The 1,153,433-nt window shown below is 39.4% G+C and overlaps 8 protein-coding genes and 4 long non-coding RNA genes across 45 annotated transcripts; 6 read left to right on the forward strand and 6 right to left on the reverse strand.

Annotated features, from left to right (window-relative positions):
- The first annotated feature begins 48,700 nt into the window (after positions 1-48,700).
- Positions 48,701-110,084, forward strand: RXFP2 (relaxin family peptide receptor 2). The gene is made up of 19 exons (XM_045058184.1): positions 48,701-48,764; positions 49,633-49,812; positions 68,206-68,352; positions 70,796-70,873; positions 73,695-73,800; positions 74,637-74,708; positions 82,230-82,301; positions 82,881-82,952; positions 84,519-84,590; positions 85,632-85,703; positions 89,544-89,615; positions 91,059-91,130; positions 94,440-94,511; positions 94,623-94,694; positions 96,607-96,678; positions 99,230-99,459; positions 100,088-100,498; positions 103,504-103,722; positions 108,178-110,084. The coding sequence occupies exons 1-19, from the start codon at positions 48,701-48,703 to the stop codon at positions 108,435-108,437; spliced, it is 2,415 nt and encodes an 804-aa protein (XP_044914119.1). The 3' UTR covers positions 108,438-110,084.
- Positions 110,085-143,299: 33,215 nt separating this feature from the next.
- LOC123385579 (WAS/WASL-interacting protein family member 1-like) lies at positions 143,300-147,952 on the reverse strand. Its single transcript, XM_045058241.1, has 2 exons — positions 147,089-147,952; positions 143,300-143,740 (listed from the first exon to the last, which is right to left on the reverse strand). The coding sequence occupies exons 1-2, from the start codon at positions 147,950-147,952 to the stop codon at positions 143,669-143,671; spliced, it is 936 nt and encodes a 311-aa protein (XP_044914176.1). The 3' UTR covers positions 143,300-143,668.
- Positions 147,565-593,131, forward strand: FRY (FRY microtubule binding protein). Of its 10 annotated transcripts, XM_045051411.1 has the most exons (66): positions 147,565-147,702; positions 149,426-149,545; positions 248,945-249,117; positions 377,273-377,472; positions 400,572-400,625; positions 416,934-417,073; positions 421,268-421,358; positions 421,568-421,647; positions 421,758-421,838; positions 427,715-427,883; positions 430,937-431,029; positions 431,124-431,222; positions 432,990-433,091; positions 439,875-439,931; positions 450,088-450,191; positions 450,669-450,777; positions 452,701-452,787; positions 462,003-462,174; positions 463,538-463,670; positions 467,120-467,227; positions 475,491-475,749; positions 477,026-477,208; positions 479,755-479,841; positions 482,026-482,285; positions 482,715-482,904; positions 483,526-483,650; positions 485,619-485,676; positions 486,760-486,851; positions 487,149-487,321; positions 488,636-488,796; positions 490,121-490,231; positions 494,104-494,258; positions 502,056-502,155; positions 502,451-502,622; positions 508,055-508,311; positions 508,757-508,903; positions 510,493-510,661; positions 511,928-512,018; positions 517,605-517,687; positions 522,825-522,975; positions 523,524-523,627; positions 524,385-524,570; positions 526,763-526,961; positions 528,430-528,551; positions 532,559-532,746; positions 534,065-534,159; positions 535,402-536,009; positions 536,933-537,030; positions 537,418-537,588; positions 541,306-541,446; positions 543,234-543,413; positions 546,176-546,337; positions 549,001-549,075; positions 551,399-551,569; positions 554,909-554,917; positions 557,868-558,068; positions 558,621-558,782; positions 561,481-561,647; positions 563,141-563,330; positions 568,535-568,684; positions 569,819-569,917; positions 571,784-571,867; positions 580,366-580,383; positions 582,244-582,354; positions 590,952-591,154; positions 591,749-593,131. In XM_045051411.1, the coding sequence occupies exons 4-66, from the start codon at positions 377,353-377,355 to the stop codon at positions 592,005-592,007; spliced, it is 8,976 nt and encodes a 2,991-aa protein (XP_044907346.1). In that variant the 5' UTR covers positions 147,565-147,702; positions 149,426-149,545; positions 248,945-249,117; positions 377,273-377,352; the 3' UTR covers positions 592,008-593,131. The 10 variants fall into 10 exon arrangements, with proteins under 10 accessions (XP_044907346.1, XP_044907324.1, XP_044907081.1 ...); XM_045051389.1 differs by lacking the exon at positions 149,426-149,545 and having other exon boundaries at positions 147,575-147,702; XM_045051146.1 differs by lacking the exons at positions 147,565-147,702; positions 149,426-149,545 and having other exon boundaries at positions 248,811-249,117.
- LOC102901028 lies at positions 207,294-208,197 on the reverse strand. The gene is made up of 2 exons (XR_439415.4): positions 207,812-208,197; positions 207,294-207,583 (listed from the first exon to the last, which is right to left on the reverse strand). It is a non-coding gene; the product is annotated as an uncharacterized LOC102901028 (long non-coding RNA).
- On the reverse strand, positions 323,377-330,631 carry LOC109497331. Its single transcript, XR_002153450.3, has 2 exons — positions 330,507-330,631; positions 323,377-323,625 (listed from the first exon to the last, which is right to left on the reverse strand). It is a non-coding gene; the product is annotated as an uncharacterized LOC109497331 (long non-coding RNA).
- Positions 571,685-633,135, reverse strand: ZAR1L (zygote arrest 1 like). Of its 7 annotated transcripts, none has more exons than XM_045051709.1 (4): positions 630,812-633,135; positions 629,963-630,055; positions 628,363-628,437; positions 571,696-573,506 (listed from the first exon to the last, which is right to left on the reverse strand). In XM_045051709.1, exons 1-4 carry the CDS (start codon positions 631,475-631,477, stop codon positions 573,423-573,425), a joined length of 918 nt encoding a protein of 305 aa, XP_044907644.1. In that variant the 5' UTR covers positions 631,478-633,135; the 3' UTR covers positions 571,696-573,422. The 7 variants fall into 7 exon arrangements, with proteins under 7 accessions (XP_044907668.1, XP_044907644.1, XP_044907646.1 ...); XM_045051711.1 differs by lacking the exon at positions 571,696-573,506 and adding an exon at positions 590,455-593,409; XM_004001338.6 differs by lacking the exon at positions 571,696-573,506 and adding an exon at positions 623,961-624,280.
- Positions 633,136-633,233: 98 nt separating this feature from the next.
- On the forward strand, positions 633,234-694,384 carry BRCA2 (BRCA2 DNA repair associated). Of its 5 annotated transcripts, NM_001009858.1 has the most exon segments (31): positions 634,164-634,230; positions 636,529-636,753; positions 642,212-642,320; positions 642,940-642,986; positions 643,086-643,126; positions 643,319-643,430; positions 644,175-644,224; positions 645,115-645,226; positions 646,063-647,181; positions 648,625-651,198; positions 651,200-651,206; positions 651,208-651,218; positions 651,220-653,153; positions 653,155-653,164; positions 653,167-653,418; positions 655,382-655,477; positions 657,168-657,237; positions 663,627-664,060; positions 664,510-664,691; positions 665,991-666,178; positions 669,513-669,683; positions 670,191-670,545; positions 674,003-674,158; positions 674,262-674,406; positions 676,206-676,327; positions 678,688-678,886; positions 679,106-679,269; positions 679,357-679,495; positions 689,672-689,916; positions 691,668-691,814; positions 692,746-693,709. In NM_001009858.1, coding segments are annotated over 31 exon segments (10,122 nt in total). In that variant the 3' UTR covers positions 693,385-693,709.
- Positions 692,753-726,767, reverse strand: N4BP2L1 (NEDD4 binding protein 2 like 1). 4 transcript variants are annotated; one of them, XM_023250588.2, is made up of 5 exons: positions 726,349-726,767; positions 700,325-700,452; positions 697,854-697,922; positions 696,846-696,896; positions 692,753-692,891 (listed from the first exon to the last, which is right to left on the reverse strand). In XM_023250588.2, exons 1-4 carry the CDS (start codon positions 726,525-726,527, stop codon positions 696,853-696,855), a joined length of 420 nt encoding a protein of 139 aa, XP_023106356.2. In that variant the 5' UTR covers positions 726,528-726,767; the 3' UTR covers positions 692,753-692,891; positions 696,846-696,852. The 4 variants fall into 4 exon arrangements, with proteins under 4 accessions (XP_023106356.2, XP_023106353.2, XP_023106355.2 ...); XM_023250585.2 differs by lacking the exons at positions 692,753-692,891; positions 697,854-697,922 and adding exons at positions 697,972-698,048; positions 699,950-700,038 and having other exon boundaries at positions 695,457-696,896; positions 726,349-726,764; XM_023250587.2 differs by lacking the exon at positions 692,753-692,891 and adding an exon at positions 699,950-700,038 and having other exon boundaries at positions 696,702-696,896; positions 726,349-726,766.
- A 5,425-nt stretch (positions 726,768-732,192) lies between these two features.
- On the reverse strand, positions 732,193-806,311 carry LOC101080934 (NEDD4 binding protein 2 like 2). Of its 6 annotated transcripts, XM_006927220.5 has the most exons (10): positions 806,122-806,311; positions 803,568-804,826; positions 793,881-794,005; positions 788,940-789,028; positions 788,472-788,548; positions 785,450-785,596; positions 738,231-739,984; positions 735,539-735,624; positions 734,495-734,538; positions 732,193-732,374 (listed from the first exon to the last, which is right to left on the reverse strand). In XM_006927220.5, exons 2-9 carry the CDS (start codon positions 804,824-804,826, stop codon positions 734,515-734,517), a joined length of 3,561 nt encoding a protein of 1,186 aa, XP_006927282.2. In that variant the 5' UTR covers positions 806,122-806,311; the 3' UTR covers positions 732,193-732,374; positions 734,495-734,514. The 6 variants fall into 6 exon arrangements, with proteins under 6 accessions (XP_006927282.2, XP_019680709.2, XP_044907572.1 ...); XM_019825150.3 differs by lacking the exons at positions 732,193-732,374; positions 734,495-734,538; positions 735,539-735,624 and having other exon boundaries at positions 738,272-738,433; positions 738,678-739,984; positions 806,122-806,310; XM_045051637.1 differs by lacking the exons at positions 732,193-732,374; positions 734,495-734,538; positions 735,539-735,624 and adding an exon at positions 779,809-779,816 and having other exon boundaries at positions 739,828-739,984; positions 806,122-806,304.
- A 33,413-nt stretch (positions 806,312-839,724) lies between these two features.
- Positions 839,725-1,035,624, forward strand: PDS5B (PDS5 cohesin associated factor B). Of its 6 annotated transcripts, none has more exons than XM_023250592.2 (35): positions 839,725-839,831; positions 907,769-907,895; positions 911,293-911,496; positions 914,160-914,246; positions 914,349-914,446; positions 915,721-915,847; positions 922,307-922,387; positions 929,559-929,699; positions 931,500-931,615; positions 934,492-934,586; positions 945,917-946,062; positions 947,914-948,065; positions 949,496-949,609; positions 956,764-956,845; positions 960,087-960,135; positions 962,340-962,479; positions 963,784-963,899; positions 968,743-968,848; positions 971,640-971,800; positions 984,819-984,942; positions 987,592-987,750; positions 999,452-999,520; positions 1,001,088-1,001,224; positions 1,003,811-1,003,934; positions 1,010,108-1,010,312; positions 1,013,050-1,013,164; positions 1,014,938-1,015,070; positions 1,017,930-1,018,049; positions 1,019,303-1,019,365; positions 1,019,948-1,020,093; positions 1,022,570-1,022,675; positions 1,027,289-1,027,728; positions 1,027,819-1,027,929; positions 1,031,020-1,031,158; positions 1,032,589-1,035,624. In XM_023250592.2, exons 2-35 carry the CDS (start codon positions 907,788-907,790, stop codon positions 1,032,622-1,032,624), a joined length of 4,350 nt encoding a protein of 1,449 aa, XP_023106360.1. In that variant the 5' UTR covers positions 839,725-839,831; positions 907,769-907,787; the 3' UTR covers positions 1,032,625-1,035,624. The 6 variants fall into 6 exon arrangements, with proteins under 6 accessions (XP_023106360.1, XP_023106361.1, XP_023106365.1 ...); XM_023250593.2 differs by having other exon boundaries at positions 1,027,822-1,027,929; XM_023250597.2 differs by having other exon boundaries at positions 1,022,570-1,022,669.
- A 62,367-nt stretch (positions 1,035,625-1,097,991) lies between these two features.
- Positions 1,097,992-1,130,541, forward strand: LOC109497366. Of its 2 annotated transcripts, XR_002153514.1 has the most exons (4): positions 1,097,992-1,098,293; positions 1,121,624-1,121,776; positions 1,125,971-1,126,068; positions 1,128,796-1,130,541. It is a non-coding gene; the product is annotated as an uncharacterized LOC109497366 (long non-coding RNA). The 2 variants fall into 2 exon arrangements; XR_002740616.1 differs by lacking the exon at positions 1,121,624-1,121,776.
- Positions 1,130,542-1,135,203: 4,662 nt separating this feature from the next.
- LOC109497357 lies at positions 1,135,204-1,138,516 on the forward strand. Its single transcript, XR_002740617.2, has 2 exons — positions 1,135,204-1,137,216; positions 1,137,474-1,138,516. It is a non-coding gene; the product is annotated as an uncharacterized LOC109497357 (long non-coding RNA).
- Positions 1,138,517-1,153,433: the final 14,917 nt, after the last annotated feature.

The raw sequence follows: 1,153,433 nt of genomic DNA on the forward strand, positions 1-1,153,433 counted from the left end.
GAGCACGCACGCGCATAGTGGGGCTCAAACTCAGGAATCGTGAGATCGTGACCTGAGCAGAAGTTGGATGCTTAACCAACGGAGTCACCCAGGTGCCCCTCTCTGAATAATTTTTGCAGTAATTCTGTAAATCTAAAACTGTTTGAAAATATAAAATTAATCTAAAAATCTCTCATTGATATTTAAATGAGCTGCAAACGTAATGGATAACCAAAAATCACATTAGTAACAGATTTTTCTTATACAGATATCAAACTTTGTCTAAGCTTTTTTTAATGATTGATTTTTAGTGTGGATTTCACATGTGCTTTAACACATGGCTTAAACATGTGGGTTTTTAGGGCTGTGTCATTCGTAGGTGTCCCATACCTGTGTCAGCAGGAAACTTCTCTGTGACAGCCACCATTAGCATGCCTGTTCTCCCCTTACAGAGGGTTCTGGAGGCTTGAATATTGATCAATTACAATATTGATCAAGTAATATTGAATATTAATCACAATTACTTTGTGATTCTTTAACTCTTATTCCTTATGAAACTTCTAGATTCTCCTTACTGTATGATAAATGGCTTGGCTCTTGGATATTACATGTCTTTCTCTTGTTTTCCTTTTTAAAAATATTAAGTCAATAAAGAACTATCTTTCATTTCTTACCTGCTATTGGAAAAATGACAATTCAACCAACTTTTGGTTACAGTATCTTACTGCTATAAATTCCTTCATTTCTTCCCTCTGTCTCCCATTTTCAGATATTTGAGACAACGATGCCTGCTTAGAGAATGACAATAGATTGGAATCACCTGAAAAGCAACACACGTTAAACTCTATTAAATCACCATTTCAAATCCCCCCCCCCCGATGAAAATTAAAATATTTGGATAATCTTCAAAATATCTAATTTGAACAATGTCAGGCATCAAAAATGTTTAGGCACAATTTACCCAGCACCAGTGCAAAGTGATAAGGATTTCTGGGTTATGTAAATCAACACAGGGATAATAGTTACTAATTCTCAACATAGAGATAGCCACAGATGCGGTTTCATGTCACAGAACTTGCATCTTCTTGTCAAATGGTACCAACAAGTGGTCTATGTTGTTTGATCACTGAAAATTTCCAAGTCTCCATTTAGATTCCCCAGCGGTTCCTGCTGTTGCAATCTTTCTCATTAACTTCCCTGATCAAAACCATACACCCAATAGCCCTTCCAGAGATCATTTGACAAACTGATCTATTCTGTTTTGCCATGACTCACTGCAGAGACATTTTCATTTTAATGACAACTTTTGGAAATATTCCAGAGGAATGAGTCTAAGGGCAGGAAATCCAGGAAGATTGTCTGGGGAGATGTTCTGGAGCAGGGTGACCTTTTAGAACATTTCAACGCTTCTATCCTGCCCTGTCTTGACTTGGGGTTGACAGATTTGTGATATATATACATCTTATCTTCCTTTCTTATGGTGATTTCATTGTCTTTATATGTCTTTCATATGTCTTCATTGCCTTTAACTGAAGGAAGATGAAAATGTGAATTCTTGTGATTACAGAGCCAGGGACAAATGGTCTCGATCAACACTATCCAATCTAAATATAAGCTTTAAATGAAATTTAAAACTTTCTAGGAGTCACATTAAAAAATTTAAAACAAAAGAGGTGAAATTAATTTTAATAATATGCCTTACTCAACCCAATATATCCAAAATATTATTATTTCAACATGTAATAAATATTTAAAAATTATTGTTATTTTAGTTTTCCTATTGTCTTTGAAACCTATGTGTGTGTTATGCATACAGCACATCCTGATTTGGACTAGCCATATTTCAAATGCTAAATAACCATGTATGCCTGGTGACTACCACCTTGGACATTGCGATATAGATAAGTGGTAATTAAGAGGAGGGAGCTTAGGGGCACCTGGGAGGCTCAGTCGGTTGAGCGTCTGACTTCAGGTTATGACTTCAGGCTCAGGTTATGATCCCACAGTTCATGGGTTCGAGTCCCACGTCAGGCTCTGTGCTGACAGCTTGCTCAGAGCCTGGAGCCTGTTTTGTATTCTGTGTCTCCTTCTCTCTCTGACCCTCCCCTGCTCATGCTCTGTCTCTCAAAAATAAATAAATGTAAAAAAAAAAAAAAAAAAAAAGAGGCAGCTTGGCTTCGGATGGTTTGAGAGTTGGAGCCAGCATAATACAATGAGAAAAACTCCAGTATCCCTGATTAAGTAAGAATCCTTAGAAAAATTGCCTTAAATGTCTCTAAGTCTCTTTGCATGTTTGTCAAGTAGAGACAATATTATTCCGTGGGGTTAGAGATCAGATTTTTTTAATGTTTATTTTTGAGAGAGTGCAAGCAGGGGAAGGGCAGAGAAAGGGGGACAGATGATCCAAAGCGGGTTCTGTGCAAACAGTGGCCAGCCCCACGCAGGGCTCAAACTCACAAACTGAGATCACGACCTGAGCCAAAGTCAGACGCTGAACCAACTGAGCCACCCAGCTGCCCCCTGGGCATTACAGATAAGGTTAATTAAGATGAGGTGGGTAACTCTTTGGCCACACTGTAGGTATTCATCAGATCTCACCTTGAATCCTTTAGAGGGAATATATCCTGTGAATTTATTAATTCAACAATACATATTTATTAATTGGCTGCTGTTACACATCAGTGAATAAAACAATCACACCTAGAAAGTGGAGGAAAACTGACAATAAAGAAATAAAGCATGTTGTCGTATGTTGGAAATGCCAAGTGCTATAGGAAAAATAAAACCAAGCAAAGTAAGAGAGACCAGATATAAAGAGGATCTAGCATACTTTTAAATAAAGTGGTCAGACTAATTGAGGAGAACACATTTGGGCAAAGACTTAAATGGTGTGGCAGAGGTGACCATTAGATTTTTGAAGGACTAGCATGCAGGCAGGGTGTCAAGCTGGGACAAACACCCTGAGGTAGGTTATGTCTCGTGTGTTTGAGGAACAACAGAGAGAACAGTATGGCTGGAGAGCTGGGAGTGAGGGTAGAGTGGTGGGAGATAAAGTCAGAAAGGCCCCCGATGGGGTGGGTCCTTGTAAGCCATTGGTAGAATTCAGGTGTTCACTTGGACTTGAGATAGAAGTTGCTGCAAGATTTCAAGCAGGGACGGACATGTTCTTACTTCTGCTTTAAAAGCATCATGCTGACATCTGGGTTGAGAGTGAGGTTGAGGGCAAGAGACACTAGGAGTAAGAGAAAAAACAGAGAAAGGTCAGAGCTACTACGATAATGGTGGAGAGATGGTGCTAGCTTGGACCAGGAGGTAGAGTGAAAGTGTTGAGAAGTGATGAATCTCTAGATCTGTACCGAAGGCAGAAACAACACTGCTTCCCAATCAGTCAGATGAGTGTGGAAGAGGGAGAAGGATCAAGGACGAAACCAGCACTTGTACAATAAGAAGCTATGTGTCTATCATTAACTTAAATGAGAGGACTGAAGATGGAACAGATTGGGGGAACAGCAGGAGTTGCATTTTTGACATAGTGAGTCTGAGATGTGCCCCTATTCCCGTGTGGCTCCCAGAACAAAAGCCACAGGTGAGAATTTGTAAGGTATCGCTCTGGGGGAACCACTATGCCACTGAAAGGAAAGCACTCGGGGGTCCAGTAGGGCGAGTCTCCCATCAAAATGTCCACTCACTTCACTGAGAAGCTCCCCAATACAAAGGCATCTGTCAGTTTTGAAGCACTTTTTCTTTCCATTTTAACAACTTTGAAATTTAGATGCATCTTAGAAGAGTACGCATTGTACAATCACCATTGAGGTGGACGTCACTTCCCGTGCACGTGCAAAGCAAATTTTTTTGCCCCGATAACAGGACTAACTCCGTATCTGCAACACCTCATTGCATATTGATGTAACTAAAAATTATGACCTAATTATAATGTGAGACCTGAATCCTTGTGCTTTGTTAAAGTTGGAAGTCGGTAACAATATCCAATACCAAAAACCATCAAAAAGCAGTAGAAACTATTTTCATCATAAACCATGTGGAATCATATATTTTTCTATAGAGTGTCTATAAATAAAAATAGGTTATAAAAAAAATAGGATGTGATATCACACGGTAACATGCTAATGCTCTGAGTCTTTCCAGAGACCTGTTCTTCCAAAAACCATCTTCCACACCACCACTAGAAGAATTTCCTGAATTCCTTACATTTTGAGTATTTCCAGAGATCCGCTTTGAAAATTTTGTCGCGAAGTTTTCACATCTTTTGAGTAACGCAGCAAAGCCAGTATGCAAAGCACGGGGCTGTCATGGGAACTAGAGCCTCAAAGAAAAAGAGAAACTCCAAGAATCCAGGACACCCAACAGGAAGTGAACAAATATGCCGCTAGATTCCCTCTGGGAAGCAGGTGGGCCAGACAATACTATAATTATTCCTGACATGAAGAAAGATTCCATTAGGTGTACCAGCTGAGAGGTTCTTGCCAACTTCCGATGGCTGTTGGTAGCCCTGTGTGCACACAGCCCCTGTGGATTCCTCTGGGTCTAAGTAGAGTTGACCATCCCTCTGCAAGTAACCAAAACTCGTTGTTCGTTGTTCACAGCTCAGATGGAACTGTGTCCAGGGCAGGGATTCATATGTTTTTTGTTTTGTTTTGTTTTTTTTAAATAGCCAGAATAACACAAGGTGGGGAAGATAGGTTTCTAGTCCTATTGTTCTATAGATCGGAAAACTGTGCTAGTTCACAATGAGATATACTCTTTTCAAAAGGAGAAATTGGACGCTAACGTAGCCCAAGAAGTCGATCTGATGTTAAGTCAAGGGAAGGACGTGCATTTAAAGTAAAAGCGTAATCTAAGTTCAATGATGAAAATAAAAAGTTCAAGCTGCTGATGTCATTAAAGAGGAAAATGTGTACACAAAGAGGCAAATTAAAAAAAGAGAGACAAATGTGTTTTTGTTTCATCAATTATCCCAAAAGGCAAGATGATCTGGAAAGCAAACCTTAAAAGATGTCATCAGTTATGTGTCCCTCAGGAAAGAATGCACAGGGATGACTGTTTCCAACTCCGTAATATCTTTTCCATAAGAATAACAACGCAACCACAAATCTTTAGCATGTGCATAAATGAATAAATAAAGGAATGGGTAAATACAGAACTACTCAATAAAGCAGGAGAAGTTAGAAAAATGAGAAAATATGAGGAAAAACTCAAGGGCATACTGTGTTGATACAGTAGCGGGGAAAAAACAAAAACAAAAACAAAAACAAACTAAATCCCCTGGTCTCAGAAGACTGTATCTTACAGGATCAGGGGAAAAACAAACCCCAAAGCAGCAAACCAAAAGCCCAGAGCTTCTAGACCATGTTAATAGCAAAGATGATTTGACATTTTTGTTTTGTTTTGTTTGTTCTCTTTTTGACAGAAATGGGATGCATATTATTACTGCCGGTGTCCCTCCGGTGGAGGAAACTTCATAAACGAACATCCTTTCTCATAGAACCAATTAATTTGGAGGTAGCTGTAGTGTAAGAATTTACCGCCAAATGTCATCCTTTAAATATCAAACCATCCTGGAGTCTTTTTTTTTTTTTTAACCTAGCTATCCCCCCCAAGTGGGAAATAATTGAATTGGGGGAAATGGCTGAAGAACAAGAGGCTTCTCTACCACTTTGGAGGGGGTGAAAAATGTAAGGCTGAGTTCATTTTTCAGCCTGTGAAAAGAGCTGACTGCAATGACCACGTTCCAGAGTGTCACCTAGTGGCCTTGGGGGACGGGCTCCAGAACTGAGGCAAATACTGGAAAGATGTTCAGTTGGCTTCGGAAGCCTGCCATTCTGGAAAGCAGCCATCCCTTCCGGCTGGGGGAGGGGTGGAACAGGATTAATAGCTAACCTCAGAGCTCTGTGGGGAGGCCCAAACTCTCAAACTGCTCCTACACCATGTGTTTCCCAGGAGTGACCTCCCTTATTTTTGTAAGTCTAAAACCAAAGCTTTGCAATCGGGTTTCCACGTATCTGATGTGAAACCCCTCAGTCTGGTATCTTTGAGATTTCTGAGAACCAGACAGAGAAGATATCAGACAAATAAATATGTGGTTTTACGCAGGCATCATTTCCAAGTTGGACGGAAAAGACGTACACGAATAGCCTCATTCTCACGTCACACTCTCACTGTGTCTCCTATATTGGTCTGCCATTTGATTGCAAGGTCACGGGCCTCACGGACACAAAAATGCCATTTACTTCAGAAACACCGTCCTTTGTTTCCAGGATCATTGCAACTGACTTACCGGCCTGCAGCCTAGACCCCTCAGAATTTAACCCCTCACTGCCACTTGACCACCTCCTAAAGCATAAAAAAGTGATTGTGTTGTTCCCTTCCTCAAATTCTTTATGGAATTCTCTTTGCCCTCCACACAAAGTTCAAATTCCTTAAGCGACACGCAGGGGCCCTCAAGACTCAACCCTGCTCAGCTCCCAGGTAGAATCAACCATTCTTACTTGCCTTCCAAGTTCTGCCAGACAGATCCCTACCGGGCACGCCTGGGCCCCGACTCAGGTTTCTTCCGCTGCTGTAACACAATTCTCCACCCCCTCTTTACCTGTGTTGTTCCGGATCATCCTTTGTCCTTCCCCAACCTCAAGCTTAGGTTAGGGGCCTCTCCCCTCACTCCCCTGGAGTGTTCTGTATGATCCATGTTGTAATGGTTATACCCTGTTTGACCATTACTCCTCCAGTAAATTATTAAGCTGGAGTGCCTTATATCTCTATATCCCAGTGTCTGGAAAAGTGCCAGAGACATAGTTAATCTTGGGAAAATTTAAATGAAAGAAGCCATGAATAATTAAATCAATGGTCTGTTTTCTGTCTCCTAGCACATCCAGACAATCAACTTAGTTCTAAATATACATGTGACATAGTGCTTAGTGGGACTTACCTGTGGCTATTAAACCATAGAACCAGACAAAGATGAAGGTCACATTAAAGACAACCCATAGCAATAGAAGCCAGAAATTCCCACTGCAGGTCCTATGACAACTACCTACTCCCAGCACCACCCCTTAAGTCTCCTCTGAGGTCTCCTGGGAGAGGGGAGAGAAGAGGACATCATGAGCCTTATGGACACTGTGATGTTCATGTGGGATTTATTCCCCATTCCCTCCAAAATCAAGTGAAGGAGGAGAGTCCAAGAGACCTATGTGCATCTACGAAAAGTGGCAGCAATCAAGGAAGCTTGACTCTCGTTCAGCTGGGTACTGGCTGAGTGGGGTGAAGGGAGCCTTGGGAAAGCCTGGAGTGTCCTCTGGGGTAGGAATGTAAAAAACATGGAAACTTGTGCTTGCTACTCAGATGGCTATTCTTAAAACACAGGCTTGATGGTGAAGCCCATATTAGTAGGCAAAAAAGGGCTACAGCACAATGTGCCTGGAAAGAAAAGGACAGGAAAGGACACCCTCACTCCAGTTTCTCACGTCCTTTGGCCCCGTGAAAGAGCCTGGAATAGGGGACAAGCTGCAGGAAGCCTGGAGTGGCCAGGATGACCACCAGGCCAGGAGAAAAATGCCCTGCTGGGCAGGACAATTGAATATCTCTGTCTAAAGGGATCCTCAGTAACAGAGAGAGCAGAGAGATACTCACATTATGTGCTCTGTCTATAGAGACCACCGTATCAGCAGAGGATAAGCAAGAGTAGACAGAACCTGGGTCAGGCGAGCAACACTCCCCACCACATGTATACAACCAGTGACATGCGATGTTCCTTACCTTCTCCATGTTTCCCTCCTGCCTCCCTCCAAGTTAGAAGGAGCTAGGCCTGAGAGAAACCCTTTGCACAGATAGACCAAGCTTCCCCATTAGCTCTTTCAATTCTAAGCAGACAGGTTCATGGTTCAAGCCTGTCCTGGGATGTCGGAGCCAGAAGAGGCTCAGTTTCCCTCACTCTTTTGGAAAAGCCCCATGTCTCAAAGGCCTGACATGACAGGTTACTTCTCACTCATGCTATATTTGCAAAGCACAGCGGCAGAGGGCTGAGCTGAGGGATGCTTCACCTGGACATGGGCTTCCTCCGCCAGCATAGGAAGGAAGGGCATGCAGAAAATGATACACCTCTGCCAAGATGTGGTATATGTTATATTTGCTTGACTTTTGTTCGCCAAACACAAGTCATATGGCCACCATAACTTGAAAGGCTGTGGGGAGTGCTTGCCTGCCATTTTCTCATTTAAAGCACTAGAAGATTCTTAAACAGTCCTAATAATTTACCACATTGGGAATGGAGGAAAAGACCATCAAGATGAAACTCAAATTCAATTTAAGCACGAAATATTGAACTAGAGTAGGTTATAATGACTGAAAGTGATCAGAATGATCTAGAATCTGCCAGAGGTACAGTCAAGGGATCCCAACAGATGACTCAGAAGAGCATACCTGGAAGTCATGTTTAGAGAAGAAAAGTGTTTCACACTTAGACCCTCTCGGCAGAGGTGCTTCTTTAAATTGGCTACATATATATTCTCACCTTCTGTCCAGAAGAATGTTCTAGAACAAAACTCTACAGAAATGCTGAATAAATTCCACCTCAAATGCTTTGTTGGACAGTTTCTTCCTCTGCCTAATGTTTATCCTGCTTATACCTGACCAGGCCTGTTGAGGTTAAGGAATATGTGACAGCAGTATAGAAAAAAGTTGACAGGAGACATTTAGTTCCGAAATTTCTTCTGAAGAAAAGGATCTTCCGGTAAAAAGATTATATTGACATGTGGAATAATTATTTAAAAATCAGCCTTGAAGTCCTAAATCAGGACATCAAAATTCTCAAATATTTAAGGAAATTATCTCACTTTAGAAAATTCCTACTTGGAATTATTTTCACTACATTGAGAACACAAAATTCATTTCAATTCCTTTGAGTTTCAGTTGAAGAAAGTCATGTATTGTGATAAATTAATTCAAATATGGACTCCTTCCAAATAATGAAGAAATTCGTAGCTTAGATGTTACTTCACTTTTCCCAGTGAAAAACACCACCTGATTCTTGGAGAGGCTCCCAACGCCAACCTTGATAGATATTGGTGATTTCCATTTGCTGAAATTGTTTGCTTTTGCTTTATTTCCTATAAAATACTGGCAAGGAAAGAATTTTTAGTGTCATGGATGATTTAAGGAAATAATAATTTGATACATTTAGTGTTGAATTAATGAGTAATTTTTATTTTCACTTGTTCAGAGTAAAGAAGGGAGATTAAAAAAAAGTTGTCTAATAAAATGTGATATACAGTTTTATTTTAGATCTTACAGCAAATGTTTGGAGGCCGTAAATTTTTACCTTGCGTGTCTAGTATTTTTGTTGAACTACTAACAGCTCTATTAGCAGATGGAAACTTTCAGTTTGTCAAACCTGTGAATCTACAGAGAATTTTTCATATTTATATGAAACAGAAACACAGCGGGCTTTGTGACTATCTTGAGTGGACTCTATAAATATATTCATGGAAGATAAACTCTGGTTCATACTGGATGGTACGTCTGCCATTAATGTCTGAATTTTCCTACTTGTAGCCTTCTAAAGATATTTTATTGTGTCTGAAGAAAACCTCATAGTTCGTACAACTCCCAAGATAACTAACTTCGGGAAAGATCTAGAGGGTGGGGTGAAAATATGCTTTCCATTATATCTGTTGCAATATGGAGAATAAGTTACACACATGTATACCTCATTTTATTGTGTTTTGCTGTATCGTACCTTTAAAAAAAACAGAGCAGATATTCTTGCTGTTGTTGTTGTTTTCTTGCAAATTGAAGGTTTGTCGCAACCGTGCACTGAGCAAGTCTATCCGCGCCATTTTCTAACACATATGCTCACTTCTTGTCTGTGTGCTATGTTTTGTTGCTTGTCACAATATTTCAACCTTTTTCATTACTACTGGATTTGTGATGATCTGTGATCAGTGATCTTTGATGTTTCTATCATGATTGTTTTGGGTGCCACAAACCGTACCCGTGTAAGATGGTAAACTTGACTGATCAACGTTGTGTGTGTTCAGACTGCTATATCCGCCAGCCATTCCCTGTCCCTCTGCCTCTCCTCGGGCCTCCCTGTTCCCAAAGACACGATAATATTGAAATTAGGCCAATTAGTCAGTGGCCTACAGTGGCCTCTAAGTGTTAAAGCGAAAGGAAGAGTCGCATATGTTTCACTTTAAATGAAAAACTGGAAATGAGCAAGCCTAGCGAAGAAAGGGCGTCAAAAGTGAAGGCAGGCCGAAAGCTAGGCCTCTCGTGCCAAGGAGCCAAGTTGTGAAGGCGAAAGACAAGTTCTTCAGGGCAATTAAAAGCGCTACTCCGGGGAACACATCAATGATGAGAAAGGGAAACAGCCTTACTGGCGATTCACAGAAAGCTTGAGAGGCCTGGACAGAAGATCAAACCAGCCAGGACATTCCCTGAAGCCAAAGCCTAATCCAGAGCGAGGCCTTAACTCTCCCCAGTTCTGTGAAGGCTGGGAGAGGTAAGGAAGCTGCAGAAAAGTTTGAAGCTGGCACAGGTAGGTTCATGAGGTTTAAGGAAAGAAGCCGTCTCCAGAACATACAGGTACAAGGTGAAGCAGCAGGTGTTAAGCAGGAGATGCAGCAAGTTCTCTAGAAGGTCTCACTGACATAATTCATCAACAGATTTTCAGTGTAAATGAAATAGCCTTCTATTGGAAGAAGATGCCACTAAGGACTTCCATAGCTAGGGAGGAGTGAGTACAGGTAAAACACTTATAACGATGCCTGGCGAATAAGAACCGGTCGTTTTTATCGTTGTCACTGTTTTTCTCCCTTTTCTCTCACTAGTTTCCTCTTACTCTTTCCCTGCGCCTCCTGCTTGGTACAGTAGTTGATACACAGATGATAAATAATGTCTCGTTACATGAAAATGCGGTAGTATTTCAGAAGAGAAAAAGGCCGTGAGACTGGGGGAAGGTCCAGGAAGTTTTATGGAGGAGGTGGGGCTTGTTTTGGGTTTATAGGCAGATAAAACCTAAATATGTGATAGAAAACACATTAGTATTTTTATAGGTGAAAAAAGAGAGATTATGTATTATACGTATACTCCTGGGTTATACATTACAGATTTATTCTTAGATTTAACAAATCCTACATTACTATAATTTCTTCCTTTTCTAGACAATTAGTGGCAAAAATCTGTTCAAAATACATTACAAAATGTAGCTTTATCTCGCACTTGTATCTCTTATGTTTGCCGTAAATTCCAATTTACATAATCCAAAATCAAACTGAATTCGTGTTCATTACGAGACATGGAGAAAAATCAAACCGAATGGCCTTAGGGATACTGTTCAGCTGTGTTATAAGAAATGACCCACAATAATGTCACAGAGAACTTTTATTTACCTAAATTTTATTTTTGCTAAGTGAGTCCAATTACAACTGTTTCTCTTTGTAGCTTGGGACTTTCTTCTTTATGGGCTCCAGGCAAAACCTCTGTTTGATCTGCCAGGAGTGAAACTCCTTCCCCAGCTGTCAAAGATACACTTGACTTATTAGTATATTTTTCACTTATCTTCACTACCAGCCCTAGAGTATCTTGATTTCTTTGTTCTCCAAATGTCTGCCATTGCCAGTGGGGCTATTTTAAGCATATTGTAGCATAATTAACATTGAATGTTCTTCAGAAAGTAAAGGGAGTATTTGTTTCTTTTTTTAACTCTGCAGTTGTAGCCCTTCCCACAGTATGTTACAACATCCAAAGGAAAGTCAAAAAGTACAGGCGCTGGCTGAACATTTGATACCCTTATGATGCTGGTGTCCAGACCCTCCAGCCTTTCAACACATCACCTGAAATTCGCACCATCACACGTGACCCCTTGCTTTTCTTTGTTATTGTTCTCTGAGGAACCCACCCCACTCCCACTATTTCAGGAAGGGATGACTTCATCAACTAAGCTTTCTTTACTTCCCCACCACTACTCCTGTCCTCATTCTTGACAACTTCAGCATCCATGTAGACAACTGATTCAGCACCCTGATCCCTCAAATCCTTGGGCTCTCTGCTTCCAAAGATCTGTACTTCCTCCAACTCAGCAGCTATTCTGGAATCTTTAAAACACGCTCTCCCTGAGAACTACACCTCTTCCTTCCAGCTCACCTACCCCTAGTGCTACTCCAGAAATCCCGACCTACCGAAGCGTCCACCTGACCATTTCCTACTGCCACTCTTCCCGTTGTGCTTGTGTCCCTTCTTGCTCAGCATAAATTCCACAGCCCACGATTCTAAACCCTCTCATTCCTCCCTTTCTCATTTAATTGGCCTTGGAAAGCTGAAACTCTATGCCAGCCCTATTACCCACCCGCAAGCCCCACTAACCACCTGCTCCCTGCCTGCACTCAAGAAGCTCCACGATGCCACAGCAAATACACAATCAAGCCGACGCACTTCTCCTCAAGATCAAAGTGACAATCTCAAATGAGCACATTTTTAATGTGTGCTTGTCCACTCTCCAAAAAAGTAATTTGCTGTCTGCTTTCTGTTCAACTCTGCCCAACACACACACACACACACACACACACACACACACATACCAGTCTCTCTTCTGATCTCTCTTCTGAAAGCAAAGCAGTCTTTCACCAGTGATATGGTTTCATATGTTACTAAAAGAAACAGACACAATCAGATAGGTACAGAATTTGATTCACTTTACCTGGACTAACCTAGGTTAAGAACTTTGCTGTTGGGTATAACGACGGATCAAGACAGATATGTGTTGTTGTTGTTGTTTTTAAGTATAATTACATTTTTGTTCAGTTGAGTTTGTGGATTGAGAACATTATATCTTCAATAAAAGCAGGTCACTTCACTTGTTGTGATGAGCACTGGGTGTGAATCACTAAAACTTGTTGTGATGAGCACTGATGAATAACTAAATTCTACACCTGAAGCTAATATTACACCGTATGTTAACCAACTGGAATTTATTATGGTTTTTCTTCATAGATATTCGTCTTTACTTTTTTGTTATACCTTTTCAAAACAGAGCCATTCAACAGTAGTTAGAATGGCCATCTCCCAACATTTAAAAAAAAAAACCCCTGCACCTCCCAATGGGTGAACAAAGTAGAGTAGTAATCTCGAGTTGAGCTGAGTAAGCCTCTGCGGAGCCTTAAGTGGTGAGGTTTTCCAATTTCAGAGTGATGTGTCTTCAACTTGTATCATCATGTCAGTGGAAAAAACATAATTTAATTTTGGTGAAATGAGATTCATCTTCCGACAGGATTAACGACATTCACTGAATGCCATATTCTTCTTTGGGGAACCGTGAAGGAAATGAATGGTAGCTAGAAGATCAACGGTATTCCAACTCCAGCTGCAGATGGAATGAAGATATTCCAGGACAAAAACATCTACATTTTGATTTAAAAAGCTAACAGCAGTTTTAAGTCGGCAACTTAATCACAGACCAACTACACCACAAACTTTTCAAACGGCAAACATGCAAAAAACTTAAGTGTTAACAAACATATTTAACTGAAATTTAAATTAAAATTTGGAGGAAACAAAAGCAGGCCACTTAAGAGAATCTTTTACATCTTCATCAAAACATATTTTTGAGGGGCGTCTGGGTGACTCAGTCATTTAGGCATCCGACTCTTGATTTCGGTCGTCTCAGATCACGATCTCACGGTTCCTGAGTTTGAGCCCCACCCTGGCTCCATGCTGACCATGCAGAACCTGCTTGGGAGTCTCTCTCCCTCTCTCTGTCTCTCCCCTGCTTGTGCACTCACTCTCTCTCTCTTTCTCTCTCTCTCAAAATAAATAAACTTTAAAAAATGTATAAATAGGGGCGCCTGGGTGGCGCAGTCAGTTAAGCGTCCGACTTCAGCTAGGTCATGATCTCGCGGTCCGTGAGTTCGAGCCCCGCGTCGGGCTCTGGGCTGATGGCTTGGAGCCTGGAGCCTGTTTCCGATTCTGTGTCTCCCTCTCTCTCTGCCCCTCCCCTGTTCATGCTCTGTCTCTCTCTGTCCCAAAAATAAATAAAAACGTTGAAAAAAAAATTAAAAAAAATGTATAAATAAATTTTTAATAAGACATATGTTAATTACAGAAAACTGATAGTAAACAGGAAAACAGTAGCAAAGAGGAAAATAAAAGATGCCCCCCAAAAGTGCTGTTGACATTATGGACTGTTTACCTTATTACCATCTTTGTGCTGAAATCGATGACACACTTAAATCTTCAATATTTCTCCATAGTATTGAAGACTCTTGGTACCCGTCAATTTCAGCGGCTACACAATATTTCTTTCATGAATGTGCTATAATTTGTTTAACTCTGCCCGTGTTGTTGAATGTTTTGATTGCTTCTAGTCTTTGTTATTATGAATTATGTCATGCCGAGTACGAGCTAAAGCTTTTCCTGCATTTCTGCATTTTTCCACGCGAAATATTCTTAGAAATTGACTAAGAAAAGATAGGATTTTAAAGACTCCCAATACATAGTACCAAATTGTTTTCTGAAAATATTAGACCAATACTCCCATCTGCAGTTGATTAAAGTTCATTTTTCATAGCACCCTAACCAGAATTGCATATCTTTTATAATCCTTTCTGCTTATTTAATTAATTTTTCGGGTCTTGTTTTTGTATTTTAACTTCTTTATTAGTTCAGTTGAACATTTTTTAAATATGTTTACTGGCCATTTATAATTCTTCTCTTACGAGCTAAGTTAGCATCCACCAGCGTCATAGTGCAGAACTGAATGTTAGCAAAATAATAGGAAGATGCACACAGTTCACTCATTTATCAGTTTGAGCTGTTGCAATAACTCTTATATAAGATTATTTGTCAAATTCAGGTTTTAAAAAACAAAACCAAAACCGAAACATATAAGGAAGAGCTATACTTACTCAACATTAATTGATAAGCCTTTATGTGCCATTACTGGGCTATAAATTATATACAAAGATAAATTAAACCATATTTTGCCCTCAAGATGCTTATAAGTTCAATCACGAGTGGTATGAAACAGAGTGTTATCTGCTAGAGAGCTGGAAACTCAAAGTTTACTGTGCACTCATAGGAAAGGATCCGACTTCTTCCCGTGAAGCAGAGAAGTCTAAGAAGGGCAAGAGATTTTTGAGAGGCATCCTAAGGATGGGAAGGAGTCCAGCAGGCAGAAAAGGGACAGGAGTGCCAGATAAAGAGGTCTTGTTCAGCAAGATTCCAGTTATTAAGAGACCTGTCTTACTATGAAAAGGTGAGATTCTTGGTGGGGTTGGAGAGATAAGGCGTATTAGGAAATTGTGAGAGGGGCGCCTGGGTGGCTTAGGCGGTTAAGCGTCCAGCTTCAGCTCAGGTCATGATCTCACAGTTCCTGAGTTCGAGCCCTGCATCGGGCTCTCTGCTGTCAGTGCAGAGCCTGCTTTGGATCCTCTGACTCCCTCTCTCTCTCTGCCCCTCGCCCATTCGCATGTTCTTTCTTTCCCTCTCTCAAAAATAAATAAATGTTAAAAAAAAATTGTGAGAGCCAAGAGTGGTTAGTCTGAGGCCAAACTATGAAGAAATGTATATGTATTAAAGAAGAATTTGAACTCCTTCTATTTTTGGTGTGAAGTCAGCATTTTTTTAAAGCGGTACTACTAACCTCATTTTCAGATGCAGAATTGGAGGTGGAGAGATGTGTGGTGATTTGCCACATGATGCTGTTAGGAAGTGACAGATTTTTGAACCCATTTCGTGTGACTCCTGAAACAGGGCTTTTCCACACAAGGCTGTTCTGCTTCCCAAGACTCTGCTCATCCTCACCATATCCACACAGAGTATGCCCTGCGAACCGTGTTGAGTAATAAAGACTGCAGGGGAGGAGCCAGTTCTGCTCTGCCTGCCCCTATCACACACCCGTGCCTAATACACATACACCCCCGCCTCACCCCACCCCCATACACCCCTTTCATCCCATGCCCCCCAAGAGAAAAAAAGGTACCGGTCTACCTGGCAAAGGAGAGCGCTGTGGAGGGCGATGCAGTGGGCACTGGCATCTCAACATACTTTGTTTTAGGCTCAGAACCAAGGAGTATATCTAGTGCCAATAAAAATGTCAACCACGCCGCTCTTCACCTTCCCACAGGCTAGTGCGGCCTCAGAAAGCAAGGGTTACCAAAGTATTTTTTTTCTTCACACTCACCTTGGTAAAAGCACATTCCTGATCAGATAATTAGGCTCTGTAAAAGTGAATGCGAGAAAGAAAAATGCTTTTTTTCCTTGGTCTTCAGGGGAACCATTCTGTCCCTCATTAAAGATCCACTGTTAAAAAAAAAAAAAAAAAGACCCAGGATCTAGAAAGCCAAATCCTGTCTTCTGACACCATCCACGTAAACAAGTTTTCACTTCTGTCTTACTGATCTCTTCTTCCCTTTTAATGTCCCTGGTCTCCAAAATTAAAGAAAACCTAAAAATACCAGCGTGTTCTTAAGACCTATTGTTCTCCTCCCTGCACTTCAAAGTTACTGGAGACATTTTGCAGATTTGTTCAGTTTCTATGAATTGTTACCATATGAATCAGTAGAAGCAAAGAGCTGAAAAGCTTGATGTGGAAGAAGTTTGCTGTATTTTGGCAGATGCTCTGCTGGATAGCAGCTAATAAAGTGCAAAGCCAGCTGGTGAGCCCTCCGCCTAGATGCTTCCCGATGGGTGGGAGGTGACCTCTCCAGAATACACTGGAATTCGTTAACCACCATTTGGAGATGGTGTTAAGAATCCTCCCATGATCTGGTGCACATGAAACCTTCTTATTTTTCTGCAGCCCACTTATCCCTCCATGGATGCACATTTAACCCTTTGACAGAAATCCAACGCCGGTCGTAGAGATCAACGGCATAGAATTTCTTCACTTTCACCACGCTCTTGACCTGACAAACCCATTTATTTTGAATTGATTTATTTTATATTTATAAAATACATTTAAATATTTGTATTTATTTTATTTTTATTTGTTTTGACTCCCCGTTTACTCTTTATAACCTGTCTTTGTATGTCATTCTTGAGTCATGTTTTTCTACAGAGAGGATTTCCCCCTTTCCTCCAATAGTCGCTACTGCATGCATAAGGAGGAGACGTGAGAAATGCTGGCAGATGTCTGGATATTTATTATTAATTTGTATTAGCTACGTGGCTGCTCAGGTTTTTTTAAGGAAATACAAAGTATACAACTTGGAATGCATCTACTGAAAATCTACCCATTTTCATCTGAAATATATTAACCAGCAAGATAAAGTAACTTCCTCAAAGACACAGGTAAGGATTTGAGTTTGGTCGAATATGTTTCTAGAACCAGATGATTCTCAGATTACTCAGAATAAGAGTCAAAACTAATGAACGCCTGTCTAATATTTTAAGCAGATGTTTGTTTTATCTAGAATTCAGAAGTTGACTATCTATGGTATTTTTTATGGGTGAAGATGAGATATTGATTACCGAGATAAACCAGAGATAAATAAACACAGTTATGCAAAATTTCTTCTGATATAAATAAAATGAGATTTGAGTTTCTGCTTTGTAGCCCGAAGCCATATATGTAATAACCTTTTGAAAGATTTATTGATCCTTCTGGGAAAAAGTAATTTTCCCCAGAAACTAAGAAATAGTATCTTTTGTTTATTGTGGAGAGAGCATCTGTTAATTACGATTTTTCTCTTAATTCAGAAATCTTTAAATGAACAAAAAGAGGGCATTTACCAATAAGAGAAACATTAAGGCAGTAGATAAATGAGCAAAGAACCTGACCAGAAAACACGTAAAGGAGAAAATATGGCCAGAGAAATGGGAAGGAAAAAATAATGGTTGAAAGTTATTGACATAATTATTCAAGGAGAAAACTGCATTTTTTTTTAGCAAAACACTGATGGGCCACTTTGGGTTGTGAAAGACAGTTGTAGGCCAATGCCAAGTGGAATCGAGAGGGGGCTAGAGGCAACAAAGGAACACAGCACAGGGCTGGAAGGAGAGAAGGGGGTTTGATGAGGTGTGGTCTGGAAGAGGTTGCCTGGAAGACGCAGGAAGCTGGGATCTGGAAGGAAAGTCGGTGAGCTTCCAGAAACAGGAATAGCTGTGTCCTTTTACAAACAGAGATGTCCACTATTCAACTGTCAGGGTTTTGCCATGCTAAGAGGTTTTGTTTACTTGCAAACTCCACCCCTCTTTTGCTGTCCCCGGTATGAGGAGCCTTTGAGGGAAATGAAGAAGGGACGGTGTGATCATGGAAGGTTAAGAAATGGGGGGCGGGGGAGACTGACAATTCTGTCCATTCAGGAAATTGACACAAGAAGTGCCTGGAAGAAAAATAAGACCCTCAGATCTCCAGACTTGTCCCGGCAGACAGTGGGTTTCTACCACCCAAGGGAATTGAAACTATTTTATTTTAAAAATAATGAGAACAAGGTGAAACTAGCAAACAGGAGAACTTGCTAACACTCCTGCAAGCTAATGTGACCCCTTCTTTCTCAAAAGAATAAAAGACACACAAATTAAAATAAGCAGCAGGTACTGTTTTAGCTACCAAATTAGGGAGGAAGAACGGTAATGATGAGCTCGTCTTGCCATTTTGTACCTTCATTTATCATTGATAGCACTGTAAATTGGATCGACCCTTTGGAAAGGCAAGTTAGCAATTATACATCAAGAGACTTCAATATGTCGATATGCGTGGGCCAGTAATCACACTGCGGGACCAGATTTTAAGATTATCCAAATACAAAAATGGCATCACTGTTTTAAACAAGTTAATCATCGGAAATGATATATTTTAAGGTAACTGTTGGATCCACCTGACCTGCCTGCTTCTCTGCCAAGCCCCACTAAAATTGCCAAAGGGGCGTTTTATTTCCTGAAAGAGAAAACCCTGTGTCAGTTCTGAAAACTAGGAACATTATTATAAGGCGGGAAATAATGCTGAATAATTTCCAGACCGTAGAGTGGTAGCCAGAATGGACTGCTCGCATTTGGACATAAGCAAAGGAGGAAACCCACCTAGGAAATGAGTGGACAAGGGTCCCTCAGAGAACCTCAAAGGCCAAGGAAGCCCAGGCCATCAGTTACCCCGTGAAGTGCGGAGGTGACAGAAGGATACAGTGGAGACCAGCCCAACTGCACCAGTTTCCTGCCTCCGAGTCCTGGTACCACCTCTGCCCCGTTCTTCGCGGATAGTCAGCAGCATCCTCCTGATGGTGGCAGTCGCTTAATGAGAGGAAATGAGGGTCCTACCCAACTCACGTGGGGTCTGCTCTACCCCGTGGGGGCGTGGTGTCAACCCGCCCCCGTGCCCCGCAGGGACGTTCTGCCCCAGGGCAGCTTCGATACCCCCTCCCCTCTGCTCCTCCTCCCGCTCCACGCACACCTTCTGCAGGCCAGCAGGTCAAGTCAGACCCCATTCCTGGACCTGACAGCCCCCCAGGCCGGGAGCGGCCCCTTCACAGCTGTGCCTGCCAACGACCCATCCGTCCAGGACAACACTTCAGCCGGTCAATGGTTTCCTGTAGCTCATTTTACATTAAGGTGTAAAAAAGAGGGGAATGGCGAGGAGGAACCCAAAGTGCAGGTGTAATCAGGAGTGTGGGGTGAATCGGCCAGTAGACAAAAAATGGGCCCATTGCACAGAGGAGCAGGGGAGAGGGGAGCACGTGCACAGGGGAGCAGGACCCTCTAGGACTTAACTTCTATCTCTCCCGAGTTGTGAAATTGCCGAGCCAATCAAGTGCACAGGTCCCCGCAAAGTTCAACAACCTGTGAGTCTTCTAGACCGGGAATCTGAGAAGGTGTTTTGCAAAAATATTTCTGCAGATATTTTGAGGGTCAGAAGGTCTCTGTCTCAACAACTCAGCTCTTCCCAGGCGAGCGACGACCGGGGCAGCTCCCCCAGGGCTCCCTGCTCAGAAGGACCCTGTGCTTGGGATTTAATGCTCTGAGCTCCCAGTCTCGACAGTTTTCATGATTTTATCTTTGAGTTTGTGTTTCATAAATGAAGTCCCAGGGGACATTGGAGCACGTGCTGAGGACGTGGAACTTGCTCATGCGAAATATCGCCTCTTGCAGGCTCCCAGCCTCCTGTTCCTTTCAGGCCAAATAAGGAAAATGGCATATGATTCCAAGCTGGAAATTGACTCTAAGTGTTTCTAGCCATTTCCTCCCCCTCCACTCCATTTGCTTATACTTATTTTCCTTTCCTGGCAGCAGACTATAATTCTCATCTTAATCCCATCCGACCTATGTTCTATCTGCTGTAATTGTTTTCAAGTTTGGTTTTCAACTTTGATTTGTACGTGTGCTGCGTGTATATATATGAGCGTTTGTAACAACATGGACGTAAATTTTTAGAGGATTACTTTCATAGATGTTTTCCTTGTGTCTTATGTCATCACTTTTTACTAAGAAGATCATCCCAGGCTTTCTAGTCTGTTCTACATGCAATCCCCCTCTTCTCTCACCAGCAGCAAATGGGTTTCGAGCCCATGGGACACGGGTGAAGAGAGGCTCCAAGTAATCGGGCCAACCTGGCTTCACAGCGGATTAGCTGTCAGGTCTTCAACGAGTTAGTATTTAACCCCTTGAATTCTGTCACCTTTGTAAAATATGGATAATAATCGTGCCTATTTCATAGCATTATTGTGAAGATGAGATACACAACGTACAGAAAGTGTTTGGCATAATGCTGAACGCATCCTAAGTGCTCAACAAGGGTTAGAGCATCATCATCATCATTAGCCTTCTTTAAAATGGATTTCAAGGGGCGCCTGGGTGGCTCAGCCGGTTAAGCGTCCAGCTTTGGTTCAGGTCATGATCTCATGGTCCGTGAGTTTGAGCCCCGAGTCAGGCTCTGTGCTGACAGCTCAGAGCCTGGAGCCTGCTTCAGATTCTGTGTCTCCTTCTCTCTCTGCCCCTCCCCCATTCATGCTCTGTCTCTCTCTGTCTCAAAAATAAATAAACATTAAAAAAAAATTTTTAATGGATTTCCAAACTTGGTAGTTCGCTTCATAATTCATCTTTTGCAAGTAACTTTTGCTACTTAGTTTTTCAATAATTCACAATCCATTTGTAAAGTTCCAAACATTTATTGGGATTTTTTTTTATCATAAATGTGTTTACCCTCTGAGATAATAGGATCATCATCCTTAAATAAATCAGTATTTCTACCTGAGGACACTACAGGTCTCTCCATTTATTCAATTTCTTCCATCTATTGGGAAAATTTTGTCATTTTCTTTATATTGGGTCCTAGACTGTATGCAGGACGGACATTTATCAAGGAGAAGCCCATTGTCCATGTAAGGGGCAAGATTTAGCATCATGCCAGGTTCAGAGGAAAGACGTCACCATGAGGACCCATTTAGAGGGTCCGGGGTATGCAAGCTCTGAGAAAGGTTCATAACTACAGACTAAATGTGTGCCTCTGACATGTGACAATAAATACAAGGAGAAGATGGCCATCTGAAAACCAGGTGGCAGGCTCTCATCAGACACCTTGATCTTGAACTTCCCAGCTTCCTGAACTGTGAGGAATAAATGCTGTTGTTTAAGCCACCCAGTCTGTGGTGTTCTGTTATGGCAGCCCAAGCAGGCTAAGACACTTGTCTTGCTTCTTTTTGAAGTTTCCCTGTTCTCCCAGCCTTCTGTGCATTCCCGTCAGATGTTAGCTGGGTCCGCAATTGTGCCTGAGCCCGTGTGGGGGCAGCACAGCCCCGCCCAGCCTGGAGAAGCCTCCTGAGGAGGCTGTAGAAGACTGTTGCCAGGCAGGCCCAGACATAGGTCATCGATTGGGTGCCTATCAGGATGGATTTCTGGAAATGTAAATACAGAAGCCTTTACCCTCCTACCCTGCCTCTCAATTCAGTTGCGGATGTCATAGACAGGAGTAGAGACCCCTGACAGACACCAGAGACATTTTAAGTTAAAGGCAACACTTTTGGCCATGGGTTCTGTCCTTCTCTTTGCTTCTCTCCCTTTATGAATGGCCTGAGGCGTGGAAGGTGTCCCACTGGTTTCATTCGGGAGATCTGAGGGTTGGGTAGTACCCCACAAGAGAGAAAAATTGAAACTGGCTATTTGCTTGCTCTGAGCCCAAGGGGGAGCAGAAGGAATGAGGCAGAGAATCTGCTTCCATTCTGTATTATAGAGGGTATCTGGAGAGAAAAATGAGGATCCCCAGTGCAGGCACTCAATTGACTTTTTGACAAATTGAGATGAAGCAATCTTGTCATGGTTTAGAAATGGCTCACTCCTGCGTGCTTCAGGATGAGGAGAACACTGGTGCTGGGGCCTCCTCTCAGGCCAGGACCAAGGTTTAAGTTGGTGAAGCTTCTTCCCCTTCTCTGACTTCCTGACTACCCCTTTGAGATCTGGAGGTCTCAGATTTTATCCAATTCTCAACAGGACTCGTGGAGACACTTTTAAGGCTAAGCCAGGTCTACCCCACTCGTTCACCTCAGATTTACGGTCAAGTGTAGGTTGTGGTTCACATATTTGAGACAAGAGCTCTCCCCCTGGGGATGTTGCCACACACATCCCATTGTGAGTTTTGTACACATCCACTCACTGCTCTGCTCTCCTGCCCTCACAGTGGGAACTGCTGCCTTGGCAAGGAGAAGTCCCAGGTAGCTCCCTGTCCAAGGCCAGCTTGCCGTTCCCCACCATGTGTCTCCTCATGGGCAACCAATGTGCTGAAGGGCAGAATCTACAGCTCACTTGCTGCAGTGGGTACTAGGTCAGTGACCAAGGCTGCAAAGTGCCCTCCCCAGCCATCCAATAGGTCAGTAAGGGGGGATTCCCAATCTGATATCTGTTGTTTCTTTCCTCTATATCCTCCCAAGTGTGGGCCTGTGCATAAATTTAGGATCTGTAGCTGAACGTAGAAGCATCAAGGAATATCAAGCACCAAAGAGTGGAAGATGTAATCCAGGGTAGGGAGAAGGCATCCCCTTGTCTAACAAACTGAAGCCCGATTTCTAGGGCTTTCTTATCATGAAATGACTACATGAATATATCCTTCCAAAACAAATATCCACATTAATATAGAACCTGGGAAAAGGATCTTCTTCCACATTCTTTAGGGCCCCCGGTACTATTGCAGGCCTTATGGCCCTGTTCTGAATGGCTAACTTGACTTCACACTGCTAATTAATGTAGTCAATGCAGAGCCTGCCGCAATTCTTGGGGAATGTGAACTGCAAGGTCTGACATAGATTGTTGGCCAGGCCAATGCCCTAGAGTCTAGTCGATGTCCAAGGACGTGAAAAGGGCATGTCTCCCTTAACCACTCTTCTGGCCAAGGGAAACCCCTTTTGGGTGTTTGGGTGAACACCTTTTTGGGTGTCTCCCAGACAGCAGAGCTCCCCTTGGCAAAAGTGAAATCACTCTTGTGAAAGGGGACAGAGCAGAGTAAGTGCTCACTGAACCAGGCCCCACACATATACCACAAATGTTGATGCTGCAAAGGGAAAGGGTGGCTGTTTCAAAAAATGGTACCAAGTCAAATGAACATTATATAGGCAAATAAATGAATTTTAACCTCTGCCTCCTACCACACTCAAAAATCAATTCCAAATTTATTGCATATCTCAGTGTAAAAGATTTTAAGAAAACACGGGAGTATGTCTTCATGACCTTGGAGTAGGCATAGATTTCATAAATAGTATGCAGAAATTGCTAGCCATAAAAGAAAGAAAAATAAACTACACTGAAGTTAAGAACTCCAATGTGTCTAAGAGTATCATTGTGGGAGCAGGGAGGTCAGGCCACAGACTGCTAGAGGATGTATAAAGTGCTTAGTCTAGAAAGGAGACTATTCGGAGAATATTAAAAGTACCTACAGATAGCGAGAATTCTATCCGTTTCTTACTATCACTGTGACAAATTGCTATACTTAGCGGCTTAACACAAATGTATATATTATCTTATAATTCTGGAGGTTAGATGTCCTAAGTCAGTTTTGCTGGGTTAAACTCAAGGTGTTAGCAGGCCTGTGTTCCTTTGGAGGATCTAGAGGAGAATTCATTTCCTTACTTTTTCCAGCTTCCAGAGGCCACCTGCACTCCTTGGCTCGTGGGCCCATTCCTCCATCTGCAAAACCAGCAGGGTAGCCTCTAACCTGTGCTTCTACTGTTAGATCTTCTTTTTCTAACTTTGATCCTCCTGCCTCGCTCTTATCAGCACTCATGTGATTATATTGGGCCCAACTGGATAACCCAGGATAATCTTCCCATCTCAAGAACTTTAACTTAATCACATGTGCAAAGTCTCTTTCCCAATGAAAGGTAGCATACTCACAGCTTCAGGGGATTAAGGCATGGGCATCTCTAGGAGCCATTAGTCAGTTTACCATAAGAGAATATACACCCAGAGGAGAGGTCAACAGGAGAGCTGGGTGGGTTACAGGAGAGGATATCCAAATGGCTATTAAGCAAAGAAGTTATCAAGGAGGTACAGATTGAAGAGTTCACCAGGCACCAAGACTGCCCCACAACCAAAACAGCTAAAATCAAACAGAGAGACGACATTAGGTATTGATGAGAATGTAGAGCAGCTAGAGCAGTGGCACTGTTGGGAGTCAAAGGATTGGAACCATCAATAAGGAGAACCCTTTGTCACCATCTACTGGATTCAGACATGCACATAACCTGTGGCTCAGTAATTCCACTCCTAAGTATATACACAACTGTGTACATATGTTTGCTAAAAGACACATCCACAGGTATTCATGGAACCACTATTTGCAATGGCCACAGAGATGTCCATCTGTGATGGGTGATGGATGACTTTTGATAGTGTCTTATGGTGAAAAACAATGAAGAATAAAGTTTACTTGCATTCCTCAGCACGGATAAATTTTAGAGATGTGATGTTGAGTGAGGAAAGCTGTTCCCAAGGAAATATGTCCATCATTCCATGTGTATGGAAGAAAAGAAGAGGCAAAACTAATGTATGGTTTCGGAAGTCAGGATGGTGGTTGCCCTAAGTGGCGAACCATGACAGGAGGGAGACGCAGGACAGGGAGGTCTCTGGTGCAGTGTTCTGTTTCATAATCTGTGCACAGATCACATGAGTGTATCCACTATAAGAAAATATATTCAGCTGTGCGATTATAATTTGCATACTTTTTTACATGTTATACTTTAATAATAATATTTACAAAAATAAAATAAAATAAAACCAACTTTGGGAGAGTTTTTCTTTCCTGCTTCTCCACTGCAACATGCATAGTTACAAGCCCTTGCCCTCTGACTACAAAGGTCTGGAGGAGTTGAACAGCTGTCTTCTGTCTTCCCAACTTCCAATCAAAGATCCCCAAGCAATCAGGGCTTCCAAATTATTGTATCTGGCTTTTACTTAATCAATAAATTAGTGGGAGGGGAAGCCAAGGCTCTAAATGGTGCATTAGACCTGAGATAATGACTGGTCCAATCCAGGAAAATCTGCAGCTGCTTCTCTGTTTTCAGACTCCCCCATTTGTAAACAGATTCAATTCTGTCCCTAAGGAGTGATATTGTGACCTATCATATACCTCAGGCAATCCAAATTACATGCCTGGGTTTCATCATTAGCCTGGACTTCCATAGTTCCAAGTCATCCAGATGTTTTCCCATATTTTGGATTAAAAAATGTAATATTGTCTACATACATAATCATAATGGATTCCATTTCCAGCAAAAAATTATGGACCAGCCCCTGCAAGGTGGTTAGAGCTTTGCTTATCCAGAAAGGCAAATGCCTTAAAGTCATAAAATCCCTCTGGATCAACCAAATCATCTTGGCCCTGTTTTCTGGACTTACTTCTACTTTCCAGAATCCTTTCTTCAAATCTATACCTTTGATCACCTTACTGGACCCTGATGGTCCTTCCAGATAATAAGTTCTAAACATGGAGAAGCCGTATGGTTTATTAACAGCATATGTTCCCTGTTGTCGTCACTTACACATTGGCTGCTTTGAGCACCCAAGCCACTAGCAAAGTGCCCAAACTCTCCAACTAGAGATGTCATTCTCACATACCAGCATGCCAACTTTTTCTCTTAATATTCTACAGAGTTCTTCATTTGCTCATGACATCACTTAGTCCCTCCACAAGTAATTTCTTGAGAGTCTACTGCAGCCCAGCATGTTGTAGGCCCTGGGGACAGGTAATGAGGTAAATAGTCACAGACTTGGCCTTGTGACAGAGAGAGGGGACAGACAACGAAAAGATAAATACATGATATGATTGCAGGTGGAGGCAAGGCTAGGAAGAGGTAAAGCAGAGTGAGGGGAGGTGGCAGGGTGGAGTTTGATATTTTGGGCAACCTAGTCAGAAGGGCCTCTCTGAGCATGGACCTGAGTGAGGAGCTTCAGTATCCAGTATCTGGGGAAGGAGCATTCAGGTAGAGGAAGAGGTGGAAAGTCTGAGGAAGGAGGAAGTTTGACATACCCAGATTTGCCTCCCGGTATCTGGCCTATCGGTCACCAGTGGGTTCCAAGTTTTACCCTCTAAAATAACATATAGCCACATGCCCTTTATCCTCTTCTTGGCAATTTGCTCTCCAAAGTGGGTTTTTTATTTTAACCTGAAGTTACCATTTCCAGAACCAGGTCATCTGAGGAGTATGGCTGGAAATGCCAGCAAAGATCCCTTCATCGTTGCCTACCGAGCCCTCCTTTGATGGCAGGATTTAACCCTCAGCACAGGGGGTTGTATAAATCCATTCTTTGGAGAGCCACTAATAATAACAAGCTCTTTCTGGATTGCGGCTTTGGGCGCCTAATGCCCATGCCTCAAAAGCCAGGAACATGTAACAGGATGGAACAGAGACCCCAGCCTGAAATTGGATTCTGGTCTACCTATGTCAAACAACTTGACCTCTTTTTGCCTCCGTTTCTTTATTTAGAAAAAGGGAATAGTGATAGAAACCCCCTCTTAGGATTGCTGTAAGTAATGCAAATGCTTAAAATTATGCCTGGCACAAAAGAAGAGCTTCATAAGTGTTAGTTTTTGTTGTAACTATCACTCCCTGTCCTAACCATATTCTGCAGTGCTTCTAGACACATCTTTTCAAAATAAGCTGTATGATTATCAAGCTCATTATAAAAAGTGGGAAAATACAGAAACGTGTAATAGAAGAAAATTAAAATAGTCGATAATTTCATCACCCATTGGGATTATAATTTCAGTTCTTTCCAGTTTTTTTCTTCCTTGTACATATCCATGCTGTTATTTTATTTTAAAAAATTTAGATCATACTGCCTAAATGTATTTACCTTTCTTGTTCCACTTACCACGAACGATGAGTATCTTCCAGACCCTTAAGTATTCTTTTTTGACACAATTTTTAATAGTTGCGTAACATCCCTTCCTACATATTCATAATAGTATTTACTTCATGGGGTTGTTGTGAGGATTAATGATACATACAAACAAGAGTAGTAAAATGTGGTTAGAACAGCACCATTTTCATATAATAATAAATAAATAGTAGCTAAAATAAATAGTAGCTAAAAATAATAATGGTAATGATGCTGAAACCACATTTGGGGGTGAATTAACATATTTCTGGTTATAACCAGACATTTTCTGCTTGAGCAGGACAGACAACACCCCTCGTCACTTGGTGTCTATTTGTACACAGCATTTTGGTTGTGTGAGTGGACAGCAGGGAGACGCTTAGTTTGAGCAGGAATTTGAGGGGAGGAAGGCGTAAGGGGAGGAAGGGTGGCAAGGTGTCTATTGCTATAGAGCCTCATGAACTGAGTTTGAGCCTCTGCAATCAGAAGAAAGAGCTGCATAACCATTTCCATGAGAGATGGCATGAGGGTCCCAGCAGTGTGAAGCCACCAGCTGATTGTATGTTTTCCACTGAAAGAGGCTCTGAGGACAGACACAGTTACTTGGAAAATAGGTGTCCACGTGTGGCACATGGTTCTGGGGAGCTGTCTTCTCCTGACCTCCCTGTGGAGCCCAGCTCTGCTCAGAGTCCCTAATGTTCATGACATCTGGAGCCTCCTCAGAGGGCAGCCTCCCTAGCAAACCATTGGTGTCCTCACATTGGCTTCTTAGCTGCGGCTACCTTGAGAATTCCAAATGACTTCTCAGGTAATTGAAGTTAAAAGCAGGGGAGCCAGAGGAAAAGGAAGCAAGGATATATTACTTCTGGAACAAATGTAGGACACTCAGGAGAGGAAGACCATCTAGAACCATTTTAAATATTGCCTAAGAGGACAGCCAGGAAGAATGAGCCATCCAATTCTCAGCAGCCAGTGGAGAAACCCCAAGTGGTCAGTCAGAGGAGACTGCACAGTTATTATGACCAAGTGTTGCTGATGGGGACCTCTGAAAGTCACCAAAGAGTCACCTTTGCTCACTTGCCACCCACCACACCCAGAGAATCAGTTTTAAAATCGACCAAAGAGAGAGCCAAATCTTAATTGAATGAATACAAATCAAGTAAGAGCTTTCCTACTTCTCACCTTTCTTCCATGGGCTCCACTTAGACCCTGGATGGAGTAGAGAGAACACCAAGGACCAGGCAACTGTGCAAAGAGACAGAGACATTCTAGATAATGGAAAAGAGAAGAGGTTGATGATGTCCGTGATGTTGAATACAAAAGTGGCATGGCATTCTCTCTTTGCAACTGTTACGGGCTGAATTGTTTCTCCCGTTCCAAAAACATTCACACATTGAAGTCCTAGCCCCCTAGTGCCTCATAATGCGGCAGTTCTTGGAGACAGGGTCTACAAAGAGATAATTAAGATTAAATGAAATCATTAGAATGGGCCCTAATCCAATATGACCAGTGTTCTTATAAGACGAGGAAATTTGGACATAGATATGTACAGAGGGAAGATCATGTGAGGCCACAGGGAAAAGATGGCCATCTATAAGCCAAGAAAGAAGTCTTAGAAGAAACCAACCCTGTTGACACCTTGATCTCGGACTTCCACGTTCCAGAATTGTGAGAAAATAAATTTCTAGTTTTTAAGCCACCCAGTCTGTAGTGTTTTTATGGCAGCCTTAGCAAACTGGTTCAGCTGCCCGGGATCACTTAGATTTGGGAAAATGATTTATGCCTTTGAAGAACTACTTTGTAAACCTATATTAATATCCTACAATGTTCTGGAACTTAATTTGTAAATAAGTCTTCTAATGTTGGCTGCATTTCCCCCCCGAAGTCAATCGAAAAATCTTCAATCAAAGGGTTTTAACAAATGAAGTGCCAAAAATACCAGCTTTTGGAGATTCTAGTGAATTGCATTTATTGAAAACAAACTTTCTGGATTTTCCTTTATCAAAGCCAACGAAAAGTGAACATATTAAAGAAGAGCCTCGATCATGCACAAGATTTCATTTTGAAAGTTTATAACCCAGTTTTGGAACATCTTGACTTATGGGCAGAATCTTTTAATGGAGCTCTTTTATATTTTAATTGGATAATATTTATGTACTACATCAGGATTAAATGAAATTGAGGAGGAGTATAATTTTTCTGCCCTAAAAACAATTAGCAAAACAATAAGAATCCTAGAGACAATTTGCTTAATAAGCTTTGTCTTGTAAAAATATATGATAAAGAAATATAGCTCAATGGAGACCAAAGAATAATACCTATGAGAACATTTGGGCTGAACTGTACATTGCAACATTAAAAATAATAAGTCTGAATCGAATATACTCTTCATTTGGCAAAATTTTCTCTGAGCTTGCCGCTTAGCGTGTTTCCTTTGTCCTCCCTTCCCCTACTCCTACCCTTAGGTTGTTACCAACAAATTCACCAATTTTAAAGCCTGAAACCAAGTTTGGGATCCTGCTTTTAAATGAGCTATTTGGTTTCCCAGAAAGGTGTATAAGGGTAACCGTGAAAAACACACAGTGTTTTCCTTCACTCTCAAACTCACAATACTCCTGATACCAGATGTGTTTTTCTCCCCATATCTACCAATTCTCCCACACCAACTGGGTATCATACAATTCAATTTAAAAAAATCATTTCTGACTCTAACTGGAGTTAACCTAGATCCCACAAGTTAAGGGCTTAATCCCACCAGACTGATCCCTACCTCAGATGCCAATCACCAGTACTAGGTCCCTAGGTTACTCACAATTTCTGTTCAACTTGGCTACAGATGAGAGCATCCCATGACCCTCTCCTCAGGTTCAATAATTTGCTAAAGCAGCTCATAGAACGCAGGAAAACAGTTCACTTGTTATTGCCAACTTACTACAAAGGCTATTTTAGCAGATAAAATTGAACAGTAAGATGGAAGGGATATGTAGGGTGAGGTCTGGAACGGTTCCAAACACAGGAGCTTCTGTTCTGGTAGAATTGGAGTATGCCACGCTCCCAGCATGTGAATGTATTCACCAACAGGGAAGTCTCTCTGAACCCTACACTTTAGGGACTTTTACAAAACTGTCATCATGTAGAAATGATCAAGTATTAACTCAATTTCCAGCCCCTCTTCCTTCCCCAGAGAACAGAAGGACAGACCAAAAAGTCTAAGCTTCTAATCATAGCTTGGTCTGTTTAGTGACCAACCCCCCTCCAGGACCCACTGAAAACCACTTTATTAGAACAAAAGACACTCCAACCAACTGGGGAAATTACAAGTTTGGGGAGCTCTGTGTCAAGAACCAGAGGCAGAGACCAATATATATTTATTTCTTGTTATTTCACAAAAGGTTTGTCCCAATCTCATTTTCACTAGTGCCTGCCTGTTACAAGCTGCATATATCTCCAAAATTCATATGGTAAAGTCCTAACCCTCAGTACCTCAGGATATTATAGTATTTGAAGGTAGGGTCTTGAAAGAGGTAGTGAAGTTAAAATGAGGACATTCTAGTAGGCCTTAATACAATATGATTGGTGTCCTTAAAAAGAGACTATGAGAACATAGACACACAGAGGGAAGACCAGGTGAAGACACAGGGAGAAGACATCCATGTACAAGCTAAGGAGAGAAGCCTCAGAAGTAACCAATGCTGCCCACACCTTGATGTCATATTTCTAAACTCCAGAACTGTGAGAAAATAAATGTCTGTGGTTTAAGTCGCCCTGTCTGTGGCACTTTGTTATGGCCGCCCTGACGAACTAACACACTGCCACTGTGTCTCAAATAGTTTTGTTACCTACTGCTGGCTTTAAACCCAAAGTCTGTGACTCTACAGGCATTTAGTTGGTAGGATATTTTATTATATTGTGCTTGGGACCAAGTCGAGCGGGTACAAAGAACTTCCCTGAAAGCTACATGTGGTGTCCTTCCTCTAACAAGAGATGTCTGCCTTCTGCTCACACCCAGATCAGCTGATTGCTCTCGAGCCGATGTCCTTACTAAGAACATCGCACCAAGCTCCTAGGTGTTGTTGGTGTTTTTATATAGCTTGTTTTGTTACCTGGCAGATGAAACCAAAGACCCTCTCTCTTTCCTCACAAACACATAACACTTCCCTTGGAAGTGTCTTCATTGTTGCCTCTTTAAATTTTTCTTGCTCCCTGTATGTGTCCTGTGGGGGTAAAAATCCTGTTTGTTTGTTTGTTTGTTTGTTTGTTTTTATGGTGAGCTATGATTTAAAGAAGGATCCTCTACCTCTGCTTCCCCTGTCTGTCTGGTAACTCCTAAAGGTTTTCTTCTGGCCATTCTCCTAGCTGCCCTGTCCTCAAATGTCACACTGGGCCAGACTGGGCCCCATTCCTCCTTTCAGAACCAGCACACCCCCTTGGCCCTCACACTGGTTTGGGCCTGGTTCTGCCCCTTGTCCTGGGCTCTGGATTTCGCCTGTGTCCCACAGTGTTTCCTCTGTTCCCCACGCTGGAGCTGTTGCTTCTGCAAGGTTTCCTGAGAAGCCCATTGCTCTGTGTCCCACCAGTGAATCTCAGACAAGGGGATCACTGGCAAGTGAGGGAGAGAGTCTTCTCTTGACTTTGCTTCTCTAGTTATTAGGAGGTCTACTGGCATCCCCGGCTTGCTAATGCTTCTCTGCTCTTCATTTGGGCACTGCTGATCTCCACATGTTCACTGAGTATGAGAGCAGGTGGTTTTTTGCCTCTCTGCCCATCAGATGTTGAGAACAGGAAGGCTCCCTTACCTCCACACACCTCTGCCTCTTAAACCAGTCTCCAGGCCATTTTTTCCTTATCACAGACCCCAGGGATTTGTTCCAATTGCTTCCCTCTTTCCAGACATCCTGATTTTCACTCTTTACCCCTCCTCAGGACCAACCTATAAGGTAGAATTCATATTTCGTGATTCCTCCTTCTCACCTTGTTCCTTTATATACTTTTCCCATTCATCCTCCCATTTCAAAGAACTCTTGTTTCACACTTATTTTACAACTAATAACACAGGAAAATGAAGACTTTGGGGAAGAATGCAATTAATTACAAGAAATGCCACAATATACATAAGATTTCTTGCCCTTATGTGTCCCTCCCCAAGAACCCCATGTCGAGTGGTATTAGGGAAGATCTATATGGCCTCTGCCCCAGTGAGCCTATCAGCAATCTTCGGTACATTCCTGCTGTAGAATGAAGATAGGGGGTAATCACATCTGTTCCACGTGACACTGAGGGATGCTAGATGAATCAAAGGAGAATATGTATTTGAAATTGATTTGTAAACTATAACCATAAAAAGTTCTATTCGGATATTTTGGATATTTGGTTTCCAAAACAGGGCTTACCCACGGGGAGAAAAATGTGTTGACATTCCTTGTCCACATGATTTTGGCAGTCATTTTCCTCATTAAGAATGATGAAGTTGGCTTTCTGCCTCAACTTGAATTGCAGTGGGTTTGGGAAGCGTTCTGTTTCCCAGGGCATGTGTGGTCTAAGTCGTTTCAACCACAGAAGTGTTAGGTTTCATTTTGGCCAAGCTGGCAGACCAAACAGAAGTCAGTCCTTTCCCACTGCAACAGGGAAATAATTATAAAACATGTATCTTTAAAATGGGTCAAGTGCATTGGACAAGGAACTGAGAATGGGCAGTGGTGAAATGACCTTGAACAAGCCATCTGAACTCTATCAGCCCTAATTTCTCGCCCATAAAAAACTCAGTGAATCATACCAACCCTGCCTATTTCAGAGTTGTAATAAAGATTAAACGAAGGCTGCAAAAACACTTTGCAAACTATGAAGTGACCTGTGGAAGTGAAGTGTTATCAGTTATTAAATTTATGATGATAAAACTGAATTACTGATTAGGATATAATCAAATTCAAACCTAGTTGAAAAGGCAGGTTTAAAGGCACTCTCTCATTTACTACTCATAATAACAAGTTCCCAAGATCAGGGAAAGGTCTCCAACTTTTATTCTTCAAACTTGAAATCAGCTATGATCTTTAATATTACAATGAGCACATAATTACAGAGGAATAACTAGTCAAGTCACTAAATTCACTGTAAACATTGAAGTCTCTGCCATTGGTAGCTTAGAATTTAGGAGAAGAATGCGAACATATAGGCAAAGGAACAGATAACATCACAAAATTATATAGACAGCAATGAGTTATATATTACAGACAAAAATTACCATAAGAGGAGGGAGAAATCTATGTGAGCTGGGAAATCTGGAAAAGGTTCAAGGAGAAGGTAGCAGGATGTTTACTAGATCTTCCAGGACACATCACACGTATGTGGACAAACATAGATTCTTGGGCAACCACTGCAGGCAAGGAGAAGGGTATGTGAGCAACAGCCTATAGGTGAAAGATCGTGGGTGTATTTGAAATACATTAAGGTAGACTGGCAGGAGTGAAGGAAGCATGAAGTGGCCAGTGGTAAATAGGGTTGGAGAGAAAGATTTTAAAAGCCAGAATAAAGGTATCAGATTTAATTATGACGGCAATGGGGAGTGATGGAAAGTTTTGACCCAGTGTGTCAAATGTTATGTCAGGGTGGATAATGTAAGAGTGAGAGAGACTGCATTAGAGAGGAGTGATGCAGCTTAGTTAGGAACCCTTTCTAGTGTGTAGATGTGACAGTATATGAGCTTGAATGAAAGGAAGATATTGGAAAAGGAAACAAGTAAATGATGGCAAGATCATCAGTCAAAGACAAAGCTGGCACTCAAACTGAGTCAAGGCTGGAAATCCAGATTTGGAAGGGATGATGGCTGAATCTATGAAAATAAGTAACATTTACTAGACAAAAGCCTAGAGATGGGAAGACTGAGGGTAAAGGTAAACCTACAGGAGCTGGAAAAAGAACAGCAAATAAAGCCCCAAACCAGCAGAAGAAGGGAAATAATAAAGATTAGAGCAGAAATCAATGATATTTAAATTAAAAAAAAAAAAAACAGAACAGATCAACGAAGCCAAGAGCTGGTTCTTTGAAAGAATTAACAAATTGATAAACCCCTAGCCAGTTTGATCAAAAAGAAAAGGAAAGAACCCAAATAAATAATGTCACGAATGAAAGAGGAGAGATCACAACCAACACTGCAGGAAAAAAAAACAATAATAAGAATATTATGAGCAATTATATGTCAACAAATTGGCCAATCTGGAAGAAATGGACAAATTCCTAGAAACATATAAATTACAAAAACGGAAACAGGAAAAAATACAAAACTTGAAAAGACTCATAACCAATAAAGAAACTGAATCAGTAATCAAAAATCTCCCAACAAACAGGAGTTCAGGGCTGATGACTTCCCAGGGGAATTCTACCAAATATTTAAAGAAGAGTTAATACTGATTCTTTTGAAGCTGTTCCAAAAAAATAGAAATGGAAGGAGAATTCCCAAACCCATTCTATGAGGACAGCATTACCATCAATTCCTAGATGAATTGTTTCCAAAACCAGATAAAGACCTCACTAAAAAGGAGAACTATAGACCAATTTCCCTGACGAACATGGATGCAAAAATTCTCAACAAGTTACTAGCAAACCGAATCCAATAATGCATTAAAAGAATTATTGACCACGATGAAGTGGGATTTATTCCTGGGCTGTAGGGGTGGTTCAATATCTGCAAATCAATCAGTGTGATACATCACATTAATAAAAGAAAGGATAAGAACCACATGATCCTCTCAATAGATGCAGAAAAGGCATTTGACAAAATACAGCATCCTTTCTTGATAAAAACCCTCAAGAAAGTAGGGATAAAGGATCATACTTCAAGATCATAAAGGCCAAATACAAAAAACCCACAGCTAGTATCATCCTCAATGGGGAAAAACTGAGAGCTTTCCCCCTAAGGCCAGGAACAGAACAGGGATGCCCACTCTTACAACTGTTGTTCAACATAGTGTTGGAAGTCTTAGCCTCAGCAATCAGATAACACAAAGAAATAAAAGGCATCCAAATCAACAAGGAAGAAGTAAAATTTTCACTTGTTACAGATGACATGATACTCTATGTGGAAAACCCAAAAGACTCTACCACAAAACTGCTAGAACTGATACATGAATTCAGCAAAATTGCAGGATATAAAACCAACGTTCAGAAATTGGTGGCATTTCTGTACACCAGTAATGAAGCAGCGGAGAGAGAAACCAAGGAATCAATCCCATTTACAATTGCACTGAAAACCATAAAATACCTAGGAATAAACCTAACTACAGAGGTAAAAGATGTGTATACTGAAAACTATAGAAAGCTTATGAAAGAAATTGAAGAAGTCACAAAGAAATGCAAAAACATCCCATGCTCGTGAATTGAAGAACAGATCTTGTTCAAATGTCGATACTACCCAAAGTAATCTACACATTCAATGCAATTCCTATCAAAACAACACCAGCATTCTTCACAGAGCTAGAATAAACAATTCTAAAATTTGTACGGAACCAGAAAAAAAAAACCCTGAATAGACAAAGCCCTGTTGAAAAAGAAAACCAAAGTGGGAGGCATCATAATTCTGGACTTCAAGTTGTATTACAAAGCTGTAATCATCAAGACAGTATGGTACTGGCACAAAAACAGATGCATAGATCAATGGAACAGAATAGAGAACCCAGAAATGGACCCACAAATATATGGCCAATTAATCTTCAACCATGCAGGAAAGAATATCCAATGGTAAAAAGTCTCTAGCAAATGGTGTTGAGAAAACTGGACAGCAACATGCAGAAGAATGAATCTGGACTATGCTCTTACCCCATACACAGAAATAAACTCAAAATAAATGAAAGACTTAAATGTAAGACAGGAAACCATTAAAATACTAGAGAAGAAAATAGGCAACAACCTCTTTGACCTCGATCATGGCAACTTCTTATTAGACATGTCGCTGGAGGCAAGGGAAACAAAAGCAAAAATGAATTTCTGGGACCTCATCAAGATAAAAAGCTTATTCTCAGTAAAGGAAATAATCAACAAAACTGAAAGGCAACTGACTGAATGGGAGAAGGTATTTGTAAATGACATATTGGATAAAATGTTAATATCCAAAATTATAAAGAACTTACCAAACTCAATAAACAAAAAAACCCAAATAATTCAGTGAAGAAATGAGCAAAAGACATGAATAGACACTTTTCCAAAAAGACATCAAAATGACTAACAGACACAAAAAAATATGCTCAACATAACTCATCATCAGGGAAGTACAAATCAAAACCACAATGAGATCCTACCTCACACCCGTCAGAATGGCTGAAATTAACAGCTCGGGAAACAACAGATGTTGGTGAGGGGGCAGAGAAAAGGGAACACTTTTGCACTGTTTGTGGGAATGCAAACTGGTGCAGCCACTCTGGAAAACAGTATGGAGGTTCCTCAAAAAGTTAAAAATAGGGGCACCTGAGTGGCTCAGTGGGTTAAGCGTCCGACTTGGGCTCTGGTCATGATCTCGCAGTTCATGGGTTCGAGGCCCATGTCAGGCTCTGTGCTGACAGCTCAGAGCCTGAAGTCTGTTTTGGGTTCTGTGTCTCCCTCTCTTTCTGTTCCTCCCCTGCTTGCACTCTGTGTCTCAAAAATAAATAAAAGATTAAAAATTTTAAGGAAAAAACTTAAAAAGAGAGCCACCCTATGACCTAGCAATTACACTATAGGTATATATGCAAAGGATTCAAAAGTGCTGAATCAAAGGGGCATATACACCCCAATATTTATAGTAGCACTATCAACAATAGCTAAATTACAGAAAGAGCCCTAATGTCCATCAACTGATGATTGGATAAAGAAGATATGGTATATGGGGTGTCTGGGTGGCTCCGTCCGTTAAGCATCTGACTCTTGACTTTGGCTCAGGTCATGATCTCATGGTTGTGTGTTTGAGCCCCGCATTGGGTTCTATGCTGACAGCGTGGAATCTGCTTGGGGTTCTCTCTCTCTCCACCCCCCCGCCCCTCCCCCACTGGCTTGCTCGCTCTCTCTCTCCCTCTCTCTCAAAATGGATAAATAAATAAATAAATAATTTTAAAAGAATTGGTATATACATACAATGGAATATTACTCAGTGATCAAAAAGAATGAAATCTTGCCATTTGCAACAATGTGGATGGAACTAGAGAGTATTATCCTAAGTAAAATAAGTCAGTCAGAGAAAGTCAAATATCATATGATTTCACTCATATATGGAATTTAAGAAACAAAACAGATGGACATAGGGGAAGGGAAGGAAAAATTAGATAAAAACAGGGAGGGAGGCACACCATAAGAGACTCTTACATATAGAGAATAAAGTGAGGGTTCCTGGAGGGGAGGTGGGTGGGGGATGGGCTAAATGGGTGATGGGCATTAAGAAGGGCACTTGTTGGGATGAGCACTGAGTGTTACATGTAAGTGATGAATCACTAAATTCTCCTCCTGAAACCATTATTACACTAGATGTTAACTAACTTGGATTTAAATAAAATTTTTAAAAAGAGAAAACTGTTCATTAATTACGTAATATTAGGTGTTCAGCAGCGTACCGAGCAGTGTGGGGTACAAGATGGTCAGATATGAATGGTCCTTTAGGAGGTTTCCTGTCTGGATGCTGAAGCAATCTAATTCCCCACAACAAACCAAGGTTGTAACCACACAAAACAGTTTCTGAGTGAGGGCAAGGTTACCTGTGATGATCTTCATTGCCAGCAGAATTCGTGGATTAAGTCTGTCAACTTCAGCCACCTGAAATTCAGCTCCTAGTCTTTCCTCTGCTAGTGAAACACATCCCTTTAAGACAAAACTATATTCAGATCCTGTTGGTAAGCCTTTGCCGCAACTTCCACCATTCCCCACATCCTTCAGTGTAGTTGTGAACTTGTCGTCACAGATACTCAACCCTAACACCATCCTCCCCTGTTATATTAACATTATTCATAGGGACAAACGGAAGCTGTGTGCCTCTACACGTGATACCCCAAGAACACATCCCCTTTGCCGTAGTCCAGTCTATAAAGCATAACCCAAATCTAAACATAAGTAAACATTAGACAAACCCATAATGGGAACCGTTGTATTTTTTTAAAACTGAAGTGCAGGGAATGTATACTTCAAAAATATCAGTGTCATAAAAGATTACAAAAGGCTGTAGAAATATTCCAGATTGAAAGAGAATAAAGAAACACAACAACCAAATGCAATACCTAACCCTAACCTAGACCTTGCACTCGAGGGATAAAATGCCAAAAAGAACATCATCTGATCAATTAACATAATTGGAATATGGATGATAGGTTAAGGTGCTGCATCAATGTTAAATTTACTCATGTTGAAAGTATATTACGGTTACCTAAGGGAATATTCCTCTTCTTAGGAAATATACATTGAAGTATTTAAAGGGCCATCAAGTATGCAACTGGACTTCTAACGATCCAGAAAAAAATTCATATGAGATTAGATAGATAGATAGATAGATAGACAGAACAAGTGACAAAGGAAATAGGGTAAAACATTAACAAAAGTTGAATTTGGTTAGAGAGTATACAGATATTATTTGTGCTAATAGTATGTTTGCTACTTTTATATAGGTTTGAAATTACTACCAAAAGTTAAAGATTTTTTAACCTGAAAGCATTCTCTAAATAGGGCATTAGAAACACAACAAAAGAACTAATTGAAAATGACTTAGTTACACTATAGAATTCACTCTGCCACAGTGACTGAGTTATGGATAAGCAAACCACCAATGCATTGCCTATCCTTATGTTAACATCTAATCCTTCCTTGCTCAGAAATTGACTGAAGAAAATGCCTCTATTCTGTTCTCACCAGATTCTTTTCTTCTTCTATATCCTGGCTTTTACAACATTATTCTGTATTCTATTGAAGCTGAGCTAGAATGGCTATTTCTCCCTTTCCATGTCTGTAAAGAATCAGTGATCTGATTTTAAGTATATTTACCTTATTTGTCTGCCATATTTCTCTAGCCCTAGTGCTTTCTTTCTTTCTTTTTTTTTTTAAGTTTATTTATTTTGAGAGAAAGCAAGCCAGCAAGGAGAGGAAGAGAGAGAGAGGGAGAGAGAGAATCCCAAGCAGTCTCCGTGCTGTCAGCACAGGGCCTGATGTGGGGCTCAATCCCACAAACTGTGAGATCATGACCTGAGCTGAAATCAGAGTCAGACGCTTAATTGGCTGAGTTACCCAGGCACTCCCAGCTCAAGTGGTTTCTATTCCAAATTTGCTCCTGCACAACCCCACGTAACTATTGAAAAGCAACACTCTCCTCCAATTCAGGTTTTGCCCAGTGCAGGCTCCCATTTCTTCAGGAACATCTTTCCTGTGTTTATAGCCAATTTCTCCAAGAGGAAGTAGAATCCAGGATTGTTGCAGCTACTCTGACATTTGGTAAGAGAACAGCTTCCAAGGGCCTGGAAAGTTCTTCTCAGCTCTTCAGAAGTCCTGGGTTCTTGGATTCCTTGTGTGATCTGATTCAGACGTCACCACACAAGCTCTGGATGTTTCGCTTCCAGATGTTGATGTTTAACTATTTTATGGTCACGTCTTTGTGGGCCACACAGGGATTTGATGACTCAGAAATGGACTCTGCAGGCCTTTCCAGATCTGCTTTTTCCTCTATCAATAATTAGCTTCAGGGATCCCTCCATCCCCCACTTCGACCCTGGCTGAATCACCAGTCTTACCTCATTTGCAATGACACCCCAAGGGAACACCAATGCAGGCACCACTTCAAGTTAGGAAAGAACCTCAAAGGAGGAAAATTCTAAGAGAATACTTTCATTAGAGCGCTTTTCCTCATCACAATTAAGTATCCTTTAGTTAGGACATATCTGGTCTTGATCTATATAATATGGTTATGCTTAGAATCAGGATGCTATTTTTCTTAAAGTATTGTTCTCTTCGAAAGTTAAAAAACATGACTAACTACCCTGGGTATTTAAAATAAACCTCTAATGGGGTGCTTGGGTGACTCAGTTGGTCACTATCTCACAGTCATGGGTTCAATCTCCCAGTCGGGCTCTGCACTGACAGTGCAGGGCCTGCTTGGGATTCTCTCTCTTCCTCTCTCTCTGCCTCTCCCGGGCTTGTTCTCTTTCTCTCTCTAAGTAACTGAGTAAGTAAATAAATAAATAAATAAATAAACGTAAAACAAATTTTAAATTAAAACAAAACCTTAAGTCACGTAATATTGTGTAACACAACACTTAGCAAGAGTTTTGCCTACTTCAATGCTGGTACCTTAAAAATCATTTCATTATTTTTATAATAATGGTATGTGGTTCATCAAGTAATCATGAAGAATAAAACAAAAATTTTTCCATCAGGAACTTGTAATATTAAGCACAGAAATCAATCAAAGTTTAAAAACAATCTTCTCTTTTTTCTTCTCCATGAGCTATAACACAGTAAATTTACTAATTCCACTCATGGATTACATGAATCCTAAAATTCTTTTCAGTAGAGAAGTTTTAATTCTTTATTGAACTAAAATCATTTCTTTTCCTTTTTTTTTAATTTAAAAAAAAATTTACATCCAAATTAGTTAGCATATAGTGCAACAATGATTTCAGGAGTAGATTCCTTAATGTACCTTACTCATTTAGCCCATTCCCCCTCCCACAACCCCTCCAGTAACCCTCTGTTCGTTCTCCATATTTAAGAGTCTCTTAGGTGTTGTCCCCCCACCCTGTTTTTATATTATTTTTGCTTCCCTTCCCTTATGTTCATCTGTTCTGTGTCTTAAAGTCCTCATATGAGTGAAGTTATATGATATTTGTTTTTCTCTGACTGACCAATTTCACTTAGCATAATACTCTCTAGTTCCATCCACATAATTGCAAATGGCAAGATTTCATTCTTTTTGATTGCCGAGTAATATTCCATTGTATATATGTACCACATCTTATTTATCCATTCATCCATCGATGGAGATTTGGGCTCTTTCTATACTTTGGCTGTTGTTGATAGTGCTGCTATAAACATGGGGGTGCATGTGTCCCTTTGAAACAGCCTACGTATATCCCTTGGATAAATACCTAGTAGTGCAGTCACTGGGTCATAGGGTATGAACTAAAATCATTTTAATCAAAATATATTTGAGTTCCACATCGTGTTCATTAAAATGAGGGAAATGGCAAGAGAGAAAGAAAATGAAACAGAAAGGTAACAGGAGATTGAGAGAAACACAAAGCAATGAGAAAGATTGGTGAAGGAAACATCACCCTTGTACCCCATTTGCAGATATTTCCTGAGGGTCTCCTGTGTGCCTGGAATGGTGCTAAAAGGTGGAAGGGGAGGAAGAAGGGAGGAGTAAAAGCAAGGGAGAAGCCCTGTGGTTTCCAAATAAGAGGAAGTCCAGAGTTAACTGCTGTCCTCCCACACTGTGCCATTGGAGGGGTAGTCACCTGAGGCCCACCCTGCTTCCCATTGACATTTTGAAGTGCAGTTCATGTAGGGAATATTTGCCAAGATTCAGATGAGTTAGAGTCGGGGGCCAAATTTGGCCCGTGGGCAGGAGGTTTGCCAAATACAAAGAAATCCAATATGTTTTTGCAACAACTATTCTGCAGTAGGTGGTCCTGTCCTGTGTTCAGAGTTTCATGGAGTGAAAAATTGATTGTCATCAATGGTTGCTTTTTAATTGAATGCCAATCTATTTATACTCCTAAAAGAGACATTAAATGAGAAGCATTCAAGTGTAGATAAAATATGTCATTTGTATCTGTTATAAATTTCAAGAAAGACAGTTTTCAAACCATAAAACTAGTTCACCATATGCCAGCTAAAGACATACTAGGCCCTGTGTTTGGCCCCAGCTATTTGGGCTCATTGACTTGATCATGAAGTTATCCGTTAAATCATACCTCATGAAAAGAAAACTCCACAACATTTTCAGAGTTTAGTGGTTACTCCTATTCATTTGCCAGCCTTGTGAGCCTTCACTCTCCATTCCGAAATCCAATAGCATTATGTTGAATAGGATCTAGATAATTGTCTACATATGTGCTTGGATATGCACAGGTGCACATAATCACTTACGTAACCTCATCACCTATGCTATTATAATAATTTTTCTTTTCTTAGCTCTTTTCCTTTGGTTTACCAAAATGGAGCTCATATATGCTAGTCCTAGAATGAATGCTCAGTAGATACTAATCTGAAATTAGCTACATGTAGCGCCGGTTCCTTGAGTGCCTTGGAATTTTAATGACTTTTAAATAAAGCTTCTAATGACTATCTTCTTATATATAGCAACTGAATGAGTTAAAAGTTTTGATTCTAGCATTTTAATCCCTTTATTGTAAAGTATTTTCGGTAACTATTTTCACAAGTAAGACTCCTTGCTTCCCACACCATACCTCTTTCCTGAATCCTAACTTCTATTTCCACCTGTTTAACTAGGCATTGCTATCTAGACGTCCCTCGGTCCCCTCAAATTCAGCACGTGGAAATATTCATTCAGTGTTGTGTCTGACCAGACACTCCTCCTAGCTCTAATACCAAATGGCTTAGTCTGAAGATTAGAGAGTCACCCGAGGCTTCCCTCTATTCCTTTGTCTCATTGGTCATCATATCCCCTCAATTCTACTTCTTAAAGGTGTCTTGCATTTGTTCCCTCTTCTCCATTTCCTCCACCACAGCCTTGGCTCATGCCTCCCTGTGGGCTATTGTGGTAGAGCTGATGGGTCCTCCAGCCTTCAGGAACCATCCTCCCCGCTTCACCTTCCACAGTAGCCACACCAACTTCTCTCCCCTTCTGTTTGATTAAAGCTTCTCAACACTTTCCCCCTTCTAGCCACAAGAAGTCTACCTTTCTTCCCACAGTTTAAAAAACACTTCAGAGGCTCATTCCAATTCCACACAAGCGCTTGGCTTCCCCCCAGAGCCCCCTTCACTCTGGTCCTCCATACAGGACATACTCCCTCACTCTTCAGCTTAAACCACATTTAAATTCAGTAACTGTTTGCTGAATGAACATGTCAACAAATGAAATAAAAACACACGTCATGAGTTGTCACAGGGTTGCCCGAAGGCGAGCAGTTAACTCTGCTGTCCAAGATGATCCAATCTATTGGTTGTGTGGGGCCTTGCTTTTGCTCGTTCTCCCATCTGAAGCCAACAGATTGGGTGCCTTTCTGAATATTTCATCAAGCTGTCAAAATGTGAAGTAATATCTCTGAAGAAACACTGATCAGTGTTCATACTCAAGCAAAGGGCAAAGTGTGAGAAGATGAGAGTAATGGCCGTTGTGAGCATTCCAGCTGCTTTGAGGGCTTAAGCGGGCTCTGCCAGGCTTCTGGTTGTGTAATTCTATAAAATGAAGGGCTGACTAAATGACTTCAAAAAGAATCTAGATAAAAATGATTTGTTACTTTTCACTTTAAATCAAAGATAATTACCCAGCAGTACACATGATTGTACTTTATAAATAAAAGTACCTTCATTCAGGGTAAACTCAATACACAGACTTGAAAATGAAAGCAGTCATCAAATAGTGTTCTAATTTATTTTATGTTACCTCAAGCTTTAAAAGGTAGGCACTAGAAAATAGCATCTATTTCCTGAGTACATACTGAAGTTCAATCATATTACAGAGAATTTCAGAAAAATCAAAGACTATAGTTCATGTTTAGGAATCATTTTGCATATAATGCAGGAATGCCTTCTCTGGAAGTAATCCTTGCATAATTTACTCTGAGAAACTTAGGAATACTATATAATAAAGAGGGTATTCCAAAAGGAGAAAATTTCTGCAAAGAAAAATGGGATTCGTGCATAAACTTACTCATCCTACATAGCACATAACTCTAGGCCAATGCCTTCAGTTTTTGTCCTGAATAATGAACCGCAGGACTCATGACTTCCATATCTATCCGTTTAAGTTTTGCTGTGGAAATCAAAACAGCAACAATAAAGTCAAATTTTTAGTGGCTTGTAACCATAAACATCTATGCGTTGCTCATAGGTCTGCGGTCATCTATGGCTCTTCTGGGCTTAGCTCGGCTCAGGTTTAAGCATGTGGCGTGCCACTCTCATTCGGGCTGAGAAGTCACACCATACAAGGTCAAGCCACACCACAACGAGGACTTCTAAGCCTCTGCTGGAACCTGGCACGTGATACATCTGGCCACATTGAACTGGTCAAAACCAGTCTCATGGCCAAGGGAAAATAGACCAGAGCCACCTATAAGAAGTATTGTCAATCACATGGCAAAAAAAAAAACAAAAAAAAAGTGGGTGTGTATAGTCCTTTCACAGGGAGGGGAAGAATTAGGAGCAATGCTGTATCATAATACCTCTGATACACTCTGAATATCTTTCCTGTTGTTGTCCTGGCCATGTATGTGTGGGCAGGATTCTCTCAGTTTTACACAAATACAAGAATCTGCTTAGCGTTCTTCTCCCTTCAGCCTTACTTGAGCGCATCTTATTATCACTGTGAGAAGAGTTGATGTTACTTCCTAATATCACAATCCATTATTCAAGATGGGCAGGGTTCAAGTTTTACCTAATTGTCTCTGCAACTCAAGCAGAATATTCCCTTCCCTGAAATGCCATTGAACTTCTTATCCGCATTTTCATTTTGGTTCCTATTTAACTCTCTAGCATATCTTGTGCTTGACTTTATTTTATACTCCCTTTAAAAGATAGCTTTCCTCGGTGCACAATTTTTAGTTGCCAGCTCTTTTCTCTCAGAACTTTGAGTGCTGTGTTATTTATTCTGGCCTCCATCTCTGTTGTTAAGAAGTCTAGGAGCACCTGGGTGGCTCAGTCGGTTAAGAGTCCGACCTTGGCTCAGGTCACGATCTCACGGTTCGTGGGTTCCAGCCCCGCGTCCGGCTCTGTGCTGACAGCTCAGAGCCTGGAGCCTGCTTCAGATTCTGTGTCTCCCTCTCTCTCTGCCCCTCCCCTCTCATGCCCTCTCTCTCTCTCAAAAAATAAATAAACATTAAAAACTTTAAAAAAAAAGTCTAGCATTCAAGTATTCCCTTTGTTGGTGATCTGTCTTTCCCCTCTGGTTTCTTTTAAAGCCTTCTCTGTACATCTGATATTATGCAATTTCAATGCTGAAAGTCTAGAAGTGGATTTGTTACTTGTACTGCCTGATAGATATTGTTATTCCCATATTTGTAAATTTTATATGTTATCATTTCTAGAAAATTCTCAGTCATTATCTCCTCAGATATTATGTCTTCTTCATTCTCACCATTCTCTTGTTCTGGGACTCTAATTATCTGTATGTGGAAACTTTTCACGCTTTCCTTCCAATCTCTTAACTTCCTTAATTTTTTCCATTTCCTATACCACCTTCTGGATAATTTCTTCACCTCCTTATTCCAATGTACAACTTTTTTCTTCAACTTACGTCTTAACAACTATTTTACCCACCCATTGAGTTCTTAAGTTCTACAAGACTTATTCTTTTCTAAAAATTCTCTTCGTTTCTTTTGAATGGTTTCTTATTTCTTAGTCATGTTTGTGATTTCATATATCTTTCTTTAAACATTTTATATTCCGTAACTGATCATTTTAATATTTGAAAAGGCTAGGGTTTTAAATCTGCTTTTATTTCTGCCGACTCTCACCCAAGTGTGCTCGCTTGATCTTGGATAATGAGCCAATGTGTGGTTGATGTTAGTCTGGGTAAACCCTAAGAATCTAAACTGAGGATATTTCCTACAAGGTTCATATTTGTTTTGAATGGTGCTAAAAGGCACTGCCTTTAACAGTGCTCAGCCGAATCCTCTAAGGAGGCTAACATCAAGCCTCAGAACTTGCCACGACCCAAGGCTTGGTCTAAAAGTTGCAGTGCTGTGGGGCACCTGGGTGACTCAGTCAGCTAAGCTTCCGACTTCACCTCAGGTCCTGATCTTGCAGCTCATGAGTTTGAGCCCCTCTGTGGACCCCGCACTGACAGTGCGGAGTCTGTTTGAGATTCTCTCTCCCTCTCTCTCTGCCCCTGCCCCACTTGTGCACACACTCTCTCTCCCCCTCAAAATAAGTAAACTTAAATAAAAGGTGCAGCACTGATACCCACATTCGTTTGCGGGAGCATCTTGCCTTTTCTATTTGGTCACCGCTATTCATCGCCATTTCAGCATTTTGGTTTGGTTTGTCTTGTGTTTTCCTCTTACACTTAATTCCCCTCATTTCAGAGACTTCAGAAATGCAGTAAAACTTGTTTTATGCAGGGGCTATTATTTTCAAGCAAGAAGGCCTTTCGGAGCTTCTAATCTACCACACTGCCAGGAGTGGCTGCCTTGGTGATATTTTTTACTCTGGGTTTATAGCTCTGCTCCTAAAAGCAGAGCTTGCCAAGAGTTGAGATTCCCAGATAAATGGAGCATGGCTTAAATTATTTTAAACGTTGAACATCAGAGTTAGAAAGCTTAACTTAGACTTTCTTGCTCAAAATGGGCCCTATTTCAGGACTGGTTTGCTTAACTGACTGACAGCTTATGCTAATGACATCACATGATTCAGTGCCGTTTGCTCACTGCCAACAGGGTGCATATAAACCTGTTACCCCTACTGAAAAGGTTACTCAAAATATCACTCATTGAAGGATGAATTAGTGACATAATCTCGTGAAGAAAGGTTAACAATAACTATCATCACAAATACTTAGCTAACATAGCGGAATTACTAAGGTTTTACTATAACTTTATTTATGGTATAGTGACTACTCAAGCGAATGTTGCCATTGTTGGGTCGCCATCATGAGCTTGGAATTCTGATATTTTTTTATTGTATAACTTATCTTTTTGAGGAAAATATTATCTATTAACATAACTCATTCATTGAATATCACTATATCCTTTTCCCTCCAAACAGAAAATGATAGCAAACAGCTAATGGATCAGGTTTGGGGAATAAAAACCAAGATAATGTGTAGAAGGGAGCGGTGTTTACAAGCCTATATTGGCATTAAGTACAGTGAATGGTTAGTAAATTTCAATCCTGATTGAAAACATTAGTTTGGCAAGATAATGAATTATAGCCTACATAAAAAATGATCACATCATTCTAAATATGTGTCAAAATCAGGGTTTTCTGGCTATATTTAAATAAATTATGTTCTGGATTTCAGAGCTTTACGTGTAACAATCGTGTCTAAGACATGAGTAAGAGTTACAGTGGAAACTAAGAAAATGCCCCTACCCACCCCCACAGAACTAGGTAATCAGTACTTACAGTAAATAAACTCCTTCGAATTATCCAGAATTATGATGAATCATGCAATACAGTGAATGCTATATTTACATGAGCTTTTACTACTATTGCTGAGAGCATGGGTACTAACACAGGAGACTGGAATGGAGGAATAAGTTGATTTAGGTAAGGATCAATAAAGTACATTTGTGCAAATTTGACGTTAGCATCTGGGGATGAATTGGCTTGCATAGTGTCTTCTCAGCTCTGCATGAAGCGCTCTCTGGAACTTCCTCCCCAGCAGTGTCTCCAAGGAAAGAGGAAATTCATTCACCCTCATTTAAACACATACATCATACCTTGTGCACATATCAGCCATTTCAGTTTCTGTTCAAAATCAAAGTTAAAACATATTAACTGAAACACGTTTTAATACTTGCACTTTCTGCCTTTAGAAATCAATAATGAATCAAAGATATTCTTAACTATTATTTACAGTTACTGGGTTCTGAATTGTGTGTGTTGAACGCTAATATTTCAAAGATTAACTCTGAAAAGCCTAACACAAAGGGATGATGATTCAACTCTTATTTCTTTCATGAGTAAGTCTGGTAATTTCTTTGAAATCTTGACAATTCTTGCTCTAAAAATTGTATTTTCATGGACTATATATTTAAATTTCCAATAGATTTGTGACGGGCAATTCATGGCATTTACTTGCACTTAAAAATTCATGCCCAAAGTTTCAATACCAGAAACTATCAACCATCCTCTTGATGGCAGAACACAAAATAGAAGAAAGAGTGATCCCCCTGATTTTTTTAAGTGAAGTAAGGCAATTTTTATTTAAAAAGTCCTCGAGGTTAGTGAAGAAAAAAAGGTGCCTGAAACGTAAGGAAAGATTTTGAAATTTTTCTTCTCATCTAATACTTGATTCTCTTTGTTGCTTTCTTGGTTTGAAAAATAAGAGGAGAACAAACACATCTAAACGTATCTGGAGAATTTAGCTCACTTCTTAAAAGAGAAAGAACTAACACGTCATGTAATTGATAAAATATTTTCCCTTTCAAATCCCTTTTGAATCCTTATTCTATCAAAGCCTGGAAAGAAAGAAGAAAGAAAGAAAGAAAGAAAGAAAGAAAGAAAGAAAGAAAGAAAGAAAGAAAGAAAGAAAGAAAGAAAGAAAGAACAATGAAAACTCTGTCTCTTATGATGAGTGACCACAATGGCCAGCCATCACTGGACAGTTTTTCAAACAGCGTTGTTAATGACACGATTAATAACGACATGTAAGAGAATCCCTATCATTCACTTACAAAATCCTCCATCCAAATTAGGACTACAAGCTGTTTTATATATGTCTACATAGGCATTTCCTAGTCAGTGAAACTCTGACAACAAAATTCTACACTGAAGTTTTGTAGAAATCTTTCTGATTATGCGAGGATCAACCAAAAGTCCCTTCCTATACTTGAATTTGCACTAACTGTGCTGTCTTAGAAGCCACTTTCAGGATGTAAGAACTAAGCTGTAATTAATGTTTTCTGATAGGCATGCAACACCGCATTGAAAGCAAAATTATCCACTTTAAAATTATCCACTAAAATTATCCACTTTAAAAAAGGAATATGGTTACAGAGTAAGTAAATGCTTAAAACATTGTGTAAGTGTTTGACAATAACTATTAAACCCAAGGCCATATATTTTCATTATTACTATCTTTCTGTATGTTATTTGAAAACATTGAAAAGCATTTGAATAGGTGTTCTTCATGTATTTGTCAGTAAGTAGCTTTTTGTCACTTGCTTCTTGCATTAAAAATATGCTTGTAAAGAGTTTCATCACCTTTTCACTGTAAATCTATATCCCTTCATATGCAAGAACTGTGTATGTTTAGATTTTAAGTGAGAGCAAATTGCACTACATGCTTTGAGGGGAAACAAATTTTAAGTGATTTAAAACAATGTTTCTTATCTAATAATGCCCAAGTCTTATTTATGTCTCTCTGTCCATACTATAAGGAAATAACGACCAAGAATACAACCGCAGATTTAAAATAATATGAAACAAAAAAGAAAGAGCAAAAAAGATAGGCTGCAGAGTGACAAGACCTTCTCCCCTCAATGCCAGTAAGGTTCTAGCTCTGAGCATGCTCAGACACATGGGAGGCACCGAAGTTACTATGTCAGAACTCCTTCAGAGATATAAGGAGGATACATCTAATACTTCAATTGCTGAAAACCTATTGTTATTTTTCTGGTATTAAACATCTCTTCAGCCTCAGACTGATTGCAATGTTCCTTCTACTTCATTTCATCATCCTGATAGATGTCAAAGGTAAGTCTGCTACTTTCTCGCTTAAATGAGTGCAATTCCAAAAGAATAGAAAATAGACTATTTCTATTTAGTTCTAGCATATTTATAATAGACTCATTGCAGCGTTTGAGAAACAGACATCGAGTTTACGTTGTCATTGTCATCACCACTAATTGCTTGTAGTCCCATCCTAGCAATTTCTAGCAGCAACAAATTTTTCATGGGAACTTGCTTTTGTGTGTTAGTAAAATTGTAGGTAAAACATTTTTTAAAAACCAATGTGGAATATATCAATTATAATGGCGAAAATAGTTCTTAGTATTTGTAAAGAAAAAAAAAAACACAAGCATGACAAATTAAAAAATTAAAATTTTGCCTTATGAAATTTCAACCTGTTGAAATATCTTCATAAAATGTATGTAATTGTTAGTTGCTATGTTTCGTTGTTAACATAGCTGAACTGGGAACTGCCCAAAAAAAAAAAAAAAAAAAAAAAAACAAAGAAAAAAAGAAAGAAAGAAAGAAAGAAGGAAAAGAAAAAGCCACAAATCTAAAAATCAGAATCTCTCCCTTAGAGCAAACCTATGTAAAATAAAATCATTAAAAATGTACAAAAGGACTCTCCTTACTGGTTTTGATTTTAAACATTTTAATTTCATCCATATTTATAACTTGGCATTTTTCTTAGGAAAAAAATTAATATTCACCTGGTGTTAAAGAAAAATATACCCTTGTTTTATTGTGAGCTTGTACACTTGTATCTATTTATTATATCCAAAGCATGTTGGGTTTATTATTATTCAAAATGTGTCTAAGTTCCTAGTCTTTCTTAAAGAATTTTGATAAACTTCTGAGAATAAGAGTTAGAATTTGAAATTATTTTTGTTTTCTGAGAAATTGGTTTTAGGTTTCTAAAATACTCAGTTTTCATTAAATGAACTCAATTGAGTATTTTTAATCTTGAAATAAAATGCAGTTATTTATGAACAATTATTTACAAACTTCTAACAAATAGAAGATTTTTAAAGTATTTCAGTTTTAGTTTGAATTTGAAATACTAAAATTTTCTTCAGATTATTTTAAAGTATTAACCTAATACAGTTAGCATGATTTTTATTTTGCATTTTAATCTCCTTTACATAAAAATTTAAGTTATCATTTAAGTGTTGCCTTATGTGTTTCTTAAAGACAAGGAATATATGAACTCACTTGACATGAAATATGTTTGTGGAGAGCAGTCTATTTCTTTGATTTAGGGTCTTCCTTCAATTTATATCCTATGCACATCTGTAATATTAAATTTTATATGATTTTTAAGAATAAAAGTTAAAAAGAAGGTTCTTGGATCCAATACACTTTGTAGAGGTAATCTGTACCCTTAATTCCTTACTGTACAGGAATTGCAATATAGTTAACCAGTTTTAATAGAATATATGGTATAAAATATATATATGGTATAAAGGATATGTATAAAATATAAAGTATAGTATTGCTTGTGGTGATACATTTAATTGACTTTGTGAACAAAATTTTTATGAGATGAAAAACATCTATTACTGAAATAGTGTTTTAAGGTTTACCATAACGTAATGGTGTTCTTTAAACTAAAAAAGAAAGGAAAGAAATTTTAAAGAGATGATTTGGGTTTATTTCTAAGCAAATGCCATGTTTCAGATCCACAGTCCAACCTGATAAATATTTTCATTGTAATTCCTTGGAAATTTTTATTTTCCAATTGACCTTTCATTTCAATTGCTAGTTTAACCCTTTCTTTTTAACATTATTTTCAAAGCTAGACATGTTAATCCTTTGATATCTTATTCCTATTTATAAAGATAATTATCATTTGCTATATAATTAGTGGAAGGTTTCACAATAAAATTATAGACAGTTAAAGTAGTTCGGCTATAATAAAGAAAATCATCCGGAATTATATAAGAGCACAGATTGCTTCTTAAATTTACATAAATAGGTGTCATAATTTTTTAGGTCAGACCTAAACAAAAGGAAAAGGCAGACATTATGTTTTACCTTTTCTCTTCTGGCCATCATCACCCTTGAGTGTCTAAGGGACTAGTGATATTGGCTAACAAGCTACAGACATTAACTGATGAGTAAAGATAACATATCTTATTATAACTTTGTACATGTATTTTATCATCAATTTATTCACTGGGTATCCTTGTTAATCAGACTCAAGCCACCTCCTCCCCAACAAGTTTTTTGTGGATTAATTACGGATAATATTACAAACCGAAAACATGGGTTTATATGAGAAATTAAAAGCATAAAGTGCCCACAATGCTACTGGGTAACTCTAGGTTGCTAGCTACTCAAAAAATTTGCTAACCTTCAAAAAATGAAGTCATTGAAAACAGGGGCCTAACATTTTGAAGTGAGCAGTATTTGACTGCCCCCTAATGGACAAGTTCAAAGCTCGCGTTGGATGCTCCTTTTTCTAAGAAATGTCGCTTCTACTTGGTTGCTGTCACTTGAGAAAAGGTTCTCCAACTAAATTTTAATTTCACACAATTACATCATGCTGCCGGTAGCTGTGAAAATCTATTATATTGCAGGCCAGTCATACAGAGAGGCTACATGGGCACCACTAATGAAAAAGAAACTTACCTGAATGGAGCCCTCTGTGAGGAAGACAGAAAATACCAGAAAACCAGAAGCGAAAGCTATTTGAGATGTGTTCTCTCTAAAGGCACTAACCAAATACATCTTGCAACAGATGTTTATTCATTTGTTTATCTTATTGTAAATAAATATGACCAGGTATATCAAGAGTTTTAAGGACTCTTAATTGAACTAACAAAATTGGCTGTCGCCTGAATTTTAGAGACAAAATTGGTTTGCCTTCAAATCAGTTAGTTTTGAAAAATGCCACACTTTTGTCCTAGAAAACTGTAGCCTGAAAAAAATTCAACTAATTAGAATAGTTTTTGTGTCCATAATTATATAATGATAAACGCACAGCATTTTTAGGAACGTATGTATATCTTAAATGCATACGTTTAAGAACCTATTACTTGTTTGGTAAACATATAACTTAATGTTTATCAGAAAAAATTAATGTGCTTGTTTTACATGAGAAATAGTAGGGAATTACCTGAAAACAAAAAATACACCTGTCTTCTCTGCTTTACTCACACACATCAATTTCTCACCCCACACTTCCAATCATTGAGTACATCTGGATAAACACTAAGTTTTCTGGGTGCCTGGGTTGCTCAGTCACTTAAGCATCTGTCTTGGGCTTAGGTCATGATCTCATGGTTCGTGAGTTCAGGCCCCAAGCTGACAGCTGAACTAGCTTCGGATCCTCTGTTCCCCTCTCCCTCTGCCCCTCCCTGTCTTGTGCGCTCTCTCTCTCCCTCTCTCAAAAATAAATAAACATGAAAAAATCCTTTTAAAATTAAGCTTGCAGTAATTTCAACTGTGTTAAATACCTCGGAACGTGCTCCCAAATCAAAATGAAATGGTTGCTTTAATGCTCGCGTGGTTCGATAAACTTTTGAATGTTGTAAGATTAGAAAGGAATTGCAGTAGAAGAATTAACTTTATTACCAAGTAAAAAGCCTTGAGATTGATAAAATGGTAGACCACTTGTCTTAGGTTACTCTTCCTTTGCACTCTTCTGGCTTCCATCCTTACCTCTTTTCCTCTTTAGGCCTCTCTCTTCCCCCTGAGTCCCCCACCCACCCACCCCCACCGGTGCTCCTTTCTTAGATTCATCTCCTGACACACTTAACTCCTTCTCCTCCCCTTTGCACACATCTGTCTCAGACGCCCTCCTGGCCTCTCTGGCTGCTGTTTCTCCCTCTTCCCTCCTCACTGTGGTCTTTTCCAGGTTTCCTGGCCTCTGAGACCTCTTCTGTCTTGTCTTCCTGCCTCCACTTTCCAACTCTCTTACTCTTTGAGTGCTTACCTTCTCCAACTCAAGCTTCATGCTTTTCCCATTTCATGCTCCCTAATTCCCATATCTGCTCCACTTTGACTGTTAGCATCCGCCTTGTCATTTCCCCTTGGAATCCAACTGCCCCTCGGTTTCCTCCTTTCCCGGGTATTCCTCACCTTTGATGGCCTCTTGTCATTCTTGAGCTTCCTCTCCAGGTCTTCTTGTATCTGTCTTGTTCCTCTTGAGACCCTGGTCCCCTTTCTGTTATTTGTGTCTAGCCCCAGCGTCTCCCGGCCTGGCCAGCAGTCATCATTTCTGTTGCTCAGATTGCTAGAACATGTGTTCAAACACAAGCAAACATGTACTATATCTTGTTATAACTTCAACCCCACCTTGCACTCGTTTGGGAGGTCCATGGTGATTTCTCCACAATTCTGAAATGCAGAGAGCTCCAAAAACTGAGAGTTTGAACTCTTTTGCCAAAAAAAATGTGGTTAGAATTTACCAGAAACTATTTAAGGTCTTCACTTATAAATTTACTGCAAAATGTCATATGTTGTGATATATACATAGATATTAATGTGTTTGCTCATGTGATTTTGCCCTAGACCCAGCAGAGAATGTTATGTCATTTATAGCCTAAGTATCATTTAACTTTCTAAACCAAAACAAATGATAAATTCTGGAATACATTTCTCCAAACGGTTTCTGTTAAGGCGTTATAGATCTATACTAGCCATCACCCTATTCAGATTACCAGCTGTCTGTCCAACATTTTTCTCACCAGTGGTATATGACTATTTTCTTTGCTCAGGGAAGTTCTGTATTACCAAAATAAGTGTTCGATGAGAGACAAAGAGAGAGATTATTTTAACGAATTCTCCCTTTCTGTGGTTCTGGTTCATTTTTTATTCAATTCGTTCAGATATTTTTTAAATGTTGGTGACTACATTTTCCATTCCAATAATTCCGACTGTATTTAAATCTGTCCTGGTTTTATAAACTTCCCTTCTTACTTCACGAAATTATTCCTCCCATTATTTCTTTGGAAAATAAATACAGATTTAAACCGCTTTTTAAAGCACTATCATCTAATTCCCCAGGTATGAATTCTCCTTTTTTTTTTTGGAGCCCTGCACACTTTCATAAAGTCAGAGGGATTTTTTTCCCCTGCACACCTTTGCCTTTGAGGGATCTCAGCATTGCTGCAATGTAGCCCATGGAAGTGTTCAGGTCTGAGCCGGAGTTTATGTTCAGGTTTCAGCGATTTTTACCTCGTGGGTGACCCAGTTCCAAATCTCATGTCCGGTTTGCAAGGCACCACTGCCGCTTCCACTGCTGACATGGGCAGGGTGATACCCGGTCCTCAACCTTGGGGGGTCAGACGGAGCCATTTACACTCATCGTCTGGGGCTCAGTCCCAGCACACGCGTCTGCAGGTTCACACAGCTGCTGGCTGGGCTTTCACAGATGGGCTTGGTGCCCAATCCTCATGCTCAACCAGTCCCAGCTCCCTGCCCACCTTGGGCGGCTAGCTCCTCTCACTCCAGTGACTTTTTCTCTCTTCGCGTACTGTGGAGAGTTCTCTCTGCTAGGAGCTTGACGTTTTCATGAAGAAACATGATACCCACCTTTTTTGTGTCTATGGAAAAGAGTGTGTTGTGGGGAGCGTATTCGGAACTTGCTCACAACCTTGATGCAGAAGCTCAGAAAAGAAGGTAGTTTCATTCTTTAGATTTCGCTTTATCAGACGTCGGACCCGAGTGGCCACACACCGGAGATTTGGGGTCGCGAAGGGAAGTGCCATACAGGTGTAAGGGACTCGGGGAGGGGAGGCAGCAGAGTGTGGCAAGGATGCTAGGTTTAGGATCAGCGGAACTGTGTTCAAGTCGCTGCCTTATCCTCACTGGCCTTTGGCCCTCAACATACCAAATAACCCCTTAGCCTCAGCCATATTGGTGTGATTGTCAGTGTCTAAGACCCATTTGTGATGACGTTAAAGAACTAGATTCTAGGATGCCACCCCCCAGTAGATTCAACAGGTCTAGGCTGGGCCACAGGGCTCTGCGCAGTATAGAAGCAACCCAGGTGTTCTGATAAACCTGCCCTATGGATCGCATCTCTGGGAACACTGATATTACATTAGCACATCAAAATATAAGTAGGCTTTTCTCCTATAAGATATGCTCATTCCTTGCTAATTCTTTGTTCACATCAGGATGTTCATTGGGCTTACCTGCATTATTTTACATATTAATTCAACCTGAATTTTTTTTTTCATTTTGAGGATGATAAGAGCCAATTAAATATTTGGCAAGGGAATAGCTGAACATATGTTGTCTAATTATCAATACACAGCCTCTTAATGGATAATATGATTCGAGAAAGTATAATTAATATGCAAGTTTAGCTGTAAAGTAGTCAATGTTACCACTCCTTTTTTTTTTTTTTTTTTTGAAAGAAACCCTAAACCTATGATACAAGTGGCTAGGGAGACATCTCTTCTGATTTAGAGTAAGATCCTCTTTTTCATTCGTCACCTGGCTTTCATTATCCACATCCCCGTGGATATCCACGTCCACGTTTCATTATCCACGTCCAGCCAGTGGACACTGGGCCAGTCATTTGCCTGTAGGAGGACAAGAGTCCTATTTTAGGGACCTCTCCTCACTCCCTCCCTCCCCTCGTTTCACCCACCTCTCCGGGGTTTTTGTAAGTGTTTATTTATTTTTGAAAGAGAGAGAGAGCGCGCACAAGCAGGGGCGGGGCAGGGAAAGGGAGACAGAAGATCTGAAGCGGGTTCCACGCTGACAGCAGCGAGCCCGATGTGGGGCTCGAACTCCTGAACTGTAAGATCATGACCTGAGCTGAAGATGCACGCTCAAGTGACTGAGCCACCCAGGCACACTTCTGTCTTAGTCACACGTTTGCCTGAGAGTTTCTTTCTCAACCAGATAGGCTAAAAATAGTATATTTATTACTGTAGATATTTGTACTCTTAATTTTCTTTCATGTAAATTCATGAAATATAAGAAATTCAAAAGATATGGATTCACTTCCATGCTTCTTTTGAGGGCCACTGCAAAGATATTCCTTCAAAAGTCTTAACTTCTGTGTGGGAGTGAGATGAGAGAGTCTTTAGGTAAACTCACTTACAGTTAAGAAAAGGATAATCCAGGGGCGCCTGGGTGGCGCAGTCGGTTAAGCGTCCGACTTCAGCCAGGTCACGATCTCGCGGTCCGTGAGTTCGAGCCCCTCGTCGGGCTCTGGGCTGATGGCTCGGAGCCTGGAGCCTGTTTCCGATCCTGTGTCTCCCTCTCTCTCTCTGCCCCTCCCCCGTTCATGCTCTGTCTCTCTCTGTCCCAAAAATAAATAAACGTTGGAAAAAAAATTTTTTTTAAAAAGAAAAGGATAATCCATGCTGAGTGTTAGTGAAAAACTCTGTTTCCTCATTCAGAAACCATTCCTTTATGGCTGTTTCCCATTCCCCACTTACAAATGCCGCTCTTACTCTAATTAATGCTAAAATTATCTACTTGGAAAAGTAAGTTGCCCTCACTAAGAGCACAGGGTTTTGCAAATGCAGTGTGATTTTTGTCCATTGTCTGAGTGAATTGCAAGAGTTTTGTAAAGAACAAAGCATGAGGAAATTCCTCGTACTATAACCTGATTCCCAGACGTAGAGCATATACTGTAATAAGCCAATGTGGACCACCTTACCCCAACATACATAGAATCTACCTGGAAATTAGGAGACACCGGACCATGTCTCCTCTTCCATGGTAGGTAACTTTAAGCAAAAATGCCAACATGAAAAAACCCCTGAAGTACTGATATTAGATAAATGAGAAAAGAGAAATGAACATAAAGCTTCTACATGCGCCTAACCCACATGGATGGCATATGTACATGTACACTCAAGTTTGGCCTACACTTCTGACGTGAAGTAGCTATGTGCCCCCCACCCCACATACAGGAATTTAGGGATATGTAGTCCAGTTATGGAAACAACATGGCCGCCCCTGAAAATGATAATTCAGTTTGCATAGCGATTTTGAGGCATATAGTATGTGCTAAAAACTGAAAACTTTGTTAGGCAGTGAGAGAATCAAAACTGGTAAAGTAAGTTCCTCTCCATAAGAGGGGCACAATATACTACGGGATAAAGGAAGATATCTATAATAAAGTGTATATACATATATATATACACTTTATTAGAGGTATATAATATATATCTATATATAATATAGATATAAAAATATGTGTTATATTTTATAATCATAAAATGTCATAAATACTACAATAGGGATATGCGTAAGGTGCTTTGGGAAGGTTCATACTTCGGAACAACTTTGGAGGGGATCCTGAAAGTTCTCACAGAAATGACTTTCGTAACGGGTGTGAAGAGTGAGGAAGTGAACCAGGAGAGAAATGGCGTTTCAGAGGCAGAGAACAGCACAGGCTGAAGGAAGAGGCCTCCGTGTCTTATTACCTCAAGTGTCAGGGCCGCCAGGAGCGTGTTCCTGACAGAGTACGCAGCAATTCTAAAAAGTAAAGGAGAAGCATTCTCTGCCTGTGCTTGATCTGAAACCGCTTTGAATGATTTAGTTCGCTCATTTGCAGAACTCTATTGTATGCCGCCGATAAATACGCCATACTTTTTATCTATCTTATTTGTCAAGGATGGTTGGGTGGTTTCCAGTTTGGGGCTGTTACGAAGAATGCTTCCGTGAATATTCTTGTCTGAGTCTCTTGGTGCACATGTGCGTGCATTTCTGTGGGCACAAGCCTACAAGTAAAACTGCAGACTCGTCAGGTTTTTAAGGCTTCGACTTTACCAGACAATGCCAAATGGCTTCCCAAAGCAGTCGCTCGAAGGAGCACCCTACTAGTGTGTGAGAGTTTGCACAGCCTCACATCCCCACCAAATAGTTTATGATGGTATTGTGTTTTTTTTTAGGTTTATTTCTTTATTTGGGGGAGGGAGGGTCAGAGAGAGAGAGAGAGAGAGAGAGAGAGAGAAGGAGAGAATCCCAAGCAGGCTCCATGCGCAGTGCAGAGCCCCATACGGGGCTTGATCTCACAACCTCAAGATCATGAACTGAGCCAAAAACAAGAGTCCCATGTTTATCCAACTGAGCCACCCAGGTGCCCCAGTGGCTTTTTTTTTTAATTATAGCCATACTGGTAACCTGTAGTAATATTTCTTGTAGTTTTCATTTGCATTTCCCTGCTAACTAATTAGATTGAATATCTTTTCAAATGTGTTTTTGGCCATTGGTATATCTGCTTTTGTTATGTGTCTGTTCAGTCTCTTGTTCATTTTCTATTTATTGTTCCTATTGTCCTCATTATTTTGTAGGACCTCTCTCCCCCCGCTCCCCTCCACACACACACACACACACACACACACACACACACACATTCACGCACACATGCACGCACTCACACACATATTCTAATTATAAACTTTCTGAAACATCTACTCTGGAGCTTGCCTTTAAACTTTCTTTTTTCTTAATTAAAAAATGTCTTTTAAGGTTTATTTAAATCCAAGATAGTTAACATATAGTGCAGTAATTGTTTCAGGAGTGGAATTTAGTGATTAATCACTTATATATAACACTCAGTGCTCATCCCAACAAGTGTACTCCTTAATCTCCATCACCCATTTAGCCCATACCCACCCAACACCCTGCCAGCAACCCCTCAGTTTGTTCTCTACATTTAAAAGTCTCTTATGGTTCATCTGTCTCCCTGTTTTTATCTTATTTTTCCTTCCCTTTCCCTATGTCCATTTGTTTTGCTTCTTAAATTCCACATAGGAGTGAAATCATGTGAAATTTATCTTTCTCTGATGACTTACTTCGCTTAGAATAATACGTTGTTTCCAATGGCAAGATTTCATTCTATTTGATTGCTGAGTAATATTCCATTGTGTGTGTGTATATATACCACATCCTTCTTTATCCACGGACATTTGGGCTCTTTCCATAATTTGGCTATCGTTGGTGGTGCTGCTATAAACATTGGCGTGCATGTGCCTCTTTGAATCAGCATTTTTGTATCCTTTGGATAAATACCTAGTAGTGCAATTGCTGGGATGCAGGGTAGTTCTATTTTTAATTTGTTGACGAACAGCCATACCGTTCTCCAGAGTGGCTGCACCAGTTTGCATTCCCACCAGCAGTACAAAAGTGTTCCCCTGTCTCCATATCTTTGCCAACATCTGTTGTTTCTGAAACATCTTCTACTCTATAGCTTGCCTTTACACTTTCTTAATGGTTTCTTTTTTCTTTTCTTTTCAATAGAACTTATTAATTTAATATAACCTAATTTAGCTCTTTCCTATATGATTAATGTTTTTGTTCTCTATTTTTTGTATTCTCCTTAAAATCTCTACCCCAAAGTCATAAAGACTTTTTCCTATATTATCATCCAGAAACTCTATTGTTTTACCTTGGGTATTTAAATATAATTTACCTAGAAGTGCCCATCCCCAACCACTGCTCTGTAGTGCTACTTGTTTGTAAATTAATGTTCACATCTGTCTGTCTTTTTCTGAAGTTTCTATTCCATTCGGCTGGTCTATTGTTCACCCTTTGCCCCAATATTCACTCTTTGCCCGAATTATTGTACCATCATAATAGGTCTTAGTTTACAGATAAGTTCTCTTGCTTTGTTCTCCTGCTTCCAAACTGACCTGACTCTTCTTGTCCTTCTAGAAATATATTACTCATTTTAGAAAACTTATTCATTTCTACACAGTGTACATGCACATTCCTGGATTTCTATTGTAATTGCTTTGAAACTGTAGATCAATTGGGCGAAAGAATTAACATCTTTAAAATATTGTCTCCATTTATTTAAGTTTTTAATGTCACTCAGTAATTTTATATACTTTGCATAAATGTCTTGCAGATTGTTGTTAAATTTATTCCCAAATATATGACACTGTTGATGCTATAGTAAAAGGCATTTTTTTAATTTTATTGTCTAATCATTTGTTGCTGACATACAGAAATGACTTTGATTTTCAGAAAGCTTGCTAGATTTACTAGTCCTAACAATTAATTATCTTGGATTTTTATGTTCACATTCATATTATTCATAAATGATGACAGTTTTATTTCTTCTTCAATATTTAAACCATTGATTTACTTGCCTTGTCTCACTACATTTGTAAGTCTCCCAGTACAATGTTGAATAGATGTGGTATAGTGGACATTGCTATCCTGTTCCCAATCTCAAAGGGAAAGCCTTCAAAAATCCACCATCAAGCATATTCTATACTGTTGGCTTTTATAGATATCCTTTATTAAATCAAGCAAGTTACCTTCTATTTTTAGTTTGCATAGTTATTTTCAAGTCAGAACCTGATAGATCCATCTCTGGAGTCCCTGTCATAAGCAAAGTTAATGACGAATGGCAGACCAGGAGAAAATATTTGTGAGTTATAGACCAGAGGGTTAAGCTCTCTAAAGAATTCCGGTAACATTGCCAGATTTGATTTTCTCACACACAGTTCCAAACACTGTGTTCCGGGCCACTGCTGTCAGGAATGAAAGTTTCACCAGTCCAGGAGCATAAATAAGTATTTTTCATAAAGCTAAGTATATTCCTTTTAAAGGACTTTCTTTTTTCCTGTGATATGTTTTCTGTAGTTTTTAATGGTAAAATAGTATTTTTCTAATAAATCATTATTATAATACATAGTAATTTAGGGTTTTTAAGTTTTTTTCTTATTTGACAAACTAAAATATCAGTAACTTGTTGTAGGTTCGTCTATATTCTTTAATTGATTTGATGGTCTAAGGAATCTCTGACCAAATGTTTATCAGTAATCTTTAGGGTGTTGACAAAAAGCAAAAAGGAGCCAGTGCATTGGGAGGGGGGGGTGGGGGAGGACCTTTAGAGAATATGGAAGGGGAAGTAAACCAGGGCAGTGAGACATCACAAAGCCATGGGAAAAATGGTTTCAACTTGGTGGCTGTGGTTAAGCTGTGTCAAATGCTACAAAAAAATTAAGTAAGATGAAGACTATAAAATACCTACTGCATTTAGTAACAAAGAAGACATTAATGGTGCTGATGGGAGACTTTCGGCAGAGCAGCAAGGCCAAAACCAAATGCTGTGGATTGAAGGAAGGCTGGTGAGGAAGTGGAGACATTGCCTTATTTGATTTTTCTTGGGAATTTAATTTTGAAGAGAGAAGTGGATTTCAGTTCCACTGTGGATATAGTAGGATTTGGGTTGATGGGTTTGTTGGTTGCTTGCTTGCTTGATTGGTTTGTTTCTTTGTTTGTTTTGAACATGAGAGATGACTGAATAAAATTAACATCAATTTAAAAACCAGTGGAGGGGCACCTGGGTGACTCAGTTGATTAAGCATTGGACTCTTGATTTTGGCTCAGGTCATGAACCCCGGGTCGTGAGAGTGAGCCCCACATCAGGCTCTGTGCTGAGCATGGAACCTGCTTAAGATTTTCTCTCTCGCTCGCTCCTTCTGCCTTTCCCCCCTGCTTATACACACTCTCTCTCCAAAATAAAACAAATGGACAAATGGACATTAGAAATATTGTTAACAAAGTAAAATAAAAAACAGTGGAGAGACAGTATATTAAAATATAGGAGACAGAGATAATACTTAATGGGGAGAGATTCTGAGAAGATGAGATTAAATGGAATATAGAACACAGATGGACAGTTTCACTATGGGCAGGAAAAGAGACCTTTATCCTTCGTGCATCATGAAAAAGCACCCAGGGCCTCAGTCTAGGATGGTGTGGCTTTTATGTGGCTCAACACCAACAGTCTGCTGAATGGTGTCCCATGGTCGTGTGAAACACATCCCAGCTACGCACATGCAGCAGTCTTGTCTGTAGGTAAATCTATAAGTTGATGGAACTAGAATTTGGGAGAATTGCCACCAAGAGGAAGAACAGCCGGTGAAAGTCCCTTGACACAGAGTAGTCAGCAAATTGGGGATGAATTAGAAGAGAGAGGGGAGAAGGGAAAATGGAGCGTTTTCTCTCCTCTCTACGTTTCCTATGCCAAGTTCCCAACAGGTGTCACCTTCACAAGCACCTTTTCCATGTTCCTCTTCCCTTTACCCACCACAGTGGTCATTCTGTGAGTTCATTGTGCCTAGGCAGGTTTCTTTAAGAAGAAGATAGCCTCTCAAACTCATACAGAACAAGGTGGCTGTTTAAATAGTAAAAGACGATATTTTAACCTAAAGGAATTCCTCTCTAAAGGTGAAATTTAGGCAGTTTATTGGTGGGTAACACAGTTGTTTTTGGGGTAGAAGTGTTCCTTGTGCCCTTATATGCCTTATAACCCATCAAGGGCCACAGCATTCAGTTTTTGATCCACCTAAATGCACCCAGCAAAGGGAAACGTGGGGCTGAAATCCATGCCTGTTGATGATGATATTGACAATTTGAAGTTCTTGTTTTCTAATTTAAATCAACATGTATTGAGTCTATACTTGTTCCAGCTAGTTTGGCATTGTTTCCTCAAATCTGTTTGTTCAAACATTGGACAATCATCTGAAGAGGGAGATAGGGTGATAGTTTCTGCAGAAAATTTGTGAGAGGGATCCTGAGGGACATTCGTCTCAGGCCTGAGGGCCTTGGATGGTTGGTTTGTCCCAGAAGAACATGAGAGAGAACAGGGCCCTAGAGAAATTCAGCTGAGGCAGCAATCTTTGAAATGACAAGGAGGTGGGTAAATGTATGAATGAAATTGGATCTGAATCCTACACATACTGATTGATATGGCCACACAATCCTGTTGGGGCAGGGGGAGACCAAACAGAAGCACAACAGCATAAGATTTCTAAGTTTAAAAAACACCACACAAGAGGCCAATTCCTCTCCACTCACCTTAACATAAAAGTTTTTTTAGAAAGACTTTACTAGTTACTTGCAAACAACAAATCATCCATCCCACAAAGGTGAGCTGTTAGTGATGCTCATACTCTTCCCAGAAATAGGAGAGCTTCTAAAAGGTGGATTCAGTGAATGAGCTGGATTCACCTTTGCTCTGCCTTGTAAATGTAGCTGCTGCTCCTCTTAGACATCCTGGCACCCGAGCTCCAGGTAGCAGTGGGCATTGTCTAACCTGTTGCCCTAGCATATAGCAGGCAACCAGTTAACATTTTTTGCACATTAAATAAATGTTTCTTCTGGTGCCGCTCTTTACACTAAAGACTAGTTGGCTCTTTAGTCAATGGCAGAGGCTTCATCTGCATCTGAACTGAGATCCACTAGGAGTGGTGCATTCTGGGAAATGGTCTCATTGGCCAGGATCCTCTGTGTCCCCCCCCCCCACAACCCCCCCCGGGGATCGTAGAGCTGTCATCTCCGGCATTAGTGTGGAGAGAATCTCAGCCAGAACACTAGGCTGAGGGGATAAGGGCTTTCTTTAGCTTCATGCAGGACTACTATTGGCAAAAAAAAAAAAAAAAAAAAAAAAAACAGAAAAAGCAAAGAGGGGCTTGCACACCTCCATGGATTCTTAAACTGAGGACCTACAAAAGCATTTTCACCTGTTGTTTCCCAATAACACAATGATGGTGTTGGCAGGCAGCAAAAAAATGTCCTTGGACAGCAGTCCAGTTGGCTTCGAAAGGCTATCAAGGAGTCATTTAAAAAGCTCTTTGCACAGACATGTCCAGAATATTGACCAGAAGAGAAAAGAAGAAGCACTCTCTGAGCAATTTTCTCTCACGTGTTCGAACCTCCCCTCAGCTGTGTGTTTGGCAGGAGTCCCACAGAAATTGCTGCAGAAGCTATCAACATAGCTTTTATGTAGGCATCCTCCATTTTAGTAATCCCTAAGTTTCAATAAAAACGATCTCTTTCCACTTCCACAGATGGCAGGAAGACTAGACGGCAGAATACACTTTCTCCAGACGGCTATCGATTCTTTTTCAGTATGTGCCAAATATAGCGGGGATTCTTAATTATTTTTTAAATTATATATGACAGAAAAAATAATAGATGGAGTGCTTGGAAGATTGAACACATTTTTGTTATTAAAATAAAAACATAAACTTGAAATTTTGAGAAGTTTAAATCTTGAAAGGGGCTCTTCTTACAATTCTTTTTATTCCCAAGTGACCTATTAATTCATTTCTTCATTAAAAAAATTATTGAGCATGAAGTAAGTGCCAGGCACTTGGATAACAGGGATTTAGGATACCGAGGGCAAGGGGTAGGGAGTAGATTTCATTTATTTCTTTTCCTTCCACATAAAATTTATACCCCGAGGATATCTTCAGGAAGCTGCCATTCTTGAATGCAAACCGGGGAATTATGAGAAATGCAATTGATAAGTTCTCTTTACACATGGTCAGTCTTTCCATTCCCCTTCCCTCACTCTAACTTGCTAGATGTATTCCATTTTTCTTCCAGATGCAAGGAAATAATCTTGGTCTGTCTTGTCTGTGACAATTGATTACTTGTCTTGCTTTGAATCTGCTTCCCTGAGATGGGCATTTAGTTGGGTCCAGCCCTCAAGGAACTCAAGGTTATCTTCATGGTAAACTCCACAAAGGAACACAATGTATTGCCTTCAAAATATCTTATGCAGGCTCAGCTTTCTATTTCAAAATTGTCTTTAATGAAATGTTTAATCACCTCTTCTAAATCATTAATAAAATATTATTATTAGATGATGAGGACGTTTTCATTGCTTATTTATCATTTACAACATCCCCCCCTTAGCTTTCTTTTTTTTTTTTAATTTTTTTTTCAACGTTTATTTATTTTGGGGACAGAGAGACAGAGCATGAACGGGGGAGGGGCAGAGAGAGAGAGGGAGACACAGAATCGGAAACAGGCTCCAGGCTCTGAGCCATCAGCCCAGAGCCCGACGCGGGGCTCGAACTCACGGACGGCGAGATCATGACCTGGACGGCGAGATCATGACCTGGCTGAAGTCGGACGCTTAACCGACTGCGCCACCCAGGCGCCCCCCCCACCCTTAGCTTTCAAAGCGATTTGAGGCTGCTTAAAATAGAAACCCTAAATGTCATATGGTGTTTCAAATAGAAAAACATGAATAGGTAGGGGAATTTTTATTATAGTCTCTGTTATTCCTTTCTTAGAAGTCACGTAAAAAATTCTGCACTGCTAAGGCACAGCAAGCTTTCATTCTACATTTGAGTTTCCTTCTTAAAGTCCTATTTTCTTACCTTGTGTTGAAATTACCTGCACACCAACATTAACTGAGGGCTTAACGTGGGCCAGGAACTCTCCGGTATTTCATAACATTAGCTTGTGCAGCTCCTGAAACACATTCATATTACATGAACTTTATTTTAAATGTGAGAAAACTAAATTTGTAGATTAAGTAGCTTTCTTGAAATCTAGTGAGTGGCAGAAAGAATATCAACCCAGGCAGGTCTGATGGCATCCAGAGTACTTCATCACTAGTGAATACTTACGAATAATGAATGGGTCATATGCTGTTAGTGGATCGTGAGATCAATTTAGCGGATTGTGATCCCGTTCCGAGGGAGTAAGATAGAATAGCAATGATCAGAGTACATCCCACATAGTAAAAGGCAAGTTATAATTCAAGAAATTTTGTTTTCAGTGTGTGCCTGTTTGTATGCTGAATTGTGATACAAGATATATGTCTGTGAGTTACTATCATAAAAAATTTCAAGGCTGCTACACTAGGATATACTGACTCTCACTCATTCATATTCCAAACACAGGGGGACAACTAGTTTTTTATAAACCTGCCCTCTACAGAAATCTTTACAAGAAAGAAGAGATTTAAAAATCCATGACTCAGTATGCCTCTCCCTGTGTGAATAGGCTTAACAAGCCAACTCCCAGAGCCATGCAGCAGAGTTTTCCTAAAATCGCCAGCCTTCACTGGTCTTACGCCAAGTTGCTAATAGTAAATCATTCATCTACCACTGCAACAATAGCAAAGAAAAATATTTTTTGCTTTGCTAAGAGCAAACATCCAATGGATAGAAAAGCATCCAAAGGCCGCCCTCCCCATCTACAGAAGGTGTAGCAGACGCAACAGCAGCAGCTTCTGGGGTCGAGTGTGTGTTGCCATGTCCAGTCGTCTCCAAGACAGGGCCAGGCTCTTAACCATTTTTTTTTAGTAGTGTTGTATTTATTAAAGGGAAGGGAAAATTAGACAAAGTGAATATAGACAACACAAAATATAATGTGTTTTCTAAGGTGTTAAACTATTTTTCTATGAACTTCCTACCTATAAAAGATGTTTTATTGCTCATATCCTCCCTCCCCTATACACGTATTTGAATCATCCCCTGACCCCAGAGGACCACTGTTAACTACTGTGTTATGAAGATACCAGGTGAATCGGGAACCTGAATTTCAAGGAGGGGCATAAGTCCTCTGTGAGGACGGATGCAAAACATAAGAGAAGGAAACATAAGGGAAGACAACAGCTGAATAGTGGCTAGGTTGAATGAGAAAATGAAGAAAGGAATAGAATTAACTTTGACAAAATTACTCTGTGGGTAAAATGATCAAAAACATTCTAGAAATTTAGATGTAAGAGACATCTGTCAATTGTGAAAGAGTACTTTCCAGAAAACAAGAGATGTTCTTCATAAATACTCTAGCACAATTGTAGAAGTCATGTATTGTTTTAAAGGAGTGCCAGTCAAAACTTCACAGAAATTGACTGGGGGAGACTATACATTCAGGCATGACCACAGTTCATTATCACTAATTGAAGGGAGTGAGCGGTGTTGGAAAGGTGCTCCTAACCATGCCACTGATGTTTGGCATCATGGCCAGGACTTTCCTTGGGTTGGAGGTATGATGTATTTTAATATAGCAGAGGGATAGAGAACAAACCTTCTGTGACTTTCCGGATGGATGTCTGCATTTAACTTCCTTATCTCTGAAACATAAAGGAAAATATCACCCATACATAGATTGGTTGAATGAATACCTGAGATAAACCACTTGTGCAAATGGCCTGGGACACAGTAAGCTCAATGAGGGTTAGATATTATCACTTACTATTTATCCCTCCTAATTCAAATGTGGTTCCCAATTTCTAATTCACACTTAAAACTGTCCTTTTGCATATATATATTATGTCACTTCAAATCCTTCTCAGAAAGGATTAATAAGTAAATAAATCCATCTGTTTAATTCTGTTAGCTCGTGGCTTTACCTTTCTGTTTCCAAGAGTGGACAACTCTTTGCTTCCATACAAAAGTAGGATGATTGCTTTGGTTTTGCTTACTATTGCCTTCCTGAAATTAGTTCGAAAATGAACCTTGATTCTGGGTATAGCTGATGTTCGATATGACAATGATTGTTTAGAATGTTATAATTAAGAATATTATTCAAAGATATTGTACACTATGGATAGAATTAGACAAACTCAATTCAAAGGGTCCTTTTGAAAACTAAAGGGAATGCCATGAAAAGAATTTTGGCCATATTAACACTTTCATTCTATTACATGAGACTACTTTCCCCTCTTTCACATAGATTTTGCACTGACCAAGGGCAGTACAATCACTTCTCTGTGCCCAAAAGGATACTTTCCCTGTGGAAATCTTACCAAGTGCTTACCCCGTGCTTTTCACTGTGATGGTGTGGACGACTGCGGGAACCAGGCTGACGAGGATAGCTGTGGTGAGTCCTCCGCTCAGCTCCAGACATCCACCTCCCCTTGTGAATGCCCCCAAACTGCGCGTGGACCAAATAATAACTGTCACGAAAGGGAAGAGATGATTTGATATTCTATAGGAAATCCTACTGTAACACCAATAATTGCCCCCCGATTTGTTTGCGATGTTGACCAGAATTTTTCACAGGTAGAGGTTGCTTAAATCAGAAATACAAATGTGATAAAAACTGAAATCATATTTTGAAAGCTAGTTGATGCTCATATTCTAATTTTAAATGTCTTCCTATAGACTACCTCTTTGTTTGGCTTGGTAATTTGGTGCAGTTACACGAATACTCATAAAGCGTGAATGGTTCCTGCCTAGAGAATTAATTCACTGAGTTAAACCTACAGTGAGTACCCACTATGTGCCAGGTGCTGTCTCACTCACCCAGACACAGCAGGCTCAAGAGAGACAAGGTCTTGCCCTCATGGAGTTCACGTGGACCTTGTGAACAAGGAGGACAATAACCCTGTACGGAACGAAGTTAAATATTAAATGTATTCAAATATTAATATTTATTTAAACGTTAAATATTTTAGAGCATGATAAGTGCCATAAAATATTGAAAAAAAAAGATGATGGGGTAGAAAGTGACCTGAAGTGAAGCCTATTTTAAAAAGGCAACCAGAGAAAACCTCCCTGAGATTATAATGTTTGAACTGAAAACTAGACCATGAAAAATTGTGGACGAACCGAGTTGCAGGCAAAGGAAACAGCAACTGGAAAAGATCCTGAGGCTCAACAAAGTAAGACAATGTGTTTGTAAGGCCAAAAGGCCAGTGTGGTTTGAGCAGAGTGAACAAAGATACAGAGGGTGAGGAGGTAAGCAGATACCAGATCACCAAAAGTCTTACAGGCCGTTTGAGGTCTGTATGCAGGGACCGTGTATGTTGTCTAATATAACCTGTTTGTTTTTACTTGAATAAACGGATGCCAAATTGACATGTCTAGTTAGTGAGAGAGTAGACAACTAGAACCCAGATCTCTTGAATCTGAAAGAACCTTGTGTGTTTCCTATCGCACCTAACTAGCAATCCCAGTGAGACCACAAAGTCCAGGAATGCCAGGCGTCTGTCTCTAGAATCTGCTTTCCTGCCCTTGAGTATTCACGTATGCTCCCCTCTCACGGAACCTTACGCCCTCACCTCCGGTGGATCATTCATACTTACCATTTAGGATGAGTTCAGGGACCCTTCTCACCTCAGAAGCTTGGCTTCCCTGGCCTCACTCCCCACCCTGAAGCTCTGCCAGCAGTCTAGGATAAGTACCTTTTCTCCCTGTTGCCATAGCATCCTGGCTGTACCCATATGGTTGTACTAAGGGCTGCCTTAGTCTTTTCACTGCTCTTCTCATTATAGACATGAACTTCTTGAGAAGAGTTCTTATTTGTGTCTTATTTATTTTGTTGTCATCAGAGCCTATAATAGTAGGGTACCTAGTAGGTGCCCAATCACTTCTCAGTGATGGGGGCAGCTGTCTGGATGCCAATGGGCAAGTCAATCAAATCATCAGTGTTCCCTCTTCACTGCTTGGGAATCAGAGACCTGGCATATTTATCTACCTCGTGAGGATGTTCTGAACACAAGTTAAATAATTCATGTAAAGGCATCAAATAGAATCATTTAAAAAACCATTGTGGGTATAAATAAGAAATAGAAATCAGTTGTAGGTTGTAGGCATCAGAAGGGAACTATGGGCAACTATTTAAATTTACTTTTCTATTTGTATGAGCTTCAGTGTACTACGTTATAATACGTATCTTACCATTTTAATGGCATGTGCTAAAGTGATGATACTTTAAAATCAGGTTTCCTTTTTAAAAAGAAGATAATTTTCTTGCAGAAAAGGAGAAGGAAACTTGGCAAATAAGCAGAAACTTGGCAATTTCTGACAAATTGAGAAAATATTTTTCCACTCAATAGGACTAGGTGTCCTTGATGAAAAGGAACTTTGTTTTTGCTTTATTAAAAAGGTCAGGTGACACATATTTTATTATTAGTCATTACATCTATCAAGCATGTATCTACATATACATATGCAGCAGTATGCATATGCCAAAACAATTCAGATTGTATTTTCTTCCGAGGACCTTAAAATTAAGATCAAACATTTCAACTGTCAGCACTAGAAACAAGTAGTATTTTTCAAGATGGATATAGGTAGGTAAAATAATTCTCTATTTCCATTATATATTTTATAAAACATACATTTGAAATATTTGTAATTTTCCAAAAGGGAAAGGCTCCAGATGTTTGCCTAGCTTTTTGTCCCTTACCATTGATGTTACCATTCAACTACTGAAACAAATTTTTAATTGATTTCATTATCAAATTTTTATACTTTTGTTTTGTAATTTGATATTTGATTTATAGAATAACTGACACATATTCATCACCATTTCACAGGAGACACTAGTGGATGGGCGACCATATTTGGCACAGTCCATGGAAATGCTAATTATGTGGCATTAACACAGGAGTGCTGTAAGTGGTATTGATTCAAAGACTCAGTCTCAGCTTTGCGAGCAACATGATTTGTGGTGCATGGATTTATATGGGTAGTGTGGTCAATTCCCTTTAGAATTTCAGTTTCAGGTCAATGTCTTTCAGTGGTCAACTGCTCCGTTGTCTGCCATGGGATTGAAGACATGGAAGGAAACAACATATTCCATTCATGCTCATTTTATGTAGTAGCCTACGATTGTGAGAATATATAGATATTAAATAATTATGATAAATAATAAAGACATTTTTCCCTTTAACTACTTTCTTCAGTAGAGATATTGAACACCAACTACTTCTCAGCCCCTATGTTAAGGACTGAGAGTACAAGGATAAGTAAGATGTGGCCCCAAGTCACAAATACTTCACATTGTAGCAGGAAAGGCAAAACCTCATGGAGACAGAGATGATACAATATAGTGAAGTATATTGTATATACAATATACAATATATACAATAAACTAGAAGGATGATGTTTGCACAAAGGAATGTGGAAGCCCACTGGAAGAAATGGTGGTTGTGCCAAGGGTGGAAAAAGATCCACAGAGACAATGACACTGACATGGACCTAGAAGGATGACACCAGCCCATAGAGGATTCTGGGTGCACGCTTTGGACTTTGGCCTCTACCCTGTAGATAGAATCGTGTCTTTATATACACCTATATTACATACATGTGTATAATGTATACCTAGACATAATTATGCAGGTACATATATAATTATATACATATATTAGTATGTATATACAAATAGTAATATACATATATATTAAACACTATATTAACCTTATATTATGCACTTTATAATATCAGTTTATAATTACCACTTATTATATACTTTACTGTGCACAGGTACATCACATATAAAAATTAGAACTTAAAAAGATTAAAAATAAACACAACTGTAAGTTCTCGTATTTTCTTCCTGAGCCATAATGGGTCATCTTGTACACATCCCATTGTGGAGATCACTGCTGTGCATGGTCGGCAACTACTGACACTGTGGGCTTATTTTCTTTTAATGAGGAGGAAGAAGCACATGAAAAGAAGGGTTTGTAAGAATGATTCTTCCATCAGAATCATAGAGAATGGATCAGAACAGTGGTTCTCAACCCTGGACAACTTTTGTCCCCAGAGAACACTTGTCAATGTCAAAAGACATTTGGGTTGTCACAACTAGGGGTTGGCTCCCGGCATCTAGTATGCAGAGGACAAGGATGCTGTTTAGCATCCTACAATGCACAGGACAGCCCGTCCCCCCAAAACAGACAATGAGCCAACCCAAGTGTCAACCTTCCCAAGGTTGAGAACAAAGAACAGTGAGATACTGATCATTATGTTTCCTGCAATACTCCAGAGCAATACTAAGAATCTGATCCCAGAAAATGCCAGTGGGAAGAGTGAGAGAGACAGAGATGCAGAAGCATTTCTGAAGAAGAATCTAGAGCCTGTGGGTATGACTGATGTGCAGGTAAGGGAGCTATGCTCACGTCACTGGTTTAGGCAGTAGGCCCAGCTTGGACTACATGGAATTCTTTTATTGGTAAATATGAGTTTCCATCCCCAGGCTTTCAATCTAATAACGTAAACACCATTTTTGCTGTCAATAAACATTGAAGTGAACATTCTGAGCTTTAAGGAGTTGAGCTAATTAGCATAAACCTATAACATAGAATATTTTCAAAAACTCTGTAAAAAACTTTATAAACAACATAGAATATTTTCAAAAATTTTATACACTAGATACTTCCAAAACTTTATGCATCTTTTGAATTAAGCAGGTACTCAATAAAAGTTTGCTGAATTTACTAAAATTCCATAAAATTGATTTTAGAAAGTTTGGTGAAAGGAATTTAAAAGAAACAGAGAAATTAGAAAGGATGTGTAAAGATCTAACTAAATAATAATACAAAAATTGGAAAAGAATCCTCATTTTCTTAGCTCCATCAAAACAAATACCCACAGGATCAGAGGCAAAATCAAGTGCTCCATAAATATCACACCCCTTACTCTCATACACACACACACACACACACACACACACACACACACACACAGAGTGATTGTCTCATGGGACAAGTTGGCCTGTTTTCTCCACAGATTTCTCACCCCTCTGTATGCCATTATCTTAATAATTATGTAAGTTTCTTCACAGTAAATCCTGAATTTTTTTTCTTCTGAATGTTTCAGATAGATGGATCTTTGGTTTTCTCAGCTTTATAGCTTCTCTACTATTTTTATCTTCCACTATAACTTTATAGTAACGAAAAACAAAGAACCAAAATAAGACGGTATCCAACTTGGCTTATTTCAATAAGGCACAGTGGAGGCTACTGCATCTGTCTCTTCTCACAGCCCTAGGAGAAGTTTGAAGGGGGAAAAAATTGAATTGAATTTTAACCAACAAGGATTTACTGAGCAGCCTCTTTGTGCCATTCAATTAAATTAAATTGACTCAATTATACCCATTGCAGATTTACTCTGGTGTATTAATATTTTTCGTTGAGGAGAAGTTAATCCTGCTTCACTATACACTTTTGTGCTACTTAAATCTTTCTGTGGTTTCTTTCTAATCACTTATTAAGTGCCTCTGAAATGACCACTGGAAGCTAGAAATGCCACATTAGTCTATGATGGACTAGGAGACAATTCTTTGCTTTTAGTATGGACCCAAATTAGGCTACTAAAGATGTAAATGTTATACATTCAATGAAGAGAGAACACTGTCAGTTATTAGAGATGAGGTCATAATTAAAGAAAAGTATTTTTTTCCTAGTGAAATACTACTCTTTTGCCCCCTAGCTCTAAACCAGTATCCACAACCCTGTGACTGCAAAGGAACTGAATTGGAATGTGTAAATATGGGCTTAAAGTCTGTGCCAGTGATTTCCAGCAATGCGACATTACTGTGAGTAGAATTCATGTCTTGATATTTTCCCCGGAAACCATATGAAAACCATGTAGTCTAATCTAACCTCCCCTTGTTGTGTTTTGTGTTACTTATATATTAGCAAAATCATAGAAGTTCCCCTTAAAACTACCAGAAATCAGAGCATCCCACATGTTTCTTCTCCAGGGAAGGCAAGTTTTTAAATGCTGTGTGTTAGATTAGCCTGGTTATCGTGGAGCTCACAAACGTCTCTGGTCTGCAGTGCTGATTTTCAGTTACTTTCTGATTCATTGTTTTTACTAAAATACGAGTACCATACAACTAAAAATGAAAATAAAAAAGGAGAGCACTAGCTTATTCTACCTCACTGTAAATGGTGGCAATTGTCCAAGACTGCAAAGATACAACAAAGATATAAAAAATCCATGAAGCTGGCTATGTCGTCACTGTAAGTTTGCCTGTACTTTGTAAAAATGTTTTGAGAGCCTCCAGAATTTGCAGTCATATTATGATTTGAGCATGTGTGAGTTGGTTAGGAACTTTTGGGTTTCTTTTGTTTGTTTGTTGTATTTTATTAAATCACCCAGAGAGTAAAGATGTTAACTCTTCATAGACATTCTAATCTATGATACTAAATGGCCAAACTTGTCAAATACTTGCAAACTGCTTTAATTTTGCCTTATGCACTTCTCATTCTCACACGAGAAAGTTTTCAGTTACTAGGGTCATTTTCAAATGTGCGGGAAGTAGCAAGGAGTATCCATAAATATCCTGTTTTCAGTCATGCACTTTCTAGGGAAAAGTTTTCTTGGTCATAAAACCCATAATGAAGTCCGCTTTACCTGTTATTTTAGGTCTCTTAAGGAAAACAAAATTCACAGTCTTCCAGATAAAGTTTTCATCAAATACACAGCACTTAAACAGATGTAAGTAGCTATTAATGGTGTTTTTATGAAGAAATCCTTGTGATGTTTTAAGATGCCTTTTATCTTTAAGTAAAATGGAACATAAACTTAATAATCTTTATCATTAAATTTATTTTCCAAATGTAATTAAGATTAGGAAATAAAGCTTTGAAAACTAGTATATTATCTTTCCATTTCATAATTGAAAGTAGCTGAATTAATTTTATTTAAATTATTTTTAGAGAATTAAATTGAAGTTGAGATCAGACATCTCAATAAGAAAACACATAGCTCCATTCCATGCTGTTTTCTAAGATCATTTGGAAAATGACACGGTAGATTCAGAGGCACTAGATATACTTCTTAACTTTAAAGGGGAATGTTAGTATAGATAAGAAAGATCAGATCTTTTTTTTTTAATTTTTTCAATGTTTTTATTTACTTTTGAAGGAGAGAGAGACAGAGCATGAGCAGGGGAGGAGCAGAGAGAGAGGGAGACATAGAATTTGAAGCAGGCTCCAGGCTCTAAGCCATCAGCACAGAGCCTGATGTGGGGCTCGAACCCACGAACTGTGAGATCATGACCTGAGCCGAAGTCGGATGCTCAACCGACCGAGCCACCCAGGCGCCCCAAGAAAGATCAGATCATTTAAAACACATAATGGTAGGATACAGACTGTCTCCCGGGATAATAGAAACAAAAGCTGCAATCTTAGTGGATTCAGCGATATTAGCATATCTGAGGAAAGAAAATGTTAATAAATAGGGCACAGTCCGCAGTGAAGAAATGGTAGTCAGAGAGAAACAAAGTATCAAGATGCTTCCAGCACCTTCCAAGAAAGAAAACCAGGATCTGGGCGATGTAATCCCTAGACGAGTCTCATTACTTGCATGAACTATCTATCTTTTGATAGAAATTCCCTTTACTTTGATTCCCTGCTCACCAAACAACCTTATGATGACTGCATTAACTTCCCAAATTACTCATATCAAAGTATTTGGACAGTTACCTCGGATAGGGTATTAGAATGTTTCTTTTGGTGGAATTGGATACCTCCCATCTAAATAAAGACATTGAGAATATTCAACCTCTTGTCAGTTGTTACTCTATGGCAGCCCCTCCGAGCCCAGTCATTCTGGGATAACGAAGAGATCAAGTTTCCACAGTTGCCAAGACGGTCATTAGACCAGATTTAAAAATTAACAAGGTAATGTTGTAAGGCTCCTTAGCAGCACAATTATACCGTTTTATCCTTCACAGTCAGCATAGAAAGTTTCTAGAAATGCGAAGTATGTTAATATCTAGAAATGTAAAATATGTTAAAAAGAATAAAAATAATCTGATCCTCTGCTGATACCGGACAAACAGAATTGGCGTAAAATGCCATCAAAATTCAATGCTGTGCATGAACTTAGGTACAGATTTTCTCGCACAAGAAAAGAAGTCGCTGAAGGAAGTCCATTAGTGAGGTAGAATCTTATGTGAACAGAGATAATCATGCCTGGGTTCAATCACAGCCTCTGTCAATGCCATCCGCAGTCACGACCTTCTGCTCCATTGTGGGGCGTGTTGTCATGTTCACATTGCCGCAGGGGAGTAGCTATGCACTGACTCTGGGTTTCCAGATGAATCTAGAGAGGAAACCCTAACTATTCTGCTGTTATTCTTACTGGAAATTCTTGGAATCACCACATGTTCATCCTGTGAGTCAATACGGTTCTTGCACGGCCTGAATAATGCTCAAGGAAGGGGCGGAAATGGCAGTAACAGAAAGGAAGGAAAAGATTCATGTTGTAGAGTACCTGTTTCAGTTCCGTTATCTAGAGTCATAGAAGTTTTATGAATTTCTAATTAAGTGCTCTTATTGTTCACGAGGTAACTAAAGTCTGCAATGGTTAAATGATTTAACTAAGATCTACGACTACTAAGCAGAAGAGCCAGAGTGAAAGCCCATATATTCTGATGCTCAGTGCAGTGTTTATTTTACAATAGCCAGGAACCAGAGATGGATGTTGTTCTAGCATCAGACTGAATGTTCTATCAACACATACTGTCCTGCCCCACGCAGAACTCCCTTTTCTACATGTGCCCTCGAATTTGGGACAAACTGACTTCTGGGAAGGCAGAGCGATCACCAGAGGATCAAGCAAAGGAGGGGTACATTTCAACTTCTCCTACCAAGTCCTTTTGTAGACCACTGATTTATGTCAATACTTATCTCTGATAGTATCAGCTAGCCCACGTAGGGGAAGGATATGGAATCACTAATTTTGATAATCCAGGCCCCAATTTCTCCTAGTGAAATAAAATAGGGATTGACCTTAATTGCCCAGGTCAGCTGGAAAGTTCTCCAAGTAAATGTTTACTTCTACTTTGAGAAAACTTAGATGCCACATCATCACCCAGCTGAAGCTCTCCTGATGCAAGGTGCTATTTGATGCTATTTGAATCAACGAGGCAAGCTGATTCTCCCAGAGGCTCAGAGAAAAAAGATTAGGGGACCTTCATCAGGAAACACTCACTAAGTGTTTATCCTAGGCAGAGTACAGCACAGTTCCTTATATTTATATATCACCTTTTAAAGTTCACAAAGAATCCCAACATTTGGAATTCTCACTCGGACTTTGAGCCCCATAATCTGCGAAATGGGGGTGGGCATTACAAGGTTCTTTCAGGAATGAGGATACCTATTCTAGAGAAGAGGGATTATTTGTTCAAAGGCAGTCAGGTGACAAGTATTAGATCTTGGCCTCAAAGCCAAACCTCTGACTGTGATCTTTTGGAAGCTTAACTGTTTGGTCCAGTCTCAGAATATTGTTCCTGTTGATGAAAACGTCCATTAACCAAGCTTTGATTTGAACATAACACAAGGTCTTTACAACCATTACTTAAGTATCATAAAGCAGCTCATGAGCTCAGCCGTCCGTCCTTAAACCTCCTACCCCCACCCCCTTTTCTCCACTCCTCAGTCATCCCTGCCACTCCTTCTCCAACCCCCAGCCTCAGTCATGCCCTTCTCTCTCCTGTCCTTCCACTCTTACCTTCTCCTTCCCTATTCTGCATTATAACATCCCAAATAGCCGATGTGGCAAAACCAAAACCATCCCCAGGAAAAGGTGTCTGGGGAAGGAAGAAATGAACAACTCCCAGGATCCTTGGAAACATCCCTCAGGAGGGTAAAAGCTGACAAAACCACATATTCATTCATTCTTTCAACAAACATTTGTCGATACCTGCCAGGCTCCAAGTACTGAGGATACAGCAGTGAACAACACATGTGAAAAGCCCTCTCTTCATGGAGTTAAAGGTACAGTGGAGGAGGATAGGCAATAAAATAGAAAATACATAGTTTGTTTGATACTGATGAGAGCCATGGAGTAAAATAAGCCAGGAAGGTCATGAGGGTGCACTGAGCAGAAGAAACTTCAAAGAATACACCAATAAATTTTGTCCTGTCATTTAAATCTACTACTGCCAAGGGTGTCTTTAAAGCTCCCCATCTTTCTTAGACTTACGCCATGAAACTGTTCAAAACACACCCAATCAGTCCTCTACTTAACTGTAATAGTTAAAGCTGGCTCTTATCACCCTGCATATTCCACGAGTCTCTTCCAGCAGACTTCTGCCCCAAAGGATGTGGTTTCAAATCTGATCATCATCCTGGTCACATTAATCTGTATATGTTCACCTACACTTGCCTTCCACGTAGTATCTAGAATAAATGTAATACTGTCACTGTGACATGGGCGGGGACGGACAGACGCAAGCTAGCAAGACTTCTTTTCCAAACTCTACATGCTCTAAGCTTACATTTGATATCTTGGTGGCTATTTCATACCCGTAACTCTTAGCGGTCATGCTTCTAAAATTCCCCATCCTGTGCCATAGGTGTTTCTGCAAAGTGATGGCATCTCCATCCTGCATCTGTGCACTTGGCGTTTGAGAGCTAGTTGTAGGTCCATAAATGTAACCCTGTTCAGTTTCAACCTGTTAGGTTCAGCTTTTCTTATCAGACTGTAATGAACTTTTTGGAAAATTCAACATATTCACTATGACTATGCTGAATATTCATATAAATATGAATATGACTGCTGAGAGGTCCGCATTCTGTCACCTGAAAATTGGATGAACCATCTTTACCCAAATCGTGGAGTAAAATATTGAAGAGGACAGTGCCAAATACTCTTTCCAGAGCCCTTCATCACTGTCCTTCAAGCAATGTGTACTATTCTTTATTTTGGCCACAAACGCATCATAAAGCCACTTGATCAACGCATGCTAGACATAGAAGCAGTGTCAGCCACTGTTGGTGTTGGACTGATCAGTATTTTTCAAAAAAGAAAATCAAGTTAGTCTGACATGACTTGTTTCCCATGAAGTGCCCTGTTCATTTTCTTCTTGAGGTATTCACAGGCGGTTTCCTAAATAGCTTGTTTTGTGATTTTGCCCAGAACCCACATCAAGCACATCTTACTATACAAACTGGAATATATCCTGAGAGATCATTGACTCTAACGTTGAGTGAGTCTGTCGTCTAGAAGGTTCTAAATAGTCAGTGGGTTGAGGTCATTTAGGCAACCAGAAGGATAAGTTCATAAATCAAAATGAAATTTTAATTGCCAAATGAATAAATGTTGTTGAACTTACCTGAATGTTTTTACTATTGGTCAGATTATTCATCTTAATAATCTTTTAAAAATATCAAGCCTTTCTAATGTTGGGGGGGGAGGGAAGAGATTTAAGATGACCTTTCAAAGAAATAAAATAGACTTTAACAGTGACTATATTACTCTATCACCACTACCATGGAAACCAGCAGCAGCCTTCCTCCTCATTGTGACATAAACCTTACATAAATTAGGAATTTCTTCTTAAACATGGTTCTAGTTCAAAACAATCATTGGCAACAAAATATAATTCAAGGAGTCTGCCTGGCTCATGAATACAAAATGTTGCATTAAAAAATAGCCTATAAACATGCATGTCATTAAAGCATTTATTTGCTTTAGTTTCAGGTACATAAATTCCTGGCGTTTCTGCTTGAAAAGTCCTGACAGCTGAAACAGCAGGAATTCATGAACCAGTAAGTTATTCTTAGAAAAGCCATTCAGTGGAAAGTATATTAAATGGGCTCACATCTCGGCTCTGAATAAAAAGAGGACACCACTTGCCAAACTGTTACGGTTCCCAATTTCCCCTCGTAGTCACCAAGCTACTATTCTACAAAGAAGCAAGGGGACGCTACAGGATCAAGTAAAAATTCAGTAGCCTAAGTCTGAGACAGGGAACTTGGAGCTCCAGTTCTCTGGGAGGTGCCAGCAAGCTGAAGCCCAGCAGGTGACTAGAGGCTCTTCCTTATTTAAAGTGTTGGGGTCTTGGGGCACCCGCATGGCTCTGTCGGTTGAGCATCCGACTTCAGCTCAGGTCGTGATCTCGCGGTCCGTGAGTTCAAGCCCCGCGTTGGGCTCTGTGCTGATGGCTCAGAGCCTGGAGCCTGTTTCAGATTCTGTGTCTCCCTCTCTCTGCCCCTCCCCCGTTCACGCTCTGTCTCTCTCTGTCTCAAAAATAAATAAACGTTAAAAAAAATAAGTAAATAAAGTGTTGGGATCTCAATTCATGTCAGGGAAGGCAGATAGGCTGCACACGTCCAGTGAGTCATGCAGGTGGAAAGCACGGAGCCAAATGCACAATTTATGACCGTGCCCATCTCTTCAAGATTGACAACATGTAGGTAAAATGTGCATGGCAATTTTGAATTCATTATATTTTTTAAAGTTTATGTATTTATTTTGGGAGAGAGAGGGAGAGAGAGAGAGAAAGCACGTGCACAGGTACACACGAGTGGGGGAGGGGCAGAAAGCCAGGGAGAGAGAATCCCAAGCTGCCCCGCCCTGTCAGCCCAGAGCCCCACACAAGGCTCCATCTCCCGGACGGTGAGATCATGACCTGAGCTGAAGTCAAGAGTCAGACACTTAACCTACTGAGCCACCCAGTGCCCCTTGCATTCATTACCTGGAATAAAATATAACTAACACTAGTTAGGTAGTAAATTTTATGTTTAAGAGGAACTTCAACGTATGTATATTATAGCATTGTATTATTTTTCTATTTTCACTTACTATTGTAACATAATTCATTACGTTCATTTTCATTACATCACTCCAAGGGCTTTGAAATGCCAAAACAGATATTAATTCGTACGGATTCATTCTATTCATAGCAGAACTTTAAAACCAAATGACAATGTATGCTGTAATGTATGCTATGAGGAAGCATCTCCTCATAGACGTGGGGCGGGGCGGGGGGAGAGAAGGGGTGGAATGACACGAGGTCTCAATGGGTTTCAAGTTTACTTGGTGAGATTGAAATTGACGCTCTGTGTATCTTACGGATGTAATGCGTGTGCTGTAGTACCAACCTCTGCCACTTGGTGGAACACAGAGAAAATGACAATATCCGTTCAACACTTGGGTTTGAACTTGGGATGGATGGGTTTGCTGATAACTGGGAGCTGATATCGGCTTTACCTCGCTACCTTGAGGGCTGAGGGCTTCAATATCTTGGCACTCCTATAATGGCTTCATAATTCAAAGGCTGGGAAGCTTTGCTAGAGAATAGTTACAGTATAACAAAATTCAAAGTACAGCCAGCTGCCAAAGGAGCACGTGTTCTACTAATGGTTTTGCAGTGAAGTCTCCTAACAATTAAGGAAGTGTTGTGTGAGATTTTAGGAACTGAACCAGATCAAAATAAGAGCTAGGGAAGCCATTCAAAACACTATGTAGTCATTAGTCACTATTATTAGTGTGGATATTTCCTGCTCCTAAATACCTTGAGAAAATACGGATTCAAGGCTAAACTCCCATTGTATCATAAGCACAGGGAATGGAAATTATTTTACTTAGATACTCCCAACAGTGCTATTATTGAATCAATGCTATATTGGTAAATTGCTTCAGGGGGTAAGTAAATCGTGACCCTGTGAGCTGAAGTTGAGATACTAACCTCAGTTCCACTATGGATGCAGCTGTGACCTTGAGTACCTCACCAACTCCCTTTGTGCTTCCCGCTCAGCATCTCGCAATAGAAACAAATGAGACTTGCCCTCTCCTTTTTTCATGGGAACAGAATGAAGAGAAATGGGGAATTAAAGGTGGAACTCTGGGCTGAAAGAATGAAAAGCTCAGCAGTGAGACACGGGCCCGGGCCCATCTCACATGGGGAGCATCATCTGCAAGTCAGAATAAGAAAACCGCAACACAAGCCCACGTCCCTCTCAAACTCGTCACCCGGGAGCTCAGCGGGGCAGACCAGAGACGCCCAAATCTCACTGCATGGTTGCCAGTGGCAGACAAGCGTTGGTTAGTTTCACAGCCATCTCGTGGGTGACACCACCACCACCCGACATAAGAGTAGGACTTGGGACTTCATAAACCAGTTTCGCCAATTGTCTTTAGATGAATCAAGTGGAGACCACGTGCCACAACTCGATAAAGTACCTACACCCTAATCACATGGCTCTTCTGTCTCGTTCCCACCAGATTTCTTCAGCATAATTGTATTACGCACATATCACGGAGAGCATTTTTTGGATTACATAATCTGCAAATATTGTGAGTAACTTCTTTACAACTATGAGTACAATTTTAAGTAAAGATTAAAAGAGTAGAAATGGCACTTTTTAAAGGCTTGACTTGGCTATAGCAAAATGGGAGAAATAGGTTACCAGAAAGTACTTAGATGAGTTATTAACCTAACGGACTTATTAAAAGATTCCTAGTTTTACCAGAAGACAGAAACAAAGGCTCTCCTTAACCTTGTCTTCTGAAGTTTGGGTCATTTCCACAATATTTTAGCATTTTTTTCTAACCCTTGCTAACTTACCTATCTGTTTTCTTAAAATGCTAGTCTACTAAGGATGTGACCAAAAGTGACAGAAGCAAAAATCACCTACTCTTATACTCTTAACAGAATATAATATCCCAACACGTTATTTGTGGCCAGTTTGCTGGTCCTGTCCCCAGTGTCATACACACCAGGCTCGTGGTTATCTGTATCTTCTTGTCCAGCTGAGTGCTTTCAGAAACAGATGTCCCTACTCCATAATCATCATCAGCGGCTCATATTCTGATTATATGTGACTAAAATGAAGTATTGAGTTTGCCTAATTGACTCGCTCATGCTATTTATAGGTATCTCAGCCACAACTGTATTACAACTCTCAGACCCGGAGTATTCAAAGACTTACATCAGCTAACTTGGCTGTAAGTATCCTAGCTTTTCCTTCAGAAGATCGGATAGATCAGATAGACTATATATGCTTATAGTCTCCATCTATTTATGTATCTTGTTTATTACACTCATTTTTCTGATTGTCACATCATCTGGAGCACATTACCCAAGCAATTCAGATAATGGCATGCCAAATGGTAGTTGTGTGCAAAGGAACCTGTGCCGTGCTTTTTCCAGTGGCTTTTTGAGCCATGTGTCCATCCAGTGTTGATCTATTCCAGAATTTCTCAACCTCAGCTCTATTGGCATTTCATCTAGAGAATTCTTTGATGAAGGGGGTGTTCTCTCATATTTGGGGATGTTTAGCATTATCTGCGGTCTCTATCTCACTAGATGCCAGTGGTACTGGTTCCCAGAGGTGTGACAACCAAAGATGTCTCCAGACATTCATTTCAACGGACCTCTGTTGAAACCCACTGACCTAGAAAGTAAGCAAGTTAGGGACCTTTTAGAGTTCCAGAGCATTCATAGAAAATTCTGAAGATATGGTAGCTTGTGGTGTTTCATCACTTTCCTGGCTGAGCCACCAGCTCCCTTCTGAGGAGTCTCACATCAGATATTTGTATTTTCACCAGGAAAATGAACATTGGCCCGTTAGAAGGCTCGATGTTTCAGTCTGACATTTCTGTAGGTCAGATTGGTCTGGTGGAAAAAGCCAGAACTTCAACTTTATCCAGATCCTGTGTATGCTGTGGGCCTCTGTTAATGTTCCAGACAACTTTCTTAATCTTCCTGGGCTGCTTTATTTCTCATTTGTAAACTAGAAGCACAGCTCCTTTTTAAGAGTGATGGCATGAGGATTAAATCACAAGGCAGATATAAACTGCCACATGCAGAGCACTTGGCATATCGCAGGTGTCTAATGTCACTTCCTTCTCCAAATCCTACTCTCAGGAACCGCTGGGAGTAAGAGGAAATGGTACCTGGCTTCAAAGGCAACAGGAGAAAAGAAGGCATATTTCCCCCTTAGTCTATTTCTTTCTAGGAAAATACCGTATATGGTTAGAAATGGTTATTTGAATATATGAGTATTTTCATGCTCTCATCCTCAAAGCTCCTAACGAGCTGGTTGGTACAGACCTTATAAATGCATCATTTAAACACCATGAGACCAAAGAACCATTTGTGATTTCCTATGAATTTTTTTTCATCCACTCTTCATTCAATCAATAGGTCAAAGCATTTGTGGAGTCTGTATTCAGCCAATTAATAATTCAGCTTATGCTAGATTCAAGTATCCAGAGGTGAAGGGTCTGTCTCTGGTCTTTAAGTCCAATGGGAGGCAGATGCAGTCAGAGAAAACAATCAGGACGAACCCCTCATAAGGGCTGGGACAGGGGGTGGTGGAAATTTGGAGGAAAGAGCTAGGAAGGACTCTTAGGGAAGAGGACGGGGAGCCAAGTGTGGACGGGCAGGAAAGAGGAGAGCAGGTGTTGGGAGGCAGGATTGTCACGGGCTTTATATTGTTTCCTGGTTTCATTTCACGGATGTCTCTAATGGTGGAAATGTTTTTGATACGTTTTTTTTTTTTTTTTCAGAATTCTAGATGACAATCCAATAACCAGAATTTCCCAGCGGTTGTTTACTGGACTAAAGTCCTTGTTTTTCCTGTAAGTGTTCATCTACCCTTCAATACATCTGCCTATAAATTGCAGCGACATCTAACACTAGCTTGCAAAATGAGCTTTAAAAACCTCAAGCCCGTTAACATTTTTATTAGTCAAAACCTTTCCTGTACCTCCAGCCACAGTTACTGTTGTGACTTCCTAGCCTTGGCTCGTGGTATATTTTAAACCTACTGGTTGATTAATTTTTGATCTCCTTTACTTTCCTTTAATCTTAAGGCACGTTTTACTTGCAGTGGTTGACCAAAGATAGTATTCATTTTTATCTCCTAACTACATTTAAATCTATCAGAATCTCCTGGGAGTTCAGCTCCGACTACATTTTTAACAGAGGGAAATGTGCCTTTGCCCAGCAAGAGTCTCTAAACATTCCAAAACCTTTGTCCCACTGACAGAACTGTTCTCATAATTACATTCTCACTGTTTATTAATACACTGAAATGATTTATCAGCAGGGGATTATTATGTTCCTTTATAGTTCATCGCATGGCATCATTATTTTTCCATTTGTCAAAAGGGACCACAATATCATAAATTAATCGTGCAACTTAACATGCTGATGGGTTGTTTTCTTTCCCCCAGTGCCCCCTGCGATCGCTTCTTAGATTTAATGCAGTTTCCAGTGTCGCCCCTTAATACTGTAAATGATTTGTGTTTCCCTTAAGAAAAAACTTTGGATGTAGGATGTGGAAATGATTACAAGTTTGAAGTTTACAAGGAAAATTACCATGAACTTCAAAATTATTACTCAATACATACTTTTGTTTGATCTCGTAAAATTAAAGCGCATAATATTTATTCCCAGGTTATATATCATACTTTTGCGCTCAGCCTCTTTGACATGTGCTTTCTTATCTGTGCTATACATATATCTAGAGACCATTTTGAAGAAGTAGTTATGTTTTTATTTTTTATCCTGCTATACTGATTGTAGCATGCAAGTTTCCAAATTGTGGAAACAGTAAAAGTGCTGTTCTTAAAGGGGCATATCCTTTTGTTTCTAACTAACATCTTCTTTGTGCAAAGGTCTATGGTTAATAACTACTTAGAGGCCCTTCCCAAACAGATGTGTGCCCAAATGCCTCAACTCAACTGGATGTGAGTATGCATTTAGGAGCTAATTTGTTCTTAAGGAAACCAGCCCTGAAGTTAATTCATGATTACATAAAAAGCCCATAAAAAAGCCCATCTTTCCAAAACTGAAATCTGATTATGTTATTTCCTGGTTTTAAAAATCTTTTGAGGGGTGCCTGGATGGCTCAGGTGATTAAGCGTCCGACTTTGGCTCAGGTCATGATCTCACGGTTTGTGGGTTCGAGCCTCATGTCGGGCTCTGTGCCTGGCAGAGCCTGGAGCCTGCTCTGGATTCTGTGTCTCCCTCTCTCTCTGCCCTTCCCCCGTTCATGTTTGTTCTCTCTCGCTCTCGCTCTCGCTCTCAAGAATAAATAAATGTTAAAAAAAATAAATTAATTAAAAAGAAGAATCTTTTGAGAATTCCCATGGGTGTGCAAGTTAACTTCAGACTTGCCCCTTGAGCACCCGAGACCCCCCATTTGTATCCCTTCCTCCATCTAGACTACTACCCGGCTCCTCCTATGTGCCTTCCTTCCAGATGCACCAAACTGCTATAATCAGTTCCCTGAGCACATATTGTTCCTTCAATTAGAAAAGTCTTTCTCCTTTATTCTTTCGGTCAACTCCAAAATTTCGGTTAACTCCAAAAGTCAGCGTAAACATCCACTCTACGAAGCTCTCACACCAACCAATTACAGTGACTGCCTCTGTGACTCCTTTGCACCATGGACAGGCTTCCACCATGGCACCCATTCCCTACACACCTATCCCGGTTCTACTGTCACCATCTTGCCTGTCCCCCCCCCCCATTCTGTAAATTCTGTGAGGGCAGAGACCCACCTTGTGATGTATACCCCAGCGTTTGTACACCAACCAGCACATAATAACTGCTCAACAAACCTTTGTTAAGCCAAAGTGCTAAACCGTGTCCACTCCTTGTTAGCTTTCAACCAATACTTGTTTAAAACGTCTACTTAATTCATGGCTTCACCACCACTACTCACCCCTCCCTGTCACCTTCATCTTCAAGGTCTCCTGAGACAGGCAGTTTGGGCACCCACAGTGATTTCTTGCCCTGTAAAATGCTGGCTGTACTGTCCCGCAGAACTCTTCTCACTGTCAAACCAGGAAACTCGATACTCCTAGGATGATAAAATTATAGCACCTCAGCCTCTGGTCCTTTCTGAGCTAGCCTCACAATTACTTTCTACAACTCTTAGGGGTCCTTATGTTTATACGGACTTTTATTTATTTACATACCTGTTATCAAAGACTTCTAAGGCCATAGAGGTCTCATGTAAGTGTGCCACTCCTGAAGTGGAAATAATGATCTGAAAAACATGAGAATCATACTTGTTAAGAATAGGTGGGGGGGAAAAAAAACTTAGAAAAGACAAGAGCATAGCTGCACCATGGACGCAAACAGGAAAGAGTGAAGGTAGCAGAAAAAGATCAGGGCCTGAGCCTGCCTCTCCTCCAATGGGCATCAGCAACCAGGAGGAGAGCGGGAACCAGCATCAGAGCCCCGGGTTCTGGTATAGTCGTGGTCACTTGAGGCTCCCTCAAACACGAGGGGAAAAATAGACACCCAGTGAAAATATCATTAGTAAGATTGTCCCATCACACATGAGAAAGGGCCTTGAAACCAAGAGGACAGAACTGAGAGGTCAGACCCAGAAAAACCCTTACAGGAAGGAAAACCCATACCCTGGCCAGGCTCCCGCTCCCTCACTTGCCATCAGCAGGGCGATCGCTCGCCAAGTCCTTGCTGCTATACTTGTGAAGTGTGAAAACCACTTGTTCCCATCCCACCGAGCAATATTTGGGCTTTTAAGAGAGTACAGTGTTTACTCTTTTAGCCACAGTATTTTCGGAGGGAAAAAAACTATCAAGTTCCTACCAGACCATCTGGATGGGTATAAAACAGGATTTAAAAGGAAATGACACACGACTGGCGATTTTAGCGTTAACGTGAGAAATGTTCACAGGCGGCAAAACAGCTATTGTCATATATGGGGAAGATTGTAAGAAGCGGACTATAAAAAGGGGTTAGGAGACTTGGCAGGAAAGTCTCCTCTTCCTCCTTCCTCGGCACCGCTGGAAGCCGTAATGTCAGAGCGCTCCTGGGAGGGTCCCTGGTCACGTAGGATGCCGCTGTCACAAAGGATCGCCGGCAGAACGTCACAGCTCCCGCGCTCCTCAAACAACACGAGGCCTTGTTAGGACCTCTGTCCTTTTTTTTTTTTCTTCCTTTTTTTGCAACGACGTGGATGGAGCTAGAGGGTATGATGCTGAGTGAAATAAGTCAGTTAGAGAAAGACACATACGATACGATCTCACTCATATGTGGGATTTAAGACACAAAACAAATGAGCAAAGAAAAAAAAAAAAAACAAGAGAGAGCGACAAGAAACAGACTCTTACCTACAGGGACCAAACTGATGGTTACCAGAAAGGCGGGTGGGGGGAGGGGTTAAATAGGCCAAGAGGACCAAGTGGGGGGGACCTTTGTGATGAGGACCAGGTGTTGTATGGGAGCCCTGAAGCACCTGAAATGTTGCACACCTGAAACTAATATAACACTGTATGTTAACTATACTCAGATGAAAAGGCCTCAGCCCTAGAGTAGCAACGGGACGGAGTCCAAGAGTCTGCATTTCTCAGCAGTTCCCAGGTGACGCTGAGGGCTCTCCCAGCCACCTTGGAGCAGCGCTAACACTCAGCATCGGGGTCTCAGAGGCAGAGCAGAAAGAGCGGTTGCAGTCATCAGGCAGAGGGATACAGATGCCTGACTCTGGGATTTAGTATCTGGAAGATGATTGTGCCTGAGTGTCTCCTTAATCCAAAATAGAGACAAAAGTATCTACCTGCGGCCAGGGGAAAGTGAGAATGGAAGGATCTATGACGCATGGTTTAGTGTCCAGACTTTAGATAGACAGACGTCTGAGTGAGAAGGTCAATTCTACTGCTTACCAGCTGCGTGGCCAGAAATTAAGTGAATTCCCAAGGGCCTCACTTTCCTTATATGTTGGGGGGAGGGATAATACCAATTTAGCAAGAGCGCGATTATGCACTGAGAACAATATCTGACACCATAAAAGTCTAATAAATGTAGTTGCTGCTATTACGGTGGCAATATTATAATTAATAGCATGGTATCCGGCACAGAGAGAAACACTCACTAAATGTTGAGCTGCCCTTTCCCTCAATTTTATTAAGCTCTAACATTAATTGGAAGGGGAAAAGAAGCACAATATTAATTATGTTAACCTTGTAATAATTGGGAAGAAAGCATAAACACTGAAATGAAGTAAAGAATAAAGTTCAGGGACGCCTGGGTGGCTCAGTCGGTTAAGTGTCTGACATCAGCTCAGGTCACGATCTCGTAGTTCATGGGTTCGGGCCCCACGTCGGGCTCCATGCTGATAGCTCAGAGCCTGGAGCCTGCTTCGGATGCTGTGTCTTCCTCTCTCTCTCTGCCCCTCCTCCACTCATGCTCTGTCGCTCTCCGTCTCTCAAAACTGAATAACCGTTAAAAAAAATTTCTGTAGGGGCGCCTGGGTGGCATAGTCGGTTAAGCGTCCGACTTCAGCCAGGTCACGATCTCGCGGTCCGTGAGTTCGAGCCCCGCGTCAGGCTCTGGGCTGATGGCTCAGAGCCTGGAGCCTGTTTCTGATTCTGTGTGTCTCCCTCTCTCTCTGCCCCTCCCCCGTTCAGGCTCTGTCTCTCTCTGTCCCAAAAATAAACGTTGAAAAAAAAAAATTTCTGTAAATAAAGTTCAGAACTGTTATGGCCACGAAAAGCACCTCCAGACATGTGATTCGTGCAAAAACATTAAAAATATCTTTCCCCCGTGCATTTTAGGGATTTGGAAGGCAATGGAATAAAATGTCTTACGAATTCCACCTTTCTGTCATGCAATTCACTCACAGTGCTGTAAGTATACAATGGAAATTAGTGAACAAGGGGAAACTCGATAGATTTGGAAGTCAAAAGAAAACACTGACAAGGAATTTTAAAATAGTCTTTTATTTACAGCCTCGGTCTGGAACCACACTCCTAGAAAACGCACCCATGGGTTGATGGATTTTGACGGTGGGCCTAGCCTTCAGTTGAGCTGCCCAGCAGCTAGGTCTCCAGCTGTCCCCCTTCTTGCTGAGGGCAGTTGTTATTTCACTGCATCCTCTCAGCTGAGCCGAGCTGGTGTCTAACCCCGTGATAACCAAGGAAATGAGATCATGTGTGAGAAAATGCTTAGCTCTACACTAATGAGTGCTTACTGCCAGGGGCACTTATCCCTTGATGTCTGTCGCTCTCTCTAAAGAAAAAAAAAATGATAATTTGACTCTTTAGGGAAGAATATCTAGTGTATTCTGATCTGCCAAAGATTCTGATTGGTGATTTGGATTGCTGATTGTGTTTTTTTTATCGGGCGGGGGCGGTGCCCATGGGTTGGTTACGCCACATTTGCACTGGTGAAAAAACCACAAGAATTTTGCTTTCGTTTTAACCCATAGTTTTCCACGTGTAGTAAGCAGTTAGTAATGTCTGGTGGTTGCACAGGTGGTTGGAAAAGAAAAATTGGAGTATATTCATTTGTAGTAGTCTAACCACTGTTTTTTTTTTTCACGAAACTAAGAGACAAGGTTATTGCCAGACTACATATTTATCAGTCAGATTACAGACCAGCATATTGAATGAGAAAAGAGGGGCTATCCCACTCAGAAGATGCAAATAGTTGACTCTTTTTCTCGTGGGTAATGAGAGACAACACTGGTAAACTCAACCAATTACCTTGACACTTTCTATTTTACAGCCCCGTGTAGCTTTTGAATCACTGTCATACTCACGAGCTCTCCTCTGTAGGGCAGGTAGCTGCCAACCCCCTCTTTGTACCGTAGGTCTTGAAGGATTCCATTTCTAGACAAAGGAAGTGTAAAACCAGTGCCCTCACCACCACCACATTTAAAATCCACCTGTGGCCCCATGGGTTCAAACTCTGTTCTCTCTGGCCTTCTCCTAAGGAATATGCCTTACACAAGGCAAACCCCCCTCTAAGTATTAACGGGCTCGAAATCTGACATTACGTGTGTGTTGGGAAGTAAACGCTTTCTGAAGCCATCAGAATGGAAACCAAATGCAGCCTTAGAGACCACACTCAGCCCCTCACATTACCTATGGCTAGCGTTTCCTGGAGAGAACACGTAGATATCCTCGGCGAGAAACTCCTGCCTTGTGCTCCACACCAGATCACGCCTCACTTTGAGACTTCACAGGAGGCCTTGAGAAATCACACGTGGATCACAGGCATCTCCCAATGAGGACTGATTCTTACCGCAGACACAAACCAACAGTGCTGACTCTCACCATGTCTTACAGGTTTCTGCCTAGAAATCAAATTGATTTTGTTCCAGAGAAGACATTTTCTTCATTAAAAAATTTAGGAGAACTGTAAGTAGCATTGTCTACTAGGAAAATAGGATTGCTTCTTCCAAGATTATAAATTTAAATGACTAGTGAGGCTTCTTTTTCACTAGTGGCAATCAAATCCTGCAGACTCCTGGATATTCCAAATCAATTAAGAAAACCAACATTATCCTAAAGCCAAAAGCAAATTAAAATTAAACAGTGGGCTTAATACGGATTTAGCCTACGCTAATTTCTCTGCCTATTTTCTTTGGGTGATTTCGTGTGTGTGTGTGTGTGTGTGTGTGTGTGTGTGTGTTTTGGAGCAAATGGGCTTTCTGTAACTCTGTAAACTCAAGGATCATTATCTCTAATGGCGGTGTATAGTTAACTCTCAGTAAATGCTTGCTGAATGAATGACTGCAATAATATTAATCATGACTGAACAAAGGAACAAAGATGCTTATTATCCCTTGAGAAATTATGACTTCTAGAGCAGATGAAACAAATACTAATGTCTAGAATGATCAGGCTTATTGAAAAATGTGCAGAGAGATCATGGAGCTTTTTCTGTTCAAATACATGTTTTGTAGAGCTAAAACTTTTAAAAGCATCTGCCTTGCGATTAATTCACTGCTACCCACATAATTGTGTGTCATTGGAAGTTAAAACTCAGTCTGTTACATTATAATTAGTGGCGATTAGGATACAGAACTCCTCCTCCTGATCTGAAGCCTAAAAAATGGAAATGAATTTCTTAATTAATCTCTCCCCCCTTCTTTATACCTTGCTTTGAAATACAGAAAGGACTGGGGGAAATAACTCAGTAAGAGTCACTTGAAAACGAATTCATGAATGATTAAGATAATTCAATCTCATGTAGAAGTATCACAAACCAAATGCGCATATATTTACTAAGTGCCTAGTATGTGAAAGACACGGATTAGAACTACAAATATTGTCATTCTATGGCACAAAGTGAAAGGCAGCTCCCTTAGAATTGCTCATTCTTCCTCATGAGGCTTTAGGGGTTTGCTAGGGATTTGGGTTACAGGGTGGGGCAGGTGAACAGCCCGGGACGAACAGGAGTGATGTTTTCGGTACAAACTTGAGGAGATGGTGGTACGGAGTTCATATTTTGAAAACTATTCAAATCCTCCTTTTATCCTACACTTTGGCAGAGCTCCACACACCCCGGCCCCCCAAAAGAGCCATTAGCTTGCTTTGTGAAAGACCACCAATAATTCATTCCAATCCACTAGTCCCCCGTAAGTGGAAAGAAATTCAGAAGTTTACGGAATTAACTTGAACAAGGTATTTTTAATTCCTCAGTTTACAATAGCGTTAGATAATTTTCCTGAGCCATTGTGACCACAAACGCTGCCTGGAGAGGAATCAAACAGACTTAGGGGAGGCCACTAAAGCCCTTTCCCCTACGAGACTGTACTTTGTTTTTCAACGTGACCCTTAGCAGGATGTTTTCTAGCTGTACAAGACATCATCGTCTTGCTGTGTGGTCACGCTCTCGCTGACCCATGCGTGCCTGTGGCTGTCCTTCTGCGCTACAACCCTGGGGTTCTCTGCTCACTTACAGCTCCTCAGATCAGAAGTTTCCAGCTGGCGGGATGTCTACACTTGGGTATCATGACAGCTCCTCGAAAGCATCTGTTACAATTAATGTATAGATGACTCTTACCCCCCTGTCAGCTTCTTCCCCTGAACTTGCCATCTTAGTGGTATCAGCATCCTTCCTGGCAGCCAGGCTCAAAGCCTCTTCCTTTCTTTCCGACCCTCATGACGCTTCATGTCCCATCGGACTGTGAGCCCTGGCTGTGCCCCCTTAAGCCCTCGTCTTCTTTCACCTGGTCCAGGGTCAGAGCCTCCTGCCTGGTCTCCATCCTTTTACTCCTTGACTTCCCACGCTTCTGACAGAACTGTCTTCCCGTAATGCAGAGCATAGTTTGCCCCTGTCCTTCTCCGTGTTCTCACTCCTTGTTGCTAGCTCTCAATGTTAATGTTCAGAAGAATCACAAGGGATACTGGCTTTAAATGCATGTTACCAAGCTCCCCCCACTCAGAGATTATGAAGTGTTAGTCCTGCTGGAGTGGGCACCAAGATAGTTCTTTGAGTGGGCACCCAGGATTTATAAGCATCTTCCTTGGTTCTGATGCCTGGGCTATGCTCTGGGAAGTCCCGCCTTGGAATCTGTTCAGGGCCCTTTCATTTTGTTTCTGTGCTTATTTCCAGGCTCACTTCTTCTACATCTCCCCATACTTTCCATCCTTCACCCACGCTGGGCTATTTACCAACTAGAGAAGATGTCATCGAGTTCCAAGTTTCTGTTTCTCTGAGCCTGGTTAACCCTCACCTGAAAAGCTGTTCTTCTATTCCGCCTATGAAAATCATAAAGCTTTGTTTACACAGTTCCTAATTTCCAACTCGTTCCTCTGTTTTCTTTTGTCAGTAGGTCTGTAATAGCACCTGCTTCATTCCTTCCTTGTTTTATAATCTAGTTGCTTATTCTAATTGTAAGCTTCTTTAGAAAGATATCTAAGTCTTAGTTATTTGTAGCTCCCACCTATCCATCCATCAACAGCTCCAAAGCATCAAAAATAGATAAAACCTTTTGTTTGACTCTTAAGCAATTGAATGTCTGTTTCACTTCTCAATACCTTCCCTGGTTCAGAAGCATATTTTGGACTCTTAAAGATTCCTGATTCCTTCTGATCCTAGATAATCCTTTTCTACATTCTCTAGAAACACTTTGCCATGATTCTTCATGGATTGGACGGTACTGTGATACTTTGTTCTAAAATTTTAATTTCCTTAAAAAATAGTACTATAACAAAATAGATTTAAAATGCATGAACTTATCCATTCAAGACTATCTGGGGAGATAATGTGTGGCCAATACCGTCTTAGTTGGAATGCAAAGTAAGTAAAGGCAAAGGTCTTGGCCTCAGAAAGCTTCTGATAGAGTTGGATAAATAAGATATCGCATACTTGAACCCAGGAGGAATCACAAAAACGAATGATCGAAGTGTACAAAGAGTACCTGAAACAGAGGAAATTAATCAAAGTAGATATTGAAGCCAGGTTGGGAATGTGTTGGAGAGGGACTGAGAGGAAATTCCAGACAGGAACTGGATGAGCAAAATGTCACACGTCTGAAATGATGGAAAACATATCCATTTGGCTGACTCACACAGCCCTGTTTTGTAACAAGTTATCAGGATGGTTAAATTGGATCCTATTTTCTGTTACGTCAAATGGGATGGTGATAATTGTGAAGAGTAATACCCATGTCATTTATTTCCAATGTAATTGCTTTGGGTTTTCGCTGTCATCAACAGGGACCTGTCTAGCAATATGATAATGGAGCTGCCAGCCCACCTTTTTCAAGACCTGAAGCTTCTACAGAAACTGTAAGTTCTTCTTCCCACCCACCATCATCAGATTTAAATGGCAATATCTTGAGCTTCCAAAATAATAACATCCTGATGCTTCTTTCCTTCCTCTTTCTAATGGTACAAAAGGAATCTGTCGTCCAATCCTCTTTTGTATCTCCACAAGAACCAGTTTGAAAGTCTTAAACAACTTCAGTCTCTGTAAGTGAAATATAACGGTATATTGATTATCATTTGAGTGGATATATTTTACTTAGAACCACGTTTATTTTTAAATGGGTACTTTATGCAGAGAGCTCTTAATCTGAGCCCATGCCATCAGACAATTGTGAGTATCATTGTTACCATCACGTATGTGCTGAAATGACAACAAAGCCACCTCTTCTACCATTTAATCTGTTGCAAAGGCCATTTCTGTGTCTGAAGCTACATGTACCGGGTTCGTATGGAAAAATCTCATCCTACAATTTTCCCGAAGAATTACATTTTCAGTAGGTTGGTTACTGAACTGTTGGTAAAAAGCAAATTATATAAGACTTGCCTGCTTTTTCCTTTCCCATTTGCTACGACAGTCTACTTGACATTGGTCTACAGTGCATGCTTTTTCTATTTCTACCAGTAAAGAAAAAAATATCCTAGCAACATGAACATTCAGACACTTAATGTTGCTTCGTATTTTAAAATTTCAAACATATTTGTGTCAAGAACTCTGCCAGGTCTCCTTTGAACTTCCTCATCTCTTTTCTATGAACAGCCATTGTTGGTTCAAATTTGTTTTTACACAGACAACATATGCATTACCTGATCTCAGCCTAAAGCCTTCGCACATTTAATTCTAAAGTCTAATTCTTAATATCACTTTTTTCTTCTTGCTAAATAATTTTCTTTTGGCAATTAATGCCAGATTTACGTTCTCTTTCAACATGCTCTGTCTCATTAGTAAGCATCCACTGATGAAAAAAGACTTTCCTCATTTTGTTTGAAGATTCATTGACATATTGATTCCACAAACATTTGCCAGCCATCAACTTACCTGTAGCGCTGTCTTAGGCATCCAAGATATAATGACCTCTGCCCTTTTGGAAACTATCGGCTATGAACCAAATGATCAAATAATCCATGTAGAGCTAAAACTGCGGTAAGTCCAGGAGAAAGCCAGAGAGAAAAGAAAGAAGAGGGAAACAAACCCTCTAAAAAGGACTCGAGTTTCCTGCAGCACGGGCCCTGTGATGATTCTGGAGTATAATTGTTCCGCTAGGTTTCATTTCTGACTGCCAAAGAAAAGGCAGTGCTATGAAGGAGTCAACGGACAAGGAAACCTCAGAACCATGTCAAGAAATCCCTCCTCAGATCAAGCAAAAAGAAACTGAGTGAGAATCAGACAGCTTTCAAAAATAACCATGAAAAGTAAGAGGCTTCTGTCTTTTTAGATTTTCCTCTCTCCATCTGTTTCCTGAGAACATGGCAGGTTCCCTTAATTCATGCCACCCTAAAGAGTCTTCAAAGAATCCGTATTTGAAGAAGCTTCTGGATAAGTGAGGAGTATAGGAGTTCCCACCGCAGCCCTCTGAGGACATCTCATGGGGTCTGGGAAGGAAAGGCATTATACTTCCCACTACTATCTTAGGAACACTTGTTCAGAGTTGGAGCCCTGCTTACCGCTTCCCTGGTTTTCCACCCTAAAGACCCATAGGCCTGGAAGAAACAACTGCATTTGAATCCAGGCCCCCACAGAAGTCACTTCAGTGATGTTCTCAGATTGGGAACTACCAGCTCCTGTCAAACCCTCCACAACTCACATGTCGTGGTCCATAAAACCAAACTAGGCAGCCAATTTCATGATCACACTAATCACCACTGCCATTTTTAAATCAAAGAAACGCATGAAAATGTCTTATTAGAATTAATTCTGCACTTCAAGTGACAAAATCAGCTCCAACTTACAGAAGGCATAAATAGAAATAGCAATCTTCTAAGAGAGTTTACTCTAAAATTTCCATCCTGATTTGAACTGGTAACAAGACTTTGAAGCGTGGCGTTTAGGATAGGACAAAGTGCGATTATTAAAAAGTTAAGCCCTAAAAACATGAAACCTATTGTGCATGTTTTCCAGAGACCTGGAAAGGATAGAGATTCCAAATATAAATACGCGGATGTTTCAACCCATGACGAATCTTTCTCACATGTATGTATGTATGAAAGAGTGGAGAAGTAAGCATGGTGAAATCTTGCCAATGTTCTAGCGTAAACTGTCTAATGTATCACTGCAATGTGTTTGTATGCAAGAAAAGTCTTTTTATTGAGAACTTTTTAATTTTGTCACCTTTGGTCCCTGTCAAATAGAGTTCAATATTATGATGTGCCGACATGAATGACACTTCTCCCTGGAAACACGCTGTTTATCCAATTGAGGTCCAATAAGAGATCAGGGTACCAGAATGCCACACATTACACAAGATGAAGCCACTGGCTAAATGGTACTCAGGAGACCTGGAAACATTAATTCACCTCACATGAATGAGCAGTCGGCTGCTCTAAGATTTGAGCCCTTAGGAAGAAAGGTGCTATATAAATTCCAGGTGTTGTTACTGTTACTAAGTGCACTACAAAATGGAGGTAATTAATCTTTATAGTAGTTTTTGATAAGTCACTTTAATATATTTGGCTAAAGTGCACTGTGTAAGTTGTGTTAATATATGTGTGTATGACATGATCATTTCTTTACCAGCTGTGTAATCTCTGTGTTCGTGATTTCAAAAATTAACCCTTGTTATCCACAACAGTAGGGAGGATTCGATGTAAGATTGCAAGTTGGGTGCAGCAAATGGATGGAATGGTTGGTGTGAAAGTGCTCTTTTGGGAGAACAACATGTTTATGTCTCTGCAGTAGGTGTGACTACTAAAAGACAAATGTTTGACGCGTATCCACATGGCTTTCATAATTTCCCTTTCTGTGGCACCAGTAGATACACATTTAATGAGGCGATTATTTCCTTGTTGCAGGCAGAAGGTGAGGTCCTTTTAGAACAGAGAAATTCACCCTTAATAGAACATGATGGACAAGGTGCTGCTTAAGCTATGAACTTCGGGTTGAGGTCAAGAAGGGCCCGACAATGAACAGAAAATGTATTAAGTTAGTTGCTTCTCTACTGAGTGATCTATTCTTCTTTCACCTTCCTCGTCCGCCATTTATTGAAACACATCCACCTCATAGCCCCCAACACTTTCTGCCAGCCAGTGCCTTGGTCACAGCAGGAGGAGAGATTGAATGACCAAGACCCTAGCTGGCTCTATCTGAAGGCAGCGGACATGAGGGAATCTCCTTTAAGACTAAGAGGTCAAGTCAGGTGTGTGCCAGGGACTCCAGGCAGGGAGAAGATAAAAAGAGAATTCATACATCAAGCTCCTTGAATCGGATAGATGATGTCAGGAAGCTAGGCTCTGAGCTACTTGGGGGCAGTGATTGCCCCCTATTTCTCTACCTGACAAGCCCAGCACTGAATTATCCATCATTCACTTGCTCATCTAGGAAGTGGCTAGAGGAGGGCTTCCCACGTGTCAGGCCCTGTTCTAGATCTGAGAACACAGGGATGAACAGGAGAGAGAAGTGTCTGCCTCACGGAGCTTCCGTTTAGCTTTGGGACCCAGAAAGCGAACAAATAGTTAACACAAACTGTGAAGAGAAGCAGAGCAAGATGGAGGGTCAGAGGGAGGATGTAGACGGTTCACGTAGAAGTCAGAGAGCTGGGACATCTGAGCAGACCAGAATGAAGGGAGGGAGCAGGCCTGGCGATACCTGGGGGAAGAATCTTCCAGGCAGGGGGAACAGCAAAAGCACTGCAGTGATAAGGGGGTGAGCCTGGCTGGTTTGAGTTTAGGAAGAAAGACAGGGTGCCCGGGTGGAACTAGCAATGAAGGGAAGGAGGTGAGTGGATCCGGGCATCCAGTAGTCTCAAAACTGAATGGAGAGATGGTTAAAAAAAAAAAAAAAGGGCTTAGACAAAGAGAAATGAACTAAAAGAAGTTGTATGGGGGGGGGGGGGAGTCTAAATACACAGGTTTAGGGAGCAGCAGTAAGCCAAGTGACCTCCCAGTTCAATCACGTGAAGCTTCCACACACCTAGGTCACAAATACCTTGATCACAAACAAGCCTGTATTTTTCTCTAGAAACTGTGTAAGCCCTTTCAGGCTCTGGTGAGAAATCTGCTTCCTCTCCTAGCTCCCGTGAGTCTGAGGTTTCCGAGTCTCAGAGACTCTCCCTTCCTGCCAGTGTCAGGGGAAAGGAGGCTGGGTAAGTGAGTGTACTTAAACTGAGTACCAGGCAGGAATGCTTTCGGCGAGGTCCTTTACATCCCCGACCCAAGCCCCCAAATGTTTGCTACAGATCAATGTAACAATGACAATTCGCTTTTTACCATACCCTAGAGAATAATCCAGGAAATTAGGAAGAAATAGAGTCCTGGAGACTTCACATTCTCATATCCTCACCCGACACATCTCGGTCAAGCCACAGAATTTCTATGCCCTTTAGGCTCTTTGTCTTTCCAAGAAGAACACTGCCCAGAGTAACGTAATATGTAACGAGGAAACACTCTAATTGCATAATCATTACTAAACAAAGATAAACACACCTAGTGAAGTTGCCTCCCTGAGAGAGCAGCAGCTCTGCTAGGATGGCAACTGTAGTTTCTCTGTCATTGCTGTAAAGTGACTCTTTTTTTCCCTTTGAATTTAGTTATTTCAAAAACTTTCGATACTGCTCCTATGCTCCCCATGTCCGCATATGTATGCCCTTGACTGACGGCATTTCTTCATTTGAGGACCTCTTGGCTAACAATATCCTCAGAATATTTGTCTGGGTTATAGCTTTCATAACCTGCTTTGGAAATCTTTTTGTCATTGGCATGAGATCTTTCATTAAAGCTGAAAATACGACCCACGCTACGTCCATCAAAATCCTTTGTTGTAAGTATGTTTCCTACCTAAATGGATTTAGGATGTCTTCTGTGACCTGAGCACTAGATACATATTGGCCTTCAACAAAGGCACTTAGTACGGATTGGATGAGCTAGGCATTTTTTTCTCTAAGTATGAACTACTGTTCTCTTTGGCTTTCTGTTTTAGATTGCATGAGTTTGCAGTGATCCAGCACTCACCGCTGGGGGTTATATCTTGGAAATGGGGTAACAGGGAGCTAATGAATCAACAGAAAGATTATGGAGGGCAGGTTGTGGGTTACAAACTAAGCTCAGTTTGCCTTCAATTACAACAGCACCCATGCTCCTCGAGCCCAGAAAATTATTCTCTTTGTTAACTAGGCGAGTAATACTTATCTACTGTTTAAAAACTAGCTTCCCCCACAAAACTTACCCTCTCGCACACACCACCATTTTTAAAAATTATAAAACCAAGACCCAGTACAGTATTTTAGAATTGAACATTTGTTGTGAAGTCCATTGGCTTTTAGAGACTGCTGTAGTGTAGGTGTTTATATTAGTTCATTTAATACAGGATGAAGGAAGTAGACCCAGTTAGGAAACTGAAACTGAAACGTTGGGAACTATCAACATACAATGTATTGATTCCTTAACAGGTGCAGATTGCCTGATGGGTGTTTATTTGTTCTTCATTGGCTTTTTTGATATAAAATACCGTGGGCAGTATCAGAAGTATGCGTTACTGTGGATGGAGAGTTTACAGTGCCGCCTCATGGGGTTCCTGGCCATGCTGTCCACCGAAGTCTCCGTCCTGCTGCTGACGTACTTGACTTTGGAGAAGTTTCTGGTCATTGTCTTTCCCTTCAGTAATATTCGTCCTGGAAAATGGCAGACCTCGGTCATCCTCATTTGCATCTGGATTATGGGATTTTTAATAGCTGTGATTCCGTTTTGGAATGAGGATTATTTTGGAAACTTTTATGGAAAAAATGGCGTGTGTTTCCCACTTTATTATGACCAAACAGAAGATATCGGAAGCAAAGGTTATTCTCTTGGAATTTTCCTAGGTAAATTATATTTTTCACTTTCTGGGCCAACTATCTAATTTTGATAGAAATATCATATATTTCATCAACGGTGTTTTTGTCCTTTTCAGAAAGTAAATGAATATACTCAAGACTGTGTCCTTTTTTAAAGAAAAATTCTTACTGAGTATAGTTTTCATTAAACTTTTTATATAGAGATTTAGTATGGGAAACAAAAACATACTGTCAGGATCTCTGGATGATTTTTTATTATCTGTAAGACCCTTTGATTTTCACATTGTGACTATGAGCTGGAGGAAGTCTAGGTTAGTACCCTGACCTGTGACCCCATCAAGTTATCTGAACTCATTTTTTTTTTTACAATCTAGATATGAGTTAAGTAAATAATAATAATAAAATTCTGGAAACTCACTGACAGGAGATTATTGGAATGGAAATACCAAGAAGGTTTATTGCCTTTGGTAAATGCAGCTCTAAAATCAAAACTGGAAGAGTGCTTAATAAAACTGCTTTCAGTTTTTCTTAATTCCCTCTAATTTTTAAGAAAAGAAGATCCTACCTTCTCTGGAACAAAAGTGAATGAGAAGTGGAGCTCTTTAAGGTTAAAAAAAAAAAACACATTTGTTTTTGTCTAATAGGTATCCCTGCTGTTTAAAATTAAGACGATTTCCATATCATTTCTTTAGAGCAGTGTTCTCATCTTAATTCCCCCTTCTCATCTTTTCCCCTCTCTAAGTGGTCGATAAGCTCTATCATCCTTTCTTTCTCATCAAATGTTTTTTTCATCAAAATATACCACTGCCTTCTATTTCTTCCAGTCTCTACCTACCATCACCTTCATGTGCAACCTCACTACCTCAACCCTGAAGGGCTTATTACATTAGCCCTTACTAGTCTTTTGGCCTCAGGGGCTTTCTCTCTTCTATTAACCTGTTCACTCCCTGAGTATCAAAAAGGCCTCAGCTCTGAGACCTTCAATGACTCCCTGCTACTGCCAAGGTCAAGTGTACATTAGTCACTTAAGATACTTCACAAAATCGCTCTAACCACCGGTCCAGCTCTTCTTCATGGATTCCTTTTCTTCCTCTGAGAAATATACCTTCTTAGCACCATTTTAATAATACTCTTCACATACGACCCCGTTCTATAGCTATTTTTTCATGGACGTTGTAAGCTGTTCCTAGCATAGATGCACTTCATAGAGACCCCTCCTAACACACACACACATTCTGCTCCATTCCATTCACTGATTCATCAATGATTTATTAGGCATCTGCTATAGGCCAGGCACTCTTTTGGACACTGGAGACACGACAGATCAGCCCTCACAGACCTACCACCAGAAAGGAGGATGAAGACAAGTAAACACATTCTTATGTCACAAACTGACAAATGCCACGAAGGAGGAGAACTGGATGTTCTAGGAGGCCCCAAATCTGAGCACCGGGGAAAGCTTTCCAGTAGGAATGAATCCAAATCCTTAGGCCCAAAGGATAAGGAAGGATTAACCAAGTGAAGTCTGTTCCAGGAAAAAACAAAGTGGAGGTAGAAGTCCAAAGCCAAGGAACAGGCCCAGATGAAAGGCCAAGAAGTTAGGTGTGGCTGGATCTTATAGTTAAGGAGAGTGGGGTAAGATAGCACCTGTGATGTATTCCAGGTAGATCAAGAGACGCACACGCACACACACACGCACACACACACGCACACACACACTCATCATCATCATCATCACCTATATACACTTGGCTTACCTGTGAGAAGAGTCCTAGAGCCTTTTTTTCTCTTTAAAGAATATACAAATACACAGTTTTGAAATCAATTCTTTATTTTAGAATGGAATAAGATTTAGAGAGACGTTGCAAGGACAGTAGCTTCCATTTACCCCTCACCTAGTCTCCCCTATTGCTAACATCTCACATCCCTATGGTGCTTTCAGAACACACGATTTTAATCCTTCCTGTAAGTCTGTTTTCACAATTTGTATTAAAGGATCATTGTTAAAAGTCATTACCTGTTATTCTTAACTAAAGTTTCTGACAAGAGGCCTAAGATAAACCAATTTTATAAAATTCTATTGAATGGCTTTGTTATGAGATTCTATGGAATGTGAAATGTTTTGGATGAAAACAACAGAACACTGGGAATTTATACAATTCTCCCCTAGACTTCACCCATCTTACACATAGTCTAGATTCAGATGAACATTTTTTAAACAACTTCGAAATCGTATGCATTTTTTATGCTCACAGTGAGGAATGTGATAATTACTCTTAGTATTTTTATTCCAGCAAGAATATAACAAAGTGACTAAGAAGTCAGCATTATAAGATAGTGATGTTAAGTGAGAAGTTGACCCTATAGTGAGAATATATTTGACCCTAAAAAATCATTCGTACAGTTGATTTTTATTTATTTTTTCTTCTCTTTTTTCTTCTAAAACAAGTCTAAAGTGTTCTGAATTTTAGTTTAAATTACTGTAAGCTCTCTGAAAAAAAAAACCCAAAAATGCATTCTTGTTCTATGTAATATTTTTACTTAAGACCAAAAACCATGGGAGATAATGTTTTTGAGGCTATTATCTTCTTGATACTCCAAGTCATCTTGTTCCTATTTATAAGCTAAAGAAATGGGGTCATGTTTATTTTTTGAGATAATCAGATGATTACAGTAATCCCTTAAGATCTGAATGTGCGGGGACTGAAAAATGAAAACAGCTTTATTCTGGCTTTCAAAAAGCTAAAATTCACCTCATGCTACACCTAGATCTGAATTTCAGAGGCCTGAAACTCTTTATAAAGGGTTTGTGTGTTTCCAGTATCTTTTTGATCCGACCAACCCAATTCTTTTAGCTTGTTGCAGCTGAGAGCCTTGGATTCAGGGTTTTTAGCTGATCGCCACTGGACCTATACAAAAATATCCTTGGAAGTACAGCCTAAGGAAGCGCCATAATGAGCATCTATGTAACACAACACTTTTACTGTTGATTTATACACCTGAGATGTTAAGAGCTGTGCTTTTCCCAACAGGTGTGAACTTGCTGGCTTTTCTCATCATTGTGTTTTCCTATATTATTATGTTCTGTTCCATTAAAAAAACTGCCTTGCAGACTTCGGAAGTGAGGAATCACGTTGGAAGAGAGGTGGCTGTGGCAAATCGTTTCTTTTTTATAGTGTTCTCTGATGCCATCTGCTGGATTCCTGTATTTGTAATTAAAATTCTCTCCCTCTTCCGGGTGGAAATACCAGGTCAGTCCCTTCTATTATTCCCAAGTACATTGTGCTTTCTTTAGCCCCTTGGCAAGACCAGAATACAGTGCCTTACATATAGTAAATTCTCTGTAAACACCTACAAACAACTATTATTTTCCTTAATATTTTATAGTCTGTATTCTAAGACAGTAACTGGGTAGTGGTGCAATCCAGACAAGGATGATAAGGAAACGGGACTGAGAAAAAAAACGAACACTCAGCGTCTCGTTTCTATCTGAGCTAGACAGTGGCTCTTAACCAAGAGTACACATGCAAAATCAAAATATACACAAAAAGCCCAGGTTCCACTCTGGGCTTCTGGATTTCATCTACAGGGACAAAGAGCTACACGCAGGTATTTTGGAAAAGTTCTCCATGTGCCCACGTGATTCTGAGGCACACACCCCTCCTTAAGAACTACCAGTTTATTTCACGGTCCTTGCCGTACGGTTGTCACTCTAGGCTCCGCTCTAGGGTGTTAGATGTTTGGTGGAATGGGGTCTCCCACCCACACCCCTAGTTCAACCAGAGGGAAAAAAAACCTTTCATTACTTAGGTTTTTATGCGAACCCCTTTCCGGGACTTAGAAATCACAGTCATCGAGGGGCCACCTGAGCTTTGGCCTGACTCCCAGGGACACGGGGTTTCTACTTGGGGGGGGGGGTTCTCATCCGGGGCAGAATTGTATCTGTTCATCTTGGCACCCCAGGGTCAAGCATGGGGGGGATGCTTCGGAAGCGCTTATAAAAGAGTGATGAATGTCCAGGAAACAAGCAGCTATGATTTCTGTCCCTCTGGCGTGTGCATGGCAGTCACGGGAGGTCTTGTCGAGTGCCTCACTGCGAAACGGCACACAACACCCACAGCTTCCACTTAACCTGTCAGTTTAGACTGATCACAAGGCAGATGCTAGGTGTGAAAGTGCAGATCAAGAGAGACATCACGGCTGACTACTTGGGAACTTTCACTGAGTGGCGAGAGCAGATGCCTTAAGAATGCATGTGCCATTGCTTGGGGAGACTCAGCTGCATGTGAGTGAGGAGCAGAATTACTTAAATATTAATGGTCACCGCTGAGGAACTTGATGAACCATCCAGTATGCGACAGCGTCCTGGACAGTTCTATTTTTACATCCTTGCATTCCGAATTCAACAGGACTAAAATGTCCGTGGGCCTCCATTGCTCATGGAATAAAATCCAAGTGCTGGGATCGGCATTAAAGATCACCTCCTACCCCGCCCTCGTGTATTCTGTCATCCAGGCTCCACTCTAGAGTGTTAGATGTTTGTTGGAATGGGGTCTCCCACCCACACCCCTAGTTCAACCAGAGAAAAAACACTTTCATTAGGTAGGATTTTAATGTGAACTCCTTCCTGGGACTTAATAATCCATTCGAATTATTAGGATTTTTTTCCCTTCTGTACCTTTTTGATGTCTTGACATTGCTGACGATGTTTCCTCCACCTGGATTATATTCTCAACCTGTAGGACTCTAGCTTCCTAAATACCCCTGCTCATCCTTCAAGATTCAATCCAAATACTCCCTCTCCCATGGTACCATTCTAGGTCCCTCTCCAACCCACACCCATCTAACCCAACTGCTTAAATGTCTGTGACATTTTGTTTGCACTTCACGTATTAACCTCATCCGAGCTGCCTCCCAACGGTGTTATTTTTTTTTTTTAATGTGTTCATTGCTCCCTTCAGATTATAAGCTTCAGGACGATAGGGACCATATGTTGTTTATCTTTCCACAAGTGTTTTTTTTTTTTTTTTTTTGCATAATGTTATTTAATAAATGCTTCTTTAATTAAAGGTGCTGAGCCGGTCCGAGAGTGGTGGAACAGGGTGGGAGGGGACTGTCTCATCAACCTCCCAAACTTCTCTTTCCACGCCTTGTGATGCCCTCCCCCACCCCAGGCACTTGCTTGTTTTTGATGTGGGAGGAGGCAGCCTTGTGTGGTGATAGAAGGACCAAGTGAGGCAGGAGTCCTGGGTTTCTGTCCTGATCCCGCCGCTGACCAGTTCAGGAAATGGAGGCAGATCACCTCACCTCCGAGACTGTTTTCATATGGCCTCTCAAATTCCTTCCAGTTTTCATATTCTGTGAGCCTGTCAACTCCTTGAGGCTTTTCCTCTGTATTACTCTGCTTGGACTGCCATAACAGAGTAACACAAACTGGGTGGCTTAAGCAATAGAAATTTATTTTTTCACAGTTCTGGAGAGCTGGAAGTCCAGAATAAAGTGTCAGCAGATTTCTGCTGCAACCTCCCTCCTTGGCCCTCCTGCCTTCTCACCCTGTCCTCATGTGGTCTTTCCTCTGCACGTGCACCCATAGTATCTCTATGTGTATGAAAGTTTCCCTCTTCTAGGAACACCTGGTAGATTGGAATGAAGACCAATCTAAATTATTTTAACTTAATGGCAACTTAAGAAGGCCGTCTCCAAATGCAGTCACATTCTGAGGTCCAATACATGAATTTTGGAGCACACAATTCAGCCCATGACACTGTCTGATTTAGAGTCAGGGGAGGTCTGGTGATCAAGATGTTTTGGTATCTGAGAGCCACAGGAGTAGCCATCATCCTTGGAGAGCCTACAACATTCCAGATCATGATAGGAAACTAGAATGGGAAAAAAAAATGTTTTGTGACAAACTTATTTGGCCCACACATCAGTCTTTCTCTACATTTATAGCTCAATCCTTTGAAGTCTGTCTTGAACACCTGGGTGGACCTAACAGAGTAGTCTTGACCGCATTTGACTAAGCCCCTTCTTGCTTGTCTGACTCCCCAAGTGTTGTAGGAAATGCTGGACTCATTGACTTAAACCCATCCTGTCCTCTTCCTCCAAGAACTCTGGGGTGTGCCCCACCATGGCATGTCACTGACAGTACATGCGGTCAGCCCAAAAGATAAGCCAGCTTTAGCCCTCCTTTCTCAGAAGTCACCTGCTGACCTTACATTAGTGAGTCACCCTGAGACTGAATGGGAAGTCTCATTCCTGGTCACAATTTCCTCTGGGAACACAACAGACAAAAAGCCACTTGTTTTGTTTGGTTTTGTTTTGATTTCAATCATGCACTGTCCATACTATCTAATTTTTAAAAATTCAAGACACGTAATGTAGTATTATGAAACCTTAATAAATCTGAGTTATGCTAAATACAGCTATTTTTCTTCCATATTCTTTCCAGTTCAAAAAAATAAATAAGGACAAGAAAGAGAAGATGGGATAGGAAAAGAGGAAGGCAAATACAGAAAAAAAGAGAAGGGAGGGGATAACAGGAAAGCAGGAAAAAGAGGAGGGGAGGTCAGATAAGCAGTCAGAAGAAATGGGAAAGAAAGAGAAGAACAGAAAAGATGGAAGGAACAAAGCAGGGCAAAGAAGAACAAAGAACAATGTCTAAAGGATAAGAAAATTGTGAGATGGGGAGGGAAGAGAAGGAGACAAGGGAGAGTGACAGGGAATGTGTCCTTGGACTTACCCTCCGGCTCTTCAACTGAGCTGGGAGTTCTTCACACTTTTGAAGGTGTAAGAGGAGGCAGCCTAGTATAGTGGGGTCGCAGAATTGCAGGTGTTAGTGCTGAACAGGGACGTCAGCAGAGCTGCCGACCGTGGCCCACCCAGCCCCCCCGACTTCGATCAAGTAAGTTATCATCAGCCCCTTTCACAGGTAGGGTAGTTGAGGTCCAGGGAGCTTAGGTGATTTGCCCACGGTCCCGTAGCTCAATGACCCTAAGAGCAGGCTGCGTGCAAGGGGGAAAACACACTTCATCCTCACCAAGTGCGTGATGTATTCGGAAAGGGCACAATCATCACAAACGTCTACTCACAAGGAAGTTTTGTGGCGTCTTTCCCTCCGTATTCTAATGAGCGTCTGTAAGGCTTCACACAGAAGGATTGATTGAGTTGGAAGATGTATTCTCCTTTGCTCGTCACATCTTCAGCCTCCACTCTGAAAAGGATGGTTGGAATACGAGGGCGGGACAGTTAGGCCTTGAGGAGCGAAGTTAAGACCGAGGTCCCATCTGAGACCGGACCAGATATTTCCTGAACACTGATCTATTGATTAAGAAGTATTTTGTCATTTTCTTACATATCTATAAAGAAAAGCAATAACGACAAGAAAAATACATCATATATATATACATATACACACACACACATATACACTTACATCTATGAAGTTTTTTTTTAAAATATATTTCCTCAGTTGGCCTCCCAACAACCTACCAAGTAGTTACTGAAATTCAAAAATTTCTGAATGGTAGGACCTTGAATTCATAGGTCCTCTGCTCCTCCAACAGAGAGGGTCTCAATATGGTGAAAGAAAACGGTCATAGGAAGCCCTCCCCAAAGGAACATTGACTACAAACCGTTATGTGCTATTTGTGTCTGTTTAAAATTTCCGCTTCATGACATTTCCCACATTTCCTTTCCCTCTCCAGGCACAATCACCTCCTGGATAGTCATTTTCTTCCTTCCAGTAAACAGTGCCTTGAACCCCATCCTCTACACTCTCACAACCAGCTTTTTCAAAGACAAGCTGAAACAGCTGCTGCACAAACATCGGAGGAAATCCATTTTCAAAACGAAGAAAGAAAGTCTCTCGACATCCATTGTGTGGACGGATGACTCCTCCGCACTTAAACTGGGCGTTTTGAACAAGATAACCCTCGGGGATGGTATAGTGAAGCCAATTTCCTAGCAATGGTTTTGGACCCCCGGACTTCCAGGGGACCACCTGTAAGAAAAGGACAGCGCTCGGAACATGCTACCTGCAGTGCTTTTCATCTCTCCCAACAGCAAACCTTTCTGCACAGAGAGCACAGCAGAGTGACTTCTGGCACTGCGTTCCGATGGCAGCTGTTCTTATCAGCCGTGCGAAGAACTGTACCTGTGGGTTCTGCTCGCTCTCGGCATTTCGGAAATGCACTAGGGAAACCACACATAGTAGGCTGATGGGCCGCCGATCCGCAGCTGGTCGACACTACCCCCCTGCAAGGGAACGCCCCGCACACTGGCACTGCATGTCTGCTTCGGAGTCGAATTGCACCGTCCATAAAATAAAAACATTCATGACACCTCATTCCAGGGTGGCCATCGTCACGTAAACCTCACATCTCTCTCTTTGCTTTTTCCACGTCAAAGGAAATCATCGGCATCCTGCTGAACTGAGGGCAAAGGATTTCTGAGACGTTCGCCCGCCTCCAGCCTCGCCCTCTACGCCGGTGGCGTAGAAACTTTGAAAGCACATCTTTACACGAGGCTGTTGCAGCCAACAAAACGGCAGAGAGACAGAGACTAAGCCTAGTACCATTCACCCTCTTGGCTGCTATTTAGCGTCAGCAGAGTTGAGATCGCAAACAAGATTATTTTTCTCGAGATTGTCCAGGCCACGAAGAAAAATTGGACACCCCAGCGGCCAAAACTACATTTTAATCTCTTTCAAGGGTAATTTCTTTAAAGTAGCATCCCTACAGCTAGGAAGTTCTGTCTTCATAAAACACACGGATGAGACGTGTTAAAGGGGTTTAAGAATAGTGGTTTGATTGGGTCCGTTTGCTTACTCAGAGAGATTTCACTCAAAAAGACCAGTAAGTTTGGACTTGAGTTTTGAAAATGTAAAGTACTTACTTGTGAAGGCCTGGATGTGTCGTTACCATGAAAGCTCATATGTGAAAAACAATCAGGTAAATAAAGTTATATTTTGCATTTGTCCATATTTTATTTTATGTTTGAAAAAGACTACAGAGCCTGTTTATTGACTATTACCATGTTTCTCCTGAGAGAGAGTATAGCCAGGAAACACAGCACCTCAGTCAACAAGCACATCTTATGTTTTTCTCTTACCCCTTTTTCCAAAGCAGGAGGCAATAACTGAATGTCTTTACTGCTCTCTTCATTCTGAGTTCCTTTAATGAGCAGAATCTAAGCAGCTGACCAAGAACTCCAGATTACCTCCTATCATCTAATAGCATCCAGGAAAGAATCCCAGAGTTCATGTGTCACGGCAGTTCTGGTAATTTACTTGTTATTGCTTAATAGTGACTAAAACCATTGTTTCAACCAAGTGAAATATCTTTTGCATCAGTGAAATGTTTCTGAGGATTCTGCAGATAATGTTCCTCCCCATTAAGTAGGCTGCCCTTTTCCCTTATGGTTTCAAACTTTTCTCCATCTTGTCTCCTCACTATGATGAGTTACTTCCTGACATGTTTCCTGAATTTGCTGACATTTTATTAAACGCCCTCTGCCAGTCCTTGATCATCAGATGATTTATTTCCTAATACATTTCCCAATATCAGGAACATAAATAAAGACTAGACCCTGAGCCCAGGGTATTGCAATCTTAGCACAAATGTGTGTCTCCCTTTCTTGAAAAGCATGAGGGGTGGGCCATGAACCAAGCATCTGGGAACTGTGTTTGTGAATGTCTGCGCTCTTACTGTTAAGTAGTAGACATGAGAAACACAAGGTCAGGTGCATCAGGGAAGTTTTCACAGAAAAAAATTGAAGCTATATATTGGTTAGCAGCATGCTAATGGATAGTATAGAATTGAATTCTAATAGCTTAGTGATTTACAGCCTTATTCTGCACTGCAACATAAATAGAAACCTGTAAGAAATGTTTAATTTTAGCAAATAACAGTCTTTTATCTGGATTGAGTGAGGTCTTTGGCGTTGTTAGACTTGTTTTCTAAACCCGATGCTTCTGTGTGGATATGAAAATACTACTTCTGTTCTTTAACCACTTCCCATGACAACATAAACAGCAAATAAACATGACTTGAGAACATAAGAGGCCATAGACTGTGCCATCTTTGAGTAAGAGAGAATGAGGGCAAATTACCCAATCCGCATCTCCATCATGTGCCTGTGTATTACTGACATTTGGTATTGAAATTTAAAAAAAATATATTCTAAGAAATGAATATGGAACCTCAGATGAGCGTACCAAAAGGGGGTATGTGGTTTATCTGCGTTAGACATAGCTAAGCTTACTTACATCACTTTGTTTCATTCTTAAGGTTTATTTGTAATCAAAATCAAAATAGTTTATGCCCACTGCGGTTGCTGAAATAGACCCTGGTGACCAGGAGCTCTAAGTGGGGTTACACATAGCTGAGCTTTAGCTCACAGGTAGTAGTTTCACACGTCACCATGTGCCTCAAATCCTCAGCTCCATCCGGCCTGGTCTCTACAGCATCAGAGAGCCACAAAAGCAGAGCCATCACCCCAGTGTTTTTCTCTTAAGGGTGACCTCAGTGCCAGATCAAATGAGTATTTGGTAACTTGCTATGCAGATACTCATGCTATGTTTTCAAGAATTTATCTCACCCAATATGATTCTTCACTCTGCTTTACCATTCTCAAGTTGGGAAGCAATGCAAAGATCCAGAGAATGTACATGATAGAAATGAAAACTGGTGAAGTGTCACCAATCATACGCTCCCTATAATTTTACATATGCCCCCAAGGGAGGTCTGAAGTAAATGGATCTTCCAAAAGTAACAAGGGATACACGTAAGACATATTTCTTTTTAGTTTTTTCAATGTAGCGTAAGTGGGCGTATGGTTCTATTTAATAAATAGCCTTAGGTAACTTTACTCAAGAAACAAAGCATGGAAGATAAATATTTGTGTTTTCTTATTTCCTGAAAAAGAAAAAGAAAGAGTGATTGTAAAGATTTCTCCTTATATTAATCTGTTTATATGTCAGTTGTCTGATAGCCTGTCTATGAAAGACAGAAGATGCATTTCTAATAAAGATAATGTTTATTTCTGAACCAGAAACATAAAATGTAATCAGAATATTCTTTGTTGTTGTTGTTGCTATTGTTGTTGTTGTTGTTGTTGTTTTGAGTATTCTTTTAAGTGGTTTTTCAGTAGGAGACCTTAAAGTCCTTGAGGTACACTTCCTAAAGCCCTATAAGCTGATTGAAACCTATACGAAATGTATTTCATTTAGAATAGTCTTCAGGATACTCTCCACATGACACATATGGAAGAAATCAATTACAAATAAAGAAATAAAAAACAATAAGGCCACCTGACAAAATTGCGGATCCAGGGATGGGTATCTTATGCCATCTCAACGGTCTGGCCCCAGTCCATGGTAACACTTCTTATCGCTAGGACCTGAAAAAAGCATAACTATTTTGAGTCATAAGCTCACAACTAGTTTGGATACAAAAAGAAATTATTTCCGGACTGCCTGGGACCCCATAAAACTTTCACCTGTTTCCTGATTTTCTGAATTCATGATGTTAGAGTATTTGATTCAGTAATGATTTGCAATGGAAGCTATTACATACTTCCCTGCTACAGACAGTATATATTTAGGACAAAGAAATACAGAGTCAAAACCAGAAAGCTGGTGCCATAGTTCCAATTCAGTCATCAACTACTTGTAAGTTCTCAGACAAATGCCTTTAAATCTCTTCCATTCTCTATAACTGGGCTTCCTTAGGACCATCACACAAACTGATGGCCTATCCCATTTTGGGGAAGATCTATAATGTGGATTAAACCTCTTCCTGAAGGTCCATGTGGATTAAAAATCCAAAAGTTTACATAAAATTCAAGGATTATCCAATTCTCAGTTTCCCTGGGATATTACAAGGTCTCAGAAAGAATCAATGCATGGGTCAGTGCGATGTTCAGAAATCCTCTTCTGGCGAAAGCTTACAGGGCCCCCATTCTCTTATGGAAAGAACACTGAGGCAAAGCCTCAGACAGTGACTCTTTCCTAAGATGTGGAAGATTACAACAGTGTAGCAGTGAGTACAACTTAAAAATTAGGTGACCTAATGCTAGAAAAATCTAGGAATGCAGACAGTGATGTAATTAACAAGTAACCATTTTAATTGACTACAAGTCATAAACTGGTCTCTTCATGTAAGTGTATAAATAGGTCTACTATCACCTACATTATTCTGGAAAACACATAAATGCACAGGTATGTCAAGCACTTATGACTGGGATTATACCCCATATACTGGGGGTAAAGTGTTATTAGGGTAAAGACATAACAACATACCCAATTTCCCCACAGAACCAAAATACAACACGTGGTTCTTGACCCAGGATTGATCTCTGCCTCAAACCTTGCACCATCAGCCTTGAACTCCCTCCCTTTATCATCAACCTCTCTTCTCCACTGGCCCTTTCTGTTCAGCTCACAATGCTCCAATTTCTCGTATCTAAGACCGACACTAGCATCTGTCTGTTTTTGCCTTCTCTTTATGACTAAACATTTAGAAAGGATGGTAAACTCTTTGTCACCGGTGCTTTGACTTCTCAACAACAGAATGCCTCTACCCTCACCACACCATGGAGGCACTGCTCCTTGAGGTCTTAATGATAACAGCCCAATGGACAGTTTCCTTTCTTTAACTACTTCATCTCTCTGAAGAATTTGTCACTGACAACAACTTCCTCCTCCAAATTCCTTTCTTAGAAGGAAGGACATCATTCTTTCCCATTCTACACTACTCCACTGGCTCTCCCTTCTCACATCTTTATGAGTTTCCTCTTCCTCCACCTGCCCCCATAAACTTATAAATAAGTTTCTGGGGTTTTATTCTTGGCTTCCTGTTCTTTGTCCTCCTTAAATCCCTCCCAGGCTTCAATCTCTCCATGGTTGTCATAGATAAGTAAATTAATTTTTAAAGCTCACGTAAAAATAAACATAAAGAGGGGTGCCTGGGTGGTTCAGTCGGTTGAGCATCCAACTTTGGCTCAGGTCATGATCTCACGGTTCGTGAGTTTGAGCCCCGCATCGGGCTCTGTGCTGTCAGAGCCCACTTCAGATCCTCTGCTCCCACCCCCTATGCTTCCCCTGCTCGCGCTCTCTCTAAAAAATAAAATATAAAAACAAATCTAAATACATAAATAACTAAATATAGAAGGGGCTTATTTTGATAGTTCTTATCATATCTTGACACTTTTTAATCTTCTCCACCATACAACTTTTGTTGAAATTTCTAACCTCCCTAATGAGAATCAGCTATTCTCTCAGGCTCATCCAAAAGTGATGCATTTTTACATGTTTAGCAAATGTGTTTGAAACCCACCAAAATCATTTGTTTGGAAGATTTTTAAGAGAAAATCCCATAAACTTAAATTCCATAAGTGGCCCAGGCTGGAGAGGGGAGAGGACGATTCTAGTGGCTCCCTATATAAATTTCTGCTCAATTCCTCTATTTTCAGTCCAGGACCTATGCTTACATAAACTTTTTTCTTTTTATTTATTTTTATTGGACAGGATCAGAATGTGCAGACATGTCCACTGAAAGTATGGAATCAAGAAAGGGATCTTAAGGAAAAGTTTTATGCATATCACTGAAGAGGCATTGGATGGAGTAGGGTGGAAACCTCAGATCACACGATAACCATCATAGAGACTGAACCAGTGATATTAATTGATTTACCTTTCCTGTTTTTATGTAGCTGGCAGTAGCCTTAGAGATCAAGGGTTGTATCCTTTTGCTGCTTTGTAAACAGCAAATCCTTTTTGTCTTAGTTTTCCACTCTTCAGTGGCTTATATTTTCCCTTAAAAATGCTTGGTTCCAGGGGCACCTGGCTGGCTCAGTTGGTAGAGTGTGTAACTCTTGATCTTGGGGTTGTAGGTTTGAGCCCCACATTGGGTGTAGAGATTACTTAAAAATGAAATTTTAAAAAATGCTTCATTCCTCCCTTGATTTGAATTGTTCATTTCCACCTCTCTTATATTATTGTTTAAAATAAAGAAAAGCCTCAAACTTTTGTCCTGCAGAGGGACTAAGTCTAAACCCACCATGCACGGAGTTTGATTTAGATTCACAACCATGTCTCTCCAGCCATTAGCCCTGCCCTTTGCTCGTTCACTGTGGATCATGGCCATCTTTGGAGTCCTGCCATGCTCTTTGTCAGCTAATAAGAAAACAGTTGGACATAATGTATGCTTCTAAAATAATAGTTTTTTTAAGGAAGTGAATCACTTTAGGAAATACACATCTAAATTTCTATTGCCATTCATTTATTCAGTCAGCAAATAGGCCTTGTGCAGCTACCTGAAGCTGCCACAATGCTGTCTGACAAGGTCATCTTCAAGAACAGGTAATTCACATTCCAATAAAATATGCTTGGCCAGACAGGGGACTGCTTTAGAGTTGCCGTCAGAGATTAAGTCCCATGGATGCATCGGTCTTATCACTTTTATCCACAGGACACTCCTTTTTACCACAATATCTTTTTCTTTCTACTTCTCTTCCTTTTTTCCTCTGTCAAACTTTTTGCTGACATTCATTGTTCTTTTTCTCTTGCTCTCTCACTCACTACACCTACACACACATCCCTCCTTACCTCTCTCAAAATCTGCTTCTTTGCCTCCTCATTTCCATCCTTACTCTTAATATTCCTGGCTTTATGTCTGTCTGTCTTTCTCTCTCTCTCTCCTGGGGTGGGCAGTATTTGGAGAGGGGATATAAGGCCAGAGTGAGGCCCAAAGTGAGATGGGCTCTTCTGTTGAGCACATCAGGAAGCAGACTGACTAAGTTCACTTTTACGCTCTCAGCCGGCTGTAAGTACCCTAAGTCAATGGTAGGAGGTCTAATCATCTGGCCACGATCCTATAGCAACAAATCATACTAGAAACATAACTGAATAGTTCTTTGTAGACTGCCAAATGCTTTCAGATAGGCTTTGTTAGAGGTCAAGCATTATTTATTCACAAGTGCATGCTTTTGCAGACATGTACATACACATAAACACCTTGTTATGTTGGCATTAATTCATTTGACAACCTCACCTCCTTGGAACATAACTAAGTTAAAAGAATAAACCCATTAATTTTTAAAGGCCTTTAAGAAACTCAAGATAAAACAGTTGCTACAGATTCATAAATTAAAGCACAAAAGTAGAATAGGGCATAGGCAGAAGCACCCAGCATCTCATTTGAGTTGTTCATTCATTCACAAATATAAATTGGGTGCCATTATGCCAGGTAATTCTAGGTAACAGAAGTCAGCAGTGAACACATGGACCAGAAAGTTGTGCCTGTCTTAATGGAGCTTACATTCTTGGGGGTTGGCAGGAGAAACACTAATAGAGGAAAATGAGCAGAATCTATAGTGTACTAGAGGGTGAGAAATTCTGCAGGAAAAATGAATAAATAAGGGAAGTGGATAACTTATTGCTAGAGGAGAGGAAATGGCAATGAAAGTCCTCATAAAAGGTGACATTTGAGTAAAATAGCCTGCCACTATTTCTCCTCAGTTTACTTATCTTTAAAATAGGAAAAATAATGACTATCTCACAAAATTACTGAAAGCTTTAAATGAACAGATACATATTCTAGCACATAGCCTGAAACGTGTTAATTACTCAACAAGCAGTAGATTCATCTTACTCTCAAAATTTCACTCATCTCGGAGAGCTTTATATGTTCAGAATACATTTCCCTATAATTCACATATAATTTTAGCAGGATATATTTTCTTATTTCTAAACTCAGAGAAGATTGTATGTATGCATATACGTGTATGTATATATGGGTGTGTATGAGTGTGTGCATGTGCGTGTCTTGGATATTCATGTGGATTTCCATTACAAATTTAGACTTCCTAAGATCTATGAACCCCAAAGCCAATAAATTTAGCCAAAAATTAATTCTAAGAGGATAATAAATAACCCTGAGATAACAGGAAGTGCCAAAAATAAACTTCTCTAAAACATCTATCCTAACTCCGTCCTCACAAACATCTCCAAAATGGTAGATTCTCATGCAAGCCTTTATAGAAGTTCTACAGGTAACGTCTCACAAATGATGAGCTCATAATCCCAAATTAATAAACCACAAGGAAACAATACACCAGAAATGGGGAACCAACGAAGCCACAAAGCTAAACAACAACAAAATTTCAGGTAATAGAATTATATGACAAAATCTATAAAGCACATTTTTAAAAATTATTCAAGAAGTAAAGAAATTGACACTATAAAATGTATAAGACCCTATGAAAAGTATCTTTTTTAATTTTAAATTTTTTTAGAGAGAGAAAGAGTGCAAGCAGGGGAGATGGACAGAGGGAGAGAAAGAACAGGAGAGAGAGAGAGAGAGAGAGAGAGAGAGAGAGAGAGAGAACCTTAAGCAGGCTCCATGCTCAAGGTGGAGCCCGATGCAGGGCTTGATCCCACAACCCTTGGATCATGACCTGAGTAGAAATCAAGATCTGGACACTCAGTTGAATGAGTCACCCAGGCACCCCTGAAAAGTACCTTTAAAAACAGAACTTTTTGAATTAAAATGTATTCATTAAAATTAGAAACTCCATGGAGAGTTTATTTTTTTTCTTTTATCTATCTGCTTTTTTATTTATTTATTTATTTTTAAAATATGAAATTTATTGTCAAATTGGTTTCCATACAACACCCAGTGCTCATCCCAACAGGTGCCCTCCTCAATACCATCACCCATCCTCCCCTCCCTCCCACCACCCATCAACCCTCAGTTTGTTCTCAGTTTTTAAGAGTCTCTTGTGTTTTGGCTCCCTCCCTCTCTAACCTCTTTTTTTTTTCTTCCCCTCCCCCATGGTCTTCTGTTAAGTTTCTCAGGATCCACATAAGAGTGAAAACATATGGTATCTGTCTTTCTCTGTATGACTTATTTCACTTAGCATAACACTCTCCAGTTCCATCCACGTTGCCTCAAAAGGCCATATTTCATTCTTTCTCATTGCCACGTAGTATTCCATTGTGTATATAAACCACAATTTCTTTATCCATTCATCAGTTGATGGAAAACAGTGTGGAGGTTCCTCAAAAAACTAAAAATAGACCTACCCTATGACCCAGCAATAGCACTGCTAGGAATTTACCCAAGGGATACAGGAGTGCTGATGCATAAGGGCATGAGTACCCCAATGTTTACAGCAGCACTTTCAACAATAGCCAAATTATGGAAAGAGCCTAAATATCCATGGATAGTTTCAAGATCAGATTCTGTACAGCTGAAGAGAAAACTATTGAACTAGAAGTTAGAACTGAGCAAAGCACAGAAAATGGAGAGAGATTTTAAAAATGTGTAAATTACGATCAAGATTTAGGAGTTACAGAGGATAGTATAAGAAGGTCAAATGCACATTTAAAAGGAGTCCCAGAGGGGTGCCTGGGTGGCTCAGTTGGCTAAGCATCCAACTTTTTATTTCAGCTCAGGTCATGATCGCAGGGTGATGGGATCAAGCCTTGCATCAGGCTCCATGCTGAGCATAGGGTCTGCTTAAGATTGTCTCTCTCCCTCTGCCCCTCTCTCCAGTTCATGTGCTCTCATTCTCTCTCAAAAAAAAAATAAATAAATAAAAAGGAGTCCCAGATTCTGGGGATCTAATGTACAGCATGGTCATCCTACTTAATACTGTACTCTATAACACGAAATTTGTTAAGAAACTAGATCTTAAGTGTTTTCACCACCCAAATAACTGTAAAAAAGTAACTAAGCGAGGTGATGGATGTGTTAATTTGATTGCCGTGATCATTTTACAATGTAAGCAATATAAAATCACCACATCATATATTTTTTAAAACATACTATTTTATTTGTAAATTATACCTCAATAAACCTGGAGGAAAAATGTTTAAATAAAATAAAGGAGTCCCAGGTAGAAAGAACAGGAAGGATGGAAAAGAAGCACTGTTCCAACAAATGATGGCTCAGATAGCAAACAACATATGCAAAGATGCTCCGCATCATATATCATCAGGGAAATGAAATTAAAGCAACAATGAAATATCAATACACACCTGTTAGGATGGCCCAAATCTGGACTACTGACAGCATCAAATGCAGGCAACGATGTGAGCAACAGGACCCCCATTCATTACTGATGGGAATGCAGAATGGTACAGCCACTTTGGAAGATGGTTCAGTGATTTCTTACAAAACCAAACATACTCTTTCCACATGATCCAGCCATTGTGTTCCTTGGTATTTACCCGAAGAAACTGAAAACATACACCCACACATCCACATGGATGTCTACAGCAGATTTATTCATAATTGCCAGAGCTTGGGAGCAACTAAAATGTCCTTTTGTAGGTGAAAGGATAAATAAGCTGTAGTACATCCAGACAATGGAATATTGTTCAGCACTAAAGAGAAATGAGCTATAGAGCCGTGAAAAGACATGGAGGAAACTTAAATGCATATCACTAGGTGAAAGAAGCCAATGTGAAAAAGTTACAAACAGTAGGATTTCAACTATTTGACATTCTGGAAAAGACAAAACCATGAAGGTAGTGAAAAGATCAGGGGTACAGGGGCAGGGAGCAAGAGAGGTGAATAGGTGGAGTCCAGAGGATTTTTACAGCAGTAAAAATACTCTGTATAATATTGCATTGATAAATATATGTCATTATTCATTTGTCTAAACTCATAGAATATACAGCACCAAGAGTGAGCCATAATGTATTCTGTGAACATTGGGTGATCATGATATGTCACTGTAGGTTCATCAACTATAATAAATGTACTACTCTGGGGGGATGTTACTGGGGGGACCATTCATATGTGGGATCAGGAAGTATATGAGAAACCTGTGTAATTTCCATTCAACTTTCCTATGGACCTTAAACTGTTCTAAAAATAAATAAATAAAGACTTAATCTAAAAAGATAATAATTTTTTAATGTTTATTTATTTTTGACAGAGACAGAGACAGAGACAGAGAGAGAGAGAGAGAGAGAGAGAGAGAGAGAGCATGAGCGGGGGAGGGGCAGAGAGAGAAGGAGACACAGAATCAGAAGCAGGCTCCAGGCTCTGAGCTGTCAGCACAGAGCCCAACCCAGGGCTCCAACTCACAGACCACGAGATCATGACCTGACCTGAAGTCAGACGCTCAACCGACTGAGCCACCCAGGCACCCCTAAAAAGATAATAATAAAAAAATGAGTTTATAGACCTGGAGAACGTCTTTGTAAATCATGTAAATTATAAATATATATTATTTGGAAATTAATAGGAATAAGACAAACAGACCAAAAAATTTTTTAATGGACCAAGGATTTGAATCAACAATTCACAGAAGAAGAAAACCAAGTGGTCAATAAATATGAAAAACAAACAAACAAATATAAACTTACATTATTAATCAGCTAAATGCAATTTAACACAAAAGTGAAATGCTGGTTTACGCAGTGAAATTAATAAAAGTAAACTGAGTTTTCAAAGATGTAGTGAAAACAAAATCTTTTGCATTGCTGGCTGGGAGTGCAAATTATCACAATCATTTTTGAAAATGATTTGACATGACACTTTAGTACAGTTAAATGTGCGCATAATAGTAAAAGGCATACCCTGTTGGATATACATCTCATATGCCTCCCCAAATTCTCCTGCATCATCTGCGCCAACTCAGTTACCATCACTGCAACCAGCTCGAGAAAGGTCTATGAACCTCTCCTACCTGGCACTGGCCAGCCAGACATCAAAGTCCCTGGCTCTTCCCATCACTTACTACTCAGGAAGAAGCATTGGGCTACAGAGAGGTGAGAAGTGGGGAGGGGGAATTGGAATCCAACTTGTCTGGCAGCTATTAAAGACGCCATGTAATATAATCTGAAAGTGCAGTGTGCTTTACTTCCCTTGAAATGAACTTCGTTCAGAGGAGAGAGAAGGGAAATCGGAGCCAACAAATCAGTCTCCTCTTTTCCTCCTCCCGTGGGCTGTTCCTAGCAATAGTATTCCCTATAGCCTATCTAGAGCAGTCCATGTGGCCAAGTGGGCCCAGCTGCCCAGCCACCAGCTGTATCTTTTCTTGACTTGCATTTGCTTCTCGTCCTTCCCTGTCTTGCTTCCTGCTTCCCTCAGCCTCACTGCTCTAGGCCTGGCTTCCTAATAAGGCATTAGCACCTAAGCGCTGCCTCAGGCCCTGATTATTTAAGGATTCCAGGCCAAGATATCCTATAACCCAACAATTCAACCACTAGAAAGATGTTCACCCCAGAGAAACCCTTGCATATGTGCACAGAGAGATAAATACAAATATGTTCAATGCCTTACTGTTTGTAACAGGGCAAAGGGGAAACATCCTAAGTTTCATACAATAGAAGAATGGATAAATAAACTATGTTTTATTCAGTCAATTATCAAACAACAGTGAAAATGATCTCATGCATCGAAATAGAGAAATGTCAAAAACATAACGTTGGCTAAAAAAGACAAGTTTGAAAGGTTGTGTCTACTGTATCATTTATGCAAAATTTTGAAATGCACAAAATAATATATCCCATATATATCCTGAAGCAAATATAACTGATGTGATTATCAGTTTAATTTTGCCAGTATGTCCATGTATCTGTTATAAGAATTTATGAACATTTCTGTGGTGCAAATACCTTTTCGAATTAAAATGTACATGGCTCAAGCCCTCACTCTACCTATCATAGCACAGAGTGTGTAGAAATCTCTTCCAGGTTTCTTCAAATTTTCATGGAATTAATAATTGGCGAAGTCAGTTCCTGTTCTGTGAGTATTTTTCCCTTCTCCCCTGATCCCCAGCTCTGAGCCTCCTCTGACTTTGAACGCCTGGACCACAGACTTCATTCTCCCCTCAGTGTAGTTCTGCCACCAACATACCAGCACATTAGAGGGATGCTGTAGAAGGGCTGCATTATCCTACCACTTTCTCTATCATTTCCAACGCAATATAAACACACGACTACGGTGCATAGACTTGTACTGATAGTGAAGAATAAATGAATATGAATCACAGTTCAGCAAAATACTTGAAATATGTTCTAAAAGCTCTTTCAAACATTTTTACCTCTGCATTTTGGCATACTTTGTTTCCATCTTCTGGGCTCTTCTGTTACACACACACACACACACACACACACGTACGCGTACATTATCCCTACTGTATCAGTCTCCTACATCCAAAATCCTGTTAATACCTTCTGCATAATAGTTTTGTTCTTCATGTCTGCCCCCAAAATAAGGTTTTCAAGCCTACCTTTGCTTACCCAGAATATTAATCTACATTGTTAAAAAAAAGAACGCTCTATTCAGGGTCTTGGTCCATTAGCTGAACCAAACAAAGGAAAACCTTTGAAATGATAGGTTTTCCTTCAACATGACCAAGTTTTATGAAAGATAGCTTTACCTTCCAAGACTTTCTGAAAACAGAAGGAAAACAGTATGAAAATTCACTTTCCTTTTGTCCAGAATAAATCTGCAAGAGTGGTGAACCTCCCCCGGGCTCCCTATCCACAGTTTACCCTGCCTCCTTCACATACATACAAACACTAGAAGCCCTGAGATCTGAGGCCATTTAGTAAAGGGGCACATTATTCCATATGCCTTAGTTGATCCCAAAGAAATGTTTGTATTAGAATGAACTTCCGTAATAATGATGTTCCTTTACAAGGAACTTTTACACACACAAAAAAACAATTTGTTAACCAATACTTGAAATGACGCAAATTATTTTCAGCAGAGCTGAAACTAAAATCTCGTTCCCTTGACTCCTAACACGATGCCTTTTCACGCTATATCAAACCCAGATGCCAAGAAAGGATTAGGTTAATATCAGGGTCCTATAGAAAGGATAAAGGGCAAAGAGATATAAAAAGTTTCAGAAAGAGTTCGTTTTGAAGTGTGGCTTTGATGGATAAATGGTTGTCCAGAACAATGCCTGATACATAGTAAGTGCCTGATAATTGTAGAATAAATAAATGAAAAATGTCTATCCATAGCTTCCTGAAATTACACTCTAGTTGAACCACCCAAATGTTTTACATGGCCAAAATGGTGTTATGTAGGACAGAAGGAGACATGATACACATACACAAACACACACACACGTGTGTGTGTGTCTACAGGAATTCCCCACCTCCATCATTGTCTTCCTTGCCTTGTAATTGTACACGTAAAAAAATGAAGATTTTTTTTTGAGAGAAAGGTAGAGAGGGGCGAAAGAGAGAGAGAGAGAGAGAGAGAGAGAGAGAGAGAGAGAGAATCTCAAGCAGGGTCTACACTCAGCATGGAACCTGACACAGGGCTCAATCCCACAACCCTGGGATCATGACCTGAGCCAAAATCAAGAGTTGGACTCTCAACCCACTGAGCCACCCAGGTGCCCCAAGAAAGTGTAGATTATTAATAGATAAGAAAACATACCCATGAATATAAAAACCCTACCTAGAGGAAGATACTGAGATCCATATAAGGTCTTTTCACAACTTTATTATCTCCTCAATAGAGCATCTTACATATATATATTCTTAAGTGTAACCAGACCTTCTTAAAAGAGAGAGTATGTCTGACATCCTTCTTCCTGGTGCTGAGAGTGAATGAGGCAAGGCGAAACACACGGATAATAGGAGGTAAAGTAAAACCTTTGGCTTTGATTCATGAGATAGAGAGAATTTGCTCAGAGAACAGGACACATCAGAGAACAGACCTTGGTTCCAGGCTCAGGAGAGACTTCTCGGTGGCTGAGCAAACAGCAGAGTTTTGTTTGGCAGAACTTGCTTCAGAGAGTAAGAGGAGAGAGGGGATTCCAAGAGACAGAGTTGGGTGTATCAAGCTCTAAACTCCTAATACAACTGCTGTAGTTAGACGGAAGTCCACTGGATAATTTAGAACACTAACAAAAATATAAGGAATCCTTACATCAAGAAAGGCCAGAATTTTATTAAGTCACCTGCAAAGCACATGTAGGAGAGAAAAGGGACCTCTGAATAGGTTCTTGGTCTATTCTCATGAGAAGCTTATAGAATGCTGCCAGAGAGTGAATTCATATGATCTCAGTTTAAAACTTGCTAAAGGATTCAAACATCTTGTGATAAGATAACATGAATACGAAAAGAAACAAAACTCCATTAACTCAATGAGATTTCGAGTCAGTGGATTTTGAAGATCAATTTAAGAATTAACAATTTCAGAAGAGCCTCTAGCAGAGGAGATAACATCTTTATTGGGGATGGATGAAGGAAGTAACGTACAGCTTTCCTGGACTTCTAGAATGGCTAACTGCTTTCACCTGCCAGCCCTACTCTCCAGTTGTAGAAATCCCAATTCATTGCAGAGGGCAAAGAGGCTGGCTCTCTGGCCAACTGCGGTGCTAGGAAAGCCACAAACTAGTGGTTTGTTTTCTTTTATTTTTAACAATGTAGTTAGTATTACACAAATTAAATGATGGCAATATTGAAATAAAATTCAATATTAAATTAAATTTAAAAAATTAAAGTCACCCATAATCTCACCATTTTAATATAATGACTCTCTTCAGTTATGTATTTCTTTACTGTAACTTATTATATAAATAAATATGTTTCTGTTATTGTAAACCCAGCCCACAATACATACAATTGTATTATGCTCTTTCCTTTGTGCTGTATTGCAAAATTTTTTGTGACACAATTTTCATAATTGTTATTTTTCTATACAGAGAAGCATGATTTTTCACTGATGTATTAATCCTAATTGACTTAACTACTTCCCTGCTGTGCACATTTGGGCCTTTCCAACTCTGTTCATTCATTCATAAAGCATGAAGCACTTTTTATCTGCCAAGCATTATACTAATTTTAGGGACAAGGAAGAAAAAGAAAGAAAGAAAGAAAGAAAGAAAGAAAGAAAGAAAGAAAGAAAGAAAGAAAATTGTGAAGGAAGGAAGGAAGGAAGGAAGGAAGGAAGGAAGGAAGGAAGGAAGAAACAATCCCTGCCCTTGAGAAGGGCAGGGTGAAAGAGATATGCTCACTAAAAAGGGACCCAAACCCAATGCAATGAATGCAATAAAAAGGTCAGAAGACAAAAGAAGTTTGTAGGAGTCTTGATGAGTATTTCTGAAATGTTTAGGAAGGGACATAAGTGCATATTATGGAAAAAATGGGTTGAAAAGTCAAGTAGGCTTCAAGAGAGATAGAATGAAACAAAGCTAAACATAGGGTTTAAAAAGTGTGTGCCCCTAAAGAACCAGCAGACATCATGAACTTCCAGGAAGGGATGTGGCCTACTACAGCATTTCCCATGTATATCCATCTCAAGATCCTTTACAAAACAACCCTTAGATAGAGGATGTACGAGGTGGAAACTAGAAAAGCTGCTCTGGTACATACCATAAACAGGAGTCCAAACAGACTGAACTAATAAACACATCACCCCAGACTCGGAGTTTGCCAGTTTCGTCCACAGCAATATCCTTGACAATTTTACAAGATAAATAGGTGTCAGATATACCTCAGTACTGAATTGGTATGCTGCTAATGTTTCTTAAATGTTTTATTTACTTGCTGGATCCCTCCCAGCCACAAATACATATTGTGATGGTTAATTTTCTGTGTCACCTTGACTGGTCATGAGATAGATTAAATATTATTTCTGGATCTTTCTGTGAGGGTGCTTCCAGATGAGATTAACATTTGAATCGGTAGGCTCAGTAAAGTAGATTGCTCTCCTTATTGTGTGTGGGCATCATCCAATCCATTGAGGGTCTCAATAGAACAAAAAGTGGAGGAAAGAGGAATTCATCCCATTTTCCCTGCCTCTCTGCTTGAGATGAGACATCTCATTTTATCTTTCATCCCGAAACTGAGAATTACCCCGACTCTCTGCTTCTCTGATCTTTGGACTCAGACTGAATTACGCCAATGGCTCTCCTGAGTCTCCAGCTTTCAGTCAGCATCAGGAGACATCTCAGCCTCCATAATCTCATGAGCTGATATAGATATAGATATATAGATATAGATATAGATACATAGATATATAGATACATCCTATTGGTTCTGTTTCTTTGAAGAATCCTAATACAGATACTATTATGAGTTGAATTGTGTCCTTCCAAAAGATATGCTGAAGTCCTAACTCCCAGAACCTATGAATGTTTTATTTGAAAATAGTGTTTGCAGATGTAATCAAGTTAAATCTAGGTCATTAGGGTGAATCCTTAATCCAATGATTGATGTGCATATAAAGAGAGAAAAACTTGGACACAGACACAGAAGGATAACAACCATGAGAAGGAGAGGCTGAGATTGGAATAACCCTACCAAAGCTAAAGAATACCTGAGATAAAGAAATTGTGGTTTATATACACAATGGAGTACTACATGGCAATGAGAAAGAATGAAATATGGCCCTTTGTAGCAACGTGGATGGAACTGGAGAGTGTGATGCTAAGTGAAATAAGCCATACAGAGAAAGACAGATACCATATGTTTTCACTCTTATGTGGATCCTGAGAAACTTAACAGAAACCCATGGGGGAGGGGAAGGGGGGAAAAAAAAAAGAGGTTAGAGTGGGAGAGAGCCAAAGCATAAGAGACTCTTAAAAACTGAGAATAAACTGAGGGCTGATGGGGGGTGGGAGGGAGGGGAGGGTGGGTGATGGGTATTGAGGAGGGCACCTTTTGGGATGAGCACTGGGTGTTGTACGGAAACCAATTTGACAATAAATTTCATATATTGAAAAAAAAAAAACAAATAGAAAACATAAAAAAAAAAAAAAAGAATACCTGAGACTACCGGAAGTTAGAAGAGATAAGGATCCTGCCCAGGGGCTTTTAGAGGGAATGGCCCAGCAACATCCTGGTTTAAGACTTTCTGGTCTCTACAACAGAAAATAAATTTCTACTATTTTAAGCCCACCCAGTTTGTGGCAATTTGATAAAGCAGCCACGGGAAACTAATACAGTCACCACAACACCGATGCTGGGAAATACTGGACAAAAGGGAGGCTACCTTTGGTTCTGTTAACCTCTTTAGCCTTTTCGCATCATCCCTCGTAACGCTGCAACTGCCTCCTCTCAAAGCCCCACAGGAGCCCACTGTCTCTTCCGCTTCTGCCCTATGAAGGCCATCTGTCTGGAAACTATCTGGAATATATTCCTGCTGGATTATAAATTATGCCTCCCACAGCTGAAATCATCACTATGGCAAAGACCATTAGTACCCTAACCAGGTTCTACAGGTGACGTCAGTGTGTTAACCCTTAAAAAAAATAACAATGCCAGTTATTTTACCAGCCAAAAAAAAAAGTAGGGAGAGGGGCTTATTCAGGAGTAACAGAGAAATGTGATTTGACACAAACAAGCTACAGCAAACCACAGGCAAGTCTGGAGAACAAAGGAGAGGAACCCCCAACCTGAGAAAGTTGGGAGTTGGGAGGGGCTGTTGTAAATAAAAAACTGTTTGGAGTCAACTGGGAGGTTGAAGTCTAGTGGATTTTCACTGGCTGGGTTGTAACAGTTTCTCATGGGGTGGACTATTGCGGGGGAAGGAGCAAAGCCTTGTTTTCTCCAGCTGGGGTGGTAAAGGAGTGTCCACCTGTAAGGTCTCTCTTTTCCTCTTGGGTCTGCAATTGACAAGGAGTGGTAGCGCATGAGAGCCCACGTGCTGGCCTCCCAACTCCAATTCTAAATGAAGTCTCCTTTTATTAATGTTTACAGTTGCAGACTGAAAATTAGTAGGGCCTAGAACCAAACTGCCTGGATTGAAATCCTGGCTCCACCAAGTTTAGAGCTCTTTGAGCTCTGCCAATCCCTTGAACCTTATTGTGCCTGTTTCCTCTGCCCTTCAGGCTTAATGACTTGAAGTTAAAGGAATTGGTATATTTCCACACAAAGAATAGTAGCTGGAATATAGAAAGTGCTCAAAAATTAGTTGTTACTTTATTCACAAATAAAGGCTGCCTAGGGTTCATTTACTAGACGTAGTGTTTTGGTCTGGTTTCGTTTGGTTTAAGTGGTATGGCCACGATGAGAAAATGCCAATACAAGAAGAATGAACACCTGATTTTCTCTCTGACTCTGACACAAATATGCTATTAAAAGAATCAACTTTTCCATCTTCCAATGGGGATGGCAAATATCCGCCACAAGAATTCTGCAGGAATATGATAGAGGTATAACATTGCAAAAGGAAGGCTGTTTGTGAGCCAGGAGACCAAAGTTTTAGTTCTTGCTTTCCTTTTAAATAACGATGTGGGCATTGCACCTATTCTGAAAATCAGGATGTTGGATGGTATGATATTCCAGGTTCCCTACAGTACAGTTCTCCCTGTCTATGTTGTAAGATCGTTACGATAACAGAGGTGTATTGAACACTAGAAAAGAAAGATATTATGTTAACTTATTGACAAATACACATTTTGGAAAGGACCCAAATCTTTGGGTAGGGTAGAACTTATACCTTAAGAATATTAAAGAGTAACAACACAGAAGTCAGTGGTCAATTGTCTTTGGAGACAGTTATTCTCTCTGAAAGATTCACCTTATTATAAACCTAAAATAAAGAAAGCAAGCCTCCATAATTTTGAAAACGGTGCCTAAGTCACAGCAAATAAATGGCAGTACAGGTTCTTTGTCATAACCCCATTCAGTCTCACCACACATGAATCATTCCAAAAGGAAAAATCCCTGACAGATAGTAATTAGCAAACATGGCAGATGCTAATTGGTGCCATGCAATCAAATCATTCTCCATCAGCTTATATGAAATAGACTTTCCTTTGCCCTTGAGGACAGGCTTGAAATTTCCATGTGGGACTTTGCCATTTAGTGTGGTTAGAGGACCAACAGCATTAGCAGCAGCTGAGACTCTAATAAAAATGCAGGATCAAGACCCCACCTCAGACCTACTGAAGCACAGCCTTCATTTTCCAAGTTCCTTGGGGGGATGACAAGTGCCCTAGGTCTAAGAAGCGTTGGTCAGGGTACACTAACGATGGGATCAGAGCTTGTGCTCTTAACGATGGACTCATGTTGAGCATAAAGCCTTCTCTTCTGACTCTTCAGTAATACCTATGTAAGGCTTAGCCCTTTTCTTTTGGAGTGTAGACAAGCAAAGTTGAGACTACGATGATGAGATTTGCTGAATGTGGACTAGAGCTTTTTGTTAACATACAGCCATTAGTAGCAAACATTCTTCTAAGGTTTATATATTATTGACTTATTTATTTATTTCAGAGAGAGCACGAGTGGGAGAGAGGGGCAGAGGGAGAAAGAATGAGAGAGAGCTAGAGAAAGAGAATCTTAAGCAGGCTCCTCACTCAGCGCCAAGCCCAATGCTGGGCTCGATCCACGACCCTGGGATCATGACCTGAGCCAAAATCAAGAGCCAGATTCTCAATCGACTGAGCCACCCAGGTGCCCCTTTTTATTATTTATTATTTTTATTGGGTTTTTTTTAGAGCTTTGAAGCTTCTAATTGAAGTTAAGTTCACTACAGATTTTTTGTTTTTTGAAGCTAAGCCGAGTGAGTCAAAACCACACTTCCCATTTGTTGTCTGTGGTGGCTGCAGGCAGATGTTCCACTCGTCCACCCACATGGCCCTTTAAGGAAGGACTTACTGCAGATGAGGTATAGATATACAATGGAGTATTACTCGGCAATCAAAATGAATGAAATCTTGCCATTTGCAACTACGTGGATGGAACTAGACGGTATTATGCTAAGCAAAATTAGTCAGTCAGAGGAAGACAAATATCATATGGCTTCATTCATTTGAGGACTTTAAGACACAGAACAGATGAACATAAGGGAAGGGAAGCAAAAATACTATAAAAACAGGGAGGGGGGACAAAACAGACGAGACACTTAAATACGAAGAACAAACACAGGGTTGCTGGAGGGGTTGTGGGAGGGGGGATGGGCTAAATGGGTAAGGGGCATTAAGGAATCTACTCCTGAAATCATTGTTGCACTATATACTAACTTGGATGTAGATTTAAAAAATAAATACAATTTTTGTTTTAAAAAAAGGGAAGGACTTATTGCCCTAGCTGGTATGAGTGTAGTCAGCAGGCTTCAGCTGCCTTCAACGACCACATCATCTGCACAGCCACCAGCCCAAAGGCATGCTCTCCCACGGGTGGCAAGCATTCAATGACCAATTCAGGTTGGGGGCCTGGCCATTTCAGCCCAGTAGTTTCCATGCATGACAGCTCTGTGAGCCACCTCAGATCCAGGGCTCCCTATACATCAGCCAAAGCTGCTGGTCCTGCAACCAGCTCACTTCTCCCTCCGCCTAATCTGCCTCCTCGTTATCTCCTCTGTAGGTATCGATCTCAAGGGCACTCCCTAATAAAGAACCCTGAACACTAAACTGTTTCAGAGCGTACTTTTTGGAAATCCTAACCTGTGACATACCATGAAGGAAATGCAAGGTTGCCAGAATGTTGGATGGAAATATGACATAAATCTCACATGGGGGATCAAAACATCTCGCTCAATTTCTACATGGGCCACAGAGAATCAGTGTCATCTTGAGTAAGACTCTTACTGCCTTTGAACCTCAAATGTTTACGAGATAAGAATAATTCCTCCCCATCTATCTCACAGAGTTTTTTCATGAAAACTTAATGAGAAAATAATGTATGTCCAGGGAAAGCACTCTACAGAGTGCAAGACATTAAATAATTGATTATTATTCAATAGTTTCTGGAATTGTTTCTTTTTTTTTCTTTGCCTGTTCCGTAAGTCCATGCCTGTCAACATTAAACCATTCAGATAGCTCTAGAGTAATACTCTGCTGGACTATTTTTACATCTGGCTGGAACTAACTCTTTAAGGCTCATAAGATATGTCAAAAATAAAAAACCCTGAGTGAGTGTCAAAGTACTCCACAACACTTATAATAAACACTTCTAGCAACATAAATTAATCACTATACACGCAGGCCCCAGGCTACATGAACGCCCGTAATCTTGGGTATAAAGTAAGGATATAAGAAAGTTGAAGATAGACACTTTGGGTTGGATATAAAGGAAAAACGTGAGCCCCAAGTCCTGTTAATGTATAGGAAGTTATAGTAGAATGGTTTTTTGGGGTGGGGGATATATTGCTAATGTTTCAGCCTATCTTGGCCAGAGAACTTTGTAAGTAATCCTTGGTTCATTTTTTTTCTTCTTTTTGTGAAGTTCCTTCATGATAATTAAGAAGCTCACTTGAAAGATAGCAAATCGCTCAAATGGAAATCAAAAGAGTGATAGACATTTCAATTGGTGATGGAAGGAGAGACTGATAAGGCAGAGTCTGGACATAGTGGGGATGACAGCGCCTCAGTGAAAAGTGTCAGTGGGAGCCTGTCCCACTGAGAAGTTATACCTACTGCTTCCGGTATAACTTCCGATAGTTATACCACTATCTTTGGTTGGTATGACAAAGGCATCCAGTGAACAACATCCAACACTGCAGATTGTCTCACTGCAAACATTTCATTTCTCTCTCTACCTCTAACTCTCTCTTTTTTTGAGAAATATATAGCCTCAGATTAATGTAACAATTCACTTGCCGGTAAGTTGCTACGAAAGAAAAATTAGGGAATATAATGAAGGTCTTTGTCTCTCTACACATTCAGCAACCTTCAGAGATCTTTGAGTTCCTTATTTTGATTCACCGAAAAACACATTATTAATTAAAATTTAAAACAGTTTCCCTTGGCTAAGGCAGAGATCTTTCTTTTAGCCCTTTTCCAGCACGGGTAAGAGCAAAGTGTATCCTCTTCAAAACCCAACTGTTGGTAATGGAGCTGCTCCATCAAAGCCAGTGAACAAAACTCAGCAAATTATTTTGATTTTTCCCAGAAATGTTAATAAATGATTACTAGAGATGGTGAGGGTCAGTTTGATAATAAATAGAATAAGGCTTGGCTAAACTGAAAGCAAAGTGAAAAAAGCAAAGTTGGTCTGAGTATCCCTTCTCTTCTCTCTGTTTATTTCTGTTTTCTCCCTCCCTTAGGATCTACCAAGCTCTGGGAAGGTTTCCACCCCCTACAGTCCCTTAGCCTCCCAAACACCTCATCTGAACTTGGTCATCCTTGACTCACCATCTTTTTGTTGTCTCCATCCCCAACCCAAGACATGTACCCTTTCCCCACTCATAACTCCAACAGTTGGTGGGTTTTCATGGCCTCAGATTTTAAGGGCTAACTAGTGAATCCAGTGGCTACTTGAGTGTTACAGAAGGAGTACGTGTGGGGAGGGTGTGCTTCCAAGAACATGTGACATATGCATGTTAATAACCCCCAAGAGACAATTGGTCCGTGGGAACCATTTTGTTACCACGATTCTAATGGTGGATATCTCTCACTTGACAGCTAAGGAGAGACAGACTCCGGCTGGCTGGGGGAGCAGAGATAACTGACGTCAGAATGACCACCTTCACCCCAATCCCAGGAGCTCCTCCCAGCCCTAATCTTTTGATGTAGAGGCCCTCTACCTGCTAGCTCCTTCCTTTAAAGTTCTGGGAATGTCGATAATATCTTGCCAAAAGCCTTTTGGACTCCTTTCATTCCCATTAGTCTGGCAATATATTTGGCTTTAGAACAGAGAGGATTTCAGTGTCTGTCTGTGATGAGGTCCTCTGATCTGGCAGTTCTGAAGCATTAGACGTGCCAAAATGAGAAAATTAAAGGAGCAGTGCCCTACACATGAGAACAATTATGTGCTAAAGTACTGAGTACCACCCAGAAGATAAGTGGCAAGTGCCAGTACACAGATGCACTCACAATATTTTAACTCTTACATTTAAAAAAAAAATCATGAAGATTTTAAACACCCTCCCTTTATGCAGCAGAATCATTGTGCATTTCCTGAAGTAGAAGCCATGTGCAAAGAGTATGTTGCCAAGGGTATTTGGGAAGCTGCTCAGCAGTGACATTGAGCAGCAGTGTCCTGTGAGAAGCACAACGCATACTTGGAAGAGGTGGGAAAGAGCCAAAGCTGAGCAAAGGGAACTCAGGAGGTGACAGTCTGGCAAGTGAAGAGGGACATATGGGGAAACCATAACCATAAGCGGGAAAGCACCAATGAGGAGTTCAACAAGTACCACTACAAACAACACACACCCACCACTCCTTTTTCATGTCATGTAGCATATGCAAAGCGAGATCTCTGGATCTCAGGACACCGAAAGCAGAAAGGCCAGAGGGGGCAAGCCCTTCGTTTTCGTCTTATGAAATGGCAAATATAAGGCCCATATCACTGATGTTCCCAAAAAGTCCTAACTATCCACAAGGATTAAAAGGAACAGTCATCCATTCAGTGAAATGAGTGAAGTGGAAAATGGGAAGATAGGGATGGGGAAGACAGGTTTCACCAACTTCCACATATTCCAGAATGGTCTTTAGGTCTGCTGCCTACTTGGATGTAGCACATAAACACGGTTGAAAGAGAGATATTTTTCTCTTGCCAACACATACATGTAGCTGTGCTTCTTACTATTACTATGCAGGTATATGTTTTAAATCTGGCCAATTTTTGTTTGGGTTTTTTGTTGTTGGTGGTGGTGTTATTTTTCTTTAACTTTGTATTCTTCCTTCTTTTTCTTTTTTTTTTTAACGTTTATTCATTTTTGAGAGACAGAGACAGAGCTCAAGCAAGGGTAGGGCAGAGAAAGAGGGAGATCCAGAATCCAAAGCAGGCTCCAGGCTCTGAGCTGTCAGCACAGAGCCTGGCGTGGGGCTTGAACTCATGAACCATGAGATTATGACCTGAGCTGAAGTCAGATGCTTAACCGACTGAGCCAACCAGGCACCCCATTTAACTTTGTATTCTTTTATTGACTTCTCCCTGTTTTTCCCCACCTCTCATCCCCTGGCAACCACTTTTCTACTCTCTGTTTCTCTGAATTTGATGTCTCCTCCTCCTCCTTCTTCTTCAGCTTCTCTATATAAGTTATATTATACAACATTTGTCTTTCTCTGGCTTCTTTCACTTAGCATTATGCCTTCAAGTTCTATCCATGTTGTTGCAAATGCAGGATTTCCTTCTTCTTCATGACTGAATAATATTCCATTGTATACATACACTTATGTCTTGACTATTATGGATAATGCTGTAGTGAACATAAAAGTGAAGATACCTCTTTGATATGCTGCCTTCCTTTCCTTTGGATACATACCTAGAAGTGGAATTGTTGAATCATGTGGTAGTTCTATTTTTAATATTTGAGGAACCTACAAAGTGTTTTCCATAGAGACTGCACTAATCTACATTCCCACCAACAGCATCCAAGAGTTCTCTTTTCTCCAAATCCTTGCCAACGCTTACCGTCTCTTGTTTTCTTATGACAGTCATTCTAACAGATGTGAGAAGTAATATCTCCTTCTGGTTCTGATTTGCATTTCCCTGATAATTAGTGACGTTGAGCCCCTTTTCATGTATCTATTAGCCAATCATATGTTTTCTTTGGGAAAACGTCTTTTCAGTTCTTCTGCCCAATTTTTAATTGATTGTTTGTGGGGTGCCTGGGTGACTCAGTCAGTTAAGCATCTGACTTCAGCTCAGGTCATAATCTCACAGTCTGTGAGTTCGAGCCCACATCAGGCTCTGTGCTGACAGCTCAGAGCCTGGAGCCTGCTTTGGATTCTGTGTCTCCCTCTCTCTCTGCCCCTCCCCTGCTCATGCTCTGTCTCTCTCTGTCTCAAAAATAAATAAAAACATTTAAAAAAACCTATTTAATTGGATGGTTTGGGTTTTTTTTTTACTATTGAGTTGTATGAGTTCTTTATATATTGTAACTATTAGTCCCTTATCAGATATATGATTTTCAAATATTTTCTTCCTTTCCATATGTTGCTCTTTTATTTGCTGATGATTTCTTTTGCTGTATAGAGCTTCTTTGTTTGATGTAGTCCCACTTGTTTGTTTTAACTTGTTCCTTTTGGTTTTGGTATCAAATTAAAAAAGATTCATTGCCAAAACCAATATCAAGGAGCTTACTCCCCACATTTTCTTCTAGGTTAATTTTGCCAAATTTGGTCAATTTTATTATAGTGGACTTCATTGTTGAAGGACTTGTTCATTGAACTGTCACTCCATAAAGAAAACGACATTAAGAAATAAGTCAGAGAAAGACAAATACCATATGATCTCAAATTTAAAACAAAACAAACTAGAAAGGGAAAGAGAGAGAGAGAAAGAGAGGCAAACCAAAAACCAGACTCTTAAGAGAACAAATGGATGATTACCAGAGAGGAGGCTGGAGTGGGGGTGGGATGTGAGAAATAGGGGGTGGAGATTAAGGAGTGCACTTGTGATGAGCACCGGGTGTTTTATGGAACTGTTGAATCACTATATTGTACACCTGAAACTAATATAACACTGTATGTTAGCTAACTGGAATTAAAAAGAAAAAAAAAAGGAGAAAAACCAAAACAATATTAAAATACAAGACATAAAAATAAAAGCAGTAACAAATTTTTGCAAGATCAGAGTGCTCTTCACTTCTGCTTAATAGTAGATTCTAAAAATTTATAATTATTTTTTAATTTTTTTAATGTTTTTATTTATTTTTGAGACAGAGAGAGACAGAGCATGAGCAGGGGAGGGGCAGAGAGAGAGGGAGACACAGAATCTGAAACAGGCTCCAGGCTCTGAGCTGTCAGCACAGAGCCCGACGCAGGGCTCGAACTCATGGACTGTGAGATCATGACCTGAGCCGAAGTCAGATGCTTAACCAACTGAGCTACCCAGGTGCCCCTAAAAATTAATAATTATTGACTACAAGAAATAATTCAATTTTTCAGTCTTGACTGAAGATTCAATTTATATAAATGATATAATTTTTAATATTCTTTTCCCTTAGGATCTGAGTATTTATTTTCCAATCAAGAAACAGCATTTTCAAGAAACATTCAATTGTGTCAAGACACCCAATGGGTATTATAAAATAAAGCCAAATTACTGATTTTTTCTCTCTTTCCTAATAACTGACACAGAAAAGCAAAGTTTTATTTCTTAGATTATAAAGTAGGAATATTTCCACATATTTGTCTATTAATCAAATAATTTAAATCTAAGTGTACAATGTGATACATATCTGACATTAAATTGTTTTTAAAACGAAGTGCATTATTTCTCTGATCCACCAGTTATTACTGAATACTACAGATATCTCTGTTATCGTGTTTGTAAGCACAACTACAGTGTGTCTGAAATATAATTTAAAAATCAATACCTAAAAGTACTTCAAATGCATACTTGAGCATTAGTCATCCGAGAGGCATGAACATCTCATTTTCTAGAAAACTCAAAGACATGCTCTGTCAAAATAAAAACTATATTTTCAATTCTGTCTGTATGATTGGATTATGCAGGAATAATACTTAGATTTAATCATTTTAGAGGATTAACTAAATGCTGAAAGAATATTGACCGCGAGTAGTTTAGTCACAGATTTTCTACATTTACACCTCTGTCTTAGTAACGTGTAACTACCAGAAATATTGACTAACAAAGAAATGAATAAAGTAAAAATTCATGGTACGTTTCTTTTATCTTAATATTTCTTTAAAAAATAGAAAAATTGTTATATGATTCATGAGTTCAATATTTTTATTCCCTAATTATATAACACTTAGTTCATTTTCCTAACGTTTATTTGGAGAAACAAGATGAACAATCTTGGATGATTAAATCAATGAAGAATAATCACTAAATAATAAAGCAACAAAATGTGTAACAAATGTGATTTTTTGTTTGTTTTAAAGTTTTTAGGAATTTTCAGATATTGAAAGAGAAAACAGATATAAATATGTTTTGCCTTAGTGAGGTTTGCAATTTTGCTTTCCAAGCCTGTGTTTAGGGAAATTAAGGCCTTTTGGGGTGGGGGGTGCTCTATAATTATACATTACTCCAAGATTTAAAAATTCATGCTCTGATACATTAATATATTATAATAAAACAATTAATACATTAATCTAGTTCATATAAATCAGGCTCATTCATTACATTCATTACAAGTTCATTCTTAGTAAAATTTGAAATTTTTTTTTTCCTGAGCAAAGAGGTATTGAGAATTTCATTTTCATTTATAATAACTAATTAGTTAACATGTCCAAATTCATGAAAGCTATATTCTTCAGCACTTCAAAATCTATAATTTGTGTGTATTCACAACACATGCCTAAAAATTACACGTTTGTAATTTTAGTGGGTATTTAACTGCAACCTCAAATTGGAAACTTTAACTATGAAATAGTCAGACCCTTCTTACTACAGAACTTGGTAGGTATTGCTTTAAAATGACAATTAGAGAAATACACCTTCTAGAAATACATAGTCTAGAGAAAATAGTTAATGAAACACACACACACACACACACACACACACACACCACATACACATCTCACAAGAAATGCATACAGTTTCCTATCTTTTGTGTGCAAGAAGGAAGCTGAGAACAATGCTACCAGATGGTCCTAAAAACAACCCTGGACTCACATACCTATAGACTTTCAGCACCTAAATCCCAACCCACATGGGAACTCTCCCTCCCCTTGTTCATTCACATCCATCAAGCTGCACTTTACCCATCTGTCTTTAAGGTGACTGTTGCGTTGAGTTTAACCTGATTCACTTCAATGGATAGTGAAGGGAAAAGCATGCTGCTGTTAGATTTTTCACACTATGTACACATATAGAGACGACACTGCCCTGATTTTCCCCTCTCCAGGCCCTTGTTGGTTGGTCAATCTCACATGAGTGCCCTAGGCTGCCCAGTCAACAAGTATATATCTTATTTTATCAGCAGAGCTCCAGGGCTGGGTCTACCTATTTTTAACATTCCCGAGGATTAATTTCTGTCAGCTCTTGTAATTCAGTGAGTCCTAATTCTGAATCATGCTGAGGGCTGTGGGTGCAGAGCACAAGGCCTCAGGAGCCTACCTACAGCTGAAAACACTGCAATTGCTTTTTTACAGTATAACATCTGCATGGTTCTTCCAGCAGTCAGATGTCTTTTAACCTGATAAAAGCAGAACAGTGTTAGCTGGAAATGAGAACTGAATCTGTCAAACTAGTGAAGACGATTACAATCTGCCAGAAAATGCCTCACCCTGACTCCAAACCTGTCCTGGGACAACACGGCATTTATTGCATTTACCAGTGATGTTGGCATTCCTCTGGTTTTATTTTATCACTAGAAATGGCATCTTTTGAAATAAATTAAAAAACATTGTTATCATATTGAGTGTCCAAGATAACCTGGCAACAGTAGTTCTTTAAAGGCAAAAATATGGCAGGGATTGTAGTCTTTAGCTTGCCTACAAGATTTCCCAGTCCCTCATCCCCATCAGTTCCCATATTCTCTGTGGCTGACCCTGTATTTGCAAGCAAATACACTCACAGTTGTTCCGTAAACTTAGATTCCCATAAAAATAAAACAAATCAGTAATAGAGAAAGGAGGCCAAGTTTATGTGTTTCAAATCACCCTTCTTGTTCATGTATCTTATAAAAAGAAGAAACGTTTATTCATTCATATATTCACTTACTGAAAGAAGGAATACGATGTGCTCTTTTCAAAGATCTCATAATTTATGAAAATGGTTCTAAAGATTGGGGTCAGTGATCCCTTTAGACTTCAATGGGAACCTGGCTTCCTAGAAACATGAACACATCCATATAAAATTTTGAATATAAATTTTTATGATGTTGACAACCACCTATAACCCCTCTATAGAACACATGTGATGGGGTGAATGTTTGTTTCCCTCGTCCCCAGATTCATATATTCCATCTTTACCTCCCAAAGTGAGGGTATTTGGAGATGAGGAGTTTGGGAAGTAATTAGAGTTACATTAGATCATGAGGGTGGGGCCCTCATAATGGGATTTAGTGGCTTTATACGAAAAAGAAGAACAATCTCTCTTTCCCCCTCCACCCTCCACATGCACACATGTAGAAAGACTGTATGAGGACAGAGCAAGAAGGTTGTTATCGGCGAGCTAGGAAGAGAGCCCTTACCAGGAACCAAATTGGCCAGCACCTTGACCTTGGACTCCCCAACCTCCAAAATTGTGAGCAATAAGTTTCTGTAGTTCAAGCCATGCAATGTATTGCATTTTGTTATGGAAGCCCGAGTAAGCTGATCTAGCCCAGGTTAAGGATATCCACTAGGTTATTGCTTTTCCTTATCAATGCTATAGATTCAACCACAGAAGAACCTTAAGATTATAGGTAGATGATGGTCGCATCATCATCCTATATTTTGAAACTTCCTGAAATTTCTTATGAAAACAGGCAGAGTAAATGGTTAGCAAAACTGAAAACCCATGGACAATATTTATTACAAAGCATCTGTGCAGCAAGAGGCAGAAGGGAGTAATGGGATATCTGACAGAATCAAGAAAAGAAAATCCCAGTATTGTACTCATCAGAAAGTGTGGCGGACCAATCTGAGACGATACACTGAAACCGGGAGGGGTTCTGCCCACTCCAACAGCTAGTAAGTGTAAGGGGTATATGGTAAAGAAGAGTAAAGGGACTGAACAGGCTCAAAACTGACCACTGACAGGCCAGAGCTCCCAAGGAGACACAGCTGAGAGGAGAATCAGATAAGCAGAGCGACAATAGATATAAAAAGAGAGTCAGTCCAGAGAAGTGGGAGAGAGAAACAGTGCCAGAAAATATTATAAATAAAGTTGTTAATTTATGACACTTCAAGGAAAGAACGAAAGAGAGAATTTTATAAAGTTGGAAAGGCTTCCTGAACTCTATTTCCTTCTAACAATTCTAGAAAACTAGTTTCACATAAAAATGAGCATCACAGAAGTATTGGGGTCAAGTTCAATGCAAGTTTGTTGTAAGAAAACAAACAAAAAAGAATAAGAAGCAAATAACATCTGTACAGACAATGAAAGCATGCCAGAAAGACATGCCTCCAGAACAAACCCAAATTGTAACCTAATATTTCAAGACAAGCTGAAATAGTAGGATAATAATGCAAGAACAGTAAAAATAAAAATTATAAAAATTCAGAAATAGAATGACAGAACTGAAGAAGGAATTAGAAATTTTAAAAAGGCAATTTCAGAAATAAAAACTAAACTAAAAGAAATTCAAGAACAAATAAACATTAAAGGTAATGTCTAAAATTTAAGTAACTTGAGGGTCACCAGGATGGCTCAGTCAGATGAGCATCTGACTTCAGCTCGGGTCATGATCTCATGGTTTGTGGGTTCGAGCCTTGCATGGGGCTCACTGCTGTCAGCACAGAGCCCTCTTCAGATCCTCTGTTCCCCTCTTTCTCTGCCCCTACTCCACTTGCTTGCTTTCTCTCTCTCTCTCTCTAACAGAAACATTAAAAACAATAATAATAAAATAAAGTTTAAAGTAACTTGAACTCCAGAACAAAATGAAAGAGATATAAAGGAAAGTTGTGAGATCATGACAAACTTTGAAGCTAGGCAAAGAAGACACAACATAGATAATAGGAGTCTCTGGGCATAGATAGGATGGGAGGAAGTATAGTGACAGGGACAAGTGAACAGAACAAACTCTAAAGACTATAATATATGCAAACTTTCCAGAAATTAATTTTTAAAAACATTTGAAACCATATATTGAAAGAGCACACTTGGTACCTGAAAGTATAGACCAAGAATGGCCAACACTAAGAGTCTTCTAGTGAAATTACTAGACTGAAAAGAGACAGAAAAAAAATGTCTTTGGGCATCTAGACAAAAAAGAACAGATGACTTATAAGAGAATAAAAATTAGATTGCCATTAAATTTCTCCACCGCTCTGTTTTATGCCAGAAAAAAAAAATGGAGCAATGTATTTAAAATACTCAAGGAAAAAGATGTAGCCAAGAATTTTATATCCAGCAAAACTGATTTTCAGGTGGAAACAACATAGAAAAAAATGTTACCAACATGTAAGAGAGCAGAGAACATTGTTCTGTGGGCTCTTCCTAAAGAATCTGAGAAAAAATGAGGTTAAGATAACCAAAATGACTAGAGAGATATTGTCGTATGGTTGATTGTGAAAGTTAAATGTATAGTTTCTTATAGAACTAAGACTAAATGAGCACATGGGTGGTTCAGTTGGTTGAGCATTCAACTCTTGATCTTGGCTCAGGTCATAATCCCAGGGTTGTGGGATGGAGTCCACATCAGACTCCATGCTGAGTGTGCAGCCTGCTTAAGATTCTTTCTCTCTTTCTCTCTGCCCCTCTTCCTCACTCCCACATGTGTTTCGTCTCTAAAACAATGTATATATAGGAGTACCTGTAAACAATTTGGGGGAACACTGGGAAAAGCATATGGAAACACATTCTAACTGCTTTCATCCTGGGGTAATTCTACTGGTAGTACTATTCCTAGTATCAGTAGTTTATAAATAAAACAAATGAATAATTATCCTCTCGGTTGATCCTTGAGAACCAGAATTCTCGGTGTGTAAGAAAGATATATTTTTAATGTGGAAGAACTTGAGTAAAAGTCGTGTAGTACTTTTTTTTTCAATTGTAAATTTCAACATGATACTCATAAGAAATGGATCTTCTTGCGTATGTTATTTCATATATAGAGAGAGAGAATACACATCATTCTAACTCTGTCCACTGAAAATCCCTAGAAACAATAACTAACTCAGTAACAGTGAAAATACATAGCATACAGACTATGGTCTTCAAATATTTGTTCCCAAAGAAACTAGATGTGCCTGGAGCATGTTGTGATAAAAAAAAATAATTTAAAATAATTTAAAAATCAAGGAACCTATTCAAGATCAATAAATCTTCTCATAAGGACTCAGGAAGCAACTTAAGAAGCTCACTTTGGTCAAAGATGACACAGTTCAGGCTTAAATAACAAAACTTGCTGGGGTGCCTGGGTGGCTCAGTCAGTTGGGCGTCCGACTTCGGCTCAGGTCATGATCTTGCGGTCTGTGAGTTCAAGCCCCGCATCGGGCTCTGTGCTGACAGCGCAGAGCCTGGAGCCTGTTTCAGATTCTGTGTCTCCCTCTCTCTCTGACCCTCCCCCGTTCATGCTCTGTCTCTCTCTGTCTCAAAAATAAACGTTAAAAAATTTTTTTTAAAAAAACAACAAAACTTGCAATGGATTGAAATCTATTGTGTAATAAAAAGATTAACCTTACCCAAAAAGAGATCTGGTCTTTGTTCTCAGCTCCTTGAAGGTGATGTATAATTCTCTTGAAATGTCTTGCCTGATAATTGTGTCTTTATTTATCTAGATGCCTTGAGCCACACAAGAGACTCTAATGTGATTTATGGCTGGGGGGTTTGGGTCATGTAGTATCAGGTCTACTTCCGGAGGGTCTGGATGCTAAGGTCAGCTTTGCAGGTCTATGTGAACAAGCCCCAGGAATAAATCCAGAGACACCAAAGCTCTGTGGAGTCATGCTCAATGCATGTTATCACATACTGACTTGTTGGGAGAAGTTAGTGCTGTCCAGGACTCTAATGAGAGAGGACATACAGCAGATCTATTCATGGAACACTTCTGAACTCTGACTCATCTGCTTTCTCCCTTAGCTGATTTTGATCTGGATCTTTTCACAGTAATATCCCGTAACTGTGGGTATAACACAGTGAGTTCAATCTGAGTCAGGTTATTCTTCCAGCTACAAATTCAAGTATTTGTCTTATACACATTTCCTCTCTTTGTATAGAAGTACATCGTAAGAGACTAAGCAAATGTCTTATTGAAGCTCACATATTTTTTACTTAGGCTACAACCTAAGCTGCTGTAACATGGAGACTCCAAACTTCAATGGCTGAAACAAAATGAATTTATTTCTAATCTATAATATGCAGAAGGATAGGTGGCTTTTCTTTATGAAGTCATTGAGGGACTCAGAGACCCTCCATATTGTTGTTGCCCCATTCCCCGAGTGTTGTTCTTGCTACCTGGGTGAAATTTTCTCACCACTGCTTGTTTGCAGGAAAGGGAAGGAGGAAGTAAAGGCAGCCACTGGGACGTGGGACACATCAATCCTCCTCACATCCCACTGACCAGAAAAAAGCTAGTCACCTGGCCATGTCCAGCCACAGTGGAGTCCTAAGTTGCCATGCTTCCATCTGTAACTCAGGGGGTACTTCTAATGAAAAAAAGATGAGGGGAAATAGATATTAGGGGACAATTGCCATTAGTCTAATACATTTCTGACCTATCAGGGTAACCTGGGGAAATCCAGAGGGTTAATCTGACATGATTTGTTCTTCAATAATCTCTGCTGGATTCTGGTGGTCCTTACTTTCCATTAGGTGCTTATATCTAGACTTTTAATAACGTGATCTAGACCCTCACTAGAATCCTAATCAAGCTAATCAGTCTTACTTTGCAGAAACTACATACCTCCTTCTAGTGAGGAAAATTAAATTTAAATTTGATCTTTTCCCATCTTCCTGCCACACTTTCACTCCTTGCGATTCTTCAAAGATTAACATCTTGGTAATTTTCTTCTAAGTCATTCCCACTGTCATGAACTATGATTCTAAAAGCCAAAGACAGAAAAACAATAATACAGGAAAGAAATGGAACCATTTCAACTAGTCTAGTAACTAGGCAAAAATAGGCAAGAAATAAAAAGGGATTCTAAAAATTCATTTCTAAAGGAAGTTGAGCTACATTAAGAAAATGTATCAGGGCACCCGGGTGGCTCATTTTGGTTAAGCGGCTGACTTTGGCTCAGGTCATGATCTTACCTAAGTTGGAGCCCTGCATGAGCTCTCTGTCGTCAGCACAGAGCCAGCTTCAGATCCTGTCTCCTCTCCCTCTCTGCCCCTCCCTCTGCCTCTCTCCCTCTCTCTCAAAAATAAATAAGCATTTAATAAAAAGAAAATGTATCAAGTCATTTATTAAAAAGATAGAAATTATTGCAGTGTCAATCTCCTATATACATGCATCCATTGGTTTTGTTTGATTTGTTTGATTTTATTATCATTTGAAGGTAACTAGAATTACAAACATCAGCTTCTCTGAATTATCACATGAAGTCTTACAAAAGAAAAGCAAGGGCTATACTCCTAGTCTCAATTTTTGGATCTCTTCCCAGTTAAATGTCAAAACAGTAGCTTCCTTTGGGACAACGATTCTTCTTTATTCTACTGAAGAGCCTTTTGAGTGGTTTATTCTGAATAATTATCACGCTTGACTTTCCTTTCACATAATGTGAAATTTTTTATTTTCTTGTTCTCTATGGTAACAGCTAAGTTACTTCAAGCCAGTGTCTTTTTCTCTTAAATATGTATCTATTTTCCTGGAGGTGGAAGTAGAGAATCTGCAAATACACAAAGGCAGAGAAGCTGTGAGCAGTTTAGATAAACAGAAATTTGCACACTTCATCCACAGGTCACCTTCAAGGCTTCATCCACAGGTCACCTTTCGGTGACTTTTCTGAAGCCACATACCTATGCACACACTGGGACTTTCCAGGTGCTGCTCACTCCAAACTCCCCTCGTTCTGACTAGTGGTCCTCACACATCCTTCATTGTCAACTCAAAATCCACCTTCATCATAAGCTTTCCCTAATCAGACAGAGCTAGGGAATAGTTTCCCACCATTAATTGTTTGGAGTATGCAATTGTAGCATTATGTTTGACTTAAAAAAAAAAAAAGTTCCTAATTTTCACATTTACACTACCTACAAAATTGTTCTTTTTCATCAGGTTAAGTACCTTTGTAATCATTATCTGCTCGTATCCTTCCTTTCCTCAAATTTTGCCACAGACTGATTTTCCTAGAACGGCAAGGAGGCCCAGGGCTGATTGGAAACCCCAGGATCTGGCAGACAGCTAAGCAGGGAAGGATTCTGGCTCTTCCTCTTGTCCTATCTTTGGTTGGCTTTTCACCCATAAAACAGAGCCCATAAATATCCTAAGGGGCAGTAGATTGCCATGTGACCTGGAAAGGAAGAAGGCTGTTTAAGAAGGCAGCAAAGGCTCTGGGGCAGGGTTGACTGCGGATGGCCAGGGAGACTGAACCAACAACAGTTTCCACCTTCCCAAGGAGTGGCTCATGTGTAGCCGAGTTAGGTTGGCTATTTTGCTCAAATTGTTTCTTTTTCTGAATATATTTAGAAAACTGTCATGTTCATCTGCTTTTGCTTTTATTGGTAAAGAATACTTATTTAGGGATCTATCTGGCTGGTGCTGATGATGTTTGATAACATTCACAGTATTGCTTGTTTATTTTTATTATCTCATTTCTTCCAACCCATAATAACTCCTCCGGGAGGGACAACATCTGTTCCTGCAAAAGGAATAGTTAGTTACAGGCTTCTTGGTTTTCTCCAGGCCTTAGACTCCAGGGAGATCAGCACCCATTCTCCCCCTGACCCCATTTTTTAGGATTCCCTAGATTTTTAACACAGAAATTTATGGAAAATAGTATTGTAATGCTGAGGTGTTAATTAGATAACAGAATACTGTGAAAGATTAAAATGAGACTAAAAGGAGGAATTGAAAAAGGAAAAGAAAAAAAAGGTAGATTTAGAAAAGATTTTGAAGACCTTTGAAACTACTAGCAAATTATCTCCTCAGTGATAAAAAAAATTCTATAATAAATATTAAAATTATTCTGCTCTCAAGTACTTAGCTTATTTACTGTTAAAATATTAATATTGTGTTCTATTAGATTGAAACTAACTTAAATTCAGGCTTCAGATTTATAGTTCAATTCACAGCTTGTTAAAATGTGGAATGTATGAATTCTCTCAGGTTCTTGCAACCGTGTCCCAAAGCTGTAGAATGTACATGCTATATAGGCCAATTAATACCCCAAATTCATAATGTATATCAGCACTATAAACAATTAGTGTGGGGAAAAAACGATTCCCTTTTTGCCGGTAAAACAACATTGAATATTGAGCAAACATTCATTGAGGGGCTACTGGGTCCCAAGCTCTGAGGCTGGGAGGGCGGGGAAGAGGGGAGGGTAAAGAGGGAGGAGGTTGTTAAGTGTGGGGAGGGGAAGCAAGGAAATTAACAAAGCCCAGTCTCTGCTTTCAAAAGGTATTCACAAACCCGGGAGGGATGGAAGGAAAGGTGGAGAAGGAAAGTGCTGTTGATGCTGACAATCGTATGCTGACAATACAGATAGGTAGCCTCGGGTTTTCCAACTGCATGGCCACTCTTACAAATACAGAATCCGGGATTTTCCTGAGGAGCTAAGGGGATCAGCTGGCTATGTTGTTTGTTTGTTTTCTCCCCTTAGGGCCTATAATATCCCTACTTCCCAATCCAAAAGTAGATCAACTCCAAGTGTAAAAACAGGTTTCACTTGCTGCTGCTCAAACAGCTTTTTTAGCTCCAGAGTTTTTTGCGCTTCTAAGGAAGCTTCACAACTCGCAAGGCTGACAATGTCAAGAACGTGGGACTCAGCCTGGAAATGGAGTCATCCTAGATCCATCACTTAGAATAGAAGCCGTAAAGCCTTGAGTGCATCCCCTCAACTTCTCCAGCTTCAGAGGAAAGAAAGGTACTGTACTACTCTACTATAAAGGTAGAAACAAAGGTCAGTTGATGCAACTGTTGCTCTCTATGAGGTAACCAAACTGGGTTTATACCGAGACCATTCACCAAAATCACACACTGTGGCAGGAATAGGAAAGACAAAGAGGAATTCAGTTTTCACTTTTTCATCAGGGTGTCCGTCTTGAACTGAGCTCTAATACACGGTGAGACTTTGTCCTGTAGCAGTCTGGCTGCATTTTCTGCCACACCTCTCACACCCAGCACATCAGCCATCGGCAAACTCTGTCATGTACTCCAGCCCCTCCATGATGGTGCAAAGGTCCCTCCCTTGGTTTTAAGTACCCTAAATCTGGCACTTTGATTACCTCCCTGGAATAACCTTTACCACATTGTACTATATGACCGCCCCCTCAGTAGACTGGGAACTCCTTGAAGGCAGAAATCATGCATTTTTAATCTTTGTACCCCTGTCAGAGTACCTGGTAAAGATGGGCATGGATTATCGGATGAATGAATGAATGAATGAATGCATGCATGCATGCATATAAACCACAGTTTTTGCCCACTAAGAACAGAATTGTGACATACCCCAACCATGTGTTTGTGTGGGTTAACCCACAGCACTCTTACTCTTGACATATTTTGTAACAGCCTTATCCACACACAATTCACACACGTATCACAAAGTTGACTTGGTCAAATGGTACAAGTCAGTGGTATTTTAGTATACTCAGAGTTTGTGTCATCACTATCAAACTGCAGAACATTTATTTTCCCTACACTAAAGAGGATCCTACCCACTAACAGTCACTCCCCATCCCATCCCCCGCCCCCACCTCCTAGCAACCACCAGCCTATTTTCTGTCTCCACGGATTTTTCACTAATTTCTTGTGACACAATATCCACAGCATCAAATATTAGGACGCATCGCTTCACATGACTGAAAAGAAAGAAAACCCAGAGCAGCTTTGATTTAGTATACAGGTACAGAATCAATCTCCTTGCTCCGTGACCTTGGACAAGTTGTCGAACTGGATCTCGTTTCCTCGTCCCATGAAGTTTAGACGGTGTGAGAGAGCACCCTCAGGTTAAACACGAAACCAGCAAAACCAAAAAACAAATGAGCCCTCTGACTATAATCCAATACTCTACCCTAGGTAGCCTTTCCTGGGCTTCCTTCACCAACGTCTTTCCATCATTAAGATTTCCCACCAGACCCGCTGCAGCAGTGCGAAGGGCCCTACAGAAGACGTTTCCTCTTTTCCTTCTCGGCCGTGCAGTTTTTTTCCGGGCTGGGCGAGGACGGAGAAACTGCAGAGCCCGGAGCCCCGGAGCCGAGGCTCCGCGCGCGCCGTGCCCGCAGGAAGCCTCGCCCAGCCCGGGACCCCACCCTCCCGCGGCGCCCCTGGAGGGAGCCGGCCGCCGCGCGCGCCACCAGCGCGGGAGGGGCGAGGCGCGCGGGGGCGGAGCCAGCGACTTGCTCAGCCAATCCCGGCGGCGGCGCGTCCCGGGGGTCCGCGGCTCGCCGAGCGCGCAGGGGGCGGGGCTCCGCTTGACAGTGGCGGTCGCCGGGCAGCGGAGTCGGGAGCCGCGCGCGGAGCGCAGCGCGGGGAGCGCGAGCGGCTCGGGCGGCGGTGGCGGCGGTGGCCGGTCCCCGCCGGATCCGGCTGTGGGCGCCGCGAAGTAGCCCTCCGCAGCGGCGGCGGCGGCGTGCGGGCGATGCTGCTGGTCTCTCCGGGCGCCGGTGTCCTGGCCTCTTCCTAAAGGTACCCAGCCCCGCTCGCCCCCTCGCCCAGGGCACCGCAGCGCCCGGCAAGTGGCTTTGTGAAGCTCGAAGCTCCCCGGACCGAGGGGTGGGCTGGGAGCGGGGTGGGTGGGGCAGGGCGGGGCTGCGCGGTCCGGGCCGCTTTCCCCGTGAGGAAGAGGGTGGGGGCAGAGGGAAGCGGGGTTGGCGGGTGGGGTGGGGTGGGGTGGGGAGGAGGGCTGTCTCCCGGCAGCAGCTGGCTGCATCCCCATCGTCCATCCTCCTCCCGTCTCCATGTGCTTCGGAAAGAGGTTTTGTGCCAGGAGAAAGTTGGAGGCTGAGACTTGAGGAGCCAGACTCTGCGGCCCCTGAGGCCCGCACCCTTAAAGAGCGTGGGAGCACCCTGTTGGGAAGGTCTGGGTTCTGAACAGGGCCATGCAGGAACCCATGCCCCTTTCCGACCCTAGCAGCATTCCTGACGCAGGCCCTTGCTTGAGGAAATTCCTCTGTGGGAATCCCCCGTGGGGAGGGGCATTCGGGTACAGAGCATCCACAACTCACACGTTATTATCGCTTGAAAACAGTACTCTCTCCCCTAGAACGTTCTCTCCCCTAGAACGGGCGCCACCAGCATCTATGCTGTAAGAGCATCAAACATTGAAGTCGGACCTCGAATTAAAGACCCCTAAACACCCATGTGTCCAAGGTGCCAATGATTACCTCTGTCAAATCTTGACTAGTTTCTTACTGCCATATGCTTCCAATCAGCTTTCCCTGAGAGCTGGGCGGGTGCTGTGGAGCACAGGAAAGGGAGGAGAAGTTACAGCCCGGCTGTTAGGGTGGGAGGTGGCAGCAAAGAATACCGAACACGTGTACCCACTTGAAGATAGGAGAAAGTTTCAACCTTCGAAATAAAGTGGGTTAGGTGGGGATTATTTGCTTTACAAAACTTCCTCTCATGCAGAGAAACGATTAGAGTTAGAACTGAGTTTTACACAAGATTGTGGCAACAGGCCTATCATCAAGTGGCTCAGAGTCGATAGAGGGGGTAATCAGGCCGATACCACGTTGACTTGAAATTAGCAGATCTCAGCAAATATATGCAGATTCTGTTTAATTCTGATTAACCTTTCTGATCATATTGGTGGATTACCAGGCTTACTTTATTCATTTCTAACCAAGACATATTCACACCAAAAGACAACTTCATAATACCATTTTGTGCCCTAAAGACACCCTTAGCTAAGGATATGGACATCCTCTTCTGGTTCATATGATTTATCCCCTACACCGGTAACATAACTTCTCTAAGTACGTTTACATCATAAAGAGAAGGAAACTTCCTTAGTGGTGACACTACAGTATCCAAATAAATACTGAGCACACATACTAAGTGTTTTTGCCTATACAGTTACTTTAAATCTCACAGGCACCCTGATGAGATATTATTACCCTGTTTCAGAGACTAAGGAGATTATGTAAAGTTGCCCAAGATTATGTGGGAAGTAAGTGATAGAGGTGGGATTTGAACCCAGATCTGTTTGATTCCTTACCCGTGCTCTTTACCACTACCCTATGCTATCTCCCAGCCCCCTTGAAAGAGAATTGCCATTTTATAATATACTAGGAAATCAAAATATGGCAAATGCTATCTCCACTGGCTTCCTGGATCAAACCCCTTCATAGATTGTTTTGTCCCTCTGGGAACCCAACACTGCGTCCAACAAGTATTCCTTTCACCAAAGGGCAACATCAGGAACTCCCCGGACACCCTCTAAGCACCAGTCCCCAGCATGTAAATCAGATGGAAATCTCCAGACATCTAAACCCCTTGTCCCTTCAGAGAAGTTGCCTCTGGAAGACAGGTAATCAAGTGTTTCTCTCACTGCCACTTAAGGAGCAATCTCTACTCTCTCAGTCATCCAAGTCTGGTTTAGCTCTGCACATATAAGACCACACCACCAGTTGGCAGGAATACATCCCCTGTAGTGTTCACACTGGCACACTCATCTTCCTGTACCAACTGTCAGAGAATTCCCGACATAGGCCAGGCTACTTAAAAGGAAAAACTGAAACAGAGCCGTTGGGGATGGTGGTGTTAGTCTAGGGAATCCCTGAATTCTCTGAGGCTTACCAGAAAGGAAATTAACATAGGGCCGCAGGGGCAGGAAGCAGGCCTTCCCAGTAGTGTGAAATGCCTTGTATATAGTATAGCCCATTGTCAACACTACTGAAGATATCTGTTCACCATATAGAAACTCGTTTACCTGTTATCTTGGTGATGGGTGCAGCTACACATCTATTTCTGTTTCAGTTACTCGCTTGTACTAACACAGTTGTCACTAGGCTGAATGGTAGCAAACACTGATGTCGCAGGTGTGACAGAGTTTTGAAGCTGTGCTTAAAACTTGTGTCTGTTATGATAATCGACATTCTTTTATCATTTTATTTCTCCTCCTTAGGTGAATGTGTGTGTGTGTGTGTGTGTGTGTGTGTGTGTGTGTGTGTGTGTGTTCTCTCCCGTGGTATGGTTTTCAATTCTCTTCTCTCTGATTCCAAAATGATTTGAAGTTCCAAGCCTAAAGAGAAATAGATGCATTTTTGAGCTGAGGCCATATGCTGCCTGGAAACATATCCCTGTAGTTGGCATTTTACTCATGTTACTCTAGTGCTAAGAACCTCAAAGTCCCGAATGCATGCTTTGGGATTGCAAATGGACTCTCCTGTCTAATTATTTCACTCCATCCCCTGAAGCAGTTGGAAGGTTTGAGTTTAGAACACAGCCCCAGCACCTCCCCTCTAAATTCTCTAAACTGCCAAAAACTGGAGCAGCGCTAATTAAAGTTGGGAAACTAGAACATGAGGTTTGCTCATTGTCACGCTTTTGCACCAGAATGGGAAATATACCAAAAACTTTGTTGGGCATACGGAGTGACGTAGACTTGTTTAACATGACCAGTGATCTGCAAAACTATCTGACATCACGCAGTTTGCCTAAAGTTGGGTTCGTGCAAATACCTCATTAGGTTAAGACCGTCCAGTATCAACAAACTCTACTCTGCATTCTATCATGTGTATAAAACTTCTCATTCGCTGGCCATCCATTTTTATTTCCATATTTCATCAAATCTAAAATATCAACAGTTATATAGCATCCTTTTTATGTTGTACGAGAAGAAAAAGAAAATACTGCCGATTATATTATAACATGCAGGCCATCTTAATAGCCGTCTTCCATGACATCGTGTGGATTGGTTACGCCACCCTCTTACTGCTTTCGGGTCTCCATTTCTATCAAGGGTTTTGGTACATTTTTCTGCTCATGCCGTCATTAATTAGCACTGCTTCCCTAAGCAATGTGTGATAGACAGTGGGTTTGCATATATCTCAGTAACAGACCGTAACAGACTCCTCTTCTGTGTCTTTCTTTTTTTCAATCTGGTGAAGCATTTGGATCTTGCTTTGCAAGGTAGTACGGAAATGTCAAACAAAGACAAATGTTTCCCTGAGTGATATAACATTTAAGCCCCACTGCTCTGTTTCGTTGCCGTAGCGCATACATAGTAACATCTTTTTTCGGTGCCAAATCATAGTGGGATCTTTTCAGAAAAACCGTTTAAATGGCAATTAAACAGAACACCTGCAGTGCCAACAATGCCCATAATTTAGGAGAAGTGCTACCAAAATGAATAGCTGTGACCATGTTTATGCATGTGCAGAGCAGTGACAGCGGTGTGACAACTACTGCCAAGTTGTCACCGTCAATATTGAGACACATCCCGATTTTGGAGATGTTAAAATGTGAAAAAAAAAAAAATGAACCTTATCAATGAACTATGCTAATCTGTGCCTACTGAATTTCATGAACCCTGTTGATTCGTTCATTCACATGGTCCCTCGTTTTGTGAGACCAAGCTCCAGGAGGGCAAGGACTTTTTCTGTCTTATTCTCAACTCTATGTGCCAGACATGTAGGAGAGTCCGTGGCGCAGAGTTGATGTGGTCAGTAAATGTCCGTGGAATAACTGAGTGGCTACCCTCCCATGGAAGGCATGGAGACACACACATCAGGCGGCTCACTACTCTCCTGCTGGTTGGAAGACATAGCCTTAAAAGTATGACATTGACAGAAATGCTAGACAGAGGAAAAGGGTACAGGCCAGAATTAAGTCCTCGATTTTGTTTACAGACCCCTGTACAAAGCACTTCATGCCATTACAAAAACGACCCCAGGATAGAAGAAATTCCACTGTGGCTTCATTCATCTTTGACCAATGAAAGAATGTATGACGTCGTAACACCTTGATTCTCTCGCACGATCCCAAATCATAAGTTGCTTGAATTTTATGCCTGGTGCAATGTCATGCATTTGTCCTCTTGGACATTGGACAGAAACCGGAATTAATAGGTACATGCTTTTCCTTCAGTAAGCTCCTCTGAGACAGAAATCCGGTGCTGGTGACCTTGTCTGGATGTGCATCTCTGAGAGAAAAAATTATTTAAATTTATTTATATTTGTGTTTGTATATACACACACACTTTTAAGGCCTTTCCTTACAGTCCACTTTTTAATTACCACACCCCACCCCACCCCACCCCAAAAAAAAGGCCATCCTGACACTTTGACAAAGAAACAGACAAAAAGGAAAAAAGGAAACCTTGATAGGAATATAGACCTCTGTCTGTCATGCTCCTGCCTCCTCACTGCTCTCTAGGCAAGCAGAATGTACTTCTAGGCCAAACGGGAAGCTATGTGAGGATGCAACGAAGGAAAGGCTGGGAAGCTTAGCTTAGCAAGCTCCAAAGCGATCCTGAGGACCCAAAGTTGACAGCGTTGCCCAAATAACCCCATGGTCTGTGAGTCAAACAGCCGGTCCTGCGAAGATACGTCCCAGTTCTCGTTCAGTGAAACGTGAGACCTCCGAAACCCCTATGTAACCAGCTAAGGTCACTTGTAGGTTTCTAAGACACATTTAGTGTGCTTGCTTGGGGGAGAATGAATGGCGTGTGTTTCTCCCCACGTACGGGCAAAGCGGTGTGTGCCGTGACGGGACATGGCAGGTAGGCCAGAGCTGTCTCTTTCACCTATTAGAAAATAATTATTAATTAAATTACATCCTGTTGGCTTTCCACTAAAGGAACTTCTGTATAATTACGTCTATTAAGCGTTGTTAACATGAGCCAGACGAATGACAAAAATAACGTAAAACTTGCTTTTACTGAACACACAGGGTGGGATAAAAGAAAAACAGAATAATCTTAGATGCCAGTTCTATGATTGTGTGGGATGTTTCAATAAGGTGTGGTAAGACATGCAGACATGGAAATGACTGTCATGAAGGGAAGAGTGTGTTATGCTCACAGGTCCCTAAGAGCAGTAAGCACATGTGTCGTGCAGGGCTACGTGGAGGTGGAGGGAGTGACGATGAATGTGGGCAAGACGAGATACAGGAGGAGCAGGGCAAGCGGACTTAGGGCTGGATAATTTCAGAGAGCTTTGGGGCATAGAAGCTGTCCCTGGTTATCCGGTACCTGGCCCTGGGGTGATTAGGGCAGGTGGACAGCCACGCTTAGTGTGAGAAGGACGGGCTCTGGACTGCTGGTTTGCGTATGAAAGGCACATCGGAAGGCCAATTACTTATCCCTAGGAATTAGCTCACTCTGGGAGGGACAATCCCTGCAGGGTCATCAAGGCCCAAAGATGCCAAAGCATCAGGATACGGAGAAGAAAAGACATGCTTAATACATGGGGATTTTAAAAATAGTCCAGTAATGAATTAGGTCCGTGTACACATGGAGCATTCAGCCAAATGTGCAGAAATGCCCAGCTCAGGGTCTGACACATGGTACTCACCCAGCAAACATTAATTAAATCTGAGTTGTGGTGCCAGATGGTCCAGCCATGCTCACAGTCCGCCTCTGCTGCATATTGCAGTCAGGTGTGCAGTGCTCATCTTGAGAAAAAGAAAACAATGGGGACGCACGCTACACAGAAGGTCTCCAGATGAAAAATGAGCCACCCAGGATGAGGAGGAGGCAAGAAAGTTGTTAAAAACATAAATGAGCTCTTAGGCAAATACATCCTTAACTCTAAGATCTTAAAATCTGTAAGGTGATTGTATGTTTGGGGTAATTCCTTAATCACTGTGGATTTGGAATATCAATAAAAGTCAGGAAACATGAAGGTTGCCGGCAACCTGTAGAAAGGTTGCTTCTGAGTAAAACTGGAGTTGCAAAGTGAATTGTGTATTGTAAATGTTGTGCTCAGGAGCACACTTCTAAATGTGAGCTACTCAAAATAGCACCAGACATACTCCTGGTGTGGTGACAGGTCTAGGCATAGGATGTGTAACATGCACCTGTACTTCCAGGATGTTGATGGAGGGTGGCGATGAGTGGGATGGATGCCGGGTGAGACTCAAGACATTCCTTAAAAAAAATTATTGTAGTATAGCTGACACACAGTGTTACATTAGTCTTAGGTGTACAGCATAGTGATTGGACAAGTCTATACATTATGCTGTGCTTACTACGAGTGTAGCTACTATCTGTCACAATGCAACACTATTACAATACATTATATTTTCTATGCTGTACCTTTCATTCCGGTGACTTAGTCCCCAGCTGGAAGCCTGTACCTCCTGATCCCCTTCACCCATTTTGCCCATCTTCCTGCTCCCCTCTCCTCTGGCAACCATTAGTTTCTTCTCTGTATTTATGGGTCTGTTTCTGCTTTTTGTTTGTTTTTTGGATTTCACATGTGAGTGATATCACATGGTACTTGTCTTTCCCTGACTTATTTCACTAAGCATAATGCCCTCTAGGTCCATCCATGGTAGCACATGACAAGATCTTATTCCTTTTTATGACTGAATAATGTTTTGTGTGTGTGTGTGTGTGTGTGTGTGTGTGTGTGCGCGTATCATATCACATCTTCTGTATCCATTCATCTCGATGGACTCTTGAGTTGCTTCCATATTGAAGACATGGCTTGCTCTTTATGATGAATGTCAGGAGTACAGGAGGGTACAAGCATTAGGGCTTACAGCTAAGTAAATTGGATGAGTTGTTGCAGTGGTCAACCTCATGACTTCTCTCTAAGTGGTCGATTAATGATTACAATGTCTTTGAAGCCCAATGACTTTTCCCTCTAATCTTGATCAGGCATGTTAAGAAATAATAACGAAAACATACGCAGGACGTTCGTCTAATATTAGAAGGGTAGTTTCTTCAGTGAGAACTGAGATTGCCTTCTGCTTACAATTCTTTAAATTTGTGGCTGTGCACACATCTCCTTTGCATTGTGTAAGAGCTTATCTATGTTGATGGAAATTGTAGGGATGTTTTCACTGGAGTACAGCTGCTCCCCCATTGTGTTTCCAAACTGACATCATGACTCTTTAATTAAAGTTGCAATATTAGCCTAAACTGGACAGTGAAGGATTTTCTGCCTGGTTTATGTTGCTGACCTAGATTTGTTGTTGGTCAGGACAATCCTTGGGTTTATCTATATCAGTGAAGAAATGTCTCTTAACCTAATATACATTTTGAAATCCAGGCTTTTATATCCTTTTGAATTCTGATTTTGTACACAATTTAGGCCCATGTGAAAATGGAGTATTCAGTCAAATGAGATGATAATGTGCAGAAACATCTGAATTGTCAAAAAAAAGTGGGGGGGGGACAATTTCATCTACATAAGTGCTGCATCTTGCTTTCAACATCAGTGATACTAGTCCTTTGGTTCCTGGAGCCCTTTCTTTGTGTTGATAATTATAAGTGAGTCCCCATAATGGGAGGGTGAGATGGGAGGGGGTAGCCTTCCTGGAGCTGTTCTAGGTATTTTCATTCTATTTTAGCTTTAACCTTAATGAATTTGAATTGCACTCTTTTGGAGTGGAGTGGAAAGAGGCATATCCTTGCTTATCTTTTCAGCCCTAGAGCCTAGAAAAGTACCCATAAGTAGTAGAAGCTTAATAATATTTGGTGATTTAAAATATATTGTTTAGTTGACGCAGGAATTTCCACCCTTCTTTGGCTGAAAGATTCTTATTAATTATGAAATAAAAGTCTCACATAATACATTATAATTTGACAGTTAAATCATCTACGGTGAAGAACCAAACACATCAAAACTGAAATTTTAACAAATAGAAGTCATTAAGGTAAATTTGATATAACAAAATTGAAAAATCTATTATAAATGACCATTATTAAAATTCTCTGGTATTGGACTGAAAACTAGACAGATAAAAAACAATCATAGAAATTCCAGATTTTGATTTAGATTGCCTAGGGAACCTAATTTAAGACACACACATAAGCAACACAACTTTGAAGAAAAGGTCGATTACTTAGTGAAGTTTGCTAGAACAATAGAATGACAGTTTCAAGAAGAGAAAACAGTAAGGAAAAGAAAAACATATTCTGGTCATAACCAAATACAGGTTTCCCCTGCTATGGAGAGTGTTCCTACGTAACTTTTGTAAGGCAAGGTAGCGTGAAGTGAAAAAGCAATTACCATTTTGTAAGAGTGAAAATCGTCTTCAAATTTCTTTTGGTTAGTGAAAATAAGTACTAATGTAGATCTATTGTAAAAGCTAAGTGTTTTGGATAACAGAGGAAACCTGTATTAGAATAAATTTCAGCTAAGCCACAGTGCTGAATGTTGGAGAAAAAAAAACAGAAATACCGTAATGATGGATACTTGTCTGTCTGTGTGTATATATGTATATGTATGTATGTATATATATATATATTTGTCCAGACTCACAGAACATACAACACCAAGAGTGAACCATCATGTAAACAGTGGACTTTGGGTGATAACAGGGTATCCATGTCAGTTCATCAGTTATAACAAATATACCACTCTGGTGGGGAATATTGATACTGGGGGAGCCTCTGCATGTGTGGGGCAGGGTCATATGGTAGATCTCTGCACTGATTCCTCAATTTTGCTGTGAATCTAAAACTGCTCTAAAAAACGCAGTCTTAATATAAAAGAAAAACAAAAACAAAGGAAGGGAGGGAAGGAAGAAAAGGAGGGAGAGGGTAAGGAAGGGAGGGAGGGAAGACCAGCAAAGTAATGTATTTATCCCAGGTCTGAAGGCAGTGAAGACTTTTCTGGATGTTTATGCCATCTTACAAAAGACATGCGTTAGAATATAGAACACTGAAAAGGGTTTAAGAACGGAAATACAATAAAATAATTCTGTAAGGAAAGATGACAGAATGAGAAAGAACATGGGTAATGAAAACTTATCTAAAATATGTAAGGGGGCACCTGGCTGGCTCAGTCGGAAGATCATGTGACTCTTGATCTTGGAGTTGTGAGTTCCAGCTCCACTTTGGGTGTAGAGATTACTTAAATAAATAAATAAAAATAAACTTTATAAAATATATGTAAGGAGTTGATATGAACATAAGGATATATGGCATGAGCACTCAGATTCTAGTTCGTGGGGTTGAGGGAGATAAGCAGACATTTTGGATACTGAAACACAAATGTTCGATCATCACACGATATGTCCAGAGCATAAAACACATCCATTAATTGTCACCACTTAAAGGTGTAGTTTGTGCTTTGACAAAAATCAAAAGTGATTTGGAAAGTGGGAAATCTGCGTCGACTGACTTCTTTTTCATTTGTTGAATTAGTAAAACAAAAATAATAATAATAATCCTTGAACCACCACTGAAGAAGTTGGATCGTAGTGACTTTATTCAGAAACCACTTGAGACAGAATTATATATCAGGACTGTCTTCTTTACTTAGATGTTTTTCCAGACAATAAAACAAATCCAACAAAAGACTTCAGTGTGGACACTCAATAGACTCCAACAGCATGTTAGACAGTGTCTTCACTTTAGTTGTATCTCTTAAAAGCACGCTTACCGAAACAGCACTTAAGAGTTTGGAATTTGGTCTCACGTATCCAAAACTGCACTTGAAGTTTTGAAATTTGGTCTCAATCTTCACAAAATGTTCACGCTAGCATTGTTTTCTTGTTTCTGTAGAAACTACAGGGGGAAACTCTGTCTCTGTGAGTACTGTCTGGGAATGGAAAATAATTTTCTTGACTATGAAAATGATCAGAATGAAGGTTGGAGGTCTCTTGAGCAGTGGCTGCCTCATGTTGGGTATTATTTGGAAGGGGAAGAGCTTTGATTCAGACTGACCTGGACTTGCTCTCCCTTCAGCCACAGAATGAGAAGTGAATCAACACCTGTTGAAGGCTAACTGTGTGGCTAGTAGCAAGCTGATGGCATTACATTCTCTCCTCACCTCATTTAACCCCCGCAGCAGCCCCTGCATAATAGACCCTGTTATCATCTCTATTTCACAGATTAGGAAACCGAAGAACCAGGAGGTTAGATATTTCGCCCAGTGCCACCCTGATAGCAAGTGGAGAGGTTGAGAGAAGAACTCAGAGTGTCTGACCCCAGAATCACGAATTTAAGCACCTGTGAAATACTCCCAGGTTGTGTGCTTAATTAACATCCGGAAGCCTTCGCTTCCTTGTCTGTAAAATGGGGCCATTGATTTCTCCTGGGCAACTTTGTTGTGAGTTTGCAAGAGAATATATATAAAATATCTAGTGCCCTAATGGCCTGGTACAGAGTAGTTGCCTGTTGTTATTGCTGCTTTTGTTGCTTTTGTTAAGGACTGTAATGTGATAGTCTAGTGAAAGTCCTAGCTATTTTTGTCTCTCAAATTTAGCCCAGTCATATCCATTACTATGGCAACCATTCTATCAAGCCATTCACCATCACAGCTATAGGAACTTCCTTGCTGGCACCCGTAAGTCCAGTCTAGAAACTCTTTCTACTGCAGAACCTATCTTTTCTGCCTTACATGGAGTGCCTAGATGAGTAGGAAGCAGCAGAAGTGGAAACAGAAAGACTTCAAGGGGGGCGGGCACAGATCAGCATCATTCTTTGCAGGAATTATCTGCGCTCACTCAGCAAAAACAGTGGAACTAAATCTACCAAAAGTAGAATGGGAGGGAAGTTTCGACTCAACACTCTGATACCAAGAATTGGGGAACCTTCATTTGCTATTTTTTGAGTCCTGAATATGTTATCTTCTCAAGCAAGAAAAAAACCGTTGGCAACCCTAAGTTTACTCGTGAAGCAATGACTAAATAGAGTGCATTTAATTACAGATTCCATGAGTTCTGAAGTAGCAGATCTTAAACATTCTTGTAAATATATTGTAGCAAGTGAAAACTACACATTGTATTCCTCCTAGCTTTTCCGAAGGAGATCCTGGGGCATCCACGTAGGAGTTTTTAGAAATCAATTATGAATTGCTCTTTTATTCTCACAGGTTTAGCACCTTAGCTATGTGACATCTGATTAACACATTAAAAATATTTTAATGCATTTAAAATATGTTTTAGTATTAATGTTATTAAAATATTTTTATTATAAAACTGATGTGTTCAGTGTTGAAAAATTTAAGGGTTTAGTTAAGCAAATAGAAGAAAATAAAGCCATCCATAATCCCACCTCTTCAGTGTGATCACTGTTTGCATTTTTCATATTCCCTTCTGTATTTCTTTTTTTCACACATATTGTTTACAAAAAAATGGAATCATTTAATATACTGTTTTGTAAGTTACTTTTGTCAGCTAACACAGTTTACCCCAAATATCTTTCCGTGGTAGTAAATCATTACATAGATTTTCAGACAAACTGAAAGTTGTCAGACCTTGGTCCTGTGTTTTGAGACACTCTAAGCCTCCACTTAGCCCCAAGGCTGAGGACTGTGTCCGTATCTGCACAAGACATACCCCTATCTAGAGGAGTTTTAGAGTAGCCCGAGTGGGATTTCACCTGCAAAATGAGAGCTCTACATCCGGACTCCTACCTCTGCCTGGTCTTGGTGTTGGTGTTATCGTGAGCTTCCTATTATTTTCATCATCTAAGGAGGGGTCTCAAGTCATCCTGGTGATTCTGACATGGAAGTGCAAATGAGCTTTTTCTGCTTCGCATCCTCTGACAGATGAATGTCAGGAGACACACAACCCTGCCAACCGGCCTCTTAAAACCAAGCCCATCTGCCGATCAAAAGCTGCCATTCAGAGTGCTGACACCCTCCCTCCCGATCGTATGATTTTAATTTCCACAGCTGACTCTCAATTACCGCTTCTCCCGGGAGCGGAGATGCCAACGATAATTGAAACCCACAGATAATAACCAAACTTTATGATAGTTTAAATCTCCTCCCCATCCATCTTGCAGGCAGAGCTGCTCACAAATGGACTGATTAGAGTTTCTCCTCCTTTTATTTTTCCTGATTAGCCCCTGATTCACAGCCTAATGAGCAATGAGGTAGCCAAAATTTGGTTTCCAGAGAGACCAGCAGAACCAGCCTGTCTTTATGTTCCTACAGTTGAGTATATCAGTCTTTGAAACCTTCAGTGTCTTCACTGTGAAGAGCACTAAGCGAGGTGTTTGTACTATTAGAATCAGGCAGATACTGTCCCTTCTTGGTTCTTTATCCAAATATTTTGCCCAGGAGCATATAAATTGCTTTTTTTCTATCTTGGTTCTCCAAAAAACCATCAAAGCTTTTCAAACAAGTTCCAACTAATTGACATTCCTTCATTTAAAAAAAAAAAATACTAACTGGGACGCCTGGATGGCTCAGTCTGTTAAGCATCCAGCTTTGGCTTAGCTCGTGATCTTGCGGATCATGAGTTCAAGCCCCGTGTCAGGCTCCGCACTGACAGCTCGGGGCCTGAAGCCTGCTTCGGATTCTGTGTCTCCCTCTCTCTCTGCCCCTCCCCCCTTGCGCTCTGTCTCTCTCCCTCTCTCAAAAATAAACAAACATAAAAAAATTTTTAAAAATACTAGCTTAAGCTCCTCTTTCATCAGTCTGCCATCTTACCTCCATTTTCTTGCAAAATACATACATATATGTATGTACATGTGTGCATACACATATATGGAATACACACGAACACACGTTTTTAAAAATGAATCAGAGCCACTATTCTGCAACCTCCTATATTTTTTGTCTTTTACCTTCTCCACCAAGGGGCACTGAGCCTTTAAATCACCAGCAGCCAAGTGTGGCGCCATGAATGCCAGCACCCTCTCCTTCCTGACCAGCACAGGGCACCTACTTCACCTCTTTAGCCCTCTCCCCTCCAACTTCAAGTCCTCTGTCAGCATTTCCATTTCTCTTCTGCCCCTTCTTTCCTTCTGGACAATGTCTTTTTCTATTTCCCTGATTTTTTTGTCCTCAACAAGGACATGTGAGGTATCTCACTTTAAGACTATGGTATTCTGTGACCATCACGGCTGTTAAAGTCTCCTGAAACAGCATGCTACCTATTTACAAGACTCTCTTCCTCAAAGGTCATTGGACATTTGGCTGTCCAAGCATTCTCGAAGCTAGTTGGGTTGTATAACTGGAAGAAAGGGTTACATCATAGATGCTGAGAAGGGCCATTTTGATTTAGGCATTGCAGCACACTTACTTCTGAGCATATTTCCCCATCTTTGCTTCATAAGTAGTTTATTTCTTCACAGTAGTAGTGATTCAGGCCCTGTGGGACCACTCCAGCCTATTTGAATAAGCTATCAATAACATTAAAAGCCTTCCCAGACACTGATGTTGGCCAGCACTTACAGGCTAGTGCAAATTGGATGAGTGCCTTTTGGGTGTTTCCAGTTTCTCCTCGGTGTTTGTTAAACAGCTGGGCATTTATCAGAAATGGCCATTGGACACAGACACATTATAGTATATGCTTTTAATTGTATTTTGACTGAAACTTGATTCAGTAGAATCAAGTAGAACTTGATTTCTTGTTGGATCATGTCCTTAGCACCGGAAAGGAATCCTGGAAGCACTGAATAGAAATTGTACGTGAATTATCCCCGTTGACAGAGGACAGTCAGACTGGCACAGCCCCCAGACCGGGTGTGAGGACTGTTGATTAGGAGACAGAGAGGAGGAGCCCAGGGTCTGTGCCCTCCTGCTGTCATCTCCCGCCTGACACAGCACCCCAGGCCCACCGACCCAGCCAAGGGCCAACGCCAGCTGGACCCTGGATTACACAGAAAGGAACAATTCAAAGCGAACCAGGGGCCTGGAGGAAATGGTGGCAGCACTCTTGACTTCATTTGTATCTTGGATGAGATTCAGGACATCAGTGATTTCTCCCTTGAAATTTGTGTGAAAATTGCCTGGGCAACATGTATCTTTTCTTTCTTTTTCTTTACTTTTTTTTTTTTTTTCTTTTTTTGGAAGAGAGTCTATGGCTTTGACCAAGTTCTTACAGGAATCCATGACTAAAAAATAAGTGGTTGAGAACGTCAGTTCTGTTTTTTCTCCCTAGTCTATAATAGCCTCTTCTTTGCTAATGGTAAGTTTTATTTGAGTTGTCCTGAAGGGAAAGAAGTTTGAGATGTTCTAAATCTCCCAAGTTCATCATCCACAGCCAGGGGAAGGGGTGCTTTTAATCCCAAACCCTTACCTTCCTGAGCACCCAGTGAATCCAAGAAATTACAGAATTGGAGGGGGGCCACTCTAGTAAGGTTGAACAGTATGGAGGGTGATACCGTGCACTTGCCAATGTGGTCTGACAGCTGCAGGAAGATGCTCACTGGCATAGCTGAGCGGGCAAACTGGGCTGCCATCCCAGTGAACAGGTTCTGTGAATGGACCTTTAATATTTGGGCTCAGGTGGGCATAAATTCCCACAACTTTGCCTTTAGCCCTAGACAGCTGAAAGTCCAAACACACCTTCAGATCCTAAATTCTAACATACAACCTAACACAGTAGTTTAAAAACCCTATGAAGTTTTGAATCCTAAGTGCAATGAAAATTGATGATACTCATTTTGTTTTCCACTCAGAACGGAAGTTCCTCAAGAGTAATGATACTGGTCAGTGGAAAGAATGGGTGCCTGACATATATATAAACTAAACAGAATCCCCCTTTTGCAAAATGACTAATCTGAAATAATATAAAAGTGAAATCAAGTCATAACCAAGTCCTGGTTCAGATGCAGTTAGGTTTTTAAGAGCTTAAGGACTTTCTTTTATTGTGCCACACACTGTGATCAATTGACCAAACATGCATGCAGAAAAAAGAATAAATATGTGATTTTTTTTTATTTTTGGAAGTTCTCTATTAGTAACTTAATATCGGTATCATCATCATATCGCAGAGAATGCACAACCTTATTTTCAAGTGGGGATTCAGGGACACCTGGATGGCTCAGTTGGTTGAGTGTATGACTCTTGGTTTTGGCTCAGGTCATGATCCCAGAGTTGTGGGATCGAGCCCTGTGTCAGTTCCATGCTGAGTGTGGAACCTGCTTAAGATTCTCTCTCTTTCTCTCCTTGCCCCTTCCCCACTCATTCTCTCTCTCTCTCTCTCTCTCTCTCTCTCTCTTTCTCTCTCTCTTCCTCTTCCTCTCCCTCTCCCTCTCAAAAAAAAAATTCTCTTCTGCTGAACTCTCAGGTCTGCTCATGTGTTTTATCTGTGAATTTGAGTGAAGTTTCTGGATTTTTGTGGATGGATTTACTTATTTGCCAAAGTTTGCAAGGTGGTCTCTATTTAACTGGAACGTCCATTAGGTAAGAGGATGTGCTTTACTGAAAGGAGAAAGACCATCATTGAGGATTAACCAATCAAAGCAGAAGAAAGTGATGACAGACTGATGTTAATCTCATTATCATATAGTTGATTGTAAACCATTTCTGCTTAAGTGCCAAATAGATCCCTCTGTTTACAAATAGAGTGCTTCCTTTGGCATCAGCAGTAGCTTGGTGTGCCTTTTTTAAAGGGCTTATGTAGAGTCTGTCACTTACTACTTTACAGTTACAATAAATTTCATTTATTTACCATTACAGGGGAACATGTTCTAAATATGTTTTTCTAAATTGGTTTTTCAGACAATTTAAGCCCACTTTGTTGAGTGTTCCTAAAACCAAGATCCTCACACTGTCTCCTGATAGAGAGAGTACTGACGTTAACTTTCCCTTTTCTGGATGGCTTGGGCCATCTGTGTTAACAGGGGGAGGACCTTCTGGGGCTGTAAACCTGTGTATGTGGGACCATTTGTCCATTAAGCTAAATTACCCCAGATGTCTGTGCTTTCTGACTTTTTCACTCTGATTTTTATGGACCTTTTTCCTCCACAGATTGTCATGATTACTTTCCACAACTGTCAGAGTATTTAATATACAACCATTCCCTGCAGTTACCTGGACGACTCCACTCCTTTCTTATATAGCAAAGAGCACTTAAAAATGCTGTTCTTTTAGACATACTAAGAGAGTGAGGATTGATGACACTTAATTCAGGGCGATGATGTTTATTGGTTTTAATTATTCTCAAAATGGATTTTGGTTAAAGAATAGCTTCTAATTCACTATAATAATGGAGGTAAAATTCTAAAATGTATATTTCAATTTTTAAATTTTGAATTTGTAAGGGCAAAGTCTCTTATTCGCCTTCATCTGAAGTCAGTCTACTAATTGCACCTTGACCACAAATTTTGGCTCCATATATTTTGTATATGGTGTATTGTAAATAACACAAATGATAAAATAATGCAAATAAAAGAGCCAAAAAGGGAGATAAAATGGGAGAATTGACATCATTATGCATAGAAATGTAACTTTTCAATAAGTACAGAGAGATTCAAATATATTTAGAGTTGTATGTCTCCCAGTTTTAAGATACTGGCCACACACTAAATGGCTTGATGACTTGGTTTCTATATATATTCCTACAAAAATAATCTTTCCTAGTACATGCTTAATAATCAAAAACGTAATTTTTATTTATTTTCAATTCATTAATTCTTTTGTGGAATGGAGACAATGCCACCATTATTCATTACACCTCTCAACATTTATTTATTTCTCAGTGCGTTCTTCAGCATTATAAGTAGATACATTTTAGCCTGTAAACCAAATAAACGTCTACAGTTTGCTTGCTTAAAACTTCTATACAGTTAGGTGACAGTGGCTGTGAGTCGTATAATGAGATGCTATGTAATGAAATAAAAATATATTTCAGTCAAATAGAAGAGTCTGGTCACTATAGAGGCTTCTTCTTTTGTCCTGGAGCACCATTTAAGGTCGTTTTGTTTTGTTTTGTTTTGTTTTGTTTTCACTTCCACACTAGAGTTGTTTGCAGGCTTTGTTTTCCACCAGTTGCCAGTCCCCTGGAGATATGGCAGGTGATCAACAAAGCTGATTATTCTGCGTGTGTAAAACCAGGTAATGGAGGTCCCCAAACCATTCTTCACCAGAACTATTTAGTTGCTTTTCTCTACAAATGAAGCTCATAGCATAGTTATAAATTGCTCGTTATATCTTCAATGTGTTTGTGGAACACCATTTTTGTTTTCCTGTTTTATTTATTGTATTTTACTTATTATTTCTCAGCCTATTTTATTCCAACAGGAAGAGGTACCACTACTGCCTAAATTCACTTTCCCTGATGTTTACCAAAATAACACACCTACCCGCCTCCCTCACTTCTCAGTGAATCTGCTCTCGGGTTGACTGTGTGAAATCTCTGTCCAGTGGGGGAGAAGAGGCAGAGGCTCCAAACAGTGGTCACCAGCATGAGCGTTTGATTAGAGGGTTGACTCTGAAGGCAGTTGTGCAATATGGATAGATAGCACTGTAGACAAATCTAGATTTCGCTCTTGATTGTCTACCTTTCTCTAGAGTTTGACCTTCGGATTTAGGAGGTGTGGTGAACAGCAACGAAGAGGTAGGAGATCGTGCTACTAACCTTCTTCTGGGCAATATAGCCTTAGTCAGACAACAAGCCATTGCTCCTATGCGTGGTAACTAATCTCAACCCCAGCCCCTGGACCAGGACCCGGCACATAGTAGGTGCTTAGTTTTTTTCATCTGTAAAATGAGGATTCTAATGCCTACTTCACAGTTTGTTGGTGAGGGGAAAGCAGGAGAATATTTTAAATGCCCAGAGCTGTGCCCAACATGTATTAGGCTCCTGTTAATAAAAATAAAGTCAGAAGCCTATAACTAATTCAGCTCTGTTTTACCAGGCAGTTTGATCTCTCAGCCTGAGATGGCAATGGAAGATGGATAGGGAAGCCCTGACTCTAACATTTTTAAGTTGGCTCTGAACTATCATGAATGCTTTTATGTTCCCTGGGATCTGGGTACCAAGAAAACATTGAAAACAACAACATAGATTTCTACATTACAGATGGCCTGGAGGAAAAACTCCCATAGCCAGGAAAGTTCATTCAGACATCTGGTTGAAACCTCTAACATGTGAGAACCTGAATGACCTTGTGGACCCATTGTCAGGCAACAGCTTTTCCTGGGAGGGCAGCCTGTATTCTCTCTGGGGGTTCAGTGTGAAACCATGAGGCTTCAGGTTTGAAAATTAGAGCCTCATCCCAATGCTGTTTATCTAGTCCAGGTGGGAGCCTAGATGATCTAGCTAAGCCATTTAGATAAAGTGAAAACTCAAGAGGTCAGAGCAAGAACATGAGCTATATGACTCCTCCAGTGTGATTCATGTTGATCAGGGAAAGGCACTTAGGGGACCTTAAGTTCACTTTATCCGCCCTATTGGTGGAGGATGATAATTTCATCGCATATGACTTTTGATTATAATGTCTTACTGAGATGTGCATTGAGGGCAGATGAATCTCAGGGAATGACTTGGGTGCGTGTGTGTGTGTGTGTGTGTGTGTGTGTGTGTGCATGTGTGTGCGTGTGTGTGTGCGTGTGTGCGTTTAAGTGGTATCTTAATGATTCTGAAAATTACCTAAGGAAGATGTTGTAATCAGCCAGATCATGCTGGCTTGTCAACATTGGGCCATGTTTCTGCATTTCTAATTCAATTACCTGGAAACTTGTATCATTAAAATAAAAGGCATTCATGTTTTATGTCTTGATAGGAAAAAGAAAAAGGAAGATTAATGATACTTTAGAAAATAATCTGGCTCTACTCAGGAAATGATCTCTTCTCACTCATTTTGCATTTCAGCCTAAAACAGCCCTGTCCATAGCTCTATAATTAGAAATATAATAGTCAAAGCCAGGCACTAGGAAAAATGTCAGATTCATTTTCTCCACCCCCACATGTACTATATTTGTTTGGTTTATTTTCTTCTTGCTCAATGAGGAAATTTTCTTTAAATATATAAGTGTCAGAAAATATAAAACTAAATCACCACGTTTATCATTTGGGGTATAATCTATTTTTATACTAGTTAATTGTGTGTTTGGAGACATATGCACAGGAAAGGCTTCCCTGTATTATTTATATAGTAACTTTTCAGCCCATAGGAGTGTGTTGCATTTTGAACTCATATAACAAGTAAATACTTCTACCCTAAATGTCTGAAAGGACACCCAATGTGATCATCTGTACAAAAAAATGTGTCTCAAAAACTGACGTAAGCATTACACATTGGTTTTCTGTTTAGACCTACATCAAATCCTAAGATATTTAGAAGTTAACTGGTGTAAAATAACATACCATTTACTGAAAATAATTTAAAAAGCCCATAGCTTTATAATCTTTTTTCAAATAATTTTCATTAGGCACTTTCCCACAAGCATTCTGTGGCCTGGTACATGAACTTGACATTACAGTAATGCAGACATTTGCTTTCTAAGACTTTACAGTGGATCAAAGACAGCTTTTATGCTGATACGTCATTCTAGAAGTGTAAGGTTCCCCGGACCTCACAGCCCACACTCTCAGAACCTGCTCCCATCCAAGATTCTACTCACCTCTCCACTGACACACACCAGATAAGCCCAGAAATCAGCTGGTCAGACCACAGGTATCAGGTGGGTACCATTGCCTAAGAGAGGCAGGAAGTGATACAAGAAAAATACAAGACAGAGCTCTGGCATTTGAATGACACAGGCCATTGAAGAGAAGAAATAAACATATGAGAAACCATTAATGAACAAACTGTATAAAATTAAGTGCTCAATTGTGTGAGGTTCAGAGTTGTTTTCCTGTTATTACAGAACCAATCAAGAGGAAACAGACTTACATAAGGCTGACTTTGTTAGACATAAAGAAGGTCAAGCTTCCCTGTGGGTTAGATACATATTAATTTGATGGCAAGACTAGAAGAGCTTGGTGCCTGTTAGTACTAATTTGTGGGTTTAATAGCTGCAGTGCATGGCTGTAAGGTAGACATCCCTGAACTACCCTAAATTATGTACTTGATCTTTTGTTAGTTTAGAAAAGGCTGCTTGGCATCAGCTAAGAAGCTGCACTTTATATGACGTGAGGCCAAGTAACCTCTTTACAAAGAAACAATTATATGATAAGCTAAAAATTTGGCCTATAATCGTCCTACAAGGAGTGTGGGGAAGGGAGAGAAACTAGCCGATTTTCATGTCATCCTTCCTGGCAAAAAAATTGTGCTGATTGCAGCTTGCTTTAGTTATTTATTTGTGATGAGAGCACTTACACGAGATCTACCTTTATCACAAAAATCTAAGTGTACTTAATTTTAAGTGTATTGTTGACTGTAGGTACAATGTTGTATGGAAGATGGCTAGAACTTATTTATCTTCCTTAACTGAAACTTTATGGTGATCGCTTCCCATTTCTTCCTCTCCCAGCCACTGGCAAATACCACCCCAGGCTTTGATGCTATGGATTTGACTATTTTAGATACCTCATATAAGTGGAATCGTACGGTGTGTGTCCTTCTGTGATTGGCTGATTTCTTTTAACATAGTGTCCTCCAGGTTCATCCATGTTATCACATATTGCAGAGTGTCCTTTTTTTTTTATAAGGTGAATAGTATTCCATTGTATGTATACATCATGTTTTCTTTATTCATTTCTCTGTTGATGGACACTTAAATTGTTCCCATATTTGGCTACTGCACCGAACATGGGAGTGCTAATATCCCTTCAAGATCCTCATTTCGGTTATTTAGGAAAATACCCCAAGATAAGATTACTGGGTGATTTGGTAGTTTTACTTTTACTTTCTTAATAAAATTATATGCTGTTTTTTTATAGCAGTCACATCATTTTGCATTCCCACCAACAGGATGCAAGGATTCCAGTTTCTCCACATCCCTGCCAACACTTGTTGTCTCCTGTTTTGTTTTGGTTTGTTTTGGTTTGGTTTTGGTTTTTTTTGACAATAGGTATCCTGACAGGTTGTGGTTCTGATTTGTATTTCTGATTAGTGGCATTGAACATTTTTTCATATACCTGTTAACTCTGTATGTCTTCTTTGGAGAAGTGCCTATTCAAGTCCTTAGTCCATTTTTGAAGAATTGTAGGAGTTCCTTAGTATTTCGGAGATTAATCCATAATCAGAAGTGTGGTTTGCAAATATTTTCTCCCATTTTGTAGGTTGCCTTTGTATTCTAATTGTTTCCTTTGCTGTGAAAAAGCTTTTTATTTTTATATAGTTTCACTTGTTTTTGTTCTTGTTGCCCGTGCTTTTGGTGTCATATCCATAAAATTGTTGCCAAGATCAATGTCATGAAGTGTTTTCCAGTGTGTTCTTTTAGGAGTTTTATAGTTTCAGGTCTTTTTTTTTTTTTTCCAATGTTTATTTATTTTTGAGAGACAGAGAATGACAGAGTGTGAGTAGGGAAGGGGCATAGAGAGAGGGAGACACAGAATCCGAAGCAGGCTCCAGGTTCTGAGCTGTCAGCACAGAGCCTGACGCGGGGCTCGAACCCATGAACCGTGAGATCATGACCTGGGCCAAAGTCAGTTACCCAACCGACTGAGCCACCCAGGCGCCCCAGTTTCAGGTCTTATAGTTAAGTCTTTGATCAATTTTGAGTTGATATTTGTGTATAGTGTAAGATAAGGGCACAATTCCTTTCTTTTACATGTGGATAACCACTTTTCTCAACACTATTTATTGGTTGAAGTAACTATTTTTCCCCTTTGTGTATTCTTGACACCTTACTGAACATCAGTCAGCCATGTGCATGGATTTATTTCTGAGCTCTCTATTCTGTTCCTTTGGTCTATATATGTCTGTATGTCAGCGCCATTCTGTTTTGATTCCTATAGCTTTGTAATATATTTTGAAATCAAGAAGTATGATGCCCTCACTTTGTTCTTTCTCAAGATTGATTTGACTATTCTTATTCTTTTGCATCTTTATAGAATTGTAGAATCTTTGTTCTGTTTCTTCAAAAAATGCCACCGTGATTGCATTGAGTTTGTTGATCACTTTGGATATAGTATGGACATTTTAACACTATTTAACACTATTTCAACCCATGAACATGGATGTCTTTCTATTTGTTTTGTCTTCTTTAGTTTCTTTCATCAGTGTTTCATAGTTCTCAGGTTTATTATTAAGTATTTTATTCTTTTTGGTGCTATCTTAAATGGATTGTTGCCCTAATTTTCTTTTTAGATAGTTTATTGTAAGTATTCTGAAATGCAACTTATTTTTGTATCTTGCAGTTTTCTAAATTTGTTGATGTGTTCTAAAGGCTTTCTTGTGTAGTCCTTATGGTTTTCTCTATGTAAGATCATGTTGTCTGCAAACAGGAACAATTTTACGTCTTTTCCGATTTGGATTCCTTTTCTTTCTTTTTCTTGTCTAATTGCTTGGACTAGGATATCCAGTAGCTTATTGACTAGAAGTTGCAAGGATGGGTATCCATATCTTGTTTCTGATCTTAGAGCAGAAGCTTTTAATTTTCACCTTTATGATGTTAGCTGTGGGCCTTTTATATATGGTTTTTATATGCTTAAATATTTTCCTTTGACTCCTGGTTTGTTGAGAATGTGTATCATGAAGAAATACTGAATTTTGTCTTTTTCTTTTTTTTGCATTTATTGAAATGATAATGTGATCTTTATCTTTTATTCTGTTATTGTGGTGTATCACATTGATTTTCATATGTTGAACAATCCTTCCATCATAGAGATAAATCACTTGGTTGTGGTATGATCCTTCTAATACGCTTTTAGCAAACACTAGTTTGCTAATGTTTTATTGAGTTTTGTTTTGTTTTTTTGTTTCTTTGTTTGTATTTTGCATGTATATTTACCAGAGATATTGATGTAGTTTTCTTTTCTTGTGGGGTTTGGCTTTAGTATCAGGGTAATGTTGGCCTTATAACATGAGTTTGGAAGTATTCTCTCCTATTCCATTTTTGGAAGAGCTTGAGAAAGAATGGCATTAATTTGTTTTTAAATGTTTGGTTTTATTAACCAGTGAAGCCATCTAATCCCAGACTTTTATTTATTGGGAAATTTTGATTACTGATTCAGTCACTATACTAACTATAAGTCTGTTCAGACTTTTTAATTTCTTTATGATTTAGCCTTGGAAGGTCGTATATTTCTAGGAATTTACTCATTTCTTCTAGGTTATCTAGTTGTTGGTATGTAATTATTCACAGTGCTCTCTTATGATCTTCTTCACTTCTATGGCTCCAGTCGTAATGACTCCTTCTTCATTTCTGATTTTGAGTTTTTTTCAGTTAGTCTAACTAAGAGTTTATCAATTTTGTTTATCTTTTCAGAAAACAACTGGAAAACTCACAAATATGTAAAAACTAAACAGCACACTTTTGAGGAACCATTGACAAAGAAAAAAATCAAAAAGGATATTAGAAAATACCTTAAGACGAATGTAAAATACAGTAAAACAGAACTAAGGAGGAAGTTCATTGCCATAAATTCTTACCTTAAAAAAAAGAAGAAAAATCTCAAATAGAACAACCTAAATTTAAACCTCAAGGAGCTAGAAAAAGTAGAACAAACTAAGCCCAAAATTAGCAAAAGGAAGGAATAATTAAGATTAGGACAAAAATAAATTAAATAGAAAATAGAAAAACAATAGAAAAAAAATTAAAACTAAGAGTTGGTTTTTTGATTGTAGTTTTTATTAACTTCAAAATTAGGAAAATAAATGTGCGAGTGTGGTAGTCAATTAAATCGAAGCAGGTATCTATAACCACATGACTTGCAGCGGAAATATGTTTATGCAATGAGAAAATGTATATCAGTGTACTTGCAAGAATGCTTTATCCTAACTCTTAATTTAGGAATATAGAAAATGTTCATCCTGAAACCTCTCTAAGAGAAATTTCAAGTTACCAGTGACTGCCAGTGCATGTCAATGCCAGGAGAAAGCAGCACAGACTAATAACTATATTAAACTTTCTGGTCCATCTGCTACAGAATTACTTTGTCAGTTTCTTCAGTAGGCTGCTAGATATCCCCTGTAGTCATTTTGTGTTCACTAATTCTTTGCCAGAGTGTACCCAGAATGATGCTAGGAATCTGATTTCTTGCTTTGATTCACCTTTTTCCCTTGTCTGAAGTATTTTTTCAGTGGAGACAATAACCTAACACATTAAGTTCAGTGTAAACAGGAAATCTGGCAGCAATAAACTGGACCAAGGGCTAACTTTGTGAAGCCAAGTTTTAATGAGTAATTTGCAAAGTAATTAATCAGGAGGCCACTACCCTGAGAAAATGGGATAAGTGTATCCCACAATGACTTGGTGGCTTTCTTGGCTGCCCAGCGTGACAGTTTTCTGTGGGCCTCCTTATGGCCAGACTCCTCTCTAAGTAACCTGCCATTACCAGGATCTAACAGAGAAAGTTGTAAACTCCAGAGTCCACTTACTTAGTCTTGAAAAACTGCAGATCATGAATCATTAATGATGTATCAGGGGGTTTGGAAAATCAATTTAGTGATTCAGAGCCAGCTATTTTCAAATATGAAATGGGATAGACTAGTAATATCAAAGGGCATCTTGTATTCCAAGGTTAAATATTTTGCAAAAGAAAACTTTCATACACATGAAAGTATGTGTATACCAAGTTGGTACTAGATTGCAACATAATAATATTAATTTCTAACTATGGGTCTTGGTCAAAGAAGCTCAAGAGTCATGACTTTATATAATATTTTTTGAAATATGGAAATATTTTTTCAATTACATTTTAAATATAGTGATACATGAGAATTTATTTCTTTATGCTTAGGAAAAATAACTTCTCTAGGGAAATAAATGAATTTAAGGTGGCTGTATTCAGACACAAGAAATGGATATGCTTATATGATCCTCTAATCCATGATATTAGGTGTAAACTGCTTAATATTTTACACTATTAATTTAGGTATCTTGAAATATTTCAAAGCTATATTTATAACTATCTTTGTTGTAGATACCATTATGATATATGGATAGCAATGACGATAATGCAAATAATTTAAACATTTAAGCATTTTATTTTTTATTTATTTTTGGGACAGAGAGAGACAGAGCATGAACGGGGGAGGGGCAGAGAGAGAGGGAGACACAGAATCGGAAGCAGGCTCCAGGCTCTGAGCCATCAGCCCAGAGCCCGACGCGGGGCTCGAACTCATGGACCGCGAGATCGTGACCTGGCTGAAGTCGGACGCTTAACCGACTGCGCCACCCAGGCGCCCCATAAACATTTAAGCATTTTAGATAGCATTTCAAAATTTAGAGTCCTGATGCTAAAAAAATAAAATAAGATCTAATAAAAGCATGAACAGAACAAATCTACATGTTCTTCCAAGCAGTAGAGAAAACAATGAGAGTATTTCAAGGCTATCACCAAATTTCTTTTTCATATGTTGTCACAGAAATTCTATAAAGCCCTGTTACTTTTAGTTTTGAGTATTTTTCTTCACCATCCACAGTGGCACATTGATTATTTCTACTTAAAATAGAGCAGATGGGGCGCCTGGGTGGCTCAGTCGGTTGAGCGTCCAACTTTGGCTCAGGTCATGATCTCGTGGTTCGTGAGTTCGAGCCCCATGTCGGGCTCTGTGCTGACAGCACAGAGCCTGGAGCCTGCTTCGGATTCTGTGTCTCCCTCTCTCTCTGCTCCTCCCCCACTCATGCTCTGTCTCTTGCTCTCCTTCAAAAATAAATTAAAAAACATTAAAAAAAATTCTGTTTAAATCTACAGAACAGAGAAGCAACATAGGAACACACACTCTGGAACCAGACTCCATGGGTTATGTGACCTAGAGATGGTTCTTTAACCTGTTGATTATCACTTTTCTCATCCATAAAATGGAGGAGATAACAGAGTCTATGTTAAGGAAGAGTAGGGGTGCCTGGGTGGCTCAGCCGGTAAAGCATCCGACTTCGGCTGAGGTCATGATCTCACAGTTTGTTTGAGGCCAGCGTCCCCCTCTGTGCTGACAGCTCAGAGCCTGGAGCCTGCTTTGGATTCTGTCTCCTTCTCTCTCTGCCCCTCCCCACTTGTGCTCTGTCTCTGAAAGATAAATAAATGAAAAATTTTTTAAAATATATATTTTTTAAGGAAGGTAAACGAGTTGCTCTCTGTGAATCTGACAAGTTGGGAAGTATTCTCTAATACTCTAAGAGAATACTCTAAGTATTCTCTGTTGCTGTGCCGCATACTCAACTCGCATTCATGCAACAAGCATTCACCATGCACCTAGAAGATCAAACACTGAGCTACCTCCAGTTTCTGAAGAGTATGGTTGGGCAGATCAAATTCCTAGAAAAGTAAATAAAAGTCAGCGATGCAGAAAAGCTAAGTGCCAATTTGGTGATGGGGGAGGGTGAGTGGGTGAGCAGTGAGGGTGGCACTAACTTTTCTTAAATAAGTGCTATTTGGCTACAGTTGCCATGAAGTCCAGATGTTGACACTGACTTTGGATTTTCTCCTCCACCAAGCAGCCCAATTCCTGGCCTTTTCCGTATTTACTGCCTCACGGTCTCACTTCTCTCCGGGTGTTCAGCCTCAGCGAAGCTGGTTGAAGGGCTCTAGTCATCATGCAGATGTAACTGATCACACACGACTCTGGGTGGAGGGGTGGTTTTCTCACTGCTGAGCCATATATCTAAGGTTGATTGGCCTTCCTATCAGAGGTATAAAGGGGAATTACTGTTCTATTTCGTAGACTTCTTAACCACCCCTTCTCAAGCCAGCTACTACACTTGCAAAATGCTTCAGACATTCTCGAACCATACTGGATATGTGGCACAAATTGTCTAAAGTACATTTCACCCCCAAACATGTAAGCCCCAGACAGTTCTGATTTCCCTAATAACTTGTCACCCTGTGTATTTACTAGTAACATCAATATTACAAAACGGATATTGTGCCGTGAGGCCCAGAGTTGAGAGTAAAGGAGCCTTTCAAGGAAGTAGAAGTCTCATTTGTTAATCACTTGGTAAACCCCAGCAAGGAGGATCTAAATATAAATCAGACACTCGAGGAGCTCAGAGTCAGATAGTGAAACAGATACAGTTGCAAGTATTAGAACGCTAATACAATTGCATACAGTTCAGTGGTGGCTCAAAGAAGGGAGTTGTCAGTTATGCTGGGGTAGGGAGGTGCTATTAGAGACCCCCACATTATCATGTTAGCACAGTCAACTGCAAAACATATTAACCAAGGGCCTTCTGCATATGGGACGTAGCACCCAGCGGCTGGTTTACACATCAAGATGGCACAGTGGGAATGTAGACCAGGGAGCTGCCCACGTAGTCACATCTAACCCCGTCCTGTCCACACACACGGCCCCATCTGAGCTGAGGTCCTGTCTCAGCCATCAGCATACCCACACTGACACAATTTCTGTTCCTATAAGGGTGGCTCAGAAGTTCTGTCCCTGTCTGCTGAGATTGAGAATGTGTTCATCGTACATAAAATAGGCGACAGGTGCTGAAGCAAGCAATTGAAAGGTAAACTCCTACCTGATCCCAATATAACCCCACGTAACCCAATATAACCACAGAAAGTTAACAATGGAAGGGAATAGGGAGAGAAGCTTTGAGAATGAGTGTGACTTTGGGTCAAATAACAGATGACTCATAAGTGAAGAATAAATGAAAACCTTGAAACTGAAAATGAGAAAGTCAATTTGATGCAAAAGGGGGAACATTATGATAAAGGATTCCCGTGACTAAGTGAAATGGAAGCTGATGTATTAGAGATGAAGACCCAGCTGGCAGCTCAGCAGTCCCATGAGGGTTGAAGAAGGGGGAAGCTAGGTGACCGTTCTGTGCCCGGTAATAATAATAGCAAAGGGGAGGAGAAGGGAGTAACAAGAGATTAAACAATGACAACAACACCCCCTAGTCTGTGGAACCCTCAACACAAGCATGGTTTAAAAATAAACTAAAAGACAACAAATTGTTCTTCCAAGCTGCACCAGGTATCTGTATACACCCAGACACCTTTTTCATGGATCAGGAGAAGGTATCAAATCTAAAAACAAAACAAAACAAAACAAACAAACAAGAAACCTCCCCCCACCTGAAATCTAGGGATTCAAAGACAGATTCAAACCTAGAATGGAAAGAGAGAACAGAAGTGTCATACTTGAGATATAAAAAAGGAGATGGTGATCGGAATATGGACAGGTCTGGCCACAGAAGCCACATTGACTGGTGAGGCAGAAGCCCTGAATCCTGACCCCACTACTGCTCCTATGCAGCCCCTGTGGTCCTGGAGACAAGGTTGCCCAGTGTGTTTCTGTTTCCTTGCTGGTAAAACAAGAGGAATGGAATACATATGTTCTAAGATCCTTGCCACACTTAAAGGATGTAAAGAATAGACTATAAAGTGAATCCAGTTTTTATAACAAGTTCAAAGTGAATTCACCACTCAGGAAGAATCAGATTTCTATCAGTTTGTAATATACTTTTTTTTTTAGATTGTCAACCCACTCTTGATCTAGTTCATACACACACACACACACACACACACACACACACACACACAAACCTGTCCCATTCCTTCCTAAAATCTTTCATGGAATGTCATATTGTCTTCTTAAGACTTATCTTCCAATTTCAACCAGGATACCCATATTTTGAATCATTAAAGGCCATAATTTCCAAAGTTGGTATATATTCTGCCTCTTTTGCTTCTGCCTAGCTGCTGCTTGAGATGTGAGAGCCCTGGGTTTACCCAGCTCTGTGTGTGCTACCTTCTTTGGAATATATTAGCCAAGAGCTTTAAACAGTATCTGTTTAAAGTTGCATTGTGCCGGGTGGGGGAAATGGGCGAAGGTGGCCAAAAGGTACAGACTTCCAGTTATAAGATACATGAAGTCTTGGGGATGTAGAGTATAGCATAGCGGCTATAGTTAACAATACTATGTTGTTATGTGTTTGAAAGTTGCAAAGAGAGTCGATCTTAAAAGGACTCATCACAAGGGGAAAAATGTGTAACTGTGTGGGGTGATAGATGTTAACTAACTTATTGTAGTGATCATTTCCCAATATATACATATGTCAAATCATTATGTTGTATGCCTTAAACTTATACAATGTTATATGCCAATTATATCTCAGTAAAACTGGGGAAAAATCAAGTTGCATTGTGCAGTAGAATATGGCTTAATGAGCTTCAGTTATACTTATAAATATCAAATGAAAATTGTGAGGCGCAAATTGCCTTGATCCTACTGAGGGTCAAGTGCTCTCCCCTCCTGTTCAGTGCAATTAGACAGTAACACACATAATAAACCAAAGAATAGAAAAGTCATTTCAGCCTGCCAGTTGAACATGGCATTGCACTGACTCTGTACCGCTCGGGTGCTAACACAACCTTGAAGACTCAGAAGAGTAGGATCCCCTCTCTTTCGTCTAGCTTCAAAAAGAATGGCAAATTAATTAAGAATGTTGTTGAGTCTTCCATGAAAACACACCTTCAGTGAGACTGAACAGGAGGCTCTGTGGCCAGAGGGGCAAATCAATGAAAGTGAAGTTAGAAAAAGATGTTAGAAGATGAGAGTCAGATGACAAGACTGAGCGGCACCACAGCGAACGTCCTGCGAAGTTTTAGACAACAATCTTGGTCAAGTTACATTTGAATTGCTGATGAGCTGCCACTCAGAAGATGCCGCAGAGATAACAGACAGTTAAGATTCCACAGTATGGAGAGATGCGGTGGACAGTCGGATTCGGGACCTACGGATAGAGACTGGGTGACAGAATTTGAGTACGGGTTATCAATAAAAGGGGTGGGCAGGAGAGTAACGGTGGAAGCTGTTTTTTAGAAATTAGCACACAGGAAAAAAACCAGAGTCTTTAGGGCTATGTCTACACTAAATTTGCAAGGGAACTTGAAAGGTCTGTTAGCGTTCACTGCCGTCCTACAACCTGGAGTTCCCCAAGAAGTTTTTGAAGCGGATGCTCTGTCTGCATTCCAGGTAGGATATTTTGTGGTGGGTCCCGTTAATTCGTACTTTGGTTCTCTCATAGGATATCCACCAGGGTGGATTCTGGTACTCCATTTGAGCTCTAGAACATTGAATTACTTGGGGGACCTGAAATGTGAGCTTTCTAATGAGTTTGACCTTATATGTGACCTGTCATGAAACTGCAGTTGGAGAGATTATCAGGAAATCCTGGGAAGGGCAGTGTCATTAAGAAAATTCTTAATGGAGGAGACAGAGTCAAGGATGAGGGAAGTCTCAGAAAAATCTACCCTGAGTTGGACGAGGATAAAGGGAAAATAGAGGAAGTTAGCATTGTTCATAAGAAGCCAAATACTGACTTTAATTAAGACCAAAAAAAAAGATAAAGAAAAAAATTTTATTTAAAAATTAAGTAAAGCACCAGGGGAAAAAATTAATGATTATCACATAGTGTGCCAGAGGTTTCTGTTAAAGGGGAATTTTGAAAAGAGAACATTAAGCAGGAGTAACCGTTTGGGTCATTAAAGAGGCTTTTATGAAAATTACCTGGAGAAAGTGACATTCATAATTGATAACCTGAAAGATAGTAAAACATTTCCCCGCACTTTCTTGTGTTTCTGTTTAATTACTCTGTATCCTCTGAGATATGTCAGGGCAGCCGTGATTTTGCAACGTTCATCATCTGTCCAGGTTGAAACCGTCGCTGTAGGCGTATCTGTGTGTGCAGTAGACAACAGAGCAAGGATGGCAATCTGTACCTTCTAGTTCACTTTTGAGACTTTCAGCCTGGGTTACTTCTCATTAACAGAATTTAAAGTATATTAAATGACAGCCAACTGATCATGGTTTAATCCTTGGGATTCGAATGGGAATGTTTTCTTTTTTCCTTTTACTCCACAAATAAATTGTTGTGTCAGTTTAAAAAATGTCTACTTTAATGGCATACTTGAAAAATCCAGGATGTTGGCAGAATGAAAGCCCCGTTGAAATTTTAACTCTGCAATAGACTCATTTTTCCTTTGCCAGTATAGGGAATCTACAGGGACCTTTTGTTGCCAGACAAATGGAAAATTCCTATTTTGGGAATCAACCCTGACTATTTTTAAATAGTTTTCAGTCATTACTTCATCTAAGGCATAGCTTTTGATCCACTGCTCAAAGGATTAAACAAAACTCTGGATTTCAAGTGAAAGGTCAACCAACGCTACACATGCCTATGTCGACAAGGCCAAGTCATGCAGTTAATTAATGCTGGTGTATCTGAGACACATTTGTGTAAGACCAGCCATTTGTTTTAAGTTTCTTGATAAGTGTTTTCTTAAACTCATTTTAACAGTTTGATTTATTATGAGTATCCAAATTCTGTTTGATAATTTATTTGCACTGAGACCTCTGTGCTAAATAAAGCATGGATATGGATGGCTAAAGACACAGTTTTCAAAGTATAATGTGTCACATCATGACCATGATTGATGCTTGGACGTATTTCCAAATATACCCACACCCTTAGCTTAAGTGTAGTTTAGCTGACTGCAGATTGAATAACAAATGGAACTGAGATGTGGTGGAAACTTGAAGCTAAGTCAGATAAAGAACACTATCATTACCCTCGAAGGTGGATCAGAATGGAAGAGGAATCTGGGATCTTGATGTGATGATAGCTACCACTGAAACGTGATGCTCCCAGCCCATGAAGAGACCTATTCATGTGTATTCACAATATTTAAATGTATCTTTTTAGAAAAGATTGTGATATATATGTGCCTATATATATATACATATATATATATATATCATAGATCGTAAGTGTATACATACATATATATGTTAGCCCTTCCAAATATATGTATAGAGAGAGAGAGAGAGAGAGCAAGTGCATGTATGAGTGCAAATGTGTGTATGTATTCTGTAGATGGATATATATATATGGATATATATACATATATATATTTAAAGATACATCAACAATGGCAAAAAATCATCTCAAATCATCTCAAATAGTTTCCCTGCTTTTCAAGTACATTTCTGATCAACATGGAAGTTGTAAATGTCCCCAGGCTCATATAGCTACATTTGATGAGAATCGGTTCTGGGTAGATAATGCCTGAGCTTTACTGATTAAAATATATTTTTAATTTTTCTTTCACAACTTTTCTTTTAGAAAAGTAAAGGCAATGGGATGCTTTCCTGGTGATTTATTTATTTATTTATTTATTTTTTATTTTATTTTATTTTTTTTTTTGTATGTTAAACTAATTGTTTGCCTCAGGTCTATGAGCCTTAGGGGGTAGAAATTATCACAGAACCCCACCCAGGACCAAGCTGCTGCTATCCTGAAATTAAGTCTAACTTTGGGATGTAATTTCTATAGGAGCCCATGGCTCAAGTTTGAGGTGTTCTAAACTAAATCTGGAATTTTCAAATTATCATGGAATTGAAATTTATTTGATGAGAATCACCCCTATGCCTAGTGGGAACATATCCTCTGAAGCTCCATTATTCATGTGCATCAGAGTTTATCTTTGATATTGTAATAGCTCTTTCTGAATCTGTACCTGTTCACCAGGAAAGCCTAGAGATTAGCTTCCAAGTTACAAGTCTATATATGGTCTACTATCTAATTATAATATGGTAGGAGCGTAAAAGATACATAGTTTGGATGCAATGAGTTATTTCTAAATATCGTTTTATACATGACTAAATATTTTAGAAGGAAAAATATTAAGTGACTTAGATAATAAAATTAACCTTTGGGTTATTACTAATATTATTAATGCAGTCAAATCCCAATAACTCATGCACAGTTTGGAGTTGATTGTTTTAAGTGAAACCTTGGCATTAGTATTCAATTTCTGTATTTATAATAAAAGTAGAAATAAGTGATATGGACAAGATGGGCCTTGCAAAGAGCACCATCATAAGTGACTCTAAGTGCTAAGTGTCAGAAAAAAAACTAACTTAACCTCTGAGATAGATATCTACATTTTGAGGCTTAAGGTTTAATTGACTGACCAAAGTTGTATATCCAAGGCAGTGGACTGAGGATGTGAACTCAGGTCTTGTGCTTTTCTGAGTATGAAGCCTCTTTCTAAGTCCCTTCATTCATTCTTTCATTCAATAGGTATTTATTGAGCAATGATGCATTCTTAACAGTATGCTAAACATTATTCTTACAAGCAATATGCTTATTATCATGTTTACCAATCCTGCTTACCTGGGCCCTAGAGCAGTTCTCTAGGCCTTCAGGGTGCTAGCTCTCTCCTAGACTGGCAGAGACTCGGTGTATACGTTTGAAATATTCATTTCCTAGTAACTTTTACACTCTTTCGGACCCCGTGCATACTCCCAACTAGTCTAATTGGTGCTGTTTTGCTCTACCTAATTTTGTGTGTTCGTGAACTTACTACTTAAAGTCAGGATTCCCTATAGGACAGAATTAATAGAGGCCAGCCACTTCCTAATAGTATTGCCCTCAAAGGCTCCTACTGGCCTAAACTCTGAAAAGGTTCTCAGATGTTGAACTGATGCTGGCAAAAATGAAAAACCAGATGGAATTTTCAGGTAGAAATCCTCAGACTCTTTTCTGACTGTCAGGTGAGAGGAAGCAGCAATGAATATATCTTATTTTAAAAACCAAGAGCAAAGGTTTTCCTGTGTTGATGCTCTCAGCCTCCTGTTTCAGAAAAGAGTTGGTTCTTCATATCCAGAACTGTGATGCATCCTTCTCAGCTTCAAATTCAGTGGGCTTTGGGGTTCTTAGAGGTGTCTAAAGTATTTCTCTCTTTCCCATTTAGTGAGACATAAACATTATCCTCACTCAAGTGCACGGGAATGCTTAGCATAGTCCTGCCATGTGCAAGGCAGCCTTGCTGTTTTCATCATGACTGTTGTGTTAGTTGTGATCCCTTTAAAGCCTTCCTTTAACCTATGGGGGACACTGAAAACTGACTGCCTCTGCGAAATGTCATGAATGAAATAAACAGGCGATTAAGCAGAGACAGAAGCTACACTGACATGATTACTTACACTTTAGCATCAATGTTTTAGAAAAAAAAAATAACTCAAGAAGGGGAAAAGTTGAAGCATTTTCAGAAGTGTCTGGGGACTCATTAGTAATCTATGCCCTACCACACCATTTTTATTATGTATTTTTATCTTGGAAGAGTGGTGGAGTGTTAGGATTTCCAAGATTTCCCCAAGCCTGTGAAGAGCTAATGTGTTGTATTTTCTCTCTCACTTCTGGATGAGACTCCTGCTAACAGGCCTCATTGGCTCTGTCCCCTAACTTCATCTGTCCTCTTACCCATTTTCTAAAGCATGTCCTTTCGTGTCCCATGACCCAAATAGAAACAGCTCCAATGAGAGCTTCACATGCAGTGTGGAATGAGGTACTGGTGTGCATGCTGGGAATCGACTATTTTGTCATGTGCTTGCTCGAAACTCAGACCTGCATTGAGTGTAGAAATCCGCTCTGGAAAACAGTATGGAGGTTCCTCAAAAACTTAAAAATAGAACTACCCTATGACCCAGCAATAGCACTGCTAGGAATTTACCCAAGGGATACAGGAGTGCTGATGCATAGGGGCACTTGTACCCCCAATGTTTATAGCAGTGCTTTCAACACTAGCCAAATTGTGGAAAGAGCCTAAATGCCCATCAACTGACAAATGGATAAAGAAGATGTGGTTTATATATACAATGGAATACTACTTGGCAATGAGAAAGAAATCTGGCCATTTGCAGCAACGTGGACAGAACTGGAGGGTATTATGCTACGTGAAATAAGTCAGTCAGAGAAAGACAGATACCTTATGTTTTCACTCATATGTGGATCTTGAGAAACTTAACAAAGACCATGGGGGAGGGGAAGGGGGACAAAAGTTACAGAGAGGGAGGAGGGCAAACCATAAGAGACTCTTGGATACTGAGAGCAAACTGAGGGTTGATGGGGGGGTTGGGGGAGAGGGGAAAGTGGGTGATGAGCATGGAGAAGGGCACTTGTCGGGATGAACACTGGGTTTTGTATGGAAACCAATTTGACAATATATTATTTTTTTGACAATATGTTATTAAAAAAATCATTTATAGAAAGAAAAGAGAGAGAACAAAAAAGGAGACCAAAAAAAAAAAAGATAAATTCTATAGTGCTCCACAGAAGTTGGACAGGAGTTTCTCTACTAGTTACCTTGGTAAAGAAGAGTGGGAGACTGTACGATTACCAGATGAGTTACATCCATGTAAATATGCAGACTGGAAAGTGCAGTCCAAAATACAGCTTTGCTTTAGAGTTGTGTTTTCCTTGTTCAATTGTACCTAAATGGATCCAAAACTTCCTTGGTCCTTCTCTTTTCTTTGAGTGCTAAGTGAATGTCATCTGGAAACATATGTTTCAACTTAGTATCTGTGCATTCTACCTGTCTAAAATTAGAATCTCTTTTAATATTAATACATCTTATTTGCTAAGAAAAGAATAGTAATTTAAGTGGTTGTCTTTGTGGGGGAAAAAAAATTAATTCCCTTGGCCTTGGCTTAGAGTCCTTTGTTCCCCGCCTGCTGGAAATTAATTTAAGTCATTCATTTATTTAATTGAGCAAGTTAGAAGATTTTAAAAAAGTAATTTATCCAATAAAATCATAGGCTAATGGCCCCTATGAAATGCTAAGAATGCTAGCAGTGTTTAAGCTTTTTGCAAATAGTTGTGGAAAGGGTTTATGGGAGTAGATTAGATTTCATTTTAAAGTGCATTAAACGACGGGGCGCCTGGGTGGCTCAGTCGGTTAAGTGTTCAATTCTTGATTTCCGCTCAGGTCATGATCTCTCAGTTTGTATGACTGAGCCCCGTGTCGGGCTCTGTGCTGACAGTGCGGAGCCTACTTGGGATTCTCTCTCTCCTGCCCCTCCCCTGCTCTCTCTCTCTCTCTCTCTCAAAAGTAAATAAACATAAAAAAATAAAAATAAAGTGCATTAAGTGACAAACAAACATGAACAATTCACCTTGTAACTTTCTAAGTACCTTAGGTGAATGAAAATAGGAGTTATATATTGGAGTAGTAATAAAGTCTCAGAGCTATGGTTAAGTATGTTATTTTAGTGCATCTACTGGAGAGGAATAAAATGTGTTTTAAAATAATATAAGGTCCAAGATTTCAGATTTTTTATGTGAGCTACAGTTCATATAAATCATCAGTTATTTCCCCCTTGGGATTGTTTTCTTGCTTAATCAATGGAATACACAGTTATGCATTATAAGAAAAAGTTAATATGACACAATTCAAGTGGTAATTCCCTATAGTGAGAAAAGTTCCCGGGATGTTCTAAATTGGAACGGGTCCTATCGCAGCACCATCCAATAGAAATCTAACGTAAGCGATATATGTCAATCTAAGTTTCCAATTTTCTTTAACCCAGCACCTCCAAAATGTTATCATTTCAACATGTAATTAATATAAAAATCTCAATAGGGTATTTTCCCATTTTTTTCTAATGTTGTTGAGGTCTGGTGTGTGTGTCATTCTTGGCAACACATCTCGGTTCAGACTAGCTCCATTTCTTGGCCTCGGGAGCCCAAGCGGTGAGTGGCTACGATGTTGGACAGCACAGCTCTAGACCAAAGGCTTACTTGGGGCCAAACAGGTAAGAAAAGGGAGACAGAGGCCAAATGGGGCCTGTGGCAAGCCGCAACTCTTCTAAGATGTTCGGAACTGCTCTCAGCTCAGCTGGTCCCTACCGTAGCCCTAGTTTTTAAGGAAACTGCCAGGTTTTCTGAGGTTTTTAGGGAAGCCAGAAATCCAGAGCCCTGCAGGCAATTTCTTGATTTTTAAGTGTCGGCAACAAATTCAAAACTTTTAAAACAGTATATAGGCCAGGCCCTCAGGTTGCCAGTTTGTGGCCTCTGTTCCCAGCATTTCAAATTTTAAAGCCTGCGAGGTTCTCTGGCTCACGCAACATGCTGTGTTAGGTTTGGTTAAGGACAATAAAGGATTCCCCTTTTGCACAAATGCAGACGTGTTCGAACATGTTTCTAAATGCATGGACTGTGTCCCATGTAAGAGTCCACCCAGTGGTTGCTCTCCCCACCTGAGTTAGTGCATTCGAGAAAGAAAATCTCACGTGTTCAGAGAACCTAGAGTTGCAGAGGCTTCGTGATAAAGCATTTCATCGCTCTGGCTCCACTCCCTGGGTTTTTAAACATTCACCCCCCTTGTAACTATTTGCTCGGAGTCCCTCTCCCATGGCAGAGTGCAGGCTACTGGAGAACAGGCAGCATCTGGCTTGTCCCTTGCTGTCGCCCCAGCATCTGGTATATGGAGGACCTCATGGCAACTGTTTACGGAAAGGCTGCCTAAGTAAATAAGTCACTTCAAACCCAAGGAGGAAGTATTGCGGAGGATATAGAAAAGTTAGAACCCTCACGCACTGCTGGTGACCATGTTGTCGCCACTACGGAAAACAGTCTGACAGTTCCTCAAAAAATTAAAAATAGAATTATCATATGATCCTGCACTTCCACTTCTGGGTATACACCCCCCATAATTGAAAGTAGGGACATGAAGAGACATTTGCATACGCCTATTCATAGCAGCCTTAATCACAGTAGGCAAAAGGCGGAAGCCATCTAACTGTCCATTGATGAATAGCCGAACAAAATGTGATACAGACATACAATGGACTATGATTCAGACTTAAAAAGGAAGGAAATCCTGTCATATGCTACAAGGTGGATGAAACTTGAAGACATTATGCTAAGTGAAATAAGCCGGTCACAACAGGACAGATGCCGTATGATTCCACTCATATAAGGTGCCTGGAGCACTCAAGCTCATTGAGATCGACCGGTGGTTACCAGGGGCTGGGGAGTAGGAGGGGGCGGGGAGTCAGCGTTTAAGGGGTACAGAGGTTCAGTTTTGCAACAGAAAAAGAGTTCTGCGGATGGCTGGTGGTGATGGTTGCACAAAAATGTGAAGGTACTTAATGCCACTGAACTAACTACATGCTTAAAAATAGTTAAAATGGTAAATTTTGTTGTGTATATTTTAACACAATTAAAAATGCATAATTTTTAAAAATTCAGGAAGGCCAAGAGACTTATCCAAGGTCATGATATTCTGCCCTGGATCTGTTTAAACTCTCCCAGACAACTAGTAGTATTTTTTGAGGTCGTGTTTTTTGAAGATCTTAAAGCTGGGAGCCAGCAGACCTCGATGTTAATAAGTCATCGGATACCTTAGTACCTCACTTCCCACACATGTGTGGTCCTGTCTCCCTGAAAACAACTTACCAGTAGGTTAAGATGATGAGATGAAGTATGTGTGAGAAAGGCTAGGCACTAGATTAATGGCTGAATTCATTATGCTCCGGGGACTTAACGTATGTGATACATTAAGGAGTTAAGGACTTAACGTATTCTTGAGATAGAAACTTCCCAGTCATCTAGCAAATAGGTACGAACCTTGTTGAACTGATGCCCCAGCACGATCATTCTCCAGTTCAGTTAAAATGGTGGACTGAATATAAAAGTTTACCTCCGTCACTGAGCAGATTTTTTACCTCGTTGCCTTTGTGACAATGACGATGTTATTTCAGAGCAGCCTTCCTTGTGGGCTGAAATGCCCTTGGAGTCAGATTCTTCTTCTCTTCCTCTCACAGTAAAGTGAGGTGGGGAGACAAGCCCACGTGCAACAGGATGTCTAGTCTCAAGACGCAGCACCACACCCCAAAGCACAGCTTCTGCAAGTGACCTTTCGTGGCTCACTTCAAGTGACAAGTGAGCTACGTGAATGTCTGTTGCACAGAGTAGCCTGATTTCAGCTCTTAGAGAAGAAGGCGTAAGCATTTTAATATTTTCCCTCTTTAGAGATTTGCTTTATTAGGAAAGGAAGCTCTCAGTTTCTGTCACATGCTGTATCACATCTCATTGTCCAAGAGGACACTCTCCTGAAGCTGAGAAAACACACAAGATTTCATGCTAGTTCTAACTCACCAGATGGCCCGGTTTACCCACCGTTGTGTTTGAAAATGAACACAGTTAAATGCCTTGCCTGTTTTGCTACTCACAGATAGGTTCTTCCTATAGTCCCAAGAGCTTGCAGTCACATCTTGTACTAAAATACGTTCAAGACTGATGAAAGGAGGTATGCCTGGATGGCTCAAACAGTTAAGCGTCTGACTTTGGCTCAGGTCATGATATTATGGTTTGTGAGTTCGAGTCCCGTGTTGGCCTCTGTGTTGTCAGCTCAGAGCCTGGAACCTGCTTCAGATTCTCTCTCTCTCTCTCTCTCTCTCTCTCTCTCTCTCTCTCTCTTTGCCCCTCCCCTGTTCGCACTCTGTCTTTCTCTCTCTAAAAAATAAAGTAAAACATTTAAGAAAATTAAAAAGAAAAAGATTGATGAAAGGAGTTGAATGCAGAAACAAAACCATAAAAATAGAAAAGAAAACAGGTGAAAAGTAAATCTTAGTTTGGGGAAAAGTCTATCAAGATATTAAAGCAAAGAAAAATAATCGCAGGGGCGCCTAGGTGGCTCAGTCAGTTAAGTGTCGGACTTCTGCTCAGGTCATGATCTCACAGCTCGTGGGTTCGAGCCTCGCGTCGGGCACTGTGCTGACAGCTCAGAGCCTGGAGCCTGCTTCGGATTCTGTGTCTCCCTCTCTCTCTCTCTGCCCCAACCCCACTGGCACTCACTCTCTCTCTCTCTCTCAAAAATAAATAAAACATTAAAAAAAATAATTGCAAAAGAAAAGTTGGTACATTTAACTACAATTTCTGCATATCAAAAATATGATAAAATGGAAGCAACACATTAGGAAAATATATGTAACAAATGTGATAGGCAAAGGGTTAATCTGCAAATAAATGTCTCTAATCAACTTTTTAAAAACTTTACTATCCCAATACAATAATGGACAAGAGAAATTATTTTTCCCTACAAAAGAAGAAATATAAATGGCTAGTGTGAAAAAAGTTGTCCTCTTTAGTGATTAAAGAAACACATACTACACTGAGATGAAGACTGTTTCTACTTATTGGCAATCTTTTTTTTTTTTACAAGATAACCCTCAGTATTGGCATGCACATCCCGCTGAGAAGAATAGAAGCGGATGTGGTCTTTCTGGGAAGTTATTTAGCAGTGCCCCCTAAGAGCTTTAAATGTGATCATACACATTGACTCAGGACATAATTAGAAAAACCAAAAAAAAAAAAAAAGATACATAAGGATGTTAAGTGCAACATTGTTAGTAGTGGTGAAAAATTGAACATAAATGAACAACAGGGAATTATTTATATAAATTATGGTTCACCAATGATGGCAGTAATGCTGACATTAAAAACTGGGAGTCCAAAGAATATTGATTGAAATCTTCCGTGTGTATTGTGCACGATTATATAATGTGTAATTGTGTACATGTGTACAATTGATTACTGTTGCAGATACCAATATGCACCGTGGCAAATCTGTACGTATGCACTGAAAATCAGCAATATGTTAGTAACTGTTATCTCTGGATGTCCGGATCACAAATAATTTCAATTTCAATTTTCTTAAAACTCCTCTGCCTGTTGGAAGTTTTCTACAATAAAAAGATACCATTTCTTTAAACGGAAAGTAAATTTTTAAAATGAAATTGCTACCAAAACAGACTTACTATGAAGCAAATGCTTCATTTTTTCTCCATAGACTCTTGCGTTTGCAGTTAAAGACTCCAGCTTGTCTCCCGTGTCCATCGGCTCACCAAATCGTGTAGTCTTAATCTGCAGACTTCCTAGACCTGGCCCTTCCTTTCCACTCTCCCAGTCGGCCCTCTAGTTTGGTGTAGGTCTTCATTAATTATTGCCCTTTGACCCTCTGTTGCCCTGGGTTTTGAATACCAATCCCAGACCTGGCATCCACCATTTTCAGTGGTGTGCCTGTAACCTGGCTTTCTCACGTTCATCCTCAGACTCCCCTATGCATGTCAAACACTGTCCCCTCGTGCACCTGTGCTTTCACACCTCTATGATGTTCCTTCTACTAGCAACAGACTTTCCTCAAGCCTTCATTCAGTAGGCATTTGCTGAACAATTTTCATGTGCCAGGCAATTGGGGGCCCAAAAACGAATTAATCACAGACCTCTGCCTTAGAGAGGTTCGCAGTCAACCTGGAGAAACAGACAAATATACAACTAGTTATATTTTGTATAATAAGTACTAGTTATGGTTAAATATATTACCCGGTGGTGGAAGTGGGATTCGAATCCAGGTCGACCTGCCTCCAAAGCCATTTTGCTTTAAGGTAAGGAGAGATCAAAGCAATTGCAGTGATCTGATATGGCTGGCACCAGGGTATGTGTTGGAGAGGGACAGGATATGGAGCTACAGAATGTCTGTGGATGGCACGCTGAGGGCCTAAAACCTAACCCTATTTATAACGAGAGTAACAATAAGTAATAACTCATAACTTGGTTCCATGCTCTGTTCTAAGTGTTTTGCACATACTAGCTCAGTTAATCCTCACGGCGACTTTATGATGGAAAATAACTGTATCTTTTTATAGATAAACTGAGGCACAGAAAGATTAAGTGATTCACACAATGTCACATTGTGGGTTCAGAGTCTGAGATCTTTACTACTGTGCTTTAATAATTTATGTGCTCAGTCGTCTTGTCTCCGCAAGCAGATTACAAACCATAAAAGGTCAGAGACTGTCGTAGGCACTTTGTATCCCTAGCAGAACTCTATGCATGGACACCAGGAAATTGGAATGGAATTGAATTAAACAAAGAACCTCCAAAGTCTCCTGTGAAGTACTCATACTTGCTTTGAGAATTATGCAGACCTATGTTGTTGGGCGAAAGTTGGAGAAAAAGCAAGTGACTGTTTACTCCACCATCCGAACTCAACATCGTGTGTCCTTCAGAAGCAGGTAACGAATCTCTGTTGGCTGCAATCGTGCTGTGTGGTCTCCACCTCTCAAAGTCAGGATCTCCTCAATTTGGAAGCTGTCACCTTACTGAACCTCCCACTGGTTTCAAACTGTAACTTGACTGAAAGGCACTTAGAATATGATTCCAGAATGTGAGAGGCGCTAGCTTTTTAAATTCACTTGTTCTAAGCCTGTAGCTTTTTAGGGGGAGAGAGTGAGCCTTGCTGGTTCAGATTCCAGCATAATAGAGTCATATGTGTAAGCTTAAAGAGGATGCTATGCAAATGAACACTTGTTTCCTGTTTGAGCCAAAGACAGAGCACTATGCCTATAACGAGTCTTCTATTTTACGTTATGGGAATCGGTTGGCTCACCTGTGCAGCCGCGATAGGAATGTCACCGAAGACCGACATGCCTGTGCACACAAAGGGTGGAATATGTGAAGCCTCTTCTCTCCCCCCCCCACCCCCTCACCCTCACATGAGGGAGGAGCGAGCTGCCATGAGGTCATGTAAGGACACGCAGCACTTCTCATTCCAACCATAGCTTCGCGTTTGCTTTAAAGGAATGAAGCAGGAGGGTGGAGGGAAGAGATGGGAAGAGCGACATCACACGCTCACCCTCTCATACCTCAGCCTTTTCATGGCTTTCCCTGTCACAGCCCTACCCCACCCCACAAATCAAAATCAGCCTTGGCCTTTGAGGCCAGGTTCAACAAAGCCTTCTTGTATAACAGCAATGGCAGCTAATGTTAATTGAACACACTTGCCAGGTGCAAGATGCTGTTCTATCGGGAGATCAGCGCATGTAACGTTCCAAGCGGTGCATTCACTGTTCCTGTCTACGTTTACCGACTGCAGCCGCTGAGGTGCAGAGAAGTTTAGTGAGTCGCCTGGGATGGGAGAGCAGACTCAGATCCATGCCGTGTTACTCCAAAGCCCAGGCTTGTGGCCTTTGTGCTGCATTTCCTTGGCCATGAAACTTCTGATCTTCAAATTCTCCTTGCCTCCACTTCCAGCTAGAAATCATGTATCCTTCTAACAAATGCTCACGGTGCTGTATCTGTGTTTCTTTTATGGGACTTAGCAGTGTTAACACCCTGTGATCATTATTTATATGAAGTCTTCACTTTTCCTATTAAATTGGGAGCACGGAGGCCAAGTCTGTTTCTTATTTGGCATATTTTCCACCGCACCCGACGTAATGTGTGGCACCCACAGGCAAGAATGAGGAAGGTTGTTTCTGATCAGATTTGACCTTTCTGAGCACCTGCACCTTGACAGGACTTTGGGAATCTAGGAAACCACTTGCAGCAATACTTCAGCTGGTTTTCCTTAAGAAAAGTAAAGATTAACCTGAAGAAGCTTGAATCGTGGTTTTACTCACAAAAATGAGAATGGGCTTAAGAATCCACTTCGATGGAAAACATTTCATTCTTTAAAAAAAAATTCTGTTCTTCCTGTTATTGGTAGTTCTGAACCTTAGCTATTGTTTTTTTTTCCAATGGGTTAAAGAGTACATAAATTGTTGAGAAAAATAGGACACAGGACTTAGGTATTGGCAGTTTTTTCCATTTTCACTTCTGTGTGAATTTTTAATATAAATGTGGGGATGTAAAGCATTAATGCAAGTGAAAATGTTTCGGTGAACAAGTTTCAGCAATTCAGCTTTATAACAATTATAAATAAATCTGTTCAATTTTTTCTGGACAATGCCAGTATTTGGATTTGTTTTAACAAGTAAATTTCTCATTGATGCCAAAAAAAAAAAAAAAAAAAAAAAAACAGGCAAATCATACACCATCGTCTACCCTACAGTGCTTTTCCCTCAATAACCCTGGTTCCTTGCTGTCCTGGCATGGTTCAGAGGTCAGTAGCATCCCAGTACTCCTCAGAGCTTCTTCTCGTGTATGGTTCAGATGTGCTGATCCTTTCTGTGCCTCTCATTTGTTTAGTGACAGAGTGGAAGCTTCCTTGGATCCTCCGTGGCAGGCTGCAGAGACACCCCCAACTCACGATGCTTCAAATTTAGACATTAAAGGATCTAGTTGTCATTAACTGTACTTTGAAGTTCTTCTATTGTTTAAACGTAGTCACGTGGTTTCAAACATTCTGGGAAGTACCTGCTGCAGCTGTTTATTATGCCAGGAATGCATTCTCTCTCTCTCTCTCTCTCTCTCTCTCTCTCTCTCTCTCTCTCTCTCTCTGTCATCTTCTTCTTGGGCTGTGACAAATGAGAAGGGTCTTCGGTTCATACCCTCATCCAGTTCTGGGCAGAAGAGACCTGTTTTGAGGGTGACGCCGGCCCTGTCATTCCTCCCATGTTCCACTCTTAAACATCTTTCTGGATGCATTATTAAAGATTTTGGGGGTTTTCTCTTTAACCTTTCCAAAATCACCAGTTTCTAAGCTATACTGGCACAGCATTTTGTTCATAATTCCGCACAAGCACTGATCAATAAATGACCCAGTGGGGGATGGGGGGGTGCAGAGAAGAGGAAGAGAGGAACTAGTGGGCCCAGGCTCGCTAGTACGAGCAATGCCGCCCCCTCTCCTCAGAGCACGGGCTGAACAGGATGTACAGTCACAGCACCATCATCTTTGCTGATGTGAATAAATCACAAAGGTGCTCACGGCTGGCCCGAGGTGAGGTTTGATGTCTGTGCTGCCTGCCATGGAGGAAAATCCCCAGCTGGCCCAGATGTCGCTGCCACCGCCCCCGACCCCCTCCGTCAGCATAGCAGGAATTCTAGCAAATCCTTAATGTTGCGCCCGCACCTGTGACAGCCACATACTATTCCCTCAAAAGGAAACAGATACTGCTCCGTCTGTGTTCGAGTTGTTTCAAAAGCTGGAGACAAAGAAGTGACCAAAGCCAGACTGCTTGAGCCCCCGGAGTGACAAATTCTTGCTCTTGCTGCCATGGCCTGAGGGAACTGAATACCCTGCCCCTCCCTTGGAGATGAGGTTCTGGCAGAGCTCCTCAACCCCGCGGGTCCTGCTGCTCCATTCACTGCCTTGGCTGAAGACACAGGTATGGCCTTGCCGTTAGCTGAGGTCCGAAGACACGGAAAAGTGACAGTCTCCCTCCCGGTGTTGCCACAAGCCCGGGCCCTGCTGGTTCACCCAAGCTGTCGGGGCTCCTCGGGGGGTAAGAATAGATGTCCCTTCCCTCAGAGCTGCACTCTGTCCTGAAAGCTCCAGTGGCACAGCTATCTCGTTTCACTCGCACAACCTGAGAGCACCACCCTGATGGAGCCAACTGCCACCATCTGCTTTGGATCAGATTCTAGAATAAGTCACTTCGTGGACAAAGACCAATATCCCGTCAGTGTCCAGTGCTTGGTGCCGAGGCAGTTCTACTGGCTCTGTCGGCTCCTAGCTTCCAGAGGCTTCCTCTCCCAGACACCTCTGTTCTTTTTTCCATCTAGTCTCAATCAAGGCACTGTCACCAGACAAATGCCCTCTCCCTCTCCCTCTCTCTCTTTCTCTCTCTCATCTTGCTTCTTTGGCTGTGACAAACGAGAAGGGTCTTAAGAACTTTGAATCTGAAAGGGAAGTGGCTAGGGTTCAGCTTCCTTTATGCCAAGAAGGCCTTTCAGCTTCCAGGTAAACTAGTGGGTACCATGAGCTTACATGGAAGACAAGCCCCGCTGGAGTCCCACCTAGGGACATGAGGCTCCAGACGTTGGCAGGCAGAAGAGAGGTCGAGGTTCCTCCACCCACCTGCAGGGTCTGAGCCTAGGCCTTGGTTTTACCCAGCTGTACAGTCACGTACACAATTATCTTCTCGCCTGTAAATAGAGGAGGGAATCTTCTAGTAACTGGTGCCACGGGTTTCTTCCCAGCAGGTTAACTTTTATTTCTGTCCATCTCTTTTAATTTGGGAATGTATTATTGATGTACATTTCATGAGTAAATACTTACAAAAAATATTTTAAGTTGTTTTTATATATATAAAAGCTTTATAAACCTTTTCTGGAGCATGAACCATGTCATAATTGAATATAAATCTGTGTGTATGTGCATGTGTATACAGATCCCCCATTCACGTGCATCCTGTGTGTCCTGGGGCTCTGTGGGAAAGGCATGTCCCATCATGGGCTGCAGCCAAGCGAAGGTTGAAAGTTGGCACTCAGGAGATACACCCCCCCACTCCCACGGCCCCCTCTGAGCCACCACCTCCGTCGCATCACCTTGGCTCCTGTGCATCCTGCCACTTCCAAATGCTCTTTTCTTTTTGAGAGAGGGAGAGAGACAGAGAGTGCACGTGTGCGCCCTCAAGCCGGGGAGGGGCAGAGAGAGAAGGGGGACAGAGGATCTGAAGCAGGCTCTGTGCCGACAGCAGCGAGCCCAACGTGGGGCTCAAACTGACGAACCGTGAGATCAGAATCTGAGCTGAAGTCAGACACTTAACCGACCGGGCCACCCAAGTGCCCCTCCTGTTGCTGTTTTAAAGTGTTGTTCCTTTAATGCGGTATTTCTGCTACTCAAAATGCATGCGTATACCAGTGCATAATGCGTACCTGTGCTTTGGTGCATCAGCCTTGCCTGAGTAAAGTTGCGGGACCAAATCTTTTGCAGATAGCCATCTGCCTACGTACTAATTGAGGCAAGTCAACATGGGAGAGCCCTTTCAAACGCTTAGGATGTTGCAGAGTGGCCATTTTAGCTACCGAATTCCTCGTGTGGGGGTTCAGTGGACACAGGAGTTCCGTGGCACCAGTGAGCAAACCATGGAATGCTTGGAAAATGAGCAGACAGTTAAGCCCCCACTAAGCGCCAGGCGCTCAAGCATCTGACCCTGCTGCCAGCTGCTGCTGGCCGGCGTGCACGAATGAAAGGCTACCAGAGCCTCCCGTTAGACGCCAGCCCTCATTTCAGTGCCCAGAACATTTGGAAAACATCGCTATCAGATAGGGCAATTCATTTCCTTCAGACAGGACACGGAGTTGAAAGGAGGTTAAATGAAAAGAAGCACAACAGTGCGGGCTCCCAGGCCTTCCTTTTGTGCGTACATATTAATAGACACTTGCATAAAAGCTATATAGCTTTGTAATGTCTTGTGATAGGGGTAGGACTTCGGGCGGGGCGAGCGTTGTTCATTCTCCATTTGCTTGTGTTTGGTTGCTCAGCGTATTTCTGGTCCTGGGATGACAGTGCGAGAATCCGATGCGATTCAACAGGTAGGAGCAGGTGAAAATGTGTCTCCTTGCGATTTGGATTTCTTGTCAAGTCCCCTCCTGGGCTCTTGAAATATAAAAGGAAGACAGTACATTTTTACATAATTTTCTAAGTTTATTTATTTGAGAGAGATAGAGTCGGGGCAGGGGGGCAGAGAGAGAGGGAGGGAGAGAGAGAATCCCAAGCAGCCTCTGCACTGTCAGCACAGAGCTGATATGGGGCTGGAACTCACAAACTGGGAGATCACGACCTGAGCTGAAACCAAGAGTCAGATGCTTAACCGACGGAGCCACCCAGGTGCCCTGGAAGATAGTACATTTTTAAAGACACTTTCCATACTTTTGCTCAAGGAATAAAACAGAACTCGATTTAGCTGGGGGTTGAGGAGGTGCAGGCTTTACGTCTCTAATGCATCAAAAGCACTGCTTGTTTATCTAAGACTAAATGTTGAGAGTAAAAATTCCTGTAAGAGGGGCTTAGTTTATAGGAGAAGGTGAGGCAGGAGGATTGGTGCTGTGCTCAGTCGCTAAGCTCTGTGAGACACATTTTCTGCCCGTGTAACACGTCTTACTTACAAAGCAGCTGGAAGTATGCATGAGATACACACACGACAATGTTCTGATCCCAGCCCTCACCGCTTTTTAATTGCCTTTCTATTGTCTTTTTATTGCCTAATTAACAATCCCATACAACGCGTGTAAATTGGCATAAAGCCATTCTGCCCGTAACATGCTTCTCTATGATTAGTAGCAGGGAACCACACCGTAACATCGCCTGGTATGCTGTCCAGCTCATCACTGGCTCCCTGGAGACTCCCTAGTGCCTGTCACATAGGAACGGCCTGTAAATTAGCTTTTCTAATCTTAGGCACCTATCAATTATTCACCAGCCTGGCTCCTCTTGTACATTATCTTATAGACCTCACCCTGGCAACCTTGCACCTCATTTCTAAATCTTGCTCTGAAACCGATACCTTAATATTAGGTTTCTGCAGCTTTACGTTCTTCTATATGTCAGCTGATTCTGAAAGTGTCCTTTCTTCTTCTTCTTCTTCTTCTTCTTCTTCTTCTTCTTCTTCTTCTTCTTCCTTTACCTATAGAAAACTTTCTGTGAAGGTTAAGAAATCAAGGCTATCGCTTTCCACTTTTCAGTATCGATTATGAGATCATACTTCTGATAAATCAGTCATTGAGCTTTTGAGAGAAAACACACAGGCAAGAACTTTTGCTTTGTTTTTTATATACTACCTTGCTTGCAGTGTTAAATGAGAGAGTATAAATTGTGTTCACTGCTCTTTTCAAATAAGTGCAATTCAAAATTACCTGCATTACATTATTCCTTTTCATTGCAGAAGGAGAAAATTGCATATATCAGGTTCCTAATACTTGTATATGTAAAACATAATCTGTAATATTAAGTCCATGATTGCCAGAAAAGATAACATAGAGAAATTTGTTCTTTTTATAATTTTTATTTATTTATTTATTTTTTACTATGAGCACAAGCAAAAGAAACAACCATGTTGAGGCGGGAACTACATAATGTCATTAATCGGTCGTCCTAACGGGATAGCCAATTATCATCTTGAGTGCCTCACATACAAGAACTAACTGGTGGCTCCTGGAGAGAGTTTGCCAGCTCAGAAAAGAAACAGAGATTACAATTATAATATTAATAGTCTTAATAAGCATGTGTACACTATCTTTGGGGTGGACTGGTGCCCCTTGGTCCGTGCTGAGCCATCAGTATCGACTGAATGACTTTCACTTTGTAGTCGTGCAAATTAGACGGGAGATGATTTCTCATGAGGAAAATAGCATTCTCAGAGAGATGTCAGAACAACACAACCAGACACGCTCCATATTTATTAACGTGTCTAAAGATGGGCCCGTGAGTGCTGCCCATCAGTGGTATTGCCGCGAAGTCCCAAGTCAGACCCACAGGAACTGATACAGCCTGGGCCGGGGGACAGGAAATGAGCTACAGTAAGGAGACTTCACAGCCTGAATGACCAGGTATGGCAAATGGTGATATTTTAAAGAACAATTTAGGGTTTAAGTAAATCAAGGATCCAGTGAAGGAAATTAATGATACCCCAGTTCAATACCATGGAACATTTTGCCCATAGTCCTGACATTACAGCAAATACAGTACATTCTAAAGCTTCTTTGGTGCCATATTGTGATATTACAGGACACTTTTACGTCGCTCTTGGAGAGAGAAGATGATATTAAGCAAAATAGTTGGAAACATTTCCACTTCTGTTTGTATTGGGACTTTATTTTTTTAGAGCAGTTTTGGGTTCACAGCAAAATTGAGAAGGTACAGAGATTTCCCACCTACCCCCTGCCCTCATACGTGCTTAGCCGCCCCCATTATCAAAATCCCCATTTCTACTAATTTTCATGAGTGTCCAAATCTTTCTAATTTTTGTTGAGTTTTTCATGTTAAGAAATACCCATATATTTAGTAAGTGTGTTTCTTTTAACACACTTGGTTGTAAGCCAAGAACTGTACTAGGGCATGGGCTATTGATCCCAGTATAGTGCTCATTACATAGAAGACTTAACATTTAGTGAATAACTTGACAGAAGATGAATAATGCGTCCTTGAGAAACTTGACAAACTCACAATCTAATAGTTGGGTCAGGGTGGAGGAGAAAAGCATATGAATTTTAAAATCATAGTGAAGTAAGGTGTACAGTTATAACAGATGTCAGAAAGTACCAGGAAAGTGAGTGGCAAATGAAAACATCTCCAGAAAATATAAAAATCACGAAGAGATACCACTTTTTATTGGCATTTGCAACCACAAAACTTCACTTCCAGGGGCACTCAAAGTTATAGCAAGTTACATTTGTAGGAAAAAAAAATTAAAATGAAGCATGTTAAATGTGATCGTCCCAGAAACGACAATTAGAACAAAGGATTTTGCATTTTTAAGCAAGGTCTTAATACCCAATATTTTTCAAATAATGGGCACCATATCTCATCAACCAGTTACCCCTGTAATGTATGTACCTTCTTACTGTACAGATTAAGCTTCCTTATATATGAAACTATACTTACTATGATACTATTTTATGCTCAGTTCTCACCTTTATCATTATTGCTGTATTTATTACAGTTATTCAAAAGGTCAAATAATTCATGGGGTGGTAGAACTGAGTTTAAGTAATGATGTGCATCTTTAAGCAGGGTTTTGGAAGTATTTAGGATTTCTCGATGGCTAGTTTGAGAAACTCATTTAGGGAGTACTGTATTTTATTTTTCCCACTCATTCTCATCTTTAACTGTTATAGAGCAGGCATACAAATTAGGACCCCAGTATCAATCTCTCAGTATTTGGAGACAAATCCTCTCTATTGGTAGAGGTGGGGGGTGGGGGGGCATCTTATCTACAACAACTCTTTTAAATTGAACTCCAACAAAATGTGTAACCCAACAAATGCAACTTCTCATTCCAGTTTTATTATTTATGCTTTATTTGCAACAGCATCACTTCCTAGTGTTTTACTGGCTTAAAAAAAAGAAAACTTTCATGTTTTATTTATTCGAGAGAGAGAGAGAGAGAGAGGGAGGGAATGAGCGGGGGAGGAGCAGAGCAAGAGAGGGACACAGAATCCGAAGCGGGCTCCAGGCTCAGAGCGGTCAGCCCAGAGCCTGACGCGGGGCTCGAACTCACCAACCGTGAGATCATGACCTGAGCCGAAGTCGGACGCCCAACCGACTGAGCCACCCAGGCGCCCCTGTGTTTTGCTGGCTTTGTTACAAATATCTCATATCTTCATTGAAACAGACCTGGGTTTGAGTCGGATCCCAGCTTACTGACTGTAACGTTTCACAGTTTATATCTCAAAACCCCAGTGCCCCCTTCTGTAAAATGCAAATAATAAGATTTTGTGGGTAATAAAGGAATGAACTGATCCTCACGATGCACAGCGCAGTGTCTTGCACGCGGCATACAGTTTGTAAATGTTGGCAACGGGCCTTGCACAGACAAGTGCCTGAAGCCACATAGTGCATGGCCTCCATGGCTCTCTGTGGCCACACTGGTTCCTTGTTGTTGCTATAGTTACATCTGTGGGGAAGAGTTTTCTGAGTTCAAAATACTAGGCTCACCTATAGACTTAGACTGTGACCTTGTTTTAAGTTGGAACTTTAATAGAAAACTAGAAAGACAAATGTGAGGGACGTTGAGGAGTGGGAGAGCCCTCTCTGAAATATTCTCAAAGATTGGGTTCTTAAAAGACGGGCTAGAGGAAGGGGTGTTCAAGTCAGGGAGAGTGGTTCACGCTCACTCAAGTGAAGGTTTAAATGGGGTTTCGTGCCAAGCTTGAAGGAAAAGTGCCTTTGTGTAATTTTGACTGGAGGAACATCAGAAGATAACCAGCCTCGTAGAATGACAAGTGACAGGCTTGTTGTGAGGGGAGCCTGGGACCTTCCCTTCAGAACGTGTCTTCATTCAGAAGAAGGCACACATCTGAAATGACTGTCAACTGGACAAGCCCCCCAACCGCCACCCCACCCCAGGCTCCTGGTCCTTGACCACAGCCCCCTGCAGACCCTAGATGCCCCACTGTGGGACTCTGACTGTTGTGGTAAGAACAGTGCCCCAGGCACAGGCGGAAGCGGGGCTGTCTGGGTTTACTCAACAGCCCTGGGAGTAAGAACTTTTTTCCCATCCTCAAAACAGGACTCCACCCTCAGAATAAAGCAGACTTCATAGCTGCCTAACTAAGTAGCCCCATGGGGTTTCTGGGAGCTAAAAAACCACAGCAGGGCTTTTCTCCTGACTGGGCAAGTCTCTGAGACAAGAAAAAGCGATCAATTTAGACCACAAGCTTTGACCTTGTGAATAGAAGGAGAATGGTATAAATAAAGAAACATAAAGTGGAGGAAACTCATAACGAGCAGAAAAATTATAGGCTTTAACCCACTGACACCTATGACCAGAAATTATTTTTTTTTTTTAGTACCTTAAAAACAAATACTGGACAGTTTAAATCTTTACCCTGGCTATCATTACTTTTATTTGTTTTATGTGTAATGCAAATGATTAGGAACTGGTAAACAACGTATACTATTTTGACGTCTTGCCCATTTATGGCTTGCTTTGTACAGACAGTAGGGGAGGTCCTGCATCCCCTACTCGGAATGTATCGGTTTCCTAAGGCTGATGCAACAAATTGCCACAAATTTAGTGGCTTATGGCAACACAGCTCTATTGTCTTCCGTGTCTGGAGATCAGAAGTCTAAAATGGGTCGGCATGGCTGCATTCCTTCTGGAGAATCTAGAAGAAAATCCTTTCTTTGCCTTTTCCGGCTGCCAGAGGCTGCATTTCTTGGCTCACGGCCCTGCACACTGTGACCTCTGCTTCCATGGTCACATCTCCCTCTCAGACTCCAATCTCCCTGTCTCCTTCTTCTAGGGACTCTTGTGATTGTACTCAGGGCCCACCCAGAAAGTTCAGGATATTCTCTCCATCTCAAGACCTTTGCCTTAATCCCATCTGCAGAGTCCCTTTTGCTACGCAACGTAACATAATCACACGGGTTCCTGGGGTCAGGACGCGGGCATCTCTGAGGGGCCATTATTCAGCTCCCCACCGCGAGGCTTTGGAGCGTGTCGGACCAACAACCTACATGGAAATCCGTCAGTGGAGAGAATGGCAAAACGTTGCAGGTGGAAGTGGTCACGTGAGGCCAGTTTGTTCCTGTGCAGAATTTTATGGCTCAGTGCATTTCTATGTGAAAGATGACAGTGCAGTCAAGGAGTAGGTTCAGAAAGACGCAATTTCTCCCTTAACATTCTGTCTCTATTTTAGCATGTGGTCCAGACCCTCTTTCCCATCATTCGGCAGCGTGTGCTCGGTTAGTGAGGCTGAGTGAGGGCCCCCTGCCCAGGGGGACCTCCAGGCACTCCAGGCAGACCACTTCCCAGTCAGGTCATTTCCTCTCTGCTGCCGCGTGTCTTCACCTTGTACTTAGCATATAAATTGGTTGTCAGCCCTGTCCCAGCACGGTGACCTGAACGCACGCGTGGGTGAGAGCACATCCTTTTCAAGTACAGCGATGTTTCTCGGGCTTCCTGCTGTGGCTCGCTGTAGATGGTGGCGGGAGCCGCAGGGAGGAAGTTCACGGGAGACAGCTGCCCGCCCAGGAGTCGGGGGCCGAGCCAGCAGTGGCGCCCTCGCTGCGGAGAAGGTCGTCAGGGAGTTGATGGGTGACAGTCCTGCTTACTGACAGTGCCTGCTGGAGCCGCCTGCAGAGAAGAGGCTGGAATCTGACTGCTGGGGCAGATTTCCCGCATTGAGGCAGACGGCAGGACTCACCGTCGAAGCTTTGCCCGCTGGGGTGTGCGGCCCAGGACTTAACGAGTGGGGGGCCCCTGCCGTCCTTGGAAACTGGAAGGTTGGGAATTGCTTAATGATACTCAGCACGGATGCCACCCACGGCTCCTTAGCGGCTGCTGGGGGCTCGCGTGATGGAAGTGCGTGTTGTGGGGCCAGAACCCCAAGGCTGACAGCTTCCACCCCTGCACAAGCACCTGAGCAGTGGAGAGAACTGAGCCGCCCAAGGCCTCCTCTCTCCGTGGATGGAGAGAAAACAACTCGCGTGCCATGCCACATGCTCCGCGAAGGGGATTTGTTGATGGCCAGTTAAAGTGCATGCTTAGTGTTTACTAATGCGCCAGACGCTGCTACTGGCCCTCTACGCGACTTGCATCACGTAATCCTTGGAATTAGTTTTTGAAAGCGCTCCTCTTACTGTATAGACAATGAGTCCAAAGTGATGAAGCCACTTGCCCAAGGCCATACGGCTAATGAGTGGTGAAGTTTCTACCAAACCCAGGCTCTGTTCCCTGCTGCGCCCCACAGAGATGGAATGTGGAATGCTCTGGTGGGAAGCTCTTTTTGTTTTTTAATGTTTATTTGTTTATTTTCAGAGAGAGAGAGAGAGAGAGAGAGAGTGTGAGCATGTGAGCGGTGGAGGGGCAGGGGTGGGGGGGAGAGACAGAGAGAGACAGAGAGGGAGGGAGGGAGGGAGGGAGAGGAAATCCCAACCAGGCTCTGCGCCATCAGGGCACGGCCCGACGGGGGCTAGAACCCATGAACTGTAAGATCATGACCTGAGCTGAGAACCAGGAGTCTGGACACCTAACCAACCGAGCCACGGAGGCACCCCGTGAGATCCTTATGAAAACTTGAACGATAATGCAAACACTTACGAGGGTTCTCCGTACATGAATTCATTCAATCCTCCGAAAAGCCCTAAATGAGGTCCTCTTGTTGTCAGTGAAGGAAGGCAAGCCGGGGAGAGGCTCAGTATCTTGACCAAACGCCTGCACATAGAAAGTAGCACAACTGGGAACAGAAGTGAAGTAGCCTGCTTCTGTTACTCTAAAACAGAAACTGTGTTGCCACTGAAACACAAAGATGACACCCAGTTTATAGATGTTGGAACCAAATGATGGAACTTATTAACACTGTGGAAGGCACCGTAATTGGTACAACACGGAAACGAGTCTAAGAAAGATAAAGTCTCTTTCCTTTTCCCGGGGGCTTGCAGCCCGAGATAGATGGCTTGGATGCAGCCAGTTATAAACTCAGATGACTCTGGGAACTCAGAAGGCAGTGTGACGAGAGACAAAAAGGGGCTCTGGGTTCTGCCCTGCCTTTTTTTTTTTTTTAACGTTTATTTATTTTTGAGACAGAGAGGGAAAGAACATGAATAGGGGATGGGCAGAGAGAGAGAGGAGACACAGAATCCGAAACAGGCTCCAGGCTCTGAGCTGTCAGCACAGAGCCCGACGCGGGGCTCGAACTCACGGACCGCGAGATCATGACCTGAGCTGAAGTCGGACGCTTAACCGACTGAGCCACCCAGGCGCCCCAGCCCTGCCTTTTAAAGAGAGGATGATGCCACACAACACCTCACAGCCTCTCCTCTTCTCACTGCATTTGTTACCTGTGTCTGTAATAGTATCTCCGTGTTCAGAGATACTACTGGTTGGTTACACCACTTCCTGCAGGAAAGGAAAGTCTCAGGAAATGTTGACGGTCATGAGGGTGCAGGCTCAAACTGTAAATGAAGCAAATAATGAGGAATTGGGAAAATAACGCTAATCTTGGTTCCACTGGTGTTTTAAAATCTTAATATTCTGGTTTGGCAAATTAGTTGGCATCGGGAGGGAAGTGCCTTAGGCCCAGGGATCCATGAATAACAATGCAGAGAGGCAGACAGGACCTTGACAAGACTGATCAGAGGCACTGGACCAGAGGGCAGTGAAATGAAGGATGTGAAATAAATTTGGATGGACAATAGGAGTAAGTTCCTTAGAGGCCTTTAACAAAGAAAGTAAGAAATCATTATTAAGTAAGAAAGTTAATTTGGGGCGTCTGGTTGGCTCAGTCGGTTGAGTGTCTGACTTTGGCTCAGGTCATGATCTCGCGGTCCGTGAGTTCGAGCCCCGCGTCAGGCTCTGTGCTGACAGCTCAGAGCCTGGAGCCTGTTTCAGATTCTGTGTCTCCCTCTCTCTTTCTCTCTGCTCTGTCTCTCTTTCTCTCTCTCTCTCTCTCTCTCTCTCTCTCTCTCTCTCTCTCTGTGTGTGTCTCAGAAATAAATAAACATTAAAGAAAATTAATTTAATATGATAAAGATTCTCTGCAACCCTGACTCTGGGGTTTATGTTTTTGTTTAGGAGAGTCCCATACTTCGTGAAATCCCATAATGAACAGATTATGGTGAGGTTTGATTGTAGTCTTAACTTAAGATGACCAGACGCATGACTTGTCCTGAAAGGTATTCATCTCAGGGAAGAGAGATTTTTGTTTCCTGCTGATGCTACAGCAAAGAAACCCACCAACTTCGTGGCCCCAAACAACACAAATTTATTTTCGTACAGTTCTCTAGATCCAACGTGGATCTCACTGAGCTAGGATCGAGGATATCGTTCCTTTCTGGAAACTCTAGGGGAGAATCTGTTTCCCTGCCCCCTCCACCCCCTAGGTGCTGCTAGCTGTCCTTGGCTTATGGCTCCTTCCTCCCTCTTCAAAGCCAACCTAAGTCCTTCTTATGCTATCATCTCTTGTTCTCTCATTTGCAGTCACGTCTTCTCTTTCCTTTGTCTTTTGAGATCTGGATTCTGAGAGTCTTGAGATTATGCCATTCGCTTCCAAGTTCATGTTACCAGTGGTGTGGCTGCACTTGTGCCAGAGAGCTGTAAGTGAGGATTTAGTGATACAGATGAAGCGGCAGAGTTGCCAGCCAGTAGCCAGGCTATGGAAGCCTAGGCACATGTGAACAATGTAGAAAGAAGGAGAAAGTGGTTGGAGCACCAAAAGTATGCCCTGGTGAATCTGAATTTTCTATGTTAGCAAAAAACCGTGCTTGTCAAATAAATGAAGTGTAAATGCTTCAAGAAAACAGGCATTGTATCATCCAGAGGAAGAAATTCATAATGAAAATGACAAAGAGGTTGAATAGATATTTATTAACTAGATAGTTTTGGTACAATAGTATTGCAAAGACTTTTCAGAAACATAGGAATTCCATTTGACTTATAGAAGTTCTAATTCCCGAATTTATTTCCCATCTCTCTATTGCACGCCACAATTCTGTGAGAATATAAAAAACTGACCTGTGTCAAACAGAAACATGATTCTAGCAGCAAAACGGGTTTCCATAAAAATCAAGCAAAGTGCACCAAAAAAAAAAAAAGAGGTAGGCATATTTTATTACATTTATTTTTGTTCATTTCCTCATTTTGTCCTGACTTATTTTAAAACCCTGGTCACATGGGGCCAGGATTTATATTTATTGTTAAATAAACATATCCATTAGACTTGGATCCATATAAGGAAAGTAATGCTAATCTTGTTTCCAGTAGCATTTTAAAATGTTAATATTCTGGATTGGTTTAGTGGCCTCAGAGTGTTTTTTTTCAGGCTGCTGAAAATATATTGCCAGCTCTTCGCTTTTTTTCACTTTCTGTCTCCCATCAAGGTTGAAAGAGTGCCTTTCCTTGTAGGACATTATTCTTAACCCTCCTCTGTTGTTTAACTCCTTCCTTGCCTTTATGCCTCAACCAGATGTTAATCTCATACTTCCTCAAGTAAGAACTCCTTGAGGCTCAACGGATGGAGAAATGAAGCAGAATTTCACCCTTGCGGTAAATTATTGGCCTAATTTTTATACCACGTCTCTTTTAAAACTCCATGACTGCCTTTGATATCTCAGCAAGCAATCTCAAAGGCCCATAGATCTATGCTTTTCGATACAAAGTATTGCCGACGCCTGTAGTCTTGCACATTTCCTTTATTTCCACCTCCGTCATCAAGTGCTGTAATGTTAAAAATCTGCAGAAAGATGACTGCGGTGTGGTTGGTAGTTGAAGAATGCACGTGTGCTGTGAACCTCCAAGACCTGAAACCAACTGTTTGAGCTGTAATTATTACCAACAGGTTTGAACTCATGTGCCAGTCTGCCGTGATTAAAGTCCCATGCTAAGAAATCAGAGTCTGTGATCAATTAATAATGTCCAGATAGTACAGAATTTGGGAGTAAAAATATATATGCCACATATTGCCCATCCTTGCTGAATCTAGATAAAGTCAATATAGTGTTTCTCCCTTCCTTCCTTCCTTCCTTCCTTCCTTCCTTCCTTCCTTCCTTCCTTCCTTCCTCCCTCCCTTCCTTCCCTCCTTCCTTCCTTCCTTCCTTTGGCAGAATGTCCTAGCAGAGTAAACTTGGGCTTTGGAATCATATCTATCTGGATCCAAATCTCACTGTACCTTTATCTAGTTGTATGACCTTGGGAAAGATAGTTAACACTTCTGCAGTCTATGAAATAGGTATAAAAATGCCTGCATTACATGGTGGCTGGAATAATTTATCAGGATAATACGTGCGAGCACCTGAGTCCTAGTAGAGTCTTCATAAACGATAGTTCTCATGGCTATTTCATAGTTCCTGTTTTATCTTCATTTACCTACCTACTGTTCTTCCAGAACAAAGTTTTCATCAGGCCGTGTGCCTCTAGAGATGGAGGTTCCAAGCTAAGCCAGTGCCATTATATTCCTCCCAAGCCACAGTCATTGATTCAGGGATAAGTTCATGACTCAAATCAGCTGCAACCGAGTCCTTCCTTGGGGAATTTGTGAACTTAAGCGGGGTGGGGGGGAGACACCTCTCCTCTCTGTTGCCCTCTGCTCCCAGAGCTGCGGGGCCTTCTCCATGTGCCTGTCTGCACTAGAGAGAATAAAGCCGTCTTGCAGAATCTGAATGTCTGGTTCCTGTGACCAGGGTTACTGGAGCAGGCCTGGCTCCTCTCTGCCCAAAGCTTGGGTGTTTTTTCATTTTGTCCTGTGATTAACTCAGCTCTATCCCCCTCCCGCTCCATTCCTGACAGCTCTTTAACTTAAAACTAGGTCCAGACTCAAATCAGTTCTGACTAATATGTAATTATTATGCCTATTTTTAAGAAGTTTGATTTCTGTAGATCTATCACTTAATTGTATCACTGCTTCTCTCTTGACATGTTTCCTGTTTTCTCAGTACAAGGAAGCCTCAAAATCCAAATGAAGTGGTCTTCAAAGGCTTTGCTTTTAAGCATAAATATTTACTGATGATTACATATTGGCAAAATTTGTTCCTTGCAGGGACATAAGCAGGTAAAATTTATTTCCTAAAATAGGCATTACTGAGTGGCCTGTTAGAAGAAGTTGATACCATATGGTGCAAATAAAACCACAGTAATTATTCTAGAACCACCCCACAGGCTGTGCTGTGACCATGCACCGGTCACACGCAGAGGGGATCTGGGAGCCACGGGGGACCTCAGCCAAATGCATCCTCCTGGAGGAAACTGGACACAAAAGGCACATCATTCTGAGCCCACAGTATTTGATCTGTCACCTCACCCCTCCCACTTTTGAGTCTAAGCATGGCTGATCTTCCGGAAATGTTTGCTCAATTGGTCTGAACCACCAATAAAGAGAAGATAGCCCCTTCAGTGAATGCATCTTTCCCCTGAATCTCACCCAACAATCATCCCTCCCTATCTTCAGGCTTTTTCTGTCCCGAATCACCTTCCTTTCCACACTCAAAAATGTCCCTCTCAGCTCTTTTAAGAAATTTCACTTAACCCTGGTTTTCATTCCAAATTAAGGAAAATGATTTTTCCGTAAGTTATGTAGAAAAATGAGGTTCATTGCTTTCAACTTGTTACTCTTTCACACACACACACAAATGACCCTTGCCCTTAAGAAATTCCATTTATTATTTTAGAAACGCATGCCCATGAAATGGTTGGAAAGTCACACATGCACAGACTCTCATAATTAAGAGCACTGAAGAAGAGGTAGCCAAGAAGAGTCATTTTTATTTTTCACATTTCCTCCTCACAGCACGAAGCATGAATAGAACGAACATTTGCTCTCATTTGCACTTTAACTACATGCCTGTGTAATCCTTAAAGTCCGTTACTTAAAGTCCTTAAAGTCAGCTTTTTGCTGATTTTTAGTTGTGTCATCTTGGCTGTTTTTCACGTCTTCTTCTTTATCAACGCTTCAGGAACCAAATTTGCATTATGTGTTTCTAATTGTCTCTTGGCTCCTCGATGTACATTAAATACTTCGTTGATACTTGATCACTGAATAGGGAATAACAGAGAAAGTAACGTCTTTCAGACACTGATAGTCTAGTGGGAAACACAGGATAAACTCAAAGAGGTCTATAATTTTCCAAAGAGCATTCACATGAATAATTTAACAAGCCTCCACTTTAAAGCAGAACTAGACTACATTAGGCGGTGTGACTGGAATTGCTGTGCCCCAGAGCATGTGGAGGAAGAGAATTGTGGTACTGGCCCGGTACTCACGTAGATTGTTCTGGTCAGCCATATGCTGTGGTTAATACAGGATCTCAGAATGTTAGAGCTGTAAGCTTCTTTAATCCAAGCCCTGCATTTTGCAGATGAGAAAACTGAGGTACAGAGACCTTCCCAGGATCACATAGTTAACTACCAGAGAGCCGTGCCTCATGTTCTCCAACTCCTGATTGCTAGTTTTCCGAACAAGCAGGGTAAAATGAAATAAATCCATCAGGAATTTTTTTACAGAGTTCATCTTCGTTTTTGTTTTTTTTTTTTTTAATTAAATGTTAGTTGAGAAAGAGGGTGCAAGGAGGGGGGGCAGAGAGAGAGAGGGAGAGCGAGAATCCCAAGCAGGCTCCGTGCTGTTAGGGCAGAGCCCAAGCTCCGTCTCACAAAACGCAAGATCACGACCTGAGCTAAAATTAAGAGTTGGATGCCTAACCGACTGAGCCACCCAGGGGCCCCGGAAGTATTACTATTTTTGTCGTTGGGATCTTGTCTTCCTTCAAGGCCTCTGTTAGAAATATCAGTTATGTGGAATTTCTAGTGTTAGAGAATACCATTAGAGGAAACGCAGGATACACCCGATTTTATTCCATACTTCCTTACCCACTGATGTGACTTGAAAGCATCATAGAAAGTTAAAGGCTGCTTTTAGAGTAAGCTTTCCCAAGAAGTGTGATTAAAAAAAAAAAAAAAAATGGCTCCCTATCCACAGCCACGAAGAATAACTTCGGAAAATGTTCTAATTAATGTCTTCGCCAGGCGTCCCATTTTTAAAATTATTTCCTACAAGAAGAGCTCTATTAAGTAACTTTTACTTTTCCATCTCCAACTGAATTTTCATCTCTTTCTAATGTTCCTGCTCAAATTTGGTGGCTCTGTGTGAATATCAATTATGGTAAAAGGAGATTTTGGTCCCGTCTCTCACCGCTGAAAAAGGGGGTATAGATGTCATAGCTGCTGTTGGCAGAGGACTAGACTGGGCGCCTGGGAATATAGCTGCAGGGTGGAGATTTCAGTGGTCACACAAACAGTAACAGCTCGGGACCGGACTCTCTCTCAGAGCCAAGTACCTTGGGAAGCCTGCATGTCTTCTTGTCTTTCATTCCGTGCCTAAATACTTTTCAAGTTTCAAGTTGACGTGACAGTTTCAAGTGTACATGATTCCATGTATGTACATGTAGTGATATGATCACTGTGATAAATTTAGTTAACATCCATCATTGCATACAGTTACCACGATTTTTTTTCTTGTAATGAGAACCTTTCCGGTTTGCTCTCTTAGCACCTTCCAAACACACAATCCAATTTTGCTCCCCAGGACTAATTTTATCACTGGAAGTGTGTGCTTTTTGACCCCCTTCACCCATTTCATCCTGCATATCTCCTTGTGATCAGAGGACAGAAAGACAGCTACCGATAGCAACTCAATTTAGGGGCTCCACAAATGGAAATTTCCCGGGCTTCAAATGTGGAGATTGTCCAATACTTGAAGACAATCTCTAAGTAAAAATAGAAAAAGTAATAATTTGGGGCTGGGGGCGCCTGGGTGGCTCAGTCGGTTGAGTGTCCGACTTCAGCTCAGGTCATGATCTCGCAGTTTGTGGGTTCGGGCCCCCGCGTCGGGCTCTGGGCTGACAACAGCTCAGAGCCTGGAGCCTGCTTCCGATTCTGTGTCTCCCTCTCTCCCTACCCCTCCTCTGCTTGCACTCTCTCTATGTCTCTCAAAAACAAGTGAACATTAAAAAACTCATAAGAAAAGAATTTTGGGGTGGGACACACAGGACCCTTTTCCATCACTGCAGTTCGCTTACAAGTCTACAGAAAGCTGACACTGTTTTTCTATAGTAAAATGGGGACAATGTATCATTTGAATCATTGAAACCCAGAAATAATCACCAAAGTTTATTTTAGCCAATGATTTCAAAGTTCTTTTCAGAAAAATGTTTTCTACCAAGGGCAGATGTTAATTGATTTTAATTCTACCTCTTGTTCTGCATTGAATACCCTTGGTTTCGCATGAAGTATGATAAGGTAGGGAGGAACGAGAAAGGCAATGGATATTGCTGAAGCCAGTTTTCAATGTATTCAACGTGTGTTCATAAGGGTGGAAACATTTAGGGACCTGTTTAGGTCATTTAGTTACAGAAATAAGAAAAGATACGAGCTACAAATAGTGAAAAGATGCTTCATATAATTTGGAGAGATATTAAGTTTATAAAGTACTGTAGGATATTCACAGTGTTGGACTCAAACTTCAGTTGCTTTGTTTTGGTGCAGACACCCTTCTCCATTTGACCTAGTGATGTTGCCTAACACCCTGGTCACTATTCTCTCCACATCTTACTGAGACACCTGGTGGTAGCTAACTATGTTGACCTACTCCCTTTTTTTCGCTTGCTCTCTGGACACCATACTCTCCTGATTTTCTCATACTTCACTGGCTGCTGTTTTTCCATCTTCTTTCCTGGCTCTCCCTCCCTCGCTCAACCACTAATGTAGACTGCCCCAAGACGCTGGGTCTCGAGCACCCTGTTCCTTTCTATCTACGCTCTCTGAGGTCATCTCCAATCCCATGTACTGGTAATACCGAAACTATGTATGTCTCTGGTCTTCACATCTCCCCAAAAGATTTAACTCCTATTCTCAGTGCCTTCATTAGGTAGTCTGGGAGGCACTGCAGACTTAATATGGCTAAAATAAAAATTGATTTTCTATCATATACTTGTTCCTCCCCCTCTTTTCCCTTCTCAGTAGAAAACACCACCGTCCAACATCAAGACAAATATTCTAGGGCTTGTCTTTGATCATTTTCTTACCTTCACCTTCCACATTCAGTCTGTACTGTCGCCCTTGCCTCTAAAGCAGACCCAAACCATCCATTCCTTCTCATTTTCATCAACACCCTATCCAAACCACCAGTGTCTCTGACCCTCACCTCTTACGCCTATCTCCCAACTGTCTCCCCACTCCCACTCATGTCTCCCTTCAACAGCCACGGTGAACTTTTAAAATCATGAATAATAGGGGCGCCTGGGTGGCTCAGTCAGTTAAGTGTCTGACTTCGGCCCAGGTCATGGTCTCGCTGCTTGTGAGTTTGAGCCCCGTATCAGGCTCTATGCTGACAGCTCGGGGCCTGCAGCCTGCTTCAGATTCTGTCTCCATCTCTCTGCCCCTCTCCAGCTCGTGCTCTGTCTCTTTCTCTCTCGAATATAAATAAACATTAAAACAAATTTTTAATCATGAATAATATTTATGACACCTTCCTTCCCACAGTTGTAATCCCCAATGGCATCCCATCTGGCCTGCAATGAAACCCAGGCTGTGCCCTGGTTTACCAAGCCCCCACCCCATCTGGGCTGTGCCTGGTTCTCCAACATCATTTTATAGCTCTCTTCCTTCTTTTATATCCCAACTTTGCCGGCTTACTTTTTATTTCTCTAACACTGTAGATATGTGCCTACCATAGAGCCTTTGCAGATGCTGTTTCTGGGCAGAAAGCTCTTACCTCCGAGTGGCTGGATCCTTCTTAACATTCATATCTCAGCCTAATTCACCTCCCAGGATAGCCATCTAAAGTCACTGTCACATTCCTCTCCTTCAGTTCTCTCCTATGTATTCGTTACCCTTTCACATCTTCTTTATTAAATTTTACTCTTTAATTTGTGTGTGGGCACACACACAACTGTACCATAAGGTCTGAGAGCAGGAGCCTTGGTGGTCTTATTCACCACAGTAACTTCCGTGCTTGGAACAGTGCACATAATAGGTGCCCAAAAAACATATTCCAAACAAATGAATGAACGAATTTCACCTTTAGGACAATCTGCTATGTGGAGACTTGGTGACATTTTCTGTTTTATTTCATAGTGCGAAGTTGGCTGATCTAACTAAATTCCTAAGGACTAATCAAAAAAATAAAATAAAAACTTACCACCATTTGGCCAGTTCAGTTACCTGGAACCTCTTCCTTCTGCATTTGTGATTAAGGCTGCCACAAAAAAAGAAACATATTGGCACCGTAAATCTGATAGATTTCTAGTTAGATGCATGGAGGAAGGTGATGTGACTTGGAGATGAGATCTTTATGACCTATGACCTCTGGATTCTCATTCATTTGAGGAGATGCTAGCCATAAACTTCAGGCAGTTTGGCAGAAATGGAAAGCTCATAATACTGAGAATACTGAGAAGCATCTAGGGATGTTTCATTTATTCCCCCAGTTTTCCCTTCCTTTTTGCTGATACGAGATGAAATGAAAAGTACAGCAGGCATGATTCTGGAACAGTCTCCATCAGAATTTACCACATCACACGTTCTCACCTGCGTGGCTAGAGCTCCTGTCTGAACTTAAGTTTGTCTGACCCTCAGCTAAGCCACACCCTTTCTAAGGAGGTTTCTAAGGCAAAGCCCATTGACCCATTTAGAGATCCAAGGGTAAGGAACTTCATATTTATTTGTCATCTAGGCACTATTTATGGCATTCTAAGCACATGACCCCCTTAAGACTGTAATTACAGTCTTTGCATGAAAAGAATATGGAACACTTCTTGTTTGATTCATCCTTTTGGGACTTCGTATTCAAAGTATTGAAAATCCTTTTATTTCATATTGAAAATAGTTTTACACGGCCTACAGCCAGTTCCCCATTCTCCCTTTCTCGTTTCACAATTGCAGAGTGCTACTCGGGTAGTTTCCCTCTGTTTTGAGCCCCACCCTTCTGTTGCTAAGCAGCTGAACTAGATTGCATAAATTGTCAATTACTCAGCTATGACAATGAAAAAGACTGGGGGGCAGTAGCCAGAAATGAGGACAGCTACTTCTATCACTTGGGATTTAGGATTCGGCGAGGAAGAGAGTCGAAAGGCAGTAGGTGAAGTGAGCATAAGTAAAAGTTTGATCTATAGTTACCAACTGGGAGAATTGGGGAATAGGACAAAACACCCCTCCCTTGCCCTCATTTTCTTTGCATATATTTTCAGAAAGACTTGAGCAAGCACGTTCTCCTTGACGAACTTTTATTCATTGAAATGGGTTTTTCCCCCATTATAAAAGTAATTTCCTATGATGGCTGGAAGAAAAAAGGAAATTAGAGAAGGGAAAACTGACACGATTTCACTACTTTAATATAAGCCGTGTAACCCTTTGTATATATTTCCTTCAGAGATTTGTAGTCATTGTATTAGAGTAGATTGGTTTTGTTTGTGTATTTGTTTGCTTAGGCCTAGTTATAATTCACATACTCTTATGCTTAGCTTTAGAATATTTATTGAGTAGCAGTTATTAATTTATTTTAACACTTCTGGTTAGGTTGACTCCAAAATCTGAAATTAGTTCTAAATCTGTACGTCTTAAAAGAGCATATATGCCTTTCTGACCCACACACACACAAAAAGTCTCAAGTATCTTTGGTGGTAAATCTTCACCCATCTCATTTATGCAACTTCTTTTTAATAAAGCAGGTTTCATATGGCAGGTATCCACCAGACATTCAGCTCTCCCTCAGATCACCTCACGTCTGTGGCTTCCTGTGGAAATGTTCCACAAAACGACCATTGAATAGAATTGCAAAGATTTCCTTTTGGAGCCCTTGCAGACTCCACTTACCTGTGTGACTCTAATAAGTGCAATGACGCCTCTGGCTCCCCAAAGAGAAGTAAACCTTGTGTGTGGGCATAATTAGCACACAGTCAGGTTGTAAGATCCAGGTATTTGGTTTTCTTAGACGAGGCATTCCCCAGCAGACACATTAGTGGTTTCCCAAAGAGCTCCTTTGCAAATAGCTATCGAAACAGCAAATAATGAACTCAAAAAGGCGTGCAGTGAATAGGACACCAGAGGGTGCTAGAGGGATGTTACAATATGCCTGGGCTTTCCTTTGGCTCTGCCTTTCAAAAATGAAATAAAGCTTTTTACATAATGCACTCCCTTGTCTTGAACACGTATATTGGAAGCTATACAGCATAGCTCTGTGATGAGAGTCAAACATTTGTTGCTATGTATCCTTCTCATCAGTGTTTTTTCAAAAGCGGGTCTCTTCTTCCCATGCTGAATTTAAGAAAATAATTTTTAAGTCTCTGCTTAGCTGTGCTTTTTTAAGGAAGGCACATTCTTATTCTTCCAAGGTTGCATCTCTTTGACCTCTCCCAAGAGACAGTCCCGTGTGTTAAAATGGTGAGTAGTTCTCATCTGCTAGATATTAAAGAAATGAATTATTTCCAAACCTGCTTTTAGAATCACAGAGCGTGGTGATTCAATCAGCGTGTGCCTCCTGTTGAATTTAAAATGAAACATGTGCATACATGAGCATAAAGTAGCAGTGCCGAAGAAACGTAAGAACGGTAGTGAGAAAATCATACTGGCATTTATTCGTAAACAGACCATTTAACCAGGTTTTTATTTTGCAGTGTTAAGCTTTTGAAAATCTATTTTCAGGGGCGCCTGGGTGGCTCAGTTGGTTAAGCTTTGGACTCTTGGTTTCGTCTCAGGTCATGATCTCACAGTTTGTGAGTTCAAGCCCCGCATGGGTCTCTGTGCTGACAGTATGGAGCCTGCTTGGGATTCTCTCTCTCTGTCTCTCTCTCTCTCTCTCTCTCTCACCCCACCTCTTTCTCTGCCCTTCCCCTGCTCATTCCCTCTCTCTCTCAAAATAAACTTAAGAATTAAGAACAAATAAAAACCTATGTATTTTTGTTCAACATAATTTATCTTAAAAGTATGTTTCCAGCGCCTAACATTTGTGTGTCAGTGTGTCTAGAATTGTCCTTGAAGCCATCCCCACTCTCCATGACCTGGCAGTTACTTAAAGAAACAAGAGATTTTCTCTTCAAGAAGTTGTCATGTGAGAAAAATAATCCACAACCAATAATACGTACCAAACACACACCATTTTGCAAATGTGTGTCAGAGAAAATACCATGGGTTTAAAGGAGGTGATACCACAGGACTGGAGGGTTGGGGGAGCTGGCTGGGCTAGGAGGTTGCAGGATTGGGTGGCAGAGACCAGGGAGAGCAGAGTCACAGCCTGGCCAGAAGGGGGAGCAGGCAAGGACGCACGCCAGGCAACATGCAGACATCTCTTCATCCTTCCCCAGGGAGGTCCCAGTCCAAAATTACAAATGTCCCTTATTTTTATGTTATTTCTTTGTTTTTAATGTTGTGGGTTGAAGGTTGTATTGTTGTGGTTTTTAGTTCGGGTTTTGTTTTAGAGCCTGTTCTGTTTATGGTCGTGGTGTGGTTCTTTTCTCAGAAGGAAAAAGAAAAAAAGGCCTCGCTGTCGTTAAAATGGCGAATCACTCCATCCCCAATATTGCTGGTAGTTTTCCTGACCCTCCACGGCTGTCTTGCAGCCAGAACGGTGAGACGCTGTAGTGTCCTGCCCTGTAGCTGGGCTACCTCAGGAGGATCAGGGGTTCGGGTCCCCGTGTTCTCCCAGCCCCTCCTCCAGGTGGACTCCACGCTGTGCCCTAGGGCACCTGGGACGTGTGTCTTCTCTTGCTGGGGTTGAATTCCTTACGGTAGAACCGGGGCCTGATTTCGTCTTTGTGGTCCTCATGCTCAAGGCACATTAGGAACTCAAAAAAACATTTCTTTTATAATTAAAAAATATCCTTTTATTAGCATAAGAGCAGTATAAATGCATTGTGGAGAATTAGATAATGTATAGAGCAAAAGTATTTTTTGAAAAACACTATGCCGTCCCAGTTTGTTGTTACCACCTGAGTATCTATCCTTCCAAACTTTTTTCTGTACACATCTGTATTAGTCTATCTGTCCTCCTGTTTCTCTATCTACCAATCCGTGTAGCTAGGTATTTTTATGAGATTATACTATAAGACACATTATTTTGTAATGCACACTAGTACACAGCTTATGTTTTTCCATTTAATAATCTCCACATTTTCACCTAAGTGTTGATCTCCATGTGAGGGTTCAATAAACTCACTGCGTTAAAAGCTTCCTTGGGAATGCTTATTAAAATTCAGATTCCAAGGCCCTAGCTTGGATCTGCAGATTCAGAATCTCCAGCGTTATGGCTCTGGAATTTATATTTTAGCAAATGTCTAAATGCTCGTATACCAGTCATTGATCTACAGTATCATTATGAGGGGACAGAATAGCTTTCCGGTATAGATACACTGCAATTTATTTAACCAACCTCAAAGGTTCAATTTTTCGTTATCATGAGCCAGGTGATAAACATCATGAACATCAGTAAGTGATAAGCAGACAAGTTGAGATGGTAAACATTCTAAACCTCTGTAAACGTCAACACAAATTTAGCTATTAAGTGCTAGTATAAAAAATTTTAAATCCATGCCCAATATTGACAGAGGGGGATCTTTGGTATGAATACCAAAGCCCTAGGACATATCACCATGAAATGGACTGAACTGAAACTACAGTAGCAGCTTTTCTTTTCTTTTCTTTTCTTTTCTTTTCTTTTCTTTTCTTTTCTTTTCTTTTCTTTTCTTTTCTTTTTTCTTTTTTCTTTTCTTTTCCTTCTTCTCCTTTCTTTTTTCTTTTCTTTTTCTTTTCTCTTTTCTTTTCCCTTTCCTTTCCTTCCTCTTCTCTTTTCTTTTCCCTTTCCTTTCCCTTTCCTTCCCCCTCCCTTCCCTTCCTCTCCCTTCCCTTTCCCCCTCCCTTTCCGTTCCTTTCCTTCCCTCCCCTCCCCTTCCCTTCCCCTCCCTCCTTTTCTTCCTCCCTTCCTTCTCTTATTCATGGGTCACAGAGCCAAAAATCTGTGTGGGGGTAGGTAGCCAGATGACGCAGGTCCCCATATTTGGGGCTCTTGACTGTTATGTGGACGCATTGGCCAGCTTTGCCACTCTGAATCCTTTTGATGTCTGCTGACAGATTCTTTCTTGACACCACTTAACGCCGCTGATTAAGTTGTAATCAAACAACTCTGCCCAACCCTCATTATTTCATCCGAATATGTGTTGATATACAGTAGTTGGTCCAATTCTCCAAGTTCTTGGCTGCCTCGGGGGAAAAGTCTGCCCAGGATTTTTTTTTTTATAATTATTTTTCTTCCTTTCAATTTTTTTTTTTGTAGTTTCCTTGGTTTCATGATGTAAGGTCAGAGGAATTAAACTTGAGCATGAAGTAATTAATTACATGAAGCTTGAATTATAATTACTAATTGATCCCCACCTACCTTGATGACACCTGGTGGCAGTGAGTTTCACAGTGCTATGAAGGACAGATGGTAAGGCTCCATTTGGCCTGTCATGTAGGAGATCCAGGTAGTTAGGTTAAAAAATGCTTTTCATAGACCTCAGATGGGCCACATTTGTCCAAAAAGCCATGTATGGATCTCTAGACACCATTAGGTTGATATATTTTAATCTCTTCAGCACGATGTTATTGATTCTGTTTCATCACAATAGACAGGGCCTATAAATGTGTTCATTTGTTTATTAAATATTTATTGAGCCCTCACTAAATGCAGACACCAAGCTAGGCACTGAGATTCAAGAGTGAACGAACAAATACAGTTCCTACCTTCATGGAGTTTCCTACAAACACAGTAGGAGCAATTAACCTACACTTGGCATGTGGGGAAAGGCTTCTCCTATTATTGATGTCTGAGAAAATCTGAAACACAACTAAGAACTGAGGGTAGAGAGGGCAGAAGATATCTAAGGCAGAAGGAAGAGCATCTACAGAAGTCCATGAGACGTCATGCCATATTCAGGGAACTGAAAGAAGTCCACCATGGCTGGACATGGGGCTTGCTTAGGGCTGAAGCTGAACAGGTAAGGCAGGGCCAGCTTACCCAGGTCCTTGGCAGCCCTGGTAAGGAGTTTGGATGTATTAGAAGAACGAATGGGAAATCACTGAAGGTTTTTAAGAAGATATTTAACCTTTAAGCTTCGGAAAAGGAGACTTACAATATGAAATCTGGATGTAATGGGCACTTAAAAATGACTGATGCCCTTTTTTTCTGTGAGCTCCACCTCACCAGCCTCACCAGAAGAAAGGCACGGGCTCAGAAGTCAACAAGACGAGTCTGGTCTGAAGGTCAGTCAGGCAGATCTCAGAAGACACCCTGATTCTTGCATTTCCTTAAAAAGGCTGAAAATGAAAAAAAAAAAAAAAAAAAAAGAATGAACCTGCTGCCTGTGGCTAAGCCATAGGGAAGCCATGAACTCAGACTGCCGGACAAATGGCAACACCAAAGCTTTCTGGCAAAAATAAACATTGTTAATTAATTGGGGGGGGCGGGGGCGGCGAAGGTAGGAGGATCTCGTTCACAATAGTAAGAAAAGCTAAAATATACTTAGGAACAAATCTAAAAGACATCCAAGTCCTTATGGAGAAAATTACAAAACATTACCAAAGAATATTAAGACATAAATCAAAGGAGAAATACATCACATTCTTAGATGGTAAGATTCAATATCAAAGTCAGTTTTTACCAAATTGATTTTAAAACTTAGTAACGTTCCAGTCAAACCCTCAGTAGGTTTTTTGTGGGTGTGTGGGAGTCTGGAATTTTACAAGCTGATCCTAAAATTCATATGGAAAGCACACCAAAAAAATGCCGAGGATATATTTGAAGAAGAGCTATCCGATAGCAACACTTTTTTTTTTTTTTTTTAATTTTTGGGACAGAGAGAGACAGAGCATGAATGGGGGAGGGGCAGAGAGAGAGGGAGACACAGAATCGGAAACAGGCTCCAGGCTCCGAGCCATCAGCCCAGAGCCCGACGCGGGGCTCGAACTCACGGACCGCGAGATCGTGACCTGGCTGAAGTTGGACGCTTAACCGACTGTGCCACCCAGGCGCCCCTCAACACTTATTTTAAAGCTATGTTGATCTAAGTCAAAATAGTATTGGTGCAGGGATAGAAACCCAGACCAGAGTAGAGACCCCAGAAAGAAAGTCATGCATATATAGAAAACTTGACATATGGCACTAGATATTGGCATTGCAGACTGGGTAGGGGAAATTATCGATACTTACCTGAGAATGCATACAAAAATAAATTCCAGATGGATTAAAGATCTAAATCTGAATAACAAAAATACTTGCAAAATCTCACATCATGGAAGGATTTCTCAGACAGGATATAGAAAACAATCACAATTGACAAGTCTGACTACATTAAAATTAAGTCTGTCCAACAGAAACTACAACATGATAAGAGACATAATGGGGGAAGATATTTATGTTGGATATAAGTGATATAAACTAGTATCCAGAGTATGTTTTAAAATTATAAATCAATAAGATATAAAAACATAGCCTAATATAAAATTGGGTAAGGAAAATGAACACTATATACCTGGAAAAAATGTAATTGGGTAAGAAAGGAAGCTCAGCTCCCTAGTTATGAGGATGTAATGTATACGCCTTACGGATACCCATGTAAATTGCTCAAACACCTTGTGACATTGTGGTACATCAGACTCACAATCTTTAGGCGTTCACAGGGTAATACTGTGATCTCAAGCTGGATGCCAAACTGGTGCCTAACTTTTTCAACTTTGCCAAAGCTTAGAAGGTCAACAGCCAGGGTAATGTGGAATTTAGGTCTTAAGCCAAACCACGAAGGGCTTTGGAGAAAGCACAATTCAGATGAAGACTTGTGAGACAGGAAAGCCAGGTCTACAGGACTGAACAACCCAGGGAGTGTCACAGCTGGTAGACAGCAAGTCACAAGAAGCCAGATCATGAGCTGAAATTTATGCCAAGTCAATCCTAATGCCCATTAACTTTTGGGCAAGTGAAGGCCAGAGCTCAAGGCAAGCCGAGCCCCAGGGGAAGGGAGTGACTCAGAAAATGATCTAGTACAAACTTCTGGCCACCTGGCCACTTGACCACCTCCATCCTTGTTACAGACCTTTCTTAGCCTTAATGAGTCAGTGGTGTCTCTTGAGCAAAACTAATCACCCAGAGTCAGAATTGGCAACCTCATCCTCCTAGTGTAGGGGTTTGTGGGTAATGCTGGTTGCTCATTCAACACATAATGATTGACTGCCTCATATGTACCAGCCACTATTCTTGGTGCTTGGGATACATCAACGAACAAAGTAAACAAAGATCCCTGTCCTCCTAGAATTTACATTCTTTTATCGGGGGAGGGGGAGGGGAAGGGACATTATAAATAATCAAAATTTTTTAATGTTTTAAATGTTTATTTTTGAGAGAGAGAGAGACAGAGCCTAAGCAGGAGAGGAGCAGAGAGAGGGAGACACAGACTCTGAAGCAGGCTTCAGCCTCCTGGCTGTCAGCACAGAGCCCAATTCAGGGCTTGAACTCACGAACTGTGAAATCATGACCTGAGCCAAAGTCGGATGTTTAACAGACTGAGTCACCCAGGCACCCCATAAATAATCAAAATGAACTAGCAAATTACTTATCTCAGGCCCTACCCCAGACCAGCTGAAAAAAAGAGTCTGTATTTTAACCAGTTTCTCTAGCGACTTATATGCTAAAAATTTGACAAGCACATGAACCTAGGAATCATTGGCTTTTCCATTTGCGGTTCCACATTCCATTGATTACAGTTCAGTTGGCTTTCTGCCAAATCGACGCCTTGCTGTGTTCTTGGTAACAGACAGTTATGACATTTCTTGGTGGTAGTGATAGGAAGTAGTTCTTGCGAGCAGATATTATAGGCAACACTTAACCAAGTCATTCTCAGTTTGGGACTGCTTTCTTTGCTATAAATGTGCCTATTCCTTATACTGGGCGACTAGTGACTATAATTAAGGCAACTTTAATGGCAGCAAGTGGTTTTGTTGCTTTACACACCTTGCTATTCTAGACCAATTTATTTTAGTTCTGGTACGTTCAGTTACACCAAAAAATATTGACTCCTTTGCTAAATAAAGACAATCTCACGATTTTCTTCATTTTAACACAAAGAGGTAGACTATGCAGTGAGAGCAGAAGACAAGCAGTCAGAAGTACTTTCTGATTCCACACTTCAGCCTCCACCATTGCCTCTTCCAGAAGGTTCTCGTCACGTCTCCCTGTCAATGCAAAACACCCATGCTTTGATATCAGGTTCCAAGTTGGTCTTTCCCATTAATATTTTCCTGTTCATCCCAAAATAAAGTAATTGTCTTTTATTTTCAACTCACATAGCGTCCAATGTGATTGTCTCTGTGACTCATTTTGAAACTAATCATACACTGACTTACGACAGCTCTTCCACTCTTGCTTTGAATTGTCTTCCACATCTTATAAGCTGTCATTGAAGCCTTGGATTGTTTTTTACATTCTCATACTTTTACATCCTATTTTCCAGGATAGATTTTAGATTCCTTAAGGACGAGAACTGTGTTCTTGTATGTATGTATTTTAATGCATTTAATGCATTGCCTCATACAAAATAGTCATTCAGTACATTATTATTGGTTTTAGTGTATACTCTGCCCTCTGCATAAAGATTTTTCTTTTAGGTCAAGAATTAGTATGTAAATTATAAAATTTGGTGCTGACATCACACAGACATTTCCATTCGCTATTGGAATAGAACTTTAGGTAATATCTTAAGGGTTGGAGCTGAACCATATTTAGCTTGGAAGGACATTTCTCAGGCTGCTAAGTAGATGTCTTTGATGATATGCTGGTTTTTTCCCAGTGTATGAGAGGGCAGGAACTGGGTTACAGTTTGGAGAGCAAGATAAGTGGCCTCTACTGTCAGAAAAACAGCAGGAAAGAAATTTAGAATTTAAATTGAATGTCTTTAATTTTTAATATGGTGTTCCTTGTGTAATGTCATTACCAAACATTTGAAAGAAAGCTATAACCCAAGTCTAAACAGCATCTCCATAAAAGCAGAGAGAGAATATGAAAAGCATACAGAGAATTTTTTTTCCTATAGTAGAATGGAAAAGCAGTCCCTTACTGAATGTAACACAGTTCCCAAAGAAATGGTATGAATCGCTACACTACCATGCTGAATCAGTTTATTCCTAACTGTTCGGTTTACCCATGAAGAGGAGATTTAGTATGAACTCAGAAATTGAGACATGAGGCTAGAGCTAAGATAAAGGATTACTATCCTCACACGTTCTTTTTTTCTTCGAAAGATACACATTCTTACCACATCCTTTTTACTTTTCCAAAGATGTTCTCTTTATATTGATGAAGGAAAAAATGGAGTATCCATTCTTCAATTTATTTTTAACAGTTTAGCACATCAATCTGTGCTACATTGGGCCAATTGAAATCTTACTGGAAATTGAACAGCCAAATTTCTGAGGTGAGCCGAAGTTACCTATAGAACTGAATTTTGAAGATGGAAAAATTGAAACAAAAGCATTTCTAAGCACTAGAGAAAAGCTTATTTTGGGAAACACACAGGCTCATCCTATTCCGTGATTTTTTGGGATTGTTAATTAACTGTAAAGTTTCATATTGTAAAAGTATATCCCCTGTTCATCGAAACCAGAGTAAATAGCAACCAGTGTTCTTATGAATTTGAATGATAGAAAGGGAGCACCCATGCTCAAAATTTTAAGAAATCTGGCTGACTCTATTTCCCAAACTCAAGCCTACCTAAAGATAGAAAATAGGGGCGCCTGGGTGGCGCAGTTGGTTAAGCGTCCGACTTCAGCCAGGTCACGATCTCGCGGTCCGTGAGTTCGAGCCCCGCGTCAGGCTCTGGGCTGATGGCTCGGAGCCTGGAGCCTGTTTCCAATGCTGTGTCTCCCTCTCTCTCTGCCCCTCCCCCGTTCATACTCTGTTTCTCTCTGTCCCAAAAATAAATAAAAAACGTTGAAAAAAAAATTAAAAAAAAAAAAAGATAGAAAATAGATGCAGAGAAAATGGCAAACATCCAAGTAGGATCCTATCACACCTAAACCAATCTTTGTGATCATACATTTTCTTCTCAGAATGAATTTGTATTTTTCATTTATCTATTGGGTTCTTCAAGCTGTGGCTGTATTTATTCACATATGCATACCAGGTAATAGGTGAAATAGATGACTCTGGGTACCTTTTTGTATGATGCTTACTCTGACCTTTTCTATGAGTAGAAAAATTAAAGCTGGTTTAATACAGTTAGCATGAACTCTTTTTTTTATTTTAATGTTCATTTTTGAGAGAGAGAAAGAGAGAGAGAGAGAGAGAGAGAGAGAGAGAGAGAGAGAGAGAGCGCATGAGCAGGGGAGGAGCAGGCAGAGAGAGGGGACACAGAATCCGAAGCAGGCTCCAGGCTCTGAGCGGTCAGCAGAGAACCCTACGTGGGGCTCGAACCCATGAACTGTGAGAGCATGACCTGAGCTGAAGTCAGATGCTTAACCAAGGAGCCACCCAGGTGCCCCTAGCATGAACTCTTATATGGACCAAATTTTTAAAAAATCGAAATCATGGGCTATTTGACTTGGGTAAGCATCAGCTATCTCTGAAATATCAAATCATGGCTCCATATTATTTGAAGGAGTTTTGCAAAAATTTGAACTGCATTTAAAGAAGGTTGTTTATATACTACAAGATATTTAAGATGCTTGTTTATGGCAAAGGTTTAAAAAAAACTGACACAGGTTTTACAGTCTACTTAGAAGAGAGAAGAGGAGTCATTAGAGGCAGGAAAAATGAATTTTAAATACGTAAGGGTTACTGTCTTTCTACACTAAATGGTTTTTAAATATTTATATTGCCCTTTCCTCTCCTGGAATTTAAATAATCAAACAATTTGACTTCCTTAACCATGCCAGCGAAAGCGAACTTGGGTGCTATGAGTCACAGCCATTCGGGGGGAGGGACATCTTTCCTCTGAATGAACATAAAGAAAGTAAGAAGATAGGATTGAAGAACGCAATTACTATTAAAAAGACCACTTATTAGTAAGACCCTTTCAAACAGCAAGAATCAATCTTCTTCCCACCAGTATCTATTCTTGAATGCAGGGACCAAAGAAGGGAATTTTATCTCACCCAACGGGCATGCTTATATGCAGGTTCTGGTATTATTCCAAGCCAGTTCACATTATTGTCTTCATTCACTAAATACTAGGTACCTTTTTAGACCAAGAGCTGTGCTGGCCCACAGTGGGTAAGAGAGACACAATCCCTGCCCTCATGCCGCTTTGCTTAGTGGAATGTTCTTTTGGAGGCCCTCTTAGTTCAAAGGGTAGGATCACCCCGATGCCCAGTGATTCTACACAACATTTTACTTTTTTGACTCCTTGAAATTCCCCACTTTAAAAAGCTCTTCTCCCTTGATTTTCTAAGATATTTCTGTCTTTAGGGGTTCTCTCTATTTTAGTTGCTTTTTCACTTTCTTTTTCTTTTAAATGTTGCTACTACTGGATTCACTCTAGCCTTGCAGACTATTCCAAACGCTCTGTTTGGGGCAATCATCTATTTCCTTTGGATTGAGCTATCACTTGAGATGCCATAGACGGAAGACTCCTAACCATCCCCACCGCTGACCCTCCTGAGCTCCCAACTCCACATCAGTAATTGCTGAAAATTCCCCATCCTGTCTCTCAGGTACTTCAGACTCAACATAGCCTAAGCCAGCCTCAGCCTGTGTTTTCCCAAATTGTTGGTGCCTCCTGCCTTAGGTATCTTAATAGTGCTACCATCTCTGAAACCAGAAATCTTGGGGTCATCCCTGACTCCTGCCTTTTCCCATGTGGCTTCCCCTCAAGTCCGCCATTTAGTTTTCTATATCCTAATGGTAAAACCTCTGTCTGCTCAGTTGTCTACATCCATATTATCCTTGTCCCAATCTCAGCTGCGTCCGCTACACTATGCCTTGCAGCTGCTCTCCCTGCATCCAGCCTTCTTCTGAGGCCTCCCCCACTTCTCCGTGGCATGATGCAAAGGACCCAGATGTGGAAGTGGGGGAACTCTGAATTAGAATCCTACAACAGGACTGTTCTAAGAATTCCATACATGGCACAATGCCTAGCCCGTAAATCGTTTCTCCTCCTTCTACCACTTTTCTCCACGTGTTTATTAAAGTTCTCTTTCTAAATATGACATAATCATTTCATTCCATTTTTGGAAATTCTCCATTACCTTATGTCTTATATGTTAATATGTATTGCATGCATGTGCACACATGTTCACACATATCACTTATAATAAAGTAGGATCATATAAAATATAATATTTTATAAGCTGTGTTTTGTTATAACAGATATTTAATAGATATCTACTTTGAGCTAGGATCCCTGAAAGGTATCTGTAGCAACCCCTCTTTGTTCCCTGCCTCGAACCCTCAATGGCCAGCTTCTGTGGATAGTCTGTACATGCTATACCTTCATATCCTAAGCATGCACTAGAAAATATCTCCATGTGTCCTCCCTTGACTTTCTCTGATGCCTCAGAAGCTCACTTTGCTCACACATAAGCACATCCCAGAAGCAGTCCTTGTTCAGTGGTGATGTGAGCTGATGGACGACGTGGATAAATACCCCAGCCCCCTGTTTTTCATTAGGACAATTGGCAGGCACCCCTCCATGGCTCCTCATTAGGTTCACAGCAGGATTGAGCAGTTGCCCAGACTTAACAGCTCAACAATCATCCTTTATTGGTTTTTCGTCCTTGCGTGTCTCACTGTTCCCCACTCACTCCTGTATCCTTGGACCATCTCCCAAATAAACGTCCTGCACCCAAGTCTTTGTCTCATGCCTTGCTTTCAGAGGAACCCAAACTGGGACATCATCAAGCAGTTACAGATATAATTAAACTGTGATGAGTAAGAAGGGTGAATACAGGATAATGTAAAGGTATATGGCCAGCAAGGCTTGGGGGAAAGTATATTCATGTTGGGAACTGATGAATAAAGGAAGTATCTTTGTTAATTTCTTTATATTTATGTTGGGAACTAATAAATAACTGTGAGTTGGCCAAGGGAAAGGGGAAGTCTGTGAACATCTTTCCAGATCAATAAATGTATATCTTTATCATTATTAATGTCTGTGTAGCCTTCTGTTGTACGTGTGCCCATTTTTGGCACCCTTCCCAACAATGGAAGATATCATTCTTTTTATTTTTTGATAATTCAGTCAGTAAAAAATTTCATTGTTGTTTTATTTTTATTTCTGTGATCATTATTAAAGTCGAACACTTTCTCCATGTATTTGTTGGCTATTATTCGTTCATTTCTGATGATTTACCTGTTCATGATGTTAGTTTACTTTTCCATAGGAGTTTATGCATAACATTTAAAATATAGACATAGTCAAGTCTACTAACCTTTTTCTATAGTTTCTGTGCTCATACCATACTCTGAAAATGTTCCTGTACCCCAAGATTAACTTTCTTTACTAATCTGAGATTTCAGCTTTATCATATTCTGAATTTTTACTTATACTTGTATCTGCTTCTGGCTTTCTATTTTGTTTTATTATTCTTCCTGCTTACGCTACCACATTTTTTAATTACTGTGTTTTGGAAACATGTCTTCTTGTCCAGGAGTATAAGCCACTCCTTATGTATACAATTCATATTATACATAATATATATGTATTACACATATATAATATATATAGGTAGTTGTAACTTTTCATATTGATATAATTACAGACTTAGAGAAGAGTTGCCAGAATGTTACAAGCATTTCTCCTATACCCTTTGCCCAGAATTACCAATTATTTACCTTTTGTTCTGTTTGCTTTTTCATTCATATTATCATTATCTCTTCCTCGCTAATTTCCTGTATACATAATGCATGCACACGCATGTGCGCGCGCGCGCGCGCACACACACACACACACACACACACACACACACACACACCTTATTTTCAGGCTATTTGAGAATTAGCTGTAGATACAACTGCAGTGCAGATACCCTAGATATTTCAATGTGTATTTCCTAAAGTCAAGGGTATTTTTAAAATATTTCTACGGTACATTAATTAGAAAAAATTAGGAAATTTAACATTATCTCACCACAGTCCATACTCAAATTCTGTCAGTTACCCTGATACCGTCCCTGTTAGGTATTTATGCTACCACCTGCACCGTCGTCCTCCTTCTCCCACCTCGCCACCACTCCTCTGCCCCCAGAAGTCCAGGATTCAGTTCGGGTTACACATTGCATTGAGTTGTCTCCTTACTGTCTTACTTTGGAGCAAGATACCCTCATTGTTTCTCTTTCTTGACCTTGATGTTTTTTTAAAAACTACAAGCCGATTGTGGAACGCTCCCATTTGAGGTTTGTCTGATGGTTCTCTATCATTAAATTCAAGTTAGGCACTTTTTAATGTTTATTTTGAGAGAGAGAGAGAGAGAGAGGGAACAAGTGGGGCAGGGGCAAAGAGAGAGAGAGGCAGAATCTCAAGCAGGCTCCACGCTCAGCACAGAGCCTGGCACAGGGCTCGATCTCACTACTGGGAGATCGTGACCTGAGCCACTTAACCACCTAAGCCACCCAGGCGCCCCAAGGTAGGCATTTGTTTGACAGGGATATCACAGTAGCAATATTGTGCCCTTCTCATCATGTCATACCAAACATGACGTCAGTTTGTTGGGAGTACAGGGGATGTTGGCTCTGATCATTTGATGAAGCTAGTGTCATCCAGATTTAGCTGATTACTTTAGAATCATTTTGTTATGTTCCCAAAAAAATCTTTTTCTTATAGTAAATCCACCTGATGTATATAGATTAATTGGGGAAAAAAATCAATGTCTTCTTTATTTTTAGAGTCTGCTTTTCTGTCCCTCAGTAACATTTTGTAGTATTTTTTTCTTTTTATGGGTTCCACAAATTTCTTCTTCAGTCTTAGGTTCTTAATATTTCTGACTGTGGTTGGAAACCAAATTTCTTTGTTCTTTGTATTTTCTGGTTGTTTATTATTATTATTATTATTATTATTATTATTAATTTTGCCTAAGTAGGAAATCAATTCATCTTTGTATATTTTTGTAACTACTTTGCCTATCTCTGATAGCTTTTATAGTTTTTCACGGTTCTCTTATATTTTATAGGTAAATAATCCTATTATCCTGCAAACAATGATGTTTGTCTCCTGGGATTGAATTGAGAGTCTATCAGTTTTTAGCTTGAGTTGTCACATTACTTAGCCTCACTCTCTTCATCTATAAAATGGGGATGGAAGTACCTTGTATCACTACTAAGAAGAGTAAATGCAATAATGCATATAAACCTATTATTTAGCAAGAGATCAAGCTCTCAATATATGTAAGTTAGTTGTAGAAATTACAGTAAGCTAATCTTAGAAGTCATGGCACAGATCCTGTACGTGTCTTGTGAAGTTTTTGTTTTTGTTAATTTTTTTTATTATGAATTGAGTCTTTGTGGAAATTGTTTATTTCAACCCATTATTGCTAATACATAGGAAAGCAGTAGTTTTTAATATTATTATTGTAATTAGCTTTCTTCCTAAAATTATTAATTCTGATGATTTTTCAGTAATGGGTTTTACAGGTGTAAGTTCATATAATCTGCAAAAAATGCCACTAGTTCTCCATTTTCTTGTTTTATTACATCAGTCAGAATTCCTAGGTAAAATTGTTAGATACTATCAGTTTCAGATTTTATGGAGAATATCCATAAGGGCTTCACTGTTTTCTGTAAAGTGTTGGTTAATTTTAGATTATGTATCTATCATATTACTCTTCTAATCTTACTAAACTATAATTTCTATGATCACAGCGTGAATTTTATTAAATGATCGAAATGAGCACGTGTTTTCCATTTTTTTTTTGCGATCATGGATAGAAGTAATCAATTATTGATAAATTTTCTAATCTTGAGCTATTGTTGCATTTCTGAAATAAAGTCTATTTGGTTATGGCCTTCTTTACACTCACTTGATTTACTAGTATTTTATTAGGATTGCTACATCTATATATTCCCAAGTAATATCAAACTATTGACTGTTACTTCGCTTGTTTGTTTTGGGTACTATATGTTTCTGCTCTTTGTAGTAAGGATATGTGAGTTTTATTAAATAAATTGTAAATCTGAAAATCTTAACATCTCTTTCTGTCCTCCAGAATGACTTGAGTAATACAAAAGTATATGTTCCTTCACATTTGCTTATAAAATAATGTGGTACTAGCAGCTTTGGGGAAATTGAGTTTTATGTTTTATTCATCGCTATGCTTTCTTCCATAATGATCGGCACATTGGGATGTCCGGTCTTTTCTTAGGTCACTTTGGTAATGGCTTCCTATTGAGATTGTCTATTTCTTACAGATTTTAAAATTTGTTACCATAGAGTGTCTCCATCGTTCTTCATCGTGCAGTTCCCCTTTTATTCCTAAAGTAATGCATTTATACTTTCTCCCAAGTTTAAGCTTTATCTTTGGCAGAAGTTTGGATCTTTTATTGTTTCTTTAAAGAGCCAGTGCTTACATTCATCAGCTCTATGGTGTTTTAACTCATTGCTTTCTGGTTGTATAGGTCTTCTAAATCTTTCCATCCCACATTCTTTAGATTTATGTTATTTCTCTGTCATCTTAAGTCACACATTTAATTCATGGATTTTAATTTGCTCCAATTTAGTAATAGAGATCTTGGTTTAAAATGTTTACATTGTGGCCCAGAGAGTCACAGATGTTTTGTAGCTGGTGGGGATTGTCCAAACCGTATCATTCAAACTTTTTGTTTTCCATGTTGGGAAAGCAAACAGGTTAAAGGCTTGTTTCATAGCTGGCTAGTTGCTGAACCAAAGTAAGTCGGAAACAATTTTCCTGACCCTCTTTTTCCACTGCACCACTCCACCTGGCTTCTTAACCAAAAGGATATGAGATGAAGTAGCAAGGAGAGATCATTTCTAAGTGGGAATGTGAGCTGTCTGCTATTACAGCTTGGGAAACCCCTCTCAAATGTCCAGAACTTGAAGTAGCCAACTAAGTACTTTCAGAGTACTCTTTTTTTTTTTTTTTTTTATCTTTCTTTGGGACAGAGGTTAGTTTGTGTTGACACAAGCTCAATAAATAAACCTTCTGTTGATTGAGGAAGGGTGCAGGGCCTGTAGAGGGCGGCTTTGGATCTGGAGTTTCAGACATAACGAGCCAGAGTCGCACCTGCCGGAAAGGAGCAACACATTCCTTAGACTACCAGGCTTTAAACCAGAGCTCCCAGGTTAGAGAACTTCATTCTTCCCTCTCACAGTCCCAGCCTGGCCCTCGCCCCGTGCGCCCTATGTGCCATCGGTCCATCATGACCCCATTACATTTTTACCCCAAAGCCACTTAAGAGAAGGATTGCCATCTCCTTGAATTATATATAGTTCTCCCAGCAGAGACACTCAGCTTAGCAGTGGGATTGGGGAGAGGAAAAGGAGAAATGGAATAAAAGCAGCTCAGCGAATGAGCAAGGAAGCCTGCCTGTGACAGTGCCCTTTCTACCTTTCTCCTTTCTTGGCTCCCACTGTGTTAGTGAAAATTGGAATGAGAGGGGGCAGTGTAGACATGAATTCAAACCTGAGTTTTCCTTCCTTTTTACTTAGTTAATACTTGCATGTAACAGTATACTCTCTCTCTCAAAAACAAATAAATTTTTTTTTAATTAAAAAGAAAAAGAAAAATGGGGCACCCGGGTGGCTCAGTTGGTTGAGCGTCTGATTTCAGCTCAGGTCATGATCTCGCAGTCCACGAATTTGAGCCCCGAGTCAGGCTCTGTGCTGACAGCTTGGAGCCTGGAGCCTGCTTCGGATTCTCTGTCTCCCACTGTCTCTGCCCCTCCCCTGCTCACCCTCTGTGTCTTTCTCTCTCAAAAATAAATAAACATTAAAAAACAACAAAAAAAAACCACAACAGTGTATATTGATGATCTCTTGAGATATAAAAAGATGGACTTGTGTATATGTACATATCTGTGGACAGATGCCTGCCTGCACACGTATTTTCCACACACAGCAGAAGAGTCTGAAACCCGGGGGATCTCGTGGGGAAGGATCTTTATGTAAAGTGACAAATGTTTTCGTCATAGAAATAATATCCCCCTTCCCTGAGTGTCTGTTTTTCCTGGGATTTTTACATTTTGTATGAAATAAAGCTCAGGGTGTGTTCTTATTTCCATTTCTTGCACTGCATGAAGATAAGGGGAGTTTTACTGTCGTCACCTGGAGTTACCTGTAAAATTCAGTGCAGCCTGTTCCGAGTCAACCCATGTTTATTACAAGCCAAACAAGAATGATCTTGTTTACTCCTCCACAGCCACTTCCTGTGCAGCTCATGCTATCATTCTCGCTTTAAAGATGAAGACACAGAAACTCAGGGAGGTTAACTTACCCTAGGTCACAGAGCTAATAAATGCCAGAATCTAAAATCAGACCCAGGTTTTCTGATTTTCCAGTTTAAAATTCGTTCATCTTCCTGCCAGACCAAAGCAATTTCATACTATATGGTAAATTCCTTAAGGTCCAGGAAAATGCTTTGTTTACCTTGGTACAATTGGCTTTCAGCTGTTTCCCTGAAGATTATATGCTTTGTGGCTTATCATCTTCAATTGATTTGTGTTTTCAGCCACGCATTACATATGCATTCTTTGAGCAGTCAGATAACGCTATTAAGACTTTTAAAACCGAGCTGCCCCCTGACTCACCCCACATAATATAATGAGTTTTTTGTTCCAGAAATACTCCATGCAGTTTGAGAGTTTGAAAGTGGAGAGACTAAGAAGTTGCTTTTACTTATCAACTACTATGTCCCAAAAAGTGTGAGCTGCATTTTCCATAATAGGCTATCTTCTTTAATCCTCAGAACCACTCCTGGGACTCCAGCCTCTGTGATTTTTCCACCTCCCTGGGCTGCCTCCCAGTACTATGAGAAATGCATTTCTTATCAAGTGTCAAGAACATTGAGATGTTATCTATCCCTCGTGAAAGTTCAGCTGGTATTTAAAAGTTCATCCTTTTAGTCATAAATTGCTTGGTTACTAGTAAGCCAAAAATGGAACTAAAGCAGGGGAATCTGGGTGGCTCAGTTGGTTGAGTGTTCGACTTCAGCTCAGGTCATGATCTCACAGTTCATGGGTTCAAGCCCCACGTCAGGCTCTGTGCTGACAGCTCAGAGCCTGGAGACTGCGTCTCCCTCTCTCTCTGCCCCTTTCCTGCTTATGCTCTGTCTCTGTCTCTCTCAAACAAACAAACAAAAAAACAACACATTAAAAAAAATAAAAAACTAAAGCAATCTGCAGCAACGATTTTTTTTAACCAAAACTAGGTATTCATTGCCACTTTCTTACTACTTTATTTTAATTTTTGTAGTTTTTCAGAAGCTACACAAGTCAGACATAGTATGTAATTTTAAGTAAATGTTCTTAGTTTGGCTTCTAGAATATTGCATTTTACCCTGCCTGCAGAATGGTGCAGATATAATCCTGTGAACTCATGAACAGATAGCACGGTCTGCTGCATTTGTAAAATTTAGTGCAAACGCTGGATCGTTGACACAAATTATGTCTACTAGTATTTTTCTTATACTGAGTTTTCTATTTCACTTGTCCATTAAAGGTATATGATGAAAATTTTATCTTTCCTTCCCTTTCTCTGCTTTTTCTTATTCAGAGGTATACCCTGACTCTTCTTTATAGGAGCCAGATGACTAATCTCGTCAGGTAGCCTTATTCTCCTTGGTTCATTAAATTGTAAATTCCTTGAGCTCAGGAGCTCTGTCCAATTCTTTTAATCCCACCTCCCACCCCAGACTTAAATTTCTGATACACGAAGGAGCTTAATAAATGAGTGTTGCATTCACTGGGGTGGAAATGTAGCAGCTGTCTGCCCTTGGTGGGCATCCTGTTTGTGCCTCCACAAGTCCCTCCACAAGCGTTGAGTGCTTCCAGAAGGGGGCTTAGGTTTACAGGGAGGCACAGTCACTGTGACAGACAACAGAGCCAGAGCCCTGGGCTCCACGGTCCAATCTGCCTGCCCCTTCCTCTTGCTACATAAAGCGCTGCCTTTCTTTGCCCCGCCCCTTCCCTGGGAATCGGGTTGTTGTCATTGCCCAGATCTATTTGTATCACTTAGAATCTAGAAATGTGAAATGAACGGAATAGCACTGGAGTTCTCCCCCTTCTCCCCCTTTTATTGTATAACTAAAGAATAAAAAGTGACTATCCGAAGATTACTTTTTGCCCTCACCAGTTTTGCAACCTAACCAAAGCAATTGTTAAGAGTCATGTTGGAACCATTTGTGAATCAAGAAAATCCACCCTATAAGGTTAGAGTAGGTGTTCAGGCCTTATCCTTCTATAGCAGCCTTTTACCTAAATATTTCAATTTGTCTTGAACTCTTATTATTTTTTTTCTGACTTCCTTTCTTCTGCTAATGTCAACTAGTTAGGTATGTGTGTTTAAGTATATGAAAATATAACTCCTACGGCCCCAAACTGCTTTTAGAAGTTGCAGGAACTCAGAAGATAGAGTTCTCCTGGCATCCATGTGCTCTCTGCTCAGAGCCCCAGGAGCCTGGCTCTCTGTAGACATGAGCATGTCTGGGGCAAGGCATTGGTGGCCCCAGTGAGGCAGAAGGATGAGCCTCTAGCTCCACAGCCTAGAAAACTTTTACTGAGCACTTACTGTATGCCAGGCACTGTGCTGGGCACTGGGGATACAGAGATGAGTAAGAAATGCATTCTATTCCAGCAAAGGAGATTATACATAAGCAGATAATTATAAAACAGGGTGGGAAAGGCTGTGGTAGACAGTCGTACAGAATGAAGGAGGAGCACAAGAGGGGCCGCTAACTCAGCTGGCAAAAACCAAAAGTGGTTTCTTTTTCTTTTTCTTTTTTTTTTTCCGAGGGAGCTGGAGCTCTCCAGCAAGCACGCTCACATGCGGGGGAGGGGCAGAGAGCGAGGGGGGAGAGAGAGAATCCTAAGCAGGATCCATGCCCAGCACAGAGCCTGATGTGGGGCTCGATCTCACCGCGAGACGCTGACCTGAGCCGAAATCAAGAGTGGGACGCGTAACTGACTGAGCCACCCAGGTGCCCCCGGAAGTGGTTTCTTAAACGGAGCCTGGGAACTGGGATGGAGGATGGGGGTGGTGCAGGGCAGGGAATGAGGGAAGGGAATTAGGGGGGAGGAGAAGGTAAAGAAAAGGACTCTGGGAGGAGGTGGCACCCTGACCTCAGGCACCTAACTGAGAAATGGCTGGATGCAGGGAGCATTCAGGGCGCTAACTACCTGAGTTGAGTGCTGCTGAAGGGGCAAGCGCAAAGAAGGTAATTGGAGGACAGGAGTGTCCTCGAATTGGAGGACTCGAAAGAAGCAAGCTGGTTCGAGTTGGGGAGGACGCGCTTTACCTTGCGAAGGTATTGAAATGGATCTACCATTGCCTTTCTGCCTAGAGCTGTAAGGAGGCACTAGAAACAACGTAAGCAGAATGGCCTTGCCTTTTGCCTTCTAGATGGAGCCATTGGAACAACTTTTAGGATATGTTTGGACAGCAGAGCACCAAAGTCAGGGAGAAAGCTATTGCAGGATCCAGGCAAGGGTTAATGGGTACGTGCATCGGGGCAAGGGTGACAGGAATAGAAAAGGCAATGAATTCGAGGCGGTCAGAATTGGCAGCACTGGGTAAACAGTAAGCACGCGTAGTGGTGGTCAGAGGAGGGAATTTAGAACGATTCCCAAGTTAGAAACTTAAGTGGTCAAGAAAACGCAGGAGGGGTAGCAATTTAGAGATTATGCTGATTTCAGTTCCGGGCGTGTTGCGTTTTGAGCCATCCCCGGAGATCCAGACAGAAATACCCATCAGCAGTCAGGCACATACGCCCACATCTGAGGTGCGAGCAGAGATTTGAGAATACAACTATCGGAAGAGCACACAGCCAATATTTGAGAACGAGCACACAGGGTTGATTCAATTTTATCCCTCAGTTAATAACACCTGTCTAAAAATCCCAGCTCGCTTCAACATAAAGATGTAGATACATGCACACGTACGTGTGCATATGTGTGCTTATACGCTGTTCCCCCACACCACTACCGATTTAAAAAATAATAAATATCCGTGAAGCATTGCATCAGAAGAGGCGTTCTCGAGGAATGTAGACAAAACAACATAAGCCAAAAACCACACACCTACTCCAAAAAAAGAGCAGTGCGTGTAGAAAATTACAGCTTTGAATCCATGTCAAGGAAGAGTGTTTGACAGCTACAGGATATGAGAAGATTCAAATAACTAACTTGTTTGGTTTGAGGGAAAAGAATGTTCACAGGAAGTCACAAGAGAACCCCTTATATCCTCAGTGTCAGGTAAAGTCACCATTAGTTCATCCTCACCCCCATTCACCCTAATAATATGTGCTTAATGTGTTTACAGAGCCTTGCTTTTTCCCTCTAGGAAGGATGAAACTACAAAATACTGTACTGCTTGTTTTGAGATCTGAGCATTCACTACATTTTGATGTTTCAAAAAGAAAGTTAAGTTCTATGCATTTTCTAGAGAAAAGAACCTTTGTATCTGTGTAGTACCACCTATATGACCTTCCAGAATGACAAACGATACTGGGAACTCTCGTACTGAGTGATTTAAAGAATTCTATTTCTTATGGTTCCTCTCCTGGAAGGGCAGAAAAATAAACGTTTAACTGTTGATAAATATTGTATGTTCACATCTGAATCACACTGAGAAGCCCATGCTAGTTTTTCCAAAACTCTAAAATTTTCCGGAATGCTTAAATGTTTTATTATCGTAAGCTCCGTAAGAATTGTCTCTCGGTGTAGAAAAGGGAGATTAGAAAAAGTACGGTTATGATCTGTCCTTTCAGATCAATAGTGAGTTAAAATAAAGACCTGACCAAAAAAATAAATAAGTAAAGTCATATAAAAGCTCAGGCTGAGGTGGTGGTTTATCTTTTAGAATTTCAGAAGAATTATCGTGGGAAAATGAGAAACTGCAAAATAGCTTTCGTTCAATTACTAGTCAAACGTCTGCATCCGTGTGAAGTCCAAACTGAAACCACAAGCAATCCTAAATGGAAAAAAACTGACCTCCCTGATAGATAGCATTTCATAAAGGTGGTGTGATAGTTGATCCTTTGTGGAGAAACTTGTTCAACAACAAGAGAAATACAGGTTTGTGTATAACAGAGTAATTACCTATTTAGTGAAAACATTGTTGACTTTCAGTTATTTTCTGGCTACTTTGAGGACAATCTGTAGAAAAATATAAGTTGTATTTTGACTTTGCCCCTCCTCAATAGTTGATGTGTGTCAGAAGAGAAAAAAAAAGTCATTTCTTCAGTTGCTTGGATAAAATTATAATTATAAAAGTAATTTATTTGGCTTGTATTGGATTCCAGAGCCTAAGAAAAATGATTTGAATTTACTTCTCTCCAGTCCACCTTCTGTAGCCCAGGTAAAAGTAGCTGATTTTGCGTTGGTCACAGAGCACTGACGCCTGTCATACATTCAGGAGAGGAGGCGCCTGGAAAGCAATGTGGAGGAATTTAAGGCACGTCATCAAGTTTGTTCCGGTCATTTCCTACCGTGGCCTGCCACAGTGCCCCAAGTGGCCATTAACAAATGGCTTTGTGCTAAGGCAGCGGTTCCCAAACCTTGTTTTGTAGGACATCAGGGCTGAGGGATATCCTTCACATAGAAAAAAAAAATACAGGCATTCTGTATTCAGGTAAGTTTGGAAAATGCCAGTTAAACAAAATTAAGTAGAATGGGTTCTTTGCATGGTGCATCTCTAAGAGAGGGTGACTGCAGAATTTCTTAGATGTTTCTCATCTCAGCCCCCTGCATAAACTAGGATTTTCACAGATCTGCTTAAAATGATGGGTTAAGGCCAGGGCACCTGGGTGGCTCAGTCAGTTAAGTGTCCAACTTTGGCTCAGGTCATGATCTTATAGATCATGAGTTTGAGCCCTGTATCGGGCTCTGTGCTGATGGCTCAGCCTGGAGCCTGCTTCAGATTCGGTGTCTCCCTCTCTCTCTACCCCTCCCCCCCCTCAAAAATCAATAAAACATTAAAAAAAATAAAATGATGGTTTAAGGCATTGACTAGAGAAGTTCTGTGAAAATGGCTGTGTGGATCAGGGAAGGAGATTAAATCAAAAGCCTTAATTGGTACACAATTTTGTTTTCTTTGTCCTTTACAGTGTTTTTAAAAACCTGAAGCCAACATTTACAAATCAGGTAAATTTAAAATTCAGGGGTTCAAAGTTCTCTTGAAAAATCAGAGAATGAGACAAATCTGGGCCTCCGGACCTCCCCAAGCACAATGCGCTGGGTCTTCAGCGGCCGCTGCCCTTTAAGAGAGCGTGCGGGCACCCGGTTTCTAACACTGGGGCAGCCCCACTCATTTACCTCACTTGTGTAACTCCAGAAATACCCCACTGGCCCCTCCCAACCACATATAGCAAACACTGGATGGATTCCTTCGGCTCACTGAGAACAGGCTCCGAGGTTGAATCTTGGTAAGTGGTAGATGGCAGGACAAAGCCTGGAATATGGAACCAAATGTGCCAAAATGTTGACGGTGGTTATTTATCTACACAGCTGGGGTTATAAAATGTTTTCTTCTTACTTTTACTTTTTTTCTTTTTTTTTTTTTTGCACTTTCCACATATTCTGCCACAAACACGTATGTCCCTTCTAATGAGAAAGAAAATTAAAAAAAACAAAAAACAGCTAAAAAGAATAGGAAGTAGGGATTTTTCTTTCTTTTTTTGAGATTTGGCTACTATAGAAATATCTGCCTTCCTTTAAATCGTAATTAATAAAACCAGTAAGAAGTAGGAATTTGATGCAAGAAACCAAAAAAATAGATCTGTTTCAAGAGTTGTCGTAAGATCCTGTCTCTTAGCTTTTTACCATAAATTAATAATAAATTCATAGTTAACATTTTATGGGGGGGGCGGTAGAAAGATGTTGTTTTGACTTATATGAGTATGGTTTCTGGAACTTGGACACTTTTTAGCTTCTAGAATATGATATAAAATAAATCACCTTTTTATGTAGAATTGATAAAAATAAATAGAAGAATAGTAGATCTTTCTGAGACGATACAGGAGCTTGGGAGAATTGAAGTGGAAAATTAAGGCCCACCTTACTGGCGAAGGTAGTTTCAAGTTTTGATGAAGTTTCCTTGAAGTTGGCCAGAACTCAATAGTGAGTGAAAAAACGTGCCGCATCCCAAAATTTTGTATAACACATAGGCGTTTGGAATGCTGAGTTGGAATTTAATTCCTAGGCAGAGGAAAGAAAATGGTGCTTCCTTCCAACAACTGAGAGTGGACGTACTAGAAGGACACTTTTGAATTCCTCATTGGATTCGATTGCTTTTTCCTGGTCATAGAAAATAGTCCAGAAATGGGGGTGGGGCAGGACATGCTTTGTGGGTAAGGGTAAGGAACAGGGAGCAGGGAAGCCAAGAATCAAAAGGAAGAACTTGGAGGTAGCTGAGAAACAAAGAATTTAAAGGGAAATTTATATTTTATAGATTTGGGCAATAAAGGAAGGCAAGGCGTGGTTGTAATTAGTTACAGTTTCTTGGCCGCTCTTAATATGTTTTCTCCTCTATAAAATGGACATAATGGGAGTACCACACTTATAAGTGTAAATGAAATACTGCACGAGAAATGTGTAGCGCAGGACGTGATTAGGGCAATGCACAATGAATTACTATTATAAGCATTGGATTAAGAGCAAGTGTTTTTGCTATTTTTTATATCCATTTCCAGTTTTATTGGGTAATGATAAAAGAATGTCTCATATAGGATGAAAACATGAAAAAAAATTGGTATTCTGAGATTTGTTCCATGGCCTAGTACATGGTCCATTATTTTTTATATGCTCTGTATGAATTTGAGAAGGCATTGGGGGTACAGAGCTTTCTGCCCGTCAGATTAGGCTTCTTAACTGTGATAGTTAAAGCTGTATTCTTACAATTTTTTTGCTTAATATCAGTTTTGAGAAACTTTGTTTTTACTCATGCATATGACAAGCAGTAGGATATGAAGAAACTGCTAGTCATATAAAGCTAAGCTGGTATTTAAATGGCCATGAGTTATAAAGTTTTTCCATCGACTATACCTGAATTTGCATAGACTCAAGCTAGCTCAATGTATATAATGGCTCGGATGTTTCAAATGCTTTTCATTAAATGTGTGGTGTCACCTCAACAATCAGGGCAGTGTTAGATCTAGCTTCAAAACCATTGAAGGTATTCATGCTGCCATTTAATTCTGGAAGGTTCGGATAAGATAGTCTGAGGAACATTAGCAGCTTCCCAAGATGGGATCTTCAGACTAGCTAATTTTGTCCAGCCCTGTGGTGTTTAGGAAGGTTGTACCTAGGCCAGGTAAGATAACTGATGTTTATCCTGAACTTGACCTGTGCTTTGACCTAAAGGATTTCACAATTTTTCTTGGTAGCTTATGAGGAAACTTCCTCTTAAGAAATGCGTTCTCTTTTCATTTACTTATTTACCCATTCATTTATTCTGTAACACTTGTTGCACACCTTTTCTGGACGGCTCAGTATAATACTGAATGTGTCACCTGGGAATGTCAATGTGGACATTCTTCCAGGCATTCTACTTTTATAGGGTATACAGTTAAAAGCTAAAGACATAATTCAGGACAAGAAAATTCTTAAGTGAAAAAAGTGTGTCTTTTGGATGTATGTGTATCTCTTTGTTTTTTATTTAAAAAAATTTTTTTAATGTTTATTTATCTTTGAGAAACAGAGACGTGGCACGAGTGGGGGAGGGGCAGAGAGAGAGGGAGACACAGAACTCAAAGCAGGCTCCAGGCTCTGAGCTGTCAGCACAGAGCCCGATGCGGGGCTCGAACTCACGAGCTGTGAGGTCATGACCTGAGCCAAGTCGGGCACCCAGCCAGCCGACTGAGCCACCCAGGTGCCCCTGGATGTATGTGTATCTTTCATTCACTCTTGATGCTGATGATGGAATCAGAAGAATTGTTTTCACTTTTATTAACTTTATTACCTAAGTCCAGAACATTTCTGAATCTTTGTCAAAGGCACTGATGGAAGGTATAATATTGCCTTTTGTAAAAAAAAAAAAAAAAAAAAAAAAAAGTTGTATTGAGTTTCAATTAATGTATAATAAACTCATATTTAAAGTATACAATTTGATTAGTTTTGATGTATGCATATATCTATGAATCCACCCCCCCCCCCAACATTTTATTGTGCCCCTTGGTAATCCCTCCCACCATCCCTCCACACTTATCACCGGGCAACCACTGGTCTGCTCTCTATCACTGAGATTAGTTTACATTTTCCAGAATTTCATACAAATGGAATCAAACAGTAGGCACACTTTTTGATCTGGCTTCTTTCAATTGGCATGATTATTTTGAGATTCATCCGTGTTGCAACACACCCATACTTTTTTTTTATTGATGAACAGTATTCTATCGTATAGATACACCATGGTTTATCCATTCACTTGTTGATGGACTTTGTTTCCAGTATTAAGCTATGAATATCAGTGTACAAGTCCTTGTATGAACTTATGCTTTTATTTCTTGGGGGGAAGTACCTAGGAGTGGAATGGCTAGATCATATGAAATGTGTATGTTTAGATTTTTAGAAACTGCCAAATTTTTTCTAAAATGATTTTACCATTTTACATTCCCATCAAAAGTGTATGCAAATTCCAGTTTCTCCATAGTCTCCCCAATACTTAATATAGCCAGTCATTCAAAATCTTAGCCCTTCTTGGGGTGCCTGGATGGCTCAGTCAGTTAAGTATCCGACTTCAGCTCAGGTCATGATATCATGGTCCGTGAGTTCGAGCCCCATGTGGGGCTCTGTGCTGTCAGTTCAGAGCCTGGAGCCTGCTTTGGCTTCTGTGTCTCCCTCTCTCGCTCTCTCTCTGCCCCTCCCCCACTCACGCTCTGTCTCTCTCTGTCTCTCAAAAAATGAATAAACGTTAAAAGAAATTTTTTTTTAAATCTTAGCCATTCCAATAGGTAGGCAATGGAATGTCACTGTGATTTTAATTTGCATTTCTTTAATGATCAATGATACAGAACACATTTTCATTTGCTTATTTGCCATCTGTATTTTGGGAAGTATCTTTTGATATATTTTGCCCATTTTTAATTGAGCTATTTGTTCCCTTATTAATTTTCCTCACATATTCTAGATACAGGTTCTTTATCAGATAAATGTCTTCCCAATGTTTTCTCCTGGCCTGTGACTTACCTTTTCATTCTCTCAACAGTCTCTTTCAAAGAGCAGACGATTTTAATTTTGATAATGCCCAATTTATTAATTTGTTTTTTTATGGATCAGAGGTTTCCTCCGTTTTCTTTTAGAAAATTTGTGGTTTTAGAGTTTATATTTAGGTCTGTGATCTACTCTTAGTTTTGCATGTAGTGTGAGATAGAGATCAAAGTTTGTTTATTTTAGCATTTGGACATCCAATTGTTCTATCACTATTTGTTAAAAAAACCATCCTTTCTCCACTGAATTACCTTTGCATCTTTGTCAAAAACCAACTGTCCATTGCTATGTGGGCCCACATCTGGACTCCCTGTTCTGTTCCACTGATATTTCTATTTATCTTCATGCCAGTTCCATACTTTCTTGAGCATCATAGCTTTATGTTGTTTTGAAATTGGTAGTATTAATCCTGTTTTTCTTTTTCAAAGTTGTTTTGACTGGTTTTGATCCTTTGTATTCTCATAGGAATTTTACTATCAGTTTGTCAATTTCTACCAAAAAAAAAAAAAAAAACAAAAACCCTTCTAGGGTTTTGATTGTGATTGTGCTGAATCTATACATTAATTTGATATCTTAACAATATTGTCTTCTGACCCATGAACATGGTATGTCTCTCCACTTATATAGTTTTTTTGAAATTTCTCTTAGTATGTTTAGTTTTGATGTATATGTCTGTCACATCTTTTGCCAGATTTCCCCCTAAAAATTTAATATTTTTATGGCATTGTCTTTTTATATTTTATTTTCCAATTTTCACTGCTAATATAGAAATACAATTGATTTTTACACATTTATCTTGTATCCTGCAAGCTGCTGAACTTACTTAATTCTTGTAATTTGTAGAGTTTGATTGGTTTTCTACATAGATGCTCGTTTATCTGCAAATAGAGTTTTACATTTTCCTTTAGATGTCTTTTATTCGTTTTCTATAGCCAGTTTCACTAGATAGGACCTCCGGAACAATGTCAAGTAGAAGTGGTGAGAGTGGACATTGAGTCTTCCATCATTAAGTATGCGTTATCTGTAAATCTTTCATAGATTCCTCTATTAGATTCAGGGAGCTTTCTGTTCTTACTTCGCTGAGTGTCTTCATCAGGAATACCACCTTCTAATCAGATACATTTTTTAAAAGTGGTATTACAATGATAATGGTACCATTTCATTTGCCAGAATAGTAGTAATAGCATGTATGTGAATACATGTAATTTCTCAGCTTACTGTTATTCATTATCCATTCTGTATATAATATCTTTCACCTAAGGACATGAATCATTAGTTAGTTAATTCACACAAGGCAATGGTGAATTGAGCAAAAAATTACTTTCTTTTTTCATTCTCTTTTCTTTCCCTTTCTTTCTTTCTTTCTTTCTTTCTTTCTTTCTTTCTTTCTTTCTTTCTTTCTTTCTTCTTTCTTTCTTTCTTTCTTTCTTTCTTTCTTTCTTTCTTTCTTTCTTTCTTTCTTTCTTTCTTTCTTTCTTTCAAGACCAGAAAATCAAGACACCAGGACATTAGCTTAATCTTGGTAAACAATGATTTGTTTGTATGAAACCGAAATTTACTAATTTAAATTTTTAGGTCAAGGAATATTTTTTGAACAAAAAAAATTAAAAGGAATTTCTGAATACTACCCTTTCTGCTCCCCCCACCCAGTCTGAAACAGAACCCCAAGCATGTGGGAGAAAGCAAAATCTGGATCTAAGAACCAAAACCAGCAAAAAGAAATCTCATAGAGGGAACATAATAGACCTCTGATGCATTTCAGGAAGTCAGTTGCCCAGGTCCAGGATTCATAGCAAGACATGTGTTGAAATTTGGAGATTTGGTTTGGTCAGACCATCAGACAGTAAGGAAATAAGGCTGCTCTAAAAGCTGAAGTGATCTTGTGTTGCTTTACAAGATGCATGGTGTTTGTATTGAGGTTAGAATTAGTCTTATGATGCCCAAGACTGGTCAGCACATCAGAGGTTTCCTGTCCAATTCTTAACAGCATTTTAAGGAGGGAAATGGGCTAACCAGAGGTAATTTGCTAAGATAGGAAGAGTCAAGAGGCCATATCAAAGGTGGAATGCTTGAGGAACTATGACTAGAAGTGGCCAGGCCTGTTGAGACTCTGAAGCAATAGCTCAGGAAAGAGATAATGAATCCTACCACTGGGCAGTGACGGCAGAAGAGGACACAGATGAAAAGATGTTTAAGAGGTAAACATGACCTCATTTGGGCGGAGTAGTTCCAAGGTTTGTAGCTTGAGTCCCTGGGTAAACGGTGATGCCATTTTAGTGAGATCAGGAATTCAGGAGCTACAGGTTTGGAGAGGCCAGTTTTGTACATGCTGAGTTCCCACCAAGAAACGTTTGGTATGTGTTGAATATACAGATTAGGACACTATGGGGAAGTTGGGGTTGGGCGTGAATTTAGACATCATGGCGCAGAGATGGAAATTGCGATCATCGGTGAGAATGATGAGTGCCACTAATGCTCCTTCATCTCAGTTACAGTAGTCACTGGCCGACTTCATTCTAGCAACCACAGTTCTGAGACCACACTGCCTAGTATTTGGACCAAAATATTCAAAAGTTTTATTCTTTTACGAATGCAAATTTCAGGTTAATCCCTTAAAGAGAGGAGTAAGACTAAGGACCCTCAGTTCTTCCTCACACAGATCATGTGTGAGGATGTGTCAGAAAATAGTATAGAGAGGGAGATTTGTTCATGTTGTGCCGTCTCACCAAAGAGCTCCGCAACAAGCCCAGAAAAATGTGCCCTTAAGCCCTACCTTAACTTGGGAAAAGGCCAGGCAGTTACACTGGCATTTTGCTGAGACTTGCAAAACTGAACAAGGAGGAATGCACGTGTAAATGAAGCTGGATTTCAAGCCAGTGAGAACTGGTTCTAGAGCTTATTTAAAAAGGTACAATCTGCATGATATTAAAAACTTGAGTAAGAGTCTGCTTCAGCAAATCCCTCTATCACAGATTCTGGAATACATAAAGATGATTCAGGAGTATGGTTACTTAGTGGAGCCAGATTTTTTTCAAATGTCTTTTTACATTTTGTTACGAATTAGCGAATCATTTGAAAAGGTTGGAGCCAGCTTTTCAGTACAGATTTTTAGAAGCAGGTGTCTTCCATATGTCTAATTGGTGGTGGTGTTTTAAAAAATCTATAATAATGCTGACTTTTGGGTTTTCCTTATGTCTTCTGTTGTCTAGGATTGCCTGATCTTGTTTTTCTAATGTCTGTACTTTTGTATGATGTAATGCCCTAGTGTTGGGGAAGGGACTGCCGCAATTGGGGTTTTGTGGGCATTTGTTGTTATGTCACAGCTTAGTGCCTTTGCACAGGTTCCCCTCATCTGCTTCGTGAACTCATTTCTCCTCTGAAAACCCTTCCCTTCCCATCCCCCTCTCCATCAGGAAGGGTTGACTTAGTAGCTTTTTTGCATCACCTCTGCACATGGTGGTCACTCTGTGTTGAAATAACTAATTTGTTGGGGCGGCTGGGTGTCTCAGTTGGTTGAGTGTCTGACTCTTGGTTTCAGCTCAGGTCATGATCTCACAGTTTGAGTTCGAGCCCAGCTTCTGCACTATCAATGCAGAGCCTGCTTGCGATTCTTGGTCTCCCTCTAAACAAACAAACAAATATATACATACGTACATAAGCAAGCAAGCAAGCTTAAAAAAAAAAAGAACCAGTTTGTTATAGTTTGGCTTCCTTCCTAGATTAAGAGGTTCTTAAGAACAGACATTGGACTAAGCATAGTGACAGACACAAAAAATTTTAAGAAGGAAAGTCTGGTCATTAGAGTTCATTGTTATCGAGAGCCAATGAGATAAGTACTGAAAGTCTTCATTGTATTTTTTAGGAACTGAGAAAAGATTTCTTCAGGCATAATCACACCTTAGATAGTACTGCAGGTGTTGTTAACAACCAAGCAAAGATGTGTTGGCCAAAGAGGTGGCCAGTGACCTCTTGGAGAGATACATCCACAGAACTGCTTGATTCGGTGATGTGCATCATTCGGATGTTCTACACAATTGCTTTTTCCTGGTGGCAAGCCCACTGGCTGTTGGGTCCTCTCAGTTTAAAAACTGAATAAAGAGATCAAAAATAAGAAATATTTGCAGAATATTCAGTACAACAGAGTCAGACCGAGATTTGGAAGCTGATTTGGTGAATCCTAACAGGTCTAAAATCTTCCCGATGGATCAATTTTCTGGAAGATGATAAAAGAGAAAGATGGTTCCAATTGTCAGATCACACAGTTCTAAACCTGCAGCTTCCTCACAAAGAGCCAAATAGTTCAATAACGCTGTTTAAAACCTACCACTGTTCACAAGGAAATCATGGCTGCAAAGCGAGGAAATGCCTTTCAATGAAATATTTGAACATTCTGAAACTGAGAAGATAATGCCTTCCTGGAAAGGATAAAAGGTTCATGAGATAGTAGCATCATGCAATATAAAATACACAAGTTCTAGGAGCATAAGAAAAGAGAATAATTCAAAAGAGATTAATGTGAGAGTTTTTAGGAGAATGGAGACCTTTGAAACAATGGTTATTACAAAATATAGGACTAGAGAATGTCCATTATGTATTTTAAATTACTTAATTATGCTGTAAGTTTTGAGATTCCTCCGAGCCCAGAGCCCCAAATCATCATTCTTTTGGCTGCTGAAAAAAAAATTCCACTTTTGACTGTTACGATAGGCGGGAGGAGGTATGGACTTAACGTTACAATCTCTGAAAGTCCTCATTTAGACCAAACCCAGCTACATTTTCTGTGGTTGATTATCATTCATGGTGGCAGCTGATTTAAATATTTTGAAAGGCAGGTTTACTTTTTTCATGCTCACAGATTTAACACTACTTTTAAATAAATATTGTCCTTTGTTTTCATCGCCCTCAAATTTTAATAATAGCAGATTCAAGTTGTTCCCACTTTTCTCTTTAAGGAAATATATTAAAGGAGCTACACCCCTCTATCTGTTTATATTCCCTATGAGGGGAGAATGAGTTGGGCAGGAAAGGGATTAATTTGAACATATCAGGAAGCTTTGAGCCCCCTGTGACAACACTTAATTGTTAGGGATCAGGAGATGAGGGTTACCTCTCCAGTAAGGTAGGGGTTTTTGTCCTAATTATAACATAAATCTTAGGAAAATACAATATTTAATTAAGTGCATTTATGGGACACCCGGGTGGCTCTGTAGGTTAAGCATCCAACTTCAGTGCAGGGCCTGATCTCATGGTTCATGAGTTCAAGCCCTGCATCGGGCTCTCTGCTGTCAGCACAGAGCCTGCTTCAGATCCCCTCCCCCGCGCTCTCTCTCTCAAAAACTAAAAAAAAAAAAACAAACAAACAAACAATGAAGTGCATTTAAATATGTAAAGCCTGCACATGGTTACTTTATTATTAAAACAAAAATCTGATTTCTCCTGCTTTTTCTCACTTTCATCTCATAAACCTTACAGACTTACTGACAGCTCAGTTATGAGGGGTGGGTCTAGGTAGATCAGCAGGCCCACCCCTCAATCATACAGTCAAGGCAAAAGGAGTTGCTTGAAACCTAGAATTATTTTAGGAAAATAGAGAAAGACCTTTCAATTGCTTTTAGATCCCAGATCCATTTAATAAAGCAGCATGATATTGCAATGTAAAGCATGGGCTTGAACATGAGCTTTGGAGTTCTATGAAACCTATGCTCAAATCTTCCCTCCCCCAGTTTCTGGATGTTTGACTCAGTGCCTCAGTTTGCTCATCTGCAGAACAGGGTGCTTAGGAAGAATCCATGAGATAAGGCCTGTCAAAGGCTTAGCAAAGAACCTGGCTAGTATTAAGCACGCAATAAATGACAGCTATTATTATCATGCATTTCAGATGTGTATGTTCTTAACGCTGTGCTTACAGCCAGCCCCTTAAAGACAAAGGCAAAATTACAGGTGCACACCATGCATCTACCTGTTGCACACAGTGTGATAATAACACCCTTTCTCAGCGACTCCCTTCCATGTCACACACACTCTTAGTTAGGCTCACGGTGATGCCATGAATCAGGAAAGAAACAGTCACCGAATAGCTCGAACTTCTGCCTGTCTACTGCTGGATTTCTCCCTGTCGGCATACAAATATGTGTGTCCTACGACTCTACCCTGCTGTGTCTTTGAAAGGTGAACACTGGTCTTGAGATTTGGGAAGTTTTTTTTTTTTCTGTTATTACATCATTATCTCAACGTTTAAAAGCTACTTTTTATTTCTTTAGAAAAAAATGTATTTTCATTAAGCTGAGGGAGATTCAAGCAGTCTCATGGGCTTTTAAAAATAGTTTTGTACAAACCACTCATTGTTTTGAAGTTAATGATACATTTCAACCTGATAAAATAGTTCTAAGTCCTGTGAGGGAAGTGGTGTAGGTGTTTCTCAGAATTCGTAAAATAACCTGATAATCTAATATGTAAATATAACTGCTGGTTATAATTATACATATAATTGCTGGATTATAGTGGCGCCCCTGATCGAGACATCGTTGTTAAAAAAAAAAAACTAGTTTTCTCTTCAGAAAATCTGTAGTGGTTTGAAGACGCGTTGCCGAAAGGGCACAGCCTGGAGGTGTATCCTTAACTAGGTAAAGACACCCAACTTCTGCATTTAGTAAAACCTTCTGCAATAGTAAAACCTACTTGGCATCCAGGAAACCAAAGTAAATAGTGATTTCTAAAGGACCTCGGAATCTTTTGTAATGTTATGTATCCACAGGTTCCAAGCACTGGGAAGAGAAAAGGCAGATCTTATCTTCTTTATCTTCTGACACCCCCCCCCCACTGCAGCCAGACAGAAGAGGGTGTGCGGGCTCGTGTGTGTGCGTGTGTGTGTGTGTGTGTGTGTGTGTGTGTGTGTGAGGCGGGGGGTGGGGGGGAGCGCGGAGAGGGTGAGAGATGATGGGAGAAAGAGAGGGCATAGAAGACACAGCCCTGGGGCATGGTTGGAGAGGATAAATCAGAGACTTATGATTTCTGCCCAAAGAAAAGAGTGCAGAACATTTAAGGGGGAAGGGAACAAAGGACACCAAAACGCCAAATCCAGATGAGACAGAAAATATGTAAGGGGTCAAGCGGAACGGAGCAAACGCTGATTTTTCTCCCATCACCAAACCCCTGACCGCTTCGGTTAAAAGCAAGGCAGAGACGTGCAAGGATAACGTGTACTTTTCATCTGCCAAGTGGAGGCCATCGTCACTGCTACAGTCCCAGCTTGTTTGCTGGACCTCTGACTTTGCCGCCGGACAGCTGAACTTTTAGAGAAGCCATCTGCCAGGTAGAGGACAGGATGGAAGGGCGGGTCGGGGAGCTGTGCTGGGTTCCCGGCACTGCTGCTCCCTACACACCCACAGCGGGTTCCTTCCTGATCACCAGCCGTCTCTCATCTCCTCCTTGCCGCCAACTTCCAGTTGGCTGCCTGCCAAATAAGGAATTTCATAAAGACGGATGTTTGTTCTGCGTTCGCGGTTCAAAACAAAAGGGTACGAGGCACTGTAAAAAAAAGTTTCCCCCCAACTTTAAAAACCGTCCGAGTTTGAGAAGCGGGAAGAAAAATGAGGCTTGCAACTTGCATAGGTTATTTATTCTTAAGTAGCAGGTGGTGGTTCCTTTACGGCATCGCACCAACGGCAATTCCACAGGGCAACCTTCACACCAGTTTTTAGTACCCTCTGCGGGAGCCCGCGCCCGTGTGCCCACGTCTGCTCAAATCCCGCGCCCTCCTGCACCTAATGGTTTTTTGGATCTCTCCTCCCCTGTGCTATTAACTGTTGAGAGGAGGGGCTACTTAGTAATCCTACACCTGTTCAAGTCCACGCCTATCAACTTGCTAAGCTTCCCAAACAAGTGCCGGTAACGCATGAGAACATCCGAATCTGGGGCTGAGGCGGCCTCGGCTGCTGCCGGGTTGGGCTTTTCAGATTTTTGTGAAAGAGTCTCGAATGTATCTCGTACCATGGCAGTTGATGACAGCAATTTATATTCCAGAACGAAGAACAAACTGAATTCGTCTCAAAATGATTACAAATCATCAAGACGGAGTAGCCTGCCACCTGAACTACTGATAGGAAATGACATTCGAGGGAGACTTCAAAGAAACTTGAAAAATTTGGAGCCCGTTCACCTGAGGCGCCCAAAAAAGAGACCGTCCATATTTCCAGGTAGGAATCGTTTACGTTTATACCGGCCAGTTGGAGAGAAAAAAAAAAAAAAAAAAAAAAAAAAAAAAAAAGGACTGTATTTCATTTGTTACGATCAGATGTGTTACATTTAAAATGAACTTGGGACATGTGAGAGCTGACAGTGGACAAATAAATATTTCTAACTGTAAAAAATAAAATAATTCTTCGATGTGAAAGCACCCCCATCTTCTTCCTTTTACTTTCTTTGTTTCTTGTAACATCTTTAAGGATCTGTAAATAGGCAGCTATTGTATTACTTGTCACAAACAGCCAGATCATGGAACTGCTTTCCTTGCAATCTGGAAGAATTCCATGCTGCATTTCATTCTCTGGCGTATTCTCTTTATTTTGCAAGATTATTGGATTGTTGAGTGAAGCTGATGTTTGTGTGCACCAGAAATTAACACCATTAAATACTCGAAGGCATGCTTCAAATTCCTGTCTTGCATCAGAGCCTAAAACCATTTGTAGTAAAGGGCTCAATTAAACAATGTGGATGGTGAACTGGATTGTAGCACAGAAGACTCATGGGTTTCAATCTTGATAAAGGGACTCTGATGTCTGCCTCAGATTTCCATGCCTGGATATTACAGATGTGTAGATCATATAAAATGCCTGTGACAGTGAACCCCAACTGAGGCATCACTGGAGAGTGATTACTGGAGTGTATGAATTATGTAGTCAACTTGATTTCAGTGCTGTTTGCGTTGGAATTTCCTGGAGAAACTACCAGTAGCCTTTTTGTTGTGATTGATTGGTTGGAGTCTGTACGGGGGATTGATTAGACCCAACTGCCAAGGATTAACTCTGTGATGATAGAAAACACACAAAGAAACAAACAATTCAAGCAAGTTTTACCTGTAAAGATGGAATTGACTTCCCTAACCGCTGAGTCATTACCCTGCTTTCGGAAATAGCTAGGAGATGATTTAGAAAGTTGAGGACTCAAGGCCACAAGCTAAAATTACATTTCTTAAGGGAGCTGTGGTTTTCATTCATTTCTTCTTGGTTCAGTGATGTTGCTCTGATGTCAAACTCTGCTGCAGAAAAAAGCAGAGCCCAGGGGTGCCTGGGTGGCTCAGTCAGTTAAGTGTCCAACTTCAGCTCAAGTCATGATCTCACAGCTCGTGAGTTTGAGCCCTGCGTCGGGCTCTGTGCTGACAGGCTCTGTGCTCACATTAAAATTAAAAAAAAAAAAAGAAAGAAAGAAAGAAAGAAAAAAGCAGAGCCCAGACTAGACTGGGCCAGAGGTGTGAGTGGGTGAGTGTGCTGTGACGTGAAGGAAGGGGCAACATGAAAAATGCTACAAGGAAGATCACTGACGTGTCCGACGTGTCTAGAAAAACAGCCACTTTCTGCTCATCCTCTTTGGTCTGAAAGCACCAAGGAGCCGAGGCCGGTCTGGTTGTCCAGAAGCGGTGTGCCAGGGAGCACTTTGTGTTCTGTTGGTTTGCTAGGACTTCTTCACAGATGTCCTCCCAGACCTTTTCTTCACCTTCTGCTTTTTCCTCCCTTCCTTTATTCTTTGGTGTAACATTGCCCGGATCCATTTATGTTATGATGCCTCCTGCCTTCCTCTACCGGCACAGCCCCATACTTCATGAAGCCTTCTCCTTCTTTCCAAACAGCCAGACCCCAGGGCACTTCGCCTCCTTCCACTGTCGTTCCCATTTGTCTTCCCTTTCTATAAAGTCATCTCGCTCTGGGCTGTCAGCTACAGCCGCAAAACTGTGGGAAGACATCTTCGTTTGGACCTCACACAGGTTATCCTTTCTAAGATCTTGAATTGTCGCGATTAATACAACAGAGTAGGGTTGTGAAAAGGGCTCTGCACTTAGGGGAGCTAAGCTCTAGTCTAGACTGTGCCCCTCAATGGCTGTGTGTTTTCTGGTCCACTCCACTGACCCTGTGGCCTTCAAGTGCATTATTTGTTTCTGCTCCACTTCCCCTCCTTGGGGGCAGTGACAACAGATAGGCTCTTTTCACCCTTCCAATGTTTCACTCGGGTCTTCAGTTGACAGGCTAGAGAGTTACCTGGCCAAAGTTTGGGCAATACCGACTACTTGATTTCTAAATTCCTCTTTAATTAAACCGTGACTCCACTCTCAGGCAAGTTGGACTAACTTCTTTTTGCAGTGGATAACTGCAAATCCCACCAAAGCTCCTAAGCGTCACCTGAAAATGGAAATGTACATGGACTGTGATAACTGTTTCCGTTTTATACTGCTGTGTAGCTGCACACAATGAGCACATATGATGTATGTGGGACCTGAGAGTCAGAGAAACTAAGATGCATCTCGGAATTCATAACTGGCAAAACTAGGGCTCAGACCTGGGTATTTTGACTCCAGTGTTGAAGCTGTCTCCACTCTGTTACACTGCACTCCATTGTCAACTGTTGCTGTCTTTTTTCGGATGAGATTCAAGACTCGAAGAGATATCAGCGCTGCCCGGTGCATTCACTCTGACATATATACCATCAATGTCAGGTCTCGTGTTCAGTCCCATGCTGGACGGTTGACCGATTGGTTGATCAGCCAATCATTCATTCATTCATCCATTCATTCATTCATGAAATATTTGTTTCATCCTTGCACTGTGTTAGGAATAGACCTTCAAGATTCTAACTGCATATTACCCTTCTCTTCTGTTGCCCACGTCTCCTCTACGGGCCATCTCATGCTCCAGAGAGCCATCCAGCCAAGATGCAAGTCTGTTTGTTTCATTCCCTTGCTTAAAATTCTCCAGTGGTTACCACTGCTCTTAGGATAAAGTCCGAACTCCTTAATGTGAAGTGTAAGAGACCTAATAATCTGATCACGGCTTCCCTCCCCAGCCCCTCTCAGCATACCTTCCCCTGGCATTCCAACCAACTCAGCCAACTTCCCACCTCCGTGGCCCCTCATGTTTCCTATTCTAGGGAACCCTACCTGCATAGTCTCACCTAATTCCCACCCTGGCTTTAGGTGTCAGCTTGACATCCCTTCTTCTAGGAAGTTTTTCTGACCCCCACATCTGGGTTGGGTACATTCTCTGTCCTTCTCCTCCTCATAACACCTGGACTTTTCCCTATCACAGCACTTATCACACCGTATTGTAATTGTCTGTTTACTTGTCAGTATCTCCTACTAGCCAGTGAGCCATGGCTCATATCAGTCTCTTCACCATTGTATCCCCAGTACCTATCTCAATGCCTGGCACATAGTATGTGCTCAATAAATATTTATTCAGTTCATTCAAAATGCACTGAACTGAATTAACTCTTGGCGTACCTTGTTTCCTCTGTCTTCTTCCAGACTCTCTGCTTGTGATTCTCCCTTACCTCCCAACACCCGCGTGCGTGCGCACACACACACACACACACACACACACGCGCGCGCGCGCGCACTCCTGTGTCCCTGTTATGCCCTTTGTTTCATTCCCCACCTGGGCTTTAAGGCCCAGTTAAAATCTTCTGTCTTCTTCAGCCACCCGCTCTTCTTCCTCTGACCTCTTTGAGTTCTCCTTTATGCTTACCACTTCCTTGGCCTCAGTACTACGTAAAGCTGTAAGAAAAAGAGTGCTTCCTGGCATTGTGTTCCATTGTCTTAGTCGTAAATGGGCTCAGTGGTCACTTTGTTACTTTGTGGCAACTGTTAAGCTTTTGTTTATATAGAAATTCTTTGGAAATAGGGACTGACTGTATCTTATATGCCTTTGCATGGCCCAGTTGTCCAGGAGAGGGAATTGCGCATAGTAAGTGTTCAGCCAACATCTGGTGGTTCAGTAACTCATTTTCTGTGCTGCCGTGTCCATTCTGTGGAGTCTGAGTCTAGCTGCAGCAAAGAACTAGTTGGCCTATAGAGACTGTAACAGGGGAAGGTCTTTTTACTGCCTTTCATCATTTTAAGAACTCCTGAGAGGGGGAAAAACGCAGGTATCCCTTGTCTCAGTGTGTAATTCATTCATTGAAACCTGTGTTAGGATTCTGCTGTCTACCAAGAACTATCCTAGACTTTGGGGAGATCGCAGATAGTCTGTTTCTGGTCTAAGCGAATAGGAAAGAATTTTCCTAGCTGGGTGCCTTGCGTATTGTACAACTCAGTAAATGCCTCCCGAATAAAGGAACTGAGAGCACTGAATCTTTAAAAGGAAAACCAATGCATTTTAAGATCATATGTGCGGGGCGCCGGGGTGGCGCAGTCGGTTGAGCGTCCGACTTCAGCCAGGTCACGATCTCGCAGTCCGTGAGTTCGAGCCCCACGTCGGGCTCTGGGCTGATGGCTCAGAGCCTGGAGCCTGTTTCCGATTCTGTGTCTCCCTCTCTCTCTGCCCCTCCCCCGTTCATGCTCTGTCTCTCTCTGTCCCAGAAATAAATAAACATTGAAAAAAAAATTAAAAAAAAAAAAAGATCATATGTGCACATTAAATACTAACCAGTTTTCTTCCCTTAAAGAAGACTCAAGGGGCGCCTAGGTGGCTCGCTCGTCGGTTAAGCGTCCGACTCTCGATTGTGGCTCAGGTCATGATCTCACAGTTCGTGAGTTCGAGCCCTGCATCAGCAGTGCAGAGCCCACGTGGGCTTCTCTCTCCCCCTCTCCTGCTCCTGCGTGTGCACGTGCTCTTTCAAAATAAACACATAAACAAAACAAAACACAACAGAAAGAAGCCTCAACAACCGAAGCTCGAGCTGAAGTTCTGGCATCTCGCCGGGGCTCACGAGGCGCAGTGTCGCGCGTGTGTCTCTAGCAAGCACCAGCCTGGCCTCCCTGTCCTCCTGAAAGAGCTCGGCAGCTTGCTAGCGGTAGGCTCGGCTCAGTGAAAGAAAGGGAGGAGAGAGAAGTTGTCCCCACCGACACCGTCCCCGTAAGCGTGTCAGATTAAAATGAGCGGCCCGTCCTGCACCTGGAAGCCAGCGGGGCTCAGGTGCCCGGTTGAACGGGTTGTTCGCTTAGCGCTCGGAGGCAGACAGGGTGGTCTGTATAACCAGCCAGTTCTGAAAATGCCTTCGCCACGTCGACAGTCAGCTGTTGGGAAAAGCAAAGCCCTCCTCCTCTCGGAGGAAGCAGGCGGTTCCACAATGCTTCCTTGTCGCTTAGTCAGAGGGCAGCGCGACGGGGACTGCTCGGGGCCGGGAGGAGGAGGGAACGCGGAGCAGCCCCCAGAAGGCAGCTGGACCAGCATTTGGCCCGTCCGGATTCTCATTTCTGGCTCACCTCCTTTCCAAAGGCATGTTTGTTTTCAAGTCCACAGTCTAAAAAAATGTTATTTAAAATCATGTTATTTTTATAATCGAATGGACTTGGAACATTTCTAAAGTCAGACTGCTTTTTTTTTTTTCTTTTGCTTGCTGTATGGAGGTTTCTGCTGGAAACTCAAGGGAGTCATTTGCACGAGGGCACCTAGATGTGCTCCTGCTTCCCTTGAGGGTGGCCAGAAGGAGACTTTGAGGATGGGCAGTTTGCTTCAGGTGCCCTACTTATCACAGGCACAGCAAAAGACACTGTAATTAAGCATGCCTCCTCAAGCACTGTGTTCTCTGCTAGAGTTGTACCCTTCCAGAACCTGCTGACTAGCACATCTGGTGACATTTCAGCAGGCCTTCAAGAGAGGGAGAACTTCGGGCCTCCTTAAAGATGTGCTATTAAAAGATTGCGTCCTGGGGCGCCTGGGTGGCTCCGTTGGGTAAGCGTCCGACTTCAGCTCAGGTCGTGGTCTCAAGGTTGGTGAGTTCAAGCCCCACATCGGGCTCCATGCGGAGAGCATGAAGCCTCCTTGGGATTCTCTCTCTCTCTCTCTGCCCCTCCCCTACCTGTTGTGCCATCTCTCTCTCTCTCTCTCTCTCTCACTCAAAATAAGTGAATAAACTTAAAACAAAAGCCTGCGTCCTGGGATCATGTTCTGTTGTCACAGGTTGTGAGTAGGCTCAGTGGCTCTACTCAGTAATGACAGGAACCATACTTCACACACCCCGGTATTCCCCACAACACCCACTCGCAGGCTTTGCCTATGTGGGCAAGAGGTGGTGAAACAGTCCAGCAGGGCAGAAGATGTGCGAGAATACACGTGTCACGACCACTCTGTGGGCCGCACGCCTGCCCATCTGGTCCTGTGACTTCCTCCGGCTGCTTCCACGGCAGGCCATGTCCAGGGGCCAAAGCAGAGGGAGCCTCAAAGGCAACACTTTGAACTTCTGTTTTAGCCAAAGCATTTCGCAGAGTAAATACCTGCCTCACAGCTGAGTTCAAGTGCTGATCCTCCCTCTCACTAAATGATTAAAGTCACTTCGTCTCTCAGAACTTATTTCCTTCTCTGGAAACACCAGTCTCACGGGTTGTGGTAAGCTCGAACGGGGTAACGCATGGCTATAAGATGATACACAACTGTGATCGCCACAGTGCTCTTTGGTGCCAGTAAAGGTTTTGTTTTTCATGATTAGTGCTTTTCCTATTCATGGGTGGAGAGTGGGTATGATTGTAACACTTCACAAACTTCATGGTTGGGAAGTTCTCCAAAGTGTGTTTAGTGTTTTTTTGTTTTTTTATGTTTTTTAAAAAATATTTATTTGTTTTTGAGAGAGAGAGAGAGAGCAGGGGAGGGGCAGAGAGAGAGAGACAGAATCTGTAGCAGGCTCCCAGCTCTGAGCTGTCAGCACAGAGCCCGACGCGGGGCTCGAACTCACAAACTGCGAGATCATGACCCGAGCCGAAGTCAGACGCTTAAACCGACTGAGCCACCCAGGCGTCCCTCCAAAATGTTTAATCAAGACCTTTGCTCATGTAAATCCGATATAAGACGACACTAGTAAAAGATCCATTAATTTTAATTTTCTCATAAAAAGAGGAGGACATAGAAACTCTTCTTTGTTGATACATTACCCACGTATTTTCTTACCATGAATCGCTGAACTTGAGAGTATGGTCATGTAAAGCCTCTGAAAATTGTTTAATATTACAAACATCAATGTCTGTGTTTTATAAACTTGTAGCCTTGCCATGTTTAATATTTTTACCTAATTTTGCCCTATTTAAGGCCCTGCTTTTGGAAACTCAGTCCTTATGCTATTTTTTTTAAGCTAAAACTCAGAATAGGAAGATAATTGGTTTGCACTTGTGATGTTAAAAAATCACTTCCATGGAGGATTGTAAATGAATTCACCACTTGAAATGGATCTTTTTAAATATTGGTGTTTAGACTTCAAAATCTCTTGAAGGTCAGCACTTAACATGTTGACTTAGACTATTTAACAATCTTTATGGCATTTCTTATTAAACACTACTAGTGCGGCAGAAACAGGTAGCCCTTACTTAAATAATCAGATTTATTTATTGGACAAGTTTCTTAAAGGGGATGAAGTTTCTGTTCCTGTTTTGCTTTGTTTTCTAAAAAGAAAATGGCAACAAACCTTTAATTAGATTATTAGTGGTAAACCAGTTACTATAAGGAGCACAAAAATGCTGATACTGTAATATTTATATGCATGATTTAAAAGCAAGGGGAAATATGTTTTACTTTTATGCAAGGGACCGAGTGTACCCAGCATAAGCGGAAGGCATTAGATTTATAGCTCCACTTCAGGCATTGGTCCCTGTCATAAAAAAGAAAAAAAAAATTAAAAATACAGGTTTCTGAATTCAGAACTTACTGTATAAGTATGTTGAAACACTTAAACACTTCTGCCGTAAAAGCAGTTCCTCTCCGTTTGTTGATTTACAGCAAATGTGCAACTTTACAGATTTGAGTTTCCATACACTTTTCCCCCCATTGTCAATAATGCTCTAAATACGTATTCACATTGAGACTAATGAAAATATTACCTATTTTTACATCCGTATAATTTGATGCTTACTCAGTATACTTCAGTGGTGATTTGTAAACAGTTTTATTATTTTTTAAAAGGGTTTTTGTGTTTTTAAAATTTTTTTTAATGTTTATTTGTTTTTGAGAGAGAGAGAGAGAGACGGAATGTGAGCAGGGAAGGGGCAGAGAGAGGGAGACACAGAATCCGAAGCAGGCTCCAGGCTCTGAGCAAGCGGTCAGTACAGAGCCCGACCTGGGACTGGAACTCACCAGCCGTGAGATCATGACCTGAGCCGAAGTCAGACGCTTAACCGACTGAGCCACCCAGGCACCCCGTTTTTGAGCATTTTTAACTGTTTGCATAAATAATGTATTTTCAACAACTGTTTAGGATGGGAATGGCCCACCAGGTACTCAGTTACATGAGAAACCACCATCCCGCCCACATTCTTTCCCTCCAAATACTTTGGGACTACCTATCTAAAGGATGTTTGCCTTCAAATTTCAATTAGGATACCTCTGGTCTTTCTTTACAATCTAGAAAAATACAGATTTGGGAGTAGGGGGTTACAAAATGAGATGAGGGGTGCCTGGGTGGCTCAGTCAATTAAATGTCTGACTGGGGCTCAGGTCATGATCTCATGGTTCACGAGTTCGAGCCCCGCATCAGGCTCTGTGCTGACGGCTCAGAGCCTGGAGCCTGCTTTGGATTCTGTGTCTCCCTCTCTCTCTCTGCCCCTCCCCTGCTCACACTCTGTCTCTCTCTTTCTCAAAAAAATAAATAAACATTTAAAAATTAAAAAAACAAAACAAAAACGAGATGAAACAGGTAGTTAGTTTCAGGTGATGTGCATGTGCAAACTCTCATCAGAAGGCAGTTAGGGTATTTTTCAGTCACAATTTGAAAACCTTTCCCTCCCATGTGGGTCATGAGTTAACTTTTTTGTGCTGAGCAGCTGACTGTCAGATGTACTTCTGAATATCCTGGAAACATCAGAAGTAACGTCCAGATGTACCTCTGAGCATCCCAACATCCAGAGCCCAAAGACAGAGGAGGCACAAGGAGGATGGTCATTAGATCAGATTCACCCATGGTGCTGCCTCTGCTCTCAAATACCACACGTCTCTCCCCCCACCCCCCGCCACCTCCACCGACCCTGACACTTAGGAAAGACTAAAGTCATCTTAGTGGATAATCAATGCTAGATGGCATTGTAGAGTAATTAGGGGCAAGAAAGACACAATTGAAAGAAACATTCTTTGGTCGTAAGTATTGAAGTAGGTGCCCAATGGTAGCCGGAAGATACCCTCGAGAAAGACTACCACATCTATTCAACAAAAATCTAAACTCTCTTGCTAAATGAATGTCTCTTAGGTGCAAAACACTGCAAGGAGTGGATGGTGGTTAAGGAACGGATACACAGTAATTTGTTGGCATATCTAATTTTTTACTAGGAAAGCAGGGGGCATTAATTTGAGCACTCACGCTCCTCTGGCAACCGATATTTAAGCCTCTGTGTTGCACCAGCTAATGGCCATCGTGACACTGTCATCTGGCACAGAAGCCCTAATTGGCGATGAAGCATCGCCCTCCAGGAAAGTCCCAGGGGATCTTGCTTCTCCTCCTCCTTCTCCTCACCCTCCTCCTTCTCACCCTCTTCCTCACCCTCCTTCTCCTCCTCTTCTTCCTCCTCCCCCTCCTGCTCTGGGTTTCTCTGCCAGGGCTTTGTTCCTTTTTGTAATTTGTGCCTCTTTTCTGAGCCCTATATAAAAAAAAAAAAACAGCTAGGTAGGAAAGAGTCATAAGTTGAAGGTCCCTCCCTGAGGCCCAACTCAGCAAGGGTTTTCCAGTCCTTTGAGATATTTGAACTCCTGTGTAACTAAGGGAATATTAACTTATCAATTTAGGGCAGAGTGCGGAGGCCCAGACTACCCATCCCCAGGTCCTAACCCCTGCTCAGAACCACAGGGTTAAACACTAGGACTCTCCCTGCCACCTCTTGATCATTTTTTTTAAATGGTAACAATGTGTTATGGACTGAATGTCTGTGCCCCGCACCCCCAAATTCATATGTCGAAGCCACAATCCCCAGTTGATGGTATTTGGAGATGAGACTCTGGGAGGCAGTGAGGCCATGAGAGTGGAGTCGTTATGAAAGCACTTAGTGCCCTTATAAGAAGAGACGCAAGAGAGATGATCTCTCTGTCTCTCTCTGCCATGTGAGGACACAGTGAGAAAGCAGCCATCGCAAACCAGGAAGAAGGCCCTCACCAGACATCAAATTAGTCAGCACCTTGACCTTAGGCTTCCAAGTCTCCAGAACTGTGAGAAACGAATATTTGTTGTATAAACTACCCCGTCTACAGTAATTTGTTACAGCAGCCTAAACTGACTAAGCCTCAGGGCTGGTTGCAGGCAGCCAACTGAATGAATGAGAAACCTTAAAAATAAAAGCTTATAAACAATGCAAGTTATACTATAAAATATACAGAAACGTCCAATGAATAAAATTCAGTGAACGTTCTTCATGAGACTTAATGCTGCACCGAAATTGCATTAATCAAAAACAGGATAAAATGTAAGTACTGTACTTATTTTCTTTGGTTATCGAATCACAGAAATATTATCAAATGTAATTACTTGTGATAAAGATGTCACAAACTACTACATAGTTATTTAAGTAGAAGGAAATGCGTTTTTGGAAAGTGATAAACGTCCCAAAGTTATGGCCCTGCACTTTGTCTTAATTTCTGCTAAAATAGGGTTTTGTTGTTTCCGATACGCCCATGCTGTTCAGTCAGTCCTTCTTCAACAGAGTTGGTGACTAAAATCTGTATGCTTAACCGAGCTTGACTAATATTTGTAATGATAGAAGCCATTTTATTGGCAGTAAATCGGCTTCTGATTCCTACAGCAAACACTCCCACACACACAAACGTGGATGGGCAGGAAGAAAAAGGAAGTGATGCAGAATGATATTCTCCATAGACAACCTAAAATGAAAACACAAAATCTGCATCGAGGGGTGATGATAGCAGGTGAGGGCGATGCGGAAGAAATGCATCAGGAAGTTGTCTAACATGCCCAGCAGAGAGCACTTAAAAAGAAAAAAAGTGAAAAGAAATTAATGTGACATCCCCATATACAGTCACCTCCCACAGCAAGGACTATGCGAGGTGGTTTTTATTTTGAAGATTTCACGGCTACGGACAGGGCAAGACCACTCGCAGGTACGAAACTGGCTTTGGTGTTGTGTTTGGGAAGTGGATGGAAGTTTTGTTTCATCCTTTCTCCTAAAGGACAACGAAGGATTATAACCTGACCAGTGCCTCTGAGGGATTTACAAGACAGTGGACCAGAGGGGAGAGGGGGTGGAGCGGGAAGAGAGAGAGAGAGAAGCCCCGAAGAGTTGATTGGATTCTCGTATTTTCACACTCCTCCCTGAAAGGCACCCTCGCTCAGTCTCTACATGATAACTTAAAAAAACAAACAAAAAAACAAAACAAAAACAAAACCCCACAATATCTGGATCTAGCTTACTTATATTTGGGCAGCAGGGGTAGAAATTACTATATGAAATTTTGATGTTCAGACAGAAGTCTGGCCTTGCACGTTGTTTTCATTACATTTGAAAATGCAGCGTGTACCTCAACAACAACAACAACAACAACAACAACAACAACAACAAAAGAAAATACAGTGTGTAGGAGCATATAGAAAAATCTACTCTAAAACCCACCACCTTCTTTTAGAAGCTAGAGTAGAGGGGTATAGTGTTTGTTTTGCTTCTTTAGATAAGTGTGGACGTTGAAGGCTATGAGACACTGTAAAATAGCTTACTATGTAAACGTTCTACACAAAGTACAGATTAATCAGCCCATGGGAATTCTGCCCATACCCTAAAATATCTGTAAGCCCCTAATTTCTTATACTCAACAGTTATGATCTTAAGGGACCGCATTGCTGTCTGCTCTTGTTGCTGAATGAGGGGCGTACAACATCTTTTTAAGTGTGGCATAATAAACTATTGCATTTGTTAGGAATTAAAATAAAAGTTTTAATTTGAAAGACAATGCATCTCAAAGTGGCAACGCTTCTCTGAACAACTTCTAAGAATTGTGATCAGGTGAGAGGAACATCTCGCTTTCAAAACTGTCCATTTCGTTACTGGGAAAACGAGAAGTGCACCCATCTTTAAATCATATGAGTTCGTCAAGCCTGCATCTTGCCTACTCCAGACATCAATGAGCTGTCTCAGTTTGTCATCATTGTCGTTTTAACCAGTGATAGGGCATCTGAAACCTCTGTGGCATTTCCTCAAAAGTTTAACTCCCTCCTAGTTATCCTACAGCTGTGCCTTTAGTCCTGGAGATTTACTATTTTTTCAGAGCTCAGACTAAAAAGGACCTTGGCGGTTGTGCCGTTGAAGAATCTAGACAAGAAAATAGCTCACTTGGTAGTCAGCACAGTAAAGAATCAGAGAATCATCAAATTTTGGACCTGAAAAAAGACTTGGAATCTAATTCAATGCACTCATTTTACAGATGAAATAACAGACCTACACAGACAGTTTGCACTGGGGGCCTCCTGCTTCCCAGTCTAATCTTCATGACATCACCACAGAAACCTACATTAAGAACCTCTGCAGTCATTTTTTACAGAGAGAGTGAGGAGAAAATGACACTCACAGCTTTCCTTTCCACAGGGTCCCAGAGGCAAGCAATCCACGCACCAACCTGCTTATTCAACCTCCACATGTCCGCCATGTTGTACACTGTGTTGGGGCGGGGGTGGTAGGTCAGGTTGGAAGTTTTAAAAAGTACATGTCTGGGGCTCCTGGGTGGCTCAGTCGGTTGAGCGTCCGACTTCGGCTCAGGTCATGATCTCACAGCTCGTGGGTTTGAGCCCTGCATCGGGCTCTGTGCTGATGGCTCAGAGCCTGGAGCCTGCTTTGGATTCTGTGTCTCCCTCTCTCTCTGCCCCTCCGCTGCTCATGCTCTGTCTCTCTCTCTGTCTCTCTCTGTCTCTCTCTCTCTCAAAAATAAATAAACATTAAAAAAATTAAAAAGAAAAAAAGTACATGTCAGTCACAGTTGGTGAGACCCACCTGGGTTGGGGTTGAGTCTTGTCTAATGCATGGCATCAAGATCTCAGTAGGTTTTATTTTTTAATAAATATTTTTTTAATAAAATTTTTAAATAAATTTTTAAATAAGTAACATCTTTCAGATATTAAAAAATTCTCTTTTTTGGACAAACACAATCAAGTGAGAGAGAGGAAAAAATTTAAGTTTAAGGTAACTTTAGTTCAAGGAAACATGATTCTCCTCAGGAGGAAACCTGGATCCTATATAAATATTTCCTTTTCGGGGAGAGGGTCAAGGAATATATGTTCCTTTTGAAAGGGAAAGGTCTATTGAAGTTTCATTGCCTTCACGGACTGAGATTTGTCACTATTTCCTTATTACAGTGAGGAAGCTGAAGTATACGGAATTTAGTTACTCATTCAGCACAAATGACTTTGATTTAATTTTAGACGCCCCTGTTCTTTAAAAGCCCTTTCAGCCATCCTGTCACATGAGATGTTTTTCAAACAGTATTCTTCAACCTGTGGTCCTCTTGCTGGCTCCTTTCTCCTTCTCTTCTCCCCTCTGTCCTTTCAAATTCCCTTCCACAATGTCCCCGGAATTTCGTCCTCTTCTCTGTCTGTTGTATAGAGCAATTCTGATCTTTCCAGCTCCTAAACTTTCCAGGTTCTAAACTCTTCTTCAGGCCTGTTATTGCATAGCCAAAACCAATCAAGGTGCTCATCCAAATCAAAGGACCTTCTGAGACTACTTCCTTTAAGCCCGTGGTCCGCACAAGAGTACATGAGAACCATCTGCAAATCGTTTAAAATTAAATTCAGATGCTGGTTCAACAGTTTGGGATTGACCTAGAAACACTTATATTGAGTCATGATTTGATTCTGATAGATCTCCAGCTCATTCTTTGGGAAACCCTGTGGTACAATGAGATTTCTCCTCTACTGGAGGCAGTTGGAGTCCAGATAGCAGGGCTTTTTCTCCTTTACGTATAGAGAGGGTATCTTATTCTCAAAAAATGCCTGCAGAGACCCCCACTATGACTGGAGTTAAACATCTTCCCATTGTTTGATTGCTCAGCCCACCCTATGGTAAAGCCAGAGATCACTCTCATTAGAAGCTCTGTCAAACTCGGGTAGACTCATTAGCAGGGGATAAGACTCGTGTTTCCTGTCTTAAGAGGATTTCTCTTGTCTGAAATGTTTGTGTTCACTTGAACAGGCTCAGTGACCCATGTAGCTAAGTCACATAGAGGACAAAGCTTGCTCTCGGACAGCCCAGAGGACTTTGCTTACCATCCATCTTCCAATGGTGTTTGACAGAAGACAGTCAGTCTTCAAGGATCAGGAAGGAGGACCATTTGGGATTAGGACAGTTCCACATTCTATAATTTTAACACCCAGAGTAGTTTGTGATTTAGGTGGCATTATTGAAGAAGGGTAGCTTTGTTTCAACTCCATTTACAATATAGCTGTGTCTCTTTCAAAAGATCACTTAAATACGAGAATCAGAAACCGATCAGAGGGTCATTATAAAGTATTTAAATTATCCATGCTATGAATTAATAAATTATATGAGGCATTTTAAGTAGTCTGTTTTACAAAAATGTGCACACTCCTCAGAAAGATATCAACCCTATTGTGTTAAGAAATACATATATCTATATTATTCTTTCTAATAAGTTTACTATCTTTTTTCATGCTTCTGTCATCTTTTTACCTTTGTTCTTAGCTCTTTGAATAGAAGAGCTAAATTGTGTATTTTTTTTCTGTTGTTGTTGTTGTTGTTGCCCCGAAACATTTTACCCAATGATTTCAGCCCGTAGTAGGTGTTCAGCAAAATGCTTATGTCCCACCCAGAGCTATGCATACTCTCCCCTCTTCCACAAGCAGTGTGTGAATCTAAGTAAGTGATTTAACCACCCTGTGTTTCTGTGAATATGCCCTGTAAAGTAAGATAAAGACAGTAGCCACTGCCAAGAATCTCTACTCTTTGAGGACCCCTCTGGAATCTGGAACTGCATCTCTGAAGTAGTTCTCTCATCCACTGGGAGATTTCTACAAAACAATGAGTTCTGCATTTTATTTTTGATAGGGCATCTCTCATGGCCCCTTTGCGTTCAGAATCAAGCCTACACTCTCGAGGACAGTGTTGAGGGCCCAGCAGCCCTCCTAGCTTGGCTCCTGCTCAGATGAAAGGCTTCATCCCTGCCTCGGCCCCTTCCACATGCTGCTGTAGGCCCACCGACCACTGGCTGCTCTCCGGCCCTGCTGGCCTTTCACTGGCACAGGTCTGGGGTCTCCACACAGCCTTCCTCCATCTGCCCACCGTGCTTTTCCCTGTCCTATTCTATGTCAAGGCTGAGCTCACAGGTCACCTTATCATTCAAACTGTCCCTTACAGTCCCACTCCCAGATAATTTGGTTGAGTCCCACCTTTTGTTCCCTGGGACTTTGCACATGGTGCTATGATAGTGTTCAATTCTGTACATGTCCGTTGTTATCACCACCCTCTCTGCCCAGGCTCCAAGCCTTTTGAAGGTAGAAACTGTAACCTGCGAATGAATGAACGAGTGAATGCTTTGCCTGTCTTAACTGCCTGGTTTGTCTCAGCCATCAGTAACAAGCACAGAGCTAAATTATTTCCTAAGAGGCAGTAGTCTTTCTTTGCATTCATTCCCTGGTGAAAGTGGTTTCCTCTACTCTCTCCTGTCTCCAAATCTCTTATCACCTGGATTCCTGTTATTGTCCTTTTACTTTAATATATCCCAGTTCCACAAGATCTCTTTGCTTATATTACTAGCTCCTTTAAATCCTTCATGGATTTAATTAAGTGATAAGTATAATACAATATCCTTTGAGCATTATCCGAGGTAAATAACATTTTTCCTTCACGGGCAGCCTCCTTTTTTTTAATTTTTTTTTAAGAGAGAGAGAGAGAGAGCACAAGAGGGAGAGGGGCAGAGAGAGAGGGGGAGACACAGAATCAGAAGCAGACTCCAGGCTCTGAGCTGTCAGCACAGAGCCCGACATGGGGCTCGACCTCACGGACAGCGAGATCATGACTTGAGCCAATGTCGGACGCTTAACCAACTGAGCCACCCAGGCGCCCCATGGCAGCCTCCTTTTTTTTTCCCCCAATTTCTCTTTCCCACTTACTGTATCCTGGGTGAAGCTGATGTCAGCTCTCCCCCCTGTCCATCCAGTTGCCTAATGGTTTGGAATCATTATTCTTTCATAATTTGTTTTGCCTCAGCATACATAATTGACTACAATTACTTGACTGTTTCATTTTGGCTAATGTAGATTTGCAGACTCAGAGCTTTGCCATGCACCTCACTTTTGCTGGTGTCATTATGCATGCTGCAGTTGCAGGGACCGTAGTGGCATTTTGTGCAAACAGTATGGACGGGTTAAGTAGAAAGAATGAAAAGAGACCCAACCCAAAGTGATCATCAGAGGATAAAAGTGAATATCCTAAAATCCTTAGCGCAGTAACAAGTGTATTCAGCTTTTGCATTAAATAATTGGGCATAGAGTCTCATTCCTAAGGAAGCTTGCTGAATTGATGGTCCCTTGATGTAGGGAACTGATTGTTTACCTGATGAAGCAACATACAAATATCTCAGGAAGAACCAGCTTTACAACTGAAAGCCAACTCCTTAGGGCAAAGACTTTATATGTTTGGCACAATTACACTTATTGTTCAGCAGTGCTGGATAAATATTTAATAACTGTTCCTCCACACCTATTCCTGGCAGGTCCAGCCTTCCTGACCTGTCATGTCCATAATCAAATATGTATTTCCACATTCATCATTTGAGGTGTGGTGCCACTTTTAGGCTGGTTTCTCTGGGATGTTGCCATCTTCTCTAGGGTTGGGGTGTGCTCTCGGTGCCTGGGACATAGATAATTAGCCATGAATATCAAACAGTACTCTCTTTTTTCCCCCTTGCTTTTAAAACTCTCTTTATTTTTAGAGCTAGATGACTTACAGAGTGAGCTGTATTTTCTCCTGAAGGCAAAGCAGTCACTTTTTTCTGAGTTTGTGCTAAGACCCTGGCTTCATCATCTGGGCTCTGTGACTAACTGTAACTCCAACTTGACTTTGGGCAGCTCGCTTTGCCTCTCAGGAGGACAGCTTGCTCATCTGAAAGAGATTCTCTTGGGCTGTTCAAAAATGTTCTTTCTGGCCCCCAAGTTCTAGTGTATTGCCTATTTCCAGATGTAATATTTGTGCTTGTTTACTCAGAAGAAATAAGTTAGTTCACTTGTAAGTCTACCTCCCTAGAGAATTCAAAAAATGTTCTATTACTTAAATACTGGATCTGTTACCTGATTTTCTTTTCTTTAAGAGGAATTTACCCGATATTAATTACATAGAAGCAGGGGATCATTGTGGTGGCAACAGATGTGAATTTCAAAACACATACGTGTAGAATAGCCTGGCTGTTGAATTACATGGATTTTAAAAGAACGACAACATTTAAAGTGACCAGAAAGAACAAAATCTACTGGTTCTGGGTGACAGAGGTCTGCTAATTGTGTGGTTGTGTGAACTCCGTCTCTTGGTTTCTTTATTAGTAAAATGGGAATCTTATCTTTCTGTTTACCAAAGAAGGAGAAAGAAGGCAAAGACTTCAAGGTCCATTGCAGTTACAAGAGTTTCCACTGGAAACTTCCCGTATAAAAAGGTACTGTTCAGGCTGGTGCTTCCAGTTTTCTGACCGCGGGAGAGCCTTCGTCTTTGCCCGCTCGAACTTTCTGTTTCAGCTGCTCTCTTGACGTTTGCCCCCCACTTCCTTATGTCTGGAGCCACCATCTTTGTTCATGCAAAATGTTATTTGTAGTTGTTGCAGCAACCCTGATCAGCCCTCAGAACGATTTAATCTGTTGTTTGCTTCCATTAACCACTTCTTCCAAAGGCCCGAGTTGATCTGCCAAAAGGGTAGTCGTTAAGCCTCCATCAAAATGCTGTGCAAACCCACTTAGTTTTTCTCACCTTGTCTTCCTCTCCTATCCGGGAGTTCCCAATCTGCAGAAGTTTTGTTTGTGCATGCTCAGGTTTCCATGGGCGACTCAGGTAAACTGGAAAATTCTGTGGCCCTGGTCAAGATCAGGATCATTTCTACCCGTAATCACTTTTACTTTTCTGAAGTTCAAACAAATCATTCAGGGAAGTGAACCCCAGTTAGCAGGAGCACAGAGAGCTCTGGTTCAACTGAACCTTCGCAATTAGATAAACCCCAACACCCAACAATAACTTTTGTGCTTCCCGCTGCAATGATTTATACCAATTTTAGTCTCATGTTTAAATTACTAATATTACATGTTATCGCATGAATACACCCAGCATTGACACTGTTTTTAAGTGCAGTATATCGTATTTATCTTTCTGAATGCCTTCAAAAATGCATACTTCCTCCATGGAGTCCCCAAATACTAATTTGGAGCTTTCCATCATTGATTAGGATCACCTTGCCTAATTCAATTTTCATTTCTATATTAGTAGATCTTGTAATATTTATTGTTATGATTATTTTTCCACATTGATTCTTTCCCCTCCCCCCCCATGGCTGTTATTCATAGAAAAATCACACACGGAATCATTCATTCATTCATTCACTCGCTCATTCGTTGTATAAATACTATTTGAGTACCTACTACCAATCAGGAAGTAGACTATTACTTTTTCATAAGTATTAGTCTTCTACTATTATTATAGAGCTATCTATTCTTCCCTTCAGTTCTATCAATATTTGCTTCATATTTTTTGGAGCTCTGATGTTTCGTACATATATTATTATTCTATCTTCTTGCTGAACTAAGGTTTTTACATGTGTCCTTCTTTGTCTATTGTAACAGTTTTTGACTTCAAATTATTTTGTCAACTATTAGTATGCCACCCCTACTCTCTTTTAGTTACTATTTGAATTGACCATCTTTTTCCATCTTTTCACTTTCAATCTATTTGTGTTCTTAGATCCTCAATTCCAAAGTCTCTTGTAGACAGCACAGAGTTGGATCCTTTTTAAAAAAAAAAAACAAAAACGTTTATTTATTTATTTTGAGGGAGAAAGAGAGTGAAAGAGAGCAGGGGAGGGGCAGAGAGAGAGAGAGAGAGAGAGAGAGAATCCCAAGCAGGTTCTACGCTGTCAGCACAGAGCCCAACATGGGGCTCCATCCCATAAACCATGAGACCATGATGTGAGCCCAAATCAAGAGTGGGGCACTTAACCAACTGAGCCACCCAGACACCCCAGATCCTGGTTTTTTATTTTTTTAATCCATTATGTCAGTCTACATCTTTTGTTTGAAAAGTTCAATCCATTTATTGCAATTACTGGTAGGGGAGGGCTTACTATTGCCTGTTATTTTGTTATTATTTTTTTTTCTGTAAGTCTTATGGCTTTTTGTCCTCGTTTCCTTCGTTGATGTTCAGTTGATATTTTTGCAGTGGCCTGTTTTGATTTCCTTCTCATTTCCTCTCATATATATTTTATAGATATTTTCTTTGTGGTTTCCATGGGGATTATCTAAACTATCCTCAAGTCATAGCAATCTATTTGAAACTGGTGACTTCATTTGCAGACAAAAACTCTACTTATTTACATCTCTGCCTGCCCCTCAGCTTACATTATCGATGCCACAGATTATATCTTTATTTTTTTGTACCCATTAACATAGATTTATGATTACTTAAAAAAAATTTGTTAATGTGTATTTATTATTGAGAGACAGAGAGAGACAGAGTGTGAGCAGGGGAGGGGCAGAGAGAGAGGGAGACACAGAATCCGAAGCAGGTTCCAGGCTCTGAGCTGTCAGTACAGAGCCTGACGTGGGGCTCGAACTCACAAACTGCGAGATCATGACCTGAGCTGAAGACGGACGCTTCACTGACTGAGCCACCCAGGCGCCCCTGATTACTTTTTTACTCATTAGTCTTTAACTCCATAAAAGAAAAAAACAGCGGAGTTACAAACCAAAATTACAATAATTCACATTTTTGTATTTGTCCATATATAGATTTTTGCCAGACGACTTGTATATTCATGTTGTTTCAGGTTGCTGTCGAGTGTCCTTTTATTTCAACTTGAAAGACTCCCATTAGCATTTCTTGTAGGCCAGGTCTACTGTTAACTCCTTCGACTTGTATTTATCTGGGGATATCTTCATTTCTCTCTCATTTTCGAAGAGCAGTTTTGTCAGATATAGTATTCTCAGTTGACAGTTTTTCCTCCTAGTACTTGAACTATATCATCCTACTGCTTTCTAACCTGCAACATTTCTGTTGAGAAACCCACCAAGAATCTTACTGAAGATCCCTAGCCATGACGAGTCACTTTTCTCTGGCTGCTTTTAAGATTCTCTCTTTGTCCTTGACTTTCTACAGTTTGATTATCATGTGTCTCAGGGTGGGTCTGTTTGTGTTTATTCTACTTAGAGTTTGTTAAGATTCTTGTATCTGTGGCTCTCCTCAAAGTTGGGACAGTTTTACTGTTTTTCCTTCAAATAAATTCCCTGCCCTTTTCTCCCTCTCTTCTCCTTGTGGGACTCTCACGATGCATATATTGATGTGTTTGGTGTTATCTCAAAAGTCCTTTTAATTTTCTTCAGTCTTGTTTCTTTTTCTTCCTCAGACTCAACATTTCAAATGACTCATCTTAAAGTTTTCTGATTCTCTTTTTCTGTCTATTTAAATCTGTTCTTGAACCCCTCTAGTGAATTTTTCAATTCATTTCTTGTTTTATTCATCTTTATAATTTTAGTTTGCTTCTTTCTTTTATGTTTGTTTATTTTTGAGAGAGAGGGAGAGAGCGAGCACGCACAAACAGGGGAGGGGCAGAGAGAGAGGGAGACACAGAATCGAAGCAGGCTCCAGGCTCTGAGCTGTCAGCACAGAGCCCGACGTGGGACTGGAACCCACAAACTGAGATCATGAACTGAAGTCGGACGCTCAACCGACTGAGCCACCCAGGTGCCCCTAGTTTGGTTCTTTTTAATAACTTTGATCTCTTTGTTGATGGCCTCATTTTATCCCTGAATTGTTTTCCTGAATTTGTTTAGTTGTCTGTGTTCTCCTTTATCTTATTGAGAATACTTTAAAAAAAAAAATGTTTTAAAGTCTTTGTGAGGCTCAAGGCCTGTGTTTCTTTAGGGTTAGTTTCTGGAGATTTATTTTGTTCCTTTGAATGGGCTGTGTTTACCTCTTTCTTTGTGTGTCTTGTGATCTTTTGTTGAAAATGAGGCATTTGAAAAACTTTTTTCTCAGCCAGTCCTAGTAAACTGGCTCTGTGCAGAGGAAGATCACTGATTAGCCTGCCACAAAGATTCGAGGCCCTCTCAGCCTTTTTCCGGAATATATGTTTTCCCTGGGCCTGTGCATATGCTTTTTCTTCTCCAACTCGCGTGTATACCCAGCTGCTTTTAAATCTCTTCACTTTCCCTCGAGTTTCACCCCTGCTCATTCTCAGGATTTCACATATCCTCCTGTCCTCCTCTACCTGAAATCTCTTGCCCAGGTGTCCAGGGATCTGCCGTCCCTTGAAGCCCTCACAGGCCACTACATCACCCCTGCCTCGGCAGCTTCCAGCCTGATGTCCAAAACATGCCTCCATTCCCATCAGTGTCCTGAGCAGGCCAGACGGAAACCAGTCCCTCCGACAAGCCAGAATGTTGCAAGCAAATTCCACTCTTTCCTCCTGTCCTGGGCAAGGGACCGGGAATTGGGTGGCATCCTCCTGACCACGTCATGCTGCACTGGGGAGAGGGTAAGGGCAGGCAAAAATGCCACGAAATATCCTATAGTTTTGAGTGTGACCTTTTCTTGGCCAGACATTCACTTGGTTGCCAGCTTCTTGACTAGTTTCCCGAGTTCCCACAAAGCTACTTGGGGCCCTATATTGTTGTTCATTTGGTATTTCGGTGGGAGAACAGGGGCCTGGAGCTTCCTAGTCTGTCACCTTGCTGACATCACCCTTGCTCATAGGTAACTCGTAATCCAGACACAGAACAAGAATGACATCAATGTTTGTGGTTTAGAAAAAATAGCTCTTGAGATTACACATCCTTGTGTCAAAGAAAGTAAACTTCAGAACCAGAGAAACCATTAGCAACCTGGGTGCTAGGCTAGGTGAGAAATGGAAAGAGCCTGAGCTAAGACAGAGACGTACATTCAAGATCTATGAAAGAGTTATGGTCCGAAGACTCATTAGCCTCCTGGAAGCCTGGGCCAGAGATGTAATGATGGAGGAGACATGGAATCAAGAAATAGACTGGTAGATTCCAGGAAGTCTGTGATTTTCGTCAAGTTCCTTGGCCGTTCTGAATTTCATTTCCTCATCTATAAAATAGGGTGGTTCTGAAGTTTAAAAGAGATAACACATGTCAGTGCTTCGTGTATAGCAGGCAACTAATAAGAATTTCTTTTTTTCTCATCCCCCTACGTGTAACCAGTATTACGAGATTGTGCAGTTTGGTGAATGGTGATACTATTAACTGAATAGGAAAAGCATAAGCCAATCTTTTAAATCCCGGGTTTGTTGGTTTGATTGTTTGTTTGTTTTTAACTCCTACTCTGCAGTGATGATATACGTTAGGCAGGTTCTATATAAAGAAGAGTTTGCATGCATATTTATCTTTCCCAAACAAGCTGTCCTAAATTTCCTAAAATTATTATCTTATTCCCAGAATGTTCTCCAAAAATGAAGCAGGAAGCAAGGTCGCTTTTAGCACACTGGTTGGTTCCAGGTTATTCTGTAAATTTGGAGCTAAGTGGTAAAAATAATTTGTCTCCTGGCTCTTGAACCAAGGCTTTGTTACTGTTACCAACTCTGAGGCTTTTAGAAAATCCTGTGAGACTTTTCTCCAGATGATTCTAATTTGACAGATTAACAGCTATGTAAATATATGTGTGCATTCATGATGACAGTTTGAATGTTATGTTTAGCGATTATGAAAGGAAAATAGAAAAAGGGATTTCGCCTTGCCTTCTTTTCCCCTTAAAGTACTGACCTTTTAATAAAATTGTGTTTCTATAAGCCAAGATTCAAATTGCTATCAATCCTAGAAAATATAAGCTCTCATGCAACTACTGTTTCATGCGGACTATATATCTAGCTTTACAAATCATAATGTAGTGGCTTGTAACGGATGATGAAGAACAATTTTAGAACCTATTCTTGAGATATTTTAGAAAAATCAAGATGATGTGTTTACCCCTTGATACCCCTTGATACAACTAAACAAATCAAGTTTAGTTACGATCTATGCATCAGACTTTAGAAGATGATAATTATATATCCAGATATTCCATTCTGATAGGAGACAAATCTTTTGGCTTGTAAAAGATGAAAGTTGAGAAGTTGGGGAAATGCCCGAATCAAGCTGGGGAAGTGAGGAAAGCGACTAGTACAACTGTGCCCCCATGCTCTGTCCTACAAGTCACACCCCACCTTCCCACACCAGCAAGAAATGGAATTTTCCAGAGTCCTGAATTTGATTAATCATGTTGTATGTTTTTTTTTTAATTTGTTTATTTATTTTGAGAGAAAGGGCACAAGTGGGCAAGGGGCAGAGAGAGAAGGAGTGAGAGAATCCCAAGCAGGTCCCACCCCATCAGCACAGAGCCTGACGACTCAGGGCTTGACCCACAAACCACGAGATCATGACCCGAGCCGAAGTCAGATGGTTAACCAACTGAGCCACCCAAGTGCCCCAATCGTACTGTATGTTTTGAATTATTTTCAAGAAGAACAAAAGGCATAAAAATATTAAGTAGCAGCATCTAATTCTTTTCTTCTCCTCATCCTTTTGCTGTGGTGCATCGCTGTATCTTGTCTCTTACCTAGTGAAGTAGTCAGATTTGTCAGCAAAATGTTACCTCCCACAGAAGAAGTAAGAATCACATGTTTTTCTACCGGCAATGATGAAACACTGATGGGCTTCGTGTTATAATTCATTGTTACACACGTCGAGATGTATTTTTGTTTAGCAAAGTCCAGATAGTGGGAAAGACACAGTTGTCCGGTGGGTGTGTCTTTGTCTATTTTAACAGGTGAGACTGTGTTATTCAGAGACTTTATTCAAGTCCATTGTAGGGCTGCATTTCTCAGAGATGACACATGGACATGTACAGACACAGATAATAGTTTTGTCTTATAAAGCCTTATCTTTGAAAGACCTGGCTCAGATGGTAAGATTGCCTCATGGAGTCCCGATGTAATTGAGGCAGGTGCCCATCGAGGTAACGGCTGGCTTCCCAAACTCACTCCTACACTCCAGGTATACTGAACTCCAACCAGGAACTGAAACCTGTGCACCATTTCTTCACCATTTGCACCTCCTATGCCACCATCCATGCACCTTCCCTCTCCTCCGTGCTGTCCCCACTGGCTAAAATTGACTTTGTCCCTCCCTGCTCCATCAGTGCCCCAATTGTCCTAAAATTTTCAGCCTCCTTCAGAACCTGATACGCATTGAGCCCTTCTGGAAAGCTGGAAAACCCTTCTGGAAAGCCCTTCACATTCATGCTGAGTTGTATCCCTTTGTAAGTACTCCTTAGAGCCTTCTGCCAACCTTGGTTATGATGCTCTAGTCACTTATCTGTCTCCCCCATTGGAGAGTGAACTCCTTGAGGATAAAAGCTGTTTCTTTTTTAATTAAAAATACCTACAATACTGCCTGACACCTAGGCATGACTCAATAAATGTGTGAGCTTTTTAAAAATATAATTTATTGTCCAATTGGCTAACATACAGTATGTAAAGTATGCTCTTGGTTTTGGGGGTAGATTCCCATGGTTCATCCAAAAAGTGTGTGTAAAATGAGTAAGTGGCAAATGCTTGAATGATTCTATCCTGGTCTGTAAATGGAATATTGACATGTGTATGCCAGGGTCATAGCTAACTCTTCCCAAGTTCCTTCCATGTGCCAGGCATGGTGTTGCACTTTTTTTGAGGCATTTGCTCATCTAATCCTCCTAAAGACTCCATGATGGACATATCTTTATTTTCCCTGTTCTGTAAATGAGACATTGAGACACAGAGAGTTCAAATAACAAGACCATACCACACACACAGATTTCAGTCTTAGATTTGTTGAGCCCATTACAATCAGTCTGTATTTGAAGTTATATGGCTCCTAATAAGAATGTGTCAAAATTATCTATGCTGAAAGAATAGCTACAAACCTTACTTTTACTGTATTGTTTGTACAAGTAGAGAAAAGAAAAACGAATCATCTAAAATCCTGAACACAAAAACTTGTGTTATCCGTAAATATTTTCTTTCATTTTCTTCATTTTTTTATTAAAAAAATTTTAAGTCCTATATATACATAATTTTTATCTTAATATAGATTGTATTCATATTTATGTTAATACCTTGTCCTCATAACCATAATTATGTGTGAAAGCTCCAGGCTCCAAGCTGTCAGCTCAGAGCCCGAACCCACGAGCCATGAGATCATGACCTGAGCCGAAGTCAGATGCTTAACCAACTGAGCCACCTGACTGTCCTCATTTTACATGAGGACACTGAATCTCTGATGTGTGTGATGATACTATTCCAGGTGCGTCGATATGCTTAGCCAGTTACCTACTCTTGGACATTTGTTTCTCTCTAACAATACTATGGTGAAAGTATTTGTGTATGTTGGGGATCTCTTTTGATGTTTCCTTAGCTTTTCAGAAAGGGAATTTCAGCACGAAAGCCACACCAATTATTTAACAGGAAAATAACCAAGGGGCTCAGGCATTCAGCATTTGTGTGGTTTCTGGAGGCCCTAGACATAGGAGAAAAGACTAGCTGTGATAGGGTCCTTGGGCTGACCCTCGTTAACTGGGCATCCTGCCTTGTGGGGATGTGTCCCGGATCCAACAATCAAGACAGAGAACAGCGTGAGGAAGAACCCATAGTCCCCGCCTCTTTAGAATACAGAATGGAATCTGGTGAAATCTGTCACGGCTACAAATAAAAGTTAGGGGGAGATTGTCAAGACAGGGCCATGTGCATCGTGTGAGGTCTGTGGAAGAGAGGAAGTAGCCCTGGACTGAAACCTTGCCTGAATTGTTTCACGGTCTTTGCCGGAACTTAATGTTGAAAGCCTCGGCGATTTAAAATGCAAACAAACAAAAAACGCCAGCTAGCGTAACTGATGTCTGCTTCCTGGCACGGGTGACTCCAGAGCCATTGTGGATCCGGACTTCTTGAGACAGTTCGGAGAGAACACTGTCACTTATGTGATGATAAGGATCATTTCCCTTTTTGTAGTTTAGGTGCCAGAATTTAGCATAACGCTTGCTACATACTAGGTGCCGAATAAATATTTGCCAAACGAAGGCATAGGTGGGGTAGAGAGCCTGTGTGCTTTGGCCTCAGAAAGATTTGTCACTTACCTCTATCACTTACTGACTGTCTGGACTTGGACAAATGGCTTCACCTCTCAGAGCTTCAGTGTCCTCATGTAAAATGAGGACAGTCAGGTGGCTCAGTTGGTTAAGCATCCGACTTCGGCTCAGGTCACGATCTCATGGCTCGTGGGTTCGAGCCCTGCATCGGGCTCTGAGCTGGCAGCTTGCAGCCTGGAGCTTTTCAGATTCTGTGTCTCGCTCTCTCTCTCTGTCCCTCCCTGCTTGTGCTCTCTCTCTCTCTCTCGAAAATAAATAAATAAACGTTAAAAGTATTTTTTACATGAGGACAATCTAATTTACTTTGCCTGGTGGTTTATACATTGTTTGGAATGTAATGATTAGTAGGAGGTAATCACATGGGGAAAATCCAAACATTGCCTATGGCAGAACAATGTCTTAGGTAATAGAAATTAAATAGGTAAGAAGATGGGAGAGAAGTGTGCAGGAATAGTGTGCAGGGATAGAGAAGTGTGCAGGGAGAGAAGCTGCAGGAAGAATAGGAAAAAGGTGTGGCAGGAACTCACCAGAAATATAATTGAAAGAACCAGCATTTCTAATTCTTACAAAACTGACTAGTTATTTTCCACCTGTTGACATCTTAGGCCCTTCTGTGGGTAATCTCATTTTTTTTTTCATTTGGCTTCTTATATACCTCTAGATATGTTACACCTCAAATAAAAGACAGATTTTATAACAGGGATTCTGAAGTATTGTCTTTAGTAGATCCTGCTGCTTTTTGGAACATTATGAAATTTACTTTGAAACTCTCATCTGGTCTGCAGAGTGCTTCCTAGAAATCTCTTTAGAAGATTAATTTGGCATAAAAAGAAATTACAGTTTGATACGAATTTTAGAATCCTAATTTATTCCTTGTTTTATTAGTCTAAAAATGGAGTCGTGTACTCCATTTAAGCACGGATAGGGTGTGTGTGTGTGTGTGTGTGTGTGTGTGTGTGTGCGCGCGCAAGCGCATGTGCGTGCGCTCGCGCGCATGCGTGTGTACTTTGGTAAAATAGTGTTGCGTAGTGGAACTACTGGGTGAGGACTCTGAGAGAACACAAACTGAAGGACAGCCAGAACAACAACACTCTGAGCTCTTCCCGTGGTGATCTTCTCAAAGGCTCCTTCTTACTCCTGATGTGTCATGTTCCAGGATAGCTAGCAAGGCTGAACCTCCTGTAGAGCCTTTTTTTCTGATTTTTCAAGCATTCTTCCATCATTTAAACAGCACGTCCGGGAGCACCTGGGTGGCGCAGTCGGTTGAGTGTCCGGCTTTGGCTCAGGTCACGATCTCGTGGTTCGTTGAGTTCGAGCCCCACCTCGGGCTCGCTGCTGTCACCCTTTGCCCGCTTTGGATCCTCTGTTCCCTTCTCTCTGCCTCTCCCCTGCTTGCATTCTCCTCCCCTAAATAAATAAATATTAACATAAATAAATAAACAGCGCCCCCAATCTTATAAAGTGAACACTGATTAAGGAGAAAAACCTGTCAACGTCTATGTAGATCTCCAAACTCCTCATCATCGGATCAGGCTACCAACTTCCTTGGTTCTCCCAAGAATGGATGTATGTTTCCCTTTAACTGGTAACGTATGTTTCCTTTGATTTATTTGTGGTTTATGTAGCTTTAGGGTTTTTTCCCTTTAAATTAAAAAAATAATTGTGAAGCATTTCACCCAGAAAAAAGAATAAAAATATCATCACAGACACCTATCCATCCACTCTCAAAACAGATGCTAACAGTGTAAGAAATTAAAACTTTCATATATAGATCTTCCTTGACTTACGATGCAGGTACATCTCAATAAACCTGCCATAAGTTGAAAATATCGTAAGTCAAACGTGCATTTGATACATGGAACCTACTGAACATCCAAGCTTAGCCTAGCCCACCTTAAATGTGCTCAGAACATTGGCATCGGCCTATGGTTGAGCAAAATCATCTGTTGCAAAGCCTATTTTATAAGAGTGTTGAATAGCTCATGTCATTGATTGAATACTGTACTGAGAGTGATAAACAGAATGGTTGTAATTAATTTTTTTAATGTTTATTTATTTTTGAGAGAGAGACAGAGTGCGAGCAGGGAAAAGGGGCAGAGAGAAAAGGAGACACAGGATCTGAAGCGGGCTCCAGGATCTGAGCTGTCAGCACAGAGCCCAACGTGGGGCTCAAACTCATGAACCGAAGTCGGACGCCTAAGCGACTGAGCCACCCAGGCGCCCCTCCACACTGGCCTTAGCGTTCAAGCTCCTAGCTTCCCAAGATCAACCGCTGCTCCCCTTGATCCTTTCTCTTAGGCTCATGATAGCATTACTTCCTATGCACAAAGGTTTTCAGTTCCTGGACATTTCAGGACCCCTGCGGCTTCCCCTCTTTCCTACACACTTAGCTATGCCTGTTAAAAATTGTGTACTGTATTGTAGCCTGCATATCTGGGTAATTTTGACAAGAATCCTTTCAGGTTATATTCTCTACAAAGCCACAGAAACTAAAAGTTCTGACTTTATTTTTATAGACCGGTCATTTTCCTGTCTTTGTGAATGTTCTGATGGGACTATGCATAAGACCATGTTTGGTATGAGTGCGTGTTAGGACCCCTGTCTATAGTCGTGAGTCTCCCAGGCCTCAATCTGCCCAGTTACATAACCTTCTAACTATAAGATTCTGTAATTGTTAAGAACTGTAACAAGAGACGCCAAGTATTTAGGACTCCGACAAAAGAGGTTTTATAAAAATATTAACTCAATGAGAGCATAATATTGCATAACCATTTTTAGAGAAATTGTATTATGAAACAACATGCATTGCTTCTTATGTTAAGAATACTTCCCAGAGTGACCGTAGTTATTTTCTAAAGGAAGACACATAGGACCGTAAAGTAAAATCTTTTAAGAAGTGAATATGTTGCTTTTTTAGCAAATGGCCTCAAAAGCTTACATTCTTTTCCTTAATAAGGGCTATTCTGTATTTCCTTCTTAACAAAGCTTCCTTTGCCCACTCAGTCAAGACCACTGCCAAGTTTTTCATTATGGGAAACTTACTTTATAGGCTACTTTCAGGGAGATGAATCCTGACCACTTCGTGAAAGGAGGGAACTAGAAATCCTAGTTAAGTCAAGTTTCACCTGAAACGTTTGGTTCCGACAGTCATTTTTCCTTTTAGAAGATGTGGCATGGGACTCTGACTCCTGGCCCAGGTTCCACCTATGCGTTCTCTTGCCTCCAGTGCTTTGCTAGGATCTGCTTGTTGTTTGCTTAAAGGCCGGTAAACATAAGGAGTACAGCAGGCTTTTGGCCAAGCTGAGAACGAACACTGAGTAATTTACAATTCTCGCTGATTAAATGTGTCATTGTGAAACTGGCAGAGGTAGCCTGTCCTTGGAACTCCCGCGCCCGGAACTGCACACCGGGGCAGTCACAGTTGTCAGCGTAAGCCTCCCCCCGGGAGTTGCGTAATGTGTGATGTGCACGTACCGCAGGCGATGCCTCTGCCGAACTCCCTGTGGCTAACGCTAAGGTTTGCACGGAGTTTCGAACCCTGACTGCGACTTCGTTCATTTTAAAAATGTAACTGGATATTTGTATTTCCCCAATATAAACTGCTTTGAAATACATCTTGTACCGTTTGGGGGGATACACATAAGCTTGGGAAAACTGATGATGGAAAATAAAGAGCCTGTTTGAAAGGAAGTCTGGTGGCATAACCCAAATGATTCTGGAAGTTTTCAGGAAACCTTGAGGTTGGAAGTTTGTCAATCCCGAGACCGTGATGGGAAAGGACAGCCTTCAAGGTCTCTTGTCAAGCAGGAGATAGCTTCCTTTTTTGGAGTCCAAGTAAAGAGTTGAGCTAATATCCGAACCAAACAATAGGATGCCGGTTCTGCCTCAAGATGCCATCATATGATGTAGGGCAAGACACAGAGCCTGTGCTCCATAGTTTTCTTTATCTGGAGCTCTGTGGAGACTGGATGTGGTAACCTAGTGAGTTCTTTTCCATCTCTAAAGAGACTGCACACAGCAGATGACGTTCCAAGTATAGCCGATATTAACTTTGTTTCTGTTAGTACTGGTACAAAAGTCTGACAAATATTTGCCTTCCTGGTTTTCATGGACACACCAATTTCACCTTATTAGCTTCCGCTGGGTATTGAGTAACCTGCTCCTCTGTTCACTGGAAGCCACTTTGTTTCCTCGGTATTAATTCCTTCATGTCTTTCCTGACATGAATATTCATGTCAGTAAAATTAATGTTTAACACTAAAAAACAAACTTTTTAATGCTGCTGATCTAGTTTAACTATTACTGATGTTTTAACCTTCCACCCCAGGCCACTGACCTGTTTCTAGGTCCTACTATTCATTCATGCATTCATTCAACAAACATTAAGCATCTTTGATGTTCTAAGCCCCACACAAGGCTGGGACGGAAGTTGCAAAGTAAGGACAAGAAGATAGTCCCTAGTAATAATCACAACATGTAAGCATTACTCCAGTAGAGGTCAAGAGGGTGTCATGGACCATGCAGGAGACAGATCTGTTTATTATGTCCCTAAAACAGAATCTCAAACCTCCTGACCCTTAAATTTACCATTAGCCAATAAACCATATTCTGACATAATTCTTCACTTGTTTCTGTATTATTGAATAATTTCATTCTTTTTTTATATTCTAGTTAGTCACTGATATGTACTCACTACTTTGCTTCCTCCATCTATTTTCTTCAAAAAAAAATGTTACTTTTCTCTTTTCTCAAATGGATATCATGATTAAATTAAGAAGTCAGCTATATTTGGAAACTACTACACAAAGAAAAGTCACTCTTTCAGACATTATACTTACTAGTAAAGACATAATAAGAGTTATAGATAAAAATATTATAGTTGGGGCACCTGGGTGGCTCAGTCAGTTAAGAGTCCAACTCTTGATTTCGGTTCAGGTGATGATCTCATGGTTGGTGAGTTTGAGCCCCATGTCAGGATCTGCACTGGCAGCGTGGACCCTGCTTGGGGTCCTCTCTCTCCCTGCCCCTCCTCTGCTCATGCTCACTCTCTCATATAAATAAATATTTTAAAAATATTTAATAGTCAACCGATTATATTTAGAGTTGGTTTACTCAAATATATTTATGTTCTTAATGACTTACTCTAGAAGTATTTGGATGCCTAGTTATTGGGGATAATCTGAAGATGTGAGATTTGCTTAGAGTATTGGTAGAAGTCAAGGTTGTGAGTTTTTTAAGAGGAAAAGCAGAAAAATATAGATGGAGTTATGTACATAATGACAAGTAATGCCATATTTTTATGAAAAGAAGATAATCCCTTTGCCTACATAGTCAAAATAGGGAAGCACTTAAATTTGATCAAACCAACATCTATGATGAAAGGAGTAATTGAAGGTTAACACGTTTATTGACAGTTAAGCATCGCATAGAATTAGTTAGATTCCATCAGCTTAACCATAGTAAAAGTGAGAAAGAATTTTTAGAAAACATGGTTCCTGTAATGGAAGTCATATAGAAATATGGAATATACAAACTGAAGACAATAATAGAATCATACACTTGAAGGAGTAATGCAATAAAACCCATGCATCAGAAGGAAGGTGAGAAACCCTCACTGTGTTTTATTCCAATTCAAGAGCACCTTCCATAATACCCCTGTTAGATCTGTTGGATTGTTAAATGATTCTTTGAACTTTTCTGGACACTTTCAGAAACAGGGAGCTTCCTACAGTGAAATCAGTCCATTCCATTAGTGAGCAACTCTAATTCCTAGAAGCTTTTCCTCACACTAGAACCAAATTCACCCACTTGTACCATCTACCTAGTTCTGTGCTCCAAAGACACATGAAGTCCAGTCTTTCTCCCTTGTGACAGCACTTTTCTCATACTGAAAATGGCCATGGTCCTTCTGAGTTCCTCTTCGTAACCTAAGTATCTTCCGATTTCAAATTATTCTCTGTTGGAGCTTATTTTTATACTTTTCAGTATCCTGGGCTTCCGTTTGTGAAGATTCCCTGTAAAATATGGTGGTAACACCTCCAGTTGTTGTCTGAGCACTGCCAACATGAGAGATGGACTCTTTATTCATCCAGCTCAAGATTAGATTTCCTTTTGAAAGGTAGTCCTATCATGTTATTGCTTATAAAAAGAGTTTAGTACTGTCATTCTCAATCTTCTGAGCTTCTATTCCTGGTTTGGTGTGTTTAGTTTTTAATTCAGAAACACTAATTGAGCACCATGCTATTTCGGGCAGTGTTGGGCCCTGAGGACAAAAGATGAGTAAGACTCTAACTGGAGGACTTTATGATATTCTAGTGGGAGTGACAGACATAAAAAATAATTACAATATGACATGTGATACATATGTGAATTCAGTGCTCTAAGAACATAGGAAAGAGAATTTACTGCCTGGGGAAACTGGTAAAGGCTAATCATTCATTCATTCAATCAATAAATGTTTAATGAGAACCTTCTATGTCCAAGACATGTAATATTCATTTGTAGATTCAGAATCCTGTTAAGTAAGATATCTGGGCTATATATTTCTAGGTTATCTATGAAAGGTTAATGTACTTTTTGTGAACTTCCTGGCTACATTCTTTTGAGTTTTTTTAATCCAGTAATACGGGAAGAGGTCAATGTAGTAAATAACTATTGGTTCCTAAATGATCACTACTTTCCTCTTAAGGACTTAAAAACTGGGACACCTGGGTGGATCAGTCAGTTAAGCGTCCACCTTCGGTTCAGGTCATGATCTCACAGTTCGTGGGTTCAAGCCCTGAGCTGGCTCTGTGCTTGACAGCTCAGAGCCTGCTTCGGATTCTGTGTCCCCCTCTCCCATTCATGCTCTCACTCTCTCTCTCTCTCTCTCAAAAATAAATAAACATTTTTAAGAAGTACTTAAGAACTACTTGTTTTATAATTTTCTCTGGAATTTGGACATAAAATAAAATCCATGTCATAGTTTTGCAGTTTCTAAACTTTGCTTTTCCTCTTTCTTTGCAATTTACCGCTTCTTCCCTTTGTCATTCTTTCTCTAAAACTCGTAATAGCAGTTTTGGGATCACATCCACGGTCTTTTCAGGGTGCTCACATATGATTTATTTGGGTCTGAAGGCTTGAACTCAGCGCGTCTGGGTGTTCTCTTATTATCTCTTACTGACACCAGGCTTTTATTCCCTTGAACTCATGTCTTGAAAATTAGGCTCACTCATTGAGAGGACAGACACAAAATACTTGTGAGGAATTCAGTACTCTGACCGCAGTCCTGAATCCCTCCCTCCTTCATTCAGGGGATATTTATGAGTGCGAGCTGCATTCCAGATGCTAAGGTACGTCCACTGTGGATGTACCTCAAAGCCAACATCCTTAGCTCAACGGACAAATTGTTCCCTTGTGCTCTTCTTAACTCTGGTTCATTCTGGGTTTCTCGACTTCCTGACAGAATGCACAGATGTGTGCCTCTCTGGTGTTACTTCTTCATCAAGCCTTTGTGTATCTGCTTCCAAAATTCTTGTTCCCAGGAGAGGCTGCTTTGCCACCACATGAATATCCTTATAAGTCTCTCTTTTTATTTCTCATGAGGATCATTTGGGGCATGGGTTCAGAATATTTTGTTTTTTAAGCTGTATTCCCTTTAAATTCCTGGGATGGGGGGGTGGGGTGGGCGGTGGTGTTCATCTTTTCTTTGAAATAGTGAAGGTTAAGACAAGAATATAGATCAGCTTCAGGCAAATAATTGGGGAGAAGTATTACAAGGTTAATGTGAAAAAGATCAGGCGATGATCTGGTAACGGCACTTGGTTGCAGGTAGTCTCTATATGACAAGGAGCTGTTAGTGACCTCAACCTTGGTAGGTCCCTATCATAAATATGCTTGATGTTTTGCTTTTGTTCTTATTTTTTCTACATGGATTATTTAATATAAAATGTATCACATGATATAAAGCACAAAATATATCAAAACTCTACAGTGCACAGCCTCCCTTCCATAGTTCTCATCTATCCAGTTCTACCTCCTTTACCCTTTTACGTTTTCCCCATTATTGGTTTCTTTATACATATACAAATAAATATGGATTACTGTACCTCTCTCTTACACAAAAAGTAGCATATTATAAAGATGGTTTTGTAAATTGCTTTTTTTACACTTAATGTATCTTAGAGATTTTTCCAAATCACTATTTGTGGAAGTCTTTGCTGTTGCTCAAAAGTGTATGTATTCCATTGATATATGTACTACTATTTACTTACCCACTCCCCTATCGATAGACATTTATATTGTTTCCAACACTCTGCCATGACAAACCCTGCTGAGGGAATAGCCAAATGCCAGCCAGTGTATCCGCAGAAGCAATTTCCAAAAGTGGAATCACATGTAATTGTAGTTTGGCTAGAAGCTGCCATATTAACCTCTACTAGGATTTGCATCAATTTACATTCCGCTAGCAACATATGACAGGACCTATTTTGCCATAATCTCACCAACAGAATGTGTTGTGTAACTTAATTCATTTATTGTTAGAACTTACCATGTACACATATTATACTCCCCCAATCTTTAAAATTTCTCCGATGCCCATAGCTGTGACATTTTTTCATACTCTAGTAGGGAGCACAGCACTGCTTACCTCATTTTCCCTACTTTCAGAGCATGAAATGCCCCTCCTCGTGTTCTAGGCCTCAACCTCATCCCCCCAGATCAATCAGGAACTGGCTCCCCGATCATCCTTTTGCTCTTCTGAATCTTCTGCATGTCACTTTCTATTTCTTCCTCTATGCCCATGCACGAACTCCCACTATCGCTATTAAAAATAAATGGGAAAAACCCTCATTGGACCCCATGGTTTCCTGTAGCAGAAATTTTTAGGGTTATGTCACCTCATCTAGGAAGTGTTTATTAATACCAACACGCCATACCCCCATTCCTGCCCCACATAGGTTGAGATGGGGTGTCCCTCCCCTGCTCCCCTGTGACTCCCTGAGGTTATCTCTATCACTACACTTACCATATCACCCGAACCACATATGTAATTGAAAAAATTTGGGGGCTCCTGGATGGCTCAGTTGGTAAAGCATCCGACTTCGGCTCAAGTCACGATCTCACAGTTTGTGAGTTCGAGCCCCGCATCGTGCTCTGTGCTGACAGCTCAGAGCCTGGAGCCTGCTTCGGATTCTGTGTCTCCCTCTCTCTCTGCTCCTCCCCTGCTTGCACTCTGTCTCTCTGTCTCTGTCTCTCTCTCTCAAAAACAAATAAATAATTAAAAATTTTTTTAAATGAACAATTTTAATAGCCACAATAAAGGCAAGTTGTTTTTAATAATATTTTTTATTTACTCAAACATATCCAGTATGTTACCATTTTAACATGTCATCAATATAAAAATGATTATTGAGATATTTTATATTCTTTTTCAAAATATTGATTTAGTTATTTTTGAGAGAGAGAGTACAAGCGGGGAAGGGGGAGAGAGAGAGAGAGAGAGAGAGAGAGAGAGAGAGAGAGAGAGAGAGAGAGAGAATCCCAAGCAGGCTCCTCACTGTCAGCACAGAGCCTGAAGCTGGCCTTGTTTTTACGAACCGTGAGATCATGACCAGAGCCAAAATCAAGAGTGAGACGCTTAACCAATGGAGCCACCCACATGCCCTGAGAAACTTTATATTCTCTTTTTTTGTGTGTGCTAAGTCTTTGAAATCTGATGCATGTATTCTACAGCACAACTCGAGTGCTCAATAACCACGTAGGTCTAGTGGCTACCATATTGGACATCACAGGTTTAGGCTATAACCCAGTGAGGACATAAGCCATGTTTTGTGTCCCTGGAACAAAACCCAGTGCCTAGCATGTGGTAGACACTCATTAAATGTGGAAGTAGATGAGTGGAAAGGAACAATCCGCAAGACACCATGCATATGTAATAAGGATCCTCTTCATTAAGGTGTTTTTGCCTTTTGCATTTCCTTATGTTCAACTTTTCCCTATTCTTCAAGCGCATGTTTATTTCTAGAAGGTTAGGTTTGCTGCAGCAAAAATACAAAGTGCAAGAAGGAATCAGCATTTAGCTATCTGGTATCCAAAGCCATGCCCTTTCTTTCTTTCTTTTTAAAGAAAGAAAAGGGATGTTTTATATTTCTTTTTTTTTTAGCTATCATTTATATATGAAAATTTAGACCTTACAGACTATCAAACCTACTAAAATCTGTTTATAACTCAACATGTCCAAGAAAACTCTTGCTATCTACCTGTCCTCAGTAGAAATAAAAGGAATGTTTTATGTAGTACATGCAACTACGTACAATATATTTAAGATATGATAAGAAATTAGCAAAAGAAATATCACTGTGAAATGGAACCGAGACCTGGTTATGTCGTGTTTAGATAAAAGATACTATGCCGCAGGGTAAAGAACAAAGATCATCCTTTTTTAAAAAGTAAATTTAGGAATAATAGAATGCACTAATCCTGTTCTGCGTTTTGGCCCGTCTCCACAAAACATTCTTTAAGAGGTAGATTCTTTCTTCACCTTTGACCTCATTCAAAATGTTCTAACACTGAAACAATGTTGCAAGATAACAAACATAGAAGAATGCCCGGGGAAGAGGAGTAGGGCTCAAGAGTTACTGAGCCGAGACAAAGGGCTGATTTGTTGCTCTTTCAGTTACTAGAAAAGATCATTAGGGCCAGGTGAGATGCACGTGGGTAAAGAGGGCACCTGAACAAACAGGTATTGAATTGAGAGAATGCCTTCAAGTCACTTCTGGGCTACGTTCCGAGGCCGACTCAGAAGTTACCTGCCCTGCCAGCTACCTACTAATCTATCTCCCTGGGAAGGGAACGTTTTCTCCATGACTGCATGAGGTGTCTTTTGAAAGCTCCAAGTCTGATTTTTTTTTTTTCTGTACACTAATTGCTACATTACCAAGTGTTGAATAATTAAGCAAGTAATTTTTTAAAGTGTTTGTTTATTTATTTTGAGAGAGAGGGAGCATGAGCGAGTGGGGGAGGGGCAGAGAGAGGGAGAGAGAGACTCCCCAGCAGGTTCTACCCTGCCAGCGCGCAGCCCCGTGAGGGGCTCAGTCTCACAAACCATGAGATCATGACCTAAGCCGGAATCAAGAGTCGGATGTTAACCAACTGAGGCACACAGGCGGCCCTAAACAAGTAACTTTTGATGGTGGAGTGGATTTAGTGTTCCCGGACACTATCCTAATGGTCCCAAGTGAAGGAAAGACCTCACAGGTATCTCAGTGTACCTACAGCTAAGAAATTGATGTCAGCCTCTAGATTCAGGTTGATAGTTCCTGGCAGGGGGAGAATGCAAATTCAGACGAATTAGGAGATGTCATTTGAGATGTCATCTGCAAAATAAGAAACTGAACACTTCATTAAAATTTTTGGTTTTCTCTTAGCCTTCCAATCATAAATGTAAAAGAGAGATGCTTGGTATAGCGTGGAATACCACTGAGGCTTTTTTTGCCTTCCCATATAATCTTAGTATTTTGTATCTCTGGGATATATAAAATAAGCTGAGTGCCGTATCCTCCATGACTTTACCCCAGGCATTTAACAGAATGTCAGCTTTCCACGTACGGTCCTTCCAGTCGCACGTTCTTTGCACCTACTCCGTGGCAAGATGAGTTCACCTTCTTCCTACGTGTGCTCTTTCCTCTAATGAACCTTCCATGATCCCATTCAAACAGCTGTGTTCTGTATATTCTATCCCTATCAAAATGCCCTCCGTAAATGACCTGAAACTTTTACATAAAACCAATAGAGCAAAGTCTCTTCAAAGACTTGAACAGTTGAGGCTTCCGTATGTGTGTCTATTTCCAACACGACAAGGTGTTTTACTGTCTGTCCTTTTCATAGCATAAGGAGGATGAATTAACTCGGGAGGAAGAATTAAGATTTGTCAAGAATAACTGTCTGCTCTACAAATAAAAATAGGATGGGATTTTTTGGAGGGTCCAGTAAAGGCTGGACCCTCTTACTGATGAGCTGTCCGAAAGGAAGGGAACTAATCTTTTGATTTGGGTGGAGAGTGGGGTGGAAATAAATGCAGAGCAGCACGGGTAGTTCCCTTGGATGGGAAGGGAACAGAGTTGCAGGTTCTGGGAGAGGTGGGTGCCCCAGGCCGTGCATGAATCCATCCCATGAGGCAGGGCCTCAGAGGAATCGGGCCCCTAAAGACAGGCACTAGCACTTAGACCTCAGGAGTCTGAGCAAGCGAGATGAGGGAAAGGGGGTGGAATCCCTGTGGGGAACTTCCCTTCCAAATTTCCCACCTTTGAGGCAGAAAGGGAAGCAGGAGAGACTTGACCTCCACATGGAAGAGCGATGTCAGACAGCACAGGGGCTTCCAGCCCCCCAGCAGCATGTGGGGGGCAACAGTGGCGTCATAAGGCATACTGGGAATTGTTCACTTTACAATGGGTTATTTTATGTATGTGAATTTCACTTCCCCTTCAAAAAAAAAAAATGTTTAATGGTGAGGACTTAACCCTTCTCAGGAACTGGAAGTCTGGCAAACCTCTTGTGGGAGCTGTCAGAGCCTCGGGGAATTCTCAGATGATCCTCAGGAAGAGGAGGGAACACCAGAGACCAATTAGTAACAGTGGGAACAAGCTGGTGTGGGCTCTGATTTAATTGGAGAAAATAAAGAAGTGTGGTATCACTTGACCCTCAAGTGTTACGGAGCATTGCATATCTATTATCTTATAAACAATATTTTTTTAATGTTTACTTATTTTGAGAGAGAGAGAGAGAGAGAGAGAGGGAGACACAGAATCTGAAGCAGGCTCCAGGCTCCGAGCTGTCAGCACAGAGCCCGACACGGGGCCCGAAGTCATGAACCGTGAGATCATGACCTGAGCCAAAGTCGGACGCTTAACCGACTGAGCCATCCAAGCACCCCTCTCCTATGAACAATATTGATGGCTTTCCACTGCCTACAGAAACAGAAAATCTAAAACTTTTTTAATGGCATTCCAGACTCTCTACATGAAGCTCCAAATCTTTTGTTGGAGTCTCATTTTCTGCCACCTTCCAGCCCCCCTGGTTCCATAGCTGTTCTTTGATGTGATTTCTGCTTGGATATCTCTCTGTCTTACTCCTGTGGTGATAACAGACAGAGGGCAGTTTGGGATTTTTAATGGGTTCCGTGTCAGAGCAAGAGCCTTTGAACAGTAGACCTGTTTGTTAATTGTCCATCTCTTACCTTTCTAGTCTCCCCCGCCACTCCCTTACCCTCAACCCCCCACCCCCAACCTGGTATCTTCCTACACCACAAAAATATTTGAAATCTCAGTAAAAATAAATAAATAATAAATAAATAAAAATCTCATTTTTCATCTTATCTAACAATCACTTTGCCATTTCTTTGCCTGGTATATTTATTCATTCACCCAGGAAATATTCAACACATATAGCAGATGCTGTGCTTGGTCCTGGGAATGCAAAGATAAGTAGGTCATGGACCCAGAAAAGCCCTGCAATTCCGAAGTAAACCAAAATAAACAGTTTCCCAAGAAAGAAGGCTCACCTCTACTTGTGAAAGTTATTTGACTTTATGGGTGGCCTATCGCATCTCTTTAGAAGGGTGCCAGAGGTACATGTGACTTAAAGAGGGTTTGAAGACTTGTTTGCGTGTCTCTCCTTGATACAACCTTTGTTCGCTTAGAATATTGAACAATTCTGTCAACCGCTGTGGTACCTTATGCCTCTTTAGTAAATACGATAGCTAAGAAGCCACATACTCTGAAACAGGATCACCCAGACATCCCCTTTTCCAGCCCATTGCATCTTTGACTCTGAAGCATGCAAAGCCTAAAACAGCATGTCATGGGAGAGATGGTTTGGCCAAAATAGGATATTAAACAGCATATGGGTCATAACTTGAGAAAATCTGGATGTAGGCATGTGATCGTGGCATTTTTTTCTCTTCTGACATAGATACCAAAGGAAGAAAAACAATGCCTTGGACTGTATCCAATTAAAATAAAAACTCTGAGAGGGAAACAAAGGCCAAAACCTTGATTTTTCAGAGATTAAGTCTGGGTGGCAAAGGTGATGGTGTCCCTAAAGAAGAGAGGCAACGTCTGGGGAGGTGCTGAACCACTCCCAAATCAGTATGTCCAGGCATACATGAGTATTCTTTTCTTAGCTGGAGTATCTTAATAGATAATTTATTTTGAAAAATAATAATACAATGTGTCAGTTTAAATTCTGTAATTCCTATGCTGTGATTTCAATTCATTTCCCACGACTTTTGCTCTTTTCTTACAGAGATCTTTAATATGCTTGTCACGAGAAGGAAATACTTTCTTCTAGGTTCATTACCTGGACAATGGTAAATAGATGATGTGGAAACTTACCTAACATGATAAAGTAAATTCTGGAATGTAAATTAACCTCCCTCTGTGGCATTCTGTTTGCAACTTAATTATTGCCTATTTAATACTGATTTTCCCAGCCCCTATAGCGTACGGGAAAGAATGTTGTAATCCCAGACTTAGCTCCAACCAAAAAAAATTTTCCGCATACCATATCATTTGGCGAAAAGTTTTGCCTTGAATTTTCTGCATCTGGGTTAGATTTTATGTATTAATGTTTCACCATTCCATAATATTCAGAATATTACTGGTTAATGGAAATTAGGGTAAATTAGAGAAGATAATAGTATTTGTATAGCACACTACACATTCACATGCATTGTCTCATTTAATTTATCAAACTAAGAATCAGAGTCAGGTAATACTACTATTCCCAATTTACAAATGGAAAAAAACCAAGTCTCTGAGAGGTTACGTAATTTACTAAGAAATTATATGTTATAATTTCCCACTTATAAATGGGAGCTCTGAGTTCAACCAAATTCTTTTTACTCCAAATCCAGCATTGGTTATCCTCTTTCCTCAAAAATTATTTGTTTTCCTGTTTCCCTAAGGCAGTCCAAATCTGGAATCAGGAAACTCGAGTTTGAATCTCAGCCTGACCAATTCCTAAACATGTGGCCCGGAACAAGGTACTTGACTTCTCCAAGCCTCATATCTTGAGGCTGTTACATGCAGCTGTACAGCTATTACATGACCTACCTCTTGGGATTGTGAAGATTAAATTCAATCGTACTTATAAAGCTCAAGCATGCAGCAACTACTCAACAGATGTTATTTTTCTTGCTATTCTCAGAATAATTATTTAAAAAAACGTTTTTAAATTTATTTGGAGAGAGAGAGAGACGACAGTGAGTGGGGGGAGGGGCAGAGATAGAGGGAGAGAGAGAATCCCAGGCAGGCTCCGCACTGTCCGAGCAGAGGCCGAGGTGGTGCTCGAACTCACAAACTGTGAGATCATGACCTGAGCCAAAACCAAGAGTCTGGTGCGTAATCAACTGAGCCACCCAGGCGTCCCCTCAGAATAATTCTTAAGGAAACATTTTAAGAATTTATATGAGATTTCTACCTTTTTAACTTTCAAATTTAAGAATGTCTATCTGGCCCAATCCTTCAACCCTTTTCTGGTTTTTCTCACCATGAGTACTCTTTGGCAAAGATGTCTAACCATCCATGAGCCCCCAAAATACAGTATTTCTACTTGGTCCTCTTTCTAACACACCTAGCAATGATCTTATAATTCCATCTGTACTACACTGAGAGTTAGTTCTCCTTTTACATGTTTTTTATGCCATGAATTTTCCCTGCTTATAATTCAACTTAATTGACAGGCACAGTTGGGGAAATTCTCAATAAGTCAAAAATATAATCCTACTCTTAGGGGAGCTATGATTAGATGCATGTTAGACTTTCTCATTCTTAATCTCGTTCACAGTTCCTGCCTCTTCTTCTATCTGTGCTACATTCTACATAACTTCTTCAGATACATCTTTCAGTTCACCAATTCTTTCTTCCAGCTGTGTTGAGTTTATTGTTAAATCTCTTCATTTCTAACTTCACTTATTATATTTTTAACTTCTAAAGTATATTTGTTTCTCTGCCTAGTCTATTTGGATATCTTTTAATATTTCTGATTCTCAGGGGCAGCTGGGTGGCTTAGTTGGTTAAGCGTCCGACTTCAGTTCAGGTCATGATCCCGCAGTTCACAAGTTTGAGCCCCGCATCAGGCTCTGAGCTGACAGCTCAGAGATCAGAGCCTGGAGCCTTCTTTGGATTCTATGTCTCCCTCTCTCTCTGCCCCTCCCCTGCTTGTTCTCTCTCTCTCTCTCTCTCTCTCTCTCTCTCTCTCTCTCTCTCTCTCTTTCTCTCTCAAAAATAAATAAAACATAAAAAAGTTTAAAAAATATTTCTGGTTCTCTGAACATATTTTCAAACTTGTCTTATATTTATTTAAAAATAGTAAATATAGTTATTTCAGAGTCTGTATTTACTAATTCCATTATCTGAAATCCTCAGGGATCTATTTTTTGCTCTTTCTTATTTCTGCTAATTGTTCCTTACAATGCCTTGGTTCCTTGTGTGCTTAGCAAGTTAACTAGTTTTTTCCTGTGAACTACTTATTTTCCTTGGAATTTTATGTGTGACAGTTCTTTGACTCCAAGAAAAGACGCATTCTTTCAGAGATGATTGGCACTTATTTTTTTGTTTATTGTAGTATATTGGACACCGAATGTTTTATTAGTTTCAAGTGCACCAAATGGTGATCCAACAAGCCTACACATTTTGCAGTCACCATAGCAAGTGCGGTCATCATCATCACCATGTACAACATCATTATGGTATCATTGACGGTAGTCCCTATGCCATACTCTCCACCTCCGTGACTTACTTATTTGACAAATGGAAGTTTGTACCTCTTCATCCCCTTCACCCACTTTGCCCATCCCCTCACTTCCCTCCCCTGGCAACCACCAATTTGTTCTCTGTATTTAGGAATCTGTTGCTATGTATTTGTTCGTTCATTTTGTTTTTTAGATTCCACGTGTAAGTGAAATAATATGCTATTTCTCTTTCTCCGTCTTATTTTACTTAGAATGATACCCTCTAGGTCCACCCATGTTGTCACAAATGACAAGATCTCCTTCCTTTTTGTGCCTAAATAATATTCCGTCGTATATACACCTCCTCTTCTGTATCCATTCATGTATGGATGGGCACTTGAGTTGCTTCCATATCTGGGCTATTGTAAATAATGCCACAATAAACATAGGAGTGCCTGTATCTTTTCAAATTAGTGTTTTTGTCTTCTTTGAGGAAATACCCAGAAGTAGAATTACTGGATCGTATGATAATTCTATTTAAAAATTTTTTTTTGGAAATCTCTATACTGTTTTCCACGTGGTCACACCAATTTACATTCCTACCAACAGTGCGTGAGAGTTCCATCTTCTCTACATCCTCCCCAACACTGGTTATTTCTTGTGTTTTTGATACTAGCTGTTCTGACAGGTGTGAGATGATAATCTCATTGTAGTTTTGATTGTTATTTTCCTGATGATTAGCAGTGTTGAGCATCTGAAAACAATGTGTCTTGGGGCGCCTGGGTGGCTCAGTCGGTTAAGCCTCCGACTTCAGCTCAGGTCACGATCTCCTGGTCCGTGAGTTTGAGCCCCGCATCGGGCTCTGGCCTGATGGCTCAGAGCCTCGAGCCTGCTTCCAGTTCTGTGTCTCCCTCTCTCTCTGCCCCTCCCCCGTTCATGCTCTGTCTCTCTCTGTCTCAAAAATAAAAATAAAAACGTTAAAAAAAAAAGAAATTAAAAAAAAAAGAAAACAATGTGTCTAATAAGGGGTTGATATCCAAAATATATAAAGAAGTTACACAACTCAACCCACACAGACAAAAAAAAAAAAAATCTGATATAAAAATGGACAGAGGACATGGAAAGACATTTTTCCAAAGAAAACATACAGATGGCACTTATTTCTACCAGAATACTACCTGAGAACACTACCAGTCAAGGATCACTCAAAATCAAATTTTTGGCCTAAAACATTTTGGACTATCTAAGTAGTGTGAAATTCAGTCCCAAACTAATATGAGGACCAGCGTGTGAGTCCAAATTTTCAGCGGTGATTCTTGTTTCTCTGCTTAGTGCCTAGATTGGAAAGTGTAGTATTTGGGGGGATCCCCCTCTTGGTGAAAGGATGGGTGCCATTTTCCATTCACATGCACTGTGTGTATAGCCCTTTGTAGTCTCAACGTTATGTGGGACTACAGTGGTAACATTGGACTAGCTATTAGACTACTCCACAGAGAGGGGGAAATCTCTGGGCTTTTTACCTTCCCCCTGTGTGGTCTTGAAAATCAAAGCTAAAGTTTATGCAGTTTAGCAAGTGCCCCCAGAGGGACTCAGCTGTGATGTTCTGCTTAACTCTGAGTTCCTTCACTTAGGTTTGCGGTCCAAGAATTTAAATAATTTATCCAGAATATGGAATTTATTTCCAGGAGGAGTATCCGTCCATGTACCTATTCTTCATATTACCCAAAGCCAAAGTCTTTGGTAAAATTGGCCACTTGGAAAAACGATTTGATCCAGTGAAAATCAAGAAAATACGGTTAAGCGATCAACTAAGTTGTTTCTTTTAGAAGACTATGCACCTGTGCTAACTTTGCATTCGCTCTATAACAACTGCCTAACAGGGTGGCCACCACACCAGCCCTCACTCCGAGGGCAGCTTCAGACTGGGCCACGCAGGTTCACGTTGTACAAGCCACTGCTGCTCCATAAGGGTATATGGGGCTCTCAGTCTCTGGATGGTAGTGTCCAGAACTGAGAGTTATCCATACTAGAAGGGCAGGCAGACAGAGGGGAGGGCCGAGAGTGGTGGTGGGGGTGTGAAGTACACTCTTTGGGATACAGTGGAGCATTAGTCCGGAGAAGAAGTCAAAGAGCGAAGGGCTAAGCCTGCCAGCAGGCGTTCTCCCCAGAAAGCAGCAAGAAACATGGATCTGGGTAAACGAAGCTTCTCTGCTGCTCCCTGGGCTCTTGATAGCATATCTCTTCACCTCAACCCTGGTGCTCCAACCACGACTTCCACCCCCTCATGGCTGCAGCTTTATTCCCTCAGCCCTCTGTCTCCCCCCCCCACTCTCCTTCCCTAGCCTGGTATCATTTATCAAGCAGAAAAATCTCTCTCTATAAATAGCATCCAAAGCTCTCTCTGCAGAGCAATTTGCATGGCCTTTTGAGCAAGACAAAGACATATTTGGAGCTGTGGGTTAAGGCAATAGTTCCGAGATTTTTCTTAGACCAGTTAAATGTTTAGAAAGCTAAAAGTCTTTACCAAGAGTTTATTTACTTTTGGCTTTCTAAGTAAAAATATATATGTTTAAAACTATTGCAAACTAGTTTCTGCTATTGTATCTGTTTGTTGCATAAGAAACACCCCCAAAATGCAGTGGCTTCAGATAGCACATGTTAATTATTGTCATGCTTCCGTGGCCCCTCTTGTCTGGGCCTGCTTGCCAGGGGCTGGATGGGCCAGGATGCTCTCATTCACATGTCTGGGCCCTGGGCGTGGCCAACTGGGACAGATAGGGCCTCTCTCCACGTGGTCTCTGATCCCAAGTGGCCAGCAAGGGCATGTTCACATGGTGGTCGAAAAGTTCTCAGCAGCAAGAGAGAAAGTCCCAGCATACAAGTCCCATTGCCCACAGCAAGTCCTACGGGCAAGTCCAGAGTCAAAAGATAGAGAAATAAATTTCTCCTCTTGGAGGAGCTGCTAAGTCACATCACAAAAGGACAAACAGGGAAGAATATATGACCACTTGGGCTGCACCCTACTACCATGTAAATCATCTCAGAAAAGAAAATAACATCTTATCCAAAAAGTTAGAATAAAAGTTCCTCCCGTGTAAAATATTTAGCTTTATGAAAAAAACCCACTGCACTGCCCTATTATTATAATTACTCCTACCACCGTGAACTGGTGGAAACTTCATTCCGTCAACATTCTTCTAGAGAACAGCATCTGGGACTGTGATATTAGGAAACCGAATCTGTGCGCTGCAAAGGAAACAATCAACAAAACTAAAAGGCAGCTGACGGAATGGGAAAAAATATTTGCAAATGACATATCAGATGAAGGGCTAGTATCCAAAATCTGTCAAGAACTTACCATAGTCAACACCCAAAAAACAAATAATCCAGTGAAGAAATGGGCAGAAGACATGAATAGACACTTCTCCAAAGAAAACATCCAGATGGCCAACTGACACATGGAAAGATGCTCAACTTCACTCATCATCAGAGAAATACAAATCAAAGCCACACCGAGATAACACCCCACACCAGACAGAGTGGCTAAAATGAACAAATCAGGAAACTACAGATGCCGGCGAGGATGTGAAGCGGGAACCCTCTTGCACTGCTGGTGGGAGTGCACACCGGTGCAGCCGCTCTGGAAAACAGTGTGGAGTCTCCTCAAAAAATTAAAAATAGATCTACCCTATGACCCAGCAACAGCACTGCTAGGAATTGACCCAAAGGATACAGCAGTGCTGATGCATAAGGGCACGTGTACCCCAATGTTTATAGCAGCGCTTTTAACAAAAGGCAAATTATGGAAAGAGCCTAAATGTCCATCAACTGACGAATGGATAAAGAAGATGTGGTTTATATATACAATGGAATACTACTTGGCAATGAGAAAGAATGAAATCCTGCCATTTGCAGCAATGTGGATGGAACTAGAGGGTATTATGCTGAGTGAAATAAGTCAGTCAGAGAAGGACAGATATCACATGTTTCACTCATATGTGGATCTGGAGAATCTTAACAGAAGACCATGGGGGAGGGGAAAGGAAAAAAAATAGTCACAAACAGAGAGGGAGGGAGGCAAACCATAAGAGAACAAACTGAGGGCGGATGGGGGTTGGGGAAGAGGGCAAAGTGGGTGATGGGCATGGAGGGGGGCACCTGTTGGGATGAGCACTGGGTGTTGTATGGGAGCCAATTTGATAATAAATTATATTCATAAAAAAATAAAAAATAAAAGGAAACTGAATCTGGCAGCATTGCTGAGCACTAGAGAAAAGGGGGAGACCTAGAGGCAGGGAAGCCAGCTAAGAATCCAGAGAGAAGATCATGAGAGAGTGTGAAGGAGGCAAGTGGGCACTGAAATAACGAGGGAGTGAGGAAGTGTGATAAATAATTCAGAGTAGGTTTAGCACCAGGACTCGGGGTGTGTGTGTGTGTGTGTGTGTGTGTGTGTGTGTGTGTGTGTGTGTGTGTTTATGAGAGAGAGAGAGAGAGAGGGAGAGGGAGAGAGAGAGAGTTCAGAGAATGGAGTCCTACTTCTGAGGATTCCACTTTGGGATAGCCCCCAAATTGTATAATCATCTGTGTTAGTTTTCTATTCTTGTGTGACCAGCTGCCACTAGCTTAGCAATTACAAGCATCTGCTTATTATCTCACAGGTTCCTTGAGTGAGGAGTCGGGCGTGGGTGAAAGCTTGATCTCTGCTCAAGGTCTCACGGGCCAAAATCAAGGTTTTGGCTGAGCCCGGCTCTCACCTGGAGGCTCCTGGGATGAATCCATTTTCAGGCTCCTTCAGGCAGAATCCAGGTCCCTGCGGCTGTAGAACGGCGGTCCCCATGTCCTCACAGGCTTTTCCTTTTCACATGGCCCTTCCGTCTTCAAGCTAGCAATGGCTCATTGAAGCCCCCTGCTTTCTTCTTCTGTCACCAGCCTGAGGAAGCGCTCTGCTTCAGAGGGCTCGTGTGATTAGGTCAGGCTCACTCGGATAATCTCCCTATTTCAATGTCACTTCTCTGCCATATAACGTGATCCTGGGAGTGATACCCCACCACATTCACGAGTTCTGGGGTTTAAACAGACAGCTTTGGGGGCCAGTTTTGGAAACTCTGACTACCACGTCATCTTCTGCGAAAAAAAAAAAAGTGATACAGTTAAGGAGATTTCTTTTTCGCAAAAACATAATTTTATGGCGAAATCACCGCGACCTCACAGGATTATTGCTAGACGTATACGCTATAAGAATACAAAAAGGCATCGCAAAGATAAAGAATTGGAAGGAGCACAGATTCACAGACTTGGACTTGGAAATCCACCTCCACGACTCACAAGCTGGATGATCTTAAGCAGGTCAGTGGCATCCAGGAACAATCTCTCTACCCTTGGGGGTTTTATTACTGGCTGCCACTAGGTGTCACTGCCACAGCTGGAGAGAAGAGAAGCTCCTTGTGTCTGTTCCCTGTGTCCCTGGGGATTGATTTGGATCAAAATCTGTGCATCCCCTGGGTTGTGGATTCCAGAATGTGGAGCTCCTCATCCCTGGGAGAATCAGAAGCATGGAGTGATCTAGAGGAATCCGACTCTTCCAAAGGCGTGAGCCACGCGTTTGCTTTGGGAAGGATCTTGTATCATCAGTGCGGTTGGGGGTGGGGGTGGGTGTCTTGCTTTGCGCCTCCTTCACCAAGATCCTGTGGCTCGGTTCTTTTTGGCAGGGAAGTGGGGTGTTTTCTTGCCCTCCCAGCCTCAGCAGTGTGGTTTGGCACCGCTGAGACACGAGTGGATGATACGAGCCTAAGCAGAAGTCACAACGCTGAGGTTCAGGGTCCAAGGTGTAGCAGTGGGATTCTTTGTGGCAAAGCCTCATGTGAAACTGGGCTCTCGGGACCTGGACCATGTTCACGGTTGTTCTCCCCTGGGTCAAACAAACGGACTTTAGATACACTTCAGAGCCCCAGGCTTCCGGATCAGGAGGCTGGCATGAGGGGCAGAGCCCGTGCAGAATACGGCTAATTTCCAAAGGAGAACTCTCGCCACGGAGAGCTCTCTCCATAGATGTAGGGCGCACACTTAGAAGAAGATGGCATTTCTAGATGTATGCTTATCATCTGTTGTGGTGGAGTGATCTACAGTGTGGGGGAATGAGTGTTTATATAAGCTTTTTTAGCACTAGACCCTAATTACCAAGCTTCTCTAGAAGTAACTGCCCATATCTTTACAAGCCAATGCCACTGAAGAAGATAGAGACTTCACAAGTCAAACGGTAAATTTTATTAATTCATATAATCTCTGTACCGAGAACGCTGATGTTTCAACAACCTAATGGTATATGGAATGTTTCAGTATTTATAAAACACACAGAAGAATGTAAAGGTTGAATTATAAGTGATTTTTTTCTTACCATGTATTATGAGAAAGTCAGTCTTGAGAATTATTCCCAGAAGTTGGAGTCTGAAACCTTTCATGACTTTAAAAAATTTTTTTAATTTAAATCCAAGTTAGTGGGGCGCCTGGGTGGCGCAGTCGGTTAAGCGTCCGACTTCAGCCAGGTCACGATCTCGCGGTCTGTGAGTTCGAGCCCCGCGTCAGGCTCTGGGCTGATGGCTCAGAGCCTGGAGCCTGTTTCCGATTCTGTGTCTCCCTCTCTCTCTGCCCCTCCCCTGTTCATGCTCTGTCTCTCTCTGTCCCAAAAATAAATAAACGTTGAAAAAAAAATTTAAATCCAAGTTAGTAAACATATAGTGTAATAATGGTTTCAGGAGTAGAATTTAGTGATTCATTCTTATATATAACACCCAGTGCTCATCCGACAAGTGCCCTCCTTAATGCCCATCACCCATTTAGCCCATCCCTCCACCCACCTCCCCTCCAGGAACCCTCAGTTTGTTCTCTGTATTTGAGAATCTCTTATGGTTTGTCTCCCTTTCTGTTTTTATCTTATTTTTCCTTCCCTTCGCCTGTGTCCATGTGTTGTGTTTCTTAAATTCCACATCTGAGTGAAATCATATGGTATTTGTTTTTCTCTGACTTACTTCGCTTAGCAAAATACATTCTAGTTCCGTCCACGTTGTTAAAAGAATGTGAAGAAATAACAGGAAAACAAATTAGTTTTTTTTTTAAGACATCTACCCAAGCAGATAATACAATAATTAGATCGGATAACCAAGGGCTGTAGAAGCTGTAAAGACAAACAGGCATTCCCCCAGCAGGGGACCTTCCCTCTGCCAGCTTGTTCTCTAGTAGGAACCCGTTTCTTGGGTGAGGACCTATCTCTTCTTGCTTGTGAGTCTCAGCTTGCATCTCGACCATAAACTCTTGAAGCAGTGTAAAATCCTGTAATCTGTGCAGATGCCCATACCTGTTTAACAACATTTATAATCAGATCCTGTTCCTTCTTTCGGCTCTGCCATAAGAGTCCTGAGTTGGTTTATTTTTTATATTAGAGGTATATTTGGTGATGAGAGAGCTTTGTAGCACTTGCAAAAAGAAATGCTAGTGATGGATGGGATTTTTGAGTTTTTACCACGTAATACAATCCTCATAGTGACTCTTTGAGATAGATGTTATTATGGTATCTCACTTTAAAGAAAACTGAGGCACAGGGGGGTTTAGTTGTTTTCCCAGTCACATGGCTGGAATGTGAAAAAGCAGGATTCACAGCTGGGCACAGGACTCCATAGGACCCTACCCCCTGGGGCATCTTGCTACCGTACCTCTCAGGAGGCATGTGCTCGCCTGAGTCTCTGCTTGGAGCCCATTGTGTCCCCATGGGCAGTTGGATGGGAGCGTGTCACAGGCGAGCAGTGCTAATGGGACGTCACTGGCCCTTCAAATGTATGGAATGGACTTCACCTTTGTCTTCTTTCTACTACCGTTTGTAAGGAGAAACTGGTTTTTCAGAGCCCCAGTTTCCCACTTTGTAAAATGAGTTACATGTTTCTCTGCGTAAAACGTTGGAAGAGTGTGAATCTTGAACAAGATCATGTATAGTCATGCGCTCATTAAACTGTAATGCATTATCTCATACCAGGTGTTATAATGATCTCTTGTAATGCGGTTTTAATAAATAGATGAAGCCATTTTCTGATAAAGCGTTACTTTTATTCTTTTCAAAATACCTAGATTGTATTTTGCTTCCTGACAATTATTTTGTGAGTTTTATGTTTCCTTTGGAAAGAGGGTAGAAGTACACTGTTGCAAACCTATCCTAGAGAGCTTTCTGGCTTGTCTGTAACATAGCACTTAACGTGAGCCACTCTACTCCCAAGGCTGTGCTGACATCCTCATTCAACCTAGGACATGAGAGCATTTTGAGATAAATTCTTAATCATGTAAAATAAATTCTTTTAAGATCAGAGGCCAGGGGAAAATATGCTTCCTGGCCTTGATGATTGCCTTATTTGTGCATGACAAAAGTTCTCCCCTGTAGGTTGCTTTGTTTCCCAGAATATTCTAGAATGTGAGCAACACAGTTGAGTTGTAAGAACACAGTAAATCAAATCTTGTCGCCTGAACATCAGTGAGTGTCACAGAGGGTCCAGGACGGAGTGGCCTAGTTGCCTAGATTAGGCTTGATGAGTGACTCCACCTGGCAGCAACAGGAGACCTCAAGTCTCACTTCAGAAATGGACAACAGACCAGGATGCTCTCGATCTTAGAAGCGGCCCAAATCAATGCAGTAACAAAGGTTAAAAAATGACAACCAACTAGTGTGGATCAGCTTTCTTAAACTCAGACCTTTAAAAAAAAAAAAGGAAAAGTCGAAATTGTTTTAGTCTCTCCAAAAAGACATCTTTTCCTACTCCCAAAATAGTCAGGGTTAGCTTGTGTGTAAAATGCTTGCTTAGCTAGTAATATATTAAAGAACCATTTTTGTGAATTAGTATTTTTCTTTTTTTCCCAATAAGATAATTTTTTGAGCTGTAGCTTTTGTTCAAATTATTAAGTTGCCAGATTTTATAGCCTAAGCCATGTGATTTTATTTAGGCTTATTAAAGTGCCATGCATTTCAACATGGCTCACTTCCTGCTTAAATTTTCCAATGTTAACATCAAGTATGAATCCAAAAATCCAAAATCATGTAACCCAAAATAATCATCATGCAGATCATTTGTTTAAAACAAAGAGTTTTCTATTTTGAATGCATAGGACCTTATTTGTACTTAGCTTTAAAAAACAGAATTTCATGGGGCGCCTGGGTGGCTCAGTCAGTTAAGTGTCAGACTCTTGGTTTCAGCCCAGGTCATGATCTCAAGGTTCATGGGTTCAAGCCGCAAATGGGGCTCTGCATTAACAGGGTGGAACCTGCTTGAGATTCTCTCTCTCTCTGCCCCTCCCCCACTCGTTCCCTCTCTCTCTCTCTCTCTCTCTCTCTCTCTCAAAAAATAAATAAACTTGGAGCATCTGGGTGGCTCAGTCGGTTAAGTGTCTGACTTCGGCTCAGGTTGTGATCTCATGGTTTGTGAGTTCAAGCCCCACGTCGGGCTCTGTGCTGACAGCTCAGAGCCTGGAGTCTGCTTCAGATTCTGTGTCTCCTTCTCTCTCTGCCCCTCCCCCACTTGGGCTCTGTCTCTCTGTCTCTCAAAAATAAATAAATGTAAAATTTTTTTGATAAATAAATAAACTTAAAAGGCAGAATTGTTGAACTGTCCAAAATGAATCTATATTATAGTTACCGACTGAATATATATATATATATATATATATATACATATATATATATGTATATATATATATATATGACTTTAATTTTGATATTGATACAGAATCAGTCAATTCAGTTATAGCCTTCCTGTGTTCCCCATGTTGCCTTTCCCTCTCAATGAATCAGTTCCTTGGCTGCTTATGCCTTGTTCTTTCTCTCCGTGTTTCAACCTGTATCACTTCTCCAGTTGAACCGTCTGCCTGGCAGACCCCCAGCAGACGTCCCCTGGGAATTACATGAAACATGCATAGCTTCTCCGTGAAATGCAATGTGTTTTGTGTCAGGGCATTCCTGGTGTGTAGGAAACTGCATAGAGTGTTTGCATGTTTATTTCTGTTGCAAGCACTTAAGGGCAGGGATTTATTTTCTCTTTCTTTGGGTTCCCATTTTGTAATAAATATTTCTTGATGGTATAAATTATTAGATCTTACTTTCTGACTCCTCAACTGCACTTTTCATTCCTCTTAGGCTGACTGTAGTGGCTTCAGTGTAACAGTTCATGGTAAAATTTTTCTCTCCTCATATGTCTGCCTTTCTTCTCTTAAATCCACACCTGTGCCACTCACTGCAGGAAGAACTCAGAGATCAAGTGATATCTGCTAAAAATGCCCACGATGAGGAAGCACAGCTGACCATAGAAAGATTCCATGGAATGCAGATATAAAAGGGAAAAAGCTTAAAAGGGGAATTTCACCTCCTAATGTTGGGAAGTTTGTCTTTAAATTTCTTTAAGAGCCTAGAACTAGTGATTCTCAGTCTATTAGACCCAACTCTCCCTTTTATGACAAATATTTTGCCACATTTTCTTTACTATCCTGAAGTGAAATTCAAAGATAATATGTTCATCTCTCCATGTAACTTTAAAAATATTTATATATATATATATATTTTTTTAATTGTTTTAATGTTTATTTATTTTTGAGACACAGAGAGCACAAGCAGGGGAGGAGAGAGGAAGCAGAGAGAGAGGAAGACCCAGAATCTGAAGCAGGCTCCGGGCTCCGAGCTGTCAGCACAGAGCCTGACATGGGGCTCGAACCCATGAGTGGTGAGGTCCTGACCTGAGCCAAAGTCGGACACTCATCCGACTGAGCCATCTAGGCACCCCCTGAAAAATCTGTATTTAAATACCTGCATCTGTATCTTGTGCTCATAATATAAAAGAGAAAGGTCAAGAAAGTAAGCCGTGATAAACCCCTCTCTGAACGTATGCCCTGTTACATGGGAGACGTTGAGAAATAGTCAGATGTGTGCACCTGTTACAGAGCCACCACGAATGTGCAGACCCCCCAGGCAGGCTGGCACGGGTGGGGGCCAGGCGTGGTGGCGTTGCCTTCAGTGTTATGATTTTCCAAATCGATGACTGGTTCTGGTAAAATCTCCAAACACAACAAAATATACTCTTTCCTCAACGCACATAGTAGTTGCATTCCTTGAAAATTTAGAAGATATTTCACCTATGCAAAAATGCTGTTTATATGTACAACCATTAGATTCCAGGCTAAGATCATTACAAATGAGTTTTTCACCCATGAGGATGTCAAGGGGAGCAGTTGGAAGTCAGGTCGGACATGAGACAATTCATTGTGCAGGAGAGCTCTGCACATTGAAGGACATGGAACAGTTCTGTCCCCACCCACGTGATGCCAGTAGCACCCTCCCCCATCACTGGTACAACCAAAAACATCTCCACAAATTTTGAAAAAGCCCCCTAAAGGGTGGCATCAGACCTATAATGAACCACCACTATTAAACAGGAAGAATGTCTAGTGATAAACCTGATTCTATTTTATTAGTGAAATTATTACAGAAACCTGCATTATGCCGCCATCATTTTGAACTATTACTATTTGTGTTGCTACTAGACAATAAGCCTATTGAGGGTCAAGTCCATGTCTCACTGTACCTGGAAGGTCCAACACGGAGTTACACAATTAATTGGTGCTCAGCAGCTATCTGTTGAATGAATACAGGCTGATGAATATCTACCTTATTTTCAAGAGAATTGACCTTGCTTTCCTTAGTAATACACATGCCACTTTTTATCAAACTTCATTGTTAAGATAATACTATTAAGGTATTAAATTCTGGACTGTAAAAAATGATAAAACAGTCAACGATCTGTGCCAAGTTAGAGCAAGCCATCTTTCTTTATCTGTTAATTTTTTTTTTAATTTTTTTTCAACGTTTATTTATTTTTGGGACAGAGAGAGACAGAGCATGAACGGGGGAGGGGCAGAGAGAGAAGGAGACACAGAATTGGAAACAGGCTCCAGGCTCTGAGCCATCAGCCCAGAGCCCGACGCGGGGCTCGAACTCACGGACCGCGAGATCGTGACCTGGCTGAAGTAGGACGCTTAACCGACTGCGCCACTCAGGCGCCCCTATCTGTTAATTTTTGAAACATAGTATGTAAGAAAGGAGATTCTAGCAACATTTACAAACTCTGTGGTGTTTTCCTTTATTTTATTTTTTTTTAATTTTTTTTAATGTTTATTTATTTTTGAGACAGGGAGAGACAGCATGAATGGGGGAGGGTCAGAGAGAGAGGGAGACACAGAATCCGAAACAGGCTCCAGGCTCTGAGCTGTCAGCACAGAGCCTGACGCGGGGCTCGAACTCACGGACCGCGAGATCATGACCTGAGCCGAAGTCGGATGCTTAACCGACTGAGCCACCCAGGCGCCCCTGTGGTGTTTTCCTTTAAAAAAAAGTATATATATATATATATATATATATATATATATATACACACACACATATATATACATGTACATATATATATTATATATATACAAATATATATATTATATATATGTTACGTACATATTATATATATATTATATATATATATATATATATATATATATATATACACACACACACACACAAAACTATTGACAGCTTCTTGTGAATGATAGAGAAAAACAATAAAGATGGTCTATCCCCAGGGACATTATTGTCCATCTGGAGAGATGGGCTGCACATCTAGAACCATGAAAGCTAATAATCAAGTATCGTGTGGAATAGGGGTGTCGTGACCTACAGTAAGAGACCAGAGCAGAGAAGGCCATGAGTGGTCAAGAATGGGAGGGCCAGAGCACCATGCGACGTGGTGGACAGAATTGGAGCTGATGGACAGGACCACATCTTAGGCAAAGGGAGAAGAATCTAGCAGATGTTTGGAGGTGGCAGTGACCTTGGTAGATACGTGTGGGAGGGAGGCCTCAGGGGAGTGGCCAGGATAAAGACAGGGAGAGGTCAGCGGTCGTGGTGATGGTGGGTAGAAGGAGAAATTTGCCTGTTGGGGAAAAATGGAAAGAAAGTTGGTTGACAGAGTAAGGACCAAACCAATTATTTAGTTTTGACCAAAATTACTTTTAAGGATCCGATGTTAACTGTAGATTACATCTTGAAACAAATATTCCCGTTAGAAATTTGTGTCAGTGAAAATCAAATGCTCGTGGTTAGATTTTGGATTGAATGCTTAGCAGTTATGTTAAGTAAGTATCCAAAAGCAAAAGCAAGAATGAGAAAAGAGAAAATGTTAACGTTTATTGTTATTTCATTTTATTATAGTTTTTCTTTTAATGGCCTGCCTTCAGTTAACTAATGTTTAAGTAGATTAGAACACAAAGTCAGAGGAAGGCTGCATGCTTAGCTGTGCCCGCTTTGGCATCAGTTTCACTGACAGCTATGCCACCTTAGGCAATAACTTGCCCTCGATGAACCTCAGTTTTCCCATCTCTAATATAGGGGCAAGTTCCTAGGTCTCTCATTAGATTGAAATAAGATATTCCCTCCCTTGAAAGTTAGGTGCAATTTGTGTTCAGTCACAGAACTATGAGACGCTCATAAAAATTACATCTCATCAGCCAAGCAAGGGTTTATTACCTGAGTGACCTTGGGTTGTCTAAACTTCAGTTTCTTCGTCTATAAAACAGGGACAATATACCAAACTCGTGGAATTATCACAAGAAATAAGTAAGATGATGCGTGAAAAGTGCTGGCACATAGCAATCTCAAAATACAATTAGTAGCGTAACTATGCTATGAATATTATTATGATGCCTATTACATGCTATGTGCATATGCTGTCTCTTTCTACCTTTATTACAGTCCTAAGTGGTATGCATTTTTTTATTTCTGCTTTCCTGAGGTATAATTGACATGCAAAATTGTAAAATGGTTAAAGTGTGCGTTGTGGTGATTCGATAGACATACGCATTGTGGAAAGACTCCCCCCCCATAGTTAATTAACACATCCAGTGGCAGGTATTATTAATGTTCCTATGTTTATATGAGCAGGAACCCGAAGAATGGGGAAATCAAATGACTTGCTCAGGGTCACCAATTGGCCAATTGATGAGGTGGGACTGGAACACAGATCTTCCAATTCCAAATCTGGTGCAGTTTCCCCCATGCCAGCACTGCCTCAAGGCTTTGTAATATTCCACGATAACCCTTTGCTCCAGCCCCCACTTAAAAAATGATTCATGGAGGGGCGCCTGGGTGGCTTAGTTGGTTAAGCATCCAACTTCAGCTCAGGTCACGATCTCATAGCTCTTGGGTTCGAGCCCCGCATCGGGCTCTGTGCTGACGGCTCGGAGCCTGGAGCCTGCTTGGGATTCTGTGTCCCCTCTCTCTGCCCCTCCCCCACTCATTCATTTTCTCTCTCTCTCTCTCTCCCAAAAGTAAATAAAACATCAAAAAAATTTTTTTTTACTGGATTCATGGAACAGTTTGTGAAGCACTGGACAGAACAGCAAACATTTCTTGAGACCCCAGAGCCTCAAGTAATATTTTATATGGAACCAGTGCTGCCTCGCACAAGCTCTGCTTTTCCAATGATGAAGACGGGGATGGAACAGAGAGCCCGATTCTCATCGGCTCCCTTTTGTCATCAATGCACTTCTCCCAATGCCTTCATGCTGACACAGAGGGCTGTGGGAGTCAGGTGGGAAATTTGACTTGTAGGATTCTTTCAATACAGTTTAACTTTCAGTACCGATCACTGCTACGTGGGATTGTAAACATGTTCGACCGTCTCCTTCACGGGATCTTTTTTTTTTTTTTTAATGTGGTCGCAATTCAGTGTTAATCATTTCCTTGGTTCCATTTAGCGTGTTAAGATTCCTTTTGAAAATAAATATTTTGGAGGTACAGCTAGAACACAAACAAACATGAAAGCCTAGGTACCGCAAACCTAGACGTATGTTGGGTTGCAGAAGTTGCCATCTTGGCTCTATATGCAGTATTGCTCTTGGCACATGGCAGACTTTTAGCAAGTTGGAAGTAAAGTTTACGGGAGCAGGCAAATGTTAAACATCTGCCAAAATGAATTATGAAACAAAAATCTTATTGACTGAAAATGTTTGTGCTCTCCAGTTACCTGCACATCATAATGCTCGGTATTTCTGAGCTAGGCGAAAGGCCCAAGATCTTGACGGTGGGACTCAGATTCCTCAGTGGAATGGAAGTAGGAGGGTGTCCTGTCCCCCTCCTCCTTTGTATTCAAGGACGGGTCCATTTTTCAAAATCTCTGTGATATTGTCTGGTTATTTTTTTTTAACTCGATTACTGTGATTCAAAGTATACAGGCTCATCTGCTAGAGCAGAGTCTGTGCCAAAAGAACCTTTGGAACAACGGCAAAATTCATGAGATTCTTGTGAGTTTCACTCTGTTCTTTGAATGCTGGCTTCTTGAAAGATCTATGGGCAGCCACAGGCACAGCCAGAATTCACCATCTGCCGCTGCTCTTGGGAGGTTAAGAAGAAGATGATAATTTGTAATATTATTAATCTTCATTAGGCATTTATTAATATTCCACAGTCTTCTGCTGGTGGAGCTCATGCTCTAAATTAAACATATTTAAGAAACAAAAATGTCTTTATACTTTGAAAAAAACAACCAAATGAGCTTTCAGAAAACAACCTCTAGTAACTACACTTAAAATTTATTTTTTATCTTGTATTGGGCGACACCATGGGTGGATAACGCCTTCAGGTTGAAGAAATGTAAAATATAAGTTGTATGGTCCTGATACTTTGGACTAGAATCTGTATGTGGAGACAGATGTTTAAAGGTGGACCTTTAAAAAATAAAAATAAAAAAAATAAATAAATAAAGGTGGACCTTTACTGTGAGGAGTACCTGTATTTCACTCATCGGTAATAGAATCGGATTAATAAAATTTCAGCTTTGAAAAAGGGCCCTGGAGTAGCCTGACCCTGTGTCCTCTGCAAGAAACTTTTCAGTAGTATCCTCATAAAGGGTATGTCTGGCTTCTGTCCCGATACCTTCAGTGACAGGAAACTCAGAACCTCCAGAAGAAATTCATTTACTCAGCATAGTTATTGAGTACCTACTATGTGCTTGTCTTAGTGGAGCTTACCTCTTGCCAGAGGAGTCAGCTAATAAACAATAAATTCAGTAAATAAGTAAATTGTATATTGGCGTGCTCATTCATTCCTTTTTGTCAGAAAATTTGTCTCTTTTTGTCAGAAAATTTTCCCTTGAATTTTCTTCTATGTGAGAGTTGCTTAGGTATTTGAAGAAAGTGTTCATTGCCCTCTTAATTCCCCTCATTTTAAAATCATACATCCTTACTCGGTTAGGCAGTCCCTGAGAAGTATTAGTTTGTGGGGGCTTGTCTAATAAAGTACCGCAGACAGGGCAGGGTAAACAACAGAAGTTGGCTTAGAGTTCTGAAGGCTAGAAGTCCAAGATCAAGGTGTGAACAAGGCTGGCTTCTTTAAAGCCTCTCCCGTTGGCTTGCAGATGGCTGCCTTCCGTATGTTCACATCATCTTTTCTTTCTGTGTGTCTGTATCCTAATCTCTTCTTAAAAGACCACCAGTCGTGTTGGATTAGGCACTAGTGATCCCACTTAAATTAATTAGCTCCAGGTCGCCTGGGTGGCTCAGGCAGTCGGGCGTCTGACTTCAGCTCAGGTCATGATCTCGCGGTTTGTGAGTTCAAGCCCCGCATTCGGCTCTGTGCTGACAGCTCAGAGCCTGGAGCCTGCTTCAGATTCTGTGTCTCCTTCTCTCTCTGTCCCTCCCTTACTTGTGCTCTGTCTCTGTCTCTCAAAAATAAATAAGTGTAAGAAACAAAAATTTTAATTAATTGGCTCCTTAAAGACCCTACTCCAAATCCAGTAGGCATCCTGAGGTATTGGAGGTTAGGGCTTCAACATGGGAATAGGAGGTGCATAATTCAGTCCATAACATATATCCTCTTACATAGGAATACTCAGAAGCAGGCAGGTGACTCCACAGAAAGAATCAGGCAGGATGGGCACATCCCATGTTCTAGACATCTAGATTACCTTTGATAGCCCCAGCATTGTTAGCTGGCATTGAACTTGTAGTCAAAGAGAAATGCCAGACCTTTCAATGACTTGTTTGTAAGTCCCATTTTCCTCCATCCTTTGTCTGGAACATGCATTCGCCTAGTTATTCATTGTGTAGATGTGTCTGAGCACCTGTGTGTATTGTAGGTGTTGCACGGGCACCAGCAACACAGCAAGGAAACAAGCAGATGTTATCCCTACCTTCTTTGAGGCTTAAATTACGTCCTTGAAGGCTTTGATAAACAAGTGAACAAATATATCATTATAAATTGATATATGCTCTGAAGCGAATGAACGTAGAAGAGAGACGTCCTATTTGGGGGGAGGGGTGGCCAAAGCACAGAGTTTTGCAGTTATAAATAAAGTAAAATATTGGTAATATTATAAATAATATTAATATAAATTATAATCGCCTTATTTGAATAAAATAAATAAAATATTACATGTTAGATTTGGCCCATATTCCACTCTTTAGTCATTTCCAGGAGAGATCCTGGCTGTCATTTATTAGGTATATGCCTGCCCCCAACTTCGCTCTATCCTCCAGTGTCGTGGGTATGATGCATCTGCCTTCATCTAAATTATAATCAAAATGTCTAACAAATCAGAACGGTACTGTGGTTGTCCAAGAACTAACAATAATGTCCCTTAGCTACACATAGTTAAAGGCCTAGCCATCATACAGAAAGCAGAGCTCTAATTAGAAATACTAACAGGAGTCGAGCTGCCCACTGCTACTTCTGTAGCACTAGCCCGAGCCTTAAATGTTTCTCTGCTTGTGCCACATTTATCACAAAAGGCCTTTCAAGTTGTCTGTCTGATGATTTTTGAAAGGTCAAGTCCGTTTAAAGAGTTTCACTTGTAATGTGGGGAAATGAAATTGTTTTCAACCTAACCGGAGGGAACACCATTCGCAAAACAGAACGTGTGTGCTTTACAACGCCGTGGCTCAATGGCGATGCCTTCAGATTCTTCAAACGGGACCAGACCTGCCCTTGCAGGCCCAGGGCAGAAGCCCGAGGTGGCGTGGGCCCACCGCCAGGACGCACCCAGACCCACTCTGCGGCAGCCTCTCTTCTTCCCTCAGGCATCCTTGTCTTTCACAACCGGTCCTCCGCTTGCTGCCCCGGGCCCACCTGCTCGCCCCCACTCAGCTCCTGTGTTTGTCACGGGCCATCACACCTGTTATTTCAGTAAAAGGCACCCTCCCCCCCCATCTCTGGGCTGTCAGCGCACCGGACTGACTTTCTTTCTGGTCAGTGTACGGACAGTTCAATCAAATTCAGAGAATTGGAAATTGAGCAACTCAGCCAGCAGGCATATCAACGTAGACCACCACTGAGCTACCGACCCCAAGGTGATGGTGGCCTCACATCCGTGTTGGCGTGCTGACATCAGTAGGGAAAATGAAATACTTTCAGAAACAGTCAAACCTGACCTTTAATTTTGCATGGACCATATCTTGTCAAGGTTCGTGAGCAGAGAGGTACCGTTGTGAGCATTTTTTGATGTGGATATATTATTTGACACCTTTGCTTCCTCTTTGGGCACGTTATAGTCCGTGACATGCATACAGCAAGTTAATCTGCAACACTATTCATGCATTCGTTTACTTATGCATTCAGCATTCCATGAACACCCATCTTGTTGCACCCAGCATTATTCTGGGTACTTGGATTCAAGTAGGGAATAAAACAGGGGCACCTGGGTGGCTCAGTCGGTTAAGCGTCCGACTTCGGCTCAGGTCACGATCTCACAGCTTGTGAGTTTGAGCTCCGCATCGGGCTCTGTGCTGACAGCTCGGAGTCTGGAGCCTGCTTCGGATCCTGTGTCTCCTTCGCTCCCCGCCCCTCCCCCACTCATGTTCTCTCTCTCTCTCTCTCTCTCTCTCTCTCTCTCTCTCTCTCTCTGTCTCTCAAAAGTAAATAAACATTAAAAAAAATTTTTTTTAAGCAGGGAATGAAACAAACATAATCCCTGCCCTCTCAGATCTTATATGCTGGTGGCTATGAGAGACACATGATGAGCATGTAAATGTGTATTATTCAAAAAGTGACACGTGCTTCGAATAAAATAAAGCAAGAAAGGGAGGATACCGGACAGGGGAATGAACTCTTACCTTGTGTGGGATGCTCAGGGAAGATCGTGATGACAGGCAGAGACTTGAAAAAAAAGCAGTAAACCACGTGGACATCTTGGGAGGAGTTAAGGCAGAAGTAAGAGCATGTGCAAAGGCCATGGGCTTGGCCTCTTTGAGGAACGGCAAGGAGGCCCCTGTGGCTGGAGTGGAGCTAGTGCTTATTCTTTTTTTTTTTTTAATTTTTTTATGTTTATTTATTTTTGAAGAGAGAGAGCACAGGAGAGAGGCAGAGAGAGAGGGAGACACAGAATCCAAAGCAGGCTCCGGGCTCCGAGCTGTCAGCACTGAGCCTGACCCGGGGCTCGAACTCACGAACTGTGAGATCATGACCTGAGCCGAAGCAGACACTTCACTGACTGAGCCACCCAGGCGCCCCATAGCACTTATTCTTCATTGCTGGTGTTTCAGAAAGTGTAACAGAAAATCAGATTGGTTCTTCACTAGACTTGCCCTGTGTTGTTATTGCTGCTGTTTTTGTTGTTAACTCAAAGTACATGAGAAAAAAGTGTTTTTATTCTATGTTCTTAACTGGCTGAAGAGTTAGTCCCGGGGTGTGTGTGTGTGTATGTGTGTGTGTGCGTGTGTATTATGTATAAACATACATATGTATGTTTAATGAATCAGGAGAGCACCTGAGACATACATTTTTATGCGTAAGTGTGAGAGTGTGAGAGTTCCTCATCTACCTAATTTAAAAAACCCTTGGTAGTCTCTTAGGCAGTCTGTTATTAGCAATCACTCCGACAGGTGCTCCGAATAAAGCACAGGAATTGAGTAAGGGCTAAAGTAGTTAGAGATGTAAGAACTCTGATTCTCTATGGGTTTCCTCACACCTGTGTTTACCGCGGGAGCAATCCCATTGGTGGCGGACAATTTAATAAGCAAAATCTGGCGTGTGGTTGCTTCCTGAGGTCAGTCTTCTTTTCAAGCACGGTCAGCCTTACTTGAGCTCCCGGTAGCCTGTCTCTGGGCACTATGCTTCCTGAGAAATGTTGGGAATTTCTTTCTGTTACCAAGCAAATGTTTTTCAAGCTCCTGAGTGTTTCCACGTATCGGGTTCTAAGAGGCCGCTCTGCGGGGAGCAGAGTGTGTGCAGGTGAAGTTGTGCTGGGGAGACCGGGCTGTTGGTCCAGCTGGAGTGGTTCCAACGGCCCAGTGGGGCCGTGGCTGTCCACCAACACGCCAGTGACCTCAGAGAATAACAGGACACTTGGGGGACAAGAAGAGCAAATGAATAAAGCTGTAACTGCTTTATAGTTAGACTCTGAAATGTCACCAGTATAACTTCAGTTGGTCCTGAGAAGAAAGTTTGCAAATATGAGAACAGTGTTTGGACTCATTCTTTGGCCATAACCGTCTTATTTAAATGCTTCAATTTCTGCACCTGTGAAATTCAAACACCTAGTGGACCTTCGCGTGGTGAAGGTATGTTAATTCTTGGTTCCTTTGTGGAAAAGAAAGTCGCAGTGAGTCGTGTGGTGCTCTTTTTCGGCTGGAGCTGCTCTTCTGTGAATGATCAGCTGGTAAGTGTCTTCCAGTAAAATTAAGTCCTGTCATTGACAGGTATTTGCAGAACATTATAAGATTTCACGAATCGCATTCTTCATCTGCCTTGCTGTTTGTATGGGTTGAGCCTGTGGCATTTAAGGACATTTTGTGGTGATGGCTGAAGATTTCAAAATTAATCTCTAGAATTTCCATCTGATCGAATATTAATGAAAACAGGCTGTTCCAAATTGTCATGTGATTTTTTTTTTTAGTCTTTGGTTTGTATGAAACAATTTTTTTTTAAATGAAATTTGTTAAATCGGTTTCCATACGACACCCAGTGCTCATCCCAACAGGTGCCCTCCTCAATGCCCATCACCCTGTATGAAACAATGAATTGTTCCCTTTCTATTGTTTCTGTAGATTTCTAGAGAAAATCACTTGACAGGTGAACAGCAAAGGAATGTAGTTTGTGCATTTAACGTATTGAGAGGGATGTTATCATATCCATTACTCGTGGGCTCATCCACAAAAAATAAACCTCAGCTGCCACTTTTTAGAATCCATTATGTTCTGGGCACCATGCTAGATGCTGGCAACTCAGAGATGAGGGGCGCATCCTTCCATGGCCTTCATGGAGCTCACACCTCAGTGGGAGGCAGACAAGTCACCTAATAACTACACAACTGTGTAACAGGTGCTCCTGGAGGCAGATGAGCATTTTACTTTGGGGAAGTCCTCAGAGCCTCTCAGGAGAGTGGGTGAGGGTGAGGGAGCAGAAAGTGGGAAGAACAAGCAGGATGCACAGTGCAGAGGATAACAGCCCGGGGCTGCTTGATGTCTGGGGGACTTATGGACAGTACCATCTGGCTGAAGCACACGTTGCATGAGGTTGGAGAAGTAGGAGAGGGTCAAGGATGACCACTAAAGGTTGAGCTCTGTCCCCAGAGTGATCGAGAACTACTAAACAATCTAGCAGCAGTATGCAGAAAGACTACATGTATGTAGAGACAGTGCATAGAGAAGATTACAGCTTTGAGCCAGGCAAGGAATTACAAGTCCCTGAATTAAGACAATGGCGGTGGGATTGAAGATGAGCGGACAGATATAAGAAACAGTTAAGGGAGAGAATTGGCAGGGCTTTCTGGGGCCTTGCACATGGGGGGGGGGGCGGGTGGTGGTGAAAATTCGGCTTTCTAACTTGAGTGAATTGGTAAATGGTGGTGTCATTCAGGTGATAGTGGAGAAACTGGAAACTGAGAAAGGGCAGTGGTGAGTTCAGATTTGGACACATCGGATTCGGGCACCTGAAGGGTATCTAGGTGGAGACAGACCATGAAAGGCATAACGAGGTACGTGTGGATGTGGACCTCGGCAAGATCTGACATATAGAAATTAGAAAACATCACACAACAGTTGAAGCTAAGGGTTAAATGAAATTAGTAGGCAATATTTATATATGAGAAGAAAAGGGGCTCAATGTGACACTCTGAGCTACTCTTACGAGCTACTCCTCCTGGAGGAGGAGACTTTAAGGTGGTAAGATCAAACACAGAGGGAGGAAGAGAACAGAGGAGGCTGATGCCACAGAAGCCAAGTGAAACCAAAATGTCAAAAAAAGCAACATGGCCAACAGTGCCCAATGCTGCCGGGAGGCTTGTTGGGGGAGGCTCAGAAGGTTCCATGGGGTTTGGGCCCTGGTAGTCACAATGCGCTTTTCCCGACAAGCTGGAAGGAAGCAGGTTGGAGAGTGAGTGGGATTAGGAAGAGTAGACTTCCCCAGCCTAGCTGACCAAGTGCAGCCAGGAATTCTCTGTCCCTTTGGTCACCTTTCAAATCAATGGGCTCTGAACAGCATTGTTCAAACAATAAGGGTTAAAAACTTTACATTAAACTCAATCCTGGTCAGACATCTGCCTGGGACTTTTAGCATCTCCCATTATTCCTAAGTAGAAAAGAGTGTTCGGATCTCACTAGAGATGTTATGGCCTAGATGCAAGCAGTCTTCTGGCCTAGATGCAAGCAATCTATGGCCTAGATGCAAGCAGTCTAGATGCAAGAAAAACCCTGCTTTGAACAGGATGGGTGTGAAATAGTCCAATGAGAAGTCTCTCCCTTATCATGCACGAAGTAAGAGGCCCAGTGCCCTGGCTCTCCACCTTAGCAGGCATTGGTGGTATGCGCAAGGGCACTGGGTCCAGTCCAGCCAGTTCTCCCACCAGTGGAGACCTTGGGTGATTCCCTTTGAACTTAGGCTTGACTTTTCCATCTATATGATGAGTAAATTTGGCTTGATGACTTCCAAAACCCACCTCTACCAGGTCCACTGGACTTTGATTCTGTCTTCAAAGCTTCTTTTTGTCTTCCCTTCCCTTTACTTCCCATGCTTTGCCTCTCCTACACATACAGCTCCTGCAACCCCCAGGTCCATAGTCCACTGCTTGGAAAGGGCCCCATTTGCACCTGACATGGTCAGAGATGGTATTAGGGAAACAAGAAATGAAACACTGGGAACATGGGGAGTCATCTGGCTTACTTCCCCCTTGGCTTTTCATCTCCCTTTGCTGTCAGCTGACTCTCCCTCATGCTTCTCTTGGCCCAAATGGGATTTGTCCAAACAGATATCGGAAAGCCTAAAAAACTATTAACAGCTTCTGCATGGAGAAGATGAAAGCCCTGAAGGAACCAGGGTAAAGTCACTAATGTGCTCTGACTCCCTGCCATTGGTCAGAATATTTGTTCATTCATTCATTTACCCAAATGGCTGTTCATTTAAAAATTACATACCGAGTGCTATTATTGCTGTGTTGACCGCATTTACCCAGTATCCTAAAACACAAGGAGTAAAATGCTGAACACAATAAAGATAGACTCTGCCCCAGTGGAGATGATAGTCCAAAGATGGAGAAAAGCATATTGACAAAAATTAACACCATCAATGTGTAACTGCGTGTGATAAGTAAATACAAGTAAAAGTAGCTGGGAGAAATTTTAACAGTGGACCCGGAATTAGACAAGGTTGTCAAGGGAAGCCTTCTCTGAAGATGTGCTACTTGGGTGGATGGAAGAACAAGCAGGATTTAGCTAGGGCAAGAGAATGGAGAAGAGCCCGTGGCCAGGTGGAACAGTACTCCTCACCCTGAGCTGGAGGAGGGCAAGGTGGCCAGAGAATTGGGAGAAGGGGGAGGCAGGGCTGACTGTGCAAGACCTGGGAAGCCAGGAGATTACCAGGTCATGAAAGCAAAGAGAAGTTTCAAGAAGGAGGTTGCAGTTCTGCAGCATCCAATTTGCAGAGGATTAAGGATTAAGAAGTGTCCGCTGGCTCATTGGAGGCTGTTGGTCACCTTCGTAGGAGTGTGGCCGACCGGACCGGACCGGACTGAGGGGGAATGGAAGGAGGTTGCGTATAAGGGCAACTATGTTGAGACACAAGGCTATGATCGGGAAGTCAGGAAGCTAAGGTAGCAATTAGAAGGAATTGTGCAATAAAAGGAAGGTTTCTGTTTTGTTTATTTTTTGCTTTTCAGATGAGAGGTATTGAACGAAAGATCTCAGAAAGGAAAAGGTTAAGATACAAGAGACCAAAGGAGTGAGGTCCTGGGAAAGGAGCAGAGGTGGGGTCAGAAAAGTTGTTTCCTCCATTGTAATAGGGCAGGAAGGTGGTCTTGGGGATTCGGTGATAGAAAAATGGGAGAACTCACATCCACTGCCATCTAGGAGGCAGAGACGTCTCCGAGAATGGGATGAGAGGAGCGGAGCAGGACGGCTGTGGAGAGGAAGAAGCAAGGCTGCAGGGCAAGGGATCCCCCCTGGGGAGGGAGCCTGTGCTCCCCAGACCTGCCGGAAGGGTTTTCTTTTCTGCTCATCACCTGCCCCACTGATCCTTGTCAGCATTCCTACAAGTATGTAAAAAGAGTATTTTGATTTTGTTTCCTGCAGTTGCCCAGTGCCAAATTACACCACTTCATGTAATTGTCTATAAATCCTGAATATTCTGACATGGGAGCAGTACATTTTGCTCTGGTAATTTCTCCTCCCTATTTTATTTTTTTTTAATGTTTATTTATTTATTTTGAGGGAGAGAGAGAGAGAGAGCAAGAGAGAGGGAGAGAGGGAGAGAGGGAGAGATCAAGATCGGTGGGTGGCAGGGCCACAGACAGAGGAGAGAGAGAATCCCAAGCAGGCTCTGCACTGTCAGCACAGAGCCCAATATGGGGCTCCATCCCATGAACCATGAGATCATGACCTGAGCCGAAATCAAGAGTCAAATGCTCATCCGACTGAGCCACCCAGGTGCCCCCTCCCTATTTTAATTAATTCCGTGATCCTTCCGTCCAAGTTCTTTCTTTTACCTTTTGACTTGCTTATAACCTTTGGCCTTCTCATTTGAAAAGCACATGACTTTGCGCCTGTCTTTTCTTGTTTTTTGTAATTACATGTCACACTTCAGTCTGCTTTTCATTTAATTTTTTCAGAATATGTTATGAGCCCACTTACATACAGATGGTATCTGTCTCTGTCTCTGTCTCTCTGTCTGTCTCTCTCTCTCTCTCTCTCTCTCTCTCCCCCTCCATTCGGGCAACATTTGTGGCAATAACTAGAATATCTGCTAGATCTCTCCTTTCTTTCTCTCTCCCTGTTCTGTCATGTACCTGGTACTCACCAGGTCCCTGCTGCTTTTGTCTCTTGGCCTTGTGTTGTGTTGTTTCCATTCTGTGTTCTATGCTTGCACCCTCCAGATCCATATCTCTTTGCTCCAGACACCCACAGTCTTTATGCTTCTTCCACTGACAATCTGAGGCAGGAGAGCTCCCTTGGAGATACGAATCCTCTTGTTTGGGGTTCATTGGTCCATAGGAAGTATCTTCAGAAACAAGGAAGGAAGAAGAAGGAAATTAGCATTGGGTGCATACCTTGTGCTATCTGACATGAACCCTCATCCTGCTGTAGGGCATGCTGGTCCTGGTTTAAAGACAGATAAATGAATCGCAGAGAGACTTCTTGAGAAATATTTCGGGGCCAGGACTGAAACCATCCTCATTCCTTGCCTGAAGTTCAAAGTGGTTGGAGGTTATCTCTGTGCATCATTTGGACACTCGTGAAGTAGACACCCCAGCTGAAGGTGCTGGCCTTGACTTGCTTCAGATATTGAACTACCTCTGACGTGAGGTGGCTCTTGTGGCAATCAGGCGTTTTTAGTCTTGGAGCCCAGACAGAAGGCACCTTGGCCACTAGGTGGAGATGTAGCAGCACCACAAGTAGTCACCATGCAAATGGCAAGCAGACCTAATGACAAGCCTTCTAGAGCTAGGGCATTCGGACTTTCTTTTTTTCTTTCAATAATTTCTTGAAGTGACATCCACATAACAAAATCAACCATGGTAAAGTGACATACAGGGGCATTTAATACATTCACAGTGTTGGACAACCACCTCTATCTACTTCTAAGACATTCTCTGACTCCACAGTAAAATCCCGAACCATTAAGCAGATGCTCCCCATTTCCTTCTTTCTGTACCCCCTGGCAGTAGTCAATCTGCATTCTGTTGCTATGGATTTTCCTATTCGGGATATTTTTTATAAATCAAATCCTACAATATTGCAACCTTCTATGTCAGGCTCCTTTCACTTAGCATGATGTTTTCAATGTGTGTCCGTGTAGTGTGGATCAGTAAGTATTTCATTCCTTCTTATGGCTGAATATTCCATTGTGTGGCCCTACCACAATTTGTATATTTATTCATTCACCCATTGGTGGACTTTTTGGGCTGTCCCCACCTTTTGGCCATAGTGAATAGTGCCTCTATGAACATGGATGTACGTATATCTGTAACCCAAGAGTGGAATTATGGGCTCCTGTGGTAATCTGTGTTTAATTTTTTGAGAAACTGTCCAACTTTTCCGTAGCAACTAAAGTGTTTTACATTCCCATCAGCAATGTATAAATAAGATTTTCAAGCTTTTCTGACCGTGACTTACAATGAGATATATATTTTGTATCACAACCCAGCATTCACATATGTGTACATTTTCATTCATATAATGCATATGTCTTCATATACATGTATATGTATATTCATGTATTCATATACATGTATATATGTATTCATTATATATATATATTATGTATTCATATATATATATATATATGACACAAGTTTTATGAAACTGTGCTCACCCCATATGATGAACACTGATGTGTTCCTTCTGGTTCTATTAGAAAAATATGCTGGTTTGATCCACCAAATGAGTTCCATGCCTCAAAGCAAAGTGAAATCTTAAAGATTAAATTAGCTGTTAAGATCAGAATACTATTGGGACACCTGGGTGGCCCAGTCAGTTGAGTGTCCAACTCTTTTTTTTTTTTAACTTTTTTTTAATGTTTATTTATTTATTTTTGAGAGAGAGAGAGAGAGAGAGAGAGAGAGAGAGAGAGCAGGGGAGGGGCAGAGAGAGAGGGAGACAGAATCCCAGGCAGGCTCCATGCTGTCAGCACAGAGCCCGACGTGGGGCTCAAACCCATGAACCATGAAATCATGACCTGAGCCGAAACCAAGAGTTGGACACTTAACCAACTGAGCCACCCAGGCGCCCCGAGTGTCCAACTCTTGATTTTGGCTCAGGTCGTGATCCCAGGGTTGTGGGATGAGCCTCCATTGGGCTCTGCACTGAGCATGGAGCCTGCTTGGGGTTCTCTCTCTCTCTCTCTCTCTCTCTCTCTCTCTCTCTCTCTCGCCCTCTGCCCCTCTCTCCCATTCATGCACTCTCTCTCTTTATCTCTCTCTCTAAAAAGAAAATCAGAGTACTTTTTTAAGTGTATGTAATAACATAACTTACCTCCTTTCCATTTGGATAGTAAAAGAATTTAGGATATCATTGATCAACTTATCAATACATATAAGCTTTGGAGAGGAGACATTATTGAACCTGTGAGGATGATATTTTCCATATTCTCAAGCATGCAATTTAGATCACACACAAATGTGAGTTATATTGCAGGTACTTGTCAGAGTGTGAGGATTGTAATTAACTAGTATTCTTTTTTTTTAAAAAAAATATTGTTTTAAGTTGATTTCTTTATTTTGAGAGAGAGAGAGAGCACAAGAAGGCAAGGGGCAGAGAGAGAGAGAGAGAGAGAGAGAGAGAGAGAGAGAAGGAGAGAGAGAATTTCAAGCAGGCTCCATGCTTAATGCAGAGCCCAGTGTGATCTCACAACCATGAGATCATGAACTAAGCAGATATTAAGAGTCAGACACTTAACTGACTAAGCCAGCCAGCTGCCCCATGTAATTAGCTGGTGTTCTAGAGCCCAGCAACAAATTATTTGGTGAGTATTGCACCTGTAGCTTCTGGGAAAATCTTTGTGATACATGTTACCATTTATTGAATGCCCAGTTGAGTAGAATAAGATACTGGAGAGCATGGTGGGGATGGCAGAAAGAGTAAGAGAAAGGAAAGAAGTAGAATCAAGAAAATGGGGAGAAAAAGCATGAGAAGCTTCTCAAATTTGCAGCAATTATTTATGACCATCTTCAAGAATCACCTGAAACTGAGCTCTCCTGGAAGGAGTGGTGCATGGGAAGAATAGAGATGAGTGGTTAGAGCACATGCTTTCGAGCAGATCCACAGGTAGGATTGTGGGGATCCAAGGGCTAAGAGGGCAAAAAAATTACATTTTGCTTCTCATTAACCTCTACCTGAAATTTACTATTTTCTTCAAGTACAAATATAGGCAACAAAAATAGTATTAGTGGTACCTTTGACTTCACTACCAATTGAACTCACAGATTTTTTCTGTTACGCTACAGTTGCTTTAGTTAGATTTCAATATTGGTTATGTTTTTATTTTATTTAAAGATTATTATAATTATTAGGCTTATTGTGTTAGGTGTTATTGAAGAAATGCATTATCTTTTTTTTGCTTTTTGTAATTTATTTTTTTATTTATTCTTGTTTTATTTTTTATTTTTTTAAATATGAAATTTATTGTCAAATTGGTTTCCATACAACACCCAGTGCTCATCCCCAAAGGTGCCCTCCTCAATACCCATCACCCACCCTCCCCTCCCTCCCACCCCCCATCAAACCTCAGTTTGTTCTCAGTTTTTTAACAGTCTCTTATGCTTTGGCTCTCTCCCTCTCTAACCTCTTTTTTTTTTTCTTCCCCTCCCCCATGGACTTCTGTTAAGTTTCTCAGGATCCACATAAGAGTGAAAACATATGGTATCTGTCTAAGAAATGCATTATCTACAATACCAGTTTTGTGGTTTTTAAGGTAATTTGGTAACTGCATTTCAAAATAACTGGTTTCCATTGTAATCTCATGGATTTTCTCTCATTTACATTCTGAGAAGGAACCCATTGGCCCTGCTGGATGACCAAAAGGGTCCAAAAATAGTTGAGAACCCCCTAGAGTGGCACTGTCCACTAAAGGACCCACTAGCCATGTGTAGCTATTGAGCCCATGGAATGTGGTGGTCCAAATGGAACTATGCTGTAAAATATACACCAGATTTCACATATTTAATGAAAAAAAAAATTAAGTGTCCCACTAATAATTATATATACACACATACATATATTACATACTAAAATGAGCATATTTGGGGTATATTAGGCTAAATAGAATATATTAAATTTAATCTCATCTGTTTTGTTATTACAAATGTACATACTAGAAAATTTTAAATTGCATATGTGGCTTGTGTTATACTTCTGTTGGACATGACTAGCATCAGATCTGAGTTCCAATCTTGGCTCTATCACATAACCAGCAATTATCTTCATTATTGTTGTCATCACTCTGCTGTGTCCCAGCTATTGGATCCCCATAAATTTCAGTGTCCTCATCTGTATGTGTAGATATAAAGCCAAAGGAGAGAGTATTACTATGTTCATTCCAGATTTAGCCTTCTTGCTAATCCGTGTCTTACTATCAGAAATATCCCGAAATCGTATCTAAAAGTCTAAAAGAAGGCCCATGTCCGCGTCTTCTTCCCTTACTCTTCTACTGCGCATTGCTGTAATGAACACAAAATTTAAATTATATACATGAAAGTGATATATAAAGATGAGGGTATAACAATTTATAGACCAAGTGAATTTAAAAAAAAAATTATAAAGGATATAAGAAAAAGTTCTCTTGAAGAGCAAAGAAGCTGGAAAATAAAATTTGAGGTCGGGTGGAGTAGTAGGCAGACTACCGTTGCCACCCATCCTGTATTTATCCAGAAGGACCTAAGTGGCATTTGGATAAGGCACAAGAAAACCACCGGCACATTCCTGGAGTTTGCAAATGGCCACTTAAAGAGCAGGACAACGCTGGTATGTCCTTAACCCAAAGCTAAAGTCTAGCCTGCTTCCACAATAGCTAGAAGGTGGCTTGTGTGTTTCTTTAAGAGGGAAGAGCTGAGAGGAGACCTCCTGCCCCTTTGTGTGATCCTTACACTTCCGGAACCCTGAGCATCATAAAATGGGCACCCTGGGAATAAAGAAACCTTTCATCTACAGAATCTCCTTTGAGGTCATGAAACAACCTTCCTTCTGTAGATAGCAGATCATACAGTGTCACCTGCACCCTTGTAAATGAGAAGGGAATCGCTCAGACACCAGAGTGGATCACTGTGGCCAGTACTTGGTGGCGCGAGGGCTGACAGGAGCTTGGGTTTCTCTGTAACTGACACTGTGAGGATCAGAATCCTGACCCTCCACCTCTGTTTCCCTGGGCTTCTCAGAGTGACCTCACCCACCATGACCATCTGCAAAGATCATTATTCTTTCTCTGGCTTCTTAGCTGAGCCGTGCATTTGGAACTGCTCTCACCACCAGCTTGTTAAACTGTCCCCTCCCATCATTCAGACAGTTTCTCGTAGCCCCACCCTCCCACACAAAGCTCTGCCTGTCTGGTCAAAATAGGGTGGTGATTTCCCCACCCTTTCTGAAAACATGCCTTGCAAGACTTTCTCTATCCTTCAAAATTTACTTGTGCCGTCACATTTTCTACCACGTTCGAACTGTGCTTATGGGTGGAGAAGGTAATGGATGTGTTTCTCCACTTCAGCGTTGCTGGGCTCAGACCACACTCCTCGAAATGCCGGATCAGGGGGTCTGAACCACGTAGCACCAGGAACAGATGGTCATTTTGAGGGTTTAATCAGCGATGCTCCATGAGGTAGATCCTTCTTTTTAAAGCTTTTGTTTCAGAGGAAGGGCTGTTCTACGTATCTTTAATTCCTTAGCTGAACGCTTCATCTCCGTGACAATGACCTGGTTTTCAGCTACGGATTATCCCTGGTTTCCAGGACTTGGACAGTTGTAGAGTGTGCATCCGTTTTCCTCTAAGCGGAACAAAGTACTCTGATACTGCCTTATTAACTTCACAGGACCCCTCGATCATTTTCACACCGGTCTATCTCTTTCTGATTGCCAATTTTTTGTTTGTTTGTTTTGGTTCTCAGCTTCTCCTCCTAGTCAGCCAGGATGTGCTCTGTATGGGATACTTTTGGTACTAGCTTTATCAAAACAGAATTGATAGGGTGAATCTGTTGCCCAAAAGTTCAAATAACGTATGCCAAAGACTGACATCCCATAATTTATTATGCAGTGTTCTTTCTCTGAGCCAGGGTCTCTCCCAGTAATATGGAAACTCAAAGGCTGGCCTGCCCTGGGAGATGAGACAGTCTGGTGACAAGAAGCAGTTTTCCTCATGTAGTAGAAAGTAACTTGTCCAAGGTCATGGTAGCAGGGTCCGAACAAGGAGGAAAATAGCTTCCTGACTCTCATTCCATCAAAGTTTGTCGGTAGGTAACTGCAAACACGTGATCACACCTAAAGGAAAGAAAAAAATGTTCAGTATGTGTAAAGTTCAAGTAGCAAGTGTATAAAAAACTAATCAAAATTTCCAATTTTTCCCGATTCCCTTGACTTTAAAATTCTAGATTTCAACAACTATATATTAAATGGTACCTCTGAGGGAAAGTTGATCTGCCCCTCAGGACTTAAAATCTAGTGTTTATTTTTATGTATGAAATTGGGAACATTAGTGGGAATATTAGTTCTTACCCTAAAAGGTACTTCATTTTTAATCACTTAATAAATGAAAATGGCTTACCATAGGCAAAATGTTTAAATGCAACCATAAGAATGCACCTCTTTTGTTTGTTAATTTGTCATTTTTATAGAGAAAAAAACTATTTTCTTAGTTCTTTAAGTGGTAACCAGTGTTTGGGAAGTGTGGTGATTGTTTTTTATTCTAAGTATTTTTTTTTAATGTTTATTTTTGAGAGAGAGACAGAGACAGAGTGTGAGAAGGGGAGGGGCAGAGAGAGAGGGAAGCATAGAATCCAAAGCAGGCTTTAGGCTCTGAGCTGCCAGCCCAGAGCCCGACGCGGGGCACGAACACACAAGCTGCGAGATCATGACCTGAGCCGAAGTCGGACGCTTAACCGACTGAGCCACCCAGGCACCCCTGTTTTTTATTCTGAGCGTTATAAATCTGTGCATTTTTGGTAAATAATCATATGCAAAGCAAATGCCATGTATTTGCTTCTTCAGAAAGGACATAATTTAAAATCGTATATTGTTGGCTCCTATTGTAGCTGGTGATATTGCATCTGTTTGTATCTCTGTATAAAAAAGTTCTCTGGTTGCTGGTGGTATTCAAAAATAGGGTAGGAAGGTTATCGGTACTGTTGGGTGCTTTGACGATAAAAGCAGTAGAAATAACCCATATTTTCTCTTTCCACAAAATATTATCTGTAAATACAATATTAAATACTACTTGTGCCTTGCAGAAATTGAGGTCAAATCTTGATATGTACAAAATACGTATGAACCACATCTCCTGGTTTGGCTCCAGGTTAAAACTATCCAAATAGGCCCTACCTTGAGAGGTTAACCAGAAGAGTAAATTAGGTAATTTCTGAGCCTCTACTAAGGTAACCAGAACCCCCACCCAGCTTTACCCTGGCCACCGAAAGTTAGAAGCACTAAAATATTAAATAAACCTTTTTCTGTATGTGTACAAGTTTAGGCTTCCTTCACTTCGGCAGAACTTCGGCCTTACCCTGGTAGGCAGCAGGGGTGCTGGAGACGGGAGCCCTCCGCCATGAACAGGGTCTCTCTCTCCCCCTTTCCCTAACCTGACTGTGGAGTTAGAGGGACATCTCGCGCTGGCTATTCTGGGTTCATTGCTGGCTATAGACCTGCTATTTACCAGTTGTCCTCTGGCTGTGTGCTCATTTAATTCTCACAACAGACCCATGAGATAAAACCCTATTTTGGAGATGAAGAAACTGAGACTGGGAGATGTTCAGCAGCTTTGCAAGCAACTCTACCTGCACGGGAGAGTAGGGCCTTGGCTCTGGCATACTATGCTGTGTATTAATATCTAATTAATATCCTTGGGATATTTGCTCTTGAAGTCACCATTCACTTGTCTGGAGCAGTGTTGAGAGAGAGGACTGAGCTTTATCTCGCCAGTTACGAAGATGCTGGGGGGTAGAGACCTGAGTTAACTGACACCCTAGTCCCAAGTCATTCTAATGATGTCTCAGCACCACTTTTAGAGAGGTTACTTGCAGGTGCTTAGCAGGTGTGGCCCTTGGCTTGGGTTTGTCCATACAGGTCCTGTGAAATACAGCCTAGCGGTGTCTCAACATCAAGTTGAGCTCAATTAATGTGAATCCCCCTACCCTATTCTAGACTTGTTACACACCCTGGGTGACAACGGGCTTATGGAGAGGGACTTCCCTGCACAGAGCCGCAAGGGGATGGACTTCAGGCTTGACCCTGCTCTCTGCTGCCATTTCTCCATGCCATCTGATGCCTTTTACTGCTTCAGTCCCTCAAGGGCTTCCCATTAGCTAGACTGACTTTCAATTCCTTTGTCATGGCCCACAGTTCCTTATAAAACTCCTTTGCAGAGGAGGTAAGTAGGGAAGAAAAATGGGTTCTGCTGCTAATTTTTAGTGGAGATGGTTTTAGGAGATACGATTTTCCTTGTTTACGTGTGTGCAACAACAAGCTATGCTCTAATGAAGTTCTGGTACATTCAGAACATTTAAATGTGTTTCAATTCATTTGGAAAAAATTATTTGTACTGACTGGTAATGGAGTAAGCATCTTCAAAATCTGCAGAATCTATTTTTGTGAAGACTTGTGTATGTGGGTTGGATTTTTTAAGGGAATGTTTCTTGAGTCTTCTGTTTACAAAATGAACATTGTGTGGCATCGCTTCATAGTTTTTTTCTCTGCTATGTTTTAGCACGAGATAGATGGGCACAAATTATGCATCTAAAATATATCGAAAAAGTTTCTGATTTCTCTTGGTGCTTTCTTCGCCTCTAAAAGGCCTCATCCTGCTTAAAGAGAAACAAAAGGCCTTTCTCCGTAATTGTCACCATTGATCTCAAGTGATGCTTAATTTGATTTGGAACCGTTCTTATTAAGAAACAATACTTAATAGGAGGAATATAATATTCTTAATGCTTCCGTGGAATTTTAAACTAAGCAAAAATTGATAAAGCAATTTTCCTTACATCTAGTGATTTTTCCTTTGTTTCCTCAGGAGGCGAGGAAAACATTTCTCTTCTGCCTAATACATTCCATGCATGAATGTACCTGTCACTCTGACAATAATTACACATGTGTGCCCACGTGCAGCCAGCCACAGGGAAAGGGGGCGGATTCCAGCCCTCACCCAATCAACTCAGTCAGACTTTTTAAGACCATTCCGAGATGGCTCTTGATGTTGGCAAGCATCCAGATTGTTTGCCTAGCTTTGTTGTCACATTTTTTTGAACACCACACATTTTCATCTCAAAAAAAAAATTGTCGAAAATGCCAGGAAAGAGAAAATTAAATACGAATCAAAACACAAACCGATTGCACTTCTGTTGCACATTTTTTCCCCACAGCCAACAGCTAGCACTAGGCATGCATGTCACGTCTGTTCATTCAGTGACTCACTCTGTGTGTTCTTTGCATGAGAACTTAGCGTGTGCTGGGCTGTGACAGATACACAAATGAGAGACACATGGCTCTTCTGGAGGGAGGGAAGAGAGAGTAGGGAATGCCACAGACTGTAATTTACAATCCACGCACCCTTTACCGCCTGCCTTTGCCCCCACCCTGCCGCTCAGCAACCTAGGACACAGGTGACCAACTGGCCTCTGCCTTCTTGAAATGCTCTGTTTTCTTAGTCCCTACAGCGCCACCCCAGGCCACCACGAGTGCGTTAGTTTATACTGATCACAATTAAGCCCCCCTTCCTGTGCATTGAGTATTGGGCAGATGTGTGGCACACATCAGGGCGGACACAGCCCATTTCTACCTCTTTACAGCTTGGAGAGTGGATTTCAGACTAGATTGCCACCCTCAGTGGCCCCAGCCCCACCCCAGGTCAGGCATCCTGATACAGACCAAGAGTCAAATTAATGCGAAAGATAATAGCATTCTTCTCTAGGTTTCTTTGGGATGGGGCAAAGCCCCAGGGAATAATCCGTTCCCCAGGCTAGAGCCTGACAGCAAGGCAGTAAGCAGTCTTGGAGAGCCAATGGGGCCTGGACCTAAAGCATTCCTATTATGCGGTGTTAACGAGGGTCTTAGCATATCTTCCTGAAGTTTGGAAAAGGAGTAGGTAACCATGATTCTTGGCTTGCTTATGATAAAATAAAAAAAATAAATAAATAAGTGACTCTGGTTCTAAAATTTGTTAGACCTAAATTTTGCCAGCTTTATGACCTTGACCTTATTCTCTATCTCTTTTTGCCTCCATTTTCTCATCTGTGAAATGGGGCTATTAATAGTTCTTCATAGGTTGAGGGTGGACGATTAGATATGATAAAATATGTATTTTGAAACACACTAGTAATGCTGAATAAATGTAGATGGTGCTATTATCACGTCTCCGGTCACTTTCTGACTCTTTTTCCCCCACTCTTGGACCTACTTCGTGAGGCCTTTCAGCTTTCCTGTATTACTGTTACTTTTCTCTGAGCCTCCAACACCTGTGCCTAATTCCTTGCTTTAAGATTCATTACATGTTCTCCTAATGTTATTAAGGAAAGATCCCTTGTTCCTCTTAAATGACGTCTGAAATCTCATAACAAGCCAGGGACAAATTCAGATTTTATTTTGTATTTTAGGTCCCTCTGTCCAGGTGCCTGTTCTGACTACATTTTTTTTTATAAGCATCCCCACCCCCGCCAGAGAGGAGACAAAAGGATAAATGTTTTATCCCAGCTTGCAGCAGGTGTCATTCTATTTGATTTGTAGGCCTTTCAACAACACAAAAGGCCTTTTCTGTTCTTTTACAATATATGCTCTCTTTAAAGGTACTCAAATGAGGAAAAACACGCATGAGCAAGATTTCAGGTTCTAACGGACAGAAAGTGAGCTCTTAGTTACTGGTTCGCTCTTCACAGGGAAAACGAGATGCCATTAAAAACATTCTTTTCTTGGGGCGCCTGGGTGGCGCAGTCGGTTAAGCGTCTGACTTCAGCCAGGTCACGATCTTGCGGTCCGTGAGTTCGAGCCCCGCGTCGGGCTCTGGGCTGATGGCTCAGAGACTGGAGCCTGTTTCTGATTCTGTGTCTCCCTCTCTCTCTGCCCCTCGCCCGTTCATGCTCTGTCTCTCTCTGTCCCAAAAATAAATAAAACGTTGAAAAAAAATTAAAAAACAAAAAACATTCTTTTCTTAATACCACCTAGAAATTTAGGATAGTTTCCTCTCAAAATATATATGAGTGGCATTCTCAGCAAATTAGTGTGTTTAGAGTAGGGCTGAAATCTTTGAAAAGCCAGGTAAGGTCTATATCAAGGTAAGGTCTTTATCAAGTCAACCAAGAGAATCTGTGTAGGCTTGAGTAACAATAGTTAATAGCCTGCTTGCTTACTTACTGCAGCTATTTGAAGTGTCTCCAACTTGCTAGCCCCAAATTGTTACCATTGGTGTTCAAAAGCAATATACCTTCTAAGTCCCAGCAGTGGTACAAACATGTGCTTAACTTAAAAAAGTTCTATGCTGGCGTCCCTAAGTGTTCCTAATAAATATCAGTATAGCTAGAGCTTAATTGTTTACTCTACGCTAGACGTTATGCTGAGCACTTTATTCATAATGTCATTTAATCTTTCCAACAATTGGATGAGGTAGGTACCACTATTATTCCCATTTTCCAGGTGAGGAAACTAAGTCTTAGTGAGGTTAATAACTTGCCTTAGGTCTCATTGCTAGTACAGTCTGGGGCCAGGTGGGAATCTGGGTCCTGTCTTGAGAGACTTTGTGTTCATGAACTCCAAGGCACCATGCAGTCTCCCTGTTCATTCGTTGCCATGGGGAGGCCTCAGAAAAGTGGGTATGGATATTAATTTTTGTTTTTGAATATGAGAGCTGTTTTGAGGTAAAAATCTTTAGGTCCTGTTTCACTTGGAATCCATACAAAGTACAGGTGATAAAATTAGCCTATCAACTCTAGTGTGCTTCTAAATGAAAAATAAGTCCATCTGATAAGAAATTTCACAAGAATAAAACACTGATTGGAGCTGGAGATCTTGGTGGCTGAGGGCTAGCCTTTTGTGTAAGTGTAAGGAGTTTGAAAAGCTTATATTGATGGTGTCTTGGGGCCATTTCAGGACATAGTAATTCTTAGTCTTAAAAGTATTTTGTGCTCTTGCCTTTCCATTTCTCTAAAGAACTGTTAGTCTAAAAAGTCCTATTTGTGTGTTGACTTGAGGGGAGTTGCCCAACATTTTTATGTTCAATGATTATTAATATGGCCTATTAATTCCTTTGGAAAATATTAATATGAAATGTACTGGAAAAAAGAAGTAGTCCATGGTTTGTGAGACTGTTGGCCAAATCCCACCTACCGAAATGCAGCCTGTCGAAATTATAATACTCTTACTTAATCCCCTAGTCAAGCCAAATGGTAACATGAAATAAAGCTAACCAAAATCAGGACACCTGATATCAAGACTTCATGAACTAAAAAGGCATTGTACAGCAAGGAATCTAATGCTTTTGCTTCTTATCCTTTTAATACAAATAAATAAGCTTTATTGGGCTTGGTGATTCTTAGAAATGATAGGTTTGAGAAACGGATCCGTGCTGGAGCCTAACGTTCCGTAAACAAGCCCACTAAGCATCCCCTTCAGATGCACACGTTAGGGGTGGAGTGCCTCTCGAAGGCACAAGCTTTTCTGGGAGGGGGAAACACAAAGTGCAGCTTCCACTGTGCCCACGAAAGAAGGGGAAGAGAAAGCCCAGGCAAATGTCCTGTTGTTACCCAGCTTTCCTACTGCAACAAGGCTGACAGATGGGGCTTTTAAAAAAAAAACGTCACTGCAACCAGATCCAGGGGTGCAGCTCTTCTTGCTGCAGCGCGATGCAGTTGTGTATATTTCAGGGACAGACACAAGGGGAAGTAGCAGCCAGTGCTCATGCGGGCTGCTCCCTGGAAGCATTTCTGAAGAGAGAGGAGCCACAGGAGCTGGGAAATTCCTCCTCCTGCTGAGTCCGGGGCTGAGTGGTGGCTCAGGTTGAGACGTGGGCAGGGGCAGGGGGCGGCGCTCCCAGCCCATCCCTCAGCCCTGCCGAGAGCTGTGTGGGCCGTGGCTGCCTGCACAGTGTCAGGGAGGCCAGCCAAGAAACCCTCCCTCCCAGGGGAAAACGGATCGCAGTTCAGGTGGGGACTTCCTCGGTAGCGTACCTGGCTGGAGCAGAGCATGTGGGCGGCCGGCGGCAGGCGGCTCTGGCTATGGCAGCCCCGAAATGAAAGCAGCGGCCGCCGCCACCTCTGAGAGCTGCAGACAGATCAGCACCCAGCAAATAAGAAGCAAGTCCTAGACCCCGAGGAGGAGGAGGAGGAGGAGGAGGAGGAGGAGCGGCCGCCGAGCATCTCTCTCCCGCTCCTCGGTGTCCTTTAAATGAGGACTCCCTGCCAGTGCCGGAGGTAGATCTGCAGAGGCTTCCTCTCCGCCGCTGACCCCCCCGCTTACATCACTAACCTGTGACAGGCACATCTCCACGCCTGGTACCTGCTCCTCCAGCGGCTCCCAGTCCAGTCCCAGGAGCCTCTTTGTATACCGCCGACATGGCCAGCCAGCAGGATTCCGGCTTCTTTGAGATCAGTATCAAATATTTACTGAAATCCTGGAGTAATAGTGAGTAATTAGAAAATAACCTTTGTTTGTTTGTTTGTTTGTTTGCTGGATGTTGCGTAAGGTTCGAGAAATAAAATCTCAACTGGAGGCATATGCTTGGGTGCCAAGGAAGTTTTTTTGGTTCCATCTGCTATGAAAATCAAAATGTCAGAGACTGAACTAGCTTTCCTTAAGTGCAAAGGCTGCAGTGGAATCACAGTAGATTTCGTTTGATTAAATTTTCAAGTGAGATGGCCCTTCAGACTGTCAGAGCACAGGATGCATTTTCTGCCTTAATGTTTATTTGATCAGGCTTTATCTAAGTATTTTGTGAAGTGTGGTTTAATCAAAGGGGTGTGGCAGGGTTTCAGAGTACTTCATAATTGTTTTATTAGGGTATTGTCTAAAGAAAAAAAGTATTTAACAGTCTAAAACCTAAGTCTCATCTCTTTTGCACTAGAGGCATTTGCAGGTTTATGTATCTCTCCCTTGTCTGTGTGGATGATGTTCAGAATGCTATCTAATGTTTGGATTTATAAAATCCTGTTGTGTTATAGTCCAAACTCATAACATGCTTTCCTGAAATATAAACAAGTGAGGTTCTGACCCTGATCATTTATTAGGATATCAGAATGTTATGGCTTCTGAAGTTCCATTACTGACCTACTTAATAATTTTAGCAATAACACATTTTAAAAAGACAACCTCTAAGGCATCATGGGTCTGAAATCAGAATTAAAATGAGGCCTTCAGGTGATCAGTGATGCCTTGTGTTTTTTGAATAGTTGAAAAACAAAGTCTTCTCTATTTCACCAACAGCCTTTGTGCTTGCTTTGGATAAAAGGCCGGCAGGTATTACAGATCCTTAATTGTTTGAAATTTAAAAAAAAATTTTCCAGGAAAAATTTCGATGCTGTATTACGTGCATACTAATTAGCCTACCTGTGCTCAAAGAGCTGGTGATTAATTATCTCCTACACTGACGACCTGTGGCCAAGATTGTTCTTATGTAAACAAAACCTGGGCAGAGGAACCTCTGCCATAATTGCTCTAAGGAAAGAGCCAAAGTACCTTCAGCCTTAAGGTATTCAGGGATATGCATCTCTCAATGATCTCCATAGAAACCATTTTTTCCCCAGGTCATTTTGCACCACTGTATACACTATGGGGCTCGTCTAAAGCTGTTTTTCTACAAGTGGGAAGCCATTTGGGAGCCTTGCTGTCACCCAAATAGCATTCCTTTATTTGTTAGAGTCATAATTCATTTGTCTTGGGTCCATTATTTGTGTAATACTTCACACTCAAGGATGAGTCTGCCTTTGTCTATCCACCCTTTGATTAATGAAAAGGGTTTGACACACAGGGTTCTTGATGGAGCAGTTTTCCGATAACTGGAAAGACTTACTGTGAGTTTGACTTCGGTATGTGGTTTTGAATCATCATTTTGAGTACACCAAGGCCATATTATGTTCTCCTATCATTTTTTGTCATTGTCTCATTAGGTAGAAAATTATGTTGTGACAATACTGAGGCCAGTGCGATTTCTTTTAAAACCTTTCTCCCTTGTCAATTTTCAAATGACTCTAGACAAAGTGTATATTCTCTCTACCTTTCCTAAACTCCCCCCCCCCACCACCACCCCACACCAGACACACACACACTTACTCCCTCACATCAGGAAATGGTTCAAAATGACTGTTCATGTCTACTTGGAGAGCATCTGGGACACAGTTCTGAATTCTTTCAATTCATTCAGCAAATATTTATTCCACACCTACTATGCCAGGCTATGGGGCTGCAAAGGTGAATGAGACACCCTACGTGCCCTCTGTCCTAATTTCTTTATCACAGAAGAGTGAACTTGGTGATTCTCTTGTGTTTCTTTGGAAGTCAGAATGCTTTTCAGTCCTTTCTTGAAAGAGGAAGAGGAAATACACTTTATGCTTAGTCTTCTTTGAGCTTGTTGCAACACTAACCTGCTTTTAACCTAGCTTAGCTCTCAGTTTTGCGTATTTTCGGTAGCAAAGAGAGAAGGGAGTTTGTCTGTCCATAGGAAAAAGTAGCCTTAGGGTTTTGGCCTGCTCAGTGTAACCTGGCTGAGAGGATGCATCACAGAGCAAGCAACTCCTCAGCCAGCATCATAGGTTTTCGAGGCCAGGATGCCCGCCCACATACCTGAGTGGAGAATCAGGCTCCTAATTATATAGCAGTGCTTATTTATAAAAGTACAACAATTAAAAAGCAATAAAACAAACTGTGTGACTGGCCGACTGCTTTGCAAGGTGGTAGGTAGTAAGAGGAAAGATGATTCTGTGAGCATGCCCATTAAGATTGCCATTCTCGGGGCGCCTGGGTGGCGCAGTCGGTTAAGCGTCCGACTTCAGCCAGGTCACGATCTCGCGGTCCGGGAGTTCGAGCCCCGCGTCGGGCTCTGGGCTGATGGCTCAGAGCCTGGAGCCTGCTTCCGATTCTGTGTCTCCCTCTCTCTCTGCCCCTCCCCCGTTCATGCTCTGTCTCTCTCTGTCCCAAAAATAAATAAACGTTGAAAAAAAAATTAAAAAAAAAAAAAAAAGATTGCCATTCTCTCTTTTTTTTTTTTTAAGGGCACATTATGGGGGAAGTGTAATTTCGTGTATGTCTGTCTCCTCTGAAGAATTAACAAGTCAATTAAATCAGTCATTGCCTGGTGAGATGTATTAGCTTTTTATTCACTGTTCATTTTGACACTCTTTTTTCACTGGCATGCCCACTCTGTCAGGCTGTCCTTTCATTTTAATGGAGTTGGGAATTAAAAATGGCCTTGATGTCTGGAAAGAAAATGTCCTTTGTAGACCTCACCGTGAGGCTCTCCTTAGCTGCTTGGACACCGCCCGCCACTGAAGTCCTACGGCTTCTTCCCCAGTCACATCCAGACTTTCCCCCAACCATTCAGTGATTCTCACAACTGTTCTCCTTGGTGTTCATGGCCATAGCCTCCACAGGCCTTTCTCAGTTTCATCTGGAACGCTCTAGTGGTCTCCTAACAGGCCCCCTGACGTAGAGCTGCCTAGGGATGCTTCTGCCCGCGTTTCAAAGACCATGCCACGGATCCCTCTTGCCCGTGAGCATGTAACTGCCATTCAAGACTCTCTTTGAGCTCCTCATCCATCCTTTCAGATTGTTTTTCTTCCCCAGCCAGATTTAATCTGCTCACCCTTGTCTGCATTTTACCACCTTGCTCTCCACTCCATGCCTGTACGCACGCTGGCCTCCTAATCCGGCATGCCCTCACCTAGAACACACAAGTTGCAGGACCAGATAGGCTTGGTTCTGGTCTCTTATCTCCTGCACTTGGCGTGGCCTTGGACAATTTGTTAACTCCTCTCTGCTTCATTTTTCCCATCTGTAAAACGGAAGCAGAAATAATGGATACCTCACAGAAGTAAAAGAGGTATTTAAGAATTAAAGCACTTAGAACAAGATCTAGCACATCGTAAACAATCAATGTTAAAATAATATTAATGTATTCCAATGCTCCTCTCACTTCTAAACCCACTTAAAATCAGACTCAGATCCCTTTTCCCCCTAGTATTGACACCATTTGTGGATTATTCTATGTGTAGTCAACACTTGCTACACCCCTAGAGAAGGGAATTGTGTGACTGTGCCAAAAATAGTTGCTTGCCTTCAGCCATTTTTTTCTAGATTTACTTTTTACCAGTCCCCCCTTTTCTATCTCAGCTTCTAGTAGAATATTCCTACATTCCCTAAGTAAATACCTCCCAGCAGCACGGGAGATGGTTTGGCAACATCCTCTCGGCAGTGAGTCCCTTTGGCCTTTCAGGTTTGCTATGGAAAAAGTTTAGAGCAGATAGTTTCAAGCAATTTCAGAGGAAAGGAAGGCTGGCTTTAGACTGATGTAGAGAGCTGGCATGTGGGCTCTCTCACCCATCTGAAACCTCTCACCAGGATTCCTTGTGTCTCTATCTACCCCGTGTTGTCCAAATGAACACAGGGCCCAATGAACAAAGGTACATTCAGAACCTATTCAACATCTCGATCTTTCCAGGGCAGTTGGCATCTTTCTTACAACATCTGTCAAATCCTGCTACCCCACGGAGAGGAACTTTTGAAAGTTTGTTAACTCTTTCAGATAATGAGACTTCCATTGGCAAAATAAACTGGTCTGCGGCACTGAGCAAGCCCTTTGCTTGTTTTGGAAGGGGCTGGTGTGCACTGTGAAATGTCTAATGTCACTGTAGAAATATCTGCATCAGTGAAATTGGACGTGGCATTTTTCAGATATTCTGTAGTGCATTAAGTTGTGGTGATAAGGATGATATTTCTGTCCAACATAGAAATGCTGGTTAGTACCAGGTTAACTCTGGAGACAAAGATCCCACGCATGTGCAGATGGGAAACACCACTGACTGACTGCAGAGCTGTCCTTACTGAGTCCTGTTTTTGTCATCCGTGTAGTTCAAAGACCCCACGGGAAAGGCCTGAGAGAAACCTCAAGGGGTTAGTTTTAACCTCTTGGTGGAGTTGGTTTGAAGAGGTAGAAAACCAATGACGTGAACCAAGTTGCCTGAATCCAGCAGAGCAGTCCTGCTCAAGTGCAGACACGCTCAAGTGCAGACACGCTCAAGTGCAGAGCACCTCAGTGTTCTTGAACGAGTAGGGAGCACCCAGCCCATCCAGGCAGTTGGGAGGGAGTCACTCCAGTGCTCCTGTCACTCAGTAGATGTCTGACCCTGCGTGCACTCGCTCAGGTGAGGGTCACTTCTGCGAAAGTAGTTTATTGTCCTGATGAGAAACGAAACCCCAAATAAACATCTGCTCTCAATAGAAAGAGCCTGTTCTTGGGTTTGTGATGAAGATAAATAACAAGTAGGGGTTTTGTTTGTTTTATGTGTTGTTTTTGTTGTTGTTAAAATGCTCGAACAGTCTGAGAATAACAATGACTGTCACATTGACCGAGGGCCCACCCCGTGTCAGCTGTTATGCTTGGTAATTTATATGTGGGGCAACCACTGCATTATTTGTCCAAACTGGGACACTTTTGAGAGTGAAAGTTAATAATTATACCGGGACTGCCCTGGGCAAAGAAGGCCATATGACCACTGTGTTTATTATCTTCACTCTTTCCAATAACTCGGCAAGGTTATGTTTTATCCACACTTTACAGATGAAATTTTAAAAAGAGAGAAAGAGAGAGAGAGAGAGAAAGCGATTTGCTGAAATCCAGGGTACTAGTAAGTGCCATAAGCCTTTCCCCCAATCCAGCTGATAATCACATTTTAAAAAATCACGCATAGGTGATCAAAGGGTCGGGAACACTTTGGGGGACTTAGTGCTCTATAGGTGCTTTCATTCTTGTTGGCTGAGGTCACTGCCAACTCTTGGCCCCCTCCCTCCCGCTGCACCCCTGAAATTTGGGTATGCTCACGTGCAAGCCCACGCGAAGTTATATGCTCATTTAACTCTGATCTGAAACCTCACAAAATAAACCTCCATGATGCCATATGGGTATCTCATAGCTCACAAGCTGAACTCTGGGGGAATTAAAGCCTTATCATTCAAAACTAGGAACATTTAAGAGGAAGTTAGTTTGTTCATAGTCTTCCTCCCCCTGCCCACTTCCCCCAAGAGCCCGTGCTGGAGATCACCATCTCCTTAGCACAAGACCTCAGTATTGACAAGTCTTCACCATTATTATTACAAAGAATACAGTTTTTTCGCTATGGTCATTTGATTGAACACACACAACGCACACATAAAAGATTATAGCAAAAAGTTACATTTCTTCCGTTAGCCCCGTTGCATGTTGATTTTTCCCTCTTTTTAAAAGTGTATATAAATAACTCAAATGGCTCTAGTAAATAGAAAAGGTACTAATGATTTTAGTTCTTTGAGAATGGTCATTTGCTTACCTGGCTGAGATTTCTCTGATATATTGTATTTCTGTTTGGGAGATGGTGGCAAACTCCTAATCATCTTTAGCAGTGAGGACAGGGAGAATATCTCCAGGACTAATGGAAATCTATAATTCGGATATCTCACGGGACCTGATAGTGCCAGTCTCGGCCACCGTAAAGCCTTCTACAGGACTGGCAACACAATGATTTGGTTTCAGCTTCTTTGCCTACTTTGGCATGCTGCTTGGTAAAGGTGACAACAAGAACTGAAACAGGCAAACAGAAGTAGGCGACAAGGAGAGATGACCTGGGTACTTTTACGATCTGGAAACAGCCCAGGATATTTGAGAAAGTTGCCGGTGTTCAGATGTTTCAACTGAACATTTAGATGATACAACATGAAATATTCTCTTTATTTAAAACACCTCTGTTTCAAAACATTTTAATACCTATGACTCACCAGTTCATTTCTGGGTACAGTTGAAGGAATTGAAGGGGTTACGTATGTCCTGATCATCTTACTAGTAACTTCTGTATTTTTGAGCTTCGTGTGATATTCAAAATGATTGGGCTCCGATGAGAGTTTGGGCGGAGAAATGACATTTTTCTGAGTTGGGGCTGTTCTGTGGATTGTCAGCCCCATACATAAGCTTTTTGTGCAGGTTCTCTGCCGGTACTAAATCTTGCATTTATTTAGTGCCTTGTGGTTTGCTCTGCACCTTTAAAAACATTACCTCATTTGATGAATGAGATGCATTGATTATGAATAAACTAGCTTCCTCTTAAAATGTTTCTGGTTTGGGATGATAAAGCCTCATTACCCCAAAGTTCAACTTCGGAGGTATAAGATACGCATACAGCAACAAGTATATTTTGTGAGCTTTCATATTGGCTTCAAATGAACAAATAATGATTTTCATCCATGGTCTTTACCTTCGAATAGGACTTTTATAAAAAAAAAAAAAGTGCAGTATAGCTTGGCATCTGTTACTTAAGATAGACAGAGGTGAGTTTGTTTTAAAAACTTACGTATTAAGATTCTCAGGATTTATTTGTACCCTACCATTTCTTAGTCATCTTTTTCTTAAACACTCAAACATGTCTAATTTTCTACAACGTGATACCTTCTGAGAATCACCCCCTATCTGCACACAACTCCGTGCAGAAGATTGAGCAGACGACCACTTCCTGAAAAGGTGCATGGCATCTGTGAAAAAGAAAGTACACAGCTTTATCTCATCTTTTTTCTTCCCGAGCTCTGTCATTCGATAGATTCCTTTTATCATACTCATTTAAATATCTCTCCCCTGTAGAACTGTTGGCTGCACGAGTAAGCAAATGTCCTCACTTTGAGTTGAAAAGAATCTCTCAGGCTTGAAGGAGCAATGAGAAGAGCTTTTTCCATAACGACATCTTGACTTCCTTTTCCATATTGGATTATACTCAGAAACTTTCTATCTTAGCTTCAGCTTTTCTTGGTTATTGCCCCCAAATACCTTGCGACCCAACATTTTCAGAGAAGCAAGGCCAGCACTATTTAGGACTTCTTTTTGAGCACACTGTGACACACTGCCTGGGGACTTCCTAACTGAATCGGACTGGATTTTACCATCGGGGATCTCAGAGCTTAACCTCCTTCCTTGTTAGTTTCAGAATGCAGAACTATTCATGCACAAGTTCCCGGGACTTAAAGAATCCGAGGGAGAGGATCCAGTGGTATTCCAGAGACAGTGTATGCCCTAGAGAATTTTATTTGAGTACGTGTGATAGATTCTGTTGACTTTAATATTATGGATTTATACTTTCACGGCATTAGACAACTGTTGGAAACCTGGTGGTTGCAGGTTGCCCCAAATTCCTATGAGAACATTTTCAAATACCCCTCCTAGCAGGATAGCTGAAGGAGAAGAGGAAACAAATTATTCACCCTGGGACACTCGACTGGACTAGGTGTCAGTATTTGGGGCAGCAGGTGTCTCAGATGGGCATTCCTTTCATCAGAAAATGGTAAAGATGAGTTACTGTGTTTATCAGCATTTGGACCTGGGACTAATTGAAAACCAGTTCCTTCTTCATTTTGAGTGGTCCTCCCACTCTCCAGAACATGGAGGTTAAAGAGAAAGGGGGTATGTGCAAGAATTATATATTTCTGTAAGTGTAATGATCCTACCTCTCACCTATACTGTTACAAACACGTCTTCTTCTTCACGGAACCTACAGGCACACACATTTAAATATTAGTCACCCAGATCTCCAGCTGCTGAGCAGTGAAAGTTTATATTCTGCCAGCATATCAGACTCTACAATGAGTCTGATTTTGGTTTAATTCCTTTCTACTGTGTAGTCATTTGATGAGCTGCAGATGGAAATTTAAGCCAAAGCCATAACATTTCAGCTAATACTTTTTATGCTGCTGTAAGAATTTGTTGTCATGTCAATTTAAGGGAGTTGAAGTCTTTTTCAAGAAGGCATTCAAACCTATTTTAAGAGCTTTTATCAACTCTAATTTGATACACCACTCTGACTGCCTCTGCTGTCCTTAATCAATTGCAAAGTGCAAAGTAGTTTAGCAGTGGAAGACAGCTTTGAAATTTCCAGAATTTCTCAGCTAATGCCATGGGCACAACATTGTGGGAATATACAGTTAAATCTCCATTAAAATTTCTTGCCTAAGCTTAAGAGACACTAGGCCGACTTCTTTGAGTTTAGACTTAAACAGGTAAATATGTATTTTGGCAGCCATGAGAAGGATAGGGTATTAGATTAACCAGGGCATTGCTTGAGTAAAATTCCATTTGAATGTTATATTTATGTAGGATCTGGCAAATCAGGAAAATGGTTTACTGCATAAGGGTCAAATCAATGACATGCTTCAATTGTCTAAATACAAGATTAGGTTTTTCTTGCCTGCTTTTCTGTTATTTTTCTGTGTGTGACCTTGTCTCCTTTCCCCACTTCCTTATGTGAAAGGAACAAACATGCCACCTTGCCTCTACCTGTTTAATGTGAAGGGTTTTGAGTACCTCCCCTGAAAAATGAGGTTTATGTAAACATCCTAATACATGCCAGTTATTTCCCCCATGCCATTAAAGCCAAACTGAAGGAGGCTGAGTTGTACATGATTGAACTTGACTGATAAGTAGAGTAGGATCTCTGTCTTTCTAAGCTCGATCAGTTTCTTGGACTGGTCTGCTTTTGAGTATTCTGAATAAGAAATAGGTGTCATACTACACAGCCTATCGGGTTCTTTCTATTGTTATTTTTTACAGTGAAGTCACTGTGTATCCAACTCCGTGCATTTGAACAGGGTTGTCTACAATCTGAAGTGCTGGCATTCTTGATCGGAAGACAAGCGTTTCTTTCTGCACAGGGAGATATGGTGCTTATAGAAATTGCCGGCATTCTGGAAGCTTTATAGCGTGCGATCGGACAGTCAAAGGATACTCTCCTAGGTTTTGGTAGAGATTACGTTTCAGTTGAGCCATGTTGAAATCAAGAAGGCCATATGGATCAAGACAGTATTTAAAAACATCTGTCTTGGGGTGCCTGGGTGGCGCAGTCGGTTAAGCGTCCGACTTCAGCCAGGTCACGATCTCGCGGTCCGGGAGTTCGAGCCCCGCGTCGGGCTCTGGGCTGATGGCTCAGAGCCTGGAGCCTGTTTCCGATTCTGTGTCTCCCTCTCTCTCTGCCCCTCGCCCGTTCATGCTCTGTCTCTCTCTGTCCCAAAAATAAATAAACGTTGAAAAAAAAAATTTAAAAACATCTGTCTGAAACACAGATTTGTTAAACCAGCCACCTTCACTTTATGCCCACAACTAGGTAGAAAGCTCTCATTGACAGCTTTAAGGAGTTTTAGGGGCGCCTGGGTGGCTCGGTCAGTTAAGCATCCAACTTTGGCTCAGGTCATTATCTCATGGTTTGTGAGTTCAAGCCCCACGTCGAGCTCTGTGCTGACAGCTCAGAGCCTGGAGCCTGCTTCACATTCTGTGTCTCTTTCTATCTCTGCCCCTCCCCCATTCATAGTCTGTCTCTCTCTCTCTCTCTCTCTCTCTCTCTCCCTCTCTCCAAAAAAAATGAATAAACATTAAAAAAATTATAAACAAAGATTGAACACAAAGATTGCTTTAAAAAAAGAATTTTAAAACCAAACAATGTGGCTCTAAGTGAATAGATCACCTATGACTTTAGCAAATTATAAGCGGTTAGTTTAAAATGTACAAGTTCAAACACCAATTAGAAGACAAATTGCAGGGTTTTTTTTCAAAAGAAAACACTCAGCTTTTCAATTTTTAGTTTTTGAAAACCACATTTTTAATGATCTCCCCTAAAAATGAGGCCTTGCTATTGAATGACAATATAGTCTATGCAATAGTATCACTTGTACCATTTCAGCATCCCCAAATTAGTCGTCTACTTTTCTTTTTTTTTTTAGTTTTTTTAACGTTTATTTATTTTTGAGAGAGAGAGGGGGGCAGAGTGCGAGCAGGGGAGGGCAAGAGAGAGAGGGAGACACAGAATCCGAAGCAGGCTCCGGGCTCTGAGCTGTCAGCACAGAGCCTGACGCGGGGCTCGAACCCACGAACCACAAGATCATGACCTGAGCCGAAGTTGGCCGCTAACCGACAGAGCCACCCAGGCGCCCCAATCTTCTACTTTTGTGATGAGTATTTTAGCTTCCTAAGGGAGTTTCGAGAGAAGCCAAGTCCTGTGTTGGGCCACACTGGGTGTTCTGTTTCACTTTCCTCATGGTTGATGGTGGCCGTGAGTCCTGTTCTCATCTTGTCTTCCAGGGTGAGAGTACAGAGCCCACCTGTCCTCTATCTTATCTGACTGCATACAAATGCAGGAAAATAGGAAAGTGAGAGAAATTTTAGTATTGCCTGCTGACTTTTGCATTCCATTTACTAACAACCCCCCAGTCCTTATCATTATGGGAAAGCTAATCCTAGTTTATGCTAATTGAGATGTGAGTTTTGAAGGTGTTTGAAAGCCTGGCCAAATTTTCGATTGAAAAAAAAAAATTTAACAATGGTAAGCAATTGAATTTTAAGAAAGGTCAAAATTATGAATGAGAATGAAGATTATACTACATTTTAAATATCCAAAAATCTGTCTTCACTTGGCTTCTTTCCTTTCCCTTACCGACCATTTTGTTTGCCACTTGGATGCTTACTGTCATTTTCCTAGAAGAGCAAAGGAGTTGAAAGTCGGATTATTATCTTTGAAATTAGTCAACTGCTCTACTTTAAAAAAGAAACATAAATTGGAAATGATTGACTATAGGATTCTGATCGGTGACTTTCATTCAAAATCCTAAATCCCTCTTGTCACTAATCACAATACACTAACATGCCTGCTCTTCACAGGTATAATGGTATAGTGAATATATAGAACTTTTTCTTGGCATCTAGTAATTTGAAATATGTATCATTTTAGGATGCGTTTGCCATAAATACTAGAATAACTTCATAAGGGCTAAAAGAATAGACTTTTAATTAGCTTACCTAACCCACAGCCAGGAGATGGGTAGTTCCGGGGGGACTTAAAAGCTCAAGGACTCAGACCATCCAGTCTTTAGGCTTGTCCCTGCATGATCACAGATGGCCACCTCAGTTCCAGATAGCTTTGCTTTGCTTTGCTTTGCTTATGAGTCAGGGAGGGGGGTGCCTGGGTGGCTCAGTCAGTTGAGCATCCGACTTCGGCTCAGGTCATGATCTCGCAGTTGGCGAGTTCGAGCCCCGCGTCAGGCTCTGTGCTGACAGCTCAGAGCCTGGAGCCTGCTGATTCTGTGTCTCCCCCTCTCCTTGCCCCTCCCTTGCTCACGCTCTGTGTCTCTCTGTCTCTCAATAATAAATAAATGTTAAAAAAAAAATTAAAAAGAAAAAAGCCAGGGAAGGAAGGAGTTTAGGTTAGGTCTTTCTTCCGGCAAGAAGGAGATAAGTTTGCCAAAGACCCCAGCAAACTTCCTCTTGCATTCCTGATTGGAACTGGGTGATACCTCAATCCTGGCAAAGTTGAATGAAATTACCGCATTGGCTTAGACAAAACAAGATACATGCCCTGGGACTGGTGTGGGTCTACTTTCTATAAGAGAACAGACTGCTACCTGCTACTTGAGCAAAATAGAAATTGTTACCCAGGCAGAAGCGTCGACAACAATAGAAACTGCTGTAAAGTAGATAGCATACACTAGTAGATGACTATTAATAAAACTCCCCCCTTTTTGTTACATAACATTGCATTAAGCACACAATAATAGCTAATAGTTATAAGCCCTTATGAAGTATCAAGTGCTATATTAAATAATTCACATGCATCATTTCCTCTTATCTTCACCATGACCCTCTTTTACACTTAACTATTTGTAAGTGACAGAGCCAGGAATCAGACCTAGCATCCAGGGTAAATGCTAAACGATGCTACCTTTCATCATCCTTTGCAAGATAAAGAAATTGATGAAGAGAAATTGATGAAACTCGGATAGGAACAGAAGGATATTGACATGTATTCCCTGCTAAGTTATTACAGTGATATTTGTCAAAAAGCAGTGGCAAAGTGTTCTGAGAGTTCCCAAATAAAAATTCTGTATCTGTCTGCCTCTGATGTCAGAAAAAAGAGCATTTCTTGATGTTTTTCTTATGCTCATAAGAATGTCCGTGAGTTTTGTTTGTTTGTTTGTTTGTTTGTTTTGAGAGAAAAAGAGAGAGAGAGACCGTGGGGGAGGGGCAAATAGAGAGGGCCAGAGAGGATCCCAAGCCGGCTCCACACTGTTAGTTCGGAGCCTGACGTGGAGCTCAAACTCACAAACCATGAGGTTATAACCTGAGCCAAAGTGGGTTGCTTAACTGACTGAGCCACCCAGGGGCCCCTGTTTTTTGGCTTTCTTAAAGCGAATTATAAGCAAGAATATTACTAAATCAGAAACTTGAGCCCTTCAAGATTGTACCCAGATCTCAGATGAAAAAGAAAAAATGTTATTATTGAAATCTGTCATTAGATTAAAATGAACAAATACAGTGTTAATTCATCTGAATGCCTTCCAACAGCAGTGGATGAAACACCCTTAACTTTGTCGTCACCAAAAAAATGACCAAAATGTTTTCCTGTTTTCAGATATTTCTGTTTATGCAGAAATATCAGTATTTTCCAGAGAGGTTTAGGTTTCAGTCTTATTGTTCAGATTTAGCTGATAATCTGAAAGGGTTTTATTGACTCACTTTACCTATCCACAGCATCCTCCAGCTAGGTCTTGGAATGGTCTAAGAAGAATAACTAGCATTTATGAAGGACTGCTAAGTTTCAGCCACTGTTCTAAGCACTATCTCATTTAATCTTCATCAGATCCTATTGAGGCAAATACCATTGTACAGGTGAAAAACTAAAAACAAATAAATAAGAGACTTCCCTAGGAAAGGTGTATCAATAAGTGCTGGCAACTAAATTCATATTTACTTCTGGCTCCAAAGCTTCTATTATTTTTTTAAGTTTATTTATTTATTTTGAGAGAGAGAGAGAATCTCAAGCAGGCTTTGCACTGTCAGCGCAGAGCCCAATGTGGGGCTCGAACGCACAAACTGTGAGATCATGACCTGAGCCGAAGTCGAGAGTCAGATGCTTCACTGACAGTTACCCAGGTCCCCCCCCCCCCCCGGGGGCCTCTCTTCTTACTGGCTGCCCAGCAGGAGCCATTCCCGACTCCCTCCAGCGTTCATTTCCCCCAGGATGTCTGAAAGAGGCAGGTGCTTACTTATTCTCAGCCTTCAGCACAAGCTTGCAACTGGGGATTCAAGTTGCTGGGGGAATTTCTGGAATGTATTTTTCTTCCTGAAAATAGGAGAAATGCATCTTTTGCCACTCTCATTGACCTTCTGCTTCCAGCCTTTGGACACAATTTGTGTAGACAGCAGGAAAAAATTTTGAATTCTGATACCCTGAAATGACTTGTAGCTGAACACGAACCAGGTTCCTGCTCTTAAGGAGAAGATTGTCTAGTGAAAGAGACCTACACTGGGGCGCCTGGATGGCGCAGTAGGTTAGGCGTCCGACTTCAGCCAGGTCACGATCTCGTGGTCCGTGAGTTCGAGCCCCGCGTCGGGCTCTGGGCTGATAGCTCAGAGCCTGGAGCCTGTTTCCGATTCTGTGTCTCCCTCTCTCTCTGCCCCTCGCCCGTTCATGCTCTGTCTCTCTCTGTCCCAAAAATAAAATTAAAAAAAAAAAAAAACACGTTGAAAGAGACCTACATAAACCTATAATTACAACAAAATATGACCGGTAACCAACCTCCTGAAAGGTGAATTGTGTATATGAGTAAGAGTGACTATTGTTTTTACGTAAACTCATTGACCCCTAAGGCCAGATCTTCCCTACTATTTTCCCATATTGCTTACGGTTCTCTCCAAAGCTGAATCTCTTCTTCCCAGCCTGGTAAAGCTGTGGCTTTATCGCTCTCCTCCAGGTCACTTATTCTGCCCAGCTTCCTCATCATAAATGCTGAATTTCATTATCGGTCAGTCCCAGGCAAGAAACTGGAGTCTTCTTCAGCCCTTCTTTATCGCTAAAACTTGTCACGCCTCCTTTCCCAAATGACCTCTCCCCCATCTGGATCTCTGTCACCATCACCTCTGCCAAGGCCTGGTTCCAGGGATTCATCGCAAGGAGCATCCCATCTGGAGAATCCACAGCTCCTCCAGGCCCACCTCTCTGCTGCCACCACTTTTCTGGGACAGTCTTGTCCTTGCCACAGCTTTGAGCACTGATCTCACCTTTCTTTTGTAATGGTGTGTTGGCACTGAGTGTGAGGTATCCATACGTAGGGATCGCGCAACAAACGCTTTGGATGTTCATAGTTGCAAACACATTGGAGAGTTAAAATGTCATTATGAGCGGACAGTTCATCTGAATTCATTTCATAGGCCATATGTATCCAAACTTGTTGTTTTGGTAGGCTTAAGAGTTCGTTGGAATGCAAAAACAGACTTGATCCCTGACCCACAGTTTGTAATCACGGTCACGGGCCGGGAGTGGGATGAGAGTATTGTTGTCATGCTAGAGTATATTACTCTGTTTATTTTTTATGCTGGTGAGATTGAAAAAACCTGGATTTGATAGGCATGATGCAGAAATTAAGGAAAGGCTGCCTACAGTTAAGGAAAAGACCAAAAGTTAGGTATAATTATCTGGTAAAGGGAGCTCAGGCAGAGGCTCTAACTAGTCCTGAAGTGGACACACTCCAGCGACCGAAGACCCACTCATCAATTCTCAAGTGTCCCTCATACACAAAATAACAGCTATTAAACTGGTGCAGTGAGCTCATTAAATATCATATTGTTCTGCCAGACAAGGCCCTTGTTTTAGGGAGTGACTAAGAGACTGTCACTTCTTGGGCCAGGAGGATGAAAACGTTCTTTGGGCTCTGGGAGAAGGATAGACGTAAATTGTTGATACTCCCCTAGGACATCCCTCCCCATTTCAGTCTGCATCTTATTGGGCTGTGCTTCCTATTGAAAGGTGACTACTCAGCTGATTTATCCAGCTCGGTGTTTTCATGAAGTTTCTGCTATCGACCTACACAAGGGAGAGAAGGTTAGAAGGTTTTTTTATGGACAGCATGAACGTAATGTCAAAGACCTATCCGAGCCCCATGGTGCTGGAGCTGGCAGAGTCACATGAGCTCAGCGCTTGAGTGCAAGTTTCTGCCTCCTCCACTTTGACCAAGAAATGGTTGGAAAGTTAACCAAGCCTGGAAGAGTCAGCCAGGAGAATCATCCCACTTGGGTTATTTGCTTTTTTTTTTTTTTCCTTGCTCAACAGAGAAGTGAATCACACTCTTCACTGAGCCGTGCAGCAGAGGGAAATGATGCAACACTGGTCACGTGGCACAAAGGAGAAAGGCCCATTATGCAAACCGAGTTCTTCATTGTGTCCTGGTGTGAGGAGAGGTTAAATGCCCACACTGGAAAGCGCCGCAAAGCGGGGGTTCTGACATGGGAACCCTTCTCTACTTGGAGATGGAGGGGCTGTGATTTACGTTTTGTCTTTTCTTTATTCTTCTGCCTCTTTGACCGCTGGATTCACTAATTTTGATCATGATATCAAATATGGAAAGAGTTTATTTAAGCTTGTTTTATTTCCTTTTTGCATATGATTTGGGAATTTGTGAACATACGCTTCGCCTCGGTCACTTACTTGCCATGCGACCTTGAGTAAGTTACTTAAACTCATCCCCTAAAAAGGCATGATCTGTTGTAAATGTCTTTATAAATACATCTATCAATCCATAGAGCTATAACAAATAAGTGTATGTTTCTGAAGTGTTTAGTATACAGCTTCACTACTGCAGTTTCTCAGTAAATGGTAGCCATTATTATTATTAACTTACCTATTTCATGCTTGTCTAAATTCCTCTGTGAGTTAATGCTTTTATCTTGTTTGCTCATTGCCAAGGCAGGATGACCAGGAACTGAATGAAGAGCCCTGTGGTTCTCTGTGACATCTTCTTGGCATGGCAATCTGGTCTTTACCACTTTGTATAGTTTTGGTAAAGAGGTATGTACCTGGAACTTCAGAAAATAAACCATCTGAAGCTATCCAAGGCAAAACACCTTTCTTTCAAATTCAGAGTTGTGTAGAGTGATAACGTAGCAGGGTGTTGGTGTATGCTACGATTGCAACATTTTCTGTGTCACGTGCATTAAACCTTAAGCATGTGGTTTTTGTACCTGAGCCAAACTCCTCTCCCAAGTATGACGAGTTCAAGGGTCCCCTTTGGGGCAAAGTTTTCTCTCACTGCCCCACTTCCCCTATGCTTTCTACACTCTTCCATTGTTGCAACAGTAATGTGGTGTAACTGTGCTTTGCCTGTCTAGGTCCCCCACCCCCTGGACTAAAAATCAATCGTCTTGTCATTGTCATATTCCCCAGCACATTTCGGACCACATTGGCCATTGTTAATAAATTGTTAAGTGTTGATGGACTGCATAAAAGGACCCGAATTGGTGTGGGAGGTTTAGAGACAACTTGGCTGGCGTTTATCCCATCAGTAGACCAGTCCCTAGCAAGCAATACCAAAAGTTTTGTATTTTGGAGTCTTTTATTTCAAACAGTAACTTAACATCTACACTTGGCTGGAAAGTCCCTCTCCTTGTGTGACCCTTACCTATTTTCTTGGAGTAAATTCAACAAGTTCAGTTGTACCACTGTGTTCACAGAACTCTGGTTAAATGTGTCCATGAAATTCAAAATGAAGTTAAAAAGAGTAAAATAATTTTTTATTTAGGTAGTGATCAGCCAAGAAGAGAAAATATTTCTGTGATAGATTGCCTTTGTTTTATCTTTTTTTTAATTAGAGAGAGAGAGAGAGTGTGTGTGTGTGTGTGTGTGAGAGAGAGAGAGAGAGAGAGAGAGAGAGAGAGCAGGGAGAGGAGCAGAGGGAGGGAGGAGGGAGAGAGAGAAAGAGAGGAAGGGGGAGAGAGGGAGGAAGGGGGAGAGGGAGACAGAGAGAGGGAGACAGAGAAAGAGAAAGAGAGAGTGTGTGTGCATCTTAAGCAGACTCCGTGCTCAGGGCAGAGCCTGATGCGGGGCTCCATCCCATGACCCTGAGATCATGACCTGAGCCAAAATCAAGAGTCAGACACTCATCCAACTAATCTACCCAGGCGTCCCTGTCTTATTTTTAAAAGAATTTTTATTGAAGTGTAGTTGACACACAGTGTCATGTTAGTTTCATGTATAGAACATAGAACATAGTGACTCAAGAACTCTATACATCATGCTGTGCTCTCCACTGTGTAGCACCCATCTGTCACCATACAACATTATTACAGTACCCCTGGCTCTATTCCCTATATTGTGTCTTTCATCCCCTTGACTTATTCATGCCACAACTGGGAACCTGTAACTCCCATCCCTCTTCACCCATTTTGCAAATCCCCCTTTTTGTTTTTTTTTTTAATCCATTAACCCTGTCAAAGATTGCTCTCTGTAAAAACATTAACTTATATTTGGCTAAATGCCATTTAAGTTATATGGATTTTTTTTTAATTTTTTTTTCAACGTTTATTTATTTTTGGGACAGAGAGAGACAGAGCATGAACGGGGGAGGGGCAGAGAGAGAGGGAGACACAGAATCGGAAACAGGCTCCAGGCTCTGAGCCATCAGCCCAGAGCCCGACGCGGGGCTCAAACTCACGGACCGCGAGATCGTGACCTGGCTGAAGTTGGACGCTTAACCGACTGTGCCACCCAGGCGCCCCAAGTTATATGGATTTAATTTAACGTTACTTTTAAGCCTTCTAGCCACTTTTTCCAAATGAGAGGGCAACCATTAATGGTGAAATCTACTCAGTTAATGTAATTTTTACTGACCAACATCTTTTCCCATGTGAGAGCTGCTGCTGTTTCATATTTATCTGGAGAAATGGATTGCCTTACTCAAAAAAAGTCTGAACCCGAAGATTTTCTCATGACAATTGAGGTGGATGTACTCAAAGCATCAGCCCAAATTGAACATGGTTGAATAAGTTCTAGGAAGCCCCTGAGAGTGAATTAGCAACCTCCCCTTCTTTCTTGTAAATCATTGAATGCCTACTCCTGTAGGGCACCATCGCAAAGAGAGTGCACTGTGGTTCGGCAGGCTGTGCTCTTCCATGGGCTTTCTGGTCAAAGACCGCCTACTTGGATGAAAGGGGAGATAAGCAAGTTACAGAGAAAACACAAGTATTGATCCAAATACACGTTCTACCTGTGCCAGCCATTGTGCCTGGACTTAGGGAGACTGACAGACAGAATCCTCAGGAAGAGAAAGTGATTCATCATTTTAAGAGGGAGGTGGGATTCTAGCACTAGTTCCAAGAGGCTGTGACATTTGAACTTGAAAGAATGCTACAGAGAGGAGGGGAAGGGGCAGAGGGAAGTGCATGAATGAATGCAGGGAGGTGTGGAAGTGACCAGTTCAGGCTGACAGCTGGATTCCATGGTCCCTGTTGGAGTGACAGGGGGTACACAAGTTGGGTCAGATCATGATGAATGTTGAAGGACCTGCTGAAGAGTCTGGGCTTCATCCTGAAAGCACTCGGAAGCCTCCACTGGTTTTTAAGGGAGCAACATGGTCAGTTCCCAGCTCACTTTTTTCTTTTTTAAGTTTTTTTTTTTAAGTTTATTTGTTTATTTTGAGAGAGACAGAGACAGTGTGAGTAGGGGAGGGACAGAAAAATGGAGGGAGAGAGAATCCCAAACAGGTCCCCGCTGCCAGTGCGGAGTCTGATGCAGGGCTCGAATTCCTGAAACCGTGAGATCATGAACTGAGCTGAACCCAGGAGTCTGACACTTAACCCACTGAGCCACCCAGGCACCTGGATCCCAGCTCACTCTTGGAGTCCTAGCTAAAAATGGAGGTGGGGAGAGTCACTGCAGGGATAACCCAACAAAGAGATGACAAGGACTCAAATTAAGGTGGTAACAGATGTGTTGGCGAGGAGGGAGAAGTTTCAAATTCTTTGTTGGAGGTAGAATTGCCAGGATTTAGTTTCTACACTAGATCCAGTCTGTGCTTTATTTTAACGTACGATAAAAACACGTATGATTATGTAGCTCATGCAAGCTGCTCAAAGAGAAAGATACAGAAGCAATTACCTGAGGAACAGTGTTTTGAAATTATGTGTTGAATAGGAACTGTGCTCTTTAAATAGAATATTTGTGTTGAGGACAAAAGGGGACGGTCGCGTTATCTCTTGACAATACTCATGTGATTTACTGCGCCAAGGTAACACAGAGGTGTTGCACAGCTACTTTGCAGAGCCTCTGTTGAATTTCATGGTTATTCCCAGGTTACAGATTGACAGGCTTGGTTTTGTTTTGTTTTTTAATAAACTATACCATTTAGATGGCCAAATGACCTTGAATCACTTGAATGTACAAATCAGCATATAAGGAATGCCACACGGCCCACCGGAATACTGGGGTGGGGTGGGGGTGTTGGAGTGTCAGTTCATCTAAGTTTTCTAATGCAGCTTGTACTGCATTGTACTTGATCTTGCATTGTACTTGTGCTTGTACTTGATCTCTGTTGGCTGCTTTTGATTGTATTCATAGCCATACATGGTTTGCTCCTGCCATAGCAGACAAGAATTATCAATTGTTTGACTTTCTTTGGCTCTCTAGGGAGAGTAGTGTGCCTTCTGAGGCCATGTATACTTGTATAAATCCTTCTAGGAGGAAGTTTCTCCCAGTCATAGGCAAGTTGATGACATAGTTTTGTGTGTTTTTATGCCAACTCAAACTCCATCCCATTAAGCTAGTTGAATCAGATTGTCCCAACACCTCCTTCCCTGCCCTTATATGATGAAACTTCTGGAAGTTGCAATAACTTTTATGGGCTGCCAGGGCATGGCAGTAACTATTTCAGAGTGCCGTAGTGTGCTCTGGTAACAGTAAATAATGGCATATGATATGTCATCACTTAAGAAAATAATGCAGACATGCACCTAACTCGATTTAAAAAACCTATACTGGGGGCGCCTGGGTGGCTCAGTGAGTTAAGCATCTGACTCTTGATCTCATCTCAGGTCATGATCTCATGTTTCATGAGATGGAGCCCCCCATTGGGCTCTGTGCTGACAGCATGGAGCCTGCTGGGATTCTCTCTCTCTCTCTCTCTCTCTCTCTCTCTCTCTCTCTCTCTCCCTGCCCCTCCCCCACTCATGCTTACACACACACTCCCTCTCTCTCTCTATCCAAATACATAAAAATTTTAAAAAACCTATACTGTCGTGTGTACTCTCAATTTTCTGAATATTGCAAAATAATGCACTTAAAACTAATTTATAATTATATATTCACCACACAGTATTTCAGGAAGACAGGTCAGCATGTCAACAAATTCCACAAAGTCTCCTTAATAATGAAGATTATTCAAAGTAGAAGAACCTACTTGAATATAGTCGAGAACAGAGATAATAATTCAAGCCAAGAGGTTATGCAGTAATAAAACTCCATTCATATAGTTACGTATTTAAATATTTCCATCCCCTTCCAATTTGGGAGCTTAAAGTTACTGCATCCCAGCATGCAATTGGGTGAGGAAAGTAACTGTTTCCCTCTTATTTGGTTAAGGGAGGTTTTGCGGCACAGGTGGAATTTTTAAAAGGTCTTTGAAAGAGAAGATGGGTCAGTAGGATTGGGAAGAAAAGGAATGTCAAGTAAAAGAGTGTGTAGTTCAAAGTGGAAGAAGCAAAGGAAAAGAGGACTTGATGGCTGGCCAGAGCAGATGGAAGGGGATTCCAGAACTGCCTGTTGGAATAAAAAAGCAGCTCACTAAAAACTCATACGCACACTTGCCAGTTTCGCTTTCTATTTAAATATTGAGCCCATTTTCCCCAGCACTTGAATTCCTGCTGAATTTTCAGGTGGATATTGACTCCAAGACACTAAACTACATGCACATGATGGAAAGATTCTATAAATCAAAATAGCGGTGCGCTTGTTTGGCTAATGGGAGTCTGTATTAGGAAGTCACAGTCTTTTCTACAGTATCACCAGGTTTCCTTCCCACAGAGATGTGGTTTTAAAAAATTAAAGATTTGGGCTACCTGGGTGGCTCAGTCAGTTAGGCGTCCAGCTCTTGATTTCAGCTCAGGTCATGATCTCACGGTTCATGGGATCGAGCCCCACTTCAGGCTTTATAACAGTGCAAAACCTGCTTGGGATGCATTCTCTCTCTCTCTCTCTCTCTCTCTCTCTCTCTCTCTCTCTCTCTCTCTCTCCCCCTCCCTCTCTCTCCCTCTCCCTCCCCCTCTCCCTCTCCCTCCCAGTTCCCCACCCCTCAGAATAAATAAACTTTAAAAACTTTTTAAAAATAATTAAAAATTAAATCATTAAGAACCCACTGTATGCAAAACAATGCAGTAGAAGCCTGGGTGAATTGCAAAGAAGTGTGAGGTATTTACCCCAAGGAGGCAGGCAAGGTGGAACTCCATGAGATATTTAGTAAGAATGATGATGGCCATACAGGAGCTATTACAAATAGGTGTGGGATTAATTGTAATGTGGATGGTAATTGTGCTAAAGGATTATTAAGATGTTTAAAAATCTGTTCCCCGGTTTTATATTTTGGTTTTATATGGATTCGGGCGCCATGTGGAAGCATTTAATATCAGAGAGATCCTTTATGGTGTTTTTGCTTCTCAACTTCTAGGAAGCAATCTGGTATAGTAGAAAGAACACAAGATTCTGGGCCAGAAAAGCTGTATTTGAGTCCTTTGCTCTAGCATTTCTTGGGTGTGCGATCTTAGACAAGTTAATTTTCTCAGCTGTCAAGTGGGGATAAAGGTAATCACCTCTCAGTCCCTCCCAACCTGATACTTTTTAAAGTGATTAATACATGTTGGCTTATTAAATCAATAAATCAATATTTTTACCATTTATTTGTGAATATATCTGACTCCTGGCATTTACTAACTCATGAATATGCAACACTGTGGCTTTTCTTAATGGCTTTCCATGGTCATTGACAAGAATGGTTTCCCATATATCTGTCTTATAAAGCAATAATTGGTCTTGAGAACAGCATGTAGAATAGAAACATAATGCAAGACACATGCAATTTTAAGTTTTTTAATGGCCACATTAAACCGAGCCTTAAAACATCTGAAATTAGTTTTGATAAATATTTTGCCTAAATCAATATATCAAAAATATCATTCCAATATGTAATCAGCATAAGATTATTAATAAGTATTTTACACGACCAGCACATCTGAATTTGGACATCAAATTGGTCAAAATATTTATTTTGATTTCATAAAATTTATGCTTAAATACAGTCTCCCATATGCAATTCTTACAAACATACCTAAATTTTTCTCAATAACTGAATCAAGCCTCACGTTTTACATTTCAATTTAAATTTTTTTTTCAACGTTTATTTATTTTTTTGGGACAGAGAGAGACAGAGCATGAACGGGGGAGGGGCAGAGAGAGAAGGAGACACAGAATCCGAAGCAGGCTCCAGGCTCCGAGCCGTCAGCCCAGAGCCCGACGCGGGGCTCGAACCCATGGACCGCGAGATCGTGACCTGGCTGAAGTCGGACGCTTAACCGACTGCGCCACCCAGGCGCCCCCATTTCAATTTAAACAAATTAAAATTCAGTAACTCCTATGCTCTGGCCACACTTCAAGTGCTTTATTGCTCTATGTGGCTAGTATGAAACAGCACAGGTAAAACTGTCTTCAATTGTTTTTCAGTAAGATCTTGGTCTTTTAGGCATTTTGTCATTTCATAATATCAAAATAAAGACCTTCCAAACTTGTACTCATTTTGGGAGATGCCTTATACTGACTGTGCTTAGCGCTGACATCTGACACCCAGCTTCTCATTCTGCCTGCTAGATTTACGAGATCTCCTTTGAATGAAACTCTCTAGATTAGCCTCAAGGATGTTTAGTTCTAAAATGCTGCAGAAGAATTGTTGGTTTTCCATAGTATAAGTCTGAATTTATCATATGAATATCTGGGTCTCAGGCTGCGTGACTTACCCAAGGTCTCGCGGCTAGTTGTGTGGCAGAAACAGCCCTTACACACGGACGTATGGATCCATGCTGCCATGGAATCTGTATTTTGCTTCCTTTAGGTGCAGGTGTGTTCCTGATGCACTGCCTTGGACGCAATGTCTTACCTGAAGGAGGACCCTTTGTTGGGCCATGTTTTTGGGTTCTCAGAAATATTAATAACCCCAAATACAAGGAGAACGTGTTGCAGACTGAGTTGCCTAAAAGACTCCTTTGGCAGAGCAAGGTTATGAAGACGAAAGCATTGGGGGACAAGGATTCCTTAGTAGTAAAAAGCCTCGTGCCTTCTCCCCACTCCTTCACTGCACTTGTAAAGGCAAAATTTAACTTGGCAGAAAAACAATTATAGCCTCCAGAAGAGTGGTACTCTTACTACATACATTGCTATGTATAAATTTCTCTTCTAGAAATTTTTCTTTGCCTCTAAATAAAACCAGTATAGATGATTCATTGAATGGAAACGGACATGGGATATTTAGCTACATGGGTCCCTAACATTAAGTGTAGCCTGTTCTTAGACACTGTTAGTCTTTTGGGTTTTTTTTTTTTTGAGCTGAAACATACTTTTTATTTAATTTAAATTCTAGTTAGTTAGCCTACTGCAGTATTGGTTTCAAGACTAAAATTCAGTGATTCATCACTTACATGTAACACCCAGTGCTCCTCCCAGCAAGTGCCCTCCTTAATGCCCATCACCCATTTAGCCCATCCCTCCCACACCTCCCTCCATCCACCCTGTTGGTTCTCTATCATTAAGAGTCTCTTATTGTTTGTTACCCTCTCTCTTTTCTCCCCCTTCCTATGTGTTCATCTGTTTTGTTAAATTCCACACGAGTGAAATCGTATGGTATTTGTCTTTCTCTGATTGACTTATTTTGCTTAGCATAATGCACTCTAGCTCCATCCACATCATTGCAAATGGCAAAATTTCATTTTTGTTGATGGCTGTATATACAATGGAATATTGTATATGGTGTGTGTGTGTATATATATATAGAGAGAGATATAGATACACACACACACACACACACACCACGTCTTATTTATCTGTTCATCAGTCAATGGACACTTGGTTTCTTTCCATAGTTTGGCTATTGCTGATAATGCTGCTATAAACTTTGGGGTGCATGTACCCCTTCGAATCTGTATGTTTATATCTTTTCAGTATATACCTAGTGGTACGATTGCTGGATCAGAGAGTAGTTCTATTTTTAACTTTTTGAGGAGCCGCCGGACACTGTTGAATTCTATACACTTTCTTACTGAGTGGCCAAAAAGGCTCTGAGCTTATCTCCTGAGCTCCTGGCATTAACCATGTCACTAGAGTTTATATACTTTATAGGAAAGGTTCATGCCTTAAGTCAAAACTTCAAATTCAGAAATTTTGGTTCAAAGGATGCTCTCTTCGGTGCAAGTATTTACTCTCATTCTGGCTATGCTTGCCTGACCTTCGGTGAATGAGTCTATCAGAACTGAGTTCCCACAGTCAGATTCATTTTATTAAGTATTTAGATGTTTGGGATGAAAATATGAAAATCCTTCAGAAGTTTTCGCCCTCTGTTGACACCACGTCCCTTAGCACACATGCCACTCCCACGTTTTTGTTTTTTGTTTTTTTTTTGTGGGACACTATTCAGAAATGTCTTTATGGACTATTAATGGACTCCAGGAGGTTGACTCTAAAGTGCATGGCATTGCCCTGCCTTTGTTGGCCTTGTCATTAATTGTGCGAGTGCTTTTAAGAAATCTTGCATCCATCCAGTGATCATTTGTTACATCTTGCCTTTTGATTTAGTGCATCCCATTTGCTGAGGGTTTAAAAATTAAATAAGCCTACTTGAATTGTGTGCAAATAAAAGTCAGACCGGAGTGAGAACTTGTGTCAGTCCGTGTATAAACTACTTGGAGTTTGGATTGATATCTATTTGGGGCAGAGAAAAGGAACCTGTGAGGCTGTTTTAAGGTAAGAAACAAAATAAAAACAGAATAAGCAAACCCGAAGATTTTTAGGCTTACTTCCTGATGCTTCATTATGTTGGAAGTTGTAGGTTTGAGGTTAGCAGCTTGATAGCTCTGTTCAGACAGTAACTATTTTAAACTTGCCTCTGCATTCCTCTGTCTAGGGAGACAGTTACAAGATCCTCAATTATCATTTATTATTATATGTTCCCAGAGGCCATCAGTAGCTTTCAAACCTGGCTGCGCGTCAGAATCACTTATGGAGCCTTTAAAAAAGACAGACTCTAGCCTCACCAGAACCTGAGATTCTATAGGTCTTTATGAGGCCCTGGAATCGGTACCTTTTATAAAGCTCTCCAGCTTTGGGTAATTTCGGGGCTTTTGTCAGGCCCATCCTCCCGCCCCAAATAAATGAGTTAAATTCAAGAAACAAGATCAACACAATAGCTGTCCAAAATAGTATAATTTAAAGACTGTAGGCAGGGGAAAGATCCAGTTAGGGATTATGATTATAGAACAGGGGAATGTTTGTAAACTGATTAATGGAAGTCATGGGAGAAACTTTTTGCAGAAAAAGCATTTAGAGTATTTAAGAACATGTAACATGTAAGTCCTTTCACTTCCCATTCACATGGAATCCCTTCTGATTCTCCTCCCCAAGGCTGGGTTTAAGTCCACCGGTAATTTATAAGAGAACGGGTGATACCTGGAGGCTTAAAGAGAGCCTCGACGTAGGTTCAGACCATCTGTACCCAACAAGCATCGCACGCCTATTGGTGGATCACTGCTTTTTAACAGTGGCTTGGTTGCAGAGGCGGCCTGTGCCAAGACAAGCCAGTATTTTCCTAGAGGTCTTCCTGGTAAACATTTTCAGGTCCGTTTGTTTGCCACATAGGTCTTGAGGCAACGACATCCTTGGCAAAAGCTACCTACAACTCGAAGCCTCTTTGATAGACACTGCTTCCAAGCACAAAGACACATTGTCTTCTAGGGGTTCTGCGATGTTATTATGGTTCCTACAGGGAAGAGGCAAGGCTGAAGGTGAGGTTTGCTTATGTTGTACTTAATTCCTATGTTTTACTTGATTCCTACTTTAAGACAGCCTCAGAGGTTCTTTGTCTCTGAAAGATTTATTAATGCAGATGAATGGATATGTTCTGTACTATGGTATATCGCAGAAAAATAGTGAAAAGACATCATCCTTGTGACACTGGCATCTATTGTTAACTGTATTTCATGCCGTATTTCAAGATCATACTTTAGCACTTGTATTTACTAAATGTCCAGAAATTTCCAGAACTAATAGATACATTGTCATGCATATAAAGTGTAACTACTTTATTAGTGAAATGTTTCATTAACTGTATCACAAACTAGTTCTAAAGCCTCAGTGAGAAATATTGGATTTATAAGACCCATGATTAAAAAAAAAAAAACAAGAATCCTCATCAACTTAAGTTTCTTATCACTTTAGGGTTTTGAATGATATAGGTAGTGTTAAATATGATTTTAAATGCTGGCTTTTTTCTTCAAACTGGAAAAAATTTCTTGGTTGGTGTCTAAAGGATATTTATTGCTTCCTCCCATAAGCAAGTAGTATGGGTTGACATTGACTTTAAGGAAGGTGAATAGACTGGTAAGCTACATTGAATGAGAATGGTTATATGATCTAACCTTCATGCTAATAAAGTAGCTATCAGTCAGCCAGTAGCCCAAGAACAATCTTTCCTGAAGCAGTGAGGTTAACTAAAGACACCCAGGAGCTTCCCTGCCACTTCTAAGCTTGTAAAGGTAGATGTATTGGGTTTGGACTTTCATTCGCTCTTAAAAATATTTGCGGTCATGCCACCAGGCCACCCAGAAACAGAAAGGAAATTTTTATGAATATTAGATGAACTGTTAAAGTAATAATTTAATTTAGATTTGAGGGTTATTATGGAACTATCAATTAAACATGCCTGTAATCCAGTTTATTTATTAAATTTAGATTATATTAATGTAGTTTAAAATGCATGACATTTATTTAGCATCATCAGAGAACAAATGAGCTCTGAGCAAACTTCTCCCAGTCGTGAAGTTTAACCCTTGAAGTGTCAAAACATTTTAGCTCAATAATTTTGAATAGGATTCCTTCCATTAATTACTTTATTTTCTATATTATATCTGTGACTATGGGGTGCTATCATAATTTAGATCATCAGCACATGTATGAATTATTAAAGACTCTATAATAGGGGCGCCTGGGTGGCGCAGTCGGTTAAGCGTCCGACTTCAGCCAGGTCACGATCTCACGGTCCGTGAGTTCGAGCCCCGCGTCGGGCTCTGGGCTGATGGCTCAGAGCCTGGAGCCTGTTTCCGATTCTGTGTCTCCCTCTCTCTCTGCCCCTCCCCCGTTCATGCTCTGTCTCTCTCTGTCCCAAAAATAAATAAAAAACATTGAAAAAAAATTTAAAAAAAAAGACTCTAATATATGGTTACCTTTGGAGCTCTTAAAATGTTAAGGGTCAACTCTTGATACTAAATTACCTGTCGGTTCTTACCCTTCATAAGTTTTATGTCTGCTTTTTGTTGCTTCTGCTTTTTCTATCAGCCATCAGCTGACAACTGTCACTCAGCTGTCAGCATGCCTGACTTTAAGAGCCTTCACCCATCCATGATTTGTTGCTTTTAATCTAACAGAAATCTAACATAAATTGAAATTAGGGTGTTAGAATAGTGTCCACCATAGGAGACATAAGCTCTGTGTGGAGATGGATGGGGTGAGATGGAAACTCAGTATCAAAGACTCTGAGCTTTAATAGAAGGACTTCGTGCCATCTGTTTTGACTATAAAGACACCTTCGATTATTCATTAATTCAACTTTTACTAGGCCCTAGGGACCCAAAGATGAGAACAATGTGGTTCATGCCCTTTGGATGCTCCCCCAAACCAGTAAGTGCCTGGCTACCACAGAAGGATGAATAGACTGTGGAGGGCATTGAATAAGACTGTAATCTCTGGAATTCAGCTGGGTCTTGAATAGGTGAAATTTCTGGGTAAAAAAAAAAAAAATGGATTATCTGAGGGTTGTTCTTCAATGTATACAAAGGCAAATACACTAAGGCAACCACTGCTTAGAAGTTTCAATTCATGTTAAGGAAAGTACTGGAATAAAAATTAATAAACGCAGTGACCCTGGGAGTCCGACAAAGCTGCCTCTGAATGACCTTGGACATTCTTATTTTTATTCCTTTCCATGGACACTGAACCAGAGGTGTTAATGCCTACCTTATAAAGTTGCTGTGAGGGCCAAATGAAATGTTATGTGAAAAGTGCCCAGTGGAGTACCTGAATCCAGTTCAGTACCCCATTAATGTTCTCTTTCCTGCCTTTTTGGTTTTTTTCATTTTTTGTTTGTCTGGTTTTTTTCACTTCCCTTAAATGTTGTTTGGTAAAGGGTATCTGTAAAGAGTGAAAAATAAAATGACAAATACTGCTTTTCATATTTCTATCAGGCTGTTTTGAGTCATGTTCTTTTAATTGAATGACAGTCACATCATTTGAAAGGCTGGTCTAATAATAGCACCAGAGATTCTAAGCTGACAAAGTGCAAATTTTCAGTCAAGTCTTGATTCCAATTTAGATGTGGAAAGAAGAGAGTTGAAAAAGAATCCTTGTTACTCAAAACACAGATACCTCCATAGGCACACTCTCATATTATAATTGTTTGGACCCCTTTTTAGTAAAAAATAAACCGAATGCCACACGTGCACATTAGTCCACTCCTTAAAAAAGGTTATAAACCCTGAATATGTAAGACTCAGTGGTACCGTGGGGCATCTTTGCTCACATTTCGCTTGCCTGAATCACTTGAAGTGTTCATCTGGGTAATCTGGACTTTTTTCCCCCCTTCCTGTGAAACGCTTCAGTTCATCAATCAATTCCCCATACCGTGCTGTTTTGTAATTCCAATCTATATTGCTAAAGAAAACCTTCAGTGACCCTGAGTAAATCAAGAATAGAAAACGACTTGGGTTTCGTGCTCTTTGCGGCTATGTTAGTGAAGAAATAGATTTTCACTGACCCTCATTAAAGTCTTCTGTCGGAAATCATGCCCATTGAAAGATCAATTAGTTACACTTTTATTTTGTTTTCAAGTGACTACATTTTCCTTCTCGGTCTCTTCACTGGTCTCAATCTGTTTTCTTTTGGAGGTGAAATGCCTAATGTTCACCAATATTGGCTTCTTCTTGGTCTTATAAATTAAGTTTTTAACAAGCTGATTTCAGCTGTGCTTTCAAATAATATGACTCTAGATTTAAACCCAATCACTTTTCTTTACTAGTTGCATCAACAGATGTTCAGCGTTTCATTTTTCCTTAAGGGTGTATGGTTTCTCACTGACTCTTGGCTTCAAATAGGGATTCTCTGCTATTGGTTTTGTCTGTAAGAATTTAAGCTGTTTAAAGCTGTTTGTACTTGTGGCCAAAAGCTCCTAGTTCCCAAAGCAACGGTTTATCACCCACCCCGTGTTATCTTTGCTCTTACGTTTCTTCAGTCACAGGAACACAACAGCACCGGTGGGTTAGATCTGTGGGTAACGCATGTGTTCGGTAGGCATGGACTGTTTATGACGAGCCATGTGGGTCGGGCTCATGTTCCTGGAGTGCCCTGAGCGGCTTTACTAATCTGTCAGCATAGTATGTTCTCGTGGATAAATATAGACATACGCGCACTCTGTGAGTTGTAGGTCACTGTCGTACTGTGCAGCTAAAAATTGTCCCATTGGTATGAAGAGTCTGCCCTGGACGGAAGGCCTGTTTTAGTTTGTCTTCTACTGTAGGTCTTTAGCACCTGACTAAAAATACACCTTGGGCCAAAAATAAGAGAGCCCTACCTTGCCGCTGAGACACTTATGGTGCCAGCGAACAACAGGACCATGGAGTCCGTCATTATGTTTTTTTGCTTTGGAACATAGTCTGTGTAGCAGTTCCAGACTGTTCGTTTGGGTTCCTTTTCAGGCTCATGGAGATTACAACAGCTTGTTGGAGACGATCCTGTGTGATCAGCTTCATAAAAGGGCTTGGTAGGTATGAAAGGCTGTTAGCATGTATGGCGTGGATCGTTGTTCAGTTAAGTGCTGAATGTAGGGAAGATTCTCCTAAAGGTTTCAATGGATGGGGCGGAGTTGGGGGGGGGGGCAGTTGCATCTGCATGTGGAGATTTACTTATGATGTCACTGTTCTGAGGCAGGAATAATGCTTTTTAAGTTTCTGTTTGGGATTGCAGCATTTCAGAGGTGATTTTTTTGTATATAAGTCTATGGAACAACAAGCTGTGACGTAATGGAATTTTTCTGTGCACCGAAGTTTCACTAAAAGATTTGGTACGATTATCTGTGCTGCAAAATTGCAATCTGAAAAATAGCTTAGTATTTGGAAGATAGTTAATACCACTGCATTTCATATTACAACAGAGGTAGGATTTAGGCTTGATTTCTTCTAAATATTAATGTTGCAAATACTCAGTTATTTTGTTTAAAGCATTGAAATAAACCTGAAGCAGTTTTTCCTTTGTTTTTGGCTTAGCCTTCTCCAACAAGAAAACAAATAAAATGTTTTCTTTTATTGTGTATGAATTAAAAACAGGATAGGATGGGTAAACCAACATTAAATGGGTCCAAATTGCATACCTGTGCTTTTCCTTTATCAGAGTAATAGCCTGGTTATATTAGTTCTAGCATAACCTTGTAAGAAATATTGTACAAGAGTTCAGAAAAATTAATGAGAGGAAATTCCATGACACAGGGTTCATTACATGCATCTTAGATATCGACCGTTTAACTTTCGATTTAATGAAGGTAGGAAAAGGAAATTTGTAGATAGTAAGGACACAACATATTGCTCTAATAAAGGAGAAACATTTTGTTTATTAATGATTTGGGAGATTTAATTACTTGTTAATTATTCTTTTGCACTATCTTTAGTGAAACTGTTAGATATTTACATATGATACAATTCGGTTTGTAGGAATAAAGTCTCTAATAGTCATTAATTTACTCCTTACTTTGTAGTTTATAAAAGCTGACTGTGTATTAGGGAACGTTTTTTTTCCCCCTCTCAAGAGATTTTTTTTTTTTTGATGTATAACAAGCATACAAGTTAAATGATAAAACTTACAGTTTCATATATTTGGAAAAATGCTATATCACAATAGGACTCATGTGAACTACTCAGTATTGTTTTTGTTTGATGTCTCTTGTAAATGTAACTGACTCTCACTGTGTTTCCACTGAATGGACCACTCCCATGATCTGGCAGCCATCTTAAGTCCTTTTTCACTCACTGCCTTTCTTACTCCCAATAAATAATATAACTTAACTTACACGAGGGATCGTTACCAACAAATATTTCTGCGAATTCACAGATTTAAGACCATCTTAGATTATGAACTTCTGGTGGGCACATATCAAGAGAATTTTACGTAGTCATTGTACATGTCCGTAGCTATTTAAGAATCTAATGAAACCTAGAATCTTTTTTTTTATTTAATGAGCCGGCATCTCAATAAATAAGTGCACATGAAGCAGGAATTTAATAAATGTTTTGCTGTTGACAAAATAAAAAACTAGACTACAAAGAATTTCACCTATTCAGTTAATTTTTTAACAATTGCTGACTGAGCTTCTACTGTGTATCCCGCCCTGGGTGTTCTTCCTTCACTGTAGATGTCAGAAATGTGTCTTGTGTTAATCATATGTATTATGTAATGCGTATACATGACCTCTATATCATACATATGTATATGCATATTATTGTATACCTATGCATATGTATATATTTTACAATAGATTGCATATTAAAACGTATATTGTACCTAGTGCCTTTTTGACCAGGACCCACAGAAAAACAAACAAACAAACACATTTTCTATTATGACTCAGAACACACACACACCATACATATCTGTAGACGCAGACAGAGACTGAAAACACAAGTTTTGTGAAATAGTGCTTACTTAACCTCACTCTGCAGGGTGCCATCACCCGCTGTTTTCTCTTGTAGAGTTTTCTATTCTATTTCATTGAAATCATCCTGGTTAGCACCCAGTAAATAGGTTTCATGATCGAGTAGTGGGTCACAACCTGTACTTTGATGACCCTCTCTAAAGATTCCATAAGCCAGGCATTCTCAGTACACCAATAGTCAAGTTCTCTACGGAAATGACAGGCTGTCATCCGTGATACTATATTCTACTCCTGGGCAGATTGGTGCTTTATTTGTCAGCATCTTGCTTGGTTGCAGAAATAGCTCTTTCAATAGACTTAATGTGAGTCTCGGGTTGAATGTTGGGTTTCTAAGCTGGGTATTCAGGACCTTGTATATCTTAATGCTTTCTTACTCCTTAATGCAACAAATATTTATTGAGTACTGGGTATTGAGCTAGGAGGTGAGGTTACAAAAGGAATAGAACAAATACCTTGCCCTTGTTGCACTTAAGTGGAGTAGGGGAGACAGGTAGAAAACAAGTGTATAATGTGTCATCATATATCATCAGGAGGTCAGTGCCCTGCAGGAGAGCAGAGCTGGGTAAAGGGCTAGAGGGAGGTACCATCAAGTGGCTGGCCAGAACAGTCTCTAATAAAACCAGAAGGAAGTGAGACACCATCAAGTGCCCTTTTCCCCCACCTACGTGAATTCCTACAATCCCATTGCCCCCATTCTCTTCAGCCTCGATGCCTTCTTTGACTGTATCTATCATCAGTTATTTCTAGGCCTCATCTTTAAGGCCACCATCCCAGAGAGTCCCGCCCCGACCCCACAGTCAAGGATACGTCTCCCCTGCTCCTCTCTTACAACAACCTTCGCAGCACTTCCCATTTTTGTAATTATATTTCTGGACATAATACCTGTCTTCCCTGCATATTACCAGCTCCCCCCAGCAGCTGACCGAGTGCTCGGAGCCTCCAGTAAATACTTGATGACTGATTAAATGAACCAGTGAAATAAATAAGTTAACGAATGTTCTCCTACCTTTATGTGCTCATCGGTTGGCTTTTCAACCTGACACTGCCTCATGGCATTGTGCTGCATAGTTGAAAGCACTGCATTCTTCGAATCTCTCAGGTGGTCTTTTTAAATTTATCTTTGAATTCTGCACCACCCCACAGAATTTTGCAGTGTAACTTATGCATATCAAGGATCAGCAGAACTTTGTCATTTAGTGAATTGATTAACTGATCTCACTCAGACACTTTTGAGACCCAAATATTTCTGAAAAGGCTCAAACTATATTATTGTAACATAGGTATGATAAAGGATGCCTGTGTAAATGGCATCCTGCCTGCATTCGTCCTGGCCACGTATTGTAAGTGTAAACACCCATGAGACCCACACCACCCATCCCACACATTTAGTTAATGTGGAAGGATGTTGTTGGGCCTGAAATCTGAGTGAACATTAAAACCTATGTGATCGAACCTGGAATAAATGTGTTGTTTGATTTTTCAATGTATTTTTTAATTGAGTTTAGTTCAATGAAATAATGAAGGAATGCTATTATCCCTTCATTATTGCCATTATAAGATATAGGGAACTTTTTACAAATGAGGCTTATCTTTTAAAAAAAAGTTTTATTATGAAATTTTTCAAACAAACACAAAAGGGGAAAGAATAGTATGATGTATAACATATTGCCATCACATTCAATAGTTAACAAGGTTTTGTCAGATTTGCCTCAGTTATACCTCCTTTCTCTTTGTTAAAGCATTTCAAATCAAATATAGGTATCATTTCCATGAATGCCATACAGTCAATGTACATTCTAGAAAATATGGGTACGTTCTTACCTATCCACAGTGCTAACTTCATACGTACCCAAACTGACCGCCATTCTTTGATGTAACCTAATCTCTAGTCCACATTCAAGTTGCTTTGATTGTCATTTTCAAAAATGTCTTTTAACAGTTGGTTTGCTTTCATCAAGATTCAGACAAGGTCCACACATTACATTTGGTTGTTCTGTCTCCTAAGTCTTTAATCATCCTACCCATTTTTATCTCCTCCATTGACTTGTAGAAATTAGTGCAGTTTTCTTGTAAAATGTACCTACCTTTGAATTATTGCTTTGCTTCCTTAGGGTGACATTTAACTCGTTCCTATAGCCCCATGGTGTTTTGTTTTTTGTTTTGTTTTGTTTTGGTGGTTTTGTTTTGTTTTGTTTTTTTTTTGGTAAATGGACATTAGCTACAATGTTTTGAAAACTTGATGAACATGGACATAGGGAAAGTTACAGCTCCCTGTCTGCCACACTGCCAAAATCATTTCTGTTGCAGTGGTAGGAGCCTGAGAGCCCCTCTGTCATTCAGGAGTACACAGCCAACACCATTTTCAGTGGTTGAGTGTCATAACTCTAGCCAATATCTTGCCACTGGTAGGGAATTTTGAAAAGGCTTCTAGAGTTGATACTCTAAAAATGCTTCTTAAACACTTTAATTATTGTAACGTCACATCAGGAAACCTACAGTGGGTGCATGTTTTCTTTACTGGGGAATAGTGATAGGACTGGATTTCAGGTTCACTTGTGTAAGATGCACTGTCTTCTATCCTGTTTCAGATTCCATCTTTGTTCTTTTTCCCATAGTAGCTGCAATGGTCTTTAATTTGTGTTGTCCCTCAAATGGCCCTTCTTGAGCCCACCCTACACAGTAACATCAGCTCAGCATTCTTCCCAGAAATCTGCTAACTCCCAGTTGTCCTCCAAATATAGTCTAAACTCACATTGGCTTGCCCTTCAAAACCTTAATTCTAATAATAAGAACTAAACACCTCTATTTTTTTATAGGACTTGAGAGTTTAAGTTTTTCATATATATGTAGTTGCTCCATTATTTCATTCACACGAAGACTGTATTATGGAATCAGCTGGGTTCCATTCAACAAAGATTAAGCAAGCACAGTTGTTTAATTAGGTATGCCAGATACTGTGCTAAATACGTGGAATAAAGACAAGATGTAGTCTTGTTCTTGAGGACTTTACAGTCCCTTTGTGAAGAGAAAGTTTGAACATGTGTGCTAAGATAGGGATGTGTGGTAGGAGGGTGAGAGGAGGGAGGAACGAGGAGAGATTCTTAGCAGACGCGTGCACCTGCCATGCTATTCCCTGTGCCTGGGTTGCCCCTTTCTCATCTCTACCTATCAGAGTCCTTCAAGACCTGAGTCGAGTGCCATCTATTCCATAATGTCTGGCTAATTGATGGCCTGGAAAAGAGATAATGCCTAGTTAGTATAGAGTTTTGTGAAAGACTCTCAGTACATAATTCTTTTTTAATGTTAACACAAGTCTTGGGTTTACAACTAGGAATAAAGACAGGCTTCCTTGTGTGTCCACCCATAATAGAGGAAGTTGCTAGTGGTCAGGACTAGTCTCACTTGCTAGTCTCAGGAAAGGGAGTGGAGCCAGAGAATAAGGGGAAAGGCTAGGATCATTCGTAAAGCTTTCCCACATAGAGAGGATAGATGATAGAATCTCACTAATTCATAGTAATTCAAGGGAAAGCAAATGTTAATCTTTAAAAAAAATTTTGAGTATAGCTGACATACAATGTTACATCAGTTGCAGGTGTACAAGAGTGATTCAACAAGCTTATATGTTATGCTCACCACAAATGTAGCTCCCATCTGTCACCATACAAGCGATTACAGTACCATTGACTATATTCCCTATACTGTGCCTTTCATCTCTGTGATGTATTCACTCCATAACCAGAAGACTGTACCTCCTGCTCCCCTTTACCCATTCTGACCATCCCTGTACCCTTCTGTCAACCATCAGTTTGTTCTCTGTGTTAATAGGTTTGATTCTGCTTGTTTTTTTTAGATTCCACATGTGAGTGAAATCCTATGGTGTTTGTCTTTCTCAGTCTGACTTATTTCACTTAACATCATACCCTCCAGGTGCATCCATGTTGTCACAAATGCCACGAAACATGCACCGTAGGTATATGTAAACATACATCCATACCACATCTTCCTTATCCATTCATCTGTTGATGGGTAAGTGTTAATTCTTTGAACTGTGCAAGTATTGAATAAGTGATGTTTTATTAATTTTGACTATATATTTTATATAGTCATAGAATGAATACTGGTGCTGGAAAGGACAACCTGGCCTGGATTCTTTAAAAATGACAGATAAGGAAACTGAAGCCCAGTTGGTACAAGTTCATCCCCCAAGTTCATATGGAGCCATACTAGGACCTTTGACTCCCCATTTGGTGTTCTTCCTATGTTTTGCCTCCAGAGCATTAACTTAGTTAAAGTTAATGAAGCATATCTATAGGCAAATGGAATGAAAAACAATGTTATTAACTGGATTAATTGGTCCTCTTTGTTTTCCCATTTATTTATATCAGAGACATCAAACTATACTCCTGGGCCAACAGCATTGGCATAATCCGGTTATGCCTAGTTAGGATTAGTTAGAACTGGTTATCACTGGTTAGAAATGCAGCTTATTGAGCCCCATCCCAGACCTGCTGAATCAGGTGGGGTGCAGCCTTCCAGGCAAATCTGACATGCCGAGATTCTGATCACCACCGATTCACATTGTAAATCAGCATAGCCTTTTGAAAGTTGCCATTAAAAACAAAATACAAAGCCTTGTCCAGTTTATCCCAAAGTTTGACCTAATGCATGGCAAATTAATGAGATTTGTGCTGCACAAAATAAGCCAGAAGAGGAAGAAAATGGAGAAGAAAAGAAAAGGAGAGAAGGAAGAGAGGCTAGTCAGTGGAGGGCACATGAATGAGAGCAGTTTGTCTGTTTTGCTGAGAAGAAGGAAGTTGAAATTCAGGATTATCCTGCCTCTAGAAGGTTATTCGATCTCCTTTTGGTGAGAAAGGACCTTGAAATGTCAATGTAACCTCATCTTCCTTTGCTCACAGATCTTGGCAGACATTTGTTCAGGCTCTGATGACAGTACCTACTTTGAAAATTGGGGAAGGTCCATGTAATTGCATCTTAGCAGATGACAGACATTTAGAAAGGCAATCATTGAAGTGTTACTGTCATTTCTGTAAGATAAAATACTGTAAGTCAAAGGAAGAGAGAAAAGAAAACAGGGCAGTGACTTGATGCCTACTTTCTCTTTATTGAACTCCTTCACTCTCTCCCGGGTATCCAGTCTCAAAGACAAAAATGGTGTGGAGAGGTTGCAGACTGAACAGAAGTTCCCTTGCTCCTTGTTAGAATAACAACCAGTTAAAGTTGATATCATCAGTATATCTAGGAAGGAATGGTCTCTAGATCTTTCTAATGTATGTCAGCAATCAGATTTCGTATATTTTATGGGTCTTCAATTCTTGGCTCTGTTTTATACTCTTAGCCTTCCCAAAGCCCTTATACTAGCTAAAAGATGCATTCGAGTTTAAGGGGACAGAGAACTTGGCAGGATGGACCTCTGTGGCTGGCACATTCTCCAAATCACAACATCTGTATTTTATTTCTTCATCCCCTGAAGTCCCCAAACTGGCTCATACCAGGGCCAAACTGTGGGTAAGGGAACTTATTTTATTCAGTCTTCCTCATAAACAACTGGTTTGTTTTTAAATTCAGGATCATACAAGAAGCTCAGAAGATATACATGGGATCGGATCCTGGGTCAACCACTCTGTGACCTTAGGCAAGACACTTAACCTCTCTTCACCTACATGGTCTTATCTGTAAAAGTGAGAGGGGTTGGCCTTCCAAGATTATTTTTGAGTATTAAAGACATTATTTATCATGGGGCACCTGGGTGGCTCAGTCGGTTGAGCATCCGACTTCGTCTCGGGTCATGATCTCACGGTTTGTGGGTTTGAGCCCCGTGTCAGGCTCTGTGCTGAACTCTTGCTCAGAGCCTGGAGTCTGCTTCGGATTCTGTGTCTCCTTCTCTCTCTGCCCCTCCCCCTGCTCACGCTCTGTCTCACTCTGTCTCTCAAAAATAAATAAATGTAGGGGCGCCTGGGTGGCTCGGTCGGTTAAGCATCCGACTTCAGCTCAGGTCATGATCTCACGGTCCGTGAGTTCGAGCCCCGCGTTGGGCTCTGTGCTGACGGCTCAGAGCCTGGAGCCTGTTTCCGATTCTGTGTCTCCTTCTCTCTCTGCCCCTCCCCTGTTCATGCTCTGTCTCTCTCTGTCTCAAAAATAAAAATAAAACGTTAAAAAAAATTTTTTTTAAATAAATAAATAAATAAATAAATGTAAAAACAAAATTTATATATATAAAAAAAAGAGACAGTAACTATCTTAGAGCCATCTTGTGGACCCTGAAACTCGAAGGCACACAATTTGAGGACTAGAGAATGGAGAGAGTGAAGTAGCCTGAGAAAGGAAGAATGCATTTCATCAATGAAAACACAAGGAACATTTCACATTACCAGAATTTTACAGAAATTAGTTAAGAGGGACTTACCATGCCATTGAATATATTTTTCTTCCAAGGCAAAAAGCATTTCTGAGTATTTTTGCCTTGTACTCTCTTCTTGACCAGTTTTGAAACATATAAAATTAAGAGTTATCCATCTCTTTGTTAAGAAATGTTTTTCTGTTGCTCAAACTAATTGTTTCTTTAAATCTCAACATTTTCCGTTTCTTAAGAATACCCTTCAGAGGAAAATAATTCTTCCTATCACATTTGCAGGATTTTTTCTTCTTTTTATCCTAATGTATTTTGCATGACTTTTAAAGTTTCTGGTCACTTTGAGTATTTGCAGTACCTTTTAAAATACCATTTCTTAAGCACCCTTATAAATGCATTAGTGGACAATTTATTATAGTTCTATACACAGTGTGACATGTTCTCACAGTAGCTGCGTCATTCTGGGTTTGTTATGTTTTATGAAATGTTCCTGTAATGCCAGTAAACAGAAAAAGTCTTACAGGAAAAGAGGGATTGGGGCGGGGGGGGGGGGGAACATCAAGTCTTCAAGAAGGATCCCAGCACTTGGGTACTGACAGGATTTGCCCTTAGAACCCACAAAACGAATGAGGTGCTGAGAACTGGCAGAAAGAATAACATATATCCAACTGTGAACAAAGAAATCTAATCAATCTACTCCTGTGTTAAAAGATAGGTTACAGTGATCTGTAGGAAATAGAGTTGTTTTAACAGACCTCCATTTCTAAGAGGAGTAGCGACTTTGAACAGTGACCGCCATATAATCTCAGGGGCACTTCAAAAGAAAAGGAAACCATTTCTTCTTTATTTCAAACGCTCAGAGTCTGATTCCCATTCTGGGAACATCAGAGCAAGCACTGAATATTGTCAACAACTAACTCTGCGCTTGTCTGTCTTTATAAGTGGGGAAAAAAGCCGGCAAGGATGGGCCTCTTTCCTGAGTTATATACTTTGTGAGGGGAGGTGAAAAGGCTGCGTGTCCGATGGGCATTTTGATTCATGCTCTTCACAGCCTGGTTAAAATTCTCATTCCCAACCAGAACAGATGCAAAAATGGGCAGGTCAAAGGGATGGGTCAGAGAAGCAGATCCTGCCCAACCCAAGTGTGTTTGGATTTCCTTAGACGCCAAGAATGCACATGGCTCTCGTTCTCCACGGCAGTTCCAAACCCAACATTTGAACATTCCTCTATTCCCTCACTGTGCTTAATTTCCCTTCATTTTTGAACGTACTGCGATCTGACTTGCAGTTTGACTTGCGGTGTATATGTGCGTGTGTGTGTACAAAACATTGCGGATTGTATGGTCCTGCTTCAGCAAACCGTAAACTCTGTGAGAGGGGGAACTATGTGTTGACTGCTACCTTCCCAGGGCCTAGAACAGTGCTGGAAACCCAGGTACTCGTTAAAGAAATATTGGTCGAAATGAATGAGTGAACGAATGAATGACAGCCTTAACAAGTGAGGGGATCAACTTCTCTGAAAATCTGACTGAGGAAACCAGTTGTTGTCCTGTAACCTGTGGGGCCACTTACAGCCTCTGGGACATTCATGTGAGGAAACTCATTATAACATTAACTTTCCTTTCAGTGACATAATAAAAACGTAGCCAAACTATGAGTTGTGGGGTATTTGTATTGGTGTCGCAGTTTGGAAGTTAATAATTCCTGGAAATGTTGGCAACTCAGGGAAAGTTTACTGAAGACCTTAGCCAGCTAAGAGCGGCCAGCCTAAAAATCATGTTATTAGTCAATGACACTGGGGAAAAAAATAGTCACGTTCAGGAGATCATCGTTTGCAGTTAGAAATAGATCTAATAAAGAGCTAATGAATGGGCCACAAAAGCCTCAAACAGATTTCTTCCAGACTAAGGAATGGGCCCTGCTTACTAGAAGAAATAGAGACTCAGGGAACAGGGGGAAGGAGCTCCTGAAGCCATCCTGCAAACCCAAATAGAAACCGAATTTGGGCTAAAATAATAGCATCGGCAAAACCCGTTTAAGATACAAGAAGGCAATGGAGAAAAATTAGAACGTGTCAAATCCAAGAGGAAAATGTCAATGAGAAAATCTAAACAGAAAGCAAATTCCCAAAAGTTTCAGTAAGGAAGGTCCTGGTTAATAACTGAACGTGATGCCCTTGTGGCCCGCGCCTCCGTTCCCCGCCCACGGGAACCCAGGTCGGAGTGACTTTCTAGGGACGTTGAGCTGATGTGTGCAAATAGGGAGAGGAGCTGAAGAAGAGAAGGAGAGATGGTTAAAGCAGATGGAGAGGAAGCTCAAAAAGTTATCACATGCAGGAAAATTTAAATGAGAGAAAGCGTTTAATCTAGCAAATTAAATCGTTCCTTCAACATGTCTTTTTAGGTGGGGAAGATAACAGTGACCTGTCAGGACCCTTTCATCATCAGGGATCCCTATTTCCAGAGGCCCCACCATGGAGGCAGCTGGATGGCACGGTCTCCGCGAAGGTGGGAGGGAATCCTGACCTCCGGCGACTTGCTTGCCTGGCTGGACAGAAAGTAGTGGCAACACCGTGGTGGGAAGAGTCGATTCAGACAGTAATGCCTGCTTCGGCAGAGCCAGAAAGGGGCCAAAGTGTGACTATTACTGCATTGGTGGTTTGTCTGTTGCAATAAAAAATAAGTTCCAGTTAAAAATTAGACTTATGGGGGCACCTGGGTGGGTCAGTCAGTTGAGCGACCTATTCTTGGTTTTGGCTCAGGTCCTGATCTCATGGTTATGAGATCAGGGCTCCGAGTAGGGCTTACTCTGGGCATGGATCCTGCTTAAGATTCTCTCTCTCTCTCTCTCTCTCTCTCTCTCTCTCTCTCTCTCTCTCTGCCCCCCCCCTCTCCCTCTCTCTGTCTCTGTCTCTCTCTCTCTCTCTTTTTCTCAAAAAAAAAAAAAATCAGACCTATGAAGAAAGAGATTAATTCTTCAGAGTGAAATTCTTAAGGTTGTTATTTACCCTTTATACCCCAAACCTTTTTTTTAGGTTTACCTTTTGGAAATTTACATCACTCTTCTTCCCACCTTCTCAAATACAGGACTACATATCAAACTTATTTTAGCTTTTCCATAGGACTTAAGGTCATCATCATGAATGTTAGTTGTGACAACATGCTAGATGGATCTGTCACTGCCCCCACACTTGTCAGAGTGTCTGATTCTGTGGCCTTGTGCCAAATGGCTTCATACAACTGCATTTTTAAGTTACAGAGTCTTTTTAGAGTAGTGCCTTCCCCCCCCCTTCTTTTGCTATTAGAGTTTCTACCCAAGATGTTGCATCTTTCCTTGTAATTTTCTCTTTCCAGACTACTGTGAACTTCAAAACTGGACAGTGGATCTTAATTATGAGTAGATTAAAAGCAAGTACACAGGGAAAAATCTAATGATGTTTTCTAGTGGTAATGTTCTCATAGTTAGACTAGTAGAGACTTTGTGACTCAATTTTGACTACCAGGGAATATGTATTGTCACCAAATAACTGAGCTCCTGAAAGGTGCTACGTCATATGTTTACTTTTGAAAATTATTCCGACAAAAGGCTAGGATTTGTTATGAATCAATTATGGTAGGATACAGAGAGCTATTAAAACCGAGTGGATCTTGTTCAAGGACATTTACCCCATTAAATTTTACTGCATCTCTATATGCCCAGCTGATCTGTTTAAAACAGGAATGATGGGCGCCCTCCCCTTGAATCTCTTTCAGCTCTGACACAGGGCTCTGCTGGGCTAGGATAGTTCCTCTCCAAGGCTGTGTAGACTCTTGCACTCACAAGGATGTCTGGCTCTGAGGTACAGGTGACTAACTTTTTTTATGACAGCAGTGAATTGGTACCTTGGCCGTTTAAATGGAATATTCGTCAGAGACACATCCTGGTATCTGGAGTTCAGCTATCTGGTTCAAGACGCAACATTTCAGAAGACTGCCAGAGGTCACTCTTGAAATTTCTCTCACTGGGGTCGGGACTTTTAGGCCCCAGAGTCTTTCAATTATGGATCTGATCTTGCAATTACATCAAGCTGATTAGTGCTATCTTCTAGAAATGGATTAAATCCTGTGGAAAACTAAAGGTAATGAAAGATTGTCCTTCACTTAGACTTTCTCAGTTTCTATTCCAATTTCCAGCCCTATGGCACAATGCCCTGGAAACATGAGGAAAATACCTCGTGGAGACCTTAGTCCCTTTATTAAGTTGGTCTTGGGATCCCAGGCTTCCCATTTCCAAAAGGCACCTGCACTGAGGAGAAGCAGGTAAAGGCAGAGGAGTGACCAGAACTTCATTTGCATCACCTGATTTTGAATATGTCCGATTAGAATCAATCATGCCTTTTAGGAAGCAGCTTCAAGTGCTATTTAATGACTCTTCCTTGCAAATACTGCACCCTCTCCCTTTAATGACTCTAACTACTGATTCGTCTCTGAGAGCTCCCTCCCTATGAGTCAAGATGTACAGAAATAAAGTAAGGTGTCATTTCAGGTAGTTACTTAAGGAGATCTACTGAGTATTATCTGTATAAAGAACTCTGTATTAGACTAGGAGGCTACAGTCTTATTCGGGAACTTTCAGAGGATAACACGGAGAAGAGTATATGGTTCAGTTATGGGGCCAAGCCTTGGCAAAACTGTGTGACCAACTGATAATTACTTCTCTTGTCAGCTATCTTCTGAGTCTTTCTTAGGTAATGTAGGATGTAAAAGGCCAAAGAACATGAGTTAAGTGTCTAAATCTGGTAATACAGACTTACCAGGGAAGAGTGGGCAGGTGGAGGTAGGTTTTGTGGAGATCGATCTACACGTGGCTCTGAAAGGACAAGAGAGTTAGATGATCAGAGAAGAGTGGAAAGGAGCAGGAAGAGAGAAAGGAGGAAGGCATAGGGAAGAAGAGTGTGCTCCTGGGCCAGCCAGGGTATCAGCCTGGCTTGGGGACAGGGTGGAAGCAAACTGCTGAAGGCTATCAAAACCAGACCATGTGTGAAGGCTGGATGGTAATTAAGAGCCAGTGAAAATCTTGTGGGGGGGGGGAGTTATAATTAAAGCCATGGTGAAGGGGCACCTGGGTGACTCAGTTGGTTAAGCGTCTAACTCTTGGTTTCTGCTCAGGCCATGATCTCATGGTTTCGTGAGTTCAAGCCCCGTGTTGGGCTCTGCACTGATGGTGTGGAGCCTGCTTGGGACGCTCTCTCTCTCTCCCTCCCTCTCTCTCTAACCCTCCTCTGCTCACGTAGTCTCTGTCTTTCTCAAAATAAATAAATAAACTGAAAAAAAATGTAAAGCCATGGTAAAGAAAAATTTGGTATATGAAAGGAATGACATAAAGTCAGCACAGAGGCTGCTATAGTAATTGAGCCATAAGTTTCCAAAGGCCTGGACCAGGATGGGGCTCATAAGAATGGAGAAGAAATGGAATAATATACATAAAACATGTTTTAGTTTTATAACTTGAGAAGCCATAAAGTGGGGTGGTAGTTGAGATATGGGAAGATCCTCCAGATGTAAGGGACCCCTCAACTGTGTGGCAGGTCGAATGGATTAGAGAGAAAGCATAGAGAAAGAGGAGATAGACCCTAACACAAGGACGTGTTTGTCATCCAATAAAATAAATACAATTTTTCATTGGCTTCCTCAGAATTTTACTTGGGATAGAAAGAAGGGAAGAGAAGACTTGAGTTTATTTTCAGTTCTGAGAAAAGTATTCAGCTTTCCTGGAGAACTTTTTCCCTCTTTCATTATCAGTGACAGGCCACCCTTCTCTTACTATCCAAACCAGCATCCAAATGAAGTCCCCTTTTTTCTTCACCTTTTCTTTAATCTCCGTATTCAGCCACCCTGAGCTGGAGAGCCTTCCTTTAAAAAGTCTACTTTATTGGGGCGCCTGGGTGGCTCAGTTGGTTAAGCGTCCAACTCTTGATTTTGGCTCAGGTCATGACCTCACAGTTCGTGAGATCGAGCCCCACGTTGGGCTCTATGCTGACGGTGTGGAGTCTGCTTGGGATTTTCTCTCTCTCTCTCTCTGCTCCTCCCCTGTTCTCTCTTTCTCAAGATAAATAAACTTTCAAAAGTTACTTTATCATCATCCTGTCCTAAGCCACTTAACTCAACATTTCTTTCATTGACTCTCATGACCAACCGTGTCACAAGTACTTAGGTGGAAGGAGATAGCGCATGTTAGAGTTTGACGTGCCAAAGTACAGTAAAAAGTAGAGAGACGTGAAATTTTCATTTACGAATAAAAATTGCTTTCTCTGTCAAATTAAAATACTTGTCTGACTCTGTTGCATTCTAAAAGGAGGCCACTCACTAGGGACTCTCACAGCTGCCTCTGTTCAAGATCTAATCCAAGCAGGGAACCTGCACATTTTAGAAGAGGTGAGGAGAGGTAGCCCAACTTGAGCCAAATGGTGGCGTGAGTGAAAAGTCAAATGCACATCTCGGATGGCATAGATGGGGCACTGCCTGAGCCTTTTATCTTTCAAGAGGGGCATCTCTTTCAGGAGCAAGAGCCAAATGGGCTTCTGAAACTTCTGGGTCATGGAAACTTCTGGAAGTCACCACCCCAGAAGTCTTTTCCTTTTTTAGAATGAAGCACGGAGAGCTCCTGGCCATTAGGAAAACCAGGACAGGAAATCACTTTTTTTCCATATATATTTTCTTAGTCCATTTCCCTGAAACATAAAAAACAAGCAAAAAACATCTTAAATGTTGTAGGATTCATAATTCAACATCAACAATTATGTTGTATGCTTACAACATAATTCACCTAGGGGCATCTGGGTGGCTCAGTGGGTTGGGCATCCAACTTCAGCTCAGGTCATGATCTCATGGTTCATGGGTTCGAGCCCCACATTGGGCTCTGTGTTGACAGCTCAGAGCCTGGAACCTGCTTTGGATTCTGTGTCTCCCTCTCTCTCTGCTCCCCCCACCCACCCCGCCACTTGCACTCTGTCTCTCTCTCTCAAAAGTAAACATTAAAAAAATTTTAAAAAGAAACATAGTTTACCTAAAACAATGTAATAACCAGAAATACTTTGAGATTATCAAACATGGCATACTGCAAACTTAATGTAATCAAAATAGTTACATTCTGACACCATCCCTTTTTTTTTAATTAATTAATTTATTTTTGAGAGAGAGAGAGAGAGAGAGACAGAGAGAGAGGCAGAGAGAGAGAGCGCACACAAGTTGGGGAAGGGCAGAGAGAGAGGGAGACCCAGAATCTGAAGCAGGCTCCAGGCTCTGAGCTGTCCGCACAGAGCCAGATGCGGGGCTTGAACCCACCAACCGTGAGATCGTGACCTGAGCTGAAATTAGACACTTAACCAACTGAGACACTCAAGTGCCCCTGACACCATTCCTAAAGAACACGGCCAGGTTATGACATCAAATGCAGCATTCTTCATATGATTCATATCCGTACATTCATGGCTTAATACAGCCAATCTGGATATTTAGGATGTTATTTTCAGCCAGTAAGAACATCTGTTGTATTTTTCAGCTTCTCCAGTTGGCAACGGTTATATCAAGCCTCCGGTTCCACCTGTTTCTGGCACACAGAGAGAGAAAGGGCCGCCAACCATGTTACCCATCAACGTGGACCCAGACAGCAAACCAGGAGAATATGTCCTCAAGAGTTTATTCGTCAACTTTACCACTCAGGCTGAGCGCAAGATTCGCATCATCATGGCAGAGCCTCTGGTGAGTATGCTCCACGGCACCTGTCTCAATTCGTCTTTATACTAAATATAGTAGACTTTAAAGCTCTGAGGAAAGATGGATTGTTTTCCCCCAGATTTCCAAAGGTGTTTTTGATTCCACAGGTGATTTTTTTTTAAAGATTATGATTAAGTTTCCCGATTTAGAGGGGAAAAAAATGAGAGGGGCGCCTCGGTGGCTTGGTCAGTTGAGACTCCAGCTCTTGATCGCGGCTCAGGTCATGATCCCACGGTTTGTAGGCTCTGCACTGACAGTGTGAAGCCTGATTGGGATTCTCTCTGTCTTTCCCTCTCTCTCCGTCCCTCCCCCACTCATGCTCTCTCTCGAAAAATAAATAAACTTAAAAAAAAATGAGAGTCAAGGACTTTAAAAGAATCCTTAGCAAATACATTTCCGTGGCATGTTTCATTACTGCATTAGAACAGTAATAAGCATAATTTAACAACAGGAAGTGTGAGTCCTAGAAAAACTGTGTTCAGAGTCCCTGCCATGCATTTATACTTGAGTCGGAATCTTTTGTCTGTTTTTAAAGTAAATGAGAAAAAAAAATCATTCTTCAAGTGGCTTCCTGGACTTCCAGTTTGAGAACGTAGGGTCTCAGCGATCTATTGTCTGAAGAAGTTATTTGGTGAGTCATTCAGAAACACCTCTTTGTTTTCTGAAAGTCGGAGGACAGGAGATCTCGGCTCACTTACCTTTAGGTCCCTTATTAGACAGATAATGTCCGTGGACGTCAGTATCTTTCTTTGCAGATGATTCTGCTACAAAATAAGGCATGTGTTTCAGCCTTATGTTAATTGGTCTAACAAGGGCTCTAAAGACAGAGTACTGAACCTCAAAAGGACAGTCAGGAAGGAAGAAAGGCCAATGGGCAGATTCAGATTACTTGTTTTCTGACCTTGGCGGGAGAAACCCAGTAGGAGAAAAGGCAAGGAATCCAGAGTGACACAGCTTTTTCTATGAAGCTCGGCTTTGTACCTCCTGAGAGGATCCTGGGGCATAAGAAGACACTGAGAGGTTTGCTTTGCAGCACCAGAGCTTAAAATAATTAAGTATGATGGTGTTAAACCCACAACAAGTCTCTAAACAAATACATAGCAGATGATGTTCGACATCATCTGTTAAAAATGACCTTTGTAAGAATCACAATTGAAGAGTTGGGAAACAAAATTCAAGAATATTTGTTAAGTATATGGTTGCCTGACGGTTACAAATTTTGCATTTTAAAGTTTTTATTAGATCAGTGGAGGTTATCTTTATGAATTCTACCTTCCTATTATGGAATGTTTCTTGGTTTTATAGTTTTAATCATTTAAACCTCAGTATAGTACCTTTTCCACATTCACTTATTTTTGAAATTTATTTTTCTGCTACTCTTTCTGCTAATAATAGCTAATATTTCTAGAGTACTTACTATGTGCCTGGCACTGTGTTTCATTTAGTGTCTCCTTTAACCTTTACAATAACCTTAGGTAGGTAGTATTTATATCCCCATTTACAGATGGAAACGTTGGCACAGAGAGGGCGAAGTAGTTGCCTAAGGCCACACAGTGTTGATATGAACTCAAGCCTAGTACCTTCAGAGCCCGCCTCTGAACCCTCTACACTCTGTTGCGTCTTTACGTGGACGTCCACACGTGAAGATACCTTCTTTAATGTCTTACAACCAACCAACACAGGGCTCTCCTATAACTTAAACTGGCCAAAGATCAAGTACCCAAATTCTCATTGCCCCAAATTGTGCTGATCCCTGGAACCCTCTGAGCACCTGGGTAGATTCTGAGGCTGCCCGGACTCCCTCCCCTGGTGGAGGGTGGGAAGCCAGCTTGGGTCCAGAGGTCACGGGGGAGTTTAAGGAGGAGAGAGCAGTAAGGCACAAGGAGGAGTTATTCCTTCACCGTGGCAGATCAGGGTCTCTGAAGTTGTTTGTCATAGTGCATTTCCCTAAGGAGCTGGGAAGTTGTACCAAAGTTTAAAGAGATGCTAAGACTAGGCCCTGACATCTTTTGAGCCATCCCTCTTTCCAAAATAATAGTTTAAATGCCATTATTTGAAACTTTATTAAGTGGGGTAGTTTGGGGTTAACTTTTTCTTCACTCAGCTTGGCATTTGTTTGGATGGCATTTTCTTTTTGGACTAAACGTCACGTCTGAAAATCTATGTGCCATAGCATTCTTTTAATTAGAGGTAGACAATTTTGTTCCTTTCATTGAGACGCCTTAAACGTCCCTAAACAGGAAAAATGGGAAAGAAAAAGTGTAAGTCCTTTTCACCAGCAAATCTTTATTGTGGGCCTAGAGTGACAGGCCACTGGATGCTGAGTGCCAGGTAGAAGAACATTATGTTCAAGAAATGTATCAATCAAATTTCAGTATTGTTGCTTTTTATAAAAAGGGGCTATTTATTTCCCCCTGTACTTTTTGGCAGAGACGTAAGCTTCCGTGCCATATCCGTTTCTGGTCTGCTGAAACATGCTTAGTAATTTTTGTCCTTGTACTTGTGCACTTACGGGGCAATACACGTGAGTCGATTTTGCGGCTCACTGCTGGATTCGAAAAATGTTACTGTGCATTTGTTAGTTCTGTAGCCATAGCAAGAGGTGTTATTTATTTATTTTTTTTTTTTGAGAGAGAGGAGCGTTATTTATTAGAGAGAGAGAGAGGGAGCGTGAGCATGGGAGGGGCAGAGAGAGAGAGAGAGAGAGACATAGTCCCAAGCAGACTCCACACTGCCCACACAGAGCCCAACACGGGGCTCGAATTCACAAACCAGGAGATCATGACCTGAGCAGAGATCAAGAGTCGAACATTTAACTGACTGAGCCACCCAGGCACCCCAAGAGGTGTTATTTTTGATGTTTGTATAATACATTTAAAGTGAATTCCAATAAAGGCTCACTACTATTTCTCTTGCTCAGATAGGTCTATTTGAAAGACATTGAATCCTTTAAAAGCCTGAGTTTATGTAGCTTTGTATCAAATCACAAAGTTGTTTTCTTTTTCTTTAATGTAATTGGAACTAGTAGGGGAGTGGTAAGGGTAAATTTCAAAAAGTTGGAAGTAGAGATTTATTACTTATGGCAATACTCAGGAATCTCTATTTTTCAGTTTACTTTCAAAAGACTAAGTTCTTCAACATTCCACATCAGCCTGCGTGGGATCAGTTATACACAACATCAAAATTAAAGTTGTATCTATGAGTTTCCAATATCCAAATAGCTAACTTTAATGAAAATAAAAGACAGGAAGGAAAAATATTCTACCAAAATTACATTTTAGCTTGTTGTTCTTTGCAAACATTCTTCACTAGTTTAGCAGTATTGTTCCTTGTGCTCAAAAGATGCTCAGGTCATATCTATTAATATTGGTGGATCAGTCTGTAATTGTCAGCAATAGTCAGTATTGCTTCATGGGGTTAGTTTTTTTTTTTAAGTTTATTTATTTATTTTTGAGAGACAAAAGAGAGGAGGGGCAGTGAGAGAGGGAGAGATGGAGTCCCAAACAGTCTCCAAGCTGTCAAGTGAGGAGCCCAACGTGAGGGCTCAACCTCGTGAACCGTGAGATCATGACCTGAGCTGAAATCAAGTTGGACATTTAACCGACTGAGCCGCCCAGGCGCCCCACTTCATGGGCTTAGTTGATAGCATTTGCTTTTGCCCAGTCCTACCACTATTTTACCTTTCCCATGCCAAGTGTCTTAAGCTAACTTGGATTATCTGTGGCTTTTTAAAATTTTTATTTCAAATTTTAAAAAGTATAGAAAAAAATAATAGGGATGTTCATTCCTTTTGTCTCCTACTCTTTCCCTCTGTTTACATTTTCTTCTTCCCAAGGCCCCTGGGTGATTCAGTCGGTTACATCCAACTTTGGTTCAGGTCATGATCTCACAGTTCAGCAGTTTGAGCCCCCCATCAGTCTCTGTGCTGACAGCTCAGAGCCTGGAGCCTGCTTCCAATTCTGTGTCTCCCTCTCTCTCTCTTCCACTCCCCCACTTGCGCACACTTTATTTCTCTCGCAAAAAAATAAATAAACTTTAAAAAAATATTTTTTTAAATAAATACATAAATTTTCTTCTTCCCAAAGTATGTTTTCTGTAATTATTTAAGTAAGAGTCAGTGGGTGGTAAATCACTCGGTCTTATTTATCTAAGAGGTCTTTACTTATCCCTCAGCTATCAGTAATAGTTCAGCTGGGAATAGAATTCTACTTTGACATTTATTCTCCCTCTAGACTTTTGGTGGTATATTTCACTATGTTGCCACTATCACTGCTGGGGGAAAGTCTTTGGTTGACTTGTTATTTCTGGATTATTGACTTTTGTTCCATTGGCTTTTATGGTTTTTCTCTGCCTGTGGTGGTTTTCAGTTTCACTACACTGTGTTTAGCTGTGGCATTATTTTTATTTTCTTGTTGGAGACTCTCACGCTTCTTGAATTGATGGTTTATGTCTTTCATCAATTCTGGAAAACTCTTAGTTATTAATTATTTGAATATTGCCATTCTTCCATTTTCCCTCTTCTCTTTTTCTGGCATCCCTATTAAATAGATATTAGACATCCTCATGCCGTATTTCATATCTTTTTACCCTTCTTTTATTATTTTTATCTCTTGCTACTGCAGTCTGAGTAATTTTCTCGGGCCTATCTTCAATTCATTAATGCTTTCTTGAGCTATGTCTAATCTGTTGTTTAACTTGCCCATTAAGAATTATAATTTTGGTGACTGTATTTTTCATTTCTGGGAGTGCTGTTTGCTTGTCTTTTAAAATCTATTTAGGTGTATTTTGTTTCTTAAGTTTACAGTTTCTATTCTATGTCTTTGATCACCTTAAACATACATTTTTTGTGTGTCTTTTATTTTTTATTTTTTTAATGATTATTTATTTTGAGAGAGAAGGAGAGAGAGAGAGAGAGAAGGTGAGTGGAGGAGGGACAGAGAGAAAGGGAGAGAAAGAATCCCAAGCAGGCTCCATGCTGCCAGCACAGAGCCCAACTTGGGGCTTGATCCCATGAACTGTGAAATATGACCTGAGCCAAAATCAAGAGTAGGATACTTAACAGACTGAGCCACCTAGACACCTCTGTGTCCCCTTTAGATTAGTCCCAGAGTTATCATTATCTGGGGCCAAATATTATGTTGGCTTGGGAGTTTATGTATCTAGAAGGTGATAAAAGCAAACCCCAAACTCATGTAGTACTTGGGACTATGATTTCAAATTCTCAGGGAAGGCGTTGTTGTTGTTGTTGTTACCCAGAACCCAGGCGGGGACTGCCGGAACATCTTTTCATCTTCCTGTGCCAGTGGATAGATTTTCCCCTGCCTATTGTTTCATTGCTTAGAACTAGACTTAAGTGTCTTATTTCCAATGTCCCACCTCTCAAAGGCCCACAGCTTTGTTTCCTGTCCCCAAGTAGACAACAAAAAAGGCCTGTAGGCTAATGAGACCAGTAATCCTCTCCTAGGGCAGCTACCATGTCACCTCATAACTTCTTGCTTTTAATTTCCCTTCTCATTTCTTGTGTACTTACTTCGGCATTTTGAAAGAATCATATATTTCACTCATCGTTTCCAAGTACTTATATAGCATGTGAGATTTTGAGTTTTCTTAGTCCACTTTCCTGCCAGTCTTCTGCTGGATTCTTGGTTTGCTTCTCATGCAGATGAGGGTGGGCCTTTGCACTGTGAGGTTCATGTGCAAGCAGAAGTTCCCATGGCAAGGTTGGTGGGGGCGGGGGGGGGGTTGCAAAAAGAGTAAAACAAAGAGTTGAAAGACTGTCGCCAATTCTTTCTCTTCTGATCCTATCTGATGAATCTTCCCTAAGTACAACCCTGGGCCTTTAATTTTCTTGGTCGAAACCTTCATTTCACACCCTTTCGCTCTGTGAAAGACCACCTGTCTTTCTTCCCCCCTGCACCTCTATGAACCCATGTTTCACTTCTGTGCTTCTCTGCCTCCTTCCTAGATGGCCACTGATCTCTTCCTCCTGGCTGTCTTTCATCCTATCTTTCCAGGTCCCACCTGGGGTACTTCTCAGTACCTCATCATCAAAAAGGTTTACTTGGTTTCTTTCCTGCTGACTCCATACAACTGTGCAAATGTGGATATACACACCTATAAATCTGTCTGAAGCACTGTATCATTCTCTCATGCAAACTGCACTGTCTTTATTGAAATAGAATACTAAAGTAGGCTAGAATAGAAAATATTAGAGTACAGTATAGGTATGAAGGGTAAATATTGCTTAACAAAAATTTGAGTCATGTGTATGTATACCAGCCCATAATGTAAAATGTATATTTTTATGGCGGGTGGATGGGGGATACAGATTTTGTAAAGTTAAACATTATACTAGTCAGTAAGTTCCTTAGAGGCAATAATTGTGTCTGATTCATCTTTACATACACACACACACACACACACACACACACACACACACACACACAGCAGGTCCCCATATCTAGGACTCTGCTTTATATACAGTATACGGTAAATAGTTTTTGAATAAATGAATGAGTGTATGAATAAGTGAATGGATAGATGGGTGAATAGATATAAAGTTAATATAGTAGCTTACAAGGAATGTCTTTGTAAGAACCTGTGCTTCTCAGGGTCATTTTGCCAACCTCTAAACTGATAATAGTGGATTTTGTTTTGTCCTTTGTACTCCTTAGCAGGTGATACCCTCAAATCTGCTAAGTATAACTAACACTGATTCTCAGCCTTCTGCCTTGGAGCATCTAAGGATACCTCATTTTTCATTGATAGGGTCACCTGCTTCACCTTAGCAATATGTGAAGAGGAGAGGTGGGTTGACTCTTAGCAGTTGGACACAGTCTCAGAATATACATTCTCATTATCTAGGAGTCTCTCCATTTATATAGCATCTGTCACTGTAGTCACAGGCAATTACCTTCTCAATAAACTCTTCCAAAAACAAGACTCTCCAGCTTTTCAAAAGCAAAAGCACCCATAATCTTGACTTTGTTTATTTAATGGACAAGAATGGATAAAGCCAAAGACAAAACAACTTTTCGTTCAGTCTGATCTGAATTTGAATCTTGATTCAACCTCTTTAGGTCATGTGGCCTGGAGGCAGCCAGTCAATCTCCCTTTTTTATCATTTGCAAAATTCGAGTAATGTGATGTACTCCTAGCACATAGAACAGTCGAGAGGGATAGAGGGAATGTGTGGAGCTCCTGGTGTAATCCTTAGCACCCACTAAGTGCTCAGTCATCACCATCATCATCATTGAAGAATTGGTATCAACCAACCAAATCTTCTGGTATATTTCTTTGGAGGCCACCCTGCTACTTCCTCCCTGTGTTCATTCCAAAGGAATAGAGGGGGCGCCTGGGTGGCTTAGTGGGTTGAGCATCCAACTCTTAATTTCAGCTCAGGTCATGATCTCATGGTTCATGAGATCAAGCCCCATGTTGGACTCTGTGCTGAGCCTGTTTGGGGGTCTCTTTATCCCTCTCTCTTCCCCTCCCCTGCTTATGTGCTCTCTCTCGCTCTCTCGCTCTCTTTCAAAATAAATAAATAAACATTTTTTTAAAAAGGAATAGATGCTTCAGCAGGGCAATTCGATGCCTGCTGTTGGCCATTTACTGTTACTATCAGATGGTTGTCCTAAAATCTTGCATGGCTATGAGAGGACAACCAAAGCTGGTTTAAGCAGACCTGGTCTGGATCCTTTAGGGACTTGTACTCTGGGAGGCGACAGAAGCAAACAAAGAAAGTATACAAGAGAAGACAGCACCCCACTATCTCACTGTGTCTCTAGAAGAATACTGGAGGCTTACTTGGATATAAATTGTGAAAATCTAGAAAATGAAATCAGGGATTTGAGCTGAGCCTACACAGAATGGTTTTCAAAAGCTTTCCGAGAGGAAAACATACTGAGTTCTTGAGGGTCGGGGTCTCAGAAACAAGTAGGAACATTATCGTGCCAGGCCACACTGTGAAGCCAGTGGCCCAAATTGGGAAAGTCTGGATTATTCAACTAAGTAAAGCAAGTTCAGAAAATTTCAAGAACTTTCTTTTTCCCATTCATGTGCTTACATTTATTGCAAACCTCAGAGAGAGAACTATCTAATTTTCTTAAAGCTAGTCGTCAGTTCAAACTGATTTTCTTCCCCTCCTGCCCACCGCATTTTATTGAGATATCATTGACATATAAATGATATAACATTATATTAGTTTTAGGTGAATTCATTTTAGGCAAATTGGTATTAGTTTTAGGTGTATAACATATGATTTGATATAGGTATATATTGCAAAATGATCACCACGATAGGTGTAGTAACAACCATCACCACGCAGTTACAAAGATTTTTTTTCTAGCAATGAGAATGATTAAGATCTACCTTGGTAGCAACTTTTAAATCTACAATACTGTGTTGTTACTACAGTTTCCATGCTGTACATGACATCCCCAGGACTTAGTTACATTATAACCGGAAGTCTGTACCTTCAAGAATTTTCAACCACACTTCTCAGGCTGCCTCTTTCGTCCGCTCTCCTCCCTCTAATTTGGCCAACAGACAAGAAACTTGATTTTTCATCGCAGCCCTGTTGCCAGCCTATGCCTCCAACAAAGCATTTAAATGCGATCCCTCATTGTTGTCTCCTCTATGAAATGTTAACAATCAGGTGCAGTTCTAGCTCTAATGTATATAATAAATGAAATACAAGCATCAATTATTCACATCTCTGGATGCATTAAGTGAATCCACTCTGGTTTAAGCTTCTGGTACCCTTGCAAGGAGCTACAGGGGAAACTAAATTGGATATTGGGCTGGGGGTTTCATCTAGATCTGTGGTCTATCGGCATAAAATGTCAACAAAAAGAACAAGAAACTCTCATTTTCCCAAGACGTACTCAGAGAGCAAGTAATTTATTCTCAACTTTGAAACCTGGAAAAGGGAAAAAACACACCTAACTTTCATCCTGTCCTCCAGCAGAGCCTGGGGCTGAGCAAGAGGGCAGTGCTCGCCTTCCCCCCATGTTCTGATATTTCAAAACATGTTTATGATAAACAGTGATGTGACAATGGGAGGGTTTATTATTGGGATTGCTTGAGAGCACCTGCTTGCAAAGTCGTTAATGGGCAAGATATAAGCCGGATCTTCCAGACATTATCCTTGAGTTAAGCTTGGAGCACAGGTGTGAGGTGAGAGACACTTATTCATGATGATGCTAACTGTGCTGTTCTGGAATGGAGACTTCATAACATTACATGATCTAGCAGGCTTGCTAACATAAAACAAACAAGGCAATTTCTGTTTTAATGTAAGACCAAAAGTAAACTAAAGGTAGCACAACATATCTTCTTGTTGTGCAAGTCTTTGAAGAATCCAGGATGCCAGGATTGCACCACACGTCATGAGTCTGTAATGAAATATGCCTGAAGACCAAGCCTGTGCGAATACCAGTCACGGCCAGCTGGCAGAAAGATGGAAAAGCCAAGCAATTAGTTAACGACAGCATTACTGCACGTTGATGTTGTTTTAGGTTCAGGCAGTAACGTCTGTTGACAAACCTTTGTTCCTTGGCCCTGTGTCTCAGGCTTCCAGCTCCTCCTGAGTGCTGATGTCACAAGGCTGGCATCAAGACAAGTCTCCGGTTAACCCTGAAGTTGAGCGGGACCTTGTCCACTGGTAGCCCGCCAACAACAAACTATATGTAATGAGTTGTTCTAGCAGTTTTAGTGAATTCAGTTGTGGCTCTAAGTAAGCAAGGCCTTTGGCAAGTGAAATACACATTCACCCTAGTCTCCTCTTTTGATTTTAGACCAGATACAATGAGCTAACAGACCCAGGTTAGGATATAGTCTATTTGTGGTTATAAAAGACCTTTTTTTTTCACCTCTGACACGTACAGGGACTGAATTCAGCCATGGTCCTGTGTTTTGCCACTTTAGATACCTGAGTTATCATCAGACTTCTCGGTATCAGAAAATATCAGATCTTTTAATCAGCAACCTTTTTAATATTTAAGAAATTTGTGAATTAGGAAATGCTGCTATACTGATGGAAGGTTAGAATGACTGCCTCTAATTCAGTATGTATCTTTATGTGGTAGATCATCATGAAACCTATTATAATTAGTTATGTTTATAGCCTGATAGCTATTCACTAACCTTAACCGTGTGATATTTCATAATGATACTTCATCAAGCCGGTGATTTTTCGGCACTGTCTTCTATGCCTATCTTCCTATCCTAACCAAATATCTGTTGACTAAGGGTGTGTAAATAGCAGAATGCCAGCTTAATGCCTCTCTGCACTGTGGATGCCAGTCTGCTTCCCAGAAGGACAACCAGCTAGTGTTTTTAGCCAAGCTCCTCTTTAAATAGAGGCCTCTCTTGCTTCAACAAATCTAATACGGGAAATATAAAGAGAATAAAAATAATTTCTAGATATAGTTCCCTATCGAGTAGAGTGATAGAATCAAATTAACGTTGTCCTGAAAGGAGACCAAGAAACCACTACTTGACAAAATACTGACTCATTTTCCAAATTATAAATAAATAACTTTAAAAATAGCTATTTCTTAGCAAATCACCTCAGCCTGGTACCCCTTCCTTAATATATCAAGGCATTCACCAGAAATCTGGAAAATCACCCTAACCAGAAACAAAATAGTATTGTAGTTAAAGCTAGAGATAATTGTTGAAAGGTTTCATTTAGCTGCTGAATGAAGTGATCTTTCAGATGAGCTCACAAACTCATTTTTTTTTGTATGCTGTTCAACTTAAAGTTTGTTTTCCTTGTTATGAATATTCTCAGAATCATATAGACAAAGAGCATTTCTTTTGTGGTTGTTAAGCTGGACGCTTAGCAGTGAAATGAAATTTAATGCACCATGATAGTAAAAGTTCACTTGAACCTTAGAGCAAATAAACCATATGCAAAGGATAATGAAGTAATAATAATAATAAAAAAGGTTTTTTAGTTGAACTTCATAGTATCCAATTCTGTTCATCCATTCATAAGGCCATAATTTTTATATCCGGTGACTTTTTGAGAAGTTTATTAAAATTTCTTCTTGAGACCAGAAAACCAGGGGAAGGTTGTTCCTCAAGTTATTTTCGGTCTAGTTTTTTTTTGTTTGTTTTTTGGATTATATGCTTCTTTTGCTATTTATAGAGACTTCATTTTAATGCAAAAGATTATTTGAAAATATCCCATCATATTTTAAAGTGCCAATAATAATAAATTCAATAATATGACATAGTAATAAACATTGAAGGCCCATTTGTACATTCACTGTGATCTATTTCTGTGTTTCCGTTTAGCATTTTGACATTCCTGAAACTGATTAGCACAAGTGTAGGCAGCAGCAGTCTTTATTGTAGCATTATAGTAATTTTAATCAGCCTATGTCTTGATTTCCACAGGTCATGCTGAGGTCATTTTATGAGGTATCTTTGATCGTCACTCTTTATATCTAGTACTCTTCAGCTTGAATGATTTCGTAGAATACAGTATTCTATTTAATGGTGTTCCATGATGCCTTTGAGGATTTCTACTCAATTCGTAAATTGTAATCACATAAGTGGGGGGGAGGGAAGTGGGGCTGGAATGTTCTAGTAGGTTTTTCCAAGATGATTCAACAGCCATGCCCAAGAATCAAAGACAACAAAAAGTCAGATTTTGATTGATCTAAAATGTATGTATTGCTTTTGATTGAGATATATTCACAAACCATAAAATTCGCTTTTTCAAAGAGGGCAGTTCAGTGAGTATTCACAAGTTGTACAGCCTTCAAACTGTCTAGTTCCAGAATATTGTATTTTTTTTTTGAATGTTTATTGTTTGAGAGACAGAGCATGAGCAGGGGAGGGGCAGAGAGTGAGGGAGACACAGAATCCGAAGCAGGCTCCAGGCTCTGAGCTGTCAGACAGAGCCCGACATGGGACTCAAACTCACAAACCGTGAGATCATGACCTGAGCCGAAGTCGGACGCTTAACCGACTGAGCCATCCAGGCACCCCTAGAACATTGTCTTTTAATAGCACTGTAAAAGATAGAGTAGGTAAGTAAGATTGGGATTTACTTATTTGTGTACTCTTCACCCCCTGGGTTTGTCTTTCATTGTACCAGAAAACCAAACCTTTTTTTTTTTTTCCTTAGCTAAAGTAATTGGATCATTTAAGTTCTGACTAAGAAGCTTTATTTGGTTGTACGAAATGGGGTATGTTATGGATTTTACATAACCATAAACACGAAGAAGATGCTGCCGATGAAATTGCCTCTTTTAGCTTGTGTAGAAAACAAAAATTCAAGATACTTATACACTGCAGAACTTCAACAGAAATGAAAATGTTTCTCTCCTTGTGGCAAATTCTGGTTCTGAAATGACAGCATCCCTCTTCGCTCAGGGTTCGCTCTAGCTGCTGGTTCAGATGATGGCACTGGGTGACCAAGTTCCACCCGAGAGGAGACTTGTCTGCGGCGCTGAGTGAATGGGTCTCTACTCAGCACTGTTAGCTTCTGACCTGTTGGTAACACCATGAGAAAGTGTGTGGCACTCATTCCTTCCCGTTGAAACAGTGCTGCACACATACCAGACTGGTCAGTCAAGGTGTCCTAAACCCACATTCCCCCAGTGACACTGGGATCGATGTCTCACCTCATGAATATCAGCCCTGTGGCTTGATCCATACCTACTTGCCCAAGGTTTCCTGGGATTCCCAGCCAACAGAATAACATTATGAGCTTGTCCAAGGCAAACAGTGCCATGTTCATGTTCAGGATAGACTTGCTATGGCAATAGAGAATGGGAACTAGGCAGTGGCTCCCATTCCTAAAGCTAAGTCTAACTGTCAGAGTTGCTTTGGTCTCCTGAAAATACAGTGCCATTCAGACAGTTCGGGGATGCTTCTCATTCGTTCAGTAAGAGTTTTATTTTACATCAGCGTTGTAGTACAGTTTGCATACAATAAACCGCAGGGATTTTAAGCTTACAGTCTGATGAATCTGGCAAACTTATACACGTGTCCGCAGCACACAACCCAGCTGCATCCCGGTGCAGTTCCCGATGAGTTCCCTTGTGTCCTTTTTGTCATCCCGATGAGTTCCCTTGTGCCTTGCGCAGATGGACTGTAACGCCGCCCCTTGCCTCAGCAACTACTGATCTGTGTGTAGATTCCCATTTTCTGGAATTTCATATAAATGGAAGCCAAACAGTATGTACTCTTTTGGGTCTAGTTTGCTTCACTCAGCATAATGTATTTGAGACACATCCATCTTTTATTTTGTATCAGTAAGTCATTCATCTTTATTAGTGAGTAGAATTCTATTCAACGTATAGACCACAGTGTGTTTAGTCACCGTTTGATGGGCACTTGGATCAACAAATAGTTTCTGAGTACCATTTTAACCAGCACAAGTCTTGATCTCCACAGATCACGCTAACAAGGTATACACATACATTGTTTGCCAAAATTTGCAAATTTCAGTGAAGCCTATTTCTTTGCCAAGTCCAATAGTCCCAAGTACAAATCCATTATTTGAACAGTGGAGAGGAAACTTGTATATATATACTTTATACAAAGTATATTATTTATCCTTTATATATACTTCTATAATATAAAGTATTTATGTAAAGTATATATATGCTTTATAACGATGTATAAAACATGTATGTTTTATAAGGCATTTTTGATAATAGCTTACAGATAGATACATAGATAGTATTTTCCAACTTCCAAGAACAAATGATTGATGCTATGTATTGTACAAAGAGAAATAAGACAGACCATCATTTTTTGCTTATCATGTTTCAGGCATATACTAATCTTCACATTAACCCTAGAAGGTGAGTAAAAAAATAATAAGTTTGTGTTTACATAGAGTCTATGTAAACAGTGCCAGACACTGCTCTTAATACTTGAATAATATTAACCTTCATGTCAACATCAGGAGGTAGTTACCATTACTACCCTACTTCACATAGATACAGAGGTTAAACAACTTGTCCAAAGTCAAACAGTTAGCAAGTGGTGGAACTGACATTCAACACAGACTGTCTATCCCTGGGATTCGTGTTCTTAACACCACACTCATGGTCTCCTTCATTGTTCTTCAGCGAAGCTGAAACTCAAAGATTTAATAAAACTTACCAAAGGTGGTGTAGTCAGGGCTGATGCTCTGGTTCATATCCTGGTTTGATTGACTCTAAAGTCCAAGGTCTGATCTACTTAGGAAATGATATACACTTATCCATGTACATTGGTTGCAAGGAAAGAACTAGAGAATGCCAGCAGAACTATTAAAGAGTGAAACTGTGCTGTCCCTTCTTATAGGAGTGAACAGGGAAAGAGTAGTGGGACAAATAAACTTTTGAAGGACAAACGGAATTTTTTGATGCGAGGTGATCTGATTGGGTCTGAGAAGGGTCTGAGATGTGAGTTTTATGTTAGTGGTGACAGAAGAAAATCAGAACGTGACTGATTTTAAGTCTCCAAGGACAGCCCTGGGGAATAGAAACATTTTAGGAGAAAGACTAGCCTATGAAGGACACACAGAAGGGGTGCCTAAAGAGTTGGGAGGAGAAAAGGCTGAAGAATGGGGTGGTTCAAGTGGAAAAAAGAGAAGCTCACTGCAGCTGAAAGATCTGAAAAGCACTGAAAACTGGTCACCAGGTTTGTCATTTGGAAAGTCACTGGGACCGCTAGAGAGAGTATTTTTAGTGTGACAGAAAAGTTAGATTGCAGGTGGTTGAAGAAAAAGAAGAGAGGCAGAAGGGAATACAGGATGTATAGACCACTCCTTAAAGAGCTAAAGATGAGAAGGGCATAGAAAGTAGACAGTGGATATGTGGTCAAGGCAGGCACTACCATGAAAAGATCTAAGCATGTTGATAACTGAGAGAGCCCACAGAGAGGGGGAGGGTGACGTTGGGGGATGGGGAGCTGTGTGATAGAGCAAGGTCCCAGAGGAGGTTAGGAAAGATCCATCCACATACACTGAATGTCCACTTAATGGATGTAGCATGCACCATTAGTGAGTGTACTGGGACAAAAAAAGTCAAAAAGAGCAACAAAATAGAATGTAACCCAGAAACAGATGACAGAAGGTGGTATCTTATATTTCTTGCTCTCTGCCATAGTTTCACAAAGAAAAAAAATGCCTGTGGGAACTGCTCTTTTGTTCAATTAAAATGAAAATTAACTCTGTAGCTAAGTTTAATTGAAGTTTCCTCTCTACTGTTCAAATAATGGATTTGTACTTGGGACTATTGGACTTGGCAAAGAAGTAGGCTTCACTGAAATTTGCAAAGCCAGCTGCAAATAGGACAGATTCTCTTGAGAGTTTTTAGAGATTTAGGGGTTTTTTTTGGTTTTGGTTTTTTGTGGTTTTAATTTTTTTTATTTTAGAGAGAGCATGCATGCACGTGAGTTGGTAAGAGGGGCATAGACAGAGAGAGAGAGGGAGAGAGAGAGAGAGAGAGAGAGAGAGAATCCCAAGTAGACTCCACACTTAGCACAGGGCTCAGTCCCACAACACTGGGATCATGACCTGAACCAAAATCAAGAGTCAGAAGCCCAACTGACTGAGCTACCCAGCTAACCCACTTTTTTTTGAGTACTGAAATAGTCTTCCAGATTTGAATCTGTCTCCATATTTCATATTATGGGGTACTACACATCACATTACTCGCTAGTACCTTCAACTGATTTGAGATACTCCCTATATCATTCACTTGATCTGGGAATTTTTCCCCATTATTTTGGGTGAACATCAGCATATATTGTTTCATTTAAGGAGATTTATTTTAATAACTGAATAGAATAAAGGGAAACACAGTTGTGTCCGTTTCTATGAGCACCCTCCTTCTACAAATCTCCGATTGTCCCAAGTCCTGCTCGTCAGTCTTATCGGAATGTCATGCGGTGATGTCCCTTTTTACCTGTGGACAAACCGAGGCAGATCTCAAGAGGGCTCGGTTCAACGATCCCCACAGGAAGCCAAAATGACCAGCCAATATCTTCAGGGTGATTCAGACCCTGGGTCCCTGATTGCCCCTCGTGTAAGGGAGAGTCTTTTGAGGACAAACGGTCAGTACTCAGAACTGTGAGTTCTCTGCCTCACCCCTTAGATCTGTTTCCAAAGTTGACTCAAACCTGGAACGAATAATATCTGAAGAGAAAAATGTGTGTCAAACATAAAGATATTTTGGACCTCATTTTTCTGTAGTTCAGACTGCCTGTCGCTGTGAGCTGGAAGTTCTGGATGAAATGCTGTGGGTGGCATTTCACCAATGGAGCCCAGAGCTCCCTGCTCTGAGGGCCCGTCACCGCGTGATGGGGCAGCTCACTGCTCACCCTCCTTGTGTTCTGAAGACAGATCCAAAGTGCAGTGATTCAGTTCTGAAAATTTTTGACGACTCAGACCAGATGCGTGAATTGTAAAATTTCACTGCCGAGAGCCATCAAAACCCTGAGTCAATGATGCCAAAACACGTTCTTATAATCAAAAACACTGTAGCATCAAGACTTGAGAAGTTTGGTAGTTGTTTTGTTTTGTTTTGTCTTTTTAAACATCTCACCATTAAATGGTTTCCTCTAAATTATATATTAAGAATTTAAATCCCTGTAATAATGTTAGACTTTTATTTTTTAAGAGAGAAGAGCAATTACTCCTTATAATGTTTTTTTTTCCTACTTTCTGTAACACAGCTTTCTAGTTACACTTGGAAACTTCCAGGAAGCTAAAATTAAAGCTTAAATTGTGTTAGTGGGAGTGCCCAATGCCCTGGGAAAATGGGTGGAACTTAGTTTCAGCTCCTAAACTTTATGCAAGGGGTTATGTATTTTAATCTTCTCTAATTTCAATAATAATGGTGTTAAAGGAATTTTAATACAGTAATGATTATCAGTTCTCCAGTACTCTCTGCCATTCATCTTTCAGTTCTGTGTGGTTAGGTTGGTATAATTTATCTTTATTTTACCTAAAAGTTAACTGAAGTTTACAGAGGTTAAGTAAAATTTGTATGTTTGTAAATAAAGGAGACCTAGGGTTCAAATTCGAGTCTCTGACTCCAAAGCCCATGCTCTGAACTATTACATCAAACTACTATAATCACTAAAAGAGATTAAAAGAGCATCTTAAGCAAAGTTGGTGACGTATTTAACAAATTGAATAATCTCGTATTAACTCTGGAAACATTGCTGGTTTACACAGTTATCGAAATATCTCTGAGGGCAATAGTTTGTATCATTTTAGGTTAGTGAAATGCTACTGTATGGGACACATTTGGGACTTTTTTTAGGCCAGTAAACATTCAGATGTAGAAAATGATTTATTTTTTTTTTAAGTTTTTTTTTCAACTTTTTTTTTTTTTTAATTTATTTTTGGGACAGAGAGAGACAGAGCATGAACGGGGGAGGGGCAGAGAGAGAGGGAGACACAGAATCGGAAACAGGCTCCAGGCTCAGAGCCATCAGCCCAGAGCCTGATGCGGGGCTCGAACTCACGGACCGCGAGATTGTGACCTGGCTGAAGTCGGACGCTTAACCGACTGCGCCACCCAGGCGCCCCTAGAAAATGATTTATTAAATAAGCCCCTTGTATTCCACAAATAGATAACCTTTTGATACATGAGACTTTCCTAGACTTGCCCGTGTCCTGTCATGTATGGACCGTCTTTTCTCTTAGAGCGTGGCCTAGTGAGAAAAGACTAGAAAGTAAAAATGTAGCTAGCATACGCTGAAATTGTTTGGAAATTGAGGGAGAAGTCAATAGCCTTTCTCTGCCCTTTGCAGGTAGATACACACACAAAGAGCTTTCAGAGTTTATATTTTCTTAAGGGAGGGGAGGTTGGAACTTCTCAAGATGTGAGAAACAAACAGGGACCTGTCTTTTTTTATAGAAATACTTAAAACTCTTACAGGATTCTTCATGACAGGAGAAACATCCCTCTGGGATGGGGCAGGACAGCAGTGTTCTTTGATTTCTGGGGGAGCACATTCAAAGAAAAGCCCACGGTGCAGACAGACCTGTGTCTGGCTTCTCACACGGTAGGCAAGACTATCTGTGAATGGAAAGAAATGGGGAGAGGGTCCCTTCTGCAACTCTGTCAGGAAAAGATAAAATGTTGGGTAAGTGCTACTAAAGTAAGTTTTAAGAAGTAGCTTATACTATCTTGAAAAAGTGAGATATTGTTAAAAAAATTTTAAGCGATGACAGAAGTGATGCCTCAAGTTTCTCCTGGGTTTCTTTTCTTACGGAGAATTTCAACATCACTAAAGTAGAAAGACAGTAAAAGAAACCAACTTCAATTATCAACTCGTAGCCAGTTTATTACACACTCCTTGCATCTCCCCCGAATAATATTTGAAGCAAATACCAGAAACCGTATTATATCATCTCTGAACATTTCAGCATGTACCTTTGAAAGACACTCTTTTAAACAAAACCGCAATATCATTACCACACCTAAAAACAGTAATCCCTTAACATCTTCAAAGAGCCAAAAAGTGTTAAAGTTGCCAATGGCCTCATGAATGTCATATTTTTTTAACGATTTTTTAAATCGGGATCCAGATAAGATCCACATATTGCAATCGTCTTGTTAAAAAATCAGTAGGAGGGGCGCCTGGGTGGCGCAGTCGGTTGAGCGTCCGACTTCAGCCAGGTCACGATCTTGCGGTCCGTGAGTTCGAGCCCCGCGTCAGGCTCTGGGCTGATGGCTCGGAGCCTGGAGCCTGTTTCCGATTCTGTGTCTCCCTCTCTCTCTGCCCCTCCCCCGTTCATGCTCTGTCTCTCTGTCCCAAAAAAAATAAAATAAAACGTTGAAAAAAAAAATTAAAAAAAAAAATCAGTAGGAACCTCCGCTCCCCCCACCTGGCACCCTTTCACTCCCCCCCCCCCTTGCAACTTATTTCCTGAAAAAACACTTTTCTCTCCTTCAGTCTGGATTCTGCTGCTTGTGTCCCTTTGGCATAGTGTAGCATATTCCTCTAACTGCTGTATTTCCTAAAACCTGGACATTGCCTCTGACTTGGTCAGACTCAGGTTTGGTGGGGTGGGGGTGGGGTTGTTTGTTTGTTTTGGTTAAGACTATTTCATAGTGTTTGCTCTCATCAGAAGAGACTTAATGTCTAGTTTGCTCTGTCCTGTGCTGCTCACAGGCCAAGGACTCCCAGCTTTGGACCACTAAGAATTTTCAGGGACCCATCACCCCAAAGTCAAGTTTTTTCACAATGATTTATTTTCAAAACAAATATACCATTCAATTCGACTAATGAGTTTTCAGTAAATAAGTAAAATTGTTATTAAAATACAGAATGAAGATAAGTTTTTTAAAAATGTAAAAGCATACTGTTCTTCCTGGGTGAAGGAGACCATCGTTTTGAGACTCCTCTGTCATAGCTGATTTCCGCTTGCTCTTTACCCATTGTTCATTCTGTGTTAATTTCACTTCACTGCTTATTTAATGCTCTTTGAGAACCAAGATGTCTTGGATATACAAACCTTGGATTCTTAGACTTGGGATTCCATGCCGCTGGTTGGGATTTCATGCCGCCGGTCTCCTCCTGCAGGAGAACCTTAAACAGAAGTGTGCCTCTGCAGTTTTTCTTATGCACAAGAGCCTTCCTGGTGTTCGCTCTGTATTCCGATGACTCTCTTCTGAGCAAGTCTCCTCTCTTCTCTCCTCCCTCCCTCCCTTCTTTCCTAACTTTCTTTGCTCTTTTTCTCTCCACTTTTTATTTAGCCTGCATGATACTGTCTTCCCCAGGTCTACTTTTAAGCCTCCTGGCACTGATAAAATCTATGTTGATGAAAAGAAATTCCTTGGGATTGGTGAAACGTGAACTTGATTTTCTGTGCCCAAAGCTGTCTTTCCAAGTGCCTAGACGTATCGTCAGACATTGAACAAACCCTGTCAGTGCTTCCCAACTATGTCCTGGGTATGAAGGGAGAGGGGGAAATTGCAACAAGGTGGAACTGCTTACAAGAATAGATGCAAACAAAGTCTCCTGTGACAACTAACAGGTGGCTCCGCGAAGGAGAACTGAGACCGGGCTTAATCTTGGAAGGAACATTTAAACTTAGTCTTCAAAGAATATGACTTCCCCCACTGCAGCAGGATGCTGTCTTTCAGAGAAGGTTCCAAGATAGGGGCTCCTGAGTTATTGCAAAAGTCTACAGATCCACATGTATGCTAAGCATTATCTTTTAGTCTCCCGTATAGATGTATTCCTTTTTCTCTAATGTATGTAAAATAAATACTGTTGCTATTACAGTACAGAGCCATCTAAAAGTATCATTGAAGTCACAGTATTAGAACTCTATCGTTATGTATTTAAACAGATACTAAAATAGAAGGACTATCTGGTGTGTTTGGAGGTGTGAGTGTGTGTTTTGCAGTTGGGAGTTCCTTGAAAAATTTTGACTTTAAAATAGGTCTTATAAAATACATAGTGGTAATGATTGAGCAACATTGTGAATGTGTTAATTAGCACTGAATTGTACACTTTAAAAATAGTTACAGTGGCATAATTCATATCATGGATATTTTGCCACAATAAAAAAGTATATTAAAAATTTGGGGGGGCCTGGGTGGTTCAGTTGGTTAAGTGACCAACTCTGATTTTTGATCAGGTTGTGATCTCAAGGTTCATGAGTTCAAGCCCCGTGTTGGGCTCTGTGCTGGGCGTGGGGTGGGGATTTTCTCTCTCCTTCTCTCTCTGCTCCACCCCCACCCCTCTCTCTCTTTCTCTCTCAGAATAAATAAATGTAAAAAAAAAATTTTTTTTAACTTACAACAAAACACACATGCACATGCAAGTAAGGGGAATCTCATAGTTGTAGAAGCTGGACGTCATCGGCTTAGAGTCTTTATTTATTTGGCAGATGTTTAGCCATTACCAAGGAAGGCTCTGCTCTGTAACTTGAAGTGCAGAGTGTCCTGCACTTCTGGAGCTTGTGGTCCAGAGGGGATGGCACTTAGCTCATCCCTCAGGCACGTGTCGTTGTATAGCGTGATTCCACACTGTGATGTGACTTTACACTATGGTGAGTGCTATGAAGAAGTGTACAGAGTTCCGCAGGCATGTAAGGTGTGGGGAGGACAGACCTGGTGTTCAGACTCAGAGAAGACTTCACCATCTAAGTGACAGGTGCGCTGAGACTTGAATAATGGGCGAATATAGACAGCAGTCCTAAGAGGTCATTGGCTGCTCTCCCATTTCGGTCTTTTCTCCTTAATGGCAGAAACCACGTGTTCTTCCGCATTCCACCCACAAGTAGCATTTGGGACGCCGTGAGCCCTCGGTTTCTGTTGAGTGGTGAATAAATAAAACACTGACTAGAAATGCTTATCCTGGGTTTGTTCCAAGGGTGTGTGTGGGACCTGGCACCACCAGTTTCCATTTCTTGAATTTTCATAGTTTTAATTTAATTGGTTTTACAGAGAACTTCAGATGACGTTATCACCTTCACGTGTACAGGAAATGTCTCACGATTTTGTTGCGAGATTTGTCTTTTTGTACCATCAGCTGCATCTGTTGCTTCTCTCATGGTTCTTCTGTGTTCTCACCTACATTTTTGTATCCACTCTCCCACCAGTGTGTTCTAGATAGCATACTTTGAAGAGGAAAGGTCTGTTAGCCCGTAAGAACACAGTTTTCTCTTTACTTGAGATAAATACATATTTTGAAGCTGTGTATTTTGCAAATGAGAACAATTGATTCATATGGCTCATGGTAAAGCATCAGATCTCCAGGCTGAGCCCATCACGTGCGTGCATTTCTTCAAGAACAAAGATTCTGTGGTGTAGGGGTGCGGTTTGCCATCTGCCTTAGGTGCATATTATCTTTTCAGGTAGAGGAGAAGATTAGAGAAGTGAGGCAGGGAGATTATATAGATGTGGTTGACAACATGTAAATTGAGTCTTTCTAGGACATCAACATTGGCTAAAGTGAAACTTACTATTTTTTTCATATATAACTTTTACATGGTTTCTCATCCTAAACCAAATTTTGGATCAGTGTTAACTTCCACACCTAAAAAGAAAGAAAGAGAGAGAGAAAGAAAGAAAGGGGAGAGGGAGGGAGGGAGGGAGGGAAGGAAAGAAGGAAGGAAGGAAGGCAGGCAGGCAAAAGAAAAGAAAGAAAAAGGACAGGTAAGGATAAACAGTTATCCTTAAGATGCCCTGCTGGAAAGTCAGTTAAGGCTTCCTAATGTAAACAAAGGTGTAATGATTTTGAAAAATTATTTCTGTAGACCTTTGTCACTACCCAGATTATTTCTGCAGAGATTTGGGTGTGACATAAATCAAATAACATGCCCCAAATTCACCAATTACACACAGTAAATGTATTACTGGTAGGGTGTCCCTCAACACCAATCTAATGATTAGATTGTTTCTAAATCTTATTTTGTTTCTAAATCTAGGGACTTGGAATAGTGTATTACTTTCAAGTTTTTATTATATGCTAAGTCCCAGGATAGATAGTAAAATGTTTCATACAAATGCCATAGTGTTTTTTTTTCTTCAACTTGTATGTCAAGTCCAGGGTAGATAGTAAAATTTTTCACGTGGATTCCATAGTTTTTAATTATGCAGTTTCCATTGCGAACTCCAGGCCACTTAGAGCATCAGCTTTTTAATGTTTTCCTCAAAGAGGTATATGTTAAGATGAATAGCAAGAATTGTGGTGGTAACAATCAAACACTGTATATTAAGGTGGGCAGAACTAAGGGAGAGCTTCTCACTCATTTGAAAACTGGCACCTCTCGTGGTGCCTGGGTGGCTCAGTCAGTGAAGCGTCCGACTTTGGCTCAGGTCATGATTTCATAGTTTGTGGGTTTGAGCCCCACGTAGGGCTCATGCTGACAGCTCAGAGCCTGGAGCCTGTTTTGGATTCTGTCTCCCTCTCTCTCTCTCTGCCCCTGCCCCGCTCACACTCTGTCTTTCTCTGTCTCTCAAAAATAAATAAACATTAAAAAGAAAACTGGCACCTCTGTCCCATCATGGGAGAAACAAATGTTTAAAATTGTAACAATAATGGCACTTTTTGAATACTATTTAAGAGCATCTAATAATTACTCTTTTTCTTTCTAGGAAAAGCCATTGACAAAATCTCTACAACGTGGAGAAGATACCCAGTTTGACCAAGTATGTAATAAGTTACATGTATATATGTTGTATTCTGGCTTTTATTAATTTCCAAATGCACAAAAGGCAAGGGCTGGATGCTCACTGTTGATGTATTGATTAATTCCCTCAAAGAGGATACAGGGATATGATCTTAGGAGCTGTGTCCTTCAGCTTTTACAAGTAGACATTCAATAGATGTCTATTGATTGGAATTGGAAAAAATGGGAATATGCTGGAATAATATGAATAGGCCCCCAACTGCCTATGGTTTTCTAAAGCTTTATATACCAGAATTGAAGAAACTAAGAAAATATAAAAAAAACTTCTATTCCAAAACTTAGTTAGATGCCTCTGAATAAATGATCATCACTCTGTAGGGATCAGATCTCCGCATTAGGGCTTATCATGTTTTCATCCAGCATTTTCCTTTGAATACCTACTATTTGCTTGATACAGCCCTGCAAAATACAGAGTCTAGGACAAGTTTTAGCTCTTTTGGAATTCACAATGACGTGAAAGAGAAATCACCTTAACAATAATTATAAGACAAGTATAGTGACTTAGATTCCAATGGAAAAGGTGATACAGGAACAAAAACAATTTAAGACAGAATAAATACAAAGAGAGTCTTTTGAAAATAGATTGGATAGAGATTAAGGAGGGTACTTGTTGGGATGAGCACTGGGTGTGATATGTAAATGATGAATCACTAAATTCTACCCCTGAAACCAATAATACACTATATGTTAACTAACTGGAATTTAAATAAAAACTTGAAAAAAAACATAGGAGTAGTAAAAGGGCGTCCAACTCTAAAGAGCAGGTAATAAACATAGGAAATCAGGATCTGATGATCCTGATTCAGTAACTTTAGGAAGGCTTCAGGTATGTTTAAGAATGATGGATAACTGGGCATCAGAGGAAGTGAGAGATGTGTCTGTGGCATTTCCTAAACTTGTGCAGTTGATGACAGAGAGGACAGCACATTCTCCTTCAGAAACCTCACTTGAAGCCAGTGGCGGAGACCAAATACTGCTGGATGCATCACAGCCTCATCTAATATGGTGGGGGTTTTATTGTCTTAAGGAGAACTCAGAGAGAGTGCCCTTCCGACAGAGCTTTGTAATTGCCTTTAATGTGGAATCAGGAGGAAAATTCTCTGGTTGTTAAAGTTCAGACTTGTTTGATCCAAACCTGTAAGGATGCATTATAAAGTTTGAATTCTGTATTTTCTATTGTATAAGGCATTTGCGAAGGGAGACTTGAAAACCTCGTGCTTATAGTCAGTGTCTGAGGGCTGGTGTGGTTCTGGGTTTGCACTCTGTTGCTGGTAGAGCTGGCCGTTTTCTGGAATGCTGGTGAAATGGAATATGGGCTTCATCTCTCTGTGTCTCAGAACTGTCTTCTCTTGTCGTATTGTCTTTAGTCATCACCTGGCAGGTGACAGGCTGGTTAGAGACCCTGGATGAGCATTTGGGTCATTATTTTGGAAATGGGATAAGTTGTAGCTCTTTGCTTTTCCTTAAGAATGTAAATATGTGTCATCTGTCTTCCATAACTTTCCACTCTATTTTCTCTGTCTCTATTCTATCATATTCCCATCCTAGATATTCATATTCTAGAATATCACTGTCCTTTCCTAAAAAAAAAAATTTCTGCAACTTAATGTATATTTTTCTTTATTCTCTGGGAAAATAGTGCTTCTAAATGTTAACACTGCAGATAATGCTTATCCGAAATGATTTGGCTTAAACACAATTTCCCATTTATTATCCAGCCCTCTATTTCTGAATTTCAGCATTGTAGAAGAGATAGCCTTTGGAATTAGATAGACCTGGGTTTAAATCCTGACTTTGCCACTTAATTAGCGATAATACTTTTAACCTTGTTGCTCAGAATGTTGAAATGCACGATCTCTGCTCTGCCCCAGATCTTACTGAATCAGATTCTGCAGCTTAACAGGATCCCCAGGTGACCCATGCACACGTTAAAGCTTGAGCAGTACTGCTCTGTATCACATCTCTATGCAGGAAAGACCCTTCACAAGTGAATCAATAGTGAGATGGCCACTGAGAATTTTCAAATAAGACACGTAAGATTATCCTCTCGTCATTAAATCATAAATTTACAAATGAACCAAGAAAGAAGACAACCTACAAAGTCTATTTCACTTTGAAGAGATAGGGGCACCTGGGTGGCTCAGTTGGTTAAGCGTCTGAGTCTTGGTTTCGACTCAGGTCACGATCTTGCGGTTTCATGAGTTCGAGCCCCTTGTTGGGGTTGGGATTCTCTGTCTCCCTCTCTCTCTGCCCCTCCTCCACTCACGCTGTCTCTGTATCTCTCAAAATAAATAAACTTGAAAAAAAAGATAGCAAGACCCCCCCAGGCCATAAGGAATCTTGGCTGAAATTGGTCCACCTGTGCCCATTTACTGTTTCGCTACCAGATTGTAAGAATTGAGGTTCCATTGGCAATGCCATTGATGTATCAGGCTCTCTTAGTCTTTTGATATTAAACATTCAAATTAGCAATCCCCTTGTTCTAATACCAAGTGGTTGGATTTTACTCTGGATTCACACAGTATATGAAAAGAACATACTGGTGATACCACCTTGCATGCTATTGACTCCATTGCTGTGATGGTGGGAGCAATAGTAAGAGTGGAAGTGACGTTCGTGTAGTACTTGCCATAGGATGGGCACTATGCTAAGTATATCCATTGAACGGTATGCAGCTGGTCCCTGTTTAGAGAATACTCGATCAGTTTCTTCCTTTTGAACGTCACTGGCATGAATGACAGATTGCAGAGAGCTGGGCTTGTGCACGTTCAGTGCCTGATCCTGGACGGCCCTGTTTACTCCTCCACTTAACAAGCCCATGATCCATTTTTCTCTTGCTAGAAAGAGAAGCAAAAAAATCACGTGATACCGTATAATTTATGAAGCCCCTTCTCTCTCATTATCTCCACCGACATCAATCACTGCTTCCAACAACTCCGAGAAGAAGCCATCATCATCACCATCTCTATGTTACATTTCATGGAAATGAGTGTCAGAGACCTTGCCCAACACTATATGACTGAAGCCTGAAGGAGCCAAGTCTGGCATCCACATGTTTGGACTCTCAAGCCTGTGCTTTTTACTCTGTAACATGTTTATATGTCTAACAACTAAGTGTGTGTGGGGGGGGTGCCTGGGTGGCTCAGTCAGTTGAGCTTCCGACTTCGGCTCGAGCCCCATGTCAGGCTCTGTGCTGACAGCTCAGAGCCTGCAGCCTGCTTTGGATTCTGTGTCTCCCTCTCTCTCTGCCCCTCCCCCACTCACACTCTGTCTCTCTGTCCCTCTCTCAAAAATAAACAAACATTAAAATAAATTTTTAACTAAATTGGCACGAATTCAGAGGGGAGTTTTCAACAGGTAAGGGCTCTCAGATCCTGTATCAGTTAAGATTAGGTTTTACTGCAAATGACACATAAAATAACAGTGGCTTGAACAAGATAGTTTCTTTCTCTCTCATGTTCAAGAAGTACAAAGAAAATCAGTCTAGTATCTTTATATTATTTTTGTTTTCCGGTGCATGGCTTACATTCCCAAGGTCATCTCATGGTCTAGTTTGGCTTCTGGAGCTCAGCCATTACATCTGCATTCAGGCAGTAAGAAGGAGAAATAGGAAAAGAATTATAGGAAAATAAACAAATAAACCCCAAAACGCCCCAACATTGCACACACCACTTCTGTTCATATGCAGTTGATAAGATCTTTTTTTTAATTTTTTTTAACATTTATTTATTTTTGAGAGACAGAGACAGTGCATGAGCAGAGGAGGGGGGGGACCGAGAGAGAGAGAGAGAGAGAGAGAGAGAGAGAGAGAGAGGGAGACACAGAATCTGAAGCAGGCTCCAGGCTCTGAGCTGTTTATTAGCACAGAGCCTGGCACGGGGCTCGAACTCACGAACCACGAGACTATGACCTGAGCTGAAGTCGGACGCTCAACCGACTGAACCACCCAGGTGCCCCTTCAGTTGATAAGATCTTAGTCACATAGCCACACGTAGCTGGAGGAGAGATTGGGCAATTTTATTTTGGGCAATTATTCGTCCATCTAAAAATCAGTTATTTTATAAAAGCCTATTTTTTCCAAAATGTCCAATAAAGAATACTATTTACAGTTCTGTATACCTCTTTTTTTTTCCTACTGTGGAATATCCCTAGAATTTGTCAATTTTACCGTTTAAATTTTAAAATGTGTATATTTAGAGTTAAAGCTTTGTTTCCTTAAGTTTTCTTCTGTATCTTTTATATATAATTAACTCTTGGCTTCATATGTCTTAATCTAATCTAATGATAATCTAACCCTGTTTAGGATACACCTGGAAAGATGTCTAAACAGGATTTTTTAAAGCTCTGTAGGAGCGGGAGAAGACTCATACTAGTCACTGCTTTACACATTGAACAGCTTGGAATTTGTATTATTCCCAGAATTTGACTTTGGATCAAGTTCATATCCATGAAATTTGTACATTCTTACACAGCACCTAGCAGGCAGCAACCCTGCACCAAGCAGTATGCCAGCTGGTGGAAATAAACATGAAATGAACATGAAGAAAGCAGGGTACTGCCCTGGAGAGGCCCCTAATCTAATGGGCAAGACAGAGAGATATGATCAAACGGATTATAACCTCAGGCTAGAAAGTAAGCTCACCGTGGAAGGACCACGCATGGTGCGCCCCAGGTAGCAAGCTTTGCCCTGCACTAGGGAGCCAGCCAGGGATGGCTTCAGTCCCTGCTAGTGAGAAAGTCATACCAATAGTGAGAATTAATAAAGGGGGAAGAGATTTCCAATAGCATTTTGAAAACATATGCTGCCAGTAATTTATTTTAAGTGCCTAAATTAATTGTCACAGATTAGAAAGTAAAATGAGTAAAATATTGTCCTGGTGGCAATGTTCTTTATTATAGTAGACATTTATTAAAAGTGTGTGTGTGTGTGTGTGTGTGTGTGTGTGTGTGTGTGTGTGTGTGTGTGTCTGTCTGTAGGGGCTCCTGGGTGGCTCAGTCGGTTAAGCGTCCGACTTCGGCTCAGGTCATGATCTCACGGTCTGTGAGTTCGAGCTCTGTCGAGCCCGCGTCGGGCTCTGTGCTGACAGCTTTGAGCCTGGAGCCTGCTTCAGATTCTGTGTCTCCCTCTCTCTCTGCCCCTCCCCTGTTCATGCTCTGTCTCTCTCTGTCTCAAAAATACATAAACGTTAAATAAAAAGTGTGTGTGTGTGTGTGTGTGTGTGTGTGTGTGTGTGTGTGTACATGCACACAAAGCTCTGTGTGGGACAAAGAGATGTAAGGATGTGGTCCCTACATTCCAGGAGCTTCAGATCCAGAAGAGGTTAAGGCAGTGCACAGACCACTCTGACAGGGGTCCATGTGAGTAAGAAGTACCACATGGATGTTACAGACAGTAAACATCGTGAGATTTCAGTGAACAGAAGACATCACTTTAGGGCCGAGTGGCTGAAAAATCTTTCTAGAAGTGGATATAATTTGTCAGGTGCCTAAAACAATAGAAGCAACAGGATTTTGCCGGGTGTTGATGGTGAGGAGGATTGGAAATGTGCAAAGGTCCTGAACAGAAAAAGGACATTGAGTTATCTTTGAGGACTGATGAATGGCTCTATCAGTTGAGGCGGAAGATGTGTATTGTTAAAAGGTGATATTCAAAAAGAGACAACGTCATAACTCTCGTAGAAATATAAAAGGAACGTATGTGAAAGATTTTACTTAACTCATTTTTAATGAGGAAGTTACAGCCAGTTTAAAAGAGAACCCCCAAATGGACACATTTATAAGTCAGGAACATTGAAATGAATGTGCAGTCAGAGGCAAAAGTGGCTTCTTTCACCGTGGGAGAGTGAAGTCAATTAACTGAACCGTCACTGGGCAGTGTTTTTTTTCTTTCTGTAGAAAAGAATCTCTGGCATTGCTATCAGTTGTCTATCATATGCACAATTTTATTTTATTTTTTTTAATTTTTTTTAATGTTTTATTTATTTTTGAGACAGAGAGAGACAGAGCATGAACGGGGGAGGGGCAGAGAGAGAGGGAGACACAGAATCTGAAGCAGGCTCCAGGCTCTGAGCCATCAGCCCAGAGCCCAACGCGGGGCTTGAACTCACGGACCGCGAGATCATGACCTGAGCCGAAGTTGGACGCTTAACCGACTGAGCCTCATATGCACAATTTTAAAATAGCTCAAAGGCGTTAAAAGGTGCAGAGTGCCTGCAGACTTAAATTAGACAACCCCCAGAGAGGTGAGCTCTGAACAATGCATCGTTTTCTACTGAGACACAAAATTTTCCGGCTGGCCTCCAGTGTTAGGGATCAGACTGTGGAGGACTTTTAATGGCAGTGGGTGGGACTTTCTCTCATACATACTGGGTGTCAAATGGATCAAAGTGGCAACTTGATGTTAACCCCCAGGTAGCAGGTTCATGAATGGAGAGATCCTTGAAGTTGGGAGGCATTTGGGGAGTTTGAGTATTATGATAAAGATTTGACCCCACATAGGCCCAAACTGAGATGGAGACAATGGAACTGGAAAGAATGTATGTAAAATTATATAAGAAGAATCAATATTGGTTGAGAGAAATAAAAAGTAACTGTAGTTTTCAACCATGATTTGGAACCACTTCTGTTCAATTCAACAAATACTGAGTGCCCAAGCGTACTAGGATCTGTGCAAGGTTCTGGGGTTACAAAATCAGTAAGATAGGGTTCCTGCCCTCTAGGAATTCTCAATCCCAGGAAGAAGACCGATATCCAAACAAATGATAGTGCAAAGCGAATGCTATAGCAGAGGTATATTTCAAGTGCTATGGGAACTCAGGTTAGGGGGGCAGTTAACGATGCTTGGAAGGTGGACAGGTGTGTCACAGGAAGCCACCAAGGCACAGGGGCATTTTAAAGATCTCTGTCATCCAGATGAAATGGGTTGCATCATGCCAGGCAGGAACTGCATGGACCAAGAAGTTGAGATTTGAAGAGTGGCCTGAGAGAAAAGGTGGCCGGGAAAGTGCAAAAGCCTCAGAAGATTCAGCTTTCTAAGGCAGAGCTGGCCCATGATGGCAGCAGAACAGAGACCCTCACGGAACGGTGAGACGTTAGCAGCCACGAGCCCCCTGGACACCAGCGATGAGAAAGCCTTTTGCTGCAGTGTTATTCGCTGACATACAGAACGCATTTTCATAGCTGGTAGATTAATATTCAATAGTTTGAAAAACTTACGTTTGAGCTAAGTCACGCTAGCTGATTATGACTGGCAACACTGAAATTAAAAGGCGGTGTACCAGGGCATCATCATGGCGCTGGTGATGAGTTCCCTGTCTGTGGTCTGTTGGAGAGGGTCCTCTGAATGAAAGGTGAGCTCCCTATTTGAACCTCAAGTGAAATCTTTCTTCTGCTATCCAAGTTTATAGATATCCTTTTTAAATATAAAGTCCAAGGCATTTTATTTTGGGTTCTCAGATGACCCAGTAGCTTGCCTATGATGAGTGTGGACCTGGGTTAAAGGCCACCAGGTGCAGCGGAGATATCGAGTTAACCCATTTTAAAAAGTGAAAAACGGTACTCCAAAGTAACCCTCACCTGAAGAAGTATGGGACCCTCACCTGGTGGAGGATGTACCAATGACAGTCGGTAGCTACATGACACACAGAGATGAAAATTGTGGCTCTTGAAAAAAGTAATAACGGAATCTTCATCATCTCATATACCTTCCAGCTACATGTGCTTTCTTGTCAATTTTCTCTGCCCTTGGTTTTTAGACTTTTGCTTCTATCTCATTATGACCAAAACGTGCAGTAAGTTAAATGATACAAGCAATTGTATACCGTATGATGTTTTCTATTTGAAGAATTACTCCGATTTTGTTTCTTAAAACAGTCATGATCAGTAAGTGAAAGTTATTTCCTCTCGATGTGGTAAAGGACGATTACTCCCCAAAGGAGCTTGTGCCAGTACAACTAGAATTAGAATCCAAATCCTTATTTTCGCAGGTGAACGGTCTTAATGTGCTTCAGCACTGCATAAGTAATCATATGGGAGATAAGAGAGTATATAAGGTACATAAGACTGGCCGCATCACCGAATCCTGAGAAAGAAAGCGGTTCAAGGAGAACCCGAGAAAGAGTGTCATTTGCTCACGAGACTTGGAGGGGGATGACTACAAAAGGCCATTGGTTGGCCAGTAGGCTTGCCCTTTCTGATCTTTTCTGTAAATTGTCGGGAGTGTGGCAAGCACAGAAACCAGATGTCTGAGATGAAGAAGTGAGGCAGGAAGAGGAAGCATCACCAATACTTGGCTGATTTGGAATTTGGCCAGAAGAACAGGTTATCTGGTGAGAGAGGGGAGAACAGAATCAAATGAGACCTGTGTGTGTTTTACAGAACCGTCTTGTGCTGAATGACCTACAAGAGCTTAACACCGTATCTTTTGCCAATGGTTGTGTCCATTTTTCATTCGCATTTGGGCTCAATGTTTTCTGATGATTGAGGTTCCTGAAAGTCTGATATGTACATCAACTGGGCTCCCAGTAATTGGTTTTATTCAACCTATTCATTCTGGTTCCATAATAGTTGCCGTGTCAGTGTCCTTTCCCAGAGTGAGCTGTTGCCTGCAGCAAACTCGGGGAGCCTGGTGTTACCTACCTTTCTTTTATGGGGCTAATGTAGGACCAGCATTGCTTGGAGACCTCTACAAGTGAACATTTGGAATGTACCGCATTGGCAGCTCCTAGAGCCAGAAAAGTGTGAGAACACACACCAAGCTGCAAGTGTTCTTATTTTTTTTTTAAGTTTTTTTTTTGTTTTTTGGTTTTTTTGGTTTGTTTTTTTTTTTTTTTTGAGAGAAACAGAGACAGGGGCAGTAGGGTAGAGATGGAGAGGGGGAGAAAGCGAGAATCCCAAGCAGGCTCCACACCGTCAGCACAGAGCCCAATGACGGGCTGGACACGAACCGTGAGATCATGACCTGAGCTGAGACCAAGAGTCAGACGTTTAACCAACTGAGCCACCCAGGTGTCCCTAAAAGCTACAAGGGTTCTAAATGGAGGCCTTAGTAGTTTGTGCTTGGATCAGATACAGGTGGGTCCTTTTTTTTTTTTTTTTTTTTTTTTTTTTACAATATGCCTGAAAGCACCATTTATCAGCTGTCATAAATAAAATTTTGTCAATAATTTCTATCATTCATTCTGTTATTAACTTAGTCTAAGATCCTTTCAAAGTCAAAAATTTTTATGTCTGGGCTTCAGTTTCAATATTTAGAAATAGAAGAGGAAAATAGATGTTTTCGAAGGTCTATTATGTGCCCCACACTTTATAGTATCTCATTTTTTACTCTTCCTAAAACCCCAGTGAGGTTAAGTATTCTTCAGTCCCATTTCACAGTGGGAAACATGGAGCCTCAGAGAAATGGACACGTCCAAGCTCGTGCAGCCAATGAAGGGCAGAACTGTAACTTGAACTTAGGACCATCTGATCTTCTCAATACACTGATGAGATTATGAAAATGTAGCTTGTGAAGGATCAGTCATCTGTGCTGAGAACATTATTTAATGCAGCTATTTGCAATTCAGTGTGACCAGTGCTGTCTCTATAAATTTCATATAATTTGCTCAGACATTCCAAGTAACTTCTATGGGGTTTTCTTCTAGACATTATATGTTTACATACTTTTGTAGTGCCTTAGTTTCTTAATACATTAAAAATACCATCTACAAACAAGAAACATGGTAAAGCAAGCCCATACATCTATAATAGAGTGAAAATAGCTTTTTACTATCTTGGGCAGCAATAATTTTTCTGGAAAGGAAGCAGGTGAAAGTCTAGTGCTTCAACACTGATTCTAATGCTACAGTTCCACCAAAATCTATTTAAAACGTAGAAGTGAAAAACGTCAGCAATTGAGAGTAAAAACAAATTAACTGACGTTGGATTCACATTAGTGTTTTTCAGTGGTTCTTAAATTATTCTCCCGTGGAACGTGGTGTTCCACAAAATAGACCAGGATATCAAAGTCATATAATAAAGATCTTTTCCTAATTTGCATGAAAAATATAATACACAGATTTGTATAATTTTAAGTTTTTGTAATATTCTTAAGCCTCTGGTATATGTCATCACTGATTGCTATAATCTAGCACTGGTACGATATATGATCCAGTAAAAAAATTGCATTTGGATTACTTCCACAGATCAACATTTTGTGGTAGTTCATAGACAGTAACCTGACCCCCCGGGGCTTGGCCACCTGAACTAGTTTGAAAAATTAAACTATCAGTGAAGTTACTTTAAAATTATTCACTAAACACACCCCTTGGGGCAAGTCAACCTTGTTACTGGAAGATACGGAATGACTCCACCGAGTAATCATTCAAATATTTATGTAAAGTTTCCTTCTTTGCATTCAGCAACTATAATAAAATGCTTATGAAAAATTAATGCCTTCCCTACAGCATAATGGACGTCTCTTTTAGCCTATTTATACATAAAATGCCAAAATAAACATTAAGAAAACATTTGCAAAGTACATTTAGTATTCCCCTCTATCCCCTCCCCCCAAAGCAAAACACCAGTATGAAATAGTTCTGTGATTCTGTGCAATTCATCTCCTCAAGCTCCACAGTACCTAGCTCATCTATGATGGAAGAATATGATCATTTAAATGCAACAAGAACATCTTTGTAAATGGGCCTGCCCCCTTTCAACAGCAACACAGAGCTAGAATTCATCTCGCCATTGGCTCTGCTTCCCGTAAATGAAGGAGTTGAGTAACCAAGAAGCCAGCTAGACCTTCCTCCCTTCCTGAGCTTTGAGGGCCAGGTCTTTGCAAATTCCACCCTTCCTTCCTGACAAGCCTGGACTTTAACAGTAACAGGGCAGTAACAGAGAGATGGAAAAAACACATACATCCACCCAGTGCTGACCTTTCTTCTCTTCTACGATGGTCTCGATGTATTTGCCGTGGAAAGTATGTCCAGTAGATATAATACCAAGAATGGCTTCACGATGACTTTTTAATGGGTAAAAAAAAAATTATGGCTGAGGTTTAAAGAATACTGTTGACATTCTCTATGGAGAATGTGGGTTACATCTAAGTGAGTGAAGCTGCTAAACATTGTGAGCTCTACCCAGAGACAATTAGGGGACAAATGTAGGTTTATATCTCCTTTCTGGGTCTGTAGTAAATGAGAGAAGCATGTAAATCTCCCACATAGGTGTTTTCTAAATAAACTTTTTTTTATTTTTGAATAGTTTTTAATCTACAGAAAGCTTGCAAAGATAGTACAGACAGTTGTCCTGTTCCCACACCCAGTTTCTTTTATTAACATCTTACGTTACCATGTACATTTGTCACAATAAGAAACCAACATCAGTGCATCATTATTAACTAAATTCTGGATTTGTATTTTATTTGTTTTTCGTTATTGTTATTTGTTTTATCTCTTTTCTGTTCCAGGATACTGTCTAGGATACCACATCATATTTAGTCATCATGTCTCCTTAAGTCCTGTCCAGACTTACACAAGTATTTTTAAATTACTGAAATATGTTAGTAGATGGTTGGGGATTTTATTACACATGTGATAATTAAGGCAGAATTAACCTATGGTGAAGGACTCCAAATTCTGGGTTTTTTCCCCTTCTGGGAGGAACCCCTTTCAGTTCCCAATTCAAAATATCTTAGATGGTAGTGATTGGAGAAGTATCCTTTTTTGTGCTTGGGTAGCTTAGAGAGAACTAGTAAATTAACCCCTTGACATGCCATAATTTGCTTTGTTCCCCAAATTTACCACTGTTACATCCATAGGAGCAACGGGAAGATACGTCGTGGCTGTGGATATTACAGTGTGGGGGGGAGCGAGGATAGGGTCTCTTTTTAAAAAAATAGTTCGATATTTTTCAATTAAAAACTGATGGTGACTCGGTTCACAGGGCGGGCAGAATGCAATAGCCTATTGATACTTAACTTCTATTAAACCATAGCTAGCGACAGTGTACAATTTTGTGTATGTACATATAACCATAATTACAAGACAGCAAGAAATAAGGCTCTCAAGAAACAGAATCTGAGGAAGGACACATAATTGTCCTGTTCAATCTTGGAGCTTCTTTTAAAGGTGACAGTGGAAAGTCCCATTGACAGGAAGCTCTTCAACTCCCATTGCTCTAGTTTCCTTTATAAAAAGAAGTTAAGCCTCGCCTGCTTAACTCAGAAACATTTTAAGTTAACTAAGGTTTTCCATTTCTCCTGCCACTTCCCGGCTCAAGCTGTGATAACTGTGTGCCTGGAACTGTTGCAGTAACCTCATTCAATTCGAGAGTGCGTGTGTGCCTGCGTGTGTGTGTGTGTGCGTGTGTGTGTCTGTTCTGACCACCTCTGTTGGCACTGACCACCTATTGGCAAACACCCTTGGTCTAACCTACACATCACTGCTGGATTAAACTTCCCCAGCGTTTCTATGGGCACATTTTCCTATTCAGAAATCTTTAGGGGCTTCCCATTTTTTAGAGAAGAAAACTGTAATTTTTCAGACTAGCATTAAGTAACTTCTCTGATTTAGTTCCAGCTTAAAATTTCCAACATTATTTTTCTTCTTTCTGATATACCCAAGTCCCTGCACCAGCCAAATATGCCTTCTTTCGGTTCACTCAAAACCTTCATTAAATTAATCACTGTAATTATTATGAACAAACAATTATTGTGTGCCTTCATTACCATAGGCTTCCTGCCTTGAGTCTTTGCTTAGCTTTCTTCTTGACTCTTGTCTCAAATTTATCCCCTTTCTAAAAAAGGCCCAGGTAAAATCCTACCTTCATTTCTCTTCAACTCTCACCTACCCCCTTCCTCTAGTGATCTCCGTCCTGACAACTTGCAGGGTCTACATGCACTCTCAGTATGTTGGTTTACCTACCCCTGGTTGTGTTTGCTATATGCATACTTACGTAGTGTCCGTGCCAAGTGCAAACCTCACCAATTAAACGTTTTTTTATTCTTCTTCCATGTAACATATGATGAATATTTTCATGTCATTAGATATTTTTGAAGTGTGATTTTTAATGGTTTCATAGGTAGTCTGCCTCACATTCCACATTGTATTAAGATATGTAGTTGGACATTTAGATGTCCCGTTTTTTTCTATAATATAATGCTGTCCTGAACATTCTTGCTCATCTCTAATTATGTATTTGAGATAAATTCCTAGGAATGGGCTTCTTGAGAAGCATTTATGAAGTTCTTGATCACATTTCCAAATTTCCTCCCGATATGTTGTACCAACATTTTCTTCTATCAGCAGTGTTGGAGATGCCTATGTTATCATTGTCTCATTGGCACCGCAGGTCATAATTTGTCTGTAAGAAATCTTGTCGGGGGGCACATGGGGGGCTCAGTCGGCTAAGCGTCTGACTCTTGATTTTGGCTGAGGTCATGATCTTACAGTCATGAGACCAAGCCCCACGTCAGGCTCTATGCTAGTACGCTGGGTGTGGAATCTGCTGAAGATTCTCCCTCTCCCTCCCTCTGCCCCTCCTCCACTTGTGTGTGGGCTCTCTCTCTCTCTCTCTCTCTCTCTCTCTCTCTCTCTCTCTCATATCTGTTTGCCATCTGTTTGTCTCCTTTGGAAAAAAAATGCCTGTTTAGGTCCTCTGCCCATTTTTAGTTGGATTGTTTGGTGGGTTTCTTGTGTTGAGTTGTAGAAGTGTTTAATATATTTTGTATGTTGACTCCTTCTCAGATATGCAAGTATCTTCTCCCATTCAGTAGGTTGCCTTTTCATTTTGTTGATGGTTTAGTCCCACGAGTTTATTTTTGCTTTTGTTTCCCATGCCCAAAGAGACATATCTAGAAATACGTTGCTACAGCTGATGTCAGAGAAATTACTGTCTATGCTTTCTTCTAGAAGGTTTGTGGTTTTATGTTTCCCATTTAAGTGTCTTTAATCCAATTTGAGTTTATTTTTGTGTAAGAAAGTGGTCCAGTTTCGTTCCTCTGCATGTAGCTGTCCAGTTTTCCCAGCACCATTTATTGAAGAGACTCTTTTCCCCATTTTGTATTCATGCCTCCCTTGTCACTGATTAATTGGCCATATAGGCGTGGGTTTCTTTCTGTGCTCTCTATTCTGTTCCATTGATTTATGTGTCTGTTTTTGTGCCGGTACCATACTGTTTTGATTACTACAGCTTTGTAGTGTATCTTCAAATCTGGAATTGTGATACCTCCAGCTTTGTTCTTCTTTTTCAAGATGGCTTTGGCCAATTAGTATCTTTTGAAGTTCCATAAAAATAGTATTATTTTCCTAGTATTATTATTCTAGTTCTGTGAAAAATGCTCTTGGTATTTTGATAAGAATTTCATTGAATCTGTAGATTGCTGTCAGTAGTATGGATGTTGCAACAATATTAATTCTTACAATCCATGAAGATGAAATATCTTTCCTTTGTGTCTTCTTCAGTTTCTTTCATCAGTGTCCTAATAGTTCTTTCATATCCTTGATTAAGTTTATTCCTAGGTATTTTATTCTGTTTCATGCAATTGTAAATGGAGTTGTTTTCTTAATTTTTCTTTCCCTACTTTGTTATTAGTGTGTAGAAATTCAGCTGATTTCTGTGTATTGATTTTGTTTTATTTTTTTTTTAATTTTTTTTTCAACGTTTATTTATTTTTGGGACAGAGAGAGACAGAGCATGAACAGGGGAGGGGCAGAGAGAGAGGGAGACACAGAATCGGAAACAGGCTCCAGGTTCTGAGCCATCAGCCCAGAGCCCGACGCGGGGCTCGAACTCACGGACCGCGAGATCGTGACCTGGCTGAAGTCTGACGCTTAACCGACTGCGCCACCCAGGCGCCCCTCTGTGTATTGATTTTGTATGCTGTGACTTTTCTGAATTATTTTATTGCTTCGAATAGTTTTTCAGTGGAGTCTTTAGGGTTATATATATGTATGTATATAGCCATACCATGTAAATGGTATGTATATAGCCATACATATATGTATATGATATGTATATATCATATGTATATGGTATCATGTCATCTGCAATTAGTGACAGCCTTACTTCTTTCTTACCAACATGGATGCCTTTTATTTTTCTCATCTGCTTGCTGTGGCTAGGCCTTCTAGAACTCTGTTGAATAATGGACATCCTTGTTTTATTCCTGATCTTAAAGGAAAGCTCCCAGTTTTCACCACAGAGTATGATGTTATCTGTGGGTTTTCCACGTATGGCCCTTATAATGTTGGGGTATGTTCCCTCTAAACCCACTTCATTAAGCGTTTTTATCATAAATGATGTCAAATTTTGTCAAATGTTTTTTCTGCATCTACTGAGATGATCATATGATTATTTATCCTTTATTTCGTTAATGTGGTGTATCATGTTTATTGCTTGGTGAATATTGAACCAACCTTTCATCCCCAGAACAGAATATTTTAATTTTGATGACTTTCAGTTTCAAATTATCATGGACTTTGCTCTTGATGTGTTACTTAAGGAATCCTAGGCTGACCCAGAGTCACAAAGATTTTTCTCCCACGTTTTCTTCAGAAGTTTTACAGTTTAGGTTTTTTATATTATGGTTTTTTTCAGTTAATCTTTGTACATGGTATGAGATGGCAATTGAGGTTCATTTTTTCCATGATAAGTAGCAAAACATCATGAATCTTTCCAGAAAAGGAAATTGGAATAACTCGTCTCTCAAAGACATGTTTGTTGTTTAAAAAAGAGGGGAGTGGTTTGCCTTCAAGGTGATAGACAATAAATTATTGCTGCTGGTTCTTGAATCTAATTTGGAGCCTACCTCAGATGAGTGAATGAATGATTATGGGCAGAAAACCATACATTATGTTACATTACCACTTGGGTTGTTTGGGAGCTAGGCTTGCTTATTTCCCCTAAACAATTAATGTGATTGTGTCAATTAATGTTTTTATTTCTACAACAAGCATTTTTGAGACCTAAGGAGTACAAGGCACTGTACTTCTTGGACGGTGTGGGAAAATAATTTCTCTGCAGTCCATGAATAACCTGTGTGCAATTAACATCTGACTTCTAGAATGAAAGGAAGTCAAAGTAATTAACTTTCTTGAACCACAAAATGATTATATAAGGAACATCTGTAAACATTAAGATTTGGCCTCTTGGGAATGTACTCATAAAGATTGTTAAGGGAAAGGTGCGATACATAAGAAATATAGCTTGGAGTTATTTGTGAAATGAAAAGTATTTCAGTAATTGCCAGAGCCACCAAAGCCTTTTTATCACCTCTTTTTCTCTGTAGGTCATCAGCTCAATGAGCTCCCTTTCTGAGTACTGCCTGCCTTCCATTCTGCGTACATTATTTGACTGGTATAAAAGGCAAAATGGCATTGAGGATGAATCACATGAATACAGACCAAGAACAAGCAATAAATCAAAAAGGTACATTTCTTATGTGTAGGAATTATGAGGATCTTCCTTCCTTCCTTCCTTCCTTCCTTCCTTCCTTCCTTCCTTCCTTCCTTCCTTCCTTCTTTCTCTCTTTCAGAAACATAAATCAAAATGGGATTTATGCAGCATCTAAATCTTCCTGCCTATGCATGGATACCTAGCAGGTGCACATGGATACCTAGCAGGTGGCACAGGTGGCCCCTTGTCTAGCAGTGGGAGTGCTAGTCACTGCCACTTGTCACAGATTGAAAAGACACACTCAGCCTTATTTTGACATTGGTGGGGCAGGTGTAAAGGGCCCTAGATTACCTTGCTACTTTCCTGAGCCCTTTCTCTTCCAGTCTGCACCTAAAAGCAGAAAGGCTGTAGCAGGCCCCACATGGTGCTGCCTAGTCCTTGTTAGGAACTTTGAGCGCCTGGTGTGCCGTCATGGGAAGGAGGCTGGACAGGACCTTAGCAGTAGGCCTGGAGGTGCCATCCATGAGCCCTGTGACTTTGGGCAGCTCACGACCTCTCTGTACTTTAGTCTCTTCACTAGCGAAACAGGGAAGTCAGATTACCTCATCACGAACTTCCCTTGCAGCCGACATTTGTATTATTCTGTGCTCCCCCTTCTCTTATGGATTTGAAAAGTGGAACTTGCTGCTACATGAACCCTTTAGCAACCATAAAATTTAAGATTCTTTTACTGTCAAATGAAGGTGCCATCCCCCCAAAGTTTACATAAATCTATGGAATTCATATGTTTGAAATATAAGTAAATATAAGAAAGTTGACTATATTTACCTTTTCTTAAAAAAAAGATTATTTTAAAAACATCTCCATATGAATTGATGGTGCACTTTTTAAAACAGTAAAGACAGAAATGAATCATTCAGAAAATCAGATATTAACTACTTCTTGTGAGTGATTTATGTCTCTCATTATTTCTTGACACTTCTAATGCTTTTTTAAAAATATCCACTTCTCAATGTCATGAAATGAATTACATTTCATCCAAAGTTGTGATTTCATTTTATAACATGCTTGAGTTTATGCAAGATTCAATCATTTGTTAATCATTTTGTTTGGGAGAGAAATTAATAACTTTTTATATTGAATCTTTTTTTAGTTGAAGACGGGGAATTTTTTATTAAGATATAACTTATACCTGGCAAAATTCATTCTTTTAAAGTGCGTAATTCTGTGTTTTTTAGTATATTCACAAGGTTGTACAGCCATCACCACTAATTCCAGAACATTTCATAACCCTGAAAAGAAATCTCATACTAATTAGCAGTCTCTTCTCACAAATATTTTTTTGATATATCAAATTTGAAAGGTAAAGTCTCAATTCTAAAATTGGTTCAGACTGTGAGATTAATAAATTAATGGTATCATTTTATTATTCTTCCCATATTACATGTTAGTTTATGAGTAGATATTAAACCTTTCCTTGGGGATGAAGAATGGGGCAGTTTTAATTGAATTAAGTGAGTTTTAGTTTTGTTTCTCTGTTTTGTCATAATTTAGTTACTAAACCTAGATTTTCCATGAATTTATTTCTTTTTGTATTGAAAATGTTGAAAATGATTATATATATAATGTATATATTATTTTACTTTGTGTGTGTGTGTGTGTGTGTGTGTGTGTATATATATATATATATATATATATATTTTTTTTTTTTTTTTTTTAAGAGGCTCCATGCCCAACATGGGGCTTGAACTCACGACCCTGAGATCAAGAGTTGCATGTTACAGACTGAGCCAGCCAGGAACCCTTGAAAATAGTATTTTAAAACTCACGTTACTAATTGTTTTCAGGAGATCAGAGTAATTGCCAATATCAAATATAGCATCAGGACAGTGAAATTTGACTCAGCAGCATTTAATTAGCATTTGGACGTCCAAAATAAGAATGTGTGTTTGGGCGAAAGCCAAAAGAATGAGGGTATCTAGAGCATGATGTAGGTAATAATGAGAGTTTCTGTTACTAGGGGGAAAAAAAAGAGGAACTTTAGACAAAAGCGCAAGCAACCGAAAACAGTTAAGTGTGACAGATGTGTACTAGGGTTACAATTTCTAAGATTAGTATAATATCAACATTTTGACTGCCAAATAAATTTGTCAGATGCTGCTGGCTCCTGGCAGTTAGACCTCAAACCAGCAATAAAGTTGAATTCATTATTGGAAAAGTATAGGTCTTACTTTTATTTGAAAGCATAAATTGGCTCATTAAATAAAATAGAATCCGGGGTTTAAAGTTTTTTTCCCTGCCAAGAACTGCTACTTTTTCAAGGTCCTCTGGCCCCTTTTAAAGACCCTTATTGGCCATCCAACACAACCATTTTCTCTCTATTGCTGCTGGCCATCTTTGAAAGTTCTCCTTCCTTTCGGTCTTCAAACATCTTGTTTACTTATTCCATGCTATAATCTCTAGGTCAGGCTTGATGAATGTTCTTTTTTAAGGCAGTTGGATGTGTTTTCCTCTCCTCCAGCTGGCAGGAGCTCTTCCAAGTTCTAGTGGGTCTTGAACGACTTCAGATAGATGGTTTGGCCCAGTGCTCTCCCTCCTGGCAAGACTATTTGCAATAATCGTGAATGAATGAGCTCCTACCCTGTCCATACATTTCTCCTTGAGAGTTAGAGCTGCAACTTCCCTTGCTAACCCATTCTGTCACTCGCCAGCCTTTACTTGACTTGTTTATGGTTATAGAGCTTCTCCAGAAATTCTTTTTTATATCTTACATATCACCTTCCGTTCTTCTCATTCCCGTTGACTGAAGCAAAAAAAAATACTCCATATTTAAAATATTCTTGGGGTGCCTGGGTGGCTCAGTTGGTCCAACTTCAGCTTAGGTCATGATCTCACGATTTGTGGGTTCGAGCCCCGCGGCAGACTCTGTGCTGACGGCTTAGGGCCTGGAGCCTGCTTGGATTCTGTGTCTCCCTCTCTGTCTGGCACTCCCCTACTCATACTCTGTCTCTCTGTCTCTCAAAAAGAGACATATTTTAAATTAAAAAAATTTAAATTTAAATAAAAAATTTTAAATAAAAATTTAATAAAATTTAATAAAAAAATTTTAAATAAAAAATTTAAATTAAAAAAATATTTTTTTAATATTCTTGATTTATTTTGAAAATACCTGCCTGACAAGCCCAACTCTGGTCCTCCTTTCTCATTGCTTTTACTTAAAATTGCAAGGATGGAACATTTACATGTTTGAGAGACTATGCTAAACATATTACACGCTTTATCTTATTTAATACTCAAGCAAACCTTTCTGTAATTGCTATTATCATTCCCATTGTGTAGATGGAACAGTTACTGGTAAATAGAAGAGGCATCATTTTAACCTACGACTGTTCCACACCAAAGCCAATGCTCGTAGCCACTATTCTATGCTAGAGTCTCAGCCATCGTTTAATTTGTCTTTCTTTGTTCCATTCCCAGTCAGCCTTCAGTTAGTATGCTAGATGAGCAGAACCCGGGGTGGGGGGGTGGGATGGAGGTAGACCGACATTTCTGTCCTTTGACAGTGTTTATTCAGCTCCCTGACTTTTGAGTGAGTTCAAATGACTCCACTTTGCTTCTTTCTACCTCTTCTTCCACCTGCTTTATAACCATTCTCTCTCCCACCACCCCATTCACTTTTTTCTTCTTTCACAAACTTCAAGTGGCAGAAGGTCACGAGGAAAGAGGCATGGAAACAAAAGAGAAAGAGAGGGAGAGAGAGAGAAATGACTCCTAACCTTTCTCCACCCTCCATAGTCCTGCTGTGGCTGATCATGGTACTACGTCCTTATTATTCTCTACGTTGTGTAGCTTCTTTCATAGGTGCTTCTCAATATATACCTCCAATATGACAGCCCTGCCCTGCGTCTGTATCTGTTCTAGAGATGATAGGATTCCAGAAAGTTACCTTGGAAGAGCCCACAGGATGAGCTTGTAGACTCACAGATAGCTAGCTACTCAAGTTGACATGGCTGAAAAGTTGAAATTTGAAGTCAAATATTCTGATCCTGTGTTAGTTCACTGCACCTCACTGGTAACAAAAAGCATTAGCATATATTTACCCCTGCAATCTTGAAATAGCAAATCTGGTTTGCAGTCCACTGGGAATGAGCCCTAGATGTCTGGCGAATTGTAGCACTCTGAGAATTTTTTCAGTGCCACTGAATATGAATATTTTAAATTTTACAGTGATGAACAACAGCGTGATTATTTAATGGAAAGACGGGACCTCGCCATTGATTTCATTTTTTCTTTAGTATTAATAGAAGTTTTGAAACAGGTCAGTAATTTAATGTTTCTTTTAGATAAGGTTTATCTGAAAACTACTTATGTTTTTAAAATCTAAGTTTTAAATTGTCCATGAATTTCAAATATTGGGTCATATGAATTGTGTTTATTGATTGCTAAGGATCACAGAAGTACTATTACTGATGTGATCTTTAATATTCTCTTCCAAGTTAAAGCGATCTTTTTTTTTTTTCTTTTCAGATTCCACTTCATCCTGTAATAGACAGTCTAATACATGATGTTATTAACTTGGCTTTCAAGCACTTTAAGTACAAAGAAGGGTAATTTGTCTCTTTAGAATTTTGAAGAAGTTGGGCACTTAAAACTAAAACAAGTTTGCTCTTTTTAGATGACCAGGGATCCCTAACTCATCTAATCGTATCTTATTTAGGTACCTTGGTCCTAACACTGGAAATATGCACATCGTGGCAGACCTGTACGCAGAAGTCATTGGAGTGTTGGCACAAGCTAAGTAAGTGAACGTCAGCCCTTTACCGTAAGATCTTGAGCCCCTCCCCTATCGCAGCCCAGTTCCATTCTCCGGAAGGGACTGTGTGTGAGCTTACTGAGAGCTAAGGTCTTTTTTTTGCTATGGGTTTCATGTCTCTGAAATTGACTAAAAGCGCCCCCGAGGCAAGTACCAAGTCTTTTTCAATTGTTTTCTCCCCTACCTTTTTTACCCCGCATTTGGGCCAGGGGCTACCAGGAGTCCATGAGTTTCAGACTACTGCATCAAAGAAAGAACCGGACGAACCAAATTGTTTTCCTCTCTGCCACAAATATTCCAAAGAAGTTTACCAGTTTGAGGAGTCTTGTTTTCTGTATTCTCTGAGCGTGTAGCTACGATATCTATCATCTGTGAATGGGAAAATTCCATTCTAGAATGTCCCTTTACTATAGAGCTTACTTAACTCAGCTGAGCTAAAAATGTCCCAGACTCTGTCATGGAAACAAGTCGGGGGAAAATTCTCATTGCTAAATTTATCTGGCCCCATAACGCTACTTAGCAGGCTAGAACAAAGTGGTGTTAGACCATTACCAATAATATGCTTCTTCCAAAAGTGATGTCACATCTTATTCACCCGTCTTCATCTTACTCAACCCCGAGGCACATCAGGCAAGATCCCGAATGCCTAGGTGAGGCAAAATGAGCCAGAGACATAATGCGAATCCAGGCCAAGAGTTGAGCTTAAAGCAACAGTGATGCCCTGATGCTTATGAAATACAGTCTTCAGAAAGTGATTTTTATCTTCAAGAAGAGATGGTGTTTCCTAACTTAGTAGCATGGAAATACCCAGTTATCGAAAAACAAAAAGTTCTGAAAATGTGTACTCGGCAACCTTACCTAGCCAAACATAGACAAGAACTCAGGCAACAGACCCCCAAAACTCTTCAGTGTGACTTACTTACTCTAACCCAGTTTATCCATCTCGGGTAGCTATTTTTTCGAACCCCTAAAACATCGCTGTTGGATGGAAGAGAGGTAGACACACTGATGCCGTGAGAAATATCAAGCTCAAAGACTGTCAACAACGGAGAGGAAAGAAAAAGTAACCAAAGCACACTGAAAAAACTACAGTGTTACCTGGGCCATTTTGCATGAGATCATATCACGCTTTTATCGTAGCCCATTGTGATAATTGTGGTTCATGAGTCATCAAGAAAAAAAAAGCATAATATATTTTTTATTGCAACTAACAATAAAAGTATTGGCATTTTTAAGGGATAAGCTTCAATTGCCTGGCAGCTTGATTCATATGTATGTACCTCATTCCTATAAAAGATCAGAAAAATGAGTTATTGCTATGTGTTCGGCTGATTTGTGTCAAACCCTGAAAATCTCAACATATTCCTGTGTGATTCCTCTTGGTGTTGTCTCAGCCCTATTCTCTTATACTATCGTTTGGAAAGTTTAATTTGCCAAAAAATGGCTTTTGTGTTTTTCTTAGTTTTTGTGGATTATGCAAACAATATTGGTTTCCTTAGAATGACCTTTCTTAGCCACATCAGTTTTGAGTTAGTTATGAATGAATTGAAAAACAATGTCATAAGCAAGCAACACTCTAAGGCTATAGGAATTTCCATATTAGGTCAGATCTATGATCCACCAGTCCAGTGTTTTCTTGCCAACCGTGGTTTTTTAAATTTCCGTGATGTCAGTATTTGTCCTAATTCTGCAATAGCCAAGTATGTGAAATGTCTCAATTTGGACAATGTTCCAGTACTTTCCACTCATAAGAGAACCCTTTGGCCAGTGAGTTCTTACAGTACCTGCAGTAATGTATAGTAATCACAGTGCTGTATTCTCACCTAGTCAGTGTATAGGTAACCTTTATTGATAGATGATACAATCTTCAACTAGTGTCATAATCCAAATTATCACATTACTCTTTCTCATGAGTAGGCCAGAAGCATTACTTTGTCATTGCCTTAGGCAAGTACTGTTTCCTTTGTTCTCAGTGGGGGAAAAAAGGATGTATGCTTATCTACTACAGAGTGGTTATCTTTTTTTTGTTTCCCAAATAAGCGAGTAATGAAACAGTTCTAATTTTAGATTTTATATCTAGCCGGTAATGCATATGAAATATTGTCTTTATTCTGACTGTAGTTGTTAATACTTAGTTTTGGTCTTTAAGTTTTAGCAAAATCACTATTTGTAACCTTACTAGTGCTAATGCACTTAACTTCTACTGGTAAAGGGAAAAAATTTTGCTGGTTTGTGATATTTGCCCAAAGTGTTGACTTCTTCAAAGTCAGTTTAGTTAAGATTAGATTTTTTTAGAGTAAGTTTTTTTGGTTAAAATCTGGTATATTTATTTAAATAGTCATAATGGCCTCTAAGATTCATAGATTTCAAAATTGCTTTCTCTTTATGTGATATAAACACGATGTACATATTCTTATACTCTTTTATATGTACTAAACATTTTAAAGCAGTTTATTTTTATACTGCTGTTATAGTAATCCAAAGACTGAGTAACGATTTAATTACTGTATTTACTAAAGACAGTACTAAACACTAAAGGCATAGTCATTGAAAATACATTTATTTTTTCCTAAAATTATTTTAGGGGAAAATAAATTTTAAGTGCAAATAGATTTGGGTATTTTTTTATGCTAAAATAGTATATTTATGTCATTTCGGACTTTTAAAAGCAAAAGATAACCATATTTATTCTTAAATGAGAAATAAATAGACTGTCAGCCACCTACTTGTGAGAATGTGGAACTAGTAAATTATACAGATAACCTGCCCTCTCCTATCTCTTCTTGTTTTAGTCATGGATTAGGGATGGAAAACAAACTTTCTTAAGTATCATATGGTCCTTAAAACAATATAAGTCTAACCTATTAGATTACTTTTTTCCTTTTAAACTCTCACATTTAAAATTAAAATCACTGAGGGGTACCTAAGTGGCTCAGTCGATTCAGTGTCTGACTCTTGATTTCAGCTCAGGTCATGGTATCACAGTTCATGGGATCAAGCCCCACATTGGGTTCCGTGCTGACAGCACAGAGCCTGCTTGGGATTCTCTCTCTCTCCCTCTCTCTGGCCCTCCCCCACTGTCTCTATCTCTCAAAATAAATAAACAAACATTTAAAAAGTCGTTAATAGGGTTTTTTTAGTGTTTGGAAATAACTTGAATAAACACATAATTTTTAAAAACCAGTTGCGAATTAATAAATTTATATAATCTTGATTGAAAGTGTCCCTTCCATTGCTTTGCCACACCAACTCTGCCTCCCACCCTTTCTCGTTGCTGCATAAAGTCTCATCCTTTACCTCAACTCAAATCCCCCCAAATCTCCTCTAATTTTCCAGCTGGAAAGAGCCCTTTCTCCTTGCCTTGGAGCCTCTTTAAGTGTATTATTCACATAGAAGGCAATGTGAAATGAGAAAGTGATCTAGTCTAGCATTCCACCTCCCAGAAGGATCAGCAAGAGTTGAGCAAAGGGTCAGATACTTGTGAACGTACCTCACAAACTATTACTATTATTATTATTATTATTATTGTTATTATTTGCATGACTCATGGCCAGTTCTACATCGTTTTATATTCCCAAACAAACTATACACTGTTCTTAGGGCAACAACTATATTTCATAGTTTATGACCATGTGAGACAGCTGGAGTATGGTGGAAATTCCTGGACTTTATGTCAGAAGACCTGGGTTTGAGTCGTCTTTGTCGTGTCGATCTTCCAAATCTGTTTCTTCATTTGTAAAATGGGAATGCATTCACTGCCTGACTCAGTGGGTTTTTGTGAAAGTAAAAGGAGTATAATGTGCATCAAATATTAAACATCTTTTTTTTAATTTTTTATTGTTTTTTTATTTTTGAGAAAGAGAGAGAGACGGAGCACAAGTGGGGAAGGGGCAGAGGGAGAGGGAGACACAGAATCTGAAGCAGGCTCCAGGCTCCGAGCTGTCAGCACAGAGCCCGATGTGGGGCTCAAATTCATGAACCGTGAAATCATGATCTGAGCCAAGGTCAGACGCTCAACCGACTGAGACAACCACCCCTAAAGTATTAAACATCTTACGAATATACCTTATTGTTATTCCTAGTCTAGACCAGTGCATCATAAACTTTAGCACATCAGAATCACCCATACAGTTGGTTGAATGAGATTACTGGAATTTACCCCTAGAGTTTCTTATCCGATAGGCGTGGCATGGGCCAGATAAAGCCTGTTCCTCACAAGTTCCCACACAATGCTGCTGCTGCTGATCCCAGGGCCACACTTTGAGAACCACTGGCCTAGACATAACACAGCACGGAGATTAAGCACTGGGACTCTAGAGCCAGACATTTATCTTGAAACCCTGGCTGTGCCATTTATCAGCTGTGCGACTTTATCACATTAAGAAATCTCAGCCTCAAGTTCCCTTGTCTGTGAAGAGGGTATAATAATAGTGCCCTGCTCGAGTTGCAAGGATTAAATAATTGTGAAGATGAAATGTAGGGTTCACTGAACTGTGCTTGGCATATCGTGGATGCTGGATATCTGCTTGTTGCTGCCATTGTCACCATCCTCGGCATCAGATTGTTTTCCTCCTCTAGAAGTAGAGAAGAGAGATGACCCAGGAATTTGGAGTTTATATTTTCTGCTCCGCTGCCTTCTTACAAACCTTTTTTATTGTGAAATATATGGAGCAAACATGAGAAAAAAAAATCCATAAATTGGTTTAGAAAAATACAGTTTTCACAGACTGTTACCAAATGAGCGTCATGTAACTTCCTGTACCCAAGCCGAGAACTGGAAAATGGCCGGCTCTCTCTAAGCCTCTTACACCTACTTGCCAATCACACACCTCTTGTACTGCCTTCTGGTGAAACAATATCTGTGTTTACAGCCTACTTTATTTGTCCCAAACTTTCTACATTGAGGTGTCCAACGTTGTTGTTTCAACCTTCTCAGATTCCATTACTGGGCCTTCAACTTTCATAATATAATAACCCTCTTTAATCATGCCTCGCTCCTAATTGACCTTTTCACATATGTAGAACCACAGGCTGATCGTCTCAGGAAGCGAAATACAATGAGTTTTAGAAGGCTTTCCTTGTTTTCTTAACCAGCCATTTCAGAAGTAGTTTGGATAACTTCTGTGTATATATTCCTCTACCTTAGATACTTGGAAGAACTGCTACTATTTTCCATCCTCTTAGGATCTATTGTTTTAATCCTATATGATAACATTATAATTAATATTATTAAATATTAACATTTTCCTTTCAAATAATACAGATACCTTACATTCCTTGCAGACTGCGTCTCTTTGATTGTAACATCCCGCGCAGGTAGTAGAAAGCTTATTCGCCTTTCAGATTTGATTTGTATTTTTTCATTAGTAGATTTTCCTTCAACCTGAAAAAAAATTTTTCAACAATCATTAACCTAAAACTATAAAAGACACAACGACAGAAAACTTTGGAAATGGATTGGGACTATAGCTGGCCTGTGATATTGTTCAGATGCTTAAAATTGGATACTTTAGGCCATTGGAGTTTGCAAGTATGTGGGAAATTGCTAAGCCTGAGGAAAAGAAGCTTTTTGTCGTGCTCCATTTAAGAGCTAGACCGTTTTGAGAGCGTCTAAATAGCCCTGGATCTTCTCCCTGACTGAAGGAAATGTTGAGCATCTTATGAGAATAAGAGAAGAAAGGAGAAGATTGCACTCTTTGCCAAATCCCCAGTATCGAATCCTTACAAAATGACAGCCGTGTACTTCACCTGATTCAAAGGAACGCTGTTGCTGTGCCCCCGTCACTCCTAGATGCTGGAGGCCTCCATTACAGTCACTTTTGTACCCATGATTTGAGAAGTCACTCATGTTCTCTTCTTAGATTCCCTGCTGTAAAGAAGAAATTTATGGCAGAGCTAAAAGAATTACGGCACAAAGAGCAGAGCCCGTATGTCGTTCAGAGTATTATCAGCTTGATAATGGGGATGAAATTCTTTCGAATTAAGATGTATCCAGTGGAGGACTTTGAGGCCTCGCTTCAGTTTATGCAGGTAGGTAATGTCTTGGGCAGGAGAACCACGGGGCCCTCACCCTGAGCAACTCCCTTCCTCAGAATGATGGACCTGAGTCCAAGTCATTTGCTTGTCAATGTGGAAAGAGTCCTGCCTTTGCCTCAGCGATTCACAACGTGCTTTGTATCCCAGTAATAGAATTTCAGGCAGATAATTTCACTTTTAAACTTTCGTATCCTCTTTGCAGGAGGCTGTAGAGTGGAATGTCGTATATGTTGACATTTTTTCTTTTTTACTCCTCAGCTGCATATAGATCTATGAATAAAATGTAGCTGATCTTTTTACTTTTTATACCTGATAGCATTGAGGTGGCTATGTTAGTGTTCACAGGCATCAGAACTTTAGGGAAGAAACTTTTTATTCCTACTATACGAGAGAATCGGGTTTTCTTTTTTAAATCAACCAAACCATACAGGTGTAAGTGTCAATTACACAGTGTTCCTCATTATGTACTAACAAAAGAATTGTTGCTAGTGTGGATTTTGCAGAACACACAGCTCTATGAGAATTTATAAAACTCTCTCTGATGCTGCTGTGAGTTGGATTTAGTGAGGGTCTTTATCAATAAAGAGCTTATATATAGGGATTATGAATGGAGGCTATACCACTTCATACCCACTAAAGTGGCTAATAATGAAAAAGACAGACAACAGCAAGTGTGGGTGAGATGTAGAGAAATCGGAACACTCACACACTGGTGGGGATATAAAATCACACAACTTTGGAAAACAGTTTAGCAGTTCCTCGATTGCTAAACCTTAGGTATATATCCAAGAGAAAAATATATGTCCCCACAAAAACTTGAAGGCAAATGTGATTATTCATAGTAACATTATTCATTATTCATAATAACAAAGAAGTGAATATAACCCAAATGTTCATCAACCAATGAATAGATAAACATGGTGGCAGATCCATAAAGGGAATATTATTTGGCCATGAAAAGGAATGAAGTACTAATACCATGCCACAACACGGATGTACCTTGAAAACAATACTCTAAGTCAAAGCAGTCAGATGCCGAAGGCCACATATTGTATGATTCCGTTTATACAAAATGTCCAGAATAGGCAAATCCATAGACACAGAAAGTGGATTAGTGATCGTATGAAGAATTGGAGGAAGGGATATGGATAAGGAGGTTGGAGATAACTACTGAAGGACACAAAGTTTCTTTGGAGGATAGTGGAAAGGTCCTAAACTTGTTGTGATAAATGTACAACTATGAATGTACTAAAAGCCATTGATTTGTACACTTTAAATGGGTGAATTGCACGTTATATTGACTGTGTCTGAGTAAAGCTACTTTTTAAAGAAAGAATATGGGCTGTGTATCAAACTTCTTGGGTTTAAGATCAAGCTGTAGCACTTACCAGCCCTGTGACCTTGGCCCAGTCACGCTTAAGCCCTCCCAGCCTCACCTACCTTAGTGCCAAGTGGTGATGGTGGCAATAACCTTAGAAGGTGGCTCTGAGGAGGCACATGGTAAGTACTTACTAACTGTTAACTATTTTTATCCCTCTCTCATGTGAATAATTCATGTAACTATGTATTTGAATGACGATTTGCAAGAGTGTTTACACACATATACAAAGTAATGTAGGAAAAGGGCCACAATTCCAGAAACCATGACTTTCCATGTTGGCAACGCCTATCTTGCATTGATATCTAAATATAGAATTGATAGACTAGGGATTTTAGTAACTTGTGTTGGCAACAGTCCCCATGTTGACTGAAAATGAATATAATAGCTAATATAGATGTTAACATATCATCACAAATACGTGTAGCCTTGGACCCTTCCATGAAAACAATACCTAATGAATAGCATAGTAAGTTATTATGAAAAAGGCCAGGAAGGAGAAAAGGGCTAGTTGGATTCTAAACAGATCAGCTTTCCTAACAAATGATTCTCTGGGCCACCAAAAGTAGCCTTCGTAGGGGCACCTATGTGGCTCAATTGGTTGAGAGTCTGACTCTTGATATTGGCTCAGCTCATGATCCCAGGGTCATAGGATCCAGCCCCACATCAGGCTCTGAGCTGACCGTGGATCCAGCTTCAGATTCTCTCTCTCTCCCTCTGCCCCTCTCCCCAGCTCATTCTGTCTCAAAACAAAACAAAACAACAAAACAGCTCTTTCATAGATAGTAGGCCACAGGCAAAAGCCATCCTTACTTGAGGAGCTATTCTAAAGGTTTCTTGTCTGGGGGTAGAGTTGGGGAGAGGGGGTGGTGGGAAGAAGGGAAGCATTCCAGACTTGCTTATGAAACTATCTGAATAATAAACACACCTAAAATGTCAGAGCTAAGAAGTAAACAGCTCTGTGCCTGGGGCTGTCACAGGGCCTAAAATAAGTTTAATATCTTCTGCCTCTCTTCCCATGTTTACCTTCTCTGGAGATCTGTGTTTGTGGGTTAATCAAGGACCCAGGGCCCCACACACAGTAGATGGTCAATAGAAATTTGTCAGCAATGAATGTCTGAATGAATCAACCAAGAAGTCAGTGGATGAATATCTGCTCACTGGTTATAGATGCTTTGTCCTTTCAGCAAAGTGATTTGAGATAGAGATAGGAGGGCACCAGTCTTGCAAAATGTCATTAGGGTCATTTTGAATTTTTTTTTAATATTTATTTATTTATTTATTTATTTATTTATTTATTTATTTATTTATTTTGAGAGAGACAGAGAGACGGCAAGCGGGAGAGGGGCAGAGAGAGAGGGAGACACAGAACCTGAAGCAGGCTCCAGGCTCTGAGTTGTCAGCACAGAGCCTGACGCAGGGCTCAAAATCACGGACTGCGAGATCATGACCTGAGCTGAAGTCAGATGCTTAACAACTGAGCCACTCACGGGCCCCGGGGCCATTTTGAACATAAATATAAGTGCTGGAATCTAGTGATTTTCTTTACTAGATTATGAAATATGCTATGTCAGTGTGTATGATTTAAGAGCTGTTTACTTAAATTTAAGTGCATTTATGTGCATATCTCAATCTTCTCTTCCTCCTTTATGCTGTTTCTACTTCCTAGGAATGTGCACATTATTTCCTCGAGGTCAAAGACAAAGATATCAAACATGCCTTGGCTGGACTTTTTGTTGAAATTCTTGTCCCAGTTGCTGCCGTGAGTTATGTTTTTATTTTTAAGAATTTCCTCAAATTAGATTAGAGAGTTAACAATGTAATTAATATAATATTAACATGGGTCTCTGTTTTAGGCTGTTAAAAATGAAGTCAATGTTCCCTGTCTTAGAAACTTTGTTGAAAGCCTATATGATACCACGCTGGAACTTTCTTCTCGAAAGAAGCATTCGTTGGTTAGTAACTATGAGAAAATCCAAAATGCAAAATTACAGAGGCTAAAATTCCTACGCTGAAATTACTTGAAAGTCATAAGGGTTCCCCCTAGATGGAAGATTTATCTACAGCTCCCCCTGAAAGAGGGAGCATTTCAAACTTTGGATCTTGCACTTAATATTGACCATAACTGAATCGCAGTAATATAAGGGGATTAGACCATGTCACCTCAGATGACCCTTCTCGTCTTAAGATTCTGTTGTTTATTTTCAAGACTGGCTTAACTTGATTTTTGTTTTTATTTCTGGGTATTTTTTCCAATCTAAAAGTCAAAGTTTATAATAACAGTTTATCTTTTCAATCCCCACAAGTCTTCACTGGTTGATTCCTAGCCTGATACTCAAAATCAAATGGAACCAGGCAGCAAAGAGGGTTGGGAGGCAGATGGTTGCCCATAGGAAGGATTCTCTGAAGGCTGAGAAAACAGTATTTGGGAAAGGTCTTGTGCTGAAAAGCAGTGGTGCAGAGAAGTCTTTTAAATTACTACAACCTGTTGCCCTCAGTGGTGAATAAGACTCTGGTTTATGAATCGACACGTGGCATATGAGCTATAATTGTGATAGTTTGAAGGAAGTAGGTTATTTAGGTAGATGTTTGCTGACACGGTTTTTGCCAATCTTCAAAGTATGAGCATTGCCACCATTCTTTGAGCTAGTATTCAGGGTTGCTTTGCTGGCAGGGGTGACAGATTTGCTTATTTTTTACTTCTGTGGTCATTGTGACTGACTACTAGTAGTTTTTTGTGTTTGTTGTGTTGTGTTGTGTTGTGTTTTAGTTTGTTTTGTTTTAGATTGCTGGCTGGAATTAGAGTTCTTCTCAATGGTAGTGTAGTTCACAGTCAGTTTAAAGCCAAGTGACTAAAATATTAAGCTAGTGGATTGTTACACAATGATTCTCATTATGGCAATTGTTTTTTGTTTTGTTTTTTTGTTTGTTTGTTTGTTTGTTTGCTAATTCAGCCTAATGGATGATCCAGTTATATTGTTGTTTAGATCTTCCCTAGCTTTAATTCTTGGGAGCCCTAAAGGTGTATGCCATCTGGTTCAGCAAAAATGGCGATGGGTTCTGCATATATATTTTTTGGGTGGCCGCTCATTAGCTTTTCTGTCTCCTTTAGTTGCTGTGGGAAACCAGCCCAGTTAGGCAGGAAAACACAGTAGCACCTCTGTTTATTCAGTCGTAAGCAAATTCCTCCTGTGGTTAAATTTGTCTTGGTGGAGTTTACCAATGCAATAACATTTCTTTGAGGAATCTTCCTTAATTACAGGAAGATTGCATGCAAAAGAAAATATATACACCTACCTCTAAGACAAAGACAAGCTAGTAGATGTTTATGAGGAAAAAGCCCAATAATATTTTTAAAATTCATGTGCCTTCCTGCTTTCTTTCTGAGAATTGAGAGTGATCTAAGCTAATGAGTTTGTTTTTAAAATCCCTAAGTGAAGACTAAATGAGTAAATCAGATTTCCACTTATACATGAAGCTTATTATACATTACACACTATTATACACCATGTAATTCTAGATAATTCCATCCGCATCATCATCAGAAAGCATTTGTGAAATGCCTACCTCTGCATGGCACCCCTGGGCCTCGTCGTGTTATGAAGCGTCCTGTTTATTCTGGCCCACAGAAGGAGGTGGATAGGTAGCGATCGCAGAGAACGTGCGTTACCCGATTTGATGAAATATGAATCAGCTCGTGACCTCATCTTCTTTCTCCTCAGGCCCTGTACCCCCTGGTGACCTGTCTTCTCTGTGTCAGTCAGAAGCAGCTGTTCCTGAACAGGTGGCACATTTTCCTCAACAACTGCTTATCCAACCTTAAAGTTAGTATTTGTCAGCTCAAAAAAGTCTTTTATGAACTAGATATGCGTCTGAGACTGGTACATGTGCTCCTGAGAGTGGCTCCCGATGTGGGCGGGGGAATTTCCCTATACTGTTGGAATAGTGAAAAAAAATATTAATCAGAGTTCTCCTTATTAAATATAGTCAGTTTTAGAAGAAGACTAAGGATAAGAGAAATCATTTCAGATTTGGGGAAATGAATCTTTTCTAATAAGGATCGCTTTCAAGGTAGAATTAAATACCCCCTTATGTGCATCAAGTGTTGCATTTTATCTAAACAGATTAAAAAAGGGGAGGCCGCACTTCACTGGCAGAACCATGCGAATTGATTTCAGAAGCTCAGCTATACCTCCCGCATCCTTCCTCTGCCGCCTCTAGTCTAGGAACATATTTGGGAGGAAAGTTCCATTCTGTGGGAAGACGGGCCCTAGTCACAGAGAACGTGTATTTCCTGTCACTGTTATTTGCGATTATTTGAAGGCATTCTATTCAAGCCACATGGCAGGCCATCAGCCCGAGGCATTCGTTGAACAAATGCCCTACAGGTAGTTAGCACAAGTACTGGATGATGTGAGGAATGAAGTCAATGTTCCTAAAACTGAGGAGGCTACTGTTAAAACTACTATAATGAATAGTTTTAAAATTGGCTTTATAACTTTTAAGTAGTAGACATAGTTTAAGTTTCAGTGACCTATTGGTGAAAGACAACTAAATGGAAATCAACCCTAATATAAATGCAAACAGTGTGTATTTTCCTGTTATTTCCAATGGTGCCCAAAAATCTTGAAGCTCGTCTATATTTGCTACTTTAGAATTTTTGAAATATATTTAGTTATACAACCCTGTATGTGCTTGTACATGTTGCCTTGTCTTTTTTGTTCTAAGACATTTTAATTTAGTGAAGTGGTTAAGATTAATTATATTATTTTGGCATTTACAATAATTACACCATAATCTGCATTAGAGCTGTTTTGAGCACTGATGGTGAAATCCAAGATTAGAATCATTTATTTTCTTCCACTTGGCAGTGAAATATAATAGCAGTGGATATAGAATTAAGCTTTTAAGTATCCTGAAAAACAAAAAGCTTTTCAGGGTTATCAGCTATTATATAATAGCCACTCCTCGATATTTTATTTAGAGATTTACGCATCAATAATACTCTCTAACACACAGCACAATGTCATTTTGTTGTTGTTTGATCCGCCGTTAACTTATTCAGTTATTAGTTGCAGTTAAAAATATTTTTTGTTCATTTACACTTTACAGAAAATGGCCATTTTATTCGAAACAAAGAAGAGACATGATTAAGAATGTTCACATTGCATTATTCTGTGTACATTATTCTGAGTTCATTTGAGATGAATTTTAGTTAGAATTAAAATAATACTTTGCGTGACAACTTATTGTTGTGGCCAAAAAAAAGCCAAAAAAAATTTTTGGTTTAAAGTAGGTGTCTTTGATAGATAGCAGCATAATCTTACTTTGGAACATAATTGCCTCGAAGTTAAAACATTGGTGCTTTAGTCGAAACCCATCAAAAAGTCCTAATAACAGGGTTATAAATGGCCCTAGAGAAAAGTGGGGCTGCCAGCTGACGGTGATCCGTATGCAACCATTTCAAGCCTTAGAATTTCTAAGAGAATGGCCATGAGATCACAAAGGGTATATAGAGTCAATGATATAGAGACTGAACCAAATTTCAGAATTCCATTCAATTCACCAAGTAGGTATGAAATGCCCACTGCGTGAGGTGCTAGGGATGCTGCTGAAAGTGGGAAAGACAAGGGAAGTCAACTATATAAAAACTAGAAATAGAATAGAGTCTCTGTCCTTCAGGAACTTAGCATTTCATTGGGGGATATGTAACGAAGTTTCAAAATGCATGATAGAGACAGCCAGGAATATAGAAGTTGACGGTAGAGATACCTGTGCCATTTGGAGAGATTCAAGACCCCACGAAGCATGAAAGAGGTAGTGATCAGGCCAAGTTAAGGCAATGATATTTTACCTTATGGGTAATAAATTGTTGGAATTCACCATCCCAAGGCTAAAAGATAGAAAAAGACCCTTGATGATTACAATTGAAATAAAATGGTATCACATGTATTTAGAACTAAACCCAGTAGGGATTAAATGAGACCATTGTAAAATGTCATAAATAGGGGCGCTGGGGTGGCTCAGTCGGTGGGGCGTCTGACTTCGGCTCAGGTCATGATCTTGCGGTTTGTGAGTTCAAGCCCTGCATCGGGCTCTGTGCTGACAGCTCGGAGCCCGGAGCCTGCTTCGGGTTCTGTGCCTCCCTCTCTCTGCTCTTCCCATACTCACATTCTGTCTGTCTCTCTCTCAAAAATAAATCTTAAAAAACATTTTTTTAATGTCATAAATAGACAGAAAATCTTCCAAAACCTCCTCACAAATACTCACTGGGGTGAGAAATACCTGAGGAAAACTACCATGGCTTCAGAAGTATACTTTGTCTCAAATAAGCGTCAGTATTTTATGGCATTTAGCGCCAACCATATCATTTTATCAAGACCACCAGACCAAGTCTCCCCCCATTTACCTTTCTCCTTTTTGCTCCCGGCACGCTTCCGCATCTTGTCTCCCACTTCCCTACACATGCTTAAGTATAATGAACGTACTTTTTGAACCCTACACGTTGAACTTGGTAGCCATCCTTGATGTGTTCTGCAGACGCCAGTCATCAAGGCAGCAGCGTGACATATAGCAGAATAGAAGTGTGTTTGAGCATGAAAAAAATGATGCTTTCAAAGTAAACAAGCTCTCAGATTCAACGCTCATTTAATGTCAGTGCCCTGGTTTATCTTCCGAGTCAGTCTGTCAGAAGCAGGTTGCTTTGGAAACACAAACTTGAAGTCTTTATTTACAGTTGTTAAGTAGGTCAACCCTATATTAGCAATTTACCCTTGTAAAGTGATGGGCAATTTATGGCACCTTCGGACCACAACACTAGCACTCTTGCTTAGTAGTAACCAATACTTTTTTCTTCTATATATTTTATGGCAGAATCTGAACATATAGTGCAGTTACAAATTGATACATTCTCTTGGCATGTGCCATAATATACCTAATTCTGGAAAAAGGAAATACGTTTTGAAACTTGATTTAATAATACTTAGTTTTTTTGTTGTGAATCTCCATTTATTACTAGTTCTTTTAACATGTATTATTTGTAATAAGTATGTGGATTCGTAAAACCTATGTGTTAGTTTCTCATCCTTGAAAATGGATATAATTAGAACAATTTTTAAATTTTTTTAATTTTATGATTAAGAGGTCCAGATTATAAAAACAAAACAAAATCATAAAAGAAACTTTAAAGGTTAAAAAATGTGTTTACTATATAATTAATAACCACAATAACTCTCAGTACTTAGAGATCTGTTATGAGGCAAGCCAATGGCTGGGGGTTTACATACATTGTCTGGTTTCATCATGACAATGTCATTAGCTCCACCTAGCTCTCCCTAATGCTTTCATTGATATTATTTATGTTTTTCTAAATATTTTTCTCCAATAACAATACTTCATCTGAAGAATGGATGAATGAATGAATTAATTAGTTAGTTAAAAATGATTCTGGGGCGCCCGGGGTCTTAGTCGGTTAAGCATCTGGCTTCGGCTCAGGTCATGATCTCGTGGTTCGTGAGTTCTAGCCCCACATTGGGCTCTGTGCTGACAGCTCAGAGCCTGGAGCCTGTTCAGATTCTGTGTCTCCCTCTCTCTCTGCCCCTCCCCCACTCATGCTCTGTCTCTCTCTCTCTGTCAAAAATAAATGAACATTAAAAAAATTTTTTTTTAATGATTCTTCATTCATCTTAGTCACTGCTCGTGTGAATGAATGAGTGAATTAATTAAAAATGATCTACCATTCATCTCAGTCCCTGCTTGTGCTAGGACTTGAATGCATTCATTTTTGTAGTAAGTCAGTTGGTCAACAACTTTTTTAATGTTTATTTATATTTATAAATATATTTATTTTGAGAGAGAGCGAGAGAAAGCAGGGATGGGCAAAGAGAGAGGAGAGAGAGAATCCCAAGCAGGCTCCATGGTCAGCACAGAGCCTATGGGGTCTCTATTCCAGGACTATGAGATCACGACTTGAGCTAAAATCAAGAGTCAGACACTTAACCAACCGAGCCACCCAGGTGCCCCAACAATTTTTTTACAAATGTGTACCAGGCACTAGTCTAAGTGCTGGGAGTAAGTGATCAATAAGACACTAACACTCTCTGACCTCTTAGACCTTGTAATTTAGTGAAGTCAGACAGCAAACAAGTAAACAAATATATAAGAAGAAAAATTCAGAGAGTAGTAACTGCTGTAAATAAAATCAAGTAGGATATTGTGACACAATGATACATCAGGAGGAGCAGAAGAGGGAGTGTGCAAGGATTTGTAGACACGGATAGCATATTTGAATGGGCCTTCATATAATATTAAACAAAGTAGAAAAAGTAATGCTTTGAAGACACTGGAACCAGGTTATCTAGGTTCAATCTCTTGATTTCCATTAAGAATCTCCAAAATAGTATGGCTGCCATAAATATATTTGATGAAACTTGTCATTAGAACATAATGTATATTTGTGTAATAGTCACAATGAAGTTTAAGGAATGCTTTTTTTAAACTTTTCATATAATAGTAAGATAATTAGTGATATCTTTATATATATAAGGATTCCACAGCCCTTGGTAGAATGCATTAAAATGTATGGCACCATTTATTTTAAAACAGCTACTATTCTTTTTGTAAATGTCAACTTTAAGTGATATAGTATTGGCTATTTTAAATAATAATTTTGTAGAAGCAGTTTATTCTGCTTTGATATTAATCTCATTTCTGTAAACTTGAGAAAATCTCTTTTCATCTGTTTCAGATCTGTCCGAGGCACATTTCAAAGTGGGATTTATAAATTCTAACAGTGCACATAAACAGGGTTTAAAAATTAGTAATCAGCTGACAAGGATATTACTTTCCATGAGTGCCTTATTGATTCAGATGAGAGAAAATAATCATAAATCTTTGGCTCAGTAGTTTTAAAGCTTATCCTTAAATTACAGCATGTGTGTTCTTTGGGTAATAAGGTCATTGATAAGGGAATTATGATCAGAGTATCAAAAGGAAATGCCTGAAAGCAGAAAGGGGTTGACTATGATATGCAAGAGAATACAACAGAAAAAAATAGATTTACTTCAATGGCTCTAGTTGAAGTGGAAGAGAGAACTAGAAGGTATTTGAGTATAACAAGATCAAAAGGTAACTAAAATTATTTATCAATCTCTGTCAATAGAGCTTGACCTTAGCACGCACCGCATCGTCAAGGTGGCCTGTTACAGATGCTGCTTCTCGAAACCTACCTCCAGAAATTCTGATTGAGAATGTCTGAGTGCAGTCAAGAAATTTGCATGTTCATAAAAAGCTCACGTGACTTAGTACCAATGGTCAGCGGGTGGATCTTGACAAATATTGGTCTTTCAAATGACCCTGTCACCAGCCAAGTTGTCAGTGAATTCAGTTCTCCCTGCTGGTTACAGTTAACACTGAATTGCTTTAAGTAAAGCAAAAGCAAAATTTAAGGGAAGTGGGCATGATGCGGGGCCAGCTGACATGTCACGTGAAGTGTGTTGGTGACCAGCACTGAGATGAGGGGAAGGGGTACAGGGAAGATCCACTCTGAAGCCTACTAGTTTCTTGGACACTTTTATTCGTGTAATCTCAGAGCCACAATCAATTAATATATTGTTGTTAATGAATTAATGGGGAAGCAGATTACAATGGAAGAAGAGTCCTTTGATCTCGAAGTGGAGATTTTTGATAGCTATCAGTGGTGTGAGACATATGCTAAAATGTTTACATCCTGAAAATATTTGTCAAACCCTTACTGTGTTAGCTGCTACTGGAATACAAAAACACTGAGAAGGAAATCCTGTTTTCAGTAGAGTACAGTCTATAGGTGCCAGCAGCATATTTGAACCATATAATATTAAACAGTATATAAAAATTAATGCTTAGAAGACACTAGAACCAGATAGTCTAGGTTCAGATTCTAGCACTGCCACTTATTAGCCCTCCTGTGCCTTGATTTCTTCATCTGCCCAATGAGAACAAGGACAGTATCTACCTCATATTGTTGTGAAAATTAAAATGAGTTAATAACATATGTAGAGCATTGATAACAATCCCGGCTACAGTAAGCCTCATGTCAGATATACATTCCAGTTTCTAAGAAAATAGTACTTCCTGGAGAAGTCAGTTCCTAATCGCTGCTTGTCATTTACCAGCCTAATGACTCTGAGCAAGTCATTTGGTCTGTCTCAATGATAAAATCCCTCAACTAATGTCATGGTATGTGAAAATACTTTTTTTTTCATATTTTTTTTAAAGTTTATTTATTTTTGAGAGAGAGACAGAGCATAGCGGGGCAGGGGCAGAGATAGAGGGAGACACAGAATGTGAAGCAGGCTCCAGGCTCTGAGCTGTCAGCACAGAGCCCAATGCAGGGCTCGAACCCATGACCTGTGAGATCATGACCTGAGACGAAGTCAGACGCTTAACTGACTGAGCCACCCAGGCGCCCGTGAAAGCACTTTTGCAATATCAGAATGCCATTACAAGTAGAAGATGTTTAGTAATATCACTGAACCATGTAGATTAATTTCAGCTACATACCAAAGGTTGCCTATTGTATGTAGGTTCTTTGTTTTTAATTGAAGTATATTTGACATACATTGTATTAGTTTCAGGTGTTCAACATAATGGTTCATCATTTGTATACATCGCAAAAGCATCACCGCGTAAGTCTAGTTACCATCTGTCGCAATACAAAGTTACAAACAAAAATTTTTTTTTAATTTTTTTTGCACGTTTATTTATTTTCGAGACAGAGAGAGAGCATGAACGGGGGAGGGTCAGAGAGAGAGGGAGACACAGAATCCGAAGCAGACTCCAGGCTCTGAGCTGTCAGCACAGAGCCCGACGCGGGGCTCAAACTCACGGACCGTGAGATCATGACCTGAGCCAAAGTCGGACGCTCAACCGACGGAGCCACCCAGGCGCCCCCCAAAATTTTTTTTTCTTGTGATAAGAACTTTTCTTATTTTCTTAGCAGCTTTCAAATTTGTAATACAAAGTTACTGACTGCAGTCACCATGCTGTGCATTGCATTACATCCCCATGACTTATTTGTTTTTGAATCCCGTTGGTACCTCTTGATGCCCTTCAGCCATTTTGCCCACCCCCACCTCCTTCCCCTCTGGCAACTACCGATTTCTTCTCTGTATCTTTGAGTTCTGTTCTGTTATTTAGTTTTATTTTTTAGATTCCAAATATAAGTGAAATCATATGGCATTTGTCTTTCTCTGTCTGACTTATTTCACTTAGCATAATACCCTCAAAGTTCACCCATGTTATCACAAACGGCGAAGTTTCATTCGTTTTATGGCTGAGTAATATTCCACTTTTATCCATTATCTTTATCCATTTATCCATTGATGGACACTCAGGCTGTTCCCATATCTTGGCTATTGTAAAGAATGCTGCAGTAAATAGAGGAGCATATATCTTTTTTAATTAGTGTGTTTGTTTTCCAGATAAATACCCAGAAGGAATTGCTAGATCATATGGCCGTTCTATTTTTAATGTTTTGAGGAACTTCCATCCTGTTTTCCATAGTGGCTACATCAGTTTACATTTCAACCAACAGTGTAGGATGGTTCTCTTTCCTCCACATCCTTGCCAACACTTGTTATTTCTTGTCGTTTTGGTAATAGCCATTTTGACAGGTGTGAGGTGATGTCACATTGTAGTTTTGACTTGCATTTCCCTGACAATGCATGGTTTGGGGCATCTTTTCACATACCTGATGGCCATCTGTGTGTGGTTTTTTTTTTGTTTTTTTTTTTTGTTTGTTTGTTTTTTTGGAGATGTGTCTATTCAGATCCTTTGCCCAGTTTTTAGTGTGATCGTTTGTATTTTGTTATTGAGCTGTGTGAGTTCTTTATATATTATGGATATTAACCCGTTATCAGATATATGATTTGCAAATACCTTTTCCCATTCAGTAAGTTGCCTTTTTATTTTGTTGATGTTTTCCTTTGCTTGTTTGGCAGACACTTTTTAGTTTGATGTTGTTCCATTTGTTTATTTTTGTTTTGTTGCCTTTGCTTTTGGAGTCAGATCCAAAAAATACCACCAAGAGCAATGTCTAGCACTTACTGCCTGTTTTCTTCTAAGAGTTTTGTGATTTCTGGTCTTACATTTAAGTCCTTAATCTACTTTTAGTTAATTTTTGTGTACATTATAAGATAGTGGTAAAATTTAATTCTTTTTCATGTGGCTGTCCAGTTTTCCCAACACCATTTATTGAAAAACGTTTTTCTTCTTGTATAATCTTGCCTCCTTTGTTGTAAATTAATTGACCATGTATGCTTGTATTCATTACTGTGCCCTCTATTCCATTGATATATGTGTCTGTTTTTATGTCAATACCATACTATTTTGATTACTATAGCTTTGTGATGTATTTTGAAATCAAGGAGCATAATGCCTCCAGCTTTGTTTTTCTCAAGATTGTTTTCACTACTTGGGACCTTTTGAGGTACCACACAAATTTTAGGATTGTTATATTTCTATGAAAAATGCCAGTGGAGGGGAGCCTGGGTGGCTCAGTCAGTTAAGCATCTGACTTAGGCTTAGGTCATGATCTTGCTGTTCATGAATTCAAGCCCACATCAGGCTCTGTGCTGACAGTTCAGAGCCCGGAGCCTGCTTCAGATTCTGTGTCTCCCTCTCTCTCTCTGCCCCTCCCCTGCTTATGCTCTCTCTTTCAAAAATAAATAAACATTAAAAAAAAATGTTTTAATGCATTGGAATTTTGGTAGAGATTATACTGAATCTGTAAATTACTTTGGGGTAATATGGAAATTTTTACAATATTAATTATTTTAATCTATGAGCATAGAATATCTTCCCATTTATTTGTGTCTTCTTTAATTTCTTTCATCTATGTCTTATAGTTTTCAGTGTACAAGTCTTTCACATCCTTGGTTAAATTTATCCCTAGGTATTTTATTCTTTTTGATGAAATTGTTATGGGATTATTTTATTAATTTCACTTTCTGATAGTTTGTTGTTAGTGTCTAAGCATGCAACAGATTTTTGTACTTTGATTTTGTACCTTGCACCTTTACTGACTTTGTTTATTGTAAGTTTTTTGGTAGAGTCTTTAGGTTTTTCTATGTACTAAATTATGTTGTCTGCAAATAGTGATAGTTTTACATTTTCCTTTCCAATTTTGATGACTTTTATTTGTTTTTTTCTGCCTAATTGTTCTGGGTAGGACTTCCAATACTATGTTGAATAAAAGTGGTGAAAGTGAGCGTCTTTGCCTTGTTCCTGATCTTCAAGGAAAAGCTGCCAGTATTTCACCACTGAGTGTGATATTCTGTGGGCTTGCAATATATGGCCCCTTATTATTTCGAGGTACATTCCCTCTGTACTCAATTTGTTGTGAGTTTTTATCATAAATGGATATTGAATTTATCAAATGCCTTTCTTCATCTATTGGGAAGTCAGAGGATTTTTATCCCTCATTTTGTTAATGTGGCTTATCATGTTGATTGATTTGCAAATGTAGAACCATCTTTCCATCCCTGGAATAAATCCCATTTGATCGTGGTGTATAATCCGTTAAATGTCTTCTTGAATTCAGTTTGCTGATATTTCGTTGAGGATTTTTGCATCTATGTTCATCAGGGATATTGGCCTGTAACTTTCTTTTTTGTTGTTGTTGTGTTCTTGTCTGGTTTTAGTATCAGGGTAATGCTGACATCATAAAATGAGTTTGAGAGTATTCGCTTCTTTTCAAGTTTTTGGAAGAGTTTAAGAAGGATTGATATTAAACCTTCTTTGGGGCACCTGGGTGGCTCAGTCGGTTGAGCGTCCGACTTTGGCTCAGGTCATGATCTCACGGTCCGTGAGTTCGAGCCCCGCATCAGGCTCTATGCTGACAGCTCAGAGCCTGGAGCCTGCTTCAGATTCTGTGTCTCCCTCTCTCTTGGACCCTCCCCCGTTCATGCTCTGTCTCTCTCTGTCTCAAAAGTAAATAAAACATTAAAAAAAAAAAAAACCTTCTTTGAAGGTTTGGTAGAATTCACTAGTGAAGCCATCTGGTCCTGGACTTCTCTTTGTTGGGAGTTTTTTTATTACTGATTCAGTTTCCTTACTAGTAATTGGCCTGTTCAGACTTTTCTATTTATGATTCAGTTTTGGAAGATGGTATGTTTCTAGGAATTAATTTAGTTCTTGTATGTTGTCTAAGTGGTTGGCATATAATTGTTCATAATAGTCCTTTATGAGCTTCTGTATTTCTTTTGTATCAGTTGCAATTTCTCCTCTTTATTTTCTGATTCTATTTATGTAAGCCCTCTCTATTTTTCTTTTAGTCTAGCCCAAAAGCTTGTCAATTTTGTTTATCTTTTCAAAGACCCAGTGTTAGTTTCATTGATCTTCTCTATATCTTTTAATTGCTATCTCATTATTTCCCCTCTGATCTTTATTATTTCCTTCCTTCTGATAGCTTTGGGCTTTAACAGTTCTTCTTGTCCAGTTACTTTAGGTTTAAAGTTAGATTGCTTATTTGATATTTCTCTTGTTCCATGAGATAGGCCTATATCAATATAATCTTTCCTCTTAGAACTGCTTTTGTTGTATCCATAGATTTTGGTACATTGTATTTCCATTTTTGTTTGTCTCAAGGTATTTTTTTAATTTCTTCTTTGATTTCCTCATTGACTCATTGGTTATTCATTAGTATGCTGCTTAATCTCCCCATATTTGTGATTTTCCCAATTTTCTTTTTGTAATTGGTTTTTACCTTCGTACTATGGTTGGAAAAGATGCTTGATATGATTTCAGTCCTCTTAAATTTATTTAGACTTGTTTTGTGGACTAACGTATGATCTCTCTTGGCAAATGTTCCACATGCACTTGAGTAGAATTGTGTTTTCTACTGACTTGGGAAAGAATGTTCTGTATACATCTATTAAGTCCATCTAGTGTAATGTACCATTTAAAGTCTAATGTGTGATTTAAAGCCAATATTTCCCTATTGATTTTCTGCCTAGGTGATCTATCCATTGATGTAAGTGGGGCTTTAAAGTTCCCTACTTACTATTGTGTTGTTGTCAGTCTCTCCCTTTAGGTTTGTTAATATTCATTTTATACATTTAGGTGCTTGTATGTTGGGTGTATAAATATTTACAGATGTTGTATTTTCTTGTTGGATTGACCCCCTTTGTCATTATGTAATACCCTTCTTTGTCTTTTATTATAGTCTTTATTTTCAAGTTTGTTTTGTCTGATGTCAAGACAGCTACCCCAGCTTTCTTTTGGTTTCTGTTTGCATGGCATCTTGTTCCATCCCTTCACTTTTGGTCTTATGTGTCCTTACATCTCAAGTGAATCTCTTATAGGCAGCATATATGAGTCTTGGGTTTTTTATCCACTCAACAAACCGATGTCTTTTGATGGGAGCACTTAGTCCATTTACATTTAAAGTAGTTGCTCATAGGTCTGTACTTACTGTTATTTTATTAATTTTTTTCTGGCTGTTTGTAGTTTCTCTCTGTTCCCTTCTTTTGCTTTTTACCCTTGCGATTTGATGACTTTCTGTGGTGTTATGCTTAGATTCCTTTCTCATTATCTTTTTAAGTTTATTTATTTTGAGAGAAAGAGTGCAAGTGGGGGATGGGCAGAGAGAGAGGAGAGAGAATCCCAAGCAGGATCCGTGCCGTAAGTGCAGAGACCGACGTGAGGCTCAATTTCACGAACCGTGAAATCATGACCTAAGCCGAGATCAAGAGGCAGAAGCTTAACTGACTGAGCCACCCCAATGCCCCCCATTATATTTTATGTATCTTTTAGAGGTTTTTGCTTTGTGGTTACCATGAGACTGACATCTAACAGCCTGTATATTTAATAGTCTATTTTAAGTTGATAGCAAGTTAAGTTTGAATGCATTCTAAAACTCTGCATTTTTGTGTTTTTGATGTCACATTTTACATCTCTGTGTATCCCTTAAGTAATTAGTATATTGTTATTTTACTATGTCTTTTAACATTCATACTAACTGTGATTAGTCCACTTTTTTTTTTTACTATATATTTACCTTTACCTGTGAGATTTTTACTTTCATGTGTTCGCTTATCGCTAATTAGTGTGCCCTTTGTTTTAAGCTTAATGCAGTCTCTTCAACATTTCTTTTAGGGCCAATTCAGTGGTGATGAACTGCTTTAGCTTCTGCTTGTCTGCAGAAATCCTTATCTCTTTTTTAATTCTAAATGATAATCTTGCTGCATACAATATTCTTGTTTGGAAGTTTTTTAGGGAAGTTTTTAGCCATTATTTCTTGAAATAAGTTTTCTGCCCCTTTCTCTCTCTCTCTCTCTTCCTGCTGGAAGCCCTGTATTCTGCTTGATGTTGTCTAATAGGTCCCTTAAGCTATCTTTATTTTTTTTTTAATTATTTTTTTCTTTCTGCTTTTCTATTTGGGTGAGTTCTACTGCCCTGTCTCCCAGATCACTGATTCTTCCTTCTGCCTCATCTAGTCTGCTGTTAAACCTTTTTAATATATATTTTTAGTGCAGTTAGTTGTGTTCTTCAGCTCTGTGACTTCTGTTTGGGACTTTATGATCTTTTCTTATTTTTCTTCTATGTTGAAATCTTTCTGTGTGCATCCATTCTTCTCCTCAGTTCAGTGAGCATCTTTATGACCATTACTTTAACTCCTTATCAGGCAAATTATGTATCTCCATTTCAGTAAAGTTTTTTTTTTTTCTCCTGGGTTTTATCTTGTTCTTTTGTTGGGAATATATTCCTCTGTTTCCTCATTTTGCTTGACTCTCTCTGTTTGTTTCTATGTGTTAGGCAAAATAGCTATCTCACCCAGTCTTAAGGGGGTGGCCCTATGTAAGCAATGAACCTTAATATTTAACTTTGCCCTAGTTCTTGGTTGTCTCTGGAACTGTCTCTCTGGTTTTTTAAGACTCATAGTGTCTACAAATGCAACCCCCTGGCCACCAGAGCCTAAAACTCAAGGGCATCCCCTTGTGTGGGCTGTGCACACATGCTGGCTTTGGTAGGTCAAGGGGCACAGGGCGACATTATAGGAGCAACACAAGAGGTGCAAATCCAAAGCAGTGGCATGGGGGATGGGAGTTGCCACTGGTTGGTTAGAGTGAGTGCAAAACTAGTACTTCCCAGTGCCAGCACCAGCAAGGTAGAGAAAAAAGGTAAAAATGTCACCCACCAGCACCTCCCTCCCTAGGCAGAGTCCCAACAGTCTTTTGCCCTTCTAACACGTGCCTTAATATCAGCAACTTTATCTTCTTCACATATGGTCTAGGCTCTTCTCTAACTGCTGCTTTTTCACTGGGTCCCAGGGAGAGTGAATCTGCATGTGAGCCTTTTAAGAGCAGAAACTCTCTCTTTCCCTCCCGCCCTATGGCTCTCGTGGATATAAGCCCTGTTCATTTTCCAAGTGACCCATTTGGGGCTCATTTCTCTGATGCAGGTCCCAAGGGATGGGGTGGCTAATGTGGAAACAAACTCCATGCTCCTCAGCGAGGAATTCCTTATTCATGAGACCCCTCCCCGTGGTGGGTCACCACTCTGAGGGTAGGATTTTTTTGTCAAGACCACGTATCTGCCGCTTCTACCTGTCCTGACGTGGCTCTTTTACCCTTTGTTGTAAAGTAGCTGTTCAGCTAGTTCTCAGGTTCTTTCCAGAGGGAACTGTTCCATATGTAGCTATAGATTTGTTGTGTCCTTAGGAGGAGGTAAGTTCAGGATGGTTCTATGCCACTGTGTCAAACTGCCTCCTTGTATAGGTTCTAGGTAAAGACATCTTGCTTATGCATCAAGTTGTTCTGCAACTACTCACAGTCTGCTCTTTTTACATTGGTGTTTACTGATAGCCTGTTGTATGGCAGTCATTGAGGACACAAAAATGAACAAACCCAAATTCTGGAGTTCACAGTCTGGTAAGAAACGTAAAGGGGTAGAACAACATTCTGGAAGCAGAGAGTAGAGGCACTTGGCAGTCTCTGCAGGGGGTGGGGGGGCAGGGGAGGAGAAAATAGTTGTTGTAATAGTAGAGGATTTAACAGAGGAGATAACACCTAACTGAATCTTGCCAGGGAATAGAAGTTTTCCAAATAGACCAGGGGTAGGAAGGCATTTGAGGCATTTAGGAAATTGCAGAAGGGATATAATGACATGGGGTGCACCAAACCTAGGAGGTAGTAATGGGGGAGCCAGATTGCCAAAGGCCCCCTCATGTACCACATCACGGAACAGAGACGTCCAGGAGGTGATTAGAAGTCCCTTAAGGAAGGGGATGCCTGGGTGGCTCAGTCGCTTAAGTGTCCAACTCCTGATTTCAGCGCAGGTTGTGATCTCACAGCTCATGAGTTTGAGTCCCAGATTGGGCTCTGTGTGGTGTCAGCAAGAAGGCCGCTTGGAATCCTCTTTGCCCCTCCTCTGCTTATATGCTTGCTCTCTCTCTCTCCCTCCCCCTTCCTCCCTCCCTCTCTCTCAAAATAAATAAGTAAACTTTAAAAAAAAATTAAAATTTTAAAAATCTAGAAAAACACAATAACCCCAATTTTTTAATGATGGAATATTTTAAATGCAACTTTAAAATACATAAAGTTTCTTTATGTAGCCAAACAGGCAAATCAAACAAGCAAAAAATTGTCCTTTGTATATAAATGTATGCTTTTAAAAAGTTGGGGCCTTAAAAAAAAGTCGGGGCCTTTTTTTCCCTAGAGCTAGAAAGTTCCAGTTAGTGAACATACAGTGTAATATTAGTTTCAGGTGTATAATCTAGTAATAAAATACATGTGAAACTGAAAATAATGTGGTATTAGCACATGAATGGACAGACTAATAAAATTCTAAAAACAGACCTAAATGCATGTAGAAATTTAGAATTTTATAATAATGATCACACCAAAAATTTGACGTAAGAAATCCACTTTTCCTAAATCTAAAAAACTACTCTCTGTAGTCTTTTCCATAAAATTTATTTACATAAATAGCCTAAAAATAAACTTTATGTCTAAACACTTATGAATTCTACAAAAATCAGTACCAAATTATCTACACTAAGAATAAAACAGTTAAGACAATTATGACAAGATAAATAAATAAGGGAAGAGAAGTAATGTGAGAGCAAAAAACTTGTAAGACAGTTAAAAGTGACATTTAAACACGGTTTAGGAAACAGTTATCGACCCCTTGAAGCATGGCAGGAATTCTAATAGATATTACAGTAAATAATGCCCCTTCCTTTCCGACATCTAAACAAGACCATTTGCTAGAGGTTGTTTGAAGGTCAGAAGACATTCAGGACAGAATAATTAGCTTTAATGGTACGAGATTGAGGACACTGGGGAGGAACAGAGAAGCCTGCACAAAAGAGGGGATGTTCAAGTTGACTGTGAAGGAGTAGGGTTCACCTGATAGAAAAGAAGGAGGCAGGGGCAAGGGGTGAAGGAACCCACTCTTGACATGGAAATGGAATGAACATGGCCTGGCTAGAGTTGAGGAAGCTTGTGGGGGAAAAGCAGGAGGAGGCAGAAAAGGTAGATTAGAGCTACATATTGACTGGTCAGTTATGCCAAGAAATGTTACCTGGATCCCACAGGCATCAGGGAAACTATCCAGTGCATGATTTTTAAATCAAGAGGAATATGATTAGATTAAGACAGGACAGTGAGGAAAGAATTCGTTGCTTCCTCTTGGCCTGTTATTACCCAGAAGCCAGCAGCTCTGTCACAGTTGGTCTCCTGCCTCTGTTCCTTTCCCCACGGTGTGGGGACTTCTTCCGTGGTCTCCTTGATCTTAGTGGCTTCCTGTCACCATCAGGAGAACCCTGGTCCCCTTTGTTAACCTGGCATGCAGGGTCCCACACATCACCCTTGCCTTCCTCATAACCCTCCTCAGCCCCTGCTCCTTCATCTGGCCCTAGGCACTGGAATACAAACTATTGCCAGGGTGTGAGACATGACCGGTCTTCTTCAGCTCTCTTAGCTTCCACGCGCTCTCCCTTCCCATCATCCTTTTACACCGTGCAAAGTTTCATATTGTGCCAAGCACAGTACCTGGCCCACTGTAGCCACTCAAATGTTTGTTGAACGAACACATGAGTAAATGATTGGATTAAAGTTCCTCTGAGTTTTCATGTGCCCCTGAAAATTTTTCCTGACCTTCCTTGAGCTCGCCATAGCTTGTCTTTCTTTCTGTTTTCATTCTTTAGCTCTTGTGCCTACCAGTTTTTTCTACTGCCTTAGAGTTGATTGCTTTTTATCCATCTCCCATCCCCCAGAGGTTGTAAACAACTTAGGGAAAGGGATTATCTTTTATCTCTATATCCCATGTTCTAACACAGTGCCTAGTACACATTCATCTCAATAAATGTTGGTGGGTAATTAGATTCAGGCAGTGGGGGGGTGGGTAGGGAATTTGGGGAATCAAAACAAAAACAGTGTTTACAAGGGCATAATCAACACTAGAAAGAAGAGATTAATTATTCTCTTAGTGCTAGAGAATACAGGTTCCCTAGGGCTGGAGGAAGAAGGCAATTTCAAGTATTCACCTTGGCAAAAGGGAGAATGACATGACTTCCCCCGGAACCACTCTGCCCTGCCCTCATGGCCATTTGGATCCCTCCTCATAGATTATTTACACAATGGACACCCGGACGCAAATACTCCATAAATCTCAGATGATGCAGTGCCTTGTAGGGGCCCTGCATTTCTAAGCCATTCAGAAAAGAATAATCTCCATACATTCCATACAGTACCATTTAATCTTTTTTTTTTTTTTTACCACCTAATATTAATTAAATCTTAAATCTAATGCTATCTTACATCCTGGTTTCTGTTGCAGAATAAAGACCCCAAGATGGCTCGGGTTGCACTGGAATCTCTATACAGATTACTCTGGGTTTACATGATTCGAATTAAATGTGAAAGCAACACAGCTACTCAGAGGTAAGGATCTGGTTTAGGTTAATGGTAACTACCTCACTGAGTTAATGGTAACCATTACTCAGCCAATAAAAAGGGTGTTTTGTTTTACTGCTACCTGTATTAACCAAAGTAAAAACTATTCAAAGTTGACACTTTCTAAAAGATCTAAGTCCTAAGGACATTTTCAGTCTTTGCTTAGTCAGTAGCTCAGCAGCCATTACAGAAATTTCGGCCTCTACTAGGACAGCAAGCTTCCACGGCCAAGGTTGCATTCACCGTGTTAACAAAGCACACGGCTATGATCTTCCAAGTACCCTTAGTTTTGCAGAAAAACTTGATAGAGTAATTATGCTGATGAAAAAGGGATGAAGTGGTTTGTTTTCTCTTTCTGAATTCTCTCTGATACTTAGATAAGATGAAACATCTGCCATTTTCACTTACAGAACTGGAGCTCAGCCAATCTTGCTTGTGTTCTCTTTTTTTCTCCCTATCTTTCAGCCGTCTTATAACCATCATCACAACACTTTTCCCCAAAGGGTCCCGTGGTGTGGTGCCAAGGGATATGCCTCTGAACATCTTTGTGAAAATCATCCAGTTCATTGCCCAGGTAATGGAGAAGCTTCTGGCAGTGGGAATGATCCAACTGCCTTCAAGTAGCCAGTCTCCTTCCTAGCAAGTGCTACCAGGTGAAAAGCCTGAAGTAATAGCTTATGTGGAAAGACTTTGCGGGATGGTGTTGTCAGTGTTTTCACACGTAGCTTTTTTTTTTCTTCAAAACAAATAGTGACATGGGTACGTCAAGTGTTTTCAGCGTCCGTCACATGGAGGAGCTGAGAGAGTTTAAGTGACTCATCCAAGGCCATAGAACCTATTAGTAAAAGGGCCTCTTGACTCCCAGTCCCTGTTTTGTCCCGATGCTCTGCTCTGGCTTCTGCAAGTCAGCAGGAAGCCAAGAGTCTGGTTTTTGGAGGAAATCAAAAGATTGCTTTGTGAAATTTGAGGAGTAAGAAAAATGCTCTTTCACCCCATGAGAAAGAAGCATGAATAGGAATATTAGAATTTATCAAGCACTTACTCTTTGCCAGGAACTTTTTTTTTTAATTTTTTAATGTTTATTTATTTTTGAGAGAGAGAGAGAGAGAGAGAGAGAGAGACAGAGCATGAGCATGAGCAGGGAAGGGGCAGAGACAGACAAAAACACAGAATCCAAAGGAGGCTCCAGGCTCTGAGCAGTCAGCACAAAGCCTGATGGGGGGCTTGCACTCAGGAGCCATGAGATCGTGACCTGAGCTGAAGTCAGATGCTTCACCAACTGAGCCACCCAGGCGCCCCTGCCAGGAACTTTTCTAAGAACTTACAGGTACTAATTTCCTTAAAAACTGGGTCCAATAATGGTAAACATAGATTTTAGTATTTAGTTTACTCTTTAGACCCAAGATTTTTACTTTTTAAATCACACTTTGTGGGTAAATGGTTATATCCCAACTTCGACTTGCTCGTGACTTACAGAACAATGTGAAAAGATAATTATCCCAGTTCAGCCTCTGCTACAAGCCAGCTCTATACCCTTAACCAAGTCAGAGAGCATCTTTCTTCTGTGTCTTGAACTGTAAAATGAACTGTAAAACGTGGAGGGAAATGCTCGCCCAGTGTACTTCAGAATGCTGTGTGGATAAAGGGAAATTATAGGCATGAAAATACTATTAGTGCAATTGACATTGATATAAAGATGTAAGGATCAGTCGTTACTTCACAGACTAGTAATGTATAATATCTCTCTATGTGTTCGGATAATGAGATGCCTCTGTCATATTTGCTCTTAGGGAAAAGACGTCTCTTGCTTTTTGGGCAGATGAATTAATGTGACTTTTCTGCATATACTTATCACGTGCCTGAGAATGTGTTTTGCCTATTCCAGAATATTGTTTCAAATGAACCAGTCATATCATAGCAGCCACTGTCTCAAACCATCAGAATCTGGCTTCTGCTTTCTCACTTACGTAATCATAGTATGTCTTATTTGTTGATTGTTCATTTCGCTTTCAGACATTGTCCATTATAATATGAGCCCAAGGATTTGAAACGTTAGAGAATAGGAGAAGATGGTCATTTTGCGGTGGTATTTTTAAACATATATTTTAAACTGAGTTTCAAGAGGTGATCAGCATTTGCTTTACAAGCAGAAAGTGTTGAGACTGTATTTAAGCCCAGACATTCCAAGTGTTTTGGTTTTTCATTTGGGGGAATTTGTTTTTTGTTTTTTGTTTTATCATTAGTCATTCCAGGCTTTAGGGGCTAAATTCCACATTTTACATAACAAAAGCATCTCTGTACATCACATGACAACGGGCAGCTTCACCCAAGGCTCTAAGGGGCATGGTCTTCCTTCAGGGATTCTCTTGATGCATAAAACTGAACAGCATCTTGCTTCTTGTAGCAACCACCTGTTGGTGGCCTAAAATGAAGATAGACACTTCACACTGAATTTGTATTTTAAAATCTTTGTTTTGTTGTCTCTTTTCCACTACAGGAACGCTTAGATTTTGCCATGAAAGAAATTATTTTTGATTTTCTCTGTGTGGGAAAACCAGCAAAAGCTTTCAGCCTCAACCCAGAGGTATGAATGAAATGATCCTTTTATGTACTTCTAACCGAGCCATACCTTTGCTTTGTGACTTTGGGGAATAGGGCGAAGGCCATTTTCTTGAAAAGTCTTCTGTTTCTTTCTGTCCGTGTTTATTTGAATAACAATCATAGATGATGGAATTTCAGGAGTCAGGTTTTGGGTGAACAGACTTAGGATGAAAGCAAGTTTATGTGCCACCATATTCTGTGCTCGGATGATAGAGCAAACCTTGCCCCAAAAGATAATTTGCCACTACAGGTCACGGTGTTTTCTTTTAGACAAGTCAGTACTTATAGCTGTTTTGATGCAGATGAACAAGTTGAGTCCTGGGAAGTGTTGAAACAGAGAAGAATGAACGCACGTGATAATAAAATACTAAAATCGAATGAAATCGAGTGATGTATGGATCTATGTTTCTGTGGCAGCGTCACAACTCAAGGACCAGGCAGATCCTGAAAATGATGGGCACAACACAGGGTTGGAGTGACCTATGCAAATGAGAAGCACATCCCAGTTTAAACTTTAAGAACACTGGTGGCCAACAGAACTGTGCCTGGCAGGGTGCCTCTTTGCAGTCTTTTCCCTATGATACTGTAGAAAGAACACTAAACCAGAAGGCAACAGTATTGGATTTGCCCCTTGACACAGGCCTTAACACTTAAACTAGCTCGAAGACATTTATCTCTGAGCTTCAGCTTTTTTTGCCAGGAAAATGAACAAAATACTTTTCTAGATCACTCATAGAATAATTGTGATACTGTGACATTACAAGCTCTTAAGCAACAAAACAAAACCAAAAAAAAAAAAACAAAAAAACAAACAAAAAAAAAAAAACAACCCACCATAGAAGTTTTTTAAAAAAGAATGTTCGTATCATCACTGTACTATTTTGTCCGGCTCCTTCATTCTGTCAGTAAGGACAGAGGCTCGAAATCAGCAGCTGGTTAATAGCAAAAGGAACCACATCTCCTGGTTCCACAGCCTGTATTCTCTTCTTTGTGCTAAGGTTGCCATGTGTCTAGGGACAGCTGGAGAAGCCCCAGAATGGGAGTTTTTTGTCTTGTGTCTAATGACATCACAGTCTTCTGGAATGGCTACAGCCAGGGTCAAGGGAAGAGGGACAGAGTTGATGCCAATCCAGAACATTTGGGCTAGAATGGGGCCCAGAACCCTAGGTAAAGAGTCTTCTCCTGCTGGGAAGTTTCTCAAAAGATTTTTCACTTCTCAGGAGTCATGGCTTTAACGGCCCTCAGAATTACCAGGTTATTAGTCTAAAAAGAACATACTGAAAGCTACCATTATCATCACCATGTATAAAATTTACCCTTTATTCTTTCCTCAGACTCCTCAGTCAATGAATAATTGGTTAACCTCTTTGTGCAGAACAATTGGAATTATGGGGTTTTTAATTTTTAAAACTACAAAAAGACATTTGAGTATCTTCTTCCATTTCTCCTGAGCTTATATGGTTATGGAAGAGTTTATCACTAGTTGGTGATTAGAAGCTTAAAGGCATATCTGTGATCTCACTCAATAGTACACACAAGGATGAGGATAGTCTATAAAGTAGATGTCACACTTGATAAAATATGTTGTAGGTCACAGTTGCCCAAGAAACGTATTCAAATTGTGTCTTAAATCATATTTTGGAAATAGCTTGTGGAACAGTGCCTAGAGATGTAAATGATTATCTTACTACGAAGTTTATAGTGCATCACCACTCAACAGTCCAATAATTTCCAGATAAGTGTCCCATTTTAGTTCAGACTGAGATGGCTTCTATATGCATCTTCATCATCATAAGAACTTACTCATCTGTGAGAAGTTTCTAGGTCATCCATTTCTCTAATTTTTGTCATGACCTGAAATAACATGTAACTGGATGTCCTAGCCAGAACCAGAGACAAAAAGAAGAAATAAAAGGCATAAGGATTGGAAATGAAGAAAGAAAACTCTTTTTATTCACAGACAACATGATTGCATATGTAGAAACTACCAAAGACTCTACAGAAAATCGGCTTAGCTAATACATTATTTTAGACAGTTTGTAGGATAGGGGTGCCTGGGTGGCTCAGTCGGTTGAGTGTCGAACTTTGGCTCAGGTCATGATCTCACCATTCGTGGGTTCAGGCCCTGCATTGCGCTCTGTGCGGACAGTTCAGAGCCTGGAGCCTGCTTCAGATTCTGTGTCTCTCTCTCTGCCTCACCCCAACTTATGCTCTGCCTCTCAAAAATAAAAATAATTTTAAAAATTTTTTAGAAAGTTTGTAGGATACAAGATAAATATAGAGGGGCACCTGGCTGTTTCATTTGGTAGAGCTTGAGATTCTTGATCTCAGGGCCATGAGTTCAAGCCCCAAGTTGGGAAGGAGCCTACTTAAAAAAAAAAAAAAAGATAAATATATAAAATCAATTTATTTCTATATTATGGTAATGAACAATTAGAAACTGAACAATGTTACCTCTGGGACACAGCAAAGGCAGTCATAAGAGGGAAGTATATAGCAATCCAGGCCTTCCTAAAGAAAGAAGAAATATCTCAGATATACAACCTAACCTTATACCTTAAAGAACAGCCAAAGCCAAAACCAGCAGAAGACAGGAAATTATATAGATTAGAGCAGAAATCAATGCTATTGAAACCAAAAATATCAGTAGAACAGATCAATGAAACCAGAAGCTGGTTCTTTGAAAGAATTAACAAAATTGATAAACCACCAGACAGTTTGATCAAAAAGAAAAAGGAAAGGACCCAAATAAATAAAATCAAGAATGAAAGAGGAGAGATCACAACCAACACAGCAGAAATAAAAACAATAATAAGAGAATATTATGAGCAATTATACGCCAATAAAATGGGCAATCTGGAAGAAATGGACAAATTCCTAGAAACATATACACTACCAAAACTGAAACAAGAAGACATGAAAAATTTGAACAGACCCATAACCAGTAAAGAAGTTGAATTCATAATAAAAAATCTCCAAAAAACAAGAGTGCAAGGCCAGATGGTTTTCCAGGGGAATTCTACCAAACATTTAAGGAAGAGTTAACACCTATTCTCTTGAAGCTGTTCCAAAAAATAGAAATGGAAGGAAAACTTCCAAACTTTTTCTATGAAGCCAGCATGACCTTGATTCCAAAACCAGACAGAGACCCCACTAAAAAGGAGAACTATAGACCAGTTTCCCTGAGGAACATGGATGCAAAAATCCTCAACAAGATATTAGCCAACCGGATCCAACAATACATTAAAAAAATTATTCACCACGACCAAGTGGGATTTATACCTGGGATGCAGGGCTGGCTCAATATCCACAAAACAATTAATGTGCTTCATCACATCAATGAAAGAAAGGACAAGAACCACATGATCCTCTCAATAGATGAAGAGAAATCGTTGGACAAAATACAGCATCCTTTCTTGATAAAAATCCTCAAGAAAGTAGATAGAAGGATTATACCTCAAGATCATAAAAGCCATGTATGAACGACCAAACGCTGATATCTTCAATGAGGAAAAACTGAGAGCTTTCCCCCTCAGGTCAGGAACAAGACAGGGATGTCCACTCTCACCACTGTCATTCAACATAGTATTGGAAGTCTTAGCCTCAACAATCAGACAACACAAAGAAATAAAAGGCATCCAAATCGGCCAGGAGGAGGTCAAATTTTCACTCTTCACAGATGACATGATACTCTATATGGAAAACCCAAAAGATTCCACCAAAAAACTACTAGAACTGATCCATGGATTCAGCAAAGTTGCAGGATATAAAATCAATGCACAGAAATTGGTTGCATTCCTATACACCAACAATGAAGCAACAGAAAGAGAAATCAAGGAATCGATCCCATTTACAATTGCACCAAAAACCATAAAATACCTAGGAATAAATCTAACCAAAGAGGTGAAAAATCTATACACTGAAAACTATAGAAACCTAATGAAAGAAATTGAAAAAGACACACACAAAAAAATGGAAAAAGATTCCATGCTCCTGGATAGAAAGAACAAATATTGTTAAAATGTCGATACTACCCAAAGCAATCTACATAGTCAATGCAATCCCTATCAAAATAACACTAGCATTTTTCATGGAGCTAGAACAAACAATCCTAAAATTTGTACGGAACAAGAAAAGACCCTGAATAGCCAAAGCAATCTTGAAAAAGAAAACCAAAGCAGGAGGCATCACAATCCCAGACTTCAAGCTGTGTTACAAAGCTGTATCATCAAGACACGATGGTACTGGCACAAAAACAGACACTCAGATCAATGGAACAGAATAGAGAACCCAGAAATGGACCCACAAACGTATGGCCAGCTAATCTTTGACAAAGCAGGAAAGAATATCCAATGGAATAAGGACAGTCTCTTCAGCAAGTGGTGCTGGGAAAACTGGACAGCGACATGCAGAAAAATGAACCTGGACCACTTTCTTACCCCATATGCAAAATAAAGTCAAAATGGATGAAAGACCTAAACGTAAGACAGGAAGCCATCAAAATCCTCGAGGAGAAAGCAGGCAAAAACCTCTTTGATCTTGGCCGCAGCAACTTCTTACTCAACACATCTCCAGAGGCAAGGGAAACAAAAGCAAAACTGAACTATTGGGACCTCATCAAAATGAAAAGCTTCTGCACAGTGAAGGAAACAATCAGCAAAACTAAAAGGCAACCAACAGAATGGGAGAAGATATTTTCAAATGACATATCAGATAAAGGGCTAGTATCCAAAATCTATAAAGACTTAACAAACTCAACACCCAGAAAACAAATAATCCAGTGAAGAAATGGGCAAAAGATAGGAATAGACACTTCTCCAAAGAAGACATCCAGATGGCCAACCGACACATGAAAAAATGCTCAGCTTCACTCATCATCAGGGAAATACAAATCAAAACCACAATGAGATACCACCTTACACCTGTCAGAACGGCTAGCATTAACAACTCAGGCAACAGCAGATGTTGGTGAGGATGTGGAGAAAGAGGATCTCTTTTGCATTGTTGGTGGGAATGCGAGCTGGTGCAGCCACTCTGGAAAACAGTATGGAGGTTCCTCAAAAATTAAAAATAGAACTACCCTGTGACCCAACAGTTACACTACTAGGTATTTATCCAAGGGATACAGGTATGCTGTTTTGAAAGGGGGCATGCACCCCAATGTTTATAGCAGCACTATCAACAGTATCCAAAGTATGGAAAGAGCCCAAATGTCCATCGATGGATGAATGGATAAAGAAGATGTGGTATATATATATACAATGGAGTATTACTCAGCAATCAAAAAGAATGAAATCTTGCCATTTGCAACTATGTGGATGGAACTAGAGGGTATTATGCTAAGTGAAATTCATCAGAGAAAGAAAAATATCATATGACTTCACTCATATGGGGACTTTAAGACACAGAACAGATGAACAAAAGGGAAGGGAAGCAAAAATAATATAAAAACAGGGAGGAGGACAACATAAGAGACTCTTAAATATGGAGAACAAACAGAGAGTTACTGGAGGGGTTGTGGGAGACAGGATGGGCTAAATGGGTAAGGAATCTACTCCTGAAATCATTATTGTACTATGTCCTAACTAACTTGGATGTAAATTAAAAAAAGAAAAAAAAAGAAATTGAACAATTTATCACAGCAATGAAAACAAAGTACTTAGCACTAAAGCTAACAATTATGTATAAGATTTGTGTACTGAAAAGTAAAAGATGTTGAGGAAAATCATAGACAACCCAAATAAACAGAGAGAAATACTATTTGTGGACTGAAAGATTTAAGACTATAAAAAGGTCAGTTGTCCCCAAATTAATCTATATATGTTAAACGATAATCCCATTAATAATCCCAGCTAAAATCCTTATAGGATTTTCTATAGAAATCAATAAACTTATTCTAAAATGTATACGGAAAGTATAAGGAATTAAAATAACCAACATAATGCTGAAAAAAAAGAAGAAAAATTGGAGGACTAGTATGTCCTGATTTCCAAACATACTGAAAAGCTACAATAGCGTAGTGCTGGCAGAAAAGTGATTTTAAAGACTAATGGAACAGAAAAGAGACTCCAAAAATAGACCCACATATATATGGCCACTTTATTTTCAACAACATTTTCAAGTTATTTCCATAGATAAAGGGTAGCCTTTTCAATGAATGGTGCTGAACAATTGGACATCCACTTGCAAAATAATGAAGTTCAACCCATAATTTGCACAGTAAGCAAAACTTAAGTCAAAATGTATCGTAAACCTAAGTGTAAAATCCAACATTATAAATCTTCCAGCAGAAAACATACGATAAAATCTTTGTAATCTTTGAGTGGACAAAAATGTCTTAGGACACAAACATCATGAATTACAAAAAAAAAAAAAATTGGTAAATCAAACATCATCATAATAAAAATGTGTCTGCACTTTAAGAGACACTGTTAATAAAGCATAGCGTAGCTGACTGGGAAGAAACTATTTGCAAAACATATCGATAAAGCACTTGTATCTAGGATATAAAGAACTCTCACAGCTCAACAGTAAGAACTCCATTTTTTAAATGGGCAAAATGAACAGCCTCTTCCCCAAAGAAGACATACAAATGACCGATAAACCTATGAAAAGATGTTCAACATCATTAGTCATGAGGGAAATGCAAGTTAAAACCACACTGAGACGTGCTGAGAAGGATGTTGAGCACCTGGAACTTGATACTACTTTGGTGAGAACACAAAAAGGCACCACCATTTTAGAGAACAGTTCGGCAATTTCCTTTAAATTTAAACATACGCTTACTGTATGATCCACCATTTCTACTCCAAGGTATTTATCCAAGAGAAATTAAAGCTCCAAAAGTTCCAAAAAGGTTTCTATGAATATTTATTCATAGAATAAACATTTTTAAATGAGGACATACTAGTCCTCCAATTTTTTTCTTCTTTTTCAGCATTCTGTTAGTTATCCTCATTCCTTATACTTTCCCTATAAATTTTAGAATAAGCTTTATTGATATAACTAAAAACAGGAAAGCAACTCATGTTCAACACCTAGTGAGTGGCTGAACAAGTTGTGTGCATCATCAATGTAGTGGAATAGTATTCAGCAATGAAAACAAACAAAGGAACAAATGACTTCTATTGCAACAATGTCTCAAAAGCTTGATGCTATGTGAAAGAAGCAAGACACAAAAGACTATGTACTATTCCATCCCATTCTGGAAAAGGTGAGATACTAGAAGGCAGAAATTAGACAATGACTGTCAGAGGCTGGGATGGAAAGTGGACTGACTCTAAAGAGGCACGAGGGAACTTTTGGGGATGATGGAAATAACTTTATATCTTGAATGTGATGACAGTTACCTGACTGTATAAGTTTCTCAAAACTCAAAGAACTGTGCAACTGTGTATGTTTTACTCTGTGCAAATTATGTCTCTATAAACCTGACTTTAAAAAAATCAAGTGTAGATTCAAACCTAAGAATATATAATTACCAGCAGGAACTTTTCAGGCATTAATCCTTACCATAGCCCTGCGTGATCACTAGGTATCACTATCTTCATTTTATAGAAAGGAAGCTGAGACTTGGACTTAGAAGAGTTAAATAATTTCCTAAGAGTAGACAAATAATAAAATGGAGAGGTACGATGCAAAACTATATAAAATACAAAAAGAAATTGTGAAGCTAAATTGAAAATACATGTCCCAGTGTTATCCAGAGGGAAGGAAAACTCAGAGAACTGGCCAGGGCAGTTCATAAATTGGATATACCACTTGCAAATAACAGACTTGGCCAGTGACAGCAATCCACAGTTATTCTATTCGCGTTGCATTTCCCGAATTGAACATTCCACTTCCTCACCCAAAACATTACTATGTCTTGAGAAAGATACATAAGCCTAGAATACATGTCATGAACTACTAAAACGAATGGGGAAATGAATGGACTTTTAATACACTGTTAAATCTTTTAAAGTTAATACTGTTTCCTTCTAGAAACTGGAGACAGAATATTATTGAAGGCTATAAAATCATAAAGTACACATTGGATCAGCACCAATGAGCCAGAAAATTGTTCACCAAATCCTGGTTAAAATATCAGTGTCCCTTGAAGCTTGAATGGTTTCAAAATGAAAAGAAGTCTGTATTGTTTTTTTTGTTATAGGATATAATCTTATATCACAGAATAGGCAACTGGGGCAAACTTGACTTGGGTATGGCTTCCCACCTACTTCTTGTATGGCCTCAGTTTCTTCACCTGAAAAATAGGAATAATTACACTTTCCTTGCCTGGCTGTTTTTGAAATGAGAACTAATGAGCAGTTCCGGATAGATTTTAGGGGCTCAGTAAATTATAACTAGAGTATCGTTGGTAGCAATAATTATTATTTTCTGCTGTTAGGTAGTAGCCTGCTTTGGAAACATTACTTCATGTAATGTGTATTCATGTATTACCTCATGAAAATTTGAGTATAAACGCATCACACATGGCCGTTAAGGAAGTACAGATGTTTTAGTACTTTCTGACCTTTTAAGATATTGTTACTAGTAGCAGCCATCTCTCAGTCATCTTTCAGAGCCACTATTATGCCTTACCTGAGCCTGAGGATGATAAAGATCTGGCCCCAAATGACATTTCTTCTTATAAGCCCATGTGTTTTTTATCAGTAACAAGTTCAGCGGCATTGAACTTTTAAAATTTATTTTCAAACTTGCCAGTCTTTTTGAATCAAGAGTCATCAACCTGCAATTCAGAGCAGACCATTTTTATTTTGTGATTCACATTTGTAACTCCTGTTTGTTTTCATTCAGTCTTTGTGAATTAACACACAGGGCATCTCTCTCCCTCAGGAGACCTATGAGCCCTTTGTTTACCTCAGTTTCCCTTAGTTGCAGCTGCTCCAGAGGATGAAGGCCTTTCCCTTTGAGGTTCACCAGGATTCCCCAAACAGGATGAGCATGACCCTCTCAAACGTACCCTCCAAGTAGGGTGAAAATCTTTCCGGTTGTCTTCCTCTGCTGTGCCAACAAATAGTGACAGAAACTCAATGTAACGTTCATAGGTTTGGCCTAAATTCTTGTGCCTTTTAAATTACTTTCTCATACTAATCTGGATAGCAAGCCATGCTGACTTCTCTCAAAGGCTGATGGTTTAATTCCACTACAATAATTGGGTTTTTCTTTTTATTATGAACACATTATCTCTTACAGAGAATGAACATTGGTTTACGGGCATTCTTAGTAATAGCCGACAGCTTGCAGCAGAAAGACGGTGAACCCCCCATGCCGGTGACAGGAGCTGTTCTCCCTTCAGGAAACACATTGAGAGTGAAGAAAACATATTTGAGTAAAACGCTAACTGAAGAAGAAGCCAAAATGATAGGTGGGTCTCAGAGATGTGTTAGAGGTGGGCCTTGGTAAGCCCTTCTAATGACCATTGGATACTTACCCTCAGTGAGGTACACTGTTAAAACATTTTTATACAAGTAGCTGTAACATTCCAACATTAATTGTTTTGAATGATTCATGCTGTGCTTTGTTTTACTGCCCTTTAAACTTTCTGGAACTTCCTGGTAAACATTTTGCCATTTAAATGTTAGACTTTTATCTACGGTCTTTTCAAACTTCTAATATTGATTATCTACATTTTACAGTAAATTTCTGGGACATCTGTGTCCTTTGGTAGATATCCTGTTTAAAAAGCAACCATATAAATATTCATTTGTTAGTTCATTCATTTTTATACTTCCTTTCCCTCTTCTTTTTTTGTTCAGTAAAATTAGTTAAATCCCTGTTTTAAACATTCCACATCCCACACATGCCAGGTCATATTGTGGGTTTAGCCTACATGAGACTATTTTCTTTTTAATTTAGCTATCTTAATCCAAAGAGGTGATTTTTTGCATTTGTTTCTTTCTTGTTGAATACTTGAATTTAGAAACCTACAAACTTTGTTAAAATAATTCCTATGTCAAAGATCTGAGGGAAATTTGAGGAGACTTTTTGCTTCAAATGTTTATCTTTAATTAGGAAATGCTCAAATGAGTTCAGAAAGATTTAATGTATGAAAAAATAATCATTAATAATTATTTCATTAAAGTACAAATTTTAAATGCAAAGCAATTTGCTTTTCATTTGTATTATATACATAAATATATGAAATGCATATACATACATGAAATACACATAGGCTACATATATTTGACTTCCACTGTAGAACATTGACACTATATTTAATGAGAACAGTAAAAATACTATAGCTAAAATAGGTTTTACTTCATTTTAAAATTTGTGATGTAAAGCCGTTTTTGTTTATTTTACTAAAAAATCTACACATATATTTCAGAGAACAGTAAACTTATTAAAATCCCAACCCCAAATAACAATTATTCTTTATTCACATCATCAGTAATGATGGTGAATTTTCTTGTACTAACCAAAAACATAAAAATTCTAAAGCAAAGCTACCTATTTCCTTTTTATTTTAACTCTTCGGGAAAGCATTTCCCTTTGAAGTATGAGAATTCCTATTTATTAAATTTAAGTGATTATTCGGTAAACACCTACCAAGTTCAGGACACTATACCAAGCATTCTACAGAAATTAGATTGAATTAGAATCTGCTTAATGAAGTCATTGACCCATAGACGGTCTTCAGTAAAAACATGTCATGGGGGAGGAACAAACTAGGATCTCATTCCTTGATGGATTTAGTCAAAGATGTAACCATAATGCACATTTTCCAGGAATGTCCTTGTATTACTCCCAAGTACGAAAAGCTGTGGACAACATTTTAAGGCACCTCGATAAAGAAGTGGGAAGGTGTATGATGCTAACGAATGTTCAGATGCTAAACAAAGAACCTGAAGACATGATCACGTGAGTACAGTGAGGACTAAGTTTTCAGTGAAGGATTAATTAGCCAAAATGTACCAGCAGAGATTTTTCCCATTTATTCACTATTTTGTTCTGCTCTTCCTAGCATCAGAGTTCTGAGAAGTGCCAAGGATAGTAAAAACGTACCTTGACGGTATTTGACTAACTCTGAAAATAAGGTCAAACCTGAGATTGATCTATTTCAGTTATATTTCGAGTGTCCTTAGGCCAGTAAGTTAGAAACGGGAGGCCAAGACTCTCAGTGGTCCACAAGTTGCTCCCAAGTAGCTCTGTCACAGGCTGCGTGCCAGAGTGACATCACCAGTTTACAGACATTCCATCTTTATAAATTTCAAATTCACTTGTTTCTAGTGATTGTTCCTGAACCGTGAGCGTTCCTTGTGCCTACTAATCTCTATGTGACCGTGTCATAGAAATACTGAATCTTAGAAGAATAATTTATAGTTGTGAATGTAACTCTTCATTTGAAATCCAATGTGCTCAGCCCAAATCTAAGATGCAGCTTTGTAATTAGAGCTCTGCAGAAGAAACTCATGCAACTTGTATTTGCTGCTTTTGATTCGTTATGGCAGGAACTAGGATTAGGCTATAACTTCACACTTCAAGAAAGTTCAGACTTTGTTGTTGGACTGTGAATTAAATTATACGTGGCACCTGTGGCGTAAGTTTCCAAAAATATGACTGGGAAAGTTTCCTTTGTTCCTCAGCATTTCCAGTTCCAAACACCACAGTGTGTTGGAAAACTGTTACCTATACAGGGAAATTCATGTTGTGGGTGTGTATTTTTATTGCGATGGCAGGCACCTCAAAAATGAAGTATGACAAAACAAAACAATACATGATAAGACAAAGTAAAACATACAGAATTATTCTAAATACATAGTTGGGAGTATCTAAAGTTAAAATTAAAACCTCCTCCTCAGAGCTCCACTTGAAATCCACGACCATTGCTTGACTCAGCGTGATTCCTTTAGGAACTTTCCTTACGTCGACACAAATATATGCATATATGTATTTGTCGTACAAAAATGGGATTATACAATGCATATTATCCTGCAGCTTGCCAGTCATTTGTTTTAAATGATCACGTTGCTTTAGATTTCACCCTAAATGATCGCAAAAATTAAAATTGACCAAGATGAATAACATCAAATGTATTGTCTCCAGCTCCGGTTCCACCCTCACAAATGGCCGGATTGTCAACCTTTAACCTCATTAGTACATTCTTTTTTAACATATTGAAGCAATTTTCAGTTGATAATGTAGAAGATAAAAGACGTGTTTCTAAAACTTCTGCCATATGGTTGTTTGCCTGAAAAACGGTAAAGAAAAACTTGTAAAGGAAAACTGTATTGATAATCAAGAGATCCTAAGATAGGGTCAGGACCAAAATGGTATATTCAAAACCATAAAAAGGTACAGGTTTAAATGTAACTGTAAACATTTTGTATTTTAACCAATACCTTAAACTGTTTCTAAGATGATTCTTTACTTTGCCTATTCAGTCATCACAAGACCCCCAAACAGGACTGGGAATACTTTCTATGCTACATTTTGAGGCAGATCCTGGAGTAGGAAATAATTCATTGCCACATTTCCAGAAGACAAAGAGAAACACCAGGGAAACATAAGCATTTAGGACAAGACAGGGAAGGTCCACACCACACTAACAGAAACCATCATTGCGGTTGATATGCAATCCTCCACTTTGCCACGTTCTGCTTAGGATATGAACTTGAACATTAAGCATTCTATTTGCTCCATTCCTGTTCCTCATCCCTTTTGTGGTACATGCTAGAAGACAATAATAATACCTATTAATAAAAATTATGTTATGGGGAGAGGGGGAAGTTCACTTGCTTCCTATAAAAGCCCAGAAAGCAAGGACTGCAATAGTAGAAGGAAATCATGTACCCATTAGAGTTTCTAATCTGGGCTTCTTTTATCAGCTTGGAGGCCTCGTGGAATCTGCCTTATACTTCAGGCCAGCAGGGTCATCTGTTTTCCAACAGATAGGAAAATAATCCCAGCTGTTGAAAACATCTGGTGAGCAAGCCAGAAGAGCTATTTAAACAACTCACCGTGTTGCCAGTGATCAGGAGCCATCACTAAGCTCTAACTCTGTACAGTTATTGAGGATGGCACTTGAAGACTCCTCCTCCCTTCAGTTGATTAAAACCCACTGTGCAATGGCTCCTTCTCCAGTCCTCGTACAAGGAGGACTATGCAGAAAGGGCTATGGAAAAGGAGAGAAAACAATCCTATAACTTTCTGCAAAAGCAGAGCACTTGTGAAGTCAACATATTTGTGTTTTATTTTCCACATACACCGTTTTGTATTCACTCTTGACAGACCTAAACAAAGCCGTGCAAAAAAGTAATGTCACAGAGCAGAATTTCTGTCGGATTATAGACAGGGCGGATCCTGCCTGCCGCGTTTCTGTTCTGACCGCAGTTAATATTCCAAAAAAGAATGACTTTATGCCACTTTGCACTTTCATCATTGTCTCTGTGTCCTACAATAGCACTAATTTCATGACAGTTTTATATTTATTCTCAGAAGGCTGACTTATCAGAATTTGAGTATGTTGTTATATTTTATCACTTAGGTTTTTTGAAGGATTTGATGGGTGGTTGAGTTTTTTCATAAAGGTTATTGGCAAAATATGTGGTTAAGAATCAGTTACCTATTTAAGCAACTCAAAATTGAAATAAGTTTTCACAAAATTTAGCGTTCCTTCAGATTTTACAGCAGAATATAGAAGACACTAATTATCTTTAAGCGTTCATATTGTCAAGACAATAAAAAGAGGGAAGGAATCTCCATAGAGGTCAGGCTCATCAGTGTAATTTTACAAATCAGAATTGAATGCACAACCGTATAGAATTCAGGAGTTTACCTGACATTATGAAAGGCTTATTTTTAGAAGCACTTAATTTTTTTTTTTAATGACAGTGGGGACTCCAGAAGAGAAATATAACTTGCTAGAGAGACAAGCTTCCAGATGTTGTGCTTGTTAGAGGCACTATGCCTTGTACACACTAAAATCCCATTTTTAAATGCTGAATGTAGGAATGAGTGCAGTGTGCTTTTTACACACTGATGCATTTAGGCATTTTAGCGAATTCAGTGGTTTAAATGCAGTCCACAGGGACCAAACCCCATGGAACCCAACTGAATAGCAGACTCAATGGCAGAATGCTGTTGACATTGGCATTTGTCCTTTTAGATATATACCTCCAACGTTTAAATCTTTCTGAGTTCTCCTAGAACAGACCAAGCTATAAAGGTCAAAAACTTTTGAGAAAAATGTGCAGTAAATACCAGGCAGTGATTCAGAAGGCCTGGATTCTAGTCCTTTTTCACAGATTGGATTGATTCTTTTTTTAACTTTTTGTAGCCTTTGACCCGTGTTGGTTTTCAAATTCTAGGGGTGAGAGAAAGCCAAAAATAGATCTTTTCAGGACCTGTGTTGCTGCTATCCCTCGACTCCTTCCTGATGGCATGTCAAAACTTGAACTCATTGACTTGCTGGCTAGGTAAGTGAGAGCTGCAGTGGGTTTATTCGATCCAATTGATTATAATCCTTTGTCATGATTCTTAATGACAACAGCAAAAAGAATGATTATTTAAAAATTGACAGATTTTACTAAATGAGGCATTATTCTAGGTACTATGTATAGGCAAGGGGGAATAAAGAAATGTTTTTTGCCTTTTCCCTCATATTCAAGGGGCTTCACATCCAAATTAGAAGCAAATACATAAGTACATAAGGTAACCAACTATCCAAGGCCTGAAATTGTGCACATTAATAGCACCTGAAGTGTGACACGTGAGTTCAGTGGGCACGGGGATTACTGGGGACAAAGGAAGTCAGCAAATCAGTTCTGGGAGAAGGTAAAACTTGACACAGAACCCAGAATGATAAAGAGAGTGATGACAGAAAGGCACAGAGGTAGGCCTGGGGAATGGGGAGGTGGGTCTTCCTGGAGAAGAGTTCATTCAGGGTCTGATTCCCAGTCTGAGGCCCACAGACCTCTCAGGAGCCAAAGTGCTTAGCTAATTTTAGTGCTTCAGAAATCTGCCCCAAACCATACATTTATCACCCTCCCAACATTTGTCCATAAGAATGCTCAGTCCAGCTAGAACCTCAAGTGAATTTGCTTTGAGTGAAATTATGTTGATACCTTTAAATAAGCATAATTTCCACATGTTGATCTGAAACCCTAGTTGACAGTTATGTGCCTTTAAATTAAAAATCAAAAGTGACATTACTTAAAAGCAATTTAGAATGTGAAATCATTAGGAATGGGGTGCATGAAGGGAGTGGGATGAGAAAGAACACAAGTCCTCCTTGACTTGAAAAAATAAAGAAAAAGGAATATAAAAGCCAATGATTAAAAGGCATAGAAATAAGACTGGAGTGGTAAATTTTTAGATAATCTTTACTGTTAGCTGAGGAATTTGGACCAATGGAGTTTTAAGCGAGAATAATATTATAAAAAATATTAGTTTAGTCTGGTTAATCTGATAATGGTGGCACCTAGGAAAGCCCAGAGGAGGATAACAAACACTAACACTGACTGGGGCGCCTGGGTGGCTCGGTCGGTTAGGTGTCCAACTTCGGCTCAGGTCATGATCTCGCAGTGTGTGGGTTCGGGCCCCGCGTCGGGCTCTGTGCGGACAGCTCGGAGCCTGGAGCCTGCTTCGGATTCTGTCTCCCTCTCTCTCTCTGCTCCTCCCCCGCTTGTACTCTCTGTCTCTCAAAAACAAATAAAGTTAACAAAAAATAATTTAACAAATACTAACACTGACTGAATTAAAGATGCATTACGCATGACCCCGTTTACCCACATTCACTAGCCCTTGGAGAGCACCCTTCTCATCAATATCCAAGTAAAGTAACCCAAGCCCTCATCCCACATGACTGCAGACCACCAGTGGCTATCCCACAGCTTCAGAGTATCTCCCCAGAGCACCATGTTCCTGGTTATTGTGGTCATCACGCCCTCTCCTCTGGAGGGCCAATATGGACTCCTGTTGTTTGCACCTTGCCATCAGTTAATATCTTTTGTAGCCTACTGTCTTCCAACCATAGACAAAACTACCCCCTTTCCTTCTGCCAGTCACCACTAACACAGGATGGTGCTGGATTGTGAGACTGACTGAAGATCTGTTACTTTGAAAACCACTGTCGCAAGCCCTGGTGCTCATTGGCCAAAGCCATCCACCCTCCTAGCTGGCTTTGGTCACTGCTACCCGTAACCTCTTCTTTCCTGTAATCAGCAGCCTCCACACCACGTGCCCTTCTTTCTTCCATTCCGTGTTTAGGACCTATTTTAGGAAGATTATAACGTTAAAAAAAAAGGTACAGCCTAGGCTTTTGCCGCAGCTTAACAACCAGAATGTGAACAAAGAGCACATTCGTTGGAAGCAGGGAAGCAGTAGAAAGGAAGGAAAAATAAGCTTGGATCAAAGAGGGGCTTCCAGCTCTGGGTGAGAAGATCCAAGGAGGAACAAAGGGTAGAATCCCAAAGAATAATAAGCATGGTGGTTTGGGGATAAGGGAAGCTGAGGAATAAGAGACTCAAATCCTGTTAATATTTGAGTATCCCACGATGATGGCAAAGACTGAGGGTAAAGAAAAGCTCTGAAGCAGGCGCCAGGTGCCAAGGTTACCCCGAAAGGTATGCGAGCAGCCGGTCGGTATGCCAGGGACAGCAGTGGAGGACGTGAGTGAGTAGGAGTCAAGTGTTCGCACAGAGGAGGGGTTGCCGAGCGGAAGGGCTGGATGTGGCAGTGAGAAATCAGGGGACAGAGGACCGCTTGTCATGGCCTGTGAGCCAGAGACAAGAGACCACCATCTGAGAGATTTGGAGGAAGTACCAAAAAAATGGGAACGAAATGGAATCACAGGAAAACCCTGGGTTTTGCAATCCTGCTTCTGCAATTTTACTAACCATGTGATCTAGACAAATTATTTAACCCCTCGGCCTTTTTGCCTTGGATGAAGCTGGAATAATACCGCCTATCTCATAAGGCTGTTGAGAAGGCTAAATGTCATAGACGAGCGCTTTGGTGCACCCAAGGGAAAATGTGTCAGCAGGGAAAAGGCAGTTTTCAGTTCGACTGAAGCAGAAAGAAAGTTCACTGGTGTCAGTGAAGTTCTAATTGCTGAAGATTACACGCGCTAAGGCCTTTGGAATACAAAGTTTTTGAAATGTCATGCAGCGTTCAGATACACTCTCTGAATCTATTTTGCCGTGACTCTGTGGGGTGGACTCTTACTTCTGGAATCACTCTGATCACTGAATCCAGGGACGCCTGAACTCTGCTGACCATGGTGCCAGGCGTGCCAGAAGGGAGTTCTCTTAGACATGGTTGGAATGTCAGTGCTATTTATGGTGCGTCGTGTTTATTATTACGTACATTCTTACAAAGCCCAAAGCAATGGGTACTGTTTTTATGAGGGGAAAGAGCAAATAAACATTCTTGAGAGTTCAAGTCTTAGAAATCAGGAAAATGACTGGACTTATATGGGAAGCCTGTGAAGAGACCTTTTTCATAAACTTTAAAAGAAGCCGGAGGCTATTCTGCTCAAGGGAAGGATAACCTGGAGTGCTCGACCTACACACCGGGTCCTGTTAACCTATGAGCAAATGAGCCCCTTCAGACCTCCTTGAGAGAGGGTCAAGGGACAAAATGAAGAAATTCAATAGCAATAAATGTGGGTTTCACGTCTATAGTTACTTTATTCCCCCATCGTCAATCGCATTGGGACTGAGTTGACTCTTGAGACAATATACAGTCTAGTCAGAGAGGTATGGGACCTTTTAGTTCAGATACTTCGTGGTCGCATCCATGGTACGTTGGTACTGGGGAAAAACTTGCTTTTCTTTAAAACTAGCAAAATAAGACCAACGTTCCTGCCAGTTCCCTGTTCGCCCCTTGACCCGCCCAAGCTCAGTTCCCTGAATAAGGAGTTTCAAGGATATGTCCCACGTGACTGTCCCCAGAGCCCCTTGCCAGCATTTCAGGTAATGACTACATTACCACAGACACTCTAATTTCAGACTAACAGTAGTGTGTTTAGCAGGACAATGGTGTATGGAATGAACTGGCAAACCCCTTTCCCCAAGCTACTATGTTTCTGATTTTATGTGTATCCCTCAGCCCACTTATAATGGCTGTGTGAAGAATCTTTCCAGTTGGGCTCCATGGAAGCCACGCTGGCTGTCCTGACATCATGATAAGATCCCTGGGGAGAATTTCCTTCCTGCGCTCACAAAGCCTGCCCTTCCCAGCTGTCTGGGTACCCCTGGGATTCTCCACATAGCAGGGGAACTTACTTGTGTCCTTGGCCATGGGCATCATTTTTCTCTTAACTGTTCTCCCAGATGTTTCCTGCTCTGTCCCTTGACCACAGGAAGGACCTTTCCCCCAATGGCATACAGGCTTCTGTCCTCTGTCACTTCCCACAGCATGGCTTATGCACTAAGGGGTTGCTGTTCATGGTCTACCTTTCCCTTCGAATAATTTGTCATAAGGTTGTTAGAATCAAATAATGCATATAAATCACTTCACATAGTGCCTAGAACACAGTAAACTCTCAGCAAATGTGAGTTATTATTTTTAGGCATTTTTGCATTTGCATAAAAGATTATGCCATGATGTACAATGCATTTTCAGACACATTATGTTAAGGAAAGCTGGGCACATATTTAGTCCTATTTTCAGAGAAGGAGATTTGGACTTCAGAAGAGTAAAATCAGTTGCCCGATGTACAGAATTTTCCTAAAGCCAAATGGCAGTGACACATGTCATTAGTTTGATGCAAAATGACAGATAAACACTTTTTATGCAGTGTTTCCTTAAAACCTGTGGAGATTGATGAGGTAATGTGTACACAGTTTCACAATCTTCTGTGGTACTTGAAAAATCTTTGTCATATACCATTTTTTATTCACCTTTCAGTATGTGTCTGTATAGTGCAAGGTGGCTAGTTGTTTTGAGTATCTGAGAACTATTGTCTCAATTGCATGTATTGCCTCAATAAACCACTTAACCTTGTGTCTTTAATTTTAATTTCTTTTCATTGAGATGCAATTCGGAGCACCGTAAAGAGTTGCAGGTTCATTGTTTAACACCTGCAGAGAGGAAATTCCAGCCACTTCTGGCAATTATTACAAAGGCTAACCACCCACCTGTCGGCAAATTCCTACTTTTGGAAACCGTGGTTTCCTGGGCATCGCTTTAAAACCATCCTTCCAAGGGGCGCCTGGGTGGCACAGTCGGTTAAGCGTCCGACTTCAGCCAGGTCACGATCTCGCGGTCCGTGAGTTCGAGCCCCGCGTCAGGCTCTGGGCTGATGGGTCGGAGCCTAGAGCCTGTTTCCGATTCTGTGTCTCCCTCTCTCTCTGCCCCTCCCCCGTTCATGCTCTGTCTCTCTCTGTCCCCAAAATAAATAAACGTTGAAAAAAAAATTTTTTTTTTTAAAATAAATAAATCCATCCTTCCAGGGCACCTGGATGGCTCAGCGGGTTAAGCATCTGACTTTGACTCAGGTCATGAGCTCATGGTTTTTGAGTCCAAGCCTTGCGTCAGGCTGTGCACTGACAGCGTGGAGCCTGCTTTGGATCCTCTGTCTCCCTCCCACTCTCTCTGCCCCTCTTGCGCTCTCTCTCAAAAATAAACAAACATTTTTAAAAAATAAATAATAAAACCATCCTTCCCTCTGCTGCCCTTGACGTTATAGGGCAGCAGGTTCCTCACCTTTTCCTAATAACCTTTTGTTTTTCCTGCCATAGTTTAGAAGGGGCTGTTTCTCCTAATGGATCTTTTTCTTCTGGATATAGTCTGTGAACTCGGAATCACTCCCTTTTCATTCGTGTACCTCTAACACAGCAAGGTTATTCAAAAGTACTAAGCTGACCCCATGTGAAGCTGAGCTCACCTTTACGAAAGTGTTTTCCATTAAAAGCCATTTATCTGGTCTGACCAACCAAGAGGGTGGCCTTGCTCAGGTTCTGATTTTTCCCCTTTTAAGCCACACCCTTACTTATTCAATAACGGTCTGTGGGAGCAGCCCATGCCCTCGTGATCACACGGCTCAGCCCCTCTGGATCACTGAAAGCGGGGCCTCCAGGACCTCTGCACTGGCACGTTACCATCAGTTAATGTTTACGGAGTGCCTGTTTTTCCCATCCTAAAGGTGGCTTGTCATTTGCAGAAGCTTCATCTTTCAAACATTCAGGACCATAGATAGTGTAAATACAATAAATAGGAATCATGAACTTAAGATGGGAAGATGACTTCAATTGTTGTTTTATAAACTAATGTTTTTTTAAACCATGGGCTGCAGAATGACTCAGGGGTGCTTATAGAGTAATGTTTCTTCCCATATGAGGGGGGCCTCAGGCCCTTAACCCCAGCTTTAACTCAGATATTATGTGTTACAGATTACACTTAATAAGCTGCTGATTAAAATACAAAGAAAGTTTGTAAGTTCTTTCTTTGTTTTACAAAGTTTGTAAGTTTGGCCAGTCCTCAACTGGAAGCTCAGGGTAAGGGCATCTTTGTTTTCTTTCAGTCACCGTGACCTCCTTAAGAACTGTAGACTGAGTGGGGCAAGTCTAACCGGAAGAAATAGCTAGACCTTCCTTTCCAGCGTCTTTGTAGAACGTCACTTGCTTTTGGAACAGGAAGTACATTTTCCCTGACTTGGTATATATCTGCTCATTAACAAGCTTTTGCTTGTCAAATTAGACCAATTTGTATTGGTCAAATTTGGTTTATGTTGTCAAATTTGGACCAATTAGTGTCCTTTATGCTTTAGAGAATATGAAAGGTGTTTGCTTATCGAATTTTTGAAACCATGTTTATTCAAAAATATAGAACTGTACCAGACTTGGTTTTTTTTTTTTTTTTGCAGAAAACCGGATTAAGGGTTAGATGTGCTAGATTGGAATCCTGGACTTTGAGGAAGTTCCTTAACCACTCTGGGTCCCAATGTTTCCTCCCTTTCATTGAGGAGAATATCGATCATTTGGGGGCGCTCTCAGTGACTTAGCCATTTTCTTCTCCCACACTAAATGCCTCCAGGCTGCTGAGTCCTTAGAAATATGATCCCCTCAGTGTCTTTGATCTCTCTGTCTTCCTTCCTTCCCACTCCTCTGCCTTGGGTCAGGCCCCCACCGCTTGTTGCCTAAGTCACAGCAGTGACCTCCTAGCTGGTCTCTGTCCTGCCTCTGGTTGCTTCTCTAAGCCTTCTCCTCCGTATGTCTATTGTTTTTTTCCAGATGTGAATTAATCATGTTATATCACCTATAACTTTCAAGATACAGTTTTTTTTTTTCTAATAATAATAGCTAACAGTTACTGAGTGCCTACCACACCCTCCTTGTGGTGCCATATGCCATACATGGGTCATCGTAATGAACCTCACAACAAATTCATGAAATGCGAGTACAGTTATTGTCCCTGTTTTCCAAATGAGGCTCTGAGGCTTAGGGAGATTGAGTAACTAGCACAAGGTCACATAGCTAGTAACTGACAGAGGCAAGACACTGATCCAGGCTTTCTGATTCCAGAGCACACGCACCTCACCCCTTCCCTGCTGTATTGCCTCCCTGCATGGCCCACAGACCCTTTGCCAAGCTGTCTCTGCTTCCTCTCCAACACCATCTCACCCCTGGCTCCTACAAGCACCCTACCCGATTGACACAACCATACTGACCTCGATATCCTAAGGGCTGTTACGTCTGCATCTCAGGAGAGTCTCAAAAATATTTGTGTCTTAAATAAATGAATAGAAGAATCTATACAACATTACGTTAACTGATGGTTAATACAATGTCAAGATTTAGTATCATTATGATACTCTAGGTTAAACCACCAATACCCTGACATTCTCCGGTTGACTTGGGTTTTCTCAACCTTGACATTGTCAGCATTTTGGTCTAGATAATTCTTTGTTGTAGGGAGTTGGCCCGTGCATGTTTGGCCAGATCACTAGCTTCTAACTACTAGAGAACTGCCGGTAGCACTCTCTGAGTTGTGACAGTCAATAATGTCCCCAGACATTACTGCATCTCCCTTGGTGGGGCAAAATTGTGGATCATTGATCTAAGCCTTAGTTGCTCATTTTCACTGAACTTCCAGGTGAGTCCCTTAGCTTCTCTGGTACTCAGTTGTTTTATCCTTAAAAGTGACAGGGTTTGATACTAATTTATTCTATAGTCAATAATGTATTAAAAAGTTATTCAGATACACCTAAATGCCATGTAATATTTTAGATTTCATCCTGAAACAGAAAAAAAGGACATTAATGAAAAACTGGTGACAGCTGAATAAAATCTGTAGTTTCGTTAATAGCACTGCACCTATTCCCTTAGCTTTGATAAAGGTACCATGGTCATATAAGGTGTCCACATTAGGGGAGCCGAATGAAGAGTATATGGAAGAGTGAACCATTTTTTTTAATGTTTATTTATTTTTTAAGAGACAGAGAGACAGAGTGTGAAGGGGGTAGGGGCAGAGAGAGGGAGGGAGATATAGAATCCAAAGCAGGCTCCAGGCTCCGAGCTGTCAGCACAGAGCCTGATGTGGGGCTCGAACCCATCAGCTGTGAGATCATGACCTGAGCTGAAGTCGGATGCTTAACCGACTGAGCCACCCAGGGGCCCTGGGGGGGACCCATTTTTGAGACACAAGGAAAAACAGAGGCCTGTATTTGTTCAATCACAGATCTAGAAGAAAAGTTAATAAACTAAATCCCTTTATTTTTTTTGACTCATTTTGCAGGCTGTCTATTCACATGGACGATGAACTGCGACACATTGCACAAAACTCTCTTCAGGGTTTACTTGTTGACTTCTCAGACTGGAGAGAAGATGTACTGTTTGGCTTTACCAACTTCTTACTCCGGGAAGTAAATGACATGCACCACACGCTCCTTGATTCGTCCCTGAAGTTACTGCTCCAGCTGCTCACGCAGTGGAAACTGGTCACACAAACTCAAGGAAAAGTCTACGAACAAGCCGGCAAGATCAGAAATTCAGAGGTAATCTTCACACTCCTCCCACCGATTTATATTCCCTAATACAGCACACATGTAAACGCGTCACAGCTCGGAGAAACTTCGGCGTTCTTTCTTCCAGCCACCTAGGAACTTTCTGCCCTGTGGTGGCCCTTAATTTTTCCATCCGTGTAAACTGTGACCGGGAAACTCAGAGTTGACATGTTATCAGGTTAGAGTTGTTAACATTCACAAAACCATTAAGGGCGTAGAAATCGCTCTTTTCTGAGAATTATGATTACACATCTGTAAGAGCAAACGGCTATAGACGTGGCTACTGAGCCAGCATGGATATGCATATATGAAAGTTAGCTGCCCACTAGTTTTGTTTTGTTTTTCCTAGCCTGCAACATATTGGTTGCCTTGCCCCATATCCACAGAGAAGAAAATGCAACCTTGTGGCCTCTTTATTCTTTCACAAATCAGTCCTAAATGGCAAAAATTAATGACAACGTTATCAAGAGCAGGTTGAGGAGAAGTGTTGTCAGGAGAGCAGGGGCAGCGGTGACTTGGCATCGAATGAGCAGAGAGAGGGCCTGGCGAGGGAAGAACACAGCTGCGAGTCTGGGGAAGGCGGAGGCTCGGGGAAGCACAACAGCGCTGAGGGAAGAGCCAGGATCCAGATCCTAGGTCATTCCTCTTTCCTTGTGTGTTGTACACACGGAAGGGAGAGAAACAAGGATTGCATGTGCTCGTCAAAGGGAAAACCTGAAACGGATGTGGAATCTGCCCTGTTGTCTGGCTTGCTTTTGTTTCAGACCCACTTGGTCGTGGTTCGGAAACTTTGAGAACCCATCTCATAAGCACGCCCAAACCTAGATTAGAATCTAACACAAATGCAAGTAAGTAAGTGTGATTAGGAAGTAAATGTTTGGAAATGCAATTGAACGGTCTCCAGAAGTCTATAGGGAATCTGGCTAAAAACAAATTAGGCCACTTTGACTGAATTTATGGTATAATTGCCAACAGTATATGAATAGAACCAGTTTTGTTCTTATTAATATTAATTGCCTTTGAAAGTTATTTCTTATCAGAGGTAACAGATGGTTGATGGTATTTCAAAGTAACAATTGATCTAAAGAAAAGAGAGATCTGTGCTGTCATGAATAATAATGAATTTATACTCCTGTCTGATTAGAAGCCACTGTAATTTATTTTAATATTACAAGGTCACATGTGCCGAAAGATGCGCATGTGAGTACTTTCTTCTTCCTCGATTGTTATTTTTCTGAATATACAATGTGTTCTCATTACATGACAGCTAATTCCAAATGGCTCCAGCCACCGAATTCAGTCGGAGCGAGGTCCCCACTGCAGTGTTCTTCACGCCGTGGAAGGCTTTGCCCTGGTTTTACTCTGCAGTTTCCAGGTGGCCACACGCAAACTGTCCGTTTTAATACTCAAGGAAATTCGAGCTTTATTTGTTGCCCTGGGTCAACCGGAGGTATGGATTATCCTTCTGAATTTTCCAATTCATTTCTTTCTTTTGAAGTTTAGATTAAAACCTGTAAATAATGCATTATTGTTTTCTGTCCTTCCGTTCGCACATGTCAAGAAATAATTTTTGATTCGTCATGGGGTTTTGATTATGAAATAACATTCTTGATCTGTATGAGTTCTATATTCTGAGAGCAATAGAGAAAGACCACTCTTGATTCTGTAAGAGGTGGTGCTTGGTTAAGAAGTGAAGAATTTTAAGATTCAGTTATGTGTCATTTTTCTTTTTCTTTAAATTTTTTTAAATGTTTATTTTTGAGAGAGAGAGAGAGAGACAGAGCGTGAGTGGGGGAGGGGCGGAGAGAGAGGGAGACAGAATCCGAAGCAGGCTCCCGGCTCTGAGCTGTCAGCACAGAGCCCGATGCAAGACTCGAACCCACGAACCATGAGATCATGACCTGAGCTGACACCGGACGCTTAACTGACTGAGCCACCTAGACACCCCCAGATCATTCTTCCCAATAATGTTCAGCAAACATCAAATTAAAAAGATATTATTACATTTATACTAGAGAATGAACTTGTGAAAATAATGAGTTCCATTTAAAATGATCAAGGCATCAAACAGTGTGGCTAACTGAAATTTGTTTAATTGCATCAGTAATTGTAGAAAATGTCATCGCAAGAAAATGTCCCCTGAGATCAGAGAAATGAGCCTATTATTAAGCATTATTGGCCAGCTAACCTCCACGCTTGGTCAAGTGTTCTACATCCTTGTTCTAATGTTAAGGCATGTTGCCTGTGAGCCCAGGTGGCCAATCCCAGTACCTAGGTCGATGGGAGAAGGACCAGTTTTTTGTGTCCCATACTTCTTCGAAAAATGCTATTTTCCATTTTCCGGGTTTAAATCACTGATCTTGGTTTTATGACCCACAAAATGGCCATTGTCTTTACCAAATATTTTCAAATCCATCACAGTGCTTTATGTTCACTTTTCTTCAGATAGCTTTGTGATATATTTTAGGACAAATGTGGTTTCTGATGAATGAATGTCTAAGGCATACTGTAGTTTGGTAAAACTCTGTTAAGTCTCTAACTATGATAGTAATGATAACAATGATTACCATGGTTGTGTCTGGCACTGTGTTGTGCTCTACACATAGTATCTCATTTAACTTTCACAATCACCTAAGAATTAGTGTTATTATCCACAGTGTACAGTTACGGAAATTGTGGTTTAGGGAAATTCAGTACCTTACCCAAAATCAACAGTGAGGATGCAACAGAGCCCGAATTGAAAGCCCCGAAGCCTTTCTTAGAAAGAACCCCCGAAGTTCTTTCTAAGTATAGCTGACATACAATTGTTACGTTAGTTTCAGGTATAAAACCCATGCTCTTAACTGCTTTTCCAGGACTGCGTTAAAAACATTCCTCATATGTTACTTTCTTGGACCAGCCCCAGCTTTGTATAATTTTTTTATTGAGGTGACATTGACATACAACATTATATTAGTTTCAGGTGTATTTGTTTACATTGTGTAATCATCCCTACAATAAGTAGAGTTAATATGTGTCACCATACAGAGTTATAGAATTTTTTTCTTGTGATGAGAACTTTTACAATCTGCTGTCTTAGCAACTTTCAAATATGCAGGATGGTATCATCAACTATGGTCCCCATGCTGTGCACCACACCCCCATAACTTATTTATTTTGTAATTGGAAGTTTATACCTTGTGATTCCCTTCGTGCATTTCACCCACCCTGAAACCACCAATCTGTCCAATCTATGAGCTTGTGCTTTTTTTTTCCAACCACAATTTTTTTTGAAACCATTCTCATTGATACATGAATATGACAACCTGAGGCTTTCCTGAAGGCTTTTAAAGTAAATAATTTGATATTTCTGAGCTTCTCTATAATAAAGGATGGCAAACATACACATATCCATATATATACATATGTATATATGCTATTTGTGTAGAAGAATTTTCAATAAGATACTCTCTCCTATACCCTGTAGTTTGCTTCTTTTACTAAATAGCTTACACAGCATAGATACCGCAGAGTATGTGATCAGTCTCCATTGCACTTTCTTTGGAACTAAAATTCAATCACAGTCAACAATTTATCAGTTATTTTTGCTGATGAGTGATTTATGGATGTAGCATTTTAGTGGTCCGGCAAAGCATATTCTTGTGGGGCTTTCATTCCTTAAAATTAACGACAACGTGAACACTCTGAGGGATGACGTATGGCACGAGTGTTTGTTTAGATCCTTGTGTACACGCATGTTTTTTTTAAATTCAAGTATACGTCTTTTCAGTACACTGTGAAGTTAGAGCTCTATCTTCCACTGAAACTTGAAAGACTAAACTCAGACTCACAGGGAATTTAATCTACACATTTCACCATCTTGGCATTCACTTTTCCATGAGAAAACCCTTATCACTATCTTGCAAGCTGTTCTGCTTCGTGTACTGAACAAAGGCAGTGGGGTGGGTGGGAAGGATTCATTTTCCCATGGAGAGTAACTGCCGACCCTTCATACAGGACGATGACAGGCCTATGATTGATGTCATGGATCAGCTAAGTTCTTCCATTCTCGAAAGTTTCATTCATGTAGCAGTTTCAGATTCGGTAAGTACACATTTGATCCTGATTCCTAACTGTTCTTAAGTACAAGCTCTGGATCTGTCTGACAAAGAGAGACAAAGAAAAATGCTGTGGCAGAATGCTGGGGTTTTATGTCAGATTAATAAACTGACACAACAGTACTTATGAAAACAAGACAGGCTTTTCAGATACTAGCTGAGGAATCATCCAGATAAATTTCAAACAAAATTTGAGCCTCAGGAATATAGATAATATTTTGCAAACTGCAATTTCAAGAAGAATTGCTCAGGATTCTTTAAGAAAGTTAATTCTCTTTATTTATTATGCTTAACACTGTATGTAACTTCTATATGGTGCCTTACAGTTTACAGCATGCTTTAACATTATCTTTTTCAACCCTCATAGGTACTAAACACAAAAATATTTAGGGGCAGCACCATAGTGACACAGAGAGAAGCATCAGGACTGCCACTTGACCCTACTTGGACTCTGACTATAGGACAGCCTTATCTGCCATGCAAATAGATTCTTTCTTTTTCAAGAGCATATTGGCACACTTTAATTTCCTGAAAAAATTTGAAGGGAAATTGAAACTGATATTAACTATCTGATTATTTTTTTTAATCAGCATAGTGCAGTAAGGGGACCTGGATTAATTTCAGCTAAATAGTTGAAAAGAGGCAGTGCAGATCAGGGACCGCTTGCAGAATCCACATTGCCGATGCCTCTTGTATATTATTGTCAAATAGCTATAAACGAATACAAACATTTTTCACAAATAGCTATAAATGAATACAGAGCCTGAAGGTGTTTGTGAGCTTTTCATGGTCTTTTCTCTGAGACTGAGCACAGATCCTTACCTTTAGTGGCCCTGTCCTTGCTTACGGTCGTAGTAATGATGATCATTATTCAAACGAGTAAGCCCAGCAGCACAGACTTTCACAGTGATATTGAATAGTCCTTCTTTCCGAAATTCGATGTGTTTTAACATGGAATGGAAGAGTTGAGTTTAATTGTTATACACACATATCTTATTTGTCGGCAGATTATATTTCGTTCATGTGATTTTGTTCTGTCTATCAGAATCAAAATCCTGAGCCAGGGGTAGCTAGAGCAGCCATACCTCACTTAGGAAGACGCACAGAAAGGGGAGAAGAAGAATGCCTGCCTTGTTCCAGATGTTTCTACATTCCTTAGCTCACATAATTTACCTAAAAGATCAGGTGAGATTAGCATTCTAATTCCCAAGTTATAAATTCATGTCTCCCAGACAGAGACTCTGGGATGCTCAGGACTCTTCCCAGGTCATGAGCTCTGAGTGGGGGTGCTGTTGGAACCTCCTCTCTGACTCTGAAGCTCAAGATGTGCCCCCTTAAAGCCCGCTCACCATTGAGGCTACTAGTGTGGCACCTGACCCGTGGGAACCTGTAGACCCATCAGATAGGACGGGTCATTTTAAATGCCCGACAGTCATAAAGGCAATCTTCTCTCTGGGCACAGCTGCCAGATTATTTGAAATGTGGTCTTCCCCAAACTTTAATATTCTGGACTTAAAAGAGAATGACACATACGAACTTGCACGAGATATGCAGCAAAAAAGTTTTCAAATGTATTGGTTTTTTTGGCTTGATATCATAGGTCAAGAATAAGTAGGTGCCTTACCTCAAAACCATCAGTGAAATGCCCTTGATAAAAGGGACTGCATTCAGCCATCTCCCTAAATCAGAGGGAAGGTATTTTAATCTAAGTAGAGGTAAACAAGATTATGGCATTAGAAGGCCCACACTACCAAGACAGGGATTAAAAACACATTTGTGAATCTTAGAAGTTAATAACTTTTAAGAATTTTCAATGGCAAATCCATGATCAAGTTTAACCCAGGCCATATATTTTTCAATAAATATTCGGTGAGCAGTTGGGTGTACTAATGCACAGTGCTATGTGCCATTAAAACTGTTCAAAATATGACCTGTGTCCTTGAGCCCTGCACTTGAACTGCTTTCAGTCTTGCATCAGAAACAGCAGTGGCTACAAATGGGCATCCTATGTGGCAGGAGCAGGAGGGGTGTTTCAGATTCAAAGCTTGGCCCGTCGCAGGAGGTAATCAGGAAGAGCACTGTGGACGAAGGGGCATTTAGACCCAGCCGTGGTGGGGACATGGAATTTGCAGTGCAGCATTGATTCATTGCCTACTTCTTGGACCCACAGGCCACATTACCGCTGACCCACAGTGTGGATCTGCAGTGGTTGGTGGAGTGGAATGCAGTCCTGGTCAATAGCCATTACGATGTGAAGAGCCCTTCCCATGTCTGGATATTCGCTCAGTCTGTCAAAGACCCCTGGGTCCTCTGCCTCTTCAGTTTCCTCCGGCAGGAGAACTTGCCCAAACACTGCCCCACAGCCCTCAGCTACGCCTGGCCGTACGCCTTCACTCGGCTCCAGTCGGTCATGCCTCTGGTTGACCCAAAGTAAGAGAACTGTGTTTTCCTCTTTTGTTTATCATTTTTGCCCTCTTACATTTACGTGTTATCTAAAAGATTGGCATATTATAATCCTCTCTGGTTTCTGCACTTCCTAATACAGAATTCTTAATATTGAATAAAAGCCAGTCAAAAACTCTTACCTAGCACTAGTTTGTTTGAATTTTTTTTTCCTTAATAATCCATATGATTGACTATAGACTGTCAGAAACTTAGTGGTGAAAACAGTCTTCAAGTTCTATTCAACTTCCCATCCAATAGAGACATTCCCTGTCCAGACAGTTCTTAACAGCATAGACAATCCTGGACGGGCGGTAGGTCAACTGTGTTTGGGCACTTCCTAGGGTCTTTATTTAACAAGTGATATTTAAAATGCAGAACTTAGTTTCACTCTTGTTTTCAACTCCGTACTTCCAGCAGCCCAATTAATGCCAAGAAAACCAACACCGCCGGCAGTGGAGATAATTATGTTACCTTGTGGAGAAACTACCTTATCCTTTGTTTTGGAGTTGCAAAACCCAGTATTATGAGCCCGGGACACTTAAGAGCTTCCACTCCAGAAATAATGGCGACCACACCTGATGGTACAGTGAGCTACGATAACAAGGTGACGTGACATGCTTCAGAAGAATTATTCTGTAAGGTTTTTTTTTAGCTTGTTTGTCTAGAGTTCCCAGTGCACGTCGCACTGTGCCTGCCATCTGGAGTATATGGGATCAGATTTTCATCCTACACGTTTCTAAATTCCATTGAGCGTTGACGTGCCTGATTTATTAGTCCTCCCTGACAAGTGGGGAACTGAAGATTAAGAGAAGTTAAGAAACTTGGTTAAGACCATAGAGTGCCCTGAGGTTTATTCATTTATTATGCCCTGAGGTTTGGTTCCTGCCCTGCATACCACATTTCTCTCACTCCTTGCTGAGTATTCTCCTTGAAACGATGCCTTCATTAGATGATCTTGTTAAGAATGGGTTTGTAGATTTAATTTTTAAAAAGGAAGACATAATAAAAGTATTCTTTAGGATTTGTGTCCCAGGTAAAAAAAAATGCATTCATGGTGCTGTATTAAAATTTATGTCTGTCTTTGTTTTTTTTCTCTCTGAAATGATGGCAGTGCTTTGGGACGTGGTTTAGTACTTTGAAACTGTTATAATGGAATCATCCTTTGATTAAAGGAAGCATCGGTTATCATGTTACCTCTTTTTCACTTTTAATCAACTTGTTTCAGGCCATAGGCACCCCATCGGTGGGAGTTCTGTTAAAGCAGTTGGTGCCTTTGATGAGACTAGAGGGCATTGAGATCACAGAGTCCTTAGTTTTAGGATTTGGAAGAACAAATTCCCTTGTTTTCAGGTACGGCAGTCTCAATGAGTTGCTCTAAATTCGTTCCTACTGCTGTTGTCGTAGTTCCTGTTTTTAACTCAAGTTTGAGTCTGCGTGTTGGCATGTGCCTGGGGGGGGGGTTTATAGGCTTTGTGCCATTTCCTTTGTGTCCTCGTGGTTTGACGTGCATGTAGCCAGCGTTTCTCACCGCCGCCTCGCTTTTCCCCTTTCGCCTTTGCGGCTTTGATTTTCCATCTCAGATTTTATCTCGTTTGCAAGATTGGTTTTAGATAGCTGTAAGTGAAGGTAATTCAGTGTCCATCGCCAGAGAGCCAGACTGTTCAGAGGCTTTCATGTCAAAACAATGAGGTCTGCTCATCAGCCATTTATGCAACAGATCTCAAAGGCTAAGCACTGATAGAACTCTTTCAAGGGTATTCTGTTACACTAGTCGATCTTTGCAGAAGGTGCTTTATCTGCCTTAATAGAACCATCATATCTCAGATTCTTGGCTCATTTCACACCTTTAATCAAATAACCGTTCCATCTGAGGCAGCGTCAAAGCCTTTTGAAAGAGTCATCATAAAATATTAGTTCAGGCTGTCTCTGGTGACTTGAGCTAAGCATATAAGCACCAGTAAAATTCCCAAGTTTTTTATGTAGAGAGAAAAAGGAAAGCTCTAAGCATCTGCCAGAGACCCTATTCGAAAACTAAAGATTAATGAGACATTTTAGAGGCAATTGGAAAAAAATCTGTTCCGTTGTTCATGTATAGAGTCAGATTTTATTCTCATAAAAAGTAATTGTGAGTTCTGATATTGGAGTGTCAGCTCACCAGTGTTTTTACTACTTACTAGTTAACTAGTTAAGACAAAGAATCACGTAGATATACTACAAGAAGATAAGAAAACAATTCCTGGAATAACCTAACATTCTTTCCCAAAGAACCTAAGAAACTAACATTCTTTCCCAAGGACATATGTTCTCGTACATCTTGCCCTCTCAGTATTCCTAGGGGTGGGTAAGATTGTGCAATTTATTAGCCACATGGGTCCAGAAAACTTAATGTCTCTGGGCCTCAGTTCCCTTACCTGTAAAACTGTTATAATAAATAAAAATGAAGTATATCTATCTAATAAAAAAAGAAAAATTGTTATAATTATAAAATCTATCTTACATATTTATTGAGAGGATTAAATGTAAAAATGTACGTAATAAATATTCAGTAAATGGTTGCAGTGGAAGGAGGTCATTAATATTATTTCCATTTCTTTGATGAAGAAATTCTAGCATCTGTGCTAGAGAAATCTGAAATGGAGTCCAAGTGTTCTGTCTCTCAGCACAGAATGCCGCAAAGTTTACCTTCCTAACTTTGGATTTCCCTGGAGGATGATGTCTAAGAGCACAAATTATCCCACCGGAAGACTGCAGAATATTGCAAGGTGTTCAGGCATCGAACAGACAGACTATACACAAAATACCTAGCCACAGGCTAGCTCTTCTAATTTGTCTGTCTTGACATAGCAGTTCAGAAGTTATTTCCCAAAGAACACAAATAATTAGTTGAGAACTGGAGATCGTGGGGATGGGTGAAAGATGAAAATGTCTTCTGTGAAGGACTCGATTTTATCTTCATCCCCACTGCCTGTAGTAAAGTGCTTTGAATGTGATCACCACTTGTAATACATTGTTTGTTTAACTGTTTAGAGGGGGATTTTCAACATCAGGGTTTCCAGAACAGTAAATCAGAATCAAGTCAACAGACATGCATTGAGCCCAAATTATATACATAACACTGGGATAAAGACCAGTAACACAAAGTACAGGCCAACACCTAGTTCCAGTTCCCCACGTGACTAAGAAACGGAAAGGCCAGGGGGCGGTTGATGTCAGAAGCAAAATGAGAAAAGAACATGGTTTAGGACTAAATGCATGTATTTGGTGATAAACTTGGTGTCGATAATAGTGAATTTCAAATGCCAACCTTTATCTCCATAGAGAGTTGGTGGAAGAACTCCATCCATTAATGAAAGAAGCCCTGGAACGAAGACCAGAGGTAATATTTTTAATTTAAATACTTCATACCTCCGTTCATGTGGTCGTTATAAATTTAGATCGTACTTAATGGTTTCCCCTAAAAAAAAAAAAAAAAAAAAACAAACACCCAGCCTGCCTTTAATAGTGAATCTTAATATTTTAACTTCTGTTATTTTTATTATTGTTCAGTATTTGAATATTTAGCATAATACGGTTCCTCTGTTAAAAGATTCTGTGTTCTAAACTCATGAAGGCAAACAATCTAAATGGTCACGTGCATCTTAAAATACTACATTCTTTTGTAGGAGGTTTGAGATGACTGAATGTTTTTGTTGGTTTGCTTATTTTTTATGAGGAGTTGAATGGTCAAGAATATTATTTGTTTGATCTGGCATAGGAAGGATTTTCTTCAAAATTATCTTTCCTGAAGTGAACTCTGGAAAGGACAAATTTATACACAGCAGGATAAAAAAAAAAAAAAGAAGAAGAAGAAGATGGAAAAAGAAGCTTCCCATATAGTAGATAAGATACAAGAAGTAGCAAAAATTTTAGCAGTGTGACTTAGAATGACCAGAATTGGTGGGATTCTTCGTGTCCACTAGCCCTTTCTTGTTTCCATGCCTCTGTCTTTCCATAGATGCCAGAAGCATCTAGGAACTGAGGCTGGTTAGTTCTCAACATTGCCACCTTATAAATATTTACTGACCCACTTAGGATCTGTTTCTTTTATAGCCTATAATAGCAAGATTTTCTCTAAGGATCTGGAAGAAAGAAAAACACCCTTGTCTTTTGTGTTTAGAAAATTGAAAACCCAGGGGCACCTGGGTGGCTCAGTCAGTTAAGCATCTGACTTCGACTCAGGTCATGATTTCAGTTTGTGGGTTCAAGCCCACATCGGGGTCTGTGCCAACAGCTCAGAGCCTGGAGCCTGCTTTGGATACTGTGTCTGCCTCTCTCTCTGCGCCTCCCCAGCTTGTACCCTCTTTCTCTCTCAAAAATATGAAAAATCATGTCTAGATTATGCCTTTCTTTAATACAGTTTCTCAAAGCAAAGTTATTGTTTTGCCTACGTTCATAAATGGTATTACCTTTTTCTACACAGAACAAAAAACGCCGAGAACGGCGGGATTTGTTAAGGCTACAGCTCCTTCGAATTTTCGAGCTTCTGGCTGATGCTGGTGTCATAAGTGACAGGTAAAGTTAAGAGTCTAATGAGTTGATCTCTCCTCACCAAACTGGTCTTTTTGTCTTTTTTTTCTTTCTGTCTTTCTTTCTTTTGTTTTTTTTTAATATGTTACCTTTAACTTTTACTCAGAAACGTCCAAAAAAGCGTATTGTTGTTTTTGTGCATATTCGATTTATACTGCCCGTAGGTCAAGAACAAATTTAGTGTGTGAGTTCTGACAGTGAATCTTATTTTCCATGAAGCATGTACTACTTTGATGTAAAGACCAGTCCTCTAAAAGCTTTATTTCTTTTTTATTATTCCAGCACAAATGGAGCCTTGGAACGGGATACGTTAGCCCTTGGAGCTTTGTTCTTAGAATATGTGGACCTGACCCGCATGCTTCTAGAAGCCGAAAATGATAAAGAAGTTGAAATTCTTAAAGATATCCGGGCACATTTTAGTGCGATGGTCGCCAACTTGATTCAGTGTGTTCCAGGTACAGGGATGCATCACTGTGGATTTCCTTTCATGCCTGACAGACCGTTTGTGTTTCTCATTACTGGGCTTTTCCTCTTTAATCCTACTGGCCTGTGTGCAGGTCTTAGATGGGATCGTTCATTTACTTTGAAATACTTGGAAATACACATAAGAACAGATTGTGGTAATTCAGCACAGAGTTGGAAAGGGAACAATAGGAATGAAATTTGGCTTTGTTCTTGTCATTATTTCTATTCTTTGTTTTGGTTCCCATCTAAAAATGAATCTATGTAATTCATAGGAAGGAAATAATTCAGGGGGAGCATTCACAAGGGCTTCATTTCTTCTTCTTATTGTGCTAACCTGTGAACATGTGATCCGTCTCCACAGTATGCCTTCTCTTCACTCTCCGATCAACACATTCTATACAGATAATAAATTAGATTATTGAGAGGTTTTTGCACAGAGCAAACTGTGGGTATGGGTATGAAAACTTTTCATCTAATAAAAGCATGGAGAATAAAAATAGCTGGCCAGTTTGGTGTAAAAATTAATTGCTGTAATTAAAAGTTGTGACATATGGAGCGCCTGGGTGGCTCAGTCAGTTAAGCGACCGACTTTCGATTTTGGCTCCGGTCATGATCTCGTGGTTTGTGAGTTCGAGCCCCACATTGGGCTCTTCTCTGACAGTGCAGAGTCTGCTTGGGATTCTCTCTCTCCCTTTCTCTCTGCCCCTCCCCTGCTTGCATGCACTGTCTCTCTCTCTCTCTCTCTCGAAATGAATAAACTTAAAAAAAAAAAGTTTTGACATAATTACAAAAAGCCACAATTCAACTGTTTCTACCTTTTCATTGTTTTGAGATTGTAAAACCTTTTTCTTGCCAATGTTCCTCATCTTAGATGACCCTAAATTAAGATTTCAGTTTACTTCTTCTGTTAAAATATGTTTGTTTAAAATAGACAGTATATACATTGTATTTCACAGGCAGCAGCAGTTGAGAGGATGTTTGATATGTAATCAGTAACTGAGTGGAGGGGGTTGCAGTTTTGCTAGACATTGATTAGAAAGCCGGGTCTGTGAGTCCACTTTTTTCCTCTGCTTCCCGCTCTGGACAAGGTGCCATTGACTGCAGCGTGAGGAACAGGAAGACCACACATGTAGAGAGAAAATGAGGCTTGACTTCTTAAATCCATGTTTCATTACAGAAGACTCGAGTTAGGAAATGAAATTACTGCTTTCCTCAGAACATAGGAATCATGTATAATAGTGACATAAAGTGTATTCACTATACTTTTCAGTCAAGCCAACTCCTAACTCTGTTTTTCTCTCCAGTTCACCACCGAAGATTTCTGTTCCCCCAGCAAAGCCTGAGGCATCATCTTTTCATCTTGTTTAGCCAGTGGGCAGGACCCTTCAGCATTATGTTCACCCCTCTCGACCGCTACAGTGATAGAAATCATCAAATTACACGATACCAGTATTGCGCATTAAAGGTAGGGCACCTTCGGGGCGCCTGGGTGGCTCAGTCGGTTAAGCGTCCGACTTCAGCCAGGTCCCGATCTCGTGGTCCGCGAGTTTGAGCCCCGCGTCGGGCTCTGGGCTGATGGCTCAGAGCCTGGAGCCTGCTTCCGATTCTGTGTCTCCCTCTCTCTCTGCCCCTCCCCCGTTCATGCTGTGTATCTCTCTGTCTCAAAAATAAATAAACGTTAAAAAAATTAAAAAAAAAAAAAAAGGTAGGGCACCTTTGTCTCAGTGGATGACTTACGTTGGCTCAATGGTCTCTTTCCCCATAGATAGATGGCTGTGTATAAATATGTAAATACTCCAGTTGGTTTCTCAACTGGGTTGAGGTTTGGGTTTCAAAATACAAAACTTGTCCCAGCTCTTACTTTTATCTAGTGTATGAGAACCATACGGATTTGCTTATTTACCCTGTTAGTAGCTGCCTTGTCCATTAACATACAACCTAAAAAAGATATATATGTTACCTAAAGTTCAGAACCAACCAAGAGCCACATTCCCTTTTTAGTCTTCCATTTTAAAACACTTCCAAAAATAAATTTCCACACTACTAACTATTCCAAAACTTCAGAAGCATGATTCCTTGCAGCCTAAATACCTTTAGAAAACTGTTTCAATTCTGTCATATATATGGAAGTTTGATGACGTACCAGTTGACTTTTGCCTCAATGGAGCTAGCTGATTTAAACCATGGCCCTCATAGTCATTTGGACTTGGTAATTACAAAGTTAATCATTCTTACATTCCCTTGCTTCCTCTCCTCCTCAGAGTAGCTAAATTTATATTCTTAATTTTTTTCCTTTGATTAAGAATCATGTTATTTATTTCCACATTTTTCATAGTTTGTCAGTTTAGTACATTGGTTAAATATTTGTCATCAAAGCAAAATTTGAAAAGCTGTATTTACCTTATAAGCAGAATTTATTCACTTGAAATCACGGAAGGTAAGTATAAATACTGTGAAATGGCCATTTTGTTTTGAGTATCTTACTCTTTTGTTGTAAAGATTTGTTTAATCATAAAATTATATGTCCGTGGAGTTAAATTTATGGCTTTTAATTCTTATTTAAAATTCTTATTTAAAAATTCTTATTTAAAAAAAAATTTAATTCTTATTAAAAAAAAATCTGGTCCTTCTTATTGAATCTAGTAAGGAATACTTTAAAATATTATGGTAAAAACTGCTTTAAAAGACCCTCATCACCTATAAATCTGGTAGTTACATTTTGTGAAGTCGCTTGCATGTTATTAGATCATTCCAAGTTTCATTCACACATTTGGTTGTTTTGTTATCAGGCAATGTCAGCAGTGTTGTGTTGCGGCCCTGTGTTTGACAATGTGGGCCTTTCTCCCGATGGCTACCTATATAAGTGGCTTGACAACATTCTGGCTTGTCAAGATTTACGAGTAAGTATTAGCCAAAAATACATTGCTTTTAAATGTCTTGGGTGTTCTACCTGATCAGGTTACTAGAGTGTAGAAGCATTGTTCACAGCACAATCTCTGCATGTATCAGCCACAGAAGTATAGGTTTTTGTGTTATTCATATTACACTATGATGCATCAGAATTAAAAAAAAAAAAGTATTCACCAAAGTTGACTATAAACTGGGCCCTAAAACAAGTTTCTGTGAAGTTCATAGGATTGAAATGACACAGACTATTTCTCTAATCACAGTGATAATAAGCTAGTAATCAATAATAAAAATATAATTAAAAAACACCCTTCCAGATAACCAGTGAGTCAAAGAACAAATTACAATAGAAACTAAAAAATATCTTTAACTGAAGAATAACAAAAATAATATATACTAAACTTGTGGGCTGTAAATAAAGCTGTGCTTAGAATGAAATGTATAGCCTTAAGTATATATTTGACAAAGAAAAAAAAAGGCTGATAACCAATGACCTAAGCATCCATCTAAAGACGTTATAAAAAGAATAGCATATTAAACTGAAAACAAGTACAATGAAGAGAATAATAGAGATGAAAGCACAAACTAATGAAAGAGAAAAAATAGAAATGATAATTTCAGCCAAAAGTTGAATTTATTACGACTAATAAAATTAATTCCTGACAAGTCTGATCAAGAAAGAGAGAAGGCACATGTCTCACTAACATCAGAAATATTAAGGGGACATCCCTACAAATGGTAGATGTTGAAAATAAAAGAGAATATATGAACATTTTGTGCCAATAAACCTGAAAATTTAAATAAAATAGACAAATTCCAAAAAAAACACAACCCTAGAAGAAAAGAAAAATCTGAATAGTCATTTAAGTAATAAACATGAGCAAGAAATTTTGGTAGCGTCTCTCAACAAGCAGACCGAAACACACCTAAGATCTAACTTCCTTTGATTTTGTTCTGGTTTCTTTTTAATATTTTTATTTTTTATTTTATTTTATTTATTATTTTTCTTCCTCAAAAATGAAAAGATGAAGGAATTCAGCCTAAAAGTAAGAACAGGAAGAAATGATGGCCAGGGATTTAATCAACACAGATAAAATTAAGATGTCTGAACTAGAATTTAAAACCACAATTATAATAATACTAGCTGGGGTTGAAAAAAAGCATAGAAGACACCAGAGAATCCCTTTCTGCGGAGATAAAAGAATTAAAATGTAATCAGGCCGAAATTAAAAATGCTACAACCAACATACAATCTCGAATAGATGCCATGATGGTTAGGATGGATGAAGCAGAGCAGCAAATCAATGATATAGAATTTATAAGTAATAAAGAAATTTTATCTGTAATTCAAAGTCTTCTCACAAGGAAAACTTTGGATAGCTTTACTGATGAATTTAACATTTAAGGAACAAATTGCGTTGATTATATACAAAATCCTTAGAGAGAAAACAGCTCAAGAGGAAATATTTTATGAGACCAGCATAACCTTGATACCAAAACCTGCCAGGGATTTAACAGGATAAAAAAAATTAACAGGCAATTTTATTCAGGAGTATAGATACAAAAATGTAAACAAAATATAAGAAAATCAAATTTAGTGATATATAAAAAGATGATTCATCATGATCAAATTGGCATTTTTTAAGAACTGCAAGATTGGTTCAATATTCAAATATCCATCAACTCCTTAGTATGTTAATTATATTAATAGAGTCTCAAGAAGGAAATACACAAACATCTCAATAGAAGCAGAAAAAGCATTTAATAAAATTCTACATTTATTTATGAGAGAAACTCCTATCAAAATTAAGAATAAAAAGAACATTCTTAGTTTGATAAAGGGTGTCTGAGAAAAATCTATAATAAAAATCATACCGTATAGTGAATATTGAAAGTATTCTCTGAGATTAGAATGCTCAGAACAGGCTGCTGTGAACAGGCTAGCCACAGAGTGAAAGATGGTTGCAACATAAAACCAACACTTCTTATCTGGAGTATATTAAAGATCCCTACAGATAATTAGATAAAGACATTCATAGAAAAATAAGCAAGTGACTTAAAGAAATTTACAAAAGAGGCTATTTGGCCAATAAACATAAGAAAAGTTTCTCAAGCTCATTAGTAATTAGAGAGATGCAAACTAACCACAGGAGATGCTACCTCAAATCCACCAGAATGGTGAAAACTAAAAAGATTGACAATGTTGATGAGGAAATAGAACAACAGGAACTCTCACACAATGCTACAGAGAGTAGAAATCCACACAACCACCTCGGAAACCTGATTGTCATTATATACTAAAGTTGAACATAGTATGCCCTAAAACCCAGCAGTTTTACTCAAATATATATTTTATAAAATAAGTTTCCAGTACGTGCAACATATGACATGTACAAAATTATTCAAAGCAGTATTATGAAGGCAAAAGCTGGAAACAACCCAGATGTCTGTCAATATAGAATGAATACATTGTGAAGTAAAGATATATTAGAATGTAACAGTGAAAATGAGTGAATATAGATGCTTCTCAAACATGAGTTGTGTTCAAGAAAACACACAAAATTATAGGCAATATAACTCCATTTGCATAGAGTTCAAAACAGCCCAAACTAACCAACAGTTGTTGAAGTCAGAATAGTGGTTACTTTGGAAAAGAAGAGAGAGGCTAGTGATTAGGACAATGCATAAGGCAGGCTTCCGTGGTGCAGGAAATCAATCTGGTGTTCTACTTCCTGTGTTCACTTTGGTGTGTTCAGTTACAGTAACTCATCATTTACTTATGAATTAATTGTATACTGTGTATCTTATACTTCGATCTAAAGCTCAATTAAAAACTTGCTGATTTTCTTTCAAGTCGAACCAACTTTTTAATGAAATGGTATTTTTAAGTCCTTTTTAATAGTGTCATTAACTTTTATCTGCTGCTAATTACTTAAGCCTGTGGGGAACTAGGCTGATGATGTTCAACCATCCAACTAGAATATTACTCCCATCTTAGCCCACACCCTGTGGTTAGGAAAAAAAAAAAAAAAAACCCAGAATCTTTTCTTATCCCCCTCGTTGCAACTGGCAAGAGAAGGAAACAGAAGGAAACAGGAAAATGTTACTTTCTTAGGGGAATATGGCCTCCACGCACTAGGCTTCTCATGGACAGATGTGACCATCCAGTATTTGACAGTAGCTTCCAGAACCGTCAATAAAGGATCTCATTAATTCTATCTAGTATGATGATTGTTTCATATGAAAGTCTCTGATTTAGAAGAGTTTATTAATACTACATTTCTTTTTAAAATATTGCCAGCTAAATTTTACATGGTATATTTAGTAATCAAGCCCCATAAACATATTCTGATTTTTTTCCTCAAAAGACTTGCATGCGTAAAGGCCATCCTTTTGTATATTTAATTTTCAACCAAATACATGTACTTTTCAAAAATATTTTAAATACAATGAAGAAACATTGCCAACAGTCTTCATTATCTTTTCAGAATTAAAAATCAAGAATGAGTGGACCCTGTCTGATGGATTTACACAGAGTCAAATTTGGTTTATACATACATTTCAATATTCAGTTGCAACATCGCATCCTCTTAAAGTAAAATATATGGAATAAAAATTAAGATAAAGGGACTCCTGGCTGGTTCAGTCCGTAGAGCGCACAACTCTTGATCTCGGGGTTGTAAGTTTGAGCCCCACGTTGGGTGTAGAGATTACTTAAAAATAAAGTCTTTAAAAGAAAACTAAGGTGAATACACAGCCTCCACTTTCATGTTACCCACTTTATATTGGGTAGGCATGATTTTGTTTCTTTCTCTGGAATAATCTTTCACTAGACATGAATAATTGCTTTTCTCCATGTATTCAGGTTCATCAGCTTGGCTGTGAAGTTGTCGTCTTGCTATTGGAACTTAATCCTGACCAAATCAATCTTTTTAATTGGGCGATTGACCGATGCTACACAGGTTCCTACCAGCTTGCATCCGGCTGCTTCAAAGCCATCGCAACTGTGTGTGGAAGCAGGTATGTATGTGGTCTTGGAAGTGAAAGGTACGGTCAGTGGCAAGTACAATGAAGGTTGTTCTCCATGATGATGAACACGTGAGAGCAGTAAGTTCTAAGGAAATACAAAATGGCCAATATTTCCCCAGTAGGTAGTCTGCTCTAAATCTGCAGCTACATTGACTTTTCTCATTCTCCAGAAGAGTGATTTGGAGTGGTAGCATCCATCTTTTTAATTGCCTGGAAATTCACAGTGAAGCATGAGAACAAAATTTGAAAATGGAAAACAAGATACATTAAAGGAATTTCTAGAAATGTTTGTGACAGATGTGAACTATAAGCCCTTCAGCCATCCTGAGACCAAACTAAATCCAGGAAGCAACCTTAAAATGTTATCTCTCTCTTGGCCAGAACTTCAGAAAGGAAGAAAAAAGAAAATGTGACACCGTGGGTTCCTTAGATTACACTTGTAAAACCACCCTCCTTAGTTATATAAATTAGTCCCTCAGTGAAGTTGTTCAGCGCTGTAATTTACTGAGTGAAATAATTTCACTATTTCATTGAAACAATTTCATAGCTAAGATGAAAGGGTTAATGAAGACCACAAAGTGCATAGCTATTCCCAAGGAAGAGCTTATGTGTTAGAAACTGAGAGATGGCAGCTCAAGTTTATTTTTGAAAAGACTCGTATAGACTATCGACTTCCCTTCTTAATTAAATGTTGCATTTTAAATAGCTATCTTGAGCTACCAGATGAAGGGAATAAAATTGAATTAGTTTTAAATTCTGACCTAGTACAACCTATTCTGTTCTAAATTAATAAGAACAGAATATTAGAGACCTCTACTTTCAATAAACCTTAAAATGGACATGCTATTTAAAGAGAGAGGTGTCTCTTTATGTTTTTATCTTTCATTTATAAAGATAGTAGATAATATTTCACACCTAAAGCTTTCATTTTCTATAAACTTAGTAGTAGAATGTTTATTATATACTTTAATCTCTATAAAAGTTACAGCAGATGAATTGAATCTAAGCTGCCTGGTTGGATATCATTTTACTTTGCTCTGTTAACATTATGAAATAATACTTACTCCTATAGAATATTACCAAAACAGCACTTTTTTGCCAAAAAAAAAAAAATCTTTCTCCAGAGTGTGCTTTTATTTTCAGATATTTTGACATTCTAAAAATAAATTTTTGTTCACATGACTCTTTGATTTTGAAAATATATTTAGAAAAAAAAAAAGAAAATATATTTAGAATATGACTTGGACCATAGATCCCTTTGACAAAAATGAAAATAATAAGAGTTACCTCTCTTTGCTGCCTTTCTCCCGGTGAACTGGATTTGAACCATCCTAGTCAAATTTGTTTCATTGTGTGGCCGTCTCATAAAATATTATACTGCATTCCTCTGAATGAGTCTAGGTATTTTTCCTTAAGGAACACAAACAAATATCTATGAATTTAGCAGAATAATCTCGATTTCAGTAATACCTCCAGTCACAAAAATATTAGATTGTATAACTCTCCATTTTAGATTTTTTAAGATCTCCTTCTAAACTATTCTGCTCTCTTAGACAAACTTTGCGTATCAGCTTACATTTATGACACTCATCTATCCTGCAGGGAGGTTTGAGGACTGGGCAGCTCCATGGCCTCAACCTGTTGGCCAAGAAGGTAGCCAACCCTTGTGCCATTTGTCACCATGGGGCACGTTCAAAATTTAAAATTTCAGCTGTGACTTAAATTTGTCCTCTCTCCCCATAAATTCTCAGTCTGCATAGTCTAGATAAGCCTCTAGATTTGTTTGGACATCTTAAGTTTTGCACTTAGGTTTTCAGTACTTTTTTTGAAACCAATTCTAATGTTTTAGCTTTTGCTTTGTTTTCTGCAAGTTTGCCTCTAAAAACACTAAATATCATATGTTATGAAATAATATGTTCCTGAAAAGTCATACATAAACTGGGTCATATTTTAACCTTCACAAACAAATTACCTGTACAGTAATTCCTACAAGACGTATTCTAAAGCAAAGAATCTTTCTTGTAAAGAATTACCTCCTCCTTTTCAAATAGAAATGGGCATATGCTGGATTTATTTTTATAGGAATGTGACCGTTTATAAGCAGACTCATTTACTAAGGAACAATATACAATTGACTATAAAATACCTAATAACCTGAAAGATTGAACATTTTTAAGAAATGCTCTTGATTAAAATTTTCTTTGGTTTTAGAAGAGGGAATTAGCCATTTTTGCATAGTTATTATGTCGATCCCTTTATTCATCAGCTGTGATAATGGAAAAATAGTTCTTCACATTATTTCTTTTCTATCTATAGAGGACTCGTGTGTGTGTGTGTGTGTGCACGTGCGCGTGTGTGTGCATGTACATATGTTGTGAACTGGCTGGAATCTATTCAAAACTGAAACTGTAACTATAATTTTGATATATCTAGTGATATTGAGAGATTTAGAAGTCAGCATGGATCTTGAATAGGACCAGGAGAAGTGAGGATAAAAGTAGAAAGTGATGGTAGGCCTGATAATATTAATTCTGAAGAATTTTTTATAAAATATGTTTTATATTTGATTAAAAATTATTAAATGCAGCTCAGTACTATAATTTAGCACCAAAGAAAAGAGAAAATGCTGTCAGGCAGCATTAATTCAAATAACTATTTGACTGCTGTGTGTGTTCTTATTAATTTCCCCACAACTCCAAATTATATCAGTACGGAACAGAGAAAGAAATTGAGAACGAGATTAAATGGCTTTCTAACGTTCTAAATCAAAGTAAATAGTATGCTTTAGATTAAAAGTGGAGGTCATTTCCAGTTACTAGCTTAACTCAATGAAATTCTCTTCACTTTTAATTAAATACTGATTGAAGGGTTCTATTGTTTTTACTCTTACCATCCAACGTACTCCTAAAATAAAGTGTTTTAGAATCATGTAGAAGGTCAAAATTTTAATTTATAAAGAATTTTGTTGGGTTTATTTTTGGAGGTGGTTTTGGTTTCCAATGCTGTTTGTACATCTATTTTGCCTGTAACTTTTCATCAACCTTTCCTAATTTAAATCAGGCTTGGCGAACTTCAATTATTAAAGGTAAATGTCTCACGTGTCTTAAGGGAATATCATCTATTACCAAGGAAGACAAGGGAAGCTTATGGGTCATGAATCCCAGTCACGCTCCCTGGCTGGTGATGCAAAAGCTTGTTTGGTTGTGTCAGCAGCTAGAGTATTTCAAGAGAACAGAGAGTTTAGGAATTTGGACTCAGGAAATGTGCTGTCTTGAGTTTGAATTCTAGCTCTTCCTCCAATCAAGCTGTGTGCTCCTGAGCAAGTTACTACAAATGCTTACTCATTTGTAAAATGGGAACAATAGGACAGTTGGGGTAAAGATTAAATAAAACCAATCTTTTATTTTTTTTTAACATGGTAGATGCTAGCCTCAGTTATTGTGACCATGAAAGAAATGCATGCGGTGTGCTTACTGCTGTATTTTAAAACAATGAAAAACAACCTAAAGACTGTTAATAGGGGAATGAGTAAATAAATTACAGTGTATCTGATCAACTCCTTACACATAGATCTGTATATCTGAGCATAAGAGATGTTTGTGAAGTTCAAAACCAGTCGCTTGACCTATGGCCTAGCACATAGTAAGCACTCTGTTAACACTCTGATTATTCAATAGCTATTAGAAGCAGAAAGCTATGATATAATCCCCTCCACTAACTCATAAAATGTGTTTCTCTCCAGAATACTTCAAAATTATCCGGAACTTTGTCATTTAGTCCTACATAAGCCAGAACTGGTGGCTGGTTCCCAAATTCTTCAAAATATCCTCTCTTCTAGATTGGGGGGGGGGGGGAACAGTTTTATTTTTTGGTTCACTTTCTGAACAATATCCGCCTTTCATATTTATTTTACAACTTGATTTTTATTCCAAATGACCACAGCTGTCTTTTTCTTTTACCTTTCCACAACCTTTGTTGAATAATTTAATAGTGAAAGCCTGTTTTAAAGTTTATTTATTTATTTTGAGAGAGAGGGAGTGTGTGTGTGTGTGTGTGTGTGTGTGTGTGTGTGTACACGCCTGTGTCAGTAGCAGAAGGGCAGAGAGTGAGAATCCCAAGCAGGTTCTGCGCTGTCAGCCCGGAGTCCAATATGGGGCTCAATCTACTGAACCATGACATCATAACCTGAGCCGAGATCAAGAGTCGGACACTTAACCAAAATAGCCCTTAAGACCATTTTAAACATTTAAGTACAGATGTTTTATTTGTCCTCCTTCACTCATTTGAGATCTCTCTAATTTTTTCCATCCCTAGGTTTCTTTCATTTTCTATATGTGTTACTTCTTTCAATGTTGTTTTCCATACGTTCCATAGCTCAGCCCTAAGCAGTTAATTGAATGCCCTGAGTACATGGTCAAGTGCATAGCCCTGCGTAGGAGGGAGGCTTTCCCTTCCCTTTTCCTGCCTTTAAATCCCCAATGATCCAGCAATATTATCCAGTATTATTTTATATAAAGATGCATATATGTTAAATCTTAGTATCAGGGACAGCAATATAGGTAAGACATCTCTGCCACTGTGGGGCTCACAGAGCTTTCTTTCTAGTTTCATAGCTCCAGATCTTGTAGTTTGTTAGAACTCCAAATGAAATGTGCAATTGGAGGCTGTCTCGGAGGCTGATAGCATTGTGGATAAGTTAATTCTTTGGAGTCAGACTTATCCAGGATGCAGTCTGGGCCCCACCACTTGTACATGAACTTGGGCAAATGCTTAACTTCTCCAAGCCTCACAGGCTTGTTGTGAAGATTAAGTAGCAAAGCTAGGTAAAGGCCTTGGCAGAGTAACCAGCACAGAGCAGGCAGGTCATAACATAAATGTTACTCATCGTTCTTCGTTGTCCTCACCACCATCATGTGGGCGGCTTTCCCCAGTTTCTCATCTGACAAACCAACCTCATGCTTTTTGTGTTTATTTAAAAATAACAGTTCTAGGGACACCTGGGTGGCTCAGTCAGTTAAGTATCTGACTCTGCGTTTCGGCTCAGGTCACGATCTCACGGTTCGTGAGGTCGAACCCCACATTGGGCTCTGCACTGACACCAAGGAACCTGCTTAGGATTCTCTCCCTCTCTCTCTGTCCCTCCCACACTCATTCTCTCTCTCTTTCTCTCTCAAAATAAAAAATAAATACATAAATAAGATTTTTAAAATAAATAAAAATACAAGTTCTAGAAAAGTAATCACTTTGGAGTGCAAATTAGTAAGGCCATTTAGAGGGCAATATGGCAATATCTGCTATCATTTTAAATGTTCCCTTTGATCCTGCATTACCTCTTCTAGAAATCTGTTCTAAAGAAATACTTGCACATTTGGAGTCTGTGACATTATAACAGCGAAAAAATGAAAATAACCTTGAAGTGTCTGTTAATGCGTGTCAAAGGTTGGATTCCTCAGGAAACAGACTCTGAGGTGAAGATGTGAGTGTAGGACATTTATTAGGGAATGCCCTTGGAATCAACATCTATGGGGAAATGAAGGAAGTAGGCCTGGGCAGAGGAAAAGAGACCTCAGCCAGTCCCACAGGGGCTGCTGCTGGGAATTGGCACAAACTTGGCCTAGGCAAACCTCTTTGGCTGAAGGCAGTTCAGCCCGATATCTCAACCTCCAGTGCTAGTTGGAAGATTGAATGCCTCAGTCCTGAAAGGGGGATCGAGGTGGCAAACCACAGCGTCCACGGCAAGATTGGTTATTGATGGTATGACCATACTACGGAATCCTGGGCAGCTGTTAAGTAGACTGAGATAAGCCTCATTCACCGAAAAAGTTAATCTCCAAATAATACGCATAGGTAATATAATCACATTTATGTTTAAAATCCTGTGTAATGGGGAGGGGTGCTTAGAGGCACATATTTATATGTACACTTAGAAAAGGGTGAGTGGCTCTTACAGTGGGGGAGAGAAAGGAAATGGGCATTTCCACATTTTATTCTATGTACTTAGCAACAGCCAGCACCAACTGGCCAGCCCTATGAGTGAACCATCTTCAGAACAGATCTTCTGGCCCCGGGTGTTGCTTGAATCTTAAGAGAAAGTTGTATTGGGATGCCTGGGTGGCTCAGTTGGTTGGGTGTCTGACTTCAGCTGAGGTCACGATCGCATGATTCGCAGGTTTGATCCCCACGTTGGGCTCTGTGCTAACAGCTCAGAGCCTGGAGCCTGCCTTGGATTCTGTGTCTCTCTCTCTGCCCCTCTCCTGTTCACACTCTCTCTCAAAAATAAATAAACCTTAAAAAATTAAAATTATATTAAATTAAAGAAAGTTGTATTCATGTGTTAGTAGTGAGATAAAAAAATTAAGCTTGAGTAATATCAAAAACAAGAAGTGAAAATATCCTTTTTTCACCCCCAAGCCATCTTCTGCTTTCTGAAGTTTGCCTCAAAATAAATGTCAGTCACTCACTAGCTATGAACTATTCCCTAATTGTTTATCTTATCAAGGGTTTTCTGTTCATGATCTCTTTTCCACTATAAGAAAAAACACACAGCAAAAAAAAAAAAAAAAGTCATCTTTAAAGAGTATTGTATAGCAAGAAAATGAAATGAATTTCAGCTCCATTTTCCCTTTGATTATACTGCTAATTGCCACATAACCTACTCCCTGTGTTTCTGCCTCCACCCCAGCTCCTATCCCGTGCACACAATCAATTGCCAAATCCTGATGATTTTATCTCCTTTGTAGTTTTTAGATCTTACCCCCTCCTTTCTGTCTCTATCATAACTGCCCTAATTCAAACCCTCATCAGTTCCCCTTTAGACCATGGTAACAGCTCCCAATATCGACCCCCCTACAAATTCCTTCTCCACGCAAAACTCAGAGTGGTTCTTCAAAATCAGTGTCATTGCCTCACTCCCCTAGTGAACATCCTGTAGGATCTCCATAACTTTTAGGATGAAGTTCATAAGCTTCTGAGCCCACCTACCACCCTAGTCCCATCTTCTTTCACTCAGTCTGCTACACAGAGATTCTTTCCTTTACAGAAGGGATCTTCCCATTTCATTCTCGTAATCTTTCAAAATGCAGTTGTCTCTGCCTAGAACACTCCCCCATATGACCCCTTCCATAGCCTGGCTAATGTCTCCTGGTTCTTCAGAGCTCAGTTTACTTGTTTCCTCCTTAGAAAAGCCTTCCCTAACACCAAGTCTGGTGTAGATATCCCTCATCAGGATTGTCTAGCATGCTGTGGCTACTCCCATCATAACTAGATGGTATAGATTATCTCCCCCACTAAACACCAAGTCTCCCTTAAAGGAACAGACCAGCCTTACTAACTTAGTATCGCTAGTACTGTGCAATTGTTCCTGGTATATGTTGGGTGTTTACTACATTTAAATGGATTGAATGAAAATATTAAATCAGTGAGCTACTGAGAAATGTAGAGATATCTTCTGTTCTTTCCATTCTTATTTGGTTATCAATAAAATCTATTTACGTGAGATAGATTTTTGTGTGTTCATTTATCTGGGTGCAACAATATTGAATTTTAAACAAAAATAGAGCTATTTCCCTTTTTCTAATAAACAGCAAAAGAATGAGGGGCAGAGGAAATGCCCAAATGGGCATGAAAGTGTCATTAGTAAGTGTGACTGAGGTCAGTTGTCACCTAGAATCATGATTATGTTATCGTGAATCAATGTTATCATGATTGTTAACATGAATCAATGTTATCATGATTGTTAACCAGCCTGTCGTGTAAACTATGCTGATTGGTTTTTGGTTTTTGTTTTAGGAACTATCCCTTCGACATAGTGACATTGTTAAACCTTGTTCTATTCAAGGCCTCTGACACCAACAGAGAGATTTATGAAATCTCCATGCAGCTCATGCAGGCACGTATCACTTACTTATGTACAAACTTCCATCCTTGAGCACAAAAAAATAGAAAGGGTAGTTGATAACTGGATTGCTGCTTATTCCTGTATATCACTGGCGGATATGAAAAGTAGAAAACAATTATATAATCTTCTGTGAACACAGGAACTAACTGATGCTTTACCTTTAATACTATATTAAAACATGCATTCATTTGTTTTGTTACTATGAAACTTGATTAAATATAAATACTCCTGAGACAGCCAGCCAATGTTTTTTCATACCGTGTCTTACTTTCCTACCTCTTTGTAGATCCTTGAAGCAAAGCTCTTTGTATACTCAAAGAAAGTCGCTGAACAGAGACCCGGAAGTATTCTCTATGGAACGCACGGCCCATTGCCACCCCTCTACAGTGTGTCACTAGCCCTCTTGTCATGTGAACTGGCCAGGATGTACCCCGAGCTCACCCTCCCACTCTTCTCAGGTACCATGCAATGACCTGTGTGATCATTTCTGCACAAAGTATTCTTCCCTTTATTTTATTTTTTTACAAGAGAACAAACCTATGCTTTTGCTCACTTACTTTTCAATAAGTTTAAATCCTTGAGGGAAACAGCATCACATGGATTCTGTGTCCAGTGGTCTTAGCAGGAAGGCTGCTTCGGAATTTGGCGTGAACCATGCTGCTCTTTCCATGAGCAAGAGTTACCTTTCCCCAGATTATCCTGGGCTTGTTCGGTTTGCCACTAGGAGTCGCTGTGTTGTTCCTTGCTTTGTATGCATACGAGTATCTCTTGCCTAGATAGAATTCATTTACAACTCAAGCATAAACACCTTAAATTTAAGAAGAGTTGTATGTTTCCTCTGGTTCCGGCGACCCCTAGTATTACCAGAAAAGATGGCCTTGGGCCACCGCCTTCCAGACACTTTTGTTATTTTAGGAGGCCTGTTCCCAGTGGGCTCTAAGATGGCAGCAAGGGAAGGGCAAGGCCATAATCTTCCATTCCTGTCCCAGCATCCCCTGCATGAGGTCCTCAACAGTGCAATCCACCTGCTACATAAAACCAAATATGCTTAGCATTCCTCCACTCAAACATCTCTCCCTAGCTGCCCTAAAAATAGCTGCTGATGATAACAGCTTCCATCTGTTGGGTTGTTAATATATGGCATGCTCTATACTAAGCACTTCATGTACACTTCCTTTATCATTTGATTTCTACAACCCCACGAGTACCGGTTAGAAAGGGGCTCTGGGCTTGACAGCCGGGGTTCATCCCTGATCCTGCCATTCACTGGTTGTTTGACCTTGGGAAAGTCACAGAACCTCTAAATTCTGTTTCCTTATCTGCAGTAATAACTACCTGAGAGGGTGCAACGATTAAAATAAGCTGATAAAAGCCAAGCAATTAGCCTCGTCCTGGTGTGGAATTACCACCACCACCCCCACCACCGTAATCATCCTTCTTATTTTACGGACGAGATGCTGAGGCTTAGAGACGTTAAATAACAGGAATGCCTTCACTTATTAAAAAAACAAAACAAAACAAAACAAAAACTCCTCTTCCAAACTTCCTTGCTTTCCACCTTTTCATCCAGGAACCTTCTGCTTCCATTTCACTTGATCCTTTACATCGCAGGCCATTTTGTAAATCCTTGATCTTGTGCATGCTGTTCCCTTTGCTGGAAATGGCCCTTCTCTCCCTCTCCCTAACTCCAGTCATCCTTAAGACCTAATCGAAAATCTGCTTCTACCGTGAGAACCTCTCCATCCATCTGCAGCAGAGTTAGTCACATCCTTGCCTCGTGCCTGCAACACTGGAAGGACTCCAGAAAACCCTTCTTGATGAACTAGTTCTCCTCTTGGAAAACTAAAATTTAATTTTATTCATGTCAACCAAGATTCGAGTGCTAGCTATATGCCAGATGCTGTGTTTGGGTCATAGGAAGATAGATGTAAATAGAAGAGTCTCTCTTCCATCAATGGGTCATAGTCTAATAATAAAGAAAGATGTGTAATCATATGGTTAGTGGGATACAGGGCAGCAAGCGCAATTAAAAAAAAAAAAAAGCACATTCTGTGTCTGAGATGGAAGATAAGGGGATAATCGATTATTGGACCAGGAGTATCAGGCAAGACTTCCCAGAGAAGTTGGTGTCTCAGCTGCAGTTGGAAAGAGGAGTAGAAATTTGCAAAGCAAACAAGTAGTTGACATTACAGTTGGCAAATAGATGGGTATTACAGACTGAGAAAATAGCACATGCATTGACCTAGAGGTTTAAAATAACATGCTGTATTTGAGAAATTATATGTTGGTCGGTTTGGCTAACATAACAGGCAAGGACAGGGGAAGTTATAGATGGTCATGGACAGACAGAGAGGTAGAAGTCAAATCTTGGAAGGCTTTGTATTGCACCCTAAGGAGTTTGTAGGCCACTTATCTCTAGGTGTTCCTTGAAACCCTCAGAGCCCTGGGAATAGGAAGGGCATCCAAGCAAGCTGCTGGGGTTCTGGAAGCCGCTGATCAGCTTAAAACGAGAAGGGAGGAGGGCAAGATCAGAATGCATTTTAGAAAGACCAGCTGCAGTGTGGAGAGTGGATAAAAGAACATCCAGTCTAAAGAAAAGATCAGCTGAGGAAAAATGACAGTGGTCCACACAGGAAATTACGGGGGCCTGAACTAAGTCCAGTGAGAGTGGAAAGGGGAGCCCCGAGTCAAGAGCTACCAGGCAGGGTAGACAGAGGGCAATCCTTGGGATGGTATCGGGGAGGTAGGGGGTGAGGACCCTACCTTGAGAGCCAATCCAAGGAAAAGGAGAGGTAAGGCAAGGCAGAGATCATGAGCTCAGCCAGGGATGTTGAGTGTAGGTGTCTGTCAGACATTCCTGTGTAGAGACAGACTGGTGTGAAGGGAGGGCCGCTGCTAGTGACTCATTGAGGAATAGAAGGGGTAGACCCAAGAGAGCAGATGTGACCATGAGTGGAGAGAGCACAGAGGGGAAGAACGCACCCAGACACCCAGCTTCTAAGGTCTGGGCCCAGAAAGAGTGAGGGAACAGACGGGGATAGGGGCCCACTCAGAGAGGAAGGAGAACACCTAGAAAGTGAACTTCATGGAAACCTAGAGAAGAACGGATTTCAGAGGTGAGCAGTCCACAGCCTTGACTGGAGCTCCCAGGAGGTAAGATCTAAACATTACCCTCTGGACTTCACAGTTCACGATTCACAATTATTGGTAACTGTCAATCGTTTCCATGGAGAAGTAGCAGCAGAAGCCAGGTCTCAGTGGCTTGGCTGGGAAAGAAGGAAGGAACGAGAGGACGGAGCAGATGCAGAGCCTGAGGGGGAGCAGGACTCGAGCTTTATTGGCTGAGAGGAAGAAGCTGGTAACAGGGTGGACAAATCAGGGGAGAGGAAGTAAAAGTACTGCAAGTTTAAGAACAAAAGAAGCTCATACAGTGAGTTGCAAGCAGGTTCAATCTAACTTTTCAAGAATTAACCTTTCGGCTATTTTGATTTATGAGGAATAGCTTTTTTTTTTTTTAATAACGTGGAAAAATAAGGAGGTTACAGAGATTTCTAGCTCTCACTTTTACTGTTTTTACTACTGAAAACCCTGTGGTGAGATTTTTATTGCCTGTAATTTCAGATGAGTTAATTCCTTGTAAGTAGCCAGGCAAGTTGCTCAGGGCCCTCCCAAAGAAGCCGGAAAATGTACGTAGCAGCCCGCTAACATCCTCTCACATTTTTTAAGTTTGTTTCTGGAGGGGTGAATGGAAGTTGTTTCCATGTCTGTGGCATTTTTTTATCCTCTTTTCCCTTTAGAAAGATCTCTACAATCCTGGCCCTGATCTAGGTGTGTGGGATACTTTAGACAGACTTTCCCCCCCCCCCCCCCACACACACACACACCCCCATCTGACCTTATGTCTGACAGACAAGATGCAATAAACATCATAAATAAGCAAATTATGTGATGTGTTAGAAGCTAATCATGGCTACAAAAAAGACAATAGGTTTCTTTACCACTGTTAAAAGACGACAAGTATTCTTAATGGCAGTTGTCCCTCCCACTGGAAGGATTTATTCCTCTCCAAAGTCTCAGTCCTTTCTAGTCAAGTTAAAATACAATAAAACCTTGGTTTGCGGGCATAAATCATTCCAGAAACATGCTTATAATCCAAAGTACTTGTATATCAAAGCAAATTAGGAGAACCATTGGCTCAGTTGTGATCATGTGCCATTTGGCATCATGTACAACTCATACTGCAAGACGTCGCTCATTTATTGAGTTAAAATTTATTAGAAATGTTTGCTTGTCTTGCAGAACACTCACAGAGCACGTTACTCGCAATCCAAGGTCTTACCTGTAGTTTTTTTTGCCATGCAAGTGAATCTTTGTAGCCAGAAGTCCTTTTTCTCTGCTGAACCCCTATAGCACTCTTGTTTGTTCCTTTCTGTGTCATTTGTCACTTTCTACCTTGCTCCAGAGCCACCTGTCTCAGAGCCTCCTCTTCACGGACAGGAACTGAATCTTGAATCCTTGCTGGCTCCATAGTGCCTAGCACAGTGGCTTGACCTAGAAAAGGCCCAGTATGTTGAATAGATAAATGTTCCAGTTTTCTAAGGATCTGACTATGTGTCAGACAAGTTCATGATATCAGTTGTCACATCCGTAAAGTTTCGAAATTAAGTAAGTTTTGAAATTTTAAGCAATGTAAGACATAACTGTTCACCCTGATTATTGTGGCACAGCATTAAATATATTCGTAGTGTTCACAATAGAAAAATTACAATTTTTGGAAAAAGGGCCAAATCAATTAAAGCTACCGTCTCAGGGATCTAGTGGATTATCTTGGTTTAATTCCTGGCATCTGTGTTGTTCTATTGTTTAGCAGCCAAAAACTCTCCAAATGAGATTACGTGCCACACTGGATAATAACAAGTGCATCAGACCATGCTCGCGAATTTCCCTTAGGATCAAACCGTTTCTTCTCTAGATGTTAGAAATAAAAGATAGCAAGCAGCTTGCAGCAGATAGGTAACGCTGTGCTTTTATTTCCGGAGAAAGCTTATTCAGGTCGTAAAATTAAATGCTCCTGGCAGTGAGACAGTGCAAAATGCGCTCAGAGAAAATAGTGCTGAAATCACTGGACTGGATGCACCATTTTACCATTTTGAATCATTTATTTCATAAAATGAAGTGCGACACTGAGCACACGGCTTCCACACAGTTGGCAGTTTTCAAGTAGATGCCACAAACTTGAGTCCACGCACTGGCTTCGTTCTCACTTTTACAGCTGAGAGTTCATAGAAGACACCTGGTAAAATATTGGTAGAGTGGAAAGACAATAATTGTTTTAAGAATCCTAGCCACGGTTTATTAAGAGCCTCCTAGACGACCAGCACTGTGTTGAGCATATACTATACCTTATATCTTTTAATATATAAAAGACCATGGGATTGGATCCAAACCACCTATGTGGTCCCATTGTATAGATGAGGAAGCTGAGGAACAGAGGGGTTAAATAACTAACACAGAATTTCATGCAGCTGGTAATGTGGAGCCGCTGGGACCTCATCACGTGTCCTTCTGATTCCGAGCCCCTTGTTTTGTGCGCTCTGATACACGTCGTCCGTAGCAGTGGGTGTGAAGTCGTGAGGCCTTCCACCCCAGACCACTTTGACCAAGCCCAGGCTTTCCCCTCTGTGTGCTCCCACGAGCCTCCGCAGAGCACCAGGGGCGAGAGGCTTGAGGGCGAGCCTCAGTTGTAAGATCTTGTGGCCTGGAGGAGCTGCTGTATACGTGAAAATGCTTTGTAAACTGAAGTCACCGTCCGATCTGTCGGTTGGTGTTAAGATCTATATTTATTTTGATGAGCTAACATGTGGCCTTTGGTCACTGCCACTCTCTCCAGAGGTAAGCCAGCGATTTCCCACGACACACCCAAACGGGCGTCAGATCATGCTCACCTACCTGCTGCCCTGGCTGCACAACATCGAGCTGGTGGACAGCAGGCTCCTCCTCCCGGGATCAAGCCCCAGCAGCCCAGACGATGACGTCAAGGACCGGGAAGGAGAAGTGCCCACTTCACACGGGCTGAGAGGGAGTGGCTGGGGCTCCCCGGAAGCTACGTCACTGGTCCTGAATAACCTCATGTACATGACGGCCAAGGTAAACTCAGAGGAAACGGGCCTCAGTAACACGGCTCTGTCATCCAGGAAAACCCGCGGGTTAATCAAGCCCTGTGCTCCCAACTCGGGGCAAGTGGCACTTATTGTGAAAAGTCACACAAATGGGGCATGGACGGGGGTGAAGGTGCTTCATGTCACTGGACCGTATGCTTAAAAACGTACATTATGTGCATTTTCCCACAATTTTTAAAAGTAATAATATAAATACAAATGATAACGCTCACATACTAGAAATCATGAGAACAAGTATGTGCATTATAAATGGCTGGAAAATGGCATCTTGCTGAGGAGTGGCCACGTCTCCCCCTCCTTAGGATTTCGAGATGGCCATGACCCGTATAACAACTTTTCCTCAAACATTCTGCCTGCTGACATTTTTTTTTCCCCCACGTCTCCTGGGCCGGTTTTTATCTTGTTTGTTCTAGTATGGAGACGAAGTTCCTGGACCAGAAATGGAAAATGCTTGGAATGCTTTAGCCAACAACGAGAAATGGACCAACAACCTGAGGATCACCCTGCAGTTCCTGATCAGCCTGTGTGGCGTGAGCAGTGACACGCTTCTCTTGCCCTACGTAAGTGTCCCTCACCCTTGGGGTCATTGCTCCTGTCCATTGTATTTGCACCTGCCAGTGGGACTGTGCTCTTTGCACCGAGTAGAACGGGAAGGTCGACTTCTGTCAGTCATGCTAATCTCCTAGGAGCTCATCTAGGTATTACATAAAAGTTTCCTTCTGTCCCCCGAGAAGCAGGCGACAGTCAGTGTCTCAGTGACCCCTCTGTCATCCTCTTTCTAAGCCTTTGGACACAGAAATGTATGCATGAAGCGGTGGATATTTTCCTAACAGTTACTAAAAGCTACCTTCTATAAAAATTAGACCCACCACATACGAGAAACTCAGTAACGCATCATGTTATTACTCATAAAGATGTTTTGTGTGTACATCTTGATGCTCTTACATCTTGAGTTTCCAGGTGTTTCTCTTCAAATGTAGGTGGGAGGAGAGAAATAGGCAGAGAGAAATCTTCCGGAGATATGTAATATTTAGTGTTTGTATTTGAAGATGATACGGTCAATAAAAGAACAGCATTTTTTAAAAATTTTTTAATGTTTTGTTTATTTTTAAGACTGAGAGAGACAGAGCACAAGCAGAGGAGGGGCAGAGAGAGAGGGAGACACAGAATGCAAAGGAGGCTCCAGGCTCTGAGCTGTCAGCGCAGAGCCCGACACGGGGCGCGAACTTATGAACCGTGAGATCATGACCTGAGCCGAAGTTGGACGCTTAACCAACCGAGCCACCCAGGGGCCCCAAAACAACAGCATTTTTAAAACCGTAACTCAACTGGCATTTGTGTGCTGGTTGTTTTTCTGAGAGATTTTCTGGCTGCCCGTTGTTTCAAAGCCACATCCACATCCGGCCTCAGGTTTGACAATGAGGGCTACAATCAGACAGAGCTTTAATCCAGAGTTAGTTTTTAAACTTAAAACCATACCAACAACCAAAACTCATTAGTTTCTAGGGAAGAAGAGAATAGAAAGGGACTGGACTCCTTGTCTAAACAAAAATCACTAGCCGTTTTTCCCCACGGTTTGTATAAATAAAATGCTTTCTAGATAAGGCTTTAGATGCAAGGTTTCAGTTGAGGGAGAATTCATGTGCCCCAAAAGTAGCTTGTGTAAACTCGGCCATTAGGGAAGGGAAAGTCTTTGACATGCACTCCTATCAGGCATGCATGTAAAGGGAGGCGAATTTTATTTTTTTTCTTTTTTTTTTCTTTTTTTTTTTTTCAACGTTTATTTATTTTTGGGACAGAGAGAGACAGAGCATGAATGGGGGAGGGGCAGAGAGAGAGGGAGACACAGAATCGGAAACAGGCTCCAGGCCCCGAGCCATCAGCCCAGAGCCCGATGCGGGGCTCGAACCCACGGACCACGAGATCATGACCTGAGCTGAAGTCGGACGCTTAACCGACTGCGCCACCCAGGCGCCCCGGGAGGCAAATTTTAATGCAGACACTCCGATTCATGCTGGGAGACCATGAAGTTGAGCTCTCAGCATGGTAGCTCTGGGGATGATGCATTCATGGAAGGGAACAGCTTACAGTCTAGCATTCTTGCGGGCGAGGCCCTGGAAAACATCCCGTGTCCCATGTTTCTTCTCAGATCAAAAAGGTGGCAATATACTTGTGCCGTAACAACACCATTCAAACCATGGAAGAGCTTCTCTTTGAGCTGCAACAGACGGAGCCCGTGAATCCCATCGTCCAGCACTGTGACAACCCGCCGTTCTACCGCTTTGCGGCCAGCAGCAAGGCCTCTGCGGCAGCCTCTGGTAGGGGAAGGCAGCTGGGTGGACATCTCGTCTTGGATCCCTGGATTTTCCTTTACCCGGAAGACTGAATGGAAAGGAGAGAGAGAGAGAGAGAGAGAGAGAGTGTGTGTGTGTGTGTGTGTGTGTGTGTGTGTGTATTGCTTTTTCTTATTCCTGTTTAAACTTTCACTTAAGAGATGGCTTAAGAAGAGCTGAGACTCCTGGGGTGCCTGGGTGGCTCAGTCGGTTAAGCATCTGACTTCAGCTCAGATCGTGATCTCGTGGTTCCTGAGTTCAAACCCCACGTTGGGCTCTGTGCTGACAGCTCAGAGCCTGGAGCCTGCTTCAGATTCTGGGTCTCCCTCTCTCTCTCTGCCCTCTCATGCTCTGTCTCCCTCTGTCTCTCAAAAATAAATAAATGTTAAAAAAAAAAGTTTTTTTTTTTTTTTAAAGAACAGCTGAGACTCCTAAGAGCATCGTGAGTTTAATGAAATCCATTTGTAAGGATGACCATCAGTCAGGGACTTGGTAAGCCACAGAGCTTTGCACTTCAGACTGGTTCCAGGCAGGGCACAGCAGTCCCTTGGGAATCTCATTTCTGGACCTTCCTTCTTATGTCCGTGGAATTTTCTTGGCCAATAACCTCCCAGGATTAGCTCAAATGCTCCCTCAGCAGTATTATCACTTCTAATAAATTGGCTTCTCAGCCTCATTTTGTGAAACAGATAACACCCTCCTCAAGTTCCTTGAAGCCGGCTTCCCTTTGATTTTCCTAATATCATAACTGCCTTCAAATTTCTCTCGTCCCTTGGTCTTCTATGCCCTCTGTTTGCCCTGCACCTGCTGCCAGAATGTGTTCTCACCGAGAAGCAGTAGCCCAGGGATCAGAAACTCTAGGTACTTGGACTTGCTTCACTAACGTTACTTTAATAACTCCCGGCCCCAGAAATGTGAAAGCAGCCAGCAGCAGGGCCAGCCGCTATAAATAAGCTCATTACCTAAGTGGTCAGGAAGAAAGGGTTTCAAGAATGTTGTAGCCTCACTTTATCAGAGAGCTCAGGAATTTGGTCTGACCGTAACAGATGTCCGGGATTCTCCCATTTCAGTGGTGTGGGCTTGGAAGGTTGTTTAGAATGTCTGAGATTGTACAGAAGATGTAAGGAATCTTTCAAACATGAGATTTTATAGGAAATCCTGCACTGTAATTACTTGAGACCTGGGCTCAACCCTCCCCCCCCCCCTACATTTCTTTTCCCCTAAGTGTCTTTCTTCTAATCCTACCTGCAGGAACCACCTCCAGCAGCAACACAGTGGTGGCCGGCCAGGACAGTTTCCCAGATGCCGAGGAGAGCAAGATATTGAAAGAATCGGATGAGAGGTTGGTGCACAAATTTGGCTTAAGATAGTATAACTTTCAGCAACAGTCTATACAAAAGCACCTGTAAGAGTTTGTTGTGTTGCATAAATCACACACACACACACACACACACACACACACACACAAATTCTTCTTTGCCTTTAGAAACAGAAACTGACTCCAATTCTGCTCTGATATCTCTAAAGATAATGATTTCTCCCTGAGAAAAGCCAGAGAAGACAAAGATTAAGAGGGATGTCATTCTGCTGGCTGAATCCCACTTACCGCAGGGGTTACTGCAAACCACTGGTTGTTCGGCTAGCGGGCACAGACCATCTGGAATTAGAGGGAATTTCCACGTGAAATTTTCAAATCTGATTGGGGAATGATTGCTTAGAGATTGAGCAGTTGTCTTGAGGCGAGTCTTATAAAGCATCATCATTTTTATTTCACCTTTACATTGTCGCATTTGGCTAGCCAACAACAGCACCTTTTCCTGCTAGAAGAAGCCTCTATTCCCTTTACATTAACTCTTTAATGGTATCTCTCTTGCCCCTTTACCGTGCCTCGAAGCTACTCATAAATTCATAAAATCTGCATCACTATTTCCTGTGGTTAATTGTGAGGAGCAGAGAAACAAAAAGAAATAAAAAGGACTCAAATTGAAAAATAAAAATTAGGATGATTCTCATGGTGTTGAAAACTCCTCAGCCTGGGCATTTTCTAGTGAAAACTACCAGGGAGCCCTTTCACTTAAGAAATTAGTAACAAGGAAGAGACGCTCACAAATTCAGGTTGGAGATAATTCAGTAGATCAGATAATGAAAATAATCCACTTAGCCCATAATGCTTTCAGATGCTTCATGATGGTCCTCAGGATTTCATCCTGTGCACAAGAATACAGCGGGGGTGGGCGCCTGGGTGGTTCAGTCAGTTGAGCAACTGGCTTCCTCTCAGGTCATGATCTCACGGTCTGTGAGTTCGAGCCCCGGGTCGGGCTCTGTGCTGACAGCTAGGAGCCTGGAGCCTGCTTCAGATTTGTGTCTCCCTCTCCCTCTGCCCCCGCCCCCCCACCCCTGCTCGCACCCTGTCTCTGTTTCTCAAAAAATAAATAAACGTTAAAAAACAATTTTAAAAAAAGAATACAGCAGGGGCTGCAGGTGGAAGACAATGACCTAAGACTGACTGCGTCTGGGGTTCTGAAGGCTCATTTCCATTTCAGGCCTCCTCAGATTCCTCAGTATGTTCATGACTGGGTCGCTGCACTGCCTTCAGGCAGATGCGTATCCATATGAGCTTTCCTTCAGGCTAAATGCCCAAACCCAGTGGCTCATGATCATAGACCTCATCCTTTACAGATCTCTAATATAAGCCTTTCTTTCTTTCTTTCTTTCTTTCTTTCTTTCTCAGAAATAAGTTTTTTATGAAAGGTTTTCATACTCCATACATCAGTGACAACACGAGATTATTAATTAACACGTTTTTAATCTATATTTGTTAGTACCTTCTTTGGAAAACTTCCTCATGGTAAATAATCACATTACCTCTCTAAAGAGATTTCTACTTTCTAGTTGGAGTATAACATTCTTTATCATTTATCGTCTAGACTGAATTTTCCGTCTTAATTTTATTTAGGGTGCAAAGGTGATGCATGTCCATCAACATCTAACTACAGAAGCCCCTTTGGATTCCTGAGTGTCCTGCCCAAGTTTTTAGTGGTGGCCCTTGAAATTAAGCTAGTCATCTCTGTAATATTGAGACCAGGCAACACCTCTAATAGAAGCTTTCTCTTTAGCTCTTGCTTTCCTCCTCCCACACTGTATCTCTGTGGGCCATTGGAAAGCCTGATGCAGTTAGGTACCCACACTCTTTATACGTATTCATATGTATCTACTTTTTTCCTAATGCTGTATCTATTCATGCGTAGATTTATTGATCATTTTATATATATTCATATATATGTGATCATACATATATGAATATTTTCTCCCAAAGATCATTCCATTGATCATATAATACTCCACCTGCACTATTTCTCTAATGCATTCTCTCTTTTCCATGAAAATAGACTGTGCCCTCAGCCTAAAATGTCTCATTTCTCTTCTCTCGTCTACTTATTACCTTTCCTTCCTTGCCGACCCTGTCATGCTGATTTATAGGTACTTGTACACATGCTTGTCTCAACCACTCGATTTTAATTCTTGGAAAACAGAGACCATATATCTCTTATACACATTGCTATCCTCATTGATTAGACTACTGTGTTGCACATAGTGGGCATTTTTTAATGTTTAGTCGGTATGTGAATGAAAACTGGAGAAATCTCACAGCCCCAAAGATAAGCTGTCCAAACTCCATTTAGCCCCTTTCTGCCTCCCTCTTCCTAACCCCATTACAGAAGACAATTACTTACCCTTTTCTTTACAGTCCTTGTAGACAAAGAGTCTATAGACATAATTGCTCAGAAATACTGACCAAGGTGCTGTGTTACCCAACCCCTGGGGGTCCTAGTCACCAAAATACATTGTTGGGCTCCAGGGGGCCCCACGGAGTTCTGCAAAGAAACAGGCCTGACGCCATGTTTTTTACAGGTAGATTAGTGGTCCTTTGATGTCTTTCAGAAATACTTAATACTATTATTGTACTAACAAAAAGTTCAGATAGGTTATGGTACCGTTAACGCAAGGGCAATAGAATAAGAGCCAAGCTAAGAAGAGAGCAAGATAGTTGTGTCAAAAGTCCTCATGAAGGACAAATACTGAAAGCTAATACTAACCTAACCTTGAGTTCTTCAATAGCCAAAGTAAAAAAGAAAAGTACGGTGAATTTTATAACTTGCAGTGTGTAAAAATAAGCAAAAATGATTCATTGGAAGCTACTAACAGAAACTACCCTAAATTCAAAGAAGGATTTTATCATGTAGGTGTTTTTTTTAATCAAAGTGAAAATATATTTTTATTAAAATTGCTGTTCATAGCAGTTTGTCAAATATGCAGAACCAAACTCCATAAGTATTTGCAATGCATCAACCCTTAATAAAAGCTTATTTTTTAAATTTGTACTTCCATGAGGGGCGCCTGGGTGGCTCAGTCGGTTAAGCATCCAACATGGGCTCAGGTCATGATCTCGCAATCCGTGAGTTCCAGGCCCACGTCAGGCTCTGTGCTGACAGCTCAGAACCTGGAACGTGCATCAGATTCTGTGTCTCCCTCTTTCTCTGCCCCTCCTCTGCTCGTGCTCTTTCTCTCTGTCTCTCAAAAATAAATAAACAAAAACAAATTTTTTTTAATGTGCTTTAAAAAAAAATTGTAGTTCCATGAAAGGGTTTTTCATAGAGAACCAAAGCAATAAACTTCAAAATGCATAAATTTCTGGTGATCTGTGTTGATACAGGGATAGAGATTAATAATTTACCAAAAATTACCTAAGTATTAATTTGAGCTAAGTCAGCAGAATAAAATTTAGAAAAATATTTTGTCCTTTTAGTTTTTCTCTTATCAGAGCTATATTCATGATATATTTCTTAAGACATGTACCTTTGACATTAAAGGGCCATTTGGTCTACTTAATCCTTCAAATTCCTCTAAAGCCAGGACCCAAAATTATTTTCTTTAAGCCAAGAAAGCAAAGGAAAATAACAGATTTTACACTTAGGAGCCAGTTTTTACTCTTTTTATTTTTTTATTTTTTATTCATTTATTTATTTTTTTTTTCTTGTCAAGCTAACGCTTTGCTGCACTATGGTTTTGGTCTCCTCCAGAGTAAGAACAGTCTGGAAGGGGCTTGCTGCTCTTGTTCACCTCAGCTTCAAAACATCTGCCCAACTCTCCTTTAGATGTATCTCAAAGGGAAAGAGAAGGATTGTCATCCATTCTATAATTCTTCCTGCCCGGTCCCCCCAGAGCATGATTATAAAACCAACATATACCATATATAGTTCTTGAGCTCTCTGTTCCGTGGAAATCTCCAGATGTGGAATTTTTTCATTACTCTGCTTTTGTTCTTTGCTGAATGAGATCTGGACTCTGCGTACACCATTTTTAATGTTGCATTTATCAGCACAAATGTGATTAAAGAACACCTTCAGAAGGTAATAGGCTTGTCACTTTACTCATCTTGTAAGTTCGGTCTGATGTAGACAGACTGAGCAGATGTCCTAGATGTTCTGTTTTATGGATTCACAAAGCAATAGCCCAATAGCTATGACAATAATGTTTGAAATACAGAGTTACTGGGGGAAAGATGACTGTCAGAAATCTGCTACATACATTTAAGAAGTGCATAAAAGCAGAGTCAATACTGTCTGTTACATTACTGTGTTCCGTAAATCTAAATCAATGATGCAACGTTCTGAGGTTATATACCCGGGACAAGGCAGGCATCTAAACGGAACATCGAGTACCTTTTCCTAAAGCATGCCTTTTTCTCCATACACTGGAGGATAGCAATAGCCCTGAATTTCCCAGTGTTCTAGAGAGAAATAAAGCACTGATCTGTGGTCAATTAAGGCAGAACACCCAGTCAGTAATGAAGGAGAACACACCTGCTGTGGTTTGAATTTTCCAGATATTTTTAGATGGACTTAATTCTTTGCTTTGGCAGCATGTATATTAAGTAGATAAAACCTGTTTATGTCATTTTATATAAAATAAATATAGACATAACACTTTATCAACACTTCTCCTCAGCCACACTCTTGCCCCACATTAGAGGCCTTTGGATAATAAAAACGCTGTTGATTTGAAAGCCTTTGGTGCCCTGAAGAGAGAAGGAATTCTAGAAATTCAAGGTAGAAATATAATAATTAATACCTTGGTGGTTAGATGTCTCACGGCTTGGGAAACATTCTTGCATTATTTCTTTTGATTCCCACAACAATTCCAGTGAAATAAAGGGTGAACTATTTATTTTTCCTTTTTGGCAGGTGTGGAAATAGGGTCCCTAAGGAGATACGGGACCTGGCCAAGGCCACAGAGCTAGTGAGGGAGAGCTCAGTACTAAAATCACCTGTTCTTCTGCTCAGAGACAGTATGGCACTAGAAGCAACCTTCTACTGCCGCCTTCCTGTGGTTGACACTTGACAAGTTGTATAACCCTACCCACCCTATTTCCTCACCAGGGACCTTTTCCTGAAAACCTTCACATCATTTTAAGGGATACTGTAAAGCTGACGAAGCCCAAGATTTGTTATGAAACCATTTTTGTATATTTCCAATTTTATCTACATTGACTTAATTAATCAGCAATTACGTATTGACCACCTACCATGTGCCAGGCAACCATGTGAATAAGAGGTTCCTATTTATTCAGTGCCATTGCTATTTTCTTTCTAACCAAATGCTATCTCCTAGTTCAATTCAGATATTAGCCTGAAAATATTGATCTCATCGAGACTTGAACCTGTGCTCCTGAGCAAGAGTGACTACTGGCCCTCTCGAGAAAAACAAAATGTTAGGGGTACAATTTTTCCAGGATTTCTTTAGGAAAAGCGTCATTGGAACTTGCTGCCAAAAACTCAACCACTATGTGTTTACGAGTATGTGTTTACGAGTAACAGCACATACACGCACATGTCAGTATTTCTGATGGTCGTTCTTGTATTTGAAGGTTTAGTAACGTCATCAGAGCCCACACCCGCCTAGAGTCAAGATACAGCAATAGCTCTGGAGGATCATATGATGAAGATAAAAGTAAGTACCAGCAGGATGTGGGGTTTCAGATGGAATGCAGGTATTTGGAGAGTAGAAAATGAGGGTTTTGATTATTCTTCTTCTAATGACTAAAAAGGGACCCATAAATATTAAGTAACCATGTGATCCAACTGTGCAGGTAAGCATAGAGTCAGCATCTTAAAGTAAAAACAGACTCCACAGTGGGCAACTCAAAATCAGAAAACCTCAAACTACAGCCCAAATCTGTACTTTTATATTCCTGGCGTTTTTTCCTTGGTGATGCATCTGGGGAAAGGCTAGTAAGAAATTGTCCATTTGAGAACAAATGTCGCAGCTCAATTTTTCAACCTATCTTAGAGCATTTGACCTTTAAGCTCTGTGCGTCAGTTCACCCTGGGGAGGATCGGTTTTCACCGTGAGTCTCTCAATGGCATAGTCTCAGTAGCCAAGTGAAAATTACTAACCTGGGAGATATAATTGTCACAGGAATTTCTTCGTACCCTGAGAAGGTGGGAAAACCAAAAAGGTCAATGCATTCATTTATTTTGTTTAAGCCCTGAACAGCTTCTGTGGGTACGGAGCAGGTAAAGGGTATCATTTGGTCACAAGTTACAGAAATTCTGGAACCAAAGAACACTTCCTGTGACATTTCAGTATGGTGAGGGAATCAGTAAACTGTCTGATGGGATTTATTTGTCTGTTTTGGTGGAAATTGTAAATGTGATGGTATTTCATGAATTACGTTCATTTTTTAAGTCACTTCATAGGACCTTTGTAGCTGTTGTTTTGATTTGTTTTGTTTCTATGGAAAATGTGCCAACTGGGTAATAGCTAAGTAATTCCAATGACAGAATATTTCAACTGTCCTTACTATGCTTCTTGATGCACAGACAGGCAATTCTCCAGCATTGAAAATACCAATGGAAGGGATGTCTAAAATCCATATATAGTTACCATCCTCTAACTTAGGTTAAGTTTCAGCTATGTCCCTATAAAACTTCTTACTGAGGTAAGATAAAGCTGTTTGTATTTTCACCTTTTCCTGTGCCCCATCAGGGGACTGTACCATCCAAACACTGGGTATTTGCATCTCCTGAGCACTGACCATCAGTTTTAGATAGGCCTAGATTTTACAGAGGAGGAGAGTAGTAGTTGAGAAATGGAGAGTTGTTGGTACAAGAAAAGTCTGGTTGCTGTGCGATATTTCAAATTTGAGGACAAAAAAATTGCATCATAAAAAGGTGAAGCAGTCAAATCCTGACCCCCCCTCCCTCAGAATGTGCCAAGCCTAACAAAACATAACACTCCATGACTGTGGATTTATGTTGCTCAATTTTTGGTGCATTAGTAAGACCCAACAGTCGCTTTCTGAGGTGAATCCTGACCTTGCCCCCAGAAACTCCCTTCCCTGACATCCCAGAAGTGGGTGGTGTCCAAGCACCTGCCCTTGTGGGGAGCTTCAGTCTTCAGAGTAGGAAGACCCCCCCTCCACCCACTCTGCTAACCGGTTAGTCAGGAATATTGCTCTTTGGCAGTTGATTCCTTTAAAGTGTGCCTCTTTGCTCTGGCTCCCGGACATAGAATTTGATAGAATCACTATAATAAAGACAGAATTATTTTGAAAATATGTAAATAGTGACTTTCAGGGGATAATTATAATAATAATTATGTCATTATATAAACTCAGACCACTGGCTTTAGGGACAAAAAGAAAAAGTAATGAAGTATTTGTGAAGGGAAAAACAAAACCATTGTGAATAGTTGTAAAGGGTTAAAAAGAAGTCTAATGTTCTCGTTATGGCATCTACTTCACCTAGAAATGGTTTTTTATAGATTTGTTTTGCCTACATAAACAGCATTTTAATGGGAAAATTTTGGCACAGAATTTGAATTCATTTGAGTCGTGTGTCAATAATATGCTTTACATGATTACGGTTATTGACCAAAGAAGTTCCAATTCATGGCATGTTGTTACGGAACTGAGAGCTTATATTTTAAATTACTCATTATAAGAGAAAATGAAATGAAGTTACTCAAACAGATCCTCCCTTATCACAGAAAGTCCAGAACATATTAAGGTCCTTTTCCAAGTGTTTAAGTAATAGACCTTGACTCTGGCTGTCTGGAGGGTAGCACCACATCTAATAGGGGACAGATACCCTTAGGGCTTTGGTAACTGGGTTCTCCCTGATGTATTTTTGGTTCTAGCTACACAATGAGGGATATAGCCTATGCTACAAGAAAAACAAAGATTGGTAGGCTCAATTCGAAAACCTTATGGCCAGCCATCTGGTATATGTTACGGGTGATTATTTTCTCCCTGAATTCCTGGAAGGATTAGTAGAGATAGGAAGGGTAAGGAGAAATCAGGTGAGACCTAGTGGCCTGAGGCTTCATGATCTGGGTTTACCCAGATGGAAAGACCATGTGCAGCCTCTTAAAAGTATTTTCTATTAAAAACAAAAACAAACACAGACAAACTATAGTACCTTGAGTAAAATGGACCAGAAAACTGATTTAGACCTAGATCTATAAAGATCTTCCTATTAATATTATGTAAGCTGTTTTAGAGCTACTTAAAATACCTGGATTATTTTCCAAGGCCATATGTTAGTGTATGTGTCTCCATAATAAGGCTACATCTAGTTAGGCTGGATAGCAGCTGAGTCCTAGTGGTTTAGACCTGACTGTAGAAAACCAGTTTCAGGCCAACTTACTCCTAATCCAACCACCAGAAATCTAACACATTTTTGCTGATGGGCTGTGTACCTGAGAACATCATTGAAACAAAGAAAATTATGTCCTTTCCTAACAGAAATATCACAAGTTTCTTTTTTCTTAATTCTTTGGTAGTCTCCCCATTTTTGTTCTCCTTTTAAGTTTCATTATAGAGTAGCTGATTACTTAGGAGTACATTTTGCAACCAGCTTATCCTGGATGGTTATTCAAGATGTTGATTTGCTGAAAGTGAAACCTCCTGTAGGTAGTTTACCCGGAGGTCTGAGATGAGATGAGGGACTGTCACAGCCACTTTACATTTTTTTCTGGACTAAAACTGTTGTGGCCTAGCTTCGTGGCATTGAATTTATAGGGTTCCAGTTGCTCGATTTTTGGTGCGTTAGTAAGACCCAACGGTCGCTTTCTGAGGCGAATCCTGGCCTTGCCCTGGAAACTCCCTTCCCTGCCATCTCAGAAGGGGGCTGTGTCCGAGCACCTGCCCTTGTGGGGAGCTTCAGTCTTCACAGTAGGAAGACACCCCGTCCATCCGCTCTGCTAACTGGTAAGCCCAGCCTTCTACAGGGGACCAGCAGCCTCGAATCTGTGACCTCTCACTGCCTTTCAAGAGTGCAGCCAAGAAAAACTTTATTTGGGAGAAATTGCCTAAAGCTGATCTAATACATCGTTCTTCTTGGATACACCACAACTCTCCAGATTGAGCCAGCTTGTCTGAAGCCATGTACCTGGCTCATATCACGTGACCCCAAGAGGAAATGTCGTCTTTGAATGCCACCCGCCTCTATGGAGAGCATTATAAAAAAAGAGCGCCATCATGAGTCTGGCTAGAGGCTTATCAATTTTGTTGACCTCCTAGAAGAACTGGCTCTTGGTTTCGTTGATATGTTCTATTATTGGTTTGTTTTGGTTTTTAGTTGCTGTATCATTTATTTCTGCTCTCATTTTTATTATTTCCTTCATTCTGCTGGATTTGTGTTTTGTTCGTTCTTTTTCTCGCTCCTGTAGGTATGAGGGTAGGTTGTTTTGAAACTTGTTGCTGTGCTTAGTTTAAAGATATTGTTGAGGAAGTTCATTCATTCAAAAAATACTTGTTGATTCCCTGCCACATGTCAGATACTGTTCGGGGAACTAGGGAAACAGCAGCGAACAAAAGAAAGTGTCCACTGTCGTGCAGCTTGTTTGAGAGTCGGAGGAGGCAGTCAGTGCTGGGGAATGGGTGATCTGTGCCAGAAAGGAAAATTAAAGCAGGGTGAGAGGCGGAGGGGATTTCAAATGATTGGGGATTTCCTGGAAATCCTCTGCAATAAATTGACGCTCGGGCGAAGGCTTGTGTGAAGTGGAGGAGAGAACCACGTGGCTCTCCAGGACAGCTCTGCGGCCAAAAGGAAAGCTAGAGGTGAAGTCCCTGAAGCTGGGTGGTGCCGAGCGTGATCACAGAACAGCAAGAAAGCCCAAATGACTGGCGTGGCGTGGGCAAGGGTGCTGGTGGTGGGAGATGAGCCAAGGGAGAAACAGCAGGAAGACCGTGTAAGGCCTTAAAGGCCATGGTGTAGAGTTTGGACTTCATTCTGAGTGGAGAGGGGAGCCACTGGAAAGTGTGAAGCAGAGAGAAAGACATGAATGAACTCCTGTTTTAAAGTGACTTCTCTGGCTTCTCTGTGGAAAAACAGACTGTAGCGGGGCCAGGACAGAAGCAGGGAAACCGTAGGGAAGCCATTGCAGTAACCATGTGAGAGAGCATAGTGCCTTACCCTGGCGGTGATGGAGATGGTGAAAAGTGGACCTATTATGGATATGTTTTGAAGGTACAGCTCACTGTATATGATGCCAAGCTACCTAACCTCTGTTTCCCTTCTGTCAAGTAGGGGTAAGAGGTACCCATTACTGGGCTATTAATTATTAATATAATGTACAACGCATAGAAAAGTGCCTGGTACAAAGTAGGTATTCCCTGTGTTAGCTCCTAATGTACTTATTTTTATTATTACTATTATCCTCATCATGATTATCATGATTATGAGTTGGATGCGAGATGTAAGAGAAACGTCACAGATAGCTCTAAGGCTCCTGTCCTGAGCAAACTGGAAACATGGAATTGCATTTTACTGCAATGGGGAAGACTGGAGAAAGCCCAAGTTCTCGCAGTGATGAGAATGATTTAATGTTTTCTTTTTGCATGTCTGTGTTTCCCATTGATCTGTAGTGCGTAATTGTATATTAGATTATCAAAACATAAAGGGACTAAAAAATCTAATCAAGTAACCCGTTGATCCTATGATTCATACTCACCAAATGGGATGGTTAGAGAGTTATTTTTACTAGCCTAAATTTGTATGATTCTGTCTACAAACACCAAATAGGGAAGACAAAAATCATCACTCCCTAAAAATAATGCACGCTTGTCTTTCTCACCCTATAGATGACCCGATTTCTCCGTATACGGGCTGGCTGTTGACTATTACAGAGACCAAACAGCCACAGCCCTTACCCATGCCTTGTACTGGAGGATGCTGGGCCCCCCTGGTTGACTACCTCCCAGAGACTATCACTCCCCGGGGACCCCTCCACAGGTAAGTAGCATCTGTGGGTAGTGGGAAGTGACTGCTTAGATCTGACTGGACTTTTCTTCCCATGAGAAGAGGGAGATCATTCCAGGTCCTGTCAAATGAAATGACCTTTGAAATCAGAGGGACCATGCGTGACTTTAATTGCTGTTCTCAGCACATTTGGAGCGTTTGGTTGACTAGCAACCAATGTGCAAAGCTGCCTTGTAACTCAGAAGTTTTTCTTGATGTAATCTGGATGTGGATATTGCATTCTGTGATGATTTTTAGATCGTGAATAACTGGAAAAGAGGGCCCTTTTCTCCTCTTCCTCCCTCAGCTCTTATTACCTAGCAATGAGTAAGACTCCCTATTTTGTGATTAGCTCAGCGAAAGTTTCTTCTTTCTGTGGAATTCTGTGCTTTTTCGGAAAATAAATTCCATTCCCTGGAATAAGCGTCTCGCATAATTCTTCAGCAGGGCTCAAGAGCTGTATTTAATTGTGACTTAATGATCTGTCAGTGTGTTTCCATCCTCTTCAGAAGTTACATTAATTTCACCATGTCATTGATTAGGTGCAATATTGCTGTAATTTTTATGACTGAGATGGTGGTGGATCACAGTGTGAGAGAAGATTGGGCTCTTCATCTACCATTATTACTCCATGCTGTCTTCTTAGGTAAGACTGGATCGAAGAGGAATTCTGGACTATGGGGTCAAAACCCTACAGACACAATCCAGAGAGCTTTCCTTTTACGTTGACGTCCTGCTTTCCACAGTTCTGAAATATTTAGTCTCTTCCATTTTTCATCGCTTCTATGTGACATCTGCTCTACAATCTCAGTTGATCGGTCATTGCTTAAAATTGCCCTATTTCTGCACTATACAGTGGTACCTCGCTAATGCTATATCTATAAAGACACCCGAAACATATTGGGCCTCTCTGAGGGTCTTTGGCTAGATGCGATCGATTTAAAGCCGTGAGATACTGTCCGCACACAGACAGAAAGAAGACAGAGTGCAGCAGGCCAAGCACTGAGATTTTAAAATAGCCAAATGGTAAAAATGGGAAGAGGAACAAGCCAGGGAGGCTCAGAAGTTTGGTTAGAGAGCGATGAACAAAATTAGAATCCCTTCAGTTAACAGGGAGACCCAGGGAAGAGAACATCCCAGGAAGGAGGAATGCTAACCATGTCAAAAGCTACTGAGAGGTCAAGAAAAGTCCATCTATCAGCATTTTATGAGAACATTTGATTTAAGGAATAAAACATTTTTCCTAAGCCCAACTTCTTTATGTTGGTAACACAAACAATAACAAAGAAAACTGAACATTCTTTCAACATGTTCCTCCTGAGTAACTTGGAATCTTTACTATCCCTGGAATCTAAACGAGCTTAAGACTTGTTTATACTAAGAGATTCCACTTTTTGTTCCAGGTTTGGACCATTACCGGCCTGAAGTCTTTGAACACAGCAAAAAATTGCTTCTTCACCTCTTGATTGCCCTCTCTTGCAACAGCAATTTTCATGCCATTGCTTCTGTGCTCCTGCAGACTCGAGAGATGGGTGAAGCTAAGACTCTAACAGTTCAGCCGGCTTATCAACCGGAGTATCTCTACACAGGTAACAAAAGAAGGAATAGCAGAGACCCTGAGACAGAATCACAATATGAAGATAACTGAAGGTATCTGTGGAGCCCAAATTAACTTCTCTAACGTGATCACCACCCCCCTACAACTTTCCGAGTGAGCAAGTAGGAGCACAATACATATGCACCATTTCACTTGATGTTAACTTGGTTCTCAAAATCCTTCAGTATTGAATATTTTCAAATGTCTGTTTCCTTATTATTATGATTGCTGCTCTCATTAAATATGTTCCTACTGATACATTGAAAATTATGTCCTTCGGCCAAGAGCATCAGTCTAAAACACTGAAGGATGGGAATGCCCAAAACAGTGACCACCCCCATCACCTTGAGAGCAGGTCATTGCCAAGGTGCCAGGTGTATCGCTGTGGACCTTCTAGTTCCCCTGAAGGAATTTTCACCCTTTTAGTGACTGCTTTTCCTGGAAAGCACCATGGGTGGAAGTCTACTAAGAACCATGGCTGTTTTGAAACCAAAATGTTCTTTTTAGAAATAAGAACAGAAAGCATTAGATGAGTCACGTTTGAGTCAAAGAAACTACTCTGCTGTGTCCAGCTATTCATGAAAACTTTCCCGAAAGAGTTGACCAGTGGGTTTCATTTAGAATCAGAACGTTTAAAATACCTTAAAATGATAGCGAACTAACATTCCTGAACATTTTGTATGTTGCATTGGCGCTGGATATGGTATGGCACTTCATATGTCACCGTATACTTTATTCATCACCCTGAAGACGATGTGCCTTTTACTTAATACTTGTACTCAGTGCTGTCTTGTCCTTTGACAGACACTAAGATTTTCCTCTGGGAAACAAGTACTGCGTTACCAAGTCTGAGACATAAGGACTACTGACCTCAGTTTAAGCCCTTTATTTTAAACCAACCTGCACTTAATTGAAAAGAACCCATGAACAGCCACTCAGTGACACAAAACTCCTCACTATAGACGTTGAATTAAAAGAATCTGAAGACTTCTGGCTGTCCTAATTCCCCAGGATGAGGATGTATTCCATTAAGCACATGGTCTTAGACTGAGAACATCGCAATGCCCGTTAAGTTGTATATCTCTGAGTACATCAGTTTTGCATTCACTATACCACTCTTGTGGCATACAGTGGGGCTTTACAAAACAAAACACAACGTACCATAGGCAAGACAAACGGTGGAAGCTAAAATGATTGAATCTGTAGCACACGTGGCATACGAGTACAAAGGGTTTGGAAAATGTCTCCTTTTCATAAACATTGATTAATTCTTACTGAACACCTACTTTCAACTGCGGTTGCTCTCAAATCCAAGCTAAAAAAAAAAATCGAAGCTAAAAAAACCTGTGTGCTAGAAATTATTGTCTTTATCTTATTATAATAGGAAAGTTAGCTGCAGAGAAATTATATAGACTCCCTGAGATTGCACAGCAAATGGCAGAGATGATATTCAGGCCCAAGGGTTCTCCTGTTTCAGTGTAACTTCAGACACACCAGAACTATGTACTTTTTGCAATTATCAGGTAGGAGAAAAGGGATGGTGGCGTATCTACATTTTCAAACCAGCAACACCCAGGGATGTAGAACAATAATCAAATATGAGGTGGGGAACAAACATAATATTTGTTGATACCGTATTTCTTTGACTACCACGAGACATACTTTATCAAAACATAGCAATATCCACATCATATTCACAGTTGTAAGCACATTTACTCAAAACATAACATCTATTATTAGGTGCTCGTATCCTCAACACTGGTACCATTTCACATATTTAAGTGGTCGAATACGCAAGAATAATTTACTAACAGCACAGGTGGGTCCAGATGTATAGGGGAACTGTCCTTCGGCCTGTGCACATATGCATGTGTGTGCACACAGACGCACGTGCACACGCGCACACACGCATACACCACTTCTTTTGCAGAAAGCATCAATTCAAACACCAGGCTACAAAATAACAGATCACACTCCTATTACCCAGTACACTCTGGTTTACACAGCAGTGCAACTATTCCACAAGCAGGGAAAAACTATCAGTCTCGTTTCATCATAACCATAGTTGAAATCAACTATTTCCTCCAAGAGATTCAAATAACTACACCCTCCTGTATGCTCACCTCCTAACCTCGGTAAGCACCCTGCCTAGCACATTCTACCTTGACTTTCTTGTCCCACCAGGTGGCTTTGACTTCCTGAGAGAGGACCAGTCGTCCCCAGTGCCAGACTCGGGGCTAAGCTCCAGTTCCACGTCCTCCAGCATCAGCTTGGGGGGCAGCAGTGGGAACCTCCCGCAGATGACCCAGGAGGTGGAAGACGTGGACACAACCGCTGAAGCGGATGAGAAGGCGAACAAGCTCATTGAGTTTCTGACGACCAGGTAGTGAGGGCTCAGGGGACGCAGGCCTGTTTTTAGGTTGGTCTTTTGGGGAAGTGGCATCACTTTAGAACTTGACAGATGAAAAGGCGAGCCTGTGATTTTAGCAAAGCCTTCTTTTCTCTTCTAAATTGCATCTGCTGGAGTCTGTGTACAAGGCAGATACTGGCAGAAGTCTGAGATCCCACTGATGGCACAGTTGACAGGCAGGAGGTTTCGTGTAGAAAGACAATGCAGCAGATGGAGACAGGACACGGTAGCGTCCCACGGTGAGGACGACTTTAATCATCTGTTAGAGCTGCCGGGATCTGGGAGTTCTGAGACTTGGCAAAGAACGTCCTCTGAAAACCAAATATATTAGCCACGGTCGACCCAGGAGCAGCTGCGGAGGGGACCATTATCTGCTCTTCTCATCCAGAGCCATTTATAAATGGAAGTCAGAAACAATAGGAAGCATGATGGGAAAGGAAGCAAACTAATAATCAAAATCAAGAAAAGCTGCAAGCAAGCAATCCTGTCTTTTCAGCTCTTCTTCTGGTTCTTCCACCGAACAGTTTAGCTTGTAAGGCTTCAGAATGTCTAGCACCCTGAGGTGCAGTATTTGCATCAAGAAAATCATGCTTACCTGGGACTCTATCAGGGGGAGGGGACCCTATCCTTTCTCATTAATCCCAGAAGTCTAGTCTGTATAGTTGTTATCTGATACCCCCATGATCTTTCTCTCGGGAGTGCATCAGTTCATACAAAAAATGAAAAAAGAGCATTTTCTTTCCTCAGTTAATGATTCAGAGTATTTGCAGTTCACAGCTCAATACAGGACTTAATGAACAGGAAGCTAAGGAGGGGGGGCCTAATGGTTAACTACATCCAGGATATTTCAGAGACCTGAATGGTCTGTGGGGGAGAAAAGCGTGCTCACCACTCAACACTGTCAGTACCTTGCATTGGGAAGAGTGTTCTTCTGAAATTCTCACCTCTGGCTCCATCCTGTTCTTTCTGTTGAAAACCAAGTAGATAACAGAGGACGCACCTTCGGTTCATTTCTACAGTATTTGGTAGTCTAATGATATGATCCTGATAAAAGCATTATCTCTGCAAATCTAAAATATACAAATGTCTAAGTCTGTATTCTAATTAACATTTTATATCATTTTATTTGACAAACATGTAGCACCTGTTTTGTGTAAACACCGTTCTGGTGAATTGAGAGGTTTTCACTTGGCGAGTAAATTTTGTGAGGTTTTCATTTTGTGAGTAAAACATAAGAAAAAATATGCCTCCGTGAATTAGCTAGATCCATTTTGAGTATGCTCTTAAGCTTTACCAGACTGAAATTTACGCCCACATTAATCACTAAACTTTCAAACTCACATTGCACCTTTGGAGTTACAACTGCATAGGTGGTTTTTAAAATACAAAATGATTATATTTAAGTGGTTATATTTTTAACGTTTTGTATGTTTTGTTTAAGGGCATTTGGTCCACTTTGGTGCCATGAAGACATCACACCCAAAAATCAAAATTCAAAGAGTGCTGAACAGCTTACTAATTTTCTACGTCATGTTGTATCCGTATTTAAAGACTCCAAATCAGGTACTTTCCCCAAATGCCACTTTCACCGTTTTCTGTAATGGAGCATATTCTTCCCATTATAACCACACATTATACACACATACAAACATATATACGTATGCATATGTGTATATATATGGTTCTATATTTGGCACCGACAGCAGGAGAATATTCATAGGGGAGCCTTGAAGCTTATTTCAAATGTGCCTAAGTGAATGATTGTTAATGTCATGTATTTTTGCGTTATGCTCTATCAAATAATTCCCAGAGGTCACTGTTCACCTTGCTGCGTTTACCTCACTCAATTTAAACTACTCCCTCTAATATTAATTTTGTTTCGAGAAGGCCATGACACAACACATGCAGGAAAAGATGTTCAACATCACTGATCATCAGGGAAATGCAAATCAAAACCACAATGAGATATCACCTTACACCTGTCAGAATGGCTAGCATCAAAAAGACAACAAATAACAGTGTTGGCGAGGATGTAGAGAAAGAGGAACCCTCACGCACTGTTGGTGGGGATGTAAATTGGTGCTGGCAATGTGGAAAATGGTACGAAATTTCTCCCCCAAAAATTAAAAACAGAAATATCATATGATTCAGTAATTTAGCTACTGGGTATTTACCCAAAGAAAATGAAAACACTAACTTGAAAGGATATATGCACCCCTATGTTTATTGTAGCATTATTTGCAGTAGCCAAGATACGGAAGTAACTCAAGTGTCCATCCATAGATGAGTGGATAAGGAAGATATGTGTGTGTGTGTGTGTGTGTGTGTGCGCGCGCGCGCGCGCGCATGTGTTTGCATGTGTGCGTGCATGTATATAGTTGTAGATATGTATTCATTCCATATATATTCCATTGATACAATATGTATATTTTATACATAATGGAATGTATATAACAGAATATATAATAATGGACTGTCATACAGCCATAAAAAAGGATTAGATCTTAACATTTGTGACAACGTGGATATACCTACAGGGTATTAAGCTAAGTGAAGTAAGTCAGATTGAAGAAAAAAATTGCAACATGATTCTACTCATGTGAAATCTAAAAAACAAATGCATTAACAAAAAGCAGAATCAGACCTATAAATAGAACAAACTGAGGGTTGCCAGAGGGAAGGGTGTAGGGAAATGGGCAAAGTGGATGAAGGGGAGAGAGAGATACAGGCTTCCAGTTATGGAAGGAATAAGTCACGGGACTAAAAGGCACAGCGTAGGGAATCTAGCCAATGATAGTATGATAGTGTTGTAGTGTTGTAGTGTTGTATAGTGATAGATGGTAGACACACTTGCGGTGAGCATAGTGAAACATACAGAGAAGTCGAAGAAGTCAAATCCCTGTGTTTTACACCTGAAACTAATGTGACATTGTGTGTCAAGCATACTCAAATTTTGACATTTTACAAAAAAGCAAAGACAGCCATGAGTAATAAATCTTACTGACTGTGTTCAGACTCAACTGTGAAAAACTGTCAGATTTGAAAACTGGTTTAAAAAAGAATTTTGTGATAAAATGTCTTTGACTTTGAAAGTATTTGTTAATAATTCCTGTGCTGATGATCATTCAATATTCTGAACACACTGTGATTCTTATGTAGATTATAATAACATCAGGATGTTTAAGCCCTTAGCTACATACCATTCAGATTCGACTTGGCCTGGGCTGATCTGTGTGTGAAATTTAAATCTGGTTCCTCAGCGTAATGCAACAACTACCCCTACCTTTTTTCACACACCAGGCTGACCAAATGAAATATAGCTCGCTAGCTTTCTCAGCTGCTCTGATAATTAGCACATCTCACAGTTTGAAACATTCCAGATTAGCCACATCTCTTCTCATTATCAGAGGGTGCTTTCTAAAAAAGCAAAAAATACTGATAAACTGAAACGAGTTTCTCATTTCAGGAATAGGAGTGACATTTCTTGTTTTGAGCTTGTTTGGGAAAGTTTGTGAAATGTCACCACCTCTTATACTGCTATTTCCCCCGCTTAGAAGTCACTTAATAGTTGAATATAACCCAAAGGAAGAAATTTACTGTTTGTGTACAAACCCTTAATTGGCTTAAAATCTTTGATTGCATGAAGATGATGAAAATGAGAAAACTCATGAATCCCTGTACTGTTTTCCCAGAAGATGCTTAGAGTCTGAGTCTTTTCACATCTTGCCCCAGATATTTTTACTCACTACAGTTTCTTTATACATCTCTGCTCTCGGCCTGTTTCCACTGTAGCACAATAAAATATGTTCCTGGAAAAACTTGTATTAAACAGGGTAGCATAACTGCTACAACATACAACCCCCAAAGCTCAGAGGCTTAACACAGTAGAAGGTTACTTCCGATCACATAACAGTTCAGTATAGAGTTGAACTGTTCAGTTTAAAGAGACTTTAATTTAGATAGCCTCTCTTAAGGACATTGGCGTAGTTTGGCAGGCGGCCTTCCACATGGTGCTTCAAAGACCTTCCTTCTGTGGCTCTGATCACCTCGGCTCAGAGGTCCTCAACCCTCTTCATCCAGCCAGCAGGTGGAGGAAGAGAGTGAGTGGAGGATTACTCAGGAGGAATTTACACCACACGTGGCTCGAACGTGGCTTGAACGTGGCATCCATGCTTCTTCCCACATCCCACCAGCCAGAACTCAGGCACAAGGCCACAACTGCAAGAAAGGCTAGGAAATGTAGGTTTGCTGTGTGACACATTAAATAGCCTTTCTTAAGGACATTGTCATGTCACTGGTGGCACTGTCACCAAGAACATGGTGGGGTGCTATAGTCCTACCAGTATAGTTCTAGCCGTCAGGTCCATTCTGATTTCAATAAGTTTTGTTTGTTGACCGAGGATCTAACACCACACATAATAAAATTAAGTAGGAAAATGAAACAAAATAAAGGTACAAATTCCATTTTGAAACACGATCCATTCATAAATTGTGAACTGCCTATATGGGTTTAATCCTGTATTTCCTACCTTGAATATGCCTAAGTCCATTTTCCAGGGCCCTTTGTTTGCTCTGTAGGAACATCCTCTCATATAATCCAAAGGTCCCTAGGGTCAAACAGCCAGGCAGCAGCTAAGAACAATGACATTAAATGCTCCCTCCTGGTTCACTTTCATGTGACCATCAAAAGTACCACGGAATCCCCTAGATCACAGAGACAGCCAAAATCACTGTTTTCATCTTGTCCTCTGACTTTGTAGTCAGTTTTTCTCCTGCAGAGAGGCACAGCAGAGAGTACAGATCAATGGCCCAGGATTCAATCATGTGCTTTACCTTACATTTTCACTTCCTTCTGATCAGGTGGTTTCCTGATGACTGAGATTACCTTCATGCTATTGGAAGAACCAATATTCGGGCGAGAGTTGAGATGATGGTTGCCTTCTTGGCAACATCTGCATTTCAATATCTGCATATTCATAAACTATTCTGAAGAGCAAAGACTTTGGTAGAGGCCTTGGTTGTGTTCAGAGTTGATGCGATCCATTAACAGCTTTCCTCTGCACAAGTACTCTGAAAACTAGTTCCTAACAAATTCTCTTATGAAAAAAGGAGTGAAAGTACTCTATGCAAAAAAGTATTTCAGAAGAACAATGTAGAAAAATGCTAGGGCAATAAACAAGAATACATTTGTGAGTATATTCTGTGTCAGACACTGTACAAAGAATTTTTTAAATCGTCGAATTTTCACGACTCTATGATACAGATACTATTATTCTCCAATTAAAAAAAAGAAAATAGGGTCATAGAGACTACATTTCTTTTCAGAGTCCCAAAACCCCTTGTTCAAAACCAGGACCACCTTGCTGCAAAGCTTCTGACTCTACTACACTATGCCTCTTTAAGATCTGTTCAAATTTGTTGTTGTTGTTGTTTTAACTCTAAAATGGCTCATTCTTAAATAAGTACCGCCAGAGGATAGCTCTTTGCTGTTAGCCTGCTTTAAAACTATCGATCACCGATGCCCCAGGGTTTGCAGAGTATAGGTTGACCATCTGCCTCTTGGTGCCTAGGTTTCCATCTGGAGCAGCACTTGAGTGAAGTTGCATTGCAGACAGCCCTCGCAAGCTCTTCGAGGCACTATGCCGGTCGGTCCTTCCAGATATTCCGGGCACTCAAGCAACCTCTGTCAGCACATGCCTTGTCTGACCTTCTCTCCAGGCTGGTGGAGGTGATTGGAGAACATGGAGATGAGATTCAGGTACCACCAAACTCATTCTCCTTCTCTCATATCAAAGATGAGGACTTAACGACTTTCTTTGAGCCTTCTTTTTCTCGCCAATTATCTCAGCCATGTGGGCATATACAATTTATTTTAAAAATTTCTGGATGTGAACTTTTATATTTACAAAAATCACTTTGGGGTGCCTGGGTGGCTCAGTCTGTTAAACGTGCAGCCCTTGATTTTGGCTCAGGTCATGATCTCACAGTTCATGGAATCCTGCCCCGCATCAGGCTCTGCAAGGACAGTGGGGAGCCTGCTTGGGATTCTCTCTCTCCCTGTCTCTCTCTGCCCCTCCCCTGCTAGTGCACCCTTTCTCTCTCTCTCTCTCTCTCTCTCTCTCTCTCTCAAAATGAATAAATAAACTAAAAAAAAAATCACTTCAAGGCGCATTGTTCTAGAAATTCAGTGGATATTGTTTTATTGAGCCAACAACTGAAAATCCCCTGGTGACTCCTTGGTTGTTTTTGTTGTTAGTTTTAGTTGACTGGGAATTGGGGAATTATTTGCATTGTTTTTTCCTTTTGCCACCAGCCCCTAGGCTGGCAAAGGACAAAACCAGGATGCTGTTGTGCAGTCTTCCCACCCAGAGAAGGGATCTCCATCATATCTAAGCAGAACACTACCCCTCTCTGTATAACTAACCCTCAGTACACTGAGAAGAGCTGAAGAAGTAATGGAGAGAATAGATGCCACAAGAAGACCCTGTACATAGATCCCAGGCACTGGGGTGCATTACAAGCGTCACAAGGGCATTACAAGCTCTGTAGCTTGGGCCAAGCCTTTCTTTCCCTTCTTTTCCATCAGAAAAGTTACTACACCCCAGGAGACTAACACACGTGTGAACTCCAGCCTCTTTTCCTCTTTCTGGACTTTAGATGTGCTCTTCAAAATGTCACTGATGCACAGACCTTCTCATACCTCAGCTCTTAATTTCTGGCTCAGATATTGACATTCTGTATTTCGAATGTCCACCATTCCCCTCATCAAGGGGCAACGATTGCCACCTTAGCCTTTGCTTCTCCCTGCTGGATTTAAAATGAGATTGACATGTTGAGGACGTCAGATCTAGGGAAATAAATCTTGGTGATTACCTGCTAACTGCTAAGCCATCTGAATTTCCTAAGTGGCCATTAAATTTTGTTTTTAGACTCGGTAAGTTAAAGTAGCATAGATTGTCTAGCACTCAATGATATTAAAATTAGATTTGAATAAAGTTTGTGTTAATTAAATTTATCTTCAGGAAGGGAACAGTAGTTTTAAGCAGTACAAAATGTTATCTTTGCATGTCTGGCAGGGTTACGTAATGGAAGCACTCCTTACTTTGGAAGCTGCTGTGGATAACTTGTCTGACTGCTTGAGGAACAGCGATCTCTTAACGGTATTATCTCGGTGAGAAGAAGCTTAATGACTTTTGAAATCAAATATGCTGGACTTAATATTTGAGACATGCCTGGACCTTGGGCAAAATCCAAAGAACAAATCTAGTTTTTGAAGTATGACATTTTCTTTAGTTTAAAAAAAAAAAAGAAATTATAACACATACAGACACATGTTATATAAGTAGTTTTACACATCAGAAAGATAGAGAAGAAATGTTAGTTCTAAATAATACAAATAGTAATCCTTTCTCATTTTCTTTTTTAAGACTTTAAGTGCTTTTTCAAATTTTATATAATAATTATCCTGTTTATTTCATTGTAAACAGAAACCAAAACTACTTATTTTTTTGAATGAATATATATAAAACTCGTCTGAACTATCACTAAAAACAGCTGGGATTAATGTCGATTTTATGTGAATATATTCCTATCTTAGGATCTTCCTTTTTTATTTTTATTCCTTTTGCTCCTGCCAATGTTTAATTACCCATTTCAAATCATTCACAATTCTGTATTCTGTTTATATAATTGAGCTCATTTTGCTTGAAATTGAGTCAGTGATGTTATCATAAATCACACGGAGCCTTGTTTCACTTTTAAGTTGGACATTTTTTATGGATAGGTAATTTTAGTATGATTACTAACATCATGCATATTTTTCTATATAAACCTACAGATTTATCTCAATCAGTAAGAATTTAGCAGGAATGTTGATAAAGAGTTTTATCTTTTCAGCCTGAAATAGGCTTAGAGATAATTTCTCATAGATTTTTTAGAAGTGTAAAAAAATTCCTTTGATGCAGTTACTTTTTTCTTTCTAGATAATATCCTTTCCATTTCTGTTCTCCTTATCAGTCAGTTAATAGAATACTAAACTTTGTGCCTATCAGGTACACTTTATTTCTAAATTACTTCTGCCCAAATTCAAACAAAAATATATGTGAAAGATCAGTAAACTTTACCACCAACCCCTCTTGTTTAGCCTTTCAATATGTATAAGTAGGTATTACGTCTTGTTGTGGTTTTGTTGGTAAGGGTTCTCATTGTTTGTTTTTGTTTTTTTCATAGCTTAAGTTTAGGAATAAGGAAATTTATTACTTTAAGTTTAAGTGGGGGGGGGGGGGGAGGAGAATAGATAGTGTTTCCAAAGAATGATTTCCCTCCCTTATAGTTTGTCAGTGGATCTTAAAAGGACTGGCTCTTCACTGAAGCGTGTTGGCTTTCTATTGAACTTTTTTATTTTTATACCCAGCTCTTCATCACCAGATTTAAGCTCTAGCACTAAACTAACAGCAAGCAGAAAGAGCACAGGACAACTAAATGTGAACCCTGGGACAGCCAGTGGCAATACAGCAACCGCAGAACGGAGCCGGCATCAAAGAAGCTTTTCTGTGCCCAAGAAGTTTGGTGTTGTCGACCGGTCCTCAGACCCACCCAGGAGTGCCACACTGGACAGAATCCAGGCTTGTACCCAACAAGGCCTCTCCTCAAAAACCAGAAGCTCATCCTCCTTGAAGGACAGCCTCTCAGACCCATCACACATAAACCATCCAACAAACCTATTGGCCACCATCTTTTGGGTCACAGTGGCTTTGATGGAATCTGATTTTGAGTTCGAATACCTAATGGCCTTAAGGCTGTTGAATAGACTACTGGCTCACATGCCACTTGATAAAGCTGAGAACCGAGAAAAACTTGAGAAACTCCAAGGGCAGCTCAAGTGGTCAGACTTCTCAGGGTTGCAGCAGCTACTGCTGAAGGGATTCACCTCCCTCACCACCACTGACCTTACCCTGCAGCTTTTCAGTTTGCTGACACCAGTATCCAAAGTATCCATGGTGGATTCATCCCAAGCCATTGGTAAAGCCAATATCACTCATTCTCTTGCACAGTTCTGATGGTTGTTGTGTTTACGTTTGGTGTAATAAGATAATGGGCTTAGTACATTTAACAATTCTGTTTAGAAATGGTTGTTGGGGAATAGTCATTTATTCCAAAATTACACATAACGTAAATCTTAAAATTATTTACACTGTAGAAGGCATTTTTAAGGCAATAGCATAAAAGGTACAGAAGTAATGTTTATATATTAATACATATTAATATATATTAATATGTATTAATTATTTCTTCATGCTTTCTAGATCGAATTGCATATACAGTCAGTTTATTCCATTTTTCTTGTACAGATAAGCATTTTTTTCTTTTTTCTTAACTCCTAAATCTTTTTCTTCTTAGCCTTTTTCTCCCTTTTGAAAATTCTCTTGATTCCCTCTTGTTTTGAATTAAGCCAAATCACCAGCCGTATTTTTAATATTATGACATGTGACCCAGACTTCGTTTCATGAAGATATAGCTTAACACAGTAGTACTAAGCCATTACTTACCATTTTAAAGAGTCTTCTTTTACTGCATTACATGAGCAAGACTTAAATTGGTTGGCTTACATCCTCTCAAACAAGCTTTTCTTAAAATATGCTTTCTGATAAAAGTTTCAAACTAGTGTTTTTGTTCGTCTTAATCTGCTTTTAAAAATCTGTGCCAGTCATCCTGATTCACAAACAGTCCATAGCAAGACAGTCACCGTGTCTCAGAATTACAAATCTACTTCAGGGCCTCCTCTGTAACTGGTATCATTGTTGTTGTATGCTTTTTCCCTGGATTTTGTGTTCAAAAGACTGCTTTTGCATCCCCTCAGAATAAAATCGGCAATATTCCTTCCCACTGTTAACAGTTAAAATGTACCATATTCAGCTGTCTCCACTGCATCTTCTCCGATCCAGGGTTTCCACTGAACGTGTTGTGTCTCCTGCCCCAGCTGATTCAGCATTTTGAAAATCCCAATCAGTTCTGCAAGGATATAGCCGAAAGGATTGCGCAGGTATGATTTCTGGTTCCACACTCAATTGGGTCGATATGGGCCTTCAGGAAGGTCCAATGCGGAACAGCAATTACCCAGAGAGGGAAATGAGTTTCCCAAAACCTGAGAATAATGATTGAGATTGCTAGTAATTGACGTCTCTGAGTAGCTGATGCACATTGTCTTTTGGTTTCATTATTGAGAAGACAGGTGGAAAGAATTTGTGAAAATCATATTAGCTAATTACTGAGATAAGCACTTTTGCAGCTTACCAAAAAATATATATATATATCAATGTGCTTTCCAGATTCCAGAGCAAAATTGCAAACCTCTCTTTTGGCACGATTGCTAACACATCTCCCTATTTGTCAGGCAATTTTATCCCTAATTGATTCTCTTCTTTTAAAGGTGTGTTTGGAAGAGAAGAACCCCAAACTTTCCAATCTTGCGCATGTCATGACCCTTTATAAAACACACAGCTACACGAGAGACTGTGCCACATGGGTCAACGTGGTCTGCCGATACCTTCATGAAGCATATGCTGACATCACCTTGAATATGGTGACCTACCTGGCAGAGGTAAACTCATTAGGGACAAACCTATTATCGTTTCCATGGCTAAAATATTTATATGGAATGGATAATAATCTCTTAATTTCATTTACTGAGTGCCTATTATATATTATCATAGATGCCATATGGAATCTTTTTAAATCTTCACAGCAAGCCACTGATGTAGATTCTATTATAACAAAGAATCTGAGGCCCAACCAGGTTAAATAACCTGCCATATGTTTAAAGCCAGCCTTTGAACTGAGGTATAACCCACCTCAAAAGCTTAAAATCCTTCTTTTTACTACAGTAATACATGTCAGAACATTCCAAAAATGGAGAAATGTTATCTTAATTACCCCAGGTGTTCATATGTTATTTAAGGAGTTACTATGTGGCTTGATATATTTAATGGTCGTTGGCTCTGAACCAATTACCCAGCATATATTTTGAAGTAAACTTTTTATCTTCCTTTTTAAGTTTGTTTTTAAAGCCGGAATGGGATTCTTTTGTGCCCATAGAAATGTGTTTCTAGCACACTTGTTCCAAGCGCCTGTTGTCCATTGGTGCTGGAAATACACAGCAAATGAAATGTATTCTGTGCAGCACCTCCAGTCACCCACTAGCTTAACCCACTAGGTCACGAAACCCATGAGGCAAGTGGTCACTGACAGCCATCTCGGGTTAGCATGTTCACTATTGCTTTTGTTTGAGGGATATGCATGCATACGTCTTGCCAGGGCCTTTTTGGAAGTGATGAGGCCAGTACCTTCAAACTTTTCTTTCAGATATGTCAACAGTGTAGGGTGCAGATAAGTTACAGAATCAATCATTGTCTGAAAGGTTCCGTAAGACTGAACCTGAACCTAGAAGAGGGTCCTTGCCCCCTCCATCTGCGTTGACAGTTGGTCCTGCAGGATTTTGATTTGCAGTCTGGGTCAGCAATGTGTGAGCTGTATTCAGAATGTCAACACCCCAAAGAGCCTCTCTTATATGCCACCCTGCTGCTTTTGACAATCACCTTGGTGACATCTGCCCCACAAGAGCCGCTAAGAAAACACACACATACCGGAATAACTGACGCAAATGCCCTGCTTACAGACGATGCCTGTTTTAAAACAAAGTGAAGTGTAAGTTAGCAAGGAGGCAAGACTTGTTTAGATCACTAGACAGAGTCAGTCAGAGAAAGGCAAATTTCATATGATTTCACTCATATGTGGAATTTAAGAAACAAAACAGATGAACATAGGGGAAGGGAGAGGGAGGCACACCATAAGAGACTCTTAACTACAGAGAACAAACTGAGGGTTCCTGGAGGGGACATGGGTGGGGGCTGGGCTAAATGGGTGTTGAGCATTAAGGAGGGCATTTGTTGGGTTGAGCACTGGGTGTTACATGTAAGTGATGAATCACTGAATTCTCCTCCTGAAACCATTGTTAACTACGCGTTAACTAACTTGAATTTAAATTTTTTTTAATAAATAAATAGAAAAAGGAAAAAATAAAATGTAGAATTTAAAAAGCTTCGCAAATATAAATGGGATGTGGCATATACATACATACATATTATTCGGACTTAAAAAGGGATGAAGCACTGACACAGGCTGCCATATGGATGAACCGTGACAACTTTATGCTAAGTGACATAAGCCAGACACATAAGTACAAATATTATTGGATTCCACTTGTACAAGGTGCACAGAATAGGTAAATCTACAGAGACAGAAAGTAGAATAGTGGTTACCCAGGGCTGGGGGCAGGGGGTGATGGAGAGTTAGTGTTTTACAGTTAGCAGAGTGTTTATTTGAGATGATGAACAAATTCTGGTAATAAATAGTGGCAGTGGTCACACAACAATGTGAATGCACTTTATGCCACTGAATTATACACTTAAAAATGGTCAAAATGGTATCTTTATATTATATATAGATGTTATATACATATGTGTTATATATATGTTATATATATTTTTTTCACTGTGAAAATAAATAAATGAAATAAATAAGTGAAAATAAATAAATAAATAAGAATAGATTACCTAATTTGTTCTATTCAGGCTTTGTCACAAATTGTCACTACAGATTTTGTTATCAACTTAATTTCCCACCATGCATAAGATATACTAACTCCTATTTCAAGTACGCACAGGCACGTATGTATAATTATAGATCGCTGTGGTCAGGATTGCCAGTGAATCTGTTCTGTTCACTTAACAGTAATTTTGTGTGTATTTACATGTGTTGACATAGCTCACATAGTGTCATTTTCAACAACTGTGAGATTCTAACAGGTTAAGATAACACAATTTGCTTAAACGTCTCCTCTTTTGCTTATATTCATAACTTTTTTTCTATTACAAGTGGTTCTTTTATGTAGACTTCTTATCAGATAATATTCAGGTTGTTTCTTCTGGTGGCACTTCCCAAAGTTACTATCCAGGTGAAGGAATACACAAATGTAGTTGTACACATTTGGGAAATTGGTCTCACAGACACTTTCCCAGTTTACGATACTGTTAACAATGTATAAATGTGTTTTCCCATATCCTCACTATATTTTATTACTCTATTCCTGTTTTGAACCTAATATTTTTATTGGTACTTTAAAATTATTCTCTTTATGTATTTCCTTTCTAGGAATATATTTCATTTTTCCACACAATAGATTTGTATAATTGCCCATTTCCTCCTATATTAACTGCTCAGTTATTTCTTTTGACCTCTTTTGATGTGAAATTTCAGCGTATATTTGGATCCTTTCTACAGTTCTTTATTTAGAATAGTAATCTTTTATCCTGATAAACGTCACTTAGATTTTCTCATTAGTTTGCTTTCCTTTTTGAAAATATTGTTGATATCGTAGTATATGTCCATAAAAGAAAGTTTCATAGGTACAGAAAAGAGGGGGAAGAGAACAGGAAGAGGAGGTGAAGTAAAGAAAAATCATCCAAAATAATTACATTATCTAGAGATATCTTTTCTTTGTTAAATAACACACACCCATTCACATTGATTTCAGCATCATCTATCACACAGAAATTGTATATCCTTCCTCTTTCAATTAATATTATCTTCTATCCTTTACCATCTTTAAAAATGCCATTCTATTGATGATATGATATTTTATCATGCAATTTACCATAATTTATGTATCCATTTCCCTAGTGTTCAGCATTTATATTACTTACAGAGCTATTTTGTTTATTTTTTTGTGTGTGTGAGTTTCTTACCATCATAAAAAACACCTTAGTAAAATCTCATATATAAATCTTTATGTCTATCTCTAGGTTTGGATAAGTTCCTAGAAGTACATAACTAGTTTAAAAGACATAAATTGTTCTTAGTACTCTGGATGTCAATTGCCAAATTATCCAAGTTACATTTCCACTGATGTTACATTTCCATCTTATATCCTCACCAATACCGACTATTATCACTTGCTAAACTTTGCCAGTTTGATAACCAATAACTTGTGTCTTTTGTTTTAATATATAATTTTCAATAATTGGTGGTATTCGATGCTTTCCTTTTGAGGTTTATTTTGTTGTATTTGATTTGTAAATGTGGTATTTATATATTCAAACCTGCTTACATTGCCTTTAATGATAACCTTATTCCTTCAGTAGTTAGGATTTTCTTTTCCTTCCTAAGGAAACGTGCAATCTTAAAGGTGTTGGGAAGCATCGGTGCTTGTGTATGAAAAGGCTGGAGTCTCACTGACTGACCTGTGCCTTGCCTCCCACAGCTGCTGGAGAAGGGTCTCCCAAGCATGCAGCAGCCCCTCCTCCAGGTGATCTACAGTCTGCTCAGCTACATGGATCTGTCAGTCGTGCCTGTAAAGCAGTTTAATGTGGAAGTTCTGAAGACCATTGAAAAATATGTCCAAGTGAGTATTTGGATACCTTCACTTAAGAGCTACGATGTTTCCAGAGAGTCATCCCAGAAAGACTGAAGCTTCGCTTGTAGCTTATCCTTGGCTGTAGAACTGTATGGGCGCCAGGCTGCACATTCATGCGTTGATATCCCTAACGCCCTGAGAGCAGTCAGGTGTGGTGGCCAACCACACTGCGAGTGACATACTGAGGAGAAAGACAGGACCAAGCTGAGGCATTTCTGAGCCCCTCAGAGGACACAGTTCTGCCTCTTGGGGCTCACAGGCTGGGTACTGAAAGCAGGTACCTAGCTGGGAGGGCCCAGCAGGGTTGTATTTGTGGTTTCCTATTTCAAAGAAGGAGAAGGAACCTAGGGCAGGTGTTTCAACATACAAGGGTTAATTCAGGGATTAAAATTGTCACTTGAGAGTTGAGGACAGTAAGGTTAAGCAACCTGCATGACTGTATTTGAAAATACTACAACAAACAAACACAGGAGTGTACCTGTTGAGTTGCAGAGTTCAAGGGCAGATGCTAGGTTCTATCTGGTTGAACTCATTGGCAAAGCCATACAATGTCAATGTTAGAAGTTTTTACCCCATCATCACTTGAATACCACGTTGCTTGCGGAAATTATTGAATGCTAAAAATGATTTCCAAGCCTTTTTTATTGTCCGTGTTTTAAGTGGCATTTCTCTGAAAGCAGTCATGCACTTGGTAGGCATTCAGTAACACTTTCTCACTTCACAGCAGTCCTGAGGGCCAGGTGTCCAGTTCCTATTTGTCTACAAACCCCTTGCCCCTAGTGCAAAGAAAAAATTGTTTTACTAGACTGCCTATTCTAACTAACTCAGGACTGTGGGCTATCTCTGTTATTCGATATCTTATCTTGAATGGGGACTGATTTCACATTCAAATCATGACCTCCCATTGTGCAGAATTTAAGAGGGAAGGAAATATGTTTTATTTCATGTGCTCTTATTCCACAGGCTAGGTAAATAATAATAATAACTTTTATCAAGTTTGCTTATCTGTGCTCAATATTTTTATGGGAGAAGCCCATCAGCCTGCCTGGGGCCTGTCAGGGAGACAAAGATCGAAAAACAAAGTGAGTCTTACAGAAAGAGTAGGCATATGATAAGCCAATAAGGAGAGGAAGGGCATTCCAGGACAACGGAACAAGGAAAGAGCTTGCCTGGTATGAGGAACTCCAAGGTTAGCCTGGGGGGAGGTTACTTCTATAGGCTGTGCTCAACGTGTGTGGACTCCACACTGCCCACCAGAGGGAGCCCTTGGAGGAGTTTAGGCAGGGAAGCAGCATGGTCTGAAAAGTTCTAGAAAGATCACTGTAGCTGGGGTGGGTATGCTGGACTTCAATAGCGGCTGCAAGTAGGGAGACCAATTAAGAGGCCATTGAAATAGGAGAACGACCAAGGAAGACAGAGACTGGAGGTGGGGAGAATGTTGAGAGTGAGTGGCCAGTAGCATAAATGCATTGGGTTTGTTTTTTTATTCGTACCAAAGAGCTACCTCATTGACCAAAATGGTACCTTGTACTTTTAAACTTCTATTTATTTGAATATGGACAAAATTTGGTATTTTCTTATTTGCTTGTTTCCTAAATGTATCTTCTCATCTGTATAAATTCTTTATGTCCTTTGCCTTTTACATATGATGGAACTTCCTGCACTATTTTAAATCTGTGAATTCTGACTGATCATAAGAAGTTTCAGTAGCTGGGGGTTGATGCATTTTTAAAAATGAAATTGTTTTTAACCATTGAATGTTTTATTCCCGTCAGAGTGTTCACTGGAGAGAAGCTTTGAATATCCTGAAACTGGTGGTTTCTCGATCTGCCAGTCTAGTTTTGCCTTCCTACCAGCACAGTGACCTCTCAAAGATAGAAATACATCGAGTGTGGACCAGTGCTTCTAAGGAATTACCTGGAAAAACCCTAGACTTCCACTTTGATATTTCAGAGGTATGGTATCTGTTTCTGTAAATTTCAGCAGCGAGAACAGGTGACAAAGGTCAAAACTAGTTGTCTGGGGAAGGAGAGACTTATTTTGCATTTACTTCAAAGTAAGTTTTCTAAGGCCTGCATTAGGTTCTGGTTTTTAGGAACACAGTGAATGTCGTATTCATTGGGACTCCAATTGGCAGCTTTTAAAACTAGAAACTAGCCTCAGCTATATAAAAATGATTTTTTGAAAGAGATAACTTTAAAATAGAATGACCATAAGCATTTTAGGGGCACCTGGGTGGCTCAGTCAGTTGAGCATCCGACTTCAGCTCAGGTGGTGATCTCGCAGTTCATGAGTTCGAGCTCCAAGTCTGGCTCTGTGCTGACAGCTCAGAGCCTGGAGCCTGCTTCGGATTCTGTGTCTCCCTCCTCTAATCTCCCTCCCCCCTGCCCTGCTCCCACTCTTTCTCTCTGTCTCTCTGTCTCTCTGTCTCTCTCTCTCTGTCTCTCTGTCTCTCTGTCTCTCTCTCAAAGATAAAATAACATTAAAAAAATTTTTTTAAAGAATGATCATAAGCATTTTAAAGCCTGACCTCATTTCTTTATCTGACAGGTATCATGTCCTATCTTTATACCCACAACTTTGCTCCCTGACCTCCCAGCCAGACCAGCAAATGACTGAGATTTAAAGAGACGCAGAATCTGCCTTTACGGTTGTTTCCCCAAGTGACACGACTTTTTAGACCAGTAAAATGATCCATATTCTTGTCTCAAGGGAGCGGGAAGGAAGGAGGAAGGGGACTAGTGAACCAAGCCGAGGAGTCAGGAAGAAAAGAGAGGTTGGGGGGCACCTGGGTGGCTCAGTCGGTTAAGATCTGACCTCACCTCAGGTCATGACCTCGAGGTTTTGTGAGTTTGAACCCCGCATTGGGCTCTCTGCTGTCAGCGCAGAGCCTGCTTTGGGTCCTCTGTCCCCCTCTCCCTCCGCCCGTCCCCTGCTCACTCGTACATGCTCTCTCTTGCTCTTTCTCTCTCAAAAATAAATAAGCATTAAATTTTTTTTTTTAATTTTTTTTTCAACGTTTATTTATTTTTGGGACAGAGAGAGACAGCATGAACGGGGGAGGGGCAGAGAGAGAGGGAGACACAGAATCGGAAACAGGCTCCAGGCTCTGAGCCATCAGCCCAGAGCCTGACGCGGGGCTCGAACTCACGGGCCGCAAGATCGTGACCTGGTTGAAGTCGGACGCTTAACCGACTGCGCCACCCAGGCGCCCCGATAAGCATTAAATTTTTAAAAAGAAAAAGAAAAGAGAGGGTGGAAGGTAGTCAGATCTGCCTGCTGCTCTGAGAATGGACATTTGGGAAGCCTGTACCAACTCTAAGATGCACAAATACTTTGCTCTCCTGTCTCGCTTACCCCGTGACCCATAAGCCCGCCAAAGCAAAAACTATACTTTGTCCATTTTGTAACCAGGGTCTGGTACAGAGTCTGGTGCATTACAGGTACTTAACAAACATTCTTCAACACTGCTGAATGAGTAAGTCCACTGAAGGAATAAACTAGATCTGCTTGTGTGAAACTTACTTGCTCTATTAAGTAGGTAGGTTGTAGTCAGCTTGGGTTTTTTCACACCGTGATCTCAGTGACCTTCTATCATTTCAGTATCCAGGTTAAGATACTCTTTTGCTGCTATTGTGATACCTGCATCTCTAGTTCGTGGGTCTGATATTAAGGTATCCAATCAATAATTTTTTCCATTTGTAACATTCCTTTTTCACATTGCTGGCGGGGAAGGCTACTTTTATTCTTTGGAGTTTGTTCTGTTCCAAAGGGGTACAGAGAGCATGCAGCCACTGGGCTGCACGCCCCAGGGACGGAGCTGCTCCAGAATAAAGAGCCTGGAGAACCAGATGGAGACTTTCCAGCTGGTGTCTACCACCTCTGAGGGTAGGCCCACAAATGGGATTCTGTGGCCCCACTGGGGCTCAAGTTTGGGTGGTGCTGCCTACCCAGCTGCCACCCGGCCGTGTGTGAAATGAACTCTCAGGAAGTGAAATTTCCAAAGCGTTGCCCGAGTACCTGGCCCTGAACTCCTTCATTTAAATAACTGAAAAGATACAATCACTCTAAGTAGATTTTAAATAACTGAGAGTATATAGAGACTGGTTACCAAAGGTTGGGAAGACGGGAAGGAATTTTGGCCTCTTGTTAGAATGGTAAGAAATTCTTTTAAGCTTAATCTGAAAACTATTTGCTTTCCTGAATGTTTTGCTTCTGACCTTTACCAGTGGTTTAAGAACAAGCAATTGGATTTGTTTTCAGCTGCTAAAGAGGGTGGGAAAATGTTAACGATGTAAAATGATTTAGAATGTATATTTGAACGTGGGGCACCTGGTGGCTCAGTCGGTTAAGCATCTGACTCTTGATGTCAACTCCGGTCATGATTTCATGGTTCACGAAATCGAGCCCCACATCAGGCTCTGTGCTGATAGTGCGGAGGCCTGCTTGGGATTCTCTCTCTCTCCCTCTCTCCCTACCCCTCCTGTGCTTACTCCTTCTTTCTTTCTCTCTCTCTCTCTCAATATAAATAAATAAACTTAAAAAAAATCAGAATGTGTATTTGAACATCAGGAAAATGAGCCTACCTGTAACACTGAACTTCTCTAAGGTTTAATCAAATAGGTAATGTTTGGTTGCTGCTGGGTGGAGCGATCCCATATTCCACAGAACTATTGAACAGATAGAAGAGTGAGATTTTGTATTCTCTTCTGTCAAGACGCCAATCATCGGGAGGCGATACGATGAGCTGCAGAACGCTTCTGGGCGCGATGGGAAGCCCAGGGCGATGGCCGTCACCAGGAGCACATCCTCTACCTCATCGGGCTCCAACTCCAATGTCCTTGTTCCTGTTAGCTGGAAAAGGCCCCAGTATTCTCAGGTATAGAATCCTAGTCCCTGGGATTGGAAGAGAGAGCTCAGGGAGACCTCTCGAGCCCAACTGCCCATGTGATCCCGGGTTCCTCCATCACCATCCTGGCATTGCCCACGTAGGCATCAACACTTCAGTGATGAGTATCCCGTGGCACCCCAAGGGACCCTGTCTCATCTTGGAACAGCTCATTTCATTGAGTTGAAGTCTGACATTTGCCGCTGCTACCCATTGGTCCTAGCTCTCTTTAGACTTAGGAAATGAAATCTGATCTCTCACCTTCAGAGAGATAAAGAAACCCTCTCCCCTCTACCACTCATTCCAGTGAGTTCTCTTTTCTCCAAAGACTATATCCTTAGTTCTCCCAACCAGTTCTATACGATAGGGCTTCATAAGAATGCAGAATCTGCCCTTCCGGTTGCTTCCTCAAGCCACACTGCTTTTTATTTTATTGTTTGAAGGTTTTTTTTTAATATAATTTACTGTCAAATTGGCTAACATACAGTGTATACAGTGTGCCCTTGGTTTGGGAGGTAGATACGTAAGCGATGAACCACGGGAATCTACCCACACTGCTTTTTAGACCAGTAAAATGATCTAAATTCTTACCTTGATGGAGAGGGGAAGGGGGAGGGAAGGGACTAGTGAGTGAAGCTAAGGAATCAGAAAGGAAAAAGAGGGTGGAAAGTAGTCAGACTTCCTGCTGCTCTGTGAATGAATACTGGGGAGGCCTGTACTTTCTCTAAAAGGTGCAAACACTTTGCATTCCAGTCGCCATTCTGACTGCTGTCCCCTAAGCATGCACTCCAGTGGTCTCCATGGACAGTCTGAGCTATGTGGAGCACAACCGGCCGCTGGATCTTCTGTAGTTCTCTCTCTGTAGATCTCTCTCTTAGTACAGCCTAAGACCGTATTTGCTCAATGGGCAACTGCATTAATGTCATCAGGCTTGCCATCGAGTAAAACCTCTGCATTATTCAGACCTCTTTGGTGACATTAATCACCTTAAGTGGAAAAGGAATTTATTAACTCTCATGGCTTGGCTTCAAGCACAGCTGAATTCTAGTACACAAAATGAGGAACTGGGTCCTTAGACTCCCTCTGCCCTTCTCACTGTCCTCGCCTTCCCTTCCCAGTCTTGGCCCTCCTTTCCTCTCCGGTGATTTCATTCTGAGGCAGACTCTTCTCTTATGAAGCACCAAAAACTTCGAGCAGCTCCAGATTTATATGGTCTTTGGCTCCGATGATTTCAGGTCAAAGGCATTCCCTTCCCAACATCTAAAGCAATTCTAGAAGGACTCTTGCTGCACATGTGAGGGAGGCAAAGCCCCACAGTGGGAGAGGAGCTGTTTCTGAGATAAAAAGAGGGACTGTATTACTGGAAGAAGGCCAAATGGGTGGGCGCTGAGCAGAGAACACTTTGCACACGTGCAGGACTCACCTTCACCCTCCAAGGTTGGAGGAGTGCAATATATAGCACGGGGCCTGCTGGAACATGGCTGGCTCTCAGTAAGGGTTCACTGAGCTGTTAAGAGAGCCTACTATACATTCTTAGGGATTTGGAAAAGAGAAGAAAAATAGACATCCCAACACCCATGTTCCTCTGTATGGATTCCTTCCCCGAATTGTAAGATGCCCACTAAAACTTAGGGAAATATTTTAGCAAATCTCTTGCCATTCTCCAACATTAAGGTCTTCCTGTCTTTGGCCTTGATAAAATACTGTATTGGGTGTCCCTTCTATAATGTGGAAAGAAGAATGCAGTGAGCCAAATTCCATTAAGAAAGAAAAGCTATGAGCACTATTGGCCTCCTAAGCAGTCTCCACGTTAACTTAAATCAGATTAAAGGGGAAAAATCATTTTACAGGGTGAGAAAGATTGCTTTAAGAGCATCTCTGAAGTAATTAACATTTTTTAGGCTCTGGCTTACTCTTCCTTTTCATTCTCAACTCTCCAATTATCCCGAGACCTAGTTCATCTATGTCATTGGAAAATGTGATGGTTTATGGAAGAATCTCCGTGCTTAAGTGGCTGAAAAATAAGGCTCATGAAGAAAAGCAAAAGGAATTGAATCTGTTTAACTTTAGGGAGAATAAATTGAGAAAGACTTAATATGGCTTACAGATAATTGAATTCTTTAATGCTGCAGAAAGCAAAGTTATTCTCCCATCTGAGGAAAATAAATGTGTGCTAGAACATAATAGATTTAATTTAGGTGAAAGGAAAGCCTTGCTAATGCTGGAAGTTGTAACAGACAAGAAAAGATTATCAAGGGGAGTCACGAATATCTGCTCAGTTTCACACCCCTCCCTCAGGAAAATGTAGATCAGCACTGTCAAGTAGGAACATAGTGTGTGTCTTGTTTTTAAACTTTGTAAAAGTTGCCTTTTTTAAAAAAGTAAAAAGAAATAGGTAAAATCAATTTTAATAACCTATTTTAGTTAGCCTAATATATCTCAAACATTATTACTTCAATATGCAACCAATAGTTTGCAATATTAATGAGATATTTTGCATTCTCTTTTTTCATACCAAGTCTTTGTGTGTTTTACATCTCAATTCCCACCACATTTCGGGGGCCATAGCCCTTTGTGGCTAATAGCTGTAGTATGGAAACAGATTAGATCACAGAACTCCATGATTAAAACGTGTTTGTGTGTCTCTTTTCCAGAAGAGGACAAAAGAGAAGTTGGTGCACGTCCTTTCTCTGTGTGGCCAAGAAGTAGGATTAAGCAAAAATCCATCAGTAAGTTCCATCATATATCACATTTATGTTGGTACCATATCATTTTTACCTTTGATCTTTTTACCTTTAGAGAAGTCCTCTATGAATTACAGGTATGATATCCACCATCATACTCATACTAGATCATACTCATAGGCTGTTTCTTTCCACACTAAGATTTTTAATCTCACTTGATTCAGAAACAGTGAATGATTTTGTTAGCTATTTGCTCTAGTTTGTAAATAGCACTGTTACTTTCATTTTTTAAAATTCTTTGGATTTTGTTATAAATATGCCCAGACTACGTTAATATGTATATGTATATTAATTAAATATAAATAAAATATATAATTATATAATTATTTATTACATAGAATAAAATATAAAAATAAAAATATATATATGACGATCTCCTGCATCATATTTAATATACATTCTTTTGGGATATAATTTTACTCTGCGTATGCACACCCCTTCCTATGATGTCATTATTTGACTCATCCAGAATAGGGATCAAAATAATGATATATCATTATAGTTTTTTTCTCTTACATACATCCACTGATGTTACAGTTAAAACAACAACATGCCATTGCGCTTTGGAATAAATGAATAATCACAGTATTAGAACTTAGCTAATATAAAATTTAGCTTTTATAAAATTTAGCTAATTCAGGTTGTGAGACTATCGTAGCAAAAGCAATAAAAATCTCAGGGTCTGGTTTCCCTGGTGTATCTCAACCTCTTTGTTATTAATAAAAAATAAATAGCTAACTAATTTCCCAAATGAAGTAAGAATTAGCAAACAATTGCTCAGGGGAGTTGTCTTTGAAATCTCAAAATGTATCTATTAACATAGTTCACGAGCAGGTGAAATGTTAGAGGCTCGTAAATACTTGCTAAAGTGCAGATGGGTGTTTCTTACTGTCCGGAACGTGCCCCTGCCAGCCAGCAGCTAAGCTCAGCTTATGATCAGTAGATCAGTGGGTTTGTTGCTGCTCCTGAGACCTGAGGGCAGAGGGGACGAGGTGACAGTGGCGGGGTGGGAGGAGGGAGAGTGACAAGCGCCCTTTCCCTCTGCGGAGCGGCCATCCAGGAAGGACCGTCTCCTATTGCTGTTCTGGCTGGCGCGTCCTCCTCAGATCTCAACTGCCTGCTTCCGTGCTAGAAATGTTTACCCAGAGTATGTTGCCGGTCGGTCAGAGAGGCAGTGCTAACTGGGAAGAAGAGCCTTCAACCGAGGAAGCCTGCATTCTAGCCGCGTCTCTCACGAGCTAGTTGCCTGGCCTTCAGTGCTATTTCTCTCCTAGACCCACTTGCAATCCCTGAGCAAACTGTGTGTCGCGGGCCATTGCATGAGAACATAGTGCAAGTCACAGGACTGTTCTTAAACACTGGAGGAAAGGGGGACATTTCAAATCCATTCATTCTTTTTACTTCTGAGAGGCACTTGTTATATTAAATAAGTACAAACGATTTGCCTGCTTCTCAAGGAAGACTAGATAGACATTATGATGGCTAAAAACAATCATACCGTTCACTTTTATTTAATATCAATCTATGTTCAGGAGAGACTGGATAGCAAAACATTGAGGTCCACTTACAGTTTATTTCTACAAAGTTCTACTAAAATGTCCCAGTGGGAAAAAAACTAAACACAGAAGATGGTTCTAAGATTATTAACATTCTAGAAGTCTTAATAGGAAAAAAAAAAAAAGTTTTGTTCCGTTTATACCAACAGGAAGGGAATTTAGGTATAAATTACGAGCATGGCTGCTCACATACTCGTCTGTAATTCAAATGAGCAAGGACTGTAGTATTTGTCCTCTGTGTCTTATTCTTTATTGGTTCCTGGTTTATCTCTGAAAGGGTTAAATGCTTTGTACTCACAGGCCATTCTATAATAACGTATCTTTGTATCAGTAGCCCTTAAAATATTATGTGATGATATGCATGTGAAGTGTATGTGCATGTGTACAATTTCCGACCTCAGTTCAGAAACAGTGGAAAATTTCTTGGCTGCTCTAGTTTGCCTGTGAATATACACTCAGTTGTCACACACACACACACACACACACACACGCTCCGATGGGATCCAGTCTTCATTAAGAAGCAGCATCGTGACTCGAACCTTCTCCTCCTGTGTGAACTTGCGCCTTTGCAATGAGTTTAATCTGAAGGCACCTGTCCAACATAAATACTAAAAGAACATTCTAAAAATACCCACTTAAGGAATTAGGTGTGTACTCGAAATAGATGGCCACGAACAGCCAGTTGCAGTTTTTATAGCACAAACAACCGAAGGGAGAACCGTCTCTCAGGAGAGGACTCTTGCGATTCGTAGGTGATCTTTTCATCGTGTGGGGATCTGGACCTTCTGGAGCACCAGACGAGCTTGGTGTCTTCCGAGGACGGCGCCCGGGAGCAGGAGAACATGGATGACACAAACAGCGAGCAGCAGTTTAGAGTCTTTAGGGACTTCGATTTCCTAGATGTGGAGCTGGAGGATGGAGAGGTACAGTATATTCTCTGTAAAAATACCCCCCTCAGCCTTGCCTTGACTAACGAAAAGTTTCTTTTTACCTGCTAACTGATCAGGTTTTATAACAGACTCTTTAATTGGGAAGCTGTAGACTTTGTTTTCAGTCAACTTATCCAAAGGACAGCAGCTTAACTTTGGCAGAAGTTACCACACCCTTCCTGTCTGAGTCCACAGCATTTAAGCTGCCAAGTTCTTTCTAAATGGCAGGGATCTGACGTTTAATGGCCACACAAAGACTGTGTGTGTGCAGTCCAAAGGTGAACTTTAAAAGAAAAAAAAAAAATCGCAAACACATTCAGGTTCTGAGCCTGTTCGCTGGCACCTGGGCAAAACTTGCCAAGAGTCTAATTATTTTAAAAGTGAAATTACTCTGATTCAGTTACTTCAAAGCTTGCCTGCTCTGACCTGAGAAGGGAGCCTCGGGGCTCCAGCATTGTTGTGCTGTTTGATGAAATCACAACTTGAAACAGGATATAGTGCACCCGAGAGCTCTTTGCTCTGCTCTAGGCTGCTAGCTCGTGTCCCCGACACCCGGAGCCGCTGAATTCATGTCTCAACCGGCCAATGCAGATTTGTGGATTTGAATGATAATTATGGTGATAGGATGCTTTCAGTTATGAGTCATGTGTTTGAAAACTGGGATTGGAAGGAGGGGCATCATTGTGACCCTCTCATTTCAGTAGCTTAGAGGCACGGTCCAGCTGGGGAAAGTCTCTGCCTCATGGAGGAAAACAAAACTGGCCAAAGGGAGACTGGCGTACCTAAAAATGCCTGATAAGGAGCCGGCTCCTGGTGTTACTTCACATCCTGAGGCTCACGTTCAGCTAAATGCACTGTCTTTCCCAGACAAAGAAAGGGCTTTCTGCCAGTCTTACAGTTACAATGGAGGCCCAAATTCAAAGTTTAATCTACCCCGTGACTGGTATGCATCTCCTGACTCAACCAGAAACTTATGGGAAACGGTACTTCCGGTAGCTGCCTACCTTCCCTAAAAGGATGGGACTGTGGACCAATCCTCTTATGTTGAGGTAAGGCCAAGGAGCTCTCCGCTTTTGTTCCTCCCGGCCAAGGCCTACCCTGGATGTCTGGGGAGAATTCTGTCCCCAGGATGAAGAAGAATGTTTTCTCTACCTCTTCTTTTCTGTAGAAAACAAGTTTAGCCTACCCAGTCATTAAAGAATATAAAGACGCTAGCTGTAAAACACCTTTAAAGCAAGTGTCAGCTTTTCACCTTGAATTATCCTAGAACCACTAAAAAGTACTGCAGAGTTTTTCGACTGTTAACCTTAATAAGTGATAAAGAGGGGCGCCTGGGTGGCTCAGTCAGCTAAGCGTCCAACTTCGGCTCAGGTCATGATCTCACAGCTCGTGAGTTCAAGCCCTGCATCAGGCTCTGTGCTGACAGCTTAGAGCCTGGAACCTGCTTCAGATTCTGTGTCTCCCTCTCTCTCTCTCTCTCTCTCTGTCTGCCCCTCCCCTGCTCATACTCTGTGTCTCTATCTCTCTCAAAAATAAATAAACATTTAAAAAAAATTTTTAATAAATAAGTGATAAAGAAATCAATCACTAAATGTGGTGAGGATTGTTTTAAAAAGTCTAAGCCAAAATACAACTGTTTAGAATACTTTCAAAACCTCTCTGAGCCAAAGCTATATGGGATGTCCGAAGATGAGCTCCCTGATCTGGACCACTGACCTAATTTTTGCTCTTAGCCTAGAAATCACGCTTAGGCACCCTCTTCACTCTGGAAGTTAAAGTAAGGAGGGAAATTTTGATGAAGCAAGAGAGGCATCATTTTCCAGTCTCAGCCAAAATTTAAAAAAAAAAAAAAAAAATGTCTTATGGGATGTGACCTGGCAGGAGTAACATCAAGTGGAGGAATCAGACATGGTTTCTGAACAAATTTAATTTCTGTCAAAATAAAGGAAGGAAAATATGAGGTGCCACTCACTTGAAAATAAATATACTAATGCTTTGGGGGACAGTTAATAATGAATGCTACATCTGACTTCTAGTATTCTGTTATTCTAGCAAACAAGAACTACAAAATCATAGTGATCATTTTCTCTTATATAATTAGATTTTATAAGAAACTTGAGAACGTGGGGGCGCCTGGGTGGCTCAGTCAGTTAAGCGTCCGACTCTTGATTTGGGCTCAGATCATGATCTCACCATTCATGAGCTCGAGCCCCGCCTTGGGCTCCATGCTGAGTGTGGAGCCTGCTTGGGATTCTCTCTCTGCTCCTCTCCCACTTGCACACACGCTTTCTCTCAAAATAAATAAATAAAACTTAAAAAAAAAAGAAAGAAACTTAAGAGTGTGAAAGTATGTATTTCATCCAAATAAATTAAACCATCTGAGAATATTTTGCTACTTCTCAATAAGATTATAATAAGGGATTCTAGCAAGCATACAGGGTAGTACAGTAAAAATGCTCGAGCTTTAGGGTCAGGCAAGTCCAACTTTGAATTTCACCTCTGCCCCTGACTTAGCTCTTGGCTTCCTCAGCTATTAAGTGGGTATGATAATAGCCTGCCGAGTTGATGTGAGGATTAGGTAAGAACCTCTGGAAAGCTTCTAGCACAGTGTCAGGCACATAGTAGGCATTCCTTTGTACTGTCATTGGTGAATAATTCCAGCATATCCCCATCTGAGAAAGCCAAGCATATCTGGCATCTAGAGCAAAACACAATGATCAAAAAAAAAAAAAAAACCTTTTTTAGATCTGTCCCTTTTCATTAGTCTCAGAATTTACTGACTCCTATCTGTAACGGTTTGCCTTTGAAATTTTTAGAATCTTTAGAAGGTGCCGTGTCCTTGCTATTAATTGCACATTAGCAGCGAACACACCAGGATGACACACTAGCCTCGTGAGATGGATCAGGTGATGCCACCTTTTTTTCTCCCAGTTGATGAGCCTCATTCATTTCCCCACAACACTGAACAATTTGCTCACAAAGAAAAATTTAAGCATCCCCCCCCCCCGCACCAAAAAAAGGGCGTTGAGGAGCACAAGGTGTCAGTCACTGAAGTGACAAGCTATTTCAGAAATCGTATTTATGATTTGTTACCCCAGATACATCATCCGCCCCTAAGAGGATTGGAATTGCTGGTGCTTGGTACTGATTTCTCTTTGGGGGTTTGTATATCTTTACCTTTTTTTTTTAAGTTGCATCAAATGAAGTATATATCGTTGGCACTGTTTGTTGCTGTTGTGTTAAAACTAAGATAAATGCACTTGAGTATCTTTAATATTATCGTTTTAAATAGACCTCTTATTTGTTTTTCTGTCCATTCAATCCGCTACGAAGGAACTGCAGGTAAGATGATGCTATGTTTCATTCAGATCTGCTAAGTAGATGTTTTGCATCGTCGCAGATTTATAACAACATAATTGCTTTTCTTCCTCCCTTCTAGTGTATGTATGCCTATCTGCGCGCATATTTACATTGAGGTGTGCGTGAGACAAAAAGTGTTTTTCTTTGTGGCTCCAGGATGGGAATAGTTTCCAAACTATAAATACAAGACAATTTTAAAATCTAGTCTGGAAGTTGCATAGTTATATCTCTTGAGAGAAAGTGAGGTTTAAATAGGATCCGTGGAAATCTTATGATGCCTGAGAAGGCAGCCGCACAACGGAATTCGTTGTGTTGTTACCTTCTCTAATTAAAGGTGAAGTCAACAAGCAGCATCCAACAGTATACCACGAACACTTCCAAGCAGATCTACTTATTTTCCAGGAATTAGGAGCTGTCTTTGTATGGCAACTGTATAAAGTTTCATCCAGATGAGAACCATTTCTCAAAAGGGGGTCCTAATAATAATGGCACCCAGGAAACAGGCATAAGCCAGGACCGTCCTGGGCATACTGACTCGTGTCACCCTACTATCCATTGCCGTGTCAGACTTACTCTGAGTAGGCATATCTGGGCAAATATATTTTGACCACAGTGCACTTATGTCCCTTCACCAATAATTCTTACCTGACAGAGTTCTAGTGTGGAAAAAAAATTATTTCAAAGAATAGTGTTTCCAACATTTCTAGAATGTTCAGTCACTAGTACTTATCTCAGTACAAATCCTGAGTGGTTAAGTTTGATAGCTGACATACGCAGATTGTCTTGAATAATTAGCCATCTCCTAAATTTTCTCACACATAGAAATATCTGACATAATCAGTAAGACACTGTTTTGACCTTGTGGGTTGACTTTTAATCACCACACACACTTGAGCTAGGTAATAGCACTCTTGCATCTCAGTTCTTCAGCCTCCACCGCGGTAACAGTTTCAACACCATTCCCTCTAATGGGGAGCTATCGTATCCTCCAGAAAGACATCCCACTATTCTTCCTGCGACAGAAGCCTTCCCTTACAACCCCACTTCTCATGCCTGGTCCAGCCGGGTCTTCACCAGAGGTGCAGTTATATCAGTATGAGCCATCATCCTTGCCCGGTGTAGCATTCCCTGCCCCTGGGCGTCCATGTTTCTCTGCAAGCTCATGGTTCTGTCTCGGGCTCAGTGCCGGAGACTTCCAGAATTGTCATCCAAGATAGTTCATCCAGCCGATCCACTGATTGGATGCACAAGAATCGGTGCTAGGATTTATGTTTTCTATTCATATTTTGTGTATTTCTCCCAGTAATCTGCACAGTCTTTTTTCTCTGTACTCTTATTCTTTCAATCTTTTTAACTTCTTCACACACTGCGATTTCTTTTTCTCTCCCGTATTCTTGCCTCTCCACATTTTTTATTTCATTTTTTCACTGAAACAGCTATTTTAAAATCCCAGCACAACAGTTAACCTTTTCCACTAGGAAAAAAAAAATTACTTGGTGACAGTTTATCACAGCAGATACAGAAAAAGGTATAGATACAGATAAGACAGCAGATATAGGTACAGAATATGGAAATCATATTCAACGTCTCCTTTTCATAATCAGACGGTCCTAAGAACAATCATAAACATCACGCATGGGGATCAATAATGATAATAATTTCTGTATCATATCCAGAATGTGCTCAAGATCATTACCTGTTGCCTTCCACCATGAATAGTCAAAACAGACTTTGGAGAAGCTAAGCGTCTGTTCTGTGAGATTATCTATGAGAATGGCAAGGTGTGCTTCATTCAGATCCAGGAGAAATAGATCCTTAAACCAGAGGAAGATTAGTAAATTTAATGATCCTAATTTTAACAGTGATTTGCCTCTCTCATATTATACGGTTACGCTAGTCACTGAGCTCTCACCAGAAAAAGTTGTTTTATTTCAGTGACCCATCAGACAGTGTTTCACATGACCAATAAATGAAAGGATTCTGGGCTAGATTTTGTTTAGATTCCCTGTTCGTGTAGGTTAAAACTCGCTTATCAGGGGGCTGCGTACTATTTCCCCTGCTTTATTCCTGTTTTAACACAGAGAAAAATAAAACCCCAGTTCCTTTCTAGGAAAAGATTTTGTGTGGACAAAGATACTTAATATCAGATGGTTAGCAGAACAAGTCTGAGATACAACTAGAAGCTTGAACACTTGGATTGCCATTTAGCACGGTTGTCAGTAAATTAAAAGGTACAAGTCAGCGATAGTGCTTGGGACCAAGTCAGTCATTTCAGGAAAGCAACTCATTTCCACGTTGGGACAATTACTTAAAGATGAGCCTAAAGCAAAAGTCAAGCCACACTGCTCTGGCCTCTGCGTAGTGCATGATCCGTCAGACTTCGCCCAGCTGCTCTCAGATGTTCTTTTAACTCTGCATTTGATCTGCAAAAACCGCTGTAGCAGGAACAGGCTGGAATGTTTACCTAATGAATGCTCTTCTACTTAATACCCAAGGGATGTGGAATGTGCTACAGCATAGCTCCTACTTTTTCTCCTTCTGAAAATAGTACTAAACGGGCCGGGGAGGGGGGCACACCTCTTTGGAGATTGTTTTAATATTAATGGTCTCTTTCTTACAGCTTTTTGGAAACGCAGGTCATTATAGGGTTTACCAAAGTCACAGTTTAAAAAATATAATACTACCCGCCAGGCCATGGAGAAGCGTGCAGTGCTTCTCCCTGCGAGTTAATACGCATCTAGGTGAAAACAGTATGCTTTCACTACCTTCCACATCATGTGAACAAATTGGTTGCTACCAAGGTAGACGAGAGCTTGAGAGTTCGTCATGAAAACATTTGTTTCTAAGCTATGATTATGACTTAACTGGATGTGTGAAGGTGTTAAGTGCAGGAAGATCCTGGCATAAAAACCAGCTGCTGGTATGATTTCAGGGCGAGAGTATGGACAATTTCAACTGGGGAGTGCGCAGGCGTTCTCTGGATAGCTTGGACAAGTGTGACAGGCAGCTTCTGGAGGAGAACCCACTTGCAGGAAGGTCTCCCAGCCTCAACAAAATGAACCGTGAGGATTCTGACGAGTCCTCCGAAGAGGAGGACCTCACAACCAGCCAGATCCTGGAGCATTCAGACCTAGTAAGTAGAAACCTTCCCACCATAGGAGACGGGAGACTATGTTCGTAACTGAAGCAGTAAGCATGGTTTCCAGTCGCTGCTAAAGAAACTTTCCACCGCTGCTAAACCCAAATCCGAAACGTCGGGTGGCATCCAACCGATTGTAACGTGCCTCTTGACTCTAGGTTGCCAACAGACACAACTACTGGGGCATTTGTTATAAGCCCTCGACGGCATCGAGTCTGTTCAGGCCCGGACTTTTCTCAAATAACTTTTATGAGGCTGGAACCTTTTTAAAAATTCCTGAGACATCTGAAGTCTTAGGCAGTCTAACAGTGAGACGTTTGGATGTGGTTATCTGCAGATACGAGTGTTCATGTTTTCCAGTTCTGGGCCATCATTTGCTCTGCCAGCTGCCATGTGTCAGTTCTAATGGTAGCGAAAAACGTACGTTAAATGATACCCGTCAGCCAACAACCGGCTCGGGCAGTGGTTTGTACTCTTACGTAGAGAATAATTCGAGCTTTTAGAGAAACTTCACTCTGTCTTTTACCTGCTCCGCTTTCTCAACAGATCATGACTCGTTCCCCTTCCGAGGAGACGAATCCCCTGGAATCGCTCGCCGCGGCCTGTGACATGACCCCTGCCGACCCTCATTCCTTTAGCACCAGAATGGCTAGCTTTGACGCGGCTCTGTCTGACATGAATAATCTGCAGATCTCTGAGGGCTCCAAGGTGAAGAGATTTGGGCAATTATGATGGCAATTTACTTAAAGAAAAAGTACCTGCAAATTGCTGAGAACTCTTGGGGGGCTATAAGTGGAGAGACTGCCTTTGTCTTTTTCTTTCTTGCTTTTCTGAAATACTTGAGTTTGCGCACCTGAGCCTCTGTTTTGAAGCGGTTTCCCTCTCGCAAATGAGCAGCCACCTTCTTGTTGGCTGAAAGAGATTCAATCTGAGGTCCTTTTCAGACGGAACACTTGGCATTTCCCATACAGCAGGAACACTGCTGATTAATGGCAAAACAAATCGGCATATGTCTGAGATGGCTGTGACTTGGAAACTGCTGTTCTTTGTCATGACTTTTATAAAACAATATGCTAAGTGAGGAGTGGGCGTATGCATGTATTGGGGGAAATTTTTTCCTATGTAGGAACCAGCTATACAATCTGTGCATTGATTCCATTCTGGCCTTTTGGCATACTATTGGAATTTTCAGTGTTGATCACAATATTATGCCAGATTTGCACAAAACCGTCCTAGCCAGACTGAGGAGAGAAGTAAGTAACGGATACAGTTTTCTTATTTAAAAGGTCAGGTCTTTAAAAAGCTAACAATGTACATTCCATTTAAAGTTGATTTCGTCAAATTTGCCTACAATATCATCACCACAAAACTACCCACTCCCACACTGGGTTCACATAAGTGCCCACATTTATGCCCGTCAGTATAGAATTTTATTCTCTTATACTGGAAATACCAAAGTAACTTCCTACTGCTGTTAAGAGAAAACTTCCTTCTCCTGAGTTTGGCAGTACAAGTTTGAAAGAGAAAACTATAAAAGCAATTTTTAAGATATATAAAAGTATATTCTTTCTGATACTTCTAGTGGGAGAAACTATAATGCTGGCTGTTGTATGTTCTTTTATAGTGGACTTAAAATAGATTGAGACCGAGGGAAATCTATGTCCTTCAAACCAAGGACAACCACCCAAATCGCAATCACTTAAAAATATTGAAGATTAAAGAATGATTTCTAAGAGAGCCTCACTGCCAAAGGGGTATAGTCAAATTCTTAGAGTCACTGGAGTCCTTTTTTAGCCAAAAAAAAAGGCCCAGAAAGGAAACTTGTCTGAGATTAAAATTCCAGAATCCTAAGATTAATAAATTTCATGAAAAGGACACCCCAAAATAAATGTGAAGTTATTAGTGTTTGTTATTCCTCAATCCTAGAATAGTCATTTTCTCCATTTTTTCTAGTCTGAATGCTAAATTACATAGATTTCTCCTAGAAAGCACTACCTAAGTGGTAATATATTTATGGACTCACACAGAAATCATCTAATTCTGTCAAGGAAAAGTTCAGTCTAAGTTCTGAAAGGCTGTCTCTGTTTTCCCCCACGAGCTGGGTTTCTGCAGGGTGTAATACAGCCGTGATGTTAGAAAAAGAAAAGAAAGGAGATTTTTGTAAGAATTCAGCCCTCCCCTAATAGATTAAGTTTATGTGCACTAATAACCCAGACCAGTCACCGGCAGTCAGTCTCGTTGGCACCGCCGTAGTTTTTAAAAAGCAGGAAAAAGCAGATATGGATAAGCCTCTGAAACTCTGCATTTATGAGCAATTCCTTCAAAGACATGAGATATCTTGTTTCCCTACCATATCTTTAAACACTCCTCTTAATTTCCCTATTAATCCTAGAGTCAGAATACTAACTGGGTGGCCGGATAGCAACCTGTGATAATGCTCTAATTCATATATATTTCTCTTTTGCCTTGCTTTGTTTTGTTTTGTTTTGTTTTTTAAGAAAATGACTCACTGAACTGTGTGCGTGTGATGCCTTCTTTTCCTCTTCTGGTCTGTAACCCAGTTGCCTTCCTTCCTCTCATAAAGAACAGTCAGTTCTCCGGCTGACTCCCCCTGGCCCACATTCAAACCCAGCCTCTTTTTCCATTCTACTTGCTCTGTCTCTCTCCTGCCCCTCATTGATCCCAGTTCTGCCTGACCTAGAGCCCTTTCATTTCGCTGCTCAGTCTACATTTGACAGCGGGGTGAGAGGAGCCTCTTCCATCCGTTATCTCCAGGGGGTATCCCTAAGAGCACAGCATGTATGTAAATGGGTCTTAGAGGATTTCCAGTATGGAAAGACCTGTGAACGGGGCAGGCTCAGTGAACAACTATGGATCACTCATGCACCCTGCAGGTACTTCTTGAGCATTTACTCTACTGGTCCCTGGTGATTCTAAATTCCAGTTGCCATAGGTAAAGGAATTCTGTATCAGAGAATTCCCTCTGGATAGGCTTGCTTTGGAAGGTGAGGGTTGTACAATGCAAAGAGCAAGTCCGATCGCTCTGATTATCTCCTTGATGTCAGGCAAGTCCCTTTCCCACACATGAGTTGTCTATAAAATGTGAGGGGTCTCTGTATTTAGCATTTATATCCCCCGTAATTACGGGTCAAATGTGGCCATCTACTGAGAACCTCCTTGCAAACTATTGCGGACAAGAATGAAAAGAAGGTAAAGAATTAGCAGTAGTCCGGAGAATGCCCGAGTCCAGTTGTAGAAACTCACTGTGTTGTAGACGGGAAAAAAGTGCCCCCAATTTCTATCACTCTCAGGATTTGCCACTTTTATTTTTTCCTTCAGTGGAATAGATTTTCCCAAATATATTCTCACATGGTGGGGGGATCCTTCCCTCTTTTTCTTCTTCCAGGCTGAAGCTGTCCAGGAGGAGGAGGACACCGCCGTGCACGAGGACGATCTTTCCAGTTCTGTTAATGAACTCCCGGCAACTTTCGAATGCAGTGGTAGCTTTAGCCTGGATATGACTGAGGCAGAAGAAAAGGGCAATCGAGCACTGGACCAGTTCACTCTTGCAAGGTAAAGAAGCCCCTGGTGGAAACGAGCGGTGATGGTGTACCTGGCATTTGCCTTGTATTCACTGTATCTCAAGTGAGGTCACGTGGGCACTGCTGGGACTTCCTAATGAGGAGTCCAAATTGGCTCCTGACTCAGAGGGCTCTCGGCTGGTCAGAGCCGTGCAACCGAGTGTGGAACTGAAAAGGGTACTCATGCACAGGGACTCATAAAGCCATTGAGTAACGTAGAATAACACAGAGTAACATAAAGCCGTGGCGTAACTCAAAAGCCAAAAAGGGGTCTGGGGACATGGTCCGGGTTTTGCACGCTTTGAAGATAAGCAAGACTGGCAAGCCTGGGAAATGAGGAGTTCTTTCCATTTCGAGTTTAAAGACAAGAACAAGAAGCTCTTTATAAGTTAAATACCTACTCTTTTTTAAGTGGGTGGCTTTCAGCCTAGTCACTGATGTTTCTGAGACTAGTGAGCTGTAGTCAGAGAACACGAATGGACAAAAATAGAGAGGAATAGATAAAACACTAATGCAGCATCTAGAATAAATAACAAGTGATAAAGGCTACAGATTGGCTTCTGGAAAAGAAAGTCAGAATCCTAAAATCTCTCTTCTGAATGTGGACAAGAACGAAACAGGTTTGGATACGGCTGGACAGAGACCTTCTGTTATGGTGAGCAGTATCTGGTCTTTGAAGGGCAAGCTGATGGTGATAATACCCACAGAAGAATCTGACCTTTCACTTGTGTTTATTATCTTCCCTTTCCTCGTCCCTCTCGGTCCCTCTCACCCTGCGTTTCTCTTCTTGAATTTTCCCTTTGTCCCTTCTCCCTCTCCTCCTGGGTATTCATGCATGTACAGCCATTAATACTCTCCCCCACAAAGGAAAAGTTAAAAGATTCAAAATGTTTGTTATAATGGTTCATAATGGAAAATGAAAAGGATGGAAAGTGCCAAAGCATGGCAAGTAGTGTTTATGTGTCTGGGGAATGGCCACTGGGAGGGACAGTTGCTGGAGGCTCCAAGAGGTCAGGGGGAGCCTAGGTGTCTCAGTCGGTTAAGCATCTGGCTCTCGATTTCGGGTCAGGTCATGATCTCATGTTTCATGAGATGGAGCCCCGCATTGGGCTCTGTGCTGACAGCATGGAGCCTGCTTGGGATTCTCTCTCTCTCTCTCTCTCTCTCTCTGCCCCTCATCCCTCATGCACACGTGCACTCTCTCTGGCTCTCTTGCTCACTCGCTCTCTCTCAATAAATAAATGTGTAGAAAACTTAAAAAAAAAAAAAGGAGGTCAGAAAGGGAGAAATCATAGAAATTCTAGAGAGGAAAGGTCTCTTTCCTCCAAGCAGAAGAGAACGTTGAAGGGCTGTGAAGGAGAGCTGAGTCCCTACAGCAACCTCAAAGGGAGGAGGGGACAGAACAGCTGACAGGGTTAGCATTTACACAGCCCGGTGAAGGATGAGGACGTCACTCCTTGACCAGGTTGTTTTCATCTTTCGCAGCTTTGGAGAAGGTGACAGGGGGGTCTCTCCCCCTCCCTCGCCCTTCTTCTCGGCCATCCTTGCTGCGTTTCAGCCCGCGGCCTGTGACGATGCAGAGGAAGCCTGGCGCAGCCACATCAACCAGCTCATGTGCGACTCAGATGGCTCCTGTGCTGTGTATACATTTCATGTGTTCTCCTCCTTGTTTAAGGTACGGTCCTCACTAGCAATTCAGACGACTAGGTCTCTTAGGGGAGCCAGCTAGCTTCCGGTTTCAGAAGGGGTGCTTGTTTCATTCTGGGTTTGCATTATTTTCTCCTCCAGATACCCCCTAGTTGCCTGTGACATCCGCCTTTCTTCTGTTTAACCGTAATCTGCTCAACCTTCTTAAACTGGTATCGCAAAGGCCTTGCCCCCAAATGATTGAGTCCACACACTGTCCTGTTCGCTTTTGCCATGCTGGCTTGTCTTGATGTCGTGATCCCAGGCAACCGTGACATGATGTCAGAACCAGCGAGTGTTATCATCTGCCGAGCCTATCCTGCACTCCTCTTAGACCCCTTCTGTACCTCTCTTTTTTCTTTACTGTTCATGTTTATCTTTTTCTTGTGTTTTATCTCTTTCCCGGCATGAATTCCTTAAACATGTCAGCCATAGCTATGAACACTTGCTTCTCCTCATAGATGCTTCCGGACACATGAACAGTCATAGTTTGCGTCTCCTGGGTGAGCCACAGCCTGGCGAGTCCAGATGGTGTCTTTGTGCAAATTGGAAACGGATGTCCCTTCCTCCAGAGCATTGCAGCACAGGGTGTGGCCAGCAGAGGGCAGGCTGGATCTCTATCCCTCCACCAGGCACTTGTGGCATCTTGCACACAACTCAACGTAGCAGCCTCTGTGTGGACACCTTCAGATTTCAGCTATTATCCCCAAACACACTTACAACATCTGAACCAAAGAGGTGGAGGGAACTTGACTTCTGATGGGTGATCGAAGGTTTATTTTTATGCCTGCCTGTCTGTTGGTGTGCAAATACCTGTCGGTTCCTCTGTGCATCTTGCTCTGAACTTTTGCTCTCTAAATCTCATCAAACAATTGGTGGAGGTGGGAGGGGCATCAATAGAAGAGAAAGATGGCCTGTTTTGAAGCAACCCCGAAGGTCTGCTGTCATCGCTGGAATTAACTAGCCCTGTGTGCTGTATTTGAGGCTGATCCTGTCTGGGAAAGTGGCATGGCTGGAAGTAATGCTTAGCCATGAAGATGAGGCTATGGGTGAAGATTTGTATGGTTACATACAGTGTAGGAGAAAACTAGTTTTAAAAAGCCAGTATGTATGGTAGGATTTTTTTAAATTTGTTTAAGCTTTATTTCTGAGAGAGACAGACAGAGCATGAGTGGTGGAGGAACAGAGAGAGAGGGAGACACAGAATCCGAAGCAGGCTCCAGGCTCTGAGCTGTCAGCACAGAGCCTGTCACGGGGCTTGAACTCACGAACCATGAGGTCATGACCTGTGCCCTACTTGGACATTTAACTGACTGAGCCCCCCAGGTGCCCCCCCTTTTTTATTTTTTTTAAGCTTTATTTCTGAGGGGGGGGTACTATTTTTTTAATGTCTAGAAAATAGTGAAGAACACTAGTTTACTCAGGGTGATGAGATTATGGGTGTATTTCTCCCTGCTTCTTTTTACTTTCTTTAGAACTCCAACTTTCCACTAATGAAAATGCCTTTCTTTTAGCATTTTTTCTAAACTTGTATTTGCTCACTCACAAAGCAGAATTGCCACTAATAATGCAGGGGAAATGTGAAAAGGGACTTATGTAGTAGTTCCAACTTTCAGTAGACGTAATGGGCGAGTGACCAGCCAGACAAGGTAGAACCCTCTTACACTGTCTTATAGGTTGAGTTCTACAGAGTAGATCATGAAAGAGGGACAGTCACTTGGCTGGACTGAGGGATGGGCCGACTAATCACCTTCAGGAAGAGCCATCGCAGAAGGGGAAGGCAGGAAAATAAGGAATTCTATTAAAAGTGCAAAATGAACCACATCTTCTTTATCCATGTGGTTTATACATACAATGGAATACTACTTGGCACTGAGAAAGAATGAAATCCTGCCATTTGCAGCAACGTGGATGGAACTGGAAGGTATGACGCTGAGTGAAATAAGTCAGAGAAGGACAGATACCATGTGTTTTCACTCCTATGTGGATCTTGAGAAACTTAACAGAAGACCATGGCGGGGGGGGGGGGGGGGGGGAAGGGAAGGGGAAAAAATAGTTACAAAAAGAGAGGGAGGGAGGAAAACCATAAGAGACTCTTAAACACAGAGAATAAATAAATAAATAAAATTTAAAAAAAGAGAACAAACTGAGGGTTGATGGGGGAGAGGAGAAGAATGGGTGCTGGGCATTGAGGAGGGCACTTGTTGGGATGAGCACTGGGTGCGGTATGTAAGCGAGGAACCATGGGAATCCATCCCAAAAACCCAGAGCACACTTTACACACCGTATGTTAGACAATTTGACAAGAAATTATATTTAAAAAATAAAATTAAATTAACTTAAAAATAAATTTTAAAAACAAAGGACCATCTGCCTCAAAGATTTCAAGTTCAGGAAGCCACTATGTAATTAGTATAAAAAGTAAAGTCTGTTTTTGAGCCTGGTGGCCCTTCTTATGACCCATTTTTGGAGGATTACGTACCAATCGTACTAACAGCTACACTTTCTCATTTTGAGTGTTGTTGTGCTGCTCTCTCCCCAGTTTTCAGTTTCCTTTTAGTGAAATCTTTTAGAAAGCTGCCTGGACAAAACGAGGGCTGTGTCTGAGATTAACCGGGAGCTGGAGGGGCTGTTAGGCTTAAGACAGAAAAGACAGGCTGCCTGAGAGAGAGGAGTTCCAGAAACACTCTAACACTGAGCTGATTGAAATTCTAACACAAACTATGAGAAAGTTACCATTCGAGGTCAATTTACTTGTTAAGGATTTAGAAGCAAAGTAGTTTATTTTTTATATCGTGCTAAAGTCTGTTTTAAGATAATGGTTACTGGGTAATCATTTATGTTTGGCTGTTGTAGTCATTTTTTCTCATTATAGTCACTAGCTATTTGTGCCCCATTTCCTAGTCACGAACAATACTTTCCCGCTGCCCAGCAAGGCCATTTCCTCTTGGCCCTCTACTGTGCTCTCAGTTACATGCAGACCCCTGATTGGAGCTCGCTTCAGCAAATGAAGCCTTCCCTTCCTTCCTTCTCCCTCCCCATCACCTGGGGTCCCGAGCACATCGTGGTTACATCTGTCACGCTTGTCACATTCTATCAGAAGTCCTTATTGTCTGTCTCCCACAGAGTGGGTGAGTAACGGTGTCTGATTTTGATTTCCCAGCAGCTGGCACCATTACTAACACACAATAGGTGCTCAGTAAATGTAAGAAGCATGAATAGGAATCTTTTTTTAGTGGAAATCTTAAACGGATGGTTTCTGATTTCATGCCAGTAGACCCGAAGGTTGAAACACGAGCTGGGAGGTGGGGTGGACCCTTGGCTTGAGGGGCACTTTGAGGTTTGGACTTTATTTTCCCATCCATGCATTAGGTAAATCCCTATGGACCTTATCTGCAATAATAGTCATACAAACGTGTACCTCTTTTTTGAGTTTTTGATATACATTTAGCCTTAAGAACTTTCTCAACTATCATCAAATGCTATGTGATTGAGAACAATACTAATAACACAACAGGTATTAAATAAAATATGCTGGGAATGAAATACATTTTGGACATGCCGTCTACGAAGCTGTTGGCCAGTCCTCACCATGTCTGTTCACTCTTTTCCAGCACTTTCCTATGAGTCTGAAGGCCACATTTCCCTGTATTTAGTTGGATTTGGGAGGGGATAGAGAGGAGGTAATTGCCAAAATAATTTGGTTTTAAAAACAAGGAATTGATTCCTAATGGTCCAGCGTGGACATCTTCCCAAGTGTCTCAGTCACTATACATCCTTCCTGCCGCTCCTGTGTTAATGTCGTCATTGTGTCACACAGTGCCACCAAATTATACAATGTGTTTATATGGAAGTTAGGTGAGGACACGACTGTCTATCCCCTAAATACCACCTGCCTTTATAAGAGGCTCTAAAGCTCCCTGACAGGTTCACAGACCTCACCTTATCCTTAGGTAAAATGGAAAGAACCCCAAACTCTTTGGGGACCTGAGTCCTACTCCCGGCTCTGCCATTCAACTAGATGTGTGATGCTACACGTGGCACTTGTCCTTCGTCTCTGCTCTGACGTTCAGTCGGGTTTTTTGGTTTTTCTAACTGCACATAAAACTAAGTCAAATATGTATGCTACACATTATACCAAGGTTCTCATATATGTTAAATAAAAAATAATGAACATGCAGCATGGTTGGCACTTTTCTAATGTAAATCATAAAGAACCAGCCTGCTGTTGTTGTAGGGACATTCTACTTTGCTCACAACAGGGCAGAGAGGATTTCTCCCGGACTAGATTCCACAACTCAAAAGGCATGACATCTCTTTGAGTTTGAAAGCCAGTGCCTAGGACTGAAGTTATTTTTTGGTTCAACATTGTGTTCTTTTTGTTAAAGATACTGTGTGTTGGAAGTTTGGGGGCTAAACAATGTTCCCATTTTGCCACCGACACAGGCACAGTGAATCAGATTCTTCCTGGTTCCAGTTGTGCCTCAGGCTGTACAGGAGGACCTACCTCCTAGGAAGCATCATAGATTTGTGGAAGGAATGTGAGCGCTGGGGTCAGGCTCACCCTTCCTCTGTCACTTACTGGCTGCATGACCTTAGGCAAGTCGTGTCTTAACCTGGACTTCCTCGCCTGATCGTGAGGGTTAATGAGCCAGTGTATGCAACCCTGTAAGACACGGTTATGGACATCTTGCCAGACACACCCTCAGAGGGAGATACTATTCCGGACCCATGTAGCATTTACTTTCATTTGCCAGAGGTTCAAATGGCACTGTTTTGGTGCTCTCTCTCAAGAAGCTGTGATCTCGGGGAACAGGAAAGGGTTACATCGCACGGCCCTTTCTGTCTTGCGCACGTTGACGTAACCTCAGGAACTTCTCGCTGATCTGACAGACAAGCGAGGTGGACTCAAACTGCTGACCAGCTCTGACCATCAGCAAAAAGAAAAGCGCAATTTATTTAAAAGATTATGTAAACATCACCCTCTCGGAAACACTTTAAGAAGAAACTTTGCCCACACTGGGTGATCACCTACTTGACTTGAGACCAACACTCACTCTACTCCCCATCTCCCCCGCCTCTACCTGAGGACCTATGCTCATTTGACGTTTTCATAAAGATTTAAAAGTAGTTTCTTGCTGGTATATAAGTTAAAACTCGGCTTTTATAAATGGTCATTGTTTTGCCTTTCAGAATATTCAGAAAAGGTTCTGCTTCCTAACCTGTGATGCTGCCAGTTACCTTGGAGACAATCTGCGGGGAATCGGGTCCAAGTTTGTCAGCTCTTCTCAGATGCTCACCTCCTGCTCTGAATGCCCTACACTCTTTGTGGACGCTGAGACTGTGAGTACCCAGTCCTGCTGTGGTGGCAAATGGCGGGCCCAGCTTAGGGTGTGACACATACAGGAGGCGTGCTAGTGTTGTGGTTTGTTTGAAAGACACTCAGTGTTTGTGAGCAGCACCATGTTGTGACACGACCCCCAAAGGCCGGAGTCTGCATGGTAATGACTCTACATTGCCAGCCAAGGCCAAGTCATTTCAGGGAATTGGGAGAAAAATCCACGTTGGTGCTCCCTCCATGTCCTTGGCACCTGTCTCCAGTATCTCTGGATTTGACCGCTGTGAACGTGATGAGCTAACCCCCAGAGCTGACCTAGCCCATCCCCACAATGCCAAGTTGTCCAGCCAGATGGGTCTCCAGAGGCAACATGTCCTCATTTTCCTTACTCCCAAGTGTCAAGTGGAGAGAGATTGCCCCCTGGAGGGATTCATCCAGCCCAAACTGCAAGTGATGAAGTTGAGGGTTAAGTAAAGCATCCTCTGGCTGACTGCTAAATCATGACTTTACATATAAGTCTAAGCCTGCACGAGTGGTGAGCTCTTTGGGGTGTGTGTCACCTTTCTGTATATCCTCCATGCATCTCACACTGATGTCTTATATGCTGAGTAATGAACTAATAAGGTTTAGAACCAATGAGGATGTGCTTTGATTTCAAAAGTCTCTGAAGAATTAGTCTCTCCAAGGACTCGGTGGTCGGAATACAATAGGAGAAATCATTCTATCTTAAATGATTTAAAGCAAAGATTAACTATAAAATCAGTTCAAAAGTCTATTTGGAGATGTGTCTTCCCACTACTTGGAGTATTACTGGATGAAGATATCAGAGTTTGTGCATCAAATGAGTACATCTTAATGTGGGCTCCTACAGAATACGTGGTAAGGCTTGAGTGTCTATACTGATATGGAGAAAACCGGATATTTTTGTAGGAGATTTGCATTAGCGAGCCAGTATTCAATTATAATTGCAGCTGATAGTGAAACAGAATTTACACGTTGCACAGCTTACTAAAGATGGACCCACTGGTCCCTACTTTACATTATTTCTAAATATATTTCTCTTTTGTATTTGACACAGCCATACCTGTGTCTAGTTATCTCTCTAGTTGTGTTAATACAAATTATTTTCCTGCCTTCAGCTCCTTTCTTGTGGACTTCTGGACAAGCTCAAGTTCAGTGTTTTAGAACTGCAAGAATATTTGGACACCTACAACAACAGAAAAGAGGCCACTCTCTCGGTAAGCTTTTGTGTCTCTATGCATATGCTTTCAGTTAAAATCAAGTGAACCCACTTATGGGCCCTGGGAAGGTGTTGTGATTAATATAGGATAGGATCTTTGGGAGAAGAAAACGTCATCCATTCCTCTGTTAGCAAGACTACAATTCCAATTTAATACTGGTAGAACTGTTAACAGTATGTGTTATGCAAAAATGATACTACAAAAGAGAAATTATCAGCTTTCATTTTAGCTCCATAATTTCCCTACTTGGAAACGGAAACATGGGTATCTGCTCGATGTCTCCTTGTCAATGTGATTAACTTTTCTCAGAGATGTAAAATTGTTAATTACTTCTTCCCAGTGTTTGCCTCTCCTGAAACTCACTGGGGTAGATCTCTGCTCTCCCCTCCTCTTAACTGCTCTTGGTAGCTGTCTCTCCCTGATTCCATTGCTTCTCTTGGCCTCGACTCCAGCTCTTTACTCTTTCCTTCACTGATCTAGACCGTAAAATGTTAGGAACAGAAGTGATCCAGAAACCTCCATCAGACATGCGGACCCCCTGATTTCTGACAAGCAATTGTGTGTAATGACTGTGGGACGCTTCTTATAATATGCCAGGCACAACAGGAAAGGCATGGATTTTGAAATCAGATGGACGTGGGTTCAAATCACAGATCAGCTACTTAAGGGTTAGTGACCTGGGATAAATTACTTACCTCCTCATCTCAGATTCATCATCTGTAAAACAGTGATAACAATTGATATGCAGAATTGTTGTAAGGGTATAACAATCGTAATAGTTGTAGCACCTGTCATCTCCTGAGTCCCTTCTATGTGTCCAACTACCTGATAAGAGTTAAATTTCTTAAATTAAATCATGTAATACTCATAACTACCCTGGGAGTTGCTATGATTATCCTCAGTAGCTCAGAGGTAGAAAATCAGTTTTGAAATCCAGGTCTGTGGGATTCCAAAGTCCATGCCCTCAAACACAACACAATGTTTATTGCCTTTTAAATAGAAATAATGTATGTAAACTGCCTAGCACAGTGCCTCATACATAGAAGATATTCATCACAAAGTTACTTGTTTTATGTTTGTTGCTCTTGTTATTAATCTTTTCATGATCTGTCCAAGGGCAAGAGTTCTAACGCTCTGCAATAACAATTCCCATTGTCTTTTACTCCTGTGGCTCCTTAATGGTCATTGTTTCCCATTTTCTCCATCATCAGTTAATAAAAGTAATCCTTCCATCCTTCTTGGTGAACAAACCAATCTTTTGATGTCAGATGCAAGTTTCAGTTCTTCAGTCCTTATTGTTTTGTGTCCAGAGGTTCCTTCTCACATCTGTATTGGTTACCATCCCAGGTACTTAAGGCTGGTAGCATCTCTAAATAGCTGAGCTATTATTATAATCGCCTTCCTTACATTAAAGCAGACCTGCCCCCAGAGAAGCCACCCAACGTAACAGAGAGGTAGAGGGGTCATCAGTTGGGTTTCATGGTCCAGTACCACCCATCCTGTGAGGAAGTATTGGTTTTTATCTCCAAATCTCAATTGTATGAAAGGTTTCTAACTGTATATGATTTTTTCAAAATGATACACAAACTAGGAGTGGTCCGATGAAACCATTCTCCAGGAACGATGTACCACAATGTTCAAATTATATTTTTAAGTGAGCTCACTGAACCCATATGAACAGATATTTTAATCTCAAATAGTTCATCTTCAACCAGAAAAAAATACTTTCAAAAAGTTATTGCAGCAAAATTTTATTTTACCATGATTAGAAGCTTAGTTGATTTTCCCTGTTGGGAGTGATGACAAAAATGTTTTCAGGGCATCACTGATTTTACCTCTGTCTGCATCTCTTTCTAACAACAGTGGCTCGCAAATTGTAAGGCAACATTTGCAGGAGGATCAAGAGATGGAGTAATTACCTGTCAACCAGGGGACTCGGAAGAAAAGGTAATAAAAACCTGTTAGAATTTATCTTTTCCATGCTCTGACACCCTGCGTTGATCTTGACCCACCCAAGAAGCGTAGAGCACAAGAAAGGAAGATGCACAATGGGGTCATCCCATACATTCACAAGAAGCCAGTAGCGTAAGACACAATGATGTTCAAGCCAAGCATGACTGTGTGTTGATGAGATTTGTGGGGGGAGTCTTCTTTTTGGAAAAGCAGAGGTATAAAAGTGATCTTTTTGCTGGACATCATTTAACTATACTAATCATTTCCTAATAAATCTGTTCTTCATTTAGAATATAAAACAAAATTTCATTCGTTCTTCACTGAATCGCTCAGTTTCTTCAGGGAAGGAAGTCTTTGTTGACCTTTCAGCCATCACTCTAAAACAGATGGTTTTTTCTCATTTAGAGTTGCTTTAAGTAACACACCTCACACCAGCTGGCTTGTAAATGTATGCTGTATTGTCAAAGAAATGGGGCGGAAGATTATGAATGGATTAAAATCATTCATTCTGCAGTTATGTACTAAGTGCCTCCTATGGGGTCCATATGGTGGATACAATAATGAACAACAGACAAGCCTGTGCCCTTGTGGAGCCTCCGATCTTGTCAGGGAGACAGACATGAATCAAAAACTCATCTAGGTGCAAACGGCAATAACTGCTATTAAGGAAAGAACTGTAAGCTATGGAAAGGAATCTGATCAAATGGGGAGAGTAGTTCTGAGAAGACTTCTCTATGAAAGTGTCATCTAAGTGAAGATCTCAAATATGAGCTAGAGATAGTCAAGTAAAGGGGAATGTGTAGAGAGCCTGTGCAAAGGCCCTGAGGCAGGAAGGGACCTGGCCCTTTGCAAGAACTGAAGAGAGTCTGGCTACAAGAGCAGAAAGCGACTTGGGGAAAAGTTTGGGAAGAGTCTGGAGAAGCTGGCAGAAGCCAGACTGTGCAGGGCTTGGGTGTTTATCTTAACAGCAATGGCCTGCAATTGAAATGTGGTTATGAGTAGATTCAGGCTCTCACACTCTACTGTGGAAACAGACTGACGTGCTCAAGAGTGGATTAGGGAAGTCAAGTGAGGAGGCTACCTTCCAGTCAGGCAGAGGTGCTACCCTAGAATGACATCATCACTACTGGAGAAGCATTTTGGATTGTGCACCCTTCAGAGGATGAGAAATCATCTTCCTGTGTTACAAACAGTGCTATACTGAAGTGTAAAAACAAAAAAAAAAATTGAGGAGTAAAAATTTTCCATAGAATATCAGTGGATCAATTTCAGTTTGGTAGTTACTCAACAAGTTTGCGGTCCTGTCATGGGGAGTTCTTAGGCGAGCCCCTTGCTAAGTGTTAGTGAAGAGGTGAGAGATGGAACAAGCAAACTACAAAACTGAGAAATATCTAGAAAGGGTTTTGAAGGGTGGGTTGCATTTCCACATCGCTGCCCTCCTCGAGGACACATTTATATTTCACATTGTGTCTTCCAGAAAACTTTCGTATCCTTGAAGTCATTGATCTTCCTGGGCATGGCAGGTGGGGCAGGTGGTACCAGCCCCATTCTATAGATGAGGAAACCAAGCTGGACTTGTCCAAGGCTTCACCGTTAATAAGCAATGGGCAAAAACATGGCCTGGCCACAACATCTGGAAATGGGCAAATGTATACAACAAATGGTTTATCTATATTACATTTTTAAAATACGGTTTTGATGACATCATGTGAGATGTCTACCCTGAGCAATGCAGAGTTGAATGTGCAGTTCAAAATACAACAAACTCTAGCCTTTTCCATCAGTGCCTTTATATGCAGCTGTGATGCGCTGCCTCAAAGGACTGTAACTCGGATTTTCACCAAATAACCTGTGTCATGAGCATACCCCAGAAGCTATATGTTAAAATACATTATATGATATATACTGCCTATGTTACAGATTATTTAGCCATCCAGTGGCACCCATGCCTTCTGATTCCAGGCCCAATCCTCCCTCCACTATACTCTGCTGTTAAAATAAATTCAGCCCTGGGGCACCCGGGTGGCTCAGTCAGTTAAGTGTCCGATTCTTGATTTCAGCTCAGGTTATGATCTCAAGGTTCGTGAGACCAAGCCCTACATGGGGCTCTACACTCACAGCATGGAGCCTGCTTGGGATTCTCTCTCTCCCTCTCTCTCTGGCCCTCCCACACTCGTGCTTTCTCTTTCTCTCTCAAATAAACATTAATCCAGTCCAGAGATAAGTTACCAGGTTATGACTTATGGTTAGCAAAAACCTAGTCCCGTTCAAGATATAGTTTGTATAGAATATAAACACAGTTATCTAAACATTTACCCTCAATCATGTAATTGTTACCTTCTCTATAATCAAATCTCAATCAGGAAAATGTATTAATACACTGCAGATTTTTTACAAACAAGGGTTAAAAAAAATATTTGTTCATTTGTTTACGGCTTCCTGGTTAAGTCTAAAAACATAGGACTTCTGGTTAAATTATCCTATTTCCCAAACATTCCAGTTTTCAAACGTGTGTTTCTGTTGAACTTGTAGTTTATTTCTGTTATTTTGTTCAGTTGCTCCTTCCCCACACCCCATTTTTTCTCACATCCCTCAAAGGGAGATTTCTGTTGTTTTTGCATAGTCTTCTTCCTTCTTGCCCATTTATTCTTTTTCATTTCCTCTTCATCCAACTCTTTCTGTGCTTCTGTATTGTAGTCCTTGTTTCCTCCCTTCCCTTTTCTTGTTTTTAGACTTCATTTCTTCATTCCTGTATTTATTTGTGGCAACTCTGTTAGTATTATAATAAGGCTTGAGAATACAAGGATGGAAAGAAACTAATAGTTTTCACGCACTGTACATCTGTAATCTAATTTGATCTATTCCAACAGTCTCTGAAGGGTTTTTTTCAATTTTGCAGGTAAGAAAGTTGAAGTTGAGAGGCTACCTCTATAGGCCAGATTAGTTTAAAGGTAAAAACATACACACAGAAAAGTCTAAAGGACAATTTCCAGCATCTGTCTAAATGTCTGTGTGGTTTTAGGTACCTGTATGAAATACCAGAAGGGATGTGAGTGGGCTTATAGGAAAAGGTCAACAGAAGGCCAAATTCTGAGTCTGATGTTTCCAGCATTTTTGCAAAACCAGCTTGGCTCTCTTCCCATTGCTGGTATTAGCTCAGTGCATTAGAATTGCCCTGCATAACGTGTGGACACGCTCATGACCAGAGAATTCAGACAATGAACAAATGTCCTGAAGAAGATGCTTTTGGTCTTTTGTATGTGACAATTCTGAGGACAAAGCGGGTCTGGAAGACCAATTGTATACCATCTACCAGAGAGAGTGCTCTCTGAGTCAGTCAAGGCCGGATGATTTATTTAAACCCTCAGGATGCTTTGTTAAATTCTCTGTGTTGTTAGTAGACCCTGGATGTAGTTTGGCCACTGGAAATGCAGCTTAAACCGCATATTCTCTAGTCCCACCCACCTTACCTGAACCACTGCTGAAAGTGAGGTATGGCTAGGCACCGTGGGGAGTGTAAAAATGAGGACTGTGTTCCTATTGCAGATAACACTCATGCAGGGCTGAAAATGGGCTATGAGGGCAAATTGGGGAAAAGTCTTTACATGCTACTAAAGGTGGGCCTTGAGGACAGATGATGGGGTCACCCCCTTGAAATAATGATCTTATGTCCAGAGTTGCTAAGTACAGCTACCATTTGGCTTCTGTCCCCAAGCAAAACCCAACAAATGTTTGACCTCAGAACACAGCTTTACCTAACCTCAAGTGATTCTCTCCAACTCTCTTGCTCAGTCAGATTCTGGAACAGTTTGATGTTGCCAGTCTTCTGGAACAGTTTGATGTTGCCAGTTATTCCGAGCGCCATTTGCACAGAGACAAGTGGAATGGGGATGGGAAGTGACCTTGTGATTCACAGAATCTGTGTCTGAATGTAAATAGTGGAACAAACATGCCAGTGATTATTACATGGATGTTTCTGTTTCAGTAAAGTCTGTACTTGATGGAAGGATTAGTACTTGCCTTACTAAACTTAAAGCTCTGAGTTGAGCTCTCAGAGATGTCAGTCTGCTAGAGATGGAGACAGTATACACACAGGCATATAAAGTCTTCCCGCCCCCAAGCCCTACCCAAGTCTGGTCTGGTCTTTGCACAAGCTGATTTCTGCTCATTCCTAACAGGCGACAGAAGTGAGACATCGCTGTGGAATGCTTTATAGAAGAGGATACAGCTCCTTGCTGGATATTTAATATTTACTTTCCAGTTTCTCTTTTATTCCTAACATGAAGTTCCAGACTCAAAATAATGCAGAAAGTTTACACTGGTGGCCTGTGCACTGTCACCCAATTCACAGACGTATTAAGCTTGTATGATATTTTCTGAATTGGCCTGACATTAAAAAATTAAAATTGTTCACACATACGCATACACTTACAACAGAACGCCGTCTCTAAAAAGGAAGAACCAGCAACACTAGGCCTGCCTTCTTTCGTGGCGGCGGTGAGCTTGGGCAGAAACCAGCTGCCTCTCTGGTCTGCCTTCCTCCACATTCCCACTGCACACTGACTTCCTACCACTGAAGGCAAGAGCCAGGTGCCAACCATCATGATGCTTGCACTGCTGTTTTTCTTGTAAGAGAAATGTGTCTCTGTACGTCAGGCCCCCAAGTAGGGAACTGAGAGCTAGATAAATAGGGCTGTGTGTTTCAGGAAAAATGCGGTACCCATTAGCCCCCATTTGAGAGTGTTACTCTTTGCCTGTGTGAGAAGCATTTTTACGTACACAAGATTCAAGTGCCCATCTGCTGAACCTGCTCGCTTGGGCATATATTAGAGGTACTGTACATGCTCTCAGTGCATGTATGAAACAAAACAGTTTCTTAAAAAAAAAACAACAACAGCATTTGTAATGTTGGGGAAGTATTTTTGAGGGAAGGCTTATTTTAAAAGACAGGCATGATTAATAAATGATTTAGGCTTCTGGGAGATTATAATAGCCATTCTCTGCGAATAACGCACAGTACTCACTGAGTAGAACATAAGACAAGGAGTATGATCTCCGTGTGTCTCATGAGAGCAGTTTCACTCATCTGCAGACACTGCTTTACCAGTGTTTTCTCAGCCTGAGCAAAAGGAGGGACACATCTCTTCATGACCCAAAACAGCACTTCTGATTAAGAATTTTGGTTTCCACTGACTTCTCCATTTCCCGTGGAAGTCATCGGGCATGGCTACCACTAGGTAGTTGAAATTAACAGAAGTGTGGGCCAAGGAGGAGACCCTCAGCTCCAGGGGCTCCAGGCAGCAGCGTGGGTCTTAGCCATACAATTAACGAATACGGCTCACGTCCCAGGTACTACAAAGCTGGAGATGTTTCCATTTCACTTGTTATAGGTGATTTTAGTTGGCACACTCCCAATTCAACAGGCATTTCTCAGCACTACTTGAACATTTGACTCTTTGGACTCTAGGACAATGATTTACATTTAGCCCTACTACATTTCATCTTATATTCAAACCATCATTCCAATTACTAGCATCTTTATGGGCAGTATCTCTCTCATTTATATACTACTTGTCCCTGTATAATCTATGAATGAGAAGCCTGAAACCTCTGTTCTTGTACAAATTGAACAAGTGACAGTTTCTGCAGCTAATTTATTAAACATCATCCTTCAGATAGAGTCAGTTACTCTTCTGTAAGGAATCCTTTTTCCTGTGTTGACTGAAAGGAAATGTCTGCTGAAGTTAAATTTTTCTTAAAAATAGTAAATACCAGGGGTGCCTGGGGGGCTCAGCCAGTTAGACGTCCGACTCTTGATTTAGGCTCAGATCATGATCTCACGGTTTGTGAGATCGGGCCCTGCTTTGGGCTCTGTGCTGACAGCGTGGAGCCTGCTTGAGATTCTCTTTCTCCCTCTCTCTATGCCCCTACCCCACTTATGTGCACTCTCTCTAAATAAATAAATAAACAAATAAAACTTAAAAAATATTTTTTTAATAGTAAATACCTCAGGCTGTGTAATCTGTATCATAGGCTTAAAGGTATTGGTCTTTCAAAGCTTTAAAAGGTATTTATGGCCAAGGTCCAAAAAGCTGCTCAACAAACATAATACATCAGTGTGCCAGACGCGAGTGATATGAGCAATAGACGAATACATATTGTTTATACCTACTTAGGAGATTAGATGCATCTGAGTGAAGAAAGCTGCCACATGAGGCTAGATGGTCTAAATTTTATCCCATTTAATTTAAACCAGTGGCTTTCAGAGATTAAATATGATGAAAATAATAGCTATTACATTACACCGTGGCTCATCTTTTGTCATGGTGAAAATTTCTCAGGTTTTTACCTGCCGGGCTACATTATAAGCATAGAAGTCATTTCAGAGCAGAGTACAGAGAAACAAGAATGGCTATGCTACTGTTAATGAACAACAAACCAGATTATTCTGGGCTTTTAAGCTACACTGCCTGTGATCAGTTCTGAACATCCTGGTTTCTTGACCTTTTTTTTCCTCATTTTGAGAAAACCTACCTCTAACTCCAATTTATAAATCAAGTGATATTAGGAGTGCAGGAGTGGAGCTTGAAGAAAATCCTTCTGACCAAATAAAATGGTGACATTCCCATAACAGTTTCAAAAGGAATCTTAAGTCACCCAAACATAAGTACGTTCATAAAGACTTATGAGGGGATTATTTTTAAAACCTGAATGCAGGAAAATATTAGCACAGGAGAGATAAAAGGTTTTAACATTTTCCATAAAATCACCCTCCAGAAAGGCATTTTTCAGTATCTTTTTGAGAGCTCGAAATGCAAACGAGGCCCCAGCCTGTGGCCTAGGAAAGGATTCTGAGATAATAAATATCAAGGCAGCTTGAACCAGCCTACCTAAAAAGGAGACTTTAAGACAGACCCCGAGAACTGCTGTGTGTCAAGTTGGCCATCCCCCAAGAAATACAGTTTTGTGCCCTGAGAGCTGAGTGGGAGGAACTGATTGACAATGAAAGTCCTCAGCACCAAGCTGAAGTCAAAAAGGCGCATTTGCCTTTATTGAACAGAGGACATTCTGCTTTAACTGATTTGATGACTTTCTTGGATTACAACCTTGTTTTGGAAAACAGTGAAAAGATAGCACATTTTTCAGTACTTAAGGTTTGGTTATAAAAACATCTAGGCATGAAGTTTTCTTGAAAACAGTAAATACCTCAGGCTGTGTAATCTATGTCACAGGCTTCAACATATTTATCTTTCAAAGCTTTAAAAGATATTCATGGCCAAGGTCCAAAACACTACTCAATAAACACAATAGTCATCAGTGTATGTAACTTACACAATATGAGTAACAGGTGAGGCAAGAAAAGACCCTCAGAGAGCAGAGGGTGGAGTTGGAGGTGGTTGGTAATGGTGAGGCTTTATGTTTGAAGATACTAATAATTTGATAGTTTTATCTTTTGTGTATATGGTACCTTATATTGAATATAATACATTAAACTGGTAACAACCCAGAGACTTTTTTTTTTTAGAAAGAGCTTTAAAATAAGTGGTTTTTCCTATCAAGGATTAGAAACTGAGTTAGATATGTCTTTAAATATTCTGAAAATCCAGAACCAGATATGTTGATCCGTAATCAGGAATGGACATTTTTTTTAGTATTCTGTCAGATTCCGGTTATCTTTCCACACATCACACTTTCCTTAAAGCCACGTCTATGGTTATGATATGATGACACCAAAAAATGGAAGCCATAATGGAACATGGCCCAGTTACAAATTTATATGCGAAACTACCCATCAGTTCTAGATTACTTTTAAAAATTGATAAAATTATAAGAAATGAAATACAAGAAAATTATTTGTCATATCTCACTCTTGTTTGAGATTATACAGACTAGATTTATTCCTTTGAAATGACTACATCTAGCAGTCCTATAAAATATTCTTAATGAGGAAGGTGAGCTGAATCTAAAGAAAATGCCACTTAGATGGTTAATTATATTCTATGTTAACTGGATAGTCATCGTTGAGCAGATAAGAAACCAAACAGATTAAAGATCTACCTTAACTGATAGTTAGCAATAGCATAATTTGTTTGGGCTACAGTTCTTTCGAGTTACTCAGTTGGTCTCCTCACAGTTTTACTATGTTCGCATATTATTTACAGTTAAACACTAAAACCTTCAAGCAATAAAAGTTTGCACTTCTAGTGTCCAACACTGACAAAACCTAAACCAACTAATCAGAGGATCTAAACGATTACGAATTATATTTTTCAGTGACATGTTTCCCATTCAAGCTTCTTCTTAACTGGACCGCTGTGCATGTTGAATGGGTACAAGATGTGCAACCGTTTATCAAGTTTGGGCAAGCAATGCTAATACTTATGCTGACGGTTCTGCTCTTGGAAGAGGGCCATGCTTTCTGTTGCATGCATTACACTGACCCTGTACTTTCTTTCCTTTCCTTTGTTTCCTGTGCCATGCTTGCTGTGTAGCAAATGGAATCTCTTGCAGTAAGTTAACTTTCTTTCATACTCTTTATCCATTTTAGGCATGGACCCATAACAAATCTTATTTTTACTGTTACTGTTATATCTCTTAGCATGTTTTCCCCTTTGCGTTTCATTTTATTTTATTTGGTAGACTAAGACGTGCAGTGAATTAGTAGCATTCTGGGCTGCTTTTGTCCCAAAGTAGAAACTTAAGTTGCTATGAATTCTCATACTATCAGTGGGATATTTTGAGTAATAACCAGCATTATCTTACACTTACAGAGGACAGAGTTTTCATAGCTAGGTTTCACCCTAAATTGTGAAGGTGATGATTTAAACAATACTTTATTTATCTGCAAGACTCTGGCAGTTATCTTTTATATCCGATTTTAACAAACTTCCATAAAGAAAGGTTTAAGTGATCAAAAAGCAGAATGCTTTACTGAAACAACCAAAGATCTAATTTGGGTTAAATCTGTGAGTGTAGCTACTTCTTTAAACTTATGTTCACTATCAGCACCGAGAGATCAAATAAGTCTAAACCTAAATCTAGAATGGTTCTTTTCCCCCAGGGGCCAGGGAAAGGACAAGAGAAAGAAAACTTCATTCACTATAGCCTTAGTATGATTTTGGTAACTTTTAACAATTAGGGTCAAAAGTCTGTTAACAACACTGTAGGATATCTTCTTAAAGCCTAAATTTAAATTCTTATAATTTCTCTCCCTCAACTCATTTGGGGGAACAATTTTAAATGACCTCAGAAGCTCTCCATTCTGAGTTCTTTATGACTATTAGCAAAAGAAAGGGCCTATTTATCCTTACTTAACCACATTTGAAAACTGAACAGTGACATGTTTAGTTGAAGCCACATATTTAACCCACTTTCACTGGTGCCTGCTGAGCCATGAAATTCTATCTCATGAAGGCTGCACTTTTCCTTTCACAGAATGCACATCCACCACCTAGGAGCTAACTGATTCTTCGAGTAAAACAGGCGAAGTGTAGAGGCCATTGCAAACAGATACGGCTCAAAGAGTAGTATGATCGTTGGTGTTGGAATTACTCAAGATGTACTTTTCCCTCATGGTATACATAAGCCATATAATGAAAACATTTTTAATTCCAGAGGTATCTATAGGGCTCAAGGGCCATTTTAGAGGACTAGTTTTTGATGTTCTTTCCACGGAGAGTTTTGAATGTGTACTTAATTTCTCCTTTTTGGAAGCACTTGTAGCCCCTTTCTATCTCTGTAATTCAACAAACATTTATTGAGCACCGAGTAGAAGCACTGTCAATAAAACAGATACAGCACCTTAGAGGAACATATGACTGCCTGCTGTGTTTACACAGGCTTTAAGATGAGCGTCTGCACCCAAAAAGGCCGCCACAATTGTCTCATGGAGTAACCTCCCAAACTGCTGGATTTATAAATTTAACACCTAGAATGACTTAATGTTTTGCTTTTCAATAAAAATTGAAAAATGTCTTCAATTGAAAAATTAAATTTCCCTTGAATAAAAAATTTTTCAAACAATTTTAGCTTATAAAAATTAAGACAACCACAATGAAGATGACCGTGGTCGTAATTTGTACATGCATAATTGGCAAATATACGGGAATGTGGCGATTCACGGAGTCCCTTTAGAGCTACTACTCCTCTCTAATTGGTCAACTTCCAGGAGCGATTCTATATCATATTGTGATTTTTCTCACTGATATTTATTGACTGGATTCTATTGTTCTGTTTCATCTGGAGTAAGAACAGCTAGTTATGTTTCCTTGATTTAGAGAGGAAAACATGTTTTTCTACCCTGAGACTTCACTTGCTATACAAGAGTGATCTTTAATAACGACTTCTTCCCGTGCAAACTCTCTCTCTAGCAATTGGAACTGTGTCAGAGATTATATAAGCTGCACTTCCAGCTGCTGCTGCTCTTTCAGTCCTACTGTAAGCTCATCGGCCAGGTGCACGAAGTCAGCTCCATGCCAGAGGTGAGCCACACACCTCCCGACCCCAAGTCCTACCATGCAAATCATTCCTTTCCTTTTCTTCTCTCCTCCCATCCCACTTATAACTGTCCGAGCGATTTGATTCCCACATAACTGATCTACAGCACCAGGACTGGGGTGAGGCAAGCGACAAGCCTCGGCTCAAAACTGAAGGATGACCCTGAGAGCGAGGGCCTCCCCGATGCTGTGCCGAAAGGCCTCACTTGGCCCACCCTCGTCCTGGCCCTGGTGTTCTGGACATCGATACTTAAAAACGTTCCCGGTATTGTGGTTTTTCTTCTTGAGATTTAGCTTTTTGTACCTGCCACCTCTGAGACAGGGATAAAGAGGACTGAGTCCACAGTGCATCCACACCTATGGGTCAGAGACGACTTCTCCCCCAGTAGACCACGCCCAGGCTTAACCACATCTCGCAGGCAGTTAAATGTGAGGAGCTGAGGTCGGAGGAGAGATGTGGTGGACTAAAGGTACAGATGTGCTGGGCACCAGTGAACAGCCAGGAGTCTATGAAACCATCCTACCAAGAGGGGTGAGGGGAGGAGGGAGCCCAGGAAACCGCACATCGGAGGAGGGGAGAGGAGGAGAAACACAAATGCCAGTGATGAAAGGAAAATGGGTAGTTTTTAAGGATACTTCCAAAGGCCAATTTCAAGGGCGGGGTAGGAAACAAACAGGTTTCCAACACAGCGTTGCAGATTATTAGATAAAAGACAACACAGTTGATACAAATTATAGGACATGTTGTCAAGATAAAGTTTGCTCTTATTACTATTCTAGCAAATACTAACAGGATCCTTAGAGTCCATCTATGCTCAAAAACTAATGCACATGCAAATGTGACTGATGCCATTTTCTATATTTACAAAGCAATTTAAGTTTCACTTTAGATTAAGAAATTAAGTATTCATACCATGTGTATATATGTTTTGCATAATTATTTAAATCTAGTAAATTTAAAGTGATTTCTCCTCAGTTATTTTAAATCTAGGTAAGTTTTAAATGCTACATACATACACACAGTATATAAGACATCCCTAGATTTAAAATAATTAAGATACTGACTTGCAAACTTAAAAATTATACACATAAAATTCTCTAATATCGTTTTTTAATTAAAGTATACTTGACATACAATATTATATTAGTTTTACACATACAACATCCTGATTCCACATTTATATACATTAGGGAATGCCACCCCAGTAAGTGTAGTTACCAAAGTTATTATAATATTATTTACTCTATGCTGTACTTTTCATCCCTGTGACTTATTTTACAACTGGAACTTTGTACCTCTTAATCCCCTTCACATCTTTCACCCAGTCCCCAACCCCTCTCCCCTCTGGCAACCACAAGTTTGTTCTCTATGTTTGAATCTGTTTCTGCTTTTTTGTTTTGTTTTTTAGATTCCACGTGTAAGTGAAATCATATAGTGTTTATCTCTTCCCATCTGACTTACTTAGCATAATACCCTCTAGATGCATCCATGTTGTCAAAGGCAAGATCTCATTGTCTTTATGACTGTGTAATTATCCATTGTGTGTATATGTGTGTGTATCTTTGTACCACGTCTTCTTTACATATTCATCTATCAATGGACACTTGGGGTGCTTCCATTATCTTGGCTATTGTAAATAACCCTGCCATAAACAAAGGGGTACATTTATCTCCTCTAATTAGTGGTTTTGTTTTCTTTGGGTAAGATACCCAGTAGTGGAATAAGTGGATCATACGGTAGTTTTAATTTTTTGAGGAACTTCCATACTGTTTTTCCACAGTGGCTGCCCCAATTTACATCCCCACCAACAGTGCACAAGGGCTTCCTTTCCCCAGTCTCCCCAGCGCTTGTTACTTCTCATCTTTCGGATATTAGCCATTCTGACTGGTGTGAAGGGGTACCTCGTTTTGGTTTCAATTTGCATTTCCCTGATGATTAGTGATGTTGAACATCTTTTCCTTGGACTGTTGGCCATTTGTAGGTCTTTGGGAAGAGTGCCTATTCAAGTCCTCTGCCCATTTTTTCATCAGGTTGTATGAGTGGTAATGTATTTTGGAGATTAATCCTTTATCAGATACATCATTTGCAAATACTTTCTCCCATTTAATACGTTGCTTTTTCACTTTATTGACGGATTCCTTTACTGCACAAAAAGTTTTTAGTTGCATGTAATCCTACTTGTTTCTATTTGCGTTTGTTGCTCTTGCCTGAAGAGATGTATCCAAAAAAGTATTGATAAAACCAGGGCCCAAGAGTATACTGCCCATCTTTAATCCATTTTATTTTTGGACATGGTATTAAAAAGTGGTCTCATTTTTCCAACACCATTTCATGAAAAGATTTTTTTCTCCTCCATCATATATTTGTGCCCTGTCCATTAATTGTGTAACTATGGATTTATATCTAGGCCCTCTTCTATTTTCCAAGCATCTGTGTGTCTTTTTGTTCCACTACCATACTGTCTTTGATTACTATAGCTTTGTAATATAGTTTGAAGTCTGGGATTGGGATACCTCCAGCTTTGCTGTTCTGTCTCACAATTGCTTTGGCTTTGGGGGTTCTGTGATTCCATATAAATTTTGGGATTTGTTCTAGTTCTATGAAAAATGCCATTGGTATTTTCACAGGAATTGCACAAAAGCTGTAGAATGCTTTGGGTAGTATTGACCTTTTTAAAATAATCTTCCAATATGTGAGCATGCTGTATCTTTCCATTTGTGTCATCTTCAGCTTCTTCCATCAACGTCTTATGGTTATCAGAGTGCAGATCTTTTACCTCCTTGAATTTATTCCTATGCATTCTATTCTTCTTCATGGAATTGTAAATAGGACTGTTTTTCTTAATTTCTCTGATAGTTGGCTATTAGTGTACAGAAATGTAACAGATTTCTGTATGTTAATTTTGTATCCTGCAACTTTACTGAATTCATTGATTCTAATCGTTTTTTGGTGGAGTTTAGAGTTTTCTATGTATAGTATCCCGACATCTGCAAGTAGTGACAGTTTAATGTACTCCTTACCAATCTGGATGCTTTTTCTTTCTTTTTCATGTCTGATTGCTGTAGCTAGTACTTCCAGTACTATATTGAATAAAAATGGCAAGAGTTGGCATCCTTGGCTTGTTCCTGATCTTAGAGGAAAAGCTTTTAGCTTTTCCCTGTTGAGTATGATGTTAGCTACAGGTATGTTATATATGACCTCTAGTACATTGATGTATGTTCCCTCTATACCCACTTTAAGAGGTTTTTTTATGAATGGATGCTGAATTTTGTCAAATGCATTATTTGAATCTATTGAGATCATATAATTTTTATCTTTCATTTTGTTAATGTAGCTTGTCACATTGGTTGATTTGTAGCTATTGAACCATTCCTATATCCCTGAGATAAATCCCCTTGATCATGGCAAATGCTCCTTTTAATATATTGATGAACTCTGTTTGCAAATGTTTTGTCGACAATTTTTACATATATAGCATTAGAGCATTCCTTTCTCTTCAACTTTTGGGATACTTTGAGAAGGATAGGTATTATTTTTTTTTACATGTTTGGTAGAAATCACCCATGAAGCCATCTGGTCCTGGACTTTTGTTTGCTGAGAGTTTGGGGATTATTCAATTCCATTACTAGCAATTTGTTCAGATTTTCTATTCCTGATTCAGTCTTGGAAGATTATTCCTAGGAATTACTCAACATTTTTTTAATGTTTATTTTGAGAGAGAGAGAGAATGCACACAAGCCAGGGAGGGGCAGAGAGAGAAGGGGAGAGAAATCCCAAGGAGGCTTCTTGCTGCTAGCACATAGCCAGACGTGGGGCTTGAACTCATGAACTACAAGATCACGACCTGAGCCGAAACCAAGCGTCAGATGTTTAAACCAACTGAGCCATCCAGGCACCCCAGTCTTTATCTTTTCTAGTAAGCCACTCTTAGTTTCATTTTTCCATTTTTTTAGATTCCATTTCATTTATTTCTACTCTGATCTTTTGTCATTTCCTTTCTTCTACTAACAGTGCTTTGTTCTTCTTTAGTTCCTTTAGATGTCAGGTTAGATTAAGATTTTTCTTATTTCTTGAGGTAGGCTTGTAGCATTGTAAATTTTCCTCTTGGAAATACTATTGCAAGGGGGCCTGGGTGACTCGGTTAAGTGTCTGACTTTGACTCAGGTCATGATCTCAGTCTGTGAGTTCGAGCCCCATGTCGGGCTCTGTGCTGACAGCTCAGAGCCTAGAGCCTGCTTTGGATTCTGTGTCTCCCTCTCTCTCTTCCCCTCCCCTGGCTTGCACTCTGTTTCTCTTTCTCTCTCAAAGATAAAACATAAAAAATATATATATACTATTGCTAAGTCCTATCAATTTTGAACCATTGTGTTTCCATATTCATTTGTCTTGGGATATTTTTCTCTTTGATTTCTTAGTTGATCCATTGTTTAATAGTATGTTGTTTAGGCTCCATGTGTTTTTTTCCATTACTTTTTAAATTGATTTCTACTTTCATACCATTGTGATTACAAAAGATGCTTGATATGGTATCTATCTACTTAAATTTATTGAGATCTGTTTTTTGGCCTAACATGTGATCTGTCCTGGAGAGTGTTCCATGTGCACTTGAAAGGAACGTGTATTCTATTCCTGGGCAGAATGTTCAGTATATATCTGTTAAATCCTAAATCCATCTAGTCTTATGGCACTCAAATCTGCTGTGATTTTCTGTCTGAATAATCTATCCCTTGATGTAAAGGAGTATTTAATTCCCCTACTAATGTATTAATGTCAGTTTCTCCCTTTATGTCTGTTAATACTTGCTTTATCTATATAGGTGCTCTTAGGCTTGGGTACATAGGTATTTACAATTGCTATATCTTCTTGTTGGATTATCCTTATGTAATGTCCTTGTCTCTTGTTAGTCTTTACTTCAAAGTCTATTTTGTCTGATATAAATACTGCCACCCCAGCTTTTTTTTCCACTTGCATTTGCATGGAATATTTTTCCCATTCCTTCACTTTCAGTCTGTATGTCTCTAGGTCTGAAGTCGGTCTCTTGTACGCAGCATATAAGTGGATCTTTTCTTTTTATATATTCATTCATTCTAGGGGTTTGATTGGAGCATTTAGAACATTTACATTGAAAGCAATTATTGATAGGTATGTACTCATAGGTAGTATCTTGTTTTCTGGTTATTTTTATAGCTCTTCTCTTCTTCTCTTTCCTTGCCTTTTGATGGCTTTCTTTTCTTCAGTGTTATGCTTTTCTGGTTGTGGTTACCATGAGGTTCATATATAACATCCTATGTGTCTAGCAATATGTTTTAAGTTGAAGTTCAAACATGTTCTAAAAGCTACATCTTTAATTCCCTACCCCATTTTACGTATGTATATTTTATATCTATTTTGTGTATCACCTAATTTTTGTAGATATAATGGATTTTACTAGTTTTTTCTTTTAGCCATTATACTAAGTAAATGACCTACCATCTTTAGTATAGGTTTACCAGTGAAATTTTTTCCTTTCATTATTTCTGGACTCTTTTTTGCTTAAAGAAGTCCCTTACATTTCTTATAAGACTGGTTTAGTGGGGATAGACTCCTTTAATGTTCATCTGGGAAACTCCATGTATCCTTCAATTCTGAATGATAAGCTCCCAGGTAGGGTATTCTTGGTTATAGACTTTTTTCCTTTTAGCACTTTACAAGCCAAAAGGCAGTGGCATGATCTATTCAAAATTCCTGCCAAGAAATCAGCTTATAGCCTGATGAGGCTTCCCTCCTGTGTAACTAGTTGCTTTCCTATTGCTGCTTTTAGGATTCTTTAATTTTTTGACTTTTTAAATATTATGTGACCTCCTTGGGTTCATTGTGTTCGAGGCACTCTGTACTTCTGGGCCTGGATCTGGAGTATTTCCTTCTCAGGGTTAGAGAAGTTATCTGTTATTACTTATCTGCCCCTGTCTTCTCCTTCTGACCCCTATAATGCAAATGTTAGTAAAACTGATATTGTCCAAAGGTCCCTTAACTTAGCCTCATTTTTTTTAAATTTGTTTTTTTTTTTTGCGGTTCAGCTTGTATGCTATTACTCTTCCAGATTGTGACCCATTCTTCTGCATCCTCTAATTGCTTTTAATTCCCTCTATTGTATTTTTCATTTCAGTTATTACTCAAGTCTAGTGAGTATCTTTATGGCCATTCCTTTGAACCTGTATCAGGTAGATTACTCATCTGTTTGGGACTTCTCAGGTTTTATATTGTCCTTTCATTGGGAACGTATTTCCCTCTTTCCACATTTTGTCTAACTCTGTTTCCTTGTATTAGATCTTGAAATTAGTGGCTTTATATAAAAGGTGTCCTCCGGAGCCCTGTAGTACATGCCCCTGGTCAGGAGAACCAGGCACGCCAGGGGCGTCTCCTCTGTGGGCTGAACGTGCCTGCCTTTGTTACTGGGCCAGGATTCCTGCAGGCATGTTGGGGAGCAGGGCTGACCCCACCTAGGCTGGCTGAGTTGCCTGGCTACAGGTGCCACGGGTCTGCTGGTAGTGGGGGTTAGCCCCTGGTACCTTCTGGCTGAGAGACCTGCCTGCCATGGCAGAGCTAGCGGTGGTAGAGATTGGCAGAACTGGCTACCCCCAGCATCAGGCCGGCTAGACTTGAGAGGAAGAAACCAACACTTTTATTCACAGAAGTTCCTATAAATCCCTGCCCGTCTGACACATGCCCTAAAATTAGTCAATAAATCTGCTTCATATATAGCCCAGATGTTTTTTTTTATATGAAATTTATTGACAAATTGGTTTCCATACAACACCCAGTGCTCATCCCAAAAGGTGCCCTCCTCAATACCCATCACCCACCCTCTCCTCCCTCCCACCCCCCATCAACCCTCAGTTTGTTCTCAGTTTTTCACAGTCTCTTATGCTTTGGCTCTCTCCCACTCTAACCTTTTTTTTTTTTCCTTCCCCTCCCCCATGGGTTCCTGTTAAGTTTCTCAGGGTCCACATAAGAGTGAAACCATATGGTATCTGTCTTTCTCTGTATGGCTTATTTCACTTAGCATCACACTCTCCAGTTCCATCCACGTTGCTACAAAAGGCCATATTTCATTTTTTCTCATTGCCACGTAATATTCCATTGTGTATATAAACCACAAGTAGCCCAGATGTTTTTAATACTACTGCCTCTGAAATGCCTCAGAATGATTGATATAGTGTGCTGGCCCTTTAAAAGCAGAACCTCAGTTTACTATAGTCCTCCCCCTCTTCTGCAGCCCCAGGGGTTTTCAAAGCTGGATGGTATGGGGGCTCATCTTCCCCATTTTGACTCCCAGGACAAGGCGTGCCTGATGTGGGGCTTGATCCCCTCACTCCTCAGGGAGCTCTGCACCTGTGATACCTTTCCTCCTTGTGGATCGCCACACCTGGAGTTTGGTTCTTTACCATGTCTCTGCCCCTCCCACCCTATCGATGTAGCCTTTCTTTATATCTTTAGCTGTGAAAACGCTGTTCTGCTGGTCTTAAGGTTGTTTTCAGAGGGTGTTGCATTATATGAAGTTGTAGTCTCAGGCTGTCCCTGGAGGAAGGGAGCTCAGGGTCCCCCTACTCTGCCGTCTTCCCAAGCTCTTTCTCTGATATCTTACTTAGAAGAATTGCCTCGGTAAATTTTAAGCCTAGTACTGGAGTAGGTAGTTGCATTTAATAGGCATCTGTGCAAAGAAAAATAATTCTGGCCCCGTGGGCTAGCTGGAAATGAAGAAAGATGAAAATGTTGGATACATCAACTTTCCAAAGAAGACATCATCAACTTACATTACAAAGGACAAAATAAACCTTTAAGTGCACATCAAGTCATTAAAATGCCCTTGAGATCAAATTACAAAACAGCTGACTTCCATAGTATATTTTGGGGGCACGAAGAAGTGACGTAGGTTCTCTTTTTATGATCGCTGGTACCAACGGAGAAGTTTTGAGGTAAAATATCTCTTACTTCTGTAACATGAATACTAACATCACCTTGAGATTTTTCTTCCTTAAATTGTATCTTTCATCTTTTCCCATAGCATACAAATAGTGAGAAAAAATTCTTTTTCAAGCAAGATCCATGTTTATGATTACATTTATTTGGCACATAAATGCTTAATACTAAGCATTTTATATACATCGTCTCATCTTTAAAGTTACCTGTGAGGCAGGTAATGTCTTCGGTCTTACAAATGAGAAAACTGAAGCACATATAAGTCTATGTACTTGACTACAGTCCCACAGTGCAGTGTAGAATTGGCATTTGAACCCAGCTCCACCCAAGCCTAGTGTCTTACGCATTTTAACTCCGGGTTTGTCCATCTACTTAAATAGAAAACATGTTAAAGGAAATGTTAGCCCCTCATCTAAGGAGAGTATCCCAGTGATTGATACATAAAGTTATCCAATGCATCCAACCCCTTACACATCCCATGTAGTAATTTTATTTGTCCTGTTTTAGCTTACCAAGATATTAAGCTTGTGCTTAACCAGACCTTAATACGATAAAGATTTCTTCTCTAAGGGATGCAAAATCCAGCTTGCAACTAAATACAAAAATAACTTTTTTTTAACAGCTGCTAAATATGTCCAGGGAACTGAGTGACTTAAAGAAAAACCTGAAGGAGGCCACTGCGGCCATTGCAGCTGACCCTCTCTATATAGAGGGTGCATGGTCTGAGCCAACCTTCACATCCACCGAAGCGGCCATCCAGTCCATGCTGGAGTGCCTGAAGAACAATGAACTTGGCAAGGCTTTACGGCAAATCAGGGAATGCAGGTAACTCTACTATTGCTTTTAGAAACGGTTAAAGGAAATCCTTGCCTAATAGTTACTTTGTCATGGTGGGGGACTGAATCACTACAGAAGGGACATCCAGATATTTTATACACATCCTTCTCAGCTATTACCACACCAGAAATATCAGATTTTAGAACTTGTGTGTCTAAAGTCTAGGCGTTATTTTTCGCCTTTTGGTCATCCCTAAAAATGTTGAAACACTTCAGATTATGTTGGAGTATACTTTGAGAACTATTATCTGAATGTATCCTTGTCCCCTTACATTTTGATACTATCTTCACATTCGTCAGAATCAGAATGTTATAGCAAATCAAATTCCATTCTGATAGTTAGAAGCTTTAGATATTTTCATCAAAACCAGTAACATTCTACAGTTGGTTATGGTGATGTTTGCAAAACTCTGAATATACTAAAAGCCATTGAGTTGTATGCTTTAGATGGTTGAATTGTATAGCATGTGAGTTATATCTCAAAGCTAGTGTTTTTAAGTAATATTCTTATATTACCGAGGCTAATAACCTCCCAACTTTGTGATCAATAGTGCCTCTAATCTGTGCTGTTTTTTAATTGCAGAAGTCTGTGGCCCAATGACATCTTTGGAAGCAGTTCTGATGATGAGGTCCAGACACTACTGAATATTTATTTCCGTCATCAAACTCTGGGACAAACGGGTACTTACGCATTGGTAGGGTCTAATCAGAGCCTGACCGAAATCTGCACCAAGCTGATGGAGCTGAACATGGAGATCCGGGACATGATTCGCAGGGCCCAGAGTTACCGAGTCCTCACTGCTTTTCTTCCAGACTCCAGTGTTTCTGGCACTAGTCTCTGACAGGAGCCTCCCATCCCCCATGCGTTCCAAGCTGGGGGTGCTGTCATGCTGGGGTGACGTCATTCAGTGTCTTTTCAGCCTTCAGAAGGCTTGGTCAGACTGTTCTCCCTCTTGTTACCTGTAGGACTTTTTCTAAACAGGACAACAGAACTTCCAACGTGTAGCAATACTATAAGAACCAAGGTAGCATAGAACATTCTGGGACAGACTCCATCCATCATGCTGTGTGGCACAAAGGTGTTATCATTTCACTGAGCAGATGCAACTCACTACTGAAGAAAGTGACTTCCATTGCATACCAAAGCCGACTACACTGAATAATACCTTCCTTTCTAGAAACAGTTTTAGATTGGCAAAAGTGCAATGTTTTCTTCACTAAAAAATGTTTTATATTCTAAAACTTGTACATTCTTTTTTCTTTTTTTCCTTTTTTTCTTTTTTTGGTGGGCTGAGGAAGGGACAGGCAGAATGAAGCTGGCCACTGAAAATTGTAAGACGGTCAAAAGCTGACAGCCTGTGTATGTGAAGAGGGAATTGTAAATGGACAATTTAATATACACTGTAATTTGAATACAATTACTGTATCTAAAAGGAGCTGCTATGAAGTACCTTTCTTATGTTGCTAGGCTACTGTTTCTGAAAGCCCTGGATCTCTTTGCAGGAGTCTGTGATTAGGACCCTAGCACCAAATATGGTCCAGACAGACCTTTTTGTAAAGGTCTTGGCTGCTTTTTACTAGAAGGTTGCTTATATGAGCATATTTATACTACAAAAGGATGAGTGTTAATTTTAACCAACTTTGCCATTTTGTAGAAAAAAGTTAAATTCACATTACAAATTCCAAGTCTTTTCACCGGTCACGCATGCATATTTTAATATCCATTTGGATAGCCAGAAGTAGAATCATAAAGATAAACTATGAGTTGTCACTTTGTTACTTAAGAGATGTCATGTTTTATTTGTAACATATATGTAAAGGGCCATTCTTCAGTTTTCTCCTTAAACTTAATGCTGTCAAGTGTTAGACGTGTGCATGTAAACCAGTTGCACATCAGAAACATATTCAAAGTTTATCTATGTAACTTATTCACTCTGTAAATACATTTAAAGTTTTTGTGATGTAATCTTGGTTGATCTTCTATTCAGAACTTCCTTTAGACTTAAAAAAAAAAAAAAAAAGACAAAATACATATTGACCATGGATTTTATTTCTGGTTAGAAGATCTTTGCCTTTGACATACATTTACAGATGTGCATGGGGGTTGCCACAGTGACAACCGCAAGGGGCACCATTCATCTAGGGTCCATGGCTGGCACTCACAGTTCCTGCTCCAGAGAGGGCCTATCTGTAACCTCGCTGTAAGTGGACATGGCTACGATAGTGACTTTCAACCAGCTCTCTCTATAATGAGCCAAAGAGAAATCACAAGAGTGAGGGCTCTAATCGTCGACACCTGTCATGAGGTTGTCATCCTTAAAATTGGGAAACAGAATCAAAACTCCTACTTTGGACTATAGAGTCTGTCGCAACACTCACCTAGCTCTACCTGACATGAAAAAACAGGGGCACAGACACACACAACAATCAACTGCTACTGCCTTTCTACTCATGTTTACCTAGACTAACAGATGTAACTTGCTTTTCTAACATACAGTAGCCAAATCTTCAGTAGTAATTTTCTAGAAGTAGCCTGTAACAGGGAGTATGAGCCAAGATGTTTTTTATGTTACCATATGTACAAGTATTAACTAATTGTAGTAACTTTTTTGAGGAGAGGAGGGTTCAAGACGGCAGCATAGAAAGATGCTGAGCTCACATCCTCCAATGGACACCAAAAATCTACAATTATATTCAGAGTAATTCCCACAGAAAAAGACCTAGAAACTGGATGAATAGAGCCTTCGCAAAAAGGAAAAGCATGGAGACAGGTAAGAGAGGCAAGAGGTCTCACCAAAGAAAACACATACTCCTGGCACAGTGTTCCAGAGTCAGGAAAGTTCTCAAAGTTGTAAGCTTTTTTCTGAAAAGCAACATATTTGAGATCTATATCGGGAACCCTGGCCCTTACATCCTGCATGAGACAGGAGTCCCCAAAACACCTGACTATGAAAACCAAAATGGAATAGGTCCAAGAAAATTATAGAACTGTAAGGAAAGGGAATTCTACTCTCCTTTTTATGTTTTTTTTTTATTTTATTTAAATCAAAGGTAGTTAACATAGAGTGTAATAATGGTTTCAGGAGTAGGATTTAGTGGTTCATCACTTACATATAACACCCAGTGCTCATCCTTAAAAGCCCTCATGTACAGGTACTCACTCAACCCAGAAACCAGTACATAAATACCAGATCAAAAAGTGCACACATCACAGGTGAAGGAGACCGACTTACTAATTTTGGAGTACCTGCCAGGGAGTCAGGAAGCACCTGGGGCTTACATGGAGACTGAGAGACAGGGACAGAAGCCATTTTTGTTCTTTCTGCCATGCTGAGCCCCGCCCTGGCAAGTGCCACTCTAGACTGCTAATGCCAGGAAACATGCCCCCATTGAGAGTCCTGTACAACCTTGCATCTCAGCAGGTCCTCACAGCCAGCCAGGCCAGGCACCAACCCAACCCCATTTGCACACCTCCATCAGTTGCTCCAGATGCAGAGCCAGCTAGGACAGGGACCAGCCCTCCCAGCAATATAGCCACAACAGTCTGGCACCACTGAGCAGGGGGTGCATGCAGCTCTGCGGGAACAGGCCTGGAGCATCTGAGTCTGGTGTACAAGTGATTGTGCTTCTGCGCCCCATAGGCTCTCCCACATAAGGCCACTCCTTCCAGACCAGCAGACGTAGTTGAACTACCTAATACGGACACAGACACAGAGACAGGCAAAATGAGACAGAGCAGTGTATTCCAAATGAAAGTAAAAGACAAAACAGACAATGAAAGGAAACAGACATGCAGGCACAAGCAGCATAGAGTGTCCCAAACAAGATAAATCCAAAGAGATGCATATCAAGGCACATTGTAATAAAAATATCAAAACCTAAACAAAGAAAGAAAATTTTAAAAGCAAGAAAGAAATTATTCTATATAAGGAAACCACCATAAGACTATCAGCTTATTTTTCAGCAGAAACTTTGCAGGTCAGAGTGACAGGCAAGATATATTCAAAGTACTAAAAGGAAAAAAAAAGTACACCTTAAGGAACTAGAAGCAGAACAGCAAACACACCCCAAACCCAGCAGAAGAGAATAAAAATCAGAGCAGAAATAAACAATATAGAATCCGAAAAAACAGATCAATGAAACTAAAAGTCGGTTTTTTGAAAAAATGAAATTGATAAACCTCTAGCCAGGCTTTTCAAAAAGAAAAGAGAGAGGACCCAAATAGATAAGATCATGTATAAAAATGGAATTATTACAACCAATCCCTCAGAAATACAAGCAATTATCAGGGAATACTATGAAAAATTATATGCCAACAAACTGGACAACCTGGAAGAAATGGACAAATTCCTAGAGAAATACACACTACCAAAAGTGAAACAGGAAGAAACAGAAAATTTGAACAGATCCACAACCAGTGAAGAAATTGAATCACTTATCAAAATCTCCCAACAAATAAGAGTCCTAGACCAGATGGTTTCCCTGGGGAATTCTACCAGACATGTAAAGCAGAGATAATACCTATCCTTCTCAAGCTGTTCCAAAAAATGGAAAGGGAAGGAAAACTTCCAGACTCATTCTATGAAGCCAGCGTTACTTTGATTCCCAAACCAGACAGAGACCCAGCGGGGGGGGGTGGGGGGGGTGGGGGGGGTGGGGGGGGTGGGGGGGATGGGGGGGGTGGGGGGGGGGACTACAGGCCAATATCCCTGATGAATATGGATGCAAAACTTCTCAACAAGATACTAGCAAATCGAATTCAATAGCATATAAAAAGAATCATTCACCATGATCAAGTGGAATTAATTCCTGGGCTGCAGGGCTGGTTCAATATTTGCAAAGCAATCAATGTGATACATCACATTAATAAATGAGAAGAACCATATGATCCTGTCAATCGATGCAGAAAAAGCATTTCAGAAAATATAGCATCCTTTCTTAATAAAAACCCTCAAGAAAGTCAGGATAGAAGGAACATGCTTAAACGTCATAAATGCCATTTACAAAAAGCCCACAGCTAATATCACCCTCAATGGCAAAAAACTGAGAGCTTTCCCCTGAGATCAGGAACACGATAGGGATGTCTACTCTCACCACTGTTGTTTAACATAGTGTTGGAAGTCCTAGCCTCAGCAATGAGACAATGAAATGAAATCAAAGGCATCAAAATTGGCAAAGATGAAGTAAAACTTTCACTTTTCACAGACGACAGGATACTCTACATGGAAAACCTGACAGACTCCACCAGAAGTCTGCTAAAACTGATACACGAATTCAGCAAAGTTGCAGCGTACAAAAATCAATGTACAGAAATTGGTTGCATTTTTATACACCAATAATGAAGCAACAGAAAGAGAAAGAAATTGATCCCATTCACAATTGCATCAGGAACCATAAAATACCTAGGAATAGACCTAACCAAAGATGTAAAAGATCTGTATGCTGAAAACTATAGAAAACTTATGAAGGAAATTGAAGAAGATACAAAGAAATGGAAAAACATTCCATGCTCATGGATAGGAAGAATAAATATTGTCAAAATGCAATCTATATACCCAAAGCAATCTATATATTCAATGCAGTCCCAATCAAAATTGCATCAGCATTCTTCTCAAAGCTAGAACAAACAATTCTAAAATTTGTATGGAACCATAAAACACGCCAAATAGCCAAAGTAATATTGAGGAAGAAAACCAAAGCAGGAGGCATCATAATCCCAGACTTTAGCCTGTACTACAAAGCTTTCATCATCAAGACAGTATGGTATTGGCACAAAAACAGACACCTAGACCAATGGAATAGAACAGAGAACCCAGAATTGGACCCACAAATGTATGGCCAACTAATCTTTGGCAAAGGAGGAAACAGAATCCATTGGAAAAAAGACAGTCTCTTCAACAAATGGTGCTGAGAGAACTGGACAGCAACATGCAAAAGAAAGAAACTAGACCACTTTCTTATACCATACACAAAAATAAACTGAAAATAGATAAAGGACCTGAATGTGACACAGGGAACCATCAAAACCCTAGAGGAGAAAGCAGGCAAAAACCTCTTTGACCTCAGCCGCAGCAAATTCTTCCTTGACACACCTCCAAAGGCAAGGGAATTAAAAGTAAAAATGGAGGTGGCTGGGAAGATGTCAGTGTAGGAAGACACTGGGCTCACTGCCTAATGAGGATCATTTAGATTCCACCCACACCTGCCTAAATAACCCAGAAAATCACCAGAAGACTCGCAGAACGGATTCTCCGGAGCCAAGCATAGATGAGAGATCCATGGAAGAGGGTAGGAAGGGCGGAGAGGCAGAGCACGCTACACGGACTGGCGGGAGGGAGCCAGGGCAGAGGGGCGGCCCGCCAGCCAAGCAGAGCCCCCAAGACTGACTGGCAAAAACAGAGGGGCCGGATGGATTGTGTTCTGAGAGCAAGCAGGACTTAACATCTGGAAGATTGTAAGTTAACAGCTCTGCTCAGAGAGCGGGAGGGCTGGAGGACAACGGGAGGGAGAGTTGCTGAGCCCGGGACGACAGAGCTCAGTTTGGTGGGGAACAAAGGCGCTCACCAGTGCCATCTCCCTCAACCATCCCCCAGCCAAAATCCCAAAGGGAACTGGTTCCTGTCAGGGAACTTGCTCACACCGCCCAAACACCCAACGCTGTGCTTCTGTGGATCCATCCCTGTGGCAGGTCTGACTCCCTCGCAGTGCCGCAGGGCCCCTCCCGAAGCGGATCACTGAAGGATAAGCAAGCTGAGCCTGCCCCTCCCGCCCCCGTGCACCTTGCCGACCCACCCCAGCTACTACACCAGATCCCCAGCACCACAAGCCTGGCAGGGTGCAAGTAGCCCAGACGGGACACCCCACCCCAAGTGAATCCCGCCCCTAGAAGAGGGGAAGAGAAGGCACACACCAGTCTGACTGTGGCCCCAGCGGTGGGCTGGGGGCAGACATCAGGTCTGACTGTGGCGCCGCCCACCAATGCAAGTTATTCAAGACAGCACAGGGGAAGTGCCCCACAGTTCCACACCACTCCAGGGACTATCTAAAATGATGAAACGGAAGAATTCCCCTCAAAAAAACCTCCAGGAAATAACGACAGCTAACGGACTGATCAAAAACGATTTAAACAATATAACAGAAAGTGAATTTAGAATAATAGTCATAAAATTAATCGCTGGGCTTGAAAACAGTATAAAGGACAGCAGAGAATCTTGCTACAGAGATCAAGGGACTAAGGAACAGCCAGAAGAAGCTAAAAAATGCTATTAATGAGCTGCAAAATAAGATGGAGACAACTACGGCTTGGATTGAAGAGGCAGAGGAGAGAATAGGTGAACTAGAAGATAAAACTATGGAAAAAGAGGAAGCTGAGAAAAAGATAAAAAAATACAGGAGTATGAGGGGAAAATTAGAGAACTAAGTGATGCACTGAAGAGAAATAATATACGTATAATTGGTATTCCACAGGAGGAAGAGAGAGGGAAAGGTGCTGAAAGTATACTTGAAGAAATCATAGCTGAGAACTTCCCTGATCTGGGGAAAGAAAGAAGCATTGAAATCCAAGAGGCACAGAGAACTCCCTTCAGACGTAACTTGAATTGATCTTCTGCATGGCATATCATAGTGAAACTGGCAAAATACGGGGATAAAGAGAAAATTCTGAAAGCAGCTAGGGATAAACGTGCTCTAACATATAAAGGGAGACCGATAGGACTAGTGACAGATCTCTCTACTGAAACTTGGCAGGCCAGAAAGGAATGGCAGGAGATCTTCAAAGTGATGAACAGAAAAAAAATATGCAGCAGAGAATCCTCTATCCAGCAAATCTGTCCTTTAGAATAGAAGGAGAGATAAAGGTCTTCCCAAACAAACTGAAGGAATTAATCACCACTAAACCAGCCCTACAAGAGATCCTAAGGGGGATCCTGTGAGACAAAGTACCAGAGACATCACTACAAGCATGAAACCTACAGACATCACAATGACTCTAAACCTGTATCTTTCTATAATAACACTGAATGTAAATGGACTAAATGTGCCAACCAAAAGACATAGGGTATCAGATTGGATAGAAAAACAAGACCCATCTATTTGCTGTCTACAAGAGACTCATTTTAGGCCTGAGGACACTTTCAGATTGAAAGTGAGGGGATGGAGAACTATTTATCATGCCACTGGAAGTCAAAAGAAAGCTGGAGTAGCCATACTTATATCAGACAAACTAGACTTTAAATTAAAGGCTGTAACAAGAGATGAAGAAGGGCATTATATAATAATTACAGGGTCTATCCGTCAAGAAGAACTAATAATTATAAATGTCTATGCGCCGAATACAGGAGCCCCCAAATATATAAAACAATTACTCACAAACATAAGCAACCTTATCAAGAATGTGGTAGCTGCAGGGGACTTTAATACCCCACTTACAACAATGGATAGATCATCTAGACACATGGTCAATAAAGAAACAAGGGCCCTGAATGATACATTGGATCAGATGGACTTGACAGATATATTTAGAACTCTGCATCCCAAAGCAACAGAATATACTTTCTTCTCGAGTGCATATGGAACATTCTCCAAGATAGATCACATACTGGGTCACAAAACAGCCCTTCATAAGTATACAAGAATTGAGATCATACCATGCATACTTTCGGACCACAATGCTATGAAGCTTGAAATCACCACAGGAAAAAGTCTGGAAAACCCCCAAAAGCATGGAGGCTAAAGAACACCCTACTAAAGCAGGAATGGGCCAACCAGGCAATTAGAGAAGAAATTAAAAAATATATGGAAACAAACGAAAATGAAAATACAACAATCCAAATGCTTTGGGATGCAGTGAAGGCAGTCCTGAGAGGAAAATACGTTGCAATCCAGGCCTATCTCAAGAAACAAGAAAAATCCCAAATACAAAATCTAACAGCACACCTAAAGGAAATAGAAGCAGAGCAGCAAAGACACCCCAACCCAGAAGAGGAGAAATAATAAAGATCAGAGCAGAAACAAACAATATAGAATCTAAAAAAACTGTAGAGCAGATCAATGAAACCCAGAGTTGGTTTTTTGAAAAAATAAAAATTGATAAACCTCTAGCCATGCTTCTCAAAAAGAAAAGGGAGATGACCCAAATAGATAAAATCATGAATGAAAATGGAATTATTACAACCAATCCCTCAGAAATACAAGCAATTATCAGGGAATACTATGAAAAATTATATGCCAACAAACTGGACAACCTGGAAGAAATGGATAAATTCCTAAACACCCACACACTTCCAAAACTCAAACAGGAGGAAATAGAAAGCTTGAACAGACCCATAATCAGCAAAGAAATTGAATGGGTTATCAAAAATCTCCCAACAAATAAGAGTCAAGGACCAGATGGCTTCCCTGGGGAATTCTACCAGACATTTAGAGCAGAGATAATACCTATCCTTCTCAAGGTATTCCAAAAAAATAGAAAGGGAAGGAAAACTTCCAGACTCATTCTATGAAGTCAGTATTACTTTGATTCCTAAACCAGAGACCCAGTAAAAAAAAGAGAACTACAGGCCAATATCCCTGATGAATATGGATGCAAAAATTCTCAATAAGATACTAGCAAATTGACTTCAACAGCTTATAAAAAGATTTACTCACCATGATCAAGTGGGATTCATTCCTGGGATGCAGGGCTGGTTCAACATTCGCAAATCAATCAATGTGATACATCACATTAATAAAAGAAAAGATAACAACTATATGATCCTGTCAATCGATGCAGAAAAAGCATTTGACAAAATTCAGCATCTTTTCTTAAGAAAAACCCTCGACAAAGTCGGGATAGAAGGAACATACTTAAACATCATACAAGCCATTTATGAAAAGCCCACAGCTAATATCATCCTCAATGGGGAAAAACAGAGCTTTCCCCCTGAGGTCAAGAACACGACAGGGATGTCCACTCTCACCGCTGTTGTTTAACATAGTGTTGGAAGTGCTAGCATCAGCAATAAGACAACAAAAGGAAATCAAAGGCATCAAAATTGGCAAAAATGAAGTCAAGCTTTCACTTTTTGCAGATGACATGATACTATACATGGAAAATCCGATAAACTCCACCAAAAGTCTAGAACTGATACATGAATTCAGCAAAGTTGCAGGATACAAAATCAATGTACAGAAATCAGTGGCATTCTTATACACCAATAATGAAGCAACAGAAAGACAAATGAAACTGATCCCATTCACAATTGCACCAAGAAGCATAAAATACCTAGGAATAAATCTAACCAAAGATGTAAAAGATCTGTATGCTGAAAACTATAGAAAGCTTATGAAGGAAATTCAAGAAGATATAAGGAAATGGAAAAACATTCCGTGCTCATGGGTTGGAAGAATATTGTCAAAATGTCAATACTACCTAAAGCTATCTACACATTCAATGCAATCCCAATCAAAATTGCACCAGCATTCTTCTTGAAGCTAGAACAAGCAATCCTGAAATTCATATGGAACCACAAAAGGCCCCGAATAGCCGAAGTAATTTTGAAGAAGACCAAAGTGGGAGGCATCACAATCCCAGACTTTAGCCTCTACTACAAAGCTGTCATCATCAAGACAGCATGGTATTGGCACAAAAACAGACACATAGACCAATGGAATAGAATAGAAACCCCAGAACTAGACCCACAAACGTATGGCCAACTAATCTTTGACAAAGCAGGAAAGAACATCCAATGGAAAAAAGACAGTCTCTTTAACAAATGGTGCTGGGAGAACTGGACAGCAACATGCAGAAGATTGAAACTAGACCACTTTCTTACACCATTCACAAAAATAAACTCAAAAGGATAAAGGACCTGAATGTGAGACAGGAAACCATCAAAACCCGAGAGGAGAAAGCAGGAAAAGACCTCTCTGACCTCAGCCGCAGCAATCTCTTACTTGACACATCCCCAAAGGCAAGGGAATTAAAAGCAAAAATGAACTATTGGGACCTCATCAAGATAAAAAGCTTCCAGCTTCTGCACAGCAAAGGAAACAATCAACAAAACTAAAAGACAACTGATGGAACAGGAAAAGATATTTGCAAATGACATATTGCCTAAAGGGCTAGTATCCAAAACCTATAAAGAACTCACCAAACTCCACACCTGAAAAACAATCCAGTGAAGAAATGGGTAGAAGATATGGATAGGCACTTTTCCAAAGAAGACATCCAGATGGTCAACAGACACATGAAATGATGCTCAATGTCACTCCTCATCAGGGCAATACAAATCAAAACTGCACTGAGATACCACCTCATGCCAGTCAGAGTGGCCAAAATGAACAAATCAGGAGACTATACATGCTGGCGAGGACGTGGAGAAATGGGAACCTTCTTGCACCATTGGTGGGAATGCAAACTGGTGCAGCCACTCTGGAAAACAGTGTGAGGTTCCTCAAAAAATTAAAAATAGAACTACCCTATGACGCAGCAATAGCACTGCTAGGAATTTACCCAAAGGATACAGGAATGCTGATGCATAGGGGCACATGTACCCCAATGTTTATAGCAGCACTTAAAACAATAGCCAAATTATGGAAATAGCCTAAATGCCCATCAACTGACAAATGGATAAAGAAGATGTGGTTTATATATACAATGGAATACTACTTGACAATGAGAAAAAAATTAAATCTGGCCATTTGCAGCAACGTGGATGGAACTGGAAGGTATTATGCTAAGTGAAATCAGTCAGAGAAAGACAGATACCATATGTTTTCCCTCATAAATGGATCTTGAGAAATTTAACAAAAGGCCATGGGGGAGGGGAAGGGGGGAAAAAAAGTTACAGAGAGGGAGGCAAACCCTAAGAAACTCTTGGATACTGAGAACAAACTGAGGGTTGATGGGGGTTGGGGGAGAGGGGAAAGTGGGTGATGGGCATTGAGGAGGGCACTTGTTGGGATGAGCACTGGGTGGTGTTGTATGGAAACCAATTTGTCAATAAATTATATATATTTTTTAAAGTACTAAAAGGAAAAAAAAAAACACTTAAAAAAAAAAAAAAGATAGCCTAGCCAGAAAGGTTATTATTCAGAATTGAAGAGAAGATCTAGAGTTGACCAGATAAGCAAAATCTCAAGGATTTCTTCACCACTAAACCAGATTCATAAGAATATTAAAGATTTAATTAAGGGAAAAGACAATAAGAAAATATATGAACGACAAAATCTCAGTGGTAAAAGTAAACATATACAAAAAGTAGTGAGTGAACCACTTGAGAAGCTAGGATGAGGTTAAAAAACAAAAGTAGTAAAAACTAAATCTACAATAATTAGTTAAGAGATAGTCTAAAAAAAGATGTCAAAGAGACAAACCACGGAGAACAGGGCAAGTGGGCAGGTAAAAATGTGCTTTTAGAATTCATTGGAACTTATAGGATCACCTACTTAAAATAGACTGCTATATACATACACTGTTATATATAAACCTCATGTAACTATAAACCAAAATCCTATAATTGATATATAAAAAACAGAAAAGAATTCAAACATAACACTAAAGAAAGTTATCACAAAAGAAGAGAGGGACTACAAAACAACCAGAAAACACAGACAATCTAGACTTTAAAATAAAGACTGTATCAAGAGATGAAGAAGGGCATTATATCATAATTAAGGGGTCTATCCACCAAGACCTAACAACTGTAAACATTTATGTGCCAAATGTGAGAGCACCCAAATATATAAATCAATTAATCACAAACATAAAGAAACTCATTGATAGTAACACCATAATAGTAGAAGACTTCAACGCCCCACTCACAGCAATGGAAAGATCATCTAATCAAAAAATCAACAAGGAAACAATGGCTTTGAATGACACACTGGACCAGATGGACTTAACATATATATACAGAACATTTCATCCTAAAGCAGTGGAATATACATTCTTCTCCAGTGCACATGGAACCTTCTCCAGAATAGACACATACTGGGACACATATCAGCCCTCAACAACTACAAAAAGATCTAGATCATACTGTGCATATTTTCAGACCACAACGCTATGAAACTCAAAATCAACCACAAGAAAAAATTTGGAAAGGTAACAAATACTTCGAGACTAAAGAACATCCCACTAAAGAATGAATGAGCTAACCAAGAAGTTAAAGAGGAAATTAAAAAGTTCATGGAAGCCCATGAAAATGATAAACACCACAACCCAAAACCTCTGGGACACAGCAAAGGCAGTCATAAGAGGGAAGTATATAGCAATCCAGGCTTTCCTAAAAAAGGAAGAAAGATCTCAGATACACAACCTAACCTTATGCCTTAAAGAGCTGGAAGAAGAACAGCAAATAAAACCCGAAACCAGAAGACAGGAAATAATAAAGATTAGAGCAGAAATTAATGCTAGTGAAACCAAAAAAAAAACAAACAAAACAAAACAAACAAACAAACAAAAAAAACAGATCAATGAAACCAGAAGCTGGTTCTTTGAAAGAATTAACAAAATTGATAAACCATTAGCCAGTTTGATCAAAAAGAAAAAGGAAAGGACCCAAATAAAATCAAGAATGAAAGAGGAGAGATCACAACCAACACAGCAGAAATAAAAACAATAATAAGAGAATATTGTGAGCAATTATACACCAATAAAATGGGCAATCTGGAAGAAATGGACAAATTCCTAGAAACATATACACTACCAAAACTGAAACAGGAAGATATAGAAAATTTGAACAGACCCATAACCAGTAAAGAAATCGAATTCATAATCAAAAATCTCCAAAAAACAAGAGTGGGAGGCCATCTGGCTTTCCAGGGGAATTCTACCAAACATTTAAGGAAGAGTTAACACCTATTCTCTTGAAGCTGTTCCAAACAATAGAAATGGAAGGAAAACTTCCAAACTCTATGAAGCCAGCATGACCTTGATTCCAAAACCAGACAGAGACCCCACTAAAAAGGAGAACTATAGACCAGTTTCCCTGAGGAACATGGATGCAAAAATCCTCAACAAGATATTAGCCAACCGGATCCAACAATACATTAAAAAAATTATTCACCACAACCAAGTGGGATTTATACCTGGGATGCAGGGCTGGTTCAATATCCACAAAACAATTAACGTACTTCATCACATCAATAAAAGAAAGGACAAGAGCCACATGATCCTCTCAATAGATGCAGAAAAAGCATCTGACAAAATACAGCATCCTTTCTTGATAAAAAGCCTCAAGAAAGTAGGGATAGAAAGATCATACCTCGAGATCATAAAAGCCATATATGAACGACCAAACGCTGGTATCTTCAATGGGGAAAAACTGAGAGCTTTCCCCCTCAGGTCAGGAACAAGACAGGGATGTCCACTCTCACTACTGTTATTCAACATAGTATTGGAAGTCTTAGCCTCAGCAATCATACAACACAAAGAAATAAAAGGCATCCAAACAGGCCAGAAGGAAGTCAAACTTTCACTCTTCACAGATGACACGATACTCTGTGTGGAAAACCCAAAAGATTCCACCAAAAAAACTGCTAGAACTGATTCATTAATTCAGCAAAGTTGCAGGATATAAAATCAATGCACAGAAATTGGTTGCATTCCTATACACCAACAATGAAGCAACAAAAAGAGAAATCAAGGAATCGATCCCATTTACAATTGCACCAAAAACAATAAAATACCTAGGAATAAATCTAACCAAAGAGGTGAAAAATCTATACACTGAACACTATAGAAAACTAATGAAAGAAACTGAGAAAGATACAAAAAAAAATGGAAAAAGATGCCATGCTCCTGGATAGGAAGAACAAATATCGTTAAAATGTCGATACTACCCAAAGCAATCTACATAAGTCAATGCAATCCCTATCAAAATAATACTGGTATTCTTCACAGAGCTAGAACAATCCTAAAATTTGCATGTAACCAGAGAAAACACCAAATAGCCAAAGCAATCTTGAAAAAGAAAACCAAAGCAGGAGGCATCACAATCCCAGACTTCAAGCTATACTACAAAGCTGTAATTATCAAGACAGTATGGGACTGGCACAAGAACAGACTCTCAGATCAATGGAATTGAATAGAGAACCCAGAAATGGACCCACAAACGTATGGCCAACCAATCTTTGACCAAGCAGGAAAGAACATCCAATGGAATAACGACAATCTCTTCAGCAAGTGGTGCTGGGAAAACTAGACAGCAACATGCAGAAGAATGAACCTGGACCACTTTCTTACACCATACAGAAAAATAAACTCAAAATGAATGAAAGACCTAAATGTAAGACAGGAAGCCATCAAAATCCTCGAGGAGAAAGCAGGCAAAAACCTCTTTGATCTTGGCCGTAGCAACTTCTTACTCAACACATCTTTGGAGGCAAGGGAAACAAAATGAACTATTGGGACCTCATCAAAATAAAAATCTTCTGCACAGTGAAGGAAACAATCAGCAAAACTAAAAGGCAACCAACAGAATGGGAGAAGATATTTGCAAACAACATATCAGATAAAGGGCTAGTATCCAAAATCTATAAAGAACTCATCAAACTCAACACCCCAAAAAACCAAATAATCCAGTAAAGAAATGGGCAAAAGACAGGAACAGACACTTCTCCAAAGACGACATCCAGATGGCCAACTGACACATGAAAAAATGCTCAACTTCACTCATCATCAGGGAAATACAAAATCAAAACCACCATGAGATACCACCTTACACCTGTCAGAATGGCTAACATTAACAACTCAGGCAACAGCAGATGTTGGTGAGGATGCGGAGAAAGAGTACCTCTTTGGCACTGCTGGTGGGAATGCAAGCTGGTGCAGCCACTCTGGCAAACAATATGGAGGTTCCTCAAAAAATTAAAAATAGAACTACTCTACAACCCAGCAGTTGCACTACCAGGTATAAATCCAAAGGATACAGGTGTGCTGTTTCGAAGGCACACAGGCACCCCAATGTTGATAGCAGCACTATCAATAATAGCCAACTAATGGGTAGAGCCCAAATGTCCACTGATAAAGGGATAAAGATGTCATATTATATATACACATACATACATACATACAACAGAGTATTACTCAGCAATCAAAAAGAATGAAATCTTGCCATTTGCAACAACATGGATGGAACTGGAGGGTATCATGCTAAGAGAAATTCGTCAGAGAAAGAAATATCATAGGCCTTCACTCATGTGGATTTAAGATACAAAACAGATGAACAAAAGGGAAGGGAAGCAAAAATGATAAAAACAGGGAGGGGTACAAAACCTAAGAGACTCTTAAATACAGAGAACAGGGGCGCCTGGGTGGCTCGGTCAGTTAAGCATCCGACTTCAGCTCAGGTCATGATCTCATGGTCCGTGAGTTCGAGCCCCGTGTGGGGCTCTGTGCTGACCGCTCAGAGCCTGGAGCCTGTTTCAGATTCTGTGTCTCCCTCTCTCTCTGCCCCTCCCCTGTTCATGCTCTGTCTCTCTGTCTCAAAAATAAATAAACATTAAAAATTAAAAAAAAAATACAGAGAACATACCAAGGTTTGCTGGAGGGGTTTTGGGTGGGAGGATGGGCTAAATGGGTAAGGAACATTAAGGAAAACACTTGTTGGGATGAGTACTGGGTGTTATACATAGGGTATAAATCACTGGAATCTACTGCTGAAATCATTAATGCAGTATATGCTTGCTAACTGACTTGGATGTAAAACAAAATTAAATAAAATATTGTGCTTACAAAAAAAATGTTTAGCGATGGGAAAAATCAGGGTGACTTGGAGAAGGTAGAACTATAAGGTTGGCAGTTTAAAAAAAAGAAAAAGCAAATAACATATACATATATATAGAAGTTATATAGTGCTTTCTTCTTGTTCATCCCAACAAGTACCCTCCTTAATGCCCATCACCCATCTTCCTCACCTCCATTAACCCTGTTTGTTCTCTGTATTTATTAGTCTTTTATAGTTTGCCTTCTTCTCTGTTTTTATCTTATTTTCCTTTCCTTCCCCTATGATCATCTGCTAAGTTTCTCAAATTCCACAAGTGAAATCATGTGTTATCTTTCTGTGACTGATATTTTTCACTTAGCATAATACCCTCCAGATCCATCCATGTTGTTGCAGATGGCAAGATTTCATTCTTTTTGATTGCCAAGTAGTATTCCATTGTGTATATATACCACATCTTTTTAATCCATTCGTCAGTGGATGGACATTTGGGCTCTTTCCATAATTTGGCTATTGAATAGTACGGCTATAAACATTGGGGTATATGTGAGCCTTCAACAGCACTCTTGTATCCTTTGCATAAATTCCTAGTAGTAGTAGGAATTACTGCCAGGTAGTAGGGTAGTTCTCTTTTTAATTTTTTGAAGAACCTCCACACTGCTTTCAAGAATGGCTGCAAGAGTTTGCATTCCTACCAACAGTGCAAGAGGGTTCCCCTTTGTCCACATCCTCACTAACATCTGTTGTTTCCTGAGTTGTTAATTTCAGCTACTCTGACCCATGAGAGGTGATATCTCAATGTGGTTTTGATTTGTATTTCCCTAATGATGAGTGATGCTGAGCATCTTGTCATGTGTCTGCTTGCCATCTGGATGTCTTCTCTGGAAAAGAATCTATTCACGTCACCTACCCGTTTCTTCACTGGACTATTTGTTTTTTGGGTGTTGTGTTTGTTAAGTTCTTTATGGAAATAACCCTTATCCAATATGTCATTTGCAAATATCTTCTCCCTTTCCATTGGTTGCCTTTTAGTTTTATTGTTTCCTTTGCTGTGCAGAAGCTTTATATCTTGATGAAGTCTCAATAGTTAATTTTTGTTTTTATTTCCCTTCCCTTTGGAGACATGTCAAGTAAGAAGTTGCTGTGGCCAAGGTCAAAGAGGTTGCTGCTTATTTTCTCCTCTAGGATTATTAATGGCTCCTGTCTCATATTTAGGTATTTCATCCGTTTTGAATTTATTTTTGTGTATGGTTTAAGTGGTCCAGGTTCATCCTTTTGCATGCTGCTGTCCAGTTCTCCCAGCACCATTTGCTAAAAGAAACTGTCTTTTTTCCATTGGATATGCTTTCCTGCTTTGTTGAAGACCGGTTGGCCATACATTTGTGGGTCCATTTCTAGATTCTCAAAGACTCTGAATAGCCAAAGTAACGTTGAAAAAGAAAACCAAAGCTGGAGGCATCACAATCCCAGACTTCAGCCTGTCTTGCAAAGCTATAATCATCAAGACAGTATGGTATTGGCACAAAAACAGACACATAGGTCAAAGCAATAAAGCATGGAAATTTAAAAATCAGTCTCTGCTTTGAGGAAGCCCAGAGACCAATAGGAAGCTGAGACCTTGCCCTTAAAGATCCAGCACAACACACAAGCCATAGAGATCTAGCTTGGAAACAGCAGTTTGAAAGGCAACTGGAGCTCACAGGAAGGAGAGTTAGTTACTAATCTGAGTTTGCTGAGGGACTTCAGGAACAAAAGAGCTGGCAGGTGCCATTTCCCTCCCTTGCCCCTCATCATAAACACACAGCCACCTGCAGGAACCAGCAAGTCTCCACAACTCACTAACTTCCTTGCACCAGGCCTTGCCCTCCCCAGCCAGACCTGCCTCAGTCCCAGTGCTGTGGATCAACTCGCCCAGAACACCTAGGCAAATCTTGCCAACACTACACTCCTGACCACCCATGGAACACATGTACAACTTATTAAAACTTCACCCTCCCCACCTCGGGAGCTGTGCTGAGCTTATGTGTCCAGCATGGGAGCACCCAAATGCATAAAACAGTTAATAAGAAACAAAGGAATTGGTAGTAATACAATAGTAGGGGACTTTAACACCCCACTTACATCAATGGACAGATCATCCAAATAGACAGTCAACAATACTAGCTTTCAATGACAACCTAGAACATTTACCAGATGTATTCAGAACATTCCATCCTAAAATGGCAGAATACACATTCTTTTCAAATGCACATGGAACATTCTCTAGAATAGGTCACATATTAGCCCACAAAACAAGTCGTAACAAATGCGCAAAGATCAATATCATACCATGCATATTTTCTGACTACAACACTATGAAACTAGAAGTCAACCACGAAAAAATCTGAAAAGACCACAAATGCATGGAGATTAAATAACATGCTAACAAACAATGGATCAACCAGGAAATAAAAGAAGGAATTAAAAAATACATGCAAATAAGAGAAAATGAAAACACAACAGTCCAAAACTTTGGGATGCAGCAAAAGTGGTCCTAAGAGGCAAGTTTATAGCAATACAGGCCTATGTCAAGAAGAAAAATCTCCAACACTCTAACCTTACACAAGAAATAATAAAGATTAGAGCAGAAAAAAAAAATGATATAGAAACTAAAAACAGTAAAATAGGTCAATGAAACCAGGAACTAATTACTTAAAAAAAATCAACAAAATTGATAAATCTCTAGCCAGACTCATCAAAAAAAAAAAAAAAGGAAAGAAAGAAACAGAGAGAAAACAAAAATCACAATGAAAGAGGAGAAATAACACTGAAATATAAACAACTATATGTGAATATTATGAGAGTATATGCCAACAAATTAGACAACCTAGAAGAAATGGGTAAATTCCTAGAAACACATAACCTACAAGACCTGAAGGAGGATCAAATAGAAAATTTGAACAGACTGGGTACCAGCAAGGAGATTGAATCAGTAATCCAAAACCCCCCCAAAACAAACATCCATGACCAGAGAGCTTCAAAGGCAAATTCTACCAAAAATCTCAAGAAGAGCTAATACCTATTCCCAAACTGTTTGAAAAAAATAGAAGAGGATGCAAAACTTCCAAATTCAATCTATGATTGATCGTATCAACCTGACACCAAAACCAGATAAAGCCACCACAAAAACAAAAAGAAAACAAACAAACACTACAGGCCAAAATCTGATGAACATAGGTGTAAAAATCCTCAACAAAATACAAGCAAAATGAATCCAACAATGCGTTAAAAAAAAAATCATTCACCTGAATCCAGTGGGATTTATTCTCAGAATATAAGAGTGGTTCAATATTCACAGATCAATGTGACATCACATCAATAAAAGAATAAAAACCATGTGATCGTTTCAATGGACACACACACACACACTTTTGACAAGATCCATTCATGATAAAAGCTCAACAAAGTAGGTTTAGAGGAAACATACTTTATAATAAAGGCCATATATGGAAAAATGCACAGTGAATATCATACTCAATGGGGAAAAACTGAGAGCTTTTCCCCTCAGGACAGGAACAGGACAAGGAGACCCACTCTCACCACTTTTATTCAACATAGTACTGTAAGTCTTAGCCACAGCAATCAGACAACATAAACAAAAGGTACCAAATTGCCTTTTGAAAGTAAAACTTTCACTATTTGCATATGACAGGATACTATACAGAGAAAGCCTACAAGACTCAAAAAACTACTAGAACTGGTGAATGAATTCAGTAAAACCACAAGATACAAAGTCCATGTGTATAAATCTGTTGGATTTTTATGTACTAATAATGAAGCAGCAGAAAGAGAAATTAAAACAATCCCACTGCACCAAAAATAATAAGACACCTAGAAATAAACCCAACCAAAGAGGTGAAACACCTATATTCTGAAAACTATAAAATGATGAAAGAAATTGAAGATGACACAAAGAAATGGGGGGGGGGGGGAATGCATGCTCATGGGTTTGAGGAACAAATATTGTTAAAATGTCTATACCATCCCAAGCAATCTATAGCTTCAATAGAAACCCTACCAAAATACCTATAGCAACTTTTCACAGAACTAGAACAATCCCAAAATTTGTATGGAACCACAAAAGACCTTGAAGAGCCAAAGCAATCTTGAAAAAGAAAAGCAAAGCCGGTGGTATCACACAAAAAGAGGCTCAGCATAATTTATCATCAGGGAAAAGCAAATCAAAACTACGATGAGATATCACCTCACACCTGACAGAATGGCTAAAATCAGTAAACCAAGAAACAGCACATGTTTGTGAGGATGTGGAGAAAGGGGAACCCTCCCGCACTGTTGGTGGGAATACAAACTGGTGCAGCCACTGTGGAAAGCAGTGTGGAAAATCCTCAAAAACTTAAGAATAGAACTACCCTATGGTCCAGCAATTGCACTACTAGGTATCTACCCAAAAAAATACGAAAACACTAATTCAAAGGGATACGTGCACCCCTAGATTTATTGCAGCATTATTACAATAGCTAAATTATGGAAGCAGCCCAAGTATCCACTGATACATGAATGGAGAAAGAGGTGGTATGTATGTATATGTATGTACATGTGTATGTATACATGCATATTCATACATACACATGTGCAATGGAATATTCAGTCCTAAAAAAGGAAATCTTGCTCTTTGCAACAAAGGAATGGACCAAGAGAGTACAATGCTAAGCAAAATAAACCAATCAGAGCAAGAAAAATACCATATGATTTCACTTGTGTATGGAATTTAAGAAACAAATGAACAAAGGGGGCGGGGGGAAAGAGAAACCAAAAAGCAGACTCTTAACTACAGAGAACAGAGGGTTACCAGAGGGGAGGTGGGTGGGGGAATGAATGAAATATGTGTAGGGAATTAAGAGCACACTTATCTTGATGAGCACTGAGTAATATATGGAATTCTTGAATCACTGTATTGTATACCTTCAATGAACATAACACCTTATGCTAACTACACTGGAATTAAAAGAAAGAAGAGAGAAGGAGAAAGCAAAGAAAGAAATTTCAACAGTACATTGCAACCTATAGTAATAAAATGCGGAGGCTTAATTTTTAATTTTATAAAACAACAGATTTGCTAATGTGGAAATGTTCTACTTTTCCTCTATTTCTTAACCTCCTCTCCTTCTAACGTAGGTGAGGAAAACTGTGTAAAAGGCCCTTTAAAGCTTCAGCCCCACACTAGCTGAGCCCAGTAAGAACTGCAGACCTGCATTCAAATCTCCTGGGTATAGTGTTACACCTGTTACTGAAGCATTAATTTTTCACCTCCCCAGGGACCCAAAGAAATGGAGAGGAGGTGAGGTGTAGAGATATCCACCCAAAGGAAAGAGTAGATATCTAATAGGCGCTTTCATAAGAGAAATGCCTCCTCATATCTCAGTGCTTTCTGGCACCAAAACAGTATACACTTTTTATCCACTGGCATAAAAGCAAGTTAAATAGGTGCACCGTAACTTGGACTTAAGTCGATTAAAATTATATTCTCCAAATAGTGTCTTAGAGCACCATACATTTAGAGATACGTATTATTCCTACTCATTGGCGAGAACACTTAAGAATGTTAGTACAGCTGTGATTAAGATGCTTGTAGTCATTACACAACACACGAACGGACATGCATACACAAACACACACAGAGGCACATCTTAAGGTGCTTCTGGTTCCAAATCCTAACACTGTTCTTTTCAGCGAATTGTAGAATCCTAGAAATAAGGGTACCTCCTGCTGCTTGTATCAATAGCTTATACCTGCTTCCAAATACCTGCCTGAATATAAAAGTGACTACAGGTGAATTTTATGGCCTATTATACCTCCATAAACCTGGGTGTTTTAAGTTTTTGATACACTTACTTAGGATTATTAACATGTGAATACCTATCATGAGCGGAGTTTTTTCCTTCATTCACAAATATTTATGTGCCCAATGTGAGCTCGGCATGGTTTCAGGAGTTCTCCAATTGCAAAAACATATGACAGCTCTCTATTCAAGGAGCTTACATTTTACTGGAGGAAGATGTACTGGTTTCTTTATGCCAGGTTGTGTTGAGTGCCATGAACAAAACAAGGACAGAGAGTAACTGTAGTGTGGTGCTACTTCAGAAGGGGGTCAAAGCCTTAATAAGATCAGAGAAGAGGTCTGAAAGAAACTAAGGACACAATACGAGCATCTGGGGGAAAGAGCATATCAGCAAAGGGGAAAACAAATGCAAAGATCCTGAAGCAGGAGCATGATCCCATTGTTGAAAGGACAGGAAGGAAGCCAGCGACTAGAGTAAAATGAGTGAAGAGGAGAGTGGTCAGAGAGGACAGCAGAAAAGGTTATGCGAGTCAGGAAGGACTTGATTCTTTACTGAGTGAAATGGAAAGTCACTGGATTCGGGTGGCAGAGCAGTGACATGCTTTTGTTGTAAAAGAATTATTCTGTTTGGGGTACCTGGGTGGCTCAGTCAGTTAAGCATCCAACTCGATTTTGGCTCAGGTTGTGAGCTCATGGTTCATGAGTTCGAGCCCTATGTTGGGTTCTGCACGGACACTGCTTGGGATTGTCTGTCTCCCTCTCTCTACCTCTCTCTCTCTCTGCTGCTCCTTCTCTTTCTCTCCCCCAACCCCCCCCCCAAAAACAAACATTAAAAAACATTATCCTTACAAAGGATATATTTAAGTTATGAAAAAGCACTGGAAATAGTGGCAATGGTTGTATAATGTTGTGAATGTACTTAATGCTGCTCAACTGTGCATTTAAAATGGCAAATTTCATGTTATATACATTTCACCACAATAAAAGGAAATTTTTAGAAAAGGGTCATTCTGGCTGCTATGTGCAAAATAGACTATAGAAGGGCAGGAGCAGAAAGACCAGCTAGAAGGCTGTTATAATAGTACAGTCAATAGGTAATGAAGGCTGGGACTGGGGGTAGTGGCAACAGAGGTGATTACAAGTTAGTATGTTCCGGAAATATTTCAGAGGTAGAGCTAACAGGACTTGATGACATGTGAAACGTAAGAGACTCCAAAATTTGGTCTGAACCAATGGAAGAATAGAATTTCCATTTACGGAGATGAGGAAGTATATGTTTGAGAGGTGGAAGTCACGATTTAATTTTCAGATATGTTAACAATGAGATACCTAATTATACAACTAAGACCAGATGGTGAGCAAATGGGTGGATATGCAAGTCTGGTGTTGAGAAGTCTGTACTAAAGACATATAGATGGTCTTTAAAACTACTGAAGAAAAAAAAAACCAGAATACTCACCTATCTCCCTTGTAAGAATCAGAAGGTAAAGGCAATGAATTTGAAAACTCTAGTTGTGTGTTACATCATGTGGGAAAGTTAACATACCAATACCCAGGCGCCATAAGTGCGAAGTATGCTCGAATTCCAGGAGTGTTTAGAAGTTGGAATCTGGGGGTGGCTGGGTGGCTCAGTTGGTTAAGTGTCTGACTTCAGCTCAGGTCATGATCTCACAGTTTAGGAGTTTGAGCCCAACATTGGGCTCTGTGCTGACAGCTTAGAGCCTGGAGCCAGCTTTGGATTCTGTGTCGCCCTCTCCCTCTTTGCCCCTCCCCTGCTCATGCTCTGCCCACCCACTCCCCCCTCTCAAAAAAAAAAAAAAAAAAAGTTGAAATCTGTTGCCAAGATTGAAACTCTGCCTTAGTGATTCTCAAATCACCCAGGGGCACCTGGGTGGCTCAGGTGGTTAAGGGTCAACTCTATTTTGGCTCAGGTCATGATCTCCTGGTTCTTGAGATTGAGCCCCACATCAGGTTCTGCTCTGATGATGCAGAGCGTGCTTGGGATTCTCCCTCTGCCCCTCCCCCAGTCACGCATGCTTGAGCACTCTAAATAAATACATTAACTTTAATCTAAAAAAAAAAAAAAAGGAATCACCAGGGGGTGCTTGTCAAAAATAAAGACTCCCTCAGTCAAATCCAGAGCAGGGACTACCAAATAAGCAATTATTAAGAACTATCCCATATTTGCAAGACATTTAATTAGAATAAATTATACAGCAAAGTGTTCTTTAATGTTTTTATTTATTTTTGAGAGAAAGAGCATAAGCAGGGAGGGGCAGAGAGAGAGAGAGGGAGACACAGAATCCTAAGCAGGCTCCAGGCTCTGAGCTGTCAGCACAGAGCCTGACATGGGGCTCAAACTCACAAACCATGAGATCATGACCTGAGCCGAAGTCAGACACTCAACTGACTGAGCCACCCAGGTGCCCCAAGTGTTCTTTCTTTCTTCTAAAGCACACTACCCATTGTTTTTCAATATACACAATTTGTTTAGTGATTCGACCCCAAATCTGTCATCGATTTGTGACTTTGTATTTGAGGTCACAGGAAGGGACTGGCTAGAATTCACTGAAGTCCACTTACAGATCAGTTTCTCAGCAGATGCTTCCTTCTGTGACCATCTCTTCCAGCCCAGACACTGATTTTAACAGCAATCTCTTGCCCTAGCATTGTGCACTAATTCAGGTTCCAAGAACTTTCACCTCCTGCCACCAACTTCTGGAAGTTCCTGAGCAATGATGTTGAGAAAACTCCCCCTTGCTCCTCTCTACTATTTCCAACCCTTTTCTCCTCACTTCTATTTCAAAAAGTCCAGAGACTTGGAAATTCATGCCACCCAGCTGTATTAGCAGTCCTTCCCCAACCCAATCACCATCACCACAGGAGTGGTTGTGAACCTTGGCTGTACAATAGAATCATTAAGGAAACTTGTTAAAGATTCAAAGGCACAGGCCCCACCCCAGACTCTTTAAATCAAACCCTGAAGGGAGGGCTCTGCCTTAGTAAATTTATAAAGTTCTTCCTATGATTTTAAGTGACAGCTGTGGTTGATATCTGCTGATCAAAAACCCTCCTGTTCACACCCCCTAAAACTATAGGTAATTGCTCACTACCTTCTTCACCCCAACTTCTGATACTGTTCTTAGGGACTCCCAACATCCTCATGCATGACCCACAGAAAATTTTGTCCCATCAGTTTTAGCATTTTTACCTTCAGAGGTCTTCACCCCTCTACTCCACCTTGACCACCCAATTTCACAGCTATACTAAAACCCTATCAGCAGCACTAAGTCTACCAGCTGCAGGATCTCACCTTTCAGCACCCCACTCAGGAATCCTTCCAGTTCCCTTTTACTCTAGCCCCTACCTGATCTCATTGTTCTTTTCCCATCGTGAATAATAATCTGTAGAACTCACTACTTTTCCCAGTACCCATCCCCTAGCTGCTCTCTGCTGAACAAGTTTCAATTTCAGGGACTATAATCACTCCCTTGCTGACATTCTCAAATATCTTACACCTATCACACTCAACTAGTTACAACTATGGTCTACACTTTCCACACCTGCACCAGATTTGTTTACATGTGACATTTCTAGAACACAACTGCAAGCAAACCTAGTTCAAATAGCACCAAGTCTCCAAATGAGCTCCCAAAGCTATCAGAAAATCCTACAATTACCCTTTCCTGATAATGTCAAATTCCTAGTACTTTCTTCTACCTTGCTTTTTCCTCATCAGCTTCCCATGCCTTTCCCTTCCTATCCCACCTCAGCTGAAGACTTTGCTTCATAATGCATTGAGTAAATGACACAAATCACAGGGTCTCATCTTCACCCCCAAATCCATAAGCCTGTCTTTAGCCCCATGTTCTAGGTGCTCCATCCTTTCCAATAGAATATTGAAACAGAATAGAGAACCCAGAAATGGACCCACAAACGTATGGCCAACTAATCTTTGACAAAGCAGGAAAGAACATCCAATGGAATAACGACAATCTCTTCAGCAAATGATGCTGGGAAAACTGGACAGCGACATGCAGAAAAATGAACCTGGACCACTTTCTTACACCATATCCAAAAATAAACTCAAAATGGATGAAAGACCTAAATGTAAGACAGGAAGCTGTCAACATCCTAGAGGAGAAAGCAGGCAAAAACTTCTTTGACCTCGGCTGCAGCAACTTCTTAACACAACTTTGGAGGCAAGGGAAACAAAAGCAAAAATGAACACTTGGGACCTCACCAAAATAAAAAGCTTCTGCACAGAGAAGGAAACAATCAGCAAAACTAAAAGGCAACAGATGGAATGGGAGAAGATATTTTCAAATGACATATCAGATAAAGGGATAGTATCCAAAAATCTACGAAGAACTTATCAAACTCAACACCCAAAAAACAAATAATCCAGTGAAGAAATGGGCAAAAGAAATGAATAGGCACTTGTCCAAAGAAGACATTCAGATGGCTGACAGACACATGAAAAAATGCTCAACATCACTCATCATCAGGGAAATACAAATCAAAACCACAATGTGATACCACCTTACACCTGTCAGAATGGCTAACATTAATGACTCAGGCAACAACAGATGTTGACGAGGATGTGGAGAAAGAGGATCTCTTTTGCATTGTTGGTGGGAATGCAAGCTGGTGCAGCCACTCTGGCAAACAATATGGAGGTTCCTCAAAAAATTAAGGATAGAACTACCCTACGACCCAGCATTTGCACTATTAGGTATTTATCCAAAGGATACAGCAGTGCCCCTGATTCAAAGGGGCACATGCACCCAAATGTTTATAGCAGCACTATCAACAATAGCCAAAGTATGGAAAGAACCCAAATGCCCATTGATGGATGAATGCATAAAGAAGATGTGGTATACATATACAACGGAGTATTACTCGACAATCAAAAAGAATGAAATCTTGCCATTTGCAACTACATGGATGGAACTGGAGGGTATTACACTAAGTGAAATTGAGAAAGATATATCATGACATCACTGGAATGTGATGATTTTAAGATACAAAAGAGATGAACATAAGGGAAGGGAAGCAAAAATAATATAAAAACAGGAAGGAGGACAAAACCTAAGAGACTCTCAAATATGGAGAACAAACAGAGGGTTGATGGAGGGGTTGTGGGAGGGGGGATGGGCTAAATGGGTAAGGGGCATTAAGGAATCTACTCCTGATATCATTGTTGCATTATATGCTAACTTGGGTGTACATTAAAAAATTAATTTAAAAAAATTTACTCTTTCCACTCAGACCTAATCACTCCACTTGTGCTCTGGATTTCATCTCTTCTCCCTCTCAAAGGCTTTGCTTCTATGGGCAGATCCTTTATCAGCTGTATCATCAACTTCTCTCTACTGAATTATTTCCATTAACGTACAAACTTAATGCCTCACATTCCCCTCAAAAGCCCTTCTGGCTATCTCCAATTTCTCAGTTTTTTAACAGCAAAACTTCTCCAAAATATTATCTCTATTCACGGTCTTGACTTTCTTTACTCTGGCTTCCATCCTACCATTCTATCAAAACTTCTCCTTTCAAGATCACCAGCAACCTTCACGTCACCATTCCAACAGAGATGTCTATCTGCATCTTTCTCACTCACCACAGGTATGGACTCAACCAGCCTCAAAATCCTGTTTTAGCTTTGCTTTCATGACACCATCCTCTTCCTATCCCTCTTGACCTCCTATTTTATCTCTAACCTCTTGTTACTCTAAGTGTGATCCAGAAGACCAGGGGCATTGATAGCATCTGGGAGTTTGTTAGGTTTGCAGACTCAGACCCCAAACCTACTCAATCACACTCCTCAATTAACATGATCACCAGATAACTCCTGGAACATGAACGTTTTGGGATCGTTGCTGTAAATGTTCATGTGCCCCAGAGCCTTGGGCTGTACTTTCTTCCCACGTGGTCCTGTCCAGATCCAAGGCTTTAAGAACTCTATTTTTTTTATCTTCAAATCTCTGCCATAGCTCTGACAGCTCTCCTAAATCCCAAATTCATATACTCAACAGCCTACAGGACATGTGCATTTGGAGGTCTCAAATATTTCAAACCTAGTGTGTTGAAAAAGAAACTCTCCCCATCTCACTACTGAGTTCCACCAAAGTAAAAATTCAATTTACCAAGCCCTCACAATGATATTGGTATGATCCTCAATGCAGAACATGTATCAGCTCCTTTAGTCCTCATACTACCGCTAAGGGACAGGTACGATTATTGTTCCCATTTTACAGAAGAGTAAGTGAGACATGGAGAGTTAAGTACAGGCATACTTTGTCTGATTGGGCTTCATCTTACTGCCCTTTGCAGATACGGTTTGTTTTCGTTTTAACAAATTGATGGTTTGTGGCAACTCTGTCAAGCAAGACTTGGTGCCATTTTTTCCAACAGCATTTACTCACTTTGTGAGTATGTCACATTTTGGTGATTCTCACAATATTTCTACCTTTTCACCACATTTTTTGATGGTCTTTTATCAGTAATCTTTGATGTTACTATGGTAATGTCTCGGGGTGCCACAAGCTTAGCCCACAAAATAAAAAACTACCAGTAAATGTCGGATGTATTCTGACTGTACCACCAACAAGCCATCCCCCCCATCTCTCTCACTCTCCTCAGGTCTCCCTTCTGCCTGAGACACAATATTGAAATTATGTCAGTGAGTAACCCTACAGTAGCCTCTAGGTGTTCAAGTGAAAGGACGAGTCACTCACCTCTCACTTTAAGTCAAAAGCTAGAAATGATAGAGCTCAGTGAGGAAGGCATGTCAAAAGCCGAGATAGGCCCAAAGCTAGGTCTCTCGTGCCAAAGAGGTAGCCAAGTTGTGAGTGCAAAGGAAAGGTTCTCAAAGGAAATTAAAAGTGCTACGCCAGTGAAGACACAAATAAGAAAGTGAAATAGCCTTATTGCAGATACGGAGAAAGTTTAAGTGTCTGGATAGATCAAACCGGCCACAATATTCCCTTAAGCCAAAGCCTGATCCAGAGCAAGGCCCTAACTCTAATTCTATGAAAGCAGAGAGAGGTAAGGAGGCTACACAAGTTTAAAACCAGCAGAGGTGGGTTCAGGAGGTTTAAGGAAAGAAGCCATCTCCGTAAAAGTGCAAGGTGAAGCTGTAAGCACTGGTGTAGAAGCAACAGCAAGTGATCCAGAAGATCTGCCTAAAATAATTCATGAAGGTGGCTACACTACACAACAGATTGTCAATATAGACAAAACAGCCTTCTGTTGGAAGAAGAGGCCATTGAGGACTTTCAGAACTAGAGAGAAGTCAATGTGTGGCTGACTCTCTGGCTACGGGTCAATGCAACTGGTTCGAGACTGAAGGCAATGCTCATTTATCATTCTGAAAATCCTAGGGCCCTTAAGAATTATGCTAAATGTCCTCTGCCTGTGCTCTGTAAATGGAACAATAAAGCCCGGATGGCAGCACATCTGTTTACAACATGTTCTACTGAACATTTCAGGCCCACTATTGAGACCTACTGCTCAGAAAAAGATCCCTTTCAAAATATTACTGCTCACGGACAATGTACCTGGTCACCCAAGAAACCTGATGGAAACGTACAATGACATTAAGGTTCTTTTCACACCTAACATACAATCCATTCTACAACCCATAGATAGAGGAAGAATTCTGACCTTCAAATCTTAAATACACTTCTAGCATCTAACTTCGGCTCAGGTCATGATCTCACAGTTTGTGGGTTCCAGCCCTGTATCGGGCTCTGTGCTGACAGCTCAGAGCCTGGAGTCTGCTTCAGATTCTCTATCTCCCACTCTCTCTGCCCCTCCCCTGCTTGTGCTGCGTCTCGGCCTCTCAAAAATGAATCAATGTCATTAAAAAAATTAAGAAACACACTTCATACGGCTATAGCTGTCATAGTTGTGACTCCTCTGATGGATGTGGGCAAAGTAAATGGAAAGACTTCTGAAAAGGATTCACCATTCTAGATGCCAGTAAGAACATTCGTGATTTATGAGAAGATACCAACATCACTAGGAGTTTGGAGGAAGTTTGTTCCAACCCTCATGGATGACTTTGAGGGATCCAAGACTTCAGTGAAGGAAGTAACTGCAGATATGGTGGAAATAACGAGAGAACTGGAGTTAAGAGTGGAGCCTCAAGATGTGACCGGATTGCTGCAATCTCATGAGAAAACTTTAATGGAGGAGCAATTGCTTCTGATGAATGAGCAATAAAAATGGTTTCTTGTGATGGAATCTACTCCTGGTGAAAATGCTGTGAATATTGTTGAAATGACAATGAGGAATTTAGAGTATTATGTCAACTTAGTTGATAAAGCAGCTGTATAGTTTGAGAGGATTGACCCCAATATTGAAAGAAGTTCTACTGTGGGTAAAATGCTATCACATGCTACAGAGAAACTATTTATGAAAGGAAGAGTCAATGGATGGGGCACAAACTTCACTGTTATCTTATTTTAAGAAATTACCACAGCCACACCAACCACCCTAATCAGTCAGCAGGCAAGCACAATCCTAATCAGCGAGCAGCCATCAACATCAAGCCAAGACCTTCCCAGCAAAAATTACAACTCACTAAAAGCTCAGATGATGTCTAGCACTTTGCAACAATAAAGGGATTTTGAATTAGGTATATACATTTTTGTTAGTAATAATGCTATCGCACACTTAAGAGACTACAGTATAAATCACAGTATATGTAAACACAGCTTTTATATGCACTAAAAAAAAAAATTCATTTGACTCACTTTATTGAGATACTTAACTGTGGTGGTCTGAAACTGAACCTGCCATAGCTTTAAGGTATTCACATGATTTGTCCATAATCATACATCTGCCACACCCAGGATTTTAAATTAGGTAGTAAGACTTCACAGCCTGCTCCTAAATGTTATACCTCTCAATTCCATCTGCCCCATAGCTAAATGTAGAAATCTAAAAGTCATTTATTTCAGGGTGCCTGGGTGGCTCAGGCAGGTGAACGTCCAATTCTTGGTATCAATTTAGGCCACGATCTCATGGTTTTGAAGTTTGAACCCTGTGTGGGGTTCTGTGTGGACAATGAGGAGACTCTTGGGATTCTCTCTTTCCCTCTTTCTCTGCCCCTCCCCTGCTCCTGATCTCTCTCTCTCTCTCTCTCTCGCTCTCAAAATAAACTTTAAAAAAAAAGTAGGAAAATCAAAGTCATTTATTTCTGCATCATCCACTTCCAATCCTGTATAACTCCAACATTATCTCGAATTGATGTACTTCCCTCCATCTCCATGGCCACCACCCTTGTCTGAGCCACCATTTTGCCTGTGCATTCGTGAACCTCCTAAGTGGTCTCCCACCTTCCACTCTACCTGGTCTTTCCCTGACAGAGAGAGTTTTTTAAAGTAAGAATCTGATGTCATGTCTTGTTGAAACTGCTTCATGGGCTGCCATAGGCTTGCTAAGGCCAAAAGAACTGTTTGTAACTTGAGCCCTGTCTTCTCCAGCTTCTGTCCTACATTAGTCTTAGGGGCTCCTATTCCTGGGCCATGCCAAGAACGTGGCCTACCTGCTCAGATCAGAGACTTGGCGCTTTCTGTTCCCTTGGGTCAAGACCATCTTCTTTTCTCTAAGCTCCCTTATCCTGCAGGTCTCCATTCTCATGCTGCCTCATCCCAACCACCCTACCTAAAAGCTCACTCTATCACAGCACTGTTCCCTTCACAGCACTTACCACATTTGAATCTGAAAAAAATACATATATCTTATATGTACACATATATAGGTGTATTTATAGGAGTATATATATGTATACATACGTATATATACATACACACGTATGTATGTATATATACATGTATAAATATACGTACGTGCATATATATGCAGTAGTTCAAGCTATGGAGCAAGTCAGAGTCCATGTGGGTTCAAATCCTGGCTCTACACTTTGATCTCTCTGTGGCTCCCTCTCCTTATCTCTTAAGAGGGGGTATAATAGTTTGCACTTAATATGGCTGCTATAATGAGTTACAATCCATAGCACATAATAAATGCTGTTTAAGCATTTGCTACAATTATTATGTATAGCTGAAGGCCAGGACCTTGCCCCTCATCATCTCTGTATTTCCAGTGCTTAGAACAACCAGCTGATAAAAGTTTGTCAAATGACTATTGTTCCCTTCATGTAAGTGACAGTATCTACCATTTCCCAATACTGTATGGATGTTTTTACCCCGAGATCACCAATTAATGTGCCTTCATGGTCTATTTTACATGCATTTATTTTATTCTACTCACACTGTACATTGTTAAGCAACCTACAAAAAGTACAAAAGCCTAGTCCATTTTCCAATACCAGGTCAGAGCTAAGTTGCAAAAAAGGAACAGTACCGTAAGTTACAAGGAAAGTTTGGGTGTCCTGTACAAGTCATACTGCCTGTCACATGATGTATTTAAAGCTGTAAGTATTGCCACAGGAGAATCTCTTGTCTTTGCAGCGACCACACAGTTCCTGTCGATGCGGCCTCCTTAGATCAATGTGTCTTTTCTTTTGAGGACAGGAACAACGAGACTTTGAACAGGTCTTTAGAAAACAAGGAACAGTTTGGACACTAAATAATTAAATCAGTGTTTCAAATATAATCCTCAAATTAAAATACTTCTCCCCACCATCCCTATCCTTGATATCGTCATCTTCCTTTGAGTCCTATGAGAAGTCCTAGACCAAGTTGTACAGAGATACTCACATCCCATTAAATGCTATGCATTTTTCAAGAACAAAGAGCAAAGATGGTATTTGAGACAATACTGCTAAGCCAACCAAGAGGATCTCATGACAGAAAAAGGTTTGAGAAGTTAGAGTTTATAGAATTTCTTCACTAATAGGTTTTTACATCTGTAGCCAGGTAGGGGTGAGAGGCAGTGAGTAAGTATTAAGCGATTTGATTATCTAGGCTGGAATATTTGAAAGCATTAGAGCAGCGTCTCAACCAGCTGTACTGTACCCACCAGCAGACATCTGGCAATGTCTGGAGATGCTTTTTGGTTGTCACAACTAGGGGGAAGGGTACTGTAGAGGAAGCTAATTCTCTTCTTGCTCCAGAAATGCCTTACCTTCACTATAAAGTGTTCTTAACCATTATCACATTCGGTCTTCTGATAAATAAAAATTAAAAAAAAAAAAATCACACCCCATGGAGACCAGTATACTGCCCTCGTACACCCTCTCAACCCTGCTTATCTTTAAAATTGACCACTGCTCTATTTTCTGCACGTGACCATAGCTAAAAAAAGTCAAGCTTTACAATTTATATTGTGGAACTAGGAATCTTCATTTTGCCAATCAAAGTCTAAATTATTTATGAAACATTGTACATTTATAACTTCCACTCTTCCAGTGACAAGTATGCATCCTTATAAGAAAATTCTAGTAGCTACTATTCACATGGTGTTTGCTGCATGCACTATTCTAAGTACTTTATATAAATTTATTTAATCCTCACAATACTCTTACTGTGGAAAAAATAAATAAAAATATAAATAAATAAGGATTTACTCTAAAGGTAGGTTTCTGTTTCTGGCAATGGTGTACTAGGTAGTTTTGACCAAGCCACGTGCTTAGGATAACTAGAAAAGCTGAGCTAAAGAAATAACTTTTAAAAATAACTATTTGAAGCACTACAGAATTATCAAAGCATTAGAGAAAGAAACCCAGAAGTGGAGGGGAGCCTGACATTTAGGACTATTTCCTCCCTAAAGGTCTGCCAATTCTGGAAGAAATGAAGGACAGTGAAAAGCTGAAAGGAAGTTTAACAATGTAGCTGATGGATAATCTTAAATATGCCAAAATGGGAAAGACCTGGTAAACAGTTCAGGTTTTGTGTTGGGACCCTGAAAGGTTACAACCTAAGAATAAAGATGAACCAAAAATTGACCAGCTTTTACAGATGCTAAAGCCCAGTTTCAAAATAGCTCAACCCTGTTTAGAAAATAGCAATCTAATTGTTAATGTCCTTATCTTCCCACCAGAAGCAAGCAAATCTTCTGTGAAGGAAGATACTATCCTAGGCCTCAAATTATCACTGTAATTCTTCATATTCACTAGTCAACACTCAATCAAAAATAATCATATGAGGTACATGAGGAGATATAACAACAAATTTGAAAAACATGGAAAATGACAATGACAGCAACAGAACCATAGAGTATTAAGTTAATGGAGTTAAGTAGTACAGATTTTAAGATAATTATGCTTAACATGTTCAAAGAAAGAAGACTGGTAAGTTCAGCAGAAAACTGGAAGTTATTTTTTAAAGACAAAAATTATAGCACTGAAAATAGAGTAATTTAAATCAACTCAACAGATGGATTTAATAGCAGATTGGAAATAGCTGAAGAAAGAATTAGAGAAACGGAAGACAGAGTGAGAGATGGGGCACTACGGGGTAAAATGTCCATTGGCTGATGTTTTTCCCCCCCCTCTTATGGAACCTTGAAGCATCAACATTTTGGCAAAACCTTAAGCTAATTCTGTTTAAATGTGATCATTACATAGCACTGACTGAGTACTTGAAATTTGCAAACAGGGAGGAGTTACTGAGACTGTAATGTTATGCCTCTTTATTTAAAAGTGTGTGCTAAGATACAAATGATTATGAGGGACATAGGTGAAATAAGTTTCCTTTAGTGTAAGTTTCTTAGCATTTTAACAGATCTCATTCAAGGGCCTATCTTACAGCCTTATTCCACTGGTTGCTTCAAATGTGAAATAGACCTACCTGATAAAATCCTTTCACTCTTTATCTTGTAACTTTGAGAAGCTATTTAACCTCTAAGTTTTCATTTCTAAAAGGGAGATAAAGAGCATTAACCTCAGAGGTTTTGTAAAATACATTTTTAAAAATTTTTTTAGGTTTATTTTAGTAGATGATATACAAACTGGAGCAAAGGGGGACAAAAGCATAGGAAATACAGAAAAGAACATAAAAGGCATAAGGGATACGGTTAAAGGTCTAATATGAGTAACTGGAATAGAGAGATAATGGGGGTGTAAGTAATATTTTAAGAGATTATAGCTGATAATTTTCCAAAAGAGGTAACAATCTTCAAGCTATAGATTCAAGAAATGCTATGAATCTCAACCAGATAAATACAAAGAAACCACAACTAGGCATCTAACTGTAAAACTACCGAAAAACAAAGCAGAGAGAAAGATCTTAAAAGCAAGTAGATTTAAGAAGGGGAATTAGTAATGCTAATAACCAACTTCAAAAACAATAAAGGTCATACCCTTAAAGAGCAGAAAGAAAACTACTGCCAACCTAAAAATTCTATACCCAGCAAAATTATCCTTTAAACCATCATCCAGGCAAAAGAGGATGTGTCACCTTCAGACCTGTGCTACAGTAAATATTAAAACATATTCTTCATGTAAAAGAAAAGTGGTCCCAGATACAAAAAGGAATGAAGAGCAGCAGAAAGGAAATATGTGTACCTAAAGCTAAATGAATGACTATATAAAATAACGCCTTACGATGTTTAAAATTAAAATATACAACAGTAGTATATAAATTAGGATGAGGTGATAAGGAGTTAGAGTGTTCTAAGTTCATTGTATTGTCAAGGAGAGGTATTATTAATGATTTATGCAGACTTTGATAGGTCAAAGAATCATGTTGGAACGTCTAAGGTAACTGCCAGAAGAATAGCAAACAATGAATAACTACCAAGATAATAAATAGAGATGGGAAATTATTTTTTTATTTAAAAAAAGTCACTTCAATGGAACACAAGAGAAATATAAGAAAATATATTTAAACCTACATTATATTCAACATAAACAGAATAAATGAGAATGTCCAACTAGAAAACATAAAGGTAAACCATTCATAAACTGTTAGACTAGTTTTTTAAATATTTATTCCTAAGTAGGACAAAAAATATTTTTAAGTGAAGGATTGAGATCTTAAAAATGTCTCAGTTATGAAAACCAACTATGCCATACTTCTCTGAAAAGTTTAAAAAGAGGTCTCCTACAAGGTGTTTTAGAGACCTAATTCTGTGACTTCCTAGACCCTGGACACACCATAAAATATGACCAAAGTTCTAATATTTACTACTTGCTTACACTTGGGCAAATTATTTCTTCATCAACTTTAGCCTTCTGGTCTGGAACATGGGGATAACACCTACCTCAAAGTTTAGATTACAGGAGATAATGCATGTAAAGCACTTAGCCCAAAGTCTGGTACATAGTAAAAGCTTAATACAGGTTCCCTATTAAGTTACTACCTCCATATGGGATTACTGAAACACTATATCATACACCTGAAATTAATGTAACACTATATGTTAACTAACTGGGATTAAAATTTAAAAACTCAAAAAAAATTACTACATCCAAATTACACAAAGGGTGTTTGATAAACATATATGGCCCATACATAAATATACCGTATAAAGCAACTTAAGAGTCAATGTCTCCTCTCCTACACCCCCCAAAATCCAGAATTTATTTTTCTAAAATGTTATAAAAATTCAAGGTATAGAAAACTTAACATTCCTATTCAAATACCCAATCTATCAAATCCTAACATTTTGCCACAGAAGCTTCATATTTAAGAATGGTAACCTTATAGACTCAATAAAAGTGCTCTACATGCTTACCTGACATTGGATTGCTTCTACTCGGTAAGGGTTAAAACTCTTTTGGCATTTGCAACACAGTTGTTTGAAATAAACCTAAAGAGAAATAAGGGGTTTTTATATATACATATATATACACACACAAGATTATATGTACCTTAGGCTCCCAGTTCTTAAGTAATCTCTTCCCCACTTTGTGCCCTGCTTTTGCCCAGCCTCTACCCTGAGGTCTTAAGTAGTGCTATCAGTCCCTTTTTCTCACTCTTTGAACCTCATTTCCTTACCTGTAAAATTGAGATACTACCACTTGCTTTTTCTATAATTCTGGCAACCATTAATGTACACAAAGTACCACAGTAAAAATCTTCAATGGGAAGTAACTATTATAATTTTATTCATTGCATGAAGGCCAAACCCTCGACCTTTGCTTTCTGTCTTAGTCTATTAGCTTCTACTTTTTCATTTTCTCATTATTTCCCCACTTGAACTTCAAATTATTTATAGTTACCACCCACACATATTGTTTCTCAACTCTGCATTCTCTGGTGCACAGTTTCTCCCTGCTTCAGTTGGTGAACTCCTCCTAGTTAGCCTCAAAAATCCTGCCTGGACATCATGATGCCTTCCCTCTGACAGGGTTAATCAGCCGCCTCCTGTGTTATTTCTGCATCACTTCCAGGACACAAATGCCACTGTGTCTATCACCACATTGCATCTTATCTCCTAGGAGAATAAATTTCTTAAGGAGGAGTCCTAGGTCTTGTTCCTTTTATCCTAGCATCTCAGAGCGTGTTCATTAAACCCACTGTTTTTCTTCTGGCATAGTATAAAAACCTATTTGCTTCCAGGGTCTAGTAAATGGCTAATATGAAAAGTCAAGTTTTCATTCAGGTCTTAGCACACCTCCTTACCCGCTCCTTCTACAGGCCTTTAGCCAGAAAAGCAGTACCTAAAACGTGAAAGCACAGGGGACTCCAACTCAAATGCTTGTTGAAGTTAATGAGATAGACCAGATGTCAGCTGTTGCAAAATGAAGTGCACAAGCCCTGTCAAAGGAGAGAGAAGCTGCTTCGCCCCAGCCTACTGTTTTCATCGCGTCTATAGCGACCAGAGTCTAATCAGGAAACTGGAAATGCAGATCATAAAGTCTTTCCCAATCTTAATGCGTTGACAACTAATTCAATTGAGAGAAAAACTGCTTAGCCTACACAAGTCTGTCCAAGGCGAACCTTTACAATAAATTATTTCTCTTATAGCTCCACCTTGTGGACAAACTGTGGAAATTGCCTAGAGCCAAGGTCTCAACAGGTTCAAAACACACCAACTAAAAAATGATTATAGACAGTTCCACCGGACACAAGAGTTCACCGAAATAACATGCAATTCTGTTCCGCAGAACTAACAAGCTAAATGTAACACCAGTTCTGAGAGCCTCAAGTGTTCATGTGGACAGTCCAATTCAGTTCAGTTCAAACATTAACCACGTACCGATAAAGTGCCTGGCACGAAGGATGCCAAATGAATGAGACAGCATTGTGGTCACGTTCCATTAGGAAATGCTCTCCCTCTAACATCTGTGTCTGCCCCATCCTCCTCCCATGTCCCGCTCACTTTTACTTACCTTATTAGTTCCAGAAATGCACCACACATAAGCACTCTCCCATCTGGTCTTACAATCTTTACAGTGAAAATAGCCATATTTTGGTTCCAAAAACTGCAGATAAGGGGGAAAAGTCTTTTACAATCTTTGGGGGGAAAGCCAGATCCTCTTTCCTTGTGGCTTTGTATAAAAAAACAAAAAGCCCGGCCACCTGAGTGGCTCAGTTGGTTAAGCATCCAACTCTTGATTTCAGCTCAGGTCATGATCTCACAGTTTGTGAGATTGAGCCCCACATCAGGCTTCACACAGTGGAGGTCCTGCTTGGGATATTCTCTCTCTCTCTCTCTCTCTCTCTCTCTCTCTCCCCCCCCCCTTCTCCCACTTGCACACTCTCTCTCGCTCAAATTAAATGAATAAACTTGAAAAAACAAAAAGCTTCCTTAACTTCACTCATACCTATCCTCAAGGCTACTATGCTAATTTAGCATTTCATTGCTCAGGGATTACTCTGAGATTCTTATTTCTCCTGTCTTTCAAACTTTTCTAACGTTCTTTCAACAATGCCACCAGCACAATCTCCCCCAAAAGAAAATCTGGTCACATATTTGGCAGACCTGAAACCCCATCTTATCTCCTCATTCCCAATAGCAATGGTTACCAGACTTCTGAGTTTCACATGCTTAAAGTTAGCACCCTATTCTACCAAAAAGTGACAAAACATATAGGCTATTTAAAACATGTTATCAGAACTACCTCTCCTTCGTCAAGTATAAAGTGAAAGATTTTTTTCCTCTGTTACCCCAGAAATGGAAAGGAGGAAAGAGAGGATAAGGCGAGCGGAGGACTGAGGACAGGGAGGAGAAAATTCACCTGGAAGTTGGGTTTCCGGAGCAGATCTGCTCCACCGACTCCCTGTGTCTGCTTGCTCTTCCCTTCCTGAGGGTTTGGGGTACCTTCCTCCCCCAACCCATGCTGGCAAGGCTCCTCCTGTTTGTCCTCTTCAGACCTTGGCATTGGTGGTGACTGCTGCTGCTGCTGCTGCTGGCTGGCCTCCGCAGGACCCAAAAGTGCCTTCCTCTCCTGGTCTTCCCCCTCCTTTCGCGGCTGGATCAAGCCCCTGCGACCTATCACTGGTGAATAGACTCCCCAGGCCGGCAGGGGTACCTTGTGACCTGAGCCGCTCCAAGGGGAGCGGCTGCGCAAGGTGCGAGAACCCAGCGAGCACTGCACGGACTTGTCCACCCGCGGACTCACCTGCACCCCCACCTCCTTGGTGTTGGCCTTGCAAAGCCGCAGGCTCAGGCTGGGGTTCATCTGGGAGAGAATGGCCTTAAGCTGCGCCCTCTTGTAAGGGTCCATACAGTAGTCAGAGGCATTTGCGGGCACCAGCAACCCAGGCCTGGCCAGGAAAGTGGGGGGACCAGTGTTTCGCCTCCAGTCAGGCTGTTTGTGTTCATAGAGTCCTGGCTGGCCCAAAGGCATCGTATTCCCATAGCCCTGGTACAAGCCACAGGGAACGCGGACAAAGCGTTCCATCTGCTCACCCAGCACCCAGGCACAGCACAAACCCCAGTGCGCTTTGTCTCCTTGTTTTGCCTTCCACCTTCATCCACCCTTCTTTTTCCTGATCAAGTTAGTTTAGGTCCATTCCAAGCTTCTCCATTTATTTCAGGTTCTGATGGGAGCTGCTGCCTATTTCCCTAATTAAAGGAGGACAGGAGATCTACCCATCCACAGAGGTCTAATGTCCACCTGATACCTATTTGCTCTTCCTAGCCCTTCAACTCCCTCCTCCCGAATCTTTCTTCAAAGCTGTTTTTCATTTAGACTTCTTACACACACACGTGCTTTCATTAGCATGATTTGAGCATACTAGAAGAGTATATGGAAGTAAGTATATCACAGCAGAGTTAATGAATGTAAAGGCCCTGGTACCACAGGAGCAAAGAGAATAAAGTTATGGGGGGGAGGTGTATGTGGTGAGAAAATGTACTTCAGGAGGTTGTACTGTATGCCAACAGCTCTCATTAAGTCATTCCTACTGAGGGCCACTGTCCCAAAAGGTGAAAAAAGCAAATTGTTCTGATTTAGAGGGTAAATGGAAACTTAATCACAGGATAGTTAGGTATCCGAAATCAAAAGGACTTGAACTGAAACCTGGGCCTTGTTACCAGGCAAGTTACTTAACCAGGTGATTTGGTTTCCCCATCTGACAATACTAATTTATAGGATTATTACAAGATTAAATGTGGTATTACCTATAAAGCACAAAGCAGAGTAACTCATGAGTGTTAAGTGGTAACTCTAACTGGGTAAGGATCAGAGCTGTGTGTTCCTTTGCTATTTAGACCTAGATGATCCTAAACTTTGCTATCTGTACTGGTAAGGCTTCCTGCTAGAACAAAAGAAAAGGATCAAACTAAAACGACACTTACGTAACCAAGAAGAGCCCACCCTTTGTCTAATCTAAGGTTGTTTCATTGTTTACTGCTCAAGAGCTTTGTGACAGCAGCAAGGTCTATAAGCAGCTCTCACACCAGAATCCAGAAAATTTAGGTTATACCAGCCAGCCGTAATTAAGCTTCCTGCTACCCAGGTCACAGACCCTGTGAACGATGGGGAGAGATTCCAGTCTTTCAAGGCGACTTAAAGAAAGGCACAAAACAGGGTGATTGGCCGCTGTAAGACTATAAATACTACGGAAGCCTGCAGAGGGGAACACCTGCAGGAGAGCTACGGTCATTTCACAATTTTTCAAGGCTTAGAGATCTTGGAAATCTGCCACGTAAGAGCAACATGGGGACTAGAACTAAAGTCCTCTGGCTTCAAATCTCAGCCCTTTCCACTCTATGCAGAGCACACAACCGGGAAAGCAGTTAGCCACAACCACGGCCCACTCTGGGGGTTCCCAAGATGGGCCACTTTAGGGGACGCCGTTCTTAGGGGAGAACAAAGGTCTTTCAAAGACCCCAGGCCGTGTACCCTAGCGGTCACCCAAACGTGAGATGGGGCAGAGGGAATGAGGAGTGGCGAAGTACACTTTGTGCGCGGTCGCCCCCCCAGCAGCGCGGCCTGGTACTCCGAAGGCTCAGGGAGAAGACAAGAAGCACCCCAGCTCCGTCTTTACGCGGTTCCGGACCAGAAGCTCAGCAGCCGAAAAAGCGCTTGGCTTTCGCCACACGGACGCTGCAGAGCCTGACTTCCGGGTGGCGCGCACGTTGCGTGCGCGTCATGGCGTCACCGCGTGACGTGCGCAGGGAGCGGGCTTTTGGCGCGAGCGTCTGAAACAGGGTCGGGGGAGGCGGAGCTGCTGGGACTCCGCGCCCTGGTTGTTGTCAGAACCGTGGGTCGCCGCGCAAACGAGCCTGCGGCTCAGCTTTCTGGTCGAGGTGCCGGCGCGGTTTTGGTCAGCCTTCTCCGGCCAAAAAGAGTTCCACCAGCGGAGGCGGTTAGTGTTGGCTGGGTGGAGGCGGAGGGGGAACGCCTCTCGTTCCCGGGGTGGGAGCCGCGGCCTCCCGCCCTCTACGGTCGGTGCCAACCTCGCACCGACTGGGAGAAAGGGCCGGGGGTTCGGCTCCTCCGCTGAGCGGACTCGAGCCCTGGCGTTTCCTTGGGACTCCACTTCCCAGCTTCGGGCCCCGCCACCCGCCCAGGATTTGCCCCTTAGCTGCCCCAGATGTCCCAGTCTCAAGTTTCCTTGATTGGAAAGACGATGAAGTTAACTTTAACGGAATATCGTAATTCCGGAAAATGTTTTACAGCTCCTGGTACGCTGTATCTGTCTTGCTTAAACCCTCCGGCATTTGCTGTATTACGAAGATTTACTGATTTGAAATTGTCCAAAGATAGTTACCTCTCATAGGACCCCTCACTGACAGCATCCCCTAGCCGCACGTGACTAGTTAACTTAATTGAAAGTAAACGTTTAAAATTCTGTTCTTGAGTCGCGCTTCCCCCGTTTCAAATGCTTCATGTGGCTAGTGGCGACTCCGTTGGACAGCACAAACACGGAACGCTCCCATCCTCGCAGTGAGTTCAGCTACCGTCCCAAAAGATAGGACCGAGGTAAAGAAACAATGTAACTTTAGGCAAGTTTACCCGCTTCTGATTGTACCTTAGAGTCAGTTAACAAGGACTGCATCCCTGTGAAGTGTATTTGGTGTTTTTTTGTTTGTTGGTTTTTGCAGAGTTACCAAGCATCGGAGTAATATTGTAGATAAAAATGCCTATTGGATGCAAAGAGAGACCAACTTTTTTTGAAATTTTTAGGACGCGGTGCAATAAAGCAGGTATTGACAAAGTTGATCATTTACCTTGAGAAAATGTTTTCAGAAAAATATGTAAATATGCATGCTTGCTGAAAAGAATCCAATACTTGACGGTTTTGTTTACACTGTAAACTGTTCCTTCTGGAGTCATCCATCCAGTTAAGAAAATGGTCATTTAGGGTTAGCCAAATGATAAGTGTAGAACCCTGGGGATAAACAAAAGACCAGCCTCTTAAAATTAGTAGTAGGAAGAATTGCTTTTAAAGCACAGACCTTCTAGCAAATCAGAAGCGTTGGTAATGTTACTTGACAGGAGGAGTTGTCAAACTTTTTAGTCTCAATACTCCTTAAACTCTTAAAAATGATTGAGGACCTCAGAGAGCTTTTGTTTATGCAGACTACCATATAGAAATTAAAGCTAAGAATTTGAAAAAAAAATGTTTATCAATTCACTTAAAGATAAACCCATTGCATATTAACATAAATAATATTTTTTTGAAAAATAACCGTATTTCCCGCCCCCCAAAAAAGAAGGATGGCTCTGTTTTCCAATTTTTTTTAATGTTTTATTTGAGAGAGAGCCCACACGCAAGCAGGCGAGGGGCAGAGAGAGAAGGAGACAGAATCCAAAGCAGGCTCCACACTGTCAGCACAGAGTCCTGTGGCGGGGCTCAAACCACAAGCCTTGAGATCATGACCTGAGAAGTCTGATGCTTAACGGACTGAGCCATCTGGGTGCCCCTACAATTTTGCACTTTAATATCTGGCTTAATAGAAGATAGCTGGATTCTCATACCTGCTTCTACATTTAATCCGTTGCAGTATGTTGTTTTGGTACAAGCATATAAAGAAAAGCCAGCCTCACACACCAATGTAGTTGAGAAAAAGGAGTATTTTAATAGTCTTCAGTTAATTGTGGGTATTTTTCTTTGATAATACACAAAAAATTGATAAGTGGTAGTTAGGGTTTAAGAGTTGCAATATGGAATTGGAAACCATATCGTCAGCTTTTTATACTCTTGTTACATTTAATTCTATTAGTCTTTTTTGCACTTTGAATAAATCTTTTATCCATGTTGTAACATTGTGTATTGATAAATTGTAAAATGTCAGTGTTGTGGATTACAAATGTTCCATATATTGACACATTGTGTTAAGCGTTAAAAATCACATGTGTTAATTCACTAATCTCGTCAGAAAAATCTCCTAAGATTAAGAAGATAAGCTTACAGAGCCTTAATAAACTTTAACAAAATTCGAATTTCCATTTAAAAGCTGTCATTTTCTCACTGGCAACAAACTTTTTTCTGCAGTGATAGGCTCACTTCATTTTTGAGAAAGTGTTCACCAAATCACTCCACTCAAAATGACTTATTTGTTGTTCTTTCTACTAAAGATGACTTTCCATGAAAAAGTGCTAATTCAGCTCATAACTCACCACTTGTGCTTTTCTAGACAACTGTCGTACTTAATATGCAGAAATGCTTGATGCATACTTTCCATTTTGTCACAGAATATTAAAAAGATGTGCTCAAGGGTTGGGCTTTATAAGATAATTTTTACTGCTTCATTAGTGATATTTTAAGTTGGACTGGTTTTTTGGTTTTGTTTTTGACAAGTGCGTGAATGATGGAATACAATTACTGGCCCCGTTTATTGCCACTGCCTTGACTCATGCAAAGATGTCATCAGTTTTACACACCAAGGGTGCAAATGTCACCATTGTGAAAAAAAGAAATGATACCTTCGTATTATCATGAAAATAGTTTTGACCTAATGGAGCTCTTGAATTTGTCTTGGGGACCTACCCCCCACCCTCACCCCCACCACCAGTAGTCCAGAGACCACACATTGAGAATCACTACTTTAAGGGTAGATAGATCATAGTAGAAATTTTGTCATTTCTCTTTAACAGGAGGGAGTCTTTTTATTCCATTTGATTTGTGAGTCTTCATGTTCCTGTACTTACAGATTTGTCACATCCCTTTATGTAATCTTTGTAGTTAAATTGTATCTGTGGAATGCATTCTTGCTATGAATGACTTGTTTCTGAATCCTGAATATAAGAGAAAGAAAACTTTGGAAAAGCTAACTAATATAGCTAGGAGCAATCACCTTGTAACTTTTGTAAACTCTTGTTAGACCGTGCTACAGATTGGAGGGAGAACAGATTACTGCTCTTATTTAATTAATATGCATTAACAAAAGTAATCTACAGTCAAAATCTCAAGCATCCTTTTCTTTGTTATGATCTTTACTGGTTCATGAACTTACCTGTCACTGATTAAAACCAAGATGGAATTTTTATTTTTCTTACAGATTTAGGGCCAATAAGCCTTAACTGGTTTGAAGAACTTTGTTTAGAAGCTCCACCCTATAATTCTGAACCCACAGAAGAATCTGGATATAAAATCAGTTATGAACCAAACCTGTTTAAAACCCCACAAAGGAAACCTTGTCATCAGTTGGCTTCAACTCCAATAATATTCAAAGAGCAAGGTCTGATTCCACCAATATACCAACAGTCTCCTTTAAAAGAATTAGGTAAATACAGAATAGACTCGGGTAAGTAATGTGGTCCAGTAGACTAGGGGAAAAACATGAACCAGGAATTGAGACAAACCTATGTTAAAACTCCCAGCTCTATTGGTAATTGTATCATACTGGTCAGATCAATCTCTCCGGCTTCACTTTCCCCACTTGAAAAATGGAGATGATGAAAATAATGCCTGTAAGTTTGGATTAAATAAAAGAATGCAGGTACTTAATTAGTGTTCCTTTTCTTCCCTCCTTTGATTTAATATATCCTGCCTAGTTTGTTAAATTATATCTTTCTTCTGCCCCCCCCCAAAAAAAAAAACACCAAGTGGGATTTGTTTTGATGTTAATTAAATAAACTCTATTTCTGCAGGTTATCACAGAGGACAGAGAAGGGTATTTTTATCAATTTTCTATAAATGTCTTTTGATTTGATAACAGTTTCCCTGGCATACATGCCAGGTATTCCAATCAATCATGTAATAAGATTATATGTTCAGTCATTCAAATGTTTATCACCTATTTAAATGACATATTCTCCTTTCTCTGGAGTATTACTGTCAAGGGGAATTAACAGTAGACAGATAAAGAGCAGTCTAAGATTGAATGTGGCACGTGTCAAAAGCCAAGTACAAAAAGTACAGTGAGAGTTGAGAAGAAAGAGCATAAATAAGTTTGGGGGGGAATTGGGGAGTGATTTATTTGAATTAAACCTTGAAGGATAGGTGAGATCCAGAAATTTGAAGATGGCAGGGTAATAATGAATGTACTAGGCAGAGGAAAAACGTGAGGAAGATGATATAGTTTGTTAAGAGAATGTCAAGTAATTCAGGTTGTTGTTGTTTTTTTAATGTTCAGTTCTGACACAGAGACAGAGCACGAGTAGGGGAGGGGCAGAGAGAGAGAGAGCGAGACACAGAATCCGAAGCAGGCTCCGGGCTCTGAGCTGTCAGCACAGAGCCTGACGCGGGGCTCGAACTCACAAGCTGTGAGATCATGACCTGAGCCAAAGTCGGTCGCTCAACAGACTGAGCCACCCAGGCACCCCAGATTGTTTGGAGTGTTGCATGTCTAAACGGACCAATAAATAACCTAAGGCTAGAAAGAGCACCTAGAGCCAGATATTTAATGCCAGACTAAAACAATTGAGTTTATTTGATAGGTTGTCCAGAAAAATCACATGTAAATTTGATCATGCTACTTCCTGCTTCAAATCTTTGACTACCTCCCTTGCCTTCATGATAAAATCTTAACTCCTTAACATGATTTACAAGGTTCTTTTTCAATCTAGTCTCATTAACTCGTGCCTCATGCTGCCATAATTCCTCTCCCACCCATGTAACTTACCATTTGTTCATACTGAATTTCTTTTTGAAACCACTTTGCTCCGTGGCTCTTTATAGATTGTTACCTCTGTCCAGAAGTTAGTTAGTTCTTCCTACCTTTTTATCTAACAAGCTCATCTTTCAGGTCTTGATTTATGTATGTGCTTCTGGGAAGTTTTCCTTGTCACACTGTTAGCTTCTACTGGAGGAGACTTAAAATAAGCAATTACAGTGGAATAAATACTATGAAAGAGGAAATTCATGGTACCAGAAAATGCACATACAAAGAGGACATAGGTAATGGACAAAGATTTTCTTGTATGTTACTGGATACCTAGTGGCATACAAAGTGAGTATTCAGTAAATATTTACAGAATAAATGAGTATTTATTTTGCTTTGGAAAGCCTAATAACTGGACCCAATCTTTGAAGATTTGTTTTTCAAAATGAGATGCCTATATTGTGAGAATCTCCTGAAGTCCTGAATGAAAGGGAAGATTTCAGGCCCTAATCTGAATCTACTAAATTAGAATCACTAGAAATAGAGCCCATAAGTGTACCTTTTAAACTAATCGGGTGATTCTCATGGAAATGGAAGACTGGAGGCAGGGAGACCAGTTAGGGACACATAATGGTCCAGGTTGTAGTGGGCCAACCACCTGAATTAGAGTAGTGGTAGTGAAAGCGGATATGGAAGATAGAAACTGCAAAGACCCCACAATATCCTAGACGTAGGGATTTCAAAGAAAGGATCAAATCACAGGTTTAGAGCATAACTAAGAATATAATGGTGACATTCGTAGACGTTTTAAGCACTGGAGGAAAAACAGGTTTAAGACAGAAAAGGCTTGAAAGGATGAAAAAAAGTAGGTTGAGTTTTGGACTGCCTTTGAGACAGTGGTGAGGTGTAAAGGTGATGTCCTGAAGGATTTGGGGAATACAAGATTAAAACTTAAGAGAGCATACAGATAGGAAAGAAAGTTATAGGAATCAACAAAGTGATAAAGTCATCACATGTGTTGAGGAAATTGATTATGATGAGGCTTAGGATAGAGCCTTAGGAATATTTAGCAGATGAAATGCAGAACACAGAAAAGGAGATCATTCAGTCAACCAATATTCCATACTTTGTGCATGGCAGTTTGTTAGACATTAAGGATACAAACATGAATAAGATGCTTTTGACTTCTAGGAACTCAGTCTTGTGTAAGACAAAGTATGTAAATAAATATACAGTGTGGTATATGCTATAATAGGATCACCTGCAAAAGTGCTATGTTGTGGGCATAGTAAAGGGAGCAGCCATCTATTTTAATGGGCTCAGGAAAAGCTCATTATGCTAATTCTACTGAATCTTGAAAGAGTTGGAATTGGTCTATCTATAATTAGGGAGGGACAGGAATGAATTAATAAGGCCACTCTCAGTGCAGATAAATCAAAATTTTTAAGGTTATAGTGCATAAATAATTCTGACTATAGTTTCCTGATTCCTTTTGTTTTTGTTTAGTTTAAATTCAGTATTAAACTGTAAGACTTAAGCTGTTTTTTAACCTACTTGTTTCATTCTGACATCTATTGTTTTCAAAAGAGAATTATCCCTAAAGTTTCATGAGGAAATGTACTATTTCTGCTTCTCAGCAGTCCTTTTGAGTAAAATCGTATGAGTTTATCTCACCATTATTCAGCCTTTTTATGAGATTCTCAGATTACTTGGCAGATGTTTTTTGGATATGACTTATTTTTACCTGCTTCATTTTTTTACTTTTTATTTTTTACATTTGGGTGTTCATTGCTAAGCCAATATTGATACTTTATTATAATCAACTGAAGTCGTTTGTTTACATTAGGGTTCATTATTCGTACAGGTCTGTGGTTTTTGACAAATGTATAATGTCACGTATCCATCATTACAGTATCCTACAGGATCGATTCACTGCCCTAAAAGCCCCTTGTGTTTGCTCTCCACCTATTCACTCACCTCCACCCCAAACCCCTGGCAACCACTGATCTTTTTTACAGTCTACAGTCTTTTTTTCAGAATGTCATATAGTGGAAATCATACAGTATGTAACCTTTCCAACTGGCTTCTTTTACTTAGCAACATAAGATTCCTCTGCATCTTTTCATGGTTTGATAGCTCATTTCTTTTTATCACTGAATAATGCTGTATTATATGGATGTACCAGTTTGTTTATCCGTTCACCTATTGAAGAACATCTTGGTTGCTTCCAAGTTTTGGCAGTTATGAACAAAGCTACTCTATCATGTGCAGGTTTTTTGTTTTTGTTTTTTTTTTTAATTTTTTTTTTAATGTTTATTTTTGAGACAGAGCATGAACGGGGGAGGGTCAGAGGGAGAGGGAGACACAGAATCTGAAGCAGGCTCCAGGCTCTGAGCTGTCAGCACAGAGCCCGATGCGGGGCTCGAACTCACGGACCGTGAGATCATGACCTGAGCCGAAGTCGGACGCTTAACCGACTGAGCCACCCAGGCGCCCCAATCATGTGCAGATTTTTGTGTGGACCTAAGTTTTCAACTCATTTGGGAAAATACCAAGGGGCATGATTGCTGGATCATATGGTAGGCATATATTTAGTTACATAAGAAACTTCAAACTGAATCCCAAAGTGGCTGCACCATTTTGCATTTCCATCAGCAGTGAGTAAGAGTTTTTCTTGTTCTACGTCCCCATCAGCATTTGGTGTTGTTTTTGTTTTGGGCTTTAGCCATTCTAAGTGTGTAGTAGTCGTTTCCTGATTATGATCTTTGTTAAAATGAACTGGGAAAGTGAAATTTTAAAAATAGGTTTAGCCACTTTTTAGTGTCAACTAAAAGTCTCATTAGAGAAACTTGGATATTTCATTGAAGTGGGGTTTACCTCACACGTGTATTTGGCTTAGTAGTGATTATATCCATTTCCTGTTACTTAAGAAATGAGTAATATAACACAGTGTTTTGCATGTGCTACTGCAAATAGTTTTGTTTGGCCTTTGCCTTATTTTATTAACACTAATGCAACTTATTTTTCCCCAAACTTTTCTAAGTTGGAGGTTATAGGATCAGTTAAAGCAACTATTTTTGAAAGCAGTTTTTAAGAGTGATAATAAATGCCTCAAGTACCATATTTGTGATACAGAAAATGGGAATATTTCCACACTGTAAATTGAATTTGATAGAGCCAGATACAGCTTTAGAAACCCTGACTGAGCCTTATTGCGGAGAAAATAGATGTATTCGTCAACAGTGGTAGTTTTTTCTAATCATTGCTAATTCATCCAGCCAGGAATTGTGGAGTGACTATAACATTAGGCATTGATTATAGTTGCTAAGGAGACAGTGATAAATAAGATCCCTACATCAAGGAGCTCACATTTTAGGAGGGGAAGCAAGAATGCTGTGTGATAAACTCTATGAGGAACATACAGCACCAGCTATCACTTAATCTCATGTTAGGGACCACTAAATTTTTCCAGAAGAGGTAGTTTCAAAATGGAAGCCTGAAAGAGGATGTTCAGTCAAGAGAAATAAAAAGAGAAAAACAGTTTGTACAAAGGCCTGAAGTGAAGGAGAGCATTCTTGCAGGATATGCAGGTGGTTGGGTATGGCTGAAAAGTAGAGTGAAAGAATGTCATAGAAATTAAGGCAGATGATGAAAGTCCTTGTTACTAGGGAGTTTTGTTTTGGAATTTGAGCTTGCTCTTGAGAACAAGATCTTGAAAGTTTTCAGCAGAAGACTAATATGATCCAATTTGGTACGTCGGTAGGTTTTTAGTAAATGTCTTTTTCTTTACTCTTATCCTTCATAATACCCTAGTGCGTGTGACTTAATAATAAGGCATAAAACATTCTATTCTGTGTTCCACTTGTGTGGAATTTCAAAAAATTTCTCCTGCTATGTTATGAACTCCTTGAAGTGTCCCAAAGTGTCTTACATATATTATATACTTGTTGAATGAGGGCACACATCCTTTGAGACCTCCCCTTTTGGAAGGAATCAACAAACTGAGAAACCAATTCAACTGAACTGCCCATACATTCTCCTTCCCAGGATAAGATTTTTTGTTTTTAAATACTTCCAGAGAATGAAAATTCACAATCCAGAGCATATATGTACTCACTGAATTATTGTACTGTTTCAGGAAAGGATATTACCAATAGTAAACATAGAAGTTGTTGCACAATGAAGTCTAAAATGGATCAAACTAATGATGTTACCAGCCCACCTCTAAATTCTTGTCTTAGTGAAAGGTATGGTAAAACTTGTTCTATTAAACTATTTAAATGAAACTTTTTCCCACATATGCTGTTTGTTTTCTAGAAATGCACCTAATTTTCATGCTAATATTTTGGCTAAAAGCCTGAAAGAGGAAATTCTACTTTTAAATAATCTCCTTTTAGGTTGAGTTTTTTAATTCAATAATTTTTACATTAGAAACATTTACTTTGTTTTTCTTACTATGTTGAATTCACTAGTTTTTTGTCTATATTCTGTGGCATTTTTAAGTTATAAAAATATTGATGAAAAGCAATGCCCTTGATATAGCAGCTTAAAATAATTTGTATGCTTTGAAAGAATATGATTTTATAGATTCACTTTACATAATTGCATAATTTTTAAGTTCAAGATGTACAGTTCCTAGCAGTTGAAATTTGTGAGTGCTTTATACTACTTTTTGTGGACATTTTAAACATAATTTAGTGGTTACTTAATTTTTCCTGAGATGTTTACTTTTTAAAAAGTAACAAAATATTACAAAGTAGTGTAATTCTAATAATTGATATGACTCTTTTTTTCAATAAGATTAATATTTTGTTTCTTCTTGCCATTTCTGTTATCTTTGAATAATTTTTTTTTTTTCCATTTTAGTCCTCTTCTACGAAGTACACATGTAACACCACAAAGAGAAAAGTCGGGTATGATTAAAAATAAGGGGTTTTTTTTTTTAGCTCTAAAATACTCTTAAATTTTAATAAAAATAAAATGTAGTAATTTTCCCCTTGTTTTACCCCCAGTGGTATGTGGAAGCTTGTTTCATACACCGAAGCTTACGAAGGTAAATATTCCGCCTAGTTTATTTTTCTTGTGGAGAAGTGAGAATTTGACAGCAGTGTCCTGCCTGTGCCCTGAGATTTACAAATACGTACCTATGGTCTCATGTAGGCATTCAGTGAATGATAAGTGAAAAAAATACTCTTAATCATTAGTGCGTTTATGTGAAATAAATAAACTGTTTTCTTATTTCCAGGGTCAGACACCAAAACGTATTTCTGAAAGTCTAGGAGCTGAGGTGGATCCTGATATGTCTTGGTCAAGTTCTTTAGCCACACCACCAACCCTTAGTTCTACTGTACTCATAGGTAATACTAGCAAATGTGTATCATCTAAGATGGTAGATAATGTTGATAGAGTGTCATCTCTAAATGCTTCTGACAAAAAGAAAATAGGAAAAGATAATGGGATAGTAATTAGATTATACTATCTTTGAGAAGTGTGTTAGTAGTTCAGAATAATTTTATTCTATTTATATTGGGATTACAGGTACATTACATGGTGTTCTAGGAGTAGTATTCTGTAGGAATCCATCTATATGCAAACCAGGATTTTTTTTATCCTAGCAAAAGTACATTCCATTTTGATTCTCTCTTTGGCTAGGATTTAACTTTTTTTGTTGCTCAGATGAAATAATAGAGGTAAAAGCATGTTGAAAAGTAAGAAGTATTTGACATATAATATGCTTTTAGAGTGTATTATTATCTAAATAAATGCTAAAGTCTGTAAGATTTATCCTTAAGTCATGACCCCATGGCTCCATCTGATTTTCTTAGTCTTTATGGATAGTATTACCTTAAAGTCGGGGTCATCAAACCACAGTTTCTTAGCACCTTATGAGTGGTACTAAGGAATTGAATGTAGCTTATTCACTATGTTGATTGACCTTTCTAATTACCATACTTGAGTCAATTCGTTTTGTTTCAAATGCATCATTTATTTCAGTAGTGTATGTGTCTTTTGATGTATGACCAGAAAATACTTGTTTTCACATTAACCTTAGTGTCTGGTATATAATACAGTATAGATAAATTGAATTTTTTTTTTTACAGTCAGAGATGAGGAAGCATCTGCAGCTGTATTTCCTAATGACACTACTGCTGTAAGTAAATATGACAAATTGAGGATGCTGTTGCAGTTGCTTATAATTTTAGAATGCCACGGGTCACCTGGGTGGCTCAGTCGGTTAAGCGTCCGACTTTGGCTCAGGTCGTGATCTCGCGGTTCGTGAGTTCGAGCCCCGCATCGGGATCTGTGCTGACAGCTCAGAGCCTGGAGCCTGTTTCAGATTCTGTGTCTCCCTCTCTCTCTCTGCCCCTCCCCCGTTGATGCTCTGTCTATCTCTGTCTCAAAAATAAATAAACGTCAAAAAAAAATTTTTTTAAATAATAATAATTTTAGAATGCCTTGAAATATTATCTTGCATTTTTTCATTCCTTAATTTATGATTTATCTAAGTCTTTGATAAAGTCTTTAAGCCCGATCCTATGTGATTTTCTTTTTTTTTTTAATTTATTTGTTTTTTAATGTACATCCAAGTTAGCATATGGTGCAACAATGATCTAGGAGTAAATTCCTTAATGCCCCTTACCCATTGAGCCCTTCCCCCTCCTACAACCCCTCCAGCAATCCTCTGTTGGTTCTCTATATTTAAGTCTCTTACATTTTGTCCCCCTCCCAGTTTTTGTATTATTTTTGCTTCCCTTCCCGTATGTTCACATGTTTTGTGTATTAAAACCCTCATATGAGTGAAAGTCATATGATATTTGTCTTTCTCCAGCTGACTAATTTCGCTTAGCATAATACCCTCTAGTTCCATCCACGTCATTGCAAATGGCAAGATTTTATTCTTATTGCCAAGTAATACTCCATTGCATATATATACTCTATATGTGATTTTCTTGACTTCCTATGAAGTAATGGTGTCTCTAAGTTGAATATATGCATAGTGAGAATTTTTATACTAGTGACTTTAAAATACAACTTTTGCAGATCTTTAAAAGCTATTTCTGTAACCATGACGAAAGTCTGAAGAAAAATGATAGGTTTATCCCTTCTGGGCCAGACAGTGAAAACAAAAGTCAAAGAGAAGCTAAAAGTCAAGGTAAGTCCTTCTATTTAATTGAACTACTGTTTTTAACTGACAGCATTAAAGTATTATTACTTCTTTCTTAAAAAGAAAATACACTGCTTTTCCTTCTTAATTAATGAAAATTCTCTGAGTAGAAGCTAATGTGATTTAAATGAAAATGTTAAATCATGGTAAGATAATACCATTCAATATCCTATAGTAACACCAAAACAAAACCTATAACTCAAAACTTACAGAGATAAAAATAAGACTAAAAATTAACAAAATGTGAAGGCCTTATTTCTAATTAGTAATTTGGGTTGCACATGTACTCAAAGTTACCTAATCAGATCATTGGAATATTGCATTTTTCTTGGTATGTGTATATCTCTGTATAAATGTGTGGGATTGGATAACTGTGTGTGTGTGTGTGTGTGTGTGTGTGTGTGTGTGTGTGTGTGTGTAAAATCAGATTTTACTCTCAGTTATTATAGGGCCACAAAATTAATTTGGAACATCTGATTTGATAAATCTTAGAATGTTAAATTGAGAATATATACTAAGATTGCATGAGTTTTAATTGTGTAGAGCTGGTAAAAAAAAAAGGGGGGGGTAGTATTAGGATTAGAGTATGAATAGAAGGCTTTGGAGACATTGGAATCAGTCTTTACCAGAAGAATGGGGGAAGGGTGGCACCCTCCTTCCCTTCCCCTCCCTAAAAGAGCTAGCACTCAGGATAACCCTTTAAATGCCACATTACATGTTATATGGTATATGCTATCTCTTTGAGAACAGTTGCAAGAATAGTATAAATTATATGGCTATATTATAAAATGTTATTAATATGCTTCTGTTTTAAATTTTAACAGGATTGGGGAAAATGGTAGGGAATTCATGTGATAAAGTAAATAGCTGCAAAGACCCTTTTGGAAACTCAACACTAAATGTCTTAGAAGATGGAGTACGTGAAAGAGTTGCAGATGTTTCTGAAGAAGATAGTTTTCCATTATGTGTTCCTAAATGTAAAACAAGAAACCTACAAAAAATAAAAACCAGCAAGACTAGGAAAAATATTTTCAATGAAACAACCGATGAATGTGAAGAAGCCAAAAAACAAATGAAAGAAAATAAACATTCTTTTGTATCTGAAATGGAAGCAAATGCCAGTGATCCATTAGATTCGAATGTAACAAATCAGAAGCCCTTTGGGAATGGAAGTGATAAAATCTCCAAGGAAGTTGTACTGTCTTCAGCCTCTGAATCGTGTCACCTAACCCTCTCAGGTCTAAATGGAACCCACATGGAGAAATTACCTCTACTGTGTATTTCTTCTTGTGACCAAAATAATTCAGAAAAAGACCTCATAACCACAGAGAAAGAATGTACCAACTTTATTATTTTAGAAGATTCTTTACCACAGATTTCAGGTGTACCCAAGTGTACAGAGAAGATATTAAATGAGGAAATAGTGGTAAATAAGATAGATGAAGGGCAGTGTCTTGAATCTCATGAAGATTCCATTCTTGCGGTAAAGCAAGCAGTATTTGAAACTTCTCTAATAGCTTCTCCACTTCAGGGTATCAGAAAGTCTATATTCAGGATAAGAGAATCACCTGAAGAGACATTCAGTGCAGTGTTCTCAAACAATATAACTGATCCAAACTTTAAAGAAGAACATGAAGCCTCTGAAAGTGTATTAGAAAAACATTCTATTTGCTCACAGAAAGAGGATTCTTTAAGTACAAGTTCACTTGATAATGGAAGCTGGCCAGCCACTATCAAACATACTTCTGTAGCTTTGAAGAATTCAGGTTTAATATCCACTTTGAAAAAGAAAACAAAAAAGTTTATTTATGTTGTAAATGATGAAACATCTTATCAAGGACTAAAAACACAGAAGGACCAGCAATCGGGACTGATGAACTATTCAGCCCAATTTGAAGCAAACGTTTTGGAAGGACCACTGACATTTGCAAATGCTGATTCAGGTACGAGTGTGTGTGTGTGTGTGTGTGTGTGTGTGTGTGTGTGTGTGTGTGTGAGAAAGTGAGAGAGGGAGAGAGAGAGAATGTATAGTTTTGTGGCTGTTGACAAGTTCTCTTATTTGAATATGCGAGTCTTTCTCTAATCTTTTTTAAAATATATATTGCCTGCTTTCCTTCTGTAGTCTCTTTTTTGGTTTTCCTTCTGTAGTTTTTTGGTTTTTTTAAATCACTATACTTGTATTCAGTATCGGGCAATGTCTACATACATTATTGTTTAGGCCTTTGATTGCCAATGTTCAAAATCATTTTATTCAGACTGGTTGGATCAGTTTGCATAGTATATACTGTATACAATCATGCCTCTTGAGACAGAGCATTTGATTCAGAATCATCAAGAACTTGACTACTTAATTCCTGCTTTAATTTTGTTATATGTAAATTTGACAGTTCTGTAAATATGTTGTCTATTTACTATAGATATTCTCTAAATCATGTAAAAAAATAGAAAAAAGCTAACTTCTAGCTAAGTTTAATGTAAGTCACTTCTAAAATAAAAGTGGTTACTGTTGTTACCTAGTTTTCTTAAATATTTAGAGATTACTTAGAGTTATTAATATCCAGTGTCAGAGTATGCACAGTGAGACTGTTTTTATTTGAGCAGTGATTCCTTTATCAGCAGCTGAATTGTATGTTAAAAAGACAATTTTATCATCCTTTGAGAAGATTTTAGTGGATAGAATAAACTGGAATGTAGAGGAACTGTTTGAGATTTGGGTTAATTTCCAAAGAAGAATGTTTGATACTGTATATGTCAGAATTAAAATCAGCGAAACAGCTAATATATAGTAGTGGCCATTGATTAAATGAGACTAATATTTTTAACTTCCTAATACAGAATTCAGAGGGATGATTTAAAAAAAAAAAAGAAAAACTCAGAGCAGTTTAATTCATTTGCCTTTATAATTGAGATTAGGACATTTTTCAGGCCCTTCATCTGTAGAGCCTATTTTTAAAAGCTGATTTTTTTTTTTCAGTATCAAAGACTGAATTAACTAAAGGAAGTAATTACTTTTCTAATTCTTTTCCTTTGCCTTGTTTTTTTTTTTCTCCTATTACACCCATTTAGCAATGAAACTTTTTTCCAGTTTTATTTTCCAATAAAACTAATTTGAATTTTACTTATGGTGGCTGCTTTCTTGAACTACATACTAATTTTAATTGAATTGATACATGTTAGAAAAGAATACTAAGTTCTATTTGTCTTTAGTTGAAAATATAATAACTTCAAATAGAGACTATTTAGAATTCTTTGTTTTAAGCCTGACATTCGCTTCTTGCTTTTCATGTAATTCTTATCGTAGATACTACCTTTTTTACTTAGTGGAATATATTTAGTAAACGTGATTGATGGTACTTTAATTTTGTTTTGTCACTTTGTGTCTTTAGGTTTATTGCATTCTTCTGTCAAAAAAACCTGTTTGCAGAATGATTCCAAAGAACCAATTTTGTCCTTAACCAACTCTTTTGGGACACTTCTGAGAAAAGTTTCCAATAATGGAAGCAGTTCTCCTAATAATAAAATAATATCTCAGGATCTTGATTATAAAGAAGCAAAAATTAAGAAGGAAAAACTGCAATCATTTATAAGCACAGAAACGAATTGTCTGTCATCCTTACAGGAAAAACACTGTGAAGATGATACAAAAAGCCAAAGAGTTGCAGATAGAAAAGAAGAGATCTTGCCTGCAGTAAGCCAACCTTCTGTGCCATATTCAGAAGTGGAAGATAGTGGTATTCACTTTCAGACTCTGAAAAGCTTTTCATCTGACCCGGATAAAAGCAGCCAGTTAACTCCTCACCCCAGGGATCCTCCGTCAAACCCAGTTGGGCTTTCCAGAGGAAGAGAATCATATGAAGTGTCAGAGACACTAAAATGTAAGAATCATGAAGCTGGTTTTGAATTAACCAAAACCATGGAAAATAATCAAGAAATACATGTTTTAAATGAACATGCCAAAAAAGCTAAGTTGTTGTCAACTGAAAAATATGTAACAGAAGCATCACCTTCTATGAAGGTACCATTCAACCAAAATGCACATCTCACAATAATCCAAAAAGACCAAAAAGAAACTACTTTAATTTCAAAAATAACTATGAATCCAAACTCTGAAGAACTTTTCCCAGATGGTGATAATTTTGTCTTTAAAATAACTAAGGAAAGGAATGTTCCTGTTTTAGGAAGTATTAAGGAACTTCAAGATTCAGACCTCTGTTGTGTAAAAGAACCTGTTCTCGAGAACTCTACCATGGTAGTGTATACAGATATGGATGACAAACAAGCAGCCAAAGTGTCAATTACGAAAGGTTTTGATTCATCGAACATAGATGATCTTACAGAAAAGGATAGAAATAGCATAAAGCAGCAACTCAGAATGACTTTAGACCAAGATTCAAAATCAGACATCACCTTGGATTCAGATATGAAATCAAATGGAAATAATGATTACATGGATAATTGGGCAAGACTATCAGATCCAATTTTAAATCACAATTTTGGAAATGGCTTCAGAACAGCTTCTAATAAAGAGATAAAACTCTCTGAACACAACATTAAGAAAAGCAAAATGCTCTTCAAAGATATTGAAGAACGTTATCCTACTAACTTAGCTTGTATTGAAATTGTAAATACTCCATTAGAAAGTCAAGAGAAACTGAGCAAACCTCATATACTTGATCCACAGTCAATTAATACTGTATCTGGGTGTGTGCAGAGTAGCGCATATGTTTCTGATAGTGAAAATCGTCACACAACTCCTCCAACTTTATCTTTAAAGCGAGATTTTGATTCAAATCATAATTTAACACCTAGCCAAAAGGCAGAAATTACAGAACTTTCTACCATTTTGGAAGAATCAGGAAGTCAGTTTGAGTTTACACAGTTTAGAAAACCAAGCCACCTGAAACAGAAAAATCCATGTGAGATGCCCGAAAAACACCTGACTATCTCGAATACCACTCCTGAGGAACAGAAAGATGGTCATCTCCGTCTCACAATTAATGCCCTATCTATCAGTCAGGGAGATAGCAGCAAGAAATTTGAAGGTATAATTGGAGGTAAGCAGAAGCTTGCTTGCTTGTCAAAAACCAGCTGTAACAAAAGTGCTTCTGGCCATTTAACAGGTAAAAATGAAGTGGAGTTTAGAGGCTTTTACTCTGCTCGTGGCACAAAACTGAACGTTTGTAGTGAAGCACTGCAAAAAGCTAAGAAGCTGTTCAGTGACCTTGAGAATATTAGCGAGGAAACTTCTGTAGAAGTAGGTATAAGAAGTTTCTCTTCAAGTAAATGTAATGGTTCTGTCTCAATGTTTAAGAAAGAAAATTGTAACAATGAGAAAAAGTTAAATGAGAAAAATAATAAATACCGCCTGATACTACAAAATAATATTGAAATGACTACTGGCATTTTTGTTGCTGAAGATACTGAAGGTTACAAGAGAAACATAGAAAACAAAGCTAACAAATACACTGATGCCAGCAGAAATGTGTATAACTTCAGAGAAGCTGATGGCAGTGATTCAAGTAAAAATGATACAGTTTATATTCATAAAGAAGAAAATGGCTTGCCGTATATTGATCAGCACGACATAGATCTGAAATTATCCAGCCAGTTTATAAAGGAGGGCAACACTCAAATTAAAGAAGGTTTGTCAGATTTAACCTGTTTGGAAGTTGTAAAAGCTGAAGAAACACTTCACGTTAACACATCAAACAAAGAACATTTAACTGCTAATACAATGGGGCGAATTACAAAAGATTTTGACATATTTGACGTATCCTTTCAGACTGCAAGTGGGAAAAATATAAGAGTCTCTAGAGCGTCATTAAATAAAGTTACAAATCTCCTTGATCAAAAATGTACAGAAGAAGAATTGAATAACTTTGCAGATTCCTTAAATTCTGAATTACTTTCTGGCATAGATATCAACAAAGCAGACATTTCACATCATGAGAAAATGGAAAATACTGAAAGAAAAGACAAAATGAAAGAAAGTGACCTCACTGGTACTGAAAATAAATCACTGACCCTCCAGCAAAGACCAGAATATGAAATCAAAAAGATCAAAGAACCTACCATTTTGGGTTTTCATACAGCTAGTGGGAAAAGAATAGAAATTGCAAAGGAATCTTTGGACAAAGTGAAAAATCTTTTTGATGAGCAAGAGCAAGATAAAAGTGAGATGACTAATTTTAGCCATAGAGGGACAAAGATGTCAAAGGGCAGAGAGGAGTGTGAAGGTGGGCTGCGATTAGCATGCAAAACGATTGAAATAACACCTGCTTCAAAGGAGGAAGAAATGCAGAAGCCTCTAGAGAAGAACCTTGTTTCTAACGAGATCGTGGTGGTACCCAGGCTCTTAAGTGATAATTTATACAAACAAACTGAAAATCTTAAAATACCAAATCGTGCCTCTCTGAAAGTTAAAGTACATGAAAATACAGGAAAAGAAACAGCAAAAAAGCCTACAACTTGTACAAATCAATCCACTTATTCAGCCACTGAAAATTCAGCTTTATCATTTTACACAGGACATGGTAGAAAAATTTCTGTGAGTCAGTCTTCAATACTTGAAGTAAAAAAATGGCTTAGAGGAGGAGAATTGGATGATCAACCAGAAAAAACAGTGTATAATATATCAGAATATCTTCCAAAAAGTAAAGTTGATAATTCTGGTATTGAACCAGTGGTGAGGAATGTGGGAGAGAGAGAGAACACCAGTGTTTCTGAAATCATGTTCACTGTAAGAGAAGCAGACACAGATCCACAAAGCGTAAACGAAGATATTTGCGTTCAGAGACTTGTGACTAATTTCTCATGCAAAAAGGAAAATACAGCCATTAAAGTGACGGTTTCTGATTCAAATAATTTTGATTCAACTCAGAAATTGAATTCTGATTCAAATGATGCTGTGCCTGTATACACTACAGCAAGTAGTGAAAGAGTCTTAGTTGCACACGAGACAAAAGTGACAGAGGGATTTACAGAAAACTGCAGTATGGCAATTAAGCAAACCACCAAGAGTAAACCAGGGAAGATTGTGGCAGGTTATCGTAAGGCGCCGGATGATTCAGAAGATACTATTTGTCCTAATTCTCTGGATGGTGCAGAATGTAGTTCGCCTTCACATAAAGATTTTGCTGAGACTCAAAGTGAGCAAACTCCACAACTTAACCAAAGTATTTCTGGATTCAAGAAACGTTCTGAAATACCACCTCATCAGATTAATTTGAAAACTTCTGATATATGTAAACTTAGTACAGGGAAGCGTCTCCAGTCCATCTCTTATACAAATGCTTGTGGGATTTTTAGCACAGCAAGTGGAAAATGTGTACAAGTATCAGATGCTGCACTACAAAAGGCAAGACAGGTGTTTTCTAAGGTAGAAGACAGTGCCAAGCAGCCCTTTTCCAAAGTATCATTTAAACATAATGAGGATCACTCAGACAAGTTCACAAGAGAAGAAAATACTATGATACATACCCCCCAAAATTTACTATCATCTGCTTTCTCGGGATTCAGTACAGCAAGTGGGAAACAAGTTCCAGTTTCTGAAAGTGCCTTATGCAAAGTTAAGGGAATACTAGAAGAATTTGATGTGATGAGAACTGAGTGTGGTCCTCAGCGTTCACCTACATCTAGACAAGATGTATCAAAAATGCCTCCTCCCTCTTGTGTAGATAACAGAACCCCACAACACTCTGTAAACTCCAAATTGGAAAAAGCCTACAATAAAGAATTTAAATTATCAAGTAACTCTAAAATTGAAAATGGTTCTTCAGAAAATCACTCTGTGCAAGTTTCTCCATATCCCTCTCAGTTTAAGCAAGACAAACAGTTGATACAAGGAAACAAAGCATCGCTTGTTGAGAACATTCATCTTTTGGAAAAAGAACAGGCTTTACCTAAAAATATAAAAATGGAAATTGGGAAAACTGAAGCTTTTCCTAATCTTCCTCTGAAAACAGATACAGCAATTCATTCTACTGACTCCAAGGATCCAGAAAACTATTTTGAAACAGAAACAGTAGAGATTGCCAAAGCTTTTATGGAAGATGGTGAGCTGACAGATGCTGACCTGCTAAGTCACGCCAGACACTTTCTTCCTACGTGCCAACACTCTGAGGAGACGCTTGTGTCAAATTCAAGAAGAGGGAAAAGAAGAGGTGTACTTGTCTCAGTTGGTAAGTGTCCATTTTTTCCTGTTAGGTTGCCAACCACTTAAAAATTAAGTCTTGAATAATCCTGGTATGCTAACTTACAGCAATTCAGGTAATTATAAGCTGTATTATGTTTTATTTTTTTTTAATGTGGAATTTATTGTCAAATTGGTTTCCATACAACACCCAGTGCTCATCCCACCAGGTGCCCTCTGTATTTTTATAGACCTTGTGGATGGTTTAGCGTAATGTGATTTCACTTTTGCTATCTCTGAGTCTGTACCAAGAAACATGTTTTGAGGTTGTTTCGATGTATTTTTAGAGATTATTAATATAGTTATAATTGAGAAGCTACTGTTAAGTTTCTTTCCCTAGAAAATCTGAAATTTCTATCCTTATAACAGCCTGCATAATACAACTTATTAACTGTTTCTATATAAATATGAATATGTATAGAGAGGAAGAACACAGAGGTTCCAACTCTGGCTCCTGTGAACTTAAAAAATTGGTTTCAGTTATAGGTGCTGGTTTGCCTCCTTTTTTTAATCTAGGAAGTGTTCTAAAGTCAGTCATTTTTGGCAGATAACATACTGGTCTTAATGCCATTTGGACTATATTCTAACTTCTCTTTGAAATATGTATGGAACAACTTAGTTCAACTAGGTCAAATGACAAAGAATAATCTTAAGTCATTGAATCTGTTGATCAAATACCATCAAAGTAAATGCCAAAACTAACTCCAGCTTTTAAGTGGATGATCTTAAATATTAAATAACTAACTCCTTTGTAAAAACTATGGACTCACAGAATTGAGTGAATTGAGTTGTCACAGGTCTTGCCCAGTCTCTTCTTACTATAGAGCAAAACACTGAAGCCAGTGTCTCCAACTTGGCACCTTCAGTTACCCTGTGGATACAGAGTTTCTGAATTGTTATCCAGGCCACATTCCATACCAAGTTTATGTTATGGGAAAAGTAGAAAGTTGATGATACTTACCTTAAACTGTTGCTGTGCTCTGGTAAAAATTATGAAGAGCAGATGCTTAAAGAGACTCACAGCTCTTTTATGGGAAATAATGGCTTTATTCATAGGAACCCATTTTGTTCATGTGTACTCCCAAGTGGGTTAACCTGCTTAGGCGAAACAACAACAAACTCAGACTTGTAATAAATGTTCTCAGCATCATCACTATTTAATGTTCCCTCACGTCTGTTATATATGAATATACAGCTTAATCAGCTTCTGGTTACTTGCTAAACAAATCACTTCATAATTTAACACTTGATAAAGCTTTGCCTGGACATTTTCATCTCCTATTAAATTCTACAAGTTCATTCCCTTTAATAAAGCATCAAAAACCAGAGTACCCATTATCACCTATTATCTCAGTATGACACGGACATGCGTAATTTGAATTATGGTTTAATGTTACTCTCAGCCTTTGTAGAATTTTTAAATAAGTATTACTAATATTTTAATGTGACTTTGCTAATTTTAAAGTCTTTTCTCCTACTCACTCTAATTCAAGGACCTACATAATAAATTCCTTCTCGAGTTTAATGCAGGAAAAAGTTTTACTTGAAGAAATTCTGTTTGTTCTTATTTCCAGTAAACTTATAGTTTCATTTAGTGCTAGTTTATTCCATTAAAAAGTAGCTTATCACTGGTATCTGGTAACATCTTTTTATCCCTAGACCCTATTAGATAGTGGTATTTTAAATGGGAAAGAAAGAAAGAGAAAGAAAGAAAGAAAGAAAGAAAGAAAGAAAGAAAGAAAGAAAGAAAGAAAGAAAGAAATTGATATTGAAAAATAAATTGTCTCTTTCAAAGTAGAATGGTCACTATTTAAATTATAAGTATTATGTATTTTTTGCTTAATAAATTGTAAGAGTCAGGACTTTAGTTTTAAAAAAATGAACTATATAGGCTTTTGAAAAATAATATTGCTATTATTTGCTTTAAAACCATATGGAATTTTTTTTTTTAGGAGAACCCCCAATCAAAAGAAATTTGTTAAATGAATTTGACAGGATAATAAAAAATCAAGAAAAATCCTTAAAAGCTTCGAAAAGCACTCCAGATGGTAAAATTTGCTTTGTATTCATATCTTTTCCCTCTCTGTAGGTGCTACACACAATATTTTTAAGTGAACTTTTCTCAGCTTTTTTTGGGTATTTAAATAATTAGACAAGACTTTGCAGTGTGGTTTGTTAAAATTATGTCTTGCTTTGTTCTGTGAGCATTTCCTTCATAATACCAAGTATGATGTGGAGGTTCTCTATAATGACTTTTTAAATTAAAAAGCTATAAAAATTTAGTAACATCTTAGTATAATAATTTAAGGCTTAGGTTCTGGGAATCCAGGCAAGCTTTTGACCTTCACCATTCCACGAAAATCACTCTCTCCTAAGCCATTTGGTGATCTCCGTGGTGGCAAATCCAACAGGCATTCTGTGTGTTCATTTGACTCCATCTTTCAGCCACATTTGACAGTTGGTCACTCTTCTGAGACCACCACATGCAGTCGGTTCTCCTCCTGCATAGCCACTTCTCTGGTTCTTCCTTATTCTTTCCTTCCTCTAAACATAGGAGTGCCCCAGGGCTCTGTCCTTAGAGCTCTTCTCTGCTTAAACTTCAGTTTCAGTGACTACCGAAATTGTTATCTGCAAGCTTAGCCCATCCTGGAACTCCAGACTTACTTGTGCATTTGCCCTTGATACTTTTCTACTTACATTGCTAATAGGCATCTCTAAGTCACCATAGGCAGTGCTAAACTCCTGATTCCATCTCTGTCCCAAACCTGCTCTTTCTGTTTATTCCTTTCTTGCTGCCATTCTGCCAATTGACACATCAAAACCTTGGTGTCGTCCTTTACTCTCTTGTTTCCTCATACTTCACATCCAGCCCATCCACAAGTCCTGTATGTTCTACCTTTCAAATATAACAAGAATCTGATCATTTCTTCTCATTCTCCCCCTACCACCTTCATCTAAGCCACAGTCAAAGCTTGTAACTCCTTTCTGTTTCTGCCTCTGCCCCTCCTCCAGGCTGTCTCAGCATAGCAGCCAGAATCATCCTGGTAACAAGAAGGTCAGATCATGCTCCTTGATTGCTTAAAACTCTGTGTGGCTTCTTATCTCATTTAGACTACAATCTGAAATTCTTACCATGGAATACGTAAAAAAAAAAATAAAATGTGTAACTATTGCTCGCTATATATTTGGTTCCTGGGTTTGGAAAGGAAGAATTCAAGTAGTGAGGCATAAATGTGTTAGACTGTAGAGTCTTAGTTCTGAAACACATGCAATAAATCCCACAGCAGACCCTTAATGACTGCATAGAATCTTCTTCATTCTTTTTTATGGTTGCATAGTATTTGATCATGTGGTTGTATCAGTGTATTCTAGTTTAGTCAGCCAATCCCGTACTAATGAACGATTTGAAGGTTTGAGAAGTACAAGTTGCATACTGAGAACAATATCTAAAGTTTGGCTTGTAAACCTTCATAAGACTAAATTTTAAATTTGATGCATGGCAGTTAACTAACACATTTGAGTTATGATTAACATCAGCGAACTAAATTTATACTGATTTTCTTGATTTGTTTATGCTGAGTTATTTGGTATATAGTCATTATCAGTTTGTGAGTCAAATATTTCAAGTCTATATATCAATTTTTATGTAAATATTTACAATTATGTGTAATAAATAGGTATAGGAAATAAAATTTCATTCAGATTTTCATTAATACATAATGTAAAATATTTTTCTAGGCATCATAAAAGACAGAAGCTTGTTTATGCATCATATTTCTTTAGAGCCAGTTACCTGTGGACCCTTTAGGTAAGACATGTTCAATTTTTTTCTTTTATTGTAATATAGTATAGGAAAAGTATGTTTTTTTTAAATAAATATTTCTAAAGATATTCTTTTATCTCTCCTCCCTTTCAAAGCCCTACTCAAATTACTAAGAGAATTTTTTTAATGTATAAACCCACAAGGACAATGATCGAAGAAAAAACAAATTCTGGAAGCCAAAAAGCATGAAAGACTTTGAACATCATAGAAAGCTAAAACTTGACCTTAGAGCAAGTAGAGAAGCTACCCAATTTCCCCCAAAGAAAAAACCCAAGAAAGACTCAAATTGGCAGCAACTTGTACATCTGAAGGTGAGGTAGAAAATAGGAAGATTGGTTGAAAATCTGTTTAAGAAATACCTATATCCCTTCCCCCACTGCAGGCAGCCAGTTATCCCTTTTGTGCCAGAACACCTGGAAGGTTATCGTCTGGAGAAGATGAATTGGAGGGATTCTGAACTGGGAGAGGGGAGACACAGTAGGCACAGTTGAAGGGAGGGTACTGAAAACAGAGATTAAGTAAAAAATCTGCTTCTCGAGTAGTGAGACTTGCCAGCCTCCTTCCCACATTTGGCTCCCAAATACTGGCAGCCAGGCCTCTAGGCAGAGGACTAGAAGACTTTTTTTCTGGGGAACATGACTAGCCCAATAGAAAAGACTAGAAATACTGACAAATGCAGGTACTCAAATGAAAGTGCATAGCCAGAACACCAGACAGTGATGCCAACGATTAACAAGCCCCTCCAGCACACACCTCACTGTTTGTTTGTTTGTTTGTTTGTTTATTTGTTTGTTTGTTTTGAAAGGGAGCAGGGGAGGGGCAGAGAGGAAGAAGGAGAAAGAGCGAGAATCCCATCCCAGGCAGGTTCGGCACTGTCAGCACAGAGCCCAGTGCGGGGCTCAATCCCGTGAACCTTGAGATCATGACCTGAGCCGAAATCTAGAGTCAGGTGGCACTTAATGAGCTGAACCAACCAGGTGCCCCATACCTCACTCTTAGATAAGATCAGAAAATGAAAGATCACTAGCTATTGGCAGAAAGCCTCTGTGATAGTTTCCATAGCGCAAAAACAAACAAAAAAGAAAGAAACTTAGAGGAAATAGACCGTACATGGAGGTGAATAAAATTTCAAAAAAACTTCCTAATATTCCCAGGTGGAGAACAATAGAAGTAATAGAAGATAAAAGTTATGAAAGCTCCAAGAATATAGAACAAAAAGAAAAAAGATGAAAAAAGAAAAGATAATTGGAAAAGTCAGTCATATGGGCTAACATCTGAAAATTTGGAGTTTGGGAAAGAAGAAATAAAGGGGAAATGAAGAGAAGTTTTCAAAGAAATAAGATACTTTAGCAGTACTGAAGGATATGAGTTTCTTTGATTAAAAGAGCCCTCTGATCACACGAATAAAAACTGACTCACATTAAGGAACATCCTTTTGAAATTTTAGAATGCTACAGGGAAAGGGAAACCTTAAATTTTCCGGGGGAGGGGGGAGGGCAGAAAAATCAGGTTTCAAACAAAGTTTCAAGAGTCCTAATGGTATAAATCCTCTCATCATTAACAATGGAAGCTAGAAGATTATGGATTCTATAATGTATACTACAGAGCAGTGCCTTGAAAATTCTGAGAGAAAATGATTTCCAGCCTAGAATCCTATCACTGACCAAAATATCAAATAAGTGTGAGGTAGACATTTTTCAGATGCAGAGTACCAAAAGGTTTATCCCCCATGCACTTTTCTCAGGAAGCTCACAGAAGTCACCCATAACCAAGAAGGAGGAAGATGTAAGATTTGAGAAACAAGAACTTAGCATAGGAAAGAGGCAGAGGGAATCGCCCAGGTAGACAGTGCTTTGAGGGGAGATCCCAGAAAGATAGCTGTGTCACTAAGCCCAGACTGGCAGCTAGACCATTTGGGGACAGAAGAATAGAGCCCTCAGAGAGTTTGCCTACAAGATAAAATTGAAGCAGGACCTGAAGTCTTAATGCAGTGATAAACTTCTTGGTAAAGATGGCGGATTGAGCACACTCAAATAGCTCCATTGCCTTCCAAAATGTTAGCAAAGCCACAGTGAGGGAACTTGCACACACCAAAGATAAGGGAGGACAGGAGAGGAGACCTCGTGGCTGTACTTCCAAGGATATGGAAGAAAACGGATTAAAAAGCTAATAGTGGGGAGAGAAAAAAACCAACCATTTTACACTGAAGAAGCCTCAAAAGCTGAGGAATTAGTGTATCTTCACAATTGGGGGTGAAGGAGGAAGGAGTCAGAACAAGGGTATAGGTTGAAAATGCATTTCCTCCTCCACTCCATGAAGCTGGACAGCTACCTGTTGTCCACTCTAACAGAAGACTAGGGCTTAAGTCTCCAGAGAGGGTACACAATTAAATGTTGACAGTCAAATACGTAACTTGGGAAGACAGGGAGATGAGATAGAAAGGCTATTTAGTAAAGCAGAAGTGGTGTTGACAGAGCGCTAAATCTTGATCTTCCAAGTGGCTCTTCAAGAAGAAGCAGTCACAGAAATGTCACTTAGAGATAATGGATGTGAATATCATAGAAGCATCTAAAATTGTAGAAAGCAGTTATAAAACCTTTCCCACCTGGTAAATTATTTAGCCCAAAGCTGTGGTTTAAATTGTTTTTAATATTACCTTTTCATAAATAACTATTTGTGGCATTGTTGAAAAAAATCATCGATCCTCATTTCTGGAGTATATTTTCCAGTAGGCTTCTAATATACGTGTTTTGAAAGTAGAAACCCATGTGATTTGTTTCCATTTCCAAAAGGAGGTTGTAATATTAAAAATAAATGCTTATTTATCTTCTTATTACCTTAATTTTCACACATGATAAAATAGTTCTGTGCATTTAGTAAGTATGCATAAGGATCTAATTTACCTAAGTATCTGATTTATATTGTGCAGATAGATATAAAGATAAGTCTACCTCAGATTGCTAGTCTTGGAGCCAGGTGTGAAAAGAATTACCGGGATAAAAGTACTAAAGTAGGTATAACTAAGTGACGTGACAGCATAGAAAAATTGGCACCTAATTATGGGACAGAAGCTTAGCAAGAACAGTTCTCCAGACAGAATGGAAAGAATGCTTGGGTGAGGAGGGAGCTCCACACTCGGGTAAAAGAAAGAAGTGTGGCTTTCCTCATGGGATTTAGTGGGCTGGGGTGTGGTGGGGGCTGGGAAGAAACAAAAAAGAAATGGGGAGGTTGGGACCTATATATAGGAAGCCTCCTGTGTCATTTCTGACAAGTCGAAACTGGGTAGGTGACCATTTGTGGAAGTTTCTAAGAAGAGGAGCAGGATAACCAAATTTCTGTTTTAGAAATAGACCAAAGTGAGATTGCTGCAAGGAGATTAGTAAGGAAAATTTAACACAAGTGCTAGAGCAGAGAGTATAAAGTGAGCGAAAGATTGAGATTCAAGAAGATTTGACCAGGGGCACCTGGGTGGCTCAGTTGGTTGAGCCCCCAACTCTTGATTTCAGCTTAGGTCGTAGGATTAAGCCCCGAGTCGGGCTCATGCTGAGCATGGAACCTGCTTAAGATTTTCTCTCTCTCTCTGCCCCTTTCCCCCTGCTCACAGACACACACTCTCTAAACAAACAAACAAACATAAAAAAAGAAAAAAAGATTTGGCCAGATAGTGGCTAACTGGGAGTGTCAGAGTATCTCCACTTATATTCAAGTAGACATCTTAGACATGACCTACAAAGCAAATGCCTCATTTTCACAGGACTCTTAATATTTAAAAACAAGGGAGTACAAGATAAATGAAAATAAGTTTTGGAGTAGAAGTTGCATTTATTCTTCTGCACGGGATCTCTCAGTCATCTACTGAGGGAAATCAGTCCAGCAATTGCCCCTCTCCTGCATTGATACCTGTCTTCCTCTCCAGTGGCTTAGTCCCATCAGTGAGGTAATTGCTGTAAGTCTCTGTCTTAACAAGAAACACCTTTCTTGATTCCTCTAATCCCACCAGTCTGTTTCTTTAGCCCCTTAAAGCACAACTCATCAGAATGGTCTCCACTCATGTTCTCTACTTATCTCTCCCCCTCCTCTCCTGAACCTACCGTACTCTCTGATGTACTCTCTGATCACCGGGCACTACTCCTTATCCAGATTACTGGTTACCCAGCAGTTGTTGAATCTTGTCAGCTCTCCGCCCTCCTGTTAACCTAGCATTTGCATAGTTAATCACTCTTCTTCACACTTTCTTCAACTCCTGGCACCACTCTCTTACTTCTCCTTCCCAGTGGCCATTCTTTCTCTTTTGTTCTTCCCTTAAATCACTAAGTGTTAAATTCCCTCATGGTTCACTTCCAGATGGCTTCTCTTCCTGACCTTCCTCCTTCATCACTGTCTCATCCACTGTCATGACTTTATATACCCTCTATTTACTGATGGCTCCAAAATTAATATCGTTAGCCCAGATTTCTTCCCTGAACAACATATGCATTCATCTAGTTACCTCCTTGACATTTTTATTTGGGTGACTAATAGATATCTCAAACTTAACAGCTTCAAAGCTTACCCTAATCTGCTTTCCTATAAAAGTCTAACAACTCTGCTTTCAAAATACACTCACACCAGAGGATAGAGTGTGTCATTTCTTTACTCAAAAACTAGCCCGTGACTTCCCATCTGAGTATAATTGGGAAGCCCTACGAGGGTGTACGGGTTCTCTGTGATCCAGACTTCTTGCTTTATTTCCAATCCCACCTACTGACTGTCCCTGCTCACTCTGCTCCAGGTATACTTAGGCATAGCCCGGCATGTGATGTTCATTCTGCCTGCAGCCCTGCAGCACCTCTCCCAAATACCTGCATGGCTTTCTTTCTCTCTTCCTTCAGGGCTCTGTACAAATGTCACCTTATCAATAATGTCTTTCTTACCAGCCTTTTTAGAATATTATTTCTTTTGCTGGACACTCCCTGTCCCCCTTACTGTGCTTTTAATCTTCTCTATAGTATTTAATACTGACATATTTATTTGTATGTTTCCCTCCACTAGAATATAAACTCTATGATTTTGTTTTGTTCCCACTATATCCTCCAGCCAAAACAGTGCCTGGCACACATAGGAGGAACTCATTAAATATTTGATGGTTAGATGACTGAAGAACTAAATGAGTTCCAGGGTAACTTCAATCTCTCGGAGTTCAGGGTTGGGTAAAAGGAAGTATGCAGTTTTCAACAAGATAGCAAACATTGGGAAGAACATGTATGCTAGAGAAGGTGATAAATTTAGTCTTGGATGTGTTGAGTTTGAGATGAGTGTGGAACATCAAGGTAGAGATATGTCGTGCTGTATAAAGTTAAAGGTGCAGGAATAACACCTAGGGGGAAAGTCAAGCATGAAGATACAGATTAATATTTTTATTGTTAGATGATAATTTAAGCAAGGAAAATGATTCAATCACCCAGGGAAAATGTCTAGAGAAGAAATCCAACTTTAGAGATGGGAATTTTTTTAAGAGTCAGAAAGAGGAAAACAAAAAAGAGACAGTGGTGGTGTAGATATTAGAGGTGAGAATTTTAAGAAGGAAAAAAATCATCTGTCAAAGGTCAAGTAGAGTGAGTTTACTTGTGAAACTGTGTGTGTGTGTATGTATGTATGTACATATGTATCGTAGGCACTTGGAAGGTCAATAGCAACTTGGTTGAGGACAATTTCTGTAGAAGAGTGGGAGAAATGAGAGTTCAATGAGTAGAAGTTGAATAGATAAAGATAGCTAGTTTAGATTACCTGTTTAGGAAGGTTGGCCATTAAGGTCACAAGGAGTATTAGCTTGAAGGGGAGAGAAGTCTGAGAAAAAAGCATTTCGAGAATGCACAAGTCTTTCTGGCTAAATGAAAGGAGCACTAAAAAAAAAAAAAAAAAAAACCCAGTATAAACAAGTGGTAGAAAGACACAGGAAGGAAGTAGAATAATAATTGAAAGAGTGGAGCTCCTGAGGAGACTGAGTTATTAGATGGGGTCAAGAGTACAGGTGAAGGTGCTAGGCCTGACAGGAGGATGGACAGATATTTCTCTGGTAAAGGAGGTAATAAGGAGTACAGGGCTAGAATTGGAGGAGACAGAAAATCCATGTTTGACAGGCTTTTCTGTTATGTGAAGTAAGTGGTAAACTCAAAGGCTGGAAGTCAGTGTGTGAAAAAATAGTTACAGACTTGAAAAGTGTGGTATGGTTTTGGATGGCAACCATGATGAAATGCACAACAGTTGCCAGAATAAGATTGCCATATGGCAGTTGAGGTTTACAAAAAAATACGTATATATATGTATGTATTCTAAAACCTTTCCATGTGTGTCCATTTATTGGCAAATAATCAAATACTTTTTCCTCATTGTAGCACAACTAAGAAACGGCAAGAAATACAGAATCCAAATTTCACTGCGCCTGGTCAAAAATTTTTGTCTAAATCTCATTTTTATGAACACCTGGCTTTAGAAAAATCTTCAAGCAATGTATCCATTTCAGGGCAGCCATTTTGTACAGTTCCTGCCACAAGAAGTGAAAAAAGGGGACATTCGATTACTCCAAGCAAACCAGTGAAAGTCTTTGTCCCGCCTTTTAAAACTAAATCACATTTTCTCCAAGATGAACAGCACATTAGCAAGAATACTCATGTGGAAGAAAACAAACAAAAACCAAACAACATAGATGAACATAGTTCTGGTGATAGTAAAAATAATATTAATAACAGTGAAATTCATCAGCTTAACAAAAATAACTCCAGTCAAGCAGCAACTATGGTATTCACGAAGTGTGAAAAAGAACCTTTAGGTATTGTATGAAAATTTGTGTTGACATATTTTTGCCTTCCAGTTAGATGTTTCTCATATTTTAATAATGCCTGGAGAATCTGACCCCTTTTCTGGTGATTATAATAATTTCGGGACCTTTTTAATGCTTTAGATTCTTCCTAAGTCCAAAGATTAGATTCTAAGTATTCTAATGCTATCTTTCAAAGTAACTACTTGCGGACTTTCTTATTAAAAAAGCAATTAGACACATGATCTAAGACTGCTAATAGTGGAATATATATATTTAACAGGCTTTAAGTTTCTTCCAAATTTGAAATAAAAATAATCTATTGTTTACAAGATGAAACTTTGCTTATCCCTGAAGATTTAAAATTAGAGGAAATTGATGCATACGACTTTGTAAAACAAAGGTTGTGCTTTTTAGATTTTATATTTAAGCTTATTTTTTGCTAATTTGTTCTTTAATAGATTTAATTGCAAGTCTTCAGAATGCCAGAGATATACAGGACATGCGAATTAGAGAGAAACGAAAGCAGCATATTTTTCCACAGCCAGGTAGTCTGTTTCTGGCCAAAACATCCACTGTGCCTAGAATCTCTCTGAGAGTAGCCGTAGAAGGCCGAGTTCCCTCTGCGTGTTCTCATAAACAGGTATGCTTCTGTCTGCAATGCTGCTAACTTTTATAGTCAAGTATAATTTCATGTTATTAACTGGTATCTCCAAACCGTTTTGTTCAAAGAAGGAACAAATGAATGCGGGAATGGATAAATGAAATCATTTTGTTTCCTAATCTGCCTACAGTGGCAGCCTCCCTCTCTGCTGCCTTATCCCACTAAAGTGATCTGTGCTCCAAAATTGCTGTTTCTCTTCCCTCTTCAAATTTAAAGTGTGAATAACCCATAGCCTTGAATCCATTAAGAGCTATTGACATTTTTAAAATTTTTTTTGTAATGTTTATTTTTGAGGAAGAAAGAGAGACAGAGTGCAAGCAGCAAAGGGCAGAGACAGACGGAGACACAGACTCCGAAGCAGGCTCCAGGCACTGAGCTGTCAGCACAGAGCCCGACGTGGGGCTCGAACCCACGAGCCGTGAGATCATGACCTGAGCTGAAGTCGGACACTTAACCGACTGAGCCACCCAGGTGCCCCGAGCTATTGGCATTTTTAAAAGAGGATTCTTATTAAGCCAGTGCTATCGACTTGCAATTTTAGGCAATGGAGAGGTGAATATAACATTGATAATATTAAAAAGTAATATTTATCGAGTAGTTTTTATGCGCTAGCCACTCTCCTAAGCACTGGGCCTGCGTTGGTTACATCTCCCTTAATCTTCCCAAGTGTCTAAAGGAGAGCTACTGTTATTTTTGTCCATCATTTGCAGAGGAGAGGCTGAAGCACAGGGTTCAGCAGGTGCCCCCAGAGTCACTTACCTAGGAAGCTCTCTTCTACCAGCTACAGTTCAAAGCAAGGAGTGGGACTCCAGAGTCAAGTCTGTACAAAGGAAGAGATACTTTGGGCTGAGACATGCTGGGTGAATGGAGGCCAGGCCTGGATACAAATCTGACCTCCTGAGGTCAGATGCCCAAAAATACTTAAACTTTTCACTGTCTTTTTCCTTCTGAATTTTTTGACTTAAGAGATTTTATAAAATATTAAGTTACTTTTTTATATCCAGAATGACCTCCTGTGGCAGTTGTAGCAGGAGGCATATACACAAGGGGAATGAAAAAGGTACGGGAGACTCTTGAATATAGGAGTCGTTTATATTACATTAAAATGTTTAGCTCTTAGTAACTAAGTTCAGTATTTTGATGGTGAGTATTGTAATATTTAAATGAAAAACTTTGGTAAATTCGATTTTAGTTTCCTATAATTGTTTTTATTCTATGAAATTTGTTTTTTTTGTTTTTCATTCATTATCAAATGTTTCTGTCATTTATCTTGTGCAGTTATATATGTATGGCGTTTCCAAACATTGTGTAAAAATCAACAGCAAAAATGCAGAGTCTTTTCAGTTTCACACTCAGGATTATTTTGGGAAGGAAGTCCAGTGGGCTAAAGAGGGAATACAGTTGGCTGACGGTGGATGGCTCATACCCTCCAATGATGGAAAAGCTGGAAAAGAAGAATTTTATAGGTACTCTATGCAAAAAGAGATTGTGTTAACTTTTCTGTATTCCACCATACCTCTTTTCTTCCCTTACCTCTCTCAAACTTAACAAGTTGGCCAGAAGTCAAATTTGTATTCAGTGAATTATTTTAAGTACATTGTGGTTCAACTGACATTCTGTTGTAATATTTTGAAAAGTGAATTATGGTTTGTCCTTAGGATTTAATGAATTGGTTTTTCTTAAATTGGGACATTTTTCATATGCATTTATAAAATAAAGACTGATAAGAAAAGTTAAGTTTGAATGAGCCTTACCATAGACAGACAGACACACACACACACACACGCACGCACGCATACACGCACACACATCATATTCTCTTTCATTGTGTATTTTAACAAATACAAAATATAAATACTAGAAGTTAAGCAGAGATGCTCAAGTATCAGTAATACCAGTAACTGGTAAATTTTACTGCCCTAAAACATCAATAATTTAAATACTTTTTTTAATGTTTATTTATTTTTGGGAGAGAAAGAGTGTGAGTTGGGGAGGGGGGTGGGCAGAGAGAGAGGGAGACATGGAATTCCAAGCAGGCTCCAGGCTCTATGCTGTCAGCACAAAGCCTGACACGGGGCTCGAACCCACGAACTGTGAGATCACGACCTGAGCCGAAGTTGGATGTTTAACCGACTAAGCCACCCAGGCGCCCCAACATCAGCAATTTAAAAACTATGTAACCTCTTATGTTTCTAATGTTTATACAAAGATGATTTACAATTTATGCTATCAAGGATGCTTTACCATGCCAATGGCAAGAGATGAGAATCCTTTCTCTAATGCTCTTATTTTTTTTTTTAATCTCTGTATATCTTTCCGAAATATATAGTTTGCGTAAAGTGGTAAAAACATTTTTTCCTTAAACTTTTGTTATGTTTTTGGAGTATATTAAGACACGAATTGTATTTACATCTTGCTCTTATCTCCCATAGATATCTGTTATCGATTCTAGTTGGAAAAGTATAATAAATAGTTATATTATTTTCTTGTATTAAGGAAGCTACATAGTATAGTGGTTAAGAGTAATTACCATGTAATCAGAAGAACATGGTTCATAACATTGACTGTTGGAGCTCAAGTTGTCTTTTTTGGTCATCCAACAAATATTTATCGAGGACCTACTATGTACCAGATAACTCTTCTGGGTATTCAGAATAATAAAAGAAAACAAAATCTCTGCCCTAATAAGTTCTACATTATAGTAGAGGGATCTGGAGTGGGGAGAGAAAATTTTAAAAAGAAATAAGTAAATTGTGTAGTATATTAGGAGGTGATGAATACTATGAAGATAAAGCTGGAAAGGGTATAGGGAGAATCAGGTGAAGAAAGGTGTAATTTTAGAATAGGCTAAGAGGCGCATGGGTGGCTCAGTCAGTTGAGTGTCTGACCTTTGATTTTGGCTCAGGTCATGACCCCAGAGTCATGGGATTGAGCCCCATGTCAGGCTCTGCACTGTGCGTGGAGATTATTTAAGATTCATTTTCTCTCTCTCCCTCTCCCTCCCTATGCCTCCCCATTCATGCACTCTTTCACTCTCTAAGAATAAAATAAAATGAAACAGAAACTTTTTTTTAATAAAAATAAAATAGGCTAAGTAGTTAAGAGGCTTCACTGAGTCTCAGACATTTAATCAGTGTTCTGAAGGAGGTCAAGAGAATGAGCATAAGACCATGTGAGGAAAGCATCGTTGGCTGTAAGCAAGATCTGCTTATTTGAGGAACAGGAGGAAAGTGAGTGTAGCTGGAGTAGAATGGGCAGGAGAGGAGTAGTAACAGATGAAATAGAGAGATGGGGCCTTATGAACCTTGGTAAAAATCTTGGCTTTAACTCTGAGTAACCTTTTTTGCCCTGAGTAAATCATAAGAATGTTTAAAGCAGAGGGGTGACATGATCTGCTTTAATTTTGAAAGGATGACTCTGGCTGTTTGTGGGGATTAGATTAATTAGATTAGGGAAGGACAATGCTGGAAACAGACCACTTAGGAAACTATTGAGGTGATCCAGGTGAGACGTGGCTAGTTGGGCGAAGCAGTGGAGTTGGTGGAAAGCAGCTGGATTCTGGGTATGTTTTGAAGGTGGCATCATCAGGATTTGCTCACGGATTGGTTGAGGAAAGTGAGAGAAACAAAGGAAAAATAGCTCCAAAGATTTTAGCACTGGAAGCTGGAAGGGTGCAGTTATCATGTCCTGAGAATTGAGAAGACCAAAGATGGAAAAGAAATGGGGTATCCAGTTGGGACATTTGAAGCTTGGGATATTAGTAGACATCCAAGTGGAGATGTTGAGTAGGTAGTTGGATATGAAAGACTGGAGTTTATAGGTGAAGTATGAGCAAAAGACATCAATTTCATAGTTGTCAGCATATAGATGGAACTTTAAAGCCATAAAAGAAAGACCGAGAAAGAGCAACCCGAAAGTTAGAAATAAATGCCAAAGACTGTGGTGTGTTGCAAGCCAAGTGAGGACAGAGCTTCAGGGAATCAAGAATGACCAGGTGTCAGTTACTGCCAAGTAAAGGAAGATGAGGACTGAGAATTGACCGTGGATTTATCTATGTAGAGGTCACTATTAGTCTTAATGAAAATAATTGAATAAATTGAAAGAGGCAGTATCTGGAGAAGGAAGGAGGAGCAAAGGGTGTTAGTTTTGTTGTGTTTAAGGTAGAAAAAAACTTTTTTTTTTTTTTTAACGGATGGAAATTGTTCAGTAGAAAAGAAAGAAATCTCCCTATCAGGGAAGAGAGGAGGCATTTCCTGGATCAATGTCCTTGACTAGGCAAGAAAAGGTGGGAGCTAGTATACAAATGGCAAGAGATGGTGAAGTGTAAGGTTCCAGATGCTGGTGTGGGAGTGGAAGCTTCTGGAAGTTTTCTTCATTACTTGTTTCCCTAATACTCAAAGTGGGAATGAGAAAGGAAGAAGGGTTAGAGAGTTGAGCAGAGAGAGGAAGATCTTTAAAAAGCACCTGGGCTAGAGAAGGATATTCTTAGATGATTTCTAAAAACAATCTCTTTGAAGAAAAATGATCTAAAATAGAATTATTTTAAATTATAGGTCTCATTTCCAGTTGAAATTATTGTATTGACTAATATGCAAAGTGAATTTTATTAGTATATTTTGATACATGTTAAATCACTGTCTACACTGTATTACTATACACTAAAAAACTTTTATTGAATGATTTTGTATATTAGCGTTAGTATTTGTGCAAAGAATAGTCATGGTTATTGAATTCAGTATCATCTTATGTGGTTTTTTGTTTTTTGGTTTTTTTTATATTGTTCTACCTTTATTTGTTCAGGGCTCTGTGTGACACCCCAGGTGTGGATCCAAACCTCATTTCTAGAATTTGGGTCTATAATCACTACAGATGGATTATATGGAAACTGGCAGCTATGGAATTTGCCTTTCCTAAGGAATTTGCTAATAGATGCCTAAGCCCAGAAAGGGTGTTGCTTCAACTAAAATACAGGCAAGTATAATGCATTATGTTACCCAATTACATACTGTGATCAGGTTCAGACTTCTGTGCAGTCCGTGACTTCTAGGTCATAGAGGTACATGATCGCTTGTCAGTGACAGTCGCCATCCCACACTGCTGTTCTCACTTGTACATGGTAGTTCTCTTGTCACGCTCCAGTCCCCTTAGGAGAAATCCAACATTCATGCATCTCCCTTCCCTCTTCCCCCACCCCTCCCCCTTAAACTCTTGGCATATGAAAAGAATATGAATTACTAATTTGATCCTTTATTTGGGGATTGCTAATAAAGCATTTTTGCATTTGGGGCATTTTAATATTTAATTCATATTTTAACAGTATAAAACTTACTGTATTGCTGGCTGTCAAATTTTAAATTCTGTCTCAATAGTTCTTCAGTTAAGATACTTAATTTTTATTCTCCATTATTCGGTGACTTTTTAAAAATAATAATCTAGACTCAAAATTCCTAAAATATTCATTTTTACTTTTATTTTTAGATACGATATGGAAATTGATAGAAGCAAAAGATCAGCTATTAAAAAGATCATGGAAAGGGATGATACCGCAGCAAAAACACTTGTTCTCTGCATTTCTGAAACAATTTCATCAAGCACAGATCTATCTGAAACTTCCGGCAGTAAAACTAGTGGTGTGGGTACCAAAAATGTGGGCATTGTTGAGCTTACAGATGGATGGTATGCCATTAAGGCCCAGCTAGATCCTCCCCTCTTAGCTCTTGTGAAGAAGGGCAGACTGACCGTGGGTCATAAGATCATTATTCATGGAGCAGAACTGGCGGGCTCCCCCGATGCCTGCACACCACTCGAAGCCCCAGAATCTCTTATATTAAAGGTAAATTAAATTAATGCACACTCTTGGTAAAAATCAGTAACTGATTCAGTTACATTCTAGGGAGGTTTTACATTCTAAATTTTAAAATTATGCCTGTTAAAGATGCTCCATTTCTTGAAAACGTACTGGTAATCTTAATATAAGTGGCAAATTTCTGAGACTTAAATTTTTTTGTGCTGTTTTTGGGAAATCCAGAGATATTTATCAAGCTAAAATAATGCAGGAGCAAATATGTACCAGATTTGATTTTGTGCTATGGGTACCTATAGCCCTTGGTGCCGTCTTGTTCTCATAGTACCGCTCTGCTTCCACCCTGATTACTCCATTAGACCTATATTCCAGTGTGATTAGAGAATTTGGTTTCAGTGATTCTTAAATATATAATAATAAAATGTACGCTTCTGGAGCACCGGGTTGGCTCAGTCAGTTAAGCATCCGACTCTTGGTTTCCGCTCAAGTCACGATCTCACAGTTTGTGGCTTTGAGACCCACATTGGGCTCTGTGCTCACAACTTGGAGCCTGTTTGGGATTCTGTCTCTCCCTCTCTCTCTCTCTCTGCCCCTCCCCTGCACACACTCACTCTCACTCTCTCTCAAAATAAGTAAACTTAAAAAAAAAAAAACATAAACCATATCTTTCATCTCCATGTAAACTTTAGCCTACACAATAGGACTTTGTCATATTGAATAGTCTACAATACTGATATAAGAAATTACTAATATTGCACAGATTCACTTATGAGATAATCTTATAAATAGTTTACTTCTGTTGTATTCTGAAAGTCATTTTATAAGTGACTTAAACATTTTTAAGGTAAAGAGATACTTTGTCATTGTGTTGCTTTTAGAAATCAAGCTGAAACAGGCTTCTGTTGTTTAGGATATCAAAGTTGCAGTGGCTTTCAGTGTTTTGTTTATATCAAATCAGTGCATGTGCATAATTTCAAAACTCATATAACATAAGGCTTATGACCACCACCACCCCCCCCCCCCCACGAAGCAGTCATTGATGCCATCCTGCCTAACCTCCATTCAGTGCTCCCCAAAGGCAATGACTTTGAATCCCTTTGGCACTTTCTTTTCTTTATATTGTGATGTCGTCTTTTCTCCTTCTGTTTAGACATTAACTATTAGCTTCCTGCTCTGAGGTTGAGGAGTGAAGTCTCTATTCACTGTTTATAATGACTGAAAAATATTTTTGCAGCTCAGCATGTAATATACTAACTACATTTTCTATACAACCTACTGCTTTCCTGGAGTTAACTGTCTTGCTGTTGTGTGTGCATGTGTGTATTTTTAATTTTGTGTCCTTATCACCAACTCATGCCCATACGAGAGACATAATTAAAAACCATATCAGTCTGTTACAATACCTTTATCAATTCCATTTCTTTTTCTTGGAGACCTCTGGGACCTCTTTACACTCTTTCATTCTGAAGTGGTTATCTTCTATGTATGCGAACCTGTTACCATCCTGGAAATTATTTTTATCTCTTTCTGTGTTGGAAGCCCTGTTTTCTGGATATCACATCTATATGGATTTATTCTCTAGCTCTGAGGGCACATAACCAACCCCCACAGACTTCTTCACAGAGGGAGCATGTAGCTTTTTCTTTGATCTTATTGTAAGATGACTGAATATAGAATTTGAATTGGAAATAGCTTCTTCAGAATTTTGAAGACATTTTCTCTATTATCTTCTTGCTTCTGGTATAGTTTCTGCTCAGTTCTGTGCTATTCTTACTCGCAGTCCTTCACTATATTATCTGTTTCTAAGATCTGTTTGAAGATCATTTGTCTGCAGTATCTGGAAATTTCACAGTAAGGTACTTTGGTATTGGCCTGTCTTTTAAAATCATCATTTGGGTACAATCATTGAGTTCTAGGAAATTTTCTTGAAGTAGTTCTTTGATAATTTCTTCCTCCTCCATTTTTTCCTTACCAATTTTCCTGAACTAATATTTGGGCAGTAGGCCTCTCTGATTGGTCTTCTGATTTTTCTCATCTTTTCTCCTATATTCTATTTTATTGTCTTTGTTCCTCCTACTTTCTAGTTCTAATTTTCTAATCCCTAAAGTGAATTTGTGCCTATTGGCATAATTTTCCATTTTCAAGAGCCCTTCATTATTCCCTGAATGTTTCTTTTTTTATTACATCCCATTCTTGTTTCATAGATCCAACATCTTCTCATGTTTCTCAAGCTATTAATATTGTGTTTTATCTTAGTTTTTTCTGCTCACTGCATTTTTTTCCCCTATGATGTCTCTTTTTTGTTTGTTTGGGTCGCATGTTGGAGAATTCCTTCAACTGGTAATTGTTAGCTGTTCTTTCCTCTTCAAGAGTGGGGCACTAATGAGCTGATCAGAAGCTCTGTGTGAGGTGGGCTTTGTCAACTTGTAGCGTGATAAGACAGGGCTTGTGTTTTCATTAGGAGACCCTCAAATATCAGTCACTGGTCTGAGAGCTGAACAGAATAAGAAAACCAATAGACTCATTTTCAGCATAAGGATTTTCATTGCATTTTTTGTTTTCAGTATAGAATCTCACCCTCACCCCAGCTGTCTCTGCCTTGTGTTCCAGAGCCCAGGATATGTATAATTCAGCTTGTCAAGAAAGTAAATTGTCCTGGGTTCTTCTTGGTGTGAGAGAAGGACAGTCACCAGGCTGCTCGGGTTAGGAAATGAAATCTGAGGTCTTAACTATCTTTATACAAAATCTCAACCATTCTTTCTGTTTTCGGCTGCACCTCACACTCCTTCCTCCAGAGGTACCTGTTGCCTCCAAATTCTAAGTGATTTCCCTAAATTATTTTCTTCCATATTGGCTCCATACAAGTTTGCCAGCTGAGTAATGTTGGGCAGGTTATACTTCAGTTTTGTCATCTGTAAAATGGGAATAGGAATGAAGCAGGAGTATGGAATGGGAGTAAGGATTGTTGTAAGGATTAACTGTTAATAGACATAAGGTACTTAACACTATCCAGGCACCATGATAAGTGTTTTATGAATGTTTGCTATTTTTATTAACATTTCTCGGGCTGCTTCGTTACTTACCACCAGGTGTCCAGTAGGCTTTTAGCTTCCAAAATTTTGCCAGTGTCTCATCCATTGTCCTCCTGTCTCCAGTTCTCTTTATCCTTGTAGGATTTTTGAGGGAACCTAGGTAAATAAGTACATTTTAATCCATCATGTTTAATTTGGAGTCTCTTTTATTCATTTTCTAATACTAATATTTAGATTAATATTTAGATTAAGACTATAACAGCATAAACAATTTTTTGAGAGACTATATTTTGAAAGCCTTTTCACTTTTGTATAATTTTTGTACTGTCTTTTCTTCATGGGACTTTTAAAAGTGAATATGTTTGAATGAATGGAAGAATTAATGAAAATGTTATAAAATCTGAAATAGAGTTGGATATAAACTTAGAAGTTGATTTGTCCATTAATTTGTCCAGATATCTGCGAATAGTACTCGGCCTGCTTGCTGGTATGCCAAACTTGGATTCTTTCCTGATCCTAGACCTTTCCCTCTCCCCTTGTCATCACTTTTTAGTGACGGAGGAAACGTTGGTTGTGTTGATGTAGTTATTCAAAGAACATACCCCATACAGGTATGGTACATTTTTGACGTTCACTATGTATTTCTTTTTGGGGGGACAGTTAATTTGAATGATCCCTTCCTACCATGTACTTTTGCTTCACACATCATTACAGTGGATGGAGAAGACTCCATCTGGATTATGCATATTTCGCAATGAAAGAGAGGAAGAGAGGGAGGCGACAAAATATGCAGAGGCCCAACAAAAGAAGCTAGAAGTCTTATTCAATAAAATTCAAGCAGAATTTGAAAAGCATGACGGTAAGATGGGTTGTATACTGTAAGTTGTTTTAAATAGGACAAGTTTTGTTTTCTTTTAATTAGACGTTTTAGAGACTTCTCTGATTTAACTTTTGTAATTGGGTGAATTGTCTTTGAGTAATAGACTTCTTTTTCCTATTCTAGATCTGACTTTTTAAGTTTTTTAAAAAAAATACTACAGAGGGGCACCTGGGTGGTTCAGTCAGTTAAGCGTCCAACTCTTGGTTTTGGCTCAGGTCATGATCTCACAGTTTGTGGCTTCAAGCCCCGTGAGGGGCTCTACGCTGACACCATGGACCTTGCTTGGGATTCTCTCTCTCCCTCTCTGTCTGCCCCTCCCCTGCATGCTTGTGTGTGTGTACACTCTCTCAAATCATAAATAAATAAACTTAAAAAATAAAAATAAAAGTATTACCTAGATACACGGATAAACATTGAACTGACCCCAAATTATCACCTCATTATTCAACACACTGAACTTTTAGATACTTGTAATTGTCTTAGGCAAGAAAACATTTTATAACCACAGCCCTTTTCAGAAGTCTTGTTTTTGTTACAAAAAAAATTTTTAACGTTTGTTTATTTTTGAGAAGCAGAGAGAGATAGAGCATGAGCAGGGGAGGGATAGAGAGAGGGAGACACAGAATCTGAAGCAGACTGCAGCCTCTGAGCTGTCAGCACAGAGCCTGACACAGAGCTTGAACCCACAAACCGTGAGATCATGACCTGAGCCAAAGTCAGAAGCTTAACTGACTGGGCCGCCCAGGCGCCCCTCACTTTTCAGTAGTCTTAAGTAAACTTCCTCTTAAGCTTCAGTACCAAAATATTTATAGTGCCCCTTTTTTGGCCCTAGAGAAACAATAGCAACAAGGGAAGAAACTGCCAAATTCTTTTACCTCAGACAAATAGTGTATGGTACCGTTTATATGTGGAATATAACAAAGTCAGACTTACAAAACTATAGTAAAATGGTGGTTACCAGGGAATGAGGGGGTAGGGGGGTAAAACTGATGGTGTTTAAGGATCAAACTTAACAATGAGCAGTAAATAAGCTGTGGTGATCCAATGCACAGTATAATGAATATAGACAATATTGTACTACTGTGCTGTGGTAAATATCAATACAATGGCAATCATATTAACTATATAATTACATCAAAACAACACATAAGCCTTAAATTTACACATTGTTATATGTCATATATATCGAATACACAAGAAAGATAAACACTCAAAAAACAATTATTTTCCCTAAGCTATTCATCATTTTCTTTCTTCATTGCCCTTATCTACTTTATATAACTTTTGCATTTTTGTTGTTGTGGTTGTTGGTTGTCATGTTATTACATCTGGAGCTAGATCTTGTTTCCCTGGCATCAATTTTAATATATCATAGTGTTTTTTACATAAAGGACATGATGATTTGTTTTTTTATCTATTTTTATGGCTGAAAATTTTATGTTCTGCATTTTTTCATGATTTTCAACTTCATTTTCTATATAAATCTGTGGAAAAATTGAACTGTTCATTTTTGATTCACCAGTTCATGCTGTTTTCATGATTAAATGAGTCATGAAATCATTTACTTAATTTACAAATTTGACTCTAAACTCTCTGTGTGACAATTTTTTAAACCAGGCGTGAGTACACTAGTTTCACATTTTCCTAGAAAACTTGTGGCAGATAAATTGTGTTTTGCTTTTTAGCCTCCCTTCTTTGGGTACTTTTTGCTTATTTCTCCAATCTTCAGTGTTCTTAAAAATTTGTGGGTCAGCTAATTAGTGATGCTTTATTCCTAGAAAATATAACGAAACGATGTGTACCATTACGTGCATTAACAAGACAGCAAGTCTGTGCTCTGCAAGATGGTGCAGAGCTTTATGAAGCGGTGAAGAACGCACCAGACCCGGCTTCCCTTGAGGTGAGAGAGTAAGAGGGCACACAGCGAGTCTTAACCTTAATCCTTTAAGGTGGGAAGCTGCTGTCGGTCTTCTGGCCATTACAGGAGGTGCTGTATTGAATTGGTGTTTCTCAGAGATGATGCGTGCATCTCTGGAGTGCTCAGTGATGTGCCAAACCAGTGCATTTCAGTTCTATACCAAATGGAGGACAGAGGGATTAAATAATTTTTTTTAACGTCTATTTATTTTTGAGAGTGGCGGAGGAGGGATAGAGAGAGGGAGACACGGGATGTGAAGCAGGCTCCAGGCTCTGAGCTGTCAGCACAGAGCCCGACGTGGGGGCTCCAACTCACGAACTGTGAGGTCATGACCTGAGCTGAAGTCGAACGCTTCACCAACTGAGCCACCCAAGCACCCTTTAAATAATTTTATGTATTAAATAAACATGGCTTCAAATACAGGCAAAACTTGTTTACTTTTCAGATAAAACAAGTATCTTCAAAGCAGTGTCTCAGTTGCCATGTTCTCACCTGCTTCTCAGATCCTACCTAGAGTTTATTTGATAATCCTCTAAGAATATTTTGGTGGAAAAGTGTCAGAAGCACTAAATTGTGTTAGATTCACGGCTATGCCATTTATTAGACAACTGGGCATAAAATAGCTATAAAATGGGCATAAAATAAGTTGGGGATCAAGTTAGATAATAAATGCAAAAATGTACTGTTATAAAGTTCCATTATCAATGTTAGTTACTATTATCAGAACATCATTTATTAAGGTAAGCTGCCTCCTAAGTTTTTAGACACCTGGGTATCTAGTTAATGCAAATTCTGGGATTAGTTGGCTAGATAGGAGGGGAAGTTTTAAGAAAACTGTTGTTTATTGATTAATCTCGTTTATTTGATGGCAATAAATCTGGTTGATAGCCTTAACTTTCTTAACTAGTAGGACTACGAAATAAACAGCACTCCGTTAGGAGAGAAGTGCTCTTCTGAATAGAATTCCTTCATTTTACCAAATGTTACAACTGAGATTCACCCTGTGAGGAGTGTCAAGGGAAAAATCTGTGAGTGGCTTGATCACTAGGTCCTAGGAGTATATGATTCTGGAGCTTTCACTTAGATAAAGTTGTTAATGCAATTCTTGGAGGGAAAGATAGCCATCCATTTCCAAGAGACCTCGTCAAAAGGGTTTGTTTTCAGTGACAGTGTTGAGTGTTGGAAGACTTTGGAATCACAGTTTGGTTTTTTTAATCGTGTTTAGACACTCTTCATATTTAGAAAGACCTTTTCAGGGCACAGAGATTCCGTAGTTTCCCTTCCCACTGTGGATATTAACACGTGTGAGGCAGCAGCTATCTAGTGTGCTCTGTGTTGGGATTCTATTTCCTGTTTCATTTGATTTTATTTTTTGTTCATTCGTTTTTGTTATACTGAGTAAGCATCCGAAGAGATACAGACAGCAATGTGCTAAAATGACTGGGAGAGAAGTGTGGAGGCAGAGAGAAGTGCTTGTAGCACATGTCTGTTTTCAGTCATATCTGCTATTCCAGAGAGTTAATAAAGTTGTACTGCAGCGGGGTAAGAATGGGAGCTCTTGAACTGCCTCTCCCTGTATGCCCTGCAAGTGATTCATTCTCTCTGCATCAGTTTCATCATCCATAACATGCAAACAATACAGTGCCTACCTCCACGGGGTTACTGTAAGGATTAAATGAATTAATACATTTATCACACACAGATCCATTCCTCAAATATAGGGAGCATTCAAATGTCAGCCATTTGTAATGTTGATGACAGTTATGATTATTACGGTACATTTATAAGTAGGGGGTTATTTTGGCCCTGGGGAAATTTGTCACAAAGATAGGTGAACAGTCTAAGGCACCTGAAAATATTTGTTATGTGATAAGCTAAGTACATTAATCTCAATTTTTATATTGTCGTATTATTAAAGTGAACTCAGTTCTGTCGTATTTTATCCCCATTTAAAGAGATTCATGGGTCGCCTGGGTGGCTCAGTCGGTTAAGCATCCAACTTCAGCTCAGGTCATGATCTCACATGGTCCGTGAGTTCGAATCCCGCATCGGGCTCTGTGCTGACAGCTCAGAGCCTAGGACCTGCTTCGAACTCGTGTGTGTGTGTGTGTGTGTGTGTGTGTGTGTGTGTGTGTGTCTCTCTCTCTCTCTCTCTCTCTCTCTCTCTCTCTCTTTGTGCGTCTTTGTGCCTCTCCCCCACTCACGCTCTGCCTCTCTCCCTCTCAAAAATAAATAAACATTACAAAATAAATAAAGAGGTTCATTTACAGTGGATGAGGTTTTTTTGTTTTGTTTGCCTTTTATTCTAATAAAATTTGCCTTAATAAATTAAATGATCATAGGCTTATTTCAGTGAAGAGCAGATAAGAGCTTTGAATAATCACAGACAGATGTTGAATGATAAGAAGCAAGCACAGATCCAGCTGGAATTCAGGAAGGCTATGGAATCTGCTGAGCAAGGAGAACAAATGTTACCAAGGGATGTTACAACTGTGTGGAAGATGCGTATCATAAGCTATGGGAAAAAAGAAAAAGATTCAGGTCAGTATGTAAATTTTTTTAAGTTCAAGTACTATTTATTAACAAAATGACTTCAAGTGCTAAAGTATAAAGTCAACATGTATCAGAGGAGCAAAAGTGGGCTACCAGTGCCCACAAGATAATGATATAATCCTTGGATCTTTGTTGTTACCATATTTGTTTTATAAGAATTTTAATGATTATCGGTTCTTGTATTATGTCTTTTTCCTCTTTATCTAGTTACATTGAGTATCTGGCGTCCATCATCAGATTTATATTCCCTGTTAACAGAGGGAAAAAGATACAGAATCTATCATCTTGCAACGTCACAATCTAAAAGTAAATCTGAAAGAGCTCACATACAGCTCACAGCAACAAAGAAAACTCAGTATCAACAACTACCGGTACAAACTTTTCATTATAGTTTTTTAATTTTGATTAATGCATATTAGTTTAGAGAATCTACATACGCTGATTTTTTTTTCTTGTAGGCTTCAGATGAACTCCTATTCCAAGTTTATCAGCCGAGGGAGCCCCTTTACTTTAACAAACTATTGGATCCAGACTTCCAGCCACCTTGTTCTGAGGTGGACTTAATAGGATTTGTAGTTTCTGTTGTGAAAAAAATAGGTAATCCACAGTGTATTTTTTTTTATTTCTTTTTTTTTCTTGTTGTTATTTTTTTTAATGTACATCCAAGTTAGCATATAGTGCAACAATGATTTCAGGAGTAGATTCCTTAATTCCCCTTACCCATTTAGCCCATCTCCCCTCCCACACCCCTTCCAGGAACCCTCTGTTTGTTCTCCATATTTAAGTCTCGTATGTTTTGTCCCCCTCCCTGTTTTTATATTATTTTTGCTTCCCTTCCATTGTGTTCATCTGTTCTGTGTCTTAAAGTCCTCATATAAGTGCAGTCCTGTGATATTTGTCTCTCTCTGACTGACTTCGCTTACTGTAATACCCTCTATTCCATCACGTAGTTGTAAATGGCCAGATTTCATTCTTTTTGATTGCCAAGTAATACTCCAGTGTGTATGTGTGTGTGTGTGTGTGTGTGTGTGTGTGTGTGTGTGTGTGTGTGTGTGTGTATACCACATCTTCTTTATCCATTCATCCATCGATGGACATTTGGACTCTTTCCACACTTTGGCTATTGTGGATAGTGCTGCTATAAACATGGGGTGCATGTGCCCCTTCAAAACAGCATACCTGTATCCCTTGGATAAATACCTAGTAGTGCAATTGCTGGGTCGTAGGGTAGTTCTATTTTTAGTTTTTGAGGAACCTCCATACTGTTTTCCAGAGTGGCTGCACCAGTTTGCATTCCCACCAGCAGTGCAAAAGAGATCCTCTTTCTCCCCATCCTCACCAACATCTGTTGTTACCTGAGTTGTTAATGTTTGCCACTTACAGGTGTGAGATGGTATCTTATTGTGGTTTTGATTTCTATTTCCCTGATGAGGAGTGAAGTTGAGCATTTCTTCATGTGCTGGTTGGCCATCTAGATGTCTTCTTTGGACAGGTGTCTATTCATGTCTTCTGCCCATTTCTTTACTAGATTATTTGTTTATTGGGTGTTGAGTTTGGTAAGTTCTTTATGGATGTTGGATACTAGCCCTTTATCTGATATGTCGTTTGCAAATATCTTCTCCCATTCTGTCGGCTGCCTTTTAGTTTTGCTGATTGTTTCCTTTGCTCCACGGTGTATTTTTAATTGTAGCTTTTTATGAATGCTTTTGGAAAATGTTATCTTTTTTTTTTTTTCAACGTTTATTTATTTTTGGGACAGAGAGAGAGATAGCATGAACGGGGGAGGGGCAGAGAGAGAGGGAGACACAGAATCGGAAACAAGCTCCAGGCTCTGAGCCATCAGCCCAGAGCCCGACGCGGGGCTCGAACTCACAGACCGCGAGATCGTGACCTGGCTGAAGTCGGACGCTTAACCGACTGTGCCACCCAGGCGCCCCGGAAAATATTATCTTTTAAAATTTGTCTTCCTTAAGATTAATTGGAGTTACAAATCAGCAAATTTAGTGACTAGCGATTTGAAAGTAGGCCTGTGTTAACCTCAATTCTTCATGAACAGCAATTCTACAGTATTACAGGGAAAGAACCTACATCCTATTCTGTGCTATTTAATTTTAAAGAAGTTGCTAGGAATGTTTTGTGGCATTTGAATGGTTACTGGGTAAATAATTATAACTTCCCTCTATAGTTTATTGAGCACTCAAACCTCCACCTCCCGCTTCTCTGCCATATCCCTCATATCCCAAATAATGTCTGTTGTTCTAAAGCCAACTTTGTTTATTTAGTGTGGCCGCTCCAACTTTTGTATGGTTAGTACTTGTTTGTATGGTACATCTTTTCCCACCTGGTATTTTTAACCTGTCAACATCTTTATATTTAAATTGGGTTTCTGGAAGACAGCCCAGTTGGATCTTGCTTTCTTATCCAGCGTGAGGGTCTCTGGTCTTTTAACTGGTTTGTTTAATCTGATCAACTTTAATGTGATTATTAGCATGGTTGGATTAAAATGTACCTACCACCTTGCTAGCTAGCTATTTTCCCTGTGTCCCATTAGTTCCCTGTGTTGGAAGGTTATTCTCTGTGATGTTCCTACACATTTTGTAGCAGCCATTGTCTCAGACTCTCACTTCAAGAATGCTTATATAGCAAAAAGATCTTGGAAGGATGGAGATCGTGTCTGCCTCCAACACAGAGGGCACATTTATTTCCCAACCAGGGAATCTGGTCTCTTTTTCTGTGTGTTTGATTTTTTTTTTCTTGTTTATTGTTGTTGTTATTGTCGTTGTTTAAATTCCATGGGTGAGATTCTGATTGTATTTTGAAGGAGAGGGACAGTGTGAAGTAAAGAGAGGAGTCAAGGAGTTCAGTGCCAAGGTGTTTGGTCTGAGCACATGAGAGGAGAGAGCTGTCATTTACTGAGAGGGAAAGAGAACAAGAAAAAGAGATGTGTGTGGGAAGGGTGAAGAGCTCAGTTTGGTCAGTTAAGTTTTAGATGCTTAGTCTAAACAGAAATTTCTGCCTGACAGTTGGGGATGCAGGAGTCTGGGGAAGCGGTCTGGGCTGAAGATATAAACTGGGACATCATCAACGTACAGGTGCCGTTTAAAGCTGTGAGACTGGATGAGGTCAGTGGGTGTGGGAGTAGCTAGAGAGGTGGCTCGGACACTCTGACGCTTAGAAGCAGGAAGATGTAAAGGAACCAGGAAAAGAAACAAGAGGAGCAGCCTGAGGAGTGGGAGGAATACCTAGGGAGTGAGCTGCCCTGAGAGCCCAGAGGGAAGAGCTCCAGAGAGAGGGGACTGATTCGGTCTCGGATGGCATTTGATAGCTGAGACAGGGAGGCGAGGGCCAGGAAGGGGCTGCTGGCTTGAGCCCCAGGAGGAGCCAGTCTGATGGCAAGGCGGGCAGGGGGGTGGAAGGAGAGGCACGCGCACAGTGGACACAGGCATTATAAGGTCATGCTTCAAGCACCGAAGGGAAATGGAGCACTCACAAGAGGGAGAATTGGGATCAAGAGAATGTCTGTGTTTTCCAGTGCAAGTGCTACTAGCATCCCGATGAGATCGTGTAGACTGACTAGAAAGGTCCAATAACGGGGGTGAATGTTTTTAGAGGTGGGGAGCAGCAGCGAGCCAAGAGCAGGGGAGGCAACTACCCCAGCCTGACGTCCTGTAGCACAAGAGGTCTGCAGGGGGCAGCAGTGGCCTCGGAGGAGGAGGAGGAGGAGGAGGAGGAGGAGGAGGAGGAGGAGGAGGAGGAGGAGGAGAAGGAGAGGAGCCAGGTCTCAGTTACAGCAGGCCGGTAAAGACAGCACTTAAGGAATGGTTGAGGGTAGTGAGGACTTGTCCAGTGAAGGTGTTCCAGGCGACAGGGAGAGGTAGGAGACGGTGCGAAAGGAGGTAGTGTATGAAACTTTCTGGAGATGGGAAATACGGCAGGACCCGGGAGCCTGGCTGCTTGTGGAGACTTACCTGAGATCACTTCTCATGGCCCCAAGGCAGATAGCGGTGAGGAGGTGAGGTGCACGGGAGGAAAACGTGTGGAGACCTGCCAGGACCCAGTGGTTCTTGACTTTCTACCGTGTCCAAGACCATTTTTCCCCCTCTTAGTTACTGAGTAATGGCTGCGAACTTGAGTTTCTTTCCACTATATATTGCCCATCTCTGGGAGATACTAGCTCTGTTCATCATTTTTCCTGGTTCCGTGAGTCCCCTGTGATTAATCTGCATTGCTGCCATAACTAAGTACCACAAACTGGGGGAGCATAAACAACCAAAATTTACTGTCTCAGTTCTGCAGACCAGAAGTCCGAAAGCAAGGTGTCGGCAGAGTTGGTTCCTTCTGAGGCTGTGAGGGAGACGTGTTCAGCGCCTTGCTCCCCGCACCCGCTGGTTTGCTGGCAATCTTTACTGCTCCGTGGCTTATAGGTGCACCACCACGATCTCTGCCTTCATCTGCACGTGACTTTCTCTCTGTGTGCGTGTCTGTGTCCAAACTTCCCCTTTGTATAAGGACATTGATCGTCACAACTGCATCTTAACTTGATTACGTCTGCAAAGACCTTGTTTCCAAATAAGGTCACGCTCACAGGTACTGGGGGTCAGGACTTCAACATCTTGAGTGGGGGACACAGTTCAAGCACCAACACCCTGGAATGTTCACTTCTGTCAGTCCTGGTCGTCTGCTTTTCCCCTGCAGCCATGTTCATTATTTGCGATCAGAAGAGGAAAAAGGTAAGATGCCCATTCCATTTGCTTTTCTTCAGGTTTACAGGTAATAGAATTCTCAAATTTTCACCAGTTTGGGGACGGAGATTAGAAGCTGAGCCCCTTCTGTGCCTGGCCTATCCACACTCTCGTTTCTTTCTTTCATCACCAGTTTTTAAATTTTACATCAGAATATTCCTCATTTGGGTTTTTAGTGAACATTTCTTTTTTTTTTTTTTTTTTTTTTTAGTTTGATGTTAAATGTTAGAGGAAAAAATTCTCTTCGAACGTTTCGAAGTGCCACCTTAAACCCGAAGTAGTACTTATCTAACACTCAAATCTACTGATGATGGTTCCTGGCTTAAAATCTTCAGTGGCTCCTGTCCCTTAGAAAATGAAACCCACACTCCTTCATAGGCCTGAAAAACTCTTCAGCTGCCTCAAACCACCACCCCACACACCTCAGCTAAACTATGCCACTTCATGTGCCTGATGCATTATATATAACATTTAACACTTTCAACCTTTAAAAAATACACCTTACTAACAATGCCCTTTGTCCTCCTGTCTAAAGGAGTTGGAGAACCGTTGTCATTCGCTATTCAGCCCAGCTGAATAATGTTCCTCCCCAGCTGGGTGCTTATGCCAACTTAGATCTTCCCTCCTCAGTTTCTGTAGCGTTTAGTGCGTTGGGTTGCTTCAGCATCCGTCACGTGGCCCATGATCCTGTGTCCACGTTTCTGAACCTCCTCCCCACCAATGATACTGTGATCTCTTCAAGGACAGGGACTCAGTTTTAGTTTCTTTCTGTCCCCACTTCTAACAAAATGGGGCGGGGGGAGTGGGTAATTGTTGAAAACTTCACATATATACATAAAGTGCTGGTAGTAATGCTGTTCATTTGCTGTTATCATCCCTCTGTACAGATGGGGAGACCGGAGCTCAGAGATGTTAAATAACCTGCCCACGGTCACAATTATATAAACGATTGGAACCCATACTTTCAGGCTCTAATGCCTATGTGTTCTTCTTCTGCTTCAGCTAACAAAGCCAAACCAAACCCAACCGTCTGAGAGTTGGGCTTGAAGTAGGGACTACTGTGTGTTCAATCTGTTGTGTTACTATATTACAAACACTGTGGCATCCGATGAATTAATTAAACGAGATCACTTCTTAGGTCCGTTTCCCAGGAAACACTGAGATTTTCATGCAGATGTATTGGAAAGTGCACTCAGGAGCAGCACCTGTGGGGAAGCAGCAGCTGCCTCTGGGCAGAGAGGGGAGCTGCGGAGTGGGGGGGGGGGGGGAGTGTGGGGGGCGCTCAGGGAGCCGTGCAGCGCTTGGCAGAGGGGGGAGCCCTGCAGTGCCGTTGCTGCAGAGGTACAGCAGTCCCGGTCTGGTGGGGATTCTGCAGCTGGCGTGTCTCTTGGCGAGAATTTGTGAAGTGGCCTCACATACTGCTGTGTGCTTTAGCCTTTCAGTGAAACTTTCGAAAAAGAATTTAAAGGGAACAGTGGATTCTGCGTGTGTTCGGAACAATCCCAGACTGCAAACCTGCAGAATAATCCCTCTTATCCTTTTATTTTCTTGATTTTTTCAGTGCCAACATTCTAAAAGTGTTACTTGAAAAAAGTTCTTCCAGTTGTTACCATTTGTACGAGATGTGTGGTAATTACAGAAAATTTTCTATTTTTTTTCAGTGTATATAATTTGATCTAGGTATGAAACCTGTACTGAGGAAAAAATGAAATGAGGGAGCTATCCTGGAAGCTTATTTTCATATTTTGCATTTTCTAAATGTTTTTCAGTAAACAAGTATTGCTTTTAAAATTGGGGGGAAAACATAGTTTAAAGAAGCACATTTGAGAGAAGGGCTGTAATCATTTTGAATATAATTAGAGGCAAATTCCCAAATTAGAAAATTGAACATACTTGGGAAACATAATTTCTCTAAAAGCAGTATTTAATATTTAGGATTACAATCCATTAAATGAATCTACTTATAAAATTGAAAACAGTGAAAGGAATAACCATCATTTGCAACAGGATAAACAAATCATTATCTGAGAATGGCAATTCTTTGGGTTCCTATCATTTAAAAGGGAAACATAATTCTTAAAGTAACAGAGACAAGAAATTCTAAATCGTTAGATTAAATGGTGAGTGCCTCAGTCCTGTCTCTTCCCATTTTTGGCATTGAAACTTTTTCACTTTTTATTTTGAATAATTTCAGGCCTTCAGAAAAGTTGCAAAACTAATGCAGACTTTACAATTATCCCTCCCCCAGCTTCCCCTAATGTCAGCATCTTGTGTGACCATGGTACCATTATTAGAATCAGGAAGTTAACATTGGCATAGTATTATTACCTGCAGTGTAGATTTAAGTGTAGATTTATGCTTTTTTACTTCTTCTGTTCCAGGATCCCACTTTCATGTAATCATCATTTCTCCCGAGTCTCCGCTCGTCTTTAACAGTTCCCCAGTCTTCTCTTGGTTATTTTTTTTTTTTATGTTTATTTACTTTTGACAGAGAGAGAGAGACAGAGCATGAGTGGGGGAGGGGTAGAGAGAGGGGGAGACACAGAATCCGAAACAGGCTCCAGGCTCCGAGCTGTCAGCACAGAGTCCGACACAGGGCTCGAGCTCATGGATTGCGAGATCATGACCTGAGCCAAAGTCAGACCGTCAACTGACTGAGCCACCAGGTGCCCCTCTCCAGTCTTCTCCCGTTTTCCCCAATCTTGACTCTCTTGAATAGACTGATCATGTTGTAGCATTTTCCTCAACTTGGGTTTGTCTGATTTTTTCTCCTGATTGGAATAAGGTTATACATGTTTGGCAAAAGTGCCACAGAAACAGTGTTGTGTCTGTCCGCCTCCCCATCAAGGGTTTAATGATGCTGATATTGCTTGTCACTGGGAGCGGCAGCCTTGAGGTCTGTAACCTTAACCTTAAAGGAGATTCCTTGAGACTATGCAAGTCCAATTTCACCTCAAACTTTCACCAATTAATTTTAGCATCTATCAGCTGATTTTGTTTGCAGCAGTTTTTACTGTAGTGTTTGCCTAATGATTTCCTTTTTTTTCTTTCTTCTTTCATTCTCCATTTATTGGAGCTCTACTATAAGGAAGAGCTGCCCCTTTTCCCCAAATTTACTTTCTTATTTGATTTATATCAGTATGGACGAATGAATATGTATTTTAGTCTGTGGGTTACAATTCAATACCTGCATTATTTTGTTGTTTAGATTGTTTCCGTTTGGGCCACTAGGAGTTTTTTCAGATTGACTCCTATAATTTTGCGAGCACCTCTTTTCAGCATTACAAGATGTTCCAGGTTCATCTTATATGTTCCTTGCCCCAATCAAGTTGAACCAACTACTTCTCAAAGAAACCCTGGATCACTTTTTTTTTTCTTTCTTTTTTTTTTTTTTTTTTTCTTTCCTTTTTTTTTTTTTTTTTTTTTTTTTGAGAAAACTGTGTTTATAGCCATGACCTGATGGCTAGGTACACTCATTACTGCACAAGCATCATTGCTTCTAGGCCCTATCAGACAGAAGGAGCCAGGAAGTATGTGTGTATATTCTATTGTGGATTTCCTCCTCTGTGGTTGGGCTTGTTTGTTGGTGGGATAGGTGAAGCGTGTGTGAAACACTGGTTCTAAGAATCCGCTGCACAAAGACATACCAAGGGAAGCATCACTTTTCATTCCTTCCACCCCAGTGCTGTTTCTCCCCTGCTTTCTACCCACGTCCTGTCTCTGTAGTTTCTGCTTTATCCTTCCTGTATTTGTTCTCCACAAGTGGACAGATACATGTACAATTTCTTATATCAACTTCTTATATGAAAAGTAACAGACTTTAATTTTTGTGCGTGTGCGTGCTTTTCTTTTTTCACTGAACAGTATCAGTTCATAGCAAGCTATCTCATTCTTTATTTCTTTTTAATTCCTAGATATTCTATTTTTAGTGCAATTGTGAATGGGATTTTCTTAATTTCTCTTTCTGCTAGTTATTAGTAAATAGAAACACTATAGATTTCTGTGCATTAATTTTGTATCCTGAAACTTGAATGAATTCATGGATCAGTTCTAGTAGTTTTTTTGATGGAGTCCTTATGGTTTTCTATATAGTGTCATGTCATCTGCAAAGAGTGAAAGTTTAATTTCTTTCTTACCAATTTGGATCATTTTTTTTCTTTTTTGTCTAATTGCTGCAGCTAGGATATCTAGTACTGTGTTGAATAAAAATGGTGAGAGTGGACATCTTTGTCTTGTTCCTGATTTTAGGGGGAAAGCTCTCAGTTTTTTACCACTGAGTATGATGTTGGGTTTTTCATATGTTCCCTCTAACCCTGCTTTGTTGAGGATTCTCATCATGAATGGGTGTTGTACTTTGCCAGATCCTTTTTCTGCTTCTGTTGAGATGATCATATGATTTTTTATCCTTTCTCTTCTTGATGTAATGTATTGTGGTGATTAATTTGCAAATATTGAACCACTCTTGTATCCTGGGAATGAAACCCCTTTGATTGTGGTGAATGGTTTCTTTAATGTATTGTTGGATTCAGTTTCCTAATGTTTTGTTGAGGATTTGTTCATCGGGCATATTGGCGTGTAGTTTGTTTTCAAGTGTCTATCTGGTTTTGATATCAGGATAATGCTGTACTCATAGAGTGTATTTGGGAGTCTTCCTTCCTCTTCTGTTTTTTGAACTAGTTTGAGAAGAATAGGTATTCACTGTTACTTAAATGTTCACCTGTGAATTCACCTGTGAAGCCATCTGGTCCTGGGCTTTTGTTTATTGGGAATTGTTTGATTACTGATTCATTTTCATTGCTAGTAATCAGTCTGTCCAAATTTTCTGTTTCTTCCTGATTCAGTTTTGGGAGGTTACATGTTTCTAAGAATTTATGCATTTCTCCTAGATTGTCCAACTTGTTGGCATATACTTTTTCATAATGTGATCTTTGTATTTTTACTATTTCTCCTCCTTCATTTGTGATTTTGTTTGAGCCCTCTTTTTCTTGAGGAGTCTGGCTTTGGTCTGGTTTACCAATTTTGTTTATCTTTTCAAAGATCCAGCTTCTGGTTTCATTGATCTTTTTTTTTTTTTTTTTTTTGTCTCATTTATTTCTGCTCTAATCTTTATAATTTCTTTCCTTCTACTAGCTTTGGATTTTGTTTGTTCTTTTTCTGTTTCCTTTGGGTGTAAGTTTAGGTTGTTTATTAGGGATTTTTCTTATTTCTTGAAGTAGGCCTGTATTGCTATAATCTTCCCTGTTAGAACAGCTTTTGCTTCTCCCCAAAGATCTTGGACCGTTTGTTTACAGAGCACTTCCTCATTCTTTTGTACAGCTGCATAGTACAAAATTGTATGAATGTGCCAGTGTTTGTCCCTACCGCTCTCCTGTGCTTCAGTGAGTAGCCTTGTACAGAGTGTTTTCGTGAATCTTGTTCATATATATCTCACTATTATTGGAAGTACATCTTCAGAATTGAGTACTAAAAGTGGGTTGCTGGGTGGAAAGGTAAGTGTGTGTCATTTTGCTGGGTTCTACCAGTTTTTTCTCCAGAGGGTTACACAAATTTGTATTCCCACCAGCAATGTATGAGTATACCTGCTTCCCCATGGCCTCAGTAACAGAATATGTTGTCATATTAACACTGAAATTTTAACACCATAAACAGCAGGTTATTTTGGAAATTCTGAGCTTTCTCTAAACTTATTTTGGTCTGTTTTACTATTAGCATACCAAAACAAATAGGCATATTAGAACTTCCTTGAATTTTTTTTTTTCAACGTTTATTTATTTTGGGGACAGAGAGAGACAGAGCATGAACGGGGGAGGGGCAGAGAGAGAGGGAGACACAGAATCGGAAACAGGCTCCAGACTCCGAGCCATCAGCCCTGAGCCTGACGCGGGGCTCGAACTCGCGGACCGCGAGATCGTGACCTGGCTGAAGTCGGACGCTTAACCGACTGCGCCACCCAGGCGCCCCTTCCTTGAATTTTTTAAAATTTATCTGACATATGTAATGAAGTGGAATTTTTTGTTTTGTTTCATCTTAGGTTTTGCTCCTTTGGTCTATTTGTCAGATGAGTGCCATAATTTATTGGCAATCAAGGTCTGGACCGATCTTAATGAAGACATTGTTAAACCTCATACATTAATTGCTGCTAGCAACCTCCAGTGGCGACCAGAATCTAAATCAGGAATTCCTACTTTATTTGCTGGAGATTTTTCCAGGTTTTCTGCCAGTCCAAAGGAGGGCCATTTTCAAGAGACATTCCACAAAATGAAAAATACTATTGAGGTAAAATTACTTTGGGCATTACCACGCATTTTGGTATTTTCTTATTTTGATGGTCAAATATCAAGGAAATGGTGGCTTCTATGAAAATTGAATAGTCGGGAAATAATGTGAGATGAGGGTTCCTCAAAGATGAATTGCTCAGGAGCCTGAGGAGATGGGGGGACAACAGCTAGGAGAAAGTGACTTGAAGGGGATTGAGTGAGGAGAAATCCTGAGGAGGATGTTCAGAGCTACACGTCATGTGGGCAACAAGAATGAGTTACCCATGGTTCATAGCAGTATCATTAGTTAATAACCAGCAGATTCCAAATTCACATTTTAAACTCCCTATCTAGTATTTTATAGTTTATGTCTGTCCTTGATTTGAAATAATCTCAAATAGGAGAATACTGAAATTATTTTCCTTGGGTAATGTATACATTTTATGCTTAAATTTATACATATAGCAAGTAATAATTATTAGCTACAGTTTTAGAGTGCTTGCTGTATGTCAGGCCTTGTTCATAGCCTGTCGCATTCAATTCTTCCACCAATCCTATGAGGTGGGGAACTGTTTTTCCATTTTATTGATGAAAAACAGCGAGATTAACTCACACAGCCAAGTTGTTAGAAGCAAGATTCATACTTAAGCTCTCTGAGTTCACAGCCCCAACTTTTTTTTTTTTTTTTTTTTCTGAGAGACAGGGAGGGAGGGGCAGAGCGAGAGGGAGACACAGAATCCTTAGCAGGCTCTAGGCTCTGAGCTATCAGCACGGAGCCCGAGATGGGGCTCAGACTCACAAACCACAAGATATGACCTGAACTGAAGTCAGATGCTTAACTGACTGCGCCACCCAAGTGCCCCTGCATAGCCCCACCTATTAACCACTGTGCAATGCTGCCTCCCAATAAAATTTTGGATTTTATAAATTGCTAACTAGTAAAGAATCTTCAAGATAAGGCTGTTAGTTTGATACCTGAAATGTGTGTTGTTCAAAATATATATATAAATAAAATTATATTTTAAAAGCATCAGAGTAGCCAGCTGTATAAAGGAAGTTTGTGTAATATTTTACCTAAAGACTCAATATATATTATAGTGAAGAATAACACCCTAATTGATCTGGTTTCTAAATTGGGGGTGGAGTGGGAATTATATTCACAATTTGGCCTTCATACAGATGAAAAACATCCCAGGATTTCTCCCAGGTTTTATTCAAGGATTGCTCAGAGACAACTGTTATTTACATAGCATTTTTAACTTTACAAAATACTCTCATGAATTAGGTTAAATTATATAAACCTGCTGGTATTCGACCAGTTGTAACTTCTGAAACAACAGTTTTATGTGGCTTAACCTATACATTGTTTCCGTTCTTAGAACAGACGTGAGGCAGTTGTCTCATTTTACTACTAACCCAGGGCATACTCTATAGATGTTAGGTGATTTACAGCTATTAGGTAGGAAATAGAGCCGGAACTTGAGCCCCCATCTTCCAGCTCCTAATCCAGTACCGTGGAATACTGGCTGGTTGGCAAGATCTCTCCCGTCTCTTTCCTTCCCTGACGTACACACACTCCCTCCCTCCCTCCCTCTGGCTTTGCATTTTTACACTGGTATATTGTTTGACAGTTGCTCTCAAATTTTGGGTGTGTCATTCTTTTTTTCTGGTCTGAATCTTTTATTTCTAATTTTAAAGGTAACATTTTCTGAAAACATGAAAATGTGTATTTTCATTTTACAAAACAGCTTTTCCAATTTATTTTCTTAGAATGTTGACACGTTTTGCAACGATGCAGAAAACAAACTTGTGCATATACTTAATGCAAACAGTCCCAAGGTGTCCACCCCGACGAAAGACTATGCTTCAGAGCCACACACCATTCAAACAGTCCTTGGCCTAGGAAATAAACTTTCAGTAAGTTAATTGAAGGAATTTTATGAGTATTATGTATGCAGTCAATACTATATTCTGGTGTGCATGTGGTAAACTTGGTGAAATGGAATTAAACTTGACTAGAAAGTGTAGTTTATTGTTAAATGGCTCCTGTAAGTATAGGTTATCTGGAAATTATATCTTGTTTATCAAAGCCAGAATGGAACCTTCTTCGGGGTTACATTTGACAAACAGGTGCTTTCATTTTTAGCATTGCAAGTGCATGTGATAGAAAATAGTGTTTTGCCTCTGTTTTGCCTCTGTCCTTTTGCTAGAGGGACTATTCTATACAGTTAGGGGTGTTTCTAAGCTCAGCTTAACTCTTTAAATCACCGTACACGCAAATTAAGCTGTAAGGTCTGTAATACTGACTGACGACTAAATCTCAAGTAGCTAACAGTTGCTTAGTGTATCTGTATTAACTCATTTAATCTTTACCACAACCCATGGGATGAAAATTATCTCTGTTTTGCAAATGAGGAAACTATGGTCTAGAGAGGTTGAACAGTTGCCTAAAGTCACAAAACTAGAAAAGTTAAGTATTAGAACCCAGGCAGTCTGTGCTCTTAAAATGGTTTAAAAATGCTTATCTTTGTTTAAGCTGTTAATGAAAAAAGAAAAGATTCAAGAGTCAGTTAAATCCCCCTGCCTCCCTTTTTGTCTTTTATTACAATTAGTCTTCATTCTGCTTTCTTTTTGTGTCATTTTTGTATCCTTTTATGCAAAACTGTTTCCTTCTGGAATGAGAACAATAATGTAAATGTCTCTTGAAATCATCTGACCTATGAGTCACGATGGGCGTGAGAATGTATGTGGTATTTGTGTGCTTAAATATTTCTAACGAAAAGCTGATTTGATGATGTTTTATATATTAGTGCATCATTATCTAGGCTGCATTTTGTCTTTTTATCAGATGTCTTCTCCCAATAGTGAGATGAATTACCAGAGTCCTTTATCACTTTGTAAGCCGAAAGCAAAGTCTGTGCCCACACCTGGATCAGCCCAAATGACTTCAAAGTCTTGTTATAAAGGGGAGAGAGAGCTGGATGACCCGAAAACCTGCAAGAAGAGAAAAGCCTTAGATTTTTTGAGTAGACTGCCTTTACCTCCACCTGTTAGTCCCATTTGTACATTTGTTTCTCCCGCTGCACAGAAGGCATTTCAGCCACCACGGAGTTGTGGCACCAAATATGAAACACCTATAAAGAAAAGAGAGTTGAATTCCCCTCAGATGACTCCACTGAAATTTAATGACACTTCCCTTGTGGAAAGTGATTCAATAGCTGACGAAGAACTTGCATTGATCAACACTCAAGCCCTTTTGTCTGGTTTGGCAGGAGAAGATCAACTTATGTCTCTCAATGACTCCCCTAGGACTGCTCCCACGAGCTCAAAAGATTATGTCAGGCCGAAAAGCTATCCTACTGCCCCTGGGATCCGAGACTGCGAGAACCCCCAGGCCAGCACCGAAGGAGGGGAGCCTGACGTGCAGGACACAGATACAGTAAAAAGGTCATCTATGAGACTGCAAAGGCGACAACAGCAAACATGACGATAAGTCAGTTACTGACTCAGCCTCTCCAGTTTGTAAAAAATACAGCTTCAAACTGCACATCAGTGTTCGCATAATGAGAAAAACAGTTTCTAATTTCCCTGGGTGCCTGTCTGTCACAGGAATGCTCTTTGTCTGCCTCTGTGCTTTGATTTGTTACCGATCTTAAAATTGGATATTTATTAACTAATCAAGAAAAAAAATCTCCCTTAAATCTTTATGACTGAATTTGATCACTGGACTTGACCAAGTATTATTTTACAAAGTAACTTTTTCTTTAAATTGTGTCCTTAATTAAATGAAACTAGGTTCGTAAGTACAGTTATTTTGACTCCTGTAATTCTTTTTAGTTTAGTTCCTATTTTAGATGGTTTGGTTTAGTTTTGTTTCTCGGAGATAGCCCACTGTGACCCAGTTTTCCCTAACAAACGTGTTGATTCTCTTATAGTTCTATCCTGATTAAACGTCAGGAAGAGAAAGATGCAACAGTGGTGTTTTCTAAGACCCATTCTTCAACCGTAAGTCAGCATAACTACAAGAAAAACAGAATCCCCAATGTAATTCCTTTTTATGATTCCACTGTGATCTCTGAAATTATTTTAATTAAAAATTCAAGTACTTTAAATCAGATTTCATAGTGTTAATGTTTTTGTAACAAAATGATCATCTGCAACTTCAGAGAAAACTGTTCTTTCAAATTGGCACATTCTACCCACTTTATTTTTAGCCCTGTCACAGGACTCAGCAGTACTTCCTTTAAACCTGGTTTTCTCTAACCACCAAGGCAGACAGTAATAGTTCAATATAAGAGGATATTCTCGTTTGTGACTTTCTTATGCTTAATGGAGAAAAGAGAATGCACTTCCAACCGGGAGCTGATAGCATGGAAAAGCTCTGAAATCAGGTCTTTTACTATGCCTTAAGTTTATATAAAATATCCTGTTTTCAAATCTAATTAGAAACGCATTTCAAAGCCAAGAATAAATCTTTTAAAAAGCAATTTTTTCTTTCATAACTGTGATCCATGATTTTTCGCTCCTCTAAAAATTAACGTAACAATAATCCATTCTGCAGTTCTTTTTAACTCAAGTGTTCTGCCAGTCTTGTTAATACATGATTTAAATTTTGTTCGTAAAACAATTTGGTCTTCCCATCCTAATCATTTTCCAAGTGATCCACTCTAGAACAGGGAATAAAACTGGAGTCTCAGGTGAACAAAAAAGAATTAGAAGAATCTAACCTGAACTGCTACTACGTCCTCTATTCTTCCTTACCATTTAGACCACACATTATAGAGAGATCTCATGCACACACTCCTTTTTTACACATTGTAAAAAATATAGGAAGCTATATAAGCAAAATATGAAGCTTAAGTATATGCGGATATTATCCCCTAAGAAGTGACAATGATTACAAAGTCAAGAATGTACAGCATAGGATTAGGGATAATGGTAAAAGCAGTTTGTGTTACTCAACAATTACTTAACGAGACCCTATCTTGTACGTAAAGCACTATGCCGGCTCTGTGAACGATACAAACGTTAATAATACAAAACTACAGGTTAAAGTTGAGTGTTCAAAAAATTACATAAATCAGGAAACTTGGGAACTGAGAGAAAAAATAAATCACTTCTAGCTGGGACAAAGTTGGCAGCATTTAATCAATTATGTTTATGCTTCCAAACCAAGTATTTCAGGAGTCATCCAGGGGAAAAAAGAGACAAACAGGGAAATTACTCTCCTGAGCTCTTTAAAAGCTCTGGATCTAAACCTGGGGCCATATCAGAGTGGTTACTCAGACAAGGTGAATAAAAAGCCATAAGATGTCAATAGTGTCAGGTATTAAAATGCTAAAGTAATAGTCTTTTCAATGTATGCAGATCAAATAATTTATATAAGCATGTAAAATGCAAGGTTGCTTTTGTCTTTATGTCTCCTATTTACTAAAGAAGACTGGTAAATAAGTTTATGATCTAGAAAAACTGGTTCTTAATAGGGTAGAATTCTATGGAATTTAGGCAATTAATTTTTTTATATCATTAAAGCAGTCTATATTCAATGACAAATTCATATAAAGCAATACCATAGATAATTTTTAATAACCATAAAAGCACCATTATATAGGACACTTAAAATAATATTTCACAGAACATTGTAAAGAAGCTGTTGGCCAACAAGAAATAAAGCATACATCCTACGTGATCTTATCTATCATGGTCTCACACCAAATTAATCTGATTCTAACCTGTGGAGACTTGATTTGGAATCATAAATTCAGTATTGGTTTAAGAGGGACATCCCAGAGTTGTGGTAGAACTTTATTGTCTTAAATGCCACATAAAACGCCAAGACTGCTCATCTTGCAATGAGCATGACTTTTACGTATCCCTATATGATTTATATCTTGGGATGCTTAATTCTTGTGCTCCCAAACATTTGGGCAGCCAACTGATTATGCACATGTCTAAAAACTGCTTAATTTTTTCCTCTTAAAAACTGGTGTTTTATAAAGTCAGGCTTCTTTAATTTCCACTATTGGCACAACAGCCAAAAAGTTCATCAGGTTTAATCCTATTCGATACAGTGGTAGTTAAAACACAAGATGTGACTTTAAATAATGACACTGGTTTTCCTCAGTAGCTTTTAGAGCTATCAAGAAGAATCCAAAAGACTTTTTAACAATGACACATCACGAGAATAAAGGGATAATTCCCCCAAAGAGTCTACTTTGAAGGACGATATTCCCTTAGATGTATGCTCTCTAGCATATGCATTTTAGAGGAAAACCACTCTCATCGTGACAGCCACACATCTCACATTTTTTGGATACACGGCTTATCAAAGTAGCAATGGCACTAACATTTTCCTGTCTCCCACTTCCCCACCTTTCCAACCTTCCTGATGGAGATGGGTTTTCTGGAAAAATAGATTACTTCAGAGGAAGTGGTACTGAAGCTTCTGTATATTGAACTTATGTGACTGGGTACGTTTTCAGGGTTCCATTTCCAATTGGTTCCCTAGAGAAAGTGACTTTGTTTAATCAAATCAGAATTCCAGCATCAGACCATGCATAGAGGATCACTTTTAACAAGTGCTTGTTGAAAATGAATATAATGACTTCTGCTGAAAAACTTTCAGGTCCGACTATTTACACGGGAATTAGAGCTCTGGCTAAAACTGAACAAAGAATAAATACCAAAAGTTGCGGTAAAAACTGATTTAGGAAAATTGTGAATGCCTGTACGATAGGCCTCTAATATCCATGGTGACAGCCGCCTCTTCTGTTAAAGGAGCTCTCGTTTGTGAAGCCCCCATGAGCCCTCCGGGTGGGAAACTCCGCGCAGGGATTCCAGTATCCTGCGCCGTTGGAAGGTGATGGGTTATTCCTGTCCTGGTTTCTGTTCATTCTGCTTGGCTTTTCCGCATGAAGCACACTGTGAAAGGTAACATCGTGTTCATACCGTTCCTTCATCCGGTGTATTTTTTCTCTTGGGACTCCATGAATGTTCCTTCTACATGGGAAAAAATGCAAACATGTGCTTAAGGCAGTATATTCAAAAGGAGTTACAAGTCCTGCGTCATTACATAGATATGCACTCCCTAGTCTCAGGATTTAACTCTCACTAAAGCATAACATCTCTTTAAGGAGTTATCGTTCAGGCTCCACTCCTGTTTTTTTGTGCTGTTCTAAGGCTAAACAACTAGAGTTTCGGAAACGCTTCGTTTTTGGAACTCTCAATTTCATGCTTCAAGGTATAAAAGAACACCATGAGATCTACTTATTATATTTTTGCCTGTTAATCATGCATATATCTATAATCCATTTGTCAGTCTGAGACACTTCTAGATGCTAATTAAAATAATCTTAAATTCAAGCGGGCCTCAGAATCAACTGGGGATATAGTTCGAAATGCAGTTACCAGAGATTCCCACTGTGGCATGGGGCCCATGAACTAGGATTTTAACAATCACCTCAGGCAACTGTGATGGGCGTGGGCCACAGACCGATTTGGGAAGCACTATCTCCTTGTAACTATAGGATAAATCAGTCTTATTCCTAAAAAGTAAATTCTGATCTCACTGGTTTCTTTAAATCATTGACATCATCAAATAACACAGATAGTAAATATCAGAACCCATGCACTCAACAAGTTAGTATTATTTGGACATTTATTGCTTTATAAATTAGAAGCAGCATCTAGACCCTAAGTGAACCACAGACTGTTGAACGTTTAAACATCTTTATTGAGCCTCAATGCAAAAACGCCACTGACATGTGCAATCCCATGCAGAGAAAAGTGCTTTCAAACGTTCATTAATGAAGAAGCATTTTAGCAGAAAGTTAAATGTGTCCTTTAAAAGGACCTAGTCCAAGCCAAAGTGTAGCGTTTAGCAGTATATTAGAAAACTGACCCAAAACTAAAGTCTTCACATTAATAAATCCAAAGTGATCAATTTCCAAGAATTACCATTTCTGGCCTGAAAACTACCATGTCCATTTCCAGCCTGAAAAGATTCTTTTGTTCGGTCTGAAATACCTGAAAACAGCAGGATACATAATGAGGAACTAGAAAAACAAAGAAGTACCTTGCTAACTCTTGAACGTTGAATTTCCAGCGAGTGTCAGGTTCTCGGAATATAACTTCATAGTTATTTTCAAGTGCCTGATTTTTCAAAAGTACATAAAACATTGAAGACATGGTATGTATGTTTGGGAATGTTTATGCTGCCATTTAACATTTACTACAAATCTTTTCTAAGATTCCTTTTGTTTTACCAGTAATCCAAGGCCTTAGTTTATCTTACAAGTACCGTTGGTTCATTTCCATACTTAGCCACTCTCAGATTATATTATGGTTTCCCATGATGAGTTTTGGTCAATTTTATCTACTATGTAGGAAAATGATAAAGGTTCTCTGTTTGGGGACGTTTTTAAAAATAGATACCTGAACTAAGTTTTAAATATCCTGCCCACATGTATGAGAAATGAATTCAGTGGCTTCTCAAAGTCCCTTATAGGATTATCACCGAGTTTTCTTCTGCCAGATGCCTTGTCCCATTCCTCATGCCTCAGTTAGAAAGTGAGGGTACCCTAGGAACAGAGCTTATGAAATAAAAATGATTTCCCAACACTCTTTACAAACTCCTCCCGCCAAGAAGGGGTTTTCCCTGCTATGCAATACAGTCCGGCCCAAAGCACCGCGCCCCGTGATCCTTGGGTTTACAGTTTGCATATAAACATCCAAATAATCTTTGCATTCATAAACTGGCTACTCCTTTCTCATCTCAAAATCTGAACTCTGTTGTCACTATCGTTTATTGTGTTACAAAATACAGAATGAAAACAGCTAAGTAAAAAGATTTCCTCGTCATTCTTGAGATTGAGATGGACCCTTCTCATTACAAAAGGATTCAGATATCCTAGATGGAAAATACCTAATTTCTGGATCTTAGTAATAGCTGTGGGTGGCTTAAAAAGATTGCACATTCCAGATAATAAAAAATAAGATGTCTTTCCTTAAGCCACTCTCCCACTACTCTTGGTTTTGAGTTGTGCCTTAATTAACTTGACTACTCATGTCCCCTTTCATTTCTCTGCCAAGTGGACTCTCGGTCCATGAACTGAAGTAACGACAAAATTGATGTTCATTCCTTCCTACATTCACCCAAAGTCCCACAGGCTGGGCCTAAATAAACCAGATGGATGTACAGTTAGAGAAAAGCACACCTGCAGGTAAGCTCCTTTGCCCCCAGATTAAAAAGAAGCCATGAATAGATGCCACGAGCCCAGTTTCTTAGAGATACTCACTTTACCGTTAGACAAGTGGGGATTATGTATGACAAAATTAGACTACTCATCTGTCGTCTTCTTGCCCTGTGTGTTTCAGGATCTTTTCTCCTATCTATATGCCCAATAGGGAATGAAAACTTACGACCAGAAAAGGTGAAATATGTCTGAAAACAGATCATAATTTAAAATACAAACATAGTTTTATTCCTCTTACTTTTCTATTCTGACAGTAGAGAGCTATCTTTGTTTGCATATTTATATTTGTATACTAGTATCTTAATAGGGTTACAGTGTTAACCCTAAATATGTTTTAAAACCAAAAAAAAAAAAAGGTCACCCCAGAACTCTCATGTGGCAACACTAAACAGTACTGAAATCCCTGCCTGCCAAAGACAGTGTCCTATCAATATAACCTACAACTCGGCTAGCAGCACTGCCCACCCCAATATTTCTCTGCAAGCTTCAGACGGTGCCCCTGTGTATAGATGTCTCTTCTTTGGAAAGCAAGACAGAAAATCAAGACAGAAAAACTATCAAGAATTCGGACCAAGGAGTGTTTACAAATGTACCCTGAGGGGATATTAGCATCTTAGCAAGTTTCAGCCACTGAACAACCGAGAAACACTAAAATAAAACCTGTTTACCTGCTCTCTGAGAGAACTACTATTAATAAAGATGAGATCATGGCAGATCGGAAAAAGAGGAAAGAACAAATGGTTCAATTTTCTCACAAAATTTCCGGAACTGAAAAATCAGAATGATGCTGTTTCCTACCATGACTGCATAGGGCTTCATTTCCCAGGCGTGGAGGTTGGTATTATCAATAATAATGGGGGATATGCCATTCCTCATTGCTTTTCTGGCTGCAACACAATGTTATATAACAGTGAGCAACATGCAACAATCAGAAGGGCGAGCGTACTCCATATTTTGTTATTTTTATTACAGGATGTCCTCATTACACAACTTTAGTGCCATCTATTTCAGAACCCATTATCAATAATTTTCCTTTTCCGGGCATCTAGGGAGGTTATGCTCTGGCATTCTGTTTGGGGGGGAAAATGGCAGAACTTTCATTACACTCCTTCCATAAAACTTATTCTATGTGCACAATAGGATTTCCCGGGAATTTGGAAAGGAATTTGTCACCTCTTTTCTGGTTCCATTCATGTGCTTCCTCCAGGAAGTCAGGATTGAACTCATAGGCACCGTCTTCCCTGAAGAAAAAATCATCCGTGCTGAAAATCAGAGCCCTGGGAAAGTCGTGTTGCAATTGTCTAGAAAGTGGGGAAATAAGAGATTACTTTATGACTAGGCACAGTCATTCTAGAAATTATTACCTTCCATCTCTAACATTCAGTGGTTTATAATTATGAGTCCACCAGGTTGTGTGTTGTTGAAATTCAACGCAAGAAGAGAGATGCTTGCTATTCATAGGAGGCGGGAGAAAACCGAGAGGCGGCTGTGTGTGCAGCACAACTCCTAAAACTCAGAAGTGTGGCCACCACATTGACTTCTGCTGCACCAAATGATTCTAGACACAACTCTGGAGGTTAAGGAGAAGGCATGATGACAGTGGGCACTAGTCCTCACCGCCGTTGCACAGTGGTGTACCAGTGCCCCCCACAGACCTGCCCTCGCGTGCCATGCCCCACTGCCACAGCCCTCCCTTCCCCGAAAGGCTCTCCCCTGTCCTGGGTCCCCTCTCCCTGGGCCTCTGTTCTCTGTAAGGACGCATCTGAGAAACTAGTTCTTGCTGAGGTATGATATAGACAAAAGTGATGTGTGTGTGTGTGTGTGTGTGTGCATGTGTGTGCACCACCCCTATTAAGGTAACATTTACATTTCACAGTGATCTAAACCAAATGAAAAACACACCAGGAGAAGGAAAGAGGTAGACCCAGCATTCCCCATGCTTTCTTAAATCTCTATCACACTTCTCTAAATATGAAAATATCACAGAAAAAAGGGAAAACCATCGTGGAGTGTCCCCTTTAAAACAAAAAAAAAGCATACTAAATTCTGCACAAAATCGAAGAGATGTTTCCACTTGAAATCCTTATTCAGACAATTTGGTGGTGGAGGCGGGGGTGGGGGGTGCATATTATGGTAGGTAGTAACTGGGTAAATCTCTGAGCCTCCTTTCTCCTCATCTGCACAAATGAAGGATGATTTCACCTATCTTGCTAGGTTATGACACTGAGCTAATAATGTGCAGAAACAGCAGATGCGTCACCTGACACAATGAGTGTTGGTTTCTTCCCTTTTTCCCTGCAGCACCAAAACAAATTTAACAGGCAAACAGAACATATGACAAAATGGATACACTCAGAACAAAGAAAGAGAAAAAAAAAGAATAAAAAAGGAGAAAGGTTGGAGGAAAAAAGATTGGAGAATGACAAGAACAGGAAATGCAAAGAGAAAAGTCGAGCTGTGTAACTGTGTGTGTTTCTTCTCCACGAGAAGAGTTATCTTTAATCAGGAAAGAACAGAATGAGCATAAGGCACCGGAGCCCAGATCATAAATAAGGTCCCGGGTTGTTCTGAAAAGCTTGGGTTCAATTCTTGACTCTACGATATCCAGTCATGTCACCTATCTCTCTAAACTGTTTTCCCGACTGAAAACCACAGATAATAGTCACTACTTATGACACAGGAGTTTCTAGTAAGGCTCAAATGAGATACGAGAAAACATTTTGCAAATGGCAAAGCACTTTTACAAATGTAAAGTACTGTTATTTTACCAATAATTATAACACAGGAGATCAAATTTACCGACCCAAACTGTTTATATGCCACAGTAATAAAATGCACTGGAGTGCATATGTAATCTCGAAATTACTGCGAGTGAATTAGTATTGCAGTGAATGGAAGAGATGAAAAAACCAAAATAAAGCAAATGCCTCAATTTTCAAGAATGAGTGAACACATTCCAGAAACAGTAAATAAACATTTCTGTCAGAATTCTTCAGAAGGCTTGATCACATTTAAAAAGAAAGCAGCACAGGGGCTCCTGGGTGGGGCTAAGTCGGTTGAGCTTCCCGCTCTTGACTTCCACTCGGGTCCTGATCTCACGGTTCATGACGAGCCCTGCATGGGGATCTACGCTGACAGCACGCAGCCTGCTTGGGATTCTCTCTCTCTGCCCCTCTCCAGCCTCTCTCAAAAATAAATAAATAAACTTAAAAAAAAAGGCAGCATAGGTAGCTGATGGGCTGAGTTGGTAAACAGGGATATTCATTGGACACCATGTTACATTTTGATTTAAATAGGAATCTGATGGTCTCTTGATAGCCTTGTGGAAAAACGTAGACAAGAAGTTATAATGTTTTTTAATACCCAGAGGATATTAGATAACTCTGCAACTCATTAAACATTTATTGAGCATTTAATATATGCCAAGTACTGGGTGAAGTGTTAAGGTATGATAATAAAATAAAATAGCTGCTTTCAAGGAATTCACAGCCTAGCCAAGGGGCCAGCTGACCTACAGATGAAGCACAAGAGAAGTCAGGGGCGGGAACAAGATCGGACAGGGAAGCATGAAGGAGATGATATTTGACTTGGATCTTGAGACATGAGAAAACGCTGTCGCTTGGGGAACGGGTTAAAAGCACAAGGGGTAAGGGGCGCCTGGGTGGCTCAGTCGGTTAAGTGTCCGACTTCCACTCAGGTCATGATCTCGCGGTTTGTGAGTTCGAGCCCCACGTCGGGCTCTGTGCTGACAGCTCAGAGCCTGGAGCCTGCTTCGGATTCTGTGTCTCCCCCTCTCTCTGCCCCTCTCCCACTTGCACTCTGTCTCTCTGTCTCTCCCTCAAAAATAAACACTAAAAAGCACAAGAGGTAAGAGGAGGAAGCTAATGCTTTAGGGCTTATTACGAGAAAGGAGCTCTAGGGATAAACAAGAATGAAAACACTAAGGATTAAAAGTGGCAAATCATATTTGAAGCATTTCTCCACTCTGAATGCTACATAATTTAAAGAGAAATTTGGCAAGCTGGAATATGTCCGCAGAAAAGTAACCAGGTATCAGATGAGCAAAGATCATCAAAAGAATGTGCAGTGTTTAAACTGGGGGCAGGGTGTAGATGGGGGGTGGGGGGGTTGTAGATTTGTATGATCTTCCTGAATAGTCATTCCTTCAGAAACTTGTTTTATCTTCACCTGAATGTTAAATTAGCACCGGCAGGTACAGTAGCATCTGGAACCTGCAGAACAATGAACACTCTCCTAGCTAAACAAAGAACTGATTAAGTAGACAAATCTTGAGATTCCCAAACTTAGGTGGAAGCAATAAATACCATTCCATCAGCTTCAGCAGTGATCAGGACAATGCATCAGCTCTAGCTTTCTGTATGGTGGTCAGGAGCCTCATGCATTGGGGAAATTGAGAGAATGAAAACAAAAGAAAAGGAAAAAAATAGAAAGACAATTACTTCCACAGAACCTTCAACTCCACAGCTCAAAGTCCCCCCTCAAATTCACTTAAAATGAAAACTATGAGAGAAACTCAGGTACTAATCTTGATTTCACAACTTATCACTCTTCTGTGTAATTCTTTCTTTAATCATAAACACCCATGGAAACATATTCAGGTGTCTATTAGTCACTCACTCACTGACAAAGTCCAATATTACTATGTAATTTTGAGTTGGACCCCAACTTTCATATGTAAATTTTCCAACATGCAAAAGTAGACAGAATACAATCGTTCCCCCAGTACCCATGACCCAGGGTCAACAATTATCATAGCCAATCTCATTTCATTTGCTTCATACTTCATTTCACCAAATGTCCCATCAGTCCTCATATTTCCCTGATTGTCTCCTAAATGCATCCCTAGGACTGATTTGTTTGAAGCAAGACCCAAACAAGATCCACACATTGTATTTGGATGCCAAATCCCTCACATCTCCCTATTCCATAACTTTTCTCTCTCCTTTTTATTTTCACCTGAATTATTCCCCACAATCCCTCATATTTAGAAGATGTTCAAACCTTTAGAAATGAGTTGAAAGAATAATTCAATGAACATTGCTTACCCTTCACCTACAGTCACCAGTTGTTAACATTTTGCCTCATTTCTCACATATGAATTTTTGATGAACCATTTGAAAATTAAGTTGCAGGCATGACACTTTCTTCCTAAATTCTTTGTCAAGTATCTCCTATGGATAAGAACATTCTCCTACATAACTACAATAACATTATCACATCTAGAAAATGAACACTAATTTATAATAGCTAATGTCAATTGAATTTTTAAATTTAAAAATTTTAAATTTCCCTGATGGTCCCAATAACATCTTTCATAGGGTCACGTACTGCATTTGGTTATTATGTTTGTGTCATTTAATCTAGAACTGTCCTTGTGACTTCTTTGGTTTCCCTTTTTGAAGAGTCCAGATCAGTTGGCTTAAGTACACCCCACATTCTATGTTATTTTGATGATTTCCTCATGATTAGATCCAGGTTACACACTTTTAGAAGGAAAGCACAGAGGTAATGTTTGTGTACTTCTTTTTGCACGTAATAACAGTTTGTACCGTCGTGTTCAATTTGGTCACGTGGCTTCTAAAAGGTGGTGTCAGCCAGATCTCTCCACCCTAAAGAAACATGGTTTCTCTTGCAATGTATGTAATGGCAGGACAGGGATGGTGGGAGTGGGCGTGAAGCTGTCAGACCCCAGGTAAGGAGCCTGTTGCCCACCAGCCTTTTGCCCAGTGATCTTCACATTCGTTGCTGACCACGCCTGAACCAAGTATTACATCAGGAACTGCAGAATGTTGATTTTTCTCATTATGTAATTTCTTCTACATTTACTTTGTGGCATTGTCTTGTAAAGAGGAACTTTCTCTCCCCTTTTAGTAATCTTTAACATCCTTATTCTTTATGATGTTCAAATTGTCCCATATTTGGCCACGAGGTATCCCTTCAAGTTGGCCCCTGTGTCTTATATACGCCCCTTTGTCTATACAACCTTAAAAATACTGCTTTTCCTTTCTAATTAGCAAAGACATACATATTCACTGCAGAATATTTTTAAACAGAAAACTGCAAAAAAGTGGAGGTTTCTATGTTCCCCCATCTAAAAATAATTATTAACATTTTGACCTTCTTTCCAGGAAATAGATAGATAGGTAGTTGGGTGAGTAGATAAGCCGGTAGGTAGATAGGTGATAGAATTTTGTATCTGATGTTTTGTTACATAAAAATAGAAACATAATATAGAGCATACCAAATTTTCACCAAATTTACTTCCAAAGCTATTATTTCCCAACTCATGAAATACAGTTCTATGACATTATTTTTAATGACTATGACACAAATATTGATATGGATATACCATAATTTACTTCACTAATGCCCTACAGTTAGGCATTTATTTTGCCCCCAACTTCTTTGATTATCAGCAAGATTATTTTATGTTTTCTAATTATTTAGAGGTACTCTTTTATGAACTGCATTTTCATGTCCTTAGTTAATAAACGTTATCTGTTTCTTACTGAGTATGTAATCTTTTTAATTTTGTTTATGATAAACTCTGACATAAAAGTCTGAATTTTTAGAAATTTTTCTAGGCACATGTATCCATCTTTTATTTTCTACTTTCTGCTCTTGATGATACATTTACATCAATCTTTCCCACTCCAAGTTTACGTAAATATTCATCTTTGTTCTATTACATTTTATTCCCCAGTTCATCTAAAATTTTATTTTGGTATCATGTATTGGTTAAGCATCTAACTAGATTTTTTTTTTCCACGTGGAAAACCAGTCATCCCAAATCCATTAACGGAATAATTTGCCAATTCCCCACTGTTTTGAAATACTTTCTTTATATATAAGTGATAACAAATAATGAGGCCTGTTATTGGACTTTCTACTTTTTCCACTAAGGTTGATGTGTAAATTCTTCATTGTCTTCTTTTCCAGTATCTTTTTTTTTATTATATTCAGTAGTTGTGAATTTTTCCTTTATATGATTTATATTTTTATATTCTCATTTTATTGCAGAGACATTTCTGAACACTACCACATAAAAGGACTTTCTTATGTAAGCTCTGCACCCAACATGGGGCTCAAACCGACCCAAGCAGCAAGAGCCACATGCTCTACTGAGCCAGCCAGGCGCCCCAAAGATCTCCGTTTGTTGATGTCTTTGATTCTTCTCATGGTGGGCTAAAATTGGTTGTTCCAATAAATTTTCTTTTCTTTTCAAGAGTGCTGAGTACTAAACAAGGAGCTTGACATGTATCATCTCTCCTTAACCTTTATCACAGTCTTATGAACTAAATAATATTTTCTCTAGTTTTTAGATAAAGAAACTAAGTGTTCAAGATGTTAAATAACTGGTCCAGGTTTACACAGCTTGGATGCTGTGCTGCCTAAATTTTACCTCAGGTCTACACAGAGTTCAGATACATGGGTGTTAGATACTTTGCCAGCTCTTGTGGATCTAAGACCTTCTATTGTCTTTACACATCAGCAGTTTGGCTTGATGAGAATTACTGGATTACAGTCCTTTCCCACAGATGTTTATAGTTCACATATGTTTCAGTTAGAAATGAGTTTAACTGGGGCACCTGGGTGGCTCAACCGTTTGAGCGTCCGACTTCGGCCCAGGTCACGATCTCACGGCAGGTCTGTGCGTTGGAGCCCTGCGTCAGGCTCTGTGCTACCGGAGTCCGGAGCCTGCTTCAGATTCTTGTCTCCCTCTGTCTGCCCCTCCCCTGCTCGCTCGCTTGCTCTCTCTCAAAAATAAGCAAACAAACATTAAAAAAAAGAAAGTGGCACGCTGCCACACCCAACAAAAAGTAATTAAGGAAATTCAGGTAGTTAATTAACAGCTTTTGCAACAGTCTTACCAGGTTATGTCTAAGTGCTGGGTTTATATTTTTATCATTTTCGTTCAGGTCGTCAGCTCAGAAATATGTGCTATTATACCTGTAATCGTTGCTTTGGTTATATTTATTACGGTTTTATTTATATTTATTCTCACATTTGTCTTCTATATTACTTTTTGATTTTTCTGTATTGTGATTCTATTCACCTCCATCTCTAACAGACTTTAAAAATCCAACATTTTCTTTGGATACTTTTTAAAAAGTAGATCTCATTTAGCTCATTTTTAATTTTTTTCTGCTTCCCTGCCAACTCCCTTCATGTTTCATACCTATTATTATTTTTGTATCTCACACCATGGAGAGAAATTTTCAAGAAAAAACAAACTTTAAATATATAGAAAAGGAAAAAATAATAATATAACAAGTATCTGTATACACACCATCTGGAGCTGATAATTGTTAACATTTTCTCATATTTGTGTTGTTGGCTTAAAACTCAGCTAACCTCCCTGCCCTTAACTCTGGCATTCCCAAACACCTTTACTCTATTTCTCTTTTCTCTTTTCCAGAGAACTTATCACCTCCTGACATAATATCCAGTCTCCTTATACTTTACATCTGCTTCCCTGCCTGTGGCATACAAGGTCCATGAGGGCACGATCTTTGTTTTGTTTTCGGTAATTATTCTCAGGTACCTAGGAGACTGCCCAAAATATAGTAGGCACTCAATAAATATTTGTTGAATGAATAAATGAAGGGAAAGTGTATTTTTTATACCTATTCATGTTTATATACAGACTTAGTCCATTCCTTTTAACTGCTATGTAGTTATCAGCAAACGTAGCTAACATTTTACTGTGTTCCAACACTATTCTCATGGCTTTACATTTCTCCTATAATGCTCAAATAGACCTGTGAGATAAGTACTGTATTGTTAGTAAGCCCTATGCTACAGATGAAGCAACTGAGAGCAGTGAGTGGATACAAAATCAAGGTACAGAAATTGGTCGTGTTTCAGGGCACCTGGGTGGCTCAATCGGTTAAGTGTCCCACTCTTTATTTCGGTTCAGGTCATGACCTCAGGGGTCCTGAGATTAAACCCCATGTTGGCTCCACCCTGGGCCTGGAGACTGGAGCCTGGTTAAGATTCTCTCTCCCTTTCCCTCTGCCCCTCCCGACTTGCACGTGCACTCTCTCTCAAATAAAAGAAGTAAGTAAATAAATAAATAAATAAATAAATGACATTGGTTGTTTCTATATAGTAATAATAAAACATCTGAAAAAGAAATAAAGAAAACAATCCTGTTCACAACAGTGTTAGAAACAATAAAATATTTGGGAGTAAATTTAACCAAGGAGGTGAAAGATCTGTATACTAAAAATAAAAGACATAAAACATGGGTGGGGGGAGTAAACAAAAATGTAGTGCTTTTATTTCATTTTTTTTAATTCCAAGATTTTATTTAAATTCAAGTTTGTTAACATATAGTGTGGTATTGGTTTCAGGAGTGGAATTTAGTGATTCATCACTTATATACCACACCCAGTGCTCATCCAAAAAAGTGCCTTCCTTAATGCCCATCACCTATGTAGCCCATCCCCTCACCCAACTTTCCTCTAGCAACCCTCAGTTTGTTCTCTTAAAAGTCTCTTAAGGTTTGCCTCCCTGTTTTTATCTTATTTTATTTTTCCTTCCCTTCCCCTATGTTCATCTGTTTTGTTTCTTAAATTCCACATATGAATGAAATCATATGGTATTTATTTTTCTCTGACTGACTTATTTTGCTTAGCATAATACACTCTAGTTCCATCCACATCATTGCAAATGGCAAGATTTAATCTTTTTTGATGGCTGAGTAATATTCCATTGTGTGTGTACACACACACACATTCCATTGTGTGCACACACACACACACACACACACACACTACTTCATCTTTATCCATTCATCAGTTGATAGACATTTGGATCTTTCCCCCTTTTTTTTTTTTGAGAGAGAGGGGGTGGTGAGTGCCTGCATGCAAGCAGAGTAGGGGCAGAGAGAGAGGGAGAGAAAGAATCTTAAGCAGGCTCCATGCCCAGCACACAATCCCAAGACCATGAGATCATGATCTGAGCCAAAATCAAGAGCTGGACATTTAACTGACTAAGCCACCCAGGCACCCCTGGGCTTTTTACGTAATTTGGCTATTGTTGATAGTGCTGCTATAAACATTGTATTTGCCCTCAGTATTTTTGTATCCTTTCAATAAATACCTAGTAGTGTAGTTGATGGGTCGTAGATTAGCTCTATCTTTAACTTTCTAAGGAAACTCCAGGCTGTTTTCCAAGTGGCTGTACCAGTTTGCATTCCCACCAACAGTGTAAGAGGGTTCCCTTTCTGTGCATCCTCGCCAACATCTGTTGTTACCTAAGTTGTTAATTTAGCCATTCTGACAGGTGCAAGGTGATATCTCATTGTAGTTTTGATATTATTTCCCTGATGGTGAGTAATGATGAGCATTTTTTCATGTGTCGGTCAGCCATTTGTATGTCTTCTTTGGAGAAATGTCTGTTTCTGTTTTCTGACCATTTCTTAGCTGGATTATTTATTTTTGGGGTGTTAAGTTTGATAAATTCTTTATAGATTTTAGGTATTAGCCCTTTATCAGATATGTCATTTGCAAATATCATCTCCATTCTGTGTAGGTTTCCTTTTAGTTTGGTTGATTGTTTCCTTCACTGTACAGAAGCTTTTTATCTTGATGTAGTCCCAATAGTTCATTTTGCTTTTGTTTCTCCTGCCTCCAGAGACATATCTAGTAAGAAGTTGCTAAAGGTCAAAGAGTTGCTGCCTGTGTTCTCCTCTAGGATTTTGATGGCTTCCTGTCTTACATTGAGGTCTTTCATCCATTTTGAGTTTATTTTTGTGTATGGTATAAGTGGTCCAGTTTCATTTTTCTGCATGTCACTGTCCAGTTTTCCCAACACCATTTGCTGAAGAGACTGTCTTTTTTCCATTGTATATTCTTTCCTCCTTTGTCAAAGATGAGTTGACCATATACTTGTTCTATTTCTGGGTTCTCTATTTTGTTCCATTGGTATGAGTCTGTTTTTATGCCGGTACCATACTGTCTTGATGATTACAGCTTTGTAATACAGCTGAATTGTGAATTGTGTCCAGAATTGTGATGCCTCACACTTTGCTTGGCTTTTTCAACATTACTTTGGCTCATCAGGGTCTTTTCTGGTTTCATACAAATTTTAGAATTGTTTGTGCTAGCTCTGTGAAAAATCCTGGTGCTGACAGGGATTGCAAGATTTCTACACAGATTGCTTTGGATAGTATAGACATTTGAACAATATGTGTTCTTCCAATCCATGAACATTCAGTGTTTTTCCATTTCTTTGTGTCTTCAATTTCTTTCATAGGTGTTCTATAGTTTTCAGAGTACAGATCTTTTGCCGCTTTTGTTAGGTTTATTCCTAGGTATCTTATGGTTTTTGGTGCAATTGTAAATGGGCTTGATTCCTTGATTTCTCTTTCTGCTGCTTCGTCAATGGTGTATAGAAATGCAACAGATTTCTGTACATTGGTTTTATATCCTGTGACTTCACTGAATTCATGTATCAGTTCTAGCAATTTTTTGATGGAGTCTTTCAGGTTTTCCATGTAAAGTATCATGTCATCTGCAAAGAGGGGAAGTTTGACTTCTTCCTTGCCTATTTGGATGCCTTTTCTTTTTTTGTCTGGTTGCTGAGGCTGGGACTTCCAACACTATGTTGAACAATAGTGGTGAGAGTGGACATTCCTGTTGTGTTCATGACCTTAGGGGAAAGTTCTCAGTTTTTCCCCATGGAGGATGATATTAGCTGTGGGTCTTTTCTATATGGCTATTATGATGTTGAGGTATGTTCCTTCTTATCCCTACCTTTTTGAATGTTTTTATCAAGAAAGTGCTGTATTTTGTCAAATGCTTTTTATGCATCTATTGAGGGAATCATATGGTTCTTATCCTTTCTTTAATTAATGTGGTGTATCACATTGATTGATTTGCAGATTTTGAACCACCCCTGCATCCCAGGAATAAATCCCACTTGATTGTGGTGAATAATTCTTTTAATGTATTGTTGGATTTGATTCGCTAGTATCTTGTTGAGAATTTTTGCACCCATATTCATCAGGGATATGGGTCTGAAATTCTTTTCTTTGAGGTCTTTGGTTTTAGAATCAAGGTAATACTGGCTTCATAGAATGAGTTTGGAAGTATTCTTTCCATTTTGTTTTTTTGAACAGTTTCAAAAGAATAGGTATTAACTCTTCTCTAAATGTTTGGTATAATTCCCTTGGGAAGCCATCTGGCCCTGGACTTATTTGTTGGGAGATTTTTGATTACTGGTCCAATTTCTTTACTGGCTATGGGTCTGCTCAAATTTTCTATTTTTTCCTGTTGCAGTTTTGGTAGTTTATATGTTTCTCAGAATTTATCCATTTTTCCAGACTGCCCAATTTGTTGGCATATAATTGTTCATAATATTCTCTTATAATTCTTTGTATTTCTGTGGTGTTGGTTGTGATCTCTCCTCTTTCATTCATGATTTTGTTTATTTGGGTCTTTTTTCTTTCCTGTTTGATAAGTCTGGCTAGGGGTTTATCAGTAAAGTCCAAAGCCAGCAGAAGAAGGCAAATAATAAAGATTAGAGCAGAAATAAATGACATAGAATAAAATAGAAAATGTAGTGTTCTTAGAATGTGTTAGAACTTAAGTGATTATCATCTGAAAAATAAATCCATATATATATATAGACCTATATATATATATATAGGTCTACATATAAGAACCCCATCATAACCACAAATAAAAAACCTACAATAGAAACATTAAAAAATGAAGAGAAAGGCCCCAAAACACTAAAGAAAACCATCAAACAACAAGAGACCAAGAAACAGAGAACACAAAAACAACCAGAAAAAAAAATGTAAATGGCAGTAAGTACATACCTACCAATAATTACTTTAAATGGGCTAAATGCTCCAATAAAATTACATAGGGTGGCTGAGTGGATTTTTGAAAAATCTATAGAGGGAGCCCAGGTGGCTCAGCTGGTTGAGCGTCTGGCTCTTGATTTCAGCTCAGGGCATGATCTCCCAGTTTTGGGATTGAACTCCTCATCAGACTCTGTACTGACAGCGTGGAGCCCGCTTGGGATTCTCTCTCTCCCTTTCTCTCTGCCCCTCCCCTGCTCACAGAAGCGCCTTCGCTCTCACGCTCTCTCTCTCTGAAAATAAATATTTTATAACATATCTAGGGGCTCCTGGGTGGCTCAGCTGGTTAAGCGTCTGACTTCGCCTCAGGTCATCATTCAAGCCCCATGTCAGGCACTGTGCTGACAGCTCAGAGCCTGGAACCTGCTTCAGATTCTGTGTATCCTTCTCTCTCTGCCCTTCCTCCACTCACACTCTTTCTCTCAAAAATAAACATTAAAAAGTATTTATAAAACTATATGCTGGGGGTGCCTGGGGTGGCTCAGTCGATTAAGCGGCCGACTTCGGCTCAGGTCATGATCTCGGGGTCTGTGAGTTCGAGCCCCACATCAGCTCTCTGCTGACAGCTCGGAGCCTGGAGCCTGTTTCAGATTCTGTGTCTCCCTCTCTCTGACCCTCCCCCGTTCATGCTCTGTCTCTCTCTGTCTCAAAAAAAATAAATAAATAAATGTTAAAAAAAAAAAAAGACTTGAAAAAAAAATATATATGCTGCCTACAAGAGACTCACTTTAGCTCTAACAACACACAGACTGAAAATGAAGAGATGGAAAAAGACATTCCATGCCAAGGGAAAAGAAAAGAAAGTTGGAATAGCCATACTCATATGAAATAAAACCGACTTTGAAACAAAGACTGTAACAAAAGACAAAGAAAAGACATATAATGATAGAGGTGTCACTCCAAGAAGAAAACAGAACTTTCATAAATATTTATGCATCAAAATAAATAGAGGCGCCTAGAGGCGCCTGGGTGGCTCAGTCAATTAAGCACCCAACTTCAGTTCAAGTCATGATCTCACAGATCCTGAGTTTGAACCCCCATGGGACTCTGCTTACAGCTCGGAGCCTGCTTTGGATTCTCTGTCTCCCTCTTCCTCTGCCCCTCCCCCACTTGTGCTCACTCTCACTTTCTCTCTCTCTCAAAAATAAATAAGTAAACATTTAAAAAAAATAGGAGGACCTAAATAGATAAAGCAAATATTTACAGACAAAAAGGAAAAAACTGACAGTGATACAATAATACTGGGGACTTTAATGCCCCACTTACATCAATGAATAGATCATCCACACAGAAAATCAATAAAGAAACATTGGCCTTAAACAACACATCAGACCAGATGGGTTTAATATACAGAACATTGCATCCAAAAACTGCAGAATATACATTCTCTTCAAGTGTGCATGGGACACTCTCATAGATATATCATATGTTAGGCCACAAAACAAGTCTCAGTAAATTCAAGAAGACTTAAGTCATATCAAGCATCTTTTCTGATAACAACGGCATGAAGTTAGAAATCAATTAAGAGAAGAAAACTGGAAAAAACACAAACATTTGGAGACTAAACAGCATGCTACTAACCAAGCAATGGGTCAATGAATACATCAACAGGAAAATCAAAAAATACCTTGAGACAAATTAAAATGGAAATACAACTTTCCAAATCTATGGGATACAGCAATAGCTGTTCTAAGAGGGACATTCATAGCAATACAGACATATTTCAAGAAATAAGAAAAATCCCAAATAAACAATCTAAATTTACACCTAAAGGAACTAGAAAAAGAAGAAAAAAACAAGACCCAAAGTTAGTAGTAGAAGCAAGGAAATAATTAAGCTCAGAGTAGAGATAAATGAAATAGAGACTAAAAAGGATAATAGAAAAGATCAATGAAAGTAATAGCAGGTTCTTTGAAAAGATACACAAAATCAATAAATTTCATCAAGAAAAAAAGATTTATCAGACTCCTCCAGAAAACAAGAGAAAGGACCCAAATTAATAAAATAAGATACTAAAGAGAAGTTACAACCAACATCACAGAACTGCAAAGAATTATAAGAGACTATCACAAATAATTATATGCCAACAAACTGGACAACCTAGAAGAAATGGACAAATTCATAGAAACACACAACCTTCCAAAACTGAATCAGGAAGAAACAGAAAATCTGAATAGACCAATTACAAGTTATGAAAATGAATCAGTAATTTAAAAACTCCCAAAAAACAAAATTCCAGGACCAGCTTCACAGGTGAATTTTACCAAACACTTAAAGAAGAGTTAGTGTTTATCCTTCTCAAATTGTTCCAAAAATTAAAGAGGAAGTAACAATTCCAAACTCATTTTATCCTGATAGCAAAATCAGACAAAGACACCACAAAAGAAAGAAAATCTCAGGCCAGTATCCCTGATGAACATAGATGCAAAAATCCTCAACAAAATATTAGCAAACCACATTTGACAATATATTAAAAAGATCAAACACTATAGTCAAGTAGGATTTATTCCAGGGATGCAAGGATGGTACACCATCGCCAAATCAATGTGATATGCCACATTAACAAAGTAAAGAATAAAAATCATATGACCATCTAATTAGAGAATAAGCTAACTTATTAGTTACAGAATAAGCACTTGACGAAATTCAACATCCATTTTTATCCTCCTGGCCACTAGGCACCATGATAGCTAGCCTGTGTGGCCCAAGCAAGGTCTTTCAGGCATTAGGCTGGGCAGCCCTCCTTGGGGTCCCAGACATGAGGCCAAGAACACAGCTGAAAGTGGAGGCCTGGTATGTGGATCCTGGAGGGAGACCATAGGATGAGATGCTCCAGGCCCCAGGGGGGATGGGAAGAACCTGCAGCAGGAGGGCCAAATTGTAGGTGGCCTTGTCTCACTCCAGTGCTTGCCTTGGGTTGTACCTTCAACATCCATTTATAATTCAAAACTTCCAAAAAGGAACATAATACCTCAACATAATAAAGGCCATATATGATAAATCTACAGCATGATAAACATCATGCTCAATGGTGAAAAGCTAAAAGCTTTCCCTCTAAGATCAGGAACAAGACAAGTTCTTGCCCCTCTTGCCACTTTCATTCAACAGAGTGCTGGAACCCCTAGCTACAGCAATCAGATAAGAAAAATAAAATGTTTGATTCAAAATGTTAAGGAAGAAGTAAAACTGTCACTATTTACAGATGACATGATACTATATAAAGAAAACCCTAAAGACTCCACCAGAAAAAACTATCCAAATAAATGAATTCAGTAAAGTTCCAAAATACAAAATTAACACGCAGAATTGGTTACATCTGTATATACTAATAATGAGCTATCAGAAAGAAAAATGAAGAAAATCATATTTACAACTTCATCAAAAAGAATAAAATACCTGGGGATAAATTTAACATAGTAGGTTAAAGACCTGTACTCTGAAAACTGTAAAAAGATTTTATTGATGAAAGAAATTGAAGACAACACAAATAATGGAAAGATACAATGTGATCATGGGTTGGAAGAGTTAATATTGTCAAAATGTCTATACTACCCAAAGCGATCACAGATTCAATACAATCCCCATCAAAATACCAATAGTATTTTTCACAGAACTAGAACAAATGATATTAAAATTTGTATGGAACACCAAAAGACCCCAAATAGCCAAAGCAATCTTAAGAAGGAAAAAAAAAGCTGGAGGTATTATTCTCCCTGATTTCAAGCTACACTACAAAGCTATATTAATCAAAACAATATATTACCGGCACAAAACAGACACATAGATCAATGAAATATAATAGAGAGCCCAGAAATAAACCCACATTTGTATGACCAATTAATCTAGAACAAAGGAGGCAAGATATACGATGGGGAAAAGACAGTCTCTTCAATAAATGATGCTGGAAAAACTGGACACCATATGCAAAAGAGGGAAACTGGACCATTTTCCTATACCATACATAAACTCAAGGTGGATTAAAGACTTGAATGTAACACCTGAAATCATAAAACTCCAAAAAGAAAATATAGGCAGTAAGCTCTTTGACATCATTCTTAGTAATATTTTTTTGGACTCGTGTCCTTAGGCAAGGGCAACAAAAGCTGTACCAAACAAATGTAATTACATCAAACTAAAAATCTTTTGCACATTGAGGGAAACCATCAACAAAATAAAAAGGCAAATCTACTGAATGGGAGAAGGTATTTGCAAGTCATACATCCAGTAAGAGGTTAATATCCAAAATGTATAAAGAACTTACACAACTTATTATAAAAAAAAAATCTCATTTAAAAATGGGCAGAGGACTTGAATAGATTGTTCTCCAAAGAAGACCTACACTAACATGAAACAGGTGAAACATGAAAGGTGCTCAACATCACTAATAATCAGGGAAATGTAAATAAAACCATAATGAGATATCACCACACACCAGGCATAATGGCCATTATCACACAGAAATAAAAGATTTTTATTTTTTTAGTAAGGTAAGGATGTGGATAAAAGGACCCTCAGACACTGCTGGTGGGATTTTAAGTTGGTGCAGCCACTGTGAAAAATAGTATGGAGGTTCTTCAAAAAATTAAAAATAGAACTACCATATGATCCAGCCATTCCACTTCTGGAAGAAAACAAAAACACCAATTTGAAGAGATATATGCATCCCCATGTTCACTGCAGCATTTTTTACAATAGACAAAATATGAAACCAGCCTAAGCGTCCATAAACAGATGAATGTATAATGAAGATGTGGTGTATATATGAAATATTAGCCGTAAAAAGAATAAAATCTTCCCATTTGTGACAACATGGATGGACCTAGAGGCTATAATGCTAAGTGAAATAAGTCAGACAGAGAAAGACAAATACAAAAATGATTTCACTTATATGTGGAATCTAAAGAACAAATGTCATACGTCAATGATATCTCATTAAAGCTGGAAAAAAACAAAGACCCTTGAGCGCTACAGCTAGATTAAAACCTAGACTTCCGGCCCCAGAGCTGCACACTAAACCACTACGCGTGAGTGCTATAAAACAAACAAACCACATTCATTTATCCTTTTCTCTAGTGACATTTAGGTTGTTTGCAGTTTTCCTTACTATGAACAAGTTTCAATGAACACCATTGTGCCTATCTCCCTTCGCATGCATACGTTGAACGTTTCCTGAGGCTATATACATCAAGAGGAGTAGCTATGGGATCCTTTTTTGTTTTTTGAAAGAACAGAGCAGGTGTTGTTTAAGTTTCTTCCTTTCAGAAAAATGTTTTTCTCTGATAGAATATATGTTCCATGAAGGCAGGAATGTTTTGTTCACTGCTGTATTCTAAGCAAATAGAAGAATGTCAAGCACATGAGACATACTCAATAAACACCTGCTGAAGATATGAATGGTTCTGGAATATGAAGCTCTATTTCCTTAATTATGCAAACTCATTTTATATAGCCCCAAACTGTATGAGGAGAATTTCTAGTTACTCATCTTTGTACATTGAGAATTTTACCTAACCCTTGGGTTTACCCCCAAAAGGAACTGGAAGAGAGGATTCTTCTTGGATCCCAGTACTTCCTCTGATGTTACTGGTATTCTTTTCAAGGATTTTATTTCTTTTTTAATGTTTACTTCTTTATTTTCAGAGAGATAGAGAGCGAGTAGGGGAGGCACAGAGAGAGAGAGAGAGAGAGAGAGAGAATCCCACGCAGGCTCTGTGCCGTCAGTTTCCCAAGAACTGTGAAATAATGACCTATGCCGAAACCAAGAGTAAGATGCTCAACCAACTGAGCTAGCCAGGTGCCCCCTCCTCGAGGGCTTTAAACTGGGAAGTAAGGAACAAGTTCTATGACCCAACACCCTGAAGAGAATGGGGAGGGAACCATGGCTGTTAATGACTTGGGACAGTTTCCCCTGAGGCCTGGTGTGGCTTGACCTTGTTGGTGCTTCCAAACACCATGTCAAAGCTGAACCTTGCCCTATTGTAAAGAGTTGGAAAGATGCAACTCAACCACTGCCAGCCCCATGGATACCACCAAGCCACCGTGGCTAAGGAGACTGCAGCGAGGAGTTCCCAGTCTGTCCTACTGCTCCCTCTTGCTCTTACCCCTCGTGCCTCCAAAGGAGGGCATGTGAATGCCTACCAGACTCCCAGATAGCCCTCAAGGGCCAGTGCATCCCACTCCACTCTACCTATGAGAACTCCCTTTTTTTTGCATGTGAACAACTCCCTTCTGTAGAATCTAGCAATGGTACAGGTGTCCCCATGTTTCTATTGTTGGTCACTTCAGCCATGCTCAGAATAGGAGGAATCAGAAGCACACCCACCTCAGTGTTAACTTGTTTTTTGCTGTGTTTTCCCAAGATGTCCTAAGTCAGTTATAGACAACAGAACAGCAGTTGAATGGAAAACCGTTGGCTGCTGCTTCTCTGTGAAAGCAGCTGCATCTTTGATTCTAATTTTTAAACCCCTCTTCAGTGTGACTCCTGGGTGGTGAAGGTGGCACATCCAACACCTTCACGTGTAAAACACAGGAAGGATTTTCTTGTGTACCGATGGAAGAGGACTTTGGAGCAGATGGCTGTACCTACGCTTTGTTTCTCTCATCTATTCTCCACAGCCCATTCATTCTTTTACACCTCTCTTTGTGTGAATAATCTCCTTTTCACTTTTGTGCTTTACTCGAGTCCCATGCTGACAACTGAGCTGGCAACTGTTAGGAAGCTTCTGGCACTGACAAATCCATCAAATATTTAGTGACGTAGGCCTACTAGGTGCCAGACCTTCTCTCAGAAGCTGAAGAAAAAATATTTCCTGATATCAAGGAGCTCACAACACGTCTCACAAAGCTACCTTCTAGTAAAATAAAAAGATAATAAGTAACCATATGTCAGGGGGTGCTACCGTAAGGGAGAAAAGGAAGTCAAAGTACAGGGCAAAGAATGCTGGAGAGGTGCTACTTTCGAGAGCAGAGAAAGCCTCTCTTAAAATATCCTTAAAAAATGTGAAAAAGAACATTGAAATATCCTCGCTATACAATCATGCCTCAACAGGATTCCCTAGTAACTATAAAAAGCAGATGTATGTGTGTTTGTTCATGAACATCCCTAGTAGGTAAGACCACTTTGTGTATTACAAAATCTGGAATCTCAGGACCAAGTGCATGATTCTCTGATTCTAATTTCCTCGCTTATAAAATGAAATCAACCATATCGTAGGGTTATTGTAAAGATCCAATAAGCCAGCGTCTATAAACTGCCAAGCACACAGTTAGCACTCAATAAATGTATACTTTCTTTCCTTTCTCCCTTCTCTTTTCCCGGCTCTTACCTTGATAAAACCAGATAGCCTTCTCCCCAAGTCATACACATGATGCCATAGAGATCCTTATGAAGGAACAATCAGAAATTAGGTCAGTTTTTCCTTATTGTACAATGTCCTCAATCCATAGAGCCTAGGTCTCTTTAGATAATTTGGAGTGAAAACAAACAATTCCTTATTGGGTTCCTCCAGAGTCTGAATGGGCCTAGAATGGTGCCATTAAATAGAGAAGAGTTCACTGAAATGCCAAGAGGGAACTAAGTCACTAGATTGAATTACAAATGTTTTATCCTGTGAGTAGATGAGGAAGGGGCTTCAGACCCTCGGGGGTTGGATATTGACTACATCTCTCTCCAACATACCATAATCAGGATAAATATGAGTACTTATTAAAAAATCTAAATCATCCCCTCCCATTGTCCCAGTGGTACCACATTAATAAAGAAAATTAATTCCCTGGTATTTTTTATAGCCAAAGAAATATATCATCAATAATGACAAATAATAAAAGGTGACTTTCTTACTCTAAGAGTTCATCCAGGTAAACTTAGCCCCTTTAATAGACCACGTAAGCGTTTTTTAATTAAACAACAAATTCAAAACCAACTTCATTAGTCTTTCACGAGGTCACTCCCAGTGGCCTCTTCCTTTGGTGCAGAAGTAAAAGCTCTGCACTAGAAATAGGAAGTCATCCCTGTGACCCTGATCAAGATGTCTAACTTCTCAGTGTCTTAGGCTTGGATTAGGTTAAGGGAACATCTTGTGCATGTCTGAGATCTTCCTATGAACACATTCTTCCCCTTTCATTTCTTCCTCTATTTCTACTGCTTCTCTAGTCATAAACCACACCTGCAATATTATCTTGGTCCAATTCAGCAGCGTGTTCTTCTACTTTCCCAATGGCTCCAGGACTACGATGGTGGAGAATCTCCTGTATAGCTGGGCAGCCTTTCCACCAAGTAATTATAAACACATATCGCACTGTATATTCTTCCTCCCTGTGAAACATTTAAAGCACAGTCCTTATTCATATTCATAGTCCTTATAGTCCTTATAGTCTATAAGCCTATAGTCCTTATAGTCCTTATTCATCCCAACCTCCAGAGAGAGGTGTTGTAAGGACCCTCAGAAGGAGCTCAGCAGAGAAGCTTAAAACCCACCTTAGGAAAATCATTAAAAATGTAAAAAAAAAACTAGTAGTTTCTCCAAGTAGACTTCAGTGAATAAAGATCTGATATGTCCACCTACCTGATCCTTCATTTTCATATACACAGACTTGGAATACCGCAAACTTTCTATTTTGACCTTGCTTTTATTTATAAGAGCCCTGGCCCCATAAATAAAAATGCATGGCCCAAGCCTGCTGGCCGGGTAGGCCGTGGAGCACAGTATACTTTGGGCTTCAACCTCTCACTACTACAGTTGGCTAACTTAACTGATCCCTTCTCGCTGCTTCCCACACGTCACCGTGTCCGCTTGCAAAGTATACCTTCGTCCTTGCCTCTGTCTTATCATTGTGTCACGTCAGGAAAGCATCCTCTCGCTTCCTTGGAAAGTTGAGTGCCAAAAAATAATGAAACGGTATGTCACTTAGTGGAACATTTCATGTTATCCAGAGACACGAACAAAAGAAAAGATAGCTGTCGGCAAACATCCTTTGCGCCTGACTGAATCCATGTTGCAAACCATTTGTGACACTGCCAGAGGGAACTGGAACATGGCAAAAGATGCAACGTGTACTAGAGCATGGTTCCTAGACTTTGACTGAAATGTAAAGATTTAAAGAAATTCCAGGGAACTGACATAAGGTTGGCAACACCTTTCAAATAAGGCCTAAAAACAGAAGGAAAGACCACCCTTTACTCTTGCCATTTCCTTTCAAATGGACAATTTAGTGGTATATCCATGAAATGGAATATTATTCAGCCATAAAAAGTAATGAGGTTCTGATATAGGCTACCACCTAGAAGAACCTTGAAAACATTAAGCCAAATGAAATAAACCAGACACAAAAAGACAAATATTGTTATGATTCCACTTACATGAGGTATCTAGAGTAGTAAAATACATAACGACAGAAAACAGATCAGAGGTTACCAGGGGCTAAGGAGAAGCAGGGATGGGGGGTTATTGCTTAATGGGTAGAGTTTCTTGAAACAGATACTGGTGATGGTTGCCCAACATCATATAATTAATGCCACTGAATTGCACACTTAAAAAATGGTTAAAATGGCCCCAAAGGGGGGATATTTTCACACACACACACACACACACACACACTGCAAAGCATAGAGGGAAACAGATCGTCCACAGATGCTTTCATTGATGTAAGAGGAAAGGATAGATGCAGATCCAGGTGAGTTTTTCAGTGCAGCTGTGGAAACAGATAGTTCTGGATCATCTGCTGAGAGTGAAAGGGTCTTGGGACTGGAATCCTATTTCTTCTATCAACTCGGTACTCCTTTGTGCAGGTTTTGATGTTTCCGGTGATCTGGCTCTGTGTTAACCTAACCAACACATTCACAGATATGAACCGCCCACTCGGTCAAGCCATCCTCCTCACTAGCCTAGAACACCCAGCTCTCCCAATTCATGTCGCTAATCCTTTTTCTTTGTTCAGCCATATCCTCCCCCTCGTCAAGGCCAGCTCAATAACCATTCTCACGTGGCAGAGACGATCTCTTCCATAGTTTTCCTATCTTCCTAACCATCCTCAGTGACCAACCTGGTCTTGAACACCAAAAGCATATAAAATGCTCTTCCCCATCAGAGCTCACTTACCCACAGTAGTGTATTGATTATTGTTTTCCATCTGTTAGTCTTTTGTGAGCTCCTTCTCTTAATCTTATTTATTGAGCAAGTACTAATAGTCTTTTAAGTACGCAGCAACTGCTATTATTGTTGATTAGTGAATAATTAACAAGAGTTAGTATTTATGTAGCCCACGAATTCCACAGTGCTTTCACACATATAATTATAGGATCACTGTTTACCATAGTATCTTAAATCCCCAACAAAAAAACTTATTAATTAGCTCCATTTGAGTGAAAAAGAACCTGAGGTGTCAAAGAATCAAGTTGTGCATGCTAGTTCATATGCTAATAATTAACAAAATATTTAATAATTACTTGATAACAAAATTAATAACAATAAGTAATTACAATCAATCTTGTGTATTAAAAAAGTCTCCTACTATATTTCCAACTAAGAATAAACCTAGGAAAGATTTTTCATATAGAAAATGACACATTTATTGTGTTATTTAGTAAGTGTTTTGTCACACAACCTGAGTCTATCTAGCCAAGTCATTCCTCAAAACTATTTTCAACTTTAAAAGGTTAACAAGTAACACATATTTGTCATAGAAAAATGAGAAAGTAAGTCTGGTAGGAAAAGTCCATAATCCTACTATCTAATGTCAACAACCACCAACAGATACCTTTTTACACATTTCATGTGAGTATATGTAGACCCTCTTTCTTTGAACAGAAAATGGGATTTTTGATAGACAGCTTTGTTATTAGGCTTTTTACCTTAATTGGGGGAATGAATATATTTGCATGTCAAATACATCTATGTCCCCATTAATGACTGCATGACTTATAAGCTAATCCTCTATTTCTGTATGTTTAAGTTGGCTCACATTTTTTTTTTCTATCATATAAAAAACTCTGTGATGAACACTCCCCTATATTCATGAGCTTGTCCAATTACTACCTTAGGATGAATTCCTGGAAGTAGGAATTACAGGTCAATGGTAAGAAACTATTTTTGAAATGTTTGTGGTTTGTGTTTTGTTTTGTTTTCCATGAAATAGAGGTGATAAAACAGATTTAGGGGGCATGCTAAGTTTTTAGTATTCTGTTGTACTCAAATTTTTTTAAAACCTGGTAAAACTCTGTTTTTTAAATATGTCCAAAGAATTTAAATAGAAGGTTTCAACATTCAAGCCCCTTCAAACTATAAAAACATATTGGTTGAAAAGCATAAAAATCTAACAGTGACTTGGAAGACAAGACATATCCTAATTTCAATAACTTTTATTATTTCTTTAATCAAATGAGAAATAACAGCAGAAAAAGAAGAACCCACATTTGTAAAAACGATCTCCTCCAATTTTTAAAATTTTTATTTTTCGGATTCAAAAAATACATATTCATTATAGAAAATTTGGAAAATACATAGAAGAAAATATGAATTTCCAAGAATCCAACAATACATAAGAGAGCCTTACAGTTTTACTACTTTCTACACATGTGTACTTTTTAACAATTTGCCATTTTCCTTCTCTCGCCCACCCGACGCCCCAGAAGAGAGGCGAAGGCAGGTCCTTGAGGACCACGGCCTGTGACATCCACCATACCACTCTGTCCTTACTGCAGGCCTCCCTTCTTGCTGAGCTGTGGCCTGGTTCCTTGCTTACTCCCCAGACTGCTTTGTAAATGCACCGCCCCCCCTCCAAAGTGCCAAGGCTCCTCTGCCTCCAGAAGTCCCAAGCGGGAGAACTCACAAAGTCAACTTCCAGCTAGCTGCCTGCTTCATTTCAGGGCCAGGCTTCTCCCAAGTGACACCTTGAAGATTTATCTCAGCTGATCAACGTCTGAAGCAGCAACTAATACCTCTTAAAATGTATATAGCACGTTAAAGTTTAGCGAGTTCTCTCACACACATTTAACCTCTGCAAGAGTCTTCTGAAGTGAACAGAGCAGATATCCTTATTTAACAGAGAAGGAAACAAGGTGCAGAGGAGCCGAGGAAAGATCATACATAGCTAGTGAGTGGCAGAGCTTGGACTGGAAGCCATAAATTGACTCCAAGGTCAGAGCTCTTTACCTAGCCATTAAACCGTGCTTAAGTCTGACAACTAGAAATTAAGAACCAGAAGGGTCTTCAACAGATCACCTCATCTAATCCCTTCTCAGTATTCACACATAAGGAAAATGAGTCCCCGAGAAGCTAGGTGATTGCCGAAAGTCACCAGCTTTCGTGATGAAGAGAATCTAAAGGCACAATCTTCAGACTCCCAGGCCAGTGCTCACGCCAGTCGTCCCTAGAGAGATGTTCTTTAATAAGCTGGTCTCTCATCCGGTGTCTTCTGCTTAGCCAAATGTCAACCAGGAATTAAAATCCTAAAAGTGTAGAATGTTAGAGCCAGAAGGAACCTTAAAGACCACCCAGGCCAACCCACTCACTTTACAGATGAGGAGTCTAAGATCCAGAACCCATGGCTTCCGACATTCAATTCTATGCACTTTCCTTCCAACGCATCCTATCACTTCCCTTCTGAGTAGTTAAAAACAAAATCTGGCCAAAGATGTTTACTTCCTTCTTTGACATTCAGTGTGCCACAGGACACAGATCAGCAAAGTCAAAGTGAAACTAAATGGGATTTGAATTCAGAAGATACTTAGTTTGTAACAGATGTACCCACCATGACTGTAGCATGAAATATCCAAGTTCTGCTGCGTTCTAAGCAGCCTCCCCCACTCTCCACCCTCCACCTCCATAACCAGACAGCAGGTCTATTGAAATGTGTGTGTCGTAGGAAAGGGCACCAATGACCCTTTGGAAGTCACCCATCCTTTAATCTGTGAAAATGTAGCAATATTGTTTGGCTAAAGACTTTTACTCCACAAATCAGCCAGGAATCCTGATTAAAGCTGGCAGCACATCACCAAGGCTGTCACAGTTCCTTGACCCCAGTGGACCCAGATCCTGCTCTCACCATCTTTGTATCATCTGTGTATCATCCAAATCAGCTCCTGAAAGTATGCTACCTTGATTCTCCTGTAGCAGGTCCATGGTTCTATGGCTAGCCTTCTTTCTCTAATGAGATGGAAAGCTCTTTGAGGGCAAGGCACGACTTCTGCCTTTGCCCCTAGCGTCAAGAAACTTGAAGAAGGGTAAACAAAACCATGTGTAAAACCAAGCGCAGTCACAGAGGTGTAAACAGGAAGCCAAGGAGCCCAGAAGAGAGCATCTACTGGTGGGGAGGGGTAGCTGCTGGGTAAGGTAACAGATCCGAGCCTTAAAGGGCTAGTGGAATCAGTCGGGCAAAGGTAGGCGGAAGGCAAGCCAGGCAGGCGGGCCAGCGTCAGCAAAAGCAAGGAGAGAAAACAGTTCAACGTTGCCGGAGCATCAAGTGCAAGGCGGGGAGTGGTGGGAACTGAGGCTGTAGCGGTGGGCCCAGCTCCGAGGCGGCAGGCAACAAGCCCGCGTAATTCGCGCTGACCTGCACGGGGAGGGCCGCTTACGCAATTCGCGAGTAAACGAATTTGGGCGCCCATTACGAGGCTCTGTCAATGACCGCCAGCCGCGGCCGCGCCGGCCCCCTCCCCCTTGCACCTGTGCGCCTTCGCAGCTGCCAAAGCAAACGCAGCGCTGCCTTAATCCGCTAGATTTTCAACGCGGGCCGCACGCCCCCCCCCACCCGCCCCCCGGCCGCGGCCACTGCTGCCTTGGGTCCCCCGCCCCCTGGCCCTCTCGCGTCTCCGCTCGGGTTTAAAACGCCTGTTGACGCACTGTGGCGAGTGCCTGCGCGCTAGCGGGCGGCCCCGCGGTTTTCTCTGCAGTCGCCACCGGGGTTCCTGAAGAAGAATCCCTGCGGGCCTCCCGACCCCGGGCTGGGGGCGGCCAAGGCTCCCTCGGCCCGGCTGGCCCGGGGCCTGGCTCGGCGGCCGGGCAGGGGCCGGTGCCATCTGGGGCTTGCGCAAGGCGCAGTGCCGAAATCCGTTCTCCCGGGAAAGCGCAGCATGGAAACAAACAGGACGGGCCGCCCTCCTCTCCCGGCCCGCGGCCAGGCGGGCACCGGGGACGGCGCGGGCTCCCCCGCAGCCGGGCTCGGGCCGGGGCCGGGGCCAGGACCCCGGGCGGGCGCGGCGGCGGCGGCGGCGCGGGGTGGGGGGGGCACGGGGCGGAGCGGCTCGGGGCAGGGGCTCGCTCGGCCGGGGTCCGCGCGCCGGCGCCCAGGCCGATGTCATTACCTGGCCAGTGTAGTTTTCCCCGAGCCCGGGAGGCCTCGCAGGAGGTAGAGATGTTTCCTAAAGCTGTGGCGGCGCGGAGGTGTCCCACGCGGGGGCGGCGGGGCCGGCGGCCGAGGTTGCTGCTGCTGCTGTTGCTGGAGGCTCAGCCTCCCAAAGGATTCAAGAAAACTCTCCTCCATGGGGTGGGGGCCGGCTGCGAGAGCCCCGGGTTTCCTTTCCTGAAGTCACGGTCTTGGCCAAAGCTGTTGTTTTTGTGGCTCTCCGGCCATGTGATAGATGGAGGGGCGGGCGCTCGGAGGCCAGCCCCTCCTTCCCACCCGACCGAACCGCGCTGCGTGGGAGGGGGCGTCCCTACCTGGAAAGCTGGGGACGCTGGGAGACTGGCAGCTAGGAAAACCTGAGTGACGCGCTCTCCCCGACCCACCTCCCCCCACCCCCCCGTCCCGCTCTCGGACTCCCTCCCTTGCCTCTCGGTGCCTTTCGCCCAGTGGCGGGAGGGCCTGCCTGTTGGGACACTGGGACACTTCCCCCGGGCCGCCCGCCGTGGAAGTCGGGCTCTCTGCAACAGCCCTCCTCCACCCCACCCCCGACTGGCCTAGACCTTGAAAGTGAAATAATTTTAGTTGACGATTACAGAACGTGAACAGCATTTTGAATAGTTAAGTCCATTGTCCTCCCCAATTTGTGAGCACCAATATCTGGCTAGTGTCCCAGCTGCTAATACCACTGTCCCGGGCCTCTATCGTTTTTGGGTGTTTTTTTTTAATCCTTCTTTATCAGCCTGCCAAAAAACATTCTTAGAAAGCTTTGCTGCCTCAACATAACTTTAAGTCTCTCCATTGGAAAAAGCACCCCTTAAAACTCAGATTGATCTATCAATAGTAGCATAAACTGGGGCTCACTGGAAGGAAAGACCATATTGCCCAGGTCACGGGAAGGAAAGACCATATTGCTCTGCTTCCATCTGAAAAGACATGGCCTCCCCGGGAAAAGGAGCAGTCTACGGAAATCCTTTCTAGAGAAGTATCCAGAATTGAGTTCTAAGTTCCAGGAACTGGTGAGCGCCAGTTGGTTGATCACCATAGCACTCTCCAGTATTTCACACTCAAGAGTGTGACAGAGAGATCCTATTTTTTGAACCAAAATTCAAGACGCATGGACTGAAAGAGACAATATTAAAAATACCATGCTGGAAAGATCCAGGAGGTATGGTGGCTTTGGCTGTAATAACTATTGTAAAGTACATACATTTTGCTTTTGGCAGCCAAGGTATGAAAATTTTGAAAAGGAATTGTGAAGAAAAGCAACTTCCTTCTTAAACAAAATCCAGAGATTTCACAAGAAACTTTGGAAGGAAGGCCCAAGAGGGAGGGGCTCTGTGCTGAGAATCCAACCTTGGGATTCCCCTGGAGCGGTGGGGGAAGGGAGATGAGCTGCTCTTCCTTGAAAATCCCTTCCTAGAATCAGAGGTAGGATCTTGACACTGCTGAGAAACATGAGAATTTCAAAAGCTGCTTTACATATTAGGGGAAAACCATAAGGAACAGAGAACACACATGACTCATAAAAATAGCGATGCTTTCATGTACATATCCCTTACTTCTGTGTGTTCTATCATACTTCTTACCAGAGTGTTTTTGCTCAGCCTCAAATACTACCCTTTTCGTTCTAGACTTGCACTATCCAAAACGAGTACCACCAGCCACATGGGGCTGTTGAGCACTTGAAATGTAGCTAGTACAAATAGAGATTAAAATACACACTGAATTTTGAAGGGGCAGTATGAAAAAAAGGTAAAATATCTCAGTAATTTTTTATATTGATTATGTGTTGAAGTGATAATATGTTGGGTGCATTGGGTTAGTATGTTATTAAAGTTGATTTCATTTGTTTCTTTTTGCTTTTTTAATGTGGCTACCAGAAAAGTTTAAATTACATGTGTGGCTGGGGTGCTTCTATTAGTGCTACATGAGACCTCCATCCACTTCTATGTTCCTCTACAGAGGGGGGCCCTAGGCAACGTGGGAGGGGGCACAGGAGGACACACAGCTTTGGGGTCTAGAGGTCTTGGCACAAGGAATCTGCAGGGTCTGTGGCAGATGGAACTACCAAGTAGAGGCTGGGAAATACGAGTGTGCTGTTCAGAAGACAGGTCTGAGCTAGAGACAGAGTTTTGGAAATCCTTCCCTATGAAAAGAAGACAGACAATAGAGCAGACGGCTGAAGAGGGGGGCCAGGAGACACCAGCATTTGAGGATTGTGTCTCTGAAGGGCATCTGCCAAAGGAGAGTGTGAGAGAATGGTCAGCCAAGCAGACAGAACTCCAAGGTAGAGAGAGGTGTATGGAGGCGCAGGGAGAAAGAGCTTCAGGAGCAGAAAATGGTCAGCAGTACCTGGAAGGGACCCTAGACACTTTTCCTTTCCCTCAAACCCCACGTTTAACTAGTCAACAAGTTCTGGCTGTTCTCTCTGATTTATTCCTCAAAACCACCGTTTAAAGCTATTGTCTGTGTATCTGTTTCCTCCCACTAGACCGTAAATAGAAACGATGTCACCCTTACCACCCCAAGATCTAACAACATAGCCTGACATTCGGAAGATGTATGGGTCCACAATTGTAATGTGGACCTAAACTACTTTCTCCACAGGCAGGTGTGACGATGATAATGTGAGCTAAGGAGCAGTCAGTAAACATACTGACAGATCTGAGGGCCAGCTTGCTGTTAGCCTGCATTCAAATCTTTCCTGGTTCTATCTAGGTGCCAGCCTCCAGAGAGCTGGGCTACCCTCCAAGTCAGAGGACCCCTGTGATAACACTCCTTAGTGCCCTCATCTCAACCAACCAACTCTTGAGCTCTGGGGTTTCGTTCCATTTCTCGCTTACGTGATGACCAGCACAGTCCCACTTTGCTGCACCAGAAACCACTACGAAGACAGATGTAAAGAAAACTGTAGGTCATTTTCGGCAAATGAAGATACATTCCAATGTTTCTCTAATTGCCACTGTTTAAAAGACATGGAAAAATGAGGAGGTACACAAGAGGGGCTACTGAAAACCAGGAACTTAACCCTCAAACCTACGGTTCCAAATAACCCAGGATTTGGAATGCTTGATTATGAATCGGCCCCAGGTTTCCACCCCAGAGATGCCGAGATGGCAGAAAGTCTGAAGCCAGGATGGAGCTTCCCAAGACCCTTTAACACCGTAGAGCCATTTCAAACATGTAGGCAGTAGCTTTCGCAACTCTCTCTAGTCCTGTGTCTCTTCTTTCCCTACCAAGAATTATCTAATTTTTTTACTCAAAAACATACATTAGTCTTATGTCCACGTGTATTCCTCTTGTTATATAAGTGGTGTGCATGGACAGGACAGGAAAGACGTCTACCTTTGCCTGCTTAACTGTTTCTGCGGCGGACTCCTGATTGTTCTGCCGCCTCCAGCTTGCACCTGCTGTCACCTTTCTGCATAATCTGACCAGTGAGAGGTAGGACCGTCCTCCTCTCTTCTCACACTGCTCCCTCCCTGCTCTTCTCTTCTCCTTCCCCTAGAAGCCACGTGGAGGCGGAAGGAAGCTAGAAGTTAGGGGCAGGGGGACAAGGGAAGAGAAGTCATGTGGCCTCTGTGTTCCACCTGGCTGAACTGACAGAGGAAATGCACAGGACTCTGGTGGCCTGGGAGAGGCCCGCCACGCAGAATGTTCTCTGGACAAGGCTGTGCCCCACCTGCTTCTGCCTCCCTGCCTCCCACATTCCATCCGTTACTCTTTTCAGTGCCACACCCCTCCCCCAAGGGGAGGACCATATCTTTTCCACAGCATCTATGTGCCTCTGTACACAAAGGCACTTGAGGATTATAAGCTTTGAGGAGGAAGCCTGGGAGCAGAAGGGTAGCCCCAGCCCATTTTTCTAAAGCTCCATTCTGGAAATTAGGGCAAGATAATAAAGACAGTGCCTGGGAAAAACTAGGGACATTCTGGAACCCAAATACAAGCTGGGTAGATGGTCAGCCGGTTTGTACCAATATAGCATAAAGGTGTTTCAGAACGGGTCGCTACTTATGCTACACTCACTGTTAAAATATTTTTGTTAATTTTGTTAATGTTTATTTATTTTTGAGAAAGAGAGAGACAGAATGTGAGTAGGGGAGGGGCAGAGAGAGAGAGGGAGATACAGAATCTGAAGCAGGCTTCAGGCTCCGAGCTGTCAGCACAGAGCCTGACACGAGGCTTGAACTCACAAAACTCAAGATCAGGACTTGAGCTCAAGTCGGACACTTAACCAACTGAGCCACCCAGACGCCCCTCTCATTGTTAAAATAATCATAACAATACCCTTGGATAAGGCATGGCAGTGTGGATTCTAATGTATTCATTAGAAATCCATAAATGCCGCTGGTGAAGGCCTCTAAGAGAGCAAGTGTTTGCCAGATGTCAGAATCCCCTCCGTAGCTACCTGGGCTTGGACCCTGTTGCTGGTCAGCTCCTCCCTGAAATCATCCCATCCTGGGCCAAAGGCAAGTCCAGTTTCACAGTGGCTCTGAGAGCAAGACTCTTACGGAGTTCAAGCAAACACTGAAAACCCTGGTTTCTGTCTGGAACAGACCCACCATCTAGTAGAAAGATAAACTAAAGCTGCATGAAAGAAGCGTAAGAAAAAGCACAGCTATTTTACATAAAGCACTTAATTCCTAATAACTATGGAAGATGGAGCACAAATATTTAACTTCCACTCCCTCCTTGAAACCCCACTAAAATGTAAGAGGTTTTTTTTCGGGGGGGGGGCAGTTAGTTTATTATTTTTAAGCATAAGTTATAAGAAAAAAGAATATCACAGTAACAAAAATTTGAAAACTAGAAAGCAAAGACCAAGTGTTAATTTGGCAAAAACAAATAAACAAACAAACCCAACCCCCCCCCCCCCAGAAATCCCCTGAGTTATAGAAAGCCATGAGTCAACACAATTTACCCTGCATAACCCCTAAAATTTCAGGCACTAGAAGATTTGGGGCTGGAAGTGGGCTTTAACAGGCAGGCCAGTGGAAAGTCTGCTTGGGAAACAAACATCCAGAGTCAGGCAATTGCTCATCCCCTCGAGAAGCCCAGAGGTTTATTCCCTGGAGAAGATCAGACAGTATAGATAGGGTGGAGTAGGAAGTAAGATAAGACAGATCCTCCCTTTCTGAAAATAGAGGGATTAGGTAAATGCCTACTTGTTGCATAATCACCCCCTCATTTCTGTTCTTCAAATATGAATTTTCCTATTTGAAGACTGGTCAATACAAGTAAACTAAAACAGAATTTTGAAAGGTGGTGCAATTTTGTAGATGGTGCAAGACCCACGATCCCTAACCAACACCTCTGAGGTCAGATATGTTTCAGAATTCAGAAAGCACGTGTTTGCCTATTGAAGGTACACAGTATGTATGTATGTGTATATATATAACCTCACATTCTGAGTGGGGACTGAGCACCCCATGGCAATTACCCTGTGGTAATTAAACACATTCATATTTCAGCAATGAAATGTATGAACGGTCACACTAGGTAGGATAAATAAGGAGTAAAATTAACCTGTTTGGGCCAAGTTTTGCTGCCAAATTAGTTCTAATGCCAAACATATAAGAAACAAAACAAACTAAAAACAACTTGTGATTTTCAAAGCCTTTTCAATTTCAGAATTTGAGAAATGGAATCATGGACCTATACTTGGATATAAGGCCTACCCTTCCATCCTGATGCAATTTCAAAACAAACTACTAAAGTTTTCTGTGCCTTATTTTCTTCCATATAACAAATTAAAATAGGGCAAATATCTTCAAAATTAGATAATAAAAAGTTCAAGTTGTTACCTCTTTTGTTGAGTTTTTTATTATTCAGATAACTAATCAAGAATGGTTGGACAGATTATCCAAACCAATTTTGGTATCCAATGAGTGTATCGTTGAAAATGATCCTTTGGGCGGGCACTGGGCACTCTTTCTTGATGATTAGGGTCTTCAACAGCACGAGGAGGACTGGAGAATTCAACTACAAAAAAAAAAAAACAAAAACAAACAAAACACAAGCCAAACAAGTCTAGAGAAAATGGTGACATATACAGAGTCTGGTGTCAGTTTCCCAGGCTCTTTCCATATTTAAATAAGCCACTACCCTGGTATCTAGGCCTTTACTCTGGCCCTACAATCCCCACACCCTGCTTGGTCCTGTCTCGTTGGAGAGTCAGTGTCCCCCACGCTGCCCAACCTTCTGTCTCTAAATCCAAACCTGTTCTCTGCCTCATTCCCTGAGGATCCAGCTATTTACATTATAAAGTTAATAATAAATACACTAATTCATGCAAATGTGTTACCACGTTTATTAAGTCAATGTGTTGCTCTCCTAGGTAACACAATTTCTATTTTGCCTGGGACATTTTAAAGATGATGCTCTAACCCAAGGAGGTATTTAAAGAAATGGAATTAACCCTTCTAAGAGCCTATTATTTTTCAGGCACTATGTTAAGGACTTTGCACAATTATTTTGCTTAATCCTCATTTAATATTCCCATGGAAGGTTGCTATTATAAATCTATCTTCTACACATGAACAGATTGAGGCTCTGAGAGGATAATTTGTTTAAGGTTACACAGCCAGTCAGCAATAGCTTCAGGATGGGAACCCATTCTCCTTCCAGCACCCTGCCCCACCTCCTTACAGGAGTGACACTAAACACCCTAGCCACCAGCAGGAAGAGAATTTTGAAATAGGCAGGGACTTGAAGTTGCCAAAGCCAACCACATTCACCTGCAACTTCCCTCCTTATACATTTCTATCTACCCCTTGAGGCCCACTAATCAGTACATTATGCCAAACACAAAACAGGGAGGCATGTTCTCATTAGAATTGTAAAAAAAAAAAAAAAAACAACAAAAAACCTGTACATAGACATAACACTCATCAAGTTCCCCAACAAGAAAAGATGAATAATTAATAATTAGGGGTGACTGCTCTGCAGGAGACCAGAGGGCAGTTTAGCACAAAGATGGAAGAGGATGGTCCAAGAAGTGTCCTTGACACAAAACATCCAAATTTAGCTGACAGAAAAGACCCCAAGTTGGCCACAGCCAAATATGTCCATTCTTGTCACACGCTGCTTACAGTGGTGTCACGCTGGGGCTGCCATATGTGGAGGGAGGTGCTGGGGGTGGGGGGGAAGGAAAACACTCCCTTCCTAACTTGGTCCTAACGTAAACGCCATGGCAGTTTTCACTGCTATAGCCTCTGTCTATATAGTACAATGTTAGAATTGAGGCAACACAATATTTGTCAAATGAATAAGTGAATTTCTTTACCTCCTTTCTCTGGAATTCCTCATAGCCTCGTATCCTTTCTCAGACTACTTTTATCCCACGTTTTCAGGTGGCCCCTTCAAATCCCTAAACTCTTCTCCCAAACCTCTTGTCCTTCTCCTTCTTCTTGCAGCAGAACCAGTTTTAAAACAAACAAAAACATTTTTTACCGAGTATATGTGTATTTCTAGCAGAGGAATGGAAACAGAAACCTCTTAGAAATACGAGTTAAAATGAAGAAAGAAAACATATGGGTAAATGCAGAGTGCATTCAATTCTTATCAAATGCAGACACATATACACTAAAATCATAGCAGCTGTGTTTATTTCATAATTTAGGCATTTTGAAAAAAGTGCAATGTATTTATTTTAATGTCAGCTTGATGTCAAGTTTAAAATATAACATGAGTTTGTCTCCATGTTTTACCTCCTTTCCTAGAGAATCTCCTAATATTTAAATATAACCTATATCCCTAATTCCCAGCTCTCGTCACATAACAATCTGGGGCAAAGGGACGGGGGTGGTAATCCCTCATAAACTGTGTGTTAACAGAACGCTGTAAAATATGTTCTAACCAATAAAGTTGGCAAATAAATTTGGTAACAACCATCTAAGCTTTGTTGTATTTCACAAAAAGATCTACATTTAAAGGAAATAGAAAATCACATGTGCACTAGCACACAGGGTTGCTATGGTAACAGACTACATTTTTTTATATTTACTCTTCAAATTGCAGTACATGGAGCTATTATAACCAAATAATGTCAACATCCACTGCCTTCTGATTGTACTGAGGTCTCTGGAATAAGTTGTACTTACGGTTCCAGAAATTCTCATTTTTAACCAATCTTCTTCTGTCTTTTCTAGAAATTATAATTAAAATACATATAATAATGATTAATATTTGGCATTGGGGTTAAGACTGCATCATTTAACTCATGTAGGAACTGTCTAAAAATAGCAAAATAAACCTAATAAACACAAATGTCCATTTTAACGTTTAAAGTATGGGGGGGGGGGTGTGAGTGTGTGTGTTTAGGTAGCAGTAAGTTCTCCATGGGGAATGAAGAGAAATAAGAAGTTTAGAAAAATGTATTTGGTTTTATAACTGGGCACACCAAACAAATCTACTTTTCTCACAGGTGTGCTTTTATGAACAGTTAAGAAATACCTACTATCCTGTGATATATAATTTTGTTTCACTAAACCCTGTTTTTACCATTTATCTCAAAATAATACCCTTAGCATTGCCTCCAGGCACATTTAAATCACTATCAACTAATGTAAACCCTCTCCCCATTATGTTATATAGTGTGCTACCTTTTCTAGAATTTCTATTACCTTGCTAACTTTCCCCACCAGTCCTCCTCCAGCTACCTGGAAAATTTACAGCCCATCAGAATAGTTATGTCTCTCACTGTAGACCAACAGAAAACACCAATAATGAGGTGCTTCCAAGCCAAGTAAATATGAATCTAATTTGTAGCTGTTACTCTATCATAACAGGGTAAGACTGAGGGCTAGACAGGAGAAAAGATGTAATGAAGAATAAAAAACTCTCCTAAAACGGGCACCTCAGTTATCCACAATAGGCCCTTATACCAGTCTACTTTACAGCAAAATTAGGGAATTAAATGCAACTTTATCTTGGGACTTATTGAAAAAACATGCATATATTAGCTACCTATCCACATGTATTCTTTCTCTAATTTAATATAAGGGATATAGCCCTTCATATTACATCTGATGAACAGGTTTTCTGTGTGTGTGTGTGTGTGTGTGTGTGTGCGTGTGTGCATGTGTGTGTTTTGTTTTAAAGAAACCAATTGGAGAAGGTCTTCTTTGAAAGCCATAAAAATATACCTCTACTGATATTTTCCACTGCAAATAGATCATCTTCAGTGTCTTCCAGTCAAGGGAAACCACACAGTCATCAGGCAACAAAGATTCTGTGAAAATAAAAGGGAGCAAGTTTCATCTGTAGTGTCATACAGATTTTTACCCTACCTGTGAAGATCTGCAAACATGATTATTTGGACTGATATAATAGTAAAAGCCCAGTTTGGAAAATACTTCACTGATGGCTAGAGCAGGAGTTAGTGCGTCTCAGGTCTTTATTAGTAAACACTATCCTGACTCCTGTAAAACAATATGAATCATAGTTCATATTCTCATTAAGTATAAATACATATATCAATAATACATACATAATATTATAACATATGTAACACACATTATATATATATGATAGCTTCAAGTGGTACTGGCAGAGGGCATAGAATTTAGGTCATCCTTTCCTGTGACGTGTATGAACAGTACAACTATAGCAAGTTTAGTCTTCTTGCAAGTTTTTCCTTCCACATGAGAGTGTCGGGGGAAAAAATCCTCATAGACAATTAATGATGTTCATAAATTTAAAAAAAATCCTCACAGACAATTACGATGCTCATAAATTAGTCCAAACACTGACACATACATATCAGCCATACCAAACCACACAAAATATTTTTTCTATACTCATATAAGCCTGGCAACACAGATAGTTTGATTTCTTCAGGCCTGTGTGGCTTTACTATCTAATCCCGCTGTGCCTACAGAACTCCTAAGGCTAGGATTCATTTGGGTTCCCTGCCCTATTTAGAAGGCCACTGGCCACAGATACAGCAGAGCTTCCCTTGTCCAGCCGGCCAAACAAATCAGCTGACAATTTCCACCCTCAGTTTCCTCCTCGCCTTTTTTAAGCGCCCGCCACATCCAAGCGTGAAATTCTTTCCCTCTGTTTTTCTTTTAAGCCACATTTGTATAAGCACTGCTTATAATTCACTTCCACATTGAAGTCATCCCCCCAAAACCATAACCCCATATGCTCTTCAACATCCCCTTAAGCACTGCTAACCTCACTCATAAAATATTCATAAGCTTGTCATTTATATTTTCTATGTGCAATAATTTTGTTTTGTGTTAGTCTTGTCTCCCCATTTAGAAGGTAAGCTATTTGATGAATGAGGTCTATTTCCTCTAGAAAGCTTTCCAAAGCTTAATTAATGGATGCTTGATCATTATTGCTGATTATGACGGTATTGTGCATTCAAAGGCGCAGGTTTAGGATCTTTTCACACGAGTGCCTTCATGCTTTCTGATGCTGATCTAAGGCAGTGATTGTTAATCTTTTTGAGTCAAGTGCTGCCACGTCCCCCTCCCTTGCTCCAGAAGCTGACAAAATCTATAGACTTTCTCAGAAAAAACAGTTCAAAGTGACACAAAAATAGTTGCATATAATTTTAGAATATGGACCTAGGACTAAGACCTTTTAAATGACTAAAATGACTTCATTTATCTTTTAAAATTCCCTAAATTTTAATTAAATTAACTAAATTAATTAAATTGATCTTAAAATTGGTATGTTTCTTTGGTGCATCTAGAAAGATAGCATACTGCACCAAACGGCTAAGATGTGATTATTCACAAAGGTTACAAAAATGATAAACATAACACTAGAACCTCAAGAGCAGGTGAATAATTGTGACTCACTCGCGCTGAGACTTAGCCAATCTTGGGTCTGGGTTCTGGGCACCAATTTTGTTCACAACAGCAGAAGTTTAAGAGCAAAGTAAACAACTCTGGAATGAGCTGTGAGCCAGGAGCAGGGCCCAGGCAGCTGGTAGGTGCAGAAAAGAAAAAGTATCAGGAAGATAGAGGAGAACTTCAGGGATTGGAGCTTTGACTTCTTGGCTCTTACAATTTCTGTCCTCAAGGAAGGGGACACATTCAACTCCATGAAATCGCTTAACACATGCAATTGACTTACAGATAAGGAAAAATTGGGATATGAGTTAGATTCCCTGTTTAAGACATTTAGCATCTTAAATATATTTATTATTTAGAAGAGATTTACTTAGAATTTTACTTAGAATATTAAAATTTCATGTGTTTTATTCACAAGTGGATTTTTCATGTGTTTTATTCACAAGTGGATTTTTCATTTCCAAAAACAACAGCAGCTGGAAGGAACTTTTCAAGTCAACCAGTCAGACTCTGTAATCTTCTTTTCAGTATCCTTCTCAGTCTTTAAAAATTAAACTCAACTTATTTCAGAGGATATGTTTTCATCATTTAATCTTCACTGTCCCCCCACCTTACTATTCTCATATCTATGAGCCATACCATGGAGGAGAAAGGGAAGGATCATGCTCCAAACAATGAAAATGTATAAAATAGATTTTTTACAAAAGGAGGGGGGAACCCATCTCTATTTGTTATATAATTACTGTTTGCCTGTCTCATCCTTTGTTCTTCTCAATATCTATTTATACTGAGAATCCAAGTATTCTAAGTGCTCAAAGATATTTAAGACTATGGTTCCTGGAAGTGGAGGCAGGCACATGACTCTGAAGGTCAAGCACCATTTGATATGGGTCCTTTACTTCCATTGCTGAAAAGCATCACAAGATCAATTAACTGCATGAAATCACTAATGCAAGGTAGACACATTTCAAAAAATTACTCATATATATTAAATTGGACTTTTTGTTTGTAGCAAGTAAACACAATTTACCCATTGGAACTCCAGGGGATCCAAAAAGCTTTACCAGTTGAAAGGCAAACCCTTGTGATAATTGTAGTTCAAGGGAATCAAAGCCAGTGCTCGTCAAATCTTGGTTATCTTCAGTTTGTAAGAACTGTAATGGCTTAGGTTCTTCCCATGTCTTCAGCTTTTCATCAAAACTTTCATTTAAAAAGTGAAGATCAGAAGTGACCCTAAAAGAGTACAAAGTATCAGATTGGCTACTTAAAATTTCTGAAGAACTAAACCCTAGGTCATGTAGTTGGTCATCTACCCTTGTCTGAGATTTGAAAGTCAAAGATGGTTTCTTGCTCGTAAAAGATACCATCCAAAAGCTGAAGGTATACTGTAGCACAAGAGAAGGAATAGGGTTTTTATAAAAGTACACAGAGCGCCTTAGTCTACTAAATGGCAGGTAATGAGAATAAGACTGTCTACCAAAATTTAAAGGAGGATCTTCGAAAACAGCAAAGCAAAACCATGATGGATGATGATCAAAGGTCATAAGTTTTTGCTTATTCTCTATATTGCTTATTTCTGACATTCTATCTTTTTCTTCTTCCAAAATAATTTTTAGTCCGTGGCTTTCTGTTATCACGCCACATTCCCCTCTTTCTTTCACACTGATATATCTCTGTCCCAGTAAGTTAAAGTTTGGTGCCAAATTGAAAATCCTTTTCTCCCTCCTTTTCTTATTCTTTGTTGAGCATAAGTCACTCTTTGGGATATGCAGGTTAGGCAAGCAGCTTCTAAAGACATTTGTTTCTGTTTCTATGATTGAATCTATATTCTCAGTGGGAGGTGACAAATCTTCATTTTCTATCAACAGCTTCTCCTCTACCAGTGTTTCTGGACTGCTTCCTGGTCCTGAAGTTCCTTCAGGAGTGGAGATCAACTTAATCAATTGTCCCCTGCTGTCCGGAGAGGCCAGCCTTTGCCATCTTTCTCTCTTTGGTCTTTGTTCACATATAAACTTATGAGGTCCTTCAGGCCAGCTCCCAAAATAGGGTTGCCTCTCAGAGCTCAGCTGTAATTCTTCATCAGAAAAATTGTTTGAAGAAAAAGCCCAATAATCGTTTTTAGCTGTATTTACTCCTTGTTCCTTTCTTAAACTTTTATCTGAAGTTCTGGATCCATATCGATTGCACAGAAATGTTTCATTCAGGAGTCTTTTATCTACCCTCTCTCTCTTCTGCATCAATGAGCATGGGATGGACGCAGATCCACCCTGGACGTCTGACGCTGTGGGATGCCTACTTCCAGTGTGCTTTCCTACATTCGTGCCAGACCAGTCATCACTTGCCATGCAGGAAAGACTCTGAGTCATTGTCGGGCAAGTAACAGCGTTTTCATGCGGCATCAATGACATATTTGGAAACAAATCATCGTGTTCTTTAGGGAGGTAATTTTCTGGTGTATTGTCCAGCTCAACTGCAGACATAACATTTGGAAAACCATCTTCAGGATGTATGCTTCTCCATATTTCATCTTGGTGGCTATTTACTAAACCTCTTAGTTCATGTCCCAGTCCACCAGTGAAGGTGCACGCCGATTCTCTGTTGGTGTCTTCCAAGTCTTCCTCTGCACTCTGAGAGGGGTCCTGGTCTCCTGGTGTATAACTTAAGGTTTCAAATGAGTTTTCTCCCATGATTTTGCCATGACTGTTCTGCTTTTTACTTCTTTTTCTGCTTCTCTTCTGTTTGTTTTTGCTGAACCTGGGCCCAGTTTTCTTCAAATCGCTTTCTCTGAAATATAACAAAATTAAGGACATTTATAACTTAATTTTTTTGTATAACACTAGGAAACTAAAACATTGTACTCTTAATGTGAAAAGTTACAAATCATTAGGACAAGAGATTCTAAAGTGTGAATGTACTTTGTAGTATATTTTTAAATTACTTTTAAAAAGAGATATACTTTCTCTAAGTTAAAAACGAGTACACTTTGGGGTGCCCGGGTGGCTCAGTCAGTTGGGTATCCAACTCTTAATTTTGACTCAGGTCATGATCTCATGGTGCATGGGTTCGAGTCCCATGTCAGGCTCTGGGCTAGATGGCACAGGGCCTGCTTGAGATCCTCTCTCTACCTTTCTCTCTCTCTCTCAAAGTAAATAAATAAACTTAAAAAAATTTTTAAATGAAAATAAAAATAAATGAGTACACTTTGAGAAAGTTACAACTCATTTCCTCGTACCTGTTTCATAAACCAATAACTTTATGAAAACTTAATATGTTCCTTGAAAAAAATATTATATATGTGAAACATTTTATACATACACACATACATATACCTACACACACATATGAATACATATATACATATGCATACATAAACCAAGATGTTTATTGGTACATTTATATATTTTTTTCTTTTTTTTTGAGGGGGGGTAGTGATATTCTTCTAATTGCCTACCTAGCCATGGCTCTAAATGAGACGTTCCACCACTATTTTGTGGGGTGTTTGTAAATGTGTTAGGTATTTTTGTGGTCACAATGACTGGAGACATGTTACTGGCACTTGGTACTGAGGCCAGGGACGTTTAGCATCCTATGATGCCACGGATAATTCCATAGTACAAAAGTATCCCATCCAAAGGAACAATAGTGTTCCCCAAAAGTTTGCAGCTCCCCTAAATTGAAGATTAACTTCGATCCTAACAGAAAAAAGAGGATTTAGAACATTTTCTAATTTAAATTTGTTTAATGTTTATTTATTTTCGAGAGAGAAAGAGACAGCGTGTGAGCAAGGGAGGGCATGAGAGATAGGGAGACAGAATCTGAAGCAGGATCCAGGCTCTGAGCTGTCAACACAAAGTTTGATGTGGGACTTTAACTCATGAACCATGAGATCATGACCTGAGCTGAAGTCAGACACTTAACCGACTGAACCACCCAGGTGCCCTGAACACTTTCTAATTTGAAATATAAAGATCTAGTCATTTTCTATAAGGTACAGATAGAGAATATTAAAATGCAGTGGAGGGTGGGGGAGGGACAATAAACACCGCTGAGGAAAAAAAAAAAAGTAACAGGATAGAGGATAAAAAAAAAAAAAACAATTAAACAAGCAAACAAACATGGAAGCCAAAAGAGATAATGAAGAAACCATTGATCAGCTGGGGGCTGGACAAAGGAACTTGCTTTGGCCTGGTTTATTCCATCCCGTGACATTGGGCAATTTTCAACAAGTAGGAGCCCTGAACACCTTGTTCTTTGGCATCTAATTGCTGCTGCCCTTGTTTACAATTCCTGGATTTTAGTTTAAAAGAACATTAAGGAATGCTAAATTACAGACAGGCAGTTGTAATGGGACTTCTATAAAAAGGATAGCAAATAAAGAATCCAACTTTGGCAGAAATTTCTCCTCATAGTCAGTTCTATCTGACTCTAGTGAGAGCCTCAGCTGAAGCCTAAGGTGCAATAGTTGTTACAAAATTCATACTGAAACTAGGATGTTACTCTGGAAACAAGCTCCACTGTCTTCACCGAAACATGAACCATCCTGTTGCAGGGAAAGGACAAAAGGAATGCATAGATGGCCTAAACCTTAGATAGGCCAATGGACATAAGGGCCTTCTGGAGTTAATTCATTTGTCACAGAGTGGAAGCAGTGAGAAATGATCCCATTCTGGATATATTTTAAAGGAAAACAAGATTTAAAAATAAATTGGATATAGAGTATAAGAAAAAGATGAAGTATGGGTAAAAGGAGTTGAGCCTGAACAATTGAAGGGATGAGTGGCCATTTACTGATTTACTGAGACACAGAAGCCTATGAAAGGTCTGGGTTTGGAGACAGGGTTGCCAAATCAGTTGCCACAAAATTCGGTTCAGAGTTTGAACCAATAAGCTAATCTGTACTTACAGCAGAGGTTAGAAAGTAGAAAAGATGAGGGCTTTGCTAATATTCCTCAAGGGTTCTTTCGTTTTCTGAATGCACTACAATCTAATAGAGATTGTATCAAGTAGATCTCAACCTACTTAGAGAAAGGATCGTAGAAACCGGCTAATGATGAAAATTCACGATACCTGCAGAGAAGTTAACACGGATCATGAAAGAGTCAGGTAGCTTAAAAAAATAAACTATCAGGGAGATCAGGCAATGTATGAAGGTGGTTTGCCAAAAGAGATAGTCAGAGGAGACCCTACGGATTGGAATTCCAATTGAAAATACAACACAATGCCAAGAAGTGTGAAAATCAGAAGACATCCCCCCACAGGGAAATGTGCCTGAGACTTGTACTTGTTCCAGGTCTCTGGGAAGGAAACACAAACCAGTAACAGTGACTTGTGAAGCACTTGGGAGAGGAGAGAAGGGAGGGTAGTGGTGATAACTTCTGTTGGAATGTGTATGCATGGGATGTGGCTTATCAGTAGACATATTTACAAAGTGTGGGAAGCTCATTAATGTGTCAAGGCTCATTAAACTTGATCTCATTTGTGCTGATTCATTTAGGAATGAATGGCACCATTAAAAGAAAAGAAACATCCCTACATAAAAGGCATGGAGGGGGCGCCTGGGTGGCGCAGTCGGTTAAGCGTCCGACTTCAGCCAGGTCGCGATCTCGCGGTCCGTGAGTTCGAGCCCCGCGTCGGGCTCTGGGCTGATGGCTCAGAGCCTGGAGCCTGTTTCTGATTCTGTGTCTCCCTCTCTCTCTGCCCCTCCCCCGTTCATGCTCTGTCTCTCTCTGTCCCAAAAATAAATAAACGTTGAAAAAAAAATTAAAAAAAAAAAAAAGAAAAAAGAAAAAAAAAAGGCATGGAGAAGAAATCAGGAGAGTTGGAGGCACAGGCTGTAGCTTTAGAAAAGAAAGGAGTAAGAAATGAACAAATAGTAATATATTTCTAATTAATCAAATATTCTGTTTTCTAGGTGGTAGCTGAGAATCCAAGCTCCTGGGCAGTAATAAGTGTACCTCTTAATTATGAGAAAAAGAGTGTTTGCTCAGAAACAAGCTAACCTGACCACGTAAGCTGTGACTTGAAGACAGAGATGAGAGAACATCCAGATAAAGAAAAAACTACCTGCTAGGGAGAAAAAAAAAAAAAAGGATTGTAAGTGCCTAAACTTCATGAAAAAAAAATTTATTAAAGGGGTAGAAACAGTATTTTCCACTGCAGAGGCCTGTACACTAATTCATAAAGCATGATCGATAAATGAAGTAAAATTCAATTAAAACACATGCAGGTTGTAAAGGAAAGCTCTCACAGCTTTACAGAATGACCATGGTTGAGGTAATCCAGGCCTAGATCTAGTTTAGTAATAAGCTAGTGGTGGGAGCTTGAGTAAATCAGATCGCCCTTCTAAAATGAGGATAACATTACCTCCTTATACAGTTATAAAGTTTGTTAATGCAGAGGCTCCTAAATGACCTTTACTGAACTGATAGGGCAGATTAAATAATTCTTCCCACTGCCTCTGTACAATATAATGACTGATCCAATGGTACAAAAAATGTTCCCAGCTACATGGCTGCTTTCTAGTACAACCACACCCTTCTGCTCCTATTGTTTAGGGCTGTATATTTACAAGAAGACAGATGAGTTTATTCTCCTCTGTTTACACAATCATAATTGTTACCATACTATGTATTTTAATTAAACATTATGTAAACATTACATCAACCAGTGGAATAGGAATACAAGAAAGTTTCTTTTCTTTTCTTTTTTGTAGAGAGAGAGACTACATAAGCAGGAGAGAGGGGCAGAGGGAGAGGGAGGGAGGGAGGGAGAGGCAGAGGGACAGAGAGAGAGAGGGAGGGAGGGAAGGAATCTTAGGCAGGCTCCATACTCAGCATGGAGCCCAACACTGGGCTCAATCCCATGACCCAGGGATCATGACCTGGGCCAAAATCAAGAGTTGGACACTCACCTGACTGAGCCACCCAGGTGCCCCCGATTTCTATAAAAATTTCTCTAAATTTTCTATAAAATTTCTATAAAAAATTAAAGTAAGTGACTCAATAAAGATGAGGCATTAAGCAATTGTTATCAAATGAGGTGTGGGCAGAATAACTATGCAGTTTGGTTCAAAATCATAAAAACCTTTAATTCTGCACTCATAGTGCTTTGAATATTTCTTTGGGTTCTCCCTCCAATTTACATCAATAGAAACTAGAAATTGTTGACGATGCATTACAGGTGTGGTTTATACATTAAAGAAATAAACTCCATGAAATAAACTTCCAATAAACAGACTCATACATAAATATTGGTGAATGGATGTGTATGCAAGCATGCATTTTAAGTTCAAATAAAATGTTCATAGTATGTATCATTTCTTAAAGATTCCCCACTTTAATCAACTTTTTCAGTGAACTAACAACCTACTTGTCCCAATTATGTTAGATAAAAAGACTTTTATTGTAAATAAAGCATCTAGCACAATACTTGGCACCTGGTGAATATTTTGTAAATAGCAGCTTTTATTTTTACCACATATGAACAACAACAAAACAATCTTATATATTTCACTGAGACTCGAGGATTCTATTCAAGATTAGAATGTGAAAATGGCTAGAATGACTTATGCAAAAAAGAACAGTTGAGATAGAAGAGCTGGAAAGTTCTCAAAATGTGATTTATTTAATATGTTTGCACATTATTCAAAGTAGAGAAAAAATTTTCAAGTGGCCAAATACAGACAAACTGACCAATCCACCATCTTTATCAGAGATTAATACACCTTTCTCAGGGGGTGCCTGGGTGGCTCAGTCAGCTAATCATCTGACTTCAGCTTAGGTCATGACCTCACTGTTTGAGCCCTGCATCCAGCTCTGTACTGATGGCTCAGAGCCTGGAGCCTGCTTTGAATTCTGTGTCTCCCTCTCTCTCTGCCCCTCCCCTGCACACTCTCTCAGAAATAAATAAACATTTTTTAAAAATTAAAAAAAAAAATACCTTTCTTGGGGCACCTGGTTGGCTCAGTTGGTTGGGCAACTGACTTTGCCTCAGGTCATGATCTCACAGTTTGTGAGTTGGAGCCCCGTGTCAGGCTCTGTGCTGACAGCTCAGAGGCTGGAGCCTACTTAGGATTCTGTGTCTCCCCCTCTCTCTAACCCTCCCCTACTCACACTCTGTCTGTCTCTCTCTCTCAAAAATAAATAAAAATTTAAAAAATACCTTTTTCAATAGTTGATAAAACAAGCAGACAAAAAAAATCAGGATATTAAAGTCATAAATAGCACAATTAATAATGTTCAATATAATGACTATGGAACACTACATTCAAAAATTAAAGAAAACATTCTTTTCAAACCATATGGAATATTTAAATAAATTAACAGGCCATCAAACTAGCCTCCACAAATTTCAAAGAATTATTAATGTATAGACCACACTCTTTGACCATAATGCAATTAATTTTGAAATTAGTAATAAAATTTTGGGGGAAAATTTTTAAAATATTGAAGAATTCATAGGTAGAAAACTTTGTAACAGAAATATATAAAAATTAATCATAGTGAACAATAATTACATATAAAAGCTTCCCATATATATATATATATGTGTGCGTGTGTATATATATATATCCATATATATATATATATTTCCCATAAATGTACCTTCAAAAAAAAAAGGCAAGGTACAAAATTAAAGAGTTAACCACACAATTGAAGATGCTAGAAAAACAAAAGCAGAAGAAACCCCCAAAAAGTAGAAGAGAAGGAATCATAAAGAATCAAAAAGATAACAAAGAGACTAATCAGGACCAACAAATTCATAAGTTGGTTATTTGAAAAGATTAATAAAATTCACAAACCTTAGTAAGATTAATCAAAGGAAGAAGGAAGCAATTAGTCTTAGGGATGAAAAAGGAGGTACAAATACAGTTCCAGAAGAGATTTTAAATGATAAAAGGATTGTGGCATTATTTACAATAACCAAGACAAGTCTAAGTGTTCATCAATGAACGAATGGATAAAGAATATATATATATTTTTTATATATATGCATATTATATATACACATATATATTATATATACACTTATATATATGTATATATGTATATAGTAGGTATATATGTATATACATATTATATTATATATGTATATATGTATATAATATGTATATATTATATATACGCATGTATATACACATATATATGTATATTATATACACACACATACACACAATGGAATATTACTTAGCCTTAAAAAGAAGGAAATCTTGCCATTTGTGACAACATGGTTGGACCTTGAAGGCATTATACTAAGTGTAGTAAGTCGGAGAAAGGCAAATACTATATAATCTCACTTATATGTGCATTCAAAAAAAAAGAAAAAGCTCATAGATCCAGAGAACATGTTCATGGTTAGCAGAGGAATAAGGTGAGGGGTGGAAAATGGGGGAAGGTGGACAAAAGGTGCCATGGCAGGAAGCTGTGCAAGTGTTCCAGATGTAGCTTGCACATAGTTTGCAGAATCTATGGTGAGCAAAAAAGATCTTTTCCCCAAAGATAGGGATTTGTGTTCTGATCACTAATTGCTGCTTCTAAGCATACAGGCACAGACAAAGAGAGTGGCCATTATTGTTGCAAGCCCCGCCCACTTCACTGTTGCAAGCCACTTCTCTAGCTCAAGTAACTTTCAAGAGATTTAAAGGGCTGACACCCTTTTTCCCTCCTTTGATCTTTCTTTTTTTCTCTTTTTGGGAGCCAGATATTAAAGACTAGGACGCTCAAAAACAACTTTATATATGGGAAAAATTAGAAAGTGACTGCATGTACTCAGGGAAAGGCACAGACTCAGAAAAGACTTGACAAAACCTTAACTTTACACCATAGGCTGATGGTTGGCACACAGACTGCCTAAAACAACATTAAAAAACAAAAACAAAAAACTCAGCCAACACTGATGAAATGGGGAAAATCTGATTTCCAGAATTACATTATTATATTCAAATGTCCAGTTTTCAACCAAAAATAAATAAATAAATCACAAGACATACAAAGAAACAGAAAGGTATGGCCAATTCAAAGGGGGAAAAAATCAACAGAAATTGTCCCTGAAAAAAAAATTTTATGGCAAATCAAGTAGAGTCTTCAAACCAACTGCCTTAAAAATGATTGAAGAACTAAAAATGTGGAGAATGTCACAAAAACTTTGTATGAACAAAATAGAAATACCAATAAAGAGATCAAAAACCCAAAGGAAAGAGAGAGAGAGAGAGAGAAGAGAGAGGAAGGAAGGAGAAAGAAAGAAATTCTGAAACTGAAAAGTATAATAAGTGGAATGAAAATTTCACTAGAGAGATTCAAAGGCAGATTTGAGTAGGCAGAAGACCTTGAAAATAAGGCCATGGAAATTATCAAGTGTGAAGAACAGAAAGAAAAAAGATTGAAGAAAAGTGACAGAGCCTAAGAGACTTGTTGAATACCATCAACTGAACAAACACGCAAATTGTGGAAGTCTCACAAAAAGAGGGGGGAAAAGGCAGAGAGAATATTTGAAGAAATAATGGCAGAACCTCCCAACTTTGATGAAAGACATGAATATAAACATCCAAGAAGCTTAATAAACTCCAAGTAAGATGAACTCAAAGAGAAACACAAAAAGACACGTTATACTCAAACTTTAAAAAGACAAAGAGGAAATCTTGAAGAGAACAAGAGAGAAGCAACTTGTCATACACAAGTGATCCTTAATAAGAATATATGCAGAGTTCTCATCAGAAACTAAATAGACCAGAAAGTAGTAGGCTGATATGCTCAAAGTGTGAATAGAAAAAAATTGTTGATCCAGAATCCTATATTGAGTGAACTATCTTTCAAAAGTGAAGGAGAGATTAAGGCATTCCCAGATGAGCAAAAGGTAAGGAGTCTGTTATCACTATACTCACCTTGTAAGAAATGCTCAAGGGAGTCCTGCTAAGTGAAATGAAAGGATACTAAACAAAAATGTGAAGTTGGATGAATAAATAAAGATCTGAATAAAGGTAAATGCATGGGCAATTATAAAAGCTAGTATTATTGTAACAATGGTATGTAACTCGACTTTTTGTTTTCTACATGATTTACACGACTAATACATTAAAAAAAACAATTATGGGTTTAAAAGCTAGCATTATTGTAACTATGGTTTGTAACTGCATATTTTGTTTTCTATATGAGACTAATGCATTTAAAAGATTTTTTGTTTATGTTTGGGTCACACAATGTATAAAGATGTAAGTTTGATACATCAACAACCAAAAGGAGTGGGGATCAAAACATAAAGGAGAAGAGTTCTTGTATGTTATTGAAATTAAGAGATGGTAGAAATTCAAATTAGAATGTTATAACTTTTGAGGTTAAGATGCACATAATAACCACAAAGAAAATATCTATAGAATATACACACAAGAAAATGAGAAAGAAACTTAAACATTTCATTGCAAATAATCAAGTGAACACAAAAGAAGGCAGTAATGCAGAAAAAGATGGACAAAAAGCTATAAGGTATACAAAAAACAAATAGCAAAATGACAGAGGTCTCTCCTTATAAGTAATTATTTTAAATGTAAATGGCTTAAACTTTATAAACAAAAGATAGAGATCGATGGAATGGAAAAAAAATATGATCCAGCTACATACTATCTACAAAAGACTCACTTTAGCTCTAAAGATACAAATAGGTTGAAAATGAAAAGATGAAAAAAAGATATTCCATTTAAATAGCAACCAAAAGAGGGGTGCCTGGGTGGCTCAGTTGGTTGAGCCTCCAACTTTGGCTCAGGTCATGATCTCACAGTTCGTGGGTCTGAGCCCCCCATCGGGCTCTGTGCTGACAGCTCAGAGCCTGAAGCCTCCTTCAGATTTTGTGTCTCCCTCTCTCTCTGTCCCTCCCCCACTCACGCTTTGTCTCTCTCTCCCTTTCAAACAAAAATAAAACATTAAAAAACAAAATTAAAAATAAATAAATAAATAGTAACCAAAAGAGAGAAGGGGTGCCTATACTAATATCAGACAAAATAGACCTTAAATCAAAAAAGTTACAAGAGAAAAATGACCCTATATATTAATAAAAGGTTCAAGTTAACAAGAACATATAACAATGGTAAACATGCACATATCAGACCATTAAAGTATATGAAGCAAAAGTTAACAGAATTGAAGGGAGAAAGAAGCAGCTCTACAATAATTTTGGAGACTTCAGCATCCCACTTTCAGGATTGGATAGAACAACCAGACAGAAGTAAGGAAATAGAGAATTTAACATAGTAAACCAACTGGATCTAACATACATATGCAGAACACTGTATCCAACAACACAGCACAAACATTCTTCTCAAGCACACATGAGACATTTTCCAGAACAGATTATAAATTAGGCCACAAATTAAGTGTCAAGAGATTTCAATAGATAGATATCATACAAAGTATCTTCTCCTGCCACAGTGGGATAAAGTTAGAAATCAATAAAAGAAGTAAAAATGGAAAATTCACAAATTTGTGGGAGTTAAACAACATACTCTTAAATAAGTAGTAAATCAAAGAAAAATCACAAGGGAAATTAGAAAATACTTTAGATGAATGAAAACAAAATGACAACACAGTAAAATGTATAGCACGTGGTGAGAGCAGTGAGAAGGGGAAAATTTTAAGTTATAAACACATTAAAAAAAAAAAAAGACTTCAAATCAACAACTTAACTTTAAAATTTAAGGAACAATGGCGCACCTGAGTGGCTCAGTCAATTAAGTGTCTGACTTTGGCTCAGGGCATGATCTCACAGTTTGTGGGTTTGAGCCCCGTGTCAGGCTCTGTGCTGACAGCTCAGAACCTGGAGCCTGTTTCAGATTCTGTGTCTCCCTCTCTCTTTCTGCTCTTCCCCCACTCATGCTCTGTCTCTTTCTCTCCTTCAAAAATAAATAAACATTAATTTTTTTTTTAAACTTAAGGAACTAGAAAAACAAACTAAACCAAACGCTAACAGTAGGAAGAAAATAATAAAGATTAGAACACAGACAAATGAAGTAGAGAGCAGAGAAACAATAGAAAAAAATTAATGAAATCACAAAGTCTTTGAAAATATTAACAAAATTGGCAAACTGTTAGCTAGGGGACTAAGAAACAAAGATGATTCAAGTTACAAAATCAGAAATGAAAATGGGGACATTACAACCAATTCTACAGAAATAAAAAGAATAAGAGAATATTATTAAAAATTGTATGCCAACAGATTGGATAACCTGGATGAAATGGAAACATTCCTAGAAACACAAAACCTACCAAAATTGAATCACTAAGAAATAGAAAATCTAAATAGAACTACAACTAATAAGGAGATTAAATCAGTAATCAAAAATCTCTGAACAACAAAAAAATCTCTAGACAAAGAAAAGTCCTGGACCTGATGGCTTCACTGATGAATTTTATCAAAAAATTTTAAGCGCCAATCCTTCTCAAAGTGTTCCAAAAAATCGAAGAGGGGGAAACACTTTGCAATTAATCTGTGATGCCAGTATTATCCTGACACCAAAGCCAGACAAAGACACAAGGAAAGAAAACTGCAGACCAATATGTCATATGAACATGGAAGCAAAAATCCTCAACTAAACCCAACAGCATATTAAAAGGATTATAGGGGTGCCTGGCTGGCCCAGTCGATAGAGCATGCAACTCTTGATCTCAGGCTTATAAAGCTGGGTGTAGAGATTACTTAAAATTAAAATATTTTTTAGTTTTCAAAGTTTATTTCTTTATTTGGAGAGAAAGGGGGGGTGGAGAATGAGAGAGAACATGAATGGGGGAAGGGCAGAAAGAAAGGGAGAGAGAGAGAATCCCAAGCAGGCTCCACGCTGTCCGCACAGAGCCTGACACGGGATTTGATCTCACAAACCACGAGATAATGATCTGAGCTGAAACCAAGAGTCATATGCTTAACCAACTGAGCCACCCAGGTGACCCCAAAATAAGATCTTTAGATAGATAGATAGATAGATAGATAGATAAATGGATTATAAGCCATGACCAAGTGGGATTGATACATGGAATGCAGGGATAGTTCAGCATATGAAAATTGACCAATGTCATATACCATGAAGGGAAAAAAAAGATTAACATGATCATCTCAATGATACAGAAAAAGTATTTGACAAAATTTAACATTCTTTCATGATTAAAAAAAAAAAAAACACTGAAGAAATTAGGAATACAAGGCATCCAAACTGGAAAGGAAGAAGTAAAATTATCTCTGTTTGCTGATTATATTTAGAAATTCTAAAGATTACACAAAAAACTGTTAGAGCTAATAAATTAATTCAGTGAAGTAGCAGGATACAAAGTCAAAACCCAAAAATTAGTTACATTTCTATACACTAACAATGAAAAATCTGAAAAGGAAATTACAAAACAATTTCATTTACAATAGCATCAATAACAATAATATATTTAGGAATTAACCAAAGACATGAAAACCAAAGACTTGTACAATGAAAACTATAAGGCATTGTTGAAAAAAATTTAAGAAGACATGAATAAATGGAAACATCCCATGTTTATGAATTGAAAGACTTAATATTGTTCAGTGTCCTATAGATTCATTGCAACTCCTAAATCCCAATGACTTTTTTTTTGTAGAAATAGAAAAACCTATCCTAAAATTCATATGGAATTTCTAAGGGATCCCAAATAGCCAAAACAATTTTGAAAAAAAAAAAAAAAAAGAAGAAGAAAAAAGAATAAAGCTCCCACAATCAAAACAGTGTGGTATTGCATAAAGACAGACATATAGACCAAAAGAATAGGGAGCCCAGAAATAAACCCTCACATATATAGTCAAATGATTTTGATAAGATTGCTAAGATGATTAATGGAGAAAAGGCAATCTTTTCAACAATAGTACTGAGAAAACTGGATATTCACATGCAAAAGAATGAAGGTGGACCCTAATTAAGCACCATATACAAAAATTAACTCAAAATAGATCAAAGACTCAAATGTAAAATCAAAACGTACAAAAATATTAGACTATAACTGAGACAAAGTTTTACAACATTGCGTTTGGCAGTGATTTCTTGGATATGACACCAAAGCCCCAGGCAACAAAATAATATAAAAATTGGACTTTATGAAAATTAAAACATTCTGTACATCAAAAGACTATATGAACTGAATTAAAAGGCCCATAAAACAGCAGAAAATATTTGCAAATAATATATCTGATAAGAGATTAATATGCGGAATATATAGAGAACTTCGAAAACTCACCACCAACAACAAAAAACAAACAACTTGATTCAAAAATGAACAAAGGACTTGAAAAGACATTTCTTCACAAAAGATATACAAATGGCCAATAGATATGAAAATATGCTCAATATCACTGATGATTAGGGGAATCCAAATCAAAACTACAATGAAATACTAGCCATTAGGATGATTATTAGAAAAAAACGAACAGAAAAGACAAGTGTTGGTGAGGATATGGAGAAATGAGAACTCTTGTGCATTGTTGGTGGGAATGTAGAAAGGTGTACTCTCTATGGAAAGCATTATAGCCATTCCTCAAAAACTTAAAAATCTAATTACCATATGGTCCAACAATTCCATTTCTGCATATATACCCAAAATGTATCTTAAAGAGATACATGAAGGGGCGCCTGGGTGGCGCAGTCGGTTAAGCGTCCGACTTCAGCCAGGTCATGATCTCGCGGTCCGTGAGTTTGAGCCCCGCGTCAGGCTCTGGGCTGATGGCTCAGAGCCTGGAGCCTGTTTCCGATTCTGTGTCTCCCTCTCTCTCTGCCCCTCCCCCGTTCATGCTCTGTCTCTCTCTCTCCCAAAAAAATAAGTAAATGTTGAAAAAAAAATTTTTAACCAAAAAAAAAAAAAAAAAGAGATACATGAATATATTTAACAAGGAGTAGAACCCACCTATTAATACTTTAAACAGAATCCAAATAAACAGGTAAAAGTAGACAGAAAGCTGATCTGATTGAAGACTGTGGCCAAAGCCCCAGATACCCAGATTCCTGCTACCTGCTTAAAGAAGTAATTAAACTCTCCCCCACCAACCAACTTTATTAAGATATTGATTGAAGACAAAACTGAAAGTCTTCTATGGAATATTTGAAGCGTACTGTTTTGAGGGCATCATCCTTCTCTCACATCCTTCATCCTTTATGAAGAAGCCTCAGATTCATTCACATTCTGACCCAAATTACTTTCTCTAATCCATTTTTCATTCTACTACAAACTTATGCCAATATTCATTTATAGGCATCCAAGACTTCATAGGATCTGTAAATACCCTGAAATTGGATCAAAGTATAAATATGTACATGTGTGTAATTTTTATAGGAACAAGGACTATTAGCTTTCATTGAATTCTGAAAGTAGTCTATTACCCCAAAAAGGTTGATGCCTGTTTCTGGCTCATCATATCATGGCTTTAATTCACACCTCAATTAATACTCAGGACCAATTTCCCTGTTTTTTCCTTTGCTTTCCTCCTTGATCATTATTGTTTCTTCTGTAAAGACCTCATTCAGTCTAGCTCAGTCTCTGGAACTTTATATCTCAATGCAGATGGTGACCCTCTTACTACAGCCTCTGGAGCTAAACCCAAATGTGACCCATACTGTCTTTGTTTTGTGTAATGAGTTTCATAGTATAACACAGTTCATAACTTAAATGTGTTCACGTATGTGTATATGTCAGTAAAAATATATATAATTTAAACCCTCATGGCTCTGTTGCTTCTATCTTCTAGGGTAAGGGTATGTATATGGAGACCTTCAACAATATTTATGGATGGCCTGTGAATAGATGGATAGACACTGTTGGCTTACTCTTATCTTTTATTCATTTCTTTAATATTGCATTAAATTGTTGATAAGGGCACCTGGGTGGCTCAGTCAGTAAGCTTCTGACTCTTGATTTTGGCTCAGGTCATGATCTCACAGTTCATGAGATTGAGCCCCGCATCAGGCTCTGCACTGGCAGCACAAAGCTTGCTTGGGATTCTCTCTCTGTCTTTCTGTGTCCCTCCCCTGCTCATACTCTCTCAAAAATAAATAACTTGGGGCACCTGGGTGGCTCAGTCGGTTGAGCGTCCGACTTCGGCTCAGGTCATGATCTCGCAGTTCGTGAGTTCAAGCCCCGCACGGGGCTCTGTGCTGACAGCTCAGAGCCTGGAGCCTGCTTCAGATTCTGTGTCTCCCTCCCTCTGCCCTTTCCCCATTTGTGCTCTGTCTCTGTCTCTCAAAAATGAATAAACGTTAAAAAAAAATTTTAAAAACACGAATTTAAAAAATAACTTAAAAAAACAGTCATACAAAACTTAACCAAATAATACTCTCCAATATCCTAGAATATAACCAATGACTGATTTTTAATAGGTGATCAGCAGTAATTTAGTGAATAAGTAATTTAGTGAATAACTCTTATTCATAGTGGGTTTAGTTGTTATATCAGATTGTCATTATAGTTAGATGATAAAATGCATTGATCTTTCATGTAGCTGAATACATACAATGAGTTGTATTATAGTGGGGCTTTACACATCCATTGTGATTACACATAGATTGCCTATAATTAAACTCTTTACTGTCATCTTATTTCATATAGTTTTCCTGTCAGGGGGTAGATGAAAAAAGGGCTGCTTCTACCCTGAATCTTAGAGAACACAAGTAGAGAATATAAAAATAAACAGTTTATATACATGTTCGCGTTATTTTGTCTGTCCTTATAAGAACAGTTACATGTTTCATTTTGTTTGGGATACAAAATTTAAATTTCTCTTACACTAATTGCATGCAACAATATTATCCTTTGTGTTGAATTTGGTAATTGGTTCTATATACTGCCAGTTTGTCAAACATGCATTCAGACTTTTATGTTTAAATCAGTGTATTCTACATTCGAATACTTTTTCAACTTTTAAGAATTTTCTTCTAATTATTTCACTATGGTGATAAATCTAAACACTGATGTCGGAAGCACTAGCCATTATTTAGGCTTACTAGATCACTTATAGCCTGGCACTAATGTTTATGAGCAAAATCAAGTTTCAAGTTCTTACACATGAGTCTACACACATATACAGAGACTTTCATGACCAGCATTTTCACAAATGAGTGTAGCTGAAGGTGAGTCCTGTGGGAGCATGGAATAAACAAAGCAAATCCGTCTAGGTACTAGAAAAATAAGTCAAGTTCATATGCTGCTGATGGGGAGAAGTGCCATCTTGTTTTTGAAAGAACAAAGAAAGAACAAAGATGGCATTTGATAACTAGACTGTTTTTCTTCAGCTAATTAGTTATAACCCAGATAATCTATATTCTTACTAAAATTTTATTAAAACTATGCTTCTTGCTAGTAACTACTTAGCAAGACTAATTAGTGCATAATAATACAATTGATTTTTATACTCTGCCCATCATTAAATTTCAGACACATCTTGGCATCTAGACTGGCATTTCTCTCTCTCTCTCTCTCTCTCTCTCTCTCTCTCTCTCTCTCTCTCCCTCCCTCCCTCTGCCCCTCACCCCTGCTCGTGCTCTCTAAAATAAATAAACAAATAAACAAATAAATGTGTGTGTGTATTTTTTTTTCCACTATGAAAATGCTTTAATGGTGGCATCTGTACAGCATGTGATGTCAAGACAGGAAAAAGCAAGCGCACAATAAATAAATAAATTTTAAAAATAAAATAAAGTAGGGTTCCCTGGGTGGCTCAGTTAGTTAAGCATCTGACTCTTGCTTTCAGCTCAGGTCATCTCACGGTTTTTAAGTTTGAGCCCTGTGTCGGTCTCCATACTTTCAGTATGGAGCCTGCTTGGGATTCTTTCTCTCCCTCTCTCTCTGCCCTTCTCCGGCTAGCTCTCTATCTCTCTCTCAAAATAAATAAACTTTTTTTTACAAAAAGTTACTTTTGATGATTATGATCTAAGATAGTAATTACTACTATATAAAAAATCTAATATTTCAAAGTATATGAAATACTATATTAACTACATTGGATCATTTCTACTTAGATAACCTCATAATAAGTTACTGCCATAATTAGGACACCCTTTAGCTATAAAATTAAAACATAAGAAACAGAATATAATAATCAATGAGGATACTTAAAATGCAAGGAATTTTCAACTCACAAAATAGCTGTTTTCTAAATGGCTGTGAGGGTTTTGTTTTGTTTTGTTTTTTTTACTTTCAAACAAAATTGAACAATGCTATAAAATGACATTATTATTTTCGTAGGCCAACCACAAAAACATTTCATTGAAAATGTGTGGTTTGTTTTCTCTACTTCCTTTATTCCTCTTTATTTTTTGTTTTGTTTGTTTTGTTTCGAAAGGGGTTTAATATAATTATTTTTCTTGTCAAATAAGATTAAGGTCATTCTTTTCTACTCACACAAGGAATGCGAAAGAGTTCCTGAAGTAAATTAAAAACAGTTGGAAGGAAAAGCAAACTACATTTCAGAAGATGTTCAGAACTTCCCACAAAGAAAAGCTCAGGCCCAGATGACTTCACAGATGAATTCTATCAAGTATTTAAAGAAGAATGATATACCAATTGTTCATGAACTCTTCCAAAAAAATAAAATGAGAAAAACACTCCTATTTATTCTATGAAGGCAGTACCAGTCTTATACTAAAACCAAACAAAGATACCACAAGAAAACTACAGACCAAGACTTCTTAGGGATATATTTTCAAAAACGTAAAAAAAAGGCAACAAATAAACAAAATAACAAACTGGATCCAGCAACACACAAAAAGAATTATATACCATGATCAAGTGGAATGTATCCCAGCAATGCAAGGTTGGCTTAACATCCAAAAATCAATTAGAGTAATACCCCATATCAATAGGATAAAGTACAGAAACCACATAATCATTTCAATAGATGCAGATAAAAGCTTTATAGAATCCAACATTCCTTGAGACAGAAATACTTTAAAAACCAAGAACAGATGGAAACCTCCTGAACTTGATATTAGACTTGTATGAAAAACTACAGCTAATATTAGAGTTAATGATGAAAGGCTGAATGTTTTCCCCCTAAAATCAAAAGACAAGGATAGGCGCCTGGCTGCCTCAGTTGGTACAGCATGTGACTCTTGATCTCAGGGTTGTGAGTTCAAGCCCCACATTGGGTGTGGAGCCTACTTAATTAAAACAATTTTTTTCTAAATGAAGAAGACAAGGATGTTTGTTCTCACCATTCCTATTCAATATTGTACTAGAGGTTCTAGTCAGAGCAAATAGGCAAGAAAAAAATTTAAATCACCCAGACTGGAAAGAAAGAAGTAAAATTATCTCTAGTCACAGATACGATCTAATATATAGAAAATCTTAAGGAATATATTAAAAAACTATTAAACTAGTTTAGCAAACTTTCAGGGTATGAGAACAATATACAAAAATCAATAGCATTTCTACATATTAGCAATGTACAATCTGAAAATTAACAAAATTCCTTTTACAATATCATCAAAAAGAATAAAATACTTAGGAATATATTTAACAAAAGCAACTGAAACATTGCAACAAAATTGAAACAAAAGCAACAATGAAACATTGTTGAAAGAAATTAAAGAAGACCTAAGTATATGGAAAGGCATCACATGTTCATGAACCAGAAGATACAGTATTGTTAAAATGGCAATGTTTCCCAAATTGCTCTGCAGATTCAGTGCAAACCCTATCAAAAATCTTGCCTGCCTTTTTTGCAGAAATAGGCAAACCGATTCTAAAATTCATATAAAAATTCAAGACTCCCAGGATGGCCATATCAATCTCAAAAAAAAAAAAAAAAAAAAAAATGGAGGACTCAATTTCCTGATTTCAAAATCTGCCATAAAGCTGTAGTCATCAAGGCTGTGTGGTACTGGAATGAGGATAAACATAGAGATCAACGGAACTGAATTGAGCCTTCAAATATAAACTCTTATATTTATGGCCAATTGATTTTTGTCAAGTAATTCCATGAAGAAAGACAAGTATTGTAAACAAATGTTGGACAACTGGATATCTATATGCAAAAGAATCAGGTTGGACCCTACATCATACCACATACAAAATTTAACTCAAAATAAAGGCCTCAATATAAAAGCTAAAATCCACAAAATTCCTATTAGAAAACATAGGTATTAAAAAAAAGAAAAGAAAATAGAAAAAAGAAAAAAAGAAAACAGGTATAAATCTTTATCATCTTGAGTTAGAAGTGGTTTTTGAGATGACAACAAAAGCACAAGCAACCAAATAAAAAAGAAATAAATTGATTTCATCAAGATTTAAAGATTTTGTTTTTCAAAGGATTTCATCAAGATGGTGAAAAGACGGGCTGCCTGGGTGGCTCAGTAGGTTAAACGCCGACTTCAGCTCAGGTCATGATATAACGGTTCCTGAGTTCTAGCCCCACATCAGGCTCTGTGCTGACAACTCAGAGCCTGGAGCCTGCTTCAGATTCTGGGTCTCCCTCTCTCTCTGCCCCTCCCCCGCATGTGCTCTCTGTCTCTCAAAAATAAATAAACGTTAAAAAAAAAAAAAAAAGATGGTGAAAAGACAATCCACAGAATGGGAGAAGATATTCTCAAATTATATATCTGACATGAAATCTGTACCCAGACTATATAAAGAACTCTTACAACTCAGTAATAAAAAGACAAATCCAATTTAAAAATGGACAAAGAATCAGAACAGACCTTTCTCTCCCAAGAAGATATACAATGACCAGTAAACACATGTAAAGATGCTCAACCTATTAGCCATCAAAGAAATGCAAATCAAAGCCACAATGATTTCACACCCACTAGAATGGCTATAGTAAAAAAAAGATCCACAATAGCAAGAATGGGTGAGGAAGTAGAGAAACTGAAATTCATAAAATGCCTGAATTATGTACTCTGTGCTGAATGATGTACCTTGTTTGCAGTGACAAAATGTGTTTGAACATAAACCTTTTTTACATGCAATCAATAATTATTATAGTTACAATTAAAGTTTATATAAGTCATTATTTTAATTAAACATTTAAAAATAAAAGATAAAATAATCAGATAATAAATTTCAGTTAATAAAGTAGGAAATATCATTCAGAAAAATAAAGATTGAGCTTGTAAAAATGCTTACAACATATTGAAGTAAAAAAAAAAACCCTATACTACAAAAAAAAAAAAACACAAAATACCTATACTACAAAACAGCAATAATGGCTCATATTTCCTGCATAACTGCTATGGGGCAGATATTTTTTATGTACATAGAATTTCATTTAATCCTACCCATGAACAACCTGTGAGGAAAGTACTACCATCATCATCTTCCTCATTTAACACATAAAGAAACTGAGGCTCAGAAATTTGCTCAGTTCACATAATAAATAAATATGTGGAGTTAGACTTAAACTCAAGTCTCTCTAATTCCAAGGTCTATGTTCTCAATCATGCTACGTAGCTATCAAAGTTATAAATCCCACAATTAAAATAAAGATATATATATCAAAATGGCAGTGGTGATGAATTATGGCATTGATTTCTTTGTGATTTTCTGTGTGTCCAGAACTCCCTACATTGAGCATGTACTACTTTTTTAATAGAAAAAATACACAAATGCATCCCTAAGACCTTCTTCAATGAGTAGACAAAGAAAAAAATATAAATGTTTAAAGTTTTTTCAACATTTAAGCTTTACCGTAGAATAATACCATTATGCGTTGACTGAACATGAACGTATCCCACACAAAAAAGTCTGTGTGCAAATTCAGTTCTAGTTAATAACACCCCCCAATTATGGTTAACTTCCATCTTGTAAAAAAGCTCTTTATTACTTAACGACTTCTTTATGTCCTCATTGGTCATGAACAAGAATAATTCCAATTAGAACTACAGAACAGTGTACTGAATCCATTTTCCTGTTTCTATAATGGGAGGTCTGAAGCTTCCACTTTGCTTTAAATTTTATTATTGCCAGTAACGATAACAAACTGCAGATCCTCCAAGTTAACATCAAGCTTGTTCTTAAATATATTGATTTCATTATGTCTATCCTCAAATTGTTAAAAAATGTATAAAGAGACAAAGCAGCATATATTTTAAATATATTGGATAAAATTCACTGTTTCCCTGAAAGTTAAATTCCCCAAGGGAACTAGTTAATTTCAAATCTTCTAACACCTTTTCAAATAAATTCTCATTACTGCATAGGGATTGCTTCAAATACAGAAAAGCCTTTTTACTTTCCCTTGACAAGATCATGCTGCTGCATGCATAAAATTCATGATTAACAAGGTAAATGAGCTCAATATTCTAACATATTAACTCCAATTTTATCAATTACATTTCTCATCTTCTATTACAAATCTACTTTAATTGCCAAGATTTGGGCCATTCTAATTCTTTTTAAATGATCCCTGAGGTTAATTTTCATTGCTAAGAAATGATTTACACCGACAGTAGTACCCACTATTCAGTAAGAAAAACATACAGCTAATTATAATTTATTTTGTTATATGGTCATATAATAAACACTAAAAAACTTGGCTTGGACTTTATGTTGTTCAAAAATCCCCTTGATAACTGTTTAAACCAAGATTGGGAAATCTAAGTCACTTACATGTCACTTTCTCAGGTAAAGCCTATCCTGTCCCCAGAGTTTAAAATTGCAACCACTCCCTCCCTCCCCCACCCCCAATACATGTGCTCTTCTTACCCTGGTCCAGATACTCTATATTTTCTTTCTCCTGCTTTACTTTTCTCCTTAGCACTTATCACCTTCTAACATAACATAGGATTAATTTGTCTTCTTTGAGTTCTTGTGAAGTGTTTTCTGTTTTGCTGCCAACTGACCCCCCAGTACCTAGAATAGTGCCTGCGACATAGAAGGCGCTGTTAAGTGAATAATTTTACCACTAGGTTTATGGTGGGAGCTGTTGCTCTTGTCTGAGCTTATCTGGTGACTTATACATGTCCAGAATGCAATGGTTAATTTTCTAATTAGAGTAAATCTTCATTTTTCACCCTGTTTAGAGCAGGAAAACATTTTCTCCAGGAGCCTCAACCAATGCCTTCACAGTTGAAGAGAGGCTTATATCCCTAGGACAGTGGCTCAGAACCTGAAAATACAGAACTCAGAAAATTCATAGGTATGGAATTTTGCAAGGAAAGAGGGCAGGGCTTGTTTTTCCTTTTTTATATTCTTTGGGTCTCAAATAACTCTTCTTAGTTATTAATCATATCACTATTTTTCCTTAATGTGCTTACTATACATACTTTCCATGTACTATCTTAAAAATATTTTTTTAATGTTTATTTGTTCTTGAGAGAGAGAGAGAGAATGTGAGCAGGGGAGGAGCAGAGGTTGGGGTGGGGGGGGAGACACAGAATCCGAAGCAGGCTCCAGGCTCCCAGCTGTCAGCACAGAGCCCGATGCAGGGCTCAAACTCAGGAACCTTAAGATCACGACCTGAGCCAAAGTCCTACGCTTAACTCACTGAGTCACCCAGGTGCCCCATGTATTATCTTTTCAAATCTTCACAACAAAACTCTAATAGGTAGATGCTATTAACAACCCCACTTTTAAATTTGAGTAATTTTCCCAAACATCTGGTAGATGGTAGAGGTCTCTGGCATTTAAAGTTTGCACTCTTAAACACTATGCAATGGTGCTCCCCCATTCATCATGACGTATTACATGCTCATGATGAATTCTACAAATTCATAGATCTCAACATCACTATTATTACCTAACTAACCCTGTTCATTTTATATTAAGCAGACACAAAATATAAAAGAGAGAGAGAATTTCTGTAGGTTTTTCTAGTAAAAAGTTATAGCAAAAAGTTCTGGCAATTTGAAATTAACAATATATTTTGATGGACAAGTCACACAGAAAAAAGCTTAGGCTACAAAGTAGCTAAGCCAATAATCAAATGGGAAAATAATAAAACAAAAAATCCAAAGAGTCATAGTTTATCATTTAAAAAACTGCAAAAAGTTGTTACTTTACCAGAAGTTCTTCCTAATTGAAATGGTCATTTATTATGGAATTTTGCAAATGTGGTAAAAAAAAAAAATATATTACTTTGTAAAAAAAAGTCTTTTTACTTATCCCTCTCAAAAGGCCTAACTCTGACAATTTGAAAAGCAACAAATTAAATAGTAAAGCTAAACAACTTTCTGAAAATTATAGGAAAAGAAAAATATATTATGAAGCTTTTTAATTATACTTCTTGCCTGAGCCTGAAATGAGATATGTGTTGCCCATACATGATCTCATATGCACATCACCCTTACTGCCTTAGGATTTAGCACTTTCAAATGATGCTTATTTTAAACACCCCAAACACCAAGATAAGATTTTAAAGTGAATTTTTTTAAGTTTATTTATTTTGAGAGAGAGAGAGAGCAAGCAGGAGGTGCAGAGAGAAAGGGAGACAGAATCCTAAGCAGAATCCTAAGCAGGTTCCGCATTGTCAGGGCAGAGCCTGATGTGGGGCTCAAACTCATGAACCGTGAGATCATGACCTGAACCCAAACCAAGAGTCGGACTCTTAACCAACTAAGCCACCCAGGTGTCCCCAACATAAAATTTAAAAAATTATTCTTACTACATGTATCTTACAAGTACTTTTAGATTCAACATCTGTTTTCTTATCAGAAATTAATATGATTAAAGTGAGAATTCATTAGTTTAGTACGCTTGAAAAGGATATTAATAACATTTCAAACTACAAACTTAAATCTGCTTGGTAAATCCCATTAATAGCAAGCAGGATTAAGATATCTCTGATTTGCTACAACTTTTCAAGTTCTTAACATGTTTGACGCATTCAAAAGTCACAGCTGTTGTTTTAAGATAAATATAGTAACTACACAGCTAAATCTTTCCAAACATGAAGAAGTATCATCCCCTCTAAGAATAAACAATTTCCAAAACTGGATGGCCCATAAGCAGAGATTTAAAATTTCATACACTTAAAATTGGGGGTTTGTTTTTAACCCCATCATTTATACAAACTGGTAACACTGATGGAAAGCAACAAAATGTGTGCGTTATTGAAGCCTTTATTTTCTAACACACACAAAAAATCATATACAACTTGGTCAACTGACAGACATCAATAATTCTACTCACTGGAAAATGGTTAATAACCCTAGATGTTTTTAAACAAATGTTTATGTCGATTACTGCCTTCTATGTGATGTCACTGCAAATAAGCTACCATTACTGTACTGAGCTCTTGTTATACCTTAAATGACATCAAATATATTGGAACTACATTTTAATGGCTCTCTTTCAAACGGCCCCACATGGTTGAGATTTTTGAGTTCTATCTGCATTTTATAGTATTTTTGTATCATCAAATGTTTTCAGGATATCAGATCTAATTTCTTATTCTGAGATGGCCCCAACTTTACCACCACCTGCTACTGCTGAAATATTTGTGGTAGGTAAACCATTAAAATAGCCTTATTGGAATTTTGTACAAAAAATGCAAATCGCCTCATTAAGAGAGCCTTTAAAATAGGGACGTGGGTGTACAGAACATGTATCATCTCCCTTAGCAAATCAGAACTCTTCTTAGAGACTTTAGTCATGCTCCAAACAAAGTGCATAAGGAAATGACTCCTGAATGAGTGAACTGTTTTTGTATTTCTGACTTCTTTTTGGAGTGAAAGAACATCTAGAACAAGATCTGGAACACAATAGATCCTCAATTAACGTTCATACAGATTGCCTGCACGTGTGTGTGTGTGTGTGTGTGTGTGTGTGTTTAACATAAACACAAAAAGGGCCTGAAAAATGCACATCAAACTGTTAACTCTGTTTATGAAGCAGAGTGTGAAGGGGATTAGGAATAAAAAGGACTGTTGCTTTTTCTTCGCTTTATGTGCATTTTTTAGGTCATGCTTGAATTATCTATACGTATAATTTATATCCCAGTTTGCATATCCAAGAAGACAATTCAAGCACTACAGATCATTTCCACACTACGTCCTTGGGAAGACTGTCCTCACCGTGTACGTGCCAGTCACACTTGACAAAGTTCTCTCTTCTTGCCACAAGAAATGCTCACATGGAGCAGCCCCTACGTGTGAAAGCTGCACAGCATATTAACCAATGCTTTTCCCTCCCTCGTGTCTCAGTTAGGTAGCAGCTTGAGTACAATGGTAGATTTTTTACTTTCCTGCTTGCAGTTGTTCACCTTTTCCTTCATGACATATGACTTAAGTGGATCCTAACACATATAGTACCAGTGGATTTAATGATCCAGACTTTAGAATCTTTGTGATGGGCTGGCTACATTCCTGGACCTCACCAGTGACTTTATTTTTCCCTTTAAGATTGTGTTCCAAAGGAGAAACTGTCCGAAAACTTCAATCTGGGATCATCTAACACTATGGCCATATAGGTCAATGGCATTCTTCTATAGACCTCTGGCTACTTCCTTTTGAAGAGATAGTTCATAACACATGTTCTGGCTGTCTTCCAAGCAGCAGAAAGTTTGACTTCTTGGAATCAGTTTTCACTTCTCTATTCCACGCATCACTATGTTGCACATGTAGAATTGTGGCTTTGTGACAAGTAGAATTAACTGGTGTGAAAGTAACATATATAACTTCTGGTGTCCTTATGACTATCTGAAGAACTTAGGATGCTGAGCATTGCTGAATTGGCTAAGTGTCCCCACCCTACCCCTAAATTATAACAAAGTCTCTTGTCAACATTTCCTATTTAAAATGTTAAATGTAGCTAAAGACGTGACCAAAACTGAGCCTATTTTCGTTCAATCATGCTTTATGCTGCTTTTAATATATAAATTATGAATGAATTCAATTTTCATGTAAGTGCCTTTAAAAATCTTCATGAATTTCTCTGGGTAGCCAACTTGGCAACTGCCAAGGATGAACTATTAAAACACTACAAGCTGAGGCACCTGGTTAGTTCAGTCGGTTAAGTGCCTGACTCTTGATTTCAGCACAGGTCATCTCACGCATGGTTCCTGGGATCAAGCCCTGCACTGATAGCACAGAGCCTGCTTGGAATTCTCTCTCTCTTCCTCTCTCTCTGCCCCTCCCCCACCCACACTCTGTGTCTCTCAAAAAAAGTAAATAAATTTACAAAAAAATAAAACACTACAAGCTAATGTTACTCACCATAAATACTTACTAGGAAAGAAATGACTGGAAGCCAGGAGTCCTGGATGCTAGTTCTAATACTTCTACTGAATTTTAGGTGGTATTTCACCTCAATTTCTTCATCTCCAAGATGTGTTTTTAGCTAGATGTCCTGTAAATCCCTTTTGGCCCTAACATTCCATTTCTTAACATGTTAAATACTCTGCCAAATAGAAGCCAGCAATATGTCTAGTATTTTTTTTTTTTGCAGAATCCAGAGAATACCATAAATAGCACCTCATTAATATTCACAGTATTTGTAAGAAAATAAAAAGGTATTATCTTTATATGCAATTATTTGAGTCATGAACTGGGACAGTAATGTCACCAAACTGTAGTATAATGAGAACAACGGTTCTAATTTCTTGATTGTAGTATTCTATTCACTGTACCATCTTTGTTGTTTTGTTATACTTAGAAAGCAGTATATTTTAACCCTTCTCACCCCCAATCAGCCAATCTGCTCTCTAATGTACTCAAAACTACCCTGCTCAATTTCTTACTGAAGTGTTCACAGCATTCTCTTTCCCCTTCAACTCTTTCATTTGAATAATTTCACCAATTATACTTTCTCAGCTGTTTCCTATGGACATACTTTTAGAGTTCGGGTACAGTATCTGTCTCGTTTTCTACATAATATCTATAAATTTTCTAATAAATTTCACCCACATACAGAAATATGTCACTACCTTCTCTACATTCACCAGTATCCGCTTAGAATTTTTACCTTTACACAGACCCAATAAATCTAAGTATCAAATGGTTGACAAGGACAACAGAGATTCTTTGTACTATTTGCTTCAAAGATTTGGGAGCTTCCTCTCTCTGTGGCCTTTCTCACATTCCCTTCTAGAACTCCAAACTCTTGGTCCTTGAAATCAATTCATGAAATTGGTTTTCCACACTTTCCAGGCCCTTCTGCATCAGTCCTGGCTTACCTGAGCAAACTATCTTGCTCTGGCTGTGGTCTCCAAAACCTAAGCTCTCTCACTCACCTGTCTGACCACAATCTCAGCCAAGTCCATTTCCTCTCACCTCCCTACACAAGTTTTCAGACTTGTCCCTAAAACTAGCAGACACAGAGACACTGTTAATTCAACATGTGCACGTGAGAGGCACACTGGGCTCCCTGGATACAGGAAAGAGAGTGCAGGAGACAAATTCTAATCAATTCCAGCGAATAGCAGAGGTGAGGGAGGTGCTATTCACCTAATACTGGGCATTCTGATCTCATATTCTCTCTGGGACACCACCCATCCCAGGAAAGAATTAGGAGAAAACTGGAGAACCACACAACTTCCTTACATGAATAAAAACTGCGGGTCCATGACTCTCAGACCTCAAAGAGCTAAAATAATGTGGCCAACACGGTTTGCTAAAATACTCAAACTCTTCTGTACCATTTAGTATATAGTTACCCTGGGACCCTTCCAATGTGCAGCCCAGCCCCTTCTCTAGGACCCCCACTGACCCCCCAACCAGCAGGTTAGTGACTGGCACCACAAACGGCCCACAGGTTTCCGTTCTAGCACAGTGACCAGCCTCAATTATGACCAGTTGGTGCCCATGAAATCAACCCCCAGAAATCTTGTCTCCTGGACACAGCTATTGGCTCCCTTCAAGAGTGGACTCCCAAGGGCAAGCCTGTGCTTTACCTGCCTTTCCTACTCATTCCTGGGGAAACTCAAGTGAGTCTTGACCCAGAACAGACCTGGCATTAGCCGCCAGAGCAGTCAGCCACCCAGACCCTGTTCCTCCGTGTCCCCTCTGCTAGAGCTGGCCTGGAAGACAGTGGGAGATGAGATGAGATACCAGCAGCAGTAGCACTGGCACCCCAGTAGGCAAAGGTCTGGTGCTCTTTTGGTCCTCTGACCAAAAGGCTGTTACTACTCACCACTGATTCCCTCAGGATTTTTTCTGAGATAGAGAGATGTGCAAGGTGGCCAACTGGCTGACCACACCGACGATTAAATAATTTGAATATTACCTCTGCAAAAACATATATGCAATCACACCACCTCTGGGTTTTGACCACCCTTCGGACATACCAGATACACACCCCTGGCAAGGAAGATAAAGATACTCATCGACTGTGCCAAGGGGCAGTTCAGTTAGCTGACATGCCACCAAATCCCAAATTCTGACTGCATATTCAAGAGCCATCTTGCAATGACTCCCTCACTCAGAGTGTATTTCTATCAATAAGAACTCTTGAATCTATCAGCTTCCTTAAGAATATGGGTTCTGACCCGATAACGCCTTCTCACTATTCTTGCCCAAGACTTGATCGGACAGCCCAAGTTAGGAGGGGTAGGGTTAGGGAGGGGTGTGGTGAGGAGTCCATACCAATGGAAGTATACTTGTGCTTATCACAGACAAAAAGGCCCTTTTTAAACAAACCAAAAAAAAGTTTGACTAAATAACATACTTGGTGACCCTGTCAGATGGGTATATTTACTTCCAGGGGGCAGCTCGGGTCCTCTCAAATAGAGACAGAGAAACATAACATGGGTTCAGGAGGACTCCATCTTCTTCCGATAAATACTGATATTTTTATTAGGGGAACAAAAACAGAAAAACAAGGAACAGTGGCTCTCCTAGGACAAGGGTAGCCTTCATGCACTAACTATGCAGAACAGTGAATCATTCCACTCATCTTTAATTGTAATCAATTCAGAAAGGCCTCCTTGCTCCTCCTAAAAGTTTTTAGTTTTTTATAACCTATATATCAGACATCTAAAACAACCCAGGTGGGTTTTTTTTTTTTTGCGACAACAATGGAAAACAGGCGACAACAATGTCACTCTACCATGTTCCACCCAAATCCTTTGTAACCATCTGGTCACCATGGAAACTAAAGCAAATAATCAAATTTTACCTACCAAGAGATGGTTAAACATAAGCTATGCTTGACCAAGTTCAGGACAACCCTGGAGGGCTCCCCAAAAGCAGAATGCTGGCGAAGAAATGGAAGAGACCACGCTATCAGAATGGCCACTGTACTTATCAGTAGAGTAAGCTCTACCCCGAGTTTTAGACCTCTGTCAAACCACTGCCTTGGGAGGCTGCCTCAGGCCACCCCACCTATTCAACAAACACAACAAAAGGTTTGGTGGCTTTCCAACTAACTGACAAGATGTCTACAGATGTTTCTTTCTATTACTTCTCTGTCAAGTATACTCCATTCCAAACACTGCTACTCAAAAGTATCATCCGCACTGATGCCAGTCCATGAGCAGTCTGCTACTAGCCCACAAAAGGATAAATACAGAAATTGGCAGTAAGTTTTACAAACTTGTATAGCAATCTGGATTTTTATATCTGTTGAAGTTAATAAAATATTTTACCTAAAATTTTTTTCTAGTAATTCACTTCACTAAGGTATCAGACTGTGATAGATTAGAAATTTTTAAAAACTAATTTTTCACCATAGTTTGAAAGGTGCCTATCTAAAACAAATGCAACTATGACACATTTCTGCTGAAATCTCTTTGGTGATAACCATTATCTGCAAGACAAAGTCTTAGCTCATTAACACTGTGTCAGGCTCTCCTAGATTTGACCCCTTGATCTGACTATTTCTCTAGAGCAGAACTTCCCAATCTGTGTGCTTGGCAATGCCTCAAATGGGTAAAAGAGGAGACCACTGAATGGAGCCTATGGCAGGTGGAGCTCCCAAGCCCTAGGACCAGGAGCCTTGGGAAGAGTAGGCTGGTCCATTTACTCCAGCAAATCCTGCAAATTTTGTTTTCTGTGTCATGAGGAAAAGACTGAGAACTGATGCCTGGAGTTATCTTCCACTACTCTATACCTCCATCAAACCACTGCCAAATGTTGTTCCAACAACAAAAAACCTGCTTTCCCACCCATACCCAAATTTGTATTTCTAGCCCAGACCTCTCCCCTAAGCACACGACATATTCTTCATCTCCATTCAGATGCATTCCAGAGGCAGCACCTCAAACTTAACATGTCGAGAACAGAATATCTGTTTTCCTTTCCAAATGTGCTCCTCCTCCAATACATCATTTCCCAATAAACTGCAACTTTTTCTCTCTCATATCCATGATTTGATCTACTCAGCAAATCCTGACAACTCAGCTTCAACAATCCTCACCACCATCTTTACCCCCTGGTTGAAGTCACAATCATCTCTCACTTGCATTATGGCAAGAGCCCTGCTTCCACTCTTGCCTAAAACTGATTCTCAAGACAGCAGCCAGAAATGACTTGTGTAACTCAAAACATAAGTTCTGAGCATACTCAGAACTCTCAGACAGTTTCAAGCAGAGTAAAGGCCTATGTTCCTTCAATAGTTTTCAAGGCTCATGTTATCTGGTTGCTTCTTCCTCTTGGACTCTCTTCTATTTTGCTCTATGATCAATGGCTCCAAGCAAATGGATCTCCTGGAGTCCTTAACTACACCAAGCACAGCCCCACCTCATCTGGGCCCTCACTTGTAGGATCCACTGTCTGAATTGCTCTTCCCTCTCTGCTGTCTTTGCTAATTCACTCTCTTCAAGTCTTTCCCCAAATGTTACCTCTTCAATTAGGCCTTCACTGATGACTCCAGGTAAAGTAGCACCCATTCCCCTACACCCCACCTCCCTGTCCCATTTATGCTGCTTCAACTTTTCCCATAGCACTTATCATCTGACCTATTTGGTACTTATTTATTGGTATACAATCTGCTTCCCTACACTGACTCCAAAAGGGCAGAGGGTTTGTCTATTTTGTTCACTGCTGTATCACCTAAAACAATGCCTGGCACATAGTAGGCACTCACGAAATACTGAGTAAATATGCACATGAATAAATGCATTACTGTTTGCTGCTTCCGAGTCCTTAATCATTCAGTGGCTATTGCCTTACAAGCCTTTTCCTATACTCTTTTCCTTGCTAAATCCCACTTTTAGACGAGGCTTAGCCATCAACTCCTCCAGAAAGACTTCCCTGAACCTATTCTTCCACATTTCACTCAATGACAACCAACTCATTAACTGAACAGTAGAGAAGTAACTCCACTGCTACACGTTGATGCACAAACACCTTACTGTCTCTTCTCACTACTGGCTCATATTTCCCAACCACATTCCTCCAATAAGAAACCACCACTCCATCCCCAGTAGCTTCTGTTTCCACCTATTTCCCTACTGCACTAAGTCCATCTACTACATGTTTGCATAGATTGTCCCAAGGGTCATGATACGGCTGATGTACTTAGGAAAAACATAAAGCATTCTGATACGCAGTAGGCAAGACAATTCAAGGAAGAAGCCTTGTTTTCCTAGTCCAATTCTGTAACTTAAAAGTAGTCCATTGCCCACCAAGGAATGATATGGCCAACAACCAGTAAAGCAAGCCTCCAGTATTTCAACACCACTCATGACTTCTTGTGTGGAGCCCACTGTACTCCATTCCATTTCAGGTTCTGGTTCCAGACTCTCTGTGGCTTCCAGTTTACCATACCTTGCTTCATATTTATTGACTGAACTTCTGTCTCCTCAGCATAATCTTAGTGTTTTCTCAGACTTAAACTTAAGACCCACTACGGCTCTCATTACTGCCATGGGCAAGATGCTCCCCTGAGCTTCTGTTCTGAAGAACTACTAGAGGCTCTGTGCCCTCAGTAAGTCTAACCTATAAAGGGAGAGTTCAAAAAACCGAACACACAGGTCTTGAACATTCCACAAAATTTCCATACCACAACAATTTATTGACATCTTGCTTGGAAAGTCTCAAGACTAATTAAAAACTGCTATTTATTCTGATTTCCCTTGTCGAATGGTATTTATTCTACTTACAGATAACCTTATTTTTCTATAAGCAAATTGTTTCTAAATATAGTAATTTCTTCTTCACTGTAAGAGTACAAAATAATCTGAGTCAAGAAGAATGGTATGTTATTAAAAAGTTAGAATGCTATATTTGAGGTACTACTAATTGTGTTTTTTAGTCTGTTTGTTTGTTTATTTATTTATTTATTTATTTAGAGAGTGAGCATGAACAGGGGAGGGGCAGAGTGAAAGGGAGAGAAAATCCCAAGCAGACTTTGCGCTAACATGGGGCTTGATCTCAAACTGTGAGATCATGACCTAAGCAGAGATCAAGAGTCAGATGCTTAATGGACTGAGCCACCCAAGCACCCCAAGGTACTAGTAAATTACATCTTAAAATATTACAAACTGCTTCTTACCTTCCAACATAAACCTTCTTCCCGTTTGTCTAATGAATCCTGTAACAACTCTAACTGTATTACAAAAATAGAAAGCTGACATACACTCAAACTGATGTTCCCATCTTGAATAATTCATTTCATAGAAGCCCAGGCTGCAATGAACTGTTTCACAGAATTACAGGTAAGCTAGTATCACACACCATTACATGAACATTATATAGAATGTCATGTATGAAAAACAAGGGGAAAATTGTCACCATGAAGACCAAGGTGGGATGGGGACAGAGCCTCACTACTTTTATTATGCTTGACATTAAAACAAACCAAAAAAATCTTTCTTTCTTCTTTTAAAGAAATATGTTTGCATGGTCTTGCCAATACACTGCTCTGTGAAACTAATCATACTAAATTTATCAGTAAACACGGGAATATCAAATTGATTGGATCGTACCAACAGTCCACACAACACAGGTGAACCAATAGTGAACTGTAGGAGAAAAAGGCACATGCAGCAACATAAATTGTTTTGAGCTATTCTACAGCTTAACTCAAATGTCTTTGTTAAAGAAGAATATGAATATCTTTGACAAATTTAATAACTAGAACACCAAACTTTTCCTTCTAGGTATCTCTCAGCACTTCTAACTGGTATAAAAATCCATTGGTTTGGAGGTGCCAGGGTGGCTCCGTTGGTTCAGCCTCCAACTCTTGATATCCATTCAGGTCATGATCTTGTGGTCAGGAAATCAAGCCGCACTTTGCACACTCAGTGTGGTGCCTGTTTGGGATTTTCTCTCCCTCTTTGCGCCTCCCTGGCTCTCACACGTGCACGCGCTCTCTCACTCAAAACAAATAAATATAAATTTTTAAAAAATCAATTTGTTTCCTTCTCTGCCTATTCCTAGTATATATCAAAAGAGATGAAATTATCAAAAGGCAAAACAAAATCATGGAATCTCAAGGCTAAAAGAGCTATTTCAGTTAAAATTCTAACATAGTCTTCTCATTTAATTCATCCAATAACCCTACATTATAGATTGGAAAGGTACTGTCCTTAAACTTACAAGGAAAAGTTTCAGAAAGTTAAGTGGCTTACCCAAGCTGCAGTCAGAACTGCAACTTATCTTCTAATTATGCAATTTTGAATTCTGTGCTCTACTACAAGTGGAGGTTTCCGTCCTTCACAACAGTCCCTAAGGCGCCTTGAAGGAACAGTCTGAAACACAGAACTCAATTATACTGTGAACACCTCCAGTGTCAGGCAATCCACTGTATACTTCTTAATGAAACCCACGCTATTTCCAAAAGAAGTCTTTGAATTAAAACTTAAGAACCAATGATCCAGTCAAGTATCCTTATTTTACACATGAAGGACGCAAAAGAGAGAAGGAAATGCCTCTCAGCTAGCTAGTGTAATAGCAGTGTATTAGTTTGGTAAGGCTATGACAAAGTACCACAGACTGGGTGGCTTAATCAACAGAAATTTATTTTCTCAGAATTCTGGAGGTTTTGAGTCTGAGAATGAAGTGTCAGCAGGGTTGTTTTCTTCTAAGGCCTCTCTCCTTGGCTGGCAGATGGCTGTCTTCCTCCAGTGTCTTCATATGGTCTTCCTTTCTGTGTGTCTGTGTCCTAATATCCTCTTTTTATAAGGACACCAGTCATATTAAATTAGAGCTCATCCATATGACCATATTTTATCTTAATTACCTCTTTAAAGGCCCTATCTCCAAATATAGTTACCTTCTGAGGTACTGGGTATTAGGAGTCCAGCATATAATTTTGAGGGAACTTAAGTCAGCCAATAACACTCTACCGTCTCCATAATTCATGTTCTTCTCATCACAAAATATATTCACGTCATCCCAACAGCCCCCCAAGTCTAAATTCATTCCAGCATCAACTCTAATAAGTCATCTAAATATCATTTACATCAGGTATGGGTGGACCTGAGTTGTGATTCACCCTGAGGTAAAATTCCTCTCCAACTGTGAACTGTGAACCTAGTTAAGTTACCTGCTTTCAAAATACAATGGTGGGACAGGCATAGGATAGACATTCTCATTCCAAAAGGGAAAAATCAGAAAGAAAGGGGTAATGGTTCCCAAACAAGTTCAAAAACTAGCAAGGCAAATTCCATTAGATTTTAAGGCTAAAGAATAATTATTCTTTGGCTCCATACTCTGTCCCCTGGGCCCCCTGGGCTGGAGGCCCTGCCTTTCTGGCCCACAAGTGCGGTAGCCCTACGTCCTCAGGCTTGGGGCTCCGATCCCATGATGGCAGTGGCAGCCCTGGCGGCAGCCTCTGAACAACATTTAGGGACATTCTTCTATGTTCTTGAAGGATAACACATGATCACAACCATGAGGACAACACAGGATCACAGCCAGCCGGTTCTACTGACTTATGGAAACCCAGAAGTCTGAGCACTTCCCCTCATTTCATTCTGTTTCATCCTTTCGGTCCAAGCTGTTAGGGTTTCTGCTAGCATTACTTCAGCTCTAGTTCTGCTGAGACAACTTAATGCATCCATAAGTCACATGCCTGTATTCTCTTTAGCAAATAGTTGTTTAGCAACAACCTTGATGTTGTCTCGAGAACACATACTTTCTAAGTCTTCATAATAAGCACAGGCTGAGAACTTTTCACACAAGTTTGGTTCCTTTTTGCTTAACAATTCCTTCCTCAATTTCTCTCTCTTGCATTTTACTATAAGCAAGGAGAAACCAGGCTGTGCTCTTACACTTTGCTTAGAACTCTCAGCTAAAATGGGGCGCCTGGGTGGTTCAGTTGAGCGTCCAACTTCGCTCAGGTCATGATCTCATGGTTGGTGGGTTTGAGCCCTGTGTCGGGCTCTGTGCTGACAACTTGGAGCCTGGAGCCCGCTTCAGATTCTGTGTCCCCCTCTCACTCTCTGACCCTCCTCTGCTCTCTCTCTCTCAAAAAATAAACATAAAAAAAAAAAAAAAAAGAACTCTCAGCTAAAATATTCAAGTTCATTATACAAGTTCTATTTTCCACAAAACACTGGAATACAGTTCAGTCAGTTCTTTGCCACATTCTAACAAGATCACCTTTTGTCCATTCTCCAATAACACTTCCATCTGAGGCTTCACCAAAACATCTTTCACATTTCTACCAACATTCTGTTCATGAGCACGTATGTGTATCTAAGACAACAGAAGCCATTTCAATAGCTCTTTCTTTTCATGGCCCTTACCAGAATCACCTTTAACGTCCACATTTCTACCCACAATCTCCTGGGGCAACCTTGGCTTTCTCTAAAATGCACCTCAAAATTCTTCAAACCTCTACCATACCCAGTTCCAAAGCTACTCCAATATTTCTATGTATTTGTTAAAGCAGCATACCAATTCTCAATACAAAAATCTATTGTTAGTTTGCCAAATCTACAAGGTACCACAGATTGGGTGGCTTAAATAGCAAAAATTAATTTTCCCACAATTCTGGAGGTTAGAATTCCAAGATCAGGATTGTTTTCTTCAAAGGTCTCTCTTGTTGCCTTTTAAGGTTGGCTGGCTGTGTCTTCACAAGGTCTTCCCTTTGTGTGCATTTTATCCTAATTTCTTCTTATAAGTACACCGGTCATATTTGATTTGGGCCCAACCCATATGATCTCATTTTATTTTAATTACCTTTAAATGCCCTGTATCCAAAGAGTCACATTCTAGGTACTGGGGATGAGGACTTCAACACATGAACTTTGAGGAGACACAATTCAGCCCATAATGGGCTGACAACCACTCATATTCACTTATTTTATGAATACTGAATATCACTTTTTCCTAGCCACTGTGCTAGCTGATGACTATGTAATGGTAAGCAAAACAGATATAAAGACGCGCTCAAAATCTCTGATTTAAAAATAATGAGTGGAAACAATCATCTACTCATACAAATTGGTAAAGAAAAAGTACATGAGAACATATAACATGTATTTTGGACCCCACCAAGCCTGCTATGTCCAAAATGGCTTCCTTGAAGAGCTCAAATCTGAAGGATGAGTATGGAGGGGGGGGGGGGTGTGCACACAGAACTCTCCAGGAAGGGAAACTGAACAGCACAGTCAAGGAACTGAGAGGTGGTCAGTAGGGCTGGAATACAGAAAGTAAGAAGAGTAATAAAACATGAGGTTGGATAGGAAGGTAGGGGTCACATCACCCAGGGTCTTTAGCCTAACAGCAATGGAAAGCATCTGAAAAGTTTTACATGTGATTATATTTTCTTTTTACAAAGATCACTCAGGCAAGGTAGGTGCTGGTAATGTTCTATTTCTTGAGCAGAACTCTGGTTACATAGATATGTTCACTTTGTGAAATTTTGAGCTGTATGCTTATAATTTAAGTACTTTTCCATATGTCCATTATACTTTAGTCTGGTTAGACTGTGCAAAGAAAGGGTAGAACAGAGCAAGTACTGATGTGGGGACGCTAGTCTCAGTAAGAGATAAACCAGATGATAATTCAAACTAGAAAGATGGCAGTCAAAAATGGAGAGAGAGATTCAAAAGGTATTTTTTAAGTGACAAAATCCACAGACCCTGGTTGATGAACTGAATATGAAGAGGGAAAGGAAGCATTAAAGAAGACTCCCAAGTTTCTGGCTTGCAGAAATGGATGGTAGATTGATTCACTATGCAAGGAAATCCTAGAAATCCAGAGATGGGAGAAAAGATCACTGCTCAATCTTTCAAGACGATCACTGCTCATCTTATTAGCAGAAATATCAGGTAGGCAGTTAAGTAAACAGTCAAAGGACTCAAAGGACAGGTCTGTAGAAAATACACTTGGGGATCAATATTGTTAATACAGAAGCAGTGGGTACACCATCCTTCAGCCAATATTTAACGAGCTCCTATAGTATTACAGGCACTGGTTTAGATTCTGTGGATATAGCTGTGGACAAAATAAACAAGTTCTCTTGGGACTTACATTCTTGTTCAGGAAGACCCTCAACAAACCAGTACCAAATAAGGTAACTTCAATTACTAGTAAGTACCATGATGAAGACAAAACAGGACAATGTAATAAGAGTGACAGGGATGGGGCTATTTCACATTAGATTGGAATAGTCAGGGAAAGTTTATATTAATTTTTTTTTGAATTATAGATTAGTTGCTCTGTTGATAAAACTACAGGGCAGCGAAGAAAAAAGTGAGACTACTATGTCCAAGTAAGAAATGATGAAATCTCCTAGGGAAAGCGAAGAGTAAGAACAGAAGGTGGTCTAGAACTAAAACTGAAAAGAATTTGGAAAAATAAAAACCAAGAAAGGCAGCAAATGAGACCGAGAAGTATGCAGAGATAGGAACAAAAACCTCATCAGGGAAAAATATTTTAAGGAAAAAAGTGATCGAGTCAAATGCTTGCTGAGTCATCGTATGGGAACTGAAAAAGGCTCATCAACACAGAGGAACATTCTGGAAACCTTAAAATCTAAAATGGTAGAGGAAGAAGCTAAAACGGGAATGGGCTGAATAGTATCAAACGCAGCTGAGGGGAGGGTGCCTGGGTGGCTCAATCGGTTAAGCATCGACTCTTGATTTCAGCTCAGGTCAGGGTCTCATGGCTCAGTGGTTCAGTTTGTGAGATCCAGCACCTTCTGCGGTCCTGCTCTGAGGCTAACAGCACAGAGTTGGCTTGGGGTTCTCTCTCTCTGCCCCTGCCCTCCCTGCTCACATGCTCACTGTCTCTCTCAGAATAAACAAACATTAAAAAAAAAAAATGGTTGAAGGGAACATGACAATAGGTGTGCACAGTTCTTTAGAGGAGTCTGGCTATAAAGAAGTGGTGACAATAAAGAGGGGCTTTAAGAGATGAGACCTGACCACGTCTGAATGTGGATTTAAGGAAAGAAAGCAAGATTGAAATTACAGAGAGAAGGAATAATTGTCAACATATAAAGATTCCTGAAAGTAGTTAAGAGATGTAATCCAGACTACAGGTATACTTATTTACCTTAGATTGGAGGAGGGCTACCCTCTCCACTGAAATAGAAGAGAGAATGGAAGTAGAACTCAGACTGCCCGACTCTTGCAATGATGTGTTCTTTCCACTAAAATCATGCCATAAATATTCTGAAAAGTGTTCTAAGTAGGACAACAAACCAAAAAAAGAAAAGTTTTTTTTAATGTTTATTTATTTTTGAAGGTGGGGGAAGGAGGGAGACAACAGAGGATCTGAAGCAGGCTCTGTGCTGAGAGGAGAGAGAAGTGAGGTCCAAACATGGGGCCCAAACTCACAAACTATGAGATCATGACCCGAGCCAAAATCAAGAGTCATAGGCTTAACTGACTGAGCCACTCAGGCGCCCCTGATTTTTTTTTTTTTCTAATTAGACTTAGGATCACAGTGCTTCAGAAGAAGGGCTCTGAAAAATGACTTTAGGACAAATACCTGAAGTATTTTTCACAGGTTGTCTAAGAATTCTGCAAAGGGTTAAAGCAAAAAGCAAGAGAATAATCTCTAAATGACCCTAAAAGAAATGGATAATCAAAAGCCTCAAGGTTGCCTTATTTATCTGTATTCTAGGATTTAGTTTCTTGATCATAAATCACAAATCTAAAGACCACTGGTACAAAATCCAAAACAAAAGGCTCTGATGGCACCAGATGCACCAAGTGAAGTGGAAGAGGACTCCTCCCTGCTGGTCTGCACACTCTGGTCCTAGCAAGCAGCAAATCCAACTAATTCACACTCCAGCTCCAGGTTTCCTAAATTACAAACTACCCTGTAAATTACTCTACTTAGACCAATGTGTCCTTGATATCAAAAGGTAGTTTTAGGAAGGATACTCAACAAATATTTTATTGACTCTTTTTAAAGGACAAAGATCCAAAGACCCAGTAGTGACCAAAGATGACAAGGAAGACCCCGTTTCATGGCATTTAGGGTACAAGATCATCTTTCTTCATAGCTTGGGCTCTATTGGTTCTTAAAAAGCAAAGGGAAGATAAGGAGGGAGAATACCACTTTGGACCACTAGCCTATCCTTCTAGCCTTAACAATTTCTTTCCTAGCATTCCCCAGAATTTTTTTTAAAAGCTGTTTTTTTTCTCATTAATTTTTAATGAAGTCAAAATGACTAGCCCAGGCCCCTACCACATTTCCTGTACATACTTCAATTTACTTACATTTGAATTGAAATGTTTTAACTACATCTTTGCTAGTATTACATTGTACTATATTTCAATAACCTCAATTCCACAATATACTGCTTTCTAGGTCCTGAACTGAAAACTAATTTAATCTATTAATGAAATCAATGCTCTTCCTGTTTCCATGAAGTCTTTCTTGTTCTAACAAAACTTCTACCTCTGATAAAATAAAAAATAAACATATCACAATCTGAAGATTAAAAAAAACCAGGGGCGCCTGGGTGGCGCAGTCGGTTAAGCGTCCGACTTCAGCCAGGTCACGATCTCGCGGTCCGTGAGTTCGAGCCCCGCGTCAGGCTCTGGGCTGATGGCTCGGAGCCTGGAGCCTGTTTCTGATTCTGTGTCTCCCTCTCTCTCTGCCCCTCCCCCGTTCATGCTCTGTCCCAAAAATAAATAAAAAACGTTGAAAAAAAAATTAAAAAAAAAAAAGAAAAACCAAACAAGATCCAGTCCTTCTATTTAAGTTAACTAAAACAAAATAAGGCAATAATCAAGTTAGAATTCTTCATTCCATACTTAAAGGTTTTCCTTGGAGAATCTAATTAACTCAAGATATTAGTTATATAGTAAACTTAAGTAATTGCCTCTTCTACTGTTCTTTAATTTTGGAGAATTAAACAACACAGAAGAAAATGCTATTTCAAAAGACAGAAATGCTTAATTTTTCAGAAATTCAAAAAACTGATGTAATTGCCATAATATCTACTACTACAGCACACTCAGTAATAAGTGAACAGTTAAAGAAAAATCAATTAAGACCACTTACACATAGTGTTGACCTTTTCTGGGAAACATTGCCTCAAACTTAATCAGTGTAACAAACAGCTTATGTAATTTAACAATCCATTTATTGAATACTACACACTTCACAAGCTCATTGATATTAGAAATTAAATTTTAAGCATTAAAGCACAACAGCATATGTAAAAATTCAATTGCAAAGATGTTGCTGAAACATGATTATCAATTATATCAATGTATATCTTATAGAAAATATTAAATACTAAATGGTATCTTACTTGTAATCTTGACTCTTAAAAATAGCACTGTAGATAAATGGCCACTTACAGGTTTCTTTACTCACTTTTGTTGATAAATCAACATACCTTCAATCCTACAAATTCAAAGGTACCATTAAAGATGTATTCAATGCTTCACCGGAATTTCTTTCCTACCTTAAAAAAAAAAAACCCTAAATTTATAATATTTTTTTAAAAGAAGGCTGTGTTTAAAAGATAAAATGGGATATAGTAAGGAATATGCCTGACCTAGATTTTGATCCCAGTTATCTCTCTCCCTAGGGAAATTATGTTGGCTAAGTTGCATAACCTCTGATAAGTTTTTGTTTCTTCTTCATAAAACCCTTGTAGGACTGTTATGAAAACTTGAGAGACTGTTAACAATCACATTTACAACACAGCCTGGCATTGACAGGCATTAAATAAATGGCAGCTGCTTAAATGAACATTATATTAAGACTTATTGCTATTCAATTCCTGTTGTTCATTGTAGCAGCACTGCCCTATATGAAGATCCACTTGTAGAGGTCAAACTCAAAATACCTATCAACTTTCCTTCGAAATCACTCAGTTCTTTAATAAAGGTGGACTGCAGAATCATGATGTAATAGTGAATTCTACAATACTGAATTCCCAACTACTACTTACCAACAAGTCTATCATCATGATGCTTAAGTGTTATAAAATACTTTTTCTCAAATTCAAACATCCAAGTCCTATGCCATGTTTATGGGATTCTTAACCATGAGTAACCATTGGTAGACTTTTACAAATCTTTCCAAGGATTTTCATATCTAAGTTCTAACTAAACACCAGGGTCAGGAAACTTAACTGCAAAGCTGTTGGTCTATAAATATAACATGGTGAAGTAAGTTTCATAAGGAACAATGAGTTCAGTAAAACATAGGAGGGGAAAAAGTTACCTCCATTTTTGTCAGCCACTTACCATCCCATCATCTTCATTAAAAATGTTATGAAGTTACACAAGGATAGCTGAGCAGAAAATGGACAGAAAATGTGTATGGGAAAAGACTATGAAAGAAACAAGAAACACAATTTCTAATACTAACAAGACAGAAAAAAAAAACAAAAAGAAAAAAGAATAAAGGCAGAGGAAAAACCCACAATCCCGTCCCAAAATCAAATTTCATTTTGTTATATTAAGAAACTGAAGAGTTCAGAATTACAACTGAAGAGATAGTACGAAGTTGTACAACTGCAATAAATAGTTGTAGATGAACTACCCCAAAGCGCAAAGCTTTGGATTTATATGTCCTGAGAATGCAGTTAGAACTGCAAAACAAGAAAATAATCTACATAAAGTTATTTCAATGGACTCTACTGAACTTGCATGCAATTTTAACCATGAATGAACAGATTATTCTTACTTTTTTCCTTTAGTCACTAATAAAGTTCAGAGGCAAAAAGCCCCTGTGTCATCTTAAAAATCTCTCAATCTTCCCATTAATTTACAAAAAGTTCAATTAAAAAAAAAAAAAAAAAAAACAAACACTGAAATATTTACAACTGGACAACACTCCCAGATAAAGTCTTCAGTTACTCACCAAAGCAGGTACAATGCTTCTTAATGTGACTGGGTCTAGTTCTAAGACTAGGAGTCAAACTATAACTGTGTCCATACTAAATAATCTATTTTATTCATACTTAAGACAGCCTACTGACATTAATGGGCTCTACACTGGGAAGTATATTATAGTATGTGATTACTGCAGTCATCACACCTGGAACATGACACGGTTATCCAGAAAACAAAATTTGTTTGGAAAAAGTAGAAGATTATTTCTAATCTAAATCACTAAAATAAACTACTATTAAATGTATCAAGAAGTCAAAACTTTCCAATAGACACAGCCCTAGCTTGAGGTTCTTTCTTCAAAAAGTTATTTGGGCTACTCTTTCCCTTTGTTTCTGTGTGTACGGTGATAATGCACTAAGAATTTCCACAGGAGATATATTAAAAATTCAGCTTACAAATGTATATTCTATTACAAAAATTATGTCCTTTACTATAGCCTAAATAAAGATAGTGAGGTAAATGACAGCCATTCTATTACAAGTTTTTGCAAAAATCATAATTATAAACATCTTAAGTCTTGCTCTGCAATTTATAAAACATGCAAAAAAATGAAAATTTTTTAGACTCAGGACACTTAGCAGTTTGAATCAGCTGAACTGATTTAAATGTTTCTTTGCAATGTAAAAAAAAGGAATCAAAAGACACAGGAGAAAATCAAGAGTCACTCCTCCTTGAAGACCTAGTTCAACAAACTTAATAGTACTTTTTACCATTCTAAGGCTATTTTAAGGAAAAATCTGATATACAAATAAGGAGGCCAATTAGTTTAACAGTAACCTTAATTTTAAAAATAAAATAAAAATTGGCATGCCAATTTTAATCAGTAAAGAGAAAGAAAACCATTACCAAAGAAGATATTCATTAATCCCTTAATATAATCCCACCTTTCTCTGTAAATTCACAAGAATTACAGCTAACAATTTTAGTGAAAAAAAAACTTTTATTAACCTATAAAATTGATCTTCAAAAACCAGTAACTCAACCTGCTTTTTCTGCTACCACCAAATACTTATTCTGACTGATCATTGTAACAAAAGTAAACAATACTTTGTCATGATTCTAGATTAAGGTGTTACTCTATGTATATGGGTTGCAAATGTTAAAAACATACACACACAAATCTTCAGCCCTAATAATGAATTCTCAGTGACTGCATTCATGTTAGAATACTACATAAAACTTCAATGAAGACAACGAAACCATCCAGTCAAGGCACTAATGTATTAACAACATTTCTTCAACATTTTCTGAAGAGAACACCAGCAATTTTCTTTATAAATACTTAAAAAAAACTAGACTCAGAAAATCAGATATTTCTGCAATAACAAAAACTAGAATTTGGTCAAAACAAGTATCTCACGTCCTTTGAAATCATGAATTCTTTCAAAACTTACCTATACATAAAACTAGAAAATTCCACAATCTATATTAGACAAGAAATCAGCAAACTTCAAATACTTAAATCCACCCTATTGCTCCAACAGAACACAACCCAATCTTTTGTAAACAATCTTACTTTAAAACAGACATAAAATATAAAAAAGTTAACATTTCTTTTGAAAAGTGAACACTGAAAATAAAGATTACCTACCTAAAAAGCAGTACCAGAATTTTGACTGAATTACCACATAAGTATTTTTGTTAGCAGGATTATGACATATAGAAAATTATAAATCTGCTTATTAAAAGGAAAAGCATTTTTACACCAAGCCTATGAAAAAACAAAGCTGCATTCTGTGTAACTAAATGTATTTTACCTTATTTAAATATGAGGACCAATGCCTCCTTTATTCTTTGGGATAGAGACCTACTACTCATAGCATAGCAACTGGGGGCTATTCCATTAAGAATATAACTGAATTAAAAAAAAAAAATATCTGAATAGAAGAGAAATTTTGATGAAAATATTTAATCAGTAAATTTCATATTTTTATAGATTTTTAACATCAAAGCAATGACTTCTAATAGTGACTACGGTATCTTTTATTGCATATTCATAGCTCGTTCTGTTATTGTTCAAATAATAAAAAAATTAGCCAGAATGCTAAGGGGGGAACTACTGATTTAATATGCTTAGTGGAACTATTAAATTAATTTTGTCTTTAAAAAAAAAAACAAAAAAACTTCAAAGTCTTTCAGAATTTAATTCTCCTGCCTCAATATGGATCTATAATTTAAAAAATCAGCAATGATTAATGATCTCTACATGATTATTTAAGTACTCAGAAGTACTAAAAGATGAAATTGATCCATTATAAAATCTGGAAATTTATTTCAGGCTACTAACATGAACATACTTCCTTATAACAATAATCTTTCAAAGGCAATTCTCTAATTCCTTGAAAATGTGCTTAACAGATATTAAGCATCTATTAATCAAAATCTATAGATTCACAGCACTATTCCTCTCAACAGTTTTATAAAGACAGAAGGAAAGGAACACATAGTATATATATCTAACAGATTTTTCATCTGTCCCCAAATTAAATTCTTCTGTACTATTCTCAAAATGTGCTAACTTACATGATAAATAAAATAATGGGAAACGCAAGCCCAAATACTAAGAAGTGTTACCCTTAAATAAAAAAAAATACGTGAAAATACTGGATGAAGAAAATGTGTATATATATAAATATATATACATTTACACACAAAACATGGGTTAGCATATTCCTACTATATCACATTTAGTTAAGATGAACAAATACATACAAACACACGTGTTAAACAAAATAGAGCAAGATAATATTCAAATGTAAACAGCACTGAATAGTACAAATAAATAGAAATCATATTCTTATCTCACAAAGGGCAATGTAAAACAGACCTTGTTGAGAGTGCTATATTTAGTTTTGTGCCTTGCACTTAGTATTACTTAAAAAGTAATATATAGATGTGGGACAACATTTAAAGTAAAGTTGAAAAGAACAGCAAATGCTTTTAAACAACATATAAAGGCAGATTATTAGGTTCAGGATGGGCTGGTTTAGGAGTCAGTTAATGGACCATGAAATATTATGTAAAACATTTGAAGGATCAAAACATTATTTTTTAAAAAGCATGTAATTAGCTGGGGTTTTTTCCTAAAAAAAGAGCAAACCAAAGATTAGGATGAATTACAAAATCTCTGAAATGAATTCCATCTCAGGTTTTAAATTTTAAGTGACAGAACACAATCTAACAAAGAAAACTCTCCAGTGAGACATCTAGTTGGCCTACAGAAAAATTAAAACCAGAAGAAATAAAATATCCTACAGGACAAATCTTCTCACAATTAATGCTAAGACCTGTCCAAAAAATTTTAATATTAGAATTACACTGTGTTAAATTAAATAGAGAAAAGTGATTTATTATCAGAATAACCTGAAGAGCTTTTTCTAAATATACAGTGATTTCCCTATTTATCCACTCCAGAATTGGGGAGTGTGAAGGGGCAGGGCAATGGTTTGAGAAGAGTGATGAATATGTATATGATATATTATGAATATGTACATTGTGGAGAAAACCACCCAGGTGGTTGACATACCTACTGCTATATAGTATTTAATGGAGAATTTAAGCAATATGCTCTAATTAGCTTATAAATATTTTTGTCACACAGACGAATCTGCAGAAACATAATTTTACCTGTGTACTGAATAGGGGAATCAACTGAGGTGCCTATAAAAAGTTAGTATTTCTTACATATTTAAATGTAGGAAAGGTAGTTAAGAAAAATTACTAGCATTTTATGCAAAGTTAGATTTAGATATGAGCTATAAAACTGTTCAACATTATCTACAAAATAGCTAAAATTAGTTTAAAATTCAGTTGTAGAAAAACCATTCTAGGTCCTACCCACACTACTCAGATATTTTCATAATAACCAAGGGAATTACAACAAAAAAACTATAAAAACATTTAAAAAACCATTTTATATAATTTTTATTTACACCTTAGGATTTAAACAACTTGCTGGGAACATCCCTTGTGGGACAACGTAGTCTTTTTTTATTTGAAACTATTTAAACTTCAAGATAGGCTCACTAATTTTTTTCAAGGGCAAGCAACAAATGTGTTAGCTGAAAATAGCCAACTTAATGATTATTTGTAACACAGACTTGATTAGGTGAGCCTAGAGATCCTCCCCACCTCTGTCTCCCCTGTGAAGGAGGAGGTCTTTGTGTGCTTTTGTGTGGCGGTTCCACTGAATTCATTACAATAGAGATGGACATTTCGTATTCGTAACGATCCAACATCTGAGCAATCTTCTTTCGAGATACACCATGTTTATTCCTCCTACCAAAAAAGAAAAGGATTTAATTCTTTAGGGTAACAAAGTAAAGATTCTAAATTATATTTTACAAATAAACACTAAAAGATATACCTCATTCACACACATTTTGGACAAAAAAAATTTATACTGGCTCTCAAAAATTTTAACAATATTTTAAAAATACTGAAAGACACCATAAATCACAACAAAATGTTAAAAGATAGTATCTTCTTCACACAGAACTAACTACCAATTTGCTGAACCATGGAGTTAATCTCCCCCTGGCTTCTAATAACAAATCAAAGATTATAAGACAGTGTTTTGGGAATTATAGAGGAATTGAGTGGACTTCTAGGACTTACAAAAGTCATATGAATATTTATCACTTTTTAAGTTATTTTAGGACACTTCCTACTGTATTTTTAGAATTTATTATCAACACCAAATTATTATTAGAGATAAAACAACTTGGACGTATTTTACAAAACAAAATGTTGAGTGACAGAAATTAGACACAATGAATATACATTGTATTTTATTTATATAAAATTTGAAAAAAGCATTAAACCATGGTGTTAGGCAAAAGATGTTTTAGAAAAAGATGCATTAAAAAAAAAAAGAAAAGAATAAGATGCATTAAAGAAAGGGAAGTAATTACCAGGAAATTGTTACTAGGAAAAGGAATTGGAAGAACTTTTGAGGTGTTAATAATATTCTTATAATGTGGCTAAGGTTAAATGAATATTTACCTCACAGGAAATTTGTTAAGTTGTATATTTACATTTTACATAATTTTGTGAGTTTAATTACGACAACAAAAAGTGGTTTAAAAATTACTCTTGACCCTCAAAAAACTTTTAACATTTTACCCTTGTAGTTTTCTGTAACTTGACTTGGATATGGCAAAACACACAAGAATATATTTTACATTTAAGATTATAGTTCTAGATTTACTAATGTTAATTAATTTTTCTCAGAAAAGGGACACAAAGGAAATGTTTATGCTTTAAAACTATTGCTATTATGGTCAAGATGAGAAGAGAAAGCAAAAAGGACTAGAAGACAAAAAAAAGGGCCAGGGGAAGGATGAGGTTGAAATGGCAAGATATAACTAAATCCACAAGATGTCAGAATTGGTAATTCAATCAACTTACCAAAAAAAATCTGTCAAACTATACTAGACATCAATTAAGCTCACTTTATTTTATAAAGTCAATTATATTAAGAATTCTAATAAATTTCAACAGTCCCTCAAATGTTAATGAAGCCTAACTGTATTTGTATTTCATCAATTCTTTTATTCTGCATAACCCAAACAGCTTTAGTTCTTAAACTTGTCTCTTCTACTTGAGGTGAAATATACACAGAGAAGCAAGCAAACAATACTGAATATTAATAAATCTATCAGTTTTATCTACATATGATCACAGTATGCAAATCAGAAAGGGAAAGGGGTAACCAAATGAATAAAAGGTAAGGGGAAAAGAAATTAGTTGAACATCATACAGAATAATAGCGTTAAGCTGGAAGAGGGCAAGCTGAAGTGGGGGAAAAAAAACTGGTTTTTAAAAAGGAAGCGATGGCTGCACAACTCTGAATATACAGTTGACCCTTGAACAACACAGGTTTGAATTGTGCAGATCCACGTACATATGGCTTTTCAGTAAATACAGTGCAGTACTGTAAGTGTACTTTCTCTTCCTTATGACTTTCTTAGTAACACTTTAATATATATAACATACAAAATAGGTGTTAATTAGGTGTTTATGTTACCGGTAAGGCAGCAGGCTATAAGTAGTTTGGGGGGGCGGGGGGGGAATCAAAAGTCATTATCAAAAATGGAATCAAAATTCCATTATCTGTGGATTTTCAACTACACCAGGGGTCAGCACCTCTATCCCTTTCATTGTTCAAGAGTCCACTGCACTGAGAACCATGAATTGTACACTTTTAATATGTAAATTGTAAGGTATGTGAATTATATTTCGAAGTTGTTACCAAAAGCAGAGAGAGGAAATAAAAAACAAAGAAAGAAAAAGAGTCATAGGAAAACCAGTGACATGAGGGGAGAGAGATTAAGGTAAACACAAATGGAAGGCCAGGGTTGAAATCCACAATCCCTCACCACAAATTTTGAAACTGACAATGCTCTGAAAACTCAGTCTTATGTTGACTCAGATGGCAGCAAAATCTAATCAAACCTGTACTCATCTGGCAGTACAACAAACATTAGATTATGCAGAACCTTTCTTATCTAATTACAGGACTAGTCATGATTTGCCACAGAAAAATTAAGATCTGTGATTATGACATGCTGCCCCAAACTCTGCTAAGCGTATGATGATTGCATATACGCACTGTATCACCTTTCTTGAAAAAACAAACAAAAATAACCAAAACCTGAATTCTAAAACATACTGATTACAAGGACCTTGGTTATAGGATTATGAATCTGTAGTAGTAAAGATGGAAAAGAGAGAGCAAGCCGAAAACCCCAGGTAAAAAGGTGATGGGAGCTAAAATGGGAAGAGAAGTCTGAAGGGTAGTGCAGATAAGCGGCCTCACTAAACACCAGAGGAAAAGTTCTAACTTTTTCTTGAAAGTATTCTGGATCTCCACTAGCATTCAATAAACTATGAAACAGTGGTAGGAATTCACATAAGAAAAAGTAACACACTTAACAAGGCAAATTTAATAAAATCTACCAAGGGAAGGTGCCCCAAGAAGCCTTGAAGTCAATGCTTCTCTTAACAGAAAGTGAGTAGTCCCTATTCACAAGCAGCAAACATAAGACAAGCAAAAGCTAGTGAAGCAATTGTGTAAAGAAGAAAGAAAAAAGAGAAAGATTCAAAAAATGTTTTCAAAGATAAGGATTCAAAAACAATTTGAGTGCCTTACTTTTCTAATTCTTCAGGATCAAATTTCCACCAAGTTTCAGGTTCATGAAACTCTACTCTGTATCCTTTTCCTATGGCCTACACAAAGGAAAGGAAGAAAACAAAAACCCAGAGAATACTTCTTAAAGTAAAAAAGAAGGCAGATAATTAGGAGTTTCATTTAGACAATACTTCTAAATTTGCTCTACCAAGAAAAATTCTACTTTTAAATAACATGGTCTATAAATATACTAAGACAACTTAACTGGACAATTTCAAATTACTATCCTCAAGTCCAGGCAAAACTAACAAGATGAACATATTTCTTTATAAGTACTATTCCCAGGTTTTAAAAACTAAGTAAATGAATACACCTCTTTATAAAATAGGGACAAATGTGTATATAATACATATCAAAGCAACCAAAATTTCAGAATATGAAAAAACTGACAGGATAAAATATTAAAATTCTCTCATATCTTATATTTACCATTTCCACATATGGTTTCATTTCCCAAGCTTGTGTATTAGTGTTGTCTATTATAACTGGAGATCTCCCTTGATTGATAGCTTGTTTTGCTGAAATAAAAAATAAATTTAAAAAACAAAAACAAAAACCAGAGAACTATTAGGTTAAAATATACAAAATAAAATGTAAACATTCATATTAAGAAATTTTCTATATCTCTGTACTTAAAACTAAAATTATGCAACCTCCTGAGTCAGTGCCATGAAAAAAAAGGACTCCACATTTATTAAAAGGGAATTGAGAGACATAACCACGGACAATGTGTATTCTCTAGACTGGATACTGGTTTTGACAAACTAACGGTAAAGAACATTTGGGGGAAACATTTTGTTGAACTTACAGATAAGGAAGCCTTCAGTCTAGAGCTAACTTTCATGTAGAGGAAACACTGAATACAGTCTGACTATGAAAAGAGGTGAACATTTACTGACATGGCAAGATGAAAACTGGTAACTAAAAATGGCAAATTATAACATAATATGTAAGTATGACTTTATTTTGGTCAAAATACAGAGATCCTGGGAGAGTTACTAAATATCAAAAGTGGGCATCTGAGGATAACGGGAATATAAGCAATATATGCTTACCTTTATCTGTATTTCCCAGTGTTCTATAATTACAAATAATACCTTTGAAATAAGAAACTTAGGGTTTTGTTTTTGGGGTTTTTTTAATTTTTTTTTCAACTTTTTTTTTTATTTATTTTTGGGACAGAGAGAGACAGAGCATGAACGGGGGAGGGGCAGAGAGAGAGGGAGACACAGAATCGGAAACAGGCTCCAGGCTCTGAGCCATCAGCCCAGAGCCTGACGCAGGGCTTGAACTCACGGACCGCCAGATCGTGACCTGGCTGAAGTCGGACGCCTAACCGACTGCGCCACCCAGGCGCCCCTGTTTTTTTTTTTTTTTAAAGAATGCTATGGATATATTATTACTTGCCAGCAAAACTTTATATACCAAGTAGCTAAATACCAGTTAACTGACTTTGTAAATATTTCTTAGGACTAGAATTCTCGAATTAGGAGCTGAGATCACATGGAACTTTTCTAAAAAAAAAAAAAAAAAAATTTTTTTTTTTCCAACGTTTATTTATTTTTGGGACAGAGAGAGACAGAGCATGAACGGGGGAGGGGCAGAGAAAGAGGGAGACACAGAATCGGAAACAGGCTCCAGGCTCTGAGCCATCAGCCCAGAGCCTGACGCGGGGCTCGAACTCACGGACCGCGAGATCGTGACCTGGCTGAAGTCGGGCGCTCAACCGACTGCGCCACCCAGGCGCCCCCACATGGAACTTTTCTAAACTACATCTCCCCATCCCTTTGCCATCTCTTCCCCATGAGGTAAGAATCACAGCCACAGTGAGCCACTGTTAATGACAAGAGTGTGCATACCCCAAGTGTAAACAGACAAGAAACGTAATTAAGAACCTACAATAAAATTTAAAAGGCTGAGGCAAAAGGCAGTGGTATGGAAGTTTTGTTGGTGCTTAGAATTCAAAACATTAAGTTCTACATGATGAAAACATTTATACAGATGTCTAAGGACAAACAATTCCAAAGGTTAAGTAGTAATGACTGTCGTGGAATACATATTTGGAAGATGTCTCTAACTAACAAAAGAAATTTTGAATTTGGGTCATAAATAGCCTACCAAAATGCTATCATCTCCCATTGCTCTATCCCGAATCATAAACAGTGATCAAATCTTTCATTAAAAAAAAAAAAAAACTTACTAATTATCTTAAATGTCTAATAGTAAGGCTATCACCTCCAAGGAGTTACATTCCAGAAGAGGAACTTAATAACCAAATTAAATCTCTGATTTCAAGAATGGGAAGATTATCCTCTTTCAATGAAAAGGCATCATGTAATACCACATTTCAGTACACCCCAGGAAAAAAGTTCCTAAGTAAACAATGTTTGAATACCCAAATAATGAGAGTCATTTCTTAAACAAAATAACCACCATATTTTAAGAAACAGTAATGACACCTTGGAGACGTTTTTAATTTACAGACAATCTAACATGAATTTAGAGTCTTCTAATAACACACACATGAAGCAGACAGATATTCCCAGAATGGTACCTGGCATTTAAAAGTATTCAATAAGGGGGTGCCTGGGTGGCTCAGTCGGTTAAGGGTCTGACTCTTAACTTCAGCTCAGGTCATGATTTCATGGTTCATGGACTTGGGCCCCACACTGGGCTCTGTGCTACAGTGCTACAGCATAGAGCCTGCTTGGGATTCTCTCTCCCTCTCTCTCTGCCCCTCCCACCTCTCTTTCTCTCTCAAAATGAATAAACATTAAAAAAAAAAAAAGTATTCAATAGGGGTGCCTGGGTGGCTCAGTCAGTTAACCCTTCGGCTCAGGCCATGATCTCATGAGCCCCGCGTGAGCCCCGCATCAGGCTCTCTGTGCACAGCCTGCTTCAGATTCTCTGTCTCTGTCTCTCTCTCTCTGCCCCTTCCCCATACATGCACAGGCTCTCAGTCAGTGTTCTCACTCCTTGCTAAGTGCCTGGAGCCTGCTTGTGATTCATTCATTCATTCATTCTCTCTCTCTCTCTCTCTCTCTCTCTCTCTCTCTCTCTCTCTCACACACACACACACACACACACACACACACACACACACACACACACAAATAAACTTAAAAAAATAAAAATATTCAATAAACATCTGTTAAAAAGAGAAATTTAGTCCTAAGTTAAGTCATGACTGTTAGTTATCATTACCTTGAAAACATTTATGTTATACTGATAATAAAACCAGCACTTTATCTAAGCACTATTCTTTGTTCAGCAAGTATAACTCACATGACATAAACATTTTAATGTAATATTCTAGACCAGTACTACAAAGAGAAAAAGATGTTCCACACAAATTTCACAGTCCACCAAAGGTATACTGGCTTCATTAAAGAAAATGTTTCAGTAAGGAAACAATTCACTATTGGATAAAACCATTAGATATAAGGTTGATGGAGAACTTGATTATGGAGTAGACTGCCCTTTTGAAGCTACTAATCAATCTTAGCATCACTAAAATTGGGACAACTAGACATATGGTTACATACATACATACATACATACATAAACCTAACAAATCCTCCTGTCTAGAACTAACCTCTATTTAAATACAGGAGAAAGAACAGGTTAAATAGTTACCACAAGGAAGCAGACAACTACAAAATATGGGACATTCTGTAGAACAAATAACCAAGCTCTACAACAAATTAATGTTATGAAGACAAAAAGAAGGGATAAAAGAGGATACAGATTAACATAATTAAATGAAACATAAAACCAAATGTATTGCGAGGAACTAGCTTGTACCCTGATTCAAAGAGAACAACCGTAAAGAAATACTTACGACAACAGGGAAAATTTCATTACAGGGTGAGTATTACATGATGTCAAGAAATTGTTTTTTTAAGTGTGATGATGGCATTGCAATTAAGTAAGATGCCATTAAGAAAAAGTTAATTTGAAGTGCATAAAATATGATATCTGCAATATACTTTAAAAACCTTAGCAAATAAAAGTTGGTGGGGGGGGGGGTGGGTAAAACAAAAAGGATAAAGCCAATAAAGGCAAAATCTCAATAACTAATAATAATTCTGAGTGATGGATGTATGGTGTTCATTGTAATCTCTCTACTCTAGGCTTAAATTTTTCATAATAAAAAACAATTTGTGGGGCACCTGGGTGCTCAACCAGTTGAGTGTCGGACCCTTGATTTTGGCTCAGGTCATGAATTCATGGTTCATGCGACGGAACTTTGCATCAGGCTCCATGCTGACAGTGTGGAGCCTGCTTGGGATTTTCTCTCTCTTTCTCTCTCTTCCCCTCCCTCTCCTGCTCACTCTCTCTAAATAAACTTAAAAAAAATAAAAATAGAAATAATGTTGAATCATCAATGCATTCTTCATCTTTTTAAAAAGAAATTAACTTATAACGTAAGCACTTACTAGTTCTAGATCAAAAGTTTTCAATCTTGACTGCAACATCAGTCAAGTTGACTGCAACATCTGATGACTGCAACATCAGACAACTTTCTAGTTATCTGGTATCTAGCATCGGGATACCAGTGCTCAGATCCACTCCAGGCCAACTAAACCACAATCTGTGGAGCTAACATTAACTTACAAGTTTTTTTTTTTTTAAGTCCCCAGGAGGGGTGCCTGGGTGGCTCAGTCAGTTAAGCTTCTGACTCTTGATTTTGGCTCAGGTTCATGGGATCAAGCCCCTCTTCGAGCTCTGTACGGATAGTGCACAGCCTGCTTGGGATTCTCTCTCTCCCTCTCCATCTGCCCACCCTCTCCCCCAGCTCACATGTGCACACACATTCCCTCTCTCTCTCAAGATAAACTTTACAAATAAAAATATGTGTGCCTATGTTATGAACCACCAATCTAGAAAGAGAAAAAACTGACTCATGTGCTTCTAAAAAATGTATTAAGTAGATTTTTTTTTGTAGAATAATGTCAATGTGAAAAACTTTTAATATTCAAAGGTATTATATGAAGACTTAACATTACCATTATTCATAGAAAAATACTTTTTGGGAATATACAACAGTTTCAAGAGTTCTTTGAAATTTATTCCTTAGGTATAAAATAAAGGTTATCAAAATAACCCGCATCTCTATTTTGCCAGCCTATACTGGTACACTATTTACAGTTTACAAAATATACCTTTCTAAATTCTCTAATTTCTTAACAACCTTGATCAAGTAAGGCAAATATAACTATCATTGCCTTTAACAGATGAAAAAATTGGGTCTCGAAGCTATTTAATGGCTTGCCAAAGTCATTCTGCTGGTAAAAGTCAAGTTGAGAATAAAAACTCAGTCTTCTCCTAGTCAAATATTCCATCCCAAAGACGTGGCCCAAAACAAACCTCTGTTCTGGTTCCAGTCATGGGCATCACCAAGTTGATTAACATTATACCTGTACCCATCTTGATGGTGAAAATAGTCATCAGTGCTGAACACAATGCCATCACGACTCTGACCAAGCAGAATTCTGTTAATAAAAGAAATCATAAGGTGCCATTTATAAAATTTATAACCATCAAAAATAAGCCACACAGGAATGAATCTCTGGTACTTACTTGTAAATATATAGCAAACATAATAGCACGGGAGCAGATTTCAGATTTCAAACATCACTTCACACTTAAATCTATACAATTACAACCAGTAACGTTTGTAGGTGGCATTTGTATCACCACTTTTAAAAACATTCTTCAACCAATCCCCAAATTATGTTAACTATTATCCATGTTTTAACTTTAGTGTGAACTTATATTTATAGTTTCTAAAATTGCCTAAATTTAGTGCAATAAGTAACCTAAAAGGCAAATAAGCCTAAGCAATTCATCTGAGGAAAACTTTATTTGACCTAAGATAGCTTTGATAAACTCATTTCCACAAGGCACAAATACATACGACCTAAAAGTGGAAGTCAGAAATAGCTTGAGGCTTAAGGTTGTGAAATAACATGCAATCCTCCAAAGTATAATCAAACTTTAAATCTGCTAAGAGATTAAATTATAAATGAAGTCAATTACTAAGCACTAAATAAAAAACACACTCTTCAAATAAGTCAATGATAATCAAACTTTGTTCTCACAATATGATACTACCTTAAATTTCTAGGCACAGTGAGATTAACTAGTGTTCAGATTGTCGGAGAATTCCCCAAACCAGTGACTCATGAATTAAACTGGGGCGGGGGGTGCTGAGAAAAGGTAAAAAACAGTGAATATAATTTGGATCCAACAATAATAGAAGTATTTTTTTGTTGTTGTTTCTCTCCTCCCTCTCAGCCATTAGGCAAGTGGATATCATTTTATAATTTTTTTAGATGGGAAGAGAGTGGAAAGTGGTGGAAGGGATTGAAAATAAGAGTATTGTCATGGGATGATTCAAGAACACATACCTCCAAATCAAAGGAATAGGAAGGACTCCAACTATTAAGACAAACCTATCCCTCCTTTCCTCAGCTTATTGTAAACCTGTAAACAGGCATACCTCAGAGATATTGCAGGTTCAGTTCTACACCACAATAAAGGAAGTCAAATTAATTTTTTGGTTTCCCAGGGCATATAAAAGTTATTACTAAAAAAACAATACATATATATATACATATATATATACCTTAATTCAAAAATATTTTATTGCTAAAAAATGCTAACCATCATCTGAGCTTTCAGTGAGTTGTAATCTTTTTTGCTGGTGGAGGGTCTTGCCTCAATCTTGATAGCTGCTACTGATCAGGATGGTGGTGGCTGAAGGCTGAGTGGCTGTGGCAATTCTCTAAAACTGGACAATTTTGTATTGTATCGACTCTTCCTTTTGTAAACAATTTCTCTGTAACGTGATGCTGTTTGATAGCATTTTACTCACAACAGAACTTCTGTGAAAATCAGATTTAATCCACTCAAAACCTGCCACTGCTTTAACAATTAAGTTTATGGAATATTCTAAATCTTTTGTTGTCATTTCAACAATGTTCACAGCATCTTCACTAATGGACTTCATCTTAACAAACCACTTTCTTTGCTGTCCATAATAAGAAACACCTCATCTGTTAAAGTTTTATCATGAGATTGCAGCAATTCAATTACATCTTCAGGCTCCACTTCTCATTCTCTTGCTCTTTCTACCACATCTGCAGTTGACTTCTCCACTGAAGTCTTAAATCCAAAGTTATCCATGAGGGTTGGAATCAACTTCTAAATTCCTCTTCATATAGATATTTTGACCCCATGAATCATGAATATTCTTAAGGGCATCTAGAATGGTGAATCCTTTCCAGGAGGTTTTCAATTTACTTTCAACTTACTTTGATCAAAGAATCACTATTTTTGGCAACTACAGCCTTACAAGATGTATTTCTTTTTTTTTTTTTTTCAACGTTTTTATTTATTTTGGGGACAGAGAGAGACAGAGCATGAACGGGGGAGGGGCAGAGAGAGAGGGAGACACAGAATCGGAAACAGGCTCCAGGCTCTGAGCCATCAGCCCAGAGCCTGACGCGGGGCTCGAACTCACGGACCGCGAGATCGTGACTTGGCTGAAGTCGGACGCTTAACCGACTGCGCCACCCAGGCGCCCCTGTATTTCTTAATAATAAGACTTGAAAGTCAAAATTACTCCTTGATTCACAGGCTGAAGGATGAATGTTGTGGTAGCAGGCATGAAAACAACATTAATCCTATTCTACATCTCCACTAAAGCTCTTGGGTAACCAGGTATACAGTCAGTGAGCAGTAATAATTTCAAAAGAATCTTTGTTTCTGAGCCATAGATCTCAACAGTGGGCTTCTAATATTCAGTAAACCATGTTGTAAACAAACATGCTGTCATCCATGCTGTCTGCTCAGGCAGAGTGCATTTAGCATAATTTTTAAGGGCTCTAGGATTTTGAGAATAGTAAGTGACTATTGCCTTCAACCCAGTCACCAGCTGTGTTAGCCCTTAACAAGAAAGAGTCACCTGTCTTTTGAAGCTAAGGCACTGACTTCTCCTCTCTAGCTATGAAAATCCTAGATGGCAACTTATTCCAGTAAAAGAATGTTTGTCTACACTGAAAATCTGTCATTTACTGTAGCCACCCACCTTCATTAATTATCTTAGCTAGATTTTCATTAATTAGCTACATCTTGCTGCAGCTTCTACACCAGCACTTCCACTTCACCTTGTACTTTTATGTTATGGAGACAGCTTCCTTCCTTAAACTTCATGAACCAACCTCTGCTAGCTTCACACTTTTGTGTAGCTTCCTCACCTCTCTTAGCCTTCACAGAACTGCAGAGTGAGGACTCTGGATTAGGTTTTGGCTTAAGAGAATGTTGTGGCTGGTTGGATCTATTATCCACACTACTCCAACTTTCTCCATACTAGCAAGACTATTTTGCTTTATCATTTGTGTGCTCAGTGGAGTAGCACTTTTAATTTCCTTCAAGAACAAACGTTTCCTTTGCAGTCACAATTTGGCTGCCTGTTTGGCTCAAGAGGCCTGGCTTTTGGCCCATCTTGACTTTTGGCATGCCTTCCTTACTAAGCATAATCACTCCCAGCTTATGATTTTAAGTAAGACGTGCAACTCTCCCTTTCAGAACACTTAGAGACCACTGTAGGGTAACTCACTGGCCTAATTTCAATATTGTTGTGTCTCAGGGAATAAGTAGGCCTGAAAATAGGGAGAGAGATGGGGGAACAGCAGGCTGGTGGAGCAGTCAGAATACAATGTTTATCAATTAAGTTTCCTATCTTATATGGGCACAGTTCGTGGTACCCCAAAACAATTATAATAGTAACATATGAGTTGCCTGGGTGGCTCAGTCAATTAAGCATCTGACTTCGGCTCAGGTCATGATCTCACGGCTCATGAGCTGGAGCCCTGCATCTGGTTTTGTGCTGACAGCTCAGAGCCTGGAGCCTGCTTCCGGGTCTGTCTCTCCCTCTCTCACTCTGCCCCTCCCCCACTCACACTCTGTGTCTCTCTTTCTCCTTCAAAATTAAACATAAACAAATTTTTTTAATAGTAACATCAAAGATGACTAATCACAGATTACCATAACAAATATACTAAAAATAAAAAAGTTTGAAATATTCTCAGAATTGCTAAGTGACATAAGGACATTCAGTGAACAAATGCTTTTGGAAGAATGGAGCAAAAGTCTTTCTTGACACAGGGTTACTGCAAACCTTCAATTTGTAAAAAGTGCAGTATCTATGAAGCACAATAAAACAAGGTATGCTTGTACATTTTATAATAAAAATAAAAGTGCAGATATAAAAATAAAATTTAAACGCGCATTTCCAATTATAGAAATTATAGTTCAAATTACTTCAAACAAAGCAAATGAAATTAAATGGTTAGTTATTTGTGAGGCTGGAGTTGGATATCTTTTTTAAGTCACCATGATTTTTCCAAAATATACTATCTAACATAATTGGCATCCTATTTGTTTATACAGACAACCCAGAATATAAAAGTGCTACAATATTAGCATTCCAAACCAAAGCTCAATCATCTAAAAATAATTTTGACCATAATCATATCAAATTATTTTCAACAGTATCAGAAAACTGATACCACCTTTCTTAGACATCCTGTTTCATTTTTTCCATTGTTTTATTAGCACTGATCTTTCAGATATTAATAATACCATACTACAAACGTATAATAGCTTTTGTACCCAAGAAATGTTTTAACCACAAAAAAAGGTAGGTGGCGGGGTGTGGAGAGGGGAGGAGATAGCAAATCAACTTACACCATTAAACCAAGTAAACATCAAACATGAATAAACCTCTATGAAGAACATCTTAAATATATAAATCATAATTACAGCAAATAATTTTAGCTTGGAGAGAGACTTTTTCCTCCCAGACTGTTCATGCAGCTTTTAAAAATTCCCTGAATTACCTCAAACTGTGAAGCTTTATTTTGGGGACTTATATAAAAAATTACCTATAATCTATTTGGATATATTTGATGCCATATCAACCATCTGAACCAAAAATAAGTTACTTAAAAATATTAACATTTTCAAAATTCTTATGGTCAGATTCTATTAGAACTTTCACACATTAAGTAAGGTGTTAAAATGAATCCTCCAAATGTCAAAACTTAGAACTCTGAAAAATCAAGTATCTAATAAAAAAAATCAGGTATGAACTCACTGGCTACTTGATTTGTATTTTCCAGAATATCTATCTTTTTGAAAACTTACTATGTGACAAGCATTTTATGTATATCTATCACCCCATTTAACTCTCCTGACAACTTTGCCAATTTGATATTAAATAAATCCAGAAAAAAAAATGACTTCAGAAATCAGGCTCCTGGAGTTACACAGCAGTGTCAGAGACAAAACCAATGGCTTACAATGAGGCCTGCTTCCTGGTATTCACCCCCTCCTATAATCCCTTCCCCTTTAGTGTGGGTGGGAGTCAGTGACTACAGCTTCTAACACAATATGGCAAGGTTGATGTAATGTCCCTTCTGAGATTAGATTATAGAAAAAAGTGACTTATGTTTTAGGCTCAAAGCTGGCTCCCCTTCTCTTATCAGAGCTGTGAATGGAGAGCATCCCAAGGAGAAAAGAACCAAGGGAGGTCTCCAGCCTATAGCCAGCAACTAAATGAAGCCTTCAACCCAACAGCTCACAAGGAACTAAGCCTTGTCAACAACCTCAGTAGAGATCTTCCAAGCAGATCCACCCCAACCTTCAGATCAGAACAGAACCCTAGCCAACACTTTAATCAATAGCATTGTTAAAGACCTTGGACCCAGAGGCACCCAGATAACTGCACCCAGACCCCTGTCCTTCAGAAACTGTGAGATGATAAATGTTTGTTGCTTTAACTGTTTTTAATAAGGTAATTTGTTACACAGCCACAGATAACTAGCAGTCTGTGCTTATAATTCTTCACTTAAGTAAGGAACAAGTGAATCCCGTTCCTTAACTGTTTTGGGAACCCTAATGGCCTATTATGAGTTAATTTTCATAATTTATTTTTAAATTTTCTAATAACTATACATTATTTTCTCTAATAATCCATGTGCATTTACGACCAGAAGTGATTTTTCCAAAAAAAAATCTGAGTAGAACTGACATTTCATGAATGCTTTATCTCCTTATTTACTGAGTGGCCCTGCATACCCTTATCCCCAAACCACTTCACTGGGGCACTTCACTCTCTAAATACTCTTTCAATTAAGAATAGGTATCTACTAGGGGCACCTGGGTAGCTCAGTTGGTTAGGCGTCCGACTTCTGCTCAGGTCATGATCTCACGGTTTGTGAGTTCAAGCCCCGCATGGAGCTCTGTGCTGACAGCTCAGAGCCTGGAGCCTGCTTCGAATTCTGTGTCTCCTCTCTCTGCCCTGCTCACGCTCTCTCTCTCTCTCTCTCTCTCCCAAAAATAAACCTCAAAAAAAATTTTTTTTCTTTTAAAAAAACAGATACCTACATAAGGAAAGGTCAATCTTTTCCTCTGGAATTTAAACTGAGATCTCCTCCAAAAGCAGGGAGGAAGAAAAAAAAATCTCTTCCCATTTCTCTTTAAACTGCAATTTCTTGGGGCACCTGAGTGGCTCACCTGATTAAGCTTAAGCGTCGGACTCTTGATTTCATCTCAGGTAATGATCTCACAGTTCCCATAGGATTGAGTCCTGCATTGGGCTCCATGCTGACAGCAGGGAGCCTGCTAGGGATTCATTTTCTCTCTCCCTCCCTCCCTCCCTCCCTCCCTCCCTCTTTCTTTCTCTCTCTCTCTCTCTCTCTCTCTCTCTCTCTCTCTCTCTCTCTCTCTCTCTGCCATTCCCCCACTCACCCACACTCTCTCTCTCTCAAAATAAATAAAAAAACTTAAAAAAAAAAACCTACAATTCCTTATGGCTGCTATAACAAATTACCACAAACGTGGTGGCTTAAAACAGCATGTATTATATTATAGTTCTGAAGGTCAAAAGCCTGAATTCAGCTCCACTGTGCTAAAATCAAAATGTGGGTAGGCTGGCATTCCTCCTGGAGACTCCTTAGGAGAATCTGTATCCTCACCAAATTTTCCAGCTTCTAAAGGCCACCTCCATATGGTCCCTTCCTCCATCTTCAAAACCAGCAGTGTAACATCTTTCCTCCTCTCTGAAAGTGCTTCAGTATTTATCTCTTATCAACTCCCAACATTTTGCTAATATAATAATGAAATTAGTTGCCCATTTCTGAAAATACATTCACTGTCATTAGTGAAACCAGTAGAGTAGAAGAAATGCATATTACCTAAAATATCTTAGGTTCAACTTTTCTCCCTTGTATGAACAGGGTCTATAGTCCACACCCCTAGGAATGACACCCAAAGCTTGATCCCTAAATGGTCCTGTGTCCAATCCCTGACTCCAGAGGATTCTGTTTGGCTGATGGCAATTACAATGGTAACAAATTCCACATCTAGAAATTGTTGAATTCTGCCTGAAATAAACCTTTAATCAAAGCACCGAAAGTTTTCCTAAAAGAACAAAGAGCTAGCACTTCCACATACCTACAAAGGGGTATGAACTGTTTTACACTAGCTTATTCATAAATATTTAAACTCTGTAATTGTGTTAGAACTTAATCTAAAACTTATTTCATTAAAATCTGTTAGCAAAGTTGTGGGTAAACAATTAGGTAAAAAATTTGGTAAAGAAATACTACATGAGTTCAGAAGGATAACTGAGAGCTGAGATGACAAACCAAAACCTCAAAAGGCAGAGGCATTCAAAAGAACCTTTGAATAAATACTGACAACAATGAATGGACAGGTATTCTGTCTCCTGCTATAGAGGGCAGGTGCTAACCCAACTACAGAAGGACATGAAGATGGGAGAGGTGGGCAAGGACTAAATGAAGGAAGAAGGGGACTTGAATACCTTTCTTTCTTCAAAGCCCATTTTGGGGGCACCTAGGTGGCTCAGTCGGTTAAGCATCTGACTTCAGCTCTGGTCATTATCTTGTGGTTCGGTGCATGAGTTCAAGTCCTGCACCGGGCTCTCTGCTGTCAGCACAGAGCCCGCTTTGGATCCTCTGTCCCCTTTTCTCTCTGCCCCTCTCCCACTCACTCACTCTGTCTCTCTCTCAAAAATAAATAAAAACATTAAAAAAAAAAAAAAGTGGTGACCTAGGGGCTCCTGGGTGTCTCAGTCGGTTAAGTGTCCCATTCAGCTCAGGTCATGATCTCGCAGTTTGTGAGTTCAAACTCCCGCATCGGGCTCGGTGCTGACAGCTCAGAGCCCCAAGCCTGCTTCAGATTCTGTGTCTCCCTCTCTCTCTTTGCCCTGCTTGTGCTCTCTCTCTCTCAAAATAAATAAAAACATTAAATTAAAAAAATTAAAAGAAAATAAGTAAATAAACACACATTTATAAAAAAAAAAAAAAAAAAAGGTGGTGACCTAAACAGATACATTTGCTTCTTTTAAAGAAGCTTTTTAAAGTCAGGAGTCAGGTATCGGGCCCTGCATGCAATAGATATTAAAGTGAAGGAGCAGAGAAGAAACACACTATCATTTATATCCATAGTTTGATCTTGTCCCAGGTTTTGTAACTTCTCCCCAGCCCTTTAACCTGAACCTATTCTCTTAAGCCTCTGCTCCTTCTATGAAATGAAAATAACACAACCAATCTTACAAGATTTTTATATGTGAAAGTACTCTGTAAATTGTAAATCATGACACAAATGGTAGTTACTACTATAACATCCACTCCTATACACCTAATTCCTCAAATATGCATATTATATATAATCACCTCTATCATTTCCAACTATAATTATTCCTCCTTGAAATTCTATCACATACCTTATTCACCTTCGGTTTCAACATACTCCAATGTTATCTCAAATCTCATCTTTCCTTAAATTTATTCTATACCCATGCATAGTCAGGTGACCCTAGCTAGGAGATCCCTTCATACAATTTCCAAATTGCAACTGTTTCTTTCTTCTGGTCTTATGTTCTAAATCTAGGAGACTGCCCATGTTCGTGAGACTTCACCCTTAATTTCTGTACTTTCTAAAGAGTTGAAATCTCATCTTCTCTACAAAATCTTCATTAAAATAAAAGGAATCAAAATGCAAAGACCTAAATTTAAATTCATTTACAAAGATCACAGCTTACGATCTAGCTTAAAATAAATGTCTGTACCATAAGTTTAATCTTTAATTTCTTGCTTCTGAAGAAACTTCTATTCAGACTGTTTTGCAAGAAAATACAAAACATTTATATAATGATTCTTTGGACTTCTTTATCCTCACCACCAAGACATCAAGTTTTCTTTTTCTCCTTACCTAGCATATATCTTGAATCATCCTACAAAAACTGCAAAGAATTTGTATTGTTTTTCTTTGTGTTATTTTTCACAACTGCTTTCATTTCACAAATGAAATCAAATGCATCAATATTCTTTTTTTAAAAATGTAAACAAAAACAAGAATTTGAAACATTTTGTCATTCAATAATATATCACCAGCTGTAACTCCATTTTACTCAGGTACTGCTCACCTCAGACTCCTTAAACGTAAAGAAATCAAAAGGTTCACTCTGTCAATCAACGATATGAACGCAGCACAGTGCTTAAAACACACCCACACCTTCTTTCCTTGGGTTATCTCATTTACTTCTCACAACTATTTCAGGAAAATAAGTATTACTCATTCTATTAACAAATAGCAAAACTTGTCCAAGGCCATAAAGTTTGAAAAAACGAAATCAAAAGCCTGAGTCCAGCTCTTCTTGAATCTGACTTAAAAAGGGAAGGCTAATACAGTTCTCAAATAGCATTTACTTACATCACTGTCATAATTATACAATGGTGTATCTATTTTTAAAACCCTCAGCAGAATCTTTACATGCCAATTCTCCTTTACTCCATCAGGAAACATCCTTTTAAATATTTACACCATCAGATACCATGCTCAAGTGTAACAAATTAAAATTTTTCTGCTAGAAACATGAAAGCATTTGTCGTTGATTACAACTATCATCTATGATTTTTAAGTAATGAATTACCAAGTATTTACTTGGTATCCTTTACTCACCGAGACAACGTTGTTTTCCCAGAACCAGGCAACCCTCTTAAAAGAATAAGCAGTTTCTGCAATTTATTTAACTTTTCCTCTTGAAACTGCTGGTTCATAAGCCTGTGTGTTCCATGATGGTTGTCCATAGAAGTATCCTTCCAACATCCTTCACTGGTTTCATAGAAACCATTACTCACATATCCATCTTGCACACTGTAGCCATTTGTAGAGGAATGATCTCTACTGGTGTTCTCACTACAATCAATATAGTCATTGTTCTGATCAAAAGTCAAACAGTTCCAGTTAACGTGACAACCATTTACATAATACCCATTTTGAAACTGAGAACCATCTTGGGCATGGAAAATATTTGATGGTGGATTTGGCGGAGCATCGAATCTTTGAATATTTAAATGATAGTTAAAACTGGGAAGAGGAGGACCGGGGGGTACTATAAAAGAATGTACTGACTGCCATTCAGGCCTGAAGGAAGTAAACGAATCATCACAAAATGCAGGTATTACTTGTCCATTACAAGGATATTTGCCTGGCTCGTTTCCCACGTGCTGTGGATAACCACAATGTGACTGAAGAACATTACTAATATCTCTTTTCTTTCCTTCTTCAGATTTTAACAGACCATTATTATGGCCCTGATGACAGGCAGTAACTTGTTCCTCAGAGGGTTCAGGTTCTTTACAACTTCCTTCCAAATCATCTTTTTCATTTTCGAGCTCTTCAATTTCTTTGTAAAACTGGAATAATTCATCGTCAAGCTCTGATTCTTTGGAGTTAAATTTCTGTTTCGTGTCTCGTCCTTTGTCAGCTATACCATTGATAGTGCCTGACTGATTCCTCCCTTCATTACATTTCCTCTTCTCAGGCGGTTTGTAAATGGGTCCTATAAATGCTTTACTTGTGCTATATATCTCATCATCTGTGGATACCAATGGAGGACCTGTATCCCGTAAAATCTGTGCATCAATGGATTCGATAACATCTGATCTATTATTACCAGGCACCTCATCACGCACAGGTTTCGGCGAGTCTGTAGCTTTGACTTTGTCCTCCTGAGGATAACTATGTCCTCTGACGTCAACAACGGTCACAGGAACCCAATCATTCCCAGTTTTCTCTTGGATTCTGTGAAAATCAGCACTACCATGGTGGGAAAAAACATAAGCCTCTTCAGTTGACTTCAATTTTTTATAGCATGGTTCACTTGTTAGTTCTTCACCATGATCCAAGGATTTTGCTTCAATTTCACCATAAGGCATCTGGGGAACAAATAAATCACATAATTATTAGCTAATATTTTAAAAATCTAAACAAAAGTTTTTCAGAAACACGAAAACAGAAAAGACATTTGAATGTGTGATATACACAAATAATGGTAACATTTTCCCAAAATACAAAACTTACAAACTTGTAATTTTATAACTACTTACTATTTAAGTATTGTTATAATGATGGGGGGGGGTGAGTCTCACTGAAGGTAAGTAAGTTATCTTTTTTTTAAAAAAAGGTATATCTCACCTTTGATGGAAATGATGCATTTCTGAACTTAAAGAACTTAAGTTTGGAAAATTAAATCAGTAATATATATTTGATGATATACACAATTGTGTACTAAGATGGAGAGTAAATCTGCCAGCCAAACTGACACATTTCCAAAATGGTGTGATAAATGGCATTTTAAACCCTTACTGTTTAAAATCACTACATCTTGGGGAGTAAATGGATCCAGCTCTCAAACCTCAGCGTCTCCTTAGCAATCAAATGTTAGGTTACCTGAAATGCCAGACTTTACAGACCCTACTCCTGTTAGTGTAAAAGTGGTTTCCAACCGGCTGTACTGCATTAATTTAAAAGAAAAATAAATAAGCAAACTTCAGTTGCACTAAGAGTGACTCAAACATGTCACATTACGTTTAGAAATCTGGCAACTCCCCAAATCAGAGTGCTGATCTTTTCCACATGCTTGGTCAATCTCAAAGATAAATTCTGCTTCCCCTGAAATTACTTAGGGACCCTCAAAAGTGCGATCCCAAAGCCCGTTTTACATACTTCTTCATTCTGCTCTCTCTCTGGTGTTCCTCTAACAGAGAGGAAAAGGGGCAAAAAAGACGAACTAAACGACACAGGTAGGCCTACAGAGACTGAAGATGATACAACTGCAAAGAACGCCGTCCTTTTGGAAACGGCCCCCCTTCCAAGCGCCTCCGGCCATCTCTCCGCTTCTCATTTCCTCCTTCGAAATATCATAAAAGTCTCGAAGAACAACAAGCGGTTGCATTAACACGGCGTGGCCTATACACAACCTGAGTCCCATGGCCTCCTGACCTCTAAAGAGGGCAGCCCGGGCAAAAGTGCGTCAGCCGGGGTCTTTGTCCCAATGGAGGCTGTTCGGGTTGTCAGAAATTCAAGAGATCTCCGAGACTCAAAGGTCCACTCCGGGCTAATCAAAAGGGTCCGGCCAAGAGCAGACGAGAGCCCAAAAAAAAAAAAAAAAAAAAAAGACAAACGTCACCGTCACTACCCCACCCTTACTTAAAATGGGGTGTTTACTCACCTTACACTACAGCTCTGCATTGACTTTTACCTCCCAATAAAATCCTCGTCTAGAAAGACACGAACATCTGAAAAGGTAAAAGCAACGCGCAAACACCGCCCCAAAGCAGAGAGGAACTAAACCCCAAGCCCTCAGCATCTGGGCAAGCTGCACCGCCGTACGCAAGATGGCGGCCACCGCGCTGTTACCCCGGCAGGAATTACGGATTTGCGCTCGGCATTGTGGGAACTGAAGTCCAGCGTTCGCACCGGGCCTGGTAGACTCAGAGCTCGGAGACTTGGTCTCCCAGAATTCATTGCGTGAGAGACGCACTAGCTGTGACAAACGTAAACCCTAACTAGTTCCCAGATCTGGAGCGGGGAAGTGGTTTAGAACTGTCAACTTGGGCTGAAAACGGCAGTGACCCTACTCTGGGATTCATCCGTAAAGGAAAAGAGAACGTGAGTGCCTGGCATCCCAGATACATAAGCCGCTCTCAGCGCGATGCTTTTGAGACTTTCTAGGAGACCATCAATCAGGCTTTTCAAAGGGGCCTCAACCTTTGTTACCGCCAAGCAGGGTTGCCGGCATTTCTACGAAAAACCACTCAGTAATTTTAAGTTCACGTTCTTCTATCCATGGAGACAATCACTGCAGCAGAGCCTTAAGTGCGTAACAGAAAATTATTTAGTATCGTAACTATGTTGTGTTTTGAGAAACAAAGGCCAATTACTGAATTGCCCGTTAAAAATCAATTTGTAACAAGCGCTTAGAACAGCACCTGTTGAAGAGTAAGTGTTGTGTCTGTTAAATTAGAAATAATTATTTTTTAAATGAACAATTTGGCAATCCTCAGCCAAGAGCCCCTTCTCTCTTTCCGCTACCACCCCACGCTCTCTGGGCCCGCTCCCTTCCCTGTATTCTTTCCTGCCACTACAAGTGAAACTGCTAATGTCTTCGTGTTTAAATAAATCTTTCTGTTGTGATAATGTTTTAATTTATAAATATAATAGTTAAAATCATAGTCTGGAATATTTGCATTTAATTATTTAACAGCTTTATGATCAAGAGGGCTTATGCTTATGACCAAAGCAATCCATCCCCTTATAAACAATCTTCCTCAAATACAAATTCCTACGTCGACCTTCGATGTTTCCTCGTAGTTAGATTCAAGTTATGCATTCTCTGCGAAAACAACCACTTAAGTGAAGTTGTGTCTGTCTCAGGATATTGTGTATGGAGGTTCAGGATGTCTGTCTGTCCACCATAAGTTGACATTAGTCTTTATCACCCTATCAAGGTGTTCTCCAGGTTCTCCACTATGTATCTTACCACTTGCAACTAATAGGCAGTCTATGAAGAGATACTTTGACATCAAGCAAATGTCTTTCTCCGAATCAAACTCTACCTATGATTCAACCTCCACTGAAGATCCTTGCTGCAACTGATCTTTACAATGACGGTTACAAACTGTAGATTTTTTTACCCCTAACTCCTTCAAGCGCTCCACCTTTACTACAGGTGATTCTGCTTTTTATAAAGAAGAGCTCTCCTTGTTTACTATCAGCATGAATTTATGCATTCCTTTTTGTTCAAGAAGTAATAATCCATTGCTGTCTTTTACTTATTTAATTAGCTAGTTAGTTATATTAGATAATTTTTAGGACAGTTCTGGATTCTTAGAAAAACTGAGTATAGATAGTACAAAGTTCCCATGTACTGTACCCTCCCAACCACACACACACACACACACACACACACACACACACACACACACACACAGTTTCCACTATTATTAACCTCTTATATTACTATTATACATTGTTATAATTAGTGAATCAATATTGATACATTAACATTAGTTACAGTCCATAGTTATTTAGATTTCTTTAGTTTTTACCTAATTCCCTTTCCTTTGCACAACCCCTTCCAAGACACCACATTACGTGCAGTTGGCATTTCTCCTTAGGCTCCTCTTGGCTGTGTGTCAGTTTCTCAGACTCTATTTGTTTTTGGTGACCTTGACAATTTTGAGGAAAACTGGTCAGGTATCTTGTAGGATGCCCTTCTGCTGGAATTTATCTGATGTTTTTCTCATGATTAGACTAGGGCATGGGGTTTTGAGGTAAAGTGTCACTTTCATCACATCATAACAGGGGTAAGACTACAAACATAATTTATGATCGTGTATGTTAAACTTGATCACTGCCTAAAGCAGCATTTACACATCTCTCTACAGTAAAATTAGTCTTTTTCCCCCTTTCCATAGTGTACTCCTTGGAAGTCACTGTGCACAATGCACATTTCTGGTTGTTAACCTCCCTTTCCATTAGTGTATTTACATATTTTATTTGAACTTCTGCATGGGATATTGTTCTCTTCTTCCCCATCCTTATTTATTTTGATACTCAAAGCATCAGATTTGGCTAGCTTCACCTGGCTCCCTTTGACCTGCATGTTGAGCACTTCCTTACTTTTGTGGCACAATAATTTTCCAGGCTTGTTTTGTACATTTGTTACTCCTACCCTGGAATCAACAAATTCTCCAAAGCCTTGTTTTCTTTTGTGTTTTTTTTACTGGAAAATGGCATTTAGAAGCTAAGACCTTAGAACTAAGTGTGCTTATTGATACTGGGGTATTACTGCTTTTAGGCCCTCTCAGTAGGCAGAAGTGAGGAAGAAGGGAATAGATATATTTTTTTTTTCACTTGAGAAATCATGAATATTGATACTTACAATCCAATTCAATTCCTCAGTATTCCTTGTTGCCTTCCCCATTTCATATTTGTGTCTGCCTTTGTTAACAGTGAGATACTTGTTTTCTAACAGCAACAACACATTTATTACCCTCATCCTGTATTGCACATAAAATAGTTTAAGAATTGTTACATTCAGGGGCACCTGGGTGGCTCAGTCAGTGGAGTGTCCGACTTCGGCTCAGGTCATGATCTCACAGCTCATGAGTTCGAGCCCCACATCAGGCTCTGTGCAGACAGCTCAGAGCCTGGAGTCTTTCCAATTCTGTGTCTCCCTCTCTCTCTGCCCTTCCCCTGCTCGTGCTCTGTCTCTCTCAAAAATAAATAAACATTAAAAAAATTTTTTTAAAGAATTGTTACATTCATATGATTACAAAAGCAAACCTACTAAATGGGGTTCAAGCCTTGTTTGTAGTTCTACCCTAGATTGAGAGTTGAAAGTAAAAATACTACGTGCAAAAATAATTTGGATTAGTTCTCTGACCTTATGCAATCCTACTTCAATAGGTAGTCATTTGAAATACACTTGAATTCACTTGCTTCTGTTTCTAGTTTTAGTTTGTTTTTTCTTCCATTATTGATCATTTCATTTTACTTTTAGAATATGTAGCATAATATGCTTCCAAAAATCTAACATACAAAACAATGTAATCAGAGAAATCTCACTCTCTTGTCTTGAACTCTTCTTCCTACTACCCTTTATATGTATACAATTTTATTGTTTTTTGATATATCCTTCCTGTGTTTCTTTTTGTAAAAATAAGTGGATAAATGTGTGTTTTCTTTCTTACTCCAAAGTGAAAGTACATATATGCTGTTTTGCATTTTGCTTTTTTTCAGTTAATAATATCTTCTGGAGATCACTTTGCATCAATTTATAGAGATCATCTTCATTCCTTTTTTTTTTTTTTTTTTTTTTTTACAGCTGCAATACTCCATTGTGTAATTATACTACAGTTATTCACTTAAAATCTGATGCTTGGATATTTAGGTAGTATCCAACATTTTGTAACTACAAATAATGCTGCAATACTAACCCTGTGTTTTTATATTTTAAGAGGACTATCTTTATTTGTTTTTTTTTTTTTTAATGTTTATTTGTTTTTGAGAGAGACAGACAGAACATGAGTGGGGGAGGGGCAGAGAGAGAGGTAGACACAGAATCCAAAGGAGGCTCCAGGCTCTGAGCTGTCAGCACAGAGCCTGATGTGGGGCTCAAACTCATAAACCGTGAGATCGTGACCTGAGTTGAAGGCAGACGCTTAACTAACTGAGCCACCCAGGAGCCCCTAAGAGGACTATCTTTAGAGTAAATTCCCAAAAGTGGGATTGCTGGATCAGAAGGTAATTCCATATGTACTGCATATTGGCAAATTTTCTTCCATAGAGATTATATCATTTTGCATGCCCACCAGCAATTTATGAAAATGCCAATTTACCTGAACTTTTGCCAACATAATGAGTGAGAAATTGTATGTCAGTATAGTTTTAATTTACATTTACATTACTTATTGTAAGTTAGGGAGATTTTTATGTCTTTTCTGTGGATTTTTTTTACCTTTGGCACATGTTTTATTTGATTTTTTTAGTCTTTTTAAACTCAATTTAAAATAGTTAGGGATATTGGCCCTTTATATGGCATATTTCTTGCAACAGTTTCTTCGAATTTATGTGTCTCTTCGTATGTGCTTTGGGTTTTTTTTCCCCCTCATGTAAAAATTTTTATTTTTTTGGCAAAACTCATTCCTTTATTGCATCTGGACTTTAAGTCATCGCCAGAGAGCCTTTACAAACATGCAGGGTAATAGGAATTGTTTTATGCCTTCTGCTAGATCTCCAATCCACTTGGAGTTTATACTTACATATGGTATAGGAAATGAGTTTCTAATTTTCCCAAACATGATTTATTAAACAGTCCATCTTTGCCTCAGCAGTTTGAGATACCACTTTTATCATATATTAAATGTCCACATAAGCCTGAATTTTCTGTTTTATTCAATTAGTCTTTCTGTCTACTCATGTACTAGTACTACACTTTTAATTGTATCGTGTAGGGCTTATCCACCCCACTCCCCAATAGCTCTTACTTTTTAGAAATTTCCTAGCTATTCTGAAATAGTTCTGAGAAAAAGGTCTTTGGCACTTTTTAAGTTGGGATTGTACTTTATTCATAAATCAGCTTAAAGAAGAACTGATGTATGAGTAATATTGACACATCCTGAGAATAGAAAGATATTTGATATTTGAACAAATAGAAAGATATTTGTTCAAGTCAGTTTTTGTGTCAGAATATTTATAGTTTCCTTCACATAGGTTTTGAACATTTTATTAGGTTTATTCCCAAGTATTTTATCTTTTTAGTTACTATTGTAAATGATACATTCTTTTTTCTTTCATGAGATTGCCTAACTGGTTGTGTAAGTTAAGGCTGTTATTTTTCATATTAACTTCCTATCTTCCTACCTTACTGAATTATTTTGTTTGTTTGTTTGAGGTAGTTTAGTATTGATTCCTAGGGCTTAACAGGTATAAGATGTCATCTGTAAACAGAGATAGTTATTTTCTTCTTGTTGTTCAATTATATCTCTGGGGCATCTGAGTGGCTCAGTCAGTTAAGTGTCTGACTTCCGCTCAGGTCATGATCTCACGGTTTGTGAGTTCGAGCCCCGCGTCGAGCTCTGTGCTGACAGCTCAGAGCCTGGAGTCTACTTTGGGTTCTGTGTCTCCCTCTCTCTCTGCCTCTCACCTGCTCCCGCTGTCTCTCTCTCTCTTTCTCTCAAAAATAAATATTAAAAAAATTTAATTATTATATCTCTAATTGATTTCTCTTGTCTAATTATATTGGCTCATACTTCTAGCACAATATAGTAATGGAGATAGTGATCATCTTTGCTTTGTTCCTGACTTAAGTGTAAACGTCTTTAATGTTTCTTCATTAAATTATAGAAAGTATTTAGAAAATATCCATCCATTTCTATTTTCTCAGGAGTTTTAGGAATGAGTGTTGAATTTAAATAGTGTTTTTCAACAACTAGACATACTCATATGGTGAATTAAATTAATATTTCCTAATACTAAACTATACTTTCATACTCGATATAAGTCCTACCTGGTCACAATATACTGTTTTCTTAATGTAGTACTAGAAATTATTCACTATATTTTCTCTAGGATTTTTGCACTGGTATTTTTAAGGGATGTGGGTTTGCAATTTTTGGGGTCTTTTCATAATCAGGTTTAGGTATCAGAGACTAGTCACTGATGGAAAAATTAGAAACAAAATAGTTGGGATGCCTGGTTGGCTCAGTCAGTAAAGCATTCAACTTTTTTTTTTTTATTTTTTTTTGTTAATGTTTTTATTTATTTTTGAGACAGAAAGAGGCAGAGCATGAGCAGGGGAGGGGCAGAGAGAGAGGGAGACACAGAATCAGAAGCAGGCTCCAGGCTCTGAGCTGTCAGCCCAGAGCCCGACGCGGGGCTCCAACTCACAGACTGTGAGATCATGACCTGAGCGGAAGTCGGACGCTTAACTGACCAAGCCACCCAGGCGCCCCTAGAGCATTCAACTCTTGATCTCAGGGTCATGAGTTTGAGTTCCACATTGGGTGTGGAATCTATTAAAAAAAAAAAATAGTTAAGAGTTCCACTGGGAAAGTCCCCTTTGATCTTCTTTCTCTGAACATCCTTTAATAAGCTTTATTTTTTCTTGTCTTCACGTTCTTTGTTCTTGTGGGCCTTCAACTTTCTAATATTCTTGTGAATAAGGACTACCGGTGGTATGCACCATCTTTGAACTTTTGTATATAGCAATAAAAAACATCTTACCCACTAGAATGCTTCCTATGGTATACATTGGTTTAGGGCCCTCTTGTTTTCTTCCTCCTTTAAGTAATTCTTGTTTGCAAAATGAGAGTTTACTTTGGAGCCATTTTTTTTTTTTTTTTTTTTTTTGGTCACATATATAGTGCTTATTTTGTTTAGCCTTTCCATCCCTGGCTGTTACAAACTCAGAATTGATAGCATCATTTTTTCCTGGTTTCTCATCACATTCTGGTGATATCTGCAGTGGTTCCCTTGGTTGTACCTTTATAATTTTAGCCCCATGACTTAAGCCCATATCATTTCTTCCAGTCGCTGTTCTATCCTGATTGATCTTAAGAATGGACCGTGCCAGTTTGGCCATTCACAATTACTAAGCTCTTTTTCTGCCATAAGTAGCCATCAATATCTAGAGGTAGAGGAGGTTGTATGGCTCCTTGCCACAACTTTTCAGGTTGTAAAGAAAGCAAATCCCAGATTAAATTCTGCTACATATACACCCATTTATTAGCAAATGGCTACAAAACAAAGTAGCAGCAATTATAAATCTGGTTTGCAAGCTCAGTGAAGTCCTGACTTTGTCCTAAATGTGTTAACCACAATTTGCATGGAGGTTTCATTGAAACCAACAGCAATAGAGAAAAATTCAGTTACTTTATACATGGCAGGCAATAGGAATCCTCCAAATTGGTGGCTGAACACAAACTTTTTCAAAATAAAACTTCATTCCACTCCAAAACATACCCTGTTAGTGCAAGGGTGATGATTGTTTCTATATTCCAACACATCTATCTTTCTATGTATCTACACATGTATCTTGAACATCACTAATTTTATCAACAAAAATCTGTTTCTAACATCAGATAGGCATTGGTCAGAGGTGACTAGAGCTAAAGTGGATGTAGTAGTCATCTCTGGAACATGGTCTTAAATGGGAGCTAACCATCCCTGAAATATATATTTCTGATTAGGGTACAGACCACCCTTAGGGTATAGATTTCAGCTAACACACACACTTTGATATCATATTGTTTATACTAAAGTACTTAAAAATAAACTACAGGCAACTTATAACAAAATATAAGCCAAGCCTCAGTTCGTTTGGCCTGCCTGTCTGATTTGTATTGCCCTGCTCCCAAAATGACACTAGAAGACATTTTGTAAATAAAAAAATGGGGGCGCCTGGGTGACTCAGTTGGTTGAGCGTCTGACTTCAGCTCAGGTCATGATCTCATGGTTCATGAGTTTGAGCCTGAGTCAGGCTCTGTGCTGACAGCTCAGAGCCTGGAGCCTGTTTCAGATTCTGTATCCCCCTTTCTCTCTGACCCTCCCCTACTTGTACTCCGTCTCTCTGTCTCCCTCTCAAAAATAAACATTGAAAAAAAGAAACAAAACAATGCTTTTATTTAACTTATTGTGTTCAGTGCACTTGTCCCTGAAAGTGACAGTGTGAGTAATCCTAAACAGAGAAGCAAGGGAGAGCATTTTTCCTTAGCAGTGGTTACAGCAAGGAAGGTGGTAACGATACAGGTGTAATGAGGCCGCCGCAGGGGGCCAGCTGGCTTCCCAAGTTGGTCCAGGCCTTGGAATACCCACCATTAGATCTTCTAACAAGTATGTTCTCTGGTGATGGGCATTATTACCCCCACTCATCTTTCAGTCTGTATTCACAGAAAGCCAAACTTTACAATTGATATAGCATACCAGACTTCACACAAATAAAATGATGCAAAGAAATGGAAGAAGAAATAAGCAATTCTTTTCAATGAACCCTGAGAAAGCTCTTCTTAAAACCATCTTTCTACAAAGCCATGTAAATTTTTATCCTATTCATAAAGAAAGTCTGCATTTGATAATTTTTGTATCTAGGGGCGCCCGGATGGTTTAATTGGTTAAGCGTCCCACTACGGCTCAGATCATGATTTAACAGTTCGTGAGTTCAAGCCCCACATGGGTCTCCACACTGACAGTGTGGAGCTTGCTTGGGATTCTCCCTCTCTCCCTCTCTGCCTGCCCCCCTCCATGCTCTCAATTCCTCTCTCTCTCAAATATAGAAATAAACTGGAAAAAAAAAAGATAATTTCTGTATCTAGAACAGTAAATTTCATGGGATTGGGTAAAAAAAAAGGTAATAAAATATATCATACTTTTATGTCATGGAATGTAATTAATTCCCACAAATGTTTATGGATCTGGACATGGAGCCTTTATGTTTCTAATCAGGAGTTGCAGAAATAACTTCTTTCTTGGCTGTGTAGTACCAAGGTCATTGGAAATTATACCTTGTAGGCAGTTTTCCAGACAACTAGTCAATATATTTGCTTTTTTTTTTTTTTAATATACAGCTTCAGTAAAACCATGACTTTCATGGTTTCACTAGTTTTCCATCAGTGATGTGATACATTGATTTTTCCATTATAAATATTTGTAGTTACCGTGCAGTAAAATTTATTTTTAAAAAATAATGACATTTCATTACGTACAGATGATGTTTATTATTTTTAGAACCTAAAAATGCAGAAGCTGAATTTATTTTTAACTCGATCATTGTTTAAGACTGCTGAGAGGAGAGTGATTGGGGGATGGTTTATTAAAGTTTTTCCTATTAAAGATTTTCCCCTCTATTTTATTAAAGTGATGCATTGTTATCACAGAAAATGCAGAAATACAAAAAGGATAAAGAAGTTATATTATTTGGTGTTAGCCATAAGTACCAATTCTGACCAGATTAAGCAGAAGGAAATTTAGGGGAAAGATATCAAAGATGTCAGAAAACCCAGGATCAGCTGGGGACCCAGCATGGAAATGGATGAATGGATGCAAGGGTTTTTAGGAATAGCTCACTAGGAGAACCATGGCAGCAGGAAGTATATCTGCAGAAAAGTCTTGCCAGCACTGCGGTGAACATTGCTTGCCATGAATTTTTGACCGTCATACTCTTTTGACATTAGTTCAAAATTCAGAATCTCAGGAGAAACATATGATTATCCAAATCCTAGGTCATGTGCCCATACACTGACTGTACCAGAAGAGGGAAAATGGAAGTCTGGCCCCTTCAACTCTCCTTGCAGCTCTTCCTGCCTCCAAGACCATGTACAATGTGGTATTATCTGCTAGGTTGCTGGCTATCCTATTAGGAAGTCTGGGGTTGGATACTACACAGCCAAAAAATGACAAAAATCACCTAGAAGAAACATTTTGGTATCTATCCCTTTAGGTTTTTAAATGCATTTTTCTTCCGTTTACATAACTTGGATCACAGAATCAGAATACAATTTTTAAAAATCCTACTTCTTTTAATTACCAACATAGCATGAGCACATTTTCCTATTACTAAAATGTTTACAGTCATTGATAATGGTCAAATAATTATCCATAACACATACAATAGTGTACTTAAATATTTTCCTACTGTTGGAAATTGAGATTGTTTCTAAGGGTAAAATATTCTATAATACAAGACAGGAACAGCACACTTGGCTCCTGTAAGGGTCTAAACTTGCCCCATGAGTATTCCCATATCCAAGGAGCATGATGTTAAATGGCAAATAAAAGCCACCAAGATAGGAAAAAAGTTTTGTATCTTTGGGCCTTTAATGGTACCTTTTTGCTGTATTTTGAACAAGAGATCTGCATTTTCATTTTACACTGGGACCTACACATTATTAGCCAGTCCTGACTGAATTCCAAATACTTTGACCCAAATTGGAGCCAAACCTTCCAGATTTCTCTCACTCCTTCCACATCCCCAAACATGCAATTTATTCATCAGCATTCATCCTCCAGTCTATGCTAAAATTGTTACCTCCTCATAAAGACTGTTATACTATGTTTCTTTGTTATTCTTTATCACAGCGTGTCCTTTAGTGTTTTTATTGCACAAATTACAATATGTAATTATTTATTTGTTTACTTGTTCATTGTCTGTCTCCCCTAATGAAATGTAATCCCCATGAGGAAAATGGCTTGGTCTGTCTTGTTCACTGCTTCATCTCTAGCAACTGGCACATTGCCTGGAACATAACAGATGCTCAATAAATATTTGTTGAGTGAGTGAAACATGGGGCATTATCTCATCAGTTACCAAGGAAGTTGACAGGAAGACTAAAAAGTTATTTGGGATGTCACAAGAAATACTACACCTTTTAAAAAAGGCCAAATGACCAGAGAATTGAAAGAAGATAGACTTGATTATGTGAAACAGTGAGCAAGTCAAATCAGGAAATATTTATAAAAGGTCTGCTCTGTTCAAATCATGAGGTCACATGGTATTTCACTCTGGGGTCTTATAATCTAGACAGGAAGAAGGAAAATTAACATAAAAATAGGAAATAGAAATACAGTGTAGTAGAGCAACATTTTTTAAAAAGTAAACTCTATACTCAATGTGGAGGTTGAACTCATGACCTTGAGTTGCATGCCCTACTGACTGAGCCAGGCACCCCATGGAACAACATCTTTAAATTAAAGAAAAAATGGTCAATTAGAATTCTATACCTAGTGAAACTATATTTCAAAAACAAAGGTAAAATACTTTTCCAGTTATATAGATACTGAACAAATTTATCACTGGTGGTGCTGAAACAATTGGATATCCATATTTTTTAAAAAATATCCATATTTCTTTAAAAAGGGTAAAATAATTAAGATTTTAAAAAGGGTAAAAGAACTAAGATCTATGATTTCCACCATATACAAAAATAGCACAAAATGTATTATAAGCCTTTAAAAAAATCTCCAAAATATAAAACTTCTCAAAAAAAAAGATTATTTTTTACTTTAGTTTAGCCAGATTTCTTAGATTCAACATCAAAACCATGGTCCATAAGAGAAAACAACAGAAATTGTTGACAAACAGTAATTGTCATCGAAATTAAGAACTTGTATTCTTTGAAAGGTACTATTAACAGAATAAAAAGATAAGTCATAGACTGGCACAAAATGTTCACAAACCACATATCTGCTAGGGGATGTGTATCCAGAATATAAAGGACTCTCTAGGTGCGCCTGGGTGGCTCACTCAGTTGGGTGACCAACTTTTGATTTCAGCTCAGGTCTTAATCTCACAGTTCATGGGATTGAGCCCCGCATCAGGCTCCTCACTGACAGTGTGGCAGGCACCTGCTTGGGATTCTCTCTCTCCCTCTCTCTGCCCCTAGCATGCTTGCATGCTCGCTCTCTCTCTCTCTCTCTCTCTCTCTCTCAAAATAAATAAATAAATATTTAAAAAAGAACTCTCTAAAACCCAAAATAATAAAACCTAATTTTTTTAAATGGGAAAAATTTGAGTAAACATTTCACCAAAAAGTATAAAGAGATGGCAATTAAGCACACAAAAAAATGCTCAACATCATCAGTCATAAGAAAAGTGAAAATTAAAGCAATTATACACATACACACACACACACACACACACACACACACACATTTGTTAAAAATGTCCAAAATTTAAGATCGACCATAACAATATTGGCAAGGCATACAGCATATGGAATTCTCATACATTGCTGGTGGATACAAAATGGCACACCACTTGGAAAACAGTTTGGTAATTCCTTCGAAGTTAAATATCCACCATCATATGATCCAACCGTCCCAATCTTAGGTATTTATCCAGGAGAAATGAAAAAATGTTTGTAACAACTCTATCTGTAATAGCCCCAAATTGGAAACAATGTATATTGGAAAATACCCATCAACAAGTTGATAGATAAGTAAATTAACATGCCATACGATGGAAGAATATTCAGCACACACACACAAAAAAAGACTATTGATACATATAAAACATGGATGACTCTCAAAATAATATTAAGTGAAAGAAGCCAGGCAAAAAAAAGAGTACATACAGTACAGTATGATTCCCTTCATCTAGAGTTCTAGAAAATATAAGCTGATATATAGTGGCAAAAAGCAAATCAACACTTGCCTAGGAATGATGGGAGGGTAAGATGGGTTAGGAATTGGAGGGTAATAGGGAAGGACTGAAAAGGGGCCCAAATACCTTTGGGAGTAGTGGATACATTCTTTATCCTGCTTGTGTTGTTAGTTTCATGGATGAGGTTGTCAAAACACAAATTGCACACTTCATATATGAGCATTTTATTGTATAGTTTTTTAACTGTAATCAATCTTGTTCGCATTATGTGTTCCAAAAAATTTCTCAAAATGTCTGGTTAGTTGTGGCATCCTCTTGGCTTCCATTTTAAACTAGAAACATTTTAGGGATGCCTAGATGACTCAGTTGGCTAAGCATCTGATTCTTGATTTTGGCTCAGGTCATGATCTCACAGTTTGTGAGTTTGAACTCCACATCAGGCTCAGTGCTGACCGTGCAGAGCCTGCTTGAGATTCTCTCTCTCCCAATCTCTCTGCCTCTCCCTCACTCTCTCTCTCTCACTCTCTCCCAAAATAAATTAATAAACATTAAAAAAATTAAACTAGAAACACTTTAGACCAGCTACACTCTGGTTTTTATATTCAACTAAGCCATAGATATTCCAATGCAGGATACTCTACAGAAACTAAAATCTTTACCAAATGATACAAAGATAAAGGTTAAACAATTAGAAACCCATTTATAAACATAAGCTTGTATATAATTTACACTTTAAAAGTGTTGGGCTCCCAGCCCTCTCTCCTATCTCAAATTTTGCTGCTCTCTTGTGCCTCCTACATCTATATTTACCTTCCCTGGTCCCTTCGGGAAGTGTTTCTGTGCTGCCTTGATGTGTCCCCTCAATAAGATGTTACCAGTGCCTCTGCTTTGTTTCACTCTAGGGTTCTTGCCCTCATTTACTTTCTCGAAACATGCCAATGCAGCGACCACCATATCCTCCTGAACAAGCATTTTCTTCATTTCCTGTGGTTAGAGGGAAGGGATAGAGGGCTAGGCCACTACACATCACGCAAGGTGATGTGTCATGCCTTATGTGTCATCAGGCAAGGTGTCATGCCTTAGACCTAAAGACAAGGAGGTCTCGGGGCGCCTGGGTGGCGCAGTCGGTTGAGCGTCCGACTTCAGCCAGGTCACGATCTCGCGGTCCGGGAGTTCGAGCCCCATGTCAGGCTCTGGGCTGATGGCTCGGAGCCTGGAGCCTGTTTCCGATTCTGTGTTTCCCTCTCTCTCTGCCCCTCCCCCGTTCATGCTCTGTCTCTCTCTGTCCCAAAAAAAAAAAAAAAAAAAAAAGTTGAAAAAAAAAAAAAAGACAAGGAGGTCTCCTCCTGTTGTCCTCGTGAGGTGGCCTATCCTATGTTAGCAAGCTCTTTCAGTTTCGGAAACCTCGCCCTGGTTACCAATTGATTTTGATTCCTCCTCAGATTGGCTAGGTCTCTAACACTGAAGGAGATGAAAGATAAATTGATTAAAATGGAACTTACAAGAACACTGTCTGAAGGTTCTCAGTGATGAGATAGGGGATATAGCTCAAATGTCATTTCAAGATTGGCTACTCACACATTCAATCTGCCGGTCTCTTGGGTATCTCTATCCAGCTATGCAACCATACAATTCTGGTTTTTCTGTCTCTGTGATGGTAGTTGGTTGTGGACTGAATAATAGAACACTACAAACATGGCAACCACAACATGGGCGTGTGTGGATAAGTGAGTGCAATTGTGAACAAATGCCGTGCCTCCCAGATAAAATAAATGCAGCAGGATGGTGGAAGGGGGAGATTATTCCCTATTTTTGGATATGCTTAGTTTGAAGAGTGGGTTCTTTTAAAGGACATGCTTCAACTAGTTCTTCCTTACTGAAAACTCCCTGTATCTTCACTGCTAACCTTGCTACTGAATGCAGCCAAAAATATCTATTCAATACCACCATTTGGAGGTTTTCCAGGCAAATCAAAAGCTCCATGTTTGAATTCATCATCACTTATTCCCCGCTACAAGGTCCATTCTTCTTGCAAGTTTTTCTATTTCAATGTAATGATACCACTGTCCAATGAATTCCCCAAGCCCCAAACATAAATGTCTTGACTTTTTCCTTTTGCTCACTCTCTACACCTAATCTGTCACCTTCTAAATAGCTCTTAATTCTGTTCCCTCTTCTTCGCTACTATGGCCACACACCTTCATCATTTCTTTCCTGAATTATTGGAATAGCTTCCTAACTAGACCATCTGCTGCTATTTTTTTCCTCTATAGCCCATTCTCCACAAGGTGAAAAGTTATTTTCTAAAAAGTAAATCTGACCAAAAATGTATGGAAGCCTGTACAAGGGACACCTAACTCAGACTTGATGGGTCAGAGGAGCAGCATCTCCATCCAGGTCGCTGAGAAGATTTTATCTCAAGGAGACCGCTGGAATTAGATGATAGTGGCTGTTGACTGCCCTGACCTTTTAGAGGACTCAAAGCCTTACGCAAAAATATGAGGCTGTGCTACTTAGCAGAAGCTAGATGGTTAAGGATCTTGTAGTGATTCTAAGTGGGACTTTATCCTGAGGGCAGTGAGATGCACTACATCCAGGAAGTCACTTGATCAGATTTCCATTTCCCAAGATCATGTAGCTGCTAAGTCTGAGTCCAATTGCTAACCAAGCCTTGTCTAGCCTATGTTGTTCTGCCTATGATTGATCTCCAGCACACAAATATCACCACGGTCATCCTTAATATTCTATAGCCATTTACATTCACTCATGCAATATATAGGAAACCCCTTCTGGCCTAACAGTTGAAAATACAAACATAAATGATAGTTATTTTCAAGGAACTCATGGTCTACTAGAAGATATAGACATATAAACAAATAATTAAAAAAAAATACAGGGTAATTAGAGTCAGAATAAAGTTCTAGAATATGGCTAGAGGACTATCCAAATCTACCTGGGTGTCTTGATGGGCTTCTTAGGAAGGGGCAGCTGAGTTGAGTCTTGAAGAGTGTCTAGAGATTTTTCTGGAGGAGAAAGGCACAAAATACTCAAAGTCAAGGAGGCAAGATAGAGAACTTTCCAAATAATTCCATATGGCCAGAGCATACCCTGTATATTGTATTAGAAAGATAAGCTGGGCAAGGGTCACAAAGAGCTCTGTAAAACGTAAAAGGATTTCAGGCTATGACTGTAGGGAAGGGAACTGGGGAAATGGCAAAATTAGAATTGCTTTGTAGAGCTTTGTGATGGTTTGGTTGTAATGGGGTTAGGACTGGAAAGAAGAGGCTGCTGCATTGATGACAGTAGGAGGTAAAACCAAACCCAAGTAGGGGTCTTGGGTAAAGTAGATTGTGTATTTGACTTTCCCCCTGGTGCCTAGCTGCTGACTCACTCATCTCTCCTTTGCACTGGCAGTCAATTCATCCCTCTTTTTTCAGCAGCGGGTGGTTAAGCTGTTTGTTGACTAAAACTTGGCCTCCTCATCCCACCCATCCCCTCTACTGCAACCTTTGTGTTTTTAAAGGAAATGCCTCTTAAATGCTAGCTGTGCCTTCAGCAGCCTGGTGGTGCTCCCAAGTCATAAAAAAGAACTGTAATGTCCCTGCCAAGGCACTGAATGGTGAAGACATGCCACACCAACTTTGAAAGGTTACAAACACTTGTTCTTTGCCATGTTTATAAAATATGTAAAAAAAAAAAATGATAGCAATATACCAATCTTAGTTTAAGAGCTTCCTTATAGAACATAAAATTGGTTACCTATAGAGTTTTTAAAACATTTTTTAATGTTTATTTATTTTTGAGAGAGAGAGTGCAAGGAGGGGAGGTGCAGAGAGAGAGGGAGACATAGAATCCCAAGCAGGCTCCAGGCTATGAGCTGTAAGCACAGAGCCCAACATGGGGCTCAAGCCATTAACTGTGAGATCATGACCTGAGTCACAGCTGGATGCTTAACCAACTGAGCCACCCAGGCACCCCTACCTATAGAATTTCATAATAATTTCCACTTATTAAGTGACTACAATGTCTCAAGAATTGTATTTGGGGCTTCATGTACAATGTTTTGAATTATCGCAACATCTCTGAAAGGTGGCTGATATTATTATTAGATTTTACAAATCATTATATTGAGTATTTGAAAGGTTAGGTAACTTGCCCAAGATTCACAGTGGGGGGTTGGGATCTAACTTAGTTTCATTGGATATCAAAATCCACTCTCTGTACACAACCTTACAATGCCTTTCTGTGTAGATGTGTACGTACTTACATACTTTAGGTAGGTTTATTCACTATGAGGAGCTAACTCATATTTTTAATTAGCCTTCTTTATAATTATTTCAGGTTGTCTCTAGACGCTAGACTCATTTCACTAACCATTCTTTAATGAAAAAAATAATATGTTCATTTAAGATATTTATTGTACTTTATAATATTGTACCAAGCAAAATCTGAAACTAATTGGTACATAAAATACCCAGTGATGTCGTAATCTCCAATTTTGTTTCTATAAAATACTAGCATGTGAGGGTATTGACTTACACTGCTGGTAGAGTAAAAATTAGAACAATTTTTCTGGAAAACAGTTTGGCAATATGTACCAAAACTTTAAAATATCTTCACTTAAGGGGCACCTGGGTGGCTCAGTCGGTTGAGCGTCCGACTTCAGCTCGGGTCACAATCTCACGGTTGGTGAGTTCGAGCCCCGCGTCAGGCTCTGGGCTGATGGCTCCGAGCCTGGAGCCTGCTTCAGATTCTGTGTCTCCCTCTCTCTCTGCCCCTAACCCACTCACATTCTGTCTCTGTCTCTCTCAAAAATAAATAAAAAACACTAAAAAAATTAAAATAAAATGTTCACTTAAAAAACAACCCTCATCATTCTAGAATATTCTGTCCAAAGTAGACAGAAGAATATAATAAACTGTCATGTGTCCATCACTCAACTTCAGTAACTGTCAACTCAGAGTCAGCCTTGTTTCATATAAATTCCATTTTCCTCCTATCTGTATTATGTTGAATTCTAGATATTATATCAATTCTTTTTTCTAAAAAAAAAATGTGTGTCACTGTTTTTCACTTACATTTACATTTTAACTTTACATGGGAGCATAATATATATACAGAAATGTGTTGCTCCATTATTTATAATAGCCAAATTATGGAAGCAGCCCAAGTGTCTATCAATAGAGAATGAATAAAGATGTGAGATACATGCACACTCACACACACATCACACACACAAATATATATCTGTGCACACATACAATGGAATATTATTCAGCCATAAAAAAGAATGAAATTCTGCCATTTGCAACACATGGATGGATCTAGAGAGTATAATGCTAAGCGAAATAGTCAGAAAAAGACAAATACCATATAATTTCATATGTGGAATTTAAGAAACAAAACAAAGGAACAAAGGAAAAATTAAGAGACAAACCAAGAAACAGACTCTTAACTAAAGAGAATAAACAGGTGGTTAACAGAAAGGAGGTGAGTGGGAGGATGGATAAAATAGGTGAAGGAGATTAAGAGTGCACTTATCTTGATGAGCACTGGCTAATGTATACAATTAATGAATCACTGTATCATATACCTAAAACCAGAATAAAATGCATGCTAACTATACTCGAAGTAAAAAAAAAAAAAAAAGAAAAGAAAAAAGAAAGAATTCTTTCACCAAATTTTTCAAAAATAATGTATTTTTTAGGGAAGTTTTAGGTTCACACCAAAATTGAGATGTTATGGAGATTTCCCATATACTCCCTGTTCCTACACATGTAGAGCTTCTCTCATTATTACCATTGCCCACCAGAGCGATACATTTGTTACAAATGACATGTTATAATTACCCAAAGTCTAGGGTTTACATCAGGGTTCTCACTTGATGTTGTACATACTATAGATATGGAAAAATGCATAACAACATACATTGCAGACTATGAGTCTGGAGTTCTCTCTTGTTCAGCAAGAGAAGAGACATAGAATAGAATACAAGAGAGGCTAATATCCAAGAGGAAACAAGAGTCCCGAATAGGGGTTTCATCACCGTATTTATTCAGCCCACAAGATATTACCCACATGGTGAACGTGAAGAAAACAAGATCTTATCCAAGTGGTAAGCGTGGAGAATACAATGAGACAGTAATCATTAACTTGTGTGTGCAAGAAGCAAAGGGTCTGGGACGGAGGCAGGTGGAGTTTGTGATAGCATATTGACATCAGGTGGAAAGTAATTTCCTGCAGGCGACATAATAAATTACTCATAATCCCATTACTGTATCTCATTAGGCAACCTCGGGCGCTTTCACCCCATGGTGGTGGCTTTCTGCCCTAAGCTTTTTTCTAACTCATTTATGTAAGCAGAACCTATTTACCCACACATACATCCATCCTTATAGTATCATACAGAGTATTTTTGCTGCCCTAAAAATCCTCTGCACCCCGCCTATTCTTCCTCACTACCCAGTCTCAAACACTGACAACCACTGATCTTTTCACTGTCTCCACAGTTTTACCCTTTCCAATACATCATATAGTTGGAATCATACAGTATGTGGTCTTTTCAGATTAGCTTCTTTCACTTGCTAATATTCATTCAAGTCTCCTTCATGTCTTTTCATGACTTGATAGATGACTTTTTTTAGTGCTGAATAATATTCCTTTGCTGGATGTGCCACAGTTTCTATATCCTTTCACCTACTGAAGAACATTTTGGTTGCTTTCTGGTTTGGGCAATTATGAATAAAGCTGCTGTAAACATCAGGTTTTCAGGTGGACATAAGTTTTCAACTTTTGGGGGAAAATACCAAGGAGTGTGTTCACTAGATCATATCGTAAGAATATGGTCAGTTTTGTAAGAAATTGCCAAAATATCTTCCAAAGTGGCTATACCTGTTCCATTTTGCATTCTCCCCAACAATGAATGTTTCCTCTCATCCTTGTCAGCATTTGCTCTTGTCAGGGTTCTGGATTTTGGCCACTCTAATAGGTGTGTAGTGATAATCTCATTGTTGTTTTAATTTGCATTTCTTTGTGTTGGTTCACAAACAGCCCTCAAACATGCAGGGCAAAGAGAGACAGAAGAAAGAGGCAGATCACTTCACATTGGCAGATGGCAGTTTTAATAAACAAGGGAAACTTATTTACAAGGCTTGTCTTGGGTGTCTGAAGGAACAGGAGATCTCCACACCCACTGCCAATCTTAAATGTTTATATAGAGGCCTCAACGGGTTTCAGTCATACATACTGTTTAGATAGTTCCAGCCCCACACACCACATTACTATCTCAAAGCTGTGTCCTTGGGGCAGCTTCTAGCATGGGAAAGTTAAGGAAAATGCACATTCCAAGGACAAGGAAGGGGGTGAGGAGGCTCTGATTGTACAGGTCCAGCCTAAGGGTCAATAGGCAGTCACATCTTCTTAATGATCTTCTCAAATACCCTGATGACATATGACGTGGAACGTTTATTCATATGCTTATTTGCCATCTGTATATCTTCTGTGGTGGGGTGTCTGTAAAAGTCTTTGGCCCATTTTCAAAAACATAATTTTTTTTAATGTTTATTTATTTTTGAGAGACAGAGACAGAGCATGAGCAGGGGAGGGGCAGAGAAAGAGGGAGACAGAATTCAAAGCAGGCTCCAGGCTATGAGCTGTCAGCACAGAGCCTGATGCGGGGCTCAAACCCATGAACTGCAAGATCATGACTGAGTTGAAGCTGGTCACCTAACTGACTGAGCCACTCAGGTGGCCCTCACCCATTTTTTAATTTTTTAATTTTTTAATTTTTTTATCAATATATGAAATTTATTGTCAAATTGGTTTCCATACAACACCCAGTGCTCATCGCAAAAGGTGCCCTCCTCAGTACCCATCACCCACCCTCCCCTCCCTCCCACCCCCCATCAACCCTCAGTTTGTTCTCAGTTTTTAAGAGTCTCTTATGCTTTGGCTCTCTCCCACTCTAACATTTTTTTGTTTGTTTGTTTCCTTCCCCTCCTCCATGGGTTTCTGTTAAATTTCTCAGGATCCACATAAGAGTGAAACCATATGGTATCTGTCTTTCTCTGTATGGCTTATTTCACTTAGCATCACACTCTCCAGTTCCATCCACGTTGCTACAAAGGGCCATAATTCATTCTTTCTCATTGCCATATAGTACTCCATTGTGTATATAAACCACAATGTCTTTATCCATTCATCAGTTGATGGACATTTAGGCTCTTTCCATAATTTGGCTATTGTTGAGAGTGCTGCTATAAACATTGGGGTACAAGTGCCCCTATGCATCAGTACTCCTGTATCCCTTGGGTAAATTCCTAGCAGTGCTATTGCTGGGTCATAGGGTAGGTCTATTTTTAATTTTCTGAGGAACCTCCACACTGTTTTCCAGAGCGGCTGTACCAATTTGCATTCCCACCAGCAGTGCAAGAGGGTTCCCGTTTCTCCACATCCTCTCCAGCATCTATAGTCTCCTGATTTGTTCATTTTGGCCACTCTGACTGACATGAGGTGATATCTGAGTGTGGTTTTGATTTGTATTTCCCTGATGAGGAGCGACGTTGAGCATCTTTTCATGTGCCTGTTGGCCATCCGGATGTCTTCTTTAGAGAAGTGTCTATTCATGTTTTCTGCCCATTTCTTCACTGGGTTATTTGTTTTTCAGGTGTGGAGTTCGGTGAGCTCTTTATGGATTTTGGATACTAGCCCTTTGTCCGATATGTCATTTGCAAATATCTTTTCCCATTCCATTGTTTGCCTTTTAGTTTTGTTGGTTGTTTCCTTTGCTGTGCAGAAGCTTTTTATCTCATAAGGTCCCAGTAATTCACTTTTGCTTTTAATTCCCTTGCCTTTGGGGATGTGTCGAGTAAGAGATTGCTACGGCTGAGGTTGGAGAGGTCTTTTCCTGCTTTCTCCTCTAGGGTTTTGATGGTTTCCTGTCTCACATTTAGGTCCTTTATCCATTTGGAGTTTATTTTTGTGAATGGTGTGAGAAAGTGGTCTAGTTTCAACCTTCTGCATGTTGCTGTCCAGTTCTCCCAGCACCATTTGTTAAAGAGACTGTCTTTTTTCCATTGGATGTTCTTTCCTGCTTTGTCAAAGATTAGTTGGCCATACGTTTGTGGGTCCAGTTCTGGGGTTTCTATTCTATTCCGTTGGTCTATGTGTCTGTTTTTGTGCCAATACCATGCTGTCTTGATGATTACAGCTTTATAGTAGAGGCTAAAGTCTGGGACTGTGATGCCTCCTGCTTTGGTCTTCTTCTTCAAAATTCCTTTGGCTATTCGGGGCCTTTTGTGGTTCCACATGAATTTTAGGATTGCTTGTTCTAGTTTCAAGAATGCTGGTGCAATTTTGATTGGGATTGCATTGAATGTGTAGATAGCTTTGGGTAGTATTGACATTTTGACAATATTTATTCTTCCAGTCCATGAGCAGGGAATGTCTTTCCATTTCTTTATATCTTCTTCAATTACCTTCATAAGCTTTCTAGTTTTCAGCATACAGATCTTTTACATCTTTGGTTAGATTTATTCCTAGGTATTTTATGCTTCTTAGTGCAATTGTGAATGGGATCAGTTTCTTTATTTGTCTTTCTGTAGCTTCATTGTTAGTGTATAAGAATGCAACTGATTTCTGTACCTTGATTTTGTATCCTGCAACTTTGCTAAATTCATGTATCAGTTCTAGCAGACTTTTGGTGGAGTCTATCAGATTTTCCATGTATAGTATCATGTCATCTGCAAAAAGTGAAAGCTTGACTTCATCTTTGCCAATTTTGATGCCTTTGATTTCCTTTTGTTGTCTGATTGCTGATGCTAGAACTTCCAACACTATGTTAAACAACAGCGGTGAGAGTGGGCATCCCTGTCGTGTTCCTGATCTCAGGGAAAAAGCTCTCAGTTTTTCCCCATTGAGGATGATGTTAGCTGTGGGCTTTTCATAAATGGCTTTTATGATGTTTAAGTATGTTCCTTCTATCCCGACTTTCTCAAGGTTTTTATTAAGAAAGGGTGCTGAATTTTGTCAAAGGCCTTTTCTGCATCGATTGACAGGATCATGTGGTTCTTATCTTTTCTTTTATTAAGGTGATGTGTCACGTTGATTGATTTGCAAATATTGAACCAGCCCTGCATCCCAAGAATGAATCCCACTTGATCATGGTGAATAATTTTTTTTATATGCTGTTGAATTCGATTTGCTAGTATCTTATTGAGAATTTTTGCATCCATATTCATCAGGGATATAGGCCTGTAGTTCTCTTTTTTTACTGGGTTTCTGTCTGGTTTAGGAATCAAAGTAATACTGGCTTCATAGAATGAGTCTGGAAGTTTTCCTTCCCTTTCTATTTCTTGGAATAGCTTGAGAAGGATAGGTATTATCTCTGCTTTAAACGTCTGGTAGAACTCCCCTGGGAAGCCATCTGGTCCTGGACTCTTATTTGTTGGGAGATTTTTGATAACCGATTCAATTTCTTCGCTGGTTATGGGTCTGTTCAAGCTTTCTATTTCCTCCTGATTGAGTTTTGGAAGTGTGTGGGTGTTTAGGAATTTGTCCATTTCTTCCAGGTTGTCCAATTTGTTGGCATATAATTTTTCATAGTATTCCCTGATAATTGTTTGTATCTCTGAGGGATTGGTTGTAATAATTCCATTTTCATTCATGATTTTATCTATTTGGGTCATCTCCCTTTTCTTTTTGAGAAGCCTGGCTAGCGGTTTGTCAATTTTGTTTATTTTTTCAAAAAACCAACTCTTGGTTTCGTTGATCTGCTCTACAGTTTTTTTAGATTCTATATTGTTTATTTCTGCTCTGATCTTTATTATTTCTCTTCTTCTGCTGGGTTTAGGCTGCCTTTGCTGTTCTGCTTCTATTTCCTTTAGGTGTGCTGTTATATTTTGTATTTGGGATTTTTCTTGTTTCTTGAGATAGGCCTGGATTGCATTGTGGTTTTGATTAGAATTTCCCTGATGATTAGGGATGTTGAACATTTTTCATGTACTTGTTGGTCATCTGCATGTCTTCTTTGGAAAAATATCTATTCAGTTCCTTTACCCATTTTTTAACAATTATTTTAAGTTTATTTATTTATTCTGAGACAGACAGAGACAGAGAGAGTGCACAGGAGGGGTAGAGAGAGAGGGGGAGAGAGAGAATCCCAAGCAGGCTCCCTACTGTCAGTACGGAGTCTGATGCGGGGCTTGAACTCACAAACTGCAGGGCTTGAACCCACAAATCCTGAGATCATGACCTGAGTTGAAACCAAGAGTCTGAAGCTTAACCAACTGAGCCACCCAAGAGCCCCTAGTCTGCCCATTTTTAAAATCAGATTGTTTATTTGTTTGCTACTGGGTTGTATGAGTTCTTTTAGATACTCCTTACCAGAGACATGATTTGCAAGTATTTTTTCCCATTTAGCAGGTTGCCTTTCCGTTTTGTTGATGGTTTCCCTTGCCGTGAAGAAGTTTTCTTGTATATCAAGTCCCACTTATTTTTGCTTTTGTTGCCTTTGCTTTTGGTGTCAACCTTTGGAATTTATTTAGGAACCCAGGACATGTTTCTCTGTATTTCTTGTAAATTGGTACTTGCATCTAAAGGCTTGATCAGATTCAGGTAAGATTTTTATGGCAAAGTTACTGCATTGGTGCTGCTATGTTCTTCCACCAGAGCACCTAACATTCTATTGCTCCTCTAAAGTTCTATTGTTCCTCTAACGTTCTATTGTTCCTCTAACGTTCTATTGTTCTTCTAACATTCTGTTGTTCCTCTAACGCTCTATTGTTCCTCTAACGTTCTATTGTTCCTGTGTGATGTTAGCAGATATTTGTGGTCAGTGTCTGCATCTGTTATTTTCATTCACATTTACAAAATGATGATATTCTAATTCTATCATTTCTTCTTTATTTATTAGCTAGACTACTTCTGTTCAAAGAAACTATGTGATTATCCACTGGCACAGTGTGTATAGACAGGCAGGATAAATGATGGATTCTTTCCCTTTATTTGCCAGGTTTCAAAATAATGAGTTGGTTTGTTAGCAACCTCAAAGGGTGACTATGTGTTTTTACTTTAAAAATATATCATGAGTTCATGGATTTAAACATATCTTGTGTTACAATTAATTACTGAACTGTTAAACAATAACAGTTAAATAAATTATGATATATCGACATAATAGATTAGTAGTCACTAAAAATAATGACATAAGTATATATTTATTCACTAATAATTAACTAATTCATGATATTTTATTTTAAAACTATTTTTTCAAATTTTTTTTTTTTTACATTTATTTACTTTTGAGAGACAGAGAAACAGAACACAAGTGAGGGAGGGGCAGAGAGCAAATGAGACACAGAATCCAAAGCAGGCTCTAGGCTCTGAGCTGTCAGCACAGAGCCTGACGTGGGGCTTGAACTCACAAACCACGAGATCATGAACTGAGCCAAAGTTGATGTTTAACCAACTGAGCCACCCAGGCGCCCCATGTAGTGGCTTGATTGTTTTTAAAGTTAAATACATACTCATGGTGCCAAAGGTAAAAAATTTCTCTTCTACCATTGTTCTTAAGCTACCCAGTTCTCTTCCTAGGAGAACACTGAGTTTGTGTATCCTTATATATATATTTTCAGAAGGTTTAGAGCTGATAGTTCATCTGTTATGCATTGATATGACAGAATTCCTTGTTAAAATAATGAAAGTCTTCTATAAGTTTGTTACATAGTTGCTTCTCTGACTTCCTGAGTACTCTCCTTTCTCCTTGGGTATTCTACCCCCTTTCCAGCACTCCCCAGACCTTCCCCATATCCATTGTCTAAAGGGTGAATGAATTCCTGGCACACTAGGGAGCATTCAGCATCCTGCTCAAGCTACAGCCAATATCCATTCTCATTTGTCCTTGCTTAGCCTGTAAAGTTGCAAATGTTTTAAATATTATCCCTGGATATTTCTATGCAAGCAAATACATCTTACATTTTTAAGAAGATAAAGCAGATTATAAAACATTATAAATGTATATTTAATGTATATTATTACACTTATATTACAAAACATATAAACATGACATTTTTATAAAATGTAAATGTAAATATATGAATAAAATATATTCTGGACTGACATACAATAAAGCATTAAAAGTAATTTTCTATGGGGGCTCCTGGGTGGCTTAGTCAGTTAAGTGTCTGAGTTAAGCTCAGGTCATGATCTCACAGTTTGTGAGTTCCAGCCCCACGTCAAACTCTGTGCAGACAGCTCAGAGCCTGGTGCCTGCTTCGGATGCTGTGTCTCCTTCTCTCTCTGCCCTCCCCTGATCGTGCTCTGTCTCTATCAAAAATAAACAAACACTATTAAAAAAAAAAGTAATTTTTTATAGTGACATGATTGTAATTGATTTTTTTCCTTTTTAATATTAACTGCACTTACAGATTTCTCTACAATAAACTCATTATTTATTAACATGTCAAAAAATAGAATATGCTTTAGCTGGTTTTATCTCAGCAAACTAAAAAAATTTTTTTTAGAAGTAACATCAACATTTTTCAACAGCTCCATCTGCTGGCCACTAAATAAAGTTAATTTTCAAATATTAACTGTATTTATTTTTACTACAGCCAGGAGAAGAAATAGAATTCCTGTGTTAAAACAAAGGATGCTTCCTACATATCTTTGAAGAGTGAGTATTAGGAATCAAGTTAATTTACCTGCGATGAAAAGTGATACGGACTTGGGTAGCTACAGAGCAGGCTATTACCCCAAACGCAACCCAGACCTGTTTGCCTAGAACAGAGACAGGACACTGAAAATCTGGTCTGGTGTTTTTGGCTCTCTTCCACTGGAATGCTGATTTTGATGGTTGTACAAAATAAAAACATCGATTAGAGATTGAAAATGTATATGTATGAAATATGTGATATTGCCCAAGTATTCAGAGGGGCAGTCTAAACTCTCCAACGTCATTCTCATTACTCTTCAAGTGAAATTGCTCTTGGTTCTGTATCTCTTTATTATTTCCTGAAATTGAATTGATGATAAATATTTTCCTAAATACAAATCTCTCTTTAGATGGTAATGGGAGGTTTGATTGTATAAAAATCTCTTAGTTAGGGGCGCCTGGGTGTCTCAGTCGGTTGAGCAACTTACTTCAGCTCAGGTCATGATCTCACTGTTTGTGGGTTCGAGCCCTGCGTCGGGCTCTGTACTGACAGCTCAGAGCCTGGAGCCTGCTTTGGATTCAGTGTCTCCCTCTCTCTCTCATTCCTCCCCTGCTCGTTCTCTGTCTCTCTCTGTCTCTCAAAAATAAACAAATGTTAAAAAAAAATTTAAAAAACCTCTTAGTTATCTAACTCTGGAACTGTTAAAAAGTAAGGTTTATCATTATGCTCAGTAAAATAAGCTAGTCATGAAAGCATGAATATTACATGATTCCCCTTGTATGAAGTACCTACAACACTTCAAATTCATAGAAACGGAAAATAGAATGATGGTTATGAGGGACAGGGGCAAAGAAGAGGGGACTTGTTATATTATGGGTACAGAGTCTTAGTTTTGAAAAATGAAAAAGTTCTGGAGATCTGTTTCACAACAATGGAAATAATACTTAACACTACTGAACTGTGCACTTAAAAATGGGTAAGAGGTGAATTTTATGTTTCTTACCACAATAAAAAGGTTTATTATATATATAATATTGATGTCATATATTATAGAATTTGTAACATATACATATATAACAAATTCAGTGTAGTGCATTGAAGCAACCCTGCACTACACTTCAGATTCCATTTTTCTTGTCTTCTTGCAAGTAAATCAGTATTTCCATACATTCATAGCATTTGTTTGTGACTTACATTTTAAAAAGATAGTCAAATGTGTTTTTGAGATGGAATGAATCACATTGAAATTACTCTCTAAATTAATTGGAAGATGATGCAAGTCACTAAAAATTTCCCCCTATTTATGTACCCCTGTACAAGTCACTTAGCTTTTTGGGTCTCAGCTTCTTTATGGAAAGTGAGTTGAAAGAGGTGATCATTTCTGTGCCTTATGAACCCTAAAATTCTCAAAATGTTTTCATGGCATCTTTTTGATGTCCTTCCCTAACCAACTCTAAAGCTATATATCTCTAAACAAACTGGTAATAAATTTTAAAAAGGCACCATCAAGTCGTTAAAGGTCTATTAGGTGCATTTTATATAACAAATTACACTTAGTTTGAGCCTATAAAAAAAGAAGTCTCTCCTTTACAATAGGTAGAAGTAACACGAGCTTATAAAAAACACACTTGTTGGGGCGCCTGGGTGGCTCGGTCGGTTAAGCGTCCGACTTCGGCTCAGGTCACGATCTCGCGGTCCGTGAGTTTGAGCCCCGCATCGGGCTCTGTGCTGACAGCTCAGAGCCTGGAGCCTGTTTCAGATTCTGTGTCTCCCTCTCTCTGACCCTCCCCTGTTCATGCTTTGTCTCTCTCTGTCTCAAAAATAAATAAACGTTAAAAAAAAATTAAAAAAAAAAACCACACTTGTTAAATGTAGATACATATGTAGGATTAATATAATATCCACACCTTATTTGGAGAGATGATTCAGACCCTAGAAAAGAATAGGGATTGTTTTATTTTTACCCTTATTAAATAAACAAAGTGGGGTGAAAATTTTCTACAGTTTTAAATAGCATAGGCAGTACCACTATGGAGATGAAGGGTAAACTTACAGGACAAAAAAGTCATGGGGCAAAGCAGCATGGGTGTGGGAAGTGGGGAAGAAGTGAAGAGAAATAATAACAGTGGCTAAGTAGCGGAGTCTGGTTGAGGTAGGAGTAGGCCCCTATACAGCTTCAGACTTAACCTCATCCACACTAGTGGGAGCTGCCCTGGATGCAAGACAATTAAAAGCAAAATATAAATATGAGGCTTGGGGGAGAGTCCTCATTTTTATTCCAATCCATCATCTGGCCAGATTGCTCTAGTGCTCACTATATCTAACAACATGTAACAAAATTTATTCTAAAAAAATATGCTTAAAGAAGCTCATGTATTACTATAGGTATGCTTCTGGTACTAAGTTTAGTTGCTTGCTGAGATTATGGCTAGTTCTAGTGGCTAATCACAATATTCCTTAAATTAATTCTCATTTGCTTTCTTACATAGCTGAACCAACAATATACTTGACATAAAATATGAAATTTAGAGTAAGTCATTATTCTATATTAAAAACATGAACATAAAATAACCACGTACATACTGTATATGTATAATACTATGTAAGTATATATGTGTGTATGCCATGTGTATATATTTAAATGCATGCACTTAAACTGGTATGAGCATAATTCTTAACAACTTCAACAGTTGCAAAGAATACGTAATAAAACAGTGTTTGCTATTTATTACAAGTTGTTCAAAAGTAGCATTTTTGATTCCAGGGTCTATTGGCTGTGCTGTTCACAGCAGGAAGCCATCTGCCACATGTGCTTACAGAGCACTTGAAATATCTCTAGTGGGAATTGAGATGTGCTTTAAACGTAAAATTCACAATATGAATGAAAGAATGTAAAATATCTCATTAATATATTTTTTATATTGATGGCATGTGGAAATGACAATATTCAGATATATTATGTTACGTAAAATATTATTAAAATTAATTTCACTAGTTTCTTTTTACTTTTTAAAATTGGAAGATGTTAAATTGCATACATGGTTCACCTCATATTTCAGTTGGATAGCATGGATTTACAGTGTAAATAAATGCAATTTCCTTCCATTAATCAAGTGCAAGCCCATGGATTACACACACTGCTGAGTGCTGACTACGGATAAGAGTGAATGGTCTTTGCTTTGGCTGTTCTGCCTCATATATTCAGGAATACTCAGTCAGCAGCTCAGACCTCACTCACAATGGTGACCTATGCTATTCAACTCCAAGGCAACCAAGAAGACTCTAGCAAGTGTGTATATTTATTCAAACAATATTTGATACACACACACATTTCTCTAAAGATCCAAGAACATTTTTTAGGAAGAAAAAAAGAATTTTAGTATAATGTTTGCATAGATCAGGAGTACCATTGGTTATTAGGTAGGTAAGAAGATGTTCCAGAATTCCTTAAGGAACAAAATGTACTTAACAAGATGAGACCTTTAAGACAATGTTCAAAAGAAAGCATTTTCTGTTCTTGAAGAAGAAAGTTAGAAAACTGCTTTGGCTTATGTTTGCTAGCTCTGGTATTAAGATGTACTATGAAGTAGGCAGAAGTCACCTTTCCCTAATTTTCCTTTGTGCCATACTTCCCCTTCTAGCTCTTCCCCCTGTTTGGAAATCCTAGTGCCTTTTTCAGCTCTGTCTCTCTTATTTGTCTCTTTCCATAGAAAGAGAAATAATCTTCTGTTAATGTAAGGCCAGTAGAAGGTTGGGCTCAGAGACACATGCAGTTTGCAGAAATTTCCCAGGTGATTTTGGGATTCTTCCACTCCACTCCTGTCGAGAACCACTGCCCTCAGATTGTAGATGAATGTGGCATTCTTCCAGGAATATTTACCTTAAAATAGGAGAGTCACAGAAGGGATACCTGGCTCGCTCAGTAGATAGAGCATGTGACTCTTGATTTCAGGGGCTTGAGTTCAAGCCCCATGTTGGGCATAGAGGTTACTTTTTTAAAAATAAGTAAATAAAAATAAATAAAAGGAACAGGCAAAAACAAAACAATGTTTAAGTGGTGCCTGGATGGCTCTTGATCTTGGGGTCGTGAGTTTGAGCCCCATGTTAGGCGTAGAGTTTACTTAAATATTTTTTAAAATAAAAATAAAGAAGGTCACAGAATAGGCACAATGCTTAATACAAGGAATTAATCATGGAGGGGGGAATTCTAGGCACCAGAAGCTGAGTTTTGGCTGAGGGTGGAGGACAAGAACCTCTATGCTATCTTTCCATGGTGGCTGCATTGTGAATAAGGGTCTGACTTCAGGGTTTTGGAGAAGATTGCTTCATCCATCATCTGATTGCGTAATGCCTAAACATCACAAAGCTAATTTCTACGGGGCTTAGTCTCTGCTAATTGATACCTATGGGCTAGTGGGTTACCTTTTGTAGGTAACACAAACACATTTCAACGTGTTTTCTGAAGATCCAATACCTTAACCCAAAGAATTAATTAGTTGGAATTTCTGCACGTTTGTAGGCTGGCAGGGATCATATTTTTCAGATTGACTGGCCTTTGGGATGTACTTTGAATTACACAGAATAAATAGCACCCCATATCTAGGTAGGGCCCAGCCTTCTAATTTACTGACTATATTTAGATGCTTCTGGAATGAAATGATGACTGTGAAAGTAAAATAATACACTTACTCTTTTTTTAAAAAAAAATATTATTTTTGAGAGGGAGAGAGAGAGCAGGGGAGGGGCAGAGAGAGAGGGGGACAGAAGATCTGTCTGTGCTGACAGCAGAGAGCCCAATGGGGGGCTCGAACTCATGAACCTTGCTTGAGATGATGACCTGAGCTGAAGTTGGACACTTAACCGACTGAGTTACCCAGGCGCACTGATACATTTATTCTGATCAGATATTACCTTTCAGAAATTCTCTCGTTTTTTTTTTTTTCTTTTGACATGCCCATACAGTTTCTTATAGTTCAGAATACTTCCAGTGCATTTTAGGAAGTGATTCTTACATTAATTTTGCTATTCATATATTTCAATAAATATAATTGCCAACAATAAGTACTATATTTCTAGAGGAGAACATTTATATAGCGTTCTATTTTCTTTTTAACCTGGAAATTATTTTCTTTCAAATGCCATTCATTTGAAATTCTAGACCCTCAAGAGACAATTCTCCAGCATACATCTGCTGACATACTTCCTGCAAGGTTCGTGTCCCCCAGGTAGGGTAGGGTGGGTAGTCAAGACTGTATGATTTCTGGCTTCAGGTGTGCAATAACAAAGATTTCAGAAACCATGCTCTACTGTAGTAAGGCTAGTCTAGTAGTATAGTAAAGTGTAGCAGAGGAGTACTAGGGGGCAATGTAGGCGTTTTTAGGGCATTCCTGATGTCTTCCAACTTCCTAATCCCCTTCATCTCAGCTTTAAATCCTACCAGAAGAAAAGAAAAGGTCCAGATAACCCAAATATGAGTAATGTGGTAGGCAGAATAATAGCCCCAAAGATATCCATGTTGTAGTCCTCAGAACCTGTGACTAGGTTAGGTTACATGGCAAAGAGGAATCGGGGTTGCAGATCAAATTAAGGTTGCTAATCATCTGACTTTAAATTAGATGGGGGGGGGGCTTATCCTGGACTACTCAGGTGGGCCAGTATAATCACAGCGTCCTTAAAGGTGAACAAAGGAGGCAGAAAGGAGTCAGAGAGAGATGTGGCAAGGGAAACAGGGTCAGAGAGATGCTGCCATGCTGCCTGTGAAGATGGAAGAAGTGGGACACGAGCTAAGGGATGTGATCAACTTCTGGTAGCTAGAAAGGTAGGAAAATGGATTCTTCCCAAGACCCTCCAGAAAGGAATGCAGCGGAGCCACATCTTGATTTTAGCTCAGTTAACCCCCCAAGGGTCCTCAGAAGCACAGAACTGTAAGGCAATACATTTGTGTTGTTTTAAGCCACTAAGTTGGTGATAATTCGTTACAGCAGCAGTAGAAAACTAGTACAGCTGGTAACTGGATTTGTGGTTCTTTGTAATCAAAGATAATTCTAACCAAGTCTGTATAAAATCAGCATTTTTAAAATATGATTCCCATATAATTCCTCTTTCTCAAGGTCGGCAGCAGTGACAGGTGACTTTTAAATGGTTTATGTTCTTAACTGTCTTAAATTATGCCATATCCTATTATATCTCTCCTGATGAACTAGAATTTTGTTGTTTTTTGGACTTCATTTTTATTAGATGAGTTTTAAGTTCACAGTAAAGTTCAGAGGAAGGTACAGAGATTTATTTACTACACACACCCTTGTCCCCACACTTAGGTATTTTTTAAAGCCCTAACACATAAGTTTATTTTTGCTTTAATACCAATTTCATTCAGATTCCAGTTTTCCTAAAGAGTGTTGCTTTAAATGAAGGTTTTATTACAAATTTCTGGAAATCCACTTCCTGTTGTATAAAACATGGTTTCTTTTGTCAGAAACTATGCTTCTTTGAGGCCTTAAATATTTTTTCCTCTCTGTCCTAAGGGTAATTGCCAGGTCAGCTTTTTTTTTTTTTCTTTTTTGGAGCCAATATACATAGTTTGTTTTAAATATGAATCCAAGTTAGTTAACATATAGTGTAATAATGATTTCAGGAAAAGAATTTAGTGCTTCATCACTTACACAGAACACCCAGTGCGCATCCCAACAAGTGTCCTCCTTAGTGCCTCGCACCCATTTAGCCCATCCTGATCAACTCTTAATACACTTCCCCAAAGCTGCAGGAGGGAGGAGCCGGCACCTCCCGCAGGTGAAGGGGGTTAGAGACCTAAATGGAAGGCTCCTTCACGGTATTCAGATTATTTCTCCCTCCAATCATGACAACTGTGATAACCTAACATATGAGTGAAATGTTTTGTTACAGGTTGAACCACTGACACTCTACCCACCTGCCGCTTAAATAATTCCTCAGAATGGGAAAGGTACGGATTAAGTAGAGACATAATACACACAGCGTAGAAAAAAAACTACTCTCCGGTATTTTGAGAATACTAGGCAAGAGTTACCAAATAAAGAGCAAAGTAGTTAATACCCATTTCATTTACACAGCACAACGTCAGTACTCAATTTCAGTGTTTTAAAACAATATCCAACTTTTATCCCCAAAGTTAGAGATCTATAACAATTTATGTGGTTTTCTCAAAAAGTCCAGGACCGCCGCAGAGGCAGAGAAATCATTGACAGCTGCGTGTCTGGCGGCCACCGCGGCCACAGCGGCGGCGGCATGCCCCCGTGGCTGCGTGCGCGCGCGACGGGGCGGGGCGGAGTCGGAGCCGGGCGCGCGCGCGCGCGGGGCCGGGGCGGGGAGAGCCCAGAGGGCCGGCGGGCGCGCGCCCGGGGCTGTCTGGTCGGCAGGGGGCGCTGCGCACCCACGCCCCGCGCTGCCTGCCCCCGGGTGCTGTCCGCGGCGGTTCGATTGGAGCAGCCGCCGAAGAGCGCTTGGCGCCATTTTGAAGCGGAGAGGAGGAGGAACGGCCGGGCTGGCTGCGGAAGGGGAGGGGGGGGGGAGGAGGCGATTGGATGCGGCGGCGGCGGCGGATCCCGGAGAGCAGCGGAGTGAGAGGAGTAGCGAGTCGGGCACCCGGAGGTAGGAAACAATTCAGTTAACGGAAAGAAAATGTCTCTCTTCTCTGGTCTCCGTGCTCCATTTTTCAGCGCCCGCCACCGCGGCAGTGTCTGTGGCGGGGCTTAAGCGCCGCCCGCCTGCCAGCCGAGAGTCGCCTCCCGGCATCGGGGGCTGCAGCCGCCGGCTCCCTGTTGGCGGCCGGGGCCGGGAGGAGTGGGGCGCGGGCCGGGGGCGTGGGTCGGGCTGCGCGGTGGGGGTGGGGAGGGCCCCGCCGCCGGCGCGCTCCCTCCATGCCGCGGGCTCAGTCGCAGCCTCTGGAAATTAAACTTGCCGCCCTGGCCCCAGCCGGGGCGCCCGCGGCGGCGGTGGCGGCGGGCGGTGACCTTGCGCGCGGGCGGGGGTCCGCGCCCCGCAGCCGGGTCGCCCGCGCCCCGCCGCCTCCGCCTCCGCCCCTCCCCCCGCGTCCCGGCCGGCCGGCGGCTGTTTCCCGGGCGGCAGGCGGGCGGCGCGGTGCTCCTGTTGAATCCTCCCGCTGGCGGGTTTTCCCCCTTCCGGGCGAGGGGTGGGGAGCGCGGGTCCGGGCTGAACCCCGGGCGGCGTGCGGGCCTCGGGCGCCTTCGCCCCTTCGCCGGGTCCCCGCGCGCCTCGCCCGCGCCGCCCAGCCCTTCGCTCCGGGCGAGGAAACGGGCTGCTAGAGTGACATTTTTGCACTGTTACTTGCCAGTCGCCGGACATAAAGCGCGCTAACCGCGCTCTCGGAGCTGGTGCTGGGGGAACCTGAGGACCTGGTGGAGCGAGAGCGCAAGTACTGGCTGCAGAGACTCCTCCTGGGCGACAACTGGGTTCTGGCTTTCCTTTAGGAAGCCTTGGAGTTGGAGTGACAATGAAAATGGTGTGCAGTTGGAAATAGTTAGCATTTTTGCGCTGTTATCTTAGTGACACTTGAAAAGTTTTGGTCAGAAGAAAAATCTTGTATGTTGCCGCTGTTGTTTTTTGGTACGTACGTTCAAGCTGCGCCAAGCAGAAGTACAGTTATTTTGAGGGAGTGGATCTGAACCCTGAAATGCGGTGCCTCGCCTTCAGACTTGCCTTGTTACTGCCTTCCTTCCCGGGGAACGCGTAAACTCCGGGAAGGGTTTGAAAGAGCAGGTTGCTACCCTTTCAACACACGTTTTAAGAATCCTAACTAACCCAGTAAAAGAGAACCCTTTATTTTGCTTTGAAGGATGTGCTCTGAACGCTGTTTTCACACTTTTATTATTATGAAGTGATGGATGGGCAGTGCTGTCCTGAACGACCCTACCCTTACTAGTTTCGGAAACTTGGGATACAGCCTTTAATTTCGAAGGCTGGCCATAGGTCTTTAGTGACTTGGGAGTCTTCTACTGTCTTCCTAATAAACTTTGAAAATTCAAGCGTGATTGTAAGAGCGAGCTGTAAATAAATTACACTTATTTCAAACTTGCATGGCAATACGATCATTGTTCTCAACTGACCCCTGTAAAGTTCCAAGCTGGAGCATTTTTGGTATTAACTTACGTAATAAGTAAAATAGTTAAAAACACAAAAATGGTATTAAGCAAAATAAGGGCTGTAAAGGACACTTTATATATGCAGCACATTTGTCAGAGATGTTAAGCATTTTTAGGGACAGTAAGATGAGCATTCCCATGGTTGTATGCAGGTCAGTTTGTGGAACAGTTAATCTTGTGTCACCTGGTGATAGCAGAAAACCTAATTAAAATTTATACCGGTGAATATGTAGGTGAAAGTTTCAACATGGGACTTATGTTAGATGTATTCTCAAAAACTTAACTATAAAAAACACATCTTAGGTCCGAACGTTATTCCTTTGAAATAAACTTGCAAATACGTAGAGAAAAGGTGCACTTTTGACATTCTTTGATTACTGAAGTAGCTATTTTTTTTTTTGCCTTTTTTTCTTTTTCTTTTTCTTTCTTTTTTTTTTTTTTTGCTGTTTAAAAAATTACCATTTTTGCAGCTGGGTTTTACCTTAGGGGTTAAATATTTTAAATGACAAGGTGGTATTTGGATTGGTGTTTCGTTTTAAAGAACTTTTGTGCTCTTTATTATTTTCTCCTTTTTTTGAGATTGATTCTCCTTATATGAGCTTTGTTTTCACAGCAGCTTTTGTATTCTTCCTGTTGCTTTTATTCCTGTCTAATTATGTCTGTCTTTTCCCTCACTTTTTCCAGGAATTGCAGGAGATAATGTGATGACAGTGATTCTTGTCATGAGGTGTCATGAAATGTTGCTAAGGTTATTTGACAGGTAGTCTGAGCTGGCTGTTGATAGAAGTTGCTTTATTAAGTTTACTTAAAAATTGTTCTGCAGCTTTAACAGTCACAAAGAGTAACATTTTGAGGACTTGACTTTATCGATAACTTGGTAAACCTAACAATAAAGTGATACCCTGTATTAGAACTTGCCCTGATGAGGAATGATACTTTATGAGGAAGGGAATATTTTGGGAAGTTGTGTTTTGTTTTTGTTTTTGCTTTTCCCTCTTGAAGAATTAGGATTGTCCTTTGACTTCCTCATTGCAACTTTTTTGATCATATGTGCCTAGAACTAACAATTTAACTGCGATTTGGCTTGGATGGCAAGTACTGTATATAAGTTAGAAAAGAATAAATTTATGTTTCCTTTGTTAGTGTTAGAGAGCTATAAAGAAACTTAAAGATGACCATCACCTTAGTTATGATATGCATGAGAAACTAGGTTCAGATTGTAATTTATCCAAGTCACAGTCATATTCATATGGTGGAATTGGGGTAACTCTTAGTTTCTCATGGAAGCTTAGAAGCTTCTATATGGTCTGTATTGTTTTGTTCAGGATTTAAGTAATATTTAAAATTCCTGCCAGATAGCATATTATTCTTCATTCCCTTCTCCATTCATTCAATCAAGAAGTAATATTTCAAGGTTAACATCTGTTTCAGAGTCTGGTTTTAATAATTTTTATCTGGCATTCAGTCCACTTAAGTTGTCTCAGAAGATAACCTTTTGCATGTCTCTTTTCTGGAGTTAGTTGATCTTTCGTTGTGCAACGTTACTTGACATGGCATTCATTTATTCTTCTTGAAACTTGTAAGCCAGGGTGATTTTGAGGTTAGTATTGAACTTTATTTTGTTATAAGATGGATGTGTATGACTGCATTTTTTTCACTTTTAAACTCCGTTTGCTACACCAGTCATTTGTCACTTCCAGTTAAAATAGATATTTGGATAAAATTGTGTTTGGTTTGAGTATTCCTGTTTGGAAATGTTAAAAATTCCAGAAATACTTAGTTTAAAAGTAAGCCCAGTATTTTCTCTGAAAATGTATTTACTTTTGAAGCATATTTAAGAAGCTGGCAAATGGTTCTCAGTTTTGACTCCTCAGCGTGTAGAGGTCTGCTCTTCCTCACATTATAATGTTATGAAGCTGATTATAACCATTTTCCCCTATAAATGAAAAGGGTTTTTAGCCATTTCTCACTAGTGCAAAAATAGGGTAGGTTTGTTGCTTTGAGACTGTAATTGTTTTAGGTGGGAGGGATGATCATGCACAGGGAGAAAATCATGAAGATTAAACTCAGATGAGCAAAATTTAGTTGCTTAAAGCCATTAATCTGAGATATTTAAACATATCCATAATAGTTATTGTGTTCTAACGACTAGGCATTAATAATAGGCAGTAATTAGAAGTGCTTAGTTTAGTTGCAAAACTTCTAAGTGGCTAAGGGGACTGGAGGAAGACTGGTTAAAGCAGGAAGCATCTTTAAAGGGCCATGACCTGGAAGTACTCCTCTAACCTGCCTCTCCCTTTGACAGAGAATGCTTTAACCTGACTCAGTTAAAATGAACGAATGTTAAGCTCCCATATGCAGAGTGCCAGAGATGATGCAATTCCAAGGACTGAGATCTTGCCTTGTAGAAGTTTAGGGTACTGGTTGGCCACCTGCACCAAGGTGGTGGGAACTGAGAACCAGACAGTAAGATCCCTGCTGTTAAGGCTTCTTTGAGTAACAATTGAGGTTGCTCTTCTTTATGTGGGAGAATGAAATTAGCCAACACTAAATATAAAACTGATAGGAAGAGGGAATGTAATAACCATAAGCATTGCCTCTTTCTAGGAGAGGATGGTTGGGGGGGTGGGCAATAGGAAATGAGAGTTTGTGGTGCTTTGGGCAGTGTAGGGATTCTTTTTCTTTTTCATCTCAGAAGTGGTTTTAGAGTGAAGAGATCTTAAAGAAAAGCCCCAGATGTATACCCAAAATCTATTTCCACAATATATCCTCTACTAGCTGAAATTCAGTCAGGCAATTTTCGTCAACCTTCTGATATGGAGATGGGGGAGGGGCTGTGTGTGGATAGTTGATGGTGAGAGTCGTGGTTAAGGTTGTGGGGCTCAGAGGACTTTAAGTAATTTTGTACTTTAGGTTAAAAGTTATACACGTCTATGATAAACATTCTGATGGCACAAAAAAGTAAAAATAAAAGCTACTTGTCCTCCCTCCCCGCCCCCCCAACAGGCAATCCACTGTTAATAGTTTCTAGAGAGTTTATTTTTCAAAAAACTTATACAAATAGTGTTATATTGTACCGTCCATTTTTTTTCAACTGCAGTTTACTTTTTTGCCTAGCTAATGTCACAGAGCAGGTTTCATATTGGCACATACAGATCAACATAATTAAAAATGATTATTTTATGAGGATGTATCGTGATTTTTTCTTTCGAGTGTTTAGATTGTAACAATTTACACTGACCAGTGGTTTATGAGTATGCCTGTTACATGTTCACCAACATTGGACTTTATTAAACCTTATGCTTCTTGCCAATTTGATATGAAATTTAAACATTTTTTTTTCTTTTAATTTTTTTTTTAACGTTTATTTATTTTTGAGACAGAGAGAGACAGAGCATGAATGGGGGAGGGGCAGAGAGAGAGGGAGCCACAGAATCGGAAACAGGCTCCAGGCTCCGAGCCATCAGCCCAGAGCCTGACGCGGGGCTCGAACTCACGGACCGCGAGATCGTGACCTGGCTGAAGTCGGACGCTTAACTGACTGCGCCACCCAGGCGCCCCAAAACATTTTTTTTTTTAACGTTTATTTATTTTTGGGACAGAGAGAGACAGAGCATGAACGGGGGAGGGGCAGAGAGAGAGGGAGCCACAGAATCGGAAACAGGCTCCAGGCTCCGAGCCATCAGCCCAGAGCCTGACGCGGGGCTCGAACTCACGGACCGCGAGATCGTGACCTGGCTGAAGTCGGACGCTTAACTGACTGCGCCACCCAGGCGCCCCAAAACATTTTTTTTTTTAACGTTTATTTATTTTTGGGACAGAGAGAGACAGAGCATGAACGGGGGAGGGGCAGAGAGAGAGGGAGCCACAGAATCGGAAACAGGCTCCAGGCTCTGAGCCATCAGCCCAGAGCCCGACGCGGGGCTCGAACTCACGGACCGTGAGACCGTGACCTGAGCTGAAGTCGGACGCTTAACCGACTGAGCCACCCAGGCGCCCCTGATATGAAATTTTTATCTTGTTTTGATTTGCATTTCTTTGATTATGAGTGAGGGTCATCACTTTCTTTTTTCTTTTTTTTGGGGGGGTATATGTTTATTGGGCAGAAGTTACTTGTAGCACATACTTTAGATGGAGCTTATTTTACTTGACTCTTTCTCCCCCTCCCTCGTCTAAAATGAACTGAGAGAGGTGCAATTTTTAGAGAGTTATAATATTTTTAGAGCCTGTGGCACCTTGAGGGGGGCATTGCTCTGAATGGAGAGACTACAGTGCTAGACTTTGAACGACCAAGGGCCAACATTGAGCATATTGAGAGCCCTTAACTTGGTGTTAACGAGGTATATAAAGGCAGGAAGGGAGATTTGAGAGGGCAAATAAATTTTGTATAGGGCCAGCTCTGTCTTCTGTCTGCTTCTCCTGTCTCACTACTCCCTTCCACCTTCAATTGTCATTTGGTTTTTACCTGTGCTGTCATTTCGTTTGCTCCTGTTCCCTGGCAGGGGTAGCAACCTTGACCTTGTTATTTCAAGAGTTCCTCTAGAGATGAGGGACACTTAGTTTTAATTATAAGGGAAACTGATTTTGCTTCAAACCAGTCAAAGGGAGCAGTTCTCATTTCTTACATCCTTTAGATCTATTTTCTGATGTTTAGTAGTGCCTTTCTGTAGTTGATATTCTCCTAGGGTGTCAGAGGCCTTACATGCTGAACTGTACAGAAATCAGGGGATGTTGGCAGGACTACATGGACTTTGTTCCTGTTTAATCCCTACATAACACCCTCACCCCCAGCTTCACAGTTTTTTTTTTTTTTTAATGAATTTTTTTTTCCTTGTAGCCTTGGGAAGTGATAGGTTTAAAGGGCTTTTGTCTGTCACCCCCTCTGTCCCCAATCACAAATGATAACCATGTGTAAGTGATGTTAATTAATGTGACTGTGGTGATCTTTTCACAGTGCATGTGCATAGTATCAACACATCAGTTTGCATATCTTAAATATGTACAACTTTTGTACATCAGAGATACAAAGCTGTTAAAGTTTTTGTCTAAAGTTACCGTACATGCTAGTTAGCATCAGATAGCTAGTCCTTTTTCATCATTACCTCTAGCCTTGGCCAGTGGTTCTCAAATGGGGGTGTTTGGGACACCCCTTCCCTCCCCAGTGCCTCACACCAGGACATTTGGCAAGGTCTGGAGACATTTTGGCTATCATAACTGGGGGAATGGGGGAGGGTGGTGCCACTGGCATCTAGTGGGTGGAGGTCAAGGATGTTAAACACCCTACATTGTGTAGGGCAACGCTCCACAACAAAAAATTATCTGGCCCAATGTATCAATAGTTCCAAGGATGAGAAACCCTGGTCTAGGTAGAATTAATCCGGGAAGCCCATAGTTAACCCCAGCTCAACTGAACTAGGCCTGCCCACCAACTCTTGGTAGTAGCAATCCAGCTATTTCAAGGCTTTCACTTAGTTTTATGCTCAAAATGGCAAGCTTTGAAATACAAGTCTTGAGCACTTTTTTTTTCTTTGTCTCTTTGGTAAATTTCTTTTTGGCTATTGACTTTCCTTCTCTTCTCCCTTTATGATATAATATAATTGGGGTCAAAGCTTTGTAGTTCTAGTTGGGAGTTTGGAAGGTCAGTAGCATTTAAGACTTGAACAGCAGTAGGAGCATATGTAGGCATTTGATGTAATGCTTGATGAGCAAAGCCCTTTCTAAGGAAGGCAAAAGAGCTTGGTGGTTAAGCCTGTAGACTTGACTTAGGTTTTTATTCTGTCTCCATTACTAGCTAGCTTTGTCACCATGGGCAAATTACTAATTTTGCTAAGCCTCAGTTTCTGAATCTGTAAAGTGGGCGATAATAGATATCTCACATTTAAAAACAGCTTAATTCGGCTATAATTCACATACAGTATAATTCACTGAATGAACGTGTACAGTTGTTTTCTAGTACATTCACAAGTTTATGCAACCATCACTGCAATCTGATTGTAGAACATTTTTATCTCCCATGAGAGAAACCCCAAACGTGTTAGTTGTCACCTCCTATTACCACTAATCTCATTCGTTGTTCTTTTTTTTTTTTTTTTTTTTTTGGGTGGGGGGCGGATAAGCCAGACCAAATGCTTACCCTGGTGCCAAGATGGTAAGTACTCAACAAAAAAACCATTAGAAGTTGGTGCAGGGATACTGTATTTGTGCAAAGTCCATTCATACCACTTTAGAGAAGGCCAAGATGGAAAATTGTTTGTTTGTTAAATGGTATATGTTATATACTATACAAGAAATTCATGCTCCAAAATATAAAGATAAAAGATATTTTTTCAATTATGAAATGTATATTCAAGTAGGAAGAAAGAAACTGGTTGTATAAAATACCAGTTATAATCAGAAAATAATTGAAAACAAGGCAGAATAAAGTGTTTTCAGGAAGGTGTAAACAAAATATCTGAAATTGGGAATTTGATAAAAGGAAATTGATTAATCATGTCAAGCTGAGAGTACAGGAATCATGAAAAACCTCTTGAAGTGAGGGACTTTTTGGCCAAGTCTTAGATGATAAAATATGAGACTTTGACTCCTAAGAAGAACCCTTGAAGAATGCTATACTTCTTGAGGTATTGGTGGTACCATCATCATCATCATTTCTTGCTGCCTCATGCTCCTGCCAAATGTTGCCTCTCGTAGCTTCATCCATGGTCTTTTTCGATGTTTCTAATCTGTTGTATTTGGGAATTTATCTAAATGCATTAAGTAAAGTTTTAGTGAGAGGTTGATGTCTGTGACAAAAGGATATGAATATGTGGCCTTATGTTGTCTCTTTGAATTGCATTTTTCGTTTATTTTCTGATTTAATTGGGTTTATTGAGTAAATAGTTCCTAGACAAATAAGGCTGATAAAAATGTTTTCTTCTTCCAGGGCTTCTACTATGAACTATATCCCTGACCTCTCTCCTAAATATCCTGTCTTCTTTTTCTTGTATACTGTATTGGACACAATACCTCCAGTACAACATATTCAAAACTGAATTGCTTTCCTCTACCTCTACCCTTTAACATCCTGTCTGGGTTAATAACACAGATACCTTTTTTTAAGTTGTAAGGGATGACTAGATTTGTTATCAAGTCAGAAACCTGGAGTCTTCTTGATCTTTCTCCTTTACTTCTCATATCCAATGAATTACCAAATCTTGTTGATTCTGATACAGTATTTTCAAAGGTATTTATTTATTTATTTATTTATTTATTTATTTATTTTTTTAACGTTTATTTTTATTTATTTTTTTTTGAGACAGAGAGAGACAGAGCATGAACAGGGGAGGAGCAGAGCAGAGAGAGAGAGAGGGAGACACAGAATCTGAAACAGGCTCCAGGCTCTGAGCTGTCAGCACAGAGCCCGACGCAAAGGTTTTTTAAAAAATAAATACTGTATGCATATTAGTACTTCAAAAGTGAAACAGCAAAAAGAGGAAAAAAGATACACAATCAAAAGTTTCTCATTCATAGCCTTTCCCATCTGTCTAGTTCCCAAATTTCTACAGTAGTTTACTCACGTTATTGATTTCTTACATATCCTTCAGGGGATTTAAAAAATACAGCCGTTAATAAGTACATTTATCCCATCTTTCTCTTTTCCCCTCCTCCTGCCCCCAGATGTTTTACATTAGTGTTGGAAACTGACTGCTTTGCCTTTTACTTTCTCTCTCTCTCTCTTTTTTTAAGTTTGTTTATTTTGAGAGAGAGTGAGAGAAAGTGAGAGGCGGAGGAGCAGAGAGAGAGGGAGAGAGAGAGAATCCTAAGCAGGCTCTGGCACTGTAAGCTCGAAGCCTGATATGGGGCTCAAACTCCCGAACCTTGAGATCATGACCTGAGCTGAAGTCAGACTCTTAACAGGGCCACCCAGGTGCCCCACCTTTTACTTTTTTTTTTTCCCCACTGAACAATATACCTTGGAGATCTTAACGCAGTAGTGTATAAAGTGCTAGTTGCTTATGCACGCTCTCTACTTCTCTCCACTTTTCAAAAGCTGCTGTTCCTTTTTACTTATGAACCACAATTTAACTGGTAGTATAAAACACCAGTTACCATAAGATAATTTATTTATTTAAAAAAAAATTTTTTTTTTTCAACGTTTATTTATTTTTTGGGACAGAGAGAGACAGAGCATGAATGGGGGAGGGGCAGAGAGAGAGGGAGACACAGAATCGGAAACAGGCTCCAGGCTCTGAGCCATCAGCCCAGAGCCCAACGCGGGGCTCGAACTCACGGACCGCGAGATCGTGACCTGGCTGAAGTCGGACGCTTAACTGACTGCGCCACCCAGGCGCCCCTACCATAAAATAATTTAAAAGAAGGCGGAATAAAGTATTTTCTTTTAAAGCCCATTGGTGGACAGCTGTATTGTTTCCAGTGTTTACTATTATAAAAATTATAAGAATCTTGCATCAAGCAACACTGTTGCATATATCATTCTGTACATATGCCCATGTGTCTATAGGATAAATTCCTAGAAGTGGAATTGCTGGGTCAAAGAATATAACAGGTATAATTTTGATATTGTTAAACTGGGTTTCATAGACGTTGTAACAATAACGTGTATATGAGAATACTTGTTTCCCTATACCCTTGCCAACACAGTGTGTAATCAAGCTTTTTGGATTTTTGCCAATACGATAGGCGAAAAATGGTATCTCAGTGTAGTTTTAATTAATATTTCTCTTACAAGTGAAGCCAAGCATCTTTTCATATGGTTAAGAGCCCTCTATATTATTGTTTTTTTCCTGTGAACTCTCTGATTTTAATCTTTACCCATTATTTTCTGTCCATTTGGGGATTCTTAAATTTCTCTTCAGTCCCTGTGCCATTGGTTGGTTTAGTAAATGTAAACATGACTTGCTTGTTTGCATGCATTTGTCTTCTGACTGGTATCTGCTTACACCATCACTCCCTTCTAGGCTATCTCTTAGACTATTAACAGAGTGATATTTCTAATCATGAATTTGTGTCATTTCCTTGCTTTAAACTCTTCAGTGGCTCTTCACGCCCTTTGTAATCCAAGTATCTTAGTATTGGCATGGTACCTACCTGCCTTGCCAGCATTTCATGTCACTTTGTGTTAGGCTCGCTCAGCTCCCAAAACACTGCTCATAGCTCCCTACTGTGTTGGACCTTTTGTCTCTCTGTCTTTATATGTGGTATTTCTCTTCTTGCAGTGGTCATTCCTGCTTGTTCACATGTCCAAACACCTGCTTTTCATCCTCTACCTAATGGAAAGGTTTTTCTGATACATGACTCTTCTTTTGGGCAACGTGTTGTGCTCTTTTCCCCTTCTCACAAGACCCTGTGTATACCTTTATAATGGAAACCGTCATGCCATGTGTTGTTCTTTTTTGTGTGTTTTTTGCCCTTATACGGTTAACCTTTGAGGCCATGAACTTACAGTTATTTTGCAACCTAGCAGAGTATTTGGCACTGGTAGATGATTAATATTTCCTGAATACACACAAATGTATGTATATATATGCTAAATATAAGTCTGGACAACCCAAGACTAGGTGGAAAAAGGGAAAATTAATACAGTGAGCTCATGAATTGTTTTTAAATTTGTTTTTGATTTACTTATATATGTATTATATATTCTATATATTTATGTTCTGTATTTGCATATATTTATATTAAGGTGTAAACTAAATACAGTGAAATGTACAGATCTCACTTTGATTAGATCAATACCCAGTGCCCAAAAGATGATATTGAGCATTTTTGTCATCCCAAAAGGTTCCCTCTTTGCCTTTTTTATCCAGTTCCCTCTTCCCCAAGCACTGTGATATCTAACAAGGTAGATTAGTTTTGTTCTGTGTTCATGCAGTGTGCTTTTTTGCATTTAGCTTCTTTTGCTTAGCATTTCCAGATTTATCCATGAAGTGGAATATATCAGTTTTTCTTTTTATTGCTTAATTAAATTAAATTGGATGAATATACCACAGTTTATCTTTTCTTCTGTTGATGAACATTTGAGTTGCTTCCAGTTTTTTACCATTAAGAATAAGACCTATGCGTGTCTTCTTGCAAACAGTTGTTTTCATTTTTCTTGAGTAAATACCTAGGAATGGAATTGTGAGTTTATAGGCAGATGTGTGTTTAACTATGTCAGAAATTCCCACATTTTCAAAGTGATTTTCTACTTTATATTCCCACCATGAATATATGAGAATTCTAGTTGCTCTACATTCTTGCCAACATTTGGATAATCAGCCTTAATTTTAGCCATTTATAAGGTATGAAATGGTTTCTCATTGTGGTTTTATTTTGGATTTCCTTGGTGGCTAATGATGTTGAGTAGCTTTTCATACAGCTATTGATAATTAGCGTATTTTCTTTTGTGAATTTGTCTTCCAGGTTTTCTGCGTGTTTAAAAAATTGGTTATCTTTTTATTGGTGTGTAATATAGTCTGGATACAAGTTGTCAGATCAATGTGTTAAGAGTATTTTCTCCTAATTTGTAGTTTGTCTTGTTTTTTCTTTAATAGTGTATTTTGACAAAGTCTAAATAATCAAGTTTTTTCTTGAATAGATATGCCTTTTGGGGTGCCTGGGTAGCTCAGTCTGTTGGGCGTCCGACTTTGGTTCAGGTCATGATCTCGGGTTCATGGGATTGAGCCCCATGTCGGGCTCCGTGCTGACAGCTCAGAGCCTGGAGCCTGCTTCAGATTCTGTGTTTCCCTCTCTCTCTGCCCCTCTCCCGCTCATGTTCTGTCTCTGTTTTTCTCAAAAATAAACAAACGTTAAAAAAATGAAAAAAAAAATAGATTACGTTTTTTGAGTCATAAGAAGCTTTGCCTATCCAGAAGTCATGAAAATAATTTTTTGTGCTTTCTTTTAGAAGTTTCATAGTCGTAACCTTTACCTATAAGGCCATGATCCATCTTGAATTATTTTGCATGGTGTGAAGTAGGAGGTTAAAGTTAATTTTTAAAAATACATTTATCCAATTCCAACACCATTGTTTGGAAAAAAAAACAAAACGAAACACCTTTTCTTTGCTGCAGTGATTAGCCTTTGTGTCTTTATTCAGAATCCTTTGAACTTATATGTGTAGATCTATTTCTGGACTCAATTCTGTTTCATTGATCTATTTGTTTCTCCTATGCCAGTGTCACAGTGTCTCTATTACCATAACTTTTGGAATCAAATAGTGTGAATCCTCCAACATTGTTTGGCCGGTCTGGCTCTTTTGTGTTTCAGGGTCTCAATTTCTATAAAAAGAAAGTCTTTTGGGATTTTGATTGGGATTGTGTTGCTCTGTAGATATATATAGGGAAAACTGATCTGTACCAATATTGAATGTGGTAGTTAGCCTCTCACATGGTTCCCATTGATCCCTGTCTGGTATTTGCACTGTTTCATAGGCCAGCTTGCACATTGATTAGGGTTGATGTGTGTGATCAATAGGGTATGGGAAAAGTGATGGTATGTCACTTCTAAAATTAGGTTAAAAAAAGATACAGTGGCTTGTTACTGGTCTTTTCCTCATCACTCACTGTAGAAAAAACCAGATGCCATATTGTAGAGAGACCTAATGTCAAGACTGTGAAGGGTCTGAGTTTTTACCCTACTTGCAAGCTCTCAAGTTAGCTTACTACAGTTTCATGGGTGCTGATAAAAGACATGAGGCCCCTGGGTCAGATTGGAAAGACTGTCACAATTACAGGAGGAGTAGCTAGGGTTTTGGCATTTTTGCACCAGTTCCTTGAGTTCCATTTCACACCTGGTAACATGAAGAGGGCCAGATGACACCTACATATGCAGTGGGCTAGGTTTCAGGAGAGGAACTTTGGACACGGGGAACCTGGATGTTTTTATTTATTTTTTTATGTTTTAAATGTTTATTTTGAGAGACAGCATGAACAAGGAGAGGGACAGAGAGAGAGAGGGAGAGGGAACAAGGGAGAGAGAATCCCAAGCATGGAACCTGATGTGGGACTTGGTCTCATAAACCATGAGATCATGACCTGAGCCGAAATCAAGGGTCAAATTTTTAACCTACTGAGGCCACCCAGGCACCCCAAAACTGGATATTTTTAGATGTGCAGTAAGCATACCTGCTCTTTGCTTTGGAGGTGACTTTCTTTATCTTCTAAGTCTGTTCATTTTATAGATACCTTTGAAACATAGTTTAGAACAAAGGGCAGTCCATCCTCAGTTGCAAAATGTGCAGAAATGTAGGTCCCATGGATTATTGTCTCCTAACATCTACGTGACAAAGAACTGAGGCTTTCTGCCAACAGCCTTGAGTGACCTTAGAAGCAGATCCTCCTCTAGCCTTCAGTTGACTATTATTTATTTGACTACAGTCTCATCAGAGACCCTTGATCCAGACCCACCAGCTAAGCTGCTTCTGGATTCCTGACCCTTAGAAACTGAGATAATTTTGTTTCAGCTGTTAAGTTTTGGGATTGTTTCTTACACAGCGATGACTAATACAGTTGTATATCTCTCCTTTTATTTAGTTCATCTTTAACATGTGTTGTAAACGTGTGTGAAAGATCTCTACATCAACCTATTAAAATGGATTTTTACATATTAATATGTTAGCATATCAATCATATAATGTGATGTTATGTTAATGTGTTAATTTATATACATGTAATAAAAAGTAACATTTTGGGGCACCTGGGTGGCTCAGTCCATTAAGCGTCTGACTTTGGTTCAGGTCATGATCCTACTGCTTGTGAGTTGGAGCCCCGTGTTGGGCTCTGTGCTGACAGTTCAGAGCCTGGAGCCTGCTTCAGATTCTGTCTCTGTTTCTCTGCCCCCTTGCCTGCTTGCGCTCTTTCTTTCTCAAATATAAATATTAAAAAAATCTTTTAGGGGCGCCTGGGTGGCTCAGTTGGTCAAGTGTCCAACTTTGGCTCAGGTCATGATCTCACAGTTCGTGGGTTCAAGCCCTGCGTCAGGCCCTGTGCTGACAGTTCAGCGCCTGGAGCCTGCTTCAGATTCTGTGTCCGCACCCCTCCCCTGCTCGCATTCTGTCTCTCACTCTCTCAAAACTAAATAAAACATTAAACATTTTTTTTTAGACAGTAACATTTTAATGTTCTCTGTAGAGATCTTGCATGTATTAAAAATCTTTTTGATGCTATTACAAATGAAATTTTGTAAATGTTCTTTGTATACAAAAATGCCATAGTTACTTTAAATTGAATTCAGATTCGTTTAGTTCCAGGACTCTTTGTAGATTCTTTAGGACTTTCTTTACAAAAATAGTCAGATAATTTGTGAATAAGACCCTTTTATTCCTTTCTTTCCTCATCTTACAAGCTTTTTCTTTGTCTTGCCTTATTGCACCATCTTGCATTTTCAGTCTAATGTTAAAGAGCAATGGTGAGAATGGACATCCTTGTCTCGTTCCTGATCTTAAGGGAAAACATTGTCCTTCACCATAAAATAGGATGTCAGCAGTGGGTTTTTTTTGTAGATTAAAAGAAATCAGATGGAAGATACTCCCTGTTTTACTGAAACTTTTAAATTATGAATGGGTGTTAAATATTGTCACACATCCCCCCCCCCTTTTTTGTATTTAGTGAGATGATTGTATGGCTTTTATTCTTTATTCTGTTATTTATTTTGGTGAAATATATTTATTGATTTTTTTTTCTGAAGGAAAGTTTTTTTAATGTTTATTATTGAGAGGCAGAGAGAAACAGAGCATGAGCAGGGGAGGGGCAGAGAGAAGAGGAGACACAGAATCCGAAGCAGGCTCCAGGCTCTGAGCTGTCAGCACAGAGCCCGACAGGCCTTGAACTCACAATCCTGCAAGATCATGACCTGAGCCACCCAGGTGCCCCTATTTATTGAGTTTTGAAAGTGATACCAATCTTGCATTCCTGGGATAACCTTACATGATCATGATGTTTTGTCCACTTACCTGTTTTTGGGTTTGTTTTGTTAAGGATGTCTCTGTGTTCTTGATAAATACGGTTTATGATGCTTTTTTTTTTTAATTTTATTTTTGAGAGCAAGAGAGAGCACGTGCCAGCAGGGAAGGGGCAGAGAGGGAGACCCAGAATCCTAATTAGGCTCCAGGCTCCCAGCTGTCAGCATAGAGCCTGGTGTGGGGCTCGAACTCACGAACTGTGAGATCATGACCTGAGCCAAAGTCAAGCAGTTTGTGGGTTATTTAAGTTATCAAATCTTTTGGCATATGGTTTATAATTTTTCGTTGTGATCCTTTTAATGCCTGCAGGATTTGTCATGATTGGTCTTTTATTCCTGATGTTGGTAGTTTGTATTTTACTTTCTTCTGTTCTTCGTCATTCATGCTAGGGCTTAGTAATGTTATTTGTTTTCACAGCTTTTGGTTGGCTTCTGGTTTTATCTTGATAATTCCTTCATTCTTTTTTCTGTTGGTTTAATATTTTTTTCTGGCTTTTTTGAAAAAAAATTAAGCTTTATTTTTGAGAGGGGGAGAGAGAGAGACAGAGAGAGAGAAGCAGAGAGAGGGAGGGAGAGGGAAGGAGGGAGGGAGAGAGAGGGAGGAGCAGAGAGAGGGAGACAGAATCCGAAACAGGCTCCAGGCTCTGAGCTGTCAGCACAGAGCCCGATGCAGGGCTCGACCTCATGAACCACAAGATCATGACCTGAGCCGAAGTCGGATGCCCAACTGACTGAGCCACCCAGGTGCCCCTTTTCTGGCTTTATGTCTAAATGTGGAAATTTAGACATTTAAACTTAAGACTTTGTGTTTAAATATAAGCACTTGAAGCTATCCTTTCTTCTCTAAGCATTGCTTAATTGCATGTTTAATGTTTACATATTGTATTTTCATTATCAGTTAAAAATATTTTCTAAATTTCTTTGTGATTTCTTTGACTCATGGAGTATTTAGAAACATGTTGCTTGATTTCCAGGTATTTTGAGTTTTCATAGATAGTTTCTTATAGTTGAATGCTAATATGATTCTGTTGGGGTCAGAAAACATACTGTAAAATTTCTGCCTTTTGAAATTTGAGACTCATTTTATGATGCAGTATATGCTCTATGATACAGTTGGGTCAGATTAATAGTGTTTAAGTCATCTATATCATAATCAAAACTTTTTCTTTATATATAAAAAATATTTTAGGGGTGCCCATCCCTGCTTGCACTCAGTCTCAAAATAAACAAACATAAAAATATTTAAAATAAAATATTAAAAAATACGTAACATAAAAGGTGACAGTAAAGGATGGGAGAAAAAAACAGGTTAAAAAAATACAACACATAGCAAACAACAGACTTGATTAAAAAAATACAACACACGTAGCAAATAACAGACTTAAATTCAACCATGTAAATATTGTTAAATACAATGTTTCCTAAAACTCCAAAGACAGAAATTGCTATATAAGTAGGTTTAATATTAAAAAAAACAAAATGAGGGGTTCCTGGATGGTTCAGTCGGTTGTGCATCCATCTCTTGATTTCGGCTCAGGTTATGATCTCTTGGTTGGTGGGGTCAAGCCCCCCAGCGCTGAGCCTGCTTGGGGTTCTCTCTCTCCCTCTTTCCCTGTGTCTCTCTCCTTCTCTGCCCCTCCCCCATGCATACATGCACGGCCACACACACTCTCTCTCTCAAAATAAATAAAGAAAAAAAATGAATGAGATCTTGGCCTTTTGCGACAACATGGATGCTAATAAGTTAAAGACAAATGCCAAGTATGTCTTTTATATGAGGAATCTAAAAAAAAAAAAATAAGTAAACAAACAGCAGAAACAAACCCATAAATACAGAGAACTGATGGCCGCCAGAGGGGTGGAGGGTGAGGGGATAGGCAAAATGGGTGAGGGAAACTGGGAGATACAGGCTTCCAGTTAAGGAGTCATTAAGTCATAAGGATAAAAGGTACAGCATAGGGAATATAGTTTTTGGTACTGTAATAGTATTGTGACAGATGAACTATACTTGCAATGAGGATAGCATAACATAAACTTGCCATATAACTATATTGTACACTTGAAACTAATGTAACATTTTATGTTTACTATGTCTCAATAAAAAAGGAAACATTTTTAAAAATGAAAATAAAGTCCACTAAATATATGCTGTATATAAGAGATGCATTTTAAGAACAAAAACACAAGTCAGGTTAAAAGTGTAATAATGAAAATTATACATCATGAATGTAAATAGTAAACACAGGAGAAGTTGTGTACTTACATTAATAACAGAAAAAAATGTAACTTCAAGGGTGCCTGGGTGGCTCAGTTGGTTAAACATCTGACTTTGGCTCGGGTCACGATCTTGTGGTTTGTGAGTTTGAGTGTCTTCTAGGGCCCTGTGTCGACAGCTCAGAGCCTGGAGCCTGCTTCAGATCCTGTCTCGCTTTCTCTCTGCCCTTCCCCTGCTTATATTCTGTCTCTCTCTCAAAAATAAATAAACATTAAGAAAAATCTTTTTATTAAAAAAAAAAGGGGGTGGTGGTTAACTTCAGTAAAGAATTATCAAAAGTAAAAAGGTCAATTCATCCAGAAGGCATACCAATACTAAATGAGAATCCACCTAATACCAGAGAGCCTGAGGCAAAAACTGCATTAAGGAAACACATGAAGCAAAAGCTGATTAAGTTATAGATATAAAAGTTATAGGAAGAAATGAACAAATCTACAATTATAGCTGGGAGTTATAATACCCCTCTCTTAACAAGTGAAATGGGTATAAAATAACCTACAGAAATGTAGATCAGAGATCAGCAAACTACAGGGCAGATCCATGGCCCCTCTGCCTGCCTTTATAAATAAAGTTTTATTAGAACACTGTCATGCCTATTCATTTCCATATTGCCATGGCTGTTTTCACACTACAGTAAGAGAATAGCCACTGCAAGGGCTATAATCCACAAAACCCAAAATATTTTTTTAAAGTTGTTTGAGAGAGAGAGAGACTGCAAGCAAGTGGAGGAGGGGCAGAGAAAGAGGGAGAGAGAATCCCAAGCAGGCTCCATGCTGTTAATGCAGGGACTGATGTGGGGCTTGAGCCAGCGAACTATGAGAACATGACCTGAGCTGAAATCAAGAGTCATATGCTTAACTGAGCCACTCAGTTGCCCCTATTTTAAATCTTCTATTGGCTTTTTAAGCTAAACTGCTTTGTAATTTTTTAGTGGTTGCTCTAGGAATTACAGTATTCATGATTAACTTTTACATTTTATTTTGCACTAACATGCTATTTCATGTAAAATGAAAGAACTTTACAAAGTATAATTATATTTGACCTTTGTGCTGTTGGTGTGTTATTTTTTGCTTCAGCACAGTGCTATGTTTGCTTTAGTCACTGGTCTCTTGAAGAATTTCAGAGAAAATAAATGAGATAGTCCTTGGTATATACCTACATATTATATCAGGTTTTCTTTCTTTCTCTTTCTTTCTTTCTGTCTTTCTTTCTGTCTTTTTCTTTCTTTTTCTTTCTGTGTACATCTAAGTTTCAACTGATGTCATTTCCCTTCAGCTTGAACAACTTCCATTAACATTGCATAATGCATAAATAAATTGATGAAGTCTTGAGTCTTAGTTGAATATGTTTATGTTTTTTTTTTTTTAATTTTTTTTTTAACGTTTATTTACTTTTGGGACAGAGAGAGACAGAGCATGAACGGGGGAGGGGCAGAGAGAGAGGGAGACACAGATTCGGAAACAGGCTCCAGGCTCCGAGCCATCAGCCCAGAGCCTGACGCGGGGCTTGAACTCACGGACCGCGAGATCGTGACCCGGCTGAAGTCGGACACTTAACCGACTGCGCCACCCAGGCGCCCCTGTTTATGTTTTTTAAGAGTATTTTTGCTGGATATAGATTCTGGGTTGATAGTCTTTTTAATTACTTTAAAGACGTATATTTATTGTCTTTTGGTTTCCATTGTGTCTTCAATAATTGATTTACATTTTTTTTTCCTTTTTTTTTCCTGCTACTATGTTTAGAGTTAGCTGAGCTTATTAGATTTGTAATTTGATATTTTTAACCAAATGTGGGACATTTTAACCATTATTTAAAAATACGTTCCCTGTTCTGCTGTCTCCGCTCCTTTTGAGATTCTTGTTATTCTGCTTAAAATTGTACTATAGGTCTCTAAGTCTGTTAACTTTTTAAAATCTTTTCTCCTCAGTTCTTTAGATTGAATAATTTCTACTGCTCTGTCTTCAAGGTCACTGACTCTTTTTTATGTTTTTTTTTAAATTTGCTTTTAAGTATCCCTGCCCAAATCTTTTTTTTTCTTTTCTTTCATTTTTCAGCTTTATTGAGCTGTAATTAACAAATAACATTTTGTAAATTTAAGGTGTACAGCATGATAGTTTGAAACATGTATATATTATGAAATGATTACTACAGTAAGGTTAGTTAACACATCCATCACCTCACATAGCTAACATTTTCTGTGTGTTGTGAAAACATTTAAGATTTTTTCTTTTTTTTTCTTTTTTTTTTCTCTCTTTATTTTTATTTTTATTTTTTTTTTCAACGTTTATTTATTTTTGGGACAGAGAGAGACAGCATGAACGGGGGAGGGGCAGAGAGAGGGAGACACAGAATCAGAAACAGGCTCCAGGCTCCGAGCCATCAGCCCAGAGCCCGACGCGGGGCTCGAACTCACAGACCGCGAGATCGTGACCTGGCTGAAGTCGGACGCTTAACCGACTGCGCCACCCAGGTGCCCCAAGATTTTTTCTTAGCAGCTTTCAATTATATAATATGTATGGGGTTATTAACTATAGTCACCATGCTGTACGTGAGATTCTCAGAATTTATTCATTTTATAACTGAAAGTTTTTACTCTTCAAAAAAGTCTCCCCATTTCTCCCATACCCCAGCCTCTTGCAACCACCAATTTACTCTCTATGAGAGTTCTCCTTTTTCAGATTTCACGTATAAGTGAGACTATTTGGTATTTCTTTGTCTGATTCATTTCATTTCGCACAGTGCCTTCAGGTTGCATCCATGTTGTTGTAGATGGCAAGATTTCCTTCTTTTGCTTGACTGAATGAATGCATTTTATGATATACACATACATAAAATACACCTTTATCAAGTCATCAACTGATGGACATTTAGGTTTCCATGTCTTTGTTACTGTGAACATTGCTGCAGTGAACATGGGGGTGCTGATATTTTAAGCCCATTTTTAAATACTATACCCTTCAGTTCTGGTATTTCACTTGGTTCTTTTTTTTTTTAATGATTTTTTTTCTTTTTAAAAAAATTTTTTTAATGTTTATTTTTGAGGGAGACAGAGACAGAGCATGAGAAGAGGAGGGGCAGAGAGAGAGGGAGACACAGAATCCAAAGCAGGCTCCAGGTTCTGAGCCATCAGCACAGAGCCTGACATGGGGCTCAAACCCACGAGCTGTGAGATCATGACCTGAGCTGAAGTCAGACACTTAACTGACTGAGCCACCCAGGCGCCCCTAAACGATTTTCATTTATCCACTGAGATGTCCCATTGTGACCATATTCTTCATTAAGTTTTTCAACATATTTATAATAGCTGCTTTAGCATCCTTGCTTGTTAGTTCACTCTTCTGAATTACTTCATAGTGTTTTTCTCTTAACTGCTCCCCCTCCCCCCCCTTGACAGCACCTCATATTTTCCTGCTTATTTTCATGTCTAGAAAGTTGTAATTGTAGAGTGGACATTGTGGATGATATGTCATCTCTAAATTCTCTTTATCTTCCTTTGGGGAGTATGATTAAATTACTGGCTGATCATCTTGAACTTGTGGAGGCTTGGTCTTATACTTTAGTAAGATGGGTCTATAGAAAGCCTGAGGTGTTTTCTAATGCCTTGTAACTTGGTTGGATTCAAACTCCAAGCTCATGTCTCTGCAATGGGAAGCAGCTGACATTGCTGCTGAATTCTTTCAGCTTTCCAGTTGTTTTCCACTGGGCTCCTTGGAATCTTCTTTAAGCATATACAATTCAAGGGTTTTTTTTTGTTTTTTTTGTTTTTTGTTTTTTTTTTGAAGAATTTGAAGAGTTTATATTAGTTTTTGAGGCTTCTCTTGCTATGGCTAACTCCTTTACTGAATTTCCTCTCTGAGTTTTCAGCCACTCTGTGGCCATGAACTTCAATAAAACTGCAGTTTTCTGCCTGAGGTATAGTGGACTTGTGTTATTGCAGTTGAGGAGTGCCCTTCGAAAAAAGCTGTATAAATTTGAACACTGTACTTCTTTTCTTTCAGTAGTCAAATTTCCCAATATCTACCTGCTCTTGGTTGCTTTGTTTTATCTTTGAGTCATTCTTAAAATTATTTTATCCAGAATTTAGGGGTACCTGAGTGGCTCAGTTGGTTAAGCGTCCAACTCTTGATTTTGGCTCAATTCATGATCTCACGGTTCCTGAATTTGAGCCCTTCGTTGGGTTCCACCCTAATAACATAGAGCTTGCTTGAGATTTTCTCTCTCTCTCTCTCTGTCTTTCTCTCTCTCTGTCTCTCTCTGTGTCTCTCTGTCTCTGTCTCTCTGTCTCTCTCTGTCTCTCCCCCTCTCTGCCTCTCCACTGCTTGTAGCTTCTCTCTCTCAAAATAAATAAACTTTAAAGAAATATTTTCTACAGAATTTATAACTGACATCTGTGGAAGGGTTAGTTTTAGGAGTAGACAAAAGCTACTCCACCATTATTAGAATTCTTCACAAACTAATTCTCATTCATTTCAAATTAGGCCTTTAGGCATAGTTGCTTTTAACACACATCTTATTTTAGGATTACACATTTTTAGAGTAAGAGAAGTTTGCTCTTGCTTCAATTACATACACTTGGTCTAAATCAGTAATTTAGTGAAGAGTTGGGAGCTAAAGAATGTTTACAAAAGCTGGTGAAAGGGATTATATTAAAGCTGTATTTCTACTGCTGTTCCTTCTTCCCCTTTTTAGCACAGACTTCATAGACAGCATTGGGGACACATAGGATCAGATAATAATGGAAAAAAAGTCATTTTTCAATTGTCTTTGACCTTCTCTTAATATTTCTGCTTTGTGGAAAAAGTACTAAAATGTAAATGTTGCAGCTGCTTCTGTCTTCAAAATTTGTGTTCATGATTGGGCTGTTGGATATCTATTTATGTTTAAATGTTTAGCTAGGTACCAGCTCAGGTCCAGAGGACCCTTTAGATTCATTCTACAAAAATTTGCCTTTAAACAGATTAAAAAAGAAAAAAGTGTGTGTAAGAGGGAACTGAATGGATTGGTTTAGAGATGGCACATACGTCTTCTAAGAGATTTATTGTTTTGTGCTTTCAACACACATCTAAGGTTAACATTAATATAGTCATTAAAAATACTAGTACATTAAGGTGTTGTTGATTTTTAGTTTTCTTGAATTTGGACAGCATCTATTTTGTTATTTTAATGTGAATATAACTATAAGAAGGTAGATTTTATTTTATTTTATTTTGAGAGAGAGCACAAGCTGGGGAGGGGCAGAGGGAGAGGGAGAATCAGAAGCAGGTTGTGTGCACCATCAGTACAGAGCCCAGCGTGGGGCTTGATCCCATGAACTGCAAGATCATGACCGGAGCTGAAATCAAGAGTCTGCCACCTAACTGAGCCTCTCAGGTGTCCCAAAAAGGTAGATTTTAAATTTGAACTTGCTCCTTTAGAAAGTAAATGCATTTGAAACTTAATGTTCTTCAATTAAATTCTAAAGTATTTTTGCTGATAGAAGGAAAGTGAGGTACACGATAACCCCCAATATATGATAGTTGACTTTTTCTTTTTAGTTGGGTGTAATATGAGGTGGAGAAGAGAAGGGTGGACACATTCAGCCCTTTCTACAGTAGTCTAATCCTAAATAACATTTCCATCTTTATTAGAGTTTGATTAGAGAAGTAAAATTATTGTAGTGATTGATTTTTTTTTTTTTTTTAAATGAATTGTGGGATCTAGGTATATACTCCTGAGTGTGGTGCTAGGCTTAAGTCAGTAGGGATGACATGTGGGAAAGGAAGATAGACATTAAGTTGGGGGAAGTAAGGTTAAACTGAAACATGCAAAGATCATTTGGAACTTACGGAAATAGCTAGAACCTGTAAGCCCAAATTTCAGCCTTCATTGCTCTCTCATTGCTTCCAAACCTGCAACTTTGATGATGTGCATAATTAGTAGGTATGGCACACCACAACTTTCAGGAAGTATGGCACAGTCTCAACTTCCAGTTTCATCATTGCTGCATCCCTAGGTGGAAACTAAGATCCGTTGTGGAGCTGCACACAACCTGCCCTAGTATTACTTGGAAAAATGAAGAAGGAGATCTAACAGGAGCTAGGGGAGCTGTGGGCCCAGTTGCTGCCTCATGCCAATGACTATGGGCCCAAAGATCCATGACAATGTGTGAGAACTGCAAAACTACCTGACTTCATGTTGAAGTTCTACATATGGCTGTTTCTTCACTTTTATTTTCTAAATTTCATAGGAATGTCTTTTGAGGCCAACCCTCACTCACAACCATGCAAGGAGTGAAATTTGGAGAAATGTAGTTCCGGCCTAGCTAAGATGACAATAAAAAGCCATCATAGTCCATTCTTTGATACCATGGCACCTATAGACCCCTCTTTTAATTATATTTAACTTACAAAGACAATTGGAAAATTATGCTTTTGATGAACATAATGCAACTATCCTTTGTCCAACTGATAACATACAAATATTCTTCCTAAGATAGGAAAGAAAATTCCTTTATCCATAGTTGGGTTAAATTTTTTTTTCTGCTTCACATTTTCTACTTAATGTCCTGTAACTTAAATATTGATATGAAATTAACTACTCTTAGATGGTTGTAGAAAGATAAAAAGTTTATCTATATATACATATATATGTATGTATATATATATATATATATATACACACACACTGATTTCTTATATCAAAACAAATAGTAGAATGTTCATTTCTGCAACTAGTCATGCTGTTGTAATTGCTATCTATAATTGCCTTCTCCTGTCATTCCACATTCCCTGTGTTCTTGGCAAGTACCTCAGCTGGTTGTGGTTGCTTGCCTGGTAGGGTGACTCAAACCTTTATTCCTTAAGGGTCTGTGTCATTAGCAGTCTTGCCTGGATTGTTTCTACTGACTTTAATCACATTACATGGAAATACTAAGTGGTGTCCCAGAGGAACTCCTGCATTTCAGACATACTTTTTCTTAGCCCCTCCTGTGTAGTAGCAACGTAGCTTTCTCTTCATAGTAAGATCAGTCACCACAGTCAGTTCCGTAACCTCTGCCTTTGTTGATTCATTGGCATGGAAAGCCCAAAGTGGCTGAGTGGTGGTCTCAACTTCCAGTTTAATCATTGCTGCATCCCTAGGTGGAAACTAAGATCCACCGAAGGAACTATATGGGCATAGATGTATATATATAGGTGGGTAGATGATATGGTGTGTTGTATGTCAGTGAATTGGGAAGCAAAGTGTATCAGGTAAGAGTGAGAATGAGTTAATAAAAAATAAGTACATTTTGTAAAACACAGAGAATTTATCAGGATATCCTGTACACAAATATTTATTTACATTGAAAGAAGTATAAATATATCAAGGAAAGTATATGTAGTTTTTCTTTTTTGTTATCTAATACTTAATGGACAGGTGGTATTAGTAATTTGGTTCTAATTCCAGTGTACTTTTTGGATATTTTACTTGAAGGAGAAAACAAAAATTAAAATTAGTATTTCGAGCTTTTATAAATTTTCAGTAATATGAAACAGTGAGCATATGTGGTTTCTGTCTTTTGCACAAAGGAAAGTGGTATAGTAGCATTGCATGTCTACTTTGAAACTGAGGAAGTTATATAATGCAAGTAGGAGGGTGAGCTTGGATCCAGACTGCCTGACTTTAAATCCTAGCTCTTCTGCTTACCATGAATTTTGATTAGTTATTGCTCTAACAACCCAAACCCCTGCCAAAACAAAAACAAAAACTGGTGGTTAAAACGAATGTATATTATTACTCATGCATCTATGGATTAGATGGATGGTTCTGATCATCCGGGCTAGATTTGGCTTATTTCATCTGGAATTGCTCCTATATCTGCAATCACTTGGCAGGTTGGTGGTGGGGGTGCTGCTCTAGGGTGGCTTCTCACATTTGTGGCGGTTTACTGGCTCTCATGGGGGGGGGGGGTGGGTGACTGAGGCACATGTCTCTCATCATTCATCAGTGAAGTCTGGGCTTGTTCATACATGGTGGTGGCAGGATTCTAAGAGAGGTAGTAGAAACATGCAAGATCTCTTGAGGATTACACACGGAACTGGCACGTCACTTCTGACTTTATTTGGCCAAGTTCATTGGCCAAGGCAAATCAGGAGGTCAGTCAAAATTCAAGATGTGGGGAAATCAACTCTTATCTTCTTATAGGAGGAGCCAGGGTCATATTGCAGGGGGTATGGATACTAGGAGGGGTGGAGAATTTGGGCCATTTTATAATCAATTCCGCCATACAGCATGATCTTGCACAGTCTCTTCATCTCTCTAAACCTGTTTCCTAACCTGTAAAAATGGTTAGGAGAGTCACTATATTTTCTGAGATGATTTTGAAGATTAGAGAACTTCTGTAAAGTGCTTATGGTAGTATCTTGATATACCAAGTTTTTTTGTTTGCTTGCTTGCTTGTTTTCCTTTAAAATCTTAAAATACTTGCCTTTGAGAGCCAGTACAGTGTTTAAAAATGTGGGCTCTGGAACTGACTGTGTTGGAGTCCTTGCCCCACCCCTTCCTGGCTTTTAGCCTTGGGCAAATTACTTAACTTTTTTGTGCCTCACTTTCTAGGAAAGATTACTTATTTTGCAGGGTTGGTGAGGATCAAATGAATTAATACACAATAAGTGTTTAGAACTGTGAGCACTATATAGGTACTCATGTGTTGTTATTCCTCCTCCTATTATTACAGTGTGCTGCCTTTAATACAAACCTTTTAAAACCTTATTGAAAAGTTTAGATCAGGCTGAAATTAGCATCCTTTCTTGTTTAAACCCATCTAATTTTTTTTTAATTTTTTTTATTAAAAAAAATTTTTTTTTTCAACGTTTATTTATTTTTGGGACAGAGAGAGAGCATGAATGGGTGAGGGGCAGAGAGAGAGGGAGACACAGAATCGGAAACAGGCTCCAGGCCCTGAGCCATCAGCCCAGAGCCTGACGCGGGGCTCGAACTCACGGACCGCGAGATCGTGACCTGGCTGAAGTCGGACGCTTAACCGGCTGCGCCACCCAGGCGCCCCAGCCCCATCTAATTTTTTAATGAAGCAGTTTTAACCTTTATGGTTGGTTTGCTAATATAATTATGAATTTTAGTGATGTGAATTCATTACGTAGAAACATTTCAGTTTGGACTAAAACTGTCCTGTAGTATTTTGTCTTTTATTTACTTGCTTTTTAATCTTCTTTCTAAGCTTTTCCTGCATGTCACTTATTTCCATGGCTTCCATTCTGTGTTGGTTACCCCCACATTAATGTTTCAGGTTTAACTTTCAGTTCTGATTTTCATTCATTAACGAATTTTTTTTTTTCTTCTCTCCAGTTAGTCATTAAATTTACTTTTTTTCCTTTCTCCCACCCTTCTCCTCCTTTATGCTTGTTACTTTTCATTTGGTCCAGGTCTCTTTTCCTTTATGCTTGTGGCTTTTAGTTTAGTCCAAGTCCTCATTTATTTCCTTAAATTAGTAGCCTCCTAACCAGTTTCTCAACTCCAATATTCTACTCCATCCTCCAGGATCTGTCAAGATAATTTATGTAAAAGATGTTTGATTATTTCATTTCCTTGGTTAAAATTTCTTTTTTAAACTTCCCGTGCTTGCAAGAAAAAAATAAATTTGAGCATCCAAGGTTCTTGATGAATCTGCCTCTGCTTCCCTTTTCAGCAGAATTTTTAGTTCACGGTAGAATTACTTAGTCCTGGCTATATGAGATTATTGAGGACTGTCAAAATCTCTTGCACTTTGTGCTTTTAATTTCATCCGAAATCCTCTGCCTAGGTTTGTTCTGTTGGCAGACTTTCAGATTGTGCATTTTTATTTATTTTATTTTATTATTTTTAAATATTTTTTTTAACGTTTATTTATTTTTGAGAGAGAGAGAGACAGAGCATGAACGGGGGAGGGTCAGAGAGAGGGAGACACAGAATCTGAAACAGGCTCCAGGCTCTGAGCTGTCAGCACAGAGCCCGATGCGGGGCTTGAACTCACGGACCGCGAGATCATGACCTGAGCTGAAGTCGGCCGCTTAACCAACTGAACCACCCAGGCGCCCCCAGATTGTGCATTTTTAAAAAGATTTAGCTCAAGTGTGATTTCTCAAGGAGGGTTTCCTTATCCCTACTACCCATTCTCAGACATCTGATTCTTTGCCTGGTCTGGTGTATGCTTTTATTATAGCATTTATCACATTGGTGTTTTTAAACATCTTTGTTTAGGTATGATTCATATGACATACAATTCATTGAAGCGTGTAGCTCAGTGGTTTAGTATATTTATAGTTTTGCATCTATTACCACAGTCAATTTTAGAACATTTTCATTATTTTAGAAGGAAACCCACACCTCTTCACAAGTACCTCCTAACATCCCTTTCCTTCTATAATCACTAATCTATTTTGTCTCTATAGATCTGCTTATTCTGTGTATTTCATATTAATGGAATCATTTAATGTTTGGTCCTTAGTAATTGGCAGCTTTTATTTAGCATAATGTTTTCAGTTAGTCTGTGTTGTAGTGTATAGCAGTATTTTTTTTTTTTAATTGCCAGATGTTTCATTGTGTGCTATATTTTGTTCACTAGTTGCTGGGCATTTGGGTGGTTTCCACTTTTTAGCTATTATGAGTAGTGCTGTTGTAAGCATTTGGGTACACGTTTATGTGCAAACATGTTTTTGTTTCTCTTGGGTATGTACCTAGGAATGGAATTGCTGGATGCTGTGGTAACTGTTTCACTATTTGGGGAAATGCTAGACTGTTTTCCAATGTTGTTGCACCATTTTACATTCCCACTATTAGTGTGTGAAGGTTTCAAATTTTCTACATCCTTACCTACACCTATTATTGTCATTCTTTTGATTGTAGATGTGCTGCGGGTGTCATCTGGTATCTCATTATGGTTTTGATTCTTTATTTTGTGATGGCTGATGATGATTAGCATTTTTTCATGTGTGTATTCACTATTTATATATTTCATTTGAAAAACTATTAATATCCTTTTGTCCATTTTAAAGTTGGGTTCTTTTTGTTAGTGTAGCAGTTTTCTAGATACAAGTCTCTTATCAAATATAGGTGTTTTTGTTTTGCATTTTCTGTCATTCTTTTTGGTTGTTTTCACTTCCTTGATGTTCTCCTTTTAAACATATTTTTTTTTCTTTTTCTTTTTTTTCCTTTTTGCTGTAAATTCCTAATTCTTACTGTATTTGAAGTTAAGCCCAGTCTCTCTCTCTCTCTCTCTCTCTCTCTCCTGTATTGTCGTAGTCTTGGTACTTGAAGGGCTCCAGCATAAGTTACTGTGGCATAAAAATTATTTTGGGAAGGTATTTGAGTTCCCGAAATCTTTTATCTGCCAAAGAACAGAGCCTCTTCAAAGAACTCAGTTGTCATAAATTCTCTCTGCCCAGGAGCAGCCTTGGAAGACTCACTCTTCTCACTGGTGATGAGAAGTCTCCATACCACACCTAAACAGACATTGTCACAAAACTACCATATCTCCTATCCTGTTCTAAGGGCCCATTTATTTTTCCAGAAAATGATTTGTTTTCCTGTAAGTGCCCTTCCCCCTTTCCCCTATTAAAGCTGGTATGTAAGGCATAGATTCTAAACACCTTCTTGAGTCACACTTTTTTTGTGAACTACTATATATACACACGAATAAAAATCTGTCTTCTCTCTAGCTAATCTGATGTAGGAGAGGAAAAAAAATACATTTTCTTTACCCATCCTAGGTTTATAAGCTGGGACCATACAATTTAACTGACAAAAGATGGAATAATAAGAGAAAAACAGAAGTTTATTCATTTGTGCATTGTGCATACACATGGGAATACTCATTGATGAGTAACTCAAAAGGGTGGTTAGAACTTGGGCTTATGCAACATCTTAACAACAGAACAATACTTTTTTTTTTTTTTTTTTAAGAGAAGGACAAGACAAAAAGGACTTTGAGCTTCTAAGGGTGGCAAATTGTGGGAAATTATATATATATGGGGGAACTAATGGAACATAAATATTAGTAAAGTTAAATTTGAGATATAATCATGTACACCCAAAACTGATTATATAACATGATTTAATATTTGTATTGCAAAATGATCATAATAAATCTAGTTAACATCCATTACATGTAGTTACACTTATTTTTCTTGTGGTAAAATCTTCTAAGATTTACTTACTCTCTTAGCAACTATTTAAATATACATTGCATTATTATTAACTGTAATCACTGTGTTGTATATTACATCCCAAGACTTAGTCATCTTATAACTGGAAGTTTGTACTTTTTTTTTTTTTAATTTTTTTTTTTAATGTTTATTTATTTTTGAGACAGAGAGAGACAGAGCATGAAGGGGGGAGGGGCAGAGAGAGAAGGAGACACAGAATCGGAAGCAGGCTCCAGGCTCTGAGCCATCAGCCCAGAGCCCGACGCGGGGCTCGAACTCACAGACCGCGAGATTTTGACCTGAGCTGAAGTCGGACGCCCAACCGGACTGCGCCACCCAGGCGCCCCTGGAAGTTTGTACTTTTGACCACCTTTACCCATTTCATCCATTCCTCAACCTTTGGCCACTGGCAAACATCAGTGTGTTTTCTGTATCTATGAATTCAGCTTTTGTTTTTGTTTTTATTTTTTGTTTTAAATTTTTTTAATGTTTATTTTTGAGAGAGGGACAGAGTGCAAGTGGGGGAGAGGCAAAGAGAGAGGGAGACACAATCTGAAGCAGGCTCCAGGCTCAGAGCTGTCAGCACAGAGCTGGATGCGGGCCTCGAACTCACAAACTACAAGGTCATGTCCTGAGCCTAAATCGGATGCTTAACTGACTGAGCCACCCAGGTGCCTCTGTTTCTGTTTTTGTTTTTAAAGTTAACTTATTTTGAGAGAGATGTTAGAGCTGGAGAGGGCAGAGGGAGAGGGTCTTGGATATCTAGTTAGATTCTATAGGTGTTCCTTACAATATGCTTTTTGATTTTAAATTAAATTTTTACTTGCTTTGGTTGGTATATGGATATCATACTTTTTGCGTACTAATCTGCCCATCTTGCTAGACTTTAGTTTCCCAATATTTAAAAAAAAATTTTTTTTAAGAGTGTGCAAGCAGAGATCAGAGGGCAGAGGGAGAGAGCAAGAATCTCAAGCAAGCTCAGTGCAAAGCCTCACATGGGGCTCGATCTCACAACCCTCAGGTCTCACAACCTGAGCCGAAATCAAGAGTTGGATGCTCAACAGACTGAACCACCCAGGCACCCCAATATATTGCTATTTTTGAGTTACAGTACAGCCAACTGCATTATCTGGAAATAACGAGATAGTGGTTTTTTCCGAATCCTTATACCACTGGTTTCTTTTTCTCAGTGCACTGGCTAGAATCTTCTGGTAAATATTAAAAAGTGGTAGTGATAGTGGGATTCTGTTTGTTTTGGCTTTAGAGGGAATGCTTGATAAGTTTCACCAGTAAGAGTGATGTTTGTTGTTGGTTTTGGGTAGATAACCTTTGTCAGGTAGGCATATTTTCTTTGTGCCATTTTTAGCAAATGGGTACTGGTTTCTGCCTCTATTGAGATAGTTTTCTTACTTCAATTTGTTGATATGGTGAATTGAATTATATTGATTTTTTTCTGGTTATTAACCAACCTTGGCATTATTAAGGTTACTCAGACTTGGTCATGATATAGCTACACTGTCCAATTTAGTTATAGCTACACTGTCCGGTGTATTAAGCAGTAGCTACACGTAGCACTTGAAATTCATGAAGGTTAAATAAAATCCAGTTTCCCAGGTATACCAACCTCATCATTTCAAGTGTTAATTGTAGCTGGTGGCTATCATATTGGAGAGTGCAAAGTACACATTTCAATTATTGTGGAAGGTTCTGTTGGGCATTGTTGTGATATAGCTGTCATTGAAATATATTGCTGGAGTTATTTGGCTAATCCATGTATATATGTTTGTTTATGCATCTGTAATCATGCCAAAATTTTATTAGTTAAAAAAAAAAAAACAAAATTGTATTAGTTTCATAGAAAGAGATGGAAGGTAGTCTCTTTATTTCTGTTCTCTGGAAGAGTTTGTGTAATATGTAACCCTTTCTGGTCTTCGAAAATTTGAAACATCTCATTAAGCCCAATGTCTCTTTGTGGGAAGACTTTAATTATTTTCTCTAATGATAACTGATCTTTTCAGATTTTTGGGTTTCTTCTAGAATAAGTGTTTGTTACTCATATTTGTTTAGGATATCATCTGAGTTATCAGATTTATTGCCGTGAAGCAGGAGTCCTCAAACTGTTGCCTGCAGGCTGCTGCCTCCTTTTGGTAAATAAAGTTCTGCTGTAATACAGCCATGCCCATTCATAAGTTGTTGGTAGTTGCTTTAGTGCTATTAATGCAGAGTTGAGTAATTATGATGGAAGGTATGAGCAAAAACATTAAACTGTCTAGTCCTTTAAGAAAACGTTAGCCAATCCTTGGCTTAAAGTATTCTTTATTGTCCTATCTATCAGTGCATCCTTAAATCTCTGTAGTTACATTTCTTTTTTTATTCCTAATGTTAATAGTTATTACTCTTTTCTTGATAAGCCTTGTCAGAGATTTACCATATTTTGATTGTTTAAATGTATTCTCCTAATTAATGAATTAGTTTCGGTTCTTTATTATCTTCTTTCTTAATTCTTTGGGAAGTTTCGTATTGTCTTTTGGTTTCCTAAATTTCATGCTTAGTTTACTTATTTTGAGGCATTTTTCAGTATAACATATAAGGCTCTTTCTTTTTTGTGTTACTATCCCTAATTCTATCAAGTTTTATGTTCATTATCTTGTATCACTCAGTTATATTACTCGTGAGCTTTTTGTAACATATGGAAATACTTATCTTTCTGTTTTCTACTAATTTAATTACATTTTAGTTATATAAGTGTGGTGGGTGAGATTTGGATTCTTTTAAATTTTTTGGGACATGCATTATATATCAGATTGTTCTGACATTGTAAATGTTTGTGCCCTTGATAAGATTATGTAAGGATGCAGGGTTGAATGACTCACAAATTAAGCTTGTTGTCTTATTTCCGTCTTCTATATCTTTACTAATTTTTCTAGTGTATAACCTATCAATGTGGAAAAAAGTATGTTAAATCTCTTGTGTCATGGTGATTTTATTCCTGTGGTTTTATCAATTTTTGCTGTATTTTCATCTTATTTAATAGCTTACATAAACTTAAAATTATTTTTGTGGTGATTTGAATCCTTTAATCATTTTGTGATGACTTTTTTATGTCATAATTCTTTGTGTGTTAAAATTTGTTTGGTCTGATAAGAATGTAGGGACCTACTTTATTATTTTTCTTACAGTTCTTGTTTTTTACTTGGCCTTTTTTTCTCTTTGCCTTTTTTCTTTTTAAAAAATTATTTTCATTTTACTCCAGTCCCTTTTTTCTTTTTTTTTAAGCTTTTTAATTGAGTAAATTTAACATCTGACATTTTGCAAGTTTAAGGTGTACCTTGTGTTATTTTGATATGCTTATATATTGTAATATGATTGCCAAAGTAGCCAAATTTATCATAGTGCATATAGTAGAAGATTGTTTGTATTCATTATGTTGTGCATTAATTAGGTCTCTGTGTTATTTACTACTCATTGAAAATTTGTATCTTTAAACACTATTGATCTTACCTCCTCCATCCCCTAAAAATAAAAATTTCACTCTATGTTTTACAAGTTTAGCTTTTTTGGATTCCACATACATGTGGTATCATATGTACTTGTTTTTCTTTGTTCACCTTATCTCACTTAACATAATGTGCTCTGGGGCCATCCATGTTGTTGCACATGACAGGATATCCTCCTTTCTCATGGCTCAATATAGTTCCTTATGCATATGTACCTTTTTTTTTTTTTTTTTTTTTAATCCATTCTTCCATTGATGGGCATTTGAATTGTTTCCGTATCTGGGCTATTGTGAATAATGCCGTGATAAACACAGGAGTGCATATATCTTCTCAAAATCGTGTTTTCATTTCCTTTGGGTATATACCCAGAAGTAGAATTGCTAGATCATAATGTTAGCTCTATTTTAAATTTTTGAGGAACCTTCATATTTTCCATGGTGGTTGGACCAGTTTACATTCTCACTGGTGCTATATAAGGATTCTCTTTTGACCACATCCTCACTAGCACCTGTTTTCTCTTGATAATAGCAATTCTAACAGGTGTGAGGTGATATCACATTGTGATTTTTGATTTGCATTTCCCTGATGATTAGCATTGTCGAGCATTCTTTCATGTGTTTTTCACTGGCCATTTTGATGTCCTCTTTGGAACAATGTTTAGTTCTTCTGCCTTTTTAAAAATTAGATTATTATTACTATTATTTTTTAAAGTTTATAATGTTTATTTTGAGAGAGAGGGAGTGTGGGAGGGGCAAAGAGAGGGAGAGAGAGAATCTCAAGCAGGCACTGTGCAGTCAGTGTGGAGCCTGACATGGGTTCGAACTTATGAACTGTGAGATCATGACCTGAGCCGACACCAGGAGTTGGGTGCTTAACCGATTGAGCAGATTTGTTTTTTTTATTATTGACTGAGCTTTTCATATACTTTTTATGTTGATCCCTCATCTGATACATGGTTTGCCAGAATTTTCTCCCATTGTGTAGGTTTTTTGTTGTTAATTGCTCTTTTTCTGTGTAGATGCTTTTGAATTTGATATAGTCCCACTTGTTGAGTTTTGCTTTTATTTTGGCTTATGATGTCATGCCCAGAATTTATTGACAAGACCAATACCTGCAAGCTTTTTCTCTGCATTTTCTTGTAGGAGGTTTATGGTGTCAGGTCTTATGTTTAAGTGTTTGATTCATTTTGGGTTAATTATTGTGAGTGGTGTGAAATAAGGATCCAATTTCATTGTTCTGCATGTGTTGCTGTAGTTTTCCCAGCACCATTTGTTGAAGAGACTATCCTTTTCTCCATTGGATATTCTTGGCTCTCTTGTTGATTGTTGATCATATATGCCTGGATTTAATTCTGGGCTCTCATTCTGTTTGATTGGTTGAGGTATCTGTTTTTGTTTTTGTGTTGTACTGTAGTTTGAAACCTGGAAGCATTGTGTGTGTGTGTGTGTGTGTGTGTGTGTGTGTGTGTGTGTGTGTGTGTGTTTGTTTGTTTTCAGGATTGCTTGGGCTATTTGGTGTCTTTAGTGGTTTCATACAAATTTTAAGTTATTTCTTCTATTTCTGTGAAGATTGTGTTTGGTATTTTGATTGTGGGGGCAGGTTGTGTTGACTCTGTAGATACCTTTGGGTAGTATGGCTATTTTAACAGTATTAATTCTTCTGATCCATGAATATGGGATGTCTTACTCATTGTGTCTTCTTTGATTTCTTTCAGTGGAGTCGTGTAATTTTTGTTGTACAAGTCTTTGGCTTCCTTGGTTAACATTATTTCTAAGCATTTTATTGTTTTTGATACTATTTTAATTAACTTTAATAGTTTTGTTTCTTTCATAGATACTTCATCATTAGTATATAAAGGAGTGCAGCTGATTTCAGTGTGTTGATTTTTTTTTTTTTTATGGTGTCATTTTCCTGAAATCATTGCTTAATTTTCAGAGTTTTTTTGATGGATTCTTTGGCATTTTTCCATGTATAATTGATCCTTGAACATTATAAGGTTTAGGGATGCTGACCCACTGTGCAATCAGAAATCTGTGTATAACTTATGACTCCCCCAAAACTTTACTACTAATAGCCTACTGTTGACTGGAAACCTTACCAGTAACATAAACAGTCAATTAACATATATTGTATATGTTTACATGTATAATATTGGTATATTCTTAGAGTAAGCTAGAGAAGAAATGTTATTAAAATCATAAGGAAGAGAAAATATATTTATGATACTGTACGTACTGAGAAAAATCCACATATAAATGGACCTGGGCAGTTCAAACCTGAAGTTGTTCAAGGGTCAGCTGTATAAGATCATACCATCAGCAAATGGTGACGGTTTTACTTCTCTCAGATTTGATTGCCTCTTATTTCTTTGTCTTGGTTAGTTGCTCTAGCTGGGACTTCCAGTGTTATATTGAGTAGGAATGGTGAGAGCAGTCATTCTTGTTTTTGATCTTATAGGAAAACACTTTGAATTTTTCTCCATTGAATATAATGTTAGCTGTGGTTTTGTCTTATGGCCTTTATTATGTTGAGGTATGTTCCTTCTATACCTTATCTGTTAAGGGTTTTTATCATGGAAGGATGTTGTATTTTGTCAAATGCTTTTTCTGTGTCTATTCACATGATCATGTGATTTTTGTCTTTTATTGACATGTGATATATGTATTGATATGTGTATGTTGAACCATCTTTGCATCTCAGGGATGAATTACACTTTGTCGTGCTTGATTATCTGATGTGTTCTTGAATTCAGTTTGCTAATATTTTGTTGAGAGTTTTTTTTATCTATATTCATTAGGGATATTGGTCTATAGTTTTCTTGTAGTACTTGTATGGTTTTGGTAGGAGTATAATACTGGCTTCATAGAATGAGTTTGGAAGTATTCCCTCTGCCTTGATATTTTGGAAGAGCTTGGTGCTAATTCTTTAAATGTTTGGTAGAATTCTCCAGTGAAGTCTTCTGCTCCAGGAGTTAACTGTGTAGGGAGTTTTTGTGATTACTTATTAAATTTCTTTATTTGATCTGTTCAGATTTTCTATTTTTTCTGATTCAGTCTTGGTAGGTTGTTTATTTCTAGAAACGTATCCATTTCTTCCAGGTTTTGTAATTTGTTGGTGTATAGTTATTTTGCTACTGGTCATTTACAGTTTTATTTTTGTAGTATCAGTTGTAGTATCTCCTTTTTCATTCCTGATTTTATTTGTGTTTTCTCTTTTTTCTTAGTTTAGCTATAGGTTTGTCAATTTTGTGTATCTTTTTGAAGAATGAGTTATTAGTTTTTGTTTATCTTTTCTTTTTTTTTTTGGTCTCTATTTCATTTATTTCCACTCTAATCTTTATTATTTCCTTCTTTTCACGACTTTGGGCTTAATTAGTTCTTCAGTTAGTTGAGATGTAAAGTTAGGTTGTTTATTTGAGATCTGATTTCTTAATATATGCATTTATTGCTATACATTTTCCTCTTGAGAGCTGCTTTCGCTGCATCCTACAATATTGATATGATGTTTTTCCATTTGCATTTGTTTCCAGATATTTTATTTCCATTTTGATGTTGTCGTGGACCCAGAGTTTGTTTAGAAGTGTGGTGTTTAGTTTCCACATATTTATAGAACTTACTGATTTTTTCTTGTTGATTTCCAGTTTTATACTTTTGTGTTGAGAAAAGACAGTTGGTATGATTTTAGTCTTAAATTTGCTCAGATTCGTTTTGTGGCCTGTCATATGTTCTGTCCTAGAGAATGTCCCCCGTGCAATTGAGAAGAATATGTATTCTGCTGCTGTTGAATATATATGTTAAGTCCATTTGTTCTTAAAGTGTGGTTCAGTTTCAGTGTTTACTTGTTTATTTTCTGTCTGCGATATCTTTCTGTTGCTGATAGTGGGGTATTTAAGTCCCCTACTATTACTGTATTGTTGTGTATTTCTCTCTTAAGATCTGTTAGTATTTGCCTGATATATTTTGGTGGTTGGGTGTTGAGGATGTATATTTTTATGATTATTGTATGTTATTGATCTTTTTAGCATAATCTAATGCCTTTTTTTTTTTTTGGTCGCTTGTTAACCTTTTGTGGCTTGAAGTCTTTTGTCTGATGTATATATATATGGCTGTGTCTACCTTTTGGTTTCTGTTTGGAATACCATTTTCCATCCTTTTGCTTTGAGCCTATGTGTGTTGTTAGAGCTGAGATGAATCTCCTGTAGACAGGATATAGTTGAGTCTTGTTTTTTTAATCTATCCAGCCACTCCGTACCTTTTGGTTGGTAAGTTCAATCCATTTATATTTAGGGTGATTATTGATATGTAACGATTTACAGCTGTCACTTTATCTTTTGTCTTTTGGTTATTTTGTCTCTTTATTGTTTCTTTTTTCTACTGTTTATCTACCTTTGTATATTGGTAGTTTTCCATGGTAATTTGCTCAGTCCCCCCCCCCCTTTTTTTTTCTTTCTTTCTTTTTAAATGATTTGTGTCTCTGCTGTAGATTTTACTTAGTGGTTACCATGAGGTTTACATAAAATATTTCATAGATAAAATAGTCTTTCTGTTGGTAGTTTATCTTCATTTACCTATAAAGCTGTTCCATTCTTCTGTTCTTCCTTGATATTTTTGATGTCATAAATTATCTTTTTAAAAATTTTTTGTTTATTTATTTTTGAGAGAGCGAGAGACAGAGTGCAAGCAGGGGAGGCGCAGAGAGAGAAGGAGACACAGAATCCAAAGCAGGCTTCAGGCTCTGAGCTGTCAGCATGGGGCTTGAACCCATGAACTGTGAGATCATGACCTGAGCTGAAGTTGGAGGCTTAACCGACTGAGCCACCCAGGCGCCCCCCTGATATGCTTGATTTTCAGTGAAACCTAATGCATTCCTTATTTATTGAGTTCTTTATCTTTAGAACTGTGTAGTTCTTTTTTAGAATTTCTCTTCGCTAAGGTACTCCTTGTGTTCATAAATTTTATTCCTGAGATCATTGTATTGCCTTCCTGAGTTTTCTTTTAGCTCATTGAACTTCTTCACGAAGCTATTTTGAGTTCTTTATTAGTTAGATGGCAGTGTTTTGTGTTTTTGTATTTAGTTGCTGGAAAGTTTTCATTTTCTTTTGTGATATCATATTATCATGATTTTTTATAGTGTTTGATTAAAAAGTGCTTCTGCCTGTATTGGAAGTAGTGAACATCTTTCTTATTTACTTAAAGCTTTCTTTCCTTTCATTCTCAAAAGCTCAGTAGGTTGGTAATTAGGAGCCTTCTTGTTTTTCAGTAGGTAGTGCTGTAGCACAAGTTTTTGGTGTCTCTGACCAGGGCTTACTTGCCACTGTGTTTGTGAGTATTGGTTTAAAAACAAAAACAAAAACAAAAAAACTGCCAGAGAGAAAAAGCATGGTGGCAGATTTGGGGGAGATGTGTGCTTAGCATTTGGGGCTTTGGGTTTGCCCACAGTCCAGTAGGGGAGAGTCCTTTAATGTTGGGGGGGGGGGCTCTTAGCGGTACGCCGTGAGTCTTGATCGGCTTACCAGAATCCTGGGGTAGAACTTTTCTGAAGTTCTTTGCCTGCTTCCTTTTACCCTTCCCTCCCGCAGTCACTGTGGATTCTTCTCAGAGAAAGCAGTGGGTCTTTCCAGCTGCAGCATGCATGGCAGCATGCACTGGACTTCCAGTGATCACTTTCACCTTCCACCTTCTCTGTCAAAATGGACACTAGATCTGCTGCTTTCTCTGCTACTGTTCCTATCTGTAGCTTCCTATCCACCCATTGGTGCACAGACGGGTGGACCATTCGGGTGTCCTGTTGTGCTGTGCAGAGGTGCTTTTTATTGGGCTATGGATGTATGATTAGTTATAAATCGAAGGAGGGAGAAAAAAGCAACTACTTACAATGCAATGATGTTGATGTCTAACTGCCCTTTTTTTTTTTTTTTTTTAGGTGTGGTAGTTTTAGTGTGTTTCTTTCTTTTAAAAAATAGTTAATACCTTTGAAATTCTGTATTGCATAAAGTAGTTTTAGTATTAATACCTTGGTCCCTTTCAAAATTGACACAAAGTCCCTTTTACTATCAATAGCACCCTCCTCCCAGCTTCCATGATGATATTGCCCAGCATTTTAGTTCTCTTTTTTATCCCCTAAATGAGACTTGTTAGTTGTGTACAGTGCTTATTTGTATTCTGCTACCGTGTTTAAAAGTTCTTTTTTAAAAACTTTCTCCTATTAGAATTTCAAAGTTTGTTATCTCCTGTCTCTTAATTCTCCTTTAAATTTCTCACCTCTTAGCTTTGCATTTTATGTGGTTTCTTCAAATTACTAATTTTTATGACTTTCTTTTTGCCCATTTTTAATGTTTAACCTGCTCATTGAGATTTTGAAATCATCCATTAGTTTTTTTTTTTGTTCCTTTCTAGTTTTTTTTGGTGATTTTCAAAAGTTTCTTTTTGTTCGCATATTCTGTGGTTTAATTTTTAAAAATCCCTTTTATGTGTGTGTCGTTTCATATTTTATAATTTGGCGATATTGAAGATCTGAGTTCAGTGGTGTATAACATGTTCACTCTTGGTATTTGTGTCCTTAGGTGTGTGGTGATCCTTGAGCAGGACTCATATTTCGTTGAGCTTTATTTAATATGTGGAAAATTTGGGAGCTTACATTGAGAAGTTTTTTTTTGTTTTTTGTTTTTTTTTTCACTCCATAGAGGAATTTCTTTTGCATCTGCTAGGAAATAGGACTTGTTATGTCTTGGGAGCTGTCTAGGGTCTTATATGCTTAAAGCATGACTCTCAGGTTCAGTTTGCCTCCTAGTAGCTAGCACTGTGCTGAATGTTTGTTTTCTTACATCTTTATGTGCATACTACTTATTACTCAAGTTTCATTTCATCCTATTTTTGTGGAGATGGATAGGTGGGGAGTGTGGCAGTGAAGGTGGAGTGTGGAGATATCCTTATAGATTTTCTTTTTTATGAGCTCAGCAACATAATTTCCTGCTGGATCTGTTGGGTTCTTTATAATAAGTCTGTATATTGTAGGATGTTCCATTTTTAAAGTTGTATTTGTTAGGCTCATCACTACCTCTGTTAGATACCTCTCTCTTCACCCTTTCCCAAAAGTCACCCTTTCCCTTTCTCATGCTTTCAGGTCCCCAGAATTTTCTTGTTTTACTGTTGCTACTTTTCAGGTGTCTAGTTGTTGTATGCATAAATCTCTCCACATTTCATTCAGTGTACTAATTTAGAAATTCTTTAAAATTTCTTCTGTGTCTTACTGTAGTTTTTAAATTTTACTTGACCTTTTTGCCCTGATACTCAGTTGGTGTACTTCTTTTGGACCCTCTGACTCTCCTGATGTGCTTGTTGATATGTCTTTGTTGATATGCAGTTAAGCGAGATTCTAAATTAATTATTGACAGTGGGTGTGGGCTGCTTTAGTAGTTGTACCAATTAGATTATTTTCTCTAGATGAGTTCTCCTAAGGGATGTGTGGCTCTAATCCTCTATGTGGGTTATCCCTGGTGTGGTAAATGAACTGAGACAGCATTTAAAAAAGTGAATTATTGTTTAGGGTATGTGGGCAGGGAACATATTGGCAAGGCTTGTGTCTCCCTTGAACAAGACAAATGGCTGAAAGAGCATTTGGGTCACAAAATCCCAAATGATTTATCTTGCAGTCTGTGTTGAGTCAAGAAAGCTCATATGAAATCTCTTTGCCCATCTTAGCTTTGCTTTGATATCTGGTGGAGTTCCAAAATCCTATTTGCTGTGTTCTCTTGAGCTGAGATTATTAACAGGAATTAGGAAGTAATTTGCTGTAGAGGTAGGAGTAGTTACTGGAAGATTATGTTTTATTAATTATGGTGGGCCAAAGCTAGGGTACATTCATCTTGTTGTCTTCAGTCCATTCCACTCCATTTCTTCTGAGTTGGGGTGGTTTATGGAGTTTTGGTTTTGCTTCTGTTGACTATCAGCATGGTCAGTGACCTTCTGATTTCTAACATTGCTTTTTCTTTGTTTTATAGTTCTTGGGCCATTTTAATAGATTTGGGGGAGAAGAGAGATATGTTATAATGTGATTAACCACTGTAAAATCAGAAGTTCTGTTGAAAAAGATTCAAAGGTTTATTCTCTTCTTTTCAGGTAGAAAAGTTCCTTCTTAACTAGGGATAAGATTTTGATGATTTTACTTTTTACATCGGAGCTCTAACTTCTGCATATCCACTCCTTCCTTACTGTTTCCCTCCTTTTTCATCACCCCTTTTTGTTGTTTTTGTTTTTTGTTTTTTTGGGTTTTTTTGTGTATGCATGATGAGGTGGGAATCTTAAGGTTTTTTTCTCTTTTGTGTTCCTTTATTACTAAGAATTTGTTGTCCCCTTTCTCGTGTTTGCACTCACTGACATTTTTTTGATAGATTGAGAAGTCATTGAGACTTTGAGAAGTCATTTATTAGGTCAGAGATTTTTTGTAAACTGGTTTCAATTAGAATAGAAAACCTCATGAATTACCCACAAAAAGAGTATTGTTTAATGAGACTTTTTTTTTTCTTAGCGTGTTTATGTATTGGGTTGTACTGCAATTAAAAAATGAAAATTTGAAAGTCACTGTCCTGGCCTTAGGTTATGGATTGTGACCTATGCCTCCCCCAAAGAATCCGTAATTCAAAGGAGATCTTCTGTAGAGTTGAGCGGCTTTAATTGAAGAGCTGGCGGCACTTCTGCCCCCTTCGTTGCAATAGCAGCCATAAGCTGTTTGTTGAAGTCTTGGAGTTCCAGTGGATACTGTTATAGGTGTGGAGGAGGTAGATGTGGTCCTAGGCACCTCCTAGCTGTAGAGACTTCTGCTTTTTAGGTATTTTGTAACTTAGAATTTGGTGGGAGATTTTGTTTGACAGAAGAGCTCAAATGCTTAAGAGTATTTGAAAAGATTGTTAGATAACCAAGGCTTTGAGACCGAAATAGCCCTTGTCTTTATTTAAAAACAATTTTTTTAAATGTTTGTTTATTTTTGAGAGAGAGCGCGAGTCGGGGAGGGGCAGAGAGGGAGACAGGGAGACACATGCTCCAGGCCCTGAGCTGTCAGCACAGAGCCTGATGCGGGGCTTGAACCCATAAACTGCGAACCATGATCTGAGCCAAAGCCAGATGCTTAACCAGGTGAGCCACCCAGGAACCACGCCCTTGTCTTTAAATAAATCAGTGTAGTATAAGTAATGTTTGGGTATTTCTTTCTTTAATTATTCAACCTTTAGTTTTGTTTCCTGCTTTTCTAGAATGAAATGTAGTGAACATCCTCACGTTTTGGTATGTTTTCAGTCTTTGCAGTTTTTTATTTTTTTTGGCCCTGTTACCAGTGAACATAGAGTAGACATGATGTACCATAGTGTAACTTAATAAAATATCTGTGACAATCACTTGTAGACATACAGTGAAAGGTTCCCAGAAATTCTTGGTTTATGGTCCCCTTTGTGTTTTGTCACTTTTTTCATAGAGCCAAAAAATGATAACCTAATAGTTCCGTTTCAGTACTCAATAACTTAAGTATTTATGGCTTAGGAATTACATATACATTGAAAGAAAAAATATATATTTTTAAATTCTTAAATAATGAAAGTTATTTACTAATGGGATATATTTGCCTGTTAGGATGGGATTGGACACTCCCACCTCATTTCCTACTTCTCACTGCAGTACTTTTTTATCTCATCACCTGCCCCCAAAGCCAGTTTCTCATTGATGTGGTACCTTCAGAAGGAATGTAGAATGATTTTATGTTGAAACGGAATTACCTCGAGCTAGTAGTTTACTTGGTGTCTGACAAATCTTGAGAATCATCACGTTTTATCGCTAATTAAAAATATCCCATAATGCCTGTGACTTTAGCAGTGGTGTTTTGGGTGTTCTGAGATATCTTGGAGCACCATTTGGTAATGGTAGGTGTAGGTATTTACAGCTTATACAGCAATTAAGCAAATAGTTGCTATCTACATTTCATAGAAGAGAAAATGCAGCCATTTCTGTAGGGTAAGCTATAGGTATTTGTATGAAGCCAATCTACTGAGCTGTCTAGTTGCATCTCAGAAGACAGTCTCTATTCTGAAGTTTACTTTGGCATCTGGGTGGCTCAGTCGGTTAAGCGTCTGACTTCGGCCCAGGTCATGATCTCGCGGTTTGTGAATTCGAGCCCCATGTTGGGCTCTGTGCTGACAGCTCAGAGCCTGGAGCCTGCTTTGGATTCTGTGTCTCCCCATCTCTCGGCCCCTCCCATGCTCATGCTCCGTCTCTCTCTCTCTGTCTCTCAATAATAAATGTAAAAAAAAAATTGAAGTTTATTTCTCATAGCTATTTTTTTTTAAAGTACTTAATTTTCTGTGAGTTTTTGTACCCTTTTTAGAGAAGAAAACTTAGGTTTGCTAGGCGTTTGAAAAGAAATACCTTCTTTCAAAGTGAAAGATAGCAAAACCACTTTTTGTATTGGTGTTCTTTCTTTTGTTTTTCCTGGGAAAATACATAAAAGATCAAAAGTTAATTTTCAAGTTAGTGAGTAATTGTATAAACGGATTTGTGAGGAACAGATCATATTTAACTAACGTTGTTGGAGAGCTGAATAGTAAGAATTGCAGATAATTATATGATAGTATAAGGTAATAAAATTGTAGTGTTTCAGACCTGGACAAGATCTAAGGTGGGATGAGGGTGGAGATGAGGGTTGGTTCATCTAATGGAATTCACTGGGTCATGTAATTCTTCTGTATCTTTTAGGATCTTCCAGTGGGAGGTGATGGAAGGAAGGAAGAAGGAGGACTGGTTAGAGAGAGATTGTGATTTTATTCTTGTTAAAGGCAGTTCAGAATATTTACACTCTTGGCTCCTGCCACGGTCTACAACCTTGAACATCTTTTGTCTAGTCTTCATTTAAAAGTTCAGTTTTAAGAAAAAAATGTTAAGGAAAGCTCAAAGGATAGGCAGTCCATAATATCTGTCGATTACTGGTTTGTTTTCCGTCTTTAAAAAATGCTTTTTAAAAATACTTTATTACAAGTACTTGAAATAACATATCTTATAAGAGAACTATTTTTCATTCAAAGTTCAAATCAAGTCTGTATTCCATTTTTACATGCTTGACAGTGGCAATAATTTTGAATTCTATATTTCCCGTTAATTTAGTTTTGTGCATATTTTTCCATCTCTCTAGAAGTGCTTTTATTTTTGGTATATGTTATGGTGGTACTTGTTTTATGAAAATGTTGTCCTTATATCCGTGTGTGTGTGTGTGTGTGTGTGTTTGCGTGCACGCATGCACAGACTTGAGAATAATACTTTTCTCGCTTAGCATTAGTATGGATGAGCTTGATAGAGCTTATTTATTGTACTGACTGCATAATCTTCTGTGGGAAGATTTGGCACGTTTCATTTAGCTGTTTCCTTGTCGATGTCAGGTTTTTCCCATGTTTTTTTTTTCCCCCACTATAAACAGTGCTAAGATAAATATTCTTGTACAATTTATATTGACATTTTTATTACGGTGAGATAGAATGGGAAGAGGAGGATTACTGGGTTGAAGGGAATGTGTTGTTAAAATTTAATAGATATTATGCATACATTTCTTTTTAGAAAGGCTGTAATAATTTACATTTCCAAAAACACTGACAGATCAGTGGTTTTCATATTGTTCCCCGGGGACTTCCTTGACAAGAAGAGTTGGGGGCATTGGGGTACTGATCACCCAGTTCAACTGGAGAGCTTTTAATCTGTTCACTGTATTTGATGTTGTTGGAACATTTTGGTTAGAAGAATGAGTTTCATCATTAAAATAAGTTTGAAGAATCACTGCCCTGTGTAATCAGATTTTTCTTTTAGATCAAATCAGCCATTGAGATCACTAACTTTTTGGATGCTTGTGTTGGCTCCCAATTCCCATGGAATTGTTTTTATTGAACCATATTTTAAATACTTTGAATTGTACTTTGGCTTGCATTGAAGGATAAAAAGAAGTAAATAAAACTCATTTCTGTGCTTATTCTAGATATGGTGCAGGGTTATCCTTTGTATTACTCACTGATCTCCTGAGGGTTCAGTGAGGACTCAAGTGTCAGAAAAAGTTTCACTTCCCTTGAGCAAGTTTTAGGTTTTTAACTCTTGGACAGTGTTAACCTTACAGTTGATATTTCTGTTTGATTTATTCATCTTATGCTTTTTGAAGATAGTTTGTTAGAGACTTATTTGTTATATACCATAACTATAAAGCTCCATACTTTGTTTTTGAAATAAATAAAACCAAGAGGTTAGGTATGCTACTGTGGCCGTTTCCAGTCATATAACCATGTAAGCAGCTGAGGTGTCATTCCAGTTCTCTCATACAGGACCTTTCTGATCCTGGGTAAATCAGTCAACCTCTCTTGACCTAGGTTTCTTCATTTGTTAAATAGGAATGATAATAAAATAACAGTTAATGATTTATCAAAAACATCTTTCAGTACATTCAGTGACTGGTTTCATAGGTTTTTAAAGGGTTTTGTGATGAAAGAAAAAAAAAAAAGAAACCAAAGTGCAGCCCATTAAAATTAAATACGTGGGGGCTAGGAGAAATGTGGCTCAAATCTGGAGCTTTCAGATGTTGTTTACCCACTTAAAAATATATAAATAAGTGTATATTTTCTGGTCAGATTTTGTATTTCTCCCTGATTCAGTCTTGGAAGAGTGTATGTTTCTAGGAATTTATACAATCTTCTTAGTTAGTAACCCAATTAAAATATTAAAGCATTCCTTAACTTTTCTTTTCTGGGTCTTTAGCCTTCTAGTATTATAAGCTGTGTACTTTCTCTCTAGAAAACACATTTTCACATATATGCAAACTTCATGGACTCTCTTACATGACTACATGCCTCATAGACCTCTTAAAGCCCATTTTTATGGGTTTCCTTTTTGGAAGTTCAATTTAAGAACTGATCTGGAGTGGTGGTTCTCAATCTAGAATGACTTTGCCCTGCAGGGATATTTGGTAATACTTGGAAACATTTTTGGTTTTATGTAAAACTACGGGTCATGGTGGGGTGCGTGTGTGTTTATGTTTATATGCTACTGGTGTCTGGTGGGCCAAGGCCAGGGATGTGGCTAACCATCTTGGAATGCGTAGGAACACTCATATGCTCACCCACAGCAAAGAATTCTGAGCAAAAACATCAACCAGTGGTGCTTTGGTTGAGAATCCCTGATCTAGAGGAAGAGATGAATCGGATTTCTTTCAAAAATCTTTCATAATCCTTGAAATCTAACCGGGCTTCTTTGCTGACAGTTGGGTAGGATATTGTTAAGGTTGTATTCTCTGGACCTTACTCTATCTTGAATATTCTGCCTTTGGTGTTTGCATAGTTTATTATTTTTCAGGTTTCTGTTTAAATGTCACTTCATTCAAGAGTCCTTTTTTGTCTTTGCAATCTAAAACAGCTCCCTTCTCCACTTACCCTTAGTTTTATTAACATTTCACATTACCTAACACACACGCTTATTTGTTGTCTTTCTCCCTTCAACTTTAAGTTCCACGAGAGTATGCTTCTTTGTCTTTATTGCTATATCTCCCCTAGCTCAAACAGTGCTGTGGTATAATAAATGTTCAAATATTTGTTGTTAAAAGAATGAATGGCATGAGTCTGGTATTGTGGCAAGTTTGTGTTATTTTAGCAAAGCTCTATGTTGTAGAGATCAAATGAGCGGATGGTAAGGTTGACAACCTTTTGTGAAAATTAAGGGCTCACCCAGGTGTAGAATAACCTAAGAGCCTATCTGAGGGCTAAGCAAGGATTAAAAAGAAATAGTTCTGGGGGGCCTGGGTTGCTCAGTCAGTTAAGCGTCCTACTCTTGATTTCAGTTCAGGACATTATTTCTTGTTTCTTGAGATTGAGCCCCATGTCAGCGTGGAGCTTTCTTGGAATTCTGTTTCCTCTTTCTCTGCCTCTTCCTCCCTCGCTTGTTCATGCTCTCTCTCTCCCTCTCTCACAATAAAGAAACGAACCTAAAAAGATAAAAAGAAATAGATTTTTGGCTGCTCTAGAATATTCTGTACTGTTCTTCAAACTTGTTTGACCATGAGAATTATCTGAGACACTCCTTAAAAATGTGGGATATGGGGGTGCCTGGGTGACTCAGTCGGTTAAGCTACCGACTTCAGCTCAGGTCATGATCTCCTAGTTTGTGAGTTCAAGCCCTGCATCGGGCTCTGTGCTGACAGCTCAGAGCTTAAAACCTGCTTCAGATTCTGTGTCTCCCTCTCTCTCTGCCCTCCCCCGACTCGCGCTCTGTCTCTCTTTCCTTCAAAAATAAATAAACATTTAAAAACAATGTGGAATATGAAGTCTCTCCCAAATCTACTGAATCAAAATTTCTAGAGGAGACACCAGGACATTTTTATTAAGAACAAATAGGAGAAGTGTAGTCTTTAGATGACACTGGGAGAACTGGGTTTCTACATGCAAAAGAATGAAGGTTGGACCCATATCTCAAACAATATATAAAAATTAGCTTAAAGTGGATCAATGGCCCTAAAGAGCTAAAGCCCATAAACTCTTCCAAGAAAACATAGTGGTAAAATTTCATGCCCTTGGATTTGGTAATAAATTCTTGGCTGTGATACCATCAGCAAAAGCAGTAAAAGAAACAAAATGGATAAATTTGGCTTCATAAAAATTAAAAACTTGTGCATCAAAGGTCATTATTAAGAAAGGGAAAAGACAATACAGAATGGGAGAAAATATTTATAAATCATATATCTGATAAGGATTTAATATCCAGAATATATAAAGGATGCCTGCAGCTCAACAGCAAAAGGACAAATAACCTACTTTCAAAATCGGCAAAGGACTTGAATAGACATTTCTTCAAAGAATCCATAAAATCCTAAGTATATACCAAAAAATTGAAAACAGGGCCTTGAAGAGATATTGGTACACCCATGTTTATAGTAGTGTTTATAATAGCTATAAGTGGAGACAACCTAAGTGGAAACAATCCATTAACAGATGAATGAATAAAGTGTCATATGTGTTCAATGGAATGTTATTCCATCATAAAAAGTAGTGAGGGCATGATAGTTGATACAGCATGAATGGATCTTGGAGATATTCTGAGTGAAATAAGCCAGGCACAAAAGGACAAATACTGTATGGTTACACTTAGATGAGATACTTAGAATAGGCAAATTGATAGAGATAGAAAGTAGATTAGAGGTTACTAGGGGCTGGGAGAAGACAGAGTGGGGGGGGTTATTACTTAATGGTTATAGAGTTTCTTTTTAGGGTTATGAAAAGTTTCAGGAATAGATAATGGTGAAGGCTGCTCAACATTGTGAGTATAATCAGCGCCACTGAATTCTACATTAAAAATGGCAAAAATGGCAAATTTCACTTTATATATATTTTACCACAATAAAAAGTACCAATAGTAAAAGCTGTTGAATTGTGTACTCTATTATTATTTTTTAAATGTATGTTTATTTTTGAGAGAGAGAAAGAGCATGAGCTGGAGAGAGGCAGAGAGAGAGAGAGGGGAGACACAGAATCTGAATCAGGCTCCAGACCCTGAGCCGTCAACACAGAGCCCGACGCTGGACTTGAACTCACAGATTGTGAGATCATGACCTGAGCTAAAGTTGGACGCTTAACCATCTGAGCCACCCAGGCACCCCTTGAATTGTGTACTTTATTTTTTTTTATTTTTTATTTAAAAAAAAAAATTTTTTTTTTTTTTTTTAACATTTATTTACTGTTGAGAGACAGAGAGATACAGAGCATGAGCAGGAATGGGGCAGAGAGAGGGGGAGACACAAAATCCGAAGCAGGCTCCGGGCCCTGAGCTGCCAGCACAGAGCCCAACGCGGGGCCTGAACTCAGAAGCTGCGAGATCATGACTTGAGCTGAAGTCAGATGCTCAACTGACTGACCCACCCAGGCGCCCCTTGAATTGTGTACTTTAAATTTTTTTTTAACGTTTATTTTTTTATTTTTGAGACAGAGAGAGACAGAGCATGAACGGGGGAGGGGCAGAGAGAGAGGGAGACACAGAATTGGAAGCAGGCTCCAGGCTCTGAGCCATCAGCCCAGAGCCCGACGCGGGGCTCGAACTCACGGACCGTGAGATCGTGGCCTGAGCTGAAGTCGGACGCTTAACCGACTGAGCCACCCGGGCGCCCCGAATTGTGTACTTTAAATAGTGAATTGTCTGGTATGTGAATTATATCCCCATAAACTTGTTTAAGAAAACAAACAAAAACAAGCATTCATGTTTGGGCAGTAATGCCAAAGAACAAAACCGGGTTGATTTTAGCTAGGAAGTGTATTAGGTAGTTGTTGGCAATTATCTGTCATAAACAGAAAAATCTTTGTAATTCTCTCATGGAATAAGCAGCAGTTTCCTCATCAGGGTGATGCAGCTGCAAATATAATACACCTAAATAGGTAAAGAAACTTTTGGACATTAATACAGTTGAAAATAACTGAAAAAAGTGATATTAATCAGTGAGACTAGATTAAAACGCTTGTGCATACCTTCAAAGTTTATATATTTAGGAATATCTTCAAATATTTATGTACTGTGTTGGTTTTGGTATGTTTTCCCATTATAGGGAAATTTACTGAGAAAGTTATCAAATTACACTTCTTGGTGGACTTGACATCCAGGTTTATCTTCCAGTCATCCTTCTCCCAATTTAGTCATTATACTTCCATCTACAAGGTACATAACTTAAAACATTTTTTAAAATTTTGTGGTAAAGATGGTTAATACAATAGAAAACAGGAGAGAAGTATGGTTTAGTGGGAAGAAAAAGGTTAAGACAGCAGTATAATGACCAGTGTTTAATTAACAACCTTGCCTTAAAGGTTATGTAGTTACTGTACTTACACTTAAAAATTTTTAATTCTCAAGAAAATTTGTAACTTGTTAATAACTAGACTTTAGTCATCATTTCACAATACATACATATACTGAATCATTATATTGTACACCTGAAATTAATATGATGTGTTATGTCAATTCTGTCTCAGAAGTTTAAAAAAATTTAAAATGTGGGACCAGTTTTATTATGTTTGAAGTTATATGGGATCTAGGTGTTTGACAAGATTGTTTAGATTTATTGTGTTATGAAGAAAACTGTGTTCTTTAACGTATTTTAAAGTGATAATATTTTGTACCCATAGATGCAAAATAAAAAAAAAGGCTGAAAATCCTGATGCAAAATTGCCTTTGTTTTTTACAAGCAGAAGATTATGAGTCGAGAATCCCTAAGTCTTTCTGTATTAAGCAGTCTAGTACAGCTTCAAGTGCAGATAAAGTATCTGTAAGGCTGTTTCCTTCCTGTTTAACAAAAAATTGAAAGTTGTTTTCAATTTTGCTAAATTTATTTCTGTTAGAAGTCAGTACTACCTTCAAGGGCCTACATCTTGAAGGAGAAAACCTGAACTCTAATGTTCAATGTTGAAAAGTTTGATTACGATGCTGGAAATAAATGGAGACTAACTATGCTTGTATGATATTTGGATTGTTGTTGTTTTGCTAATGTTCTGTTTTATCCATTATTTTGAAAAGTGTGATTTTGCAGAATGAGATTTTTCTAGAAATGCACATATAACAGATACCTGTACTTTTTTTTTTTTTTTTCAGGTCTAGCATATTTTTGTGCTTTTTCTAATTGCTCAGTGTTTCCTCTGCCTCATAGCCATTTTGAATCCTAGAATCCATACCTCGCTATCTTCCTGTCTTCCACAGCTTGAATTCCAACTTTGTGATGTGCTGCTGCTGATTTTCTCTACCATCTTTGACAGAATGAGTTGTTCTCTTTTGTGTTTCCTTGAAAACACTTAGGTCTATAAGCCAGTGGTTTTTAGCAAATTTAGAGTGTATAACCATTGTCCTCCAAAGATTGCTGGTGTCCATTTGTGGTTACTCCTTTCTCAACCCCAGTGCCAGATGACAGCTCGTCTATTTGCTTTTTATGGATGTTTCCTGTAAGTGTAATCTATGCAATACATAGTTTTTTGTGTCTTGCTTTTCTTATTTGTGGAATATTTTTGAGGTTCATCCATGTTGTATCATATTTCAGTACTTTGTTCCATTTCATTCCTAACTAGCTTTCCCTTGTATGGGTATACCACATTTTGTTTATCCATTCATCAATTAATAGATGTTTGGGTTGTCTCTACTTTTTGGCCATTAAGTTGCATTGTTATTTAACTTTGCATATAAAAATCCTCATGTAACCTTTTTTAATGTTTGTTTATTTTTGTGAGGGAGAGAGAGACACTGAGTGTGAGTGGGGGAGGGGCCGAGAGAAGGAGAAAGACACAGAATCTGAAGCAGGCTCCTGGTTCCAAGCTGTCAGCACAGAGCCCAACGTGGGACTTGAACCCACGAACCATGAGATCATGACCTGAACCAAAGTTGGATGCTTAACTGACTGAGCCACCCAGGTGCTCCATGGAACCTTTTTTAAGTGTGGGTGTTTGGGCCTGAAGATTAGGAGATTCAAGTGTGCTCCAAAAATTGGGAGCCATGAGGTTAAGGGAATAGGCTTTGGGAATCAGATATGGATTAGTTCCAGTTTAGTTGCTGGATAACTTCAGCATAGTTAATCTCTTTGACCCTCAGTTTCCTCATTTATAAAATGGGCGTAATTATGTAATTCATCTCATTATTAAGAATTATTTCTTGAGCTTAGTTCTCGCTTTTTTGCCTATCACTGTTACTTAGATATACAGCAGTGAACAAAATTATATACATTTTTTTTAAATTTTTTTTTTCAACGTTTATTTATTTTTGGGACAGAGAGAGACAGCATGAACGGGGGAGGGGCAGAGAGAGAGGGAGACACAGAATCGGAAACAGGCTCCAGGCTCTGAGCCATCAGCCCAGAGCCTGACGCGGGGCTCGAACTCACAGACCGCGAGATCGGGACCTGGCTGAAGTCGGACGCTTAACCGACTGCACCACCCAGGCGCCCCCAAAATTATATTCTTATTCTCATATGAATAAGAATGTTCATGAAAGTTCAGAAGGGGATATAGACATTAGAAGATAAACACCTATACTTATGATAAATTCTTTGAAGGAAAAGTACAGGGGTAGTGTTGAGAGCATATAGTAGAGATTTAATTTAGTTTGGGCAGACTTGGGAAAGCGTACCTGAGGAATTGACACATGAGATTTGAAAAATCAGTGTTAGCCAGGCATGAGGGGAAGAGGTGACAGGAGGAAAAAGGTTTGAGGCAGAAAGAATAGCACACACTGAGACAGAAAGATCTTGGTTTGGTGCCTTTAAGGAGTAGCGGTGTGATAGGAGTATGGTGATTAAAGTGGTCAGATTAATATATTTGGAACTTATTTTAAGGGTACTGGGAATCTATTTAAGAATTTTAAGGCAACGATATGAGGAGATTACTGTACTAAGAAGATCATTTCTGGCTGCTGTATGAAGAACAAATTGGAGGTGGCTTAGATTAGGTTGTGGTGAAATGATGGCTAAATGAGGGTGGATTTCATTTATCTTTTACAAGTAGCATTCACAGGACTTGGTTGGTCTTAAATGTTGAAAGGGTCACTCCCAGTTTCTTGGGGAGGAACAAATTGGGTACACTAAGGCACCATATACAGAGAGAAGATAGAAGGTGGGTTATTTTGGAAGGGGAAGAAGTTGGAAGATAGCTTGTTTAATTTGGGGGATTTTAAGTTCAAGATGCCTTTGCGAATAAACCAAGTAGAAATGTCAACTGGTTGTATATGTGAACTAGCTTTTATAAGAGATCTGTTGGTAGGGTATGTATTATTTGAAAGTCTTTGGAGTAGGTTTTAAAAAGCTTATGGCAAAAGTCTGGAGAAAAACATATAGACTAAAAAGTGAGTAAAAGGGTCAGGATTGAATTCTGATGAATTACTAATATTTAGAGGCTGGGTAGAAAAGGAGACAACGAAGACAAGAGTGACCAGTAAGGTAGGAGGAAAATCAAGAAGAGGTAGAGTAGACTAGGAACCAAAGGAAGAGAGTGTTTCAAGGAGAAGGGTATCATCAACTGTGTGTCTGTACTGCTGAGATCAATTAAATAAGGGTTAGAAAAGTGTTCATTTGATTCGACAGCATGGAGGTCAGTGATGACTTCTAGTTAGCTTTTATTGCATAACAAATCACCCCACAAGTTAACAGCTTAAAATAACCACCGTTTATTTGGCTTCCAGTTCTACAGGTTGACAAGTTGAGTTTGGCTTAGCTGGGCAGTAGCTGGGCAGTTCTACTCATCTGGATCAGCTTTAGTGATCCCTTACCTGGGCTTGCTCATGCATCTACAGGTATGCCTCTGTCATTACCTGTTAGTTTGGCTGTGGCTGGCTTGTTCATGATGATCGTGGCTGGAAAAACTGGGACCTCTTTCCATACGATCTCTCATTTTCCAGTGTGATGACTTCTGGGCTTGTGCACAGGTTCGGTAGAGTTCCAAAAGCAGCAAGTCTGTAAACTCCAAGCCAGAAACCCTTGTTAAGCTTGCCAAATGTCCTAGTGGATCAAGTCATAAGTTCATTTCAGATTCAAGGGCTGGAAAAACACTCTTGATTGGAGGAGCAACAAAGTCACGTTGCAAGGGTGTAGTTACAGAAAAAGGAAAAATCCGTTGCCGTTTTTGAAGCCTGCTACGATGATTATGGCAAAGGCATTATTGCTGATGATGGGGGGGATGTTGGAAACAAGATTGCTAGTATGAAAAGTGAATGGGAACTGAAGACGTGAAGGTAGAAAATATACTTCTTGAGAGGCTTGGCTGTGAAAGTAATTTGAGAGAGAAGACAGTAGTAGTTGGAGGGGTATTTGTAGTCTGAGCCAGGTGTGTTGCGGTATTCTTTCCACTGGAGAACAGAGTATGTTGAGTGCTGAGAGAAGGGATCGAGTAGACACTGAGGATGCTGAGGCAGAGGAAAGAGGAGACAACTGATCAAGTGAAAGTCTCTGATAAACCTGTAGAGGATGGGATTTTGTGTACCTGGGTAGGGATTAGCTTTTGATGTAAGGCTGATATACTTTCTAATAACAGGAAGGAGAAAATGGATATAAATGCTGTAGGTAGGCCAGTAGATTTAGTGATAGGACCCTGAAGAGGTTCCTGTTTGATAGAGCTGTTTTCTCAGTGAAATAGGGGCGTGCAAGAATGTATGCTTAAGGTTTGATGTTCATAGAGGAATACCTAATTTTATTCCCCCACTGAATGGGACACTGAGCTGATGTAGAGAAATACCAGTCATTTAGTAAATGGGAGATACTGTCATTATTAATATAAAAAGTATTACTTTAAAGAGATTTACAGGGGCACCTGGTTGGCTCAGTTGGTAAAGCATCCAGCTCTTGATTTCAGTTCAGGTCATGATCTCATGGTTCATGGGATCGAGCCCTGCGTCTGGCTCTGCACTAACAGCACAGAACCTGCCTGGGATTCTGTCTCTTCTCTCTCTGCCCCTCCCCCCACTTGCACACATGGGCATTCTCTTTCCCCTTCTCTCTCTTTCTGTCAAAATAAACATTTAATAAAATCTAAAAGATTTAACAGAATACTTTATGTATTGTTGGAAACTGGTGTTAATTGATGGAGCGCTTCACTGATTCCAGTTGGTTAAGCATCTGACTTCAGCTCAGGTCATGATCTCATGGTTCCTGAGTTCGAGCCTCCTTCGGGTCCTCTGTGCCCCTCCCCTGCTCATACTTGAGCTTGCTCTCGCTTGCTCGCTGTCTCTCAAAAACAAATAAACATTAAAAAAAAAAAAAAAAACTGGTGCTAGTCGAGATATTCTATGGCCTAGGGCTCTTTTTCTTTTTGAACCAGTTAAGTTAAACTTTACTCCCTTCTGTAATGTTGATGGTCCTTAAAAAGCATGTAGGCAAGAAATATGTTTAATCTTTTGTAAATAAACATTACCAAAAATATGAACAGAATGAGTTTGCTGTCTAAAAGGACTTTAAGCCATTTAAAATTGCTTTGTTTCACCAGAACTCATAGGGATAACTATTAAATAAACTTAATTTGAATTAAAAAAGATTAATTCAAGTTGCTTGGTAGCTTAGTGGTAACACTGTATATGGAAAACAGCTTTTTGTTTGCATAGTTGGAAAATATGTAAACGTGGCCTTAAGGTTATACACAGGGAAAATTAACATAATTTATTTTGTCTTTTATTCTTTTAGAAAGCACTCTTACTAGCTTTTTAATTGTTCCTGGCTTAGAATAAGCCTAACTTCTATTCTCTGTAATCACTCTGGACTGGAAAGGTTGTCTTTATGGAGGGCACCATCTGCTGGTTATAAGAGGTACCGATTGTGGGAAGACTGCATTTTGCAGTTACCAGAGTCTTCACAAAATCTTGTTTCCCTTCTAATTCCAACTTGGACTTGGAGTAAAGTCCCAGGAGGAACAGCAGTTTTTAATAAACACAGCCAATTAGAGATTCTAGTAGCAGTTTGATTTGATTTCTGTGACCCTGAATTTGTTGTCACATACTGGATTTTTAATAAAAATCACGACAGTGTCAGATGTCTTTATTTCTTCTCAGATCAGTTAAAAAAAAATGATTATTCCTATTGCTCTTACCTTTGCTCTTCAATCCAGTCAGTACTTTTTTTCCATTCATTGAAAGGATCTTAAATATTTTTACTGTAGTCTTATTTGATCTTAACAACATTTATTTATATGTGATATTATCAGAATAAAGAACAATGTTTTCATTGATTTTTCTTCCAGTGACTGTCAGTATGATTTTTAAAAATACTGATATGGGGGTGCTTAGGTGGCTCAATTGGTGGAGCATCGGACTTGAGTTTGGGTCATGGTCACATGGTTCATGAGTTTGAGCACCATGTCCAGCTCTCTGTTGTCAAAGCCCAGAGTTAGCTTCGGATCCTCTGTCTCCCTCTAGCTTTCTGCCCTGTGTGTGTGCACACGCTCTCAAAAATGAATAAACATGAAAAAAGATCAGATTAAAAATACAGATGTTTCCCTTAATTAACATTTTAGATGAACTTACTCAAAGGTTGTATAAGCTCTTTAGTATTAGAATATTTTATTGTGTTTTATTTGTTCATATTGGATATAAAAATGTAAATATTTGTAACAACATGCATTACAGTGCATACAATGAAATTAACTGCTTTCTGAAACTATTTGTTTCACATTACCCTTTAAAAGCAGGAAAATTCTGTATCATAGTTTTACTATAAATTGGGGGTAAATTGAAAGCATATATATTTTAAATGGAAAAAGGAATTTGTTCTTCTATAGTGTATTTAGTATATAAAATGGATTCTGATAGTGGTCAGTTTTATGTAAATTATTATTAAAAAAAATTTTTTTTTTAGCATTTATTTATTTTTTGAGAGGCAGAGAGAGACGGTATGAGTGGGGATAGAACAGAGAGAGAGGGAGACACAGAATCCGAAGCAGGCTCCAGGCTCTGAGCTGTCAACACAGAGCCCGACATGGGGCTCGAACTCACAGTGAGATCATGACCTGAGCCGAAGTCGGACGCTTAACTGACTGAGCCACCCAGGTGCCCCTATATAAATTATTTTTTAAGTATGGTTATTATTTTCTTATTTTCAATGTATCCACTCTGCCTTACATGTGAATAATTGAAAGTCCACAAAGATGAAATATATTATGTCAGATAATTTAAGTCTGTTAAACCTCAGAGGAGCAGCTGTATATCAGTATCTCTTATATATTTCTGATAAAAATTGAAGATCCTATTTATTTCCCATACCCTTTCTTTCTTCAGCATTGCTCCCTTTCCCTCTTTCTCATTTACACTTTTTTTTTTTTTCTCTTAGGTTGCAGTTTAGTAGTTATTTCTGTTATTTTGGGAAACTTTTTCCTTAAAGATCACCTTACCAGGTCCAAGGGAGTATTTACTAAGGCCATTTTGTATGTTTCAGCAACATGTGTTTCTGAAATAATTAGCACTGTATGCCACCCTTCATCTTCAAGCATTTTTTTCTAGGTTAAAACATTTTTTTTTTTAATTTTTCTACCTTTTCTGACCCTTCTGTTTTTCTTCCTATCCCCCTCCCCATATCAATATAGATGTTTCCTCAGGGTTGAGTCTTGGTGTCTCAGCTCATCCTACATGTTTTTCTTAATCTTGTAAACCCATAAAGCATGAGCTTTATGACCAAAATATTTTCTGGCTTTGATTTTCTTTAAAACTTCAGATCTATATCTTTAGTTACCTTTTAGACCAAAATTTTTTCCCCAAGACTTGACCTCTGTATGTTTTTTCCCTATCTCCATTATGGTGAGAGCAGAGATTTTATATATTTGCTTGTCATTGCATTCCTAGTATATGGTGTAGTATACTGCACCAAGTAAATTCTCAGTAAATAAGTAATTGACTTTCAAGGAACAGAGGCTTTGAATCTTGTAATCATCTACTTCTCTTTACTTTTTTTTTTTTCTACTTCTCTTTTAATATCATCCATAAGTCTTTGAATCAGTTCTTGTTTCCCCATGTTTCCCCATTTCTTCCTTACTTCTTATCTGGAATGTTGTAGCAGTTTTTTAACTGGTTTTACTGTATTTGATTTCTCCTTTCTGGTCTGTATTGCAATCTGTTGTAGCCATCATTTATTAGAACAGTTCTGGTCATTCATTCAGCAAGGATTTCCAGAGTACCTGCTTTGTGCTAAGTTCTCTAATAGATGCTAGCATAAAATGATATACTATCCTTCGCTTATAGGGCTTATGGCCTAGTAAGAGACATAGAATAAGTTCACTAAATATGATGTGATAATGCCAATTATGATATGTTCAAAGTTTTCCTAGCTGTAGGGGGAGGAGTCTTGCTCTGGTTGGAGAAGTCAGTGAAAGTTTAAACATAGACTTAATTAAGGTACATCATTTGCTTAGTAGACAAGGGCCAGTAAATATGTCATTCTGAAGAAACAGCTTGTATATATTCACAGAGATACTTCAAATCTCTGCTTCCAGTTCTATTGTTTATAAAACTGAAGTGCAAACTGAGTAAACCTGCCTCTTTGTTGGCTCTTATCTTTTCTTCCTTAGCTCCCTTTACTTCCTTCCACCTTTTCCTTCAGTCACAATTCTAGATCTTAAGTTAAATTCTGAACTTTCTTCTCTAGATTGGTAACACATTCTAAACTGTTCTCTCTGTCCTTTTGTTCTATACATCGTTACCACTTCACCCCCATTCACCTGTAGAAATGGGCTTTCTTTTGATCTTATATTTTCCAAGCTTGTTATTTCTGTTAGAATAATTATAGAATTTACTGTGATTTAAATATCTAGGGAGATGTTTGGTTTTTTTGGTAGATTTTGAGATCTATCTTACTCATTTTGCCCGATGGTCACTGCTAAAGAGTTCTGCAAATAACAGGCACTTGACAAATTTTACCAAGGCCAATTTTTGACCATGTAGATGACTTTATTCTACAAAGGCACCATATCTATATTACTTAGTTGCAGGGTGTGGTCACAATTGTATATCTATTGTTAGGAATAATGAGCATTAGCTTTTACTTGTGTCGAGGCAAGGCAGAGACTTTTTTGTATTCCAGCTTCTGTGGAAAACTGGGAATCCTGTCACATTTATTTACTATCCTCTGAAATGATTTGTCCTGGGCCTTTGCTAAATATCTATCTTCTTTGGTTGAAGGAACACAGCTATGACCTTGGTTCTTCTCACTAATCTACCTGGAATTCATTTTGTGTAAGCTGTGAGGTATAGGTATGATGTTATTTTTTTCCTTTTCCTTCCTCCTCCTCCCTCCTCCTCCCTCCTCCTCCCTCCTCCTCCCTCCTCCTCCCTCCTCCTCCCTCCTCCTTCCTCCTCCCCCCTCCTCCCCCCCTTCCTCCTACCTCGTTTATGTATTTTTGAGAGAGGGACAGAGTGCAAGTAGGGGAGGGGCAGAAAGAGAGAGGGAGACACAATCTGAAGCAGGCTCCAGGCTCCAAGCTGTCAGCACAGAGCCTGACACAGGGCTCGAATCCACGAACCATGTGATCATGACCTGAGCTGAAGTTGGATGCTTAACCAACTGAGACACCCAGGCACCCCGATATTATTTTTTTCTATATAGGTATTAAAGTATCTCAGAACTTGAATGAATTATTAAAATTTCAAACAACTTTATTGAGCTATAATTTATATATTGTAAAATTAATAAATTTTATCCCTTTCAAGTGTACAGTTCAATAATTTTTTTTTTAGGAAATTTACTGAAAAATGCAATCATCACCATAATCCAATTTTAGAACATTTTCATCGGTAAGATCCCTCATGCCCGTTTTCAGTTAATCCCTCAATGGATTCTGTTGAGTTTTTTCATCTTGAGCTCTCTGTAGCATCTAGTACTGTTGGCCACTCCTTGTCTTGAAACATGGTATACCCCCTACTTTCTGATACAGCTTCCTTCCAAATCTCCATACTTCTTTGGTCATTCTCACATTCCTTTGTAAGTTCTTTTTCCTCTCCCTATTTCTTAAAGATGTGCCTTCTCTTATCTCTTCTTACTTTATAAGACTTCCTGAATCTGTCATCTGTGCCCCTGGTTTTAACTATCACTGAGGATCCCCACATCTGTCCCTAGTTCAGACATCTCTCTGGAAATCTAACTGCCCACTGACCATTTTCCCTCCTCTTCTTTTTCTTCTTCTTTCTCCTCCTCCTATTCCTCTTCTATCTCTTCCTCCTCCTCTTCTCCCCTGCCCCCACCCTCGACCCAGCAGATGGGGCAAAGCATCTTATTTCCCAAAGGGTACCTGAAAATCTTTTCTTTTTTTAAAACAGATTTATTGCTCTATAACTGATAGAGAAAACACTGCATATATATTACATACAGCACCTATGATACCATTACCACACAGCTATCACTTCTAATAAAATAGCTATTACTTCTAAAAGTTTCCTTGTGCCCCTTTGCTTTTTTTTTGGTAAGAACACACTTCACATGAAGTCTATACTGTTAACAAATTCTTTTTAAAAATATTTTGTAATGTTTACTTTTGAGAGAGCAAGAGAGGTAGCACACATGAGCATGAGTGGGGGAGGGGCAGATTGAGAGAGAGAAAATGGAAAGCAGGCTCCAGGCTCTGCACTGTCAGCACAGAGCTCGCTGTGGGGCTCCAGCCCATGAACTATGAGGTCATGACCCGAACCGAAGTCAGACGCTTAACCTAGTGAGCCACCTTTAGGTGGCCAGGCACCCCTACTCTTAAATTCTTAAGTTAGTCCTAAACACTGACTTAGCTATAGGTGCCATGTTGTATAGAACATCTCTAGAATTTAACCGTCTTGTAGAACTGTAACTTTATACTCATTGAATAACTCCCCATTTTCTCCTCCTCTCATCTCCTGGCAGCCACTATTCTATTTCCTGCTTCTATAAGTTTGACTATTTTAGATACTTCTATAAATGGAGTCCTGCAGTATTTGCCCTTCTATCACTAACATATTTCACTCAGCATAATGTCTTCCAGGTCCATCCATGTTGTTGCAAATGGTAGGATTTTCTTCTTTTTTAAGCCTGAATACTGTTCTATTTTAAGTGTATACCACTTTTTCTTTATCCATTCATCTATTGATGAGGATTTGGGTTCTTTCCATCTTGGCTATTGTGAATAATATTGCAGTGAATATGGGTATGCAGATACATCTTAAGAGATATTGATTTCCATTGTTTTTTGGATATATAGCCAGGATCAGGATTTCTGGATTGTATGGTAGTTCTATTTTTAATTTTTTGAGGAACCTCCCTACTGTTTTCCCTACTGGCTGCATCATTGTATATTCACATCAACAATGTACAAGAGTTCTTTATCTTTCACGTTTTGTCAACACTTGTTAGCTTTTTTTTTCTTTTTCTTCTTCTTTTTTTTTTTTTATAATGGCCATCCTAACAGAAGTGAAGTGATTCCTCCTTATTGATTTGCATTTCTCAATGGTGAAAAATAGCTTTCTTCTAAGATCAGTAACAAGACAAAGATGCCCAGTCTTGCCACTTCTGTTCAACATGGTACTGGAAGTCCTAGTCAGAGCAGTTAGACAACAAAGTAAAAGCAAGAAATAAAAGGAATCCAAATCAGAAAGGAAGAAGTAAAATTACCTGTTTATAGATGATGTGAAAACCTTAAAGATCCTGCAAAAAAACCTTTTAGAGCTAATAAATTCTGTTAAGTTGCAGGATACCAAATGAACATGCAAAAATCAGTTACGTTTTTATATACTAACAATGAACTGTGGGAGATGAACAAAAGAATTCCTTCACAATAGTATCAAAAAGAAAAAAATGACTTGAGAACAAACTTTATCAAGGAGGCAAAACACTTGTGTACCAAAAACTGCAATACGTTGATCAAAGAAGTAAGACACAAATAAATGGAAAAACATCCAGTGTTCATGGATTGGAATATTTAATGTTGTTGAAATATTAGGCAATATTCGGAACTTTTTATCTTGTCCTCTCTGATCTTTTCTTACTGTTGTGCGTTTCATATATTAATTTTCACGTATATTAATTTCACATAGCTCTGATTCTAGGCTGTCTTTTCCATTGATTTTTTTTTTCCCTCCTGCACTAATGCTACATCATTTAAATTACCTTTATAATGGGTTTTAATATCTGATAGAACAAATCCATTTAGAGTGTTTTCTTCTTTAAGTATCTCGCTATTTTTGGCCTTTTGCATTTACATATAAATTTTAAGATAAATTTGCTATAGTTCTTTTAAAATCAAAACTTGAATTTGATTGGATTGTATTGATAACATAATCACAGGGAAGATTTGCTATCTTTACAGTATTTGAGACTTCCAACCCAGCCCATGATATATCTTCATTTATTTAGGTTTTCTTTCATTTCTGTCAGTGAAGCTTTAAGATTTTCTCTAAAAGCACATCTTTTGTTAGATTTACTGCAGGTATTTTATGCTTTTCTATGTAAATTGCATTTTTAAACTTTTTAGTTGCTCTCCATACGAATACAATTGATTGGTTTGCTCTTAAGCCTTCTTATTTTGAAATAATTATAGGCATAAAGTTGTAAAAAATGAACATAGAATCCTATGAACCCTTCAGTTATCTTTTGCTGGTTGTGACATCTGATGTAGCTGTAGTACAATATCAAATTAGGAAATTGACATTTGTATAATATTGTTAATTAAATTACTGATCTTACTCTGTTTTCTCAAGTTTCTGCACAATATTTTCTCTCTCTCTCTCTGAGTGTATGTAGTCCTGTGTACTTTGATCCTGTGTATAGATTCTTGTCATTACCATCACAATCAAGATACAGAATTATGAAAGAATTCTCTCATGCTACCACTCAGTCTTATCTGTGTACCCTGGCAACCACTAATCTGTTCTCCATGCCTATAGTTGTCATTTTGAGAATGTTAAATTAATGAAACCATATAGCATGTAACCTTTTGATATTACAGTAAGTCTAATGACCATAGATTATTGCATGTGTCAGTAAGTAAGTTTTTTAGTAGTGCGTTTTATGGATCTGTCAGTTTAACTGATCGTTCTTTGAGGAGCTTTCGATTGCCTCCGGTTTTGGGGTGTATGAATAAGCTGCTATAAATATTCTTGTACAGGTTTGCATGAACACAAGCTTTCATTTCTGTGGGAAAAATTCCCAAGAGTGAAATTGCTGGTTTGTATGATAAAGTGCCTGTTCAGTTTTATGAGAAACTGCTAGATTATTTTCAACTATGTTTGTACTATTTCACATTTCTACCAGCAGTGTCTAGATTCAGTTTCTTTGCATCCTTGCCTACATTTGATGTTGTTGCTATTTTCTATTTTAGCCATTCTAATAGTATATAATGGATTTTTTTTCCTTATTTTGTTTTTAATTTGCATTTCCCTAATGATTAATGAGGTGAACATTTTTTCATGTGCTGATTTGCCATTTGCATTTCCTCTTCAAATGTCTGTTCATGTCTTTTGCCCATTTTGTAATGTATTATTTTTTTATAGTATCTTTTAAGACTTGTTTATATAGGCTAGATACATGTACTCTGTCATATATGTATTTGCAAATATTTTCTCCAATATATAGCTTAACTTTTCTCTTAACAGTTTTTTCACAGAGCAAAAGTTTTTAATTTTTGAAATCCAGTTTGTCACTTTTTCATTTTATGGATCTTGTAGTGTCATTTCTAAAAACCCTTCTAGTCTCAATAGTGAAGATACCTTCCATGTTTTCTTTTAAAAATTTTTGTTTACATTTTCTATTTAAATCTTTGGTGTATTTTAAATTAATTTTGTATAAGATATGAGACACTTAGGTCAAGGTTTTCTTTTTTTCTTTTTCTTTTTCTTTTTTTTTCCGAGTCTGTGTTTATCCATTGCTCCAGCACTATATGTGGAAAAGACTATTATTGCTTCATTCAGTTGCTTTACCACCTTTGTAAAAACAACAACAACAACAACACACACACACACACACACACACACACACCAATTGGGCATACTTGTGCGGATCTCTTTCAGGTTGTCTGTTTTTTTCTATTGATCTATAGGTCTGTCCCTTTTACCCACATCACATTGTATTGTTTATTGTACTATATAAAAAGTTTTAAAGTTGTGTAGAATGATTACCTTCTACTTCATTGTTTTCTAAAATTGTTTCATCAATTTTAGTTCCTTTGCCGTTCTGTATACATTTTGGAATAGGCTTGTTTCTGTCTACAAAAAGTCTTGCTGGGATTTTGTTAGAATCTCCAAACCTGTAGATCAGTTTGAGGGAAATCTGACATCTTTACTATGATGAGTTTTCCCATCCATGAACATGGTATGTCTTCCATTTATTTAAATTTTCTGTGGTTTCTTTCATTAGTATTTTATAATTTTCAGCATACCAATCTTGTATATGTTTTATTAGGTTTATACTGAAGTATTTCATTTATAGTAGGAGTGATTGAAAATAGTATTGTGCTTTTAACTAAGGTTTCCATCTGTTCCTTGCTAGTATATAGAAATACAGTTGATTTTGTATATTGAGCTTTATATTCTGCAACCTTGATGAATGAGTTTTTTATTTTTTATTTTTGTAGATTCTTTTAGAATCTTCTATGTAACAACCATGCCATCTGGAAATGTGGCTTCTATTTAATCTGTGTGGCTTCTATATCCTTTATCTTGCCTTAGTGTGTCTGGCCAGGGCTTCCGGTATAATCTTGTATAAGAGTGGTAAGAGCAGACGTATTTGTTCTGTTTCTGATCTTCAGAGGAATTATTCAGTCTTTTACTGTTATGTATTGTGTTAGCTATAGGCATTTGATGTTTACATACTGAGTTTTCTACTCTATACCCTTGCTAAACTCAATCTTCTCTCTCTCTCTCTCTTTTTTTTTAGTTTGTTTTGAGAGAGACAAAGACAGTGCAAGTGGGGGAGGGGCAGATACAGGGAGGAGAGGGAGAGAATCCCAAGCAGACTCCATGCTGCTGTTGCAACATGGGGCTCGATCCCACAAACCGTGAGCCAAAACCAAGAGTTGGACACTTAACCAACTGAGAGCCACCCAGGTGCCCCACTAAACTCAATCTTCTTAATTCTGAGGTTTTATCTGTAAGTCCTTTTGGAGTTTCTATGCACATAATCATATAATCTGCAGACAGTAGCTATAGCTGTTTTGTTCCTTCTTTTTTTATCTTTATATTCTTCATTTCTTACTTTGTTGACTACCATCTTTATTACTGGGTCAAGTAGAAGTGATGATGGAGGTATGCTTGTGTATGTTTTGATCCTAAGTAAAAATCTTTAAGTGGATCATGATTAATGGGCCATCAATAAACATGATTTATGGTGTATAGTATTTGTAACACCCGACCTTTCTCAGATAAAGGAAACTTTCATCCAGTTTTTAGTTTGTTGAGCTTTTTCTCTTTTTCGTCTTAGTTTTCAAACTTTTGTTGAAGTTTTCAAACTTTTTTTTTCTTTATTTATTGAGATTATCACACCATTTTTCTTTTTTTGTCTCAGTTTGTTTTGAGAGAGCACATGCCAGCAGGAGAGGGGCAGAGAGAGAGAATCCCAAGCATGCTCCCCACTGGGAATGTGGAGCTAGAGCTCATGAACCATGAGATCATGACCTGAGCTGAAACTAAGAGTTGGATGCTTAACCCACCGAGTCATCCAGGCACCCCTTGTTTTTCTCTTTTTAATCTGTTAATATGAGGAATCTAACCTTGCATTCCTGGGATAAACCCAAGTTTTAATAACGTTGCTACATTTGGTTTCCTAATATTTTATTTAGGAATTTTGCATCTTTGTTTATGAACAAGAATGGTATGTGATTTTTCTTGATTTTTCTCATTGGGTTTTGATATGTTGTGCTAGTTAGTTGTATAAGATGAGTTGGAAAAGATTCCCTTGTGTTTTGAGTCTTTGGAATTATTTATGTGGCATTGAAATTATTTCTTCCTCAGTTATTTGATAGAACTCACTAGTAAAGCTATGTAGACCTGGAGTTTTTTCCTTATAGGAATATTTATTGATTGTTGATTAAGTTTATTAAAGGTATTTTTTTTTTCTTGAGTCATTTTTGGTAAGGTATAGATTTTTTTCATATTTGAATTTTCACATGCTGATATGTCAAAAATTTATGATTGTCTTCTGAGTTTTTACTTTACTGATCATATACTTGTTTTCTTTTGATTCATTCATTATTAGGAAGTATATTTACGAATTTTTTAATGTTTGGAGATTTTTATTTTTTGTTGAAGTAGAATATAACTGAGGAAAGTGTAAAAAATTATGTTGTCTAATATTGTCCAGCTCTGTGACTTTACACAAAGTGAAAACAGTTCTATAACCGCCATCCAGATAAAGAAGTAGAACACTACCTGTACCCAATATAGCCTCTTTACCCCTCTTTTAGTTACGTTTCCTACAAAAGATGCTCAGTATCTTGACTTATCATAGATTGTTTCCTTGATTTTGAACTCCTTCAGAAATGTAAGCTTGTGTCGGTGGGCGGGGGGGGGGCACATAGTATATGCTAAACAATATTCTAAATACTGCATGTTTACTTACAGCTTCAGTTTTTCTTTGGCTAATTTGTCCTTATTCCAGTCTATTCTTGAAAATTATATTCCTTGGATGTAAGCTTTAGCTTTGCAATTATAGTCTTTTCCCGCATTGAGGATGGCATTTTGCTGTCTTCTGGCTTACATTGTTGCTACTGAGAAGCCACTTACTAGTTTAAATACTGTTCCTTTCAAGGTAATATGATGGCTTTAAGGTTTTGTTCTGTAGAATTCTTAGTATTTTGAATTTAATTCTGTTTGCGTTCTTGAATTTATGGATTGATATTTTATGCTGTTTTCCTCAGATAGAGGTCTCTTTCATGTTTTCTTTTGATACTCCCGTGAATCATGTTAAACTTTTCTGCCTTCTGTGTATTCTTTTGACCTCTCTTCTAGTTGACTAATTCTGATAGCTTTTTCTAATCTGCTAATAAGTATGTCCATTGAGTTTTTAATTTCAGTTTTTGCATTTTTTATTTTTAGAAATTCTACTTTTCTGGTTTACTCTGTATAATTATTTATTCCTTGTTATTTTTTTAATGACAAATATAGTCTTGCAATTTGTTTAATAATTTGTTCAGTAATTGTAACATCTGAAGTCTTTGTGTGTCCTGTCTTGGTGTTTGGTATTTCTGCTGATTCCTTCTCATAGTGTCATGTTTCTTCAGGTTCTTGATTATTTTTGACTTGATAGTGCTCATTTTGACCCCTGGAAACATCATAGTGGGGATTGTTTGAGGTGCAGAATTTTACTTAATTAGGTGCTTGGAGGTACTACCATTCAGGGGTCACTGAGTTCATATGTTGAGGTTCTCTGGACAACTCAGGTAATATGAACCTCAGCAAACGTGTAGGCCCATGGCAAAAACTAATTAGCTGTACCTCCCTTGTATCTATGTTGCCTTGCTTAGTACCAAGGCAGCTTTCTCTGCTGTCCCCTGGTGATGGGGGCATGGGCACATGTTGATTTCTGGCTTATCTTTGTGATTTCTTTTGGAGATGGGGTAGTATTCTGCATTGATGTCAGGAAGGTCTCTTTGATATTCTACTTTGACAGGTTGAGATTTACTTCTGTCCCTCTTGCCTCATAAGACCACCAAAACTGAACTCTAGATTTGTCAGGGTTGGCAAATGGCCTTAGAGCCTAAATGAATATAATGTTCCAGTGCTCCATTTACTATTCTCAGGTCTTGTATTTGGTTTTATTTTGGCCAAGTAATTTGTGATGCTTTAAAAAACATGCTTATTTTGTTTTTTTTCCCCTTATTTATAATCTTTGTAGTTGGAGGGTTAGTGCGAATAACTTAGCTTGCCAGTAGTGGAAATGGAAATTAACATACGGTTGAAAAGAATTGGGGAAATGTTTAATAAAATGTTTTTCGTTAGAGAGGTGACCTACTGTAAATTAGGAAGTAGTTATAATAAATTACTTGGTGGGAAGATAGGTAACTTATGTTTATTATTAATTTTGTTTATACTTATTTTTTGGTTTGCATCTAATAGTTTTCTCATTTTAGGGGTAAAAATATTTCCATCATGGCTCATTCAAAGACAAGGACCAATGATGGGAAAATTACTTATCCTCCTGGTGTCAAAGAAATCTCAGATAAAATATCTAAAGAGGAAATGGTGAGACGGTTAAAGGTGAGTATAATTGTGTTACATTTTGGGGGCATCTGTTTAGGGTGGGCTGTTACCTGTGGAAATCACATAGAGCTGTATTTTATTAGGGCATCCGAAAAACAAATGAAAGCTAAAAAAGCAAATGAAAGCTAAAAATGGCTTTCTAGGGCCTCCTATACTTGAGCATAAAGAATCAATCTGTAGTACTCTTTATATTCTTTGTTGTCTGTAGAGAGTTCTCCTTTGTTCTATATCTCATTTATTTTAGAAAACAACCATTTTACTCTAAGAAAGGAAGTTTACAGTCTTTGTACTGAGCACTCAGGCTGTGTTTTACTTTCTTGTAAGTTATTTTGAGAGTAGGTTAAAGTGCTTTACTTTTAGCTTCTCTCCCTGCTTCTGACATGCAGCAATGAATCAAGATTGATGGTGAACTTCCATAGATGAGGCAGTCATTGTATGGCTAGAGTCTCTTTATACGTGTTTGAACAATATTTTACTTTTGCTTCAGGGCAGTGATAGTCCCTGTGATTATAAAATGGTTAAAGGAGCAGAATGGCCAAAGAGAATGTTAAGCTAATTCATCAGTTAGTGGACATGTTTTTATTTTTCAGCATTTTTTCCCTTCTAGATTATATCTACCTAGACGTTTATGTTGCTTGATACATTATTATTATTTATCCAGTATTTTAAGACTGGAAAACCTACCTTAATTAATCATTGAAGGCCTAGGAACCTTAAAGCAAAGTACTGTTTTATGGGTATTGCTGCATGGTTTATTCCTAATGCTCGTAAATTTCCTATAAAGTCTTAGTATTATACCTTTATGCATAAAGTATTAGAATGTCAAAAAATATCGGAAGTTTATTATTCAAAGGAAAAGACATCTTTGAGCACATTAAAAATACCAATTTGTGTGTGTTATATCTAGTTAGGAACTTGTGTATGTTTTGTTAAAAATAGTGAAGCTGCAAGCCCTTTCTATATGACATGTTCCATTTTCTGTGTATCTACATTCTCTTCATCTATTGACTTTTTAGAGAAACGAGTATTCATTTATTTCCTCAGATTATATTTCAGCAGTGATAGGTAAACTTCTCTATTGTTTGCTAAGAAAGTATTATTAAATGCAGAAATTATACTTAAAGGCTGATTAACATTTAGTGTCTCATAGAGATGTTATTTTCTCAGACATCTTTAATAGACAACTTAAATGTGAGTTACTGAGTTTTATAACACCATTTGAGTTGTAGACAATTTTGAGGGATTCTCATTATCTAGCCCTTGAGTAAACTTTGTTAATCTAGGTGGAATGATTTCCACAGTGCTCACATTTAGTGTTTGTAATATGTTTTCATTATTTTGTTGACATCTATGCCCAGAAATCTGGTTAATATACTTTTCCTTCATTTTTGTTTCCTAATTTATACTTATACTTACCCATATTTTTAGCAACCCTCTTAGAGAATTATAAAAAGGATTTAATGTGGGCTGATGGTAATTTTTGAAATGTACAATTATGGGGATAAGTTTTGTGAATTACAACAATTTGTTAACAGGTAAGGTGTCATTATATAATTTCTAGAGTTTCCTATAACATTTTATTCAAAGTATACTGAAACTCTTCCTCTTTGGTGAAGAGATTCTAGAGAAAGTAATGGTTTCTTGCATGTGGGTCTCTCTTTTTTTTTTTCTTTGCCTCTTTTCATAATATGCGTAGGCCGTCAAAGCATACATCTTACATCAATAAAATTAATAAGTTAGGAAGTAACTCTGGACCTTGTGCCCTTAAGCTAACTGTAGTGCCCCACTAGCAGGATTAGTCTACTCGTGTTTCTGGTGTCTGGCATAATAGAACTGAGGGTCTGCCCTCTGAGGAACACTGTTCCCTAGCAACACATTAGATGATTTATTACTCAGAAGTCTAGCTCTCTGGCAGAGTAGAAATCCTTGTGTTTTTTAAGGACCAACTCATAGCTATTGATACTTGGTGGCAGCCCTACTTGTTGATTAGTATTCGCAGCACCACCTAGTGGATGCCAGGTGGTTACCTTTCCATTAGAATTGTATTTAAATGTGTGCTCCTGTCAAGTTAGGCGATTTAAAGTCTCATTTGAAGTAAGAATAGTACAGATGGAGGGTTCATTGCGACAACTGGTACTGAAATTAGAGAAAGCTTTTTACAGAACTCAAATGGTACCAATTCTCACCATTTTTATTTCTGTCCTGCTTCCTTTATGTAAATGTTTTTGAAAAAGGAACCATTTCCTATAGGTTATTTCTGCTCACTCCATACATGTCAGTGAGTTCTGCTAATAACTATCCATGTCATATTCTCTTTTACAGTGGCACAAGAAATATTTTGTTGGATGCTGTGGTAGTCACTTCATGGTAGCTTTTTAGTGTTTAGGAATGCATCTTCATCATCCTTTCTTAAATATATTTATATATTCTTTTTTAGCTGAATATATAAATCTGTATATCTGGAATGGTTTATGGCTCAGATGGAAAAAATAAATTGTTTCTTTTCCTGAGAAGTATAATATAAGGATTAGGTATATTATATATAAAAAAGGGGCGCAGTTTTTAAGAAGGACATACTCCTTTTAGTCCAGTTGTAAAAGACCAGAAATGCCATGTAAGGCTAGTTGTTTGGGTTTTTTTAAATATCTATATAATTTATTGTCAAGTTAGCTAACATATAGTATATACAGTGTGCTCTTGGCTTCGGGAGTAGATTCCTGTTTTTCATCACTTATATACAACACCCAGTGCTCATTCCAACAAATGCCCTCCTTAATGCCCATCACCCATTTTCCCCATCCCCCCCCCCATCCCCATCAACCCTATTTTCTCTAGTTAAGATTCTCTTATGGTTTGCTTCCCTCTCTGTTTGTAACTATTTTTTTTTTCTTTCTCTTCCCAAATGGTTGTCTGTTAAATATAAGGCTAGTTTTAAACTTATTTGGCAAGCAGGTATGATGGGTAAATGGAAAGTATTTTAGTCTTTTTTTTTTTTTTTTCTTTTCAACGTTTGTTTATTTTTGGGACAGAGAGAGACAGAGCATGAACAGGGGAGGGGCAGAGAGAGAGGGAGACACAGAATCGGAAACAGGCTCCAGGCTCCGAGCCATCAGCCCAGAGCCCAACGCGGGGCTCGAACTCACGGACCGCAAGACCATGACCTGGCTGAAGTCGGACGCTTAACCGACTGCGCCACCCAGGCGCCCCTAGTCTTTTAAAAGAAAAGTTATTTTTCTGTAGTTTTAGAAGGATCTGTTCTCTCTCAGAGGAAAAATGAAAGTACTTTATATTAATTGTTTGGAAGTTAATCTTTGCAATTAATTTAGATGTTATTTCAAATGACTGTATTTTTGCATGAAATACTTCATTATTTCATTATTTTATTTTTGTACAGATGGTTGTGAAAACTTTCATGGATATGGACCAGGACTCTGAAGAAGAAAAGGAGCTTTATTTAAACCTAGCTTTACATCTTGCTTCAGATTTTTTCCTCAAGCATCCTGATAAAGATGTTCGCTTATTGGTAGCCTGCTGCCTTGCCGATATTTTCAGGATTTATGCTCCTGAAGCTCCTTACACATCCCCTGATAAACTAAAGGCAAGTACTGACTTAAATAACTTAAAATAGTAACTGGTGCTTCTATTTATCTTTCTAACTAAAATGGGAGTTAAGGTATTTGGATAATTTCTTTGGATTTTTCGACATTACCTGCAGCAGTCTTTTATTAAACAACTTTACTTTTTAGAGACCCCCCCCCCCCCACATACCCCAATACCCCATTTAGTACTTACTTTTATTAAAGAATTTTGATCCTTAGGATAAGAAGTAGATTAGTACAGTGTACTCTATACTTTTTATAGTATGTTATCATTAGCTCTGTTTCAGCAACACTTGGAGGGGGACACTTTTCCCTTTTGAACATCCATACTGAAGACCATATTCATTATTTAAAACATGGTATTTAATATAAGCCTGAATGTATACCATATGAATCATTCATTTAAAGGAAGGTGTGATTGTGATGTGAATTGTTTGGAAGACAATACAGTGAACAAAATTTTAATGAAAAGTTAGGAACGACTCCTAGTACCTGTTTAAAGTAGTAGTAAGTAAAGCCATATGAATGGAGAATCTTTAAAAGAGGAAAGAAAAAAGGAGACTAGCATGATTAGTCTAGCTGCTAGAAAGTGTGAAATAACTAGAGCTGTGCAAAAAGATATTGAATAAAGCAGGTTAGAAAATGAGAAAAACCAGTAATGGTAAAAGATAATTGTGGAAACTGTGGGTTAGAGAATGAATCCATAAGAAGATTATTAATACCCAGTGTGGATAAAGTGACAAGACAGTTTAGGTTTATTTCATTTAACAAGTATTGATGTTTTAATTATGTGTCAGGAACTGGGTTTACAGTGGTGAAAAAGAGTCATCACACAGCCCCTAATTTCATGGAGTTGCTTCTTGATAATTGGAGTGAGGAACTTGCTCATTTCATCAAGTCTGCCAAAATTCTAGCATGGAATGCCCAACCTGCTTTGGTCGTAGTTGTTTAATATTTTAATTTGGTAAAGAATCTCAGGATAGGGGCAGTATTTGTCACTTAAAGGTGGAATTGAATTGTGAAATTTGAGAATGGTCAGAGGTTTAAGTAGATAACATGAGCTGATCTGTGGACTTGTGTACCCAGGTATATATTTTATTTTGTAATTATAAACCTCTAATTTGGAGATGGGATGTGGGCTCTTCCTTACTAGTGTCTTGTTGGCATTCTGATGAAGAGGAAGGTCTAATTTAAGAGTACCTCCACAGGTTTCTTCTGCGTCTTGTGGATTTCTCAGTTTGCATCATCAGTAACCTATCCTAGAGCTTTTGGGTAGTGAAAAGTCCTCCCAAAAGAATATTACACATCTGTTCTATTTATAACAGGACAATTTATAGGAAGAATATTGAGGAGCTGAGACTAAATTAGCATCGTTTTGGATTATTCCATCCCTGAAAAATTTGAAGTATCTTATATTTTCTGTTCATATTTTTTGGTCTTATTTTAAATGCCTCTTTTTTTTTTTTTTTTCTTTTGTTGAGGTAGTACTTAAAATTTAATCATTTCAAGGATGTTCTCTATTTATGGAGTAGTTTTCACTATTGATTAGCATAAAGTTTGTATTTTTCTTTGTGGTAGCAGCAATAGAAAACTGACACATTGATCCTCGTATTTCCACTGTCAATTTATTGTTGCCATCAGAAAACCCTTTTTATACATCTGGCTTCATGTGTAATAGGTCAGTGATTGTTGTAGAGGTTATAAATGATTGTTTTCTTTCTATCTCCAGGTAGTCAATGTGGCACTTAGTTTTCTCTTAATCACACTAGGAGGGTTTATTCACAGAGGATGTATTTTGTACAGTATTGCTATCAAAGTAACCATTTTGCAGGTTGTACTTTTCATAGTATTTTTTTTGAAAAGCTAGTCAGTTACCTGTATCTTTCTTCTCCTTTAAAAATATTCTTATCATTTTATTTAGAAGAGAAATATTTTTTTTCTTAGTATTGATTGATTAGCATGCTTCCTTTGCAGAATTAGCTTTTTTAATTTTACCCTTTTCCAAGATCTTAAAAGGCTTATCTCCATAAAAATTGCCTTAAAGTGACATTGAACCTATCTCTATCCAGGTACAAAAGGAAGACATAGAGTAAAAAAATCAAAAGCCAGGAGATGGGGATAGATCAAGAAATGGTGGGGAAAAACAAGTAATTACAATGATTAGGTAGGAAAGCTTTATAAGTTAACTTCCACAGGTCTTTTTAAAATTTCTAAGTTTCTGTGATCTAGTATATTTTCACTTGGTGATTTATTTTGGAATTTTAAGTTTCCCAAGCTGTGTTTTTGCTGTATAATTATCTATATAGTGCTGTTCCAGCAAACCTAATTAGCTCTCTGTCACTGCCACCTTTGTTATACTCATAATAGGATAAATTTTGGTTTACTAGTTTTTGGGTCTAGTTTTTCAACTTGCTTTAAGATGGAGGTTTTTCTTTATCTAAGAGCATGGTAAATTATTTACTGTTTTCCTGTGAAGGGCAATAAGATGTTTAGTGTTTCCATATGGTAAGATTTTTCTAAGAAGTTCCAGCTAAATACAGTTTTTCCCCCTGGTTCTTTATTATGGTAGATACACATGATTGCTGAATTAGCTTTAGGAGTTTAGTGAATATTTTTCCTTAGCATTCATAATCTAAACAATACTTTGTCTCTTTTTTTGAAGGATATATTTATGTTTATAACAAGGCAGTTGAAGGGGCTAGAGGATACAAAGAGCCCACAATTTAATAGGTATTTTTACTTACTTGAGGTAAGCAATATATCTTGATGATATTTCAAATTGGGTTTTTTGCTTGTATATTTTTACTAATTAAAGTGTTTACCTTTCGCTTTTTTTATTTCTTATTTTTAGAACATTGCTTGGGTCAAGTCGTATAACATATGCTTTGAGTTGGAAGATAGCAATGAAATTTTTACCCAGTTATACAGAACATTATTTTCAGTTATAAAGTAAGTTCATTTTACTAGGCATATAACTTATTTTAAATACATAGTATTTAAAACCTATAAGTGAATATGCATTAACTGTTTGTTATGATGAGTATTTGGAAGGTTCTAAGTAACATTAGAACTCATTAACATGGGGCACCTGCTTGGCTCAGTCTGTTAAGCTGCCGACTCTTGATTTCAGCTCAGGTCCGTGATCTCACGGTTAGATCAAGATCGAGCCCTTGGTCAGGCTCTGAGCTGACAGGATGCAGCCTGCTTGGGATTCTTTCTCTCTCTCCTCCTCTGCCTCTGCCTCTGCCTCTGCCTCTGCCTCTGCCTCTGCCTCTGCCTCTGCCTCTGCCTCTATCCTGCTTGTGCTCTCTCTCTCTCTCTCTCAAAATAAATAAACTTAAAAAAAGCCTCACTAACATTATTTTTATAGATGTTTTAAAAGTGACTAGAACTTAATTTGTAAGGTATAATACAAGAGTGGCATAAGGCAGTCTATACAGCCAATATAAAAATATTTTTTGGATTATATTTTTTATCTTTAAATATTATTGGCTCCTTGATTCATGTAAATAGTTGAGTTTTTGTGTATTCTTTAAAATTATCTACTAGAATTAACTTCGCAGCAGTTTGATTTTCTGAATTTAAGGCAAAACTAAAGTTGATATTTGATTCAATTGCTTTTGATTGTGAGACTGGTTAAAATTAGGGAAAAGTAATCTAGGAAATACAGTTTAAAATATATTTTGGATGCTCCTATAAGATTTGGAATAGAGGGAAGCTTTAAGTGAATATATGGAATTTGATTTGATATTTTAGTATAATGTTTTATAAAGTAGTGTTCTTCAGTACCATGTTATGATTAAATCCTGTACACTTTATTTTTATTATTTTTGAGAGAAGGCGTGGTCCTTTGTGAAGTTGTATATATCCTAATACTTCATGTTGTACTAGTGTTAGGAAAATGTTTATGTGCACATGTGCGTGAACAAGGGACAGGTGGGAAGGGGCAGTGGTGGAGGGAGAAAGAGGGAGGGAGAGGGGGAAAGAAGGAGGGGGAGGGAGGGGGGAGGGAGAGGGAGAAAGAGAGAGGGGAGGGGGAGGGTGAAAATCCCAAGCAGGTTCTCCACTATTGGCACTGTCACTGTGGACCCCATGTGGGGATTGTACTCTTGAACAGTGAGATCATGACCTGAGTCTAAACCAGAAGTCCAACACTTAACTGACCCACCCAGGCACCCCTGAATCCTGTATGCTTTAAATAAAATATCTATTTTGAATTTCAGCAATGGCCACAATCAGAAAGTTCATATGCACATGGTAGACCTCATGAGTTCTATTATTTGTGAAGGTGATACAGTATCTCAGGAGCTTTTGGATACAGTTTTGGTAAATCTGGTACCTGCACATAAGGTAAGTAGCAACATATACCAATATGTCTAAAGCCTATTAATATTAAGGTCAAGAATTTGTGCTTATGTTCCAAATACAATTTTTCCTGCTTTAACCTTAGTTTTAGAGAATCTGTTTTATTGGTTAATATTAATAAATATTAGTAAAACATGGTACACTTATTAGTTACTAATTAAGTAGATGTAGTTTATGTGATAAAATATCTGTAATAACTGTGTGGTGTAGGATATGTTTCAAGGAGTGAGTTAATACTACTTAGATGCTATCATATAACTTTATGTGTCAGGAGATGCTGAAAGCAGTTAGAGCCTTAGTTCTAAGACAGCAGTAGTTAGATGGAGTGGGGGGTGAAATTAAAAGGGAAGTCTCTACTAATTTCTGGACAAAGGATATGTTCATGACAGTGTTTCTTCCCTTGGTGATATTAATCAAGACTTGTTTGTGTGTCTTGTTCTTTGAAAATGACTAACTCTCCAGTAAACAGTTGGAAATAATGGTTCTGTGAAAGGGATAAAAGAGAGAGTTAAAAAGAGGGGCCAGGGAGTCACGAGTGTAAAGATCTGTGCAAACTGAAGAACTTCCTGGCACGGTATAATCTAATTTCACAAGTATATGACATTCACACAAAAATTGCTTCCATGAAGATGACTGCATAATTTAATATTTCCGGATTTTTAAAAAAATTTTTTTTTAACGTTTATTTGTTATATTATTGAGAGAGACAGCATGAATGCAGGAGGGGCAGAGAAAGAGGGAGACACAGAATCTGAAGGAGGCTCCAGGCTCTGAGCTCTGAGACCAGAGCCTGACACAGGGCTCCAACTCACAATCCAACTCACAAACCGGGAGATTATGACCTGAGCCGAAGGCAGACGCTTAACCGACTGAGCCACCCAGGTGCCTCTACTATTTCCAGATTCTTAAAATAGTCCATCAATGCTGAAAGTTAAATACTGCAAATAGACCTAAACATTCAGATAATACATTTGTTAGATAAAAATAATAAATACCTTAAAAGATTTAAAGATAATATATGCTTCAAGGGATCAAAGGCATGAAAATAAGAGTTAAAAACATAATAGCTAGATATATGAAAGAAGTTTAGGAAAAAAGTAGAAATGAGAAATGGTCATTGAAATTAAGATCTTTATTGGGTTATAAAAGATTTTGAAAACTAGGAGATAGATCAAGGAATTATACAGGTAAAGTGAGATAAAGAAGACATGAAAGATACTGAGACATGAAAAACAGAATGAAAAGGACCAATATAGTTTATAGTGATTTCAGAACACAAAGTAGAGAGTAGAGAAGAAATATTTAAATAAAAATTTGCTTAAAATTCTCCAGAACTGTTGGAATGCATGGATTTATGGGTTAGGTAGCAAAAGTCATGAGCAGAATAAATAAAAATAAATCCCAGTCCAGGAACATCCTGGAGAAATTCTAGAATGCCAACAGAAATTCTAGAATGCCAAATAATCTATAAAGCACCCAAAGGGAAAAGGCACGACACTTACCAAGGAATAAAGATTAATCTATTGCCGACTTCTCAGTAACAAGGATAGATGCCAGAAGATAATGGGACTATATTTCCAAAGTGCGAAGATAAAATAACTGTGCATGTATGTGTAGGTGTGTGTAGTCACGTACCCAGTTTGAGTGCAATTAAGATATTAAATACTCACTTGTCAATAGATTCTTCCTGAATGAACTATGTGAGTATTGTAGAATGATGGAAGTTGAATTAAAAGAAGGAACAAGAAATAATGATGTACAAAGAAATGCTCCAAATAAGAACTAATACATTAAAAAAAATAGTAGCAATGATAATGACTACAGGGATGTTAACAAAATAGTCCTGAATTACTGGATACGAATAACAAATAACAGATGAGATTGAATGGCTTAATGGAGAGTCAGTGAGTGATCTAATCCTGGTGGTGGTGGGGAGTATAGAGCTACTGATTAACATCAAACTTGAAGTATTCATATTAAAATTTTCAGGATTAGAGTAAAAGAAAGAATTACAATAAATGTAAATGGTCTAAATTTGCTACTTAGACTGTCATACTGGATTGAAAATAATCCGGGGGGGGGGGGGGGGGGGAAGGGGTGGTGTTGTGCCATCTGGGTGGCTTAGTCAGTTAAGTGTCTGACTCTTGATTTCAACTCAGGTCATGATGTCATGGTCCTGAGATGGAGTCCTGTGTTGGACTCCATGCCGGTTGCAAAGTCTGCCTAAGATTCTCCTCTCTGCCCTTCCTCCACTATCTCTTGTGCATGTCTCTCACAAAATAGGAATAATAATAATAATACAGTTGGTCAAAGAGATAAGAACAAAAGTACTGTCATAAAAAAGTCAAAAGCTTATAAAAGGATGGAAAAAAGACTTGCCAGGCACATATTAACTGAAAGAAAACTGAAACAAGTTGTACTAATATCAGATGTAATAGTCATTACTGGGTAAAGAAGGGATTTGTACAATGATAAAACATTTAGTTCTCAGGAAGATATTCAAAGTTGCATGTATGTAGGCTCAAATATATAGAGTATAAACTGAAAGAATTACAAAGAAACAAATTCACCACTTGGTGGCTTATCTTAACAGTTTTCCCAATGATTATAAAGTTTGTGGGAATTTTGAAGATTTGAAACGAACAAGTTTATAGCAACCATGCTTAACCTGTCAAAAGAATAAATCATAATGGTTGGGGTTTTGTACAGCAGAGCTGCTCCCTCACTGTGATCTGTTGAAAAGTCAGCCCTCAAGACAAGGGCTTGGTGGGGTGGGGGTGGGGGGGCAAGAAAGAAAGAAAACAAAAAATTAAAAACAAAACAAAAACAAAAAAATAAATCATAATGGCAATTCTGAAATATTTAGAAATGATAATTAAAATGATACATATTAAAACTTGTAGGATACAGCTTAAATTTTTTTTTTTAATTTTTTAAATGTTTATTTATCTTTGAGAGAGAGAGAGACAGAGACAGAACACTAGCAGAGAATGGGCAGAGAGAGAGAGGGAGACACAGAGTCTGAAGCAGCCTCTAGGCTCTGAGCTGTCAGCACAGAGCCTGACGCGGGGCCCGAACCCTCAAACTGTGAGATCATGACCTGAGCTGAAGTTGGATGCTCAACCAGCTGAGCCACCCAGGCGCCCTGAATGTTTTTTAAATCTAATTTTATTGGCCAAGTGTCTAATTCAGGAAGTTTATAAAAATAATCAGATTATACACCGTATACAAGGAAGAAAACAAGTACAGAAATTAAAGACATAGAAAATACAGTACATTTCACACAAACTCAAAGCTGGCAGTTTGAAAAATGTATTAAATAGGCAAATCCATGGTAAGTTGAATCAGAAAAAAAAGAGATGGTATCAATATATGGGTTTGGAATGAAATGGGGAACAACAGACATTAAAAAGCTAAAAAGACAGTTCTATGAACAATATTTTATGGTAATATATTTGAAATTAGGTAAAAGAATTTCCTAGAAAATATAACTTGCCAGAGAAAATTTTAAATAACCTTTAACCAGTAAAAGAAATAGAATTCGTTTTAAAAATTGTATCCATAAAATGAACAAAATCCCTTCCTCCCAAACAACAGTGGCAGCAATAATAAAAGTAACAGCAGCAGAACACACACCAACTACAAAAGAACTTAAACTGAACATCAGGAGATAACTCCTAATCATTTAAGTAGCATACAATTCAAATGTCAAGTACACCTTTCTAGATTATAGAAAAGGAAGAAATGCTCCACAGTTCACTTTATGAGTGGAATATAATCTTCATAGAGAAACTAGACAAAGCCAAGCAAGTTAGAAGAGTCATAGGCTAATTTAGTCTAAAGTTGTAATCATATCACATAAATTCAATATAAAATAATAACATTTGGAACGGTGTAAACTATTTATAATGAGCAAATTGGCTTTATTTTAGGAATATAAGAATGGATAAACATTAGAGAATCTTAGAGACTAAGATATTTGTGTAAATTAACAGATCAAAGAAAAAAGTATCAGTAGATGTAGAAAAAGACAGTTTGATAAAATTCAGTGTAATTTATGATAAAAACCTTTTAGCAAAGTGATAAGGATATGACCCACAGAAGGCTCAATGATAGAGAACAAACTAAGGGTTGATGGAGGGAGGTGAGTGGGAGATGGCCTAGGTGTCTGTATTAAGTAGGTCACTTGTCATGAGCACTGGGTGTTGTATGTAAGTGGTGAATCATTGAATTCTACTTCTGAAACCAATATTGCACTTCATGTTAACTAAAATATAAAAAATAAATTTTAAAAGTGGTAAGAATATGTATGATACTGTACATATGGTACATGCTGAAGAATTTTCTTTGGAGTTAGGAATACTTATTTACTCAGGAAAAAGGGAACTGTGCTGCCATTTCTAATCTGCATCAATTAAGTGTCTTTAGTGGAGTAAAATGAGATAAATAAAAGATAAAAGGATTAAAAAGAAGAAATAAACTGAAATTGTTTGCAGATAATATGACTGCCTGTGTAGAAAACACAAAACAGTATATAGATAACTTTCTAAAACAAATAAAATTCTGCAAGGTTGATAGATATAAGATCAATATATTAAAGGCTGTTGGTATAATTTTATAAATTTGTAGCTTTAACAAAGACTTGAGCTGTTTAGAAATTTCACAAAAATGTGGACAATTATGCTGAAAATCATTGTAATTCAGGAAAAAGTATAAAAGAAGACTTAGATATTCTGCATGATTTGTTATGTTTATGGGTGGGAAACTCAGTATCATCATGATTCCAGTTTTATGCATACTAATAGATAATCCAGTCAAAACAGAATGTTTGAATGTGTGTTGTGTGTGTGGGGGGCGTAATTTGACTAACTGATTCTAAAATTCACATTGAAGAGTAAATGGCCCATAATAACTAATTTTGAAGAATAGAATAGTGGGGACTTACTCTACCACCTAGTATTAAGACACTGTTTCCATATCCCTTTGACTATAATCAGGCAGTAGTAGGCAACGGGACATATGGAAGTAATGGAGAGTTTACAAATAGATGCATAGTTACGTAGAAACTTCAAAGTGTGGGTATTATAGGTCATTGAAGGGAATCTGTACTGTTTCTTTAATGATTGGTTTTAGGACAATTGAAAATCCATATGGGAAATAATTATTTAATACCATACATAAAAGTAAGAGGTAGAATAAAGATACAAATCTGAAAAACAAATCTTTAAATTTTTATTTGAAAATATAAAGCAACATCTTAACCTCATTGTAGAAGAAATTTTTTTAAGAAAGATACAGCGAGCACAAGCCAAATAGGAAAGTATTGATAGATTTGGTTACATTAAGTTTAAAAACTTCCCTATGCTCTAAGATACTATAAACAGTGTGAAAAGACAAGTATAGACTAAGATATGTTATACATACAGTTGACAAAGTTTTAGTGTGTAGAATTTTAGAGAAACTCTACAAATAAATAAGGACAAAACAGCCCATTTAAAAAATGACAGAGATGGAATTTACAGAAAATGTCTAATATGCACAAAGAAGCATGTACAAGACATACAGTTTCAAGTCTATGAATAGGAGAATGAGTAAATAAGCTGTAGTGTATTATGTAGTAAAATACCTAACGGCATTTAGAAATGAAAGAAGTAATTCAGTAGAAGCATCAATAGATGTAAATCTAAAAATATGCTGAATGTGAGTTTTAGGATATCTACAGTGTACCTGTTTTCTGTAAGATGTTTAAACTGGACTAGCAATTTTCTTTCAGATCTTTGGTCTTGATTGTTTCTGTCATTGCCAGAATCTCTTAGAAACATGTTTTCTTAAGATGTTTTTTTCTTCTGCCTTTTTTCTTTTCATATTTTACTGTTTGTTTTGTTTGCTGTATCCTTGGCCTTACATGTGGTCTGAGATGTCCTTGAGTAAGTTTGCTGTCCCATAGGTGCCCCAAACTCTTTTGTCTTTCCCCACCTATGGGCCCCCTATTCCTGTTCACATTAGAACCCAGCTCATTCTCTTTTGACGTGTTCTTCTGGACCTGAGGTAAAACAGCCTGTGTTTGTACTCCCCTGAACTGATTTGACTTCGGGACTAGATGTAGAATGACTATCTCCTCTCCTATCTAATAAAAATTTGTTGACCGTTTCTGTGTGGTTTACTTCATGCTGTGAATGAAATAGGAAGAGAATGTAATTTTCCTTTCTTGGAAGGGATCTTATGATCTAGTAGACTAGTCAGTCTTAAAAGAAGAAAAATGTCTTTGCCTTCTCTTTTATTCGAATTGAGTTTTAGATAGTCTTCTCATTTATGTACTCAGGAGCAGCTTTTTGAATACAGGTAATATTTTGTTTTTCATAATTAGAGATATATAATATATACAATACAATTTAATATAATATATATAATATATAATATAGGGTTTTTTTTTATATTTTTCAGAATTTAAACAAACAAGCCTATGATTTGGCAAAGGCTTTACTGAAGAGGACAGCTCAAGCTATTGAACCATATATTACCAATGTAAGTTTTTCTTGTAATTGGTTGTCAGAAGGATTAGCCAAAATTTTAAAGATAGCTAGAGGCAAAATTTTGGCAAGTAATATTACATAATTTTAAATTTCATGTTGTTTTAATTATTAAATAATATATTTTCTTTATCCTTCTTATTTAAAATTATTCTTGGCTAATATTTTATGGGTGGTTAGCTCCCCTCTTGTTTGTTCATTCATTTACTTCTTTCAAGTTGCCTAGAACTAGAACATCTTTAATTTTGGTTAGCAAGATACACTTTTTATTTCTAATATTACAAGTAGAGCTAAATGTTAGATAAAATATATAGAACTTCTCATTATTCAGGGAAGTTAGAGCTTTTTGAAGATTAAATTGATTGTACAAGAAGTAGATATGAACTAATACCAAGACCTTAAAGTTGAAGGCACATGTTAATGGCAGCGATTTGGTACAGTTGCCTATCTTGCTATTCCTGGGGTAGATTTAAAATACAACTACCTTTTTTGAAAAAGAGGAGGAATTGAGATGAAATGAGCCCTTTCAGTATCATCCCAAATCTGCTTGACCGTCTTGTAGCTGTTTTCAGAAGAAATGTATTTTAGCTAATAGGTTATTGTAAGTTTTATTTTTCTCTCCTTAGTACGCTTGAGTTGCACCACTCTAGATACATTCTGTGTGAATGGTGCCTCCTGGAACAAATCTAGAACACAGTGTTAGTGTTGGCCTCTGGAATTTATGTAGCAGTTCTCTCTACTTTCCACTTTCACTTACCTCCAAATATGTAAATGTTATAAATCAGTCTTCTTGAAAAGAGTGAGAAAGTTATTTATAATCACTTATGTATTTAATTTTCCTGAAGTTTATTGAAGGGGCATATTTCCTATAGTATATAAAAATTGAAGTCTATATATAAAATACATGATGAAAAAATGTGCTTTGAATAGTAACACACTTTATAAAGTAGTATCTTGGTAAATCTCAGTTTTTGTTTCTGACTTACTTATAGCCTTAAATAATTCCAAGCACATGATGATTTGGAAAAATGTATTTGATTTGTAAGGAAATTGTTTTGGAGGGTGAATTTTCACAGTTTGGACAATCAAATTGTGTAATCTATCTTAATAGCTCGAAATTGGCAGAGAATTCTAAATAATGATATCTGCAGGTTTTGTGAGTCTTGGGTGTTGGCTGGAGTAAATTGGTTGGATTGAGTGGGTTGAGTTTTGTTTTTTTTTGTTTTGTTTTTTTTTCATTATTGACCTAGTGGCATTTGAAGTGTTTAAACCCAGACTTATGCATTCTGTGATTAATTAGCCTTCCCTTTTCCTTTGATTCGCGTGTTATCTGAATGACTATCTCCATGGCCCTTTAGATATACTAGGTGAGCTCCTCCTGGTGGTCATTTATTTAAACTGATATTGCCAACCCAGAGGTTTCCTAGGGGAACACTTACATTTTTTTGGTGCCTTTTTTCTGGTTCATTATACTATTGTCTCAACATATGTATGTGTTTGAAAATACTTATAATTAGAGCTAAAAGAAAAAGGACCAGAGAAATACTTTTAGCAATCTCAGGTAAATCAAGGTAAAAACATTTCCTTATCACTAATACCTTATATTAATTTTTTGTTCTTAGTAGTTCTTGCCTGCAGAAGTAGAACTGCCCTCTTGTATCTTTATCAGAAGCTGGGGGAGGAGAGGCACAAGATTAGTAGAATGGTCTGAGCAGACTTTCAATTGTATGTTTATTCCCAATACTTTGTTCATTGTTTTATCTCATTTTCTTGTTCTTTGCTTTATTTGAGGGTTAGCTAAGAAGTCATTGAGAATTGCTTTTTTTCCCTCTTTTAATCTTATACATCTTATTTTTCTACCTCAAACCTATACAGTTAACATTTAAAATTACTTTCTAGTGAACTTAATTGTTTTGTAGTAGGATGAAATGAATTACATTATTAAAATAATTCTCAGCCTTTTTGGACTTGTACATGTAGTAGCCATTATTCATTTATCTTTCTAGTGGAGAATTAGCAAGCAAAAAGAGAGGTAGGATACTGAGGTAATAATAACCCCATTTCTATCTCTTTTTTGCTTACGTTGTTTTCACTATCATGGATATCCTATAGACACATTCAAGTTCTTAATAATTAGTGATTCTTAGATATATAGAACTTGCATGACTGTGGTGGTGTAGATTATTTTTTAAATATAAAATTTGTCAATTGACAACTCAAACCAAAAAGTATTAAATAATTTTTAAAAAGGTAAAACAGTATCAAAAACAAAAAGTACAGGGTACACTGTACAGTAACAAATCCAAAAATTTTCTGCATGGATCACTTCTTGGTAATTTTAGTTTTCATTAGGACGTTTTAATTACAAGTTTCAAGTTGCTTAATCTTGCTAGCCTCAGTATTTGCATCTCTAAGATGGGGTTAATAAAATGCTTGGAGTGATTGTAGAGAATGTGTTGTTTAATGTGAAAGCACTTTCGTAAGTAAAATTGACCATTAAACTTAAGGTAGAATTTCTTGCTGACCTTTAACTTACCCATACTCCTTTCATTAGGAGGCAGTTGTTACAAAATAAATTTGTAGTGGGAAAATCAGTTACCCGTTTATAAATAAAAGGCTAATGTATTTTGGAAGGAAATACTTTAATCAAACCTCTAGGGGCACCTGGGTGGCTCAGTTGGTTAAGCAGCCGACTTTGGCTCAGGTCATGATCTCGCAGTCCGTGAGTTCGAGCCCCGCGTCGGGCTCTGTGCTGACAGCTCGGAGCCTGGAGCCTGTTTCGGATTCTGTGTCTCCCTCTCTCTGACCCTCCCCTGTTCATGCTTTGTCTCTCCCTGTCTCAAAAATAAATAAAACGTTAAAAAAAAAAAAATTAAAAAAAAAAAAAAACACCTCTATCTGCCTCTTCCACTATAAGTCCTTATGGAGAACATGGATTGTTTTACTTATATTATAGTATCTGCTGCATATTATTCATTTGCTAAATGTGTATTGGGCACCTACTCTGTCAGGCACTATGGCAAGCTCTTCCTATACAGTAGAGAAGACTGACTTGGCCCTTGCCTTTATGGAGATTATAAATGTTAAATAATTGTTATTGATGACATTTATAAGAAGTTAATCCAGGGAGTGATTTTTTGTTTTTTTTAATTTTCAAGTGAGTTTTCTCCATACTGATGAAGAAGACAATTAGATCATGTGACAAGGTGGCCAGATTGGAAAGGATTATTGTGTTTTTGTTAAGGAAAGGTTAGATTTACTGTTTTTAAACAGGAGAAAATTTGTGAATGAAAACAAAGCCATTTTATTTTCAGCCTGAATGAGAATTTAACCTCAGAGGTCATGAAATTATTTTCCCACAATATTGATAAACCAGGACAACAAGCAAGTTACTTTAAAAATGAGTAAAGAAAGAATAGTAAAATAGAATTTGTTCTCTCCCCCCCCCCCCCCCCCCCACATGGATACTTAGTTTGTGCAGTCTCACAGACATAACAAACTTCATTTAAGAATAACCTGAACAGTATGGAGCCTGCTTGGGATTCTCTTTCTCTCCTTTCTCTCTGACCCTCTCCCTGCTTGCGTGCTCTGTCTCTCTTCCTCTCTCTCAAAGTAGTTAAATAAACTTAAAAAAAAAAAAAAGATGAACCTGAGTTAGGGACACCTGGGTGACTCAGTTGGTTAAGTGTTCGAATCTTGATTTTGGCTCAGGTCATGATCTGACCATCATGAGTTGGGTCCCCATGTTGGGCTCTGCACTGGGTGTAGAGCCTGCTTGGGATAATCCCCCCCCCCCCCCCCCAAGCCATTGCTCCTCCCCAGCTCATGCACATGCCTGATGTCTCGCTCTCTCTCAATGCCTGACTTAAAGTAAGCAGAAAAGACCTAGAAATGTGAAGTCTTGAACTTTGTACTATCCATATAGAAAACCTATTTAAGCCAGGTTGTGTTGACTGTAACTGAGAGAAGAGATCAGGGCTTATGTGTTATAAAAAATCCTTAAACTACTTCTTCAAAGAGACAGAATATCCTGTTGAGAATGTGTGGTATATTCTCTGGCTTAATTTCTTACAAATTTGGAAGACTTTAAATAGAAAGGAACTGGACCATTATGCTATGTATCTTTACCAGTTTTGGTAGTAATATGGTAAATGATCTGAATGTGGAAACCACTTATAGCTGGTTCCTTATAGAAATAAAGTTGTTCAAATTTGGATTTTCAGTGTGTTTGTGTTGTGTACTTTTAATTGGATTTTCAGTAGTGCTGTAAACCTTGTACATATGCACACACATTTCATCAGAATATAAAAGAAGACAAAAAAGATTAGAAAGAGGTTGTTTTGCTGAGAGCTTTCCCCCAAGGTCAGGAACATGACTGGGATGTCTGCTCTTGCCACTGTTATTCAACGTAGTGTTGGAAGTCTTAGCCTCAGCAGTCAGATAACACAAAGGAATAAAAGGCATTCAGATTGGCAAGGCGAAGTCAAACTTTCACTGTTCTCAGGTGACATGATACTCCATATGGAAAACCCAAAAGATTCCACCAAAAAGCTGCTGGAACTGATCCATGCATTCAGCAGAGTTGCAGAATATAAAATCAATGCACAGAAATCGGTTGCATTCCTATACACCAATAATGAAACAACAGAAAGAGAAATCAAGGAATCGATCCCATTTACGGTTGCACCAAAAACCATGAAATACCTAGAAATAAACCTAACGAAAGAGGTGAAAAATCTATACACTGAAAACTATAGAAAGCTTATGAAAGAAATTGAAGACACAAAAAAAGTGGAAAAATATTCCATGCTCCTGGATTAGAAGAACAAATATTGTAAAAATGTCGATACTACACAAAGTAATCTACATATTCAGTGCAATCCCTATCAAAATAACACCAGCGTTCTTCACAAAGCTAGAACAAGCAATCCTAAAATTTGTATGGAACCAGAAAAGACCCTGAATAGCCAAAACAATCCTGAAAAAGAAAACCAAAGCAGGAGGCATCACAATCCCAGACTTCAAGATGTATTACAAAGCTGTAATCATCAAGACAGTATGGTACTGGCACAAAAACAATCAGTGGAACAGAATAGGGAACCCAGAAATGGACCCACAAATGTAAGGCCAACTAATCTTTGACAAAGCAGGAAAGAATATCCAATGGAAAAAAGACAGTCTCTTCAGCAAGTGGTGCTGGGAAAACTGGACAGCGACATGCAGAAGAATGAACCTGCACCACTTTCTTACACCATACCCAAAAATAAACTCAAAGTGGATGAAAGACCTAAACGTAAGACAGGAAGCCATCAAAATCCTCGAGGAGAAAGCAGGCAGAAACCTCTTTGATCTTGGCCGCAGCAACTTCTTACTCAACACGTCTTTGGAGGCAAGGGAAACAAACGCAAAAATGAACTCTTAGGACCTCATCAAAATAAAAAGCTTCTGTACAGTGAAGGAAATAATCAGAAAAACCAAAAGGCGATCAGTGGAATGGGAGAATATATTTGCAAATGACATAACAGATGAAGGATTAGTATCCAAAATCTGTAAAGAACTTACAACACCCCAAAAACAATCCAGTGCAGAAATGGGCAAAAGACACAAATAGACACTTCTTCAAGAAGACATCCAATCCACATGACGGACTGACACATGAAAAAATGCTCAACATCACTCATCATCAGGGAAATACAAATTAAAACCACAATGAGATACCACCTCACACCTGTCAGAATGACTAAAATTAACAACTCCAGCAACAACAGATACTGGTGAGGATGTGGAGAAAGAGGATCTCTTTTCCACTGCTGGTAGGAATGCAAACTGATGCAGCCACTCTGGAAACAGTATGGAGGTTCCTCAAAAAATTAAAAATAGAACTACCCTACAACCTAGCAATTGCACTACTAGGTATTTATCCAAGGGATACAGGTGTGCTATTTCAAAGGGGTAGTGTACCCCAGTGTTTGTAGCAGTGCTGTTGACAATAGCCAAAGTATGGAAAGAGCCCAAATGTCCATTGATAGATGAATGGATAAAGATGTGATATATACACATACATACATACAATGGAGTATTACTCAGCAATAAAAAAAATGAACTCTTGCCATTTGCAACTACATAGTTGGAACTAGAGGGTATTATGCTAAGCAAAATTAGAGAAAGACAAATATCATATGAGTTTACTTATATGAAGACTTTAAGATACAAAACAAATGAACATTGGGGAAGGGAAGCAAAAATAAGAACAGGGAGGGGGACAAAACATAAGAGACTCATAAATAGAACATAGAGTTGCTGGAGGGGTTTTGAGGGGGATGGGCTAAATGGGTAAGGAGCATTAAGGAAGACACTTGTTGGGATGAGCACTGGGTGTTATATGTAGGGGATGAATCACTGGAATCTACTCCTGAAATCATTGTTGCACTATATGCTAACTAACTTGGATGTAAATTAAAAAATAAATAAAATACAAAGGAAAAAAGAGGTTGTTTGGGGGCACCTGGGTGGTTAAGCACCCAACTTTGGCTCAGGTCATGATCTCACAGTATGTGGATTCAAGCCCCACGTCGAGCTCTGTGCTGACAGCTCAGAGCCTGGGGCCTAGTTCAGATTCTGTGTCTCCCTCTCTGTCTGCCCTTGTTCCGCTTGCACTCTTTCTCTCAAAAGTAAATAGAAAAAAGGTTGTTTTGCATTATAAATATAAAATTGTATATTTTAAAAATGGAATTGGCTCCTTCTGTGAAGATACAAGGCTTTTTCTTCAGTATTCTTGTCTTCCATACATGCCAAGGTGATGTGATCTCTTGACTTTAAGAAATTTACCTAGTAGGGAAATTAAGACATGTACACAAATATAACTGTATTACAACTTAAAATATAGTAAGTACCATAATGAAAAATAAAGTACATATGGTAGGTAGTGTTGATTGATAAGCTAATTGATAAATTAGTACAAGTTATCTTTTGTTGTGTACAAGGTGAATTTCATGTACAAGGTGAACTAGCCTGTAGTTTCCTACCTACTGTTAGAAAATGTTTTGATAAACCTAGTTTGGTTTTGTATAAAATAATAATAAATTTAATTGAATAATAATGAAGATTTTAGAAAATTCATTTTGTCTATGCCATTTCAATTAATGATAAATTTTCTTTCTCAAAAGTTTTTTAATCAGGTTCTGATGCTTGGGAAAACATCTATCAGCGATTTGTCAGAGCATGTCTTTGACTTAATTTTGGAGCTCTATAATATTGATAGTCATTTGCTGCTCTCAGTTTTACCCCAGCTTGAATTTAAATTAAAGGTAACTATTCTAAAAGGGATATGGTCTGTCAGCCACATTAGCAAAGAGCATTATTTGTGGCTCTTTAATTCTTAGAGGATGGTTTTTAGCTGGATATTACAGATGTTGTGGTATATTACTGTTATTAATTACATGTTTGTACCTTACCTGTTTACCTCCAGTGCCCAGGGTGATGCCTAGCAGATAGCAGTTACTTAATGACTTAGGGTAGTATTTTTCTTCAGATATTTTCCAAATGAATTCTAGATTGTGACTGACTTTTCAGATCATAGCTATACATCAAGCTTGTTTTCAGGCACAGTTTATAGTGGTTCCCAAGATCCCTTGATTAGGCAATAAAAATAGTTTAGGGTCTATTATTCACATGTTGTGAAATATTTTCCTTTTGTGCATATTCTGTTATGCTTATGTTGAAACCTCCATTACTTTTCTCATAGTTCTCTGGGATCTGTTGGTGGCATATTGCTATCACCTTGACATTAAATTATCCCATCAAATTGAGTTCCATTTGTAGATTTGAGGAATAGTCTTTTCTCTTTCAAATTATTACAGGAAGATTAAATAAAGCTGGTTATAATGAATAATCTTTGATGAAACCTGATGTACCACCCAGAAAAGTTCTTAAATGATTTCTGTATTACAGTTCTTATTTCTAAAGATTTTTGTCTCTTTCAAAACAAAAAAATAAAAAGTTCATATTGGTAGTGTGAGTACCCCACAAAACCAGCAAATGATCATTCTTGTTTTATTCTAGGGTATATTTTTGGTGTATTTCTCAAGTGAGCCACTTGATTCACTGGCCTCCCTGCTCTGTTTTTTTCCTCATGTAGTTAGCAATTTTGATGAGGCAGAATGCAGTCATACTTTTAATTTTTGGTTGATATGATTTTCTTTAATAAAAATATTTAGTACTATAAGAAATATAAGTAAGGGATTATAATCCCTGCTTTCAGCAAATTCAACATCTAGAAGAGAAAAAAAGTTCAGATTTAATAAGAGGCCAGATATTATAGGTGTCCTAAAAGATACAGACAACATACAATTGAAACAAAGGAAACAAGTGCAGAAGCATACAGAGGTAGGAAGATGCTGGGTCAATTTGTGGAACACAGAGGATTATGGTTGGATAGTAACATCAAGTAAGTTTAAATCATCCCTGGCTGCACATTAGAATCTTCACCCTGTGGAGCCTTAATAAACAGATGTCCAGGGATTAAATCAGACCAGTTGATCAGAAATATTAGCAATAAAATCCAGGCTGTTTTGTTTTGTTTTGTTTTAGAGCTTTAGAGGTCATTTTAATGTGCCCCAGGGTTGAAAAGTACTTATTTAGAGGAATAGTGAGAGAAATAATAGAGATGAGTTAGGTCATTATTGTGGGAGCTTCTAATGCTAGGCTTAGGCATTGTTTTAAAATTAAAAGAAAAAAAAAGTATACAGTAACATCTGTAGCACCTTGAGTATCAAACAAATAGTTTTTCAAGGATCTGCATAGGTTTGATGTGAGTTAGGTTTTGAATTTGATTGTGAATGGAAATGAGCCTAAATTGTAAGAAGGGCCTCTAACGTTTAGTCAGACTTTGGTATGTATTTTCATGTAGGGAGTTATTGCTTTAATGAGATGATGAGATCATTTAAGAGAACATTTAATTTTTTGAAAAGTTTGAGCATTTTTGTGTATAAGTTTTCATTTGGAGTTCATGAAAGTTTTTGTGGAATTGAGAGATGAGGAAAATCATGGGAAAATTGTCATGAATATATCTACCTGATAGTTTTAAAGCTGTCTGTGTTTTGTTTTAGAGCAATGATAATGAGGAACGCCTACAAGTTGTTAAACTACTGGCAAAAATGTTTGGGGCAAAGGATTCAGAATTGGCTTCTCAAAACAAACCACTCTGGCAGTGTTACTTGGGCAGGTACATGACTTTGGTGTCCTGTTTAAAAGTAATATATGTTTATATCTACTTTACATTATTTTAAAACACCTGTATTTAATATTTTTCTGAACTATTAAAAATTAAAGGTTTTATATTTTGAGATTTTTTTTTAATATATGTTGAAATGTTTGAATGTTGGTAGTGATTGGCCATATTTACAGTTGCCCTTCTTTTCATCTTATTTTGCCCTTAATTTTTGAAAGATGATACATTAATTTTTTTACTTTTATTTTTTTTAAAGATAGTACGTTTATAAAGCTATCTCAAGGGGCACTTGGGTGGCTCCTGGGTTAAGCGTCTAACTTCAGCTCAGGTCATGATCTCAAGGTTTTTGGATTCGAGTCCCGCATCATGCTCTATGCTGGCAGCTCAGAGCGTGGAGCCTGCTTCAGATTCTGTCTCCCTCTCTCTGCCCCCCCCTCCCAAAATAAATAAATATTAAAAAATTTAAAAAGCTATCTCAAAAGGTATTATAGTCATGAAATTAAAATGTGTTATTACATAGCAGTGATTCATTCCAACTGGAAATAAATCATGAGACATTTGTAAAGACAAGGATATCCACAGAATGAAGAAATAAATGATATGCATGTTCTTCCTCCTAACCTCCATTGTACATTTCTCATTTAAAGAAAATGATAACCTGAATTCCATGTATGCTTTTAATTTCCACAAACCTGAAATTGGTTGCAAAATTTTGAGTGTGTTTGTAGATTTCTCTTTTCTATGAGAAGAGTTCATTTCATTACATTTCTAAAAGTATCCCTGACCTTGAATATGTTAAAACCACCTCTCAAGTGCCCTGGCTGAAATGTACTTTGGCCCTGAAGTTAAAGGAGAACCCCTCCCACCCCCACCCCGTCCCCAAATTTTTCTCATAACAAATAATGCAATTAAGTCATAAATAGGATTTTAAAAGTCTTGTTCTTTTTTTTTTTTTGTATTGAAATATTTGTTATAACCACTTTTCTGTCCCCTCTTAATACTAAAACTGTCGATGATGATGATAAATTTAATCTCTTTTGGCCTTATTTTTCTAATTTTTTAAATGAGGTAGAAGGTTTTATAAATTCTTAAGTGCTAAATTCATAATGTGATTTCCTGCCTCTTATGTAGCTCAGTACTATTTCACAAGGTGCATTAAATAAATAAATTTTAGCCCATTGTAATTTTGAGTTTGATTTCTAGACTTTTTCCCCTTAAACAACAATGGAAAGTTCTTGGGTAGTAGAGCAAAATATTTTATACGTTTAATTATACCAGTCAACTTAAAGTCCACTTAATGTGGTAAAACAAAAATACAGTTTTTACTTACAGACATTTAATATATCTTTAAATCAGGACTTGATTTACCCAGACTTTGTGAGATTTTAGAAGGGGAAAAAAATCTCGATTAAAATTTATGTCACATTTCCATTACATTGTAATTTTTTCTTTTAATTTTAATGGCCTAAAATTGAAACTCACTGATTCTTACCAAGTTTAAGGACCTAGACTATTTTTTTAAAGAGGTCTTATATTTATTTGTAATGGTTAAATAGCACATGTTTAATTGAAAAATGGTAAAGTACATAAGGATGGAGTACTTGGATTCAAAACACTCTGGAAACTTTACATGAGATCATAGACTGGATGTTAAAACTTTTTTGAGTGTACTTCATAGAACATTTTTTTTTCCTAATAATAAGCTTTTATGAATAACTTGGTGCTCATTTTGAAGACCTCTTTCCCACTCCCTTTAAAATACTGAATTTGTTTCTTACAGTATAGGGTGATACATGATTTGGAAACCTTTTGGTGATACAGAATTAAGACATATGAAAATACTGAGTGGAAAATTCTTGCTTTACTTTGATGTTCTTGTTGATACTAGACAAGATTTTTTAAGAAACATCACTGTTTTGCATTCCAGGATGAACCAATGCATATAGGCTTTCAACATCAATAGTTTAGAGATGACTAGACATCACGTGCTTTATGATGGAGGAAGAGGATTCCATCTGTGAAATAGCCTTGCTAAAACAGTGAATCTGAATATTACTGGTGTCTAGATCTAACTGTCAGTTTATAAGATTTAGGAGAGAGGGGAGCCTATTAATTTAAGTCAGAAAAATGTAATGTAGCAAAATCTAAACTCTGGAAAAACACTACACACACAATCAAAAGCAGTTACTTCACCAAATAAATTATAAGGAAAAAAATTGATGGAGGAGAAATACAAGATCAAAAGATACTTAAGTGACATCAATAAATGAGTTTTAGTGTTTTAGAAATATATACTAAGATACTTCTTCATATAAAAATTGGCTTTAGTATTAGTGGAAATGTGATGGTTAACTGGATAGGAGTAATTTGGGCTCAGGTTTTAGAGTCATGTAAAATAATATGGGGTTTAGTGCAAGGTCTGCCACACTTTTGTGAATGTTCTATATTTAAGAAGGGATACTTTGAGGAAAGGTTTTCTTTCCAGACACAGTTTAGGATTTATATAATGTATCTATGAACTATGTACACACACATGCATATATAAACAGGCATATTTGAAAGTATAATACTTATAGGAAAAATCTTGTCCTTCTAAGTTTTGTGCTTGAGCCAAGCGTGTATTGTTTATACATGTTCCTTGAAAGTACATAGTTCAGGAGATTGTGCTGGTTTAATATCGACATTCCAAAGCATTCATAAATATATAGCATATCAAAACTTTGTTGAAAGAGTCTGACTTCCACTTTGAATTACTCTACATAAATTGTTTTTTCTTTTAATTAGAGGAATAAATCTAAATTGAATACAGATTAAACACATACCTGCTTCTCTTATTTTAAAGATCATTCTGTGCCTTTATATTTTTTCAGGTTTAATGACATCCATGTACCAATCCGCCTGGAATGTGTCAAGTTTGCTAGTCACTGTCTCATGAACCATCCTGATTTAGCAAAGGACTTAACAGGTACTATATACCCACAATAGCCAATATTTCTAGATGCTTGTTGGTGAAAAAAATCAGTTTCATATTTATATATGTGTATGTGTGTGTGTGTGTGTGTGTGTGTGTGTGTGTGTGTGTGTATAACTGATATATATGTGTATATATATACATATATGTGTGTGTATATATGTGTGTATATGTGTGTGTGTGTGTGTGTGTGTGTATAGGAAAAGTATCCCCCTTTTTGGTTATTGTGTTAAATAAAGACTTTATTTGGTAAAGTCTTCTTTCAGCTCATCATCATGGAAGTTACTCTCTGAAGCCAGAAGCTTGACTCCTTGTGCCGCCTTAGTCTAGAAGCACCTATAAAAAGTCAGTGTTACCAGAGACAGTACTAGTTCTTTAGTTTAAGAACAATTTTAAAGATATTCTAGGCATTTGGATTTGAACAGGTTTTGACTTTGATGTTCTTTACTATTCTTTAACATTTTAGAACTGAGTTGTGAGTCATTAATTTTTAAGCTTATTAAACTATGCTAAATGGAGGTAACTTTTCTGAAATCTGTATATTTATAAGGCAGTTTAGAACTTTGCATTTTTGTAGTAATAAGAATATCATATATCTGACTATTGCTCTTTTATAAAATTTTTTAAAGTTTCTTTATTTTCGAGGTGGGGGAGGGGCAGAGAGAGAAGGAGACAAAATCCCAAACAGGCCCTGTGCTTTCAGTGCAGAGACCCAATGTGGAGCTTGAACTCATGAACCACGAGATCATGTCCTGAGCTGAAGTCCAATCCTTAACTGACTGAGCCACCCAGGTGCCCCAGTTTTTTTTAAATTAGGAAATAGTTCAGAAAATAACAGATGACTATGATAGCCACTATGTCTTTTTTAGAAATGTTAGCATTTTTGCTGTATTTCCTTAAGAGATTAAAAAAAGAAAAGAAATTGTTGATGTAGTTGAAATGCCCCTCATAAATTGTATTCTTCCTGTTTGCAGAGGGTAGCCCACTCCACTAAATTTGGTCTGCATCCTGTTTGTTTTTCTATGTCACATGTGTCCATAAATTATATGCAGTATTGTTACGTGTTTTAAAAATCTTACTGAATTTGATGGTGTTGAACTTATTTTATATTTTTTATTTTCCATGCTTCTTGTTTTGTTTTCCTGTTTCCCTCTTTTCTGCTTAATTGATTAATTTTCTTTGTTCTCATTTTTCCTTTTCCCCCTGTGGGCTTGGAAGTTAACATTCTCTTTTGTGCTTTCACTACATAATTGATTAGTGAAGTCTAAAGTCAGAACTCTCACTTCTTTCTGAGCAATCAAGGAACCTTGAAAGTTTTTACTGCACACTCTCTTCCTATCTTTCATATTATTGTTACTTTCTCTTTTTAAAACTTTACTAACTTGTACATTTTTAACTGATTTTTTTAATAGTCTTTGCTTATGCTTCTTAAATCTTACTACTTCCTTCTGAGTTTCTTTTGATAAAGAAAATGATAAAGTGTATTATTAGTTCATAATATTTTTAACAATAATTTGTCATAGTCATGCTTTCAGGTTTTGCTGAATTTCTACCGGTCAGATTTAAACAGCAAATATTTCTCATTTTCATCCTTTTTGGGGGAGATGCCCTGCCTTGAACCCTCTGTTTACCCACTCACTTCTGAATTTGGACTGATTGTTCTTTAAGCTTCTGCTTTGTAGTATTGATCTTTAGATGATCCTTTCTTCCTCTCACTTTTGTCTTTTCCCTCTCTTTCATCCTTCCTTTTCCTTTTCCTTTTCCTTTTCCTTTTCCTTTTCCTTTTCCTTTTCCTTTTCCTTTTCCTTTTCCTTTTCCTTTTCCTTTTCCTTTTCCTTTTCCTTTTCCTTTTCCTTTTCCTTTTCCTTTTCCTTTTCCTTACCTTCTGTGTGTGTGTGTGTGTGTGTGTGTGTCTGTCTGTCTGTCTGTCTGTCTGTGTCTGTTTCTTCTTTCTCTTTTTCCCTGGACGTTTCTTTTGCTGTAGCATTTTGTTCTTCTGTTCTTATGTTATGGATGTAAGATTCTTTGAGAAAATTAATGATAATATTTTGGGGAATTTTTTTTCCTACAAAATGTTTGTTTTAGCTAATTTGTTTTTCCCACCTTTTATTTGCTTTTGTTTATACTCTCCCGTGTTTAGAGGCTTTCCTCAAATGCTTGGCAATATGTGGCTCTCTGCTCATAATTAAGAGTGTGGGACTAAATAAAGAGCTATTTGGAAAGCCCTGAATGTATACATGGTATTGGTGACTCTGAACTTAACTTTAGGGTGATTGCAATGGGTTGTTTGTTGGAAAATCTTCAGTTTAAGTACTTGCTCTTCAACTAAACTGATCTCCCACTGAAGAGTATCCTGTGAGAAGTTTGAAAGTCTAGCTGTTAGTGTCTTCGGGACTCCTTTATTTTTACTTTATTCTTTTTTATTATTGAGTGCTATTCTGTTGTATAAATACACAATAATTTATTTATCTTTTTTTTTGTTTGATGGACTTTTTGATTTAGGGCTGTTAATACTGAAATTACTGTATTCTTAACAAGTGTTTCTATGGGTTTATGTTTTTATTTCTCTTTAACTACTTAAGAGTGAAATTGCTGGTCGTAGGGTAAATACGTGTTTAATTTTATAAGAAATGAGTAAGTTTTCCATATTAGCTCTACTGTTTTCCAGTTGCACTGATAAATGCTTGAGAGTTTTATTTCTTAAGCATTTTTGTCAACATTGTGTGTCATCAGTCATTTTGATTATAGTCCTTCTCATCACTCTTGCTGTTTGTTGTGGTTTGAACTTGCAGTCTCCTGATGACTGATGAGATCAAGCATCTTTTTTATGGGCATATTGATATTTTCTTTTATGAAGTGTCTAAGTTTTAAATCCATCTTTTTAAAATTGGCTTGTATTTCTAATTGAGTTGTAGTAGTTCTGTATATATTCTAGACTTAAAAAAAAAAGTATTTTTCCTGTAGTCTGAATTTGTTTTTTCCTATTACCAGTGTATTATAAAAGGATACAGGAACAGTCAAATGAAAGAGATGCATAGGGCAAGGTGCGGTGAGGGTGGTTGGGTGCCTTCTCTGGTCTTATCACTCTCCTAGCACCTCCAAATGTTCACCAAACTGGAAGCTCTCTGAACCCCATTGTTTAGGCTTTTGTTTTGTTTTATTTTGTTTTTTATTCTCAAGGTAGCTAACATACAGTGTAGTCTTGGCTTCAGGAGTAGATTCCTGTGATTTACCACTTAGATGCAATATCCAGTACTTATCCCAGCGAGTGCCCGCCTCAATACCCAGCACCCATTTTCTGCACCCCCATAACTCCCCATCCCCATCAACCCTCAGTTCTCTGTACTTAAGAGTTTGCCTCCCTCTTTGTTTTCATATTATTTTTGCTTCCCTTCTCTTAGGAGCATCTGTTTTGTATCTTCCACATGAGTGAAATCATATGATATTTGTCTTTCTTTGACTGACTTATTTCGCTTAGCCTAACACCCTACCCTTGTAGGGTAAGTCCTGTTTGTCCCTAGCTGTGTTCAGAATTGTCTCTTTATTTTGTATTTTGCCAGTTTCACTATCATATGTGAAGTGTTGACCTGCTTTGTTGATTTTGAAGGAAGTTCTCTGTGCCTCTTGGACTTGGATGCCTGTTTCCTTCCCCAGGTTAGGGAAGTTCTCAGCTATAATTTGTTCAAATAAACTGTCTGCCCCTTTCTGTTCTTCCTCTGGAACTCCTGTGACACAAATATTTCATTTCATCTTCTGGAACTCTTGTGACACAAATAATATTTCGTTTCACTGAATCACTTAGGTCTCTAATTCTCTCATGGTCTAGTAATTTCCTTTCCCTCTTTTTTTCAGCTTCATCATTTTCCATAATTTCATCTTCTGTTTCACCTATGCTCTCCTCTGCGTCTTCTGTCCTCACTGTCACTGTATCTAGTTTATTTTAACATTTCATTTATAGCATTTCTTAATTCATTGAAATTATTCCTTAGGTCTTTGATCTCTGCAGCAATATATTCTCTACTGTCTTTTATGCTTTTTTTTCTAAGCCCAGCTATTAGTCTTATGACTCTAATTCTAAATTTTTGCTCAGCTATATTGTTTGTATCTGTTTTGAGCAATTCTCTCACTGGCTGTCATTTCTTCCTGGATTTTCTTTTGAGGAGAATTCGTCTGTTTCGTAATTTGGGCTAGGTTTCTGTCTTTTATGTATTTGAATAGCTTTTCATGTGTTCTGCACCTGTGAGTACTACTATGTTAAAAAGGGGTCGTACACTATCCAGGGCCTGGCACTTCAGGAAGTGTTTTTGCAGTGTGTTGCGTGCTCTGTTTTCGTGTATTTGGCTGCTTTCACTGGTCAGTCCTCTACAAAGCTTCTCCTTGCTCCTGGTGGTGGATTGTTTGGACCTTCCACCAGGTGTGCTTTGATCCTTGAAGTAACCCTGGAAAAAAGGAAGGGGTGGGGAACAAAACCACAGGACAATTGTTTGTTGCTGCCTGGGACCGGTGGCTGTGCTCTTGTGGTGGAGAGGCCGTCTGGTTCACTCAGTGTCAGTCCTGCTCCAGTAGATAAGCAGTTGCCAGCCATGGAGGGGTGGGGTTTGTTATAAGGGGGTCCTGCCTCCACTGGGAACCACTGTCCTGAAGTCCCACCATGTTGGTGATGGGGAGAAAAATGGTAATACCCCAGTCTCTTCCCCGGACCGGGTGTCTCAAACCATACTGTTCAGGCAGAAATAGCGCTGCCAGTAGGCTTACTGCTCCACAGTCTCCCGTGTCTCCTAGGTGTTGGGCTGGGGTTCAAAACTTGATGTCTTAAGGTGCCCTGCACCTCGCAGATTCTGCCCTGGTGTAGTGCCACTGAGCCCTGCCAATAAAGGGCCCTGGACAGGCACCTCCAGGGTCTTTTGTCCTTGGGGAGGAACTAAACCCTCTTCCCAAAGTTCTCTGGGAAGTGGACTGTTCTTTGCCAGTGTGGTGCTCAGATCTCTACTGCACCCCAAGGCTGGCTCCCTGCCTGCCAGCCACGCTTACAAGGCTCACTGTGGTCTGGAAAAAGCCGTGCACTTTTGAAAACTCCAATCTTCAGCTCCTGAAGCTGTTTGCAAAGTAGAAATTGGCACTCTCCGTATTTCTTGTTCCCCAGTCCATGGTCTAGAGATGTTTTTCTCTTGTACTAACACAATACTGCAATTCCACAGCCTCTCTGTCTCTCTCTTCCTTCTGTCCTTTCACTGAAGGGATTCACTCCCCTCTGTGCCTGCGCTGTTTTATCTCCCCCAATTTGTATACATGCACCCCTGTCCCTCCAAGCTGTTTCCTGTCACCTGTGGAGACCTTTCTGTTACTCCACAGACTGATTTCTTGGGTGTTACGAGTGATCTGACCTCAATAAGCTGTGTCTGAGGGAAGAGGGAAATCCTGGTCCCCCTACTTCTCTGCCATCTTCAATCTTCCTCAGAATTTTTAAAAAATGTTTATTTCTTTAAAATTTTTGAAAGAACACGTGTGTAGGTTTGGGGCTGAGAGGGAGACAGGATCTGAAGTGGGCTCTCAGCAGACAGCAGAGAGCTCGATGGGGTGTTTGAACTTAAGAACTTTGAGACGATGACCTGAGCCGAAGTCAGATGCTTTAACCAACTGGCCCACCCAGACGCCCCATCCCATAGTCAGAATTTCAATGCAAAATTTACTGTTAGCTAAATAATAGATGTTTTCAGTTTTTATAGCTATTTAAAATATATTTTATATGTGAAAAATTTCACCAGTAACCTTTTTAGTCTTCACCATTGTTTGAATGTTTGAAAGTTTACCAAAAGATACTATGTAGTTTCATTTTTTTTTTTGTAGTTTCATTTTTTAATAAAACATTTATGTTACTGTGTTGTATGATTTCCTAGTTTTCAGACTCTGGGTGCATTTTAATTATTTTTTTTAATTCCCATCACCTGTTTCACCCATCCCCCCCCTCCCCCCACCTCTCTTCTGGTAACCATCAGTTCTCTATAGTTGAGTGTGTTTCTTGATTTGTCTCTTTTTTTTTTTTTCCCCTTTGCTGATTTGTTTCTTAAATGCCACATATAGGTGAGATCATACAATACTTGTCTTTCTCTGACTGATTTCACTTAGCATTACATTCTGTAGCTTTATCCATGTTGTTGCAAATTTCATTCTTCCTTATGGCTGAATAATATTCCATTGTGTGTGTGTGTGTGTGTGTGTGTGTGTGTGTGTGTGTGTGTGTGTTTATTTATGTATATGTATCTGTATACCACCTTTTATTTATCCATTCATTTATCACTGAACACTTGGGCTTTCTCCATAATTTGGCTATTGTAAATAACGTTGCAGTATACATAGGGCTGCATGTATCCCTTTGAATTAGTGCTTTTGTATTCTTTGGGTAAGTTCCCAGTAGTGTAATTGCTGGGTCGTAGGGTAGTTCTATTTTTAATTTTTTGGGGAAACTCCATACTGTTTTCCATAGTGGCTACACCAGTTTGCATTCCCACCAACAGTGCCAGAGTGTTGACCTTTCTCCACATCCTTGCCAACATTTGTTGTTTCTTGTTCATTTTGGCCATTCTGACAGGTGTGATACGATCTCTCATTGTAGTTTTGAATTGCATTTCCCTAATGATGAGTGATGAGGAGAATCTTGTCATGTGTCTGTTGGCCATTTGTTTGTCTTCTTTGGAAAAATGTCTGTTCATGTGTCCTGTCCATTATTTAATTGGATTGTTTGTTTTTTATAGTGTTGAGTTATATCAGTTCTTTCTGTATTTTGGATACTAACCCTTTATCACATATATCATTTGCCAATATCTTCTCCCATTCCATATGCTGTCTTTTAGTTTTTTTGGTGGTTTTCTTTGCTGCACAGAAGCTTTTAATTTTGATGTAGTCCCAATAGTTTATTTTTCCTTTTGTTTCCCTTGCCTCAGGAGACATATCTAGAAAACTGTTGTTATGGCCAATGTCAGAGAAATTACTACCTGTGCTCTCTTCAAGGACTTACATGGTTTCAGGTCTCACATTTAGATCTTTAGTCCATTTTGAGTTTATTTTTGTGTATGGTGAAAGAAAGTAGTCCAGATACATTCTTTTGCATGTACTGTCCAGTTTTCCCAGCACCATTTGTTGCACAGACATTTTTCTATTGTATATTCATTCCTTCTTTGTTGAAGATTAATTGACCATATAATTGTGGGTTTATTTCTGGGTTTTCTGTTCCGTTGATCTGTATGTTTATTTTTATGCCAGTACCATACTGTTTTAATTACTACTGCTTTGTAATATAACTTGAAATCCTGAATTATGATACCTCCAGCTTTGTTTTTATTTTTCAAGATTGCTTTGGCTATTTGAGGTCTTTTGTGGTTTCATGCACATTTTAGGATTGTTTGTTCTAGTTCTGTGAAAAATGCTGTTGATATTTTGATAGGTATTGCATTAAATCTGTACATTTCTTTGGGTAGTATAGACATTTTAACAATATTAGTTCTTTTAACCATGAGCATGGAATGTCTTCCCATTTTTATGTGTTGTCCTGAATTTCTTTCATCAGTGTTTTATTTATTTATTTATTTAATTTTTTAGAGAGAATGAGAGAGCGCACACCCATGTGAGTGGGGGAGAGGAGTAGAGGGGGAGAGAGAGAATCCCAGGCAGGCCTCACACTCAGCACAGAGCCTGATGAGGGGCTTGATCCCACGACCCTGGGATCATGACCTGAGCTTAAATCAAGAAATGGATGCTCAGTTGACTGAGCCACCAAGGTGCCCCAGTGTTTATAGCTTTGAGAGTACGGGTCTTTGATCTCTTTGGTTAAGTTTATTCCTAGATAATTTATTGTTTTTGGTGGAATTGTAAATGCAATTGTTTTATTTCATTTTATGCTGCTTCATTATTAGTGTACAGTAATGCTACTAGATTTCTGTACAATGATTTTGTATCCTGTGTCTTTACTAAATTCATTGATCAGGTCTGGTAGTTTTTTGGTAGAGTCTTCAGAGTTTTCTATGTATAGTATTGTATCTTCAGATAGTAAATGTTTTACTTTTTTCTTATCCTTTTGGATGCCTTTTATTTCTTTATGTTGTCTAATTGCTTTGGCAAGGACTTTCAGTACTATATTGAATAAAAGTGAAAGTGGACATCTTAGTCTTGTTCCTGACTTTAGGGGTAAAACTCAGTTTTTACCATGGAGTATGATGTTGGCTGTGGGTTTTTCATATAAGGGCTTTACCATATTGTGGTATGTTCCTTCTAGACCTACTTTGTAGAGGATTTTTATCATAAATGCATGTTGTACTTTGTTGAGTGCTTTTTTTCTGTATCTATTGAAATGATTATATGGTTTTTATCCTTTTTCCTATTGATGTGATATATCAGGTTGATTGTTTTGTGAATATTGACCCACCCTTGTATCCCAAGAATAAATCCCACTTAATTGTGGGGTATGATTTTTTTTAATACATGGTTGGATTCAGTTTGCTAATATTTTGTTGAGGATTTTTGCATCTATATTCATTAGAGACACGGGCCCGTAGTTCCTTTTTTTGTGGTATCTTTATCTGGTTTTGATATCAGGGTGGTACTGGCCTTATAGGATGAATTTGGAAATTGTCCTTCCTCTTCTGGTTTTTTTTTTTTTTTGTTTTATTTTGTTTTTGTTTTTGTTTTTGTTTTTGAAATAGTTTTTTTTTTTTGAAATAGTTTTTTTGAAATAGAAGAAAAGGTATTAACTCTTCTTTAAATGTTTGGTAGAATTTGTAAAGCTGTTTGGTCCTGGACTTTTGTTTTTTGGGAATTTTTTTGATTACTGATTCAATTTCATTGCTGTTGATTGGTCTGTTCAAATTGTCTGTTTCTTCCGGCTTCAGTTTTGGTAGGTTAGATTTTTGCAGGAATTTATCCATTTCTTCTAAGTTGTCTAGTTTGTTGGCATATGGATTTTCATAATATTCTGGTACAATTGTTAAGAATTGTATTGTTATTGGTTGTTGGTTGTTATTTCTCCTCTTTCATTAATGATTTTATTTATTTGGGTCCTCTCTTTTTTCTTTTCTTTTTTTTGGTGTGTGTGTGGGGAGTCTGGCTTAGAGGTTTTTATCAATTTTGATCATCTCAAAGAACCAGATCTTGGTTTCATTGATCTGTCCTATTTTTGTTGTTCTTGTTTCTTTATTGTTTATTTCTGCTCTATATTATTTCCTTTTTTTTTGCTGGGTTTAGGTTTTGTTGTTTTTCTAGCTCTTATGTAAGGTTAGCTTATTTATTTTAGATTTTTCTTGCATCTTGAGATAGGCCAGTATCACTATAAACTGTACATTTTAATTTTTGTAGTTGACTAAAAGACAGCTCTGAAAAAATCTAGGAGTCTCAGTACTTTTTATGCACATTTTCAACCATTTCTCATTTCACAGCATTCTTTATCTGTGCCTTTCTCATTCCTTGGTGCCTTGAATTTCTCAGTGTTTCCACGGTTCTTCTACCCTGGAAATAAGCTTATTTATTAATCTCTTTCCTTTTTGGATTTCAACTTTTTCTTTTGTTTAGAAGTCATACATCTGTCACAATTTTGTTGAAAAATCTCTTTTGCTGTGATCTTTTGTACTTGTCTCTTTTAAAAGATGTTTTCGTAGGGTTTCAGGAGTGAGCTAAGATTAATGTATGTTAGACACTCACGTTTATCTTTATTTACAGTGTGTTTGATATTCATCGTTGTGCCTTCAGCTACATTTTGAGGGACATGGCCATATTGTGAAGAAGAAATTCTCAGCTGCTTTGTCATGCTGAGAATTTCTTCTTTCTCCTTTGTGTTCTCTTCCTCTGCACAGTTAAGATCTGTAATTTAATAGCTCTTGTATATACCCTGCTTAATATGAAAAATTTGTTTTAGGGAAATTGGGACACATCTTAAAATTGATGGTGTTGTCATTGGTTTTGTTTTAGTGACACCTAAAGTGGTATGTGTTGGCCTTGAAACAAGTACTGTGAAAGCTAAAACTCCTGTGTTTATCTTGGTGGGGAGGTGAACTTGATCTATTTTACATACTTCATTTGAAATCAATACTAAAAGCAGTTTTTTTATTGAGTTAGGTAAATAAATTTCTGTTTCTTCAGAAGTTTTTATTTTTGTTTTTAATGTTCACTTTTTTTATTTTTGAGAGAGAGTGTGAGAGGGGGAGGGGCAGAGAGACGGGGGACAGATGATCTGAATTGCGCTCTGAGCTGACAGCATCAGGCCCCGTGTGGGGCTCCAACTCATGAACCATAAGATCACAACCTGAGCCGAAGTTGGATGCTTAATCACCTGGGCGCCCCTTTATTTATTTATTTATTTATTTATTTATTTATTTATTTATCTATTTATTTATTTATTTTTAAGCAACGTATTGTCTTTCTCATTTTTGGAAATAGTTCCTTTTAGGGAATGCTTAAGGTGAAATTGCTTAAGACCAGGGTAGTGGTTTTATAGGTGTTTGCAGTGTAATTATTTGCTAAACTATCAATTTATAGGGAAGTAAATCCATTTATAGTCATAAGCACTATTTGCTGCGTATAGCCATGGCTATGTGTATTACTCCAAATCCAAGCAATGAAATTTTAGCTTGCTGGTCTTATAAGAAAAAGCTGAATAATGTTTGGGGTTTTTTGCTCAGTTGTAGTATCTCTTTCTTAAGCCTCATGTAGCATTACTGAAGAGTGTTAATTTTTTCTTTCAGCTTTCTCAGTGCCAGATCTGAACTGCAATGTTTTTGACTTCTAAGATCTTCCTCCAGCCACTCCTAATTGTTAAATGTTTAATTTCTTCTGTGTTCCTTTTGGCTTTTCTTAGTTCAGTCAGATGAACTTGCCTTGTGATATTTCCTATAATCCTGTTTCTTGGTGGCTGGTATCTTAATTTTGTTCTTTTAGAAACCTTAGGTTTTCCATAGTTAAGGGATAGAAATGTGAATACTCTAGCCTTTTCCTAGTAGGTCCATTTGACTTGAATATTTTAAACATTGAAACAAAAAACAAGTGAGATATTTAAAGTTATTATACTTCTTACTTCATTTATATGGTTTAGTTAATGAGGTTAGGAATTCCTTAATACACTACCCTGTTCCCCTGCTGCTCAACCCTACTTGGTTGCATGTAAACTACTCTATTTTGACTGAAGGACTGACCTTCATTTCTACTCCCCTCCCTCCACTACTCTTAATTTTCTTGAAACATTGAACCCTCTACTTAGGTTTTGCTTTTGTTGTTTTATACAACTTTTAAAAATATTTTAATTGTTAAAGTTCCATTTTAATCAATAAAATTTTATCTTTCAGAGTATCTTAAAGTGAGGTCACATGACCCTGAGGAAGCTATTAGACATGATGTTATCGTGTCTATAGTTACAGCTGCTAAAAAGGATATTCTTCTGGTCAACGATCACTTACTTAACTTTGTGAGAGAAAGAACGTTAGACAAACGGGTGAGTAGGAATAATAATTCGTAGTAGGCTTTCACTTTGAATACTTGAAGTTTAATAGTATTTCATTTGAAAATACAGACATTTAAATGTAATTAATTAACCCTTTTTGAGGGGGTCATTTTAATATTTATGAGGTTTTATTTTTTGTTACATTAAATTTTGTTAGTTTAAGTTGAGATTATTTATTCTCATTCTAAAAGTGAGATGGCTCTAAATGGTAGTCAGGTGTTTAGCCTGGACACTAGTTTTAATCAGTGACTTGTAAAGGGCCTTAATAACTGACACAGCTTTCTTATATTGTTGGCTCTCTTTTCTTTTTCCTTTCCTATCGGTATCAGTTAATAGTTCTTTAGCTGGTGGTATTATCATTTCTGTGGAATAGAAAATAACACGTTTTCAACTTGGTAAAGCTATACCTAGTAGAGCAGCATGCTTCTAGCTTATCTTCTGTGATCCTAAACCCTTTCTTCTTGAGTGAGCACCTACTAGCTCCACTCAGCAATCATTGGCTTCTTTAGGTAAATACTTTACATCATTTTAATAGTCGCTGATATGGTTGATTTTGCCATCTTCACTTAATAATGCTCACTTTGATAATGCTGGTTGTGGGTGAAGTACAGATGGTCAGGAATTGCATGGTTTTCCCTCCAAATCTATAGATATTTGGAACAACTTATTTTAACTAATAAATTTAGACTTTTCTTTATTGAATATTTCATAGGGGTATTAATGAAAAGGCCAAAAGGTGTAAAGAAGGAAAAGGAGATTTGCATCATGGTAGGCTAACTGCCTTCTAAGTATTCAAGTAGTCTTTCTCTTAGTTAGACTTGGAATTTAAACTAAGTGTCTTTGTGTTGTTGGGATCACATATATGCACATAATTTTTGATAATCATGTTGTATTCATTGTAGGGCTACTTGGTTCAGTCATATAAATATTAATTGGATACCAAAAAGTAATTGAATATATTTATGTTCTTGGTAGTATTAGAATATACTCTGTCTTTTAAATTCTCCTTAAAGCAGCAGTTTGGGGCATTAGAGTTAAGATAGAGAATTAGGAAGTTTCTACAGATAAATTGAATTCCCACTTTATGAGTAAGTCTTTTGATGTATATTGGTGGATGGATGAGATAAACCAAGGGAAGAATATCACTATGAATGACAGACTGCAAAGGAGAAAAAATGGATGATCTGATCTGTGCAGTTTCATGAAGTTCTAAACATTACTGACATCCTGATTGTAGTGCTGTGTTTGTGTAAAATTAAAGGATAAACTCATTCCAAGATAAGCAGTATTAGATATACTATAGCAAATAAATACTTAAAAAAATAGTTGAATACATTCCTTTTACACCTGAACTTGATTCTCAAATACACAAAATGAACCAAGTGGCTTCATATTTAGCATTTGATAAAACCAGCATCATGTACCTTTAATTGAAGTATGATTAATATATACCATAAACTGGAAAAAGTGTATAAGGGATAGGTCACAATTCATTCAGTCTTTGCCTTTTAAAATTTGGTAACACGTTTTCTCTCACCAATTGTAAGTGACTTTATGTAGATTGTGATTAACTTTTATTTTTTAGGTGTAGGCAATGGGTTTAAGATATTAAAACATTAAAATTCTTTATACATGTTGATATCTCTGTACTTTTCATAGTAAATATATTAAAATGATAGTTGTGTTTTTTTCATAGTCATTATAAATCGGTATCCAGTATCTGAGGATTGAGGAAAATGTACTGTGTAAAGTAACTAACTTAAAAATAAGAAAACAGACTTTCCTGAAGTATAATGGGAGCATTTTTAAATTATAAGAAAACATTTTTGTTTTTACTTTAAGTGGAGGGTACGCAAAGAAGCCATGATGGGACTTGCCCAAATTTATAAGAAGTATGCTTTACAATCAGCAGCTGGAAAAGATGCTGCAAAACAGATTTCATGGATCAAAGACAAACTGCTACATATATATTATCAAAATAGTATTGATGATCGGTAAGTTAACGACACTGGGTAAAATATCTGGTGTTTGTGTTGTATTTAACTGTTGTTGAAACGCTGTTTAAGGCAAACTGTTTTCTTTATAACTTGAAACTCTCTTCTCAGTTTTTACTGCAAATTAAAGATAGTGACTAGTTTTCCTCCCACCAAAGCCATAAATGAAGCAGTAAGGTACATATGACTTTAGGGATGGATACAGCTTTTATGTTCATTTTTGTATACTGTTTTTGAAGAGTAATACTTAAAAGTAGAAATGTGTGTAATTTAAATTTTATTTCATAAGTAATTTTTCAAATAACATTTTTTTCAAATAAATGAAAATAAACCCTTTGGATTATAGATAGTTTTAATAAAAAGTTTGTACTCAAGGGGCGCCTGGGTGGCACAGTCGGTTAAGCGTCCGACTTCAGCCAGGTCACGATCTCGCGGTCCGTGAGTTTGAGCCCCGCGTCAGGCTCTGGGCTGATGGCTCGGAGCCTGGAGCCTGTTTCCGCTTCTGTGTCTCCCTCTCTCTCTGCCCCTCCCCCGTTCATGCTCTGTCTCTGTCCCAAAAATAAAAAAAATAAAAAAAATAAAAAAGTTTGTACTCAAGCCTAAAAAGACAGGTTATAATTTAATATGAAACACATTATCTGAATATAATCTTTGTATTTTTCTATTGCAGCATAAAGTTAGATCTTGTTTGGATCCTAAGCATTTAGTAGTTAATAGATCTGTGATTCCTGCTTGCAGTCTGAATTGATTTCACTTGATTGAATTTATTTTAAATTGCTAGATCCAGATGGTAGTGCCTATAACAGATCAGAATGAGAAAAATAAGAACCAGTGGGCCATCTTACAATTTTATGAGTTATAGGAACTAGAAACTGGGTGTCTTATGTTAACATTATCAAAGAAACTTCGTAGTTATTATTTTTATAAAGTTGAAGTTTTTAGACGTTTTGAGTGTGCAGCATCATTGTCTGGAGATTTGCATTATTATGAGTTGCTGGTTCTTTTTTTTTTGTACTTTTAACCAGGCCTTTTTTTCATGATGATTACTGCAAAAACTCAGAAGAAGAATCTTAACAATTTCTTTATAATTTTAACTTAGAGGTGCTTAGAATTTGCCACTTGGAAGGACATGGTGTTTTTTTTTTTTTTAACGTTTTATTATTCAGATAAGGAAATTGAATCCCTGCTACACATTCACTGTCATGCAGAGGTAGTTATCTTAGCTGGGTATAGGGATGTTGCTAGCACATCCAGCTAAATCATTTTTTGGCCCCTCTTCTTACAGAAGGAAATCTTTGATTTGGAAATCTCATCTTCATTTTGAAAGCAGAAACTTCTTTTACACATATTCTTTATATGTTTTGGAATTTTATATACAAATTCAATACATTAAGAAAAGTCATTACAGTACCTTCTCTTTGTTTTTGTAGATTGCTTGTTGAACGGATCTTTGCTCAATACATGGTTCCCCACAATTTGGAAACTACAGAACGGATGAAATGCTTATATTACTTATATGCCACACTGGATTTAAATGCTGTGAAGTATGTTTCAAATGTCAAATTTTGTTCTTATCCTCTTTTGCAATGTATTTTATGGGGGAAAAAATCGCAACTGTATTTTTAAATGTTAACAATTTATGTAATAAAAATACTGTTTAGTCAGACACAATAAAATATTTGGTTCTCTTTTCAGAAGGTACTGCTGTCAATATGAGGTTAACAAGGATTTTTGTAAGCAATTTAAAAATAGAGCTGACTGGCATGGAATCTTTCAGGATTTGATTCCCACCACCCCCCTCACACCCCCCACCCCCCACCCAGACATTTATATTGTTGTTTCAAGAAGGATGGATGTACCTTTTTTATTTTTTTCCTCAAGGCATTAAGAAGGTCCATACTGAGAAAATCCTACTACCTTATTTTGACCTGATACTAATTTGAATTTTGCAGTGGGGCAGTAGGGAACATATTTTTGTGCTGCATAGCCTCAACGTAGTGTTATAGTTCGGCATAAGGGTAAGCACAAATACATTTTTATGACCTTTTTCATTCAGAAAATACTTTGGAGTGCCTTTGTAGGGAGTTGAAATTTTGGACATGGAAGAGACATTGCTAATTGAATCACACTGAGGGTTAGGAAATTGAGGCCTTGAGATTGATTTGCTTGAGGCTTTAGAAAATGTAGATCTTTTGCATTCCAGCAAATGTAGTTACAAGTATAGGGGATTAAATGTTTAGAAATTGGAAGTCTAAGGAGCTGTATAAATTTTCACTTTTACCTCTGCTTAATGGGGCTTTTGACTTCATTTCCTCCATGGAAATTATTATATGTGCTATTTATATCTTTCATAGAAACGTTGAGGAAAAGGTTGTAGACGGAAATTTAATTTCTTACTACCTCCTGTATTTCAGGCAGAAGAGTATTATCAGTGTCTGTTTTTGTGCTATAACAGCAGAATTGAGTAGTTTCAACATAGATTGGCCCACAAAGCTTAAATATTAAATAAAATATTTATTATCTGGCCTTCTGTAGAAAAGCTTGCCAGCGCCTCATGTAAATGATATTTTTCCTGTTTTTCACATGAGGAACTGAATCCCAGAGAGGTCAGTTAACTTGCACAAAATCACACAAGTGGTAAGAGTCAAAGTCAGGATTTGAACTCTGTTCTGCCTGGTTCCAAAGTTCATTCTTTTTCCACTGCATACAGTCAAATATTTACTATCATATTTTGTTGATTTTGAAACCTAAAGTTGTCATATGCTAACATTTTTAGACTCAGAGTTTATCCTCTTCTTCATGGTGCAATTGAAGGTTTCTTTGAATGAATGAATGACATAAGCTATGTATCTTATATCCTATTTGAAACAACCTATGGAAATCGCAGTCTGGACTTCTTGACTCAGCTCACCTGTCATTCATGAGTAAAAATGAAAACACTTTCAAACAAAAAATGAGAGTTCTCCACTCATAGATCCAACATGAAATTACTAAAGAATAATAATTTCTTTTGGTAAAAAGGACATTAAATCTAGAAGGAAGGATTAGGATGTAAGAAGCAACAAAATATTCAAACACTTGTGCAGATCTAAATAATGCCTATAAATTAGTCATAATAATAATAACAAAGTTTTCTTGACAAGGGAAGGAGGTGTAGATTGAAGAGTAAGTTGGCATCAGGGTGTCTGTGTTGCTTAGTCGGTTAAGTGTCCAGCTTCAGCTCACGTCGTGACCTCGTGGTTCCTGAGTTTGAGCCCTGCATTGGGCTCTCTGCTGTCAGCACAGAGCCTGCTTCAGATCCTCTGTCCCCCTCTGTCTCTGCCTCTCCCCTGCTTGCACTGTCTCTCAAAAAAAGGTAAACATTAAAAGAAAAAAACAGGGGCGCCTGGGTGGCGCAGTCGGTTAAGCGTCCAACTTCAGCCAGGTCACGATCTCGCGGTCTGGGAGTTTGAGCCCCGCGTCAGGCTCTGGGCTGATGGCTCTGAGCCTGGAGCCTGTTTCCGATTCTGTGTCTCCCTCTCTCTCTGCCCCTCCCCCGTTCATGCTCTGTCTCTCTCTGTCCCAAAAATAAATAAACATTGGAAAAAATAAAAGAAAAAAAAATAAAAGAAAAAAACAAAAAAAACTTTAAAAAGTAAGTTAGCATCTAGGCTGATATTTAGCCAGCACACACTTCTTGAACAGCATGTCAGCTCTCTCAAGAGTCCCCGGGATCCTCCCTCCGCCTGACTCTCCGCTGTGCCTGGGCACAGCAGAAGGACTGCCTGCTGTTCTGATTGGTTGGTCCTGTGCGTTTGTAAAAAATTTTGAATACTAGGTGGACACTATCCGATAACAGCATGTAGGATGGTAGATAAAATGTTCTACAGTTCTTTTATCACAGAAGAAGGAGGACAGACATGTTGATTAATTAAGCTGTGAATTAAGTGTGCAAATTAAAAATTTGAGTTGCCCTAAAAGAATAGAATTAGAACGTATGGGTTCCAAACCCAGAAGGAGCGAGACGGAACTAGTGAAAACTTTAATATGAGAAATGTAAAAAATTAAGAAAAATAATTGTAAATAGAAAACACTAAATAGCAGTTATAAAGCTATATGTATCCAATATTATTTGTCACTTAAATAACAACAATGGTTGATTGAATTAAAAAGTAAAAATGCTGGAGCACCTGGGTGGATCTCAAGGTTTGTGATTTCGAGCCCAGCATCAGGTTCTGTGCTGTCAGTGGTCGATGGAGCCCACTTTGTATCCTCTGCCTCCCTTTCTCTGCCCCTCCCCCGGTTGCTGTCTTGCACACATTCTCACTCACTTTCTCTCAAAAATAAACATTTTTTTTTAAAAAGTAAATCTGCCAATCATAAAAGATACACTGAAAAATAATGCCATGGCAAAGTCTAAAGTAAATTCCAGTGTGTGGACCAATTGATTCTACAAAAATGGTGAGTGAATAGTTAAGTATTTTAACTTAAAACAGATATTTGTAATATTTTTATTTTTTAAAAAAAGTTTATTTTAAAGACAGCGAGCAGGGGAGGTGCAGAGGGAGGAAGAGAGAGAGAATCCCAAGCAGGCTCCATACTGTTAGTGCAGAGCCCAACAAGGGGGCTTAAACCCATGACTCATGAGATCATGACCTGAGTTGAAACCAAGAGATGGACACTTAGCCGACTGAGCCATCCAGGTGCCTTTATAATACTTTTAACATAATTTTTTATTTTAACCAACATTTTGGAATTAACTAACTGTAAATCAAATACTTAACATTTTGTAACTTCTACTTTGCATTTGTGATTTCTCCAAAAGTCATTACATTTATTGTTATGAAATATTTAATGCACACTAAGAAATTGCATATGAGTTTCAAAACATAGTAATAAATATATCTGTGAATCCACATCCATCTTGTGAACTCTTCTGTTTTTCGTCCTCCTGTCTTTCACCTAAGGATACTACTAGCCTTAATTATGTATTTTTCATTTCTTTTTAAAAAATAGTCTTATACATATATGTCTTACACACATATGTCTCTTTCTATATGTCTATATATATGTCTCTGTCTCTGTATGTCTCTATATATATGTCTCCTTATGTCTCTATATATGTCTCTGTATATGTCTCTCTATGTATGTCTCTATGTCTCTATATGTTTATATATATGTATATATATCTATATGTGTCTATATATATGTATGTATGTATGTCTATCCCTTAATAATATTACTTATTTTTGCCTGTTTTTGAACTTTACAAAAGTGGAACAATTGTGGATATAGTCTTCTCTAACTAACCCCCCCCCCCCCCCCATTTTATTGTGTTCCTAAGATTCATCCAAAATATGTATAGCTTGTTGGTCATTCAATTTCACTGTGGTATTGAATTACGTTATGTCATGATGTCATAATTTTATTCTGTTATCTTGTCATTGGAAATTTGACTCCGTAGAAAGAATGGACATTTGTCTTTCCATTTTTTTTTTTTTTTTTTTTTTTTTTTTTACTAATGCAGATAGTACCATTATGAACAGTTTTCAATTGAGAATACACATGCATAGGTTTCTCTAAGGTATGGTTATAAATGGTTCTCAGATTTGGCTACATGTTGGAATTACTTGAAGAAGGTTTAAACAATACGGACACCTAAATCTCACCTTCAGAGATGGTCATTTAATTTGAAGTGTAGTCTGGGCATTGGGGTTTTTAGAAAAGTGTTTCTGTAGATTTTAATGGGCAACCAAGGTTTGGAATCACTGATGTATAGCTAGGAGTAGAATTGATGAGTATACACATTTTCAGTATTGTAAACTGGTGTCAGATTATTTTCCAATATGATTATACTAATTTGTATTCCCATCAGTGGCTTGTAATTTTTTGCATCTTCCTAAACATTATTAGCCATCTTATTTTTTGCACATCTTTTGAGTCTCAAATTTTATCTTTTTTTTTTTTTTTTTCATTTTCCTGAACAGTAATGATCATTTGCTGAAAGAGCCTATATTTTTTTCTATGATCATGTTCTTCTGGGGAAGACAAAGTACTTAATATGTTTTAAATTTTTGATGTATATCAGTTTTGGGTAAGCCCCTAAGTTAACTAAATATCTTCACTAATGAAAAAGAGAACAGAGGGAGGCTTGAGTGCTCTCTAATCCTGGTGTGTGTTGCCACCTCCCCCAAGTTTCCTAGAACAACTGTTAATAACAAAAGTTAGTGGTAGTTTCAGGTGTCCTGGTTGTGATCTCTTTGGTTAGGTTGGCTCTCCTCTCAACCCGTTTTTGTACGGCTTCATCTGGTGGGTAATTTGCCACCTGGGAGCAGAATGTTGGAAGGGAGGTTCTCTTCAATATTTGCACAGGTTTCTGACTGCAACCCAATGGTGGCTGTCTTTTTCTTTGAGTTAGTGCAAAACCCTAGGGAGGGGACTCGACAGATGACAACTGTAAGAAAATATATGCTTTAAGCAAATTTTTCACATTTATGTAGTGACAGAGCTGGAATTCAGGCTCATATGAAATGATACGAGTCTTTATAATAATGTTTCTACTATTTTTTTTTTCTTTTTAAGGACTGTTGAGAAGGGCAAACACAAGCATAAATTTGTCTTTGCTGCTTAAGATAATTTTATTAAAGTACTTCAGAGGATGGTTTCCCTAAAAATATATTACAATATAAATTCTTAGTGGTGGTCACTTTTTGATTTAAGCTATAGCCGTAATAGTTGAGAAGGAGATTTAGAATTACTTGAGATTTCATATTTAAAGTAACAAATAACAAGGGGCGCCTGGGTGGCGCAGTCGGTTAAGCGTCCGACTTCAGCCAGGTCACGATCTCGCGGTCCGGAGTTCGAGCCCCGCGTCAGGCTCTGGGCTGATGGCTCGGAGCCTGGAGCCTGTTTCTGATTCTGTGTCTCCCTCTCTTTCTGGCCCTCCCCCGTTCATGCTCTGTCTCTCTCTGTCCCAAAAATAAATAAACGTTGAAAAAAAAAATAAAAAAAAAAAAATAAAGTAACAAATAACTATAATAGGTAAAATAGTTTCTGTTTTAGTTTAAGTGAAGACAGGTTACAAAATCTAGGCCTGTCAGAAGTTGTAAGTAATAATATAGTGTTAGCAAGTGAGAGACCATTCATTGACTTTGGAGTTCAGGAATAATTTCACAGATGACTGCTCTGTTTCTTTGAAAATTAACTCTTAGCTGTTAGACTTTTACAGCCCTCTGTATACTGGTCATTTTTCTTTTCATATTTACATTCTTAAAACATGCCAATTAAACTTTTAATTGAAATTTAATAACTTGAAAATAGTATAGTTATTTTAAATTTAACTTCTAAGATACAATGTCCCCAGTACTGTTGGTTTGCCAGTACCATTTTGAGGTGATGACTGTAAAGGAATTTAAGTGTCCACATTTAAACTATTTTACTTCCATAAAGGTATCCAAAGGTATTCTTAAAACATAGTGTTAAGGAGGAGAATGAAAATTTTTAACAATCGTCTGTCAAAAGAGAAAGGGTGGTTTTATATGCTTTTTATGTACCGTATTTCTTTTTATGGCAATGCTTCATATGAATGATAATGGAGGGTAATAGATCTATAGAAAATTGGAAACAAAATAATGGAAAGTATTTGGTTTTGGAAAATTCTTTTTTCATATATTAAAATATATGTGGTTTTGAATTCTGTAACGTAATATTTCAATAACATTAGCTGTTCTCTTAGGATTTATGCATATTTTCTTGAGTATGTGTATAGTTTCATTTTAGATTTAAGTTTCTGCCTGAAAACAATAAAAGTATTAAGAGGACATCAAAAATTTTGCCATATAAAAATAGTATTCAAATAATATGTAAATACGTGTATGTATGTAATAATACATATTTATATAACAAACATATATAACATGTAAATACATGTACATGAAATTATATAGTATACATATTTTTACTTATAATATATGGAATATGTTATAGTTGTATATAACATAAATACCTGGTTTATATAATTTGTATAAACATGTTATTTAACTCTGTATACTTCATTCAGACTGTAAACCTCAGTGAGTCCTTAAAAATCTAAACACATAAATTGTACCTCTAAACTGTGAGAATTTGAGGATTAAATAAAACAAGTGAGAAATTGTCCTTTTTTAATTTACATCAGTTTGGTTACATATTTTAATCTTATTTAATGACTGTTTACTTATATATAGGTATATAATATATATTTTATATAATACATAAACGTAATCTATAAAGTAACATTGTAAATATTTCTGTTGTAGGAAAAAGTATCCCTCGTTCTCTCAGTATTCACTCTTTTCTGTCTTTGATTCCTTTTTATCCTGCCTACTGTAGGACCTTACTCCATCACGCATTCCTTTATTTCTAAAGGTTATAATCTCAGTAGGTAATTCTTCTATCCTAGTTTACAGACATGTTGTAGTTAATAATAGTTCTTCCCTATTTTTGTACAAACCAAAAAACAACCATTTTCTTTTAATACAAATATTGCTTCCAATGTTCGTGTCTTTTATGTAGGACTCTTCTTTCTCCCCATACATCATCAGTTGCTTAGTCCTGTGAAATTTACCTCGTCTCTCATTTTTTTGTTAATATTTGAACTTGAAAAGCAATATATTTGGAATATTCCAGTAGGATTTTTATTCTGTTTTGTTATTTAAATTGATGTGTTTGTGTTTTTCAGAGCATTGAATGAGATGTGGAAATGTCAAAATCTGCTCCGACATCAAGTAAAGGATTTGCTTGACTTAATTAAGCAACCCAAAGTAAGTTAAATTTAATGAAAAGTTTTTCTTTGACAAGTTTTGTAAAACACCTATATTTTAGTTACTCTTCACCATTGCTACAGTGTGTTGAAATACCTATTTCTATATGGAACCATTCTACTCGAGAAGCTATGATCTCTAATTTAGAACACTGAAAAATTTATTTTTATTTTTATTTGTTTTTGAGAGAGTGAAATTTCATGAGCAGGGGAGGGGCAGAGGGAAAGGGGGGAGAGAGACTCTTAAGCAGGCTCCATGCCCAGTGCAAAGCCCCAGCACAATGTCTGATGTGGGGCTTGATTTCACCACTGTGAGATCATCACCTGAGCCACCCAGGTGCCCCAGAACACAGAAATTTTTAAGAAATTGATTGCGTAAAACATTTAAAATTTACATTTACTATATTTGTAAAAGATGACACCTAACAGGAAAGAGAATGTACTTCTTTGTACTCAGAATTGAAGTTCTTTTATAGTTTAAAAAACAAAACAAAACAATAACTGTCATTGAAAACATAGAAAATAGAGTAAAACTGCACTCTGTCTTGCACACTAAAATGTTCCCATCATCTTTGAATAGTCTTGTGGTTTTAGAAAATTTTAGTATCATACAATTTTAGTTAAGTATTTTTATATTTTTACTTAAAATATCACGGTAGTTTTAATGTACTGCTTGATTTTCATAATTATAATTGTGGTGTTCACTCAGTTGATGTATTTTATTTTTTGAAATTTTACAGTGATTCTAGTTTTTTCCCCCCTTGAATATTTTTTGAGAATGTTGTATATAGGCCTGTAAAAGGTATAATTCATTGAAAAAGTACGTGTGGTCATTTTTTTTTTTAATTTTTTTTTTCAACGTTTATTTATTTTTGGGACAGAGAGAGACAGAGCATGAACGGGGGAGGGGCAGAGAGAGAGGGAGACACAGAATCGGAAACAGGCTCCAGGCTCAGAGCCATCAGCCCAGAGCCTGACACGGGGCTCGAACTCACAGACCGTGAGATCGTGACCTGGCTGAAGTGGACGCTTAACCGACTGCGCCACCCAGGCGCCCCGCGTGTGGTCATTTTAAATGACACACATAAGTGACAATATGCTGTTATGTTTTATTTCCTTTCAGTCTATAGTGGAATGCCTCACCACCATCCCCCCCCCCAAAAACTTCCACAAAACAAAACATATACTGTGTGGTCATAGAACAGAGGTCAATAGAGAGGAGTTGTTTCATGTTAGGGCTAACAGTAATCTCTTTGCTTCTGGTTTATTGAACATAACATAATCTCTTTGATTATTGAGTATATTGAACCTGCTAGAATTACTTTTTTCTTATTATAAATGACTTAAAACTAATATTAGTGTGATTCTGCTATTGCAGTATTTTCTCTGCCAACTAGCAAAATTGGAACATTCCATTTAAGTTAGTATGCTTCAGCCAGTAAACATGTGTTTCAGTTAATGTTCTAATGAGATAAGTTAGTGTATTTTAGTTAATAAGCTCTGGATAATGTTCTCTTATTTGCTGTTTAGAGCTGTATTAATTTACTTCCTTTTGGTCAAAGTTGCATGGTTAACCAAAAATATGAGATGTTTTCATGTGCATGTAAATAAAATTATTCCTGATTTTAGGCATTATTGAAGTCATAATAGCCAAGTAGTATATTAAGTGTGCAGGTCATATGTTGAACAGCATGATGTATGAGACTAATAAAAAAAAAAACTTTGTTCTTGACTTTCACTGTCCTTTTAAAATTTATTTAGTGGGACCTTCTTTTCCCTTGCCGGTTGATAACAAGTTGGGAGGGTCTTATAATTTCATTCTCATGTGAAATAACAAAATATAGTCTCAATTGAGTTAAAATGTTTTAATGTCTTCTACCTAGTGGAATTTTCCTTTAACTTGTCTTAAAATAATTACTGAGTTATCCAGGTTAAAGAGGAAATTCTCATTAATGTGTCAGGTTGAAGAAGAAACCAAATAGAAGATAGTACCTCACTTTATACTGAGAATTATAGTAGACATTATAGAGTTAAGGGTAGAAAAAATTCAAAGCTATATTTAATTTTTGGGTGTTTATATTCCTCTTTTACTAGGAAGACTCTTAGTAATCAGTATGTTTTTTTGCATTTTTCCTTATTCAGTCTGATAAAGGTAGTTTTTATTCCTATTTAGTTCAGCAGTATAGCCCTTCTTCTCTATGTAACTAAATTTAGATTTGCTCAGTGTCACACAAAGGGACATAATTTCTAGTGTTGTACTTTTGTTGATACTCTTTCCTTTTCATGTGGATCAACTTCTTGAAAGCCCAGCAACACCTGCTTCCCCCCAATTAAACAATAGAATCTTTTGATTCTAGACAGATTTATTCAAATGCTTTAAATTCCAAATATTTGGGAATTAACTCTTGAATTCTGTGTTTTGTATCTTACTTTCTCATAGCAAGCTTCTTCTAACTAGGGATGATTTTTTTATTTTATTTTTTGCCTTCACTCCAGTATTTTTCTGGTTCAGTATATTATACAGAGTTGCTGAATGACACCTTAAAAAAAAAAACAACACTAACTTGATGCATTGAATAACTAGCACCTTTAGAAACATTTTTTACACATACGACTTTACAGACTGTATTACATGAAGCACAATATGGTGACACGTTGATTTACTGAAATAGTGTTCATACAGCAAATAAACAGCACTCTTGGAAGAATCTTTTGTACATGTCAGTGGTGTTTTTGTAATGGTCTATATCTAGTTCTTCCCCATAAGCTGCATGACTATGCCTTACAATCCTCTGGCTTAAAAATTTTAGGAAGGCCTTAAGTCAACCGGCATTATATCCTTATCAACTTTTTGTTTGAGATAAGCTTAAAAACTTGAAAACCAGGTTATTTTATTCCTTTTCTAATCTAAGTTGCCCTGTTCTTTCACTACTAAAGAAAGCAAAATCTCTCCCTGTTTCTAAAGGTTGGTACAACAGTCTTTTGTTTGTTTGTTTGTTTGTTTGTTTGTTTGTTTGTTTGGAGGCTGACCAAACAGGGTGAGGGAAGAGATGGTGACAACAGAGCATTCACTTCCACTTTCATCCACTTTGTGGAGTTTGAACCTAGTTCAAGAAGGAGCTCACAGTGGTGGTGGTCAGGGTGTGGGCCTGGAACATTAGTAGGTTATTCTCTAATTTTCTGAAGGGTATGATGAAGATTATTAGGAAATACTAATTTTGTGTTTTTTGTGTGATTTACAGACAGATGCCAGTGTCAAGGCCATATTTTCAAAAGTGATGGTTATTACAAGTAAGTTATTTCAGATATTATATGTAAAATTGAAGGTTTAATTGAAATATTTGTTTTTGATAATTTGTTTTCATGGAGTTCCACTTTAGGCTCTGATAATACAGGAAAAGAGTCAAGTGTTTTTGATTGTTGTTTAACAGACAACTCAGCTTCAGCTTTTCTTGTTCTCTGATTCTCATTTATTTTGCTACACAGAATTTTTCTTTTTCTTTTGTGTGTTGGAATGAACAAATGCTGGAGAAAGGATTTATTATATAAATATGTTTTGGGGAATTCATTCAAATTATTGCATAACCTTGCATGAAAACGGAATCTTTTCCTTGGTGTTGCTTGCTTTAATGTGAATCTGTCTGAAGCTAATTTCATTCTGAGCCAAAATTTAGAGGAAAGGGTATACCTAATAACCACAAAAGAGCTTCTTTGGGGGGAAAAAAAGTACCGATTTGCTTTTTTGCTTTCAGTGATTTCAAATAAAATGTTATTGCACTTGACAGTCAATACAAAAGGATTGTGTGGCACATCTCCTTTGTTTAGTGCAAGGATAGGGCAGTGTAGCTGTTTTTGTATGGCAGTTGCTTTTCCACCCACCTCAGAGATCACTGTGTAGCATAGCACACGGACAGACGGAAAATCAGGTAATGCTTCTGCTGAGTTTCCACTTGGTAGTAGTGAACAGATTTATCTTAGATGGATTTCTGAGATGTTAACAAATATTTCAAGCTGTGTATGGAAGTAATGCTCAGGTTCTGAAGAGAACAGTAACCTAATTAACTGAATTTTAGACTAAGTGATAGGATTTTTGGCATGAGTACGGGTTTAAGACCAAAGTATCTTTTAGTTTTGGGCAGTTAAACATAAATTAGTTTTCAGTCTCTTTGGATAACCTTAAAGCAAGTGATTTTCTGGTATTGGTTTTTAATAACTATTTCCTCAGTAGTTTGGCTGTGGCGCTGTCTCTTAAAAGGAGATATCTCCTATATTTTTTCTATATTTTACCCCTGTTTTCCCAAATTCTGTTCTGAGGAAGGCTGGTATCTTGAAGGTGTTAATAGTACTGTTAGAAAAAAAGGTTCCATGGTCAAGTATGTTTGTAGAATGTTGAAATACAGGTTTTTTGTTTCCTCCCTCTTTTCTAGCTCTGTCTCCTCCTCCCCCATTTCCCATTTCCCTCTTCCCTCTTCCCTCTTACCTCATTCTCATTCTTTTTGTTTCTTAAATGGTAGATTTTATTGTAGCCTTTAATACGATACTTACACATTATGGAGGGGCTGTAAAGTTATATTGTCCAAAATTATTTGAAGACACTACAGTAGATTTTTTTTGTATTATAGAAACATGAAAAAGTCAGATAGTCAAATATTAATAATTAATTAATAATATAAAAGTATTAATAGATAGTCAAGATTAATAGATCCTCATTGATCTAGCCAAGACTTGAAATGGAATTTCAAAGTTGTATATGAACTTAAAGACTGCATTCATGTTTTAAGATTTAGTTGAGTTTCTACAACTTTTATTACAGTCCGTGGTTCTGTATTATAATTTCTGTTATTAGAAGTATCCTAGTCTGGTCCTCTGTAACATTTGTGAATAATTAAAAAAAAAATAGACACTAGGATTAGCATTTTACTAGCTTTCATAAGTGTTTTAATACATGGAAAAGTTAGGAGAGTAGTATAAAAATCATCTTTGATTCTATGAGGACTCATCCTTTCTCATGCAATCATAACATCCAGCAGCAATACCTGAAACTGTTACTCAGTGTGTGTCATCGACAGATAGCCATGTGTATATGAACCGGATGGTTTTAACAGTAACTCAGTATAGGAGAATAGTTTCTTAAAGGTGAAACTTACTGATCTCTTTCTGTGAGTTACAAGAGAACAGTATACACAACAAACTCGAGACAGTAATAAATTGGTATCTTCAGGTGGACATTTAATGCCCTTAAATATTATAAGGGGTATTTAGAGTCAGTTCAGTCTTTCCCTACCAAGATGTTTTTCACAGTGTTCTTGTTTCCTGTTTCTAGAAAGCAGAATTTAGGGAAAATTGACTACTGAGGTTGATCCACAATTTCTAATTAAACTAAACAGAATTTGTAAATTAGGATTATTAAAGTAATAAGAATGAAGAACGTTGATCTTCTGTTATTTTGAGAAATTTCTGAAATAGCATTTTAATTGGATTTTAATTGATTGAAGGAAATTTGCCAGATCCTGGTAAGGCTCAGGATTTCATGAAGAAGTTCACACAGGTGTTGGAAGATGATGAGAAAATAAGAAAACAGCTGGAAGTACTTGTTAGTCCAACATGCTCCTGCAAGCAGGCTGAAGGCTGTGTGGTAAGGGAAGACGATCAGAAGAGCTAATGTTTCAAGAAACCCTCACATCTTTTTTTGACCCTTTTTATAAAATAATTTATATTTGTTGGGTAAAATTTAGAAAATATCACAGAAATGACAGTACAGATAAACTGTAACCCCCGTGTAGAGACAATTGCTGTTAATACTGTAGGATGTATCTTCCAAAATAAGATATTATCTGTACAGCTTTGTGCATTTTACTTATTTTTATTAGTTTTTTGCAGCATTAATAGCAACATAGCGTACCATTGAATTGAACAATCCACTTATGTTACACATTGAGATTTTTTTCCCCAGTTTTTGTTTAAAGAACACTTTAATATCTTTATAGCTAAATCATTTTACACAGCCTTGATTATTTCTTTAGGATAGATTCAGTGTTGGATTCTGTCATTGTTGGAAAGAAGCAAAACTCAAAACATAATTATTTTGGTGGGATTTGTAGTTGTGGTTCCTGGTCATTTGACCATTTTTTTTCTCCTTGGGCATATTAGCCATTTATGTTTTTTTGTGTATTGTATGTTTTTAATCTTTGCCTATGGAATGACATTTATCTTTGTCCTATTGATTTGTTAATCATATATGTTAATTAAGCTGCAAATAATTATCTGTCATTTATAGTCTACCCTTCCGTTTTGATTTTGATGTTCTTTATATACCATAGTTTTATTTTTATCTAGCTAAGTCTATCAGCAGACTCTTTAAGGTTTTTGCCTTTTGTGTCCTGCTTTCAAAACCCCATTCTATCGCAAGTCAATGAAAATATTTACTGATGTAAGGATTTCTCAGTCTGTTGCCAGTGCATCTTCCGAGAGGTTTTTAATAAAGAGAAAACGATGATTCTTGTCTCCACCCCAGATTGACTAATCTCCTCAGTGAGGTCCAAGAATCTATAGTTTTAACAAGCTTCCTTGATTATATTACTCTTGGAAGTATTTATCTCCACTGACCCTTGGTTTTATTCTTTTGTACTTGTTCTATCTTTTTGGAATGTTTTTGGTATAGAGTATGAGATAGGGATCTGTCTCTTTATTCTGTATGTCTGTTCAGTTATTTCAAAACAGTATATTGAATAATCCATCTTTTTCCTGTTAGTTGAAATGTTACCTCTCTCATATGCAAAATTCTTAGTTTTGTTTGCTCAATTCATGCAATTCCTGTTGATTTTCTTATTCCAATACCAGTATTGCATGATTTTAATTACTTTAGGTCCTAAACATTTTAATGTGATGTATTTATTTAAACAAATTTTTGTAATATTTGAAAAAAAATCTACCTTACAGCGTGAAATAACTAAGAAGCTGGGCAACCCCAAACAGCCTACAAATCCTTTCCTGGAAATGATCAAGTTTCTCTTGGAGAGGATAGCACCTGTGCACATAGATACTGAATCTATCAGGTATTTGTATATAAAAATACTAAATTTTCGTTACTATTCATTCATTCATACTTCAGTCAGTTGCTTTTGAGTACCTGCTATACACAAGGCACTTAACTGTGTAGATTTTTTGTATATGTAAAATGGTTATATACGAATCTATATATGTCTGTACATCTGTCTGTTCATATATATGTGTGTGTAATGTATGTGTACACACTGATCTGTACATATCTGTGTATATTTATCTTGTTATTTATTTTAATGTTAAATATTACTTCCATTTAGATGAGAAAATGTCATTTTAAGCCTAGTTTCTGTTACCAGTATACCAGGAATTACTCTTTTTAGGTAGCTTGAATAGGATAAGTAATGCAGACAACTTGTAATTATGCCCTCAGGAAAAGAAAATTAGGTGAATATGTTGTAAAGCAGTATATGACGCATTTTCACAGATATTTGAGAACGCAAAGTGTTATTTTTAAAACAATACTCACTTCCGCTTATATATCACCTAACTGTGACATCTTGGAAAATACTTTTCTTTTTATGACTGTATTCCCTTAGGTAAAATGTTTTGTTTTGTTTTGTTTTGTTTTTTTTAAACATTTTCCTAAAATGTTTCAACTGGTTGAAAAAAGAAAGCACTTATAGAATGTGTGTGTGTGTGTGTGTGTGTGTGTGTGTGTGTGTGTATACACACATACACGCATACATACATTCATTACATTCTGATTTACTGGTCATCAGTAAATGAGATATATTACAGTCTACACTAAATAATACCATCCTGTACTCAGTGAACCCTTTTGGGGGATTTTTTTGTTTGTTTGGGAGGGTAGAAGGTGTAGCTTTTGGACTGTGATCCCCTGCAAAGTAGGGAGACACCACTTTGGATACCCTGTAGTCACTTTGGATTCCTCTTGCATCAGTTTTCATTTGAAGAAGGGTTTCTATGGTTTTAAAACAAACAAAAAAAAATCAGACCCCTCTATGTTAGTACTGAATCAGACTGAAATTCCTTATTTAAGTAAATAATCTCATGCTTTCTATACTCAAGGCAATGCTAGTTACATACTAGCAAACCATACTTTTTGTTTTTCATTAACCCTCTGTTTGGTAATGGAATAAAGAGTTTTAGCTGAGAGATTATATTATAGTTTCATAAAATTAATGCAGACAGTGTTCAGAAGACTCAAGGATTTCTCTAAGAGAGTAGTATTTGACCTAAGAGGAAGAATGTGTAAGATTATGTTTTTATGGAGGTGGGAGAAAGAATATTCTAGGCACTGAGGTTAATATAAACCAAGCTAGCTGGATAGGGAAAAAAAAAAAAGGGATATTTAGGAAATGATTGCCATCCATTTAAACTATAGTGTGGAAAGGTATAGAAATATTATGAGATAATGCTAAAAAAGGAGTTGGGATCAGATTGTGGAAAGCATTTAAGGTATAACTTTAGAGCTTTTACTTTAGTCTGTTGAGAACAGTGGATGATTAATGATGGGTAGGAGGAAGGAAGTAGAAGGGATAGACTGTAAAGTGTTATAAATTTTGGATGCTGGTAGTGGAATGGAAAGGAAAGATTATATTTGGGGAAGGTTTTAAAAGAATGGGTCATCTTACTGGAGATGGGAATAAAGTTGAGGAGTCAAGTCTAAGAACTCAAGTTCCAATGAAGCACATAGTAATAACTTTGAAAAGAATTAAGGGAGCTCATGTGCTTCTTACTTGGACATGACCAAAAAGTTCTTTAAAAATCAAGGAAAATTGAGCTTAATGTGAAACTGTGATAATGGATTCTTTCCCTGGGCAAGAGATTGTATAGAAAGAAGTAAAAAGATAAAAAGATCATGGACAGAACCTTGGAATTTTGTTTAACAGTAGAAAAATTACAGGAATGTAAGAACACCAGGTTTTTGTAGTGTTTTGAAAGATAAGTGCGAGAAAGTTTTCACAAATAATGTGTACCATGAACATTCTGACTGAGAATCAAAATAGGTCTTTGGCTTTATTGTCAATAGGTCATAGTGATACAGAAAATATATCAAAACATAAATAACAGTAACAGGTAGTAGCAGTTAGTCCTTATAAAGTGCCTGGGATGATTCTAAATGTTTATCTCTTTTGCTCATTTACTTCTTAACCATATGAGACAAGAAATGTTATCATTTCAAATTTATAGATAAGGAACAGTGAGTTACACAGATGTTGAATAATTTCCCCACTGCTAGGAAGTGGCAAATGACATTGTAACCCAGGAAGTTTGGTTCCAGAGTCCTCTTGGTTAACCATCACACTATATATGTCTCAGATTCCACTCTTAGTCCCCACCAGTAGTCAGTGAGTGTCAGTTCACCTAACTCTTCCTGCTAGAGTGGCTATTAACCTTTTTAGTCCTTGCCATTTTACAGGTGAATGATGATCTTCTTTTTTAAAAACAATGTGTCACTAATAAAGTTGAACATTTTTTCCCCCATATATTTCTTGGTTAATTGCTTTTTAAAATACTTTTCTATGAGAGACTTGGAGAAGTTGTCTTTTGCTTATTGGTTGTAAGAATCCTTTATAAAATAAGGCCATTAACTTAGTTCTATTGCCTTTCAAATTTGTATAAATTATATATAATTAAATCTGTCATTTGTTTCCTTTATGATTTTTCTGCCTTTGGTATCGTATTAGGTGGTTATGTTTTTTCTGTTTAAATCTTTAATTGGTCTGGAATTCATTTTAGTATAATGTGGAAATAGATATCCATCCTTTAAATGCTAGCTGTATCAATTCCATTTATTGGAAGATTCTTCCCTTCCCAATTTTGATTTAATGTTTCCTTATTATAGCATAAATTTTTGTATGATTTGGATTCTTAATGAATTTTCAATTTGGTTCCTTTGTCTTCTGAAGTTTTAATGATACTTTTTATCTTGTTGAGAAAGTTCTTTCATCCTCCCCCCACTAAAATTAATTGGCTGTTCCCAAACCTTAATTGATTTTTCCAGTTGAGCCATAGAATGAATCTGTTGAATCTTCTTTACCAAGTTGTGTTGCCCTGATACATTTGTAGATTTAGTGAAAAATGCCATTTGTATAATATTGTGTTCCCATTTTATAAAAAGACTTGTTTTGGTTTATTCAAATCCCTGTGCTCCCTTCATATAGTTTTAGAGTTTACACATAGATTCTGTGCATTTATAACTTTTTATTTTATGTATTTTGACTTGTCGTTGTGAATAGATTTTCCCTGTCTGTATTTTATAGGTGGCTTTGGCTGATAGAGAAAAGCACTGTTGATTTTTTTGTGTTTTGTTAGTGTCACGTCACTGAACTCTCAGTATTTTTTAATAGTTTTTCAGTTGATTCTCTTTGGTTTTCCAAAGAGGTTGATGCTTTTTCTCACAGATTTTTATATGACTGGCTCTTGTTCTTTGGTTCTTAGCTCAGAAATGCCTTTCCTGACTATGCTGGGTAACGAACTTCACTTCTTGTCTTTGCCTTCTTTCTAATCTTTGTTGTTCCCTGATTATATTTTCTCTGTATTTGTTTACTTATTTTTGGCCTTCCTTCACTAGACTGAGAGCTTCATGCCCTTAATCATGGAAGAAAATAATGAATTTGATTTTGGATAGGTGGTATTTTTCATTCCTGTGGGATGTCTAGGTAAAAACCCTTGGGGCCCCTGAGATAGTTTTATTCGGGATAGTTGGAGCTATGAAACACAGTTAATCAATAGATCAGCCACTAAGAGGTGATAAATTTTAAGGAGACCCTGAAGGGGGACAGATAAATTTGACTCGTAGCTTGAACTTAAATTTGAGTACATAATATTTTTGTAGAAATATAGAGCTACTAAGCATTTTAAGGAACATTGAACAGTTGAATTTTCCTGCTTTTGATACATACTATGTCTCTACCCTTAGTGTATGTTGTTTGGTTTTTATAAAAAGAATGCCTGAAAGTGTGAGTGATTATTTTAGATAATTGACATTGCATTATAAATGTTTATTTTAAAATAACAAACTTGTTTTTAGGGGCGCCTGGGTGGCTCAGTCGATTAAGCATCCAACTTCGGCTCAGGTCATGGTCTCGCAGTTTGTGGGTTTAAGCCCTGCGTCGGTCTCTGTGCTGACAGCCTGGAGCCTGGAGCCTGCTTCAAATTCTGTGTCTCTTCCTCTCTCTGCCCCTCCCATGCTCATGCTCTGTCTCTCACTGTCTCTCAATAATAAATAAACGTTTAAAAAAAATTTAAAAAAAAATAGCAAACTTGTTTTTAGAAGAAAATTCAAAGCATTTTGTTTCCTTTTTAATCTATTTTAATTTCTAATGAAGTTTTATTATAGGTCTATTATCTAGGTATTTCTACACCTTTCAGGAACAGGCCTGTGTGTTTCTGGCTCTTAACAACAGTACTGACACATAGTAATATTTGGCAAGTGCTTTTGGCAATATTTTGGCAAGTAATATTTGAAAGTGCTTAATGTTGCCGTTTATCCTTTATTTCAATATACATTGTGGGACTTCTGGAGCAATAATGAATTTTAGATAATTAGAAGACATCTGTTTATGTGTTTAGGCATAGATTTTCTATGGAAAATGCAAGAATAAAAATATAGATAGCGTTAATAAACAGCAAATCAGATAACATTTGGACTTCATTTGAATGGACGGGAAAATACTGTTTTGAAAACAAGTGCCTCAAAATACCTATTAAGTTTTTTTGTTTTGCAGTAATGTTTGGGAAACAACTATATCAGATTTTTATGTGTTTGGATAGGGTCTATATAGAAAATATTCAGGATTATTTTTCTTAGACATTGCTACTAAAGGCCACTTGAAAATATGACCGTCTTTTTCCCTCATACTTTAGTGCTCTTATTAAGCAAGTGAACAAATCAATAGATGGAACAGCAGATGATGAAGACGAGGGTGTTCCAACTGATCAGGCCATCAGGGCAGGTCTTGAACTGCTTAAGGTAAGTCTGCATGTGGTGAAATGAAGAGCCTCATCAGGTGACTGCCGAATATGTATAGTATATGTTTTGTGTGCTTCAGACTTGCTTCTTAAGTTTATAGAACCTGAAGTAAAATTTCTCAATCATTTTAGGTCATGTAGAAATGCCTCATTTCCTCTAACATGTAAGCTAAATATTTTAAGGTTTAAATTGTATAATATAGCCTAGTATTATTACACTAAAATAGTGAGTTATACTTAGAAGTTGTCATCAGGAAGCAAAGATGGAGCCAAATTCTTCCTAAAACTTCATTTTACCTTTTATTTTGTTAGTTAAAATAAGCTACTGCCTTGTACTTATTACAAAAATACCAGTTAATTGTTGACAACTTAGAAAGTATAAAATTATAAAGAAGAAAACTTTCATAAGCCTATCATACATAAACATTTCTTTTGTTTCCCTTTTAATCTTGAAAACAATGCACACTTTATATAGTTGAGATTAGACTGAGTGTATAGTTTTATATCTTGACTATTTTCCCTGATTAAATTACAAGCATTTTTTCAGTGGTTTTTAAGATAGTGTTTTTAAGAGTGCCAAAAAACATATCTGATTTATGGCTGTTATTTATTTGATGGATGCGTTTGGGTAAGTTCATTGCCTCCGCTTCCTTATCTGTAATGGAGATAATGATAGCACTTATCTCACAGAACACTAAATTAAACCATGTACGTAAGTTTCTTAGCACAGTGTCTGGCTCATATTAAGAAACATTACTTTTTTTGAAATGGTGATTAGTTCACTTTTGCGGTGTCATAGTATTCCCAACTGTTTCTCTGGATATTTAGATTTTTCTAATTTTATTCTTATAATCACTGCAAAGATAAATATGTCTAAGATCTCTTGCAAATGCCTTTTTTAAAAAAAGTCCTGAAATGTAAAGAGAATGATCAGTTTCAAAAATTTTTGATGTATATATTTAGTCGAATTCCTTCACAGAAAAATCATACTCCTATATAATTCCGTCAGCAGTGAAGGAAGGTGCCTAACTTATCTTCACAAACATGGAATATTGTAAATTTTAAAGAGATTTGCTAATTTGATAAGTAAAAATAATGTTTTAATTTGTGTAATTATTGCAGTGAGGTATAACTTCCATATGTTAATCATTAGTGTTTTCCTTATGGTGAATTCATTATTTTTTATCCTGTGTTCATTTTCTACTGACATCTCAATTTTTTGTTCTTTTTAAACTGATGTGAGTTTTTTATTTCCTTTGCTTTTTTATAAATAAAAAAATAAAATGTAATCTATTATATGTAAGTTATAAGGTCTGGTAATGAAGTGAATACAGTGAAAAGTAAATAGGATGCTAACTCAAATAGAGTATTAACAATTCTGTTGAGGGGCACCTGGGTGGCTCAGTTGGTTAAGTGTCCAGCTCTTGATTTCAGCTCAGGTCATGATGTCACAGGTTCGTGGGATCAAGCCCCGCATCAGGTTCTGCACTGCGGGCTCTGCGCTGACAGCACAGAGCCTGCTTGGGATTCTGTCTCTCCCTGTCTCTCTACCCCTTCCCCGCTCACTCATGCACACACAAACACTCTCAAAATAAATAAACATTAAAAAATAAAAAATACTGTTGAATTTCCCTGAGTAGTTTTTTCCCTGATTCACATCCCCCAGATATAATTGTTCTGAATTTGAGGTCATTATTCATTATTCATTCTCATACTGTCTTTATAGTTTTATCATCTCTATTTATGTATCTCTAACATCACTTATTTTGCTTGTTTCTGTATTTTACAAACACGGCATTATGCTTAATATATTTTTCTATGACTTGCTTGATTTTACTTTCCACATTTGATTCTACTTGTTTATTTTAAGCTTGAAAATCCTGTCTTGTTCAGAAAATTTTTATTCTGTTCTTTAATCTGAAATATAAACATCTGAAATTTATTTTGAAAGTGTGTATTGGAGGGAAAGATCTAATTGGATTTTCTCCCAATAGCTATGCAGTTTTATCAGGACTGTTTATTAAAAATCCCATTCATTTTCGTTCTCTGTTGCCTCTGTAGAATCTAAGTTCTTATATATGCTAGGACTATTTATTGCTTTATGTTTTCTGTTTTGTTTCTTCTGTTAGTACCATGTTGATTTGATAATTGTAATGTTATGATACCTTTTACTATCTGTTTTACCCCCTTCCCTGAATAACCTTTTTTCAAAAATGTTACTAGCTAGTCTCTTTTAATTCCCTCTGTTTAGAAAAATGAGCTATTTTGGTAAATTCTCTCTTCTTGTCCCTCTTCTCTAATTCTCCTCCAAAAAAAAAAATCAGGGGCACCTGGGTGGCTCAGTTGGTTAAGCATCCGACTCTTGATCTTGGCTCAGGTCATGATCTCATGAGATCATGAGGACCCATGTTGGGCTCTGTGCTGACAGCACAGGGCCTGCTTGGGATCCTTTCTCTCCCTCTCTCTCCTTCTCTCTTCTGCTTCTCCTCTGCTTGTTCTCTCTCTCTCTCTGTCTCTGTGTCTCAATAAATAAATAAGTCAAACATTAACCAAAACCTAAATTATTTTGAGTAGAATTATATTAACATGTAATTTAATTTTGAAAGAAAGGACTTCTTTAAATCCTGTGATTTAAAGAACATATCTTTTACATATTTGAGTAAGTTTTAAAGTTTACTGTGTTCTCATATACTTGTTAGCATAAATATTTTTGTATTTACTTTGAGTATTTCCAATTGTATTTTAAAGATGAAAAGGGTTTACAGACCATTTTTATGACTCATTTTTTTTAGGTACTCTCATTTACACATCCCATCTCATTTCATTCTGCTGAAACATTTGAGTCTCTCCTGGCTTGCCTGAAAATGGATGATGAAAAAGTAGCAGAGGCTGCACTCCAAATTTTTAAAAACACAGGAAGCAAAATTGAAGAGGATTTCCCACACATCAGATCGTAAGTTGAGTTTATTCTGATAAATACTCTGGAAAATAGAAAAATAATTTACTGTTTCTCGATTTATGTAGTAGTTGGAATCTTGTAAGTTTTGAGGAAATCATGTCTAAGTTATATTAAGTTGGTATCGTTCGGTTTAGATTCTCATTTCCTGAGGGGATAGCACTGGTTGGTATTTTGGATGATTTCATGAAAATGTGGGGCAAACATGGCATTTCTTTCTCAAGCATCTATTTTGCGTAAATATTTTAATGAAAACAATTTTCTAGTAAAACATTCTCTTGACATGGCATAGAATAAACAATTCACATGAATTTAAGGTCTAGTGGGAAATTTCAAAGAAAGGACTCTTCACTATCCTCTGTGATTAAAGGTATTGAATTGAAAATTTTCAGAAGCACTGCTTTATTTGACGTAGGGAAGCATGGAATAATCATCCTAATAGCAGTGTACTTTTGTGTGTGTTTTCAGTATTTCTAAGAATTGGAAATTGTGCTGTTATCCTTGGGATCTCTAATGCTGGTTGATTATTCAAGATTCTGTGATATCTCAAAACGATGAGTCTTCATTCTGTATGGACCCGTACTTCTCTGTATGCATCTCTCCTCCCGCTTCCTGGAGGGTGTATCTGACAGTTGATCCTGATCTTGCCATAGGCATTGGTGGTTCGCTTTACATCTGCCTCATTACTTCTGGCTTAGCTGCTGGTCTAATTAGTTGTGGTTGGGGTAGCATGCTTCTTCATGTTGAAGAATTACCTGGGGCCTATTTCCTCAGAGAGAAAATGGACAAAGGTAGCTCTTAAAATCCCAGGTACACTTTTTGTTATTCTTTGTTCATGTGAACTTAATTCTAGTTCACATGGTAATTGAAACATAACCAGAATTTTATAATCCCATCCTCTTTGGCAGGAGTAAGAAACTTTATTGTTTAGAATTGACTTCTTAATTTTTAAGAGGATGGAGAGCATGAATATTCCTTTGGAATGGTGCTGTGATTCTCCAACACAGATCATAGATCAGAGTTTGGGGAAAAACACATGCACACACACAGTACATATAATGCTGTATCACTTACTGAATGCCCACTTACTGTATTATCTCATTTAAACCTTGTAACAGTTCAGTAAAGTGTAGGAGTTATCCTAATCTTCCAAATGAGAAATCTGTTATTCACTTGAGGTAAATGGTTTTAGATCATATAGCTAGAATGTACAGAGGGAAGATTTGAATTTAGGCCTCTGAATGCCTATGGTACCATATCCATAATGGCACAGTTCCTCTCTTAATTAGGGTTTTGGGCAAGTTTTAGTTTGATTTATTATTTTCATTCTTGACTATCTTTCCTAGTATCTTTAATATCTTAAACATTGATGTATTTGTGGGAGAACTATATAAGAGCAAGGTTGAAAGGTAGACATTTTAGAACATGCAAAGGTCATTTTAAAACATATGCTGCTTTAATATGGAACTTGAAGATTATTTGATTTATATGCTAAGTATATTTCACGTTTCTCATGAGGAGAATTAACTGATATTGAATACCTGATGTGTGCACACACTGTTCTTGATGAAGTAGCTCATCTTATAATATGTTTTCCAGGAGATGAAATATGTATGCAGATTTTATGTTTTAAATTATTAATTGGGTGAGTTGATTTTGAGGAAAAATGATAGAGCTGAGTGTTGATTAAAGCATCTTCCCTTGAATTCACCAAAATAATTTAGAGGAACCACAAGAGAAATGAATCGTAAGTAGAATTGGACAGAATTGCTCCTAGATTATTTAGACCGAATTGAATGTGAGAACATTGATGGTTGATACCCATATTCCTGAATCAGGCATATAAGGGAATGGATAGTAAGTGTTCTGTCGTTGGTTAATTTAGAAGGAGGAGATTGAGGTATGGGCAGGCTTTGAGAGAAATAAGGAAAGCCTAATTTCGGCTGTCATAGAACTAAAGGAGAGACTTCATGGTCACACCGTTTTTCTTTGGACTGACCTATTTTCCTTAGCAGGAGGAGCAAAGCTTAGAGGTGAAGTAAAGCTTAGAGGAGAATTTTGAAGCAAACGTCTTATTACCAACTTTAGAGACACATAAAAGATTGTGTGTTCAGCCACTAAACAAAAATGATGGTTGCTATGGTTTCTGTTCTGATTCCTGTCTGTCAGGAGTCTGGCTTACCTCCAGAGTAGGCAGTTGTCCCCAAACTAAGAGTCCCCTTATAGCATGGAATATAGCCATAGTCCAGGTGGAGCTAGTTCTTGTCCCTGGCAGGTTTCAGTAGACTTGGAGAGAAATTCCACGGAGATGAGAGACTTGCTGCCTTTAGTCCCCACTCCCTTCTCCGTGCTCCTTACTTAGCCAGCTGATGAAGGAGTTGGGAGCTTTGATATTAATTTTTTAAGAGTGACATCTGATGTTCAGTCTTCAGGGAGATGCTGCCTGCCTTTTTGTTCAAATGGCAGAGCCAGAGAATTTCTGTTGCTCAAAGGTGAGTTAACAGAGTACAAATAAATTAACAAACATGAAACCGATGCACATATTTTAGTACTCAAAAGAAAGCTGATAATCACTGTTGGGAAGAATTGAATTTTCCTAGGAAAAAAAGAAAATTTTAAGTGATTCTAAACTGCCAAAAAGTTAAGCAGCAAATGATACCTGGAAAAAAAGAAAACAAAACAAATACATAAAAAGGGAAGTGTCAGAACCAATGGTAAAGAAGACAGGAACATACTTGCATTATCAAGTATAATTTAGTATAAGCAGCAAGGAGCAGAGTAAGCAATTTTGAAAATGTAATCGGTAAGCTAGCAATGGAACTTGAGGAGATTGCATAGAATGTGGAAATGTAGGCATAGAAATGAAGGCAGTTAAATTTCTTTAATAGCAGAAAGTGAAAAGCCCTAAGTGGGTTTTGTGGTGAAGACAACAGAGTGATGGAAAATGGAAAATAATAATAAAAAAAAATAATAGTAAACTTTTTCAGAATGATTGGCTACTTGAATCTGGATATCAAGAGGACTCCTGTTTTAGGAAAATATCCTGGTGGAATTTACTGAATTTTCAGGGATTACCGAAGTGATTTCACAAACATCAAGGGCAAAGAAAAGGAAGTATGTTATGTACAATGGAAAAATAAAGAGGCTCGCTTATTTCTTTCAACCACCTAAGATTTCTGAAGTTAATGATTCAACAACTAGAGAGATTTCATGGACAAAAAGAATATAACCTAAGAATTTCCTAAGTAGCCAAGTTGTGCTTAAGGACAAATGAAGGATGTTCTTTAGGATATAAAGACTCAGGAAATGTATTAATAACCCCTTTTATATTATGAACTCTGCCTACCAAGGTGTATACTCTTCCCCTTTGCATTCAGTTTTGCTTAAGCTCCTAATTCTACCTTTTGTTTTTGTTGGCGTATCTGATTTGTTTTTTTCTCATCATTTTACTTTTAGTGTTTAAATTAAAAATTTTTTTTAACGTTTATTTATTATTGAGAGACAGAGAGTGAGCAAGGGAGAGGCAGAGAGAGAGGGGAACACAGAATGTGAAGCAGGCTCCAGGCTCTGAGCTGGCAGCACAGAGCCCGATGTAGGGCTCGAACTCACAAACTGCGAGATCATGACCTGAGCCAAAGTCGGACACCCAACTGACTGAGCCACCCAGGCGCCCCTCAGTGTTTAAATTTTAGATGTGCCTATATCTATGTTTTAAATATTGGAAAACCTGATTTTTTTTTTAAGGAAAATATAAATAAATAAAATTGGCTCAAAGAAGAAGAAAAAACCTAATTAGGCTATGATAATAAAAAAAATGGTGAAAAGGATCCTCTAGTAAAACGTGCCAGTAAAAGTTACATGTTAAAGAAAGTATTATTTCACATCTGTAAGAAACCAAGGATTCTAATTTTTTTAAGTTGTTTAGAGCATGACAAAAAAAACCAAACAAACATTCAGATTACTTGTAAAGCCAAGATAACCAGCAGGAGTGCTAAAACTAGTTAACAGATATTCCCTCAAAAGAAAACTTCAAACAGAGCTTACTAATATTGCTGCAAAAAGTTTAAGTAAAATTTTAGAAAAAAGAGAGTTGACTACAGTAAAACAAAAATATATTATGGTCAGATGTGATTACTTTCAGGAATACAAAGAGGATTGGTATTGATAGGCCTAATATTCATGTTACAATTTATTATATAATTGAGTATAAAGGAAAAGGCACACAGTAGGTCACATTGATGTGACAAGGATTAGAATGCTAAAGGAGTCTATTTCTAATTAAACCTAATAAATTAGGATTAAATACCTTCATAACATAATAAATGTGTCTCAGACCAAAAATAGGTGTCATCATATAGTAAACACCAGAAGCATTCACAGTAAAATTAGGAACAAAATGAAGAAAATACACTATCTCTGCCATGATTTAACATTGTTTCAGAAGCATTAGCCAATATAATTACATTAAAAAATAAATTTAAGAAGTACAAGTGTTGGAGGAGATAGAGTTATTGTATTTCATGGAAAATCTGTGAATCAACTGAAAAACTACCAAAACCAAGATAGCCAATATAAGCCAAAATCCCATATAACACTAACAACCATTTTGAGAATATTATAGGAATAAAAATCAGAAGACCTAGGGGTAACACAAGAAATTTGCAGCCTTATAAATACTGAGTGGAGAAGTATAATATTTAACAAAAAAATCAGGAAAAGTTAGATTGCCCAGTAAATTATTGGCAAGCTGTTTTGAAAAGAAAAATCAATGTAAACTGCTTATCTTGATTTTACATATATTTGAAATGAGTTAAAGATTTATCTAAGATTTTAAATGTATAAAATGAATCAATAAAAGTACTGGTAACCAGAACAGTTTTGTAATTCCTTTTTTTTTTTTGGTGGGTGAAGGGATACTGGTGCCAGATCATAAGACGAAATACTGATGGATTATATTATTAAATATCCATTTGTTGAAAAATATTTATAGAGACTCTACTGTGTATAAGGTACTGAAGTGTGTATAAAGTTTTGTTGATGAACAGACTCTGTCCATATTTTAGTGAGGAAGAATACCATTTAGACAAAAGCAGAAATCATGAAGTAAGTTAGAAATACAAATGGTATGCTTGGAAACTATTTTCAGTATGTATAACTTTGAAAAGGTTAATATCTGTAACGTATAAAGACTCTTAAAAATATAACAAACAGGTTTCACAGTAGAATACTGGCAAAGGGAATGAACAGGAAATTCACAAACAGGAAAGCCTTCTAGCCCCTCAAATCAAGAAAAGACATTTATGCTTACTAATAGTAATTGAGGCAAAAACAAATAAAAACACCAGGATTAGCTAGCATTCCAGTGATGTCTCTTGATTGAATTATAAATGATTCAGCTTTTCTGGGTTGGTAATGTGGTAATACATACCAACTTAAAATGTGTGCTTGTAGTCTTCCAACTCTGCAGTGTTATTTTCAAGAACTTATTTCAGAGATAATTAGAAAAGATACCTACCTAATGATACTATGGGTCAGGGTTGAGTCAGAGGAACAGAAACCACACAAGGTATTTTAAACGTACATTAATTAATACAGATGTTTGAAGGATGAAAGAGCAGGTTGTTTTGGTAACCCAAGGACTATGAACTGCTGGAAGCAGCTATGACTCCTAGGGCTGGCCGGCTGACAAGTGGTGTTCAGGACTGCCCATTGGATGGAAGAGCCCTGTCAGTATTGGCACAGCCAACCAGCTGTCACAGTAGGAGTGTCCTAGTTGTTGCTGGGGGGGGGTGGGGGGTGGGGGGGTGGGGGGGGTATGGCAGAGCTACTGCACAAGATGCCTGAAGAAGCTATAGTGTCTCTTATTGGAAGAATCCAACAGGAAGGCAACTCTTGAAGGAATCTAGGAAATACAATTTCTGATTTATAGCACCAGGGTCTCAGAGCAGATTATAGGGTAGGCTTAAATCTTAAAGCTCAGAAACAGTGCATAAATAACTAGAATAAGGATGTTGGTGCTTTTGTTGTTAAGACTAAAAAAGAAAAATCAAAACATCTAAATGTTCATCAGTACGGGATTGGTTAGACTAGTTGTGGTATATCTATCTGCTAAAGATATATATGAGCATTAAAATTAGTGTTTAGCAGTACTTGATATAGGAAGTTCTCTACAGCATTGTTGGTGAAAAAATGTTTCCAAATACTATGTAGTTTGTACCCTGGTTTACTTAAATATATGTATGTATGTATAGAGAAATTTTAGAATTGTTAACCAAATGTTAGCAGTAATTATTTCAGAGTAGTAGAATTTTGAGGTTTTTTTTTTTTTTAGTGGTATTGTATTTTTCAGTTTTTGCATTTTCTGCATGTGTGTGATTATTATCGGGAGGGAAAAAACCCTTGAATCGGAAAGAAGAAAATCAATTTAACAAGGGAGTAAAGCATTTCTTTTAACAGGAACTTAGAAAAAGCAATCAGAAGATAGTTGTTTCGTTTACATTTCACTGACTTCTAAGACTGCCTAGTAGTTCAGAATTCTTGAAAGTTTTTTTTTCTTTGTTTTGATTTATTTCTGTTCTGTTTATTTTTTTCTGTTTTCTGTTTAAATGAATATGCAAAACATTGGATGAGCTTAAAATTTCTCATTCTGTCTTCAAAAATTCCAACCCAAATTGCTTTTTTACTTCTATGTGACATGTAATTTTCTCTTGATTACTAAGAAGAGGTATTTATGGATGTTGGTATTGGAAAGTCTGATCTATGATATGATGGGTCTTATCTGGGGAGTTTAGTTACTGAAGTTACCAGAAAGTAATAATTTTTCATTTCATAAAGAACTTCAAACCATAGATTAAAAGGATAGTTTGGTGAGACTCTGAAACATTTTACTCCTGAAATTTTCAAACATATAGAGAAGTAGATAGACTATTACAATAAACTCCTATGTATCCAACAACTGGCTTATATATGAATAACTTACAGCCACTTTACTGTAATTTATAATTCTACTTCCCCTGTTCCCCTTATATCTGAAAGCAAACCCCAGACTAAATATATCATTTTATCTATACATCTAAGTATCTCTAAGAGATAAGAGCTCTTAAAAATAAACATAATACCTTTCTCACAAACATAGGTGACATTAGTTGCTTAATGTTAATATCCAATTAATTTTCTCAAAAATAGTAACTTTTTTAAAATCAAGATCCATAATGCTATTTGTAGATGCATTTATTAAAGTGCCTCATTTCTTTCTTTGTGTTTGATAAACCAGGTTTCTCTTGCAGAGTTTCACATAGACCGATTTTTGCTAATTGTATGCCTTTGGCATATTTTAATGGGTTTCTTATATTTTCTGTAAGGTTATAGTTAAATCCAGAGGCCTGATAGGATTCCAGTCAACCTTTTTGTTGTCAGAGGACCACTTTATAGATGGTGGTATGCCCCTCTGTCGGTTGTTGCTTAGTGATCAGAGGTGATCTGTCATTCCTTCTTCAGTTACTAACTGAATACTTTCATAAAGAGGAACTTCTCATCTATTCTCTGGTTCCCCAATGTTACATCTGTTCAGGAAAGGCAGGTTAAATGCTTCGTTTTTTTTAAGTTATTGAACGGTGTTCAAAATAGTGATTTTACTAGCCTCCTTCAAATGTGACGAATTAACTGTTGTTGTCTTTTTAAAATAACCATTATAAACCCATGAATTTACACATATTTGACAAATTGACGATTTGTCACTGATGCTCATATTGCCCCATCTATATCCAGGAGCCTATTTAAGTTGACCTTTGAGTCCCTTTGAACAGCTCCACTCATCTCTGTAGTTTCTTAACAATTCCGATGTGACAATTTGTTCCAGGCCCATCTTCTACATGTCCCACACCTGAAATCAGTCATTTCTCTAAAGAGCCCTGGTTCTTTTTAATGGGAATGTTATTAAGATGATCATAATGTGAGTCTTGTGGGTACTAATGCCTAGTGTGTGGGTCATTTTTTAAGACAATTCAGTGGACATAGCAAAAAAAAAAAAAAAAAAAAAAAAAAGAAAGTCTTTCTGGAAGATAAAATGCATTGTGTGTTTATATTGATTATTCTAGTTCTAACTCAGGGCTACAGTATTTTTACAGAATCTCTTCAATTTTACATTTGTATCTCTTTTTCCCCAACTTAGATAACACAGGATGATAAAATCGTGGTATTACATATTAACTCATTTGAATTATGCCGTATTAAATACCTAACAGTCTCAGAAATGGCAGTAGCACTACCAATGTTACTCCTAAAGAGTTAAGTTTGTTGACTTGTTATCTTTAAGGTGTGTATCACATTAGGGATTTACAGTCAAATTTCTCTATTTCACAGTTACTTAAAATGATTCTTTTTTGTGTAGTTACGCCACCAAATGGATACATACTTTTGTTCATTTGCTTTATTTTATTACTTTTTTTAATGTTTATTTTTGAGAGAGAGAGTGAGGGGTGGGACAAGGCAGAGAGAGAGGGAGACATAGATTCGGAAGCAGGCCCCAGGCTCGGAGCTTTCAGTGCAAGCCTGATGCAGGACTTAAACTGAAGGTAAGATCGTGACCTGAGCAAAAGTTGGACGCTTAACTGACTGAGCCACCCAGGTGCTCCTGTTTGTTTTATTTTATTTTTTTTTAAGTTTCTCTTTTAAAATAAAATTTAAAAAATATCTTTTAATTTTAAGTAGGCTTCATGTCCAACGTAGGGCTCGAACTCACAACCCTGAGTTGTATGCTTTACTGATTGAGCCAGCAAGGAGCTCCTAAAATTTAATTTAATTTTTAAGTTATATGAAATATTCACTGGTTTTGAAGAGAGTTCTGAAAGCAAAATATATTCCAAGAAGTCTAGCTTCAGTTTCTCATCTGTCTACCTATTCCTTTTTACCTTTAGATGAACTTGGAAAAAAAAAAAGTCCTCTATGCATGTCTGTCTGGGTGTGTTTCAGTGTGTATATGTATGTGTATTCATATGCCCTCTTTGACAGATAAATGATAAAGTACGCTGTACACACTTTCCTCCACCTTGCTTTTGTCTTTTGATACATACTGATAGTTATTCCATATTTAAGTAGTTATTTGTGCTTTTTATCAGAGTAAATGCATGTATAATTTTGCTAGATTTTGCTGCATTTCCCTCCATGGTGGCTATAACGTTTTGCATTCTCACCAGCAGTATACAAATGTACCTGATTCCCCACAGCCTTGTCAAGTCTGTGTTGTTATGATTGTGTCTCTTTTTCCTGGTCATCGTCCTTGTTCTGCAGTTGTCTGAGAGTAGCATAACCACTTCTACTTTCTACTTTTTTTTATATCAGTGTTTGCAAGTCATGTTGTTTGCCTTTTTTTTTTTAAACTTTAAATCTTTGTGGGACTTGATATTTAAAATGAGGTTCTTTTAAATATCCTACAGGTTAGTCTTTGTTTAGTTACATTTTTGTTGGTTTGTTTTGGTTTTGGTTGTTTTAATTCAGTTTGACAAACTGTCTTTTGGTTGGAATATTTAGACCATTATGGTTAGTGTAATTATTGATATAGTTAGATTTAAGCTGCCATCTTTATTTTTGTTTTGTCTTTTCTCTGTTCTCCTTTCCTTCTATTTCTGCCCTCCTTGGGATTAACTGAGTATTTGTTTTATTTTTAATTGTTTTTTAAAGTATTTAAATTCCAGTTAACATACAGTGTAATGTTAGTTTCAGGTGTGCAGTATACTGCTTCAGCACCTCCATGCAACAGTGCTCATCACCACAAGTGCACTCCTTAATCCCTGTCACCTTATTTAACCCATCAGTTTGTTCTCTATAGTTAGGAGTCTGTTTGTTGTTTCTTGGTTTGTCTCTCTCTTTTCTTCCTTTGCTCGTTTGTTTTGTTTTGTTATCTTCACTACTGGAGATAATCTACATTCAAATAAAATTATATCACTTAATGTATATTATAAAAGCTTTGCAACAGTATATCTCCATGCCTTCCCCCTCTAAGCTTTTGTTGGCATATTTTGTTTCTGAATATGTTATAAATTCTACAATGTGTTGATATTTTTGCTCTAAACAGTTTGATAAGTCTTGGATTAACAGTGATAGATTTATTGGTACACACACATTTACCATTTCTGTCACTCTTCATTTTTTAGATATCTGTATTTTCATCTGGTATCATTTTTCTTCTAGAATAACTTTATTTCTTATCGTATAGTTCTGCTTGTAATTCATTATCTCAGCTTTTCTTTCTCTGAAAAAAATCTTTATTTTGCCTTCATTCTTGAAAGGTATTTTTTCTCAGTAGAATTCTAGATTGGCAGTTTATTTTCATTTAGTACCTAAAAGATGTCACTGCATTATTTTCTGGATTGCATAGTTTTTGATGAAAAGTATTCCTCTGTATATATTGTTTTTGCATATGTAATGTGTATTTTTTTCAGACTATTTTTAGGATTTCTTTTCTTTATCACTGTTTTTACCAAATTGATAATGGCATGTCTTGGAATGATTTACTTTATGCTTCTTCTCCTTGCAGCTTACTGAGATTTGGGGGACTATGGGTCTTTTTCCCATCAGATTTGGAAAAATTGTGGCAACTATCTCTTCAGATATTTTTTTCTGTTCACCCCTCCTCACCTCTTTGTTTTCTAGGACTCCAGTTGCATGTATTTTTGACTACTTGATACTGTCTTACAGGTCACTGATGCTCTGTTCTTTTTTTTTTTTCCTGTCCTTGTTTCCTTCTGGTTTTATTTTGCATAGTTGCTATTGCTATGTCTTCAAGTTCACTGATGTTTTCTTCTGTAACATATAATCTACTTTTGATCCTATTGGTATATTTTTCATTACAGGTTTTGTATTTTTCATAGTAGTTGCATTTGGGTCTTCTTTATGTGTTTCATTTCTGTCCTCATGTTCATGTTTTCTTGGGCATATGGAGCATCTTGATAACAGCTGTTTATGTCTTTGCTAATTTTGTCACCTGTGCCATTTCTGGGACTATTTCTGTTGATGAATTTGTTTTCCTCGTTATGTATTACAAGGTCTTTCCACTGTGGCTGGTGGAGACCTGAATTACTAGCAGCCCCAGGTGCGTTAGGGAATTTCTTGGCTTATTGCTTTCCAGTGTTCTTTTCCTGGTCTCAGGTAGTTTTTTTCTTCCTCATGCATGGCACTGATTATTATTCAGTCAGTGACTTGCGACACCCCTCTGTGGATCTCCAGAATTCAAGCTCTCTTGCTGTCTTTGTAGCTCACTCCTCTGTGGAACTCTGCCCTAGAAATTATAGCTGCTTCAACTCCCATCTCGGTCTCCCTCAACTCCATGCTACCACCAGATTCTTACTGGGTTACTTCTCCTTCCATGGCAGTCTGGAGCCTTGCAGGCAGCAAGTGAGGATAGATGTAGGCCTCTTGTAGTTTATTTTCCATCTTTTAGGGATTACAGTCATATGCTGCCTGTTGTCCTGTGTCCAAAACCTTTAACATGTTTATCTGTTTTCTGCTTGTTTAAAGTAGGAGAGAATCCCATTTCAGATATGCCCTCATCATGTGAACTTTTAATTTGTATGTTTTTAATTGTTGGTAAATGAGTGAAAGTAAACGTCTTTTCACACATCTCTATCACACATAAATATCTACTTATTTTAATATTTATTTTTGGGAGGGAGGGAGGGAGGGAGAGAGAGAGAGAGAGAGAGAGAGAGAGAGAGAGAGAGAGAGAGAGACAACACACACGTGATTTGGGGAGGGACTGAGAGAGGGAGACACAGAATCCAAAGCAGGCTCTAGGCTCTGAGCTGTCAGCACAGAGCCCAATGCGTGGTTCGAACTCTCTCAGATCATGATCTGACCTGAAGTCAGATGCTTAACTACTGAGCCACCCAGGTGCCCCTGTATATCTACTTTTGAAAAACTTTATGTCCAGCCCATTTGTCCATGATATTGCTTGTCATTTCATTCTATATTTGTAGACGATCCTTACATTAAGGATATTGACCCTTTGTGAAACAAAATGTAGAATTTCCCCTCAATTTATCACTTGTTTTTTTATTATATTTTACTGTTGATGTCTTTTGTGATACTCTATTACTGTTGATGAATTATTGTATCTATGAATTCTTAGTATTTGGGCCCTGGGTTGGTACTGAGCAAGGAGGTAGATTCAGAAGTTGCTTTCACTGTGAGATGTTTGAATAGTTGAGCTAAGAGATCTTGCTTTATTCATTATTCTTTCTAAGTTTTTGTGTTGGGTAATGATATGATACCTGAACCTTCTTCCAGCTACATGACTTACTCCAGAACTCTGCTCAAATGTTACTTTATCTGCAGGGTCTTCTGTAACCACCCTCTTTCAAATTATAATACTCACACACCTCTCCCCACTCCCTATCCTGTCTTCTTTCTTCTCCTTTTTTTCCTCCACAGAAGTTATCCCAACTTGACATAACACATATTTTGCTAATTTATGTATTATTGTTTGTCTTGTCCAAAATATGCTGGTAGCATGAAGGCAAGCATTTTGGGACTTTTAATAGTGCCCAGCACATAGTAAATACTTGGTTTGTATAGGTTTTATAATCCGATTTCCCGTTATGTAGGTTGTCCTGGTATAAAATGAAAAATGAATCAGAAGAAGAAAGGGACTTGAAAAAGTTTAGGTCCCATTATAGTGGTCTTATATGTTGTATAAGGTGGCAACAATTTAGCAGGAGTGATAGCTGTGAGAATAAAAGAGAAGAAGCTAATGGGAATGACATTAAGAAGAAATGGGTTGCCATCCATGTTTGTATTTAGAATTGTTAAGTAAAAAGAAAAAAACTCTTGTATTTGGACTGTATTTTTAATATAGATGTTTATAAAGCAGAATTAGAGACAGTTAAAAATGAGTTCAAAAAGATTTTTTTGTTCTTACAAAACATTACTTCAAAAATACAAATGGTAAAGTATCTAGTGGAGTCTTGCTGATTTTTCTGGTTTACTGTTTTTCTTTAATTCCATTTTTTGTTTTCTTTAGAGCTTTGCTTCCTGTTTTACATCACAAATCTAAAAAAGGACCCCCCCGTCAAGCCAAATACGCCATTCATTGTATCCATGCGATATTTTCTAGTAAAGAGACCCAGTTTGCACAGATATTTGAGGTAAAGAGAAAAAAAAAATTTTTTTGTTTCATAAATTATAGTTAAAAAACACATATTAATGATTTTATAGAATGTTCACATTTGGAGATGCATCATTTTATAGTATGTTTTCAGGATTTAAATCAGTATAATCAATATTGATGAGTGGTTAAAATATGAAAATATCTGATTATTTAGATGTTTAGTACTAACTTAAATTCAGAAATCAAACAATTATATCGTAATTTTTGGTATTATACATTTAATATTAGGAAGCTTTTTCATTAATAAGTAACTATATATAAAATCATACTTAGTGATAATCAGTAATGATTATTCTGTCAGTTTATAGGTTTAAAAATTAGAGTTCTGTTTACGAGATACTGCTGAAGTTTGTGGAGTTTTGTCAATTCTAATTGGTAATATAAAGTACAAATAGATTTATACTTAATCACTGACCTAATTTTATACAGATTAAATTGTTTTTTAAATACATATTTCATATTATTTTTTCTATTTTATTAAATAGAAATTACTATTTCCCTTTCTAAGCATTGCATTTTATTTTAATCTATAATCTGGGGCTATCTTTAGTATTCTTACTATATATTTAGCATTTTTACATAGTGCAGGAACCTTGAATGAAATCAAAGCAGTTTGGAAAGTATGCTGAAGCTACTTCACCATAAAAACTTTGACTTGTTATCCCTGTTTTGAAACATTTATGGTAACCTTTTCAAATCTTCATGTATAATGCTAAAGACCTGAACAAGGAAGAAAAGTAGTTGTCTTTATCAAACATTGTCTTTGTGTATATAGCAAATAATTTATTTTTAATTTTGTGCCTTTTGGGGTGGAGGCATTTTTTGTAGTCTGTTTTTATATATGAGAATGACTTTAATGAATTCATGTTGATTTAGAAAGCTTTTGTTTTTCGTGATTAGTCTCCTTTCTATTCCTTTCAATGGTGATAAAGAGCAAGATAACGTTAATAATAACTTGAATTTGTTATGTACTTTTATTTTCATTTTGATATTATATATCTGGTATTTTATTTATTTTTTTCTCTGATATTTTATCTTTACCATAACCTAACCTGTGATCCTTCTGCTATAATGTATAGGTTGGCTACCTTCTGAGAAAAGGTTTCATAGAGGTATCTGGCCTTTATGAGATTACTGTTAATCCAGGGTCTATTAATTTTGCTTTCTTAGAAATGATTTTATTACCTTATTTTGTAAAATTGTCACACTCATTATTGAAAAACCCGCATGATCAGATTTTCATTTATAATACAAAGAATCTGGCATTTTGGTGTACAATGGATGTATTGAGGGAAGTCATCAAGAATAGCGAGAAGTAAACTCATTTAAATATACTTTTGGCCAAATGAAACCTTATATTGACCCGATATTTTAGGGGAAGAACAGTTTAATATTGTTTTTCAAGCCTAGAATTCTTGGTGTTCAGCATGGGAGGACAGCATCAACTCTTTATTAAAAGTGTCACTGAAAATTTTAATAATCTATTTACTTGTTTACAAATCAAAAGATACAAAACAAATCCAAATAGTAAGTAGTAAAATAGTAAGTTTTCTCCTCCATCTCAGCCCCATATCCCCAGCTACCCACTTCTCATTCCCAGAGGTAACCAGTGTTACCAGTTTCTAATACACTTTTCTCAAGAGTATTTATTCATAATACACACACACACACACACACACACACACACACACACACACAACACACACACAAAATCACACACATAGATTTTGTCCCTTTCCCTCTCTGCTTATGCTAGTGATAGTCTACTATAGTCACTCTTGGGATTTCCCTATTTTAAAATTGTAACAAAACATTTTAGGTATTATCCTACATGGGTATACGAGGAGTCTCATTCTTTTGTCATGCCAAAATATGTATTAATGTTTGAGTTTTCTATCAGAATAATAAAAATAATTCTCTTAGTTGTGGCACTTAATAGTTGATGGTATAAAAATGCACAAAAATGCATGTGACTCTATATAATAAAGTTTATTTCTTGCTCCTGAAAAAATGTCCAGTTGGGTGTTTGGATTGCATTCTAATCAACAGTTTAGACACACAGACTTTTTTTGACAAATGGCTTCTCTTTTTAGTCCCGCTGGAACCTTGGTAGTAAGCCTGTCAGTGAGTAAAGAGAGAATATGGAGAAGATACATTTCTCATACTTGCTTCAGTGCGGGGATTGCATACCTCACTTTTACCCCCAATCTGTTAATAACCAGTGCTTTTTCCCATATTCTCTTCTAACTGCAGAAGAAGCTGCATGGAAGTAGAACAGAAGCTTCCATGCAGGAAGTAGAACAGAAGTGGATATTGGTGAACACTGTCGGTCTCTAACATATTCATCTATGTGATCATAAAATATACAATACATAATATGATTCTCCCATGCTGAAATTTTTTTTACCTATTTCTAAAATATGACTTGGGCAAAACTGAAAATAATTAAATGTGATGCCTTTTAGATATAAATAACCTATAGTTTAAATATAAGCTTGAGCTACTACTTACATCATGTATATGTATTGAAGCTTCTATAGGTTTTTTTTGATTTGAGCATGAAATATGTGAATAGTTTATTTACATATTTGTAGAGTTGAATATGTTTTCCTTTTCTCATTTTCAGCCTCTGCATAAGAGCCTAGATCCAAGCAACCTGGAACATCTCATAACACCATTGGTTACCATTGGGCATATCGCTCTCCTTGCACCTGATCAGTTTGCTGCTCCTTTGAAGTCTTTAGTAGCTACTTTCATTGTGAAAGATCTTCTCATGAATGATCGGGTAATTTATATTTTTTAGACCTGTGTTCCTCACAGTGTTATCTTCTAAAAGTGAAATGTTGTAAATAACACTTCCATTTGGCTGCTTTCTTTGAGGTTTTCCTATCTTTTTAACATGCCGTTATCTCCAGTAGAACTAGAGGCATTGAAACATGTCTTTAGTTGAGCATATGCATGTAACCTGCAATACATTCCTTGATAAATACAAAATATCATTTGATTTTCTTTCAGCTTTATAGTGGATTAATTTTTATAATGATATCTATTTTTAAAAATGTGAAGACTGACAAGCTAGGTCACATTATGGTTGTCATGACAATAGTTGTTTCTTTCCCTCCATACAGTAGAGAATTAAGAGCACTAGGAGAAAACATTAGGAAAGAACTAAGTGATTTTGTCTGTCTTCAGTTTGTGAGTATTTGGGGTAGGGCATGTTTGAGTCTGGGAGAATTGACTCCTTATAGTCATGTGGCATTTTATGTATGTGTGTGCATATTTATGTATACACACACATATAAACATGCATGTGCAGACACTTATGTAACCAGTTTTGTGGCTGCTGTGTGCTCAGCACTGTACTAGGTTCTTTGGAGAATTAAAAGAAGTATAAGATAAAGTTTCTCCTCTTAAAATATAGTTATAAATCTTGCAGTGTGTAGCTATATTACTTACATGTTTCATATTCATCATTATCTTCTATTAATATACTTTAATATACTTTAATACTTTTAAACTGATTTATTATGGAAAAATAGTTTTGGGAGATAATAGTCAAGATAATTGTATGTATTAGATCTCTAATGATTTGTGACTATTTAACTTTAGTTGACCAGAGCCCTGTAATTTGGAGACCAAAGGCCTGTGTTAATTACCATTGTCCCTGGCTGTGTTCTTCAGCTATGTCTCTCACTTTTCTTCTCCCTAAGTACAGTATTTCATATGTTCTTTCGGTTATGTATGCTAATCATGTGTTTCAAGTTTGATATCCTTACTTTGTTTTCTTTAATGCAGAAATTTTGTTGAGATAAAAGTGCATACTTTTTAAGGGTGTGGTTCATTAAGGTTTCACAAAGTTAGCATTTTTGACCAGCTGACAATCCAGGCAAAGAAGTAGAAATTTACCAGACTCCCAAAGCCCCTGTGTCTTTTTCTTGTTATTAACCTTCCCTTCTCCCTGAAGATAACCATAATCTTGACTTCTAACACCAAAGATTAGTTTTACCTGTTTTTGAACGTTTATAAATGGAATTATGTAGAGTAAATTTTTTATGTCTGACTTTATCTTAACTCAGTATTACATTTGTTAGATGAATCCATCCTGGTGTATATAGCAATGGTTTGTTCATGTTTGTTGCTGTATAGTATTCCATTGTTTGTGTATGCCATGTATCTGCTCTGTTGCTAAACATCTAAGTTACTTCTGGTGTTAAATGCATACCGCTATTACAAATACTCTTTTACATATCATTTTGTGCACTTATGTATGAAATTCTTTTTTAGTTGCTCTATCTTAGAGTATAAGTATGTATAAGTTGTTTTAGTAAAATTTGCCAAATTATTTTTCTTTCTTTCTTTTTTTGCCAAATTGTTTTTCAAAATGATTATACCAACTAATATTCTTATATATGCTGAATGAGGGTTCTAGTTGTACCATTTCCTTGACTGTACTAGATATGGCAGTCTTCAACATTTTAGTCATTTTATGAAGTGTAATGAATGATATGCCCTTAGGCACATTTTCATATTTGTATTGACATTTTGGTTCTCCTCTTTCGTGAAGTGTCTGCTCAAGCATCTTCCACATTTTTCTATTAAATTGTCAGTCTCTTATATTCATTTGTAAGATTTCCTCATGTATCTTGTTGGCAATATGGTTAGCAAATCTCTTTTCCCACTTTGTAACATGCCTTTCACTCTCTTAATGGTGTTTTTTTTTTAATTTTTTTTAATTTTTTTTTTTTATTGTTCATTTATTTTTGAGACAGAGAGAGACAGAGCATGAATGGGGGAGGGTCAGAGAGAGAGGGAGACACAGAATCTGAAGCAGGCTCCAGGCTCCAAGCTGTCAGCACAGAGCCCAACGCGGGGCTCAAACTCACAGACCGTGAGATCATGACCTGAGCCGAAGTTGGACGCTTAACCAACTGAGCCACCCAGGCGCCCCCTTAATGGTGTTTTTTGATGAGCAGAAGTTCTTAATTTTAACAGAACTCATTTTATTATTTTCTTTTTAGTACTTGTCTTTTTTGTCTACTCCAAGGTTGTGAACATATTCCCTGTATTATTTTCTAGAACAATGGTAATATACAAGCTTCTAGCCACATGTAGCTATATAAATTTAAGTTTAAACTAAATATAATTGTAAATCTAGTCACACATTTCAAGTGCTCACTAGTCACATACTGCTAGTGTCGAACAGCCCAGAACATTTCTGCCATTTCAAAGTTCTGTTAGACAGTGTTGCTCTAGAAGCTTTATTTATTTAACTTACACATTACACTCTGAAGTCTACTTGGGATTGATTTTTATATATGGTATATGATTACTATCCAGATTCATTTTCTTTATTTCCATCTGACTCAACTCACATTTATTGAAAAGACTGTCTTCCTTGCTGCATTTAAAAAAAAATTGAGATGAAATTCACATAATGTAAAATTAGCTGTTTAAAGTATACAATTCAGTCACATTTTATTTAGTACATTGACAATTTTGTGTGACTGCCACTTCTGTCTAGTTCCAGATCATTTTCATTAAGCAGTCACACCACATTTCCCCAGCCCTGGGCAACCACCAGTCTCCGGTCTGTCTTAATGGATTTAACTGTTGTGAATATTTCCTATAAATGGAAGCCTGCAGTATGTGACTTCTTGTGTTTTTCTTCTGTCACTTAGCATGATCTTTTTGAGGTTCATGTTGTAGCATACATCAGTACTTCATTCCATTTTATGGCTGAATAATATTCTGCTGTATGTATTTATCACAATTTGTTTATCCATTTATTCAGTGATGGACATTTGGGTTATTCCCACCTTTTGAATATTATGAAAAGTGCTGCTATGAATTTTATGGCTGGGTATTTGTTTGAGTACCTGTGTTTAGTTCTTTGGGTATTTTCCTAGGTATATACCTTTGCTAGATTATATGGTGATTCTGTGTTTAACTTTTTTATTTTAGAGAGTGCTCAAGATGGGGAGAGAGGCAGAGGGGGAAGAGAGAAAGAGAAAGAGAAAATGAGAATCTTTGGCAGACCCATGCTTAGTGCAGAGCCTGACACCAGGCTCAATCCTATAACCCTGAGATCATGACCTGAGCTGAAATGAAGAGTTGGGCTCTCAATTGACTGAGCCACCTAGGTGCCCCAGTGTTTAGCTTTTTGAGAAACTGACAAACTATTCTCCACAGAGGCTACACCAATTTACCTTCCCGCCAGCAGTGTATGAAACTTCCAGTTTTCTCCACATCCTCGCCAACTTCCTATTTTCTGTTAATTTGATTATAGCCATCCTAACGGGTGTGAAGTGGCATCTCACTGTGGTTTTGATTTGCATTTCTCTAATGATATTGAGCATCTTTTGATGTACTTATTAGCCATTTGTGTATCTTTTGGAGCAAAGACTATACGTGTCTTTTGCCCATTTTTTTAGGGCTCTGTGTTGAGTAGTGAAAGTTCTTTATACTTTCTAGACACAATTCTCTTGTCAGATCCATGGTTTGCAAATATTTTCTCCCATTCTGTAGGTTGTCTTTTAAGTTGTCCTTTAATTTTTTAATTGAGATATAATTGATATGTAACATTATTTAGATGTGTGCAGTGTAATGATTCAGTATTTTATATACTTTGAAATGATCACCACAAAAAGCCTAGTTAATATCCATCCCACACAGTTACATTTTTTCCCCCCTGTGGGAACTTTTAAGATCTTGGCAACTTATCAAATATACACTATATGGCATTACTAACTGTAGTTACCAGGCTGTACATCACATTCCATGACTTATTTATTTTATAACTGTAAGTTTGTGCCTTTGACCCCATTCAGCCATTTTGCCCACCTACCCCTTCCTTTGTCAACTATCAGTCTATTCCATGTATCTTTGATATTATCTTAGCCAGTCTGATAAGTGCGAGGTTGTATCTCATTCTGGTTTTGATTTGCATTTCGTTGATGATTAGGGACACTGAGCATCTTCTCATGTGTCCTCTGTATGTTTTCTTTGGAGATATTATCTATTCAAGTCCTCTGCCCGTTATTTAATTGGGTTGTGTTTTTGATACTAAGTTATGTAAATTCTTTATATATTTTGGATATTAGCCCCTTATCTGATGTATGATTTGCAAGTATCTTCTCCCATTCAGTAGGTTGCCTTTTCTTTTTGTTGGCAATTTCTTTTGCTGTGCAAAAGATATTTAGTTTGGTATAGTCCCGTTTGTTTATTTTAGTGTTTGTTCCCCTTGCCTGGGGAGACTCTTGCAAAAAGTTACTGCTGAGACAAATGTCAAAGAGCTTACTGCCTGTGTTTTCTAGGAGTTTTATGATTTCAGGTCTTTTATTTAAACTTTTTCCCTTTTGAATTTGTTTTTATATGTGGCGTAAGATAGCATGTAGCTGTCCAGTTTTCCCAACACTCTTTATTGAAGAGACTGTCCTTTTCCCATTGTATATTCTTGTGTCCTGTGTCATAGATTGTGTGACTGTACTAGAAGCACACACACACACACACACACACACACACACACACACACACACACACAGGTTTACATCTGGGCTCTCTATTCTGTTGATCTCTTTGTCTGTTTTCATGCCAGTACCATGCTGTTTTGATTACTATAGCTTAGTATAGCTTGAAATCAAGGAGCATGGTGCTTCCAGTTTTGTTGTTCTTTCTCAAGATTGCTTTGACAAGTTTTGATATCTAGTAACATAAGTCCTCCAAATGTCTTTAATGACAACTGCTGCTGTTGCTGCTGCTACTACTGCTGCTTCCTTGTTGTCATCAGTAGCTTTTTCAAGATTGTTTTGGCTATTGTTAGCCTTTTGCATTTCTATCTAAATTTTAGAATCAGCTTGTCAGTTCTCCCTATACTTCACCCTAACTGGCTGGAATTTTGATAGGTATTATGTTGAGTTATAAATTTTATTCATCATCATTTTAATACCACTTTTCATTCAGTGAACATGGATTTATAATCTGAGCTTTCTGTTTCACGAAGATGGTATATGTCTTAGTCTTCAATTTCCCGGGATAAGGTTTCTTAAATTTTTGTGTGGATGTCTTATCTTTCTTAACTATGTTCCTAGGCATTTTATGTTATTTGATGCTATTGTAGATAATATGCTTTTTAATATTTACCTGCTAACTGTATATTGTTGGGATATGGATGTAAAGTTTCTTCTCTTTTATATTGACTTTTATCCTAGGGTCTTGTTAAAGGCAGTTTGTAATTCTACCAGTTAGTTTTTGCATTTGTGGGGTTTTCTCTTTTCACAGTCATGTCATTTGTTCATCGAGACAGCTTTAACTTTTTCTTTTCCATTCTTAATGCTCTTTATTTCTTTTTCTTCCTCATGCCTTGGCCAGGACCTTCAAAACAATAGAAGTGGTGATAGTTGACATTTTTATCTTCTTCTCAGTCTTAGAGAGGAAGATGGACTATTGGTAATCAGTAGAGGACTTGAAAACTTCATCTAAATGACATAACGAGGACACTACAGTGAATCTTGTCCTGGCATATATTCTTTCAACTTCGTCTTTTATTTAGAGTAGTCTGTTTATATGTAATGTAAATAGTGATTTGGGTTAATTTGCCATCTAATTTTTATCTTAAGTTTGTTCTGTCATTTCCGTATTCATTTTACTCTTCTTTCCTTGTTTTTGATCAAATATTTTATTCTGTTTTCCCCTTTACTGACTTGTTTTTTACATTTTCCTCTTCTTTTAGTAGTTGCCCTAGAGATTACAACATTCTTCCTTGACTCACTGAAGGCCAGTATTAATGAGTCTGTTTTAAACTTTCAGGACAATAGGTTCAGTATTCTTAAGAACTTTAGCATACTTTAATTCCCTTCATTTCCTGATGCTTTTTGTGCTCTTGTACACATAGGACCATTACTGTTGTGATTTTATACAGTTAATGTTTATTTAGATTTACAACATATTTTTCCTGTTTTCTTGTTTTTCATTCCTTTTTATTTATGTGATGATTTTCTTCCTACTTAAAGAATTAAAGTAGTATTTCTTTAAGTGTGGATTATTGTGAATTCAGTCTCTTGGGTTTTATTTGTCTGAAAATGTCTTTTCTTTGCCTTGATTTTTTTAAAGGATATTTCCTCCAGGTTTAGAATTCTACACAGATATGGTTCTCCCCTTACCATCATCTTCTATTTTCTTACCTTTTCTCTTGAAATCAGCTGATGGCCTTGTTCCTTTGAAGATTTTCTTTTTGCTTTGAATGCTTTTAATTTTTTCTATTTTGCATTGGTTTCCAGTTTCACTAAGGTGTGCCTGGATGTGCTTTTCTTTATATTTATCTTACTTGGGGCTTGTAGATCTTCTTGAATGTTTAGCTTTGATATCTTGCATAAATTCTAAAAAATTTTTGTTTCATATTCTCTTTCCTCTCTTACTGTAGTTCTAATCATGCACTGTAAACATACAATTTATTTTACTATGATACAGTTTTTTTTGACACCTTCATATACTTTTCTCCCTGTTGATGCTTCAGTTTTGTTTTCTTCTGACCTGCTCTTCAGATTTGTTTAATCTGTGTTAAGCCCATGCACTGAATTCTTAATTGCATTTATTTTATATTTCAATTTTATAATTTATTTGTAGCTTTAAAAAAATTTTTTTAAGTTTTTTTTTTTTTAGATGTTTATTTTTGGGAAACAGAGTACAAGCGGGGCAGGGTCAGAGAGAGACAGAGACACCAAATACGAAACAGGCTCCAGACTCTGAGCTGTCAGCACAGAGCCCAACATTGGGCTCGAACTCATGAGACATGAGATCATGACCTGAGCGGAAGTCAGCCACTTAACCCATTGAGCCACCCAGGTGCCCCCCTGTAGTTTTTAGTATAGCTTTTAGTTCCCTGTCAGAATTCTCTATCTTGTCATTTAATTATTGAACTTCTTTAATTATGTTAATGTTGACATCAGCCTTAATTTCTACATCACCTGTGGCTCTTTTTGTCTTATCTGTTTTGTTTTTTTTTTCTCTTTTTGGTAAAATCTTGTCCTATACAAATTTTTTAAAATATTTATTTTGAGAGGTGGGGAGGGGCATAGAGAGAGGGGGACAGAGGATCCAAAGCAGAGAGCCTGATGTGAGGCTCAAACTCCCAAACTGTGAGATCATGACCTGAGTGAAAGTTGGACACTCAACCTACTGAGCCACCCAGGTGCCCTGTACATGTTATTTTTGATTGAGTGGTAGATTTTGTGTGTGAAAAATGTTACAGATAATTTGAGGCTCTGAATAATTTTGTAATTCTTCTGAAGAGGATTTATTTTTCCTTCTGATAGGTAGTTGAGCTGTTGTCAGATCACGTTGGTCGAGTCAAGAATGCACTGTTTGGAAGCTAGACTTCAGTTTCTGACAGGCTGATTCTTTTTCTGATCACCTTTAGGTGTAGGGTGTATTTGTTAGGGATCCACCTAGATGTCCAGCATGTTTTATAGGGACTCTGTTCTTTATTGGGCCCAGAATTCCAGTTTTTTCCTTTCCACCTCTGTGACAGTGATGAAAACATTGCTTAATTGTCAGTTTCTTTCCCTTTTAGAATCAGTTATCAGTTTTTATGAGAAAAGCAATCCTAGGGCCAGTCTCAAATCTCTTGATTTCTCTCTTCTTTTGAAACTTTATCCTGCAAATTTTCACTGCTTTGGTAGCTCTTTTATCACCTTAAAACTGATTTTTTTTTAAAAAAGATCTGTTATCTAACCTTTCTGTTTGTTCCAAGGAAGATGGTTCAAAAAGTCTAATCAGCTTTTGTCAGAAACAGAACTTTTCACCTTTTTTAACCCATTAATTTGTCTTATTTTAATGTTATTTTTGATCTGTATATATTTAACATTTCTGTAACTTGTTTTATAATAATACAGTGAACACTTATGTATTGTTAGCTCCTGGTTTATTACTCTCCAGACCTTTCCTTCTGTGTCTTCTCTGTCCCAGGTAACCACTGTGTTGAATTGGGATCTATTATTCCCCAACTAAAACAAAACACTTTACCACATGTATATCTCTAAAATACTTTAGTTTTGCTTATTCCTTTTTTTTTTTTTTTTTTAATAATGTTAGTTTATTTTGAGAGAGAGAGCCAATGCATAAGCCTGGGAGAGGCAGAGAGAGAGGGAAAGAGAGAATCCCAGGCAGGCTCTACACTGTCAGCATGGAGCCCAACGTGGGGCTCAGTCCGTATGTTTGAGTTATACCATATATATTCTTGGCTGATTTGCTTTTGTCATTACACATTTGTTTCTTCATATAATCCTTGTTATTATATCTAGCTGTACTTCATTCATTACTCTGCATTATGATATCAGTGTGTGAAATCACTTACATGTATTCTCTTAGTGGACATTTGGAATATTTCCATTTCTTTCCTCTCTGAAACAGTGCCCCTATGAATGTTCTTATAGAGGCCACCTGTTGCATATGAGCAAGAATTTCTCTAGGTTATCGTTATACAAGTGAAATTGATGAATCACAGTGTATACACACATTTAACTTTTCATTCCCAAATTATTTTTCAAAATCAGTGTTAAAACTTATTTTTTTTTAATTTTTTTTTTAACGTTTTATTTATTTTTGGGACAGAGAGAGACAGAGCATGAGCGGGGGAGGGGCAGAGAGAGAGGGAGACACAGAATCGGAAGCAGGCTCCAGGCTCTGAGCCATCAGCCCAGAGCCCGATGCAGGGCTCGAACTCACGGATCGCAAGATCGTGACCTGAGCTGAAGTCGGACGCTTAACCGAATGCGCCACCCAGGCGCCCCAAAACTTATTTTTTATTAGCAGTATATATACCCAGGATTGTCAGATCTTTTCACTTTTGCCCATTTATTAGTTAGAAAATACATTAAGACTCATTCTGGTCTTAATTTGCATTTCCCTGGTTGTTGATTAAGTTTTTATGTCTAGTTACTATTTACGTTGCCTCTTTCTGAAATTCCTTTTGAGGTCTTTTGCCTTTTTCTCTGAGCTTTTTGTCTTTTATAAGTAATCTTAACACACATTAATGCTTTTCTGGGTATATGTTGCAATATCTTGATAATAAATGCATAAAATCTCATTTATGGTGTGTCTTTACTCCCTTTGTGTGGTGTCTTTTGAACAAAAATTATCAATTTTAATGTAGCTAAATTTATTCCTTTCTTTTGTAGTTAGTGCTTTTTACATCTTTAAGAAAGCCTTCCCTACTCTAGTGTTACAAAAATAGTCTCCCATATGTTCTAAAAGTTTTAAGGTTTTCTTTTCACATTAAAAAAAATTTAATCCATCTGGAATTAATTCATTTGTTTGTATGCTGTGACTTTAAGGATTTCATTTCTTTTTTCTTCCATTAGGGCAACCAAATTTCCCATCATAAATTATTGAGTAATCTTTCCTTCTTCCAGTCCTCTGCATTGTAGCACTTATATTGTTTATACCCTCTGTTCTTTATGGATGCTTTGTTGGCTCATCTACAGGGTGTCTTTCCTTAAAGTTTTGTAATTTTCTTTGTAAAGAAAATTTTAAAAATTTTCTTGTAAAACTTTGTTAGGTACTTTGATTTTTTAAGTTATGTATTATATTCGTGGTTGATTTGGAGAATTATTTTATAGTTTGAGTCTTTTGTTCATTTTTCTTGCTAAATAAACTCTTTTCTCCTTATTTTTAATTTTTTCTGAAGAATGCCAGTCTTGATTATTAGAAATAAGAAAATTTCTAATCCTTAAATATTTTATCGCTCTACTAATTTCCTTATATTTCTATATGTGTTTCCTCTGCTTACCATTTTTCATCTCCACTTCGTATATCAGGTTTTGAAAGTGATATAGTCAAGTCTTCTGTGGTGATGACATTTTCTATCTTTTACTCTTTTTTTAAAATCATTTTTGTTTTGATTTATTTTGATATTCTGCTAGTTGTACAGATGTTCATGAATTTTATATCTTGCTGTGTTATAAGATTTAAAAAGCATATCAGTATCCTATTCACACCAGTGTCCCAATCAAATCCATATCCCATTTCATGCCTTTGATCTTGACTGATACATTTTTTCATCTTGTTAGTTGTACATTTACTCTGTCATTGATTTTATTGCATCTGTTTTGGATTTATATTATTTTGAACCATCTGAGAGTCTGTTGGTTTTATTTATAACTTTTTCTATTTTGTAATATATACTGATTGACTTTTTCTTATGAATTAAATATTTTAGTAGAATATATATTTGAATAATTCTTTCAAAATGGTATATAACTTGGAAACTTTCTCTGTGTCTTAGCTTGCTGAAAATATATTTTCCCTTATTCTTGAGTACTGGTATCCTATGTTTCAGGGCACTTGGCTGCAGAAAATTCAGAAAATTGTTTTTTGGCATCTAGTCTCAGCAGCTGAGAAATCTCAACTTGATCTGATTCTCACTTGTTTTTTGGAAGGTTTCCCCATGGAATCTTTGGGATCTTTTTGATATTCTTAGTTCAGAAATTTCATCAGAACATTTCTAATGTGATTGCTTTTTCATTATTTCCACTTTATACTTTGAAGGCATTTCTCAACTGAAGTGAGCCGAAAGCTGTATGTGTTTGACAAGTTTGCCTTCTGTATGTTGGGACCGCCTGTCCTGTTGCCCAAGAGTTACCTGAGCTGCCATTTGAGTTCTGTTTCTGAGTCTGCCTCTGGAAATCACTCCTGTCATCTGGCAGCATACTGGATCTCTAGTATTCCAAGATTGGGTTCAGCTCTCTTGTCATCTTACTTTAGTTCCCTGGCTGCCACTGTAAATTCACACGTATTGCAACGCCTGTCTTTGTCATCTCAGGATTGTTCTGTGATTGTGCTTAAAAAAACAAAAACAAAACAAAAAAACACCCAAACTTTTTTGGAGGATATTTCCTTCTGTGCTTTTATGGAGACGGAAACCTTCTAGCTCTGTTCATTTTTTTACTGTATATTTTTTGTTTTTTAATTTTCTAAGGTTCTGGCCTTCTCCTTGGCCCTTTTTGGTTTCCAGCCCTGCTGTGTATCTATTGCCATTTTGGTGGGATTTAGGTAGGAAGATATTAATGCATGTTTTTTTCTTACTTAGAGTCAACTGCAAGCCTTCCTAATTTTTCTTCTCAAAATTTTTTGTATATATCTTACCCCTTGTTTAAGAACTGCTTTTTGGCTCTGTTGAGTTTGATCCTAGTCTGTGCCAACTGCCTTAAATAGTTGAATCATTAGTCTCAAAGGGCTAAGTAAGGAAGCATATGTTTAAGTGGTTAGAGTTGGTCCTTCCTCACACTTATAAAGCATCAACTGCTGATGGATGTGTAAGTGCTATATGTGGGTGCTAGTGAAGATAAGTCAGCCTTTTTGAGAAATAGATGAGGTAGGTTAGTCATCTATAATGACCATCACTGCAGAAGATAAGACTTCATTCATTCACTAAGTATTAATTAAACATGAAAATTCTTATTTATGTTTTAATGTCCTTCATTTTTGTTTAGCTCCCAGGAAAAAAGACAACTAAGCTTTGGGTTCCAGATGAAGAAGTTTCTCCTGAGACAATGGTCAAAGTGAGTGATGTACATAGACCTTTTTATTTTAATACATTCACTAGATTGTATTATCATTATAGGTATTAAAATTCCTGTTATAAAGATATGGCTGTTAAAATCATCCAAGTGTTTATATTTATTATATGACATTATCCCATCTGCTTTTATAAAGTAATTTTTTTTTTATGTTTATTTATTTTTGAGAGAGACAGACAGAATATGACTGGGTTAGGGGCAGAGAGAGAGGGAGACACAGAATCCGAAGCAGGGTCCAGGCTCTGAGCTGTCAGCGCAGAGCTCAACGTGGGGCTCGAACTCATGAGCTGTGAGATCGTGACCCGAGCCGAAGCTGGACGCTCAACCGACTGAGCCACCCAGGTGCCCTCCATCTGCTTTGAGAGTAAAGAGCAGTTAATGAAAACCTGAGGCCTCATGGGCAACTGCACATAATCTAATGTGAAAAGAAAAAAAAAAAGTGTTTAAAACCGCCTCCATGTTGCTGCTTAGAAAAGACCATGCTGGTTTTCTCACGTACATTCTCCTATTCAGTAAAGACGGTCATCCAGGAGAAGACTATTCACCTTTTCTATGAGATTTGATAAAACTTTTTATTTTGATTTAAAAAACAATTCAACCCATTGTTCCTTGAAGTAGGAGTAATACATAAAAGATTATCCATCACTAGTGTAGAGAGTATTTATTAAAAGGATCTACAGTCTGTAATGTAGACCACATCTCATTCCACTGCCAGGAAAAAATATATTAGATACTGTTTTTCTAGTTGTGTTTCATATAAATCTGTTCGTGTTGTGTGTGTATGTGTGTACTAGTTTATATTTTATATTAGGAACTATTTTGTCACGTTATTCCAGCTTCAGATTTTGATGCTGTTTCTGCAGCTGGTGGAATGATGCTTGGTGCTTTTAGTTCCAGTATAAACCTGTTTTCTCAGCATTGGTCTCAGGCAGCAGTTTTTTGTAGTCAGGCAGCACTGGACTAGAAGGCAGGTGACCTGCACTTAAGTTCATGCTTAACAAATGCCCTTTGAGAGGGATCTGAAAAGTTTCTGCCATATACCATTGTTCTAGACCCACTTAGCTCCTGAGCCATAGATCTGTAAAAAACTAAGATAATAAGTGAAAACGAGGTAATATGCACCTCTTCAAAAAGGGTTGTTGGAAACATTAAAGGCAGTAACATATTTTAAAGTACTTAAGTACTTCATAATTATAAAATGTAGCACAAAAGATGGAATATAATTTGTAGTTGGGAACTTAACTTTTCTGACTAAGAAAGTTAGCATGATTTACCGTGGGGTCTAAGGAGTAAAGCTTATGATGGGGAAACATTAAACAAAAAGAACTAGTCTTTAGTTCTGTCATTCATTTGTCAGTTGCATGGGTGGGAGGGTAAAACATCTTTAAGGCATTCAGTTATCTTGATATATGCAGAAAAGAATGATTCTTTTTTCCTTTCCTTTTCTTAAAAAGCATCCATTGAAACCATTTCATTTTTTTGAAGGTTGATACAGAATTTTTTCTTTTAATGTAGCAATGTTGTATTTGTCAATTTGTCTTTTAAATAGATTCAGGCTATTAAAATGATGGTTCGATGGCTCCTTGGAATGAAAAATAATCACAGTAAATCAGGAACTTCTACCTTAAGATTGCTAACTACAATATTGCATAGTGATGGAGACTTGACAGAACAGGGGAAAATTAGGTATGTAATTATCATTTCAAAATTCTTGTGCAGTATTTCAATATCATGTGTAAATGTTTAAAAAAAATTTTTTTTTTAACATTTATTCATTTTTTGAGAGACAGAGAGCACAAGCAGGGGAGGGGCAGAGAGAGGGGGAGACACAGAATCCAAAGCAGGCTCCAGGCTCCGAGGTGTCAGTGCAGAGCCCGATGCGGGGCTTGAATTCATGAAACGCAAGATCATGACCTGAGCCGAGGTCGGACGCTTAACTGACTGAGCCACCCAGGCGCCCCCGTGTGTAAATGTTTAAAGGTCATTTTCTTTTTAAGAAAATAATTAGTATTTCCATGGAGATGTGCATATATTTTTATTATAATATGCTTTTATACAGTGGTTATTTCAAAATGGCAGTCATATGTCTGGGGCAGGGTATTGCTATACATATTAAAGTCTAAAGGAAAAAGAACACACTGGGTAGAAGACAAGTTATTGAATCTGTTTCCAGAACTATAAACCTAAATATATGCAAACTTAAAAATGTACTTGATTTAAATTAAATTATATAAACATACACACTTTGTTTTGTTTGAAATATGTAGTTGAGTATAGTGATTCAAAAATTGGACCCTGGAGCCTGGATTCAAATCCTGGCACCACCACTCACTAGCTAGTTAAATGACTAGTTAAATGACTAGTTAAATGACTCACTAGCTAGTTAAGTGACTTTAACTACTTTGTGTGTCTGTTTCCTCATTTATAAAATAGAGATAGGGACACCTGGGTGGCTCAGTCGGTTGAGCGTCCGACTTCAGCTCAGGTCATGATCTCACGGTTCGTGGTTCGAGCCCAGTGTCAGGCTCTGCGCTGACAGCTCAGAGCCTGGAGCCTGCTTCGGATTCTGTGTCTCCCTCTCCCTCCCTCCCTCCCTCTCTCTGTCTCTGTCTCTCTCTCTCTCTCTCTCTCTCTCCCCCTCTCCCCTCCCCCACTTGTGTGGGCACATGCACGCTCTCAAAAATAAATAAAATAGAGATAATGATTATAATCATTATAAGACATTATAATGTCTTGTCTAGCTATTATAATAGTCACTATTCATGTGCATATTTAGATTTCATCTCACCTGTTTTTATTCATGTTATTCTTTAATGAAATCAAATGTGTGTTTTAATTCTGCAAATATATGTGAATTGCATTGGTTCACTTTTTTTTTTTTTTTTTAATTTACATCCCGATTAGTTAGCATGTAGTGCAACAATGATTTCAGGAGTAACATTGGTTCACTTTTAAAACAAGTGTTTATATAGAAATTTGGTCTTCAAAAACTTAGTTGTAAAATATTGAATTTAATTATTTGTCTTTATTTGCACTAAATAAACTCCAGAAGAAAACCAGAATTTCCTTTAGTGGTGGTCGAGTGAATTACCTCATGATAGCTACTTGGAATATTGCTGTTGATTAACTGAATAGCACCTCGAGGACATGTAACTTTAGAACCTTATAAATGTTGACATGCATTCAGTCAGTATTTTTGCATAATCCTTAGAGAAAGGAGAGTCTTAAGCCAATTAGGTCATGAGATTGTAGAAGACCAAGAATTTGTCTTTTAAGTCACTCTCAGCGCTGTATATATGGTAGACACATACTTGTTTTATGAATATTAAATAATAATCTTTTACTGTGAAAGTACATGGGGAGTCAGTTTGTCTTTTAAATACATTAAGGCTATTAAAATGATGGCTCGGTGGCTTCTTGAAGTGAAAATAATCACAGTAAATCAGGATTTACTGTGTAATTCATCTGATATATCACTATATTAGGAAGAATTGTTTAGATGTATTTACTATTTAAGAATTTACTAATGTTTTAGGGGTGCCTGGGTTGCTCAGTCAGTTGAGCATCTAGCTCTTGATTTCGGTTTGGATCATGATCCAGGGTTCATGGGATCGAGCCCTGCGTCAGGACTCTGGACTGAGTGTGGAGCCTGTCTCAGATTCTCTTTCTCCCCCTCTCCCCCACTCCCCTGCTTGCATACTCTTTCTCTCTCTCTCAAATCATAAAAAAAAAAAAAAAAAGAAAAAGAAAAATTTTGCTGATGTTTGAGGTGCGTCCCATGAAGCAGAAGTTTTCTTAAATTTAAAAGGAGCTTCTTGGTAATATTTGAAAAGTTGAATTCTAAAAATTGTGATGTTTTCTGCTACACCTGCTTTCATTCTTCTTTTATACTTAGCACATTAGTTTTAGTTGACTGATTAACAAGTTAGGACATTTTTGTGCCTAATCTATAAGTAAACACATAACCAAAAAAAATCCATACCAGAAGACTTTAGCTAAACATACAAATATATTCTAAGCTTTAATCTTGGCTAAAGCTATTTTATGTAGAATTAAATGACTTCAGTATAGACTGTGTTCAGGAAAAGAACTTTGGAGTATTAGACACCATGTTCCAAAGTTAAGTAAACATAAGTGTTCAGTGTCACTGAATTGCCTTCTGCCCTTTTTTTGGCCACAGGAAATTTTTAAAAATTTGATGTAGCAAGTAGGAATGTTCTTATGCAGACATTTAGAAATCTAATTTGTAATTCTTTCTTATTTATTTTTTAGTAAACCGGATATGTCACGTCTGAGGCTTGCAGCTGGAAGTGCTATTGTAAAGCTGGCACAAGAACCTTGTTATCATGAAATCATCACATTAGAACAGTACCAGCTCTGCGCATTAGCTATCAATGTAAGGAAGATGGCCATATAGAATAGAACTTTATATGGTCTTTGACTTTTTAGGAAGAAAAAAACGTCCTCCATGATATAGAGATAAAAATGTTGAATTGTCTCCTTTTGGAAAATGTATGCATGAGAAACATTTCAGAGTTCTAAAACTGTTGTTTGAGTTTTGGGTTGCTAACATAATACATTCGATTCTCGTTATTTGTAGTAGTTCTATTCTACAGTCACCCCAACCACCAAATTAGCAAATACTGATCCATTGCTTCTAAGGGAAATACAGGGGTGGTTTCTCCAGGCCTCTGTTCCCAACATTTTTGTCAGTCTGTCAGTACATAACCTTGTTTTATGTGTGTTTCTATTTGAGGACATATGATTTAATATATAGTTGTGTCACTACCATTGAACTCATGACCAACAGAGTAACTGCTGCCTGAATAAAACTTTGCTAACATGTATTCTCCCTATGGCATATCACAACCTTCTTGCTTTTAGGAACACTGAACAGCACTATGCTTGGGAGCTCTTTTAAACAACAAAACCACCAACAAATGCACAAAAATGTGAAAAAATGTGGCACTAAATAGACTGTCAAAAGGACACTTGTTTACAATACAAGAGCTGACACAACAGGCCTTGCTTTGTTCAACTTCATTCAGATGGGATGTATGTCAGATGATTCAGATTGTTGCTTGTTCATTTACTCTCTACTGTATTGATTTACTCACTTTAAGTATTGATTTTGGGGTTACAAATAAATTGTAGTGAGTAGGTGAATTCACAGATTTGGAATGTGTAAATAATGAGAATTGAATATATTGAGGTCTTAAAAGGAATAAAAAATACAGACATTTACAGTTTTATAAAGATATGATACAGATTAATAAACATTTCTTATTTCTCCAGCCAGTTAAAATTTGAAGTTATTAACAGCGATACTAATGGATTCATTCTCTAGTCTTACAGATTTCATATTAGAGTAACATAGTATTTGAATCCTGTTACTTTGGAAGTTTTTAGCATCATTGAGAAAATTAAAAAGGACTTCCATAATGGAAAATATGATATTTAAATATGAGCTTTTCATTCATTTTTTTGGTCATTTTACACTTAATTTTCCTGTTCTTTTCCAAGTAGTCTTATGTATAAGAATTTGGCATTTATTTTAGGGATTATTGTAATTTTTCTTTCCACCCTTCCCTCTGCTTATTTTTAAATTAGTGCTTATGTGTAACTCCTAGCCATAAGCAATTGCCTGTTTTTTGTAATCATTTTGTCAGAATATGGTACTTTAGTCTTTAAAAAAGCTATTCCAGATCTCCAAATCTTGTTATTGTTTTGTTTTAGTTTTAGTGTTGTAATTCAGATATTATACTAAACCATTTGAAAATGAGATTTCGAGGAATCCATAATTTCCTGGTTTAGTTTTCCTCATTAAATTTTAGAAATAATCTTATTTTGCAAGAAAGTGAAAATTGTTTAAAAATATATATTAAATATCTTAGAAGAAAACCTTTGTAATTTTTTTTTTAGATTGGTGATACAGTCGGTTGATTTATCACATTCTTGGTCTGATATTTCTAAAAGTATTGGTGCTACCAGTTTTAAAGTGGAAACTGTTACAGAAGTATGGAAATACGTGAGAGAAATGGGCTTTGTTTGAAACTTATTGTGTGTAAAAAGTATGTACAAATCGTTAAATATTCACTATGTGTGAAAAGCATCCATACTTCTAGAGATTTTCTAGCACAATATATGTTATGTATTACTATCTCAGTCACCAAATTCCCAAGGTGAAAGTTCAGATTGCCTAAGTTTTAAGATTGCTTTGGAATACTGTTGACTATGGAACATGTGTTAATGGTTGAAAGTTAGTTATTAGCATATTCTCACAACTTACAGACATACGCAGTTACCCTCCTGAAAAATACCTTTCTGCTGTGCTTCTAAACCATGTGCTTGTCTCTTCTTTTTCAGTCTCCAAACCTCAAAGAGTAATCTGTATCTTTGTCTTTTTTACCCACTTATCTCTCAGTCCTCACTACTCACATTTTGGCATTTGCTTTTCTTATTTTTCCAAAAATGCTTTATTGAAGGCCTCGAATCCAGTGATACTAGTTAGTCTTCATTATTCATGTCCTTTCTGCATTATTTGACACAGCTCACTGCACCTTTATTCTTGAAATTCTCTCTGGTTTCTGTCTCCTGATTTTTGTTGTTCCTCTCTAACTACATTTTTTGGTTCTGTTTTCCTTTGAATGCATGTATTCTGTAAGGATTTGTTGATGACCAAATTTTCCACTTATACATTCTTTTTTAGCTATCTTATTTTCTTCGTAGGTGACCCCTGTACTAGCAACATTTTAACATTTTTGCAGGTCAGTCTGGTGCCACTTATAAGGCTAAACAGAAATTTCAAACTCTTATGGTCTGTGAATGTTAAGACTGAATTCATAATCTTTCTGAAATCTATTCTTTACTGACATGTAGAGCCTCAGTAAGCATTAAATAAATCTGAATGGTATTCTTAGATTGAAAAACATGATTTATATTTGACTATTTGCTTGTCCTTGTGCCTTGTTACAGAAGTGCAGATAATCTGTCCTGTGTCATATCTTTTCACTCATATCTTCTTAACTGTTCTTACCACTGTAATCATCATTAGCTTTCACCTGGACTATTGGGAGACTTTTCTGCTGTGGTTTAAATTTCCCTATCACAGTTCCAATCATATTATTTTCCCAGTCAAAAATATTTAGGGGCTTATACTTGTAAAAAAAAAAAAGAGAGAGAAAGAAAGAAAAGAAAGAAAAATTGCATGTATTTTACAGTTTGGCTGTTCAAACCCTTCTAATATTGTGGGTCCAAATATACACTTAAAAAATCTTGTTTAACCCACTACCCTTACCTACCTTCATTTCAGTGAAACTGAACAGTTTTTTTTCTTTTATGTGCCTGTAGTTTGCTTTCTTCTCACCCTCCCATTTCCACAAGTCCATCTCTGACCCTTTTTGCAAATCAAGGCTTAAACACAACCTTCTCCACAAAACTTGCTCAGATTCTTACAGCTGGTCTCATTTTTATTCCCCACAGATTTTATCTTCAGTCTTTTGATACATACATGCATCATGCTTTATTTATTTTTATATACGTCTGCTTTATTTCTCTTACTCGAGTTGAGTTCTTTAAAGGTAATATTGTGATTTATATATACAATGGAATACTACTTGGCAATGAGAAGGAATGAAATATGGCCTTTTGTAGCAACATGGATGGAACTGGAGAGTGTTATGCCAAGTGAAATAAGTCATACAGAGAAAAACAGATACCATATGTTTTCACTCTTATGTGGATCCTGAGAAACTTAACAGAAGACCATGGGGGAGGGGAGGGGAAAAAAAAAAAGAGAGAGAGGGAGCCAAACCATAAGAGACTCTTAAAAACTGAGAATAAACTGAGGGTTGATGGGGGGTGGGAGGGAGGGGAAAGTGGGTGATGGGCATTGAGGAGGGCACCTGTTGGGATGAGCACTGGGTGTTGTATGGAAACCAATTTGACAATTTCATATTAAAAAAAAAAAAGGTATCTCAGAGGTTCTTGTATATTTGAATAGAAAGTAAATCTGGGGAAATAGAAATTCAGTAATATGAATCTTAATATTATTTAATAATTAAGTATTTTAGAATTTGAATGCAATTCATGAAAAATTTACTTTGTACTGCTATCTGCTGTACGTTGTTTTAGGTTCTGTAAAATACAAAGCCATGGCTACTGCCCTTAAGAACAAAAGCTCTTAGAACAGAAAATATAAAGAAGTGTTGATAATACAATGTGATACACAAAGTAATTGAACTATTTGCAAGACACTGTCAGTAGTTCTGAGGATAATTTGTAGTAGGAAAGGGCACTAAAAGTGAATTTACTTAAGATGCAGACAAATTAATTTCACAGTTAGTTAGTGAATAAAAGCTTTAATTGGAACTTTGAGGAAAATGTTTTGTAGTATTAGATACCATCTTCTTTTTTCTTATATTGAACCAAATAGTGGTTAGAACCATAACCATGAAAGTATTAAATGTTTGCTTTTTTGAATGTTTTTTTCCTGCAAAAAAATTGTATTACTCTGTTCCATACTTCACATTTAACTTTTGTAACATAGTCAAAAGGATAATCATCTTTGCAAAAAACAAACATTTGGAGGCTGTCTCAGTTCCTAGGAAGACATATTTTAAGTTTTTTCTTCACATGCTTTTCTATTTGATGTACCTATTTGTCATCATTCTTGTCAGTTTTCTCCTCTTTCATTATTAACTGTGACAGCTTGCACATGACTTAACAGTTCTTCTCTAACTTTAATGACAAATGTTGGGAATCCTACTACTTTTGCCATGATTCAGTAATTAATTTATATTGTTGGATCCTGAATGATTAGCGAGAAAGTAACAAAAACATGGTCTTGGTTGAGAATGTATCTGAGTAGGGGGAAGGGATGTTTGGAGATTAATTTTTTAATGAATGGTGTGTTCATCTGTGAATATATTTGTGATATTTTGACTTACACAGTTTGTAATTGGGTATTTTCATGGTGAATAATCAGATAATGAAGATTCCTCTACCCCGTGGGAGTTTTAATACTGAGGAAGGAATGAGTTGATGTCAACTTTATTTTGTTGGGTGTGACGGTTGACAATAATTCTGTGGAATTAGAATACTCTTTAATTTCTTATTTTTTAAAATTTTATTTTAGAGAGGAGTGCATGAGCGAGCAAGGGAGGGAAAGAGAGTGGGGGGCAGAGAGAGAGAATCCCAAGCAGCTCCACACTGTCAGTGCAGAGCCCAACATGGGGCTCAGTCTCATGGCCTGTGAGACCATGACCCAAATCGAAACCAGGAGTCGGACCCTTAACTGACTAAGCCACCCAGGTGCCCCAAGAATACTTCTTAAAAAATAGATATTTGGGGGCACCTGGGTGTCTCAAATGGTTAAGTGTCGGACTCTTGATTTCAACTCAGGTTATGATCTCACGGTTCATGGGATTGAGCCCCGCATGGACTCCAGTGACAGTGGGGGAGCTTCCTTGGAATTCTCTCTCTCCTCTTTCTGTCCCTCCCCTGCTCATATTTGTGCTCTCTCTATCTCAAAATAAACTTAAAAAAAAAAAAGAGATAAACAAGTCTAAATTAAATGAGAGAAGGTACACAAAATAAGGATTTAAAGATAAGAGCAAGATGTTATGACCTAGGTTTTGAAAAAAACCAAAATGTACATTATAGATAGTAGAAATAGTATGCATAACATTGCAATAGTATGAAAGACACCACACTTTGTGTTCATTGGTGGAGGGTAAGGTGTAATTATGAAGGTCTTTATACGTTTCATATATGACTCAAATGTCATATTGAGCTTTGTCCTATAGCTTATTCCATAGATAATCTATATGCCAGATACTGTGCTAGGTTTAGAGGCTCAAAAGTGAATAAAGGCATAGTTCTTGTCTTTAAGGAATGAGCCGTGATGGGTAAGACCTATAAACCAATCATTTTAATACTGTATAGCGAATGCTATGCCGGAGATACGCACAGAGTGCTAAGAGAGGATAGCTGGATGCCTGATAAAGACTGGAAGATATAGGAGCTGTTGTTAGAGATGAGGAGGAGTTAGCTAGAAGAGTGGAGATGGGTGGTTTAGTAGAGGGAGTTAGTATGAGGAAAGCAGGCACAGTGGTAATGAACAATCGGTTCATTTATAGGACTAAAAGTAATTTGGTGTTCCTGAAATTGACTAGTAACTCTTGCCTTCAGAGTTGTCCATTTTAATCTGAATAGTTTTTTCACTGTTAAAGCTAAAATATATAAATTGGACAGTTTTATCTTAGTAAGTGCAAAAGCTAGATAGGAGATGGTATTTAAACTATTTTTAATACCTTAAGTTAGGATGGATTTATATGTACTAGCTTTATCTGTTTTTAAAGTATATTCAGTATTTTCTAACACATGTAACTTGCTACCTTGTGAACACTACAGCCTGAAATGAACATGTCACAATCCCTCAGTCTTGTGAGCAGAAGCAGTGGTTGTCCATAAGCTTGCTCTCCTTTACCCTTCAAATTTTGTATGTGAGGTTGTTACTTATTCTTTGTTGCCATATGAATAATCTGTGGAATAATTCTGTCTTTACAGGATGAATGCTATCAAGTAAGACAAGTGTTTGCTCAGAAACTTCACAAAGGCCTCTCCCGATTACGGCTTCCACTTGAGTATATGGCAATCTGTGCACTTTGTGCAAAAGATCCTGTAAAAGAGAGAAGAGCTCATGCTAGGCAGTGTCTGGTCAAAAATATAAATGTGAGACGCGAGTATCTGAAGCAGCATGCAGCCGTTAGTGGTAAGCATATGTGAAAATGGAAGTATACTATTCTAGCCAGTTGCAATTTTATTGAACACAAAGTGATGTTACTGCTATTTATTATACTCTAATTGGCCATCATTAAATACAAAGTTGTTACTAATTTTCAGTAACCGTTTTCCTTTAAAAAAGTTCATTTGACAAATATAAATGCATAGGTATTTAAATATCAACCCATGTTTCTTTATGTAACTTACTGAATGGCCAAGGAAAATAAGCAATGACATTGGAGATACTTTTAATAAAACCGTGAAATATGCGCGCACGCGCACACACACACATATGTGGTGTAAGTACTGTCTTTTAGATTTAAAAAAGTACAGGTCTTTTATCTTTGATTGTTTTTCACTGGTAGCTGATGTTAATATCCGGTGCTTGTGTGCCTGTTTTTAATCTCATTTTATCCCATTTGTGTTATTAGTTTTTGTGTCTGAGTTCTTCATTGTATTTTAAAAAAATTTTTCTAAATGTTTATTTATTTTTGATAGAGAGAGCATGAGCATGGGAGGGGCAGAAAGAGGGGGGAGACACAGAATCTGAAGCAGCCTCCAGGCTCTGAGCTGTCAGCACAGAACCTAACACGGGGCTCGAACTCACGGACCACGAGATCATGACCCTCAGAAGTCAGAGGCTCAACCAACTGAGCCAGCCAGGCTCAAGCCACCCTTGAGTTCTTTTAACAGCATTAGAATCCACCTAGTTACCCAAGTCAAAAATCAGGCCTTTATTTTTGTACCTTCTTTTTTCCTCTTATTGGTCACCAAATCCTCCAGATACCTTGAATGTTTCTCTCCTTAGCTCTCCTACTCTGGTATATTTCACTTGGGTAATTGAATACACTCCAAACATCTTCCTGTTGTGTTTCCTTGCCTCTGACCCATCTCCAGCTGTGCCACACACCATTATCAAGAATACCATTCTAAAACAGGTTGGATCATGGTACTTCCTTGCTTGAAATCCATGTTGATTCTTCATTGCTGATAGGATCTAGTTGAAACTCATTAGCATGGTCCTTACTCTCAGCCTGAGTTTCAAGCTACCTATAAATTTTGTGTATCTTATACTATGGATTATTTGAAATTTGTGCAACCATCTTTTAACTTTGTTGTCAACTCTATCTGGAAATTGCCTGCCCTTCTAGACAAATATAAAGAAAACTAAGGAGCGTGGTTTGCACCTTTTGAATCCTTTAAAATACAGTTTTGGTGTTACTGCATCACTGGGGCCTTCTTTCTTTCTCTTCCTTCTCAAACTTGGAGAATAAGAGCTCTGGAGTCAAATCCCTCTTCTGTTTACTGGTTGTTTGGGGGCAGGTTACTTTCTCAATCTGAGCCCTAGTCTCCTTATTTGTAAAATTGGTATAATTATACTCATTTCTTATGGTTAGCATGAGGATTTAAGTGTTATGTGTATAAAGCACCTGGCATGATGTGTGGTTCAAAGAAGTACTTGGTACTTGTTAGCTATACTTACTTGAAGGCGCCTTTCACATTGAAGTATAGTTTGTGTCTCTACACTTTCCTGTGAGATCTTTATCTAGTCTTACTCATCTTTGTACTTAAAAGAATATGCCCCAATAAAAGTAGTAAGCCTAGAAAATAGTAAGCATTGAATAAATACTTGATTCATTTGAATTTGAATATCACTGAGTTTTGAAACTTGTTACTTTTTTCTTCTGTATTCTATATTTTCTTGAAATAAATATTACACACCAACTATTCTCTTAGAGTTCAGCAATAAGGAAATAAATAAAACTTGGTGTCTTATTGACACATGTAGTATTTATTATATGCCAAGTTGAGTATCTGATTTAAAATTTTATTTTGAGGGGCGCCTGGGTGGCTCAGTCAGTTAAGTGTCCAGCTTCAGCCCAGGTCATGATCTTGCAGTTCATGAGTTCGAGCTCTGCATTGGGCTCTGTGCTGACAGCTCAGAGCCTGGAACCTGCTGTGGATTCTGTGTCTCCTTTTCTCTCTGCTTCTCCCCAGCTCATGCTCACGCTCTGTCTCTGTCAAAAATAAATAAACTTAAAAAAAAATTAAAATTTTATTTTGAAAGTAGGAAATATAAAAGGAATTGTTCAGTATATGACTCCTGGTCTTTTTGACTAATGTTTGGTAAAACTAGTTAGGATTACCATTCTGACCTCTAGTGCAATATGCTGATCTCAGGTCAAAATATAAAAATATTTGAATTTAAAATAAAAGTTTGTTACTTCAAATGTCCTAGAAACTCTGAAGTCCATTACTTTAGATCTGTTCTTTTTTTTACAAATAATCTCAAGTAGTATCAACCTTCTTATTTTTTGTGCCATATTAACATTGAAAGATGCATTATTATTATTATTTTTTTTTTGCTCAGCTTAATAAGGGAGTGTTAAACATAAGGTTGCTCATAATCACAAGAAAAATAGATCTTATGTTTCTTTTTCTTAGATATAGTTTGTTTGGGTCACTTTTTACCATGTGTGTTTAAAAATGAAAATATTTGTCTTTGTAGGCTCAGCATATGGTGCATTTAGTAGGCATTTCAATATTGGACATGATGGATGAATGAATAAAGTCTTTATGGTGTAATTCAACACTGGACATTTCAATAAATTTTTCTTATAGCCATATTTTGGGAAACTACTGGGATGCAAGAAATACGGTATCACAGACAAAGTGTAAGGTTTGGTTTTCTCACCTGGATGTTTGTTTTGTTTTTTCTTTTTCAGAAAAATTATTGTCTCTTCTACCAGAGTATGTTGTTCCATATACAATTCACCTTTTGGCACATGACCCAGATTATGTCAAAGTACAGGATATTGAACAACTGAAAGATGTTAAAGAGTAAGACCTTTTTCATTCCATTTTCATATTTTCTGAAAGCTTTTTCTCTTTGTTGCTGACAATGGAATTGCCATTATAATTAATTAGATTTATTTAATTTCTTAGGAGTTCCGTGTTCTTCCCTTGTTTCTTCTCTTGTTTTTCTTTTTTCATACCATATCTTCATACTTCATTTCCTATATGGTTTCCCAAAAGTTAATTTAGCATAATTAGTGCACTGCTGTGTCTCTTTCGTTCTGGCACTTCTTTTCTATTGCTGCAGTCCATTAAGAGTTTCCATTCCAGTTCTTACCTTTTCCTGCTTTCTTCTACAACTGTAAATTTTCATGTGGGCGAATTAATACTCTCCTTCATTCACATAGCACTTTTTCTTTGCATTAACTATCTTTCTCCGTAGGAAGAGAGAATGGTCTAATTTAGTAATGGGCCAAGTTGGTTACCAAGGAACTACCCCACTTACTACTTCATTGGTGTTTTTCTAGCTCAAGTTTATGGCACTTGTAATTTTTTCAAAGATTATTGTTGAGAGGCAGAAAGACCATCTACGCCTGGGTGCGGAATAGGGAAATACAATAATATTTAGAGAAGTCTTCCTAATACCGCCATACTTCTTTAAATAAGCTTAAGACCCTAGTCCTCTTTCTGTTACGATAAACGTCTGTGGTTTTGAATAAATGAATTTATTATGCCTTTAGCTTCCTATTAAAGGAAAATAACTGGTGGTGTCTTAGTTCATAGAAATATTTGATAAATATTTGTGGTACCTCAAGAGAATAAAATCAAATTACTGGTAACTTTTTTATGACAAGGGAAAAGCTGTTACTACCCTCTTTTAGCCACAGTTCCTGTTTTTTTAAAACTAAGCAGTTCTCCCAAAATGAGTTCTGTGTTAGGGTGATTGTAACTAATGAAAACTTCTAACCATCTTTCTCAGATAACTTTGGTTTTTGAAATACATTTAATATTCTTTGGAATTTACTAAATATTTTTGGTTTATTTGTAACATGCCCAGTACAGTCTTGAGTACTCTTCCCATTCTGTCAGAGAGCTGCTCCAGAAGAACTTATTCTATTCCCAAGATCCTTAAGGTTCTTTTTCCCCTTCTAGAATGATACCTTGCTTCTCACTTTACTTTTCTCTCTTCTCACTTTACTTTTCTCCTCTGTGCCACAACTCTGTTCCATTCTGTCTATATAGTAAAGACACAAAGCACTTTTGGTTTGGTCTTGAACAGAGTTGTATGTAATTAACTTTAACTGAGCTAGTGAAACTTTCTTTTAATTTTTCCCTCTTAAGCAAAGACAGTATGTGTAGTTGTCAACCATGGTTTTTTTCCTCTCTAATTTATTCATTAAGATTCTTAACTATTGAGTTAGGTGCTTATATTTTCTTGAAAACGTCCAATCAGGACTGCTGTTTTGAGTGCTTGAGGCTTCACTTTATCCATGGCCCAGTTATTATTTTAGGCAATTTTCTTTCCCTGTCATAGCTAGGGGTTAAGATCACTTCATCATTTCCACCATTTAAGTTCTTTTTTAACCTGCCTCTTTGGAAAAATTATTGAGATTTTGAAAGGGGTCTTTTGAATTCACACCTACATTGCTGATAAGTTGTGATTTGTATGTGTGACATACCTTTTTTTCTCTTTTGATATAGCTGTTTTTTCCTTTTTAATTTTTTCCGTTTGTGGAGTTTATTATATTTATATTAAGAATTATTTTATCTGTATTTAACAACCAATTTTTTCATTTCTTTTTCTTCCCTTTTTCTTAGATGTCTTTGGTTTGTTCTAGAAATATTAATGGCTAAAAATGAAAATAACAGTCATGCGTTTATCAGAAAGATGGTAGAAAATATTAAACAAACAAAAGATGCCCAAGGACCAGATGATGCAAAAATGAATGAAGTATGTAATTCTTTGTAAATAATCATGCTTCCCTGTTGATTTAAGCATTTGAGTGTGGATGTGGTACTTCTATAGTATGTATAGACATTATCAATCTTTTTTTATTATTTAATAATTAGTATTTCTATTAGTAATTAGAAATACTGAAAACAATAGTTTAACTTACACTATTGTACTGAAAACTACACACAGCCATACCTTGTTTTAATGCGCTTTGCAGATAATTGCATTTTTTTTTTTTTTTTTTTTTTTTTTACAAGTTGAAGGTGTGTGACAACCTTGCATGGAGCAAGTCTGTTGGCAGCATTTTTCCAACAGCATTTGCTTATTGCTTATTTCATGTCCCTGTGTCACATCTTGGTAATTCCTGCAATATTGTAAACTTTTTCATTGCTATTATATATGTTATGGTGAACTGTGATCAGTGATCAGTGCTTTGGGGTTCCACAAACTTCACCCATATATAGAAGATGGCAAACTTAACTGATGTGTGTGTTTGGACTGTTGTAGCCACCAGTCGTCCTCTCTCCCTCTCCTCAAGCTTCCCTGTTCCCTGAGACACAACAATATTGGAATTAGGCCAATTAACCCTACAGTGGCCTCCAAGTGCTCAAGTGAAAGGAAGAGTAGCATATCTCTCACTTTAAATCAAAAGCTAGAAGTGATGAAAGTTAGTGAGGAAGGCCTGTAGAAACCGAGATGGGCTGAAAGCTAGGCCTCTTGTACCAAATAGTTAGCCAAGATGTGCATGCCAAGAACAAGTTTTTAAAGGAAATTGAAAGTGCTACTTCAGTGAGAACACAAATGATAAGAAAGTGAAATACTCTTATTGCTGATACAGAGAAGGTTTGAGTGACCTGGATAGATCAAACCAGCCACAGCATTCCCTTAAGCCACAGCCTGATCCAGAGCAAGGCCCTAACTCTGTAATTCTGTGAAGGCTGAGAGAGGTGAAGAATCTGCAGAAGAAACAAGCTAGCAGAGGTTGGTTCATACGCTTAAGGAAAGAAGCCATCTCCATAAGATAAAGTACGGAGTGAAACAGCAAGTGCTGACATAGAAGTTGTCCAGAAGATGTAGCTAAGGTAACTAATGAAGGTGGTTGCTCTAAATAACAGTTTTCTAACGCAGCCTTCTGTTGGGAGAAGATGCCATTGAGGACTTTCCTAGCTACAGAGAAGTCAGTGCCTGGCTTCAAAAGGCAGGCTGACTCTCTTGTTAGGGGCTAATGCAGCTGGTCTCTTGAGGCTGAAGCCCGTGTTCATTTCCCATTCTGAAAATCCTAGGGCCCTTAAGAATTATGCTAAGTCTACTCGGTGCTCTATAAATGGAACAACAGAGCCAAACAAATACCACATCTGTTTGCAGTATGTTTTACTGAACATTTTAAGCCCATAGTGGAGACCTCAGAAAAAAAGATTTCTCTCAAAATATTACTGCTCACTGATAATGCACCTGGTCACCCCCAAGGCTCTGATGGAGACCTACAATGAGATTAATGCTATTTTCATGCCTGCTAACACAGCATCCATTCTGCAGCCCAGGGATCAAGGAATAATTTCAACTTTCAAGTCTTACTGTTTAAGAAATACATTCATAAGGTTGTACCTACCAGAGATAGTGACTCTTCTCATGGATCTGGGTAAAGTCAAATGAAAATCTGGAAAGAATTCTCCACTCTACATTCATTAAGAACATTCATGATTCATGGAAAGAAGTCAAATTATCAACATGGACTGGAGTTTGGAAGAAGTTGATTCTAACTTCTTGGTTAGAATCATCATGGATGACTTTGAGGGGGGTTCAAGACTTCAGTGGAGGAAGTAACTACAGATGTGGTAAAAATAGCAAGAAAATTATACCTAGAAATGGAGCCTAAAGATGTGACTGAATTGCTGTAATTTCATGATAAAACTTTAATGAATTTGGAGTTGCTTCTCATGGATGAGCAAAGAAAGTGGTTTATTTATTTATTTTTTAATGTTTATTTATTTACAGACTGTGAGCCAGGAGAAGGGCAGAGAGAGAGGGAGAGAGAGAATCCCAATCAGGCTCTGTGCTGTCAGCACCGAAACCACTTTCCTGGTGCTCCATCCCATGAACCGTGAGATCATGACCTGAGCCCAAATCAAGAGTCAGATGCTCAACCGACTGAGCCACGCAGGCGCCCCAGGAAAGTGGTTTCTTTAGATGGAATCTGCTCCTGATGAGGATGCTGTGAAGATTGTTGAAATTACAACAAAGGATTGAGCATATTACACAAACTTTGTTGATAAAACAGCAGCAGCGTTTGAGAGGATTGGCTCCGATATTGAAAATTCCACTGTGGGTAAAATGGTATCAAACACCATCACATGCTGCAGAGAAATTGTTAGTGAAAGAAAGAGTCAGTCAGTACAGCAAACTACAGTTTTGTCTTATTTTAAGAAATTACTACAGTCACTCCATCGTTTGGCAGCCACCACTGATCAGCAGCAGCCATCAACATTAAGGCAAGACCCTCTTCCGGCAAAAAGATTTTGCAAGTAACCGAAAGCTCAGATGATGGTTAACGTTTTTAGCAATAAAAGTTTTTAATTACTTGTACTGTAATTACATTGTACGTTGTTTTTTAGACATAATGCTGTTGCACACTCAATAGATCATAGTATAGTGGAAACATAACTTTTATATGCACTGGGAAACCAAAAAATTCATTTGACTCACTTAATTGAAACATTTGCTTTATTGTGGTGGTCTGGAGCCGAATCTGCAGTATCTCTGAGGTATGCCTGTACTAATTGCATGTTGTAGAATTACTCCTAATTCAGAGTCAAGGCTGCCACCTTAAGTACCTAATTTTCTTTAATACCATTGCAGAAACTGTACACTGTGTGTGATGTTGCCATGAATATCATCATGTCAAAGAGCACCACATACAGTTTGGAATCTCCTAAAGACCCAGTACTACCAGCTCGTTTTTTCACCCAGCCTGACAAGGTAGTTATTTTAGATTTGTGTGTGTAGATTGAAATAAAATGTAATAAAATGTATTCTCAGCACTAGGTTGTGGGAAGATTAGGAAGGATCAGTATCAAGAGCTGGCGCACTACTAATGTCGTGGAAAGGTCGGCTTGCGTCTTAATAATGTGGTGCAAGACTAGCACATGGGCCAAATCGGAGGACACAAACAAGGTCCGGAGGTTAATCAGGATTATCTAGAGTTTGTGTTTGGAGTTTTATGCCAGTCTACGAGTACAGGCAAAAATGTGATCAAAGCATGTAGATCTGTCAGTTAATGGCCAGTGATCCAAAATGGGAAGGAGAATGTTGATAGAGTCTGAAGTTATAAGCCCTTGATTGAAATTTATAACTGGTATGAAGAAACAAGGGCAGACACTGGAACAGGTTTGAGACCCAGGGAATACCACAAGAATGTTCCCCAAACTCAGTACAAAACTCAAGTATTGTAGGAAATACAAAAAAAAAATTCTTTTTATGTTTTATTTTTGAGAGAGAGGGCGCAAACAGGGGAGAGGCACAGAGAGGAAGAGACACAGAATTTGAAGTAGGCTCCAGGCTCTGAGCTGTCAGCACAGAGCCCGACGCGGGGCTCCAACTCACAAACTGTGAGATAACCTGAGCCAAAGTCAGACGCTTAACCCGACTGAGCCAGCCAGGTGCCCCTAGTATTGTACGAGCTATACAAGGTGTTTTCCAGATTCTCTTAGAGGTTCATAATGTATCTAAGCCTATTGACTGAGAGTTTGGAAAGCACCACTACCGTTTTTGTTTTTATGTTTTTGTTTGTTTCTAAGTAAAATAGCAGTTAAGGTCTTACCAACATACAGAGATTTGCAACAGCCTTGTGGAACAGGCTCACCCAGTAGCTAAAAGGGACTGTCTGCTTTCACCTTGTCATGATTAAGATAACAGGAGTAAATGTGGTCTCTTCTGGAGATTTTTTTTTTTTTTTTTACAGAAGCATGTGTTTTCTGATGCACTTACAGAGAGCTCTAGCACATTAGAGCTCAAATATGTTTTGTTAATATTGGAGTTGGTAGAAGGTTAGTTTAAGCTTATTACAGTATTTAAAATCCGTGACTGAAATTTTGTGTTTGGAACTTATTATTGAAGTATGTCTTTTATTATGTACTTTAAAACAAAATCTGTTATATGCTTTGTTGGCTTTGAAGCACTTCTTGTATAGTGTTTGATTATTCACTAACTACAACTTTTTCTCCTGCTTGTAGAATTTCAGTAACACCAAAAATTATCTGCCTCCAGAAATGAAATCGTTTTTTACTCCTGGAAAAGTACGTTTTGAGAGTCATTCTGATTTTTACATGGTAGTTTATTTTACTGTGATTATTGACAAAATTATGTTATTTTGTATTTCTTTAAAAATTAGTGTATCTTAAGGTAGAAAATAGTTATTAGATCTCTTCCATTTACTAGTAAGAAATAATATATTTACAGTATAAATGCAAGCTGAGATACATGAACTTATTTTGTAGCCTGAAATAAAGTGCTGGAGACCTTGATCTTTAAATATCTTATCCTGTAATGTCAAGATAAAAATCTTAAAGTTAAAAACATCTTATGTCTTTCCAAAGCAGTTTGATTATCTATTTTTATTGTTGACTGTACATTTTATTTGTTCTTTCTATGTAAGCCTTTTCCTCTAAATCGCAAAGAAGCTTAACTATTATGCTTGTCTGTATAGTTTTTCACTTATTCAAGTGATACTCAATTTATAATCCTTATTTTGCTTAAGGATAGGTATATTTGTGTGTGTGATTTGTATGTAAATACTTGGACAGAGATTTATGGTTCTTTATGTATAAATTTCTTCTGGCTTTAATCAAATAGAAAGAGATATGCCTTTTTCATTTCAGCCTAAAACAACCAATGTTCTAGGAGCTGTTAATAAGCCACTTTCATCAGCAGGCAAGCAGTCTCAGACAAAATCATCACGAATGGAAACTGTAAGCAATGCAAGCAGCAGCTCAAATCCAAGCTCTCCTGGAAGAATAAAAGGGAGGTAAGCACCTAAGAAATACCATACTTTACATTTAAGGATTCCATCAAGGCAATGAGATCTAAAATAATGTAACCCAAAACATTTAATGTCAGTGAGTGGAAATCAGTGCATACCCGAACAGCCATTTACATCTTCCTGTTCATTTGCTTCTTTATTTTAGATAGGCACTCTATCTTAGGCTTTCATATTTTAGCTTGTTGGGATACCCTGTATTGGTAGACATAAGCTAAATGTCTGGCAAACTTGAAACTGTTATATTATAGTACAACCATACATTAGAAGACATAATCATTAAAAATGATGAGGTATGAGCTAATGTGAATTGTTTCCACAATACATTATTGAGTAAAAAAGGCAAAGAATAGAACAGTATTATAGTATTTTTGAGTTTTTACAAGGGATTTGTCTTCAGATTGGCTTGTATATGCATAGAAACACACATTTTTGTATTTGGGAGAATACACAACATCTTGTGGTAGTCTAGTATAGGAAGGAGATTCTATACTTTTTGGTTTGAGTTTCTTTTTCCCGTGCACATGTATAAATTTTTTTGTTTAGAAAAATTGTTTTAAATTTGTACTTTCAAATCATGCTCTACAGATTTTCGTCTTAAGAAAGAGGAAAAGAGAAAATAATTCACAGTTTAACTCGTTTTTGTGTAGTACTTAGCAGTTTGTTAGCAGCAAAGCCTTGCACAGGCCCTAACTGCCACTGATTATTGATTTTGCTTAGTTATTATGAAAGACTGTGCTGTCTTTGCATTGTTCATAACCAATCAATAAAGAAAGGATGAGACATTCTAAAATGTCTTATCAGTTTCCTTGTAACGAATAAATTGTCAAATGATATATGCTAGAGAGTGAACAAAAATACATTTATAGTGCTTGTTTTAGATTCCTGTATTAATACATATTAGTGGCTGATACTTAAGTCACCTTCACCTATATCATTTGGACATTTTCTAGTGGGATGGCTTCCTACTTAACAGGACCAAACCATTTCCAGCAACTCATATCCTAAGTTACTGGTTTTTCTTTTTGGATCTTGGTTATAATCAAAGAAGATCAGTCATTTAGGCTGAGAGCCTCAACATTGCTTTCGACTTTTTCCCTTTGCTCAGATATTGCTGTGGAGCCTAGTGATCTAATTTGCAACTTTTATTAGATTGCCCTATCGTTTATGGAGAAGAGAGGAACTAGAATTGAGATTTAAAAAAAACCAGTTAGGAGTCAGCTAATGGTAATTCAGAGAAGGGATGAAGAGGGAAGAAGATGGTAGTCAAATGTGGGATTTATTTTGATTTTAGACCCAAATTGTCTTGCTGATGAGGTAGATGTGAATAGTTATGAAAAGGGAATATTTAAAGATGTATCCTAGGGGGTTTTTTTGCTTGAATGTTTCTATAGGTGGCGGTGCCATTTACTGAGATGTTAGAAGCCTTTGAAGAGGAACAGGCTTTGTGCATGCATGCGCGTGTGTGTTTGTGTGTGTGTGTGTGTGTGTGTGTTTTCTGGGGAGATGGGGAAAAGAGGAATGTCCAAATAACTATTTTGGCTGTGTTAAAGTTGAGATGCCTATAGGAAATTCAAGTGAGTGGGCAGTTGGATATGTGAGTCTAGAGCTCAGAGTAGTTTCTAGGCCAGAGATTGAAATTTAGGATTTAACGATGTATAAATGGTTTTCAAAGTCACATTAAAGATGAGATCACCTAGGACAGAAGACAGGCTTCATACCAATAAATGAGAGCTTGTGAGCTTGTGCTGTTAATTCATTTACTAAGTATTTATTGAGTGCCTATTTTATGTCTGGCACTGGTACAAGTGCTTAGTATAAAATAAATACAGTTGGCAAAAGATCCATGCTTACATTCTAGCAGGGGAAGTTAGTAGAGAATAAACATAATAACTTTAGTGTGTGACAGGGTGTTAAAAATACAGAGAAGAAAGGGGGCCTGGGTGGCTCAGTTAAGTGTCCCATTCTTGATTTCGGCTCAGGTCATGATCTCATGGTTCGTGAGATTGAGCCCCACGTCAGGCTTTGCGTGGACCACTCTGAGCCTCCTTGGGACTGACTGACTCTCTCTCTCTCTCAAAATAAATAAAATTTTAAAAAAAGAACTCAAAGAAGAAAAAGCGGAACTGGGAATATGGGAGAGATAGGTGCGGATTGTAGTAACATAGGCCAATCCAACTTGCTAACCAGAAAGGTTTTAACTTGCTTTATGTTTCCACTCCAAAATAGAATTTAGTTTTTAAAAAGACTTAGTAAGAAAACTAAATTTGTGATTCTTCAAGTTTCTCTATTAAATGTAATTCATTGCTTGTTGGTTTGGTGCTAAATATGATAGAATGAAACAGATACTTTTCGGAAAAGAATGAAACTTTTCCTCATATAGCTGTAAAGCTACACTAGGGAACAGGGAAAGCTTTTAAGGTTGTTTCATTGTAATAATAATAACAAATGTCTATATTAAAAGGCTTGATAGCTCTGAAATGGATCACAGTGAAAATGAAGATTATACAATGTCATCGCCTTTGCCAGGAAAAAAAAGTGACAAGAGAGACGACTCTGATCTTGTAAGGGTGAGATATTTGGTTTGATTTTATAATTATAATAAAAATTTTACTGTATAAGTAACAATGTTTACACTGAAACCAGTTAACATTACTCTCGAATTTGACATTTGATTTTCTCTCAATGATTTTAATCACAAATGTGAGTTCATCATTATCCTCTACCTTGTAATTTAAGTATATTGAATCTCTTGTGTTTCTTGTCATTCTAATGAGTGATCTTTATTCTGTAGATCTTGGAAATCAAACATGCCAGTCCCATACTCAGAACTATTTGGGGGTTTTTGTTGTTGTTGTTTTGTTGTTGTTGTTGTTATTGTTGTTGTTTAAAACACAGTAAGTTTAGACTTAGCGTTAGAGAAGGGAAGTAGAATGAGGATCCTTAAAGGCTCCTCCATTTTAGATGCTTTCTTAAGCCTTTCATTACTAAGTAAGCTTCTAGCAAAGGTAGGGAATGCTGCAGTTTTCATAAAGGCTTCTTTTTAAATTTTAATAGCAGTGATAATTTGTATGATTAGACTGTTTGTAAATGCCACTTAAAGACAGGTTTGTTAAATTTTAGTACAGATACAGAATACAGTTATGTATTTCTATACATCCTGATAACCTTAATAATTGGGCACATTTTGACTTCTAGGTTAGCTTTAAACTTTTGAAAAATTCATGAGGCTCTCTGAATCAGTTTATCGGTAAAATGTGGCTACTTAGCTGTTAAGGTTTATCAGAATAAATGAATTAGTCCAAGTCAGTTGGTGTTGCTGCTATGTTATCATTACAAAGATCAATATTTTTGAGTAATGATTACTATAAAGTAAATGTTAATGCATTTGAAATCTACCCAGTAGAGGTGGAACGTTATTAATAAAATACCTTTGCTTTCTCTGAAATATTACTGCCCTTCTTTTCTACCACTGGCCCAACATTACATATTCCAAAAAGCTTTAATTATTTTTAATTGTTTTCAAGTTTCTCCAGTAATTTGTTCTGCCAGATTGTTTTTCTTTCCACTTAAAAAATTATAATTCTTAAATTCTTACTAAATCCTTACTACTTATACTGTAAATTCTGATTTTTATTGGCTGTTTAAAAATTTTGCCCAAGCAGAATTAAAAATTGATCGCTTAGCCAGAAAGGAATCCTGTTATCTGGATATATAGAAGAGAACCTTGAATTGGAAAAGGTATTTATGTCTTCTAGTCCTACTTCTCACTTAATGCAGAAATTCCTTCACTAGCATTTATGAGTTGTTTACCACGTGCTTAAAAATGCCTTAGGTGGAAAGTTTACAGTTTCTCTCATTTGTTGGAAACATCAACTCATCAACTAAGCCACCTATACCCACATACTGACCTGCTCCCTTATGTATATCCCCCCCAAATGTGGGAAGCATGGTAGTGATGAATTCTTAATATTTTGTTATCCTATAAATTCTGTATCTAGTTCTGCCATATTACAGAGCAGTGAAGAGCAAATCTCTCTTTTCCATAGCAAAGTTGTGAAATTTTGAGCTTTTGATATTTATTTGTATAATTATAATGGAAGCCTTTGGGTGCCTTTTGTGTAACATTGTATCCTTTTTCAGAAATACTATAAGAACCTTATTAATACATATCAACTGAAATATCCTTAAAGAGGTTAGCATTCTGAGACAGAAGTTCAATTTAAAGACCAGTAGATTATAGAGAAAGAGTCCTGTCTTTGTATATACTACCACCTTGATACTAAAACTTCATCACAAAGGAATTATTGTCCATGTACATTTATATTCAAATATTTAGTTTTACAAATAGAATGTTTTCCTTATTTCCTGCTTTTAACCTCAGTTTTATACTCCCTCTCTTCTTAAGATAATGCAGTGCAAAATGAAAAAGAAACTAGAGAATGTAGTGCTTTAGTAAACTAGCTTATTTTATAGTATTCTCAAGAAAGCAGACATTAAATTTCCTGTTTACCACCAACCTTTTCCCGAGTATGAAGGAATTCAGCCACCTTATCACATTTTTGGACATTAAAATGAATTGTAAAGTTTAAAACTGGAGGTGATAATTGTAAAGTTAACTTTAATTCAATATTTCTCTTACCTTTGCATCTCTGAGTAACAATAATTATTTGTACAAAAATGCAAATAAATGCTAACAAATTAAAACCAGTCACTTATAGGTCTGTTTTTTCTAGAATGTAAGGATAATTTAATGTTAAGAAATCTTTTAACATAATATATCAAATCAGTATACCAAATAAGAAGAATACTAACAAGATAACTTCAGGTCATGTCAAGAAGATATAAATACAACTTAAAATCCATTCTTGATACATATGAACTCTTACTAACCTAATACCAGAAGGATACTTCCTTAACATACTAAAAGTTTTATCTGTTTAAATCAGTAATCATTGACTCAGTTATTCTTCTTAAATTATTCTTAAATGCAAAATACTTGAAACATTTTAATTAAAAATCAGAAGCAAAACAAGTAATTTGTTGTCATCACTATTATTTAAGATTGTTCTAGAATGTTTGACAAATTCAGGAAGACATGAAATAGGAATCAAAGGTATGACAGTGAAAAAGAAGAGACAAATTCATTTTTCTTTTGTACTCTTAGAAAAATAAGAGAAACAATTGAAAAACTAAGTATTTAGTATGGTAGCCAATTAAACATCTATATGTGGTAGATGTATGTATGTGTATAACTAACTTTAGTCTGGTAATTTTGTTTTATATCAAGTATACATTTGGGGGAAAGGAGATTTGCTTCACCACAGTAACCTCTTCCACAACAAAGCTAGGTAGGTAGGTAGGTAGACAGACAGACCGACCGACCGACTGACCAAACAACTGACTGATCAACCTAAACATAGCCTTAAAAAAGTAGGGGGAATCCGTGTGGGGAAAATATCCAAACTGAGAAACTTAGAAGACTTGAATAGAAGGAAGACATGCCATGTTCTTTAATGGGAGAAATGAATAAAAACAAATCATGGTTCGTTCTAAATGAATCTATATGTAATTATAAAATTCCAGTGTGATTTTAAGTCCATGTGGAAGAATAAATGGTACAAAAGAGGAGTAATAACATCAGCCTAACCAAACACAAATGTATTTCTTTATTTCTCTATGTTTAGTAAAATATTATGCCATTGTTACAATAGCCCAGAAACATTCTTAATTTTTAAAACCTAATACAAAGTAAAGGAACCATTATAAGTCAGTGATTTTTGAAATGATTGAAATACTCTTTGGGGGTGGATGGGAAAGACAATTTAGAATTCCATGTCAAATCCTATCAAGATACGGTAATGTCTTAGTCTGCTCAAGCTGCCATAACAAAGTATCGTAGACTGGATGGCTAAACAGCAGAAATTAATTTTCTCACCTTTGTGCTGGCCGATTTGCTTCCTGGTGAGAGTTTCTTTTCCTGGTTTGCAGATGGGCCACCTTCTCACTATTCCTCACATGGTGGAGAAGAGAGACAAAAAGATCTCTCTGGTGTCTCTTTTCATAAGGGGCTAATTCTGTTATGAGGGCCCCACCCTCATGATCTTATCTCAACTGAAATATCCCCCAAAGGCCCCATCTTCAAATATCATCACATCAGAGGTTCTAGCTTCAACATATGAATTTTGTAGGGACATAATTCAATCCTTAACAAATAGGAAATAAAATTTAAATACACACAAAAATATAGAAGAATGTAGATTTAAAATACTAAGACTCCACTATACAAATGGACAAAGCATAATACCAATGACATAATTAGCATAATTACCAATGACATAACAAAATGACTAAACAAATCAGATAATTTTTGTTGTTTTCTTTCCACTGATTTTTAAGAATGTAAATTGACACAAACTTTTTGGAAATAAAACGCTTGTATTTGTGAGTTTTATACATGCATGTGTATGGGAAGCTGTAAGGGCTCATACTGTTCTTGGTTTCTTTGGAGAATTTCCTCAGTCTCCATCTGCCGGTCAGTGCATATATATTCTCTGAATGTAGACTAGGCTTTTATTTTGAATTTGAGTTTCTGATTAACTAATTTAAATTGTTTTTGTTTTTAATTGGTTGTAGCTGGGAAGAGACAGTATCTTTGATTCAGAAGTATTTTCAAAATTTTTAATAAATGAATATGTTCAACTTTTGTGCCTTGCAACCTCCATTTATAAAGGAAAAGTAGCTCTTTTATGGTGTCTAAGCATAATATATAACATAGTTGATATTTTGTATCTTATACACTGTGGAATAAAATTAGAATCACTTAATTTGACTATTAAAGCAGATCCATTATACTTTGATATAGTTATCCATTATTCAAGCATGGAATTTAAATTTTTTTAAATGAAATAACTCATTAAAATTTAAAGTTTAATAAAATACTGATCTTGAAAGGTGTCAATTTGAGACACTCTAGCTCAAGTAAAAATGAAAATTTACCCTCTTAACTCCAGATAACTTTTTAAGTTAAAAGACAAAGTAGTTATGGTTCTGATATACTTAAAGACTCTATGTTTTATTTAGGTACAGTTTTATGACAAAAGTGGATAACATTTTCTTGTTTCATTTTTCAAAATATTCATCCTAACAAATTTATATTTGAAATTGTGGTTTTTATTCCTAGTCTGAATTGGACAAGCCTAGAAGCCGGAAAAAAACACCTGTCACGGATTCAGAAGAGAAATTAGGTATGGATGACCTCACTAAGTTGGTACAGGAACAGAAACCTAAAGGCAGTCAGCGTGGACGGAAGAGAGGCCATACGGCTTCAGAATCAGATGAACAGCAGTGGCCTGAGGAAAAGAGGCTCAAAGAAGATATATTGGAAAATGAGGATGAACAGAATAGCCCGCCAAAAAAAGGTAAAAGAGGCCGACCACCTAAACCTCTTGGTGGAGGTACACCAAAAGAAGAACCAACAATGAAAACGTCTAAAAAAGGAACCAAAAAAAAGTCTGGACCTTCAGCACCAGAAGAAGAGGAAGAAGAAGAAAGACAAAGTGGAAACACAGAACAGAAATCAAAGAACAAACAGCACCGAACATCAAGGAGAGCACAACAGAGGTAAGTGCATGTAACTCTGAACTGCATGTATTTAGTAACTGTGTTCTAAATCATAATTTGATGCTATCCACATTTGGGTCTTCCCCAAAGCAGAGCAGAATCTCCTGAAACTAGTGCAGTTGAATCCACACAATCCACACCACAGAAAGGACGAGGAAGACCATCAAAAACGCCATCACCATCACAACCAAAAAAAAATGTGTAAGTTGTAAATAATATTAAATTTCAAACCAGTTTCAAATTATTTTGCGAGAGTTTATCAGTTTTTAAATATACATAGGGCTGTATTTAAAATCCCATATATTTAGTCCCATTATACTAGGTAAGATAAAATTTTTATAAACTTACCTAGGTAATTGATATCCCAGTTAACCCTCTGGTAACCTCTGATTACAGCTTTTAGGCAAATCTCTTTAAATGAACACCAAATAGTTTATTATGTCCAATACAGACTTTATGGTACCTAAAGAGATGAGAAAGTATTTTTAAATAATCACATCATACTGACCAAGTTGCTTGTCTTTCCACACTATAGTTTTTAATATCTCTCCTCAGCAACTTTAAAAAAAATAGTTTTTATATTTTTGCTTTTATTCTTTGAATTGTGTAGGAAAGTCACAGGCATTATTTTTCTTTAAATGATAGCCAAAGAGATTACCACATGTAGATCTGAAGTTTTGGGGGTTTTGGTTTTCTTTCTTTTCTAATCAAATGAACAGATCTGTATCTACATATAAATAGTTGTGGAAGTTCACACAAGCATATGTTCATGAGAAGATCACAATAACAAATCTGTACCTAAAATTGTTAAAGTAGCAGGAGCGTCAGTGCTGTCATTTGTATATTCTGCACTTTTTTCTCAGTTATTTAAGTGGAAGTAGAACAGCATGTCTTCCATTAGTCAGAAATTCTGACTGTAATTCTGAGAGTGACCCCGTTGCACACTTACATCACTGCCTTGGCTTTGCAGAGTTGCCAGCACACCTTGGCCAAATACTTAAGTTATCTTGGAAATTTTTCCTCTTCCTGTGTATTCCCCAGGAAGAGGAAAAGTTGCTTGAGTGTCTAGCTACTTCCTGCCTTTTTCCATGTAATTTTTTCCTCAGGTAAAAAGTAAAGGTAAGTACGTTTTTGTGGCAGCTTTGTAAATGTGTTTGGATTCAATTACGAAAAGTAGCTATTTTTAAAAAACAAATTCTTAAGGAATATTAAATTCCCACGATTAATTTTCTAATGAGGAAATAACAGAAATAGCTTTCAGGCTCATAACTTTAATTAGTTTATATTTGCGCATCAAAAAATTAAGGGCGTAATCATCTAAAATTATACACATCCTCATACAAATGGTCTAAACCGAACAAGTATTTCTTTTAAAAATCAGTGCAGAAAAAGACTCTATATTCCATCTTAACAGCATATCTTCCTTTCATGGGGAATCTATTTTTTTTAAGAACTAGGATAACATACGTTATGATCTGCCTGTTTTTCTTGTTCTGACCTCAGTGGAATTGAGAAAGATTATATTATTTTCCCTGTAATTCTTGTATTTTCTTCCATTAACTCAGAAAAGCCGAACCAAGTAAAAAAAAAAAAAAAAATTACTTGGTTTGAGTGTGTATTAAGGAATACATATCGTGGATTACCCAAGAGAAATGATAAACTATAGTCTTAATTAAAAAAAAAAAAAAGTTAATCAGGGGCACCTAGGTGTCTCATTCGGTTAAGCATTTGACTCTTGGTTGCTGTTCAGGTCATGATTCACAGTTTGTGGGTTCAAGACCTACATTAGGCTCCATGCTGACAGTATGGGGGTCTGCTTGGGATTCTCTCCTTTCTTCTGCCCCTCCCCTGCTTGTGTGCACGTGCTCTCTTTCTTTCTCTCTGTCTCAAAAATTAATTTAAAAAAAGTTATCATACGGAGAATAAACTGATGGTTGTCAGAAGGAAGTGGAGGTGGGAGCATGGGCAAAATGGGTGAAGGGGAGTGGGACATATTGGCTTCCAGTCTGGGAATGAATAAGTCACAGGAATAGAGGGGCATGGCATAGGGAATAAGGTCAGTGGTGTCGTAGCAGCGTTATCTGGTGACAGATGGCAGCTACACTTGTGAGCACAGCATATAATATGTAGAAAAGTTGAACCACAGTGTTGTGTACGTGAAACTGATGTAACATTGTATGTCCACTATACTCAAAAAAAATTTTTAATTTAAAGAATATACATGCAAATAAATATCAAAAGGGATACATTTGATTAAATGGTGGTATCTCTTACATATATTTGATTGCCTCCTATGTTTCAGAGAGTACGAGGTGCTAGAGTTTACAGTGGCTTACAGTGGCACAGAATAGACATTATTCTTGTCCTTTTGGGATTAACATCTAAATGGCGTGTAGTCATTACATAATCACACATAAATATGGAATTCTAAATTGTGATCTGTGCCCTGAGGAAAACTTCAGGGTGCTATAAGAGAACATAATGGGAGGGCTAGGGAATTGGGGAAGTTTTCTCTTTGGAAAGTGAGAACTGATTTCTTGAGAATAGTAGGAGTTAGGCTGATAGAGAGAAAGGAGAAGAACACAGCTGGAGGGAACATTGTGCTAAAGGTTCCAGAGTAGGAAAAGTCTTGGCCAATTCAGAGAGTTTGAAGGAAGGCAAGAATTTGCTGGATTGTAGTTGTAAGGAATTAGGGAGTGGAAAGAGATGAGAATGGACAGATGGCCAACAACTGTCTGCAAGGCCTTATATATTATGCTAAGAAGGTTTACAGAATTTCTCGCAGTACAGCAGGGAGCTGTCTAGGGGGAGTGAGTGACATCAGCTGTTTTTACATTTTTGGAGAAGAGGTAAGACGAGAATGGTGTGGAAGTTGTGTGGTAGCAGTAGAGGTGGAGAGAAGTGAATAGATTGGAGATTTCTTTGTAAGAATTATGGGGCCAGATGAAGACTGATACGCTATTAAGAAGGACTCTAAATTTTCTGTTTTGAGCAGCTTAGTAGATGCAGATTCCTTTTACTGAGTTGGGAAAGATAAAGAGCAGACTTTGGGTTATGTTTTATAATCTTTTATTGTCTTGGTTTTTTTTATTACTTGGTCAGTGTGAGATTCTAGGATTAAACACTGGGTTAGGGGTTAGGATAAGAATAACATTTCTTGTTTTGTAAGGTAATGGAGGATAAAAATGGTAATAAATGAGAATTTATGAAATATTTTGAGCATTTCCTCTGAGGTGATCTACTACTTAAAGATCAGAATGTTCATTTTATTTTACCTCTGTTTTACTCTAGCCGTGTAGGACGCTCCAAACAAGCAGCTACTAAAGAAAATGATTCAAGTGAAGAAGTAGATGTGTTTCAGGGTAGCTCTCCTGTCAATGATGATGTTCCACAGGAAGAAACAGAGGAAGAGGAAGTTTCTACAGTAAATGTATGTGTCTATTAAAGTACCATGTGTTAGCATAGAATATAGGAATAGAGTTGGTAAATACTTGGTCAGCTCCATATAGCACTTGCTGTTACTTATAATTCTAAGTATTTATTTACTTTTCTTGAGCAGTTTGTAACGTTGGTTCACCTACCACCTTGGGTAATGAGAGAACTTCCTTTATGGAATCCTGAAACTAAGTGAGAATGACAGATGTAGCCTAGTGAAAATGTAAATGTCAAGTTTATAACAATGTGGAGAAGAACAAGTAGCATTCTGATAAATTGACCCTTGAAGCATTTAAGCTGTACCTTGATTTTAGACCACTGTTATATGTTAAATAGACTATGGCTAATGTTTCATAACTTTTTCTTTGAGTTTCATAGTAGTTTTACAAGTTAGTCATCTAGAATAAAATCATGTCTTTGAAATTTACGAAATTGGTAACCTAGATTTCTTTTACAAAGGTCAGAATGTGATTCTTCCTGAGATAATTTTTTCTTAAGAATGGCTTTGTCGGTTAGCACATCTTCAGTGTTTCTTTTTGGAAGAAATACAGTTAACACATTGAAGTAAACTGTTCTCCTAATGATACACCAGTGCTGAATCTTTGGATCAACACAGTTAGCCATCTCTGAGAAACCTGTGTTGTGAGATCAAGTCCCAGAGTTGACCCCTGCCCCTCTGTCCTTTTTAACATAATCAGCACTTTTGTCTGCACCAGGGTTCATTTATGTACCAGATATTCACAGAAAAATATCTGAACTGTGGTCTCAAACTTGTTGGGCTTGTTTCTTACAGCTTTGTTTGTTTGTTTTGGATGTAAAAATAAGACAAGAGTCCATAGTGATTAATGTCTTCAAAAAAAAACCCAAAAAAACCATAAATTAATTGAATTAAAATCCTGTTCTGTTTATATTCATCTTAATACTGATCTTTTTAGAACTGAAGTTTTACACTTTCATTAGTACTTGCCAGTAAATGGTAATATGTCTGAATTCCATATATTCCTATGTATTTGATAATTGTTAGGCTCTACATTCAGTAACTGTTTTCCCAGAAAGACAACTGTAAGCCTAAGTTTAAAATGTTTTCTTTTACCACGGAAACGTAAGTGAAAAGATAGTTGCAATTGTTTTTCTTGCTGTCGACATTGCTTTCTGTTCATTTCTCTTTAAAATTATTAAATAGTAAAGTAAAATAGTTTTTTCTCTTGCTATTATGGGAAAGGCTATTTATGGGCATTCAAATATTACATAAGGTCTAAATATGTGATGCTGAGGCAGAAAGTTTTAAAATAGGAGAAAGGTTTGAAGTGAAGAAAGGCAAAGAAAATCAGGAACAACTAAGAATAGTGATTTGTTAAAAAAAATAATATTAATTACTGCCAAGTCTGGTATCTTAATTAAGCATCTGGTAATTTTTCTTTTAAGGTACGGCGGCGAAGTTCTAAAAGAGAAAGGCGATGAACAAATGTAATTAGTAACTTTCTGTGTGAAAGCTTTGAAAAGAAGCATTTTTTTTGGTCAAGCTTGAGGCTAAGTAAAGCCTTTGATGCACAAAGCGGGACTGCTGGAGAGTGGACAGTTGGACCTTACTTTGATGACCTCATGTATTTGTGGTCACAGCGCTTTAGCCATACGCGTGGTGATAACATTGACTCTGGAGTCCTGTGAAAGTGTGATGTGCGATGGCTATGTAGACATAAACTAAAGAAGAAACTTGTAAATATGTTTTTTTCTTTTACTTTTTCTTTTCTTTTTCTTTTTCTTTTTTTTGTTTTTTGTTTTTTTAATGTTTCTGACTTCTAAAGTGCTTGTATAGCTTTTATCTGCGGCTTTAAACTGACAGTCCCAACTGTTTATTGGATCTATTGATTTGGAAAGAGTTTGTTAGGATAGATCTTAAGCAGTGATCTGTCAGTGTTTGTATTTGTATTCTCTGCAATTTTACTGTGAAAAAAATTTTTTCAACAAATGGTGTCATTTTCTTGATGTCATTGTTTGTTGGAGAGGTAAATGGTCTCTTTCCCTTGTGTATCTTACCTAGTGTTTACTCCTAGGCACCCTTAATCTTCAGAGGTGCTAAATGGTCTGCCATTACACCTGCATGATGCCTCCAGCGGGAGGACACCACGCAGATTGTGAAATAGTCCCGAAGTTTGATTATTTTACACCTCAGTATTGGTCTCAGAATTTTCTGGCCTTTCATGGCAATGAAAATTTTAAGAAAAGAGAGATTTAAAATATTTTAATTTTAAAGAGTGTGTTATAAAATAATGTACTGAATTCTTTATCCCATTTTATCATCATCCCTTTTCAGTTTTTATTAATCTACTGTATCAATAAAATTCTGTAATTTGAATTAGTTTTTAATAGTCTAGAATGTTATTGTGTATAGATATTTCCTCTTGAACATTATGTTCAGAAATACAGATTATTACACTATAATATTAAATCCGATATATACACATAGAAAGTTCCAGTTCTCCATAACAGTGTAAAGTTAATCAGAAAGAAAAAAATTTTATTGATGCAGTGTCTTTATAAAGCTGTTCTTGAAAGCAAGTGTTTTGTATTTTATAGTGAGTTGCATGTTTATGAAAAAAGTGCTGAAAATGGGATGTGCTCTTTTCTGTAAAATCATATTTAGCCATAGTATATGATAGATTGCCCCATAACATAGTTTTTCATCAAGAGTTTATTATTGTACTTTATTTTGGAGCCAAAAAAGTTCTTTTGGGGGGGGGCAGGGTGGGAATGGTATATCCAACTATATGACCTACTGTAGGTATCACAATCTTAAAAATTTTGAATGAAATTCCACTTTGTCTAGATTGGGAGAAGTGGAGATTTATTTGGTTTTAGAGCAGATCTTTTCTTTTCTTCATTGTAATCTGCAAAATATAGAAACAAATTAGTTACATCAGAATCCTTTATACAGTTTTATAAACTGTATTTTGAACCAAAACATAAAAGTTACTACTTAATGCTTGCCTAAATTCATTTTAGTATTTCAGGTGCTGTTCTTTTGTTTTTTTCACAGTTAACATCAGAAAAAAAAATCATATCCTAACTTATTAAATGTATCACATTGAATAATGGAGCATTTTCATATAATACACCATTATGTTGAAGGTATATTTCCAAGATTGGTTATAATAGAGGGGGGATATAATAAAGAAACTACTATTTTGGAAAATGACATTTTACTATTTTCCAGTGTATATCACAATTGATGTGATTATTTTTCTTTTAAAGATTTCTTCATGTTTATGAAACGGCCTTTTATTTTTTAAAAAATGTTTTGAATTGTGTCTTAATCTCTCAATATTTAACTATTTTTCATTTCCAACAGTACTGACACCAGTGATTACGGGAGGCTGCTGTATACAAGGCAGCTAATGTCGGACCAAGATACATTGGTTTTTAACCGTTTCATGAACTCAGTTCTCCCAAACACGCTATTTGTATCTCAGCAGTACAAAGGCATGTTTTTAAATCTATAAAATAAAGAATAAGGGATAGCTTTGTATTTTTGTCGTTGACTAAATTGCACCGGAAATGTTTATGGAAGTATATCTTTAAGACCATTTTATAAAACATAATGAAAAAATGATTGTGGAAGATTTTTATTTGCATGATCATAGTTAACCAAATTTCATTGCACAACTAATTCTGTACATCAGTTCACAAAAAATGTTCATTGTAGATTTTGTTTAATGCCAATAAGTCTGTGATTTTACAACTTGTCTGTTCACTTTTTGGGAAGATTATGATGTAAATTTTCCATTTTTCTGTAGAAAAATAGGTGCAATAACGATCAAAGTTTTGATGTCCTGAGTCTTCATCTTAGGGGATTATCTTATTATGTTTGAACTTAACATTTCACGTACTGACATTTGGAGAGCCACATACTATAACTAAAGTAAAATTACGTATGTATACCACAGTAATTGCTAACGATAGTTAGCAAACTCTTCAGTCGTAATGTTCATTTTGAAAATATGTACTGTATAAAATTGAGAAAATATTTAACTCACTGTAACAACTTCCATTATGAAAATCTTACGATTTTTCGGTGAGGTTATCTTGCTGCACTCTGTAGCAAGTTCATTTAATCTACATTATAATATGATTTCTTGCTGCAGTGCAACAGGAAGCTTTTGTTTTCAGTGATCTCCACTGTATATGTAAATTACAAATGTGGCTGTAAAACTTGTTCCAGGTATTAAAGGTTAAATTACTTTCTGTATCTTCTTACAGCTTGTAAGTTTGATTTTTAAGATCTCCTTTTGCCCATGTGAAGAATGTCAGGAATTTAAGAATTTGTTTAACCTGGACATATCTCCCCTACCATATAGTATTATGTCACCATCACGAACAATTGGTATTTAGATAGATAACCAATATCAGACACATTTTTTGGATTTTCTGTGAAGTTGAATAAACATGAAAGTTAATATGTAATTGTATTATTTTATTTATGTTAATCAGTATATATACTTACATGTGTTTACTAAATGAAGAAAGGCACATTTTGATGATTTTTTATTTTGGAGACTTTTGTTGCATGGAAAGGAAATCTATTTCCCAGTAACATTTTTTCAAGCTTTTTGTTTAAACTTCTCATTTAAAATTTTGGCTAACAGAGATTACTAAGTACTATTTAAGTTAAAGGATTGCATAACTGAAGAAAATAAATGTATCATATAAACTTTAAAAGTAAGCACTGAGAATGTGAGTTGCTAGTGGCAGTTTTATGCATTTGTTCAGCAAATACTTATTGAATGCTTACTATGTGTTAGGTTAGTGTGATTCTCCCCAGCCAGGGGAGGGGAAGGGAGATAAGGAAACAATACTTAAATATATAATGTCAGATTATGAAAAGTGTGGTGAATAGAAAAGGAAAAACCAGATGGACAATAGAAATGATTGGAGGTGAAGCTATTTTATATTTGGAGCTATGTTATTCAGTACATAAAATGTAGGTTTATTATGCCTTTATGATGAAGTTATACTTTTAGAATTGTCAAATGTCACTCGATATGTGTACAAATACTCCATGCCTACTTTGTCTCGTATGAGTATAGCCATTCCGGTTTTGTTTGCGTGACAAAGCTTTTTCTATCCTTTTATTTTCACCCTATTTATATATATCTTTAAGTTTAAAGTGTGTGTTGTGTAAACATTTTAATTCTTTGGCCTTGTTCTTTTATTCAGTTATAGGATCTTTGTCCTTTAGAGTGTTTAGACTATTTACTCTTGGTATAACTACCGATGCGTAGTAGGCTTTAAGTTTAAAAGCTTACTGTCTTTTTTGCCAATCTTTTCCTTATTTATTTGCTCCTTTTCCTACCTTCTTTTGGCTCAGTAAAGTACTGTTGACCTTTGAGCAAGTGGGGATTAGGAATGCCAATCCCCCCACGGTTGAACATCCACATAAAACTTTTGAGTCCCCCAAAACTTAACTACTGATAGCCTAATGCCGATCAAAAAGCCTTACCAGTAACACAGTTGATTAACACATATTTTGTATGTTGTATGTATTATATACTGTATTCTTACAATAAAGTAAGCTAGAGAAAGGAAATTATTATTAAAATCATAAGGAAGAGAAAACACTTGCACAGTATTGTAATGTATCAAAAAACAATCCAGTTCAAACTCATGTTGTTCAAAGGTCAACCGTACTTAATGCGCTTCCGTGCCTTCTGTTGGCTTTTTCGTTATACCTGATTATATTATTCTTCTGTGGTTACCCTACAGATTACGTTATCTGTGTTTGGCTTATTATAGTCTGTGTTTTATTAATGCTTTTACTACCTTCTGGACAGTTAAAGAACTTTAAAATGGTTCAACTCCATTTGCTGCTTCCCTCCCCTTTGTGGTATGGTTTTTATGTTTTGTAGTTATGAATGCCAACGTATCATTACTTTAGGTAGTCGGTGTTCTTATTTACGTATACATTTTCTCCCCTCTTTGCTACCTTTTTTTTTAATCTAGTTTTGTGCTTTCATCTTAATTCCTTTTCCTTCAGCCTGAGAAGCTTCTTTTAGTATTGCCTACAGTGCGGGTTTTGTGGCAGTTAATTCAGTCAGCATTTGTTTGAAAGGTCTTTATCAGACCTTCATTTCTGAAGAGTGTTTTCTTTGGATACAGAATTCTAGATTAGCAGTTTTATTTATTTGGCAGTTTAAAACTTCACATTCCATTTTCCTCTAGTTTTCATATGTTCTGTTGCAAAGGCAGCTGAAAACCTTTTCATTACTTGTAGGTCATGTGTCTTTTTTTCCTGGCTCTTAGAATTTCCTCTTTATCTCTGTTCTCAGCAGTTTGGCTATGGTGCACCTACTTACGGTTTTCGTTTTTTTCATTTTGCTTAGGGTTTACTGAGCTATGGAATCTGCAGGTTGATGTAGTCTATGAGTTGTGAAAAATCCTTGGTCATTATCCCTTCACTTGTTCTACTCTTACTGCTTCTCTTTCTGACACTCCAGTTATAAATATGTTGTACTGTTTGTGTCTTGTGTGCTCTGTATTTCCTTCGGTATTCCTTCTATTCTTGTTTTCTCTTTGTGCTTCAGTTTGGATATTTTCTATTGGCGCATCTTCAGATTTACCAATCTCTTCTGCCTTGTGCAGTCTCCCATTTAACCCACCTAATTAGTTAATTTCAAAAACTGTATTTTTTAGTTTTAGAACAATTAATTATATTTTATGGATTTAATTTCTGAAAGTGTTTTTTTCTTTTTAAAATTGCTGGCAGAGATTTGAATTATGTGACTACAATATCTGAATCATCTGTGGATCTTAGTCTGTTACCTAATTTTTCTTTCTTAATTATTAGTCACATTTTTCCTGATCATATTTCTTTCTCCCTCTATCTAGGGCTTTTATGCAGGACAATGTGTATAAAAGAACTGAAGGATTGAAGTTGATTTGATTTCCACCCCCCGTCTCTGCCCCAGGAGAAGATTTACCTTACTTTCTGCTAGGATTGTAGGGATTGATCACTTCAACCTGTGGAGTTGGTCTTGGGGTACAGCTTTAATTAGACTAGTCCACTTTTTTCAAAAGTCTTGAGGGTTAGACTTATGTGACAGGCCTTTACCTTTAGCACAGCAAGACTACAGGTTTCATTCAGCCTTTCCAGCCCAGCTGAGAAGTAGGAACACTGTTTTACATAGGATAGTCAAAGGAACTTCTTTGAAAAGATGACATCTGAGCATGGACTTCTGTTAAGTGAGAGATAAGCCCTATGAACACCTAGGAAAAAAATATTACAGGCTGAAGGAAGAATAAGCACAGAAGTCCTTAGGGAAGAATGGACTTTTAGTATATCAGGGATTTCAAGAAGGCCAATGTTTCTGGAGTGAAAGTGACCATGGATATAAGGGTAGGAGGGAAAGTCAGAAGATAGTGAAGAGTCGGATCATAACTGTATGTCTCTCAGGAGTTGTGTTTACAGTTTGAAGGGAGTCCATTGTGGGATTTTGAGTAATAGAGTGGCACAATCTGGGCTTTTTCTTTGTTGTTAATTAAAAAAAACATAGTTGACCCATCAACAATGCAAGGTTAGGGGTGCTGGCACCCTCCCTATCCCGGAGAAAGTTGAAAACTTGTATATAACTCTTGAGCGCCCCCCCCCCCCGGAATTTAACTACTGATGGCCTTATTGTTGACTGAAAGCCTTACTGATAACAGTCGATTAACGCATATTTTATATGTTACGTATATTATATACTGTATTCTTACTATAAGTACGAAAAAATATTAAGAAAATCAAGAGAAAATACATTTATAGTACTGAGTGTATAGGGAAAAAAACCCATGTATAAGTGGACCTGCACAGTTGAAACCTGTGTCATTCAAAGGTCAACTGTACTTTCAACTCCACATGTCCAAAGAACTGAGCACCTAACCTTCCCTTCCCAAATCTGGGCATCTTCATATATCTGAAAATAGAACTAGCATTCAACTAGTAATACAAATCAGAAATCTAAAAATTGCCTCTGGCTTTCCCTCTCTCTAACCCTGTCATCTAATCCAGTTGAATTTATCTCCTGATTATCCCTGGAATTTTTCTTTTTACACCGATGCGGTCTGTCTTAAGTTCTTACCATTTCTTCGCCTCCAGACTGATACGCTCACACTTACTCTTGCGTCACCTCAAATTCATTTTCACCGTGTAGCCAGACTGTTGAAATTGAGTGATCCCATCTACCCCAGTGGCAGCAGTAACAATGGTAAACAATAGAAACTCTCCAACCCTTTAACCATTTACCATTGCCTTTAGGATGATGTGCCCCACAAAGCTCTGCATCCTTGGTCGCTGCCCTCTAGCCAGTCTTTGTAGTCTATGCCAGCTACACCATTCTCTCAGTCCCTTGCACTTAGTTGCCAGAGGTGCAAGATATTAGGGTGTGTATAAAGCTATGTAGACTTTGAAAAGATAAAGCATATTCTGTTGTCTTCCTGGAGCACTTTTCCTTCTGCTGCTGCATCTAGCTTCCTACTCACACTCCCAAGTGAGAATTTTCCCTAAGGCAGCCTTCTCGAGTTCTGTGAGCAGAGCAAAACCCTCTATCATGTGCCCCCTTAGCTTACCTCTCTGTAGCACTTCGCACAGTTGGCATCTGGATTATTTGATTAATGCCTGTCCCAGTGCCCCAGAATGCTCCACTACATGGAGACAGAGATGACACATATTTTTGTTGACTAGTTTATCTCTAGTGCTCAGCACATTGCCTGGTACACAAAGTGAGCACTTAAAAAAAGTTTGTTGAATAAATTAACTTTGCATTAGTAAAATTTACATAAATTAGAAAGTTTGTTTAAGACCAAGGAACTTGATAATTTATTGTGTCAGATACCTTATTAAAAGCTTTCCATAAATTATCATCCCACACAGTCCTCACTGCAGCTCTGTGTGTTGGTTGATGGTATGCCCTTTAACAGATGAGGGAACTGAGGATCAGAAATTGTGGTTTACCCAAGATTTCTCCTCTCTAAAGTGGTGACCGAAGATTCGATCACATCTGTTTAACTCCAAAGCCACCCTTTCTGTACTACATCAAATATTAATTATCAAATCAATGTTGACTAAATACTAATAAATTTTAAAGTAGTGATAATGTAATTCTTCAGTTGTGTTGGGATTTCCTAGTCAAGAGGACGAATGTAATATTGGCCACCTTTTGCTGGATAGTCTGCTACCCGTTTGCCTATATTATCTCCCATTAGAAGAAATGTGTATAATCAACATTTTACAAATAAACCCCAGACTTGCCCAAAGTTCCCAGAGTAGAGCTATTCAGAGTTGATGGTCTTAATATTTACACTATGATGGGTTTGGACGAGAATTCAAACTACTTACTTAAAACAGCTTTCTGTTTATTGAAAGCATATAAAATGCTTCACACCGAGATCTTAGAAAGTGATGGATAAAAATGTCAATTTCATTTATTGTTCATAATCTACATTCTTGAGCTAATGAGTTTATCTGGGTTCACTATATAATCTTCTGCATTATGGCCCTTGGGTGCTTGTAGTTTTGTATAAAAATCTTGGGGGAAAAATTCCTGGAGAGATGATAATACTGTTAACTGTGAACATGTTATAAATGACGTGTGAATGTTTATGAGTTGGGTGCCTACCAGACCTGTTCAATTAGGAACTGAGAGACCCATTTGGCTGAGGTGGAGAACTTTCTGAGTTGTGCTTGGGTAGTGGGGAGATGCTTTCTTTGCACAAGCAGTTTGAGAGAACATTTTGTAGGGCTTTGAATTCGAAAGCCAGCTAAGGAAGCTACTGATGACTTTCGAGCAAGAGAATGAAGCATATAAAACATATTAAGACTTTTAACATCACAGCTTTAAAAGAGGGTGTAATACAGTTAAGGGACTATAAATAGAGGGTCCGGTAAGTTAACTATAGAATACATTAGTAGTTTGCCCTGATGAAGCAATTGTCTTCAACACTGAAGCCATTCATAACTAGAAATTGTTAGAATGAGTTCTAGAGTTCCATTGTTCAGATAGGCAGACAACATTCAACATTAAGTTAAATATTTTTGTTTTGATTTAAAAATTCACATAGGGGGTGCCACTGGGTGGCTCAGTTCGTTAAGCATCTGACTTCTGACTTTGGCTCAGGTCATGAACTCATGGCTTGTGGGATCAAGCCCCACTTCAGGCTCTGTGCTGACAGTGCAGAGCCTGCTTAGGATTCTGTCCTCTCTCTCTGCTCCTCTCCCACTCGCGTGTGCTCTCTCTCTCAAAATAAATAAACGTTTAAAACAAACCCCTGTACTCATTAAAAAAACCAATTCACACAGGGACTTCCAAAATACTTTCCCATCGAAAGGAGGTAGAAACAACAGGACATTCAGCACAAAATATGAAAATCACTCTTTAGTTTACTAGATCAGGATTTCAGTCTGTCACACTTTCTCACTTATATATACCTATTATCTTTTGTTTTTATGTAAGTGGGATCATACTGTACCTTTTTACAACTTTTTCTCTACTTAATGTTCTTATAAGGCTATCAGCACATACAGGTTTATCTCACCCTTTGAACAACTGCATAATACCCATTCTATGGGTATGCCATGATTTATTTAATTACTGTTGTTTTGGGCATTTGGGTTATTTACACTTTTCCCTATTACAAATAATTCAGTAAATGTATACTCTCTGTATACGTCTTTGTGCCACGGGGCCAGGTTTCTTGTAAGAAATAGACTCCTATGCAGAGAAGTGTTGTGTTCCTTTAATTTTTTTTTTTTAAAGTTTATTAGTTTTGAGAGAGCAAGCAAGTGGTGGAGGGACAGAGAGAGAGGGAGACGGGGGATCTGAAGCAGGCTCTGCGCTGACAGCACAGAGCCCAACGCGGGGCTTAAACTCAGGAACCGTGAGATCATGACCTGACCTGAGCCGAGATGCAGAGTTGGATGCTTAACTGACTGAGCCACCCGGGCGCCCCTGTGGTGCTCCTTTAAATGATAAATTCTGCCCAATTGCTTTCTGAAAAGTGTACCCAATAATGCTTTAAAATTTTTTCTCATTCCAGTGGTTACAAAATTGTTTTGTTTTCATTTCTCTGATTACAAACAAAACTGCACTGTGGCATATGTTTTCATTTCAGTTATTTCTGTCCTATGAATTACTTGTTGATGTTCTTTGCCCATTTTTCTACTTTTTTTTTTTTTTATTATCATTGTTATCTCTGGGTAAAAAGGGAGGAGGTACGGATGGGTTATGGATTATAGCCACACTGTTACATTTCCTTACAAAAAGGTACTGCTATTTGGGGCTAGCATACAGTAGTCCCCCCCCCCCCCCCCTTACCTGTTTTGCTTTCTGCGGTTTCATCTGTCTATGGTCACCTGCAGTGCAGAAGCAGGTAATCCTCCTTCTGAGGGATTGTCACACGGTCAATAGAAGCCTAGTGCTGTCACAGTGTCTGCGTCATTCACTTTACTTCATTCTCCTCACAGAAGCATTTTGTTATCTCACATCATCCTAACCAGAAGAGTGAATGCAGTACAATAAGGTATTTTGAGAGACTACATTCACATAGTTTTTATCACCATATATTATAATCGTTCTGTTTTATCGGTATTGTTAATCTCTTTTGTGCCTAATTTATAAATTAAGCTTTATCATAGATATGTATGTATGGGGAAAATACATAATGTATTTTCTAGGGTTCGGTCCTATCCATGGTTTCAGGCATCCACTGGGGTCTTAGAATGTACCCCCCTGTGGATATGGGAGGACTGCTACGTGTGCTGGAAGTGGGCTTACCATCTGTCTTTACATATTTTCGCATTAGTCTCTTGCTTATTAAATATATGGAAGATACCTTCTAGTGAGTCACCTATCTTTAAGCATTTTAAAATGGTATTTTCTGTCATATGATACAGAGGTTTTTCCTTTTTGCGAGCACAAATCTGTCGGTATTTTTCATTATGTCTTCTGGGATTTGTGCTTACTACAAGATTGTGATAATACTTTCCTGTTTTCTTCTAATACTTACAGGTTGTTTGTTTTTGTTGTTTACGTTATTTAACCCACCTGGGGACTATTTTTGTATCTTGCATATGATTGTGGTATAACTTAATTTTCTCTTGAGTGTAGTTACTTCTCTTAACACAGTTTATTGTATAGTTTCTCTTACCTCTACTAGTTTGAAATGCCACAGGTAACATGAACTAAATCTCTATCCACCTGCATCTGTTTTTAGTCATATTTGATTGATTTCTGTCTATGCCTATAACCAACATCTAGTGTAATTACTATACCTATGTGTTTTTATATTTGGTCTGAAAAATTTCCCTAAGTTTTAATTTTAACACGTCTTAGTATTCCTGGCTATTCTTGTTGTTTTCTTATTCAAAATACCAACATCTTTACAATAATACTGAGTCTGCTCACTGAGAGATTTTTTTAAAAGGCCTTCCCTTCAAGCAGTTTTGTTATTTTCTCCATAAGAATAGGCTTTGCATCTTTAAATATATATATATTTTATGGATTTTAGTATCATTGCAAACATTGTTATTGTTATTCCTTTATTTTTTAATTGGTTATGCCTGCTGAGTTAATGTTTTCAGTCACTTTACTGAACTTCTCTATTGCTGTAACAGTTTTCCAGTTAATTCTCTTGGATTTATTAGATAGATAACACTCTCTCCAAATAGTTCTGCCAGTATTACTCCAAATTGTTGTGATACATGTATGTCATGTTTTTCTGGTCTAATTGTGTTGGTTGACACCTTTAGAGCATTGTTAAATAGAAAGCCTCTTGCCTTTTTCCAGTTTAAGAAAGTTTCTATTTCTGTTTAATCAGGGATATTAAAAAATAAAATTTGCAGTGTGTGTTGAATTCCATGTTTGCATAACAGTTTATGGGGTTTTTAAATGTAATTATTAATGTAATGAATTATATATACAGTCATCCTTGCTTTGGTAGGATTAACCCAGCTCGGCTTGGTCATGATAGATTCAGTGTGCTAACATTTTTCTTAATATCCTTATTTCCATGTTGAGTAATAAGGTTAGTTTATAATCTTCTTTGTTGTGTTGAAACTTTTTTGAGTATTGGTATAAGGGGTTTTGCTGACCTTCTAGAATTAGTTGAAAAGCTGACTATATTTTTCTTTTAAAAAAAAATTTTTTTTTAACATTTATTTTTGAGACAGAGAGAGAGCATGAACGGGGGGGAGAGTCAGAGAGAGGGAGACACAGAATCTGAAACAGGCTCCAGGCTCTGAGCTGTCAGCACAGAGCCCGACGCGGGGCTCAAACTCACAGACCGCAAGATCACGACCTGAGCCAAAGTTGGACACTTAACCGACTGAGCCACCCAGGTGCCCCGAAAGCTGACTATATTTTTCTATGAAACAGTTTATATAATGTAGGAGTTATTTACTTCCCAAAATCTTGACAGAGCTTACATTTAAATTGTACATGGTGCCTTTTTAAACGTCATTTTTAAAAATTTCCAAGTTAATATTTCAGAGATCCAGGAAACAATACAGTCGACCATCATGATCTCATTCTCCAAGTTTAAAAGGTGTTAACACTTTACCATATTTTTTTCAGTTCTGATCCTCCCTCCTCCCCCAGTACATACACACGTTCTTTTTCTCCTCTCCCTGTGAGGGAGCAGCAAAATCTCTCAGGAATGTTTACCAGTCAGTGTTGCAATGTTTCTTTCTTGTGTTTTAAGAGTAAACATTCCATAACTGTGCCACAGATGCTGGGGAAATGATTGAATTTATGTTTGTCCCTTCATGGGGAGAGATATGCTCCCTTTTAGTATATGTGCGATGCAAAAGCTGCATCCTTCTTTTGTTTTTAATAAGAAGTAAGATAATCAAAAGGTGTGACTAAAGCTTAGAACCTCTTTCCTCTTCGTTTTTTACTAAGAGATAACTATCCTGATATTAATGTGTATTTTTCCCATGAATGTTTTCATCATTTTACACATGTATATGAAAAAAAATACATGGGACTATTTTATGTGTTTTTAAACATGGAAGAAAGCCTATCATGTCCATAATTTTGACCTGTTTTTCACCCAGTACCGAGTCTTGGAGATGTAGCTCTGTTGATACCTACTGATCTCTCCATTTTTCACAATATAACATCTCTGAAATTGTATGCTTCTTAAATCAGTAATGTCTTAAAATTGGCAGCATTTCTTTCTTAATGACAAAATAATGGTGTGCCTTATAATTGATGGCATCTAAGATTTGATTAAATCCTGTAGTTAATTCCTCTTAATTGCTTTTGTAAGGCATTCTATTGTTTGAATATACCACAATTAATCCATTATAAAAATCCATTGTAAAGCACTGTTAACCATTTTTCTTTTGATGGATAATCAGATATTTTGCACCTTCACTATTGCAAACCAGTGCCCAAGTGAACAAACATCCTTCCTGTCTCATAAAAACAATCATTTGGAATGAAAATGTTGAATTTAATGACTATGGAAATGCTACTTTTAGGTATTGCCAAATTGCATTCCAAAATAGTTGTATTACTTTATATTCCCACCAGTAATGTATAAGAGCTTTTGTTTGCTTTTCATTTTTAGACTCGTATCCATTTGAAATTAACTCTGTGTGTGCTGTGAGTTAGGGGTCTAATTTTTTACAAATGCATAGCCTTTCACCTCAGCACTATTAATTTATTTTTCTACTTTTATTTAAATGCCACATCTGTCATATACCAAGTGCCTTTTTACGATGACAAAATATTAAAAGTTAATATTTATTTTTATGTTTGTAATATTTCTAGGCTCTCTTTTGTGCTCCATTAGTTTATATATTTCACTCTAGTGAAATAAATATATTAGTTTATATATTTTGCTTTCCTATTTTCACTCGATAGTTTTGTAGTAAGGCATCTCCCTTATTAATACCCTTCAAAATTGTCTTGGCTGTTGTCTTTTCACACATTGCACATGAATTTTAAAACCAGGTTGGCAAATTCTGGGGGGGAAATCCTTCAGATTTTTATCCAAATTGTGTTCAGATTTTTTTGGAGATGATGATCATCTCTATGATATTGAATCTTCCCACCCATAAATACAGTCAGGTGGTTGGTGTCTATCTATCTTTTATATCTATCAGTAAGTTTTACAGTGTCCTTGATAAGAGTCATGAGAATTGTATCTTTCCTTATTGCTTTTTCTGTTTATTGCTGGTGGATAGGAACACTAGCTTAGCCTACCCTTACTCCTTTACCCTGAGTCTGTTGGGGCCTAAAAGCTTTTTTAGGAGCTGAAGCTCTTACTATCTTTTTAAGCCTCTTTTATGGTTTTTTAATACAAGTTTCCCACTTCTTCCTGAAGTGAAGCTTTGGTAACCCATATTTTCTTTGGATATTGTGCATGTCTGGATTTTAGAATTTGTAGGTAAAAGTTTTAGATAGGCTATTTTATTTCATAAATCTCTGCATCATCTCTATGTATTTTTTTCTTGACTCAAAAATATTTGGCACCTGTTGTTTTTCCTCTGTCCCTGGATTTCATTGAAATTTTCTTAACAACCAGCTTTTGGTTTTTTTGATTGAGCATTTTTTTGTTGTTGCTTGTTATCTTTGTAATTTCTACAGTGATCTTCATTTTTTTTTCTTTCAACTGTACTCGAATTTATTGGTTCTTCTTTTAGTCTCTTGGGCTGTATACTTTGTTCATGTACCTTTAGTCTCTTTGTTTTGTAATGTATACATTTCTAAGTACTACTTGATTACATTCCAAGGGTTTTCTGTTTTGTGTTTGTTTTTTTGTAGTGTTTTTCTTGTTACTCATTTCTAAATAGCTTATAATTTTGGTTTTGATTCTTAAACCTGGTTTTCTCTCAGAAAACTTAAAAAAACTCTGGATAGGTTTGAAGGGGGGAAGTACTTTTGTTATCTTTTTGTGATTAATTTTTAATTCAAATGTGGGCGAAGAGTATCATTTGTGTGATCTTGCTTTGTGGTCTGTATTGAAAGATTTTGGTGTGTGTGTGTGTGTGTGTGTTTGTGTGTGTGTGTGTGTGTGTGTGTGTTTCTGTTTCTATCTGTGTCTGAAAAGAAGGTTTATACACAGTATTTTAGGTACCAAATTCTGTATATGTGTGTGTGTTTTAGATTGAGCTTGATTATTGGATTATTTCAATTTTTATATCTTGTTTTTATTGTCTGTCAAACCTGTTGGTTTAAGAGAGTTCTGTTAATATTCCACCTGAATATTGTGAATGTGTCCATTATCCTTTGTATCAGTTTTTATTTTATATATTTTGAAAGTTGTGTTGTTAGAAGTTCCATGACTGATACATATTCTTGATGGATTGTACCATTTCAACAGCATAAAGTATGTTTTCCCCCTTTACTGCTTTGCTTGAATTCTGTTTGACCTTAACCTTGCTACACTTTTTATTTGATACCCCCTTTTTCCGACTTCCCTGTGTCATTTTGTTTTACATCTGATCTTAAAACAGCATATAGTTGTCTTCATTATTTATTTTCCTCCATTTTCTCCGTGCTCTTTTGGTAATTCTTTTTAGATTTCTAGAGCTTTTCAAATTGTCTTCCCTATCTCAACTTTATCCTTGCAATACTTATCTCTATCATGTGTGTTGGGCTTCTTCCTAAAGATTTGTTTTTTTATTTCTAGATTTGTCAAAATTTCTACATTTTAGTTTTCTTATCTTACTGTGGATTTATCTGCAGTGTGTATGTTCTTACCTGTTTTCGTAAAATAATTTCATGAAGTAATTGCCAATACTCAATTTTCTGTCTGGATCCATAGAATTCCTTGATTTCAGCACTTATATTGTACTCCTACTCATTTTTCTTCCTATTTGTTTGGGGGAGTAAAGTTTCATAAGCTTGGCTTAATCCATCATCTTTGAGCCTTCCTGAGCTGCTTAAAAAACACAAAAACCTAGTTATCTTAGCATGTCTTTGCTACCATTACTTATCTCTATAGGTTGTAATCACTTCAGTTCTTCAGAGCTTATAGTATCCAGCCCGATTCAGAGCAACTCATTTTGTAGGAGAGTTATTAGAGTTATTAAATCCAATCTTCTCAGTTCTCTTTTCCATGATTTCTATATATCACTTTTGGACAGTGTTAGAATAGGGTTTTCTTTCTACTTTTCTGAATGTCATTTTTACTGGTGGTTTTTCTTCCTTACTCCTTAATTGGCATTGTAAGTTAACGTGAAAATTGTCAACATTTTGCCCTCTTTCTAAAAACAAAAGACAGTTTTACTGACTTCTGCACAGTAGAAATGGTACTCTTTGTTGATTAAGAAAATTTATACATATAGGTGTAAGTTAAGTCGAGCCGTATCATAAATTATTTAACTTATACTGATTTTAGAACCTATTCCCTTGGAAAGATGTAATTCTCCTATCTCCTTTAATCCCCAAAATGCATGATATAATATGATTGAATAAGTATGTAAAAGGCAAATACTTAAAATGAAGTAAGTCTTACAGGAAGCAAGATTCTCCATTCCCCAGTGTTTTCAGTTGTTTGAATACCTTGACACCTAAATATACATCCTTCTACATCTTTCATAGGTTTAAGACACTGTTTCTTAAATTTTAGTGTGCACTACTTTGGGTTATACATATAAAACCATGGGAGATGTAAAGGATTTTTAAGGGTACTTTGACTATACCTAAATTTATATGGCAACTTTAGACTTGCCACACTCGATGAATTTTTATTCTCCACATATTTGAATGATACTACTATATATATGGAAAAGACATGTAGTGAAACTTGTGTAAATGTAGATCCGTTCATTCCTTGTGTTAACTCCAGGTATAAATGAAAGTGTAGACAAATAGCTAGTAGAGCCTCATGCTCCTGGCTTTGCAGGTTTAACAGATGTGTGATCTTACACAAGCCATTTTACATGTCTGTGTTTCATTCCCTCATCTGTAAAATGGGAGTAAGTAGCCTTTTTTGAAAAACCTCAAAGTATAGTCAAAATACAGTGTGTGTAAAAAAAAAAAAAAAAAAAATATATATATATATATATATATATATATATATATATATATATATATATATATATGAAAAAGCCCTTAGTTGTCAAGAATTCAGTTATCAGGATAACTACCCACTATTAGACAAGACAGTAGTAGTTGGTTCTTAAAATATGTGTAACTGAAAAAGCAAGATACATGGGGAACTGAGAGTTAACGTGTGTGTGTGTGTGTGTGTGTGTGTGTGTGTGTGTGTGTGTATTGAGGTGTATGTGTTATATATGAACTGTTTTAGGGCAAACTTTCCATCCTTTTATAGTAACCACCTTTGGTGGTTTCTTAAATCCCTGACCTCTATTAATTGCCCAAATCATAGTTCATCTTGCCCACTAATCCTGTTATGTTTTTTCTAGTTTTTTTTTATTGTGATAAAAAACACATCACAAAATTTGCCATCTTAACCATTTTTAAGTGCACAGTTTAGTGGTATTAAATATATTCATGATGCACGACCATCATAATTCTTCTTGCGGAAGTGAAACTATACCCATTATGCAATAATTCCCCATTCCCCTTCCTTCCAGCCCTGGGAACTACCATTCTGCTTTGCCTCTATGATTTGACTACACTCTAAGTACCTCATATTAAGTGGAATCCTGCTGTATTTGTGTTTTTGTGACTGACTTATTTTACTTAGCATAATGTCCTCAAGATTTATCCATGTTGTAACACGTGTCAATTTCCTTTTTTTTTTTTTTTTTTTTTTTTTAAAGACTGAATGACACTCCCCTGTATGTATGTACCACATTTTTCTTGTCCATCTGTTACTGGACACTTGGGTTGCTTCCACACTTTGTTGTGAATAATGCTGCTGTGAACATGGGGGTTGCAAATATCTATTTGAGACTCTGCTTTCAATTCCCTTGGGTGTATACCCAGAAGTGAAATTGCTGGATCAGGTGGTAATTCCATTAAAATTCTTTGAGGAACCTTCATATTGTTTTGCACAGCAGCTATGCCATTTTACATTCCCACCAACAGTGCACAAGGGCTCCAATTTCTCCACACCACAGAACCTGTTTTGATTTGTTTATTATGTGTTGGTCTGTAATCCTAACCAAATCTGAATCTGAGACTAAGCCCTGTCCCTTCTTGCCTTACCTTCTGCTAATGACATGTTAAACTTTAGCTTACTGTTTTAAGTGGCCCAACTTGATTACACTGTAGAAATGCCATTGTTTTTCTGAATACCTAGGATATAGACCTTCATGGAATCTTATCTATCCTACCTTTTAAAACCCGGAGACTCTATTCTTTCTATGCCAGTGCAACTGTTGAAAAAAAAAGAATTGAAATAAATACAAAATTTCATAGGTAAAGAAACAGCCATAAATCTATACCACAAATTATGAACAATATCTGTCAAATATTTTTGGACTAAAGGTAAATTCCAAGAGCATCGTGAAAACAGACATCAAGAAAGAATTCTCCAAAACAGTCACCATTCTGAAAAGTCCACTTACAGACCATCCGATAGGAGTGTCAAGTTGGTCATGGGGCTTAGTTAGACCTTTGACAAGTGCTGGAAATGAGAAATTTCATGGAATCACTACCTTTCCTGCCTTTCAGTCTCCAGATGGAGAGAGAATTTATCTGATAGTGAGAGATGGCCAGAGGGAAACACAGCTGCACAACCCCCTTGCAGTTGGTGACTGAATTCAACCCAGAGAAACACCAGCTGGATCTCCAGAAAATCTATGACAAAGGCTTTACTGTGAGCCTACTGACCTCTTGCTCTGCAGGAGGTGGCGCAAAAATGGAGTGTGGATGTGCTCCCTCCCCCATGTACCCCTTGGTGAGAATGTATTCTGAAATCCAAATTAAAACTGTCAGCTGTTTCAGAACCAATTTCCCTTACAATGTCCTGGACATTGTAAATAGAGGGCCTGGATAGAATTGCTATCATCAGAAGATAACTAATGGGCAGAAAGGAACCAGCAGAGGAATTGGATAGTCACCACAACCCAACCAGACCCTTCCTACCCCCCACACACCCCCCCCTTCCCAAAGGGACAGAATGAAGAATCTATGTCCAAAGAATATTCCAGGCAAGCAGATACCAGACATTCTCCATACTCTCAATGATATGGGAGAACTCAGAAAAAGAGCCCAAAGAAGTGATGAGATTGAGGAGATGAAAGCTTAGTGTGCAAATACTTACAGATAAAAGTATATCAGGGATCAAAACAAGATAGATCTAATAGATACATGTTAAATCCTTGGTCCTTGAAATAGAATATACGTAAAATTTTTTTTAGTGCAAGCAGGGGACAGGAGCAGTGGGGGGAGAGAGGATTTTTTTTTTTTTTAATGTTTGTTTATTCTTGAGACAGCGTGAACAGGGGATGGGCAGAGAGAGAGGGAGACACAGAATCTGAAACAGCCTGACGCGGGGCTCGAACCCATGAACTGTGAGATCATGACCTGAGCCAAAGTTGGATGCTTAACTGACTGAGCCACCCAGGCACCCCGAGAGAGAGAGAGAGAGAGAGAGAGAGAGAGAATGAGAGAGAGAATCTTAGGCAGGCTTCACACTTAGCATGGAACCTGACGCAGGGCTTGATCCCATGACGCTGGGATGATGACCTGAGCTGAAATCAAGTTGTATGCTCAACTGACTGAGCCACCCAGGTACCCCAGAATATACCTTTTCAAGCAACCCTGGATCATTTACAGAAATTGGCTATCATGCCAGAAACAATCTCAAATTCTAAAATTAAAAATTAAAACCAAAGAAATATTTAATTGGAGTTTTTCTTTTTATATGTATATATATTTTCAGATCCAGGGGAAAAAATAGGTGAGTAGCTAGAAAGTAACTGTAATAATACCATTGCCAAAGGCAATTTATCTCTACCCTATGGTTGAGAATGTGAACTTCACAGCCACAGCCTGATGGGGTTATGTCTGCTGCACATCAGATGTGCAACTTGAGCAGGTTGTATAACCTCAGGTTCTCCGTTTCTATGGATTAGATGAATGTACAGAAGAACCTAACACATGGTAAGTGCTCGAAAACTTCGCTATTACCATTTTCTAAGATGGCTGGTGTGGCTAGAATGGGGTAAAGGGAGAGCCATGTGCTAGGTGAAGTCAGAAGTGTAGGGAACACAGATATAGGGCCTTGAAGGCTAACGTAAGGACTGTGTCTTTCACTCAAGTGTGATGGGAAGCCATTTGAGGTTTTAAACAGAGAAGTCTTATACTCTGACTTCCATTTTAAAGATTCATTTACGTAATCTCTATTACGTCTCACGACCCTGAAATCAAGAGTCTCATGCTCCAACTGAGCCAGCTAGGCGCTCCTGACTTCCATTTTAAAAGGATCCTCTGGCTAACGTGATGAGGACAGAGAGGAGGGCTGAGACGGTAAGACCAGTGAAGGAGACTGTTGCATTAATCTGGGTGATATATGACTGGAAAGGCCATGATGGACTGGGATGGTAGTTACGGATGTAGTGAGAACTGTATGGATATGTACTGAAGGTAGACCCACCATGATTTGCTGAAATGAACCTGACCCAAACGCTGGAGAGGTGGAGAGGCCATTAACTGAGCGATGTCTATTATTACTAAAGAACTAGGCTAGACAATAATTAGAGAATAAATATTCTTTTCTAAATATGGGATTGGATTCTTGAATTCTCCAGCGAGTTATGAGCTGTGTGGAATTCATAGCTGACCTTTAGGGGAATGAGTCTGCTCCCAGATTCCCTTGCAGGGGAGCCTGAGCTGACACTGGGGACCTACATTCACCCTGTTCACAAATTAGAGCCCCTCTCCCTCAGGAGCCCATGGTGATTCAACAGATAATAGTGACAAACATCTGGTGGAAGGTGCTGCAAGAAACCAAGATGTGACATTTTCTCCCGTGGTAAAAGTGTGGGGTGAGAAATCCCTCTTGTGAGATACTCACCCAGGTTTGGAGAACACCAAGCCTCCAGACTGGGAGTCAGTTGGCCCCAAGCTATCCTTGGTGAGTGTAGAGAGAATGAAACTGAGAAAGTGTGTGAAGGAGAAATTTATCAAATAAAATTATGTTTACTGTATGATCTGACCTGATTTACACTAAAATTTACAATTCATTGGTGAGATTGGGCTGGTTTGGGCAGACTGTGAAGAAGCAGGGTTCTCTGCATTAACTGACACAAGGCAGAATCAGAGACACAGAGACACTGGGTTACTGTTTTTGGGTTTGGTAACCTGGAATGTCACAAGTGCCTTTTCATAGGGCAGTGTCAGGGCACTGTGGGGGTGGAGGGGAGGGGGGCTGAAGCCAGACTGGGTTGAGTGGATGGGAAGTTGGGAAATGGTGACAGTGGAGACTGATTTGGGGACATTTGGGTGATAAGCCAAGAGGAGAGTTTTTGTTTGTTTGTTTTTAAGGCCTAGATTAAACTTGAACATCTTTTCTCCACAAAAAATATATATATTTTGGGGTTCCTGTCCACAGCCTTTTTGAGGAGTCTGGCTTGGCCCACAGCCCCTGCTGAGTCACATGAGACTGTGAAGGCATAGCCTATTCACGAGTGACCTATGCATTATGTGATCTTAGAAGTTAAGCCACACCCACTTGAATTTCCCCCTAGGAATCTGAATTAAAGACACGGACAACATGAGGCACCTGCATGGCTTGGTTGGTTCAGTGTCTTACTCTTGATTTCGGCTCAGGTCAGGTCATGATCTCACAGTTGCTGAGACCAGGCCCCACATCGGGCTCTGTGCTGACAGCACAGAATCAGCTTGGGATTCTCTCTCTCCTTTCTCTCTGTTCCTCCTCTGCTCGAGCTCTTTCTCTCACTCAAAACAAATTAAAAAATAAACATTTTGGGGGCGCCTGGGTGGCTCAGTCGGTTGAGCGTCTGACTTCGACTCAGGTCATGATCTTGCGGTCTGTGAGTTCGAGCCCCGCGTCGGGCTCTGTGCTGCCGGCTCAGAGCCTGGAGCCTTGCTTTGGATTCTGTGTCTCCCTCTCTCTCTGCCCCTCCCCTCCCTCCGCTCTGTCTCTCTCTCTCTCTGTGTCAAAAATAAAAATAAAACATTAAAAAAAATTGTTTTTTTAAAAACATTTTTTTTTTTAAAAAGACACAGACAACAGTTTCTAGTGAGCTGTGGATAGTAAATATGAAACCGTTGGGCCACATGCAAGAGAAAGATGTGGATGAGAGAGGCTGGTCTCCAGAAGTGAATCAGTTCCTGCACCTTTTGAGCTCGATGGCCTTACCATAACCCTCTTTCCATTTCCTGTTACTCAAACTGGTTTGAAGGGATTTCAGCTCCTCCAGGATGAAAGGACCCTGACGGGAGCCGTCTTCCTTGGGTCTCCTTGTTTTCGGCCCCTCCTGCTCTGCCGTGTTGTACAGGTAAATAGCAGGGCGAGTACCCGAGTGCTGTCTTCACCATGTTCTTGACCGCGTTCTGCACAATAAAGTGTCAACTCAGTGAGCCCTTCAGAGCCTGCCAGGATATGGCCCATCCCGCCTTTCCAAACATCCTCGGGCTATTTTCTAATGTTAACTACTCCAACTAAACTGATGCACACCCATCACCCCACCAGCCTGCTTGTCACCACTCTTGTGCCTAGTTCACCCCATTCTACCTGCCTGTGCTCTGTGCTGCTTCATTGCAGCACAGGTGGGGCGTCACCAGAGCCCCGCTCAGACCCCCTGACTCGACCTGACAGGCCTGAGTGGTTGGAACCCACGTTAAAATTTGAGAAGCATGGGTCTCTGCTGTCTGTGTAAATCTCGCCCCTGCTCTAGGTCCCGGCCTCTGGGCTGGGGTCCCCACTCTATCTTTTCTGACCCTATTGTGATCGTTGACCTCAATCTGAACTCCCGCAGCAGGGTCAGAAACCAACAGTAGCTTTCCTGAGCGCTTGCTGTGAATTGGTTGCTGGAGTGAGCACTTTTATGTGTGTGTCACTCACTTCATACCTCAGAACAATCCTATGAGGTATCACTAGCCCCTTCTTCTAGATAAAGGAACCGAGACTCGGAGTAACTCACTATGTTCAAACAGCTAGTGTCAGAAACAACATTCGAATTGAGATCTTTCTGATTCTTGAGCCCACGAAACCTTTCGTATACCCTTATGGCAAGAAGTCTGACTAAAACTGGACACGCTGGAGCATACACATCCACATGGATACTTCAGGGGGTTGACTGTGATGACTTATCATTTTCATTTTGCGAAGGACAGCCGTGAAATTATGCAGGAAATTAACAATTTCCATTATTCTGATTACAAGACAAACCATGCGTAGCTTGCGTCACTTCTCTTATACTTGGCATTTCCCCCTTCTCAAGGTCGAACATCTTCTCCGCATAATGTGTAGTAAAGTTTCTACACAACAAAAACTTTACATTTTAAAATATCTACTTAAAAATGCCTCGGTGTTTTGCACACACTAGTCACATAACGAATATGTGTTGAACTCATTTGAGTCTCACAATAATCATGTCATAGTCATCCCTACCTTACCCATATAGTCCCCCTTATCTATATAGCATATAGCATATGCTATATACCTAATAGCATATCCCAAACTGAACTCCTGGTCTTTCCTCCACATCCACCTCTAAGCCTGCCTCAGCCCCAGATCTCCTCATCTCTGTACCAGTTTTATCCCTCTGGGTATTTAGGCCCCAACCCTAAAGTTACCTACACCCCTTCCGATCTGCCAGGAACTCCTGTTGACTTAAAATATATCCAGAATTTAACCTCTTCCGTAGCTATTCTGTGGTCCGAGCGACAATTACGTCGTAGCCAGGGTGTTAGTGTGCGAGGGCCGCGGTGACAAAGGGGATTAAACGACACAAGTGTACTGTCTCACACTTCTGAAGGCTACGTGTCCGGCCTCAGCGGGATTGCTTCCTTCCGAAGGCTGTGAGGGAAGAGCGTGTCCTGGGCCTTCCTCTCTGGCTAGTGAGCTGCCATCTTCTCCACGTGTCCCCGCGCCCTGTCTTGCCTGTGTGTGTGTCTCTGTGCCCAAATTTCCCCTTTATTAAGATGCCGGTTGTATTGGATCGGGGCTCACCCCAATAACCTCGCCTTAATTTCAGTACCTCCGTAAGGACCCTATATCCAAACACAGTCACATTTGGAAGTACTGGGGATTATGACTTCAACACATTGGGCTGAGGGACACAACTCAACACCTAACACCCGGATTCTTGCGGAAGCTCCTTCCCTGGTCTCTCTACTTCTCTTGTCCCCTAGAGTGCATTCTCCACACCGCAGCCAGTTACCGTTTGTAAATGGAAGTGAGATCATATTTCTCGTTTGCTTAAGATCCTGAACGCATCATCCTTGGAGTAAAAGCCGAAGTCCTCACTGAGCCTAGGTGCACGGCCCTGTGACCGGCCTCTGTTACATCGCTCTCTGTTCTCACACGCCGCGCTTCCGCCCCAGGGGCTCCCTTGAAGTTCTTGCCATGCCAGACGAGTTTCCGTATTACACCGGTTTTATGTGGTATTTCCTCTGCCTGGAATATTCTTCTCCCAGATATTGGCATGTGTTGTCCTCCTCTCCTTCAAGTGTTCAAGTGTTTCTGAGTCAATGAGGCCTTCCCTGAATTCCTTGTATAAAGTTGCATCTCCCACCCCAGCTCTCCTCAAGGTCCTTTCATGCTTTATTTTCCTCCACAGCACTCGTCACTTTCTGGTATACTCTACAGTCTGATTTTATATTTTGGTTATTGCCTGTCCCCCTCCATTTGAATGTGGCTCGGCGAGGCTTGTTCTCGCCTGCCTCCCCAAGGTCTAAAACAATTTCTACTTGCCGGCAGTCAATACATATGTATAGTAGGAATAAAGGAATCCCCATGTGGTAAGTGCTGAAACTAAAGAGAAGCTGTGCATTTTTCAAGGTTACGCAGTAACATGGTAGAGCTTGGATTAGAACCCAGGCAGCCTCCTGGTTCAAAGCTCTTTGTACCATAACCAGACCATGAATATTTTCTTTGTCATAATGACATCAATATATATGCTGGTTAAAGCTTCATTTTCATCTTATAGCCTGTCTTCTGCTCGAGCAAGCTTGTTTCTACCCTAATAGCCGAGTTAGATCACTGCATTGTCAGTCTAATTGGTCCAAACCCTAACCTGTACAGCAAGTACAGCCAGGCCCCCAAACACAGACTCTCTCAATTGACTCTCTGGTTGCATCTGGACCACCGATGATGCCAATATTATTTTATATTAAGATAATTTTGTGGGGGCGCCTGGGTGGCTCAGTCGGTTAAGCATCCGACTTCAGCCAGGTCACGATCTCGCGGTCCGTGAGTTCGAGCCCCGCGTCGGGCTCTGGGTTGATGGCTCAGAGCCTGGAGCCTGTTTCCGATTCTGTGTCTCCCTCTCTCTCTGCCCCTCCCCCGTTCATGCTCTGTCTCTCTCTGTCTCAAAAATAAATAAATGTTAAAAAAAAAAAAAAAAGATAATTTTGTGGTGCCTGGGTGGTTCAGTTGGTTAAGCGTCCAACTCTTGATTTAGGCTCAGGTCACGATCTCATGGTTCGTGAGATCGAGCCCCGCATGGGGCTCTGTGCTGACAGCATGGAGACTGCTTGAGATTCTCTCTCTCTTTCTCTCGCTGTCCCTCCCTCTCTCCCTCTCTCAAAAATAACAGGCACTTTTTAAAAAGATAATTTTTATAAGGTAATATAAAGACATGGTTGGAAAAATCAAATATTACGTCAAGGACTGTGATAAAATATCCCAAACTCTCAGGATAATATATCTCTTGAGTGCCACCCACCTCCTCTCTCCTGCACTCTCTGAGCTTTGTGTCTTTCTGTGCACAGCTCATTCTGTGACTTTTCCTTCTCTTGGGTGAAATCAGTTTCCTAGCTCTCATGTCTTCTTCTTAGATTATTTCCTTATTTTGCCAGAATTCTTCCAGTACATTCTTAAGAAGGGGTTATGGAAAGTAAACTTTGTGAGTACTTGAATGTCTGAAAATATATTTATCCTACACTCACACTTGATTATCATTTGCCCAGAACGCAGACCCCCTGCTTCTCAATGGAGAAGCATCAACTGTAAGGCAAGTGGTGGGATATATATTGGTGTGGCTCTGGAAAATTCAATCTGCCCTACTGAGTGAGTTAGCAACAGGTGTAGTTGCATCTTTTAGTTTCTGTCTCGTCCTTCCTTGCCTGGTCCCTGATCCCTAGCTCCATTTTTCCTGTGAGCTCCTCTCCAGTCTTTGGAAATGTTGAGCTTTCTGACCCCTGACCGTGCGCTCGATCCCAGGCCAGCGTCAGCTTTCTCCCTCTTGGCTTTCTGTTTTGCACTTCGCTGCTACCCTCAGCCCACGTGTCATTGACACTTTGATTAATTTGTCTGCAGACCTTATGAAGGGGAAATAGTGCTTGCAATTATAGTAATCTAATCCAAAAGACAAGTACAACAGAGGCCATCAATCCCCGTGTACCTATAAGTTTTCGTATTTCCCCTTTCCCCTACTCTATAGTTTTTCTGCTGCAAACAAAACAAAACAAAACAAAAAACCCGAAACAAACAAACAAACAAAAACAAACAAAAAAACCCTAAAGCTAGAGATCTTGGACGCAGAAAACAAATAATTTAAAAGAAAATGGTTTGTATTTGAGGAGTTTCTTTTTTGTTTTGTTTTGTTTTGGCAGAGAATGATTTCACATACGGGGCTTCCTTTGCAGATTGACGTGTTCAGAGATGAGTGAATAAGGGGCAGAGCTGTTTACAGCTCAGGGATGTGAAGCCACAACCAGTAGAAGACCGAAAGAAAGACCACCCAAGCATGGTATTCTCGCGAGTGGGAACGTGTGGCTTGAACACTGGTTAGAAAAGATATGAGAGATCGTACATATAAGGGAAGACACGCACACAAATAGTGTGGGGCTTGCTGGGCCTCCCAGAGCTGGTGTGCGGCTTGGAGGCCCAAGGCCGAGGGAGGGAGGCTGCCCCCAGCAATGCCTGGGAAGCGACGCCTCCCCTCTGTGGGCCTGGCTGCTCCACAGCACAGAATCCTGGGCGCCAGGTGTGGAGTCTGGGTAAGGGAATGACTTGGGGTCATTTAAAAGAGATCATGTCTACAAAGTGGCCTGCCAGAGTCAGGATTGCTCAGCATGAAGAGTTTGGGGGTTTCCAAGGGCCAATGAGGAGGGGAGTCCAGTGTGACTGGATGAAGGAGAGGTGCCCTGAAGCAGGGAAGCTCAGAAGGGGAGACTGACAAACCCACTCGAGTTCCCACGAAGGAAAGAATCTGCTAGAAGCATCTGCCAAGCCTGGAGACCTTGCCAGCTGCATGTCCCAAGAGCCTTCTTTCCCTGGTCTCTGTGTGCTCCTAACCCTCCAGGAGTCACCACGGAGCCGTCAGAAACAGTCCCCAGGCGGCGGAGGCAGTGGGAAGGAAAGAAGAAACTGAGCTCAAGGCCGCCTCAAATCAGGGCCCACACCTGTGGGAGAGGGTGGGCGGTGATTGAAGTGTTAACTGATACATTGGGGTTGAGATGTGAGATGTATGGCTTACAGGACTTTGTCTCTTTAACAGTGTCAAAAGGCCATGGGCTTGCTCTCATGTTCATCTAAAACCAAGGGCAGTACTCTCCCCACTGTCTAAGTCAAAAAGTAGAGTGGGGGACAAAACAGTAATACAAAGTTGCATTTGGAATGCATCTCACTAACGCCAGATCAATGAACTGGTAGTAAGTAAGGGCTTGGGGAGGATTATTCTACGCCTAAACCTGGAGTACTTGACTTTTCCCTCCACCATGATTCTTAGTAGAGATATAAGTGGAAAAGAAGCAGAGAAGGGGCCAATCCAACGGTCCGAGTAGTGGCGGGCTGGCCAGACAGGGAGAGGGATGCAGCGACGGCAGAGTCCCAGGTGTGTGGGTTACAAAGAAAAGGTTCACTCGTGTTTGTGGGAAAGTTTATGATGCATACACTGTTATTATAAAATTAATTTATTTTTAATTTGATAGACTTTAAATAGCTTATATTCTAGTTAGAAACCAATAGAAAATAATAAAACATTCAAAACAGCCTAAATAGAATAAGGAGCAAAACTGAGTAAATCAGAGTTTATTCATGATAGAATAATACGCAGTCATTAAAAATCATGTTTTCAGGGCACGTGGGTGGCTCAGTCGGTTAAGCGTCCGACTTCAGCTCAGGTCATGATCTCACGGTTTGTGAGTTCGAGCCCCGTGTCAGGCTCTGTGCAGACAGCTCAGAACCTGGAGCCTGCTTCAGATTCTGTGTCTCCTTCTCTCTCTGTCCCTCCCCCACTTGCTCTCTCTCTCTCTCTCTCTCTCTCTCTCTCTCAAGAATGAATAAACATGTAAAAATTTTTTCTAAATCATGTTTTCAAAGAATATTTGATAACATGAAAAAAGTCCCTGATACATTATGTTGAAACACTTAAAATTCTTGTTTCTATACAAAAAATGGTTTGATGTTAGTAGTTTCATATAGTTTAATCTAGAAACAAATGGAAAAAAAATTGTAGAATACAAATTTTTTTGTATTGTAGAATTGTATTGTAGAATACAAAATTTTTTGTATTGTAAATTTTTGTTTACACAGGATGATCCCAATTTAGGGGAAGAGAAGCTAAATAGAAATACTTATTGAGAGGCTTCTAGGTGATTAGTATTTTATTGTCTCTTAGAATCCTCCCAGAAACCCTTTGAAATAGCTATTGTTATTGTCTCTATTTAATAGGCTCAGGGATTCTGGGTAACAAACATGATAGGTTTATAGCCTGGTTCTGACAACCCCTGGCATTGGTGCCCTGGGACATGGGGGTCCTGGCCACAGAAGAAAGTGAACTGACACCCTTGGCTCTAGCCTTCACTCCTTACCCCCAAGGCTCTCTGGGAGGGATCCCTTTTGGGGTGGTGACCAAGGACATGCTCCTCACCTTCAGAGCCCAATCCCTGGGTGGCTCAAACTTTGGGACATTGCCAAGTTCCATCGTGGCCCCCCTGACTTCCCCTCTTCCCTCTGTCCAACTGGCTTGCACAGCAGAGTGGAAAGCAGTGTCCCCTTCCTGACCAGCCAGGGGTGAGCACAAGAATGCAGGCTTCATGGTCTCCATGCATCCTGAGAGGGTGCCTTTTGCTGTCACTTAGCACCAGTAGCATGAAATGCTGTATTCTCTCATGGAGCCCTAAACAAAACCCCAGGGCACATGCATTTAACAATCCATTATCTTGTAAGGGCCACACAGAAAATGGCAAGACTGGATCTAAATTCAGCTTGCCTGTCTCCCTAATCAAAACCACAAGGAGCTGCCAGTTCACACCCAGTAGGTAGGCCGTAATCATAAAGACAGACAGTAATAAGTGTTGATGAAGATGCGGAAAAATCGGATCCTCATACACTGCTGGTGGGAATGTAAAATGGTACAGCCACGTTGAAGACCGTCTGGCAGTTTCGCACTTTAACTACTTGTCTATGTTTAACCGTAGACTTACCATATAATCCAGTGATTCCGACTTTTAGGTATGTACTCAAAGGAAATAAAAACATGTCCACACAAACACTTCTGTGTGAATCATCACAGCAGCATTATTCATAATATACAAAAAAGCAGAAACAAGCTAAATGTCCATTAACTGATGAATAGATAAATAAAATGTGCTATATCCATACAAGGGAATATTAATTGGCAAATAAAAAAGTACTAGTACGTGCTATAACACGGACGAATCTTGAAAGTGATTATGTTATTAAAAAAAGACAGTCACAAAGGAACCACATATAATACGATTCCACTTATAGGAGATGTCCAGGACAGGCAAATTCATAGAGACATTTACAAGATATGTAAGAAATATGCTATATTAATGGGCAGAAAGAATCAACATAATAAAAATGTCAGTTGTCACCAAATTCAAGATAATTATAATCCTAATCTAATTTTTTTTTTCCCAGGGAACTTGACAAATCAATTCTAAGACTTAAGCGAAAGAACAAAGATACTCTGGAAGAAGATAAGAAGGGAAAATTTGTTCTAGATAGCAAGACTTACAAAGCAATGATAATATAAACTCCTGATGCTCAGGGCTTAAAACCTTTTAGAAAACAATGTAGGATGATATCTTTATGACCTTGAGATAGATAAGTGGTTCTTAACTAAGACAAGGTATGCTCTAACTGCAAAGGAAAAGATTGTTTGACTACATTAATGTGAAGAACTTCTGTTCATTAAAGGTCAACATGAAGAAAGTGAGGAGTGAAGCCAGAGTCTGGGATACGGTAACTGCACACATATGACTGGCAAAAGGTTCGCAATCTGGACTACAGAAAGAACTCCTGCTTATCAGTAAGAAAAAGACAACCCAACAGAAGTATGGGCAAAAACTTGAACAGACCTTTCACACAAGAGGAAACAGATGGTGAATAAACATGCTTGACTCCTCAAGGCAATGCAAATTAGGACCTCAACTAGAAACCATTTTACATCCACTAGATTGGAAACCTTAAGAACTTTGCTAATGCCGAGTTTTGGAAAGAAAGTGGATCAAAGATATTTGCATATTGCCATTGAGAATGCAAATGAAATGTTTTGTATATCCTATGACAGAGCAATTCCACCAATATATACCCTGGAGAAATTCTTGAATGTGACATCATGAAATGTAATAAAGTGTTCGATACAGTCATGCTCACAAAACAATGAAAATGAATGAGCATGGATGAATCTTAGTACTAGAAAGTTCAGTGAGAAAAGCTGGTCTCAGAAGACTACATAGTGATGAGACATTTTTATGAAACTCAACAAGCAAAACTAAGCCCGATATTGTTAGTGATACAGTATAAAACTATATATGTGTATGTAAAAAAAAAAAAAAGCGAGGAAATGATAAATCTGACATTTGAGAAAGGGGTTATACCTGCTGAGGGCACAAGGTTGGGATAGGAAAGGAACACAGATAGGATCGTGTTTCTGTTCTATTTCGTACGTGGGATGGTTTAATGATGGGCACTTCATTTATTATTATGCTGTGTAACACATTATAGTCTTGTTTGTGTATTAAGTGCATTAAAATTAGACACAGAGAAGAAAGCCATGGCCAAAGCACGTCGGAATTCCGGGCTCAGACGTAGCTGTGTATATCCATCCATCGGCTTTCTGCGTGCGTGTTGCGAGGGGCAGCGTACAAGAGCCCAGCACCCCCGCCAGAGCCCTGGTTTCCAGAGAAGGGAGGCATGCCGAGTAGGGCTTGTAGTTTCTCTCACTCGACTGGCTCTTGGCCCAAGTCTGTGTGCTAACGTCTGTGTTTCCTCCCGAGAGGACACAGCGAAAGCTCTGTTACCCAAACTCTACAAGTCACCAGTAGAAAGACTGCTGTGGTTTGGAACACCTGTAACTGAATATCACCGAAGAAAGGAAGGGAGCCATTCCGCCTTGCTTGCAGGGGTCTGAGTGCACTGTGAGGGCTCCGAGGAGGAGGAGAGGGACAGGACAGGAGAGGACAGGAGGGCACAGGGCCTGGGAGGTGGCCCTTGCGCCTCTCGCAAGAGGTAGTGCTCATTGGACACATCAGGTGCCAGTGGAACTTGCCGGGTGGAGGCTCGGTGCCCAGGGAACACTGCCAGCGAGTAGGCTGTGTGTCCACAAGGACAAGTAGGAGACCCTTGGAAATGCCTGTATCCACAGCTCGGAGGATATTTTTATTGAAGAGAATGGGATTTGCGGAGCGCCTGGGTGCCTCAGTTGGTTATGTGTCCAATTCTTGATTTCAGCTCAGGTCATGATCTCGAGTTGGTGAGATGGAGTCCCGCATCAGGCTCCTTCCTGGGTGTGAGCCTGCTTCGGATTCCGTCTCCCTCTGCCCCTCTCTGGCTCATGAGATTGTGCACTCGCTCTCTCTCTCTCTCTCTCAAAACAAAACAAACAACAACAACAAAACAAGAGAGAATGGGATTTATAAAATATTTTTTTTTGGTTGTTTATTGGGACATGGTATCAGCATTAGTCATATCTCTCTGTCTCCCTCCCTCTCTGTCTCCCTTTGTCTCTGCTTCCCTCCCTTCCAATCTCCCCAGATCCTGATAGCAATATTGTGCTACAGCTCAGAGCACAGATACCTACTTGTTATTATTTGCTCTTCTAGGGGCCCCTAGATATTTCCCCAGAAATAAAGGGTAACGTTTCCCAGGAAAAGTGCAAATGTCCATGGCCTTCGTTTGAACATGACTTCTGTCCCCTGTGGCTCCCTCAGTCCCCCTCAGTCTGTGGGGCATGATTCACTTCTGTGTGGTATGCTCTTTAGTTTCCAGAGCTGTGATACGAATAAGATGACGTTAGGGTTTTAATTGTGCCCCTTCTCTGGCATTGTGCTTCTTAACTCCCAGCCTTCTAAATAAATCTCTTTAGAATCTTTACATAATTATCAATGTTTTATGTGTAAATGCCAAGGTTGACAAACTGCTCTGAGAAATTTAATTAAAAACCGAGTAGGCTTATTTGGAAATTGAGAAGTGGCATTTTATTTCCTCCTAAATATATTTACACATAAAGAGAATATAATATGATGCTGCAACTCAAGAGATACGAGCACAGATTAAATGATTCTTACGACAAAAGCTTAAGTGTGTCGTTCCAATCCAATCTCCTTCAACAATGCAAATCGCTGCATAGCTAATGGTTGTGCAGCCCTAACAGCAGTCACTTGTGTCAAGTGAAAGTCTAAATATGAAACTTTTAAAACCTTTCTTAGAAATTGTTGCTGTTGGGTTATCCTATAATGTAAGGGTTCACTACGGTCTCCAACAGGCAACATGGCTTTTTGGTTAATTTTTCTTCAATAGACTGGAAATGAGAGTGCCAGATCAACTCATTAAAACACTGAAATGACAGTCTCACTGTTCAGATACCACAGGGTGTATAAACCTTGCATTTTGTAACGTCAGATTTTTACACTGGAAGTCTGTAGACATCCTTAGATTTTTAGCAGAAGGCTACCACTCCATTAATTACATGAGCTCTGTTGGGCTACGTAGAATATGATTAGGTTTTGTCGACATTATATGAACACTGATTGCTGTCTAATCTCTGTGGATCTACAGAACTAATGCTCTGATCATAAATAATACATGTGGGGTAAGAATTCTGATGTTAATAAGCATAATTTGCTGTGAATATTTCTAATATTGAAACATTTTGAACTTCCTACATTCTGTTTTGATGACCTTGGCACTATGAGAGTATAGTAAGGAGAATATATTTTGTTATATCTTCTGTTAGGTTTAGCTTTTTTGAGTGGTTATTTAACAGGGTTTAGGTTTTTGTTTTTGTTTTTGTTTTGAGTGGTTATTTGATGGGGTTTATTCTTTGCTCCACCACAGGTTGGAAGTGGAATGTTACCATCCTAGAATATAAAATCCGGGGCCCCTGGATGGCTCAGTCAGATAAGCGTCTGACTTCAGCTCAGGTCATGGTCTCACGGCTGGTGAGTTTGAGCCCCACAGAGGGCTCTGCACTGACAGCATGGAGCCTGCTTTGGATCCTGTCTCCCTCTCTCTCTGCCCCTCCCCATCTTGTGCTCTTTCTCTCTCAAAAATAAATAAACATTAAAAAAAAAGAATTTAGAATATAAAATTGAAATTCAAAATAATATTGACAAGATGAATTGTTGGCAGGGTAAGTACAACTATGTTTACTGGGAAGAAGAGCATATTTCAGGTGCGTGAGATCTAGGTTCTAGTGTTGGCTTGCGATACTGAAAAAGTTACTAGACCTTTCTCAGTTCTCAGTTTGTTTGAGAAATGGTTGATTAGACCTAATAGTCTGTAATGTATCTCTCTGTAGGAAACAGCATTTCTCCAAAATAAAAATGAGAAAGGGTTTGTTATACACAAATATAGAAGAATTTCTGTTCCTACTAGTACATGAAGTGACCACGTCCTATAAAACAAGATTGTGTGTTGAGACATAAGCCCTAGGGCAGCCCTCTTAATGAGATGCCCACTCTTGCCCTACATCACTCACTGCTCTCGAATCTAATGGATGAAAAGCGATGTTTGTGAATGTCTCCGTGCATTGCTATAACTTGTAGCGTTCACATTCTTTGCCATTGGGTACCCAACGTGCAGCCAGCCATCTTGAAGACTACAACTATTTTTATACCATGCAGGAATCTTAGGCTTTGGACTTTACTCTGGTGGGTTACAGAGATGCAGTTTCACATCACACATGACCTTGGCATAGGTTAAAGCACGATATGTTTCTGAAGATGCCTCTCTGTCTCATGACTTTTCTCATCGGAAGAATTTTCCCTCCAACCGCAACTCTCGGAATCATTTGTACATTCACCTCAACTCTGCGACTTGGGGATGTCGGGATCTTCTCTATCTAGATCCGGCTCTTGCCCCCCACGATGCCAATTATGTGCCCTGCAACATTCCTTGTGTTTATACACATATCTCCTATCGTAAAATCTCCACAAGCAAGTATATCGTCCAGGACACTTTATGTTGTTGGTACTGTTTACCTGGTGTGACTTCTCTAAGCACCAGTAATAGGAGAGTTAATTGGGGTCTTTAATCATAAGTCTGGTTTGGGGTGCAAGAAAAAGAAAATATTCAATTCAATGAACTTAAAAAAGAAAATGTATCACGTGAATTAAGAAGTTTGGCTCACGAACCCAAGTCAGGGTAAAGGATGGACTCGGGTTTACGTTGCTCGGCTTCCTGGCTTCTCCTGATGGTTGCAGAATGGTTGCAACAGTTCGGTCATCACATCTAGTTGTGGTTACATCAGCAGCAGAAGAAGCATTTTCTGTGTGTCTCTTGTCATTAGTGAAGGTATCTTTTCCATATTGCCTCCCCTCCCTGGCTCAGAGTTCAATACCTGTGCCTTAACCCGTTACTTGGCTGGAGGAATAAAACTATCACGACCCTTAATTGATATCTTGTTTCACCTGCCCAGTTTATTTATATAGACATAACAAGAAATGTGGAATAATGCATACAACTTTCTTTTCATAGGTAACAAAGCCAGAACCACATAATATTAAAGCTTTAGAATTAACTTCTGTCTGGAGGCTTTGTAAAGCCTCTGGAATTATAAATTATTTTTATGAGAGAGGATTTTTACCATTGCTATCAGCATTATTTTCCCTAAGATTAATTCTTTACTATCTGTGAGGCTAGAAACAGGCTAGCCTTTTTCTAGGAAGGCTTTGTAGATGTTATTTCTGTGTGTAAAATGTATTCCTCATTCCCAAATGGTGGGCTTATCACATCGAATTGAATGGAATTTTTGGCCTGGGCAGTATCCAGTTATATTCTGGTAATAAAAGGCCATAGTCATGAGGAGTAATTTCTTCTAGAGGTGGATAAACTATATCAATTTGTTTGGTTAAATTAAAAAAAAAATTATAACAAATTTGGTTACAAAAAATAAGGAACTTAGTAAAGTTACTTTCCATATTATTTAATCTTTGTTACATTGTTTTGTAGACAGGGCCAATCAATACATGTCCATATAATCCAATTGTTATTTTAAAATTGTTTTGACATAGTAGCTTATTTTAATTTTTTTTTCTAAATTTTTTAACGTTTTTATTCAGTTTTTGAGAGACAGAGAGAGACTGTGAGAGGGGCAGGGGCAGAGAGAGAGAGACGGAGGCACAGAATCCGAAGCAGGCTCCAGGCTCTGAGCTGCCAGCACAGAGCTCGACGCTGGGCTTGAACCCACGAACCGTGAGCTCATGACCTGAGCTGAAGTCTGCCGCTTAACTCACTGAGCCACCCAGGCACCCTGACATAGTAGCTTTTAATTTAGGTCTTATGAGACAAGATCTCTCAGAGGAATTTTTTTCTTTTTCTCTTTTGAATTTTGACAGTTCATTTGTGACAAAATGCCATCTTAGGAACGTTTCATTCCAGCATATGAGTAGCTATAACCCATTAAATTAAGGATGAGATATTAAATTAAACGTATTTTTCTAATGTAGATTGAAATTAAATATTACTCATACTGAAATTAGTACTCACCGACTTTTCAGGAACACATATCCACCTTCATTATAATTCACCTTTCCATGTATTGAAGAAATTGAATTTATTATTCGATCAAGTTGTTAAATAAAAGTAAAAGTTCTTTGCAATGTGTGTTTGTGTGAATGTGTGTGCGCACTGAGGGAGGTGGCAATGTGTTTAATGGTACCTTCAGCCTCCAGAGCAGACAACATTTTCTGCTGCTGGTCTTGATTTTCTTTTATACTTCCAGATACATTCCCAGCAGGACCTTAATGTAGTTAAATGAGCTTATAATGGCTAAAGGGAGAAAACGGTCTCCTAGATGGCATATTGGAATGCCCCTTCTGAGAAAAGAATTACAGCAAAACTCCGACCTAATTGTGAAAACATCAAACTTATAAAAGCATGAAATTGCATCTTAGGGTGCACGTGAATTAATATTCTCGTCACGCTGGAGATTTTTCCACGTATGTCAGCGCTCAGTAGCACACAGGCTTTTGCACCACTGAGGATGGCATTGCAAAGCTGTATTGTCTGCTGAAGAAAAAAGAATAAAGGAAAATAAGTGAAATACCCAGAAGAGTTGGGGCTGCTCCATGAGTGAAGGATGCTTTAAGGATGGCCTTTCTCTGAAATTCCACTCTCGTGTTCTGCCCCAAGTGGGAGTAGAGCCGTTTCTCGCGGACCGATGAGCCCCGGGAATTTGTGGGGTTTGCCAATTTTGAAAAAAATTTTTTAGTGTTTATTTATTTTTGAGAGAGACAGAGACAGAGCACGAGTGGGGGAGGGGCAGAGAGAGAGGGAGACACAGAATCGGAAGCAGGCTCCAGGCTCCGAGCTGTCCAGAGGATCAGGGCCACGCCAGATGGCCCAACACCACACCTGGAAACACGTCACTGCCACCTCTACTCAACTGCAATGTCAGTATGTTTGCAAAGGGACTATCCGGTGCTGCATGCCCGTGTTGCTGTGTGAAGCAGAGTAAACCATCTCTGAGCCCCAGATAAGGCCCTTCGGAGACCTGCGGATTCTGAGCAAGTTGGGCTGATGGTGTGAAAAGGCAGAAGAAAAAAGAACTATCTCCTACCTACCTAGCATTTTTTTACTCTTGATTTTAAATAGGAGTAATAATTTGGGGGGCCAGTAGTTTGAAAACAGCCCTCACTAGAAAATGGTTCTCTGGCATATGTCTACACGGACGGTAACATACTCACTTGGGGACGAGGCAAGGAGCTCTTCCAAAGCAGAGGTGAAGGGCACTGGCCCTGAGATCAGAGAGAGTAGGTTCTAATCTCAGCTCTGTGCTCTTGAGCACATCCCAGTAGATTCTCGTTTTTCACGGTAGTTCTGTTTTACGAAGTCGCCACGAACACTGAAATAACACTGAAATGCAGGGTTAGGCGACCCTTTTCGTCAAGTGATCAACACATACCCCAGTTTTACGTGTGTCTCTGTTTAAGCGCATTTACTGACTACGTATTGTTGACTCATTGACATTGCAATCCTGGCAAACAGCACTGTAAACGAGACGGGAACAGAGCTTATCTAATGCACACGTTTTCTCTGCGAAGCAGAGTCTAGGCTCTGCAGGAACGGAGGGACACTAGACAACACCTCAGCGCTGCGTTTGGGAGTCTTTTTCAACAGTGAAATCACCAACCAAAAGCCCAGAAACGCGAAAAACGCGGCCCTACCTAGATGGCAGGAAGGACACTTGCCTCTGTGAAAGCTGAAGCAATAGGGCAGAGCACTGCCTTGTGGGACCTCCCCTGGAAGGGGCGTGCAGGCAGCTCAAAGTTTTCCTTGCTCCGCCCATGTCCACAAACAGCCATGAAAAGTACCATGAGTTTTGATGTTGAGGGACAAGTAAATTTTTGTGAGTAGGTGAATTCCTCAATAAAGAATGCATAAAGAATGGGGACCAGCTGTACTTCACCTCCATGTACTTTAGTCTCCTCATCTGTGTATTAGAGATTGTACAATTTCTTCTAGAAGATTTCTGGGAAGGTTAAATGAGATGAGGTTTTCACAGCACCTGGTCCATCTGAGCTCCTTCTTCTGTCTCTTCCCCTGCATTCTTTCCAGCCTTGTCTTAGGACCCAGCCTGCTCCCCCCTGCCCTGGTCTTTCCCTCCACCAGTGTATACATCCAGACTCCAGTGGTTTCTCACCCGTATCCTCTAATTCCGGTGTGCCTCCTCCTTTGAGACTGGGTGAACCCTCAACTTTGCCAAGAAGGTTTTCAGATAATCAATGCTGGTTGTGCCATACCTGTTAGGTGGTAACGCTTTGCTTGAATCTGGTTTTGGGGTCTTGTTTCCTCCTCCCTCGTATACTTCAGTGGGCAGGGAACATGTCTTCAGCCTTTCCTCTTCCTCACAGCACAGGCGCCAAAGCTGGGGGCTTTGAGGAAACGCCATAATTAATATGTTTGAGTGAATAAATGCACAAAGGAAAGAAGGGAGAAGGAAGAGAGGAAAGGAGAAGAGAAGAGGGAAAGGGAGGGGAGGGGAGAGGAGAGGGGAGGAGAAGGGAAGGGAGGACAGGGGAAAGGGAGGGGAGGGGAAAGGGAAGGGAGAGAAGGTAAGATAAGGTAAGAGAAGAGGAAAAGAGAAGGGAAGGGAAGGAAAAAAAAGAAAGAAAATAAGAAAAGAAACGAAAAGAAAAAAAGAAAAGAAAAGAAACGAAAAGAAAATAAATGAGGTTTTCACAGCACCTGGTACATATGGGCTTAAAAAAATTTTTTTTTTAATGTTTATTTCTGAGAGAGAGAAAGAGAGAGAGTGCAGAGAGAGAGGGAGACACAGAATCCGAAGCAGGCTCCAGGCTCTGAGCTATCAGCAGAGAGCCTAACGTGGGGCTTGAACTCGTGAATCTGGAGATCATGACCTGAACTCAAGTTGGACGCTTAACTGACTGGGCCACCCAGGTGCCCCCAAAACCTGGGTTTTCCGTACAGCATGTGCTTGCCTGCTCCATGTAGTTCAGGCTGAGAAGTCATTGTGACTGACAGAGGTACTTGATGTTCAGCAGTGAGTGTGGTTTAAGGGCTGTAGATTGCAGCTCTTTACTGCATCTCATCAGGGTGCAGATTCATCACCACGGGGAGACTGGCAAAGCGGGAGGAGCAGCCGCGCAGAGGACGCAGTGGGCCATTCCTCTCACCGCCAGCAGATGCGTCATGGAAGGTGTTTTGGACCAAATCTTACAGATACTCTGCTCTCAGATCCAGTTCTCCATCTGGCTAATTTCCTTTCTCTCTATTTCCTGTACCTGTGTAAACTGAGCTTGTTTGACACGACCCTCGTGGTCTTTGATGGCTTTCTGGCAACCCGACTTGCAATCAGCCACTTCCTCAAGATGCCTTGACTTCTCCTAGAGAGAAAGGGTAATTTCAGGACCAAATTGGGATGGTCAATTTGTGTCTAGTCCTTTAAAAATATTTTTTTAATGTTTATTTATCTTTGACAGACAGAGAGAGAGAGCACACACCAGCAGGGGAGGGGCAGAGAGAGGGAGACACAGAATCCGAAGCAGGCTCCAGGCTCTGAGCTGTCAGCACAGAGCCCAACGTGGGGCTCGAACTCATGAACCATGAGATCATGACCTGAGCCGGTTGGATGCTTAAAGGACTGAGTCAGTCACCCAGATGCCCCTGTGTCTAGTCCTTTTAAGTTAACAAGGCTAAAGGGAAAAAACATATATATAACAAAACATCTCATGACTTCATATTGATAATCCCAATAAAAATTTGAGACAGATTTTATTTAACTTATTCTCTTATGTCACCATCTCCTTTTTTCCATACTAAAAATGCTGGTTCTTAAGGACACAAGGAATGAAAAAGTCAGTATAAACCCTAATTATTTTTTAAAAATCCCATAATCACACACCACAGTCTCAGAATAAAAATACTAAAACCAATGTTGACAGCTGAAAAAAGCTTTTGCATGTGCTTCCTCCATTCTTCCCCCCTAAAATAATAGTTATGCCGATCCACAACTATATGGTCAACTTGTCTTCGACAAAGTAGGGAAGATTATCCAGTGGAAAAAAGACAGCCTCTCCAACAAATGGTGTTGGGAAAACTGGACAGTAACATGCAGAAGAATGAAACTGGACCACTTTCTTACAGCATACACAAAAATAAACTCAAGATGGATGAAAGACTTAAATGTGAGGCAGGAAACCCTCAAAACCCTAGAGGAGAACACAGGCAGCAACCCCTTTGACCTCGGCCAGAGCAACTTCTTACTAGACACATTGACAGAGACAAGGGAAACAAAAGCAAAACTGAACGATTGAGACTTCACCGAGATAAAAAGCTTCTGCACAGCGGAACAATCAACAAAACTAAAAGGCAACCTATGGAATGGGGGGAGATATTTGCAAATGGGATATCTGATAAAGGGTTAGTATCCAAAACAACTTATCAAACTCGACCCCCCAAAACAATGCAGTTAAGAAGGCAGAAAACATGAATAGACACTTTTCCAAAGAAGACATCCAGATGGCTAGTAGACATATAAGAATATTCTTAACATTACTCATCATCAGAGAAATACAAATCAAACCACAGTGAGATACCACCTCACACCTGTCAGGATGGCTAACATTAACAACACAAGAAACAACAGGTGTTGGCAAGGATGTGGAGAAAGGGGAACCCTCGTGCACTGTTGGTGGGAATGCAAACTAGAGCAGCCACTCTGGGGAACAGTATGGGACGTTCCTAAAAAACTAAAAGTAGAACTATCCTATGACCCAGCAATTGCACTACTAGATATTTACCCAAATGATGCAAAAATACAGATTTGAAGGTATGCATGTGCCCCCATGTTAACAGTAGCATTACCAATAATAGCCAAACGATGGAGAGAGCCCAAATGTCCATCGACTGATGAATGGATAAAGAAAATGTGGTATATATACAAGGAAATATTACTTAGCCATCAAAAATAATGAAATCTTGCCATTTGCAATGATGTGGATGGAGCTAAAGGGTAATAAGTCAGTCAGAGAAAGACAAATACCATAGCATATGTGGAATTTAAGAAACAAAACAGATAAATATATGGAAAAGGGGGGGGGGGGAAGAGGAGAGAGAGAAACAAACCACAAGAGACTCTTAATGATAGAGAACAAACTAAGGGTTGATGGAGGGAGGTGGGTGGGAGGTGGGCTAGATGGGCATTGGGTATGATGGAGGGCATTTGTGATGAGCACTGGGTGTTGCATATAAGTGATGAATCACTGAATTCGACTCCTGAAACCAGTATTGCACTGTATGATAACTAAAATGTAAATTACAAAAAAAAGTCATGCTAAGCCTGTATTGTCAGCACCTATAGCCATTATGTACTATAGGTATTCTCTCATTCTAAACCTTCATTGGGTCTTAATTCTACAGGTTTACCAAATTTATTGCTCCCCCACTCATCTTCTGTCTCTCTAGTTATTTTGGTTATCTGAAGCTCATTCTCTAGTGGATTTCTCAAGAAGGGCTCATGGAAACAACATTCCTCGACTTCTTGCATATTGATAACAGTGTGTCTGTATCTTTTATACTTAAAACCCAGTTTTGCTTGATATAAAACCAATGGCTTACATTTTTTTTCTTAAGGATTTAAAAATATGCCTTTCCATTTTCTTTTGCCATAAGTATTCTCTTTGAAAAGTTTGATGATAATCTAACTTTGTTTTCTTAGTTATCCATTCTTTTTTCTAGATGCCAAGACATTTTCTTTCCTTCCTTCCTTCCTTCCTTCCTTCCTTCCTTCCTTCCTTCCTTCCTTCCTCACTTTCTCTCTCTCTCCATGTCTCCTCTCATTCTTTCTTTCTTTCCCTCCAGTAATTTTATTAGGTAATCTTTGGTCATTCTACATTGATATTCTTAGGTACAGTATGTGCTCTTTCAATAGGTGGTTTCAACTCTTTTTATTTTAGGAAAGTTTTCCTGAATTATAGTTTTTTACCATTCACTCTGTTCCCTTGCTTTTGATTTTTTCTTCAGATACTTATATTATCTTCATTTTAAATCTTCAATATTTGTTATTTTCTCTCAAATCCTTTTTATCTCTTTCTTCATTTTTTGTTGATTTTTTTCAATTTTCCTCTTTCTATCTTTTGTGTCTCTTAAGGCATTATTTTTTGTCTTTTCATTCTTGTGTTTCTTCTGGTTTAGTCTTTAATTCTGATAAACTTTTGAAAAAAACTTTTCCTGAGTTATGCAGCTTCATTTCTGAGTTTTTCTAACTCTTATTTATGTTTTCTTTCATGTGTTACACTTTTTAAAAACATCTTCTACTATTTGAAATAGTAAATTATAGGGTTTTTTTTTTTCAACGTTTATTTATTTTTGGGACAGAGAGAGACAGAGCATGAACGGGGGAGGGGCAGAGAGAGAGGGAGACACAGAATCGGAAACAGGCTCCAGGCTCTGAGCCATCAGCCCAGAGCCCGACGCGGGGCTCGAACTCCCGGACCGCGAGATCGTGACCTGGCTGAAGTCGGACGCTTAACCGACTGCGCCACCCAGGCGCCCCAGTAAATTATAGTTTTGATCGGCTTTGTGGGCATGTCTTTCTACTATGCTTTAGTTGTCTGTAGGATGTTATTCTGCTCTTTACTCCTTTTTCCTTATGGTAAATTTGTATAGGATTTGACCTTGAGGATTTTCTGTTGTCAGCTTTTAGGCGGAGTTAGTTTTCCTGAAATCTTAGAACGAGATCGAGTCCAAAAGCATTCCTCTAACTCAAGGAGTGCCCGCTTCTGTTATTTTGTGTCGTTTACAAAATCTGGTGACTTTGCTTTCTGAGGTTTCTGGGGTCGGTTTCCTTCCCACTTTGACCTGGGCCTTTGCTTTATTTTATTTTATTTTATTTTATTTTATTTTATTTTATTTTTAAACGTTTATTTATTTTTGAGAGAGAGAGAGAGACCCACAGAGTGTGAGGGGGAGGGGCAGAGAGGGAGTCACTGAAGTAGGCTCCAGGCTCTGAGCTGTCAGCATGGGGCCGATGTGGGACTCGAACTCTTGAACTGTGAAATCATGACCTGAACTGAAGTCAGACGCTTAACTGACTGAGCCACCCAGACGCCTCTGGGCCTTTGCTTTAAAAAGTATGGACTGATTTCTGAATTTGCCAGAAATTCAGGGGCCACACTCATCTCTGCATTGTTCCAGGTTTAGTTTAGGTGCTACCAAAGCAAGCACAATTATAGCCTTTTGACAGGTTTTGCTGCTCTAACAATTCTTTCCATAGAAACTAATATTTAAAAAAATGCAAATCTGATTATGTCACTTCCATCCCCACCCTGATTGCTCCGTGGCTTCCCACTGGACTTAGAATAAAATCGAAACTCTTGCCGTAGGCTCAAAGCTGTGCACGCCCTGGCCCTTGTCTTCTTCTCAGATTTTCTCTTATTTTCTACCTCTCTTCCCTAGCCCCCTCGCTCCAGTCAGACTTGTCTATGTCCTGGAACAACCAAGCTTGTTCTGCCTCAGGACCTTTTCACCTGCTGTTCTCTTTTCTTGGAGCTCTCCCCTGCCTAGGGCTTCAGCTCTCACGTGCCTGGCTCTATCCCATCCTTCAAATATCAGCTCAGATGTAACCCTGACTGAGGTGATTCTTGGCCACCCTGTTTAAAGTGACCCTGCACCCCTGTCTGTCACATCTTTCTTTAATTTCCGTCTGAGCTCTTGTCACAGTCAAAAATTCTCTTAGCTTTTTCTTTACCTGTTTGCCACATGCTGACTGAGGCCGAGGATCTCTCTTGCCTTGTTTTCTACCATGTGTCCGCTGCCTCGTACAGTCCTGACACACAGTCAGGGCTCAATAAATATTTATTGAAAGAACAAATAAGTTGGGTTCCCATCATCTGTGTGCTTTTAAAAATCTTCACTGCCTCACTGCCCCTTCCACCCTTTGTGCAGAGTCACTTCCTAGCGCACAGTGACGCCTTCCTTAGGACTTTTATCCCCTTACTCTGTTATTCAGCCATCCATTCACAATTGTATCTGCTTAATCCTCTCGACCGGGGGCTCCTTGCAGACAGAGTTAATGCTATTTGCCTCATGTCCCCAGCTCATAGTGGGGATGCAATAAATCTTCCTCGAATGAGTGAGTAGATGTTTTCTCCGGACAGCCGAGGTGAGAGGACATTTGGGAAGGCACCCGACGAGTAAGCTTGGGAAGTTAGAGAGGAAAATATTTTCAAAGCCCACTCTTCCGCTGTGTGGCACTAAATGTGCTTTCTTCTGTGGTCCCTCATTTGATCCCCACGAAACCCTAGAAACTGGAGCAGGTTTTACTATTTTGAAACGAAGACACAGGAGCCTTGTGAGTTTAAGTCTGGACTTAACAAAGTCTAGAGGGAGTGAACTGAAGACAAAAAGCCATTTGATTCCAAGCACGGTGCTTTTTGCATGAAACCGGGCCGGGTGTGTGTCTAACACAGCACAACGAGACAAGCGTTCTTTCACGGATGATGAATGTCGGAAGGTAAATCCACAGAGAGCTTGCGTTGCTCTAGGCCAGTGCGGCATCATTGGAACAAGGGTATAAACTCGAAAGGGCTGTGATGGATAGGACCCATCTGGGTGCACAAAGCCTGGTGTGGATTTTTAAAACATAAGAGTCTGGCTATCATTCTTGTCTAGAACAGGAGCTGAGAACCAGACAAAGGTGGGGACATGATGGGTCAGGAGGAGGCGGGAGGTGGGAAAGGGTTGGTAAACAGGGCCGTGCGAGGATGAGTGAAGGTGCCGCGTGTGGCGGCCGCGGATTATGGACGGCAAGGAGCTGTGTGGGAGCTAAAGGGGTGATGATGGGCAGTTGGTGGCAAGGGGTGGCCGGAGCGCTTCTGCCAAGGTGGGGAATGAAGTGGGCGCCCCACGCCAAGGCCAGATCTTGTCCACGGCCTTGTGGTGCCCTGAGCGTGGGGACTCTGAAGTGTGCCTTCTGTCCGTGGCTGGTGTGCGTTTCCTGCGGGCTCCTCCATTCTCTCTCTACTTCAGATTTTCACTTCGAAGAAGCTGCACTACAGTCTAAGTTGGATTCTGGGAGACAAATGGCACGACGCTGCCACCTTCATTCCTCATTTACTCACTCTTTCAGGAGGGCCTCCTCATGGATGGTGGGTGCAGGCCACTGAGAACCTGAGGCTGAGTCTCCCGGGGACCCGGAGGGTGCCCCGAACAGAAGCAGGCCGTCGTCTCCCACGTTCAGGCAGCAGCCTCCCTGCCCCACACCCTCAGCCACCACGCGAGTTAGGGATGCTCGGCGTTTGTGGCATTTTCTGAGCACTGGCGGCTGCCCTGGGTGGAAAAGCCATTTGGAAGCTGGTGTCAGACCCTGTAACCCCGCCCGTCCCTGCCCAGCATCTCTGTCCCTCCCCTGTCCCACCTGTCCGCCTGGTGTCTCCATCTCTGGCCACAGACGCTTGGACCCCCGCCTCCCCATCGGGTTGGTCAGGTCAAGGTACTGATATGCTCTGGTTAAAGGACCCTGCTCTGGGAGACCACCTCGCTCCAAATACTTGCCCCCTGTCGCTTGCTAAAGTTTCACTCACTTCCTCCAGCAGCCCTCAAAGGTACCTGTTTCATAGTCCCAGGGTCAGTGTTAACTCGTCCTCCTCTTTTCCTTCCCTTTGCCTCACTGAACACTCATGGGAATCACTAATACCCATTACCACACCTGGGAGCAGCGGTTCTCAAACCTCTCTGGAAAACGATGGCATTTCATTTATTTCATTTATAAGATCGAAAGCCCAAACTTCGGCTGAAAGCAGCCACCAGCTCACGCTAGTCTCCCGTGTATGGACTCGTGGCAGAGAAGTACCGGCAGTCCGGGGAAAGTATATTGGGGGAAATTATGAATTAAGAAAATTCCGTCCGTGAGCATGGTCCTCCTCTTCCAAATGAAGACCTGGGGATTGTGAGCCTCTGGCGGAGCCCCCTCCGTGTGCTGTGGGGATGAGGCAGCATTTGAAGGAGGGAGTGACGAGGGAAGGAATCACGCACGTCGTGCACCCACCATAGGAGAATCAACCCTGGGGGCTTTACGGTGAAGTTTAGGTGTCATCGGAGGGGGGCCCCGAGGGCTGGAGAGGGTTAAGAATAGCCAAGGGGTCCCTAGGAAGCTCCACGACAACATTTTTACCCTGGAGGAAAGCTGTATAGAGGGTTGGGAATGATACTAATAGCTAACACTTCTAATAATGTCTATGCCATGGCCACCACTGTTTTTTTTTTTTTCTTTTAAGCCACTTCATTGAGACGTGACTGATATACAAAAGGCTGTATGTAATTAATGTATACAACTTGATGAGTATCTACCTATGAAACAATTACTAGAATCAATGCCATGAACGTGTCCATCGTCTCCAAAGGTTTCCTCCTGCCTATTGGTCCCTTCATTCATTCATTTCATTCATTCATTCCAGCACTGTTTTAGGGGTGCTTGTATCATCACCATTTTACAGATGGAAAAACTGAGGCACAGAGAGTTAGTTAGAGAGTTAGTTGCCCAGGGTTAGTTAGTAGAGGTGGGCTTTGTGGAGTCTGTGTCTTTAACTACTGCCTTACCTGGCCTTGCTGACAACCGCCCTTCAGCGTTCCCTGCTCCCCACCAGCGGGTAGCCTCACTGTGTGTGTGTGTGTGTGTGTGTGTGTGTGTGTATGGGGGAGGGGGCGGGGGAGAGAGAGAGAGCATGCCAGTGAGCCCAGGGGTCAGCGCTAAGCCCCAGCAGCACTGAGACTCTGTTTTCCTCAGTGCCGTGTCCTTCCCACCCACACAGTGCTCAGGAAATGTTTGTTGACTCAGTGAAGGAATAAACTTAGATTTTTCTGAGCGCAGGGCTCATGTAGCTCTTTTGTTAGCAGTTATTTCGTGGCCTTCGTTGTGACCCAGTTTTCTTTTTTCATTTGGGTGAAAAACGATTCTGGCATTTAAACAGCATGACTTCATTGTTGATTTTTTAAATCTATCCCCACCATCAAATTCCCCTTTTGGTATTTTGTCTCTCCTAATATATTTAAAAACATCTGTCTTTGTAGTCTTTTTCTTCTTTCTTCTGAATCTATGATGCATTTTAACAAAGGGTATTCTACATATGCAAAACAGCTATATTTTTTATTTTAATTTTTTTGATTCATTCCATAATAGAGGTTAAGAGTATAGCTTTTTGATAATAAAGAACTTTCTTACTATCTTTCTGATTGACGGAATAGGCAAAGGAAACACCATAATTGTGTGAAACGGTCTGACTTAGAAACCAATTATAAGGAACATAATTATCTACTAATAAAATATGCATGTAAGTCCTTGGTTGCTGCTTCTAATATTGCCGTAGACAAATGTGTAGCTAGCAGAAACTTGCATAAAGCAAATTGAAAGCCAACCCTTTCTAGATTATGTCTGAAAATCTTGTGACAGCCAATATCTCAGAATCAGAAATAATACCTGTTTTTTCTCCAGCAAATGTCTCACCATCTCCCCATTTGAGTGTGTGTGTATGTGTATGAACATGTGAGTGTGTGAGTGTGTGTGTGTGTGTGTGTGTGTGTGTGTGTGCATGTGTCGGAGTGATGGGATGGCTCAGAAGGGATATTTTCTCATTGGAAATTAAAGTTCACAACTCCCCCTTTCTGTCTACTGATGATTATCAGTCTATAGGTTTCTCTGAGCTTCAAAGCTGGAACTCTAAGGTTCTTTTTTTTTCTTTTAATTTTTTTTAATGCTTATTTATTTTTGAGAGAGAGACAGAGACAGAGAGAGAGGGAGAACAGAGGAAAGGCAGAGAGAGAGGGAGAACAGAGGAAAGGCAGAGAGAGAGGGAGACACAGAATCCGAAGCAGGCTCCAAGCTCCAGCTGTCAGCCCAGAGCCTGACGCGGGGCTCGAATTCACAAGCTGTGAGATCATGACCTGAGCCCAAGTCGGAGGCTTAACCGACTGAGCCACCCAGGTACCCCGGTTCTTTTTTTACCATAAGGATGCAAATGAATAAAAAGCTCCCCCGGTTCCCTTAGAAAGCACATCACTACAAAATATCCCTCTGCCCACCTCAGTTTCCATAAGCTGTCGTCAGTGGAACAAGGGAGCCCAACACCCCTCACTTTCTTTCGGCGTCTCAACGGGACCAGGCCTGTCTGCTCTGGGACAAAACAAGAGAGGCTTCCTTGCGGCCCTCCTCTCCCACCTCTTCAGGGACATTCGTGAGAAGTCTGCTAGGCTGGGGCAGGCTTGCCAAGGTGGGGTCAAGCTTCACAGCCCTTCTCCTTAGGCATTCAGAGCCTTCACTCCTACCTGTAACATCCGAATAAATTCTTGTCCTGAGGCCGGTCAAGGCCTCACTGAGGTGCTGTGTCGCTGAGATTATGCCTTGTGCTTCCTTCGTCCTATTGCTCTGCTGCAATGTCCTCACTCACTATGTTTTATCAGTTCTAAAGGCATGTTTTTGGGGGCGGACATATTTTAGCATCTTTGAAATCGGGATGCATCTTACAATCAGTAGAAATTCCATTTCGTACCAACTCTGTCCTGAAGGCTGTGCTGTGAACAGCCTGTGGCCCCGAACACATGCTGAGCTTTCCTGCCAGGCCGTCTCTGCTCCTGCTGTGTCTTCTGCTTTCCGTGCTTTGTCTGCCTGTGGAAACCGGTCCAGCTCAAAGACTCGGGTGTATGTGGAGGCTTCCCTGATTATTCCCATCCAGAAATTATCCGTTTCTTCCCTAAAATCTCTACAGAGATCTGTTTGTGCCTTCCCGTGGTATTTAGAGCCTTCCTGAAAACTGTTTATCAAATTGTTTTTCTTCCTAATAAATTCTGATTCTGATTCTCGTGGGCATATGTAAGCAAAAGATACATTTAAAATCCTCAAACGGTTGCTTTTCCATGAGCAATTTGGTAAGGAAGTTTTGGCAAAACTCTGATTCAGATACAGTATCTGCTATTAATTTTATGTGAGATTTTTCTGTGTAAGGATCAACAGAAGGACATGAAAATACAAGTACTTAAGAATACTTTCAATGTCCTATTATTTATTCTAAAAATTTCATATTTTTTCAAATTTAAAAAAATCCAAGGAAAATAGAAAAATAGAAATGTTTCTGAATTTTTCATCTCCTCTCTTCTACCCCTAGGGCATTTACCTTTTTGATCCTTGGGGAGAAAGCAGAATAGGTAATGAGCCCAAATTATGGTGGGGAGGCTTGGGGGTGTTTGCCTTAAATGCCAGGGTGGAAACATAGATTTAAACCTGCTTAACTAGGAGGAACTCTTTCAGAGAGTTCTGAAATGAGGGAAGCGGTAAGCAATTTTTCCTGTCTCAGCTCATGGAGGCCCGGGACGCTGTGGTCACTCAAAGTGGGAAGTAGGGAATGAACCCAAGGGCCTTCAGCATCCCCTAGCAAACACTTACAGAACTTTCACCGTGTGCTGGGCAGAGGATGGCTTGTGGATGATGGATGTCTGGCACTGGGCTTTCCAGAATGTGTATTCAAATTAGCCAGGCAGTTTCCACGCCCTAAGCTAAAGCAGTGAGAAACAACAAAGGTTTGAGTCTGAGGAGTGGAAGGAAAGGACTACAAAAAGAAGTAGATAAATACGATAGAGAGAAGAGTTTCTGAGAGTAAATGATGAGTTCAGTTAGGTCCTCAAAGAAATCTTCACTGACATACTTTTAGTTGGAGAAACCGTCTAAGCTATTATCAGTACGTGCGCCTTAGTGTGAATGAGTCTGGGAGCATTTCTGTAGAGCAGATTTTACAACAGTGGCTGTGGGGGAACACTGAGCACCCAAGGAGGAGAGGGGTGCGGCTGAGGGAGGAAAGATGGCAGGGCAGAGGACTCCTTCCCCCTGTGTTCCTGAGACTGCCCTGGAGGAAGAGGCAAAGACAAGATCTGCTCTGGTCTTCCTGTAGGCAAGAGCTATCTAGGCCTGCCGTGTGACTTGGGGGACCATGAGAAGCTGGGCTCCACCTCCAGCATCTGCCCTCTGGAGGGCTCTGGGTGGGTTGGCCATGGCTAGCCTGTGCTTGCGATCTGAACCCTCCATTCACAACGTGGCCTTTTCAGCCACACAAGTTGCGAACGCTGGGTTTGGCTGGTCACTGTCGTTGCCATCTTTCCTCAAGCTTCACAAAGTCTCATTTACAGCTGGGAATACAGTACATAAAGAAAGGTGCTGAATCGCTGGAGCACCCGACAAAAACCGGCTTTCTATCACTTCCTCTGAAGGCCCCGAGAGCTAAGATAGCATCTGAGGCGAGGGAGACTTTGTTATCTGGCAAATAGGTATTCCAGTGTGTACTCATATGCCCAGTCACTCAAGATTCATCTCTGCAGGAAACTTTCAACCAAACAAAAACATCGCTTTCTTACTCCCTTAGGTTTCAGCAGTATTGAATCATTGCATTGATCTGTCTTTTCATGGTTGGTATTGTGTCTTTTAAGTGCGAATGGGATCTGTGACCACATTGCAAATCCTAAGATTGTTTCTCAGAGCACAGCATGGAAATGGTAGCATACAAATACTGTTTGCAGAAGGCCTTGTAGCCTTCCACAGAAAGGTCGATTGGCAATGCGATTTCTCAATTCAACTCCAAAACAATTAAGCATTTATTGAACATCTATTATGGACTAAGCTTTATGCCGGGCACAGGAGATGCAAAGACGTAAAGTGAGAAACTATCCTCACCCTTGAGTTTCATTCATTCATTTATTCAACAAAACCCTATTCTAGGCACCGCTGCTACCACGCCAGTGTTATCTCATGGAGGTCATATTACAGCAGGGGCAGGAAACAAATAGTATAACAGCAGGTGATGATTCCTAGGCCTTAGGGAGAGAGAAAGCAGGTAACCCGAGTCTATGTGTGTCTGTGTATTTTAGATGGGTGGTCATGAAAGACCTCTCTGAAGAGATGGCACCTGGCTAGAATTCTGAATAAATCAGGGACAGATTTACCAGGGACAGATTACCTTGTAGGAGGTGGCTTGTCTTGTGTGCCCGAGCAACAACTTGAAGGCAGTGGCTGGGCTTGGTGAGCAAGGGGGGATCTGCAGGAGGTGAAGGCCAAAGAACCAGGTCAGATCGTGCAAGGCTTAGAGGACACTTCTGGACTTAAATTTTATGCTGTTTTATTTTGATTTTTGCAGTTTGATTTATTTTTAGCGTACGGGATTTTAAAAGTTTACTTATTTTGAGAGACAGAGAGTGAGCACAAGCAGAGGAGGGGCAGAGAGACAGGAGAGAGAATCCCGAGCAGGCTCTGCTCTCTCAGCACAGAGCCTGATGCAGGGCTCAATCTCATGAACCATGAGATCATGACCTGAGCCAAAACCAAGAATAGGACACTTAACTGACTAAGCCACCCAGGCACCCCTAGCATATAGGGTTTAGAAAAAGAAAAACATTAAAAAAAATTTTTAATGTTTATTTATTTTTGAGAGAGAGAGAGAGAGAGAGAGAGAGAGAGAGAGGAGGGGCAGAGAGAGAAGGAGACACAGAACTGAAGCAGGGCCCAAGCTCTCAGCACAGAGCCTGATGTGCGGCTTGAACCCATGAACGATGAGCTCATGACCTGAGCCAAAGTTAGATGCTTAACTGACTGAGCCACCTAGGCACCCCAAAAAAGAAAAACTTTAACTGAAGCATAACAAACACAGAAAAATACACAAATCTCAGGTATACAGACTGAATATACCTGTGTAACCAACACCCAAGGTTGAGAAACAGAATTTCACCGGCACCCCATCCTAGCGCCGCCTCACAGACACCCTTCCCTCCCCATAGAGAACAACCATCTGGCTCCCAGAATGACTGATTTTGAAGTTCATACAAATGAAATGTGTCTTTTGTGTCTTGTTTCATTCATTCAACATTATGATTCTGAGATTCTTCCATGTTGTGTGTTGTGTTTGTTCATTCTTGTTACTGTATAATATTTCATTATATGAATATTCCACAATTCATTAATCTATCCATTCGGGTTGTTTTCAGCTTTTGGCTATTTCAAATACAGCTGTTATGAGCATGCATCTATGTATCTTTTGGTATATATGTGTGTGTTGATATAAATCTAGGGATCAAATTGCTGGCTCATGGAATAAATATATGTTCAACTTCAGTAAATAGTATCAATTTCCAAAGTGTTTGCATCACGTTTCACCCAGATCAGCATTTTATGAAAGTTCCAGTTGTTTCATACTCTTGCCAGTGCTTGGGATAGCTTGTCTTTTGGCTTGTGTGTGTTAGCCGTTCTGTTGTGCATGTCGTGGTGTGCCATTGTAATTTTAATTTGTATTTTCCTGACACTCATGAACTTAAACACATTTTCATTTTCATATGTTTGTGGGCCATTAGGATATCTTATGTTGAGAGTTCCCTGTTCAACTCTTTTGCCCATTTTTGTTTTCTGTTAATTGAATGTCTTTTTGAATACTTTGTAGTTCTCTATATATTCTGGATACAAATCCTTGGTTGAATATTTATATTGCAAATATCTCTCACTCTGTTTTGTATCTTTATTCTCTTTATGGCATCTTTTGTGGGGGGAAGTTCTTAATTTTAATGCAGCTTTTTTATTATTTGTGGGGTTTTATTTTTGTGTTTTGTTTAAGAAATCTTTTCATATTCAAAGCTAACAAAGATCTTCTTTTATGCTTTTGTTTTGCAATTTTATTATGTTATCTTTCACATTCAGGTCTGCAGTCCATCCAGACTTCATTTCCTTGCATGATGTGAGGTAGGGATGACACTTCAATTTCACACATATGGCTAGCCATTTGACCCAGCACCATTTATTGGAAAGATCATCCTTTCTTCATTAGATTTAATTTTGAGTGCAGTGAGGAGCTGTTTGAGCCTGTTCCACAAGGGATTGACATGATCAGATCTGTTTTGAGAAGATCAATGTGACTGTGCTATAAAGAACAGATGGTGGGAGGCAGGGGTGAAAGCAGGGAACCTAGGAAAGAGGTTGTTATAAATAGGCCAGATGAGAGATGGTGGGTACATGGAGTAGGGTGGTAACAGTGAAGATGAAGAGATATATTTTGAAGATCTTGTTTCATAGGGCCAGCTCATGAATTGGATGCAGGGTGTGACTAAAACGACAGAAGTCAAATGTGGCTCCAGAGTTTTTGACCTGAACAATTAAGCAAATAATGGAGAACTACGGGAGGGTACCTGAGCTCTCCAATATCCATGAAAATAATTCTAGCTGTCAGACCTGTGTTCAAATTTGGTTTAACGTTTTATTTATAAACACGTGGAAGAAAATATAAGTTGATTAAGTCAACACGAATTTGAGCTCTTTTCTCCTTTGTCTTTTGTCTACCAGTGAAATTGGAAAATGAAAATACTTCACAGCCTCCCTTGCAGCTAACAATGACCACATAACATAGTCCTTGTCAACAACCAGTTTCAGAGGTGTCTTGGAGCCCCGAGGGGTGCCTGATACATGGTAGGTGCTGTGATATTTGTTGAGTGAAAGAAGAAAAGAATGAAAAGTATAAATGATGTAATTCAAGATATAAGAGGTAAAGGAGATATTTCTGGAATGACATCGATGGAAGAAAAAGGAAAGTGATGGAGAACAAAGGCTGAGCAGCTGGCTTTGGCAAAATAGAAGGACAGGTTTTCTCTGAGAGCAGGTCATCGATTGTCCTGATGGTCACTCAGTCCAAGGAACTTCTTTTATTCTTGACTTTGACTCTGGTGAGTTAATGTTGATTACCCTCTCTGAGTTTTCCACTTTTATCCTCTCTTCTAGTTCTCTTACTTCTCTGGTCACACCTTTTTTGGGGGGGGGATAGCTTTATTGAGATATAATTCACATACCATACAATCCATCCATTTGATATGTACAATACAATGGCTTTTAGCCCATTCACAGATATGTGCAAACTCTACTTCGAAAAGAAATCTGTACCTCTTAGTGGTTCACCGTTCTTTCACCACCCCCAGCCCTAAGTAGCCATGCATTAAGTGCTTTTATTCTTCCTTTCCAATCTAGGTCCTCTTACTTCTGTTTCTTGCCCAATTGTCCTGGCTAGAATCACCCATTAAGTGTTGAATAAAAATGGTGAGAGACAAAAAAATGGATGTCTTCATCTTATTCTTGATCTTAGGTGGAAGTTATCCAGTTTTCACCATTAAGCACAATGTTAGGAGTAGGTTTTTGTAGATGCTTTTTAATTGGGTTGAGGAAGTTCCTAATTCTTCCTATTCTTAATTTGTAGAGTATTTTTGACACGAAAGTATGTTGGATTTTGTCAGATGCTATTAGTGCCTTTTTTGAGATGATCATATAGCATTTCTTTTTTATTCTATTAATATGATCTATTATATTAATTGACTTTTAGATATGAAATCAATCTTTCTTCCTGGGACAAATATCACTTGGTTAATGCTGTATAACTACATTTATATGTTGCTAGATTTAGTTTATTGATATTTAATTGAGGATTTGTGTTCATATTCCTAAGAGATATTAGTTTTCTTGTGCTGTCCTTGGATTTTGTATCAGGGTAATACTGGTTGTATACGTGAGTTGGGAAGTATTTTCTCCCCTTCTATTTTTTGGAAAGAGTTGTAAAGAATTGACATTAACTCTTTAAATGTTTGGTAGAATTCAATGGTGATGCCATCTAGGCCTGTTGTGGGTAGTTTATTGATTACTAATTCAACCTCTTCACTTGTTAAAGGTCTATTCAGAATTTCCAGTTCTTTTTGAGTCCATTTCAGTAGTCTGTGTCTTTCTAAGAATTTGTCCATTCTTTCTAAGAATTTGTCCATTTCATCTACACTATTTAACTTATTGGCACACAATTGTTCTTAGTATTTTTTTACATTCTTTTTTATTTCTGTAAGGTTAGTAGTAATATCCCTTCTTGTACTTCTGACTCTAGCAATTTTTTCTTGGTCAGTCTGGCTAAAGATTTGTTGATCTTTCCAAAGAACCAGACTTTGGTTTCATTGATTTGTTTATTATTTTTCTATTCTCTAACTCAATAATTTCTGCCCTGATCTTTATTATTTCTTTCTTTTTGCTTGCTTTAGATTTAGTTTCTTTCCCCCCAATGTTTTAAGGTAGAAGGTTAGGTAATTGATTTGAAAATTTTCTTCTCTTTTAATATAGTTTTACATATACAATATACAATACAACCATAATACCTTAGAGAAGCTTTTAGGGAAGGCAGGTGCCTGAGAACCTGATCCTCTTAAAAGACTATAATTTGTGCTGCCAAAATCTGGAGTCCTCTCCTGGATGGCTCTTGGTGTGTGGTCAACTGAATGAGTTTTCAGATTTATAAGGAAAGATCTGGAGAGAGACATAGACAGGGAAAAGACTCTTCATGATAAAGTGGGAGAGTCAATTTTTTCTGCCAGATGGAGGACAAGCCGGGAAGAGGGACTCTGGGGAGTGACATCCAGAGTGGGCCACAAGATGCAGATAAAGCCACCTCATACAAGTGACAGGAGCAGGTGCAATGATGGAGGGAGAAGATTCAGCAGGTGCTGAAATGTAGAACCAAAGAAACGTATTAGGTGAAACAGAAGCTTGGGGAAGAAAGGGAATCAAGGCCATTTTTATTTAAGTATTACAAAATAAACATGACTTCCCAACACTGGCAATGTCATGGTCACCTAGGTAGTCTGGCTTTGTCCATGTCTCTTTTCTCCGCATACGGGAAGTGAGTCCCTTGGCTCATCTGAGGACATCACATCCAACACAGTATGGGACTTGGTTGTTGAAATAATCAATGAACAAGACATGAATAAGGATGGAAGAGATTGGGGAGGGAGTTAAGAGGCTGGGAGTGCTGGGGCAGGCCAAACAGGGTTGAGTGATCAAGGAAGAGGGTTAGATAAGGACCCAACAAGAAAAAATTCTGTGGGACTCAGATTTCTAGCAGCCATGTTCCCTGAGAGGAGAAGTGGCCCAAGGACTGAAGGACCAACCAGGTGGGCTGTGAGGCAGACAAGGGGCCCTTTCCCTGGCTGGGGACTCTATTGTCAGATGTTTTTTTCTTTTTTTTTAATTTATTTTTTTTCTTTTCTTTTCTTTTCTTTTCTTTTCTTTTCTTTGTGAAATTTATTGTCAAATTGGTTTCCATACAACACCCAGTGCTCATCCCAAAAGGTGCTCTCCTCAATACCCATCACCCGCCCTCCCCTCCCTCCCACCCCGAATCAACCCTCAGTTTGTTCTCAGCTTTTAAGAGTCTCTTATGCTTTGGCTCTCTCCCACTCTACCCTCTTTTTTTTTTTTTTTTTCCTTCCCCTCCCCCATGGGTTTCTGTTAAGTTTCTCAGGATACACATAAGAGTGAAAACATATGGTATCTGTCTTTCTCTGTATGGCTTATTTCACTTAGCATCACACTCTCCATTTCCATCCACGTTGCTACAAAGGGCCATATTTCATTCTTTCTCATTGCCACGTAGTACTCCATTGTGTATAGAAACCACAATTTCTTTAGTCAGATGTTTTTTCTAAGTGCAGCCACTGACTATTTACTTTTATAAGAAGTGTGGCTTCAGGCGCCTGGGTGGCTCAGTCTCTCAGGCATCCGGACTCTTGATTTTGGCTCAGGTCATGATCTCACGGTTCATGAAATTGAGCCCTGTGTTGGGCTCTGCACTGACAGTGTGAAGCCTGCTTGGGTTTTTCTCTCTCCCTTTCTCTCTGTCCCTCCCCAGCTCACACGCTTTTTCTCTCTTTCTCTCTCTCAAAATAAATACATAAATAAACATGAAAACATTAAAAAAAAAAAAAAAAAGAAGTGTTCCTTGAGTGACTTTGCTATGTTTGGATAATACTAAGTAAAGCAATGATTTATGGGCAACTGTTGAGAGCAGCCTTAAACCCCAGCCCTGGGCTGGCAAGATAATATTGCTATATTCTTTGGAAGATCTCCTCTTCAGAGTTTATTACCCTTCTCGAGGTTGTAGTCAAATAAAGTTATGTTTGCTTAAACCGGATGTGCTTATCTGAGTTGTCTTCCTTTTAGGAAAAAAAGAATGGATACAGTGACATAAATCTCCAGGGCACCACGGAGATGAAACTGATGGGGCCACATGCCGCGGGAGGGAGGGGGTGATACCCTGGGGGATGGACACACTGGGAGAAAAAGTGAAAGCAAACAGTCACATTTGTACAGCCCCAGTCCTGGAAGTGGATTTTGATTCCTGTCACACGCAGCTCCAAGGTGCCCCAGCAGCCGAGCCCCTTCTGTGTTTGCTTATTTGTTTAGCAAAGGGAAATGTCCCCAGTCTAGCAGACTTCACGAACTGTTTGCCTGAAGGGAATCACAATGAGGGAGCGAAACCGGAAGGCAGGAAATAAGGCTCGAACATAGGCTATTCTTTTTGAAAGGGCATTTGTACAATGACTGTATAATGTTCTGTCTGACCAAACAAACCATAGTTTTAAGAAATTATCTGTTTTGTCACTTCTATTTCCTCAGTGTCACATAGTAGGCGCTCAGTAAATATTGTCTTGATGCATCTGGTTTGTTTTCAGTTTTTGTCTTTCCAAGCGATGCTGCCTGTGAACACGGCTACCTACAGGCTCTGCGTGTATCTGATCACATCCTCCGGATAAATTCTTAGGAATGAAATCACTGGTTTAGAGCCATGCTTCTCAACGTGCACACGAATCATCTGGGGGTCTCGTTACAATGCAGGATCCGGTTCTATGTGTCTGGGGTGGAACCTGAGAGCCTGCATTTTTAAGAAGCTTCGGGTCCTGCTGACGCTGCTGGTTCAGGGACCACACTTTGTCACTTGAAGCCCTAGATAAGCAGGTGGGGCCGCTCCCCTCCAGGGGGTGGGCTTGAGTGGACCAGGCCCTGGGTGTCGGGAGAAAAGAGGCAACTAAGGTCTCTAAAGTCAGTCCCTAGACTGTCCAGGTGAATGTGTGTCCTTCCCTCATAAAATATGAGAACGACTAAAGAAATAGCGGTGGTGAGTTTTGTGAACTGTTGGGAATCCAATAGACACTCTGAGAACCCAGAAAATCACTAACGAGCTAATAAATAGGCAGCTGGCAACCTGCCAATTCTCAGGAGCATCCATCCAGGCCCCACGCAGGAACAGGTGATTGCGGGGTCAGCTCAGGCTAGCTTTGCTGGGGACAGTCACACTGCCATCTGCCGAACCCTGCCTCGGGCTGAGAGCAAACTGCTCCCTCCTCCTTGCCTCCACTGTGGGGTCTTGAGGGACAACTTGCCGCAATTCAGCCCTCGGTCAGCAGGAACCCTTTGCTCCGAAGAAACTTGCCCCAAGATACCCATTGTCCTTCTGTCTGGGTTTACTCCTTCTTATGTTTATTTCCGGGACTGTTCTCTTCAAAGTGGCGCTCAGGGGGCCGGCCAGAGAAGGGCGGGAAGTGCGGTGGGTAGCGTGCCCCCAAGAACTTCCACCGCAGATTTACAAACGGAGTGTGAGCTCCGGCTTGTGATGTGGTCGACCTCCAGGGATAGTTCTGAAAAGCTGCCAGGGTTTTATCAGTTCTTATTAACGGTTTCATTTGGAGAGATTTGCCCCTGAGGTGATTTTGTGAGATGCAATCTAAAACCGAAACAAAGAAATGATTCACCGAAAGCATCATTTAGCCTGCAAGGGGAGAGGAATCATTCCTTCCATAAAGGCCTTTGCTAAGAACTAAACGCCGTGAAAACCCTGAAAACATATTTCAAATACTGCAGTTATTCTCAGGCAATCTGCTATGTCCTGTGTTTCTGCTAGTTCGATCACATGAGAGGAAATTTCTTTTCCAGCCGGGAGTTTCGGAGAATGTGACCAGTGCCAGGACACCACCTGGGCCCCAAAGGAGTGCTGGAAAGGTCTCGCAAACGTGGGACCTGCTTTCACTCGGCCACCTGACCCAGCTAAGGAGACAGACCAGAGGCATACAGAATGTCCTGGTACCCAAGCCCTGAAAGTGCGCATCACAAGACCGAGCGAACGTAGACTAGCCTGATATGTACAGACGTCCGATTTCCCAGCGGAGGCGGCCTCCCCCTGTCTGTAGTTCTGGGACCCTTGTCTCTCGTGTGGATCACTCTCATGGCTCTGTTGCTTCTGATCTTACAAAAAGTTTTTTGTGAATTTGTCTTAACTCCCTATCTCATAAGCTTCTTGGAGAATGTTAGGTCTGGCTCGACGTGGTAGCCTTCGTGCATAATAGACTCTCTGTCTTTTTTTTTTTTTTTTTTAATGTTTATTTTTGAGAGAGATAGAGCATGAGCAGGGGAGGGACAGAGAGAGAGGGAGACACTTAATCTGAAGCAGGTTCTGGGCTCCGAGCTGTCAGCACAGAGCCTGATGCGGGGCTCAAACCCACGAACCGGGAGCTCATGACCTGAGCCAAAGTCAGATGCTTAACCAACTGAGCCACCCAGACGCCCCTAGACTCTCAGTCTCTTATGAACGAATGATGGGTAGAGGATCGGGTAGAGACAAATCAAGAAGGTTTCCTGGAGGAGATGACTTTCCTCCTAGTTTCTGAAGAAAGTGATGACCTTGGGTTTGGTGAAAATATCTCCTTGATTTTCCTTTTCTCTGTTTTGTAGGCTTTCTATACCCTGTTCTTATTTTATTTTATTTTTCATTTCATTTTTTTAAGTTTATTTATTTTTGACAGAAAGAAAGCAAGCAGGGCAGGGGCAGAGAGAGAGGAAGAGAGAGAATCCCCAGCAGGCTCCGTGCTGCCAGCACAGAGCCTGATGTGGGGCTTGAACCCACAAGCCACGAGATCATGACCTGAGCCGAAATCAAGAGTCAACCCTTGACCAGTTGAGTCACCCAGGTGCCCCCCCCGTTCTTATTTTAAATGTGACTGATTCCCCAGGTCCTTCCATGTGTGTCTGTCTGTATCAGTATCATCCATCTATATCTATACTCTTTCATCCGTAACTCTCATCTACATTTATATGGTGGCTCCCTTCCTCCAAAACTCCCATCAGACCTCCCTGTGGAGCGTGGTTATTCCCGTTCACGTAACTGTGCTCGTGGACAAAGACGCCTGCAGATCCTCCCATTTCCCTTGGTCACTTGGGATCTCAGGATATGATTTCACTGACAGCCTGACTCTTTCTGTAATTCCTTTGCTGAACTGCCGATTCACAATTTCCTCGCAGCCTTTTGCTGAGTGTAACTCAAATCATCTGTGACTTTGACCCAACGACAGGAAGCTCACACCTCAGAGGCATGTGTCCCCTGGCATCAGAGTGGGCAGACGGTGTCCATCGCCCTTGTTTGTGAGAACATTTCAGAGCCAAATTCAAGCGCTGTCACCTTTGCCTGGATCTGACTCATGAACTAATTAGTCACATTTGCAGCTAAAGAAGAATGAGCTGTGGGAACAACTTGATTTATTTTCTCTTTCAACAATCTTTTGAACCTGACCGTGTATGGCGCAAGAGGTCTGCTCCTGTATCAGCAGCTTGACTGAAATATTTATTGAGCACTTCCCACAGACAGAGGAGTATGAGGGCTAAGAATTACAACGATGGAGGGGCGCCTGGGTGGCGCAGTCGGTTAAGCGTCCGACTTCAGCCAGGTCACGATCTCGCGGTCCGTGAGTTCGAGCCCCGCGTCAGGCTCTGGGCTGATGGCTCGGAGCCTGGAGCCTGCTTCCGATTCTGTGTCTCCCTCTCTCTCTGCCCCTCCCCCGTTCATGCTCTGTCTCTCTCTGTCGCAAAAATAAATAAACGTTGAAAAAAAATTAAAAAAAAAAAAAAAGAATTACAACGATGGGAAAAGAGGCAGGGGCTTTAAACTTACTTCCCGGGCTTGACAGGCAGGTCTCTGGGGAGCAGGAGACACCTGTTAACTTCTGATCCCAGGATGGGGCCAGGTCAGCCCTGCTCTCTTCTATGCTTCTGGCCATTTCTGGACAGACTAGAGCTCAGTGGGGTCTCTGGGGACAGAACCAGAGGCAGGAGCAGAAGTGCAAGCCTTCTAGACAATCCTACGATAATGGAACCGGCAGGGAAACAGAAGAAGAGCAGATTTTATGGTTGTATTTAGCTCACATTTTATCATGCAAATAACAGTGTGACCATTAGGTGAGGGCAGTGGTCAAGGATCAGCCTGGTACTTAGCCCTGCCCAGTAGTACTTGGAGAGAAACACCAAGCACTAAGCAAAAAGCACTCAGGGTCTCACGGTCCCAACTCAATAGCCAGATGAGGCTTTCAATACTGTTCCTCCTTAAGAGGGAGCAACCTTCTTTTTTCTTTTCTCTCTGCGTCTTCTCTTCACCACGAAGCCATCTCAATTCGAGGGCTCTCTGGTGCTGGGGCAGGAGCCCGGGGCGTGTCCGTGTGCAATGTGTGCATAGTGTGATCGTTGCCTAACTTCAAGGGCTCTCTCAACAAACGATTTGCTTCTCAACAGTGCCTCTTATACCTACTTAAAAAAAAAGCTTCTGGAAATACAAATGAGAGCAGAGACCTCTGAAAGGTCCCTTGTCATAACTTCCTTCCATTTAAGAGACTAGTCGTGTGTGTGTGTGTGTGTGTGCGCGCACACGCGCGTGTGTGTGTGTGCACGTGAGGGAGAGATGAACACTGAGTTGGTCTTTTGGGATGTTTATGACTTGATTGTCACCAAAACTAATGGTCAAGCTAAGCGCCCCAAGAGGGGCCTCTATCCTTGCAAACCAAAGCCAGAGCATTTATCATGTTTCCTCCCCCTGTCCGGCTCCCACCCTCTGCCCCCACCACCTCTCTCACCACAGCAGAGAGGCTCCTGCTGAAGGAGGCAGATGCCGGCAGAGCTAGGACACGACTGAGACGGCTGTACCAGCTTCTCTCCCCATGTGGAAACATCTCTTCGACAACGGGGTTCTAACTCATCGTGCTCTTTGAAAACTGCCGGGTGCCTGCAGGATCTCGCTGTGAGCGGAGTCCCGGAGTCTCGAACTACTGGGATCTAAAGAGGAAGCAGCAGGGGAGCAGAGAGCCCAGGGAAGATGGGTTTTCAGATGCCCGTGGAGGCTGGCTGGGACTCGGAGATCTGTGTGCGACAGGGCTGTGCACCCTGATGCCGGGGCGTGCTGCCTGCCCTCGGGGTTCAGGAAGGTCTGGCAGGAAAGTCAAAAAGCTAAGTCTATAGCGTCGCTCTTCAACTCATGGAGTAACGTTTGGTAGGCAGGGGAAGCAGAAAAGCAGGAGCAGGGGCGCCTGGGTGGCGCAGTCGGTTAAGCGTCCGACTTCAGCCAGGTCACGATCTCGCGGTCCGTGAGTTCGAGCCCCGCGTCAGGCTCTGGGCTGATGGCTCGAAGCCTGGAGCCTGTTTCCGAATCTGTGTCTCCCTCTCTCTCTGCCCCACCCCCGTTCATGCTCTGTCTCTCTCTGTCCCAAAAATAAATAAACGTTGAAAAAAAAAAATTAAAAAAAAAAAAGAAAAGCAGGAGCAATTCCTTCCTGGACATTCTTCTAATCAATAAAGCAGGTGAATCTAAGTCCTATAAATATGTACTTCCCACCAAGGGAGAAAAAATACAGCCCTTCAATATTTTGGTTTTCCTTGAATTAGCCCTTATGCAAAGCAGTTGCTCCCCTCTGCCATGAGAACCTATTCACCCCAGAGTCTGCTTTCTAATGAACCTTCCAGAGGCCCTAGATTTGAATTTCAAAGAGCTTTCTGAAGGGTCCAGAGCTGTATCTTTACATGTAGAAACATTCAGAACAGAAAAGAGCATGGAGATAATTATTTTTCTCATCATCTGTACAAAAAAGTCCTTTTCTCAGCTTTATTGAGATATAATTGACAAATAAAAATTGTATACGTTTAAGCTGTACAGTGTGATGTTTTGATACACACATACTTGTGAAATGTTTACCACAATCAAACTAACACATCCATCACCTCCCATAGTTACCTTTGTGTGTGTGTGTGTGTGTGTGTGTGTGTGTGAAACATTTAAGATCTACTCTCTTAGCAAACATCAAGCATATAATATAGTATTATTAACTGTCTGTGCAAATAACTTCTAAAATCTCCTGTGGTTCAGGGTCACGGCCAAGGTTGGACAGGGAATGAGTAGGAATGAAGGCTTAGATTACCTCATAAGAGCACCGTGCTCATTAAACTCCTGCTTTCAGAGTCAAAGAAGGAAGGTGTGGGGGTGGGGATGCCGTCTGGGACTCAGAAGGAAGGGGGAGGAGAAAGTCAGTGACTCCTGCATGTACCTACGCCTTCATGGTCAGACCTTATAACTGAGCTGCTTGAATGAGCCTGGGGGATGTGCTGGGCTCCATGAGGTTTAAAGGTGCGGTCTTTTCCACCTGATCTCAGAATCTGGCTGAGGAGCAGAGTGAGGACACCAACTCTTGGAATACACGGAATGCTGTGTTATAATGGAAGTTTCTAAAGTGCTCTGGGAAGCCAGAGGAAGGCGAGAGCAACAGTGTCTGGGGCCAGCGGGAAGGTTTCACGGAGGAAGCCGCAGCAGGAGGAAGAGGCACAGCCGGGAGGAAGGCGGGTTTTTGCAGGAGGTGGTCACCCAAGCCTGCTCTCTCCTCTGAGAGGGTGAACTCAGAGACGCCAAGAGGCACAGAACTCTTCTGGAATTCACCAGAGGCCTGAAATAAACTCAGGATACTACTGGCATTCGGAGACTGCCGTGAACTATAAATAGAGAGTAGAGAAGATGTTCAGAATATTTTCTGAATGTGGAGGAAACTCATAGATGTTCCCGGCTTTGAGGCTGTCCCCCGAGAGCTGGGGCAGGGTAGGATCCATTGAATGACAGCCTTCCTTTCACAGGGAGCCTAAGGAGCTTGACAGCCCCAGAAGACTTGCTCAGAGCTTAGCGCTCAATGCTCTGCATCCGTGTGACTGTGGGGCGAACAGAGACCACACGGGGGGCAGAAGCCGCTCTGGGATGCCAATCAGCCGGTGCAGCTCACTGGCTTCTCAACAGCTTAAAAATAATGCTTCATTATGACTCATACTCTTTGTATAGGAAAATCCAAAGAAAACAATTTGGGGGGGCTTTCTGCATTTTCCAGAAAAAGGAATCTTAGGGTGAAAGAAGCAGATGAGGTTTCTGACCCTATTTTCTCCCTGGCCTCAGTTTCCTCATCCATACCAGGAGGAGGCGGGGCCGGTGGAGCACAAACTCTTTTTCCTGCTGAGACATTTTCTTAGTCTGAGCGATACGCAGACCAGCAGCTGTTTGCAATTACTCAGCCAGGCAGTCAGAGGATGTTCTCTCCCCACCATGTTTCTGCATCTGCCAAACTGAATTCTTTTTTGGGCAACATCTGTTCTTATTTCCCATGTGATGTTGTCCCAGTTGACCACAAAAATAATTACATACTTATTCTGAAGTAATCAGTTCATTGAAATCCCTTTCAACAAGATAGCAGATTTCACTGGGAGAAGTGACATGTCAGGAACAGAGTTCCTTCTGGGGGCCGCAAATCAGGGACCTTACCGGTGCCCTTGTCTTTGGGGGTGGTGGGGAGAGGCAGAGGTGACTGCTGTTTGGAGTCGTGCTAGACCTAAAATATCAGCCTCTTTTCCCTCCCTTGGAGCTGAGCTGTGGGAGGGCTGCTCACAGACGGTGAGCCAACCCTTATATAAAGTTCATGGCAACATAGGTAAAGGAGCAGAGGACTTTCTTACGGCAAGAGTAACACGATTACGTATATTCTATTTCCTTTGTTATCTACTTAAAAGTTCTCAAGTAAGCCAGTAGTAAAAAAATAAAAATAAAATAAAATAAAATAATAAAATGTGCCCGAGACAAACTCATCTCTTGATCCCTTGAACCTAGTATGAATAAAGGTTTTGGGTCAAAGGGTGATAATAGGAAAATAAGATTCACAGTCACTTTAAGGAAGTGAGTGAAGGTTTGTAGAGCAGAAAATAACACTGGAAAGGCAGACCAGGTGTTAGATCTTTGATGACCTTGTATGACACGTTGAGCCTCTGTACTACATTTTATGGAAAATCATTGGAAGGATCTGAACATCTGGTTTAATTGGATTTCACAATCTTCCTTATCTCAGCCTGCCCCCACTTTGAGGGGACAGAACACAATGTATCATCTATCCCTGGCATATATTGTTCTGAGCTCTACATACTTCCCTTTCCTTCCTCAAATGATGGTCTTGCATAAATGTTTTCCAGGAAACTGAAAGTTTTCTGGGTTTGGGGGGGGGGACTGCTAAACCTTTTAAAGTCAGTAATTATGGAACTTGTCTGTATTCATTTATTCAGTGAACTATATATTAAACACCTGCTATATGTCAGATGATATTCTAGGTTCTAGTAACACAATGAGTAAATCATAGTTCCAGACCTCAAGGATCTTAACTGTGGAGGGAGATGCTAAAAGGTATATTTCTTATAATGTAGTAAATGAGATAGAAATAAGCACCAGGAACGGGGCGCCTGGGTGGGTTAGTTTGTTAAGTATCCGACTTCAACTCAGCTCATGATCTCATGGTTTACCAGGTGGAGCCCCACTTCCGGCTCTGTGCTGACAGCTCAGAGCCTGGAGCCTGCTTCCTATTCTGTGTCTTCCTCTCTGTCTCTGCCCCTTCCCTTCCCTGCTCCTACTCTCTCTTTCTCTCAAAAATAAATAAAAACCATTAAAAAAAAAAGAAAGAAAGAAAGAAGCACCAGGATCTGTGGGATTATAGAGGTTCAAGGGAAAGGCTTCTTAGAGAAGATGAAACAGGCCTGTGGGTTAATGGATAGCCAAGAGTTAAGTAAACAGGTCAAGAGGGGCGCAGGAGCATTTCAGGTACAGGGATCAGTTTGGTGTGTCCAGTTTGGTGTTATGAGAACGGAATGCTCCAGAGAGAGGGGAGCAAAAGTCAAACTGTTATAGCTGGGAACTGAGGAACCAGAGGAAATGGAGACAGAGAGGGAATAGCTTATTTTAATGACCATGCTGCTTCTAGAAATACGTAAAACAGGATAATCTCCAATCCTTCTGCAAATATCCAGAAATTCTGGACAAAATACACCAAAGATTCTTCTGAATGACTGAGGAGCTTTGAGAAAACGAGAGGACATTCTCTGGTTCTAGAAACAGAAGGAACTGAAAATCAGACTGGTAAGCTTTTGCTTTATTCCTTGGATTAGAGAAGAGCACAGAACAGGTGGGCAGTCTGTGTAGTCTAGGAACTTGCATTTTAAGGCCCACATGGCAACAGGCCATGTGACCATAAGCTGATAAAAAAAGACCTGGAGCTGAACCAACCCTCTCCTTCAATCCACATGCTCAAGAGGCTATCTACCCTCAGTGAAAGGGGACTAGGAAAATTTGTGCTCTGGCACAGAAAGATAACAGATAGCTTGTTTGTCTTTGGTTGGAAAAAAGAGATCCCCCTTCCCTCTTCCTCCAAATTAATAATCGCAGGGCTGTGCTTCATCAGAGTTTTGGGTAGTAAGTTGATACTACTCATATGGTCCAGCAGCAGCCAAACCAAACATTTTCCATAAAAATGGTTTCCAGATTAGGGATACAGTGAGGACTCTTTGCAGGAATGAATGGAAAATTCTTCTGAAGGGGACATGTTCTCCCACACAGGACATAAAAGTTTGTATAGCAGAGACAACAAAAATCAGGTTAGACCCCTAAGAGCTTTCTTTAGATAATTAAATGACAATATATTAAGGATAATATAAAATAAATGTATTTAAGTGATTAAATACAAAGTGATTAAATACAAAGAAGGGTTTAAAGTCATAACAAGACAATATGTGAAAATATTGGCAGATTTGAAAGACTCACAAAGAACTTTTAGAAAAAAAGTCATTGGAAAAATTTAACGAGTAAACAGCAATAGTATTCGACACCACTGAACAGAGAAAGAGTCAAGTGGAAGATTCACCTGAAGAGATTTCCAAGGATGCAGCACAGAGATAAAGAGAGATAGAGAGAGAGATACGTAAGTGATGTTAAGAATCATGGAGGATAGAATGAGAACATACAAACTATGTCTATCAAGAGTTGTCACAGGAAAAATAGAGTAAAAGGATAAGCAATATTAGAAGAGCTAATGACTTTGAAGTTCCTTGAACTGACAAAAGATACAGGTTCAAGGAGCACAATCATTCCTGAAGGAAAAGACATACAATGCCACTTCTGGACAAATGATTTTTGAAGATTTCAAAGATTTTTGAGGATTTCAAAGACAAGAAAAGATTCAAAGAAACCAGAGAAAAAGACAGATTTCTTAAAAAGGAATAAAGTTGGAATTTTCATAGACTTCACAACAATATAAACCAAAAGATAATGGAATGATATTTTCAAAATCTGAGTGTCAGCCTAGAATTCTCTTTCTAATTAAATTCTCCTTTAAGAGTGAGGATGAAATAGAGACATTTTTAAGTTCAAAAGTTGGAGGACTTACTACTTTTAGGGAATGAAATGCTGAAGAATGTACTTTAAGAAGGCAATGCATTTAAGTTGTATGTAAGTGATGAATCATGGGAATCTACCCCCAAAACCGAGAGCACACTATATACCCTGTATGTTAGCCAACTTGACAATAAATTATGTTAAAAAATAAAAATTAAAAAAAAGAGAGAAGACAATGCAACCCAAAAGAAAACAGTAAAATCATGAAGTAATTGTGAGCGCAGAACCTGGTAACATGCAGGTAAATTTAAACGAGTATTGACGAATGATAGTGACCAATTCAGGTGCTAAAAACAAAAACAAAAAACTACCAATAATGTCAGCATGGAAGATGAGAACAGAGTAATTAGAGTTAAACTGTTTTAAGGTGTTCATATTTTGGAGACAAAGGAAGAGAAGTTGATTATTTTAAACTTTGTTAGGTCAACTGCGTGTATTAAAAATTTAAGAGTTACTACTGAAAGAATGTGAATAGAATGTTTAAGTTTCAAACTGGTAGAGACAGAAAAAACAATATAAGGAAAATATAGTTAATCAAATAGCAGGCAGGAAAGAAGAAGAAATAAGCCATGAAAGAGCAGGGTATATAGAACATATAAAATAAGGTGATAGAAATAAATCAAATATATGTGATCTGAACTGTTGCGCATGAATTAAAAAGGATAGATTATTAGGAGAGTGAGGGGTAAAATCCAGCTATAGCCTAATTCTGTGACACACATCTAAAACATAATTAATTACACAGAGCAAAAATGAAGAGATGGGAAATAGCTGTCAAGCAAATGCAAGAGAAAAGAATATATGGCCATATAAATATTAGATGAAACCAAGTTAAAGGCAAAAACCTCGCTGTTAATAACAAATAAGTTACAGCATAATGCTAAAGGAACAGTTCAGTGGGAAGATATACAAATTCTTAAATGGGTACAAAAAATGGTGTGAAAAGATACCATCTACACCAGCGTTTAGTTATATGGCCTCAAAATACAGAAAGCAAAAATGGACAGAATTATAAGGAGAAATCCACAACCATGGTGAAATATATCATAGTAAACTTTTCTCGGTAACTTATCAAGTAGACCGCAGATGCAATATTTTAACAACATAATTAGCAAGATTGATATAACACACATACACGGAACTCTGTGTACTCAGCATTTAAGAGCCAATGCGAATTCAGCTTTACCCATTCTGAAGAGAACAAAGCCTCAGAGGGCATGTACAGTGGAGAGAACTTAGAGCAGGAGTGAGGAGGACAACTCTTTTGCTAGTGTGGCCCCGAACCTCAGGACTGCCATGTGAGAGAAGACTGCTTTATTCTTTAAGCCACCGTATTCTTTGGGGTGTCTATTGCAACAGTTTAGCATTCTACCCTAATCAACGGAAGTTCTATCAGACATTCTTTTTTAATTTTAAAATAATTTTAGATTTATAGAGAAGGTAAATAACAGCACCAAGTTTCCACATGCCCTTCGCTCAGGTTCCCCTAATATTAACGGTTTTACATATCTGTAATACAATTATGGAAACTAGGAAATTAACATTGGTACAATACTATAAATGAATCTGGAGACCTTATAAGAAATTCTCCCATTTGTCCCCTAATATCCTTTTTCTGCTCCAGATTCAATCCCAGATTGCATTAACTGTCTTCTTTTTTTTCAAATTTTAATTCCAGCATAGTTAACATTCAGTGTTAAATTAGTTTCCGATGTACAGTATAGTGACTCAACACTTTATGTTACTAGGCACTCATCATCTCATCATGATAAGTGTACTCTTAATTCCCTTTCATGTATTTCGCCCATTCAATTCATCCCCTTCACCCACACTCCGACTCAGTTAGCATTATATTGTGACATATTTGTTATAACAATGAGGTTTTGGCCTTTAACTTGGCTTCATCTAGTATTGAAATGGCCATGTATTCTTTTCTCTTGCATTTGCTTGGCACCTATTTCTCATCTCTTCACTTTTGCGCTGTGTAATTAATTGTGTTTTAGATGTGTGTCACGGAGTTAGGCTTTAGCTGGATTTTACCCCACACTCCCCTAATAATCTTTCCTCCCCACATTTTAGGTATATGGTGTCATACTGTATATACTTTTATTTTGTGAATCCCTTCATCGGGTTTTAATTTTACTGCTTTTGTGCTTCCTATTTTTCTTACTCCTATTTATGGTCTTTCCTTTCTACTCATACTCCCCTTGACCATTTCTTGTAGGGCTGGCTTTGTGGCCATGGATTCCTTTGACTTTTGTTTGTGTGGGAAACTCTTTATCTCTCCTATTCTGAATGATAGTCCTGCTGGATAAAGTATTGTTGGCTGCAGGTTTTTTTTCTTTTAGTCCTTTGAATATATCATGTCACTCCCTTCTAGCCTGCAAAGTTTCTGCTGAAAAACCGGCTGCTAGCCTTATGGGGGTTTCCTGTGTGTGTAACTATTTTCTTTCCTCTTTATACTTTTGAAATTCTCTCTTTATCACTGCTTTTTGCCATTTTAATTACTATGTGTCTTGGTGTGGACCTCCTAGTGTTGATTTTTTGGGGGACTCTCTGGGCCTCCTGGACCTGAATTTCTGTTTCCTTTCCCAGTTTTGGGAAGTTTTCCACTATTATTTCTTCAAATAATATTTCTGTCTTTTCTATTTCTGGGATCCCTATAATGCAAGTGTTATTATGCTTGATGGTATTACTGAGTTCCCTAAGTTTTTGTTTTTTTGTTTTTTCTTTTCTTTCTCCTGTTCAGCTTGATTGCTTTCTCTACTCTGTCCTCCAGGTCACTGATCTGTTCTTCAGCTTCTTCTGGTCTACTATTGATTTCATCTAGTATATTTTTAATTTCAGTTATTGAGTTCTTCATCTCTGATTGGTTATTTTTTTATAAATAACCCTCTTTGTTGAGGGTCCCACTGAGGTCCCCCAGTCTTTTCTAAAGTCCAGTGAATCTTTATGACCATTAATTTAAATTATCTATCATTACTTTCAATTCTTACCTCCATTTTGTTTAGCTCTCTTGCTGTGATTTTGTCCTAGTCTTTCATTTTGGACACACTACTCTGTCTCCTCATTTTGTCTAACTCTCTATACCTGTTTCTATATGTTAGGAAAGTCAGCTATGTCTCCTACTCCTGAAAGTAATGGCCTTACGAAGAAGAGTTTCTGTAGTGCCCTGCAATGCAGTGTCTGTCCCCTGTTCACTAAAACCTGGCACTTCAGGGTGTCTCTTATGTGTGTCGTGTGTGCTCTGCTGTTGTGGCTGAGTCACTTTTGCCTTTGGTCCAATCATCTGCAATGGCTCTCTTTGCCTGTTGTAGACAAGGTTTGGTCCCTGTGTTGTTAGTGGGCCAGCTGGGGACCACTTTGGGCTTGAGTTGAGTCAGATCGGGCCTTTGCCAGAGATGCGGTAGCACCAAACTGTGGGGCACGTTCCCTGCGTTGTCCCCAGAGAGGCTTTTGTTGGTGGGCAGGGCCTGCAGTCAGACCAGATGTCTGCTCCCAGTCCCCTGCTGGAAGTACAGTACTACTGGTGTGTGTAGTTACCTTCCGCTCTCCCTGGACAGTCACTGAGGAGTGGTGTTGGCCTCTCTCAGGGCTTCTTATACACTGTCAGGCTTGTAGCATCGTTTTGGATGGGGTCTGGAGGGGACAGGTGCACAGGAGAATGGGGGGCAGGACACTTGGTACTAGCAAGGTCCTGCAGCTGCCTGGGAAAACTCCTGCCTGAGGTTAGGCAGGTTGGAGGGGGGTGATCTGCAGAAGCGTGTTGGAGGCGGGGCTGTGGTATAAGCAAGTTAGGTGGAGAGTGTTGGCGCTGGTTCCCACAGTGTCTGTGTGTCTACACTTGGGGGTGAGAGGGGGGAAATGGCACCCACCAGCTCCTTTGATCTTGGAGAAGTCTCCCAGTGATCCCTGCCTCTCCAGCACATGCTCTGAGATTAGTAAACAAATCTCCCTCTCTAATAGCTTAGATGTTTTTCAAGCTCCTGCTTCTATGCTGTATCTCAGAAGGGTTGTTTATTGTGCTGTCTGTTTAAGGTTGGGGACCTAGTTAACTCTAGGTTAACTCTAGAGCTGAGTCTGCTGGTTTTTAAAGTTCCAGGTGTTAAGTCCTGAAGATTTGTAAGAACTCATGAGGTTAAACCCCTTTGGCTTTCAAAGCCAAATGTTATGGGGATTCATTTTCCCCGTGTGGGTTCTCCATGGCTAGAGTGCCTACTCCTCTCCCCTCTCCACACCTGCCATGTCCCTCCCTCCCCTGGATAATCCAGAGGGGCCATTTAGCTCCCAACCATGGCTCTACCCCTCCTGCCCTCCTTGATGTGGCCTCCTCTTTACATTCAGCTGTGGAGAGTCCACTCTGCCGGTTGTTTTCTGGGTTATTTACACTGATGTGGGTGTTATCTAGTTGTATTTGTGGGATGAGATGAGATTAGGGTGCTCCTCCTTTCCCATCTTACCTGGAAGTCTTTTGTATTTTCCTATTTTTGACAATTTCTCAGCCTTCCTTTGTCTTTCATGACCTTGACTCTTTTGAAGAATACTGGCCAATTTTTTAGAGTGTTCTTCAATTTGAAATTTTTATATCTTCCTCACGACTAGATTGAGATTATGATTTTTTGACAAGAATACTACAGAAATGATACTGTAATCATTTCTTAATGCATCATATCAGGAGGTGCACATTGTTGACAAGTCTTTTTCCTGCTGATGTTGACTTAGTTACTTGTTTAAGGTCACATCTGCCAAATTTCCCACTGCCAGGTCATTCTTTTCCTCTTGTGATGAATAAATATCTTATGGGGAGATACATTAAGACCATGTAAATATACTGTTTCTCATCATACTTTTAGCCAGAAATTTTAGCATCTGTAGATAATTTTTGTTTTTATAGGAGGGTTTTCTTTTGGGCTGGCATCTACACAGGGTGAACCCACGTTCCTCAGCCAAAGGGTGAAGGAACTAGCTGCTCCTCCTGGTGGGCTGGGCAAGTGGCCAGAGCAGGCAGCACAGACTCTCAGACTGCAGGACCTGACATGAGTAAGAGGCCACGGTCTGGGTGGCCAAAACACGAGGGGAAGTATGGCCAGTGAGGAGTTATAAGCTGCTTGAGGACCAAGTTTGTCCCCTTCATCATGGTTGTAACCCAGGCTTAACACAATGGCTGGACATGGTAATGCTTGTTATGGGCTGAATTGTATCCTCCCTTCAAATTCAAATGTTGAAGCCTTAATCTCAAGAACGGGGCCTGGCGTTTTGCACATCTGACAAGCTCCCAAGAGAAGCAGCAGGTCCAAGGACCACCCTGGGTAGCAAAACTTTGGAATGCCTTAGAGTCCTAGAGTGCTGAGGCTTGCTTTTGAATTGAAAGATCTTTAGTAATTTCAGAGGAAGATGGGGAAACTTATTCGAGTTCAATTCAGCAACTACTTTGAGCACTTTGTAGATGCAAAGCCTGTGGAGTAGCCCCAGGAGGGCCAGTGACAGCTCCTCAAGGAAGAAGGGAGACCATGCAAGACAGTCTGTCCTGACTGCCAGGCCCCCTATAGTCTGAGGAAAGCCAGTTTTATTCCACTGCAGGTATAAAAGATGAGGCTTGCCCATCAGTCATGTAGGGCCGCTAGGGAGACAACTTTTTCATCAAAGCTTAAGAAAAATAAGATTAGTTTTTGAAAAGAGTGGGAGGCAGCTGAGAGTTATTTGTTGATGTCAGTGGCCTTGGAAATTCTAAATGAGATTCTCTTTCATTTTGCTGCCCTTGGGTCGGGCTCCTTCTGTGGAAGCATCGTCTTCTTCCTGCGACCTGCCTGTGAAGGCACCTGACTCAGGCTCTCTAGCGGTGGTCAAAGTCAAGCGTGCCTCCCCAGGCCCCAACCCCGTGTCATTTTAATATACTTTTCCCTCCACCCAACAATCAAGCCTCCTTCAGGAGCTGCGGTAAGGAACAATTTCTGTGCTCACAAAAATCAGTAACCTAGTTTTCACATGGCTCTTTGTCCAAAGCTCTAGGAAAACACTTTGCGATGGAAATTTGGCTGCGAGTCATTGCTGAGAATTACAAAATGGTGGGATTATTATTATTATTTATTAATCAACCTATAAATAGCCTCAAAAAAAAATCCAGGTGACTCAGCCTGAGAGGAATGAAACTGAGCTCCGTTTGCCTTCTTTAGTGAAACCTACCCCCAGACCAGGAGGCTGGAATGGTGTGGGCCAAACCTGGGAGAGGGTCTGTTGGACATCCTGTGGGGCAGAGGGCCTTGTGGGAGGTGGTGGGGAAGCTAGGATTTCTGTAGGGAATTATTTACAGAGGGTGTTGGGCCCATTGAGTTTTTCTTTGCTTCTTTTGATAGAAAGAACCCACACCCATGACTTTTTACCTTTCTCCTGTTTTCCCCATGGCAGGATGTCATTTTCACAGGAGTAGAGCAAGTAGAAGGGTGGTTTCTCATCTCACTCATGCCAGAAGCCCCCACAGGGGTCCTAGCCCTGGAAATCCGAATGTTTGCCATCCTCCTCTGCCCCATGCTCTTTTAAAAAGCAGTTCCGAAACAGTCGGCTGGTCCTGGGCGTGTGCCAGGCTGCTCTCCCTTGGAAGCTGAGGGCCTCTAGGAGGGCCCCGCTGGCACCTCAGGGCATGGAGCCGAGAAGCGTTTACTGTTTCTGCTCTATCTTGTTCTCCAGCTTTATTGGGATACGACTGGCATGGAACGTTATGTAAGTTTAAGGCATATAGTATGTTGATTTGATAGGCTTATATATTATTGCAAAATGATTAATTACCACCCTAGCATTAGCTAACACCTCCATCACTTTACATAATTACCACTTCTTTTTTTGTGGTGAGAACATTTAAAATCTATTCTCTTAGCAACTTCAATTATATAATACAGTTTTATTAGCTATAAACCCCATGTTGTATTTTAGATCCCCGGAACTTGTTAATCTTATAACTGAAAGTCTGTACCCTTTGACCAACATCTCCCCATTTCCTCCATCCTCCAGCCCCAGTATAACCACCATTATACTCTGTTTCTCTCTGGGTTTGGCTTTTTTAGATTCCACATATAGGTGATATCATATAGTATTTGTCTTTCTCTGTCTGACTTGCTTCACTTAGCACAATGCCTTTTGGTTCACCCAAGTTGTCACAAATGGCAGGGTTTCCTTCTTTCTCATGGCCGAATAATATTTCTCTCTGTATATATTTTGGAATATTAGTCAGCCATAAGAAGGAAGGCAACTCTGCCATTTGTGACAACTTGGATGAACCTGAGGGCATTGTATATATTATATAGAGAGAGAGAATCTTAAAAAAAAAATTTTTTTTAATGTTTATTCATCTTTGAGAGACAGAGAGCAAGTGGGGGAGGGGAAGAGAGAGAGGGAGGCACAGAATCCGAAGCAGGCTCCAAGCTGTCAGCACAGAGCCTGATGCGGCGCTTGAACTCATGAATTTTGAGATCATTACCTAAGCCAATGTCAGATGCTTAACCGGCTGAGCCACCCAGGCACACCGAGCATCTTTTTTATCCACTCATCTGTTGAGGATTAATGGTTGTTTCCATATCTTGGCTGCTGTGAATAGTGCTGCAATGAACATAAATGTGCAGATACTTCTTGGAGATCCTGTTTTCATTTCCTTTGGGTATATACCCAAAGTGGGATTGCTGGATCATATGCTAGTTCTGTTTTTAATTTTTTGAAGAACCTTCATATTATGTTTCCTAGTGGCTACACCAGATTGCATTTCCACCACAGTGCACGAGGGTTCCCTTTTCTCCACATGCCCCTCAGCACTTATCAATCTTGCCTTTTTTTTTTAACTCTTTCTTTTTGATGGTAGCCGTTCTAATAGGAGTGAGGTGATATCTCATTGTGGCTTTGATTTGCATTTCCCTGTTGATTAGGAATGTAGAGCATCTTTTCATGTGTTTATTGGCCATCTGAGTGTCTCCTTTGGAAAAATGTTCAGATCCTCTGCCCACTTTTTTTTTTTTTTACGTTTATTTATTTTTGAGACAGAGAGAGACAGAGCATGAATGGGGGAGAGTCAGAGAGAGAGGAAGACACAGAATCTGAAACAGGCTCCAGGCTCTGAGCTATCAGCACAGAGCCCGACGCGGGGCTTGAACTCACAAACCGTGAGATCATGACCTGAGCTGAAGTCAGACGTTTAACCGACTGAGCCACCCAGGTGCCCCCCTCTGCCCACTTTTTAATTGGATTATTTTTTGGTGTTAAGTTGTAGGAGTTCTTTATATATTTTGGATATTACTCCCTATCAGATATATCATTTACAAAATCTTCTCCCATTCAGTAGGTAGCCTGTTTGTTTTGCTGATAGTTTCTCTCACTGTGCAAAAGTTTTTTAGTTTGATGTAGCCCCAATTTAACTTGCAATGCACACATGCTTTTAACTCTAGTTTTTGAAAAAATTATAGACATTTTTTCTTTCTACAATACGCCAAACCATTCATGACAAAGTAAATTGATAATGGTGAAGGCAGACTAACTGTAAGTTATAATTATAAACCAAGAATGGTAGGGGTGCCCGGGTGGCGCAGTCAGTGGGGCATCTGACTGTTGATTTCGGCTCAGGTCATGATCCAGGGTCATGGGATCAGCCCTGCATTGGGCTCTGCACTGAGCATGGAGCCTGCTTAAGATTCTCTCTTTCTCTACTCCCTCTCTCACTCTCTCTCTCTGTCTGTCTCCCTCTGCCCCTCTCCCCCACTCACATGCTTTCTCTCACTAAAAAAAAACAATTAAATTAAAAAAGGAATAGTAGCAACTCTAACCAGCTGAAGACAACCCTCACCATACACTAATAGTAGAGAATTCTTTTAGAAAAATTTGGAAATTACAAATATTTACCCATGCACTTTTGTTGCCACACACTGTGTGGCTGCCAGACTTCTTAGGAGACTATTGAATGAATGGCCCCAGTAAATTCTGATCACATGTTAATTTTGGTTTATGAATTCCATTTTTCAGTTTCTATCCATAACTCATTTAATAGATGACTACTGAGTAGCCCTAATTACTACTGAGCCACCTAATTTTGTGGTTGAGTGATAGTCTGAGGGACAGCCTACGAAGTATGGAGGATAGGGTTTTCATGTTTGGAACCCATTAAGACTCACCAGGTGGTTTATAAGGGGATGTGCTGGAAAAAAAAAATATTGCTCTGGGGAAAGAAATGGGATGGAGTCGAGAGAGGTCATATCAGAGTATCCAGGAGGCACGTGTAGTTTGGAAACAAAGGTGTGTTTTATTTCATTGCTTTGCTTTGCTTTTAGTCATGATATTTAATTTCTTTTGAATTTAAAATAATATATTAAAGTAGGGTGTGAGATTGTGTATCCGAATGGGAAAAGTATTAGAAAGCTGTCAGATCACTGAGCATGTAAAATTGGTGTAAGTAGAGTAGCAAATTCTTCCCCAAATTTATTTATTGATAGAGTCTGGTTAAATGGCAATGGATGCCTTTACGCAAGTCTCTTGCCTCAGATCCATTGCCGGAGACGACCAAGCCCCCTACCTCTCCTTGCCCTCCAGTGACCCCTCGAGCCTCTATTCTGCCACTCGTCTTGTTGCCCTCTCCCCTCTGGCCACACTGGCATTCTGACTGCTCCTCAATCACCAAGACATGCTCCTGCCATAGGGCCTTTACACTGGCTGCTCTCTCGGCCTGTTCTTCCCTCAGGTACCGTCATTGCTCACGCCCTGACTTAAGCTCTAGTCCTTTTACCAAACTCATTTTCACAAGGAGGCCTATCATGACCATTCTCTTTGCTCTGCAAACTTCCCTGTACTCCTTTCCTCTAACTCCTGAATGCCCTTATCCTGTTCTGTTCTTTTTGTTTTTTCTTTTTAATAGCACTTATTTCCTTCTGACACATTGTGTAACTTATGTAATTATTGGTTTGTGATATTTATTAAGTCATGAATCTATTGAGTGAGATTTGGAAACCCAGGTCTCTAATATTTGGAAGGTCTATTTTGTCACTGTTTTGCAATCCGAGGAAGACAATTTTGAACAGTTGTAGACTTTTCTGATTGGGCATGAGTAACATGCCCTCATTAGTTTTTGAACTGCTTACAAAACGTAACTTTTAAAGACTTCTCCATTAGCATTGTTTATGGTCAGTTCTAATCCAGTTGGCTTTTAAGCTTGCACACTTGCTTACTCTTATCACTTATCCTGGTCTGTAAAGGATGCTGTTTACCACCCACATGCCCCCTTCAGGGTCGAGACCCCCATTCCCCTAGCTTCTGGGAGTGTCACCTGCTGATGGCTCTCTGGGACTTGCTTTCAATGTAAAGGGAGCATCTCACCCAAAGTTATACCTCTCTCTGAACATCCCACATCCACTGACTGGTTGGGATGGGGTACGAAGGCCTAACCTCCTTGACTCAGTTCTGAAGGGCCAGAGCTGAGGCTTTCATCACAACTGCATCAAGTGTCTAATCTCATCTTTCCTTTCAGTTGTTCTTCCAACATTCTCCACTAAACTTCCTGCACGAAAATCCTCATCTCAGAGTCATTTCATAAGCAACTCAACCCAAGACAATTAGAACTAGAAGTGAGACTTTAGAGCTGGATTACCTACAGGGTGGCTGGCAGTGAGGGGCCCATCACTGGTGTTAAAGCGCTTGGAGAGTTCCTGGCAGGTTGTCACGGGAGAATTGTTGAAACTTTCACTTGCAAATTGGGATAGGATACTGGAATGTTGATAGAAGGGAATGCACTGGTGGGAGCAGCATCGTGGGCATTTGAGAGGTCCTGGGGAAGTAGTGACTATAAAGCCAATGAAATTGGGTAACTTTTATTAGGTGCTATCAATTAAAGAAAGACAATCAAAGGCTGAGGGAAGCTAATCACTGGTTTAATGTGTTGTGGCAAAGCTAGACAGCTTTCTTACAGCAGATAGAGATACTCTTATCTTCCAGTTGCAGGAGATAAGAAAAAGCTATATATCAGGCCCAGGCATTAATTATAAGGGTTTTGGAACTGTATAGAAAGTTGAATTTGGAATCCGGCAATTCTGGCACATCAGGGTCAAGGTCCAGGTTAGGAAAGAGTGAGACCCTCAAACTTGGAAGAGGACATCTGGGTTGATGCACTTCAGATTCTTCAACCCCTAGATATCTCTGAACCTACTGGTCCTACAGAAGTACTCCACTCCTCTCTGTTAAAGACTATCATCCCACCCCCCCCACCCCCCCAGCTTTTACTTAAAGAAAATGAAAAGGCCTCTGTCTTACGATACACCATGTACCTCCCTCGGGATCTATTCCTACCCCTCTACCAGGCCAAATACTCAGTTGCATCCTAATCTGGCTGCACAACTATTGGTTCTGTTTAGGGAGGAAAGGTACTGATGGAAGGAGCTGTAGGTCTTAGCTAACATGCACTGGCAGGAGCCAAGGGATTCTATCTGAGGGTAATGGATCAAGGGTGGCAGAGCAAAACTTGGGAATGAAGAATTTATTGATGGGCATGATAAAGTTGGAACAGTATGCAAGGGTAGAAAGCCTACCAGCCCACTGTAGTCCACAGGAATGCATAGAGGACACCCAAAGAGGTAAGGAACACACTGGTGACAGCTGCCAGCCAGGCTGATGGGTGATTCTGTTAGAAACCTGGGATCTTTGATAGCAATGGGGATTATAAAATCCTGAATAATAGACTCCAGGTGGCGCAATGTTCTTTATGAGCAAAAGAGTGAAATCTCTGCCTTGGGGTTATGGTGCGTAGAGAGCCATGAAATGAGTAATGGAACATGGTGTCCTGGAGCAAGATAGGTGGGCTTCCAACAAGAGTATTGTTCCGTTGAAGCAAGTAAAAGAAATCAAGTATAGGTTATCAGGAGGCTGAAGTCACCTGCCTTAATAAAAAGTCATAATTCTTTGCCCCATTTCCTCATCTGAACCAGTTTTCAGGATGATGACCCATTCACAAAGGAGAGGCAGATCCTCAGGAGGAAGAGTCCTGCAACACTACAGTAAATGTATATGGTAATGAGTTTCCCAGTCCTTCTCCAAAGGAACCTCTGGCCATTTACTTGGGTAATTATACACCGGGATAAGGGGAATAACTGGGCATTTCAAGGACTGTTGGATGTAGGATCCCAGTAATTGTAATCCAGTAATCTAGCAACTGAAGCATCATCATGGCCACCTTGTTAGAGCAGGGACATATGGAGGCCAAATAGTAAATGAAGTCCTGGCCAGGATTTATTTCACAGTAGTTCCACTAGGCCCAAGGACCTACCTTGTGGTCATTTTTCTGATTCTTGAATACATATTTGAACTGGACATACCTGGTAGTTGGAACAATTCCCACATCTGAGTTTAGGAGCATGTGGAAACCTCTGAATCTGCATCCTTGCCTCAAAGGTAGTAAAACAAAAATCATATTGTATCCTGGGGAAAATGGTACAGATCAGTGCCATTCTTAAAGATTTATGGGATGCATGGGTTGTTGTGCCTTTCACATGCACATTTAGTTCGCTAGTTTGCCTCCTATAGAACCACATGGATCCTAGGAGTGGATTCGTATCAATTCAGTGATGGAGAAGATCTAATTGCAGCTGCCCTGCTGGTATCATTACTAGAGTAGATTAATATGGCCTCTGGCTCATGGCATATGGCCATTTGCCTGGCAAATGTGTTGTTTTCTATTCCTATTAGGAAAGAGTGCTAGAAGCAGTCTGGGTTCATGTGGGACAAACAACAGTATACATTTAGTATTTCTCTAGCTTTTATGTTAACTCATGGCCTCTGCCTTATTATAGTCAAAGAGGCCCCAGACCATCTGGAAATTCTGTAAAACATTATTTTGTTCTACTAGACTGATGACATTATGTTAATTGAACTGATGACCAAGAAGTGGCAAGTATGTTGGAGCCCTTGTTAGGACACATGCCCTCCAGATGGTGAGAGATAAACCCAATCAGAGGGCCACCTTGCCAATGTAGCTTTAAAGGCTGTGTGGCCTGAGGCCTGTTGGGATCTCTTTCCAAAATAAAGAACACATTATCTCTGTTTGCTCCCTCTCCTAGTAAAAATGTAGCACAGTGTTGGATTGGCCTTTTGGGTTTTTGGAGACAGCACATTCCATACTTGGACATAATGCTTGGGCCCATTTGCTGAAGGACATGGAAAGTTTTCAGCTTTGAGTGGGGTCCGGAGCAGAAAGGATTCTACAGCAGGTCCAAGCGGAGCTATAGGCTTGGCAGACCTTGCCCAATTTTGATAGTAAGTGAATGAAGGCAGCTGCCATTACCTGAGAAGGCTTGGTGATCAGGGATTCAGACAGGTTCTGGTTCACTCCATCAGGTAAGTCATGAGAAGAGCAGACATACTAGCATCCAGTGAGGGAAATGTAGCATGATTGGTAGAAGAAGGAGAAGATGAATATCATTTGGAGCCCGAGATCAGCTGCAGCAGCCGGGGCAATAGTTTGTGCTATTACATTCAGACTCCTAAAGGAGATATTCCTGGAAGGGGTAAACTGACTACACAAATCAAATGTACCCAAGCAGTGCAAGGATTGGACAAAAGTGGATGCTGTAGCGTGTGTCCCAGAACTTCCTTCAGGACTGAAGAAGGGGTCATCTTCATAGCTGCTAGGCATGATGGCTGATAGCTAAGCCCCTCCTTGGGAAAAGCGCGCATTTAATGACTGGTCCAAGTGCTGGGTCAAAGGCTAGGCCACCTGGCCTTAATTTGAGATATCTATGAAAGGCTATCCCAGCTTCAGAGCCCTCCACAGCATCAGATGGGGTCTCTTGCAACTGAATTACCGTCTAACTTCTTCCCCTACCCAAGTCTGCATCCTCATTCCCAATGGGTATTGTCTCCAAAATAACTCCCTGATATGCTTTTTATACACACGTATATTTCTCAGGTTCCATTTTCTATGTAATATAACTCACAACACTAGGAGATCCAATCTGTCATTATATTAGGTGTTAGATTTGAGGCATTTGGATATCTGGTGATAAATGGAGTCCTGGTCCAAGTCCATGTCTAGCTGGTCTAGAGTTCACTGCCTAACTGGTCATTTCTCTGGTTCCTGAGTCTTCTAAATGGTTATATTAGCAAACAGAGCCTTCAAATTTCTCTCTTATCTGTGGTTCTCTGACCCATAGGAAAGGCCAAGTGTAGAAGTCTGAGATTGCCACACCTTCCCAATATCCCCATCTGCAGCCCAGATAATGACTCAGAAGCAAAATCTCATCCTGCTGACTTGGCAGAAATTAGTGCCATCCTTAGAGATGTATAGGGATGGTTGTCCAGATCATCTCTTTGTTTAATTCATCTCTCTCTGACAATGGACTGCAGTAAATTTAATCAAGTGGTATCTCCAATCATAGTTGTTGTGTGTATGTTGTATCTTTACTTGAAAAAACCAGCGCAGCTTCTGGCACTTAGTATGTAGCTACTGGTATGGGAAATGCATGTTTTTCAATTCATAGCAAGAGGAGATGCTGAAGCAGTTTGCATTTACTTGGAATAGATAACAATGTACATTCATGGTCATGCCGCAGACCTGTATCTTACATTATTTATTATAATACGGTCCAAAGGTGCCTTGATTATCTAAACATTCTTCAGAGCATCAGATCTGTCCACTATTTTGCCAATATTATGTTGATTTAGATCTGGAAGAGTAGATGGCAAATACTTTGGGTGTTCTGTTAGGACACATGTGCATCATAAGGTGGGAAATAAACCTCAAAAAATTCCAAGACCCTGGAATACTGGTAAAATTTGTGAGCTCCAGTTGTCTGGAAACATATATGATGCTTTATAGTGTTGCTATGGTAGACCAGAATGTTCTACAGTGTTTCTGGCAAGCTCTGATAGGAGAGTTGAAGAACAGAATCCTTGGCTTCTAAAGTGAGACCATGCCATCTGCAGCAGAGAGCTATTCACTGTTTGAAAAGTAGCTCTTGGTATGCTACTGGGCCTTGGTAGGGCCTGAACATTTAACATGGGAAAGGACAGCAAGTGATTGGAGATTTCCATCATGTCCTGGGTATTTTTGGACTTGCCAAATCAGGCTTGATTCAATTCATCATACCATGGGAATATTACATGTGGGATCTGAGTACATCTGGAAAACACAAATAAGTTTTCAGAATGAATGGTCCAGTTTCTTGTGCACCTATCTCTCTTGCGCCAATGCCTCCCCTATGAATTTAGTGATGCTTCCCTATGACCAGATGATCAACAGAGAAAAATCTTGGGTCTTGTTCATAAGTGGGTCAGCTCGATATGTGGTTACTTTTGATATGCTGCTGTATTACAGCTCCACTCACAGATGCCTCTGAAAGACAGTGGCAGGGGAATGAGGAAATCTTCCCAGCGAGCAGAGCTTAGAACATCACACCTGGCATTCAACTTTATAAGGGGGGGGGGGGGTGCAGTAGTTTGAGGTAAGTACATACTTGGATCAATCAGCAGTGGTGAATGATTTAGCTTTTTGGTTAGGGCTTGGGATAAGAACGATTGGAAGCTCAGAGACAAAGAGGTCTAGAGAAGTGTGGATACTTCTAAGGGAGTGTGAGGACCTTTGTGTTCACCTCAATGACCAATTCAAGAAGCATCCTCCATACAGGAAGCCCAGAACAACTGAGTGCACAGGATGATTCATCCAGTGGAAATAAACCAGCATCTCTCCTTGGTCACTTCCATTCTTGCATTATGGTGCTGTGAACATAGTATTCATGGGGGTGAAAACTGAGTTTGTGCATAGGTCCAAGAGCATGGACATCATCACAAGGTTGATCCCCCTACTGTCACTGCTGAATGACAGAGCTGTCAACAGCTGAGGCTGATATGGAATCACCTATAAGGAGACCAACCAGCCAACAACTGCAGGTTCATTGCATTAGAACTCTTCCATCCTGGAAGGAATACTGAGTCATCCCTACTGGAATTATTACATATTCCAGGTATGTGTTTTCCTTTCTTGCCTTTAGTGCTACTGCCAGAACCACTGGTTCTCAGTCTTTCTGATTTATTCTATCACTTCGGACCAGTGAAGGAAAGTGAAAATGGGCACATGGCCTTGAGACCCACTGGTTCTATTGTGCTTCACACCATTCAGTAGTGACTGGCCTAACAGAACACTGGGGGGGTCTCTTAAATGTGCAGATCCGTTGCTAGCTTGGAGTTGGCACCAGAGAGGTTGATACCCTGTCCTTCAAGATAGAATAAAAACATTAAGCTAATGACTGTGATATTTTTCTCATACTTAGATGAGATGGGTCTAAGAACCCAGTGGTTAAGTAGGAGTGGCCCTTTTCACCATTACTTTCAGCAACCCACTTGGGGGAATTTGTGCTTCCAGCCCCTGTAACCATAGGCTCAGATGGATTAGAGGTCCTGGTCCAAGGGGGGGAGGGGGATGTTCTTCCAGTGGATGCAATAAAGGGTCTACTAAATCTAAGGTTATGGCTGCTACTTGTTCACTTTGGGTTCCTCATGTAAATAGACCAGTAGGCAAAGAAAGAAATTGCCATATTGACAGGGGTAGTGACCCTGGTTATCTTGAAGACAGTTGCTGCTCCATAACAGGAGCAGGAAAGGTATGTCTGGAAATCCCTGGGTTGTTTTTTGGTATTTTCTTTGCCAAATAATAATTATAAATAGGCAATTGAAGCAGCCATAGCCTGATAAAAGCATGATGGCCAAGGACTTAGATATACTAGAAAGAAAGAGCTGGGTTACCTTGTTAGGTAAACAACGTAACTGGGCACACTGGCTGGGTGAGCAACTTAGACCAGTGAGCTGCCTGAAGATGAGGAGAATCTAGAATGGATTCTAGACATGGAGATGATTAAATATCAGTTGCAGCCTTGGAACCAACTGTAGCAGAAGGAGCTATCGCTTCCTGTTGTAAGCTGTTTCTTTAGGAAGTTGTGACCAGTCACCACCTTGAAGAAACATTGACCAGACAGCGTGAACTTAAGAAGCAGTATGACTGGATCTCAGTGGTGCAAGGCCAAGTGGTACCACAGACTGTCAGAGCCTTGCTCACGTATCTGGACCTTGCCATTTTGGTAGTGTTCTGCAGGATGACTTTTAACTCTCAGTATCTGCTTGGCACCACAGAGCTTTTTATATTTTATTTTATTTTATTTTATTTTATTTTATTTTATTTTATTTTATTCTATTATTTTATTTTATTTGTTTTTACTTTTTTACAATCTTTTTTTTAAAATATGAAATTTATTGTCAAATTGGTTTCCATACAACACCCAGTGCTCATCCCAAAAGGTGCCCTCCTCAATACCCATCACCCACTCTCCCCTCCCTCCCACCCCCCATCAACCCTCAGTTTGTTCTCAGTTTTTAAGAGTCTCTTATGTTTTGGCTCCCTCCTTCTCTAACCTCTTTTTTTTTTTTTCCTTCCCCTCCCCCATGGTCTTCTGTTAAGTTTCTCAGGAGCCACATAAGAGTGAAAACATATGGTATCTGTCTTTCTCTGAATGACTTATTTCACTTAGCATAACCCTCTCCAGTTCCATCCATGTTGCTACAAAAGGCCATATTTCATTCTTTCTCATTGCCACGTAGTACTCCATTGTGTATATAAGCCACAATTTCTTTATCCATTCATCAATTGATGGACATTTAGGCTCTTTCCATAATTTGGCTATTGTTGAGAGTGCTGCTATAAACATTGGGGTACAAGTGCCCCTATGCATCAGTACTCCTGTATCCCTTGGGTAAATTCCTAGCAGTGCTACTGCTGGGTCATAGGAACCTCCACACTTTTTTCCAGAGCGGCTGCACCAGTTTGCATTCCCACCAGCAGTGCAAGAGGGTTCCCGTTTCTCCATGTCCTCCTCAGCATCTATAGTCTCCTGTTTTGTTCATTTTAGCCACTCTGGCGTGAGGTGATATCTGAGTGTGGTTTTGATTTGTATTTCCCTGATGAGGAGCGACGTTGAGCATCTTTTCATGTGCCTATTGGCCATCTGGATGCCTTCTTTAGAGAAGTGCCTATTCATGTTTTCTGCCCATTTCTTCACTGGATTATTTGTTTTTGGAGTATATTTTATTTTGCAAGTGCAGAAGGCTGCCTGCTTGCCCAGCAAACCAAAGGCCTGGAGAATTAACAGCCCCCACCCTGGGAGCTGCCCTCAGCAATGACAGACAGGAGTTGGTGTATAACAGCTTTGAGACAAGTATTTTGCAGTTTCTTAGCCTTTTTGTGTGGGATAAACTGGCTGCCCACTGTTTCAGGTGGTTCAACATGCACATTTTATAAGCAACTTTCTCTGCCTCACTTCCCTACTTCTCTGTGATTGCTTGTAACTTCTACATAAACTACTTCTGCTCAAATCCTGTGGCAGGGTCTGCCTCTGGGAGAATTCAAGCTAAGAGGGCTTCAGTTACTGTTTCTACCTTTATTTTCCTTTTGCATGGATCTCTTATACCTCTCATTTGGGCTCCTGTGTCTCCGTTTGGACTGTGTCCAGGGGCAACTCATTGGCAGATCCTTCTTAACTGAAGGCAATCCAGTCCATGTCATCTTTAGGCTCTAGGGCAAGTGGGCAAACATCATCCGGGGATAACTAAGAAGACAAACCTCAAGCAACTAAGGCAGCTTAACCAAAGCCGTGTGGCATTAGTAGTAGAACTGGGAATAGAACGGTTTTCTAAATAAGTTGTGTCTTATCACAGAGAAGAGGGTTGATGAAAGTCTCGCCAGCCTGGGAGCACATATGTTAATCTTCGGCCTTCATCTTGCCAGCAGGAACTTCACATCCCTAAAGAATGTGCCAATGATTTCTGAGTGCTCCAAGCTGGCATTCCAGAATTTGCTCAGAAATCACCTCTCAGGTTCTTTTTCTCCCTCTCAGGCTCCTGAGGTCACTGTCCACAGCCCTGTACAATGTGTTCCTGATGAGAATGCCAATGTCTTTGCCCAGGGTGTTGTCTCGCAATGCTCTGGCTTCTCTGGTTGATGCATACAGCTCAGGAATCTTCCACAACTCTTGGCCAGCCATCGCGATGATGTCCCTGGTCAGCATATCCATGTCTTCCCCAAGGGGCTGTCTCTGAGGCCCTCAGAGCTGCCATTCCCGGGATGCAGGACCGGTCAGACCCAAATACGGAGCACAGAGCCTCTTCCAGGCCTCCGGAGCTGCGTTGTTGGCACCTGGGGTTTTCATCTTCTCTCTCTTGAGAGCATCTCCTCCAGCTTCTGACCCTCGTGCCCAGATTCCCCGACAGCCTTGATCCAACAAAAACAGACACATCCTCCCATGAACAAACAGCAGTTTTCCTGCACAAAAACGCCTCCATCCATTGTTAAAAGGTAAAAATGAAACAAAATCTCTCCAAAGGCAACTAAATACATAGAATAGAAAGTGTACTTTACATACAGACAATACTTTTCATGATCACACAGAGCATTCCAGACACAGCAGTGTCTCAAAAGCCTCTTGATTCTCCAATTATGGTCCCAGTTTCATGTTTACATGCCCAATGGCCCTTTGAAGGGGCTTCCTGGAACAAACGAGCTTCCGAAGGTATACCCAAGTCTTCTTCTCTTTACACCCCAAATTCCTTTGAAATGACAGCCTGCCTCACCCCACACGGGCTTCCTTCATTCCTGTCATGTTTTCAGAGGTCTTAGGACCAAGTTCATGGGACCAGTGGTATCTGCAAAGTCTTCCCTTTAGTGGTGACAGTGGAAAGTCCTGTAGCCTTCCTGGACATACATGAGCACAAATGCTGACCCACCAGAGCCACGGGTCTGGAGCCCTTTTCATCGCACTCATGCCAATTCATAGTCAGTTTTTAAGCTCAGTCTCAGGTTAGCCTCTGGGCCCAGACTACTGACAAATGGTCTTTCTGGCTCCAAGTGCAAGACTGTTGCCTGGTGCCCCTTAGAAAGGAGGGTGAGATTTTGAGAATGGCAGGGCCACTCCTTGGGGGGCCCCGTGGAGGCTGGCTCCGGACAGCTCTCGCCAACCATTCAATGGGAAAACGACCGTCACAAACTCTCCTGCTGCCAGACTTGATGCCCCCTAGAAAGTGGCTGGACCATGTGAGGACAGCTAGGTGAAAGTCCTCACTTTCAAAGTGAGTTTGAAAGCCTTTCTGGAGTCCCTCTCTCAATCCAGACCCAGCTGATAGAAGCGAGTCTTGGGAAAGCTGACTCATCCTGCTTTGCTCAACTTTGCTCTGCCTCCTACTCAGTCATAAATTGCTGCACAGGCTGTGCTGGATAAATTGACATTAAGAGTTATTAAAGGACGAGTCGAGAGTTTAGAAAATATGCATCCACGGCAGGCGTCGGCGGTCTTCTGGAAGAGCCAGGGCAGGGCAGAGTGACTTAGTGAGCCACGGAGCCAGGGCCTCGAAGCTCCAACAGTGGGAAGAAATTCCAGGGCTCCGGGAGGCCCAGCACAGCCCCTCAGGGAGGCAGCCATAAAGGAACCCAGTGATGAATCAATGTAGCCTTGTCTATGATACCGGGTTTTATGGTCTGTGGGTTTATGTAATTATTTGGGTTTTGCACAGAGATTTGTGTATTTAAGCCTTGCTTTAAAAATCATTGTTTTTATTTTTGGCAGTCTGATGGTAATGAATCTCGGTGGGAGCAGGGTCCCTCCTATCTGTGCGTGGGCAGTTGTAACTCCCCGTCTGTGGTGTTCCCCTGGATCTCCCCCACACCAGAAGGGGCTGGTGAAATTGGATCACACCCAACCTGGTGCTTCTCTTGCACACGATTCTCAAACTCTTGTGTTGCCACCGAAGTGTTTGTGCGTGGCTCGTCTCCCCTACCAGATGGTGAGCTCCTGGTGTAGGTCTGGCCTTCCCACCATGCTGTGGAGACAGTAGGTGCACATCGTTCGCACGAGTGACCGTGGAGCTGCCTCAAGGGTCGACCGCCGGCATCGGGAGGAAGACGCTTACCTGTGCCTTGTCATTTCCTGTACAAGGGAGCAGATAGGTTTGTTAGAATTTAGCGTGAAATCGGCTGAGACCCGTCTGTGACTTCAGCGGCCAGGCCGTAGCGCCCCGGTTCTGCAGAAGGCTTAGTTGGGTGTTATCCCAGAAAACTGTGGTTGCCAGAGGAGTGACCTCTGGATAGCAGCAGTTAACATTTAATTACATGTTTGCTGTATGCCACAGAATGTTCTGCAGGCTGTATGTACATTAACTCATCTAATCCTTACAGCAACTGGTTGAGCTAAGGTCTCTTATTATGCCTGTATTACGGACGAGGAAACTGCGACACATAATAGGCCTTAAGTACCTAAGCAAGTACTTAAGCTAGCAAGTTATGAAGCTGGGATTTAAACTCAGACATTCTGGCTCCAGGCACTGTGCTCTCAGGCAGGATGCTACGGGACTGTTTAGCAACTTTTGAACACGTATCCCCATCCCCACGCACCACAACCACAACTCCCACACCCTTCCACCCCTCCGCCTACTCTCTCACACATGCACCCACACACCCGCTCACCCATCCGTCAAAAATTTAAGTCCCTTTTGGAATAAACAGCTTATATATAATGGCTATGTTTTTAAGAAATCTGTTAAATCTGCTCTGCCCCTCTTCCCAAGCCCCCGTTTTGGCTGTCAGGCTTGGTAGAAGAAACCCACAGTGAATAAAACCTCTGTCTGGGATTTTAAAAGCAATAGTGAACACTAGAAATGACGACAGTAATTTGGAGTCCACAGAGCTTATTCTGGAAAAATCAAGATAGGGACTAGCCGAAAATTACATGATTTGCGATATGTATTAAAAATTCTCAGTTGCTTTGTTATGTGGCTTTCATATTGGGCAATATTCAGGGAAATTTCCACGTTTTCATTATGTTCCAAATGTTGATTCGTATCTTTATGTTCGATTCCTCCAAAAGCTCTGAAGGAGGTTATTGTCCGTTAGTGTTTAAGAGGGTATCTGCCTCTTCCTACTCGTGAAGCTGTCTGAGTGATTTGAATATGTGCTTTTGATCTGTTATCATCACTAGCTGACTGGTGTGGGAAAAGGGACGGCCTGGATCCAGATCTGGTAACACTGGACGACTACTGACCTCTTTGGGACTCAGTTTCCTCCTCTGTACAGTGAAGGGAATGAATGAGAGGACTTCCAAAATCTGCCCCAGTTCTAATAGCCCATGATTGTGAGTATTTTAAGCCACATTTCTGGATGGCTAACCTTTATGCACATTTTTCTTACATGTGTAACAAAACTTCATCCTTGGCACTGGGTTTTTGGCACAACAGCACCTTCAGACAAGCCTTCTTATCTTGGAAAATAACATTCAGAGAAAGAAGCGATTTAATTTTTTACTTTAGACAAGTTAAAAAATGCTTTTTTTCTAGTCCTCCAAATCATTTTCTCTTCATACCTTTTCCTAACTATTGAGTGGGCAGGGTGTCTGGTCGCCAAATAACCTTTAAACGGAGAGGACCAACTCCTGGCTGCCCCAGAGGCTCATCACAAAAATCACTTTGTAGATTAGCAGGTCTTTTAACAGGGATAAAATGCTGGTTCTGCCTGCTGGTCCGTTGGCAGATGTCCCGGAATTCACTAATGTTGCATTCATATTCTGAATTTGGGTCTTTTGTCCCCCATTACCTCAAAACCTTTTTGCTTTTAAAAAAAGAATCCATGTCAGGGAAAGACAAAAACAACTAGGGGTGAAAACAGTAACAGATTAGTGACTCCGAGCAGCAAATGAAAATTGTAGTTTCCTGGTGTATAATACGAAAGTTATGTTTACACTATACCGTAGTCTATTATGTGTGCAATAGCATTATGTCTAAAAAACCCCACAATATACGTACCTTAATTAAAACATACTTTATTGCTAAGAAATGCTAACCATCATCTGAGTTTTCAGTGAGTCATAATCTTTGTGCTGGAGGAGGGTCTTGCCTTGATATTGGTCTGCTGACTGATCAGGGTGTCCCAGGTGGCTGTGGCAATTTCTTAAAAGAAGACAACAATGAAGTTTGCCCCATCAATTGACTCTTCCTTTCACCTGAACACTTTGCAGCTGTTGTGGGGTTATTTATTGGCCTCGTATCAACATTGTTATGTTTTAGGGTATAAGAAGGCCTGAGGAGACGGAGAGAAATGGAGGAGTGGCTTGTTGGTGAAACAGTCAGAACATACACAACATTTATCAGTTAAGTTTGCCATCTTATACGGCGGTAGGTCGTGGCGCCCCAAAATAATTACCGTAGTAACATCGGTGATCACCGATCTTGATCACAGGAAACACAGCTCACCATAACAAATGTAATGACAATGTATCGTGAGAATTACCAAAATGTGACACAGAGACAGGAAGTGAGCAAATGCTGTCGGACAAATGGCACCGATAGACTTTCTCGAGGCAGGGTTGTCACGAACGTTTGATTTATAAAAAACTCCTCTCTGTGAAGCACAATACAGCGGAGCACAATAAAACAAGGTATGCCTGGAATATGTGCCAACATCTGTTGAAGACTCTGTGGTTCCAGCTCCTGCCATACGCTCATCTGGAAGTCTGTGACGCGTGCATGCAGTGAGCGCAATTTGCACTTGAACAAGTGGTTAATCTGAAAGGTGACTAGCACCAACCGTTTCCTGATGCAATCTAACTAGCAGCTCTCTTTCAAGGACAGCACACCGGGTGTTTGTCCATGAAACAAAGTTTGCTCGGATACAGTTGGCCAGGGACATCTAGCTCTGTCCAGTTGCAGATGGAGGCGGGACCTTCATTCAGTGCTGCTGTCCTCATCGGGCACTTGTTGCACTGGGCACTTGCACAGTCCTCTGGCCTGCAAGACGCACGAAGCCACCAGATGGTCAGTCAGCATGGCCATTGGGAAGCGTGGGAAATTACGGGATAGGTTTACAAAAACGTATGTGGGAAGAAGAGGTTGAGCTGTCTTGCGGCGGGGAACGTAGGAAGTAGGCTGACTGCTCTTGCATTGTCATTTACTCCGTGGTTACGTGGCAACAACTATTTATTTTTGCTAAGCACTCCTGCTAGCAAAAATCTTAAAAAATGGCAGTCTGTGTTTAATGGAAAACGAAGTAATGAAATTCTGCTTCTTAAGTAAGTTGATGGTGAATGTATAACTTGCCCTAAAATGTTTGGCAAATTCCCCATCTACCACCAGGCCCACCGTGATATTACTGACCATGTGAAAACCAGAAAATACAAACCTCATGAAGAAGCATCAGCATCTGCTTCACAAAGGAGTCGTTATTTTAAGAAGACCGTGCTTAAGGATGACAATTTAATACCCGCAGTGGCAGAAGGTGCTTTGACACATCACTCTGGCAATGATGACTTTTTGTTTAGATCAAAAAACGGTTGTTCTAGGTTAATTTTGCTCATTTTGAATCCCCAATTTTTTTGCTCATATATGAAAAGACATTTGCTAATGTCTTCATGCCATTACCAGAGGAACTTCATCGATAGTGAAGGCTGATTTGTGTTAATGGCACGAGAGCCTTCTAATAGAAGCCATTTATTTATTTTTTTTTTAATTTTTTTTTCAACGTTTTTTATTTATTTTTGGGACAGAGAGAGACAGAGCATGAACGGGGGAGGCGCAGAGAGAGAGGGAGACACAGAATCGGAAACAGGCTCCAGGCTCCGAGCCATCAGCCCAGAGCCTGACGCGGGGCTCGAACTCAGGGACCGCGAGATCGTGACCTGGCTGAAGTCGGACGCTTAACCGACTGCGCCACCCAGGTGCCCCGGAAGCCATTTAATTCCAACAATGTTTGCGTTTTTTCCAAACGCTTCATAGGATCAAAATGAAGCTTGCAGCAGTTCGTTCTTTTGAAGGGAACATTATTGTAAATGCTATTATAAATTCAGAAATAAGGTTAACGTTAGAGATAAAATTTTGATTTTTACGATGGTGGGACCAAGTATTGTAAAAACAATGCTTTTTAGTAAATTAGGAAGCTTAAGGAATATAAATGTACTTGTGGTTGATTGTGATGCACATATAATTTATAATTCTGTCCAACCAAGCTGCAATATTTTACTGATCAAAACAGAAACTGTAATTGTCAAAATTTACAAATATTTACACATTATCACAGTTGTTATAACTGAGTGACAAAATTTTTGTGATGAAGTATTTTTTTGTATTTATCAAAACATAATGAATTTGATGAATACAAAGCATATTTTAGATGGTAGAACATGCTTTCTCTCCTTGCGGCCGACTATGAGCTGTAGTTTAGGTACGCACGTGCCTTTAAAGAAGGACTTTGTAAATCAACGTAGGGCATTGAACTTTCTATAAAAGATTCTGACAAATTTTGGTTGTATTTTGTTCAAAATCAGTTGGGATTTTTTTTTAATTAGTACATTCAAAGGAGGAAACGTCAAAACTTCAGATTTGAAGCTTTTGGTGAATTTTAATAATTGAGAAAAGAGCTTGTGAAGAGGAAAGCATTAAAATTATCTCTATAAAAGGCGAGGGAAAAGCAGAAAAAGTTAAACAATATTAGAACAAACTAAATTTAAAATTTAATTTTGAATTGTTATAATTGCACCTTGGAGTACATTAAGTTGCAGGAAGAATTTCTTGATAGAACTTTTACTTTATTAAAAACTTATATTCTGTATTGGAACGGAATGAATTCAGAAGGTCTGATGTTGGAACACCTTCATTTGGCAAAGCCTTGAAAATAATAATAGAGACGATGCATTTGGGGGCATTTTGTCTTGTAGCAATAATTGTTAAAAAATAGAGGCAAAAGGCAATTCTTTTAAAAATACTTGGGCTACAGTATTTATACCTTTCAAGATAGAGAACATTAGAGAATGGATGAAGTGCTCTGCCTATCTAAAAGTGGGGTGCTAGTGGAAGTGCTGAGCAAGGGGGGGTCAAATCCATGCCCTTTGTGCGTGTCTCTTTGTGTGAGGACATATGCTAGCCCTCTACGGCACTGACTGGTTACTCCAGGCGATGACACCGTACTGCGGGCTCAGTGTTTGGCCTCTGCTTTTAGCAAGTTTGGTACCCAGGGTTTGTGGTAGCCAGGTAAGACTTGTGGAAAGGAACACTGTGTTATGCAGCTTCTATGGAGCAAGCCCTGGGGCAGCTGACTGACATGCAGAGAATTGGCACTCTTTTTCACCTTTCTAGAATGTCCTCTGCCACGATGTCTCTGGAAGACATGTACATGGGCCATAAACATCTTCATGCCCTATAATCACTCTGTAAGATCCATCCACACATCTCTACCCCAGACTTGTCACCAATTCTCCAAGTCCCTGAGCAAGCAACCACACCACTACCATTGCTTATGAATCATTGTAGATTTGTCTCCCACGCCATTTCTCCTTCCACAGGAAGTGGATGACCAGATGTTCCACTTGAAGTTCTGCCTCCCAGGATCATTTCCTTCACCACTGCCTTTCAGGACCATCCCTGAGTGTGATGTAGTAAGGTAGGCATCCATTCTGGCTGGTGCCAGCATATCACACTGATTCATCTGTAGACAAGGTCTGTGCTTTACCTTCTTCTGATAACTGGACATAGTAAACTCACTCAGAGGCCATGGGTGTGGGTTCAGGAAGAGGTGGTAAAGCAGTGGGAACAGGAGCCACGGGAACCAGAGCCAGCTGTTGGTAGTTTGCCTGAACTCTCCAGACCTGCGTGGTCTTGCTCTCATGTATGCCACTTCCAATGTGTAATGGAATGTTGCCGTGCATGTCCAATTTGGTAGTTTGGCGGGTTCAATTCATGATGGATACTCAATACATGATGAACAGTCGGCTTGCACAGTCAACTTGGTATCCTTTGGTGATGTGTAAAGCCTCTACCAGAGGCCAGGAGCCAGCCACGGTCTGCTTTTAAGAATGGAGCATAGTTGTCAGCTGAGGAGTGCACTGAGGTTTGCCAGCCACGCTGATGGGCTCCATTAACACTTTCTTCCTTTGGGTCTGTTGATAATGAGAGCTAAGTGGCAGGGACAGCTTGCCCCACAGCCTGAACACGCTGAAGAACCCTGTCTTATTTTCTGCACCACTCAAAACTAGAAGCCTATGAGATCCTTGGTAAGTGAACTATAGCAGCACATACCTCAGGATGGTATATATTACTTCAAAGGCAAAAGAGGGCCACCAAGTACCATGTTTCTTTCTTTGTGGTACATGATACAAGGGGAAGTGACTTGGTTCTCACTTTAAAGGGAAATCCCCACACACTCCACTCTACTCCGCTGAATCCCTGGGAACTTCAGTATTGCAGGTCCACATAAACTTTCATGGGCACTGTCTCCAACCTCTGGCATGTGGGTGCCCTAATTAGACACAAAGGGTGTTTGATATGACCTGCTCAGAAGACCAATTAGCAAATTATCATCAGTATAACGGATCAGCATGATGTTTTGTGAGCTATTGAGATTATCATGACCCCTCCAAACTACATACATGCATGCATATTAGATAGGTGACAGATAGATAGACAGATAGATAATGGATAGATAAATAGATAGATAGATAGATAGATAGATAGAGTCCTGGGATTAAGGGGTGGGCTAAAGGTAAGTATTGGCCCTGACAGCAAAGATACAAAGTGGACCTAAGATGTGTTTGTCATTACCTCATCTGAAGTTTGCCATAATGTATAATAATTCTTCATGACCCATCTGACCTTTGCTGTAGCCAAAAGTGTGAGTACTTAGGGATGTGGTAAGAATCACCATCCTTTTGTCTCTCATGTCTTTGATGGTAACACTGGCCTTTGTCATCCCCTGGAGATGCTTTGCTTCTGCTTTACTCTCTTGACTGAGAGAGAATCTTAGGGGGGAGAGGATAATTCCTGGGGTTTCTACTTGGTTCTTCCTACCAAAATAGCCTTCACTTCACAGATTAGGAAGCTAGTGGACAGCTTTTGCTACTTTCTCTGCTTACCTATGTCCATTGTACAGTACATCTTGAGTTAGAGATACAGCTGCCAAATGGGTCCACCGTTCCTTTGGCCCTACTGTTGGGTGGGTCCAACTCCTTCTAACTCTGACCTCTATAAGGACCTACTCGAACTGGTGGTCCACAGTGGAATTTTGGGTTTCTGTATGGTCAGTGGATGTGTAGCTGGGAAACCTGAATGAGGCTTATGGATTGTACCAATATCAGTTTCTTGACTTTGATACTGTGAAGTTGTGTAATATGTTAACAATGGGCAAGGGGGGAGGGTATTTGGAACTTCCCTGTACATTTCTCTGTACCTCCTGTGAATCGACAATTATTTCAAAGCAAAAATTTTTAAATATAGTTGTAGTTGCTTGCTTTGCTGGGCCATTGAGAGGATCAGAGTAAAAGGCATCTAGTGCAATGTTTAGCACAGGGAGGGTTTTTAATCTATTATATCCACACAGACACGAACATATATACATACCTGCATTTATGACATTCCTAGTCTCCTATGAGTGAAATATGGGCATTGAGTTGTTTATCTATCAAATATAATATGTATGCCTCACTTTGTACTCTTATTTCCCTGTTGGCCCAGGGCAACAGGGCCAACCATAGCCTTGGTCCCCAATCAAAGGTGCTATCCGGTCCCCACCCCACAGAACCTGGAACATGTGCGTTACGGTGAGGCAGTGGTGAGGCACCACCTCAGTGGTGGTAGAAGGCAGTGATGGTGGTGTTTAACAGTAGAAAGAGCAGAACTGAGGAACAGAGGGGTCTGACATGAGGATGCTGGGAAGGCTCAGGGGGGTGACTGGAGACTTCACCTTTGATTATACGTCAAAGAGCTGTGGCTCTGGCCCACCATGGACAGGTGTGCCATGAGAGATGAGACTGATGTTCATCTTGCTACTAATGCTTGTTTAAGAACCTGGGCATGATGTCTAAGTACATAACTAAAGTTGATCTTGACGTCATTACCTGATTCATTATAGTGATTTTCTGGTTGTTTTTATGGATCATTGTAAAACTAGTTTTGAATGAAATATGTATCCTTACTTTTTCCATCTTAATTTTTCAGAACGCGTGTATCCTTCAGTTGCTAAGTAACATGCCTATAAAGTGTTATCACAGAGGTTCTATCTGAATAATTTCTGTAATCACTTAGGAGATTGCTTTAATAGTATATCATCCTAAATGGTAAGAAATGACTAATTCTAGGCTGTTTGGAGAAAACTGACTGAAGTATTTCCTCAAAGGCAGGAGGTTCATCAGCCAAGGAGCATAAGACGGAGCACATGGTATACGCCTCGCTCACTGCGCCTCCCCGTCACAAGTTTATCACTGTGTTTCGTGCCTCCAGATGGAGCACACGCTCACCAGGAACTTCTAAAGTTCCAAAGAGCCAAAGGATCCAAAAAGAAAGATTTTTTAAAAAGAAGTATTTTGCTCTGGTGGATTGAAAAATCGCTTTTATCACAACCATAAATGAAGCATGATTCAGAAGGAAGGCAGTATTGCTCCAGTTCTCTCAGGGCAGAAACACAAGCAGAGCTGAAGCATGGAAGTCTCATAACCATCCTGATCAAGGGGAACGCTTGACGAGAGACCCATCAGTGTGGCTGCAGGAGGTCTCCTGTGTTATGTCATCTTCTGCTTTTTACACAAGGGTGCTGGAACAGGTGGTCAGGAGCTCAGAAACATGCTCGTCTGACCTGGGGACCAACAAGACAGAATTTGTGATTCTGAACCCCCAAACACAGGCCAGGTTTGTGTGGTTCCCAGGGGCAGACTCTACCCCAGTCCTGACCGTCTTCCAGAAGCCACAGTCCAGGGCTGTGTGTATGAGCACCACAGCACACATTCAGGTGTCCCCTACTTTGAAGAAATTGTGTTCCTTAACATTTCCTTCCCTTCTGTTGACTGATTTCCCTCCTCTATCACCAGACGTTTAGAAAGACTGGTGCTGCTCGCACTGGCTATGCTGTCTGGCCCCACATTTTCTCTTCTTCTCATTGCAATCTACATCCTTGCTCTCCTCCCCAAGTAATCACCAAACTTCTCTTCCCGAGGTCTATTGTGACTTCCTAAATGCCAGATCCTTGTCCTATTTTCGGCCGTCCACCTGAAGGACATCCCTGCTGTGTTGGACGTGGGACACCGTCTCCCCCTTGCAGCTTGCTCCTCCAAAGGCCTTGGTCCCTGGCTCCTCTCTCTTGGTCTGTCTGTCATCCCATGTCCTCATCCTCCTGTTCCTCTCCCCATTTCTTCTTGGTCCCTTTCGATGACCCTCCTCTTTCCGCCCTGTGACTGTTGGCATCCTAGAGGATTAACCTTTTGGCAATTCGTTCTTTTACTCCTTCCACCTGTCCCCAAATTCAGAGCCATCTTGTGCATCCTACTTGGTGCCAGGCACTAAGCTAGTCAGGAAATACAGAGATGAATGAGATCCAATCTTCAACCTCACTGTGCACCCTAAAGTCTAGAGGGAGCAACAGTGTGTACTGTGGTATAGGTTTGGACCAGAAGAGGTGGGGGGAAAATCAATTCTGCGTGATGGGAAGGAACATGTAGTATAATACAGTGGAGTATTTACCATGTTGCCTAATCGTTAGAAGTGAAGGTCTGTCAGGCCTAAGCCAGGGCTTTCCAGAAGAAAGTGTGTGTGTGTGTGTGTGTGTGTGTGTGTGTGTGTGATGTTACATGCATGTGCGCCTGGAAGCCTCGAGCAGTTGAGGAGCTGTTCCACTCTAAGAAGGGGACCTTATCTTACTCAGGAAGTGCTTCAAATGTAACTTACTGGAAGATTAGCTGGGGGAGGCTAGCTTTGCCCCAACTTGCAGATGAGTCAGTAATTATTTGTATTCCCCCTTTGAACTCTATACTCCAAATTATTTTTGTGTTTCCAAGGGTGATTTCAAAAATACTTAGGACACCAACACAGATCAATCTGGATGAGTGACTGAGCATGATTCCAGAAGTGCTTTTTTGTGCCATAAGGGAAATCCTTTAGATCATGGCCGGGGCCGGGGGGGGGGGGGGTGGTGTGTGAGTATGTGTGTGCATGTGTGTGTATGTGTGTGTGCATGCATGTGTAGGGTGTCTGGAGGGAGAGGCTGAGCAGCTGAGTTAGAAAGGAAGGGGACAGAACAATTTCACAACTATCTGAAGGTACTTCAGTATGTTAATATCCTGTATGGTCATACAGAGGCAATCTTGCCTTCCTCCTGAGACTGAAAATTCTCTAAGAACAGATTACACAATCTTATTTTAAGGTCAGCTGACTAGCAACCTTAATTTTCCCTTTGACATGTAACCCAACATATTCACAAGTTCTGGGAATAGGATGTAGACGTTATTAGGGGGTGTGCATTATTTTGCCTACTATATGCACCTATGAGACAAACAAAACAAAACAAAACACACAACGCTCCTAACAGTGTGAATGGCTAGTTAAAATTTGGGATACATTACCTGCAAAATACTGTAAAGTAAATATTATCTATTTGGAAAATTCTCTTATATGACTTGAAAGTAATCTGGTAGATGCTAACCCTGATGATCAAGACAAAAAAGTTTGAATAAAGTTGTTCTATGAAGAAGAGGTTAGAAAAAGCAGTATCTTAAAAAGTATGTGTATAAGTAATGCACTTAATATTTTAAACAGACATTTGACTATTTTTGCTATATCCTTAAAGGTCATGTGCTTGAGTTGGTCAAAACACTTTTTAAAGATATTTTTCTTAGAAAGCAAGATCGTCTGATATTGTGGTCACCTTATATTTGAGCATACAGGATAAACATTTCTTTATTAAAGATTTAATATATCCTCAAAATAAAAATTTAAATGGTTAGGAAAGTAGATGGTAAAAAATAAAGGTGTGTGTGTCCTGACCGACCCCAGTCCTACCCTCCAGAACTAACTACTATGAACAGTTTCTTGAATATCTTTCCAGAAATGCTCTGCCTTTAGGCCTACATGATCTAGCTCCTGTTTACTTCTTGTAATACTCTTCCCTTGCTCTCTAAGCTCCAGCCACTCGGCCTGCTTTTTGTTTTTCCAAAACATCTGGATCATCCCCGAAGCCCCAGGACCTTTGCGCTTTCCATTTATCTTCTTGGAATGTCTTCTCTCATATCTCTGCATGCCCAGCTGTATCTCATCTTCCAGAGACCAGCTCAAAACCCCTTCCTCAGTGGAGCTTTTCCTGTCCTCATGTACCCTGCTACCACATAATACTGTTTGTCTTGGTCAGTTTGGGTGGTTATAATAAAAATACTCTAGACTGAGTGACTTAATATTTTCTTACTCTTCTGGAGGCTGGAAAGTCCAAGATTAAGGTGTTGACCAACTCAGTTCCCCCAGCGAAGTCTCTTTTCCTGGCTTGTAGAACTTTTCATTGTGTCCTGGCCACCCGGCTGGGGGTGGGAGGGTGGAGAAGGAGAAAAAGAAAAGCAAGCACTCTGGGGACTCTTCTTATAATCCCATCGTGAAGGTCCCACCTCATGACTCATTTAAACCTGTCACTTTCCAGGCGCACCTGGGTTGCTAGGTTGGTTGAGCATCCAACTTCAGCTCAGGTCATAATCTTACATGATCTCATGGGTTCGAGCCCCACATCAGGCTCTGTGCTGACAGCTGGGAGCCTGGACCCTGCTTTGGATTCTGTGTCTCCCTCTCTCTCTGTCCCTTTCCCCCACTCGCACTCTGTCTCTCCCTCTCAAAAAGTAAAAAAATAAACATCAAAATAATTTAAACCTATAACTTTCCAAAGCCCCCACCTCCACATACCATCTGCTGGGGATTAAGACGTCAACATAGGAATTTTGGAGAGACACAATTCAGTTCATAGCACCATGCTGGTTTTCAGAGCACACAGAATGCTACTAGCTTAACTTAGCATCTCGTGTTTTGCTGTTCATGGCGCAAGCCCATCTAACGAACACAAAGCTCCCCCTGAGGACCCTGCCAGTCTTTCTCAATGCTTCCCTCTTTTGAGCCTCCATGAGATGTCCCACAATAGTGCCAGCTTTGAGAAGAAACTAGTGACAGATTTTACTGACGTGTTTGCCAACAAGATTATTTCAGAATCTCTTGACTACTCATAGACTTTGTCTTGCTTTCTCCACAAAAGAATAAAAGGAATTCTGATAAGTACAAGTAGGTGTCGAGAGCTCCTGATTTTGGAGGCACTAAAGCACAGCACTGCTCCTCAGAGCTGTGTTAAACTCCACAGAGTGAAGGCCTTTGCGTGGTTGACGTCCTAAGACACTGCTCACCTGCCCAACCACGTGAAAAATGAGTGTTGAGGACTTTTTCCTTGATTGGAAATGCACATGATAATGAAGAGACAGAGGCTCAGAGAGGGTAAGTGACCTATTCAAGGTCTCACCGCCTGTCACAGAAGGAGCTGGGCTTAGCATCCGGGTCTGGTCCCCCATGGGGAGCTTCTTCAGGACAGACTCACTGTCTCTTCTCCCTTTACTCAGCCAGCCAACCTCCATTCAGATGCAGTTCCAAGCAGTTGGCATCAGAGGCCACCCCTTGACTCCAAAAGGAAGTGGGACAGAAAAAATTCCAGATGGTTCCCCAGGGTATACATCCACCTGCCACTGAGTTGCTGGTTGGAGGCAAGCCTGTGTTTGGGGCTTGTGACCAGGTCCCAAGGGACCTTGTTCCCTTGGGTAGCTGTGGACACGAGGTTATGTTAAGAAAAGCTGATCATAATGAAGGGGAAAGGAGTGACTTGAACTAGGCTGGTCAAGCCAGCTGATGGGTGGGGCCCACTGGGAATTCAGGATCTTGCACCTGAGATGCCAAATGAAGCATGCGGCCCTCTCTCAGGGTCTGCCTCAGTGAATTTTCACCATGTCCGCTGAAAACACAGACACGCACAACTAATGTATTCCTTAGAAAACAAGCCTTTGTAAGTTCGCAAGTAAACAAGTGGCAGGCAGCTTGCATTCCGTTCTCAGTTTGTTTTTAGGAGAGTAAAACCCGCAAAACGAGCAACAGACATCTTTCTCCTGAGCGTTCTTCTCAGCTCAAGTGCACAGTGAGAAAGGAATGGAGGGTGAATGTAATCCAAAGCTTCCGGAATGCCTCTCAGCCCTGGGACGGCAGCCTAAGTGCCTTAAGAGAAACAAGGACTAGGTTTTGAAAAGCCTCCAGTGGCCCTTTGCCGTTAGGTACAGTCACGTGAAATTCCCGAGACCTCTGGCAGGTTCTATTGTGCCCACACCAGAAAAACCAGAGCAGTTCCAAGTCTGGAGTGAACTGAGCACTGAGGTGACCCTTGTCCTCTGCACATCTGAGGAGGCTGACCCCAGTGCTGCTGGAGCCTCTGAGGCAAGTCTGATATAACACTCTGCTGACTGCTGATTGTACCCCACACCCATCTCCTTTTCGCCGAGGATTTCCACTCTCACCCCGTTGTGAACAATGGGGTGAAAATGTCAAGAGAGGTGGTGGGGAGCGTGCTAGTCCCTTTATGCTCTGACATAATTACCCCCCCCCCCCCCGGGGGCGCGCTAGATACAACATTTATTTATTCCTCACAGTTCTAGAGGCTGTGAAGTCCAAGTTCAGAGGGCTGCCAGATTCAGCGTCTGGTGAGAATGCACTTCCTGTGTCTGTCTTCTGGCTGGGTCCTCACGTGGCCGAAGGGGTGAGAGAACGCTGTGGGGTCTTTTTATAAGGGTGCTAATCCCATTAGGGCTCCACCCTCATGACCTCTCCAATGCCCCATCCCCAAATACTATCACATCAGGGATTAGGTTTCAACATAGGAAACGTGTTGAAACACGCATTCAATCTATTGCAGAAAGGGGCACAGAAGGAAGCATAAGGGAAATGAGTGGGTTTTGGGGAGGGGAGCGAATGAAAAGGGCTTCGACACATGGTGTGGTTGCTTGTTGAGTTAGGTTGCATAATTCACCCCAATACTTTGCTTTTCCTTGTACCCACACTCTGTGCCTGGTGCCCTTGCGGCTCGTCCCACTAATATATTTCATCATCTCTGACTTTGGGTTTGGCCCATTGACTAGCTTCGGATAATAGAATGGGGCAGAAGTGAAGTGACAATGTCCCCGTTCCCAGCCTCAACCTTAGGAGGCTCTGCGTGGCTCCGCTTACATTCTTCCGCCTCAGCATTGCCATGAGAAGAATTTTCCTCAGTGGCCTGTTGGTCCTAGGAGAGGCATGTGGGGCACAGCCTGGATCAATCCAGGTGTGGCAGAGATCCAGTTATGTGAGCACATTCAGCGGAGATCATCAGAACTATCGGGTGGGTCAGCTAACCTCCAAACACAGGAGAAACAGCAAAATATTGCTGTTTTAAGCCCCTGAGTTTTAGAGGAGGACTCGGCAACCAAAAAGAATGAAATCTTGCCATTTGCAACGATGTGGATGGAACTAGAGTGTATTACGCTAAGGGAAATAAGTCAGTCAGAGAAAGACAAATATCACATGACTTCACTCATATGTGGAATTTAAGATACAAAACAGATGAACATAAAGGAAGGGAGGCAAAAATAATAGAAAAACAGGGAGGGAGACAAATCAAGAGACTCTTAGATACAGAGAACAAACTGAGGGTTGCTGGAGGGGTGTTGGGTGGGGGGAATGGGCTAAAGGGGTGAGGGGTATTAAGGAGGACACTTGTTGGGATGAGCCCTAGGTGTTATGTATAAGTGATGAATCACTAATTCTATTCCTGAAATCTTTATTATGCTATATGTTAACTAACTTGGATGTAATTTAAAAAGATAATCTAAAAAAAGTGAACTAATATACCTACCTAACAACCACAATCCCTTTCTTCTTTGGTGTTGTAGAGTCCCGATTTTGTTAAAGATTATAATGTGCCATTATTGGTTTAAGGCAATCATGTCACTTCTGTTACTGTTTGCTAGATAACTTTCCTCCCCAGGCTTCCTTGCAGCTGGTGGTGACCAAGGTGACCTAGTTCTGGCCAAGGAGACATAAAGGGAAATCTTACTTTGGGGGAAGATTTTCCTCCTGATAAAAACAAAGCTCTTTTCTGTCTATCCCTTTCTTTCCTATTTGGGTGCTGGTATGGCTGTGTGATATCTGGAACTGTGGAAGCCATCTTGTCACCATGATGTCACATGTTCAAGGATGAGAGGTCCACACACTGCAGATGCCCAAACAAGGTGAGAAAAGCCTGGGCTTTTGACTGCATTGTTAAGCTTCAGAACAAACCCTGGGACCATCTACCTCCAGCCTCTCACCAAGAAAACAGTGATCGTCATTATGGTTCAAACCACTGTCGGCCAGGTCTTCTGCGATGGCAGCCCAGTGCATTGTTGGGAGGTAAGGGTACAGTGAAGGTGGAGGAGAGGGGTGTGGGTGACAAATTACGGAGGTGTGTGTCATAGTGCTGTGAGAAGCACACTGAGAATTGAAGAACTTTTCCTAATTAGCTGTGTAACCTTGAGTAACTCACTCACCTCTCGGGGCTGCAATTTCCTCTCTGGAGAGAAGGCATTTAACTAGATGATCTCTAAGGTTTTTACAGCTCGAACACTGACTCTGAACATACAGTCAAGTCTCTGAGTACCACAGCTGGGCAAATATTCACAGAGGATTTTGGAGAATTATTAATTATGCCCAAAGAAAAGACCAGGGATAGTTGTTCTGTAGCAAATGCTTAGCTCTGGGCTTGTAAATAATGAGTTTCTTCTTCGTTTCTGAGCTCGTGTCTAATGTAGGTCTTACCTGCTCTAGGGGACTTTCATCAAATGCTCATTAGATGCCTTGTTTATAAAAAATGATTTGCATGCAAGGAGCAAATGCTTCCTTTTCAGGAGCAGGTGTTGTGGGATGAGGAGAAACATGCTGGCTAATGCCTTGTCATCCAAATTCACAGAAATTTCTGGTATCCTGGGCAGGTTTGACACCATTCTGGGAAGAGAACTAAGAGACACATCTTCTGAATAAATTAGTCTATTTATTCAGTTTCTAGTTCTGTAGGGTAGAGCTTTGGCAGGATCCCAGAGAAGCATCAGCTGGGGGAAAAAAATCACTTTATTTTCTGCTTTAGCCAACAGCATTTTCCTGCCCGGACTCTGCAAAAACGGACTTGCTTAGCTTTGCAGGCTCCTCCAGCTGCCACTGTTTCTCTGTGGCCTTCTGCTAACACATGCCCCCGGCTCGGTCAGATTTCTTCAGCTCTCGTATTTCCCCCCCCAAAACGATTTTTCTTTAATCTGTCCCTGATTTTCTCTGCAGTAATATACACAAGCTTACCTTTTCCCCCGTTTCCTTCCAACTTCCATTATCTCCCTTGCTCGCCCTCTCCTCTTTTCTCCATCTACTGCCATGTTCTGAAAGGTTTCTTTGACTTTTGTGAAGTGATGTCCCTAAAATCTCATCAGAACTCTGGGTGTCATGATTATCTGATATCATCATGCAGACGTGTTTTGCCAGCTACCATTTGCTCTGCAGAGAGAATTGCGCACTTACGGTCTTGCTCTGTTGGGCAGAGCAGTGAAGACCAGCTGAGCACGTGGATGTCATTCATTTACATACACATTTTACAAACCTTTATTGAAGATGACCATGGAATTCGAAAGCACTGAGCTAAGGACTATAAGGGGAAACAAATTACTTTCTGCACGAACATGTCCTGTCTGGAGCTTCCAAAGAGGAGGAGCAGGTGAGAATTTCAAAAGGAAAAATTTTCCCTTCTAGCGACACATACCTTAGGAGATACCAAGATTAAATGTATTTTATCATAACTGATTCGACCCAGCTGACGTGGACCCCAAACCAACCCCCTATTGGCCCCAACTAAAGATTCTTTCCTGAACAATGAACAGTTGGATCTATTTGAACCCACCAGATACAGACCTGTAGATTGATTTCCGAGGTGCTGTTTTTCAACCTTTAATCACCGTGAACCCCTCTTTCCAGGTGACACCACCTGACTTTCCTCCCTCAGCTATTCAGCGAATTTCTTCACTCGCGTGTGTTTCCTTGCCAGGCAAGTCAATAAACTTGGCTTTGTGGATTTTATTTATTTTATAACTCTGGTCGTCCTCATTTTATTTGTTTTCAGAATATAGGCTGTAGGGGAGCCAACTAATGTTTAACATCTGGCAGCAGCACAGAAGAAATTCTGAACATTAAAAACGACTAAAAGAAAAACAACCTAACCCAACCAAAAAACAAGCCAATAACAGCCACAGTAACATCATAACAGCAAATCTCACTCGGGAGACAAGGCCCTGTTAGGAAATGAGACCCACGATAACTTCCCAGCTCAGGTCATTTCTGACCAGGAGCTGGTTTCAACTGGATGAAGCCAATTTCAACAGCGGTCTGATCCAGATCTGAATATTGTTTTCCACGTTGGTGTGGCTTCTTTGTTCTGTTTAACATTCCAAGTTTAGCAGGCTGGTAAGGAACAAAGGCCGTAATTTTAACAAACATTACCTGCCTTTTACTTTTCTAATTATTTACCGGGTACTGCTGCAGCCTTTGGTTCGTTTAGGTAGGAATTACGCACCTTTGGCTCTCATATTGTGATATCTGGATTTTCTCAGAAGAATCCTTCCAGAACTTGAGCTCGTTTTGCTTTGTGATCTTATTAAAGAAAGTCAGGAGATTTTTAGTTCCGAGCAGGGTTTCTGCAGCACATGTTTCAAACTCTGGGAATTATTGGAGGCCTGTACATCATTCCTCACTGAAGGAAACATCCGGCACTTTTCCCATACGTGCACTTTCCTTCTACATCAAGATGCTATTATGATTTGTTTCCCCCCTTATGGCAGATTACTAATATACCACATATTTGTGAAGGGAATTTATTGAAAATATAGCAGAATCCTTTTAATGTATTCCTTGTAGCTTTAAAGTAATACAGCCCAATCACGTTTCTGCCTCTGGCTGTTCCTATATTTTAGGGATTTTGGTCTGCAATATAAAGTACACAATGCTTTGCTTGTCTTAAGTCAGATGCGATTCAGTGTCTTTAATGTGACCTTCCCTGTTCCCCGCTTGTTGTCGTCTTTAAGTAAATGTTTATTCAGTGCCTACCACCCAGGGCTTTACCTCGGGCATATACAAAATGGTGTTTGAATGTATTCCCTCTGCCTTCTGAGAGCTCAAGTTAAGCCATCTTCCTCCCTCCCTCCCTTAAACGTTTGTTAGTGGGCAGACAAGTGAACATAAGAGGAATCCTTTGATAATTCAAGAGACAAGCCAGAGCAAAGGCCCCACTCAGGAGTGAATGTTTAATGGCACGTTTCCAGAATGTAGAGAGGAGGATAGTGCAAATCAGTAGAGGCAGTATATCAAAGGAAGGAGGGAAAATAATGGTTATTTCTCTTCCTTTTGTAGAAATCTTCTTATAAGACATGGTTTCTTGAAGCTATCAGCTATCAATTGCTGCATAACAAATGACCCCCAAATTCAATGGCTTTATTAAAACAGCAATGATTTATTATTTCCCGTGATTGTTAGGGTTGAAAATCTAGGCAGTTCTGTCGCTTGTCCGGCAATAAGAGTTGTAAGAGTTTGGGGCTGGAGGGTCTATAATGGCCTCGCTCGCTATCAGGAATTGATGCTGGCCATTGGCTGGGGTTTGTCTGTTCTCCTTGACATGACCTCTTATCTTCCACGACACTAGAGTGGGCTTTTTCACAGCAGAGTGGTCTCACGGTCTTGAAGTCTGGGCTCTGGAACTTGTACTGTGCTACTTTTGCCACATTCTATTGGTTCCAAGCAGGACCTAAGGACATTCAGATTCAAGAGGTGGAGAAATAGATTCCACTTTTTAATGGGAATACCAAAGGGACATAGACCCGGGCAGGTGTGATTCATTGGGGACCATTACTCTAACAATCTATCACAGCAGAAGCGGGGTCAGAAGACTGGGAATGCAAGGAAGGGGATAATTTAAGAACCGAACATTCAGGCTTCCCCCAGAACCTTTGTCCTTGTCTTTAATTACGGAATCCAATGTGTCAGAAAATAATAGGTTGTCCCCAATTATTTGTTTCTGGGGATACAGATGCAAAGGGATGTCTTAGTGAAGGAAAAATGAGGGATGCCTACACTCTTATTAAAGTTTGGCATTTAGGGAATACTATATAAGACGGAAAAGCAGAAAATATTTAATTGCCAAAGAGATGAGGGGAAACAGAAGATTTTATCAGGCAAATATATACACATTCCAGATTATGTATGCACATTGGAACACACATATGAGATGCTTTCTGCTGTAAGATGATTTTAATTTTATGGTTGTAGCTTTTAAAGAGCATTTTCCTGGGGCACCTGGGTGGCGCAGTCGGTTAAGCGTCCGACTTCAGCCAGGTCACGATCTCGCGGTCCGTGAGTTCGAGCCCCGCCTCAGGCTCTGGGCTGATGGCTCAGAGCCTGGAGCCTGTTTCCGATTCTGTGTCTCCCTCTCTCTCTGCCCCTCCCCCGTTCATGCTCTGTCTCTCTCTGTCCCAAAAATAAATAAACGTTGAAAAAAAAAAATTAAAGAGCATTTTCCTTTCTGTGTAGCCCTGCACTTCAGGGAGTCTGTCACTGAGTGATGAGCACATGGCTTTAACTGCAAGCCATGTGGGTCCTTTTGTTTAAGTGTCTTAGAGTCATAACCTCAAGTTTCCTCCACATAATCAAAAAAACATGTTATTCTCTATTAAAGGAATGGATTCTAAAAAACCCGTTATAACTGATTTTTTTTTTTAAGTTGAATTTTAGTAATGATTCTCGTGGGGTTTCTGGGTGGCTCGGTCATTTGGGCGACAGACTTCGGCTCAGGTCATGATCTCATTGCTCCTGGTTTGGGCCCCGCATTGGGCTCTGTGCAGAGAGCTAGGAGCCTGGAGCCTGCTTCGGATCCTGTCTCTGTCTCTCCACCCCTCCCACACACAAGCTCTCTCTCTTTCAGAAAAAAAAAAAAAAAAGAAAAGAAATGATTCTCATAGCACAAATTTGTACCTTTCTCATCAATCCTTAACTTTCCCTATATTTAGATTCTGAATCTAACACCAATACTCTTTCCTAGGAGTTCTTCTCTTAGCAGGTACTATTGGCTTTCCATTGGAATGTCTAAAATACTGAAAAGGTTGTTGGGCTGAATTAAAGAGGTGGCTTTAGTTTGCCTTTCCAGCATATCATGATTCTGTTTTATCTGTGTGCAGACGGGAAACAATGCAAAATAAAGGTAAGGTGCCACAGAGATCATGCTTATGTTTTTATTCACTGCTAATTTACCTGTGAGTTTTACCTGGGCAGGACTAGTAAAACACAGGTAGTTTATGTTCTCTCTTTCCATTGTTACCAAAAACCACTTCCTTATACACTGCCCTAACTTCGGGCTTCTATAGACACTTTCCTGGTAGACCTATAATTGGTAACGGTTTGAAAACTAGTCTTCAAAGGTTTGGAATAGCAACTTAAACCACCTTTATTATATAAACGCTATCTTTATTTTTGGAGCCAGGACAACTCAGGTAAACAAGAAAATAAACAAGAAAATAAAAATCACTCAGAGATGACCACTCTTTATTTTTTAAAAATGTTTATTCATTTTTGAGAGAGAGACAGAGACCGAGTGCTAGCAGAGGAGGAGCAGAGAGAGGGAGACACAGAATCCGAAGCAGGCTCTAGGCTCCAAGCTGTGAGCACAGAGCCCGATGCGGGGCTCGAACTCACAAACTGTGAGATCATGACCTGAGCTGAAGTCGGACGCCCGACCTACTGAGCCACCCAGGCACCCCCAGAGATGACCATTCTTAATTACGCCCCAACCTGAATCATCTTTTTGAGAAGTACTCCAGTGAGCCTATCTAAGCCTCTTCCCCTGACAGTCCCTTCAAATTACACAAACAACTGTCTCTTCACTGATCGACCAAAGGCAGCAAGCAGCGCGAATCCGTCATGAGTTGCCCTGTGGCGGTTCTGCATCAGTAGGGACTTGCCTTTAGCACTCCGGGTGAGTGTTGAAGATACTTCTTAGTCCCTAGCTCTCCCAAGGGAGTTTTGGGGGTAATTAGACTCAGCTGACTTTCAATATGAACAAGATCAAAACCAAAAATTTTCTCATTCTTGAGTTACTGTAGTTGGATGAAAGTGAAGCCGTTACCAAGTGCAACATCAGGTCTTGTGGCCCAAGGCCACCAGCAGAATGTCACAGTCTCTGAAGCTTAACGATTTCAGCCTTTATGTCACCGCTTCCATTTTCACAGCCCGAACGCAATCAATTTCCACAGTCCACCGTGGAGGTGAGGATGGCAACGCCACACATTTCTGCAACGGATGCAACATCCTGTCATTGGCCAATTATTTGCACAAACACTCAAAGTGTGTCTGCAACTCTGGGGGAGGCAGAGACCTCCTGAAGTGTCTCCGCTCTGCAGACGCTCAGGTGCTCGGGTCCCCTGCTCCAGACCAGCAGCCGTTTCAGCTGGCCACCGGGAGGATGTTGCAGGGCCAACCACGCAGAGTGGAGGCCAGTGGCATGTGCCTATTCGGCAGAAAAAAACGACAGCTCTACAGAGCGAGCGCGCAGATGACACCCCCTGGTGTTGGGGAGGATGGAGTAACAGGCACACGCTTAAACCGCTGCCGGGGCCTCTGCGAGAGCAAGTCCCTGGGACACTCCGGAAATACAGTGACAGTGTGGTTATGTGTCACTACTTTAAGTGGCTGTGGAGAGTGTCATTGCATGGATGCACCATAATTTATTTAACTGTTTCCAGTTGTTTGCTATTATAAACTGTGTGATCAACGTCCGTATGCGTATTTCTCTGTGAAGTTGACCCATTAGGTCCTTGGCAAAAATCCTCACGAATGGAAATCTACGGCGCTGGTACATGGTGTCAGGTGACCGTCTAGAAAGTTGCATATAAGATTGCAAGTCAATGGCCTATGTTTTCTTGCAGTTTTTAACTAGAATGTGCATTTTTGCATTCAGATATTTGCTCCATCTGAAACTTATTTTGGTGGTAAAAGCCATTTTTTTCCAAAAGACTAAGTCAGTTTTCCCTACTCACTTTTACCCTCTACCAAGTTCTCATTCATACTTGAGTCTGTTTCTGCATTTTGTGCTACTGAGCTTTGTGCTAATTATTGTTTAATGCTTCAGTTTTTGTACTTGTGTGATATGTTTTAATATCTAGTAGGACAATTATTTGCTCATTATTCTGCCTGGCTATTTGTTCATGCTTATTATTTCAGAAGAACTTTGATATCAGTTTTTTTTTTCTGTATTAAAGGGAAAAAACTCTGAAAATTTTTTTTTTGCTTGGGACTTGCATTGATTTCAGGAGAGTTGTTACATTTTTACAATACAAAATTTATTTTTCCATTTATTCAAAAATAGAATTTATTTTTCCGTTTATTCCAATACCTGTGTCCCTCAGTAGAATTTTGTTTTCTTCACGTAGGACCTGAACATCTCTTGTTAAATTTATTCCTAGGAATTTCATGTGCTTTTTTTTTTTTTTCGATTGCCACTATTAAAGGGATATCCCCCACATAGCTATCTAGCCACTCGACCAAGTAGGCTAATCCACTTAGCTCCTAATGTGCAATCGTCTGGAAGCTCCAGCTCTCGCCTGTGCACGGATATCTACAGGGAGCAGCAGAATGGAGCCTGGGCCAGGCCCACTCCTACTCTCCCTCCCCTTCTGGGCCCTTCCTCCTTGGCCCCAAGATGTGGGTGTGGGCCCAGTTGTCCTAGAAAATAAGGGAGAATCAACCCACCTCATGAAACTCCCCACAAGTGGCCAGCAATGAAAATATGATCTTATTTCTAAGTGCCCAGGACCTTGTACCTGGAGTCAATTTCCACAGGCTGGGCCAGGTGCCCTATAGCTGAGGGGTCAGGAGTTTGGTAGGGGGTGGGGAGAGATGGCACGACTGTGTCTGCTTTGTTCCAGTGGCTGAGTTAGTTCAGTGGTCTGTGCAGAGCTTCTCTAAGTTATGCCAAAACTTAGCCACTGAGATCATCATTCAACATGGTCATCCTGGCCATGACCTTGTGACCCAGAGCCTGGAAATCAGTGTCTTGGCCCTCCCTGAGAGTCCTCATTTACCCTGGTTATGCCACGGGAAATCTACTGAGGGAGAAAGGCTGCCCTGGATTTTCAGAGGCACTAGACAATCTCCTCAGGGCTCTAGCCTGCAGGAAAAGAAATTTCTGGAAAACAGGATGGGGCTCAATTTTTTTGTCCTTTTTAGTTCTGATTTCTATCTCAGTCATTAAAAAGCAAGCTTTAAAAATAAGACCCTATCCATTATGTTTTAATAATCATCACTGGGGCTTCAAGTGATTAATAATGGAAGGTTTTTGTTTAAATATTAAACATTAATGGTTTTGTTCTGCTCTTGAGAACTGGAGGCAGAATTGGAAATGGGCTCACAACATGCTGTACCCCTGGGGTCTGGGCTGATTGCAAAGGTGACCCTCGAGAGGTAGAGCCTGTAATCAGAGGATGTTTCCATCCATGCCGTGATCTGTGACCCGGGGCTGCACACTGTCTCCCAGGCAGCATGGGACTTCACAAAAGCCTTTTGCATTTTTGTTTTCCCAAATGACCGATGGATCTGCTAGAGAAGAATTTATTGTCAATTGCTTCTTTCCTTTGATGCCACATGACTACTCCAAGGCTGAGAAAGCTAAATCCCTTAATAATAATAGCCATTATCTGGCACTGAGCTGACACTTTATATGCATTATTCTATTTAAAGTTTACAAGTACCCTGAGGGATACGAAGTATTATTCCTATTTTAAATATGAGGATATGGAGACTTCGAAATGTTAAATAACTTTCTAAGTATACCCAGCTTGTAAGTGGTAGAAGTAAGATTTGGAATCAGTTCTTATCTGATTCTGAATAACATGACTTTCCATTTCCCTGTCTCACCTAACTAAACGATAATTAAATAATTGGTGCCACTGTCTTGAGATACGACTGTCTCCTAGACCCTAGGCCAGCTCCTGTTCTTTTTTGAGTAAGTGATGTGTCAGGATGATTTCAGAGTGTGGGAAACCAGGGGTAGTGGCATAAATATAATAGAAAACAATTACACCTGAGTTTACCCTGTGCCAAGTACTGTGCTAAGTACTTTGTAGGTAATAAATCGCTGAATCCTCATAACAACTTCATAATGTAGGTTCCATTATCGTCCCTCCATCCTACCGGTAAGTCACAGAAACACTAGGCAGCTTGTCTAATATGAGATAACCAGCAGGCAGTCAAGCCAGGACCCAGGTAGGCTGGCTCTAGGGTCCTGTGCTCTTATCATTCATATGGAGTCTCTCCAACTAAGATGGGAAAAGTGGGGGTGGAGGAGCTTTCAGGGAGGGGGTGAGGGCTGGTGTTATCAAGAGTTCTGTTTGAGCATGTTATACCTAAGTACATTATTGGGTATCCCGATGGAACAATCAAGAAGGCATGTGGATATCAACTTGGCACCATCAGCATGTAGGTGGTATGGATAAGATAAGAGGAAGTCACCTCTAGAAAATGTATAGGTAGAGAAGAAGAGAGGCCAATGGGTTCCTTCCACATTCTGAGAATGGGTGGAAGAGGCAGGGCTGGCAAAGGACCCAAGTGACTCCTCCCTTTCTCTCACACCCCACATCTGAAGCCTCAGCAGGACCTGTGGATTTCTACCACTCCTTACCACTGCCCAGCCTCCACTGCCTTAAAATAATCATCCACCTGGTTCACTCCTACATACTAGAGTACCCTCTGACAGACCACTCTGGTCACCCCACCCTCCTTACTAAACTCCTGCCACACCAGCCTTCTTGTTCTTAATGTGTGGGCATGTTCCCCTCTGGGCCACTGCATTGCTAGTCCCCTTACCTGTAAATACCCTTTCCTAGAAAGTCCCAGAGCTCCATCTGTTGCTTTGTTCAGATTCCTACTCAAATGCCATCTCCTCTTTGGGAGCTTTCCTGGCCACCCTACCCAAAGGGTGCCCTCAGTTCTCTTTCCCAAGATCTGCTTTAGTTTTCTTCATAGCCCTTATTACTGTCCATATTGTATTACATGTCCATCAACCTCCTCCTCTCTGTAATGGTAAACTCTGTGAGGGTGGAAGCTCTCTGTTTATTCTCTACTGCATTCTCAGTGCCCCGAAGAGCACCTAGCCTGGTGGAAAATACATGACAATTATTTGTGAATGAATGATTGTTGAAAAAGAAACTGAGAAGTAGTGGTTGGGGCAGGAGGAAAACAGGTGGTCACAGAAGCCAAGAGAAGAAGGTGTTTTAAGAAGGCAGATGTCTGTCCACGTTTAATGCTGATGATGGTTGAAGCAACAGGATGGAATCTGATTGCTGACATTCATCCTGTTTCACTTTATTATTATTGGTGTGATAGAGACTCATTTGCAAGGATGTTCTTTGCAGCATTGTAGGGAACAGCAAAACATCAAAACCAACCGGAATAAATAGGCATGATTAACTTAATGGCTGAACACAGTAATACACCTATTCTATGGAATACCATGCAGTCATCCAAAAGAAGAGAAAGATCTATAGCAGATCTATAGCATTTTCTAAAAAGGTGTCCAGATACATTAAGTCAGAAAGTAAGCTGGAGTCCAATTTATACTATGATTCCTTTTTTTGGTTTGTTAGAAAATATATAGATCTACTAAAAAACATTAGCATGGATAAACAATAAATCAGTTCATAAATTATCTCAGTGGAGTTGTATGGGGAGATTTTCACTTCTTATTTTGTATACTTATTCTTTAAGTGGTAGGGTTATTTTTGCTCTTGACAGTTTCCCAATATATTGCAATTGCCACATAATTGAGAAAGGAAAAGAAATAAATAGGATGATATATATATACACACACATCATATATATATGATATATATATACACCATACATATATGGTATATATATCTATTTAAATAAATAGATAAAAAAAAATTGAGCACGGAAACTCTGGACCAATCTTGAGTCAGAGAACATGAAGGAAAGCTCCAGACAAGAACGGACTGTTCTCTCCTTGTTTGCCCCTGCTCTGAGTATATGAGAGGCCTCATGTAGCTGGGGTGTTGGGTGGCAATTGTCATGAAGTCATACTGGTTTTGAGTTAGCTACTCGGTTTCCCACAGAGAGAAATTTCTGCTATGTTCCAGTGGCTGAGTTAGTTCAGTGGTCTCTGGACAGCTTCTCTAAGTTATGCCAAAACTTAGCCCCTGAGATCATCATTCAACATTTTTTTTCCTCCTCAAGACACCTAGAGTCCGTGAAGTGCACTCTGATGAGAACATGGCGTGTAGGACCACTTCTCTCTTCCAGACTCACCATTTGTCCAGACCGTTGACAACAGGGAGCTGTGGGACATACTTGGCTTGCCTCCTAGAGACTTCATAGCAGAGTAACATTTACTTTTATTGGATAGGTAAGAGCTAAGGTCATCCTCTGAAACAGATTCTCTGGCAAAATGGAAATCGGTAATTTACCTCCTAAATTCCATTTTTAAAGATTGAATTCTATTTCAGTAATAAGAATTGATAAAGGATGCTGATGTTATTCCCTTTTTACTCTGTTAAGGAACCAGGATTGCATCCAGCTGCATGTGTGGGTGAGTCAGCAAAGTAACCATCTCAAACTTCTTGAGAGAGTAGTCCATATTTGCTGTCTTTTTCTCCTTTCTAGACCTTTCTCCAGCCATCTGCATTGGGCCTTTCCTCCTCTTGGCTTTCGTTGTCTTTATTTGCTCTCACTCCTTTGTCACCCACATGCTAGGAGACTGCCTTGTGTCCCTAAAGCCCCTCCTGGCCCCTTATGTGGAGAGGCCCTCCCTGCACAACATGCCTGTCCCAAGCACTCACACTGCCTTTGCTCAGGCTGTACCCTTTGCCTGGCAGGGCCATTACCTCATTTTTCTGCCCAACGAACTTACCTTTCATGATCAGCTCAGCTGTCTCTTCTTTGGAGAATCTTTGCTGGTCATTCCCTCCCACTCCCAGGAAGAACTGGGTCTTTCCCAGTCTCTGTCCCCATAGCTGTGAGCAGACTGTGGGTACAGAGCTTACCTGAGAGCCGCTGTGGCTTTGTCCTCATGTGTCTCCTTGTCTTCCATTAGACTGCCTGTCTCTTCCATTAGACTTGCATCCTTAGCCCTAACACAGTATTGGGGAGAGAGTAGATGCCCAGCTCGTGTTGGCCGATTAAATGGATGCATTTATTGGTTCCCAGAGGGAAATACGAAAGGCAAAACCCACAGTTTTGCTGGGGATTCAGTGTTCTGAAGATAGGAATTCTGAAGAGCCACGTGAACACAAACCCCCACCCAGTCACCACTTTGTCCCCCCTTCTTCCAAATCTATTCCGGAGCTGGCCCAAGAGTTTTAAATCCCCATTCCCAATTCTGTTTCTGACTCACTAGCCCTTTATATTACTCACTTCCTGTCTACAACGGCACTTGCTGGTTTATAAAGCAAGGTGACCCTTAGGGATAACAACCGAGAGCTTATAAACAGTCTCAGAGTCCCATGAACTGTGTAAAGGCTAAATGTTGTCATGAATCAGTAAAGTGCGTGAGTGAATGGAAACTGGATTGCTAACTACTTTATCTGTCAAATTTAAAAAGTACTAAAACCACCCCAAGGGGAGAGTTTTGATATTCACTCTTCCTCGCGACTCATTTCTTATGAAGAAGAACAAATAAGCCAGGAAGCCAGGATTTCAGTGGGGCTGGGGCGGGGGGGGGGGGCGGGGGGGGGAGTGCCTCTCCTGCTCTAATTCCCACTTTTGGTGTATTTAAGTAAGTGTCTGCAAAGAGAACGATGCATAAATTATGAGTACCCAAAGGCAGTTCCTGTGAAAGGAAGGGAATTTATAAATGTTGTGGCCCTGTTTCCCTCTGAGGGGTGCCCAGTGAATCAAAGGTCACTGTGGGTGTTTACTCCCTTATGTCCCCTGCTGGGGGAAGGAGGGTGACCCCTGCGTCATTTCTCAGCATCTCAGCAATACCTGAGGGTGTAGCAGGCCCTTCACTCTCTCCTCCAGGCAAGCCAGAGTAAGCTGGGTGCGCTGCGGACCCCTGGCCTCCCCAACAACGGGTACCTTCCAGGTCAGAAATAATTAGCGGAGGCAATGCCAAGCGCCAATTAGCTTGGCATATAAACATGCGGCTTCCTAGAAGTCAGGTCTTAATATTAATACAAGGACTAAAGAGTGACAGGCAGGCTGGGGAGTAAAGTGAGGACCTTGATATGCTGGCTTGTCTCCTGGGATTTCATAAGAATGCAGTGGATGCTACCTAGTATAATGGGTTTTAGCTAAGCCTTTTGTCTTTACGATGTGAGGGAGAAAATGGCAGGGTGGGGTGGGTCACTCTGGTCCCTGTCAACTTCAAGGATGTGCACAGTGGACTCTTAGGTGTTCAGAGCTCTCCTTTGCTTACGAGGGTCCTGAGGGCCCTGCGGGGTGGAGTCTATGTGGGTGGCTGGGAAGGGTAGATCAACAGCTCATCCCACAGGGCTTTCCTGGGACAGAAGTGGGGACGGTCCCACCATGGGAAGACTGGATGGTCAGCAGCTGCAGGTTTGGGACCTGGACTGTGTGCAGTTCTTATTCAAGGGAGAGGTTTTCCTTCTCTCCCAGGAAGGACCAATCTTTCCCTCAGGTTGGGCCAAACACCTCTTTCCGATGTTAAAAAGAAAACCAAAAAGCTGTATTCAGACATTACTAAAAACCTCAAATATTCATATATAGCCATGTGTATAAAATATGCATAGTGTTATAACTGCTTATAATATGTATATATGGGTGTGTTGGTATATACACGTGTGTGTGTGTGTGTGTATAAAATGTGTGTGTGTGTGTGTGCATTCTCATATTCTCAAGATAATAACCTATCTTGAGAAACCCCTTGTCTAACCACATTTTTCCTGGCCAACATCGTAATCATCCCCTTAGTGCCTGCTTTCAAAGACCATCGAATAGGAGAAAAGCAATTCTTTCCAGGTTAGAGCAGCACACGTGAAATTAAAACTGGAATAGGCCACCTGAGATTTTTATTCAATGTATATTTCATTTTAAAACTTGAAAACCATCTTGAAAAAACACTTTCAGTATATTGAATTGCAAGGGCCTAATTTGGTGCTACAGACTGGTACTTTGGGATGTGTCTACTGACATAGGAAGTGGTTGGGGGCTGGGGGCAGTCATATCCTAATTAACTCCAAGAGACTCCCCAGCCCCTTCTACCCAATCCGGGGCTAGGTGCCTGCACATTAGTAGATCTCATCTTAATGACAGGTTTCAGAACACATTGAGTTAGACCGCCCCTCCCCTGACAAATATTGTACACTTCAAGACACAACAACACTGTGAAACTCAACGAAGCACCACAGAAACATTTCGTATCTTCAGAATGTTTAGGGACCTCTGTGATTGGTGGCCTCACAACATTGCCAATTTATTGAATTTTTACATTCTATGGGCATGATCCCAGAAAGCCAGTCCCAAAATGAAATCAATCCCCATATTTTAAAGGGCAATTCTTTGCTCCAACAAAATTATGGGGTCTCTTAGCTTCTTGGATATTCCATCCAAAATTAAAATGGTTTCCTTATTGATAAACTTCAGATCTGAGGTCCTCAGGTGAATATTTTACAGGGCAAGTGAGATGCCTGGACATGTCTATTATATGCATAAATACATTATACTTTGAATGACCTGTGAACAAACATGTTAGGAATTATGCAAATGGTGGTAGTTTTGGGCTCTGTCTTTTTTTTATTTTTATTTTATTTTATTTTTTTTTTTTTCAGCGTTTTATTTTTGGGACAGAGAGAGACAGAGCATGAATGGGGGAGGGGCAGAGAGAGAGGGAGACACAGAATCGGAAACAGGCTCCAGGCTCCGAGCCATCAGCCCAGAGCCCGACACGGGGCTCGAACTCACGGACCGCGAGATCATGACCTGGCTGAAGTCGGACGCCCAACCGACTGCGCCACCCAGGCGCCCCTTGGGCTCTGTCTTAAAGTCAGTGGACAAGAATATGTTGGGAATTGGCCCAACCTGAGGGTAAGACTGGTCCTTTCAGGAGAGAAGGAAAACCTCTCCCCTGAACAAGAACTGTCTATAGACTGGGCTGCAGAGCTCAGTAGAAGCCCCTGGTGATTGAATACGTTGAACATATTTGAATATATTTTTGCAGAACCTGTTCCTGAGTGCTGATGGGTTGGCAGGGCTGTCTTTTGACAGGTCAGGCAACATCTTTTAGTGATGTGAGATAGATGTATCCTCATGCTTTAAATTTATAGTTTAATGACTTGGAAATACACAGCCACATGCACACACACACACACACACACACACATGCACATGTATGCCAGGGATGGCAAATAGATGTCACTCTTCATGGAAATGTTGATTGATCAGTGGAGACCACCATGAGCACTGTCTTCAGAAGAATGGTGGAACAGTAGGAGGAAAAACACATCGAAGCTGGTTAGACACAGCTGCTAGGGGCAGGGGAGAATGGTCAGGGTTGAGAGTTCTCGTGGGGAGAAGCTCAGGGGCATGGAAGGATTGAATATCACGTTGACTCAGAATTCAAATCTGTCTAGTGCAATTCTATTTGATTCAAGCTTGTTAAAATTCAGTATATAGTAATAGTCACCTCCAAGCGTCAAAAGTTCACCTAGAATTTGTGTAGTGAGTGTACAACAAGTGACTCGATTTAAGGCAGGAAATGGAAAAGAAAATTGGTGAGTTCATTTTAAGCTAGTTATATATGAAACAAGCAACATTAAGCTAAATTCATACATTATCCCCAAACGTACATTAGCCATGCTTCATGACTTCCTACTATTAAACATGTTTCACAAACCTTACCTTTCATAAACACAGAAAGTATACATTTTAATTGGGTAAAGATAGGGCTTATCGTAAAATAATTTTATAAGATGACCCTTATCTCTTTACATTAGATAGCACAGAAGAAATCTGTGACTTGTGAAGGAAAACAGGAAAGAGTCAAATTTATATTCCTTGAGGCCTTTGCCTCAATCTGATTAGTTAGCAAATAGTTTTTTTAATTGTTTAGTTCACTAGGCCATAAATTCAGCTTCCTTATCAGCACAGAGCAAGGCATTTTATAGCACAGCATCCAGAATAAACAAAAGCACTTTAAGCCCAAGTGATTTGCTTCATAGTTTCCCTTTAATTAAAGCTCTCTTCTTAAATAGAGGCTCATGTTTCTGAATTCCTATTTGCCTTTTTTAGAAAAGGACTTGTATTATTTTCTTTGTCCATAGGAAAACAAATAACAAGATGCTTTCAGACAGTGATTGTATCATTTCGAAATTGCATTTGGCTGGCAGTCACAGAGACCTAACTGTAGTGACTTAGGCAAATTAGGTTATTTTTTCTCCGTCACAAGAGAACATGAACGTTGGCACGTGCGCGGCAGCTCTGTGCCTCATCACGGACCCAGGCTCCTTGTGACTGCATGTTCTTCCATCTTTGGTGCGTGGCTTTCATCCTCAGACTTGCTTCATGGTGCAAGATGGAAGGAGCCTCAGCAGCCATCGCTTGTCCATTCCAGGGAGCCATATTGGCTCCATTCTAGGAGGAAGAGGGTCTGCGTATCTTTAAAGAAACCTTCTCAGAAATTACACCCAGCAACTAACCATATTCCAGGAAACTCCATATCTTGCCTGTCTCCGTGGTCCTCAGCCACTGGATTAACTGTGCGTAGATTCACCACAGCCTGACCTCGCCTTCTGCTTATTCGCTGTAGCTCTCCTTGCAAGGCTTCCCCATCGCCACCAGGGAGCGGGGTTCCACCTGATGCCCACGCATGCGTGATCCAGAAGTGCGGGTTACTGCCTCAACTGGTGAAACTTTTGTTAAGAGTTAATGAAAGCTGTTGGATTGGTTCTTTTTCCTTCCTGTCCATCCCCCTTTTCCTTCCTGCCCGACCTCCCGCCCAGGACGGACATCCTGAGTCGCATAGTTCATTTGCCTTTAGTAATAGGCCCCATGAAATTAAAAATCAGTTGTGTTTGATGCCCAGCAATGTCCAACTTGGAAACACACCTTCATATTGGCTCTCTCTCCTTCCCTGCCGTATGTCCCTTTTTCCTCACTCCTACTTCCCTGGGAGTGCATTTCCTAATAAATTAGCGGCACATACACTTTCATTTCAGGCTCTGCTTTCTTGGGAACCGAAGCTAAGATAGGGCAGAACTTGGTGACGTGTCCATATCAGGTAGGGGGGCCCCCGGCAATGTAGTCTTTTAGCTGGTAATCTTTACTTGTCAGATCAGATCATATTTCTGTTGCTAAGGAGGGATGGGAGAAGTTTCTGCCACAGTGACCCAAAGTATAAAGGGCATTAAACAGAGTGATGGCAGAGAGTGACCAGGGGCAAGGCCACATCCAGGGATTCTGTGTGCCGCTGGATTGGTCCCTTCAACAGTAGGCGAAGCCAACATTGAAAAATTCCATCAGCTGCATTTAGCGACACTGGGGATTCTGGTGCCTGTGGGTCTGTGCCTTGGGAACAAATCAAGGTGAGGCAAATTGCACCAGCTGAGATCTTTTTCTTCTGAGGCTAATAGAGCCAGGTTGTCTAGAGCAGCCTGCAGCTACAGTCCCCCATGGCCTGGTGTAATTCAAGTGGAGCTGCTTCTAGAGAAGGAGGTCTTAGGAGATCTTGGCCAACCCTATCGTGAAGTGACCCTAGAAGTTGTCTTCAAAGTTCTACTATTTTTTATCAGGACTGTGGAAGGCAGGAGATAGTGGGTGCTGGCAGAAGTGAAATAAGATGGGAATCTGGATGAAAGTGGAAGTCAAGGTCCAGTGTGATCCAAAAAATGAAAAAAGATGCTACTCTTATGGGGCAGGGCTGCCCGCACC

The sequence above is a fragment of the Felis catus genome, chromosome A1 (genome assembly GCF_018350175.1).
Source record: "Felis catus isolate Fca126 chromosome A1, F.catus_Fca126_mat1.0, whole genome shotgun sequence".
NCBI classification, from domain to species: Eukaryota; Metazoa; Chordata; class Mammalia; order Carnivora; family Felidae; genus Felis; species Felis catus.

Bases quoted from the DNA above. Each gene is read 5' to 3' on its own strand.
- RXFP2 (XM_045058184.1), top strand. From the start codon at position 48,701: ATGGCCAGCCATCACTGGACAGTTTTTCAAACAGCGTTGTTAATGACA. The intron at 70,874-73,694 runs GTAAGTGGTATT...TTTGCCCCCTAG, and splicing joins GGCATTAACACAGGAGTGCT to CTCTAAACCAGTATCCACAA. The intron at 96,679-99,229 runs GTATGTATGTAT...CTTTGAATTTAG, and splicing joins ATGACGAATCTTTCTCACAT to TTATTTCAAAAACTTTCGAT.
- LOC123385579 (XM_045058241.1), bottom strand. From the start codon at position 147,952: ATGGGGATGCAGCCAGCTGCTGCCGGGAGACAGCCCTCCTCCCCACCC. The intron at 143,741-147,088 runs GTAGAGTATTGG...GTGTATTTGCAG, and splicing joins CCCAGGAAAGGCTACCTAGG to ATTCTCTACTTCCACCTCCA.
- FRY (XM_045051146.1), top strand. From the start codon at position 248,817: ATGAGAACATCCGAATCTGGGGCTGAGGCGGCCTCGGCTGCTGCCGGG. The intron at 463,671-467,119 runs GTGAGTACAGTG...TTCAAATTCTAG, and splicing joins GAACCTGAAGACATGATCAC to GGGTGAGAGAAAGCCAAAAA. The intron at 534,160-535,401 runs GTGAGAAGAAGC...TTTTATACCCAG, and splicing joins CTCTTAACGGTATTATCTCG to CTCTTCATCACCAGATTTAA.
- ZAR1L (XM_004001338.6), bottom strand. From the start codon at position 631,477: ATGGAACGCTTTGTCCGCGTTCCCTGTGGCTTGTACCAGGGCTATGGG. The intron at 630,056-630,811 runs GTGAATTTTCTC...CCTTATCTGCAG, and splicing joins TCCGGAAACCCAACTTCCAG to TTTTTGGAACCAAAATATGG. The intron at 624,281-628,362 runs GTAAGCATGTAG...TGTTTTCTAAAG, and splicing joins TAGAAGCAATCCAATGTCAG to ACCTGTTCAAAGTCTCGTTG.
- BRCA2 (XM_011283605.4), top strand. From the start codon at position 634,164: ATGCCTATTGGATGCAAAGAGAGACCAACTTTTTTTGAAATTTTTAGG. The intron at 653,419-655,381 runs GTAAGTGTCCAT...TTTTTTTTTTAG, and splicing joins AGGTGTACTTGTCTCAGTTG to GAGAACCCCCAATCAAAAGA. The intron at 664,692-665,990 runs GTATGCTTCTGT...TATCTTGTGCAG, and splicing joins CTGCGTGTTCTCATAAACAG to TTATATATGTATGGCGTTTC.
- N4BP2L1 (XM_023250585.2), bottom strand. From the start codon at position 726,527: ATGGAGGAGAGTTTTCTTGAATCCTTTGGGAGGCTGAGCCTCCAGCAA. The intron at 698,049-699,949 runs GTAGGAAACAGC...TTGAAAAATCAG, and splicing joins TGAAGCCCTATGCAGTCATG to GCACTTGAAAATAACTATGA. The intron at 696,897-697,971 runs GTACTTCTTTGT...TTTCCCATGTAG, and splicing joins AACGTTCAAGAGTTAGCAAG to AAGGAACATTCATGGAGTCC.
- LOC101080934 (XM_006927220.5), bottom strand. From the start codon at position 804,826: ATGCCTTATGGTGAAATTGAAGCAAAATCCTTGGATCATGGTGAAGAA. The intron at 789,029-793,880 runs GTTTGTTTTGGG...TTTTTATTTCAG, and splicing joins TGACTGGAACCAGAACAGAG to CAAAACAAGCTATCAATCAA. The intron at 739,985-785,449 runs GTGGGGAGGATC...GTTATATTTCAG, and splicing joins CCTTCACAGGGGAGACAGAG to AGAAAGCGATTTGAAGAAAA.
- PDS5B (XM_023250592.2), top strand. From the start codon at position 907,788: ATGGCTCATTCAAAGACAAGGACCAATGATGGGAAAATTACTTATCCT. The intron at 931,616-934,491 runs GTACATGACTTT...ATATTTTTTCAG, and splicing joins TGGCAGTGTTACTTGGGCAG to GTTTAATGACATCCATGTAC. The intron at 934,587-945,916 runs GTACTATATACC...TTTATCTTTCAG, and splicing joins TTTAGCAAAGGACTTAACAG to AGTATCTTAAAGTGAGGTCA.